The 1,098,013-nt window shown below is 34.6% G+C and overlaps 2 protein-coding genes, 2 non-coding genes and 1 pseudogene across 4 annotated transcripts; 1 reads left to right on the top strand and 4 right to left on the bottom strand.

Annotated features, from left to right (window-relative positions):
* Positions 1-75,180: 75,180 nt before the first annotated feature.
* LOC143384586 (U6 spliceosomal RNA) lies at positions 75,181-75,287 on the bottom strand. Its single transcript, XR_013089383.1, has one exon. It is a non-coding gene; the product is annotated as a U6 spliceosomal RNA (small nuclear RNA).
* Positions 75,288-146,353: 71,066 nt separating this feature from the next.
* Immp2l (inner mitochondrial membrane peptidase subunit 2) lies at positions 146,354-1,009,359 on the top strand. Its single transcript, XM_076862880.2, has 7 exons — positions 146,354-146,419; positions 146,850-146,922; positions 188,901-189,037; positions 220,337-220,440; positions 719,419-719,484; positions 798,769-798,871; positions 1,008,251-1,009,359. Exons 3-7 carry the CDS (start codon positions 188,903-188,905, stop codon positions 1,008,368-1,008,370), a joined length of 528 nt encoding a protein of 175 aa, XP_076718995.1. The 5' UTR covers positions 146,354-146,419; positions 146,850-146,922; positions 188,901-188,902; the 3' UTR covers positions 1,008,371-1,009,359.
* LOC143384510 (U6 spliceosomal RNA) lies at positions 443,820-443,926 on the bottom strand. Its single transcript, XR_013089350.1, has one exon. It is a non-coding gene; the product is annotated as a U6 spliceosomal RNA (small nuclear RNA).
* Positions 569,359-571,485, bottom strand: Lrrn3 (leucine rich repeat neuronal 3). The gene has a single exon (XM_076862869.1). The coding sequence runs from the start codon at positions 571,483-571,485 to the stop codon at positions 569,359-569,361; it is 2,127 nt and encodes a 708-aa protein (XP_076718984.1).
* Positions 875,986-876,579, bottom strand: LOC143404680 (prefoldin subunit 3 pseudogene; annotated as a pseudogene).
* Positions 1,009,360-1,098,013: the final 88,654 nt, after the last annotated feature.

Genomic DNA, 1,098,013 nt, shown 5'->3' with positions numbered 1-1,098,013 from the left:
AAAATTTGATGTATCTGTTTCAGTTCCAGCCTTCTCGATTGATAAGAGTCTCTTGTGATTCAGCCATCTTTGTCTTCCTGGCACAGTGAGGGAGACCCCCTTACAAATGGAGATTTCCCTCATTGATGTGAATTTCTCGTACTAAAGGGTATCTTCTGCTCCATTTCCAGAGCATCTCCCATGTCTGATGTTTCTCAAAATAATCAGCTCAAAATAATCTTTATGTCAGAGGGGCATTTTGTAGGGTGGGATATTTTGGTCTCCTACAGTCTACAGTCATATCTTGGAGTGGCATATTCTGGTCTTCTATACATAAATACAGGTTATTTCTGAAAAGGGTTGCACCCGTTTGGGGGGCACTAGTAACATATTTTTGTGGCAATTTTTTCAAGATTGGCTATCATCATATTATTTTCTTTTTTTCCACCTAATTTAATATATAGGAAGAAACTTGCAGCTGTACCTAAACTTTGAGAACATGTTAATAAAGCAATTAAGTATTTTACAGAATCCTGGGCTAAAGAATTGGTACCCTGATAAAGTAAATAAAAGAGGGAGATGAAAAGGAATAAGCAGCCAGGCACAGTGGTGCGTACCTTTAATCCTAGCTACTCCAGAGGCTGAAGCAGGAGGATCTCAAGTTAAAAACCAACCTGGGTAACTTTTTTTTTTTTTTTTTGGTACCAGGGATTGAACCCAGAGGCTCTTAACCACTGAGCCACATCCCTTTTAAAATATTTTCCTTTGAGACAGTTCTCGCTAAATTGCTTAGGGCCTTGCTGAATTGCTGAGGTAAGTTTTCAACATAGGGTCCTTCTGCCTTAGCGTCCCAAATCACTGGGCTTATAGGCACATGCCACCATGCCTGGCCCAAACTGGGTAACAGGGTAAGACCCTGTCTTCAATTTTTTTTTCTTTCTTTCTTTTTTTATTTTTTAGGCACATGGTATAGCACTTGCCTAAAATGTGCAAGTCCTGAGTTCAATCCCCTGTGGGAGCCAGGGGCCAGGGTGGAGAAAGGCCCCTTCTGAAAATGCTTCATCTCAGAGAAGAGATTGCTAGAAAAACATTTGAGGTATTTGGGGTGTAGCTCTGTGGTGGAGCACTTGCCCAGCAAATGCAAGCCTCCAGATTCAAAAACAAAAACCATTTAAGATCCACTGTCATTCCTGAGCATTTTGGACAGATGTACAACCTAATTTATCCAGAGTTGACATTGAGATTCATAACCAGAGAGGGAGCCAGACCCCTATAAGTAAGGATAATGATCTGAACAGTCAGAAAATACAACTTTCTGCTCACCAAGTGAACTGTCTCCAAGGAGAGTAAGTTATATAAGTGAAAGAAGGCAGTTAACCCCAAAGAGAAAAAAAAATTATATGAGAAAGTCAATGTAACTATAGTATACTATGTGAATGAGAAGCATATGATATTGACATGGAAATGTTGATCTTGCCCCAAATTACTATATAATTTATTGGAAAGATGAGAGGAAGGAATGAATTTGTGTATATGGAAAATAAAATAAATTATCTTCCATTAAAGGATGTCAGTAGATAATGCCTACAACTTAACTAAAAAGTAGTAATATGAGATACTTTTTATTTACAGATATAAAGAACAAACATTAAAAAATAACTTTAAAAATTGGGTTGGGGATGTACTTCATTGGTAGAGATTTGTCTAGCATGTGCAAGGCCATGGATTTGATCCCCAGCATTGCAAAAAAAAAAAAAAAAATTAAAATTTAAAATAATTGTATTTGGTAAATGAAAATGGCAGAGAGTGGGGATGGTGAGGGGCCTCCTGTTTTTCTTAATGGCTTTATGGAAATAAATGCATGTATGAGGATAACACATTTTAAGAGATTGAAGCAAAAAATATATAGCATTCAGATACCACTTTACTGGTTTTACTTACTCTTATTTATTTTTTTCTCCTCTATGTGACAGAGTAAATCTAGATCTGGGCCTCTCTGAGAAGCACATACAGACTTTGAAACCAGTGTCTACTGAAAGGAATGTGTATGTGGCAAGTAGGAGGAGTAAAGGTAGAGGAGTTTCTGCACCTATTGAGACCTCTCCTGGAGCAAAAGTGATTGGCAGTAAGACCAGCAGTCAGTTTTAATCCCATTAGGTTTGTTCTTTAGTAGTAACACTAAGCAACCAATAGAAACAACTTTTAGAGAGTTCTAAAAGGACTCTGCAGGTATTACCAGTTTATAAGTTCCTTTTGTGTCAATATTTCTCACTATGATTAAAGCACATCCGGGTCTTAGTGTGATTACTCCAGAACAATTTTTAACAGTGCCAGGTTATTTCCCTTCAAGAGAGGAAAAACGTAACAAATGTATGGTGAATGCTACAAGGGCTCAGGTCTCTCATAAAGAAATTTGGGGGCTGGGGTTGTAGCTCAGTGGTAGAGTATTTGCCTTGCATGTGGAAAGGTACTGGGTTTGAGCCTCAGCACACATAAAAATAAAATAAAGGTATTATGTCCATCTACAACTAAAAACATACTTTTAAAAAAAAGAAATTTGGAATGTCCCAGCACACCCATTTTCCCACCCCTCACTTTCTGTAGGGGACACTACCTTCATCTCCTGCCTCATCATGCAAACTTACCCAACTCCTTCTTCCAAACTTAGATGAAGATATGGCTAAGCTTTCCACCCAGGCATTCATCCCACCTTCCACTGGTGAGGAAGTGAGGGGAGCCAGCTGTAACCTTTGACCCACTCATCCAGCTGACCTGGTTGCCAGGTCTGAAGACAAGAACAAATGTAAGTAATGCCGACCATAGATAGCAGGACAATCTTCTTTTCGCTTTCTTTCTCTCCTTTTTATTCCCTTGATTAGGCAACTTCCTAAGTTAAGAATTTTTTAAAAGTTGGCAGAATTAGCTGGATTAAATGTCAAAACTTCTGTAAGTCAAAGAAAAAGCCAAAATAAAAGAGCAAACACGACAGGAAGGACATTTTTGGAAAATGTGACAATGTTAATATATTAATTTTTTTAAATGCATCCAAATTGATTTTCAAAATAATAATTAAGACAATATGAAGATGCATAGTATTGGAAAGGAAGGAGGAAATATGTTAATAGACAAATAAATAGATAATTTACAAAAGACGAACCATAAACAAGCATATGGTAAAACAACTAACCATTCTCCTAATCAAAGTAAAACAACAGTGAAATAACATTTGTTGCTTATTAAATTAGCTCAATGTGTGAAATCACAGCACCCAATTATGAGAAGAATGTGGTAAAAGTTCTACTAATTGACATAGTTGGTGGCACTAAATTAGGATAACCTTTTCAAATCACAGTTTAGCAGTATGGGTCAAAAGTCTAAAAAATGGTTATGTCCTTTGAGCCATATAATTCCATTATTAGAAACCTAATCTAAGAAAATATTTCAAAAATGGGATGTGTTTGGAGAATCAGGCAAAAATTTCAAGTCTGAGAAATGTTAATAGTTTTGAGATGGTTACATATGACACATCCAATCAATGGAATGGAGTATAAGACTATGTTTAAGAATGTTTCTAAAGATTGGTAACAAGAAAGACGATGGAATGAGATGGACATCATTACCCACAAGTACATGTATAAAGACACGAATGGTGGAATGGTGTGACTACTTTGTGTACAACCGGAGACATGAAAAATTGTGCTCTATATGTGTACTTTGAATTGAAATGCATTCTGCTGTCATAAATTAGAATAAATAAATACATTTTTAAAAAACAATTAACAGTTGAAGAGATGCGAAATATTATTGATTTGATTACTACAACTTACATGTACCTATACTGAATTACCATAATGTACCCCATAAAAATGCATTTATATAAATTATATCTTTAAAAAGAAAAAAAAAAAACAGAGTGGTAACAAGAAAAAAGTTAATTGCATGGAATGGAAAAAGGCAAGATTTAAAGTATACATACACTATGTTACTTATATGCTTTTAAAGTTGCATACTTAAAACAAACTGGTAATTTGTCATAGGGAGGGAAATTATGGTGATAATTTGTCTTTATTCTCAATTTTCCAAATTTTTGGCCGAATAATTACATTACTTTCATAATAAAAAAAAAAAAAAGTTGTAATAGAAATGGAAGGGCAAGTAGGCCCCCACTCACTGCCACCTGTAAGTGAAGCTGAGCAGAGAAGCACCTTCAGCTGAATGTTATGAATGTGCTGAGTGCTCTCCATGGAAGGCAGTTAATTTTCTTATCTGGCCTTCTATCAGAGAATATTCAAGTCAGAGCATTTCTAGAAACAAGAAAATTCTGAGCAAGGAGAAGCAGGAATAGCCTAAGGAGTGCAAAGGGTGAACCCGATAGCAGCCAGCACTAGGGACACTGACAATCTCCTGGGTGTCTGTGGAAGTGAAGGGGTAGGCTGCTCTTTCCTCTTCCTTTCCCTCCAACTCAGTAATGCTGAGATCACCGAAGAATAGGGTATAATCAAGACATCTACCATGCAACTTAAAAGAGAAGTCTGGGAGAAATAGAAGTAAGAGGAAAGCAAAAGGGGTATTGACCCACAATGGAATCAGAGATCTGTGGGGCCAATGGAAAAAAACATCAGGAGAAAGAGCTGTAGGGAAAAAAGGCTGAGAGTGAGCAGGAGAGGCTAAGTGCTTGCAGGAGGAACAGGAGGAGAGGTGTGTCTCAGAATAGACTGGAAACAGGCAGTGCCTGGAGCTGTGTTTGGGGAAAGTGGAAAATGTGCTGGCGTGCAGTACAATGTTTTCCAATGCTAGTGTTGCTTTATGAACTTTCCACACGTTTTTCCTGAAATGGAAAAAAAAAATTAGAAGAATATGAAATGGACAAATACGTTGTCTTAAATTCTCAATTGTCTTAAGTTGGGAAGAAACTTTTCTTCATCTTCTTAGGATGTTACAGTGTCCTCTGTTTTTGAACTATGAGTGTTAATAGATGAGGATCTTTCTCCCAGGGTCTTTATTTGCACTATTAAAACTTGACTGATGGCTAGTTTTAATAGTTTTTTCATTAGATGGCTTCATGAAATCTCAAAGGCTAGAAAGTAGGGGAAGGGGACGTGGAGGTAGAAGCCCAAGTCTGAATGGAGCCTAGAGTAGGAGAGGGCCAGTGCTTCCAGGCATCTATTACTCTTGATGGAATGAGATGGGACATTTCATCAGGCATGGTGGTACATACCAGCTACTGGGGCTGCTGAGGAAGGAGGCTGAGGAGGTATTTGCAATGCTGTTAATTGAAAATTTTGAAACAAGTTTGAGGCCAACTTGGGCCTGTCTCAAAATAAAACCTAAAAAGGCTGGGGATGTAGCTCAGTGGTAGAGCACCCACAGTTTAATCCTCAATACCAAAAAAAAAAAAAAAGGGGGGGGGGTTGGGGGGAGGTTGAGATATTTTGTAGAAACTACTTTTAATATTTTTCTCTGCAAGAGTCAAAATATTTTACAGAAACAAGTTGATTGGTTTTCACCTTGCTTCAAGAACTTATCAGGATATAGTTTTGTAGTACTAGTAATTTTACATTATTTGGTAAGTTTTGAACCTGTTTTAGTCCTTCCTTTCCACTTTTTCATGCTCAGCTGTGATTTCAGACTTTTTAGACTAAGAGCCTGGGGCTCTTCTTGAACTTTGAGCCTTGAGTGTTTGATTGCTGCAGAATTCAAGTCAAAAGTACTTGATCAAACCTGGTGAGTGGGTAATGGCTCCCAGACACTAATTTTCTTTTCTTCCATATTCCCATCACTGGGTTTTAAAGAAAATTCCATCATTCTTTAAAGGAGATGTATGTCATTCAGAAAATATGTTCAAGTAAGATGCATCAAATATTAGAAACATAGTGCTAAAAGGAACTGATGGTTTGAAGGGCGGGGGCTGGCTGGCAACGACAAACATGCTTTAGATGAGGTGCTGAAAGTGGTTTGACTTTCTATACCATGCCTGATGATGCCCACTGGCTGCCTCAGCCACGGCTGTCCACTCACTGCCACCTGTAAGTGAAGCTGAGCAGAGAAGCACCTTCAGCTGAATGTTATGAATGTGCTGAGTGCTCTCCATGGAAGGCAGTTAATTTTCTTATCTGGCCCTCTATCAGAGAATGAACATGTTTGTAGATTGAGGCTTTGGGCAACACTCTCTAAAATTCTCTTTGACTCAGAAATTTCACTTCTAAAAAATTATTCCAAGAAAATATTCTTATCAGATATGTACAAAAATATGTCTGCATAATCATTGCAGCACTGATTATAATAATGAAAATTTGAAATATTCTAAATGGCCTTCCCAATGTAACACTCAGTAGCTATTAAAATTATGGTGTGTATGTATATTTATGACATGAAAAGATATTTACAACAGTTTTGTTTTTTTTAATTTTTAAAAATAACTTTATTAGTTTTTTTTTTTTTTAATGTGGTGCTGAGGATCAAACCCAGTGCCTCACACATGCTAAGCAAGCATTCTACCATTGAGCCACACCCCAGCCCTACAACAATGTTAACTGAAAATTTTGATATAAAACAGCACATATAAAGCCATTATCAAAGAAATATATATACGACAATATATGCCCAGAAGTTAGTGTTTATTAAATCTGGGTAGAGGAATTATAGTTGGTTCATTCTGTCTCTCCCTACCCTGCCCCATGTGTATTTTCAATTTTCCTATGGTTAGTTTGTGTAAAGAAGTAAATAAGTAAATAGGAGAATAAATGATAAGGGCATGATAAGAACTGGAAAGGAATCTAAGAAGGTTGCTGTGGTAATGCTGAGGCATTTATCCTATCATGAGGTCTGACAGAGTGGAGCTGGACTCCAGGGGGTATGCAGTAAGGATGATCTGATTAAAGGCAGAGTTGTGGAGAAGCAAGAAGGGCACATTTAAGAAATCTAACTGCAATAGAAATAATAGTATGTGTCTGGGAGAAAAACAGTTGGCCTGTGAGGTGGGTGAAAATGTTCCTGAAGATGGGAATGGAATACAGGAGAAAGCAAAAGCATTGTTTTTTAGCGAGAGGGAGGATGCATCTTCCTCTAGAGATCTAGGTGCTGAATACAGATCAACATCATTTTAGGAACGTGAAGAAAGTTTGAAGAGTTCACTCCCAGTGACCCCATTTTATCCTTATAGTGGGAAGAGAATATTTGCTAAATGTAAGGTCAGTGAACTAAAGTCGGCCTGAGGAGAAATTGTGAAGTTAGGACCAAATTTCTTGGCGCTAAAGATGAGACAAGAATTCCTGAATATTGTGGAGGGCCAACTGAGATTGGACTGGTGAATTTTTTAATGACACCAATCAATGCAATTTTGTGAATTTCTCCAGAAGAATTCAGTGGCCACAGCCTAATTTCCAGGAAGGCAGATGAAAGTTGTCTTTAACTGGGTTTAAAACTTGTGAGGCTCTGAAAGACTTGGAAGGTTGTGACTAGAGGTTTGAATAAGACCAGGGAGGAGATGTGAAAGGAGTGATAATTGGAAGGAAGAAGCGATGGGCCGTGGGTGAAATACTGGACATTATCATTTTAAAGCAGTTCTGGGTGAGGAGTCCAAAGGTGGCTGTGGAAGTGAGTGGTTGATGTTCAGGGGAGTTGAAAGTCAGGAATGAAAGCATAGGGCAAAATGACCATAATGTTTCTTTGCTGTAAATGTAAATTTCCATAATGATCCTTGATGCCTTCATCTTCTTAATATATTTATTATTTTACCTGTTTTATTATGTTTGTAGAGGAATATACTTTTCTCCACTCAAAAATACTATTGTTCATGTTCTTCAAGGCCTTTGAGAGCTGGAGATGTTGTTCAGTGGTGGAGAGCCTTGGCCCTGGGTTTCATTTCCAACACTGAGAAAATAAATATATACATACCTTTGATTTTCCTGTTGGTCAAAATACTCAATTGTTTCTCTTTTCTGTAGAGTCAGAAACTACATGGGGGAAAAAAAAAAAAAAAGAGAGAGAGAGAGAAGGTGGAATCTCCTAGCTTTCCCACTACCCACACAGTAGACTTCTTCAGACTGTAAGGTTCATTTGGGAAGCTCCAGTTCAACACCTGGGTAGATAGCTTCACAGGAATCTTTGGATTATAAGACACTCATTTGATGTGGCCTCAAAACCCTTCTGCAATAAAAAGGAGCCAAATTTTCAAACATTTCTATCTCCAAAGAACTGACAGTGAATCAGATAAACAATTATTGATTCAATCCCACACAAGGACAACCTCTGAAGATATCTTTCCTTGTTAATTGGTCCTAAGTGAGCCCTCTGCTTATTTTCTTAGGCTCTAGACAGCAATTTCCCATTTCTTCCTACCATCTTTTTTCATGCTTTTCTTCACGGTCCAGCACTTTTTCACCGACTAGTCATCACTTCACATATAACGAGGAAAAAAATGTTGACATTCCATTAAAAACTGCAATGAGAAGATGAAAATGTCTCTTTCCTCTCCCTAGCTTTAAAAAAAAAAAAAAAAAGTGCCAGGGAGGCTTAGTCTCACAGTCTCACAACCTTGAGAACCCTATCAAATGTAATGAGCCAAGAAACAGCTGGTGCACTAGACACATGGATTAAAACTGGGGAATGGCGCCTGTCAGGCACGAGTGGACACTGAATAGCAGAAATGACCACAAAGGCCACGAAGGTTGGATTTTACATTAAGCCCCTTTGATATGTTCTACCAAGAGTGGCGTCCAGATCACAGGTGTCACAATTGAAATCACTAGCTTAAATGTTAAGATAACATTTATTTTTTCATGTAACTACTGGCCATCAGTCATGGCATCAATCCAACAAGACAGCACTAGAAAGAATTAAAGATTCTCATTTTTTATTATCAATTACAACCACACCAAACTCCCTGAAGCTGTTCAGAAGACAGAAATATGAAAAGAAAGCACTGTTGTTATTCTGACCTGCGGGTTTCCCTGGCCTCCGTGACTCATTATCTGTGCATTCAACAATTATTATGAGCCTATTATATGCTCATAAATACCCTTTCAGAGTTCATTTTTTTAAATTTAAAAAGGAGAACTCACTAACCCTCAGGGAGTCAATGGTATTGTTAAAAGGACAAATCAGAAAGCCCAAGAAACTAGAATTATTATCAAGATACCAAAGGATTTGTGGCTAAGATGTGACAATTTTCTTATAATGAAACAAGACAAACGAGACTGGACCCACCTACCAGGTCAGACCTGCTGCTGGGGTGACAGATCAACTGTAAGAGCTAACAGTTTGTACAAAGAAAAGCACAAATCCCAAATCTTACAGACATCTCCAATTATGACTGAAGCACAAATTCCAAATCTTATAGACATCTCCAATTCTCTGAGCTCAAGGTGAGAAGGCAGGGGTTCCCCCACAGTCAGCAAAAGAGCTCTACAGGGAGACCTGGGGCCAGTGGTTGCTCAGGAGGCTAATACTCGGTTCTAGTGGCGTCTGTAAGATCTTCTCAAGGAGATCAGAGTTCCAGTGTCCCAACCAGGGTCAGAGGCAGCAAATGCCCAGTAAATTCTAACCAATCAGGATGGGAAACATAAAGAAGCTCAGTTCTAAGAAATGACAAGCCTGTGGAAGCACTGGGTCTAAAACAGACTCAGAAGCTTATTCAGACAGAAGAACAGGTAAGAGGTGGAAGTGACCTATGTTGGACAGCAATTGACATGCCTTTAACTCTCCCTGGGATACCATATCCCAGATGAAGGATGAAGCAGATTCAGTGAGGATTCAATCCTGAAACCTCAGGTGGAGCGCTGGGCAACCTCATAACAGGTCAAGAAAGAGCAGAGGTATTGATAGAGTAAGGCTAGAGTCAGGAGATGGGATGTGAAGAAGAAGTAAATTTGAAGTATTTTGAAGTATTTTCTGTCTCCAGCATTATTAACTCTGGACTCAAATAGGACAGAGCTTTCCTCTGAGGAAGAAAGGACACAAGAAATATGTGGAAGTGTTAGATTTATCAGTACGTAGCTGAAGAAGGCTAACACAAGAGGAATGAAGAATTAGACAGCTGCTGGCTTTGAATCGGTTGACTAAAAATGCTTACAGGCACCCCAGCTCTCTCTGTATTTCTATTGCACTACCCTTGGTGTATATGCTTCTTCCTCTGGGTGTGTTGGTACAAAATGACTAAACTGCTGCAGTTTCAGACATTACATACCCAGATTATAAGAAAGTGAATATGGGGCCCAAGAAATGGAAGAAGGGTCAAAACAACTAATCTGACAGGCTTTCTCCTTTTCCAAACATGGAACAGTCTCCTCTGAGTCCTCTATTCAAATAGACCTCATCCTTGGACCTCGTAAGGAAGCAGTGGGATGGAAGAGTTTCTTGGGTGGGGATTCCAAATGAATGTTTGAGAGAGTTCTGATTATCAATTATAAGGAAGATATTAGAAGGCAAAGAAAAAGAACAAGCCAAGACAGAAAGTGGCAAGGTATGGTGAATGGAGGGAAATTTGGGTGAGTAAAGAGAAACAAAGTTGGAAAAGTTATAAAAGAGAGATGAAGTCAAATAAGGCCATGGTTGCTCGTTGTAAAGTATTTCCCAGGGACTGGGAGGTGCGGCTTAGTGATAGGGCACTTACTTGGCATGTGCAAGGCCTTTGGTTCAATCCCCAGAAAGGAAAGAAAAAAAACACTACCTATATTGAACAACACTAATACTAACAACAATTTCAGGATATTTTGTTAATTAAAGTTATTAGCTAAAAGGCACTTTCTCTGTCCATATATGTTAATTGAGTGGTTGCCATAACCCAGGCACTGTTGTAACCACTTTCCTCCCTATCATCCTAGGAAGGAAGGTGAAGCACAGAAAAAGTTATTTTTTTTTTTTCACAGAACCACTAAATATCAACACTTGGATCATGAACCCAGGTAGCTCCTATACTCTTGCCTCAAATGCCTCAAATGTCTTATCTGTAAGGAACCCACAGAAAGAGGTTGCTTATTCAGTGGCTCATTCCTTTCTGTACATCACTGAAACAAGGATTTAGTTCACCGTGAAAACACTTGTAAATTTTCACACACCAGCTGTCCCCTGATTTAATGGAGATTACTAAACCTTTAGTTTCCATTTGGTGCTAGAACCCCTGTGTCTTAGCTGGATTCATGGCAGAGAATACATTTCTCAGCCTTTTTAGCTAGGGATTGTACTGTGACTAAATTGAGGCCGGTGGTACGTGATCATAAAGGATGTATGCAAATTCTAGGACAATTCTCATAAAGACAAGCAAGCTATTTTCCCTGAATGAAGGCAGATGAGCAGCCTTTTCCTCTTACTGCCAGTTGGAACTACAAAGAACTGCAGCAGCAACCTTGGGCCTAGAGATGGAAGCCACACACTGAAAGTAGAGATAATTGGTCATGAAACAGAGCCACTTAACCACGCCAGAACCTTTGGGTTGTTATGTGGGTGAGTTGGGGAGTGAGGGAAGGGAGGGCTTTCTAACAAATTCAGTGCATAGTACCAAACAGCTTAGAATGAACACTAGCCTGACCAGCACACGTGCAATTTCAATGAGAGACTTGATGCAAGTTTTTTCAGTTGGATTTTTGTGCCACCGTAAACCGTCTTAGGATAAATCAAAGCAGACTCTCAGGATACTTTCACATATACATTAAAGACCATTTTTAAGAAATTGTAGGGTATGTGTGTGTATTGAAAACACTTAAGAATATATAATGTCTCAAAAATACTTTTGAAGGTTATGTTCTCCCCACAAAAATTAGGCTGATCTAACTCATATCTCAAACCATCCAGACCAAAAACATACATTTAGAACTATTACAAATCAAGATATGTGGTTTTGACCTGCTGTTGACTCTCTGTTGCCTAGTCCAAAGGATTTCTTCTGAAACATTCTTTTCAGGTAGACACAAAAACTTTGTAACAGATTTTTGTGTTTTATGGATAAAGTATCACCCAGAATCCCATCTCATTGCTATCTGGGGGAACCTCAATTGTGAGTAGTATGGTTGAAGGCAGCATTTAGTCTCCCACTATATGAACCAAGAGTAATGGACCCTATTTCTCTTTGCTTCCAGGCAGCCAGAGGTTTCTAGCTGGCTATATCACCTTAGGATTTGGGCTCATTTCTATTGATATGAAGACAAAGGATAAATTCGAATTCATCCCAGGTCTCCCTCAAAATTACCTAATATACCAATCCTACAGAGCCCCAACCCTTTTCCATGCCTCCTCTGATTCCCAAACACTCATCAATAAAGTTTCCTATCTCTAACCTCTTTCCTGGATATTCCTTGATTTCTTTGTCTTACTTAGCAGCTAATATCCCCTTAGAATGACTCCCTTAAAAATAACAGACTTCTCTAGTGCAGGCTTTTTTCTCTTAAACCTCATACACCTCAGGACTAGGAGTTGACTCTTACATTCTCCCAAGTCCCTCACAATTTACTCCATCAGGATTCCAAACACAACACTTTCAAACCTTCTTCCAGGTTACATGTAACTTCCTTGTCACCAAACTTGTAATTACTTCTCTGTAATCACTGTTCTGTCTCTCAGCAGCATTCAAAACACAGTTGACCATAACACCAGAAGCACAGTAACAAATTAAAAATAGGTAAGTTGGACTTCACCAAAATTAAAAACTATGCTTCAAGTAGTGTCACTAAGAAGGTGAAAAGACAGCCCAGAAAATGAAAGAAAATGTCTGCAAATCTTGTATCTGGTAAGGGACTTACATTATACACACACACACACACACACATCTTACAATTATAAATCAGCAAAGAGCCAGACATGGTGGTGTATACCTGTAATTCCAGCAACTCATGAGGCTGAGGCAAGAGGATTGCAAGTTCAAGGACAGTCTCAGTAACTTAGTGAGACCCTCAACAATTTAATTAAGACCTTGTCTCAATATAAAAAATAAAAAAGGACTGAGGATGTAACTTAGTGGTAAAGCACCCCTGGGTTCAATCCTCTGTACCCCAGTATCTTTGTTTATATCAAAAAAGGATGTAAATAGATCTCTCTCCAAAGAAGATTTACCAGTGGCCAATAAGCTCATGAAAAATGCCCAGGATCATCAGTTCTCAGGGAAATGCAAGCCAAAACCACAATGAGATACCACTCCACACTGACTAGGGTAGGCATAATCAAAAATACAAATAATAACAAGTGTTGACAAGGAAGTGGGGAAAACGGGACCAGTATATCTTGCTGGTGGTAAGAATTTAAGTAGTAAAGCCAATTTTGAAAAAAAGTCCGAAAGTTCCTTAATTGGTTAAACATAAAGTTACTGTATGACCCAGCAATTCTACCAAGTATATACCCAAGAGTGCTGAAAATATACATCCACACAAAAACTTATTCATGAATGTTCATAGAAGCATTATTTATAATAGCCAAGTGTAGAAAGAACCCAAATGTTAATTAATGAATGAATAATAATCAAAATGTGGTGTGTTTATATGATGGAATATTATTTGGTAATAATAAGAAATGAAACACTATTGGTAATGTCACAACATGAGGAATCTTGAAAACTAAGTGAAAGAAGGTAGTCACAGAGGACCACTTATTGTAAGATTTCATTTATGTGGACAGTCCATTATGGACAATTATATTAGAAGACATAAAATGTAGTAGAGGTTGCCAGGAACTGGAGGAAGATAGAATGGGGAATGACTGCTGGTAGATATGAGATTTCTATTTGGGGAGGGGGTGTATGAAATGTTCTGGAATTAGTGGTGAGAGATGCACACTTTAAAAATATGAACTTTATGCTATGTGAATTGTAAATTTATAAAGTTGTTGTGTTGTTGCTTAAAAATATCCCAAGGATGTAAACTCCTCATTCTTGAAGCACTCTAGCTTCCAGGATACCATTCATATTCTCTCTCTCCCTCTCTCTCCCTCTCTCCCTCCCCCTCCCCCTCCCCCTCCCCCTCCCCCTCCCCCTCTCCCTCCCCCTCTCCCTCTCCCTCTCCCTCTCCCTCTCCCTCTCTCACTTGTAGCTTCTTCTCAATCTTCTTTGCAGGTTCTGCATCCTCCCCCAGGCCTCTGGCATTTGATACCCAAGCTCAGCCTAACCCCTCTCTTTTGATTTCCATCCCTCCCTAAATGACTTCTTCCCATTCCCTTAGTTTCTTATGGCAGTTTTATGCCAACACTTACATTTTTTCCTGAGTTCAAAATTTCTCTATCCAGCAATCTAATCAATATCTCCAGCTGAATGTCTTAAAAGTATTTCGATTTAGCTTGTCCAAAACTAAACTCTCAAAGAATTTTTGGGACTAAAACTATAGCTTAGGATAGCAGTTAGAGTAAATGACCAAGGGGTAAAGAAAAATAGAGGGATGATCTATAGAAATAGACAAAATATGGACAGAAGCATCAATTAAGCCCGGAAATCATTTACTCAGTACATAAATGTTCTAGGCACATCTGATATGACCACAGGTACTAAGAGAGTGAATACCTTAGAAAAGATATAGCCTTTACCAAACTGAATCCATAATGAAATGCTTAATAAAATCATCTCTAATCTATAGAGAAGACGTAGAAATTCAGAGTCAGTCTTAAGACACAAAAATAGCCAGGACAAGTCTGATATTTGTAAGCAAGCTCTTGGGACATGGCTGCATGGTTTAGCTTGGGTGTCTAGAAAACACTTTGAGAAGGAGATTTGTGTGTAGGATTTTTACTGGGGAGCTTTAAAACTTTGTGAGAAGTGAGGAAAACAAGCTTAGGCAGAGGGAGAAGCTGGACTGAGATGCCCTCGACAAAGAAGACTCAGCGGATCCCATTGTGAGCCTGGAGCAGAAGTGGCCTTTCACAGGGGTCTCAGTTTGAGATGAGGGGCAGGCATTTTATTCCTACATTGATCCGTCATTGGATGGCTGCTATTGGGGGAGAAAGCAGAACTGAAGCAGGGGAGATGTAACCTGGAATGAAGCAGCTTTTTTTGGATAAGAGCAATTTCTGAGGGCAGGGGGGAAGCCAGGGCACATCTGTGAGCCATTGGTGCTCACAATCTTGACCGCTAATGCCTAGTTCTAAAGGGGACCTGAGTCAGGTATTGCAGCTCCATCATTCTGCCCATATCACTGTCATCATCACACCATGTCATTGCAGCTGTCACCAACCATCATAGCAAAGTAAATATTGCAGGCCTCAGAATTCCTTGATGATCACTTATTATTTACTGGATAAAAGAAAAAGGGGCCTCGTTTACTCTCTTTGGTTTAGAGCAAGAATGGAAATGTTTAGATCCTCACCAACTGGTTTTAGAAAATTATTTCATGGTTATGGAGCTATAACAGGCAATAAAAAGGTACTCAGTCACTGCTCTCTTGACAATTGAACTGTGAGTACTTCACAGAGCAATCACAGGACCCCACACTGAAAAGGAATGAAATTTCATATGCAATGGATAAAACAGTCTACCCAGGAAGAGAAATGACAGCAGATGGTGAGGTCAGCTTGTTAGCTCTATTTATCTAATTAAAGCCTATACATATACTGTCAGGTAAAAATCAGCTGTCAGAAAGTCCACCTGGTCATAATTGATCATCATTAATAAGTCTGTTCTAGTCACTTCTGCCAAAATCTTAGTTACGATCTTATAATCTCCATTAATTTAAAATACAACTTAGATAACTGAGCTTGGCTTTACTTTCCCAAATTGGAACACAATGATGACTGACAGTGAAGAGGGGAGCAAAGTGTATCCACGATATGAACATATCTACTCTAGAGTCAGGTACCAGCAGCAATAGGGAGCTGAGATCAGGCTTCTCTGCTCAGGCTGAGTTTGATTATGACAGGTGTATTGTGGGTGCAGCAAAATATTGATGAAAACAAATGAGTCTGGACTTCCTATTTGCCCTTTGAAACTAAATTCAGTTTGAGGCCTTGTCCCGACCTTTACTTGAGACAACTTCATCTGAAATATCAATTTGCATAAATTCATTCAGTGAAATTACTCTTGACTTTCCAAGAGATAAGCCTGATTCCTGCTCACTCTTCAGAGGAGTTCGGAAGACTGATGAAGCATTTTCATTTGAAAAAAGTTGGAAACACCAAAGGATTATAGTTCCTCAGTTTTTGGTACCAGGGAGTAAATCTAGGGATACTTAACCACTGAGACACATCTCTAAACCACCTTCTTCTCCCTCTCCTTCTCCTTCTTCTTCTTATTCTTCTGTATTTTATTTCAAGACAGGCTCACTAAGTCTCTTAGGGCCTCACTAAGTTGTTAAGGCTGACTTTGAACTTGTGATCCTCCTGTCTCAGACTCCCCAGCGCTGGAAATACAGTTTTTTAAAATGTGAAATAATTGCTGAACTTGTATAGTTCAGTTTCTTTATAATTCTACATGACCCATATGTGTATTTATAAAGGATATTACCAGGGTAATATAGCAAAAACACAAAATATGTGTCCTTCATGCCAATGATGTAGATTATATATTTTCTAACACATTTCTTAGTCTTTTAAATACATATTAATATATGATTAGATCTGTTGCAATGTATTTTTTCTCAGGAGCATGCCAATCAAACTTTTCTTAAAAGCTACGTTAGCAGTTGACACCATAGAGATAGAAACTACTGCAAATTAGCATGGATGTTGCATCTATCCATTAATATATAGTCCATCAAAATTTTCAGACATGAAGGAACTAAAAAGAAATATAAAGAAAAGGGAGATCATATAAGGGTAATATGCTTAGAAGCATGATCCAGTTTCTAAGGTAGGTAAAACTCCCTTTGAAGTTGGGAAAGAGTTTTACTTACCTAAGAAGCAAAGGATTTAGTTCCCAAGGAAGATTATATGAAATGATGTTAGTTTAAATTAACTCTCAGTAAGTAGAGAGTAGATATGCCCATAATTGGCTTTGTCATATAAAATCACACCAACTTAGACTTTAGAGCTCTTTAGATTAAATTTTGTCATGAGGAAATTTCTCAGCCTCTAGGCCAGTTTTAACCCTGTTGGGATGGTTTTGATATTCCCAGTGACAGTTTCACTGAGAAGTGACAGATGCTTAAGTAAAATATCAAAATTTACCTAACATTTTCCAAAAAGTACTTCATAGGTATAACATGTTAAACAATGTCACTTTTAAATTATTTATTTACTTACTTATTTTTTTGGTTACTCTATGGGAGCAAATTTGAAATGCTCATGTAAGTGTCTTTGATCTATATTAATTGACTACAAATCAATGTTACAACTTAAGGAACTGTATATTGCCTGTTTTATTTTTTAAAACAAATGGGATGTTTAAGAGAGAAATGTAATTAAAATAGATCTCTGACATTAACACATTTCAAACATCAAATTTTTGACTTATTAATAATAATCTTAGAAGTTTGTGATATAAATTGAAACTGATAAGATACAAATGTGAATTCCATGAACTTCAAGTCACCTCACTTATGTATGAGCCTACAGCCCACCTCCGTGCAAAATCCCTATCTCAAGTTAACCTTTTATGTTCTTTATAATTGTAATTAATTCAAATTGAACATTTATTTGGCAATTACTCTCTACCAAGTACTGTGATAAATTTTTTTTTACTTAATCTTATCAATAATGCCTTGAGGTAAGTTTTGTTATGATCTCCATAGTAGTTTTACATCATGAAATACCCAATTTCAAAAAGAGAAGGTTTATTTTGGCTCCCAATTCTGGAGTTTTCAGGTCAAGACAGGCAACCTTATTGCTTTTGTCCTTCGGTAAGGGTGGCCTATCAAGGTGGAAGCATGTGACAGGAGCAATTCATTCACTTTTATCACATACCGGGAAGCAGAGCAAGAGATTCAGAGACTGAGGACTACCTGTCACCTTCAAAGTCCCCAGTGACTGAAGGACTTTCCATAAGGCCCCATCCCTTAAGGGTCCATAGGACTTTCCAATGCTACCACCCTGGTGAGCAAGCCTTTAACACACGGACCTTTGGGGAACACTATAGTGAAACCATTGCAATTTCTATTTTGCAAATTAGGAAAATGGGGTGTGAGGAAGCCAAGTAACTTGCCCAGTGTCACTCAGCTGTTAAAAAAGGCAGATTTGATCCCAGCATTCCAGCTCCTGGGCCTGTGCTTTTTTTTTTAAAACCTTCTGTTACTGCACTCAGAATCACATATGACATAACTCAGGGCTGCAAAGTATGCTTCTATGTTACCTATAACCATTAAAAAGGATAAAGTTTTAGTAAAAGTTAAAATTTTGGACAAATGTGACCCAGGAGTCAGTTATCTATACAACATCACTATAGCTTCAATGTTGAGTGCAGGCAAAGAGCTTAGGAATAGTCTTCACAAACTATACAAGGGTATGTTGTGTCTAGTTTAGGTGCTTTTGTTTTGTTTTGTTTAGATTCATGTGACATTTTTAAAGAAACACCCATTAAAAAATGGTTAATTTTTCTTATGGCATTGAAAAAGGAAGCAGAACTTATCAGGAAAATTCATTTACATACATTAACTCATTTCTAATAATGCCAATGTAAAATTACTACTAAATTTGTGCTTATTAATTAAGAATAGAAAAAAATGTAGATGTTTATGGTTCCCAGCTTTATTTTATTCAGTATATTCTTTTGGTTGAAGGGCTAGCAAATGACACTTTGGCCTTCGTCCTATGATATGAATTAGTGTTAGTTAAGCAAGCAGCGCCACGTGGGCTCCTAAGCTGCTGAGTCTGGACTATGTCTGACACACACAGCTGAATTAACAGTTCCTGCCCCATCATTGCTTATCTATAGGATAATGACTAAATAAGAAGTGACTTACAAGTATACCGTTGGTCCAATTTAGTCATTAAGGTGGCTGAAAAAGCAAAACAATTGTGCAGATGTAATCAATTGCTTGTCAGTTGGTGGCTGATAGGGATGAAAGAGCCAAAATCAACAGAGTAGGCCCATCTGGCCATATGTGAAACGTAGCTGAACTTTCATTTTATCCATTGATTTATTTTGTTCTCTAGATAAGGGCAAAGAAAATTGGGCAAAAAACAAATTTTAGAAATTGGACCAATTCAGATCTGAAAATGAGTACTTTGTCTTTACTCGGACTTGATCTGTAACCAAGAGAGACAGCATATCTCCAATACCTAGAAAATGGACAAACATACAAAGGTAAGGCAGGTAACTGGAGGAGACCAAAGCAATGGTAGTGAATATCAAAGCATCTGCTGCACCAGGGAACTCCAGCTGTAGATGCCTCCAGTTACTTGACCAGAGTCAAGTACAGTGGTAACATGTTTATATTTTACTTCAAGTTTGAAAAGTCCTTTCTCATACATTAACAATCTTCACAAAAACATCAAAGAATGGGGAGTGATATTGGTCATATTATATTGTTATAGTCTGTACATGTACAGATATGTAACAAAAATCCCACCATTATGTACAACTATAATGCACCAATAAAAAATGTGGGGAAAAAAATAAAGATGATGAGAATGGGCACAAAACAAACACCAAAGGAGTAAAGATATTGTTTTTTAATTCACATAAAAAGAACTAACGCTTACAAACAAAGGAGTGGAATATGAGATGAAGCTAACCTTAACAAGGTGGCCATGGGTGGGTCTTAAGACATGTAAGATACATGTCTATGTGTCTTACACTTTATTCTTATAACAACTCCATGAGTTAGAGATTTTTTTTGAAAACATTTGGGGTCTTTGCTCAACTCATTAGCTGCTCCATTCCTCTGAGACCTAACTCCTACCCACCTAGGCAAGCCCTTAAACCACACTTCACCACATGCCACTGGGTACTGACCATGCAGAGTGGGCATGGATACCTGGTCCAAGCTCAGTCAATCAAGACTTTCCACCAGGCATTAGAAGTGGATTTCTATAAGTCACAGATGCAGGATCCTGGTTTACCAAGCAGGAGGTTACATGGCCCCAGCAACAGAAATCAGAAAACCACCATGTCAGGGCACCATGCTGAATCTCACACAGAGATCTTTAAAGAAGGTTGAAATAGTTTCCCCCAAGTCCTGAGTCACAGCTAATATTCATCACAGAGCAGAGAATGAGTAAAGGGAGTCCTATTGACACACAGTGCATAATATAGAATAATTAGTTAATTTAATTTATAAGTATTGTCATTGAGTCAATGAGTCTCAGAACTGGAAGAGACCTTTCTATAATATACCTAGCAGATGGTCACCAGCCACTATGACTCGACCCCTCCCCCACACCATGAGACATCACATTCCCTCACTAAGGAGTTCTGGGGCACTTAGTGAAGCCAAAGACTTGCTCCATTAGCCTTCACATCCTTGTTCTTTGGAACACTAAGTTTCTCTCTTCCCAAGGACAATTCTTTATATATTTAAAGAGAGCTTAGTCTGCTTTGTATCATATTGAACATTTCTTCCAACATCCTATATATGATAGATTCAGATCACTTATGTTATGGTTTAGATGAGGTGTCCCCCGTAAGTTCACAGGTAAGACAATGCAAGAAGGTTTGGAAGAAAAATAAGTGGGTTATATCCTTAACCTAATCAGTTAATTGATCCCTGATGGGATTAACTGGGTGGTGACTGGAGGCAGGTGGGGTGTAGCTGAAAGAAGTGGTTCATTGGGGCCATGGCTATGGGGTATATATTTTGTATCTGGAGCATGGAGTCTCTCTTCTTTCTGATCATGATGTGAGCTGCTTCCCTCTTCCACATACTCAGCCTCGACTCAATCCCCAAGGAGTGGAGCCTGCTGTCTATGGATGAAGACCTCTTAAACCGTGAGCCCTCAAATAAACTTTTCCTCCTTTAAAATTGATCTGGTCAAATCTTTTAGTTATAGTAGTGAAATAGCTGACTAAAACAACTTAATACCCTGAGACAGGCTTCAGCAGTCATTCTCTGCCACGGTGTCCTCTGAGGGGATCTGAGGCATCATATACAATTGACAGCAATTTAGGGAAAGATTATTATTTATGATCTGATGTATGTCTCTTAGAATACCCTAACCATAATTTTTTTAATGTACTAGTTTTATTTACTTATCTATGTATTTATTTTTATTATGGCAAAACACATAACATGATTCTCCTTCTTAAAAAAATTTTAAGCATTACACTATTGTTAACTAGAAGCACAATGTTGTATGCTAGACCTTTAGAACTTTTCACCTTGCAGAACTGAAACTCTATACCTATTGAATAACAACTCTCTGGCAAGCACCATTCTACTTTCTGCATCAAAGGGTTGGAATACTTTTGATACTTCATATAAATGGAACCATATGGAGATTATATATATATATTTATTTATAAAAAAGGAAGGAGGAATTCCTGTCACATACTACAACATGAATGAAACTTGAAGACAGTATGCTAAGAAATAAGCTATTCATCAGGACAAATGTTACACATTTAGATTTTTAAGACTGTGGAGTATACACTTAATATACAAGTATACTTTTATTTACTTATTTATTAAATTGTAACATATACAAAAAATCTGATAGCATGTTCTTATACAGTTATAAAATAATCAAAATAAATAAGTGCACAACAGAGTCCTCACAGCTTGACAAGTGGGAGATTTCTAATACCTTTCCAACCAGCTGTGAGCCACATGCTATTATTTTTTATTTTGTATTTATTATGACCTCATATTTCCTTATTATTTTATTATATAAAATACACAGCCTTAAACCATATATTGCATGCATTATCCCATTCTTAAACTCCATACAAACAGAATCATATTGTTTACCATCTTCTCTGACTTGCTTTTGTATTCCACATTGTTTAAAATATTCATCCATGATCCTATATACTGCTACAGTTTATTAATATTCACTGCTTCATTTATATATTTCCATGATGGTGAATATTTTGAGTTGTTTCTAGTTTTGTGCCTCTGAAATTCATTGTGACAATTCTTACACCTGCCTCCTTATGCACATGTTCCAGAGTTTCTCTAAGGTGTATACATACATAAAGAGTCACAGAGTATGCATGTGTTCATCTTTAATAAAACATATTTGTTTGTTCTCCAATGTCATTTTACCAATATGCATTCCCATCAATAGTGCTTAAGAGGTCTGTAGTTCCACATTCTTGTTATGCTTAATATTGAATGACTAATTGGCTTTTCCAATCTAATGGGAATAAAATGGTACCTCATTGTGATATTGTTTTTTCTTGAATACTAAAAAAGCTAAACATCATTTTATTTGTTTGTGGGTTGTTCTTGTATCCTCCCTGAGAGATGCCTCTGTGCTTCTTTTATTGAGTTGAAATTTGTTTCTTATTGATAATAGAACACCTTTACATATTTTTCATATTAACCTAACATGTTAATGTATTACATATATCTTCTAGTTTGTGCCTTGTATTTTCCACTGTCTTTAGGATGCTTTTGATAATCAAACATTTTTAACCTCAGTGTAGTTGGATTTATCAGTTTTTTCATAAGAGTTTATGGGTTTTTGTTTAATTAAATTTTTTTTTCCATATCTCAGGGGTAAAGCTACTCTTTTGTAGTGCTCAAAAATTCACTTCCCTTTAAAATTGATATATTTGATTCACCTGCAGTTGATTTTTGTGTATGGATATATGTATTTACATAAAAAATTTTCATTTTTCAATCCAAATAACCAATTGATCCCATCTACTGAAGAATTCTTCCTTTTTTTGTTGATCTGCAATGCCACTTCAATCATAAATAACAGTTCTTGCCCATTGTTTTGCTTTCTGAGGTTTCAGTTACTACAGTCAACTACAGTTAAAAAAAAAAAACATTAAATGTAAAAATTCCAGACAAAAACAATTCAAAAGTTTTAAATTGTGCACCTTTTTGAGTAAAGAAATTTCCCACTGTCCCACTCCATCCTACTCAGAAAGTGAGTCATTCCTTCATCCTGGATATCCACACTGTGTATGCTATGCCTACTTGTCATTTATAGCCATTTGGGTCATCAGATTTACTTTCATAGGTATTTGGTGGGTAAATCTATGGTGTGTAAATCTTATACAGTAGTCTCAGGCTGTCACAATGCCTATGTCATTCACTTCACATCATACCATCACATAGGTGTGGATAGTACTCTCAGATACTTTGAGCCAGGCGCTGTGGCACATGCCTGTAATCCCAGTGGCTAGGGAGGCTAAGGCACTAATATCATGACTTCAAAGCCAGCCTCAGCAATGGGGAAGTGCTAAGCAACTCAGTGAGACCCTGTCTCTAAATAAAATACAAAATAGGGCCGGGGATGTGTCTCAATGGTTGAGTGCCCCTGAGTTCAGTCCCCAAAGATATTCTGAGATAGACCATATTCATATAACTTTTATTGCAGTATATTATCATAATTGTTTAACTTTACTATTGATTATTATTAAATTCTTACTGGACCCAGTTTATGAATTGAACTTTATCATAGGTATGAAGTATAGCAAAAAAAATCATATGTATAGGGTTTAGTACTATCAGAGTTTCAGAGATCTATTGAGGTTCTTAGATTGTATCCCCCTATATATAAGAGAGGACTACCATATCACAGTGTGCATGTGTTTGTTTCTGGGTTCTGTTCTGTCCATCCTTGCCTACACATCTCATTGTTTTACTTAGTATAGTATAGCCAGTGCTACAAGTAAATTTTTCCTGACTCTTCTTAAGTGTGCCGGGCACATATTCTTATGAAAATTGTTTTGAAAACAAAATACAAACTTTATATTCATTCCTTTCAAAATTCCTTTCATTTATTTGGACTATTATTTTATGACACTGAGTACATTTCACATCACAATTTTTTCATCTCTTATATTATCTAAACCTCAAAAGTTTTTTTGTTTTATTTTGTTTATGGTAATGGGATTGAGCCCCAGGGGTGGTCTACCACTGAGCTACATCCCAATCCCTTTTTATTTTTTATTGTGAGACAGGGTCTCACAAAGTTGCCCAGGCTGGCCTCAGACTTTCAATTCTCCTGCTTCAATCTCCTAAGGCCATAGGATTATAGGTGTGTGCCACAGCACACAGCCAAATCCTTGTAAGTTTTAATATTTTCATCTTATTTGTTCATAAATGTTTGGAGCAAGACAGAACCCACTTTTCTGTGTCTCTAGTGGGGTCATATTACGAAGTCATTCAATGAGAAAAAAAAATCATCACTTGTGAGAAACAGTAATAAAATAAGATTCTTAGCTAAGGTCCAACCCTTTCAGGAACTTTTGGATGACCATAACCAGCTGAATCGCCCTACACTTTAGTTCCTGGTAACCAGTATGAGCAATAGTGGTAATAGTAATCCAAACAAGCAAGAAGGACAGAGGCTAATCTCTTGGAGAAAACAATGGGTGATGAAATTTAGGATCATACCAAAATGATTTACATAGTCTTTCATGCTTTTATGGGTGATAATAAAAATAATTTTAATTTCAAATGATAAAACATTAAAGAATCTATCAGTGACATAAAGGAAGAAAAGTATTTCTTGAAACACTTAAATTTATTGTTGTTGATGACTTTACCTTATATATGACAAAAAAATAGGATCCATCAAGTAAGAACTTCTTGAAATTTCTACCCTATCCTCCTAAATTTACCAGACACTGTTCCCAGTGTAGCTTTCCTTTCATCTCTGTGGGAAAATGTATCTCTCCTCCTGTCAAAATCTGCACTCTCAATCTGTCCTTCCTTCTCAGAGAGCTTGCTACATCATTTATCCTTACCCATTCCAGATTCTTCTGTCTTTGCCATCTACTGTTCCCATCCTCTCAGCATTTAAATAAAATCAAATATCTCCCATCTTAAAAAAGCAACACAAAGCAAAACAAAAATCACCTTTGCTCTTACATCAATTTATAGCTAGTATTTAAACTGCTTTCCTCCATGACAAGCTTCCTGATGGTTTGGTTCCATTTACTTTATCCACAAAGTTCCCTTGCATTAGCCCCTCCATTCACTCCAAACTGCTCTTGAGTCCAGTGGTCTTGCCAATTTTATCAGGATTTCCAAGTCCAATCAGTATTTCTATTCCTTCTATTAATTGGAGTAATAGAGCACATGACACTGTTAACTACTTCTTTCTGGTGGAAATGCTTTTGCCCTTCAATTTCCATAACATTCTTGCCCCTTGGTTTTCTTCTCAGTTTTCTTGGCTTCTGTTATAGTTCGGATCTGCACTGTACCCCTACTGGCTTATAGCTGGTGGAGCTACTAAGAGGTGGTGGAAATTTGAGGATGTGGGGACTAGTTAGAGGAAGTAGGTCATTGTGGGTGTGCCCTTGAAGGGTTTATTGAGACCCTAGCCCCTTCCTTTCTCTCACCATCAGGTGAGCAGCTTTCCTCTGCCATATGCTTCCACCATGATGTTCTCCCTTACCAAAGTTCTAAAAGCAACTGCACCAAGTAACTGTGGACTAAAACCTCTGAAACCCTGAGCCAAAATAAACTTTTCTTCTTCTCTGGCTATTTTTCTCAGGTATTTTGCAACAGTGATGCAAAGCTGACTAACGCAGTTTATCATTCCCTGTTCCTCTTCTTCTACCATCCATCAAATGTCTGTGTGTCCCAAGGTTTATTCACCCCTCTCTCCTTTCTCTCACTGTTAACACCCTTCTTGACGAATCTCATCCCTAAATTTGTAACTCTATCCACACATTTTCTGAATGAAAATCTGTGCTTGGGTGGCCCAAAGGCCTCAAACAACATCTTTTTCTCACCCCAAAGTGGTTTATTCCTTTTAGTTTTTATCTGTTGTAGGTCACTTTAGCCTCAATCCTGTAAATTATTTTAGGCATCTCAAAGCATCAGAACAGCTCATGCAGTACAACAAATTTATTTTTAAAGTGTCCAATTTCCCTCCTTCCTCTTCCCTCCATCACCTTACCTCTAAATTAGTTCTTGTCTTCTGTAGTGGATTGAATTTTGTCCCCCAAAGTATGGGTTGGGGTTTTGTACTTGGAAATGTGATCTTATTTAGCAATAGGGTCTTTATAGATGTAATCAAATTAAGATGAGGTCATACTGGATTAGGGTTGGCCCTAAGACAATGACTGGTGTCTTTAGGAGAGGAGGGAAATTTGGACACAGATATATAGACGCACAAGGGAGAAGAATGGGTGATGATGGAGGCAGAGATTATATTGATGCTACTAGAAGCCAAATAATACCGAAAATTACTAAAAGCTAAAAGAAGCAAGGAAAGATTATTCCCTATTCTTCAGAGGCACGGTGGCTGTACCAGATTTACGAAAGAATAAATTTCTGTTGTCGTAAGCCACCCAGTTTGACATATTTTTTGTAATGGTAGCCCTAGGATATTACTACACATTCATTATCCATTACCTAAACTATTTAATTAATGTACTAAATGGCATCATACCTTCAGTATCACACCTAACATTTATTTTCCATAATGCCACCAATGTGCTCTTTCTAAAAGGAAAATGTTATCCTATGATGTTTCCTATTTTTAACTTCCCTGGCTGCTATGGTTTGGATATGTAGTGTGCCCTAAAATTCATATATGAGATAATTCAATAATGTTCAGAGGTGAAATAATTTAGATCATGAGATCTATAACCTAATCAGTTGATTAACCTACTTGAATGGGTTAACCGGGTGGTAACTGTAGACAGTAGGGTACGGATGGAGGAAGTAGGTCACTAGGGCATGCCTTTGGGATGTCTATTTTGTTCAACAGCTTTCTCTCTTCTTCCTGGCTGTTATGAACTGAGCAACTTTCCTTTACCGGTCCTTCAATCATGAAGTTCTGCCTCACCTCAGGCTCAGAGCAATGGAGGTAACTTACATGAACTGAGCCTCTGAAACTGTGAACCAAAATAAACATTTCCTCCTCTAAGTTGTTCTTGTATATCAGTCAGAGCTTTGGGAACTAACTTACATACTGGCCCTCCATTTCATCAACTATAAATAGGTGCCCTATTTCATAAGGGCACAGAGAGGATTAAATGTGTAATTATGCGAACAACAGTGTAATAGTATGTTTAAATGGGACTTTTTCTTATTTCCAGTTAAAGTCAAAGGCCAACAAAAATACCACTAGTAACAAGTGCCTTGACACACTAACACAATATTCTGTGTCAGCCCTATTCAATAGAACTTTATCCAATGGTGGAAATATATCTGTTGCCCAACCCGGTAACATTAGGCAAATAGGAATTATGGCTAGTGGGACAAGGAAATTCATTTTAAATTTAATTTTAACTTCAATAGCCACATTGTTAGAGGCTACCATATTGAATAGTCCATTTCTAAACTAAGAGTTAACAAACTTTCCCTGGTAAAGAGTCAGGTGGTAAATATTTTAGAATTGCAAGCCACACAGTCTCTGTTGCAATTCAACTACTCAGTCTTGCCATGAGAGTGTGAAAGCAGTCACAGAAAATATATAAATGAATGAGCATGTCTGTGTTTAATGCAACTTTATGAATCAAAACAGCTGGCAGGCCAGATTTGGTCTATGGCCCATAGTTTGACAAACTCTGTTCCAGACCATTCCCACAAGCAAGTCACACTGAGAGATGGTAAAATTAGTTTTGTCAACATTAAGCTGCCTGGAAGGTACAAAAAAAAAGTAAGTTGAAAGGGTCTAGAGAGGATCTAGGTGTGTTGTGTATATGCTCATTTGTTAGTTTATGACGAGTAGGTAGGGGATGGGTGCTTTTCCCTCTCCACAGACAGAGTAAGAGGAACTCAAGGGGATTCAAAGAGCTCCATACACATTCTCTGAAATGCAGAGAATAGGGGAGTGTCTCACGGCTGACACATCTGGAGCATTTAAAATGAGTAGCTAAGTCTAGATCTGCATGAGGAAGCAGAAAAGAGATACAAGGGTCCCCTGGGAGGTAACTGCCCCTTCATCTCTAGCAGTTTAAGATGTCTGCTTCCCCAATGTGGAGAAGAAAGGCACTACTGCCTGGCACGGTGGTGCATGCCTGCAATCCCAGATGCTTGGGAAGCTGAGGCAGAAGGATGGCAAGTTCAAAGCCAGCCTCAGCAACTCAGCGAGACCATGTCTCTAAATAAAATATAGAAAAGGGGCTTAGGATGTGGTTCAGTGGTTGAGTGCCCCAGTACCAAAAAGAAAGAGAAAGGAAGGAAGGAAGGAAGGGAGGGAGGGAGGGAGGGAGGAAGGAAGGAAGGAAAGAAAGACAGACACTGCCCATAATTGTTCACTTAACTGTAGTCTGAGGGCCCTGGTGCAAGATGCCTGAGGAATGGGCAAGAACAAAGCCAGATATGGACTTCTGCCAAGATATGGACACCAACTTCCATCCTTTTTTTTTTTTTAAATGATTTTGTTTATTTGTTCTTTTTAGTTATACATGACAGTATAATGTATTTTGACATATCATACATACATGGATTATAAATTCTTGTGGTTGTACATGATGTGGAGTTACACTGGTCATGTATTCATATATGAACATAAGAAAGTTATATCCAATTCCTTCTACTATTTTTCCCATTCCCACCCCTCTTTCCTTCCCCCTATTCCCTGGTCCACTCCAGTGAACCTCTACTCCTCCCTACCCTCTCTCATTGTGAGTCAGCATCTGCATGTCTGAGAAAACTTCAGCCTTTGGTTTTTTGGGATTGGCTTAATTCAGTTAACATGGTAGTCTCCAGTTCCATCCATTTACTGGCAAATACCATAATTTCAGTCTTCTTTATAGCTGAGTAATATTCCATTTTGTAAGTATGATGTTTTCTTTATCAATTCATCTATTGAAGGGCACTAGGTTGGTTCCATATCTTAGCTATTGTGAATCAAGCTGCTATGAACATTGATGTGACCCCGTCACTATAGTATGCTGATTTTAAGTCCTTTGTGTATAAACCAAGGAGTGGGATAACTGAGTCAAATGGTGATTCCATTCCAAGTTTTCTGAGGAATTTCCACACTGATTTTCAGAGTGGTTGCATCAATTTGCAGTCCCACCAGCAATGTATAGTGCCTTTACCCCTACATCCTTGCCAACACTTATATTCTTGACAATTGCCATCTGACTGGAGTGAGATGAAATCTCAGTGTAGTTTTAATTTGTATTTTTCTATTTGCTAGAGATGTTGAACATTGTTTCATGAATTCACATTTCTTCTTCTGTGAAGTGTCTGTTCAGTTCCTTTGCCCATTTATTGATTGGGTTATTTGGTTTTTTGGTGTTAAGTTTTTTTGAGTTCTTTATATATCCTGGTGATTAATGCTCTGAGATGCAGGTGGCAAAGATTTTCTCCCTTTCTGTAGGCTCTCTCTTCATGTTCTCAATTGTTCCATACCAGCTTCAACCTTAACTGCATCAATCAAGTTAGATTTGTGTAAACCTCCATCCACATTTAACATGGATATATAATAATTGCCTATGTGAGTGCGGTGCCAGACTGCTAGGTGTCTAAAGTCAAAGCCACATCTTATTTATCATTTTGTGCCCAGAATCTATGACAGTAACTGGTTTAGTAGACACTCTCTAAATACTGTGTGAGTGAATAAAAACATTTGTGCCTTTGGTTTAGCCAGCAAAGGAATATGTATATAGGAATACTTGTGTTCCATCATTATCCATATTTTCTAACCATAAAAATCTTTTGATATTTTGCACTTCTATGGAATCTTAGCAGTAGATGAGGGGGAACCTCTTACAAATATTGTTGTAGATATTCAAGAAGTGACTTCTTTTTTATATATATTTCAGATGTTGATGGACCTTTATTTTATTCATTTATTTATGTGTGATGCTGAGAATCGAACCCAGTACCTCACACATGCTAGGCAAGTGCTGTACTGCTGAGCACAACCACAGTCCCAAGAAGTGACTTCTTTTTAACCAACTCAGAATATTGTCCCAAACCATCCGTTTTTAATATGAAATACTTTGAACCTGTGAAAATATATGGAGCAAAATAACATACATCATGTACTGGGTATCCAGTTTTGTCAGACCCTAGATTCAGATATTTCTATAAGAAACAAAACAAAGACTTTTGAATGGAAGCACCCTGGTCCTTTTCCTCAATGCATTTCCCTCCCTATCTAATCCAAAAATCACTACTGTTTTGAATTTGGCATTTTTCACTTCTGTGAATATTTTATACCTTTTACAACATATGTCTGTAACTGTAAACCAGATATAGAATTATTTCCTATGTTGTAAATTTTTAAATAAATGATGTCATTTTGTAGGTATCCTTATACAACAACTTGCTTATTTTGCTGAATACTCTTTTGATATTAACTGATATACCAGGATGCATGTAGCTTGTTTACTTAAGCACTGAATATAATTCCATTGCAAAAAAAATACCGAATTTATTTACCCATTTTCTTGGTATGGACATTTGGGTTACTTACAATTTTTTGCAAATCAATGTGTTAAGAATTCTGCTTTTACTAGTGTATATGAAATCTCATGTGTCTTTCTATCCATTTCCCTGGTTACTGAATGTGAATATCTTTTCATATTTTAATTTATTTTGCTTCTACTTTAGTAAATTCCCTATTCAAATCCTTTGTCCTTTTCTATTGATTCCCTCATAGTTTTCTTACTTATAGGAATTCTTTGCCTTTTTAATTATCGTAGCTTTATGATAGACAAATTCACTCACCTAAACTTTAATAGTGCTTACTTGCAAATTTTCAGGCTTTTTCTATCATTGCAATCCTTACACTTTTGCACAGAAAGGAGGTTGATAAAGAAGTGTCTGTCTTTTCTAGGACCTTTAGTTCAATGTTAAATAGATTCAATTGAAGTATTCAAGTATAGGACATCTTTATCTCAATCCTGATTTAAATGGTTTCATTATTAAATGTGCTTTTGTAATAAAGAGTCTTGTCCGTTTTTGATGTTTGATTGCTGATGACTCATGTTCACCACTCTCCCTTCCATTTCTGCCCTATATATGGGCAAGCTGTTGAGAAATCCTGAATACTCTCCTTTGACATCAGTCGGAAGCACAAACTAAGCAAGTCCCAGCACCTAGGTAAGGAAACTTTTATCCGGTTTCAGCTCCTAACCAAAGTGAGGTAGTTGGGTAGGGCTACATCAGCAAGACCATAGACTGGGTGGTTCTTGCAATTTTTTTCTTTTCTTTTTCTTTCTTTCTTTTTGTTCTTTTTCCTTTCTCTCCCACTGCCCCTTCTTTTTACATTGTTGGAGATCAAACCCAGTCTCACACATGCTAAGCAATCACTCTACCACTGAGCTAACTCCCAGCCCACAAACAACACCATTTTATTTTCCACAACTCGGAAGACTAAAAGCCCAGGATCAAGATGTTGGTAAGGTAGGTTTCATTTCCAGGTCTCATCTTGACCTTTAGGCCCTGTTTTCTCACTGAATGGTGCTTCCATGACCTCTTCCTGTATTTGTGGGTAGAGGGAAGGGAGCATGCTTGGGAAGCTCATCTTGCAGGGACGCCAATTACTTTTCAAAGGACCCATTTCCAAACACCATCATATTGGGATTAGGTTTCAACATATGAATTTGGGGGGAGGGGGGCACAAACATTCAGTCTATAGGACTTCATCTCTTTTTAAAAATTTTTTTATAGATGGACATAATAGCTTTACTTTATTTATTTATTTTTATGTGGCGCTGAGGATTGAACCCAGTGCCTCATGTGTGCTTGACAAGCACTCTACCACTGAGTCACAATCCCAGCCCTAGGCCTTCACCTCTTAATGAAAACAGCATTAAAGGGTTGGGGTTGTGGCTCAGTGTGAAAGGGCTGGGGTTGTGGCTCAGCAAGTAGGAAGCGCTGGGTTCAATCCTCAGCACCACATAAAAGTAAATAAAATAAAGGTATTGTATCCAACTACAACTAAAAATATATTTGAAAAGAATGTTAAGGAACTCATGGCCAACTTTTAAAACTGCCACAATTGTCTTATAGGTCACATGCATTTACATCCCTTCCATATACAAAAATATATGTGCCATGAACCCACAAAAGTCCCACCCTTTTACAATATTACACTCAGGTTTGAGATTCAGGATTTTTTTTTTTTAATCAAAATAAGGTTCAGATGTGGATGAGATTCCTGGGGTGTAATCCTTCAGATATGATCTGAAAACCATGAACCAAAGAAGGAAATTATCTGCGCCCCCCCACCAATATATCCAGCACACCAGGGCAGGACAGGCATAGATCAACTGCAAGAGACACTCTTTATTAGAAAAAAGGGAACTGGGGTTGGGGCTGAGGTTGTGGCTCAGCGGTAAAGCGCTCGCCTAGCATGTAAGAGGCGCTGGGTTTGATCCTCAGCACCACATATAATAAATAAATAAATAAATAAATAAATAAATAAATAAATAAATAAAAATATTGTGTCCAACTACCAACTAAAAACAATAAAAGAAAACAGGGAACTAGAAAGCACATGTCAGTCACTTGTCCATAGAAATTCTGAAATCAGTCATGCCTACGCATCAGTTCCTTGAGCAGGGCCTTCCTAGAAATGTTTCATAGTGACTCTAGTCTCTACCTTCAGGGTCTTGGTTTTATCTCCTGTGTTATCCTTCTGTTTCTAAAAGAAATAGCCCATTTATACATCTGATAAATAATCTCTACCCATACAAGTCCAGGGTTCTAAAGACCTTTTTTTTACTTTGTTATTTCTGTCCCTTTCATTCCAAGCTGATATTAACTTTTTAAAATTTTGTGTGAGTATTGGGGCTGGGATTGTAGCTCAGTGGTAGGGCACTTACCTTGCACACATGAGGCACTGGATTCGATCCTCAGCACCATATAAAATAAATAAATTAATAAAACAAAGGTAATGTGTTCATGTTCAATTAAATTTTTTTTAAATTTTATGTGTTATGTTTTAACCATTAGGTATCCCCCCAAAAGCTAGTGTGTGAGACAATGCAAGAAGTTTAAAGGTGGGGCTGAGGTTGTGACTGAGTGGTAGAGTGTTCACCTAACCTGTGCAAGGCACTAGGTTGGATCCTGAGCACCACATAAAAATAAATAAATAAATAAATAAATAAATAAAGTTTTTTTTTTTTTTTAAAAGAATGTTTAATGGAGAAATGGTTGGATTATTAGACCCTTAACCTAATCAGTGCATAAATCTTCCGATAGGGATTAACTGGATGGTAACTGCAGGCCAGTAGGGTGTGGCTGGACGAGGTAGGTCCCTGAGAGTGTGTCTATGGGATTTTTATTTTGTCTGTGGTGAGAGCTCGCTCTCTCTCTCTCTCTCTCTCTCTCTCTCTTTCTCCCTCTCCCTCTCTCCTTCCCTCCCTCCTTTATAGGTGCTATGTTCCCATCTGCTTTCCTTCACCACACTCTTCCCCCATGATATCCTGCCCCACCTTGGGCTAATGCAGTCAGCCATCTATGGATTGAGATCTCTGAAACTATGAGCCCTCAAATAAACTTTTCCTCTTCTAATTGTTCTTTTCAGCTCTTTGGGTCACAGCAGCAAAAAAGCTAACTAAAACAGTGAGTTTCTGGGCATCCGTTTATGTTACATTTCATTAGTCACACACAGAAATCTCTGCTAGCAAGTCTTTCTCTCTGTTGGGTGTCCTCTGAGGCTGCTAGGTAACAGATCCCTTAAGGCTCTTAAATTTGTTGGTTCTTGTTTCTCTTACAATACTGGTATTTAATGGAGTATGTCTGCAAGGCATACCTTAAGATCCTTAGAAGACTTTTTTGAAAAGAGTCTGTGAGGTCCACCTTAAAATTTTGTGAGGTCAAAACAAAGTTTTATAAGTCATACTCTGGAAAACATCTTTCCCCTGAGATTACATTTTCCAGATATCAACTAGGACTTTATCTTTCCCTTGAAGTCCTTTCTTATGTCGAGAACTCTACTAGCTAGAAAAACTCATGTGTGCCTGTTGCATTTTGTTTAAGCTCTACTCTTTTGTTCATTGCTCCTGCACATTTTATTAGAAGCAGAGATGAAGCCAGGATATATTTTCAATATTCTGCACAGAAATCTATTTTTCTAGGCCCTGATGGTATTGTTCGGTAGTAGAGCAGGTTCTTGGTATGTCAGAACCAATCCCCAACACCAAAACAAACAAATAAATAGGAAAAGAAAATGAAAAAACCCTCTTTTTCTAGATCATTGAGTTCATTAAGTGTATCTCCTTAGTTTCTATTATTCTCCCAGGTGACAGTATTACCAAACTTTCCACTAAGATATGCAAGAGTCCTCTTTCCCTCAACTTCTCATAACATTTCTCTCAATTTCCTTCAATACTTTATCTCATTTTCTTCAAAGCCCAGCAAGATTTTACCAGCTGCCTCGCCCTAAAATCAATGCTATGTCTTAAGTTTTATTATGAAAACACCCATTTTTCAGGCACCAAGTAATGTTTCAGTTATCCATTAGCTAAATAACGAACAGTCCCAAAATTTAGAGACATGAAACACCCACCTTTCATTATGCTCATGGATTCTGTGGGGTGATAAATTCAGACAGAGCACAGTGAAGATGGCTTATCTTTGCTTCATGATGTCAAGGTCTCAGCTGAGAATCTTGGATATCTGGGGGTGATTCATAGGGCTGAATCATCTGGGGGCTTCTTCATTCATGCTAGAGGATTTGTGGGGATGATACGAAGGGCTGGCCTTGCTCCACTAGGAATGTTTGCTCGAAAACTTCCATAGACTCTTTCTATTAGGGAGTCCTTTGTATCCCATCATCATAGATCATTCAGTGTCACTTCTGCTGAGTTCTATTGTTGAAGACTTCAAAGCCCGCCTAGACCTGGGGGTATAGCTCAGTTGATAGAGTGCTTGCCTCCTATGCACAAGACCCTGGGTTCAATTCCAAGCAATGCGCGTGCGCGCGCACACACACACACACACACACACACACACACACACCTGCCTAAGTCCAAGAGGGAAGGTATAGACTTCATTTCTTGATAGGAAGAGTGTCAAAGGATGTGAAGCCCTGTTTTTTAAAACTTTCAAAACAACCACAAGATTTTTTATATTATAAATTTTTCCATATTCATAAATGGAAGACTCCTGAAGTTTCTTTACTTACCTAGCATGTACACCTATTTTTAATCACAATATTTATTAGAAGTATTTACAACTATAAATGGCTAACGTAAACCATTGTGAATTGGAATTTCAAGTGAACAATAAGTGTCATCATGTGGCTAGAGGAAACAGTTCAAATAACTTTAAGAAGCTGCTGAATTTAGATCTTGACTCAACATTAACCTCAATAAAAATGATATATTACTTGGGGAACAATTGTATTTAACCTTATGAAGTAAGATCAATGCAATTAAAATGAATATTCTCTGGAGAGTGCCATATGACTTGTGCTCGCTCTTATTTCATGTGCCTTTAGTTGGGGCACTTGAGAAAAACAAAAGTCTCAAAGAAAATACTATGATTTGGAGCAGGTAAATTTGGCTTCCAGAACAAACTTTTTTTTTAACCAAGAATCACTATGCAAATGTTAAACACAGAATATTCTAGCTACAGATCACTCACATAGATGAAATAGTTGTTAGAACTTCATTCATTAAATTACATGAAAGAGGTTTTGTTTTGTTTTTTCATTTGTAGTACTGGAGATTGAACCCAAGGCCTGTGTATGTCGAGTAAGTGCTCTACCACTGAGTTACATCCCCAGCCCTTTTTAATTTTCTTTTGAGACAGGGTCTGGCTAAAGTTCCAGGCTGGCCTTGATCTTGAAATCCTTTTGTCTCAGTCCCCTCAGTAGCTGGGATTACAGGTGCATGCCACCATTCCCAGCTCTAATGTGTTCTTTTGTAGGAAAAAAATTACTCTGCTTTTTCATTCTAGAGCACAATAAATCAAGAATTTTAACTATAAAATACTATGTGTATGTTTTCACTTCATTCCTGCCAAACATATCCTATTCTTACATTTTTAATAAGTCATTTTGGGGAAAAGAATTTAAAAAAAAATTGGGGGTATGCATGTTAAAAAACATGACCTTCTCAAAAAAGAAAAAAAAAAAGAAAAGAAAAGAAAATTGACCTTCTCAGTTACTATTTAGAAGTCCCTTGTAAACTGATATCTGGGATCCACTTTATTTTTAAAAGGAAGAAAAATGATGGGAGGGGCTTTAAAGACCATAGATAAGTTTAAAAAATCACTTTTATTTAATTCTAGCCAATGAGTTTAACAGTGAAATTCTTGAGACAAACAAGTTGTTTTCAAACCCTGGAGCTAGTCTTCCAACTTGGGAAAATTTTATCTGTGTAATTGAAAATGGATTATGTCGTCCATTTAATATTAGATTTATTTAGGAAGAGGCAGTTTTGGAATTAGCAATCATAAGCACAAAAATTGGTAAAACTTTATTAAGTGCTTTGTGAGATTTATTTTTAGTGTATTATAAATCTAATGCAGTCACAGAGTCCTACTGGCAGTTTCTGTGAAGTACCTGTATTAGTTTATATCACCTTAGGTATGTAGATAACATTGGATTATGTAAAGAAAAGAAATAAGTTTGCCCAGAACCTTCACACAAGTGGATTCAAATTTTAAAACTTAGGTGGCCAAAGAAGTAATATGAAACCAAAACACCACTGCTAAGCCATGAATAAAAAGAGAAAACATAGAGCATGTAAATGTTAAGGAGGAAATAACTGAACACATGAGGAATTCCAGAAAAGATCGCATCAAGCATGGAAAATGCTAGGTGCTTATGCTATTACTCCCTGCTTCAGAGCCCATGGGATATATTTTCGATTAATCATCTTTCCCTGTCAAACCCCAAAACAGTCTTTCCAAGCAGAGCTCCATGCAGTTTCTGCTTATTGTTCAACATCTGCATTCAGTTGAAACCTATCTACCATCTCTGGATGAAAGGGTCATTGAAAGCCCAACCTGAAAATGAGTCACAGGCATAGCTGATTTTAATTTATCACTAGGAATATAGCAAGTAGGAATCTCACAGCCATGCTGCCGTGATACTTCGCCATGATGTAACTGCTGAAGAAACTCCAACAGTTTCACAGAGGCAGCAGAGTAGGAGTGAATGACTGTGCAATTGAATCTCTAGCTCTACAATTTTTAACAAAAAATTTCACATCTGTAAAAATAGAGATCACAACATTTTCACATTTGTAAAATAGAGATCATCACAAGGAGGAGCCCTTTTTCTCAAGGTGGTTAAGGAGATTGATAGAGGTAGACCTTGTAAATTACCTTAAAATAGGTGCTTACTAAATGTCTGTTCCAAATTCTACTTGCATGATTTGGAAAGGGACATAGGATCCTAGAACCAAGCATCTGATGTGGTTTAAAGAAAAATAAAATCAGGAGGATGTTACTCAGAATTGTTTGTGGCATGTAAGTGAAAATTAGGAATTCCTATTTGACAGAGTGACCAACAAAGTAACAAAACATTTCCCTGTGGAAACTGGAGCAATGTCACTCAAGTGCATTACAGGGACCGTGGAGATAGCTGGTGTTTATTCAGGATCCAGATTATAATTCAAACACATCTTTTGAATTCACACTAAGCAAGTAGATAATCAAGAGGGAGAGCCTACAGAGGCAGCCAGGGTCCAAGGAGGAACCCTTTCAGAATTCTGCTCTGTAGGGGTGGAGTTTTCTCTAGGATAGAGGCCAAGAATTTCTTGTTCTTTATTTTTTCAGGTGAATTTTTGACCCATGACAAGTGATACTGGTTATTGTTTAAGGCAGTCATATAAAGTTTACTTTTTTGTGTATAAACCACATTAAATATTAGAAGCACATAGATATGGCATAAATTATAAAATAACGTGTGTTAGTGATAGAAAGTTGGGAAAGAGTAACTCAAGTGTAAAAGAGAAGAAAGGAAAGAGAAGAAAGGAAAGAGAAGGGCAGACAATGAGGGGCAAGAGAGGAAGGAGGGATCCTTGAATTCAGGGAATCCAAAGTTTTCTTGGCCACGCCTGATTTGACTTTGAAATGCTTGCCTCTTAGCTGTAATCCAGAACCCAGTCAAGAAAGAAAGGGTGACTCAAAGGACTCAGCTTGGTCACTTTGAACAATTACCAGATCAGTTAATTCAATTGCTCTCTCCCTTTAATTAGGAGACAATTCACTCTTAGCAATTTAGTTCCCTTTGACATTTAATTAGCACTCACAATAAGGGTGAGTACTATCAATCAAATGAAAACAGCAGCAATGCTCATTTCCATGTAAACAGCACAGAGGTGGGTATTACCATAACTGTCCACTCTCCAGTCATTAATCAAGCAGGTTTTCTTCTGTTCACCAGGTGTCATGTAGCTCACAGTCCAATTGGGTTTTACCTGTTTCAAGGCAAGTCAATGGGGAGGGGGTTTATAATATAATGTTGGGGTGAAAGAGTAATATTTATTCCTCTCCCACATTATAACGGTCATGGTTAAACACCCCTATAACAAAAGACAGATTAATATGAGAAATGCATAACAAATTTATTTAAGCAAAATTTTATGTGACATAAGAGGCCTCAGAATTGAAGGCCAAAGGCCCAAAGAAAACTGTATAGTCATGTCCTGAATTCGAATGTTTTGGTGAATGATGGACCACATATATAACAGTGGTCCCATAAGATTTTGATAGAACTGAAGAATTCCTACCACCTAGTAATGTTAGAGTCAGAGGAAACAGTTCAAATAACATCATAATGTGGCAGTGCAAGGCACGATTTGTGTTTGTGGTGATGCTTGTGTAAACAAACCTACTCAACTGCCATTTATATAAAAGTATAGCACATATAGTCTCGTACATACACACTTGATAATGACAAAATACAACAAAATTAATGGTTTACCTATTTACTGTGTAATATTCTCCTAAAGTGAGTCCTAGTAACCAAAATTATTCTTCCCCAAGTTTGGTCAGAGAAATTAGAACCTCTCTTCCCCCAAGCCAGCCAGCCACTAAACCAAGAAAGGCCACTTTCTCTCTTCTTCCTTGGAGATCCTTATTCTAGAGGGATTCTGCCATACCCCAAAGGAAGGAGTGCCACATGGAGAGGCCAAGAAGCACCTGAGCAGCCAGAACTTGCTGAGTTTTCCGCCTCAGTCTATTTCCATTAGATCACACCCCTTTGTCCAATTGCATTTCCACATGGCTGGCTATGCGAAAAAATAGACAGTTTTCCCTGGGTCTTTAGGTCTTCATTTCTGAAGGCTCCCAGGTCATTAATACTTTGATTTAAATAAATTCATTATGCTGTCTTCTTATTAACCTGTCCATTGCTATAGAAGTGTCAGTTATATGTGAAGAAAGGCATTACATCATTCTGTCCCTACACTACTTATGGTGAAATGCAAATAGACTGTGAGGCTTCTGTACTACAGGAAAGGCAAGAAGAGAGTGTGAAGGTGCAGAGTTGGACATGAAGGACCTTCTGTAAAAGCTGAGGAGTTTGGACTTGTGCAAAACAAAATGCACCTGACAAGGAGTGCTTTCACTCAGGACATTGCAATAGGGAGAACATTTACTCATGCAGATTGTTTCAAAGAGAGGAAGAGAATAAGGTTTCATAAAGAGAGTGAGTCATTGAGGAAGGGTGGATGTGGTCATAGCTGGGAAAATGCAAGGACAGGCTCGTCCTTTGCAGAGAAAAATCTTTTTGTAAAAGGATCATAAAGGGTGGGAATGGTTCCTCTACCATTGCTTCTTTTCTTGACACAGAGCTCCAAATTCAACTTTCTGAGACCTTCTGCTATTTGTACCAAAGAATATGTTCAAAGAAGTAAAGATCCATCATCAGGGATGAGATCGAGTCACATGAGCATTGTAGAGCAAGGTCAAAAGCAAACTACCTGCTATCACTTGCTCCCACTGGAAGAACTTGCCTCTGGCCTTTCCCATACCCCTGTTCTTACTTTTGTCTTTCCATCCATTCTGGGGTCCTCTGGATCCCAGTCTAAAGCATTTTTTATGATGCTAGTGTGATTGCTATGGGTCTCTAGTTCCTACTCTCTCCCCTGAGGTTCAAACATAACTGAGATTGCAACTTTCAACAAGATCACCATGACATCCTATCCCATATTCTTCTTTTTGGTACTGAGGATCAAATCCAGGGGCACTTAACCATTGACCCACATCCCCAGCCCTTTTTTTGTACTTTATTTAGAGACAGTCTCATTGAGTTGCTTAGGGCCTTACTAAGTTGACCTCCATCCTCCTACCTCAGCCTCCCAAGCTGCTGGCATTACAGGCATGTGCCACTGTGCCCACCCCTAGCTCATGTTTTTGAAGAACCTTATCTCCTTGTTCCCCCCAAAACAAATCCTTGGATTTCACACCTGGCCACAACTCCTATGCTAACTGGAAATGTCTTGAAAGAACAGCCTTTCATGGGTAAAGAAAGTGGCAAACACTGGCTTACTGCAGCAACCCAGATAATCTCCCCACAGTCAGATAGGAGTTCCACCTCCTGGGTAAGGGCTCATGCCTGTGCCTGCAGATTGTATAAATAAGAGGGGCTGCTTTGGAACTGTAAGCAAGTTCAGCCCAGAGCCAAGGACTCAATTCTTGGGGGTTCAAGCCCTGAGCCACACTGTAACCATTTGATCAACTTTTTGGGGGGGTTTGTAAACACTAGATTCTATGAGTTAGTTAGAATAATGATTCTACTCAATGTGTTAGCCTTAAAATGAGATGACTAAACTTAACATTGCACCAGGAGATATACTGGGGAGGGGAAACCACTAAAAATTGGATGAGTATGAAATTATGTTATCAGATAAACAAGCTCAGCTCCGATATGCTGCTTCAGAAAAACATAAAAACTAATAAAATGCCAAACAGTACTGATATTGCTAAAGTTTCCCCAAAACTAATCCCACAGAGATAATATGCAGTGCTGACAAGGGATCCCAGAGCTATGTGGAGAAAGAAAGAACTCAAAGTAAATCCAATTACCATCATGGTGGCTGGGGTGTGCTTTCTGATTGAACTACATAGAAAACTAAGGATCCTTATCACTAAGCTTTTTAGGAGACAGATATCAAATAAACAGCAGATTTTAATCTCTGTAATAAATGGCTTTAAAGTAATTGGTTAAGTTTGTACTATTTTGAATTTAAACAAAATTAAACCGAGCCATGAAACTTAATAATACCTTGAGTTTATAGACCACTCTCCTTAGATCCCGTGCTTTTCCTTGTCATTGGAAAGTCAATTCAATTCTGTCTGGTGTAATTTTCAAAGTAAAGAATAAGATTTACCAATTAAATTCTCTTCTCCCAGTAAATTTTAGTAGCATTTCCCCTCACAGTAATCTTTCACAATTACATAGTAATTTCTGTATAAGGTCCTCCAAGTGTTTTGCAAACATTAATTAAGCTTTGCAAAACCCCAGCAAGGGAGAGGACCAGATTTATGCCCAGGAGTCCTCCTCGTGCTGAGATGGTGGCTGGAATGACATTTGTTCCTGTCACTCAGAATCAGCACATAGAGCTTTAACCTGTGGGAGGAGAGGATGTGCTGATTCTGCCAGAATTACAAATGACACCACAATGGCTCTGCTGGCTTTGAAAAAAAAAAAAAAAAAATGCAGTTGACTTTCCTTATCAAGTAATTGCTCTCTTACAGAGTAGGCAAGATATTTTTATCTTTGATTCTGAATAACTGATCCGAGTTTTATTACATTAATGTTTTGAAATCTATTTAGATTCAATGTTCTATGTGTCCTACTCTATTCATAAACATTGTTTTAGTAACAGCTACAACCACAACCACAGCCCCCCTACTCCCCTCTTTTAAATGCACAAACGTAACTTTAAAGACAAGAGGCAAAGTGAGAAATGAAGAAAAGAAGGAACAAACTGGATGACCCAGTTGCTTCGCTCTAGCTCATAAGATATGCACTGAAAAAATCAAAATTTTTAACGTTAATAAATAGAAAACTAAGGGCTGGGGTTGTGGCTCATAGGTAGAGCACTCGCCTAGTAGGCCTGAGGTACTGGGTTCAATTCTCAGCACCACATAAAAATAAAAATTAAAGATATTATGTCCTAGAACTAAAAAATAAATCGAAAAAAATAAATAGAAAACTAAGCTAAGTGAAAATTCACACAGGATTTTTAAAGTGACTTTCCTTAAAATATTATAAGTTATGACATGGGCACTTCTGGCCCAGAAGTGTAGGCTGTCTGTTTTCCAACACACTGATGACAAAGTTAGTGTAACCAAGCCACCAACACTCTCTTGGCAATTAACCCTGTGTCACCCTCCCTAACCCTGTCCTGAAGCTCCAGTGGTGACATTCTCTGCTGTGTACTAGTCTTCTTAGTTCTCAACTCCATGACTGCGTCTCATAGTCACTTGGGGAAATATTTTAAAAACCTCTGCAGCAGGACTCTACCTCATACCAATAAAACAGTCCTAGAACAAGGCCAGCTGTGGGCATTTTAAATGCCCAGGATCATTGTTACCTGCAGCCCTGGTTAATGCCCCTCAGGGAACAGCTGTGGAAGCTTCCCGGGAGCCAGTGAAGCAGCTCAATCTTTCTGAAGAATAATGGCGACATGACCTCCAATTCTGAGAAAACTCCTCTACGAAACAGTAAGGTATTCACACTTTCATGTTGCCTTTTATGATTCCCATCTTTATCATGTTGTAAGCACCTGGTTGCTGGCTTGAAACATTGGCTAGAGGTGGGAGGGACCAGCTGGGCTGACCTGGCTCTCAGCTTCATGGTCAATGGGTGTTCCTGCTGGGCTGTTGTCCTTGGCATTAGGGCCCATCTCACTCTCTGCTGGCCACTTCCATGATCATAGCCCAGCCTTGAGTACCTAGAGCCTCTGTCGAGTCAAAGAAATGTTAGAGAGCAGAATGAAATTAACTAAGGGGAGCAGAAGGCAGGTCAAGGAATGTGTATTCTAAACAGCATGGAGAAACATTGCAAAACAGGTCAGCTGGGACTATCCCAAAGATGTTACCTAGGTTAGCATTTCATTGCTAGACATTTCATTTTTCATCCCTATCCCCTAAATTTTTCCATAAGACCGATTTTCTACATGGATCTAAGGGAGCAAGACATGCAATATTAATTTTGTAGGAAAGAAGGGTAGTTATGATTCAGCCAAGTTTGGTAATCCTGATGGCTTTAGGTGGTACTGAAGAACTGCATTAAGTACATGTTGAAACACAATGAGAAAACAATTTCCTTTTTCATTCTCTTAATCCTTCTGATTATACCAAGATAAAAATCTCAGGCTGGTGTTACTAAGTCTTAAACACCTTCCTTGCACTTGATATTATCTCTTTTTGACAAAAAATTTAGGGAACAATAGTAACTAGTCAGAATTTAAGAACACAGTTTAGATTTCATTTGTATTTATTTATGTGGTATCTTTTATTCATGACAAGCAATAATTTTCTTCAATTTGTGTAGTAATTTAAAGCTTCCTTACAAATTGCATTTGTTTAAGAAAGTGTGAGTTGATTTAAAGAGATAATAAGATAGGTGGTGCACATACATAACAATAATTCTGAAAGGAGACATAACTACTTTAGCTAAAAGTTATTTATATAGAGGTTAGCATGTTTAAGCAGATCTCATTACCAATTTGATGTTACAGCAAATGTAAGAAGCATTGTGTCTAATTTTCAAAATTAAATCAATATTTAAATCTAAATGCACCTTCACTTCATTGTGCACACCTATATCCAATTTTATTTTCAAAAGGAATGTCAATTTTAACCATTTGGGTAATTATAATAATTTTCACTTGCTTTTAGTACACTGAAACTAGGGGTTTCAAAAAATTACAAAATGGATTTTCTAAAGGCAAATAGCTATTGAGTTAAATAAGTCGGGAGAACCTCATCTGTGTTAAACCTATGTGACTGGTTTACAGGTTGGGTCATTTTTGTCCGCAGTTGATCAAGATGTTCTATGTATATGGTGCTTTTTGGTGGCAAATTTTTGGCTTTCATTCTTGCTTGTTTTCCAGCAAAAACTGAGGTTGGATGATAATTATGTAGATTTGTAACATCTGATTCTACTATGGAGCTGAGGTAGAGCTCAGTAATCATTAGAAGGTAGCTGATTTAGATTATGCTTTCATGCAATTTGTGTGTCTATGAAAATAAAATATTGGATGAGAAAATGAAATAAATATAATCACCTACCAAAAATCTGACAGAAAAAAAAAGGTGCCTATAACCCCACCACTTCAACACTGTCATTGCTATGACTCAGATATATTTCACTCCATGGTATATGTGTGTAAATTTTAAATATAATTTCTACCTTCCTGAGAGTTCCAATACATGCTCCCCCATTTACCAATTTTAAAATTTTTTGCTTCTTGTTTGCTTTATCATTCTCACTCTTTCCCCATTTTTCTACATAAATTTTTTTTCTGAGTTTCATTCATCATGTTCCCTTACCACTAAATACTTGAGTGTGCATTTCCCAAATAACAAAGATATTCTCTTATATAACCACATCACAATGGTCAAATCAAAGAAGTTTAACATTGATACAAATCTATAGTCTACAGTCCATATTCCAGTTTTCCCAATTATCTCAATAATGTTCTTTATAAATTTTTTTTTTCCAGGCTGGGATCCAATCTGGGATCACCTAGTGCATCTATTGATAACATCTGCAGCTTTCCTCAGTGTGAATAATTCCTTTGCCTTTTCTTATATTTCATGACGTTGATATTTTTGAAGATTTAAGGCAGTTATGTTGTAAAATATCCTTTAATCTGAGTTTGATATTTCCTCATGATTAATGGCTTATTTATCAGATGGCTATAAATATTACATCATAAATATTGCTCCATGTTATTTAGCAGTATTAGCTTTCAATTTAATTATTTCATAATATAATGGAAATAGATTAATATTGGATCAGATAAGTTCAAGTATATAGTCTTTTCCATGGTTTGGATTATTATCTTAAAACATAAGATCCAGAAATGGATCAATGAATATAGGCAACTTGACAAGTATATAACATAAATTTCCAAATAGCTTTCCAAAGGGACTATTCTAATTGATATTCTCATCATCTACAGTTGAGAGAATGATGATGACCTCACAAGTTTTGAGATTGCTCACTATATTGTTCCCCATTCATTTATTAATCACTTAAAATATCCCTCTGGAGGCTAGGATGTAACTCAATGATAAAGCACTTGCCTAGCATGCAAGAGACCCTGGGTTTGATCCCCAGTACTTCAGTCCCCAGTAGTTTTACTTTGCATTTATTGTATTTTTGGTTAAGGGTAAAAATTTCCTCCCTAGAATTTTCCAGTACTATTGCTTTTGACTTCACAAAGCTCTAGGCATTTATAAATTGATATATACTGTAACCTGACCCACTGCATTTGGAATAAACTACTTAATATTCCTGGGATTTCATTATCTGGCCAGTGCTTATCTTTCCAGCATGACAACTGTCCCTCTCACCGTGGTCTCCTCATGCATTATCCTCCACATAAACTGCAAACAAGTTTTCTCTTGCCTCTGGGCCTTTGGGCCCTCCAGGAGAGGAAAATAATTTTCTCTCTATCCTTTACAGTTTGTAACTGGGGCAGATCCTTGTAACAAAAAACAGATTAGTACAAGAAAAACAAACAGAAGCCAATGAACGTGTATACATGCAGACTTGGGAGATGCCCAGGACATAAGCAATTCCCTAAGAGGTGACTTTGGATCCAGGGTTCTATGGAATCTTCAACAAAGAAAAATAAACTTTTAGAGAAATGACAATACACAGGAAAAGGACCTTGAGTCTCTAGGGATGGTAGAAAGGCATATGAGTGGGATTTTTATTATGTATGGCCCTCTGATGCTATCTCCAGGTTGATAAGGGTCTAACACTGCTTTTGGTGACCAGTCTTTGTCTTTCCTAGTAGGAAGGGAAGGAGGGATGCTTTTATAAAGTTGTGTCCTGCTTTTAGGTAAATGGTGGGGAGCAGGTAACTTTTCTTGTTATCTGCTTCTCAGTTGCCTTCAACTTAAAATAATTCTTATGCTAAAGTGACATATTTGGGGATGGCATATTCAAGTCTCCTAAATACACACTTTCTGCTTCTAGTCTTCTTCCTCTTTCATCTCTCACAACCAGTCTGTCTGACATCAGATTTTGAGATTTCAGCTTAGATGTTACTAATTCTTTTCATGATACCCACCACTCCCCTGTCCCAAAAGCCTAGGTAGTTTCCTTCCAGTGCATGCACTTAACCCTGTCTACCACCCCATATTGGTTTTTATGAGCTTTAATTATTGGATAATTTATTAAGATAGCCAGCCAACTCCTTTTTTATTCCCTGAATTCTTTTTCTTTTTGTATTAATTGACTTTCTTGTTCTGATACTAAAAATAGCTACCACGTACATTCATATATGTAAACACATAGAAAAACATTGGGAAGGATATTGTTATGGGTTTTGAATATGAAGTGTCCCCCAAAAGCTTATGGATGGTGTGAAACAAAGCAAGCAAGTTCAGAGGTGAGCTAGGTGTGATTGCACTCACCTGTAATCACAACTGCTCATACCACCCCAAATTGTGATAGGGAGTTTATCCATTTTTATTCCCATCCTTTTGCCCCTGTCACTCAGCACAGGGTTTAATACATTTGCTGACTTAATAAATAAATATCAGGTCTTAAATCGTATGGGTACACATCAAAGAAATGTTTTGCCAACTTTTCTCTTCTCCAGCAGACCAAATTCACCTCCAGGGCAGTAACTATTTTTGTACTGTATATGATGTTTTTACTGCCTCTTCTATGATATTTCTCTGTGTCATCTTGGGGCATTGAAGGTTTGGATCCAAGAGTTAAATTGCACACTGACTGTGGGATAATAGAAAAGTTGGGAAATGGGAGTCATTGGGAAATAAGAGCTGGTGGGAAAAGTCATTTAAAGTTCTGGGAATATATGTTGCCCATCTGCTGAAAAGATGTTTGTACGATCACTGTTCAATATGTTAGTGACAGGCACATGTGGCTACTAAAATTAAATTACACTGAAAATTCAGTTTCTCCAATTAAGAGCATGAAGAGAGAATTTTTCCCTACAGAATGGGAAAAAATCTTGACCAGTTACTCCTCTTCCAATGGGGGATTAATATCCAGAATATACAAAGAACTCAAAAAACTTAATACCCACCCCCCAAAAATCACCCAATCAATAAATAAGCAAAAAGACTAAACAGAAACTACTCAAAAGAAGAAACATAAATGTTCAACAAATATATGAAAAGATTTTCAATATCTCTAGAAATCAGGGAAATACAAATCAAAAGTACACTAAGATTTCATCTCATTCCAGTCAGAATAGCAATGACCAAGAGTATGGTGAAGCTGTAGAGAAAAAGTAACACTTGTACGTTGTTGGTGGGGCTACAGACTAGTACAACTACTCTGGAAAGCAGTATAGAGACTCTTCAAAAAACTAGGGATGGAACCACCAGATGACCCAGCTATCCCACTCCTTGGTATTTTTCCAAAGATGTAAATCACCATACTACAGCAATACAGCCACATCAATGTTTATAGCGGCACAATTCACAACAGCTGAATTATAGAATCAACCCAGATCCCATCAGTAGATGAATGGATTAAGAAATCATGAGATAGACACACACACACACACACACACACAACAAACACACACACACACACACACACACACACACAAGTTCTACTCAGCCATAGAAAAGAATGGAGTTATGGCATTTGCCGGTAAAAGGATGGGAATGCAGAATATCATGCTAAGTGAAATTAGCCAAATTCAGAAACTCAAAGTTGAATGTTTTCTCTCATATGTGGAACTTATAGAAAAATAAAGGAAAGGGGGATAGAAGGAAAGAATAACATAAAGAACCAATCAAATATAAACTAATAGATGAACAAAAGGAAGTCGAGTAGAGGAAGGAGAATGGGAGAGGGGAGGGGAGGGAGGACAGGAGGGAAAAGGAGGGGAATCATGAACTGAAATCAATTTCCAGGCATGTGCCAGTATGTTGGATGAATCCAATCACTGTGTATAACTATAAAGCTCTAATAAAAAAAAATTCAGTTTCTAGGTGATCCTAGCCACATTTCAAAGTCCCCATAGCCACACATGGTTAGTAGGTAATAAATGAGACAGTGTGAATACTTCCATCACTGCAGAAAATTATTGGATGGCACTGGTTTAGAACATTAGTTTCAGCATGGTGCTGAGCTCCTTTCAGGAGGAATACACAGTAAAGTACCCAAGGCCCAATTCTACTAATTTTTCTATAGGTACACTTTTGATTAGGGAACCAAGTCACAACCATAACTAATGGCCATAATAATAGTTCCAGGACATGTTAGCAACTTCATTCAGTTTTTCAAAGTTCTACACAATTTTTAGATTTAACAACCTGTCAGTAGGGAGATTTATTTGGTTAAATACTGGCTCTTAGTTTTACTTAATGTATTATTAATTCACTTAAATTGTTTGCATCAACTTTAACTGACTAAATCAATTATTTTTGATAAAAGCAACCACATTTTGACATTTTTTAAAATTTAGTTCTGTATAGTAATTGAGGTTGTAGCTACATGAACAGGCATCTTTTTTAGAAACTTCTGAAAATAGTTATTTAAATAAGCAGGCATAGAACTGGGTATATATCTCAGGGGTAGAGTGCATGCATGGCATGTGCAAGGTCCTGGGTTCAATTCTAAGCAAAACACACACACATATATACACAGAATCCAGAAAATAGGCAACAGGAAAGAGCAAAACGTAGCCCTGCCTCATGAAAGTGATGATAAGTAAATGAGACAGAAAGAAACAAGTAAACAAATGCTATCTCTTCAAATAGTGAGATGTGGTAGTTCTCTGTGGAACTGATACTTTGAACAGAGACCTAAACTAAATATTGAACAGAAAACAATCTTGCAATAATATGGTAGCAACAAAAATGTTTGAGGGGTTAAAAATTATAATGGCCCTATCTGCAATTTTATTGTTACTGTAAATAGTTAATCCAAGTTCTGTGTGAAGTACCTTATATGCATCATCTAAATTATCTCCTACCCACCTTTGCCATCCCCTACCCTCTTTGGGTATTGGGGGTTGAACCCAGGGGTGCTTTGCCACTGGACTACCTCCCCAGCCCTTTTATTTATTTTGTTTGTTTGTTTGTTTATTTATTTATGAGACAAGTTCTCACTAAATTGCTTAGGACGTCATTAATTTCCTGAGGCTGGCCTTGAATTGGTAATCCTGTCTCAGTCTCCTGAGTGGCTGGGATTACAGGCATCTGCCACCACACTCTCTTCTACTCACTTTGATACAAGTATTCTTTAATTTTTTATTTAGATGTTGATGGACCTTTATGTTATTCATTTATTTATATGTGGTGCTGAGAATTGAACCCAGTGTCTCACACATGCAAGGCAAATGCTCTACCACTGAGCCCAGTCCTGATTTAAGTATTCTTATCTTTGTTTTAACAGATGAGATAGGTCCCTAGGGAGATTAAACGACTTAGGGTCACATGACTAATAGATAAGGAATGTTGAATTTGTACTTGGAAAGTTTGAATCCGGAGTTGGGACTCTAGAACATTAGGCTATTATTTACTTACCTTGAAAGAAGTTGTGAGCTACTTGTGCAGTTGGACATTATCTGATGACCCCACTTAGGAAGACCCCCCTTTTTTTGGCATAAGAATGATTATTTCCTAACAGTAGATTCACGTGTAGATTTCCAGTTAATAAGTCTGAGGTAAATACTGATGAGTTAACAGAAGTTTTGTTTTGTTTTGTCAAGGAATGTCTGCTGTTATTTCCCTTGGGCAATATCTCAAACTGTGGTTGGTAGATCACCTAGACCCTAGACATTCTGGGACTTGTTAAAACATGGGCTCCTGAAACCCATCTGGAATCAGAATCTCTGACACCTGAAAATCTATTTTTATAACCACCACTGCTGTTTGTCCCCAGACCTCTCCCCTGTATGCAGAAGGCATAGTTGATTGCCTAGTCAAGAGCCTTTCTCTTTTTTGTCTTATTAAGAACCCCAATATAGTTTCTTTGCTATTAGGGATGAGATACTCCAGAAGATTGTGCCAGGCCCAGCAGATGAATCACAATCAGCCTAAACCAAACAGAGTCATCTTAGCTTCTTCCCCTGAGGTTAGTTTAGGGATTCATTTTTGGCAAAATATTTAAAAAGAGACATTTCTGGGGCTGGAGTTGTGGCTCAAATGGTAGAGCACTCGTCTGGCACATGAGAGGTACTGGGTTCGATCCTCAGTACCACATACAAACAAAGATGTTGTGTCTGCCAAAAACTAAAAATAATAATAATAATAATAAAACAAAATTCTCTCTCTCTCTCTCTCTCTCTCTCTCTCTCTCTCTCTCTCTTTTTAAAAAAAAGAATTATACCTTTAGTAGAAACTCAAGTTTTAAAATGTCAGGGTTTTTGATATTAGACATTGAGTTGAATAAAAATGTATACTTGACAAAAGTGTGAGAAAATCATTGACAGGCATTGACCTATGTAAATAAATTTTGAAAGAGATGATCATAAAAACTATTCTTAGGATATATATAACTAAAATATTGAGCGTAAGCATTAGCTTATAGAAACCAGTCTTCACATTACCTGCCAGAGTTCCAAAACGAATTCTTAAAACCAAAAGATTTTGAAAAGGTGAAGAAATGAAATATAAATGTAACATCCTTTGCAGAGAGAATCAGCAGTTGCCAGTAGGTTTCACTGTCTGTGCCTCTGCAGGATGCTCCTGCCATCTGCCCTAATGGAAGTGTTGCAATGTTCTACTAAGGGTGACACATTTCCCCTATCTCCCTTGGGAAACTGACTACCAGTAAAAAATAAATAGGTGTCAACCATGGTGAATTCTGAATCCCCATCCTGATGGAGCTGATTTTCTCGTTCTCTTTCTGTGGCCTTTGTCTAATCAGCCACTCGGCATGTGGGCACTCTGTGAGATTGGAAACAGACATTCTCACATAGTAACCCCCCTTATCTAACTCTGAAATTCTTTTCATCTAAAGTCCTGCGACTTCAAACTCAGAAATCATGTCTGAAGCAAAAATAACAAAGGAAGCTTAATACAAAGGCAGATTTTCATTCTCCTTAGGTGGTGCCACTTACAAAACAGAGGGAAGGATCTGGAAATGAGTGTTTTTTCTGTGGGGTGAATGTTCTTTGAAGATTTTGCAGTTGCCAAAGCACTGGAATATCCTTCTTGTGGCTATTACCTCTCAATACACTTGAGGGTCTGAGGCCGCAGTACATTTACATAATAAAGAGGAAAGTTTATATAAATACACAAATAATTTCTGTCTGCCTTATATCCCTCTCATCCTATTTTTTTATACTCCTCCAGTACAGGTGTTTTGGGCTTAAATAACTGACTCAGTTTGTATTTCCTGTGTGGCTGCACAAAGCAATGGTTAGGATCATGTGCTATTGTAGGAACATCGCATTTTATAATTTCCATAGTGAATATTGGTTGATCAGGAATCCCAGACAATTTTGTGTACAATCAGAATAATCATTTGGGTGCAGAAATGGAGTTCTTGACTTCATACTGAAGGTTCTTGACTTGACTGATGGGCTTGAGGGGTTTCAATATGTTTTGATTCTTCTATTTTCATATGACAGGAGTTAGTCTACGACTTCAGGGCCATTTCTCAAGGACTATTCTACCCATGACTGTTTTTATCATTACTACCAAAACAAAACTTTATAATGATGAGGCAGAGATATTTTTTAAAAATAACAGTATAAGGCATCAATCTATTCTCAAATACAACTGGTATGCAATTGATTACAGATTCTAAACTAGAACTTGAACAGATCCAATACTGAAAGATTGATGTCAGGAGCCTGATGAACACTTTACTGTCAATCATCATATATCCAGAAATTTATATACCAAAATGCTCTCTTACCCTGAAACAAAAAGATGAAGAGCTTTAGGCTAGTGTTCTATCGCTGCCATAACAAACTACCACAACTTCAGCAACTTAAAACAACACAAATTGATTATGTTTTCGCTCCATGAGTCACAAATCTGACAGAGGTATCTGTTAGGGTTTGCATATGAGGTGTCTCCCCAAGCTCCTGCATTAATACAGGAGTGTGTGGAGGTGAAATGATATGAGAACTGTAACCAAGTTTGAATGGGCTGATTGGGTGCTAACCTTAGGCAGGTGAGGGATGGCTAAAGGCATTCCCTGGAAGGGTTCAACTTTTGTGGTCTCTTCCCTTTGCTCTGTTTCCCAGTCACCATGAGGTAAGCAGCGTTTAACTGCCACACCCTTCCACCATGATTTTCTTTTTTTTTTTTATTGGTTGTTCAAAACATTACAAAGCTCTTGACATATCATATTTCATACATTAGATTCAAGTGGGTTTTCTGCCTCACCTTGAACCTAAAAAAAAATAGATTCAGTCAAGAATGGACCAAAACTCTAAAACTGTGAGTCAGAACAAACTTTCCCTCCTCTAAATTGTTCTTGTCCCTGGGCTAAAGGTGTCATTGGAGGTGTCATCAGCAGGCTTCAATCCTTTCTGGAGGCCCTAGGATAGAATTCATTCTCTTGCCCTTTTCACTTTCTAGAAGCTGCCTACATTCCCTGGCTGATAGCCCCCTTTCTTCATCTGTAAAACCAGCACCAGTGGTTCAAGTCCCTTTTATGCTGCCCTCTCTCTGGTTTTCTGTAGCAGAGACACATTCTCTGCATATAAGATACAGTGTGTAGACTGGTTCTTTCTATAATCCAGGACAATCTCCCCATTACATTGGCAAAGACCCTTTGACCATGTAAGGTAACATATTCACAGGTTCTGGGGACAAGGATATGGGCATTTTTAGGAGCCTTCTTTCTACTATAAACCTCTACTCAGAAGCGTGCCAAATGGGTACATACCACAATATGATCTCCTAGTGCTTTTATTTCAGCAAGACACAGAAAATTGAGAGTTTATGGATTACTGATGTCTGTTCTCATCAGCTGTTATTATTCAGATTTACATTCCAAACCATGCACAATCTGTTGGAAGACTTTTTCTTCAATGACAAGGTTTGGCCGTTCTCTAAACATTACAACTTAGAGGTTTTATGTTGTGTTGGGAAGCTCGTGATGCACAATCTGAAAGGAAAGGAGGTTTACATTTATTAAGTTTATGCTCTGCCAGGCATTTTACATACTTTCCAGCATTTGATTTTCCTAACTCTCTAGTACTCCTTCCACCATATCATATTTATACAGAATAACTCCTCTTGTGGAAATCACTAAAACATCTACGAAGCAAGAATATTATGCAGTGGTCAAGGACTCAGGGTCTGGATTCAGAAACACATGGGGGTGCTGAATGGCCTCTTTTTCCTTCAGACCCACCCTCCACCCTCTTCATCCTGTTCTTTGCCCAGAGAGAATCATTTTCATGGGTCCTTCAGGTTGAGTTTGGTCAATGGGAGGTATTAGCAAGAGACCAGAAGGTATGATGAGAAATGGCTCAAGCCATTTATTCTATCAATACCTTTCCTTTTGGGCTATAGCTTGGCAGTGCTTGCTTTCCTTTATCTAAAACTACAACATCTCTAAGGTATCTGGAGGCCTATGAAAAATATGGAGCCCACTTTTGCTAGCCCTTATGTGTTTACTGTCCCTTGCTGACGCTATTAACTCCTGCCCACACCTTGATAAACACTTCCTTCATTAAATACTCCTCAATTACACTGTTTAAGTATGCCAGCTGTTCCTTGCCAGGGTCCTATCTTAGACACCTGGGTATGCCAACATCCTGGGATCATGGGTGAGTTATTATTTTGGGGAGGATGAGTTGTTTTTTAAAATATTTTTTTTGTGGATGAGTTATTTAATTTCTTTAAACCTCAGTATTTTCACATGTGAAATGGAGATAAAAATGCCTACCTTAGGAATTGGGGGAGGACTAAATTATTTAATTCATGTTCAGTTTAACAGTGTTTGGCACACAATAAACACTTAGAGGAAATTTTGCCAAAATAAAGGAAATGAATTCTCTGAGAACTGATAGCTCCATCTGGATACAAATGTTCTACCATGTCATTTCCTAAAATTTATTTTTTGCTCCAAAAAAAGGAGTTATTTTGAGCAACTATTAAACTAAAGTCTTTGAGTATACCAATAACTAATTGTTAGCAATGTAGCCAAAGGTACCCAAATAGTCCTCATCTACTGAGGGATGTTCAAATGTAAGCATCTTTCATTTATTTTTTGATACCTCTGCGATTTTCCAGTATGACACCGAGACTCTGCTTTCTAGTTTTCTGAATATAGAATGATATAAATAATGTAAGCAGAGAATTTTTGATAGTAGAATAGGTAATATTTTTGGAAATACAGGACTATCTGTAAATCTACTGAGACATTATAATTGCTTCATAGTACAAAGACTTTACACAATGATCTCCTTACAGGTATAAGAAGTTCGTGGTGAGATTTTAAAGAGGACATTCAGTCTTTAAAAAGGAATGTTTGTCATGGAATTGGAGAAATGATGAAGTTTCAAAAATTTCAAAAAATCCTTCAGGATTTTAGTTCATGATGGTTCATATTGAGAAAGAGAAAATGAGAGAGGGGCGGGGGGAGGAAGGGAGGGAAAGAGAGATTTGTAATCAGAACTTACAAGGTCACCTTTTCAGAGAGCAGATGAGAAAACTTTTAATAACTGACAGCACTGTCACCATTGGTTTAAGACTGTACTTTGAAAGATTTCTTCCAGAGGGAAGATGAGGCTCTGAAAGTATGAGCGGAAGACCGAACTGCTCTGAATGAGAAATAACAGAAATGTGGTGGGATCAAGCAATGAAGGGAACAGAGAAACACACAGATGAGGAAAACAAGCCATGACAGGTGGCTAGAGCCATTATATGCATGTGTGTGTGTGTGTGTGTGTGTGTGTGTGTGTGTATACATATATATATATGTATATATATATATATATATGAATATGTTTCTAATGTGTTCGCCTTAACTGTGATTTAACCACTCTCCTTCTCCAGATCATTAATAAAATCTGCTATGCACTCAAATTCCTTATCTGTGTAATTTTCTCAAGAAGGAGAGGGATCTGTAATTCACATCTAGGTTAGTATACAGCACAGATAATATGTGAAATGGAAATAAAAGCAGGAGAGAATGTTGGGGGTGGTTATAGTTTGAATCTGGAATGTGACGCAAAGGCCTATGTGTTGAAGGCTTGGTTTTCAGGTGATGATGCTATTGGGTGGAGGTGGAACCTTTAGGAGATGGGACCTGATTGGAGGAAGTAGATCATTGGAGGGCATGCTCTTGAAAGGTATATTGGGATCCTGGCTCCTTCCTTTTTCTCTGTGCTTCAAGCAACATCTCTATAGGCCCTAGGCAATAGGGCAAAGCAACCATGGATTGAAACTTCTGATACCATGAGCCAAAATAAATCCAGCCTCTTTGAAGTGATTATCTCAGGTCACAGCAATGAAAAGTAGGGACTAACTACTAACACTGGGGCTAATTGTTAATTTTAGGTGTCACCTTGGCTAGATAAAAAGATACTCAGATAGGTGATAAAACATTCATTCTGGATATATCTGTAAGGGTGTTTCTCAAAGAAACTGGCATTTGAATCAGTGACTGATATAGAAGATCCACCTATTCAGTGTGGGCAGGCAGAGTCCAATTGGGTGAGGACCTGGATAGAACAAAACCTTAGAGGTCCAGATTCTGAGACCCTTGACTTCAGTCTAAGAGTATACCTTTGGGTCCCCTGGTTCTGAGGCCTTCAGAACTAGAAGCTACTCTACCACCTTCCCTGGTTCTCCAACTTGCAGATGGTATACCATGGAACCTCTCAGCTTCCATAATTTCATGAGCCAGTTTCCTGAAGAAATTCCCTCTCATCCATCTATCCTATTGGTTCTCTCTGTTTGGAGAACCCTGACTAATACAGAGGACCAGACAAAATTGAACTTAAGAGGTCAGCAGAAGTGGGAACAGATATATCCATAGAAACATGAGCTCTAAAAACTTTGTAAAAATATCAGGGAGAGATACTTCCCACAGGACAGATGACAGAGACTGAAGCCAACTCTTTTTTAAATCTGAAATGGCAGGGTGACCTAAGCTCATATGTGAATTTCAATGTATCAGGGATCCAAGTGAAAAAATAGGCATATAAAATTAGAGCTACTGATGCCAATCTGATAGGATGACTATTCTTATGGCTGATATTTCCCTGATCGCTTTTTTTTTTTTTGATAGTTCCTTTTGAATCTATACTAAAAGCAGAGTTTGGGGGGGGTATCAAATTTATTAATTGGTTAAGTTTTTCTTGATAAAAAATAGCCATTGTTGAAATACCATAGTAAAGGTCTTCCAGTAGAAATGTTGATATTGGAAGACCTTCTATTTTCAACTCGGCTTGTTCAAAGGGCATACATAATCAAATAGGACCTATTTTAGTAAAGCAATTGAATGAGGACTTTAGCAGTGCTTCCCCAATATAACAAAGGACTTTAATGGTGAGAGTAATTTTAATTGGCATTCAGCATGTTCCCTTGGCTTTATTACTTGAAAATCAACTCATATTTATTGATCACCTTCTTTCCTGAAACCAGTGTGTCCAGAGACCTTATGAATAAATGAAGAGACAAAGGAGGTAAATCCAAATATATATATTAGCTAACACATAAGGTTATATATACATAACCTTATGTGTTAGCTAATTTATATGTCAATATAGCTGAGACATGGTGCTCAGATATTTGGTCAAACAATATTCTGGGTGTTTCTGTGAAGGTGTTTTTTGGATGAAGTTAACATTTAAATTGTTGGGGTTTTAGTAGGTTATTCTCCATAATATGGTAGGGCTTCATTTAATCAGTTGAAGACCTTAAGATAACAAAGACCAACCATCTCTGAGAAAGAAGGAATGACTCTTCCCTAAGTCTCCAATTTGCTAGACCACACTGCAGTGTTTGTACTCACCACACTTCTACAATCATATGAGCTAATTCTTTAGATCTCTACATATGTACATCCTGTTGTTTCTATTTCTCTGGACTAATACACTATTGTTGTGGTGTCCCCAAAAAACTCCTGTGTGAGACAATGCAAGAAAGTTTGGAGGAGAAATGATTGGGTCATAACACTGACCTAATGGGTGAATTAATCCCTGATTGAATTAACTGGGTGGAAACTGAAGGCAGGTGGGATGTGGCTGGAGGAGGCCTTTCATTGGGGGTGTGGCTATGGGCTATATATTTTGTATTTAGAGAGTAGATTCTTTCTCTCTCTGAATTCTGATCATCACATGAGCTACGTCCCTCTGCCTCAATCTTGTGCCATGATGTTCTGCCTCACCTCAAATCCCCAGGAATGGAGCTGTCGTTTTATGGACTGAGACCTCTGAATCTGTAAGCCTCCAAATAAAAATTTTTTCCTCTACAATTGTTCTGGTTAGATCCTTTAGTCACAGTAGCTAAAAAAAAAAAAAAAAAAAAAAAAAAAAAACTGACTACAACAACTACTGAAGCCATTTTTATCTTTATAAGTAATGGCCATAACAAAAACTCTTGGTCAAGGGGATGGAGATATAACTCGGTTGAAAAGCATTTACTTGGCATGCATAAGACCCTGAGTTCAATATCTCTCTCTCTCTCTCTCTCTCTCTCTCTCTCTCTCACACACACACACACACACACTCACACACACACAAATGAAAGAACATTTTTGATCAAGAATTCATGTTTATTTTTGCACATTTATAAAGTTTGTATATTATAGTATTCCAGGTAAGTTTTAGCTCAATCTCCTGAAGCGAAGATTGCAGTTTTCAGTTCTTTCAACAGGCAGTATTTAGGCAACAAATATTTTTGAGTTCCTACTCTGTGCACAGCACTGTTCTTAGTGCTGAGGACAAAGTGGTGAATAAAAGACCATACACACACCTAATAATAATAATCCTGCTCTCATGGAGCTTATATCCTAGTAGAAAGAGACAGACAACTAATGAACTTATTTAAATCAGATAGTGATAAGTGCTAAGAATAGGACTAAAGCAGTTTACTCCCCCCCATCCCACCACCCCCCGGCTTTAGGCTAAAGGTTGAAAAGATGAGGTAGGTTTGTGCAATTTCACATAGCAGATTTGAGTAAGTGACCTTTGAGTGGAGAAGTAAATGAGAGAACCATGCATATTTATGAATGGGAAGGGTTCCTGGCACCCAAAGAAGCAAGGCCAAGGACTCTGGGACAGAAGTACTAAAAGGTGTGACGGGAAGGCACAGAAGATGGTATGTCGGGAGGGAGATGAAGCCAAAGAAATTCCCAGGAAATTTTTATACAAAATTTGAGGATCCAGGAAAAGGCAGCAGTTTGTTCTGGATGAGATGGAGAGTAAATGGAGTGTTTTGAGCAGAAGTTTTATATAATTTAACTTGAGATTTAGAAGACTTCCTTAGGCTACTCTCGCAGGTAGGTACAGGAGTTAAAAAAGAAAAACTTGTGGAAGAGAAGATCAGTTGGAGACTACTATAAAATCCTATCAGGAATGATGACAGTAGGAACAGTAGAGCTAGATATATTTCAAAATGTAGAGCCAGAAGAATGGAAAAATAAAGAGTGAAGGCTGACTCTATGTTTAGGGATGTGAGGTAGGAGAAGAATAGAATTGGGTTTATTGTAATGGGAATCTGGGAAAGGAGCAATTGAAGGAAGAATGTGGATCAAGGATCTGGTCTTGACATGTTAATTACTAATATCTACAACATATAAGTCACATATCACATTTTACACATTGATAAATGTGTAAATGTCAGACACTTAAGGGAAAATGTCAAGAAGGAAGTTAGTTATGTAGATGAGCATGGAATTCAGGGGTGAGGTCTCAGATGCTAATATATATTTGGAAGTTTTTAATAAATAGGTGGTCTATGTAATCATTAAACCATACAAAAATTCCCAGGAGGTAAATCTAGAAATTGGAGAAACCTGAGGCCAGAGTCTTTGGACACTCCAATGTTCAGAGATTAGAACAAGAGGAGCATCAAGCAGAGGAGACTGAGAAGAGCAGTGAGGGAGGTACAAAAAAAACAAAACCCAGAAAATGTAGGGTGTTCAGGGACAAGTGAAGGAAGTGTTTCAAATAATAGAGAAAGTGATCTACAGACAGATTAAAAATAAAACAAGGACTGGACCAAGACTTGATCATCATTTTTATCAGTATGGAGGTTATTAGTATCTTGCTAATAGGAATTTGATTCCAGTAGAGCGAACAAAAAGTAATTAGAATCTATTCAAGAGTGACATTGATGGAGAATTGTAGACAAAAATATACACATATCTTTTTGGAGTTTTGAGATACAGGCAGTAAAGAATGTAATCCCAGCTGTGTTAGCTAGAGCCGAACCTCGGAAGGGTTTTTTTTAATTTTTTTTTTTAATTTTTATTTATTTATTTATTTATTTTTTTTATTGGTTGTTCAAAACCCTACAAAGCTCTTGACATATCATATTTCATACATTAGCATACATTAGCTTCAAGTGAGTTATGGACTCCCTTTTTTATCCCAAGTAGAGATTGCAGAATCACATGGGTTACACATCCACATTTTTACATAATACCATACTAGTAACTGTTGTATTCTGCTGCCTTTCCTATCCTCTACTATCCCCCCTCCCCTCCCCTCCCATCTTCTCTCTCTACCCCTTCTACTGTAATTCATTTCTCACCTTGTTTGTTTTCCCATTCCACTTACAACCTCTTATATGTAATTTAGTATAACAATGAGGGTCTCCCTCCGTTTCCATGCAATTCCCCTTTTCTCTCCCTTTCCGTCCCACCTCATGTCTCTGTTTAATGTTAATCATTTCTTCCTGCTCTTCCTCCCTGCTTTATTCTAAGTTGCTCTCATTATATCAAAGAAGACATTTGGTATTTGTTTTTTAGGGATTGGCTAGCTTCACTAAGCATAATCTGCTCTAGTGCCATCCATTTCCCTGCAAATTCCAAGATTTTGTCATTTTTTTAGTGCTGCATAATACTCCATGGTGTATAGATGCCACATTTTTTTAATCCATTCATCCATTGAAGGGCATCTGGGTTGGTTCCACAATCTAGCTATTGTAAATTGTGCTGCTATGAACATCGATGTGGCAGTATCGGAAGGGTTTTTGACCTTTTTTTTTTTTTAGGTCGAAGAGTTAAGGACATATGTGTATGCCAATGAGAATGATCCAAAACAGCAGGCAGTTTTTACAGCCGAGTTTAGAGAGAGTAAATCAGTGCATAAGTTGGATTTAGACAGGAAAAAATGGGAAAGTTTTGAAAGTGGATGCAGATAGGTTGATGGATTTAGTAATGGGAATGTGGCAAAACTCTCTTTTGATTAGTCAACTTTTTCCAGTGAAGTAAAAGTAATGAACTGAGGATGAGGGGAGGGGAATGCTAAATGCCAACAACTGAATTTTCTGACTAGCTCTCTGTTTTCTTCAGTTGAGTTTAGGGAATTTGGAGCAGGACACTTTTTACCTCATCTTCTTCAAGCAGAATATTTAGAATTAAGGATGTATTTTGGTTCATGTTTAAGGAGACTGACCAAGAACACCAGCCAGCTTTCTCATTATTTAGCTTGCTGCTTCACCGTGCCAGCACCAGGACCTGTCCAGTTTCATTAAGAGGAATAGGACTTGGGACCTGTCCTGACTCTGTCTAGACTTAGATGAGGACTTATGAATAAACCCATATTCCAGATGTTCCATTGGCTCTTTTACACCTTTGTTCTTCTCTAAGAACTTACTTAGTCCCCCAAAGGGTTAAAAACACTTGCTCTGGAGTTATTATCAAGTGCTGACTTTTTAAATCCATTCCTTCTGACAATCCACAAAGCAAATAAAACATGCAGAACCCTCTGTGAACATGGACCTATCTTTTGAAAAAAGAAGAAACAATCCTCTGCCTTCCATATTGCTGAATGTGAATTTCCTAAAATTCTTATAACTAGAAGTATAATTTTGAAACATCCTTCCAAAGGTATTCTACTTGATGGGTGAAATATTATTGAGGTGTATTCTTTTGGTAGGTCAGGGAGTGGGTTAAGGTTTAATGTGAATGTTTTTGTTATTTGAAAGATTTTTTTTCTCTCCTTTTGAATTTCTATATTGTTATCAGGGATTTTCCTTTTCAGTACTGGTCCTACTAGAACAGGGTCAGAAAATAGGAGAAAGGAGACTAACATTCAGCACTGTCTATCTGGCAAGCATTTTCCAGAGGTTATTTAAATTTTAAAAGAATGTTCTGAGATAGGCTCTGAGTCTCCATTTTGCAAATTAGGAAACTAGTATAATAAAAGTAGCTCTAAACCACTTGGCATTCTGGAGAGTTGTTAATTAATTACAGTGCTTCAGAAAAAAATTGGAAATAAAACACAGCCGAATTTTGCTGCAACATCTATAAGACTTCCTGCATAACCCACTGTGTCTTGGCCTGGCATCCTGGCTCTGTCTCACTCTACCAGCCCGACTTAATCAAGGTCATTGAAAGCTATTCCTGTCTTGCCAGGTGTAAGCAGCTGTTCCAGATTGGTGTTATCAGCAAATTTATTGAACTTGCTCTCCCTTCCATCACCCTGTGGATAACTCTGGCCCACAACCAGCCCTTATGGATGGACACCCCTTGATAAATGTCCTCAGGATGACAAGAAGTCACTGATAGCTACTCTTTGATTGCAACTCTTCAGCCACTTGACAGCACTGTGATCCGAGCTATGTATTAACAGCTTGTTGAAAAGAAATGTCATGTGAAATGGTATCAAAAGCCTTACTGAAGTCTGGATATATTACATCTATTGCTTCCCTTTTGTCAGTATGCCAAATAAAGAAATTAAGCTTATTGCCTGATTTCTTCCTCAAGGCATGTTGTTAACTACTCAACAGCTCTTATTTTGTTAATTTGCTTATCAATGAATCGTTTGTATCTTTCCACTGACAAATAGCATTTGATCTTGCATTCAACTGACAAACAGTTCTACTATGATATTCTGAAAGTCTTCAGACACTTTTGGATTGTCTTTTTTTAGGTTGTGTTTTGAAAGTATGATTTTGTCTTGAGCAAGGTATGCATTAACATAGCCCAAACACTCGTGTCTTTCCACAATATCATAATTTATTAAATAATAATAATGATTCACAAGCTACACCACTATCATCTTTGCAATTCACTGAGTATTCATATGTTACCTGGTAGCCATAGGACAGGCAATCCTGTGTTTCTTTTATTCCACTCTTAATTACTAATATCTACAACATGTAAGTCACATATCACATTTTACACATTGATAAATATAGGTTCCAGAAAGGCTAAGAGAGAGTGAAGATAACCATAGGGTTCTAGGAAGCCTTACTAAGAGCAGATATAAATGCAGAGTCACTCTAGGTGGTCAGATAAGATTACTGACCAGCTGGACTAGCCAAAGAACTTGTTCAGTGCTCAGAATGTCAGAACATACAAAATCATAGAATTTGCAGGGAAATGGATGGCATTAGAGCAGATTATGCTAAGTGAAGCCAGCCAATCCCTAAAAAACAAATGCCAAATGTCTTCTTTGATATAAGGAGAGTAACTAAGAACAGAGTAGGGACGAAGAGCATGAGAAGAAGATTAACAGTAAACAGGGATGAGAGGTGGGAGGGAAAGGGAGAGAGAAGGGAAATTGCATGGAAATGGAAGGAGACCCTCAGGGTTATACAAAATTACATACAAGAGGAAGTGAGGGGAAAGGGAAAAATAATACAAAGGGGAGAAATGAATTACAGTAGAGGGGGTAGAGAGAGAAGAGGGGAGGGGAGGGGAGGGGAGGGGGGATAGTAGAGGATAGGAAAGGCAGCAGAATACAACAGTCACTAGTATGGCAATATGTAAATCAATGGATGTGTAACTGATGTGAGTCTGCAATCTGTATATGGGGTAAAAATGGAAGTTCATATCCCACTTGAATCAAAGTGTGAAATATGATATATCAAGAACTATGTAATGTTTTGAACAACCAACAATAAAAATTTTTAAAAAATTATAAAATATTAAAAAAAAAGAACATAGAATTTATTCTAGATCAGAGTCCAGATGGCAGACAGTTTCAAAGTGAGCCACATCAAGCAGGACTATGACAAGAGGGAGTTGAGCTGAAGCCCAGGAACTGAGTTAGATATTTCTCATCTTTGGAATTTGTGACGTGTTCACTGGGTTTGATGACAGATTGGTGTGTGGGCCTACAACAGTCTTGAGGTGCTCCTCTTTTATGGGTCTCAGGTGAGGCGGTTGCTTCACCCAATGATCTGGTGTGTTTGATAAGCTTGGTTTTTCAGATTATAGGGCTCGTATGCCCATGAATTCATGTGCTATTGTTTTAATTCGATGAGTTCACAGGTGGCCATTATTTACTAGCACAATTTATCAGTTTATGTTATGGTTCTGTTAAAGGTGGTTATGCAAATGGTGATTGTGTACTTGTACAAACAAGGTACGGGATAATTCTACCTTGGTGCTTGTGCTCAAAGTGAAACAGTCCATAGTGAACTATTGCTTTATAAAATGGAACTAGGGGCTGGGATTGTGGCTCAGTGGTAGAGCACTCGCCTAGCACGGGTGGGACCCGGGTTCGATCTTCAGCACCACATAAAAATAAAGGCATTGTGTTGTGTCCATCTACACCTAAAAAAATAAATATTTTTTAAAAATAAAAGATAAATAAAATGGAACTAGCCATAACCCAAAAACTACTGTAACATGTATCATGGAGTAAGTGAGAGCAGGGCACAGCCCACTCTCTGAAATGGGGTCCAAGAAAATGCTCTGGGATCCAGGAAACAGTGAATATATTTACTTTGTCCAGTACTGTACTTACTCTCATTTCAGACAAATAGCAACTGACCACTAGATAAAGATTGTCTTGATACACTTTGAGTTTTGTGCATGGTGAGAGATAGGGATTTAATTTAATTTTATTGCATATGGATTTACAGTTTTCTCATCACCATTTATTAAGAGGCTATCTTTTCTCCAATATATGTTTTTGGTGCCTTTGTCTAATATAAGATAACTGTAGTTATTTGGGTTTGTCTCTGTGTTCTCTATTCTGTACCATCTCTATTCTGGATAAGTCTATTTTGGTGCCAATACCATCCTGTTTTTGTTACTATTGCTCTGTAGTATAGTTTAAGGTCTGGTCTAGTGATGTCATCTATTTCACTCTTCTTGTTTAGGATTGCTTTAGCTATTCTGGGTCTCTTATTTTTCCAGATGAATTTCATGACTGCCTTTTCTATTTCTATGAAGAATGTCATTGGGATTTTGATTGGAATTGCACTGAATCTGTATAGTGCTTTTGGTAGTATGGTCATTTTGACAATATTAATTCTGCTTTCCATCTTCTAAGATCTTTAATTTCTTTCTTTAGTGTTCTGTAGTTTTTGTTGTCTTTTACCTCTTTTATTATATCGATTCCCAAGTATTTTATCTTGAGGCTATTGTAAATGGGGTAGTTTTCCTCATTTCCCTTTCAGAGGATTTGTCACTGATATACAGAAATGCCTTTGATTTATGAGTGTTGATTTTATATCCTTTTACTTTGCTGAATTCATTTACTAGTTCTAGAAGTTTTCTGGTGGAATTTTTGGAGTCTTCTAGGTATAGAATCATATTGTCGGCAAATAGTGCTAATCTGAGTTCTTCTTTACTTATCCATATCCCTTTAATTTCTTTCATCTGTCTAATTGCTCTGGCCATTGTTTCAAGCACCTAGGAATTAAACCAGAAATACTGCACTTGTTAGAAGAAAAAGTAGGCCCAAATCTCCATCATGTCAGATTAGGCCTTGACTTCCTTAGTAAGACTACTATAGCACAAGAATTAGAATAAAGAATCAATAAATGGAATGGATTCAAACTAAAAAGCTTTCATTCCCTATCATATTTAACACTGCTTTCACTTCACACTGCTTTCACTTTCCTCTCAGCAGAAGAAACAATCAGTGAGGTGAATAAAGAGCAAATCTTTACCACAAGCACATCCGATACAGCACCAATCTCTAGGATACATAAAGCACTCAAAAACCTTAACACCAATAAAAAAAAAATCAATAAATGGGCCAAGGAACTGAACAGACAGTTGTCAGAAAAGGATATACAATCAATCAACAAATATATGAAAAAATGTTCATCATTTCTAGCAATGAGAGGAATACAAATCTAAACTACTCTAAAATTTCATCTCACTCCAGTCAGAATGGCAGCTATCAAGAATACAAACAACAATAGGTGTTGGCAAGGATGTGGAGGAAAAGTTACATTCATACATTGCTGGTGGGACTGCAAATTGGTGCAACCAATGTGGGAGGCAGTATGGAGATTCTTTGGACACTTAGAATGGAACCATCATTTGACCCAGCTATCCCACTCCTCAATCAACAAATATATGTCTATACACAGAGGACTTAAAAATAGCATACTATAGGGACACAGCCACATCAATGTTTATAGAAGCACAATTCACAAAAGCTAAACTGTGGAACTAACCTAGATGCTCTTCAGTTGATGAATGGATAAAAAAATGTGGAACACATACACAATGAAATACTATTCAGCATTAAAAGAGAATAAAATCATGGCATTTGCAGGTAAATGATTGGAGTTGAAGAATATAAAGCTAAGCAAAGTAAGCCAATCCTCAAAAACCAAAGGCTGAATGTTTTTTCTGAAGGATGCTGATTCATAATGGAGTTGGGGGTGGAGCATGGCATGGGAGGATTAGACAAACTCTAGATAGGGCAAAGGGATGGGAGGGGAAGAGAGGGGGCATGGGGGGTAAAAAAGATGATGAAATGAGATGGACATCATTACCCTAAGTACGTGTATGAAGACACGAATGGTGTGAAAATACTTTTATGTACAATCAGTGACTTGAAATTTGTGTACAACCAGAGATATGAAAAATTGTGCTTCATATGTATAATATGAATTGTAATGTATTCTGCTGTCATATATAACAAATTAGAATTAAAAAAATAAAAAAAGATTGTCTTTACATACCCGTCCTGCCTCTAGTATTTTACTTTGAAGAAGTGGTATCATTATTCCTAGGAGATCAGTAGCTTTGTGATGGGGAGAACTGAGTGTGTGAATACCTGTGTATGTATGTGAACATACTTTTTCAAAGGAAGGTGAATTCTTTCCTACCACTGTGCTGTGTTTCTTTTAACTTTGATCAACTTTGGACTTGCAAGATTTGCTTCATTTGTGAGACTGGGGATAGAACACAGGGATGTTCTACAACTGAGTTCTATCCCCAACCCTTTTTTACTTTTTATTTTGAGACAGAGTCTCACTAAGTTGCCCAGTCTGGCCTCCAAACTGCCATTTTCCTGCCTCAGCCTCCCAAATCCCTCCCAAGAGGTTACAGGAGTGCACCACCATGCCCAGCTGAATTTACAAGTTTTTGATCAACCCCAGTAATAATTCATCTCTTTTCTCTAATATCACTTCCTGCATTCATGACAATAACTCCTTTTAAATACTATTCAACCCCTTTCCCTTGCTGGTAGAAATACTGAGGCTTTGGTTTTGATGCTGAATTTTCTCTTTTACATCTTTCATTTCCTACCACTCTGCTTTCACTTCTGGGATAGGGATAAAGCAAAGGCTGATAAATGCATAGAATTCCTACTCCGTGAACTTATACATATATTCACATATGTGTGTGTGCATGTGTATATAATTTCAGAAGTATTTTTTTTTCCTTTTGAGGCTAGCAGAGGCTTCTCAGTATAATATTCTAGAGCAAGGGTCAGCCTATAGAAGGCTGGGCAGTAGATATTTTAGACCAGTCTTTTTTGTAGCTACTTAATTCTGTTGTTTTTAGGGTAAAGACAGCCATAGATGCTATAAAAATGAATGCGAATGACTTTGTTCCCAAAAAAATGTTATTTACAAAAACAGATGACTGGCTGGATATAGTGCAGCAGCTATAGTCTATGGTTTGCTTCCTGTAGATTACAGATTCTTACTCTAGATACCAACAAAGAGAGTTGACATCTAAATGTGGAACCCTCCTAGTTTTCTTGGGCTCTAGGATAAGGTGCTATAATATTTTAGTTTTGACTCTTAATTCACCCCTGGTAGATTTCAACTTGAGAAACTGGTTTAACTTAGTTGAGTGCCCTCTGCACTAGATGTCTTGAATCTGAGTAACTTTGGGACCAAATTTCAGGCCATACTCATTTCCGTTCTTTTTCTTTTGTCAGTGGTGTGGGTAGTTTGGGAATCCTATACATTCTTTAGTTTGAAGATATGAAAAGAAATGGGATGAAATACCTCAAAGTCGTTGGCTTAGAATTGGTACTATTAAATATGGCAGTTCAATCATCAGAAGCTTTTCCCTGTAGGATTAAAAAGAAGCAAAAATCAACAACCAAACAAACCTAAATTACATTATAATGGGATAGAATGAAATGGAATTTGACTGCAACCTAGCAACCATCAACTGTATCTCAGTTATTTATGAGATTTAAAATGTGTGGAAGTAGTTTATGCTGTCCTATTCCTGAATCCTCTGGGCTAGCTGCTTTACCAAATGGACAATTGATGAGAAGGTATATATGGCTTTGAAAACCCCCGGGACATTTCAGGCTAAAATGAAATAAAATAAAGATTATTTTTCTCAAAAGAATGTTGTTTGAAACTTCTGTTTTCAGCTAGGATAATTAATAAACTTCTCAGTGTTATTAAATACTATATAGCTTTATACTTTAAAAAGGAAACTTCTGTTATTAAAAGAATAGAATTTTTTCTTTCAGAATTTTTATTGGCGCATTATGGTACATAATGATGGGATTTATTATTGCATATTTATACATGCACTCAATATAATAATATAATTTGACAAAATCACTTCCAGCTCTTTCCCCATCCCCCTGCATCCATCCCCTGGCCCCTTTTCTCTACTGATCTCCCTTAGAATTTCATGAAATCCCTGCCAAACCCCCCCTCTTTCCTTTTTCCTCTCTAGTTTCTACATATGAGAGAAAACATATGACCATTGACATTCTGAGTCTGGTTTATTTTTGCTTAACATAATGGATAGTCTGTAGTTCTATCCATTTTCCTTAAAATGGAATAATTTCATTTATATACATACACATATATACATAGATATATTAAATACACACTACATTTTCTTTATCCATTCATGCATTGATGGATACCTAGGTTGGTTCCATAGTTTGACTATTGTGAATTGTGTGGCCATAAACATGGTTATGCATATGTTACTCTTTAGGACAAATACCAGGGGATGGTATGGCTAGGTTCTATGGTGGTGCCATGCCTAGTCTTTTGATTTCCACAGAAGTTGTACTAATTTATAACTCCACAACAGTATAAAGTGTTCTTTTTTCTCCACATCCTCTCCATCATTTATTATTGTTCACATACTTGTTGGCTGCCATTCTGACTGGAGTAAGACAAGAAATCTCAGTGTAGTTTTGATTTTCATTTCCTTAAATGCTAATGATGTTGAACATGTTTTTTTCATGTGTGCATTACCCATTTGTATTTCTTCTTTTGAGAAGTATATGTTTAATTCTTTGCCCATTTATTAATTGGGTATGATTTTGGGGAAGGTGTTAAGTTTTTTTAGTTCTGTATATATTCTAGATATTAATCTTCTTTCAGTAGCTAGCAAAGATTTTCTCCCATTCTGTATGTTCTTGCTTCACATTCCTAATTTTTCCTTTGCTGTGCAGAAGCTTTTTATTTTGGTGCTATCCCATTTATTAACTCAGTAGATTCCCCCTGAGAAAGTCTTTGCCTGTGCATATATGCTGGAGTGTTGGCCCTATGTTTTCTTCAAAGAATTGCATAGTTTCTGGTCTAATTCCTACCTAGGTCTCTGATCCATTTTGAGCTGACTTTTGTGCAGGGTGAGAGAAAAGGGTCTAGTTTCATTCTTCTACGTGTGGATAGCCAGTTTTCCCACACCATTTGTTAAAAAGGCCGTCTTTTCGCCCATGTATGTTTTTGGCACCTTCGTCAAGAATCGGATGTGTGTTTGTCTTCGTGTCTTCTGTACCATTGGTCTATGTGTCTTAGAAAATTGTCTAGTGGAATTTATTTTCTTCTCAGTCTGACAGTATCATCTACATGAGTTTTACTCTTCTCTTGCTATAACTGCCAGCAGAGATCATAAATGCCCTCTTCCCAGATTACTTTCCAGAAGAAAAACACAAAAGACTTGATTTGATCCTTTCACTTAAAACATTATATGAAAAACTATTTTTTATTAAGCTTAGGGCTGAGGTTGTGGCTCAGTGGCAGAGCACTTGCCTTCCATGTGTGAGGCACTGGGTTCCATCCTCAAGACAACATAAAATAAACAATCTTTATTGTTTATTTATTTTTATGTGGTCCATATTAAATGGCAATGAGGATGGAACCCAGTGCCTCACACATGCTAGGCAAGTGCTCTACCACTGAGCTACAACTGTAGCCCCTGAAAAGCTATTTTTATATTCACTCATTACTTTCAAATTCTCTTTAATGCACCTTTATCAATTTGGACAATAAAATCTCATTTGTTTGTACATTTGGGCAGGACTACCCTAAAGGGGTTCTGTTTGATATTTATGGCAAAACAAAATTGTGCATAATGATGATTAATGCAAATAATTCACCAATATTAGCTATAAACTCAACTAGGATTAGTAAAATCTAAACTCTTTGGTAGACTTTCAGCGCATACTTCACACCAGCCACTACTTAATTTTCCAGCTTTCTACACCAACTCTATGCAGCCTCCACCATGGCCAAAGCTGAAGCTAACCTTGTATTTCCCTTTCTCTCTCTGCTTTTCTCTGTAATGGGAATATCCTTTTCCCTCTAGTTCTACCTTTCAAAATGCTTATCCTCCTTTAAAAGCTGCATTGAAACACCATCAGCTTCATGAAGCCTTCTCCAATACTGCAACCAAAATGAGCTCTCTTCCAAGATTTTATGGCATGTTATTGTGGTGGCATGTTGGTTTGCATGTATGGTATTCACTGACAATGACTTTACATATAAGCCCAAACATCTGCCTACATCATTAGTCATTAATAAAGATTTTTTTTGTCTACAATTTCTTTCCTTTTATGTATACTTTATCTTAATATTGAGACATTGAATTCAAGTTTTTAAATGTTTATATATATATTTACATATATGTATATGTGTGTGTGTGTTGGTTATATTATCTATACATTTTTCAGAATAGTCAAGGGAATATTCTAGTGTGTGTGTGTAAAAAGAGTGTGTGGTGTGGCTGGGAATGTAGCTCAATGGTAAAGCACATATTTAACCTTTGCAAGGCAGACCTGGGGTTTGATACTCAGCAGGGTTGCACATATAAACACACACAAAAGAAAGAAGAAAGAGTCTGTTAGGTCTGATAAGATAGAGAACACGTGAAAGAGATATCCCCTTTCATTTATTCCTACTTCAAACAATCATACTAATAGATACCCATGTGCCCAGGCCAGTAATTTTGGTGACATCATAAATTTCTCCCTGTGCCTCTCTTCCCTCCAATCAATGGCTAAAACCTGTTGATTCTACCTCTGGAAAGTGATATCTCCAAGCTTACCAGCCCAATTGCTGTAGCTCACAAGGGTCTCATCATCTGTGACCAAGATTATTTCAATTCCACTCATCATCCAGAGGATTTTTGTGTACTAGAGACCAAACCTAAGGCCTTGTAGATACAAGGCAAGTGATATACCACTGAGCCGTACCCCTAGCTCCTTCACAGGATTTTTTCAAAAACTTTGTTGACATATAATAATTGTACATCTTTATAGGGTATGATGTTATAGTGTGATACCTGTATGTATTGTGTAATGATTAAATCAGGATAATTAGTATATCCAATAGCTTAAATTTTTGTCATTTATTTTCTGTAAGAATAGTCAAAATTCTCTCTTCTAGCTATTTGAAATACAGAATTTTATTGAATTGTATTGTTAGCTATAGTCATCCTACTGCCAACAGAGTATAAGGACTCAGAGGATATTTATTCAATACAAATCTGATTATGTCATATTCCCATTCAAAATTCTTGATAGCTCTCTACCATTCACAGATTAAATATTTCAATTTCCTGGCATGATAAAGACCCTTCATGATCTGGCCCCATGTCGCCATATTAAGCATCATCTCTTATCCAGTCTCGTTCTCTCTTGCTCCCACAGTTCTTGCCTCTTGCTTTCTACTGCATCAACATAGCTGCACATTAGTTTCTAACCCTGCTCTTACATTCCTCAGTGACTTGGCATATGGTACTTCCTCTATCCCAGATGCCACCTGGATGCTGCTTCTCTAAAAACATCCCAGACTTTCTCAGGAATAGTTTTTCTGTTTGATTTTGGTTTTTAAAAGCAGTTGTTTTCTTGTGTGTCTGTATTTCCAGGGCCAGTAAGCTCAAAGAAGGTGGAAATTGTATCTTTCCTTCCTTACATCCTCAGACCTAATTATAAATGTTCATTGATTAAATTAGTGAATGAACAAATGCCTGCACTGAAATAACTTTGAGAGATTTGAAATAATCACTGCAGATCACTCTGTTGCTTTCATAGTCTTCTTTCTAGTAACCTAGTTTATGTTTTAGATGCAAGGTATCTCCCAAAAGATTATGTCTAAGACAAGACAAGAAAGTTTAGAGATGAAATGATTGAATTATAAGACCCTTTAACCTTATCAGTGCAATCCCCTGAAAGGAATTAATTGGATGATAACTGTAAGCAGGTAGGTGTGGCTAGAGGAGGTAGGTCACTGGGAGTGTGCCTTTGAGGAATATATTTTGTTCTTATTGAGCAGAGTAGTCTTTCTCTGCTTCCTGGTGCAAGGTTCTGCGCTGCTTTCCTCTGCCACACCCTTCCACAATGATTTCTTCCTCATCTCTGGCCAAAAACAATGGAGTTGACCTTTTGTGAACTAAGACCTCTGAAACTCTAAGCCCCAAATCAACTTTTCCTCCTCTGAAATTGTTCTTGTCAGATTTTTTAGTCATAGCAACAAAAAAGTTGACTAAAACATTCAGTTATTTGGTTAAATTTTTCTTTTTGGATCTTTTCTATTGATGCTTTCTTAGAGTTTTGCTGAATTTGCTGTTTTCTTTCATTTTGCTTATCCCAATTTATTTTATTATTTCTTTTGTATTTGTGATTCTATGAAATTCATAAATGAAAGAACCGTTTCTACTCAAAAACACTGTGTAACTAATTTTACATGAATCACCCTTGCTAAGAATTTTTCCTTCTATCTAGCAGAAACAAGTTTAAATATAGAATCTCAGGCTTTAAGAAAATGTAGACATCTTTACCAGAATAGATGATGATGAAGAAGTAGTAGTAATAGTTAATGGTTATAAGCATAACGTCAGATAATCTGTGTAGTTTTCTTAGTATAGTGTTTCATATGTAGCCAGTTTTCAGAAAATGAGATGTTGAAGCTATCTATTTTCTTTGGTTTGGATTTGGGCTTTTTATTGTTACTATTGGCCATTATGACTTTTAGTTTAAATATTCCTGGAAAGAAACTAATCATTTCTCCCATGTTTTTTTCCCTGACAATAGCCACTTTTTCATTTGGTACATGATCTTATTTCAAAAACTTATTTAACCTTTTGATGCTGTTATTTTATTATAAAGTTTTGTTTTTCTGTTAAACATGAATTTTCAATATTTTAAAGTCAAGATTTATGTTGTATGAGAATATATTACCTTAAAAACTAAAAATCGATGTCAGAATATTATTTGATTTTAATAGTATGGTTTTAAACTTTTCAAAGTGTATTTTGAGAGTAGAATGCAAAAGAATTACGGGGAACAAGCCGAGCATGGTAGCACGTAGCTGTAATCCTAGTGACTCAGGAGGCTGAGGTAGGAGGATCTCAAAGCCAGCCTCAGCAACTTTGCAAGGCACTTAGCAAACTCAGCAAGCCCTGTCTCTAAATAAAAAGATACAAAAGGCTGGGGATGTGGCTCAGTGGTTAAGTGGTACTGGGTTCAATCCCTGGAACCAAAAAGAATTATGGGGAGAGTCTACAGCTAAATCTCTGCATTATGATGTATACTATGCCATTTCTCTACCCTAGAGGATGTTTGGAAGTCTTTTAAGAGGAAGACAGTAAATATGCTGGCAAAAATGGCAGTCAGCCTTTCATGCTACATAGCTGCCAGAAAACTGACTTAGACATATCCAACAGCTCAGAAAAGAGCCAGCCAGATCTTTGGCAATTTGTAAGTCCAGATCAGCTAGCTCTTCTTATTCCATCTCAGATGACATATTCTGGAGCCCCCAGGAACAAGTAGAAAAGCCTGTCACATTTAACCCAGTTAATCCTTCAAGGCATTGCATAAATGCCATAGCTGTAAAATCAAAGGAGACACAAGTTCTCCCTCACTTTTGGAGGGCACCCCAGCCCCTCTTCCCATAACTGCCTGGGACCCACTTCAATGCTGCTTTCTCTGAGGCTGCTTTGAACCTGGGTTGTATTTTGGTTCCCATCTCCCATGTTAAGGATTTGGACAATCTAATGAACTATAGAAGTACCAATAGTCCAATTACATTGGAACAGGATCCTATTGCCTTAGTCCAAAATTTGAACATATTCAATGGCAATTTTGGACTCTAAAGTCAGTTGGTAGAGAAGTATTTATCTTCTGTTTTATGTGATGATGAGAAGGGGATTTTAGAAAAAATATATATATTCAACATTATTATTTCATATTTAAACAAACACCACCAAAACTTCATCATTTTTTTAAATGGAATCTGTAGAAAATAAAACCCAATAAAATCCTCTTGTTTGGAAAGGATTTTTAAAATTACTTATCTTCTGTATTAGAGAGATTCTCTCTAAAGGAGATGGATACTTCTCCCAAGTGACAGAACACTTTCTTGGAGATGGCCAGGGGAAAGATTTTGATAGTTTTGAAAGAGAGTAGTCATTAGCAAGCTAACAAAGGATCACTATTCTAATTATTTTGTCTGTTAAGCTAGGTGACTGGGCCTTTCTATCAACATTCTTCTATCTTCTTCTTCTTCTTAATTCCTTTTTTAAAAAATATGGTGCTAGGATTTGAACCCAAGGCACTGCATATGATAAACACATGATTTCCACTGAGCTACATCTCCAAAAATTTTAATTTTCAGTCCATAAAATACATAAAGTCCCCAAACTGCATCTAAGCCCAGACTGGCTAGTTAAAAGTGACAACTTCTTATTCTGAGCACTCCACTTAATCCCAGCAAACTCAAAACTTTGAAATATAATATTTACATCACTCTGTAATAATAATGCTATCTGATACAAAACTTTCACTTTTAAAGTGTTACTCAGGAACTTTAGATGAGCAGTTCTACTTTTATAATAAAGTAAATTGATACACTGGAAAAAAAAAAAAAAAAGATCATACCCTTCTCAAAAGAGAGCAATCTCCTGAATTCGTACCAGCAGGCTTTGACTCAAATTTGTCATTTGAACCTGACTACTCTTAAGTGAGTGATTTCTTGATTGATTTTTATACACTTTCAACAGTGATCCTCAGTGTTCAGTTTATTCCCTGAAATGTCACTGTAACCTCTGTTATGGGGTCTGGGGGGCGGGTCTACTAGAAAAAGGTAATCTAGAAAATAGGATTCTGTTAGCCTGAAGGAGTTAATGTAATACTAGAGAGGAGAAATTTAATTGCCTTTCGTTCAGAGTGTTTTAAATTCTTAAACTTTCTTCAAATTGTAGCCACCTGCCAATAAATAAAGCAAAATAACTATAGACTAAACAACCTGAATAATGGAGATTTATTATATTCTCAAGTAAGATTTATGTCTTAGGATATGTATTAAAAATTAAGTATGAAAGGGTTTAGGAAAGTGTAAAAAAAAATGGTAGCTAGACCTAAAAGCACTTTACATTGCATTGACTTTTATTTTTTAGCACAGTATATTTATTTTTTGTATTTGACAACAAAATAAGTGAACAGACCTTATTTGATTATTTAGAAACAAATGGAAACTGTATTCTTTCTTCTTGAACATTCTTGACAGAGTGTGAAACAGTCTTGTAGAGAATAAATTATTTTTTTCTAGCATTTCCAAACTGTAGAGATAAATAGAATTTAGACTACTCTGTAATCACTAAAATACTTTTAATATTTTTTCAAATATGGAATGCTTTACAAATTTGTATATCATCCTTGCACAGGAGCCATGCTAATCATCTCTGTATCATTTCAGTTTTAGTGTATGTATTGCTGAAGTGAGCACTTGAATATATTTTGAACTATACTGTTTCCATTAAAATCTGAAACTACACAACTGGAATAATATGGAGTAGAATGCTTAAAAACATCTGCAGCAGAATGTTAAGCACACAGTTAAGAGCTCTTGATGACAGACACACACACCTCTTTCTCCAAATCAGGCACTTCAAGGTACTCTCCCTCTTAAAGTCCTTCACACAAAAAAAGAAATGTTACCACATACTGCTGTATGTCCAAATATCTAGCCATTTCCCACTTTGACTGACATATTAAATAAATAAGAAACTAACATGACATTAAAAACAAGAGCTTCTCTAGCTGCCTCCAGGAGTCCAGACAGACCAGCCTTTCTGAGAATCCAGAATCATCCTAATGCAATTTACAAACAATCCTTCCTGGGAAAAGATGAATTGAAGTTCGTTTGTATTGAGTAGCCTGAGAGAAAAGGCAGCAGCATAACACACCATCATGCTTATAATACCTTCATTTTTTCTTTTTCATTCTTATCTGGCATTGTGGCAAAAACTGGTGAGTGTGTTTGTTAAATATTTTGCAGATTTTAAATGCACCATAAGTGCTCTCAGCAAATCCACCATGATACTCTAAGCTGAAGTAGGGGTCTTGTCCTTAGTTGTACCTTATACTGCAGATATTTTTCTCTAGGTAGCCCATCCCTTCAAAGTCCCTGAAAAATAGGACAGACTTCATGAGGAGTATATTTAAAAATAGTATCAGAGATCTGCAAAGATATAAAAGTTTTGTCAAAAGAATAAATTGGAAAAGTTTTTTAGAAAGATCATTGATAAGGAAAATATAGTATGGAAAGTACTAATAACAAGAAAAGGGCTAAGCCTCACAGGTTCTTAAACTATTTTGAGCAGTCAGGGAAAGTCTGTGGACCACCCTTCTCAGCAAATACTTTCAGATACAGGCTTTTCCCCATTATGTTCAAAGAACCTCTCTCCCCCAGGTTCAGAGCGCTCCTGGCTCTGGTAAAAAGAGTGGACTAAGTTTATCTTGAGTACTCTGTATGCCTTCTTTTTCCATACACACCACCCATCACCTCTCCTTTCCCAAGTTCTAGGGTTCATCAAAGCCCCTGTTTTGATGTCCTGTCCAAGTTTATTATCTCTGAAAAACATCCAATCTTATAGCCTTTTCCATCTTTTCTCACCGATCCCCATATCCCCAATTCAGTTCTTAATCTTCTTTCAGGTTTCATTTTAGTAGATTAGAAATTCTGTTTTTTAATATTCATTTTTTAGCTGTAGATGGACACAATACCTTTATTTTATTTCTTATGTGGTGCTAAGGATCAAACCCAGGGCCTCGCACGTGCTAGGCGAGCACTCTACCGCTGAGCCACAACCCCAATCCCTAGATTAGAAATTCTTAATAGTGGAATTCATTTTCTAGCAAGCCTTATCAGGTTGGGGTACAGCAGTTTTTTTGAATCACCCACATCATATAATTCTCCCTCAATCACACACACACACACACATTGTCTGCGATTTCTCCATAGTGGGGAGTAGTAGGGAGTGGTATCCTTGGCTTCCACTCCTGGTTGCCTGGCACGTGGAGGCAGAAACAAAGCCTCTGATGAAATTGGAAATTAATAAGAAAATAATAATTAATCATAAAAATTAATAAGAAATTAGATGGTGCCTGATTAATGAATTTATATTAAAGTGTATCCAAAGTGAATTTCTTTTTATTAAAGATAAATAAATGATTATCCTTTGAAAACAGGGTTCCTTTCAAAGCTAGGTATTAGAAGTCAATACTAGGCATGGAATTTTTTAATTGTGAGCTGACCATCAAGAAAATAGCACAGAAGAAAGCTCATATCTGTTATGGGAATCAGTTGTTATCAGGAGAATTTATAAGAAGAGAAAAAGGAGACTCTGCTTACTGACTGGGTAGTGAGAAGGGGAAAGTCTTGGTTCTTTCATACCAGTGTATATAGACACCATGTCTCTTTACAGGATGTGCACTTCTTGCAGGGGTTGGGGGTGCAGGGAGCACGACACTTACGTTCTAAGAGAAGATTTTGAATCTGTGATGTCAAAAGATCAAGGACAAGATGAGCTGGCTGCTTCTGTGCATATGCATTCTTGAAAAGCCAGTTTCAAAGCATCTTTAAATGAATTCTGGAGGCTTCTCCTCAAAAGCAAATTAAGCATTTTGTTACTTAAGGAATTTATGTTTGCATATACAGGCTTAGCCAATTCTAATGCTATCCTGGAAGGAGACAGGATCTGCAAGTGCTGTATGCTGACAATGCATCTTTTACCCTCCTCCTCCTCATCCTTCCATTCTTCAAATCATGAGCAAGGGCAATGGCTACAAGATAAAGCTGAAAGAATAGGGTGCCTCAATTTTTTAAAGTTTGTTATTTATCTAAAATACTGGAAGCTATGTGAAAGATGTTAAACTATAGAGGTGATATCAAATTCAAATTTTAAAGGAAATTCATTGTAAATAATAAGATAACATTGCAATATTTAATATTCCAAGATTATTTTAAAGTTAAAACTCTGTTAAGGTTAATTATTATTGATTGGCACTGCTGATTAATACAAGATATTTTAAAATTCTTACTTATTCTATTACTTTCCTATAATTTCTTTGATGTTTTATTTCAATTTGATTTATTATAAATAATTCATAGTTGCTATATATTTAATGTTTTGTCACCCCATAATTTTGTATGTTAAAATTCTAGCCCCCAAGGGGGTGAAATTAGGAAACAGGGCCTTTGGTAGTTATTAGATCATGAGAGCAAAAAGTTCTGGAATAGGGTTAGTGTCCTCATAAAAGGAGCCTAAGAGAGACCCCTCACCCTTTCCACCATGTGAGGACACTGCCAGAAGACAATGGTTTCTATGGACCATAAAACAGGTCTTCACCAGAAACCAAATCTGCTGGCACCTTGATCTTGGATTCACAGCCTCCAAAATAGTGGCCTGAACAGATGAAGAAAGATATATTCTGTTTTACTTTTATCCACTTCGTTCCAGAACTTCACAGTGATCCAAGTGTTAACATACTTAATAGCAGCTCTGTTTGTCCTAAATCTAGATGTATTTCAGAAAATGAACACCACTTACCAAGCAATACCAACTAGCAAGATAAGATCACTTCATTCCTCTTCCAATGGGCATTGAATTAGAATGGAAGAAGTGGGTTGGACTTTCTGTGCTCTGTTTAAAATTTTGCCTTGTTCTCTTTAAATGTTAGTGGGAGGGAACCCAAGAATACAGTGAGATGTGTGGCAAGGTGGTGCGCACCTATAACCCCAGAGACTGGGGAGGTTGAGTCAGGAGAGTCACACGTTCAAGGCCAGCCTTAGCAACTTAGGCCCTAAGCAATTTAGTGAAACTCTGTCTTAAAACAGAAATAAATAAATAGGCCAGGGATGTGGTTCAGTGGTAAGTCACCTCTGGGTTCAATCCCCAGTACAAAAAAAGAAAAAAGAAAAAAAAATAAAGAATACAGTGTGACTCAAGAAAACCCTGAGGGGGTGGGATTAGAAGAATGAGCTAGAAGGGAAAAAGATGGGGAGGGCAGGCAATGGAACCAATTTGCACTGAAATTCAAAATGAGGGAGAAGTGCCTGGAGATTTAGAGGAAATAATAGATGTGAGATAAATAATAGTGAATATTTTTCTCAAAACTACCTAAAAATCTAAGTGGGATTTATGGAAATTTAGAGTCTTCTCTATACATACTCTCTCTCTCTCTCTCTATATATATATATATATATATTTCTTTTTTGCTTCACATTTTTCCCAGGAGTTCTATTAAAGTCGCTATTTATTTAGGATTCAAATGAGTTTAATAAAAGTTCTTGGAGTAGGATTTTTGGAGTGAGAGTTTGAAGAATTGATGACAATTTTGTGTAACATCTGTGTAGAGGAGAAAAATGGAAACATGGTTACAACTGTGTTTTTATTATTGTCAAACCAGAAGAGTCCTTACCTGAACATCTGATAAAAGAACTTACATCACAGTTGCTGGACTATAATTTTCAAAACAGTATGTAACACAATGATTTTGCCTCTTGGTGAGTACAAAGCCAGTAACTGCAACTAGGAAATAAAATAGTGGAGGGAGTTTATTGTAGCAAGTGAGGAGAGAACTGGGGATAGTTTTCAAAGCAGTGTTCCTGTGAGCAAAGAAAGAAAGGGGCTTTTTGAGGAAATTCATATATTCATATAGGAAAAACTCATCATCACATGTAACTGTGGGGATATCCCTGAGCATGCCCAGTAAGGTCATAAATCACATGTAAAAAAAAAAAAATGGCAGACACCAATGCTTCTGGGTGGAGCATTTAGTATTATTTGTCAGAAGTGTTTTATTTTCTTTTTTCCACATTTCTACTGGTGTATTGTAGTTGTACATACTGACGGGATTTTTGGTTACACATTTATACAAGCACACAATATAACAATTATAATTTGACCAGTATCACATCCCGAGAATTTAGTATTATAAAATGCATAATAAACTTAAAGTTACCTAAAAAAAAAAAAAAAAAAAAAAGAGTTACTTGGTGATTTTGTTTGGTTCCTTATAAGTCTCTCCAAAGGGCCTCCATTAAAATGAAAAATAAAACAAAGCAAAAAAATAAAAAATAAAATAAAAATCCAACTTTCAAGGCATATTGCCCCTCCAGTCCTGTAAAGTATAAGAGCCTGCCCCTAAAAATGCAGGCCTGGCAGATAACAGGTGTACTTATGGCTCTTATCAAATATAAAATTAAGACATATTAAATAGTCTCTTTAATTCATTAATTAATAAGGAAACTAGTAATATATTAAAACAGTTACTTGGCAGAGGTTTGGTTAGTTTTTGTCTTTCCAAAAGATTGATTTCAGTTGAGAGCACAGAAAACCATAAAAGGTTTATTTAGTGAAATGAAAGTAACACTCTGAGGTCTGTAGAGCAGTCCTTGAAACTGGCTTGGGGTCTTATAAGAGGACAGGTTTTATGTCTGGTTTGGGAACCTCCCTTCTCATGTAGTATGCATTTGGGGCAGTCACTGCAGTTTCCCACCATGGCTTAGTATACCTGTGCCAATTTCACCATCTTGGAAATTTTTCTAGCATATATTATATCCATTTTCTCCATATTGACAAGGAGCTCTCTGGCCATAAGAAATGATCCCTGGGTCCCTGGGTGGTGTAATAGTCAGCTAGGAGCAGCCTAGGAACAGGGACAAAATTTCCTTTCCCAATCTCCCTTGCACATGTCTATGCAGCATTGTATTCTAACAAAACCAGTTCAAAGAAATCTTTAAATAACAGATATAAAATAGCTACCAGAAATGCTGAAATGAACTTGTTAATAGATATAAATTAGCTAATATTCTATAGATCAATAAAATGTAATCTTTTAGGATTATCTTTTCTTAAAGTTAGAAATCAGTTTTAACTCTACCAGGGCTGGGATTGTAACTTAGTGGTGGAGCACTTGCCTAACGTGTGAGGCACCAGGTTTGATCCTCAGCACCACATGAGAATAAATATGTAAAATAAAGGTATTATGCCCATGTATAATTAAAATATATATTTTCTAAAAACTGTTAACTCTGCCAGACAAGATAACTTATATTTAACTATATATATATATATTTTTTTTTTTGTAATTGTAGATGGACAGAATGCCTTTGTTTATTTTTATTTGACACTAAGGATTGAACCCAGTGCCATGCTAAGCAAGTGCTCTGCCATTGAGCTACAGCCTCAGCTTTTACTTGCTCTTTTGTGGAAAAGAATCATCCCATTACTATAGACAAGAGACATTTGCATTGTTATTAGTTTTCTATTGTTTTCCCTATTTGTTGTAAGATAGTCTAGTTAATCAAGGATAATTAAAATGTATATTTTATATACATATTGGCATCAGATTCACCATTTTAGGTCAGGAGACATTTTATCTGGAGGTTCCAAAGTTTTGATTTTGAGGCAAAGCTGCTTAACTTCCCGTAAGAAGATGTGCCACCCCAGATGAAATTTCTAAGCAGCTTATGAGATTCCTCTTGGCTCTAAAGCTGCTCTGTGAGTGCTGACAGGCTGCTGCTCTCCTTGGAGGGATAGCCTTGTCAGTGTGCCTCCTGTTACCAATAATACATCTCTTGCGTGACGTTCCGGTGTGTGGCTTGGTCCTTGGACTTTGTGTGGACTCTGCGAGTGTCCTTTCAATATGTGCTATCAAAAACTATTTCACCATGGAGGAATGAGATGGACATCATTACCCTAAGTATATGTATGAAGACATGAATGGTGTGACTCTACTTTGTGTAGAACCAGAGATGTGAAATCTTGTGTTCTATATGTGTAATATGAATTGTAATATATTCTGCTGTCATATATAACAAATTAAAATTTAAAAATCATTTCACTCTGGGAGAATAAGCCTTCAAAGAACATGGCATACATGTTTTAAAAATCTTATTTTTCCCAATCTCTTTAGTACCCCAAACTGAAATCAACCTTTTGTTGTCGTCTTTTCCTCTCCACAAAAACTCTAGTTTTGCTGACAATAGTGGCACATCCTATAACTCCAGTGGCTTGGGAGGCTGAGGCAGGAGGATCACAAATTCAAAGCCAGCCTCAGCAACTAAGCAAGGCCCTAAGCAACTTAGTGAGACCCTGTCTCAAAATAAAAAGGACTGGGGATGTAACTTGGTGGTAAAGTGCCCCTGGGTTTAATCCCCAGTACATAAATAAAAACAAAAAAAACCCCAAAACCAAACAAGAAAACCAATTCCAGTTTTTAACTTAAATAGCCCTCCAGACCACCTAAACTAGTTCAAATTCCCTCTATAATATGCTCTCAAAATACCTTGTACTTTTTATTTTCCTCAATCTGTATTTGTTTGGTAGATTTCAAAATCTTTTTTTTAATATGAGTCTGTTGCAGAGGAGATGGGCCTGCAGAAATGAAGTAACTGATCCCCCAGGAAAATTTTCAAATGATTTGTACAAAGTAGACAGGAGTTTATTAGAAAAGTAAGAAATGAAGAGAACATACTCTATAGTCTCTGCACAGACTGCCTCCAGAGAGAAAGGTATGGGTCTTACAGAGTCTTGGATTTTTAAAGGTTGGGGGGTCCTTCATTCTTGCCTTAGTTCCCTCTCCCCCACCCCGAGTGATTTATTACCTTTTGTATAGTTTTGAGTAATTTCCTCTGTGAGGGCCATGATGATTGATCACAAGAGGAAGGTGTGACATGATCTTGAAGTGATGCTTCCCTTAAGGGTTATAATTAAATATGGTTAAGGGATGTTTGGCAGAGCAGTTCCCGTTTTCCAGATGTCTGTCTGTTCTGATAATTCCCTGTGATTCCCTATCCTGTGACCTGTAGACTCTCTTTGATAGATATGTCTGATGTCCTCCCTGGAGGTTACAGCCTTCATTGTCCTCTCTACACTCACTTGTTCATGGCTGATGAGCTACCTAACATCTCCACCCAACACTGAGTGCTGTGACAGCAAAACTCTTGTGTATTTCATTCATAATTGTACCCTTAATGCCTAACAAAATGCATAAGCACTCAATAAATATTTTTTGAGTGAATATGTGAATTCCCTCAGTCCATCCCCTTCCTCCAGTAAGCCAAGAAGGAAGCTTACAAAAGTAGTTAGTATACTATATGATTTTTTAAAAAAGACTTTATAGCAAGACCATCTGGGCTTCAATTATAACTTCACCATTTATTAGCTATTGTATGGACATACAGAAATTAATAATAAGAGGCTAAAGAATCAGGGGTATAGCTCAGTGGTAGAGTGCATGCTTGTTATGCACAAGGCCCTAGGTTCAATCCCCAGCACTGCCGCAGTCTGGCTGGGCACAAATCACGAGCCACTCACAGCTTTGTAGATTCAAACAGCAATTCTTTATTCCCGTGGTCACACTGGCCGTCTACAAACACGTTCTGGGGAAATCCACGTTCTTTGCCCAAATCCACCACTCCACTGGGCTTCTGTCTCCTAAATATATTCTGAATCCCGTGAGAACTCAAGGGGAACTCAGGCAGCAGGATAGGCCCTATTCTAAACGGGGAACGCCCTAAACTCAATTATCCTAAACCGGGAACACCCTAAACACGAATCCGCCCTGGTCCTTGAGCAAAGTCACCTTACATGCAATGTCGCTGCAAAATGTCCTATTTCCACGAGTCCTTCCACTAAAGAAACATGGGGGTACGCTGGCAAGGAAATTGTCATACCTACTTGGCTGATGGCTCCCAGCACAGCACTGAAAATTTTAAAAAGAAAATAAAAATAAGAGGGTTAACTCTCCTTGTTAAAAATAAGGAGACCTCTCTTCCTTCTTTCTCTTAAAGCGTTTACTTAAGAAAACTTCTAATTTTAAGTACTTTCCTCTTTCTTGAAAATGTATAAAGGGGCTGGGGTTGTAGCTCAGTGGTAGAGCACTTGCCTAGCATGTGATTTCACTGGGTTTAATCCTCAGCATCACTAAAAAATAAATTTATAAAACAAAGATTTTTTTTAAGTTATAAATCTTTTGAAACCAGATCTGTCAGTTTTATGACCCAGGAATGCCTTTCTCAGGGACCTGAGGGTTATCTCTTTGAACTAGTAGCCCTACCTACCTGTTTCTGGGGGAAAGTAGGAACTAACTTTGGTAAATATCATGCTCTAAGTTTCAAAACTACCTCCTGTCATTAAGATATGATAAGCCTGGGTTTTTTCCTGGATCACCTCAGTTAGCTAACACTACAATACCCGGTAACATTAGAATGAGCTATGTGACAAATATTAATGTTAAGTCCTCTTACTTGAATACTAATTGCTTATCTTGAAAACATGTGAAATGTTGTTAACTGTTTGGCTATATAAAAGGATGAGATTTGTCTTTGCAAACTCTTAGTAGAGTGCCTGTGGTGGGCATCACATTGTAGCTTAGTGCTTATTCAATAACAAAACTATTTTCTCCTCCCCTATCTTTATGGAGAGGTTTTGGAGTTGGCAGCAGATTTTGTTTTTAATTTCCCAAGCAGTAGGTAACCTTAGGGGAGTTACTTTTAACTGTAAATCTGGGCCTCAGTTCCCTAGTCTATAAAATGAGAAGCCTAATAGTCCTCTTCACAAGGGTCATCATGAAGATTCCATGAGGTAACGCCGTAGAGCACTTGAAAAAATGCCTGCCATAAACCAAGAGCTCAGTAAGTATTGTATTATCATCGCTTTTTAACTGATCGCCACAGTGGCTTCTGGAGTTGATGCTTTGAGGCATATCTGCATTAAAAAACAGATAGATATAAATACAGATTTAGGCTTTGATAGGTTGAAAGAAAAATGTTGCCAGTTTCCCAACAACCGTGCTTTGTAGCGTGATGGTTAACTGTTTAGCCAGGGGTTGTGAAAAGTTCTGGACATGACATTGTTATATATTCTGTGGCTTACCTTCTATAGCTTAACTTTTAGTTATATTATTTTTAAATGCAAGGACAGAGTTCTATTTTCATTTCAAACTCATCCAGTAACTCAATATTCTCCCTGGTTCCAAATTACCCCTTTTGGTTATATATGTATTCTACATTTAGTTGTTTTTGTTTCAGCTGCATCTTCAGTATTCTAGTCTTGTGTTTTTAAAAATTCTCATTCCACTATGTTTCTTTTAATTTCTTCTCAATCTGATTTTTAAAAAAATTATTATTAAATAGAAGGCAAGGCAATTTGAAGGGGAAAACAAACAATTTTAGTGAGAATACAGTAATAATAATTTTGTGACAAATTATCCCTTTGGGTGATATGATAAATTCTAAAGCAATAAAATATGTTTGCTGCAAACATTTGCAATAAACCCAGTACCAACTGCACTGACATCATTTTAGAAGTTGTAGGTCAGTGTTAGGGCTGAGTTCAGTTAACTGAAGGCAAACCCTGAACATTACAGCTGAAATAGGGCCACATTAGAAGTGCTGTTGTGTGATCACATTTTAGTGTCTATTATGTCTTGATTAAGACTCCCTTGGATATTCCTTTTTAATGGAATTTGAGGAATTAAAAATGGCTTCACAAATCACTTTTTAATCTGGTGAAGTAAGCAGGGAATGAAAAACACCATGCTGTCATCTTCAAGTGCAAGGCAAGTTGTAAATAAAGAAAACAAATTAGAGGCTGGTTCACACCTCATCAGCTACCTAACAACCTGTTACCAGTTAATTACACACCTTTAAAATGCATGTACAAGAGAAATTATTTGGAAATCAGTTTCTCTAAAAGGGAGGGTGGCAGACAAGTACCATATCAGATGAGGTAGCATTTAACTATTTAGATGTTATAACCAACCATGAAGGGGAAAAATATTTACTCAAGAATTAATAAGCCTGAAAATGCTACCTATTAATATTCTAGCCTCAAGGGCATCCCACCAATAATTCATTCCAGGCAGATAAATATTTGTTGGGGATCTCCTGGGAAATAGAATCTCCAATATTCCTTTATGACCCATTCCAGTCTTCTCAGTCCCTTACTGGATATCCACAGGTTGTTTTTATGTGCAGAGTCTAACCCTAGACCACAGAAGACAAAGCCATGTACCACCGTGTCAAGAAGTTTAAACTATTTCCTTTTATGTTTTTGTTCTACAATTTACCTATTTTCTCTTGTTGAGTTAAATAGAAAGCAATTGGGAGCCATGTCTAGTGAATAGCAAATAAATTTGGGATGGAAACTGTGGAGAACTAATATGTTATCTGGTCTATACATATAGCCTCAATAAAGGATTTTGTGATGGGCTAAATGTGTCCTCCCAAAAATTTGTATTTTGACATTCTAACCCCAAATATGATGGTATTAGAGGTGGTCCCTTAGAATATGATCAGGCATGAAAGTAGAAGCTTCATGAATGTGATTAATGCCCTTATAAAAGAGATACCTCCAGCTCACTTTTCCCTTCCACTAGGTGGGGACACAGTAGAAGTCACCATCTATGAATCAGGAAGCAGGCCCTCATTAGACTCACTAAACAATGCACTGGTAACCTGGTCTTAGAATACCTAGCCTCCAGAACTGTGAGACATAGATATTTCTTATTTAAGCCACTCAGTATGTTCTTTGTTATAGCAGCCTAACTAAGCTGAGACATATTTTTTTCTTTATTAAATTATTTATTTATTCTAATTTGTTATACATGCTGGCAGAATACAATTGTTTCATGTTACACCTATAAAGCACAGTTTTTCAAGTCACTGGTTGTACACAAAGTATTTTCACACCGTTTGTGTCTTCATACATGTACTTAGGTTGATGATGTCTAACTCATTCCACTGTTTATATGTATGTATTTTTTTTCCTCTAAAATTGTTTTCAGTACATAAAAGACTTCGAAGTATGGCTTTGTAAACACTGAAGATGTTGTGGAATTATCCTCAGGGATATTGATTGGCATACTGACTCTGACTCCTGGGGTAATTTGGAGTCAATCATTTTTTCACTCAATGCTGCAAATCATCCCCTGTTAAACCAGGATAATCATTACTTACCTAACTGGGTTGCTTGGAGGCACATCTGACAGAAGTAATTTCATTGTTCTAAATATGGTAAATGTTAAGTATTATTTGCTATGGCATTTATGGAAAATGACCATGACATTGGTTTGTTTGCCTGGTCAAATCCATTTCCTGTAGCATTTTAATGTAACTTAAAATCTAAATTCTTAAAAGGATAATATGTTGTACACCTATGAAAAACTACTTTAAAATTACTTTTTTTAAAAAAATAAAAGGAGGGCTGGGGATGTGGCTCAAGCGGTAGCGTGTTCGCCTGGCATGCGTGCGGCCCGGGTTCAATCCTCAGCACCACATACAAACAAAGATGTTGTGTTCACCGAGAACTAATAAATAAATACTAAAAAAAAAAAAAAAAGGAGACATATGCATTTTGAAATCAATTAAGTCCACAGAAGTACATTGATTTATAAACCATACAAATCCTATTTGAATTATTTCGTTTTAATTATATTCATTTATAAGTGATTATTTATATGATATCTATTCTGATTATTTAGCCACACATCATCTATCAATTCTTCAATGGACACTTTAGTCAAAAGACGTCTAGTCATTTCCAAATAAAATTAAGTGGAAGGATCACATGAGCTCAGAAGTTTGAGGCCAGCCTGGTCAACATACTGAGACCCTATACCCCCCTCCCCCCAAAAAAAACTCCCTTCTCAAAAACAAAACAATAAGGAACCTGGGTATCTTTTTACTTTTTTGTGTCTTTTTCCGTTTTTTTCATCAATGTTTTATAATTTTCACTGTAGAGATCTTTCACCTCTTTAGCAAAAATTTTTCCTAAGTACTTTTTAAAAATATTTTTAAGTTGTTGATGGAGCTTTATTTAATTTATTTATTCATATGTGGTGCTGAGAATCAAACCCAGTGCTTCGCACAAGCTAGGCAAGTGCCTAACCACTGAGCTACAACTCCAGCCCCCTAAATATTTTTCATGCTATTATAAATTGGATTGCTTTCTTGATTTTCTTTTCTGTTTTCTTTTTTTATACTGGAAAATTGAACCCAGAGACACTTTACCTTTACCATTGAGCTATATCCCCATCCCTTTTATTTTTAATTTTGAGACAGGGTCTTTCCAAGTTGTTGAGAGTTTCACTCAGTTGCTGAGGATGACTTCAAACTTGTAGTCCTCCTGCTTTTGGAGTCACTATATTACTTCATGAACCACTGCTCCTGGATGCTCTCTTGATTTCTATTTCGGATAATTTTCTATAGCTTACAACAATACTACTGAACAAAACAAAAACCAAAAACTTAAGATTATACATAGATAGACACATGCACCATATTTCATAGTCCATAAGGCCTTCATTAGTTGGTTAGATAAATGGTATAACTGGTTTAGAAGGATGTGTGGATCTTTATTAAGTCTTTGTCTAGATATTGTGTGCATCCCATAGAAAATCTTTTTAGTGACTAGTGAGTAATGAAAACTCTCTGACCCATGCAGGTCAAATCCAGAATACTGTTCTACATCCCTCCCCACCTCCATTGGTAAGCTGCCCTTGGTAAATGAAAAGATAAGTTAGTTTATATGAAAGGGTTGAAATAAGGGAAGAGCAGAAATGATACTGCATCAAATTCAAAAGATAAGATTATCTTATAATATTGCTATAATTTTTTATAAATAATATAAAACACAAAAGACAAAAAAAAATCTAGAGTAGACTTCCATAGTCTCATCCTTCTAAGATACTTACTCTGTGTGTATTTATTTTTAAATAAAAAATGAATCTTTATACTATTTTATTCAGAAACTTCTTGTTATTGGACACTTAGAGGATTCTTAAGCTTTCTATTGCAATAGTACTATAAATAAACAAACTTGCAATCTTGCCTCAATCTCCAGAGTGGCTGGAAATATAGACATTTATCACTGTGCTGGAAATATTCTTGAACGTGTATCATCATGTTCTTGGGCAAGCATTTCACTGATTAAATATGTAGAAGAAATGTTTGAATAAAGATTACTTGTATTGAAGTCAAAGCAGGAATATACCTAGCTGCCACCTCTTTCCTGCACTGGAAAGCAGCACACTTTCACATCTTTACTCGTCTCTTAGATAAGAATACATAGTACCTGCTGAATATGGTGGGACATGACTATAATCCTAGCTACTAAGGAGGTTTAAGCAGGAGGATGGCAAATGGAAGTGCAGCCTGGGCAATTTAGCAAGAACTTTTCTCAAAATAAAAATGAAAAAAAAAAAGTTGGGGGGCGGGGTAAGACTGGAAAAGTAGATTAATTGTAGATATCTTTTGCCTAGCATGTGCAAGGTCCTAAATAATTTTTTTAAAAAATTAATTTAGGGTTTTGAGGCCACTACAGATTAATCATTTATTCACCTGATTTTGATCATTTTCATTTCTTTTTCCATTATTTATTGTTTACCCAACCCTGTCTCACTCTGATTGTCACTTCTGACAAGTCAATCACTCGGAAACATTGCTTTTTTGTCTATAAATTGTTCAAATGAGATACATTCAAAATGTTTGTATTTTTGCATCCCTTTCTCTCTTATCTGATTTCATCTCCATTTCACTAAAATGTGTTGTGAAAAGGTAATTTATGGGAGCGGGGGCGGGCAAAATCATGACTCTCCTACAGATTGAAAAAAAAAAAGTGTATTAGGGAACCAGATACATGCTATGCTGGTTCCAAGGAAAAGCCACAAGATTCACATTTTTATGGAATAAAGGAAAGAAATTGTAAATGGAGAAAAATGTGATTTTTTTTCTTGTAGGGAGGAAGGAGAGTCAATTGAAACCCAATCAGACAAGATGGAATGTGCATGTCTATCCATTTACAAAGAGTTGTAAAATAGCTCAAAGATTATAAAAGGCTAGAATCTGATACTGTGGGGTTTACTATATGTAGATAATATGTAGTTTCCATTGAAACACATTTTTTCCTTTTTTGATAAGAATGATCTTGAAAGATTATTCTTGATCACAAAATAAGATCCATGTCAGTAGATCTGTCATGATAATTTACATAAGCACAGCAAGAATAGTATATTACTACATATATTTTCTTAAGTTTGCATTGTGGGAATTTTTATAAGTATCTTAGAATAGGTTTTTTTAATCTATTAATGCTATCCAAAGGTTAGAAAACTAGGGTAAGAAGCTAAGTATGGTGGTGCACACCTATAATCCTATAAAGATAGAGTGCTTCTGGGTTCATTCCCCAGATCACTCCCTACCCCTGCCAAAAATGGGCAAGACTTCATTAATAGATATTAACTGCAATTCCTATAAATTTGGGTGACTTCCTTTATTCTTCAAGTCCCCCACATATTATATAATACTTAGGCTTGCCAGAAAATAAACTTTTGTACTAACCTGGAAGACTGGGAGCCCTATATGTCAAGTTTCAAGCCAGTGTACCCAATAGGGCCTTGTGAGCATTGGTTTCATGAAATCTATAACCTCGGTTTCTTAAAAATACTTGGTCTTATTTGATTAAAATGAAAATTACTTTCAAATATTAAAATTGGATTCCCACATACAAAAGAATAAATTTGGACTTATTCCTCATATCCTACACATAAAAATTAATCAACAATGGATCAGATCTATATAAGAACTAAAGGAGTAAAGCTCTTAGAACAAAACATAAGGATTAAATTTTCGTCCCTTTGGGATAGGCCAAGCCTTCTTAGATATAACATACAGATACACATGGGCATGCACACACACACACACACACACACACACACACACGGGCATGCACACACACACACATACACACGGGCATGCACACACACACACACATACACACGGGCATGCACACACACACACACACACACAGACACAAAAACCACTCAAATAACAAAAGAAAACTTAGATAATTTGCATTTTACTCTGCTTTTACTCCAAAAGATCTCTATCAAGAAAGTGATAATACACAGAATGAGAGAATATATTTTCTAACTCCCATATTTAATAAGATACTTATACATAGAGTATATAAAGTCTGACCAGGTACAGTGGTGCATGTCTATAATCCCAATTCATGGGAGCCTAAAGCAGGAGGATTGTAAATTCAAGGCCATCCTTGTCAATTTGCTAAGACCCTGTCTCAAAATAGAAAGGGCCTGGAGATGTAGTTCATCATTAGAGTGCTTACCTCGAATACACAAGGTTCTAGTTTCATTCCCCAGTACCACACAATCACACACACAAATTCTTATAACACAGTAAGATAGGTAATGTAATTACAAAATGGGCACAGGGTTTGAATAAATATTCCTCCAAGAACAAAATACACATATAAAAATGTGATTGATGTCATAAAGTGATACCATTTCATACTCATTAGTATGCCTATAATAAAAAGGACAAGTGTTGGCAAATGTGTAGAGAAACTGGAACCATCACACTGTGCTGATAGAAATGCAAATTGGTGCAACCACTTTGGAAGGCAGTCCTCAATTAAACATAGTAGCTGTAAAAATAGTTAACAGAGACTCATCATATGACCTAGCAAATCTATGTCTTGATATATACCCAAGAAAAATGAAAACATATGCCCACACAAAAACTTGTATAAGTGAATTTCTATAATACCAGTATTCCTATAGTCAAAATAGAGGAAACAACCCAAATACTCATCAAATGATAAATGGATAAATAAAATGTGTTATATTCATACAATGGAATAAAATTTGATAATAACAAGCAATAAAATACTGATACACAGCACAACATAGAATCTTGAAATGCTGTGCTAAGAGAAAACAATCAGTAACAAAAGATCACACATGTGATGGCACACTCCTGTAATCTCAGCAACTTGGGAGGCTGAGGCAGGAGAATCCCAAGTTTGAGGCCAGCTTCAGCAATTTAGCAAGGTGCTAAGCTATTAGTTAGACCCTGTCTCAAAAAATAAAAAGGGCTGTGGATGTAGCTCATTGGTAGAGTGCCCTGGGTTCAATCCCCAGTACCAAAATAAATAAATAAATCACATATATTTCACTTATATTAAATGTGCAAAACAGGCAAATCTGGCTCAATAACAGGGAAGATGATTGTTAATAGTTACAGAATTTCTTTTTGAGGTGATGAATATGTTCTAAAATTGATTGTCATGATGTTTGCATAACTCTGTGAACATAGTAAACCATTAAATTGTACACTTTAAGTGGTTAAGTTGTGTGGCATGTGAATTACATCACAATAAAACTGATATGAAATAATAACTGAAATTATAACCATTGAAAACAGTGTACTCTTGTCTTAATATCAGACAAAACAACACTGAGACTGTTTTGTAATAAGATTTTTCTCAAGCACATTTAAACTAGCCTCTCTTCAGATTTGACAACCTTTCTCTGTAACACATCAATAATAAAATATGAAATAAATATAATTATTTCTAGTACTTCTCTTTTTATAAGAGGAAAAGCCAAATCCTTGCAATTTTACAGGCACTGTCTGTGAAATCTCAGAAAGTTTTATTTATTTGGGGTCCTGGTAACTTGAAGAACACAAATGGATCTGGAGACCAAAATTATTTTTAATTTTCCTCAAAAAAATAGAAATACACAGCTGTATTTCTCTGAAACTATAGTTCCTAAATATAGTCTAAACCACATATTCATTATAACTTTTAGCCAAAGTAACTGACGGCAGTTTCACAGAGAAAACTGGGGGGTGCATAATTGTGCACTGTCGTATATCAGCATTTTGTAGCAGACTCGCAGAGCTTGTAAATACTCCTAACCCGGCTTTCCTCAGCTATCCACATCATTCAAATACGCTTTTCAAAGTGGCAGAAATGAGCACATTCATTATAGCCTCAAAGAGATAGCCTCATAAAAATGAGAAGCAGAAGGATATAAACCTGAAGTTATAGTTAGTAATCAGTATTTCAGTGTTCTATCCTACCATCTTGGGATACTATCTTACTCTCTATCTAATGAGTATCCATTAATTAAATCCACATTGTGTCAGTCCAAGGTTTTAAGTTACCTATAGATTTTAGAAATTATCTTTAAAGATGACATGTGACAAGGCATAATTTCTGTTGAAATAAAGTCTATCAGAATAATGATTTGATATGGGTAAGCATAAGTTTACATTTTTTATAATCTTAGACATATAGTAAGGCAAGTTTATGTGATCAGTAAACCTATTTAAGAGACCAAGGGCTTGGCATGATGTTGCACACCTGTAATCCCATGACTGGGGAGACTGAGGCAGAAGGACTGCAAGTTCAAGGCCAGCCTTATTAACTTAGCAAGACCCTATTTCAAAATTAAATAAATAAATAAAATAAAAGGGTTTGGGGATATAGCCCAATGGTAGAGAACCCCTGGGCTTTGTCCCCAGGACTGCTAAAAAAAAAAAAAAAAAAAAAAAAAAAATTACAGAAAAGATACCAAAGTAGAATTAAAAACCTGTATTTACATTATTGTTACATTCTGGTAAATCAAAAAAGACATCAATTTTCTATTAAACCAATAATACTAACCTTGTCTCATTTGCCAAAGATTTATCACAAAACGTATGTGATCTTGATTCTTAAAACATTTCTGAGTTAGTTTCTGCAAGAACTCCAAATAGAAAATAAACAGAAAAGACTAGCACACCAGATTCTCTGCCATCTCTTAGCCAGCAGAAAGCTCTGTAAACCATGAATCCCTTTACAGAAGTCATCAAATAATCAGGTCATAAAACTAAATTCTCACACATTACTTCCATCAATGGGGAATAAATTATTAGCTTTAAGCCAACCCAAACCAAAACAGAATCAGAAAATTAGTACGGGGGAAATTAAAATTTGAAACAGACAGAGGAGCAAAATTCCACTGGCCCTTTGGATCTACCTATGTGAACCAAAGGAAAGACCCTCTAGAACCTGAATTGCCCATGAGTGCACTTCTCTGACTATAAAGTTTTCTTGGTTCTGTTAGGTGAATCCACTGGGCATCTTAGTGGAACTACCAAAACCATTAAGTGTGAATTTTCTATAAAAGGTAAAATCACGATTCATGGGGGTATAAAATTAGCATACATTAAAATTTTTATTTTATGCATTCAATGAGGGAACCAGTTAGAAAGTATAATTGGTTTAACAGGAAAGTCAAAAGGCACAAATTTCTATGGAGGAAATAATAGAATTGCAAAAGAGGGCAATACTATTTTTTAAATAGGGATTAGAAAGTTAGTTTAACTTTGCTAGACAGAGCAGAATGTATTTGGTTATTGTTATTTGATTATTGGTTATTTGGTTACTGTTATTTGATTATTGATTATTTGGTTATTGTTAAAGACAACCAGAGCCAGATAGTAGTTAAATAGTAAAGGCAAATTTATTCAGGAACTATTGCAATAGGGAAAGAGATCAGCATGAAATTGAATTCCATTTCAAATGCAAGAAAAAATGGGGACTTAGAGCAAAGGACCGAAGAGGGGTTCAGTGAATGAAAAATTACTAACAGGAAACTTCAAGGCTAGAGGCATGCTTGTTAGATTGACTTAATAGACCTGGCTGATAGGATAGGGTGAGGGAAGAGGAATTTGACCAGCTATCTAGGGTGATTAGATACCAAGGGTGGGAGATTGACTCAGCAGAATTCTTACTAAAGCTAGGTTAAGTGTGCCCAGGACCACTGGAGAGGCCCTAGTCAAAAGAGGATTCAGAGAAATTTGACTTGGGGGAGAGTCTTTGTCACTATCAATTTACAAGTAGTACAAATTTATGGAAGGTTAGAATCTAATAACCCAGAAGGATACAATGTACATAGATAATACATAATTTCCCACTAAATCACAATTTTTTCTACAGTCTTTTCTTGTCAACAAGAAAAAGTTTAATTGCTTTTCAAATGAAAGCTGACTGTTACATGACTACTTTAGGAAAAATTCCTACTGATGGGGTAAATGGAAGGTAGATTTATTAATACTGATGGACAATGCCCCAAGTTTGTCTCTAAAGAAACAGAACAACAGTCAGGGGTATCGCTCAGTGGTAGAGCACCTACCTAACATGCATGAGGCCTGGGTTTGATCCTAGAGACCACATAGAAATAAAAACAAATAAAATAAAGATATTGTGTCCATCTACAACTAAAATAAATTAAAAGAAAAAAAAAGAAACAACAATTGCAACAGTGTAAAGTTATAAACCCAATTTTAATCTGAAAAAAAAAAAAAAAACCTTAAATTGAGTTTAAAAGATTGTTTTCTTTATTTAGATAGGATTCAGGACAATCCAATCAATTACCCTGGACAGCCAAATATGACTATAGGAGACCAGTATGCCACCCCAAACATACTCTTTTGACAATAAACTATTTGGATATTTCCCCAAAATAATCCAAACTTAAAATATCATTTCAGGCTGATTTTTTTGGCAAACAGCAAACATTGGAGAAGCTCTGAAAACAGTATCCCTTACCCCTTTGTACATGTATAAGGATTCTTTTCAGTACTAGGAAGAATGACTAAATCACAGGAGACTGTTAAACAGTAAAGAAGTCACAATTTATTGACTTAAATCTGTGTAACAAATCCTGGTCTTAATTATGTAGCAAGACAGCCCTTGCTAGATGGCAGCCATGGATCTGGGTCTTTCCAGCCTCCAGAACCATTAGCCAATAAATTTATGTTCATTAAAATTACCCAGTTCTTGGTATTATGTCATAGCAGCAAAACCCAAAACTAAGAAAATACACATTTTGCTATGATTCTGTTTAGTTACATCTTTTGTTACAAGTGATTCCAACTAAGAACTATGAAGGGTAGAAAGAAAATGATTTTTCCTTTCCCAAAGTTTGATGTTGAGTTTCGGGCTTAACTGATTAAAAAAAAAAATCCCCTATTAGTTATTTTGGTATAAGTTTTAGCTGGGAACAAATGAGATTATAGACTGAAGTGGAGGGACCACATTTTTTTTTTTTTTTTTTTTCATGACTAGGGACTGAACCCAGGAGTGTTCTACCTCTGAGCTATATCCCCAGTCCCTTTTTTCATTAGTTTCATTTTGAGGCAGGGTCTTGCTAAATTGCCTGGGCTAGCCTGGAACATGCAATCCCCCATCTCAGTCTCCCAGATTGATGGGATTACAGGCATGCACAGCATGCCTAATAAAAAAGCTCATTTTAATACATTATATAATTGATTAATTCACTTGATAATCACTTATGGACTATTCTCAATGTGCCAGGCACTATGTTTTTGTCACCAAAGTCCTAGGCCAGAGGATGGGGTCCTAACAAATTAGGTCTGGCCACTTGCCCCAAAAATCAAATGGAAAAAGTTAATGGTGAAAAAAAAAAGAAAGGAACTATAATCAATATGGCCATATTGGGACAAAGAAGGGGACCAGCATGTACACTCCTGTTTATAGGGTAATGTTTTAGTCAGCTTTTGCATTGCTGTGACCTAAAGAGCTGACAGGAACAATTTTAGAGAAGGAAAAGTTTATTTGGCACTCATGGTTTCTTAGATCTCAATCCACAGGCAATTGACTTCATTGCTTTGAGCCCAGGTGAGGCTGAACCCCTGGTGGAAGGGAGTTTGGGGGCAAGGGGGCGAGCAGCTTAGGACAAGGCACCAGGAAGCAGATAGAGACCTTTGCTCACCAGGCCTCCAGTGACCCACCTCCTCCAGCCATATGCTACCTGCCTATATTTACCATCCATTAATCCATATCAGTAGATTAATGCATTGATTAGGTCAAGGCTCTCATAACTCAATTATTTCGGCTCTAAACTTTCTTGCATTGTCTCACACATAGCTTTTGGGGACACTTCATATCTAAACCATAACAGGTACTAACATGAGCTCCCAGATTGCATAGAAAAAAGGGACTAGAAATATACATAGTTAAGCAGTGTTGGTGGAACTGTAATCTGGTTGATCATTATCTCAGAATTGGTCAAGAAGGGACTTGTTGGTGGTGATAAGAAAGTAGCTGTTGCTTGGGGGATAGTTTCAATGCATTGCAAGATTTTTATTGATCTGACCTGTTGTTCCGTGACTTAGAGCAAAGGAAACATGCAAAATGGAGGCAGAGTTGCCAAGTTTTTTACATTTGCAGATCCAAATGAAGAGTCAGTATTTCTAATTTCTAACTCCTTATAATACTTAAAACAAAACAAAACAAAAAAACACAGTTTCAGCTTTCAAAAACTTCAAATATGGGCTGGGATTGTGGCTCAACGGCAGAGCGCTTGCTTCGCATGTATGAGGCACTGGGTTAGATCCTTAGTACCACATAAAAATAAATAAATAGAATAAAGGTATTGTGTCCATCTACAATTAAAAAATAAAAGAAAAGAACTTCAAATTGTTCTGCAGCAGTAATTACTCATAGATTGTAGTGAGAATAGTACGTTTTAGGTATACAGAGGGTATCTTAGGATCTTAGCCCTCAAGGAGCAGAGCCAGGGATGTCTAGAGAAGAATGTTTAAGGTGAGTGGGTAACAAGTACATGGGTTGAAAGCCAAAAAAGCAGATATTATTCTGGAAATTGCAAGTCCTTTGTGTGGCTGTATCATATAATGTGAGAAGGAAGCAATGGCAAGAGAAAAGGGGGAAGGAAAGTCATAGATAAGCCAATTGTGACAAGTTACAGAGCAGGGCTTTCAGTCCCTGGTGAATTTTAAGCTAGGGAGTTGCAAGATCAAATTTGCATTTTAGAAAGATCACCCAGCCAGCAGGATAGGGAATGGATTGTTAACTCCTGTGTTTCCCAGTGTATATTTCATTGATGATTCAGCAGAGTTCTATCTGAATCTCAAGTCTCCCTTGCAATCTTTCTTTACAATGTTTGCCACAGCTTTGCTGTATTTTGAGTGCAAGGCTTGGACACTGATAAGGGATGAAAGAAAAGAAATGGAAGGGCGAAATGATAATAGGAAGCTGTAGTCAGCAAATTAGAATCTGAAGGCTAAAGTCTGATACTAATTATTGTAAATAAAATGATATTGGCCAAAGTCTTACCCATATCCACATGTTACACATCATCTATGGTTGTGGTTCTGCTGTAGCAGCAGAGTTCAGTTTGTGAGAGAGCACAGGTAATGCAAAGCTGAGCTTATTTACAATATGATCTTGGAAGTTTTTGACTTCTAAGAGGTTAAGATTTGTATGTTACCCTATTCTTTTTCTTTTTCTTTTTTTGTTATTTATTCCCTGCTCTGTATTCAAAAAATTTAAGCAAGTGTTTATGGATAACTGCATGAAAATGTTCAAAGCTTGAAAACTGTGCTGGTAATAAAACTTACGTGGATGACTATATGATGCCATGTAGGAAATCACTGATGTGACAGTAATTCTTTTCAAAATATTTCAAGAAGGAGCAGAAAGATCTGGTTTATATGTTACTGAGTTTGATTTTGCTTTGTTCAATGAAAGATAATTGATAACAGAAAAGTTTTTTAATTTTCTGCATGACTTTTAGTCAATTTGAAAATCTCAAGAGTAAGCACGAATTTGGAGGTTGAGCTCAGAGTTCTTAGTGGATTCCTGGCTTAGTGCCTTTGGACTTAACAGAGTGTCTATTTGTGGAAAAAGTGCACAAAGTATTTTTTTTTTTCTTTGACTAATTTTAGCATCTTAAGGAGACCCTAAGAGAGTCACTGTAATAAATAAGACTACCCTGGATGGCAACATGTAGGCACCTCACACAGGCTACAGGATACAGAATGGCCAAAAACCAACACAGCAGTGTTGGTGTCTTCTGTACTTTCCAGCAGGTTCAACAAGTTCCTGCATCTTTCTCAGGTTTCACTAGCTGCCTGCTCAGCCACCCTTACCCAGGATACCTCCAGATATTTGAAGATTTATAGTGAAGAAGCAAAATCCTACTTCATGGTTAAATTTTCTATAGCATTTCCATACTCTTCTCTGGAGACTGAGATTAGAATATGCACTGGTAGCATTTACTTAATAAGAACCTCCTTTGGCTCTTATTGCTAAATCTAATGACTAGTTGAAGGCTAGATAACATAGATTTTTTTTTTAAGTGAGTTTCAGTCCTGATTGAAATTTTCCACCATTTCTGGGAAAGTCAATTTGCATAACATTTGGTGTTTTCACCTCCTAGTGTTAAGCCTATCTTGCCTATGCTGTCTTTTTGAATCTGTTAATCAACTTTCTAGAAGACTTTCTAATTGCTTACATCCTGCAGAAACCCCTCATTGAGAAAGAGATTTAATTTGTTCCTTAATCCAGTATTTTCAAGCAGGATGGTCAAACACTATTTTTTAGTTACAGCATTTTGTCAGTTTTGTCATTAGTTTCCTGATAGAGTTCCTTCTTTTGATCTTAATCTGTCTTCTATTTTCCTAATATTCCTCTCACAACTTTTGGTTTTATTTTTTGACCCAGAACAACCTTTTCTGCCAGAGAAAAGTCATCATCGTCACCATAAGAAATATTGATTGCTTGCCCACAGGGTGCATGTCATTGTTCTTGGTGCGCTGGGGTTTTACCAGGTTTCATTAGCTTTCTTCCCTGATGCAGAGAAACTACAGTCAAACCACAGAATATGGACAAACATAGTAAAAAAAAACAAAAAAAAAAAAACCCAAACACTCCACTCTGTATCATTTCTTACATTTGAAGACAAGGAAAACTGGGTATTCCAAAATGTGAAAAAGGAACTAATGTGTATCTCAAAAAAAGGCAATTTAATTAGAAATGTATTCAAGCCTGTAAGTATATTAGCCCAACCTTACACCCTGTTTGTTTGTTACCAATGTGACTTTCTCTTCCATTTACCCTTTCCCTTTTTGCCCCCATCAACTCTTCTGACAGCAGCAGAATGAGTGTTAGCAATGTAGTATTATTTGACATCCTTCTTTTTATAAAATTGAATTTCTTTTGATAAATGTCAGAAGGGGACACACATTCTTCAGTAAAATGAGCTGAGCCTAGAACAGATTTGTCACTGCCACCTCACCAGTCATCTCTTCTGCGTCTGACAAATACAGTATGTCCTGAGCTTGTCTGTCCTTGGTGACCTTAAGGAAATGGAAAAGTGATCCCATCCTTTTTGATTTCGGCAGGGTGAGTTGTCACAGATGGCAAGTTAGAAATGATTAAAATGCTTACATATTCTTCCTTTGTTTCTGTCCTTTCTAGATAAACATATAGAAGTCTGGCAGAATGAAACTATGTGGAAGCTTTTATGTTAATTAAATAAAGGTATTTTGCATTTTGGTCTTGAAACATCTAATGCTGTAAAGATTCTGTAAACATTTATTTCACTAATCCTTTTAATAGACCAATAGAGTGATCGATTTTAAAATAGCCAGTTCTTCAACATTGACTCTTCTTTTATATAAATCACACTAAAACAAGAAAATTGAACAGAAATAACCTTTAACCTTATTCCAGTGAGTGGATCAATCTTTCTCTGAGGACAGGCTATTATTGCTAGTTATTCCAATGTTGAAACTGCCTTGAAGAGTGGGTAGTATAGGAAGTCAAAGTCAGAATAAAGGTATGATATTGAAGTCATTGCCCTCAGAAACAGGGAACTATAGGAATGAATATATAGCCAGGTATAGTGGTGCAGTGGTGTACACCTGTAATCCCAGCTTCTTAGGAGATTGAGGCAGGAGGATCTCAAGTTCAAGGCCAGCCTGCACAACTTAGCAAGTCCCTGTCTCTAAATAAAAAATTAAAAGGGCTGGGGATATAGCTCAGTGGTGGAATGCCCCTGGGTTCAATCTTTAGTAGTTCAAGGAGAAATAAATAAATAATAAGACAAGACATGATTTATGTTATTGCAGTGATGTAAGCTAGTATCTTTTTTTCATAAGTTCTAGAAATAAAGGAAGTCTTTCTTTTCCAGATCTGCCTAAAAGGCTGTTGCTTCTGCACTTTATTTTTCTTTTAACTTTGAACTAGGAATTTCAATATTAAGCTATATAAGAAAGAATTCAATTGGATTTTGCAGAAGATAAAAATGTATTGTTTACCAATTTCTTCCTTTAACAAACTTTTACTAATCTCTACTGTGTGTTAAGCATAAAATGGGTGGAGAACTTAACCAATGAGGTACTTGCCCTCAAGAGAGTAATTTGCCTATGAAAAAATCTCATGGTAATTTTATGCATAGATTATAAAATTGACATAGATTTATAAAATTATAAAATTTTGTCTATAGCTTACAAAATTGCCATTACAAAAATAACAATCGATATAAAAGTAAAATAACAAAGAGAACAAAGAGGAGTAAATCAGAAAGCAGTATGGAATATGGTGTCACAAAATACAAAATAATAAAAGGCCTGGGGATATAACCCAGTGGCAAAGTGCCTCTGGGTTTAATTCCCCTACTGCAATATGGAAATAAACAAATAAATAAAATAAGGAGAGACACTTAAGAAATTATCTCTCTCTCTTAAGCAGGTAAGGATACAGCAAGAAAGGGTCAGTCTAGAAACCAGAACAAAAGGCCTTTACAAGCACTGAATCTGCTGCCACCTTCATCTTGTACTTCTTAGTCTCTAGAACGATGAGATTGTTTGTAGTTTAAACTACTCAGTCCATGGTGTTTTTATAATATTCTAAAATGACTAAGACATGACTTTTCTTACTTTACATTATAAGGAGAAAAGAGAGGCACAGAAAGGTTTAGTAATTTGCCTATCATCACAAAGCTAATAAGCAGTAGATTCAGGATTTCTCCCAGGTTAGCCTGATAGATCCAGACTGATTTTCTCTTAAAATTGGGAGCCATCTCACCACAAAGCTATGAAAAGCTAATTTTGGCTTTACTATAAATTACTGCAAATTCTGAACTTTCTTGGAATGCCTACCTGGGCCTTGAACTCACCCATGACTGGCTCTCTCTGACCAGATAGCAGCCCTCTCTGAAACTTTAGTGACACCTCATAAATCTTGACCTTCCCTGGCCAGGTAACCACCCTCTCTGAGGCTCTAATAACCTTCATAAATTCTGATGTCAGGGCCAGCAAAAATGTAAACTAGGCTTTGTGTTATGCACTTCGGAGATTTGTTATCTGGAACCCCCACTTTGTGTAACTTTCTGGGCTATAAAGCTGGGCTGCAAGAAAGGTGCAGTGCTGTCTTGTTCCTGCGGTTTTTGGTGGGAGAGGCAGCCCAGCCAGTAGAAATAATAAGCTTGCTTCAATTTGATTTTAATTGGAGTCAGTGGTCTTTTCTTGCGTCCTGGTCTAACAAGCCAAGCTTTAGAACCTGTGCCCTTAATAGTACTGTTGCTATAATTCTTTTAATAGTTATAAATTACTTAACTGTTGACTTTCACACCACATAATTGAAATACAAATATGAATAAACATGGTGCATTACCTTCAAAAATTCACTATTTGGAGAGGGAGAGAGAATGAAAATTACAATGCAGTGGGAAAAGTATGATACTACAAATAGGAAAAAATATATTAGAACCAATGAGGATATAGTAACCCCATGCTTATTGTTTATTGTTTTCTTATTTAAAAAACAAAACCAAAAACAAGTGAAGACTGCAATCCACAGTGCAATTGACAAAGTGTTGATAAATTTGTTACTAAGGCAAATGGGAAATCAAAGTGATGCTAATGCCTGTTTCCAAACTTAATTTGTGGGTATTCATTGACCCTTGTAGGCCAAATTCATTACCCCTCAATGATTTTAGCTTTCCTTCCTCTACTGCCATGTAGGACTAAAAATTGAATGTGGGAAGGAAACAATTGTGTTAAGTGGTCAATTAAGCACTATAACTATTCTCTATTTTATTTATTTTCTTTTGATGCTTGGGATCAAACACAGGTCCACATGAATACTAAGTAAGCATGATGCCACCAAGCTACATCCTTAGCCCCTTTACTCTATTTTGAGTTATTAACCACTAATGAAATTTACTTTTCTTTCCCCTGCAGTGTCTTTATTCTTCTTTTCTCAATTCTAAATTCATAATCCTAATTCTTGCCTAAAATCTCATATGAGTATTTTCCAAACATCTCATAATCAACATGTTCAACCCATGACATTAATAATTTAGGGACAGAAAGATGTGACACCTTTTTTTCATTCATCATGAGGGCTACCTATAATACTCCTATAACAAAAGATAAATTAATGAGAGGAAAGCAAAACAAAAATTTTTAATCAAAGTTTTTAGGGATTAAAATGTTAATTCCTTCAGAGCCCTTCCTCCACCCTTATCAGATTAGAACCTCCCCTTGCTCCACCTGTTGCCAAGGTAACCTATCACAGGAATTGCCCCTCCCTACAGGGAGCTATAAGGTTGTTAATGTGTCCTTGGATGCACTATCTTGACCTTCTTCCCCTGTTTGGCTGTCCCTCTGAGCATTCTTGGGCCTTGTCACAAATGCAAGAGGGAGAAAGATAAGGGGAAGAAGGTGGGAGAACAAAGGAAGGCTAAGACATATAAAAAGGGCAGCACACCTTGCTTTTTGGGATATCAGGATACCAGCTATGGCCCTCTTCTCCCTTGCAGGAGAAGTCTATGTTACCCTTCTTTAAATAAACCCTGCTTTATATGCTTAAGTTTCAACATGTGGGGAAGCAGAACCTGTAATCGATAACCAGCAGTATCAATTTTACTGGCCTTCATTGCCCCTGGAGACTGCCATGTGACTAGCTCTGGCCAATCACATCTAAAGTAGGTTCTGAAGACATGGGTTACTCAATAGCATGAAAGAAAACTGAGAAATGCTGTCACTTATATTGTGAAGTTTTTGCACTAACACCAACAGGCACCTACCTGCAGCTATTTGAATTAAATAAACTTCTATATGTTAAGCCTGTTAAATAGAAAGTCTATTTCTTGCATCCGTATGTATTCTAATTGATTAACTTACCAAGTTCAGTTAATTTTTAAAAATTTATCTTCTATTTATTGCTTCCTTTTCATTCAATCAAGTATTCATCATTTTTCACTTGACAATTATAATATCCTAATTAGCTTCCCTGCCTCATTTCAGTCTCATCTATTCCCCATTGGCACACCAGAGTAATTGTTCTGAAACACAGATCATGCCCTCTGTTCAAAAACTTTCCTTAGCTCCCAATTACTTAGAGAGTAAAGTCTAAACTTGTTAGTATTAATGATCTGGCCTCAATCTGTTTTTTCTAGTCTCATTTACTTCTCTGTCCCTCATGGACTCTATACTTTACTCTACAAAATTACATTCCTAGATACACACTCCCTGAACTTTCACATCTTAGTCTCTCTTGCTTCCTCTGGAAAAAATTTGTAGGAACCCTCTTTATCTCTCAGAATCCAGCCCAAATGTGTTCTCCTTGAAGGCCTCCATGGTCATCCAGTAGGAATTAACCCTTGAATTCTCAGAGTGAAATGTTTGTTGCTGTTTTCAACATCCTAAGGTTTAGAATGCCTGAATTTCAGGTAACTCGCACCTCCAAGCATTGTATATGTATACATCTAAATTCTCTTTCCTATGCTGAATTTACACTTTCATCCTTCACTGAGAAGTAGACATTTCATGCCATTGCAAAATATATGGGTCTAATAGTCATCTACTTGATCTTGACAACTGTATCATTTCTATCCTTCATAATGCTTGGACAATTATTGGGCAAATATTTTAACAATGTCAATGATGTAACACAGTGGTAGATCATTTGCTTAGCACTCACAACACCCTGGGTTCAGTCCCCAGGACCACACAAATAAAGTTTAAATATTAAAAATATATAAGTAGGAAGCCAAAAGTGAAAGCTCGCTTAAAAATATATATATTGAATATTTTAATATTCCAATTCATTTTATTTGTAATATTTTATGCACATGAAATCGATACTACTGTTACCACTGTTTACTGGTGACTGAGTCCTTGCTTCCCTGAATGCTGAAATATAACACCAGAGAAGCACGCCCAGGCAAGTGTAGAGTGGAAAGTAGGAGCTTTATTAAAGGACAGCAGAAAAGACTTCTCCCAGAGGAAGAAGGGGACCCAAAAGGCGGAATCCATGGAAGGGCGAGGTCTTCCCTTTTTTATAGCTAAGGTCTTCTCTCAGCTTTCTCACACTCCTGTCCTATGTTTATCTTGCAGTGATAGAATGCAGGTGGGAAGGCCCCAAAGGTGGGAAATGGGTGGGCTGAAGGAGTAATCTGGGCAGGAAGGGCCTGGAGCAGCTTTTGGATTAGCATCTCCCTATTTGCTGGGAGCTGCTTCATTAACATTTCCTTAGGATGGGCTCTGGGCCTTGGGGACATTAACAAACATTTCAATTTCCCCAAGTGCTGCTCTGGTTTCCTGGACTCTAGTCTCAATAATGGCCTCCATTATATTTATCTTACTCGACTTTAGACCCGATTTACCTAACTACACTAACTACCTATCTGTAAATCTGGCTTCACTACTAATGAAAACGTAATGGAAACCATTATTAAAATCATGAACTAGCCTCAGATTTGCTGTATTTTCAGCTCTAACCAGATGCTCATTATACATAAATTAATTTTGAAGAATTGATATAAAATTAGAAAATATGTAGACAATGTGAGAATTTATGTTGACAGTTGTGAGTTAAAGCTAGGTCTAATAATGGGGAAAATAAGAGACACATATTTAAAATTGTGGGCTTTAAATATAATACAATGGTAGAGTACTTGCCTAGAATTCACAAAGGCACTGGGTTCAATCTCAAGCACTGCAGAATAAATAATTTTTTAAAATATGAATTAAGAATCATCTTCAAAAAAGGGTAATGGTAGCACATGGCTGAAACCCCACTACTATGGAGTCTGAGGCAGGAGAATTACTTGAGCCCAGTCTGGAGTTTGAGGCAAACCTGGGCAACATAGCAAGACCCAGTGTCTAAAAAACAAACTAAAGAATCAGCCTCAAAAATTTCAATTATCCACAGGCAGAGAGAAAATCACAGATCCTTATTTATATTGATTGGACACAACTTGGTAGGAATTCTTTTATCAAGAGAAGAATGAGGGGCTGGGGGGTTATGGCTCAGTGGTAGAGTGCTTGTCTAGCATGTCATACAAATAAATAAATAAAATAAAGGTATGGTGTCCATCTATAACTAAAAATGTTTAAAAAAGAGAGAGAAAAATGAGAATTGGTTGTATTTTTTATTACTAAAATGTTTAAAAGTTACATATCATAAGTCAGAATCACAATTTTCTGCATAATCTCTATTGGCAAGTCTATTTTTCTCAGAATATTCAATGCTATCTAAAGCAGATAAAGAAATATAAAATTGAGGTACAAAATTATTTTTGAAAATCACTCTTTTTGGTCTTTAAAGTTTAATCTACACTTTAAATTCTAAAAAATCTTTAAAATAGTCATCTACACATTCTAGAAGACTTTGTGATAGACTATAAATTTATACCATAATTACAGATTGTATAAAGCAGTTAGCCCTGAATAAAGAGAATTCCCCACATAGCTTGTAGGTCTGTAACTCTACTTCTGTGAGCATAGTACAAAAGGATATGTTAATTAATTGGGCTCCAAGAGAACAAAGAATTCCTGATCAAATAAGCTTAGGAATGTCCCTTACTAAATCCTGTTGTGGAGATCCAAAATACACATTAGCATATTAAAGGCTAAATGAAGTCCCACTGTTAAAACAACAACAACAACAAAAAACCTATTTAACTTTGTTCAGTGATAAAACACACAGTTATTTGTAATGAGGAAGAATTTTTTCCCCTCTGCAAACCTATTAACAACCCCTTCCCAACAAAAGAAAACAAAACCTGTATAAAAAATTTTAAAAATTTTTCCTTAATCTCAATTTAGGAAGAACTAAATAATGAATTTCAGAGAAAAATGTCACATTATTTTGAATTTTCTGCTATGCCTAATTCCATGTTTAGCAGAAAAGCTCTCCATAAATGCTTATTGATTAATTGATGAGAGAATTTTTAAATGGAAGCCAATTTGGAGTGTTTATAGCTCTAAAAGAGCTTTGGAACCTATGTGAATTCCAACTAATGATTCTTTTTTAAAATTTTGGTAACTCATAAAATTTACCATCTAAACTTTCATAAGTTTACAGTTCAGTTGTATTTGGTAAATTGACATTGTTGTGCAACATTCTCACTATCCATTTTCAGAACTTGTTTCATCACTAAAACAAAAACTCTGTGCCCATTAAACAATAATTCCCCAACCCTCCTTCCCTAGTCCTTAGAAATCTCAATTCTATTCTCTGTCTCTACGAAGTTGGCATTCCAGGTATCTCATATAAACGTTTGTCTTTTCCTCTCTGCCTTATTTTTACTTACCATATTGTTTATAAAGGTTTATCCATATTCTGTCATCTACCATATGTCAGAATTTTGTTCCTGTGTGTGTGTATGTATAACTGAAGATTGAACTCAGGGCCTCTCACATGCTAGGCAAGCACTCTACCACTGAGGCACATCCTCAACCCAGAATTTCATTCCTTTTAAGTGTTCAATAATATGCCAATATATGTTTGTTACCAGTGTTCTATGGTGAAGGCCCCCTGCTCCAGGGGTCCCACAGAGGTCCTCTCTTGTTTCAATATGCCAATCAAAGAGATAGGCAGTGGTGAAGGGCAGAAAAGGAGCTTTAATCAGTGTGGTTATACCTTGAAGAATAGATATAGGGGTACAGCTACCAAAGATCTGTCTTCTAGAGGTTGACAGAAACTTAGAGGTTTTATAGAAAAGGGGAACAAAGGTAAGGATTTGGTTTGTATGACTGTGGGGGTTTGTATAGCTGGCAGAGTAGGTCATCTTGTCAGGCTATGGTCTGGTTGATCATTATCTCTCTGCGAAGCTCTGGGAAGGTCATTATTACTTGGAGAGTAATTTGGTTTCCAATATGAGATGATTGCATCTGCGTGGGGGGCAGCCTTGGTTCCATGATGTGGTAATTACTCCCACTTAGCAGGCAATCTCAATCGGGTGATCCATTCTGTGAGGCTGGCCATGGCTTTGCTATAGTTTCAGTCCATTGTTATAAAGATGCTTATCAATCAGACTGGGAATACAAGGAATTGCAGAAGAAAGTGGTTCAAAAAAGAAGTTTAAAGAGGCAAATGGTGTCAAAGTGAAACAAAACAGAGTTGGTTAGGTCAGTGACTAGTCTCGCATTCAAATAGATGACATTTAGCTTATCTGTTGATGAATACTTCAGTTGCTTCTATCTTTTGGCTATTGTGACAGAAGGGAAAAGAAATATGTTTCCCTTACTCATCCTAGGTTCATGGCTGAGGCCCTTATACTAAAAGATTAATAAGAGAAAAGCACACACATTTATTTGTTATCAGTTGTATGTGACTTGAGAGCCTTCACAAGGAACTGAAGGTCCCAAAGAAATAGGCTAAACATGTTTTTTATATTAGGTTTGATAGAGAAGTGGATAGATGTGGAGGAATAGGAGTGAGAAAGGAGATATGAACTAATGGAAATGATACCTCTGGTTATCCGTGAGTCCTGCTTCTCCACATGTTGAAGTTTGAACATCAGAGAAGCACGCTGAAGCAAGCATATGAAGGGATCAGGGTTTATTTAAAAAGGGGTAAGATAGACTTCTCTCATGAGGGAAAAGGGGACCATAGCTAGTATCCTGGTATCCCAAGAGGGGAGGTGTTCTGCCCTTTTTATATGTCCTAGGATTCCTTTGTTCTCCTGCCTTTTCCCCCTTCTCCTTCTCCTTCCTGAGTACCCTGAGTAGGTGACAAGGCCCAGGAATGCTCAGTGGGAAGGCCAAAAGATGGGAAACAGGTGGGCTGAAGGGCGAAGGGCAGGATGGAGTAGCCAAGGACACACTAACAACCTTATAGCTCCCTGTAGGGAGAGGAAATTCCTGGGACAGGCTACCTTGGAAGCAGGTTGGAGCAGGGGCAGGTTCATAAGGGTGAAAGAAAGGCTCTAAAGGAATTAACATTCTAATCCCTTAGGGGACAGTCTCCAACTTGCTGGACTCACTCAAAATTAGCCTCCTTGATCTGACCTGACTCGATTTACCTATCTACACTGACTTCCTGTCTAATTCTGGCTTCAGAAACAGACTGGAGAAACTTAGAACTGTTTGTTCAGATTCTCCTTGGCATCTCTGTGTCTTTGGCTCCTTTCCTCTAGATATATGAAGAACACATCTCACCTGAGAATCTCAAGCCCTGCTTTCTAGGTTTTATGACCTATTCCAGGAAAAGGTTGAGGGAAGGTAAATGGAACCTTACTGCTTCTGCTATTTTCTGTAATTCCTTCAATTGAAAATACTTGGTGGCAATGTTCTTTGAACCCAATCAGTGAATAATACTACTATGAACACTGGTATACAAATACAGAATCACTTTAAGCCCTTGCATTAAATTCTTTTTGGTATATTCCTAGAAATAGAATTGCTGGATCCTATAGTATTTCAATGTTTAACCTTTTGTTCAACTGCCATATTGTTTTCCTTAGTGGGTGTACCATTTTACATTTCTACCAGCAACACACCTTGATTCCAATTTCTTTACATCCTCACCAACACTTATTATTTTCCATTTTGAAAAATCACAGCCTTCCTGCCTGATGTGGTAGAATCCCAGTGATGTGGCAGGCTCAGGCAGGAGGGTCACAAGTTCAAGGCCATTCTCAGCAATTTAGCACAATCCTGAAAGTAAAAAAATTAAAAGAACTTGGGATGTAGCTCAGTGGTAAAGCATCCCTTGTTTTAGTCCCCTTTACCAAATAAAATAAAATAAAAAGCCTTTCTAATGGATGTGAAGTGGTATTTTATATATATATATATATATATTTGGGGGGGTGGGATACCAGAAATTGAATTCAGAGACACTCAACCACTGAGCAACATCCCCAGCTATGTTTTGTATTTCAGTATTTTATTAGAGATAGTCCTCACTGAATTGCTTAGCATCTCACCATTGTTGAGGCTGGCTTTGAACTCATGATCCTCTTGTTTTAGCCTCCCAAGCTGCTGGGATTACAAGTGTGGCCACGGTACCCAGCTGTATTTTGGTTTTGATTTGTGTTTTTCCAATAACTAGTAATGTTGAGCATCTTATTTTATTTATTTATTTATTTATTTTTGGTACCAGGGATTGAACCTAGGAGCACTTAACCACTGAGCCACATCCTTAGCCCTTTTCATCTTTTAATTTGAGACAGGGTCTTGCTAAGTTGCTTACGACCTCACTAAGTTGCTGAGACTGGCTTTGAATTTGTAATCCTCCAGCCACGGTCTCCAGAGTTGCTGAGATTACAAGCTTGCGTCACTGTACCCAGCTTGAGCATATTTAATGTGCCTCTTGGACGTCATCATACTTTCCTTGCCAATTTTTAAGTATCAGCCAATGATCTTTCAATGAAAACAACATCAGGGAATACTTTTTCTTAAGCTTGATAGCAATAATCTGAACATATAAAATGTCATTAGTGGTATAGTATCACTTTTTAATATTTTTTATTGGTGCATTATAATTGTACATATTGGTAGGATTTGTTGTTACACACTTGTATAAGCACACAATACAATATAACTTGGCCAATATTATTCCACAGTGTGTTGCCTTTCCCTCCCCTCCTTCTTTCCCCTAGTCTATTATACTGATCTTCCTTTGATTTTCACACAACCTCCACCCCAAACTTTCTTTTTCATTTTCCTCTCTAGTTTCCCCATATGAGAAAAAACATATAACCTCGACATTTTGAGTTTAACTTATTTTGCTTAGCAAAACATTCTCAAAGTACATCCATTTTCCTGTAAATTACATAATTTCACTGTTCTTTATGGCTGAATAAAACTCCATCATGTACACATGCCACATTTGCTTCCATTGATTGACACATTGGCTGGTTCCATAGTTCGGCTATTGTGAATTGTGTAGCTCTAACCATAGGTATACATGTATCACTATAGTTCATGACTTTATTCTTAAGGGTAAATACTGAGGAGTGGTATAGTCATATGATGGATCCATGCCTAATATTTTGAGGAATTGCCATACTAATTTCCATAGTGGTTGTACTAATTTACAGTTCCACAAACAATGTAAAAGTGTTCCTTTTTCTTCACATCCTCTTTAGCATTTTTATATTATCATTTATATACTTTTTCTTTCTTTTTTCTTTTTTTGGTATGGGAATTGAACCCAGGGATGCCCAACCACTGAGCCACATCCTTAGCCCTTTTTAAATATTTTATGTTAAGACAGGGTCTCCTTGACTTGCTTCGGGCCTCACAAAGTTGCTGGGGCTGGTTTTGAACCTGAGATCCTCTTGCCTCAGCCTCTCAAACCACTTGTTTGTTTTCTTGATGGCTTCCATTCTAAATGGAGTGAGATGAAATCTTAGCAAAGTTTTGATTTGCATTTCCCTAATTGCTAATGATGTTGAACATTTTTTCATGTATTTGTTGACCATTTGTATTTCTTCTGTTGAGAAGTGTCTGTTTAGTTCATTTGCCCATTTATTAACTGGGTTTTTAATTTTGTGTATGTATGTTAAGTTTTTTGAATTCTTTATGTATTGTAGATAATAATGCTCTGTCAGAAAAGAATAGCTTGCAAAGATCTCTCTCCCACTTTGTAGGTTCTCTCTTCACATTTCTAATTTTTCCTTTGCTGTGCAGGAGATTTTAAATTTCAAGTTGTCCCATTTATTAACTTTCGCATTTTTCCTGAGCTTTAGGGTTCTATTGAGAAAGCTGTTGTGCCTAAATGTTGGAGTATTGACCACATATTTTCTTCTACATCTCGTATACTTTCTGTTCTAATTCCTAGGTCTTTGATCCATTTTGAATTGCCTTTAGTGCAGGGTGAGAAATAAAGTTCTAGTCTCACTCTTGTACATATAGATAACCAGTTTTCCAAGGCTGTGTTTTCTTCAATGTATGTTTTTGGCATCTTTGTCAAGGATCCGATGACTGTACCTGAATGGGTTTTTCTCTGTGTTTCCTATTCCGTGTTTTTGTTCTAAATGTCTGGTTTTATGCTAGTAACATCCCATTTTTGTTACTGTATAACTCTATTGTATAATTTGAAGTCAGGTGTTGTGATGCCTCCAGCATTTTTTTTTTTTTTTTTGGCTTAGATTGACTTTGGCTATTTTGTGTCTTCTATCTTCCAAATGAATTTTACGACTGTTTTTTTCTAGTTCTGTGAAGAAAGTTATTGAAATTTTTATGAGGATTGCATTGAATCTATATATTGCTTTTGCTGATATGGCCATTTTAACAATATTAAATCTGCATATCTGTGATCTCTGGAGGTCCTTCTATCTTCTGAAGTCTTCTTTAATTTCTTTCATCTATGTTCTCTAGTTTTCATGTAGAGGTCTTTCACCTTCTTTGTTAGATTTGTTCATAGGATTTTTAAAAATTTTTATATCTTGATGCTATTATGAATGGGATTGTTTCATGATTTCTTTACCTGAAGGTTCATTATTAGTATATAGAAAAGCTATTAATTTTTGTATGTTGACATGTAACATAGTGCTTTGCTTATTTTTTTTTTTTTTATTAGCACTAGCAGTCTTCTGGTGGAGTTTTTTTTTTTTTTTTTTTTTTTTTTTTATCTTTCTTAAGTATAGGATCATCAGTGGTATTTTGACTTATTCCTTTCCTATTTTTATCCCTTTTATTCCTTTCTCCTGTCTAATAGCTCTGGCTAGAATTTCTAGTAATATTAATAGGAGTGCTAACAGTTGACATCCTTGTCTTATTCTACATTTCAAAGAAATGCTTTCAGTTTTTCTCTATTTACTATGATGTTGTCTTTGGGTTTGTCATATACAGCCTTTATGATGTTGAAGTAGGTTCCTTCTGTCCCTAGTTTTTTTCAATTTTGTTGAAGACTTTCTCTGCATCTGTTGAGATGACTAATTTCTTCCTTAGTTCTATTTATGTGATGATTTACATTTATTGATTTGTAAATGTTAAACCATTCTTGCATCCCTGGGATAAAATCAACTTGGTCATGATGTATAGTCTTCTTAGTATGTTGTTAAATAGGGGTGTGATTGTAGCTCAGTGGTTGAGTACTTTCCTAGCATGCGTGAGGCACTGGGTTCAATCCTTAGCACCATATAAACAGGAAATAAAGGTATTGTGTCCATCTACAACTAAAAAAAGTTAATATTATTTGTTAGTATTTTACTAAGGATTTTTATTTCTAACTTTATAAGGTATATTAGTTTGTAATTTTCTTTTCTTGATGTGTCCTTATCTGGTTTGGGGATGTATGTAATACTGGTTTCATAGAATGAATTTGGAAGTGTTCCATCTCCTTCTATTTCTTGGAGTAATTTTAGGAATATTGCCATTAGATCCTCTTTAAAAATCTAGTAGAATTCAGCTGAGGATCCATCTGGTCCTAGGCTTTTCTTTGTTGGAAGACTTTTTAGTGCTGCTTCTATCTCATTGCTAGTTATTGGTCGGTTTAGGTTTTCTGTCATCTTGATTCAATTTTGGCAGCTCATATGTCTAGAAATGTATCCATTTCTTCTAGGTTTTCCAATATTGGAATATGTTTTTAAAATAGTCCCAAATGATCCCCTGGATTTTTGTCATGTCTTTGGTGATATCTTTTTAATTTCTAATTTTATTAATTTGGGTCTTTTTTTTTTTCTTTTGGTTAAACCAAACTTGTTTAACTTTTCAAAGAACCAACTTGCTATTTAATTGATGCTTCATATTGTTTTTTTTTTTTTTTATTCTCAGTTTCATTGCATTTGGCTCTGATCTTAATTATTTCTTTCCTTCTACTGACTTGGGGATTGGTTTGTTCTTTTTCAAGGGCTTTGAGATGAGTCATAAGATTGCTTATTTAAGATCTTTCTGATTTGCTTATGTGGGCACTCATAGCTTAAATTTTTCTCTTAGAAATGCCTTCATAGTACCCCAGAGGTTCTGGTATGTTGTGTCACTGTTCTCATTTGAATCTAAAAATATTTAAATATCTCCCTGATTTCTTTTATTACTCATTCACCATTCAAAAGTGTATTGTTCCATTTCCAAGTGTTTGTATAGTCTATGTAGGATTTTTGTCATGTTGATTTCTAATTTCCTTCCCATTATGATCTGATAAGATGCAAGGAATTATGTCAATTTTAAATATTTGCTAAAAGTTGCTTTGTGGCCTAGAATACGATCTGTTTTGAAGAAAGTTCCACAAGCCTCTGAGAAGAAAGTGTATTCAGCTGTTGGATGAAATATTCTATAGATATTTGTTAAGTCCATTTGATTATAGTATTTTTCAGATCCAAAGAGTCTTTACTAAGTTAATGTATTAAAGACCTGTCTAATGATGAGAGAGGTGTGTTTAAATCTCCAGCATTATTGTACTTATTCTTATATCTTTTTCATTTCTAATTTTATTAAATTAGGTCTTTGAGTGGTATATTTTGAATAATTAGGTGTACCAATGTTTGGGGCATAAATATTTACTATCATTATATATTCCTGATCATTTGTTTCCTTTGCCAGTGTAAAATGATCTTCTCTGTCACTTCTAATTAATTTTTGTTTGAAGTCTGCTTTGTCAAATGTGAGAATAGGTCTTCCTGCTTGTTTTCAGGTTCTGTTTGCATGGGATATCAATTTCCATTCTTTCTCTTTCAGTATGTGGCTGTTTCTGCTTGTGAGTCACTTACAAACAATATATTGTTGATTCTTGTTTTTTTTTTTTTTTTAATGTATTCTGTCAGCCTATGTCTTTTAATTGGAGATTTGAGGCCATTACATTCAATGTTACTGTAGAGATGTTTATTAATTCTTATAATTTTGATTTATTTCTAATGTTTAATGTGATCCCTGCCGCAGTCTGGCTGGGCACAATTCAGGAGCCACTTGTCAAAAGAAACTAACTTTATTTTTAGAACCACACAAGATAAACAAAACAGCTCCTCAGGAAAAAACCCTCAGAGTCCAACTGCCACCACCGGCTTCCCACACACCACACACCCCAACAACCTCTTCCTCCCCCACTCCTCCTGCTCTTGAGGCCGATTGGCTGGGTCGCATGGGCGGAGCCAAAAAAGTCCCCCAATGAGCAGCTCCATGGTCTGAAAGGGCAGGGAAACAGCCCAATGAGCATCACCGCAGAGGAGCCAATCAGCTAGATGTTGCTGGATGTTGCTGGGGCAGCTGTGAGCCAATCATCAGCTGGTAATCTGAAAGGGCAGGGAAACAGCTCAATGAGCATCTCCACAGAGGAGCCAATCAGCTAGGTGTTGCTGGGGCCGCTGTGAGCCAATCATCAGCTGGCAGTCTGAAAGTTTGCTGGAGCCCCTTCGGCTGTGGCTCTCAACATCTCCCCCTCTCTGTTTAAACAAGAAGCATGTGGCTTAGGGACCGTGTCTGCCTTAGGTTGTCCAATAGTACATATGGTTCTTACCCGTTATTGGATGAGCTGACCTCAAGGCGTCAGCCTCCTGTCTTAGGTTGGTACCATAGTAATTGGATCTTACCCGTCATTGACTACCAGTCCAGTATACAGCCACACCTGTGTAGAGGTCTTCGTACCAGCGGGGGGGTGAGGTTCTTTGCCTCACCTCTGTTGGCCCCCAAATTTTAGCTGAATGATCATGACAAACAGAAGGGAGGAAGATACACCAAGCCAGCTGACGGCTCCTTTTGGAAAAATTGTACCACCGATGACACCATCAGCATAAATACCCCAACACTACCAGAAGTTGCTGAACCAACAGATAGTTCACAATGCATACAAGTGAGTTCACAATGCATATAAGTGACACATAGTCCAGGCAAGTTCTGCAAGCAGTTCAGTGATGGCTATTGCAGAAGCTGTAGATTGGTTTTATCTTTGTCTTCATGCACTGGGATGAAGATAGGAATTCTGGCAATAATGGCTAAAGAAAAATTATATAACATTATATAACATTCCAGAAGGCACTAAAAGAAAACAATTTTCTTAACAATTTACATTGTCTTCACTGAAGATAGGAATTCTGGCAATAATGGCTAAAGAAAAAATTATGTAACATTCCAGAAGGCACTAAAAGAAAACAATTTTCTTAACAATTTACATTGTCTTCACCGGCACTGGGATGAAGATAGGAATTTTGGCAATAATGGCTAAAGAAAAAATTATGTAATGTTCCAGAAGGCATTAAAAGAAAACAATTTTCCTAACAATTTACATTATCTTTAAGAGAATTATTAAATATAATGAAAAGGAAAGGTGAAAGTAAACAAACAGATCTGTTAACCTCCTTTTTTGTTCACATTTTAAAACAATCTTCAACAGCTGTTTACCCAATTTAAATTAAACCATTTAAATCACATGAATAAAAAAAAATTATTTGGATCCATTTTTTCATGAGCGCTCATCATATATGACATATGGACATATGTACATTCAAACACAAAACACAAGTGTGCACACATAATACATATGACACATAACATAATAGTAAAGGCCTTATAACTTTTTACAGGTGAAATCTCCATTGCAATGTTTAAAAACTCTATAGTCAAAAAATAGGACTGATCAGCAAAACATTAACCTAGGTCTGTATGAGCTCAAAAAAAAAAAAAAAAATATGGGAAAGGGCAATAATAAAATAGATATTGAAAAAAGCATTCTGGTTCTGTAGCAGATGTAAGAATAACCAAACTGGAGTTCTGGATATCACATCTTCTTTTTGGTCTGTAGAAATCGCTTTAGTTAATCTGTCTGGAATCCAAATCAGCTGCTGTTCTCCCTGTGGAAACACATAAACAGACCCCCGATTCCAGGCAATCGCTGGGTCAGGACCTTAGTTAATCTCTCTGGAATCCAAATCGGCTGCTGTTCTCCCTGTGGAAACACACAAACAGACCCCCGACTCCAGACAATTACTGGGTCAGGACCTTTCCATTGTCCTGTTAGAATATCCTTCCAAAGTACCTTGGGCTTATATACATTTTTTGGACACATATGCCTTTCCGCAGCACTAAGCCCTGATGAATCCAAATTTAAAAAGTTTAGAGTAAAAAGCGTTATTTTAAGTTTATCTTTGGGGAATATATACCCCTTCCCAATTCCTTCTTTTTGCTTTAATAAGTACATTTTAATAGTTTGATGAGCTCTTTCAACTATGCCTTGTCCCTGTGGATTGTATGGGATTCCTGTTATATGAGTAATGCCAAATGATGAGCAAAATTGTTTAAAAGAGGTAGAAGTATAACCAGGGGCATTATCTGTTTTTAACTGTTTTGGAACGCCCACAGTGGCAAAATTTTGTAAGCAATGAGCTATAACATCTTTAGTTTTTTCTCCGGCATGAAGGGAGCCCATCAAAAATCCAGAAGAAGTATCAACTGTAACATGCAAATATTTTAATTTTCCAAATTCTGGCAAGTGTGTGACGTCCATCTGCCAAATATGGTTAGGTATCAATCCTTTAGGATTGACCCAAATATGGTTAGGTATCAATCCTTTAGGATTGACTCCAAGATTAACTTGTGGTAAAAAGGTCACACAATTTTGACATTGTTTTATTATTTGTCTAGCTTGTTCCTTAGTTATTTTAAAACGCTTTTGTAAAGTATTAGCGTTGACATGGAACTTTTTATGAAAATTTATAGCTTCTTCTAGTGTAGAGAAAATATGTATGTCATGTGTAGTTTTATCTGCTAAATCATTGCCCAAACTAAGGGCTCCAGGCAATCCTGTATGTGCCCTGATATGTCCTATAAAGAATGGATCTTTTCTGTCCCAGATTAGACTTTGTATAGTGGAAAGCAAAAAGAAAATAGTAGAGGAAGGGGAAATCCTACCAGCATCTTCAAGGGATACTATAGCATTAACTATATACTGACTATTGGAAAATAAATTAAATACAGAATTTTTAAACATCACAAAAGCCTGTAATACTGCCTTAAGCTCTACCTTTTGAGCTGATTGTTTGGGTACTAAAAATGTAAAAGTTTGATCAGGTGTAACTATTGCTGCTGTACCATTATTTGATCCATCAGTGAATATATTTGGAGCATTCCCGATAGGTGTTTTTCTTGTCATTTTTGGAAAAATTACAGGATGCGATGACCAAAAAGACAATAAAGGATTAGATGGTAAGTGGTTATCAAATGAAACATTAGATTTGCACATGATTATTGCCCAAGTATTTAACTCATTAGCTAACTCATCAATTTGATTCATAGTATATCGAATAATAATTTTATTGGGAGAAATTCCAAACACTCCCTTTGCTGCTATTATTCCTTTGAGTATTAATTGTCCTACAGCCTCAGGATACCTAGTAAGAATAGTGTTAGGAGAATAAGATAAATGTATCCATAATAATGGGCCTTCTTGCCAAAATACTCCTGTAGGAATATTTTTTGTTGGTAGTACAATAAATAATAAAGGCAAACTTATATCAATTCTATCCAAATGCATATTTTCCATATATGTTTCAATGATTTTTAATGCCTTTCTTGCTTCAGGCGTTAACATTCGGGGTGAATTTGGATCTGATGGACCTTTTAGGATATCAAATAAAGGTCCCAACTCTCCTGTTGGTATACCTAGATAAGGCCTTATCCAATTTATGTCTCCTAATAACTTTTGAAAGTCATTAAGTGATTTGAGTTGATCTACTCGTATTTGAATTTTTGGTGGACGGACCATGGTTGAGGATAATAGAACTCCTAAATAATTAATTGGAAAATTTAATTGTACTTTATCTATTGCTATCTCTAGATTATAATTTTTTAATAAGTTTGTAAGTGTGGCATAACAGTCTAGCAATGTGTTTTTAGCTTTGTGTGCTAATAATACATCATCCATATAGTGAAATATTTGTAGTTCAGGATTTTGATTTCTAAGTGGCTGGATTGCTTTGTTAACATAAATTTGACACATAGTTGGGCTGTTAGCCATCCCTTGAGGGAGTACTTTCCATTCATATCTCTGATCAGGACCTTCATGATTCAGTGCAGGGATAGTAAATGCAAAACGTGGACTATCCTCAGGATGAATTGGAATTGAAAAAAAAACAATCTTTAATATCTATAACTAAAACATACCAAGTTTTTGGCAAAGCAGACAATTGAGGAATCCCCGATTGAGCAGGTCCCATAATAACCATCTCATTATTAATGGCTCTTAAATCTTGCAATAATCTCCATTTACCAGATTTCTTTTTGATGACAAAAATGGGAGTATTATGGGGAGATACAGAAGGTTGTATATGTCCTTCTGCTAATTGTTGTTTGACCAGATCATGGGCTGCTAGTATCTTTTCTTTAGTCAGGGGCCACTGAGGAACCCATACTGGTCTTTCTGATTTCCAAGTAATTTTTATTGTCTCAGTGGCCCTTTCTGAAAATCCAACCCATGTCTGTCTGTTCCTTGATCTATTTGTATTGATGCTGCTATACCTTGTTCTTGTTTTCCTAATCTTTTTCCTTTCCTAAAACCTTGTCTAGTCATAATAGTGGGTGCATTTTGGTTGATGTTATTTGTTAATGTCAAACCTAATTGATCTAGGACATCTCGTCCCCATAAATTTATAGGAAGATGATCCAATACATATGGCTGTATAGTTCCTTCACATCCTTCAGGATCCTTCCAATCTAATACCATTGCACTTCTATGGGGATTAGTCGCCACTCCTAGGCCTCGAAGCGTTTGAGTGGCTTGTTGTAATGGCCAATGTTTTGGCCATTCTTGACGAGAGATGATACTAAGGTCTGCACCTGTATCCAGTAGCCCATTAAATTCATGTCCTTGAATATTTAGTTTTAGCATGGGGCGAGAATCTAAATTTAAAGACAGCATAGCCCAATCTACACCTGTGGAGCCTAATCCCTTGGAACCTCTTTCTATAGCACGACTGGAAAATTTATCATGTAGGCTTGGTATTATTAGTAACTGTGCTATTCTATCTCCTGGTGAAATTACTGATATACCATTTGGAGAACTGGCTATAATTTTTATTTCACCTTCATAATCGGGATCAATTACCCCAGGACTTATCATAAGTCCTTTTAGAGTAGAAGAGCTGCGTCCCAATAATAAGCCTACTGTTCCTTTGGGAAGAGGTCCTTTCACCCCTGTGGGAATGATTTGAACTCCCATCTCTGGAGTTAGTACTGATCTGGCGGAGGCGCAGATGTCCAACCCTGCGCTCCCTCTGGTTTGTCTGATGAGGGATCTGATGGACAATGTGTCCTGGGCACTACCCTGATGGGGTTGCTGGGTTCCTCCAGTGCTCCGTATATTTGTGGTTTTGGGCCCCGGAGCATTGGGCCCCCCTGTCCATTTTTTGGCAATGGAGCCCAATGCCTTTCTCCACGATATCGTGGATAAACACTTGGTCCTTGTTCGTTTTTTGATAATGGAGTACCCTCTATGGTGGTTTGAGAATGGCATTCATTAGCCCAATGTCTCCCTCTACGGCATTGTGGGCAAATACCCGGTATTCTACTCCTTTGATACCTAGTTTTGTTAAACCCTCCTCCTATGGGGCAATTCCTTTTAAAATGTCCTGTTTGTTCACAATTGTAGCATGTTCTTGGCCTGGAATCTAAAGCCTGTTTTACTGCAGCTGCCACAATTTGCCCTTGTTCATTAATGTCTCTGGCATCTAAAGCCTGTTTTACTGCAGCTGCCACAATTTTCCCTTGTTCATTAATGTCTCTGGCATCTAAAGCCTGTTTTACTGCAGCTGCCATGACTTGCTCTTGTTCATTAATGTCTCTACATAATTTAATATATGTGTTTAAATCTTCATGTTTCCATGGTCTAATGATATCTCTGCACCAACGATTCGCTTGGTCATAAGCCAGTTGTTTTATTAATGGCATTGCTTGTTCTGTATTCCCAAAAACTCTGGTAGCTGTTTGAATAAGCCTATCTACAAATTCAGCATAAGATTCATTAGTTCCTTGTATTATCTTAGATAATTGACCTTGTAAACTTCCATGTCCTTGTAAAGTCTTCCATGCCTTAACTGCATCTACAGCAATTTGTAAATATACACCAGGATCATATGCAATTTGTTGCTGCTGATTCTCATAAGGTCCCTTTCCTAACAACATATCTAGATTTCTCTGAGGATAACCAGCTGCTGCATTTCGCCTAGCCGTCTCCTTGCAAAATTCCTCATTGGTAACCTTCCATAACAGGTATTGTCCTCCATTTAGCACAGCTTTACACATATTAGCCCAATCTGCTGGCGTCATGTTCAAGTTGGTAATGGATTCGACCAAGCTTACAGTGAAGGGTGCTTGAGGACCATAGGTTGTTACAGCCTCTTTTAGCTGCTTCACTGTTTTGAAATTTAAAGTATGGTAAATTCGCTGCCCTCCTACCTCAAATACAGGGCATGTTAATACTTGAAATCCTGTCTCAGGATCTGAACTATCCACTGTGGGGGTTGGGGGCCTCTCAGCATATGAAGGTGGCCTTGTCAGTTGGACACTTACGTCCTCTGGTGATAGAAAGGTGTTAGTAGCAATCTCCTGTAGAGGTGGTGCTGTTGGTTGGACACTTAAGCCCTCTGGTGATAGAAAGGTTTTAGTAGCAGTCTCCTTTTGTAACTTTCCCCCTGATGGCTTTTTCTGCTCTAAACTTTCTTTCTCTGTCTGATTAGCTCGAAAGACCTTCTCTTTTATTTGAATCTTTTCCTCTTTCTGACTAACTTGAGAGACCTCCTCTTTTACTTGAATCAATATGTCTTCTCCTTCCTCTACCTTTGTCTGAATTGAAGGCTTTGGACTAAGAAAACCAGATACCAATGCCCACAGTGCCAATGTGCCAGCTGGCAGAGTTCCTGGGCTGTTCTTTTCTATTCTTTTTAAATCTTCACCATGATGGTTCCATTGTGATATATTTAACAACTCCTCCTTAAAAAGCCATGGGCTACATTTTTGCATTGTATCAACGTATGCCCTGACTGTTCTTGATTTTACTGAGATGCCTTCTTCCTCTAACGATTTACTTAACACTCTTTCAGTTTGTTTTTTACTAGTTTCTGATCACGTATTTCTACTATAATACAACCCAACAAGATGACGCCAAACAAAACCAAGACAGAATGAAATAAAAATGGAACAATAAAAATTCATTATAGCCTTTCTATCCTCCTGACATGTGCATCCGTCCTTTCTCCCTATCTGTTCCTCAGACGTAAATAGTTTTTCCTCAGAAGTGAGCGGTTTTTCTTCCGTCTCACTCATCTCCAGGGACAGGCAACTTAAAACAAAAATGAAGTAAAACAAAAGAGGAATCTTAAAATGGCTCCCCATCCTCTCACCCTGCCCTCAGGGGCGAGCGGTTTACTTACCCTCAGTCGCTCGCTGTGCGAGCCACCAAATGCCGCAGTCTGGCTGGGCACAATTCAGGAGCCACTTGTCAAAAGAAACTAACTTTATTTTTAGAACTACACAAGTTAAGCAAAACAGCTCCTCAGGAAAAAACCCTCAGAGCCCAACTGCCACCACCGGCTTCCCACACGCCACACACCCCAACAACCTCTTCCTCCCCCACTCCTCCTGCTCTTGAGGCCAATTGGCTGGGTCGCATGGGCGGAGCCAAAAAAGTCCCCCAATGAGCAGCTCCGTGGTCTGAAAGGGCAGGGAAACAGCCCAATGAGCATCACCGCAGAGGAGCCAATCAGCTAGATGTTGCTGGATGTTGCTGGGGCAGCTGTGAGCCAATCATCAGCTGGTAGTCTGAAAGGGCAGGGAAACAGCTCAATGAGCATCTCCACAGAGGAGCCAATCAGCTAGGTGTTGCTGGGGCCACTGTGAGCCAATCATCAGCTGGCAGTCTGAAAGTTTGCTGGAGCCCCTTCGGCTGTGGCTCTCAACAGATCCTGTTTCGCTGTGCTTAGCTATGCTTCCAATGAGTTCATTTGTGAGCTTTGTAGGTTTTAAAATTTTTTTCTGTATAGAGTATTTTTAAAGTATTTTCTGTTGTGCCAGCTTAATAGTCATGAATTCTTTTAGTTTCTGCTTATCTTGGAAGATTTTTATTTATTCTTTAATTCTGAAGGACAGCTTTGCTGGACATGGCAATCTTGGTTAACCGTTATTTTCTTTCAGGGTCTGTAGTATATTGTTTCAAGCCCTCCTGGCATTTAGAATTTGTGCTAAGAAATCAAAAGCAATTCTGATTGGCTTGCCTCTAAATATGACCTATGTTTTTCATTGAGGCTTTTAAAATTTGTCTTTATTCTGTATGTTGTATGTGCTATGAAGAGGTTCTTTTCTGATATTGTCACTTTGGAGTTCTAAATGCCTCCTATATCTGGATGTTCATCTTATTCTCAAGGTTTAGAAATTTTTCTTTCTGTTTTTATTTTCCTGAAGAGGTTATCCAATCCATTCATCTGCATTTCACAACCCTCATCAATTCCTGTGATTTTTAAATTCAATTTCTTAATGTTCCAGAGTTCTTATATATTCCAGTCATGGTTATTTAGTTTCTTTAATATTCTCTGAATGTTCAAGGCTGGCCACTTTGTCTTCCAGACCTGAGATTCTGTCTTCAGCACAGTCTACTCTATTAGAGAGATTTTTGACTGAACACTTGACTAAATTTCTTGTATCTTTAATTTCCAAGATTTCTATTTGGTTCTCTTGCAATATCTTTATCTCCTTATTGAATTTCTCATTCCTATCCTGTACTGACTTCCTTAATTAATTTAGTTGTTTTTCCGTGGTCTGTTGGAATTCACTGATAATTTTTATAATTTTATAATTTTTCATTATTTTCAATTCTTTTTCTGATATTTCATTCACTTTATTATCTTTGGCGTCAGTTCTGGTGAATTAGAAACTTTAGGAGATGTAATGTTACCTTGTTTTTTCTCATTTCTTGTATTCTTCTGTTGTATCTTACACTCTTATGTATGGGCCATTTTAGGGAATGACCTTCTCTTGACAAAGTGTCCTAGAGTGACCTAGATTGAGGCTCCCTTATAGGTGTATTATCCACAATTTTTGTGTTAATTCTCTGTTTTTCCTGTAGGAGATGATGTGCATGAGTGGGATCTGAAGACCCACCCCTAGTCATTCCTACATGGGGTCTGATTGTTAGTTTGGGTTTCTATTTCTTATATTCTTTGTATTAAAGTATAGATGAAGTTTGAGTGTGGCTAATTTGTGCATGGAGAAAGGTATGTTATTTATTGGCTAGAGTTAGTTCAGCAGCAGAGTCTCTACCTTGTGAACTGTAGTGTTCCTGTAGAGTGCTAGAACCTCAGAGAAATGGGAGGAAATAAACAATAGCAACAACTGAAGCAAAGAATATGCAGCATTAAAATAAAAGCCCAGTGCCTACTATGATATCTGGAACACTAATTACTACAAAAACAGAAATGGTAGGTCAGCAACTGACAATAGCAAAAATCATAAATAACCATGAACTAGGTCTGATATTAAAGTAAACAGCAGCTGTTAACTATGTATTCTACAACACTAATAAATGCAATGATATGAATGGTGGGGCAGGAGTAATGTAAAACAAATAGTTCCAAAGGATGATAAAAATATGGTTCATTAAAATAAAAATATGTGAAAGTAGAAGAAACTTTAGTATGTTCAAAATGTGAACAACAGAAGAGATGTAGTAAGTCCCAGTTATAAAGAAGGAGGAGAGCCAGGCACATACCTGTAATCTTGATAGGTCTGGCAGCTGAGGAAGGAGGATCATAAGTTCAAAGCCAGCCTCAGCAACTTAGTAAGGCCCTGAGCAACTTTGAGAGACCCTGTCACAAAATTAAAAATTAAAAGAGTTGGGGATATGGCTGGGTGGTTAAGCACCCCTGGTTCAATATCTGGTACAAAATGAGAGAGAGAGAGAGAGAGAGAGAGAGAGAGAGAGAGAGAGAGAGAGAGAGAGGGAGGGAGAGAGAGAGAGAGAGAGAGAGAGAGAGAGAGAGAGAGAGAAAGGAAGAGAAAATAGGAAAAACAAAATAAAGGGAGAAAAGGGGAAGGGGGAATAAATTGCTAGTGGGAAAATGAGAGAGAGAGAGAGAGAGAGAGAGAGAGAGAGAGAGAGAGAGAGAGAGAGAAAATACTAAATACAACATAAAGCAAAAACAAATAAATCCCAAACCCTAGCTATCAAAAGACAAGGAAAGGAAAGGAAAAATAACTGTCATAAAAAATGCTAAAAATTAGGGGGAAAAAGAAACAAATATATATATATATATATATATATTTTTTTTTTCATCTACAAACCAATCAACATAGCAAGAACAACACACATGTGTGTGCAAAAATGATTCTTAATTGGCAAATGAAAGAACGATCTCCACTGAGGTGGTAAAAACAATGGATGGTCCCTGCTTATGCCAACTGCCCTTTCTCTCTCTTCCTGGGCAATGCAGTGAGAAGGAAAGCAAAGGCTGGGGGTTGTTAACCCCCTCCTCTTTTTGTGTTGCTCACTTAGACGCCAGTTGTAGTGGCCTAAAACTGAAGCTAATTGAAATAGCTCTCAGCTTCCCTTCTCACTCATGTAAGGTCATATGGAATAATTAATATGCCCCATTGCAGTTTTGTCAGCACAGATCAAATCAATGCACTCCTGGGTGGGGCTGCTACAGAGTTCTATGAGGGGAGCTACAGTGGCTGGAGCTTAGGTCTAAACAGGATTTACTGGCTTTGTTGGATGGTATTTGTTCTGGAGAGATTACATTAACATACCCCTATAGCCAGACAGATGCCAATCTCTGCTAGGACTCTGGACCTCTGGAGCCTCCCAAGAATTTTACTTGCAGGGTAGGAGAACCAATCTTATACACACTGTCTTGCTCCAAAATACAGGCTTCCCAGAGTTAGTCCAGGAGCCTGTTCACAACTGCCTGGTCAGTTCCCCACCACTCTTATTCTGGTCATGGTGAGCCATCAGACAGACCTTTTAAATACCAGTTCACTGGCAACCTCTGGATTAGCTAACCTCAGGCTCCATTCTGATCTACAGGTTTCCAAATCTGTCCATGGTGTTTCTCTCTGTTATCTCACCCTTCTGTGGTAATACAGAGCTGCTGCTATTATCACTGTCACTTCTGCAACTAGCTTGGCTCCGATGTACTTTTTCTTGTTCTTTAATCAGTGCATATGAATTTATGAGTCTTGAAGATATCCTGACAGTTCACTATTGAATTTTAGTGAATTCCCTCTTTCACCCACCTTGGTTAGAAGCAGTAATACCACTGACTGAATCCCAATCCACAGAGTAACTGCAAAATCATTTGAACTGAATTAGAAGAACATTTAGATAGGGCAAAGGGGTGGGAGGGGAAGGGAAGGGACATGGGGGTAAAAAAGATGGTGGAATGAGATGGATATCATTAAGCTAAGTACATGTATGAAGACACAAATGGTGTGAATATAATTTATATACAACCAGAGATACGAAAAATTGGGCTCTATATGTGTAATATGAATTGTAATACAGTCTGCTGTCATATATAACAAGTTAGAATAAAAAAAGAAAGTGAATACTAGGTTAGGCCTATTTACTTCTTAATAAAGTATGTGTGTATTAATTTTAAATAGCATGGTTTAATGTTCCCTTATCTTTCTAATCCCTTCTAATTGTCATTTTCTTTTATTATACAATAACTGGACTGGTAGATAAACAAAATGTTATAGACACAGTATATCTGGATTTAAACATTGTATTTATCCTTGTCTGATTGTTTTTTGTATAAATGGGTATGTACAAGCTAGTGAGACTGCAATTAATGCTGGCCCTGCCTGCTTGGATATTTTATCAGTGATTGTTACACTTATTGTGGGGATGATTTAGATTAATCTTTGTTGAACACAAGCTGTTTGTCAGGTATTTTTACTATATCACTTAATTTATGAAATATTATTTTTTTATCTTGTATATGCGTAAGAGACAAATTAAGATCATTGACTAAACATTACAGAAAAAAAAATTTCACTGCATGTAAAAGAAGCACTTTTTAGCAGTTAGAATTCCCTAAAAATGAGTAGACTATTTCATAAAGTACTAGATAGGAGAATGGTTAAGAACATAGAACTTGGGGGCTGGGGTTGTGGATCAGTGATAGAGCACTTGCTTCACGTGTGTGAGACACTGGGTTTGATTCTCAGCACCGCATATAAATAAATAAAATAAAGGTCCATTGATGATTAAAATATATAAAAAATAAATATAGAATTTGGTGTCAGGCAGACCTTTGTTTGAGCTTCCAGGTACATTATACACCAAGCTAATGAATCTGAGAAAGCTCCTTCTTAGTTCCCTCCCTTGTAAAATTAGGATGCTTATAGTATTTTTTTTTTTTTTTTAGGAGTAAGGCAGATTATATTTTAAAATATTTTAAACACAGTCTGGCATATAATAAGCCTTGAACAAGTTTCAACTTTAAAAATACTAATATTATTTTGCTTATGGTTTGTGAGGAATGTGAAACACATGGAACTCAGGTAATACACAGTTTTGTCAGCAAAATAAATATTTGAGGGTTTAAGACACTGAGTTTTGGGATGTTATATAGCAGTCACTGATTAATACATCAAGGGTCCTTTCAGATCTAACATTCTATAATTCCATGGCAATATGTTGTGCTTTTGCCTCTCATATTTGGAAGCTGAATTGCAGGCTCTTCTCTGTCATGAAGTAAAGAGTAAAACATATCTGTTATCACCAGTGCTTGTCTATGTTTTCGTTTACTGTATAATTGCTGCCTCAAGAATGCATATATGATTGCTAATTTCTTTTACGGACAAAATCTTGGAAGGATAGATGCTGTCTTATTACTACAAAAAAAAAAAAAAAAAAAAAGCCAGACTGTAATGCAAGCATAAAACAGCTTGCCAATTAACTTAAGAAGAACTACTTAGTGTTTTCAAATGTATTCAAACAAACATTCTTAAATTTAAACAGTGATCCTATATTATCTGTACCAGCCATTGCTAATGGAATTATAGAAACAACCTTTATAGAATTCTAGTAGCCTCATTCATGTCTGCAGGAACCTAGGAGTTCTCAGTGTATTTAAAATTCCTCTTAATTTTAGTTACTCATTCTGAAGGATAATCATGGTATAATATATCCAGTTTACTTTGAATATTATTTTTGGTAGAGGAGTCCTAGGATCAAATCTAGGGCCAAGCACATGTTAAGTACTTTCTCTGCCACTATATCCCTAGCTTACTTTGATTTTTTGAATATAATCTTAGTTGTGTAGAAGTAAAATTAAAATAGCAACATTTATTTATTTGGAACTTAATGTCCAAATTATTCCCTTTTAAAAAAATTTTTGCTTAATTTCAAAAATTAATTTCCTCTACAGAAATTAATCAGGCCAATGAAAGGAGATAAAGCTCAAATCAGTAGGTTATATTTTATATTACATGCTGAAAATTATTAAAATATTTTTAATATTATTTTAAATGTAACTATGAGTTTAATTAGTAATTAATTTCTCTGTCCCATATTAGCATAGTAGTATTTAGGACACACTTGCAAAGTTTAAAGTAATGAAGTTTAATTAAGTAAGCAATTATTTTCAAATAACCACATTATTTAATTGAATTCAGCCTTTTCTTCTTCTAAATTGTTTTTTATTTTATTTTATTTATTTTATTTTTTTGCAGTGCTAGTGATTGAACCCAGGGCCTTGAGCATGCTAGGCAAGCACTCTTCCACTGAGCTATATCTCCAGATAAATTGGGTTTTAAATTTGATATAAGAGAAAGTGATAGAGATTGTGAAGTGTTTATGTTAGCCTTTCAATTCATAGCCTTAGATTTCCCATAAATTACTAACTCACAAGTTAAAATTAAACTTAGGAACAAACAAAAGAATAAATGCTACATTGATTTGGAATATATATATTCTTCATATATATAATTGAAATGATTTGTATGTATGTTCTTCTTAAATGAATCACCTCTATGGACTTGGGCAACTAGCAAATCATCAATGCAAAAAGACATTAATTGAGGTATCTGCCCACCCTCTTTTCCCTGGGAACTATGATTCCTATTTGAAGGGTAGACTTCTAATAAGAGATTTTGTCTATAAGAGCCTGACCCACTGATACCTGAATGGATTATAGGCAGGTTCCTAGGTATAAACAACATAAAAAGACTGGTATATTTAAGAGGAAAAGATTATTGGAAAAAAATGGCAATGCTAACACTATTGATGAGAATCCCTGAAGAACTGGGCTTGGGAAAAATGGGCAGTAATCAAGGGAGTTATAATCCCAAACAACCAAAATCATGCTGCAGAAGGAACCAGGCTAGGAGGAGGCAGCTATCCTTGCCAAGCAGTCATCACAGAATAACCAGACACTGGAATGTACTGCTGGCACTGCCACCACTGGTATTACTGCCGCCAGAAAGAAACGTTACAGCCATTGATGCTAAGGTTATAGAGGAAAAAGTAATCCAAATTGTGGGTGTCAACTTCATCCACATTCAAAGTTCTAGGCAAGAGTTTCAAATTAGCTAATTTAAATTACGTGTGTTTGTTTTAGGAACAAAGGATCCAGAAGTTGAAATTTCTGTCCACTTAATTTGAGATTGTCTAAAATTAGAAAGATATCTGAATGTTGGGCAAACACCTCTGATCAAGTCTCACTGGAAGGACAAACTGGGTCTATCAGGTTTTCTCTCTGGACATACCTGAATAAAAACCAGTATGATTTTAGCATATCATTCTTGGTCTCTCCAAAAAAGGAGATATAAATTTGGAAGCTGTGAGTAGCCATGATCTACTTGGAATATGGACTGAGAAAACCTCTCTTTGTGTGTGTGTGTGTGTTTGTGTGTGTGTGTGTATGTGTGTGTGTGTGTTGCCAGGGCCTTGTACATGCAAGGCAAGCACTCTACCAACTGAGCTATATCCTCAGCCAGAGAAAACCTATCTTTAGAGAGAAAAATGAAACAAACATGCAGACAGAAAAACATGAGAGATGAATAAATATCTAACTTTTCAGCTTCTTCCTCAATCCTGACTGCTCTGCTTATTATTTTAAATTTATTATTGTTTGGTGCTAGGGATTGAACCCAGGGCCTCATGCATGGTAGCTGAGTGCTGTCTACCACTGAGCTACATCACTGACTCCCTAACCTTCTTTATTCTGAAACTATTTTCTTGCTTAGGCTAACATGAGTTAGTTGCTGCTACATACCTCTGTGGCAACAAAAACATTTAATATAAGAACTGTAACCTGTGATAGGGTTTTAAGTAAGACATTCTTAATTAGTGAAGAAGGACTTGTAAAGTTAAGGCAGGATGTGGGTTAGGGAGGAAATTCAATCCCTGTCTGTTCTCTACACCAATCTTGGGCTAGAAATTTGTCATCTTTATGCAATAGTGAAGTAACTAGTCAAAATTACTCATTGTCTCTTACAACACATACCGTTGTCCACAAAGCCATCAGGGGCCTTGGTGGGGAATATTAATATATAGCTATCTTTTTGTAGCTACTAATAAAAGGTATAGTAGAAGAAAAAAAAATCAAGTTGATTTTGCTTGATTGGAAGCACATAGAGGAAGTTCAAGCTTCCAAAAAGACTGATCAGTTTCAGAAGAAGAAAAATCAATCAAGAAGATGGTAGTTGTAGTAGTCATGTCTTGAATTGACTCCCAATTTTATAGAAAAAAATAAATAAATCTCTTGACTGGGAAAGTGCAGGATCCTAGAAACAGGAATGGGGATAGCTTGAAGGAGAGTGGGGAAACATTGACCATAAACCTACCCCTTCACTCTCATCCTTTCAGAGTACCCCTCTCACTGGATAAAATAGAAAAACAGGGACAATATTCATAAGTGATTAAAAAAATCCAGATCTCCTATTCTGGCTACCTTACACCAGAGCAGATATTCTAATTCATGTCATGTTTGTATGAATGACAAACAAACAAACAAATGCCTGAGTTGAGTGGGCAAATACTGGATATTCAGTTCAGAAGCCTGGAAATTTTCAGGGCATGACCTAACAAGATTTTTTTGGGGGGTTACCAGGGATTGAACCCAGGGCACTTGACCACTGAGTCACATCCCCATACCTGTTTTGTACTTTATTTAGAGACAGGGTCTCTAAACTGAGTTGCTTAGGTCCTTGCTAAATTGCTGAGGCTGACTTTGAACTTGCAATCCTCCTGTCTCAGCCTTCCAAGCCCCTGGGATTACAGGCATGTGCCACCATGCCTGGCCTAACAATATATTTTTTTTTTTTTGACAGAAAAAGAAACATCTATTTAATATTGTTTAATACCTTCAAAATCTAACTTCACTTCTTTTTTTAGTTAATTAATTTAATTTAATTAGGTATATATGCCAGTAGAATGCATTTTGATTCATTGTACATAATTGCAGCACTACTTTTCATTTCTCTGGTCGTACACGGTGTATTGTTGCACTGTATGTGCAGTCATACATGTACCTAGGGTAATGATGCCCATCTCATTAACCATCTTTCCTGCCCCCCTCCCCTCTCCCTATCCATCCCCCCACTTTGCTCCATCAAAGTTTCTCCATTTTTCCCATGGATCAGCATCCTCTTGTCAGAGAGAATGAACATCTGGCCTTTGGTTTTCAGGATTGGTTTACTTCATAATATTCTCCAACTCCATCCATTTACCTGCAAATGCCATGATTTTATTCTCTTTTAATGCTGAGTAATATTCCATTGTGTAATATACCACAGTTTCTTTATCCATTCATCTATTGAAGGACATCTAGGTTGGTTCCACAATTTAGCTATTGTGAACTGTGCTACCATAGACATTGATGTGTCTGTGTCCGTGTATATGCTGATTTTAAGTCCTTTGGGTATAGAAAGAGGAGTGGGATAGCTGGGTCAAATGGTGGTTCCATTCCCAGTTTTCTAAGGAATCTCCATACTGCTTTCCAGATTTTTTGTACCAATTTGCAGTCCCACCAGCAGTATAAGAGTGTGCCTTTTTCCCCCTACCTCCTTGCCAACATTTATTGTTCCATATATTCTTAATAACTGCCATTCTGACTGGCATGAGATGAAATATTAGAGTAGTTTTGATTTGCATGTCTCTAATTACTAGAGATGTTGAACATTTTTTTCATATATTTGTTGATTGATTGTATATCTTCTTCTGAGAAGTGTTGTTCAGCTCCTTAGCCTATTTATTGATTTGGTTGTTTGGTATTAAGTTTTTTGTGTTCTTTATATATCCTAGAGATTAGTGCTGTATCTGACATGTGTGTGGCAAAAATTTGCTCCCAAAATGTAGGCTCTCTCTTACCTCATCGATTGTTTCTTTTGCTGAGAAGAAGCTTTTCAGTTTGAAACCATCCTATTTATTTATTCTTGATTTTATTTCTTGTGCTTTAGGAGTCTTGTTAAGGAAGTTGGGTCCTAATCTGACATGATGAAGATTTGGGCCTACTTTTTTTTCTATTAGGCGCAGGGTCTCTGATCTAATTCCTAGTTCCTTGATCCACTTTGAGTTGTGTTTTGTGCACCATGAGAGAAAGGGGTTAACAAAATTTTTGATATTGGATTTTAACAAATTGAGTCCAAAAGGAATGTGACAGCTAACCAGACATTATAGGCACTAATGTGCCAGAAAAAGTGAAAACAAACACAACAAAAGAAACACCCTCACCCCAAATTAAACCTGGTAAAAGGGGTTCATAGTTGACTTTCTCCAGGAAAGAATTCAGATTTAATTCTTTGAAAATCTTCAGACATAATCCAAGGAGAAATTAGTAGAAGTTCACTATTGGATCACTGAGAAAATTGCAGAAGTAGCCAAAATTATGCCCACACTAATCACTAGTTCTTTTACTTTTCCAATCTGCCGTTATCTGGCTTAATAAGACTTATATTCTAGACCAGTGATCATTCTATAGACTTTTCTTTCCACTGTTACCTCTCTATGTGGATATTTCCTCCAAGTATTTTGTACTATATATATTGGAGGTGATTAAGAATTAAATCTGATTAAACTTGAACTGGGAGTTTGTGGTTAGACTTATTAAAATTTGTAATACTGAAAATGTAAGAAAATGGAAAGGAAAGAAACTATAATTAGTTTAGAGGAGGAAACAAACATCACCTGGAAGTTGTGCTCGAGAGTGTTGGCCCCCAAATAGCATCAATTTCAAATGTAATAGATTATCTGCTCATTACTTTGGATATTTTTCCATTGCAGGGCATGTGTGAAGGAGGGAAGGGGAGAGAGAGAGAGAGAGAGAGAGAGAGAGAGAGAGAGAGAGAGAGAGTGTTTGCATTTGAACATGGATAATTGAATATTATTAGTAGGAATATATAATGTAAAGGAAGAAGTATGTATGTTCCAAGTATATTTGTAGGGCCTACTCATCTTTTAGCAGGAATTTCCTGTCATATCCATGATGTTCTGCTGACAATGCTGTTATTTCCATTTTTAACATCCTGATGAAGCCATAATTGGACCAAGGCAAACATCTGATTCAAAGTGGGTCAGTTAGCTTCTCTGTCTCCAGAAATAAGAATCGGCGCGGGATATTCTTTTCCTATTGCCAAGTTCCTATCTTAACCCATTGTATAAGTTTCTTAATCTAATAGATATTCTTTTCCTATTGCCAAGTTCCTATCTTAACCCATTGTATAAGTTTCTTAATCTATTAGAAAAAAATTATGCCTTTCTCTTCATTTTAAAGCAATTCATCCTCATGGGAGTTGATGGACTTCATTAGTAAGTTGAGAAAAAGGCATTCCATGTGTCTCACCAAACGCTTAATTCTCCTTCTACATGTGTGCAAATGGGGTGTGGTCACCTCCTGATGCCTTCCCTGTGTGATAAGCTTATCAGGTCAGGCTTGCTCTTGAGATGCAGGTAAGTTATTTCAAAGGAAAATTGTAGAAAACTACTTTTTCTGCACAAACCACATTCTCTAATCCAGTTTTACTGTGACCATTTCTCAGTTGATGTGTAATTAATAGGGGGAAATGAGTAACTGGCTCCCTAGTGTCAAAAAATTGAGGCACCCAATTATTCTGGAGGGGTCTCCCAAATGATGGAGATGTAAATTCAGGAGCTGTGGAGTAAATATCTTCTACCTATTATGTGGTTGTGAAGGATAGAAAATGCATCTTCAGAAATTGAGAACAAAGCAGTTGTATGATTGAAACAGAATCAAGAGAGATAAGGTTATGATGGCTTTAGTCCCATCCTGTAGCCTAGCTGCCTCCACTGCCCTTGGGTTCTGGGAAAAAAACACTCAATCTTTACAGTGTTTTTGTTTGTTTGTTTGGTTGGTTGGTTTAGTTTTTGCATAGGCTGGCTCAAGTTGCTTTATAATTGATGAGGATCCTAACCAATATACTCTTTGAACTTCATTCTTTTCCATAAAGAGCAGTTTTAATATATGTTCTATGTATCTCACTAAGAGAACAAAATGTAACAATAGAGACAGAATCATAAACTCTTAAGAGTTCTTTGATAATATCTCCAATAGATGGTTTATTAGCTTTTTCCTTTGACAGGAAATCATTCTTTCTTTCTTTTTCTTTTTTGTAGTACTGGGGATTGAACCCAGGGCCTTGTGATACCACTGGTTATTGTTGACAGTTCTGCTTCCCCTGTGTTGAAGTTTGAACATTAGAGAAACACCCCGAGGCAAGCATATGAAGCAGGGTATATTTAAAAAGGGGTAACATAGACTTCTCCCTGGATGAAGAAGGGGGCCATAGCTGGTATCTTGATATCCCAGGTGTTCTGCCCTTTTAATATGTCCTAGGATTCCTTTGTTCTCCTGTGTTTCCCCCCTTATCTTTCTCCTTCCTGCCTATGTGACTAGATCCAGGAATGTTTAGTGGGAAGGCCAAAAGGTGGAAAACAGATGGGCTGAAGGGGGAAGGGCAGGATGGAGTAGACTGGGACACATTAACAATCTTATAGCTCCCTGTAGGGAGGAGAAATTCCTGACAGGTTACCTTTGCAACAGGTTGGAGCAGGGGCAGGTTCTTGATAAGATCCCTGGGGGGAGGGGGGGAGAGACAGTCTCCAACTTCCCTGTCTCACTCAACATTGGCTTCCTTGACCAGACCTGCCTTGATTTACCTTATCTACGCTGACTGTCTGTCTAATTCTGGCTTCACTTGTACGTGCTAGGCCAACACTCTATTACTGAGCTACATCCTCAGTTCTATTTTATCTTGAGACGGGGTCTTGCTAAGTAGCCTAAGTTAGCCTCAAACTTGTAATCCTCCTGCCTCCATTTCCCAAATAGGTGGCATTACAGATTTGGCATGAAATCACTTTTTCTTTTTCTTTTTCCTTTTTTTAGAGAGAGAGAGAGAGAGAGAGAGAGAGAGAGAGAATTTTTTTAAAAAATATTTATTTTTTAGTTTTTGGCGGACACAATATCTTTGTTTGTATGTGGTGCTGAGGATCAAACCCGGGCCGCATGCATGCCAGGCAAGCGCGCTACCGCTTGAGCCACATCCCCAGCCCCAAAATCACTTTTTCTTAAAACCATCTTCTCTCTTTTCAAAATTCTCTAATTTCTAGATAGAGGGGGTGTGTGTGTGTCTCCAAAATATTCTTCTCTGTAACTGTATCTCATTTAGCCTAATTCTTTCCTCTTGAGTTGCAGAATAAATGCATTCTGTCTTGTTCAAGACAGCCCTTGAAGTTTATTGAGATGGCTATCAAATTCTCATCTAAGTCCTTTTGTCCTTAGACTAAACATTTACAGGCTATTTAAGCATATATCATGATTTTTCTGTATTGGTAAGTCTGGAATGACTCAGTAAGTTTGGACATACAAATTGGAGAGAGAAACATTTTGATTAAGGATTGATCATTGAAAAAGAAGAATTCGAAAAAAACGCTCTGTTAATATTATAATTGGTCTCAGCATTCACTGTATTTTTATAGCATTTCTAAATCCCTCACAGATGTCTTCTAATTCCAATAAAAATATGATAATCCCCCAAATCATAATTTATTATGTTTTTGTATAATAGTTACCTGTTTTTAAATAATGATGAATGACCAAAATAATATGTGGTATATCATTTTTTTTAAAGAAAGAGTGAGAGAGAGAGAGAGAGAGAGAGAGAGAGAGAGAGAGAATTTTAATATTTTTATTTTTTAGTTCTCGGCGGACACAACGTCTTTGTTTGTATGTGGTGCTGAGGATCGAACCCAGGCCGCACACATGCCAGGTGAGCACGCTACTCCTTGAGCCACATCCCCAGCCCCGGTATATCATTTTTTAATGATAGAGTAATAGTACAAATGTCAGCATTTTTCTGTAAAGACAAAGACACTATTTTAATGCATTTGACCATAGCATAGATGTCAGTGATATGTTAAAAAAAAACAAAAATTACTTAATAATAGAAAAGGTTAAAAGAAGAGAAAATCATAACAATAAACATCAGATAAAAACAATTTAAAAGCTGAAAGATAACAACACAAATACTTAAAATTAATTATTCTTAAAATTACAAATTTCAGCTGGATGGGGTGTCATGTATGCTTCTAGTCCCAGCTAGTTGAAAGGCTGAGGCAGAAGGATTGCTTGAACCTATGAGTTTGAGGACAACTGGGCATCATGGCAAGACCCTGTCCCAAAATATACAAACAAACAAACAAAAAATAAATAAAAATTTAAGATATACAAAGCATGAATTTCCCTATCTGATCATTTTTATCCTTGTTTGGTGACAAATCTCATAAGTAGAAAATTTATTTTTCATGTTGCATTGACATTGGTTGAATTTTTAAGAGAGCATTAAAGTGCATTTTGAAGTTGAGTGTTATAGCACACGTAATTAAGAGCATTTCAATTTTGAAAATTGATACATACTGCAAATTTTTTTTTTTTTTTTTTTTTTTTAATACTAGGGATTGAACCCAGGGGCGCTAGACCACTGAGTTACATTCCTAGTCCTTTCCATTTTTTTGTATTTTTGTCTTGAGACATGGTCTCACTAAGTTAGTGAGGCTGGCCTGAACTTGTGATCCTCCTGCCTCAGTCTCCCAAGTATCTTGGATTATAGGTATGATCTTTGATGCCCAATACATATGGCTTTTGATAAATTCTGATTTAAGATAGGTTTCTGATTTTATGTTGAAATATTATGTAAAAAACCATTTCTTCCTTGCATTTTCTCTATTAAAGTATTTTCAAAGAGGACTTCTGGTTCTGGGCATACTGAAGTAGTCCCATTCCTTTTAGGTCTTCTTACAAATAAAAACCTCCCAGTGTAACTCAACAAACAAGTATAGGAAAACAAGGTTGAAAGAAGAAGAAGGGAGACCACTTAGGAACCTGGGGACCTGAGGAGTGCCACTGTACTGAGTTCCCTGGATTTCCTTATTGCCTCCCATATATCCCAGACAATGCCAATAACATACTAAAAAAAACTTTTTGGCAGTGTCTGCCCTGCTCCAATCAAACACAGATAGAAAACGGCACCTCTCTGCCTCCATGTTTTAGTAGGGCTGAGCTGGAAGCTGATTTTGTACTTGACAGGCTGAAAACTTGCAGCAGCCCTGATTCCCCCACAGGGTGATAGTGGCTGGCTGAGTGAGGAGCTGATCTTCTATCTCCTGCCTGGCAGAAACAGGTACTGCTCTGATTCCCGGCCAGGATAGTGTCAGCAAACTTCAGCAATGAGCTGAGATTATACCAGGAGGCTTAATGAGGTGGCAGCATGCTGGGCTTGTCACAGCTGTGCTTCAGTTCCCCTCTCATCAGGCCTTCCCCAGCCCAGTGTCACTGGGGACCAACAGGAAGCTGAGTCACCACCCCCACCTGGCATCAACAAGACTAAAAAGGATGTGTGACTAGTCAGCCTCTGCTCACCCCCAACCCCCAAGTAAACAGGGCCCAGCAAGTTGTTGAGCCTCTATACCCACCTAGCAACCATGAGACAGGACAAGGTATAGGAGCCTGGGCAAGTTGCTTCCCTCCCTCTTTTCCCTGGTATCAGGGAGGCCCAATGGAGGACCAAGAAGTGAATTTCCACCCAACCCTGCTGCGTCAAAACAGGGTGAATCAACTACCTCCCCTACTTTAGGGGCATGTCCAATCAATCAGAGGCACCAAGGTAGTTTGAGGGGTACTTTTATAGTTTTTCCTCACTCATTAATTTGCCATTTGCTACTTTATTATAACAGATAAAAGAATAGAGGAACCCTGACTCTCAGTGTACCAAGTAAGAAAGGCAAAATTGTCATTAGTTGACATCATTGTTAGTCATCTTGTGGAAAAAAGATAGACAGGTAACCCACCTGTAAAATTGTGAGTAGAGCTCACTCTTTGATGCTTCTCTATTTTTTCCTAGACTATTGTAACCTAATGTGAATAATATTTAATCATGAGTAGAAAATAATTTTTTTGGAAGACCCTTATAATGGGAATGTGGGTATAGCTGAATGGTAGAGCACAGGTGCATGTGTGAGGCCCTGGGTTCACTCCCTAGCACCCTCCCTTGACCAAAGAAAAACCCCAGAAAAAGTTCTTTATGACTGATTATTATTTTTTAGGAGGTCTGAATCTTGAACTGACATTTAATAATAACCTATCAATTAATAGGAAACTAGGCAGGAGAAAGAAGACTCCTTTGATTGTTGACTAAAAATTATTCTATAACATTTAAAGAAGGGTTACTGTTTCTAAAAATGTGAATCTAAGTCTTTCATATCTTCTGATCAGTTTGTTTACTGGCTACTAACTATTGATACTGTAGGCTGAGCAGAGGGTGAAAAGGGTTAAAAAAAAAAAAAAAAGTCAAAATTTCTTTCCTAGCGTTGGCCAAGGCAAGACTGATAGTTTTGGACAACAGGGTAAAATGAGCTGCCATTTTTTAGATTCAGAAAATTTAGTACGTATAGAAGCAAGAGTAGCCAAAGGTACCAATTCTGGTGTCCCTGGCACTGAGTGCCACTGACTAAAAGGGGGGCCTGATGGCTGCAATTTGGACAACAGGACATCCTGTTGCTAAGGCTTGAATGCCATGCTTTACCTAAGTATTTTTTACAGCCAGCAGCTGTACCCCAAAGAGGATGAGGCAGAAAATCTTATACCTCTTCAGAACATAGCAAGTAGTAGAAATCTGGGTCACAACAGTCACCTCCATGCATAGAGAGGTGAATGAGAAATCGTCTATTTGCAGCTCCTCACAAGCCTCTCATGATCTCATTGTTCCAGGAGGTTCAAAAGACCTTGCCATGGACTTGGGTCTCCTGCAGTCAAGTCTCACTTGCATAGCCCATGTAGAGATGTACAAGAGCACATGTAGAGTGCAGGGTTCCAGAGTAAAGCCATCTCTTACTTTTAGTTTCTGTAGTCATTTATGTGACTGCGGTTTGTTGATTGAAAGTTGGTTCAACATACAAAAATCAATAAATGTAATTCATCATATCAATAGACTTAAAGACAGGAATCATATGATTATCTCAATAGTTGCAGAAAAAGCATTCAACAAAATATAGCACCACTTTATGTTCAAAACACTAGAAAAACTAGGGATAATAGGAAAATGTCTCAACACTGTAAAAGCTATCTATGCTAAGCCCAAGGCCAACATCAATCTAAAAGGAGAAAAATTAAAAGCATTCCCTCTAAAAACTGGAACAAGACAGGGATGATCTCTTTCACCACTTCTATTTAACATAGACCTTGAAACTCTAGCCAGAGCAAATAGATGGATGAAAGATATTAAAGGGATACAGATAGGAAAAGAAGAATTCAAACTATCGCTATTTGCTGTCAACATGATTCTATATTTAGAGGATCCAAAAAAATTCCATAAGAAAATTTCTAGAACTAATAAATGAATTCAGCAAAGTAGCAGAATATAAAACCAATAAATCAAATGCATTTCTGTGCATCAGTAATAAATCCTCTGAAAGAGAAACTAGGAAAACTACCCCATTTACATAGCCTCAAAACAATAAAACAAAAACTTTGGAATCAACCAAAGAGGTGAAAGACCCTCTACAATGAAAATTATAGAACACTAAAGAAAGAAATTAAAGAATATCTTAGAAGAGGGAAAGATCTCTCTTGTTCTTGGATAGGCAGAATCAATATTGTCAAAATGACCATACTACCAAAAGCACTCTGCAGATTTAATGCAATTCCAATCAAAATCCCAATGACATTCCTCTTAGAAATAGAAAAAGCAATCATGAAATTCATCTGGAAAAAATAAGAGACCCAGAACAGCTAACACAATCCTTGGCAAGAACACTGAAGCAGGTGGCCTCTCAATAGGAGACCTCAAACTATACTATACTATAGTATATATATATATACATATATATATATATATATATATATATATATATATATATTATATAGAGCAATAGTAACAAAAATGGCATGATATTGGAACGAAAATAGACTTATAGACCAATGGTACAAAGTAGAGGACATAAAGATAAGCCCACATAAATATAGTTATCTCATACTACCAAAAACATATTATTGGAGATAAGATGGCCTCTACAATAAGTGGTGTTGGGAAAACTAGAAATCCATATGTAGCAAAATGACCTCAAACCCTTATCTGTCACCATGCACAAAACACAACTCAAAGTGGATCAAGAACCTAGGAATTAGACCAGAGACCCTGCGCCTAATAGAAGAAAAAATAGTCCCAAATCTTCATCATGTCAGATTAGGCCCCTACTTCCTTAGCAAGACCCCCAAAGCACAAGAAATAAAAGAAAGAATCAATAAATGAGATGGTTTCAAACTGAAAATCTTCTTCTCAGCAAAAGACAATCAGTGAGGTGAATAGAGAGCCTACAGAATGGGAACAAATTTTTACCACATGCATATCAGTTAGAGTACTAATATCCAGAATGTACAAAGAAGTAAAAAAACTTTAATTCCACAAAAACAAACAACCCAATCAATAAATGGGCTAAGGAACTGAACAGACACTTCTCAGAAGAAGTGTCAATCAACAAATATATGAAAAAATGTTCAACATCTCTAGTAATTAGAGACATGCAAATCAAAACTACTCTAAGATTTCATCTCATGACAGTCAGAATGGGAGTTATTAAGAACAAAAGCAGGGGCTAGGGCTGAGGTTCAGTAGTAGAGCACTTGCCTAGCATGTGCAAGACATTGGGTTCGATTCTCAACACCACATAAAAATAAATAAAATAAAGCTATTGTGTACAACAACAACAAAAATTAAAAAAAAAAAAAAAGAATAAAAGCAACAATAAATGTTAGCAAGGAGGTGGGGAGGAAAGGGGCACACTCTTACATTGCTGGTGGGACTGCAAATTGGTACAACAAATCTGGAAAGCAGTATGGAGATTCCTTAGAAAACTGGGAATGGAACCACCATTTGACCCAGCTATCCCACTCCTCTGTTTATACACAATGGACTTAAAGTCAGCATACTACAGGGACACAGATACATCAATGTTTATGGTAGCACAGTTCACAATAGCTAAATTGTGGAACCAACCTAGATGTCCTTCAATAGATGAATGGATAAAGAAACTGTGGTATATACACACAATGAAATATTACTCAGCATTAAAAGAGAATAAAATCATGGCATTTGCAGGTAAATGGATGGAGCTGGAGAATATTATGCTAAGTGAAGTGAGCCAAATCTCATAAAACCAAAGGCCGGATGTTTGTTCTCTCAGATAAGTGTATGCTGATTCATAATGGGGGTTGGGAGGAACACAGGAGGAAGGGAAGGCTTCTTGAGACAACCCATGTGATTGAGCAAAAGGGTACAAGGTAAAGGATGGGGTATGGGGAAGGAAAGATGGTGGAATGAGATGGACATTATTACACGTATAAAGACATGAATGGTGTGACTCTGTGTATAACCAGAGATATGAAAAATTGTGCAGTTTGTATACTCTGAACTGAAATTCATTCTGCTGTCATGTATAACAAATTAGAATAAATAATTTTTAAAAAAGACCGCCTAAATAAATTATTTCTTTATTTACTTTGCCATATTTTAATTGACACATTAATTGTAAATGTTTATGGTGTACAGTGTTACATGGACACAATGTATAACATTTGTGAATAAATTATTTTTGAGATAAAAAGATTAAGCAGAATGATTATTCCAGTCAAGAAGTTAAATTACAAATTGTCTTTACTAAACTGGAGAGTCACCTAAATAGTGAGAATAAATAAATCTCAGTCACATCATGAGACAGTTATTTGCCTTCATTTCCATTTCACTGCCATTCCCCCTAGTCTTTTTCTTCAAGTGCTTTATCTCTTTCATAGAAGAGATAGAAAGGAGGCAGAAGCAATCCAGCAAATAAATGCTTGCCCTTTGCCCTCCTGACTATGACTGTTATACAGTGGATCCTACAGCCTTCTTGAGACAATCCATGTGACTGAGCAAGCAAGGGTGTAAACTGTGAGGCTATAACCAGTTTATAAACAAACATCACCATGTATCTCCTTCCTCTGTCCATTCTGTCCTCTTACTGCTTTTCTAGGTTTGCATATGCCCTGCCCTCCAGTAAAATGTTAGTATTTGTAAGTCTCAGTTGTGTTTTCTAGGAAATCTTGGCTAAAGCAGTCATTAATTTTTATTTATTTATTTATTTTAAAAAATTTTTAAGTTATTTATAGATTTTAATTTTTTTTTTTAAATTTATATGTGGTGCTTAGAATTGAACCCAGTGCTCCACACATGCCAGCAAGTGCGCTACCACTGAGCCCCAGCCCCAGCCCTAAAGCAGTCATTTATATTTAAATATTCATTATGAAAATTTTCAAACATACAAACATAGAGAGAAAAGTAAAAAGAACCCCTGCATCCTCTACATTCAACACATCTTTTTTTTTTATCATCAATAGTTTTATCTTTCTTCTCTCCTTTTTAATTTTTTCTTGAAGTATTTTAAGCACATATCAGAGTATGTCATTTAACTTCAATATACTTCAGAATGTTTTTTAAAAAATTATAGACATTTTTACATAAGTACAATACAATTATTTGAATGAAATAGCAATATTTCCTTGGTATTGTCTAATATTGGTTCATAGTCACACATCCATGGTTGTCATAGGTCTTTATTGTAATTCTGATGTTTGAATCATGCTCAAGTCAGAAGGTTCTCCTGACCCCTTTCCTCTTTTTTCATCCCGTTATCAACTAGTTGCACAGAGAAAACTGTGTCAGTAATCTTATAGAGTGTTCACATTCTAAATTTCTTCATTAACGTCTTTGTGGTGTTAGTTAAGTTCTTCTTCTAAGTCTCATGTTTCTTGAAAGTCTCTGAGAGGCAATGAAGTCAGTTTTAAGTGTTGATTAGATTCCATTTTTGTTTTTCTGGCAAGAACACATCATAGTATATGGAGCTCTTCAGATGACATTAGACCAGGAAACACATTTTCTGGTGTCCTATTTGTAGCAATATTTGATTAGGCTCAGGTGGTGACAATTTGATTTCCATTGTTAAGTTTCTCATCAACCAGTAACCTAATGGTTTCATCCATTGATGATTATTTCTTAAATCATTTTTTTTTACATGTGGGATTGTTAAATAGAGGTTTTCCAATTCTACTGTTTCTTTCATAGTAATAATAATAATAATAATAATAATAATAATAATAATAAGTTTTCCCTCAACAACTATTTAATTTCCAGAAGTATTGTTTAATCAGGGCTGGGGATGTGGCTCAAGCGGTAGCACGCTCTCCTGGCATGCGTGCAGCCTTGGGTTCGAACCTCAGCACCACATACAAACAAAGATGTTGTGTCCGCCGAATACTAAAAAAAATAAATATTAAAAAAAAATTTAAAAAAAGAAGTATTGTTTAATCAGAAAAGGCAATATAAGTTTTAATGATTTTCTTTCAACTGACAATTTTAGAATAAGAAGTTTGTGTTAGTTACTTGTAATAGTGTCCAATGATTTTCTTTCTTTTTTCCTCTCTCCTTTGGAGCATCATTAAGATATCATGGATTTTTATATATTATGTTTAAAACAGCTGCATACATTACTTTCTTTGATGCTTAAATTTGTCCCACCTTTGGCCAAAGGAGCCCCTTGATGTTGGTTTCTGTGTCCCTTTAACATCTTATTTGTTGTTTGGATTATTTGTTTTGTGGCACAAGATATCCCAAGCCCATCCCATAGTCCAGACATGAAATTCTACAGCTCTGGTTTTTATTAATTGGAAATATGCTTAAAAATCCCAAACTGGAAGACTCTTTTTATTTGTACTAAAAATGAAAGCTATATTATAAATCTACGTTTTTTTTCCAAAAAAACCCTTTATGCCCTATATTTATGTTTTTTTAAAATAATTTTATTTATTTATTTTTATGTGGTGCTGAGGATTGAACCCAGGGCCTCACACATGCTAGGTGAGCGCTCCACCACTAAGCCACAACCCCAGCCCTATATTTATGTATTTTGAAACCATAATTGCTTGTTTTATTTTTATTTTAGGCTCACATTTATGTTTTATATAAAAGGAGCTATATACTATTTATTGTAAGCATACCTAAAGTTGGTATTAATAACTATTTACCAAAGTTTCATTTTTCCAGATGGTGTAATTCATATTCAAAGTTTCTCAAAAAGTTCCTGATGAAGGATATAAATTAAATTTGAAATGTTTTCATATCAATTCAAATAAGAATATAAGTTTCCTTGGTGTTGGTATAGTAAAAACTTTGAAAAACTTTCAGAAATGTGATAGATGATATGAATTGTCAAATTTGAGTTTTAGCTTGGAATAAGTTAAACTAAATGGGATATTCACAGTCTTGTCTTCAGTTCCTTTTTTAAAAAAAATATATTTTTTAGATGTATGGACCTTTATTTTATTAATTTATTTATATGTGGTGCTGAGAATAGAACCCAGTGCCTCACACATGCTAGGCAAGCACACTCTACCACTGAGCCACAGCCTCAGCCCCTTGTCTTCAGTTCCTTTAATTTTTTTTTTTTTTTAAGAGTAGTTTTAGTTTCAGAGCAAAATGGAGCAGAAAGGGCAGATTTCCCATATATACCTGGATACCAGGCATGCTCAGCCTCCCTATCAACTTCCTGCACCAGAGAAGTATACTTTTTGTGATTGATAACCTACACTGACACATCATTATTAAACTTCAGGGTTTACATCAAGGTTCATCTTCATGCTGTACATTCTGTGGGTTCTGACAAATGAATAATAACAGGCGTCGTCATTATGGTATGATACAGAATAGTTTTACTGACCAAAAAATCCTGTGTTCTACCTGTTCATCCCTTCCTTCCCCAAATCCCTGATCTTTTCATTGTCTTTACAGTTTTTCCATTTCTAGGATGTCTTATAGTTAGTATCATACAGGTTTTCAAACTGCTTTTGCTTCTTCTTCTTCTTCTTCTTCTTTTAAAATTTTAATTGTAGTTGGACACAATACCTTTATCTTATTTATTTTTATGTGGTGCTGAGGATTGAACCCAGTGCCTCACACAAGGTAGGCTAGCATTCTACCTCTGAGCCACAATGTGGGCCTCTGCTGCTGCTTCTTAATCACATCTGATGAATCTTAGTGATAAAGTTAGATCAACTTTGCAACATTTTGTATGTTTATTCACATTCCACTATAATAAAAGCCACATCCACCTGTCTTGGCTTGTTTCTCTATGGTACATTCCATCACAGACTGTCAGGTCTTAGTGACTAGGAACTCCATCTGTTTAATTTGGGTTCACAATACCAAAAGAACCCAGTCCAGATAACAAATAGGTACTGACTGCCATTGGAAGAGGGAGGTCCTGTGACCTAAGTACTTGTGGAATGAAGTCATTAAGTATGGCAGAAAATAGTTTACCTTGTAGTAATTATTTCTGTGACAAGAATAACTGTTACATATGTCCTTCACAAGAAAGCAAGTTTGTTCTCTCTAGGAGACTCTTAGAGTTGTAGTTATCAAGCCTTTTAAGTCTTTGAGTAGATTCTTAAACCTTTAGAATTAATTTTGAATCCTGAGTGCCTGAACATCAGGTAGTACTAAGCGATCTGAAAAGGATACATTCAGAGAAAACATAGAAACAAATGATAAAGGTATAATTGGAGGAATGAAAAAGAGGAGATTATATATGTCCATTAAATAAGTTGTTACGCTTTCTTTGTAGGTTGTAGCAGAGAACCCAGTTAAGAGTTTGTATTTTTGAAAATTTGATGGCGAAAACTCAAGTATAAACTTTCTAACAGGTGATTTCACCTATTCTGGATTACTCCTTTTGCTTAGAGGCAGTAAAACTGAATAGTATTCCTGTGTGTACATGAATAAAAAGGAGTCACCAGAAAGGAAAGGAGAGAGAGTGAAGCGCTTCGTCTCTATAGCTGTGCATTCAAGGAACTATAAGGTATTGGTTTCCACGCCTGTAAAATAACGAGAAGAGCTGACTAGATGGTTTCCTAGATTTTCCGCTCTTTATTGCCCTCTAAGCCATCAGTACGGTGCTGAGTTTACCTAAGTGCTTCTAATACTTGTCACTGCTTGCCAAATGGGTGTTGTTCCTGATCCGTTGCAGATCCAGGCCAGGTTTCAGGCTCGACCCAGGCGGTGCTCCAGGGCCGCTTTTCCGCCGGGGGTGGAGCTTCGGGCCACCGCCCTCGCGCTAGGGGTCGGGGCGGGGCTTGCCGCCGGCGGGGGCGGGGCCCGCGCAGGGACTTCCCCTGGGTAGAGCGGCGCAGCGGGTGCGGAGGGCTGGCGCCCCTCGGCGGGTGGGGGGTGGGTGATCGGGCGCCTAGCTGCGGACCCTTGGTGGTCCTCTGGGCCTGGGACTCTTCCCCAGGGTTGGCATCCCGCGGAGTGGGCGCTGCTTGGAGGCGGAGAGCTGCTGGGCCGCCAGGCGACCGAAAACATGTGTGCCTGCGCGTGTTTATCTGAGGCCCGCGCGGTCGCGGTTTCTGTCTTTCCTCCTCCTGGCTTACCCGGTTATGAAACCGGTGGTCCCCGTGGCAGGGTCGCCCCAGAGCACGCCGACCCTTGACCTCAAGCCCTGTCCGTGAGGGAGCGCTGTGGGACAGGCTGCCTGGTAGTGTTGGGCAGGTGGTGGGAGTTCCTCAGGTTCCAGCAAAAAGATTTTTAAAGGACGTGTCTGTCTCTGTCGTTTTTTACTTTTAGGGTTCTGACCAAATTGGGCGAGGGCACAAAATAACCACTTACCCCTTCTCACCGAGGAAGAGCGGGAGAAAGGGTAAGTAAGGATCAATCAGGGGTGGAAGGAGCTAGGGCTTCCTCCTGGGAGAGAGAGAGAGAGAAAACAAACTTGTGTCCAAAGTCTACTTTTCACCAGAAACTGAAGACCCACCTTCAAAGGTCAAAGGCCTCTAGCCCAAGACTTTTTGCAGGTTTGCAGTTTGTAGAGTCGCCTAGAAGTTTGACAGCATGGACTTAGTCAAATGGCCTGACAGATAATTCATTTCCCTTCACCTATTTTAACTTGGAAGGTTGGTCCTATAGGGTTCCTGTCTTGGGCCCATATCTGATTAGCGAGCTTTGACTAATCTCTGGGACTGCAGGGTTTTAAAGAATCAAGGTCTTGATTGATAATTAATTGAAACCCCTCCGGAGATTTTTATGTTTTAAAAGAGGAGTACTGAAAATAATCCTTTAGGATCCTGAAGGACAGTGTTATTGGCAATATCACAAATGTCCAAGTTCTTTTGGGATCTGCTCTCAGGGCTATGGAAGAGGAAATTTGTGGAGGGGAGAAATTATCAGGCTGGGCCCTTTACTCTTGACTTTCACTTTGATGCCCTCTTACAAGCATTTTGTTCACTTTTGAAAATTTGCTGAACAGCACATTGAAGTCTTGGGAAGTTCACTGTGATTTCCATGGTCTTCTCTTTCATTGGTTCTTCTCTGTGACCTTTCCATCACTTCACTAGTATACTGATTTCCTGTTTTCGGTGTGAGGCAATGAAACACAGCTTCTCTCAGATGGTAGTGAACCCGTTGGCCTCATATATGTCACATAAAAATAAACATTTTAAATTATTTAACTAGAATTGCCCTCTATATCTTACCATTGGGTTCTTGGTTACTTGCCTTCAATTTGTGCCCAAGTGGTAGGTGACCACATAATTTATTTTATAAAAAACCAGGATATGGTTGTTTATTGATGATATATTCAGGTACTGACTGAATCGATGCTTGTTAGCTCGCTCTTTCCATGTGCTGAACACTTTGATAAAAGTGGGATGGTGAGAGACTGTTGGAGATGGTCATTTTGGATGGGCCCTTGCACCAGTGTTCTGTGGATTTTCTGAATAATTATGTGTAAAATAATTATGTGTAAAAACTTTTCTATACCATGGATCTTTTGTTTTTTGGTACCAGGGATTGAACTCAAGGACACGTGACCACTGAGCCACATCCCCAGCCCTATTTTGTATTTTATTTAGAGATAAGGTCTCACTGAGTTGTTTAGTGTCCTCCTTTTTGCTGAACTCAGGATCCTACTACCTTAGCCTCCCCAGCTGCTGGGATTACAGGTGTGTGCCACCATGCCTGGCTACTATGGATCTTAATGATTTGCAAGTCTATATAGTGTTGTGGGAGAATAGTATTATTATTCTGTCTTATTCCAGTCAGTAATAGACTTTCAAGGATAACTTACCATGATTTGTGTCCTAAAATGAATAATATTTTAGTGATTTTCCAGTGTAATAAATATATTGTATGAGTACAATAATTAATTGGGGTTGACTTTTTGAATTGAAGTTAACTTCTTCTTCCATAAGAAGGCCTAATATTAGAAAATATGGAGAGTTAACGATGATGCATGTAGGAAAATAAATACTGAAGTAAACTGTTATGTGCATGGATTTTTGTACATTTAACTGCATTTTATTGAAACAAGAAATGTCCTTTGTCTTTCTTTGGTTGTAGAAGTTTATAAGGTTAAAACCAAGTTGTTTAGAATTAAATCTTGCAGGAATATGAAAGGCAGGAATTTAGTCTCATGTAAGCCCACTCTCAAGATAAGTACTTTTTTTTTTTAACAATTTGGTATTTATTTCTTCAACTTTTTGCTCCTTATATATATCTAGCACACAACGATATGTTAAATACATACAATTTAGTTATATGTTAATACATGTAGAACATGTATAAAACGTAAGATGTATGTGTATATACATGTATATATTGTTTTTTGATGAAATTATAAATTTATTTTCCTCCAACATTTTGGCTATTTACTATCATTCCTTGCTTTCCCTCAAATTATCATGTAGAAGTAACATGGCTTTTATAGTCTTTTTTTTTTTTTTTTTTTCAGTACCAGGTATTGAACCCAGGTGTGCTTAACCACTGAGCCCAGCCCCAGCCATTTTTAATATTTTTATTTTGAGACAGGGTCTCACTAAGTTGCTTAGGACCTTGCTAAGTTGGTGAGGCTGGCTTTGGACTTATGATCCTTGTGCTTTGGCTCCCAAGCTGTTTTTTCTTTCTTTCTTTTTTTTTTTTTTTTGTGGCTGAGGAATCAAACCCAGTCTTATGCATTGCTAGGCAAGAGCTCTACTACTCAGTTACCTCTCCAGCCCCTATAGTCTTTTAGATATGGGCTATAATCCTTGCCTTTATTTTATTAACTGTGTCACTATGGAGTAGTTAAAACTGCTCTGCTCTTTGATTTATCATCTGTCAAAATAATGTACTGAGTAAATAAAAAAGACTGTAAAAAACAGTGCCTGGCATGTAATATTCACTGTTAATTTTCCTCCCTGTTTTTCTGTCTGATCACTCCTCATTTTTTATGATCTTTCTTTTGATAGTGGAAGACAGTCTAGTACTTACTTTCCTATAGGTGCTATGCATTCCTGGGCGTATGCATTTTCACAGATCACCTACCATATCTGATCCTAAGATATCTGGGACAAGGACTGTCAACTGATGTGGCTCCATTTCCCCCTATCAGATCATTCTTCAGTCCTGCCTAGAAAATGTCAGCTTGAAAAATGAAGGGAAAGGGTTTCTATAATGTGTTTAAAATGCTCTGACACTGCTCCCAAAGTGAGAAAGACATACTACTACATTTAGCTGAGTGCTTAAAGTTAGGATTTCTATTTCAGAAATGTCTTTGGTTTATAAGAATTACAATAAAAATGCTGACGCTTCATGTCCAAACTGTCATGATTTTGCCAAGTTGTGGGTTTAATATACAGCTAAGCTGTGTATTTAGTGTATCTAATACTGCTCTGGAAGCTGAGAAAGACAAGTCCACAGACATCTGATTTCACACCAGACATCTGGTTTCATTTTGCTAAGGAGTACGTTTTGTCAGTAGATTATGGGCATATCAGCTCTGCTGCTGTACTTTGTAGCATATCTATTATAAGCTCTGGTCTATAGGGTTTAGTATGATGTTTTATTCAAATGACAGCATACTGAAAATGAGCACCTGGTCAGATAAGCACATTTCCCACAGGTGTCTTCTAGTGTCATTGTTCTTACAAGTTAACAAGGTGAAATAATTTCTATCTTTGGTGATTTTACATTCAATTTTTGTAGAAGCAAAAATATTCTTAGAAGAAAAGCTTCACTTGGGAATCAGTTGTATTCCAAAGGTTCATTTCAAGCCTATTGTGTATATGTTAATGATGTACTTATAGGAATGAAATAACAAATAGCATTTACATGTACAGGTGAGAGCGCTAAACCTTTTACTTATTATTTTTCATTCATCAAGTGTCCATTCTGTTAACAATGGTAAGTGTATACTCTAATATATATAATAATAAGTTTTGGAGAAAAATGTAATTTGAGTTCCAACCTAGAACGGCTGGACATATTCATCTCCATTTTGAGATAGTGAGGGGCATAAAAAAATTCTGGAGGCTCACCTTCCTCCGTTTTAGGGTTGGCCCTGTCATTGTTTAACCATGTGACCTTGGACACAAATATTTTTTCTGAAAAATGGAATAGTTACTCATGATTAAAGTGAGATTCAGTGATGGTAAAAGTGGTAAAATATCTGATATAAAATAGGTTCTTAATAAAAGTAGTTTCATTTTTCCTCTAGGTCCTGGATGCAAGACCAAAAACCCCACTCCTGAGCCCACCCTTATATCCAAACTAACATATTAGCCAGGACTTGTGGCTTCAATGGAGGACAGTTGTCCTTGGGACTTGGTAGTGGGACCTGGAAAAGACATATGTAGAATAATGACAAAGGAGAAAGCTGGTGAATTGTTGAGAGAAGTCCAGGGACTTAGCTTTGTGAATTGCTTGGCTCACAGAAAGAACCATCTTAGCCTCTCTATTTTTGTCCAGCTGTTCCACTGGAAACTCTTAGCTTCTAATTTCCTGCTTAGTCCAATAATGACTATTTTTCTTTGTAACCTTGATAAAGCCTGAATAACCTTATTTTTCTGTTTTTTGGATGAGACTTAATAGTAGATGTTTGTGCTTCCTTTAGCTCTCCCGCTTTCTCTCTCTTTTTTCTATATACTAGGTACAGTTGACTTTCTTGCCCTTTTGTTGGCCTAGAGTTTATTCATTAACTTTCCCCTCACTACTTTATTTATTTTTAAATTATATGCTGCATGCATTGAAATAGTGCTGAGGATATAAAGATGAAAAGTCACTGTCCTTAGCTAAGGGGATTGTAGTGTAGTGGAACTATGAGTGTCTATATTCAAATACAATGTGCTATTTTGCTATAATGGGGGTACTACAAATGCAAAGGAAACCTAGCATGAACTCTTGATCCCTTTCTTGATCAAGAAAGGGGTTTTAGTAGTGGTTGTGTTTGAGTTGAGACTTGGAAGCTGAGAAGGAGTAGGCAGCTTGATAATCAGCAGATAGCATTTCTAGGAGGAGATAATAGTATGAGCAGTTGTATGGCATTATGAGGACATGGTGTGTTCTTGGAGCTATATGTAGGTCAGTGTCATTAGTGGGTGAAGAGCAAGGTTAGGAATGAAAGTAGATGAAACTAAATAAATTCAGTGTGCACTTTCTAGCCCATATGTACTTGTGAGTCACTGAGGAATTATGAGGTGAAAGATCACTGAAAGCAGTATGCTAGGAAACTTGTGAGTGGACAAGTGTGGGGATGGGGACTTGGCAAGATGGGAAGCCATTGAGGATGATGCATTAGTATGGAGAAGAGGGGTTGAGAGCTCAGACAAGGATGGAAGTAGTAAGGATAGAGAAGTGAGAATGTTTAGGAAAAAAATACTTAGGAGGCGGAAGAATTGACTGTTCTTTGTGGTATTGAATATAAAAGATATGGGAGAATGAGAATGCTACAATGCCTCTCAGGTTTCTGGGTAGTGAGAGGGAAAACAGAAGAGAAAGCAAATATGAGGGAGAAGATGATGTGTTCAGCTTTGGATACGTGTTTAGCATACTTGCAGGGGTGTCACTGGTGAGTTGGAGGTGTCCAGAAGGCATCTGAATATAGGAGTCTGGAACATCATAAGAGTTCGCAGAGACTGGAAGTACATTTTTCAAAATTCTTAACAACATGGAGAATAGTTGAAGGCATGGGTAAGGATGAAATGTTGAGAGGAATTGCATAGAAAGAGTAAAGGCTAAAATTAAGTCTTAGAGAATATTGAAACTTAAAGGAAAAGCCAAGAAAGAGAAAGATACTGAAGAGGGGTGGCCAGAGAGGCTAGGAGAAAAAGCTTTTCAGGCCAATGGCAGAATTTCAAGAAGTAGAACCCAGTTAAAATGTAAATGTAAATCATAAAGTATGATGAAGATTTTAAATGTCTGTTGGAAGTCTTTGATTTCTTGGGGATGGTGGGGGCAGGACTAAACTGCCATGGGTAAAGAAGTGAATTGGAGAAAAGGTAAGATAGAGAGAGAGGACAGACATGAGAATAGGGAGTAGGCATGATTGGGTCCCTTCTCTGGGAGATAATGACTTCATTGTTCTTTAGTTAAGATATTTGTTTAATACATTTTCAATAATAATGTATATATTTAAGGTATGCAACTTGATGTTATTAAATATATATAGATATTTAAATGGTTAGTATAGTGAAGCATATTTACACTCATCATCTCATAGTCAACCCCCACCCCAGTTCCTTTTTGTGGCAAAAGCAGCTAAAATCTACTCATTTAGCAAAAGTCCCAACTATAATATAGTTTTATTAACTGTTCTCCTTAAGTTACACATTAGATCTCTAAACTTGTTCATCTTAAGTTTCTTCTACTTTATATTGTTTGACCTACATCTTCCCTTTCTTCTCCTGTTCCTCATTACCACTGTTCTATTCTCTTTGCATATTTTTCATTTCATGGGTGCATTATAATTATATAAAATAATGAGATATATTATGCCATATTTGTACATGCCCATAACATAATTTGATCAATCTCATTCCACAGTCTCTGTATTTTTAAAGAGCCCACATGTAACTGAAATAATTTAATATTTTTCTGGCCTATTTCACTTAGCATAATGTCCTCTGATGTCATCCATATGTGACAAATGGCAGGATCTTTTTTTTAAAGAGTGAATAATATTTCATTGTATATTTATACTACAGTTTCTTTATCCATTCATCTGTTGATAGAAATAGGTTGTTTCCATATGTTCACATTCATTGGGAAGGCTACTATTAAAAAAAAAAAAAAAAGAGAGGGACAACAAGTATTGGTGAGGATGTAGAGAAAAGAGAACCCCTGTGCAGTTGTTGGTGGGATTGTAGATGGGTATAGCCATTATGGAAACAGTTTGGAGGGTTCAGAGAAATTAAAAATAGAACTACCATGTGACCCAGCAGTCTTTTTTAAAGATCTGTAATCAAAAGAAATAAAATCACTACTTTGTAAAGATATCAGTTGAGATATCTAAAGGTTCTTCAGCAGATTCTAAGATGTGCTTGAGAATAAATGAGGAAAGAATGATAACCACAGTTGTTGACTTTCTTTCTTTTTTAAATAGAAAAATGAGGGATAGACAGTATGTTATGCTGAGAGGAAGACCCTTCATAGAAAGGGGTATGTTGAAAAAAGAGTTGCCTCTATTCTTATCGCATTTTTTTTTTTTTTTTTTTTTTGGTGAATGAAAATTAGGTTGTGAAAATCAGGTTGTCTCTTTATTTTGCCTATTTCCTCCCTGCTTTTTAATTCATACCTGACTCTACCCTTAAATGTCTTTTTCACTTAATTCTTTCCTGGCCCAGAGTTCCATTGTTGTTTTGTTCCCATCACATCTGGCCTTTTTGCATATATTATTCTCCAATCCAGTTGAATAGGTTAAAAAATCTAGTTTCCATCATTAAATGTTGAAAAAATTTCAGCAGTATATACTAGGAGACTAACAGGGAACATAACCATATCAAACATTACAAAACAAAACAAAAAAACAATTTAGCCCAGAGTATCTGCTATGTTAAAGGCTCTGAATGCAAAGACATAAGATGGAAAGGATTAATAAGACTGGGATCCTGCCCTTAAAGAGCCCTTAGGCCAGAGAGAGGAATGGATAGTAAATAAAGAAGCAACTAAGTTCCTTGCTATGTGTATGCCATTATAGAGGCAGAGTATAAGATGACTTAAAAAAAAAAAAAAAAAAGGACTTCTTTATTTTTTGTGATCCTGAAGGCTCAGAGATGATGTTTGAGCCACAGCTTCAAGTATGGTGTGTTAAGTTTCAGGGAGTAAGATCAAGGTAATAAAATATTCCTTAGTTGTCCCATGAAAGCAACAAATTTTGCTTTTTTTTTCTTTTTCTTTTTAAATTTTTCTTTCTTGTTCTGCTTGGTTTATTTTATTGCAAGGTATCCTTGTCTTTGAGGGAGTTCTTAGGGGATAAATATGTTTTGACTTACATATAGATGATATACAAGCATTTTTCTCTTTCTTATACAAACTTTGTATGAAATTTTCACCACTGGCTTGTGGTATATTAGACAACTAACACAGACTGGAGAGTTAATAACAATATCTGGGGAATGGGGTCGAGGCCCTAATATTTTTCAGAGCTTCCCAGGTTTTCTAATGGCAGGGTAGAGAACCACTGCATGGTTTATTTACATGAAATGGCAGGGATTTATAGCTTAAAAAAAAAAAAAGTAGGTTACATTGTTACAATTCCTTTTAAAACTATGTGTCCTTTTAAGCTACTTAGATTTCTCTAAGCCCATCTTTCCTTAAATAGGATGGTAGTATATGTATCCTGCCTGTCTTGCTGAGTCTTGCACATCAAAAGCTGATTTGTGTGAAGGAACATATTATATAAATGTTGTGGAAACAATGAAATACTTTGTGGCATTTTCTAAGAGCCTATAGGATAAGAGCTGCCTAACTTTTCCTGCAAGATAATTTTTTGGATTTAATATTTTACCATCATGAGGTTTCTTTTTTTAAAATATTTTTTTACTTGTTGATAGACCTTTATTTTCTTTATTTATGTGGGGTTGAGAATTGAACACAGTGCTTCACAGATGCCCTAGAGGCAGAGTATAAGATGACTAAAAAAAGGGGGGGGATTTCTTTATTTTTTGTGATCCTGTGAAGGCTCAGAGATGATGTTTAAGCTACAGTTTTACATATATTTTACTACATTTGTATAATGCTAAACAATTGAAAACCCAAAGCCAAAAAGCAAAACCTCCTCCTCACTTTTTTTTTTTTTTTTTTTTTTTTTGTTTGCAGCACTAGGTATTGAATCCAGGGGTGCTTTACCATGGAGCTACACCCCCAAGCCCATCTATTTTTTTTTATTTTGAGGCAGAGTTTTGCTAGGTTGCTGAAGCTGGCCTCGAACTTGTGATCCTCCTTCATCAGCCTCCTAAGTTTCTGGGATTATAAGTATGCACCACTACACATAGCTAAAATGCAAATCATCATTTGAGCATTTCTAGATTGGCATATTACCAATTATTTAAGATCATGTAAATGTTTTCCAAGATTAAGATTATAAGGTATATAGATAATCTCAGGGACTGCGGGTATGACTCAGTGGTAGTGTGCTTGCCTAACGTGTGAGGCTCTGGGTTCAATTTCCAGCACTGCAAAAAGAAAAGAAAAAAATATTCATTCTCAATGTTAATAATGTAATCGTTCAGTATTAAAATGCTAAGGTCAGGTATTTATTTTGAAGGTATATACATTTAAAATCAGCAATCTTATAAAAGTTAGTAAAAACTGCAGCATACCATAGAGCCCTACAAATTTGCTTATTTGTAGGTTCCATGTAGGGATATGTACTATGTTTCTGTACTATGGGAAGCCTGGTACATTAGTATCATTTATATAATAGTATAGGAATGTTAATCCTTTTTATACTTTAATTAAGAAGTGGTATTGTTTAATGACAAAACTGAACCCAAAGTCTGAAGACTGGGTTCTAGATCTGGGTTCTCTAGTCACTCTTTATCATAGTAGGTAAGTTAACCTTTCTGAGCCTTATGTAAAATTAGGATGTATTAGTTTCCCGTTACTTGGTAGCATATGAGAAACTTAGTGGATGAAAAGATTATTCATTTGTGATGTCATAGTTGCTATAGGTCAGCATTTTGGGGGTTCTACTTCAGGGTCTCGTGAAGTTGCTCTCAGAGCTGAAGTTTTTAGAGCATGGCTGAAGCTAAGAGATTGAGTTTCAAGATGACCTGCTCACATGGCTGGCAAGTTGGTTCCTTTCCATGAAAGGTTTTCCATGAAGCTGTCCTCTTGCCATGGGAGTTGGCTTCCACAGAGCAGTATTTAAGGGACCAACATGGAAACTATAGTGCCTTTCACGATTTATCTATATATATATTTTTAATGTATTCTTTCGGATTCATAGACCATAAGGGCATAAGGTAAGGATCACTGAGGACTCTTATGGGGGATTGGCTACGTGAGAGGATAACCTCTGCCTGACATAGGATTGCTTTGAGGTTAATTTAAGAATTTATATGGAAGTCATTTGTAAATCATTTATTAGACAATATAATTGAGGCTGAGTAAAAGTGGAATTAGTTTGTTTTATGCCATGTTAACATTATGCCTGTTCCAAGTCTTTCTTCTCTTGCTAAAAAATTATTTTATCTTTTATCTTTGTGTTAAAAAAAATCTACTCCTTTAATAAAAGGCTAGAGCAAAATGTGTTTTTCAAGTTTTTCCCATCCATGGGTATAAAAGTAGTATGTTGAATGGGAGAAAATTAGAAATAATAGTGATAGTAGCAAGAACCTTTTGGTCCTCTGCTGAGTAATATTCTGATATGTTATTCTAGAGAGTCTATCTCCTTGATGAAATTTCTACATGTCTTATTCTTTGTATATCTCTCTTGTCATTTGCTTGATTTTGCCTAGATTAGAGTTCTTTTGTGGATTTGTCTATTCATATGTTAGACTGGAAACTTCTTTTTTTGGGGGGGTGTTTTTTTTTTGGGGGGGGTTGCTGGGGATTGAACTCAGGGGCACTTGACCACTGAGCCACATCCCCAGCCCTATTTTGTATTTTATTAGAGACAGGCTCTCACTGAGTTGCTTAGCGCCTTGCTAAATTGCTAAGGCTGGCTTTGAACTTGCTATCTGTGCCCCTCCTTGGAAACTTCATAAGGTAGAAGCTGTGTCTTACTCTTTTCTGTGCCCCTCACCAGCACATTTAACCCAAGGATTTGGACTTAATTGGTGCTTAAGCAGTTTTTGCTGAATTCAACTGGAATAGTTGGCCAAACTCTAGCCTTTGTGCCTCCTTTTAAATTTAAAATTAAAGGGTTCTATTTTCCTCAGGTGGTGGTGATGGTGGTGGCTCCTGCCAGATCCATCTACTTTTTATAGGTCCCTGGTTTGCCATTAGAGCCCTTTACCTCTCCTAAATGACACTGAGAATTGGACTGCTACATGCTTGGTCTGGCCTTCTCAAGCATGCAAATACACACAACCCTAACAATCATTCTTATGTGACTTTCAAAACCTTGTTGAACTTCTGCTTGGTTTGGTAACTATATAACTTGATTTTGACTTCTTGGGTTTAGAATTCCCAGAAGATAAAAGTATACAACTTTCTTCAGTGTAATAAATCATAAAAATTTAATCTTTACAATTTTCTCCAAAAGTTTATTGAGATAGGTCTTTGTAATGACACATTGACACACACACTTTTATCTTTCTTTTGAAAAATGTAGCAGTTATGTTTACCTTTTGAAAAATCATCTTGCTCTGTAGCTGGAGGATACACTGTAAATACACTATCAAGTTCTAGTTCTGAAATTGTATATATTAGAGACATTTTTGAAGAAGGGAAATGCTTGTAATGTCATCACAGTTTTTATTTTAGGATAATTTTGTTTTGAATGATATTCTCAATATGTGGACCAGTAAACAAATTCAGAGCAATTTAGAATTCTTTTCTCTTTTTTTATTCTCTCCTGCAGATTTACTGATTTCCTTGCTTCCTCAGCCACTACCTGCCTTCTCTATCTCTTTTCTGTACCTCTTTCCCAGTTTTTGTAAGAGAGGGTAAATAGACTAGCAGGGGGCAGATCAGACATTGCAAATAGCGGTGGGTATGCAAAGAACAGTTGCACTGCACTGAAGTTTAGCTTTAATAACTAATAGAGTTCTTTACTAAATGGTAATAGAGGACCTGTGAAGTAATGTTGATAGGAAAAGATTAGAGTTGCCAGAAATGTTTTGTCTTAATTAAAAAAAAATAGACTTTATTTTTTTAGAGCTGTTTTAGGTTCATAGCAAAATTGGGTGGAAGGTATGGAGTCTACCCATGTTCTCCCTGCCCCTGTATATGCATAGCCACCTCCACGGTCAGCATTTGGGGAATCAGTTGTTATAGTTGGTGAACTTACATTGACAAGTCATTATCACTTGAAGTAGTTTATGTTAAAGTTCATTTCGTAGTGTAGTATGTTCTATGCGTTTGGACAAATGTCTAATAATGTGTTCATTATCACAGTATCATATAGAGTAGTATTATCACTGCTCTAAAAATTCAGTATTCTTCCTATTCTTCCCTCCCTTCCTTCAAACTCTTGTGATCTTTTTATTAACCTTTATAGTTTTAGACCTTTTCCAGAATGTCATAGAGTTGGAATAATGTAGTGTGCAGCCCTTTTCACCTAATTTTTAGTTTTCCTTGGTGCAGCATATTATTTACAAATTCTCAATTATTTTTCCAAGAGCTTATTTATCTAATAGCCACTTTTCTAAGAATTTCATTAGCTCGGATTACAACAATAACTACCATTTAGTTTTGTTAAGTAGTATTTAGCATTATTATTATGTAAGGATAGTTTGAAACACATTATAAAGCCATACACTTTTGTTTCTTTTAAGTCTCACTATTTGTCATATGCAAGAGAGGTCCTGTAGACTGAACAATATATTAGAAAATTCATTTGAGAATTTTGTGTGTGACTGCATTATGTTAATATTCTAAATTAATATTCAGTTAAAATATTAATAGGGGCTGGGGATGTGGCTCAAGCGATAACGCGCTCGCATGGCATGAGCGGGGTGCTGGGTTTGATCCTCAGCACCACAAAAAATAAAGATGTTGTGTCCACTGAAAACTGAAAAATAAATATTAAAAGATTTTTTTCTCTCTCTCTTCTCTTCTCTCTCTCTTTAAAAAAAAAAATGCCAATTCGACTTCACCTCTCTGGTACACGTCCCACCTCTCCATACACTTACACCCTTTCACTTTTCCTATCTTTAGGAAAAAATAATATTCATAATAAAACTTTAAAATATAGGTATTAAATATATATTCTGGACACTAAAGTGATATGAAGAAAAAATGTGGAATTGGGCTACAAAAATCATTATGAGCATGGACAAGTCATTTTTGTCTATGAACTTCCTTCTCCTTTTAGGAATATGGAAAAAACATACACATCATGGGTTATTTTTAAGGACTATATGAGCTGTTTGTATGAGTCTGATGTAAATTTGAACTCATTATAAAACATGTGAGGAGTTAATTGGTTAATGACTCAAACTTTATTAATATTTTCAATTTCATTTTTTTTTAGTTTTTATAGATAATAAAGAAGAAAAATATTGCTTTGAGGCTTATAAGGTAATACTGCTGGAAAGGTGGTTATTTATCTGTATCTGAAAATAAAATGACTTCATTTTTTTAAAAATTTATTTTTTAGTTAGATGGACACAATATCTTTATTTTATTTATTTTTTTGTGTGGTGCTGAGGATTGAACCCAGTGCCTCGTGCATGCGGGGTAGGCGTTCAACCACTGAGCTATAGTCTCAGCCCATGACTTCTTTTTTTTTATTGCATGTATCTCATTGATTAAACCTGCTTATGTCTTCTCATTAAAGGCATACACTTTGGGATGTTCTTCTTGTGTAAGAAAGTTCTGGGAAAGAGAATGAAAATAGCTTTGTGAAGTTGAATTCCTGAGGCAGGTAATATAATGAATTCAAAATTCAATGGTAGTTTCAATCAAAATGTCCCTCTAGTTATAAATATTTAAACAATGGATAGTGACATAATATTTTAAATTCACGAAAACTTTATATTTCCCAGTTTGAGAATGTATGACATGATTATATTTCATTCTCAGCTTTTGTACTTTTACTAATTTAAAATTACTTTTTTGTTAGTTTCACAATGCATTGTATGGTCAAAGACAGAATGATGGAATATCCTATGAAAAAGATGTAAGAAGAACTGTTCAACCACTAACCCCTAAGGAAGAAATGAGAAATCAAAAAGGAATTGTCATCAGCAAATAAGAATATGTACAATTCCCATTTGGGGTTATCTCACTTAAGATGTTAAGAATGAGGGAGTAAAAGAATTAGCAAGCGTTATAGAGGAGATATGGATGAATAGCTTTTCATTTTTTGGATATGCTTGTTTGATACAACTTTTCATTGTAGCAATCATAGAGATTGTCAGTTTAGAGCAATGAGCTGGGTGAGAAGATAGACAATATTCCATCCCTGTAACTGGACTTTCACTAGTTCAACCAAAATTGGGGAAATTTAGTGACACTTCCTGAAAAATCTTTGTGAACATTTAGTACCAGGTCTTGAAAACTATTTGTTTGGCCTGAAATGGAGAAACAAGTGTTAAAATTGTTGACTGAATGGCACATATTGGAGGCCCATGTTTATCCATCTTGAATTTTATGTTAATTAGAAATTGGGGAGAGTCAACTATGATTTTCTATCATTAGTAGACTCATTTTTAACTTGCTCTGGTAATTTAAAATTGGATGGAGATGATAATTGTTTCAAAACCACAGGCAAAGAAGTAGAGCAGCATATTACCTTATTCTACCTTTCTGTAGGATTTTATTCCATAATGATTCAAATTGACTTATTAGATTAATATGAGTGTATTTGGTATTTGAATTAGTTTTAGGTCTGGACACTTAAGTGCTAGTTAAGCTTAATTTCACAGTCAATGATTTTTCTAAAATTCCTCTCTGACCAGGTTACTCTTCTGTTTAAAATAGTCCTGTGGCTTCTAGTTGCCATTAGATTAAATGAAAACTTGCTTAAATTAGTTTAAAAGACCCTTTCCTACCTGGTCTTCCTTGCCTTTTTAACATTTTCTTTTTTATACTCCAGCATTAGCACTCTATACTCCAGTCAGACTAATTTATAGGTAATACATTCTAGTCTACTTTGACCTTTATTTCATTTTTTAAATTTATATATGTCATCAGAATGCATTATAATTCTTATTACACATATAGAACACAATTTTTTGTATCTTTGGCTGTATACATAGTGTATTCACACCAATATGTATCTTCATACCTGTACTTTGGATAATAATGATCATCACATTCTACCATCATTAATAACCCCATGCCCCCTCCCTTCCCCTTCCAACCCTTTGCCCTATCTAGAGTTTGTCTATTCCTCCCATGCTCCTACTCCCCATCCCACTATGAGTCAGCCTCCTTATATCAAAGAAAACATTCGGCATTAGGTTTTTTGGGATTGGCTAACTTCACTTAGCATTATCTTCTCTAACTCCATCCATTTACCTGAAAATGCCATGATTTTATTCTCCTTTATTGCTGAGTAATATTCCATTGTGTATATATACCACATTTTTTAAAATCCATTCATCTACTGAAGGGCATCTGGATTGGTTCCAGCTATTGTGAATTGTGCTGCTATGAACATCGATGTGGCTGTGTCCCTGTAGTATGCTGTTTTTAAGTGCTTTGTGTATAGACCAAGGAGAGGGATAGTTGGGTCAAATGGTGGTTCCATTCCCAGTTTTCCAAGAAATATCCATACTGCTTTCCAGATTGGTTGCACCAATTTGCACTCTCACCAGCAGTGTATGAGTATTACCTTTTTCCCCACATCTTCACCAACACTTATTGTTGTTTGTCTTCATAATAGCTGCCATTCTGATTGGTGTGAGATGAAATCTTAGAGTGGTTTTGATTTGCATTTCTCTAATTGCTAGTGAGGATGAACATTTTTTCATATATTTGGTGATTGATTGTACATCATCTGAGAAGTATCTGTTCAGGTCCTTGGCCCATTTATTGATTGGGTTATTTGTTTTTTTGGTGCTTAGTTTTTTGAATTCTTTATATACCCTAGAGATTAGTGCTCTATCTGATGTGTGAGGGGTAAAGATTTGCTCCCAAGATGTAGGCTCTCTATTCACCTCACAGATTATTTCTTTTGCCGAGAAGAAACTTTTTAGTTTGAATCCATCCCATTTATTGATTCTTGGTTTTAATTCTTTCACCACAGGTGTCTTATTAAGGAAGTTAGGGCCGAATCCCACATGATGGAGATTAGGGCTACTTTTTCTAATATTATCTGGGTCAAAGCTTCTCATTTTTCAGACACAGATTAAAAGTTTAGAGGCCTCTATTCATTCTTCTTGCTATATACTCTTATAGCTGAAAATTCACTAGATATTCTTAATTTTCTACCTTTGTATAATGTAACGGGCTCTCTCTAGATAGTTGTTGAATCAAGGTGCCTTGAATAGTAGGGGAGAGAACAGAAATATCAACTTGCACTAATTTTGCAGGACAGAACATTCAAAATAAAGGATACAGTTTGAACAAAGACAGTGGAATGCTTTTGTTCTTAAATTTAAGATGAATGAATAAACTGGCTATAGGAAGGGACTATAGGGAAGATAGGTTGAAGTTAGATTGTGGATAACCTAAATATTTTATAAACCTTGTGCGGTTAGTAGTCTTTAAATAGTAGGGAAGGAATAATTGAAGGATTTTTGACCAGAGACCCACATGGCAAATAGTGTTTTAGGAAGATTAATAAGTGTGTAGCATCAGTTGGAATGTAGAGGGAGGGAATGATGAAGAGTAGACCAATTGAGAAACTGTAATTTACTTGCAAGGTAATGATTATTTTCACTATGGTGATTGTGGGGATAGAAATTAAGAGACGCTCAGAAAATGTTAAAAGAATGATGCAGGTTAACTACATAATTATTATGAATTGTAAAAAATAGGGAAAGATATTGAATCAAAATACAAATTATAGAACAGAGATTAGCAGTTCATATGTAAAAAGCATCAACAACTCAGTGGGAAAAAGACCAACCATTTCATAGAAAAGTGAATAAAGATATGAAGAATATGAATAGTTTATAATAAGAGAAATACAAAATAAAACTTCAAAGAGATAACTTTTTAAAACCTAATTGTCAAAGAAAATATGAAAATATGTCATTGAGATTATAGGGAAGTATAGGCAGTGTCATTCTAATGGGGTATATGGATTTATATCTTATTGAATCTTATATTTATTTATTTATATCTTAAAATATAAATATCATTTGATTCCTTTACTAGAATATATCCTAAAGATCTTATACTTAGTTTAAATAATGTATAGTTAAGATATTCTTGGGGCTAGAGTTGTGGCTTGGTGGTAGAGTGCTCACCTAGCATGCGTGAAGCACTGGGTTCGAACCTCAGCACCACATAAATGTAAAATAAAGATATTGTGTCCACATAAAACTTAAAAATAAATATTTTAAAAAAGATATTCTTGGCAGCAATTGGAAACAAATGCCCATCCTTAGGGAATTGGATCAATAAGGTATACACAGTGGAATATTTAATAATTGCTAAAGAGAATAAGGCAGTTTAAATATGTACTGAAATGAAGTAATCTTCAAGACACTAAGTCAAAAAGGAACGTGAAGAATAATGAATTAAGGTGAAGAATAATAACCTAGTAGGTTATTATTTTGGAGAAGACTGAATTAAGATATGTATTTTCTTTTGTATACATAGGGTATCTCTGGAGGGGATAAAGTGGAAAATATTCATGGGGATTGGACCTTGGTAGCTAGAGACTAGGGGTGGGACAGAATCTTATTTTTTATTGTGTACTTCTTTTGGGGTATTTTGAATATTTTACAAAAATAAAGACAAGAAACACATTCAAAATATTATATATAACCAATTCTGAGAAATTAAGGATTAGAAAAATTATTTTTAAAAAGTCCTGCAGTTCATATATCTGCTAAGGGATTTATGTCCACAATATATAAAAATTTCTATAAAACAAAAACAAAAAAATTAAAAATTAAAAAGGATCATAGGACTTGTATCTCCAAAGAAGATATACAAATGGACAATAAGTGCATGAAAAGATGCTCAGCATCACTAACCATTAGGGAAATGCCTGTCAAAGCCACAGTGAGATCCTTTAGGATGACAGCTGGAGTAGGACTCTTCTGTGGGCAGAACTGACCAATAAGATGGCTGTTTTACTCTCAATTATTTTCTCTATCTCTTTTTGGTACTAGAAACTGAACTCAGGGGTGCTTTGCCACCGAGCTACCTCCCCAGCTATCTCTATTTTTTGAGACAGGGTCTCACTAAGTTGCTTAGAAATTCACTAAATTCCTGAAGCTAGCCTTGAACCTGCAATCCTTCTGCCTCAGGTTTTCTTTTAAGATTATAAAATATGTTGTCCTTTTTTTCTCCTGTTGTGAGACTGTGTGTGAGCTTGGTTTCTGGGTGTAGATGTTTTGTTTTTGGTGGTTTATCTTATTCTGTTTCTCTCAGAATAAGAGAGCTTATTTTTGTCTAGTTGAGTTTTTGTCTTTTTCCTACTTGAGTTTGTCTCATTCTTACTTTCTTTGGAATGTGAACCATTCTCAGGGATCCTTTAATCCTCCTGTTTTATTCTTGCCATGCTGATCCTGCCTGTTTTATATTTAGGGGAGACAATTATATTCCTTTCCTGATAAAATGCTCGTGAACATTCTTTTTATGAATGCTCAATGTGATCATTTCCTCCCCCAAAGCATCTTTCCTCTGGTTTTGCTGCTGTTAAGTAAGACTGAGCCCTATTTGCTCCCTGCCACAAGGGTCATCTTTTCCTAGCTTTCTCTTATGCAATGGAGAAGAATGTCAAGTACACAAAAAGCTAAAGACATTTTATTCTAAGGTTTTTCCCTAAATAAAAAAAAAAAAAACAACATTCCCTAAAAATTCATTTGCACATATGAATTCACTGAATCTTATTGATTTTCTCTATGACAGTTGAGGTAATTAGTTTCTTTGTTGATGTTTTACTGTTTTTTTTCGCTTTATACTTTAACCTTGCTCTTTCCTCTTTGCATTAAAGAAATATGAATGGAATTCACAAAGTTGATAGGAACTGTACTCAATTTTAAGGACAGAATTTTTCTTTAGCGCCAGGTATTAAATTGCTCAGTTTGTTTCCTTGATTTCTTCTTCATCCTGATTTGTAGGTATTAAAAACAGCAGGATATGTATTCTTAGCATTTGATAAAGGGGAAGAGGTGAACTATGATTTAGTTTGTGTTGCTAATTTTTTTCTCCTGCTGGGAAAGGTGCAGAAAAGAGAAGTCTGAGAAAAAGTATTTTCTATTTAGCATCTTTTGGAAATACTTAGTCAAAGGAGAAAAGAGAGATATATTCTCAAGTATTGCTATTTCATTATAGAATAAAAAAATTTAAGAGTGGTAGTTTATTATGTCTTTGGGAAAGTTTGACATCTAGTAGCATTGATTTGCATGTCTGTTGCTTTTATCAAATGTATGATTAGATTTGAACATTTAAAAACTACATTTGTTATTATACGAGATTTAATTTTATGGTAATACTATTGACTATATAATTTTTATCTTTGTTAAAAGTATTTTTGACTAAGGAATCTGGTGGTTAGAAACTATGCTATTGAAGCAGTACCTTGGGATTGATTAAGGGTGGTCTTAGCTCATAGAAGTGTAAAAAAGCTAAAGATTTTATTCTCAGACTTGTCCTTTTTCTCCAACATACATGCACCCACATCTTTTTTTTTTTTTTTGTCAGTTCTGGATATCAAGCACAGAGCCTTGTGTACTAGGCAAGTGCTCTGCCACTGAGCTACATCCCCAGCATGACAGCCCATTTTGTTGTAAAATTAATATGGGCAGGTTGAGGGTCAGTTTATTATACTAATAGGAGGTGACTGGGATATGGTGGTGTGGTTATATCAGTTTTGTATTTGAAAAGTATAGCACATTAATATGTTTATGAATGTTTAATAGGTAGTTTAACTATTGCAGAAAAAGTGGTAGTTTAAACTTAATTGCAGTTTGAGTTTAAATATGTGGTTGATTTTTAAGTACTTTGCTCTATATTTGCTTTTATATTTGCTGAAAATATTACATGTGAAGATTATGCTTTAAACATTGTAAAATGTTTTTCTAGTATTAGCTAAACGATTGTGGGAAATGTTACACTTGAAAGGTCATGTTGATTTTCTGGCATTTCCAATTTTACATTTTATATATATAGTTGAATTGGTTTAACTCCTACTTGAGCATTTAAAGATTCAGGTAATAAATGGAAAAGAAAAATTGCAAAAGGGAAGATGTTTTGGAATGCACCTGTCTTTCAGCTTTCTTTTTTCAGTGTTGGAACTTCAAATTCTAAATGGCAATTGAAAGAGCTGAAAGGACAGTACCATAATAAGGGCCTCATTACTCATTAAGTTCAAACATAGCTCATTATATTTTTCATTTTTCTATTAATTGATATTGCATCTAAATCTAGTCCTTTCCCACTCCTCCCTCATTTGAATGAGACTTTGAGTATTTATTTAGCTTTTTTTTTTTTTTTTTTTTTTTGAATTCAGGGATTAAACCCAAGTGCACTTAACTACTGAGCCACATCCCTAGCCCCTTTTTATATTTGGAGACAGGGTCTAAGTTGCTTTAGGGTTTGCTGAGTTGCTGAGGCTGGCTTTGAACTTGTGATCCTGCCTCAGCCTCCCAAACTGCTGGGATTATAGGTGTGCACCACCTGTATATTTACTTTTTACATAGTGGATTGAATTGTTTGTCTAGTACCTTTTTTCCCCCCTTCTTGGAATTTATTAAGGGTGGTCTTGGCTCATAGAAGGGACTCAGCCTTGTCCTTTTTCTCCAAAATACAGCTGTTTTCTTTTTTTTTTTTGTTTTTGTTTTTTTGGTCAGTTCTGGGTATCAAGCACAGAAAAATTGTTTATAAATGCTGCAGTAGCATTTATGAAGTCAATAACCTATTCTGCCCCATGTTTATAGGGAGTGGTGAATAACTGGGAGGCATTTAGCATAGTCCTTACATACACAGGTCACTGGGTTAAATCGTCTGGATGTAGCTCTGCTATTTACTGTGTGACCCCAGGAAAATTACTTAAACACAAGTTTGTATTTTTTAAAATAGGGGATACAAACAAGGTAAATGCAGTGATTAAATTAACTAATTAGAAGTAACAAAATATTTTGCTATCTTTAATACAGTGATAGAGTATTTTAGACAACACAAAATTAATATTCTTTGCTGGCTTGATTTTTAAAATTTCATTGATTTTACATGAAATTATTATTTATTGTTTATTTTTTCCAATTAATGCTTTCTTTCTTTAATTTATAGATGTGGTCATAACTTGAGGAAGAATAATTTTTAAAAAAATATTTTTTAGTTGTAGTTGGACACTATACCTTTATTTTATTTATTTGTTTTTATGTAGTAGTGAGGATTGAACCCAGGGCCCCTCATGTGCTACGCGAGTGTTCTACTGCTGAGCTACAACCCTAGCCCCAGAAAGAATAATTTTTACTGATTTTGTTAATGGTGAATCACTCTAACTTTATTTAAAAATGAAAACTTCACTGTACCGTTAATCAATAATTTTATGTGATTATTTAATATTTATTGAAGTTAAAGCCCCAAATAAAGCACAATATTGATATTATTTTGGCCAAGGAAAAATAATGTTTTACATATTTTCCAGAGGATCTATTAGACACATCTCACTTTTAAAATTGACTTTTCATTTTTTATTTTATTATGACAGTTTTTTCTTGATATGAGGAGGTAAATTTGCTATTTTTGAATTTGTATATCTAATTTTTTCCCAGGAAAGTTTTTTGAGTAATATGCTGTCTTTTTGCAGAACAAAACTATGTTAGATTCTGAAAAACTTTATTATTCACAACTGATAGATACTAATTTAAATTGCTTAAATTTCTGTATGGCTCATATAATTTTGTCTAGCCTCATATATTTGATAAAACCTATCAAAATTGTTACTGGATTTTCCTTCTAAGCCATTTACTATAATAACCATTGTGACACTAATATCATTTAATGTTGATGAGAAAATAAATATAAGTTTCTTACAAAATGGGAGAAATTAAAGGATTATTCTCAAGGCTTATAAGTTGCTAATTAAAATTAAAAAAAAACAATAAAAAGAATAAACTTTTTGGTGGCTAATATGAAAATAATTTAGTTTTATTTATTATTGGTGCTTATTTGCAAATGGAGTCATACTTATCCTTGTTGCTAAAAGTAGGCATACACTAGAAGCTTTTCCAAATGTGTGCTTTTTCTGTACTATCCAGCCAGTCTCTTGACATGTGTTTTTATTAAATGAACACAGGTATTAAGTAAAGATCAGACAAGAAACTTAACAGTGTCATTATTGGAAGTGAACATAGTTTTTTGAGTATGTTAACATTGCTGCAGAAGTCAGAAATAGTCCCAGAGTGTGGATGCAGAGATATTGATGGTGATGGGGCACATCATGGAAGACAGGCAATTTTAGAACTGAAGGAGGGGCCATTCTCAAATGAAGGTAGCTGAAATTAGATTCATAGAATCATTCAGAGTTGGAGCAAAAAACCTAGGGATAGCCTGGTCAAGTAGATGATGTTAATTGCCTATTCTTTGGCATAGTTGGGACTTAAACCCAAATTTTTGGTTTCTATTATGTTATTTTGTGGGAGGAAGAAGATGTAGCTCTAGAAAAGAATGGATACTTGGTTCTTTGGAAGTGATACATGCATGGAGATACTACTATCAGGTGGATTGCAGGCTCTCAATATAGCCTAATCAGATCACTCATTTTCTCGCTTACTTTAGTTGCTAACATTCAAGGAGTATATGATACTAAAATACCAAACTGGCTTTCTATTAGCATTTTAAATGTGTGGTATTAAAAATCATAACTATAAACAAGCACATTTATTTAGTATTTACAAATGCTTAGCAGAATTCTAAGAACTTTAGGATATTGAGGAAGGATTGAAACATGGAAATAGGAGAATGGACATAACTATAAAATGGTAACAATATTGAGTGCCAAATTAGGGTATTGCTAGTGAGTGCCAGAGTGGGTGAGAAAGGCTCATGTACATTTCCCAGAAGAGATGAAAGTTGGTTGGTGGCTTCTCAGCTCAGTAGATCTCATAATTATATGTGTTCAGCTTTAAAGATTTCAGATTCACCTAACTGGTTAAGTTACAGAGGATGAACTTAATTGCAGGTGTTTCTGTTACTTCCTGTTGAGCACCATTCCACAATTCCATGCTGTTGTGCACAGGATGGCAAGAGATTTCTGTTGGAGGGATTTCTATTTCAGCTCATCACTCCTCAGTGAGCTCACAGGTAGATGAAATTTTTCCCACTGGTCTTCTGAAAGTTGTGTGATGAAGCACCCCTTGTTTCAGTAACCCCAGTTCCTTTTTGTTTCCTAATTGCAAGGTAGCTTAAATGTTAATTAAATGTGATTTCAATGGATCTTTCCATTTAATATGATCTTTTTTTTTTTATGAAGAAACTATTAAAGTGAGGTAGAATATAAAACAGCAGTAGCTGGCATTTTCAGTAGGTTGTTCTGCTATTCAATTAGGTTATTTTGGTGTTCTGGGTTATGAATCATTAACTTGAAGATTGGTACATAAATAATGCCATTAAACATAATAAGATAAATAAATTTAAAAATAGATTCATCAGAGAATAAATATACATCTCAAAACCCAAGCACTTTTCCCTGTACCAGAATATTTCTGTGTTTAAATAGTATTTCTCATTTTATCCCAAATGAAAGACTAAAAACCTGACACAGATGAATTTAGTCTAATCAAGAAATCTGAAAGACACTCGGGATTTAATTATATAATGCAAACCTCAGTCTACCCTTGACTATATTTTTAAAATTTTTTATTAAAAAAATTGTTTGTTTTTGTAGTTTTAGATGGTCAGAATGCTTTTCTTTATTTATTTTTGGGGGGCTTATGAGATTTATTTATTTTTAAGAATTTTAATTGATTTTTTAAAAAAATAAATGACAGCAGAATGCTTTACAATTCTTATTACACATATACAGCACAATTTTTCATATCTCTGGTTGTATATAAAGTATGTTCACACCAATTCGTGTCTTCATTCATGTACTTTGGATAATGATGTCCATCACATTCCATCATCCTTGCTAACCCCCTGCCTCCCTTCCTTCCCCTCCCACCCCTCTGTCCTATCTAGAGTTCATCTATTCCTCCCATGCTCCCCCTCTCTACCCCACTATGAATCAGCCTCCTTATATCAGAGAAAACATTTGGCATTTGTTTTTTGGGGATTGGCTAACTTTACGTAGCATTGTCTTCTCCAACTCCATCCATTTACCTGCAAATGCCATGATTTTATTTATTTTTTATTGCTGAGTAATATTTCATTGTGTATATATGCCACAATTTTTTATTCATTCATCTTCTGAAGGGCATCTAGGTGGGTTCCACATTGTGAATTGTGCTGCTATAAACATTGATGTGGCTGTGTCCCTGTAATAAGCTGTTTTTAAATCATTTGAGTATAGACCGAGGAGAAGGGATAGCTGGGTCAAATGGTGGTTCCATTCTCAGTTTTCCAAGGAATCTCCATACTACTTTATATATTGACTGCAGCATGATACACTGGCATCAAAACAGTTTGGTAGACAAATGGTACAGAATAGAGGACACAGAGACTAACCCACAAAATTACAATTATCTTATATTAGACAAAGGTGCCAAAAACACTCATTGGAGAAGAGATAGCCTCTTCAACAAATGGTGCTGGGAAAACTGGAAATCCATATGCAACAAAATGAAATTAAACCCCTATCTCTCACCATGCACAAAACTCAACTCAAAGTGGATCAAGGACCTAGGAATTAAACCAGAGACTCTGCATCTAATAGAAGAAAAAGTAGGCCCTAATCTTCATCATGTGGGATTAGGCCCCAACTTCCTTAATAAGACTCCTGTGGTGCAAGAATTAAAACCAAGAATCAATAAATGGGATGGACTCAAACTAAAAAGTTTCTTCTCAGCAAAAGAAACAATCTGTGAGGTGAATAGAGAGCCTACATCTTGGGAGCAAATTTTTACCCCTCACACATCAGATAGAGCACTAATCTCTAGGGTATATAAAGAATTCAAAAAGCTAAGCACCAAAAAAAATAAATAACCCAATCAATAAATGGGCCAAGAACCTGAACAGACACTTCTCAGAGGAGGATATACAATCAATCACCAAATATATGAAAAAATGCTCTTCATCTCTAGCAATTAGAGAAATGCAAATCAAAACTACTCTTAAGATATCTCATTCCAGTCAGAATGGCAGCTATTTTGAAGACAAACAACAATAAGTGTTGGCGAGGATGTGGAGGAAAAGGTACATTCATACACTGCTGGTGGGACTGCAGAATGCCTTTATTTATTTTATGTGGCGCTGAGGATCGCAAATGCTAGGTAAGCGCACTGAAGCTGAGCCGCATCTCTAGCCCCACCTTTGATTCTTTAAGGCAGTGACTTTTAAACTTTTCCTTTTCTTATTTTAACATAGTAAACCCTTCTGTAAAGAGAATCTTGCTTGGAATTCCATTCTTTAAAAAGAAAAAAAGGGGCTGAGGATGGAGCTTAGTGGTAGAGTTCTTGCCTAACGTGAGACTATGAGACCCTACGTTCCAAACTAGCACTGCAAGAAAAGAAAGGGGGAAAAAAAAGAAAAGAAAAAGAAAGAAATTAACAGATAAAAGCAAAGTGACTCTGATTGAGGTGTAGGGATCAGGGTTCAAAGCTTTGGACCTGCCTCCTATCATGGCTTTGTGGTTGGAGCTATTTTCCTGTGTTTTCCATGTGACCTGAAATTTTGCCCATAACCCCAGGCTCCCCACCCTGTAGTCTTTCTGTCCTGAGTGCCCTCTAGGCCCATCCATCTTGAGTTAGAATACTGATAGTCCTGGCCAGACCCCGCCAGGCCTAGTGTGATATGTTGGCCCCAGGTGCTGCCAGGCCAAAAGCCAATGGAATTCTATGACCTTGCACTGATCACTTTGGTCACTGCGGACTGCTGTTCACCCCCAGAACTTCACCAGCCACCTGTGTTCTGCCTTCTCTGAGAGTTGCCCTCCTTACTGCTGCCACTGTTATGGTTTGGCTCCTAAGGTAGGGGTAGCAGGGGCACCACTATTTGCTATTAGGGCTGTTTGCATTTGGTCTCGTGCCTGCCTGTGCCCAGGGATACATTTTTCCTGTTTATAGGTTAGCATCTGGGCTGTTTTTGTATTTTTCTCCTTTGTTTTATTATCATCTTCAGAATTGCAAAATAAATTTCTTTCTCTGAAGACAAAGAATTTCGGGTGCTTAATGTCCCATGATAAAAGAAATCTTTCCTTTCTCCTTGTACTCTCAAAATACCAATCCACAATATACTAAACTCACAATATTCAAACTCACAATAATTCTATCCATAATACTTAAGTCCACAATATTATAACCCGTAAGCACACTTTTGTTGAGAGAGAGGGCCAAACACCTACTAGTTACCTTGCTTCTACGTAGAGGGTCCCTATTCAGATGCTAGATCTCACCTGGGTCCAGGGCAGGCGACAGAATTGGGGTTCCTCTGCATGAAGTAGGCTGGTAGCAGAATAAAAGCTTATAAAGAGAAAGTGACGAAAAAAACATAGTACACAGGAAGTAATTTTTTAAAGCAAGGAATGGACAGCTGTTCCATCTTAGGGATCGAATTTCCACATTAGAAAGAGAGAGAGAGATGGAGCCCACACTTGCTTTATTTATATGGGTAAGCATTAGAGTTTTTCATGGAATGTTCTTTGCCAAATAAGGTAGGGAGTGGGCTGTCCAGTTCCCAGTGGGTTATGTCCAACTCTGGAGCTATCAGATGGAGCTACCAGAACTGTCCCATTAGTAGAGGAGTGCAGAGATCTCACACCTTTCGCAGTCTGATACACACCAGAAAGCCGGATGCTTCTCCAAAGGAAGACTTAAGTCCCCCATGGCTCAGTACCAAGTAATGACCTCTCAAGTAGCTTTACAGGTGGCTTCCCACAGCCTCCCTTGGCCTTTGAGCCTCCTGGGAATCTTTAGGATACTGTGGAGCAGAGGTTGAAAAACATCACTTTTAAGGAAAAACAAACTAAACACTTTGTAAAACTATATTGTTAATTGAAAAAAACCTCATTGCCTTATAGTTGAATGCATTATAAAAATTACTTGATCCTCCTATCATTTTTATTGTCTTAAAGAATGAGTGCTGGGCCATTATGATTTACTGAAAAAATAAATAAAAAACCCCCAAAATTAACTTTCTTAATATGTGTGTGTGTGTGTGTGTGTGTGTGTGTGTGTGTGTGTATAATTTCTTTAAAAAATACTTTCTCCATCAACATACTCACCTGTGAATTAAATCCATCAGGTAAGAGATGGAGATTTTAGACCAATGCACATGCATGAATACACTTACTACACACACACAAAATTTGTTACATGTGGCTGGGCAATGCTTTTCCCTCAATTTATATCTCTACAATATTCATGACATTCTGAATGTTATGTAGAGAGAGACTATGGAGAGCAAATTATGAGGTTAGCTTATCAAAATAATAAAACTTTTAGTAATTATTAGAACTGATTAATTAATTTCTTTAACAAAACTATATTGAACCTTATTTTGTATTTAACTACAAGGCACTGAAATATGGCTAGTGAATGAGAATCTCTGCCCTAACAGAATTCACAGTCAATTGAGGGTAAAGATGAGAAAATAAGACATGCTATGTTATGGAAACATACAAAGGGAATCTAATTCAGACTTTGAGAATCAGAGTGGACTTGCTGTAGAGTTCTCAACCTGAAAGATTGAGACTTACCAGTTTTATGTAATCTGAAGAATGAGTAAGAGTCGATAAAAAACAAGAAATGTGGGAAGAATGCTAAGATGTAAGGGAGAGCATTTATAAGGGTCCAGAGACAAATGTAAGTGTGGCAGTTCTAGAAATTGCATGTTGCTAGGTTTTGTTGATGTATGATGTGCTAATGAAAGAGTAGATAGAAATGATGAGACTAGAGATTTCAACATAATTAGCCTTGTATGTTAAATCTGATTTGCTATAGGGATTTGGGAAGTAACTGATATATTACAAGCAGGAGGAAGTTATTTGTATCTTTTCAGGAGAGAGCACTTTGGGTGACTACCATGTTGACTTTGGGGCTGCATTTTGGATAATGGAATCATTTTTTTCAGGGTATAAGAATCAAGAGTATAGAGTACTGTATAGTTAATCTTTTCCTAACATCCCTGATTACCTCTCTTCTTTAAAAAAAACTTTCTTCATTTTTTTATGACCCTTTAACCTTATTTACAAGGCTAGAATAATTCAAGAGAACAATATGTAATGTTCAGTATCTATGTAGACACATAGATATGCATAGAAACTGGTATGATGTCTGATACCTGACAGTTCTTTAATAAATGTTTATTGATGTGAAAGGAGCACATAAAATGAAAGGGGTGCCAATTCCAATATTTTGTTGTTGGTCATGATTTCTGTGCTTCTCCCAACCTGTCCTTTAACTTCAGATAATTTTAACATCAGGTGTTTTTAAATGAGGCTACAAGGGTCCACCCATTGTATACTAGTACTAATGATAATAAAACTTTTATCAGTATCTTCAAATTCACCAGCTTTCTGTTTTATTCATGTAACAATTAGAGATGCATATATATTACTTAAAGAAGAGTGAAAAACTTTTATTCTTTGGAAATTAGTGTAGAAGAATAATTGATAAATTGAAAAGATTTTTTTTTGCCCCTGCCAGCAAAGTTAATTTCTGACATATCTGAGAATGATCACAAAGGGAACTTATTTTTAAAAAAATGTTTTGCCCCATTATTATGATTAATATATTTTTTTTTGTTGGTGTTGTATTGGTGTTTGAACCCAGGAGTATTCTGCCTAAACTTGCCACCTTTTTTCCTTAGCCTTCTGAGTCACTAGGATTATAGTTTTTTGCTACTGTGCCTGGCTTCAATATTATTTTGTATTTTATTCAACTTACCTTACAAAAATATTTATATCATATTCATTATACACAATTAAATTGGTTTTTACTTAATTTTCCTTTTGAAGAAAAACACCTATTCAATATTGCCAAGATTCAGAGAATAGGCAAATTCAAGGCTCTTTTTCAATGCTTTGTAGTCACTGCTGACTTTAAGTGATCGACTTCTCCCACATCTAACCAGTTGGGAACACCTTCAAGCAAGCTCCTATGTTCTTTTATGTTTCCATTTTTTCCCTGAGTGCTTATTTGTTTGTGACATAAGATAGTCAAGGCTTATGTTATTATCTTTCCTGTCCCAGCCCCAGAATCAATCTTTTTGCTTAAGAGTCCTGGTTCTTTATATCAGGGAATGGTATTAGAACCTAAGAACTGGTTACTGGATATATTGATTGTTACTTTGGTGTTTTGCTTAGGGCCCCTACCCCACCACCCCCCAGCATTCCATGAACTCTTCCTGTATATTTCCCTTTTCCCTAGTGAGAACCCAACCAAGACCTTCACTCATTTGCTCCATTCTACTAGTATTTAAAATACTTTCAGAATTATTTCCTTAATTGTGTCCAGTTCTCCTCCTCGTCTTACTTAGATTATATCATCGAATACTTTGTTCAAAATTTAATTGAGTTAGTCCCTTTCCCATAGTTGATTACTGTTTAATTTTCTGTTTTGTTTAGATTTTTAGTGTCTGTGGGATAAACATCATTTCTAAAAAGAAATGTATGTGTAAGTGTATGAAACACATAATTAAAATGTATAATTTAAGGATACTAATGAGGTTGTTTTGCACTGTGTCTAATATTACTTATTAGAAATTATCACTGAAGCAAATTGAAGTATAAAGATTTTCTTCCCTTTTTCTTGTTTCTCTTCCCTCCCTTCTTTCCTCCCTCCTTTCTTTCTTTTTGAATGTTTCTGGGTTTTTTTTTTTTTTGCATTTTATTTAGAATAACAGACACATCTCTATTATGAATGCCATATATGCATTCTTGAAAACATTTAATTCTATCAAATCATCTTGTAAAAATAAATTAAAGGCCTATGAGGAAGATAGGACTAGAAACAGATCATTGGAAACCAGTGCTGTTTTCTAAATAGAACTAACAAAATAGCAATTGTTAACAACTACACTGTTAAATTTCCATTGTTACTTGCACTCACCCAACATTGCCGAAGTCTGGCTGGGCACAATTCAGGAGACACTTGTCAAAAGAAACGAACTTTATTTTTAGAACCACACACCAAACCACACAGCTCCTCAGGAAAAACCTTCAGAGCCCAACTGCCACCACCGGCTTCCCACAAGCCTCTCAACCTCCCCCACTCCTCCTGCTCTTGAGGCCGGTTGGCTGGGTCGCATGGGCGGAGCCAAAAAAAGTCCCCTAATGAGCAGCTCCGTGGTCTGAAAGGGCGGGGAAACAGCCCAATGAGCATCACCACAGAGGAGCCAATCAGTTGACAGCTAGAAGTTTGCTGGGGCCGCTGTGAGCCAATCATCAGCTGGCAGCTGGAAGTTTGCTGGCAGCTGGAAGTTTGCTGGGGCCCCTTTGGCTGTGGCTGTCAACACAACATCACTGTCAATGTTAGCCTTAAACCTTGGTGTAATTCCTTTGAGTTGTAGGTCCTTTAAAACACTTCACTTCTTAAGCAGACCAATATCACCCAAGCTAAAAATCTGCTCCAAGATATTGACTTGTCAATTTTGTTTTATTAAACACAGGGGAGAAAATTTTCTTTCCATTCTTTCATTTGCACTCTCAGCTTCCTCAGCTTAATGATGGAAGTCTTGAAGCCTAAAGGGACTTTCCCTTTAATTGTGTGAAAACTTGCTCTTGATTGGATCAAAACCTTCACATGCTGGGGAATTCTATCTAAACCAACAAAATTTTCACACTTGCTGATATTATTTTTTGCTTGAGTTAATTTATGTTAAAATATCTTTTGTAGCAAAAATATCTTAGTGATTTTGACTTAGTATGTAAAGGTAATACATATCCATTATTAAAGATTTAAGTAGTGTGGAAAAATATAAAGAAGAAAGAAGTCCTTTTGTTACAGAGTAAGGGCCTGCCATGGGGAAGTCTTTTCTCACCTGTTCTTGTTACTGTGCCAGAAAGATTTCAGGCATGTTGCTCAGAGTAGCCACCATGAGTCTGTTAGAAGGGATAGGGAAAGGAAAAAGTGGACACTGTCAAGGAGAGAGTGGGTCTTCCCAGAGAGGAAAGGATGGCAATCTCTTACCTCCAGTTTTATTAGAGTCTCAGGGAAGTTTCCAGAATCCTGCCTAAATCCACTTCCTGACTTTTGACTGAGAGCAGGGTGACATAAGACTTTCAACTTCCCATTGTGAATGACTACTCTGGGTCACATTGGCCTATGCTGACTGGTTTTAATTGCAACTTGTTCTTATAGATTTTATGGTTAGGTAGAATTATCCATATTTCCCTGAGTTCTGGAATCTGGTCTGTGTAAGGGTCTCAAAAGTACCCCTTGTTTAGGGTAACTTATGGTGTTCTTGTTGGCATTTCAGGCTTGCATTTCTTTTGTAGATAACAGGTTATTTGCTGAGGAATGTAACATATCTTATTGACTTAAGCCACATAGGGTGGCAGGTAAATTGCTTTTCAAAAGAAAACTTATGGCGGTCAGAAATAGTAAGCCCAGTTTATAGAATTATTCTCTTAGCTTTATGTTCCTACCACTCATATCTGTGTATTCCCTATTGCTTTGACTGCAGTGTTATCATTTTGGTTCATATTTTTCATCATCTATCCTCTTTCCATGACTATGATGATGTGTATAAAATTTCACATAAATAAATGGGTTCACATTCTATGGACAGTTTTCCAACTTATTTTCAAGACAAATTGTCAAACAATACAACTATGAATTGTCTTTTTTAATGATTCCAAATTATTCTGTTGTTTGCATGCCAGTTAATTTACATATTTGTGGATAGCTAGGTTGTTTTAAGTCTTTCACTGTTATAAATAATGATGTGTTGAAAATCTTTGATTATATCATTGAAAATGTGAAAGAAATTCCTAGGAGTGTGCCCTTTGCATCATAAGGTTTGTTCATGTAACATTTTGGTACATAATGCCATGTTCTATTCAGTAAAGATCATAGCCATCTATATTCCCAGGAAAGCATGATAGGTTCTATTTTCCCACACTGAGTAATGTCAGTTTTTAAAATCTTTGCAGTCTTATAGGCAAAAACAAACAAACAAAATGATACTTTGCATTTGCATTCACTTTATTATTAGTGTGTTTTAGCATCTTTATATTTTTATGTATTATCTCCATATTTTACTTCTGATGGAATGCTTTTTCTTGCTTTTACTACCTTTTCTTTCAGAATTTTCTTTTAAAAAGTAATATTTAAGGATTGTATAATTTTAGAGATGTTGAGGTTTTTGTTATTAATATATGTTGCATTTTTTTATCATGCTGATTTTCTTTGAACCTTATTTATGGCATTTTTTGACTTTTTAAGTTAAATTCATCAGGTTCTTAAAAATGTTTTCTGTTTTTTTGTTAAATGTTTTGAAAGACCTCTTTCTACCTTTAAAAGACTGTTTGCCTTTATTTTATTTCATATTCTTTTATTACTTTTTATTTATTACTTTTAATGTTTAACTTAACTGAAAGTTATTTTCTCATTATAATGAGTTGAATAAATGTTCAGTTTTGATTTTCTCCCCCTCCAAATTGTGATTAGCTTTTTTAGAATCATTTGTTAATTCAATTTCCTTTCCTTCCAATGTGAATATTGACTTTTCATACACCAAGTTTCTTTGTGTTAGGTCTTTTTTTCTGAGTTTAATATTGTATTAATTAATTCTGCAAAACAAATTACCCACAGGCTTAGTGGCTTAAAATATTTATTGTCTTCCCCTCAGTGCCCATGAGTCAGAAATTTAGGAACAGCTGTTTCACAGTTCTGATTCAGGGTCTCCTGGAAGGGTGGAATTCAGATTTCACCCCAGGCCTAATAGTCATCAAAAGGCTTAACTGAGGCTGGGGAATCTACCTTGAATGCAGCATACTCACATCGCTGGTGAGTGGGTGCTGGACTCAGTTTCTGTTTACAGGGGCCTCTGGCCAGACTGGATGTCCTAGTGACAGGGTGTGCTGACTTGTGTAGAAGTAGTGGTCCCAGAGGAAAAAGAACCTGGAAGAAGCTAGCATTTCAAGTGTAGCCTCAGAAGTCATGGCATCACATTCTGTTTGCTAGCAGAAAGTAACTAAGTCCAATCACCTCTGAAAGAGAAGGGTATTAGGCTCCACCTTTTGAAGACTATGACTTTTTTTTTTTTAATTAATTTTTATTGTTGGTTGTTCAAAACATTACATAGTTCTTGAAGACTATGACTTTTAAAGAATTGGTAGACAGAGTACCACTTTCTTTTTGTTCTGTTCTATATATACTTACTTCTGACTAATATCACATTTTTTAATATATTGACTAATTTAAAGAGTCTTATGTCAAATTGGTAGAATATTACACAGTGTTATGTTCTATTGTATTTAAAAGCCACTGGCTCTCATTGTTTCACCGGTCACGTATCTAAAAAATTATTTATGCAAAATGATATTAATAATGAGTGGGTGATATGTTAAGGTTTTATTTTATTTCCCTAACTTCTCATGCTTTATTAGAATTATATTGTTGGGATCATTTATTTTATTTCAAGTGCCTGCTTACAGCATTCTTAAAAATTGTTTTATATTATTTGATGCTTCCATGAGTAATTTTGAAAGCTATCATTGACAAATACATAGTAACTTCAGGACATTGCACATTGATGAATTTCACAGGTATCAAAAAAAAAAATTCACTTATATCTTAAACAGCATCTTCTATTACAAGGGCAATATGCAAAATCAGAACAAGGCATTATGTGTGCGGAACAATCTAAATTACATCCCGGCCTTCTGTGTTGTAATACTCATCAGAGGCTCATTATAATCCCTGGACTTTCTTTGCAGCAGACACTTGAGTCTGGATAGTGCTGTGCTCCATCTGCCTTAGTCTCCGGGCTACACAGCACGAGCTTCATTGTACTGTGGCCCCTTGGCAGTATTTATTCATTTAACTTATATTGCCTCCTTGGACTTTGTTGCCATTTCAACAAGTCCATGCCCATGTGTGTGTATAGATGGATTTGTGCTTTTAAGTTTAAAGGACCCCAATCACTCATTCAAAGGAGGTTTTTATTGTTGCTTTCATCTTAAATTGCATAAATCTTTTCATCTGGCTTGTGTCTTTATCTAGTACTGAGTCTGCACTAGTGCCGCTTGAGCTCCCTGTGGACTTGCAGCTGCTATAGATGGGCTGTGGGCAGCCTTCCAAATCTTCCAACCATAGTTTGGACAGGTTTTATTTTTGACAGACTAATCAGAGCCCTAATGGGCTTCCCTCCTGCTGGAGCCTGTGTTTCTAATTTTTATATTTTTATAAAGAATAACAGCAGTTCCTGGGATGGCCTCATAAGTTTGCTTGTTACATTTATTTCTCAGTTCAACATTTTTGACCATCCTCTTCCATCTTTGTCCCTTTGGGGTCTAGTGCCCATGGTGGTTTTGAGCAGAACTTCCTGCTTCCTACTTCAAAGAAAAATCCTGTTGTTGGTCCTTATTTATTGATGTGAATTTGAGTTTGATGCATTATATTCACTTATAGACATTTATAATGAAAGCAACACATTTGAAACGTTCAGGTGAGTGTCAGGATAGAATTATCATTAGGCCATGGAACCTTTTTTTTTTTCTTTTTAAAAAATTTCCTATTCTGTATCCTGTTGAACCCAAATGAGACCCTTGAGAGTACTATCAAATCTTTACTACTTTTACTCTAAGATCCACACACTTCAAGTATCTCTTTTCTGTTCACTATTCCCTCTGTATGCCAACAGTTAGGTTCTTTCCACAGGATAAAAACTGGAAATGCTGTCAAATGTAAAGATGCCACAACTAATCCAATTAAAAGATAAGGCATTGGGGTCTGAATTGGAACAAGATATAGCCCATACTTTTATAATTATGTCAAAATGAAATGTACTGTCTTGTATAACTAAAAAGAATCAATAAAAAAAAAAAGGATAGTGTGTATGAGTAAAAGGTAAAGGGGAAAAAGACATTACCAATAGTTACATCAAATTCACATTTCCAATCTTTTCCAATCTGTATTCTCTTAAATACTTCTACTCATTCAGTCACTGTGGCCCCCATGAAGGAGCTAGGTAAGAGTCAGGACTCCTGAGCCAGATTCCTCTCTTGGCTCAAAACTAGCGATATGACTTTGCACAAGTCACTTCTGGACCTCTGTTTCCTCAACAAGAAGAGTGTTAGATTCCATTTCTAAGGACCTTTCTAGGCCTAGCATAATTTATTCCTATAATTTTAAATTGTTTTTTTCTTTTTACTGTTTCTGGCTGATACTAAGACAAACACTCAAGTTATTATTGACTAAGAAAATATATGGAAATTGCCTATTAGATTTGAGTCTTTCAAATATTGAAAAGAAAGTTAACTTTTATTAAAATATAAATTTTAAAAGGCAGTAAAGAGGAAGCTGGAACCAGTACCAATCATGTAAAATAGCATTTTAAGTATAATTAAAGAACTGAAAGGCACTGCTCTTTCACTTTTCATTTCTACAACTCCATTGCTCAGAGCATTGCTACTGTTCCCTGCACAACAAAGTCAAGGCAAGTATTTTTTTGCTGAGAGATTATCAAGCAGCATGTGGAAGAGTGCCAATCTGATAGTGTGCAGATCCTGCTCCAAATCAAGAGAGCAGGAGAAAAATAAAAGCAACCCTGTGAACAAAGTGCAAACGGTGGCTATTTTCAGAAGCTCAAAAGACAAGGCTCAGTGTAGTCATATCCTCTCTGAATTATGAAGAATGCCTATATCTCATGACATGAAACACTGTTAAAAGATTTCAACTAGCATATAAATACTAAAGAAGCTATATGCTAATAACAGACATGAACATTACATTTCTATGTCAATCATACCAAATCAGAATTTTAAAGTCCTAATGGCATTCACATTTTGGTAAAGTTAATGTATTTGCTCATCTAGAGAAATTGCCAAAGAATTATCAGGGTGCCCTGATCCTTCATTCAGACTTCAAATGTTTAAAGATATCATACAAATAGCACCTAGTGCCCACTTCTTCTAAGAAAACTTCCTTTGAGCAATAACAATATGATACTAAAAATCATCCCTGGCAAAAAGGGAATAATTATTATCAGTTACTTTGTTCTTCTAGTAACTCATGCAAGTCATTCAGTTCAAAGCATTGCTCCAAAAAAAATTATTGCTTAAGTACTACTTCATGGCTGAAGTACTTAATGTGAGAACATTTTTAAATAAGCTTTCAGATTCAGTTAAAGTCATATTTGCCACCTGGCATATATCACCTTTAAGTAGAAGGTTCTGGGTGATGTAACCTTAACCATACAACATCTCACACTATCAGCTGTTCTCTTTCCCATAACAATTTATTATAGCTTGCTCATGCATGAATTCATCAAAAATTAGTCTTGAATCTGCTTATATTTCTGCCTGTACAAACTCACAAATCACTTATCTGCAGCAACCGTGTGGATAAATACATCTCAAGTCATCCCAATTATAAAAAGGATTTAAAATTTGTGAAGGAGTTTGAAGAGGCAAACAATGAGTTATTTCTTTATACCTTGGTAAAATGTAACTCTTCAATTGTAGTAATAAGTAAAAGGGGAAACTATCAGACAATGAATATCAGAGAATATAAGAGCAAGGCTCCAAGAAAATCTGATATGCAATTCCTGAATCATTCAATTTACATATTCTATGGTCATCTTCCATGTATCCAGGAACTCTGCCTAAGGGATGAATGTATGACATAGAAGGTTAGCACGGTCTTTGCCCATGCGAATGGAGTGTGAATTTTCACTTCAAACTTAAGTACTTACTCTATGCCAGATACTAAGTTAGACCCCCAGATTAGCCAAGTCATGCCTCCTCCTTTCAGAGGGACTTGTGACAAGATCTACTTTAGAACAGGAGAGAAAATGGACTGAGGAAGTGTAATTAGTTTGTTGTGGTGGGAAAGAGACCAAGACTAGGGTTACCCTGTATTATCTATATACCAGTGACCTTTTAGGCAGGAACCATCTTTCTTTCTTAACTATTAGGAACAAGCAGAAGTCTGAAATAACTCTTATTAGCATTTTTTGAGTCTGCCTTTTTTTCTTTCACACTCTATATTAATAATTATATAAGTGACATATGGGTACTTATTAAATAATTAAAACAACAATACAAATAATATTCAATTTCAAATACTTTTGTATGGATACATAAATTTATCTAGAAAATATAGTGTTGTTTACTGAGTTTTTAAATGGTATCATAGTATATGTTTTATATTCTTTGTACTTAGCATTGGTGCTTGACATCTAATAAAGAAATAGTTTTCTGAGTTAAAAATTAACATAACGAATTTTGTATATACTAAGTTCAAACTGAAATTTTTAGTTTTGTAAATCACCCACCTTATATTTTGCTCAGGTCTCAAGTGTTAGTTTGTTTAAGAGAACTTCCACCTTCCCTGATCTTTTTCTGATGAATATACTTCCTTGCGCCAGACTATCTGCTTCTGGCCCATTGGCCCTTTTTAATGGGAAATACTTGTTTCAAGGTAGTCTTCCTTGGTACATTGTGACTCCTCCAGGGCAAGGAGCACGTCTGCTTTTTCACTGCCCTGTCCCTTGTATGTAACCCTAGCTTTATGTTTAGTGTAGGACTCAATAAAACTTTAGGAATTGAATTATGAACATGTTTTTAGTATTTTGGTAGGCAATTCAAGAGAATGACAAAACACCTGTGCTTTGGCAGGTTGTTGCTCTTTCCTGACACTTTTTCTCCTTCTCTCCTCCACCATTTCCCATTAATTTTCAGATCCTACCAGTTTAACCTCCAAAATGTGTATCTTATATTTATAAATTATTTATGAACTTATATATTTCACAGTCTGGAATCTTTGGATTTATTTGTATTTTGGAAAACACCAAGAAGGAAGTATATGGGAGTCATCAAACTTTTAAATTTAATAAAGGTTTGACTTGTTAAAACCTTTATTTAGAAATGTTTTCAGAGTGACTGTGCTAATGAAATCTAATGTTGAGAAAAATGCATCTTTTGCATCCTGATGGTACAGATCTAATAAATCCGCCAAAGTTATTTTTCTCTTGCCAAGACTTGTAGAAGATGATAAATGGAAACTTTGTTAAACAGTCTGTTGAAAAAGTATATTAAATATTTTGTGGAGATGTATAAAAGCAGTTAGTAAAGGTATTTTGATTCTAGGTGAAACATGTCATTGATGAGAAATTAGTTTTATTAAAGGCTTCATTAAAGCTCTAAATGAATGAATGAAACATGTCAAGCAGGCTTACTATTTCAGGAGTGCAGTGGTAGAAGTTTCTCACAGAAGCGTTTTGTTTCTTGAGCCAAACACATTTTGTGGGTACCCGGTGTGGGAACTCATAAGCAGTTTTTCTTAAGATTATAGTTGGATAAAAAACATATTTTTTAATTGTTTATTTTCAAAAGTTAGTTTGTAATTACTTTTACTTCAGTTATACATATATAAAGGAGTTTTTGTTTTGGTGAATGTTATATGCAGTATATGTTGACAAAATTGTAAAAAAACTGTTTTTTATTCCTTGTCATACACATATATAACCCCTGTTGATGTCAGTTATAGTAGGTCATTAAGAATTAACCAATTCAGATTATTAATTTTTTTGGTGCATAAAGGTTTTAAAGGGGATTAGGATACTCATAGATCACTTTAGATAAAACTGCAGGTCAAAAGCCTTTTTTTTTTTTTTCGGTCATACAGATTATTTTAGTAATTCCTAACTAGCAGTTTAAAATGAAATGTAACCAACTAAAATTATCATAGTAAGAATAAGTCAGCCCCTCCCCCCCCAAAAAAAATATCTGTGATTTCTAGGAGCACTGCACCACTGAGCTACATCCCCAGTTGCCCAGGCTGGCTTCAAACTTGAGATCCTCTTGCCTCAGCTTCATATGTAGCAGGGATTATAGGTGTGCATCTGGCTTGTTTTTGAAATTTTTCAGTTACACCTTAATTTCTGTGATGTATGTGTAGATGGCTGTGTATGTGTGAGGTGAGTACTGAATTTTATATGTGTGTGTTTGTGTATATACATATATATGTATATATATGTAAAACACATTTCTTCACATATATATGTAAAATATATTTATTCATGTGGGACATGGGCAAAAAAAGTTTGAAAGCCATTATCCTAGATTGATAACTGTAGAGAAGTTTTTGTTCTGTCAGAAAACTATGAGTTCCTCTTTACCATGTCACCCTCTCTATACTTAGAAACACTCCTTCTGAGTAAGATAAGTGGCATCTCTTGAAAGAACTCTTTGTAAGTGGTTTCATAACTATGCAGTGTTTATGTCATGTAGGTAGTGATACTTTTTCACATGTTCCTCTTGTCTTGCATTTCAAGGTTAAATTGGGTAGTTTAGTGGGTAAAATCCTTAGAAGTGAGTATCTGGGCAAAATTTGTAGTTTTTTCATTTTTAATTTTTTTTTTAATTTTTATTTTTAGTTGTAGATGGACACAATATCTTTATTTTTATTTGTTTATTTTTATGTGGTGCTGAGGACCAAACCCAGAGCCTCGTGCATGTGAGGCAAGTGCTCTACCACTGAGCTACAACCCCAGCCCATTTTTCCATTTTTTTAATATTTACCTTGTGTTAGTCAGTTTTGCATTGCTGTGGCCAAAGTAGCTGATAAGAACAATTTAGAGGAGGAAAAGTTTATTTTGGTTTAGTTTTAGAGGTTCTGTCCATGGTTAGCTGGACTCCATAACTCTGGTCCCAAAGTGAAGAAAACATCATGGCATAAAGGCCTGGTGGAGGAAAGCTGCTCAGTTCTTGGCACCTGGAAGGAGGGTGCAAGGGAGGCATGGAGGAGCTGGGGAGAGGGTTGGAGAGGGAGAGAGGGGGTGAGGTGGACAGAGCAGGTGAGAGTGCTGGAAAGTGCACTTGAGCATGAGCCAGAGAGCCAACAAGCTAACCCTCTCACATGTGCAACCATGCAGGTGTGCTCTGTTAGCAAGGGACGAAATATAAACCCCAAAGGCATGAACACTGCCCCCTCTTCCTCCAGCCATACCCTGCCTGCCTATAATTACCACCCAGTACAGTAGTTCTTTCAAATTATTAATCAAATGGATTAACCTACTGATTAAGTTACAGCTCTCATGATCTGATCTTTTCACCTTTGAACATTATTGCAAATTATCCCACACAGGCGCTTTTGGGAGACACCTCATATCCAGACCATACCACATACCATATTATCTCCCTCCCTCTCTTTCCCTTTCTTCTTTGTTGTTTTCGTGAATATGTTTCTCAATATTTTTTTTTCTTTCCTTGCTATATTCTCATCTCTTTTTATTTCTTTTTTTTCCCTATAGTATGAATATTATCACAACACTCTTTTATTGGTAGTGTGACTTTTGGGAACTTAAAAAAAGAAAGACAAAATACTTTCCTGTGTATGCCTTCTGGCAGATGCTTGGTCTAATTGCATTTTTAGACTTTCTGGAGCTACTCTCAAGAGGACAAGAAATCTTAGATCATCTTGGAAGCAAGTTGACCTGTGAGTTTGGAGCTGTAGGCGGCTTGTGATTGTGTTAAAGAAATTTTCAGTTACTCTGATCTAGTCTTACAGTCTAAGTAAAGAAAGAGAAATCAGGATTCCCCTGACTCTCTGTGGGTCCCTGTACCCTTTACCCACTTTACCTACTCCTTTTAATCTTGAGTAGCACACGGAGATGTTTTAAGCAAGACAGTGAACCAACTTGTCATTTATCTTTCCTAGCCAGGGATGTTCTTTATCTGTTGGAATGCATTTGGCTTCATTTGGTCCAATAGAGTAACAAATCTTGACCCGTCACTATTTTATATTTCATTTTATGAGAAGGCAATAATAATTTAGAGGAGGAAAAGTTTATTTTTATTTTTAATTTTTTGTTGTTGTTGTTGCACATGGACACAATGCCTTTATTTTGCTTATTTATTTTTATGTGGTGCTAAGGTTTGAACCCAGTGCCTCATACATGCTAGGCAAGCGCTCTACCACTGAGCCATAACCCCAGCCCAAAATGAGTCATGAAATACTGTGGTAATTTTTTTTTTTTTGTGTGTGTGTGTGTGTGGCAGTGTTGGGGTTGAACCCAGGCCTTGTGCATGTGAGGCAAGCACTCTACCAACTAAGCTGTATTCCCAGTCCCTATTTTTAAATAAACATTCAATGCTTTTAAATAAGCTTTCTTGGATCAGGTTGCCTGTGTCACAAGAGTGGAAGGAACATCAATTCAGGTGAAAACAAATTCAACTTCATTCTTTAAAGTACAGGCTTTATTGTTTATTAAGCACTAGAAAGAAGAGTTCTAGGTATTATTTCAATACTGGAAACGGAAAGATTTTAAATAAGCATTGAAATAAGTAAATTTTATTTTTAAATAATAATTGCCTTTTCATAATCTCTAGAAAGTCTGAAAATTAATCAAAAGGTTACAGGGCTAAGCAAGGGTTGATAATTATATATGTATTAAATTCACATGTAGTGATATATTTTTCTCAGTCTCATAGATTTCATTGTTATCTAGGATCAGTTTAGTTATTATAGCAAAGGCCAACACAGTGGCAGTTTATACATGGTAGAAAATGATTCCCCTCTCATTTAACAGTCTGAATATAAGCAGTGCAGGACAGTTACAGAGCTTCTGTGGTATTGGGGATCTAGGATCCTTCTATTTTGTTGTTTAGCCATCTCTAATGTGCAGATTTTATAACTTGAGATGACTATTCTTGTTTTTACTGTCACATTGTTATTATTAGAGTTCTAAGATGGGGAACAACAAAAAAAGGGAGGATGGGCCCCTTTTAAGAGCATAACCTAGAAGTGTGTGATTTTTGCACATATGCCATTGATCAGACATGGTCATGCTTTCTTGTGAGGGAGTATGGAAAATAGTTTTCAGCTGGGTGAACACACGTCCCACAGAAACTTCTCTTAGGGGTATAAAACCATAATAGCCACAGATAAGGATTCACTTATCAAAAACAAAACACATGTTAAGTTTAATCAACAAAAAAGGATTTGATATGCTTATTATTTTTTCTTATGTACTATTGCTTTGAGGATAGACATTTTCCACTGAAATTTTCAAGTAGAGTTGAGCTACTGCAAAGAGTTAATCTGAATTAATGTATTTCCCTTTGGGATTATAAGTCAAATTTATTCTAATGGTTATAAGGATGTACAAAATGTATAAAACACATAAAAAATGAGTTTGTTCTTCTGCTTCCTTCCCTTTTGTCTTTCTGTCTGTCATTCATGGGATGGGAATCAGGGCCTTGTGCATGCAATATTCCTATCCTCTCATTTTTCTTACGTTGTTTTTGCCCTTATTCTTTCTTGAGGCTAATTTCACTTGTTTTATTTGTATTTCTAGGTATGGCACAGTCACAGGGCTGGGTGAAAAGATACTTGAAGGCCTTTTGTAAAGGCTTCTTTGTGGCAGTGCCCGTGGCAGTGACTTTCTTGGATCGGGTTGCCTGTGTCGCAAGAGTGGAAGGAGCATCAATGCAGGTGAAAACAAATTCAACTTCATTCTTTAAAGCACAGGCTTTATTGTTTATCAAGCACTAGAAAGAAGAGTTCTAGGCATTATTTCAATACTGGTAACTGAAAGATTTTAAATAAGCATTGAACTGAAGTCTCACTTGACTAAATTAATTTATAAGGTTTTCCGAAACTACTAGTATAATCAGAGTACAGGTGAATAAAAACAACTATCAAGTAGTCCTCTGAGTCTGTAGTTTGACTTTTTGGTGAGAATTGTAAACGGAGATTCTAAAGAAATTTTGCTAAATGACAGTTTTCTCTGAGTATGGCTTTATCAAATATCCTTTCAAGATCTAATTATTAGTGCAGTTAAAGAATGAGTTTGGGTCAAATTTGGTTATTCTATTGATATATACTTTCAGTTTATAGAAAATTTAGATAACTGATCCCATATATTCCAGTGTGTTCTTTAAGCATTTGCTGAGTGAAAATATTAAGTGAACTTTATAGTTGAAGAACTTCAGTATGTAGAATTCCAAAAATTACATGTGAATAGTCTTTTGGAATACCAGAGAAAATTTTATTGTTCTCAAATTTATATTTAGAACCTAGCTGAATAAGTAAGTTTATGTTGTTAAGCAACATTTGTATTTTGTAATCTTATTTGTTTTCTTCTGTTACTAACATGCTAAATTTTTGTATTAGGTTAAATAGTTATTAAAAAAAGAAAGTGAATATATGAACTTCCAAGAGATTAAAATTATACAGAGAAAAATAAGCTTAGTTTTTTCCTTTTCATTTTTGTTAGAACTACTTAAGGACATTAATGTCTAGTCGGCTTTGTGTTGCTGTGACCAAAATACCTGACGAGAGCAATTTAAGGAGGAAAAGTTTATTTTGGCTCATGATTTCAGAGGTTTAGTTCATACTTGACTGAGTCTGTTGCTCTGGGCCCAAGGTGAGGCAGAACATCATGCAGAAGGGCTCTTCAGGGGATAGATGCTCAGTTTATGGCAGGGTCAGGAAGCAGAAAGAAGGGGAAGTGGACACAGGGAAGAAAAGATAGCACGCCTGTAGTGACCTATCTTCTCCAGCCACCTGCCTACCACCCAGCCAATCCATTCAAACTAGGATGCATTGATTAGATTATAGCTCTCATTTTGCCTCCCACTATTCCTGTATTAACATAAGAGCTTTTGGGGGACATCTCAAATCCAAATCATAACACAAAAGCATCAGGTTTAAGAAGTTAGGATGGATTTATTTATTATAAGTATGATACACACACACACACACACACACCACACATATATACACACACATATACATATTTAAATATATATAAATCAGTCTCCTTTCTGAGTTCTGGTAGTCTGTGAGATAAGTTAGTATAGCATATAGTTAGGGCGGGTGCTCTTTGGTTTTAAGTAGGGCTGCCTTCATATTTACTTCTACTTCTATCATTTGAAGGGTGCTTAAGCCCTTCTCTTCATCAGGGAATTCTGATCTCTATTCTATCTTTCAGGTTCCCACAGCAAAATGGCCACTTATTTTGAATGCAAAAATATTTTAATGTAGGGGTACAGTAAATATAGGAAGAACAATTCACAGGTGTATGTCTTTTTTTCTAAATACAGTTTAATATATTGAACATTGGAGATTGCATTTTCTTCCTCTTCAGTTTTAAATTCCCTGGTAGCCTTATCTTAGACATAATCCTTAAAGAAAGATAGACTTTATGTGCAGAGCTTTTGAATCAGATTCTTCATTTCAGATTGAAACTTCCTTATTCTTAGCAGTCCAAATCCCTTTTTGGTCTCTGGGATCTTTGAGTCCATCTATGGCTATGTATCTTTTAATAACAACTAATAAGAGTAAAAATGATTTTCTCCAATTTTGTTAGTACTGCTTGATATACAGCCATCATTCTCCTGAGAAAAAAATTTTTTCTTTTTTTTTAAATATTTATTTTTTAGTTGTAATTGGACACAGTACCTTTATTTTATTTATTTATGTTTTATGTGGTGCTGAGGATCAAACTCAGGGCCTTGCATGTACTAGGCAAGTACTGTACTGTTCTGCTGAGCCACAATCCCAGCCTCTGAGAAAAAATTTTTTAGAAACAAAACCTGTTTACCTTAGATCTGATGATGATCTAGGGGACCATGTTATTTTTAAATACTAGTCCATGGACTAATGTTAGATGTGTTAGAATCTGCAGATGCATTAGAATTTGTAGCAGTATTCCTGGGCCCCATTCCTAGAAATCTAATTTATTATCTTGGAATTGGATATGTAGAATTTCCTTGGCTACTGGTTATAGGAAAATAACTTGAATTTACCTAGGTATTGAGGGGAATTTATTGGATGGCTTATTATATACTTATGAGAAGTGCAGGAGTACAGCAGTTGCCAGGGACAATTGGAACCAGCACTCAAGCACTGCCATGGTTATTAGTCTTCTACGTTCTGCTTCTGTCTGCATTTTGACTAAGTTCTCTCAGATTATCTTTCTCCACATGTCAGGGCACATGGCTTCTGTGAGCTCTCATGCCTTAAGATGCCTGGTTTGAGAGATTACCTTTCTTGCCTTAATTTCAGCTTGAAAAGTTCGGGGAAGGATTATGATCAGTTCAGCTTGTATCACATACCTTTGTCTTAACAAATATACAGATCAGCTTTGGCCAACAAGGTGGGTAACATAATTGGCCTGGCTTTGGACATCCCCACATCCCCAGCCTGTGGCTAGACTGATCTATAGGAAAATGAGAACCTTTATTTTATTTGTTTGTTTATGTATTTTTAAATTTGGCATTGAGGATTTAATCCAGTGGTGCTTTACCACTGAGTTAATTCCCAATCCTTTTTGAGACAGAGTCTTGCTTAGTTGCTTAGGGACTCACTAAAATTTTGAGGCTGGCCTCACCCTGCTAAATTGCTGGGATTATGGGCGTGCTCACCATACCCAGCTAGAGAGCAGCTGTTTTACATTTCATTATTCTCTGGGAATTGGGGGTAAAGTACAAATGATGGTTCCCAGAGGAAAGGGGATGCTATTTTTAGAATACAAGTAGAAAGGATAATCTGGAAAGAAAGGAAAATATGTATGTTTATTATATTAGATCTTTATTTTCTCAATTTGAAACTAAATCTAGGAATAACAGATAATTTCATTTACATGTTCATTAGCACCAAGTCATACTTAAAATTATTTGAGCAGAAATCATAATAATGAAATTTGGGGATTAACAAATAATTTCAGCATATTTAAAGACATCCTTTGCAATAGACAACTTTGATGAACTGAATGTTTTTAGACAGGTTCAGCAGAACTTGATAGAATTTTATTGAGATAAGTTCTTTTTTATTTCCACATTTTTATTGGTGCATTATTATAGTTGTACATAATGATGGGATTTGTTGTTATATATTCATGTATGCACACAATATAATTTGGCCAATATCACTCCCCAACACTTCCTTGGAATAAATCCTGGTTTTCACATTTCTTTAATTATGGAGCTCTGTAGAAGTCCCAGAACATCCTGTAAGAAACACATCTGCTGGGCTTTGGTTGTGGCTCAGCAGTAGAGCACTTGCCTAATAAGTGCGAGGTGCTGGGTTCGAGCCTCAGAACCACATAAAAATAAATAAACTAAATAAATAAACAAAATATGGGTAATTTTGATTAGTACTTATAACCACATAAAAATAAATAAACAAAATATTGTGTCCATCTACAATTAAAAAAAAAAAAGAAAGAAACACACCTGCTTTTCTTGACTCAGGTCTGGAAATTCCATTTGGTGCAAGGTAGTTGGTTGGTTCATTGTGAACAGGGATATTCTGGATATGTGGTGGTGACTTCTGGTACCAAGGCTTAGAAGTATGAAAGGAAAGCAGAAAAAGAAGAGGAGGGCAAAGGATAATATAGAGAAATATGAGGAAAGCAAATAACATAGATACATTGGGTGATAGGGAATAATGAAGAAAATTAGACCACTAATTTTCCAGTGAGTAGGGAACAGAGGCACAGAGGACCAGTGATAGAGACTACTAAAAGAGGAAAAGTGCTAGGCTAGAGGTTGTCAGGACCTTAATGGGACAATCCTTGCAATCGTGCCCTTGATGTTTGATGCATCTCTGCTGCATGATTGGGTGCAGGAATGATCTAGCCACTCATTCTGTATCTCAATATTTATGGAAGGAACCTGTGTACCATTTTATAAGAGTTAATATTGGTATGAGTTATCAGTTTTGAACATTAGTCATTGCATAGGACTAATTCTCCTGGTGTTCTAATCATTTCTGTTGTTTCAAATATAAAATTAATTTTATATCTTAGGGGGATATCATTTTTGAATATGGGTAATTTTGATTAGTACTTGTAAGTTTATTGTGATACAGACATTTATCAATGGCTAATAAGTATAAAACACTTAGGTTAGGTACTATGAGGATGATGAATCAGACACAAATTCTGTCCTCAAGATGCTTTTACTTTAGTAGAGAGGATATAACAATTATTAGTCTTGGATAATGAATACATCTTCAGAAGAAATCACTTTAAAAGCCGTCAATCTGTCAGAAAAATGTTTTGTCAATTTTTAGTATATCCAGAATTGAAAATCTGTTTAGTTTAGCACTCTATTTTTTGGAGAATTGACCTGGAAATTTTAATGAGAAACAGAATAGAACCAGAAAAATAATACCTTAGCCCTTTTATTCTTGGCCACTCTATTGACTTTTTGCTATGGCCATAAACAACTCTGAGATTTTTTTTTTGGCTTACATAAAAGATCTTTATTTCTTGCTCACGACTCTCCAGGCTGGCTGCAGTCACTGTAGCCTATTGGTTTGGCTTAGTCTATTGTATACAGCAGCACCTGCTGGAGTGTGCTCTTCTCATGTTTGAAAGCAGGACAGAAGATGAGAAAAAAATACACAGAGCCTCTTAAATTCTTAGTTAGGAACTTTGATTCTTCTTTCCATATTTCAGTGTTCAAAGCAAATCATAGAACCAAACCAGTTCAGTGAGTGTAAGGATAGTTTCTACCCTCAGGGAAGCCATAGCAGAGGTGGGAGGGATGGAAGAATTGTGAATAAATAAATATATCTACCATAGATACTCTGTGACTCCAAGGACATATGATTGATTTCAGAGCGCATCTAAAAAGTTGTATTTACCTTTGAGTGTGCAAGAATGATCCTTGTTTTTATAGTCTAAGATTAACAAAATTGGAATGAACTGATATTGTGAGTCTTTAAAGTTGGGAATGGATTTCTGTTTTAGTAGATATTTTTAGGTTTGAGATAGCCCAGGATCAGTTGGATCATTATTTTAGAGTAGCCTTTCTCTTTTTCTTCCCTCCTTCCTTTCTTTCTTTTTTTTGTTTTGAGATGGGGTTTCACTATGTTGCCATAAACTCATGATCTTCCTGCTTAAACCTCCTGAGTATCTGGAATTACAGATATGTGTAATTTTTGAGTGACTTTTCTTAAAGATTACTCTGCAACATATAGACCTATTATTAAAGAACATCCAAGGATTTCAAGATTAAATCTTTTAAAGGTATATGTAATTCCAGTCCTTTGAGTTTATTCAATAAATACTGTCATTGCAACACAGGAAACTCACTTTGTGTAAAAAATTTTGTGGTAAGAAACTTTAAATCTTTCAGAATTTCTATTGTCTAGTGATTAACTAGGGGATGCTTATTTTCAGGATTTTTTTTCTTATGAGAAATAATTCTTTTCTTTTAAAATACTATTCATAGGTTCTTTTCTTAGGTTAGGATTTTCCAATATTAATTTATAATTCATTAAGTATCTGACTATAAAGATAGGGCTGATCAAACATAGGGAATCTCAGCTAGCTGAAGATAAGTCATACATGAAACTGAAGTTTTTTTTTAAACTTTATTTTATTTAATTTTTTTTAGTTGTAGTTGGACACAATACCTTTATTTTATTTATTTATTTTTATGTAGTGTTGAGGGTTGAACCCAGTGCCTTGCACTAGGAAAGCGTTCTACTGCTGAGCCATAACCTCAGCCCCCCTCCCCCACCCCGCCAAAACTGAAGTTTTTAATGATACAGTTCAATGGAAAATGGGATTCAGTTTATGAAACATTTGATTTTTCAAGATCTATATAGGTGCTTCCATTTTTTGGATGAGATGCCCCTTTTGCAATGCTTGACACAATGAATGCTGGCACAAATTGCTGCTTAATGATTATTCATACTGACCTATTCCCCTCTGGTGAGCATGAATCACATCTACTGATTGTTGAAAGATTACCTATGAAAGTAGATGAACTTTTTTTTTTTTTTTTTCCAAGAAGCACCACATTATATGACATTAATTTAATTCAGGAAATGAAGACTGATATTACATACAGTTTAAAATACAGAGGGAATTTATGTAGGTGGAATGCAATTATTCAAATTAGAACTTCAATGGCTTACAGAGGCTTTTAGAGTAAAAGGGTGCCCTAGGAATAGTTTAATGACCTCATACCAAAGGTTTAGGTTTTATTTGATTGAGAATGCCTTCAGCAGGGTTACCAGTTCTGATAGAAGGTGTAGGCTTTCCACATTTAAAATTAAGATTTTAATAGTTTAAAAAGTAAGTGAAGGAAAATAATTTTGTGTCACTATCTTATTTTTGTTGCAGTCGCACATAATTTTTTTGTTACTACCCTTGAGATTTTCATTTTTTTTCCTGTTGTGCATTGCCAGGATAAAAAGTATTTGAAGACATCTCCATGCTATACTACCTCTCTAGCCCAGGCTTCAGAGACATATTTATACAAAATGTACTTGAATATTAGAGTAGATGAGAGAAAATAGGGTTTTTTTTCAGCAGTGAGGCCTCTATTTGTCAATATCATACTTTCTTTAATTCAAAATTTTCCTGACTTTCAGCTAACTGTGTATGAGCCTGAATAAAATTGATTTGTAATAAACCTCTTACACTTCTACCTAGGTCTTTGCAGTCGTTGTTTTGTTTCTTGCTGAGTTTAAAATTAAAAGTTCTGTCAAAAACAAAAGCAAAAGTAGTAGAGGGGCTCTTTTCCTCTGTCTCTCTCTCTCTCTCTCTCTCTTTTTTTTTTTTTTAATTTTTAACCTAGAGGGGCGTTAGTAATACTCAAGAGTCATTGTTGGTTGTAATCATTATTTTCACATTCTGGGAAGCTGGCTACAAACAGATTCTAAAGGCAAGAGATTTATTGTGATTTATACTGCAGCATTTAAGATCAAGTTAGGGAGTTTTATGTTACCTGCTGAATTTGCACTTCTAAGATGCTGGGAAGCACCTGGCACATATTCTTCCTGTGCTGACTCCTCTGCTTGTTCCCCTTAGTCTGCTGGGGCTGATGTTGAAGAAGTCAGGATTTAATGTTGGAATGTTTTGAGAGTTGTTTTTGTGTTTTCTTCCCAGATTACTTTTGATGCAGAAATATTATCTGAGGTTTTTACCTATTAGGATACTATGAGTTTTTATGTAGTTTTGTAATCTGTCATTAACAGAGAATTCAAATAGATTATTTTGTATTTATAGCAACAAACTTATATGATCCCGAAACAGTTGATGAGTAGTAATGTTATAATGTCCCTTGATGGATTTTTTTTTCTTCCCATGAGAGAATTCCTATATGCTTCTGTTTTATATAATCAAGTCAGCTAAGGCTATGTATGTTATTTAAACACTGGGTTTTTTCATATCTTTTAAGAATTTTTGTTAAATTGGGCGTGGTGGTACTAATCGATAATTCCAGCTAACTGTGATGCCCAGGCCGAAGGATCACAAGTGAGTTTGTGAGTAGCCTGGGCAATAAATAAGACTCCATCTCAAAACAAAACAAAACAGAAAAAGTGATTTTAGATTTACACAAAAGTTATAGGAATAGTACAGAGAACTCCCATGGGTTCTGTACCCAGATATACCAGTTTTTAATTTTTTTCACATTGATTTTCCTTCCTTCCTTCCTTCCTTCCTTCCTTCCTTCCTTCCTTCCTTCCTTACCCCCCCTCTTTCCCTCCTCTTTCAGTTTCTCCTTATCTTCCTTTCTCAGTATTTCTGTATATATATATATATACAGAGATATATACATATATATATATATATATATATATATATATATATATATATGCAAGTATACATATGCACATTCTTATTGTTTTTGGTATTAAACCATTTGAAAGTAAGCTGTATACATCCTGTCCCTTTCACACTTAATATTTCATACACTCTTCCTAGGAGTGTAACTAGTAATGGAATGGTACTTTTACACTCTGTGAGGGCAGTCTGTCTCAAGCCATAAGATGGGATGCTGCCTGATGCTGTTTATCCTCTCATCATACCTCCAAGCTGCCTGAGAGGGAGAAGTGAAGGGCTAGCTTGCCCCATCTCATTGCTGCTGGGTGGACAGGAAGTCCTTCCTGCTGTGCTGTGCTGACACCACAGTGTTGGGATGGGGCTAATTTGACTGTATTAGGATGGTTATTATAAAAAAAATTTTTCTCTTCTGCTAAGCCACTGTTTACTTGGTCCTTTGTCCAGTAAGAATAAGCTTTTCTGCAGGCTTCCCTCCCTCCACCCTAATTTTTGGTTCCACATTGTAAGCTTCTCCAGTGCCTCATATAGGGATATAGACAAGCTACAAGAAAACATAGGGGCATTGCAGCGGTGAAATTCAAGTTCTAAGGTTCCTAGCCTCTTGTCCGCCTTCTTTCTGTCTTGCAGTCTTCCTGTACTTGTTTGTTATATTGTCTGGGGTGTTTATTGTTATAAGAGGGAGGACCTCCACTTTAAGTCCTCCACTTTGGTCCAAAGCTGGGTGGATTGATTGATTAATTAATTTATTACTTTTCTAATGGTCAGAAATGACTGATCTCTGGCCAGTAGAAAATGGGTGAAAGTGAGGTGCTCTTTCTAGGCCTGGCCCATAAAAACCTTGTTATTCACAACCACATCAATGTTTATAGCAGCACAATTCACAATAGCTAAACTGTTGGAGCCACCCTAGATGCCCTTAAGTGGATGAATGGATTAAAAAATGTGGCATATATACACAATGGAATTTTACTCATCAATAAAAGAGAATAAAATCATGGCATTTGCAGGCCAAATGGATGCAGTTGGAGAAGATAATGCTAAGTAAGTAAAGTTAGCCAATCCCAAAAAACCAAATGGCGAATATTTTCTCTGATATAAGGAAGCTGACTCATAGTGGGATGGGGAGGAAGCATAGATGAATTCTAGATAGGGAAGGAGGAGGGGTGGGAGGGAAAGGGATGGGGCACGGGATTAGCAAGGATAGTGGAATGTGATGGACATCATTGTCCAAAGTACATGTATGAAGACACAAATTGGGTGTCAACATACTTTATATACAAAAATTGTGTTCTATATGTGTAATAAGAAGAAAGAAAACAAACACAGCATTCTGCTGTCATGTATTTAAAAAAATAAAATCAATTAAATTAAAAAAAAAAAACCTTGTCATTTTCCATGTTATATCTTCTGCTTGCTTACTAGATGCATGTGTCTTATATTCTTTTAGGAGATGATTACTCTGACCATGAAAGAGACAGACACAGACTTAGGAAAATTTATTATATTATACTCACAGGTCTATAGACAGAAGGCAAGGCATAGACACAGGGCCACTTAGGAAGGACACCAGGGAGGCCAGGAGGAAGAAGGTAAGAGCAAGGGGAAAGCTCTAGACCAGAGTCTTTATTGGGTTTTCTGTGGGAAAAATAAGGCAGAGCAGGGTCAATAGGTTAGAATGGTTAGTTTGAATAATTTTCAAAGAGTGTTTGCTAATTGGAATAATTAAGGCAGAGGAACATTGTCTCCTGGGCTGTCATGACCAAAGACAAAGTGGTCTTGGCTCTGGATTGGTGAGTTTGCATATTGCAGTTATCCTCTGGCCCAGCTTTTGTAATTTTTAAGAATTGGCTAGCCTTAGGAGGGAGCAATCTCTTCCTAGCAGGGAATTGTTTTTTATTTTTATTTTTGTAAAGATTTCCAAACACCATAATATACTCAAACACACACACACTTTTGATGGAGTTACATTTCAGTAAATCCCTTGTAAGTTGAAAATATCATGTCAAAAATGTATTTTGGGGCTGGGGATGTGGCTCAAGAGGTAACACGCTCACCTGGCATGCGTGGGGCGCTGGGTTCAATCCTCAGCACCATATAAAAATATAAAATAAAGATGTTATGTCCACTGAAAACTGAAAAATAAATATTAAAAAACTCTCTCTCTTCTCTCTTTCTCTCTCTCTCTCTTTAAAAAAAAATTTATTTAACACACTAACTTACTGAACATCATGGCTTACTGAACATCTACCACATAGAACACTGTGGAGTATTGGTTGTTTACCCACATGAGCATATGGCTGACAGGTGTGGCTTGCTGTCATGCTGCCCAGCATTGAACAAGTATTGTACCATGTATCAGTAGCCAGGGAAAAGTTCAAAATTCAAGATTCAAAGTATGCTTTCTACTGAATGCTTTTTTTTTTTTTTTTGCACTGTCACAAAGTTGGAAAATCAGAAGTTGAAATATTGTTAAGCTGGCGACTTCTGTGTAGGTACTATACAGTACATTAGAAGATCCAGTTGAGGACCCTGAGGCCACCATGGGGAATGGTAGCTGCATGATATCAGAAACACCTGAGTGTAACTGTATAGAGTAAATCTATTCAGTGTTGTGTTATGCCACTGAGCTCTGAGATTCTATGTATATAGGTAGTCAGCATAACTTCTCCTCTGCATTTTATTATCTTTTGCTCTGTTTAAGGTTATTCTCAAGTTTTATCTTCTTACAACTTTCCTTAATTCCGTCATTCAGTTTTTTGAAATCCTACAGCATTTGGAAATTTGACTCATGATTATGATTTTTTCTGTTATCCTCTAGTATTTCATAGGTTAACCCTACTTTTGTATGCTTCTAAAAGAAAGGGACATGTTTTTCTCACCTACCAATTTAGAGGCAAGTTGAATAAATATTTATTAAATTTGATCTTTGAAGCATTGAAGTGCCTGAATAATTAAACTCCACAGAAATATGATAAAATAAAATTGTCATCCATTTTTTTTTGACTTTGAGGGTGTTTCTGTACTAGTCTCCTGAAAACTTTTTAGCTCCTTGGTGAACCCATCAAATTTTTTATGGCAGAGAATTTCAACCTTTTTAGCCTATGACTCATATCAAGTAGTAAGAGTTTTGCATTATACACATATGTGCACAATTGAAATGAAAGTTTTATGTAACAGTACTTAAGCCGTAATTACCATCATTAAGTGCAAAGCCCTTTGATATTTTCAGTTCTGGCTGCAACCCATTAAATTAATTCTATGACTCACTCGTTGGTTGTGACCTATAGTTTGAAAAATTCTGCTTTATTGATGGAGGAAAGCTTGAAAGGATGAAACAGTTGAAATTGAGCTATAAATAGGGGAGTGGAGCAGGTTGTCTTTTGATTCTGAAATTTTAAATGTTGCTTTGTCATAAGGGCTTCAAGCAGTAAGTGCAATGTGAAGGATAAGGAGGCCATTGACTGTTCCTTGTTTGAGAAATCCCTTTTGTAATCAGTGTGCTCCATGGGCCTTTTTAAAATTAATACCACACATGGTTGTACTTATTAACTGAGAGTAAGATTCATGAGTACCATTCTTGACATATGAAATTAGAATCATTTTCTGAGGGCCTTGGAATCTGAATTATGTTATAAAATTTGAGAACTCTTTCCTTGAGAGAGCCCCAAGTCTTGGGTGAGGGCAAATTGTTGAGTGTTTCCTAGATTTGCTAATTACTTTTGCATGAAAAATCCGGATCAATTTTGTTTGTTGATATTTTGTATTCTTACTCTTTTACCTTTCAAAAAATATTCTTTTATTCCCCATCCTTTAGTCTGTTACTCACCATATGTTTGTGCTAATTTTAAGTTATTGTTTCTCATCTTTTATGCCAACAATTATACTAATTTGTGTCATTTTAAATTTTCCTTACTATTTTATGAACTCCATTTTTCTTCCTAATTTTCATTTTCTGTTATTTTTATACTTTATTTTTATTTAAAAAATAATGCTTAAACTTTTTAGCGTATCATTCACTTTTAAGATGGTTATTATCTTTTATTTAATTTGCCAGAAATTATTTCTTTTATTTTTTAAAAAATAAAATTTTGTATTTTTTTAAAAAAATATTTATTTTTTAGTTGTAGTTGGACATAGTATCTTTATTTATATGTGGTGCTGAGGGTCGAACCCAGGGCCTTGCACGTACTAGGCGAGCACTCTATCGTTGAGCCACAACCCCAGCCCAAAATTTTGTATTTTTTAAAAAATAAAATGGTCTTTTATTTCTATAATTTAAAAAACGGATCAACAGGAAGCACAATCACAAGAGTGTTCTGAGTGAATGGCCCATTCACTTAGTGTGGAAGATGTGTATATTTTTATAGCAATGGCTCCTCATTGAATTCAGGCCTCTCTCCTTCATTTGCATGGCTTCCTCCCACATTGACTTTGGCCTTCTGATTTTCTTTGACCAATGGGACATCAGCAAATATTGCTCAAGTAGAAGCTTGGTAAAAATTTTTGAATTGGGGGCTGGGGTTGTGGCTTAGTGGTAGAGCACTTGCTTAACATGTGTGAAGTGCTGGGTTCGATCCTCAGCACCACATAAAAATAAATAAATAAAGTTATTGTATCCAACTAAAAAAAAAAATTAAAAAAAATTTTTTTTTTTTGAACTGGGAACATGTAAGAATTCAGGTTATTCTGTTAAAGTAGATATCGGGAGATATTAAAGCATCCTGACAAGCAAGCTGCAGGTAAGTTTATGACTTATTAATGGGACTAGCTTGGACTATCCAACCCTGTTTAGTTCCAGTTAATTACAACTTATATAAGTGACCTCAAGGAACACCAGCACAGGACCTGCCCAGTTGACTAGAGCCCAAACTCAAAATCTTGAAGAAATAAACTTAAGTTGTTCTTTTAAGGCAGTTTTGGAGTGCTTTTTTTTTCCCCCCTTATACCAGGGATTGAATTCAGGGACACTTAATCACTGAGCCACATCCCCAGCCCTATTTTGTATTTTATTTACTGACAGAGTCTCACTGAGTTGCTTAATACTTTGCCATTTCTGAGGCTAGCTTTGAGCTCAGGATCCTCCTGCCTCAGCCTCCTCAGCTACTGAGATTAAAGATATGTACTTCTGCACCCCACTGGAGTGTTTTTTAAAAATTTTTATAAAATAATAGATAACTGAAACAAATAACTGATAGTATTAGCATACATCTAAATATATATATTAGTGATATTATTAGTTTTGCATAAAAAACCCTAAAATTTGTGATGTTGGTTTTGGTTCTAGGTAGCAGTTGGGGGGATAGGAAAGTGATGGGAGGATTATCTGCAGAAGCTGGACAAATGACAAACAACCTTTAGTGGAAACTGGAAAGGTGGTAAGGAAACTGCTATTGGAGTAATTAGAGGAAATACAATGTACCCCATATTTTCTGGGTTGGAAAATAAAACTTTTTTTTTTTTTTTTTTAATTCCCAGGCTCTAGCAGGCAAAAGATACTCAAAATAAGAAATGGTTTGGGACAAAGATCAACTCTTGATTGGAAGACTCTTTGTTAAGACCTCAGAAAGATTTAAGATGGAATTAATAAATTCTTTTAATTTGATGGAGGTGATTGTAATGTTCTTAAGGAATTTGTGCCATAGCATCCTCGTATTTCCAAAATAGAGAAAGATCTTTTTAAAGTCTTTTTTATTTCTCTCTTTAGGGTTCTGTAGTTTTCATTGTATAGATCTTTCACCTCTTTAGTTAAGTTGATTCCCAAGTATTTTATTTTTTTGAGGCTATTGTAAATGGAGTAGTTTTCCTCATTTCCCTCTCAGAGGATTTGTCACTGATAACAGAAATGCCTTTGATTTATGGGTTTTGATTTTATAACCTGCTACTTTGCTGAATTTATTTACTAGTTCTAGAAATTTTCTGGTGGAGCTTTTTGATTCCATATGGAATCATATCGTCAGCAAATAGTGCTAATTTAAGTTCTTCTTTTCCTATACGTATCCCTTTAATTTCTTTCGTCTAATTGTTCTGGCCAGTGTTTCAAGAACTGTGTTAAATAGAAGTGGTGAAAGAGGGCATCCCTGTTTTGTTCCAGATTTTAGAGGGAATGCCTTCAATTTTTCTCTATTTAGAATGATGTTGGGCTGGGGCTTAGTGTAGATAGTCTTTACAATGTTGAGACATATTCCTGTTATCCCTAGTTTTTCTAGTATTTTGAGCATGAAGGGGTGTTGTATTTTGTCAGATGCTTTTTCTGCATCTATTGAGATAATCATATGATTCTTATCATTAAGTCTATTGTTGTGATGAATTACGTTTATTGATTTCCTTATGTTGAACCAACCTTGCATACCTGGGATAAATCCCACTTGATCATGGTGCACAATATTTTTTGATATGTTTTTGTATTTGATTTTCCAGAATTTTTTTGAGAATTTTTGCATCTATGTTCATTAGAGAACTCAAAAAACTAAACACCAAATAAATAAATAAATAAATAACCCAATCAATAAATGGGCCAAGGACATGAACAGATACTTTTCAGAAGAGGATATTCAATCAATCAACAAATATATGAAAAAATGTTCATCATCTCTAGCAATTAGAGAAATGCAAATCAAAACTACTCTAAGATACCATCTCACTCCTGTCAGAATGCCATCTATTATGCATACAAACAGCAATATGTATACAAACAACATACAAACATGTTGGCGAGGATATGGGGAAAAAGGTACACTTATACACAGCTGGTGGGACTGCAAATTGGTGCAGTCAATATGGCAAGCAGTATGGAGATTCCTTGGAAAACTGAGAATGGAATCAGGTATGGATCAGGTATCCCTCTCTTTGGTCTATATCGAAAGAACTTAAAAATGGCATTCTACAGGGATACAGCCACATCAGTGTTTATAGCAGCACAATTCATAATAGCTAAACTGTGGAACCAAGCTAAATGCCCTTCAGTAGATGAATGGATTAAAAAAATGTGGCATATATACACAATGGAATATTACTCAGCAATAAAAGAGAATAAAATCATGGTATTTGTAGGTAAATGGATGCAGTTGGAGAAGATAATGCTAAGTGAAGTTAGCCAATCCCCCAAAAATAAATGGCAAATGTTTTCTGTGATATAAGGTGACTGACTCATAGTGGGGTAGGGAAAAGGGAGCATAGGAGGAATAGATGAACTCTTGATAGGGCAGTGGGGTGGGAGGGAAAGGGAGGGGCAGGGATTTAGCAATGATGGTGAAATGTGATGTACATCATTATCCAAAGTACATGTATTAAGACATGAACATACTTTATATACAGATATGAAAAATTGGGTTCCATATGTGTAAAAAGAATTGTGATGCATTCCGCTATCATGTATTTAAAAAATAAAAGCAATTTAAAAACAGAGAGGTCTTTTTTGAAAGACTTATGGGTGTAGTTTTGAGGGAAATGGAATGAACCCCAGTTAGATAAGTAGTAACTTTACAAAATTTCAAGGGAGGTGAATTAGCTTATACTAAAAGGGGATGGTCATTGTCAAAAGAGGCCTCTGGGTCCCAACATACTATGAACAAAAGTGTTTCTTTTTAAAAAGCATCAAGTCTCTGAGTGAAAAGGCCAGAGATAAAGCTAAGAGTCATGAACAGTGATTGAGTAGAGAACCATTACAGAGAACAGAGAAGGGCCCTAGTAAGAGAGCATTCCTTTTCCTGGGGTAGGAGGCACTGACTACTTATGCTGATGGATTTTAGATTTTTTTTGTGTGTGTGACTTGTATGTTTCTGTCATTGCCTTTTAAAGTCTGTTGTGGTTATCTTGCTCCTGTCCTTCCATTGTATGTTTCGTGTTTAGAGGAAAGTTTTTTTTTTTTTTTCTCATAAATTTCTGATTATAGGCGAACTGCCCCCAAGTGCCACCCTAGAGTCCTCATCCATGTCTTGTCCTGATGTATATCATGAGTTAACAGACTTTGATCCTATTGTAAAGGTCTGAGACTTGAAGGTTCTTGAGGAGCATTGAATATCTTTTGTGTATATGATTCATTGGGTCCAGAGGGCTGAACTTTGATAGATGGTTACATTCATGTTCCTTCTTAAACCAGTCCTCATGAATCATGCCTCTGAGCTCTGTGTAGTCTGCTCCTAAATTTTTTCTTGGCTTGGCTATGTCATTACTATTCCTTTTGGCTGGTGGAATATCGGCAAATGTGCAGACTGATGCTTGTTAGATACTTACACCATGGTGCTTGTCTTCTTGGTACACGGCTACATCCCTGACTGCAGCTGCCTGAGTCTGGATTTCCAGCCAGACTAATGAACTTCCTAGTCAAGCAGAGCCTTCATTATAGAACCATGAGCCAATACCTGAGTTTTGTTTTAGGATTTGGATTGGTTTGTTTTGAAGTGTTAGATGAGTAATACAAGAACTGTATACTTTTGTACCTTTCATCCACCATAGCACTTTTCAATAGGTAGTTTATTTCCTATGCATTTGAACCTCTCAATTCTAATGGCTTTGATCTTTGTAATTCAGGAGGCCCATGGATCAAAATTTTTCTTGATACTGTTAGAATGGTGTTTTTTTTTTCTGATATGATACTGTATCATGTTCAATAATGAAGAACTAAAAGATCTGAAATCCATGGTCTGTCTTTAAAGATTTGTTCACAGGTACTTTATAAGCTTGTGAATAGATTGCTGCACCATTGTACCTGTTTGTAGGAATTTGGCCCTTCTGGAGTTCTTCTGGGAGATCATCCAGGCAGCCTTCTAAAAGCATTGTCATCTGTTGAGCTAGTTACTTTTTCTTCCTACATACCTTAATATGAACATTTATTTATTTTTAATTTTATTATCTTTATTAGTAAAATGTGTGTTATACATAATAGTGGGGTTCATTTTGACATATTTATAGATGCATGTAACATGATTTACTCTATTTCATTCCCTAGTAGAGCATTTATTTTTTTTAGATCAAGAAGGATATATCACAGAGAAAGTAGTTTCTTCTGGGCTAGAATTTCTTAGCAGAGGGAAGGGAAGATGGTAGATTGGAGCTAGGCAGGGATCCCAGATCTCATAATAGAACAGGGGGGTAGTGAGGGAGCAATTAGACTGGAGAGGTGGATGATATAAAACATGCTGAAAGACTCAATATTAGACAGTCTGTGACCTGGAGAGACTTGAAGTTTGGTTATTAGAGCAGAAAATAAAGGCAGAGTTCACTAACCCTCAACTGGACCAGGGTGGAAGAAGGTAGGAGAGGCAACAGAGAGAAGGAGGGAAGGGAAAAGCATATAAGCTCACTCCCTGGAAAGAAAAGCAAACCAAATTAAAATGCCACAGAAGCAGTATGATCATTGAAGATCAAGGAGTTTAACCCAAATGTGGACAAAAAGTCAGGCTGGGGATGGTAGCCATTTTGTGGAAACCATAGCAAACCAGCCTCCAGAGAAGAAATTAAATCAATGTGGCATCTCCCCACCTACAGATAACAGCAAATTGAACCAGAAGGAGCATGTCTGCAGTGAGATGTCTCAATAATTAGTTTAGAAATAATTCATAAATGGATTGCTATTAACCAAAAGTTATTGAAATCTTTTTCCCTTTTCCATCTGAACAAGAGGAAGGGGCTGGAACAGTCTTGCCTCTGGAAGGACTAGCTTAACCCAGTGCTTCCTACAGCCTAGGAAGAGACGAAGCAGATGCCCATGATCCCAGGGGCAGGAAGTGAGAGCTCAGATTCAGGTGGAAAAGCAGGTTCAGTCCCAGGCAGTGAAAAGGAATGGTAGCTACAGCCAGTGGGTGGCCATGGTAGGAAGCTGCCTGCTGTTCTGGACATCTGAGAGGAATGGTGGTCAGATTTCAGCTGTAGCTGGCAGGAGGTTGGCTACAGCAGGAAGCTGCCTGTGTCCCAGGCAGTAGAGAGGGACAGTGTCTACATCATGGCCCCAGCCAGTTAAGTCGGTCACATCAAAACCTGTTTCAATCCCAGTCAGCAGAGGGAAGCAACACCTCTGGTTTACAATCTGGGTCATTGGAAGCTGGAACTCAGATGAACCAGCTCAGTCTCTTTAAGACCACTAGTAAGGAAAGTACATGGTGAGCTGTGTCAGTCAGGAGGGGATGCTTCTGTATCACAGATCACCCACAGAGAATCCACAACCACAGGACTTGTGTTTATAAATAGCTATCAGCCACCAGGCTTCATGATACTTTAAAAATATTCCTGTGGAAGGAAGCCAAGAGCCTGCATCCTGAGCTCCTGCACACAATAAAAACAGCCAGCAGACACAACACTTCATCCTCTAAGCAGCCAGCCTGAGGACCCTGGACTGATAAAAGAGAACTGGCTGATAGAAGTTCACAGCATCTAGTGGAGTAGCTCCTTTTGCCCCTCTGGAGAGATCCAGAGAATGATGGACATATTCTAAAGATCCCATATCTTGACAATCCAAACTAAGACTCAATAAGAATTTTTCTCACCTTGGCATTATTTACTATAAATAGTTCTAACATAAATTTTGATCATATATATCACTCTTCATTTTGATTTGATAATTTTTACCCTTGCAGCTAATTATGCCCTCAACACATTTGATTGTATTTCTTCTAATGTGTTAAAGCGTTTATTGGAATTTTTCCATCTTTGTTTTCCTAACTCTGGTTTACACTTGCTCCTCTCACCCCTTTTTTCTCCCTCTTTTTTTTTTTTTCTACCGGCTACTGCCTCAAAATCTAACCCCCTAATACGTTTTTTTCTTATTTTCACTTTGGTATGTATTATTCTTTTCTATCCTTTTTGTTTTGTTTTGTTTTCTCTTTCTTTTGCCCATTTTTTTTCTCTCTTCCCCCTTTCAGACCCTATCTAATGTGATAGCAGTCTTACTATTTAATTTATCTATTCCAGAAATTACAAGTTTATGCCTGGTTTAGAGGAACTATGGAGAACAGAGTCAACAAATTTTTATTGTTCATAAGATTGAATATTATATGGCTTTGTTCTCAAGTGATTGTAGTAAATAGGATTCAGTGTCTTCCCTCAAAATGGTGTTGATACTGCGAACAGCAGAGAACACACTGAGTCAAAGTACAATAGTTGGATATTTGCCCAGCCTGGGTCTTTTAAGAGAAATAAGCTCACAAAATATAAAATGTTATATAAAATAAAAACATAAAATATGTTCAACATATGTAACAATCAGGAATAACGACACTGAGATTTCTTATTTTAGTCAGAATGGCAATTATCAAGAATAAAAATAATAATAAATGTTGGTGAGGATATGGGGAAAAAGATAGACTCATGTTGTTGGTGGGACTGCATATTAGTATAACCACTCTGGAAAGCAGTATGTAGGTTCCTCAAAAATTGAGATGTAACCACCATATGCCCTAGCTATCCCACTCCTCAGTATATATCCAAAAGATATATAATCAGCATAGTGTAGGGATGCAGCCACATCAATGTTTATAGCAACATAAATCACAATAGCCAAGCTATAGAACCTACTTAGGTGCCCATCAACAGATGAATGGATAAAGAAAATGTGGTATATATGCACAATGCAGTATTATTCAGCCATAAAGAATAGTGAGATTACAGCACTTGCTGGTAAATGGATGGAACTGGAGACCATTAAGCAAAATAAGCCAGACCTAGAAAGTAAAGTTTGAATGTTTTCTCTGATATGTCTGGTAGGCCAAAATAAGAAAGAAAGAAAGAAAAGGGTGGGAGAATTTTGTGGAGTTGAGGAAGAGGATTGAGGGGGAGGAAAAGTGATGGAAAAATGGAAGAATGGTGAAATGAATCTGACCTAACTTTCCAGTGTACATATGTGAATATACCACTGTGAATCTCACCATCATGTATATCCACAAGGTACTAATTTAAAAAAAAATCTGTAAATAAATAGAAGAAATATCAATAGCATGGAAGGTCAAAGGAGACCCTCATCACTATACAAAATACATGTATGAAGACGCGAATTTGGTGTCAACATACCTTATATATAATCAGAGATATGATAAATTATGATATAATGGTGTATTAAGAATCATAATGCAAAAATAAATAAATAAATAATACCAAAAAAAGTTATATGAAGACAAACAAAAAACAAAGAAGAAATATCAGTAGAGGAGGGGAAAGGGGACAGAGGAAGAGGGGAGAGAGAAAGTGGAAGTAGCAGGGATGGAAGTATAGCAAATTATATAGTATTCATGTATAGTTATGTAAAAATGAATGCTAAAATTTTGTATAACTAAAATGAACTAATACAAAAAGCAAAGAGGGCTGGGGTGATGGCTCAGTGGTAGAGTGCTTGCTTTGCACATGTGAGACACTGGGTTCGATCCTCAGCATCATATAAAAAATAAATAAATAAAATATCAAGGTATTGTCTCCATCTACAACTAAAATGATATATATTAAAAATTAAAAAAAAGAAATGAAGGACTTAACAGTTAATGAGTAAAATAAAGAACTCTTTCCTTATTTTAGGAAGGAGTTAAAGATTTGTTTGTATACAGATGTATGTGGGAGCCTTTCCATGTAGCTGACTTATGTTACATATAGAAAATCATCTTTTTGTTAATATGTAGAAATGTTATTTATGTAACATTTGTGTTTCATTAATTTTATATGATCTCTTCCTTGTCATGATTAATTAGAACTGTAAATCATAATAGCTGACTCAAAATCTACTTTATTAGGTAAGAAACAATACACATATTTAATGTTCATGTCTTATTGTATAATGAGCCAGGAAGTTTGCAGATTTTATGCTTACAATCTAGTTGCAGTGATCTGAATTAAGGTGATTCTTAAACAGTAAAGAAGTTTTAAAAAAGGGAAATGAATTTCAAAGATATTTGTAAAAAGAAGGACTCAGGTTGTGGGCTTAGAGGTAGAGCACTCGCCTAGTATGCGTGAGGCACTGGGTTCTGTTCTCAGCACCACATTAAAAAAAAATAAAGGTATTGTGTTCACCTATAACTGAAAAATAAATGTTTAAAAATATTATAACAAGATATAAAAATCATATGCTTTTCCCTTTAAAAACAAATTGCTTTTTTTTTCTTATACAAAAACATTGCAAACTGGTGAAAACTTAGGAAATACCAAAAAACCAAACCAAAACAAAATAACAATCAATACTACCTTTCAGAATTATTTCAATGTTGTTATATAATAATAGTAACAGTTTAAATGTATTGAATAGTAATAGTGTTCCAGTCATTGTGATATGGTATTCACTTAACACATTAATTGATATTCTCCATAACTGTATGATGAATGTTCTATAATTATACCATTTTAAAAATGAAGAAATTTGATCAGCGAAACTGAATTACTTATTGAAGATTACACAGATTTAAGTCCAGTCTTATGACTTCAAAGTTTGCATTTCCAAAGTACTATGAATTGTTACTTCCTCTTTTGCAGAATTTTCTTCCTTCTTTCTGTCCTTCCTTTATTCCTTTCTTCTTCCTTCATTCCTTTCTTCTTCCTTCTTTCCTGTCTTGCTTCCTTCCTTCCCTAATTGGATCATACCATTTAAAAAAATCTATCACAACCTCACTTTATTTGCCAAATATATTCAAATATCCTTATGTATTAATATTTCTTTGATGTGTACTTTAACCATTTTTTTGTATTCGTATATCACATGGTTTAACAATGGCTAAATCATGATTTAATTAGCTTTCTATTATTGATGCAATAATAGTCCCTCCTTATCCGAAGTTTTATTTCCTGCTGTTTCATTTACTGTTGGTCAACTGGGAAGCATTATTGTGGATTCCTGGTGTTCCTCCTGACTATTTCTGGAGGTTAATAGTAGTTTAATGCTTTGTTACAATGCCTTCCATATTGTCTTTGTCTCATCATAAAGGGATTGTTTTCTCACGTCCTCATCAGAAGTGTGACTGTGGTACAGTAAGATACCTTGATAGAGATGCTGTTCATGTAATTTTTATTACATGGTATCATTTTGATAGTTATATTATTAGTTATTGTCATTCATCTCATACTGTGCCTAATTACAAAGTTTATCACAGGTGCATATGTATAGGAGAAAACATAGTGTATATATAGGGTTTGGTACTGAGTTTTAGGTAACACTGAGGGTCTTGGAATATATTACTATGGATAGATAAATGGATATTACTGTATTAAAGTTGGCTCAATTATTCAGTATTATAAATAATGTGTGATGGACAACTTTGTACATATATCCTTTCACATATTTCTACTCATTTCTTTAGGATAACTTTTAAAAAATTTTTTTTAGTTGTAAATGGACACAATACCTTTATTTATTTATTTATTTATTTATATGTTTGTTTATTTATTTATTTATTTATATGTGGTGCTGAGGATGAACCCAGTGCCTCACACGTGCTAGGCAAGTGCTCTACCACTGAGCTACAGCCCTAGGCTCTCCTTAGGACATCTTTAAAAATATGTTTTGAGGTCAAAGGATAAGATCATTTTATAGACTTTTAAGTATATTTTAGCAAATTACCTTATTTTTATTCCTACCAGTAATATATGAGAGTGCCTGTAAAATTTGATATATTACTCTACTAGAACATACAGTTAAGATTAGGAGAATGAAAAACTAGAAACTCAATATTTTTCCAAGTTAATGTAGTATATGTTCTTCTTTTTAAAAAAACTAATATCTCTTTTAAAAGGAAAAGTAAGAAATTATAGTATCTGTAGACATAAAAATTATTTTTATGTGAGTAAAATTTCATGGAGAGATTCTAAAAGAATGAAAATATTCACTTCAATTTAAAGTGGAGAATATAAGACTACCAGTAAATAAGGGAATGAGATTAGAATACAGTTTTTAAAAAGGGACTCTTAAAGATCTGTCAGATTAAAATGTTGTTGGATCCATATCTGGATATTGGAGGGCAAAAAATCCATTGCCTGGCAGAGTCAGAATTCATTTTTTTTTCAGTGATGAATGAATGAGTGAGGAAAAGAAAACATGAATAGATTTTTATAGTTTTACATCCTTGACCAAGTTAGCATTTTTGTTTTTTTTGTTTTTGTCCTCTTGTCCTTTAATTTTGACCTGAGTAAAATCCAAGGTCTACATGTGTGAACAGAGATCGACTGGCAGAATTGTCTGATCAAGGGCAGGGGTGGTAACTGATTGGGGCTAGAGCTCTGGAGTATGAAGAGGAGTTGCACTGGGAATGTCACATACCACCAGGTGTTCTCTGGTGGAGCCTCTGGATACTGGAACAGATACGGAGAACCCATTTACACATAAGTATACATTTCTGGTAATGCTTTATTATTTGAGTTTCTTTCATTTAGCACTTAATGTGGAATTTTATGTGACTAGGGTTTTGTTGGGTTAAGAGCCCTAAAATTAAAAAAAAATTGTATATATTTTGAGTTAAATGGATGGTCCTTATAAGGGGTGGTGGGTCAAGCATTATGGAGGTGATAGGCACCCTTTATGTGAGAGGAATGCTTCATTTTTAACTAAAAGGTTTGCTCTGACTGGGTATATTTAGTCCATTTTCTTATGCATACGTAGTGAGATAAATCTGAGAACTCTAGAACTATGCAAATGATAGAGACCCCTGAAAAACAAGGGAAGAAAGATGACATTTTAGATTATTTTGTCTACATTTTTAAAAACGTGTGCTATCCAATAATAATAATACTATAATCAAAATATACATTTATTTTAATTAGATTTTATGCCTTCTGGCTAGTGTTGCTGTCTTAAAATGTTCTAAACAAATAGTACAATTTCAGTTTGAAATATCTCAAATTAAAATAGTATACACACACACACACACACACTCCTACATACACATATACATACACATATATGCACAGATACATGTATATATACTTTATAAAATACACATATATAGCTATATGTATTTTATAAAAATATACATACATGTATCTGTGTATTTGTGTATTTTATAAAATTTACACATACATATATGTATCTGAATATTGTGTATATATTATATATATGCGTATATATATATTTATATATAATATGTAATATATATAGTATTGAACCTATGGTCTCATGCATGCTGGGCAAATGCTCTACTTATCTACATTCCCAGCCCCATCTGTTATATTCTTTCGCTATTAGTTTCCCCCTGACCATTTCTCTAATGCTTCTGTAAAAGAAGTCTGGAGGATACAGTTAGTTTTTCATGACTGCTCTTGGGGACTATCTTATTTAGATGCATAAAATGTTTAAAATTTTTAAAATTTGCGATATTTAAAATTTGTAGGTTGTATATAACCAATGGTGGTGCTTTGGTTATATACAACCTACAAAGGTTAAAAGCATTGCTTTCAAAGAAGTTAAAACCAAGCTACGTTGGTAGACTGTAGGCAAGAATCAGTGACTTTGAAAATTATTTTTTAAATTAGGAAATAGTGAAAAAAAGGAAAAAAAAACTAGAATAATATGATTTACTGATTGTTAGCTTCAGCTAAATCTTATCAGGCAAGAAATCTATCTTGACTCTGTTTAATTCCCTAGGGGAGTTTTATTTTTCTAAATGAAAGACCACGTTCCCTCAAAACTTCTATATGATTTAAACTTGTATACAAGCTGAAGATTTAGGACACCTTGACAATAATATTTGCTTGTGGGAGGAGTAAAAATCCTTCAACATAGTTTTTGACCAGAGATAAACATTAAAGTCCAATTTTTGTGTTTTACTTGTTTGGAGAGCTGGTTCCATATTGATTCTCTCTAGCTTTAGCATGAAATATTAGCATCTGTTGAACTCTGCTGACTTATATTGTCTTTCTTAAAATGGACTGTATAGTACTTAGGTCAAAGAAATATATACAATTGACTTTTTAAAGTGTAACTTAAAAATTTTCCAAAAAGATATATTTGTTTATCATAAATGTTAAAACGTATGAAATGCAACTGCACAGAAAAGGGAAAAGAAGATCATAATCTCAACCAGATTTTTAACATATTTTTATATGTGTATTTATGTTTTGAAAAAGAAAGCTTAAAACATAGGTGGAATATTTTTAGAGATATTTATATCTTTATACTAGTGCACATTAAACATTTTTTTGGATTAATTCCTAGAGGCAAAAGAATTTAGTTCCAAAATGAAAGCATGATGACTTATTGCTTGAAAGAAGTGGAGAAACACTAATGATTTAGAAATGAGGAGTAGAATTTTCTGTCTGGGTACTTTCAGCTTAATGTTTAAAAGAGAAAGGTCTTAGAACTATGAAAAAGCTTAATTTGTCCTGATCTTATGGAAGGAATGCTGTACTTTATTTTGTTTCCCTTTATTCTTTTGTTGTTAACCTCATCATTATCATATTTGCTGACTGCTAGACTGTTTTATGTAGTGTATGAGGAAGGGTTAGTGGTTTTTTTTTTTTTTTTTTTTTTTTTTTTTTGTCAGAGTAATCTGATGAGATAGGTTTTATATACTTCTGGTTTTATAGATGAAGAATGAGGCTTAGTACTATTAAATTATTTGCTCAAGGTAATATGGCTAGCAATTAAATGGAGCCAAGACTTAAAAATAACTTTCTGTATTTAGAATAAAACCTATTTGAATTTCTCCAGGTTTGACTTAATTTTTTTTTTTTTTTCCTGGAAGTGCTGGTGATCAAACCTAGGACTTTGCACATACTAAGCATGTGCTCTATCAATGAGCTATACCCCCAGTCCCTCAAGTTGATTTTTCACCTGAGCAGTTCATGATAGAAGGACAAGAATACATTGAATTTGTGAGAGAGTGAAAGTTTTTGAAGGGAAGTCCAGGCAGACCACCTGCTGGGCTTCCTTTGTTCTTTGTTAATGAACACAACCCTTATAATGTTTTTACCTTTACTATTGGACATTTCCTTTATTGCTAACAGCAATGTCACACATTTTGAGATATAGGTGGAAACTCCTAAATTAAGATTATTTTTGCTTAAAATCTTTATTGTTTATAATTTGATATAGTTTCTGGGAATCTAGAATTTAAAACATTTACAACATTACAAAGAAACATATTTGTCACACAAGATTATCAAAGTTTATGGATTTTAATTTTGATTTTCTGTTCATAGCTTCTCTGATTTGAAATGATTCCTTGCTCTGTCTGAAGTATATACTACTTTTCCCACAAGGAAAAACAAGATACAAAATTTCAAAGCAATAACATGTTTTACTGGGGATGGGGTTGTGGTTCAGTGGTAGAGTGCTTGCCTAGCATGTGCAAGATGATGGGTTTGATCCTCAGCACTACATGAAAGTAAATAAATAAAAAAAAAAGATATTGTGTCCAACTACAACTAAAAAAATATATAAAAAAGCTTTACTAATTTTTCTGAATATCATCTAATTTACATTTTTTAAAAATTTTCCATTTAAATTTTCATTTTGAAGCTAGTGAATTTTCCTGAAAGTAGTTTTAGAAAGGTTAGAAAATATTCTCTAAAATAAAATATTTTATTGAAGTGCAGAGAACCATGGTTTTTGTAATGCTACAGAAACACTTTTCCAATTTAAGAAGGTTTTTCTTTATGATGTCTTACTCAGATTCATAAATGAATAGTAGTTATTTTATTGTTGTGATTACCACTATTTCATTATGGGTGACAATAATAAAGCAGTGTTATACTTTATTACTAGTGCTTACATTGCCTAACTTGAAGAGACAGATTTTTTTTTTTTTTTTTTTTTTTTTTTTTTTTTTACCAATTATCCAAATATGTTTTCAGTGATAGAGGTGTGTATATTGTTTAGATAATGTACATGTTTAGGAACCATTGTAGTTTATAATGTTCTTTTAAGAGTTTTTATGTTTTGGAATTACAAGTATAGAAATATTTTCCTTTGGGATAACGTATACAAAAATGAATAAAATATGGGAAACTTACACTTGAGAGTCATATCTCTAGGCAGATACCTATTAAGTACAATCACTGAAGTTTACCTAAGTTGCTATGGGTTTATAGATGGGGGAATAATTAATTCAACCTTGCAGAGGAGAGGAAAGGTAAAAGAAAACTCTATTGCTTCTCTTGTAAAATCACATAGTTCTTCCATATGCTAATGATGATTTTCTAATATTTTACTGTTTGAGATTAGAGATGCTTCCTTCTGGGATTTTTTCCCCTCTGTATAAGTGTTTTGATTTTTTTGTTTACAGTGCCTTACCTTTTGTGTCTTACAATTAGTTTAAGAAAAGTTGGGAAAAATGATTCTATAAGGGAAAGGTGGATTCAATTGCTCCATAGGGAGCAGCAGAATATAATTTTTAAAAGTCTCATAAGAGAACTGACTGTAGGCTTCTTTTGTTTATTAACATAATATTCTTTTTCTTTTTAAAAGCCTTTATAAAAGAGTGAACTGAATTGGACTCTGAAAGATGAGTAGAATTTTCAAAATGGGGAAAGGGCATTCGAATTTGGCAGAAGGAAAGTCTGAGGATGGGAGTCCCGGAGAGTAGAAATTGAAGCTAGAGTCTTCTAGAATGGGGGGCAGGTGAATGGTGCTACTGTTAACCAAAGAGGGTAATAAAGCAATATATTTGAGCGGCTAAGGTAAATGGAATAACATCTCTGTTTGGGGCATGTTAATTTGGGAAGTGCTTGGGAATTTTACTATTTTTTTATTCTTTCTACTTAAATATGTTAATTTCCTTCAAAGTGCCTGGAACTCAACACAAACCTAGGAAAAAATATCTGTTTCCTAGATGTTTATAAAGGCTCTTGGAAAAAGAGATGAGGGAGTAATTATAATGTACATTTAAATATAGTATGATAGAAATAATCATATATGGTGGGGAACTTGGGATTTTTGATCACCTGTGACTGAGGATGGGAAAAGGGAGAAGATGAGTATTAGGAAAGAATTCCTGTAAGATGGATAAAATGTGCTTCCTGCTTAGTTGTAAAGATCAATAATAAGTAAAACAAAAGTTACAATATGCTCAGTATTGTAATATGAAGTGCTTGCTATAAATTTAATTTACAGAAGGAGAAAAATCACTCGGGATTATGCATTTAATAGCCATCAGCCTATGGGTAGTATTTGAAACTGAAAATATTGATGAAATTTTCTAGAGAAAGAATTTAGAGACAGATAAAAGAACTAAAGGTATCATTCTTAGAAATGATAATTAATTAAATAATTTTTTAAGGACAATGGTTAAGGAAGAATTATCTAAAGCATTACACATACTATATAAGTGTGTGTGTGTGTGTGTGTGTGTGTATGTGCGCCTGTGTATGTATGTTTGGTTGTTTGGTGATGGTGGTGGTGGTGCTGGGGATTGAATCCAGGGCTTCACTCATGCTAGGCAAACACTCTATCACTGAGCCACACCCTGAGCCCTTAGAGCATGGTTTTAAGACTGGGTTGCAAAGCCATTTGCATGTTCAAGATCCATATAGTTTGAAATCAATATAGTTGGATATAGCCAGAATTTTAAAAGCACAGATTAGGAAAAAAAATCAAGGTATATGTAGCAAAGTAATTATTCTTTTGCAAAATTTTATTTAAGTGTGTGTTTGTGGATGTACTGGATATAGTATAAAATTCATTTTTTATTTATGGTTCTAAAAGATTCACAAACTTTTAGAAACACCAATAAAAGAGAGTATGGGAAAGCAATCAGAAATAATTAAATCATCCTTGTTTTTCATTATTCTGATGGCAAGGAAAAAATGGTGAAAGAGCAGTGGGAAGAAAATTTTCCCTCTGTTGTCTAGAGCCCAGATGTCTCCCCCTAGGCCACCTTCACTTATACCAGTTTTATAGGAGGAAAGAAATAAGGAAAGGGAATTCACAAGACATAGAATTCAGAGACAAAGAAGATGAGGGAGATAGAGAATTTGAAATAGATTTGAATTTGAATGAGAGCTAATGAACTCTGTGAAATCTCAACTTTTAATCTAATCATGCTATTTCAACACCAGGTATTCCATTCCCTAGCTCCATGGCCCAGTAAAGTTCTTCGGGCTTGTTCCATGCCTCAGCTCTGTTCCTTATTTAGGAATGCAGCAAAGAGGGAGCTGGAAAAAGGATACAAAACTGCCCATAATTAAAATTGGGATGCAGTAATATCAGTAATAGAAGTTACTGAGAGGTAAATTATGGACCAAGAGCTGCTGTAACACTTTAAATGAATGATCTCACCAAATAAGTTAGTGTTTTTAAATCCCCACTGTCTTGCACAAATCAACCACGTAGAATGTCTATTCATTATTACTAGAATAGTGCTTATAGTAAGTACTCTGTAGGTAGTGACTATTATTTAATTATTAATTGTGCAATAGTTACTAATTATCACCATTTTCCCAGTACAGAAAGGCATGCTAAGGTTAAATAACTTGCTCAAGCTCACACAGCTAGAAAGAAAATGGAATCCTTTCCATCAGAGTTAGAAGAGGTTGATTAGTATTGTATCTACTAGTGTTATATCTATCTAGTTATGTGATGGAGGTGCTTAAGGTATGATGATGGTGGAAAAAGGAAAAATCAGCTGAAAGACATTATGATGAGAAACAAAACTCTTTAGCTTGGTGACTGGTTGGAAGGAGACAGATGATTAAGATTTTAAGCTGGACTGGGAAAGTGGTACATAGGATGTAGGAAAATAAGAAACTTTTTATTTTAAAGGAACTGATGAAAAATCAAGTGGGATGCTAGAGAAATTCAATATGAAGGTAGAGATTTAGAAATTATTATACCAAGAAGTTGGTGAGAACTCTGGGAATATTTCAGATCTCCAAGGGTAACCAACGATTTTTGGCTACACAAACCTGGGGCATCAAAATTAAGGTCATGATGATAGCCTCCATACCAAATTTTCTCATCTTTGCCCATGTCTACTTTGTAGAAAATCTACCAATGATTCTAAGAATCTTTAAGAAAGAGAATGTTACTGCTACTCCAGGGACTGGCTTTTGCTTGGTGTTCAGTGCTTTCCTTGCTTGCCCTGGTTGCTGTGGTTTTGTCTCCTCCGCCTCTCAGTGAAGGCAGAGAGCTGCAGGTGTTTGGCACCCTTCCCATAACCACAGAAATTGGTACTTCCCATGTTGATGTTCTCAGTCAACCATGGAAAATTTCTTAGTTCTTGTTCTTTTGTCCCACCATTCTCACCTCAAGTCTTAGACTTGTTATCCATTGACTTTGTCAGTACCCCTGTCCAAAAGGCAGGTGGCTTTATGATTCCTCATTCATATTTTTGTGCCTAGTAGGTGGTTCCTTCAGATGAATTCTTACACAGTGTTTTTCAACGTTTTCTTCCATTTATTCTTAGACATAGGTACACTTACTTGTCTGAGTCCTAGAATGAAAGCCATTATAGACTCAAACTGGGACCAGATCCCTTGGAATATGATCCCTTGGGAAAAGAGAGCTTGAGATGGGAAATCCCTACATTTTTTTAGAATATTTTTTTTCTTAGTTGTCAATGGACTTTTATTTTATTTATTTATATGTGGTGCTGAGAATCAAACCCAGTGCCTCACACGTTCTAGGCAAGCGCACTACCATTGAGCCACAACTCCAGCCTGGAAATCCCTACATTTTAAATGATTATCTAATTGCCTGGTTCTTTTGCTCCCTCTAGTTTTATAAGGGTCTTCTACTGGTTGATTTGAGATTATTTCCTCTTTTCACCAGATGGAACAATGATGTGTGTGTGCTATTGTGTAATTGGGTCCTATCTGAATATTGGGAGGATTGGGTTGCTTCTTTCTCAACTTTTAAAATTCTTTATAAAATTTTCCATATTTCTCTACTTGAGTTTAGTAAAGATCCGGATATTTAGCACATTTTTTTTCTTTCAAAAAGCATTGGTAATTTATTATTATTTTTTTCTGGTTCATTTATGGAGAATCCCAATGAGCCTTTTGAAAACTCATCATTTGCAGTTACTTTAAAATAGCAATTTATTGAAGGGTACTACTCTAAAAATGTTTTACTGCATTCCAATCAAGCTATAAAGTTCAAGGACTGTGAAGATTAAAAAATACAAATGAGGGGCTGGGATTGTGGCCCACCGGTAGAGCACTTGCCTAGCATGTGCAAGGCCCTGGGTTTGATCCTCAGCACCACATAAAAAAGTAAATAAAATAAAGTTATTGTGACCAACTACAATTAAAAAATAAATATAAAAAAATACAAATGATAAATGTATCTGTTTTCTTAATTTTTTTAGCCTTCTTTGAATCCTGGGGGAAGCCAGTCATCAGATGTGGTACTTTTGAACCACTGGAAAGTAAGGAATTTTGAAGTACAACGTGGTGACATTGTATCATTGGTGTAAGTAATTCAGAAACATACTATCTTTGTATTTATTCTTATGCTGGTTAAACTGTGAATCCACTGGTAATACCATGTGGCCAGTTATTAAAGTAATGAGTAAAATGTAAATACTATATTAAAAAATTAATTTTGAAATATGATACTACAAAAACCTTTTCTATTAAGATTATTTTATTAAGATTATTATACGACAAAAACCTTTTCTATTAAGATATTCATCAGTTGATTGGCATAGTTGGATTTGGTAAAATGTGTTTAATGAAATAGTGATAGAAATTATTATTCTGATGATCCAAAGTATGTGTATTTGGTATTACTTTGGAATATTTTGAAGTTTTGCATCTTGGTAAGCAACTTTTATGTTATTTTACTGTTTCTTAGTTTTTTGAAGCTAAAATTTAGCTGATAATTATAATGTGAAATTTAATGACAGTTATATGTATCAACAGTTTAATTGAAAAAGGAACTTGGGAAGACTCTACTAGAGGCTTTTGTTTAGAACCAAAAGGTGGCACTGTTTCTCTGTTAAAATATTGTGACTGGTCTGGAACAAAAATTTCATTCCTGTCTTAGTTGTAGAAAAGGAATGTCAAAGTGTGTATAATTGACACAATGATATAATACATAGTCCTAGTGCATGCTTGAATGGTTTAGATTTGAGATTTTATTTGTTTATTTTAAAAGTAAGACACACTGAGAAGACTACTGCAGAACTTGTCTAATTTCTTTTGGTTTCAGCTATTTATGAAAATGTTTAAATTTAATTCTCTATTATGCAAGTTAGTGGACTAGGTTAGCAACTACTGTAGCAGTTGTACTGTTGTTTGTTTTAGTGGTAGTAAAGACTGGTATTGAGTGAAGACTTCCAATTTGTATTTCTTATTTTTGAATTGTAATGATTTTCTTCTCATTGGATAATAATTTATAATTAGTGAAAGCAAACCAGTATCTGTTTCTTCATACTTACCTTTGGCTAATGCATTGTGGAAATAGTCCATAAGTTTATCTCCTTCAAGATTGATGGTTCTACTAAGATTCATTTGAAAATATATTAACCAAATCTAGTTATTAGCTAATGAAATAAACAAATCTGAGTGGAGTTTTATATGGCAGACATCCAAAGATGGGGATTAAATGCTTCTTAGGTTTTGAGTACCTCCTTTAATATTAACCTATTCTTTGGAGTGTATTTTAATTTTGTCATTCAGAGTAGTATTTTTGCAACCTCCTTCAAAACCTTTTCCGTGCCAGTTAAGCCTGTCGTATGCTCATTATTCTTTTGCCTTTGGTTTGACAAGGTTACATCCTCACTTAGTCTGTGATAGAGCAGATACCTACCCAAGTGAAAGAGGTCACACTGCAAGCAGAAAATTGTGCAGTTTTTTTTCCCCAGTAAGAAACATGCTATCTCTAAGCAAGTGAATTTTAATAGGTAATTGAAAAGTAAGAAAGACTTCTTAAAATTCAGGGTTGCATTGGTTCATAAACATATCCCTAGCATATCATGGATTATATTGAAAAGAGAACACTGTTCTTTTAGGTAAATATTGAAATGATGGATATTTATTATATAAATTATTTAAAAAACATTTATATTCAAATTACAGTTATTATAATACATTGTGGCTATTCCAGGTGAATTATATTTTTAATGAGTCAACTATGTGCTGTTTCTTTGGTAGGTACAAATAAAATACACATTCATAATACTTGTTGCTACCTGGAGTCATATACACAAAAGAATATTTATTGTTGGTTTTATATTTTAATGATAAATAATCATTAAGCAATATTGTTGCTTTCTTTGAGAAAGAAAGAAAAAGTTTGATATTAAATTCTCATTTAACTTGAAGTAATAGTGTAAAAGCCATAAAAGCCACATTGTATTTAATGTTTTATTTTTTGGTTTTAGAGCAAAAATGTTTTCTTGACATATCTCCTTGTTTTCATACAATTTATAGACTGCTTTAGAAGATTGATGGTGGTTTGATAAATGTTCATGTATAGATTTTTTTTTTTAAAGAAAGAGTGAGAGAGAGAGGGAGAGAGAGAGAGAGAATTTTTTTAATATTTATTTTTTAGTACTTGGCGAACTCAGCATCTTTGTTTGTACGTGGTGCTAGGATCGAACCCGGGCCGCACACATGCCAGGCGAGCGCGCTACCACTTGAGCCACATCCTCAGCCCTCATGTATAGATTTAATCCATGTTGAACAACATTGAATATTTGCTTTCTTTACAAAGAGCATCAGTTTGATTTTAGCATAGATGGTAATTTTCATTATTACATTAGAACAAATGTAATAATGAAATATGTGATGAATATTGAAATAATTGGATGTTGAATTTAGAGACCATGTAAAATGCACTTAATCTTTTTGTTGAGAAACTGATGTCAATAGCACATTTAATTGATCCATTAGTAATCTTTGGTAACAAGTTAGTATATTTTTATGTTAAAAAAAAAACACCAGAAAAAACCCCCCAGGAATGGCATTTTATATATTTAGAATGTGTGAAGATACATCATTTCTATCATAATTTATAACATATTAATTTTTAGAAAAATTTCAGTTTGCAAATTCATAGTTAAATTAGTAAGGTTTATGAAACTTTGTAACTGAAACACAATAAAAAACAAAATAATCCTGATTAAAATTCTATGTTTCAAGGGTGTATGCATTTTTAATGAAATAAGAAATTAAAAATTTGTTGCCTTCATGTTTTTTTGGTTTTAAGTACTTAGAAAAAAGTATTAACATTTTGTTACTTAACAGCAAATATTCACAAAGCAATATTATTGCCTAATTATAGGTGATATAAGGAAGGGTTGAGGCTGTCTGTGAATACAAAGGCAAGGAAGGATATTGTCATTAGAAGTTGCAAGTAGAGGAAAGAATGTAAACTTTGTGCAAAATATGCTGGTATTAGAGGTGTATGCTATGGTCATTGTTTTATATTACTTTTTAAAGTTTATTTTCAATGTGTGTGCAGTTTTATTTTAAAGAAAAGATCAGGGATAACTTTGCAATAACCACTTTTTAGAAGACAATTAAATGTGTAACACTGATCCTTTTCTCAACATGGCTTTTGGTGGTTGTTACTAATAAGGAAAAATATTCATGTTCTGAGGTAAAATTACATTTAAACACATGTACTTTCTGCATTGTATTGATCTTTTCTCCTTTTACTAATAATCTCTGAGCTAGTTCATGTTACAGAAACACATGGTATAGCAGAACTGTCTGTCCTTTCTATTGTAAAAGGGGTATTGTTTGGAGCTTGTTGACCACTGCAACTTCCTAAAGAAAGAAAGGAATGGGGGAGGGAGGCAGGTACATACTGGAACATGCTTCTTTGTATCTTGTTAACTTTTCCTAGCTCCCTTTTTCTGTAAAAGGTTGATCTCAGTGGAGCTATTGTTTAAGCATGTTATTTAGTAAAGTTAATTAAAAAGGCATATTTATTTAATAAAACTATAGGTCACACAAAATATGATTTGCTGTCATTAAATTCTCAGTATAATTGAGTATATATACATGGTATCATAGGTACTTAGTTGATTTGCAAACTAATAGTAGTGATTAAAGTGGATTTTCTATACCTTGGAATTGACTTTTCATTAACCTGTGTGATGGCCTTACTGCAACAGGCTTAACATAAGTAGCGCTATTTCACAATAATATATCATTAACAAGTCCCCTGGAACAGAGGCTTTTCCATAATAAAGTTTCAAATAATCACATTTAAAAGTGTTTTAACTTTTCACTTTAAAATAGTAGTAAAGAAAAGTTGTAAAATTGGCAGAGTTCAAATTTATGTTATTACATGCAAGCATAGTGTAATTATTGAAAGCAGGAAATTGACAATATTACAACAATATAATATTTTTAATTAATTTACGGACCTTAATCATTTGCCATTGTTTTGATTAATGTCCTTTTTCAGGGCAAGTCCTACTCAGGATCTTATATTTAATTTTTATCTTTCATGTCTGTAGTCAAGTCCTCGAGTCTGTGACAGTTCTTGGTCTTGTCTTTTATGACCTTGGTACTTTTGAAAGGTACTGGCCAGTTATGTTACAGAATGATGTTCAACCTTTTAAAAATTTGAGGCAAGTCTGACTTTAAAATGCAGAAGCATTGATGTTAGTGGCAGTTGCTGAGGAGGCCACAGCTGAGTGAGACAGAAGCTCAGGCTGAGTAGACAACAGGGTTAGCTGGGCAAATGGTTAATATCAGGGCAGAGGAGAAGATTGTAGGGTCACTTTTTCAGGCACAGATCTTTTTATTTTCTTGGGACCATATTCTTAGATCATGACTGACAGGGTCCATGGTTTCTAAAAATAAACCCAATTAAATCTGTAATTGCTTCAAGAAGCAAGGAGTCAGAGCTATGCAGATGAGGGAAAAGATTATTGTGTATAGTTAGAGGTAGAAGGGAAAGAAGAAGGGCTTAATCACTCACAGATTGTGCTACATTGAGCTGGTTTAATGTTCTAGAGTAGATTAGTGTGAGGGAATTATTTAATGACCATCTCTCTATATAGACATTGTGCTAAATGACTTGAATGTGTCATTTTTATTTATTTCTCATAATAATATCTAGAGCTACTTTTTAAAAAATTTATAGAGCTACTTATTTTTTTAATACAATGAAATTCAGAGCAAATTAGGTCCGAGTAAATAACAGAGCTAGAATTGAATGCACTGTCATTTGACCCTAAACTCTATACTACTATGTGATGAATAGGCATGTGTTTGTAGAGAACTTAATGTGACCACTGCCACTTATTAAAATGATAATACTTAGAATATTCTCAATCAAATATATACATTATTAAAATTAATTTTATCTGTTTATTTTTAATTTTAATTGTGGCTTGAAGAAAATTTAAAGTTAGTCTGATATTCATCATTTTTTTTTTTGGACAACACTATGTCTAAACCTTTCATCAATATTTACTGTTGTTTCCCTGGAGTATATCTAAGGTGAATTAAGACGAAACCTCTAAGTCTAAGATGGAAAACACTAAGGTAAATGCTGGGTTTTGATGAAAGTCCTGGAGTGATGAGGTCCAAAGACAAAAGGGAAGAGGCATGCAATCTACAAGAGAAAGAAAAAAAACAGCCACATAATTTTTTACTATTTATTGATTGCTTATTATTTTTTAGTCACTGAGTTCTCTGTTCAATTTTATTTAATCTTTATTTTTTTTGTATAGTTGGATACAATACCTTTATTTTATTTATTCTTATGTGGTGCTGAGGATTGAACCCAGGGCCTTGTATGTTCTAGGCTAGCATCTACCTCTGAGCCACAATCTCAGCTCCTTATTTAATCTTTATTTAAAAAATATCCAAAAAAGTAGATAGCATTGTTATCCCCACTTTATAGATGAGACTGTTGAGGCATACGTTAATCAATTTGCTTAAGGACAGTTTAATAGCAGAGCAAAGGTTTAAACTGTCTTATATCAAAGCTGTGTTTTTAACTATTATATCATAATGCCTCTTTATATATGTTACGAAGAGCAACTTAACTATTCTCAGCAAAGAAATCATGAAGCCTCTTTTATGTCTACATCTGTCAATTTATTCCTATTTCTGAAACCAGATTCCTGATATAGTGATTTCTAAAGTGTAGTCTCTTCATTAATAGTGCTCTATTATGATTATATAATGTGCAAACAATTTCAACAGCTGGTTTGTGACATGTTAAACTCATTGCTATGTTCTGACAGATGGTCAACGTGTTGGCTACATCTCTAGCAGTAAGTGTGTTATGGAAATGTGAATCAAGGAAATAATGAAATGGAATAGAAACTTTCTGGTAGTAGTCAGGATTAAGTAGGAAGAAAGGTGCTAATTCCTTTGTGTCTTCAGTATTTGTACATCTTTAAAGGTCTTGGCCTACTAAGGGAAATAAAGTGGAGCCTGCTAAAAAAGGAATTTCATGTTTTAAAACAAATGCCTAGGCAATGATAATATTGAATAATAACCTATAATTGTATTAAAAGCCAGTTATCAGTGAGCTCAAAATAAATAATTACGTACTATCTTATGTTTCTGGACTGATTCTGAATTTTATTTTATATTTTGTCTATAACCAAATGTTTTTCTGAGTTTGTAGGTAATATTGTACATTTTAGGAATATGCAGAATAACCTTGGCTTTCAATGAAAGATTTTGTAGGTGATAGGAATTGCCTAGGTTTCTGTTTATTTTTTTCCCTTTTCTTTTTAAATTGACAGTAAAATGCTGAGAAGTGAAATCCTGTGTTTCCATTTATTTAGAAGGGATGTAGCTTTTGGTAGTCAGTAACCCATCATAATTCGTACTCATTACAAAGTATATTTACAAATGATACCTTTAAAAACATAATGAGATAATGTAAGGATTATTTCTATTATTTGAAGTACATTAAGTACAGGCATAAAGATGGGCCACTAAAATCAGTCAGGACCTGACTTTTAAAATGCTATCACAGGCATGCAAAAAATTGGTATTATTAAAGCAGGCTTAATAGTAGTGTATTTTTTTTGAGTAGGATAAACTTCCTTCACAAAGTTTTAATTATGCAGTAAAATATTTTCTTAGTTTAGAGACAAATTACAGCTTAAAAAGATTTTAGTGATCATAAATTTTAATTTTTAATTATTGAGATTTTATAACTATAGGAGACACCTATAGCTTCTGTTCATCTTATTTTATAAGTCTTACATCCTTTGAGAGGTAACTAGACATTGTCAGAGAACAAAGTTGCATAGGCAACATTCTAGGAAATACGGGATACTTATACTTACAACCTTTCATTTTCAGTGTGAAAAAAGCAGTCTATAAAAATACTCTTATTTATATTTTAAAAAATAAATGCAAGACAACATTTGCAAAGAAGGAAGGAGCTCCTGCTAGGCCAGTGGCACATACCTGTAATCCCAGTGATTCTGGAGGCTAAGGAAGGAGGATATCAAATTCAAGGTCATGCTCAGTAATTTAGTGAGACCCTGTCTCAAAATAAAAAATAAAAAGGGCTGGGAAATAGTTCAGTGGTATAATACCCCTGGGTTCAATTGGCAGTATAAAAACAAACAGATAATCCCCAGTACAGAAAGAAAGAAAGAAAGAAAGAAAGAAAGAAAGAAAGAAAGAAAGAAAGAAAAAAAATGCTCCTGAGTACACATCATATGTTATATATAAGGAGTTAAAAGCTGTGGAGGAAAGGCATTTTGAATATGAGTTTAATAGTTCAATTAATAATTCTAAGAGAGAGTTAATTGAGATTTTAGAGCAGTAAATAGCTTAGGTTTCCAAGGAGGAAATATAACAAAAGTCAAACTATCCTATAAGTATGTCAATTTATTTTAATTACTTTTGAGACCAGTAATATATGGAACCATGCATAAAGATAGGCCACTAAAATCAATCAGGACCTGATTTTACTTTCTGCTATTGTGGACTAGTTTATTTCAGACTAAAGTCCATGCTAAGAAAAATGAGATACTTAATTAAAAATAATGTAAAGGCATTTAAGCACCATCAAGGGGTAAAGATCCAATAGTGAAGTGAAGCACACTAAGGTGAGTTCTATATTTGGTACTATATTTGGTCTTGGATTCTGTCAGTTTGTAAGCAACGCAGGCCATAGGTTAAGAAATTAAGCAATAGTAGCTAAGATGATGAGAGGCTGAGCAAAATTTTTGGTAGTTTCACAGTGTTGAGAAGTCACAAGAATTCAGGGAAGAGAAGGGAGACTCTGGTAAAACACTCTCAGTTTTTAATTGGAACCCCTGAAGGGCATATCCTATGAGTTTTGGAAAACTAGAAAGAGACTATATTTTACAGAAATTAAAATGTAACCTCTGATGAACTAAATTCTAATTTTAAGGTAATATGCCTTTATTTTAACTGTCTGCTGTTGCCAAAAAGAAGTTTTGGCTTGTAGAGTTCCTGTAACTTTTTTTGTATACTACCTGGCATTCAATAAAAAAAAATTTATACCACATATATATTAGAAGCCAAGATCAAGGGGAAAAAAAGACAATAAATGATAGAAACAATTGCATAGTGATCCAGGTAGTGGAATAAGAGTGTACACGATCTATGAGATAAAATTATTAATACATTAAATATTGAAGAAAAGATGAGAAATTCATCAGATAATTAGAATACATAATAAGAATTCAAAGAAATTCTAGAAATGAAAACTACTATAACTCAAAATAGGTATTTAAAAGAAGAGCTTAATAGCAAATTAGATATATATGAGGAGAGAATTAGTGAAATGGGTAATAGTTTATGAAGAAGATATCTAAAAGAGTATGGAGAGAGAAAAGAATAAAACATACATGATTAGTGTAAATAGTATAATAGTGGAAAAACTGACTTCCATCTAATTGGAGTTCCAGACGAAGAGGAAAGAAAGAATGAAAAAGCAGCAATATTTGATAGGTTCAGGACCAGAATTTTCGAAATTTTTATGCCATAGATTAAAGAATAACTATAGACACTATCAGAAAAAATATAATGAAAATCACATTTTAGGGCTCATGGTAGTCAACCACTGAAAACTAGAGTAAAAGAAAAATCTCAAAAGTAAAAAAAGACATATTACCTTCAAAGAAGCAAAAAGGAGGAAAAAAATGGTATTTCAATCAATGGAAGATAGACAATCATATTTAAAGTGGTACAAGACAAATAATATATCAAATCTGAATTTTGTACTTATTGGAAATATTCTTCAGAAATGAAAAAATTACATTCTTTTTCAGATAAGCAAACTCTCAGCCCATTCTTAATTGTCCCATTGCACTTTATTTACAGAATTGATTAAAAGTGTTATAGATGGGAACTGCAGATATCAAGCCCTAAGTATGTCCCTTCTATACCCTGGACTATGTGTGACTGTACTGGTTGAATCCTCAGGTCGCTGGTGCTGGTGATTGGTGCGTGTTGGGCATGCACATAAACTGGACCAGTGAGAGCCCTTCCTACAAACTGATATATAAATGTTAGGGGACTGGAAAGATGGTGGAATGAAATGGACATCATTACCTTAGGTACATGTATGACTTCACATATGGTGTGATGCTACATTGGGTACAACCAGAGAAATGAGAAGTTTTGCTGCAATTGTGTACAACAGAATCAAAATGCATTCTGCTTGTCATATATGCCTAATGAAAATAAGTAAATAAATAAATTAAAATTTGAAAAATTTAAGGGAAAAAGGAATTTGTTAGAGTTTGATCTCTAAAATCTCTTCCACTTGAAAACTGAATAGAAAGCATTTTAGGAATCAAGTTGAAAATGTTCTGGAGCTGGACATATAAATCAGTCCCAAGAATATAAGAAAACTGTTGCAACTTTTGAATCAGGAATCAAAACTGATTTTAAGTTTCTTAATGAAAAAGCCGATAAACAGAAATTTGAAACCCATAGGAGAATTTTTTTTTTTTTTTTTTGGTGATAGTATGGAGTGAGACTATAGCCTCCAGCATGTTAGGTAAGTCTAGACAAGGAGATTTTGAACACCAGGTCTTTATTGGCCAAAGGCATCAAATGAGTATATACTCATTGAGATTATGTCTTTGGTGGGCATTTTTGAAAACGAAAAACTTAGAAATTGGTATGTACATGTTTTACAGAAGGATAAGCACAAAATTCATTCTGTTTGTTTAAAATTATTCAAGGTAAGAAGTTGTAGGAATCTTAATTTTCTTTAGTCCTTGTTATTTGTTACAAGAATAGAACTTTTAAGATTCTAATGGTTAACTTTGTTTGGATTATGTCTATCTCACTTGTCAATTTAGGATGAATTTCCCACCAGTAAACATACTGTCCGCTGGTTCTTACAAAAAATGCTCAATTCCATGTTGTTTTTCATAGTTTAGGTATTGGAAATGGGGGAGAAAGCTGAAAACTAAACTTAAACTTATTTGATTCAAGATCAGCAGTTACCTTCCTATTTTTCTTTTTCTTTTATTAAAAAAAAGACACTATGTTTGGTTAGTGGAAGTGACAGTTCCTGGAAAATGTGTCTGTGGCTGATAAGAAAGGGGAGGGCCTAAAGCAACAACCACGAAAGTTTATAAGTGCTTTGGAGCTCAAGAAAATGCTTCTCAGAAAAGAAAGGGAATACCTTCTTTGTTTTAATGAGAAACATCAATGACCCATATGATGAAAGGTTATTCTCTTGCATAATCTAGTGACAGATTTACTCATACTCAGAGGTCACATGAATATTTACTGAAGGCACAAGTTTAGCTTTCACTTTATTAGGAATTGTATGGATATTGAAATTGCTGACAGAGAAGCTGGCTCAGTTTGATTTGGCTATGGATATGATAATTATAATATGGCTTTCTGTGCTTTTAGAGGTCATAAGTTATGTGCAAAGATTTGTGTATTTGGATTGCTGAAAATTTACTGTGGAGAATTATAGTAACATAGTAGGAAATATCAGTGTGACTAGTATGTCTCTCCTGAATTTCACCATATAATTAAGAAGAATTATTAAAATATTTCAGGTTTATTAAAAATTCATTTTTTTACTAGAGGATCCTTAAAGAGCAGTAAGAACTTGAAGAAATAATAGGAAAGCTTTGGTAATGGTGACAATGTGTTAATTGAGTTGAAAGAAGGTAAGGAATGTATTAGAAAAGATCCAAATTTTGCAAAAAAGATTTGTAATAAATCAAGGGGGTAAATCAGTTAATAAAGAGGCCAATTATCAGTGAAGGAGGGGAGTGTATTTAATGATTCTAAATGAAAGGTTAAACTGCTTGGGTGAATTTCAGTTTAACAAAATGGAAGGAAAGCAATATGGATAATTAGGCAGTAATAAGATCATACTCAAAAAAAAAAAAATCAGAAAACTGCCTTAGGTTTTAGGGGAATATTGGCTAATGAACTTAACCTCCTGCAGTTTTCTTTGAATTTTCACATTTCTTTTTCTAGGAATGGGAAAAAAATGTTTTTAGTTATTTTTTTAAGGAGGTAATGATTCCTTGGCATTGTTTATTATATTATGGATTTTTAGGTGTCAACAAATAATGAATTATAGAAAAAGATTTTTTTGTGAGGGTATAACAATATGTTATTATTTTTAAGTATTGTGGATCAGTTCTTTAAATTTGAGTTTATTTTACTCAACTGTTTCAGTATAGAAGCACATTAGAGGCTGTCGTTCTAATTGATCCAGTAAGAGAGATTCAGTAAAGAAGATTATGACTCCCTACAAGTGTGTCTCATATAAGTAAAATCCCAAATATCATCTAAAGAAATATTTTTTCTAGTTATTTAAGTAATTTATATATATACAGTTATTAAAGTATTAGAATTATGGTAATAGATTCTTGACTACTTTTACAGCTTATACCTTATTATGCCCCTGTGAAACTTGAATTATGGAACCATTTTGATGATTGTTTCTAGAATCAATATAAGATCTAATTTTACATGACCTCTGTACTAGTGTTCAGATAGAAGAAATAGTAACCAAGATAATTAAATTCAGAGATGATTCCAAAAGTAAGGATGGCTTGCCTAAGAATTTGGGCTTACCGTTTGTGATGATGTGTTGAGGAAAAGGTCATCTGATATACACAGAAATACCCTTTTTATTTGTAGCCTCTTTTTTGTTACTGGCTTAGTATATTCTGTTTTTACTATTAATCACTATATCAAATGCAGTTTTGCATTGAACACCAATGAGAAAATCTACTTTTCAAAATGTTTGTAGCTTTGCCCTGGGGTGAACTTAATAGGCAGTAACTCAAGGGGCAGTCATGATTATATAGTCCAAAAATAATTGGATCAGATACCAAAAGACCCAGTTTCTGGGCTCACTTTGACATTAAGGAACTGTATGTTAATTAACTTGTCAATTAACATTTGTAGATCAGTTTTTATTATACAATGAAAGGATTGTATCTAATTACTTCCAAAGTAACCTTTAACTTGAAAGATTTTTTTATCTGTGATTATTTTATTTTTCACATCGTGGGTTAAATTTATTTTATGATGTGAGACAAATCATAATTTCTATTGGATACTTATTCAATATTTTAAAATATTGGGTTTATTCTTTTGGCAACTGTTTCCTAAGTGTTTGTTTAGTGCTGCAGTCTGGCTGGGCACAATTCAGGAGCCACTTGTCAAAAGAAACTAACTTTATTTTTAGAACCACACACCCCAAACAAAACAGCTCCTCAGGAAAAAACCCTCAGAGCCCAACTGTCACCACCGGCTTCCCACAAGCCACTCCCTCAACCACCAGCCTCTCTACCTCCCACAATCCTCCTGCTCTTGAGGCCGATTGGCTGGGTCGCGTGGGCGGAGCCAAAAAAGTCCCCCAATGAGCAGCTCCGTCGCCTGAAAGGGCAGGGAAACAGCCCAATGAGCATCACTGCAGAGGAGCCAATCAGCTAGATGTTGCTGGGGCCCCTTCAGCTGTGGCTCTCAACACTAAGTGTTTGTTTTGTGCATAGAATTAGCCACTGGTAATAAAAGAATAAAGAAAACAGGAAAAGCATCTCTTCATGGAACTTACTATTCTGATAGATGTATGTTGAATAGGACAGAATTGAAAATAGACATTTTTGAAACTTGCAAAAAATGTGGTATGTGGTCATATTAACATGGAAGCTTGATATTCAGTAAATGAACAATTATGTCACCATGGTACGGTGACTAGTACTGGTTTCTAAGATTAAGTGCCTATTCTCATATTCAGTTACTTTATTTTGCTAATTTGAAATCATCCTTGATGAGAGTATTTATATAATAAAAATAGGCAATTATTTCACATCAGTCTGTGTGTGTGTGTGTATGTGTGTGTGTATGTATGTGTATATATTACTGGGGATTGAACTCAGGGTGCCTTATACATGATAGGGAAGTACTCTACCCTGGCTACATGCCAAGTCCCCACCCTTCTTAAAAAATTAACTTATCTAAAAGCATACAGTGCCAAATGTTGCCAGCTGGCACAATGGAAATGGCAGATGTAGTTTCTATCCATGTGTGTCATATGAACAAATTAAATGTGAGGCAAGCACATGATATACAGTGAATTTATAGTCACCTGAAAAGTTATTGATATGATGTTGAAATAAATGAGATATTGAAGGTAGAAGGGCTGAAAGAAAAAGAGATATGAATTGAAACTAAATTTTAAAGATGATTACTATAAACTTGACTAGAAAGTAAGCAAGACAGTTTTAGAGATGGTATATACAAAAATTTGAGGCAAGAGTGGACAGTTTTAGGGAAGAAGTGGTAAAATAGTTTTGTTAGTTTTGAATAGGTATCTAAGCTTAATATCATATAAGCATAACAATAAATCATAAATTAGCTTGTACCCAACAAGTTCAAAATATAGCCAGATTTTCACTAGTAGTAAAAAATTGAAGACAGTCACTGAATTTTGACTTGATCTCTTAATAATGTTCTGAGAGGTAAGGAAATAATCATTTATATCAAAGTGTAGACTTTATACCATATTCAAGGCCTATAAATGTTGTTTGTGGTAAATATTTCCTAGAATATTAATATTGAATCTACTGTACATGCATATGCAATTCCATTATCATCAACTGTCAGTTATTCTTAACATGAAGTATGTTTCCATAAACCTACTTCACAACAATTTGATTCATTCTGCCAACATAGAGGAAGGCATAATTCTCAGTAGCTCCATGCTAGATTATTCTTTAAGAATAATAGAGGACATTGAGACACTTAGCACTTGCTATTTTGTAATCTGAAATGGGACAAATACAAGTAGAGAAAACTGAAAAACCATTTAAGGATCTATTGAAGCTCAGCTTTAAAGGACACTGGGGGCTCTACTCTAGGGTAGTAATAGTAGCCATTGTCCAGCTGCTGAAATGGAATAACTGCGGAATGGATGAACTCCATTTATGTGAAGAGGGGACACAAACAGCACAAACAGGAAAACATGTAGATCAAAACTGAAATCTCTTTGGAAACCACAGTCACCATGTGCCTGTCTAATTCTATTAGATAGACTTGCAGCAGCCTTTTATCTGTGTGATACATTGAAATAATACATTGAAATGTATCCATTGATACATTGAAATTGATACATTGAAATTCAAAAAGTTGAAGTTAGAATTCTTTTTTTTCACTCTCAATAATGTCATTTTAGAACACCAATAATAGTTTTTATTTGTTAAAGTAAATGATAGGGTATGTATTTGGAATGAAATAAGCATGCTCAAATAATAAGCATGATCAGATAATCTTTATTCATTTTTATAAATGCTATTTGGAGCAATAGCTGTATAAAGGAAATAACTATCATTATTTTGGCAGTTATTAGCTTATTAATCTACCTCAGAAACTTACATACTTTGTACAATTTAAAATGTTTATTTTTTGATTTCACATGGAAAATTAACATGAAAATAATCTGATTACTTTTTATTTTTCACAAATATCTTCTTTTTACATGGGAAGAATAAATATATTTATAGTACCTTGGAGTATTAAAGAAATTATAGCCAAAGATTTTGGTTGGTTATATTTGTAGGTGTTCCTGAAACAAAACATTGATTGAATGAAACTTTGAAAGTTTTGCTGGGCAAAGAAGGACTTTCAGTCTTGCCAGAATTTGAAATACTATATTGTCATATACTGAGCCAAACTCTGAAATTTTTAAGTTTAAATTTCTGTGGATATTATATTAATGAACATTATAAAGTCTTAGTTATCACTCTCAAATGGCAGATAATAACACAAGAGTTGAGAAATAAATTCTTTGAACCTTTCTAGATCTATTTTTAAAAATTTTCTTTAATTTTTTTAGTCATACATGACAGTGGAATGCATTTTGACATATAATACATACATGGAATGTACATACATCAATCAAATTGAGAGGAGGGGAGGAGTAGGGAGGATAGGAAGGGCAGCAAAATAGAATAGACAATTTGATATATCTATTTTTTTCACAACTACTTTATAAGAGGTATGTGCTTCTGTGGATGATTATTTTCTTTAAAATCAATATGGAATTGGGCTTGGGGTTTTGTGGCTCAGTAGTAGTGGGCTCACCTAGCATATGTGAGGCACTGGGTTAGATCCTCAGCACCACATAAAAATAAATAAATAAAATAAAGATATTGAGTCCATCTACAACTAAAAAAATATTTAAAAAAGTTAATACAGAATTGAGTTGAAATAATTCAGAGTATATATAAATATATGTAAATGTAAAAAGTAAATGATAGGGGTATGTGTTTGGAATGAAATAAGCATGTATATACATATATATGTATATATACTCTGAATTATATATGTAATAATATGTATTATGTAATATATTATAATAATAAACATAATATATATATATATATATATATATATATATATATATATATATACCCGAAGTAAAACAAAACCAAACTAAATCATAAGTAGGCATAACTTTAATATATTAAATTATAGATTTGATGAACAAAAGACACTGTATATTGAGGTCCTAATTTTAAGATGTTTGGAGTTACATCATTTTGAGTGTGGGACCGAATAAGGTTCATAAAGAGTTGAACTAATATCTTCTTAAATTTAAACTTTTAAAGTTGTTACTGGTATTGTAAGAGGTAGGAATAGGGGTGAAACCAATGGACTAGAGTCTAGTCTGGGTTTTGTTTCTAGCTATGTGACCTAAATGAGTCACTTAGTCTGTTAGGACCAACTGATCGATAGATTGATTGATCTATCTACCTACCTACTTACCTAACTACCTACTTATCTTTTTTATTTTTTTGCCTCTTCCTACATTTTTATTAGTGACTTTTAGTTGTACATAATTATGGGATTTGTTATTACATAATAATATATGCATACAATGCAACAATATAATTTGGTCAATATCATTCCCAGTGCTTCTCCCCCCCTCACCCTTTAGGCCTTGTTTTCTTAAACTATATTATTTCTTTATCCTCTAAAAGCCTATAAGATATAAGAAATGTTTCAAGTGATGAAATTTTAGGCTTCTTGATGGCTACTGGAGGAAATTTGCCATTAAGTATGGATAGTAAGTTTTATAGAACAATCCTATATCAGTAATAAGTGGTGATAACCCATAACTAGGTTAGCAAGCAGATTTATTTCTTTGTAAAAAAATCCATACATAGATGTTTCTGTTATTGGAGAGCAAGAGTTAATAACATCCTAGTAACACTGAATGATGTATACTTCATTTATTTACAATATGATTTCTATATTTGGAATCTAATACAGAGAACTATCTTGGTTATGCTGTTCAGTTCACCTGACTTTTATAGGAAAACAATAGATCCCCTGAGGTAACACTAATGTAGATACAAAGTAATTCTGGCACTTAGTGGATTTAGTTAGGGTGAGAAATAATGACTTTAATTGTTACCTATTTCTTAATATTTTTACACTTGGTTGTCTCTTGGTCTCTTTATTCTCCTAGCATATTTCAATTGGATGAGATGGTAGTTCCTTATAATGCAATGTGTTTTTTTCTCCTAGCTAAATTCTTTTATTGTTAACCTCATCTGCCTTAGCTGGCAGTATAGTCATCAGTGCTGTAAGGAACAGGATAAATATTAATTGGAGTATGTTACTGCTTGGAGACCTTTAAGAATTACTAAATATGCTGAGGAAATGATTTTTGCTTCTATTCCCCGAGTGTTTGTTTAAAATTTAATTGCTTAATTTGAAAGAAAACTAGAGGTCATAAAAAGCAAAGCATAAATTGTCAACAGAAATATTTTTGCATATAGTAAAAGTGTTTTGCCCTTTCCTCAAAAAGAAAACAAGGTAATAACTGATCATCATATTTAAAATGATAATTAACCTTTCTATCTCTATAATTCCATGGAAGTCTAGACATGAACTCAAGATCTGGCATATTATTTTCAATGTAAATATCAACCATCTTTGAACATTTATTATGAAAAATCACTTGTATTGTGCTTCAGCATGACTCATTAAAGTGGGACAAGACAGAACTGCAACTGCAATAAAATATTCCCATTAAAATGAGTACCATCTTTGGGTTGGGGTTGTGGCTCAGTGGTAGCGTGCTTGCCTAGCATGCATGAGGCACTGGGTTCCGATCCTCAGCACCACATAAAAATAAAGATAATAAAGTCCATCAACAACTTAAAAAATTAAAAAAGAAAAAGAAAAAAAATGAGTACCGTCTTTTATAGAACTGTATATATTTCTGGGCCATGTATACAATTGGAAATTTTGGAAAGGAAAGTCTTTGGGGCTTACTATATTCCAAGCATTGTTCTAAATTTTTACCTTTATTACCTCATTTAATTTTCCCCAATAGCTTTGTGAAATAAAAAGTATTATATAATGAGGAAACTGAAGCATCTAGAGACGGGTAACTGGCCCAAGATCACACTTTAAGTTTGAGAGTGAGGATTCAGACCAGGACTTTCTCACCTCAGAGGCCACTCAACCTCATACCTCTTCTAATCAGTGATTTGGTCTGCCCTCAGTCTGTCTAATTTCATGCTAATGAACTTTAAAAGCTCTACTCTTGGCTAGCTAGTATTCTCATTTTTAGGATGAACTATGAGATATTTTAAATTAATTTATAATAAGCATGTCCTCATATAAATACTTAAATATAGTAAATATAACTATATTACATAGTCATTTTTATACCTTAACAATAATTATTGCTTGTTCAGTATAGTTATTGTTATGACTAAGAAACATTCCTGCTAAGTGAAGTAAGGGGATTTTTTTAACACAGTTTTTTATTTATTTTAAATCAAAATAAGGCTAGTAGTTTGCAAAATCAATGAATTTCCTTTCTTAAGTTCTTTCCCCAATTTTTCACTCTTTCCTAAAAAGCTACTAAATCTAAGGAGCTTTCATATTCTTTTGAGTCATGTCAGGGCTCAAATACCTTCTCTTCTTCCCTCTCCCCAAATTAAGTGGACATCAAGCACACACATTTTGGAAGGAAAATCACTACTGAAGGCCCATTTCTCCAGATGAGGGAGGAGTTTGAAAACTGCTGTGAAAAGCTTGAATATATGATGGGGAAGTGGTTGGGAGTGTATCCTGGAATAGCTTAGACAGGGGATTAATGAATACTGAGATCTTGTCTGACAGTGAAGTCATCAAAAATGTGTCATAAGCAGATAGAACTCCTCAGAATTTAAGATGTACTGCCAAATGGGGGACAGAGAATCAGGTATAGAAGAAATGTCAAATCTTAACTGACTTTTTGAATAGGATGTTTGGATAGTTAAAGTTTAAAAAGTTGGCTGTATTTATATATATTCCTAGTCAATGTTTGATTGATCAAATAAGGTCCACATAAAAGGACTGAGAATAGATAAATTAAGACATAGTTCAGAGGAAAAACATTAGAGGAGAAATTAATATTAGCAACTAGCACTCATGGAGTACTTATTTTAATACAGGTATTATTCTAAGTACTTTAATATAGAATGCTATTTAATGATTATAAGGTTAATGTGATTTGACATCTCATACAATGATACTGTGACTTTTGTTTTTATACCTATTTTATCACTGTAGAGAGAGGTAAAGCAATTTGCCCAGTTTACACAGTCTAGTAAATAATGGAGGTAGGATTCAAAGTGGTTCATTCTGCCTCCACAATTTATGATCCTACCGTATGCTTTTCTGGATGAAGATGTAAGTGTGAGAGAGGGAAGGATCAAAAAAGTAATATACATACATGTGATAAAGAGCCATGTGATTACTACCAATATTTTAAGTCTTGATTTGGGTTAATCATGATAGAGGCTAAGTTTTGATAAGTTTCTGCTTCAAGTTTTGATAAATAAATGATTTAGATTATCTGAAGTGAGTGGCTCAAATAAGATGGATTATATTTTGAGATTACTTTGATAATTAATCATTCAGAATATTAAAAAAATCAAAACATGTAAATTTAGTGTAAAGATACTTAGAAAATCACTTTTAACATAAATCAACCCCTGAAGAACGTATTATCTATTTTTTGGTATATATACTTCAGGCTGTGTGTGTGTGTGTGTGTGTGTGTGTGCGTGCACACCTGTGAGAGCACTTGTGTGATTTACTTGGGTTAGAGTGTTTTGGGTGTTTCCTCCCCTATTTTATCATCTGTTCAATATATTCTGAATTTTCTATATTACCTATTGTTTAATTTTATAATAGAAAAATGTAATGAACAAATTATGATAAAACAGTATGATTTTGACCTTAGATAATCTTGGCACCTGACTCTAACATTTATGATAATTGTAGGAATTCATTAAAGGCAAACAAATAAAATATTTTGATAAAGGATTTTCCTCAGTGCAAGTTTGCAAATGACTGCCCTCTTTCTTCCCTTTTCTTGATTTTTTTCTTTTGCCACTTAAAAAAAAAAAGAGAAGGAAAATATTTATTTAAAAATCTCTACAAATGCTTTTGTTTATGAATTACAAACAAAAAATTAACAAAATGTGTGTCTTTCTAACTTTCTGAAATGTTACTTGACATGAAACTTCCTATTAATTTCCAGTATAGCTTCCTCTACTTTTTCAGCACTAGGATTGAAGCACGGCCTCATACATGCTAGGCAATCACTTTACCACTGAGACACATCCCTAGCCCTCTACATGCTTTTTAGTTATTGCAGTTTGCACTGAAATGCTTTAAACAGAAATATGTTTCTTGCATTTGTTGAAGAAATATTTCTTATCTAGAATAGAACATAGGTAATAGTTAAAATGCCTTAAGAAAACTCAATCTGTGTACCCAGGTGTTTATTGTATTTCTAGTATCTTGGGTTTAATTTGAGGTACATTTGCTAACTGAGGTTCTGGCTACTACCACACTGGTATGTCCTCCACCTTGATGCTAGGGTGCCATTTCAACCCACATAGCTGAATTTCAAAATGATGCTTGTTGCTGGTTTCTAATTACCCTTTGGAGCTTTTAAGGTTGCAATAAGACAATCTTAGAGCATTCCATGAAGCATTTTTATTTCACTAAAATCCAACAAATCTTTATTAGAATTCTTTGAATTAAAGGACTCTGATTTTCAGTCAGCTTGATCTTGAAGCAGAGCATTGAGGATGCTTTCTAGACATTAGCAGTTTTCTTTATTGCTTTATATTTTTTCTTAGTAATGTACATTTGTAATCCTCTAACTAAAGGACGCCCCCATGTACTGAGTTGTTTGTAAGAGAAATCCTTGTCATTTTATATTGAGTTAAAATGGATATATTTTAAAGGAAAGCTACATTTTTACTATAAGAAATTAATGGTGATAAATAATAATACCAGGAATTTTTGCCTTTCATTTTGGTTGCTGTGTCTGAGGTAAGAGGACATAATAAAAATTGCTTAAAATTTTTGCCTAGCTAACTTTACTCACATTTTATTGGTAACTGCAAGTGACATGCCACTTTTAAAGGGAGAAGAGGGGAATGTAACATAAAAATATCATAAGAATATAAAGGAATATTTCATAGGTCTGATTGGTTGATTGATTAATTTAACTAAAATTTATTGAGCACTTCTTTTTTCATTATTATATCACCAATCCTGGAGATTCCTGTCATCATGAACTAACATTGTGATGATACTGTTTTGGAATTCATCTGTCAGTACTAATCAAGAACTTTAGCCAGCTGCGGTGGCACAAACCTCTAATCCCAGCTTCTTGGGAAATTAGGTAGGAAGATCACAAGTTCCAGGCCAGGCTCCATAACTTGGTAAGACTGTCTCAAAGTAAAAAGTAAAAAGAGCCTGATATATAGCTCAGTGATAAAGTGTCTCTGGATTCAATCTCTAGTTCTGAGGCAGGGGAAGAAAAGAACACTGATAATGCTTACATGTTTTAATCCATTAATTTCACCTCCAGACTGCTTATTTAAGGAGATATATTATATGAAAAATAAGTACAATATCAAATATTGTAGTTTTCTTTGTAATTGAAGAAATTAGACACATCCAGGATACGGGGGGAAGAGGGAAATTATGTTACATTTACTTATAGAATCTATGAAAAGCATCAGTTTTTATTAAAAAGTTGCTACATTTTTTTTTTGGTGGCTATTTTCAGCAATATTTTAGTATCCTGTTGTGACATAGAGTAGGTGACATAGTTTATTCAGGACCCAAGAACTGGTAAAATGGAAATAATTTTAGATTGTTAGGATTATATAAGGGAACCCAAAGTATGAATTCATGTACCAGGAGATTAGGAGAATTTAAAGAAATTAGAAGTTTTAAATTCTAAAAGGCTATCAATTCTAAACATCCTAAAGGCAACTGGAATCAAGATGAAGGAAATATAAGGAGAGAATGGATGGAATGTGGTGGTGGTATGAAGGAGGAAAAGGGTCCCGAAGAAAGTGATGAGAAGATCAGATGGACAAGGAGAATCAGAAAAGTATGCTATTTGGGAGAAATTCTGGAACAAAGAACTTTTGAAGAGAAATAGAGCATAGAGACAAAAGAGATTGGAGGAATAATTTTATTGGTAATTGAGGATAGTTTTTCTGATAATTTAGGGTACTACAGTGTTGGGATGCTCATTTGTTAAAATAGAAAGTATTTCATAGATATTATTAATGGAATAATAACAGCCTATAAAAATTGATCAGAGTTTTTAACCATTTAAAACTATTTTTAGTTAAAGGCTGAATGGATAGATTAAATGGAAATAATTTACATACTTAATAGAAATTTACTCATTCCAAGAAAATGTTCTCATATGAAGAAAATGTTGCTCATATGAAGAAAATATTTATACTAACCAAATAGTAAAAAAACAAAATGCCACAATTAAAAAATTCAATTATTGAAAATCTAACTAATATAATTTACATCTTAGAGATGGACACAGACTAAATGACCAAAAAATTGTTGAAAAAGAAATAAAAACCAATGACAAATTTAAGATTTAAATTCTTTAGACAAAAATAGCTGGGTTGTAAGATTCTGTTTAGAAATACAGTGAATTATCTTGAAGCAAGTAAAGAACCTTGTGAACATTTCTTATATGTCAGAGTATTTTATATGTTTGCTTTAAGGGACAATTAGTGATGTTTGGAGACTTTACAATAACTTTGTGGGAAGGACTAGGGCAGTTGTAATGAGTGAAGTATAGTTTTGCCATATACAAAAGTAGTGTGTTACAGGCTAGTGAAATGTAAAGTGTCTTGTATACCTTGAAGGGCTGCTGTGGCTCTATAGATCTCCTTTATTCTCCAACCGTTCTAGTTTTACATTGATAGAGACAGTGTCCTCAGTCAGGCTATATGGTAGGAATATATTTAAATTGTGCATTCTGTTTTAGTCTACTGTAGAAACTTACAGCTTAGGTGTCTGCTTTTTCTTTCTTTCTTTTTTTTAAAATATATTTTTTAGTTGTAGATGGACACAATGTCTTTATTTTATGTGGTGTTTAGGTTCGAATCCAGTGCCTCACATGAGCAAGGCAGGCGCTCTACCACTGAGCTACAGCTAGTCCCCTGCCTTTTCTTTTTATGAAATAGCACTATTAAATAAAATTTTGAAGGAGACCTGATTGATAGCATTGATAAGCACTTAAAATATTAGGTTTTTAATCAGGTCAAGACCTTAAAGATCCCTGTGTTTTGCCTCACTTTGCAGATGAAGAATTTGAGGCATAGGAAAGGTGTTCTTGTCTAGAACCTGGTTATCTGATTCAGTATAGTGTAATTTCAGTAATCTCTGCTGTACCCAGTCTTACAATTTGAGTACTAAAATGTTAATGTAACCGGTGGAGAATTTCCTCATAATAGTGATTAATGTTGATGTGCTTTCAGTAAGTCAGCAAGCCAGGTCTCTGGGATAAGTACCATTTGGTGGGTAAGGGAAGAGAACTGGAATGCAAACTTCTAATCATAGGTTGTCTAGTCTTTTACTATAGGACTTTTCTGAATTTAGAAGACTTGAGGTTCAGTTTTGATAATGTTGCTTATTAAACTGTCTGACTTTCAGGCAAAGTTTAAGTTTGCCAAGGTTTAGTGTCTTTTTGTATAAAATGACACTAATGATCATTGTCCTCCTTACTTTTTAGATTAATTGTGGAAATCAAGACAGTTATGGGAAAGAGTCAAGTTTTAGTTTACCAACATTTTTGGTTACTACTTTTTGTTTGCTAATATTATAGACACAGTAATAAGGAAACAATTAAAAGTGTTATGTTATTAAAGGCTGAAAATTAAGAAGAGATCTGACTTATTTGATTGAAAATTTTTTCTAATTAGTTAACAGTTTTATAAGCTGTTAACTAATCTAGAACTGAAAAGAGGAAAGGAATGTGAGTAGTGCATCAAAAAAGAAAACGAAGATAATTATTTTAGAAGTGTGAGTGATTGATTTTATAATCTCATCATTTGCTCAAAGCCAACCCTATTATGCTATGTGACCTTGCCTTTCTACTCACTACCAAATCATGTTGCTACTCTTAGTCAACAAGAGGTTGAATAATCTTTATTCAGTCCATGACTTCACCTTTTATTATCCTCAGGTTATTTATTTATTTGATACCAGGGATTGAACTTAAGGACACTCAACCACTGAGCCACAGTCCCAGCCCTATTTTGTATTTTATTTAGAGACAGGGTCTCACCGAGTTGCTTAGCTGAGGCTGGCTTTGAACTTGTGATCCTCCTGCCTCAACCTCCAGAGCCACTGGGTACAGGTGTGTGCTACCATGCCTGGATTATTTAACTTTCTTGAGGTTTTATGGATCTCAGTTGTAAGATTAATAAACTTCTAGCTTGTGGCTTAGCCTAGCTCCACTAATTAAGAAAATCCTGACTACATAGTGGTAAGGTTTCTGATTATAAACTAGTTGCTATTTATTAACCTGCTGTATATTTTTGCATTTATAACAATGATATTTTGTGATTCCTAAGATGAACAATTTTTCATATTTTAAAGTGTCTTAAATTAGAAATAGAAGGCATTTTTCCCTTGATGAACTTTTAAAATCCTGGTTGACTATGTGGTGGTTTTTACTTTTTGTTTGTTTTTGGTCCTGGGGGACTGAATTAGGGCCTCTAGCATGCTGTACCACTTAGGTACACCCACAGCCCCTGTAGTTTGTTATTGTCTCTACATGTGTGAATATGATTATAAACGTTAACACTTTAAGTGAGGTATATGCATTTTAGGTACCTCGGTAATTGCCAAATCCTATGACTTGGCATTATAAAGATAAGTGTGTATAGACAAAGACTTGGGAGTACATAGTGAAATATATGATAAAGAGATAAAAATAATAAGAAATATAAGTGATAAAAAGCATTATGTTATACTTTAATTATCATCTTTTTTTCCTAGTGGTATATAAACAATATAATGTAACCTGATGTTAGTGCTTTGGATTCATTTAAGCACGCTATAATATTTTAGTTACAACTGTTTAAATGGAATAACTATGACTTAGTGGACATTTTAAGAAAGTGTGTTCATGAAAGATAAATATTATCTCAAAAGTTATTTTTAATTATAGATTCTATGAAGGGAAACTTTTAAAGTTTAAATCATAATGCTTATTCAAATAAAAAATGAAGTACTATTAAAGGCTTTATTTAGCTCATTAAATTAATGAGGGGATCAGTAAGCTATCACAAGTTATTCAAAGGAGTATTCTAAGGCATACATATATAGAAGTCAGGGATGCTGAAATGAAAGTATAGCAGGTGTAAAACTTGTCAACATTAACAGTGTGATTATTTCCATTACACTGAATAAAATTTCTTTTCATTTCTATAAAAAAGAATGGTTTGTATTATTATATATCTTGCAACTGTAGAGTTATAAAGGAACAGAGAGAAAGTTTCTAGCGCTTGTGGAATTGATAATCTAGAAGGGTGTACTAGATAGGACAATAAGATACCCGCTATTTTTTTTTTTTTAATTTCATTGTCTCCCAGTTTTTCCTGACAAACTTAGAATTTAGGTTTCCTAACAGATGTTTACCAAACTTACAATATATAAGAAGGATTTCATTCAAACCAGGCTAGAAGAGAGTTTTACCTTATCTTATGACCTCTTCCTCTATCACTCATCATCCTACCTAGCTTTAATAGAGGATCACTGATTTTGAATCTCATATCTTTTGGGAAATTAAGGTGAATTAAACCCTGATTACATTTTTTGGCAGAGAAAAACATTAAAAATTAGGAAACCACAAATACTTATTGGTCATATACCTTATAAAAACCCAGCTACTTAAAAAAATCTTTCCCAAGAATTACTCTTAATAGAATTACTCTATTCAAAATAAAAAGAATAATTGCAATATATTAAAGCAGTATTCTTTTGAAATTACACAAAACAGATATTCTTAATAAAATTAGTTATATTTGAATAAAGTCTTTGAATTTGATGTCTTTTTAACTTCCTTTAGTGAGTTGAATGAAGCATTTCTTACTTTTTAAAATGTAACCACATTTTGAATGCTTAAAAATGAGAAAAAGGAAAATAAAATTAATTTGAGCCATTTTTTCTATGTAATGTCTAGTAGTTTGGGATCATACATTTAAGCATTTAATCGATTTTGAGTTAATTGTTATATATGATAAAGATAAGAGATTTAATTCTCCTGCATGTATATATTCCAGCTTTTCCTGCACTGTTTATTTCCCCAATTTGGGGTTGATATCTTTGTTGAAAATTGGTTGGGTTTAAATGCTTGGATTTATTTGTGGTTGCTGTGTTCAGTCCTGTTAGTCTACTTGATTTTCTTTATGTCAGCACCATACCATTTTGGTTGGTTACTATAGCTTTGTAATGTATTTTGAAGACAGGTAGTGTTATATCTGCAGCTTTGTTATTTGTGCTCAAGATTCTTTGGCCATCTGGTGTCTTTTGTGATTTTGTATGAATTTTAGGTTGGTGGGAATATATATTAGTACAACAATTATAGAAGATACTTTGGAGGTTCCTCAACATATTAAAAGTAGGACTACTATATGATCTGTCAATCCCACTACTAGAGCTATATCCAAAAGAAATGAAATCAGTATGTTTAAGAGACATCTGCAACCCCATATTAATTGTACCACTTTTCACAGTAGCAAAGATATGAGAATCAACCTAGATATCTATGAATAGATAAATGGATAAAGAAACTGTGGGATGTACTACTATTTAATATATGGAATGCTATTCAGCCTGAAAAAAGAAAAAAACAAGGCTTCATTTATGACAACGTGGATGAACCTGGAGACCAAGCACGGAAAGATAGACCCTATGTTAGTTCACTCACATGTGGAATCTAAAAATGTTGATCTCATAGAAGTAAAAAAGAGAATGATGATTACCAGAGGCTGAGGTGGTTGGTGGGGAGGAGTGCTGCAAATATGTCAGTCATATAATTATAAAATTACTGTTAGGAGAAAGGTTTTAAAAGTATCCAGGATAGGTAAATATACAGACAGAAAGTAGTTAAATGATTCCCCTCACCTGGTGAGTGTGTGTGGGGATTAGATGGGAAAGGAGGAGACAGTGGAAAGTGATCATTATTGATTTTGCAGTTTCTTTGTAATGTGATGATAATATTCTAAAATTGATTGTGGTGATGATTGTACAATTCTGTGATTATATGATTGGATGGTTATTATTAGAACTAATGAACTTTATACTTTAAATATGTGAATTGTGTATGTGAATTATATCTCAATAGAATTGTTTTTATTGTATTTGACAGAATCAAAGCAATAACAAAATATTTATTACTTCAAAATTGAGAGTAAATTAAAATTAATTTTTTTAAATCCATTGGAAGCAGGCATTTACTCTCTCTTTTTGGATAACAGTAAATTATTACTTGAGAATTATCTGATTTAAGTAAGAGGTGTTTATATGGGTTCAGTTTGCCATTATAAAATTGTTCACAATGTTTGATCTTGTGTTGAATATTTGGATGCATAAAATTCTTACTGAACACTCAGATACATTTATTTAATGGCAGTTTATCAGCCTGTAAGATACATTTTTGATACATAACATTTTATATTTAAATCTGGCATTTAAATTGGACTGTCTTCCCAAACTATATATAGGGAAGTACTCATTGATTTATTAAACAGTTATTTATTAAGTGCCTGTTTTGAATTGGCCACTTTATAAATGCTTGTTATTTCAGGGAGATCATTCTTTTTTTTAAAAAAAACTTATTTCTCTATTCTTTTATTTGTTCCTTTTAGATATACATGACAGTAAAGTATATTTTGACATACTATAAATACATGGAGTATAAGTTAGTCTAATTAGGATCCTGTTCTTATGGGTTTACATGATATAGAGTTTCACTGGTTGTGTATTCATATATGAACATAGGAAAATTATGTCCAATTCATTCTGTCTTTCCTATTCTCATCCCCGTTTCCTTCTCTTCATTACCCTTTGTCCATCCAATGAACTTCTATTACCCCCAACCATCTTATTGTGTGTTAGCATCCACATATCAGAACATTTGGTCTTGTTTTTTTTAGGGGGATTGGCTTATTGCACGTAGCATGATAGTCTCCAGTTCCATCTTGTTATTGGCAAATGCCATAATTTCATTCTTCTTTATGGCTGAGTAATATCCCATTGTGGATATATACCACATTTTCTTTATCCATTCTTCTGTGGAAGGACATCTAGGTTGCTTCCATCACTTAACTATTGTGAAAAGAGCTGTTATAAACAATGATGTGGCTTTGTCACTATAGTGTGCTGATTTTAAGTCCTATGGATATATACTGAGGAGTGGGGATAACTGGGTCAAACAGCGCTTCCATTCCAAGTTTCTGAGGAATCTCCATACTGCTTTCTATACTGGTTATACCAGTTTGCAGTCCCACCAGCAATGTATGAGTGAACCTTTTCCATCACATCCTCACCACATTTATTGTTATATATATTCTTGATAACTGCCATTCTGACTAGAGTGATCTTGGTATAGTTTTAATTGCATTTCTCTAATTGGTAGAAATGTCACACACACACACACACACATACACACACACACATATAATTTATATATGACAGCGGAATGCATTAAAATTCTTTTTATTTATTTATGTATGACAGTGGAAAGCATTATATTTTTTTTCAAGCATCAAAGGAATTTTATTATGAATACATGCATAAGGGACCAGGTTTCTTCATTGCCTTTAGAGACAGGTGGGGCTCTTGAGAGATGTCTTGACTCTTCCTCAGTATAGTCTATCAGCAAAGAGTTCAGCAAAGCCAATCATACTCTTTGGTTCACAATGTTATTATTGATTCTAAATAATACCCATTTATACCTATGTGTGGCTATTGAAAGGACCTCATTGCAAGGTGCTAGGCCCTGAGAAGAGCAGAGAGAAAGAGAGAGAGAGAGAATTGTAATATTTATTTTTTTTAGTTATCGGCGGGCACAACATCTTTGTTTGTATGTGGTGCTGAGGATTGAAACCCGGCCGCACGCAAGCCAGGTGAGCGCGTTACCACTTGAGCCACATCCCCAGCCCAAATTCTACAATTCTTATTACACATATAGAGCACAATTTTTCATATCTCTAGTTGTATACATAGTATATTCACACCAATCCATGTCTTTATACCTGTATGTGGTATAATAATGATCATCACGTTCTACCATCATTAATAATCCCATGCCTCTCCCTTCCCCTCTAACTCCTCTGCCCTATCTAGAGTTTGTCTACTCCTCCCATGCTCCCACTCCCTATCCCACTATGAGTCAGCTCCTTATATCAGAAAAAACATTTGGTATTTGTTTTTTTGGGGTTGGCTAACTTCACTTAGCATTATTGTTTTCAACTCCATCCATTTACCTGCAAATGCCATGATTTTATTCTTCTTTATTGCTGAGTAATATTCCATTGTGTATATATGCACATTTTTTTTAACCATTCACCCACTGAAGGGCATCTAGGTTGGTTCACAGTTTAGCTATTGTGAATAGTGCTGCTATAAATATTGATGTGGTTGTGTCCCTGTAGTCTGCTGTTTTTAAGTCTTTGGGGTATAGATAGAGGAGAGAGGGATAGTGGGGTCAAGTGGTGGTTCTATTCCCAATTTTCCAAGAATTCTCCATACTGCTTTCCATATTGACTGAACCAATTTGTAGTCCCACCAGCAGTGTATGAGTGTACCTTTTCCCCACATCCTTGCCAATACTTATTATTGTTTGTTTTCATAATAGCTACCATTTTGACTGGGAGATGAAATCTTAGAGTGGTTTTGATTTGCATTTCTCTAATTGCTAGTGATGATGAAAATATTTTCATATATTTGTTGGTTTATTGTATATCATTCAAGTCCTTGGCCTATTTATTGATTGGCTTATTTGTTTTTTTGGTGCTTAGCTTTTTGAGTTCTTTATATACCCTAGATATTAGTGCTCTATTTGATGTGTGAGATGTGAAGATTTGTTCCCAAGATGTAGGCTCTCTTTCCCCTCACAGATTGTTTCTTTTGTTGAGAAAAAAACTTTTTAGTTTGAGTCCATCCCATTTATTGATTCTTGATTTTAATTCTTGTGCCACAGGAGTCTTATTAAGAAAATTGGGGTCTAATCTCACATCATGGAGATTAGGGCCTACTTTTCTTCTCTTAGACGCAGGTTTTCTGTTTTATTCCTAAGTCCTTGATTCATTTTGAGTTGAGTTTTGTGCATGGTGAGAGATAGGGGTTTAATTTCATTTTGTTATATATGGATTTCCAGTTTTCCCAGCACCATTTGTTGAAGAGTGTATCTTTTTTCCAATGCATGTTTTTGGTACCTTTGTCTAATATAGGATAATTGTAGTTTTGTGGGTTAGTCTCTGTGTCCTCTATTTGGTACCATGGGTTTACCAGTCTGTTTTGGTGCCAATACCATTTTTTTGTTACAATTATTTTATATTATAGTTTAAGTTCTGGTATAGTGATGCCACCTGCTTCATTCTTCTTGCTAAGGATTGCTTTAGCTATTCTGGGTCTCTTATTTTTCCAGATAAATTTCATGATTGCTTTTTCTATTTCTATGAGGAATGCCATTGGGATTTTGATTGGAATTGCATTAAATCTGTATATTGCTTTTGGAAGTATGGTCATTTTGATAATATTAATTCTGCCTATCCAAGAGTAAGTTAGATCTTTCCATCTTTTGACTTCTTTCTTTAGAGTTCTGTAATTATCATTTCACCTCTTTTGTTAAGTTGATTCCCAAGTATTTTATTTTTTTTTTGAGGGTATCTATCATAAATGAAGTAGTTTTCCTCGTTTCCATTTCTGAGGATGTATCACTGATATGCAGAAATGCCTTTGATTTATGAGTGTTGATTTTATATCCTGCTACTTTGCTGAATTCATTTACTAGTTCTAGAAGTGTTCTGGTGGAACTTTTAGGGTTTTCTAGGTATAGAATCATGACATCAGCAAATAGTGCCAATTTGAGTTCTTCTTTTCCTATATGTATCCCTTTAATTTTTTTTTGTGTAATTGCTCTGGCCACTTTTCAAGAACTATGTTAAATAGAAGTGGTGAAAGAGGGCATCCCTGTCTTATTCCAGTTTTTAGAGGGAATGCCTTCATTTTTTTTTTTTTCCGTTTAGAATGATATTAGCCTGGGGCTTAGAATAGATAGCCTTTAAGATGTTGAAATATGTTCCTGTCATCCCTAATTTTTCTAGATTTTGAACATAAAGTGGTGCTGTATTTTGTCTAATGCTTTGTGCATCTATGGAAATGATCATATGATTCTTATCTTTAAGTCTATTGATGTGATGAATTACATTTATTGATTTCCATATGTTGAACCAACCTTGCATCCCTGGGATGAACCACACTTGATCATGGTGCACTATCTTTTTGATATGTTTTTGTATTCAATTTGCCAGGATTTTATTTTTTTTATTTTTTGGTGGTGCTGGGGATTGAACCCAGGGCTTTGTGCATTCAGGTCAAGCAGTCTACCAACTGAGCTATATCCCCAGCCCTCAGTTTGCCAGAATTTTATTGAGAATTTTTACATCTATGTTTATTAGCGATGTTGGTCTGAAGTTTTCTTTCTTTGATGTGTCTTTGCCTGGTTTTGGAATCAGGTTGATGTTGACCTCATAGAATGAGTTTGGAAGTGTTCCCTCTTTTTCTATTTCCAGAAATAAATTGAAGAGTATTGATATTAGTTCTTCTTTAAAGGTCTTGTAGAACTTGGCTGTGTATCCACCCGGTCCTGGGCTTTTCTTGGTTGGTAGACTTTTGATGGCATCTGCTATTTCGTCATTTGAAATTGATATGTTTAAATTGTATATATCACCCTGATTCAATTTGGCCAAATTATATGACTCTAGAAGTTTGTCGATGCCTTCAATAATTTCTATTTTATTGGAGTACAGGTTTTCAAAATAATTTCTATTATCTTCTGTGTTTCTGTATTGTCTGGTCTTACCTTTTTCATCACGTATGTTAGTGATTTGAGTTTTCTCTCTCCTTCTCTTCGTTAGCATGGCTAAAGGTCGGTCAATTTTATTTATTTTTTCAAAGAACCAACTTTTTATTCTGTCAATTTTTTCAATTGTTGCTTTTGTTTAAATTTCATTGATTTCAGCTCTGATTTTAATTATTTCCTATCTTCTGCTGCTTTTGGTGTTGGTTGTTCTTCTTTTTCTAGAGCTTTGAGATGTAATGTTAAGTCATTTATTTGTTGACTTTTTCTTCTTTTAAGGAATGAACATCATGCAATGAACTTTCCTCTTAAAACTGCTTTCATAGTGTCCTAGAGATCTTGATATGTTGTATCTGTGTTCTCATTCACCTCTAAAAATTTTTTAATCTCCTGCTTGATGTCTTCTGAAACCCATTGTTCCTTCAGTAGCATATTATTTAGTTTCCAGATTGTGGAGTGGATTTTATTTCTTATTTTATCTTTGATTTCTAATTTTATTCTATTATAATCTGATAGAATTCAGGGTAGTATCTCTACTTTTTTATATTTGCTAAGAGTTGCTTCATGGCATAGTATATGGTCTGTTTTAGAGAAGGATTCATGTGCTGCTGAGAAGACAGTGTATTCACTCCTTGAAGGATGAAATATTCTATATATGTCAGTTAAGTCTAATTTATTGATTGTATTATTGAGTTCTATAATTTCTTTGTTCAGCTTTTGTTTTGAATATCTATCTAGTAATGGAAGAGGTGTGTTAAAATCATCCAAAATTATTGTGTTGTGGTGAATTTGACCTTTGAACTTGAGTTTTTTGGATGGATGTACATGCTCTGTTGTTTGAGGCATATATATTTATAATTATTAAGTCTTGTTGGTATATGGTTCCCTTGAGCAATATGTAGTGTCCTTCTTTATTCTTTTGATTGAATTTAGTTTGAAGTCTACTTTATTTGATATGAGGATGGAAACCTCTGCTTGACTGCAGTTCATGTGAGTGGTATGATTTTTAGTCTGTGTGTGTCTTTTCCTATGAGATGAGTCTTTTGGAGGCAGCATATTGTTGGGTCTTTTTTTTTTTTTAATTCAATCTGCTAGTCTGTGTCTTTTGATTGGTGAGTTTAGGCCATTAATTTTCAGGGTTATTATTGAGACATGATTTGTATTCCCAGGCATTTTTGTTTATTTTTTGGTATTTAATGTGTCTTGGTTTCTCCTCTGATTAGATTTCCCTTTAGTGTAATACCTCCCTCTGCTGATTTTCATCATTGTTTTTCATTTCCTATTCTTGGAATATTTTGGTGAGGATGTTCTATAGTGCAGGCTTTCTAGTTGTATATTGTTTTAACTTTTTTATATCAAGGTTTTTATTTCATCATGAAATTTAAAGCTTAGTTTTGCTGGATATAAGATTCTTGGTTGGCATCCATTTTCTTTGAGAGCTTGGTACATGTTGTTCCACGATCTCTTGGCTTTGAGGGTCTGGGTTGAAAAATGTGTTGAGATAGGATTTGGTCTCCTTCTATATGTGATCTGATTCATCTCTCTTGTGGCTTTTAAGATTCTATCCTTTTTTTCTGTATGCTAAACATTTTCACTATAATGTGCTTTGGTGTAGATCTATTGTAATTTTGTATACTTTGTGTCCTGTAAGCCTCTTGTATTTGGTTTTCCAATTCGTTCTTCATGTGTGGGAAATTTTCTGATTATCTCATTGAAGAGATTGTGCATTCCTTTGGTTTGAAACTCTGTGCTTTCCTCTATCACAATAAATCTTAGATTTGATTTTTTGATGTTGTTCCATAATTCTTGGATATTCTGGTCATTATTTCTTACTATCTTCACTGTGTGATCAATTTTATTTTCTAGATTGTATACTTTGTCTTCATTATCTGACATTCTTTCTTCTAAGTGATCTAGTCTTTTGATTATGCTTTCCATTGAGTTTTTAACTTGATCTATTGCATCCTTAATTTTAGGATTTGTGACTTTTTTTTTCAGTCTCTATCTGTGCTTTGAAATAATCTTTGCTACCTGTATTTGCTCTCTTATCCCATTGTTGAAGTGATCATTTTTTTTTGCCCGTATTTGCTTATTTAGGTTATTCTTTAATTCACAGATTATTTCAATTACGAACTTTCTGAACTCCTTCTCAGAAATTTCATCAACTTCCTTGATGGGCAGAGCCAAGTTTCTTGATGTGGCTGGACAAGTGGTTAAAATATAGTTCCCAGTTGGAGGTGTTCATTGGTGATTGGTTACATCCAGTGAGAGTCAATGTCCATTGGTTATGACCAGTGAAATGATGTAATTGCAACAAGGCATATTTTTTGTGCATGTCCAGGGAGCTGTGCTTCTTATCAATTGCAACCAGTTATTGCTAAGGATGCCTATGGCTAGTGCCGCTTATAGCTCCTTATCAATTACAACCACATGTGACTAAGCATGCTTCTGGTTGCTGTTCCTTATGGCCAGCAACTTAGTTAGTCCCAGTATGTCTGTGGTAGCTGCTCCTTACAGTGTCCAATATTAAATCCCTGTAAAGCACACCCCCTCCTTTTTCATCTACATTACTGAGAAGCTGCCTGTTTTCTTGGGTTTCACACATGGAGGAATCATGAAATCCACCGTCTCTATTCTGCCATCTTGAAAAAGACTTAGGGCGCTCTCTTGCAGCAACTAAGAGAACAGGAATGATTGGGTTTTGATATGTAACGGTGACTCTTGGGATTAGCTTGGCAAATTGGCAGGCAGCAACCCATCAGTTAATATTTGGAATGCTCCAAATCACCTTGTATATTACTAGCAGCCCCTTCAGTCTTTTTTTCTTTCCCCTTATTGATTCTGAAGTAAGTAGTGGGGCCCTGGAGATATTTCCCTTTAACACTTAAAGGTGATCTGTTTCATCCAGTTTTTTTGTTGCCATCTACTCTTACTTGTGCTTACTTGGTTTATGGATAAGATGTTAATATCAGATAATCCTCCATTTTAAAATGAATATGTTTATAATAATGCATGGTTAATAGATTAGCAAATATATATGAATCAGTTACTAATGGGCTTTTGTGGATTTTTGAGGGACCTTATTGATCAGGGAATTATCAGTATAGTGAATCTGTAGAGGTGGGAAGAACACATCAAGGATGAGGTGCACAGAAATGAACTCTGGTGTTAAATTGATAGGAAAGATATTCAGGTTAGGAGGCCCTATTATGACATTGCCCAAAGTGGGAGAAGAAATAATTAAAACAGTGGGATGCTTTAAATTTTTTCATGGCCAAAAAAATGAGGTTAGCCAGGAATAGAACTATTGTTTAGATTTTATTAGAAGCTGAGCTGTGCCTTCAGTAGTTCCTCCTTCTCCATGTGAAATATGTTCTAAGTCTTCCAGTGAATACTAGAAATCCCAGATAGTAGGAAACAATGCCTTTTCCTTTGTAACCAAGTTTCTAATATACACCTGACTCCAACTTTTACAATTTAAATTGCGGCAGCAAAGCTAGCACAAATTTCTTTTTTGTTCTGAACAATTTGTGGCTAGAAGATTTATTCCTTTTGTAGATTAGTAATCTCACAATACAATTTTGTCTTTCCTTTTTAAGTCAAGAACTGTTGCCTTTCCACTTAAAGGAGTTACTTTGCAGGTTCTATTTGGTATATTTGAATTGCCAGCATCTGTACTCCTGTTGCATCAGTGTCATTATTTAGTAAAATAGTAGTTACTACCACATAAGCACCATAATACTATGATAATTGATCCGATAACCCAGATGGCTACTAAATGTCCAACAGGTAGATAGTATACATATTGTGAATATGCTGGATTTATGAGATTGCACCACATTTCTCAGAATTGCATACAGGTTAAAACCTGTGAGTTATCTATTTCTGGAATTGTCCATTTAATGATTTTCAACTTTAGTTGGCTATAGGTAATTGAAACCTTTGCAAGTGATACTGCAGACAAGGGGTTATTACTGTGTATCACCTCCAATTGATATGGTAATGGACTGTTACTCATAATAATATGTGGGTAAGAAAATTCACATTCAAATTAAGTAAGTTAAATTAGAGCAACGAGTAGTTTAGGTAGTGCTGCCTCAATTGAGGAGTTTGATTAAGGAAGTAGAAGGCGATTCATTGAGTATGTTTGTGAGCATCTAGTAGGAGTCAGGCACTGTTCTAGTGTTAAGGGAAAATTATGGCAATGGAAAGAGATAAGTGGCACTTGAAGATGCAGAAGTACAAGGTTTATTTACCAAGGGTATGGCCTCAATGGAGTCCTCTCTTCAAGCTGAGCGTTGCCCTTTGCTCAGCATCTTTTATAAAATAGTCAGACTTCTAGGTTTCAGGACTTTCTCATGCAAGTAATCTTGATTTCTCCCTTTTTCTTCAGCCAGCTCCAGCTTCTTCCAGAGGTGTTAATCAAGTACCATTATAGAAGCAGAAACTAGCAGGTTGCAATTATTAACAGAGATAAAAACAAAAAGGAAAAAGAAACATCTTAGGAAGGAGTTGCTGCTTCACTGGTACTTGGGATAGGCTAATGAAACAAAATGATGTAGGTCCCTGCCCTGTTGTGTCTTACTTCCTAGGAAGAAGAGACATATAATAAATATCTGTGTAAATTTTATAATATGTTAAGAAGATTATGCTACACAAGAATGTGAAAGAGGGGGATCAGGATGGTTGCAAAAGGAAATGTGATAGATTGCTATATAAAATTGAGTGATGACTTGATTATAAATTGGTGAGTCACAGCAGTCTCCTGTTTGTATTTCTTTCATTTTCCCTTACAACTCCAGAGTATTGGAAGTTGGGCCTGTCCAGAGAGATTAGTGGCATAGGGACAGGAAGCGAATACTCATTTTTCAAATTGAAAAAAAATTCATATATTTTACCTAAGATGTCTTTTCTATTCAGGAATAAGAAATAATAAAGTGTGTTGCATGAGAATGGGCAGCAGATTATCAGTGTTCTGAAATAGAGATAATATTTTGGAAATTAATCTTGTGAAGGATTTTGGTAGCATTTGAGTCATGTTCTTCATAGGAATTTTATGACAATTTTGTGTAACTCTGGTTTGCTGAGGGAATTCTAAGTTTTATCTACTTTTCAAAAGACTGGTTTTTTTTTGGGCAAAACTATACATTTCTTGACAGCTTGTTAATATAATAGTATCTGTCTTTCAATTTCAAATATGCAGACTGTATCATAAATTGCCTTACTAAATCTGATTGCGCACACACACACACACACACACACACACACGCACACAGTTATAGCAGGTTATACAAGATTATTGCTGGTAAGAACTTTAAGGCTCAGAATTAGATTATAAACTTGGTTCTTGATTACTGTATAATACTATATAAGTGATACTTAAAACAGATTGATCTCAACTATTCCATGTATCACTGAGTTATATAGTCTTAGAGATATCTTCCTCTCCTAATGCTACTGCCCAATTAGTGACCAGGGCTAATTTTAATCTATATGAAAAGATGTTATTAGTTTTACATTCTCTGTGGTCTGTTTAAAACTGCCTTTTAAAAATAATACCTGTTGGTTTCTTGCTTATGTTTCTAGTGATGTGTCTGGTGAAAATGTAGGATTTCTTTATAGGATAAGCAATATTTTAGACTTTAGACAACATTTGACAGTCTATGACATTTCAGTCACTGATTACATTCTATTAACGTGTGACCTTTATTGAATTGTTTTGTTTGAAAAGATTTTTCCCTTTACTGCTGAATCAGTTTTTCTTGTCTCTTCTTTCCACTTTGTTCTCTTATTCTGCTCTTTTCTTCAATTAATCCTGTTTGCCAACCTCTACCCTTTTAGCACTCCACAAAAAGAATTCTGAAAACTGAGCTCTAAAACATTAGAGAATGCTCATGTTGTAGAGAATGTGCTTGAATTCTAATTCAAGAGAATTAGAGAATTTGAACTTTGAGGTTTCCTTATTCCAATCTTCAAATCTGTTTCTTTTTAATTTTAATTTTATTTTATATGGCAGTAGAATCTATTTTGATATGATTATAAAAGCATGGAATATATTTTGTTCTAATTTAGTCCCCAATAACTCCCCTTTCTCCTCCCCATTCCTTCTGGTTTTTTCCCTCTACTGATCTTTATTATTCCCCATTACTTTGCATGGTTTCACTCCTTTTGAAGGCAAAGCAATTTAATGTATATGTCTATCTATCATTTTTTCTCATACATTCCTTAGGAGTGAGGAAGAATAGATGGTAGGAAGGTGGAAAGAGGGCAGAATGTTTTCTCCCTTGGAGGGCTACTCCTCACTTCAGGTTAAACACGTCAGGTGATGTTCACTTTTGGTGTCCCCCCAACAGTGTCCTATGTAAGACATTGTTGTCTCTACTTGAGAAGCACTTTTTCACATAAATTATTTTTAGGGAAAAGAGTTCAAATGTATGCTGAGGATGGAGAAATTGATCCCTTAAATATATGTATATTCCTAACCACACTTCAGAAAAATCTTCATGTAATTTCAGTGGCAAATATATATGTTTAAAGACCATTGCACTATGCCCTATAGTTTCTTATTGTTATTTTTATTCTAGTCTTGATGTGAGATATGTACATTATCATCATGGTTAACAGTGGCTTGTTGTTTATGTTTGGAGGGTAGGCAATATATAAATATTATCTGTAATGCTGGATTTGATAGTTTAGCTTTTGATAAAGATGTTGCAATGAAAATAATGATGAAGAAGAAAGTAAAGGAAAGGAGGAGGAAGATCCTAAGGAGTAGTTACCATCACTTTTCCCATTTATTAGATAAAGAAACTATGACACAGAGAGTTTACTTGTCCAAATGTCCAAATGTGTGCCTTCCCCGCTGTATCAGTATGCAGCCATGTGCATGTGCGTGTGTGTACATATACATATTCATATGAATGAATGTATTTGCCAGCACAATATAGTGGGCTCCATCATAATATGTGTGCATCAGCATATACCTGATCACACAGAGCATTTTAAACATTTGAGATGGACTGGTGGTGTAGTTGAGGTAAAGTGTATGGGTAGTATGTGAGTCCCTGGGTTTGATTTCCAGGACTGAAAAACAAAACAACTATGAGAGAAAGAACATTGTAACTAATGCAGAAAAACAAATTCAAGTTTTTGATAATAGGAGAAAAATTACAAATGTAGCAACAAATGTATTTCTTTAAAGTGAAAAAGAAAGTGATTTTTAAAATAAAAGCATTTAAAAATCACTTTCACAGAAGTTAAGCCTATGTACATTTATTATTTTGTGACATTTACAGATAAAATAATTTATAAATTTATTTAAACTTTTTTATGTTTTGAAATTGGACAAGATGCATATACTATATCCTTTACATTTCAGTTTTTACATCTATAATGCCATTTTTCTTCCCTTTCTAATGGATTAGAAAATTAAATTCTTTCATTTAAAACTCCTTCCTCCTTTGCATTGTGACTACACAGAAAGAACTGAAAATACACCAAGTTTTACAATATTTATAATGATTATCACATTTGAAAATAAACAGGGGAAATAAATAAATAAACAGTTAAGCATATTTGAATTAAACATAATAATTTCTGAGATATTAATGATTTCAACCTTTACATTATTGTGTCTGAACATTTGAAAAAGTGGATTCTGAAGTCCCTCTGGGATATTTTAAGTAGACTTCTATTCTGTGCTGTCTGGACTGAGAAGCAACATAAAACAGCACACTGATATGTCCCCCTGTTAAGAACTGTTCAAAGGGGACTTGATAGATGTTTGAGCTCTGTATGCCTAGCTGCACCAAGCCAGTTCAAGTTTACTAGGTTTCCTGGGAATTAAGTTCATTCTGAATCAAAATGAGACCCTGATTTTGTCCTTCTCTCTGTCCTTTTCCTAACCATTCAGAGTTCTTTCTCTGTCGACAGTGGTTTCAGAACTCTGATAATCCTGAAAATAGGAAGTTATTTTGGTGAATTTATAAAATAATGTATTTTATCATATTTGAAAAATCGGTTATTTTATGGGTAAGAGGTATATGTAATTAACAGAGAAATTCTTATCTCTGATATTTTGTGTGGCCATGTTTAAATCAATTACCCTTTAGGCTTCATTTTCTCTATCTTTCAAATGAAAGGTGTTAAAAAGCATTTGAATCTCCATCCTTAAAAAAAAATAAAGGCAACCTATGCTATTATGTGTACATATTGTTACTGATTAAAAAACCTAGTGGGTTGTATGAGGCTTGCATTCCACTTTGATGTTGCCCCTGTCAGCACAGAGGATTTTCTTGTATCATATTTAAATGATAATTGTACCTAGGTCCAAGCCAACTCAATTTGACTTTCCAATTCACAGGACTTGTTTGTACAGCAGCAGTTAACTATACAGGAAATTTAGTGTTAAAAACTTGTATCCTCCTATGATTTAAACAAGACCTCCTGGCATGGAATCATAGAAAATTCTGTTAGTATATATTTAGCATTATAGCATCACATGCTGTATTATCTGCACCCAGTCCTAGTTTGTACCAGATTTTTTTTTTTTTTTTTGGTAGTTGGAAATCATTTGAGATAGCTACACAGTGGTTGCAAAGAACACCTTGTCTTCTCATTAGCACAAGCCATTACTGAAGGTTAGGGAGGTACCTTGCTGCCATCCTCCATCTGACCGCTGGCTTCAAGGTTATTTCATACAATATCATAGCTTCAATGAGAGTTTATATTGGGATTAGAGGGTCAGGAAAGGGGTAAAATTCTGTATTGGAGGGTCTAGAAAATCAGTCAACTGCAAATGATGAAGTTCCCAAATACCTTCTCTATAGATATTTCCAGTGATTGAAACCAGTTTTGAAAAAGCAAAACCTGAAGTAGTTTTTGGCTATAATTTCCTGTAGAGTTATACACTAAGACTGTTGTGGGACCAATTTGTAGAGCATGATTAGGTGGCTCCCAAAAAGGAATCCTTACTCTGCAATGAGCACTTGAATGTATTGATTTGGTCATTCCTAGGATAAATAATTCAAACCATATTACTGCCTTATCTTCTAGTCCTTGTGTTCTTGTCATTCCTTATTGTAATGTTGTGACTCAAGTTTCCTCTCCCTGGGTCATCAGGACTGATAATGCAGTTTTGAGATGTGAAAGCACTTGATGCAGAGATAGAACTGTCTGAGACTGGGGCTGGAAAGGAAGGAGAGACTTCTTACTGCTGGGCCTCACCTTGAGTTGACATTGCGTCTGCACTCTTTCTTTGCCAAGTAATGCCCTCCTATGGGTGTGAAGTTTCTCTGGGAACAAGTATTTTCCTAGTCATATCTTATCCTATGAGTGTATAGGACATAGTAGACCTGTATATTTAAACTCAAGACAGCTGTCAAGTGGTTCTAATTTCTGCTTTAAGTGTATATGTCAGTGTAAGGGAATGAGAGATTTATTGTTTAGTGGCTACTAGTATTATTGATCAGCATCTTCTAAGAAGACAAATGACTGACCCTGCTCCTTGTTACAGTGACTTCAGTTTCATGTTTTCTTTAGTCATTGTCTTTGTCCAGATTGTAAACAACAACTGAGCAGAGAAATGTTTATATTCCATTATTATTTTTTCTAACAATATGATGAAAAGGACAATCTCAAGTAAAGGAGATTGTGTACCTTTAAATTAGCTTTCCAAGGAAACAATTTTAGCCTTTAACTTCCATTAAAACTGTATATTTTTTCCCTCCTCTGGGTGATTGTCAGAAGTTACTATAAAAAGAAGCATTTTTGGAAACAGTGAATATGAAACTCTTGACTATAATAGATGTTTAAACTCAAACCCCTTAGTTTTATGAAAAAGTGATGGTAGTTTATTTAAAAAATGTAGTTCTATATGTTTTAATGTGTAAGAGCTCTTTCTATGCTCAAACTTCAAATGGATTGTTATAGATAAATGTATATATACAGTATTCTTTGAATCATTAGAAGTTAGTATTTTTTGTTGAAAAATACCTGCTCTTATAACTCACTTGTATTGGTGTTTAATAAGTAATTCTACTAGATTTGTTTCGACTCAAGAATATTTTGCTTTTACAAATTTTGTGTAATAATTAAGAACAAATAATTCTTACATACTTATATGAACTAATGTTAAAGAAAATTTAGCAATTGAATCTTTGCATGCCTGGAGTGTGGTGCATCACCACAAAGGGTATGGTATTGTTAAAATCCTTGTCTTCTATTACATGTATAATAATTGCCCATAACCTAATATATTTAGTTGTGCAGGTTGTGCATTCTAGAAGTGCAGATGGGTAATCAATAAAGAAAACACCAGTGTTTCACATAAAAATAAGACCTATACAAATAATTAAAATAGTGTTATTTGATAGTTACTAGATAGCTAGAGTAGATGATTGGGAAGAATAATGAAATGGTTCTTTAAAATTGTAAAAATCAGATAATAATACTTTTCTAAATAGTAAAAATAAAATTATTTTATATACATCTTTTTAGAATTTATTGTTTTCATACTTTATTGCTAAAAATGCTCAGACTGACACAGTTCTTTTCTTTTTTTTTTTTTTTCCAACAGTTGTAGCAGTGGGATTTTCTTTTTTTTTTTTTAAGATCTATTTTAATTGATGTTTAAAAAAGAATATGTGCAGTTTTGTATATTTATGTAAATATTAACTCAGAGACAATATTCCAAGTATAATAATATATTTAGGGTTCAAAATTTTTTAGTTTTACTTCATTTTAATTTTTTATAGTGAAAAAATTGTATTTGGAAATATTCAGCAATATATACTATGTGTTTAAGCATATGAAGAAAAGACTTGTAAAGCAACTCAGACCTGTTTTAAAAATACATCTTTATTTAATTGAACTTTTAAATTTCTTTATTAAATATACTGAACAATTTTATTTTTGTGTTTTTACATTGTTTGGAAAAAACTGTTCATTTTTAGGGATCATTATATTTCCTTCTGCTTTCTCTGAGCAAACCATTTCCATGTTGCCACTTGATTTTTACGTCCATCATTTTAATGGTTTTGAAATATTAGGTCAGGTGATTATGGTTCAATTTATGTGATAATTCCCTTATTTTAATAGTTTTGGTTTTAGTGGAGTTTTGCTGTTACAGATAATTCTGTGACAAATATTTTGTGGTTTGTAGCTTTGTTTTAATCAGATTTTTTTCATTGCTGTAAACAATAGACGTGACAGGAACAATTTGAGAGGAGGAAAAGTTTCTCACAGTTTCAGAGGTCTCAGTCCATAGACAGTGGCTCCATTCCTCAGGTGTCAAGGTGAGGCATGACATCATGGCAGATGACTGTGGTGGGAGAAATCAGCTCAGGACATGACAATCAGGAAGCAAAGACTCCCCTCACCATAGACAAAGTATATACCCCAAAGACATGACCCCAATGTCCTACCTCCTCCTGCAGCCACACCCTCCCTGCCTACATTTACTGCCTGATTAATCCCTATCTGAGGATTAATCCACTGATTAGGTTAAGGCTCTCATAACTCACTCATTTTATCACGAAACTTTGTTGCACTATCTTATACATGAACTTTTGGGGAACAATTCACATCTAAACCATAACATTCTTCCGCTGACCCTCAAAAGCTCATGTCCATCGCATAATACAAAATACATTTAATTCATTTTCAAGAGTCCCCATAGTCTTAATAGTTCAAGCGTTGCCCAGAAGTCCATGTCCAAAGGCTGTGGCTGTGAGACTCATGGCATACTTACAGCTTGAGCCCCTATAAAAATGAAAAGCAAGTTATATATATCCAATATATAAAGTCATAGAGTAAACATTTCCTTTTGAAAAGGAAGAATGGGGCATAGAAAAAAGGGAATCAAAATGAAAGTAAAATCCAGCTTGGCAAATAAATTCTGTAGTTCCACATCCAGCATTTGGAACACATGGCATAGTGATGTCCTTTCTAAGGGCTTATACAGCTCAACCCTATGGCTTTGCTGGGTGCAGCCCACATGGCCCCCCGTTGGCTTGTCTCTGCTGGATTCCTATAGCTTTCCTTGTTAGACATTTGATGGTACTGGCATTTCTTAGTCTAGGAGGTCTCCAGTGCTGCTTTGCCTACCTTCACACTTCTCCATGCATCGCCCTTTCAGGGGCTCCCCGCAGGAAATCTGACCCTGCTGCACTTTGCCTGGCCTCCTAGGCTTGCCTTTGAAATCTAGGTGGAAGCCTCCATGACCCAGTGACTCCAGCAAGCTCCTTTTTATTTCGGAGTATAGTGTCTTAAGGCAGATTGTTCAGATATGCATTTCTAAGTGCTAATTCTTTGTTGTCCAAAGATTATATTCACTTTATAATAGAACTTAGGGAAGATTTGACTTGATCCTTATTCAATTTGTGGTTAGGTATTCCACAAAGGTTTTGATTTGAAAAAAAAAAAAACCATGATATCTCAAAGAGAAGCTATACTACCTCTTTATGAAGTGTGGAATCAGAGCTTTTGATAGGGCTTTGGTGAGTCTTATGGAGGCCATTCTTTAATAAAGTGAGTCAACAAAGTCAATAAAATAAAAAATTTATTTTCTTAGTTAATTTCTGTCTTGGAAATCTTCATTGAAAACTTATTTCTAGTAACAAAAAAGATACAGTAGTTTTTCAATTTATCTTCAACAAAGGCAAATAATTTTTCAACAAAGGTCCAGTGAGCACTGGCCTTCCATTTGTTCCATTACATTTTTATGGACCCACCCATCCTCTTAATTAATCTACTGTTTTCTATAGGCCCTCCCACCCAAGTATCAGACTTAAAAACTGTATTTGTAGGTTCTTCATGTGTAGATTGAATCAACCACAGATTGAAACTATTCAGAAAAAAATTGCATCTATACTGAACATGAGCAGACTTTTTTCTTGACATTATTACTAAAATTATATGTATAACAAATTTTTACTTTGTATTGAACACTTTTAAGTATCTAGTAATGATTTAAAAATATACAAGAGGACGTGTATAGGATATATGCAAATACTGCACCATTTTATATAAAGACTTGAGCAACAGTGAATTTGGCACCTACTGGGTGGCTGGTAGCATCTTGGAACCAATCCCTCCTGGTTGCTGAGGGACAAGTGTATACTGGAACATTAAACTGAATGAAAAGAACCTTTGTGGTATTACATTCTGCATATTTTTTTTTCTTATTTTGGATGGCTGTTAGGGTTGCATTGTCCTAGTTTAATAGGACTTAGTAAAGTACTTGTGTGTGAGAAGGCAGACCCAGCGAGCAGTGAGCAAAATGACTTCCTCATGAGAACACAATAGTTTCCTTTTTCTTTGGTTAGTAAAATTTTGAGCAAGTCCTAAGTTCCTTAGTGATGAATATTAGCATAGCATGAGTTACATTTACTTTCTAGGTTTATCTGAGTTTTCTTATCTCACAAAAGAGCTATAAATCTTCAGTAAAATATCTTTTACTGAGTTGGAGCACTCTTGTCCTCCATAAGAAGAGGGCATGATATATTTAAATTTAATAATGTCTATTGTTTATTTAATTCCTAAAGTAAAAGAGAAAACTGCAAAAATATTCATGAGCTGTAATATATTCTTATTTTGTGTACCCAGCATCAAGGATGATACTTGGAAATACTACTTTAAAGAAGTTTATTTTTTAAAAATAGATAATTTAAAATAGTTATCTCACTATTTTTCTAAGTGATTGTGTTATTTGTTAAGTAGGATTGTGTCCTAAGGATGGAATATCTGGTAACCTAAGGAAGGTCTGGTGCAAGAACAAGAGTTTTATCTGCAATTATTTACTTCTTTTTAAGTTAGCAGCAAAAGAGACTCTTGGAACTATAGTTCTTTATAAACTCAAACTTTGAAAAAAAATTGGAGAAGGATTTTTTTCCTTTCATTAAAAATTTGTAAATTTTTGTGTTTTTACTTTTCCTATCTGGTAGGAAAGGAAGAATAATATTTCAGTTCTTGTTATTTTTAGATTCCATTTCAGTAGTTTCTGGACATATGTCATTTAGCTTATCCAGGGGGGCATATTGCAGAAAGTGAAAATATTAAATACATTTTCTCATCTTGTTATTAATTTTCAATACACTTACTTTAAATATTCTCCATTTTTTCTGTTTTTCTTTTTCAGGCCTTTGTAATTTTATGAGTTAAATTCAGGCCAGAAATAGAGTGGCTCAAGATACATTCCCTTATGATTGTTTTGTATATATGTGGCAAGAATTTCAAAGGCAATTACATTAGGATCATTGTTATCCAGGAACTGAATCCATCCCTCTAGTTTTAGAGCTACGACTCTAAACCTTCTGATTTGATTCTGGTCCAGAATACTTCCTAAAATACTGTGTTGTCCTTCTGCTGTGAATTTGATTCTTGGGTCTGCATTTCTCAAAGTGCAAGCTGATATGTCCAATAAAAAAACTTAATGAAATTATTTTGCCACACGATAAATGTTTTGGAAAACCCCAAAGGTATCCCTAGGAAGGGATCATTTCTCTGAAATTCTATTGCCTTTGAAAGGCAGCATTTAGCTGTTGGAGTCTCAATTTAAGAAACACAGGCTGTTTCATCTGGGTTGGAGGTCAATTAGATGTGAGTCTTTAAATCCGTTACTTAATTCTTCTGTGCTATTGTGAAAGGATGATGTTTCATAAATATGGAATCAGAGATGCTATGTTGATTTTTTTTTCAAGCCAACTTTCAGAGCTTTTATTTCATAATGGGCAGGTATTATCCTGCTGTTCAATTCAGGAACCATGCCTTGCACCAGCTGTGTTTGTGAGTGTCTATACTTCCCAGGTCTATGTGTGGGGAGCCTGCTCTGTCAGTTCAGGCTGCCATCCCAAAGCAGGCTTTATACCTTTTACTGAGGCCCTGCTTCTTTTGATGACAGGTGAAATACTGGTGAAGGAGGGTTTTTAAAAGAAACAGTTTAATTGTTTCAGATGAACAGAAGAAGGAACCCTATTTGGGTATATAGTCTAATAAAGAAAGAGATGATTCTATGCTTCTGAAAGTTATTTTAGGGTACCTTTGTCGGGGCTCAGGGTATGCTATGAAGAATGTTCCCCTCACAAAATACTGAATGTTATGACTGAGAACTTTTTATGTCCCTAACAGTGACCTTATAAAAGTACATTTTGAGAACTGTCAGAACCTATTTTGACTTTCAGTTTCATTTAAAACATCAGTATTTAGTTCAAGAATGTAATTTTCAACTTCTTTAGGGTAGTCCAGAGTTTTGTAATTGAGTTCCTGAATTTTAGTTTATTGTATGTTTTTTTAAAATTATTAGCATGGCTTACCAATACTAGGTAGCCTTTGAGAAGGCTACCTAGTATTGCTCCACCATGTAAATTAAATTAAACATGTAAAACAGTTCACGATATGGCGTTAGCCTTTTCCTAGGCCATGATACCTGTAAGAAGCTGTCAATCCTTACCTTAGAAATAAGTGCATGAGTGGGTAACCTATACTCACACTCACAGACACAAACCCTTCTCTACCTCTCATCTCTCTCTCTCACTGTCTCTCTCTCTCTCTAACTCATATTTGCACACATTCCTGTGAATGTTTACCTATATCATCATGCATCCCTTCTCTTATGGTTTGGTTCAAACCTTCCGAAGTTCATGGGTAACTAAACTCCCAAATTAAGACCATTTGAGTGATACTGAGTGAAAAGAGGAACAGAAAAGACGACATTTTTTTTTCTTTGAAAGAAAGCAGCATATTTATACATTTACCTGTCCTGAATATTTGTTCATCCATCTGCTGTATATAAATATATCTAACTGTGCCCCCACCCATCCATCCATGCTTGGTCAGATGCTTTATATTTGTCAAAATGTCTTAAATATTTTATTTGTATAATTTTCTCCCTCCTCTCCCCTTTTAAAACCTGAAACTATACTGCTTTCTAAATACAGAAAATGAAAGAATGATTCATGGAAACTATGAAAGTGTTTAAATAGAGAATATGTAGAGATTTGTTTGTGGTTGTATAATAATATACTTTAAAGCATTTACAGATTTGTGAAGGTGCTATACTCGTTTCATCTGTGGCTTGGCTAATCTTAGGGCTCATTTTATACTTTGAAAAGTTTTCCTTTGAACTTTTTGTACTGTTCTAGTTTTAATATAAAGCATATTGTCAAGAAAGCAGAATAGGATTTTCTTGGGTGAAAATAAAGCTGTTAGGCATCTGCTATTTCTTTAGAAAGGTACTCTATCAAAGTTTTAAAAAAAGTTTCTAATGTAGATTGCTGGGAGCCATTAGCCAAGTAGGTATGACAATTTCCTTGCCAGCGTACCCCATGTTGCTTAGTGGAAGGACTAGTGGAAATAGGACATTTTGCAGTGACATTGCATGTAAGGTGACCTTGCTCAAGGACCAGGGCGGATCCGTGTTTAGGGCGTTCCAGGTTTAGGACAATCCGGGTTTAGGGCGTTCCCGGTTTAGGAAGGTTATTCCTGCTGGGAATAGGGCATATCCTGCTGCCTGAGTTCCTCTTTAGTTCTCACGGGATTCAGACAGTATTTTTGGGAGACAGAAGCCCAGTGGAGGTGTGGATTTGGGCAGAGAACGTGGATTTCCCCAGAATGTGTTTGTAGACGGCCGATGTGAGATCGGGAATAAAGAATTGCTGTTTGAATCTACAAAGCTGTGAGTGGCTTGTGATTTGTTCCCAGCTAGACTGCGCGGCAGTAGATCATATTACTTTTAGAAAAACTATTTTCCTTTATTTTTTTGAATTGACAGATTTGTTTATTTCACATACAAATCGACTTGTAAAGGTGTTTTAGGACTGTAGAGATTTACCTAAGTATTTTTAGATGTTCAAATTTTTTTTATTAAATTATTTTTTCTGGTCCTTTAGTTCTTTAACAAATTACTATTGAAATCTTATTTCTTTTAAAATTTTCAGTATTCATTTTCTACTACCTATATATTTCTTGTTCTAATATGAAACAAAATCTATTTTGCTTTAGACAAGTAGGGCAGAGTGACTTATTTGTGAAATAAGGTTCTAATTGCCCTATCATTTTCTCTAAGATTGAAATACAAGAAAGGACACAATGAAGAAAATCCCTTAGAATATTGTAAAAAATTTAAAAGTATAAAAAAGCAACATGAAGATTTAAATGCACACAGTCTGCTACAGGATGTAGCCAATGAGGAGTGCAGCCTGAGTGTTAGTGCTGCACATTGTGCATTCTTATCAGGAGCATTGCAGCCAATCAAGAAAGATGAAAAAGTAAATGTACTAGTAGTACTAAGGTGTGTTTTTTTTTTTTTGTATCGGATATTGAACTTAGGGGCACTTGACCATTGAGCCATAACTCCGGCCCCATTTTGTATTTTATTTAGAGACAGGGTCTCACTGAGTTGCTTAGCACTTAGCTTTTGCTGAGGCTGGCTTTGAACTCATGATCCTCCTGCCTCAGCCTCTGGAGCTGCTGGGATTACAGGCGTGCACCACTGTGCCTGGCAGCATTAAGGTTTTAAAGTGAACATAATCAGAATTCTAGCAAAATAAGATGCATACCTATATCTTAGAAAAATCAACATGTTTTATGGGAAGAAAATATCAGTGTTATGAGTTTGACTAATAGAGCTGTAGGCTCTGTATTTGCCCTAGTGACATTCAAATGAACTGTTTTTAAATATTTATGATATGTGGGACTAGATTTATAATTTAATAAGTATTCTTAATATTAAGAATACTTGATTTTTTTTTTTTTTTTTTTGCGAGATGAAAACAGTATGGTGCTTCATAAACTGATCAGTAGTCACGATCATTTTGGAAGGTTGTTCCCAAATTTATAGCCTGTTCTGATACTCTGTGCAGAAATACTCCCTTCTATTTATCATTTATTGAGATGGATCACTTAATTGCAATCTCAAAGTTATAACTTCAGTTTCTCCAATTTCAATGTGATGATAGTTTTCAGTTAAATAGTAACAAGTCATTATTATATATACAAACAAATGAAATCAGATTTTCTTTTTAATTTTTTGTTGTTCTAGAGGTCTTTTCTCTAAAATCTCTGAATGTTCTTCTTCTTTCATAATGCACTGTTTGATCTTAAGAGTACCCTAATATTGCTTTTCCTAACTGATTTTTTTTTCAAAGTCTTTTAGAACAAAACATCTCATTCAGCCTAGGATCATTTGAAAGTACTGATAGAAAATGGTTTGAAGCAAATTACAAAGCATCTTGAGTCCGAACCTCTGGCCCAACTCAGTTACTGGAAATTTTTTTTGCAGGATTATTTGAGGCAAAGGTCCAGTGATATTTCTCTTCTTAGCCACTAACAGATAAATGATAAAAGAATTCTAAGGTCTTTGCTAGTGAACTCTGTAAAGAGTGCTAGTCTTGGTTGAGCAGAAGTAAGGAGTTTGGTTCTGAAAGGGAGTGAATGAAAAACTATCATGACATTGAGGTGGTCAGTAATGCAATGAGACTAAGCGTTAAGACTTTGTAACTACACTCAAAAGATAGGATGAATTCTCGTTTACCTCAGCTCCTGGCCCAGATTAAAAAGCCTGTCTCCAATTACATGGATATGTACACAGGCAAATGTTTTTAACAATAATTATATTTATTGAACACCAAAGCACTGAATGTTTTTAGTCTTTTTTTAAAAAAACATGTTGTACATAAGCATGTATATGTGCAAATATAGCATATATAGCCATATGTTGCAGATAATAAAAATGGCATGTTCCAGTAAAACTGAATATACTAGAATTTTGGTTAGGTTGTTTAGAAGAAACAAACTAATCATCAAAGAAAATGAGATCACTTACATACCTGACAAAGAAAGTTATAATATTTGTAATATTAAAAAATATCTAAGTAGATTGTAGACAATTTAGACTGCATTTTGATGTTTTTATCCTTTGTGCATTTTATATGGGACTGAGTTGCTATATGAAACATATACATTTTTAATTGCTACCTGATCTAGGAAATTTGTCTAAGTCCCGAGTATTCACTCTTAGGATTTTAAGGCTTTAGAGGATTGTTTACCAAAGTGAACTGCAGGTAAAACTTATCATGAAAACAAAACAGAACAAACTCTAAAATCAAAAGTGAATATATCTTTAATGATTGAAAATATTATACATGAAACTTAGGTTCAGTGGTGAACAGCTGACACTTAGATTATATGGATGATTAAAAATGTAGTGAATCTTTTAGCAGTATATAAGATAGTAAAAGGAGGAATCATGTTTATGTGTCTTTACTTCAGATATTTTGACATATTTATGAAGCAACTGTCATAAATAAGTGACTTTTTAGCAGTAAAATATATTTTATATATCACAGGCTTACTTATAATCCTTTCTGCAGCCTGAAATGAACTTTCTCCTCTATCCCAGCTGACAAAAAATCTCACTTACTCTGTATGGTCCAGAAATTGCCTAGTCTGCCATATTCCTGTAACACTTTATATCATACTGTATTATAATTAAGTTCTCTTTCTTCTGTAGCACTTAGGGACATTTGCTACATAGAAGGAGAAATGTTTGATAAGTATTATGGAGTGAATGAGGAATGGATGAATAAATTATGTTTAATTAAATAAGCAAGATTTTTGAACAGTCTTAAATTTGGATCAATTTTTCTAAATGCCTGAACTGATCAAGGAAGGAGAAAACTACATTTATGATTCCAAATCTTTGGGAGCACTTGCTAATTTCTCTTACTCAGTAAATTAAAAAATGAAGATTATGAGGAAGTGACTTTTAAAATTTGTACACATTTTATTATGGAAAATTTTAAATGTATAGAGAAGTTGAAAGACTTTTACAGTGAATACCACTTATATTTTACCATTTTTTAATTATATAACTATCCACCTGTTAATCCATTAGGTCATCTTCTTTATTTACAGTGCATGACAAATTAAATTGCAAGGGCTTCCCCCTGCATAACTTCACTATATGTGTATCCTTGACTAGAGTTCAATAATAGCTTACAGTTTTTTTTTCTTTTGAGCAGAAATTTAAATACAATGGCATGCATAAATCTCAAATGAACATCTGTTGAGTTTCAACCTATGCATGTAATGGGCATCTGAAATCTCAGTCAAGATACAGAACATTACCATCACCCACATAGAGTCCTCTCAGGTCCCTTCCTAACCAACCTCTTCCCCACACCTCAAAGACAATCCCTGTACTAATTTTTTTCCCCACTATATATTAGTTTTTCCAAAATGTGACATCTTTAATAAAGTAAATGTTACAAGAGATACATGCAAAGACAAAGGATTGTTGAGCAAAATGAATAACTAAAGTGAAAATTGGAAAATCTGCAAGGATAATTGATGAAGGTAAGTGACTTAATAAAATGACTGATGACATGTAGTTAGGGGGATGCCACAAGTAACTCATGGCTAGCATGCCTTCAAGCTTTGTAATTGATGTAATCTTATTAGAATATGTAAATCTAAAAATCACTTGATGAAGATTTTTACCTGGTGATAAAATTTTGTAACCCAGATAAACATATATTTCTCAAAAGTCATAAGTCAAAATATGGTGTTAGTTTCAAATGTTTTGCTTTGGAGATAGAATTACTTAGTTTTTAGTTTTAAAATGATCTAGTATGGAATGTTGAAAAAAATATATAAAGAGTATTAATGTATGTGAAGACAAATCTTTTGGTATATATGAAATTACTTTACATTACAGATGTAATGACTCCCATTTGTTATTTAGATACCTTGTGATATATCTATATATCAATATATATCATACTATGTTTCCATTTTTTTATTTTAAAGCTTAATTTTTGCTTTCTAAAATATTTTATTTGTTCTTTTTAGATATACATGACAGTGGAGTCTATTTTGACATATTATACATAATGGAGTGTAACTTATTCTAATTAGGATCCTATTACTGTGGTTGTACATTATGTGGAGTTACACTGGTTGTGTATTCATATATAAGAATAGGAAAATTATGTCTAATTCATTCTATTGTCTTTCTTATTCCAATTTCTCCTCCCTTCCCTTCATTCCCCTTTATTTAATCCAGTGAACTTTTATTCTCCTCCCACCCCTTTTACTTTGTGTTAGCATCCAGATATCAGAACATTTAGCCTTTTTTTCTTATGGAATGGCTTATTTCACTTAGCTTGATAGTCTCCAGTTCTATCCATTTACCACCATATGCTGTAATTCTCCATTCTTCTTTATGGCTGAGTAATATTCCATTGTGTATATATATGTCCCACATTTTCTTTATCTATTCATCTGTTGAAGGGTACTAGGTTTGTTACATAGCTTTGCTATTGTGAATTGAGCTCTATAATGATGATGTGGCTGAATCACTGTAGAATGCTGATTTTAAGTCCTTTGGATATAAACTGGAAGAATGGGATAGCTGGGTCAAATGGTGGTTTCACTTCAAGTTTTCTGAGAAATTTTCATACTGCTTTCTAGAGTGATTGTACAATTTGCAGTCCCACCAGCAATGTATGAGTGAACCTTTTCCCTAACAGCCTCGCCAACATTTATTGTTACTTGTATCTTGATAATTGCCCTTCTGACTATAGTGAGATGGAATCTTGGTGTAGTTTTAATTTGAATTTCTTTAACTGCTGGGGATGTTGAACATTTTTTTAAACATATTTGTTGACCATTCATGTTTGTTCTTCTGTGAAGTGCCTGTTCAGTTCCTTTGCCCATTTATTGATTGGGTTATTTGTTTTGTTATTGTTAAGTTTTTTGAGTTATTTTGTATATTAATCTTGGGGATTAATGCTTTATCTGAGCTGCAGGTGGCAAAGATTTTCTCCCATTCTGTAGGGGCTCTCTTAACATTATTGATTGTTTCCTATGCTGTGGAGAAACTTTTTAGTGTGATACTATCCCATTTATTGGTTTTTGATTTCACTTCTTGCACTTCTAAGAGTCTTGTTGAGAAAGTTGTTTCGTAAGCCGACAGAATGGAAAGTTGGGCCTACATTTTCTATATTTTCTTTTCTCTGGTCTAATGCCTAGGTCCTTGATTCACTTTGAGGTGAATTTTGTGTAAGGTGAGAGATAGGGGTTTAATTTTGTTTTGCTACACATGGATTTCCAATTTTCCCAGCACCATTTGTTGAAGAGGCTCTTTTTCCCATTGTCTTGAATGAGATAAGTGTATTTATGTGTGTATGTCTCTGTGTCTCCTATTCTGTTCTGTAGGTCTTTATGTCTGTTTTTGTATGAATGCCATGCCATTTTTGTTGTTATAGCTCTGTAGTGTAAGTTAAGTACTGGTGTTGTGATGCCTCATGCTTCACTTTTCTCCCTGAGGATTGCTTTGTCTATTCTGGGCATTTTTCCAAATGAATTTCATGACTGCTTTTTCTATTTCTATGAAGAACATCATGAGACTTTTAGTAGGAATTGCTTTGAATCTGTATACTATACAGGTTTTGGTAGTATGTACAGGTTTTGGTAGTATAGCTATTTTGACAATATTAATTTTACCTATCCAAGAACATGGGAGATCTTTCCATCTTCTAAGGTTTTCTTCAGTTTCTTTCTTTAGTGTTTTATAATTTTCACCGCAGAGGTCTTTTACCTCTTTTGTTAGATTGATTCCTAACTATATTTTTTAAAGCTATTGTGAATGGCATAGTTTTGCTAATTTCTCTTTCAGTTGATTCATTTTTGGTGTATAGGAATGCAATTGATTTATGGGTCTCAATTTTATGTAGTGCTACATTGTTGAATTTGTTTATGAGTTCTAGAAGTTTTCTGGTGGACGATTTTGAGTATTCTAAATATAGAATCATGTCTTCAGTAATTAGGGATAGTTTGAGCTCTTCTTTTCTTATTTGTATTCCTTTAGTTTATTTCTTCTGTCTACTTGCTCTGGCTAGGTTTTCAAGAATTTGAATAGGAGTGGTGCAAAAGGGCATCCCTGTCTTGTTCCAGTTTTTAGAGGGAATGCTTTCAATTTTTGTCTACTTAGAATGATGTTAGCTTTGGGTTTAGCATTTATGGCTTTTACAAAGTTGAGGTATGTTCCTACTATCCCTAGTTTTTGAACATGAATGGATGCTGAATTTTGTCATGCATTTTCTGCATGTATTGAGATAATAATGTGATTCTTGTCTTTAAGTCTATTGCTGTTTCAATTCTGAACTTTAGTCCCTAATACAATCTAAAATATAGCATGGCTTAGTTTAGACACTAGCCCTTGTCAGTATGAACTCTTTGTGGTTTTTAACTATCTCTATATATCTAACTAAAGCCAAAAGCCGAATATTAGCTAATTACCCATAAAATCATAAATCACTATCCCCTCCCACTCACAGGTACTCACTGTTCCATTTTCTGTCTCTGTCTCTTTGAATAATATAATAGTTTTTGAATGAGGGTGATAAATTATTGCTTTGTTCCCAGTCCTCTCAGGTAAGTAATTTTTCTTTTCTTTCTTTTTTTTTAGTTTTATTTATTTAATTTTTTAAATACACGACAGTGCAATGCATTACAATTCTTTTTTCATATTTTTGTATATAGAGTATGTTTGAGCCAATTCATGCCTTTATACATGTACTTTTTTTTTGCATTACAATTCTTAGCACACATATATACCACAATTTTTCATATCTCTATTTGTATATAAAGTATGTTGACACCCAATTCAAGTCTTCATACATGTACTTTGGATAATGATGTCCATCACATTTCACCTTCCTTGCTAATCCTCTGCCCCCTCCCTTACCCTCCCACCCTTCTTCCCCTTTTCTTTTTTATCTTTAATAAATGAATCAGTCAGGGCTAAATCAGAGAAACAGAATTATTAGAATATGTATATTTCAAGTCTAAAATTCAGTTCTTTATTTTATAAGACTTCTCATTTTATATTTGATTTTTTTCCTCCTTGGTTGTCAATATATTGCTCATATATTTGATAACATTTTTCTACAGTTAGAGGAGGCAGCAAGTGAAAACACTTTGGAATAGGTGTACCTGGGAAGTCATATAAATGTAATCCATTTAAAGCTTAAGCCATTTATGTGAAATTAGGCATTTCATTTGATTTCTATCCGTGGCTATGGCTTTTAGAAATTTGACATACAATTTATTTGATGCAATTTCAGATTGAGTATAATCTTGAAATACAATAATGAGATATTATGTTATTGAAGTATTGTTTACTGAAGTGTAAAGGGTATGAAATGATATAAATAAAAAGTAACAGGTAATATTTGCATGAGTAGCATTTAGGTACTGGGCGTTTTTATATTTATATTGTATGTGCATTTTTATAACACAAAAAGGTGGTTTCAGAAATGTTGGTGTCATTTAGAATAGTCTTTTAAATGTAATTAGATGAGTGACATTTTTTGTATTTTATTTTCTCTAATGAATTTGTATTGTCAGGCAAGCATTTGTTTCAATATATTGTTTATTCAAGGAAAAGCGTTGTTAATTTGAAAAACCATAACTGTAAATGCATTAAGAACTTCACTGGTATTAGCAGTACAAAGCTCAATGGTACCTAATTCGAGGAATGACACATCAGTGCTAAATGTGATCCTTTTGTATTGAAGGTTAAAGATATAACAAATAAGTCCAGAGTGAGAAGAAAGGATGTATTTACAATTAACCCCTTTTAAGGTCTACTATGCAATGACAAGGTTGTGACTGAGTAATTAATGTAACACATATGGAGTGAAAGAAATGAAAACATAGAGATTATTAATTAAAAAATATATAGTTTAATGAAGATACTGTTTAGCATCAGGGGCTAATCAAGAGATGTAGACCTGAAACTTAGACCATTTGGGGGAGTCCTCTGTCAAGGAAAAATACACACACACACACACACACACACACACAAGGAACAATACAAATTACAAATACAAATTTATGTTCAAGAGTCAGAATGTATTTATAATAAGAAATCATAACTGATTGCAAATTTTAATGAAGATGATCAATGACATTATCATTACAGTATTTATAATATAGTATTTTAAGATGGTTGATCACACCTTTAAACTTCTTCTTTACCTACAGGATGTATAATGATGATTGCCTCTCCATATGGCAATGCTTTTATAATGTTCTACAAAGAGTTTTAGAAGGATAAATTAGTCTTCCATATAGTATGGTAATAAAATTTGTTTTTATTATTGAAATTGGAATCTATAAAACATGCAACTTCATACATATATATTCAGTTCTTGAAAAATTACTTATAGGTGTGTCCTCTACAAACACAGGGTTTCTGAGAATTTCTCTTTTATGGGTCTCATTTAAAAAAAATGAAATGTATGGTACATTTATAATTGTATATACATTATCAACTTTCTAATAAGAGGGAACTTCTGATTTGGCTAAGTATTGATTAAAAACTTAATTATCTGCTTATACTTTTTATGTTTCCTGATTGTAAGAATTTTCCACAGATTAGCTTCTGGCTATGTACATTTCAGACTTTGATTCTTTTCCACTTATTGCATACCTCTAGTCCTAATTTCCATTGAAGGTATTCACATCCCCATAGATTCTGACTCTGCACCTTTATATCACGACTCCAGGTTATTTAGCAGTGAGAGAAAGGTGTATTCCAAAAGTAATTCCTGTACTGGAGTAGATAGCAGTAATTAACTACCCATGGAAATGACAGAACTATGTCTGTATATCCCAGAAAACCCAAACTCTGTTTTAATTCACCTTCCCCTTTGCTTAATCCCCAAGTTGCTTGCTGTTGTTCCCACCACCTAACACAAAAGAGAGAAGAGGGAATGAAAAGAGAAAGATAATTTATGCTTATATCATTTTTTTTTTCTAAAATATGTACTCATGTAAATGTATTGCCAAGGCTCCTTTCAGGTTCTGAAGAGATCTTTGAAACTGAGGAGCCCTGAAGCTTAAGCTTCATTACGAGTTTGATGATAAATCTACCTCTGCCAAACAAGTGCTATTTCTTGCAATGATGAATGTCTCTAATATCTGTGCTGTCCAATATGGTAGCTACTTGCTTTATACAACTGTTGTATTGAATGCTTAAAATGTGGTTAATGCAACTGAGGAACTGAATCTTTGATTTAGTAAATTTAAATTGCTATCAATTTAAATAGACACATGTAATTAATAGTTACTGTGGATAGTGTAGGTTTAACATCTAATTTATTAATATATTTAATAAAATTAATGCTTATTTTATCCTAGTAAAGACTTGTATTGTATCTTTTTCTGTTGAACTTTTGATGTCATTGAGATAGTAGACTTTTAATTGCAGCCTAAATTTTGTATCATATATGATTTCTTTTTTTGTCTATAAGCAAAGCAAGTGATTCTCATATTATGGACAGTATTACACTGACAGAACTACAGACTAAAAAAATACCTTTAAAGTGTTCCTTTTGGTTGACATATTTTACTCTTATTGCAAATAATCTTTAGTCAATTTTATTGAAAAATCTTAAATTATGGGTTAAAATCTTATGCTTGAAATATTTTTTTATTTTTCTTTTAAGAAATTTAATGAGTCCATTCCAGACAAAGGGAAAGTGAATTATTTAGTTGACATACTCAATATTTTATTTGACTACTTACCTATGAACCCTATTTCACTGCAGAATTTCTGCCACTGCATTAACATATATTCATGAGTATTCTATGTATCCTAGTCATACACCACAAATAGTTTAGTAATAGATGCTTTTGGGGTGAAGCATGCTGGGGATTTAACCCAGGAGTACTTCACTACTGAGCCACCTATCAGGCCCTTTTTATTTTTTATTTTGGGACAGGGTCTTGCTCAATTGCTCAGGGTTTCACTAAGTTGCTGAGTCTAGTTTTGAACTTGAGATCTCCTGCCTCAACCTCCTTAGCTGCTGAGACTACAGGTGAGTGCCACCATACCTGCCTAGCAATAAATGATTTTTAACACAATTTTTTAAAAAAACTTAAGCATCAAATAACAGTAACACTCCACATATTTTCAAAAAATTTCACCATAAAATTTGCGATGATTATGTGGTGAAATATAATAGTTTGCTAATCCTAGTGATCCAAACTGGATTTCAAATTTTGGACTAAATTGTAGTCTTGTTAGGACACGGTATTACATGGTAACTCATGGATATTTAATTGGTAGAACAAAAAGAAATCACACATATTGTTTAGTACAGTTAGTGTATATCATGGTGTATCATTACATATAATTTTCTGAAAGACTGTGTATTTTATTCATTATAAGCCTAGTATTGGGTAGAAAATTTTCAGTACTGTTAATGCAGTGTATTAATGTGTAGTTTCAAGCATAATGTGTAGTTTAAGGGACCAGTAAATAATTTTCAGTTCATTTGCTTTTTTTTTTGTGGGGGAGGGTGTATTGGGGATTAAACCCAGGTATGTTTAGCCATTGAGCCACATCCCCAACCCTTTTTGAGACAAGATCTTGCCAAGTTGCTTAGGGCCTGGCTAAATTGCTAAGGCTAGACTGGAACTTGATATCCTCTTGCCTCAGCCTCCCACGTTGCTGGAACATTTGCTATTTATTTTTATTTACATAGTTGAGTGTTGACAAAGCTGGGACTAGATAATCTCTGCACATGTATATGTAATAATTATAATTAACATTTAGCTAGATTAGATTAATTTTTTTAATTGGTGAAATTTACTTAATATAGTTAACCATTTAAAATTGTATGATTTGGTGGCAGTTAGAACCTTCAAAATGCTGCATCACCTCTATCTAGTTCTAAAATATTTTCATTATCCCAGAGGAGGATTCTATACCCAATAAGCAGTTACTACCTGTTTCCCCTCCCCTAAGTCCTGGAAATCACTTATCTTCTATCTGTCTGGATTTACTTTTTCTGGATGTTTCATGTAACTGAAACAATACAGTATAAGGACTTTTGTGTCTGGTTTCTTTTACTTACTGTGTTTTTGAGGTTCATCCACATTTTAGCATGTGTCAGTATTCCATTTCATTCATTAGTTTTTTATACTCTTTTGTGTACATATATGAACTTCCATTTATTAAAAAAATTTCTTTTAGTTATAGATAGGCACAATATTTTTATTTTGTTTATTTATTTTTATGTGGTGCTGAAGATCAAACCCAGTGCCTCACATGTGCCAGGCAAGCACTCTGCCACTGAGCCACAACACCAGCCCTTATTTGTTTTTTTAAATATATATATTATTTGTAGGTAGACACAATGCCTTTATTTTTTATTTATTTATTTTTATGTGGTGCTGAGGATTGAACCCAGTGCCTCACCCTCGCTAGGCAGGCACTCTAACACTGAGCCACAATCCCAGCCCACATTTATTTGTTTTTAATGTTAGTAAGATAGTCCAGTACAAATACTCTAAATTTAGTCTGATGAAACATTGAATTTAAATAATGGATGAAAAATAAAACTTTGTATCAATGAGGCTTATATTGGTGTTTTGTTTTAAAACTATAATTTGATGAGAAAAGAAAACAAACAGAAAATCAAATACATTTTTACCTTTTTTAGTCATAAAAATAAAGTCATGAAAATCTTTGGATCTTAAATGTTTATTATTTTCTTCTATATCAGTGATTGTACCATTTTTTTGCAAGTTTGATAGTAATTCTTTATTGCTATCCATTTATTCTAACCATAATCTTTTTTTATAGGTATGTATTGCATACTGTTTATTAATAACTTAATGATTTTAAATGATAGAAAAAATATACATACATATACAATTTTAATATAATTTCTTGGATTTTTAGATCTTGGCTTATATAAATAGATACTTATTATTACAATAATTTCAATGCAATTAATTATTTCAATAGCATTAAGTCTAATTACATTCTCAATTACTGTATACACTAAGAATTGCTTTTTTGTGTGGGGATTACTAGATTATACCTTTTTTAATGATGAGCCTCACCTACCAGAATTTTAATTTTGTGAAACAAGATGTGCCACTTGATATGGTATAAAGGATTTTTGTCTTTAATGTTGGTTGACTAGGCTGGACCTCATTTTTCCCCTAATATAGAGATAAGAATGCAGAAATATATGAATATTGACTCTGTTTTTGAAACTTTTGTAGAAATTTATTCAGAAAGTCAGAACTCATGTTATGTTTCATTTGCAAAGTAAAAAAATTTTGTTTCTCTTTACTTTTTTGGTGGACTAACACTTGTATATGTTAAATTTTTTTTAAAAAATTATAGCTTAGTAATAATTTGCAAAATCCTAAGTAGAATATTAATCATTGATCCCTGATTTGTTCTTATATTTTATTCTCTGTTGTATGATTTTTTAAAATAGGCTATGGTTGTTTCATATATGCTAGTTGTAATTTGACTTTTCAAAATGTCAAATGCAAGCTAAGTGCAAAATAAAGTAATTTATGTTTTATGACTATGAAATTTGAGGATTCAGTTTTCAAAATGCCCTGAATCCTCAAATGTCTTTTTTTAAAACTTAATTTGTTGGCTTTGATGGTTTGTCAGTGTGAAGTAACTATTATTAGTTTTCTTGCTGTGTAACAAGTTACCACAAATTTAGAGCTTTAAAACAACATTAATTATCTCACAGTTGTCAAGAGTATGGGTTGGACATAGCTAGATTATATGTTACAGGTCTTAACAGGCCCAAATCAAGGTTTTGGCTTAGATTTAGCATGTGCAAAGTCTCATGTGGGATTTCATGGGATCCTCTTTCATGGTCTGCTGCAGTCTGGCTGCAGCAAAATAACCGGCAGGTGACGAGCAACTTGTGTACATTGATACAGCAGGAGTGGGAGCCATTTATTGTAGGACAGGAAGGGTATTTATACATTCCACCCAGCTTATCTTAATTAACATAAACTAGATACAGCAGTCAACCAATAAGGAATCTCCACACTTAATGGCTCGCTGGTGTTACTTCACAAACCACTCCCTCTGGCAAAATGCCAGGCGCCATCTTGTCTTGTTTATAGACCCTAACAGTCTACTCCAAATATTAGTTCTGATAATTACATAATACAAACACTTCTTGACTTTAAGTTCTGTATAGACCCCAATAAAAAATGCTTTGTGATTTCAACACCCTCTTCTAAGCAAGAGACAGTTTATTCAGATACAAATTCAATAAAGACACTTGTGACCAAAATGATACCATCATAACAGACATCCATAGACAATTTCACCCAACAATGGCTTCTTCTTCTCAGCAGCTCAAAGGACCTTTTCCAAAATAGAACATATTTTAGGGCATACGGAAGATAAAGGAAGTCTTAGCAAATATAATAAAGCTAAATGCCGCACTCTGGCTGGTTACAATTCAGAAGCCACTTGTCAAAAGAAACTAACTTTATTTTTAGAACCACACACGCCAAACAAAACAACTCCTCAGGAAAAAACCCTCAGAGCCCAACTGCCACCACCGGCTTCCCACAAGCCACTCCCTCAACCATCAGCCTCTCCACCTCCCACAATCCTCCTGCTCTTGAGGCCGATTGCCTGGGTCGCGTGGGCGGAGCCAAAAAAGTCCCCCAATGAGCAGCTCCGTGACCTGTAAGGGCAGGGAAACAGCCCAATGAGCATCACCGCAGAGGAGCCAATCAGCTAGATGTTGCTGGGGCCACTGTGAGCCAATCATCAGCTGGCAGTCTGAAAGTTTGCTGGGGCCCCTTCGGCTGTGGCTCTCAACAATGGTCATGTTTTTTGGCATTATTCAATTTGTTAAAGTTGTGTCATTGAAGACTGCATTTTTTGGTTTGCTTCTGTAGAGAGACTACTTACTCTCAGCTCACCCTTAGTTCTTTACTCTATTCTCTCACCCCCCCATACAAGGCTCAATTCTTAGAGATCAGTAGAAAGAATATATTGCTGGAGCTTTGAGGCTCTTTCTCTAAGAAGAGCCTAGTCCGTTCCTTGTAAGGTCTTGCCTGATAAGCCCAGAATAATTTCTGTTCTAATAAACTCAAATACACCTGCTTTGGGACCTTAACTACATAATGGTAGTGAAGTCTATTCTATTTTACAGTTCCTGCCCTCACTTCAAGGGAAGGGATGATAGAGTATGCATCAGGATACCTTCATAGAATTCTGCCTACCACACAGAAATTATGTGAAAATTTTATTTTATTTTTTGTTTATTTTGGGAACTGGGGATCAAACCCAGCACCTTGCACGAGCTAAGCATTGTTTTGGTCAGCTTTTTCCACATCTGTGACCAAAAGACCTGACAAGCACAATTTTAGAAGAGGAAAAGTTGATTTGGAGCTCATGGTTTCAGAGGTCACAGTTAGACTGCAGACTCCATTCCTCAGGGCCCAAGGTGAGGCAGAACATCATGGTGGAAGGGTGTGGCAGAGAAAAGAAGCTCAGGACTTCCTATCAGGAAGCAGAGGAAAGCTAAGCTCAGCACACAAAATATATACCCCTAAGGCACAGCCCCAGAGACCCACCTCCTCCAGTCACACCTTACCTGCCTATAGTTACCATTCATTTAATCCAGTTACTCAGAGGATTAACATACTGATTAGGTTAAAACTCCCCAAACCCAATCATTTCACCTCTAAACTTTCTTGCATTGTCTCACACATGACATTTTATGAACCATAACACATGTGCTCTACCACTGAGCTATTTCCTCAGTTCCCAAGTTGTACTTTTTTAAAAATAGTTTTTAGTAGTCAGTGTACCTTTATTTTATTTGTATGTGATGCTGAGAATTGAACCCAGTGCCTCACGCATGCTAGGCAAGTGCTTTACCACTAACTACAACCCTAGCTCCAGGTTGTATTTTTCAGATTGATTTTTCATTTGATTTTGGGGTAATATTTTCCTGCATTTTTTTTTTGGCCTGTGCCAAACCTTTTTTTTTTTTTTTAAATTTAAATTAGATAATGAATGTTAGGATTTACATTGTTCAGCTAAATTTCAGCCATCCCAGCTGCATCAAACTCCAGTGTGTTTCTCAATTTCTTTGGGCCATGAGGCTCTTTCTGAGTTCCCCATCCCTATTATATCATTGTCTGGACTTTATATCTAGATTAAAATATAGGCAGTCTTAGAAATCACCTGATTTATTTTGCTTCTCCGAATAATACAGGCCAGTCCTTTCTTTTTCCAATATCTGAAAAACCTTTTTATATTTTCCCCACTTTTCTAATTCATTACATCTTTGGGAGGGCAGTTCTATAGCAGTTTAGTATAGTTATTTTTAACCCTTAAATTCATTGTAATGAATATACTTGCTTTAAACTTGAACATAGAATTTAGTTAATCTTTAGAGCAAGCTGTTATTATATACTTGTGTCAGGGGTTGCATAGATTCTTTGTATAAGGCAGTAAGATTATTTAATAAATATTATATCAAACTCTTTATAAAGAAAGCCAAACAAACTATTACATTTTTTACAAAAGTTAAGATGCTTGGTAGGTCATTTAAAAATTTTTGTCTAAGGGCTGGAGTTGTGGCTCAGTGGTCAAGTGCTTGCTTAGATGTGTGAGGCATTAGGTTTGATTCTGAGCACTGCATATAAATAAATAAAATAAAGGTCCATTCACGACTAAAAAATATTAATTTTTTTGTCGATGTTTTTGTACACCATTCATTACATTGAAAACATAGAGCTTTTATTAAAAACATATAAAGCTTTTCTTAAAATTACATTGAAAACATATGCAGCTTTTCTTAAAAACATATACAGTTTTTCTAAAAACAAACCCATGCTGTTTTGATGGTTCTTACCATATTACATGTTGAATAATGAGAGTGGCTCATTGTTATATGTTACCCAGGGGGATTATTTAATGTTCTTGGTTACATAGACTTACAAATTTTTAGATGTGGTCTGATGTCCATACTGAATCATAAATTTATTATGGATGCATTGCTTTCTAGGTAGGTATGGTATACACTTAAGATTTAAGAGTAGGGATTGATTTTCTATTGTGGAATGGTTTCTTCAACTTTAAGTGAATGCCTTAAATAAATATACTATTAATGTGTATAGCTAACACCACACACACAAAAGTTGTTTAATTATTAGCTTGGGACATTAATTATAAAGTTTCCTAATAAAATACTAGAGGAAACATTTACTGAAGAATATTTCTACATAAAAGCAATTTAAATGACAGAAGCTTGTCATCACTTAGAAACATTTATTCTGTTATAAATGGAATATTTTTTTTTTAAAGAGAGCGTGAGAGAGAGAGAGAGAGAGAGAGAGAATTTTTTTTAATATTTATTTTTTAGCTTTCGGCGGACACATCTTTGTTTGTATGTGGTGCTGAGGATCGTACCCGGGCCGCACGCATGCCAGGCGAGCGCGCTACTGCTTGAGCCACATCCCGAGCCCCATGGAATATTTTTTAGCACAAGTTTTATTCTAGGTTTGCATCAATATATCATTTAGACAGAAAGTGCTGATGTAGGTTTTTTAGCCCTCGACTGCAAAGATATTGAAGGTGAATGTGATTTTAGTTACACATTCACTTTCCTTTACTGTCTGTGTATTGTGTTTTATTAGACTGTTTAAAATACATTGTGGTCAAATATTATAGGCTTGCCGATCATTTATATGCCTTAGGTTTTTTTGTTGTTGTTAAATATTAACTACGTACTAGTGGTTTATTTATCATGTCTTTTATTTAGTACTCTCTCTAAATTTGAAGAGTGTTTTATTGGGAGATACACAGTAAGTTAGTGTTGCCAAGTTTTCCATTCATATTGGTTTACTGCCATGTGAAATTTACTACTAAACTTTCATATGAAAATGATAAGACACACTGTCATGTTATCTTGTCCCATTGTGTTCTTCAGTTGTAAGAGCAATGTTATACCTACAATTTTGTGACATGATAAACTAGAAAAATAGAGTGTGTAACTCAGTATTTGTGCTTATGTTTATGCATGACTCTTGCTGAATGAAATTGTCTTTATATATACCATAGTGGTATTTCTGTATCTGTTTGAACATAGTATTTAGTAGATTAGATCATGTGCATTCTTTATATTTGTTTATAATAATATAGTCTATGAATATAAACTATTGTGTAAAGAACACATATTATTACCAGTGTCAATGACTACTAGAGATAATCAAAAGATTTGCAAGTTGGTTACTTATTGGACTGACTTTAAGTGTTCTTTATATTCAACTTACCATGTTTAACCATATTTGATGTCATATTCTAATTTTGCTAGTAATATGGATAAATGTTATTGCTTAGCATATAAAGTTAAAGTTATTTATGTTTATTAATATAAGCTAATGTATTTGTAGTATATTTAGCTTTGTGACCTTGGGTATATTATTTAATTTCTTTGTGCTTCAGTTATTCCATATCTGAAATAGGTATAAAATTATTTTGCTTCTAGGATTGATAAAGATTACTACATCAATGTTTACAGCAGTGCAATTCACAATAGCTAAACTGTGGAAGCAACCTAGATGCCCTTCAATAGATGAATGGATAAAGAAATTGTGGTTTATATACACAATGGAATACTTCTCAGCATTAAAAGAGAATAAAATTATGGCATTTGTAGGTAAATGGATGGAGTTGGAGAATATCATGCTAAGAGAAGTAAGTCAATCCCCAAAAACAAAAGGTCAAATGTTCTCTCTGATAAGTGGATGCTGATCCATAAAGGGGTGGTGTGGCATGGGAAAAATGGGGCAAAGAGAAGGGGGTATGTGGGGAGAGGGCATGGGGGCAGGAAGGATAGTGGAATGAGATGGACATCATTACCCTAGGTACATATATGTCTGCACTTTTGGTGTGATGCTATATCATGTACAACCAGAGAAATGAAAAGTTGCGCTGTGGTTGTATAAAATGAATCAAAATGCATTTTGCTGTCATGTATGCTTAATTAAAACAAATAATTTAATTAACAAAAAATAATGAATTAACCCATACATGCAGTTAATGGATTGGTAGATTAATGGGTTTAACTCTTTTATGGATCTACTCTGAAAGACAGTTTGACTAGGTCTTTTCCACATTCTCTGAGGTGCAAGAAGGCCATCACCAGATGTAATCCCCCAACTTTGAACCAGGATCATGAGTCAAAATAAACTTTTTTATAATTTAAGAAAAAAAAAGATTAAATGAATTTATATATGTAAAACACTTGGAATAATTCTTGACTTCTAGCATACCGGGTATTAGCTATCATCATCATTATTACTTTAATTAAGTCAAGAAATACTTAGTGAAAGATCTTTTTTCTTTTTCCCCTACATTTTATCAACACACAATTTACATTCCATAAAAACCCATGCTAAGCATAGAAATCAGTTATATATAGTGAATTTAGAGTTGTGTAGCTATCACCTTCATCAAATTTTAGTATGTTTTTATTATCCCCAAAACATTTCTCATGGTTCTGTGTACTTATTCCCCTTATTACCCACTAATCCCAGTCAACCATTAATGCACCTCCTGTGTTTCAATGGATTTGCCCTTTGTGTATATATTTCTTTTAAAGTGAACCATACAATGATTTTTTTGTGTTGCCTTCTTTTATCGAGCATAACATTTCTGAGGTTCATCAGATTTTATAGCATGTATCAATATTTTGTTCCTTTTTATGGCTAAATAGTATTCCTTGTATAAATGTACCTGATTTCATTAACATATACCTTTTGACAGACTTTTGTTTTCAGTTTTTAGGTATTATCAAAAATATTGATTTAAATATACTTTTACAAGTCTTTTTGGAGTCAGGTTTTCATTTTTCCTAGGGAGATTTATAGATGTAAAACTATTGAGTTATATGATAAATTTATGTTTAACTTTTAAAGAAACTGCCAGAATTTTTTCCCAGGCAGCTACATGTGCCACTTTACATTTCTACCTGCAATACATATTCTGTTTTCTCCACATCTTGTTAACATTTGTTATTTTATTTTTGTTTATAGCAATTCGAGTGAATGTAAAATAGTATCTCATTTTGTTTTTAATTCATCTTTCTCTAATTTCACTGCACCCAATGTTACACTTCTCTGGTGATACCCTTAATCTTAGGATGTATAACATATGGGCTCTAAGACCCAGCCCCTCTGCCTCAATTAGGACAATTCTGCCATTCTGCAATTCTCTTTGCACTCCAGAAATTCCTGTGGACAAAGCCTCTGTAATGTGGTTCTGTTTCTTCCTCTGCCTACCCAGCTTTATCTCTCCCCAAAATGAGTGCAAATCTCAACAGTTTTATAATCTATTTTGCATGGAATCCAACTCTAGCAAAGTTATAGATAGATTGACTATGAAAGGACCTCTATTTTGAAATAATGTTTGAGGAGAGACCTGAATAAAATTAGGTAGTGAGCCAACTAGATATCTGGGGAAAGAATCTTCCAGATAGAAAAGGAAGAGCAGTGATTTAAGGCAGAACTTTTTTTTTTTAAAAGAGAGAGAGACAGAGAGAGAGAGAGAGAGAGAGAGAGAGAGAGAGAGAATTTTTTAATATTTATTTTTTAGTTTTCAGCGGACATAACATCTTTGTTTGTATGTGGTGCTGAGGATAGAACCTGGGCAGCACGCATGCCAGGCAAGCGTGCTACAGCTTGAGCCACATCCCTAGCCCGGCAGAACTATTCTTAACAGTAGAGACCTATACGGAGAAACAAGAATCAGGGGGGAAAAGAGCAAATATAACAAAGGGACACACCCTACCTGGCCTTTGCAATATTTTCAGTAGTGTAATTCTATGATCATTCTAGATGCTCTGTAAAAAATAGCATGTAAGGAACCTAGAGCAGAAATAAGGCTCCAATAAATATTGTTGGTGAAAAATGGTTGTGACTTGAGTTAGGGTGGCAGCAGGTAGGATGTGGCCAGAATTGTATGAATTTTGAGAATATAATTTCTTGATGGTTGGAATAGAGAATCTGAGAGTAAGAGTCGAAGAAGATTCTATAATTTTTGGTCTAAGTAATTGTGCATGAACAGAAATGTATATAGGAGTAGGTGCGGTGGTAGAAATAGAATTTTTATGTTTTAGATATGCTAAGTTTTTATCCATTAGGCATCCAAGAATATATGTGTCTTGAAAAGAGGGAATATAAATCTAGATCAGGACTGAAAACAGTATTTTGGAAGTTGTCAGAATATGTAATATTCTAAATATGTAATATTCAATATGTAATATTCAACATAATAAAGCTATGTGTCTGCGAGATATCCCTTAGACAGGATTTGACAAACCTTTCCTGTGAAGCTCAGAAACATTTTAAGTAGTTTTTATTATTTTTATAATTACTCATCTCTGATCTTATATTGTTATAGAACGTATAAACAATTAAGCCAATGGGTATGGCTGTGTTTCAGTAAAACTTTATAGGTACTAAGCTAGATTTGTCCTACAATCAATAGTTTACTGACCTCTAACCTTAACAGTGAGTAGAGACAGAAGGGACCCAAACTGTAGCTGAGTCCTAAGGTAGTATTAACTCTTAGAGCTTTGAAATAATGGGAGAATGGAGACAGGGTTATGAGAAGGAATATCCAGAATATCCAGTGAGATAGGATAGAAACTCAGAGAATGTGGAGAGGTTTCCATTTAAGGTTCCTCATTTCACCTCTGGGTTTAAGTGGACAAATGGTTCATGTAAGAGTCCAAATAGGTAATATTCTGATTTCCTGTAGTCTTAGACATACTAGTTCTCTGATAATATACTTTAATAATTATTTTGTAGAGTTTATTTTATCATGTTAAATTTTCTTAATCTTGAGTGTAAAGTTCTTTTTTTAAATTTTTTTTAAGAGAGAGTGAGAGAGAGGGGGAGAGAGAGAGAGAGAATCTCAACATTTTATTTATTTTTTTTAGTTTTCGGTGAACACAACATCCCCGCTTGCATGTGGTGCTGAGGATCGAACCCGGGCCACACGCATGCCAGGCGAGTGCGCCACCGCTTGAGCCACATCCCCAGCCCGAGTGTAAAGTTCTAATTACAATTTCTAGTACATTCTTTTGAGTGGTATTCTAAAATTTTTTATATAATCTATTATGTGGGGGCTTTTTGTTAAAATGCTATAATTGGATATTTCTGTTTCAGATTATTTAGCTGGTTTTGTGTTGGAGGATATACATACATGGGAACAATGAAAGTAGAACAGAGTTCAGAGATAAAAGATATATCCTTTAAGTTTGAGAATTTCTATTTCTTGAGACCTTTGAAATCTTTGTAAAAGGATGTTGTTGAATATTTTCTGTTAAGTAATAAGTATGAGCTGTATATTGTATGAGCTGTATATATGTGGAATTCACTATACCATCATTGGTAAAAGGACTTTCACAGACTTGTAATGTTATAACTCAGAAAGATTATTGATAATATATAATCAGAAATTTTGGTCAAACTTGTATTTAATTTGTGGAATTCTAGTTCTAGCAATCTATATCTAGTATAATTTTAATTTTTTTGATATTACTATAAGCACAGATGTAAAGAGAAATAGGAACTATGGAATTCCTTCAGATGTGTATTTCTTTGTTTAATTTTGGGACTTCAGACATTAGAAGTGGTTTTGAAATTTTTGTATTGCTTACTGACAGACATTATGTACCAAGAACTCACATTATTGTAGGTCACTGAATTAATTTAAGAAATACCAATTGACATCATTCCTTTAGGGAATTGTGGGCTGCTCTTTGATATTATTGTCTTTGTCAAATGTGAAAATTTAGAATAAATTTTATTTTAGTGTAGAGGTATCTTAAGAATGAAGTGATATCCCTCTTCAAATTTGTTTTCAAATGGATGGCAAGTGAAGTTGATAGACTTTCTTTCTAAGATAGTTTTCTCTCCAAAATAGTAAAGTACTTACATTTACCATGTATTGTTGTATATTATTGCTTAATCCGAAATGTAAAAGAGGTTTCAGAAAACATTTAAAACTCTTCAGAGTTATGTTCAGAGGTCATTTGTTATTTGTGAAAGAAGGTAGCCATAATTAGTATTCTTATGTGCCTATTATATTCAAATGTATTTATATTCTGTCAAATATAATGTGTTTTAGATGAGATCATTAGGAAATAAAATTTTTCATTGTCATTACTTAACAGTTGGGCAAACCCTTTTTGCTAAAAGGCTCTCAATTATTCCACTAAACAATGGTGGTAAGCATTTTTAATTATATCACATTGAACCTGATTACTTGGTATGCTAGTTATCTGCTCAGGTAATTTACATTCTTTGTGCTCTGAAATATTTTAGCAAAAAATTGACAAGTAATGAATTTATGATGCAATTTATTTTCTAGTCATGTAGATTACATACCATGATCTAGGGCAGTATTTAATATGATAGATTAGTAAGACCTTTGTGATAATACTCCTTATGTGTTGTGCTTCCACTGATATTATTTAATTATTCTATGTATTTAGGGCTGTTCCATGTATGCCCCTTACAATAGCATGTAGAATAAAAAATACTTTTCAAAAGACTTTAAATTGGCATGTCTAATTTTTCCCAAATAATTTATAGTTAGTTATGATGGCAATTTTATATTTAGAATTCAAGCTACCTTTTTAATCAAGGAGACCCCAACTTTACTAATACTTCTAATAGTAATACAAAGGAAGAGAGGTCCTCATTCCTAGCTTTTATCAGCCATCTGCAGGATTCTTTATAACCTGAAGAATACAGAACTTGGGGGTTTGAGGTAGTTTCTCAAGTTGTATGTAATTTTGAGGTAGCTGATTAACTTTTGGTCTATGTTTTTTTCATGTGTAAAAAGAAAATTTGGACTCAATTATTTTATTGGTCATCTTTAAATAACTTGTATATCTTATATTTACTATTCACTACTTGATATACTAAATATTATAGGAAGTATAAATAAATAAATGATGAAGAATTGTAAGCTAGTTGGCATAAAAAAGCGAGACCAATTTAAAATTATATAAGGCTGACAATATGAACACTGCATACTAAAAGGGAAGTAGTATGGATTTGGATGATCTGGGAGGACTTTCTGAGGAAGATAGTGCTTGAGTTATACTGGAAAAGATTTGGGTTGGAGGGAGAGGATTGCAATGCAAGGATGGTCGTAGAAAGTACAAGTGTAAGTAGACATAAATAAATGTAACATTTGTAGAACTCATTGGAAGCTAATAGGTAGCAGATTTTAATATGTAGATATGAAGTTTCTTGAATGCTATCTTGAAGAGTTCCTGTTTGATGATGTGGTAACTGGAGACTTTTAAGGTTTATAAGAAAAAGGGTGATTCCATTTCATTATGAAGGTAACCTATAGAAATAAATGAAGGAACTTGATATCAGGGACCAGGAATAACCAGGTGGTGAGTTTCATAGACAGTTTCAGAACAGCAGGCTTTTGCTTAGTACTGGTTTTTAATACATAGGATGTATATAGGGAGAATGAATGAAGGATTGGTTTATGAATTTATTATTGTCATTTTTTAACCATGAATATTTAACATAGGAGAAAATTTTCTGGAGAACATTGTTTCCTGGATTTTACATACTAATCTAACATTTACTACTATGGAATATCAGAGGCTTTTATGTTGGTTTAACTTTGAATCTGTGATCTTTCTACTTCTGTGGCTTCAATAAAGCATCTCATATTATTTTTTTCCACTTATTTTTGTGTATATTTATCCAATTTATATTTAACCATGAAATGACCATGACTTGGCTGACATTTTTGTCATTCAGTCTTCACATATAGTTTAGGAACTATGGTCCACCACCAGTTAGAGCCCATACCTCTAGAAGTGCTATAGGAATTGTTACTATACTGTATTTTTGGAGAGGACATGGCTAGGAATTTTTCTGTTATTAGTAACTCAAGAAGTACATTGAACTCAGCATTAAAAGAGAATAAAATTATGGCATTTGCAGGTAAATGGATGGTGTGGGAGAATATTATGCTAAGCGAAGTAAGCCAATCCCAAAAAACTAAAGGCCAAATATTTTCTTTGATTAGTGGATGCTGATCTGTGATGGGAGGGGCATGGGAAGAGTGGAGGAACTTTGGATTGGGCAAAGGGAAGGGTGGTGGAGGGGTTATGGGGGGAGGAAAGATGGTGGAATGGATGGACATCATTACTCTAGTTTATATGCATGTTTGCATGAATGGTGCGTCTCTACACCATATACAACCAAAGAATTGAAATGTTGTGCTCTATTTGTGTATGATGAATTGAAATGCATTCTGCTCTCATGTACAACTAAGTAGAATAAATAATAATAATAATAATAATAATAATTACATTGACATTTAGATGGGTATTAGAGTTACAATTTCAATAATTTCCGCCTATCTATATTTTAATGCTATAATTTTTATGAAGAACCGTTTTATTCTGTCTTGTTAGTTGAGCACAGGTTTCTCTATATTACCAGAGTGTACATTCCTTACAGGCAGAGAATTGATTTTATGTGCCCTTGTTCTTTGAGAACACTTATTACAGGTTGACAGAAAATATTTGATTTAAAATGTTTTCTTTAGTGGTTATGTCTAAATATTCACTAAAATTGGAATTGTATTTTATTTTGTAGACTTCTTTTTAACTCATCTTTTAACTTGGTGAATGATATTTGAAACAATAGGCTTAATTTTTTAATATTTCTCAGTGAGATTAAGCTATTTCAGCAAATAACATAAGATTCTGAAAAAATTTAAAACAAATGTTAGCCCAAAAAGAAGTTAGTCTAAAAATTCATGGAAGTATTTAAACAATTTAGACTAGAGCAAAAAATGGGAAAAAATAAAACAAACCTTTTCTAATCAGAATATATTTGCAAAGGACTTGTTGGTTTAATCTCCCACCTCTTTTCTCCCTATATGTGACTGAATAATCATTTCTATTGGTCATTATAGAAACAGCAGAAGTTGTAGAATTGAAAAATGTTAATTATAAGAACTTTTACTACAGAGACATCTGATTTTTTTTTCATTTTTATTTTTTCCTTTTTTTAGCTTTGTGAAGATTTAATTGACAAATAAAAATTAGATGGTGTACAACATGATCTTTTTATTCATGCATGCATACATTATGAAATAACCAAATCAAGATATAACTTATCTATCACATACTTTTTTTGTGTTGAGAACTTAAAAAAATTTTTTAGTTGTAGATGAACACAATGCCTTTATTTATTTGTTTTTCTGTGGTGCTGAGGATCAAACCCAGTGCCTCATAGGTGCCATAAGCGCAGCCCCTGTGTTGAGAAATTTTAAGGTCTACCCTCCTAGAAAATTTCGAGTAGCTAGTGTATTGTTATTAACTATAATCAGCAATACTGTACAACACAACTTCAGAATTTGTTCTTCCTCTCTGACCAAAAATGAGTCTTTTAGTTAAACAGGATAGGCCAACAGTTCCTCTTTAGCTCTGTGCCTGATGTCCTGTATCATTATTTTCTTCCCATTAATCTCTGCAGAATATCTGAATGCAAATTTAGCATGGGGAAGAGACATTAAAAGATGTTGTCATTTAGATTACACACACTGAGGATCAATCACCCAGAAAAGCTCCAAAGAGGAAAAGATAGGGACATTTTAAATGGACAATAGGTTATGTAGAAATGCCAAGTCTGGAAGAACAGAATGGTGGGAATGGAGAAATATCACCAAGTAGGAGGTACAGTGGCAAGGTGTGTAAGATTAGGTTCTGGAAATAGAGGACAAGTCATAGAATTTTGAGCTTGAACAGACTTAATAGATTTGTCTTGCTGAGAAATTACTTATTTCTAAATTGGATATCATGGCCTAAAATGACTTGTTCACTACTGAAATCATTAGGAATTGGCAATAGACCTGAAAGGGATTAGAAATATTACTAATATTTCTATTAGTAACCAATTTAGACTAGAGCAAAATTCATTCATTCAACAGATATTTACCAAGTGTTTATTGTGAGCTAGGTGATAGGAGTAATATGGTACCTGAAATATAGTTCTTCTAAGATTATTGTTGGTTAGTGGGAAGACCCATTGGTAAGTTAGAATGTGAAATTTAAGGTGGTAAGTGCCTGTGATCAGGCATGTCTTTGAAAGCAGGAGAAATACCCATCTAGTCAGAGTGGGACCCAGGGCCCCTGAAGGCCTTCTGGGCAAACTGACATTTAATTAAAGTTAGTCTGTACTCTATTGGTAAACAGGAGATGACAGGGTTGTTTTAATGCTAGTTTAAAATGGGACTTATCCTGTGCTTCTAATTTTGAATTTGTTTCTATAGCTAGAGGAATTGAGTTCTTTTTAAATTGATATATTATAAATATAGTGTGTTTTACACTAAACAGATATACCAAACTATTCTTTATAATGTAGGGTACTTGTTGATTTTCTTATTTTAGCATAAAAGCAAGGACTGATGGAGAATACTGGTTTTGTATTTTAGAAAGTAGTCAAACATGCTAATACATGTTTATGTTCTAGATTTTAAAAACAACAACTTAAGTTTTTTTAAATGTGAAAGGATCATGGATAATACATTTAATCTGAAAGTGTTTGTTTGAACTTGATGGGTGAGATTATTCTGTCTAAAATATAACCACAGTTAATGCCCCTCTAATTCTGTGTGCAAAATATGGAAACCATAAAAATGTTTGAAGTATGAATGAATCATTTGAGAATAGGTTGAGGAAGGTCTTCCTCAATTGAGAGCAGAAAATATAATGAACAGTTTGGCAAATTTGATTATAAAAATGAGAAAAGTTATATGTCAAAAGAATTAATATTTAAAAGCAAATGAGCACCTAGAAAATATGTGTAATATCTAATATATTACTCATTAAAGAATAGCTACAACATAGTAAAAAGCAAATGGTTTAAAGGAAAATGATCAAAGATTGTGAACAACAGCTTAAAAATGGAAAAAAGTGAATGGGAAATGAACTTATCCAAGTGATTAGCCCTAGTGATAATTAAAATAACATGAAATTAAATAAGGTGCACTTTTTATCCACCATAGCGGTAGCACTCAATGTTGATGAACTTTCTGTTATACTTGTACTCTTAGGCATTATTGGACATAGTTTGGTGGTAGGTATCAAAAGCCTTGAAAATATTTGTATGCTTTTCATTGCTATTTTCAACTTTTAGATTAATATCCTAAAAAATAAACAAGAAACCAAAGCAGAGATAAGATTATATTCTTTACTGAATTATCATGGTAGTAAATGTATTAAACATTGGTTTGTCAGCCAAATACACTGGCATAGTCAAAAGGAGGAACAGGTGTGCAGCCATTCAAAAGTCATTTTTTGAATAGTATTTATCTTTTTTAAAAAAATATTTTTTAGTTATAGGTGGACACATATCTTTATTTTATTTTTATGTGGTGCTAGGGATCGAACCTAGTGCCTCATGTGTGCTAGGTGAGCACTCAACCTCTGAGCCACATTCCCAGCCTCTCATCTTGTTTTTTAATCTCATTGTTTATTTAGAAACATGATGATGTTACTGATGTAGCAATTAGAATTTTTTGAGCACTTACTGTATTCTGTATTTAGTGTTATATTTCATGCTGCTAGAGTGGCTTTTTGTGAAACTAGAGCCTAAGCTAAACAAAAGGTTGCAAAGTTGTACTCCTGGCAGTAGGATATGATGGTAGGATTTTAAAAGTAAAACATTAGTTTTGAAAAATAGATATATTGTTCTTTAGGGAATGTTCTTTCTAGAGGTACTGAATCTGTATAGCTCTTCCTAGCATGCAGTTTACAACTGTAGATACTCCCCAAGCACAGCAGATGTGAGAGTAACTGTAATTGGAAATTTCTAATGATCTAATTTCTGCCTAATATCTGGTACAAACTTGGGAAAGGAGGAGGAAAGAGAAGGAGAAATGGGATAAATTTTTCACAAGAGGGTGGTGGGAGCAGGGCAGTTGTAGGGGAAAAGTCACAATTAAGTAACTATTAATATAAGGTAGTCTGTGGAAAAGCAGAAGAAGGAAAGAAAAAAATTGAAGTATTGTGGTATTATAGAAAGACATTTGGTCTTTGTTTCTGTAGTGTTGTTGAGGTACAACTTATTAAACCCTTGGAATTTTCTGAATAATAAGGGTGTTTTAGTCAGCTTTTTCCACTGTGTTCAAAAGACCTGTCAAGAACAATTTAGAAGTCAAAGAGTTTATTTGACACTTAAGAATTTTAGAGGTCTCAGTCCGTTAGTGCCACTTCCATGCTCTGGGCCCAAGGTGAGATAGAACATCATGGCTGATGAGTGTAGAGGAGGAAAGCAGCTTAGAACATGGCAACAAGAAGCAAAGAGAACTCACCTGAGACAAAATATAAAAACCAAAGGCATGTCCCCAGTGACCTACTTCTTCTAGCAGCACCCTACCTTGCCTACAGTTACTACCCAGTGAATTCATCAATGGATTAATGCAGTGATTATGTTAAGGCTTTCATAACCCAATCATTTTATCTTTAAAATTTTTTGCATTGTCTCACAAATGAGCTTTTGGGGCACACACATATGTAAACCGTAACAAAGGGTCATTTCATTCTGAGACAACTCTTGGTGGACTCTTAAAAAGCTTATGGATAAGGGTTGATAGTCAGAAGATTCATCACAGATTAGAACTTGGAACTTTAAGCACTATCCCATAGCCACTAGGGAGGGGAAAGGAGATGGAGATTGAGTTAATTCCCAGACTTTGAGGATTTAAGCAAACACGCCGATACAATGAAACCTTCATAAATTGGCGAGTTTGACCTTAGGCAGAGTACATCCATCTACTGGGAGATAGTGCCCCTCAAGGCTTCAGGGACAAAGGCACTTGCATGGACCCTCTATATCTATCCCTGTATATGTATTCATTTGGTTGTTCATTTGTACCCTTTAATAAATCAATAATAGAAAGTAAAGTGCTTTTAGAGCTTTGAGACCCCTTGTAGACAATTATTGAACCTGAAATGGGTGGGGATGTTGTGGGGAGTTCCCTTATACTTTGTAACCAAGATAGATAAAAGTGAGGGTAACCTTGAGACCTGGTGCTTGTGATGGGCATTTGAAGTAGGGGATCTGTGTTGTACGAAAAGACTCTTAAGCCTGAGAGTATGAACCTTAAACTTTGAGTTATTGGTGTCAGAATTGAATTGAATTTTGGGATGCCCATTTGGCGTCAGAACAAATTCATGTCAGAAGAAAAAACATGACTCATTTGATATTAGAAGTGTGGTGTGAGTTAGAACAGCTGAAGTATGTATAATCAGGAGCAAGAAAACTGAAGGTGTGAGATAAGGATGTAATAGTTTGATGAGAAATGAGGTCAGTAGTAGATAAGGAAGTTAAGACAGTAGAATAAAAAGTAGTGAGAGAAAATGCTTTAGGATCTTAAGCTACAAATGTTGAGCCTTTGGCAAGAAATTCTTTTTATGGTAGTTCTTGTGTATTTCCAACTGATAGGGATATTAATCATTAAAATATGTCTAGAGCAGGAAAAAAAAGACTTGATTAGACCAGGTAACCTTTCTACTGGTTAGATAGTATACACATTGGGAAGGTCGCTTTAATTATTGAAAATGTGATGAGTGATTTCCCTTGTGACTTTGGGGTCAACAAAAAATTCTTGTTTGAGGTCTGCTTGGGTAGAAGATGGCTAAAGAGCTAATACAGTTTGCCGATGTGGTATGCTGGATTAAAGTTGGTAATGAAGACTGTGAATGTGTAGCGCAAAGCGAAAACTGTGAAGCAAACTGGGCAAGAACTGGTTCTGAGCCTTTAATGCCAACCAAGAAGAATTAGCCTTTAGATTGCAGATCTGTCAAGGACAAGGAGGCACTGTCATCCTTAAGAATAGAGGGCAGGAATCCCTTTTGGAGAGCAAAGGCAAATGAGTGAGGTGTGGTTAAATTGTTGTGTGTTAAAGGATCATGTCAAGGCTTTCTTGAACTCATAATCTCATCATCTTATTGTCTATTTGTCATTTTTTTCTGGTAAAGCTGAAGCTTTTCACTTTAAAGAGCTTGAAGTTTTGCATATTCGTTCTTGTATAAAATGTTCACACAGCAATATTTAAGGCATTTATAAAACAACCTGAGTGTAGAATCCTTCTAGATTTGAATTGTTATTTCCTTAATTGCTCACAGAGTAGTGTTACACCTGATTTGGTCACATTTTTAATGATTTTTTGCAAAGCATTGTAGTTAGTTTTCTTGGATGAAATAATCTTTCTCTTTTTGCACTCATATTTCATCAGTTTCTAGATCATTTACTTAATGCAATTACAGTAATAAGAACAACTAGTAACAGGTGTGGCCACAAAACAGCAACTCTTGGTGAGTGGTAGCTCAAGTGCTAAAGGAGAAGAATGTATGTATAGCAGACACTGGCCTGGATAGGGTTCTCCCCAAAGGCGCCAGTCTCTGTGTTTCATGTGTTGGAGTTGGGGACGTTTTCAAAATGGGTATCTTCTGTTGTTGACAAGAAATCTGCTGATATTGCTTAGAAACTCTCCAGTTCTTCTATTCCTATGCTTTTAGAGGCTCTTTAGTTCTTTGACAATCTTTCATATATGTATTGGCTATAAGCTATGTTATTATTAAAGATAAAAATAATGGTATATGTTAGTAATTAGGATTTTACTTTTCATAGTTTTCTGTTATGTATGTGTGCATTTGTTTGAGCTTTCTTTGTTTGAAAATGTGATGCAAACAATACACACATAGAAATTGAAATTTAGCTCTACTGCAGTCCCATAACCTCCTCTTGTTTTGTTCTGTTGCTAAGGCAGAAATTCCCATTTACTTGATTATTATCTATTGCCATGGAAATCGTTTTGTTATATTTCAATTTCACTACAGAAACAAGCAGCAGGAGCTAATGGACCATAAGAGGGAAATTTGTTGTTTAAACAATGATTATCTTTTATATTTGGCTAACATGAAAAGGGGAAAGTATAATTCCTCTGTCCTACAGCATGAGAAGGTAAATGGATGAAAGTTAGAGATAGAGTTTACCTGAAAAAAAATTTCTATCTGCCTTGTGAGTCAGAAATAAAATTACTGACTCACAAGGTAAAATTATAAGATGTGCCCATATCAAGTGATGTTTTATCAAATCAGAAAGGAAGACTTTGTGTCAGGTTGGGCCACAAGATGTATGTTGGAGTTGGAGTTTGGTCTATTAGATGTATGTTAGGGATCACCCTGGGGAGAAGAAGGGGAAAGATATGGGAATTGGGCCAAGGAAGAAACCAAACTACAATGGAGGCCCGGAAAAAAAACCTGCCAAGTTGGCAGAGTGGGGTCCTGGGGAAAGTATGACCTTCATAGTTGTTTCATATCACCCTGCTTTGTCATCGGATGCCCAAAGCAGGGCATTTATGGGGGAGATGTTGAAGTCTCTTGGCCTAGAGGCCATGCATATGGACAAGTGAGCGAGCCAGTTCTTCTGGAGAGTGAACTGGATGTGCATCTCTTTTGTCTGCATGGGTCTTTTATTTTATGACAATCAATATTTTCTTAAGTTTTATCTTTATAATAGTTATTTAATTCCTGAATATACATCATTCCAATCAACCACGTGGTTTTGTTTTTGTTTTTTCCTTTTTCTTTTTGCGTCACTAGGGATTAAACACAGGACTTCACACAAGCTAGGCAAGTGCTCTACCCCTGAGCTGTATCTCCAGCCTCTAGCCAAGTGTTTTGTAAGAATCAACAGATGTTAAAATTTCTTTTGATTTTCTTATTTTATTTGAGTCCTTTTAGAATTATATAGGCTGCATTTTTGCCTCTAGCCACAGTGTGTTTTTTTTTTTTTCAAATTCATAGTAGATTGTAGACCTTCATAGGAAGTTGAGGTTTTTCTTAACAGTATATGAGCATTGAAAGCCAAATTTTTTTCTTTGTTAAACTTTTTTTTTACAGTGATTTTAGACTTCTATAAACATTATAGAAATTGGCCAAAAAACTCAAATGTGTTTTCTATCAGATTACTATTATTAACATCTTATTACAGTGGTGGTCTTATTATATTCTCTTTTTTTCCCCTTTCACTCTTTTCTCTCTCTCCTTACCTTCACACATTTTTTTTTGGGGGGGGGGGTACCAGGGATTGAATTCAGGGGCACTCAACCACTGAGCCACATCCCCAGACCTGTTTTGTATTTTATTTAGAGGTAGGATCTCACTGAGTTGCATAGTGCCTCACTTTTTGCTGATGCTGGTTTTGAATTCACAGTGCTCCTGCCTCAACCTCCCCAGCCGCTGGGATCACAGGCGTACACCACTGTGCCTGGCACCTTCACACATTTTTATTTTGAATAATTTTTTTTGGCTTGAGGGTGAATTGCAGACAGGAGGCCCCACTAGTTCTTCAGTACTTCACTTCCTATTTTCTCAAAATAAGGACATTCTTATAATCAATTCAATATAAATAGAAAATGGGAAATTAATATTGATACATTATTTCTATCTATTGCACAGATCCAATTCATAATTCACCTATTTTCCCATTGAAGTTCTTAATAGGTACAGAATCCAGAACTTATGTTTAGTTGTCCTGGCTCCTTGATCTCTTCATTCTGGAACTGTTCCTGCATCTATCCTTATGTGTCCCTTTATGACCTTTGTGTTTGTGAAGAGAATAGCTACATTATATTTCTCTTGTAGGGTTTTTCTGGTGGTTCCTCATAAATAGGTTGAGATTACCAAAGAAGTGATGCTGTTTGTTCTCAGTTCATCAGGCTAAAAGATGATCTAGGTATATCTTAAATTTTTCTTGCCCCAGTCCTGGAGCTATCATGGAGTTCTGATTCATTTTAATAGAAAATGACAATTAAAAACCAAGATCTGGGTCCTAAGCTTAATGCTAATGGGTGTCTTACTTCTAGAGTTTTTAAGTGGACAATCCTAGGAAGTATAGGTTTGCATGTACATACCTATACAAACAATATATGTTCATTTATCTATCAAAACAGCATACTACAGGACATAGCCACATCAACGTTTATAGCAGCACAATTCACAATAGCTAAACTGCAGAACCAACCTAGAAGCCCTTCAATAGATGAAAGGATAAAAAAATGTGGCATATGTACACAGCTATAAAAGATACTAAAATCATTTCATTAGCAGGTAAGTGGATGGAGTTAGAGAAGATAATGCTAAGTGAAGTTAGCCAATCCAAAAAAAAAAAAAAAAAAAACCCAAAACCAAAACAAAACAAACAAAACAACAACCAACCAAACAAACAAAAAAACAAATGCCAAATGTTTTCTCTAATATAAGGAGGCTAATTCATATGGTAGGGAGAAGGGAGCATGGGAGGAATAGTCGAACTCTATAGAAGGGAGGGGGCATGGGGTTAGAAATGATGGTGGAATGTGATGGACATTATTATTCAAAGTACATGTATGAAGACATGAATTGGTATGAATATACTTTGTATACAACCAGAGATATGAAAAATTGTTCTCTATATGTATAATAAGAATTGCAATGCATTTCATTGAATCTAATATATGTAATATGAGATGTCAAGAGCTTTGTAATATTTTGAACAACCAATAAAAAATAAATAAATAAATAAATACAAAAATAATTAAAATGTCATTCTAAAGTGAAAATAAAAAATTAAAAAAAAATCTTAGTAAAAGAAAAAAAAAATGTTCCCACTGGTTTTTCAAATTCCGGTCCCAAACAACAGAGTTTCTTCTTTCTCCCCACCTTTATACTTGAAGTTTACTCCAGCATTGAAAAACTTGGCTCCCATTATTCTTAATATACTTACTAGTTTGCTTAGTTCTTTTGTATGTAAACAAATTTGACGCCTATATTCGTTACCTCCTTAACCTTGCCCAATGACCCCAACCATAGGGCTGAACATTTGTTTCTTACTTTGCTGGCCATGCCAGCTACTTCCTTAGCCCCAGTCATGGGCAAGGGGCCCAGATACTTTGTTTCCTAGCCCTATTATTATTTTCTTTTGTATCTAAAGTGGTACATGGAATATAAAGTGATTAGACCGAGCAGGTAGTATTTGGTATGGGATATGTCATAAAAGAAAATTTCAAATTAAACATGGAATTCTTTAGTATTTTAGTTTTTAAAAATTATTATTCCAGATGTGAATGACAGGTTTTTAGTGTTTAATTTAAGATTCTTTCATGGATGATAATAATAGCACTAGGATAAATGCTAGCCATTTCTGATATTAAAGATAGCTTCTGGATAAGAATTCATCTATATTGTTAAGGCAGATTTTTCTTTGGTTTCTTTTTGGATTTAGTTCTTGGCAGCTTGATAAGCAAGAGCTATTAGTATAAAACAATTTTTATTGAGGCTTGTTTATTGGTTTGCAATAATGAGAACAGTTATTGAGTCTGGTGATTTTGTGCTTTTATTTTCAAGTAACAAATTATTCTTATTTTGTGATGATACCATAGAAAGCTAGTTTAAAAGCTAGTTTTAAAGGATCTGTAGCTTTGAGAGGTTATAATTTAGAATGGAGGCATGGTGGTCAGAGGAAATGAGCCAAAGTTAAAAGCCTTTTCTGTACCATTGCATCTGTAACCACCCTCAAAGTACTCTGCACTTTATGTCACAAGAAAGCCTCAAATCCTGTGGGTAAATGTTATCTGCAGGAACCTCATCATTTCTGAAAACAGTTCTTTTATTCTTAGAGTGTTTGAACAAGAAATACAAATAATAGTATTTTCTTTTCTTTTTATAGGACAACATATAGATATAGGGATTCTTCTGCTAGTTTTGAATAAGTGCCATTTGATATAAAAAGCAAAATCAAACTTAAATTCAGTGGATGATAGGACAGAAACTTATTGTGTTATCTTGGTTAAATCTCTTTTGTGAAACAGGGTTATCAATTTTTCATTTATGTGGGGCTGCTTTATGCCTTATTTTATTTTGTAGAGTAAATTATAATTATACTTAAGCTAAATATTTATGACACAGATATTTTTTGCAAATAGATTTAAAGATAGAGCTTGGTTATGTACAAACTGGAGGGAAAACAGGAGTACATTAGATTTGGACAAAACAGTTGATGAACAGTGAGTGACTGAAGTGAAGCCTCATGGCTCTTTTTTTGTTTAAAGTTTTACATTTTCTCATGATTCTGTTGAGTTTTTCCTTTGTCTAATGTAATTTAGTTATTCTTATACCCTGCCTCTTTCATTTGCCTCTTTCTTTTATGAACACATTTACTCACAAAATAAACAAACATACACAGATGAATTTAAATAGTTGACATACTTAAATATATTCCTAGCTGAGGATTGTATAGAACCTATGTATGTGCTATATGTGTGTGTGTTTACATAAACATGGCATTTTCAAATAGCAAATTATATACAATCAAAGTACTTGTAGGTGTTTAGTTTGTGCTTGTTAAGTGAATGAATGAACATATGAGTCTAAAAGGAGAAATGGTATTAAGGACTGGAGTTAACTAGATATAGGGACGGATTATTCATACAATGATGATTTATTCAGAAAAGTGTATTTGTTGTCTAGTTGGTTGTTTAAATTATTTATTAATCATACAGAGGAATTTGTAGGTCATATCTGCTTTCTTACCCCACTTTTTTTGAACCAAATCTTACTCCCAGTTGGTAGAAGTTAAGTTGATAATTAACTGAGATACACAGGTAATTCACTGGAAAAGATAAATCATGCCTTAGATGAAGATGGTGATCTGTTAGTGGGACTAGAGATTTATGTTTTCCTCCTATTAATAACTCTTTTTACTTCAGATCATTTTCTGTTTTGTGATAGCCAAGAAACTGTAGAATCAAAGTACTTTTTTTTTTTTTTAAATGATAGAAACCATAATGAACCACCCAGGACATCTGCCTTTAAAAACAACAATAAAAAGATAAACTTTCTACAGTTATAACTTTTAACATTTTGTTATTTGTGGTGGTATTGCTATTGCTGTCTGTGAAAATTGCCACTTGTCATCTTTTTGGACTATTCAAATGTGTGGTTGGGGACTCACTTTTGCTCTGGATTCTGTTCAGGATTTTCAAACAACTTTGATGATGTTCTTAATATTCCATGAACAGGGTATTTCTTCTTCTCTTTCTGGAATGTCTGAATATTTTATTGCTACATTGAATAGACCATTGGAAATCTAAGATTTGGTACTCTCCTCTTCTTTCAGATCTTTGTCTAAATATCATCTTGTCAATGAAGCCTTCTTTGGTCATTTTATTCATTTACCCCTCACTCTGCTTTATTTTCTTCATAGCACTACTTGACATAATTTTATTTATTGTATTTGTTACCTGTCTTACCCAAAGAAAAAGATCCAGGAGGGAAGGACTGCTGCAATTCCAGTGCATTGCACATAATAGGCAATTATTCAATATTTGTTGATAAATGAGGTCTTAGAAAACTCACTTAATTTTTATGACTTTATGTCCTCAAGTGTAAAATGGTACTATTTGAAATACTTTTTATACTATAATGTACATTATAAGATACTCTGCCTTTCTTAATGAAGTTGAAATTCTGTATTCATTAAGTTTAATTTATGTATTTTTGGTTAAATTAATCAAATCCTTGAAACTGCCGAACCATATTTGCAGTTATTATTAACCATATATTCTCAGTTATTACTGTATAACCCAAATAATATTTTAATATAGACGTTAGACTTTTTTCCTTTTTGGTACTGGGGAATGAACCCAGGGGCACTTAACCACTGAGCTACATCCCCAGCTCTCTTTATATATATTTAGTGATCAGGGTCCTGCTGAATTGTGTAGGGCCTCACTAAGTTGCTGAGGCTGACTTTGAACTTGCAATCCTCCTGTTTCAACTTCCCAAGCTGCTGGGATTACAGGTATGTGCCACTGGGCCCAGTTCAGAGATTAGACTTTTTATGTGCACCTGTATTAATTGTTGCTTATTCTATCCCTTCTATCCCTGGAGAAATTGATGTGCTTTCTCTTGTTCAGAGTTGCCTCTCCATATCTTTTCAGGATCTCCTCTCCCAATTCTTCAGACCCATGCTCCATTATTTATTTATTCTATTTTTAATGTGTTCTAGTTAGTTATACATGACAGTAGAATTCATTTTGACACATTGTACATAAATGGAGCCCAACTTCTCATTCCTCTGGCTGCCCATGATACTGAGTCCATTATTTATTTCATTTCTTGCTGTTTTAACCAGTTCCTCTGCACTGACTATCTTTCTGAGCTTTTGAACATACCTACCTCCCTCATATCAAAAACAAAAATGAAAACACTGCAAACTCTTTCTTGATTTTGTGCTCACTACTTTATTGTTTTTTTTTTTCAATCCATAAATAAGCTTTAGAATCTCTTGTCTATGGTTGATCTCTTATCTATGCCTCCCCTTTGAATTTTGCAGTCTTGCTCCTTCTTACCCCTGGGATCCCTTTCATGAAGGTCTTCAATGATCTCTCATTTGCTAAATATATTCTTTTTGCTTTTAATATTTTTGTATGCTTTTCAATGCTTCTGTGAAATTACTTTTCTTCTGTGCTTGATCCTTTCAAATGGTATTTCCTTAAAATATTCTTTTCTTTTGTCCAATAAAATACAAATTAATAGAGTAGTGAAAGGAAATCTAGTAGAGTAGAGGAAGGAGAATGGGACAGGAGAGAGAGGATAGGAGGGGGGAAAGGAAGGGAAAGGGGGGATCGTGATCCAAAGTAGATTTTTATGAATGTATGAGTTTGTGAGGATGAGCCCAACTACTAAGTACCCAAAGCTCTCATAATAAGGAAGATTTATTTATTTATTTTTTGGTTGCTGGGAATCAAACCCAGGGCCTTGTGCATGCAAGCTAAGTACTCTACCAACTGAGCTTTATCCCCAGCCCCAAAAGTTCTCATAAAAAAAAATCTTATCTTTTGGTTTCTGTGACTCTACATTTATGTATTTTTCTCATTTATAACTTGCTGCTCCTTGTTAGTGGACTTATTATTATTATTTTTTTTTGCCTTTACTGTCCTTCAATGTTCTTCCTTGTATAGCAGGCCCTTATCTACACCCTCTGCTTGAGCAATCACAGCCAAACCCTTCATTAAGGACTGCTGCCAATTCAACACTGATAACTCCAAATTTTCTAGCTTTTGCTTACATTTTTCTCTTGCAATTTAGATCCTGGCATCTAATCGCTGGTAGTTCCATTTAAGTAAACTAGAGGCATTTCATACATGATACATTGATGATAACAAAAATATTCCTCCTTCCTCTATTTGCTGCTTCAACAGGTGATAATAGTCTCTACTCAGTTTCCCAAACCAAGTTAGCTGATAATCATTTTTAGACTTTCATTTAGCTCACTGTAGTATGACCAGCATGGTATCCACCATACAATAGGCATGCAATAATGATTTTAATGAATGAGTGAATGAATATATGACCTGCTTTCTCATCTCTTAAACCCAGACAGTTCCCAATTCCTGTCTCTTACTTTCTGCTCTTGAATTTTTCCCCCTATTATTATCCACTCTATCTGTTCTGGATTAGGACTTATCTTCTCTAACTTTGGTGACTGCAGTAGCATAATGGTCTTCATTTCCTCCTACAGTTCCCTATTCTACATTAGTGATGCCCAATTCAAATTTATTATGGAAGCTTATAGATATAGTTTTATATATTTTAGTAGTCACAATGAAGAAGGTCATATTGATTGTAACTTATTTTATTTGATCCAGTCTATCCAAAATACTATTCCAATATGTGGCCCTATCCAGCTAAATGTTTAATAGGCACAGGTGGCTCAGGGCTAACATACTGATGAAAACAATTCTACCTACCCTGCTGTCAAGATAAAAATATAATTTATCTCCTCTACTTCAACTTTTTAAATGAGTCCCCATATCTTACAGAACAAATATCTCAACTTGGTATTATCTCTTTAAAGGTTTGACATGACCTAGTTCTTATCTACCTTCGCTTCATGGTATTTGTACTTTGAATCCCACTCTTTAAACTCCACCAGCTAACACCAACCTAATCTAGTTCTTAGAAATATGATGGGTGCTCAATTTTCTTAATTGTTCTCCTATCTTTATCCAAAAGCTACCTACCCTTTTATGGAATAAATCTCTCCATACTTCATCCTGAATGCTGTTTCCTTCATGAAGAATGCTTTCACATGTTCAGGTAAATTTTCTCAGCCTATGGGTTTCACAGTGTTTTGAGAACATCTGGTTAGAAATATATTTTTTAATGTGATTCAGTACATATATGTACACATACATTCTCATATTACTGTCTTTAGTTATAGTAAAATATATGTCTGTTAATATCTAAATCTATGCCTATGTAAAACTGAAACAAAGTTTGCAAAGCATTGTTGTGTTTCATGAAGTATACTTTAGTGTTTTATATTCTATTTAAAATTTACATTAAAAATTCTGGGTATGACTATACTAAATCCATGGCTCACAAAATTAATCAGCATCTTCAGTTTGAATAACACAAATTTTAAAAAAGAATAAAAACACAAATTTATACTACCAGCAATCTTATACATATAAAGTCTATTATTGACATTTACCAGGTTGCACTAACATTTGTTTTTCGTATGTAGCTCCCTGCTAGGCTCTAAACTTTCTTTCTCTTTTCCTAATCTGTATGGTGTATAGTGCCAAGTCCAATGCCTATTGCAGTATAGATGCTCAATATATGTATCTATTGAAAGACTCAAGCCCAGAAGAACTATTCACAGGGGTTCAAGGGCATATTTTAACCATCCAAGTTAATCAGCTGCAGCAGTTTGTACTGTGTTGTTTTGGCCCTTGTTGACTGAAATGCAAGCCCCTGGGTGATAACATGGTTTTCTTTATTTTCAAATCTACTTATACCTGAATATGCAGCCCAGATTTGTTCTTTCATTCTGGCAACATGGAAAATGGATAGCAGTGAGAACAACTTGATATTTTTTTATTAGAGTTAACTCAAGTACTGTAGAGAAACAGGTTCTGTTACTTTTTTTGTGAAGGAAGCTGAAATTATGTTTATTTTTAGAGATTAGCAATTTGTATCTGATATTTTTGTTATTCCTGATAACACAAAACTAACTCTGAGATAAGCCAGATGGCTAATTTCTAGGTTAGTTGCACTGCTAATTAAAAGGCTGATTTTTCTCTCTCAAACTCAAGAGTGTGAATGTATTTATTGTCAAAATATTCAATAGCTGGACAAGTTAAATTGGTCTAGGAAGACCTAATTGGGTATTTTCCATCTTGCATAACTCTGGTGCTTATATTTATGAGAGCCTGGGGAATAGCTGTTAGTAAAGGTATTGATTACAAGTCTGCTGCTTTTTAATAGCTGTGCATTAACTCAAGAAGTTAAATTTCAAGGGACTAAAATTTTAAAAGAAAAATAAAAATCTGTAGAACTAGTTCTTTCACTTCTACTTAAGTGAGTAGCTTGCATTTATTACATCTGGAGTGTTGCTGTCAGTCTATATGAAGAGGAACACATGATCAGATTGCTCAGATTTTGACAAAAGATCATTATCTGGCTGGAGCATGTTGTAAGAATCAATAAATATATAATTTGCTATTGCAGATTCTTTGAAGATACCAAATATAATATTATTTTGAATATAGAATGTGTTTCTTTGGTAAATGTTTAAAACTCTTATAGCAGGGTCTTAATATGACAAGGAATAAATATACCACTGGAAAAGTGTTAACAAAAAGATAATATTTGAAATACCTTCAAATTATTTAGATGCTCTAATAAAGTATTGTTTGTATCCTAATAAGAAAATTAGTGATTTAATTATTTCATTTATAATGTTGAGGGATACACACAGAAGAGTTTTTGGTGGAGCTATTTTTACTGTCTCTGGCAGTTCACTTTTGATTTTTGTTTAGATAATTCATTATACTAAATTGACTCTAGACATGAGTTAGAATATCCACATTTGTCTTATCTGTACATTTCTGTTAATTTTTATCTAACCTTATTCATATGTATGAGTTTTGTTATTAGTGTTAGGAAACATTTAATCAAGATTGTAGTTTAGAAAGCCCCTCATGAATCTGTTCCACACTTGAACTCACTTGCTAGTTTTCTTACTCCTAAACTGAGTTCCTGTATATTTGCTGAGCAAATAATTGGTAATTATATGTTGAACAATTTTTTTTATCTAGAGTTTGATATTATCTATAATTTTGATATCTGAAATTTTGAAGTTGAAGGCTTCAGGTATATATTGTTATTAATATTATCATTATGAATTGAGAAAATAACTTGCATTTCAGCGTGGTTTCTTTTTACCTTATTAATATGATAAGGGAATTGATTTTCAGCTCATTGGAATATCAAGAATGTTTTTCTGAGTTGTAACAATCTAATTGTTTTAAAGTAAAATAGTGTGAAAGATCATTTTATCATATAAATATTTTGACCTATTTTGCATTTTGGAAAATGGCTTATGTTTAAATACCTATAATGATTATAATCATATATAATGGATATATAATTTATGGCTCTCATTGGGTAATTTCTTTGACTAGAATATAAATTTTACCATTAGTCTGAGTTTGAAGTTTGTCATAGAAGTGAGGAATTGATATTGTACATGGTCTTTCTTATCTCTAATGGGAATTTTTACTGAAAAGTTTATGCTAAGCTTTCAATTATATTTTATTGATAATTCTGGTCTTCTCTTACTGTGTACAGATGTCAAATATCTTGCTCTTCAGCTAATAAACAGATTGTATTCTACTGTCTCATTAGCTTTTTAGTTAATTGTGTTTCAAAATGATCTCATTAGCCTTTTGATAAATATCATTTTAACTAAATATGCATAAGTATGGAAGGATATACTGTATAACAATGCAGTAATTAGGATATATTTTATATTGTATTATGGATTTATGATTGTATTTCTCATGCAAAATAACTATATAGTTAGGAGCATAAACTAACCTGTTTTCATATTGTAAAAATCACAAGTCTGTTAAGTATGTGGATTGAATTAATTGAGTTAACCTTTATCACAATGCAGAGAAATTGATATTGTAAGTTCTCAAGTTCCAAGAAGTAAAGAACTCAGGTTTAGTAGCTTGTTGTGCTGATTTAGAGAGTTGACTTTTTGCCTACAGGATTTTAAAAAATATTGATCTGATAATGCAATTGCATATTATAAAAACTCAGTTAAGTTCTCCAGCAAGATATTAAAATAATTATTATGGTATTACAGAAGCATTTGTAAGAAAAAACACACTTTAGAGATGGAAAGAACTGGCTTCAGATTTCTTTTCCAGTTACAACTACCACAATGCCTTTGACTGATTATAATAATACCTGCCTCATAGAATTGGTTTGAAAAAAAGTGAAATAATTAGACTTAGTGAGTACTAAAAATATTAAGTATCATCATCATCATCGTAAAAGTCATTTTGTATTCTAAGTGTGTTTAATTTTTCTGGAAATTTTGTTTATCAATTTTTATATTTGTGACAATTGTATAATGTTGACTAAGTGAATTTAAAGTATATTAAGCTTTAAACGTTTTGTGTGTCTTGAATGCCAGTATAATTAGCACACTGAAAAAGATACAATGGATATTGAATAAATTTGCTAAATCCCTAGCAACCACTAATTTGCTTTCTGCAGATTTCACTATTCTAAACACTTCATTTAAGTGTAGTTATATAATATATGCTCCATTGTTACTAGAGTCTTTCACTTAGCATAACATTTTCAAGGTTTGTCATGTTGTACTGTGTATTAGTACTATATTCATTGTTATGGCTTAACAATATTCCATTGCATAGATGTACTGTATTTTATTTACTCATTCACCTGTTGATGGGCATTTGAATTATTTCTATTTTTTGACTACTTTGAATACTACTTCTATGAATCTTCAAGTATACGTTTTTGTTTGAATCCTTTTCAATTCTCTGTGGTAGAGAGCTAGAAGTAGAATTGCTGGCTTATATGGTATCTCTATTTAAGCACTTAAGAAATTGCTAAACTGTTTTCCAAAGCATCTGCATCATTTCCCAATTTCACATTCTCACCAGCTGTGCATGGAGTTTCAATTTCCCCACCTTCTCATCAACAAAAATTATCTTTCTCTTTGATTATAACCAACCTAGTAGATGTGAAGTGGTATCTCATTGTGGTTTTGATTTGTTTTTTTCCTGATTGCTACTGATGTTTAACATTGTTTTATGTGTTTATTAGTTACACACCATATTCATATATACTACATATATATACACACACACATATAATGAGATTTTAACGCTGTTTTACTTTCATTACTTGTTTTTAACTGAAGTAATGTCATATTTGTTCATACATTTATACCATTACTTTTTATTCTTTATGGTTTTAAGCATGTGTTAACACAAAGTCAGTTGTTCATCATAATTTCTTGTGAGCTAAGTATTATAACCATTAAAAACTGAGACTTACATAAGATAAATAATTTTCTCAAGGTTACAGAGCTTGTTAATAGTATAGGATTTAACTTGTTAATGGTATAGGATTTAAACCTTTTTAAATCCAGAACTTGATGAGTTCTTAAAGGTGATGCTCTATTACATCTCAATCATGTATTTTAAGCTTTCTATATTATTATTTTTGTTGTTGCTGTGGTTATTTCTTTATACCTGATTGTATAATTCCACAGAAACAAAGACTCACATTTAAAAGGACTTTATAATTCATAAACTGTCACTTTTACCAAATGTAGGAAATCTTTTCATATGTTTGCTAAGACATTGTTATTTAGCCAGGATTGTACCTTGTATTCTATCTAAATGAGCATTAACTGGATTGTTTGTTAAATGCATATTTTTAGGTATTACCCAAAATTTTATGAATGATTCAGGCCTAGAAATTAAAATATAAGCGAGTGGGTGAGAATCACTTCTTTGGTGGTTCTATCTCACAAGACAAATTATTATTATTTTTGATAGTTTTTCATCTATTTTTTAGTACCTTTTGTTAGTTTATCAGTTTCTTGTATTATTTTATCTGTAGCAATATTTAAATCTATTTTAAAACTGGCAAATATGGCACCAATGTGAAGGGAGAGTACTTTAGTCTCAGTTTCCATCCTGGGAGTTCTGCTGAGATAATCCTTCAGTTAGAACTCCATTTCTGAGAACCATCTAAATTGACCAGAGATAGCACACTTGAAGCACAAGATCTCTGCCATAAAGGAGCCAGAACTCTTTTAGTAATTATAAGCATTTATTTATTTTAATATATGTGTGCGTGTATACATATACGCACACATATGTGTGTGCATGTATGTATATATATATATTTAATTGTAGATGGACACAATACCTTTTTATTTTGTGTATTTATTTTTTTTGTGGTGCTAAGGATTGAACCCAGTGCCTCATATGTGCTAGGCTTGTGCTCTACTACTGAGCCACAACCCCAGCCCAAATAAGCATCTATAAAAATAGTGAAGTCTTTTAATTAGATTATGATATCATATTAGAATATATTAAATTTTGTGTATTCCTTTGGGAAAACAAAAGTCTAGTCTGATTTATTTAATGAACTGTGTGATACCTATAGCTAATATCAGATGAAACATTCAGTGTCTTTGCACAGGAAATAACCCCAACTCTGGTTTTCTCATTTAGGCTGCCAAGCTAGTGGGACTATTAAACGGTCAAACTTGTGTACTCAGGTCCTACTAGCTTTTACATTTTAAGCAAAGCTATTTTACAAAGAATATTTATGCATTTGACTCACAGGAGCTGACTGTCCTTTTGTTCTAACTTGGTAAGAACTGTATGAGTGCCTTTTTTGACTTAACGTTTGTGAAATTTACAAGGAACTTCATCACAGAAATAAGGATAATGGAATAGACCAGACCTGGAAAAGCTCACTTTGTAGCATTGTTAAGTCCTACATTTCTTTTATTTATTTATTTATCTATTTATTTATTTGTTTGTTTGTTTGTTTATTGCCTAAAAATCAGCTTCTTATCATGAAGCTCTATAGATTTTTCTTAGTTATTTTCTTTAGAAGCCATTTTTCCTTTCTGTTTATCTATTGTCATCAGCTTAGTTCAGGACCTTACCAGCTTTGAAATGATCAATACAAGAAAAAGTAAAAGGGTCAGATGTGAATTTATTACAGGAGTGTTCACTTGATTGATACAAATGCTTTGTCAACAGGTTACCAATTTGCATTATTCAGTATTCATTTATAGACACTTATGACACTGTCAATCTCTAGTGTGTGAGCATTTTAAAAAGACTGGCTTTGTGCTTGGATAGTTCAAAGTGGCTCCCATTAAATAATTTGAAATCACTATGATGCAGGTTTGGCTTTTTCATGAACCAAATGGTGTCTTTACTGAAGACTAAAATGGAAAGGGTCAGAGTAAGTCTAGAGCATCAGAGAGGCTTCTGACATTTTCATCCCCATTATTAAAAACCAGGAAAAAAAAAACACTTTCAAGCTTTGATTTGATTCAAAACAAAAGCATAAGCCATTCTTGTCATCTGTGAGTTTCCTAACTTAAAAATGCATTCATTTAAATCTTTGATCTGTTTCTACATATTCTCCATTTATGCTTGGGGGGCAGAGTGAGTGGGATTTATGAACTACTGTACTCAGTAGAGGAGAAATTAATTTGGCATGAAATATATAGGGTCAAATCTTAGTGCTTTTTGTGTATGTGTAGTATTAGAATTTATTCTACCTTCATCACCCCATCCTTGAAGACATTTTCCTTTAGTTCCTAATCCTCACTGCCAACTTGTCTCCTATAGGAACTTATAAGAGTCAGTAAAGGTTATAACCAAAGTTTTCAAGAAAAACAGGCAAATTAACATTTCTATCCCAACTAGCTTTATAAGTAGCAGATCCTGGAGTTTTAAGGCATCAAGAAAGAGGAAGCTTGCTGCCTGCCCTCTTTCACTTCACCTTGCTTAGCAGATTTGAAAGGCAGTTTTCTCTCCTTTATTCAGTGTTTTTTCTCCATGTCAGTAGTTTTGCTCCATTCTTGATATTTACTGAGCGTATTTACAAACATTATTTCATCTAGTTTTTAAAACAACTCTGCCCAGTAGGTGATACCAGCGCTCATTCCGCTACGCTATGCTGCCTATCCTCCAGTATATCAACTTTTTTGACCATCTCTAATCCTTTTTCTTTTTAGTGAAAATTTGTTATTTCCTTTCCCTACCATGTAGTTTCAGATGAAACATATTCTTTTAGCAACTGCTTTGTGAAATGCATGTGCTCTCTCTTTTCTTCTATATTTATTTTTTTCTGTCATATGTGCCACTTTTTTAGTGTTTTAGGGCAAGTTGTATAATTCTTTGTAATGAGTAAACTGGATAATTTTGTAGGCCTCATCCTCAGTAGCCAAAAACAAAACAAAAAACCCCAAAAATGAAAAAGCAAAATACATTGGTACTTTATTTTCACTTTTATCCAGGCTGATTATTGACCTTAAATGTGTAGATTTATGAGTATTTGCTGAAATACGATTCATAATTTATAATATTTGAAACAGGAAAATGAAACTGATAAAGAATTCTGACTTATCATGTTAGGGTTCCTTGTTTTATTTTGATAGTGTTAAAATTGGTGTTTCTAACCATCCTTGTTTATACATGGTGTTCATGACCTCTTTGGGTAGACTAGGAGTAAAAGAGAAAGCTTTTATAATCTGAATTTCTTTATTTATCTGCTGCTCTGCCCCCATACTCATCATTTTGGGGCGTGTACTGGACTTTGAACCCAGGGGCACTTTACCATTTAGCTATATCCCAAACCTATCTACTTTTATTTTATATTTTGAGACAGCTGAAGCTGACCTTGAGCTTGCCATCCTTCTGCCTCAGCCCCCTCAAGTAACTGGGATTACAAGCATGCTCCTCTGCCTGTGATTTACCATTTCACTTTCTATGAAACAGAACTTGCTTATATTAATGAAAAAAGAAAAGAAAAAGAACTCACATGAGAAATAATCATGTCAGTGATCATCGAGAAACTTGTAGGTAATGTTTTTACCTTTACATTTTTACTTTTGATTGATAGACTTCATTTTTAAAGAATATTTTGTTTATGAAAAATTTCAGCAAAAAGTACAGAATTTGCATAAAACTCTCTCTGCCAAGTTTCTTCTTTATTCTTTGTCTTGTACATTCTACGGTTTTGACAAATGCATAATAACATGTACCGACCTTTATGTTATTATACAGAATAGTTTTACTTCCCTAAAAATCTCCTGTTCACCTCTTTCTTTACTTGCCTACCACCTCCAATCTTCTGAGTTTTTTATTGTCTACACTTTTGCCTTTTCCAGAATGTCATATAATTTTAGTCCTATAGTATATAGTCTTCTTAGACTCGCTTCTTTCACTTAGCGATGTGTATTTAAGACTCTTCTGTGTCTTTTGTAGTTTGATAGCTCATTTATTTTTATTGCTGAATAGTATTCCATCATACAGATGTACCATAGTTTATTTATTTGCTAATTGAAAATATCTTTGTTGCTTCCAGATTTTGGCAATTATAAGTAAAACGGGTATAAACATTCCAGTGTAGATTTTTGTATCTATATATGCTTTCAATTCATTTGGGTTACTAGAACCTTTATTTTTTTTAATACTTCAAGAAGTTAGAATGACAATGAATGAGAGTTCTTTTGTAGTTTGATAGCTCATTTATTTTTATTGCTGAATAGTATTCCATCATACAGATGTACCATAGTTTATTTATTTGCTAATTGAAAATATCTTTGTTGCTTCCAGATTTTGGCAATTATAAGTAAAACGGGTATAAACATTCCAGTGTAGATTTTTGTATCTATATATGCTTTCAATTCATTTGGGTTACTAGAACCTTTATTTTTTTTTAATACTTCAAGAAGTTAGAATGACAATGAATGAGAGTTTTAAAAAAGTTTATATAAAAGAGAAAACATAAGCTTATTTCAGTAAATATATGTGTTTGATTATGCATTGATAGTGATTGATACCATTTTGTTAATAATAGTAACTCATTTTTGAAATTTATTATTTACTTGAGAATTTATATTTGTATTTTGTATGAAAAGATATTATCGTGTATACAGAGAACAAAAATAACTCTTTTCAGAGCAGGATTCCAAAGTTTATAGACATATTTTTTGTTAGTGTTTGTATGTGTTGAATATGTTAACTTCATATGAATCCAATATAGGATTATTACCTCATCCTAAAAGAGTCAAACATGACTAGTCTAGGGAAAAGAAAGAAAGAAACCTCTACTCCTGTCCCCCAGTTTTTACAACTCTTTTGGGTATTGTTTCACTGAACAAAAACTTTTTGAATATACTTATTGAATGCTCTTTGTGTACTGGGGAATACCATTTAAGAAAACAAAAAAATTTTGCCCTCAAGGCGCTTACATTTTAGTGATAGAAACAAATAAGAGCATTTGTGGAGAATTCTAATAGAATTCACAGTGCATAAAATATTTGAAACCAATGTTGGAAAGAACAAAACTAATACAGAGGGCTGTGGAGTGGCAGGTGTGTCTGGGGAAACCTCACTGCCCACAGAAACAGTGTGGGAATTAGAGGATAACCTGGGGGTCCTGGGCTTCACTGGATGCTGTTGAAATGGGGAAATGAAGGGCATAATATTAATTCTGATGGTTCAAGGAAGATAAAATTGTAAGATTATGAGTGTTGTGGTGGCAGAGGAGGGGATGGGCTTTCAGGTTTTACTTTTTTCCATGATTGTATAAATGCTGGGGAGGTTTGGTCCTTCCAGAGCTCCAAAAGTCTACCTTGGTTTGTGTTGATAGAATCTCAGAAGTTAGGGAAGGCAATGTTTTATCTAAAGATAAAAGGGAAAGGATCTTTTTGGGCAGCTTATGTGAAAAGACCAGAGCTGGGCAGGGTTAAGGTGTGGATTAAACAGTGCCTCAACCACGTCACTAAATCCCTACTTCCATAACTCTTTTCTGCCTCTGTGGTATCTTCCTTCTAAAGCAACTCATTTTGCGGTTACGTGACAACTGCCAGTGGCATCTGTGAAGTGGCAGGTAGAGGACAAATGTTTTTTTCTTTTTTTTTTTTTCCTTCTTGGCATCAGAAAGAAAGAGAAAAGAGATGAATATCCCTTTTTTTAACATGGTTCCGTTTTTTTATAGAAGCATTCAATATAAAGCAAAATTTATTCCCAAGTTTTCGATCTTTTGTTATGTTTTGTGTCTTATTTGCTAGTCGCTTATAATTTTTATGTGTGAGACTGGGCAGAACCTCAGGCTAATCGTTGTGTAATTTTGATTGCATCTCCCTGGCAAAACTGGAATGATAAAGGTCTGTGAAATATTTGCCAGAGGGATTATTCTTTCACCCAGAATTGTGACCATTTGTCAATATATTCTGAGTTTCATAGCTTGGAGACTGCCAATTATAACTGATTAGCTGAAATACTACTTTGCAGTGTATATTTGATGTTGACAGGTTTAGCTTTAAAAATAGTACTTTTACTGTGTGATTTTTTATTACATTTGTTCGTTTTGTTTGGATTTAATAAACAAGCTGGGCATGTTTATTCTAAAATGGACACACCTCTTCACACCTTTTAAAATGTTAAATTTCTAATATATGCCATATATATTTTCAGTTGTTCACTTGACTTCTGTTTCTTTAAAGAAATGGCCTAACTGCTCGTGTGACCTGTGAGTTCAGTCTCTGTACATACAGTCTGTCATTATGTTCTTTCAGGTTCACAGAGGTGCCTGCTAGTTGCAGTGAATCTTTTTTACAAACCTCATGATGCATACTATGCCATAGACCTCCTTTAAATGATGCATTCTATACATGTTACTGAGATTTTGGTTTTGTTTTTAACTTTGTGACCCCATTATCCAAATGTCATTGAAAGAAAGGCAATCAAAGGTATAGTCATTGAGGGGCTGCCATGAAGATTCTGCTCCATAGAAGAAAATAACACACCTCAGTAATATCTTCCTTCTGAGGAGGGATGCAAGTAATAGAATGAAGCAGATGTATATACTTATTCTGAGTGGAGGCAGGTTATAGAATTCAGGAAGCTGTTGCAGCAATCAGGAAGAAGACAGTGTCATCAGACAATGGAGAAGGACTGTGCAGAGAAATTGGTGGATTAGCAAAGGAGAGAAATAGCCCAAGGAGAGTTCAAGTATGGAAGACTCAGACTTGCCTTTTGGCTCCTCAAGTTGCTCTATTCTGGGGGCAAGTAGATTCTGTTCTTACTTAGCTAATCATATAGCCTCTCCTTTCAATAACCACTCCATCCCCTATTATATCACCTGACATATGCTGAGTGTGTTTCTGTTTCAGCGTTGTCTGAAAGAGTTGATGTGTCACAATTACCTATTAAATAATAAATCATATTTTAAATTATGATAATATGTAACCCCCAAAGACCTTACACAGTGAAATAGTCTAAAACAAGTCTGATAAATGCCACGAATGGAAGTGGAATGTGTGGAAAAAAAGAAGTGAGATTATAGGTTTTGTGTTAATATTTTCTTTCTGTGTATAAATTTTATTCATCTTTATACACAGTTTATCTGGTTATGTCACAGTTATTAAGAAACTGTAATAGTTTAAATGAGGAAGAAAAGATGGCTATCTACTAAATTGGTTTGGAGGGAATCTCTTAATACTGTCTTTTGGTCAAACTGCTAAGGCTCACTGATTCAGTGTGAACTTTGAGTAATGTTGTTTTTTTTTTTAAATTAGAGTTTCATAGTCATAAATAGTTGTGTTTATCTCAACAAACTCATACAAGCATGGAATTAGATTTTAGTTCATTATTGTCCCCTTTACCATCACCTTTTTTCCCTACCTCCTCTTCTCCATCCTCCTTCCTCTACTAGACTTCCCTTTGCCTGTCTATTTATTTATATTTTATTTTTTTACTTATACATAAAGGTGACATTCTTTGTGGTATATCTGCATATGCACATAAATGATTTTTTAAAATTTTAGTACCAAGGATTGAAATCAAGGGTGCTTAACCACTATATCACATCCCCATCTCTTTTTTTAAATTTTTGAGACAGGCTCTTGCTAAGTTGCTTAGGGCCTTACTAAGTTTCTGAAGCTGACTTTGAACTTAAGATCCTCCTGCTCAGCCTCTCAAGCTGCTGGGATTGCAGGCACATGCCACTGTGCCTAACCCTAACATGATTGTTTAAGAATTCATTTTGCACTGCCTCCCCTTTCCCGTTCCTCCACTCTGCCTCTCGATCTCCTTCTTCTCCATTACTGCTCTTACCTTTATCTTTATGATAGCCTATCCTCCCACCCCTTTCCTTTATTTTACCCTAGCTTCTGCATATGAGGAAAAAAAAATTGACCTTTGACTTTCATGGTCTGGCTTATTTCACATAGTATGACTTTGTTCCTTTCTATCCATTTGCTTGTAAATGCCATAATTTCATTCTTCTTTATGGCTGAGTAGAACCCCATTGTGTGTGTGTGTGTGTGTATTATAAGAGAAATGAGATCCCGACAACCTCAATTGGCAGTTATACTTCATCATCTAGAGTTTTCTTTGTATTTTAATGTTTTTGGTTATTTGAAAAATTCCCATTGTTAATTTTTTTAATGCATAGATGAACTTCACAGGGAAACATTAAATGGAGACAATTTTTGTGGCTTTTAGTGCCTAAAGACCATAGATCAATTCGTTTTCCTTTTTTGCCATCCCACAACTTAACATAATGACTTTCATGATAGATGGAGGTTTTTGTGAATTAGAATTGCTTTGAAAGGTAGTAACATCCAAGCTTAAGTCTACAGAAGTAAAACTTTAATAAGGGGAGTAAAATATCAGACTTTCAAATACAGTTAGTATTTGATAAATGTTAATATTAAATAATGATCATTCTTGGAAATGTGATTTAATGACATTGTTCTTCTTGACTTGAAGGGATTTTTGAGACTAGCCCCTTTTTAAAAAATATATATGTATTTTTAGTTGTAGATGGACACAATATCGTTATTTTTGTTTTATTTTTATGTGGTGCTGAGGATGAAACCCAGGGCCTCATACGTGTGAGGCAAGCACTCTACCACTGAGCTACAACCCCAGGCCAACTAGCCTCTTTTTTTTTTTTTTAATTATAAAGAATTAGTAGTAGTACTTTTCTATTAGATGTCTTGGTTTCGATACGGAACTCCTTCTGACTTTTTACTATGATTTCCTACTGGTTTTCACAACTATTACCAATCTATGGCCAATGCCAGTTTAAACATTTTTGGTGTACTTGACACAAGTAATTGTATGCTTTTTAGGAAAATTAAAAGCACAGTACTATTATGAATATATTTCTTTGAAAGTATACTAATCATGGTAAAATAGGTTTATCAAATCATTTAATTTTTAAAAAGAACTATTCTTTTGAACATACAACTTTTATATAAGGCTGGTATTTATACAGTATTTGAAAACATGAAGAAAAGCACATTTGAGGAAAATGTTGTGGTATTAGAAAATGTAAAATCCTATAGAAGATGCATTGCTTTGCCTGTGGATCTCATAAATGCAGTGGCATTTACTGAATACTGATATTTTCAAAACAATTTATTTCTTATAGCTAAATCTTCTGAGTCATGACATGTTATTCTTTTAAAGAAGGAGTTTGAAAGTATTTGATTTCTGTTCTGTTAGAATTTGCTATAACATCTTATCTATATGTAAACCAGTAGTATCAAACAAGAAAGAAAAAGGGAAAATACTATATTTCAACAGTTACACATGTCTAATTTATTGAAAAAGGTCTATATTATTGGTATTGTTATTTAAGAATCTTTGGTCTCTTCTATGAAACATAGTATTTTATGATTTTTTACAAACAACATGCAAGCTGGGCACAGTGGCACATGCCTGAAATCATAGTGACCTGGGAGGTGAGGCAGGAAGTTTGCAAATTTGAGCCCAGTTTGAGCAATTTAGTTAGACTTTGCCTTAAAAAAAAAAAAAAAATTAGAAAAAGCTGGAGATGTAGCTCAGTAGCAGGGCACTTGCCTAGCATGTGCGAGGGCCCAGACAATAAGCTGGTCATGGTGGTGCATGCCTGCAATCCCAGCAGCTCATGAGGAGAATCATGACTTCAAAGTCAGCCCCAGCAACTTAGCAAGACCATAAGCAACTTAGCTTCTAAATAAAATATAAAAAAGTTCTGCGTATTTGGATCAGTGGTTTAGTGCTCCTGGGTTCAATCCCAGGTTCCCAAAGGGGGGAAAAAAAAAAGAGAGAGAGAGAGAGACAAAAAACTTGCAATTCATACCATCTTCCTTTGTGAGTTAGGAAAAAAAAAACTAGAATTAATTAAACCCTCAAATATTGAAGCCAATTGATGGAAAAACCTGGGTTGGATTCTAGATCTTTAAATCTTTTGGCCAGTACTTTTTGTAATATACCAAAGTAGTGGAAAAGCATAAAAGTCACTCAAAGAAATGTTCAATGTATTATATTAATTTTATCATCTTATGTTTTTATGTTTTTTCTATACATTTATTATTAGTGTTATCATTTCCAGCAAAGGAAACAGACTGATTTAAAAGCTGAAAAGGAATTCCTTCAAAGTATGTAGAATGAGAAGAGCTCACAGAATTGAAGAGAGACTGCAGAGAACCAGGCAGATCTGGAAGGTGTTGATAGTAAGAACACTTGGTAGTAAGAAAAGAAAAGAAAGGAAAACCCAGTCTCTGTTGCTGGCATGAATCAACTCTAAGCATCTCTTTGATATGTGTGTAGAGTTGACCTATACTATGTGTCTAATTGACTGAGCTTGGGTTGTATGCTCACTTTTCTCTATACCAGTAGAGTGAGCACAGGGTTTTCTTGAAGCAACCTTCAAGGGATACCTTTGGTTGAGAATAAAAGTTCCCAAATGTGAGTTGGGATGAGGTCCAGAATGGGGCTGTGGAGGCTGGGTTGCCATATATATCTAGTTGCCTGATAATTGATCATATTATATTAGAAAACCTATTTTTTCCTGCCTTCAATATTATTATAGCCTTTTCTTTAGAGTATACTTAAAATTTTTTAAAAAAATGTATATTATCTAATAAATAGAGAAAATGTTTTAGGGTTTTGTACCATTGCTTTGTTTACTCAGTAATACTTCCCTTCCTCCACCCCCATAAATGGCCAGAAGAAGAAAAAAAGAGGGGACTGAATCTAAGATAGTGTTTCTTTCTACATTTTATATATAGCGTCTGCTGCCCACAGCGAATGGAAATAATAGCTGTAATTTGTTGCTTGCCTACAGGTTTAAAGTAGTGGATTTAAAGTAGTATGTGGACATTTTATCTATGTTTTCAATGCAAGAACCATTGAGGTCAGAATGTTGGGTTCAGAGAGGTAATAAAGGTGTAGTGGAACATAGTGTTTACACAAGTATGAGTTGTAGAGTGAGATTCCCTGGGTATAAATTCTGAGTCTAACTAACTGTGTGACCCTGGGCAAGTTACTTGATGTTTCTGTTTCTGATTTTTTTTTCCCATCTGAAAAGACAGTAAATAATAAGATCTATTTCATAAGAGTGACTTGGAATGAAAAAAAAAAAAAAAGACATAACATTTAGTAAGTGCTGATTAGCATGATGCCTGGTACTTAGTAAGTAATAAATTTTAGCTATAATTATTTGTAGTACTCTTGTTAACTGTGTTGTTTTATTAAAAATAACACCTCATGTTTGTTGACAGGAAAAAGTACTACCAAGTTAAGGAAGAAGGAAGATAACTAAACACAAAGTAACTCAACCTAAAAACAATATTATGCTTTTTAACCCCCGGTGCAATAAAATAAATTGAAGACTGTTACTTCAGAAGTACTCATTCACCTAGGTCCTGTTGTGCTTGCATTGTGACTTTTTATAATCACATAGTAGTTTTGGAAGACTCATTGAAACAACTAATAGAGCATGATTTTTTTTCCTTTATTCTCTTTTTTAACATAATCTTGCCCACACAAGAGTACATGCAGTACATGTAGTTGTAAATCATGATTGTAAGAGGAGCAACCATGAGTCTGTCACCCAGGAGGGTGAGCCCGTGGTATCATCAATGCATTGCTCCCCTCTCTGACAGAAGTTGGATTTCATGTTCTCATTCCTCCAGTTTTTTCTTTGCCTTAATCTTCTTATTTGAAAGTAATTTTAAATTTACACAAAAGTTTCAGGGCAGTACAAAGAATGCCCATATGCCTTTTTTTATATCTTTATTTTGTTTATTTATTTTTATGTGGTGCTGAGGATTGAACCCATGGTCTCACATGTGTGAGGTGAGTGCTCTACCACTGAGCCACAACCCCAGCCCTGCCTATATGCTCTTTAAACTAGGATTTATCTAGTGTTAACATTTTCTTCCCTTTGTTCTACAATGTGAGCTGTCTTTCTTCACATATATATGTGGATGTATATATACACATAAACTGAGAGAATGAAAAAATTATGTATACATAAAGATGTATATATATGTGTGTACATGTATATATATATATATATATATATATATATATATATATATAGATGTATATATATGGATGAATGTATAGAGAGAATGAATAGAGAATAAAATGCATAAGCATAGAATACAATGGAGCATGGAAGGAATAGACGAACTCTAGATAGGGCAGAAGGGTGGGAGGGAAAAAAAGGGGGAGGGGGGGTTAGTAATGATGGTGGAATGTGATAGACATCATTTTCCAAAGTACATGTATGAAGACATGAATTGATGTCAACATACTTTATATATAACCAGAGATATGAAAAATTGGGCTGTATACATGTAATAGGAATTTTAATGCATTATGCTGTCATTTATTTAAAAAATCAATAAAAAAGAAAAAAGAATAAAATATGTAGAAAAAATATGAATATTCTTTCTCTTCTCAGAATCTTTTGAAAGTTATGGATATTATTGCCTTCCTTTCCCTAAATATTTCAATGTGATTTTCTAAGAGTAAAAGTTTGTTTTGCTTAACTATGGTACAGTTTTCCAACATCAATAAATTGAATATTGATATAATGCTATTAACTTACAGCTAATAATTGAATTTTGTCAGTATGTACTTTATAAAATTTGTTTATTTATTTCTCTCCAGTACAAGATCCAGTATAGTATATTATGTATTGTATTTAGTTGTCATGTCTCCTTTGTCTCTTGTAATCTTCAATCTTTAACAATTCTTCAGCCTGCTTTTTTGTCACATATAACATCAATTTATTTGAAGAAGAGAGGGTTCTCCCTTCCTTCCTCACTCTTGCTTTTTTTTTTTTTTTGATAGAATGTGCCCCATTTGGGGTTGGTCTGATGTTTCCCTTTGATTTAGATTCAAATTTTGCATTCCAAGCCAGAATGCTATATAAGTGATGTTTTCTTTTCCAGGTATCACATCTGAAGGCACTCAATGTTTGCCTGATCAAGGCTTTGTCCAGTTTCTTTATTGCATAGATGCTAATTATGCTCTTGCTTTTTTGTTTGTTTGTTTACATATTATTTTAGTTGCTGATGGACCTTTATTTTATGTATTTATATGTAGTGCTGAGGATCAAACCCAGGGCCTCACATGTGCTAGGCAAGTGCCCTACCACTGAGACACAATCTCAGCCCATGCCCTTGCTTTTAATAAGCAATCTGTGGGGAGCCGTTTTCTGACTCTTCTTATGTTTTGCTCCTAGTAGAAATTTCTCCTTTTGACTTAGTGTCTGTTAATATTTCTTGCCTTATCCAGACATTTTTGTGATGGCTGCAGAATTTTGATATTCCAATGCTAGCATCTCCTTCGCCAGTCAAACTTCAACATTCTACTATGAAACTTCCCTCTGGTATTTCTATCTTTTTAATTTTTTTCCCCCAGTGGCTTATCATTCTGCGAACTTGTGACAAGCAGTACCCTTCTTTGAGCCTTTCCTTATTTTCTGGCATAACAAGTTACTTAAGAACAATCATGTAATTTTTCTGTTCAGCCTTAGACCTAGCCATTTCTTTAAAAGTCACAGTTCACTTTAGAGGAGTGGCATTAAAAACAAAATCTGTGTACTAGTTTCACTGTACCTGAAAGTTGATTAAATTTTGGTTTATAACCAGTTGACAATTGTTTCTTCTTTTCATCCTTAAGCAGGTTTTGATTATTTATTGGGTTTCTGTCTTTTAAGTCCAGATGCCTCCTTCAGAACCTGTGATATTTTAACTCCCTAAGCCTTATAGTTCTTTGTATATTTATCATGGTGTTCCTTATATGAATGTCACGATTGGCTGCCATGTTGTAGGAAATCCAATAACTGCTCGCATGAAACAAGCAGCTGTATGAAATTAATAATGATGCCTGTCATGGGCAGATGAAATAAAGTATTATGATGTGGCATTGTTGGAAAGGATAAGCATAAAAATATTTTCAAGAAATGAAATATTCATGTTGGCAGATCATGTTTCAGAACCTGACCAGTTTCAAATAATCACTTATAAATTCTACATCTTTCATGAAATACAGGAAACTAAGGAAATATAGGATTGTGCAAAGGCCACTCCAGGATATTAATTTTATATTGAATTAAATTCAAAAGTTCAGCATCAGAAAGGTTAAGACCTTCTCATTTAAAGTTTACCTTATTTCTTAAGGTACTTCCTGTCTTTTTTTTTAAAGAGTTCTAACCACAGTTTTTGCTACAGTGGATCTGGTTTTAGCAAAATGAGTAATCACAATAATGCATACATAATGTTTATAGTTTACATATGATGTTTCACTGTGTCACTAATGTGACCCCACATACCTACACTGATTATATAATTACTGTTATTATAGAAAATGTTTCTGAGACAAATTATGTAATTTCATCAAAACAATAGAGCCATTCTCTCTATATATATTCAACTTGTTGCAAAAAAAAAATAATTGAGCCAGATTATTAAAAAAAAGAAAACCCAAACATAAAACCATCAGATAACATTCATGCCAAAAGCACATGAACAGTGAAGAAACAAATTTGCCAACTGTAAGATCTATTCTTTTTAAAAAAATTTTTTAAAGTCATATATGGACACAATGTCTTTATTTTGTCTATTTTTATGTGGTGCTGAGGATTGAACCCAGTGACTCACATGTGCAAGGCAAGTGCTCTGCCAATGAGCCACAACCTTAGATCTATTCTTATGATTAAGAATTAAATTTCATTTTATTCAATTCGACTCTTAGTATTTATCACCTTATTTGTGCTATTAAGTTTGTTATTAAAATAGAGATGTAGAGAAATTTTCTGAATATAAAATGATAAGTTCTGGAGAGAACAAAGAAAATAAACATTTCTTATTGTGCATGTGTTTGAAGGGGGAATTGCATGTGTTGGGGGGGTGGTCATACATGAAAAAGAGATGGGTAAGTTGAGCCTTGAAGGACAGGTAAAAATTAAGTAGGTGATAACTAGGACAAGGTGTTCTAGAAAGAGACAACATGATGGACAGTTAATAGAAACATAAAAACACATGATGTGTTCAGGGAGCTTAAAAACAATTATAGGAGGAAATGGGAGGTGGTTGCAAGTTGAGCCTGGAGAGGTAAATAGTGGCTGGGTAATCATGTCATCATATTCTTTGTTTTCAAGTTAAAGATACGTTGAAGGCTTTTAAACAAAAAAGTGTCATGATCAGATTTGTTTTATAGATCCTCTCTTTAAATTGTGGAGAAGATGAACTGAAGAGAAGAAAGAATACTGGTGAACAGGAAAGCTAATCTAACACTTCAACTGTTCAGGATAATGTGAACAAAGGCTTTCCTAATTGGTTTGTAGTTCAAGCTTTATGGTCTTAGGACTTAAAACTGGCCCAGTGCTAATAAGATGAACAAAATTGTAAATATGAGGGTTACCTAATTCTTATGATCAGAAAGGTTGAAGTGTCATTTCTTTTAGAGACAAGTGTTTTTTATACATTACATTTTCAAAATTATTTTCCCCCTTCTTAGGTCAATGTTTCTCAAAATTTTATCTTCATAGGAATCACCTAGGGGTTTTGTTAAACTCAGATTCTGATTCATTCAGTTTGGGGCAGGGTCCCCAAATTTTCAAGGTTACAGATAATTCTTTATACTGTTGTTCTGAGGTTAATTCTTTGAGTAGTAAGAATTTACATCTTTTTCAGTTTTCTGATAATTGTGGCACCAACAATAATGTTATAAATACAGAGGTCATCTTCATATGATTGCTTTCTGTGAAGTGCTTTGGGGTTGCATCTGGAGGGAAGGAGAGAGGGAAGAAAATAAGGATGGGGTAGGGGGTGGGGAGAGGGAGAAAGACAAAGGAGAGAGAACTTAAAACACTGAAAATGCTGAAGGATAGAATGTCCTTTAGCACTGAGGTCTTCAAAATATGGTACATGATTACTTTGCAAGGAGTATGTAGTTGTTTTTGAAGAAGTTAGTTTTTCAGTCTTTATCATACTCTTCCCTAAGATTCATCCACCTGCAAACCCTGCAAAAACATGTTTGCCTTTTCTACCTTTTAGTTCATAATTACTTTTCTCTCTTTTTACAAAAGGAAGGCAGATCTCTCACCCAGTACTAATCTTATTATGGTGCATATGTCTAGGGCGGAAAATTCCACTTGCATCAAGAGTGGACAAGTTAGAAAGCATTGTTGTTGCTATGAAAAAGCAAGTGACCTGGACACGTGGTAACAAATCATTTTTCTACTCAGAGGCTTTCTAATTTTTTGATTTTGACAAATTTATAGGAAGATATAATTGTGTTATCAATTACCAGTTGAAAGATTATAAGAACATTTGATATATGAAAACTGATTTTGAATATTTGAGTAGCATTGCTAGTTGAATAAATGAACAGGGTTTTTCAGTCCTTTCATAAAAAGAGAAAATAAAAAATGGAAAGAAAATTGAAGTGGAAACTAGTCTTATAATAGCAGTAACTAATAATCATCCAGAAACATGAACTACTTTAAAAAGAAAAAAAAAACTAGCCTTTTTATTTGATTAATAAATGTATTTCCAACATTTTTTTTTAGTTTGAACATTATAGTTTTGGGAAATAACACAAGCTTTAAAAATTCAGTTTTAAGATTTTACTATAAATATTTTTGTTATAGAGAAGTATGAGAGGATGACCAATTAAAAACTTTCAGAAATAAAAATTAGAGTAAAATTCTGTGGGAAAGTATGGATATGAGTTTAAGCAGAAAGTGGACTACATCTAATTTCTAACCCTAATTCATTTCTAAGAAATGGATGCTAATTTTTATCAAAATACTATGAATTTTAGATACCTTTAGTACTCTTCAAGAAGTGATAGAATAGTTTTACTTTAAATTAGCAACTTTTACAACATACTGGAAATTATCTTTTGTGATCATTTAAACTTATGATGAAAAATTTTAGATGTCAAGTGAAAGTATACATTATAGAGTTTTAGAAATTTTTTAAAACGAATAGGGGAGGACAAAGAAATGAAGGCTATTGCTTCAAATCTCTTTTCATGGAATGTAATTTTCTTCACTAAGACTATGTATAAAATTTGGGTGATAAATAAAACTAAGATAATTCTCATTAAGAGTATATTATTTGTTAGTAATAAAGAGTATAATCCTAGGTTGTGAATGTCTCATATGCAGCTTTACGATAAAGCTGATCTGTTATCAACAATGAGTGGCACACATAGCTCTCTTAGATGAACACTTTTTCACTGAAGGAGAAGACTATTCCTAGGCAACCCCAACATTTTCCTGGGAAAGAAACTTTTGGATCAACGCAGGCATGAGCAGACACGTATTTTGCTTCAATAGAGCCCAATAGATATGATTTGGATGGGAAAAATTTATGTCCTAGGTTTCATTTGCCGGATTTAACCATGCTCAGTTATGCTGCAACTGCTATGATAGCTTGTGGAACTCTGAATAGTGAATTAGCTGTAAAATATGCTCCCTAATAATTGAATTAGTAAGTGTATATAATTATATAGAAATTACTCTATATACTACTGGATAATTAGATGTTGGTAAGTGCTTGCAAAATGCAACAATTTTTGTTTTGATATGCATACTGTGTGTTGTATTGGTAGTAGTGAGAATAATAGGGACCAGATGCCCACACTGCTAATAAGTTGTGAAACTGGTATTTAAACCCTTTTATTCAATATCATGTTCTTTCAACTCAGCAATTGGAAAAGCTGCCTCGTATTTTATACATATAGAAAACTGGTTCTATTTAAATATAGTTTATTGTTTACCAAAAGAAATCCTGGTGGTATTATAGGATTGTGCTAATTTGTTTATGGTTTTTAAAACTTAAAAATTCAGGACCTAAGCAGATTTTATTAATATAGATTATCAACATTTAACATATTGGAAATTAATACTGAGAACATTTTAAATACCTTCTTAATTAATTTGAAACTGAGTAATACCCATTTTATATTAATACAAATAAGAAATTTTTAATGAAAAATGTTTTCTGAACAAAAATATTTAGTAAGAAGAGAGGCACTGTTTTACATTTTTGTAAATCTCTTTCATGTCTGGCTTAATAGAAACAGCTGTATTCCCCTATCTGTTTAAGTATTCAATTTGTTGTGGCATGTTTGGGTTGTATATATCAAGACAATCTGCTCTCAGATCAGTATGTACTTGGAAAAGGGAGACCTTACTATCAGAGTCTTCGTATTACATCATGAGGTCTGCTGCTTTAAAATATTGTCACAGTGTTATATTATACTTTCATAATTTCTTTGTGATGTAATAAAATGGGAGTACAGCTTTTACGTATGTATTATTTTGATATTGTCTGCACTTGATTTTAGTGACATATTATGGAGAACATTTTCTAACTTTGTTTGTGTAATTACATTTATGGCAAAATTATAACCAGAACCTGAAAGCACTAAAATAATTTATGGAATATATTAGAATATTAGATTCAACAGGATAGGATTTATGGACAAATGTTTTTCTCAAACAAAAATTCATTGAAAAGAAATTAAGATATATTTTTATTAATTTAATAGTTGTAATAGTGCTGAATACTTCTTTTACGAAAGAACATTTATCTCATAAATCCTTTAAAAAAATCTATATCCCCAACCATTTATTCTTCTTTCTCCTTCTTTCCTACTCTCCCTCCTTCCTTCCTCTTACCTTTGTTCCCTATTCTTTAACATTATTTTAATACATCTCTCTTGAACCCCTTATGAGTTAGGGTTAGGACTAACTTATGTAACAGATTACAAAATATCCAATGGTCTAAACACAATAAAGCTTTATTTCTTGTTATACCTAATGAATATGTTTCTGTCTGAGAGAGGGGCTTCTTGATGCATAGGTGGCCAGCCAAGGAATCTGCAATTTCTGCTGTTCAAGAACCTGGAGGATTATGAGACCACTTCAGTACTGTGGGATCTAGGACCACATGTCTTCCTGGATCACACTAGTGAAATGGATGCCATGCCCTGGCTGCTGACACTCATGAAAGCAGAGATTGAACATTGGAATCTATGCTGCAGAAAAATGAAATTTCTCTGTGATTGATTTTTCATGTGAAAGCAGAGGGAACAGCAGTGGGCCTTTGCCCCACTGTATTCTCTGCTTTCCCAAATCAGGCCAGTGCCTCTTCTTGGCAAGAGCTAGATCATGTGCCAAAGTCTAGCTATCCTGGGTGTCTAGGAAATAAAATTTTAGTTTTTGCTAGCTATTTAGCATCTATTAAAGAATACAACTAATATGTAGGTGAAGGAACCAATCTGTGCGCATTAAAAAAAAGGACTAAAATGAAATATAATAAAATGTTCATAACAATTGTCTCTGGGTAATTAAACCACAACATCTTTTACTGTCTTGATTTCTCTTTTCACCCTTCTTAATCTTCATTTTTATAAAGGAGACTTCATCTTTCTGCCATTCCAAATGCCTCTGTTAGTTGCTGTAAGAACATAAAACCAACAGCTAAAACCATCTACATTGGTCATTTCTAGCAGCCACTGGAAGATGTTACTTTTCATTTGAAAACTATAGAAATTTAACCTGTGCATAGTTCTCTTGGTGTTGGGGGTAATTTAATGACTTGGTTAAGTGAGCCTTTTGTTAGTACTGAAAGTTATTGAAATTTATCAGTTGAGACCATTACTGCTTTGCTGCCTGGTATGGATGTTTTTGGGTTTCTAACTCCTCACTCTGGCCATTATAGTAACCAAAGGGTATTTTGATGAGTAAAACAAAATAATTTTATGCTTTGTGATTTTCCCTTGGGATGTCAGAATCAACTACTATTCTCTCCTATGCATTGCTGCATTTTGAAGAGTCTATGTAGAATATGATGGGAAAAGATACTTTTGTTAACTCTAGGGTTTGCCAAAGTAAATGGTGACATACATAATTTATCCTCAACTTTATCCTGATCTTTGGGGAGCAGGAATTAAAGGTAATAAGACAATGAAGCTGTGGTATAGATAAGGAAACATGAAAGAGTATTTCAGGAAGGAAGTCAAGTTCCAACTTACTGGGAGTATACATATCAACAAGTTTATAGAGATTGAGGCACCCAGGAGATACTGCAAAAACAAGCCAAATTTTATTCCAACTAATCTAGAAAGTTAATTTTTTCATAAATAGCATGGCTTAAAGAGGGTATTTTCCTCAAAATTTATAATTCTATGTTAAAATTGGACCTTTAGGAAATGATACTTGGTAAAGTATTATTTGAACATGTTGAGTGACTCAATTTACTAGTCTATGTATTCTTCTGACTGTATTCTACAATAGCCCAGTAGAGATTGGGTTTCTGGATCTGAAGTGGGGTGTCCTAAGGGTTCAGCTAATCCTAGGATGAAAAGCTTAGGCTCTTTATTGTTTGCAGACATGAATGAGTATAGTTGTTGTTGGTGGAGAGGGCCTGGTGGAGGATTGATTAAGTAATAATCCAAATGACTGGCCTATGGCTTCTATTGACATGAACCCTTTGTTTACCCCCTCTCTATTTTTTTTTTTTTTTTTTTTACTAGTTGCTCAAGACACTACAATGATCTTGATGTATCACACATTTGAATCCAGTAGGGTATGGATTCTCATTTTTCCACATGTACAGATTGCAGGATCACATTGGTTATACATCCATGTGTATACATACAGCAATCCTACCCCGTCTCTTTTTTTATGGAAAGATAGTTACATCCCAGATGGTTCAAAGTAACAGAATGGAATAGAAAACAGCATTTATATATGTATCATATGTGTGTACACACACACATGCAAAAAATTTTCATGATGACTCATATTGTTTGTTTAGAGAATATTTTTAATACATCGCTTACTTCATTAAAATAGTTTTGTAGACTTAATTGCATTAATTTGTTTAATAAAAATATTTAGACAAAATAGAGCTCATGAATGCTCCAGTAATAAAAATGAAAAAAACAAGTGCAACATTTAGGTAAAACAAGTTAATTCAGCTGACACTGTTTTTAGTTGTGAAAGGACAAACCAGCATCTGAAGGGAATGCATTGAGGATTTTTAATGTGGCAATTAAACATGGTTAGGGGGCTATGCAAATTAGCATGTTTTTAACTGCCTTTATGGTCATCTTAATCTGATATGGCTGACTTAATTTCATAGTCATTTGAGGGTAGTTAATTCTACTTTATAGTTGCTTACCAGAAAATTATGCCTGATGCTGTGTAGTGAGGTTTTGCAAATGAATTTAAAGAAAATTGTTATTATTGGAAAAAAATTCATTGTTTAAGCACCATCTAAAGTTGCTGCCTCTAAGGGATTGTTGCTGCATGGTATTTAAAAAAAGGTTTTAAATGTGTTTTATATCTTGACAGTTTGAATAGAAGGACACAGATGTGTGTATTTAACCAAAAAACTTTAAATACCACAGAGGGCCAGACTATGTCCACGTCTCTTCGAAGTGGTTGGTGATTAATCCCATGACAAATGAGTTTGCAGTTTATGAAGTTCTGTACCAGTAGATAATACTCTTCTTGTTTGTACATATATGTATTTTTAATCTTCCAAATATCTGTAGAAATATTTGTTTTTTTTTCTCTTTTTTTAATACCAGAAATTTTATTCCAGCTAATCTGAAAGTTAACTAACTTTCTCATAAATAGCACTGCTTATATGGGGATTTTCCTAAAAATTTATAATTCTCTGTTAAAATGGAAACTTGAGTGATATTGAGTAAAGTTTTATTTGAATAATTGAATCAATTCACTAGTTTGAAAAGGACTCTGGGTGAACTAATTCTCTTTATAGTTGATTACGTTTATTCAATGTAGTTATATATATATATATATATTATATATACACAAAAATATGTGTATACACAAAATATGTGTGTGTGTATATATGCATATAATGTGTGTAATATCTATGTGTATAATATTTTTTGTAAATTCTGCCAATGTAGAATCCCACGTGGCATAATTATTGTCCTTTGGCATTTGTATTTTCAGATAATTATTATATACTCATGAAACCAAATATTTTAAGGCTCACAGCTGTTCTAATAAATTAGACATTCTATTTCCAGATATATGTAATCAAAGACTTATAGGAAAAGAACTCAAATATTACTATTAGTAAAGTTTAAACATAAATCATAGAAACATGAAGCAAAAGTAAAGACTATGTTCTATGTATATTCTCCTTAAGTAAAAAATAATCTGAATGTGTTTTGATCTTTACTCAAAAGGAAATTAGAAAATAGACTATATTTAATATATAAGTGAAAATTCAAATGATTACTAGAAAGAACATTTTTCTGTACATCTTATATATGAGTAGAATGTTTTCTTACTATTCTATTTTTTTTTCCTCTTTTTAAAATTGCTTTTCTTTGAGTTCTAGGGATTGAACTCATGGCCTTGTGCATGATATATGAATACAAACTTTTAAAATTACATGGGAAATTTATGACAAATGGAAAAAAATAGATTTTGGAAAAATACCAAGTTACTATTAATGAGAAGATGTACAGTTTACATCCTCTTTATTATGTAATAATGCTCAGTATTATATTGAGAAATTTTTGAAGAGTAATATATCTTGTATTTATACTGTGTCTCTGGTTAATGATTTACAGTGTATTTACAAATTTTCATAATTTATTTTTATAAAGAACATTTTAGCAAACTTATTTCCTGCATTATTAGTAATTTATGCACTCTATATGACTACCTTTAAAAAATTTAATTCAATTTTGTTTTTTTTTTGAATGCCATGTTCATTGTAGGAATTGTTAAAGAGAAAATCTCTAATTTTACACTTCACAGGCAACCATTGTTAATTATTTTAATAAAAACCATCATGTTCGTAGCAATATAATACATTCAGTGGAAATTCATGAAATGTTTTTCATTGATGTCCATGTTAAAGACTGACTTGGGAAAACTAAACTTTGTTATTTTTCCCTAGATGGCTTCCTCCTAGTTTCTTCTCTTTTTCTTTCTCTCTTGTATTTTTTTCTAGTATCTATACAGATTCATTTATTCTGTTTGGATTGGGCTTCAGTGTAAGGTAAAGATTTATTTATTTTTTCTCAAATGAATGGCATGTCTTCATTTTGGAGAACTTTTATTGCTTTTGATAAAAATTTGCAGATATCTTTATATAAACTTTGCACATCCTTCTTAGATTTATTTCTACTTGTTCCATAGTTTTTGTTGCTCATGCTCAAAAACTTTTTTAAAAAAAAATAAAATTTGCAACTGGTTATTTCTGTAGATTAGAAAGCCATTATTGTTGATCATGATTCTGACCACGTTCTGAATGTTGTTATTTATCATTTTCAGTTGAATTTATGTGTTTTTCCAGGTGGTCATATCATAGATAGCAATAAGTTTTCTCTTTTCTTTTCAAAACTTTGTACTTTTCTGTCTTGTTTCATTTCTTGTCCTGTCCTCCCCACCCCCAACCAACCCCCCATTTCTTCTTTGACCAGAACCTCCACTGCCTTTCATTGACTTTCATAGGAATCCTATTATATCGCCTTAAATCTAATATTTGCCTTAACTGTCCATATGGTGTTAAAGTTTTCTTTTCTCTCTTCAAGGTTTTTTGATTGCTATTTGTGTATCTTAAGGTGGAAATTAGATTTTAAGCACTTCAGCCTTTGACACTAGATGTTAGTCAAGGTGGTGATCGGATGTTCTGTATTTACCATTAATAAAGAATGCTATGGTTTGGATGTAATGTGTCCCCAAAAGCTGCTGTGTTAATGAAGAAGTGTTCCATGGTGATATGATCGGATTGTCAAAGCTGCAGAGCTGTAACCTATCCTATTCATATTAATTTGAATGGACTGAGTGGTGACTGTAGGACATACAGTGTAGCTGAAGGAAAGGGGGGTTACTCAGAGTTTGCTCTGGAAGCATGCATCTTCCCTGTGGTCTCTTCTCCTACTTTGCTTCCAGGCTTTGAACAGAGGAGCATCCCTCTGCCACACCCTCTTGTTATGATGTTCTGCCTTACTTTGAATCCAGAGCAATGGAGTTGTCCCACTGTGGAATAAATCTCTAAACTGTGAGCCAAAATAAATTTTCCGTCCTCTAAGTTATTTTTTATTAATATATTTAGTTGTAGATGGACACAATATCTTTATTTTATTTGTTTATTTTTATGTGGTTCTGAAGATCAAACCCAGTGCCTCACACGTGCTAGGCAAGCATTCTACCACTGAGCTACAACTCCAGCACTGTTCTCTAAGTTATTCTTGTCAGGAATTTTGATCACAGTGAAGTAAAGCTGACTTAGTACACAGTATTTTAAATTAGCTAATGAATGAGATAATTTTATCTTATTTTTTTAGTAAGTATTGCCTTGGCTAGAAAGAGAGTTGAAACAAATTTCATAGATTAGACAATACCACATCCTGCCTATCTTTATTTTTCAGGCTGAGACTGAGGTGTATGATAATACAAACTCTTTAGGCAAAGATTTGAGCAGAGAAGATTTGTGCTTCACTCTAGGTGAAAACAGCGAGGAGCAAGTCTTAGAGGAAGGTCTTTCTGTGACCATGGTATGGGGCAGAAGTATTGGAATGGCTGCCATAGCCTGCTGCTCTGAAATTTTGTGAATTAGCAATGTCATGGATGTGTCCCATCCAAAGTGACATTTGTTCAGTGCAGAAGAGGTGGGCCCAGGGAGGCAGTTGAAACTTCTTGTGTTCCTGGGCAGGGTGTGGCAGCTGTCTACAAGACCAGAGCTTGAAAGGACCATCACACTTATGAGGAGACAAATTTAGAATGTCAGTATGGAGTATGTGATTGAAAGCCAAGAATAGTACAGATTACTAGCTTCAGCAATGGTGAGATTGCCCGAATGCTGTTGACCTTAGACTTGAACAGGTTTCAGAGCAAGATGCTACAGATGCAATGCCTCCTACTAATGCTGTGTCATTGCTCTGCGAGCTGTCACTCAGTGTAGAATCCTTACCTCAAGGAAGAGAAAGAGAAAGTCTTGATTTCTTGAGCTTCTGCAGAAATTTCTGAGGAAAACCAGAAATAATATAAGGTTTTCTAGAAATAAATATAATTTGTGATACTAGGTGGAACTGGAAGTTGAGATAGGTGATGCGTTCCATTCTAGAAAACAAAATTCTTATATTTGCATATCTGAATTTGTATTTTGTGAAATAATGCATGTGCAAAATCAATAATGTACTTTGGAACTACACAGTCTTCATGTTGGGTTGAGGGAATATGGGAGAATCACTGAAACTATCTTTGGAGATCTCTGAGCTGTACCCATTTTTCTTTTCTTTTCTTTTTTTTTTTTTTTTAGTACCGGTCATTGAACTCAGAGGCACTTGACGACTGAGCCACATCCCCAGCCCTCTTTTGTATTTTATTTAGAGACAGGGTCTCACTGAGTTGCTTAGCTGATTTTGTACTTGTGATCCTCCTGCCTTAGCCTCCCAAGCTCCTGAGATTATATGCTTGAGCCACTGCACCTGGCTGAACAGTACCAGTTTTGAGGGCACAATGACTTGTTTAATAATAAGAATGATTTATTGGTCTTTTTCATTCTCATTCTCATGAGCATACAGTGAAGTTTTCCAGAGACCGTAGGACATGCAACATCAGAACAAATTAATTTAGAAGCAGAAATGAGAATCCTCTTGTTTCTCTTAAACCAAACACCAAAGAGATCTGTGGAAATGTAAAAAAAAAATATATTTAAAAAAATATTTTTTAAGTTGCAGAAGGACAAAATTCCTTTATTTAATTTATTTATTTTTATGTGGTGCTGAAAAATCAAACCCAGTGCCTCACCTGTGCTAGGCAAGAACTCTACCATTGAACTACAACCCCAGCAATCCCAGTCCCTGCTTTTTTTTTTTTTTTAACTAGTTTAGGGAAAATATAGTTATTTGAAACAAAAATGTTGTTTATGATAACATATAATGGGGTTGTACTTTTATTTTAAATTGAATTAGTAAATACTTTACTTTGCTGATTTTAGTTTCTAATATAATATAAAAAGATTATATTAGAAACTAACATTTTAAATGTAAGAAATTCCTATGTCCACACAGTTTGAGAATAATTGACTTCCACTTGGTCCAACACTTGAATTGGAGGATATAAATGTAGAGATTGAAACATGACTATTAGCTGAATGATATTGGGTGCTTTTCAAATATTCTATTTTAATTCATGTATTTTAAAAATTATGATAGTGCTTAATTTTCAAGAACTTGTGAGATTTAGAGATAATCTCTGTATATGTCTATTATAACCTGCTGTCTATACCAAGTGCTTGACACATGTTGCATAGATGAATGATTATTCATTATTCAGATAAATTTTAGTTCTGTTCTAGACATTATGGGAGACATCTATCAGAAATATCATAGTTTCCTTTTTTTCTTATTCTGTGTTTGGAAACTGGTACAAGAGTTAGAAAAATGTTCAGAAGATTATTAGTTTTCTTTCTCAAAAATTAACAAATTTATACTTATATAGATATATGAGCCTGTCTTTTTCTCACATTTTTGAGCTATTCATTCATCAAGTATGTTTTCACTATGATATATATTCTGAATTCTTTATTTCTTCTGCATTTTCTCTGTTTACATGCATATACAGGTCTTTGTCACCTTTATACTATGTTTATAAGGATTAAAAAAAATTTCTTGCCAAGTATTACAATTCTGGTAGGCTGTATCATGCCTCTGATGTTTGTGCCCAGGATTCTAAACTGATTGACAGCTTTTATAACTTTTCTCATATGTCTTGGTGTTATGGATGTATTTGTTGTCTTAATGGGAAAAAGACTAATATAAAATGCTACAGAGAATAAAAAAATTCTCTGTCAAGTGCCATTGTATTGAAATGAAAGAGATGTTTAAGAAAATGAGCATCATTTCACTGAAAATTTGTAGCCTAATCAGATTCAGTTTTATATTAATATATCAAACAGGAAATATTAACATACTGTGTATCAGCTGTCTTGAAATATATAGGTCAAAAATCTAAAGTGGTATACATTCAATAGGCGGTACAACATGTATGAAATTGAGATGGGCAGTGTGTCAGAATTCATTCATTTCAAATGCATAGATTGAAATTAATGAAATAATTATGTGATTAGTTAACAACAAGGAGTAGTGAATGTATGTCTTTTCTTTTTGCAATCCCATGTTACTGTAGCCACTCATTTAACAATTTTTAACTGTAGTAACAATTTTTAACTGTAGCACTCATTTGAAATTTACATGTGTCAAAAAGGAATAGGTTTTATCAGGAATGAAAGTAGAACTTGATGATAAAATGATGTTGGTGATGAATTGCTCCTGTTTCTGGTTATCTTCTTGAATTGGGAGTTACCTATAGTGCAGTATGAGGAAAAATAAAAAAAATAAAATAAAAAAGAAGAGGCCACCCTCATTCATTTTGATTTAATGGATTGGTAGAAAATACAAGATTCCATTTCCCCAGTGTATATGCAGCAGTGAACTGAGCAAAGTAGGTATTAAGTTCTTTAGTCTAACATCAAAATCAATGCCAGTGTGTTGTTGAAAATGTGAAGATTATAATTTCCTCATCAATTCTGGTTATATTTCATCTCTTAAAATGTAATAGTTGGAAATCTAACATAATAACATTAAATGTAATGACTGAAGATGTGTAGTCCATTTTTTTACATTTTATATCATTCCCAACAATTACTGTGCTCATTGTTCTGGCCTAAGTAAATGGAAGTTCTGTGAGGAAATTAGTGTATGTGCACTCACAGAATTAAAAATAGCTCAAAAGGATGTGAAGTGAAAGTCTTCATGGTGATAATGAATTAAGTATTCTGGATTATTTCTGGAAAATATATTAATCTATTTTTCATATACTTTAAAACATTCTGTAGAAAGTAAGTGAAATAGTAAATGTTCTATGGTAAGGTCAGCTGAAGCTTATTTCTAATCACAAGCCACTTCAGATAAACTCTGCTGTTTTGACTATAATATTTTATGGAGGATAATTGTTCAAGATAATTAGTAAACTCCTAGCCACACAACACACCTGTGTGAGGTATTATCCCATTATACTGTGTTGAATTTATTGAATTCAACATTATACATTTATTAAATACCTGTTGTACTGGTATAAGCTCTGGGGCCACTAAGATGACTCTGTCTTGAAGGAGTGCATCAAATAGTAATTATAATTATGCAATACATTAATAATAATCACAAAATAGAGCAGTTCAACAATATAACTATATATGCAAACTTGATGATTATACATGTTATTATTTTAACAATTAAATCAGGATTCCTCTTAATTAGAGAATATCTTTGTGTTAATAAGATAATGTGCTCACATGGTGTACATGGAAGCCATGATTTTGGAGGAGTGATTTTTACACTTATGCTTCAGACAAGAGGCATTCGCTTTTTTTAATTTTTTTTTTTAGTTGTAGTTGAATGCAATATCTTTATTTTATTTATTTATTTTTATGTGGTGCTGAGGATCAAACCCAGGGCCTTGTACGTGCTAGGTGAGTGCTCTACCACTGAGCCACAACCCCATCCCAAGAGACATTCACTTTTATTAGGACAGGGAGAGGATTGCTGAGAGAAATGAGGAAAGGAGGTTGAGGCAGAAGGCTGGATTGGAACTGGTGGACAGCATGGTCCTGCTGGAGAAGGTCAAGTATTTTTTTCATCCATCCTTTCTTCCTTTCTTTTCAGTGGCTATTCCAGCTTTTCTCTTTCTCCTCATGTGAAACATTCCCTTCTATTCCCCTCACATGACCACCTTTCTTCTTCTATGGATATTCTTAGTTAAATTCTTTTGCAGAAGATAATCTATTAATGTTTTAACACAACATAGTTAGGGCTCTTAGTGCTCCATGGAAACAAAGAAATGTTTATTTGCTTTCCAAACTTTAAAAAGCTGACATTTAAAAATTAAAGGGAAATTCAGCTGATATAAATTAACTATGTACATTTGTTCAATTATTGCTGAAAGCTCTTTACTTTTTTAATACTTTTTTCCAGATAGCTCAACCTGTCTGGAAAATTTCTGGAGGATGGAAATAATGTTTCATGAATTTCAATTGCCATCCCAATACCTAACATAGTAATCACCTAACATGGGTGCTCATTCCTAATTGTTAAATAATTTATTGATATTAATATCATCAATAAATCTTATTCATTTTTTGTTGCCAAAATTGCAGAGAGAAAAAGAATTGAAGTGATAATTCTGTGTTCTGATTCTGGTAATTAAAACTCTGGGAGGCTCATCTTTTTTGATAATGTGGTTTTTGCTCAGATATCATTTTTTTTCTTTATGGCAAGTAACTACCATTTTAGGAAAATGGCCTCTGATATGTTCAGCATGCAAGCCCACTCTTATATAAAGTATTAACCAGTATGCTCATAACTCAATCTATTTGGGGAGGAAGTAAATACTTGAAAGGATTTTTTGAGGTAGAAAATATATCTTTGCTAGTCAAAATTTATTCTAGGAAAGTCTTTAGTCTTCATGATATGCACATGTAAGAAGGACAGAAGAAATCTTGTTTGCTTTCAGGCATCAAAATCCTTGGGTGACAGATTCTACCAGGGTGTTAGTTGAAATAGCAGAAGATCATTTTCTACTAGGAGAATGGGTAGGTACCTATGAGATGTGGTTAAATGTTATTTTAGAAGATTCTATGGATTATCTCAAAAGTTTAATTCTATAAATGATACTAATAATATTATTTGGCATATTTTAAAAACCTATGGAGGCAATCAATGATCTTAATTCAAAGAGATTTATATTAATTGTCAGGAAAGTCTTGCATTGTTTTTTTCTATTTAACTAAAACTGCATCATTTGGTTTCAACTATACTAAAATGGAGAAAGAAGCATATTGGAATACAGTTAAGTGGACTGATAACTGATTTGTTCCTTTTTTTTTTTTTTTTTTTGGAACAGGGGATTAAACTCAGGGGTGCTTCATCACCAAGCCACATCCTAGATCTTATTTGTATTTTATTTAGAGGCAGGGTCTCACTGAGTTGCTTAGCGCCTTGCTAAGTTGCTGAGGCTGGCTTGGAATCTGTGATCCTCCTGCCTCAATCTCCCCAGCAGTTATGATTCAAGGCATGAACCACAGCATCCCACTGGCTTGTTACTTTTAAGAAATTTAAAGAGTATTTTAAGTATTCTTATAAGTATTATTATAATACTTACATTATAAGTATTGTGTGAGAGATAGAAGTTTTATTTAAGAGAGAAGAAAGTTGGAGAAAATATCACAGATGACACCTACTGAACTGGCCTTGAAAGATGAGTACTTACTGTGGGAATGCCTTTCCTATATCACTTTCCTCCCCCTTTTTCCCCCAAATATTGCTTTTCATCTTTGCCATCATACTCACGTTCTACTCCCTACTCCCCAACTTCCGTCTACTCCTACTCCCTAAGAGTTGATTGCAAGTTATTGAAAAATACAAATTAAAATTGTAGAGAGAAACTGAATAATTTTAATCACCTCTGCTTCCATCATTGCCTCTTCCCTGTCTTCCATGAGGAAAAAGGTCTCCTCTGTTACTGCTTAAGTCTTGTCCTTCTGCTCTGTAGCCATTTCTCTGGTTTTCCTGTATCTGAGACAACTATCTTTCTCTCTCTTCTGCTCTGGTTGGGTCACTCCTGAAGTAATCCAAGACAGGACATAGGATTTGGGTCAACCATGGGTTCAGTCCTGACCTTGTCACCTAGAGCTTGGTTTCACTCTGTAATCATTTTTACCTTAGACCCCTCCCTTTCTTCAGATTTTTCTCTTTTAAATTTTACCTGATAGTGCACTCATTAAAATAAGTCTCTCACCTTCTCTGGCTCTTTGGTCCTTTTTACTTTCCTTCATAGTCAGCCTCCTTTAAAAGCTTAGGCTACACTGCTGACACTTCCATGCTCTTAGGCTCTTTTATGCTGCTGTAAGTACACCTGAGACTGGATAATTTATAAACAACAGAAATTTACTTCTTATAATTCTGCAAGTTGGGAAATCTGAGTCAAGGGATTGGTAGCTGGTGAGGAGCTTCCTACTGCATCATATCATGATGGAAGGCCAAAGGGAGGGAGAGGAAGGGGGGAAGGAGGAAGGAGATGGGGAAAAACAGAGGGAAAAGGGCACTTTAGCTGCAATGAGAGAGTTGTGGGAGCCCTGAAGAGCTGCACAAGAGGGCACTGAGTTTCTTTTTTAAGGAAACTGCTCCTGAGATGAGGAATCCACCTCCATGATAATTGTGTGAATACATTCAAAAAGAGCCCTCATGACCTAAACATGTTTTAAATGTCTCACCTCCCAGCACTTGTGCACTGGGGATCAAGTTTCCTACACATGAACTTCAGGAGACATGTTCAAGCCAAAACATGTACTCTTCAATCCATTGCTGCTCATTGCATTCAAAACTGTACTCAGATCTTCCTCCTCAGACCTGCCTTTCTGTTTGTGTTGTCTCTTGTGTTTATCTGGTCACCTAGACAGAGAGTTGGCAGTCATTGTAAGACTACTCCCCCACCCCGTCTTATTCCTCTTCCTTCTTATCCTCATTGCTAATATTGCACATTCTCACATGACAGAGAATTTTCTAACCTTCTATTATCACAGTTAATTTTACCAGCATCTCCATGAGTTAGGTGCTCTTATGCGTATTTTATAGTTGTAGGAACTATAGCAACTTAATTTCCACATTAAGGTGGTGGAGCTGGAATTCTAGAGTGTGACTGGAGCTGATTCCAAACCACAAGCATATGGAAGCTTATAATCACCAGCATATACTGTCAGTTCTGTTTTTTAGATATTTCCAGAGTCCATAAGCTTTGTGTCATCCCCACACCACTAATGTAGCCAGAGTTTTTTCATGGCTCACTTAACTGTTGTTAGAGATACATTACTGCTCTCAGTCTCCAGTATGGCTTCCTGTTTATTCATATCTACTTTTAGAGAAATCTTTAGAAAACTAACCTTAGTGTGAATATAATTCTATTATTTAAAAAATCATTGGCTTCATAAGTCCAAGATAAGTTAGTTCATACTTATTTCTGGAGCATTTGGAAATCTCTATTCTCAACTTTGTCTTGTTTAGCCTTTTTAAAAATGTACTTGGAGAAAAAAATGAAGTTTGCCTGTTGATCACATAGATTGAATAAATGGGTCAGTTTATATATTAAATAACAGAATGTTCTGTAGATGTAACAGATGTTCAGAAACCTCTCTTACCCCCATTTTGTCCTCTGCTCTGGTTACGTTTCCCTCGAAGTAGTCCAGAACAGAGGTTGGGGCATAGGCTTTGGAGTCAACATGGGTTCAATTTCTGACCTTGTCACTAACAATATAGCTTCTAGCAAGTAGTTCTATTTTTGTACTCCTCAGTGTCTTTTTTGTAAAGTGGTGATTATCATTTTTCCTCATTAGCATTTCATGAAGTAAGACATGCAAAGCACTTAGTTCATGTTTGGTATTTTTTGTTTGATTAGAATGCATTTGACTTTAACTATTGAAATACAGCAATGTCTATGCCAAGAAGAGAGTGGGTAGGTGATGGAAATGACACAGTCTTATGGTTGTCAATAAATTGAATAAAATATAATTGTATAAGCTACAGATATTTAATTGGAAGACACAAAAACTGAGGCATGAGGGTATATAATAGTTGTTTCCAAATATTTATAGAGATGTGGAAACAAATTTGATTTATTTTGTTGATTCTAGAGAGAAAACCTTATGCGTAAATTAAAGAATTGAGGTAGATTTTCACCCAGTATAATGAATTCCATAGTGGGGTTGCCATAAAATGCCCTGTCCAGTTTGGTAGGTATTCCAGTGAAGACCGGATGTCCACAGTCAAGGTAATCAAATGGGACATTAGTGCTTTGAATAGAGACTTAGACCTTTTAACCACCAGCCACAGCTCCACAAGTTAATCTCTATACTGCTTTTTACCTTTTATGTTCTATAAGTCAACTTATTTTTTGCCCAACATGTAATTTTCCAGCATATTCCATCTGGGCCATTTATAGATCATAGTTTCTGTGGTAACTAATTCCTGTAATATGTTGCTGGCTGCAAATAATCAAATACCATGCATTATTTCTCCCTCTGTAGTTGTTTGCTGTCTTTTTTATATTTCCCCAAAGTGTGAAATCTGGCCTTTAGGAATCAACATCCTGTAAACCCCAGGAGACAGTCTAATGTTGTCTGCAACATGGGGCTTATTGAAAACAGCTGCCTGTTTCAGCATGGTGGGTAGCAAATTGTGCCTCAGGTGACCAACATAAAAGGAACCTGAATGCATTGAGTTTTCTAATGAAGCAGAACCGAAAGAGCTTGGTATAAAAGTCCATCTACTTGGCATTTTTACCTGACCTCAAATTAGTAACATTATACATTTAGCAATATTAGATTTTGCTATGAGCTCTATAGGAATTGATTGAATTTTAAAATGTGTATAACATTTTATGTGATCCTATGTGAAATTTCCAATTTTCATGAGTAATATCTCTGTTCAGGGAAATACTACAAAATACATACGTAAAATAATCAGGATTTATTTTTGCTACCCTCTGTACCAATCAGTTTTACTCTTCCTATGGCCCTGGGTTGAGTCCCTGGATTTTGGGATCCAAATGTTTTGCCTCATTTTTTGCCTTCAATGCCTTAACTTTGTGGCATCTTTCTGGTGCCTTTAGTTGATACTTCATTTTGAGAACTTTGTGGGATTTTTCTCTTATCAAAATTATTAAGTATTTTTTCTTCTTTCATATTCTTTTTGTCCTTTCTAAGTAATAACTATCTACTTTTAGAAACTTTTGTCAATACATGATTTATCTCATGATAACATATATGAAGAATAGTTTTCAGAATATAAGGCATTTTTCCCAATTCTACTGATAACTATCAGACTTTTAAAGGTGAAATTTAAGAAAATAATGAAACTCTCTTCACATCTAAATAAGAGTGTACATGTTATAGTTGTGTACATGCTTCTTGTATTTTTTTCCTTTTCCTTTTTTAAAGATCAATAGTCTGTTTTCTGTGTTCCAGGCATGATTTTATATATTTGAAATATGCTGAAGAGCAAAGGAGGAAACATCAGAGTATGGTGATGGAGTGTAATAGGAATGTAGACCGAGGTTCAGTTAGATATGGGATTCAGGAGAAATTTCTCTCCATAACTATTACGTTGAAACTGAAAGAAGCAAAGGACAGGAGAGAGTATGCTAGGATAGAGTGAACAGATGTGTGAGATGGTAAGAAGCTCTGAGGTGGTAAGAAGCTTGGTGTGTTACAAGATCTGGAAGTAGGCTACTGTGACTGGAGTTTTATTAAGGTAAAGCTGAGGGAGGTGAGTATGGAGAGATTGGTACAGAAGGAGCTGGGTCATAAATAGGACAGTAGGAAATTGTTGAGAAAGATATTAGGTAGGCCGGACATGACACATGCCTGCAATCCCAGTGGCTCAGGAGGCTGAGGCAAGAGGATCACAAGTTCAAAGCCAGACTCAGCAAAAACAAGGTGCTAAGCAACTAAGTGAGACCCTGTCTCTAAATAAAATACAAAATAGGGATGGGGATGTGGCTTAGTGGTTGAGTGCCCCTGAGTTCAATCCCCAGTACCCCTGCCCCATCCTCCCGACACTCCCCCAAAAGATTTTAAGTAAAGTAAGTTTTGATTAATGCTGACTCCTCTATGATGAAATAAATTGAATGGAGACAAGACTGGAAATCATACACTTAGAAGTCTAGGAGAGAAAGCGAATCACTGTGAGGACAAGGAAAAAAAAATAGAAGTAAGTGGATTGAACTATGTCTTTGGAGGTACAAAAATCTAGGAAGAGATATTCAGAGCTGAGAATCCAAGGAGCTCAAAAAACTTGAAGTTGGTTTGTATAGTTGTGGATATTAGTCTAGAGAGAGTTGGGAGAGGTAAGCCTGTACAAGTAAGCACAGCACATTATCTCTTTGGAGGCAGATTTTTTTTTTTTTTTTGGTTGCATTGGCAGTAGGTAGTAGAGGGAGAGAGAGAACAAAAAGGACCCTGACCAGATTTGTGGATCAATCAGTAAGTGGATGGTTGTACCACATAATGAGCTGGTGAAGCTTCTCTCTTTCTCAGAAGAGAAGGATAAAGCTTGCAAATGTTAGGTGATTTCCCCAAAGTCATGCTCTCCTTCACACTGTCTTTTCAAATTTAAATGAATACCTAGTACTATGATTTGGACATAGTTTGTCTTCCAGTGACTTATGTGTAGAAAGCTTGTTCCCCAGTTTGGCAGAGTGACAGGTAGTTGAGAAGAGGTGGACCGTAATTGGGGATTGTTAGGTCACTGGGGGAATGACCTTGGAAGGGATTAAGGTAGATATATATTTTAATTCTTATATATATTATATGGGTCCCAAAGACCAATAACAAGGCTGACATTAATATCAATCAATCATTTATCCTACAGATTTTGGGTTTGCTAGGTGTCACTGGATTCAGAGCAGTGACACTAAGAAATGATTCCTGATGTCAGGGAAGACGGACATTACACACTATAGCTTAATGTGTGGCTGTTGTAAGGGACAGTGCAGTATGACCAGGGAAGTAGGAAAGTCTTGTGGATGAAGGTCCTGTCTCAGATGAGTCTTGAAGGCTAAAGAGAAGTAAGATCGGGACCTAGGAATCTAGGAAGAGGTGATGGCTAATAATCAGAGCTGGGAATCCAAGAAGCTCCGAAAACCTTAAGTTGGTCTGTGTAGTTATGGATATTAGTCTAGGGAGGGTGTGGAGAGGTAAGGCTGCACAAGTGAACAGGCACACTAGCTGAAGAGTCGTGTTAAGGAAATTGGGCATGTATCTGTGGTAGAAGGGGAGCCATTAATAATTGTTAGAAAGGACATGACTTGATAGAATTATCCTTTCAGAAAGACCATTGTAATTGTAGTGTGGAGAATAGATCAGATATGGATGCACTCAATAAATGTTTGTTGATAATATTCTCTAAATGTCTTATATGTATAATAGGTAGTAGCAAGAATTTTCACTGTGGTTCAACTTGACTGATGAGGCACTGTTTGAAACCAATAGTAAGTGACATAAACAGTGCCTTAGTGAGTCTCATTGCTATATTATTCTGTTATTTGAATATTTAGATAATTTGACTTTAGGCTTTTCATTAAAGTTTGCTAGAGTTTTCAACAATTTGTATGCTAGAATACATTAAAGCACACCAAAGACAAATCATGCCACTTTTTAGATATTTGTATATCTTTTTCCTATTTAAAAAAGAGAAATTTTTTGGTATAAAAATTCCAGTGTAGTTAGAATTAGAGCAAGAGTTAATTTATTCAAAATATTTATGGACAGAATTCTCAGTGAGAAGGAAACTAAAATTTTGATTTAATTATGTGTAAGTCTAAAAACATTTTTAGGATCTACAAGAGAATATAAAAATTCAAATGTCAATTTATTATCAGCATAAGATTGTGCATGGTAATTAATCTTTTTATTGTTGTTTATGTGAAATTAACAAAGATTTTTTAAAATTTTGTAATATTTTAATATATTTTCAAAACTCTCAAATTATTCATTCCATTTCATAAGATTAAATTTTTGAAGGATCTTATAAATCAAATCTATCTCTTTCAAACACAAAATTTATTTATCTTTTATGATCCAGTATTAAATTTTTATTTTAGCATTTAAAAAATGTTTTTATTAAAGAGTCGGCCCTGATCTCCATCACATGGGGCTAGGCCCCAATTTCCTTAATAAGACACCTATAGCACAAGAATTAAAACCAAGAATCAACAAATGGGATGAATTCAAACTAAAAAGTTTTTTTCTCAGAAAGAGAAATAATATGTGAAGTGAATAGGGAGCCTACATCCTGGGAACAAATTTTTCCCCCACGCCCATCATATAGAGCTCTAATCTCTAGGGTATATAAAGAACTCAAAAAGTTAAACACTAAAAAAAAAAAAAAAACCCAAATAACCCAATCAACAAATGGGCCAAGGACCTGAACAGATACTTCTCAGAAGACGATATACAATCAATCAACAAATATACGAAAAAATGCTCATCATCCCTAACAATCAGAGAAATGCAAATTAAAACTTATTCTAAGAAACCATCTCACTCTAGTAAGAATGGCAGTCATGATGAAGACAAACAATAATAAGTGCTGGCAAGGATGCGAGGAAAAAGGTACACTCATACACTGCTGGTGGGACTGCAAATTGGTGCAGCCAATTTGGAAAGCAGTATGGAGATTCCTTGAAAAGCTGGGAATGGAACCAACATTTGATCCAGCTATTCCTCTTCTCGAACTATACCCCAAAGGACCTAAAAACAGCATACTATAGGGACACAGCCACATCAATGTTTATAGCAGCACAATTCACAATAGCTAGACTGTGGAGCCAACCTAGAAGCCCTTCAATGGATGAATGGATAAAAAAAAATGTGGCATATATACACAATGGAATATTACTCAGCACTAAAAAATTATAAGATCATGGCATTTGCAGGAAATGGATGGCATTAGAGCAGATTATGAAAAGTGAAGTTACCCAATCCCCAAAAAACAAATGCCAAATGTCTTCTCTGATATAAGGGGGGTGACTCAAAATGGGGAGGAGAGGAAGAACATGGGAAGAAGATTACCTCTACATAGGGAAGAGGGGTGGGAGGGAAAGGGAGGGAGAAAGGGAATTGCATGGATGGTGGAAGGAGACCCTCATTGTTATACAAAATACATGTATGAAGTTGTGAGGAAAAAAAGAATAGTGCTACCTTAGATTAGGTAGAGAGAAGTGATGGAAGGGGAGGGGTGGGGTTGGAGAGATAGGAAGGGTAATAGAATGAAACAGACATTATTATTACTGTGTGTATATATGTGAATGCATGACCAAGTGATTCTGCAACCTGTATACTCAGAAAAATGAGATATTGTATTCCATGTGATTCAAATGTATGATATGTCAAGGTCATTGTATTGTCATGTGTAACTAGTTAAAACAAATTAAAAAATAAATAATGTTTTTTCTTAAATACCATATTAGTCTTTTTTTTCTTTTAAATACATTTTTTTTGTGTGTGTCCAGCTCTACCCATGGTTTCAGGTTATGTTTAAATATTTCATGTTACCAAGACTTTTTTCTTGAAGGTTTATGCAGGAGTGTTTTAAACCTGGAAATGGTTTTACTTTTGACAATAATGAAACAGTTACTTAAAGCTATTTTTTTTGGTGTGTGTGTGTGTGTGTGTTCAGGTATGCTCAGACCTCCTTTGGGGTGTGTGTGCGTGTGTGTGTGTGTGTGTGTGTGTGTGTACATGTGCATATGAATGCACATATACACATGAGACTGTATATAATTTAAATACTGAAGTTTACATCATTCATTCATGTATTGTATTGGCTGCATATTTTCTACTTCTCTCCATTTTAAGTTATAGGTTCCTACAGCTATGTTGTGTGCATGGTAGTCTCACAATAAGTATTTATTCCACAATTTAATTATTATTATTTTTTGGAGTGCTCAGGATCAAACCTATGGCTTCAAGATATTAATATTTCTCTAAAAAAAATCTTTAGAACTCTGAGATTTGTTGACTGCTAGAATTATTACCAAAAGGTTAAATTTTGTTATAGACCACATAACTAGTTAGTAGTGAAGTCATCTCTAGAATCCTATTATTTTCAATACTGCTTTGTTGAATCCATCACTGCAGGATGTAGTTTAGAAAAATTCTAATAAATACTTAACATTTTTGGTGAAAGTTTCAAATTGAAATTTAACAGGCAAACAGAAATGTGTGCATCTTAAGAGCAGGCTTGGTGGACTTTTCCAAGAGGACAGCCCATATAATCACCACATTGATTCAGATAAAGAAACATACCTCATTCATATTCTTTTCCTTTACCTGGATGATTTTTATCTCCATAGATTAGTTTTGTCTGTTTTTGAAAATGTGTATAAATTAAATTATATAGTAAGTACTCTTTTGTATAGCAGATGTTCAATGTAATTGCTATGTAGTATTCCTTTGTGAAGTGTTCTGAATTTGTGTTTTCATTCTAATACTGATAGATGTTCTGATAGATGTTCGGGTTGTCTGCAGGTTTTGAATACTGAAATGATGCTTCAGTTTTTCTGTCTATGTATGAATTTCTCCTGCGTCCTATCTAGGAGTAGAATTATGGAGTCCAGGATATGTGTGTGTTTGGCCTCAGGAGCCACAGCTTAAGAGTTCTCTAAAGTGATTGTGTTATATTCCAAATTTTATAATGTGAACATTAGGGATATGTTTAGGTGAAATAAGGGTCATATTTGCTGAAACTTAGTTTTAATTCTTATGAAATATAAATAGGATATAATTACTTAGTCTTTTAAAAACAACAATAATCTCTTTTAAACTTTTTATCCCAACTTTTCCTTTTGATATAGAAAAATGTTAAATGGATAAATATGTTGCAGCTTTCCTTCTTGAAGTACTAAGAGATATATAACACATCATTAAAAATTCAAATATTCAGGTAACACATTAAATTACTATAGGTATATCGTTGCCCTGAGAGTAAGATTCTTTTTTGTCCTATGCATATTTCAAAAATGTTATTTGTATATTTGAAGTTGGGAAAGAAAACTTACAGATACCAGTTAATTTGATATCCAGTGAATTTTTCTTTCCCTTCTGTCCCAGAGTTTCTTAATTATGTTTAACATGTTACAGAAAAAGAACGTACAGTGCCTACAATGTTGAATATACACGGGATAAGTATTAGTAGTATTAGTATACATCTAAATAGGATTAATATATCTTTGATAATTATAACTGCCTGATAATTCCAAACTAGGTAATTCCAAATTAGATCTCTCCAAGGTTGTTGTTATTTTTTTTAACATAGGTTTCCTTATTTGATAATAGGTTATTAATATTATTTCACCTTCAGTTCCACTTAGTATTGTGTTTAGAAAGTATTTTAGTATATTGCAGAAGGCTAATGATTCAGTGTTTTACTCAGCTTTTTTACCACTTTGACTAAAAGACTTCATAATAATTAGAGGAGGAAAAGTTTATTTGATTCATAGTTTCAGACATCTAGTCTGTAGATGGCCAATTTCATTGCTCTAGGCCTGAGGTGAGGCCGAAGAACATGGTAGAAGGGAGTGGAGCAGAAAATCTGCTCTGGTCAGGGCAATCAAGAATCATAAAAAGAGAAAGGTCTGCTCACCAGGGATAAATATACCCCAAAGACATACCCCTGTGACCTCCTCCTTCTAGCCACAACCTAACTGCCTACAGTTATGATCCAGTTAACTCATTCAAGTTGATTAATGCACTGATTAAGACAAGGCTCTCATAATACAATCATTTTCCCTCTATATTTTCTTGCACTGTCTCATACATGAGTGTTTGGTGATACTTCATATCAAAAATATAAAATTCAGTTTTCACCCTAAGACCTTTAATATGCAAATATAGGTTCAAAAGAAAAAATTGAGTTGAAATATGTGTTTAAATGAGATAGAGGAATGAAAATATCACTGTCATGTTTTTGCTTCATATTCAGTTATACTGAGTAACTTTGATCTAGCTGAGATATGGTTACAGTTTGTTTAATTAGTCCTCTAGTTATGTCCAGAACAATGATTGGATGAACCCTTTACTTGACTAGGTCTTGGTTTCTCTCTCTGTAAAATGAAGTTGTGGGACTAAGCCGGTCCCTTCCAGAGCTGATCCCTCTTTGGGGATTAGATATATATTTAATAAAAAGAGGCTTTATGTATGTTAGTAAAGAAAGACTTAGGTGGGCCTCTTTAGTTATTTTTCTTTTTCCTTGCCAGAGGAAGGAAGTATTTCAGAAAGTGAATTACTATCCTTCTCTTCCAGAACTGAATGACTGGTGCTAAATGAACCAGGCAGGAGAGAGAGCTGCTGAATCACGGTATTGAATTTGGTGTTCTAAGCATTATAATTTCTGATGAATAGTGTCTCAGCAGACTTCTGTAAAATGATACATTCTGACATCCAGTGACCTTTTAAACTAATATTTCTATAATATAATTCAGTTGCTTCTGTTTCCTGAAAGTAAAAACATTAGTTTGTACTGAGGTAGATAATGATTTTGTTAGCAATTTCCTTTGTGGTAAGTGTTTTCACAGTAATTTAGTTTGAAGGAAGAATCGTTTATACAAATAAAATCCAGAGAAACTCACCTGTAGTGTACCGGGATCAGCATTGAAGCTAGTCATCAACCTTTGGGACAATTTTCTTGAGACTCAAAGTAAATAGTTACATGGACTGAATTATTTTGGGGAAAGCTTGTTGCTAACTACACATTGTTCTTAAGAAGAACCTCTCTCTCTCTCTCCCTCCCTCTCCCTCTCTCTCTCTCTCTCTCTCTCTCTCTCTCTCTCTCTCTCTCTCTCACACACACACACACACACACACACACACAACTTTGTGGAAAAGGGAGGAGAATGTAAAGACCTATTCCTAATTCTCATTAATAGATAAACAACATTTTAAACCTGGATTTCTTTATCCACAAAACAAGAGTAACAATACTTCACAAAACATATAGTATTTGTGAAATTATAACTATTCATAAACCTACACTGCCTAAGTAATGCTAAATGAACATCAGCCAGGTTACTTTTCCACAGTGTCCTATACGAAACTTTATTTTAATGAGTTATTAAAGAAAACTTAAGTTATTTCTTATCAACTTTACTGTTAGGTGTACTTATTAATTTGATTGTTTAATAATATATCCATTAATATTTTTTACAAAATATTTGGTTGCTCACAATACCTAGACTCCATTTGTGCATGATAACAATTTACTGTAGCTAAAATTAACAAGGATGGGGATGGATTGTTGAACTTTAATCTTCCATTTTTACTGAAAATATGACAATGATAGTTAAAAAAGAATGAGATATGGGCTAAGAAAAAAAGAAAGCTTTCTATCCACAATTTGCTTCTATTAATTAATCATGTATAATTTCCACATTGTTCCTGTAAAGGCTTTGCTCTGCTAAATGGCTTTTATCTTTGCCTTCCAACTATCATTTCTGTCCCTGTGCACTTGATTGAAGAACTTTCTTTTCTCTATCGTAGCTGAGGCTTGCCTCCTCCTTGAAGTGCTTTATTATGCTTCTGCTCCTGACTTCTTTTCTATCACATTGTTCTGTTTGCCTTGTATTGTGATATATATCCTTACATGTGTATTAACTTTGACTAGATTAAGTCTAGCAGCAATCGATTTTATCTTTGTATATCTCTCATGAATCTCATAGTCTATTGCTATTTCTGCTTCTGCTAATGCTCGTGAAAACAATGAAAATCTTTTTCTAGATGTATGACCCTTAGTTTTGCTATTTTTTTGGTCATCTTTTGTAACTAAAACACTCTACGTTTGACTAACTTGAAGTCAGACTAGTTATTTCTGCTGAATGGTCGATTTATTCTCATTCATCCACTGTCCCCCCCATCTATCCCATCAATTGATTCATCCATTCAAATTATTTACTTAAATCCTTAATTTTATTGATACATAGCATGTGATAGGAACCATGGGAAATGGGAAAAAACACATCAATTATTAGGGGATAATACAGTAATTACTGTTATTGGCTATTCCTAAGGAGTACTTTGAGTAACTTCAAAAAACTGGCAAATCAATATTTATGTATTTTTATAAGCTGAAATAAATTACTTAATATGAGGTATTTCTTTTTGTAATTCTGGGCTTTGAAAACCTACTGATATTTCCCTTTAAGTAAAAGTTGCTGATCTTGATGCATTAGAGTTTTTATCCTAATTAAAATAAATCTTAATCAGGAAAGTACTGCAGAATTTCTGAAGATCAAATATTCAAACTTAAATAATAACAATGTAGATTTGCTTTTAAATAATTTGTTTAAAAATTAGATGTGGGGTTGTGGGGTTGAAAGAAGATTGGGAAATTTAATATTAAATATTAATACTTATATATTAATTAACTACTTATATTAGTTAATTGATTATTATGTATTACTAATCTGTATTTGACTTTTTTATTGCTTATTTGATTTACCAGTTAAGGCTAGATTTTTATTGGGATATTTTACCTTATCTGGTAAAAAAGAGCATACCCACCAAAATTCTAAGAAAAAAAAAAAAAAAGAAGAAGAAATCTATTCCTGAGAAAGACAACTTGATCAATCAGTAACATGAACATAAATTCATTTTTAGTATAATTAATCTAATGGGAAGGTCTGATGATTAAAATAGGTATGCTTGATTTTCATAGGTAGAAGTAAGGAAATAACTTTCACTGAAAAAGAGCAAGGACTTATGTAACAAAACAGGCAAGATCAAAGATGAGTGAATGGATCTAAAAAAGACTAATTGGAAACTTTGAAATTGAAAAATGATGTTGCTGAACTTAAATTACCACTATAAGCAAGATAAACTACAGAAAAATCTCTGGTAGAGATTTTTTGCAAGATAGTTGAAGATTCCTTCCCTACATCAAATACAGGAAAAATATTTAAAAATATAATCTAGGCTGAAAAATAGGTTCTGACATTGTAACTAAACATATCTAAAATATTTTGAACACATAATATCTTCCTTTTTTGTCCTCCCATTCATTTAAAAAATAAGGTGAACTTAGGATAGGGTTATGAACCCATTCCTGTTATAGACTTTCAAACATGAAATAAATAGATATTGATTAAGACGTGCATTACCTCTTTATTCTTTTTAGCCTGCTAAATTTCCTACTCCACAGGTAACAATTATATATTTTGTATGTATCATTACAGACCTTTATTTCTTTGTACTTGCATGAAAATATGTATATGCAGAAATGTATAATATTCTTATTTTTCATGAGGAATTAAAATATTCATATTATTACATACTTTTAAAAAAATTTTATGGCAGGTGCGATGTTTCACACCTGTAATTCCAGTGGCTCAGGATACTAAGGCAAGAGGATTGCAAGTTCAAAGCCAGCCTCAGCAAAAATAAAGTGCTAAGCAACTCAGTGAGACACTGTCTCTAAGTAAAATACAATATAGGGCTGGAGATGTGGCTCAGTGGTTGAGTGCCCCTGAATTCAATTTTTGGTACCCACCCCCCAAAAAATTTCATAATAAAATGTCACCATGCTTCAAGAAATCTTACAAACTTTCTGTTATGTAGCTCAATTCAGTCTTTCTGCTGTTGCCTGATCTTTTAAATTGTTTTCTTATTAATGGACATTTAGGCTCTTTCCAATTATTGCCACCATTAACAGCATTTCAGTACATATCCTTGGATGTATTTCTTTGTAATCATGTGTGCGTATCTCTACAAGAGATGATTAGAAGTGGAGATAAAATTGTATGTAAATTTTGAATTTTAATACATACTGATAATGTTGCCCGCCAATAATGTACTGTTTTGTATTCCTATCCAAATTCTTTTTAGAATGACAGTTTCTCCATAATCTAATTAATTATATTATGAAACTATTTAAATTTTATAATTTCATGGGAAGAATATCTTTATTTTATGTGTATGTTGTAAACGGTTATTGAAGCTGGAGGTCTCTCCATGTTGTAATGTTATTTCTATTTCATTGGTAAATTTCATGTTAATGATTTCTTCTCTCCCATCCTCCCTCCCCTCCTCCTCCTCCTCCTTCTCCTTCTCCTTCTCCTTCTCCTTCTCCTTCTCCTTCTCCTTCTCCTTCTCCTTCTTCTTCTTCTTCTTCTTCTTCTTCTTCTTCCTTCTTCCTTCTTCCTTCTTTCTTCCTCCTCCTCCTCCTTCTTCCTCCTCCTCCTCCTTCTTCTTCTTCCTCCTTCTTCTTCCTCCTTCTTCTTCTTCCTTCTCCTTCTCCTTCTCCTTCTTCTTCTTCCTCTTCCTCTTCCTCTTCCTCTCCTTCTCCTTCTCCTTCTTCTTCTTCTTCTTCTTTTTTTTTTGGTATTGGGAATTGAATCCAGGGGTGCTTAAGCACTGAACCACATCTCCTGCCCTTTTATTTATTTATTTTATTTTTGAGACAGAGTCTTGCTATGTTGCTTAAGCTGGCTTTGAACTTGTGATCCTCCTGTCTCAGCTTCCTGAAGAGCTGGGATTACAGACATGGGCCACTGCACCTGGTAATTTTTATTTATTATTTGGAGTTCTAAATATGGTAAATATTAACCTTTTATTTCTTATTTGTTATATAAATATTTCTTCCCTATACATTTGCCATTTAATTTGTTATATTCTCACTCAATAAAGTCCTGTTTACTATTTAGGTCTCTCAGGCTTATAGTAATAGGGGTTGTTGATACTCATATTCATAATTGTTCTTAAAGATATATAAGAATATTTTGTGAAATACAGTTTCAAATATGTAGAAAATGTTAAAATTAGAAGGCAATGGACACCAAAGCCTAGCTTTAATTCGTATTTTTTTGTAGGAAGGCTGTTCCTGTTTCCTTTGCTTCTTGAGTTAGTGTTAAAATATAGATCCCAGAACAGCATTAGTAATCTCTGATAAACTCATGGGACTTGGCCTGTAACCTGTTCCTGCCACAGGGTCAAAGGCCAATGAAAGTTTTTGTCAGAACTCTGTATGGGGTGATTAATAGCAAAATGCAATTTGTTTGAAAAAGAAGGTGGGGGGCTGGCAGGAAGAAGAGGTGTGCCTCATGCTTTTGGTTTCCAGCATTATCTGATTGATATTGCTTGAATTTGACCTTCCTCATCTCCTTTATTCCCCCTCTGTACTGAGATAGAATAAGAAAAGTGAGGGAAATGAAAAATGAAATGAAGGATTAATAAAATGCTCAATTTCTTTAAGCCTAGCGTCTCATACACTGTTTCAATCAGTGCCTTTAATCACCAGGGAGCTAAATTTCTAAGAACTCTTCCACTGTCAAGAGCAGGTAGAAAGAAACAGCGAAAACCTACAGTGTACCTGGGCACTGTGTCTCTTTAGTCATGCATTATGAACTAACATACAGATTAATGTTTATTACTCTGAATGTCTTTATGAGCTGGGAATTTGATTTGTTTATTTTTATTTCTTTAATTTTATTCATGGAAATGTTTAAGGCTTATTGGTTTTCCTCTGACCAGTACTTAAAAAATATCTGATATCTAGTGTTCTTATTTTCATTTTTAAAAAAGATTTTAAAATTTTTGTTATGTATTTACCTTTTTACTTAAGAGTTATTTAAAAATGGGTTTTATTTTTTCATGGGTTGGGCTGGTTATGGTTCTGTCATTGTATCAAAGTATTGTTTTGTTATTGGGTGGCATTGTTTTTGAATAGTCATATGATTCAATTTTTAACTTTCTTTTAAATTACATTCTAAATGTTTCCCTTTCTTTTTCTCTCTAATATAATTTCTGAAGAAACCTATCTTGTTTTAGCTCTTTTTCCCCCAAAGCAAAACCTTTCCAGGATTGTTTTGCAGTATCCCATGTGTTTTTTCAAGTCCCTTTCTGTTGTCATTGTTCTGATCTCACTTATCAGTATTTTCACATACAGGGTCAACTTGCTCTTTATAGCATAGGTTGTAGATCAGGTTATGGAATGCTGCTAGCTTCTCTTTTCTGTGTAATATCTCCTGAACTGCTCTTATCTCCATGAAAGCTGTGATAGGAGGATCCAAGAGAGGTGGGAAGTTCTGATATTTATTTTTGTACTTGCTAATAATTTGAATGTTTGAAGTCCTCTGTTTTCTACTCATGTTGAAGTCATGATATCCAGGATATTTGAAGACTTTCAGATTTATATCTCTTCATGCTTTGTCTACCCAAGACCCTGTCTCTCAGTGCATCTTTGATATCACCAAACATTTCATAGCAACATAAATGTTTCATATTTTTGTTTATAATTACATTTAAATCATCAACATGTATTGATTGTATATCAAAACTGTGTAAGATATGAGAACATATTTTAAATTGTTTGTAAACTTTATCAGACACATAGTCTGAACAGGTTAGGATGTAGGGGACTCTAAGATCATCTTACCAATGTCTTACTAATGTAAAAATCAGTGGACTTTTTTCTTTCTATTATTAAAGTTTTAGTGTTTTGTGGTACTAACTAATAAGATGGTAGTCTTTCTCTTAAAGTGTGATGCATAATTGCCTATTGTCTTTTTTTCTAAGATTGAGACAACTATCTGTATTTAGTCAATCCAAGGGCATGGTAAAGTTTCATGTGGAATAGTTACATGGAATTTGCTGCATCAATTACTACAGTGTTTAGTGACAAGTAATTATTCACATCACTTCCTAAGATATACATCTCTTTCTTGCCCTTCAGCATTATGAACATCCCACCCACTGGCATACACATTTATTCAAAACAGAATTCAGCTGTTACTTCTCCAAGATGTAAATACACATCTCATTTTATAACTAAATCTAAGTCTTGCTTCATTGGGGATTATAAAATATAAAACTTTACTTTTTCTAATGGCCATTTATTTTATATTTTTCAGAATTTGGAATGCTTTTAGAATTTGTGGTTTCTGAAATAATTTTGTACCAGTAAGGAGCAAGAAGGGACAGTTATTTTTCTACTGAACCAGACTGAGTAATCATGTAAATGCATTTCTAATTATCATTCTGTGAGCTCCTATTCATTTCTAGCCATCATGTATTTCATTGTAACATGTCATAATTGCAGTAATATTGTTTAAATTATGTTTCTGAATTATATAAGTTTTTGAACATCTTTAATATTCCATTGTAACCTGTATCAGTGTTGAAAAGAACCCCAGCTGTATTGACAATTTTCAAAATAACTTTCAAGAATTTATAGGAGAGTACTCAGAGTTCTGTTCCAATGGTACTCTTTTTTTAAAAATTGTACGAGTTCTCTGAGTGAGATTGGATTATTGTACTTTCATTAGTTCTATTATGACTGAGAGGTCATGAAGTGGCTACTGCAGTTATCTTTTATATTTTTCAGCTTAATGATGAGAAGAAATTGGAGAAATTTGAGTGGTTCCTATGCTGATAATGATGTATTCCCATATTTTATATATTTCCTATATATCCTATATATACCTGTCTCTGTAAACAGATAATGAGGTATATAGTTAAACCCCCATTTTCACACCGAAATTATGAGGTTTTGATATGTAGAAATCCAGAGTTCAAGTTTAGAATTTCTGATATTATATTCTTTATGAATTTCAGCTCCATTTTTGACATCAAGCAGTCAAAATGGCTCTCTCTTACTACCTCTGCATTTACCTTGACTAAACGAGAAGATATGATAACATTTGAATATGAAGATAACATAAGATTACTTTCTTGCTCCGACTTACCTCTGAAGACAGATTAAAATATTTTTCTTTTTTATTCAGAAATAGCATATTTGTGAGTTAAATTTTCCTATATTTATTTTGCTTCAATTTATTCATATATCATATATTTGTTCTGTCCCAAATATGTGAAAGACATAGCTCAGTCTTCTGGTGTATAATAAAGTGGATGAATAGATGAACAGTTGGTCAGAATATCTTGCAGGCACAACTGTAATAGAGATGTGCAGCAAGGGAAATGGAGTGCATACAAATGAAAGTATGTAGTTATTTCATTATAGTGCCACATTTAAACATATGATCTGCATGTGAGTGAGTGAAAACTCCTCAGTAAAAACAGGTTAAATGAGGCATTCTATTAGATAAGAGTTTCTTTTTCATAAATTTTAGAAGTTAGTATTTTTAGTTTGATTTTTCTCTATAATTTTTTTTTCCTACTTGAGTATAGGAGCTGTCTATCCCTTTGGAGTCATGATATATAAATTTTAAAATCTGTAACCCCTCAAATGTATATTATTCTGCATCAAATTATGCAGATGCCCATTTTCCCTATAAATGATTATCTATCTACCTACCTATAGATAGATAGATAGATAAAAGTATATAATAATTATTGAAATTAGAGTGCCTGTATATCATATCTCTAGTTTTTGCCAAGTAGTAAGATTACACTATATGTTTATATATAAATTTGGGCTATCAAAAAATTATATTTTTAGGTAATTCTTTTTTAAACAAAAACCTAAATCTAAGATTTCTAATTCCAGTATCAGATAATTTTTGCTAAATGATATTGTATGCTGGGTTTCTGCATGATTAATATATTATTCATCTTTTATAGTTTCTGAGTATTTACATTATTTGTTATTATTTTCAAGTATTTAATTAAAATAACTTCAGTAGCTGAATTGAATGTTATTTCTCCATTGCCACCCCACTGTTAGAAATTTTTATTAATTCATACATATGACCTACAGTTTCAAATATTGTATTGAAAAATGAATTTAAAAATAACAGTGAAACAATTTAACTGTAATCTAAGTGAATCAGATAGATATGTGAACAGTTAATGTTATAATCCTTATTTCTATTTTGCTACACAAATATTAATTGCCTTGACAGAAAAAGGATATCTAAAAATGAGAAATATGCTTTAAAGTACAAAATAAATTAATATACAAAATAAATTAATGATACTTTCTGTTTTCACAAATCATATGACTCTTTATAAAGTCTTGCTTAGGGTTGCCTAAGAGTCTGTGATCCAGTGACTTCTTTTAGTACGTTTGTGCTTGCTCAACAAAGGACAGCTACACTTCTGACAAGAATGGTGATTGAGATATTGGGTTTGCAAGAGATCATTGTAACCCTATCCTAATGGGTTACAGAAAAATTTTCAAAATAGGGTAAAGAATACATCAAATACAGAAAGGTACAGTTCAAACTCTAAACAGTCATTGCCAACTCTTTAGTGTTTACGATAAGTCAACTAATGAGAAGGATTAAAGAACTATCAATTTTAACAATTCAGGTGTGAGGGATCACCGTTTTAAATCTTTCTTAAATGAGTTCACTTAGTAAGACAGTGTGTGGTTGTCTACTTATTATACAATTCACTGTTTTTAATGTCAATATTAATTAATTTAAATATATATACAATTATTTTCCTATATATTGAAGAAAATAGTAATTTTCCCCAACTTAAACATGCTGAATATTATCATTGTACCTAACTATATTTTGGTGTTCAAGATAACAATTGGGATGAAAATGTAAAGATAAATAGCAAGTGTATGAGGGGGAGGCAAGAGAGGAGGGAATGAGAAGGTACTGGGGAAGAATATTAAGCAAATTATATTATCTTTATGTATAAATATGGCATAATGAATCCCACCATTATGTATAGTTATAATTAAAAAATTTAAAAGATGTAATAAAAATTTTTCTTTAAAATTCATGCTTACAGAAAATGGACAAAATATTCTATGACTATCTTTTGATACCTAAGAAAATTAACAGCAATTCTATAATATCATCTAACATCCAGCCCTCAATTGTCCCTTAAAAATGTCTTTTATAGCTTTGTTTTTTTTTCCCCTTTAGTATCAAGACCAAAGTTCACAAGATTGTTATGTCTTAGACATGTTTTTTATAAGAATCCTATACTTTCTGTTTGGTGTCTGTGATTGTGAAAAGGAGAAATAGAACTTTCCAGGTGAATATTCCTAGAACTAGTAACATCAAGCTCTTTTCTCACTACTACACCTTTTACTCCCTTTCTCCTTTATACTTTACATCATGACTTCTATTCCATATTCAAGAAGTAGGACACTTTTCTTTAAGTGAATATTAAAAATCAGTTTATTTGGGGCTGTGCTTGTGGCTCAGCAGTAGAGTGCTCACCTAGCACGGGAGAGGACCTGGATTTGATCCTCAGCACCACATAAAAATAAATTAATTAATTAAAGATATTGTGTCCAACTAAAAAATAAATATTAAAAAAATCAGTTTATTTTGTGGAAAATATTTTGTTGGTAATCTTTTAAAACTATCAACTAACTTTTTAAGTGTACAATACAGTATTGCTAATTATAGGCACATGTTGTACAGCAAATCTTTAGAACCTTTTCATCTTGCTTTACTAAAACTCAACACCAGGTGGGTCGCAATTCCCCATTTCTCCTTTTTCCCAGCCCCTGGAAACCACCATTCTACTTTCTGTTTCTTTGAGTTTGACTCTTTTAAAATCCACATATAAGGGGTATCTTGCATTATTTTTCTTCTGTTCCTGGCTTATTTCAGGTAGCATAATATCCTACAGTTTCATCTATGTTGTCTAAATGGCAGAATTTCCTTCTTTTTTAATGCTATAATAATCTTCCAGTGGATGTATGTATCACATTTTCTTATCCATTCATATATTGATTAAATGTAATTTTTTAAAAGTACTGTATATAATTTAAGTACAGCATATTTTACCATATGTGACTTCAAGCAATAATAAATTGTAAACAGCACTGATACTCATAATTCACGTATAGGCAAAACTACATTATAATTTTAATCAAATTCCGGTGGATTATTACTACAATAAAAATTCATTTGTGTTTAACCTAACTAATAAAGAAATACAAATAAATAAGCTCTGAGGTTCCATTTTGATCACCACATTGACAATGCTGGAAAATAATATGTAGTATACACAAAAGCTCAAAGGAATAGAAGTCATAGTTGGAATGTAAAATGCTTTTGTTTTGGAAGGTCTTTAGATCTTATGTATTCATATTTACATACTTTGAATTAGTAGTTTTACTTCAAAGAAAAAAATTATATATCACAAAGGTTTTTTTTTTAATTACAGAAGGTTATAAAATGCTAAATTATTCTAAAACACAGTGAAATGATTAAAATATTTTGGTAAGTTCATATGATTATCATAGTATGCATTCATTTACAATTACATTTTGGAATTTATTTACTGACATATAAAATTCCTATAACAAGTATATTTAAATAGGTGGAATAGAAAATTATACTTATTTTATATACTTTTACATTCTATTTTTTAATAAATGTACCTGAATGCAGGAAAATATACTGAAAAAAATGTACTGAAAAAAATATACCACAATATTAATAATTAAAACTCACAATTTAAAGATATCAGACTTTTAAAATGTTTCCTTTTTAAATTTTTTTTATTTTTTTATTAGTTGTTCAAAACATTACAAAGCTCATGATATATCATCTTTCATACATTTGATTCAAGTGAGTTATGAACTCCCATTTTTACCCCAAATACAAATTGCAGAATCACATCAGTTACACATTCACATTTTTACATAATGCCATATTAGTGACTGTTGTATTCTGCTGCCTTTTCTATCCCCTACTATCCCCCTCCCCTCCCCTCCCCTCTTCCCTCTCTACCTAATCTGTTGTTGTTCAGTTCTCTCCCTTGTTTCCCCCCCTTCCCCCTCACAACCTCTTATATGTGATTTCATATAACGTTGAGGGTTTCCTTCCATTTCCATGCAATTTCCCTTCTCTCTCCCTTTCCCTCCCACCACTCACCTCTGTTAAATGTTAATCTTTTCCTCATGCTCTTCCTCCCTACTCAGTTCTTAGTTGCTCTCCTTAAATCAAAGAAGACATTTGGCATTTATTTTTTAAGGATTGGCTAGCTTCACATAGCATAATCTGCTCTAATGCCATCCATTTCCCTGCAGATTCCATGATTTTGTCATTTTTTAGTGCTGCATAATACTCCATGGTGTATAAATGCCACATTTTTTTTTTATCCATTCATCTATTGAAGGGCATCTAGGTTGGTTCCACAGTCTAGCTATTGTGAATTGTGCTGCTATGGTCATTGATGTGGCAGTATCCCTATAGTACGCCCTTTTAAGGTCCTCAGGGAATAGTCCGAGAAGGGCGATAGCTGGGTCAAATGGTGGTTCCATTCCCAGCTTTCCCAGGAATCTCCATACAGCTTTCCATATTGGCACCAATTTGCAGTCCCACCAGCAATGTACAAGTGTACCCTTTTCCCCACATCCTCGCCAACACTTATTGTTGTTTGACTTCATAATGGCTACCAATCTTACTGGAGTGAGATGGTATCTTAGGGTGGTTTTGATTTGCATTTCTCTGACTGCTAGAGATGGTGAGCATTTTTTAATGTACTTATTGATTGATTGTATGTCCTCCTCTGAGAAGTGTCTGTTCAGGTCCTTGGCCCATTTGTTGATTGGGTTATTTGTTATCTTATTGTTTAATTTTTTGAGTTCTTTGTATATTCTGGAAATTAGGGCTCTATCTGAAGTGTGAGGAGTAAAGATTTGTTCCCAGGATGTAGGCTCCCTATTTACTTCTCTTATTGTTTCTCTTGCTGCGAAAAAACCTTTTAGTTTAAGTAAGTTCTATTTGTTTATTCTTGTTATTAACTCTTGGGCTATGGGCGTCCTATTAAGGAATTTGGAGCCCGACCCCACAATATGTAGATCGGAGCCAACTTTTTCTTCTATCAGGTGCAGAGTCTCTGATTTGATATCAAGCTCTTTGATCCATTTTGAGTTAACTTTTGTGCATGGCAAGAGAAAGGGGTTCAGCTTCATTTTGTTGCATATGGATTTCCAGTTTTCCCAGCACCATTTGTTGAAGATGCTATCCTTCCTCCATTGCATGCTTTTAGCCCCTTTATCAAATATAAGAAAGTTGTAATTTTGTGGATTGGTCTCTGTGTCCTCTATTCTGTCCCCCTGCCTGTTTTGGTACCAGTACCATGCTGTTTTTGTTAATATTGCTCTGTAGTACAGTTTGAAATCTGGTATCGCTATACCTCCAGATTCACACTTCCTGCTTAGAATTGCTTTTGCTATTCTGGGTCTTTTGTTTTTCCATGTGAATTTCATGATTGCTTTATCAGTTTCTACAAGAAATGCCCTTGGGATTTTGATAGGCATCGCATTAAACCTGTAGAGAACTTTGGGTAATATTGCCATTTTGATGATGTTAGTTCTGCCTATTCATGAACAGGGTACATTTTTCCATCTTCTAAGATCTTCTTCTATCTCTCTCTTTAGGGTTCTGTAGTTTTCATTGTATAAGTCTTTCACCTCTTTTGTTAGGTTGATTCCTAAGTATTTTATTTTTTTTTTGAGGATATTGTGAATGGAGTGGTTTTCCTCATTTCCATTTCAGAAGTTTTGTTGCTGATATACAGGAATGCCTTTGATTTATGCGTGTTGATAAATGTTTCCTTTTTATATGCCTTTTTGAACTTCCAGGATTTTTACCATCAATAGGTGTTATTTCAAAAACTTTAAAAAAAAAAAGGTTAAAAAACATGTCAGTTTCCTCAAAGACTATACATCTGTGAATATGTATGTGAATTATTTTGTGAATAAAACTTTAGATACTTTTTTTTTTCCTGTTGACTAACCTATTGTTGAGTTTTATACTAGTCAAATAATATTCACTAATTATTTTTTGTGGTATGGCATTTGAAAAAGTCACAAATTTAAAGAGTATAATTATGCCAGTGAATTGAAATTAATGAAATGGCATCCCACACAGGCACCATAATTTGCATATTAATTTCAGTTAATGTTTTTATGGATGTGACAGACTTAACCTAGTCATATTTGGTTAAAAAAAAAAAAAAACAGATTGTGAAGCAACCAAATGTTGAGCAGTCATTCCAGTAAATTCTCAGTATTCCAAAAAACATCTTTGACGTTATTGTTAGGTACTTAGAGTTTTAGTTTCTTTTTTTTTTAATTGATTTTTAAAAATGATGATACATTTGCCAATAGGTGGAGATATAGAATTGGAATTTTTCTTTTATGGAAACTCAATTTAAATAAAACTTCTATTTCACATGACTTCATATGAATTTTGTACCTAATATTAAAAATGTTCTAGATTCCCAACACCAAAAAAAAAAAAAAAAATTGGTGCTGGGGTTGTGACTCGCATATGTGAGGCACTGGGTTCAATCCTCAGCACCACATAAAAGTAAATAAACAAAATAAAGATATTGTGCCCATGTATAACTAAAAAAAATTTTTAAAAAGTTCAATGACTTTCTCAAATGTGCCCTTAGGTTTTCTTTTTTTCAAAGTGATCTGCCTTAACTGGTTAAAAAAAAAGTTTTATGAATTATGGTCTCTAATTGATAAGTTTTTTTAGGCATTATCTTAATAGTGTTGTGTGACTCCATTAAGGTAAATTTTGCCAATGTAATTTTCTTTCTTGTTTATTTCAAATTTATTTGTAAACACAATAGACTTCCTTCCTGAGCTTCTTTTCTTTTCTCTTTGTTATATTTCTTGATGAATATTTCTCTCTTTTTATTTCTCAATTTATGATTTAGGTTTTTTTTTAACTAACTTTATATAATAATAATAGTATTCTTATTTTGTTGAGAGTTTCAAAGAACCAGGTTTTAAATCATTATTAATTCTAATTTTTTTCTGTTTATTAATTTCTTTGTTCTGCTTTTGTTTTGTCAGTTTTTTTTCTATTTTTTGAATCCAATATTTAAGGCATTTATTTTTTTAGAAAATTATTTATAGAAGTAATGCTGCAGATTCTCCGGAGAAGTGCTTTTGTCATGACTCATAAATATTAGCTGTATAATAGCTTACTATTTAACTTGAAAGTGAAAAAGTTCTTTTTCTTTTTAAAAAATATTACTAGGTTTTTTTTTTGGTTGTTACATTGTGAAAAGAGAACACTATTAGTTCATTTGTATATTAGTGTTAATATACTAATGTTAGTATATTTCTAATTGATTATGTTTCTGCTACCACTCAGACTTTGAGTTCCTTTTTCAACTTTGTCAGTTGGAGGTTCCTCTTCATTTGTTTAAAATTTGGTTATATAATTCAAAACTCTTATATTTTCTTTTGCTTCTGCATTTTGTTGACTTGCATTAGAAAATGACTGATACTTCTGTCTGAATAATTTAGTGTAAGAATCTGCTGAATTTATTATGCTTGTATTAAAATGACTTTCAGGGTACCTTTATTATCTGAACTAAAATTCTGCATCCAACCACTCATGGGGTCAATTCAATCCCAATAAATGCTAATTCAGAATATGTTATCTATCACATACTATTTCCATAGATAGATATGAGGAGATTTTTGGAATAGTTTTTTATTTAGTGATAATTATTCAATATATATGAAATCTTAAAGTTATACTGGCCATGTTAAAAATGCAGCCAAGTCTCTGTATTGGAAGCTATTATGTTACAAATGAGATATATCTCTTGGCATTGTTTTCTCCTGTAGAAATGATAAAAATACAAAAATGAAAAAATGTATTTTAATTTTTATTAATGAGGTAGACTACATTTTACTTAAGGTTTTAAATATTTCAGGTTTTAACCTAAAGTAATTTAGATTTAAGAATTTGTACTTTAATGTCTATTACTTAGCCACAAAGGCAAGGATAAAAGTAAAGTCTTACTACTTTACAGACCTTTCAAAAGGCATATTGAATGTTTCTAGACTAATCATTCTAATGTTATATACCATTTAATTAAGTAAAGTGCTAAGTATAGTTTCCCCTAATTTTGGACTTTGAAAAGTGAGTCTGTTAAAAGGGTGCTTAAAATGGATTTGCATTTAGGAGTCTATATTCCCTTGAATTTAGAGATGTGTGGCACAGTTACATAGTAAGTCCAACATTTGGATTAAGAATTAAAATTTTTATGTGCAGTTTTTTTTTAAAGACTCCCCTCCCTTTTTTTTTCATTATGCCCTTGATCCATTGCAAACATCTAAGACTCTCAACATCAAAGAAAAATAACTTAGAAACAAAAAGAGTTTTGTTGTTTTTTAAAGGTTGAGAGTAATTGCATTTAATTTAGGACATAGAAAGCATTTTCTCAAATCAGAGATCAGAGATCCCTCTCAGCAGTTGTAAGCTTCTTAAGAACACACAGAGTGGATGGAAAATATTCTTTATAATTACTGTCATTTATGTAATCAGTATGCAATGTTTAAATAATGTAAGGAAGCAGGATTTTGATAAAATTTTTTTCTTTCTATAGAGGTTGTGATCTGCTGACTCTGAGCCAGTTGGGTGCTGACTTAAATTCTCAGTGTTGACAGGTGCTTTTTATGGTATTATGGGAAGGCAAGCAAAGGTAATGCAGATGCAAATGTTGGCAAACTCTTAGTTATTATTTCTTTGGACAGACCTTGAACAGTCTTAAGTTCATAGTTTATATTTTGGTGAACTTTCTTTTCTTAAAGAAAGCATACTATCACATCTATCTATCTATCTATCTATCTATCTATCTATCTCTATATATATATATATATAATTTATTCAGCAAATATTGTTGGGAGTCTCATTTGTTCCAAATACCATGCTAGTGACTATGGTATAAATATGAATATGGTTGTTTCCAGTTTTAAGTATCTTATAGTCAAGACAAGAGTTGGGGAGAGAAAAAAAATATATACATTACAATATATTGTGATGGCTTTAAGCCCAAGGGTTTTTGGACAGAGAAATAGGTCTGGAAAGGTCTCACAGTTCACAGTGTTTTCTTAGAGGATTACATTTAGGTTCTGAGGGATGGGGAGTGGTAGGGCATTATGCTGAGAGCATATGGTCAATTGAGTAATTCTAACTAATTTTGCATTTTGGGGGGCTATGAAAAGTAGGGGTGTTAAGAGATTGAGTATGTAAACAGATTAAAAAGGGCCTTATAAAGTATGTGAAGGATTTTGGACCTGGCCTAATGGTGGTGGGGAGCTCTTAAGGTTTTAAGGGACATTATGTTTTGTAGTATGAATTTATAGGTCATAAACCAGAGAACAATAGTAAAACAATTGATAAAATAATCTGAGACAGAATTGATGTGAGCCGAAGCAAGTATTGCTAGTTGTAGAGAAATGAGTTAATTCTAGAGCTAACAAGAATTTGAACTAATTGACTGTCAAGAAGGGGAAATGACATGGATGTCTCCCAAGCTTCTGCCTTGGGGTGAGACGGTAGAAGGATGTCATTGACTGAAGTGAGTGAAACAACACAGGAAGGCAGACTTTAGGAGTTTGAAGTCATTCATATTCATTTTATAGAATTAGCTTCTGTCCTAAATGACAGCATGACTAAGTATTCTCCATTGCCCAATAGTGTGCAGCCCAGGGAAGGATTTCTGGTGTTGAAGCCTCAAGTTACATCTGGATGGTCATCAATGACTTGTTTTCTCTTTCTGAATAGAGGTCTTCCCAGGGTGGATGTTGGTATGAGGATAAGGCCATTTTTTAAAGGAGGTTTCAGGGCAGAAATATATGGCAATGAATAGTTAATAAGGGAAGAAAGAGTTCCACTTAAGAGTTCCAATTAATGCTATTAAAGTTAAAAATGAAACAAAAATAGAAATGATTCGTCTATGAAGTTATTTTCACCTCCTATGGAATTCAGCATCTGAAATACTAACCATACATTACCTTCTAATATTCCTTGGCAATAGAAGTGTGCTACCCTGAAGGTATATTTTTAGCCAATGTTTTGGCCTTCCTTTAATCTCTCTCTCTTTCTTTTTATATTCCATTTTAGGAAATGCTATGTTTTAAATTGCCAATGTTGGAAATGAAATGATCTCTTTCTTAAAATTGTACCTATCTGTATAAAATATAGTGTTCTGTATTAGGACAGATTTTTTTTTTTAGGGCTGATCCTTGGGAAAATCAAACATATGAAATTGATGAATGATGAGAATTTTAGTACTTTCCTAACTGCCATTCTTTTCTGACTAAGCTTCTTCCATCTCCTACCCCAATCCAGCCATATTATAAAAATGGAATTCTGCTCGGATCTGTAGTATTATGAATTTTTCTACTGTTCAGGAAATAAGATTGTATCACATTTGAAACTTATTATAGAAGTCTATATTATGTACCATATTACTGTAGAAGGATATTCTTGTGTGGACATGGTTTTTAGTGCTTATGAGGACTTTAACTGTGGTCTTTCAGCTATAAAACATCAGGGTCACAACTTGATATTGCCGAACAGTCCTCTGGATGCTGTGAGGATGGAAAAAGAATGCTCTTAGCACTTAGTTGCATGTGACATGATTACCAATGATTCATCACAAAGTCCTGAAAGTGTAAGAATGCCTTCCTTTGCTTCCCCACAAACTTATATGAAAGCATTTACTTAGTCTTTTGAAGTCTAAAATAGTCTTATATTAAGACAATGTAGTGATTTTGTGATTACCATGATGGTATGAGGAGACATTTTCTTCTTTGCTTATTAGGATGTATGGACAATATTTAAAGTAATTACTATGAAGATATAGTTGATGTAGATGTCTAATTTCTGGCTAATTAGATTAATCTTAAAGTTATTCAGTAATGTTTACTAATGTTGAATTTTGTGAAGAGTAGGCAATATATTTGCTCATTATTGATTTGAAAAAACTCTTATTTCCATACTCAAAATGTAAACATCATCAGCTATTTAATAATCCTAATTTAGTAGCTATTTTTTAAACTAATGTATTAGGTTAGAGAAATCTTTCAAAATTTTGTTATAGAATAGATTTGATCTTGAAGTGGCTTAGCAACGTATCACCTTAAAAATGTACGTTCTTCTAGGATATTTTTTGTCTTAAAAAAAGTTTGCTTTGTACTTCAGAACTATAAAACCTATTTCTGGTTTGTTCTTAGTTATATCAATATTTTGTGGTAAATTCCCTTGGTCTAGGGTATAGTCAGTGCAGGCCTGCTGTAAGTTCTGTTCACCTGAAGATTCTTTAAAGATTGGGATGATTGGTGCGGGGGTTAGGGTTGTGGCTCAGTGGTAGAGCACTTGCCTAGTATATGTGAGGGCCTGGGTTTGATTCTCAGCAACACATATGAATAAATAAAATAAATGTCCATTGACAACTAAACAAAATATTAAAAAAGAAAAGATTGAGATGATCTCTATGGTACACTCTTTTCATGGAGAGTGGAATCCCAGGTCTTACTGTGTCTGTTTCCTTTATTCACCTGTATATACATGCAACTTATTACTGCCATACTTGATCAGCCACTCTTGTACTCACTTTGAATTGTTTGTGAGTTCAAGCCATACCCTAAACTTTGTAAGAAACTGAGTTCTGTATCTGTATTAGCCATGCATCTTGGGGAAAAGGGTGCCATCTACCTTGTGGGAAGAATCAATCAGCATTTCAATTACACTGATATATGGGCCCCTTAAAGGCTCTCTGCTGGCACCTGTGACCCTCTTTCACTCTTTAACTTTCCAGATCCTGGCCTATATTGAAAAATATAATTGCTAGTCATAGGCCAGTGTCATTTCTACTTCTCTAATTCTCCATGGCTTGGATGACTAAGGATTGCATTATGTTTATATTCTATTAATATTTATTTAACATAATTGGTGTTCTTCAAAGGTCTGATTGGGTATAATTCAGATTTTAAAAAAACGTAACAGCCTACTTCATATTTTTCTTAAAAATAAAGGAAAATGAAAACATGTAGAATTAAAACAAACTTTATTCAACTTTTCCTAGAATTATGGAAATATGATTTAACTTGGACTGATTTGAGGAAATTATGAAATTGATAAACTTTAAAAATTTGAAATAGTTTGCTTTAAGCATCTTGAATTTCCCTTAAGATTTCAAAAACAAAACAAATATCCTAAACTAACTGAGTAAAATCAATGACTGATATTCTGTAACAAGCAGAATTCTGTCTCTTTGGGACTGTGATCTGAGGGAATGAAGATGAACAGTTGATTTTTATAAATTCTTTGGTTTCCAAATTTAAAAGTTAGATGGACTCACATATAATTTTTTCTAAGAATGGCCTTTGAATATTTTTTACTAGTTTATTTCTGTCTCTGACTTATTATTATCATATCTTCAGAATACTGAATTTCTAGAGACACTTTGAGTGATAGACTTCAGTTGGGGAATCATATAATATTTCTTAGACTATGTAATATGGGATTATTTTTTTTTTTTTTGGTACCAGGGATTGATTCCAGGGGGTGCTTTACCATTGAGCTACATCCCCAGCCCCTTTTATTTTTATTTTGAAACAGGGTCCCTAAGTTGCTTGGGCCTTGCTAAGTTACTGGGGCTGGCTTTGAATTTGTGATCCTCCTGCCTCAGTCTCCTGAATTGCTGGGATTACAGGCATGTGCCACTGTAACTGGCATAATATGGGATCTTAAAATATACATCTTACATTCAGCCAAATTGTTTGGCTAATTTTCTTTAATATTAGGTCTGAAAAATGATGCATTGACAATTAAAAGCCTTTACCTCTAGTTCAGAATGTTTTTAAATATTGCTGAACTTTATGTACATATCACCTGGATAAAAGGAGGCCCATTACAGTGTGTATAGAATTTAGAGTTTTGAAGACCTGGATGTGAATCTAACTCTTCATATCCACTTAACCTCTTTGAGCCACTTTTTATATCTATATAAAGAAGTCAACAATATTTCTCTCACTGGATAGCTGTGAGAGTTGAAAGAAATATTATATGTGAGATCCTTTACAAATCATCCTTTATAGTTGTTTATAAATATGAAAGATAATTTTTCTTGAGCATATGAATATGAGATAATACATAGTGATTATCAGGTGTATTCACTCATTTTAAAATTTTTCCTTCAGTTTTTTTTACTTTATATATATTTATTGTTTCTACTCTTTAGTAAAGGATTATGTGTGTTAAATTGAGATCCCTTGTAAGTTGAATCTTTATGCAGTCGCCCCCTTCAGAAAGGAGTACCAAATAATAATAAGTTAGTTTAATTTATTCAAAGCTAAAGAGTTTTTCTTTTCTCCATAATAATATATTCATCCTTGAATCATACATTTAGCTCATAACAAAGAATTTTATTTTGTTGGCTTTTGACACAATGAAATATATTCTGTGTTTTAGACCCTTTCTCCTAATTATGTTTTTGTCCCATCTTCTCTTTGTCTATGAATCTTTCACTTTGGGAGGCTGGTTTGTGCTTTTGAATACATCCAACACTTTTCTCTGTTTTTTTATGCCTTGCTTATATCATCCACCCACTTGCAATTCCTTTCCATTCTTGAGATGCTTTCCTATTGTTAAAGCATAATTTAAGCTTTATCTATTCCATGAAGTCTTTCCAGAGTACTGCAGCCATAGCAATTATTATTTTTTTACACTCCTATGTAGTTATCACATGAAATACTCGCCTTTTTATTAGTTGAGAAGTGAGAAAGTATTTCCCCACCCCCCAGAAGCTTTTAAGGGACTCATAGGCTACTGGAGAAGTCGGGTAAAAACTCTTTAGCAATGTATTGTTTAGTGTTACAATACAGGTATAAGGAAGATGCTAAGGAAATAGCAGTGTTCTCTTATGCTACCACTATCCAGATTAGTTCCCCATTATTTCCTAGTTGTTTGACCTCTCTCTGCCCAACTACCTATATATTCCATAACAATGAAAGATGTTGAGTTCAAACATATTGATTGCAGTTGAAGAGAACTTTTTTTCCTGATTGGCCATATAAAATGAACTGTGATGCTGCCGCAGTCTGGCTGGGCACAAATCACGAGTCACTCACAGCTTTGTAGATTCAAACAGCAATTCTTTATTCCCGATCTCACACCGGCCATCTACAAACACATTCTGGGGAAATCCACGTTCTCTGCCCAAATCCACACCTCCACTGGGCTTCTGTCTCCCCAAAAATACTGTCTGAATCCCGTGAGAACTCAAGGGGAACTCAGGCAGCAGGATACGCCCTATTCCCAGCAGGAATAACCTTCCTAAACCAGGAACGCCCTAAACCCGGATTGTCCTAAACCAGGAACGCCCTAAACCCGGATTGTCCTAAACCAGGAACGCCCTAAACCCGGATTGTCCTAAACCAGGAACGCCCTAAACCCGGATTGTCCTAAACCAGGAACGCCCTAAACCCGGAGGATTGTCCTAAACCGGGAACGCCCTAAACCCGAATCCGCCCTGGTCCTTGAGCAAGGTCACTGCAAAATGTCCTATTTCCATGAGTCCTTCCACTAAGCAACATGGGGTACGCTGGCAAGGAAATTGTCATACCTACTTGGCTAATGGCTCCCAGCATGATGCCATCACAAATGATTGATTTTATTGATTTTATTATTATTATTGATTTTATTAAGTGACCCAAAAGTCACTTTCCAAAAGTCCCTTTTTCTTGGAGCTATCCCTGACTCTTCCTGTCAGTTGTGGTTGTCTCTCCTCTATTCCTGAGAATTATTAATTGCTACATTGTATTTTGATTCTTTCAGAGTTTTATATTATGATATAAAAAAGTGATTGATATTCTATGGAAGAGCCACTATCTTAAAAACAATATGTATTCATTCTTTATTTTTCTATAGGAGGGATTTGCCATTATACTTTAAAAAAATATTTTCTCTCAGTTTATTTTAAGCAGTTTCTATTTCTTCTAGTTAATATGTGTGAATTTGACATATTTTATGACAGAATTTAAATGATAATATTAACTAGGATAGGTTTTTTTTTTTTTATAAAATAAACATGACAAAATAGGCAAATAAGAAATAGAGTATATTCCAAAGCTTAATTCAAATTACTGCAGATTTAATCCAGGGATACTTTACCACTGAGTCATATCCCTAGCACATTTTATTTTGAAACAGGGTCTTGTTAAGTTGATGAGGGCCTCACTAAATTGCTGAGGCTGGCTTTGAATGTACGTCCCTCCTGCCTCAACCTCCCAAGTTTCTGAGATTACAAGTGTGTGCTACTGCACCTGGCTGTTAGCTACTATTTTAAATTATATTCTATAGGTATTTACAACTTTTGTTTTGAAAGATCCACAAAATAATTTTATTTCTTTAATCTTAGTAAAGAAATATAATTATTAAAATGAACATTGAATGCATTTTAATAGTTTCCAAACTGGGTTTAACTAACAGATTGACTAAATGCTGGGAAACATATATGGAAGGAAGCAAGTCATACTTTTCTTAGACTATGATTATTGAACAAGTGGGGATCGATTCAGTGTTTTACATTTTTGGTTTTATTATCCTGCACTAGATTTTGCTTTTTAACTGAACTTTCATTCCCCTAGTCTTATCCACTCCAATCAATCCTTTATTACTCTGGCAATTATTTTTCTAAAATGCAAATTTATACTGTGCTACTCTGTAATACATCATCCAGTCAAAGGTAGGAGCAATAGAGAATCATACTTTGATTACCTTTTACCTCAGTTTTTTTTTTCAGTTTATTCTTATCTCTCTACTTTTTCTATTTCAGCCATATAAAAAAAATATCTATATCTTTCCAGGATATACCATGTTTTGTTAGGTCTGTATGCCTCTGTTCATGCTCTTTTTCAGACCTGGAATATTGTTTTCTTCCTGCATTCTGTCCAAACCCAAAAATCACTTTCCATAAGTCCCTTTTTCTTGGAGCTATCCCTGACTTTTCCTGTCAAGTTGTGGTTGTCACTCCTCTATTCCTGAAAATTATTAATTGCTACATTGTATTTTGTTTCTTTTCTTGGAATTTATTTCCCAACTAGAGCAAAAAGCCCTGTAGTTAGTTTTACATATGTAACCCTAGTATTTGGCACAATAGCAGGTACATAGGCACAGTAGGTATTTGTTGAATAATATGAAGGGTAAGATTGGATTAAAAATGGTATTTTGAGTGCTTCTATCATGTTTGGTTTCCTTTATAGCTCTTATTTCATAATAAAATATGAATTTAACTTAAGTTCGATTTTATAAGTGTTTGAGAAATGAATTACCATACTTGTGGTTTTTTTTTACTATAAGTGTTTATTTTTTGTGCCAATTAATGCTCTTATCTCTCAGTTCTTCACCTACCCTTCTGCATTCTACTTCAGAGATTAAAAAACAAACAAAAAACAAAAACAAAAAAAAAAAAAATAAACTTGTGAACTATGCATGCCAGACTCCATTGGTAGCAAGTTTTCTATTAGGAATATCCAAAACAAGGGAAAAGTGAAAGATTGGATGGTAGATGGTAAGAAGTTATTTATTTCCTTTCATTGGCTGGTGTGCTTCAGCGTGCAGAAGGAGTAGAGGATGGTTGAAGGTGACTGCGTGTGACTAAGTTTCAGTACCACTTGTGGTAGCTTCATCAACATTACAAACAGTACTTTGGATGTTGGGTAGTATTTGCTGTGTTGACCTGTAACGGAACCATCCCAGTGTCAATTATGGAAATGTTTCCAGAACTCAACAGTGATCCCAGCGTAGGGTGGCAGTACACTTTATTTGGTTTGCTAACTTGTTTTTGTTCTGCAGCTCCACTTAATATCGCCTTCTAACTCTCCCAACTGCTTTATAATCACTTTCCATTATTGACTTCCCTCTGTTGAAAATAGCTAGAGTAGTTTCCACTTTACTTAGTGGACAATACCAAGAAGTGGTCTTTAGAAATAGAACTTCAAAGATATGAGTTTGGGATTGGTTATTTGACATGTTTTGAATTTAATACAGTAGGATCTCACTGTCAGTGGAAAATTGCCATTGCATTCAGAGACAGCTGAAGAGATTAACAAAGCTGAAAAATCAAATGCAAGCTGTAATTGATTATGATGGTGGGAATAATGTCTTGGAATTCGGAGCTGTGTTGGCTGTTTCTGACTACACTAGAGAATTTAAAGTAAAGAAATCATGAGGTCATTGCTTTAAATTTTCAGTTCCAGGATGGTCAGAGAAACAGAACTCCATGGTGGCTTTCTCTGATACTGTCTTATCTTTTATTATTGTAGTACTGGTGCAGCTAAATACAAGAACCAAAATTTTATACTTCAAGTTTTAGAGTTACAGTAAAAGATGAATTTCTCCATACCCTCTCCTCCTTCTCTGTCTTCATTCTTCTACTTGAATTGGTTTCATGTAGTTTCAGGGAGTCTGTACATCTACTTTGTGATTATTTTCTCAGTTCTTGAATGCTTGGTTTGACTAGATATCTGTAATTTGCAGAACTTGTATATTAGCATTCTGAGCCATGGCATGAAGGATATATAAGTGGAAAGTACTGGAACTATTGGAGAATACTCCAATTCAGGAGAGTAAGCTAAAAGTAATAGCTGCACCACAGGAATTTTAGGGCTGAGTGCTACCATTAAATATTAGATAAATTTGAAAACAGATTTTTATCTCTTACCCATTTCATTCACATACTTGGCTTGTGCAAAAAGAATATGCCTTCGAAAACAAGAATTTTTTTTTTTTTAAGTTTAAAGATCGTAATTTCAATTAATGCTCTTCTTTCAGATGTTATCTTTTACTGGAGCCAGTCCCTTTGGCTATACTTGCTGCACAGCTATTGATCTTGTTAATTCCCCTCTCTCTATGTCGATTAGCCAGAATTAATAGGAAACTGATTACATTCACCTGACCAAGAAAGCTGCATAGCATCACAGCTATGTAAAATCTGCTGTCATACTCTAGTACATATTAGCATTGATTTTTCAAATAGTTAAGTAAAGATAGGAAATTCCATGCTTTTTCCATTGTGTACAATTGTAAACCAAAGAACATTTCTTAGAACTAATAAAAAGTAGATGAAGATGGTGTTAATTTGTGCTTAAAGCAATGTTTATTTGACTGGCTTCATCTAGGCTGATTGTTCTTCCAAAATTAAAAAAAAAGTAAAACAAAAACAAAACACAAAAATTAGTTTTAATTTCCAGTGTTTCTTGTTTGCATACCCTTTTCTTTATCTTACTTGCTAAATTAAAAACCAGAGGGTCCTAATATTTTTTGGGGGTGTAGGTCCTTTTTGCAATCTGGTAAGGTCTGTGAATTAGTCTCAGAATGTTTTTAAATGCAGAAATTAAATGCATAGGATTATAAAGGGAATGAATTAAAATAGTGCTATAAAGATAATTTAAACTGTAATATAGTAATAATATTAGAATATAGCATTGCTTTTGTTACTACTCCATTTTAATACTACTATAGTTTGTTGTCTGCATTCTTTTTTTAAATTTGTTTTTAGTTGTAGATGGACACAATATCTTTATTTATTTTTATGTGGTGCTAAGGATCAAACCTAGTGTTCCACACGTGCAAGACAGGCACTCTACCACTGAACCCCAGCCCCTGTTGTCTGTATTCATAATGGAGGGAAATTTAATATTTTAGTTAATGTTAATGAAAATAAACACATGGTCTTTTCCCCATCCAAATATACAGACCTGGACTCTAACTATTGAAATTTCTGATGTGGAAGGGATTCCTGAGCCCCACATACAGAAGCTCCACTCTACATAAATTTACATAACAGTGACTTTTTAAAATAAATATTTATTTTATTTTTAACATGTTTGCTTAACTATGATTTTAAGCATATACTTATTTTCTTCCTTTTTGTCAATAGGTTCAATCTCATTTACTTTTAAAGGTTAACTAGACAGTACATATAACATTTAATTTTTTTTATTTCCATAATACTGACTTTCTGCAATAATCTTCATTAATTGCTGGGCATAAAATTTTTATAAGGTTGTTTACAAATGTATTATTTGCTTTACATTTGTCATTTCATGCAAATAGAACTCAAAATGATGAAAGCAATTGTATTTTACCCAGTAAGTATACAAAATAATGTCTGTGTCTCTTCTCCTACTCTATATTCTCAACCACAAATTATGAAAATTTCACAAGCATTTGAAAAATTATTTTATTTGTTGGATTGTTTGCAGGTGAGGCTCTGTGCTTTATCTACTAATCAGTAGTTAATTTAATGATGCACTAGTTTATATTTAGCAAAATGAAGCATAACTAGCTCAACTGAAAAAATGATTCTTGTTTTAACCAGTATCTTCACACAGCTGTTTAAATACCATATTGTACTTGGATTTTTCTTCCCCTTTCTTTATTTAGGATGGCACATGGGACTTGTGTAATCTTTGCTTATTTTAAGCTAGCATAAAAGAATAATTCTCAGCAAATGGGAGACACTTTGCAAAATTGAAGGCTATTCTTATGTATTCAGGCCAAGTTCAATTATTATTAAAGAATGTATCTTTTCCCCCCAGTTTTATACTGATAATTTTTTCATTATAATATTGTGTTCCAAATTATACAGGTCCTTTTTTTCATTTATTTCATGTAATTTTATTTTTTATGTTATAATACCATTAAAACATGATTGGCCAGGGAGAATCAATTTAAAAATTGAAGTAATTCACTCTCTCTATTATCAGTTTTATATTATTTTTCTGTCTAGAATTTTTTTTAAAAAAATTTTTAGTTTTGGATGGATACAATACCTTTATTTTATTTATTTATTTTTGTGTGGTGCTGAGGATCAAACCCAGTGCCTCACACATGCCAGGTGAGTGCTCTACCACTGAGTCACAACCCCAATTCCTAGAATTTTTTTTGACTCTCTTTATAAAGTTGTAAAAGCTGCCTCAAAATATGTAACATTAAGATGGAAACTTTGAATAATTTTTGGTAACCCTTCCTCTTCTTTTTCTCTCCTCCTCCTCTTCCTCTTCCTCTTTCTTCTTCTTTTTCTTCCTCTTTCTCTTTTTCTATTTACTTTTACCCCATCCTTACTGTTTACCTGACTCTCTGTCTCTTAAATCACCAATAAGACTTGGTTTCCAATTCTTCAGTTTTTGTATCAAAAAATACTTTAGATTTTTAAATTTTGTTTATACTTGTACATTTATTTAACTACATATGCATAGCCTCCCCCATTATCTCTTCCCCTGCTAGATTGGTACATTTGCAATAACTGATGAAGAACATGGATACATCATTATTACCCTAAGTGCATAGTTTATCTTACAACCCACTCTTGGTGTTCTATATTTTATAGATTGGAACACTTTTGTAATGACATGTGCCTACCATTATTATATCACACAGAAAGTTTCATTGCTCAAAATAATGTTTATCTAAAAATTTTTTTCTCATTATTAAAATTGTGTTTTTACATTATGGAGAAAGTGGCAATACAGAATAGAATGAAAAAAGATAGTCAATTACACCCAAAGTTTTTATTTTTTGAGCTGGGATTTAACTGTGTTGCCTAGGGTGACCTTAAACTCTTAATCCTCTTGCTTCAATCTCTTGCCTGGCTAGACACATTTTGATCTAAGTCATTGTATTTAAGTAAAAGGTATCCCTCAAAATTTCAGAAATTTTACATTTCATGATATTTAGAGGTTTGTTATATAAATGCTTGACATTAGTGATAGTTTCTAGAAAGTACCTACAATTCGCTTCTATGCCCTCCTCTTTCTTCCAGAAACTGACTTAAGTAATTCTTAATCACGTTTTTTGTAAAGCTCTGCAGATAGAATAGCATGGAGAGCTCATCCAGAGGACAGATCATCTCCTTCCTGGACCAAGGGCTAGGGTCTGGCTCTTAACTTTATAGACCAGAAAACTGGTTATTCAGAATCTTAGAGTTTGTCAATCTTCTGGGATATACATCAAATAAAACATAATCATATATGACATTACTGATATGTAAATCAAAATGCAGGTTTACTAATTTGTTATTTCAACATTTTATGTTCCATAATACCAATCCTTTTCCAATAATCCTGTCCTCTTCTCTGTTCTATTCATTCTCTTCTCTGATTCTTTCTTTTTACCAAGATTCCCATTTTTTTCCCAACTCTTGCAATCCTCCTGAGACACCACAAAATCATAATAAACTGAAAGAATACACTCTTCAAAACAAGGTAAAATTTTTCTATATCCTTACAGTTGTCAATATATAGGTCATCTTGATTATGGACATTAATGTTCAGATAATCTCATCCTTCCAGTCTCTCTCTCTCTCTCTCTCTCTCTCTCTCTCTCTCTCTGTGTGTGTGTGTGTGTGGGTGTGTAATGTGTATATATATTTCTACATACACATTGGATCATGATATTTCTACAAATCTGTGAAAATTATATTTTGACTCTTCCAAGTTCATTCTCTGGGTGTTAAACTTCATTTCTACTTGGGACACAATATTTAGTACTGCTCTCTTTTTTCACTCTACCGCCATTAGTGTATTTTTGCTTTAGAAAAAGCTAGCTCCATAAATATTGTGGCATTTATTTTCTATAAAAGCTTTAGCTGCTTATTTTATTTGGACATTGATTTTTCATCAAATGACAGAAATGGCAAGGTTAGCATTTCAGGAGAGCTTCTCTTCTGTTAACAATATCTTCATCTTCTCATTAGTTTAATTCATGATAATATCCAGAAAAGCTTTGACCATTAAATCCTTTTAGGCAGCAGGGTTTCCCAAAGGACCATTATTCGTTTTTGAGTAATTAGTTTCTTTAATTCACATTAGTATTTGAAATTAATAGTATAGGGAAATTCATTTTCTTTCTGATGCAATAACCTTTCCATTAATGTATGAAATAAACTTTTAGTTATTTTTAATCTTTTCCTATAGAACTGACCATTTAGAGTACCAGTATAAGGTTTTAGATTTTTTTGTAGTTGTAAATGGACAAGAATGACTTTATTTTATTTGTTTTTATTTTATTTTTTATGTGGTGCTGAGGATAGTGTCTCATGCATGTTACACAAGAGCTACAGCCCCAGCCCCAGTATAGGGTTTTATTCTGTTCAGATCCAAGCTCTTTTGAAGAGTTAAGAATTTAAACAGTTGTTTCCTCAACTCAGTTCCTTCCATCACACCTTTTTCATTCACTGCATGGGATATGATGTGGTCTCTCCAAAAAGGATTTATGGAATCTATGGAGAACCCCCATTTAAGTTACTTAAATTGAATTTTTTTTATCATTTTAAAAACTACACAAAGAAATTTGTAAAGCCACTATCATTAGGAAGTTTAATATTCAAAAACTGTCTACTCAGTTTGAAAAACTGCCTTATTATGGAAGTTTTTATTATTATTCCTGATACTTTATTATTCCTGATACTTTCCAAAAGTGTAAGAATCAATCTTATGTTATTTTCTCACAAATACAAGGAGAATCTCATGGAATAAAATACAGCATTCTCAACTTCACATAGTCATGATCATAGAAATGAAATCCCAAAGCACTTTGTAGAGATAAATAAAAGCATTTCAGAAGTAAATAATCTGGATGGCTTCTAAATTATTAAGTGCATTTAACTGAATAAAAAGTTTGATTTATTAGATTGAGGTGATTAATTTGAAAACAATACATTTGATGGATGTCCTGTCTATTAAAGGCCAAAGCCAAGAACTTATTATTCTGATTTTATGTGATTTTAGTGTAAAAGAAAGGACTGAAAATACTTCATAAGTTTCTAACATTTACTAGTATATGTAATAAAATTAAATGACTAATAAAGAGTAAATAGTTTTAATTTTCCAGATTGTTTTTCTTTTTTTATTATTAGTTGTTCAAAACATTACAAAGCTCTTGACATATCATATTTCATACATTTGATTCAAGTGGATTATAAACTCACATTTTTACCCCGTATACAGATTGCAGAATCACAATGGTTACACATCCACGTTTTTACATACTGTTATAAGAGAGAGAGAGAGAGAGAGAGAGAGAGAGAGAGAGAGAGAAGTTTTTAATATTTATTTTTCAGTTTTCGGTGGATACAACATCTTTATTTTATTTTTATGTGGTGCTGAGGATCAAACCCAGCACCCCACACATGCCAGGCGAGCACGTTACCGCTTGAGCCACATCCCCAGCCCTTTCCAGATTTCTTTAGTCCCCTTATAGGAGGAAACAAACCAAAACACTTTGAATACACTTAGAACAGAACCAGTCATTCAAAAGGGCTGAAATGTATGCATAGAAATGAATTTGGCTCTTTTAATCTTTTTTTTTTTTTGTCTAGATATTTATGCGGTTTTAGGATTCCAGATGATACCTATATAAGGCCATCATTTGCTCTTTAGAATTTTAAGGATAGGGGCAAAGTAGGTAATAAGCTCTCTTGATCCTAGTATTTTCCAATCATGTTTAAGAAGAAAGTCTAGTTAATATCCTGTTGGGCATTCAGACCACTGGAGTGTAGTGTAAAGTTAGGGATGTTGTTTTCCTAGCTCAGAAATAAGTCACACTTAGATAACTCTCCTTCTAATCTATTCCATGTCATGCCTTCTCAACATAAGAACATTTGTTTTTCAGAATAAAGCTTGAAATAAAAAAAAATTTTGGCAATAGATTTTAACAATTGTCATAATTGCAATCATAAACTTAAAAGAGATAAAAAATAAAACACTTATTTTTACTTGTTTTTTTGTGTGTGATAATTAATGGTCTTTCAGTTAGAAGATGTGTAAACTTGTTTAGGTTTTCTAATCTCGGTGTCTCAATTTCATCATCATAAAGTGGGAACAGTACTAGCACCTTGTTGGGTTGTTATGAGGACTGGATGTATACATCTAGGTTGAAGAGAGTGAGAGATATTATAGATAAGTACTATGTGTAGGTATCATTTGTTTTTGTTATTGCTATAGATATTATTATTCATGCTAGACTTCAGACATGGTCATTTTAAATTTACTTAGCAAACATTAATTAAGCTTCCAATCAGTGACAAGCACTATTCTAGATAGTAGACATTCAATAATGATCAAGACAGAGCACTCTTTATATGAAACTTGTATTTTGGTTCTTGAGATCAAGAGACAATTCAACAATTAAGTGATAAAAAATGTCAGTTCATGCCATAGAGAGGACTAAACTCGGGTGATAGGATACATTGGATAGTCAAAGAAGTCTTTTTAAGGAGGTGACATTTACCTTGAAAGTTGATGACAAAGTAACAAACTTGTAAAGATCTGTGGTAAGAGCATTCCCATGAGGAGTTTCTAAGAAGTGCTCAGAGGACAAACACTGGTGATGCTATTGAGTAGTAGCCTAGTCGCAAGAACAGCATGAGGTACAGCCTGAGAGGCTGGTGGAGCTCTGGTCTTGTAGGGATCTATGAGCCTGGATAGGGAATTAGGATATCATTCTAAGTTGCAGAGACATCCTAAAGGGTTTTTAAGTAAGGATTGGCTTGGCTTAATTTGCAGTTTAAAAACTTATTTTAAAGCCTATTTTGTAGCTATATAATCAAGACAATGTAGTATTGGTGGGGAAGAGATAGACACATCAATGGTTCAGAGCATGGAACCTAGAAATTGACCTATGTGGATATATGGCCAACTTCATTTTTGATAAAAGTGCAAAGACAATTAGAAGGAAGAAAGAAAATTATTTCAAAAAATGATGGTGGAGGTGTTGGGCACTTACAGGTAAAATAAGGAACCTTGGACTAAACCTCATGTAAGACATGAAGTATAAAACTTTCAAGAAAAGAAAATAGGGTAAAAACTTTAGGATCTAGGGCTAAGCAAGGAGCTCTTAGATTTGGTTTTCAAAAGCATGACCCAAGAAGGGAAAGATTGGTAATTTTATTCAAGTTATTCAGTGACTTGAGGTGACTGGAAAGAAAAGCTCTACAATGGAAGACAATATTTGCAAACCATAAAACTAACAAAAGATCCTAATATCTGGACTCTTTAAATAACTCTCAAAACTAAACTGCAAAAAACCAAGCAGTCTAGTTAAAAAATGGGCAAAGACAAGAAGCTTCTCACTAAAGAGTATATACAGATGGAAAAAAATACATGAATATATGTTCATCATCATTAGCCATTAGAGAAACGTAAATTAAAAACACAAATTATCACCATAAAGTTATCCGTGACTAAAATAAGAAAGTAACACCAAGTGCTGTTGAGGATGTGAAGAAATTGGATCATTCATATATTATCAGTGGAAGGTAAAATGGAATAGCCATTCTGGATAGCCATGTGATAGTTTCTTATAATTCTATGCAATTACCATATGACTCACCTCTCTTAAATTTTTATTCCAGAGATCTAAAAATTTACATTCACATAAAAACTTGTGCATGAATGTTTGTAGCAGTTTTTCTAGTAAGAAACTCAAACTGGCAACATCCTAGATGTTCTTCATTGGTGAATAGTTAAATAAATGTGTACTATAGAATCCTTTTCAGCAATAAAAAGGAACAATACACAAAATAACTTGGCTTATTTTGAGTTAAAGGGAACCAATCTTTAAAGATCACATGCTGAATGATTCCATTTATATAACATTTTTGAAATGACAAAATTATGAAAAGAAGAACATTATTTATTGTCTGTAGTCAGAACCAGGAAGTTGGGGAAGGGGATGAAGGAGGTGTCTATGAAAGGACAACAGTATAGATCTTTGTGGTGATGGAACTGAATTGTTTTTTATCTTGACTATGACAATTTTATTATCCTGGTTGTGATTTTCCATTAAAATTTTGAGGATGTCACCTCTGGGAGAATTTGAATAGATGATGCATAGGATTCTTTCTGTTATTATTTCTTATGTGTGCACAGGAATTTACAACTATCTCAGAGTTTAAAATGTTTAAAGAAAAACCCTGTATTATTTTGGCTGATCAGTGAAGAATGTATGCCTCTAGTCCTACTTTTTGTTTTATTTAACTGATAGAAGCTATGTCTTGTACTTTTAAAAAGACCTGCAGCTGATTCTACTGTATAGACAGGATTGAGGATCTTGCAAAACTACAAACAAATCCCTTTGGATTTTAAGGAAAGGGTGTTACAAATGAGATTTTTAGATTGTGATGCTTGTTACAGGCATTTGATTCTGCACACTTCTGTTATCTGATCCCATAGGATCAGTGTCACTTCCTCAACTGAGAGCCACTCAATTGAGAATAACTTAGATATCTATATGTTTATAGATAGCATATTTCCTTCTTCAAATTAAACATTATTCAAATTTTTGTTGTTGTTGTTGTGTGTGATAGCGAGGATTGAACCCAGGGATTGGGTACAGGGATTGCTCTACTACTGAGCTACATCCCATCCCTTTTTACAAACTTTATATTGAAAAAGAGTCTTACTAAACTGCCCAGGCTGTCCTTGAACTTGTGATCCTCCTGCCTCAGCCTCATGAGTAGCTGGGGTTACAAGTATACAATACAGCCAGCTTTTCTATTTTTTTTCTTTTTCCCCAAGGTCCATTCAGCTTTTATTTCAGACACTTGTTGAAATAATTACTTTACTTATTTGTAGCAACTGTAATTTTTTCAACAAAGATAGAGCTTACTTGTGTTTATAGATTGTTATTAGTCCTTTTGTTCTTTTTCTTTCATAGGTGCCCTGGCTGGGAAGTAAAATTGTATTTGTGAACAGAACACATGCAATTCTCTTTTGCATGGTAGCTGCAGGATTCTATATTAAAAACTCAGTATTTAATTACATATGAGATCCTCTTTTGAGTGCATGTTCCTTCAGAGCAGAAATCACAGTGAACTGTTGCCTTATGAATAAGTTTAGTACTTAATTTTCCACAAGACCTACTTTTTGTCTTTTTAAAGTAGCTCACATTTCTCTTTCTTCTGCTTCACCTATACTTTTAAAGATTTTTCTGGCAAACCCCCACTAACAATAGGTTTTTATTTACTCCTGAAAATGCCAAACTCTTGTTTGATTTTATAATGGCCATTTAAATTTAATTCTGTGTTATATTTTGAAGATCATTTGTTTCGTGTACAGCTCTCCAGAACTCATAGATATAAGAAGGCATTCAGTGATGTGTATTGAAGAAGATCATCAGCTATTCAGTGCTCACTGCTATGTGCTGGAACTATTTGGATGGTACAACTTCATGTAGCTTTCAATTTTGTGATGAGATTCATAAATAATGAGAACTAACCAAAACTTGTTATCATGGTATCCCATTTAAGAATATGATGAAAACTTTCTAAAATGTGTTTGTCATTTGTGTGTACCTGTGTGTAAGCAAGTGTGTGTATATATTTAATGCTATACTTTCTTGTTGTCTTATGATTTTGCCTTTGTTTCCATTCTTCTTTCTTATGTCTCATTGTCTTTGTTATACATATTTTATTTATGGTTCTTATAATTCCTAACAACAATGTAGGTTGTTTCTTAAGTAAGTGTGGTCCAAAGTGCCTTGCTTTTTTAACTGTATTTTTCTCTTGTATGAAAGACTCTCATCATTGATCAGTATTATCCTTTTATTTTAGTTTATTCCTTGTTTTCATCCTTGATCTTTCTGTCAAGAATCTATGCAGAGTATTTAATACTCATTCCTGCAAATTTGCTTTCCATCAGCTTATTTAGAAATGTGTGTTATTGAAAAGGGATTGTGATGTATTTATTTAAAATCTAATATAGTATTTTTGCATTCTACACACCTTTTAAACTTTTACCAACATTAATCCATTGCATCCTCACAACAACCCTCTGAGTCTGGTACTCTTATCCCTGTTATTACAGAGAGGCTGAGTAACTTCCTTAAGGGCACATAACTCATAGGTATGGAGCCAAGATTTCAGCAGACTGGCTGTCTCTGTAGTACACACTGATAACTGATGTAATAGGTTTCTTTTCCATTAATATCAAAGTAGTGTAGTATGAATTCCATTTGGTACTTTCCCCTTCTTTCATGTTTTTATGTGTGTATCAAGGGATAATCTATAATTGCTACTTGATATTCTATTGTGCACAAGTCACATTTTATAAAAATTAATGCTCTTGAAGTATACTGAACATAAAATAGAAACCTCACTTTAAGCATACACTTCACTGAATTTTGATGAACATATGCATCCCTGTAACTAAGTAGTGTATAGGACATTCCCTTTACCTCAGAGTGTACCCTGATTTCCCTTTTTAGTCAATCCTCTTGGATCCAAGAGACTATTGATCTTTCTTGGCCCAATGGGTTTTATTTTTTTGTTGGTGTTTTATACTATATTTTGTAATAATAAACTCTTATAGTATATAATTTTTAAGTCTGGCTTCTTTTGTTCATTTTGCTTTTGAAATTTTGTAGATTCTATTGCTTTCTTTTTATTATAATTGCAATTTTTTTTGGTGATGCCAGGGTTTGAACCCAGGGCCTTGTGCATGCAAGGCAAGCACTCTACTAACTGAGCTATATCCCCAGCCCTATTATTGCAATTTTCATTGTATATATGTGTTAATTTTTTTTCTTTATTTTTATAAATTTAAGAAGAAGTTACCAATGAAAATGACTTAAAAGAGCCACAATATCAGAAAGCAGCAATGATAATATGCTGGAATAATATAGTACATAATTGAACAGAGATCAGAAAGAAAAGAAGTCAAATAATAAACTCATTTAATAAATTAAGGCTGCAAAATGAAGCATAATTAAACAGAGGGAATATTGCTACAGTCATTGTCAAGAAGCTCAGGTTTGAAAAACTCATATAAGACAATGTAAAAAGGACAAAGAGGCAAGACAGACTAAAAAGGAAGTTGGTTTGATATTGGAGAAAGTTAAACGATATCCTACATTTTAAAATTTTTATTTGTTCTTTTTAGATATACATAACAGTAGATTGTATTCTCACATATTATACATACATGATAACTTATTCTAATTAGGATCCCATTCTTGTGGTTCATATATTGCCACAGTCTGGCTGGGCACAAATCATGAGCCACTGAAGCAGGAACAAACTTTATTTCTGAACTCCACCAGCACACTCCACACACGCTCCCTGGGAACTCTATCGAACCCCATGCGGCTCATTCAGGAACCAGCCACCAGAAATATCTTCTCCGGAAATCCCTCCTCCTGCACTTCCCCAACCAATGGGAACTCTCCGGGAATCCCCGGGAATCCCCTTGAGAACTCCAAAGTAGCAGCCTAGGCGGATAGTAATGACTCGCCTGTTAGCATCCACACATCAGAGAGAACATTTGGCCTTTGGTTTCTTGGGATTGGCTTATTTCACTTAGCATGGTAGTCTCCAATCCCATCCATTTACCAAGCAAATACTGTATTTATTGTTCTTTGAGTATATACCATGTTTTCTTTATCCATTAATCTGTTGAAGGGGCACCTAGATTGGTTTCATAGCTTAGCTACTGTGAATTGAGCTAATACATAAACAATGATGTAGCTATGTCACTGTAGGATGCTGATTTAAAATTCTTTGTATATATATATACCAAGGAATGGGATAACTGGATCAAATGGTGTTCCACTCCAAGTTTTCTAAGGAATCTTCATACTGCTTGCCATAGTGGTTGCACCAATTTACAGTCCCACCAGCAATGTATAAGTGAATCTTTTCCCCCCACATCCTCACCAACATTTATTGTTACTTGTATTCTTGATAATTGCCATTCTGACTGGAGTGAGATGAAATCTCAGTTTTAATTTGCATTTCTGTAATTGCTAGAGAGTTGTACATTTTTTCATATATTTTTTGACTATTTTTGTATCTTCTTCTATTAAATATCTGTTCAGTTCCTTTGCCCATTTAGTGATGAGGTTATATAATTTTTTTTTGGTGTTGTTTTTAAGTTCTTTGTATATCCTGGATATAAATGCTCTATCTGAGGGGCAGGTGGCAAAGATTTTCTCTCATTCTATAGGCTCTTTCTTCAAGTTCTTGATTATTTCCTTTGTTGTGAAGAAGCTTTTTGATTTGATACCATCTGATTTATTGATTCTTGCATTTTAGGAGTCTCATTTAGTTAGTTGGATACTTAACTGACATGATGGAAAATTAGGGCTACATTTTCTTCTAGTAGGTTTAGGGTCTCTGGTCTGATGCCTAGGTTTTTGGTCCACTTTGAGTTAAGTTTTGTTCAGGGTGAGAGAAAGGGATTTAATTCATTTTGCTACATATAGATTTCCAATTTTCCCAGCACAATTTGTTGGGGAGGCTATGCTTTCTCCAATGTATGTTAATGGTGCCTTTGTCTAGTATGAGATAACTGTGTATGTGGATTTGTCTCTTTGTCTTCTACTCTGTTCCATTGGTCTTCTGGTCTGTTTTGGTGCCAACACCATGCAATTTTTGTTACTATAGTTTTGTAGTATAATTTAAGTCATGATCTTGTGATGACTCCTGCTTATCTTTTCCTGGTAAGAATTTCTTTGGATGTTCTGGGCCTCTCATTTTTTTGAATAAATTTCATGAATGCTTTTTCTATTTATATGAAGAATTTCACTGGAATTTTAATTGGAATTGCATTAAATCTGTACAGTGTTTTTGGTAGTATGGCCATTTTGACAACATTAATTCTGTCTATGCAAGAACATGGTAGATCTTTCCATTTTTGAGATCTTCTTCAATTTCCTTCTTAGTGTTCCGTAGTTTTTATTGTATAAGTCTTTTACCTCTTTGCTATATTGATTCTCACATATTTTATTTTTGGGGATGCTTTTGAATAGGATAGTTTTTCTGATTTCTCTCAGCTGATTCATCATTGGTGTATAGAATAAATTTGATTTATGGGTTTTATATACTGCTACATTGTTGAATTTGTTTATGAGTTCTAGAAGTTTTCTGGTGGAATTTTTTTGGGGGGGTCTTCTAAACATGGAATCATTAGGGATAGTTTGAGCTCTTCTTTTCGTATTTGTATCCTTTTAATTTATTTCTTTTGTCTAATTGCTCTGGCTAGCATTTCAATGACCATGTTGAATAGAAGCGGTGAAAGAAGGCATCCCTGTCTCATTCCAGTTTTTAGAGGGAATGCTTTTAATATTTCTCTATTTAGAATAATGTCAGTCTTAGGTTTAACATATATAGCTTTTATAATGTTGAGGTTTGTTTTTACTTTCCTTAGTTTTTCTAGCTTGAATAGATGTTATATTTTGTCAAATGCTTTTTTCATCATCTATTGAGATGATCATATGATTCTTGTTTTTGTCTATTGGTGTGATTAATTATGTTTATTGATTTACATATTTTGTACCAACCATGCATTCTTGGAATGAACCCCATTTGATCAATGTGCACTTTCTTTTAATATGTTTTGTATATGATTTGCCAGTATTTTATTAAGAATTTTTGCATCTATGTTCATCGGGGATATTGGTCTGAAGTTTTCTTTCCTTGATGTGACTTTGGTTTGGGTATCAGTATGGTACTAGCTACATAGAAGTAATGTGGAAGGGTTCTCTTCTTTTCTATTTCTTGGAATAATTTGAGGAAGATTTGTGTTATTTCTTCTTTGAAGGTCTAGTAAGAATCTGTATCTGGGTTTGTTTTTGTTTTTTTTTTTTTTTTTTTGGTAGGTTTTTAACCTTTATTTTATTTAATTATTTTTATGTGGTACTGAGGATCGAACTCAGTGCCTCACATGTGCTAGGTGAGCGCTGTACCCCTGAGCCACAACCCCAGCCCATTTGTAGGCTTTTTGATAGAGACTTCAATTTCATTGCTCAAAATTGATCTTTTTAAGTTTTGTATGTTCTCTTGACAAAATTTGTGTAGGTTATATATCTCTATAAATTTGTTGATGTCTTCATGATTATCTATTCTATTGGAGTATAGATTTTTTAAAATAGTGTCTGATTATTGTCTTTATTTCAGCAGTGTTCATAATATTTCCTTTTTCATCATGAATTTTAGTAATTTGAGGGTTTTTTTCCCCTTTCTTTTCCATTATCTTAGCTAAGGGTTTATCTATTTTATTTTATTTTTCAAAGAATCAACTCTTTTTTCTTGATTTTTATTTTTGTTTCAGTTTCATTGATTTTGGCTCTAGTTTCAATTATTTCTTGTCTGCTACTGCATTTGGTGTTGATTTGTTCTTCTTTTTCCAGGGCTTTCATATTAGGTTATTTATTTGGGGACTGTCTATTCTTTTAATGAATGAGCTCAATGCAATGAACTACCCTCTTCATACTGACTTCATAGTGTCCCCACGATTTTGATATTTTGTGAAGCTATTCTCATTTACCTCTAAGCATTTTTAAATTTTATCCCTGAATTTCTTCATATATCCATTGATCATTCAGTTGAATATTATTTAGTCTGTATGTGTAAAAGTAGCTTCTATTTTTTGATATATTCTCAGTTTCTAATTTTATTTTATTATGATCTTATAGAATGCAAGGTATTATCTCTATTACTATGTATTTGCTAATTCTTATTTTGTCATGTAGGATATGGTCTATTTTAGAGAAGGATCCATGTGATACTGGTAAGAATGTGTATTCAGTCATTGATTGATGATGTATTTTATATATATATATATATATATATATATATATATATATATATATATATATATATAAAGTCTGCATTTTTAGTTCTATAGCTTATTTATTTTCTTTTGGGGATTTATCTAGTGGTGAGACAGGCATGTTAAGGTCACTAAGTATTATTGTGTTGTGATCTATTTAATTCTTGAATTTGAGAAGGGTTGTTTATTGTACATGAATGCTCCTTTGTGGCATAAATATTTATGATAGTTATGTCTTGTTGATGTATAATTCCCTTAAGAACTATGAAATTGTCATCTTTGTCCCTTCTGATTAACTTTGGCTTGATGTCCAATTTATCTGATATGAGGATAGAATCCTTTGCTTGTTTCAAGAATCATGTGAGTTCTATGTTCTCTCCCATCCTTTAACTTTCAATCTGTGGATATCTTTGCCTATGAGGTGAGTTTCATGGAGACAGCATATTGTTGGGTCTTGTTTTTTGATCCAATTTGCTAGTCTGTCTTTTAATTGATGAGTTGAGGCCATTTACATTCAATTTTATTTAGAAATGATTTTTATGTTATGTCATTTTGATTAATTTCTTGTTTTTAATTTGAGTTAATTTGTACTTTAATCAAAGTAGAAACTAGTGTAGTTCCTCCATTTGCTGGTTTTCACTTTCATTTTTTATATCTTCTTCCTGAAACATATTAATGAGGATGTTTTATTATGCATTCTCTTAACTTTTGGTTGTCATAGAAGGTTTTAATTTAATCATCAATTTTGAAGCTTAATTTTGTTGGATATAGTATTCTTGTTTGGCATCTATTTTCCTCCAGTGCTTGGTGTATATTATTTCCAGATGTCCTAGCTTTGAGCGTCTGAGTTGAAAAATCCAGATTAGTTTCCCTTTAGATGTAACCTGTCAATATTCTCTGGAAGCCTGTAAAATTCTATCCTTATTCTGTATGTTAAGCATTTTTTAAAAAATACTTTTTAGTTGTCAATCGACTTTTATTTAATTTCTTTATATGCTGTGCTGAGAATTCAACCCAGTGCCTCACACATGCTAGGTGAGTGCTCTACTATGGAGCCACAGCCCTAGCCCCTCAGCATTTTTATAATAATGAGAGTTGGTATGAATCTGTTGTAATTTTGTATATTTGGGATCCTGTATGCTTTTTGTGTTTGATTTTCTATTTTATTCTTCTGTTATGGGAAATTTTTAGATATTATTTCCTTGAATATACCTTCTTTTGGTTTGTATCTCTGAGCCTTTAACTGTCAGATACATTTTAAGTTTGATCTTTTCATATTATTCCATCTTTCATGGAAGGTCTGTTCATGGTCTCTTCAAATCTTTTCTGCGTGGTCTACTTTATTTTCAAGATTATATGCTTTGCCTTTGTTTCCTGAAACACTTTTCTTCCAAGTGGTCTAGTCTGTTGATGATGCTTTCCACTGAATTTTTAATTTGGTTTCTTCCTTCCTTTTGAGGATTTCTGACTAATTTTTCTTCAGGATCTCTGTCTCCTTATTGAAGTGCTCTTTCACTTTCTGATTCATTTCTTATATCATCCTTTACCTTATGGATTAGTTTAACCATTATCTTTCTGAATTCCATGTCTGACATTTCTTCCACTGTTGTATCAATGGAATCTGTTGTTGAGGTATTCTTATTGTTTGAGATAGATTGTTTGCTTGATTTTTTTTTTTTTTTGCCCAACCAAGAAATATTTATTGTGGCAGTGTCTGATTGACAGGGAAGAGAGAGAGAGAGAGAGAGAGAGAGAGAGAGAGAGAGAGAGAGAGAGGGAGAGAAAGAAGAAGAAGAAGAAGAAGAAGAAGAAGAAGAAGAAGAAGGAGGAGGAGGAGGAGGAGGAGGAGGAGGAGAGGAGGAGGAGGAGGAGGAGAAAGAGAGAGATAGGGAGAGAGCAAAGTGAGAGAGCTTGATTTTTCCTATTGTTTGTTTATCTACTCATCTATTTGGATGGATCTGCAGGAATAGAGTTCCTATCTTATGAGTTTACAATGTTCTTGTATGTTACTAGTACTTCACAGATTGGGCATGGAGAGACCAATAATAGCAATCATCTATGTAAACAATATATAGCAGTAGACTGGGTACTTAGTTCTTATTTTGAAATCTACAGAGTTATATGCAGTACTATTACGATCAACAATATATCAGTAAAAATAACAAATAATCATGAATTATATCTGGCATAAAATCAAACAATAGGTGTTGTTTATGACTTGTGCCATATTAATTATTGCTATGATGTTGGTGATAGGGGACAGAAGTTTTGAGGATATATATATATATATATATATATATATATAGAGAGAGAGAGAGAGAGAGAGACAGAGAGAGAGAGAGACAGAGAGAGAGAGAGGTGTGTTAAGGGTAGGATTGAATATAAGGAATGAAGAGGGTAAAAATTATTTGTAATTTCACATGGTGGATGGGGCAGATTCAGTGGTATCTTAGGATATGTTGTTATGAGAAAGGGGTAGAAAAAATAGAAGTAAAACATTAAGGAAGAGAAAAAGAATGGAATTTGATCGTGAACTATAGTAAAAAGAGAAGATACAAGGGATTTAGAGTAGTAGCAAAAACTATACAAAACACAATCAAATTATGCTAATCAAAAACCCCCACCTCCAAAACTCAGAGCACCAGAAAATAACACCTTACAAAAAAAAAGGACTAAAAATGAGGAGAAACAAATATGTGTATGGGTAGGAATCCTTGAATCAATCAATACACATTCTAATAAAACAGAAACCAATATAGAAAATCAATGACAGAAAGCAATGTGGAACAAACAAGAGCAATATCAAAAAGATTTAAAAATTTAATAATTATGAAAAATTGTTTGTGAAAAGTTAAACAAGTAAGGAGTTGTTTCTACTATGATGGACAAAATAGTCAGCCAGCATATGTGTTCTCTGTGTGGGCCCAGCTGATTTTCTTTTCATTTCTTCTTGAGGTATGAACTAAGCATGGCAATATGGGCCATGGGCTGTTGTGTCTTTCCTTTTTATTTCATTTCTCACTGAGCTGATGTGTGGGGTTTAAGACTTACCAATTTCCTTTCTTGTGATATTGGTGTGGGCAGCAGTGCTGTGGATTGGGTGGTGAAGTTGCTGGCTGGGACAGGTGGGCCTGGCAGTGAAGTGGTGATAATCTAATCATTATAAAACGGTGACCTATGAAAATAAAGTAGGCTGAGCATGAACGTTTTAGTTTATACCACTAGTTTAGTGCTTAGGCTTTGTGATATGTGTTTTCCCAACTTGATTAACTTTTTATCTCCTTTATAGTTCTCATTTATAGTCCTTATCTTTCATGCTAAATTGTTGACCTCAGGTAAATGAGATATTAATACATATAATTAAGTGCCAAATTGTGTGAAGATTATTTTCTAATGTAGGTATAAATGTTATATAGTTTTAGGTGAAAATATATATGAGCAGATGGCAATGTAAGCAATAATTTGAGTACCTGTTACAGGTCACACCTTAGAAGTTTCCTTTTCTGTAAAGGACAAAACCATCATATTATAAAAAATGCTATAATTTGCAGTTTAAAACTTCGTGTATTACCAGAAAAACTTGTACTGAACAGATGTGTCAAGTCATTAGGGCTGCAATATAAACCAGTGAAATTTACATAATGACTTCATAGGCTAGAATATTAGTCATAGTCTCACTATTTGAAAAGTCCATTCATCGGTACATGACACTAGGCCAGGGTTATAAATATCTGTACTTATCTAATCATTATGAAATGGTGACCTATGAAAATAAAGTGTTCATTTTTCAGTTCTTGGCTAAGTTATTTGAATATTAATATTAGTTATGAATTATATTTATAGAAAGTGTCACTTTCAGTAAATATCTTGCATTGTTTCATGGTATCAGCAATTTGGTTTGTATCTGTCCTCACTAGTTTTGGTATTGATACTGGAAAATACTGGAAAATCTTTGTGAACTATTTACAATGTCCTGATGGTTGTTTGCTATGTTGGCTCAAAATGTGTACTCTTTTCTTCCTGCTTCCCTGGTAGTTTAGTGTTTAAATTATATAATTTTTGTTGTTGTTGTTGCTGTTGTCAATGGACTTTTATTTTTATTTATTTATATGTGGTGTTGAGAATTGAACCCAGTGCCTCACACATGCTAGGCAAGTGCTGTACCACTGAGCCATAACCCCAGCCCAAAATTATGTAAATATTTTTAATAAGAAAAAAAGCATGAATATATAGGCTATTATTTATTACTTTATAAGTTCAATTTGTTTTTTTTTTTGTTTTTTGTTTTTTGGTTACAACTGTTGAACAAAAATTTTTCCTACTATGCTTGCTTGACAGTCAGGTATTGGTTTGCTCTAATGTCATGTTTTTGCTTATTTTGATATGTCCAGGACAGTTCAATTTTATGCCGAAATATCTGACACAATTATCAATAGCATCCACTTTTATTCCCAGAGTGAAATATACATCTCAGATCAATATGCTTTTAAACAGTTCTGCACTCTTGTTCTGACCTTGCTACCAACTTAACCTTATGACTAGTTTCCTCAACTGTAAAATGAAAGAGAATAGAAATCCTAAGTGATCTGTGAATACTCTCGGAGACTATCAAATTGTTCTTCTAAGTGCTTTAGTCACCTCTAGTATAATAGTGGTTTATAGCAGTGGCTTTCAAGTTTATTCTGTTTTTATTATTTACAGTATTATTCAGTTCTATCCTATAACATTCTATTATAAGAAAGGCTGGTCATGACTTAACTTGATTTCATGATCAGAACTGGGTTAGGTTGAGATCTGTATCTTGATTTAAATATTCCTGAATATCAGATTTAGTTTGTTATCCCTGGCAGTGAATTATCTTTTCTTAGCTTTGATTTCCCTGTCTGTATTAAGAGTGTTCTGAGGATAGAATGAAATAGGCTTTGAGAAGTGCTTAATAGAGTGTCTGATACATAAAGAACCCATTGTATGTTAGCTGTTATTATTATTTATTAATACTGTAAACATGATTTTCCTCTGCTGTATTTCATAGAATATGAAAGACTGAAGGATTTTAATCACATCATTGATAAATCTTTTGAAATCAGAAATAGAATTATGTTATTTTCAGTGAACAATTTTGAAGCATGTCCATAGGTGCTTTGTCAGACAGGAGTTGTTTTTCTAGTTCTCTGAAGGAGGTAATTCTTTAGTGTTCTATTAGAATTGATCTTCAACAAGCAGTTACATGTTTGGGATATCATTAGAGAAAATACATTATTAATTTACTGATGTGTTCTACTTATAATTCATTTAATTATTTTTAGAAATAGAAAATTTTCATCTTGTTTTTCATTTAAAGTTATATCATCACATTATATTGAGTCTTATGCATTTTTGAAATATTGAAATAAACATTGGTTTAACAGAAAGTAAAAAGCATTAATATTTTTATTATCTCTGAAAACATATGCTATTATATTATTTTCTAAACTGAAATGGTAAATTTATATCTCAACAAGGTCTTTTGGTTTAATACTCAAACAATATACTGGGCAAAGTTGCCAAATTCAGAGGCTTGGCTTCTAAGGTTGCATTGCCTGTACCAGGTTCCTGTTTTCTAAGTTTCCCACACCTCATCTGTGTGTACCATCACTTGTATCTTGTTCTATGTGTCCTTACTGTTGCCTTGCCTGCAAAACAGCAGATGGTGAGGTATGTGGGAGGATTAAGTCTCTTGACTTGTTGTTAATTGTTTGTGTTAATTGTTAATTGTTGTTATCCTTAACATTGAGTTTCATTCTGCAGAGGAATGAGCCCTCTTGATCTTTACCCCTGTGCTGTGAATGTAGTTAAAAATGGCTAGAATGGTTGTCCATGAAGAAAATAAAGTCATGAATACATCTTAGAATTATGACAGAGCACAGATCACTCTGCCATACTCTTTCCTTTATTATGTGAATTAATTTCTCTTGATGACTTTGTGAAGTAGGTGTTATTATTCTCATAAGCATTCAATATTTGCCATAGTCCTGAAACTAGTAGATGGCAGAATTGAAATTTCAGCCCATTAATTTCTGATATATTATTTTAGACTTACCTTGGGAAGTGTCTGGGAGTAGATTCTGAATAATATTCCAGATCATAGTCCTTAGCATGGTGTTTTAGCAGTATCTCCAACACAAGCTATTACTCTGGAAAACATGAAAAGGATTTCAATGCAATAATAATCATGGCAAGGTTGAAGAATTAGTACCTGGAAACAAAGTACAGCTCAGTTGATATGTGAGCAGGGTTATTCACACAGGGAGGAAAAACAGATTGTACAGATGCAAGAGTGTAACATTAAGAGGCTGCGAGGCAATTCTTTTTTTCTCCTGAAGTCCTGGCCATGACTTTATTGTGTAGAATTTGGAAAGAATCCAGAGGAATCCAACAGAAATTATTAAAAGGTTTGAGAAATCTGCTCTGTGATGAACGCCTAAAGGATTGGATTTATTTAGTCTGGAGAAGTGAAGTCTGAATAGGGACTTAATTACAGTCTTCAAGTTCAGTGAAATCATAGATACAGAGGCCATGAGTGGTTCCCAAGAGAACTGTCTTTTGACAGGCATTTGAGAATATGGTTGTTTTCTTGGTTTTCACTCTGTGTGAAAGGATATTATATGAGTGATGATGAACAGCTGTTCTTTCTTAACGGCAGGGGGACAAGCAAGAAAGAGCTTAAATCACCACAGTTGTAATTTAGGGGGAATTTTCACACATCCTTGGTGGCTGATGGAGATTACTACAGTAAAACCTTCTTTTTTAAAAAATATTTATTTTTTAGTTTTAGGTGGACACAATATCTTTATTTTATTTTTATGTGGTGTTGAGGATCGAACCCAGTGCCTCGCACATGCCAGGTGGGCGCGCTACCACTTGAGCCACATCCCCAGTCCAAACCTTCTTTTATATAGACTTTTTAACGTTTTATTTTCAGTTGACAGATAATGTGTGTATTTGTGGGCTACAATATATGTTTACAATGTGAAATGGTAGATCAGGTTCATTAACAAATCCATTACCTATTTACCATTTTTTTTTGTGTGTGTGGTAAAACATTTAAAATGTACTTTTAGCAGTTTTGGCATGTATAGTGCATTACTATTTATTATAGTCACCATTCTATGCAATAGCTCACTAAACTTATTCCTCTTCTCTAATGCAAACTTCTACCCTTTTTCCTTGATTGATATTTCCCTTTCCCCCTTCCATGCCTCTCTCCAGCATTTGGTAACCACTATTCCATTTTTTGTGTGCAGCTGCTGGGGTTCAGACTATACACAAAATATAACACATTTCAGACTGTAAGCAAGAAAAAATTAGATTCCTCTTCTCTTCTGATTAAAGGTAAACATTTTTCAGACCCCTTTACTGTACGCTAAAAGCACCTATCAAAAATAAGGCTGAGTGGTAGGTGTTTTCAAGCTACAATTGTGAACTTCATCAGCTTGGTAGAACCACTACAACACTCTTTTGAGATGCTTGTGGGCCAAGGCTAGGAGGGTATTGACCTTTGAGAAAGAGAGTATTCTGATGATTGAGCTCCTATTGTAAATGCTGGTCTTCTGCAAAGGTTTCCCAATTTTCTTTCCCTCACCTTTTGTTGTTGTTTCTCAAAAGCTCTCTTCTGATTGAATTACCCTATGTTGCAAAATATTATCTTTGCATCTCTATTGCTTCTTTTTATTTGGAAGTAGCATCTATTTCCTTAGAGGCTATTCTCACTTGGGTTTTAATAGAGAGGGTGATTTCTAATTAAAGTAACAGAAAGATATGAAATGCAAATAAATAACTCCTAGAGGATCCCAATTTGGTTAGATTTTCCTTCCTTCCTCTTGTAAATACTTACAAAAATCGTGATAGATACCAGGAACTGTTCTAGACACTAGTGATGTAAAATAGATAAAAATATCTGCCCCCTGTCAAACTTGTATTCCAGTTAGAGAAATGGATAAAACATGTGTGTATATGTGTGTGTGTGTGTGTGTGTGTGTGTGTGTGTGTGTGTAATTTTATAGTGATAAATGCAATTGGGAAAAAGAATCATATAAAGGGGCTTATGTTGGGTTAAAGTTGTTGTTGTTTTTTTTTTTTTTGAAATTGCTTTGTCATAAAGACTTCACATATATATGCATCAGAGATATTTTTGAGTTCTCTATTCTGGGATTCTGCCTTCTTTCTCTCTTGCTTGCCAAAAACATGGATTGGCAGCTTGGTACAAAGCACTTCTACAAGTTTACTGACCTCTAATGTAAATAGACCCTGAGGGATTTAACTCAGTTACTTCATTTTTTTAAAAAAAGTAAGTTCATCATATTTTAATAAATACTAATTATATTTAAAAATCGCCTCTTAAGGCATTTAAAATATCACAATGACTTTACTATAAATATGATCAGAATTTAACAGCCACATAGAACAGTCTATTTGCCTACTTGAATATATTTAGAGGAATATTTCTTGTCACTTTTTCATCATACCTCATATTGTATAATGCATAATGAATGATTTTTGCAAAGGGCACTAGACAATGGAGTGTGAAAGGATCTAATAGCCCACTCCCAGAAAACTGACTTATTGCATGTGATCCCTGATGGCAGGTCAATAGCATGACCTTTATATTTGAAGAAAAACCCCTTTAAAACAAAATGAAGAATGATGTGGAATTTCTGCTGTGAGCATGGGAAGCAATTGAACTATGTCTTTGTTTTCTTTCTTTTTTTTATTTCAATGATATTGTTTTATTTAATGCGATAAATCAAAATATTATCATTTTATCATGTACTGATATAAAATAGCTAGGTATTTTATATTCTTTTTGCATACTAAATCTTAGAAATCTGGTGTGTATTTTTTATTTTTTATTTTATTCATTTTTTTATTGGTTGCTCAAAACATTACAATGATCTTGACATATCATATATCATACATTTGATTCAAATGGGGTATGAATTCTTATTTTTCCATAAGTACAAATTTTAGGATCACATTGGTTATACTTCCGTGTTTACACATACTGCCATACTAGTGTCTGTTTTATTCTACTGCCTTTCCTATTTGTTTTCTTTGTGTATGGCAAACTGGGAATGGAAGACATTGAGGTATACGATATGTGTTAGAGATCTGTAGTAAGGGTATGTGTGTGTGTGCTTTGGGGTAAAAATTCATTTCAAGGCATTGCTTTTTAGGTGGAAATATTTATAAAGATTTAAATGTGATAATAGGTCTTATGATCACTAATTAAATTCCAACTTTAAAATTATATTAAACCTAGGATTGTGTTAACATCAAAAGTCTCCTTAGGATACAGAATACTTAAATGCAAAGACACAATAGGTAGTCTACTTTTGATTTTTTATGTGAAGTCATTGGGGGTTGCTAAATTTTTCTTTCTGGGAGTGCAAATTATCTTGGATTGCTCTCCTATAGTTTCCAGAATTACTCTTCCAATTTGTATATCTTTTTGCAACTACTGAAAGACTAACCTGGGATAGTTGCTTAGGATTGTAATTTCAGTTCAACATAATCACTATTGCCTTACAAATTATGATCAAAACATTTTCCCTTTATTCAAGGATATTCAGAATTTGCTATCTTTTTTTTTTTTTTTTTTTGGTACCAGGGATTGAAAACTCAGGGGCATTCAACCACTGAGCCACATCCCCAGCCCTATTTGAATTTTATTTAGAGACAGGATCTCACTGAATTGCTTAGCACCTCACTTTTGCCGAGGCTGGCTTTGAATTTGCGATCCTCCTGCCTCAGCCTCCTGAGCCACTGGGATTATAGGCATGTGCCATTGTGCCCAGCTTTTTCCTTACTTTTAACAAATGCTCTAAATCCACCAAATAGAAATTTTCTCTTTCACATTTTTCCCTTTGACAAAATGCTTTCTACCTTAAAATGATACTTCTTTTTTTAAAGTAAGACTGCTGCATATCTATAATGGGATGTGATCTCTGCTTTTTTTTAGAACTTTTTTAATATACTACTTTTTAAACATACATACCTTAGAGTCTTGGAAATAACAATAAAAATTAGCTTAGAAGTCTATAATAAATTATAGGAGAGTTTTTATGGGGCTCAGAAATGTAAGGTGGGCAATATTTAATGTTTCATTTATTCCTTACTGAACTTATGGAAATATAGATTTAGTTCCATTGGAATTAGATAGTTTTCATTTCCCAGCATTTGGAGCAAGATTAAATGTTGCAGACTACACCCGAATCAACCCTGGTGATCGATGGGATAACAGATATTGCAGTCAGATTGCTCTCACATTCATGCAGACTTTACAGATCCCAAGATTTCTTTCCATTGGTTTTATTGTAACTAACCATAGTGGAGGAAAATTAGGAAAAAAAATAGGCCTAGGAAAACAGTATGAAACTCCATTTTTAAAAATTGATTTTAAACTTCTTGAGGGTATCTCCAATGACTAGCTTCCCTCCATTCCTCTTGTTAACTGTACATTTCTGGTTCTTTGTAACTGGACTTAGAATCTGTATATTTTTTTTAAAGGATGATCATCTATCCCTTCAACTCTAGACTCAACTCAGAATATACACAGCTTTTAAGTTTATACTGACTTCAAATTAGACTATCAGACAGACTTTCACTATTCTCATCCTCAGTACTGAGAGAAATATCTTGCTTATTAATTTTGTGGTGGCTTTATTTTGCAGTAAGAGACTCTAGGTTACATCTCTGTTCATGAAATTGATGCCTTCCTTTTTCCTGTACCATTTCTGATTACAGAACAATTATGCTACTTAGACTCTCTCTGAAGTTTTTTTTCCCCTGACAACTTAATATATTTGAGCATATAAAACAAGGAATATATTTGGTGTTCCATTTTGTTATCTTAGCAGCTTGATGTATTTAAAGGTGGAGAACATATCCACTTTCCTTACTACCTAGAGAAGAGACAAATAAGGTTTTTAGTTATGCCAGAATTATAAATTTATTACCACAAACTAGGGCTGAACTTTAAAGAATACCTTTTCTGATACCTGTTATCGGTGAGAATGGTTTCATAGCACCTCCTCTAACATTTTATTGTTTTGTAGCTAACATCCCTCTGGAACATGTCCTCTCAATTATTCAGAAGAGTACATTTTGCAGCTAGTTTATCTTGAAAGATATATTGAAACATTGCACAAGTGAATTATTCTAAAGATGCCTTATCAAGTCTGTAATTTTTTGACAGCATGATAATTTGAAATACTTACCTTGAAAATAATGGATTTTTAAATCATGTTGATCATGTCTGATTCATGCACTGATAAGTTGGATAGGGAGGACCCATGCCCATCTTCTGAGATAAATCATGGTCTTCTGCTTAAGAGTGGATAATAACTGCAGGTAGTCCTTATGTTTTCATGAAGTGATATAAACCTGGTTGTTCATCAGTTGGCTACTGAATTTCAAAATGTCCTTAATTGACAACACAGAATATTTATACTTCTGATTTTCTCAAACTTTCTACCCCTCTGTTTTTGTTAAAATGCAATCCTGATAGATAATATTTGTGGAACAGTTGTAATCCAACTATTCGTTAGATATTAGCCCTTTTCCAAGTGAGACCACTAGTGAGCTGTGTTTTAGATCCCTTGACACTTGCTTTTATTAAATTGTACTGTGTTGGGGCTGGGGATGTGGCTCAGGCGGTAGCGCGCTCGCCTGGCATGCGTGTGGCCCAGGTTCGATCCTCAGCACCACCTACAAACAAAGATGTGTCCGCCGATAACTAAAAAATAAATATTAAAAAAATTCTTTCTCTTTCTCTCCCTCTCTCACTCTCTCTTTAAAAAAAAATTGTACTGTGTTTATGCTTGACTGAATTGAGGGTCATTATTAATAAACAGCTGCTCTTAAGTCATCATTGTCTATATCACAGTGGAATGGATCAGGAGGTGGTCCATACATCACACAATGTTTGTTTTATGAAAAACCATAGAACAAAGTTCTCAAAGGTCCAGTGTCAGGCAAAGTTGAATTCCTGAGTAACTGTTGCTGAGAATATTGTAGCTGTTGGCTTTGCTGCCCATTTCCAACTGAACTTCTGTTAATCTTTTTGTGAATTGCCTTTACTTCATCTTATTTGCTCATTATTTTTCTCTTAACCTGTGTCACCCCAAAATTATTCTTTTTTAGTGTTATGCTGTATGTATTTCTGCAAACTATCAAACTCCTTTGAGAATTCTATAGAAAATGAATTAAAAACTCAAAAATATATGTTTTTTATTGTACCTTCATCCTTGACTTTGTATTGTAGTTATTTCTTTCTTACCTAAACTCCCTGGTAGAAATAAAGTCCTACAGCATGGAGATTGTGTCCCTCATTTCTTTATTGTATAGAAGTATTAGGCATAGTGCTTCGCATTTAATAGTATCCCCATGAGTATGTATGTATTAGGTTTATGCATTTATTGACTTTAGATACCTTTAGGTATGCTAATAGGAAGAAAGTTTCGTCCTAAGCCTCATGAAACTAGTTTTCAGTTTGGTAACAATAAAGGACCACTGTACTAAAAGCTATCATATGTTGTGGAAATCTTGGGGAGGGAAGATGAATTCTGAGAAGATCTAGAGATGACATTATGTGGGTCTGGTCTAGAGGGATGAATAGGATATCACAAGAAGAAGATGCCTTGGGGAGGTCAGATCTTAGCATTGAATTTCATGAACATTTCTATAATTTTTGTGTGGTCAAGGATCTTTTTCTTTCTTCCTCAAGCTTCAAGGATTCCTTTTAAAAATTAGCATTCTGATATTTAGAGAGTAAGGCTTTAGCAATGATGTGATTTGATACATTTCATTCCTCCCAGTCCAAACTGTAGAACCTCAGTCTTGGTAATTTGTTTTGAGGTATTAACCTCTTCCTTCATTTTCTGATGAATCTCCTCAAGTTTGATTGGATCTCTTCAAGGAAATATTACTAAAGGTTTTGTAAATTATGATTTCATTTTACTTTAATTTTAAATTTGTTCTTTCTAGATATATATGATAATAGAGTATATTTTGACATATTATACACATGGGGAATACAACTTTCTCTAATTAGGATTCCATACGTGTGGTTATTTATGATATGGAGTTACACTGGTATTCATATATAAGGATAGGAAAGTTATGTCCGAGTCCTTCTATTATCTTTCCCATTCCTATCCCCCATCCCTTCCCTTCATTCCCCTTTGTCTAATCCAGTGAACTTCTATTCTTCCCCTCCCTTGTTGTGGGATAGCATCTGTATTCAGAGAAAACAGTTGGCCTTTGGTTTTATGAGGCTGGCTTATTTCACTTAGCATGATACTCTTCAGTTCTATCCATTTACCAGCAAATGCTATAATTTTATTCTTCTTTATGGCTAAGTAATATTTCATAGTATCTCTTAAAGGTTCCATAGATTGGCTATTGTGAATTGAGCTGCTATAAACATTGATGCGGCTGTATTACTGTAATATGCTGATTTTAAGTCCTTTGGGTATAAATAGAGGAGTGGGATAACTGGGTCAAACAGTGGTTCTATTCCCAATTTTCTTTTTTCTTTTTTGGTACCAGAAATTGAACTAGGGAGTACTCAACCACTGAACCCCCAACCCCAACCCTATTTTGTATTTTACTTAGAGGCAGGGTCTCACTGAATTGCTTAGAGCCTCACTTTTGCTGAGGCTGGCTTTTAACTCGTGATCCTCCTTCCTCAGCCTCCTGAGCTTTGGGAATCATAGGTGTGCACCATAGTGCTTGGTTCCATTCTAAATTTGCTAAAGAATCTTCATACTGCTTTCCATAGTGGTTGTACAATTTACAGTCCCACTCACAATGTATAAAAGTGAACCTTTTTTTTCCACATCCTCGACAACATTGTTACTTGTATTCTTGATAATTGCTGTTCTGATTGGAATGAAATGAAATCCTGATGTAGTTTTTTTTTTTTTTTGAGAGAAAGAGAATTTTTTAAATATTTATTTTTTTTAGTTTTGGGGGGACACAACATCTTTATTTTATTTTTATGTGGTGCTGAGGATAGAAACCAGTGCCCCACGCATGCCAGGTAAGCACGTTAACACTTGAGCCACATCCCCAGCCCTCCAATGTAGTTTTAATTTGATTTCTCTAATTTCTCTCTAGAGATGTTGAACATGTTTTCTTATTTTATGACCATTTGTGTAAATGATGATTTCAGATTATCTTTTAAGAGCGAGAGAGAGAGAGAGAATTTTTTTTTAATATTTATTTTTTAGTTTTCGGTGGACATCTTTATTTTTATGTGGTGCTGAGGATGAACCCAGCGCCCCGCGCATGCCAGGCGAGTATGCTACTGCTAGAGCCACATCCCCAGCCCAATTTCAGATTATTTTATCATTTTTATTTTTTGTAGTGGATTCTATGTAGATTATCCCCTATGTATGACTTTGAAGTCATCATTAAGCAGTGGCATCCTATTAAAGGGCTTCTTTAAGCTGTATTTCATTGGCCTTTCCTGCCTCATGCCGTTCATTTTCTCTCTTTAATCTACACTGTTTTGTGTCACAGGATAAGATGTTACCTCTTTTGACAAGGCCCTTATTGCATGATGCTGTCTATACAAATTCATTTCCATCTGTTATGGTGCTCTCCTTCATCTGAGAATGTCTTCTTGACCACTCAGTGCAGTTGCTGTATCTCTGTGGCTCAAGACTCTAGACACACAGCCCATCAGTGTTCATTTCATTGATTGTATATATTAATGTACATTTTCCTCTTTCTATTAGCATGAGCTCCTAGATGCCAGGACTGCATTTTATTAGATCTTCTTCATTGCCAGGTACAGAGAGTGTGTTTCTCTGTATTTGCAAATGGTTTGTCCAACCATAAAGATGCACAGTTTTGCAACATATCAAAATCCCACAATTTTTATCATCTGTAGAGCTCATTGTCATGGTTAAACTAGAGAACGCACTTTGGAATTTTTTGTAAACAATAAAATAAGCATTTACTAGAAAGAATCTCTGAAGAACTTTTATTTAAGCTCCTTTTGTCAGTAAGTTCCTGTTTATAATGCCTTTTTTTCCCTCCCTAAATTAGTCATTTGTGGCCAATATGAAATTAGGAAAGTGTTGTTACTAAATAATTGTGGAGGGGTTTTTTTGGTACTTTTTCCTTTTAATTCTTAACTTTTTTGTCATATTGATTTGAGGTGACAAAAACTATATCTGGGCTGCCTTAAAAAATTATAAGGTAAAGCCCTTGCCTGATTCTTATGTTCCAAAGGACTGTTAATCTCATATTAACTTGTATTAATAAGGATTTTTCATGTGAAACTTGAACAGATAGTTCTCAGTCTATGGCTACTCCGTGGAAAATTCAATGGTTAGTCAGATATTATATGTTCTTATAGAAGTTATGTCTTCCCTTTCATAGGTAGTATATACTTGGGTATCAATGGTAATATATCACATCTACTAACAGGAAAAATATATTTCTAATTATTTTTGTATTTTGCTTATATATTTGTTTATGTTAAAACTGGGTGCAAATTTACTCAATATCCTGGTTTGTCTTTTGGTTCCTATTATTTTGCAAATCAGAATTCTCAGTATTCCTATAAAGATTTACAGCAATTAAAAAAGCAGACTGTTTGCAAGTTCTTACAGTAATTGCTACTTTTTGCTTTCATGAATGGTTCCTTGGATGTTAGTTTCACTGATATTTTTACGAAGTAGGCAATGACTGGAAACCCCATGGTGAGATTAATTTGTGATAATGTCTTGCTCATGCAGTATATCATTAGATAAATAATTTTATTTTTGTTATTAAATATTCGGGGCAAATATTTTGGCGTTTGAAAAAATGTCTGGAGAAACTCTTTAGTTTGTATTGCTTTATCTAATTGATTTTATTTGATAGAAAGTATAATCTGTCAGCATGAATTATAGGGAAAACCATGGTTTAATTGTATCCTGTATAATCAGTTGGGGCTCAAAGTGTAGTCTATGAGCCAGTAGTGTCTATATATCTGGAATATTTAGATATGTGAAATATTTGGATTCTTTTTAGACCTCCTAAGCCACAATTTACATTTTCACAAAACCCTGAAGTGATTTATATGCACATTAAAGTTTGAGAAACCCTCCTTTAAGGAAGACCCACATTCTACATATTTCAAAGGTACTGCATCTAGGATCTTGTAATTTTTAGTGGTTTGCATAGTATCAGCATCAGTGTTACCTGGGAGTTTGTTAAAATTCCACAATCTTATGTCCAATCTCTGATTTATTAAAAAAAAAATCTATCTACATTTAAACAGAAACTCCAGGTAATTTTTATGAGTCTTAAAATCTGACAAGAATCAATCTTGAATACATTATCTTCCTGAAGCTAGCTGAACTTGAGGTTTGGTTTTAGAATAGTGAGTGGTGGTATTATTTATTTATTTTTGAAACGACTTCTGTATTCTTAGGTATAGTATTTTCCATTCAGTAACTATGACTACATCTCTAACCTTATCATCCAAGGATGTATCTAATGTACTTTTATTGATTGTCCTATCCCTTCTGACATTTGACCTTCACTAGTAAACTTAGAACTTTCCAGTGGAGGCCATTTCTGATCTGAATCCTCATGAAAATAAAAAAGGGTTTGTCACTATTTTTCCTACTTGTTTTGATTTTCACAGAATTGTTCTGCAAAATTATTTGACACTTCCTTTCTTATGGTAATGATTCTCCCCCTGGCATCCCATTCTTCCTCACTCCATCCCTCCCTGCTCTTTGCCATCCTTGCTCTCACTATCCTCTTTCCTCAGTGGCAGTGCCTATTTAGTCATCTCCCGTTCTGAATTCCTGCTCTCTTTCTCATTTGTGAAATTTTTAATGCATATCATACTCATGGTCATTCTGTGCTCTGTGGACCTTCTCTACCTTCTTGCTATCCTACATCAAAGGAAGCATCTTCATCACTTCAACTTTCCTCAAAAATGTTACTTTGCCAAGAATCTTAAAATTTACGCATCCTTAAGTTTCCTTTCCATCCTTTTTTTTTTTTTTTTGTTAATTCCACCATCCCAGTTAAACCCTGGCTTTCTTTGCCTGACCCCCACTGTGAACAGGTACAGCAATGCCTTTTCTAGGATTTTCAAGGTTCATTCCATTCGCCTTTCTCTGTACTCACTCTTCAGTGCTCTACAACCTTGGCCACCTGCTTGATTTGCTTTTGTTTTTAGACAATCAAAATGTGGGTTCAAAAATTATGAAACAAAGGTGATCAAGCCAAATAAAATTTTTGCCTTTGTAACTCAAATGGATGGTCTTTTGTACTCCACCTTCCTGTTATGCCTTTACTAAGTTATTCTATGCCAAATGTGTCATTTAGATTTTTAGGTAGGCAGGGAGATAATTTTTCCGTAGTCAGTAGTACGGCTTTATGCTTTCAGGTTAAATTTGCTGGTAGACTTCTAAATCATTGTGCTTTTATTTCATTACAATATTTTCTAGTATAGCTATACAATAAAGTTTAATATTTGGTATACTGCTATGGGGAAGATTTTATTATGGTCTTTAGAAGCAGATGGATTTTCCTTCTTGTGAATATAAAGAGCTTTAACAAAGTTTCTGGTGTTTTACTTAGTCTCTTACCCTGTTAAATACCGTTGCTTTAAAAGTTGATACATATAAGATACAGAAGAGGATGTTAAAACTTCTTTCCTAGTGACATTAAAAGGTAAGGAAACACAAATCAGTTATAGTTTGTTCAATTACATTAAATAGCCAGCAGGACTAACTGAACTTAAAGAATGAAAGTTTATGGAAAAAATATTTTAGAAATTTTGCACTATTTGTGCAGTGAAAAAAGGAGGTGTTTTTAGAGATAGTTCAATGTCTTCAGGATTGTGCCAAAAACTCTGGCAGCTTCATATGAAGTACAGGGTATTTTGCTTGACTTGAAAGACTTGTTATGTACTGAAGAGAAAAATGCTAAAACATTCTCAATTATTGTGAAATAAAATATTATATAAAATGCAAATATTATTTCACATCTCTCTGTAAAATTTTATTGATGTCCAGTTATCCAAAATATAGTCTATGCCATTTAGAGTAACATCCTCAGTAATTAATACTCTGGCCCTTCCTTTTTTCCCCCAGTGTTATCTTCCTCTTCTGCCATCATCCTGCCATGTGCCCTAACCATTTATAAATGTTTAGTATCCAGAATTTGTCATTCACTTCATACATTTCTCATTGTCTTTTTCCATTGTTGGCACAGAAACTCATTTATTTTTCAAGATTTATGTTAATATTACTTCTGCTCTATAGAGCTTTCTTACATTTTTCTAACTAGAATTAGTATTTATTTTCTGTATGATCTGTTAGTTCCCCAGTGGCCCTAATTTTTGCATTTACCACTGATTTCTTCTTTTATCCATTGATTATTTAGGAGTGTGTGAATTTCAACCATTTTTATTTCCCACATTTTACCCATTATTGGTGTTGAATTTTATTTAAGTGTGGTCAAAGAGAACATACCTTATATTATTTTTATTCTTTAAGTTTATTGAAATTTGTTTTATGGTCTAACATATGGTTTGTTCTGGATAGTGGTCTTCCCATGTGTGAAAATCATATGTATTAGTTGTTGTTGGGTAGAGATATCTGTTAGGTTAGTTGTTTTTTAGTGTTGCTTAAGTGTATTTGTTGTTGATCTTTGGTATAGATGTTCCATCCAACATTGAAAGTAAAATATTAATGCTTCCAGTTATTATTGTTGAATTATGTACTTCACTGTTCATTTCTTTTCTTTTCTTTTCTTTTCTTTTCTTTTTGTGGGGTGGGGTGGAAAGGGTACTGGGGATTGAACTCAGGGGCACTCAACCACTGATCCATATCTGCCAGTCCTATTTTGTATTTTATTTAAAGACAGGGCCTCACTGAGTTGCTTAGCACCTTACTTTTGCTGAGTCTGGCTTTGAACTCATGATCCTCTTATCTCAGCCTCCCAAGCTGCTGGGATTACTGGCATGTGCCATGGCACCCAGCTTCGCCATTCATTTCTGTCAGTTTATGGTTCATATATTTAGAGTGTTATTATTGACTGCATGTTTATGATTGTTTTATATTCCTGATTGGCTCTTTTATAATTATAAAATGTCACTTGTTATCTCTGTAAACTTGGATTGTAAGAAAGGGAGCAATTTTGGCACAAATGTCACAGACTCTTGCCTTTCTTTGTATTTATTTAGTTAGTTCTTTTTAGTTCTATATAACTTTAAGATTAATTGAAACATAATATAATATGGAATATAATTTGCTCTACTTTGGTCCAAAGTAATTCACCTTTCCCTCTATTCCTCCCTTCCCTCTTCCCATCCCTCCACTCTATTGTAATTCATATTGATTGATTGATTGGTTGATTGTGTTATTGTCTTGTGGGTATACATGAGAGTAAGATTCACTGTGGTATATTCATATATGTATATAAGAAAGTTATGTCAGATTCATTCCACTGTTTTCTTATCCAGTCCCTTCTCCCTCAATCCCCTTCATCTAGTCCATCAATTTTTCTTTTATTTTGATGAAATCTTCTACCCTTTCCCTTTTCTCTCCATTTCCCCCCTTATTTTGTTCTAGCTTCCACATATCAGAGAAAACACTTGACTTTGGCTTTCTGAGTTTGGCTTATTTCACTTATTAGCATGATAGTCTCCAATTTTATCCATTTACTAGCAAATGTCATAATTTCTTTCTTCTTTATGGCTGTGTTATACTGCATTGTGTATGTATACCACATTTTCCTTATCCATTCATCTGTTGGAGGGTACCTAGGTTGGTTGTATAGATTGGCTATTATGAATTATGCTGCTATAAATATTTATGTGGCTGTATCCCTAGAGTATGCTGCTTTTAGATTTTTTGGATATATACTCAGGAATGGAATAGCTGTGTCATATGGTGATTTCCATTCCTAGTTTTTTGAGAAATCTCCATATTGCTTTCCAGAGTAATTTCACTAAATTGCAGTCCTACCAACAATGTGTGAGTACTGTAACTTTCCCCCTACATCCTCACCAACACTTAATATTTATATTCTTGGTAATTGCCATTCCGACTGGAGTGAGATGAAATATCAGTGTAGTATTAATTTGCATTTCCTGATTGCTAGAGATGTTGAATATTTTTACATATGTTTGTTGGCTAATTATATTTCTTCTGTGAAGTGCCTGTTCAGTTTTTTTTTTTGTCCATTTATTAATTGGGTTATTTGTTTTTTTGATTTTAAGTTTTTTGATTTCTTTATATATTCTTGATATTAACATCATATCTGAGGAGCAGGTGGCAAAGATCTTCTTCCATTCTGTAGGCTCTCTTTTAATGTTTTCTTTGCTGTGCTTTAGGTGTATTGTTCAGGATTCAGATCCTGTGCTGATATGTTGGAATGTTGGGCCTGTGTTTCCTGAGAGCCAGTTGCAGAGTTTCTGGTCTAATTCCTAAATCTTGGATACACTTTGAGTTTACTTTTGTGTAGGATGAGAGATAGAGACCAAGTTTCATTATTCTATGTATGGCTTTTCAGTTTCCCCAGCACCATTTATTGAAAAGGCTGTCTTTTCTCTAACATATTATTTAGACACCTTTGTCTAGTATTACATAATTTTATTCATGTGGATTTGTCTCTGTGTCTTCTGTTCTATTTCATTGATTTTCATGCCTGTTTTGGTGTCAGTACCATGCACGTTTTGTTACTATACCTGTGCAGTATACTTTGAGGACAAGTATTATGATGCCTCTAGCATCAATTTTCTTGCTCAGAATTGTGTTGGCTACACAGTAGCGCATGCCAGTAATCTCAGCAGTTCTTATGGCTGAGGCAGAGGACTGTGAGTTCAAACCCAGCCTCAGCAACTTAGTAGGATGGGGACATGACTCAGTAGTTAAGTGCAGCTGGCTTCAATCTCTACTTGTGTTGGCTATTTTGGGACTCATATTTATCCAAGTGAATTTTAGAACTGCCTTTTCTAGTTTTCTGAAGAATATCATTGGTATTTTGATGGGAATTACATTGAATTTGTATATTGCTTTTGGTAGTATGACCATTTTGATAATATTAATTCTGCCCATCTGAAAACAATGGAGGTCCCATCTTCTAAAGTCTTTTTCAATTTCTTTCTTCAGTATTCTGTAGTTTTTATTGTAGAGCTACTTTCACATTCTTTGTTAGATTAATTCCCAAAAATTTTTTTAGGGTGTCACGCATGGAATGATTTTCTTAATATCTTTTTCAGTGGACTCATTATTGGAATATAGGAAAGCACTATAGTTTATGTATGTTTTTCTTTTTTTAAACATTTATTTTTCAGTTATAGGTGGCATAATATCTTTATTTTATTATTTTGTTTTGTGGTGCTGAGGATCGAATCAGTGTTTCATGTATGCTAGGCAAGCGCTCTACCACTGAGCCACATCCCCAGCCCTGAATGTTGTTCTTATATCCCACTACTTAATTGTCTATTAGCTCTCAAAGTCTTCTGGTAGAGGTTGTTTTTTTTTTAGGTCTTCTAAATATAGGGTCATGTCTTCAGCAAATAGATCATTTGAGCTCTTCTTTTCCTGTTTGTATGCCTTCGATTTCCTTCTCTTGCCTGATTGCTCTGGCATAGTTTGAGGACTATGTTGAATAGGAATGGTGAGAGTGGGCATTTTTGTCTTGTTCCTATTTTTAGAGGAAATGCTTTCAGTTTTTCTCCATTCTGTATGATGTTAGCTTTGAGTTTGTCATATATATAGTTTACAATGTTGTGGTTCATTTTATTCCTATTTTCTCTAGTGTTTTAAACATGAATGGATGCTATACTTTATCAAGTACATTTTTTTCTGTACTTGATAAAGTACAGAGATACTTTTTCTGAAATCTATTGAGATAATCATGTGATTCTTGTCCTTAGATCTATTTATGTGGTGGTTTACATTCATTGATTTGTAGACATCTTCTAAATGTCCCAAATTCTAATGAAATCTAAACCAAGTTTCAACAAGAACTTTTTTTTTTTTACCTTGGCATGATCTACTACAAATAACTCTAATGTCAAGTGTATTATTCTTTATCTTAATTCTTGTTGTACCCTAATGCCAATCTATTGTACCTCTGACATATCTGAATGTGTTTCTTCTAATGGTTTAAGACATTAATTGGATTCTTTCTCCCTATCAGCTTATACATTTTAGAGATGGAGTCTATGCTTATATTGTTGTTCATGGACAGAGTTCTTTGTCTTCCTAAGGTTTTATAATATGTCCTCTTTTTATATGTCTTTATTTATTTTCCTTTATACCTCATAGCACACTTTGTTCTTCAAGCAAAAATGAGAATGTCATGGGAGTCAAAAGCACGTGTTGTTGTACCAGACTTTCTTGAGTTCAAATCCTGACTTTGGCCCTTCCTGTGTGATCTCAGGTCAGATACTCCCTGTGCCTGTTTCCTCATTTGTAAAATATAGACAATAACATTTCTAACTTTTAAAATTAATATTGCTTTTTTATTGAGGTTAAATGAGTAAGTTAGTGTAAAAAATGTTTGGAAAACTTCTGGTGCATAGTAACTATTCAATAGATAAATGATGTATTCAATTCCACTGACTTTTGTAACAAAATACTACAAACTAGGGGGCTTAAAACAGTAGAAACTGATTGTTTTGCAGTGTTGGAGGCAATAGTATGCAAACAAGGTGTTGGCAAGGCTATTTTTTTTTTTTTCTGGAGGCTTTGAGGGAGAATTTGTTGCCTAATACTCTCCTAGTTTCTGGTGACTTTGGCAATCATTTTCACTCTTTTAAAAGTAGCGCTCCAATTTCTGCTTCCCTCTCAACATGGCTGCCTCTTTTGTATTTCTGATTGTCTCACTTTAAGTATTTATCCTTGGATTTAGCTTTTAGGTTACATCTTAATTCAGGATACTCTCATCTTGAGATCTAATTCAATTACAAATAAGGCCACATTTACAGTTTTGGTTAATTGGGACAAAGGCCTATGATTTGGGGGGTCAACAGACAAGCTATTATTTTTTATCTGCCTAAGGCTAGTTCTAGATTTTCTTCAATTCTGATATTTCATAAATCTTACCCAATTTTGAAAATCTGGCTTAAGACTTCAAAGGATACCTTGTGCTGTATAAGATTTATCTTAAATAAAATCAGATAAAACAATATTTTTGAATGCCTGTGATTATAAAAACAGCAGAGGAGACTTGCTCCCAATAGACTACTTGTGGGTCTTGCCCTTTATTGATTATTCAGGTAGCTCAAATTCTCCTCTCTGTGTTTCATTTCTTAAGGATTAGGTGAAATATTTCATTCTCATAGGAATTTGTTTCAATGACTTAGAAATTGTTAAAAATGAGTATTTCTAAATCTGTTAAGAACAAAAGATATCTTGAAAATTGGACGGAAGGTAGAGTTTAAAATCTAATTTCTGGATGAAAGTTAGGCATAGATCCCAAGGAAATAGTTTTGATCACAAAAAACTATATCACAGGTATATGGGAGAAAGAGCAAGAACAATGCATATGAGCTAGAGAATGATAATATATGTTATGAATAAAAGAATATACTTTATTAGGTTTTCCTTTCTCATCTTCAGATTTATAGCTTAACAATTAAAATGGCTTCAGTTGAAGATTTGATTCAGGTGTGTATAAATCATGATTATTAGCAAACTTCACACCTGAGGTGACAACTCTTGTGTATATGTGCCAAGAGAGACAATTGTATTGAAGTTTATTGGAGCAATAACAATGATTTCATCTGAATGAAGGAATTTCAGATCATTTTTTGTTTTTAAAATCATCAATTCTGATTGAATATTTTTTTAAATAAAAATGTGTCATTTTCCAAAAACAATGGTTTGGTTCTAGGGAATAATGAAGAATTAGAGTGTGATTGGAGCTTCCAGGCTAGTAAGGCTGCACAAGCAGGTTTGTATGTTTACTCATGTTCTCTACAAAACCCATAGTTTTCTCTGTATGTCACAGGGTATAAAAGGTTAGAAGCACTATATAAGTGCCAAACTTTAATGGTTTTGTTTTGCGAATAATTCATGGATATATTCATAGCACACAAATACATACACGTACACAAACTTCCCAGGCCAAAAAAAATCTTCATTTTATTAAAATTTGAATTTGTATTATTACATTGTCAATATAATTACTTGCTTTCTTTCACCAGTCCTACACAGTCATTTCTGGAGTATGGTATCATTTTACAAAGTAGTTCAAGTATTAAAATGCTAGTAGGGGTACAGTAATTCTAGGCCAAAGCCATCAGGAATTCAATCCACAACATAAGTTGTCTTTTTAACAACCTCATTGCCCTTCAAAATATTTGAATTTATTAGTAGAACTATTTATATGTGTACTTTAGTATCATTTGCAGAGAAAGAAACATTTGGGTCAAGTCCCTTTCTCATTCTTCTTCCCCCACCTTGCCCTATTAGTGGGCAATACATTCATATTGGCTTTCATGTGCTGACCTGTATTCTTTTTAAGTGTCTGTGAACAGATCCTCTCAGGGATTCCTATGAATATGCACAGTGCAATTGCAGTGTTATAAACATGAAAGAATTCAGTTAGTCTGGAAACTTGCCAACTTTAATTTTGACACATCTCAAGATTAGAATGTCAATGGAAATGGTGAAGCAGAACTGTGCCTTGGTGCTACTGCTTTGGGATTGGAGACTGGGAGATGTCAAGCAGACAGAGCTGTAAATGATCAAGTGTGAGTGCTTTACATACTGATGGGGAATGTTCGTATCTCTTCATGTCTGCACTCTGTTAATTCTCTGAACCATCATAGTGTTACTCTTTCTTTTGGGAATAACAAGAAAAGCTATTCTATCTGTGTTGTCTACACCTGGGACGTGTGCCTATTTGCTTAAAAGACTGGTCTTTGAATTTAGGGTTGCAAAACAATTTTTCAGAAAGCAAGTACAGCACTATATTTCAGAAACCTTCCCTCTTTTGAGATATAACTGGGTTGATGATTTTCTCTGTTTGTTAATTGCAATAAAGCTGCTATTGTAATTTAGAATGCTTGTTAAGAACAGTCCAACATTCCTCTGAGGGACAATAGATAACCTGCTATGTGTGTTGCTTAGGGAGCTGGTAATTATTTTACTGTAAATGAATCTAACACTAGCCCATCAGAAAAACCACAAGAGGGACAGGCTTTGAGGGAGGAGTGTTAAAGTCGAGGCTCTTTTTTATTGACTACATTCATCAGCCCAAATTACCGGCAGTAGGGTTTTTAGAGAGGTTCAAGTAAAGTAAGTAAAATAATTAAGATTCTCTTCACTTACTGTAAAAAAATTATAGTATGAATGCTTCTTATTTAAGACTCATTTTAACCTTCTTTCTAATGGAAAATTTAATGTTTCCTAGTATGTAATGATGACTTTTTATTTCTGAAAGTTGATTCTACCAAATCAGACACTTGAAATTTTTTTCTGTTAGAATGGTTTGATTATTATTACAATTTTACATTTTATAACTATGTATACTATATTGTATTTTGACTTACACTGATTTTTTAAAAAAATTTTGTTGGGAGAAAATGGATTTAAATAAATCTCAATAGTTTTGGGTGGCATTGGCAGAATAAATAATGAAAAGCAAGAGAAGCACATTTTATACCAATGAAAAGACTTTCAAAGATATGAGTTGGCTGAGGGAATTCTAGGCAAGTTATCAATTTAAAAAATTTTGTTATATGTACACACATATAAATTTATACATATTCAAATATATTGTACTTATGTGTATATATATCCATATGTGTACTAATGTATATGTGTGTGTATACATATATGTGTGTGTGTATATATGTATGTGTGTGTGTATGGATATGGATACATCTTAGTGCATAGTACAGTTTGTTATCAGTGAAACTGATGGCTCACATATTTGTATTTTCCCATCACTAGGATCAAACCTATTTTAGTTATGCCATTTTCATGCCCTCCCTTTCATGTCCACCTGTGCTCCAGCCAAATATAATTATTAGTTTGGAGACTGTTTCATGAACCTTTGTGTTTTTGGTGGTGGTTTTCCCTAAGCCTTAAATCTTGTAATTCCAACATCTGTATGTCCAAAATTTACCACCCTTTTAGATCCATCTCTCTCAGAAATGTTTGCAAATCAGGTGGAATGAGTATTCCCAGTCTGAATCCTACAAAAAGGTACCTGTATCTCCCTGTGTCTCATATCTGAAGTTTGAATATCCTTTCCATAATGACTCTATGCCCAAAGTAGATAACATCATTCCATCCCCTACCACAACTTTAATTTAGGCTTATCACTCCTTCTTATGTTTAATTTACTAAATGTACTCTGCAAGGGTATGAGCTAATACTGAGTTCCCTGGCATGTCACATACTGCTGTTCATGATGTGATCTATGTTTTTCTCTCACAGCCTGAATTCCTACTACATGTGGCTTCATACTTTATGTTTCAACATTACTGACATATTTTTATTTTAGTATAAGTCTTCTGATGTTTTGCAATTCTTTGCTCAGGTTGTTCCTTTTACTTGTAATGTTCTTTCTATTCTTATTTAAAACAGCTAATTTCGGATCATCTGTCAATTCTGTTGTCACCTTCCTCCAACATCTAGATTAGTTAGTTTATCTCTGGACTCATAGAGCATCATACTGCATACTCCTGTATTATATTCTTCAGTGATTGTTTTACAGGACAATAATGATATTTTGGTTGATTATCATATCCTCAAAACCTAACCATTCTTGGCACATAGTTGGTTTCCAATACACATTTGAATGAATGGATTGAAAGGAAAAAACTAAGAATAACAAGCCACATGAAAAGCAAGAGTAATAATCTTGGAGCAAAATCAAGGCATGAATTTTACAGAAAGGATTCTCTTCACAGCTTTCAATTTCAGTGATGAATCTTTGAAGATAAAGGCTAGTAGTGCAACTCTTGTTGAAAGCCTGTATTGATTCTGCATAAGTGTTCATTTGGAGCATGTGTAACTCAGACTTTTTTGTCAGTGACCAAAATACCTGATAAGAACAATCTAGGGAAGGAAAAGTTGTTATTTTGGTTCATAGTTCGAGAAGTTTAGACCATGGACGGCCAAGTTCATTACATGGGATCAATGTGAGGCAGAACATCATGGTGGAAGGGCATGGCAGAGGGACCTACTCCATTCATAGAAGCCAGGAAGAACAGAGAGTAGAGGAAAGAGCCACAGGAAGATGAACCCTTTCAGGGCATATTCCTAGTAACATACCTCCTCTAGTTATTACCACCCCTGGCCTGGGTTAGAGTCACTACCCAGTCAGTCCATTTAAACTAGTATGAACTTATTAGGTTAGAGCTCTCACAATTCAGTCATTTCAATTCTGAATATTCCTGCATTAACACAGGAACTTTGGGGGACATCTCATACCCAAATCATCACAGGGCAAAGAAGAAAGTAGAGAGTAAGGGTAGTTTTTAGGATTCAGATAGGCAGTTATTGTTTTGGGAATTGTTTAGAGGGGATAGTGTAATTTTCATCTTCATTTATTCAGAATTCAGTGGACACTAGATTTCGACCAGGCAAATGCTTGGGAATCAGGTTAAAATACGGTCCTGGAGGGTATGCAAAGAACTTGTATACAAGGAAAATGGTCAAAGTGCAGCTATATAGAAGTTGGCCACTAGCAAGCTGTTTAGAATAAATAGTTAAACCAAAGCCAGAGGATTGATGCAATGGCCAGGATTGGTCCTGAAGTCTAGGCAATATGTGCCCAAAGAGGAGGGCTAAGTGAGCCCTTTGAAAAGGTTGAAGCTCTCATATGAAACAAACCCAGGATAACCATCACAAGGAACATGGCCACTTCTATTCACTTACCATCTCTATTAACACACTAAAATTTTTACACTAGTCTATGTATAGCCAATCAGTACTTAGTTGGGTTTACTAACGTGTTAAACACTTTACAATGTCTTAGGATTAAAATGATGAAAGATACAGTGGTTCCTATGGAGCTTAAATGATAATGTGTATATACAATGAATACCTAATTCTAAATGTTATTAATCAGACTAAAGGTGCAGTGTAGAACACCTTGTTGAGAATATTGTAGCAATTATTTATCTTATTATGGGGAATCAGGGAAATTTTGTCTAAGACATGGAATTTAGGCTGAGACCAGAGGAATGAGGATTTTTCTAGAAACAGCAAGATGGAGAATATATAGGCATCAACTAAGCAAAAACCCTGAGGTGGATCAAAGCAGGCCAGCATAGTTAGATGAGAGAGTTTACACAAGATAGGTATAAAACTGTATAATAGGGGCTTTATCTTAGAGGTTATGGAAAGTTACATTAAGGATTTTAGGACATATTTTAAAAGATATAAGAAACACATGGAAAGTTTTAACATTGCCTATTTGTTTTAAAACAATTGCTCTGTCTGTACAATAAAAAATAGTTTGAATAGGAGTACAAATAGAATAGAAATGTCTATCTGGTTAGGAAACTATTGCTATGGTCCAAGGAAAAGATGCTGCTGCTGGCCTTGGATTAGGGTGCTAGTAGGGAGGAAGTGAAATGGATAGACTGGGATGATGTGTAGGAATAGAATGGACACATTTTGCCTTATTATTTAGATGTGGCTACACAAAATAATTAAGAATGATTCCTAAGCTTTGAATGTAAGCAACTTGCTTGATGATGGGAGCATTTTTTTCTGATATAGGTTTTGGGTAGTATATTGCATTTTCCACTCAGAGACCCTCCAGGGTATCCAAATGGGCAATTGGGTAAAAGGACCTGATATGGATATAGAGATTTAGAGTCATGGTGGGTGTCTGTGTGAATGTATTACCTGAGACTATAATTTTCAAAATGTGATCCTTGGACTGGCAATATCAGTCTCATTTGGGAATTTGGATTTGAAAATTTTCAGATCCTAAATGAAGAGTAACTCTGAATGTGGGCCCAAATTGATGTTAATATGTCTTCCATGTGATTCTAATGATTGAGGCTTGAAAAAGGCAGTAAAATACAGAGTTAAGAATGAAAGAAGGCCTTGCACAGAAGTTCATTGTGTGTTACTTTACTTCAAAGCAATGTTAATTTGTGTTGAATTTTATGTCATGCTACATTTGGCCGTTCCATCACTTGAGCGTATCAGTGGATAAGGTAACTTTCTTAATAGGAGTTAAGTGGTCCTGCAACTACATTACATGTAAGGTAATCGGGGTTTTTTAGAGATGTCATTTAGTATGTATAAGCAAAAGCCAATTGCTATATCTTTCTACATGACTGAGAAAAAATGCTGTAAGAACATAAGCAAATACGTACTTGTATTTTCATTGGATGGAGGTCTTATATTCATCAAATCATTAAAATGTAAGTATTATGTAGAAGTTACTTCAATTAAACTCTTTACATTGCAAGGTACTTAGGTTGCTATTTAGTATGGCTTTTAAAGTTAGTTTGGACAGCTAATTTGCTCACATAATAGCATAAAGTTTCTTCTCTTGTGCTTCATATTTTTAAAAGAGAAATTTTTCCTTTTATAATGAACTCTGATAAATATATGAGATAATTGATGGTCTACATATGCATAAGAAGAATTCAAGTTGCTAAATACAATACTTGTGACAAATGGAATGCATTTAGACTCTTTGGTCCTGGGATTGCATTCTGTCATTATGTTCAAGAATAATACTGAACATTATGAAAAAATGAAAAGCAGATCAGTGGAAGAGGTTTCTTTAAGGCAGCTCTGAAATTTATCATAATGGGAGGCAGGTAATGATAACTTTCAAGTAATGGAATCTAAGCTACAGTTCATTCACTTGACACATTTTCTTTGAATGAAATAGTATTTTTTAAAAAATAAAAGGCAAGGTAGTTATAAAAGGCAAGGTAGTTCCTCCAGCCCCCATGTATTAGGTAGCTAAATCATGGCACTGAGAAAAGCAAATGGATAATTTTTAAATCAGTGGAGAAGAAAGACTGACACACACACACACACACACACACACACACACACACAAACACAACACAGATGGTGCAATAGGAATAGGGAAATGCACAGATTAATAACATGCAGATACCAAATGGTGCCTCAGCTTAATCTTCAAGGGTAAGAAAAAATTTAGTTAGTACAGACAGAAGTATTCTAGAATCAGAACATGGTATTTGCTCCCCAAGACCAGACACAAGTAGCCAGATGATGCTTCTCCAGGTACATTTCTAAGTGGTCTTTGAATATACACTTTATGAGAGCATTTCTGTGTGGTGAGTTTGTGTTCTTTAAGTCCTTTTCAGATGGGAGAGTGGGGTTTAACTGGCCTTAAACCTATAATTTCATGTTTGGTAATATAATTCCATATTTATTACCTCTTCTCTCATGATATGAATGTTATCATTTTAAACTGTAATACAATGCCATTAATTAAAAATAGAATTTGACATCATACACATGGAGAATAATATATTGTATTTATAATATAAAACAGTATTTATAATAATTTTTTTAAGTGAATGTCTTTTTATTCTTAAATTATAAGGTGAAATACGTGGCATTCTATCTGAAGTTAGAGACCATAGTATATGTAAAATAGATTTGTATTTGGTTTTTAATTTTACAATTATTTGCATACTTTTATATTTTTCAAAATAATAAGTATTTGATTTGACTTAAAACTCTGCCATTTGTTCAGGCTTCCCCTGTGGATGATTTCTTTTCCTATACAGATTACATTTCTTCATTCTGCTTTATACAGTGTTGGAGCATGATGACACAATGTAATAATACAAAAAGTTGAACAAAATTGATACTTGTTGTGAGAAGGATATGAATGAGATAAAAATGTTTCTTAAATGGGCAGATACTACTTTTGATATAAATTCTACATTAAAATCATCATTGTTTCCACAAATTCTACCCTGGCATGTAATGAATGGTATGTGATTTCAGAAACTGACAATTTGACAGTTAATAGCAACACATTTGGAACTTACAGTCCTTTCTCCTTGTATGATCTCTTTTTTTCATGCCTTAAGTGGGGTCACTGGGCCTTTCTATACTTGTATTAAAAGTAATAAAGAATAGGCAAAATTTGCAAATGCCTCAGAGTTGCCAAAGTGCAGCAAAGATAATAGTTTGTATAGAGATGTGAAGGTTTACTCATATCTCTCTCCTAGGTGTGCAGTTTTCATTTCTGTTTTTTATGTGAAGGCTGAAGTTTTGAAAGCAGAAAGTTTACCTTTTTACCATTATGTTTTCCTATTGCTACCACCACAAAGTTAAAACCTATTGCTGGAAGCCTGCCCTTGGCAAAACCATGAAATAGGTGAAGTTTATCTTAGACCTCTGCTACATCCCCTTTCCAACTCTGCCAGCTGCCAAACATCCAATGCTCTTGAATTTCTCCTGCCTGGAGCGCTTCACACAGTGTTAGTGATCAGCTGCCTCCTGATCCCCTATGTCTTTCAGGGATATCAGCTTTTTAGAAGAGAGTGTCTCAGAGAAGTAATATATAACACATAAAGAAAACCCCTGGTGTGTACAATTTAAAACGTCACGATGGTAGGGAGTTGATGAGTGAGAAAACTTGGGGCAGAAACCTTGTCCCAATCAAAAGCAAATGTTTGCGTAAGTGCTTCCTATCTTCTTTTTGTAAAGCTGACAATTAAAAATTTCTTTAATTACAGGATATAAAATATATAATATAGAGGTATGAATAGCCAGCATTACTTTCTTGGCCTTTATTCATTGTTTTTCTTTTAGGGATGCTCTTTTACCCAATGAAAAAGCCATATTTCAAAGTCCATTTCAAATGATGTCTCTTCTATAAAGTTTCTTCTTTCAAAAAGTTACTCTGTAATGATATAAAACAATGTACTGAGCCTATTTTTATACAATAGCTCATGAACTCATACACATGTGGGAATGATTGTTTTTTGGTATTTCAATTTGTGTTCTATCTTGAAATCATATATTAATTAACCCAACCAATACCTTTGTGGGTGATAAATAATCTTATCCCTGAAGAATAGAATGTAGAAAAATGTAATATAATCTGAAAGCTTAAGAAGGGGAAAAGAAAAAATTGCCCTTCTCAAATCTGTTAAAGAGTGGGTTTAAGAGATAGCTCAAGGTTAAGAGTCTCCTGCTAAGAAGTTGCCCAGTGAATCAGTGAGAACTGGAAAGAGAGCATCTGAGCTTTTGGTCTCTCAGGGCACGGAGTCGCTATTTCCTTTGAGGCGTGTTTATAATCACAGTAAGTGACCTCTGGAGACCAGTGCTTCTAGCAATGAAGCAGATGGCATGATTTCTCCATCACCCTGCAGCTCAGGAGCCATAATGCTGACTAACTGGGATATGAATGTTAAATAATAACAAATTAGAATATGTTTAAATAATGGCATTGAATATATCTCAGTGATTTTATGTTTCCAAAGGACTTTACAATTATTTTTATTACCCATTTTAACTACCTAAAATTCCCTTAATTCAAAATCATAGTTTCTTTTCAATGATTAAACACATTGTCCATCTGGTAGAACCTAACATATTCTGATGAAGAATTTATATTTAGAAGGAAGAAGGGTTATCGACTCTAGCACTGGATAAGGTCCTATAAAAGTTTATAGAAATATAGCATGTTAGCACTAAAAGGAATCTTGGAGGCTGGGAGGATATAAATTTGTAATTGTAGTCCTCAGACTAAACTCATTATTAAAAACCATTCAGATTACATGGTATTAAATCAGTTATGTAACCTGTGAGGAAACAGGCTTCTTGGATCATTGCAAAACTAGGGTCAAAAGATTTATCAAGCACACAGGGACCCTGACTTTTCCTTTCCCTGTCTGAATGAGGCTGTGATCTTGCTCATGCTATCTGATTCAAGAAATAAGAGAGCTACTGTTTGCAAATATTGCTTCAAATAGAAGCATGCCTATTGCAGTGTAATTTCTTCCAGGGTAAATAATTTTAACCACATGCATAAAAAGGCTAGTGATATGACAAGAATCTTGTCAATTCATAGATTCGGAAGAAAGATTCCATATCTTTGGCTAATTAAATTGGGGACTTAGTTTAATACTCAGTGGTATGTGTAAGTTCAATTAAATCTTGATTTTATGAGAGTAATACAATTTTTGAAAGAAAAATGACTTACCAAAACTGACAGATGTCATTAGAGCCACAGCTTGGAGATAGAACCCTGATCTCCTAATCCTGCCTAATTTTCTTTTATAATGGTCTGTCTCCATGACATAGAAAAGGAATCTCTGACCTCATGGCTTCTGATAATGGCCCCTTTATTTTTCAGTCATTTTTGCCTCCATTCATGTGTTTGTTCATTTAAGGAATATTTAGTAAGTATTAGCAATGATAGAGTCATAGCAGTGAATAAAACAGTCTAAAGTCCCTGCCCTGGAGGAACTTACTTATAGTGGAGGAAGACAGGCAGTAAATTACATAAGTAGAAAATTTTTAATGTATACTTAAATGTATGTTTAAGGTAGGTTAAGTATGACCAAAAAAAAAAAAAAAGGCAAGAAAATTAAAGAGAAAGGGTCATGGATTTGCGTGTGAGCTGCTAAAAGGGAAAACATGGCTGACTGGGTAATTGTTTACCTCCTTAATACAAAATCTACTCCTGTAATTTCTGCAAAAATATGTTTTCATTTCTTTGTAAATGGACTAGCAACCAAAACATCTATTGTATCTCTTCTTAACCACAGATACTCACTGCCTTGTCCTGTCCCCTGCCCCAACCCTTCTCACATAGTGTTAGGGCATCATTTAGTTATCCTGTTTCCTGTCTTATGCTACTCTGAAATCTTAAGCATTCTCTGATCCTTGAATATTCAGTGTTTCCCCTCTTCTTGGCCTTTATTCATTGTTTTTCTTTTAGGGATGCTCTTTTACCCAATGAAAAAGCCATATTTCAAAGTCCATTTCAAATGATGTCTCTTCTATAAAGTTTCTTCTGATTCTTCCTTTCCCACCACTTCAATCCAGTTACCTCTTTAAAGATACAAATTGGTCTCTAAGTGTGGACTCTCACTGTTCCTTGAGGATTTTATAAATTAAATTGAATGATATGTATCAGATTTCTCTGAGAATCAGTGTTTTCAGCAAAAAAAAAAAAGTTAATATTTCAATTGGGGCTCAATATTTTCTCAGTAAAATAAGGTGTAGAAGATAAAGCATTTAGTAGCATGTATTTCAAACAGGAAGAACATTTCTGTATTATAGCCTACACTATGTTCAGGGACAGTTGGCAAGAAAATATATTCACGTGCATTTATGTGGGAAGCTGGTTGTCAGCTGAGCCATGTGGAAATGAATCTGTCTTAAACTGTTTTCTGCTAAAATAAGCAACATTTCAGAAATGTTGTCTATCTCTTTAGATTAGTACTAAATTATCTCACAACTTTCTGAAGCTCATCAAGTTGATAATTGTTTCCAGTGATCTATAAACAAGCTTGATTTAAACAATTAACCCTTTTGCTTATTTGTATAAGAGACAATGTAACAAAGGATTAGAAATAATAGTGTCAATACAGATTATCATTATTCTCATCCACTGGTCCATGTGCAAATAGACTGATAGCTGTGTGTAGCAAAGACTCACCTCTAGGAGATTTGACATTTTCTCTACCCTTAATCCACATTTACCAAAGTCTGGGAACTGGTTAATTATAGTGAACACAGTCTGGAAGTGTATGGCTGCGATTGCCCAGTGTCCTTATTGTTAGGGTAGAGGACAGCCTTCTAGCTGATCACATGAATTTTCCTTGGATTTCAATCTCATCATCTAATTTTCCCTGTAAGCAGCCAGTCTGCTTCCATTATATCTCACTTTCTAGTTTATAATCAGTTCAAAGCTTGTGCTAGTTTACTAGCCCTGTCCCTCTTCAAGGTACCATCATTGTTCACCTTGTTGAAATTAACAATCTCCTAACTGGTTTCCCTATTTCTGCTCTTGGCACTCCAGAGTCTTTCCTCAAGACAACGGTGATAATTACCATGCCCCTCTTCTACTCCAAACTTTCCATTGTTTTCCCATCATTCTCTGAATAAAAGTCAAAGGCCTTACAACAGTTGATAATGCACTGTATTATCTGTCCACTTATTTACCTCTCTGGACTCACTTTTTATGAGTCTCCCAATTACAGTGCCCCAGCCACACTGGACCCTTCTTCCCCAAGCAAACACGCAGAACCAGATTGTCAAATATGAATAATATGAATTATAATTCTTACCCAGTATCAAACTCTATTAAATAAGACCAAGGGTACTAGCAACCAAAAGGGTTACACAGATGAGAGTTCAGTATAAGAAGGACATCTCCCAAGATCTTTCCCACATTAGTCATGATCTTTTGGCTCAGAATAGATGAGGTCTTCATATGAGGGTTTTGGGATTATGTAACACAGCAGGCACATTTAGATTGTGGATGTTCTCCATTTTTTATCTGTGTATGATATTCTCCAGAAAGATATGGCTCATAAATCTTAGGTTCTCTCTTATATCTGATCCTTAGTTAAAGACATCTTGATTCAGACACTTCAGAGATTGCTTCTTCTTCTTGAGTAAATATCACTAGTCTATTTATTTAGACATATATTTTCCAGAGGACAAGGGGTTTAGAATAGAGTTAACTACCTTCTTTTCTAACCTCTCAACCCTAACTCTTTCCTCCAGTTTATGGGAGCACAGTTGTCAAAAGGGCAATGTACTTGTTCTTCCCCTATTATGGAAAGGCTCTAGACTCACATCTTGTCACACAACCTATTCCTTCACTTCCTTCCAGTCTACCAACCTTCTTGATGAGACAATCCTTGCCTTCCTGTATAAAATTTTCAACTTCACTCCCTATATATTTCTATTTCTTTTCCAAGTCTTTTCCTCTATTGTACTTCTCCCTATCTGAAATATTATTATTACACTTATTCATCTTTTTAAAAATACAGTATTTATGAAAAATGTTACTATTGTAATATGACCCATCATATAGAAGACATAGAAACATAAGTGAACAAAATGAAGAGTAATTAGTGATTAATTTAAGGCCTTTCTGTTGCTTTGAGAACATATTTTATTTTATCCTTGATCTTTTCATTTCAGTCAATTCATTTTTTCCTTCTCAAGCATAGTTTGTGATCAATTTCCTTTGAGTGAATGAAGACATTTACTTATCTTTAATGTATTTCTTCAAATATCTGCCTCATTCAGATTAGTGATAGAAGGAATAACTCTCATTATCTCTCATTTACTGGTGTTTGAAGAATTTCTTTAGTAGTTTTCATGCAAATTTGTGGGGTTTAGTAATTACACATCATTGTGCTAGGAAAATATAACTTGTTTAATAATTGAATCAAATGTCCTTTGGAAAAATTGTTTTAACTATGTATAGGCCATGTATTTTGTACCATTGTAATTATTCATTGTATTGTTTAAGCAAATAACCTAGTTTAAATAACTGCATTATGAGTTTTTAATTTATAGAAAAATGAATCTGTGAGGCAAATGGAGGTGAAAATACTATAAGAATTTGCCTTGTATAATAATTAAAGAATCACTTGAGTAAAATCCCCACTGAACTTGTTTTTGTTGGATGAAAGAATGCAATTATATTAAAAATTAATACTTCAGTATAATATAAAACCAATGCTGCTTGAATTATTATGTGCCAAATGAGGTTCCTGTAAACAATAACAAAATGGGTGACTGTTCAAATGAAAGCACTGAGTTATTTAAACTTGCAGTAGCATGTTTAATGAAATGCAGTGAAAGCAGAAAATGTTTAATTTAGTAACAGGTGACCTGAATCAATCTGTCCTATAGAACAATGGGCTAATTTTCACTTAAAACAAAATAACTGAATAGCCATTCCTGTTAATATATAATATGGACATTTTCATATTGTTCTTTTTAGTAAGATAGCCTTTTGGGTTTGACAGCTTCCAGTATGATTTACTATGAGTTGTATGTGAAGCACTGCCAACCACATTCTTTGTTGGATTTTTCCCTTATAGAATTTGAAATGCTTTTTGTTTGCTTCTGGTTGGGTTGTATTAAGGACATAGTCTAAAACTTGAATGAAAAACATTTTCCTCTGGTATTAGGATATAATCATGTTAAGTCTATTTTTTAAAATTTTAAAGTTGTTTAAGATGCTTACCTACAAAATTAATGCAGTCCTATCCCCCATCTTAGAATATCACTCAAGTTGATCATATACCCAGATACTTTTTAGTCAAGTATCTGAAACTGCTGCTTGCCATTGTGTTTTCTGTATTTTAGAGTCAGTGCATTATCTTCACAGCTGAAATATTTTGAAAACTTCTTTCTCAGGGGAGTGAATTCACGTGATAATTTAATGTGGCAGTTCAGGACAGAGAGCTAAATTATTGAAGGAGGAGCCACCTTAAATCCCTGTAAGGATATGCCATTTTATGATTAACCTGTGGTATGGAAAAAACTCCTGTTTTCTATTTTAAATTAGTTTTCACTCTGGGCAGCATGGTCCTCTATGAACAATGGACACATAGTGAACATCTGTGGTGAGAATGAGAAGCTTTAAATATCTTTTTAAAATGAGATTACTGATTTGTAAAGTGGAGTATAATTCACGGTCTTAATCCTCTTTCAATGAAATGTTTCCTTGACATATTCTATTTATTTGAAGTTGGTATCCAAACCAAATTAGAAAAATATAATATATATATATATATATATATATATATATATATATATATATATATATATAAAACATCTTACATAGTGAAACCAAAATGCATCCCTAAAGTCACACTTCTAACTACTATAGTGTTAGGAATGTTTCTCTATTTCTTTTTTTTCGCATCTGAATTTTGTACATTATGAAAGTGTGGTATTCATGGAAAATATTGAATATTAGATTTAAATATTTTCAAAATTAAAAATTCAAAAATAGTAATTCATATGTGCATCAGGTGTGGAATCTTAAAAAAAATCTTAAAAAAAAATCTTTGAAACCAAAATCTTTTGGTTTCAAAAGTAAAATAAAGTTCCACATTTACATGTGTTATTTTGTAAATGTAACTCTGGTAAATAAATGTTGTGTATACATAATTAGCATAGTACTTTAAAATGAAGAAGAACAGATAGTTTTTTAATGAGTTTGCTAGAATATTATCTAAATGAAGTGACTAAGTGTTTTGTTCTAAATAAAAACAATCTCACTTTCCAAAGAAACAACATGCAATGTGTGGTAGAAATCTCTGTGCTTCACTTTCATTTTGGGAGAGATAAATTTTCATGGTTTATTATTTTAAACGATGAGGTTTTAGAACATTGCTGCTCATTGAATATCTGTGAAATAGTGAAAACAAAACAAAAGCATTTATTGTTTCCAAAAATATTCCTTGCAAATTGTGGCTTTGAACATTGAAATATAGAGTAAGCTAGTATGTGGGAGTTATTATGTGGTTAGATGCCGCAGTCTGGCTGGGCACAATTCAGGAGCCACTTGTCAAAAGAAACAAACTTTATTTTCTGTCGGAGACCAGCTCCAACAGGGGGTCTCAGGAGATGAACGGATGGTGAGGAGTCGGCGAAAGAGGGGTGGAGAAACAACACAGACACCAAAGTGCAGGTGTTGATCCCAATCTTTACTTGTGAAGTTGATCATATATACTTTTCTCTTTTGGCAGGCTCACAGTACTTTGTGGTTACAAAACAGGAATCATTATTCAAAGAAACAAAATATTACCTAGCTACAATTAGAATAGAAGAATGTATCTTGGCTTATGCATAAGCAAACATTTGTACTTTCAGTTCGCGTTTTGCTTTGAGCTGTTTCTGCTTAGTTAACTTTTAATAATAGTTACAAATGTCCCAAACTATTGGCCTATACCTTGACTATTCTTTCTTGACTTACTGACTGGAACTGGTGCCATGGTTACGGCAAGTGGTTGACTTGTCATTAATTTTAATCAAACAAGAGTAAGAGCACAAACCATTGTGCACAGGAACAAGAACAAGTTGCCCAGTACTAAGCACTAATCTGTCTTCTTAACATTAATTTTTCTTCTCTGGATTTTAATTTAATTTCTCAAAAACTTCCTTGAGGGGCTGGGGATGTGGCTCAAGCGGTGGCGTGCTCGCCTGGCATGCGCGCGGCCCGGGTTCGATCCTCAGCACCACATACAAACAAAGATGTTGTGTCCGCCGAGAACTAAAAAAATATTTAAAAAAATATATAAAATATTCTCTCTCTCTCTCTCTCTCTCTCTCTTCACTCTCTCTTTAAAAAAAAAAAAAAAAAAAAAAAACTTCCTTGACAGGAATACAGGGAGTTTTTCATTAGACATTAACAATTTACACTCCACAGCTGAATCATTGCATTTAGAGCAGACAGATCTATTCTTTGGAAGTAGTTGCATTAATTGGGAAAATTTTTTCCTTCATACTTATTGGTCATATGAGAAGTCACAACTATACTTATTAAAGGAATACAAAAACAAATCAGCCCATTCCCAGAAACATACTGCGCTCCTCCAGAGGATGGACGCCTTGCGCTATCCACCTCAGTAGGGCCTTGCCATTGCCTGAGTCAGGGGAGGGGCGCAGCAATTTTCAGAACCACACACCACAGCACACAGCTCCTCAGGAAAAACCTTCAGAGCCCAACTGCCACCACGGGCTTCCCACAAGCCTCTCAACCTCCCCCACTCCTCCTGCTCTTGAGGCCAATTGGCTGGGTCGTGTGGGCGGAGCCAAAAATGTCCCCTAACGAGCAGCTCCGTGGTCTGAAAGGGTGGGGAAACAGCCCAATGAGCATCACCGCAGAGGAGCCAATCAGTTGGCACCTAGAAGTTGCTGGGGCTGCTGTGAGCCAATCATCAGCTGGCAACTGGAAGTTTGCTGGGGCCCCTTCGGCTGTGGCTCTCAACAGTTAGAAGCAGTGTGTAGATGGATATCCTTTTTATTAACTCTAATATTTAGTCAAATCTTTTGGTTTAGGCAATAATTTTTAAAGGATTCTTTGCTCTGAACATTCTAAAAATGTTTGTGTTAACCAAAGCATGGCATTTGAAATGAATAGACTTCAGGTCAAGTCTTTCCTCATCTATCTCTGGCTCATATATCTTTTGGATCCTAGAAGATCACTTTAACTTCTTGAGCCTTGTTTTCCTTAGTTATAAGCCAATGTACATGGTCTATAACTCACATGGTTTATGGGAGTAAAATCACATATAAGTGTTGATTACATATAATAATAATGAAATAATAGAATGACATAATTAATGATAATATTTATTATAGCCTATAATTATGAAAACTTTTATATAATATTATTATTGTTATTTTTATATGTTTACCCTATCATGAATCATTTTAAGTGCAGAAATTCTTTGTAAAGTGTAAGGTCATTACCCTTCTTTCTCTCTTTGCCTCTCCCACCATTCTTTAGTTTTATTCTCTGACATTTTCAAATTCTATGTTCAGAATTGTTTGTCAATATTGTGCTTATAATATATTTCAGAATGCATTCTAGCTTCATATTGAAGATGACATTCAAGTTGTGGTTGTGTTTCACTGGTTTTCTTATCAGTGATATTTGTAATCCTGTCATGGGAGAAGAGATATTTCCAGAAGAGTGTTCCAAGTTCCCAGAGAGACATTGGAACTTGATTTAGGACAATTGGGGTCATTGTTCTACTGATGAAAAAGAATTTTAACATGTGTCAGTATAGACACATATTTATTTAGAAACACCGTCTTAAGAGTGAGAGAAGCATTTTGGTGGTTCCTGGCTCCTGTTTTAAAGGAAACTTGGTGAGGTTTGGGTATGGGAAGATATTAAGGATGACATCAGGCTGGTGATTATAAAATGATTTATGGTACTGGTCATTCTTAGGATCTTTAGTTTGATGTGGTCTCCATTATATTTTCTTAACATCTTTTTTTTAATCTAATCTATTTATTGGTGTGCTAATTAGCAGTGCATCAGGTAGGTTTACAGATATCCCAGAATGAGTGAGTCTTTTGGGAAAGACACTGGTTTAAGGAGTGACAGGCCTAGAAATATCTATAGATGCTCAGGTTAAAATTTTATTTTCTTGTTCTTTCTTTATGTCCCCTTTCTACCTATTTTTAATTTTTTATCCTACCTTAGTCCTTTTTTTAAAAATATTTTTTTAGTTGTAAATGGACACAATACCTTTATTTGTTTATTCATTTTTTTTTAATGTGGTACTAAGGATCGAACCCAGGGTTCCACATGTGCTAGACAAGTGCTCTACCATTGAGCCACAACCCAGCCCCACCTTAGTCCTTTTTAGAAGAAAAATTAGTCTCTCACAATTGGTTTCCATTTTGAATGCTCTGGTAAGAAATATTTTTAAAAATGTACTGGTGTTTGTGGTTATAATAGTTGGGTTGGCTTGGTGGTAGGATTACTAGGTAATTGGCAGTTGTATCAGTTCATAACTACTTGGTATATTGTGGAATACTGATTAAATGTAAAGTGGTTATATCTGGGTATGGAACAATGGATGATTTTTAAAAATTCTGTATTATGTTACTTGAATTATGTTTGATAGTTATATGTATGTTGGCAATATAAAAAGTATCAGTGATAAAGAGCTAAAGATTTTGTCTAAAAGTAATCTATATACTAGATAATAACCTTATGTTACTTGAATTTTTGTTTTTGCCTATATAATGTTGATGTATTGGGTTCATCATTTATCCAGTAAACTAGGTATTAGGTACTATGACAGTCTAAGGTTTAAAATAATATTTTGAGTACAGGATTAAGTTGTGAAATATTCTATTTCAGAAGAGTTTTTCATCCATGAAATAGCATTCCTGTGTTCATTTCTGTTTACCAGATGAGAGATTGATAAGTGCAAACAAAAAGTTCCACATTTGTTATGGCCCATTTTTATAAATATTCTCCTTTGTAAATTTGCATATATTCAAAGATTTTATGATAATTCCAGAGTGCTTGGGACCATTACTTTGAGATGAGCAAAGCAAGAGATAAAAAATAAATGTCTGCATAAATGATAATTAATTTTTGACAATACTAAATAATTAATTAATAATTAATATCCACTTTTTAAAAAAACCATCTAAACTACTAAAGCAGAGTTCTTAAAGCCTTTATAACAAAGAAGTCTTTCAATGAAGATATTTTGGTAGTGTGTGGGGTAGGATTCCTGGCTCTAATAAGAGGCAAATTGATGCCTAGAATCTATGTCTTGTGAAGATCAGTTTTGAATGCATTTGCAATCTTCAGAGTTAGATAATCATACTTTTATTAGTGCATTCTAGTTATACACAATAGTTGTGTTCATTTTGACATACATACATAGAATTCAATTTGCTCCATTTCAGTCCCTGGTGCTTCCTGTACTCCCCTCCCCCTTTCCCTCCCATATTCTTTTTTCTTACCACATTTTCTATTTGTGATAGAAATTGGAACATTTATAGAAATAATAGGAAGACCAGGCAATGTTAGTAAAATCTGAAAGTTTTATAGATCACATTATATTATTTTTAATTTTAAAGAGATCATTTCACATAGACATTAACTAAATATTAGTTTATGAATATTGACATAGTAAATCTTGTAACATAATGATTTTTTAAATGTAGTGACCAGTAAAACTTGATAGAAACTCCATATTCTAATGTTTGAGTCTTAAAAAATAAGTTCATGCATCTGAAATAATATCAAAAAAATCTCTGAATAATTGTCCATATTTTGTGTCAGTGTTACTAATCACAAATAAACTCCTAATAGGTTCTCAAAAATAGAATTTTAATTTACACACTCAAAAACCCCAATTTAGAGTTGGCTTCAAGCCTAATGTAACATTTGAATCATGCTCATTAGGGATTTCTATTCTTTCCTCCCCTGTCTTCCATTTCAAAAAATTACTGGTTTCTTTTCTTTTTTCCAGTGATTATATCCACTGTACTTTCTCTTTTGAAATCATATGACAGCTATTTTAAGTATACTTATGATGTTAGTTAGGGTACTTATTTATTTGCCATAATAACTTATTCTATATTTGCTAGGTCTGAGTTTATACACTCATTTAAAACTTTTTCCATTGATATATTTCTAATAAATAACCAGAACAGACACATAAACATTTGTATGGGTGTGTGTACACATACACACCACACACACACACACCTTGAATTTGTTCCCACTTGTTGGTTGCCTATGTCTTCCTTTCATATGTACCATATGCTTTATTTGAACCCACACCCAAGGGAAAGAATCTTTCATGTGGGTTTTGAATAGAAAAGATGTTCGTCTTCATAATCCTCCATTATCTATTTTAAGAAATGGTGATTGATAATAGTTTCAGAAATGTTCTCTTCTCACTTATTTAAAGCAAATTGTATTTCTCTTTTCTGTGTACATTATAGTTTTAACAGATAAGAGAATGTTTTGTTAGAGGACAGTTTACTATATTGGTTTTCAGACAGGTTCTCATATTAAGGCATAAAATTAATTAAGAAGGAGCTACAGAGCATTGTTACATTTTTAGGTGTAAGAAAGAAATTCAGTAGAGCTGGGCACAGTGGGTGTGTGCCTGTATTCCTAGCCACCCTGGAGGCTGTAGCAGGAGGGTCAGCCAACCTCAGCAACTTAGGGAGGCCCTAAGCAATTTAGTGAGAAATAAACAAAACAAAACAAAACAAATCTGGGGATGTAACTCAGTGGGTTCAATCTCCAGTACACTCCTGAAAAAAAAAAAAAAAGATCAATAAAAATATGACTATTTTCCCCAAAGATTTCTTAGAATCAGTTTGTAAATATTTAGTTAAGAACAATAAGAAATAGGAATATAGAATTGATTATTTTTATTTTCTAAAGCAGTAACTCTATTGTCATGTGATTTAGGCCCAATATAAGAAGAACTATAAGAGCTATTGTTGGGATATTACTAATCCCTGTAAAAATATCACCTTTAACACTGTGGGAATTTACCAGTACAGTGTGCCTTCCTGCCAGAGTGATTCAGTTCTCTCACAACTCTTAATTCTAAAAGAATATTTAGATGAAAAATTGCTGATGATATAGAACACTTTCAGCATAATAAATATTTCATAAATCAATATCTTATAAATGAATAATTTGTTTTCAGAATAAAAAATGTTTCTTGAATGATCAAATGACCAATGAAAAAGGCAACATTATGCCATATTTGTAAAAAAATTCCTGTTGTTTCTTCTGAAGAGGGTCACTTTTTAAGGTAAAAAAAAGAATAAATCATTTTTTTTCATAAGAGTATTTTCACCTTCACGTAATTGGGTCACAAGAAAAGTGCACAAAGAGAAATTTAGTATGTGACAGAAATGTTAAGTTTTCCTGTTTGCTCCCAATAAGATATACTTTAGTACATGTAGCAAATTAAGAAGTACTAGTCATCTAATACTAGGCAATAGATTATTTCTAAATAATGTAATCATTATGAAAAATAATTGTATGCTGAAGTTCAAAAAACTTAATTAGTGGAGGAATATTTATAGGTTTCACTTTCCTTTCTGGACATTACAACATGCTTCTGCTTTTAGTCTCTCAACATTTTCTCTGTTGGTCAGTATCATAATCTAGTTGTGCCATAGGCTTTGATTTGAGTTTGAGGAACATTTAGAGTGGTCATCTAAGTATGTCCAGAATTTTCTACATGAGGTCTGAAGAATGAATAGGGATTGTAAAAAAAAGCTCCCAGCAGGCTCATTGTGTGATATAAATGGCTCACTAGGAGAAATACCGCTGATGCAAAAACTACACGGGTGGTTCTGGTTAATGAATTGTGTTTTGTAGCCCATGGGTTTTTTTTTTTACCACTCCAAAATCTGCCTTCCCACTGTTCCTTTCACTGCATCCCTGGATTGTGAAGTATTGTTATGATGAAGTCCCTTTTGTTTTCTTTTATGCTCTAAAGTTGGAACTATGAAAGGCAGATTCATTTATTGTTTAGTTGAATCAGTATGACTGCAATTCCACAAACAAATTGGACTTCAGTTAAGAGTGCTTTGTCATAAATAAACTTGGAAGAGATTGGATTCTCTCTCCCAGCTGATACACTTCAGCTGTGCCTTAAAATCTTCGTCTAAAAGGGACTGATTTATTGCAGAACTGATTGATCACTGAGAACACACACCTGTCCTTGTTCTGCTCTATTGTTGCTGTCTCTATTTCCCTAAAGCATATTCAGCAAAAGTTTATAGTAAGGGAAACTCATATTCTATTTTCTGAACTATTGTTTTCATTTTATTCTCCGTTTAAAAAAATCAGCTCTATGATACACAGCCTTCTCAATAAATATTCTGCATGATCTGGAAAGAAAATCTATTTCATAGATGTAGAGCATTTTCCATGGTTGGGTCAGGAGAATCATATTTTTCACATATAATGTTAGTACATCTTAAAATTTAACAACATGTTTTTCTAGAGGCTGCAACTACCTTATCAATACCTGCAAATACCTCTTTTCATTTACAGTGAAATTTTTGTTTTATTCACTAAAGTGAATTTACTTCATTTTGTTTCACATTAATCAGTTCCATAAATCTGAAGACATTCAAAAATATGGTATTTTCTTCCTTGACTGGAAAAGCATTCAACTTTTATTTATTTATTTATTTATTTGGGTACTGGGGATTGAACTAAGGGGCACTCAACCACTGAGCCACATCTCCAGCCTATTTTTTTTTTTTTTTTTTTTTTTTTATTTAGAGACAGGGACTTACTGAGTTGCTTAGCACCTCATTTTTGCTGAGGCTAGCTTGGAACTCTTGATCCTCCTGTATCAGCCTCTGGAGCCTCTGGGATTACAGGCACTTGCCCCTGCACCCGGCTGCATTCAACTGTATAAGTATAAAATTATACTTGATACTTATAGTATTAAAATAATAATTAAAGCATAACATACATTTGGCTCAACCTATAGAACTTAAGTTAAAAATTCATAACAAGTAGCATTTTGTTTCCTTGATTAAAATTATTTTTGTGGTCATTTATACTATATTGATAAATGATAAAGATCATTTGAAGCACAAGTTTGTCTTTGTCAAATAGGTTAGTTTAAGTTTTTAAGCTTTCTTTTACTTTTGATACTTTTTACCTTTAATTTGAGGTAAATACTATATCCATTGTTACAGCTTAGATATGTTAATACATAGAATTGTTGAATGACCTCAAAATCATATAGCTAAGTTGTAGAACCTGAATATGCATTGGTTTTCTATCTAGTTCTACACAAGCCCTTTGGAGAGGATATTATGCCATGTGCTCCAGATGCCAAATAGAGAACTACAGGATTTGTTTGCCCAGCTTGATTTTGGTTGTGCTTTGAACCCATCCTTTTTTCTATACCCCTATCTTTGTGAATGGAAATATTTACTTGTACCTTTATATATTGTATACTTGTAAGTTGCTTTTAATTTTACAGGAGCTCTCAATGTGAGATTGCCTTGAGCCTCAGAGAGACTTTGGACTTAAATTTTGAGCAATCTTGGAACTCTTGAGACTATGAGGACTTTTGGAAATGGACAAAATATATTTTTCATTGTGAGATGGTTGTGAACTTTTGGGGGCCAGGGGTGGAATGTTATGGTTTGTATGTGAGTTGTCCCCCAAAACTGACATGTAAGATAATTCAAGAAGATTCAGAGGAGAAGTGGTTGAATTATAAGAGTCTTAACCAATCAGTGAAATAATCCCCTAACAGGGATTAACTGAGTGGTAACTGAAGTGGTAACGTGTGGCTGGAGGAGGTGGGAATTGGGGTGTGGCTTTGGGGTATATATTTTTTATCTGGCAAGTGGAGTCTGTCTCTCGGCTTTCTGATCATCATGTGAGCCACCTTTCTCTGCCCATTCTTCAGCCATAATGTTCTGCTTCACCTCGAGCCCTGAGGAATGGAGCCAGCCTTCTATGGACTTCTGAAACTGTGAGCCCTCAAAGAGACTTTTCCTCCTCTACAATTATTCTGTTCAGGTCTTATAGTCACAGCAGCAAAATAGCTGACTAAAACAAGTTTCAAAACTTATGCATCTTCATCTTTACCTGTTACTTGTTGTCATGGGTAGAATTTAAGTTTTTTACAAAGAAAATAATATTTTATATTCAACTCATAATATGAAAGAGTAGTAAATTTTTTTAAATTGATTTTTTTGCCAAAGTTTATTTTTAATTTTGAATTAATATATATTATATTTTCTGCAAATGAGTCACACCTATAGTGATTTGGAATGTATTTGTATATGTTTAAGACAGATACAATCTTGTTATAACATTCAAAAGCATATTTTGTAAATAGTTTTTGGAAAACAAAAGGCAAATATAAATTTAGTATTTGTACAGTCCAGACCTAAAAACATCAAAGGCAAATATAAATTTAGTATTTGTACAGTCCAGATCTAAAAACATCAATTACTGTGAAGTGTTTTAAGGAATAGTATGATCACAATACTGTAGGATTTTCCTGTGTTCAGAATGATCACTTAGAATTATTGTACCACATGTAGTTTTAGATCTCTGTGGTTTGCATGTTGAAAGCATTTTGTATTCATAACATCTTTGTCTTTCTAAAATATAGGGCTTGACTTGAGGAGGACAATGTGGCAGAGACTTAAATATGGGGATTAGAATAAAAATAATTTTGTTTAATTTTTCCAACATTTGACTATTATGCTTCAGGGAGAAATGTAACAAGGTAATAGGACAGACTACCAATGCAAATTGGGTCAATAGCCTCCCCTATAAAAGCTATCCCTTATAATAGACTTGACGGTATCACAGATCTGTTAAAAAAAAAAAAATGGAACCATCCCCAACATGAAATAATGGGAGTGTCACGTATACAACACATGGTACGATTCTTCCTTTTAATTACCAATTGAGAACAAAATCCAATTTTTCAGCTGGTCCTTCTTCATTTTATTTGCCTTGACTAAAGCTCATACCTAAGGGGTTTGAAACATGACAGACAACAGGTGTGAATATGTATCTAATAATTGATTGCAGTTTCTCTCCTTTCTTTAAAAACTGGCTATATTGAAAACAGATGTAATGCTAATAAAATATCTTACCCCCATGTGTAATATGCTTTCCAATTCATGGTTAGATTATGTATCTGAATCAAACCAGAAACTTAAATAAGTCAAGTTATTAAATTATCCTTGCTAGAAGATGAGTTTCAGTTAGTTAAGTGAAATTGGCAAGTGGCTGTTAATTATAGCCTAGTGTAACATTAATTTGTGACTAGGAGAAATGAAAACATAGCAGGAAAAGTGCATCCTTAAGGAAACATTCTGTATTATTGATGCACTTTGTTTCCTTAACAGTCACTACAAAAACTTTATTTGAATTGAAATTTGATTGTACTAAGGGGGAAGTCCATTTATTGTCAATTTTAAAACATTGATCACTGTGAAAACAAGATGGTAATCCCAAATTATTAGTAACCATTAATAACTAATTCTACCACTCTTCTTTAAAGACAAAAGGTGTTTTATTATATACAAGATCCCTTTTTTTAATAGCAGAAGTTACAAAATACCACTTAATTACATTTAGTAAGAACAGTTAGGCTTATTCATTGTGCAGATTTAACAGACTATTGAAACAAAATCAGTTGATTTCACTTCTTTTTTCCCACTCCATTTTTTCCAGTGGCTATAGCTCTCATCTGCTTGCCAAATTAATGGGATTTGGCAGTAAAGCATAAGCAGTTGAAAAAATGTGGGAGAAGATTAAGTTTTCTGGATTTTATAAAGGATCACCAGAGATAAAGAGATTGTAAAAGAGGTGGTCTTATCAGGCTGATATTCTGTGTTAGGCATTTGTCTATTTTCTATCAGAGACAAGTGGACCTAAATTTAAAACCTTTGCCTTAAGAGTATTATTTTTGTTTTTATAGATTTTGGTCAATGTGATGAATTCAGCCAAGTAGGTGTTCATAATTCTTGCACATTTCAAATTTTTTTGTTATTATGTATGAGAACATGAGATTCAAATTATACTCAATGTTTGTGAAAATTAACAGTGGGCAGTGGTATGATGTTTAATTAGCATAAATTAGGCTTTATAGAAATTAGTGCCTTAGAGACTGACTACAGGTTTTTGAGTTCTGAGAGTACTAACTTTTATAGATGACATTTGTGTAAAGAAAATAAGTCAGGGAGATGATTCCAGGGAAAATAAGTGTATTTACTCATAGATGTAGCTTGATTAATAAATTTGGCATAGGCTAATGTTAATCAGAATATGAATTTGAACCAGTCAATGAAGTTCCAGTTGGTATAGACCTGGAATTAGTCCAAATTTACACATGAGACAGCTGATTTCTCTCCCTCACTCCCCTGCCCCAATATATAATTGTCTAGTCAGACCATTTTATGATTTATAAATCATTTTAATGATTTCCAGAGGCATTGGAAGGTTACTGTTACTGTAAGCATTGTGACATTTACCTGATTCTTCTTCTGTAGACTAGCTGATGGGTATCTTGATATTCTGTAAATTCTCTACCCCCATAAAGAAAACTATTATTACTACAGTTATACTAAGTATATTACATGCATTTTCAGATTAATTTGAAAGATAGTTTTCTTGTGCCTATTATACAGTTGTAAAAATTTTAAAGAATTTAAGGAACTTACTCAAGGTTTTATAGCTGCTAACTGGCAAAATTTGGACCTAAACTTGATCTAGTTGCAAAATCTTGACTTTTTCACACACTGTTATGAATTATTTAAATATATTTATACTATATTTGTTTACTTATATTTAAATAATTTTCACACATTGATATTTTACCTTCCATGGGGTCATTATCACTCTAAAACCTTCCTTCTATATCTTTTTGTTGTGTGTCTTACTTCAGAGTAAGTTAAAATATTGAATCAGTGAATGTGCTGTGTTAATCATAAAACTGAAAAAGAAAAGAATCTTCCAGTCAATTGGAACAAGTCACAATAAATAATTTTAGGAAAGATTTTTTATAAGATATCATGCTAAGTGAAGCTAGCCAATCCCTTAAAAACAAATGCCAAATGTCTTCTTTGATATAAGGAGAGTAACTAAGAACAGAGTAGGGAGGAAGAGCATGAGAAGAAGATTAACATTAAACAGGGATGAGAGGTGGGAGGGAAAGGGAGAGAGAAGGGAAATTGCATGTAAATGGAAGGAGACCCTCAGGGGTATACAAAATTACATACAAGAGGAAGTGAGGGGAAAGGGGGAAAAATATAAGGGGGAGAAATGAATTACAGTAGAGGGGGTAGAGAGAAAAGAGGGGAGGGGAGGGCGGGGGATAGTAGAGGATAGGAAAGGCAACAGAATACAACAGACACCAGAATGGCAATATGTAAATCAATGGTTGTGCAACTGATGTGATTCTGCAATCTGTATATGGGGTAAAAATGGGAGTTCATATCCCACTTGAATCAAAGTGTGAAATATGATATATCAAGAACTACGTAATGTTTTGAACAACCTACAATAAAAATTAATTTAAAAAATAAAAAAAGCAAGAAAAACATAAAAAAAAAGATATCAGTTTCTAAAAAAAAGTATGGAATTCCTCACGAATTTGTGTGTCATCCTTGTTCAGAGGCCATGCATATCTTCTTTGTATTAATCCAATTTTAGTATATGTGCTACTGAAATGAGCACAGATTATTCAGTTTTTAAGGCTTAGGTTAGCATTGGTTTTTTTTTTTTTTTTTTCCAATTTCTTTAAATGAGTTACCCTTTCTAATTTTGAATAGTATCAAAATAAGAAACTATGATGTACTTTTAAGGTATATTCACTCAATACTTATCATTTATTTTAGGAGCACTATGTGGCAGACATTGTTCTTGGGTATAGAAATATTAAATTCTTCAAATAAGATTTTTTTCTTATTTTGTGAATTATATCTTCTTTCCTTTGTCTGTTTTTAAATTTTTATAAATTCTTTTAGAAACTTCGGTGTTGTAGATTCTTATTTTCTATGACCAGAGACATGTCCATTTAATTGTATTAGAATATTTCAGCCTAGATGGAATTACATGGACTAGATTTATATTTCTGCCTCAAAATAAGTAAAATGAACAAGTACACATGTGAAAGATTAGTTTTCACACATTTGATAAATTGCAGCTAAAACTGTGATTACTTAAGAATAGAAAAATGAACTAAGCCCTATAATTGTGCCAGCTTACTGCCAATAGAGATTTTCCAGTCCTTGGCACAGGAAAGAAAACCCATGTGAAACTTAGCAGCTTCCCATGGTTCACATAACTGAATTGGGAGTCTGGGGAGGTCTGGTAGTTAAAGTTTGCAGGACAGAGTAGAAGATTTAGAGAAAGATATAGAAACAAAAACTATAAAGATTTAAAGACATTACCTTAGATACTTTTGCTGTGTATCAATCAGCACATCAGGAAACTATAGATGGCTGACACCTTAATTATCTCAAAAGGAACACAGGGAATCCTCAGAATTCACAGAATAATTTGTGTTTATATCAGCCAGAAAATGGAAAACCTTCATAATTAATAAAGTCCTTTCATAGTCAGACCACTGCCCTAGCAATGAAACAAATTCAGGCCTAGATTTGAAGTTGCTTCAGTTCTTTCTAATAAAGCTTGAAAGCAAACTTCTATATGAGTAACTGTTGCCAAGTAACTTGACTATTTTCCAAACAAAGCTTAGGAATGCTAAGAACACAAGAATATCTAGTTCTTCAGAAGGTTAAGTTCATAATGTTTAAAATCTAACAAAAATTACTAGTTATGTAAATACACAGGAAACCATGATTCAAAATGAGTAGAAAACTAACAAAACAAACAAAAATGTCTAGAAATGACACAAATTATAGAAGTAGTACATACTAATGATAGGTGTATCAAAAGAGTTCCTATTACCTTTTAATCTGTTCAAGAAAGTAAAGATTAAATATACTAAGTATAAATATTAAAGATATGAAAAATATACAAATGTAACTTCTAGAGATAAATAACATAGTGTCTAAGCTGAAAAGTTCATGGGTATAAAGCAGTGTACACTCCATAAGAAAAGATCAAAAGCTGGACAGTATAGTTATTTATAGAAATTACCCAAATGAACCACAGAGAGAAAAATTAGTGAAAAGTATATCAGTGATATGTGAGACAATTTCCAGCGGCTCAATATATGTATAATTGAAGTGTAAGTGGAGGAGGAGGAAGAAGAGAAAGATGAGTTAAGACATATATATTTCAAAAAATAGTGGGAAAGAGAGAAAAAATAATTAAAAACTATAAACTCAGATCCAACAAACTCAGAGGCCAAGAAAATGATAGCAAGGTATTTCATAATCAAATTGCTTAATACCGCTGATAAGGAGAATACTTTAAAAATTCAGATAAGAGACATATAAAGTAAAGAGAAACAAGGATGGCAAGAGATTTTTTTTTAACTGGGAATAATACAATACAGATACAAGGAAATAACATTTTTAAAGTATTAAAAGAGAGGGGCTGGGTTGTGGCTCAGTGGTAGAGTGCTTGCCTAGTGTGAGGCTCTGGGTTCAATCTTCAGCACCACATAAATATCAATGAATAAAATAAAGCTATTAATAAAAGTATTAAAACAGAGAAACTACCAATGTGAAATTATCTTTCCAAAATAAAGATAAAATGAAAACTTGCTTATGCATAGTAAAGTTGAAGCAATTAATCACTGGCATGCTGTGGTGAATGAAATGTTTAAAAAAAGTACTCAGACAAAAGAAAAATTATATCAGATGGAAACAGACTATAGAAAGGAAGAAAGTGCACTGGAGATGGTAAAATTTCCATATATCAATAAGCATATGGAAGATTTGAACGTTTTTTATATGGTATAACTGACATTTACATAATACTCCATCCAACACAGTAGAAAACATATTCTTTTCAAGCACATAGGAAATTACCAGGACCAACTATATTCTGGATGTAAAATAAGACCCAATATAATAAAAAGGTTGTGCATCATACCAACATACTTTTGCAGTTTAATGGAATTGAATTAGGAATCGATAACAAATGCCTTGAAAATTCCAATATATTTGAAAATGAAATAATACTTCTATAAATTACTCATGTTAAAGAAGAAATCAGGAACACATGAAGAAAATATTTTGAATTGAATGAAAATGAAAACACATCATAATTTGTTGAATGTAAATAAAGCAATACTTGGAAATTTATAGCACTAATTATATGAGTACTCCAATACTACTATATTAAAGTCACTAATTAGTGGATAATTTATCCTTCTTAGTTTCCCCAAATAATTCTGCCTATGGAGGAAAATTTTAGTTACTGAGTAAGCATAATATTTAATTTTCAATATGGTGCTGCAAAGCAATTGATGTGTAAAAATTATATGCTATATTGGGAATTCCTGAATTTTAACATTTAAACTTTATTAGGCATTATTTTCTAATTATGTCAAATAGTCAGAATATTGGCTGGTTACTTTTTAATCTATTTCATAGAAGTTGAATATGGATTTTAGAAGAACCGTCTTCTGTTATCTAAGTTCATGCTATCAGTGCTGGCACTAAACATCAATAAATGTTTGATCTGACACTGATCAAACATATTTTTATGAATCTTTATTTTTCAAGTGTAAAATTCACATTTTGGAAACATTTTTTACATCCTGAATAAAATAATTATTTGTAATTTTTTTTCTTAGTCATCTCAGTGAAATGATCATAAATTGAATTGATCAAATACCTCTGATTTCATTTGCTTATTTCCCCAAATTCTGATTTTGTTTGAATATGGGAGAGGATTTTGGATCAAATGCTATTACAAAGGAGATTTTAAGGTATTTGATTTGGAATTTTTAAAATGAGATCACATTTTAAAAATTTGGAATTTTAAAATGCAATCACATTTTCTTTTTACATACAAATCAGCAAAGCAAGTACACAAGACCAATTATTTAGAATGATAAGCTTTGCTTTAAACATTAGAGTTTATATTTCTTATTATTATATAAGGAAAATACTTATTTTAAAAATTGGCTAACTTGGGCCTGGGATTGTGGGCTCAGTGGTAGAGTACTCACTCGCCTAACATGTGCGAGGCACTGGATTTGATCCTCAGCACCACATAAAAACAAATAAACAAATTAATAAAGGTATTGTGTCCAACTACAGTTGAAAAAAAAAATTAAAAACCCCATTGGTTAACTTATTTGTCTTCATTTAATGAAATTTATTTTTAGTATATAATAAGTACTTTCATCTAGCAGTTACTGATCATTAGATAACGTTCAGTATTTTCAACGGGAATAGAGAAATAAGAGAGATTTTTGTCGTGAAGTTGGTTATCCTACTGGGAGTGGTTTGCTGCCTGGCAAGACAGAAGTTGCAGTAGAGTGAATTATGTTCTATGATTGAGTTATAAGCATAATGCTTTTAAAGCACAGCAAAGCTCTATTAGGATTAGCTGGTAAGGGAACTCCTTTCCCAAGGAGTTGAGAAGGAAATTCTAGGCTCATAGAAAATGTAAATATTCAAAATTGTTGACTTACACAGGGGTATGAATTGGAAGTAATGGGTGGGCATGTAAAGGTAATATGGATAAGTTTATAGAGTTTAGATTTCCTATTATATATGGGGATATACTATAGAGTGAATGACCTAATCCTATTTTCCAGTTGTGATCTGTCATTCTGAAGTTATTCTGTAGTATGTAATGGAGGAGTAACTGATGACTACAAGTGAGAAGAGTGGTTTAGAACTTCTTAGTATTTGCTGTTGGTCTGTTTTCTTTTCATTTAAAAGTTGGAAAATCTAATTTAAGGTGGGCTAACATAAATAATAAATAAATGTATTGATTTAGGAAATTCAAAATTTCTGAGCCAGACCCAGCAGACTTGAGGACTGGCCTATATAGTTTTACACTGTACTGGTCTCTCAGTAGGTTATGGATTGTGAGTTCACATGACTAAATGACTTTCCTTCTTTTTGTAAATTCCCACGCAAATGAGTCAGTATGGTGGATTAATTATGAAAAGTGTATACATTTCTGTGAGATGTATTGCTCATTTTATTGACCTTTTTTCTTTAAACTGAAGATTGTTTGTTGACACATTATGAAGTGCTCCTAGGACCATAGGTATAAAAATACTGGCAAAAATTCTGTATTCTGACTCCTATATAAAGTTTATGAAAGGATAATTTTTGTTGAATTATCATGTTTAAATTTATGCTACTCATTTACACTTAAAAAAGTGAATGAAGTAGCTGTGTAAATACTTAATATTTATTCATCTATTCCACATTTATTGATCATTTATTTTATTTTAATTTTTTATTTGTAGTCATTAGTTATATATCATAATAGAATATATTTTGACATACATATGTGAAGTATAATTCTTTTTTTTTCTTTTTTTGTGTTTACATTATTTTTATTTTTTTTTGTTCTTTTTGTTTTTCATCTTTCATACATTTGATTCAAGTGAGTTATGTATTTCCATTTTTACCCCAAATACAAATTGCAGAATCACATCAGTTACACATTCACAATGTTTACATAATGCCATATTAGTGACTGTTGTATTCTGCTTTCTTTCCTATCCCCTACTATCCCCCCTCCTCTCCCCTTCCATCTTCCCTCTCTACCTCATCTGTTGTTGTTCCGTTCTCTCCCTCCCCCCCCTTTTCCCTCACAACCTCATATATGTGATTTCGTATAACGATGAGGGTTTCCTTCCGTTTCCTTGCAATTTCCCTTCTCTCTCCCTTTCCCTCCCATCACTCGTCTCAGTTTAATGTTAATCTTTTCCTCATGCTCTTTCCCCCTGTTCAGTTCTTAGTTGCTCTCCTTAAATCAAAGAAGACATTTGGCATTGTTTTTTAAGGATTGGCTAGCTTCACTTAGCATAATCTGCTCTAATGCCATCCATTTCCCTGCAAATTCCATGATTTTGTCATTTTTTAGTGCTGCATAATACTCCATTGTGTATAGATGCCACATTTTTTTTTATCCATTCATCTATTGAAGGGCATCTAGGTTGGTTCCACAGTCTAGCTATTGTGAATTGTGCTGCTATGATCATTGATGTGGCAGTATCCCTATAGTATGCTCTTTTAAGGTCCTCAGGGAATAGTCCGAGGAGGGCGATAGCTGGGTCAAATGGTGGTTCCATTCCCAGCTTTCCCAGGAATCTCCATACTGCTTTCCATATTGGTCGCACCAATTTGCAGTCCCACCAGCAATGTACAAGTGTACCCTTTTCCCCACATCCTCGCCAACACTTATTGTTGTTTGACTTCATAATGGCTGCCAATCTTACTGGAGTGAGATGGTATCTTAGGGTGGTTTTGATTTGCATTTCTCTGACTGCTAGAGATGGTGAGCATTTTTTCATGTACTTATTGATTGATTGTGTGTCCTCTTCTGAGAAGTGTCTGTTCAGGTCCTTGGCCCATTTGTTGATTGGGTTATTTGTTATCTTATTGTTTAATTTTTTGAGTTCTTTGTATATTCTGGAAATTAGGGCTCTATCTGAAGTGTGAGGAGTAAAGATTTGTTCCCAGGATGTAGGCTCCCTATTTACTTCTCTTATTGTTTCTCTTGCTGAGAAAAAACTTTTTAGTTTAAGTAAGTCCCATTTGTTTATTCTTGTTATTAACTCTTGGGCTATGGGCGTCCTATTAAGGAATTTGGAGCCTGACCCCACAATATGTAGATCGGAGCCAACTTTTTCTTCTATCAGGTGCAGGGTCTCTGATTTGATATCAAGCTCCTTGATCCATTTTGAGTTAACTTTTGTGCATGGCGAGAGAAAGGGATTCAGTTTCATTTTGTTGCATATGGATTTCCAATTTTCCCAGCACCATTTGTTGAAGATGCTATCCTTCCTCCATTGCATGTTTTTAGCTCCTTTATCAAATATAAGAAAGTTGTAATTTTGTGGATTGGTTTCTGTGTCCTCTATTCTGTACCATTGATCCACCTGCCTGTTTTGGTACCAGTACCACGCTGTTTTTGTTACTATTGCTTTGTAGTACAGTTTGAACTCTGGTATCGCTATACCTCCAGATTCACACTTCCTGCTTAGAATTGTTTTTGCTATTCTTGGGTCTTTTGTTATTCCATATGAATTTCATGATTGCTTTATCTATTTCTACAAGAAATGCCGTTGGGATTTTGATTGGCATCGCATTAAACCTGTAGAGAACTTTGGGTAATATCGCCATTTTGATAATGTTAGTTCTGCCTATCCATGAACAGGGTACATTTTTCCATCTTCTAAGATCTTCTTCTATCTCTCTCTTTAGGGTTCTATAGTTTTCATTGTATAAATCTTTCACTTCTTTTGTTAGGTTGATTCCCAAGTATTTTATTTTTTTTGAGGATATTGTGAATGGAATGGTTTTCCTCATTTCCATTTCAGAAGTTTTGTTGCTGATATACAGGAATGCCTTTGATTTATGCGTGTTGATTTTATATCCTGCCACTTTGCTGAATTCATTTATCAACTCTAGCAGTTTCTTTGTAGACCCTTTTGGGTCTGTTAAGTATATTATCATGTCATCCGCAAATAGCGATAATTTAAGTTCTTCTTTTCCTATTTTTATGCCTTTAATTTCTTTTGTCTGTCTAATTGCTCTGGCTAGTATTTCAAGACCTAAATTGAATAGAAGTGGTGAGAGAGGGCATCCCTGTCTAGTTCCAGATTTTAGAGGGAATGCCTTCAGTTTTTCTCCATTTAGAATGATGTTAGCCTGAGGCTTAGCATATATAGCTTTTACAATGTTGAGGTAAGTTGCTGTTATCCCTAGTTTTTCTAGTGTTTTGAACATAAAGGGATGCTGTACTTTGTCAAATGCTTTTTCTGCATCTATCGAGATGATCATATGGTTCTTATCTTTAAGTCTATTGATGTGGTGAATAACATTTATTGATTTCCCTATATTGAACCAGCCTTGCATCCCAGGGATGAATCCTACTTGATCATGGTGCACAATTTTTTTTGATATGCTTTTGCATTCGATTCGCCAGGATTTTATTGAGAATTTTTGCATCTAAGTTCATTAGAGATATTGGTGTATAGTTTTCTTTCTTTGAAGTGTCTTTGTCTGGTTTTGGGGTCAGGGTTATGTTGGCCTCATAGAATGAATTTGGAAGAGCTCCTTCTTTTTCTATTTCTTGAAATAGCTTGAAAAGTATTGGTATTAATTCTTCTTTGAAGGTTTTGTAAAACTCTGCTGTATACCCATCTGGTCCCGGGCTTTTCTTAGTTGGTAGTCTTTTGATGGCCTCTTCAATTTCTTCTTTAGTTATTGGTCTGTTTAAATTGTGTGTGTCTTCCTGACTCAATCTGGGCAGATCATATGACTTAAGAAATTTATCGATATCTTCACTATCTTCTATTTTATTGGAATATAGGGTTTCAAAATACTTTTTAATTATCTTCTGTATTTCTGTAGTGTCTGTTGTGATATTGCCTTTTTCATCCTGTATGTTAGTAATTTGCGTTCTCTCTCTTCTTCTCTTCGTTAACATGGCTAAGGGTCTGTCGATCTTATTTATTTTTTCAAAGAACCAACTTTTAGTTTTATCAATTTTTTCAATTTTTTTTTTGTTTCAATTTCATTGATTTCTGCTCTGATTTTAATTATTTCTTGTCTTCTGCTATATTTGCTGTTGTTTTGTTCTTCGTTTTCTAAGGTTTTAAGATGTAGTGTGAGTTCATTTATTTGTTGGTTTTTTCTTTTTTTGAGGAATGAACTCCAGGAAATGAATTTCCCTCTTAAAACTGCTTTCATTGTGTCCCATAGATTCCGGTATGTTGTGTCTGTATTGTCGTTTATCTCTAGGAATTTTTTGATTTCCTCCTTTATATCTTCTGTAACCCATTGATCATTCAGTAACATATTGTTTATTTTCCAGGTGATGCAGGATTTTTCCTTCCTTCTTTTATCATTGATTTCCAGTTTCATTCCATTATGGTCAGATATGGTGCATGATATTATCTCCACACCTTTATATTTACTGAGAGTCGCCCTATGGCATAATATATGGTCTATCTTTGAGTAGGATCCATGTGCTGTTGAGAAGAATGTGTATCCACTTGATGACGGTTGATATATTCTATATATATTAGTTAAGTCTAGGTTATTGATTGCGTTATTGAGTTTTATAGTTTCTTTGTTCAGCTTTTGTCTAAAGGATCTGTCCAACGGCGAGAGTGGTGTGTTGAAGTCCCCCATAATTATTGTGTTGTGGTCTATTTTACTCTTGAACTTGAGGAGAGTTTGTTTTATGAACGTTGCAGCACCATTGTTTGGTGCATACAAATTGATAATTGTTATGTCTTGATGGTGGATGGTTCCTTTTAACAGTATATAGTGTCCTTCTTTATCCCTTTTGATTACCTTAGGTTTGAAGTTGACTTTATTCGATATGAGAATGGCCACTCCTGCTTGCTTCCGAGGGCCATGTGAGTGGTATGATTTTTCCCAACCTTTCACCTTCAGTCTGTGTATGTCTTTTCCTATCATGTGAGTCTCCTGAAGGCAGCATATTGTTGGATTTGTTTTTTTAATCCAGGTTAGTAGCCTATGTCTCTTGATTGGTGAATTTAAGCCATTAACATTTAAGGTTACAATTGAAATATGGTTTGTACTTCCAGTCATGTTTATTTATTTATTTATTTTAGATTGGTTAGTTTTCCCTCTTTGGTTATTTTTTCTCCCCCTTTACTGAGATACCTCCCACTGTTAGTTTTGGGCGCTATTTTTCAATTCCTCTTCTTGTAATATTTTGCTCAACATGCTTTGCAGTGCTGGTTTTCTAGCTGCGAATTCTTTTAGCTTTTGTTTATCGTGAAATATTTTAATTTCATTGTCAAATCTGAAGCTTAGTTTTGCTGGATACAGTATTCTTGGTTGGAATCCATTATTTTTCAGTGTTTGAAATACGTTGTTCCAGGATCTTCTCGCTTTCAAATTCTGTGATGAAAAATCAGTCGTTAACCTAATTGGTTCACCCCTAAATGTAATCTGCCTCCTTTCTCTCATCGCTTTTAGTATTCTCTCCTTGTCCTGTATGTTAGCTATCTTCATAATTATGTGTCTTGGAGTTGGTCTATTATGGTTTTGGATGTTTGGGGTCCTGTAAGCTTCCAGGATTTGGCAATCCATTCCATCTTTCATCTCTAGGAAGTTTTCTAGTATTATCTCATTTAGTAAGCTATGCATTCCTTTGTACTGATTCTCTGTGCCTTTTTCTATCCCAATGACTCTCAAATTTGGTCTTTTGATGAGATCCCATATCTCTTGGATTGCTCATGAGATTTCAGCATCTTTTCCGTGTTGACTATATTCTTTTCAATTTGTTAAACTTTGTCTTCATTATCTGATGTTCTGACTTCTACTTGATCTAGTCTGTTTGTAATATTCTCATTAGCGCTTTTAATCTGATTTATGGTTTCTTGCATTTCTATGATTGCAGCTTGATTTTTTTTTAACATCTCTATCTCCTGATAAAGCTCATTCTTTGCGGATTGAATTTGTGTGGTTAGTTCCTCTTCAAAATATACTTTCAATGCTTGGATTTGCTGTCTCATGTCTTCTCTAATATTCTGTTCCATCTGAATTAGGTATGCCTTGATTTCTTTCCCTGTCCATGTTTCCGATTCTTCTAGGTCCTCCTGTATATTTAGGTTGTCCTGCATTGTTTGTAACCCTTTTTTCCCTTGTTTTTTCATATTGTTCATGTTGCTTTCCAGCTCTGTTTGCTTAGTAACTGCTTTCTCCTATACATTTGTTTTGGCTTTGTATATCTCTGTTGTCTCTCTTTTGTGGTGGGAGATTATGCCTAGAAATGTTGGGCTTCGTTTTACTTTAAAGCTGATTCATTCAATTCATATAAGGCTTCTAGGTTCTGTATGCATATGTTTTGCTGTTTGTTCTTAGGACTATATGTTTAGGTTGGGTGCTCTGGTGGTACGATGGTTAGTATGTCTTGGCTACTTTAGAAGATAGCTCCACTGAAGGTGGATACTACCAGGCAATTGGATCAGGGTGTTGGTAGTAGCTAGGTATTTAGGAGTCTTATAGACAGCCTTGAGACATTCACCTATTTGCATTTAGACAATTACACGCAATGGAAGATGTAATGCTTGGGATGAGAGTTGGGGGTTAGGGGAATGAAGGTGCTGTTAAAAAGAAAAAAGGATAGAGGGAGAGATAGATTAGAGGGGAATGAAAAGAACAATAAAACTTGAAATGGGATAGAAAGAGAGAAGGAAAAGGGGAGAAAGGAACAGGGAGAGAAGAAGGAGAGAAAAAAAATATTGACAACAGCAACAACAACAACAACAACAAAATTAAAGTCTTAGAGATCCACCTTCCTCTCTTCCAGTAGGCGGTACTGTGCCCTCCAAGCGGAGCGTCTGCTCTCTACCTGCCGAGAGCTATCTCTGTAGGGCGTCTCTGGGGGTCTCTCAGACTTGTCAGTCCAGAGCCATTTCACTTCTCCAGCTCTTAACCCCCTTCCTCCTGCCAGCCTGCCAGCCAGGTCCTGTTCCCAAGAAGTGACTCCTCCGAGATCTAGTTACACTTGCAGCCCTACCGTGTGTGCCTTTTAAGCCCCAGTGCTGTGGTAAACTGGCAGCTAAGACCTTGGGGTTCACCGCTGGTGATATATGGGGCTGGGGGTCTGGGATCCCCTCTGCTTCCCTATGGACACGACCCCGAGAAGTCAATGAAGTTTCCTGGCTGCTTGTATCAGTATGGGAAGTCACGCACCTGCTAAAGTGGATTCTGCTGGGAAGGAATTCCACCAGCCGAACTCCGATGACGTCACCTCTCTGCTATGGCGGTCCCCAGGCTCCTTGCCAAAGTGTCCGAGGGGAGGGGTGGGACTGGTCCGGCCCTGTTCGCCTCAGCTCTTGGCTTGTGGAGGCTTGGCTAAAGACTTCTTCCTGCCAAGCTGTGTCTCGGCGTCTAGCAGGACCCAGTCACTTTGGCTGCGGGCGGGTGGACGGATCTGCAGCTGTGCCCGCGGTGCGCGGACTGTGGCTGGTGGATTTGGAACTCCGCGTCTCTGGCAGGGTCCCGCTTGTCCGGGTCACACAGACGCTTCAAAAAAATCCTAGAAGCTCCTAGGCGGTCTCTCTTCAGTGGAATTTTGCTAGGAGAATCTCCGTTGGTAGAATCCAAGAGTTATCCTTGCCACTTTATGACCCCATCACTGGGAGTGCATTAAAAGCGCAGCCTCTCTGCCCGCCGCCATGTTGGATTAAGTATAATTCTTCTTCTGGTTATACATGATGTAGAATGTCATTGGTTATACAATTATTATGCATATACGATAGTAATATCTGATTCATGTTATTATCTTTCCTATTCCCATTCCCTTAATTTCCCTTTTTTTAATCCAAAGTACCTCTATTCTTCTCTACCTGTACTCTTTATTGTGAATTCGCATACACATATGGATTTTTTGACATTGGCTTATTTTACTTCGCATGATATTCTCCAGCTCCATCTATTCACCAGCAAATGCCATAATTTTATTCTTCTTTAAGACTGAGTAATATTCCATTGTGTATATATACCACATTTTCCTTATCCACTCATCTATTAAAGGGTACCTACCTTGGTTCCATAGTTTAGCTATTGTGAGTCAGGCTGTTATAAACATTGATGTGGATGTGTCATTTCTTTTTCTCATTTGTGATACTGATTGTGTATGTGAAAATAATTTTGTTTGGTATAGTTTTTATTTTTGAGAAATGTTTTCTAAAACACTTTTGAGAACTATCTTAGGGTTAATATTGACTTGCTAGATAAATTCAGATTGACTTCCTTGATAGTACACTACAATTTGGCAGTATTCCATATAGAAAAAATTATTATACTTGACAGTTGTATCATATAATATTCCTTGAGAAACCCTCAGAAGAGTGTGTTGGTTATTTTTGGAGTGCCTACACTTACACCTTTTTATAAAGATTATAATACACATATATACAGTACAATTTTTCATATCTCTGGTTGTATATAAAGTATATTCCCAATGTAATGCATTCTGCTGTCATTTATTTTTTAAAAATCAATTAAAAATTTAAAAAGAGAGAAAAAAGATTATAATACATATTTACTCATGGTTTTCTGTCTTTATTTTACTTCAACTACTCAGTCATCATTCATGACTCATGTCATCATTCTCTTCCAGTGAACAAATATTTACTAAGCTCCTACAATATGTGTTGTTCCTGGTGGATAAATAGACATGAATATTTTCCCTCATGGGACTTTTGCTGTGTTGGGAAAGACAGATTAAAAAAATAAGCATACGAAGTTGACAACTGGTATGAGGGGAAAAAAGGATGCATTACGAGGGATGTTGCAGCCTACTTTAGAATGAGCCAAGTGAGCCGTCTCTCTGGGGAGATAGTATTCAGCAAGAGCTGATGGTGATTAGGAGTTGTTTTTATTGGTAAATATTTGGAGGAAAGCCTTTACAAATACTTAGATGAGGGAAAGCTGGGTGGTTTGGAAGAATCAAAGATTTGTGGTGGTTAGGACTGAAGACTAAGTTTGAGCAAAATAAGCTTTTGCTGTTTGGTTATTTCCATGTTTTAGAAAGTATGAAGTAAAGTTCATTAAGCACTCCTGCATTAACTATAGTAGTAGGAAACATATAATAATATAAAATATTGGAATAATTTACCTCAGCCATTTGAAAAATAAAAAAAAAATCTGTGTGACATTTTGTCACTTATTAAGTATGTGCAGAGATAGACCCAGTAAACTGATTGCTGATAGAATATTTGAATAATTCTTGGTTTCAATATTATAGATATTTTCCTTTGTGTGTGTGTGTGTGTGTGTGTGTGTGTGTATAAATGTGTATATATACACGTACACATTTACTTGTTTATCTGGGTTCAAATATTGAGTATATTGTTGATTAAAGTCTTTTCAGAGTATCTCTATTAAATCAGTATTTATTGACAACATTCTTTAAAAAAAAAATAACCAGGTAGGGTTCAATTTCCATTCTTCCTTTATTGAAATGCCATTTTGCAACCCTCTCTTTTTCAAGATTACTTATTTTCATTTACTAAAGTGAAATGAAAGACAAGACATACTACCGTTGGCTTAGTGGAACAGTGTGATCCTTGAACTAACAATATGTCTTAAATATTTTAGTCTAAATGAGCTGTTGGGAGCAAGCATTTTTCATTTGCAACTCACAGGATTCCTTTGTATTTCATTATCTCAAATTAAAACCTACATTATTGTTACAGATTCTAGTTGCATTTATTTGTTAAACTAACTCCTTGAAATTCTCTTTGAGATCCTATTTCTTGAAAATGGTTTTGTTGCTCAAAGCAACTTGAAATTCCCTTTTGCTTGAGTACTTCATTCTTTCACCTCTTTTCTCTGCTTGTTAAGTAACATTGCTCTTGCTTAATTTGGGAGCTTTAGAGTTGGATTTACTTTATGTGGCCCGAGACTTGATGACAGTGTGTAGACCTTGGGGAAATCACTTGAATCTTGCATGCTTCTCAGTCCATGTATGGTTTGACTTCATCTGAAGGCTTGCCTACTTTCAGTCTCTTCTATTTCTTCCTAGCCCAATAACATTTTTCTAACTTACATAGAAATTTCGCTTACCAACAGTATAACTACAACTCTACTAATACTGAATCTACTCATATGACCACTGACAGTCTCATGAAGTGTCTTTGCCATATAAGGACTTCAGGTGGGATGTCCTTTTCAGATTCATCTGAAAATATCTCCCATTTTATTGTCTACATTTTGGCTTCATTGGGTGTTCTTTTTTATTGATCATTTCTTGACCTCCTCCCCTCTTCCACCTTGCCCATAAGTGTGTATATAAGCATTTTTACCTTTGTGATCTGACAAGAACAACTTAGAGGAGGAAAGGTTTATTTTGATTCACAGCTCCAGAAGACCAGTTCATGGTCACTCAAAACTCCATAGCTCCGAGTCTGAGGTGAGGTAGAACATCAGACAAAAGAGCATGGTAGAGGAAAGCAGCTCAGGATATGATAACCAGGAAGGGCGGGGTGGGGGTGGGTGGGGTGGGGAGGATGTGCACTCCACTTATCACAGACAAAATATAAGGTCCCAGTGGCCTACTTCCTCCAGCCACACCCTATAGGTACTACCCACTTAATTATTCAAGTTGATTAAGCCACTGATTAGGTTGTAGTTTTTATAATCTAGTCCTTTAACCTCTGAACCTTCTTTCATTGTCTTACCCATGAGCTTTTGGAAGACACCACATATCGAAACCATAAAACTGTGGTAGTTAACTTTGTGTTGCTGTGACAATATATGTGAGAAAATTAAAAGGAGGAAAGGCTTATTTTTTGCCTGTAGTCTTAGAGGTTTCAGTTCATGGTGGCTTGACTTGTTGCTTTTGGGCCTGTATGGCACAGTACATCATAATGAGAACACAGGACTAAGGAAGCAGCTCCCCTCATGGTGGCCAGGAAGCAAGAAAGAGAGAAAAAAGGTTCAGGGGTTCCCTTCAACAGCACACCTGCAATGACCTAACTTCCTTCTTCTATACCACACCTAAAAGGTTCCACCTCTTCTCAGTAGCATCACAGGCTAGGGGCCAGGCCTTAATACATGGACCTTTGGGGATCATTCAGGATCCAAACTATAATGTTATCCTACACATACCATAAGGCTTCTGCACATTTTGTTGCCTTTGTCAGATCTCACTCCCTCTTCGTTAACTTAGACCCATTATTTAGTTCTCAACCCCAGCAATATCATTTTCAAAGAACTTTTTCTCTATCCCCTTTCCTCAGTAACCACAAGCCAAAGGCAGGTTTCTTAGAACTTCCTTCCTTGAGATCACATGTTAGTTTGTAATTACATACTTGTTAATGTTAGGGTGTGGTTACTCTTTCTCATTGTCTCATGCCTATTCATTAAATTTAAAGGTCTATGAGCGCAGGTGTTATAGCATTACTAAATCTTCAGAACATGTCATAGGACCTAAAACTTTCATGGCGGTCAATAAATATTTGTGAAAAAAAATATGATTAAGTGAACATTAAGTGAATATACTACCACTTTAGCCTAAAGATTCCTGTAAAACAGAACCAGCATTGTCACATATTTATTTTCTTTCAAGATACAAGATAAATATCATGTTTAATTATTTAATTTTTTGACTTATACAAACCTTTAGAATTTATTAATGCTATCATCAAAACTGTCTTAAAAATAAGGTTAAAATAAGTATTTAATCTTGTTCCTCTGCCTTCTGTATTTCCTCTCTTTTAAATCTCTTTAGTCCTCAAATTCCTATGTAGTCTAGGGGCAGCAGACCTTTCTAATATTTGAGTTCATATCAGACCTCAACAGGTACTTGTTAACTGAAGAAATGGATTATTTACAAGACAAGAAGCTGTCCTTCAGATTAATTAAGCTGGTTGTAGAAATAATCCAGTGATGAAGAATGCTAATACTAGCAGCTCCATTTTCATGATTAAAACAAATGCCCTAGGTACACATTTCTTTTTCTATGCCATCGTAACAAATAAAGACCCTGTCACCCCAGCAACTCATTATTGTTTGTTTTCTATTTAGTTAAGTCCAAAGAGATCTTCTGTGGGTATAGTTGGGAATTTCTGAAAGCTTGCAAATCCCTGTTGTTACATAAAGCTGAAAATAAACCGTATGCTAGCCCATGCCATACTGTCCAGGGTCTTTTTTTGAATTATGTCTAAGAGCTGAGAAAATGTAGCACAGAGAGTTTTACCAAAGCTTACATAATCTTCAGTTCTTTATGCTTGGACTTTTTCTGAGCATTTCTCTAAATAACATTTTCTAGGTATTTAGACAGAGTTTAGAATCATTTTCCATAAAGAATGAAAGGATGCTTCTAATTGAACTTTACCAAACATTTGTCTTTAAAATGGACAAGCCTGTGTATACTAATGGAATATTTCAGTGTATTCAATAATTTCCTGGAAATTCTTCACTAATTCCAATTTGTTGGCATTATTCCCAATAAGTTGAACACTTGTACCACATACTATCCTAGAAAGGTGGAAGTAGATGGTGGAATATGGGGATAGAGTGAGGTAGTTTGATCACATTTGAAATAGCTGTAGCACATTCTTTCTGGACACCATGGGGGATCTTGATTGTAAGAGGAGGGAGTTATCTTAATCACCTTTCTGTGATTTTCATACACTGAGCTAATAAGTGTCTTAGGTTTCTGTCCCATGGTTGAGTAGTTGTTAATTTTTTTAAAAATAGTCTCAGTATTTCATTTGAAAAGAAAACTAAGGATTTTTAAATCAGTAGTTTTTTTTAAAAAAGTACTGTAAATGTGATTTTTAAGAATTATTAGTGTTCCCATTAGAATGTATGTGTAATCATTGTAGATAGAGTTACTTTGTAACAAAGATGACTGAGTAGAAGTACTTAAGGGTTTCAGATTATTAGCAGAGTGGTACATTGTTAGTATGGTTACTATTACATTAATAGCAGGTGGTTAAAAAAAGTAGTATTGCTAGAATTATCTTTCTCAAAAGGAAACACCTTTCAAGAAAGGGTATAAATTATATTATCCTTTATTTTTACATATATTATTTTTAACAACATATTAAAATAGCTTTCACCTAAGAGGGTTGAGGACCCTTGTTACATCTCTTAAAATTGATATTTCTAAGAACAAAGGCTGTGTTTAATCATAGTTCTTCCTTCTGCAAGAAACTATAGAATACTGGTGCATTTTGGACAAAGTTTCAGTGGCACAAATGCTATTGTTGCCTAACAGAAGAAATCTTATGCAGAACTCAGAGAATTTCTCCAGAATGTGGTCAGTTTTTCGGGACAAATATTTTTATGAACTTGTTCCCTAGTCCTCCTCTGCTTCCAACACATACTTGAAAGAGCTGATAAATGGATTGTGTTGGCCTTGGCCATCTGGTCTCAAGGACCATCAGGTAGTTACTATGGTTCTTGTGCTTGGATTCCAGTATTTCCTGGGTTGGGGGAGATAATTCCAAATTTAAGAACTTTTGGTATTTTTTTAATAAATGAAATTTTTTTCTTGTAAGGATCATTTTGGTTTTTTAACCTAATCTCTTGATTCAAATGGATAGAAGTAGTGTTGGCTTCATCAAGTTAAGTACTCCCATTCTACACACGTTTCATTCCACCACATATCCTGAGTGCTCCTGTCCCCAAACTGATAGCTTTTTAGGTCTGTTTCTTTCATTTATATACTGGAATTGTGGAGGATGGTACTTTCCCTTGGATTTCAAAGAAGAGAATTATTTTGTGTTGCAGAAAGTTTTATTTTTCCCAGCATGAAGATAAAAATATTCAACAGCAGATAACCTCTTAATGAGGGAATTCCTGATAAGCCTTTCTGAAGTCTGACATTATTTCTGATAGTTTTCAGTGGCCTGGGGCTAGGTTTCAATGGAAGCAATTCAGAAATCTCTACATGCTGTTAAAAAAGTTATGTCGTGTTAGGTTCTCTATCAAATACAACTAAAGAGACAAAAGATTGATAGCAGAAAAATTTCAAATATCATTCAAAGATATCGATTTACTTGAAATGTTATAAATACACCTCTGGATTAAGATTAACTTTAAAATAGGCTATAATGTATTGTATTATTTTAAAATTTGATAGATGGTGGAATTCTGTTTATAAAAATATTAAGAATATTGATAAGTGTTTAAACATAAGAAGATAATTATATTTGATAAATATACCTTTGATAACTGTACTGAACTAATGCTTACATGTTTATTGCATACCTGCAGTATTAGAGGTGATTTGTTGCTGGCTTATACAGAATATGACAGCAGCTTTATTAAATGTTTCTACTCCGTTTTTGTCTTTATAGGCACTGACTTTTGATAGGCATATATATATATATATATATATATATATATATATATATATATATATATTCCTTGCTATCCCTTTTTAACATTGTCCTTCGGAAGTGGCAAAGGCAGTTTTAGGTAGATATGGTTTCATACAGAACTAGTTCCTGTGACAAGGGTTTCCTCTTGGGTTCTATAAAAGTAACTGGCCCTTACAATCTAAGCCTAAAAGAACATAGGGGGATACTTTGTAATATATCCTACTGCCTTCTTTGCTTATTGATTTTTCAGAACAAGTGATGGCTGGAGACAGAAATTTGTGGTCTCTTAGAGCAGTGATTTGGTGAGGAACTGAAATATAGAGAAAAGGAAGAGGATAATAAAGCAGTGGTAATGGAATAGTGTGTATTGGTATAAATGGAGTGCTGAGTGGCTGTTTACAAGCGGTGGTGTGGGGTAGTGCTGTATTCTGTTACCAGTGCCACAGGATGATGACCGGTACCACTGAAGGCAGTGTGCCTAAATTCCCCCCACCTCATTTTTCTACCTTAGCATTTTCTTGGTATTTGTTCTTCTCTCATCCATTACATTCTTTCTCTGTATAATATCCCATTTCATCAGGGATGCCAATCCCCTAGACACCTCTCTATTCTACTGGCATTTCCTATCTTCTCCATTGATTATCATCTTGCCCCATAAACTTGCTCATGTTTCCTCTGTGGTTCTCTTCCTTCTATCACATTATGTTGTTCCAGAAGAGTGTTACAATTGTTGTGGACTCAAAAATATCCTGTTTGAGAATGCCTTTTTCTAAAAAAAAAAAAAAAAAAAAAAAAAAAGCCCCAAAGTTCATAATCTAAATTTTGGTGTTGGCACAGTTAAAAGTTCTTCCTTATTTTACTTTCCAATTAGCTAGAATTATGTTACTGTAAAATGAAATTATACATTGAGTCTTTAAAATCTATTGGTCTATTTTGTATGTTTTTTGATACTGGGGATCAAACCCAGGGGCACTTGACCAGTGACATACATCTCCAGCCCTTTTTATTATTTGTCTTGAGTTAGGGTCTCATTAAGGTGTTGAGGGTCTTACTAAGTTGTTGAGGCTGGCCTCAAACTCAGGATCCTCCTGCTTCAGCCTCCTAACTCCCTGGGATTATAAGTGTATATCACCATACCTAGCTATCTTATACTTTGAATAAATCCTTTACCCATGCATGATATCATAATGTCATATATTGGCCATTTAGAAGATACTGATTCTTTGAGTTACATAGATTTCCCACATATTGATACATTTCCTAGTACAGTATGAACCAATCCCATTTGTTAATGTCACCAGTGATGACATAAGACAAGTCATTGTATTAGGAAGCTGTTACAAAGTCACTTATAAGTTTTAATTGTCATAGTAACAGATACTAGTTTCCTGTACTTCTGATTTTTTTTTCTAGAAAGCTTTAATTTTATCATTGGCAATGATACTGTCAGTTGTTTTCCTTGAAGCGTTTATTGCAAAAATGTCTGCCAAAAACCCAAGTTTGAATAATCAGCTGTTCCTTCAAGTATTAATGATGTTTCATGAGAAAGTGGCTAGTTCAGCTCACAACTTAAACAACCACATGGATTTTGTTGCTTGTAATAACTAAGTGCCTCATATATATTTATCATTTCACCATATAAAATAATAAAATATACTGAACTTGAGTTGAAACCTAGTAGGACTAAGAATTTTTTTATTACTTCAGTCAGGGTACTCTGAAATGAAATGGACATTTTTGTTTATTTGTTGCTTTAATAAAATAATTGCAGTGGAAGACTACAAGAACTTTTTTGGTGCCTGGCCTTGATTTGTGCTAAGCCACTAGCAGTTCTTCATCAGTGCTTTTACAACCTCTGTGCAAATATTAACACAGCAAAGCAGTCACGGAACATCTTAGCATTACTCTGTATTGGGCCTAGAAAAGCTTGTTTTTCCTTGCGGTGAGATAAAAAGAACTTCAAAGAATGGATGACTAGATAAAGGAAAAGAAGGGAAATTGGCCACTTCCCTTGTCTCCAGACATTCTTTGGGAAACAAAGCAGAGGGACTTTGGTTGTAAAGTAAAAGAATGTATTCATAAAACATTAAAATAAATTAATCTGGACAGTGGGCATAAAACCTATCCTATATTTTTCCTCATCCTGCCATTGCTGAGGAAGAAGTGCATGAGTAATAAAATATCCAAACCTTCTCTGTCAAGTTCTCTAGCTTCTTTCTTTGGGATCAGTAAATAGTCCATGGGAGGTTTGCAAACCTGTGGTTGAACACTGTGAAAATGATTTTGACTTCATGGATTCCAGAAGCATTCTTTGGAATCCCATAAATCCACTGAACAAACGTTTAGAACCTTCTTTGAGGAAAGAAATCACCTGATATTCCTTATTTTGCCACCACTTTCAGCTGGTTTCCATCTTAATTTTTGTACACAAATTGTAATCACTATTTAATTTAGTCCTTAAGTAATTTTGTAATAGCACTCCAATACCTTTCTTTAACTTCCTTGCTATTCCTAATTTTAACAAAATGTCATTAGCAATTGTCTATTTTTTCATATAAATTTTGCAATGACAGTTTCACTCATTCATGGAGAAACAATAGTTTTCAAAGGCAACCAAATTAATATTCCCTAATGAATTTGTTTCAGATCATTTTAGGCATTTCATTTTACATTTCATTTTTCTGTTCTGAAAACATCACAGTAATAGAAGTTCCCACTTTGTGGTTTTGGAATGCCTTATACTTCTCAAGATATATATATATATATATATATATATATATATATATATATATATATATATATATATCTTCTCTTTCATACCTCACATCTATCCTCTGAGGCTAGCAGGACAATGTCATTGTCTCAACATGAGTGAACCAGGTTCAAAGAGGGGAAGTGGGTTACTTAGGGCCACACATGAGTGAGTGGCAGTACACACCCAAGATACTGTGTTTTCTCTTTGATTCCTCGGCTGTGTATCTCTTTCTTCCCTTGTAACAGTTTAATATGTATTTCATGTTTTTCTAACAGGTCCATGCAGCAGGGTTCTGTTATCATTTTATATCATAAGATGGAAAAATAGTAATGGAAGAAATGGCAGCTACACATAAGAGGTGTGGTCTCAGATAGGACCCAGTACCTCAGAATTGTGTTGTAACTATGAAGGTTAATACCTTTTTAACCTTAATAAATATCAGCTAACCCCAGGTATGAAATTTTAGTTGTAAGCAGAACTGCAGGAAATAATTTAAAGAAACTCTTCAGCCAATATTAGGCAAAACAATACAAAGGATGGAGATTTGCTGGGTAATTAAGCTTGTGAGAAACTAAAGTTACTGACTAATCTATAATCATATGCTGGGATTAATAATACAAAAGGCTGAAGTACATGGTGTGAATTAATGAAAAAGGTTTTGAAGAGTTTATAATAGCACAAAGAGTGTTTGCATATTGTAAAAATTAATCAAACTCATTTATTCTCTTTCTTTCTGGTATTTTTTTTTTTACCAAGAGGGTTGAACTGAACTTTTAAGAGTTCATTTTAATTAGACTTTTAAAATTCTTTTTTCCTTAATATTTTAGAAAATATTTTAAAAATTCTGAGAATAATAATGAATAAAGATATATCCATATTTTAACATTTTGCTATGTTTTCTTTTCTTAAAAAAATAGAATCTTATGAAGATAAGTTCTGTGCATACCTTTTCCTAAGGCTCTCTTTACCACTATATTTAAAGAATTAATTATTATTCTGAATTTCCTATTGATTTTTGCATAATGTGTTTTCTATTTTGATACGCATATTTTTCTTGATGTATATAGAAACTTTATATTTTAATACTTTATAAATTTTGGCATCATTCTGTATCATTTTGTAACAGTTTTTTTCTTCAACATTGCTTTTGAATTTATCCATATTAACATATAGACATTGTATAATTATATATTAACATTTTATATTAATGTTGATATTTAATATTATATTCAGATTATATAATATATTTATATAATATATAATGTTTATATAATATGGCATATTATATATAGTATGCATTACCTAGTATAATACATCATATATGTATTCAACTATTGTTAGCTATGTAGGTTGGTTCTAATTCTTGCTATCAGTAATGATGTTACCACAAACATTGTTATATGTACTTGTGCCCAAGAGCAACAGTTTCTTTAGGGCATATACCTACTACTGTAATTGCCAGGTCTGTTGTCTGTGCTTCTTCAACTTCATTAAAATATTGCCAAATTGTTTTCAAAAGTACTTTTGGTATTTTGCATGTTATCAGAATGTTTCAATTTCAGTTTGCAGAAGTTGGTATGAATAGATAGCTTTAATCCATGTTGCTAATATCTGGAAGTTTGATTGCATATCCCCCTGATTATGACTGAAACTGGACTTGTATGCTTATTTACTACTTTTCTTCAGTGAAATATTTGTTTCCTACTTTTCTTACTTGCTGTAAAAGCCTTTTTGACAAATTACTGTTGATTTGTAGATACCTATTTATAATCTGGATAATAATAATATGTCAGTTATAAGTTTTGAAAATATCCTAGTCATTGGCTTAATTTTTCCTCAAGTATTTTCTTATTAAAATGCTTCATTCTGGGCTGGGGTTGTGGCTCAATGGCAGAGCACTTGCCTTGCATGTGTGGGGAACTGGGTTTGGTCCTCAGCACGACATAAGAATGAATAAATAAAGTAAAGGTATTGTGTCCATCTACAACTGAAAAAAAAATTTTTTAAATGCTTATTTATATGTAGCAGTCTTGTTTATTTGCGTTTGTTTGACATAGATTTTTTTCTTTGAAGAGATTTTTTCATTTCTAAGTTGTATTTTTCTATATTTTGCTTTTCAGATCTAGATCCAATCAATCCGGAATTTAGGGGTCATTATAATCAAGAATTAGAGGTAGTATTATAGATCAGTATGGAAAGATATGGAAAAATAAATCTCCATTTACTTTGTGATTAGTATTAGGATGCATTTTCTTTCCTGTCTTCCTTAATATATCTGTAATGCCACCTCTGTTTGATACCATGTCTATGTTGGCATGAATCTGCTTCTCTCCTATGTTTGGTCCTATTAATACAGTTGTCATTCTTCACCCCAATGCCATATTGTTTTAATAAAGTTAATTTCAACATCTCATAGAAGAAATTTTCCTACATTGTATCCTCTACTACTTTTTCAAAATCATCTTCATTATTATTCAATCTTTGCCATTTTGTATGAATTTCAGGATTAGGGTATCTATTTCTCTGAAAAACCCTTTTTGGTATTATTTTAAATTGATACACAAATTGCTAAAATATTTCTATCTTTATTCTTCTCATGAATAAACATGGCATAACTTTTCATTACATACAGCTAATATTTTATTATTTTCCTCTTAACATGATTATATACATTTTTCCCCAGTACCACATTTTTATTATTGTCATTACTGTTGTTATTGTATATAGCATCTTTTAAAAAAGTATATTGAACTGCTTATTACTTGTATCTAGTAGTAGGTCTGTTGTTTTTCTTTACTAATCTTTCAATCAGATAATTTTGAAGTCTTTTTATAGGTTCTATTATAATTTTCTATTTGTGCAGTTATAGCTACAGATATTGATAATGATTTCAAATCCATATGCTTCTAATTTTGTTTAATAGTCTTGTATTAACTATGATCTTCAGTACAATATGACTATTAAGAGTGGAATAAATATTTTTTTCTCTTTTCACTTTAATGGTAATACAATTACAGTTTTAGTTTTATTTGTGATATTTGTATAGGCTCTTGATATATTATTTGTTTGCATTTGTATTGGTTAATTATGTGTCAACTTGACTTGGCAAAGGGATGATCAGGTTATTTTTTTATGAATCAATGAGAATCTTTCTGAAAGAGACTGGCATTTGAAATGGTGAACTCAGTAAGCAGATCATTCAATCTGTTGAATAGAACAAAAAGATGTACTTTACTGTTGAGCTGGAGCATCAATCTGCTCATGGCCTTGGTTCGCTTGGTTCTCAAGACTTCAGACTCAGACTGGAATCTATACCATTTGGCTCTCTTGGTCTCAGGCCTTTTGAACTACTCTACTGATTTTCCTAGGTCTTCAGCTTGCTGATGGCAGGTCATGGAAGTTAATCTCCATAATTACATGAGACAGTATCTTAAATAAATGTCTGTATGTGTATGTGTGTGTGTCTGTACTGTCTCCATCTCTCTCTATATATATCTATCTCTCTAATTATCTATCAATTTGTCTATTGCCTATTAGTTCTCTTTCTCTAGTGAAATATCCTTAAGTGAGAAGATATTTTATTTTTATGTAATTTTTAAATTTATATATGACAGCAGAATGCTTTGCAATTCTTATTACATAGAGCACAATTTTTCATATCTCTGGTTGTATACATAGTATATTCACACCAATTTGTGTCTTCAGACCTGCACTTTGGATAGTAATGATCATCCCATTCCACCATCATTAATTACCCCATGCCCACTCCCTTCCCCTCCAACCCCTTTGTCCTACCTAGAGTTCATCTATTCCTCCCATGCTCCCACTCCCTATCCCATTATGAATCAGCCTCCTTATATCAAAGAAAATTTTCGGCATTTGTTTTTTTGAGATTGTCTAACTTCACTTAGCATTATATTCTCTAACTCCATCCATTTACCTGCAAATGCCATGATTTTGTTTTCTTTTATTGCTGAGTAATATTGCATTATGTATATATGCCACATTTTTTTATCATTCATATATTGAAGGACATCTAGGTTAAAAAATCTTTTCAGAATTTTCTAATTTTATACCATTTTTGTAATCCAGGTATTAAAATCTAGTTTCCATATCTTTCAAAATGTATATGAAATATTCATAAATATCAGCAAATTTGTATTGTAACACTAACTTCTGGTTTTCTGTCTAGCAGGTAATCAAACAATATTTTACTCTTTATCTTTTATGTGTTAAAATACATATAAAGTATCAGACTTTATAACATGTATAAAGTGTGTAATATATAGAAGCACAGATCTAACCTGAAAATTTATTCCTTTTATGAGTCTGTGCTATTTTAATAAGATGGAAGTGTGGTATAATAAAATTGATTGAAAAATGTAGTAGTAACTGCCATAATTCTTTAGTCCAAGTTGAAGATATCTTGCAAGCATGAAATTATATTGTAAAAATAGATTCCAAGAATATTTTGTGAACTTATTTTCCATTAGCCATTTATTAATTTCTGAAAGAAGTTAAAATGATATTCCTTTGCTGTGTCATTCTAGAACCACTGTAAGATCATTTGCTTGCTTAAGATCTATATTTCATTTAATTCCATTAATGATTTGAGATAAATTTCAAATTAAATTCTAAAAACAGAACAAAAACATTTACCAGGTAAAAATTGGAATGTGTGAGTTGGGGATTCAATTGAAGTATCTGTATGAGCCACATTATCTGCAAATATTTGATAAACTTTCTTCTTTGCCCCTCCCCATAAAAGATGCCTGCTTTTCCTACTGAAAAAATGATTATGTGGTTCACCAGATGTAAAGTCAAAACCAAGCCTTCTGAAGTTGGGTTCCTGGCTGCCATTTAAAGTTGAAGGGTTTGTTGCCGAAAATGATCTTATTTTTATTATATAGTCTTGTAATATTTGCATTTTTAGTGCCTCATTATATAATTGGATTTCTCATTTTTTTGCCCAGAATATGTTAGAATCTGAGAAACCATTTTCTCCTCAATTCCAATCTATTAGAAATTATGTTCCAAAAATTAAAATTCAAAGCAAGTTTAAAATGTGGAATAAATTTTGATCTACTCCTTCTTTCCCTGGAAAAGAAAGAAAATATAGATAGAATTAGTCCTTCACATATTTTTCTTCCATTGCATATCTGGATAGGCAACATTATAAAACAACGCGCTTGAAGAGAGAACATCTCAAATAATATCTGCTTAGGACCTCATGGGAGGAAGGTGAGATGACAAAATTGCTGATGTGTGACTCCAAATTGCAGTGACAGAGAAGATAATTACATCACAGTACCTGGCGTGATATGAAGGTGAATTGGAATTTTCCAAGACAGAATCGAGAGGCATTTGCAAAAGATATAGTTGGAGAGAAATGTTATTTTAGCTGCATATTTTGGCTGTACATGACTTAACAAGTATGAATTTCAAGAGGACAATAAAAAAGAAATTATAGTAATCATGATAGGAAATGATTAAAGAATGGGAGAAAATTTCTAAGGGAAAGTGAAGATTAAGTAGAAATTCTAACAGTCTAGATGACAAGTTGATGAGCACATTTCCAGATGAGAAATGTAGAAGGAACAAAAGAATGACTTCAACAATTTTGTTCAAGAGGCAATATTATTAGAAAGAATGAAAGTAGAATTTTACTAGAGAAGTTTTCTGATGAAGGAGAATGTTTTGCCAATGTTTCTTTGTGAAACTTTCATGAACATTGATATACTTTCTCCTTTAGGTATCTATTTGTTAGTGGTCTGAGACTTTTGTATCTAACCTTCCTTTTATTGTTGAAGGAAATAAGATGACAATTCAGATGTGTTATTTTTTGAAGTTAGACTAAGTGAGTATCTTGTCTATTATGCTTATTGTGTGGAGTAAATTTTATCTCATAAGGTAAAAATGGCTATGTACAAATAGACTAGATTATCTTATAATTTCTATTTGGGGAAAATAACTCTTTCTCATTTGCTAGTCAGATTTACGGTCCTAAAACTGAAAAATTAGTGGATTTTGTGTCTAAAGATTCTGATTCAAGTCTAATTCTGTTTGGTTTTGAGCAAGATATATAACTTATTTAGGCAAAAAGATGTGATCATAAACAGATCTGGGAGGATAGGCAGAGGAATAGAATGGAGGAGATTCTACTTCTGTTTTGTTTTTGTTCTGGTGCACTTACACTAGTTTCTGTTTGAGGACACAACTACAGACATTTTAAGCAACTGGTGAAGCATGGTCAGGACTATAATAAAGTGGTTTCCAAACCCCCAAACCAAAAAGTGCAGTTGATACTTGACTTAAGGTAGTTATTGACTTGTAGAAATGCAAGCTTAATTTTGTCAGAATTTCCTTTTTTTCCCCCTTTTCCTTTTTCAAAGTACAGGGGCCACATACATGTTTGGCAAGAGGTCTACCACCGAGTCTTACCCTAGCCTTTTGATTTTGTTTTTAAGGATAATACTTAAATTTGGATTTCCTTCAGTGACTTTTCCAATTTATACACATAAGCAGTTAAAAAACAACAACAAAAACACCACGATAAATCAAACTTTGCTATACTGGCTTGTGCCGAATAACATAGGTCTCTGTACCAGATCTGGCCTCGGGCTATAATTCAGAGGTTCTACTGTAATCTTTTCCTTAGATATTTATTGAACTCCTGATAATCTACCTAGCATTGTTCTAGACTTTGCTGAAATGCTGAAAAGTATGCTGGGAAATTCCTAATACCCTATTGTTTAAAATATTACAATTTGAAAAAACATTATAATTCATTGGGTAAAGTTTCTGTCAGTATGCATGTTATTGAAGCATAGGAATATATATAGTTATTAATCTGTAAAGGATGTGGATATGTAAAAGTAAAAGAGGATGAAGTTTTATAAATTTTTCAAAACAAAATTATTACCCTGAATATTTAATTGAGTTATTGTATCTTTTAATAGTATATCTCTAGCCTCATGGCCAGCACAATTAACTACTGATAATATATTTTACATTAGAAACTTATGCTTAAATTTTTTTGGGAGGGTACTGGGAATTGAACTCAGGGGTACTTGACCACTGAGCCACATCCCCAGTCCTATTTTGTATTTTATTTTGATTTGGGGGGGGGCAGGGTGAAGAGACATACACACACAAACATCTGGTTCAATATGCTGTATTAAAGACAGACTATGAATGATTAGTAGGATTTTATATTTATTGCAGTTTTAGTCAACTTTTCATCACTGTGACAAAATACCTGAGAAAAATAGCTTAAAAGAGTAAAGGGTTTATTTGGGTTTATGGATTTACAGGCTTCAGTTCAAGGTTGGCTGACTATTGTTTTGGTCCTAAGTGAGGTGGAATATCATGGTGTCAGGAATATGTGGTAAGGAAGGCTACTTACCTTATGACAGCTGGGAAGCAGAGAGAAGGGGCTGGGGATAAGACACAGTCTCCCAGAGTGTGCTCCCCAAGCACCTATTTCCTTCAACTAGGTTCCACCTCCTACAGTTTCCACCACCTTCCAAAACTCCATTCAGCGCTGAATTTATCAATGAATGAATCCCTCATGATCCAGTATTTTAAAAAAATATTTATTTTTTAGTTTTAGGTGGACATAATATCTTTATTTTATTTTTATGTGGTGTTGAGGATCAAACCCAGCGCCCCGCACATGCCAGGCGAGCGCGCTATCTCTTGAGCCACATCCCAAGCCCATGATCCAATAATTTCCTCAAAGCCTTTGAGTATTACTGCTTTGGGACCAAGCCTTCAATATATGAGACTCTGGGGGACATTTCAGATCAAAAACCATAAGAATTCCACCCTTTGATCCCAAAGGGTTAAGCCATCTCACAATATAGAATACATTCCATCTCTACAGGGTCCATAGTCTTTAACAGTTTCAGCATTTCTCAGAAGTCTGAATCCAACATGTTCTCTGAGACCTAGGGCAAAGTCTTAGCTACGAACACCTGTAACATACAAACAGCAAGCTGCATGTCGTCAATATAGAAATGCACAGTATAAACATTCCCATTTCAAAAGACCTCTCTTCAGTTAGTGGAATAGAATGAAATCTTGGAAGCCAGCAAGACTGAAACCCAGCTGGGCAAACATTAAGTTCTGGTGCTCTACATCTGGCATAGTGGTGAAATATGAGCTACAAAGGACTTGGACAGCTCTGTCCCTGTGGTCTTGCCAATTATAGCCCACGTGACCTCCCAGTTGGGATGGCTGTGCTTATCACCTGCAGCTTTCCTTGGCAATATTTCATACCCCTCCTATCTCTAAATTCCAGGGGTCTCCATTGCTTCAGCTTCACTTCCACAGCTTTACACACCTTGCCCTCTCAGGGGTTCTCCATAGAGATTTGAACTTGACCTATTGCTTGGCCTCTTAGGCCTTCTTTTGAAATCTTGGTTTAAGCCCTCATAACCCCATATGCCTTGCACTCTGCTTGCCTACAAATCCAGCATCACATGGATGATGCCCAGTTCTACATGAGTAGTAGCAGGAGCTTGTACCCTCCTTGCAGTAGTCTTTGAATACCTGAGTTGATGGACAGTATGAAATGATTTCTGGGGAAGGAAATTACTGGGTGGCCCTGTGAGAACAGGGTGCTCTAGCTTTCTTTTCTTAAAGCAAATCTTTAAAACCAGTTTACAATTTTGCACTCTGCAGAGGGCGGGGTCTGAGATACCTTCCACCTCTCTTTACAAAGAATTTAGCTTTTAAAAAAATTTCACTGATCATTAGCAACCACATGTTGGTGGTACCAGCTTTACATGAATTTCTTTTCTGACTCCACTACAAGTTTTTCACATCTTTCATTCTGTTCTTTTCTCTCAACTTTTGCTATAATTGTGGATAAAGCAGGTCATCAATACTAATGCTACCACCTGAATGCTGTACTTTAGAAACTTCCTTCATCAGATGAAATGGTCTATTGACTTTAAACTCAGCGTCACACAAAGTCTCAGAGAATGGATAAAACTTGGGGGCAAGTTCTCTGCCAGAATGTAGCATGAATGGGCTCTAGTCCAATTATTAAGAGTTCTTATTTCCATTTGACACCTCATGAGCATAGTCTTTACTGTTTGTATTTCCATCAGCATTAGAGTCTTCTGAGTTTATTCCAGAACTGTGCATTAATCTCCACTTAAAATATTTTAGGCCATGTATAGCCTCTATCCCCAAACGATTCCAAACTCCCACAAACAGTTTCCAAGGGCTTGTGAACCACATGGTCAGGTACACTCACAGTAATGGTACCAATTTTCTGAGTTACTCAGAAAATTTTGTGGCTAAGAAAAAAATTCCTAAGAGAAACAATGTGAAGTTGTATATTTATAGGCTTTGAATTGCTGTGACCAAAAGACCTGACAACAACAACTTAGAGGAGGAAAATTTTATTTTGGCTCATGTTTTCAGAGGTTCAGCCCGTGGTTGGCTGATGCCATAGTTCTAGGCCTGAGGTGAGGTAGAACATCATGGCAGAAGGGTGGGGTAGAGGAAAGCAGCTCTGTACAAGAGGTAGAGAGCTCTGCTCACCAGGGACAAAACATAAATCCTAAACCTGCAAGCCTCCATTAACCTATTTCCTCCAGCCACACACTACCTGCCTACAGTTACCACCCACTTAATCTCTTCAAGTGGATTATTCCACCAATTATGTTGTAGTTCTCATAATTGAATCATTTCACCTCTGAAAATTCCTGTATTAATTCACACATGAGCTTTTGGGTGACACCACATATTCAAACATTAACAAATTTATTATTCTCTTTTCCTCTCCCTTTTCATACAAGGTAGGTCCAGGTAAGGCCAGAGGCCCTATGTGTATTTATACAGATTGTTAGCAGACATATCACAAGGTTCTCAAGGCCTAGTATTATTTTTCATTTTGACTAGTGTTTCAGTTTTCACGCCTAGAAAAATATTGCTTTTTGTATGTTCGATGATTTCTTTATTTAGTACTAACATAGTACCCTTACATAAGGAAACATTTTTAAGGCCATTCCTTAAAAGGCAATCTATGATGAAGAATGTAAGTGGTTGCTGTGTTTCTTATGTAATAATCATTTTGTAAAACTAGAAAAAGAAAATACACTTAAAAATGTATTGTCCTTAAAAATATGTCAGGAATAGAGAAAGGAAATTATTTCTTGCTTCTAATAGTGAGAAGACATCTTGAGGGGGTTATAAAGAAGTTTGAAAATATTCTCTTAGAGTTGTCTAAGAAGTGATGTAGCTATTTGCTTGGTTGAAGAGATTTCTACCCAGGAACAGCAGAGTACATTAGATGCATTTTTTTTAAGCGTTTCTAGCATTTTGAGTTCATGTCAAACAAACCCAGTTGAAAACTTAAAATGTTGAAAAAAGTAGAGATGGCCATATAAATATGTTGAAAGTGTGGTCCATCTTTAAAGAAGAATTTTCTAATATTTAAGACAACTATACCAACTGACTCTACTAATCTTCACATCTGGGTCTCTTCTTATGCAAATGCCAGGGCTGGAGCAATTTGAATTAAGTTAAGGCAGGGAGTCAATCAAAAGGAGATATAACAGGCTACTTATAGTCTCAACCAAAAGGAGATGATAAGGAGAAGAGATGGATATTTCACTCTTGGCAAAGAACACCTTGCTTAGAATCTTTGAAACAGGGAGAACACTAGACTTTCCTTTCACAAATGGAACAGGGCTGATAGGCAGGTCCTCCAGCCAATAGGTAGGTAGCGTGGAGCTTAAGAATCAAATATGCCCAAGCACTTTTTCTCTTCTGGGTCCAAACCTTCAGGTCCATCTATAAATGTCCTAACTACCTGTTTCTGAGAAAGCTTTTGATGTTATACTTCTGAAAACAATAAAATGAAGACAAGCAATTTTATAGTTAAAATACTGTTTTATATTGTCACTAGAGTAATTAGATAGATATATTTTTTAGAGAGTCATTTACCCCAATTATATCTTTGAAAAAAACATTTGATCTTATAAGCTGATTGAATCAAACTGTTATAGGTGGGCATCTTATCCTCATAAAGGTGGTAATAATTTATTTAGTTAAGCAATCGTGTTGAATGAATATAGCTAAATGTTTGACATTAAGGCTAAGAAGCTCTATTGACATCTGAATAAATTGAAAATGAATATATGAGTTTTACCAGTATTATTAGCTAAAACCACATATTCATTTTTAATCTAAATGTAATTAATGAATTCTTACTTTCTGAAAATTACTTTCAAATTTCTGAAGAAGTAAATAAATTTTGCTCTTTAATTTTTCATACTGTATTTTCATAAATGCTATTAGTTTTATACTATAAACAAGGAGCCATCACCCATGGAAGTAAGGCAATGACTATTTAAAGCATTTGTACATAGCTGTCTGAAAGGATAATTAGATGATTATAATGGTACTGCTTTGAGATAGCTAATTTTTTAAAAAAACTATTACTCCCAAATATAATTATTTGAGTAATGATAACATATTAGCAAATGTGCAACTTTAGTTATACCAACCCCCTTGAAGAAAAAATGTAGATATGTTAATGACATTCTCTACAAAAACCCAAAGCATGGCACAAAACCAACCTTTTCATTTTCTTCTCTGTATTATTGGCTCTGCCTCCCTTTCATGTGCACTGTAAACCATTTACACATGTACCATTCATCTGATTTCACTCTATTTGCTGTCTTTGTTTTATACTTCTTCCTTTGGCATGAAGGAAATAATTTTCTAGCTCTTTTCCACCCTTTGTGAGCCTCTGAAAGAAGGCTTTTGTAATTAGACTTCATTGCTTTAACAAAGATTTCATAACCTGCCAGTAAAATGTCAGTTCTCTGTGCCAGGACATAATTAAATGAAGAAGTATCAGCCTAGTAATAATCCATCCACAAAATAAGATAATTTAAAGGTGTTATTAATTAATGGCTTGCTTTGATTTTGGAATTGTACTCAATAATGAGCTCTGTATCTTATAGACAAAATATCTCTTGCTTTCATCATTTCCATTATTTGTCCTGTTAAAATATTAAATAAACAATATTAATGAAAGTTTTACTTTATTATTATTTTCCTAAATGATTAATGACCTGAGAGAATTTTGTTAAGATATTAACAAATTAAATATTGGCAAATGCATGTTTTGCTTTGAGATTTTAAAACAAAACCAGAGTAAAACTGATAATATATAAAACTATAATGGACTCTGTTTGGAACCATTGCTTCCTGATTGAAGACTGAGAAAAACCTCAAGGTTTGTATTGGAGTATAATAATAGTTTGTTTTGTAAGGAGTCTTTTGAGCTGAAAACATAGGAGAAGGAAGATAAATGATTGTTTTTATTTCTTTTAAGATATATTTGAAGTCTGGGAATAATAAAGGATAAGCAATGACTCAGAAGTCAAACATTAACTGAGTTCTTATTTTGTTCCAGAAGTTATGGTAAGTGCTTCATGACTTATCATCTTAATTATTCTTCTGATCCTGTGAAATAGGTCAACCCCCATGAGGAAACTGAGGCAAATAGACTACTTTATTGGCAGCTTATCTGAGATATTTAACCCAGGCAGGCCAATTTCAAAGGCCTAGTGCATGGCTAGGAGTTTGTATCTCCTCCCAGGTGTATTTCATTGGTAATGATCCTTTAAGTACATTTCTACCCAGGGCTGTACCCAAAAGATGGTTTTCAAATGACTATTATTAAATGAGGGATGGGGCACTTTGCAGAGAGTTTCACGTTTATTACAATGTAGTCCCAAGGTTATATCATAGAAGAGATTTCCTTGAAAAATCTTAAAAATACCTTTTGCACAATTTTTTTTCCCTAAAAGAGTTGAAGACCAGTGAATGGTAATTACTGGTCTTTTTTTTTTTATCTATTTATTTGAAATGTTTATTTGGTGTGCTCATCTGAAGCCTTAGTAACACCTAAGGAAAAATAATCTTTCTCAATTGGACTTATTGTTTGTTGTTAATTTCATTCTGTTCTGTTTTATTGTTCTCTTATTTGGGAGATAACAATGAGCTGCTAAGTCTCACTTTAAAAATCTCAAGATCAGTTATTCATTGGGTCACTATAAATCATAAGAAGCATAAACTGCAGTTCGAGATGCTGATTTTGGGGAACCAAGAGCAAAACTAGAAAATAGCTAGCAAGTATGGACTTAGGTAGCTCAGAGCTGGGAAGTTAAGCAGGACTTGCTTAAAGGAATAGTAAAAAAAAAAAAAAAAAAGGTTGTGTTTGTTTCCTTTGGTTGGATACAGAGGAAACAGGGAAACAGGTTTATGTTAAAGCAAGCAGATCTAGTATTTTAAGATAGTTCTAATGAAGTACATTCAGTCTTTACTAATAATGTGATCTGAAATAGATTTTGGATTTTTAAAATTTCACAATTGTGTGAGAATAAGATGGCATATGAGGTGCTTTAAAGCAGTCTGACATTGTTGAGGAATACAGATTTGGTGTCATTGGTCTGTCTTTGGGGATTTTACACTGTGTACTATAGCATGTTTAATTGCTAAATGTGCTTCGGTTTGGAGCTGTACAGGTAGTCCTTTGCTTAGAGTGATTGCACTTCTACACAATGCAGAAAGGCTTCCCACTACTTTTGCCCATGTTATTATAGAATGGCACTTAATGCAAGCAGGACACAAATGAACTCACCCCAGTTAGTCTGATTCCTGATGAGAATCAAATAAGGGCCCCCTCATCTACAACCTCAGCTTGTTGCCATGGAATTCTCTGTGGAACTTGGTTTAGAATTAGCCTCAGCTCCAGAAAAGTAGCAAAAGAGGGAGAAAGAGAGAGAGAGAGAGAGAGAGAGAGAGAGAGAACAGAATAGGAACAAAACAATTTGGATTGTAGTTCCTGATTTGATCTTTTTTTTTTAATTGTGTAAAGCTCTTATATTTTTGTTTGTATTTATTATCTAAGGTTATTTATTTATTTATTTATTTTGTACTGACATGAACAGTTTGTAGATTTTATTGTAAATAAATCAAAGGGATAAAGATGAAAGGATGGCGTAGAATGCATATTTGACTAGCAGAAGAGACCTTTGATAGGTAATGTTCTGGAACATTCAATGAATGGGACCGATTCCTCTTAGGAGATGGTAAATTGTCTTTGTAATCATCCATGTAGAGAAGTCCTAGAAGTGTTTGTAGTAATAACAATGTTCCTTCAGTAAATACATAACCAATCAAGTAAAAACATTTTTCAGGATTGCATTCATGTGATGTATATAACTATTGTTTGAATGTGTCCCCACAAATTTCTGTGTTGAAACCAATTTGTCAATTTGATAATATTAAGAGGGTGGGAACTTTAGAAACTGATTAATCATAAGGCTGAAACCTGCATGAATGGAATTAGTAACCTTATAAAAGGAAATAAAGAGAGTGTCCCAGGAATTATTTATTTATTTATTTATTTATTGGTCTTCCATCTTCTTCCATGTAAGGAGAGCAGTGTTCTTTCCATTGGCTTTGTTTTGCGCCTTCTGCCATCTGAGGACTCAAAAAGAAAGTTTTCATCAGATCCCAAGTGCTGATGTTTTGATCTTGGACTGCTAGCCTCCAGAACTATGAGAGATACATTTCTGCATTTTATCAATTACTCAATCTGATATTTTGTTATAGCAGTAGGAACAGACTAAGACAATATATGAGATCTGATATATTTATGAAAATGTATTCAGTCTTATTATTATATAATCATACCTTATATTCCAAGCTACCCTCCAACAATAATGTTAATGACTACACCAGTAAAAGTGTTTTTAGCTGGGTTAGAAAGATCAGATTTTTTCCCCCCAAAAAAAACATAGAGAGCAACTTTACTTGAAGTGTTCTTTGTCATGAAAATGAAACATAATTCCAAAACAACCTGAGTAGAAACAAACAATTCACAGAAGAAAACTAACCACATAATCATATTAAAAGATTGCCAGCTACTGAGCAAATGACACTAGCAAGTTGGAATTTCATTTTTAAAATTTGTTCTAATTAGTTATACATGATGTCAGAATGCATTTCAATTCATTGTACCCAAATGGAGCACAACTTTTTATTTTTCTGGTCATATATGATGTAGAGTTGCACCTCTCATGCAATCATACATGTACCTAGGTCAATGATGTCTGTTCATTCCATCATCAGAAAGATCAGATTTTGCCAAGTTGATAGCTTTCAAATTTGTCATTCTTTAAAGATTTTTCTCTGTTTTTAACAATGTGAAGAAGTCACATCATGAGAGAGATCAAAGCAAGAAAAATTTGAGGCCACTGAAGCTTGGCTTATGCATACAGCATTTGCATGTCCTTAGAGTGCAAGTAGCAACCATGATTGCTACTGTTACAGCAGCTCCAAACTTGGGACCCCACACTATCAGTCCTGGGAAACTTTGAGAAATGACAGTGGTAGAAAAGACTTTTTATTTTTTAATGCTGTTTTCTCAATAAACCATTGAGAATTTCACTAAGAATCACTGCTGAAGACTTCTGTCCCTACTTAGTCATTCTGTATAGGCAGTACTTTGTCTTTTATATTATGGTTATTTGTTTCTATTGACTTTTTTCCTATGTTATCTAGGACTTCTTCAAAGACCATGTTTTGATCATTTTGTACAGAGATAGGCTCAGAATTTTTCTGTTTAATAAGTATCTGACTTCAAAATCTTTTTTCAAGAACCCTTCCAAATTCTTTGTTCTTGAGCATTTTCTTAGGATTTTTTGTTTACCGTTTCCCCCCCTATTCTTTCTTTCTAGAAGTCTGATGCTTGGCAGTAGTAGCCAGGAAGTCACTTGGAATTGAAGTAGACTATTATTACTTGCTTTTTAATTTTTACCTTTTTAAATTTAGTTTTTATTGTGGCCAAAAATGTAAAAAAAATATTTTTGTGTTAATTCATAAATGCCTTGAAACTATATACTTTATAAAGATGTTTTATTTCTCTAGTTTCTATTAGTACCAGATGTTCATTAAGGATTTTAAAACTCATATTATAATTTTATTTCTCAGGAGAAAATAGTATTAGTTTATATAATTCTGATTTAATGATTCTTTTTCCCCTGAAGGGTTCTAACAGTTAACTGAAATACGGGTTTTGAATATAGGTTCTTACCCTGAGATCTTGGGTAAGTCAGTTAACTACTTGTTACTTGATTAATCTTTACAAAGGGGATAGTGAATCATAAAAACTATTGTGAAGACTAAATTATTTATATGAAAGTACTCATCATGATGTTTAAATGTGCAAGCACATTGGTGGTGGGTAAGAATTTTTTATTTATTTGTAATCTAAGTAGTAAGTACAGTATAGAATTTCCATGTAATATTATGATCATGTAATTTCAGGTAATTTCAGATATAACATAGAATTTTCATCATTGTGATATTGTTACACATAAGTATTTTATGTGCTAATTCAACAGATCAATAACTCAGCATTATTGAATACTTAGTATGTATGGAAAATTATGCAGAATATTATATTTTAGTCATATTTTTTATGTACATTACAATTCAGAGTTGACTATATGCTTTGGAGTTTATTATAAACTTAAATTAGATTGTTGTTTTATGCCTTGAAGTTCATATTGTAATTATTTTCATCAGAAGGGAATTTTAAATTACATTTTTAAAGGTAGATAACTCTCATGAGACATTTGCATCAGTGAGCACTGTGGGCTTTGAAAGTATTTTCAAAGCTACTCACAGCAGGATTTGTCTCAAGTCATTGAAAAATTCTTGGATAGGACATGATAATTTCTCATCCACTAGATAAATGATTTTATTTTAGAATAATATTTTAAAATGCAGACCTCATAAATGGTGATAGATGATTTTTCTAAAGTAAGATTTATTTCCTTTCTCAGTGTAGATTGGGATGGTTAGACTTTAAGAGCATGAGTGATCTGTGAGTCTAGTCTATTCAGCAGTTCTGTAAAGTGACATCTTTTGAATTATTAAAGCAAGCATTTTAAACTTATTCCTAGCAAAGTTCTTGTAAGGGTAACCAATCTAATGTTATCAAGAAATAGTGGTTCCATTCCAAGTTTTCTGGGAATCTCCATACTGCTTTCCATAGTGACTGTGTCAATTTACAGTTCCACCAGCAATGTATCAAGACATGGAAGTCATTATCATGGAGAGCTTTAGATTTCATGGCTTTTTTTTTCCAAATATTTTTGAGTTACCTTTTGGGGATTACATTGCTACTATATTGAATGACATACTAAGGACCATTTTTTTTTTATGGCTTTTTGAATCAAGCCTGTATCTTTTTCCAGAAATGGAAAAGAGGAAGTCAAAAGTAAATTATTGTATCTAAAGTGTGATGGTGTCTGCAGGAAAATTAACATTATGAAGCTAGTTTCTTGGGTTTCTTTAGTCCTACAGTTTTGATTAAAAAAACAAACAAACAAAAAAAAAAACAACTTTTTTTTAGTGTAATAAAATCCTAGCCTACTCTTTCCCAAACATTACTACTTTTCTTTTTACTTTAAAAAAATGTATGTTTTTCATTCCCTGGCCACCTTATTTAAAACAACACCTTCCCCAATACTCTGTATCTGTCTTGTCTTTATTAATTTCTTTGAAGCACCTGTTGCTTTCTGACATACCATATGTTTTTGCTTATCTCTTACATTAGAATAAAAACTCTACAAGAGTGAGGACTGGTATCTATTTTAGTGACTTTTATTTCCCTGTGCCAAGAATAATGCCTGGCACATAGGATATCCTCAGTAAATATTTATTGGATTGGATGATCATGGTAAATATAAAATAAAATGTCTCACCTGTTATGATAATTGGTTCTTTTCATGAAAACATTTATTTCAGCAACCAATTTATCTCAAAGAAAATATCATTCTTTGGAACATTATTCCTTTTTTTTTTCTGGTGTCTTTATATGAAGAATTGTTCCAGTTGAAGAGGTTTTAATTTTCATTTCTGATATTCTAGAAAGCAAATGGCCTATTTCCAGAAAGCTGGATTACTTCCCTTTCGGTGTCAGTGTTCGTAGTTTGGGGCAACAGAGCAATGCTCAGGTTATTAGTACTAAGCTTGGTCTCCCAATATGATGGACAACTGTGGATTTCTTCACTTGTTTGCTTCTTGTTTTTGTTACCATTTTCCAAAATGGATTTCAAGAGACTAGCTTTTATTTATTTATTTATTTATTAAAAATTTTTAAATTTGTTTTAATTAATTATACTTGACAGTAGAATGCGTTTATTCACTTTGATATACATAGATGGGATATAATTTCTCATTTTTCTGAGTGTACATGTTGCAGAATCATGTTGGTTATATAGTCACATATATGCATACAGTAATAATGTGTTTTTCATTCTGTCTTTCCTATCCCCACATCCCCTCCCCTCCCCCCATCACTTCCCTCTGCCTAATCTAAGGTAACACTATTCTTCCCTAGTGCCCCCCCACACACCTTATTGTGAATTAGCATCCGCATAGGAGGCTAGCTTTGTACCAAAACACAACCCACCTCATGACAATTACCTCCATTTTTGCTCTATTAATCATTCAGTTTTGGGTCAACTAAAGTTCTTTGAGTAAAATCACTTGTTATCTCTTTATACCATTCCTGAAGAGAAGTAGTCCATTTCCCCAAACTCCTGTCTTGCTCAGATAATGTTTTCCTTTGATGTTATATTTTAGCACTGTTTCAGCTAGTCTCTGTGAAAAGTCAATTCTACATATCCTCTTTACTGTCGATCATTAGAGTGCAGCAACCTAGAACAAAGTAGAGGCACTTGAATTGCTGGCTGGGTTCATGAGTGAAACTAACTGTGAGGACACTCATCTTTGCCCCATTGGATTTATTTGGAGTAGATCAGCTTAAATGATAGGCCTCTATGGAAGAAAGAAAGACACTTCTATAACAATGAATTCTACATGATGGGAAACTATGAGTGTTTGACAAGTACAGTTATTTTTGGTTCTTGAAACTTGTCATCAGAGAATTGTTAGCAAGGTGGACTTAGGGGCCAGTACTCTAGTTAATAACTCCTGTTCCCTGACAAATATTTAGTTTTTTTAAGTGGATTTTAATTGCCCTGACATTTTTCTGCTAAGAGTAGGAATTATGGAAGTTCATAAACTGCTATAAAAGGAAACAGATATCCTTCATCTGGGTTCTGATTGTTTCTCAATAACAGTTCTGCTAAATCCACAACACTGGAATCATGTTTAGTCAAATAAAGAAGCTATTCTCAAAAGATGTGCTTTGAGATCTTTATCTTGTTTTTCATGTAGATCAGATATTGTTGCTCTGTTTGAGCTGCTATAACAAAATACCTTAGAGTGGGTAGCTTATAAACATCAGAAATTTGTTTCTCATAGTCTAAAACCTAGGAAGTGTAAGATAAGGTCACTGGCAGATTTACTGTCTGATTATGGCCCTTTCCACATGGATAGGCGTTTTTTTTGCAGCATCCTCCCATGTTGGAAGGGGCAAATAAGCTTCCTGGGGGCTGCTTTTGTAAGGGCACTGATTCCATTCAAAAGAGTGTAGTCCACAGAATTTCTAAAGGCCCCACTTCTACATATGATTGCAATGTGGATTAGGTTTTTATTTAGAAATTTTGGTGACACAAAAACCTTCAGACCATGTCAGGTATATTATAATTCTCCCAAAATTACATAAATATTAAATTACTGCAATTGAAACAATTGTCGTGTTATTTGATATGATAAATGTTGGTTGGGGTAACACATTGATTTTCATGACATGGTCATAGACTATTGCTATATTTGCATATCCATTTTATCATTATTATTATTTTTTGCTTGTGTTATGTTCTTCAAGCATAAGTATGAAATACTAAATCTTTCTTATCTGTTTCTTGGAAGATCAGATAGGAATTGTTCCCAAACATTCAAACAAATCAAGACAGGAATCAGGATTAAATTAATAGGATCTGATTTTGCCTTTGTGGAAGACTTAATGTAAAACATATGGGGAAATTTTCTTTTCTTTTTCAACATAATGCTACAGATTTTGGTGGATTGTTATGGAATGAAGTAAATAACAAAATACTAATTGGTACAAGAGTACTAATTTTTAATAGCAGTAAATATTGTATGTGTTCTCTCTATTGTTTGTAATACCTTTGCATTGTTTACTGTTTGGTGAAATCCTAGTTATGCTTCAGGTTCTAAATGAAACATTTTCCCCATGAAATCTTTTCTTTGCTGTGCAGAGTTGGTTGATCTACCTCAAGGGTTACTTCATTGTTCTGAATTACCTATTAAAGATACAGAAATATTTATTATATCTATTATTTGTTATATCCATGACATAAACAATGTATTATTTTTTAAGCGGGGGGGGGGAAGAGAGAGAGAGAGAGAGAGAGAGAGAGAGAGAGAGAGAAAGAGAGAGAGAGAATTTTTTTAATATTTATTTTTCAATTTTTGGTGGACACAACATCTTTATTTTATTTTATGTGGTGCTGAGGATTGAACCCAGCACCCCGTGCATGCCAGGTGAGCGCATTACCACTTGAGCCACATCCCCAGCCCAACAATGTATTATTTCTTATGTATCTTTCTCTACCACTAATAGATAGCAAGCTCTTCATAGGCAGAGATGCCTCAGTTGCTTTAAAAAAAATTCAACTTCTTAAATAAAACCTGGTATAAAAAAGATCCTTTCATTCAGAAAGTAAACAATCAAAATTTTGTGTAGCTACTTTTAGTTCCTTTGTAATAACCCCATTGTTGGGTTTGAATTAGACTTTGATGATATAAATAAAGACAGTATGTTGAAAATTTTATATGGTTGCACTAGATATAATAAAGAGACTTATTAAAGGCTTACCAATTTAAATTCAATAGTGTTATACTCTCCAGTGTGCCAGTAAGACAAAAAAAGATTTTTACTCCAAAACAATGGGATATCATGAATCCTGCCTAATTAATACCTAAATATGTTAGTTTTGTATGATGGAAAGATATAGAAAGAATCAGAAAAGATATTTCATAATTAGTACTTTCCCCTATAATTCTGTAAACTCATATCCCATACATTAGTAAAAATAACTGTATACCTTTATTAAAGCTTCAGTATCTGCATTTATATAGAGAGGGATAACAACATTGAAACCTGAGAGTAGTGAAGGATATAAAGTCATGTTTTAATAGAGAAACTAAATTGCTCCTTCAAAGAGCCTATAAAACTGAAAAGCATTCATTATAAATGTAATAAAAACTTATGAGTCCCATTTTATTAAAACTACACCCAGTTTCCTGAAGGGGCTAGATCATTTAGAGGTAAACCAGTGACACTTTATATGTAGCAACATACTTTATGTGAGATAAGATATCTACTAAAATGAGGTTGGTGGTTTTAACATGATCCCTAATGGACATCCATTTATATTATTAAATTAGATTTTTTAGTTTAGCAGAGTTTGCAACTTCTGATAATAACACACCCAGCTCAGGTTAATGACAGTAGTAAATTATTTACTACTATAAGTTCTTTCAAAATGAGAATAATAGTGAAAGATAAAGCTTATGCTGCCTCTAATTGGTGTGTTACATCATACCATTATTCTGAAAACTGATTCAAGTTAAATTATAGAGACTAACATTGTTACAGGGTAATAAACTTTCTAGTGATTACCATTGACCTTTGAGTTATTTTCTTTCAGATATGGAACTATTTTTATGTTAAGGAGAATCATTTTCTTTTAATTTGACTGCTTTATAATGTTTTTGAATTTTCCTGATTCTATATTTGATACTATTTCACATTTCCCATATGCATGTTTCCATATTATTTTAATTGATTATAGTTGTATTGGTGGTAGTGTTTTAAGGTACAGAAGAGAAGTATGACAAACTGACAGGTTATCCTATTCCTTTTAAGTTTTAGAATCAAATTACTTTAAATAGAGGTACTTGCATATGTAAATGAGATAATTGAAGTATTTGAGATAATATATATTATACATAGGCTGTGTTAATTTATTCAGAAAATAAGGCAGTGGTTTTGATAAATAATTCAGAGTAAAAGTGTATTTATTCCAATTCCTTTCTTAAAGCACACCCCAAAAATAAACACAAAATAATGAAGAATATGGACACAGATTATATCAACAGCAAAACTAGGAAACACTTATAGTCCCCAAACACAGCAACTAATGTATCTGACAAATTCAGTGGAATAGGGACCACATTGAGAGAGAATACCTAGCTGAAACACATTTTTCCAGATATTAGTTTATATATATATATATATCCGGTGATGTTGTAGAAGCTCTGCTCAAACATTCAAATGTAAAGAGATTTGTGTATATTGTGGTGAATATTGAAGAGGTTGTAGATAAGGGAGAGAGTTCTTTTCAGGAGATGATAACCTAAAGATAAAGATATGACAAGGCCTTACAACTTTTAAGGCCAGATATAAGTATTATGGACACATAAAGTCCTATCCAAAGTATAGGAGTTCTGATAACAGGTGAGGATTGGAAAATATACTTTATAAAGGAAGGGACGTTTGCAAACATGTTGAAATGAAGGGTAAAACTCCAGTAGATAATGATGGAGTTATAAGATGATATTCATTGTAGAGGAAGTAGCATGAGTCAAGGCCAATATCTTCAGGGCACATGCAGGGAACACTTATGGATTTCAGTTTGATTGCAGCATAAGGTATATGAGTGACTATGAATCATTGCTTCTTAATGAGCTGTGGTTAACCAGAGGACCTGTGTTAGTCAGCTTTTTCACCCTTGTGACCAAAAGACCTGACAAGAACAATTAGAGGAGGAAAATTATATTGAATCATTGTTTCAGAGGTCTTAGTTCATGGATGGCTGACTCCATAGCTCTGGGCCCAAGATGAGGCAAAATATCATGGTAGAAGAGTGTGGAGGAGGAAAGTAGCTCAATACATGGCAATCAGAAACTAGAGAGAGAACTTGGCTTGTCAGGGACACAATGTAAATCCTAAAGGCATAACCCCGGTGACCTCCCTCCTCCAGCTATACTGTTTTGCCTATAGTTACCACGAAGTTAATCCATCAGTGGATTAATGCACTGATTATGTCACAACTTTCATAATCTAATCATTTTACTTCATAATATTCTTGCAATGTCCCACATATGAACTTTTGGGGAACATCATATATTCAAACCATAACAACTTGGCACTGTCATGATATTAGACATTTCAAGTTCATTATGTCAGTTAATATACACAACTGCCCTACCAGGCAATAATAATCAAATAATAACCATTGTACAACTTAGAAAAACAAGACTCAGAAAACTTGCCTAAAACCACTCAGCTTATGAGCCCTTGATCCAGGATATGAACCCTGGCATTTTTGATTCCTGTTTTCCTTCACTTTGTTTTATGATTCTAATGGCATGTCTCCAGCCATATTTAAAGGAGTCACCATGTAATGCCAAATGTCTAGCTAATTTATGTACACTAGAAAGAATATTTTCTTATTTTCAAAATGTATAAAAGAAAGGCCTGGTCTGGGATTGTGGCTCAGTGGTAGAACACTTGCCTAGCATGTGCATTGGGTTTGATCCTCAGCACCACATAGAAAAATAAATAAAGGAAATAAAGTTATTATGTACAACTAAAATATTTAAAACAGACAAACAAACAAGAATAGGCCTTTTTAATTTTCCCATTGGTAATTGTATTCTGTGTCCTGGATAACAGGAAAAGAATACTTGGCTTCAAAATGTCATCCTTGGAATCCTTGGAGAAAAATTATAATTAAAAACTGAGTATTGCTAAATTTAGCTTATCTATGTAATCTCCATTCCTCCATGCAATGTTGTCTGCCTTCTGATTTCTAACTTATATTCAAAAAATGCTTCTTCCTTCTTGTTTGTTACTGAAAGGGGGAGAACTTTGCCTCTAAATCCCTACTAACATATGAAAATTCCTAAGTATGAAAAACCTTTTAATTTGAAAGTAATTGCTTGTCATCAAGATAATTTTCAGAGTAGCAAAATTATTTAAAACATTTGATACTGCAATTTTGTTCCTTAGAATCGAACCAATTTATCATTGGGTAGAATGTACTGGTCCTAAGTAAACAAAGTAAAGGCTATTATATGGTTTATGAGTTCTGCTGGATTTTAAAATATCATTATTTTTCCCATTATTCCAACTGATCCTACCTTTATTGTTTCTTAGAACTAGTACTTACATTTAAGAAGTATGTATACACACATACACATATGTATATATATTCATTTTTAATAGATGACAGATTCTACTCTGTTGAAGATAAAGTCTATGATTATTTTATCTTTAATTGCCTTTTTAAAATGTATGGAGATTTCTTCAGATAAGTAGTCATAATGTTCTGAGAATTATTTTCTTATAAATACTTGGTACGTTTTCAGATTAATAGGTTAGCTTCTTTGATCTTTGTGAGAGTTGGCTTTTATTCTCAACATTTTTGTATTTTTCTGGGCTGTAAGATATATAAAATGTCATCATTTTAAGCTCTCTTTATGAATTCCAGAGAGTTCAAGAAAATTCATGGAAATTTAGGGAAATTTTTAAAATATTTACTTATTTAGCACATATAATTGTATACATGTTTATGCAGTACAGAGAGATAATGTGATATATGTATATAATGTATACTGATCAGATAACTAGCATTTTTATCTCATTAAACATTTCAAATTTTTAGTTGGGAACCTTCAAACTACTCTCTTCTAGTTCCTTATAAGAAAAATAATAAATTGCTGTTAACTATAGTCATTGTATTATACTATAGAAAACTAGAATTTATTCCTCCTATTTAACTGTATCCCACTATCCAATCTCTCCCCATCCCTCTTCACCTGTATTCTTTCTAGCCTCTGCTGAACACCATTCAACTCTCTACTTCTATGTAATCAGCATTTTTGGCTTTCATATATGAGTGAGAACAAGAGGTACTTGCAATGAATATGAATTATTTTTATAATAAAATGTTTTAAATAAGATTTCATTTTACTTAGAAAAACAAAGAGGAGGAGGCTTTCTTTCGTGTCTTATATAACTTTTTTCTGAATGAAAATTTATAAAGTTATTTACAATGATTTTGATAAAGCTTTAGGGAAAAATACCACATTCTGATAGTTCAAAACTTGTGGTGCTAAATGGGTCACTTCCTTGAACTATTTTTCTCCTATATTGATTGTATGGTTTGATTCTGAAAATGAAGAGCAGGGCTGTGCTTCTGCTCACCCAGTGTGGTATAAAAAGGTTAGCACTGCAAAATATTTTGTTCCTTTATGGGAACTATATAGACTTTGATTTTCAAAAGATTAGTTATCTCAGTTATTCAGTTCTTGTAAGGTAGAAATAAACTTTGTTTAAAAAATTAAATTTGACTACATTTTCTAGCACTCTATTTATATTGCCAAAGCAAATTTAAGGTTTGGAGAGACCCCAAGTAAACGTGTGTGTGTGTGTGTGTGTGTGTGTGTTGGTTTCAACAGATTTCACATTTTTCTGATAATGTCTTAAAATTAAATCTATAGTATTCAAGAATAGTATGTATTTTGAACTCATTCATAGTTGTGAAAAGCTACTCGCATGGTAGTTAAAATAAAAAACTCAGTGGCAAAGCACTTGCCTAGCATGTGTGAGGCACTGGATTCAATCCTCAGCACCACATAAAAATCAACAAAATAAAGGCATTCTGTCCATCTACAACTACAAAAAACTTTTTAAAAAATCAAAATCAATGATATAAAATATGTAAATTATGCATAATAAACATTCACTAAAATGTTTATTATTTTAAATAAAATTTTTTGAATAAAGTTTCTTTACAAGGAAAATGAAATATGGCAATTATTTAAAGAGATGTGATTGAAATTTTATAGTGAAATTTGACCTTTTAGTTTGAATATTTTGACTTTTCCCCCCATTAATGCTGCCTCTTACATTCTTTCAGCCTTTCTCATTTTTATTCCTTCCTTCAGAAGCAACTGATAATGTCAGTCGAGTTTATACTGAGATCATAGAAAATGGCATTCAGTTGAAACAGAACTGATAATTTTTGGAAAAATTTATTTCTAGCCTCTTACCTTTCAAAGATGTTAATAGGATTTAGGTTTCCAATGTTCTTATTACTTTAAATTCAAATTCAAATGATATTAATCAAACAGATTTAATAATAACTTCATAATTCTAGGTAAGTATAAATGAAAGTAGAAAATATATTACTTGATACCTGAATTATACTCTCGATGTACATTATATATTATCTCTTTAAGAATGGATATGTTAAATATTGGCAGTTTTAATTTTAAGTAATTTGGTTTTTCCCAACAATTCAATGAAGTACATTATTTGAAGTACATTTTACCTATAAAATATAAATAACATGTTTCTGCTATGGAAAATGATTTAGAAAATTGTAAATAAAGAATTGTTAGTTTTTTGCATATTTCAAGTATGTATAAAAATAAAATGGAAATTTTGTGTCTGTGGTAAATATGTTTGTAGAAAGTGATTTTGTCTAGAGTTAGATAATTTCTTCAGAAGAGATTTTTAAATTTTTAATATAAGGCTGGAAATAATGGTGAATATGCCTTTATCACAGAGTTGGTAAGAATAATTTATAGAAGAAACTTTATAAAGGAAATATGTCTTAAGTATGACTTTTTTATTTAGTGTTTATAAATATTTATTTGATATTGATTAACATTTTTATCAGCTATGTGTGAATTTATTGAGTTATGGGGGAAGATACTATTTATTCACTTTCATTTATTGAGTTCCTGTTGTGTAATAGGCATTGTGCCATATAGTGATTATAGTGATAAGATGAGGTTCTTGAATTGCTGTAGATCATAGTTTTTGAAAGAGTGTTAAAAGTAAATAACTGGTATATAGTAACACATGTTGTAGTAAACAATGTAGTAGTAGTAAAAAGAAAGATTGATTCTACTGGGAATCTCCGAACCCTTCCCAGAGACTGCACTTGAAGAGGATAAATGAGAGAGTTAATTTGGCAGAAATGTTAATGGTTATGGTAGGTATACTGAACATTATGTAAATGTTTACTCTAATATCAAAAGAATACTAATTTAGAAGGGGAGCAAAACTCAGTTCATCAAGTGCTTATTAAATAGCAATGATTGGCAGGTCCTTGTGTTAGTCGCTGGATGACTAAAAAGTTAAAGTTCTGGTCCCTGATCTATAGGGACTAATAGTCCCTCAGGAGATAGATGAATATACAGAGTGCTATACCTCAAAGGAGAAGCTGAATAAGGTACTGCTGGGACTTTGTTCGTTCTGACTAAGCTAGACTGTAACTGCTAAATTCATCCCCCAAATAGCTGATCTTATAAGTAATTTGGCCCCTGGCTCTGTATGTGTAATATGAATTGTAATGCATTTTGCTGTCATACCTAAAAAAGAAGAAAAATATATTACAAAATAATACTAAAATTTAAAAAAATGTACTGGCATGGAAGAGAGGAGAAATTTTAAGAAATCAATATTTTAAAAAAACGTGTATGGCCGTATCTTGAGACTTATAGTCATTCAATGGACAGAATACAGTTTAAATAACTGCAGTTTAAATAACTCATAGAGTTGACCCATGTATGACCAAAATAAGTATCGAAGACAATAAGTACAAATAAGCACTATCAAAAGACATCAATATTATGCTATTTAAAAATATTATTGTCTAATTCAACTAGGATCTCTTGACTAGATATACCAATCAAAATATTTACTGGGAGATTCTCTTTTGATTTCTAGGTTTTTGTCCACTGAAACTCCTTCCAGTTTGGCCCCAATCTTCTCTAGTCAGGATCTATGTATACTGAGGATTATATTTAGCACCCTCCCCCTAAATACTCTTTCTTGGGAATTGTGATGCCTGAGTGTAACAAGAGCTAAGCTTTCTTTAAACAAAGATTGGAAGTACAAGCTCAATTTTTTCTTAAGGTCTTTTTTTTTTTAAATTTGATCTTTTCAGTTATACATGACAAGTAGAATGTATTTTGACACATTGTGCATACATGGAATATAAGTTCCCATTTTTGCGGTTGTACAGATATCAAGGTACACTAGTTGTGTATTTGTATATGAACAGAGGAAAGTTATGTCCAATTCAATTTGCTGTCTTTCTTATTTGCATTCCCCCCTCCATTAGCCCCATTCTGCTCTGTGCAATCTGGTGAACCCCCACCTCCCATCATGAGTTAGCATCTGCATACCTGAAAGTACACTTGGCCTTTGGTTTTTGAGGATTGGTTTATTTCACTTAGCATGATAATCTCCAGTTCCATCTTTTTACTGGAAAATACCACAATTTTATTTCTTTTTATGGCTGAGCAATATTCTATTGTGTATATATACCATATTTTCTTCATCCATTCATCTGTTGAAGGGCACCTAGGTTGGTTCCATAGCTTAGCTATTGTGAATTGAGCTACTATAAGCATTGATTTGGCCATGCCACTGTAGTATGTTGATTTTAAGCCCTTTGGTTCTATGCTGAGGAGTAGAATAACTGGGTCAAATCCTGGTTCCACTCCAAGTTTTCTGAGGGAATCTCCATAGTGCTTTCCAGAGTGGTTGCACCAATTTGCAGTTTATAAGCAACATATGAGTGAACATTTTTCCTCACATATTTGCCAATATTTATTGTTACCTGTATTCTTGATAATTGGCATTCTGACCGGAGTGAGTTGAAATCTTAGTGTAGTTTTAATTTGAATTTCTCTACTTACTAGTGATGTTGAACACTTTTTCATATATTTGTTGATCAATTGTATTTCCTCTTCTGTGAAGTGACTGTTCAATTCCTTTGCCCATGTATTGAATGGGTTATTTATTTATTTATTTATTGGTGTTAATTTTTTTTTATATATCCTGGAGATAATGCTCTTTTGAGGTGTAAGTAGCAAAGATTTTCTCCCATTCTGTAGGGCTTCTATGTTCTTGATTGTTTCTTTTTCTGTGAAGAAGCTTTTTAATTTGATATATCCCATTTATTGATTCTTGATTTTAGTTCTTGAGAAGTATTGTTGAGAAATTTAGTTCCTAAGCTGACATGATGGAGAGTTGGGGTTGGTCTACTTTTTCTTCTAGTAGGTGCAGAGTCTCTGATCTAATGGTTGTTAATGTGTGTTGAGTTTTGTGCAGGATGAGAGATAGGGGTTTAATTTCATTTTGTTATATATAGGTTTTCAGTTTTCCCAGCACCATTTGTTGAAGAGGTTATCTTTTCTCCAATGAATGTTTATGGCACCTTTGTGTCTAGTATAAGATAACTATATTTATGTGAGTTAGTCTCTCCCACTCTTCCTCAAATTTTTCCATGATATATAAAAGGGGGGAATCCTTCTAAACTCATTCTATGAAGTTTGTATCACACTGATACCAAAACTGGACAAGGACACATCAAGGAAGAAAAATTTCAGACCAATATCCCTGATGAATATAGATGCAAAAAAATCTTAAAATTCTTGCAAATTGCATACAAAAACACATTAAAAAGATAATGCACCATTATCAAGTTGGGTTCATCCCAGGGATGCAAAGTTGGTTCAACCTATGGAAATCAATAAATATAATCTCACATCAGTAGACTAAAAGACAAGATTCACATGATTATCTCAATATATGCAGAAAAAATTATTTGACAAAATACAGCATTCATTCATGTTTAAAACAGTAGGTAAAATAGGGATAGTAGGAATATACCTCAACATGGGAAAATCTATCTATACTCAACCCAAGGCCAACATCATTCTAAATGGAGAAAAATTGAAAGCATTCCCTCTAAAAACTGGAACAAGACAAGGATGCCTTCTTTCAACACTTCTATTCAACATCTCCTGGAACCTGTAGCCAGAGCATATAGACAGAAGAAAGAAATTAAAGGGATGTCATGTCAATAGGAAAAGAAGAGCTCAAATTATCCCTATTTGCCAATGACATGATTCTATGTTTAGAAGACCCAAAAACTGTATCATAAAACTTCTAGAACTGATAAATGAATTCAGCAAAGTAGTGGGATATAAAATTAGCACTCATAAATCAATTGAGTTCCTATACATCAGTGATAAATCAACTGAAGGATAAATTAGAAATTATCTGGGTCTTTTGTTTTTCCATATGAATTTCATGATAGCTTTATCTATTTCTACAAGAAATGCCCTTGGGATTTTGATTGGCATTGTGTTGAACCTGTAGAGAACTTTGGGTAATATTGCCATTTTGATGATGTTAGGTCTGCCTATCCATGAACAGGATAGATCTTCTAAGATCTTCTTCTATCTCTCTCTTTAGGCTTCTGTAGTTTTCATTGTATAAATCTTTCACCTCTTTTGTTAGGTTGATCCCCAAGTATTTTATTTTTTTTGAGGATATTGTGAACGGAATGGTTTTCCTCATTTCCATTTCAGAAGTTTTGTTGTTGATGTACAGGAATGCCTTTGATTTATGCGTGTTGATTTTATATCCTGCCACTTTGCTGAATTCATTTATTAGTTCTAGTAGTTTCTTTGTAGACCCTTTTGGGTCTTCTAGGTATAGGATCATATCGTCCGCAAATAGTGATATTTTAAGTTCTTCTTTTCCTATTTTTATGCCTTTAATTTCTTTTGTCTGTCTAATTGGTATTATGCAGCACTAAAAAATGACAAAATCATGGATTTTGCAGGGAAATGGATGGCATTAGAGCAGATAATGCTAAGTGAAGCTAGCCAATCCTTAAAAAACAAATGCCAAATGTCTCCTTTGATATAAAGAGAGCAACCAAGATCAGAACAGGGAAGAAGAGCATGAGGAAAAGATTAACATTTAACAGAGACGAGTGGGGTGGGAGAGAGGGAGAGAGAAGGGAAACTGTATGGAAATGGAAGGAGACCCTCATTGTTACATAAAACTACATATAAGAGTTTGTGAGGGGAAAGGGAAAAAAAAAGGGAGAGAATTAAACCACAGCAGATGGGGTAGAGAGGGAAGAGGAGAGGGAAGGGGAGGGGGGATAGTAGGGGATAGGAAAGGTAGCAGAATACAACAGTCATTAATATGGTATTATGTAAAAATGTGGATGTGTAACCGATGTGATTCTGCAACTTGTAATTGGGGTAAAAATGGGAGCTGATAACCCATTTGAATCAAATGTATGGAAGATGATATGCCATGAGCTTTGTAATGTTTTGAACAACCAATAAAAAAAATATTTAAAAAAAAAAAGAAATTATCCCATTCACAATAGCCTCAAAAAATTAAAATATTTGGGAGTCCATGTATCAAAGGAGGTGAAAGATCTCTACAATGAGAACTACAGAAGTTTAAAGAAAGAAATTGAAGCAGACCTTAGAAGATTGAAAATAATCCATGTTCTTTGATAGATAGAATTAATATTGTAAAAAGGGCCATACTACAAAATTACTATACAGTTTTAATACAATTTTTAATAAGATTCTGATGATATTCTTTTTTTTAATAGGTTCATGCAAATTATTTTTATTAACAAGTAGAAACCCAGTGGCATTCTCGAAGGAAATACCACTGTGGTTTCATTTTTTCTCTATTATTAACAATATTACAGTGCAATTTTTTGTCTTTTTTATTTATATATGACAGCAGAATGCATAAAAAGCAGTCATGAAATTTATTTGGAAAAATAAGAGGCCCAGAATAGCCAAAGCAATCCTTAGCAAGAAAATGAAGCAAAATGCATTCACATTAACAGAACTTAAATTACACTACAGAGCTGTAGTAACAAAAACAGCATGGTATTAGCACAAAACCAGATATGAAGACCAATGTTTTAAGTTTTTTCGTTCCAAACCTTTGCCACACTTTCTCACCTTGGAATATAAACACCCCTATTTTTATTTATTTATTTATTTATTTATTTATTGTAATGGAAATAGAACCCAGGGCCTTGTGCATGCTAGGTAAGCCCTCTACCACTAAACTACACTCCAATTCCCCTTAGTTTTGTGTTGTTTTGATTTTTTTGGTGCCTTTTTTCCTTGTTGATATCATTCATTTTGTCCTCATTCATTCTCAGGGTTGGAGGAGGGAGCATCTGATCTCACTTCCAAATGCAAAGTTTTTATCTGTGCTCTTCTGTCACTGCCTGCTTCCTGCACGTGTTTGCATGGTCACTGGTCAACTTTCCCTGAACCCACAAATAGGCTAAGTCTGTACATCCTATACTAAATAAATAAATACATAAAATTTAAAAAGAAAGAAAACCAGAGGAAATCTTTCATAATAATCTCGCCTTATAATTTTTCTTTTTATCTCTTCTTCCATCTTTAAACAGTTGTTTTTACTCATTATCATCATTAATTCATTTTTTATTAATATTCCATGTACTGAAGTCTGGCTTATGTCTGAACTGCCTATCCCACTGAAGTCCTGAGAATACTTAACATGAAGTTGTTCAATTCAAACTCTATTTAGCTGCTTGAAGATAGACAAGAATACTTGGTTAACTAACCCTATGAGCTCCTTCCTTACATCAGCAACCACACTCCCTCCTCTTACCTCTGTGACTGGGTTCAGTCTTAGTTGTTTCTTCTGCCCTTATCCTCCTTAAAATTTGACTATTCACCTGAGTTCTCTTTTTTATCTTCTCTTTGTACATCTGCACTGTCTTCAGCAATCATCAATTTTGCTTGATTAAACTCACAAACCTGGAGCTCCCATCCAGGTTTCTTATTACCTACAGACTCATGGCTTCATCTTGGTGTACCATGCACTCCAAACTCTATGTACCAAACCTCTGACTGATTTATATCAATTGTCAACTATAATGGAGACATCTTTCAAAATAAACATTCCCTTAATTTTATTAAGATTAAATATGCTACACACTAAGTTTCACTGGAAAATGTAAAAAGAAAAGGAATTATAGTTCTTGGCTGTACTAGATGTTCAGTTTGCTGATTAAATTCAAATGTAGGTTACTAGTAAAGCAGGAAATAAAAATGAAATTTTGTAAGAAATTTATATATGGTATATTTAAAAGTTATTTTTGAGAACAAAACTAGATTTCAGTTTTGATACTAATGTCACAGTGTAGCATTTTTATTTTAAGATATTTGTCCTTGATTTTAAATAATCAGACTTCATAATGTGATTGTACTTGATGAGAGCCATAAAAAATCATTGTTGTGTTTTTATTTACTTCTGCCTAAGTCTGAAAGAAAATTACTTCCTCCACTAAGGTACATAGTTGATCAGTGAAACTATATGTGATGCCCGATGAGGAAAAGATTCAACCATGAGGTCACCTCTGTGCAACTATAACTTCTACTTGCTTCAGTTTCCTTTGGCATATCTTGATAACCACAGTTTCTCATGTGGTTTTCCTCTCCTGCTTCTGTTAAAAATCTTGCTCACATGCCTTGGCTATGTAATTCCTGGCTGTAGAAATAGGAGCAAATAGTCTTTCTCGCAGCAATGAATAATTAGGGTGAGTTGGTAGAGTGACGGGTTTGTATAGAATGTGAAATGTGAAGTGCTTCTTTAAAAAATATTTTTCCCTTAGAGAAGATCACTTCTTTAAGGTCTGACCTAATTTTTGATAAGGATTAACTGATTCCAAGACATGGTTAAGAGTAAGAAATACTAGAATCGTCTTACCTTAGGAGGAGGATTGTGCTACTGACCTTCCAAGCTAGGGGGAAGGAATATATTGGTATTTGCCTTTGGGATTTTTTTTTAAGAGTGCATTAAAAGTCAATCCCAGTCAAAGCAGTTATTTAGAAGTAAAAGCATGCAGTTGGGGTTTGTGTGTATGTACTTGAACAGTAGCATTTTACCTTGCTGCAGGTTTTAATGAACTGTGTTTCAGGAAGTATTCTGTTAGCAAATGTGACTATAATGTAATAATGAATGCATTTTATGTGCCATAATGGAATTTCAGTTGCTCTGTGAGGCTAAGCAAAATAGTCAATTTACTTTTTCCTTGGTTTTCTTACATATATATATATATATATATATATATATATATATATATATATACACACACACACACACACACACACACACACACACACACACACATACATACACATACATACATCATACAAGAGTAGAATTATTGAGGTTCATTATACAACTGGCTTTGATTATATGTTTTACACATTTTTTAAAATTTTGAATGTCAAATTTGTGACCAGCTCTCCTTCCCCAGACTCTATTTAGTCAAACTCCTTGGTCAAGATGGTGATTATAGAATGTACTTACATCACATGATGACATATATAAATACCTATTTACTCACCTACCTTTGTACATTCATATTATTAATTCTGTTTAATATAGAGAAGCAGTATGCATGTTCTGGAAAAAAATTGTTATTTTTGAAGTCAGACTACTTGAGGAAATCCAGACTCTGGAAATTGTCACCTGCACAAGGTCATGTATTGTTAGTGATATATATATATATATATCTTACTGGTGATATATTGATATGTATATAGTGATATATAGGATTTAAAGTAGAAAGAGCCTCCACTTGACAGACCCTTCATTTAAGCACTTTTAACCTACCTGTTCTACTATTTTTCTGTTTCTTCTGCTAGTACAGGGAGTGAAATAGTAACCTTGATCCTGATATATAGAACATAATAATTTTCCCTTTTAGCAGGGAAAATTAAACATACATTTGATGATAGATGAAGAAGCTGTATAATCTAAATTTGATAATGCTAGATTTAATTTTACACTGAAGCCTGAAGTGTACTAGTAGAATCTAAAAAAACAACCTTGTTTTTGCTTAGGTGTCATTGTTTACCTTGAGCATGAAAAATAGAGTAACTGGTTGGAGAGCTTAGAGGAATAAAAAATAATAACTGTCATGTTGTCCTGGAAATAAAAGGGAATGATAGAGCACACACCTATCAGCTCAGTGATCAGTGATTTTTGCTATTGGCCTTATATTTAATTTAATATAAAAAATGGAGTGAGATGATACTTTGAAATGGGTATGTGTAGATGGTTTTTCTATCTACGTATCATTATTTTGATATGATAACTGGCCAAGTTAGTTTCAACTGGTAATATCTGAAATTATCTTACCATCATATTTAAGATTGTCATATAAATAGACCTTACTTGTAATACTCACACAGACGTTGATATGTTAAGGTTAATCTATAACTGTTTGAACAAGCATTTAAACCAGGGGAAGAATCCTTTCCTCTTAAAGGTATACTAAATCTTCTCCTCAAAGCCCTTCAATTCCTTCACCCTGTGGTAGGTTGTTGATTGAGAAGTCACCTTAAGTTCAGTCATCTCAAATTCATAAAAGCTATGAAGAATGGCAATTCTTTGAAACTTTTCTGAATTAAAAATATCATCCTTATTCTTTTCCCTTGTTTTTCTCCCTAGCTTTTGCAAAACCATGCCATAATTTCTGTTTTAATTAGCTTTTTCTCTGCTGTGACTAAAGGACCCAACCAGCACAATTATAAAGGAGGGAGAGTTTGAGGGCTCATGAGTTCAGAGGTCTTAGTCCATAGAAGGCTGGCTCCATTCCTTAGGGCTTGAATTGAGACTGAACAGGATAAGGAAGCAGAGACAGCCTCCACTTGCCAGATAGAAACATATATCCAAAGCCATGCCCCAATTCCCACCTCCTTCAACCATATCCTCCCTGCCTTCAGTTACTATTTATGTTAATCTTGTCAGAGGATTAAATCACTGATTGGGTTAAGACTCTCATAACCCAACTTCTCCTCTGAACCTTCTTGCATTGTTTCACATGTGAGCTTTTGGGGATACCTCACAACAAAACCATAATTATTTCCTATGTATTCATAGGATTTAGAACAATGTAGCCTAATGTATCTTTCTTTTTTTGATTACTTTCTGTACTTGGATTATCAGTGATATGAAAGTTCAAGTAGAATTAATGAGTAGAGAGAAAAACAATAAAGAAAATTACTCTGGGGGCTGGGTCTATAGCTCACTGGTAGAGCATCTGTCTAGAATGTGTGAGGCACTGTGTTTGATCCTCAGCACCACATAAAAATAAAATAAAGGTATTGTGTCCATATACAACTAAAAAGCTAAAGAATAACGCTATTCTGTTTATTAAATATTAGTACAGTTTTTGTGATCATTAATGTTGAGCTAATTTCCTTTCTGGCAAACCCTTGTAGTATTTCATTTTTTTAGTAAATAATGTGGATGACATGAAAGCACCAATATCTTCGAGTAGTTATAATTGATACAAAGGCCTCCCAGTTCTCTGGGACCATAGAGACATAGTGTTTGCTCCTTTCATCTTTGAATAAATTATTTTAATTGAAACTTGTGGTTTCACGGAATGGATTTCTATAGAGCCTTGACTGAAGAATGCCCACAATAAAAAGGACATGTGAATTTTCTTGTTTCTTCTGAGTAACATGCTTCAGATTGTGTTGAATCCAGGCTACTGTCTCCAGCTTGCTCCCATTTGCAGTTCACAGGAAAATTTCTCTTAATGACACTCCTAAATCAGTGTATTAACAGCACTGGCTGGTGGTGCTCAAATGGTGCTTGAACATGAGCAACCTTTTTATAAGCCATTTTTATAGGTCTGATCTGATCTTACCCGAATGTGGCTGTTTGGAATAAGGTCCTTGGCTTAAAGTTGGAAATCTTGCTATTGAATAGGAAGAGGTTATTTTACAGGATTAATAGCTAAATGGCAAGCCAGTGTGCATAATGACATAAATTTCTATCTTGTGGGGAGGATCAGTGACACCAAATTTGTCAAGTGGCCACACTGTAATTCTCTTTCTATTGTATTCAGGTGTCAGAAAAGCAGTTCCACTTAGAGAAAAGTTGCAGAAAATGGTAGGGTAAGAATTTTGAACAAATAAAAACAACAAAGATGGTTTCTTCTCAGTGTTGCTTTATTTGATCCTGTCCTTGAACCATTGATTTCCAAGGGTTCTGGAAGAACTAAGCAGTAAGAGCCATTCATAGATTGTAGGTTGGAATTGATTTCTTCATCAACCTGCCAGGTAAATGTTGAGTTGTGGTCTTGATGCTTAGAACAATTAAGAGCAATGAGAATCAGATATGTATTAGACATAGAATAGGAATAAAAGAGAACAACATAGGTATGAAAATATGAGTAGTTCCATTCTATAACTGTAGGTATGATAATCCTATGCCAGAACCATGTGCATTGGCATCATTGTCTTTGTCTGTATATTCTTTTTCTTTAGAAAAACTTGGTGCCCCTTCTCTTTGCATCTTAGATCATTTCAGTAGGAATCTGCAATATTCTGTAGTTTTGTTCCCTGAATATATTTTAAAATTCATGGGAAAAATAGGATTAGAAAGGAAACCAATTATATTGAATGCATTTAGCAGAAGTTTTTCAAATTTATTATGTATAATATATGTATTACTTCACAATATATTCAAGTATTAATTGATGTGGTCTAGCATTGGACCTAAAACCAACCATAAATTCAAATAATGTTGAAAGAAAAAATATTTTAAGCTATAGAAAATAATTGGGAATGTGCTCTGAAAATGAATTAGATTTTTATTGGTGACCAAGTCATAAAATTTATAATAAAGTATGTATTTCTACATGTTAAGAAGGCAAGCAAGCTAATCACTCATTTTGATTTATATTTCTCATGTTATATAATCTGAAATGCTTAAATCCATTGCAATGAAATTTAAATGAACAAAGTATTGATAATTTGAAAGGATAGGGCAAATAGTTCTAATCTCCTTGTAATTCTTAGGTTACAGAAAAATTAATTTTCTATTATTGTTCTGATGTATAAGAATACACTTAAAGTAAGTTTTCAGTTTGTTAATTGCTGTTTATGTGTATGTTGATTTTAATGTATTTGTTTTATACTTAATTGCTTGGCTCTTTTAGAAGACAGTTCTTGGAGATAATACCCCTGGAACCTATAGATTTTCTTGTTTGTTGCATTTAGATCTTCAGTTCTCATGTCTTCTGACATGTAGACTTATTTTTCCTGGTGTATTTCATTTCTTGTTGCTGAAAGCAGTGAACACAGATATAATCAGAAGGAAAAGGTTTGTGAGTTATGGGTGATTGCTTTTATGTATTAATGGTGCCTATGGAGGATCTCATTAATATGCACAGCATGGGGAATTTTTGCAGCCTCCACACAGAGCTCAAAAAAACCAAACTGTAAAGCAGACTTGACTGTTTATGCCTCCGTATTTTTATTTGGAGCTTTGAAGGACATTAACAAAACTTCTTGGGACAGGTGGAATGCCATATGGCAAGAGGACTGGACCACCGCCATAGCTTTTGAGATTTATTGAAGCTTCTCCTTCTAGTGGGAGTGATCTGAGTCTTTTGGACTGCTTCCATTCAGTGATGACATTCCTATATGGTTCAGCAATAAAGCTACTTAAAAACAAAGCTGTAACCAGCTAAAAAGATACTTTTTGCTTTAATATATGCTTATTAATGGCAATATAACATTTCATTAACATGTGCTTATTGATAGGGCAGTCTTCATAGTATTCAGAATTTTTTTATACTTATTGACAGCGTATAGAATCCATACAATTTCTATTTGGGGATAATTTAGGGGTAGAGTGGGGGATGTGGATAAAGTGATTTCTATTCATGGACAGAAAACTCCTGTATCAGATTTGTGTATTCCTCATGCGTGTGCTTGTGCACACATGCACACAACTCCCCCCTACCTCTACACTTTGCACATCTATATGGGTAGTTGTAAATGGTAGCATACCATTTAAGTGGAAGTATTTGAGTTCTGCTGTATATAACACCAGAAGTCAGGGTACATTTGCAGTTCTTCCATTAGCACGGCAACCTTCTTCTCCATGATGTTTTTATGCCAAATTTGAGGCAGCATGGGAAGCCTTTGATACAACTTTTCTTAATTGTCATCCTAGCAGTAGTGAAACCAGGCACACTAGAGGAGGAAAATCTACCAAACTTCTTTTCAATACTTAAAAGATGAAAATGGTTTCATCTTTTTTAAACAGGTGAGGAGAAATTGAGTATTTTTGTCATTGACTTCAAAATCTCTCTTTCTCTCTCTCTCTCTCTCTCTCTCTCTCTCTCTCTCTATCTATATATATATATATAAATACTATATATATACATACTATACACACTTAATTATTTACAATTTAATTATTATAAATAATAGTATTTTCAAGGGCATCATTTTAAATGGAAAGTGATGAAAATATATTTAGGTAAAGAATAAAATACATAGAATATCATTTACTTATTGATTCATTTTCATTCTCCCTCACCCTGCCATTTCTCTTTGATTCTTGAGGCAGAATTATACTTTGTCTCAGGAAGATCCAAGAGTAAACTTTGATTCTTCATGGCTGTTTCTACATCCATAAGTAGTGAAATTATATGAAAACCTATTGTCTTTCATTGGATATCAAGTACAGCATCTTCTATTTATGGATACTTTACATTTACATATGAGCTAGAGATCTTGCATTTTTCCATTATTGCGACTAAGTGAGAATTAGTGTTATTATTTCCTTTTTATAAACACAAAAAAGAAAAAATGAGACCAAGAGAAATTATGTAACTTCTCACATTCTTAGAGACATTCTTATTAAACATCAGAACTGTGTTTTAGAAAGCCTTTATAGATTGAACCCCAGAGTCCATGTTCTTTCCTTTATGACTGAAATTTCAGTTTTTGTTTCTTGGCAAATACACCATAGGGATTTGCAGTTTCTTGATTTAGGCATTTTGCCCCTTTGGTTAAAGAGCCAGGATGAACTTACACATTTGCCTTGTGGAGGGAATCGCTCTTTTAATAACAACAATAACAAAACAAAATATCTATGAGAGAAGAAATGCTAATGAGCTGTCTAGGAAAGTTCCAACTGAACTTTTGGCTGTAAGTCTGAGAATATAGCTTCTGCTTGTCCCAGTTAAGCTCTGAATGCATATGCAGTCATTTCTCTTTATAACTCTCTGTGGACAAATCCTACAATATCAGATCTGAAATGATACAAGTGGCTGTCAGTAAAATGAAGCCGAAGAAGCTTCTACCTAAAATATAAACGCTTTTTAAAAAGCCTGTTTCATTGCTGAGCTTGCCAATTTCTATAATTAATCAGAGGCAATTAAATACTTTAATTAGATTGATCTTTATGGAATTTCCAGCAATTTTTGTTTTCTAATCAGAACTGAATTCAAGTACATGACTAATGTGTCTTATAAAGGCTTGCATTAGCATTCATCAAAATGCTTTACTTTCCTTCCATGATAGAAATATTTTGTTGACATAATTTTCATGCACATTTTATAGAAACTCAGTGTTTATGCATTATTACTTGTTTGAGATAGCATATTTTCTGTCTGGATGCAGCATGGGGTTAAGCATAACATAATGACTTCTCATTGTATTTTGGTTCAAATGCAGCAGCCACAAAATAAACACTTAAGATGCATTTATAAGTGCTTAATATGTCTTAAACATTTATATAAATTATAGTTTAAATTTTTGGTATAAAATAACTTTTAGTATAAAGTTCATTGCATTACAGTAGGCAAGACACCAATTTAACTGAACACTGCCAATCTGTGATTGTAAGATTTAGCATGTGAGCTGTAGTACAAATTAAGGTCCATTTGATTAGTGAATTGCTGACTTCCAAATTTCCATTTATATAAGCACTTGAGAGAATCCAAAACTCTTGAAACAGGCTTGAGTTCTCTTTTTTCTTTCCTGTGTCTCTAAATTCACTCGATACATCTGTAGAATTAGCTTCTTTTCATATTTGCCACTAAGTCCATTCTTGAAATAATAATTACCCTAAATTCACACTATACTCATACTCCACCCTCCACCCAAGAGCTGTTTTCTCTAAACAATATTAATGATTTTATTCTTCTTTATTTTCTTACCCTATTCTTTCAACTTTGGCGGGGGTACTGTGTGTTCTGTTTTCTAGTTCTCCTTTTTCAAACTTACCATCTTTCCTTTTCAGTTGATAAATAAACTGATACACTGTATCTTGACTCTAAGCAGAGCACTTTGAGAAGTCTGAGGGAGTCTTTGAATGGAAGGCATCAACAAGGCTGCGAGGGAACTGGGCTTAGTGATGTCTGGGCTCCTCTGAAATCTAATCATGTTAAGATGTTGGGAAAGTGTCAACTTTAGTTCTAATAGGACCAAAACAGAAGTGATAAAAATCTGGTGGGGGTAGAAACTAGAAATGACGGATTTAGTTTCATTCATGCTATTAGTTTGGTAGGTGGCAGTCCTGTCCCAGAGTTCTATTGATCAGATTGATTAATTGAGTGCTTAGAATGTAAAAGTGATGGGCAAACAGATTTGATGTTATTGTTTGGATATGAGGTGTTCCCCAAAAATTCATGTGTGAGATAATGCAAGAATTTTCAAAGGCAAGATGAGTAGATTATGAGAGATATGACTGGATTAGTGAATTAATCCACTGATATGGATTAGCCGGGCAATAACTGCAGGCAGATATTGCAGACACACTGCAGACACACTGGCGGTATGCCAATGGGACTTATATTTGCCCCCATGATCAAAGTAATTTCACACTCATTCTTTTTGCTGACACTTGCAGGAGAGAAGTCTTTTTTATCCTTATTTCTTTTTAATGAAATAATAAATGACTGTGTGTATTGAAATGTTTATTCTGAAAGCTTTTGAAGCCAAAGAATTTTACTCAATACTGGTTCAATATGTAAGTAAGGTTTGAGCATATCTAAAGTGACATATTAGTTAGCTACAAAATTTATAGCTATTTGTTTGAGCTATAAGAGGCATTCAGAAATGTGGAAGCAATGATAAGAAGCCCTTATCATTTATACTTGTTTTAGTGTTTATCATGCTGTTGAAAAGAGTTACTGACAATTTTTTGTTATTGTTATGGCATACAACTAGATTAAATAATGCTGGTTATTTGTTTAGGATTACATAAATCTTTTGCATTTGTCTTACTATCTACTTTTAAAATTGAAAAGTTCATTTTTGTGTGTGTGTTGGGGTAATAGAACCTTCCATTATGCCTCTTATTGATCATCTGGTTTTGAACTCATTTCTTTGCTTTCAACTAGTATGTTTGTGGAGTCTATGCACCAAACCAGGATCACCCCTAAAAACAGAGTTTTAGCTTCTACTCATCTTTCCAAACCATTCCCTACTTCATCCTTCCAAGATGCTTAAGGATAGGATTTAATAGTTTATTAAATATATTTACTGAGCAGTTGTGATGTGTTAGGTATTATTGAAAGCCTTGAGTATGTAATCATAATCAATACAAACAAGATCCCTGTTCACTGGGCTTACCTTCTCTTAGAAGAATATAAGTAAGGGAATGTCAGAAAAGTGAAAAGTGCACAAGTATAGGATTGTTCTTTAGAAGAATGTTTCATAGTGTGTGGTTAGGGGAAATATTATTCCTTCCTACTATGGGAAGCTACTTGAAAATATTGCTTTATGTATTCTCTGGCCAACCATAGCAAGGTAAATTTGGCTCAGTGATCTAAAGATATCATTATTTTGTGGGGTTTAAATTTATGTGAAAATTGTCTGCTGGCAACAAAAATAGTATGGTTAATAAGGATATCAGGTAATGTATCCTCCTAATTATATTTAAATAGACCTACATATAATGATCCTAAGTAAGCTAATACAGCAATATAGTATATAAATAATGATAATGTTTGGTGGTTGAGGAAAATGAAATATGCTTTTTCTTTTTTTGTACCCCCTAAGAGCATCAACTAAGCATCAAGTGTATTTTATTTTAATAAAATGGATTTACTTGAAGGAGTAACTTTTTAAAAAGAAATCCTGGAAACATCATAGAAACCTAATATGCCACGTGTAATTTTTTTTCTTAATTTATAAAATGAAGCGTATATCTCGTAATGAGCCACAATAAAACAAGAGGCCTTGTCAATATGTGCGTATTGTTGAATAAAAATAATTAGATAATACATTCATTTAAGAAAACTTTATTATTTGGCTCTATGATTCTTGAGAAAAATGCTTGCTGCTTCCAAAGAGTCTATAGATATCCCCTAACTATCTGGAAATAGTATTGTAAAAATAAATTATCATATTAAAGCATATTATTAGGTCCTATCTTATCTCATTTGTCAGTATGACCCTATTTTTTCACAGTAAGAGAAAGTGAAGACCTAGGAAAATAACCCAGGGAATTTAGAAAATAAACCCCTGTGTAAGGATTTCTAATTAACAATAAGTTAAGACAGGATAGTTCAGGTAACTCAAAAATTAAAACTGAGATGTGTACCTTGTGAGAATAATGCAATGACCATTATGTGAAACAAAGTTTACTAAGAAGGGCCTTATTTTGCCATTTGTCTCTTTGTATGTGTTTTTGTTTGTTTGCTTCTTTCTCACTGAAATTTTGCTTTAGTATACAATCTTATAGGTTTTTGTTGTTGTTTTCTGACTTCAAGAAAGCTTTTGTTGGCCAGTAACTTTCTAAGATGATATCTTCCATTTTTATTGTTAATGGGTTTTAGAACAGTTTCTTTGCAATATTGTGTGTGTATATATAATTCATCTATTAAAGTAAGTAGATCAGTGGTTTTAGTATATTCACATAGTTGTTTAACTATCACTATAGTCAATTTTAGAACATTTTTACCACCTCAAAAAGAAATTTAATGTCCTCTAGGTTTATCTCCCTATCTCCCCATTTCTCTTACCCTACACTTAAGCAGCCACTGATCTTTCTGTATACTGGACCTTTGTATGAATTGAATCATGTAATATGTGGTCTTTTGTGACTGACTGCTTAAACTTAGGTATGCTTAGGTTCATTCATGTGTAGCATGTATCATTTCTTTATATGGCTGAATAATATTTATTCTTTTTAAAATTTATATATCTATATATCTATCTATATATAAAATATTATATATAAATATATATTTATATATATATATATATAGTTGTTGATAGACCTTTATTTTATTTATTTATATGTGGTGCTGAGAATCAAATCCAGTGCCTCACATATGCCAGGCAAGTGTGCTACCACTGAGCCCTAGCCCCAGCCCCTGTTGCCTGTACTCTTGATAATTGCCATTCTGATAGGAATGAGATGAAATCTTAGAGTAGTTTTGATTTGCATTTTTTTAATTGCTAGAGATGTTGAATACTTTTTCATATATTTGTTGATTGGTTATATTTCTTTTTCTTTGAAGTGTCTGTTCAGTTCCTCAGCCCATTTATTGATTGGGTTATATTTTTTGTGTGTGTCAAGTTTTTTGAGTTCTTTATATATCCTAGAGATTAATGCTTTATCACAGGTGCATGTGGCAAAGATTTTCTCCTAATCTGTAGACTCTCTCCTCACATTATTGATGTTTCCTTTGCTGAGAAAAAGCTTTTTAATTTGAATACATTTCTTTTGTTGATTCTTCATTTTACTTCATGTGCTTTAGGAGTCTGATTACAGAAGTCAGATCCTAGGCTGACATGGTGAAGATTTGGGCCTACTTTTTCTTCTATTAGGTGTAGTGTCTCTGTTCTAAATGCCTAGGTCTTTTTGATCCAATTTGAGTTGATTCTTGTGCATGGTGAGAGATATATATTTAATTTCATTTTGCTACATTTTGATTTCCAGTTTTGTTAGCACCATTTGTTGAATAGGCTATCTTTTCTCCAGTGAATGTTTTTGGCATCTTTGTCTAGTATGGCATAACCATATTTATATGGGTTTGTCTCTGTGTCCTCTACTCTGTACCATGTATCTACAAGTCTATTTTGGTGCCAATATCATGCCATTTTTGTCATTGTGGTCCTGTGGTTTTAATTTATATTTTCCTTATGACTAATGTTTTGAGCATTTTTTTCATGTGCTTATTGGTCATTTTCTGATTGTATTTGGAAAAGTTGTTTATTGCCTTACATGTTTTTTAATTATATTGTCTTTCATTTTATTAGGTTGTAAGAATTCTGTATGAAGAGTTGTAAGAGTTATATATTCTGGGCCATATTCATTGTTTTGCAAGTAGATCTCCAGTTGTTCTAGAACAATTTATTGAAGCACTATGTCCGCATTGGATAGACTCTGTACCCTTGTTAAAAATTAGTCAATCATAAATATGAGTTTATTTCTGAACTCTCAATTTTGTTCCATTATTCTGTATAGATTTTTGTGAAACCACAACATTTTATTGATTACTGTTCATTTGAAATAAGTTCTAATTCAAGAATGTGAGTCTCCTACTTTGTTTTTTTGTTTTCGATATTGTTTTGGCTGTTCAAGTTCTCTTTAAATTCAATATGAATTTTAGAATTATTTTCTCAAATTCTAAACAGCAGTCATTTTTCTTTCCAATGAAAATTATACCACTTTAAATTATATATCATTTGGAGGTTATTCTCATAATTGCAAAGTTATTATGGAAAAAATAATATATTTTCATTTATTTATTCTTTCATTTCTTTTAATATTATTTTGTAGTTTACAGAGTAGAAATATTTTTACTTCTTAAATTTATGCTTGTATATTTTGTTATTATTGATGCTATTATATTAGAATTTTTTAAATTTTATTTCGGATCATTGTTTGCATGTATATAGACACAATATTTTATGTACTAGAGGTTGTATCCTACAACCCCTTAATGAATTTTATAATTTTTCCTAATATGTTTTTAGTGAACTTTTAATTATGAAATCATGGAATCTAAGAATAGAATTAGTTTTATTCCATTCCAATCTGGAATGCCTTTTATTTCTTTTCCTTGCTTACTTGCTCTGGCTAGAACTCTAATGCAATATTGAATAGAAGTGGCAAGATCAGATATCCCTTTCTTCTTCCTAGTTTTAGAATGAATGAAGCCAGTTTTTCACTTTAAATATGATGCTAGCTGTAGATTTTTCTGCCAATTATCAAGTCATTGAAATTCCCTTCAATTTCTAGTTTGTTGAGTGTGATTTTGTTTGTTTTATTAATCATAAAGAATTTTAGATTTTACCAAAGATATATTTTTCTACAATTATTGAGATGATGATGAGTGTTTTTTAAATTTTTTTAATATATATTACATTATTTGATTTTTCAGATGTTTAACCAATCCTGCAACCCTGGTATAAATCCCATTTGGTTATGGTGTATAGTGATTTTTACATTTTGTTGCATTCCATTTGCTAGTATTTTGTTGATATTTTTGCATTTATTTCTTCTAGTCAATTTTGTGTTTTTATGATAGAATACCACAAGACTCAGTATTTATAAGGAAAAGATATTTATTTGTTTTATGGTTTTGGAGGCTGGGAAGTTCTAGGATATGCCACCCATATCTGCTTATCATCTGGCTGGGCCTTCTTGCTGTGTCACCTAGTGTCAGAAGTGTAAAGGCAAGAAATTGCAAAAAAAAAAAAAAAAAAAGAGTAAATGAGCAAGAATGAGGCAAACTTGTTATTGTAACATCCTTAATCTGGCCTTTTGCTGGAACTAACCTATCATGTTAATGACATTGACCCACTCAGGGGAATGAACCATCATGGCCTAATAATAATTTCTTATTAGGTACCACTTCCCAACATTGTTCTATTGAACACTAATGCAACACACAAAATTTGGGGACCACATTCAAATCATAACAATATTCATAGGAGATATTGGTCTATATTTTTCTTATGATGATATGGTATTAGGGAAATACTGGCTTCATAGACTGAGTTAAGAGCAAGTTCCCTTCTACTTTAGAAGACTTTGTGAAGACTTGGTATTACATGAATCTATTTATATTTGGGTAAAATTTAGTAGCAAAACCATTTGGACCTGGTCTTTGATGTTTTAATTACTGCTTGAATCTCTTACTATAGGTCTTTTCAGATTGTTTCTTCTTGAGATCACTTTAATAATTTGTGTTTTTCTAGGTAATTCTCCATTTGATCTAAGTTATCTAATCTATTGATATAGTTTTCCTTTATAATTTATAAATACTTAGAAATATATAATTTCTGTACATTTCTGTGGGGTCACTAGTATTGTGCTATTTTCCATTTTAGATTCTTATAATTTGAGCTTTTTGTTCTTTATGAGAATGAATTTTACCCTGTGACTTATACATTAATTTAAAGGTAAAAACAGAAATGTCATTTTTCTTGTGAGTTTATCCTTTAATCTTCATATCAGCTTCTTTAGGATATAAAATCTTACTTTCTTCATTTAGGGATGAATAAATAACAAGGAAAACTCATCCTGATTACCATTAAAAAGGCAGGATTTTTCTCATTGTTTACTGCCTCTTTTGGATGAAAGTTGGATTTTTAGGTTGTAATTTTTAAATTTATTTTTATATTTTGTAGTTGTAGATGGACAGAATGATCCTTTATTTTATTTGTTTATTTTTATGTGGTGCTGAGGATTGAACCCTGTGCCTCACGCATGCTAGGCAAATATTCTTCCACTGAGCCTCAGCCCAGGTTTTAATTTTTTAAATTCAAATTAGGAAAGCTTTTTATTAAATTGCCTACTAATGTAAAATATTCAGTTTTTAAAATATGGTGGTTGTTTCAAAAAGGTTTTGTACTAGAAGCCAGGCATGTCAGCGTGATCTAGGGCCTCAGTTGATGTATAGTTGATCTAATACCTGACCTTTCCCATATCCAGGGTCAGAAAAAGTTGGCTGCTCTTGTTAAACCTTTTCCTTGACTATCTGCTAAGTGAGTGAGAAATAGAAGCAAGATAGTAATAAGAGTGCTATCTATGTAGAGTGCTATGGAATACACAGTATCAAGAGGATTCTGACATGAAGACAGTAATTTTTTGTGATTTTTCATATAATATCTGATATTTTTCAAAATATTTTAAATTTAATAGAGTTCAACATTTTTATCATAAAACATGAACATCCTTTATGACAATAAGAAATTATTAAATGCCCAGCATATGCCTTATATTCTACCAGGGGACTATTTATCTTTTATTTATTAACTTTTTATTCTTTGGAATGTCCTGCTCACTTTAAGGAATTCTTTTAATGCTGAGATTTATGTATGTATACCTCCCTTTCTTTTCATATTTCTCTGTGACCATTTACTGCACAAGTATTGATCCCAAAATATCTTTCAGATACTCTCTTTGCAATTTGAGTTTATGTGTCTGTGCTAAGGAGAGATTATATTTGTTTTCATGCACATACTTTATGGGGCTGTGTTCTTTTCTCAATAATTATTTTACTAGAGTCAATAGGAGGCTAGTTAATAGTTTTTCAGACAGTAATAGAATTTTTTGAAGCAGGGAGAATGTAATCATGAAATTTAAGAATAAGCAAACAAGGGCCAAAAGATTTGTGCTGTATGTTTCCTGTAAGTACTATGAACTTTGAAATTCAACAATATGTTTGGTTGAGGTAGTAGCTGAAAAAATAAAACATACAGTGAAGAGATAGATTTTAGTTTAAAGCAGTAGCTGTGTAAATGTTCCTGTGTGTGTGTGAGTGCTGTGCATTGAATACAATTAGAAGACTAGGTTTTTCTATGCCCCATCTGTAAGGGCATAGAAAAACTTATGTCTGCCTCAGTTTTCTGATTTGATTACTTGCCTTGTTGGTCTTATTTTTAAATATGCAAGGAGATTAACCTGTATGAAGTAACTGAAATATTAGTTATTCAGTTGTGAAATATTATTTTCAATTGACATATTTATAGTCATGTTGCTGTTGATTAAAGTATCATTCCAAAAGAAATAAGGCCCAAGGCCCCAGTTTGTAAAAGAAAAACACATCTTCTTACATGAGTATGTATATATTTATTTGTAATTTACTTTATGATTAGCAGGTAATGAGAATTGAAGGATTCTATTCCATATAAGGAACCCATGAATGTTCATATTTCTGAGAAGGGTTGATGTTTACAATACATTTTAACATGTTCAAAATGATATATAAGCATTGCTAAATTAATATACTTAACGTTACTTTAAGGTAGATATTTTTAGAATAGTAGTTTAAATTTTTAGATTTATTTCCTTTCTTTGGAGACAAGATCATGAAATGATAGAAGAAAGAACAATAGGTTACTGCATTGGTTCTCTTAAATGTTACAGCAATCTTCTAAGCTTTTTCACATATTTCATCTACATTTTCTTGATATTTCCTGTAACTGATTAATCTTCACATCATTTTATTCCCATTTACTAGATGGATTACATTTCACTCCTGACTTGTTCTGATAATAGGCTAAACATCCCAAGAGGCAGGTTATATTTGCTATCTAATAAGTATTGAGAGTTATACTTTCACTCCAGAAACATTCACTATTGCTCTCAAAGTTATGGATAACCATCTACAGACAAGAAAAAGAACGCATGCATGTGTCCCCAAACCATTATTGTCATTATAAGTACTTCCAACAGTATGTAAAGATCACACACCCTCTCAACAACATTCCTTGTCTAGTGTGCGAACACTCACTTCACCTTCTCAGCATCATTGGAAAGTTTACCAAGTAATCACAAGTAGCATGTGACAAAAATGGGGTCAGAAACTAAGTGTGGGCAAATAATTCACTCATTTAGGTTGCCTCAATTTATTTCTTACAGTTGCAACATTTTCTTCCTTATGGGCATGTGTGATCAGTTTTTCATAAATTGTTATATAAGATTATCCATGCTCTTCCATTAAATTAGTTAATAATAGCCACATCAGTATGCCACTAATGGCATGTATGTTGTAGCACTTAACAAGTACTTACATAATGTTTACATGACAGGTATATATTATATATTTTACATATAATCTCACAATAGCCTTGTGATGACTTTATCATCATTTATAGATGAGGAAACTAAGGCAAGGAGAAATTATATAACTTGTCACATGGATAGTATGGAGCAGTCACAAGTTAAACCCTGTGGAAATCAAGATTTAATGACATGTTATGCTAATCTATAATCATTTAATCAAATTATTAAGTTTAATGCTATTTGGCTTGGGAAAATATATGTTATCATCCATGTCACTAATGAGGAAGTGATACAAGTTAGCACTTGTGACCATTTGTAGTCAGTAGGATGTCTGATCATGTAAGAGGAGTAATCACACCTTTGAAGTTTTGCAATTTAAAATTGTATTTGCAATATAATAAATGTAGATTTTGTTTGGATTATTGTATGTGAGTGGGTAGCAATAATAACCCTCGAGTTCTTTTTATGATTAAAAGAGCTTGAAGAGTGAGACATTTTGACTAAATTGTTCATTGAATTTATTAGATGCTTGGAACTATCTGAATATAGGACATACAATAGTTCATTGAATTTATTAGATGCTTGGAACTATCTGAATATAGGACATACAATAGAAATTAATACAATGTGAATGTCTTCAAGCAGTTTAAAACCTGGTGAGTTTGCAGTATGGTCTTTGGCAGTTAATTTCTTAAGTAGATGTAGAATTCATGGCCTCCAAAATGAAGGGATTATTTAGTTTCTATTATATTTTGTAATGTACAATATTTCTTCTCTAGATAAATGATTGAATATAATGCAATAAAAATTTAGTGAGCATTGTCCAACATGATGTGACCCTAATATTTCTCAATTAGATACTAAGTCATTTTTTGTTTTTTCATTCTGTATTAATATTAGTTTGTCTGTTGTTAATACTTAAATTTTTACTCATCTAGGGAAGTTATTTTACAAATGTGTTTTAAAAAATAAATTTCTAAACAATTTATCAGTGAACTGTAATATCTGACAAATAGGCTTATATTTATCTAGGATAAATTTTTAAACCACATCATCTAATTATGTTAAACTTTGATGAAGTCATTGAAAATCTTCCTGTGACTGTAGCCCTTCAGTACTGATGTTAATTCTTGGAAAGCAAGTCCCATTTCTTGGAAATTAGAATCTCCTGGAGTGTTCATGACCTAAATTTTGTTTTTGTTTTGTTTTGCTGGAATTTTTATAGACTTCACATATAGTTTATTTGTTTATATCATGTGGTACAGTAATAGTCCCTTGGAAGACTACATTTACTTCTTTGCCATAGAGAAAACAGTGATTCTATTGCCTACATAAATAATCTACACAGTAGCTTTGCAAGATTGCACCCTGAATTCTCTGCTGTGTGTCAATTTCAAGTTGATTTTAATTAATTTAATGGTGTGTCCTTTTAAGAATTCTTTCTTATTATGACATATACAGTTCCACATTGAAAATATATCAAGATATGAGAAATTGCATCATATTGTTCCAATTTGTAGATTATATTTGATATTGAATTAGTCTAATATTGTAGTAAATATGGATTTTATCTTTTTTTTCAAAATTGAGTGGAATATGCTTGGAAACTAGTACCATGACACATGCTTTTATTATGAAAATCCTTTATGTTTCAGAATAGTTAGCAAACAGATTTAGCAAGTGACATATATGATATCTTTATCATCAAAATATAGCCTAAATAATATATATGTTCACAACATTGAAATCCTTCTGACTTTATATTACTTTTTGAGGGAGATTAATACTGTCATTGATCCCTCATTTCTTTAACCCACCCCTAATCATATTTTATTACTTGAAGCTTATATTTCTAATTTTTAAAAATGTATTTCACTTATATTACTATTTGCTTTTAGAGTAAGATACCTGAATTTTTTATTGGAAGCAACAGAAATAAAATTTAAATGAAAAATTATTCATGTTGCTTCCTGTTTAAGGATTATCCTAAGACATATCTATACTATGTAAACCCCAGTCTGATCACAATATTGGTAAATTTCTTTTAGTATTTTAGACTTCCTCCACCTTGATTCTTTGATTTCAAACATTTGGTTTTAAATATCTAACTTTATTCATTTTTCATAATTGTTCAATTTAGCATATTGTCTACTGAAGCAAAAGAATCTTAAATCTTGGAAATGGAAGCAAAGACGCTTTAAATGATTTGTATTCTACAGGTTGTCATTTATTGTTTCTATCTGTTTCTATGGGCTATAAAGACAAAAATTTAATTGCTTGTTGTGATATTTATAAAATTCAGTGGTTGAACTATTTCCCTTGATATCAGTGCTTCAGAAGGTTGATTTTATGCTACCCTCATGAGAGTCTAATAATTCCAAAGTAGTACAATATGGAGAAGTTCACTTGGGACAATTTAATTCATAGTCATTTTAAATATAAATGTATGCCATATGGTATTCATGTGTACTTTGTGTATTTGTGTGACTCTGTGTCTTATGTGCACATTTTAATTTTTAGCACAGGACTCTAGAAGTGATTGCTGAAAAAATCTGGTCGTATTCATTACTTTATACATAAGAAGGTTTGGGATTTTTATACTGAATCTCCAGAGATAAAAAAATGAACCAATAAATTATAATCAAACAAATAGTCAGAACTTTCCTCTTGTGTCTTGAGGAATCAGACATATTTTGTATAGTCTGATTTTAAAATAAAATCACTGAATTCTTACATACTAAGATTGTTTATCTCAAGCTTCATGTTTCTACTCTTAAGACTTAATTCAAGTTCAGAAAACTAGGAGTTAGAGAGATGATGATAGGAAACCTCAGATCTTGTAACTTAGACATATCAGTAAATGTGTAAATTTGTAGGACACTGTTTTCTAGGATTATCCTCTCCTTTAGATTGAATCCTCTACCTCTCTATATCTACTTCCAGTGCTGTTTCTTCTGGTTAATATAGACTCTAATTCTTTTTTATTTCATTTTTTAAACATTTGTTGGTTTTAGATATACATGGCAGTAGGGTGTATTTTGACATGTTATACATACATGGGGAGCATCCTGTTACAATTTTGATTCCATTCTTGTGGTTGAACATGATGTGGAGTTACACTGGTTGTGTATTCATACATGAGCATAACAAAGTTATGTTCACTTCATTCTACTGCCTTTCCTACTCCCATCCTCCTTCCCTTCCCTTTATTTCCCTTTGTCTAATCCAATAAACTTATTCTTCCTCTCCTTACCCTCCCTTGTTATGGGTGAGTATCCACATATCAGTGATGACATTTGACCTTTGTTTTTTTTGGGGGGGTGGCGGGGGGACTGGCTTATTTCACTTAGCATACATTCTCCGGTTCCATCCATTTACTGGCAAATGCCATAATTTCATTCTTATTTATGGCTGTGTTATAGTCTATTGTGTATATATACCACATTCTCTTTACCCATTCACCATTGAAGTAAGATTCCTAAAGCAGAAGAAGTAAAATGAAGAATCAATAAATGGGATGGCATCAAACTACAAAGCTTCTTCACAATAAAAGAAACAACAAAGAATATGAAGAGAGAGTACAGAATGGTAGAAAATATTCACCACCCATACCTCAGATACAGCATTGATTTCTAGGATATTCAAAGAACTCAAAAAACTTAACACCAACAAAACAAATAATGCAATCAATAAATGGGCAAAGGAACTGAATAGACACTTAACAGAAGAAATATGAATCATCAAAAATATATGAAAAAATGTTCACCATCTTTAGCAATTAGAGAAATGCAATTAAAACTACACTGAGATTCCATTTTACTCCAGTCAGAATGGCAGTTATCAAGAATACAAGTAACAATAAATGTTGGTGAGGATGTGGGGGAAAAGGTACATTCATACATTGCTTGTGGGACTGCAAATTGGTGCAACCACTCTGGAAAGCAGTGAGGGGATACCTTAGACACCTTGGAATGCAACCATTATCTGGCCCATTCATTCCATGCCTCAGCTCACACCCAAAGGATTTAAAATCAGCATACTACAGTGACGCAGCCACATCAATGTTTATAGCTGCTCAATTCACAATAGACTCTTCTTCTTAAGGGTACTGGCTTTCACTTTTATAGTGTGGGCTACTCTTTTGTCTCAGTCTTCTTTCAGACTACTGTGTTTGTGAACACTATGGTCCTACTAGTTGTTCTGGACTTTTGCCTCTTCCAAGATTAACTGGAGTAATTGCAGAAGCAGAGTTCTATTCTCAAAGTGGCCTTTATCTTCTAGTCAATCTATTTGCTGCACACCCAGTTTACTTTCTTTAAAGGTTGCCTCATTTTCTCAGCTTAGTTACTGGGTCCCCTCACAGGGAAAAGAGTAACACAAACTAAAAAAGGAGTCTTTTTCTGTTTTGGGACAGGAGTTTTTGAATTGTTTTTTTCTTCCAAATTTTAAATAATAATATATGCCAAACACACTTGAGTCAGTTTCAGCAATTTCACCTGCAAAACCTTGTTACTTTTAGAGATAAAACACTGGATGTATGTGTGTGTAACCAAGAAAATAATTTATGAGGATGTTTTATCAATAGTGTTATGTGCTATTATAAATCATTTTTTAATTCCATGTATATTTCTTTTATGAATTTGAATTAACCCAGTTATTTTTAAAGTCTAATAGAGAAAATTAAAATAACAAAACCCACCATAAACAACAACCCAAAGACACCAGAAGAGTAGAACCTTTGGAAATGACAATGTAATCTCTTATAATTCTTCATGAATACATTTTGCAATGGATTGAATTGTATTTCCCAAAATTATGTTGATGACCTAACCCTTAGTACTTGTCAATGAACCTTATTTGAAAAGAAGGTCTTTGCAGACCATTCAGTAAAGATAAGGTTATTTTTAAACTGTTTTTAAATTAATTTTTAAATGACAGTTGAATGCATTACAATTTATATTACACATATACAGTACAATTTTTCATATCTCTGGTTGTATGCAAATTAAGTTCACACCAATTCGTATCTTCATACATGTACTTTGTATAATAATGTCCATCATATTCCACCATCATTTCTGACCCTGTGCCCGCTCCCTTCCCTTCACACCCCTTCACCCTATCTAGAGTTTGCCTATTCCTCCCATGCTCCCTCTCCCTACCCCACTATAAATCAGCCTCCTTATATCAGATAAAACTTTCGACATTTGTTTTTTTGGGATTGGCTAATTAGATTATATAACTAGTATTGTCTTCTTCAACTCCATCCATTTACCTGCAAATGCCATGATTTTATTGTTTTATTGTTGAGTAACATTCCATTGTGTATATATGCCACATTTTTTAATCCATTCATCTACTGAAGGGTATCTAGGTTGGTTTCCACAATTTAGCTATTGTGAACTATGCTGCTGCTGTAAACATTGATGTGGCTGTGACCCTGTAGTATGCTGTTTTTAAGTCCTTTGGGTATAGACCTCGGAGAGGGATAGCTGGGTCAAATGGTGGTTCCATTCCCAGTTTTCTAAGGAAGCTCCATACTTCTTTCCATATTGGCTGCATCAATTTGCAGTCCCACCAGCAATGTATGAGTGTACCTTTTCCCGACATCCTCACCAATATTATTGTTGTTTGTATTCATAATAGCTGCCATTCTGACTGGAGTGAGATGAAATCTTTGAGTAGTTTTGATTTGCATTTTTCTAATTGCTAGAGATGATGAACATTTTTTCATATATTTGTTGACTGATTGTATATTATCTTCTGAGAATTGTCTGTTCAAGGTAGATCTTTCCATCTTCTAAAGTATTCTTTGATTTCTTTCTTTGGGGTTCTGTAGTTTTCATTGCATAGATCTTTCATCACTTTCATTAAGTTGATTCCCAAGTATTTTTTTTGATGCTATTATATATGGGGTAGTTTTTCTCATTTTCCTTTCTGAGGATTTGTCACTGATATACAGAAATGCCTTTGATTTATGGGTGTTGATTTTATATCCTGTTACATTGCTGAGTTTATTTACTAGTTCTAGAAGTTTTCTGGTGGAACTTTTTGGGTCTTCTAGGTATAGAATCATATCTTCAGCAAATAGTGCTAATTTGAGTTTTTCTTTTTCTGTGCATATCCCTTTAATTTCTTTTGTCTGTCTAATTGCCCTGAGCGGTGTTTAAAGAACTATGTTAAGTAGAAATGGTGAAAAAGGGCATCCCTGTCTTGTTCCAGTTTGGAAAATTGGAATGCTTTCAATTTTTCTCCATTTAGAATGATGTTGGCATGGGGCTTAGCATAGTTAACTTTTACAATGGTGAGATATATTCCTATTATCCCTAATATTTCTAGGTTTTTTTTTGACATAAAGGAGTGCTGCATTTTGTCAAATGCTTTTTGTGCATCTATTGAGAAGATCATATGATTATTATCTTTAAGTCTATTGATGTGATGAATCCCACTTGATCATGGTACACTATCTTTTTGATATGTTTTTGTATTCCATTTGCCAGAATTTTATTGAGGCTTTTGCATATATGTTCATTAGAGATAATGGTCTGAAGTTTTCTTTCTTTGATGTGTCTTTGCCTGGTTTTGGAATCAGGGTGATATTTGCCTCATAGAATGTGTTTGGAAGTGCTCCCTCTTTTTATATTTTGTGAAATAAATTGAAGAGTGTTGGTATTAGTTCTTCTTTAAAGGTCTTGTAGAACTTGGCTGTGTATCCATCCAGTTCTGGGCTTTTCTTGGTTGGTGGGCTTCTGACGGTATTTTCTATTTCATCTCTTGATATTGATCTGTTTAAATTGTGTATATCATCCTGATTCAATTTGGGAAAGTCATATGACTTAAAAATTTGTCGATGCCTTCAATAGTTCCTATTTTATTAGAGTACAAGTTTTCAAAATATTTTCTAATTAACTTCTGTATTTCTGTAGTGTCTGTTATGATATTACCTTTTTCATCATCTATGTTAGTAATTTGAGTTTCCTCTCTTTTTTGTTAGTATAGTTAAGGGTCTGTCAATTTTATTTATTTTTCAAAGAACCAACGTCTTGTTTTTTCAATTGTTTCTCTTGTTATAATTTTATTGATTTCAGCTCTAATTTCAATTATTTCATGCCTTCTACTGCTTTGAGTGTTGATTTGTTCTTCTTTTTCTAGGGCTTTGAGATGTAATGTTAGGTCACTTATTTGTTGACTTTTTATTCTTTTAAGGAATGAACTCCTTGCAATGAACTTTCCTCTTAGTACTGCTTTAATAGTGTCACAGAGATTTCTATATGTTCTGTACATGTTCTCATTTATCTATAAGAATTTTTTAATCTCCTCCTTGATGTCTTTTGCAACCCATTGTTCATTCAGTTGCATAATATTTAGTCTCCAGGTGTTGGAGTATTTTTTAAATTTATACATGACAGTGGAATGCATTACAATTCTTATTACACATATAGAGCACAATTTTTAATACCTCAGGTTGTATACAAAGTAAATTCACATCAATTCATGTCTTAATACCTGTACTTTGGATAATAATGATCATCACATTCCACCATCATTAATAACCCCATCCTCCATCCCTTTCCCTTCAACCCTCTGATAGAGTTATAGAAGATAATACTAAGTGAAGTTAGCCAATTTTAAAAATCCAAATGCCAAATGTTTTCTTTTATATAAGAAAGCTGATTCATAGTGGGATAGGGAGTGAGAACATGGGAGAAATAATATTTATTTTTAATTTTGTCATTGACTTCTAATTTCATCCCATTATGATCTGATAGAATGTAGGGTAGTATCTCTACTTTTTTGTATTTGGTAAGAGTTGCTTTGTGGCATATTATATGGTCTATTTTAGAGAAGGATCCTTGTGCTGCTGAGAAGAAAGTATATTTGCTTGTTGAAGAATGAAATATTCTCTATATGTCAGTTAAGTCAAAGTTATTCATTGTATTCTTTTCATATCTATAATTTCTTTGTTCAACTTTTGTTTGGAAGATCTATCCAGTAGCTAGAGAGGTGTGTTAAAGTCACCCAAGATTATTGTGCTATGGTCAATTTGACTCTTGAACTTGAGAAGAATTTGTTTGATGAACGTAGATGCTCAATTTTGTGGGGCATATCTGTTTATAATTGTTATGTCTTGTTGGTGTATGGTTCCCTTGAGCAGTATGAAATGCCCTTCTTTATTCTTTTTGATTAACTTTAGCTTGAAGTCTACTTCATTTGATACGAGGATGGAAACTCCTACTTGCTTCCGCAGTTAATGTGAGTGGTATGGTTTTTCCCAACCTTTCACTTTTAGTCTGTGTATGTCTTTTCCTATCAGATGAGTGTCCTGGAGGCAGCATATTGTTAGGCCTCTTTTTTAATCCAATCTGCTAGCCTATGTCTTTTGATTGGCAAGTTTACACCCTTAACATTCAGGATTATTATTTAGACATGATTTGTATTCCAAGCCATATATTTTTATTTTTGTTATTTAACTTGACTTGATTTTCTTCTTTGATTAGTTTTTCCTTTAGGGTAATAACACCTTCTTCTGATTTGCATTGTTTTTTTTTTTTTTCTTTTCTTTTTTTTTTTTTTTTGCTTCCTCTTCATGGAATATTTTACCCAAGTTATTTTCTAGTGCTGGTTTTCTAGCTGTAAATTCTTTTAACTTTTGTTTCAGAGCTTGATATATGTTGTTCCAGGATTTTCTAGCTTTCAGGATTTGTGTTGAAAATCTGTCATTATCCTAATTGGTTTTCTCCTATATGTAATGTGATTCTTTTCTCTCATGGCTTTTAATATTCTCTCCTTATTCTGTATGTTGAGCATTTTTATTATAATGTGCCTCAGTGTGGATCCGTTGGCATCCTGTAGGCTTCTTCTTGAATTTGGTTTTTCAATTCATCCTTCATGTTTGGAAAGTTTTCTGATATTATTTCATTGAATAGGCTTTTCATTCCTTTGGGTTGGGACTCTGTGCCTTTCTCTATTCCAATAACTCTTAAATTTGGTATTTTATGCTATCCCATATTTCTTGAGTGTTTTGCCCATGGCTTCTTAACATTTTCACTGTGTGATCTACATTCTTTTCAGGATTATATATACGTCTGCATTGTCTGTGTCCTATCTTCAAAGTAGTCACTCTATTGGTGATGCTTTCACTTGAACTTTTAATTTGGTTAACAGTTTCTTTCATTTTCAGGATTTCTGTTTGGTTTATTTTTAGAACATCTATCTCCCTATTGAAGTATCTTTTGCTTCCTATATTTGTTTATGTAGCTCCTAGTTGAAATGATCTTTTGCTCCCTATATTTGCTCTCTTATATCATCTTTTAATTCACAGAACATTTTAATTATGTAAATCCTGAATTCCTTCTCTGTAATTTCTTCTGCTGTGCTAGCCATGTATTCTAATACTGTGGTATCTTGATTTATTGGGGTACTTTTTTCACATTGTCTTTTCATGTTGCTCGTGTATCTTTCCTTCTAGTGCTGTGAGTCCAGGGTGTTATTGTTTTTTTACCCTAAAGGCCAATAGTGCTCCTGTAGGGTTCCAATACCTCTCCTTTGTGGGGAAGGACAATGTTAACAGATACCAATGTCAACAGTATACCACCTGTGAACAATTTGTCGCTATTAAGATGTTTACAGTTTGGACACAATGTACAGAAATGTTGAATTTGATTGTTATCTATAATATAATCAATTGGTTTGTAAAAGGGTTTATAATTTCTGTTGGTGGATGATGAACTGGGGGTGAGGCATAGGATGATATGCTGAGTAGGTAGGATGTGAGGATATAGAGTTAATATATCTTAGGAAGTATGAAATCTAATGAAGAGGGTTAGTATCAAGAGAATAGACAGAAAGTAATTTGGGGTAGACAAGTAAGTGGGAAGACAGTAGAGTATATAAAACAAACACACTTATGTATTCAGAAAAATAAAGGATGTTAAAAATAGTAAAAATTGGAGGGGAAAAAAGGCATATACAACACACTTCTAATATATTATTAAGATGTACCAGTCTTCAAAATTCTATTTCATGCAAAGTACTTGTTTTTACATATATTGGGGATGTGAGGTTGGGACGATAGAGGGGGAGAAGAAAATGAGAAAAAAGAAAAAGTCTTGAAGGAAGAAACCAGGATTGTGGATTGTATTGGAGATCAGTTTCTTTCCTGCAGGTGGGGTTGTCTATTGTTAGCTGGTATCTCCACCCTCAAGATGGTGAAGATAACCAGGGTGGGAAGGCTAGTCCTGGTGCAGGGTGCATGGAAGTGAGGTGTGGCACCCGCCAGTCCCTGCAGGGAGACTGCACCTCAAGGGTCTCTTTTTGGGTCCTCTCCTATGACTTGATCGCCCATTCCTATCTTCCTATCTTACCTGAGGATTTCCCAGTTTTTGGACGCTCTGTTAGTCTAGAAACTTTTGCATCATCTCTCTCTTCCTTAGCAGTTCCCAATTAGAGGACCTCTCTCCCCAGGCTCCTGTGGGCTGTTCCCTGGTTGTACTGTGACTGGTCCTACTTAGAGCTGTTTTTTGTTGGCAGTTACTGAGCTGGGTTACTGCCACTGGGGAGAGGGTGGAGTTGGAAACTGAGTACCTGGCCAGTTGGAGTTCCATTCTGGGAGCTGCCCCCACCAAATATGACGAGGAAGGTCAGCCAAGATGAAGGTGTTCAGCTTCCAGTGCTGGGGTGTCAGGTGGGGTGGGGGAACTGGACAATGACTTTGTGCAATCTGTTCAGAGATGAGCTCTGTGATGTTCAGTACTTTGGCTTTTGGCTCTCTTTAGAGCTTGTGAGATGTCCCCAGGTACAGGCAGGCAGATTTTCACATTAGGGGACTATGGCCATTGCAAGATGAAGGCGACTGGGAGAGCCCCTTGTTGGTAGATGGGGTCCACAGGGGAGTGGCTGCCCGAGTTCCTGTGGGTAGGTAGCAGCTGAGTTCCCTGCTTGGGAGCAGAGTGGCGGCATCTGGGAGTTCTGCAGAGGTGCTAATGTGGTGATTCTGCTGAAGTCCTTGCAGTCCTGTGTGGGCTAGTACTTCAGGAGTTGGGAGCCTGGAGTCCTGCTCTAACATTGAGGCCTGGATCCTGCCCAGGGGCACAGCGCTGTTGATTTCTGTCGGAGAGCATCTGTTTAGGTGTCCTCTCTCACTCTCAGAGAAGCAGTATTCCCACTAGTTGAGACCTGGTTCACGGAGCTCCACAGAATGCTGCCTCCCTCTGGCCTGCCATCTTGGATTCCCCCACAAGGTGAGGTTACTAAGTTAGTAGTCAGGGTGGTCTAGAGGAACAGAACCAACAGGATAAATAGCGCACACACATGTGTATGATCATAAAAAGGGGATTCATTAGATTGGCTTACAGGACCAAAAACTGGATAATCCCACAATTGCTGTGCATTGGAGAGCTGCTTAGTACAAGAAGCTGGAGCCTCAGAAGAAAAGGGATAGATGATGTAGCCCCAGTCTGGAACTAAAGGCCTGGAAGTCCCTTGGAATGTCATTTGTCAGAATCCATTAGGTTACTGTGAAGGAGCTGGAGTCTGATGCCCTTCTGGCAATTATAGCAGAAATTAAAGCACCTGCTCAAGAAGAATCCAGCTTGTGTCTGCTCCTGTTTTCTCATTCTCTTGAATTTTTATTTCTTCCAGGCTACTGATCTGCAAATTGTGCTGCAAACACTCAGGGTGGGTCTCCTCCTAAGTTCACTGTCCCACATGCCAATCATTCCCAGGAATGATGCACTCTCATTGATATACCCAATTTGATTAGTCTAACAAAATTGAAAATTCAGATTGACCATCACAATAAGGTAGGTTACAATACAGTATTACTGTATCCTTATACAAGTGAAAACTTGGAAATAGAGACGGACACGGGGGAGCGGGGTATGCCATATAAAGACTGAAGTTAAGTACTTCAAGAGAAGGAAAAAACAAAAGTTGCCATTTTTAACAAACCACCAGAAAGAGAGAGATGTGGAACAGTTTCTCATGCAAACCTGAAGACACGGATTCTAGATGACCTCTAGTATTTTAGACTGCCAAACAATATTTCTGTTGGTAAAACCACCTAGTTTTAGCAGTTTGTTATGGTAGCTCTAAAAAACTAACACAGATTTAATTCAGTAGCCTGAGATCCATTTAAAAACCATACCTACTTTATTTTTAATGTTAGTTTGAGACACCAAATTATTTCCTCACAACAGATTGTTTCACTCATGGAAAGAATATAGGTGGAATCCAGAATATAATTTACAACCTTGCTTGATTTATATGCAAATAGATTTTTAAGATCATCTTTAGGTCTGTTTTTCAAATAAAGTCCTTGTTAAGTAAGATCTATATAGCAATATGGAAGATTGTTTCTAAAGGCAGGGATAAACAAGAAAAACAATTTTGGCATAGGTCAATAGATGTGTATATTTGCCCCAAAAGAAATGTAAACTGGCTCAGCAGCAAGACACCTTTCTGCTTTAATGATGTGCTGGTTTAAAATGCACTGACCTCCTCTCAAAGAGTAAGACTGGCTCACATCCAATTCTCCTGTTTCTAGATGGTGCTAGATGGTTTGCTTAGCAACATACTTAATGGGACCACAGGGAGTTTGGTTTTCCAGCTAAATAAGTTCAGAATGCTCAAATAAAAGCAAAAGTTCAGGGTTTTTTTTTTTTTCTTTCTTTTTTTTAGGACTTAAGAAAGCCCACACGGTAAAAACCAATCATAAATAGATTGTTTGGGGAAAATTTTTTTCAAAGTTTTTGGTGAATCTTTATTTAGAAATAATTTTAACATTTAAAATCGTAACATTTTTACAGAAATCATATCCAAAAGAAGATTAGGTTTCAGATTTCATCAGAAATATGTGTACTGCCATTGTTCTTTAAATACATCTACATGAAATTAGGCATGAGCGAGAACAATTTTATGTGAAAATTGTTACTGTTTTAATGAAGAAGAAATTTTTCTTCTTCTCTGTAAAGGCAACATCAATCACAAAATAATACTTAGGTTGGTAGGCTGAGTGTATAAAGTAATGATGAAAATAATCAGATGGAAGGTGGTTAATGGAACAGATATTATTCTAATGAAAGAATTCTTAATGCATATACCCAATAGCTCATAAGACAGATCTTATATATTAAATCACTATATCCAGCATACTATCTTCCTTTTCCATATATATATATATTTATATAAGTATGTATACAACTATATATACTTTTACACTTTCTCTCTAAATACACATACACACACACACACACACACACACACACACTTTTTTGTTTTAAGTTTGGATTTGTGAGATAGGTAATATAGGACTGATAGGTGCTTGACTTTTTTTCTCAAGGACAGTTCTTTTGTATATGATAGTAAATCTTTAGAGGGATATTAGCAAGCCTAAGACTTGATTATCCTTGTATCATATCCTGAGAAAGTTAATCTTTGGAAAATGTGCTTCTTGATACACTGAAGGTGAGACACACTGCAACAACCGATTTGTTGTGGGCAGTTTGGAGTTCCTGACCTTCTGATACTATTTGGGTTGAAGCTAAGGTACCCCAGAGTTAGGGCAGTCATTTAAATTTAAGCTTGAAGGGGAATTTATCAGTAAATAGGCTTAAAATTTTGGTAAATCATCAAGGTCCTGAGAAAAATTAGATGTGTATTCATTTTGGTAGAGAAGATCAATGCTGTATAGGGAAAATAGAAAAAACACCATACCTCTTGGGTTTTGTGTTCATGATTGTAGTCAACAAGGTAACTAATAAGGCAAATCTAAAGTAGAATGATGATAATTAACTGATGACAGTGAGCTAAGAGTAGCAGAAATTCCAAATTATTCCACAGAAGCAGAGGAAAGATCTGAAGGCAAGATGTGGAGAGCAGGTTTGTTTCATGTTGTGGTCATATCAAGCCCTTCAGATGGGACAATAGTAAAGTGATATCTTAGACATCAGACTGAATGACAAAACATTATTCAATGATATTCAATATTAGAGCTTCCCATGGAACTGTGAAAGTACTGAGTTTTTCCGTAATGTAGTGGGTCAAATGGTGGTCCTCCAAAAACTGTGCCCATGTGTCAGAATTTGTGAATGTCATCTGATTTAAAAAGAGGATTCTTTGCAGATATAATGAAAGGATCTCAAATGAGATCATTAAGGTAGACCCTGAATCAATGACAATAGTTGTTTACAAAAGGCTTACAGCAAAGAAGCAAAGATGATAAGATAGAGGCAGAGCTTGGACTTGTAGCCACAAGCCAAGAAATGCTCAGAGCCACCAGGAATTAAAAGAAGTGACCAAGGAATTTTCCTATAGTCTTTGGAGGAACTGTGGCCCTGCCACCATTTTGATTTTAGAATTTTGGTCTCCAAAACTGTGATTGAGTAAACTTCTATTGTCAGCTGCTTGGTTTATGGTACTTAGTTACTAGAGCCCAAGTAACTAATTCATGCAGAACATGACTAAACCAACTCTAATGTTCTATAGTTTGTAGTACTTCAGGACACTGGAGTCTATTCTGCGATGGGACCTTTTAAATTCTAGACAGTCCCTAATTGTTAAAAGGTAATCTGACACTCCCATTTTTTTTTAAATAACAGAATGTAATTTAATAAGATGGGAGATAGTATAATATAAAGCTTATTTTCAAGCAGCCTAGTCTCTACTATAATAATTATATTTCTAGATAAGAACTTCATAGATAGTTAAAGGGCTGATTTTGAGTCTCTAGAATTCCAACTGTAGAGACACCATTTCTTTTATTGAATTTCCTGGGTTGGATTCAGGTTTTGCTACTAAAAAGCGTGCCAGGTTTACTCTCTGCTATGGTTTGAATGTCCCTTCCAAAACTCATGTTCACATTTAATTACTTTTGAGACAGTATTAAGGGATGAGAGCTTCAGGTGATGTTTATTTCTCGGGGTACCACTCTCATTCATTAAGGCTGTTATCATAGGAGTGGGTTAATTACAAACAATTGAGTTTTGTTTCCTTTTCCTTTTCCTCTTGAATTGCCATGTGATACCTTCTATCATATTATAATCTAGAAAAAGCCCTCACTAGATGGGGCCCCATGATCTTGCAATTTCCAAACTCTAAACCCCATGATTCAAATAAACTTCTGTTGTTTGTAACTTACCTAGTCTGAAAAGTCAATGATAGTAGTATAATATGGCCTGGGACACTGTGCAAGCTTCCCTTTCTTAATCTATAATATGTAGATGATAATTCTTCCATTATCATTAACCTCACTCATGGGATTTAAATGAGATAATAAAAATACTAATTGCTATTTTTTCTTGTCATTTTGAAATTATAACCAAGAGACTGAATATTCTTAGAAATGATTAATCACACAGCCCTAGCTGACTTCTTAAGCTCTCTTTGGGGATGAATATATTACTGTCCTCTGAAAGAAAATTTCACTCTGTATCTCTGCTAGTTGGCTAAGAGCAATCAATTTTAAAACGATGACAACCTATATTTATTGAGAATTTTCTTAATGCCTTCTGCCATACCATGCCCTTAACAACTGTCTGTTTCTTATCTGCAAAATGGTATGCTGTCTTTAGCATGCAGTACTTTCTTCCTGTAGGTATTTCAGATCTTCTGTCCTGTAACCTGTATGAGTATGGGAGGTAAACGTACTTCCTGGCCTTTTCCCCATTCACTCTATTCCTTTCATTTTTCTTTATGGCCACCATAGCCTAGACCCTCTTAAGGTATGGCAAAACTAAGTTTCTTTAAGATGAAGAATATTCACAATAAGAACTATTATACTATTGGATTATAAACTGAGTTTTCTCATGGTACTTTTCTCTTGGAGCCTCTGAATCTGCTATTATGTTGGGACATCATCAAATGGGTCCCAAGGTCCAGTTGTCTGCACTGCATACAAAACATAGAGAAAATTTTCTAAGCCCGTGTTAGTCAGTCAGCTTTGCATGATTATGACCAAAATATTTGACAGAAATGAGTTAAAGGAGGAAAAAACTGTATATGCAGTGTGTGAAATATTTTAGTCACCCATGTTTTCTTGGACAAGGGAGAACTGCTGTACCATGACAGGGATACATAACCACTCGTGATTAACAATACTTCTTGCAGGTTTTAGGTGGGTAATTTCTTTTTCTTTTTTCTTTGCTAAAATTTTTACCATAACAGTTTGTTGGATTTATTAAATGTTTTTTTTCCTGCAACTAGTGAGGTGATTATAATTTTTTTCTTGGCCTCTTAATATGGTGAATGCCATTTATTTATCTTTTAATTGTAATTTCCCTTATATTCCTAAAAGTTGAAGTTAGTCAAATAGTACAAATATTTTTATGTCTCCGTATTTTCATTTTGATTATTGTGTTCAGGATATCTGTGTGCACATACCAAGAGTGAGAGAGCATATGGTTTTCCCTTTTCATTTTTGCATTTTAGTGACAAGTTTATATTGGCTTTGTAGAGTTAGGAAACAGGTCATTCCACTTTTCACTCTCCTTTTTCTCCCATTCTCAGCAAAAGTATAAGATTGAAATACTATGTGGTTGAAACTTTGATGAAATTGTGTCAAAAAATCTTTTATTCTGTTTTATTCAAGGAAAGACTTTAAGCTAATAATTACTTTTTAAAAAAAGTTGTAGATTTACTTGAAGTTTTATTCTTTTTTGAGATTGACTATCTTTTTATAAAGATAATTCTATTTCATGGAAATTTTCCATTTATTGCCATAAAATTATTCATATACTTCTCTTACTTTTGATTCTATTAAGTTTCTGATTGTGCTCTCTCTTTCTTGCTATTTATTTGGACCTTGCTATCATGATAGCTCTCTTTTCATTATTTCTCACCAGAAGCATATTTGATATCTTAGTTTTTTTCAAAAAATTAACATTGGGTTTAGTAATTCTTTTATATTCATATACATTTTCTTTAATTTTGCTCCAGTATTTATTGCCTTGATTCAATTATCTTTGTTTGTAGTTTATTTTTATTGTTTAATTTCATAATTGACATACATTATCAGAAAATTATTCCTTTTATCTTATTAAAACATTAAATCTTTGAACTTTTCACAGTGGATATTCAAGATAAGTGTGGCAATGAGTCAAGAGCCAGTTGGGTCATAGAGATTCATTAATTTTTAAGCAAAACGACTTACCATACTAGACCCAAAACATACATTAGCAAATATGAGTGTCATCACAAATTTCTTAGAAACCACAAGTGTTTAATGTGAAAATTGAAGTGGATACATACACACACACACACACACACATATATACACACACACCACACACATATAGATATATGTGTGTATGTATATATATGTGTGTGTGTGTGTATATATAGACATACATATATGTGTGAGTGTGTGTGTGTGTGTGTGTGTGTGTGTGTATATATATAAAATTTCAAATAAAAATACTGCTTGTAGATTTGTTGGTGGTAATTATAATTTTTCCATATATGGCATTTCTATTGAACATTTGGAGTTTAACTTCTTAAAAGATTTCATACAACTTTGTAATAATATAAACACAATTATGATATAATTTCACAAATGTAAGTGAATTTTTGCATTTAGTTTGCCATTGTACTTGTTTGGAGATATATAACATTGATTAAGTCTGGTTGCTCATATTTGTGAGATGTGGGAGAACTTAGCATCATATCATCATTGATTAATTTTAACCAGAATTAGAATGTTACAAACAGAGCACTAAAATATCCTTTGCAAGTGGCATTATTTAGTAAGCAAAAACCAAAGTGCACAGTGTACTGTGGCACCAAATTCAGTGAAGTACTTAAGATGTGACTTGTGTGAATTGAGACAGATTTTAAGTGCAAAATATACATTAAGTTTTGAAGAATTAGTAATAAAAATGTAAAACACCGTCTTTGATGTGAGGATGCAGATGCATAATGGTGATGGTGGGGGGATGGGAGAAATGGAGGAACTTAAGATAGGGCAAAGGGGGAGGGAGGGAAAAGGAGGGTCAAAGGGGTAGGAATGATGGTGGAATGAGTTAGACATCATTACCCTAAACACGTGTATAAGACATGAATGGTGTGAAAATACCTTGTGTAAAATCAGTACCTTGAAAAATTGTGTTCTATATGTATAATATGAAATGAATTGCATTCGACCATCATGTATAACAAATAAGAATAAATTAAAAAAAATTCTCAGTTAAAAAATGTAAAACATCTAATTAATAATTTTTTTCTGTTTACACGTTGAAGTAATAATACTTTGTGTATATTGGATTAAGTAAAATATCAAAATTTCAGCTTTTTTACTTTTAAATATGGCTATTAGAAAACTTAAAATTCATTTATTACATACCTTATTTTTCTATGACACAATGCTGATCTAAACATTTATTATTTCATGAAAGCTTTCATAGTAAATTGGTGAAAATTTTAGAAACAAAATGTAGGTCTACCGATTGCCTACCCAATGTACTTTGCCTGTTTCAAAAGTAATTTATTTTCTTATATACCCTTTTGTTTAGTGAGTTTATTTTTGCTGCCTGAGTGTTCTCTTAATTTGGAGAAGTTTTTAAAAAAAGCACAGAAAAAGCTTTTGTTTTTTTCAGGAAAACATATGAACCAGCTAAATGCTTTATATTTTATAAATATCATGTTGCCAGAAACATTTTAACTTTCAAAATGTTCATAATTTTATGTAATCTAGTTTAGAATTTCTAAAGGCACATTGTGACATTCAGTAAAACAGAATAGGTACCTAAATATTAAGCATATGCTTATCATAGAAGAATGCCCATTTAATTTTGTTCATCCTTATTTCAGTGGTGGTTTGAAATTAAGTGGGTCTACAAAGCATCTATTAGATAAAGTTAGACAGTCTCTGACTTTGTTTGATTATATGTGATCTGTGGGCTGAATCATTTGGAAAGGAGATCTAGAATTTAGTTTACAGAATAAAATCTTTATTCTTCAGTTTAATAATTCAAGGATATTATATAAACAACCACATTTGTCATCTACATTATTTAACAGAATATATATTGGTGGAACTTTGGGCAAAAGTCTACACAGTAGAATTTCTTACCTGTTCAGGACCAATAGAGAGAGCTGTACAGCATCATTGAATATGGCAGTGTCCTAAAATAACTGAAAAGCTGGTTGATTTGAAAAACTAGCATTTTGGATGGAAGTTAAATTTGCATTTTACAACAGTTTTTCATTCTAAAGTTATTATTAGCAATTGTAAAAGCACATAATTACATCCAAGCTTAATTGCTACTACTTTCTGTAAAAAGTGAACAGTGTTTAGTCTCAAATGTTATAATGGATTAAATTATACAATTTAAAATGTCACCTTTATGGATTGTATGTTTTGACTATCATAGGCGTTGGGTTTATTTTGTGTGCAACATTGTTGGTGATTATTTACATATGTGTATTTATCTACCTATAGCTATCTATAACCAGAGTAATTTGAAGAGTTAGAAATAATGGAATGAATTTTCTTTAACATATAAAAATGTAATAATCTTATTTATAATTTTCTGATTCTACACTCTAATGTTTTTGCCTCTTGGATGGTAAAAGGATACAACAAGATATTTATTTTACAAATACAGTCTAGGATATGAAAGCATTCATAACTAGAAAATTATAATAAAAATTTTGACAAGTAGTGCTGAGAGTAACATCTTTTCAGGATGCCATCATGGAGACTTTATTTGTCCTGCTTGTGCTTCCATGTTACAGAGTAAGTTAATATGATTTTGTAATTATGAATTGTACCCAGAAAACATGTTTAATATATGTATATTTTTTCTTTATTAGATGTTGCATTTTTATACCCTACATGTGGTTTTGTAACTGGAAGATAGCATTCTGTCACTTGGTAAACTTATTTTTCCCCTTTCTATTCATTTATTTATTTTTCATTACAATCCTTATTACACATATAGAGGACTATTTTTCGAATCTCTGTACATACAGTATGTTCATGCCAACTTATGCCATTATACATGTACTCTTTTTTTGCATTATAATTCTTAATGCACATATATACCACAATTATTCATATCTTTGTTTGTATATATGGTATGTTGGCCCCAAATTCAAATCTTCCTACATGTGTTTTATATAAGGATGAACATCACATTCCACCATCCTTGCTAATCCCCTTTCCCTTCCCTTTCCCTCCCACCCCTCTTCCCTATCTAGAATTAATCTAATCTTCCCATACTCTCCCTCCCTACCTCACTATGAGCCACCCTCCTTATATCAGAGAAAACATTTGGCATTTGTTTTTTTGGGATTGGCTAACTTCACTTAGCATTATCTTCTCCAACGCCATCCATTTACCTGAAAATGCCATGCTTTTGTTCTTTTTTAGTGCTGAGTGATATTCCATTGTATATAAATGCCACATTTTTTTTATCCATTGATCCACAGAGGGACACCTAGGTTGGCTCCACAGTTTAGCTATTTAGCTATTGTGAATTGTGTTGCAATAAACATTGAAGTGGCTGTGTCTCTGTAGTGTGCTGTTTTTAAGTGCTTTGGGTATAGTCTGAGAAGAGGAATAGCTGGGTCAAATGGTGGTTCCATTCTCAGATTTCCAAGGAATCTCCATACTGCTTTCGAAATTGGCTGCACCAATTTGCAGTCCCACCAGCAGTGTATGAGTGTACCTTTTTCGCCACATCCTCGCCAAGATTTGTTGTTGCTTAATTCATACTAGCTGCCATTCTGACTGGAGTGAGATGATATCTTAGAGTGATTTTGATTTGCATTTCTTTGATTGCCAGAGATGATGAGCATTTTTTCATGTATTTGCTGATTGATTGTATATCCTCTTCTGAGAAGTGTCTGTTCAGGTTCTTGACCCTTTTATTGATTGTATTATTTGTTTTTTGGTGCTTAGCTTGTTAAGTTCTTTATATATTCTGCCATTCAGGAGGAGTAAATTTTTATTAATAGGTGCTTAAAATTTTTTGTACTTGGATTTTAACCAATTTTCTCTAAGAGATAGTCCTAGAAAATTTTATATTTTTGGGTAGAATTCAGTTACAGTTGTTTTTGATTAATTGTTTGTGGTCACAGCTTTCTACAACCATGAACCCACTCTTTCCTTCAGGGCAGGTAATTCCTTATAAGCAGATTGTGTACTGTCTATTCCTAAATATTTCTATGAATAGCAGTTTTCTAGTTCTTATCAGTAAGTTTTAGTATTCACAGTCCTGAAGACATTACAGTATAGTGCAGGGCCATTTTGGATATAGAAGGATATATTTTTATATCCAGCAGGGGATAATATTTTGATTATATATGTGTTACATGAAAGGAAAGAAATACTTGCTTCATTACTTATAATGAAAAATGAATGATTTTACATTTTTCTCTGATATGTTGTCATATAAATAATTATAAATTATTTAAATCATTTGATATTAAGAATCTTATTATTTTAGTACTATAATGCTGAATTCATATAGTAAAAAGTTTGATATTTTATTTCATAAACTATCTGGGATCCATGAAATCCAAACCTTTCAAGGGCAAGGATATATTTTTGTGATTAGACTATTCCCAGTGTTCAAAATATTTGATTTGATGATTTTGCATTCTGAATTTAAAACCATGTTTGCTTTCAGGTATACTTCCTCCCCTTTTAACAAGAAGTATCCAGTAGTTGGTGAGAATAAATTAGTGCAATTTTTGTAGAGATGAGATTAGTAATATGCCTGAGATTAATATAATTTCTAGAAATTTATTTTGTGAAAATAAAGATGAATAAAAATGTTATTTTATAAGGTATATTGCATTTTTTCTAGTCTAGAAATTTATTTTATGAAGATAAACAAATATGTGTGCAAATATTTCTTTATAAGAAAGATCATATTGCGTTTATTTCTAATGATAAAATGTAAGAAACATTATAACTTCCAAAAATGTGGAGATTTATTTTTCAAAAATTACATAGTGTCTAATGTAATTGCTATGTAACTATTTAACTGTATGATTTTGAGCAATTTTTAAAAATCATGTGATATGATACTAACTATATAAAACAAAATTATAATAATAAAGAGTTTCTGTATGGTGTCAATTTTATATGAGAACATTACACCAAAAACATGTTAATTATCTAATCTTAATATTGCACATATTGTCTTTAGATGAAAGGAGCATGCTTACTATTTTTCTTTTTTGGACTTTTAATTGTTTTCCAAATTTTATTTAGAATGAATATGAATTACTTCTATAATCAGAATAAATCACTGTCAATACTGTTTTTAAACCCTAAATCTGTAGTATGGGGGTCTATAATTTTCAGTTTTAGTCACTAACCAACCTGAGTGGCCTTAGCTCATAAGGGTGAAAGCAAGATTCCTGTCCATGTTATTGTAAGTTTCTTAATGTTTAGGATCTTGAATTTTAAGTCTCTGCTTTCTTTTTATTTTTTATAAAATACATTTATATCTTTAGGAGCTAATACTTCCTTACTATATGACATATCCCCAAAAGACAGAAAGATAAGGTAGATACATCCCTCAAGCCATAGACTTTTCTTTTTTCATAAAAACAGAACATACAAACAACAACAAAAATCCAGCAGTGAATGGTCAGTTTATGTGTGTTTATTTTCAGATCCCTAGTTATATCAAAGAGTATTGCCGCAGTCTGGCTGGGCACAATTCAGGAGCCACTTGTCAAAAGAAACAAACTTTATTTTTAGAACCACACACCAAATCACACAGCTCCTCAGGAAAAACCTTCAGAGCCCAACTGCCACCACAGGCTTCCCACAAGCCTCTCCACCTCCCATACTCCTCCTCCTCTTGAGGCTGATTGGCTGGGTTGCTTGGGTGGAGCCAAAAAAAGTCCCCCAATGAGCAGCTCCATGGTCTGAAAGGGCAGGGAAACAGCCCAATGAGCATCACCACAGAGGAGCCAATCAGTTGGCAGCTAGAAGTTTGCTGGGGCTGCTGTGAGCCAATCATCAGCTGGCAGCTGGAAGTTGGCTGGCAGCTGGAAGTTTGCTGGGGCCCCTTCGGCTGTGGGTCTCAACATCTCCCCCTCTCTGTTTAAACAACAAGCATGTGGCTTAGGGACCGTGCCTGCCTTAGGTTGTCCAATAGTACATATGATCCTTAGCCGTTATCGGATGAGCTGGCCTCAAGGCGTCAGGCTCCTGTCTTAGGTTGGTACCATTGCAATTGGATCTTACCCATCACTGACTACCGGTCCAGCATACAGCCGCACCATGAGAAGCAGAAGGGAGGAAGATACACAAAGCCAAATGACAGCTCCTTTTGGAAAAATTGTATCACCAATGACACCATCAGCAAAAATACCCCAACACTACCACAAGTAGCTGTACCAACAGATAGTTCACAATGCATACAAGTGAGTTCACATACAAGTGATACATAGTCCAGGCAAGTTCTGCAAGCATTTCAGTGATGGCTATTGCAGAAGCTATAGATTGGTTTTATCTTTGTCTTCACTGGCACTGGGATGAAGATAGGAATTCTGGCAATAATGGCTAAAGAAAAAATTATGTAACATTCCAGAAGGCACTGAAAGAAACAATTGTCTTAACAATTTACATTATCTTGAACAGAATTATTAAATATAATGAAAAGGAAAGGTGAAAGTAAATAAACAGATCTGTTAAGTTTGCTGGTAGCTGGAAGTTTGCTGGCAGCTGGAAGTTTGTTGGGGCCCCTTCGGCTGTGGCTCTCAACAGTGTATTTTTTTTAAATTTATCTTTAGCTGATATAGAAAACCATAATAATTGTACATATCCATGTTTCAATACATGTATACATTGCATAATGTTTAAATCAGGTTAAACATATTTATCTCCTCAAACATTTATCATTTTTCTTCTTATTTTTTTGTTTTAATTAGTTACACATGACAGTACAAAGAGTATTTTTCATAGCTCATTTTATTTTTTAACTTGTAAGTAAGAGAGAAGAAAATGGTGACAGAAGTTTTTAATATGAGTTGAATGTGTTTTTTTGGGTTGATTATTAATGGTAGATTAATGGACAGGACCCAGGCAAGTCACTTTCTCACTTAATTCTATACAATATATGATGAAATAAGAGAATTCCTTACTTTGCACATAGGTGAATTCATCTGCTGAAGGATTAAGTATCTTGCCTGAAAGCACAAAGTAAAAAGTGGCTATGCTGGATTTTGAGGAAAGAATCACATGACTTTTTCTTCCTCTATGCTTGCACTAATTAGGGCTCGTTCAGACTTAAAATTTTAATAGTTTATCTCATTTAGGTTTCCTTCTCATGAAATACATTTGGCACAAACTGTTCTTTTTGACTACTTTGACATTATAGGTGGTTTAGAGAGGTAGGAAAGTACCATGGTTTTTACCTATTATAAATCCCAATTTATTTAACCAAAGTTACAGAACTTTGTAAAAGGAAAATGCCTACCCAGAACAAGTCTTAATATCATTACTTTTCAAGTAGTTATTCCTTAACCCCTTGTTTTCCTAGTGAACAGTTGCCACTGACATTTTCTCCATGAATAGAGCCAGCCAGAGTTGGATTTTATGACCCAGCTTTGCCACAACTCTGCTATCTTCAGGGTTGTTATCACCATCCCCAAAGTTTATACACTGATGATATCTGCACTCAGCTTAAGGAAACATCCGACTTTGGGTGTTCCTTTTTCTTAAAACAAACTCAGAACCAGAAAGTCCATATTCATCCTGATTCTGGAGAAAAGGAAGAATTATTACCCACATGTTTCTGTATATATACCTTTCCTCAGCAGAGCATTAATAATAACTAATCTACAGTGATTTTTATATTACAACCATCTCCTGGGTGGAATGTAAACTCAAACTGCTACTAAAGATTATATTGACTATCCCTAGTTCACAGAAATTAAGATTCAGAGCATTCATAGCATTTAATATTCCAATTAAAATCCATTTTTGTAGATATTGTTGCCAGTATTTGCCCACCATTACCATTTTTCTCCTGAAATAAATTTGATAGTCAGATACAACAATTTTGCTTATGAAAAGGATTTGTTTTCAAGTTGAAGTTTGGACTTTCTAGTTTTTATTTTCTTCTTGAACTTCCAAGAGAACATCCTATTTGCTGATGTGATGCTCACAATTCTCTGTCAGAAAAATCCTAAAATATATGTATATACCAAGTGGATAATAATGCTAATGTCTATCAACCTGTCATTATTTATGTTTCTTGAAGAACTTTAAAAATCTAATAAATGAGCTGCCAACATGTCAGTGTAATATAAATCAAAAAGATAAGGGTGTAGGATTTTAGAAATATTCATTAAAGATATTTTAGAGTAGTTTAAATTTCATTTTTAACAGTATTTCAGCCAACAATTGAATATAATAGCATGGTACAACAGGGCATATGCATCTTTAATTTTAATAGACTAAGAAACAAGATTAAGTAATGAATGAATCATTGTACTGTGAAATTAGTGGGGATTCTTTTCTTTTTCATAAAAAGAAAAAAGCAATGATACATGAGAGCCTTGTTGGTATGAACCTGACTGGGAGAATAATTTCATGAAATGTGAAGACTATCTGCAATACAGTTTCTAGTCCAAAGAGTTTGAATAAGTGTTAGGAAGTATGAATTTGTTTCTGCTTCATCTAACCATATTTGGTACAATGGGGTGTATAGCTAGAGAGAAAAAATTTCTGGTACTTAATAAGGCAATAATTCATGCTGAATGGGTATGAACAGCCATTCAATGAAAAATTGATTTTTTGTAGTGTCCCAGACTTGGTAACTTTTGGAGATTTGTGTGCTTACTGTGCAAGTACAATAAAGAAAATATATAGTTCTCATTAAAAGGTGAGTACAGTTTTTTATGTACTTGATATATATTTATTAAGAGTTTGTAATTTTTCATTTACAATTTTTGATGCTTTTACTGTATTTCTATGTGTAAGTAAAGAGAAAACATGGTTGGCTCTACAGTCCAGTGATTTCTGTTAGATAAGAGGGGCTATATAAAAATGGTTGATTTCTACCCTTAGTAAGAACATATAGGCAGTTTATTTTATATTATAAATAAAAACATCCTTTAGGAATTACTCATCAGAAAGTTAAACTAGGGCTGGGGATGTGGCTCAAGCGGTAGTGTGCTCTCCTGGCATGCGTGCAGCCCAGGTTCGATCCTCAGCACCACATACAAACAAAGATGTTGTGTCTGCCAAAATCTAAAAAATAAATATTAAAAAATTCTCTCTCTCTCTCTCTCTAAAAAAAAAAGAAAGTTAAACTATTTTTTGAGCATCTTTTAAATCAAATAGTAGAATTACACTAGATCTCCATGATAGCTGTATTTGTTGATACATATGTCACAATCTATAAAACAAAATAGTATTCTGTTTGGGAGGGGGTACTGGGGATTGAACTCAGAGGCATTTGACCACTGAACCACATCTTCACTCTATTTTGTATTTTATTTAGAGATGGGGTCTCACTGAGTTGCTTAGTGCCTTGCTCTTGTTGAGGCTGGCTTTGAATTTGCAATCCTCCCACCTCAGCCTCCCAAGATGCTATGATTACAGATGTGTACCATTGAGCCCAGCCAAAATATTCTTCTTAATTGGTATAAGGCCTGACACTGACATTTACAGTGAAGTTTGAGTATCTGTAAATTAATCATCTTTAAAATTTCCAATTTATTATATAAATATATATATATCTCATAAAAGTTTTTCTTTTCTCTTTTTCCTGAATAAATAGCTATTTTCCACAAGGCAGAACTCCCAAATATGTAATGTGTAATTTTAAAAGATATATGCTTCCTTTCCACTCATGCTATAATATTATTTGCTTTCAATGCATATGAAGGCATTTAAAATTATTTACAGTAAAATTGCATAATTTTGCATTTCTATTTAACTAAAAAAATGGAAACATAAAGTTACTTATTTATTTTACTTTGGAGCTTGATATCGATATATCCATCTATCCCAAATCATTTTTTTCTATTTTGTTTTTTGCTGTCTGCTATTTACCCGACAGTATGGTAAGTCCTTGAAGAAAAACAATTGGTTTCTAACTTGCTAATTCACTATACAGTAGAGATAGATAATCATTTAAAATGAGAGACTGATGAGCTATGGGGTTAGAGGAAAGTAAAAATAGGGATAAAATTGCAAAGAAGATGAAATGGCTGTTCTTTTTGTGTACTAATGAGGAGGAACTCTGTTGTAAATAGAGTAGGTAGAATATCCTGCTTGCATCTGCTATGTTTTAGTAGAGAGTTTTGTAGGTTGAGCTGGAGTGATTTCATTTATTACTCTCATTTATTAGAAAGGGTGACAAGGAATAACTTTGATTATGTGTAGCTTTATTTTTATTATATTGCCAAAGTAAATTAAGATTTACTTCTCTGGAATATTTACAATTGATAAAGTTGCCAGTATTAGAAACAAACCAACATAGCACTAAAATGTAATGTGTGCAATAATAGAGATGAATGTGGGATATGATGAGAGGAATGAGTACCACACTTTTGCTGAACTGAGGAACGAAGGGGAAATTTTGTGTAAAAAGGTAAAGTGCTATAATAAATAAAGGCAATAATGTGGTTACATTAAGAACTCAAAGGGAGGAAAATGTACAGACTATAAACATTTTAATCTTTTAATTATTTTACTGCTTTCCATGATTTTAGTTACACATCATCACCTGTGGTTCAAAGATATTAAGTGGAAATTTTCAGTAATAAACTTTTAAGTTTTAAATATTATGTTTTTCTGAAGTATTATCATACTTCATCATTCTAATTCATCCTTCCTGGGATATGAATCATCACTTTGTCTGGAGTATTCATGCTGTGTATGCTATCTGCCTGTTAGTCATATCCACATTGTATACACCACCTGATAACTAGATGTCTTGTACCTGATTGACTGTCACAGTGCTGGTGTTCAAGAAACCTTACTTTACTTAATAATGTCCCCCCCAAACACAAGAACCAATGCTAGCAATTTTATTACAGCATGTTGTCATAATTTTATTTTTATTTATTGTTAATCTCTTACTATGACCATTTATAAATTAAAATTCATTATAGGTATGTAAATACAGGCAAAACCATAGTGTATATAGTATTTGGTACCAATCATGTTTCAGAGATCCAGTAGGGACCTTGAAATGTATTCCCCTTAGGTAAGGGAGAACTACTAGGGCCAATAACAATTACTATTACGTATTAAAACTTTAAAAGTATAGTTAAGAGTATGGAGGATGGCATGGCAAAACACTGAGTAAACATCACATGGCTTTAATAAACTCTTCTACTTCCTCCCAAGATTATTTTAAAACAAATTTCAGGCATAATAAATTTCCATCAATATCTACAAAATATAAGATCTGTAGAACATAACTTTAATACCACTGCCATACCTAAAACTTTGACAATAATTCCTTAATATCAAATAATATATTTGAATTTTCACAGTTGCCTCATAAATATTTTGTTTATATTTTACAATTGATCAAATCAGGATTCTTAACAAGATACATATTTTACATGTTGGTTATGTCCTTTATATATATTAAAATCTACAGAACAGTTTCTGTCTTTTTCTTGTCTTTTTCTTTTTCTTTTTCTTTTTCTGTCTCTCTCATAACAATTTATTTGATGAAGAAACAAGGTTAATTGGCCTGAAGATAGGTCCCCTCATGTTGGATTTTGCTAATTAAATCCCTATATTGTCACTGAATCCTTTATCTCATATATAAGCTGGTTGTTAGATCTTTTTGGACATTGTAAAGATCTGTGATGGAAAATAAACTGGATTATTCAAAATGGTTATGAGGAGAACTGAGGCTTCCTTCCTTGAAATTGCTATTTTAGAGTCCATTGAATGTTGATTAAAACTTCTGTATGCTCATATATTCTGGCAGGTGGCCGAGGCATTATACAAGAACATAAAATTTAAGTTCTAATTTCAAGTGTTTATAATAGTTTCCTGTTATACAGGAGCCATTTTGGACAGCTTGCTCATGAAGCCTGTGTACAGTTTCCTCTATAACACCCTGACCCTAAAGCAGACAGGCAGAGTGGCTCTCTGGTGGGAAACAGCTTTTCCTAAGGAGTCAAAGCCATTAGTACTTATGATCTCTCCAGGCATCAGGAATGGGCTGTGGCTAATGAAATGGCACAGTTGGTGATTTGCAAGCCATGCAGAAGAGCAGGTAGCCTGAAGTAATCTGCCAGGACATGAAAGAGAAAATCAAGCTGAAGACAAATAAGAAGAGTGATTTAAGGGAATATGCTTATCTTTCTGAGAAAAGGAGTAGCAGTAAGGTTTGTTTTCTGCCATAATACGAATATGTACATATGTATGTATGTAGACACATATCCATATTTATATAGGTCTTGTTTTTACTTTAAAAATGCAAAATTATTTAATAATGAGGATTATGACTGCTTGGTGGGGAAAAAAGTACAGAAAATATTGAAAAAATATTGAAACCTTGTTATCCTTGATTGACTTTGTTTCATGTTTAAAATGCAAAGGTAGCTCAGTGCAGAGTCAATTAAAGCAAAAGTCTATCAAACTCAGTCCCAAGAACTTAGAGGTTTGTTTCACGTTTGTACTGTCAAGATGAGTGGTTTGTTACACGATCTTGAAGATGATAGCAGGTAAATGAACTCTTCAATGCCAGGAAGTTCATTTGTCTGTGTTGGAAATGGAGCAGCCACTGAAGGAGATTTGTCAGGGAGTCTGAACACTGGCCCCCTTGACTGACGACCTAGGGATGACAGTGCACTGTGTCTTAAAGATGGTTGGGAAAATAAGGAAGTATTTGAAACTGATAAGAGACTTTTTTTGAGAAATGAAAATATATGCATTTCATTTATCTTTGTGGGTTGTATCAAACCCTGTGTCAAATTGAAATTACCATTGAACCTGAAAGAGATCATTATATTCTGTTTAGTTTTCATGTTATAGATGAGATTCTGAGTGTTCTTAAAAGTCACTTACCATATGGTAAGGTAAGGTATGACAAAATCAAAGTAGTAGAACTGAAAATAAATAAAAAGTAAAATGAAATTCTGCTAATTATTTGGCTTTCTGAAATAATTCAGATTTATTGGTTAGCTGCCAAAGTGTTGATTTCACAGGGGAAGAGAAAAAATTAAGAGTTATTGGATACTTTTAATAGAAAATTGTCCAGTTACATGTGCCATGTATTCCCCATAGAAAAGTTATCTTGAACATAGAATGAATCCCTGTTTTTCACAGACTTGATTATAAATAACTCAAATATTTATTTAATATCTTATTGATTTTGTTATAATAATTACTTAAAATCACATGCACTTATTAATCTTAATATATTGTTTTTTCTACTCTTACAGTTCCTAAAGAAACTTTTAAGTTTTTTACATGTACTTTCAACAACAGCATTTTTCTATTCTTGAGTCATATAACAAAAATTTAAGGCACATCTTTTCTATCTATGCTGATTTCTGACAAGATTTTTATAATCGGAAATTATAGCCTAAAATGTGAGAATATTTTTAACAAAACATTAGAAAATTGGTGTTGGCTCTGAGTTTTTTTAATTCTCCCTTTGATATATATTTTAATATATTTAGTGTAATACTTAGTATCTTTTTTTAACATGTTCTTTAAACATTTTTATTATAGTAGTTGTATAGCATGTGGTTAAAAGCATAGGCTATGGAGCCAGTCTGTTTAGATTCGAATTTCACATTCATTCCTTACTCTGTCATTAACCTTGGCCTAGTAATCTCTGAATTTTCCTCTAGGATTAAGAAGAGTACCAGCACCACAGAATAAATTTGGGAAATCAAAAGTTATCCCACAGGGAGCACATAGTGGAAGTGTTTGCTAAATAAGTATAAGCACTTAATAATAAATAAGCTAGTATAATAAGCATTGAGCATTAAATACCATATTACACATACTCCCAGATGTAATTTAGAGAATGAATAAAGATAGAAGCAAATATATTTAGGTAGGTGACCTCTGTAAACCTCAAAATGCAGATATCATTGCACTTATTTCAGGTTAGTATGTCTTCTTTAAATAGTATTTTTGCCCAAGATGTGAATTTTCATCAGGTATATGTTTGAAAACCACTTTATTGAGATATAATTAATGTACCATACATTTCACACTGCTAAGACATATAATTGAGTGAGTTTTAGTGTATTTTAGTATACTTACAGTTGCAGAATATTTTTATCACCCTCCCCAAAACCCTAGTAGACACAGCAATCATTTCCTATTCCTTTCTCTCATATAGTCCTAGTAATCACTACTGAACTTTCATTTTTTTGTTGCTGTGGATTTGCCTATTGTTACCATTCAATATTTATGGAGTCCTACCATGTTTAGCATATTTAAAAAAAATTAATTATAGATGGACACAATGCCTTTATTTTTTAAAGGTTTTTGTTTTGTTTTTTATTTTTTTTTAATATGTTTATTTTATTTTTATGTGGTGTTGAGGATTGAACCCAGTGCCTCACGCATGCCAGGCGAGTGCACTACCGCTTGAGCCACATCCCTAACCCCAGGTTTTGTTTTTTTAAGTGTAGATGGACCTTTATTTTACATAGTTATTGTGCTGAGAATTGAATTCAATGCCTCACACATGCTAGTCAAGCACTCCACCACTGGGCCACAATCCAAGCCCTGTCTTTATTTTTATTTATTTATTTTTATGTGGTGCTGAGGATTGAACCCACTATCTCTCACATACGAGGCATGTACTCTACAACTGAGCTGCAACCCAGCACCCATGTTTAGTCTATTGTGACTTGCTTCTTTCACTTAGCATGTTTTCAAGGCTCCTTAATGTTGTAGCATGTATCAGAATATCATTTGCTTTTATTCCCACCCTCTTCCCAATCTATTATTGTAGAGATGCCTTCTATTTTTAGTTCTCATAAAAAGGTATCTTATAACAAGAATAGCACAGATTAAATTATTTTGAATTATAAATTTTTAGTCAACATTTTTAGTTGCCTGAAAGATATTTTAGCTGTTGTACTTATTTGTGGGTATATCATGTTATAACCTCTCTTCAATAATTTTTTCTCTAGTCTTTAGGAAAAAATTAGCTTTTGTTGTTATTCTTTTCATCCTTTCAAGTCAGGATAAGTGTGTTCTAGCTTTTATACCTTTCAGTAACTACTAGGAATGTAGGAATATGGCCTAGGAATGATGAATGAAACTAGAATGTTCCAAGAGCAGCTGCCTCAATAGGACAGCTGCCTCAATAATACATTAGCATTTGCCTCAATAGAACATTCTCCAAAGCCATCTTTTACATCATTGTTTTTTTTTAAGTTAATATTAATTTATTTCCAATTGCTCTTGAGTTTTATACACTGTTCTTCACCTTCTCCAGATTCTGTTTCACATAAATGGGTTCCTTAATAAATGGCTCAGGATCCTAATAGTCCCTTTAATATTGCTAAGTGTTTGTGATTACCAGACACAGCATTCACCCTGATGTTCCCTTGACACCCTCAGAGCAAGTTGAGAGTTTACCTAACGACTCATCTATAGGATTTGCCATTTCTATGGCATCTTATTTGGTAATCACTGTTTTTAATGGTCCAACAGATTCACATATCCGTCCTGGGAGATTTCTTTATTGTTAACACAATGGATATTTGCCATATGTGGCTTGTTTATAATTAGATTCTGTCATCTAAAAAATAATTAAAAGTCCATCCCAGGCTAATTCAATTCAGTGTGCCATTTTGTGTTACTCAAGAAGTATGCTAGATCTGCTTTTTCATCCCTTTACTTTTGATGAGACTTACTAAGATCAATATGTTTTATTAAAATTTAGTTATTTGAAAGAAATGTTATCAATTTAATGCAAATAATTTAAAAATAAACTGCAATAGGGGGTTTCTCTAGAGGATCTCATTGATATCTCTGACTTAGAAATATTTTCCTACTGTTTGCTCTCAGATGCATGTCTTCAGTCCATATGTCCCCTCTGAACTCCCAACCTCAACATTTGATCTCCCTTTTGGATGCAGTTAGGGAATCTCAAATGCAAGCTTGTAAAAAGCTGATATTCAACTCAATCTTTACCTCTTTTAGTATTTCCTTATAGTGAATGATAGAACTATCTATCCAGGTACAAGTCAGAGATCTAGGATTTATTTTTGACACATTTTCTTTCTTACCTTTATTTTGCAATTTATTATAAAAAATTGTTGACTAGAATGATTTAAGGTCATCATTTTGAACTTCTTTCTTTACTGCTACCACAGCAAAGGCCTTCTGCTCCTCTCTTAGCTGCCACCCTCCTCCCAATCAATTCTTTCTAATTGAGGTAGAGGGGGGTTTAAATATATATCTTGTAAGTAATTAATAAATATACAAAAATAAACTTCAAAAGGCACAACAGGCTATACAGTGAAAGCTGTCTCCTTCCTACTTCTGTCCATCAGCCTTGTGGTTCTTCTTTTCAGAGGCAATGACAGGTATTCTCTTCAGACTTATTATGTTTATGTCAGCAGAGCCACTAGTCTCAGGGTGAAGAACCAAGCCATTAAACTGGTCTTTGACAACTTACTTGATATACTTGCCTGAGTATATTTCTTCAGCTATACTTGGAATTTTCTCTAGTTCCCTGTCCTCAAGCCACATTGTTCTTAAATCTCTTCATTTTTGATACTTTCTTGATTTTTCCAATCTCCATATTATACATATTTCTGCCCCCAAAGTTCTTTCTTCTTCCTTTAGCAATATCCTACCTGCTCAGCTTAAATATCCCAAGTTAAACATTGCTGTCTCAGGGGAATCCCACAGAGCCCACAGTTCAAATCAGGATCCTCTGAAACAGGACTCAAGAGTTCTCCTTCATAGCATTTATCATTGTTTGCCTTTATAAAGTTTGGTTAATGTCTTTCTCCTCTGCAAAACCATAAGTACCATTTGAGCTTGTCTTTTGTTCAACATTATTTGCCCAGTATTATTAGCACATGAATAGTCAAGAAATATTTATGGACTAACTGTTAGAGAGGCCTAGTTTCCCTTTGAGAAGTATCTCTCTCAAAGTAACCCACCCAGTTGTTTCTTTCTCGTCTGCTTTTTCTATATATGGCAAGTTCCCCAGAACTTCTACCCTCTGTGTGTTTAGTATATTTACCCCAGTAACCCCTAAATAAGCAGGAGTAAGTATTTTGGGTAGTAAGAAAGAGGAAAAAAGAAAGGAAAGTATGGGAGTAAAGGAAAAGACTGACCCTTGAACTCCTTAGGCTGATTGATAAGCTGTCTTTGAACTACTCCACTAGTCAGCAGAGGATCAACTCCTCTAGGGAAGAGAATTACTCTTTAACAGACTTTCCTGATGGCCAACTCCAAGCTTATATGGCTTTTCAGCTCTCTAAGATTGACCCACAAGGGAAGAAATCATGATCAGTTTTTCTTACTGCTTATTTCTGTTCCCCAAAACTTACTACTATGCCTGGCAAATATGTGCTAAATAGGCATTGGCTAACTTGAAAATTAAACAATGTGCCTGCATTTTGTGGATTGACTTAGAAATATTGAAGAGAAAGGAATAAGTTGTTCAGGGAGGAGTTTTTGTCACATTGTATCATCATGTCAAATAATGGAAAGTATAAAGTATTATTTGTGCTCATAGATTTGTCTCTGCATTTCTCTAATAAATGAAGTTGTAATATGGTAAGTTTGACTTTTAAATAAATTCATTTTACATTTTGGGGATTTTGTTAGTCCAGTCATTAATACTGTTATTTTATAAGATTATAGTATATTACTTGTGATACTGAAATTAAGTAATAATTTCTTTTTTATTTATATATGACCATGGAATGCATTACAATTCTTATTACATATATAAAGCACAAATTTTCATATCTCTGATTGTATATATAGTATATTCACACCAATTTGTGTCTTCATACCTGTACTTTGGATAGTAATAATCATCACATTCCACCATCATTAATTACCCCATGCCTCCTCCCTTCTCCTCCAACCCCTCTTCCTTATCTAGAGGTTGTCTATTCCTCCCATGCTCCCTCTTCCCACTATAAATCAGCCTCCTTATAGCCAAGAAAGCTTCAGCATTTGGTTTTTTGGGATTGGCTAACTTCACTTAGCATTATCTTCTCTAACTCCATCCATTTACCTGAAAATGCCATGATTTTATTCTGTTTTATTGCTTAGTAATATTCCATTGTGTATATATGCCACATTTCTTTTATCCACATTTCTTTTATTTCATCTAGGTTGATTCCACAGTATAGCTAATGTGAATTGTGCTGCTATAAACATTGATGTGGCTGTGTCCCTGTAGTATGCTGTTTTTAAGTCCTTTGGGTATAGACCAAGGAGAGGAATAGCTGGGTCAAATGGTGGTTCTATTCCCAAGTTTTCAAGAAATCTCCATATTGGCTGCACCAATTTGCAGTCTCACCATCAGTATATGAGTGTACCTTTTTCCCCACATCCTCACCAACACTTACTGTTGTTTGTTTGCATCTTAGCTGCCATTCTGACTGGAGTGAGATGATATCTTAGAGTGGTTTTGATTTGTATTTCTCTAATTGCTAGTGATGATGAACATTTTTTCATGTATTTGTTGATTGATGGTACATCATTTTCTGAGAAGTGTCTCTTGAGGTCCTTGGTCCACTTATTGATTGGGTTATTTTATTTTATTTTGGTATTTAGCTTTTTGAGTTCTTTATATACCCTAGAAATTAGTGCTCTATCTGATATGTGAGGGGTAAAGATTTTCTCCCAAGATGTAGCTCTCTATTCACCTCACAGATTGTTTCTTTTGCTGAGAAGAAACTTCTCTCACCATGCACAAAACTCAACTCAAAATGGATCAAGGACTTAGGAATACAACCAGTGACCCTGCATCTAATAGAAGAAAAAGTAGGCTCTAATCTCTATCATGTGTGATTAGGCCCCAACTTCCTTAGTAAGACTCCTGTGGCACAAGAATTGAAATCAAGAATCAATGAATGGAATGGACTCAAACTGAAAAATAATAATTTCTTAAAAGTTTTTGAAAACAAAGTAGGTTCAAGAATAAAAAAAACAAAAAACAAAAAAACAACAACCCCCAAACTTGTAAAGCTTTGATAATATCAGATCAGTTTGTGGATATGAGTAGCTTTGGATATACATCAACTGGTTGGTACCTCTGCAAGGCACAAAAACATTACTGTTGTTATTATTTAAAATAACAACGCACTCTCCCAAAGTGGCTAGTTATCAAAGACATCTTCAGTCTCATAATGGCCCAAGTAAAAGGATGTCCTAAGCTAATTTTCTCTGCCCTTCCGTTATAAGATTCATTTTCATTAAAGGTTTTAGTTTATCCCTTGGCTTCAGTAATTGTGAAAAAATGCTTTTATTTGAAATCAGTGGAAATTTGGAAGCAAAGAAAAAGCTAATTGCTTAGAAATAAATGTTTGTAAAATGACCTAGGTTTCCCCCTCCAGTGTGATTGGGATAGTGCATCTATAATTTATTTTTTAAAACAATAACCCAACATTTTTTGACATCTCACAGGAGCATCTTCTCAGTACTTGGAAGTTACCTATGTTGCCTGGATGTTGGGGAAAGAGTCTGAGTGAAATTCCTCAAACATGTTTCAGGAAAATAAGTTACTTCTTAGTAGTGATATAGCATCATAATAATATAATCTGCTTCTTTTGAAATCTATGCTTTTGTTTGCTTCCCAACATGTTAGTTTTCAATGATGGATGTATCTAGTTTTTTAGTGACATTGATTTTTTTCCATTATATTTGCCAACATGTTTGTCTTTCTTTTTTATTTTTAAATTACAAAACAAACATAAAAATATAAAATACTGATTGAAGCTCACACAAAAGTTCAGAAATATATCAGTATGGCTACTGCACAAAAACATAAATGTGTAGATCTCTTAAACTTAAAAAAAATATTGTATAACTCTGCAGTATAGGTAGTCATACAGGATGAGTTATATTCACAAGCATTTTGTTCATAACAACAAAGACATCACAATCTGAAAGTAAAATCAGAATGAGAAATTTCAATGACAACAAGAAAAGTTTTGGGGCCAAGAGAATTGTTCATCTAATTGAGGGCACCGCCTTCTCCTGTCCTCAGGTATCAAATATTGTTTCATTTTAAACCATTGAGGGAGAAGGGCTTTATATTTTAAATTGCAAGCTAATAAATGCTCTTTTTCTCATTAACACACATGACCTCATGATTTATGCTCTCATGCACATTGGCCCAGTTTCTCAGTCTCTCTTAATGATGTTAAGAACCTCAGCTTAACATGAATTATTTCCTAACTAAATCCCTGTAAATTCACAATAGGTGTTAATTGTAATGATCCACTTGTCCTGTTCAGGACAGAAAAATATCAGAATGAACCCTACCTGTTGTACTTTTTTTCTGATTTTTTTTCACCTTGTGTATAAATTGATTCCTAATGCAGGCAGCTTTGCTATGCTTGGATAGTAGTGATAGTACATGAGATTCTTATTTCATATCACCTATTTGCTGTTCAAATGACAATTAGTGAAGGTGGAGTAAGAAAAACAGATGAAAGATAACTGATAACTAGGTGTAGAGGGCTCTGTTTTATTTTATATTCCTCATAATTCATAGTGGGTTAGATATTTTCATATAATTTTGCTTTTATTGACCCAGATGTATGGAATTTGGAATTAATTCCAAATTTGTGTCATTGTCCTAGAAAATGATAATAAATGCATTCCGAATTCCATATAACTAGTTAAGGAATTTAATTAATATTTATAGTGGGTTTTTTTTTATTATAGTGGCACTAGTGATTGAAACTCAGGAGAAGCTAATGGTATAGCCATTAGTTTTTTTAAAAAAAATAATCACTTAACATGACTATTGTATTCTCATATTATTGCAGTAACCACAAAGATGTTTGTTATACTCCCTTATTTTGAGGATGTAATCATTTTAGCAGCTGACAAAAATCCCCCCATAACTGAACAAATGAATTAGGAAGATTGTAAAAACTCATAGAATTATAGTATGTTAAAATCAGTTAGAAGATCATCCAACTATATCCTTTAATAATATAGGAGAAGAAACAAAGCCCCAGCAGAATATGGTAATTTGTCATATATAATTTGTCAATCTACTTAAGAGCCCAACTAGATTTCAGTTTTCTTTACTTCTTATCTTTGGTGACTTCATTCTCTCTTAATTTATTCATAATTGATCATTTTTGCCCCATAAATAAGGTATAAAAGAGAGCAGTAAAGTCACTAAAGAATAGATAGTAACTGTTGTATAGTAAAGACTTTATCTTTATCCTTGGTTCCTGTCATGTCCAGGAATGTCTTTGTTATTTATGAGCCTCTGAATTCACACCTGATACAGTGACAGATACAGTGACTCCTGGCAGCTTCATAATAGCATCACATAAGTGTTCCTCAGGTTAGAAAGACCAACCAACCATGTAATTTCAGTATTGGGGCATTGAACCAAATGATATCAGCCCAAACTTATGACATCTGGGGAGAAAATGAACTGGAGATTGAGTTCAATCATGTGACCAAAACTGCAATAAAAACCCTGGATACTGAAGCTCAGTGGAGCTTCCTAGTTGGGGCTCACAGTGATGTACTGGGAAGGGACATGCCTTGATTGGCAGAGGGAAGGCACAGAAGCTCTGTTTTCAGGATTTTCTCAGACCTTTATTTGGATGATCTGGTTTGTATTCTTTATAATAAAACTGCAGTCATGAGTATAGCAGTTTTCTGTTTTCAGAATGCCATTTTATTAAGTTTTACAACTTAAAGATGGTCATTGTAACCCCCCAGATTTGTAACCATTTGGTCAGAAATGTGGGTGGTCTGGACTCTACTTTGGGTTGTCTTTTGAAGTTAGTGCAGTTTTATGGAGGACTGAGCCCTTGTGCAGTCTGCATTAGCTCTAAGTAGTTAACATTAGATTTGGAAGGTATTACAGAGTATTAGTTGGGGATGGTGTATAGAACAGAAGCATGGAGCATATGTGCTGTGCAGTTCCCTAGTATTCAATGTGATCTTTTTATTGACGTCTGATTTGGTTTAGACAAACTGATCCGTGTGTCTAGTTGGACATGAATAATTTGCAGAGCATTTTCTTGAAATGCCTGATGTTTTCTTGTGGGTGGCATTTTACTTTCTCTAGTAAAGAACTTATGCTCCAAAACCTGAACAGTAAAACTTAAGATTTATGCTAAGGATACTTTCCATGTTGAAGGGGTCTCACCCAGTTTCTCCATTTCTTATAACTAGGCTAAATGATAAATTCTAAAGCCTTGTTACTCAAACTGTACTTCCTGGATAAAAATCACTGGTATTACCTAGTGGCTTGTTAAAATGAAGACTTAATCATAATTTGTAGTTTAACAAGATCCCCAGGTGATTCATATCCACATTAAAGTTTGAGCAACTTTGTTTTAAACTTGGGAAATTATGAGAATAATATGTGTTAAACTATGTTCATATCCTTTGAAAAGGTAAAAATGACCATTCTGGCTTACTTTTTGAGCTGTTATTTTCCTTCACAATCAAAACCCAACTGTTATTGATAAATTCTTTTCTTTTTGATGATACTGTGTGTTTCATGACTTTTGGCATTTGTTAACATCTGTTAATGTTTCAATATTGTACACAGGTATTAAAAATTGATCTCTAGCTCCTGCTTCAATATGGTTAGTTAAACACATGTGTTTATCTGATCTCTTTGAAGTGTCATTAAAAGACCTGTAAGGAATTAGATAAAACCTCATATGCCCACAGTGATAAAGAGAATGGGGAGAATACTATGGTAGAATAGAAGTGTTTGCAGACTTACGGTTCCATAGGGAGTTTGTTAATGAATTGTTGGCATGCAGAATATTGAACAAATGAAAAAAAGGAGAAAAACAAGGTGATAATTATCTGTAAGGAATATAAAATATTATATAAATGAAATATATCATTATAGTGTTATGGCTCAGTTTTAATAATTCATGATGTATATATGAATATCAATTTCACAAAAATTTACAGTAAAATTATACTTTGCATGAAGACTTGAAGGGAAATGTGGAGGCATATAAGGGGACTAAATTCTTATTCATTATAATATCATTTCTGTGTAAATAAATTAAATGTAAGAATTTAAAATTAATTATTATTATTACTACTGGTGTGGAATGTGGTAATAACATCAGAAAGAAAAATAACTGTTATTGTTACTTATCTCTTTTGCTTTTGCCCTTCCTCAACTTTGCCTGAATATACAGATAATGATACATAAACTGGACAAAACTGCAGGTTGAAGATCTGAATGTTAGGCCTGATTCTCCTGCCAATAGTAGTTTTCAGTTAAAAAGCCATACAAATGAATGATTCTTTTACCATTTTAAAACTACCCTAATTCTCTTCTATGTCTCATAGATATTTTCCTCTATCTCAAACAGAGTAGTTCAGAAGATACTATTTCTGGTATCTCTCTCATAGGTATACTTTTTTTGCTTTGTCATTCATCCATTTACCCATGTGGCTTCAGAATTACCCTTTTAGAGGAAATAGACAATTTTTCTTCTCAAGTGGCCAAACAGCCTTAATAACTTGGCCAACAGTATAGAATTATCATTAGAATGAATGAGGAGTAATGGCTCCTTTAGTTTAGGCAGATGGAAATGTTTTCAGTTCTCACACTCTGTGACATTTATGAGAAGATCAGATATTTCCAAAATTGCAATAAGCCATCTGGCTGAAATGGCTTAGCCCTACTGTAAACTTATTTAACTCGGCCCAATTATATTTCTTAGCTTTCTCATAATTTGTGTTCCAAATTTTTGTTTGTCTAAGAGCAAATATAATATTAAAATATGATGTTTTGAAAGACACAAAGCTAGTACTTTGAATTCATTTAGATTTTACCACCATGGAGTTTGAATGTATAAGAAGAAAATCTCTAATATTGACTCATATGGGCTCTTGGATGTGCTCTTTTCCAAAAGGTTCATATTAACCAGGTCACTACTATGTCATGCCTTTGCCAACTTTATTATTATTATTTTTTTTTTAAAGAGCAAGTGGAGAGCAGGTGACAATAGATTCAGGCCAACATTAAATGAGAAGAAATAAGCTAACACTTCTAGTGGAGTGAAGGCTTTGTCTTCCCAAACACACCCTTGAGTTTCAGTCTTTCTCTCCTTCTCTTTTTGCCCATGTCTTTTTGGTGACACTTATTTTCTTTCCTTTTAGTCTTTTTTATTCTCACTTTTGGAGTTGCTTTCTTTTGTTTTTTTTTTTCCTTTATTTTTCTGTCCCTTTATTATCTTTTATTGAGATTCAAGAAAATATCATAAATTGAAAACTGAATTATAATTGTAACTGCCATTTATGAGATAAGGCAATGGAAAGCTCACAGGTTATTTTAGAAATAAAATTGTTCTTATTGTGAAATAATTTTTGAAATAATGATGCCAACAGCACAGAAAATCTTGTCAGAGAAATAATTATTCTAGTTTTTCCTTTTGCTAGGAAATTGTAAAGTAAACCAAAGATTTAGCAGGCAAAATATAACTTCACAGGTATTTTCTTTTCCTGGCTCAAAACAGGATTTTTAATTCAGAGGAAAATGTATTTTTTTTCCCTACTTGAGAAAATGGAGATTAATTGCTATTTTTATAATGTTAGTAGGCATTACTCTATGTCTTTATTTTCACAATAAGAACAACTTTGTAGATGGGAGAGATGCTTAACTTACATATCAGGATCAGGTTAATAACTACTGTTGGAAATTTTCTCAAAATTATGAAAGCTATTTCATTACTACAGTATTTCTTATCTCTTTTCACCATCATAGTTTTTTATGATTTTTTATATTTATCCTACTATATTTAATTTTCTAATTTATTGTGGGAAAGGTGCATGTCTGGCCCATCTTTGCATCTCCTAAACTTCTAACATTTTAGTTTCTTAGTTAATACTTATTGAACAAAGAAATATCAATCTAGTCCACTCTAGCCATTCTTATAGTTTGTTACCTGTTCATGAATCGTTTAGGATTTTTGCCTCTGGGTTGTGGTGCCACCGAGATTCTCAGAGCAGTAAAATTATGTTGTAATATTTTCCTTTTATTAGCTCTGTTCTAAAATTTTCTTTCACTATAAATAAGACAAAGATAAAAATTCCAGGTTTGTCCCTTCTGTTGGTGAAATACTGTTATCAAGTAGATATCACATTAATTTGTTCATTTTATTCACAATAATCAAGCAGAATTTTAAATGAAGAGATCATTAAAGAAGATTTAAAAAATCATTTCAATTTGGTGGGGGCCTGTTACTGGGGATAGAACTCAGGGACCCTTGGCCACTGCGCTGCATCCCTAGCCTAATCTTGTATTTTTTATGTAAAGACAAGCATCTCACTGAATTGCTTAGCTCCTCGCATTTGCTGAGGCTGGCTTTGAACTCATGATGCTCTTGCCTGAGCCTCCAGTGCCACTGGGATTATAGGTGTGTGCCACTGGGCCCGGCAAGAAAAACCCATTTGCCAGGGTGATATTTTGTGTTAGACTTGTGATCTTTGCATGCATCATAATTTTTAGTATTTTTCTTTTTCTAGAAATAAGTACAGGCAATTCTATTTTGCTTTAAAAAGTTTTTACAAATAAGTTTTATTCCTTGAAGGTACACAAATGCCAAGCTATTTCATGCCAGGTGACCAAATAATTTCTGGTATTCTTCATTTGCAAAACAACTAATGATATTTTTAGATTCATGAGAACCAGATACAGCTTTAGGTCAATTAAAATAATAAATAGAAGAATACATTATTGAAACCTTTACTTTTTAACTCTCTAAGCTTTTTCTAGCTAAGTTTTGCTTTTCTCTCTGGACTATTTTGATTTATTGTTGAGTCATTTTGCAGGGTTTTATCTATAAGTCACACCTAAATTTGGACAAGTGATACCATTTGTTTGTTGGTGGATGGCTATTAAAATTTCAAATGGGTTAAGCAGTTATATAAGAAACAATGAATTATACTACCCATGTAATAAAAAGTAGCTACCACAACTAGACAGAAAGGCATATTATTTCCTTCTTACTTTGGTTTAGTGGCCCCAGGAGTTAATGTAGGGCAGGAAATGTCATGCTGGAGGGAAGCCAAGACAGTGGGCAAGTGAGTGCCTTTGGTTATTTTCTTTATGAGACTGTCACCCTAGTTGTGCTAGTGCTGAACAGACAAAAGCAGAAGAAAACCTTTAGCTAAAGGGGATCTTGTTTCTTCCAGCAGAACAAAAGCATCACAATTACTCTAGGCAATATGACATTATCTACATTCACTAAATATATTGAAAAGAGTGAATGGAATACATTTTGTATTTTAAGGTAGATTTTTACAAAGGTGTAGGGAATCCATCTGTATTCCAACTGAGTGAGGTTTTTTCAAGTATAATTTCTTAACTCATTCATATTAAAATCCTCATAAAAATTTAACACTCTTGCTGGTCTTTGGTAAAGCTGTTGAAATACCCTTGGTTTTAAGAAACTGAACTGTTTTTGACTCTGTATTTTTTTTTTTATTATTCAGAGTATTAAGCTGGTAATTTAATATCTTTACCCCTCAAATCAAATTATTTTTTTCCTATCATTTGCTCAGCTTCTTGGTTTATCAAGCATGATTAGATTTGCCTTTTCTTACTTTGAGCAATGTGGTCTGAAAGTGTGAAATAGAAAAAAAATGATCATATTAAGTATATGAAACAATATTCAGTGTTTTGTGTAAGATTGTTTTGCATGATGGAAAATTGTAATTCTGGCTCACCATTTTTTTTTTGCCATAAATAGGAAATGGTGAAAGGAAACATCAGTGACTATAAGTACACAGTGACTAAAAAATTCTTTACTTCAAAGAGCAAAGACCATCTTTATAAAGCACCTAAATGGCTTGTCCAATATTCTAATTGGTACAAATTGAATATAGAATAAGTCTTTCTTAAAGAATAATTTTACATTTTATTATACCACTATAAATGCTATCAATGAATGAAGGTAGAGGAAGTCTATCACTGTTCCATTACACCCTGTAGCTACTAGAAATTGAACTGACCTACCATACCTTTGTAGCATTCCAACTTGACAAGGACTGTGTATCCATAATTGATATTCCAGATTTCTGCATTCTCATCTAAAATGCAAAATGTGGTTATTGATAGAATTTAAGGAGTTAAATGAGCATGTATTCTAGTGCTCACCATTAACTATGATGATGATATTGAGGATGTTAACCATGAATTTGGTGTCAGGTATGATTACTGTAGTCTGTCTAGAGATGGCTATGCTTTCATTTGAAAATGTTGCACAAATTTGGCTAAGGCTAGCCTCTAAATCACTAAAGAGATTAGAGAAAAGTACAACTGGAATATTGCATTCAGTTTCTGGTGCTACATTTTAAGAGAACCTTTATTGACTTGGATCATGTCCACAAAGACTGCCATGATAGGCTTAAGGGCATGGGTTTCTTCAGAGTGGAATGAAGAAAAGTTAGTTACAATCTAGCATAATCAGTGACTTGAAGAAATGCCCTATATGTATAAATCATATTCATTCATTTTTTGCCCCTTGAAAATAAAATTAATAAGCATTAGGAAGAAACAAATACTCAGACTAACATGAGATGGAAAAATTAGTTTTTCCTAGAGCCTTTCAAAAATGTAACAGGTTGACATCTAAAAGACCCATCAAGTAGAGAGTAGTACCATCTGCCAGTCAAGTCACTGGGTAGTGGGTGGAAGAATGACAGGATGAACACTGGAATCTCCTTTCATTCTAGGAGTTTAAGGTTTAAATGCCACTTTTAAAGTGTGGACAACTTTGGACTGGATTAAGGGTGAAAATAGTGGAGGCAGAGACAATATCATAAATTTTGTCCAATGAAGAATGGCTGACTGTTATAAAGGTTGTAGGGGATGAATACTGAGACTCTCTTCTCTGTACTTAATTTTGTGTAATAATCAAATGTTACTTTTACAGTAACATTACAGTAATATTAAAATTATTTCTTGCCAGGTGCAGTGGCACAGGTCTGAAATTCCAGGGGCTCAGGAGGCTGAGGCAGGAGGAGTTCAAGTTTGAAGCCAGCCTCAGCAACTTAGTGAAGCCCTAAGCACCTCAGTAAGACCCTGTCTCTAAAAAATATATATATATATATATATATATATATATATATTTACAAAAAGGGCTGGGCCTCAATGGTTAAGTGCCCCAGATTCAATCCCTGGTACAAATTAATAATAATAATAATTATTATTATTATTATTTATTTATTTTACTTTTGGTACCAGGAATTGAACCCAGGGTGCTTTATCACTGAATTACACCCCCAGTTCTTTTTATTTTTAATTTTGAGAGGGGGGGTCTTGCTAATTTGCTTAGGGCCTCACTGAATTGTGGAGGCTGTTCTTGAATTCATATCCTTCTGCTTCAGCCCTCTGAGTTACTAGGATTCTAGGCATGGGCCACTGTTCCTGGCTCCCTTCACATTTTAAAATAATATATTTTTAAAGGATAATATGACCTTATGTTAATAATTAAGAGATTTTAAGTCAAAAAGAATTCTGAAAAAGATATAATCATCATCATCATCATCATCATCATCATCATCTGCCGCAGCCCGGCTGGCTGGACAAAATAATCGGGGGGTGACAAGCAACTTGTGTACATTGATACAGCAGGAGTAGGAGCCGTTCATTGTAGGACAGGAGTGGTATTTATACATTTCACACAGCTTATCTTAATTAGCATAAAATAGATACAGCAGTCAACCAATAAGAAATCTCCACACTTAATGGCTTGCTGGCGTTACTTCACAAACCACTCCCTCTGGCAAAATGCCAGGTGCCATCCAGACTTGTTTACAGACCTTAACATTAACCACTTTCTCTGGCAAAATGTCAGGTGCCATCCAGACTTGTTTACAGACCTTAACAATAATCCTTTGTGTAGATAGAGTATTTAAGGATCACAAGTTTCATTCTTCCCAATTCATTGAAATTTTATTGCTAGGATCATCCCCAATGAGAAAGGTAATGACAACTGTTGATAGTGTTCACTTTGAAGGAGTGGAAATACTCAATGGGCTTGTGAGTTTATCTGACAATAACTTTATATTCTATCTCATTTTGCATGGCCATAATTAATCATGGTGGGTTAGCAACATTTTTCTAACATCATAAAGTAGGTAATAGGTATGGATCATAAAATCAAATGCCAGATATAATGTATAATGAGAATATCTTATGTTTTAAAAAAGTCTTTACAGATGTGTAACCAATAGAATTTTATGATGTCTTTATAATTTTAAGATTTTAATTTTATTTTCAAAATCAAGGGCCGTTAGTTTTATAGATATTCTGGTGTTTTATATGTTCAGTAGAACTAGAAGTTTTTTTTTGTTTTTTCTTTAAGGAATAAGATCACAGTTTGTGCTAAGTTACTTAAATATTCTACTTGATTCTTAGAGTATTCACACTGAGAAAAAGTTGGTCTGAGTAATACAGACTGGTGTCAGGCCAGACTTCCTCTTATTAACAAAAACCATTCTGTTGTTATATTCATTTAGTAAATATTTTGTCTAAAAGGATAACTGATCCTTTTTCATTATCTATGCAATAATAAGATGGAACAGATAACCTCTGCCATGATCAGTTGGAATACTTACTACTAAATTAGGGAGTTAGTATCTGGGTAATAGAGTTTTTCTGGGTATACTCAGACACTGATATTTAAATGTCATGGATAGATGGATGTGCTTTTACCCAAATTATTCTCTATTTGTAATTTTCTCCTTTGGTTTAAAGTGAAAATTCTCAAAAAAAGTGTCCCAACAAAACATTATTGAAGAACTAAAACAACAACAAAAACTATTTTAATATTCCTCCTATCATAGTTCTTCAAAAAACTTGAAAAAATGTAATAGCAAAAGTGTCTTCAAAGTTTTGTTTTTCTTTATAGAAGAGATAAGTTTATGCTTGAAAAATAAGTTGCCATATTTAAGCCTCAAATTGATGTGATATAATATGCTTTCTTAATCTAATAATCCATATTAGACCTTACAATAGACAGTCTTAAAACTTTTCTTAAGAGAGCACAGTAGTATAAAACTGTAGAAAATCTATTCTGAGTGTCCAGTTTATGAGGGTCAGTACTTCTTCAAATATTCTTTCCTGTTTTAAGTTGTTTGTAGTTCAAGGTACTAATTGGGTATATAATAGACGAAAATTTTCATATTACTTGAATAAAGTGATATATGTGAAATCCAGTTAGTTAGAACTATGTCTGATATTATACAAAACAGTCTGTTTTATTAGTCAGCTTTTTACCTCCTGTGACTAAAAGACCTGACCAGAACAATTTTAGGTGAGGAAAAGTTTATTTAGGGGATTGTGGCTTCAGAGGTCTCAGTCCATAGATAGCCATCTCCATTCCCCGGGGCTCAAGATAAGGCAGAACATCATGGCAACAGAGTGTGGAAGAAGGAAGCAGCTCACATGATGATCAGAAAGCACAGAGAGGGAGACTCCCCTTGAAAGACACGCCCCCCAGGTATCAGCCTACTCCAGCCACGTGTCAGTCTTCAGTTACTCCCAGTGAATACCATCAGGGGATTAATTCACTGATCTGGCTAAAGCTCTCATAAACCAGTCATTTCTCCTCTAAACCTTCTTATGTTGTCTCTCACATGAGTTTTTGGGGGACACCTCAAATCCAAACTATAACACAGTCCAAAGAATTGAGATGCAGTAAGTTTTCTCTATTTTTGTACGTGTGTGCTTATTAAATTCCATGATACATATTTGTGAAATATCTGAAAGAATAATACAATTGACAGTAGGAATAGAACTAAGTCAGTCTTAAATACAATGAGATAGGCCATAATTTTATATTTGATTTTTTATATATAAAACCATCCAGAATATCTAAGATTGCTTTCATTTATTTGCCCTTTGGAGAGACATAAAGAGGTAGAGTGACACTTTGGCCCACTGTATATTTCACAGAAGATATATTTTTTAAATATCTGAGATTAGTATATCATGCAGATACTGGTATGTGTCTCTAAGTATGAGCTTTGAGGGTCTTGAGTGTGTGTTTGTATTTATGTGATTTCATATTACAAAAGACCTAAAAAAGTCAATTACAGGGTGTGCCTATGTCTATTTCATTTTATTTTTCACTTCTTCTTGCCAACTATGGAAGACTGTGGGTTAGATGGAGAAGCAGGTGCAGGACTACTGACGAGACAGATTGAAATGTGGCAAAGTTTTTATCCTTATATATTAGTCCTGGTGTTTTAAATTCAGGAGTTATTTTCCACTGGTATAGTAGTTTCCACTAGGGTCACTATAAAATAAAGTAACCTTTAAAAGGTGTCTTTTAACCATTCTCCCTCTTTTTCATTTTCAAGCCAGTTACTGCTCTTTCTCCCAGTTGTGCATATCCTGATGCTATTAAAATTCTGTAGCCTATTGTCATATTCATGCCATCCCTGATCTACTCCCAATATTTCTTTACTCTCTAATTGAAAAACTATGTAAAGGTTGTCTTAGTTGTGAGTTAGTAGTCTTTCCAGGCCCTTTCTGTTCTCTATTTATATATAAGATATTTCTGTGCTTTTCATAGTTTTTCATTTTATATTGAAATTGCCACATCTACTTGTTACTATTCATCTTTTCATTATATGTTTTGTGATGTCAGAGGATTTGGTCTATCACAGTTAATGTTAAATAGTAATTAATATTAGGACAAAGTATCTTCTCAATAAATAGAAGGTGAATGAACAAAAGGCATGTGTGGATAACGTGAGTCACTCTTTGTCTCTCTGCTTACAAACATTGTCTGCTACTACTAGGTCTAAATCTCATCTTTTGGAAGGAATTTACCACACAAATTATTTATTAAAGAAAACAGCAGCAAACACTAAAGTGGGAGCATATAACTGAGGATGAGAACATTGCTCAATATAGTTACTTTCAAATATTTGCAAGTAAAAATATTTGTTGAATACCGAGGAACTTTTTTACACATAAAATTATTTCTGCCTGCCAGTTTAATACCATAGAATCTCCTTGATCTATTAAAGTGTTGGTGTTTTTAATGAACAACTTTGTTTCTTCTGCTGGAAAGTCTGGATGACCAGCTTCCTATATGGGCACTTGTAGATTTTGATTATGTGGATCTGTTTGAGTGTGTTTTTATTTAGTTATTTTTGCTAATCAATTTATGTCATCTAAACTATATTAACTTTTTGTCTTTAGGACTTCCATATATGATTGTATAAATCCAAGGTTTGCAATAGATTATAAGTCAGCAAGCAAAGCAAAAAAACATCAAAGTACAATGACTTCTGACATTAAGCTGTTGATATTAAGGGTAATGTTCTGGGTTTCCCATGTCTGAAGTTCCACAATTCACAAGAATTGGGATGATGGCAATAGGTTCAAAGGAAGCTTTTGTTTCCTCAGCCTCTTTATGTAGGATGTACTTTCTAAGATCAGGTTTTTATGAATGATGAATGTAACATGGGCATGTAACATAGGTTTAGCAGATTTTTCTTCATCCTGTAATTTTCTCTAAATGAACTGAGAATGAAGGTCTTTTTAGATTGAAACTGTGAAGTGGATGTATGGAAATAACATTTAAAAAATTATTTTTAAAGTCCCTAGCCTTGCACCTTATAGGTGAAAATGCTTATTTAATACATTTTATTTATAATAATATGCTTAAGATTTTTTCTTAATAAACTTTTTTTGGGGGATATACTAGTGTTCTTTGTCTTTGGCAAGTAGTAACTAGATGTTGACAAAGAGGAGCCTTTTACCCCTAATTCCTGATGAAAAACTAAGATAGGAATATTAGGACATTTAGACAATAATAGGAATAGTTAATGAATCTAGTAATTGATGGGCTGTTCATCACCTCCTAAATCACCTCTTAATTCTTTTTGAGGGTTGTAACATACTTGTAAAGTATCTGAGTGTTAATATTTCTATTTGTGTTGCATTTTTGTTTTTTCTGCTCTACATTATTGTTATTTTGGGGAAAAACATTTAACTTCACTGAAATTAACATATAAAATAGGATATAAAGTAAGATATTATGTTGAACTTGAGGATTTTATGAGGATTGAATAAATTGAATTATAGTTGCATATGCAAACATATACATTTGTATATTTGTATGTAAATCAATTCAATGTGTTTTTGTGGAGAGAGAGTGGGTGGTAGAGAGGAGAAAGAGAGGGAGATGTGTACAAACCTGTCTATCAGTTTTACTGACACAAGATGGGAAATGCTCATTTTTCTCATATCCTTTTCTTTTTAAAACCTGGAATGGATTTCCTAAGACCACTGCAAACTGTTGGCCTGGCATGAATTCAGTGTTTAGTAAATGTTTTCTTTTTTTCTTCCTTCCTTTGTTTTTTCCTTTCTTCTTTTCCAGTTTTTCCTCTTGCTACTCAAGTAAATATGAATGCATATTTATTTAAACATTTTATCAAAATTGTCCCATTCTTTGGCAAATATCTATTTTTCAACTTTATTGTTTTAATTGTTTGCATTGTAAGGGTCTGACATTAATTCTAAATGGCTTTATCTAACAGGCTACTCTATGAAACTCGAAGATTTTCCTTTACAGTTATTGGAAGATTTTTTAACCATTAGTATTGATAGTGTAAGATGATTCTCCTTGTAAAATATATAAATGCTTTGTCATTGCTAGATTAACTTCTTGAATATAATTTTCATTTTCTTGGTTGACCAAACTCTATGAGTTTGAAATAGGGAAAATATAACAGTTATCCATGCTTATGTGCCTAGAAATAATTTATGAGATGTAGATAGGCCTCTTGATTTAATAAGTCTAAGGAGAGTATTAGCCTAGTTTTAATAGATATAGTGAATAAAATCAATACTAAATTTAAACCATGTTCCTATATCAACATATTACACTTTTGACCAAGAATAATATCGTAATTTTCTGAGTATTTTCATCTCAATAAATTTTGAGTTGAATTTTCCTCCATATGATTTTAACTGATTATTAGAGTCAATGCATATTTTTGGAAACATTGAGAAAATAAATGAGAATATAAGTCTATAGAATATTAATCCCTAGACAACAAGGAATTTGTGTTGTTTGTGGCTTTTCCCCCCAGTAATTCATAGCCATATAATAAATATTTTCTGAAAATAAACAAAAGATAAATGAATAAGCTAAGTAGTTATCAGTTTCAGCTTATGCTTATCTATAGATATTTGTGACTAAAAACTTTTTGTTTAAATATAATAAAAATCTAAGAACTGAAATAGGTATCAAAAGACTGATACACGTTACCAAAAATCTATTTCATTTCTTCCTTTGAAAAATAATGTCATGCTACTGGTTGACTTTGCTGACAGTTGCATATTTTTTCCACAGTTTTTTATATACAATGGCACATTGCTTAATGATGAGTTACATTCTGATAAATGTATGGTCAGTTTATTTTGTCACTGTGTGAACATAATAAAGTGTACTTATTCAAACCTAGATGGTATAGTGAATCAGTCAAGTGGCTTCTTGATGTAATCAAGAGGCATAATCAACATGAGACATATGAGGGTACTGCCAGCATAACATGGCGTAGTGTTTTATAGTGCACTTTTAAAAAAATAAGCTGAAGGAGCACACTCTACAATAATGATGAAAGTATAATATAATATGTAAACCAGCAACTTAGTCACTAATTATCAAGTATTATATACTATACATAATTGTATATGTTTTACTTTTATACACCTGAAAGTGTATTAGTTTATATCACCATTATCAAATAAATGATGCTTTGTGATATGATGTTAGGAGAGCCAAGAGATCAGTAGGCAATAGGAAATTTTCAGCTTCTTTACAACCTTTTGAGGCCACTTTCATATCAACCTACTATTGATGATTAGAACTTTGTTATGCAGCACATGACTATGTTTGCATTGAACTGGGCATGCTTATTTCAGAAAATTTTGATTTTTGTAGTATGAATTAGAAAATATGTAATTCTTTTAAAATCATTTTTTGCTTTCCTCCATGCAAGGTAAACCAATGGATTGACATTCATAGAGTATAAACTTTAGAGTGTAGATTGTAATAGGTAAACTTCTCTGTTGCAACAGGTTCATTTGCCTGGTGAAACACAATTATAAGTTATATGCTTTGAGAAATTTGACAAGTGCTAGTTAATTTTATGTGAAGTTGAAGGACATAAATTTGGGAGTATGAAATATTATTGTCAACATTGAAGCAAATACCTTTTTTCTTACTGTATTTTAGATTAAAATTAAGTCAATAAATAGGATCATGATTTGCTTTGAGCATCTGTATTTATTTGGTTGTAACAAAAATACTTAATTTCAGTACTCACTACTAGATGTCTCTTCTTAAGGCTTTTCATAAGTTTCAAAGGAAATATGTAACTCAAAATGCATTCTCAGTTCTATGATATATTTGTGATGGATCTTCATGCAGATAGACTTAAAAGTAATATATAAGTTACCAGGTCAGATTCTTGCTGACCTATACAATACATGCATCCTAATAGGTCCTATTTCAGCTTCTTTATCTTTGACAAATAGCTGAGCTCCAAAAAGCTCTGTCCACAGTACTGAAACCTCTCATGATGTATGAGCATGTCTTGCTGATAAATTCTAATGTCAGCCTCTGTGTGATAGTGATTCATCAGATTGTAAAATTTGTGTTTGGGGAACACAATGAATTAGTAAGTTCCATATTTTAGATGTGTTAAAATTAACACAGTTTGTTCTTTTGTTTTAAAGAGTTTATAACAATTACCTTTCACATTGTCAAAAGTAATTTAGAATTTAATTTGAAATTATCAATGCTATCACAAAAGAAATGTCTAATATTAATAAATAAATTGATATTATTGCAGTGCTGAAAATGTTTACATAGCAATGACATGTTGATAATAAGCATCAAGCTACTGTGAGAAGTTAGACACTTGATTATGAACAAACACAACAGCAATAGACATGGAAGCTATGTGGCTTTGTTAAGATAAGCAATTTGCCTATAAAAACTATGGCTTATTATTTTAAATTTTGAAACAATATTTTAGACTGTTTTCTTTGTACAAAAATATGTTTAATTTGCAAAACTCTGGGTTTTTGTTTGTAAAAATGACTAAAAATCTCAATGATCTTAGTTGGGTTTTTTTTTTGAAGTAAAATTCTTACATTACTTATAAAAGATTTTTAAATAACTAGCAATGTTCTTGACACTTCTTTTCACTGATTTGCAATTTTGTAAGCTGGTTTTTACTACTTTAAATATAAACTTAGAGGACTGCATTGTAGTTTTAATTTTACTCTAAATAATTTCACAATTTTTTTCTTACTAAAAGTTTTCTTAAATTTTTTAAAAAATGCAGCTATCTGACTTATGCTATTTTTGTTAAGGTGAAATTGATAAAAGGTAGAATTTAATGAATTTGAACCTGTCAAACTTTTACTACTAATCTATTATATTTCATAGTGTGAAATTCTAAAATCATACTCTTAAAATTGGATATATTGTATTCTTGCTATGTTTGCAACATAATGAATTATTTGGATTTCAGTGAAGCTTTTTAAGTGTTTAAAATTACAGAGAGATCTGAAACTTACATTTATATCATAAGCCCTCCTGAAATTTGGCAATATTTTCTGCAAAGCTAGCAGCCTAAAGCTGAGCTACTATCAATAAAATTGAAATAACGCTTTCAGCCACTGAGGTATTAGATTTACATTATCCAAATCTAATAATTAAATCCCTCCAAGTGCCACGTGTTAAGAAAAATCTTTAAGTGAATATATAATTTCCTGGAGGATTTGTTCCAGTCAATAATTAAAGTATTAAATACAATATTATCATTGCCTTTTAATATTGATAAAATGCTTTCTAAAATCCATTTTTTTGCACTATATAAATGTAGTTACATAACCCAATAAAATGTCTTATACTTAACATTCAAAATTTCATTATAAAAAAACACTTTTGAAAAAGTGGTCATTTAAATGATATCTGATCAGCTGATATTTTCCAGAAATTATTCTTTATTTAGAAACAAAAACAAGACAAAAGCAATTGATTTTAATCCAAAATGTATTTTTCCTTATAAAAGAGGTCCACATACTCACTGTGTCTACTCTACATAATTTGTCCTTTTTTATTACACCACGTGTCAATTCAAGTTTATCTGGTCACTGCAAAAACTCGTGGCTAATATGTGTAATACAACACAGGAGGAGGTATTGCTCAGTTCAACTACTCTTATATACTTAAAAAAAAATACAGAAATGTTTTTGTCCACTTTAATTGTCGTCCAGACATAAAAGTTACATGAAAGTTCTAGAAAATGGAATTATTTATTTGGTTGCCACAGTACCCTTGAAGCCAGTTAATTAAAATGCTGAACTTGTACATGTTTCCATTGGTCATGAGCAGCATTGGTGAAGCTTAACCTTCTTTGTAGAAAGTTAGGTTTCTCTGCCTGTTTTTTAATTCAACTGGAGTTTTGAGCTTTTCTTTGAAGTTAGTTAAGTTGGTTGTTTTTATGACATATTTGTTGGCACACCTATCACTGTTGCTTTCACTTCTAAGTTTGTACTTTTCTCTTTACCTGCTTCCCAGAGGTTTATCAGAGGAGGATAAAGCTCACTGAATGCAAAGGTTGGTTTGTGTAAGTAATTCCTTACATGGCTATGTTTATCATCACAGTTTATTTCTTGAGAGAGGCAGCTGAAAAGACATATTACACCAATAATCCCTAATAGGCCTCCAAGACAGGCCATAAACATTGTGGTGTTACTCTTTTCATACTCTTTTCGACCTTGGTCCACACCTTTTGTGGTGACATTTATACATTGTTTTCTGTTTTTCTGATATATTGTGGGGATATCAATACAAATTTTGTACTCAGTGGATGGGTTCAGATGAGTAAGATTATATACCTTGACATCAGATGGTATTCGAGCACTTTGGGCAGCATGAGAATTTTCAGTCTTGACAAAGGCAGTCCACTTAACACTGGATTTGAGAATTTTTGAACTTGTTTTCCAAGATACCAAAACTGAATTGGCCTGAATATCTCTTATTTTGATATTCAAAGATCCATTGTTATCTTGGGGAAAAGAACCATCCACTTTGATCATAATAGACTTTAAGTCAGCACCAACTAGGTTAGTTGCTATACAAGTATATAAACCCCCTTCTTTGGGGGTTATGCCACTTATATCTAGTGTGCCTTCAGAATGAACATAGAACTTATCTGTCAGAGTATTAGGTAATAGTTTTTGACCAGAAGGTGTTATCCAGTAGATTTCAGGCTGTGGCTCTGCCGTTGCTCTACAGTGAAGGGAGACATAGCTATTAGCTTCTACATCCAAATTAGAAGGAAAGCTCTCAGGAGCTATAAGAGGGAGGCAAATTTCCATCATATCCCTGAAATGCACTTGTCGAACATTCTGGCCTTGGAATTCAGGTGGGTCCACACAAAACAGTGCATCTGGCTCCATAAATCGAATGTTGGTTTTGTTCATATTAATCCAACGGATGACACAGTCACACCTGATTGGATTGCTGTGTATGCTGATTTCCTTGAGGTTTGGCAGAGACTCAATGGTACCATGGTACAGGGCACTGAGGGCATTGCTGTTCAACATGAGTGATTCCAGCTTGGGGAGTCTGAAAAATGCATTAGGGTGAATGTAAGACAATCTGGGGTTGTTAGTAGCTTCTATTTTTCTTAAATCTGGCAAGTTATCCACAGCAAGACTGTCGATGGAAATCAGCTCAGGCATATTATTTATCCCCAACTCTTTTAAGTGTAGCATATTGCTAAAATCACCTCTTCGTATTCTATTAATAGGATTTTTGTTTAAATCCAAAAATTTGAGGTTTACAACTTTTTGAAGAGCAACATGGGGCACTTTGATAAGCCTGTTGTCATAAAAAGAGATGCTTTCTAAGTTTTCAAGTCCAACCAAGGCATTATCTGGTATTTCCGTGAGGTTTATACCAGCTATAACCAGACTGCGAAGATTGATAAGAGGCTTAAAGTTCATGTCTTTGATTCTGATGATTGGATTTTCTCCAATCATCAGAATCTCTAGATTTGGAAGAGCATCGAACCACTTACTGTTGATCATCTGCAGTCTATTTGAATTGAGATGAAGTCGAAGAAGATTATGTAGGCCAATAAAAGCTCCAGGTGAAATTGTAGAAAGCAAGTTGTGATTAATATAGAGTTCTTGTAAGTTACTCAGTCCAGACAGACATTTTTCAGGCAGCTCAGTAAGTTTGTTTTCTTCTAGGTACACAGAAAGGAGCTGATGCATCTTCTTTACATTAATATTGGTGACTGAAGATAAATTGTTTTGAGATAAATCCAGGCCAGTAAGATTTACTGGAAAGTCTATGGAATATTCAATTTTTGCAATATTGTTAGTCTGCAGGAGCAGAATCTGTGTGTCAGCAGGCAATCTGGCTGGGAAACTTAAAAGACCTAAATCATTACAATCCACTGTAGATGCCTCCATATAAATGGATCTGGGTGTAAACCAAGGCCTGATTTCACATGTACATAACTGTGGGCAATCCAATTTTTTATCTACAGCTTGTACTAGTGTAGTAATAGCTAGGCCAAGTAGCACATGAATTTGGAGTGGCATGTCCTTCATCTTAACTTTCTTCTTCAGAAATTTAATGGGCCCTTAAGGATTCCACAGTCACTACTTGTAAATTTAATAATAGCTGATTGATAAGGGGAATACTTGCATTTGTCAAATGATGAATTCCATAGAACTGTAGAGTTTTTCTTCATGGAAAGAAGTGTGAGTGCCACAATTGCTTTGTCCAAAAACGTCATACATATTGGAGAAAAGAAGGTCACTATTTCCTTAATGATATAATATTGATGAACTCTTTGAAGATGGAGTATGTATAGATGGTCACAGGAAATTGAGCAATTCATTTATTTAAGAGTATACTATTCAAATCCCATGCTTGGTCAGTACTTGCAGGAATAGCAGCATTATGCTAAATACAATAAAGTAAAGAATAAAAGAAAAAAAGAAAAATAATTAGTACAAAGAAAAAACATAATATCCATTAACTAATTATTTCATATATAAATAGTTCCTTCAGTAAGTTTTGACTGGATTGTTGTTATACCTAACCCTCAAGTTTGGCCTAGACATCGGATAGGCTCAGAGATTTAATCTTTAGAAGGCTGAAGCATCATTAAATTTAATAAATATTCTTCCAGGATTTTCCTGTTATATCAAGGCTTGTTTATACCCTAAGTTTTATTTATTACATTTTTTATTCCCTCTACCATTTAATAATGGGGGAAGGACGATCTTTCAATGATGTTGGCTCTTTTGTCCTTCTTAGGAAATAATATTGTTCTGTTACAATCAAATGAGTTAGACTGTGTTTTTTTTAGGCCCATAGGAGATAGTATTTGGAGACATAATTATAAAATGATTGTTAAATGAAACAGAAGAAGTGGTATTGAGGTGGAATTCTCATTTTCATTCATGCCCCTCTCCATAGTCTCCTTTGCATAAAGAGAACATGATGTAGGAAAAAGCATACACTCATACATTGTTGGTGGGACTGCAGATTAGTACAACCACTCTGGAAAGCAGTATGGAAATTCCTAAAAAAATTAATAGGAATAGAAATACCATATGACCCAAGTATCTGACTCTTTGGTATATGTAAGATCTAAAATCAGCATACTATAAGGATACAGGCACATCAATATTAATAGCTAAACATTCACAATAGCTAAGATGTAGAACCAATCTAGGTGCCCATCAAGAGATGAATGGATAAAAAATGTGCTATTTGTACACAATGGAGTTTTACTCAGTCATAAAGAAGAATGAAATCATGGCATTTTCAGGTAAATTGATGGAACTGAAAAATATCATGCTAAGTGAATTAAGCCAGACACAGAAAGTCAAGGGTCAAATGTTTTCTCTCATATGTAGGTATACCAAAATTAGGAAGGAAAATAATAAAAGAGGACTCTCATAAAAATAGACAAGAGATCAGTGGAGTAGAGGAAGGAGATACGAGGGAGGAGGAAAAGGTTGGGAAAAAGGAAGAACAGTGGAATGAAGCTAACCAAACTTTCTTATGATTAATAAAGAAAGTGAATAAACTACAGTGAATTTCACTAATTGAAAAAATATATAAATAAATAGAAGAAAGATCAGTAGACCAGATGAAAGGAAACAGAGGGAGGGAGGAAGATGGGGAAAGGGGAAGTATTGGGTACTGAATTGGAGCAAATAGTGTTCTATGATTGTATACTTATACATAATATCATGGTTAATTTTGACATATCTCTAATAAACTAATAAAAAGTGACTCGAACTTGGCAATATTTGGATGATATTAATCATGACTTATTATGGGTAGACCTGTATATAATTATTCACAACTGGAGTTCATGTTAATGTTTGGTTGCTTTATTTATCCCTGGAAATAATTTACATTCCATTAATCACAAACAATAAACCTTATTACTTCAGCATGACACACTTATTTTTTTTAATGGATATCAGTGTATTTATCACCGAGAAATAAACAATTCTAGAACCACATTGCAGACTGATACAAGAGATGTTTTAAAATACCATGCTACTTTTTGGTGTACACTCAATTCCGTTGAACTGCTGCTGAGCTCACCTGTCAAGTATGTAGAAGAGCATTGATGTGACTAGTTTCTTCCTTCTGGGGCTTATTGCCTTTTAGCAATAAGCCATAGCCCTCTACTACTGTTCCTTTTTCAAGCTCTCCCCAATAATGATAGTTTTGACAGCATTGTTGCCTAAGTTTATGATAAGGTGGGTGCTTCAGTGACAGACTTAAATATACTTGGAGATGTGGTCATTATGGAGAAAGAATCTCTCTCTCTCTCTCTCTCTCTCTCTCTCTCTCTCTCCCTCGTTAAAAGAAAAAGACATTGTTCCTCAAAATCATGAATTATTTATAGCTCAAAGTCACACCTAATTTGCTTCTTGCTCTTTATTTTCAGAAATGTGATTTTTTATCTAAAAACTGAGTCAGAAGATTTAGATAACTACTACAATATCTTTGCTATTTTCTTTATTACTTCATCTGATTACTGACCTAAAATTCTTTTTTTTTTTTTAACTAAATGTTCATTTTAGCTATTACTTCTGTCTTAACTAGGTTCTAAGCCCGTTGAGGGTAGAATGTAACGCTGTGCATTTTTTACTGAAGATTCCTGATAATCTTGTTTAGCCTTCTCCATACATATCCTCATCTTCTGCCATTTTCCTACCTTCAGCCTCCTTTTTATTGGTAGAGCAATTGATGCTTCTCCATATTCTGGCTACCTGCTATGCCTCTTCCTTTAAATTAATTTTTACTCTTTTTTTCCAACCTCATTTCAATAATCTCTATTCTGGTAAGACTATCTTCCACATAACCTCTACCTCTAGTTGTACTTAGCTGCCCACTCTCCACTCTACAGTGGTCCCATGGGCCTAGTACACCTAGTATACTAATTAATTGGTTTTATTGTCTCCAGCAATGAGGAACTTATATTCTCCTTTAAATTAACCAGAAGATTGAAAATATTAAACATGAAGCATTCTTTTGGAGGCAATGTTAACCTAAAAATGCTACCTTTTATTTAGAAATTATTCTGGTGGGCGAAAATTGAAAAAAAAATATATATACACACACACACACATATATATACATACACATATGTATATTATACACATATTTCTAATTAAATATATATTTTTTTAATTAGAAAAACTTTCCTGACTCCATTATTTATGAAGCCCTATACTACAAATAACTATGATTTGAACTAGATTAATCCTGGCAATGTAGAAAACAAGATTTCTTATGGTGGTGAACAAACTCAAATTTTATTTATCTCTGTCTTTAGGAAGAAATTGTCAACATGGGAAACAAGAGTAGAGAATATAGAAGTTTAACCTGTCTTCATTGTAGTATTTACTTTTCCTTATGACTGTAGAAATTATCATGATGCTTTCACTAATAGACTATTTGATATGGATTATTTGCAGGACACTAAAGCAATAATAATAATAATAATCAATGCTTTATAGTTTTCAAAGCCCATTTGTTATTTTTATATTAACAATGGCCTTTTGAAATAGGTTAGTTAGATACTTTAATACCCATTTTTTAATGTGAAGGTATTGATTTTTTTGTGGCAGTGCAGGGGATCATGACCATGGCTTTGCATATGCAAGCCCAGCATTCTACCACTGTGCTACACTCCCAGCCTTAACGTAAGGATATTGAGATCTTACATTATTGTGATCTCATATACCTGAAATCACACAGGTGATAAAAGATAGAACCTAGGATTTCTTCTTAGGCCCTCAGCATTTTCTAGACAGCTACATTGCATAAATATATAGAAATGAGATCATTTTGACTGATAAGGTTATTATTTTACCTCTTAAGAAGAGTTGGCATTACCTTGGTCTTCAGATTTTTGAATTGAGAAAATTAATTTTATCAATCCACTAGTAATGACTATGTATGCACATGAGTCAAAATCACAAGAGACCAGTGTACAAAACCAAAGTGCCCATTCATTACAATGAGAATATGACTTAGAAAACACACATTTCTGAATCTACTTGTCCAATGCTTTTGCTCCATTTTGAAAAATATACTTGGAAACATAAATTATGAATCTTCAGTTTACTTGAAGATTCAGTTTACTTTAATAATACACAATCAGAGACAGAGATGCCAGGTTAGAATTCTTAATTATCACAGTCATTAAAAATGACAGCTGGGCTGGGGTTGTGGCTCAGTGGTAGAGCACTCGCCTAGCACATGTGGGGCATGGGGTTCCATCCTCAGCACTGCATGTAAGTAAATAAAATAAAGGTATCCACCTACAACTAAAAAAAATTAATAAGAAAATTACAGCCTGCATATCTGTTTTTCTAAGCCAAATATCTATGGGAACTAGACCTCTTGAGTTTCTTCATCATTGGTATAATCTAAATCACAGAAACCTTTTGTTGGGAAGCTTTTCCTGAGTATCTTCTTGTTCACCACACACTTGTTGCTTAATCATTTGTGTTATATTTCTCTATTCCCTTAATAACCATGAGTTTAGTAAGTTCTGATTGGGTTAATAATGTACATTAGATAATTAAATTATTATTATAAATTGCCTGTTTATTCCTTTACTAAACATTTGATTATTAGATTATTATTCTTGCTAGATCATAAGGTTATTATTATTAGGGGTGGTGTTCAACACACAATTGATTTGATAATATCAATACAGTTAGTTGGTTGATAAGCACTTAGCTCCGTATCTCCAGAGTACAAGTCATTAGACAAAGGTTTACCAATTGATAACTTACAAATGTCTTTATATCATTTGTACTGAATGATAACATATGAAATAGTGATTAAAATAGGTTTAAAATATTTTTAAGAACCTGAAAATAAACACAGTCAATACAAATGAGGATAAAAAAGATACACCCTCAGATTTTTTTAGGAAAGTGTAAATGTCACAATTATACTGCAAAGTGTCCATTGGCAAAACAGAAAATGATTCACTTTACAGACACCAGTTTAAAAGCAAAGCTGTTCCTTAGAGTCATGTTGTACTACTGAGAAAATGGTTTCAGCTGTTGGCCTTTTGGGGAGTCCCGCTAGATAATAATCATAATAATGGTATTAATTTTAAAAGAGATTTTCCTTTCTTTTTTATATACATCTGTATAAAAATTTTAAAAATCACAAACTAATTATGTCTTAAAATAAATTGACCATTTTAATCATTTTTCATAATTTAAATTCCCTGATTCTTTCTATTTTTCTCCTCCCATTCTTTCATCTTCCTTCTCTTCCTTGTAATGTTTTTCCTTTTTTTGAACACATTGAATCTAAGGTGGAAAATGCTTTTGAGCTCAAAAAAGTTGTATTAGAGAATTATTTGTAATTATACTTACATAATTACCCTACTCCTATCAATTATCAAGGAAATTTTTCTATTGAAGTAAGAGTGAAGAAATTACACTTTAAAATAAAATAATGTTTCAATTTGAGTTTTAAAAGTTTTAGGACTCTTGCTAAGGAAGATGCTAAGGCACCTAGCACAGGGACTAGATATTATATTATTGTGGATGGATGTGTAAATGAATAAAAAGTGTATAATATATAGTTGAAATAGTTTGGGGATTTCCTCCCTTAAATATGGTAATTATCAATATGCAAATAAATGTTGCCAAAAGTAGATGCATTGTTATTAAATGACTTTATTTTGTAAGAATGAATTCGTAGGGTCCTACTTTTAGGTGTTATGACTCAGAACTAACTAAAAATTAACTACTATTCTTTTCACTTAGTTTTTTTTCACATAAAGCTATATTAGAAGGTCATTTCTGTATCTTCTTTTAAAGACAACAGCATCTTTCATATATTAAAGTAAAATGTATTATAGTCAAATATTTTAAAAGTTTGAAAGACATTGTTATTGAAATGTTACCAGGAATGGAAACTCACATCTTGATAAATTTTATTATATAAATTTGCCTTCAAGTACTAAATCATATAATTTCAAAGTTCATTTTTATTAGAGCATATCATCTATCCCCCCTTTCATTTACTCATCCATTCAATTGTTCAATAAATATTTGTGGAAGAACTATAACATTAGTCACTGTGTTTTCATTTCTGATTTTTCCACTTTGTAAGATTTTTAAGAAAAATTTTAGATTTTTTATTGATAGAATGTAGTTTTGCAGTTCAATTAAGCATTTTTGTTGATTATGACCATATATATTTTAATTTTAACATTAAAGCACTTTAAACTGGAATTTTCCTAATATCTCTGTCATTTTGTCCTTTTGCCGTTTTTCTCACAGTACATTTAATATCTCATATTGGCTCCCCTGCATAGAATTTGCCTGAAGAATAGCCACAGGCCTAAAACATTTAATATGGGACACTGACAGCATGTAGCCTCCCAATTTAGTCCATTAAAAGAAAGCAGTTTTAAGAATTTTTATATATTTTATTTTTAATATCTGCCGACACTCTTCATAACTTAAGGTTTCTTTTTAAAGTAATTTTTATATTTGAGAATCTAAAAATACAAATTGTTTCTTGAGATAATTATATAGGTAGCCTTTTATGGAAAAAGCTACCTTTCCCATAGAAATGAGATCTTCATTCTTTAAGCTTTTTCATCTGTGTTTTATCCTTCATGAAATAGTGATTGAATACCTGTACCTTTTGGCAGCTGCTCTTGTAGCCAAAAATAGGGTGAAATAACTGCTCATCAAGCTCTCAGGTGTCTAAGGAGTAAATAGCAAAGAAGAATACTGCACAATAGATTTGATTTACATTAAAGGTATATGTGGTGTTCTGTGGATACACAAGAAAGGTAATGCTTTGATCTGTGTGTCCAACAGGAGCAGCCTGAATATTTAATGGTCTTTTGTGATGCTTTTAAAAATTCAGCTGGAGTATAGTGGGGAAACACGTGGGTAAGAACATTCAAAATCCACCATCATTCAGAGGAATTTTTACAATGGTAAGGATTAAGAACAAAATGTGCCTTCTTCCTTATACCTCATTATTATAATATAAAGAATCCTGAGAAAGAGCAACATTTTGATACTTGACTCCTGTTTAAAAAAATTGGTGAAGGTAGAAAGTTGCCATGGCGACATAAAAACTCAGTTTTTCCTTTTCTTCTATAATGAACTGCTAGCTAAGTTCGTTTGTATAAAGAACTTAAATTCTGTTCTCCCATTATCTGGTTTTATATTCCTTTGTTGTAAAATTTAGTCTCTCTTCAATTCTAATTGAAGGTTTCATATCCCAAAGGTGTTGTTGAATTATACTAAATGTATCCCTATAAAAGACTGTTCTTGTTTGCTTGAGAAATATTTATTTTTGTGTTTCTCAAACCCTAATTATTTGACTATGTATGTTAGCTTTCAAGTGAATGTTTAGAGTGGCTTGATAAAACTTCTCCTAACCTGTTAATAAGAAATTGGCATAGGTTATAAACATTTACTCTGTGTTAAGGAAGACTGGCCAGACTTATGAGGTGTTTTTGTAATTGTGAACAGGATACCACTGTTCCCTGTGCCCTAAATTAATTATCTTTAAAATTTAGGAACAAGGTTATAAAATAAATCTGACAATAAAATCTGAGTCCCAGGAGTTTCATGTTGGTGTAGTGATTTCGATATATTCAGCTTGATATATCAGCTTGTTATAATACTGTCATTTCTCACTATGAAAAGACTTTTGATTTATATAAGACCTTTAAGATTCTTTCATATTTTAAATTTATATGATGCATGATATTATTCTGTGAATGTAAAAGATTTTTTAAAAGGAGCCTAAAAATCAGCTGGGGTTAAGCTCACAAATCTGATTTTAACCTTTGTATTCTATAGTTGATCAAAAGTTTATACTCAATACTCTAGTCCCATACCATTAACAAATTAGGGTCAGTGAATTTTAGTTGTTATTTGGCATTTAAAAGTTATAAAATTAATTATGTGCCATTATTCTGTTTAATTTTAAGTTTATGTCTACGTAGTAGTAAATGAAATAAGAGAGTAAACTAGCCACTTGAGAGAATTTTTTTGCATTAGAAACCTTGATCTAAATATGGAAATGGATTCAAATTCTTTTATTTTGTCTCCAAAACTCTGCCTTAACACTGTGCTCTACTCCCTCTCAACTTGGTATTGGAGTAGCACCATTCATCTTCTAGTCTTTTCAGAAAGTTGTTTCCTGAAACTGGACAGATGCACTGCATTTGCTGTTGCTTTTGTCATTGCTAAAGTTTTACTGCAGTGGAATTTAAAAGGTGGTTGGGTGTTGTGGGAAGCAGTAGAGTAATAAAATCTGTTTTCTAGGTCTAGTTTTGCTATACTAGTTATTCAGATCACATTGTTATCTGAGTCTTAATTGTTAAAAAAAAAAAAAAAACACTAAATTTTCACTGTTTTTCCAGTTTGGTTGGATGCTCTATGAAATTCAAGAAATTTTTTATGAAGCTGCCATTAGAAAAATGTCTGCTTTTAGAGCAGGCTTTAGAGAATGAGGAATAAAATCTGAGTCTCAGGAGAGTTTCATGTTGGTGTAGTGATTATTCATAAATTATCAGCTTGTCATGATACTGTCATTTCTCATTACGAAAAGACTTTTGATTTATATTTGTTTTTAATTATAGTTTTTGCTCAACTGAGCAGTTCATTAATAGCATTATAAATGAAGTTGATTTTTGTACATGATTAGCAAAACAAATTATATTGCTAAGCCATAACTTCTGTCTTTATGTTTGTATCTCTTTTGTGAGCATCATTCCATACATTGGGGAATTCTAATTTAGTGTATGGCATAATAGTAGTTCATTTAATATTGTTTGAGACCAAATTGATTTTAATTGCTGGATTTGCTTTTGGTGGGGAGGGGTCTTCCTTTTCTCCTTCTCTTGTTATTTAACATTTGTATAGTCCCAAGTATAGCCCTCTCTAGGGAAATATGTTCACTTATGCATTATCCTTAAAATTGGTTCATCTTAGATTGATGTATAATCATCATTATTTCCAAATTAGGGAATACAGTGATGGAAAACTTGGTTTGAGTTATAACTGAAGCATAGATATTTGTGTACTTGAATAAATACTGACAGGGTGTACAAGGACATTCATGTTAATTTTGGGTTTTCATCATATTTATTCATGTTTTACCTGTTTGTCAAACTGTAGCTTTAATACAGTGTGTTAGGATTAGAAGTAGTCTATAAAAGAATTTTTCAGACCTATACAAATTCTTGCAAAATTTGTAATTTTTTACTTGTAGTCAGGAACAATATATATACATTTGTAAGAAAAATAATAGTTTCCTGACACAAATTGTATATGTGTGTGCATGCACATGTATATACTGAGATACTTTGGTTCTGCTCAGAAAATCCTGAATTCACTAAATTTAATAAGAACTGAAGTTTCTCATGTTTTTCAATTTTTATTCTTATCCACAGATGTTGTGGGTGACCAATTTAGTTATGTATCAATTTACATTTTAAATTTTTCATAAGTTAAGAAAAAGTGTCCACAAGTATATTTTCCTTATTTCTTTGACATTTTTGGTCTCTAAAACCTCATTCTTATCACTCAGTTCCAGTTTATTTGAGAAACCAATGCAGTGAGATTATTTATAAAGGGAGCTCTTATTTTATCTCAAAGGAATTGCTAGCCAGATTTAGAGAACATTTCTCTGGGACTTTCCCTAGATTGTGTGACAAGACTCATGTCATGCCTTGCAGTATGATGTCTAGAAAGGTGTATCTTGTGTAGACCTATTTTCAAGTATCCTGTATTTTAGATGAAAGCATTTGGGTGTGATTATCAAGGAATATTTAAATAATTTCCTTCCTCATTGGAAGACAGCCAAATAGCCCAAGTCTTTGAAGTTTCTATCCTTTGAGTCACCTGAATATTGGCTATTTCCCTCATATCGTTTCAAAAAACAAAACAAAACAAAATGCAGACAAGTAGTTATTCTAGCTTGTGTTGATTCTATGGACACTGAAAGAAACTTGCCTTCTGATTTCTGATCTTGTAAGAAATGTTTTCCCTAGGGTCTTGTACATGATCATCACATATACCAAAGCAAAATAAAACAAAACCAAACAAACGAACTCTGTTTTGATTACCACAAGTAAATACTTTTATATTAGTTTCAGAAGAGATGAATTTTGAAATAAAGTCAAGCCATCATAAAAGGGGTGATAGCACAAAACTTTTCCTCATATCTGTATTCTAATATTAACTTGGTTTGACACACAGGGCCATTGATTTATAAAGAAGGGAAGGAATAGGCTTTTGGGACTAGAGTCCATTGGTGCATTACAGATTGAGAATGAAGTATATTTTAGTTACAGTATGATTACAGAGATCTCTCAGTCATAATTCAATAGAAAATTTTCTCTGACACGAGCAGAGTAGATTTTCACTTGATAATTCAGCTTCTGATCTACATATAGTGAAATATTGTTTCTTATTGCTATTAAACAACACAGAATCAAAGTGTTTTTACTAAGGATGGGGACAATAAAACACATTTTGAAAGGAAGTGAAATAAAATGTGCTCCTATGGTCAAAGAATTTCTTCCAATGCAATAAATAATAAATTATAGCACCACATTTTCAGGTGTTCCAAGGGTGAGACTCTGACTGCCAGGAGTTCAGTGATGGATAAAGCTTTTCTGAAGCTTTTTCTTAGGAACCCATCATACTGGCGTGGTCTATATTGTTAGTTCCTATACTGAGCATGGAATTGTCTATTTTCATTTCAAAATTGTGCCAGATTGCCCTTGTGCTCTGTGGTTACCCCCTTATATTTTTAACAATCTGCTTAAAACAGTATTGCTATATTTGTGTCCAGGGACTACAATAAAGATTTTAAAATAGAACAACAAAAACTCCATTGAAAGGTTGAAACAGGCTTTCTGTGTTATAGCTTTGAGTTTCAAAAGTAATCTTTTAAACAAGGCATGGAGAGGGTGTTCATATCTGTTCATGTCTGTTCATCTAACTGGGAGTGGAAACTCATTACTGTATAGGTCAGTGGGCTCTTCCCCTAACACTTGTGTTAACAAATGACCTAGTGGCACTTTGGAGACGTCTTCCCTATCTCTTCCCCTAGGTGCTGGGGATTGAATCCAGATCCTCACTTATCCTATGCAAGCACTCTGCCCTTGAGTTACATTCCTCTCCCTGAAGGGTTAGACTGAATTAGTTTCTGATGTATGCAAGGTCAGTCAAACGTTATTATTTACTACAAATGTGGATATCAAAAGCAGGTTACATACAGGTTAAAACTTTGAGTTTTCTTCTTCCTGTCATCTAACTTATATATACTTAATCTTATAGGGGCCTAACAATAGCCATAATTAACATGGGAGTAATTATGTAGATGTCTTATGTCTTATGTAGTTGATCTTATGAGACTTGGTTGACTTAAATTCCATAAATTTTAAATTATTATTGATACAAGGGGACATTTTATATATATACAACATTCTCGCTCACAAAGGGCTCTATGTAATTCTAGTTAAATAAATTTCCAATGATATTTGATTACTATATCATTAACAACTAAGACTATATCTGAGTTATGAACACCTGGGGAATACAAGATACCTGAAAACAAGGTAACTTTTAAAAAAGAAGTATGTATTTCCTTATAAGTATTGAATAGAAAGTACCAATATTAAGGGAGGAAATAAAAAGACTAAATGCCCATTTCTTTGAAATAGAAAGTAGTATAATTTGTGGTACATACCAAATTTTAATTTTGTGTTAATGCACAATATAGGCCCTTGTTAGCATTACCTCTTTCAGCTTCCTGTTAGGAACATGCTCAATATACTCACTTCTACATCTTTTTTCAAGGTTGCATATGGATGTACCAATCATAGAATTGGAGTTCCAAATCTTGATGGAGAAAAAGTTCTTTCAAAACAATGTTGTAAATTTGTACGCACTTTACAATGAAAACTAGGTGCCAAATCACCTGCTTTAAAGAATTTCTAACTAAAGTCTCTGCAGATAATTCAGTATTATTTCAGACGATCAGCTTAGGTTAACAAAATAAAATGGTTTAAGCTATATAATAGCAGCTTCAAAGGTTAGAATTCTTTTTTTAGATGAGATGAAATGTTTGATTATTTGAGTTGTGAGAAGAAATTTTTCCTTCATAGTTATATGATTTCAGATCTGGAGTCTTCTTGGTTTGATCTGGGATATGCACTTAACTTTATTATTCCATTGTACCCAGACAAATTATTTTGTGAAGTAATTTTATTTTCCACTAGGTGTCTGTTGTAGGATATTTACTTTACTCAGTCTATATTTTTGTAACATTAATTTCATAATATGGAGATATTTTCTTTGAAGCTTAAAAGTTGTTTGTATTTTTATATGTGTATTTCAGTATTTGTGATTTATAGATTTTTAAAATATAAGTATGCAGTAAAATTCAGATTAAACCACTGTGGACTTGGAGTTCAGGTTTCAAACTGAAAAGAGAGTAAAACTTTTTATCTGTTTTGTATTCATTATAATTCATGAGACTGGTTAGTAAGATAAAATATATCTTTTATGTTGTTTAGATTTTCTTGATAGATATGGTGTTGTTTTGGTGTATAGAGGTACTCTAAATATATGAGAATAATTAAGCCATGTCAGGATAATTAAAAATATGGAGCTGAAAAATTATAATTTTAAGGCTTTCTTCATAACTGACTCCCATTAATTGTATGGAAAAACAGATTAGAAAAATAATATCATTTTCTTCTAACGTAGACTTAATTCCAATATAAATGAATAGATAGGGTCTTTAATGCTTTGTTTTCTTGCATATTTTACTGTAGCTCTGATTCCAAAGATACTTCAAGGTCCTTATAATTCCCATTAACAACTGCAATAAACAATAAAAACAACAGTAGTAATCACAATGATGATGCACTGCATGGTAAGAATTCAGTTCAATTTTCACATAGGATCTTACTTGATTCTCATAATAATCTTGGTAGCCTGTGCTAACTTTATAAGTGATAAAGAGAGGCTCAGAGAGATTTAATGAAGTGGTCAAAGTCGAAAGGGATGGAAAGTGAAGACTCCTGAACTGTATTCCATATCCCTGACTCCATCCTCAGCTTCCTTTGTTTTAGCCCATGATGCATAAAGCTTTGTGTTAAAGTCACATATGTGCTCAATTGACCCCCTTAGTTTGAACTGAATACAACGGGAGTATGAATCATTATTTTAGTTGTTACTAAAATACTTCATGTTTATTCTAGTCTTATTTATTTCCTAAGAATACAAAATGCTGAATTTTCTTCTTTGCACAGTGAAATGATACTTCTTTTTAAAATTTAAGGAATAAATGCTAATGGTTTATCAGCTAGAAAGGAACATATTAAATGGCATTAAATTTGTTTTAGACATCTTAGATGTTTGCTTATAAGTTGGTGTTTAATTCTCTCTCTCAGTAATACTTGATTTATAGACCCCCTTACTAAAAGTACCCTCTTAGGTCACTCTTTTCATCCTGTTTTCCTTATATAGCATTCAAAACTTTCAGAAATAATATATTTGCTTTTGGTTTATTACTTGCTTCTCATCACCTCCAATGAATGTTAGCATTCATAAAGGTTGCTTTCTGTTTTTTTCACAGATGAATCTCCAGTGCCCAGCTAGAATAGTTCCTCACTTGTAGTTCAATAAGTATCTATTAAATAAATAATATTAGTTGTTTTAGTTGTAATATAATAATATCATTGTACACTTTTTTAAAGTGTTCTGTACAAGAAACTCCTTTGTGTCTTGCTTCTTTCCCTCATAAAGTTTGTATGGAGTGGACTGTTGAATGATGATATAACCTTGACAAGATGAAACATAAGTGTGAATTTTGTTTAATTCTGTTGACTATAAAACTGCAATAGAACCCACTTTAAAATACTAGTATATTTTAAAAGGTATAATTAAATTCAGATTGTTGGAAAAGCATCTTAAAAGTTACTTTTATAAAATATCTTGAGTAAATCTGTTGTGAAGGAACTAGTGGAGATAGTGTGTTTGTTCATATATATCTTTTGCACTTAAGATATGGTTTTAAATTGATTTGTATACAAAATATCTACAGTAATAGCCTATGCAGCAAGGGTTTTAGATATACAGGTCATTTTCTTAAGTCTGTGACATTTCTACTTGGAGAACATAGGAAATCATGTAAATTAGGTCATAATACATTCTTAATGTCCAAAAGCCAACAGCTTTTAAAAGTAATGGAAGATGCCTATAATAACAACAAAAAAACAACCATAAACATGAAGATAATTGAGTGTAAATGTTGTGAAATACCTCTAGAAAACTGGTTTGGTGTGGCTAGAGGCCAAACTTTGCCTGTTGTCAGCTGATAGTGGTCAAAATTAAAGTTGTCATTACATTTGCTATGAAATGTTTATGTCTTTAGTGAAATCTGACTTGAAGTAAAGAATCTGTGCTGAAAAGTGATATTTGCCAGTGAGATTTAAGGCAACAAACAAAACAAAACAAATAAATCCCACCCTTGTAATGAAAATCATACATTCTTTTAAGGAAAAAAGTTGATGCTAACCCAAATAGTCAAAATTGGGAAGATATCACTGGTTTTAGCAGAAGAATACAGAGTCCACATGGTGTATAGGAAACAAATAAGATTTACCTAAAAATTTAAGGTATCTACAATAGATTCTGTAATGTTATCAACAGAATTAAAAGTATTGTAGTGTGACTCAGAGTTTTCAAATGGACAGCTGAGTGCTGCAAATAAATCTTTGGGAGTTCATTATTATCTAGAAAAATTATTGCTCAGTAGATCTGAAATAACAAGTCTGTGGCCTTGACATTTAATCAGAGCATCAAACATATTTATTGAATCTTAGATTTGAGATTATTACTTCAGTAGCATCCTAATTAAAGCTTGTGGATTTTAAAAACTTCCATTCAGACAGTAAAATACAAAATGCGCTTATTATATATACATAATCTTTTTATTTAGTGCTTTGTGTTCGGTTGCTTTTTCCTGAACATACTTATTTTTAATGAACAGAAATGGCTTTAATGTGAGTGTACAAAGAACTACCTAGATTTGTTTAAGAGATAAAGGAGCTAAAAGGTTGAAACTGTTCATATTACATTAATTAAATGTAAACTACATATAACATTGAAAGGAAGTTTCTACTTCTATAGAACTGGTGTTGTAACAAAAGACAATTTTATATGCTTGCATAAATTAATCCTTAGGCTTTAAATAAGAACTTTTCAAATTCTATCTAAAAAGAAAGGAAGAAAGCAGAGAGGAAGAAGAGAATGAAGAAAGGAGGGAAGGAGAAAGGGAGGAAAAGAATAAGAAAAATAATGCCTGAATTTCTACCACCCTTTTTTTGGTTCATATTTTAGTGCAAGAAATTCTAAGTATTGTCTATTCATGAGCATCTGCAAATCACATTGCAGCTTAACTGTCTCTTCTCTGATTTAATAGAAACTTTGATTGTTTTCTAGGATTTACATCCAGAGTAATTGTTTTTGCATTTTAATATAGAAGGAAGTAGATTGAATAAATGCATAACGTATTAGAAATGCTATTAAGCAAATGATTCTATGTGGTACTGCTGAATGAATGTTTTCCTTTACTCTTCTGAACAAAACACAAATTTCTCCAATTATTTTTAAATTGATTGTTCTTTATTGTTGCCCAAGGAAAAGTTGAAAAAATTCTGTGTGTTGATTCCATTTCCTTGGTATGATTAAATGGTGCAGCAGAAGACATTTAATATGCAGGCCCATACTCTTCCCTCCAAGATGTGTAAGGACAATTTTTACTGTGCATCCTGGATACATAGTATGTTTATACACTGACTTTAGTTCCTGTAATCTTATTGATATATTTATATTATAAAACTATTTATATTATAAAACTATAGCATCTTTTAGCAGACCTATTTCACTAACTTTGCCCTGTTTACATCCCTGCCTCAAAATGGTGAGTTCATACTAAAGCTTAGAGCTGGGAGAAGTTACTGAGCAAGTTTCCTATGACACTGGTGGTGAAGGTGGAAGACATGTTAAAATTTCTGTTTCTATGTCTTTTAAGTGGACTATCTTTCTGAGAAAGGTTTCTAAATAGTAGTGACCTTCTAGTGATGAGAGAACTCAAAGTGGCCTTCCACATCAGACCAATGTCTGGAGAATTCAAAAATGTTGTCCAAATTTCCATTGAATAAGGAGAACAATGACTTGAGTTATTTTTGTTCCAACACTCAGGGTCTTCAGTGTTTTTATTTGTATACATATATGTATATGTATAAGCTATGTATATATCTGTATAAAATATATAAAATAATATATATAAATACATTTTCTGTATTTATATGTTTTATTTACCTATATATATCATATAGACATAAGTGCATATTATACATATTCTTATCCTTCAGAGTTCCATATGTATCTGCAAAAAATATGTAATATAAATAATATATTCAATATATGTTATATAGATATATATTTTTAGGGTCCCAGAAGAGAAGCATGTAGGTTTTTATTTAGCATGAAGCAATTCATGTGCTTGCTCCAGCGTGCACTGATGTTGGTATTATGTGTTCTAAGATCCTTCATAGCATCCTTGTGAACAGATTATATTATTTGTTATTGTGAGATGAAGAATATGTTTTCAAGAAAATTAATCATCTCTCATTTGCATTCGTTCTTATTTCTGGTCTAGAAAAAATAAGCTTGGCTTTGCTGATACATTAAGAATTGATCTGTAGTATATTCCTGGGAGTATCATGTGCAGATTTGGTGCATATATCAGTGGAGTTAAATTGGATAAAAGCTATTGGTGATAAAGTGGGGATGCTGTAAAAGACAATAGCCCTATCACATTCATGTGACTCAGGCGATCTGAATTTATCTCTTTATATTAGTATGGATTTTTCTCTTCCCTTTTTGTACAAATTGCTACTATACATAACATAAATGAAAAGGACAGAAAGCAAACCCATTTTTAAGGCTGTGAGAAAATAGACCTATTGTCGGAAATTTGTTTTCCTAGGATGGGAATAACAATAAAACTACATTCTGCGTTTGTGTCTTTGAGGTACTCTAAAGGTTTTTCTCCCCCCATAAAGCTAAATATGACATGACAGTTGTCACAGCAACCCATTTTTGTGATTTTCAGAATAAGGAAGCAAATTAGATGTAAGTTGTCAGTCAATAAATTTCTGTTGTCATCCAAGATGGTAACATGTGCAGTCTCATTTGGTCAATTTAAATACTTTTGTGATGTTTTGTTCTCATCTGCTCCTTTCAACATGCTGTCATGAATTAATATTTCATTTTTTGGCTGTATAATTTCTGAGTCTTGAGTCTCATACATGATGTTAACTGAAATAACTAGATGTCAGATTCATAGAAGGTTGTTGTTGCAAAATGAATGTTATTTGACATCTGTTTTGTAATTTTTCAGCATATCAACACACAGATTCTTTATTTCATGGAGAAGAATGAAATTAATTCTAAGGGGCACTTTAAAACACTTTGTGATTTTTTTTGAAAACATGTATTTTCAGTCTACAGAGATAAGAATACATTTTTATCTCAATTGATACCTTTGCTGTGGAAATAGAAATAGCTGTGGACTGGGACCTTCTGAAAGTCCATGGTTATATCTCTATCCTCTTCATTCTGGCAAGTGGGCCCACATATATGACTCACTTCTATCAACTGTTATAACTCAAATCCTTTTCCCTTCCTTTTATTTTTTTCTCTTATGTGTGAAACTGCACATAAGAAACTTCTCTCTGCTTTCTTTCTCTGTCTTCAAAAAGGCTATAGAAGTCATAACTAACATATTCTGAATGAATTTGTTTCTGCTTCCAAGGGAATAAGAACCTGAGTATGTCTGTGCATATTTTTTAATTCAATATGAAGTACAACATACAGCTTACTGGGAATCTGCTAATGTCTCATGTCTTGTTCCCCCTTGTCTTGTTATCCCTAATAACAATTTTTATTTTCTCTACATTTAAAACTCTTAATCTAGCATTTGCCTCCAAAAGTTGAAAACTGAAAAGACTAGTTAGGGGATTATCAATACTACATTATTATGTAGTACTGTTTAATACTATTGCTGGAAACTTATTGAGTACTTTCACATATAATATTTACTCCTTTTTTTAAAAAAAATAATATGGTGATGAACTTACTGAACTCAGTGAATTGACAGCAATAGGATGCTAAACATAAATATGCAAACCTGGAATACTAGCAGAAGTAGTAAGTACATTCCTAGAACATAAGGTAGCATTTGGCAAGTTAAAAGAAGCTGACAAGAGAAATTGTCACTCTCAGATATTGAATTGTGGATTACAGAACCCAATATTAATGGGAAAATGGATCCAAGAGACAGTGGTAGAAATAAAGTCTTATGATTTTTACATCTTCTCTACTTGAAGTTTCATCTTTTTTAATTTTTTCATCTTTTTCAACTGGCTCAAGATGTGAAAAGTAGAGTAATGCATGAAAGAAAGGAAGCAATTCTTCAACAACAGTGGTCATTTTTCTATTGAATTTGAATTTCAAAAAGGTTGTGTGAATATAGGTCCAAACCCAAAGAAATGAGGGGTGGTATGCAGGGGAAGTGAGAATGAACATGTAGCTTTTCCCCAAACACATATTCCATGAGTATCATTTTTTGGTGTTCACACTTTGCTCTACATTTATTCCCCAAATTATTTAAACAGCAAATGCAAGTCCTTTATCTTTATTCACTCACTCAGAATGGTGTTCAGTATAATTATCATAGTAATTTAAGGGTCAAACATTGACATCAATTTTCGGTTACAATGTCACTATTACCTTATTTACTTAAAAGTGGGTGATAATAATGCCTACCTCTAGGCATACTGCAAAATATAAATAATGCATTAAAAGTTCTTAATACAAAACTCCCAGAAATATAGAAAGCAGTAACTAAACGTTAATCACTACCAAATAACTAATAGTTGTTATATTGATAATTTGTTAGAATTTGTTGACTTAAATTTAGTTTAGAGGTGGAGATGTCGGAATAGAAGCAGTAGAGCAAAATAGAGCTATGTGTGCGGCATTTGACTCTGATTTGCATAAAAGGCTGTGGAATTTTGCTTGCCTAGTAGATTTTTTTCTGGATATTTCTGTGTAAATGACTCTTTAAAATATGCTACAATATTTGACATCTCAATTATATGACATGTCTAACAAAAGCAAAAAGGAATTGGAAACCATGCACAACTGTGAGTTGATTTATTTAAATTTTTGTAACTGATAAGAACTATTAACATTTGGCAAATGTTTTTGGAAATCCAGTATCCTGTGCATGTACAATTAAACATGTGCGTATCATGGTTGTTGGCAATGGAATAGAGACAAAGAAATATAACTGTTAATTATCACTTTACAAAATAGTAGTATATATACTTTTTGAATTGATGGAATAAGGCAGTAGTCCTTTTTTGAGATGTAATTACATTTGTGTGGAAACAAGATCTTGTAGACATTGTTCAAATTTAATTTAAACATTATTCATTCGTATCCATAAGAAGTGCTAATGAGAGTACAAATGAGAGAAAAATGAAAACTATCTGTGTGAAGTCACTTGGATAAATAGATATTCTGTGATCTTAAACGACCATATTATTGTCAGCAATTAAAAATATATTTTAGCAATTCAGGGTCTTGAGTACTCATTGTTCTAATCTATGCATTCTTTTTTGGGGGGGTGGGTACCAGGGATTGAACTCAGGAGCATTTGACCACCAAGCCACAACCCCACCCTACTTTGAATTTTATTTAGAGATAGTGCCTCACTTTTACTGAGTCTGGCTTTGAACTTTCGATCTTCCTGCTTCATCCTCCCAAGCCACTGGAGGTGTGCCACTGTGTCCAGCTCTAATTTATGCATTCTTGTGGGAGGGAATTTACAATAGGTTTTTATAAAAATTGAACAAATATTTTCAGAGTGAGATTTATAATTTCAAGAATTACAACACAGTATGTGTTAGAAAGTCTTTGTAGCATGAGTCATTGTAATGGTATCAGAGCTTTGTAAATTTTGGATGGGAGGTTCCAAAAGAGTAGAGTTTCTATTACAATAGCATAAAGAAACTGATTTTTTAAAAAAAAATCTTTTCTGAATTAATGTGAAACCTATTTCTATGGTCGCCATTCTTTTACTTATGGGTTTCCATTTAATAATTTCTCTTTCTTTCCCTCTTTTTTTTTTTTTTTTGGCTGATTAAAAATACAAAACAAAACAACTTTTCAGCTAAAATAATGTTAGGGCACAAATCCAAAATCCTAACTTAAATCATTAACATGCTTGATACCAAGTAGCAGCAACACATTACTGTCATTATTATGCCAACCTAAAGAAACATTGAAAAGTGACTGGGCTGGGTTTTGGCTCAGTGGTAGATCACTCACCTAGCATGTATCAGACACTGGGTTCAATCCTCAGCACCATATAAAAGAATAAATAAATGAAATAAAGATATTGTGTCCATCAACAATTTTAAAAAACTTTAAAAAATAAAAATAATTTAAAAAAGTGACTGGTGACAGTGAATTGGACTTCTACCAGACTCCGGCAGCTAACAGTGTGCACAAACATTGGCCCCTCACAGAGAAGGTACTGCTGGATTTCTCTAGAGGGTTAAGTTGGAAACTTTTGGTCATCGTGGTGCTCAAAGAAAGAATGATGTGATGTGAGCATATGGTCCAAATTCTTTGAAACTCTACAATCAGAGTCAATGTTCTGTGAAATATACCTGCTGGGCAAGCACAGAATCACCTGCTTTGGTTCCAATCATGTCTCTAAGTAACAGGGTCACTTTGAGAAAATGACTTAATTATCTATAAAACCCCAGTTTAAGAATTCTGTTGCCGCAGTTCTGATCCTTATATTATTCAATGATATTTGAAAGAAAATCATTAATTATGTTGGTGGCACTTTCTGGGTAACCTTCAGTTCCTGATGTAATATGGTATAGTATGTAAACATTGTAACTCTGAAATAGGTAGGCAGAAGGGATTTGTCCATTCCTGGTAAACTCTCCTCCTAAGGGTGCATAATCTAAGCACTATGAATGTCAGCCAAGAGCCACGATATGATAATGAATGTTGTACTTCTTTAGATTTGGGCAGTAGAAATGGGAAATGTGTTTGTCACAATCTTACATTATCTGATATTAACTAAAGTTACCCATTTGATGTCTAAGTCAGATCCCTTATAGTAAAACTCCTAACTCATTTAGCTATACCCTTTTCTCAGTCTTCTCTTGGGGAAAAATACTATATGGTGGCTCTATCATATGTATATCCTATATAAATTCAAGCAATTGATTGTCACAAATTTTTAAAAAAATTTCTTAACCAAAGATAAAATTGGCAGACTCTGGACAAATATAAAGGAGAAGAATCTTTATCCCTTTACTAATCATGAAACTTTATTCAAGAAAATCACTAGGGTATATTTGGTGCTACTCTCAGGTTTTCTGATATTCTGAAAAAAAGTAATCACTCATGTGAGTTTGATATATATATATATCATCAGAGATACAGATATTTAGTTCTGTTTACTGTGTTATATTTATATCTATTATCTATATCTATCTGTAGCATTCCTTATCAATATATCATTGACTATAGATATATAAAAGGTCATTGATTAAATGACCATGGAATGGCATTCTAAATGAATGAATACATGGTACAATTTTACCTTAGAATTTTCCTCTTTTAAAAGACTCACACATATAAGTTTCTCCCAAGAAAAGTAAAAGCAGCATGTTGCTTTATATTTAGACATGACTGTGCCTAAGTGCAGTGAAGAACTCAGAGCACCATTACCTTCAATGTGGTGTGGGGAAGGGGTGGTAGTAAGAGGTGGTGGTTCAGGAGGAGTTTCTATAAGAAAGATTCTTTAAAAGACAGATTTAAACTTGTGTTTATCATCTTTTCTAGGTGTACAAAATATAGAAAAAAATGGCGTCAATTTCCAATCTGAAAAAAAATCATATTTCCCAATCTGGGAATCAACATTCAGAACAAACGATAAGGTCTGAACATTGTTCTGTTGTTTAGTTTGCAAGACATTCATGGTCAGGAAAACTTTCTTTATTTCCTAACTCTTCCATTCATGAAAATAACATAAAGGTTTTAGGTGTTCATAAGTCCTTCTGGAATTCAACCATGATCACTTCTTTAATGCACATTATGCTTCTGAAATTACACAGACTAATGAAAATGTTTAAGTAGAAAATCTGCAAGCAGTGCTTTTATTTTAAATTAGTTGAATTATATTAATTGTTAAGTATATTATTCGTGAAATAAGATTATATTATATGGTTGTACCATGTGGCAAAACTGTAAAGTTTTATTAATTATTAAGTTTCCTGGCCTTTGCTGTAGAAAGAGCCTGTTGTTGGATGCTTCTGCATAAAAAAATCAAATGCTTCCCAAAGGAGAATTTCATTATGCTTATTCTAAGGATGTGATACCTTAGTGGTATCATCACATTATTTGTTACAGAATTCGGAAGATGAAAGTACATCTTACTCATCACAATATTTGTAATAGAATGCACTGTGGAGTCAGACACTCAGGATTCATATCAGGACTCTGCCAATGAGTGAATTTGGGCAAGTATTTCCCCGTGCTAATTGTTTGCTTTTCTCATGGAACTGTGAAGTTAAATGTGAGGAGGTCTTTAAAGAGCTTTACCAGGTCCAGGCTGTGGTACATGATAAGTTATTATTGGCCAACATCTCCCTCTTATTCCCCCTTTTTAGCCACTTCTTCCACTTCTTCCTCATGGTAAATGAACATAAGAAATAGCAAGGAAAACCCTCAATATCTAATTTAAAATTATGAATGATCTTTATTTCTCACATGTTTTGAATTAGGTTATTCCTGATGCACAAATAATTTTAATTTTATATGATGGTATTTTCAGTCATCTAAATGCTTATTTTTACTAAAAATCTTTATTTTGAGAAAGCATTGTGGACATGAGCTGTCCAAACCCCATTTGTAATCACTGGAGGAACCCTCAACAATATTTTTACCTTAATTTCTTTCTCAGCTTTTTCTTTTTTCATATATATATTTTTTTAACTAATTTATTTATTTTTATGTGGTGCTGAGGATCGAACTCAGGGCCTTGTCTGTGCTAGGTGAGCACTTTCCCACTGAGCCACAACCCCAGCCCCTTTTTCAGCTTTTTCTATGTAGGACAGTCAGTCAATTTGAAGGATTCCCCCATATTTTAAATGAAGTATTAAAATAAATGTCATGACATAATTAATATAAGCAAGGAAGGGAGAAAAAAAAATGACCTCCTCTTTGAGGAGGTCACTTAATGAGAAATGCTGAAGTTTAACAAACAGTTACAATCGAACACTTCTGAAGTTTTAGGTTTGTTTGTCTTTGCTCAGTCAGTTTAAAAAACAAGTTTTAGTTTTCATCAATTAACTTTGCAGAGCAAGAAGCTTATTAATAATGAGAAGGACTGATGAATTTCACTGAAAATTAATGATCATACTGACAATGAAGTGTAGTATTCAGACTGTTTTCATCTTCCTCCTTTAAAGGAGAATGCATGAGAGAAAATGACAGTTCATGGATTCGTGGATGGGTTGTGATAAATATAACGCAATTTGAGACGTTTGGGCCAAACTTTGCATTTTCCCTTTATGCCATTATTGTTCTCCATCCCATTAGGTAAAGATGAAAAAGAATGAAAGAATAATAAGCTGCTACTTCACTGGTCAAGCTATAAACTGACCTAAAGAAATCATTTCAGGTAGTCTAACAGACAGTGATACTCAACTGTAAATAAGCAAGTCATTATTCTTTCCCGGAAACAAACAAACAAACAAAAGAAGAAGAAATTATGAATAAATCCTGTAGAAAGATATTGTAGTATGAGCAGAACATCTGGAATGAGATTACACACAGAGTTGTATTTTGAAAGGGAATATGATTCCAGGAAGGCAGTAGAGACTAGCTATATTTAGGCAGGACCAGTGAGAGGCAGTGTTGCCTCATCCACAAAGGAATGTTCTTTAGAGCCAAACTGATAGGTTCCTTTTATTTTTTGGTCTTTAATTAGTTGTAACAAGTTACTTTACCTCTCTAAGCATTTTTTTTCTCCCTTCCTTGTTTGCAAACTAGGGTTAGAAAAATACTACTTAATGCATGCAGTTATTGTGAGGATTAAATGAGAACATGCATGCTAGATGTTTAGTACAAAGTTTGGCACAGATGCAACAGTAATAATAAATGAGAACTTTGAATATCATTCTCTGAGCTATTCAAGGATTGTCTGAGAGATGCTGAAATTGGGACATATAAGTGCTCTGCTTATATTAATTTATATCATAACATTTATTTTAATTCTTCATTTCCTTGACCATTTTGTCTAACAGCAGCATATTGTGATATAATTTATAGTGTAAATGAAAAATGGGACTCTGATATGTATATGGAATTTGCTCCTTATAAATAAAGTAACTGATTAAGGAAATGGTAGATTGAAAAATGTCTCACTGTTTTAAAAGTTAGCTGAATATCACCTTGTGACACTCTATGAGCAGATATGGTGTTTGTGTAAGAAAAAACATGCAAACAAAATGTGTGAGTGAAAAACTACAGCAAGAGAAACAAATATAAATTATGTGTTTGGTAGTGAATCAGTGCAGCTATTCCCACAACTAATTGATTTGTTAGATGAAGAAAATTTAAGCTCATATGTTGTAATGACATTTTATATTATTTTAAGAAAAAAATTACTGTGGATAGAGCTTCCAAAGTTTGTATGTGCCTAGAAATAGAATATAGAAATAGAATATATTTCTTTTCTATGTGTGGCGGCCACATGGTTTGTTTCTTTCCATCTTCTAGCACTTTGTCTTCAGTAATAAAGCACCGAAACCTAGACCCTTTTGCATACTTTGTTTTTTTCTTTTTGTTCTCAGGGCCTTAGCACCTGCAGTATAAGGTCATTAACTCTGTGGCCTTTGTAGAAATGAGAATATAATCTTTTCAGATGAATATTAAAATTTATTCCCTACAACTATTTGTAATTTCAGTAAAGGTCTTTATGACCCCACATGTTCTGTAAATATTGAGTACTCATGATAGAACACATTCAGAATTCAATGTTTCTGAGTGACTGAGTTTTGATAAAAACAGAATAAAACACAGACTCAAAAGACACAGTTGACCATGATGATAAGACTAGTATTTTTTAGGCATATAAATATAGCAATGAGAAAAGTCGTCTAATGATATAAAAGCCAACATGAACTATATCTCTGAAAATGCATATCTGTTTTGTTTTGTTTTTGTTTTTTGGTATCAGGGATAGAACCCACAGGCACTTAACCACTGAGTCAATCCTCAGCCCTCTTTATTTTGAGACAGGTTCTCACTAATTTGCTTAGGGCCTCGATAAGTTGCTGAGGCTGATTTGAACTTGTGATTCTCCTGCCTCAGCCTCCGGAGTTGCTGGGATTACAGGTGTATGCCACTATGCCCAGTTACTTGTCTGTTTTTAATACCTTTTTTGAATTTTCATTTTTTCCCCTTAACAAATATCAACTGTAAATTAGTTGACAATGTCATTTAAATGCCTTGACCTTTTGGCATTATGAGATTGTAAGACATTAAGATACAAATATTACTCCAGAAGAATTAATTGACTAAAATATTTGCATTCATTTCTTTAGTTATTAAATAATTCAGTAATTTTAGAAAAAAAATTACAAAAAGCCTAAATCAATTATTTCTACCACAGTGAAAATGAGGCCTTTTTATTATTTTCTGTCTTCAAGATACCCAGTATTATTCATGTCAATCATAAGTGATATGTGCCTTTCTGAGGGCTGTTGCTTTGCCTATGGTAGGTTAGTGGCCCTGGTTCCACCCAAAAGAAAACCTCCACCCATTCCTGGAGTCCCTGCTTTATACAAAAAGGGAAACACTGCCTCCCCTCTAGTTCCTCAGGGACTTAGTTCCCAAAGGTTTCAGGCCTATGGAAATGGCAATTATTGTCTCTTGATACAAAGACTGTTGATTCAATGGGCCTTTTCAATGCATACATGCAAAAGTTCAGGGTAGTTACCCTTCTTCCCTGAGTAGTATTGTAGATTATTTGTGGCATGCCTCATATGGAAGTCAAGCTTGAGAGGACAAAGTTTAGAACATGGTTTTTTTTTTTTTTTTTTTTTTTTTTTTTTTTCAGGATTTCCATTCAATTTAAAGACCATATATTGCTTCTGACTGTCAAAATATCCCCTAGAAAGGCTGTTCAGAATAATGTAAATAAATTTACTGGTATCCAGCCTTTATTATCTTATAAATTTACTAGTTTACTTTACAGATTTACTTGTATTTTGGAGTGGTTAAATGTATCATCTTTTCCCCAGGATAGACCAATCAGGAAGGAGATGCCAAAGAAGTTGCTTTTATGCTGACACTTTATCCATTGGTGGTGCTTCAAGTGACTTTGAAGAATTTGTTCATAGTTTTTTAGCAACCTGGAAAATCCTTGAATAATTTATTCATTCCATTATATCCAATTTTTGAGACCTTTGCCAAGTATTTGTTTATCAAAGTGCTAATGCTGTCAGACAAACATATGGATGAGTAGGTAGAACAATGTACAATCTTTTTCTCTAATAATTTATTCTGGCTGTTGGATTTTTTTTCTTTTTAATTTGGGTATAGAATTAGCTATGATTTAAATTAAGAAATGAAAATTTTAGTTTGCAAAAATCTACCTGGAAATATTGTGGTGTGGTACAGGAGAATACAGGACTTAGAAAGATAAAGCCTTGTGTGAGAATTCAAAAAGAAGGGAAGGGATTAATGATTACTAATGATTACTGAAATGTCACTTACAGTGATCAGTGCTGCACCCATTCTATCTCCTACTCCCTGGAGTCAGAATATCCTAATTCCTCTACATGTAGGCAAGTCTCTTATCTTACACAAACTCATTCTCCAATTTGAAGGAAAGGATAATCATCACTTACCTATCCTACCTCACCAGGTTGTTTGAAGGAACAAATGGTATTGTTAGAAAAAAACTTTGTACACAATAGAGCTCTAAATAAATATTCTCATTACTGTGTTTTTTTAATTCTTAATTTCCCCCTGAATTTTTTGAGTCCATTAATTTCTGTTATGTTATTGGAGAACACATTTAGAAGCAGAGATAAATTTGCCCAAAAAAAAAAAAAAATAGGTCTTTGAAATTAAGGAGATGCCATTGCCTACAAAGCCTCTCACACTCTAACTCTGGAAATGAAAAAGGCAGGGTGGGGAGTTTTGGGGGTGGAAGAAGGAAGGGGTTGCTATCCTGAGAATACACTCCTTATTTTCCAAAGAGGTAAGCAAGCCAAGCATCAGTTGTAAGAATGGGTACTGAATATGAAGAAGGGTGCATGCTAAATGCCTTAAAGTAATTCCAATGAAAACAAGTAAAAAATAATTTGGAGCATATTTTTAGAATTCTTAGAAAAACTTACAGCTTAGAGTAGATGATCAATTGACTGAATCTCTCTAGTTGAAGGATAGCAGCATTACTGTTAGGATGTTTTAAAAACAGTGCAAAACTCTAATGTTTATGACTCATCATAGAATATAGTGGACTGGATCAAGAAGATAAATTAAGGGTTTAAAATATTTGTGATATATACTTAAATTCTTGCTTCTTCTTTTATTAAATTTTGGGTTTTGCTTCTAGAATACTTGATTATTTTGCTGAATATTTTTTTCTTTTTTTGCCCCATATTTCAGAGTCTTTCTTTTACATTTTATTATTTGAAAAACAGAGGATGCAGACTTTTAATTTACTGCTGGAGGGAGCACTCTAAGGAGTTCTATCCTAGGCCTCTCTAGTAAATGGCTGTGTATATTTAAAATATAATGTATATTACATCTCATTATAAAGATGTTAAATATTTTGTACTTGAGTTTCTTTACCTATCACACTGAGCTTGTTAGACTAAATACTGAAGGTCACTTTCAATTTAAAAAATTACATTATTCTATGCTAGCACTTACCCATCTTTCATTCCCCTGTGCTGAAGCTGTGTATTGTATTTTTATTCATGGTGACTTAAAAAAAAATAACTCTCCCTTATGGACTTAAAAGAGTGAACATCATAGCAAACAGATTTGTAGAAACTTGACAGTTACACAGATATTGTAGATGACCTGGTAGGTGCTGTTCTTCTAAAGAATTGAGAGGAGCATTAAGTCTTCTTTGTTAATCTTATATTTATTGACCTCTAAGTAGCATCTTTTCAGGTCTTCTTCCCTTCCCATCAAGTTAAACATTTTGATTTCTCCCTATTATTGTTTCCCATCCTCTGGCACCACCTACTTTCTTTATATTTAATTTTTATGTCCTCAGACATTATGGCCAAGGGAATAACTGCTATTATATTCTTCTAGTGATTTGCTAAATATCACTTTACCATGAGGGATGAGGAAGAATTCTTTGAGCTCCGTGTAAGAAATGTGTTCTGTTGTTACATAGTGAAGGTTTCCTAAGAACTCGTCATAGCCAATATCAGAGAGTATTGACAACATTGATTAGATATACTGATATATGGCCTAGTGTTAGCTACTTCATTTAGTTTCACATACCAATGAGCAATACTTAAGTAGCTTACACTTGGAACCAGGTCTGCATGGAATATTTTAGTGGACTGCAAACATGTCCAGTGTTTCTCCAGAATGGCTGGAGCCACATACTTGTAAATTATTCTTTGGGAGCATCTTTACTGAGGCTAGGAGTTGTGACTCCGTTTTTAGTGTGCCATAAGCTTCCTTTTAATAATCTCCTTATGAATCACCAACCTCATATACAGCCATCAGGGACTGCTAATTGGGTTACAGCATTTAATTTTTTGTTGTTATGGTTAATTCAGGTTACAGACCTTTCTGTTCAACTAAGTTTTCAATAAATATAATATCATGTTACCTAGCAATTTTACACTCAAAAAAATATCAGAGTAGGGGAAAAAAGTTCAACATCAAACCCATTTTGTGCAAAAGCAAGTGTTAAAAGATGAACAAAGAAACAGTAAAATGCACATAGTGAATCATAAGTTAATCACCTTTTTCATAGGTCCTTAAATTGCTAGTCTAGAAAGCTGGTTACACTATTTATTAAACTGTTAACAACTACTACCACCACCAAAGGAAAAATTCCACCTACTCATCAGCATTCTACCTCAGCATGTTGCCTGTGACAAGCGACACCCTGAAAAGATGGTTCTTTGAAGTTCCTCTTGACAGAAAGCTATTATTTCTTTATTTCTACATGACTGGGCATGGTTAAATCTTTCAGACATGCCTGTGTGTCCATCCTCTGGCAAGGCTTACCAAGTCACCAAACTCACAGGCACACACCAAATGACAACTCTAGGGGCCTGGGGTGACAGTGTTTTTCAGATTCTAGGGCACATTACTGACTTCTAAAATCCACAGAATATTTATCTGAGCTCTACTAAGGTTAAAGAGCCAATCCCTTGTACTTAGCTGTCATTGCTTGCAATTTTAAAATAGGCTGGGTAAGATTTAAGAATGTGTGTGTTTAGTATGAAAACTTTCCCCGTGAAAGGTCTAGGAGAAACTGAAATCAATGCTGCAATGCTACATTATATAGGAGTTTGAAATTGGGAGGTAGAATGTCTACTTCAACCATTCCTCTTGGTTAGGAACTTAACAGCTGCCTCAAAATAACAGATCTGATCTGTTTCAAAAGCAGCACTTCTAATGAATAGCAGAAAAGCAAATAAAAACACCTTTTCTTTGCAATAAATCATTTTGTTTTTTCTATAGATTGCATGTGGTGTTTGAGGCAGAGCGAGCAAGCCTGCCAATATTGCAAGCTAATGCTTCAGCACCTTTCATTTTTCACCCTGAGCAGGAACCCTCTTCTTAAACTTGTTCATTTTACAGAGGGAAAATCGAAGCCTCTGGCAGATTGTCAGAGATGTTTTATTGTCATCATTTACAAAGGTCGCCAGAATTAATTGACTTCTTACATTACATATTGTAAACTGACTCATTTTTTGACACGTTTATGGGAAAGTGGCAGGATGTAAGTGGCTGGTTATTGTCTTTTGGTTTTGGCATATGTTATAAACTAGAAACCAATAATAACTGTGAAATCACAGTTTAGGGAAAAAAATAACACAGTTTCAAAGAAGCAGACTCTATTAAGTGTTTGGTTAGTTGAACTAGAGGAAGGGAGAAGAGAGTTCCAGAAATGAAATGTAAATACTGGGTTTCTTTTAATGTCTGTGCAGGACCCATTAATGGGGGCAGTGAATGTTTCCATGAACATCCTCAATTGGTGTTGTCTGTTTGAAAGCATATTCTATATAGCTGACTCCTTTTACAAGACTGGAAGTAAAAATTAGCCCATGTTGTATTCCATGAATCATCATCACCACTTGGATGCTCATAGAGTTTACTGAGAGTAATTCTGTCTCAAAGGCATTACTTCTGAAACTAAAGATAAGAAATTTAGGATATGAGTAATTGTAGTACCAGGGCGCACTCTTTTCTTGGTAGATATTTTGATTCTTCTTCCCTTTTCATTTTTCACATTGTTCCTTTTTACTAAATCAGGAAGGTTCTACTCATACTCATAGTCTGCTTTCAATAAAATTAAATGCATGGAAACAAGGACATATTGTTAAAAATGAATAAATTAGAGCTGAATTAAGCCATCCGACTCAATAACAGCAAAGGGAATATTGCACTTGGTTAGAACAAACAATCTTCTTAAATAGGAAATGTACTTTAAAGCCATCCTGCTGTGATCCTGTTAATTACCAAAGAAGATTAGAACTCTTCTGGTTCCTGGGATCCTTTTACCTAGTGTGTGGCAGTTCCAGCTGTGTTAGCAATCAGACATTTGCACTGTCCCTTCAGACCAGTGAGGGGATGTTATTAAAGGGAACTCATTTACTCCAGTTTGTAAGATGTAGTCTGGCAGAAATTCAATAAATGTTTTTGATATGCTCATTCTGCTACTCTGGTTTAGTGGTTTTTCCCTCTTAACATACATATAAGAGCATTCCCCTTAATCTCCATCCACTGGGAAAAAAGGAACAAAAATGTCCTATTTAGGGGTTGGGGGAGGTGGTTGCAAAACACAGAATAATGTTGATCTGCTTTTCATTACAAATAATATGAAGAAAAAGAAAAATCCTACCACCCACCCTCCACAACCTGTGTTTCTTTTTCTCCTGTCCCTGGTTCTCTGTTAGTCTCCTTCTTCCTCTCTCCCACTTCTCTCTTTCTCTCCTCTCTTCCAGATCCCTTCTCTTCTGTCTCCCTCCTCCTTCTCCTCCCCCAACACTGCTTTTTCTCTCCCACTCACATCCTCTGATGGGCATTCAAGCTAGTAAAATGCATGTTGGAGAATCCCACAAGCACAGATAGGCATATACAGATCTAGAGGGGTTTTGCATGTGAATTTCTTCTCAAAAGTAAAACAGAGAAAATGCTCTTAGGATTCACACAACAAGAAAACCTCAAGGGAGAATTTAGACATAAAAATAGGAGCATCAATGAAACAAGAAATAGAGCTTATTTAAATATATATGTATATTTTAAACTTACCTTGCAAAAGCAGTTTCAGTGCTAGACCACATACAGTGTCCCTGCGTGCTGAATTCCTTAGTTCCTTGATTCAGATAATCACATGGTTGTCTTCTTTCCCGGGTATAAATCGGTGCATATGTGTGTGTGTGATAAAGTATACACAAATATGTACCAAAGATATGCACACATGCAAGTAATCTTATCCCTGTGTCCTAAAATATAAAGGAAGGCAGGAGGCTGCAGCTCAGATTCCTTCTCTTGCCTGTAACTCTCCTGGTCGGCAGCTGAGGCTCTCAATCCAGTGTAGGGAGATCCTGTGAGCTGGCGTTATTTCTCCTTGTTTCCATGGTGGTTAGTGGTGCATCGTTCACCCGATCAGTTGTCACACTGACATGGTGCTGCCTGCTCAGCGGTCATTAATAACTGAACACCCTCCACTCCCCAGAGAGGAGCCAATCGCTTCAGACTGCCAAGATGTAGCACTCGCAGCTGCTCCAGTCTGGTTGGCTGAAGCAACCTGTCTGTTCTATGACACTGCTGCTTAGGGTACAAATAAATGAAATAGGCTTGCATATTTTCCTAGGAATCATTTTCTTTCTTTTTTCCTACAGGGAATGTAGAGATTTCTTTTCTTTCTTTCTCCCCCCCCCCCGTTTTTTTTAAACAAGTTTTTCTATTTTTGTGTTATCAGTCATTCAGAGAAGCTGTGTTTTCACTTTGAAGATAGGCAGGGCATTCTACTAATAAAGATTTCCCAAATATTAAAAATACCTGCTAAAGACTCAAGCATCTGACTCCTTCTCTGTGCCTGAAACTGGAGTGGTATTTGGTTCTCTATAGTTCCTACTCAATTTAGATAGTATATTTGCTGTCCAATAGCATGTTCTTTTTTTTCCTTTCTTTTCTTCTTTTTTTATAAGCAATGACATTTCATATTTGGAATGACAAGACTTTAAAAATAAAGCATATATTTGCTTCTCTATAATTCACAACATTGGTATGGGAGTGGGTAATTTTAAAGTTATATTTTCAGTTATATCCACATACTTCTCGTGTGTGTGTGTGTGTGTGTGTGTGTGTGTGTGTGTGTGTGTTTAGGACACATGAATTTACTATTCCAGTGGATATATTTCTCTATAAAAAACTAAATACTCAAAATTATTTTTCCTTACTTGTAGGCCTATTATCTTTAAATAGATATTTATCAGGAATATATCCTATATGAAACACAAACAAATGTGATTTAGGTGTATCAGGAATTTGGAAAACAGAGAAAAGTATAGCAGTGTGTATGTCTCAAAGAATACTTATGAAAAAAATGGACAGAAGTTTTAAAAACACATTTTACAGCTTTTATTAGTATACTAGAGAAATGTTGAGAAGATGGAACATGAGGATTAATTTGTCAACAGGTCAAAAGCAGGCTAGATTCATGACTCCAGCCCTGGTTTTGAGACACTACCCTCTAGTGGAGTTAAAAGAAAAGACACTATTAGATTTTCTTGGTGTTTGTGAGGGGAGGGAGGGTGGAGCGTCACAACTAATTGTTCTTAAGGAGTTTCTTGAAATAACATAGGCTAATAGTTTGAAGTTATTGTAATCATAATGCTTGAAAATTTTTAAAATGCTAAGCCTGTTTTTAATCATATATTTTCGCTTTGTAAAAAGTTCCCAAATGCTTTACTATTTTTTTCTATAAAATTTTTATTTTGATTTGTAACCTTTTGAATACATGTTAAAAATGGCTTCTTGCTTAATTTATTGACACTTATTTTACAGCATTATTTTAAGGTTTTATTCTTTACCAGATGCTCTAGTGTTTACTCATAAAGTGTATAATCAGTTCTTAGATGTTAGGGTTTATGATTGAGGGTTAGAGATGTTGTATTGGAGTATATTTACATATAATTTAATGTACTTATAATACTGATAATAAACATCCTTCTTACCCCCAATTTCACTTTATTAAGCTGTAATTTTTGTGTATCCTAAATCATTTCAATCTTTAAAAGGTTTATTTTGAAATAGGGAAAATTTATATTAAATTTTTGATAACTGAAAAATGAACTTTTATATCACGATTCCTTATGCATTTCATTTTGGTTTATTGATATTGACTGTATAATTGCAAAATCAGAAATCAAAGCAGTTAAAAGGCACTCTAATAATGAAGGTAAGTTGTAATGTTCAAACAGATCATGTTTAAAATACTTTCTTGATTCTTAAATGAACTACAGTCCCTTTTAAAAATATTTTCAATATCATTCACACATCAAAGAACAATCTTTTAAGTTTTAATTTAGTTAGAACTGAGTCCTGTCGTTAAAGGATTTCTTTTATTATTTCATTGGAAGTTGTTTTAACTAAATGATACTGTGTTTTGTAGGACAGGAGTTGAGATTGTCTTTTTTTAAATTTTTTTTTTAGTTGTAGATGGACACAATATCTTTATTTATTTATTTATTTTTATGTGGTGCTGAGGATTGAACCCAGTGCCTCACACGTGCAAGGCAGGTGCTCTACCACTGAGCTACAGCCCCAGCAAGATTGTCTTTTTAATGCAGGCATATGATAAATTTAAAAGATCTCATACTCATTTTGGTAAATTTAGTACTATGGAGCATTAGACATAGGATTACATTGTGGAGGAGAAAATGGCTGTTGCTTTGAATGGAAAGGATGAGGTTTCTATTCTTTGGCTGTAGTTTCTATCTTGGTTCAAGAACATCAACAGCTTAGTGGAATCAGAGGGTGTTTTAGGTACTTTTTCACTTATCAAGGTCAGTCATCCACTAGAAATACAAAATGTCTCCCAAAAGACACATGAAACAGTTATTTAGGTGTCACATCTATAATGAAGTGCCATATGAAGTCATTTGCTTTGATGGGGTAACAATTTCAGGACTCTTGAGTTAATGCAATTGTGAATGATCATCAAATGAGAACCATAGAATCTCAGAACTCTACTGTTCTTCTAGATGGTCCAGAGATTTGTTTAAGTGTATGTAAGTGACAGAAGTGAGCTGGAATACAATCCCTCATGTCTTCTAATATTTCTCTACAAAATTACTCTATCATCCAGTGGATAACTGACAGATCTTCTTCATTTTAATTTTTCCCTTTTTTTACTCCCTTTCTTATACTTTCTTTCTTTCTCATGTTTATTTCTTTATAGTCAACTAAAACATCAGAGAAGTTTCACCTTGCAAATATATTTTATTACATGGGTGAACATGTTTGATACCTTGTAGTAAATGTCTGCAGGGATTCCCAAATTAATAGTCAGTCTTAATGAAATGATTTAAAAACATAATGTATAATTGATTCTTAAATTATGTAGAAAGAGTTCTGCCTTTGTTGTTAAATAAGAAATGATTAGAATACAATAAATATTCATTGATTTATGGTCAAAGTTACTAATTTGTGACAGAGTTTATTGTTTTTTCATCCTAGGCTTTATATGTCTGTGTTCTTTGTTTGTTTGGCAAATGGGTAGATTGCAGACAGATTGTCTGAGTTTGAATCCCTACCTTGCTAACTTGCTAGCTCTATGAATCTGATCATAATGTTAAGTATCATGTCTGTTAAGTATCTTGTTCATCTCAGTTTAAGTAGCACCTTGCATTTCATTTTCCTCCTAGGATTGTTATGAGGATTAAAGTAGTTAATACATATACAGAGCTTAGCAAATGCATGAAACAGTAAGAATAAGTGGATATTGAACATCTGTTTTTGTCAATGCAAGGAAGGTTGGCTCTGTAATTCTCCCAAGTAGTTGACTGTACAGACATGACACCACACCCAACTACCTGCTCTACTTTCTAAAAAAAAGAAATACAGAAAACAATATTCACTTGTAAAATAAATGAATGCTTAATTGATTTTGTGTCAACCAATTCGATACTATTTTTTTTTTTTAGAGAGAGAGAGAGACAGAGAGAGAATTTTAATATTTATTTTTTAGTTTTCGGCGGACACAACATCTTTGTTTGTATGTGGTGCTGAGGATTGAACCCGGGCTGCATGCTTGCCAAGCGAGTGCGCTACCGCTTGAGCCACATCCCCAGCCCTCGATACTATTTTTTAAGGAATGAATTTTATGCACAAGACAATGAATGCTTTTATATAGTTATGATTATTCAGTGTTGATGACAATTTTTATTATCACCTTGATTATTGTCAGAAGCCTTAGCTCCTACTCCTCCTCTACCTCCACTTTTGTCTTAGTTTCCCTTTTGTTTGGAATGTCCTTTGTATCTTCTACTCTGAATTCTTGCTTTTGAATGTCTATGTGTCCCAACCCTCTAAGAAGATATGATCTTCATTTGACCCATAGTAGCATTCTTTATTTCTCTTATAACCCATCATTTTTTTTTCATCTAATAATTTTTTCTATAATTTCACCTCTTCTTTAGCTTGTAAGATTCTTCTAGATGGAGATATATGTCTTATGATGTCTTTAAGCTACATAGTGCATTCTAACATGGAAAAAACAACATTTGTTGAACACTAGTATATGTCTGTGTGTGTTTTAAAAGTTATTTAATCTTCACAACATCTTTCATCAGACATGTATTATTAATCCCCAATTGTCATAGTAGAAACATTGGATGAAAGAAGTTAGGTTACTTACTTGCCCAGTGTCCCAAAACTATTAAAATATGGGGATAAAATATGAACCCAGTTAAGTCTACTTACAGAATCAAGTCTCCTTCCACTATACAAGGAACTCAATAATCATTTGTACAATAAATGAATGCTTGATTGATGTCTGTGCCAACCAATTTGATGTAGTCAGCAACTAGGGATGCCAAAAATAAAAATACTATTTTTAAAAAGGAATGAATTTTATGCACGAGACAGTGGATGTTTTTATATAGTTATGGTTGTTCAGCGTTGATGACAGAATTTTTATTGCTGTCACAATTTGAGAAATAGAGCTTGGAAGAAATGCAGTACCTAGTCTGAAATTTGAGTTGATACGTTCAGAAAACTAAATAAATATCAATGAGCCACTGATGATGAGGGGCCTTGTTGTGATCAGAAGGGCTTCAGTGACTCTGTCATTTCTGATAGCAGATTAGCTCTTGATTAAGATAGAAACATGATTTAAGGGAATAACATTGATTATAAGAATGTTGAACTGGATCAATTTCACATTTTCTTTTTCAAAGGAATTTTGGGAAGTAGAATTGGGAAAAAATGAGATCTTCATTTAATTATAGTTTGGTTTTTTGTTCTTTGGTTTTGGTACCAGGTATTGATCTCAGGGTCACTAAACACTGATCTGCATCCCCAGCACATCCTCAGTGACAGGGTCTCACTGAATTGCTCAGGGTCTCACTAAATTGCGGAGCCTGGCTGTGAACTTGTAATCTTCCTGCCTCAGCCTCCCAAGCTGCTGGGATTATAGGGGTGCACCACCGCATCCAGCTATATATTTTATTTTTAATGAAGAATATGACTCCATTGGAAGAACACACAAAATTTTTCACTCAAGGAAGTTCACAAGCAAGAACAAGAAAGAGAAATCCAGGGGACAGATCTGTTTCTCTGTCCTTTCCTCAGATTCCTTTCTTCCTTCTATTCTTTCTCAGACTTTTTCTTTATGTTACTCATCTCTCTTTTCTTCTCACTGTGCCTGTCTTCATTATTTTCATTCAGAGGACTAACATTTTTCTCCAGATATATTAGAAACAACAGTGGCAATAAAGGTGAGGCTTCTGTTAAAATTACTGTGTAGTGCAAGATAGAAAATTTATGCTTTTTGTATAATTAAAAAAAAACAGCAGGTAATTGGGTGTGGTGTCACATGTCTGTAGAGTCAGCTACTTGGGATGTTGAGGTGTGGGGATCAGTTGAACCAAGGAATTTAGGACTGACCTGAACCATACAGAGCAACCCTGTCTCTTAAGGGGGAAAACAATACAGCAGGTTGATGAATAGCTGAATATGCAGATAGATAGTTGCAAAAGTTGCTCAGAAATAACTAAGAAGAAATACACTAACGCCTAAATATACCCAACTATTGGCACTTGTTTTCTTTGATGGGATAATTGATATCTTTCCTTTGTTTTAACTTCTCAAAGTTTCTATAAGCAATACATATTGTTTTTAACATTGGAAGTAACAGCTGTTATTAGAAAAGATACAAACTCTTTTGTGGTACCCTTTTTGCTTTATAATTAGAGTTATTTAATAAAATAAATTTCTTAACAGTGTTCAGTTCTATCCACATTATAATATTTAAAATAGTAATAGCAGTGTGTGTTCATTTTGTTTCAAGGATTTGAGTAAAAATCAGAAGGTCATTTACTTCAAAGAAAGCCTAAGGAGATTGATTTTGTCAGATTGGTGACTTCAGTTACACATGAGGTTATATATAACAGAGCTGTTCATTATGTGAGAATAGAGTGTATCTCTTGACCTGAACTTTTCTTTGCTGATCACTTCCTCTTTTTCATCTGCTTTGATTAGTACTTATTAAATGCCAATTGGCCTCATATAAAGAATCATCTAAGTTATTGGCAAAAATTAAGCTCTACAAAATGTCATGTAATTTCATACCTATTCTAGGCAAAAGTTAAGAACCAAAATGGCCTAAGGTAACAATTTGCTCCTGATGCAATATTCTTATATACAGTTGTTTAGTACTTTCTTAGTTTTGACATGGGTTCATTTGTAAAGATGGGATAATGAAAATTATTTGTTTGTACCGAAGTAAGAAACCAAAGCAGTGATTTCTAAGAAAGAAAAAACAGACTATTTTATCAGAAAAAAAAAATAGGCATCTATTTATATTGTACTATCTAGATAGAAGTTAAAGGGTCATTTGAATTTTCCTGAATATTTTATGTCACTTTTACTTGAATTCTACTGGATGGGAATTTCCATTATCATTCTCATCTGTTTCTGTTTTTTCATTGATGGAGGGTACAGTAAGCCCAGAGCTAAAGTTCTCTGTCTAATCTTTTAGTGATCATTCATACAGTTATTCCTTTTAATATAAAGAAGGTGTTTTCAAGAATGAAAGCAACTCACTGTAGCTAGTAGGATGGCAAAATAGACAGGAGATTCCTGAACCTACTACCTACATGTGCATCACTGTAGAATTTTTAACTTTTAATCTTAAAATCATCTTCAACTCTTACAGTTCTAGTATATTCTACCAGAACTACAAGGATCCTCCCAATTCTTTTCATTTTTTCTATTACTCAGTTACAAGATTTGACATCCTTTCAACTACTTCCAAGTGTGTTCTTCCATTTCTTTTCTTAAATAAAAACTAATCTCCTTTCAGGACCTGTTATTTTTCTAAGTCTCTTTGCTTGGAGACTACTGATTTTTTTTTGACTCTTAGGGCTGGGTGTTTTGTATATGTATATGTGTGTGTGTGTGTGTGTGTGTGTGTGTGTGTGTGTGTGTATATATATATATATATATATATATATTGTTCATGGGCATCATATTATTGTAATTCCTATGGTTTTCCAATACCAGTTGCATTTTTTTCATAAATTATTTTACTCTTCCATATGACAAATAGCACTCTTAACCTTTCTATTTTTCTACTACCTTACCTATCCCTCACTATATTTGAGACGTGATCTCTGGTGAACATTATCCTTTTCCACCATGACTGTTACTAAAATCTTGGAAGATTTCAACTTTTAAGAATAAAACCAGTCAATAATTACTAAGCTTCTTAAATGAAAATGTAATTTCACTTTATTTCAGAGACTCTTTTCCAGGGACATTCCCTTGGTCTTATTGGTAATTGGAATTATTCTACCTATGAAGTCTTGAACTTCAATATTCTGCTTTTGATTATAACCCCCTATTCATTTTGTCAATTTAGAACTCTACCCCACCCCATTTGCTTTTTTGACACCACAAATACCTCAACTTTATTGAGGCGAGTTCTTTCCTGGTCATTCTCATCTGCCTCCCTTTCCTACACACCAAAGTCAATCATCTAAGCTACTTACCTAGAATCTTTGCTCTTGTCTTCCACCATCCTCCTTCAATGAAAACTTCTGGATAACAATGTAATCTTTGTTTTCTGCTCCAGTCTTTATGAGACAAAGTGATCCTGGAAGAAATCAAGCAGGGTACTCCCTGGTATCTACTATAAAGGTAAACTGTCACACTTGGGTCTTCAGCCGTGCCCTTCCAGCCTCATGTTTGCCCTAAGTTATCCTTTATCTCATTGACTTGAAGGATGATTTCAAACTCTAGCACTCTCTTTAACTTTCCTTTTCAGTTGCTGATAATTCTTAGGAAAATATTTCTTTTAACTTTTTTGGATTTATACCTTTAAATATCAACTCCCTTAATTTTATGAATTTCCAACTTATTAATATGTCTTTATCCAAACTCATCAAAGTATGAGAATTTTTTTTACTGTCAATCTCTATGTTATTCATTTTCTTTCTTCAAATTTCTCCATTTTATGTTCTCAGGAGTTTGTTTTCAGCAGGCTTACTCCCCAGTCTACTCTACGATTGATATATTTCCACAAAATCAATAGATATGTTTAATTTTTACCCATACTAAAATGATAACAATTCTCCCTTCATTACATAACCCTATTCTATCTTTCCATCTCTAGCCTTCTCAGGAAAATTCCTCACAAAGCTGTTAACATTTGCTACAGCCACATCATCCCTTTCTACTTACTTTTTAAACTCATTTTAATCTGGTTTCTAATCTAATCTTTGCTGCTGAAATTCTACCTTGGGATCTTATCAGTGCCTTCTTTTATTGGTTCACACACACAAGAGCCTTCTAGTCATTCTCATATTTGCCTGCACATTGTGTCTGCTATCCTTGTGGGCTCATGTCTCTTAAAAATTAATCTAAGGTCCTTTGGCATACTGCTCTTTACGTACTCCCTTTTTTTCTTCATAGTATCAATACCTAGTTATCCAGAGAATTCCAGGGTCTTTGATATCCTATATTCAACCAGTTAGTGAATCTTGCAGATTTTACTTCCATATTCTCTTGAATCACGCTCCTCCTCTGCTAGACCTTCGTCATCTCTTCCCTTAGTTGTCATAATTGCTCCTAACTTCCCTCTTTCCAGTCTCATGCCTTCTAGTCCATCTTTTTTTTACAATATGCAGTCAGGCACTGGCTTGTCTTTAGCAAGGCTGCCTCCCACTGTTCACTCTTTAATCTTCAGTTCAGTTGTTCCTTCTGAGAGATCTGTTCCTTGTCAAATGAGGCTGGGTTTACAGAGTAATGGATCTTAGGATACTGTTAAATAAATGGATGAATGAATTTTAAGTTAAGGTTTGATGGAGAATAAGGTGATATTGCAGAGTATTTAAGCACACCTGAATTAAGTCATTAAAAAAACCATTATCTTCTCTTTAAAATTATTTTTACAGATACATAATAATTATACAGAATAGTGGATTTCATTATGGTATATTTGTACATGCACATAAATCTTTTAATCTGTGATTGTTATGTGTAGACTAGTAAAAACGAGAGCAAGGATATATTTTAACATTTATGTGAGGCAATTAGCCGTAATACATGGCCAACTGGATCAGAAATACCTTCTTTTGATTAAATAGAGAACTGATGTTGTGAATTTAAGTTATGAGGAGAAATCCATCACAATTTCCAGGAGGGAGAAAAGCTCATAACTATTACTGATGGTGATGCAGTATTTTCTTTGATAGCAAATTTAGTATTGCAGTCCTTTTTGTTGTATTTATTGTTGCTGTTATTCAGAGAAATACAGATGATTTTACTTGAGCTATCCACAGAACACAATGGAATGGGTCATAATTTGAAATAAGTATTGCTATGCAAGTACAAAAATTATGTATGCTGAAATCATATAATTCCTAGAAAAATAATAAATAGCACTTGTTGACTCCAACTATATGTAAGACACTGATGTTTAGTGAGCACTGCATATGTTTGGTTTCATTTTACAAGATGTTGAGGCAACCAGGGGCATTCTGCATTTCACAGAGGAAGAAACTGAGGTAAACTTTTTTAGTCACTGAACTAGTTTATAGCTAAGTCTGGAATGTAAATCAGATGCCAAGGACAATAATCTCAAAACTGTATTTTTTTCCCAAGTATCATGTGTGATCCCTATTGTCCTCTTTCTTGTATGTTTTATAGCAAACTTTTGTCTCCTACCTTTGCTTGTCACCAAGATTGACACAATTAACATAATTTTGTTGTGCCTGCTTTTATCACCTCAAAATATTTGACTATATCCTCCTGATTGGATGATTGACATTGTATAAACTATAAACTTATCTATATAAGTTTATAAACTATAAACTTATAATTCTTATCCTCAAGGGTAAGAATTATGTTAACTCTATTTTATATTGATTTTTATTCCACAATTTTGACTGCCTTTGACTGCCTTTGAGAGTCAGTATTTAAAATAAAGAACAAATGTATTAATTAGAGAAACCAGCTCTTTTCAAAAGTGTTGCATTGTCCTGAAACTAAGCAAATGGATAAATAGATCCACATATAGAAAGCTTCAACATTGCTACCCCTAAAACTGCTTTACTATTTTATTTTTTATATACTTGACACTATAAAAAGGCAAAACTTGCACTATGTCTTAACAACAGAATTTCAAAGCTTTCTTAAGGACAATTGCTATGCAGAAACCAGAAAATCAGAAGAAGCAGTCATTAGGCGTAGACAGAAAAAGAAAGAGAAAAGCTTAACTTTTTAAGGTAAGGAGACATTTCAAATGTAGTCAAACAAAAGAACAACATATGTCTTTTTTGTGAAATCATTTGTTTTTCCTTTCTATAGATGTGATGCCAAAAGTGAGCAAATTAACCCTTAACATTAAGAGCACTTCTCACAGCCGTAAGCTTTTATAAGAGGTACATTTTATTAGAAATACAATGAATATTCAGTTCTTTAGCCATCTCAAACTTTGAGGGTCTCTGTGGCTGTATGATGGTCACTGAGAGCCTATGTGTGAACCCCACGCTCGGGAGAGGCCTGGCGCTGGAGGGCTGTGCTGAAGGCTTTCACATAGTTCCCATTACTAAGGAAACCACTCGTTTTGTCTGAACATGCTCTGAATAGATGTCTCATTTGAAGTCTAGTGCTCAAACCATGAGGATTGCATTATGGAGCTGAGAAAGAAATGAGGGGAACACAAAATGCTTGAAAATGCCACCAAGCATTCACAAAGCGTCGTACTGTAATAACATTCTATGAGACAGAAGGTGCATTTATTTTTGCCACATTCCAAGTTATTTCAGTGTTATAAAAGCAAATTCCTTTGCCTGCCCACGTAATCAAAATAAGCAAAGCAGATGTTCTTCTGACCTATTCTTAATTCCTGCTCTTGTTAGGGTCTCATTGAGAAGTGTGACATACAGCACAGGAAGGACAAAATATGGATTCCCATATTAATCTAGATTTACTCTGTTTTCTTTGTAACTACATGGTGTAATGCTATCTCTGTGCCAATAAACAAACACATATTCAGAGTCAGACTTCAGTTTGCACCCTCTAAATTGTCACTGTTAAATTCAGAATGGCTACTGCAAACTGGTACTGGATACGCGTTAATGAGTATCTGATTCAGATACTGAGTGAGAAAATCCTACTTCTAGGAGGCTTCCTTCCACTCTCCAGCTCCTGCCAACCCACAGGAAAAAAAAAGTAACTCCTACCAAAAAGTCAGTTTTTTTTTCTTTCTCCCTTACCTTAGTAAATAGAATTTATGACACTTTGATTATACCATACTCTTTATCACCCCCCTCCCCATTTTTGCATATGTCTAATTGACATTTTCTTAAATACATAAAGTGCTATATAGACCCTCAATCAATTGCCACTGACATGCAATATAGAAAGTCAGAGGAGGAAGATATTACTACTTATTTTTCAAGCTACTTTAATTTTTTCTGCAAACAGGTGTTTCAATAGCTCAATTTGTCCATACATGCAGAAATTAACAAATATTTACAGATGATTAGTCATTTTACTGTTTTGCCAACAGTCATGGCACTTAGGTGACTTCTCTGTATGAAAATTCATGATTGAATAAATCTTTGAACTTGTAGCCCAGAACTTTAATACTGCACTGTGGACCTATGTGCAGAGGCTCTCAAGATTCTCTTTGGAATAACAATGTTACAAAAAGGTGCTATAATATCTAAGTCCTAGAAACAAGCATAATAAGGAAGTACAGTTTTCTTTTCTTAAAGATCAATAGAATAAAATTAATAATGTAAAAAGCTAATAGCTTTGTTAGAAAGTATAATTTTTAAAAATCTTTTTCTTTTTTCCTTTAGTACTTTTAAATATATTGGCAGTCATGCATTTTTAGTGAAAATATATTTCAAGTATATATCTTTTTCAGATTTTCTGCCTGACTTAATTTTAAAAATATCTAATTCAATAGAATTGAGTAAGGGTAAATAAAGTCATTTTCTAGTTTTAAATGGGGGATCCCAGCATCACAAAAAGCCCCTACATTTGAAACCATGAACAAAAGAAAGTTTATGCATGTGAATGACACAAATATGTATCTTATTAATAATATCCTCACTAATTTTGATTATAGATCTTCAATTCATTTTGAAGTGAATAGCCTGAAGCTACCTGCTGTTTCTGTTCTGATATGCTTACAGAATATTTACAGAGTTTATGTTTAGCAGTTTGAATATCATGGTGGTTGATAAGAAAATTATTCTAATACTGAGACTTCTTATGAAATGTCTATTTTCAAATGCATTAGGACCCATATATGGATTTGGAAGACATCAAGCTGTCTGCATTTTTTATATTCTTGGTATTCAACACAATGCCTGGCATATGGCAGGCATTTGGGAAGAGGAAACTGAACTGAATTGTTTAATATGAGGAAAATATAGCAAGCTCAGCATTTATAAATGACATTTATTCTGCTTAATTCAATATTAAATGATAAAAACAGCAAATGCTTAATTTTTTAACACTTAGCTTAATAAATTCTAATTTCTCTTTGTCCTTTCAGTCACCTCTCTTTTTGAAATATTCTTGTGCGTGTATGCACTTGCGTGTGTACGTGATAAAATTGCATTGAAAGGATTGAGTCAAATCTGTCAGACAGCTTTTCTTTTGTTTCAAGTCTATAGTGGTTATATTTGTATTTCATTCTCTTAATGGGAGAGCTCTCAAAATGTCTCCAGGTACCATGAAACATCAGATATTCATTATAATTCCGTTTCTGCCTGCAGCAATAAGATCTGCAGTCTGTTATAACAATCATACATTTCAATTAACTGAAAGTATCATCTTGTTTAGAGAAGTAAATTTTGAAGACTCAAATTTGTTAGTAGGCCAAAAGATTATAATTTTGAATAAGAATGGGGAATTTAGTTATTACCCTAATTATTAGTACATATCTATAATTTGCAAAGTTAGAAGCTCACTTAGAATTTTTTTTAAAAAGTTATAGTGTCTTACATGTGTATGTAAACATACATATTTTTTTTTAATTATTAGGTGTTTCATATGTGATTGCAACATTGCTTAAGGACACAAGTTAAAATTTTCCTTCCTAGAACAGATAAAATGGAAGGAATGATTAGAATATTGTCAATTTAAATATAAGTAAATGGTCTTTTCATTTTGAAAGAGTAGGTTTAGAAAAAAATGTCATATTTAACTAAAAGAGGCATATATTGATTTCCATTCCTTTTACATTCTTTAAGTAAAAAGTAAATAAGCATTTTCTATAAAAATATTCATTAATAGCATAGGTTTATTGTAGAAAATTGGAAAACTCAAAGAGAATAAAGAGTCAGAGAAGAAAGCACTTACCCATCAAGCATGGTATATACTTTACTATACTTCACTTTTATATATATATTTTTGCCTTTACATAAAATAAAACATTCCCTAGTTTTAAAAATTATATGAAAAAATCTTTATTACTGTCAGTGTATATTTAAAAATTTTTTTAGTTCTCAATGGACTTTTATTTTATTTATTTATGCAGTATTGAGGATCAAACCCAGTGTCTCACACATGCTAGGCAAGCCTCTGCCTCTGAGCCACAACCCTAACCCCCTTTACTACATATGTTAATACCATATAGTTGATCAGATCAACTATATTTGTATTTTTGGAGAGGACATTTGTTTTTCTAAATTCTTTTCAGTGCCCTACACTATTACTAAAGACTAAACAATGTGATGATAGAAATCACAGGATAGGATTGTTGTGACATTTTGTGTACCAAAAGATTTGATCCTTTTAAGACTCTTGATTTTTGCTGTATACCAAATTCATATAGCAGCATGAGTCTTTTTTTTTTCCTCTCATGCTTTTGCCATTATTCACTCATGTAATATATTTGAACACTTCTTCAAATGCTGTTGTATGTGCTGGGATCATAAAGGCAAAAAAAAAAAATACTGATTTCTGAAATTTTATTTGTTGGGGTGGTGTTTGAGGTAGGTGATAAACTTATACATTATGATATCAGACATTTGTAACCAGCAGTTACAAACTTATACATTATGATACCAGACATTAGTATGTATTGTTTAAAAAATTTAAGCAAGGTCATAACACAGTGAATAATGAAGAGGTATGATTTTACGTTCAGCATTAAAGAGTTTATTCTTAGAAAGTGATGCTTGAATTCAGACATGAATGTTGAAAAGAGAGTCTGTCAAACCAATAACCAAGGACAGAGGGTTCCATTTCGAATAACATTGTGGTCCAAAGTGCTCAGGTAAGAATGAGCTTTGACATATCCTAAGTACAGAAAAAGGCTGGTGCGCATAAGAATAGTGAACAAACAGGAAGTGCCTGGGCATTGGACCTGAGTGATGACTAGGAGTGAGGTCTCATATGTTCTTGAAAACCATCAAAAACAATTAGATTTTAATTGTAATGAGCAGCCAGTGATGGTTTGAAATAGAATGTAGATATTATTGCATTTATCTGTATTGTGCTGGTCGGTGGTGCTGTATATTTGGAGATTTGGGTAGATGGTGGTCTACTAAGAGATGAGAGATGAGGCATTCTGAGTGATGAGCTAATTGCCCTTGTCCTCATGCCCAAATAGAGTTCTATTTTTCCCATATAATGAAGAATACTGTTTAAAAAATGCTTAAACTGCTTTGATCTTTTGCTCAATTGTGTAAAACAAAACAACAAAAATGTTTTGCCCTCATCAGCTCTAGTCATTCATTTCCCTGAAGGGAGATTCAAATTTGTAATAGAAGAAATTCCAAGAAGTAGTCAGTATAACATTCAGCACTGTTTTTCAGAAATGAAATTATGCACCAAGCAGAAGAAATAACTAGTATAAAGGTCCCATGGTGTGAATTTATGGAGCAAATATTGCAAGCCAGGCTTTTGTTTTGAGATCAGATTTTCCTGAGTCCACCTGAGCCAAAGTGACTTAGCTCATGTAGTTTTCCCTGTTAAAGGATGGACTCTGTCATCTGTTAAGTCCTAGCTGGAATCAGAAAGAAGAAAAAATAAGATACAGTAGAAGGAAAAGAAAAGTCTTTTATTTTGCCTCAAAAGATTTTTCAAGAGAAAAGGACTGAGAAGGGGATGCTGGAGAGGTGTTTTCCAAAGTGCACTCATGGCATTAGCTTGAAGTTGATTGGGTACACTAAAACAAACAATATCATCGCCTATGTCCCTGGAAAAATATCACCATTTTTTTTTCTTCATCATTTTTGTACCATGTCACAGCAATTTGGCCACACCACAAAGTCAGCAAAAATATTGCCTAATATTTACCTTCTAGAATCACAGATGCTATGTTGAGATTCAGTGAGCAGAGTCCCTAGGCAGAGTCTGGGCTCATTTCGGAGCTACAGAATGAATGGAAGACAAGTCAGCCATTAAGGAGATTGCTGCTGGTGGGAGCTGAGTGGAGGTTTATTCTCCAACAAAACTACCAGGCTTTGAGCAGACCAATGGAGAAAAAACAACAGCAACAGCACAATCCCTCCAAACCCAACCAACCAATCAAATGGAACACCACAACAATCTATATCACAGTTCTGATTGTCAGCAAGGCCAGCAATAGCTAGGCACACACTGAGTAGCTATCAGCTCGACAGTGCTTCTCAGACTTGTGAATCGCCCAAGGATCTTATTAAAATACAGAATTAAAATTCAGATTTTGATTCTGCATCTGTAACAGCCTCCCAGGAGTTGTTGAATTCCCTAGTTCACAGACATCATTCTGAGTAAGAAGAGGTGGCACAGACACACAATCATCCTGAAACCAGTGGACCCCTCTCTTCCAATGGCATGAGTGAGGGCTATGTGAAGAACCAAAAGTTAGCTGAAAGATCTCTCCAATTATCAGACTAGATCCAACATAAGCTAGATAGGATATTTGGTTTATTTGAAAATAGACTACTCAGTGATAACTATCAAATGGAAGGGGCTTGGAGAGAACACTTAAATGGCCTGTAAACAAAACTAATCATTCTTCTCTTTTCTATGTATTCCAGAATAATGAGTCAAATTTGGGATATCTTTCAGTCAAATAATGGACACATCATATTTTGGATATAAAAGCATAGAGCTCAGAGTAGAGATTAGAGTTTAAGGTTTAAATATAGAAGTCATCAGTATGTGTTTAGATAAATAATTTGGGGATAGAGTGTACAGAGAGACAGTAAGGTCTGAGGATCCAACTTGGGGCATTCTCTTTTAATATAAAGCAAAAGTGAAAAGGCTGGGAGACGGGGATGGGAAGGTGCTACCAGGAAGCAAAAAGCTGAAAGTGCTTAGTGTTATGGAAGCTTCAAGAAGAAATGAGTAGCTGGGCTGGGGTTTTGGCTCAGTAGTATTGCTCCTGCCTCAAACTCATGAGGCCCTAGGTTCAATCCATATAAAAATAAATAAATAACAATTAAAAATACAGTGTTGATCTACAACTTAAAAATATCTTTAAAAAATAAATAGCTAACTACATTAAATGTTTATGCAGTTTTGAGTATTATGAAAACAGAATATTGACCAATAGAACTGGTAACAACAAATATAGATTTACAATATCTATAAATAAAACTTTTAAGACTTTGAAAGCAATTTACTTATAATATAATCGCCACATTTTTCTGCTCCCATTACAATCAGACTTATTGAATTCTTGGCCTGATAGCCCTTATCTCCACCTGTTAGCTTTATAATCCCATCAGTCCACTCTAATTGACCTTTGGTCTCTGTAATTCCATTGAGTGGTTCTTATCAGTCAGCTCCATGTGGCTGAATTCCCCCAGATTTCTTTATTCTTAAAGATACTATACAGATGGATTTGTTTCTAGATATTTTTCAGCGTTTCTGTTTGTTGATCATAGACAAAAGTACTACAAAACTATCCTTATTGCTGCAATCTGATGTGTGATTTCAATCTTGACCAGAACCAGACATAAAAGAAAAACTAGGTATTCAATGTTTCTGAAAGTGAAAACATATTCTAAGAAGAATTGGGACTCTGTCACCCTCTTCTATTGTAATGGAGCCCCACTAAGAAGAACATTAAAATGTTGATTCTCCGCAGTGATTGTATGGATGAAATCTCTGTGAGCCAATTTCCCTTTTTCAAAGTGATCTAAATATTGTTCAGAGAATGCTAGTTAGTTGGCAGAGGAACAAGGATTTTGGCAGAAATATGTCCAAGAATTGGAGGACTAAAGATATGTCTCATGTGCCCGTGTATTTTACATCGGACAAAGATTAACTGGGTTTCGCTCTGAACCTTAAGAAATAAAGCTTCTTCAATGTGATTAGAGATAAACCTTGCTTTGAAAATTTATTGTAAGCATCGTTTTTATGAAAAGCAAATTAGTATTGTATAAACTCAGACTTTTGAAGTAATAATCAGCAGAAAGACAGATCCTGAACCATTTGATGAGGCATCATAGTAGGTGGAAAGATTACAGGTCAGGCAGTACATGAACCAGGTTTTGGATTCTAGCTCTGATCTCCATTTAATAAATTAAATTGGGTAGGTCATTTAACCTTTCTGGGTCTTATTTTTTTTTTAATCTATAAAATAAGAGGATTAAGCATGCTTGTCTCTGAGGTTCTTGCTTGTCTCTGAGTTCTAGCTCTGATGTTTTATGAGTCTGTGGTTCACTGTGGAACAAAGCAGAATTCAGGAAGTGTTTTTTACACAAAAGTAATTTCTATTTACATACATTGGTATCAGAGCTTGGATACTTCCCTATTTTCTAGGGACAGGCCATGGAGTAGAGCAGAGCAGAAAACTGACCAGTAAATGCACATCATGTAAACTTTAATGCAAAATTTTATCCCAAATATATTTCTCACATTTTCCTACATAGAAGCCAAAGTTAGTAATTAAAGACAGTTTGTACAAATCCTTAGAAAAAAGGATTGTCTTTCTGAGTGGCACAGTTCTGTGGCATATTGTAAAACAACTAAAAGAACATTTAAGGGTGGCCTCTATTTTAGCAAATGATAATTAACAGAAGATACCTCTTAAGAGAAGTAAGTGGTAGAATTCCACACATTGAGGAAACATAAAAATGGACTCAAAATAATAGTAAAAATAATGCAACAAGAAATAATTCTGAACTTGCAAGCTAATAGACCAGATAAGCAAATGAGACCTCTTATTTTCTATTTGCCATATTTCTAAAAGGAAAATGAAAACATGGTCTTACATCTGTATAAGCATATGGTTTACATGAAAAAAGCTTAATTCAGAGACACGTATTTAAAAGAACTTTTGCTTTATTCAATCTTCTAGAAAAGTTAGTGATATTGGCCAAACTATATTTATATATATTATGTAGTATATGAATGTACAAATATGAAACAATAAATCCCATCAGTATGTACAATTATATTGCACCAATAAAATTGTGGGAACAATAAAAATTAATAAACAAAAGAATAATACAGGGATTCCTAGATGCAGTACTCTCAGCACCTGATAACATTTTGAATGTATACAGGTATGTGTGAGTACTTATTATATACATGTATACACTCATATTATTGTTATTTTAATTATTGTCATGACTGACCCACTTGAAAGAAACTTGAAATTCTTTTAAGAAGTTATTCTCTTCCATACACAGTACAATTATCAAATTCAGTATATTTTTAATATAAGTAAAGGCTATTATATACAGCATATTACATGTTTAAATTCTACAAGTCATTTCAGTAATGTTATTTAAAGTTGTTTGTCCTAATCAAGGATCATGCATTGTATTTGATAATCATGTCTCCTTAAACTCCCTTAACCTGAAAGTTTTCCACCTTTCTTTGTCTTTGACTTATATACAATGTTCCTTATTTTAGTTTTTCTAATAAACAGGTTCCCTCATGAGTGAGGTTGTGCATTTTGAAAGTAACTCATACCAAAGTGTCAGTTTTAGTGAAACCTACCATACCATGACTCCTTAAGCAAAAGGTGTGTCAGTCAGTCTTTTCCACTGAAGAGATAACTTTTTTTTTTTTTTGGTTTGTCATTAAGTAGTTAATTTTGTATAAATATTTTATTTCTAATTAACTTTTATGTAATAATTTTAGCATTTCCTAATGATTCTTGTCTGAATCTTCACTACTATGGCATGGCAAAATAGTTATTTTTATCCTGTTGTTCTTTTTATATATGTTAGTTGGCATCCTATTATAATGAGTAGCTTTTACTTATCTCCATTTTGCTTTGTGACAACAAGGGATAGTGAATTTCTTTTTCCTAAAATGTGTTAGAAGTTAATAACATCATTATTTATAGTGATTATAAAATTGGCCCAGGTCTAGCCAGTGGACAATATTTCCTTTAGAAATTCTCTTTCAGTCTTTGACATGAATGACCCTATCACTTTTTATTATGGATGGTTATAATCCATAGCAGAGACTTGGGGAGTCTTTATTAACTTTAAAAAATGGAAGTGAATTTAATGTAACATAAAATTAACCATTTAAAAAATGTACCATGTTCAAATTCAATAGTATTTAGTGTTTTCATAGTTTTGTGTAACCACTAACTATATAACGATTCAAAACATTTTCTGCACACCAAAATAAAACCCTGGAATCATTAATCATTTTTCCCCATCCTCCTTTCTGCTCAGTGCCTGGAAGTCACCATTCTGCTTTCTGTTTTATGACTTTACTTATTCAGGAGGTTTCATGTAAATGGAATCATACAGTATCTGACCTTTTGTGTCAGAGTCCTTCACTAAGTATAATGTTTTCTAGGTTCTTCCACTTTGTAGCAGGAATCAGTATGTCACTGCTTTTGTGACTGAATAATTTCTATTATATATTCCACATTTTGTTTATCTCTTCATTAGAGATAAACATTAGGCATTAGAGTTGTTTCTGTATTCTGATAATTGTGAATAGAGCTGCTGTGAACATCAACGTACAGATATTTGCTTGAGAAACTTAAATTTTGGTAGGTGTATGCTTAGGAATGAATTTACTGATTATCTGGTAATTATCCGTTTAACTTTTTGAGGCATTGCCAAATCATTTTTCCAAATTGCCTGCAATGTATATTCCTATGATCTACATATAAGAGTTACATTTCTCCACATCCCACATCTTCATCAGCACTTTTAATTTTATATATATATATATATATTTAAATTCTCACAAATCTAGTGAGGCCGATAGTTTGATTTGCATTTTTCTAATGATTAATTATGCTGAGAAGATTTTCATACTTGACTATTTATTTATATTCTTTGAAGAAATTTTTATTCAAGTCCATTGCCTCTTTTCTATGTGGGTTATTATTTTGTTTTTGAGTGATAAGGTATCTATAGATTCTATAAACTTTTAGTAATACATAATAACATTGCTTTGAAAATAAAAAGCATAAATTAATTGAAAGTCATTTTTTTCCTATCTGAAATTTAAGCAAGAGACATGATTTAACAATAGTACCAGGGAAACATCAAATAGGAAATCTTTTTTAATGACTTACCTGAAATTTGAAGATTTATCTGCTTATACAATAAAAACACACATAGGTTTATTGTATTTTTACACAGCTAGGGCTCAGTCTAAATATCATATACCTGGTTTCCATAGCATCTTCAACATGGACATCTTGATGCAGTAGAACAGTTTGGGTTTCTCCAGCATTTTAATAATCCAGACTCATTAGGGAGAATCATTTTAATCTCAAGTGGTATTTTCATGATGAAGTTCAATTTGGCAAATTAATCCTCATTAATTTTTTGTATGGGTCTTTGTTGTTTTCTTAATCTGGTGTGTGCATTGCAAAAACAACTTATCCTAGTTTTTACCAGTTCTTATTTTACTTATTTTACTGTTCTTATTTTCTTAATTAAAAATGTCCAATCATCAGTTTATTTCTATAAAGATAACATTTTTATTTAACAACAACAACCACAACCCAAATCAAAAAATCCATGGTTTTGTAGCCATTGTCTCCATATATAATTATTACCTTATAAACTGATATTCAACAGAACATTAATCACAATTTATCATGACAGTTTTGAGTAGTGCAGCCATGGAGAGTACTGCTTTAAATTTTGGGAAAGCATTTAGAAGTACATTGGATGTCTGACATTTTCAGAGGCAAAGACTTTTTTTCAAAGTGGGGCCTGCTACCCTTTACAATTTGTGGTGCTCACTATTTTTTTCCAATTGAATTTATAGCATTCTTTTCATTATTCAAAGCTTCTTTGGACTTTGCATATTGCTAGGTGTTTTTCTCACTATCATTTTATATCTAGCCTTACATTCCTGAGAAAAATGTGAACTGCTTTCACTAAAACTGTTTCCCTTCCAATCTATAAATCTGTGATATGAGGTTCTGGATAATATTTATCACCTCTGTTCTGTTATATATGAACTGTCTTTGAAGGAAGGCACCCTGAATGTGAAACTTCAGGGAGGACTGTCCATAAGGCCATGATGTGGCTTATTTTATGAACTATTTGCAAAGAATAGAAGAACTTCCTAGTGGGATGTTGCAATGTCTTTGGCCTTAGAAAGTGGTTTAACAGCACATTGTGAAAGATCTGAGAGCCTGGGAATCAGTTCTTTGAGATTTGTGTAGCTGTCCTTCTACCTTAACTGTCTCTCCAGAAAGAAGACTGGTTCCCCACTTCTCCTTCATATCTTGGCCCTAAATAGTAATTGGGTTGGTTTATAAGCAGTTTGGCAGAGGGTCTTAGGACACTGTGACTTTGTATATGTAAAGAATGCTATTTAAAATTTGTGAATACAGTCATCAGCCTTTATCCTAATTATTAAAGCAATGAAAAGACACATAAAAAACATTTTCTACCTGTAAACCTTGAATGGTATAGTTTTAAAGACTCTAGGATATCATCCACTACACATTTTTTAATTTTTTAGAATAAAAACTTAGGTTCATTGGTCTTTATGGCCTATTGTTACAGATTAATTTATTCATATTCCTCAGTTTTACCAAATATTTGGTTTAAAGGATATCCAACTATCATCGAACACTAATACATCAAATAAGTAGCATTTCTACTATAGCTTGCCCATGGCAGACATTACTAATTGATCAAAGATCTTCTTCCCACTGAGCACAAAGCATCCTCTCTGGTGCCCAGAAGTCATCACTGGTAAAAAGGAGTTAATATGAGGGAATCAATCTAATTGCTTAATCAGATTTAGTCCAGTCCTCTTTGTTTAAAGATCAAAGAAACATACTAATAAAATTGTTTCTTGGATTGCAAAAGAAGTCCTTTACAAAACAGGCCTTTGACTGTTGGTGTTGCATCCAGTTTACTTTTGCCAGAATGTATCTATGCACCCAGCCTTCCCTGTGGCTGAGTACTGGACTGATTGTCAAATAGAAAGCAATTCTCTCAAGGAATTGCTCTTTTATTGTTATTGGCAAAGAAATAGCTGACTTCATCCCCTGATTATCCCATTAATTCAAAGGACAGAGTGACAAAAGGGATTTGAGCCAGACTTCTGAGTTGTCTTTTCTAAAATTAGAATGACCTCATGGTTTATTCTGAGAACTGTACAGTTCAGAGAATAGACAAGATCTTTTAACATTGTTGATCTCTTTATTTACATGTTATCTACAAGATAAAGGAGCTTTCCAATTGGCTTGTGAGGTTTTTTGTTTTTTTTTTTTTTGTCCAAAAATGTGCTGTTATAGATTTTTATAAGAAGTAGTGAGAGAAGATGGGAGGGGAGGGGAGGAGGGATAGTAGGGGATAGGAAAGGTAGCAGAATACAACAGTCACTAATATGGCATTAAGTAAAAACGTGGATGTGTAACCGATGTGATTCTGCAATTTGTATTTGGGGTAAAAATGGGAGTTCATAACCCACGTGAATCAAATGTATGAAAGATGATATGTCATGAGCTTTGTAATGTTTTGAACAACCAATAAGAAGTAGTGAGGATGACCACAATTTATTAGTTGATGTTTTTCCTCAAAAACATATTTTTTTGCTTGATTGAAGACTCTTTGCCAAATTTTTAAGTCCACACCTTGTGCATTTAATTTTACTGGGAAGCAGTACTGTTTTAGAAAAATATGCATAAAATGACAAATTTATGCTGCATATTGATTTCATGAAAATATGAAAAGCAATCACTTTTTTCTTGGTGCTTTTTGCATATTAATTTATATCATCTTGGAAATGTGAGGAATTATTTCATACAATATACATTTTCTCTGTCAAAGTTTATCGTGAAATGTTCCTTTTCTATAATGAAAAATGCTATCAGTCACAAATAATTTTGCAAAATTGTATGTGATATGTGAAATAAATTTAGCCATCTTTTTTTCACACATATTTTATTTCTCCTGTTCTTTATTCTCTGTGTTCTCCTTATATATGTTTGTACGTATGTATGTGAGTGTGTATACATATGCTGATACAAATGCACACCTGTATAAGTCAGGGTTCTCTGAAGGAACCAAACCAACAGGAGGTTTGATTACAAAATATTTATTAAATTGGCTTACACAAACAGAAGCTGCATAGCCCACAGTGGCCATCTGCAGGCTGGAGCTGGAAGAACCAGTAGCTGTACAGTCAAAGATGCTGAAGCCTCAAAACAGAATGGATCAATGATGCTACCCCAGACCAAGACCAAAGGCTTCTGGAAACTCCCTGGAGAATCACTGTCTGAGTCCACCTTGGAAGAGTGAAAGAGTGAGAGTCTGATGTCCTTAGGCAATTGCAGCAGCAATCAAGAACCTGTTCAAGAAGAGTCAAGCTTACATCTGTGGCTGCTTCCTTGTTCTTCCAATTTTTATTCCATCTAAGCCTCCAACCTATTAGATGGTGCTGCCAATGCTTAGGGAAGGCCTACACTTCCTAGACACACTCTCATTGACATACCTCTTAATCTTTGGCTTCTCTTAATCGAATCAAGTTCACAATTAAAAGTAACCATTATAACACTGCACTCTTTCCTTTAGCACTCTTAATTAACCTTTTGTATATAATGATTTTATGATTCTACATATATATATATATATATATATATATATATATATATGTATGTATATATTCATATTATATTATTGATTCTTCATGTGTCAAATATCCTGTGGCACACTGATTTAATTCAGGGATTACTAAGTATGAAATCGTCTTTGAAATATTCCTTCTTCTAAGTATTTTTTCATTTTAGGATTAGACAACTTTTATGTTGTTCTCCTGCATATGCCCAATCTCTTGCTTAAATCCTCTTAGCTATTAGAGACTGTGACCATGTATTTTCCTAGTTCTCTGCCTATTTCTCTTGCTTTTCTTTTCTTTACCAACTTTTCTTCTGCCCATTGTAATAGATAGTGAATATGCCCTGCCATTGGATAAATCAGGTTCAAATCTCACTGTGATGTTACACAAGTTATTTTCACTTATTTGAGCCCCAGTTTTCTTGTGAAATAATGTTTTCCTTTGTCAGGGAGGCTCCCAAAAGGAAGAAAAAAAAATCCACTCGAACTAGGAGAAATTGAGAAAGATTTATTTGTGAAGGAACTAATGTCATCATCCAAAGGTAGAAGGAGAGGAGTAGTGACTGTCTGTCTATCAGAGAGGGACACAGCCAGTCCAGGCAGGTCGTACTGGACAGAAACACAAGAATAAGTTTCAAGTTCTCTTGTTTCCCTCTGTCTAACCTCCTTTGGGATCACCATGTTCCCCCTTATCTGCATTTACCCTTAAACCAAAGGTCGAAGTTATTTATGTAATCCACCCAGGTCAGCTTCTGTGTCAGAGATCATGGTGGGAGCAAGAGTTTGAGCCAAAGACAAAGTTTAAGGAAACAATTCCCAAGACTGTACTTTATTCTCATATCAGTTACTTTTCGATGAATGTTCTCAATACCACATTCAAGTTCCATAATTTATTGAAGTACTCACATAACTCATGAAAAGCTTTTATACTCATAGTTGTGGTTTATTATGGGGAAAGGATACAAATTAAAATCAACCAATGGAAGAAGTACATCAGGCAATATAGAAAGTACCATACCAGAATTTCCATTGTCCTTTCCCTCTTGAGTCAGGACATACTTTTGTTTTCTGAAATATGTGACAATATGCCGACAAGGAGAGTTCACTGAAGTCTCAGTGTTCAGGTTTTATTCTGGGGCTCCATATACAGACATAGGCACAAACATGATTGATTGATTGTGCTTGTGATTGATCTCAGTTTTAAGGCTGACTGATATCACGTAATCCAAAGCTCCATCCTAGCACACATTGTTGGTTTTTCTGGTGTGGCCAGAACCTACTCTAAATCATATCGTTAGGTTGTCTAACATTACTTAGGGCCTGCAGACAATCAGAGTCACTTCTAAGATTCCAAGGGCCCATAAATTATCTTTTCAGAAGCCAAAGGAAAATTCCATAACTCATTTTGGGCAAGGTTACATCTTTTGATACACAGTAGAAAAGAATGGGGAAAGTGAATCCAGAGGGGATTAAACCAGCTATCTTTGTCCCATTGCCTTTTAAGAATCACATCAAAGATTAAAAGAAACAATCAGTATGAGGCACCTAGTGTGGAACATGGTCCCTGACCTATATAAAATATTATGTTCTGAGTCAGTTTCTTTGATCTTTCTTTCCTTTTCCTTCAGCCTTATTTTAATTTTTTTGGTTAATGATTCTCATTTTAAAATCTCATTCATTTTTTTCTTTGTTCATTAATTTACTCAATACATATTTATTGAATGCTTACTTTATCTACTGTGGATGTAGTTCCTGTCCCCAGAATTAGCAGCCTAGTATGGAGACAAAAAGTAAATCAGCCAATCACACATACATGCAAAATAGAAAGGCTCCTAACTGTAGAAAATATTTCAGGGAAAAGAAAGTGTACCAAGTTAGGGTTCAACTGTGGGACCATGGGGAAGGAGATAACTTTCTTAAAACTGAAATGCTAAAGTTGAAAAGGAGCCAGCTTGTAAATGGCTTAGTAGTGGGAAAGAGTGTTCCATAAAAAAGGAATAATATTTTCTTAGTTGGGAAATAACTTTGTGGAAGAGTAAGTAAAGGAATATGCCTGTAACTAGAACACTGTGAGTAAAGGGCAGTGAAGAAGAAAGATTTTAATGGAGGTATCACAGTAAAATCATTGAAAGGCTTCATGTAAATAAATGAAATTATTCAGTTTATACTTGTAAATACTATTTTATCTGCAATGTAAAGAACTGATGTATTTTAGAAACTAGATGAGAAAAGTTGCAACTGGACCCCAAAAGATCTCATGGAAATCTGGTTGGGCTGGGGATGTGGCTCAAGCGGCAGCATGCTCACCTGGCATGCGTGGGGCGCTGGGTTCGATCCTCAGCACCACATAAAAATAAAATAAAGATGTTGTGTCCACCAAAAACTAAAAAATAAATATTAAAAAAAATTCTCTCTCTCTCATGGAAATCTGGTCATTCAGTCAAAGATGTAAAGGTGATATGGGTCACTGAGGTGGCAGTACATATGGCACAGAGCCCAAGGGTTTGAGATATATTTGGAGGTAGGTTTCATAGGAAGTCCAGATGTGGAATGTGAGGGATAGGAATAAATGGAACATGGTTCCTGGCCTCTCCTGAAACCCTTCTCTTAGAGAAGTTGGTACCAACCTCTGAAGGAGAGAAGATAACTACGTATATCCTAAGCTTCACGATTTCCAGCTTCAATAGACCAGTTACTTGGACATCTTAAAAACTGTATAAGACTAATATTTCTTTGCCTGAATAGTTAAGTTCAGACTCTGCCAGTCTGTGGTTTGTTCCTGGTCTTTCCTGCTTTATTGACCACATTTTCACTAGCATGAATAGTTCATTAGCCAGTCCAATTTGTCACTATGCTCTGAATCACATTCCTGCTTCTCTCTAATCTGTGAATCTGACTAAGTCCAGACTGTCTGCTGTATTCACCATTGAAATCTTATTTGGAAACTAGCTGATATAACACCTCCTGTAGAAACTCCTCCCCTATCTGGAATATTAAAGAACTAGACTTAACCACTCACAGACATACATTTTAGGAATGCAGCCAGAAGCTTGAAAACCACAATACTGTTCTCTCCCAAATCTACTTATCTTTTATTATGCATGAAAGATTATAGAAGTTTTCAGATGTTTTAGAAAAAGAACATTGGGTTCTAACATGGTCTAAATTCCAGAAATCTAATGGATAGGTTTCTTATATATTGTGAATAAGTTTATCTAAGGTGAAACTTAGCCTCCAAATTGTTAAAAGATTCTATGCATTGAAACAGGGGGAAAAACCCCCAGCAAACTTTGAAATTGTACACTGACTCCATTTTCCCAAAAGCTTATTTTTGAGTAGGTATTCTTATTGATATATAATAATCACTAATTTATTTACTTTTATTGAGTTCAGAGTTGCCCTGAGTGCTTTACCTGAATTGTTTCATTTAATTTTTTTAAGAAAGCAGTGAGACTGATAATAAGTTATCTTCACCTTGTTGATTTAAAACTGAGTACTGGAGTCAGGACTCAAAAGGCTGTACTCTAGAACATGCCTGATTATAAAACCCATTGTGGTGACTTTCCTTAGGATTCTTGTAAAATGCAGTGAATTTAAAGCTGAAGGTTATATGTTGGCATGCTAAGAAAGAAAAGTGGAATTCTTGAGTATTTTTTCATTTTGTAGATTTCTATTATCAGGTTTTCCTGAAAGGTCAGAAAATAATAAGGTACATGGGTAAAATAATGTGATTCCTTATAGAAAAGCCACTGGAATTCAAAATTAAGGGCATTTGAAAACTTGAGTTGTGGTAGTGCCTGCAAATGCAGTTGAGATAAACGAATGACCAATTCACATAGTCTTTCTGAATTGTCATTAATAGGCCTGGGTAAAAAGGTCATATCCATCTTGATAGCAAATGAATATTTATTTTTTTTAAATTTGCTTTTTTGGCTTCCTTGGGTTTATTATACCGCTGTTTACAAAAATAAATCAGTGAAGACTTGGCACATTGCAGACTCTGTTTTCTAGACACTGAAAGAAATGCTGGCAACATTTCCATTAGCTTACTAACTAATGAGACAGCATTGGCTACTTTCACAGGACTTGGATTCTGGCAAGAATAGTTCTTCCCCCCCTTCACAATTAGGCATTTAATCTCAAATTTATTACCATATGCTGTAAAGTAAAAATATATATTTATATATACATACCCTGAATGAAAGGGCTCTGTCTTTTAATGGCATATGGAGTGCCATAATTTTAGAAATTTGAAGTCACCAACATGAAATGGCAAAGATATTAAGTTAACCTTTGGGGAAAATTTGCTTTGCAGTCTCCTGTTAAAATGTTGAGTAGTACCTCAATGTCTGCCCTACACGATCAGCAGAATATGTAAGTTACAAATATGTAAGCGAATATATAAAATCAATCCTGCGAACATTCATTAATTGCCCTATATGTCATAGTCAATACAAAAAATATTTTAGACCCTAGGAGAACAGAGGTGATGAAAGATAAAAGTTTCTCCTCATGAAGTATCTAGCAGAGAAGATAAGTCTGTAACAACTAAACATTTTAGAGAACTAAATCTGGGGCACTGGAAGCTGTTTTCATGGGCGATAGAGGGGAGAATGCTTAATGTTCCCTGGAATAACTAGAGAATGTTTAAGGTTTTCACTGTCCTATGAAAAAAACCTTTGAGTACTTTAAGCAATGTACTTAATTTTATTTTAGTTTATGGACCTATCTTATATGGCTAAATTAATGCCACTCTACCAGTGAGCTATACTCTCAGCCCTAAGTTTAGTTTTTTTGAAGTAGAAATTTGGTAATGGGGCTCAAGTTGGTCAGTGCTGGGTCATTTGTGACAGTGGTTGTTTCCCTAAGACTTCTAATTTTTCTGAAGGGGAGGGCTGTGACGGTGATTTGGGTAATCATTCTTGGGTTTCTGTATGCTGAGATAACTTTTTGGGTTTTTAAAGCTTTGTACTTAAGATGGGTTAGAAGGTAGTATGGCAAACTGAAATTTTGTATATTTATTCTGTTCTCAGTTGACTCAATTTTATAAACTCTAAGCAACAAAGAACCATGTTCTATTTCATTGTAATACTATTTGTAATTCTGCCCTGAATTCATATTTAATTTAACACTGTGTCTTGGTCCATTTTGTGTTGTAATAACAGAATACCTGAGACTGGGTGATTTATAAAGGATAGAGGTCTATTTTGATTCATGGTTCCAGAGGCTGGGAAGTCTGAGAGAATAGCACAACATCTCTGTGGCTTCAGGCTAGGGCTTTGTACTGCTTCATAGTATGGTGGAAAAGTAGAAAAGAGGGCAAGAGAAAAGGAGACTGGACTCAATGATAGGTCACCCATCCCTTCAAGAAAGGCATAAATCCATTCATGAGAACTCTACCCCAGAAGCCACATACCTCCAGACAGACCCCACTGCCTAATGTTACTGCATTGAAGAATTTTCAGCACATAAACTTTATGGGGACACATTCAAACCATAGCATACTGTCTCCTGCAAACACCAAGAATTGCTCTTACTTTAAGCTTCTTTTAATAAGAATTGTTTGGTCTTTTAAACCTGAAGTTTAAATTGTTTCAAGTAGGCTAGTCATGGCCTTTCAGAAATGAATATAAAACACATTATAATTTCATACTGACATAGTATAGTCCTGGGGTAAATTTTTGTAGTTATACTTTTCTTAGATGTCTTTCATTGGAGCTCATAATAATGAAATCTTTGTCATCTTTGACTAGGATGACAGCCTGAGTGAAAAAGGACATGGCTTCCTCTCTTTAGAGTGCTTGCCTGTACATTTATTTGACTTTATGGCAGAATAAAAGAGTATGAATTCATGTGTTTCTGGAAATCTAGGGCATTACAGTTTTCGCTTGATCAAATTCTGCCTTTTTCAAAAATTGAAATGTTAGTTACCTTGGGCCTTTATATTGTGATGGTAAGAGATCTGCTGAAGACTCTGTAGAACAAAATTAGAATAATCTGCTGTGTATATATGTATGTGTGTGTATCTCCCCACACACAATGGCAGAAATTGCTCATGGATAAGAATGTTTTATAATGTCCACATTTTTACATGAAGAAAGAAAGTTTTTATAGTGATTGTTTGATTATTTGTTCTATTATTAGATAAAACAGCATTTCATCAGTCTGGAAAGCACCAAATGAGCAACAGGTTGATTAGGACTTTGATTTGAGGGTTCAGCCTGATGTTCATGATCATAAAAGATACATTTTTTTTTCAGATTTAATGCCTTTGGCAGGTGTTATTTCACTGACAATCTTAATTATTCAGTTTCATTCAATATGTATGTACTTTCCTATAAATGGAAAATATTGTTAAATCTCCTTTCTTATTTCTCTTACTTCCTCTCTCCTTCCTTCTCTTCCACTCTCACTCTCTCTCTTCCTTCCTTTTCATAGTACTTGGGATTGATCCTAGGGTTGCTCCACCAGGAAACTATCTGTACCCCAGCCCTCACTCCCTTTTTTTGAGTTAGAATCTCAGTAAGTTGCCCAGGCTGGTCCCCATCTTGCAATCCTCCTGCCTTAGCCTCCCAATAACCTGGGATTGCAGGTATGCATCATAGCACCTGGCTTGTTAAAACTTTTTAAAAATGAGTACCTATAGTATATTATCCAAAAGTTAACTTTTATTTGAATTATTATTTAGAGAACTCTTAAATTTGTTTTCTATGAAACTAGCAAAACAGATCTGTTTTGGTTTAGACTCTACTGAATAAGAATTACATTTCAAAAAGATTATTATTTTAAAACATAACTTGGTATCATTTTGTGAGAGAATGCCTAGCACAGAGCAATATAAGTCCTTCCTGTATTCTGGAGAAATTGAGAGGAAGATAGCTGGTGACTACCTCATTGTAGGCATGAGCCAGCAGTCAGTACCGTGCTAATGAATCAAATGTAGGAAGCAAATGCTGAAAAGTGAACAGAAGAGTGTGAGACTAATGATTATAAGAGAGAGCAGTTTTAAATTAGTAATCTCCAGAAGCCAAAGTGTTGTGACCTTTATGAATCAAAGAAAAAAAAAAAAAAAGAATGCTGCTAACAATTTGGTAATTCTTGAGCAAAAATGAAAAAAAAAAAATCAAGATAATTCCACCAAGAAGTACAAATCTACCTTAGTATGGTAAGTGGATAAAGTAGATTTGGGGTTCTAATATTATTAAAAAAGGAGTTCATGTCAAACATTTTAAATATCTAAAATTTTTACTTATTAGAAACAATTGATGGTATTGATTTCAATATTTTTAGAGGGATTCAATCCTATGAACATCTTTCTTTTTAAAGGCAGCATGTAACTATGAAGACTTCCTTTCCCTCTGCTTTTATATCTAAGCCTTCAGCTCAGTTCCAGGCCTCAGAGGCAGGAAGATGATGTCACAAAGCAAAAATATCCATGTCGTTGTTCAGCCTAATGTGGATGACAGAATGTCACTGGTGTAGCTTTTATGTAATTGAATATGCTGTACAGGATAAATCCTACATTAGTGCTTTTGCTTTTTTTTAAGTTTTTTTAGATTTTCATTAATTACCTTCATTCTGTTAAATCCTGTGTTTTGCTAAGTAGGTATAACTCAGAGATACATTAGTTTTTTAAATAAACAGCTTATTCTTAAATGCATCTTCAAATATAAAATTGAAAATTAATTTACGATAACATATTGATAGTAGTCTTTGAAAATGTTAATTGTATAAAATACTAAAAAATAATTAAATATCATGAGTTTGTATTAAATATGCCAGTTCTTAGAGTTACTGCTAAGTATGGTTTGGCCATCAATATAATGAATTTCTGGTATTAACCATATACAAGCCACTAGAATTTACCTTTAATATTGCATATCGGAAGGCATGTTCAAATACATGTATATTAACTAGTTGCACTTGTATTTGAAGGCTTTTGAGACATTCTTCTTCCTGCCCTGAATTTCCTTATCCCCCTGCTCACTATATCCTTTTGAAGCCTAATGAACCATATTTTAGTTAGTCTTTAAGTACATTCTTGAGTATGAATAGCAAATAAGCTTGTTTCCAATGGCAAAGAACTATGGCCCGAGGGACCAATCTAAGAAAGCAGGTGAGTGGTTTGTAGAGGTAGGCAGTGGTGAAAATAGATTTGAAACTGGTACAAGGTGGAAATAGAGTCCCAGGCAAGGGCTGATGAACCAGTCCCAGTGAGGGAGGAAATCCTTGACAGGTATGTCAGCAATAGAATCAAACTTCCAAAGAGACTGAGGCAGCTTCATTTTGAGAACTCTTGTCTTTGGAAGTGAAGGCTTCTTGCACATAAGTAAGCCAGGCCTAGAACTCTATTCCAAGATAGGCCAGGCCCATGACTACTGAAAGGGAGCCAGTATGGGATCTGTGCAACCACTAAGGTTGCCTTGGAGCCTCCCTTTCAACTGTTTTATTTTCCACAAATTTATTGCCATTTTTTTTTGTTTGTTTCTGTAGTACAGAAATGATAGTATGAGTCTGTAACTTTACTAAAAATTCTCTTCCATCCTTTACTATTTTGTTTTTCAAATGTATCACAATGAGAAGACTTCTTAGGAACTCTGAAAGAATTGTTCCACAAAGAAAGAAAAAAGTACAAAGTTTTAATCCTGATGTTTATTTTAGAGCCAAGTGTGGGGAATCCACTTTATAACAGGGCAAGATGCTGCAGTTTCAATTTCCTCAGCTGCACTGTCTGTCATGGAGAAAGTGTTTCTGATCATTGTGTTCAAAAGCCCCTCCTCTTTTGTGCTCTTAGTCCCCCTCACCCCCTGCCTTGCTGCATGCATCTGAGACAAATGCCATCTTATGGGTTTCTGCAGGATTTATGTGCTCAGTTCCTGAGGCATAGCTCATTGGTAAGGATAATTTTGCATGAGGAACCAGTTGACATTTCTTGGGTACATTTAAATTGTGTCTTGCAAAGACTGCAAATGGTTTAATTGGGCCATTTGGTGTGCCCTGATGCCAAGCATATGTGCCAGTTGATGTCCCTTTGATAGTTTCTTCAAAATGAAGTATTTTTAAATGTCTTCAAGACAGGGAAGCTCTTATCATGGTTAAAAAATAGCTGAAAGAGAGAAAAGGACATTCAAAAAGTCAAAACAACATAATGATTCAAAAATCTTCTGTCTGTAAGGCATGAGTTCTTCTTTCAAAATTTGATGTATGGATGAATTTTAATTTCCAACATATTAAAATATATCAAATAGAATTATTTTTAAGTACAGTCTTAAAAATATGCTTTCACAAGAAGATAGTGATTTAAAGATTTTAGTGTACTGATTTGCTTCTTTCCCTAGTGACCCATTTTTTTTCCTTTTATTGCAAATTACCACTTCAGTGATTCTTCTCTTACTAATGATTCTTATCAACTTATTTTTTCTCTGAAAATGATTAGCTTTTTCTGAATCACCATAGCTTACTTACATAAAGACTTTGATTAATTTGCATTAAAATGCAAAATGATTAATTTGTTTGGCAATTATCATGTAATTTGATATAGTTCCCTCTTGGTAAGTAATGTGGTATTGACACAGCAGAGATACACTTATTTATCAGAATGCATTTGGTGCATTTAACACTGAATAGAGTTTCTTGGCTATAATGTGTTTTGGAATTCTTTTCAACTATATTTTATTGTCTGTCCTCTGATAAAGATAGAGCTAAACTTATATGGTGCTGAATTTTGGTAAGAGAAAACAAATGCAGTTCACAAGAGGAAAGAACAGGAGAATGACCAAACATAGAAACTGGTTGTTAATTTAGACCCTAGAGCTGGAGAAGCACCGTTCAAGAGAGGGAACCAGATTAGACAGTCTCTGTCCCTTCCTTGTGCAAGTTGTTGATATTGCCATTGATTCTAATATTCTTGTTAGTTATTTAAAAAAGCAGATTGGTCATGATATAATCAATCATGATTCTTCTTAAAATGATAAAACCTAAGATTAAAAAAAAAGATATTTCAAAATGTAAATGCTTTGACATGTTTTTTTCAGTGATTTTGTGTGTGTGTGTGTGTGCCTAGCTACAATTAGAGTGAATCTGCTCTTCTTGTATATCTCAAAAGGTAGACATTTCTCAAATATTTTTCCCCAGGAAATTTTCAAGTATGAAAGCTTGAATTTTGTGAATCTCTGAGGATTTTTATACTGATATAAGCAACCTTGTATTTATAAAGAATTTTTTTGATTAAAAGGCTTCAAACGCTTTAGAAATACTTTCTGATGATAATAAGAATAGACAGGACTCTTTAGAAGGCTGAGAAGTAGAACTGGTCCTCTCAGGTTTCTTTGTCCTGTGTTCTATTCACTAGATGCATTTACTCAGTTCCCTGGAGGTTTTCCCAGGCTCTCCAGGGAAAATATTCAGCAGCTTCAGAAACAATAACTTTTTGACAAAAAATGAAACAGCATAGTTTTAATAAAAATCCTGACACTGTAGAAGTAAATTAGTCTCCATTTTTGGAGTGAGGGAGATGAGTAAAAATACTTACAAACAATAAACAAACAAACAAACAAAAATGCCATGCCCTCTCTTTGTAGTTTGTTGAATGTTGTTGTTTTTCCATCTGTTGTTTCCCAGTAACTCTTAAGTCAGCTTTCTCATTTGTTAATTTATTTTCCTGTAATCAGCTCACTCAGCTTTCACTGATGTTTTCCAGACCAGAGACTGAAGACTAAAAAACCTGAGCGTACCCTATGTTTTCCACCTGACCCAGTTAGGATTTCTTTTAGACATACTCTGTGGGTACCAGTGATATATTGTAGAGGTTAAAAAAAAATTATTTTGAAAAAGGTATGGTCATATTAGGCACAGAAGAGCGTTGGACCCAAAAGGCTATATTTTCTAGGCTGGCATGAATACTTAGTAATTAGGCCCAGCTCTAAGTCACCCACTAAATTGAGACCAAAGCTACTAAAATAGATCGTTGATGTACACATAATTGATAATTCACATATATGTGAAGATTGCTTTACAAAGACTGGCAACCTGCCAGGCAAAAAGCAGAAAAGGAGTTTTTCACCTTAAAGCAGACTGTACAACGTTGGTGCGCCTAAAGAAGGACCGTAGCAAAACAAAGGCAGAGAGAGGGTGGAAATTCAGGTAAAGGTTTTCCCTCAGCAGCATCACTTTCTACAGAGTGAAAGCTTTGGGGGAATTAGCAAAAGCTCCTTTGAAGGAGCAGTGTAGGGTTATTCAACAAGTGCTCAGGGATGCCTATTAGGGCCTTCATTCCTAGAAAGGAAACTGATGGAGCACAAGCATCTTCTTCAATAGCACTACTAGAATGAAAAAAAATTCAGAATTTGTGACTGTATCTCCCCCTCCAGGTCACTTTCCCTGCCCTTACATGAACACACACCTTTGAATCTTCTTGGCCTTGGTTCAGGAGAAACTTAAAACTCGGTCCCTCTACCAGGGAGAGGGGAGTTAGTTCCAAATCCTATTCAGCCAATCTCTGTTCCTTAAATTTTTAAGTGGCAGTCAAACTACTATGATCCCAAAGGGCTTATTTCAGTGCCTCCTTATTTCCCTTCCTTTTGGTGGGTGGGGATTACTCCCAGCACATTTGTATTTTCCCTTAAGGGTCTAGTTTTTCCTATTCTGCTTTAAAACTTTTATACCCACATAATGAGTATGGAGCTGCAAAACTGGTTTTTGAACTACTACCTTTACAAATCCTGCAAAATGGTCTAGCATTTTGACTTTGCCTTGGAATTTTGTTTAGAAGTACTTGACAAATAGGTTTTCGTTTGCATCCTTTTGGGGCTTCAGATAAATTGGTATAAAAAGACCCAATTTTATATCCTATTCTTAGCTACTTTTTTTTTTTTAAAAAAAAGGAGAAAATTCACTAAATACATAGGATTTGATTGGTGGATCCAAGGGAAGAGCTGTTCTAAGATGATTGAGAAAGAGTGTCAGTTCTCTGGAATTTTTAAAAAGCTAAAAGGTCACTTGATAGTCTCTGAAGTCTTAATATCTTTTGTCACTTTCAGAAGTATCATAAAAGTCAATGCCCTAGACTTGAACAGCCTGTTTTTGTTTGTTTGTTTGTTTTAGGATTATAATTTTAGGATGCATTTGGCTATCAGATATAATAGTATATATTCAAAAGGCTAAGAACATATCAGTGTAATAACTCTAGGTACACTTAACAGATATTCTGAGATTTCAAATTGAGACATGTAGTATTTGGTTATGTTAGATTTTCTTCTGATGAGGGGACCAAATTTGTATTGCTATAGTCCTTAGGATAGTGTTTTAGAGAATACATATGCCCAGAAAATATATTAACTTAATGAATACATTTATGCTGTCTTACTCCTAATATCCTGCTGTAAATTAGTTGCTTTTTTAGAATCTTTCTAAAAACAAGCATAATATTCCTTAGAGATTTTGCTTTAGTGATTACAACATTTTGATCATATAGGTAGCATTGTAGCATGTGTTCTAAAATGTTATTTTGCTGTGAAGACTAATTCATTGTTGTCTTAATTGAAATAAACAGATAACTTGAAACATCAAATATTCTTGAATTTCATTTTCTTGTTCCTTCTGTCAACATCTCTGATATTGGCTATCTTCTCCTTGGATCCTTTAGTTGTCCTTCATAGACATTGACATCTAAATAACTAAAGAAATACCACACAGGAACAGGTAAAATATTCATCAGATGTATCTCATGTTCCAAATTTTCAGACTTGAATGAAGAACAGTTGCTTATACATAGTGTATTAAAATAAAATGCTGAACGTGCCTGTTTTAACGAAATTTACCAACTCTTAGAAACATTTAGAATGACTTTTCATAAAAAGACTGTTTTCATCTCTTGCACTGAAGCTTCATAAACATATTTCTCTAAGATACTTAGAAGAGGTGATATATTTATCTTTTTTAGTTGACCTACATTCTTTTCTTTAGCATTGCTATTTTGGGGCTAGGGGGAACTGAAGGTTGGTAGGTTGTTGATGAGTTAATAGTTTAGTGATGAGTCAGCTGGAAAGTTTCACTGGGACATAGATCCTTTAGAAAAGTCCTTTCTAAACTCTTGGAGTCTCTAGAGAGGAGCTTCAAGAAATACTGATGAGAATGATTGGGCTTCACTCCTAGTGAAAATGATTGCATTGTCTATTCAACAATGCTAATGTGTGACCTCAGTGAGAACCTCAAAAGCCAGTATCATTCTTAAAAATGAAAGTTTTCACAAAATGGATCACTTATTCAGTAGTCCTTCAATTAATTATTCAGTAGTTTCCAAATAGTTGAGCCTATGATTTAATTTACTAAGCATTCTAACTAAACATACAATTGATTATAATGAGTAGTATCCATCTTATCTCTAAATAGACCATAGAAGATGACCTCAGGTCAGCTTATCTAGTACTTCCTCAGAAACCCGTTTGACAAAAAGTAATTAATTCCACAGTCATTCTCACAGTCTCTGTTTCTGAATTCCATGTCATTCATCTCTTGAAGTGCCACTACCTTGTAACTATAGATGTTATAGAGGTTTATGTATTCTCCCTGGAATTGCTCAAAAATCATCTATAAGTATATGCTTCATCATCAATAGCTGCCTTCTTACCATTCTTCATAGATATTCACTAATCTTTATTCATTAGTTCTACAAGTGTTATTAGCACTTTTTATGTACCACATATGGTGTAAGTTTGGGAAATACAGTTTATGAATAAGACATAGTCTCTGAGCTCTAGGAAATCACAGGTATTCCAGTTTATCATGACAAATGCTAACATTTCATAGTCTTGAAGCACAGGTGTCAAGTAGCTTTTATTTTTTTTTAAATAAGGCTAGTTGGAAAAGAAAGTTACATACCTGGAAGTGAACCTTGCATACTAGGCAATCATTCTACTACAGAGCTACATCATTAGCTCAAATGTAGTTATTTTTATATTCTATTATTAGGAATGCTTCTCAAAGAATTTTGCTAATTTCTATATATAATGTTTTATGTATCCCACTCCTTTTTCTGGATCTTTTTTTCCAACTTAAAAGCACAGCTAAGTTACAAGGATTACAGCTTATGCAATATTAGGAACTTCTTTTAAAAATTCAAAGATTTTTTTAAAGAATGAAATAATCTATTTTTCCCAGATAAGAATAGGATAAGAGTACATAATAATTATTGGAAACTTGAAGATTTGGGTCCTTTTATTTTGAAATATTTTTTGACAGCTCATCTTTGAGGAATGCCTCATAGATATGCTTTCCCTCTCTGTCCAGAATACTTGGCAGCTTCTGCACAAGAGGAGCCTTGAAGATTAAGTTTCATTAGTTTATGGTAAATCTGTCTTTGAATTATATTCATTTTTTTATTTAGCTCACTATTGACTAATGGTTAACTCTATTACTAGAGTTCCATGTTCTTCACATTTTGAAGCTGATATTTAATGACATTCTTCTATAATCTGTTGCTGCTGAGGAATCTGCCAGTCTAATTAGACTCCTCTGCAAATTTTTCTTTCTGTGAGCAATTATGCTTTTATCTTCATCTTATATATTACAATTTTCCTGCAGTGGTTCTACAGGTGGATTATTGTTAGTTTTCCTGCTTGGTCTTCCAGTGTATACTTTCTCACATATCTTTCTTCAGTCCTGGAAATTTTTTATTCATCTTGTCCTAGATGCATGTTGGAGCTTCTCAATCTTTTTCATGTTCTTCAACTGCTCCATCATATTTTTTAATGAATTATTTTTCTTAGATACTACGTTGGTCAGAGTTCTTCAGTGAGACAGAACCAACAGGATTTAGGTATAAATATCAATATAGATAGGGAAACATGAGAGAGCATTCATTAGAGAAAATTTCCCCATGATTTGTGGAAGTTGAGAAGTCCCACAATAAGCCATCTTCAAGCTGAATACCTTGGGATTCTGGTAGCATGGCTCAGTACAAATTTGAAAACCTAAATACGAATCAAGGAAGCAGATGTAATTCTGTCTGAACAAAAGGCCTGTGAGTCCCAGTAGTTCTGCTGATGCAAATCCAAGGGTCAACAGTAATTCTGATATCCAGTGGCAGGAGGAGAAGGGCATTCCACTCTAGAATAGAGAAAGAATACAAAGAATACCCACTTCTTCTGCCTGTTTGTTCTGTGTGGGCCCCTAGCAAGCAGAATGGTGTCTGTCCACATTGAGGATGGACACGCAGTCTATTGACTAACATGCCAATTTCCTCCCAGAACAGCCAGACATACCTAGAAACAGTGCTTCCCCAGCCAACCTCTGTTGGTTGAGACCTAAAATTAACCATCATAGGTGAATTTGGGGTCTCTTAATATTTAAAATTGATGAATTCTTTTACTAAGTTTACAGTTTATTCAATATATTAATTGTTTTATTTCAATGACTATTTTTATTTTATCCCCATATTTTTAACTGGTATTTTTCATCTGCATGTCATGTTGTTTAATTTCTGCCTGATTTAAATTTCTTATCCTTTATTTTATGTACTCATTTCTTCTTTCATCTTGAGTTTTTAAAACATCTATATTTTCAGATCATTTTAGATTATAAAAATATCTTAATTTTTCATAGTGAATACGTCTCAAAAATTTCATTGGCTTTCCCTCTTATCATTTTCTTTCTTAACATGTTTTGCTATTTTGGTTTATATTTTACCTTGTGGGAGAGGTTTTTATTACAGTCTGTATTAGTTTCCTATTGCTGTTACAATAAATTGCCACCAACCTAGTGGCTTAAAACCACATGTATCTATTACTTCCTGTACATCAGAAATCTAATATGTTTGTACGAGCTACAATCAAGGTATTAGGGTTGCATTCCTCCTTGGGAGCTCTAGGGGAGAGCTTGTTCTCTTGCCTTTTCCAGACTCTAGAGGCTGCTGGTGTCCTTGGCTCCTGGTCCCCTTCTACCTTTAAAGCCATCAGCAATGCATAGATCATCCTGTCACTAACCCTTCTGTTTTTCACTTCTTTTAAGGATACTAGAAGAAGAGTGTAGAGAAATAGTCAAAGTCCAGTTCATGAATGTCAGGAGGAAGTTTCTTGGAAGCAAATTTTCTTTTATAGCTATTGTGACCTTTGTATTTGATAGTTTAGAATGAAATTCATGGGCTGTTTTTTTTTTTTTTTTTGGCAAATTTTTTAGTGGGTTTTATTGACTTCAATTTATATATTAATCTCACCATTATCTCATTATTATTTTCCTATCTTTGCATTGTTTCTACCTTATATTTATCACTTTTAAGTGTCTTTATTGTATTTTTTACACTTGTATGAGCTGTCTTAAATTAAGACAGTGTATAGATGAATTATAAATAAACATAAATAAATTATAATCAAGTAGCATCCTGATGTGTCAGTTACCTTCCATTTACATCTGTGACCTTTAAAAAGATTGCCATTCATTATTTCACTTACCACACACATACATATATCTTTATTTGTTTATGGGATTAAAAAAAAGCATCAAATTTGTTCCTTTGTTTTTGTCAGTGATACCTTTTTTACAGTAGTTTTGTCTCTTAAAGTTCGTTTGTTACTGTTATTGTTCTAACACTTGTCAACTAATTTTGAATAGTTGGGAAAAAATCTTAATAGATTGATGAAAAAGTTGATCTTATTTATTCAAAAGGTTTCCAGATTTCCAGAATGTGTACAATATTGGAGTCTAAGTCTCTTGAAGTCAAAGGCAATGTTTGTGTCATGTTCTGGGTATGGCATTGCCTCTTAATCAGTACTATATGAAGTGAAACTACCGTTTTGCTTTTCACAATGAAGGGGGAAGGAAGTGTCCTAGAAGATTGGAAGCCATCAAAGGAACAGTAATTTCACTCTACTAGTGTGGTCCAAGAACACAATTGTTTAACATGTATCCTTTGAGTGATACTCAGAAGAATTAACTTAGCAAATGCCTCAGTGTTTTATTAGTTTTTGTTAGATAATCAGTACCACTTGGATTAGGAAGTTTCTTTCATACCTTGTTCAGACCCCTTTATTGTCAAAGGAGCTGACAGAATTATTAGTCATTCTCTCATATTTGAAGGACAAGTAATTATGTCTATTTAATATTCCTATCCACCACTGGTTTTTGTCTCACATTTAGTAATTAAAAGCATTGTCTTCTGTGCTACTTTCTTGTCTGGTATATATTAACTAAAACTTATTCATTATACCTTTGCAAAGATATGGGGAAAAGGCCAGAGATGTATTTATTTCTGTTTTTAGACCAAAAAAATTATAATATTGAGGGTCATGTAGTAATACTAGCATTGTCCAATATTTTAATACAACATTTTATTCTTATGTTTGCTCTTATTTTTCAAACTTAATTTTAATCCATAGTTTTCTGTTAGAAGGAAGTGAATTCATACCTGAAGAAAAATCTTAAATTCAGCTAAGATGCAAAAGATAAAACTGCAAGACTGAACTGACAGATGTCAAGTTTGCATCTCATTTAATGTTTATGTATTTTCCCACAGGCAATTTTGGTACTGTATAAAAAAAACTGTTAAGATGTTAATGCTAAGAGGAGGGGAGCAAGGAAGTAGGACATTAACAACCATGAAAGATAAGGCTTCTTAGTTGAGTTAGACATTATAATATGTCATCACTTTTCTATATTGACACTTTTTTGTTATTTTCTTGACACTTTTAAAAATCAAATTTAGAGGACTAGGAGTATCTCTCAAGTTCGAGCATATATCTAGAATGTGGGAGACTCTGGGTTTCTTTTGCTAGCACCAACACACACAGAAAATCAAATTGTAAGATATGTTTAATTCAACACAGCCTTTCAATATAGGATCATATGTGAGTATTTGGTTTGTTTTTTCATATTTTGAAACTTAATGGAGGAAATAATGTATTGTCATTGGCATTTTATTGAGGTTGAAAAATCAGTGGCTGTTGGTAGGAATTACAGGCGGGTAGATTGAGTGGGGCTGTAATGAAGTCATCTTTCGCTATCTATGGTGAAGACATCTCTTATTATCTGTGGGGAATTGGTCCCATCAACTTCTGCAAAACTCCAAAATCCATGTTTACAAAAATCCTATATATAAGATGATCCTAGTGTTTTTATATAAACTGTACATCTTCCTGTATACTTTAAATCACATCTAGTTACTTATAATACCTAATACAAGATAAATGGTATGTAAGTAGTTGTTACACTGTATTACATAGGGAAAAATGTATTGTATAGGGAATAATGACAAAATATTCCCCAGATCTTCATCACAGGTAATTTTATCCACCCATGGTGGATTAAATCCATGTGTGTAGAACTTCCAGATACAGAGGGCTCACTGTGTATACACATATCCAGGCAAGTGGAGTCAACAGGATCAGCTATGGAAACAGGCATTTGATGTCTTTTGTTTCATTCACTTTTGACATTTACTCTTTTGTTCAGGAAATAGTTACTGAATTCCAATTATAAGCCAATCATTCTGCTAGGTGCTGGTTACAGTGAACAAGGCATGATCTCTGCTCTTTCAAATCATAAAGACAACTTTTATTTCTTTATTTTTTCTAGCCCTGGAACACCAGAGGGTGTGTCAAGATAAGATCATCTTGGATTAGAGGGAATAGAGAAAGTTTGATATTCTTAAGCTTCTTTAAAATCCTGAAATCCCAGTTTAGATGTTAGGCATTTGTTGTGGCAGGGCAGACAATGTAATTTAGAGGGGCAGTGGTCATCACATCTCATGTAGAGTATAAAATGGATCACACTTTTTCCTGCCCTGTCCCTACCTCCTTCATCCCTAATCAGAGTCCCTGTGACCCTGCCAGCATCTAGCTTCCTGTGCTCCAAGTTTGGTTATCACAAGTAGGTTAACGCTTATAGAAGAGAAATCTTAAAATGATATGTGATGAGAAATTTTAAAATATATGATGGCTACATTAAAAATCAGAACATATGGCTTCATGAATAAAGGTGTCCATAGGGGATATAAGGGATATTTTAAGACTCATAAGTTATAGTATTACTTATTACATTGACTAGATAGTTCATGTAGCATGTATTGTATGCCAAACTCTAAACTAAGCTCATTTTACCTTTAAAACAGCCCTATAATATAAATTACTATTTTAACCTCTGTTTTAGATAAGGAAACTGAGACCCAGAGGGATTAAATGATATGTTCGAGCTCATTCAACTAGTGGATTTGGGATTCTAACTCAGGCATCTGGCTCCAGATTCTATGCTCTTACTACTAATTTCACTGCATTGTCTCATCCCTCTAGAGTATCACTTATGAGACACCTGATGTCTATGCCATCATTCCATGTATCAGTATGAAACGTGGAGAAAAGGCCTCTGATGTAAACAGATCAGAACTACTGTGCATATGAATATTGTGCATATGAATATTAGTTTAAGCCATGAGAATGAGGTATACAAATAAAATAAGGAAAAGAGACTCTTAAGGGCAAGGCCTAGCAATATTTCAGTGACTGGTAAGGAAAGCAAAATCAGAAATATAAACTGGTAAGTGAGGATATCCAGTAAAAATGAATTTTGGACATGAAGGAAATATAGAATTTAAACAAGAATTTACTTTGCCATGTATACCTTCAACATTGCAAGAAAATGCACTATTTCTGATAGTGAAGAGAAACTGTTTCTAGAATTAGATATTCATAGTAAAGAAGCTAGAATGAGCTGCTGTAAAGACATATTTTAAGGAAGCACAAGTATATGCTTAAACTTTTTATTTACACATGCTTATATGGTGAAAGAAATAATTAAGTGAATTTTAATGCTCTCTTTTCCATATATACTTTTTCTTCTGACCATAGCTTAGCTAAGTTTAGGTTGATATGTTTTACCTTATAGGTACTTAGACTATTTTCAGTACAGAAATATCAAAAATTTCAGTACAGAAATATCAAAAATTTAGGAAAATAATAATTTAAATTTCCTTAGGTGGTACATGGCCATAAGAATTAGCCACTAATCCCTAAGTAGGATTATCTTCTGGAAGATTTACTATACCAAAATACTATCTGTGAATCATAATTCATAACAGCTAGAATTATATGATGACATTGTACATTTGTAATTGAGTGTATCTAAAGCAAATGATTCTAATACTTTCCTTCCATGCAGTATTTGAGTCAAGTAATAACATCATTGTTAATTTCGGATATTTTCTGACATAATTAAAACTTAATATATCATACAAACTTTATTGTCATGAAGGCTTATACATCTTTGTCATGCATTAGTAGTAGAGAAAATGCCCTAAAAAGTGAGAACAACCATAGATTTTTTTAAAGAGAAGAGAAAATTTTAGATTAAAAGAGAAGGGAGAATTTTAGATATATCTCAGGATATATAACCAAATGTTAGATAAATTTAGTTGAGTACTCTCTTTGCTATAATTGGTTGGTGTAATACATTTTACTAAACTCAGGGGAGAAAGTCTTCTAAATTTTGTTTGCTTCAGTAAGATTAAACCCCACACAGTTAAATCAAGTTTTTAATTTCTTTCTTCCTGTTACTATATTTATCCTGACATTTCTCAAGCCTATAAAATAGTAATTTTGGTAACTCCAGAAACTATTTAAAGAATTTAAAGTTATTTACTAGGAACATCAATTTATTTTAGAAAACTTGGTCAAAATTATTTTAGGAAATTTGGTCAAAATTCTCATATTTAGAAATAACCATACTCTTTTATTAGGAGTGCACATATAGAATTGGGGTACTATGCTGCTGGAATGCAATGGTAGCCAATAATCAACAATAAAAGATGAAAATATTCCTTAGGTACATGATTAAGGGAGGAATGAAGATGCTGAAATTACTCTCTAAGTTTCATATTTTGTGAACTTTTTGATTAATGCAGTACAAATTGATAGTTTCTGTTGCTGTGTTCTTTATCATTACCATGTTATTATTTTATTACATGGATAAACAAATATATAGGGACTAAAAAGGGGAGCGCTCACTCACTGATGTGAATTAGTGTGAATTTCTTTGAATTGTGCTTTGTACACTTCTGTTCTCTGGGTGACATCTACCTATTACTGAGCAGTAGAAAACACGGAATCTGAATACATCTTCCTCAAAGTATCATAGGTGTAATATTTGTTCATCATAAGGCTTAAAAATTTGCTTATTTTTAGAGAAATGTATTTTTGTTAACAATAAAATAGCTATTTTGGAATTTTCTATGACATTCTAAGTAGAACACTCCACTATGTTTTTTTTCATTTCAGTTTTCATTTGAGTAGCTGAGTCTTAAATAAATTCTGAAACTTAGGCTTTCAAATTTGAGATTTTATGTTTTCCAAAATTCAAATGAAATTCATGCTCTGATTTGGTGGAACAGATGCAGCGAAACATATATATATATATATATATATATATATATATATATATATATATATATATAAATAATGAGGAGAAATATGAGATAAAGGCTGTCTTCATGCTGCTAATGCAAACCATTCTATTCTGTGCATTGTGGTTATCAGAGTTTAGAAAAGAAATCACATTTAGAAGGAAATGACACCTGTTCCTCAAATGTTTTAAGTCTGAGATATTAAAATAAATGTCTTGAATTCCAAAGCTTAGAAATGTATTTGTTACCTTCTCATTTACACTAGGTCACTACTAGAAACCTTAATTTTGATTAATGACACATCATCCCCAAATTGATTTTAATATTACTTCTGCTTTGAGAAAGTTTCCAATATCCTATTCTGCAAATTTCTTAATCTGTTCTCTATTAATAGCCAATTCATGAAGATGGTCTTTTTTGTTTGTTTGTTTGTTTTCAGTACTGAAGATTAAACCAGTAACACTTAACCACTGAGCCACATCCCCAGCCCTTTTAAAATTTTATTTAGAGATAGGGTCTTGCTAAATTGCTTAGGGCCTTGATAAATTGCTCAGGCTGGCTTTGAAATCTGATCCTTCTGCCTCAGTCTCCTGAGCTGCTGAGATTACAGGGTGTGCCCCACTGTGTCTGGCAAGACAGACAATCCCTTTGATTTTAACCATTTTAACTCATCACATAAAACACTGATTCCAGTGTTTGAAGCAGTACCTTCCTCCATATAATACTTAACATATTCCAGTATACCACTTAACTATTCATTGTGTTTCTAGCACTAAATACTAGAAGTACTCTGGTTTTATGCTCCAGGGCTCATTTTACTGAATAAACTGGAATTCTTCATGTCTTTTTGGTTAGATGCTAGGTCATTGTGAGCACTCAGAGCATCCCCATCATATTTGATATCCATGTCTTTGCTAGCTTAGGTAGGAGTCTTTGAGCCTACCTTGTTTATCTGGAATCAGCAGATGGCCTTGGCAGGTTGGGAAAGAGAATGACTTTCATTTCTCTTCCTTTCCTCTCTCTTTTTTTGTTGCAAGTTATTGGTAAGGATCAGGTCACAATAACTAATACAGGAAGTGCTATGTGTTAACAACTTTTCCATTGCTCTTCCAATTTACTTTTCAACAGCTGTTGCTTATCCTTTCAATTTTACTTCCAAGGAATTGTGAATAATTAGATTTAGATTTTATAAAAAATGAGAATTATTCAATTCCTAATTTATTGGCCTTTTAAATTCTGTAAATATATTTAGATAGATACAAGCTCTTCTCTTAGCATATGCTACCATGTCTATCACTGATTATGAGAAAATAAAAAAACTTCAAATTAATGTTCTTTATTGCGATATTTGTAAGCTAAGGTGTGGTTGATATTTTACCAATATTGTAACAATCTTATTATATTGGCATATGAGAGACGGTTTTTCTGTGACAGGTTATTTAGAAACTAGCAGGTTAAGCACATTGATATTACCATAACTTTTTTATTTCTTAGTAAAATACAGCGAGTGTATTTTGACTGTCATCTGGAAATAGATATGTAAACTACCACCTCTCTATCTTATTTATTGTACTTTCTGCATCTGACTAGTTCTCTCTCTCTCTTAACTACCCTTTTATTAATTTAAAATTGTATATAATTAACTACCCTAAGTTTATTTTAGTAAAGTTTGCTTTCCATCTAATATCATAAAGGGCCAAGATTCTATTATGTAAATCTCAACAGAGGAGAGAACCCAGAAAGTAAATAGTAGAATAATAACTACCTGCTTGAAGAGAAGATAACTGAGTTTATTGATATTATAAATGTTATTACACATTTCATTCAGGTAACTTGCTGGGTAACAAAGACCCTGAAATTAAAATGACCCCTTTTCACAAAATATAGCTGTAGTATTCATTTACTACAAAGCTACCTTGGTTTGATATTATTCCTCCTGAAATAGAAAATGATATCCTACTAATGCACCTGAAGTGGGCTTTAAAACCATCCAAGGCACTCTTGTGAAATTAATGACTGCTTCTTTTGGCCTCAATTACTTCTTGTGATTTTCTTGTACTATGCTTAGTTTCCTCTGTTTCTCCTCTGACTTCATAATATGTCTTATTAGTTGCATTCCGGATCTTTTGGAAACCTCCCCTTCAGAAAGGGTATGTGTTTATAACTGTCTTGAAAACCTTTAGACCTCGACAAATTCAAAAACATAAATCTTAAGATTAATGTTCCATACTATGTATGGTTAGTTTAAGGACATCTTAGCTTTTAAATATTGAGGCACCGACAGCTTGAATAAGAAAATCAGCTTACAGCAGAACATTGTAATGGTGACAAAATGTTAATTAAATTTTTGCTTGTAAAATTTTTATTTTCAGTCTGAGTGATCCTATACAACAGTGTTACTAGCTAAAAGAGAGAGATCTGCTCAGCTGTTCTGACTGCTCATTATTGGTCCTTGACATTTAGTTCATGTGAACATTCATTCTGTTGCAAAATATTGTATCATTTGAAAGCATTAATAAATAAAAATATTTCATTTTAATTGCAAAACTCCAACATGGTTATTTCTTATGATATCATAGTTAAATCTGTAGTCCTAATGGATTTGTTAGAAAAATAAGTGGCACCGATTTTGAATGTTTCAAACCTCTTCCCCATACAAAACTACAGAAACTGTAAAAGTTCATTTGGTTTATAAAAATATACTTTATAAGAGTGAATGATAGACTTGATCAGCTTTATAATCAAGTAGTAGTATTTTTAAAAAAGGGATGTCTAACAATAAAATTCTAGATTGCTCCTGGATGCTCTGGTGGCTTTATTAATCACTTACTTTTCACTTGTTGGGCATTTTTTGACTGCTCATTTAATTTCTGAATAAGCAAGGTGCTGTGGAGAGGAAGAAAAAGGAGAATGAAAGTTCCATCCTAGAGTATCCTAGGATAAAATTGTGTTTAATTAACTACCTTAAGTTGATTTTACTAAAGTTAAGTAAAAAGTTAAATATAAGTAAATTAAATGATACTAAAGAATTCAGTGCATCAGAATATTAGAATTAAAAGATATCCTACTAATTCTCAATTTTAGAAATAATCTGGGGTCCAAAGGGAAAGAAATAGCTTTATAAACAATAGTGAAGTTGATCTAGAAACTTGTGTTCCTTGTGTCAGTTCTAACTTTTTCTAGTTCTGAGAGTCCACATTTCTTGTTTGGGGTTGGTAGCAAAGAGGATGTAGTATGAGCAGTAATAATGAAAGGAATAGTGATGACTAAAAGTTATATAACTTCCCATGTGCTAAGCTCTATTTTAAGCACTTTACATTCTTTAGCTCACTAACTCACAATAACCTTATAAGGTAAGTGAAGTTATCATTCCCATTTTGTGGATGACGAAACTGAAGCCAGAGAAATTACTTACTAAAATGATCCGCCCAGTTAATGCCAGGTAATTTAGGAGAGGGGCTATCGTGTTGAGAAATAAGAACTAGTAATTTCTTTTTATCCAATGTGATGATTGCCAATATTACTGTGACTTTCCCCTTAAAGATGGGGCGGGGGGGGTGGGTAATTAATAATTTGAATGAGAGTTTATCCATAACATACATCCATAATTGTCAAAGATATATTGCTAGCAGTGGTGTATGTCAGCATGTGTATCTCAAGGCAAGGAGTGTGGCTGCATGGTCAACTGCTTATTGGACCCTTTGCTTGTAGTGGATCACATAACGTACAAGCAGTCACTGTTTATTGCCTTATTCTGTGGTTCGGGATCTCATTCTAACCAGGTAACCTCATTTCTAAAAGCATCTATAGTAAACCACTAACATATGTCATCAATAATTTTTGTTTGTTTGTTTAGAATTGTGTTACATTCTATTTCTTGCTTTAGATAATTTAATTTCTTACTTCAGTTTACTGAATACCAGTTTATGTAGGAAGATGTGAATGGGGTTGACTGATGATACTTTTTTATTCCTCTTTGTCTTTACATTTTAGACATCCACCAGTGTTACTGATCAAAGCAGTGCAGAAGGTATAGTGTGAGGCAGTTACAGCAGTTCTAAATAAAATTATCCATTTTTGTAGAATTTGAGAAGCAAAGAGCAGGGCTTTATTTGATGTTGTCTCAAAGGAGTATTGAATTCGTTAATGTTCTCTGCTGTGTTTTAACATCCTATTATTGACTTGACTAATAAAATGCTTGAAAAATACTGTAACTATACAGGATCTGTAATGGAAGTATAGTTTAGATAGATGTGGGGTTTTCTTCTGTGTAGCTCAATAAACTTTAATTAACAATCTGTCAGCTTTGTTTTCATTTAACAATATCTACTCCTACTAAGAATTAGGTTCTGTTATAGTTGTTGGAAGCTGTGTTTGTTACTGTAGTCATTAACCTGGTTTTATTCTAAGTTATCCACTGAAGTAGGTAAATATCTCATCTAGTTTAAGTTTTTGAAGCTAGGGTAAAACAAAAATGTAGTGTTAAACAGCCTAAGTTTATTCTAACTGCTTTGGAGAAATTATTAGACATAAGACACAAAATGATAAATTCTCATGGTACAAACTTGGTCCTGAATCTTTCTACTCTATGATATAGGATTTCATCTATAGATCCTTCCTTCCTTCCTTCCTTCCTTCCTTCCTTCCTTCCTTCCTTCCTTCCTTCCTTCCTTCCTTCTCTTTCTCCTTCCTTTCTTCCTTTCTTCTCTTTATCTTTTCTTCCTTCCTTTCTTTTTTTGTTACAGAATCATTAGAAAAACATTTCAATTGTCTATGAATTAGATTTTCTATTAATGCTAGCTAATAAAACACACGTAGGATCTGGAGAACATGTTGAGTAAAACTCTAAAAACTGCTGTGATCTAAGTATGCATATGCTAATATGTTGAATAAATAACCAGTTATGTGGAGGTTGATGTTCTCATAAGGTTTGCATTTATTGTCATGATTGTGCCCTGGTTCGTCGTTGTCTGAATCTTATAGACTTAATCACTTTTCCCTGTGACTAAATAATCAATCAATCTATCTATCTATCTATCTATCTATCTATCTATCTATCTACCTACCTACCTATCATATACCCATATAGATATGATATAGATATATCATATATGTCTCTGTGTGTGTATGTTTGTGTATACATACTATTGTACTTAACATAGTATATTTGGTTGGGTACATATCTGTCTTCCCAATTAAACAATAAATTGTGTCTTACTATCTTATTGTACTTCGATTCCATATACCACACCTTGTGCTGAGCAAGAACCAAGCATATGATTTCTGAATTAAACTTTCATCCCCTCCACTACTTTTGTAACTACTTTGTTGCTAGTCATCATTGTGGAAATATAGTATACCTACATCAATATTCACCATATAGAAATGTACAGTTCAATAAATTACAAGAAAATTGAAATAAAAAACATTCCTATACTCCCAAACATCCTTTGTTACCCTTTGTAGTTCCTCTCCTCCTCTCATCTCTAGCCCTGACAACTACTGATCCACTTTATGTCACTATTTTTTGCCTTTTTAATCATTATATATGGATTTCATATGTGTAGCTTCTTTGACTGAATCTAATGCTTTTTTGGGTTTTAACCATATTGTTGCATTTTATTAATTTATATCATTGCTGATTATATTCCATTGTTTAGCTATACCACATTTGTTCAATTTGTTCATCTTTTAACCTTGCCATGGGCATTTGCATCTTTTCTAGTTTGGGTTATTATAAATGTACTTTGGAGAATATTAATATGTAAATTTTGTATGGCTAAATTTTCATTTTTCATTGGTAAATATCTAAGAGTGCAGTTAGAGTGAATCTCAGGATTTATAAGGAATTGCTCAATGTTGTGTGAAGTTGCTACCATATTGCATTCCTATCAGTAATTTATGAGAATTTCCATTGCTCTACATAATGGCCTATTCTTAGCACTGATTAGTCGGTTCATTTTTAGCTCTCCTAAGGTGTGTGTGGTACCTCTCTTGACTTGATACCTCCCTTCTATTCATGGTTAAGTAATATTCTATTATATGGATGTTCCATTATTAGTTTGTCTATTCTCCTATTAAAGTCATATTAGTTGTTTCCAGATTTTTACAATGATGCATTAATCTCCTATAGACATTTCTATGCAGGTTTTTTATAGATATACATTTTTAACTCATTTGAGTATACCAAGGAACATTGTTAATGTATTGTCTGGTTAAGAGTTTGGTTTTGTAAGGGATGCTAACATAGCTGCCGAAGTGGCCACACCATTTTATATTCCCAATGACAATGAATGAGAGTTCCAGTTGTTCCACATCTTCAGTATTTGGTGTTGTCAGTATTTTGTATTTTAAGCCCTCTTGACAGAAGTGTAGTAAAAACTCATTGTTTTAATTTGCAATTATCTACTGATATAATGTTTACCATTGACAATTATATAATGACATAGGATGTGGAGCATTGGATATGTTGATTTGCCATCTGTATATTTTCTTTAATGTGGTGTATGTTCAGATATATTGCCTATTTTTTTAAATCAGGTTATGTTTTTTTCTTATGATTCCATTTTAACAACTATTTGTATGGTTTGGATAATATTTATTGCTAATGTGTGTTTAGCAAATGTTTTCTCCTAGATGGTGGCTTGTCTTTTTACTTAACAGTGCTTTTCATAAAGCAGAAGTTTTTAATTTTAATCAAGTCTACCTTGTCACTTTTTTAAAGGATTGTTCTTTTGATGTTGTAGTTAAACAGTCATTATTCATCCTAAACTATGAATTATTTCTGTATATTATATGTTTTATTGTTTTGTGTTTTACATGTAAGTCTATGACTTATTTTGAGTTTAGAATGCCCAATGTCTCTATCTAGATTGAAGTTTTTGCAAGTGAATATTTAGTTGTTCAGGTACCTTTTGTTGAAAATACTATCCTTTCTCCATTGAGTTACCTTTGTTCTTTTGTCAATGATAAGTTGATCATTTTGATATGGTTATATTTCTGGCCTCTTGATTCTATTTTATTTGTTCTTTTGCCAGTACTGTTTTTCATGATTACTCAAGCGTTATAGTAAAGAATGAAGCCAGGTAGTGTCATTTCTCAGAGTTCTTTCTTCTTTTTAAATATTGTGTTGGCAATTCTTGGTCTTTTTCCTTCCTATATAAACTTTAGGATCAGTTTCTTGATATCCAGAAAAAAACTTGCTGTGATTGATTGAAATTGCACTTAATCTGTAGATTAAGTTGGGGGGGGCACTAATCTCTAACTACATTGAGTATGCTCATTTTCTTAGATCCTGATTCCTTTCATCTGAATTTTTCAGTTTTCCTTTTACAGATCTTATAGATATTTTGCTAGATATATAGATATGTCTTAGTAATTTCTTTCTTCCTCCATTTTCATTTTTTGGGAATGATTTTATTTGGTCAGGTTTCTCCAGAGGAACAAAATCAACAAGATACGTGTGTGTGTGTGTGTGTGTGTGTGTGTGTGTGTGTGTGTTTATTTTTGGATGACCCTCATTTGAAATTTTTCTGGTGTTTTCTCATGGTAAGAGTGCAGTTATGGGGTTCTGAGCTCCACAGATGAAAAATTTCTTCTCATCATTTGTCAAGAGTACATACTATGAACATGATTTATCATGGTCAATGTTGACCTTCATCATCTGGCTATGATAACATTTGTCAGGTTTCTTTTCTGTAAAGTTGCTCTTGTCCTCTTCTTTCTATAGTTTGTTCTTTGGATTCATTATGAATAGCTCACACTCAAGGAGTGGAGAAATATTTCCTTCCTTTTGGAGGGCAGAGCATCAACCTAAGTCATTTTCAGTCTTCTATTTGGGATATGTGCCTCTTTTTCTTCATTAATTTATATATTTAATTATGTATTTCTATCTGTATAGAATCATGAGTATTTATTTTATACTTTTAGTTATAATCCAGTATTTATTTTGTTGCTCAAAATCTTTGCCCCTTTGGCCAATGAGGGCTCTTATAGTTGGCTCTATAACATATGCATGTCATTATAAGACCTTTTTCCCTCTCATTTCTCTCTTCCCTCCCTTGGTACTTCCTTATTATTTAGTACTATGATATTCTTCAACTCCACCTTTCATATTTTCTGCTCTTGTCCTAAGATTAGCATTTTCATGAGGATCTGTTTCTTTTATTGAAGAAATGTATTAGTAACCAATATCTAGGTACTAGATAACTTATTGCTATTGTGATGTGATTACTGCTTGGCACTCTCAGCTAATATAACAAAGAAGTATACTAATCCATATGTATACATATTAAATATCTATGTTTCTATTTGTAATGATCTCTACCTATATTAAATATGAACTCATTGTGTCTCCAATTCTAGTCCCTTATCCATGTGGATTTTTCTCATCCTCCCTTGCTTACTTCTAACATTCACTCCAACAGTGAGAAATTTGGTACCCCTCCTACGTCATCCACTTACTTAATTGCTCAATTCTTTTTTTTAAAGAGAGAAGAGAGAGAGAGAGAGAGAGAATTTTTAATATTTATTTTTCAGTTTTCCATGGACACAACATCTTTATTTTATTTTTATGTGTGCTGAGGATTGAACCCAGCGTGCCACGCATGCCAGGCGAGCACGCTACTGCTTGAGCCACATCCCCTCAATTCTTATATGTACATAAATAAATATATATGTGTACACACACACACACACACACACACACACACGCACACACACACATACACACACACATTCTTTTGATTTCAGTTACTGTTCTTACCATACAGTTTTGCTCAATGGTATAGTAAAAACAGGGAGTGACTATATAATTTATCACTTGTTACTAATGTGAAAGAAGTCAATATATTTTTACTAGGCTTTCATTACTAACTTCAAGAGTCTAGCACCACTTCCAAGGAATATCTGGGTAACTGTCTTGTTGAAAGCAACCCAGTGAAATTTCTTTTGGAACTAACAAGTTAAATCTTCCATCAGAATCAAGATTGGCATTGTCTCTGACTTCCTCAGGTAAATGTTTTTACTGTTCTAATTCTGGTGAGGAAAGGCAAAGAACAAAAAATGATTATCTTGTCTGTTGGTATTCATTATTTAATAATTTGTTTTTGCATAAATGGGAAAATAGGGAAATAGTTTGTTTCATGAAAGGAAGAAGTTTTTAGCAGTGGCATCCATTTTATAGGTTCTTTTCACTTAATTTTCTTCATTTTAGACAATTGGGCAAGTATAAAATACTGATATCCAAAAAGTAATTGTCTCCACCATTTAATTTTCTGTCTGTGATTAGATACTGTAGGCTCAATCCTGAACTCTTCACTGATTTGTCATTGCCTTTTGACTCTTGAGGTTGGCTCTCATGGGTGCAGAATCCAGGATTCCTTTTGCATTAATGAGCAAAAATGAGCTAGGGTCTGGACTTTTGGAGGGGATAAGGAACTTGGGAGAAGGAGCAGTTCTGGCAGACAGGTTTTAGAATTCTGTGACTAGTGATTCTGGCAGTGTCCAGTTGGCCATCTTTTTGTTTCCATTTTATAATGCCATAAAACACTTACAATAGTTTTTAAACTCTTTTTCTCTTTGACTAACAATGATTTTTTAAAAAATCAAGAATATCAGTTTCTCTCCTTCAGTAGATTCAGAAATGTGTTACTTGGTTGAAGTAGCTAAAATTATAGATGGTGTGGAAAGTGATGAGTAATAAATTGAAATACCCAAAATACTTATTTTCTAAGTATAACAGTCATTTTATTTTCTATGAACATGGTACCATGAAATTTATATATGTTTTTTATTCATGGTAAAAGAGTCAGAAGTATTTGTCCATTTCTAGGAAACAGGCATTGATAATTTACGGCATTTATTTCTTTGCTGAGCCTACTTGAATTCAATTAAACCTTTGGATCTTAGGCTAAAACACATCTTTGAAAAGAGTTTATCCCTGCCTGCCCATAGCAGACTGATGCAGAGGGACAGATACCTGTATCTCTTTAGTTGCTTACTATTAGTTTGATCTAAATATTTCACTGACCTCTTTATGTTTCAAATTTTTCACCTCTAAAATGGAGAAAATACCTCCCGGGAGGACTCCGCTGCTCAGAAGAGCACTTTGAACAGCGTAAAGACATTGGCTGCTCTCATCTCTGTTGGCTTCTAGCAGGCAGTGAACTGAAACCAGATCTTTCCCTGGTGCAATTCTCCACTTGGCCTTCCTTGAACTATGTCCCTTGGAAGTTGTTGAAGTCTCTGTTGTACCTAAGTTATACCACTGGCTTATGGAAATTGAATCAATGTCCATGAGTTTTAAATCTGTCTAGAACTCATGTAATACAAGTGACTGTCGTAATGACAGCTTGTCCACTACTACTATTTAGAAGAATCACATTTGCTCCCTTTAAAATAACTGTCTGCCAGTTTTTTCCAATATCTTTTAAACAGTGATTTTTTTTAAGAGAAGGGTAGTTGATGTTTTGTGTAAAAATCATATAGTTTTGATTGATGCACTATGTATTCCTAATCCATTAGGTATATTTCAGATTTTCTTGGAAGTTTCAGAATCCAGTGACATTTGAAGAAAATCTTATTTTATAGCTTAGTTTTCACAGTCCTACTCATTTTTTCCCCATCCCATATGAAATCACTTTAGATTGCAGATGTATGTCATTTATTCTTTTTTAATACATAGCCTTTTCCTTAGCAACACATTGTGATATTAAGAGAAAAGAGAGCTAAGTAAACCATGGAATACTAAGTAGAATCTTAGTATGTTGGCAGCATCTAACATCTATTAGGGAAACAACTTCTCAAATAAAGAGACTTATGAATAAATACAATGTTAGGGTTTTTTTTTTTTTTCTTTTTTTCCCAGAGATATTCCTTTTGCTGGTATATTTAATAATTGTTTTCATAGACAGTAATACCATCTTCATTAAAAATAAGTCACATAGATGTTCCATTGCATAAAAATTTCATCTTAGCCTTTTGCTCTTATGTTTCTTTAGAAAGATGATTATTATTAAGTACATTCAGTCAAAAAGGCAATTGCAGAGATTTCCTTGCTCTTTTCACAAAATCTAATTTGCATACTAGGTAATCCAACGAGGGGGTGGGGAGAGAGAGAGAGAGAGAGAGAGAGAGAGAGAGAATGTGGTAGAGTACAAGGAAAGGGGCACATGCTAAACAAGTATTTCCTGTTTGTCCCTGATCCAGTGTTCAGTGTAAGTGTGCTTAGTCTGGAAAATGACAGAACTACCAAGTAATGGAGACCAGATTTGGTAGTGCAAGTTTACTTTACCAGGCATTGGCTATAGTTACAGAAATCTAATTTTTATTGCTGAATTTGTGATTTATTATCATAACTAATGAATAATTTATTAATAAAGATTACTAGTAGAGATTCATTTTCAGATGTCTATGAAAAGAAAAAATAACAAGGTCAATTAACAATTATTATGCTATTATTCTTTTTGGAGAAAATTCATGTTGCCATTTGGTGTTGAACTTCTTAAACATTTAAGTATATGGACTTTTCTGCTATATACTTTAAGAAATTTATCCTTTAAAATATATAACTTATTTTCACCTCATGTATTCAGGTCTTCTTACCAAATGCTTTATTTTGCTTCAGCTTTTATTTTTAAGAAATCAGTTTTCCTAGGCTGCATTCTAAATCACCAAGTTTTTGTTTTTAAAATAATAATATTACTTTAGTCTGTGAATTAAGAGACCTTTTATTCTGAGACCATTCTGCCTTATGAAGTTCTAAATTTAGAAGTTTTTCTTCTTTTTTTAGATATATATTAAGGTTTGTGTCTGAATACTACATAACATGTAGAGAAATAGCATTAGACTTCCCTGCACATGGCAGATAATCAATAATGTCTGGATTTATCAATTGAAGATGGAACTTGGCCTTGCAGTCATTTTTATAAGTCCTTCAGCTGCTTCTGTAGATCAACAGTGTTTCTAACATGTGCATTGTCCAGAATCTCCATCTAGACCAAGAACTTCCCACTAAACACCTTCAAGCCTTCCCAATTACAGAGGATGTTCTGCAGCTGCATTCAGTCTCTCTCTCTCTCTCTCTCTCTCTCTCTCTCTCTCTCTCTCTCTCTCTCTTTTCCTTTTCCTGTCTTCCCTCCTTCTCTATGCCTACCACCTGCATCATTATTAGCCATTTTGGCTTGTGCTTTTGGATATGTGAAATTCATTGAATTTAATATTTTCAGGCATTTATAAAGAACACATAATTGTGATATAGTTTCAAGATATAAAATACCACAAGTAATATTTCAGTGCATAAAAAATATATCAAAACTAGCTTTCTTTTCTCTCTATACATCCTTATCCCTCAAGTGAGGGCAGCAAATCAGAACTCGCACACTTCCTGTTCCTGTACATGGTTGTTTGTTTTGTACCATTCAGACTTGCTTCTTTTTTTTTTTTTTTTTTAATTTTTATTGTTGGTTGTTCAAAACATTACATAGTTCTTGATATATCATATTTCACACTTTGATTCAAGTGGATTATGAACTCCCATTTTTACCCCCTACACAGATTGCAGAATCACATCGGTTATACATCCATTGATTTACATATTGCCATACTAGTGGGGGGGGGTGGATAGTAGAGGATAGGAAAGGCAGCAGACTTGCTTCTTTTTAACCATCTATCAAATCCAGCTGTGAAACTGCAGTGGAAGTTGAAATGACTCTTCATAAGCAATAGAAGATAGAGTCATTAATCTGTGATGAGTTAGTGGTTAGAGACTGCTAATGAGGTTATATGCAATACAAAATGTCTTTCAGTGGGAAGAAACATGACAAAGGCAGAAAATTTAAACCAGATTATCCAGAAAGATAAACAAGTTATGTTGGGAAATTATACCTTGTTTTATTTAAATCTTTTATAAGGCCCGAGATAGCTGGAGAACCATCTCTGACATACACAGATAAAACCTAAGAGGAAGTCAAATACAGCATAATATATCCCAACCATCACATCATGATTCTATACAAAAACTTAATTCTTTTTTTTTTTTCCAGCAAAACACTAACAAATGCTAAAAGAAACCTTATGTGGGGATAATTTCAATAATTTAAAAAGATGTAACTTTCTGTAATAAAAATTGATTTCATTTCTCTTATTTACTTGAATGCATGCTTGTTGTAAACACTTTAAAATTAAATTGAAATGTACCTAATCCATGTTTTTCTGAACTACTTGATTCGGTGTTTTCAAGTACATTGGTGTTGGAATTTCTGAGCTATTTATATGTAAATGAAAGCCCTCTGTAATTGGCACAGGGAGAGTCTGCTAGAAGCCCAGTAATCTAATCTAAGTTGCACATTTTCCTCTCTCTGTTATACATTCATAATGGCATTGGAGGGCAAACAGTTTGATCCTTATGTCAACATCACTCTTCTTTGCAATAAGGGGAAGAAAGGGGAAACTTTGTTTTAAGGATTAAATAGCGAATTTTTTCTGTGACACACCAGCTTAGTCAGAACTGCCAGGTTTTATAAGGAGCAAAAAAATATCATTAACTTCTAACTACTTGAAATAGGAATTTAAATTATTTGCTTCAGGTAGTAGAATGAAGGTAAAATTGTACAGTGAATCTGGCTGGGGCAGACTTAGTTTTATTGAATTTTACTTTATTTTTTAAAAGAAAGGATGTGATACTGGAGACTTTGGTAACTATGGTACTAAAAATTATTCTGTTTTCACATATTTTTTTTCTTTTTTTGAAAACTAAAAGACATATCAGGGAGACAAGAACATTTGGCAATGTTAAATACCCAGGGGTCTTGTTTTATGCCTATTATAATTTATGGAGTGTTTAAACTTCAAAAGATCTGAGAAAAAAGCATCTGAATCACAAATTCCATTCTGGAACAAACAATGTTAAAAAAATATTTAATAGTGGATTAGTTAGAATGAGATTACTTTATTCATGCAGTCCTATAACCACCCATTCACATACGTATGCATTCATCCTTTCACTCAATAAATTTCATGCCCAACTTGGCTTCAGCACTGGTTTGAATGCTGAAGTATAGTAGAAAGCAAGGCATTCACATTGCCCTCTTGGAGAGTACTGTCAGGCTGTAAACCAGAGTACAGAGTTGAATGAAAAGTACATTAACATTTAGCTATTTGCCATTTTCTAGGATTTCATGGTTCTGCCTTTTCCAGTGGCTAAGAGTTAACCATTTAAAGTGCTATATAACCTCCAAATAGAAAGTACTGGAAATATTATTTAATTCTCCTTATTTTCCTTTTCTCTGTCTTTTTTTTTTTCTGTTTTTATTTTTGAATTTGTTTTTATTTATTTTTTGTTTTCCTTTGCTGTGTTGGGAATCAAAGAGATAATCTTTCTTTATGCTTTCAGGATCAAGGCTTCATATGTTATGCTGACCTATATCTTAATAACCTAGGTGACTGAATTATTACACTGATTTAAATTTGCATTTGTATTTCTTTTCTGGCTAACACACTGTCTTTTTGCTACAGTTGTTTATATAGCCCCCTACCCACCACCCAATCATCCCTTCTAAACTTCCATAGTATAGATACAAGACCACTAAGGTTATTAAAATTATTACAATTATATATGAAGTAAGAGGCCCCTTTAAAATAGGGTGGCTTCTTCTGTGAATAAAATATATTTCCTTTACTAAATTGTTTTTTGCTGCTCACAGATCTTTGCTTATATGTTTTACTTTGTTCCTAATAGCTGATCCACCATTATTACCTTACTAACTTTTATCAGTTCCGGAAATCAAGTTGAAAGGACAGCAGTACAAACAGTTCAATGGTAAATCAAAGAATATGTTTTAGTGTTTGAAGCAGTACCCCCTCCCCCCAATTTTAGATACCAGATGCGGCAAGATACAATGCTTATTTTCTAGACAGTATCTTAAACAATAGTGGCTCTATCCTGAAAGTTCTTATTGGTTAAAAATAACTACTACTGGTATAAAGTGTTAGGATTTACCAAAGTAAAACTTGTTCCTCCTTTAATCTTCACAATAGCTCTAAGAAGTAGAAAACATTAGTAATCACATCTTATAAATGATGAAACTGAATCAAAGAGAGATTAAGTGGTAACCCACTCATCTACATCAAGAGCTTGGGCTCTGTAGACTTCTGAGCCTCTGACAAGAGGTTTGTCCAAAGTTCAGAGTGGTTTTGTTACAGGGCAGAGACCTTCCATGAAACTCAGGCAGTGTAAAGGTCCCTCTTCAAGCCCCGATTCTTGTAACCATGCCAGAAATATTTAGACATGTCGCAAAGAGTAATAGGCATGGGTTAATTAGAAAGGAAAGGAAAGGGGGAAAAGGGGACACTCCCAAGGGAAAGAGTGGGTCCTCTCAAGGAGAAGCAGGACATTTTGCCCCTCCTGCCCTCCAGTTTTATTGGCAGACTCAAGGAAGTTTCCAGAGAATCCTCCTCAGTTCCACCTCATGACTTTTGACTGATAGCAGGATGACATCAGACTTTCATCTCCACTGCATATGATGAGATTAGGTCATTTGGGTCCATGCTGACTGATATAGCTGAAATGTTTTACAATGAATTTGGGAGATGGAGTATGGTGGAAGGGTGGAAATGGGTGAAGGAAGGGGCTAAAGAAGTAGATGATCTGGAGGTCACTGTAGTAAGGTTTCAAAATTGTCTCCATTTCTATTTGAAGAATGTGTTCATTGGGAAGGGTTATTTATGGGTAAACAAAATTTTAGAAGTTCTTTCCTCCAGTGTATTCTGTTTTCAATACCCCCTTAATTAACCCTCTTCAATATTTATTTTCTATTCTCCAAAATATAACCATTCATACTGATGATATTTTGTACACTAAAGGAAAAAATTGAAACATAAGAAAAATAGGCAGTTAATATTAGCAACATCTTCTGTCTGGTGTCCATTTTTATTTTCCCCCAAGTACAATGCTAAAGTTGTTATGTATTATTTGTTTAATTAGCAGGTAATTATTAAAGGGTAAACGGGCCATGTGGAGTAAAGGCCAGTATACAGTTAAAAGATTTGGCATTTACTCTCACTAAAATCAAAGACAAGGGACAAAATACATGAAGCAAGACCCTGGGCATCTGGTGACTTACAACTGTGCTTCCTTTGAGATGGGAAACAAATAAAGTGAGCCTTACAGCTGTCTCATCTTGCCTTCAGAGTGTAGTTTAACAAAGGAGGAACCCCATCAGAGCCCAGAGGACTATGATCCTGCCATTTACAACTAGGTACATACCCATGAAAAATGAATGCATCTGTTAAAAGACATTCATGGATGTTTATGGTAACCTGACTTGTAATACTCCCAAATTGGAAAATAGCTCAAATTTTCATCTAGTGTTAAATGGATAAATAGACTCTGGTATATCCATATAATGAAATACAACTCAGAAATAAAGAGGAATGAACTATTGCTGCATGCTGCAACATGAATCAATCTCAAAATAATTACTCTGAGTTTAAAAGGTCAGACAAAAAGCAATGCTTTTTCTGTAGCTGCCATAACAAATTACCTACGAAAATGGTGGCAAACATTAGGTTTTTGTTCACATTCCATTCTTGAGTTTAGAGGTCCAAAATCAAGGTGTTGGTATAGCTGCACTTTCTAGCAACCCTAGGAAATAATTTGTTCTTTTCTTTATCCAGCATTTGGTAGCTGTTGGTATTCCAGGACTTGTGGCTACAGCACTATATGCTCTGCCTCTATCTTCACTTGCGCTCTCTCTCTTTATTTTCTCCTCTGTGCACTTTTCTCTTATAAGGATACTTATTGGAGTTCATGTCCATCCAGATAACTCAGCATGATCTCCTCATCTCAAGATCCTTTATTTGAAAAGACCAAATAGGTAATGTTCCCAGGCTGCAGGAATTAGGGTATAGTCCATCAGTCACCCATGTACATGCATGATTTCATTACATAAAATTCTAGGAAATACAAACTATTAAATAGTGATGGGGAACTGGAAAGGGAACAAGGTTTGAGGTAGGAATTTCTAAGGGATAACTAGGAGACTTCTGGGAATGATGAGCATGTTTTGAATGTCTTAATTGTAGATATGATTTAGTAAATCAAACATATGTAAAATTTATATATTCTACAATTTAAATATATACTGTTTACTGTATATCAACTGTAGCTTAATAAAGCATTTTTTTTATAAAAGGAAAAGGATGACGCTGAAATTTTGATCCAGAATCTTGTCTTCAATACAACCTGCATTTTCTATTTCTATTTCCCCAGCTAATAAATTATTGATTCATAATTTAATGATAGAATTCACATGGCCAGGATTTTCTCCAGTTCATTTATGTACTTAAAGTGACCATCTATAAAGTCTTTATGTAGTCTAATTTCTCTTGTGTCATGAGATACAATATATGCTGGGCTATTTACCCATCCCTCTAAATTAGCGATTATTAATCTTTCTGGGATCATTTACTCTCTTTAAAATTGCTGAGTATCATGGACTCTTACTCACAGAAATGCATGTGTGATTCCAAGTGGCATCAAGGCACTCAAAGTCCAAACATTAACCATGCCATCCCAACATTCATGAGCTTTACAAACCCATGATTTGAGTAAACATTTATATTTGTATTTACTTGAAAAGGGGCATTTTGAGCTAGAGTAGTCTAGATATCTTGTTTATGTATGTTTACCAAAGCCATAAGACTTGAATATTTAACAAGGAAATGATGCCATTTTGTATGTGCATATGCTTAACTGTTGCTGAAAACTGGAAAAGTATATAAAATAAAAAGCCTTTACATTTTTGAAGATGTGAATCAAACAGCAGAACTTGCCTTTGTCTTGAGGGACGTGCAATATCATTATGCTTCACATATCATATCCTCATGTCCACAGCCACAGATTCACAGGGGCTTCTGTGACCATGTGGCCTGTCAACAATTTCACTGCTACATTATGTATGACTTTTTTCTATTGAGGGCATGAGTAGTTAGCACAGAGCTGGGATTGTGATATGATTTGGAATTGTGCCTCCATCATAACTCAGAAATGAGTTGTATTTGCTTTGTGTATTTGTTGTCTTTTTCATTCAATTTTGCAACATTTTCCCATAAAAAAGAGGTCAGCATGAAAAAAAATGAATGAAATTTATTTCTGATCAGAGTTCTAGAATACTTCCCCCCCACACTTTGGTTTGGAGTCAAACTGAGGGGCACTTAGTCACTGAGCTACATCCTCAGCCCGCTTCTTAGTTTTTATGCTTGGGGGACTCCCTAAGTTGCTGAGGCTTGCTTTGAACTTGTCATCTTCCTGCCTCAGCCTCCTGAGCCACTGGGATTACAGGCGTGTACCACTGTACTCAGAATATTTTTAAGGCTGTCTAATGTCTTTTATACAGGAGTTTGGGGAAAAATCAGCAGACTTGGTGACACAGAATTTGGATGTCATAGCATAACATGATGACTCTTTGCTACTGGTTTTAGTTCTATAACCAGGACAGAGATCATCTTTGAGAAAGGCTAAGACTTAGGGCAGATCAACTAGCTCTGAGCTATACCCAACTCCTCAATTATTTGTTTTAACCCAATACTTAAAAGAATATTATATGTTAATACCAATAAAAATAGCCACTCACTAAGATTGTTACCAGAGCAGGGTGTTTCAGAATGTCTGGGGAGGCAAGTAGAATTTTAAAAGTCCTGCTCACTCCCAACACCTCTGAAGATCCTATTATTTTCTTGCCTCCAGGTTGGAAAAAAAAAAAAAAAAATTGTAAGATTGACTTGTGACATTGAATCTGTTGGAAATCATGCCATTATAAGCCAAGCTTTAAGCTTGTATTCTGTTTCTGTTAATGAGGGACTTTATTCAAAGAATGATAATTAGATCCATCAACTAGGATGCCAGGAAACTGCATTTCTGTTAATCCCAACCTGTCTTTATCCATATCACTCATGTCTCTTAGGAATGTTCATAGCCAAGGTCATGATTCATAAATACTTAGATGAGAAATAAGAGATTTAGAAAATGACTCCAGCTTCAGACAGGAATTTGTTGGCAGAACAAGGGTGGTTTTAATTTCCTTAGGAAGAGGATAGCATAAAGCTGAGCACAAGTCATTCTATGTAAGAAATGTTTTTAATTGATTAGGGTGAATAAGATATCAAATTATGAAGAATATTATCTATGCCTTGCCTGTTTTCAGATAGGATTTTCTGAGGCTTATATTTTAGTATTTGCTAAAATATAAAAAGAAGTGAAAAGAAAAAAAAAAGAGAAAGAAGAAAGATGGTCTAGATCGTGGAAATTGCTTTACCTTCTCTGAGGAGATAGCTCATCTATAACTTAGATGTTTCCTTGTTGTCATTGCTGTTTTCCAGTTAAATAACAGTGTGTTAAAGGCCCACTCTCTTTAGTGAGCAGTATCATTCTTATGTAGTGACCACATGGTTTACAGTGTGGTTTATTAATTATTTACAGTGTGGTTTCTATCTCAGCACTTGACTATTTGAGAAGTTAAAGTCAGACAAGAAAGCACTTAATTTGTACTAATTATTATAGATTGCCATTTTTTTAAACATGAGCATAAGTTTAAAGAACATGTCATGATACACAGTTTTAGATTCCTTTGAAAATACTTTAACTTATTAAAGTCACTGATTTTAGAACGGCTTACTCCCATCATCCCCCTTACATTTTTTAATAAGCATCACTTTACATAATAGAAGCTTCATAAGACTGTCTTTAAAGTTTTTTTTTTTGTTGCATCATATGTAGTCATTAGAATCAGAAATTGGAATCTTCCTTTCCTATGACCAACTGTTTCCACTTTTTATGTGTCTAGAATATGTGGTAAGATATGAGAATTTATTGCCAAACACAAAATGCAAAGGTGAAATGTTCTCCCACAAGTCTACCAAAGATTGAATATTCCATTTCTCTTGGGAAGTAAAATTTTAAAAATTCGCACTAAATTTTTTGTGTGTGTGCGTGCATGTACATGTGTGTTTTGAAAGCAGTGCCTGCTCTATACAAAATGCTGTTATTAAAGATGGGAATTCAAAAGGTGTAAGCAACATGATGGAAATAGCTCCTTTAATGTTGGAATGTGTGTCTGTGCTTTTCATCATTGTATTTATGGCAGACATGCAATAAATGTGTATTCAGTATCTGAATAGACCACACAAGTGACATTGTATTTATGGCAGACATGCAATAAATGTGTATTCAGTATCTGAATAGACCACACAAGTGACATATAAGAGCTATTAGATGAGGTATCATTTGAGTGACCAGGAAGGGCTCCATGGAAGAGGTGGCATTTGGCTTTGACGTGGAGATGGATAGCAGTATTCTATAAAGAAAGCGACACAGCATGAATCAGGAAAGCAGGAGGAAAGGAAGCCAATGAGTTGCCTCTCAATTTACATCCTTACTCTGATTAAGCACCCCCCTCAGCCTCAATAATTAGCAGCAGTGTTTAGAAGCCAGACTTTAGAAACCCTGTGGTAGAGGGTCCCTTCCAAATGCAGTGGCCACTACTACCGATTTGCAGGGGCTCTTCCAATGTGTTTCAACTCTCTAGGTATGATTCTGACTTTTTTTTGTGTGTGTTTCCTTTCAACCTTACCTTTTCTTTTCTAAAATCATGTTCAAAGGAAGACAGAAGACCCTGTGTAAGAGAAGGCTAAATCCTTTTTTCTTTCAGTTTGACTTCTTGGTTCTTTGAAAAGTAGGAGGAGAGCCCCTTGCTGCCTGCCTCCCGCTCTATCCCCTTCCTGGATGCCTCACTCCTCCACAGCTCCCCTGAGGATGGGGGTGTGACTCTCAGCCACTGTAGCTTCCCTGCTGTGAGGCCCTCTCTGATTTCTGACTTCCCTCTTTGCTCTCCCTGCCCCATGCCCTGCTGCCTGAACTCAGTTTAAGCACAGCAAGGATGCAAATCCTGGGACCTGTAACTTTGCAGAGTAAGGAAACCTTGGAGCAAAGACAGCAAAGATCCAACAGTCACATTTCCCCAGCCTCCTCCTCCTTCAATGTTCTTTCCTCTCTGTGCTACCAGACATTTCCTTGATATGGTATTGGTTTATTTACATTCTATCTTCATTCAAACCATTTATTGAGTGTTTAGACTACACTAGGTGCTCAGAATATAAAGATGGTAATCTCTGCTTTCAAGGAGCAGAATTATCTGCATAGCATCTAGGCATTGAATGGCCAATCATCACAGTAGTTTCTGTGCCTTAGACCTTGTCTGCACCCAGCTATTGTGAACATGGTCACTAACTCAGCAGACAGTTTTCTTATTTAGCCTTGCAAGTTTATTAAATAGATTAAACCATTGGATATGTAGGTGTAGCATTCTTTTAAAATGTAGTACCATTCTAAAATAGATATTTATAAAAAGATGTTGAAAGTTAAAAAAAAAAAGGCACACACTTTTTTGTTGGTTAAGATTATGCACTATTAATAGTAGCCAAACTATGTGGTTTAAATTTTGGTTTCTTCATATACTAGCTCTGTGGTATCAGGCAAATTATTAAGCTTTAAGCCTTTGTTTCCTTATATATAAATTGGGGATAATAATGTTACCTATCTTTGGGAGTTGTTGGGGTTTAAGGATTGCATAAACATAGATTGTTTCCAGCATATTTGGGTTTCACTTAAGATTTTTTTGACTTTATGATGGTATGAAAAATGATACACATTTAATAGAAACTGTACTTCAAAATTTGAATTTTGATTTTTTCCCAGGCTAGTGATAATGCAGTAAGATCCTGCCTCCTGATACTGAGTGGCATTGGTGAGCTGCAGCTCCCAGTCACCCATCAGTCAAGGGGGGAAACAATCAATATATTACAGTGTTCTGTGTTGCTGAACTATGATGTTTTGTTGGTTAGGCATATTGAATCTATTTGTGACTCATCATATTTTTAAGTTAAGGATCATTTGCATTTGCAAAGTACTCAAAACAGTGGAGCACATACAAAGTGCAAGTAAGTAGTGACTGGTAGAATCATTTCTACTTTTTGAGTCTTTACTATGGAATAGCTTAGCATTAAATTCCTAGTTTGAAGAAAAGAAAATATTTCTTTTCTCTAGAACCTGTGCTGTGTTTCAGGGCCTTATCTTTTATATACCATTTTAGGCTATTTCAATGAAGGATCCAGAGATTCCAATGCATATTCATATACAATTTGCAATCAGGGTCAACACTAGCTTCACAGATCCTCTAATCTAACACTGTTTCCCATTAATATTGGGTCACACTATGTTGCTTGATGACTTTTTAGTGAACACCCAGAGTGGTTCTGCAGGACTGAAAATTATCTTGCTACTTTTCAGGATAATGCACTTGTGGGAAATTATTAGATTTTTCCTACTTCTGAGAAATAATGTGAGTTCAAATAATAGCAGAATAATGATGCTGTCTGACATTGAAAAATGGAAAAGCAAACAAGAACAGTTTAAGAATAGCTGTGACCTGCATGGGCTCCATGTTAGAGCCCAACTGCATTAAGATACCCATCACTTTCATTTTCTAAGATCTCTAACAGTTTTTCCAAAAGGTATTGTTAAATAGGTTCCTTGCTTTGGAAAAATAGGCCATTGTATAATTCAGAATGACATCTTTTTGTAAAGGCAGAAACTTTTCTTTAGGCTCAATGGGTATTTTCTCTGATATTGTTTCAGTAGGTTCTGTTCTGGCGGGCCCTACTATGTCTGCCTACCTTCTAGAGGGCTTGTCTAGAGCTTCCTGAGCCCTAGATTCTAGAGCTGTCTGGGTGCTTGTGTGAGGAGAATGGTGGTAAGCCCAGCACAAGGGTCAAAACCAGGGAAACCTTGCCCAGCTCCCCTGTTCCATATGATGGTAAAGAAGGGGTTTTATTAAAGATAAAGGACGTTGAAAGGGAACTGAATGAGGAGTAAAAACAAGCAATAAAAGGAAGAGGATGTAAGGCAATTTCCAAAGCCAGGACTGTGGTGTTGAAGCCTCCGTTTTTCCACTCACTAATTCTGTGATGTTGGGTTTAGAGGGACAAGATCATCATATACACATAATTCTCCTTTTAGCTAGCCCACTAATAACCTCTGATAAAATAAGAGTTATTATATTATCTTGGACTTTTGACATTAATGGAAAATAAATATTGGCAGTAGAGTTAAAAATAAGCAAATGTATTTAGAAAATGTAATTTGAAGTTCCATTGATTATAATCATTATGAAATATCTGTTGAGATGAAGGGATTGCTGTCATCCTACTGAAATTTCTATTTTATTTTTTCTACTCAAATTTTATTAAAGTGTGAACATAACATATCCTCAAAACAGGTATCACATTATTATATGATATGTACAAATTATCGAACTGTTTTTCAAGTTCCAGGGGAAAGGAAGAAAACCTTCAAATAAGCATTCTCGTAGCTAATCTCCTTCATTCTAACTTCTTATCTGAGTTTAACCTAGATGAAACACAAGGCTTTTAGTGCAAATTGAAGATATAGTTTTAATTTTAGATGTTGAGATTAGATGTCAAAACATCTTATTCAAGCTGGCTGATCCATATAGTTGTTTTTGCAATGCACATTAAATCTCAGGCAAGGGAATTTCATAATTTTATTCTTGAAATTCTCTGGCATTATGCCATTGTTCTTAGCATAACATTATTAATGCTGTATTTGTTGTCTGTGGATTCCTAGGGAGTTGAATGCAGTGGCTTAAAGAAAATAATTATTAAGATATCTTTAGAAACTACTTTAGAATATTTCTTAGTGTTTGAAGGATATACTGAATGGTTTGGAATTGCTTAAGAGTCTTTGGTGTTTATGAGAGAGGATATATAAGAGAGAACACAACTATGTCAATCACTAGACATCAAAAACCTTTTTCAAAAAAATTAAACAACCCAGTGGTTCTTGATATATCCACACAGCTGTGCAACCATCACCAATATTTAATTCCATAATATTTTTACCCCTACCAAAGAAAACCAGTGCTCATTAGCAATCACTTCCCTTCTTACCAAATGTCTAATTTATCAGAAAAATTATTTGTAAATATTCTATTCTATAAGTTACTTTTCATTCTCTTCGTTAAAGCTATTGCTGCAAAAAATATTTTAGGTTTGATGCAGTCCTATTTTTGCATTTGTTGCCTGTAGTTTTGGTGTCATATCCAAGAAATCCATAAACATAGTACAATTATACATATATTGTCAACTTTAATTTTTAAAAATAAGAGTTTCTGTAATTCAAACAAGAGTCAATCCAAGAGTCATTTTATTTTATTTAAAATTTATACTTATATCTGATCATGGTTGTGCCTACTCTTCTGAAAGCTAACTTCCAGAAAAATAAGCTTTGCTATGAATATTTGGCTCAAGAAAAGCTAGAAATATGTGCAATTTTCTTTGCTTGACCCCATCAAAAACTCCTTGATGCGCGGGAATTTTTTACATGTCTATCTTTCAGAGAATTTCTGGGTAAGATGCAGGGTACACAAAGAAGTAAACCAGATTTGTTTTCACAGAAGAGCAAAGAATACAAGCAGACTACTTTATGTTTACTCTGTCCAGACACACCACAGATTAAACTTCAAAAGATATGCATAATTAAGATTTAACTCTCTAACAATGCCCAAGTTACAGGGACTCATGCTACTTCTCTATAAAATGAATTCTTTTTCTCACTTGTAGGTGTGTGAGTTTGTATGTGGGAGGGGTTAGTTTGGAGTGATGCTTCTGAACATATCCTGCTCACACTCAAAGCCTCCTCAGTCCTCCTCCTCCTCTGTTCCTTTTTATGTGTGAATGGCTTCCTGTTCACCCACTTACTAAAACAGAAACTTGGACAGCCTCCCTCAGTCTTCTTCTCCCTCACACCTCCCATCCAGGAAATCACCCAATTCTTTCAGTTTTTCCTTCTGAACCTAAGGCTGCTCTCTCTTTTCTTACTGCTGTTTTATTTGTGCCTTCCAGGCTGCAGCAGTCTTGTCATTGGTCTGTCTTCTTTGGTCTACCCTCTGCAATCTGTAGTCATTTCTAAAATACAGTTTACTGGAGTCTATCACTTACACAGACTCCTTATACAATTGTCAGTTGTTCTCAGGACTAATACTAAACTTCTTATCCTGGGTTCACAAGGCCTCTTTCTAGCACATGCTCTCACCCCATCTCATTTGTCCTCCTTTACTTGCCTTTCTTTCAGTCTTTGTTTGGTAGACTTCTAGTTACTTCTTCACTTGTCTGTGTCTCTCAGTGGCTTGTGGGGTTCTTCAGGTCAGGAATCATGCTAGTCTAGCTCACTGCTGTGGTCCCAGTAGCAAATACAATGCACACACATTAGATGTGCGATACAAATGTGTTGAATGAACCAAAGCAGCCAAGCTATGTGCAACTCCTTCCTTTTCCTAATTGCAAAGTTCCTTAAATGGACTTAGTGTGGTCACTCTTTTCTGCCTCCTGAGAAAGCTCAAACAAGTTCTGAAATTACAGCAAATCCCTTAGACTTTCATTTTCTCACCTGCAAGATGAAGTATAAAGCTTTTACAAATGAATCTGCAACCTAAAGGGTTTGTACCAGGTTGTCTTTAAAGCCATACTGATTTACCTCAAACTCTAGAGTAGCTACCATATATGTAAAATATTGCAAGTGTTGGTTTTAAATCTACATTCATTTGCCTTCTAAAACTTAACCTTTAATAGTTTGTAGAAGCTTTTTTGTTTTAAATGTCAAGAATGTGGCATTTTCAACTTGTTTGATTTGCCTCTATGTTAGCATCATATACAAACATTACTATTTGTGAATTCCTTCACTGTAAACTAAAAAACAATGAAAGTACAGGAAACACAAGGCTTTATGCTTATTTGCCTATATGAAATTTACATTTTTTTTTTACATTTTATTAGCTACATTTTTATGAAGTGTTATTCCCTCTGTAGTGAGGTATTTCTGAAGGTAATTAACTTATCATATGAGGTGCGGAAGCTCCTTATGGGAACAACACAATATAAATTCAAAATCATAATGGAAATAATTACATTGTTTACTCTGAAGACTCATGCTTGGACATTTCATCAGAAATGATGCATATAAAAATTAGCTAGATCAAATTTTAACTGTAATTGCCATAGAAATTTATTTTCTTCATGTACCTTTCATCTATATTATACTTCAGTTCCTTGACTAATAAAACTCTCTCTACCTTTTTTCACTACAACTCAGTAAATTACTCAGCATAGATGGAGGATGAGAATGAGTACATTTGCCTCTTCTTGCTCATATATATATACAATTAGAAATGCCTCTGGAAAAGTGAACTCCAGTCATACTTCCCAGCTGTGAAGTCCCAGAGGGAAATACAGTATGAAAGGGATTGGAAATGTTGTGAGAATTTTGTGCTAATGACTCTACCAGATTTGTAGCAATTCCAATCTATGTCATACTGTTCCCCACCCACATCATAGTTTCTTCATAGAGAGAGTTGATCTATCACCTCTCAAAATCACAAATTGTAAATTGAACAGTTATTCCTTTTGTTCATTTGTTTATTCACTCATTCATTATGGAGAAAATAATCACTTGATACTCTGTCAGTTGCAGCCTTCAGTATAACATGGTGCCAAAATCCATTCCTTGGCTGGTGGCAAAGTTGCAAACTATCACATCATGCCAAAGAATGTCTTGGCTGGGAGCATAATTACTCAGCTATAGGAAGTGATCCTGATCTAGGAAAGAAGGCTTTAATATCCCACAGGTTCCCCACTTATTGCTTCTTCCCCCTAGGCTTTATTTCAGAAGGATGAAAATTGTTTCAGAAAATTGTTTTTCAAATGTACTGCATCCTAAAGGAAATGTCCCTTGTGCATGCATTTTTATGTGTATTTTATTCTTCACTGATAACATATACCTTTCTATTTTGGATACACATAGAGTCAGGAAAGGGTCAAGACCAGTATTTCTCCAGGTAAACAGTCTGGCCAACACTTAGAAGTAACACTGAATCAGATATTAATGAATACTTTTATCAGCAAATGGAAGCCCACTTAAAATTTTGCCTCGGTAACTCAACATGATTAAGCTAGCACACTGTTTTCTCTCTTTCCGTGGGCACCTGAAAACATGTCTTTAAAATACTATTTAGTGGGCTCCTATCTTTCCCTCTGTAATAACTGCCACCTGTCTCTACCAGTGTCATTTACCTCTGCAACTCTTTCCTAATTACCATTCTTATCTACTGATCTCGGGGGCAGTTTTGCTTTCCCCCATAATGTCATCCCACTCATCTCATCCTGGGGACACTTTGAACATCTGGGTGGGTGTCTTGACTTTCCTAGTTTGGATGGATACCTCAAATTTGTCTTCAGTTGAAACTGTGCCACCTTTGTGATCCTGACTCCCCTCTGTAGCCAAAATATAGCCTATGCTTGCAACATGATCCTTTCTTTACGCTCACTGAGCTTGCTTTATGCACATGTGAGCTTTAATTATCAAATTTCTTTCAGTGTACCTGGGCTTAAGACCCAGCTGACTGTGTAACTTTCAGAAGCTCATCAAGTGTCTCCAAACCTCAGTTTCCTTCTGCGTAAAATAGTTGTCTGGCCTACATTTCTATATTCCTTTACAACTCGAAAATTTTATAAAGTATGAGTCTTTTTTAAAAAGTGGACTAATGACTGTAAGTATAAATTCTCTGTAGTTTAAATTTAACCATTCCATTTTTGCCCTATTATACCTGAGAAGATGTGTTCTTTGGTTATTCATTTTCTCCTAGTCGGAAGGCATCTAAAATGATTATACTACAATATGAATGGAGAACTATTGTTGTGATTAAGCATAAGATCTATCTCCATCTAAATTTTATCTAATTATAAAACATAAAATTTAAGTTATATTACTAAAGACACATAAGACTGTTTTCTCTCTAAAATCTTTGATCTGTTGTTAATTAACATATTTCCCATGGCAAATCTTGGAAAATATGTATTAGAAATGAAATATACTTCAGAAAAATCAGCAGAGACATACGCCAAATAGTCTGCAGAATCTTGTCTGCTCTAAGAGTCTTTTTACTCTTTACTTTCCCTATAAAATCTATGGGAAACACTTGGAATATTTATCTAAGGAAGCTGAAGATATGCTGATATAGTTAAAACCATAACTATTCAATTAGTACTCAATTGTAAATCAGCCGGTGGCGAGGTTGTTTTTGTAGCCGGGACACTGACACAGAGATTTCACTTCTTAATTTCCTCAGTAAATGAGGGCATACATTTAAAAATAAAAATGTTGCCTTGAAGCAGTGTTACAGAACACAAATAAGGTTCAGAGTCTTTAATTTCTCTTTAGTACTTTTGCAGTCCTCTCAATACCACAGCATTTATTTTTCAACTTCTACACAGGATGCTCCAGGAACCCTAAATCCGCATTCCAGAGTAGAATATGAATATGAGAGGGAGTGGCTTTGTAATCCTTTGTACTGTGCTTATGCTATTGCCAAAGATTTACTTTCTCTTTTTATTCTTTTGGGGACAGACTGAAAACAGAACAAAAAATAAATATGTTTAAAGCCATATATAACACGTACATTTTCAATATGTCAGAATTCTGTAGGATGCTGATATACATGTGCTTCCTCCCAATGTTCATCATCAGTGTCATTTTTGAAGTGCCTGTGATGTGTGAGAGATACTGTATTATACAATTTGAGCATCACACAGTTTCGGCTTTTATGTAATTTACAGTCTTAGCAAAATCAAAATCAAACCTAAAATGAAAAAAAAATAGATGGAGATGTATATAAATATATATGTGTATGTGTATAAATATATATGTTCTACATTAAATCTGCAATTAATTTGACTTGCTAATATAGTGTTAATGGAATCATTGCAGTTATAGCTCTTTACCAAATAACAGGGACACCCATTTTGGCTAAACTGAAGAAATAGTTTGAAACTGTGAAATTACTTGTGGGCAGAATCTTCTTATCTAGAACAATCTAATGAGGCCAGATACCAAGTTTTAAGATCGTTTTTAGAAGAAATACATAGAGACAAATTTTGGGGACAGGCATATAGGAAATAAACAATAAATACTGTTTGATTACCTTATAAAAATGTAAAGTGATATTGAATTAAATGCTACAGTATGTATTATGGACCACACAAGTCAAAGAAATTTAGATATTAAATCAGGCAAAGTTGTTGGTATGAGTTAGGGAAGTTCTTCATTAATAATCACTAAGATAACCCAAAATGGTCAGAAATCAGTACATATTTCTGATTTTACTCACAGTGTCCTATGCAGTTTCTGAAAACTTCCAATTCATCCTTTATGATTCAAGACTGGCTAAAATTGTGTTTTTCCACAGAAATATTTTCATACATTCTTAAAAAATTTCTTCCCCCTCAGAATTCATATAATAAATAGTTTTGAGTAACATGCACCACATATCATCTTGGGAACTGAGAACACAGAATATAACCACCTGACTAAAGTTCCTGTTAACATGTAATACCACATTGTGCACACCAGGATGAGAAGAAGATTAAACAAGAGCAAATGGTGTGTTTCTGTGGCCATAAAATATAAGTGACATGGAGAAAAATCTGGTCTATGAGTAATAGGAATTGACTAGGAACCCAGAAAACATGACTGTTATATGTTGTTAGGGAAATATGATGTATTTGACTAGAGACATGAAGGAAATGAGGGAGGGAACCATATGGATATTTATGTGTTGAGTGTGATCTCAGGCAGTTGAACCATAGAGTTTCAAGTCCCTGAGACAGTAGTATTCTTGGTGCCTCAGAGAAAACAGGACAGCCAGTGTGATTAAGAGTAGAGCAGGGGAGGTAGATAAAAGGAGGTGACCTCAGAGAAAACGGGAAAATCACATATTTAGGGATTTATAGGCAATTTGTGGATGTGAGCAAAGGAATAGATCAATTTTGTATGGTAAATGATAGGCTGGCCCCATTTGAGAAGAGAATAGGAAGGGGCAAGCGAAAAACTACTGCTATTGCAGTAGTTCAAAAGAGATATCATTATTGCTAGGCCAATGTAGTAGAAGTGGTGAGAAGTAGTTAAATTATGAATATATTCTGAAGGCAAAGCTAACAAGGCTTGCCAATAAATTACATGTGAATGAGAGAAAAGGGAGAGGAGTCAATAATGCTTTAATGTACTTATCCTAAAATGACTTGATGCTATTAACTGTAATTGGAAAAATTGGGAAGACTTTCTTTAAAAATAGGTAGAAAGTAGAGAATCGGTCCTTTAGTTTGGAATAGGTAAAGTTTTAGATGCACATAACACATTTGAGTGGAGATAACAAATAGATATATGAGTTTGTCATTCAGAGAAGCTTGAAATGGATACATATACATATATATTGATTTGTGCATACATATGTATAACTGTATACACACATGCATATCCATGGAACTCAAACACATTAGAATGGATGACATTAATTAGGGAATGCGTTTGGATTAAGAGAAGTGTGAGGTATGAGGCCTGGTGAATTCCAACATTTAGAGATCAGGGAGAAAAGGAAAAATCATCAAGGGAGATAGCGGATGAATCAGAAGGAAATTTAAGAAAGTATTCCATTTCAGAAGCCCAAAGACATACACATTTCAAGGAGAGAATGATCAGTGTGTCCAAGGGTACCTACTCCAAAGAGAGATGTTTTGATGGAATACTAGGGACAAAAGCCAAGTGCACTGGGTTTAAGTAAAAAAAGGAGAAAGGAAAGTGGAGAAGTAAGAAATATGGCAGAGAACTGGGATCAAGAACATGCATTTTTGTGCTGACAGAAATGATCCAGCAGAGGGAGAGAAGTTGGAGAAGCAAGTGATGGAGGGGATTCCCAGAGTGGTTTCCTTGACTAGGGAAGAGGAGGGCAACCTCACAAGTCTTACTTGATGGTGATAGAATTTAAGGAGAGAGAAGAGTAGACTCAGAAAGTAAAATCTGGCAGCAGATGTTCAAATGAGGCAAGTCAGGATGACAGCAAAAATTTTGGAAGCTGGGTTCCTGGATAATATTGTCACTCCTGAAAGAAAAAGAAAAGCAGGGAAACGCCCCTCCCTCAGTACAGTGTCTGTTGAAAAGTTTTTGCTTAATAAATGTCTCATGAATTAATATTTAAAGAGCTGTTCTGGGAAAATGTGCTTTTGCTTCAGGAGATTGAACTAGTTGTTTTTAAGAATGACTTTTAGTGTTAAAAGTGTATGAATCCATGAAAAAACCTGTTAATATATTACAAAATTTAGAGGTCAAATGCTGTGATACAAATGTCAGTTATCCTGTATCCTCATCCGTCAGTGCTCATGTCACTGTACACTTTCACATTGACACCAGAGCTGACTTCACATTCTCTTTTGAATCAACCAGCATGACCCTTCAGTTGGTTTTGGCATTCATGATTGTGTCTATGTGTTTTTACTGGTATGTATTTAAAATGGTGGTGACAATTACGTCTTTTCTAACCCACATGCGTGTATAGACGAAACTGACCCTGTAATGTGAGAATGCTTCCTAAGCCCCTCAGTTAGCCCCTTGAGAGTCAGCAGTGGGAGGAAGTGTGTGAGGAGGGACTAAAGCAGCTTTGTTACTCTTGGCCAAGCGGTCTATAACTTTAAGAAATATGGCCTTGCTGAATTAATTTCTATTAACTGCTTCGTGTTACCTTGTTCACCCAGCAGTGTACTAGTAATTAATTCAGTTTCCACATATCGTGAAGTTAGAAAGAATAATCCAAGGTGGATCTAGTAGCCTTCAGCAATTAGAATGCAAGACCCCAGTTTTAGAGAATGCACTTGCATTCTTCATCCACTCCTCAGTGGGTAACTGTCTCTAAAATCAAACACACAAAAAAAGGAATCACATAGCTGTTTAATTACAGGAGACTAGACTTACCATGAACATAAACTAATCTGGTCATTACAATTGTTACTCTCTTTACAGGGACATCAGTAAGTGATGAACTATGTAGACTAATTATCTGCTTAACTGAGGTAGCTGTGTATTCAGGATGCTGAGAGCATGTGGTCATCAGATACTGGAGTGGTTGTTACAATAGATTGGTGAGGTGGATTCTGGATTTAAATAGTTTCCCAAAACTATCATTGCAAGGGATGCATGCATTCTCTCTGTATGACTTGAACCTTAGCTTAACTATAGGTTAAAACAAGTTCCTTATTAATTTCTTAGAACTACTTTATGTAACAGCAGGAGAGGTATTATTGCTAATAAGAAACACTATCGGGTTTCCCTCTTTCTTTGATCTATAGAAGAGATAGTATAATGATGAAACACTTTTGATTGAATATTGGCCTGGTTTCCTTTCTGGAAGGGCAGATTTGTAGATATAAAAATTAAGGCAGTTGGAATTCTAAATGTTGTCAACAACTTGGAAAGCAACTAAGTAAAGCACTGAGCTGATGGCCATAGATATAGGAATATAGGAACATGTTCTTATATTTGGAATATTATATTTACATATTCTAACACCTTTTGTGATTCAAGTAACTGCCTTTTAGTTGGACTCAAGTTATTCATGACTTAGTAGCTATACCATATATTAGATCTTACTGCAACCTGGGAAGATTTGAATTAGATTTAATCAAAATATTTAATAGCTTTGATGTGGTAAAGAAGAATATTTTTATTTTGCTTTGCCTGTCTATCCTTAAATTTCAAAATCCATCTTTTATTCGTATTCCCAAATACCTAGTTCTTTTATTAATGGATTTATTTCTGGAAGTTAAAGAAATAAGCCATCCACATAACATATACTGAGGGAATAAACATGCCCAAATATACTGGGTCATTAAGTACACATGCAGGAATGCACTGTTCATCAGATACAGAAGCTTTGCATTCCTTGAAAGAGGTGGGTAGAATTTTATTCCACCTCTGATTTTATTCATCTCTGACCACGTTTTATGGGTCTGGTATTGCAGTTTCCACATATTGTGAAGTTATAAAGAATAATCCAAGGTGGATATAGTAGCCTTCAGCTGGGGATTAATAAGGAATTTCTCAGAAGGTCTTAGGACATCCCCTGTGCAAGGAGGTAAGAGTACAAATATGGGACCATAATGACATATTCACTAATATTTATGAAGCTTTATTCAGTGACAGGCACCAACTCAGTGCTATGTGAGAGTTAAATAATTCTCATGGCAACCCTGTGAAGCTTGAGTATCATTTCCTCTTCTATAGAAGCTTGGTTGACATGTACAAGGTAACTAAGACTGCACAGGGTGAAGCTGAAGGCAGTCTGTCTCCACCCTAGGTAATATCGGGTTGTACCATGTTCTCTCTTTCCTGCCTTTCAATCTGAGAATTTATGATCTTTGGCATTGATTTATTGTTTTCTTTGTCAAATTTATCAATAGTATACTAGATGAGAATACACAAAGTGATGTCTCTAAATTTGCTAAATGTTCTCTGTATAATTTGTTTTAAATGAAATTTTCTAATATAAAATGGATGTGTATTCCATGGGGTGGAGAAAGAGCCCTGGATTGGATAATGACATTAATCACTCAAACATGTTTTCATTTTCCAACAAAGTTTTTCTATGTTTTGTACTCAACTCTAATTTTTACTTACAAAATTAGGAACATAAACATTCTAATGGTGATAACAGTTGTTATGTGTGTAGTACTTTGTAATTTACATAGTCAAAAGATTTTTAGGATTTATGACTTTAATAGAGATAGTTTGATGATATTTTGATAGCAAGAATGAATGAATATGTAAGTCATGAATAAGTAGTTTTGCATTGTAAATACTACTTAATAAAGAATATATTCTTTAGGTTAGGGTTGTAGTTCAGTGGTAGAGTTTGCCTTATGCATGAGGTCTTGTGTTCAATCCTCAGCACAATGTGGGTGGAGAGGGGAAGGGGAATGAGAAGGAAGAACAACAATATTTGGCATTATGCCAGTTTCTAAGATGGATAAGTTATGGATTAGTATTATCTCCATTTAATTTTATGAAAAGTTAGGCCAAACAAATTATCAATAATAAAAGCATGATATCCAGATTAACTCAGTTTGTTTTGATTCAATGTATGATAAACAGTTAACATAAACTAAGAGTGGTACAAATAGTAACAAAAACGACACAGTAATGGAAAAATCTTCCTTAAATATATTTATGTTTGAGTGATCCAACAGCAATATCTATGTCATCAAGAGAATGTTTTGGATTCTCAGAGAAGGGCATGCAGAGTGGCATTATCTGAATGGCATCATTACCATGGTCCTGGATGCAGCTTTGGAAGCAGTTTTACCCACATTCCTTAAAGTATTTCTTCTGATGTGTGCTTACACATCCTCACCAGACTCTCCAGAGCTTATTAAAACAAAACAGTACAAGTATAGTATATTCAAAATGAGCCTTCCTTTTGAGTGATCTAAAAACTTAAGGCTGTTCATCAAAATAAAATCTCTGGATTCAGGATGCATGGAAACTGAAGTAGTCTGGAACACTGCGTGGCAAACCTTCATCAGACTAGTAGAAACAGTTTCACCTGAACCAGTAATTTTTCCATTTTAAAAGACGTGGAACCCTTGGTCAAGTGTATAACAAATGAAATCAGAGCAGTTCTAGTTCTTCATGTCCCAGCCCTCTCAGCTCCCCTTTCCATGGCAGCGTGTGAATGGGTTTCAAGAACTTAAGGCTCAAGGTTTGAAACTGTTTATCTAGGTGACAGAGAATTCTGAAGTATTTTCTCTGCCTTTCACATACACGTATCTTTAGTGAAAGGTGGTAGGTGGTCCAGCTTCCCCTAACATGTCATTTCTTTCCTCGAGAAGATAAAACTTTGGCAAATTTGATCACTCTCTGACATTTTCCTTCCTCTTTTTTACTGACCCTCTGCATTAGTTAACACGTTTTTCCCCTGGAATGTTTATACACTTGATTGGATAAAGACAGGGTTTTTTTGTTTTTTTGTTTTTTTTGGGTTTTTTTGTCTTCTTCTTTGAGCTTCAGAGGTTTTTGTTGCCTTAGGGCAAATTTTACCTGTATTTAATGGCTTCTAATCTATGCTGATTTCGTTAAACTTATTTTCAGAACACTGCTGGTACCTCACAGGCTCTTTTCATTTGTACTCCCCGTACTTGACTCATAGAATCAGGAAATTCATTTAATTTTGTTGGGGGGGTGGCGCAGAGCACACGCCAATTATGATATTATTGATGTTTTGTGTATCATTAAGCATGGAAGTTCAATTTATTTGCACAGCTCCCCTTTAATTTCTTGTCCACATGCCCAGATTGTCTGCACCTTGGGGGAATTTGGGTGTGGTCAATTTTGCAGCCTTTAGCTACTTAGTTGAAGAGAGTTATCTATCTCTTGATGTTTATATCACAAACATTGCAATAGATTGTCCCTTTTCCTTGGTGACTGGTTTTGAGGATGGTGTTGGCCAATTTTTGGTAAGAAGAGTCCTAGCTCATTACAAATTGACCTTACTAATGTTCACTATCAACTTGTATTTCAACCTCGTCCCCTAAATATCATATCAGTCATATTTTAGCAATGAAAAATTTTGACATATTATTAATTGTGAGATTCTAATAAATGTTCCTTTAATTGATTTACGTAAGGTATAATTAACTGCCTTCCAAATTTCATAACAATAGTTTTCAAATACTTCAAATGAAGTCTGATCTCTTTTGATGTAAAATTAGCTGATTTTAACCTGTTCTCTCAAGTCTTCTTTAACACATTTAAAGATAGATAGTTAATCTGTCAAAGCATTATTTAAGGCTATACCATATTTATTTAATAGTTATGTATTTTTATCATACTTTCATACATGATTAAACATAATAATATAAGGTATTAAAACATGTCACTTGCAGTTATGCTTCCATGGTTTTTAATTATATTGGGGCCCTCATCAAAGATGGGATTGAAAAAGGATGTTTGAAATAATTAAACATTACATTATTTTATTTTATGGGAATAAAATAATGTTTTGTGCAATAACAGCAGACAGGTACTTTGGCAACTGTGTAGAATATTTAAGAATAAGACCTCAGGGTCTTTATGCTGATTCCACACACAGAGGTTTATATGCTTCATTGGTAAATCAGCATCCGTGCATTACCACCAACTGATGATGTGTGGATGAACTGGCCCTGATATCACTGTCTACACAGAACAGCCATAAGAGTTCTGGTTCAGTGCTCTTGCTAGTAACTTTGACTTTTCTATTAACTTTTTTATACATTTCAAAATGAATAAGAAGGTATAAAATATTAATAAGAATTTCCAAATTTTTTTTCTACCATAGGGATGTCATAATTGTTATGTTTAATGTCCCCAATAAAAAATAAATTGTAAATAGTACATAATAACAGAAATTTCCAGAATGAAGCCCCCTAATCCAAATGTATTATCACCCAAATGTCATTTCTATTGTATCATGTCCCATGTCCTTTTGTAACAATCTCTTGAAATTTGTATCTGTGTAAACAAGGCTGAGTATAAATATAAAAGATTATTAAAAACTTTTAGTTTGAGACAGTTGACCAAGAGGATGTGCTTTTCTTCCTTCCCTGATGAGATATTTTTAAAGGGATAAACATTTAACAGAGAAGAGAAATTCTGGGCTGAGAGTCAGCCAAGTCCATGGGGGTTTGGTTAAGAAGTACGGGTATAAACAGGGATTGATCGAGCATACCTCCATCTCTCTCCTCAATTTCAGTTCCCAGAACAGAGTTATCTGTCAGGTGCTTGGCAAAACAAAAACAAAACAGATGGCTTCTCGTACAAGAATTGAATGGATTGACTGGGGAAAGCCCAGGCTTCTAGAGTGGATATTGATGTTCAGCAGTAAAGGGAGCAAAAATCCTCTTTTTCTCTCAGTGGAGTGGGTTGCATGGAACTTATCAGATGGCAATTTTTTACCTTGAAATGCAGATTGGCAAGTTTCATCTTTGGCCGTTGCTTCGCTACCACATGCTGACTAACCCCCATGCAACTGTCCCACTCAAGGGAAAGACTTCTCACACAACAGCAAGGAAACCCATCCCGGCAATCCCATCTTCTATAACTATGAATAAACTACCAAATAACTATGAATTGCCAGGCTTACAAGGAGACCCAGGAACATGAAAATAAAAGATCAATAAATAAAGGAGAAAGCTAATCCCAGAAGAAGGACTAACAATGCAGGACACATAAGTATCTTTTTTAAAAAAATGTTTAATATGTTCAGAAATATTTGAGAATACAATGTATTCATAAACAAGTATCGGGAGCTATTAGAGAGCCAGAGAGCAGTCCTAGCAAATACAAATATGATTGTCAAAATTAAAGTTAGATTGTCAATGAAGTTAGAAAACAACATTGAGAAAATTTTGCAGAAAACAGAGCAAGAAGACAAAGAAAGAAAATGTGTCGAGACCTTTATAAAGCATAGATACTAACAACGGAGGCAAAATCTGAGAATCTCAGAAGAAATATGGAAAGTAAAAAAAACAATTATCAAGAAAATTGTCAAAGACCATATCAAGACCTGAGGAAGGATAGTTGTCATTTCATTACTCTATACAATAATTTTTGAAGTTTTTACAACCTTTTCTTTACTTAGAACCTGAAGATAAGATTATAAAAGCTTCAGAAAGAAAAAAAAATTTGATTCTCACAAAAGAACATAGATCAGATTTATATCTGACTCCTTGGGGGTAGCATAGGACACCAGAAGACACAACATTATTTTCATAGTTATACAGGAAAAACTCCTTTTCAACTTGAAGTGATATCTGCCCTCCATTCTATAATGGTAAATTGAAGACATTTTCAGATACTGAAGAACTCAGATAATTTCTTTCCTAATCCATCTGGGGATTAAAGATTGGTGGGGGTTCTTTAACATTCCTGCCATTCATTTAGAGATAAGATCCTTTATCCTTCTACCTTGAATCTGACCATTTAGACCAATCAAATACAGTGGGTTGATATTGTGCCAGTTTCTTAGCCCAGGCTTTAAGAAACTATCATCATTCACTTCCTGTCCTTTGAAGCACTCTTTCCTTGTATTAGCCTGCTTTGTCCAGTTGATCCCAGGCTTTCAGTCATCCCATCCAAGGGGGAGCAGTGATGGGATGTTTGAATTAACAAAATTTTCATAAGTAATAATTTATTATATGAAAATTGAAAGAACAGAGTACATATTGATGTTAGCAAACTTTGACATACTTAGATAAATGTATACTTATTTGCAACAGGAAACTGATAATTGCTACGAAAAGTAGATGTGGGGGGAGGCATTCAATTTCATAGCAAGAGAATCATGTGCCCTGTGTTATAGAGTTCTACATGCTCTTCATTTTAGCAGCAACCGCAATCTAGGAGAGCTAGTATATTTGAGAAACAAGATGTGGAGTATAAAGACTGATAGAAATTTTAGAACACAGGAGATAAGAATAGAAAGGCCCCTGGGGTTATTCTCTCATAATCTTTAATTGCAAGATTGTAAAATTAATACTTTTGTAGGCATTGGGAACAATTAAATATTTTTGGTTTGGCTAGTAGAAAAAAAATTCCCTTTCAGGTAATACAGGGCTAAAGCCTAGTGATCTTTGACCCATCCACTCAGATAATCTAACAAAGGTAAGTTTGTGACAAGAAGATATATAGTCATCTGTATTGATTACCCATTAAGCACTGTTATATATTATGGGAGGAAAGAGCCCACATAAACAATGGGTAGATGTGAGAGGGAGGAGCAGATGTAAGCTACAAGAGAGCTTTCAGTTTCCATTTCTGGAACATGTTAGAAACAAGTTTTTCTCAAAGAGTCTGGTATTAAAAGAATTTTGTGTGTCTAAGTCTTCCACATAGCTATTATTTGTCATTGCCTGCTTGTTAATAGTAATTGTTACTTATAATCATTAAGACAAACTACAGATTGGAAGAAAGTACTTACCACATGTCTGACATTTGTGTCTAGAATTTATGAAGAAACACTCAAACCTCAGTCAAAAAAGCCAAACAAGGTATAAAATGGGCAAAACACATGAATAGCAATAACAACAAAAAATCACTGAAAAGATATATGCGTAGCATATAGGCACATTGAATATCATTAGTCATTAGGAAATGAAAATTAAAACCAGAAGGAGATATCATTATATGTCTGTCAATTATATGTCAAGCTAAAATAAATAACAGTGACAACACCAAGTGCTGACAAGCATTTAAAGACTCAGGAGCATTCATTCATTGCTGGTAGGAATGTGAATGGCACTGCTGCTCTGGAGAATAGTTTGACACATTCTTATAAAACTAAACCTGCAACTAAAATATGGTATGCAAATTGTCACTTAGTAATTTTTCTCAGAAAAATGAGAATTTATGTTCACACAAACACTTGAACATTAATGTCCATAGCATTATTATTCGTAATAGCTCCAAACTGAAAACAATGCAAATATTTGCCCACAGGTAAATTGTTAAAACTGGTACAGTCATGCCATGAAACACTACTCAGCAATAAGAAAAAAATGGACTATTGATAAGTAAAATCACTTTGGATGACTCTTAAAGGGATTATGTTGAATAAAAACCAAATGAGGTCCATTCAGTATAAGCAATTTATCTTCCATTTTTGAAATGGCAAAATTATAGAGAAAGAAAAGATAGAGTGTTTAGGATGGTAAGGAAAGATGGGAGAGGTGAGTGTGATATGAGAGGTGGCATTTGAACCCTGTGTAATTCTGCAATTCTTGACTATGATGGTAGTCACAGGAATGCATATATGGGATGAAATTGCACAGAACTCAATACACACACACATACAGTGCATGTACTTCTGGTGAAGTCTTTATCAGGTCAGTAGTTTATATCACCAACAATATTCTGATTGTGATACTGTATTATAATTGAGCAAGATGTTACCACTGGGGAAAATAAATGAAGGATATACAGGGTCTCTATGTATCATTCCTTACAATAGAAAGGAAATCTATTGTTATATATCAAAATAAGAACTTAAAAAAAAAAAAGAGGGCTGGGTTTGTGGCTCAGTGGTAGAGCGCTCGCCTAGCACATGTGAGGCACTGGGTTCCATTCTCAGCACCACATAAAAATGAATAAATAAAATAAAGGTATTGTGTTCAGCTACAACTAAAAAAAAATCCTATTAAAGAAAGAAAAAGGCCTATGTGTTTTTGCAGCCCCCTCAAACAGAATGAGGCTTTTAAAGATAGCATCCTATACTGAGGCACTATTTAGCTGATTTTCTCTCCTTTGGTAAACTAATGATCATGAGGCAGAGTCCCCTTGCCCACGTGCCATTGCCCCTAGTGATAGTAAAGCTAAATTTTCCTGAGTACTTGTGCATGCTACTCTGCTGCTTCTTTATGAAAATATGGGTTTGCTGTCCTGTGTTGTCTGACAGAGGTATAACAACTCCTCATCCTCTATGTTCCAGCTGCTGTTGCCTTCTTTCAGGTCCTGAAACAAGCCAGACCTTCTCCCACCATGAGCATTTTCCGTTCATCTTCCCTTTGCCCAGAACACTCCACTGACCCTTGATTAACCCTTTTCATCCTTCAGATCTTAGTTTAAAGATCACTTCTTTGGAGAAAACTTCCCTTATTTTCCAAGCAAGGTTAGTTGCTCTATTGCACACTCTTATAGTATTTTGATTTGTCAAACACTTATTGGTACAATTGCATGATTGTCTTGTTATTTAAGTTTAATTTTGTAGAAGGATAAACTGTAGAAATGTTTTAAAAATTGCTCCAAGTTACATGCCTACTATCGTGGTAAAGCTGGATTAAACTTTAGGTCTGTCTGACTAAATCTCATATATTTACCACTATTTTTCTAAGGCATCTTATATATGTTACATCTGTAGAAATTTCTTATGTCAGGATTTTCTGAGAGCCCGAAAGACTTTGTTGAAAATGGCATAACCTGTATAGACTTATGGATAGGTAAGAAAAACACATTTGGCTAAGGATAAAGAGCCTAGCAGAAACTTGGGGAGAGATGTAGCTTGTCTTATCCTGGATTTCTTTTTTCCAGGACCCCTAATGGGGTTCATGGCTATTTTTGATGCTGCCTACATATGGAGGGCCCTGCCAGCTGAAGGAAAATACCTCCCCTTAAAAGCTTGAGACAGAAAGAAGTAAAATACAAAATCGATGTGGTATTTGAAGCCCTGTTTACAGATTTTGAAATTTCCTTGTCATTGAACTAAACTCAGTATAAAACAACATACTTCCTTATCTTGTAGAAGAAGGAACATTATTCTGTCTCTCAGCCTCTCACTCATCAGCCTCTGGGGAAAGTTTTTTCACATATACCCTTTAACATAAGCATAAATATTACTAACAATCAAGTAACTATAAATATGCTTCATGGGTTTTAGGTTTTAATGAAATTTTTTTTCTTATGACAGAAATGATAACAGTCTGGCATCTGTTGTGATCCATTCTGTTTTTCTTCATGTGGTTTTCCAATTCTGTTTCTCCTCTTCAGCAGACCCCAGCATGTTCTTCCTTCATGCTAGTCTACATTGGGAATATAGCATCTGTTTTTCTTAACGCTTATTTCTAAGTTCTGAGTCTTTGTGTGAGTCAATGACTGAAGTTTATGTTATTTTACTTCTCTCTGTTGTACACTTCAGACTGTCTCATTTTCTTTCTAATAGAAATTGTATGCTTGCTGTAGCTCTCTAATTTTCTATCTGCCTTGAATGCTCAGGAGCTGTGGACTTTTTTTCTGGGAAGATTTATTTTCTTATTAGAGCTCAAACTGAAAATATGTCCCTCTTTTTCTTGCCACCATGTTCCTTTCTCTGTAATACCATTTAAATCTTTCTCCTGGCATTAGAGACTGAGGAGTGTTTCTGCTTAACTCCTTCTTGCCATACAATACCCCGTGAGCCATAAATGTTATCATTGTTCATACAAAGGAAAGGTGCAGAAGAAATCATTCCTATTTATTGGTTAGCCTGTCCTATCAACTATTTTAAGTGAAACAAAAACAACAAAGACATAAACTAGGGAGAAGTTTATTTCTGTCACATACAAACATCCAAATTATAGATGGTCAGGAGGGGACATGGAAGAGTGTTGTTGTTCTATTCCAAGAGGTTCTTCAGGAACCAGACTCTTTTTTTTCCTGCTGCCCACCCAGTAGGGTGTTTCTGGTATTTGCATATCAAAGATGGAGAGCAAAAAGAAGTGGAGGGCACACTTCATCCTTTTAAAGGCAAGATCTAGAAGCTGTACTTGTGGTTTCTGCTCTAATTCCATTGGCCAAAATATAGTCATATACCCACATTTTACAATAGAAGAGACTGGGAAGTACAGTGTTTAGGTGAGAGGTTTTATTTTCTATTACTTAAAAAAAAGGAAGGAGAGTAGATTTTCAGTGACAATGAGCGAGGCATGAGGGGGGAAAAAGAACCTCAAGAATACAGTTAAGGGGCTGGTAGAGCGCTTATTTCACATGCACAAGGTAGAGTACTTATTTCACATGCACAAAGCCCTGGGTTCAATCCCCCACTGCCTATATATATTACAGTTGGTTGAGTTACTATGACTTGTGGTAAAAGAAAAAAAGAACTTAGGAAATTGATTTTGGCTTGAGAAAAGATTAACTGGTTGATCAGTAGAAAGTCAGGTGTGTGTTTTTTCTATAAGAAAATAACATGATACAAGGTGAGTAGTGACTGTTTAAGGGATAAGTACATAATTAGAGCTATTCCCTAGCATACTAGTTTGATATTGGCATTAGCAATGTAATGAGTAGGGGCAAATTGAAGCTTTTAGTTTTTTTTTGTTTTTTTTTTTTCAGATAAGAACAAATGTGAGCTAGCATTAGAGTATAGATAGTGAGAAGAACAGAGAGAGGGCAAGCCTGAGGAGTACTGGAGAGGCAAACTTAACTGCAAGGGGTAGAGAGGGACAGAAGACAGTCCTGATCTTGAGGTGTCAAGCACATTTCTTTAGGATAAATAGAGAAAGTCATTATTTTATTAATAGAAATAAGAAAGCCAAGAGGACCTACTTTTGTTTGGGGCTTTATCTTGTTTGGGGTTTGTGGAAGTGTAGGGGAAAAGAAAATAAGATGCATTTGGGCTTGGGCCATTTGAGTTTGAGATTAATATAACACCCAGGTGACTATTTATAAGGAAATAAGATTGCTAGATGGGAAGTGAGGAGAGCTTTAGAATTTTAAGGGAAAGAGACTTTTAAAGCTTGCTGTACTGCTTATGAATCTAATAGCTGAAAGCATGAGAATATCAGGGCAGAGAGAAAAAAAGGGTCAACTTTAGGGAAGATCCATTTTATTGGGAGATAGCAAGAAGAGCTAGAAAAGCAACTTATAAAGAGAGATATAGAAAGAGAAAAGGAAATCTCTATGATGTTAGCATTTTCAAGGAGAGAAATAACCACCAGGGTAATATTTCTAGAGAAAACAAAAACAAGGAAATAAGTCTAATTAATTTGCTCATAGGAAGATTATGGTAACTCCTTAGAGAACAGTTTTAGTCAAGTGACAGACATGAGCCATAATTGCACAGTTAACTAATGTGCTGAGTGGGTGGCAAAGAGGAAGGAGAGGCAGGGTGCTCTGAACATTTTTTTTCTTTTCTTTGCATTTCAGTCATTAAAGTAGCAAGTGTTCATCTATTATGATGATCTACAAGAAGCTGAAATACATTGAAAAGACTGAAAGCCTAGAAACCTGGCCTGTTTAAATTTTTTGATAGGATACTATAATATCACTTACTCCTCAATTAGTTGTAATAGTCTCCTGTGGTTTAAAAATATACATACACTTCTGTTTTATAAAAATTAGGTTGGCATCTCAGTAAGTATGACTAGGTTGTTATCTTTTATATTAATGTATCCCTTTTGGGTAGTCAATTCCCACTAAAACATGATCTTTTCCCTTAAGTGACTGGAGGTTGGAGTCTAGCCAAGTTATTTTAACTCCAAAAACGGAACACAAATGACCGAAAAAAACAACATGAATTTATATGCCAAGAAGTTGGCAATTTGAATAAGCATTAATTATGGTGTTATTTCTGCATATATTCCCAATTATAGTTAGATTGATATTGGCTATGAGTTTTGATATATTTGTATGAACTTTCCATATGAACAATGCTTGAGTGATCGGATTAAGCTTCCTAATGAATCTGTTGTTTATTATGAGGCTCTTGCCAAGACATTTAGGAACTCAAGTTAAAAAAAAAAAGTACATCTTTATTTGAATTTCAAATATGTCTTTATATTCTTTTCAGAAAGTTAAAGTAGACTGTGATTATGATTTATCTTACTTGTGAGGGCTGATAGCATTATTGATGCTTTATCATTATACTTATTTTGCTGTTTAATATTTATAAACTGTATACTTTTGCCTGGCATACTTGAAGTGGGTATCAAATCTCTAATTATTATGCATGCTATTTAATAATTCATCTGTTAAATAAAAAGTTGAGTATTTCAGATAGTGAAACCACAGGAAATACTTCAGCAAATATGTTTCCAAAACTTGTGGCTATTTTTATTTATAGTTAATAAATATTTATCAAATATTCACCACATATAAAGCATTATGTTACAGACATGGAGAAGGTAAGAGAGGAATACTAGATTTTTTTCTTACCCTCAATGGATGTGCAGTTTCTTGGGGAAATAAAAGAAATGCACATTTAATTGTAGCATGGATTATTATTCACACAATGACAAATATAAAATTAAAGTTAAAAAAAGAACAAAGGAAAAGAAAGGTCAGGAATAGTTCTGTTTCATACTTAAGAAAAAGTTTGGCCAATGGATAGGATTTGGGTAGCAAACATGAGGAGGGTTTTGGGCACAGGGAACAGCCTAAGTTAAAACAAAGAAAATGAGAGCATGATCTAAATTTGAATTCAAATAGGTGGGCCAAATAGGTGCAGAAGTTAAGTCTAAGGGTAATGGGGGAGAGGTGGAGGCTTACTGAAGAAAGCATCTTAGCCAGGATGCGTGTTTATAGGAATTTGATTCACAGATCTTAGGAAGCCAGGTGGTGGCAGTTAAGATTTTCTTATGTTGTTATCAGAATCTAGTAGTATTATGCCTTTCAGAAATTACTCACTTGTTTTGTGTGGGGGGACAGGAGCTATAACCATCCCAAGGAGAATCCAGGATGGTCCTGTAGATGCAATCTTCTCATTCAGAGAAGATCTAATGTGAGGGGTTTTGATGTAATTGTATTTGAACAACAACAACAACAAAAGACCACTGACAAGAGTGAAAAATGGTGGTCTTTAAAAAACTTTAAGGGCTGGGATTGTGGCTCCGTGGTAGAGCACTTGCCTGTGTGAGGCACTGGGTTTGATCATCAGCACCACATAAAAATAAATAAATAAAATAAAGGTCTATCAACAACTACAAAACAAAACAAACAAACAAATTTTAAGTTTTGTTCCTGTTATTGGACCATACCACTTTGAATAAATTCTGAACTTGTCATTATAATGAATTGATTGCTTTGTGAATTGCACAGTTGTATTGCATTGCATTTAAATGTGTTGAAGGTGTTTATCTTTTCAAAAAAACATATAGAAGGAACCACCCTATATGTAGTCATATTTTAGCCTTCTACAATTTTTATGATGCTGGGAGGCTTTAAAAATGGAAGTAACCTGGTTCTCTCTCAATCTCTGAGAGGATTTATCAGGGCCATAACATTTTCTTATATGTACAGAGTATTATCATTTATTAATCTTCTGTGGACTTTGCATTGATCATCCTAAATGACGTGGTTTAAAATATCAGTACTATGTAAATAGCTCATAGGATTTGTACTAATCCAGTGTAACTCATGAAATTTACTTTTAATTATGGAACACACATTTTCATCTTATTGCATGAAAATTATAAAGTTTTCCTATCTATTATATGCATAAAATTAGAAAGTTTTCCTATCTATGTGAGGACAAAGAAAGAGCATTAATATGTTCTATTAATAACAGGTGCCACACATGAATATGAGTTTGCCCTTTTCTATCAAAGCTTCAGAATTTGCTGCTTTTAAGAGTGTATAGCCCAGGTCATTAGGGTCAGGGCTGTTGATTTATGTTTCTATATATCCCATGACTGAAGAACCAACAAAAGTTTTTAAGCAAGAAATGATGTTCCCAGACTTGTGTTTTAAAAGCCAATCTTGGTGTAAGGTAGCTTAGAGTAGATCGACACTGGCATTAAGGAGGTGGGCTAAGAGCTTTATGCAGTAATCTCAGCTACAAAATAATAAAGGCTTGGATTTGGAAAGCAACAAGAAAAAGGAGACCTTCTAGGCAAAAATCAAAACCAATTAGTCTTATCCCAGTGCCATGGATCTTTCCTTAATTCCAGGTTGCTTATGAAAAAGTATGACAAGGGTCTTCTCTGCTGAGTTTATCACCTAGTAAGGTATAACCAAAACAATTGAGAGTAAACATTTAGAGAAATGTTGGTGTCAGTACTTCTGCCTTAATAAGTATAGATCATTCTGTGATTTTAAATGTGTTACTGTTACTTGTATTCTTGATAATTGCCATTCTGACTGGAGTGAGATGAAATCTTAGTTTTGATTTGCATTTCTCTAATTACTAGAGATGTTGAACATTTTTTCATATATTTGTTGATTGATTGTATATCTTCTTCTGAGAAGTGTCTGTTCAGCTCCTTAGCCCATTTATTGATTGGGTTGTTTGTTTTTTTGGTATTAAATTTTTTGTATTCTTTGTATATCCTGGAGATTAGTACTCTGACTACTGTATGGCAAAAATTTGCTCCCCAAATGTAGGCTCTCTTTTTACCTCATTGATTGTTCTTTTGCTGAGAAGAAGCTTTTTAGTTTTAATCCATCCCATTTATTGATTCTTGATTTTATTTCATGCGCTTTAGGAGTCTTGTTAAAGAAATTGGGGCCTAATCTGACATGATAAAGATTTGGGCCTACTTTTTCTTCTATTAGGCATAGTGTCTCTGGTCTAATTAATTCCTAGGTCCTTGATCCATTTTGAGTTTTGTGCATGATGAGAGATAGGGGTTTAGTTTCATTTTGCAGCATATTTCCAGTTTCCTGAGCATCATTTTTTGAAGAGGCTATCTTTTCTCCAAGGTATATTTTCAGTGTCTTTGTCTAATATGAGATTATTGTTAAATTTGAATTTTTGACCAGAATTATTTGTGAAGGCAATGGAGCATGCATTTTAAGACTTTCTTAAAGAAGCTCACAAAGAGAGCTTAAATATTACTTAATGTTTTCGGGAAAAAATTATAATTTTATTTGTAGTTATAAAGCATAAAAAATATTGTCACACTATATACCCTCTGTGATTATAAATTTATTAATAAATAATAATAGTAATATAATATGTATTACTGAAGTTCCTTATTCATGTGGCTACATATTTGTATATATTTATTTGAATTGTTGATTTATAGACCCTCATTTGCTACTTGCTCCTTTATGCTTTTATTAAGATCAATAAATAGAAAATAATGTAGGAGTTTTTATTTGGCAGAACTCTTCATGGAAAGTAATTGCTGATGCATCAACATAGATAATTTGTGGCAGAAAATAGCATTGGCCTTTGTCTACATAGTTTATAGTGAACACTCAGAATCATTTGTTGTATGTTGAAATTACAAAATAAAAAAAGAGATTCCAATAAAAGTTAACTTTTTTCCCTACGAAGATCTCTTTTACAACTTCAATGTCTTAGAAAACATTTGCCCATCAGGTATATTGGGGAAAAGAGATAAAATGTATTTTATTTTGTGCTTATCTTTAATTATCAAATATCTTTATAATATTTTCATTGGTGCATATTTAATTAGGTACTTATAGTATTATTTAGAAATGTTATAATACCATACATAGTTAATGAAGATGAAAAATTACAGAAAAATTTAACAATTAAAACTAAAATCTTAACCCTTAAATATAGTTGCCCCTGAAATACCATGTTAATGTTTAACTTTCCATTCATCTTCCACATGTTTATTTTTCCCACATACACATATAGTGCCGCAGTCTGGCTGGGCACAAAATCACGAGCCGCTCAAGCAGGAACAAACTTTATTTTTGAAACTGCTGCCAATGCCCCATACGCTCCCTGCCAGATTGCCGACCGACCCAAGCAGCATTCTCCCGGACCCCAACACGAAGTCCCTCCTCCAGAATTCCCTCCTACCGCACTTCCCCAACCAATGGGAACTCTCCAGGAGTCCCCTAGCAGGCTGAGGTGGACAGCAGGAGTCCAATATCCATATGAATGCAGATCTTAACATAATCATATCATCTCAATGGCTTGCTGGCCTCACCTTTCAACCAAAAATGCCATGCATCATATTACTTGGCTGTGGCTCTTAGCAATATAGAAGTGAGATCATATTGAAGATAGTGTATTTATGCATCTTATATGATGAAAATCCTTCTAAATTATCAGACATTATTCTACAACATATCATTACTTTTTAGGAATGTTAGAATTAACTTTCCCCCACTGTTTGGATTATTTTTAATATTTTCAAAAAGTTTTTTTTTTTTAATTCTACAAATAAGTCTAATACTGGGCATTTGTATAGGCCACCTTTGTGTTTGCTGCCTTATTGTGCTTTGAGACTTTTGCTTCCTGTCATGACCTCATCTTTACCTCTTTTCCACAGTATATGTAGCAAAGACTGCTGTATTGTCACTAGCTGGACCACATTTCACAGCTTCTGTTGAAGATACTGTAGCTAGATGACCCTATTTAAGCCAAAGAAATATGAATAAAAGTCATATGTGTTAGGTATACACTTGTCCCCAAAATGTCTTCCATGCTTGGCCTCTATTCTCTTCCTTTTCCACTGATGGGGATGAAGTGGCCCCTAGAGTGACCTTGGAAACTGTGTTGTTGATGGAAAAGCCACTCACAGCCCAAGTAATAAAGTTAAGTTGCATATTCCTTACCTCTCACCAACCTTACATACTTTGAACTGTTATTTGAGCCATAAATGAATTTTTTGTACAACTATACATGTTTGTGTAACCATACAGCCCTAAATATTTCCTAAATAAATATTCCTAAATTCTATAAATATTGAAAAGTGAAGCTCTATTTTACCTTTCATAGTCACCTTCCTATACTTCTTAAGTATTTGTCCTTTCTCCTACTTGATTTTGTTTTGGGATTCTCTATTAAACTGATCTGGAACCAATTCTGTTTAAGATTGATATTGGGATAATGTGTGTTTTTCTCAAGTATTTTTATTTTAGTAGAATGTTTTTATTTTAGTATAATATTTGGGGAGATTCAGGACCTTAGCTGACAGGAATAACTAATTTTTAATTAATATTTTTAAGTTAATATAAAGCTTCTTAATTATATCATTGGGCAGTGTTGCCCATATCACCCTATGGGATGTTACCAAATTCTAGGCAAAAAAGATATTCTCTTCTTTAAGATGTCTGGACACCTGCACACCTGTTACCAATGTTCAGTTCATATTAGCATGTGAAAGGCTCTGAGAAACCTTGAAATAAGTGAACCCAGCTCCCTTCTCTAACCTGTTGTTTCCAAAATTTCACTTTGTATAGAATCCTTGTCTTAAATCTCTACCATTAATATCTTAGAAAACTAGCATTCCTAAAACATTTGTTCCATGGAGAAATGCTCTCTCATGATATCAGAGTTAGAGAAAACTTTGAAATGATTGAGAAAAGCAAATGGAAAGGACTGCTTTAAATTTTGTATGCAGTTATAAAGAAATAACTGTTCTGGTTCAACCAGAATTGTCATTTTGTTTTCCAAAATATATTAACTGAGTGGAATATAGCACATTGTGAATACCTGTCAACTCTGATTATCCTTTGTCAAGAGTTTAAAAATAACAAGAATACTTTTTTTTGATTATTCAACTATTATTTTCTTCCTTGATATCTTTAAAATATTAGAGATTATTTAATTCAGTTAGGCAATTTGTTCGACCTGTGTCTTTCTTGAATTTTAACCTGTTATCTGTCTGTACACTATAGCTGAATATAAGAGTAATGGAGTAATCTGGAAAAGGAAAATTTATAATATATTAAATTTTTATCTTTGCTATCTACTGCTGTGTATATACATACTTAAATCTACTACTGTCATTTAAGAATTTTTGATAGTTCAGTGAAAGTTAACTGGTGGGACTAATCATAAAATTATATAGCACTTTATAACTCCTTAGAAAAATAGATGATCCAAGAAGAAAAATATTTAAAAGGTAAAATATAGCATTATAGCAATCATCAGTGTGTTTTCTTGAAGTGGGTAATGGTAGTGTTTGAATTCTTTAACAACTGTGAAGATATGCTCCAACCCAATCTAGAAATGGCGTGATAGCCCTGGAGGGGTTTTCAAGATAGTATTTTACAAACAAACCAGCTGAGGTTCAGAGAGGCTGAGATTTGTCTGAAAATCAGAACTGCCTTTCTCAATTTTGAAGTTAGTATTCTCTCCTCTATATTATGTTGTTTATAATTTATCTTTTTAAAAATTCTATTAGCTGGGACATCACATGGTGTTAGAGTAGATAATCTCTAAGGCAGGATTTGCAAAAGACCCAGAAAGCCCAGAAACTAAGATTATTTTCTTCACAACCTGTTTGACAGGGTAAAGATAGACTCTTTGGTATCTTAAAGGTTTTCAGTCATTAAGTGCCTCTTGTAAAATGCCTGGAGGAATCTCTTCTAGACTCATACTAGGCTAAAATGGTATCTCAGAGATCAGATAATCAAATCGGTTTCTAACCAAGATTGCTAAGAGCAGCACTCCAGGTTGAAGAGGGTACATCTCAGGTGGGGTGATTTTTAAAACTTTGTCTGCTTTACAAATGTAACAGGAAAGGTAGCAGAATACAACAGTTACTATTATGGCATTATGTAAAAATGTGGATGTGTAACTGATGTGATTCTGCAATCTTTGTAATGTTTTGAATAACCAATAAAAAGCAAACAAACAAAAAAACAAATGTAACAGGAAATCTCAATCAAGTAACCAACCTACCATCCTTCATTCCTTGCTACCTTCCTCCCTCCTTCCTTCCTTCCTTCCCTCCTTTCCTCTCTCCCTTTCCCTTTCCCCCTCCCTGTCCTTCCTTTCATTCTCTCTCTCTCTCTCTCTCTCTCTCTCTCTCTCTCTCTCTCTCTCTCTCTCTCTCACTTTCTAGCACTATATGTTTTACATGTAATAGATAGCTAATTAGCTAATGAAATTATTTGACTGGATAATTGGAATCACTAATAAAAACAGGCAGAAATTTGAGCCAGGTGGCAAAACAACTTGGATTAACCAGTACACAGTATCTGAAAGCTTAGGATTCCCTTAAAGAATGAACAAACTACTTTAGCCTTGTATTTTAAAAATTAAGTTCTATCTTGCACCTAGCTTGATAACTAGATATACTTGCAATAATTTGCTTTTATTGTTAAAGGAAATATTTACATTGAACTTCATGTTGTTTACTCAATTTTACAAATTTGGCTTTTATTAAATCACTATATTTGTAAATGAAATTAGTTGTTATTTGTTTTGTTTTGTTTTTCACTTTTAAAATTGTATTTTAAAAATTCTTTAAAGTATGACATAGTTTTATTAATGGCATTCAATTGGATATGAAATACAATTTGTTGGCTTTGAGAGAAAGTGCATGATTCATATAACTTTATTTTGACATTCTCACTCACTTGAAAGGGGAAATCAACTTAAGAATGTGAAATCTAATGCTATGGATGTTATTGTCATTTTATTCCTAATGGATATAGGGTTTATATTTCAAAAAAATACAACATTTAAAAATGTTAAAAATATTTTTAACTTGACTTTTAAAAAAAGTAATGAAAAGCTACATTTCCTTGCATTTGATTTGTGACACTAACTTACTATTTTACTTTTATTTTTTAATTTTAAGATTTCATAGTCATTTCAAACAATGGCTTTAAATTTCATAGCAATAATCCACACTTTTTGCTATAATACAGACTCAAGTCTTAGAAGTACTGTGAAATGTTAAGTAATCTGCATATTTAATGAGTTAGCCACTGGAAACAGTTTGAGAAAACCAGCCTGTATTAATTCTCTTTTACTGCTACAATAAGTGACTACAAACTTAGGGACATAGAACAGCAAATGTTTATGATATTTATGATAGTTCTGTAGTTCAGAAGTCTGACTCAGATCTCACAGGGCTAAAATACAGGTGTCACTATGACTGATTCCTTTCAGGAGGCTCTAGAAGAACATCTGTTTCCTTCTCTTTCCCAACTGCTTGAGGCTGCCCACATTCTGGGCTCCCGGCTCCTCTCCTCCATCTTCAGACATGGCAGCATTTCATACCTCAAACCCTGCTTCTGCCAGCTAATTTCTTCCTCTGACTCTTTTCTTCTGCCCCTCCCTTCCCCTTTTAAGTATTTGTGTGATTGCATTAGGTCCATCTGAATCATCCAAAATAATCTCATCATTTTAAAGTAGGGACCTTATGATCAGTTGATTAGCAGCCTTAATTTCATCTTCAACCTTGATTTCTCTTTGCCGTGAAGACTAACATTATCACGTGTTTTGGGGATTTGGATGTGGGTCCTTGAGAGGGCCATTATTATGCTTGAAATATTGGCTTTAAATGTTTGAGATGTATCATTAGACCTGAAGATACCATTAACTTTTGTTTTAGAGTGTTTTATTTATTTCAATTAAGTTAAGCTCCTACTAATTAGGTTATTATAAATGAAGAAAACAGTAGTTGTCTTTATGTATCAACAAAATGTTTCATAGCCAAGCATAAACACTGAGTGTTACAAGCCATTAATTTTAGGCAAGGTAAAATGTCATTTGGAAGTTTTAAAGAAGCATGAACACCTGAATGAAATTATTACCAACTATTCTTTAAATGTATCCATTATTACAACTCTGGTTTTCACAAGGCTTACATACTTGTTTTATCTATTATGCAACCAAAAATATTAACATTCTGGTGAAGAAGAGTTGGAAACTAGTGTTTTCAGATTGAATCTGAAACACTACATTGAGTATTTATTTAGTTAGTTTGGTAATTTTTTTCCCTTTAATTTGTAGGAGTTAATTTAAACACATGTAGGAGTCTCCTTTTCTCTTTCTTTTTAAAGAAGCTAGACCCTTTGTTTGTTTGTTTGTTATAACATAACCTATCAATTGGTTTAAGCAAAAGGTGAATATTTAATCTACTACCAGATATGTCCTGTTTCTCTTGTTTCCTTATATATTACATTTGTGTTAGAGTATGTGTAAATATCCAAGGCTGTGCCAAGGGTCTGTGCTTACTACATGTCCTTTGTTAAACAGTCTAAGAGAATGAATTCCTGTGGGAAAGCATCTGCTTGGTCCAGTATTGTGTCAGATTTTTGAGCTTTACTAAGTTGTGCTATAACTGGCAGGGATGGATTATAGGTTATAAATGTGGCATTTGGGGTCCATATATATATTATTTTGTGGGTGGGAGTTCGTGATGGTGAATTAGAAAGATAAATCTACACATTTGAATTAGTAAAACCTTAATGTCTAAATAACTAGCAAGGGAAGAGGAGTTCTTTCCATTTTTTTCCCTTGATACCACAAGATATATATATATATATATATATATATATATATATATATATATATATATATATATATATATATATATACACACATACATACAGATACAGGATCCTTAGAAAGACAAAGATTCAGCCAGTATGTGGTACCTAGGTAGTCATTTACAATCTGCTTTTCTTTTAATTGGTCAGTGCTTTATCATAACTCTTGCTAAATACTTTAAATTTCACCTCTGGTCCTTAGAATGGTTTTAGCAAAACAGGGAGAACCTAATGAATATTTAAATTCCATGTAGGAATTAGGAGAGATTGCAGGGATACATATTAAAAGCATTTATGTGGCCCTTTGTGTTGCACTTCTAAAGTCTGATAACTAAAGTTCTAAATGATCACAGGTAGGAAAGAAATATCAGGAAGCAATGGTATCTTAAATAAAGTTAGATAAAATTTCTTAATCTTTAAAAAAATTACTGCATGAAAGTAATGTTTTATTATCAATTTGCTAAATTAGTAGCATAAAAACATCAGATATTATTTCTAGAAAGGAAGACAGATTTTTTGTTTGATTTATATATGTATTACCTAGACAATTAGGCTATTAGGTTAAGCCTGGGGTCAAATAATTTGTGTTTTCTACTTCTTAGAACGTAGTATTGTTTTTTTTGTCTCATATATAATAACTGTCAAAAACTTCTATTTAATGGCAAAATGGACCAATTGATTTATTTTTAATAAATGTTATGTATATGGAGTTCTTAAGTTTTTATTTTAAAGATTTATGATAATCACATGAAATGAATATGTGTTATTTAATAATAAGAATAGTTTTAAATATATGAGCCTAAATTGAGGATTGGGATATGTTAAAGGGTCATAGTTAATGGTTTAAACCTATGGCTTTCTATTTTGGAACATTAAGAGATCATCATTATTGTTTCTATCTTATGATTTTTTTTCTCAATTAAAGAGAAAAGTATGTAACCTAAGGAAAATTTCAAATTTTCATTTCCACAAGAGACTTGAACTGAAAGATTCTATTAAAAACAAAACAAAAAACTTTATCCACTTGTACCACTTGACGTGGTTGACAAGGATTATATAATTCCAGATAGCTAAGAAAACCTTAAATTATAGGAAAAAATACATATGATTTTTATATAATGTTCCTGACCTTTCATATGTATATTTAATTGTATATACATTTAAAAGGCCCGGAAGACATTTCATTCTCACAAAGTGTACTTATACAGTCACAGTAGTCTTTTTAGGTAATTCATGGACCCTGTTGTGTTATCTCCTTCATGATGCCCACCAATTTGCTTCATTTTTGACCTAGTAGGACCACCTCCAGTGATCAGAGAGTTTCTGGGTCTTCATTCCTATTCAGTCTCAGGATTTTCTACTGAGACCACCAACAAAGGTGAAAATTTTGATGTTCTGTGTACCTTTTTCCCCATAATGTGAGTGCTTATGCAGTAAGGACTCAACTAAAACTACTTGATTTTGAGTAACTATGATCTAACTAAGGTCATGATGTTGCTTAAAAGGGATAGTTCTGAATCGATGACTTCTTCATGGAGATATGTACTTGGATGTGTGACCTGATTTAGTTTTATACCTTTGGCTCAATGACGCAGCAGGGTCTAGCTTTTGGAAGACAGTAGCTGAAACATATCTATTATTTTTGGAAATGTACAGATTACACAGAAAAAAATCACTTAAGTTTTCTAATAGAGCCTGAAATGAGATGTAGGTATTAATAAATTTACCCAGTTTAAATATAAACAATCCTTCCTAGAATGTTATTAAAAAATATTTGAAAAGATCTTGCAATGTATGTTTCATAAGAAATATTCTACTATCAATTTTTAAAAGTTGACAACTTTATATGGTTTCCTACTGCTTTTTTCAAGAAGTGTCAAAAGAAAGGTTAAGAGAAAGTACTCATAATTCCAAATATTGAATACAATTGTCTTGAGTCTCCAAATGGAGAGTGTTGCAGGTATGGCTTTTGTGAATGAGCTTGGAGCAAAAATTAGGAAGGAGAAATGAAAGAGGATCAGACTCAAGGAAAGAGGCTCTGTTTCCATTACAAGAGCATGAATGGCTTAGAAAAGATTTCTTTAACTTAAATGGACTGAAAGAACAGCTATTTTCTCCAAAGTCCTGGAAATGTAATTGCTTTAGTGTTAAAACAAATTTTTTTTTTAATTTTTCAAAATCTTAAAAAGGAACCCTTCAAACTCCCCAAAACTGCTTATCACTTCAATCATTTTTAATCAAAAACACCACTTTCTTTTATTTTTATTTAAATGAAATGTTAATAATAGCTATGAGTATAGTTATAATTTTATTTATTTTGTAAGGCCTGTTCTTACTAGAACACTTAGCAAGATTTCATAAATGCTTTATAACAAATATAGACTTAACTATAGGCATGAATTGTTAATTATTTACATAATTTTAACAGTATGAATGGTGCCATACCAATAACTCATTTTTACCAAATCTTTAATTTAGGTAGTTTCCCATTGACCAATGGATAGAGATTATTGGGAAATCACAAGTCTTTCATTTTGATTTGTGTTTGTCCTACCCTGGAAGTTTTCATTATATTGAGAGTTAAGAATTGGAAAAATTGTCGTAACAGAATATTAATTATTCTAAAAAAAAAAACCAGATCATAGAACACTGCATGTAATTCCTTTGGAGTTAGAAAGAACTAATAGGAGATAAATTTTTGAAGATTTTCCAGCAGTTACTTTTGAATAATGGAATAAAAAATGATTTGGGTATACTAATAAAGAAATAAATAGTAAGAAAAGTACTAGAAAGTCCTTGGACCAGTTTGTAGTGAGAGCAAGGCAACATGTATATTCTGGCCCATAGAAAATTAACATATACTATGTAGATTCTTATGGGTATTCATGTTGTAAACATATTCTGGAAATGTATATAAATCATATGATTCTTAGGAATGCCTAATTGGACTAGACATTTGACCCAATTCATAATGATCTCTGATTGTAATGGCAAATACTTAAATTATTTAGAATTTGGCCTAAACATTTTTTAAATAGCTTTGTATTAGTTAATATAAATTTGTTATTTTTATATAGCTTTGTATTAGTTAATATAAATTTGTAATAAGAATTGTAACTTAAAATGATATTCATGTTTCTAAGTACTTTATAAATCATACAAATTTTAAAACAAAAATGTTTAGCATTTAACAAAATTATGGCATTTTAGTTTCATAAAAACAAGGTTTGTGGTTTTGGCATATACCTTAAGAAATTTTATCAAAGAATTTTAAGAGACCAAAGAGGCAGAAAATTAACTGGAGTGTTCTGCAGGACCTTTGTTATTAATAATGTTTGTATTCAAACTGGTTTAAATATTTTGTTTTCTTATTCATAGGAAAATAGGCTATATTTAGTATAGATGATAATCTTATTTTAAATAGGATTTGTCCCTCTAAGCAATTAATTTATTATGGTTATATGGCCTTTTATAAAAAATGGAAATAATTTTAGTTTGTCATCATCAATTTTTCTTTGGTGTTATATATACATTTCTGTTGATTTTTAAAAGTGAAACCACATTAGAAATAGTAATGGGTCTTTATGAGAAATGATAATGTAGTGTTCTGATTAATACATGGCTATACTCACACTTCTAGTCCTCATCTGGGTTCCAATAATTTGATTTGGACCTTTTATAAAATAGTTATTTGTCTATGGCATATGTTTCTTGTAAATATAGATAAAATTGTTTAACTCTTTTAAAATATTACCACAATTAAGTCAGTCATAGCATTTTAAAGTCTTCAGAATAAAAAGCCTTGAAATATATTAATAAGTGGCATTTTATTATCCTTCAAAGAAAACACTAAAATAATAAATATGAGACTAAAATGTGAAGTAATATATATCAGTTATCAGCTTCCTAAGTGATTTATTGTGAATGTCTGTTAGATCTTGGACTTCTTGATTTCTGCTTTTCTAGGATATCCTATAAACTCTTTGCAGTATTTCCTGGGAATTTTTAGTAAATACTTATGGTTTTCATTTTGTCACCTAGTTTTTTAAGTGAGAAACAATTAATTAAAGAATACAAGTGATTAAAATAATTAGATTTTCTTCAGTTTCCACACAAAATTTGTTGACTAAACTTTTACATTTCATTGAAGCAATTAAGTTGCCCAATAAGAATACATTTAGCAAGGAATTTAACAGCTCATAAACTAATGAAAACAATCAACAAATTGCTGGGTCTAAAAATAACATAATTTAGCTGTACCATCTTTCGTCTATTAAGAAAGATGGAAGGAAAATAAAATGGAAAATAAAGAAGGGAAAGAGCAAGAGTAGTAGGGAGGAATGGAAGGAGGAAGTGGTTGGGGGTAGAGAACTTACAACCATCTATGTGGATCTAATAGACCACAAAAGAGACCTCACAGAATGTTATAATAGTTAGTGATCTTTTTTATGGAGAAGTTCATTTTGTAGTCTTAGTTTCAGAGATTATAGCTTCTTTTCTACTTAAAGTAGGAATTAGATGGATGGAACACTCCATTATAACTCATCTCATTCTGAGGCTCATTCCATGTAAGGCAGATGGTCAGCAGCTAGTGTTCAGTAGTTCCTATGGTCTTGACAGCAGAACTAGTTGTCATCATCTCTTTTCAAACTCATTAAAAATGTGTTTGTATGTGCGCACACACACACACATATACACTAATTAAGAGAAGTAAATGACTTTTGCTCGGGGTGATACAATTCGCGTTTAGACCTGAACACTATTAAAAAGGACATGCTTGCCATAGATTGTAATAAGGTTGTTTTGTCACTAGTGCCACATAGAGTCATTGATCCTGTGGCCATCAAGCACATACTTGTTTAGTGAAATACTATAAGAAACATATTGTATACTAACACCATAGCTCTTCTGTTATAGTTTATCATTATACCTTATTCATGTGTGGTTTTTATAGAATATGGAAATGATGCTTTGCTCTTTTTTTTTTCCTTGAGTTATATAGTAAGTTGTGTATCTACTTCCAGGTTGAAGTTAAATATAAAGTTTTTAGAGTGTTATCTTTCCCCCAATAAGGAATTTTGTTTTCTCATTGGCTTAAAATGTTTTAAAATCAGTATTGCTTTTCATACTTATTTTGGAAATATGACTTTCCTTTATGGCTTATGTCTTCATTGAACATGTGAGAAGCCAATATGTTCAGCTTCGTAGAATTTTCATGTGAGGGGTCCCAGCTGTGTTTATCAAAGGTAATCTAAGACCACCTGCATTAAAATCATGTAGGTACTTGTTAAAATGAAATTACAGATTCCCAAGACCCCACTCTGTGCTTTAAAATTTCAGAACCACGAATATACATTCTATCTGCAGATGGCAGACTCATTTATTTTCTTGTCAATATAATTCTCTTGGAAAGAATGTATAAACTTTTTGAAGTCTCAGTTTCCATTTATATAGCATAAAAATATACAAAGATATTGTTAGTAGGCCAGAAAATCAATTTGGATATTCATAAAGCCATGACTGATATCAGTCATGAAAATGGCAATCGAAGAATAAAATTTTTATACATGCTACACATGAAGAAGTCCAGAAGACATGCTAAATGAACTAAGTTAGATATAAAAGGACAAATGTTATATAATTGCCCTTATTTGAGATACCTAGCAGGAATATCTTGGTGTATGTGTTATGATCTAATCATCCTTATCAACTGCTCATTTCTTGCTTTATTTAAGGGTAAGTATCTGCTTTGGGATTGAATATAATGATAAAGTTAAGATTTTATTCCTATCATTTTATGGTCTACTTATGCAGATGGGCACAATATATTGATAAATAAGCAAGTGTATAGCAAATAGGAACTTTAAAAATGTGGCATAGCATCACAGCTCAAGAAATTCAAGAGTGTAAGTTTCTTGATGGATTCCATATACTCTTTTGGCTTTGTAGTTAGTTTTTCACATTTAGACTATCATTGCTAGTGATTCTACTATATCCATAAATGGCAAAATCCATTTTCACAATCAAAGCTATTTTCTTACTTTGGTGTGTCAGGATTTAAATATTAGATTGTACTACTAAGCTTAAAGGGACTAACAATATATAGGAAAAATTAAAACTTTACTGGAAAAACTTCTTCATTAATTACCGAACACAAGAATTCTGTAGTTGCATGTGGTGATATTGCTAACAAAACCAGTGTTTCACTGTGACTTTGACAGTTCAACCTATTGAGGTGCTAGTGTCTCTCTGGTATCATATAAAGGGAAAATTTAAAACCAGTGCAGGAATTCAAAACATAGAGAATCTCTTGGAAGTTGATGTGGTACCAGGTCAATATGTTACTTCTGCCAATTCTAGCATAAGACATTTAGGAGCTATGGCCCTGAAAATTAGCTTTCTGACTCAAGATAGTTTATTCCTGGCAGTTAAGAATTCTGTGTGTCTTCTCCAAAGCTAAGGTTTAGGTGATAAAGCAATTGAGCCTTTTAACACTTAAAGAAAGGTGGAGGTGAAATGAAATAGCCATTCAAAACAGCAAATAATTAATTGAGTCTCTTTGTTAACAGGCAGGAGGTCAAGTACACATGGCCACAGCAATGTTACAGTCTGCATCCCAAACAGCTGAGTCTGTGACTTGAAAGTGATTATACTGGATCATCAATAACTAATCAAAATGAGATTTTTAACTTAGAAGGATAGTTTGAAAGATATGAAAGAGATGAAAATAATCATTTATCTTAATTTTTATTTCCTCTTAGTACTATGGAGGTATAACTGAGTTTCACTTCCTTGCCTTATTTTTATTAATCCATATTATATATTTGTCTAAAACCTGTAACTATTAATTATATAGTAGGATATTGACTATATGATTAGATCAATGTAACTGAAGATAGACTTCTGTGAATTAAAAGTTAATAAATATGAAGTATAATTTTTCCCCAGAAACATTTGTATTATCCACTTTTTCATCATAGGACTCCTCTGAATATTTTCTTTTAATTTTTAAAGCCTGGAATTATAAGGATATAGGGAATTATAACTGTAAAAGATAAGTAGTATTCAGAGAAGTTTCCTTGCAGGCATAACACAAAACAATATAATAGGAAATAACTGTGCTTAAAATAGAGGGCCAGAAACAACATTATATATGACCCAATTGACAAAAAATATCCAAGAAGGGCAAATGTCTAAAATATACAGGGGGTGGTGCTGAAGGAAATCTTTGGGAAGAAGAATTGGAAAAGACCTGGAACATTTCTTGGATATTTCTATAAAGAATTGGAGGGAACATCTGAGTGCCAGTGAACAGCCTGGAGGGATGGGCATTGTGCTGGAAAAAGCAAGGCAAACAGATGGCAGCGGCAAGAAAGAGCTGATAAAGGGTGGGAGAAACATGGTATGCATCAGTAAGGCTTTGGGGCTCTATATTTGAAAATGGAGCTGAATCAGAGGATTTTTGTGAGAAGTATTTACTTGATTTTTGTTACATCTTTTCCAGGAAGGCATTTTATTTTAAGGAGTAGAGTTTGGTTATTTAAAGTTTTAAATAGAGTACAATAGTGTTATATAAATCAAAAACATCTATAAATGTGGTCTTTCGAAACATGGTGCCATTGCTGATAAATCCATTGTAATTTGCATTAGATCCCTGCAAGCATGTTTTGTGCTGAAGATCATTCTTATCACTGATGTTTGTGCTCATGTCTCTTGGCAAAGCTTCCATGTTACAGTGAAAAGAAAATCCTAAGTTTCAGCCATTCAGATGAAGAAGGGTGGGTGGTGAGCATATGCTTCTGAAAATCTGCTTTTATTTAAATGAAAACCTCTTTCATACATTTAACCCACAGACACGCAAGACCAATTGGATATTATTTTTCTTAATTCTGTTTAGCCTCAGTTTACTCCATTGTAGAGGTATTTGAGGATTACTAGTGGTTCCTGTACCTGTTTCTGGAAGAGACTCATTAAGCTTCATCTATGGAAATCAGGCCTCCTGTGAGTTTCATCTACTCAAGAAGAAGAGGGTTTGCTCTCATTTTGACTTAATAATCTCACACTTCTGTTCTGGTTTGGAAGAAAACTGTTGAACACATTTGATCTGGAAGAGTAGATCTAGAGCCTGTGAAATGTACAACTCACCAAGAACATCATCATGACAGCTTTAGAGATTACAGTCCATTTTTGTGTGTGTACAGAATCAGAAGTCCAATGCTCAGTAAAGCAGGCAAGCATGCTCACATTAATCAGTGTCTTACAACCTAGAATCAAAGCCTCCTGGTGTGAGGAACAACTCCTGTGGGCCGACAGTGTATGTTTCCATGTTAGGTACTTACCTAATTATCTGGAATAAAATTTTATGAACTAGCAAAAAAGAAGCAGCATCAGTGTGTGTCGTGTGTGTGTGTGTGTGTGTGTGTGTGTGTGTGAGATATGTGTGTGTGTCGTGGCACATACATGACACATACACACACAAGAATGATTGAAATAGAAAAGAATAGACATTCTGACAAACTGTTGTCTCAACATATTTTGTATTTTTATTTTAAAAAGTCTGAACACATTTTCTACACTGCTGACTATGTAGTTAACTAAAAATAGCAAGACAGAATCTAGCTTTGTGTATCACAAATTGAGATATGGTTGTAATTTTTGGAAAGGAATTTCTTTGTTATTTAGAATCTATAACACTATTAATTAGGAATATTTTCCCCAGTTGTATTCATGTATAATTGACTGTCTATATATTTATAATGACCATTATATAAAAAACACACACACACACATGTTGTTAAGTGATTAAATCATGCCGATCAAGATAGGCATCAGCTCCCATACCTGTCACTTTTTTCTGTCATAAGAACATAAAGATCTACTCTCTTAACTGTTTTAAAGTATATAATACATTATTATTTATCATAGTTTCTGTTCTATACAGTAGATCTCCATAGCTCTTGTCTGACTGAAACTCTGAACCCTTTTCCCAGCATCTCCATATTTCTGTCTCCTTTGTCTACTCCTGACAGCTGCTGTTCTACTCTCTATAACTAAGAATATTTTGATCATCTTATTTTCTTAAAGAATAAAGCTTTTTAAAGGTAACCTATCAAGGGAAAAGTCATTCATTGGATTGTGAGTAACCAAAATAATAATCAAATGTGGTCCAATTTTGAGTCTCTTTTCAATGACCAGAACCCAAACTTAGCAGCTCCAAGGTTCTTCTGTCCCCAGGAGGAGGCACTAGTGCTTTTGCACTCTCTTTGCTGAATCCATGGGCACCACACTTTCTTCTTATTTACCTGGCTGTCATGATACTGTCTGTCTCTCTGGTCACTGTTTTGTACCTCTCTTGCTTAGTTTATCTTAATGAGGCAACATCTGTTTGGTCCTTGGTAATAATTCTGTCTCAGTTTTCTCTATTTCCCCCAAATTTTCTTTACAGTTTTTCATAATTCTTTCTAAGCCCCCCCCCCCGCCAACACTAAAATTTTGCCATCTCAACCTATCTTTTTTTCACCAAAGGACAATCCTTAGAATTATTTGGCTTAACTTGTCAATAGATAAATTATCAAAGTTATCAGTTATTGTGGTACAAATAGCAGAAGATAAAAATTCATAGATAAAGTTTCTGATAACTTAGCTATTGGAGCTATATGTGGCTGCCACACTGAGCAAGTAAATGATAATGTTTTCAGGGGTGGCTAGTTGCAATTGATTTTGTAAAATCCCAAACCTCATGTATTTTTTCTGAAGATAGTTGCTGATGCCATTCAGTTTTGCGATTGGGGGCATAAAGTTGACATTTTCAAGAAACCAAATTGTGTGTAGTTATTGGAGCCTAACTGAGAACTCTTCTGTAAAACAATAGTACTATATTTTAAAAAATTAATAAGTTCAACAGGGTTAGAACAGAAATGAGTCAGGAAGCCTTATATTCTACTTATGTTGTAACCTCCACACTGTCAACATTCTCCAGAAGACTAAGCATTTAGGAAAATTATGCAGAAACTCACCTCTTCCCACACATATACCTAAACTTGATTTTACTAGGAAATTCTGAATCCAGTAGAATAGTTGAAACATTAGTAATGCATGTCACTAAATAACTAGACAGTATATTAATCTACAAATATATGCAGTGGAAAAAGTAAAATTAAATGGGTGCAAATTCTCAAGTTATAGAAATAAGATATGCCAAGAATATATAACATTTTGTCACTACTGAATTTAAGTTTCCAATTGCAAGCAAAAGCTTATTTTTTTTTTCAATTCAGGATGAATTTAAGAGCTTTCTAAGACAATTTAAATCAAATTAAGTCTGTTTATGGAACTCCATCTTGACAGAGAAGCATCTCAACTCAGGGGAATTTATAATGTGATAGCCTCAGAAGAAGAGTGCACCTCAGCTGACACCTTTCTGTTGGCATCCACAGTGAAGTACATTGGACTGTCGGGTTCTCAGTTGTAAAGTTTCCAGTATCAATACCTAACAAGGCTGGCAACCACTGCAATGTCCTCATTCCCATTTTACTCTCTGTTCTCTGACATGAAAAGTATCCTGGTAACTATAGTCATGGGACAAAAGGGCTGAAGTGGCACATCAGTGTAAATTTCCCAGTTTGTCTGACTGCAGAAAATTACACTGAAGACACATGACCTTGTTTTAAGGGCATAGCTCTTTGGGCAGTTTTCAAAAGCTTAGTCAGTCATAGATGAGATGCTTATTTTTATTAATGGTAAAAATTCTGCCTCTTTTTTTCAGATATTTGATTGTCTAGAAAGTAATTATGAGTGAAAGGATAGGTGGAAGTTAAATGCTAGCTCCAGGTAAATGAGCAAGACTGCCTTAGGTTCTCCTCATTTTTACCAAGATGGTCCTGTCTCTCAGCTTGAAATCCCTCGTCCCACAATGTGATCCACATATTTGCAAACTGACAAGTAAGCTGTGTTGGGGATAGACTGAGCCTTATGCCACTCTTCCAATAGCATTTCCAGGTATCTACAGGCATTAACATTTTTCACAACCATTGGCTTAATGTTCCTAACTTAGGCTCTCGCATATTAGTATCCATTTTGCATTTCAGTTGGTCAACCTTCTCTGGGCCATTTTGATAGATATAGACATGGTTTGATAAATAAAACATAAATAAGTTGCTCTTCCTGGGTGATTTGTTGTGTGAATATTCTTGAAGCCTACCAAAAATATGTGGCAGTATTTCACAAGCTGATTGAAGCTGAAAGTCTAAAGCTGGTTAGCTTACTTGAAATTATAAAGCTAGGGTTGTGATGCCAGAGTCATAGCTTTAAGAACCATTTGATTTTGTTTTATTCCATGGGCTAAAATGATATTATACTGGAAAGCATACTGCGTGTGATAGTGTGGATTGAGAGCTAAGTCCTAGCTTAACGTAAGGAAAAAACTAACATTTTTGAGGGCATGGCCAACTTTGGGAAATGAGTAATGGTACTTCTGAATGGGTCTGCATCCGTATACTAATTTATATTATATATAATAATTTATATTGATTATTTATCTTCTCCATTTCCACAGATATGTTCAACTTTAAGCATATTCAATAAAAACATATGCTTACAAAATAAATAAATTAGGAAACTTAGTTTTTATGATCAGAAGTTTATATGTTGAAGCAGTTTCTTTAAATACTATGACTTCATATTGCTTGGTAGAATAACAGAGTTTTATTCACATGTATGCTGTGTATTATCTATGTGTTGTATATATTCATTTACATACAACCTATCTAGATATTGAGGTATAATTGCAATTGTAATTATCTTTAATACCTGAAGATTGAACAGTTCTGTCAGGAAATGCTTGAGTCAATAAACATTGGTAAAAATTAACTTGTTATTATGATTATAAAATTCTTTGGACTTTTTATAGTTAAGTGAAGATTTTTGTTTTTAGATAAAAAACTCAATTAAAAAGCTGTGGCACCTCTTTTTAATTATAGAAGTTAGAGTTATAATACACATTTAATTGATTTTACATAATTTTAATTGATTTTATATAATCAAGCCTGACTTACTTATAAGACCAGTTTTTAGTTTTGCTTATTAAACTTCTCCTAATCATAGTAAAAGTGAAAACAATATTTACATTTAACCAAGAAATTTTATAAACCTTTCAAGTTTCATGCTTTTTTGTTTTGTCCTATCAGTACTATTAAAACATATTTACTTGTGTAAGGGATCATGAATATGAATTTGAAATAAAGTTGCTGTTGCTACTGCCATGTTTTTAGATCTCTAGAAACCTGATTGGAACCTCTTCAGTGCTCTGTAGAAGTTCCTCTGTTGCTGCTCTGTAGCCTTATTCATGTCTGAGAGTATGGCCAACTAGGAAAAGCATGCCTACCCTGTTCCAGCCTTACCAAATGAGATTGGATAAGTCCTAGTCTTTGAATTCTCCTTTGCATTAAAGTTTTCTGAACATATAACAACTTTTTGTGACTGCCTTAGATACTTTTCTTGGGATCTCCCTTTCTCCTTCTAGAAAATCAGGTTTTAAAAAGCAAATTTGGAATATTAACCTGAGTTTTTTCCACCTCATTCATAAGTCACTTTGTTAATACTAAGGCTCTTGGATTGGACTAATTTCAGAGATATCAGAGAAAAAGTAATTGTTAGGGATTAAATATATATCTGTCATTTTCTGGAGTATATCTGAGGTTAGATGTTCCACAGTTTCGAGGATAAGAATGAACCCAGAGAGCAAAAGAAGTCTAGATTTTTATTTTTATTTTTATTTTTTTTTGAGTTTATAAAGATTCACATGAGACACAGAGTTTAGCAAGGAGAAAACTGTAGCTGAAATGATAGACTAAGTAAAAAGTTTTGAGAATACTAATGATTAAAAATGTGTTAAATTTTTTAAATGAATGAATAAAAAGGGGGAGTGTAGGCACAGAGTTCACACTACTGATAATAAAGCAAGTATATAGAATCCAATACCGAAATTGCTCCTTATCTTTATTTTATCAATTGTGTTGATCTAATTTAAAACTAAACTTTGACTATTCCACATGAACACTGTGTTTTAGTCAGCTTTTTTGCCACTGTGACTGAAGGACCCCATCAGAACAATTCTAAAGGAGGAAAAGTTTGAGTGCTCACAGTTTCAGAGGTTTCAATCCATGCACAGAAGGCTCCATTCCTCAGGGCTTGAGGTGAGGCTGAACATACTGGTGGAAGAGTGTTGCAGAGTGAAGCAGCTCACATGTCAATCACAAAGCAGAGACACAGAATCTACTCACCAGATACAAATATATACCCAAAGCCATGTCCTCAATTCCCACCTCCTCCAGCCATACCCTATCACTTCAGTTACCACTCAGGTTAATCACTATCAGGGGATTAATTCACTGATTGGGTTAAGACTCTCACAACCCAATCATTTCTCCTTTGAACCCTCTTACATTGTCTCACATGTGAGCTTCTGGGGGATATCTCATATCCAAACCAGAACACACTGTTACATTTAGTTTTGATATTTCTTTGGTTAATTATGTAATAAAACTTAACTTTTGAAAGGTTTTTCTTTGCCACCCATGCAACAAAATCTGAAAATACTTTTATTAGAGAGTTAAAAATATTCTGTAAGTCTTAAAGGAAGGACTTTTTATGACTGCATCGAGCGTACTTTTGTTTCTACTCTTGTTTTGATGATTAAAACAATAACAAAACTCAAATTTTAAAAATTATGGTCAAGCCAAATTGTATGATTTAGTGCATGGGTGCCCGTTAGGACAGTGAAATATACCCTATTTAATATAAAGTATCCCCTGAGTATTGATTCTTACTTTTACCTCCTTAATGAAGCACTAAGATTTAAACCTCATTAGGTTACATGCAATGTAATCAGTGTCCAGTAAATGGTGGTACTTTTGAAGGATCAATGCTTGCATTAGACTGTGGTTAAAGTGACGTCTAATCCAGAGATTAATTCAATGACAGTCTGGCCCAATCCTCAGCCATATAAATATGAAAATCTGTCCGATTCACAGAAGATTTAGAATTTTGCCTCAAATGGGAGAAAAATGGGACTGTGTAGGTCTAGAATAAAGGGTCTATTGGACATAGGGATGTCAGTGACAGAAGGTGGGTTGGGTGCTAATCATGCCATTTCCACAAAACATGGGGTCCCTCATAAGTACCCCAAAGTACCTTCCCAGTGCTCCAGACAGGGCCAAAATTACTATTTTTGAGGACATAGAAAACATGAAATTAGTTAAAAGATTACAAAATCTAAGGCCTGGTTGTGTTTGACTTGTCACTGAGTAAAAATAGAAACATCAGAATAGAATGTGAAATTCAAAAGAAGAGCATTGAGTGTCATCCTAAGGATATCCTGTTATGTGTACCCTGTACTTCATTCCTTGCCCTAAAGCCATTCTGTTTAGAGACATGTTCTGTCATACTGAAAAGATTTACTGAGCCCATGCAGTAGAGAGATAATTCTAGGCTCCTTGTCCAAATGTCTATAGAAATCTTACCTAATTAAATCATAAGCATAAAACAGAATGTTTACAATGCTGGTCTCAGAAATGAATATAACAAGGCATATTATGAAAACACTAAAATTAAAAATTTAAATGTAAATTTGAGGATTAACTTGGAAGAATATATTATATTCCTAAAGTAAGGTGTAATCCTCCACTTGTTATTCTTCACATTTTCTAGAAGATAGGCAAGTGGCCAAGAAAATTAAGACAAAGAGAAGTTTAATAACATTTATGATGTAAATCTGTAATAACTCTTCTACCACTTCTACTAACATCAAAGTAATACATTCAACAGCCTAATGATTCAAATATAGATATAGATTTTAAGCAGTAATGGAATTAATGTTAGTAATAGCTTTTTTCATTTTGAATTATTTGATTAGAGTCATGAGTTTAATATTACATTAAAATGTATAGATGTGTTTGAAGTAGTAATTTATAAGATTTTAATCATAAAGATTGTTCACTTTACATATTTTATTTTGTTTCATGGTCTTAAAAAACAGATTATTTAAAAATATAAAATTCTTCTCAAGCATCTCAAAAGCTTAAAGATTGTTCATATAACTGTTTTTATACTAACTAGTAGGGATTATTTTTCTGTTGTTTCATAAATGGTAAGTTTCATTCAATATTACAAGGGAAACTTAGTTCAGGTCTTACTCTTGCTTTGTAGCATTTTCTTTTTGCTATACTGGGGATTCAACCCAGTGGCACTTTGCCACTGACCTATATCCCCAGCACTTTTTACTTTTTGTTTTTGAGACCGTGGTCTTGCTAAATTCCCTAGGCTAGCCTTTAACTTTCAATCTTGTTGCTTTAGTCTCCTGAGTTGCTGGGATTATAGGCATGCATCACTGTGCCTAGCTTAGAGTATTTTCTTCTCAGGTGATGTCATATGTCTTAAATAGTTGTCTTCTGCTAATGAGCATTTCAATAATCAAATCAAACCCTGGGCATAAATGCTTTTAATATTCACAAAAATTCTTCCCCTACTTTTGTTTTAGATTGACTTAATGTTATTGGCAGGAAATTATCCATATCAAAATAGAGCTATCCACTGTTGTATAATAGATTACCCCAATATCTAGCAACTTAAAAAACAAACATTTACCTCACACATTTCCTAAGGATTTGGAGAGCAGAAGTTCCTTATCTGGCTAGTTCTGGCTTAGTATCCCTCATGGGGTTGCTGTTGCAATGTTAACCAGTGCTATAGTTCCTAAGGATTTGACTGAAGCTGAAGATCTTGCTTCTCAGTTTACTCACATGACTATAAGGAGATCTGGGTCCTCAGCAAGTGAATTTCTCAACAGGTTTGCTCAAGACAGAAATGGTTTCCCTGAGAGAAAAGGGGAGAGGGAGGAGGGGTGGGTGAAGTGAGCAAGAAAAGAAGAGCTCAAACTGGAAGTGAAAGTCTCTTTCATGACACATCTCAAAATTGATGTATCATCACTTTTCCCACACCATCTTGACCTCACAGATCACTATTATTACAAGGTGAAAAGGATGTACACAGGAGGTCTCTATCAGGAGGAGGAGTTTAGAGTACATAGTTTTGTTCCAAGTAGAAGTTTTTTTTTTTATTATTATTCAAATAGATTAAAATAAATTATGTCATTTTTAAGTACATCAGAACCTGTCAATATTTTAAAACTATTAGTAACACTGTTCTAGGGGTTACTATAGTCTATAATTTTCAAATGGCTAGTGTAAATGTAACATAAAGGAATTTCCTAATTTTTTATTTTTTAAAAAATTGCTTCTTCTGGAGAGTTTAAACCAACTCGTCTGTTTAGTATTTAATTTAATTATTATAATTTAATTTAGTATTTAAATTTAATTTAGTATTTAAATCTATCTTCTCTATTAATTTTAAAGAAAATAAACTTGAGTATGCTTTTGTTTTAAAGAAATATCTAAATGTTTTCTTATGTATGTTTTGTCTTTCCCAAAAGTATTTAATGACACTAATAACCTATTAATAAATTTTATCCCTTATTGATTAACTTCTTTATCCTGTATTTTTATTTTTGCAAAGTTTCAGCATGACTTCTTTTTCTCCAGATATTTGAAATGAAAATTATTTCATTAGTAACTTTAATTCACACCTAAGTAGGATTGATGTTATATCATAGGTTCAAAGATTTCTTTAGTGACTTTAATATAGTCTATTTGCTATAGAATTTCTTTTCACTTTCTTAAGATAATAGAGACATAACTTATAAACTTATCTTTTTATTATAGGTCTCCTAAAAATCCAGAGCAAAAAATCATCAAGAGAGTGATTGCTCTTGAAGGAGATATTATAAGGTAGGTGCCCAGACTGTGGTTTTTGAGTTTGAGTTTTAAGTACCTAGATTTTTAAATTTAGTTTTAAATCACAAAGCTTTGGAGAGGTATTCTACATGAGCTGCTATAGCTTCAGTAAACTCATTAATCATTTGGGATGGCACGCATCCATAAACTTATGGATCATGTTATTACTTTTAAATTGTAAAGCGTACAAAAAATAAATATTAATTAAACTAAAATTAACCACATACTTTGTGGCTATTAAATCATTTTATTTAGGTATGCAAATTAGCACAATTATTTGAAGATTATTATATTAATGTCCATTTTAGAAGTATTCAAGAACATTTTATGATTTATAAAGCAAATACAGAAACTAATAGCAATCTTTAATTATCATGAAGATGGGGAGAAGCTTCAAAGAATGTAAAATATAAACTTATGAATTAATGACAACAATAGAAGTTTTAGATAATACTGTAATAATAATATATTTAAACAATATATAGTAATGTCTCATTTATTCTACTTGCTGATAAGTTAAGAACATATTTCAGGTTGAGTAAATATATAGTAACATGGCATGCTGTATTTCACTTAGACTGTTTATTTTAAATAGATTGTAAACAGGTCTATATAATGTAGTAGCCAAAATGCTTTGAAAACTATTCTCTTGGAGTTTCCTGATTCTGTTTTACCAAGAGTTTCCATCCTATAAATCTGTATTAATGATACTATAGATAAAGCAATCTCATTAAAATGAATCTCAGTCAGTATTAGAGCAAAATCTAGACCAGGAGTTCTCAAAAGATGGCTTTAGGATACCTGAGGATCCCTAAAACCCCTTTAGGTGACCTATTAGATCAAAACTCTTTTTTCCAGTAATGCTAACATGTTATTTGCCCTTTATATTCTCATTTTCTTATGAATGCACAATATAATTTTCCAGTTGTGTGATATTGTAATAGATTAAAGGCAGAAGCAGTTATGAAAATTCAGCTATTGTCTGTAAAATTAGACACTTTAATAAGATTTACAAAAACGTAAAAATGCCCCTCTTCATTATTTTCTCTTTTGTTTTAGAAAATAAGTTTTTCATTCAAATATGTTTTTATGACATAGTTATATTTCTGTCATTTTAAATTAAATTATCAAAAAGACTTTAAAATTTTTTCTCCTAATTTTCAATATGGTAAATATTGGTACCTAGTATCAACATAAACACAAATTTTGAGGGATTCTCCATATTTTTTGAGTCTAAGGACTCTTGAGAGCAAACAATTTAAGTACTTTTCAATGTAAGGATTTAAGGAAAAAAGTTTCACGTCAGGATTAAATGTTCATTAGTAGTCTGCATGATATTAGTGAAACAATTATATTGAGCTGTGCTTTAAATTCATGATTTCTTTTTTTGGGGGGTGTCTATTTCTTTTAAAAGTTTGAGATATTATTTAAATATTAATCTGTGAATATCCAAATATACTTTTAGTATTGGAAAACAGTGTGTAGATATGCAATCCCACTAAAGAATGAGTCAGCAAACTTGAAATTATGCTAAGTGAAAGAAGCTGGTCACAAAAGCCCAAATATTATGTTTCCCTTGAAAGTCCAGAGTAGTCAAATCCATAGAAACAGAAATAAGATTAGTGGTTCTCAAAGGTATGGAAGAGGGGGAATGGGGCTTATCACTGTGGGACATAGGGTTTTGTTTGTATGCTTTTTTTTTTTTTTTTTTTTTTTGAGGTATGAACAGTGTTAAAAAATTAGATTCACAATAAAAACTAAAATACTAAAGACCTGAGGTAGATATTTTAAGTTGCTAAATTGTATGTTATATAAATGACATCAATAAAGCTATTTTAAAAAATGAAAATTAGTCAATAAAGCAAGCAAAAGTTTCATCTATGTAAAATAATCTAGCAGTTAAGAAAGTCAAGGGATCGGTTTTACATTATAATCCAAAGAGAACATAGCTTTTCCATTATTGGTAATTAGCTAAATGGTCAACTGTTGAGAGCCACAGCCGAAGGGGCTCCAGCAAACTTTCAGACTGCCAGCTGATGATTGGCTCACAACGGCCCCAGCAACATCTAGCTGATTGGCTCCTCTGTGGAGATGCTCATTGAGCTGTTTCCCTGCCCTTTCAGACTACCAGCTGATGATTGGCTCACAGCAGCCCCAGCAACATCTAGCTGATTGGCTCCTCTGCGGCGATGCTCATTGGGCTGTTTCCCTGCCCTTTCAGACCACGGAGCTGCTCATTGGGGGACTTTTTTGGACACATATGCCTTTCCGCAGCACTAAGCCCTGATGAATCCAAATTTAAAAAGTTTAGAGTAAAAAGGGTTATTTTAAGTTTATCTTTGGGGAATATATACCCCTTCCCAATTCCTTCTTTTTTGCTTTAATAAGTACATTTTAATAGTTTGATGAGCTCTTTCAACTATGCCTTGTCCCTGTGGATTGTATGGGATTCCTGTTATATGAGTAATGCCAAATGATGAGCAAAATTGTTTAAAAGAGGTAGAAGTATAACCAGGGGCATTATCTGTTTTTAACTGTTTTGGAACGCCCACAGTGGCAAAATTTTGTAAGCAATGAGCTATAACATCTTTAGTTTTTTCTCCGGCATGAAGGGAGCCCATCAAAAATCCAGAAGAAGTATCAACTGTAACATGCAAATATTTTAATTTTCCAAATTCTGGCAAATGTGTGACGTCCATCTGCCAAATATGGTTAGGTATCAATCCTTTAGGATTGACTCCAAGATTAACTTGTGGTAAAAAGGTCACACAATTTTGACATTGTTTTATTATTTGTCTAGCTTGTTCCTTAGTTATTTTAAAACGCTTTTGTAAAGTATTAGCATTGACATGGAACTTTTTATGAAAATTTATAGCTTCTTCTAGTGTAGAGAAAATATGTATGTCATGTGTAGTTTTATCTGCTAAATCGTTGCCCAAACTAAGGGCTCCAGGCAATCCTGTATGTGCCCTGATATGTCCTATAAAGAATGGATCTTTTCTGTCCCAGATTAGACTTTGTATAGTGGAAAACAAAGAGAAAATAGTAGAGGAAGGGGAAATCCTACCAGCATCTTCAAGGGATACTATAGCATTAACTATATACTGACTATCGGAAAATAAATTAAATACAGAATTTTTAAACATGACAAAAGCCTGTAATACTGCCTTAAGCTCTACCTTTTGAGCTGATTGTTTGGGTACTAAAAATGTAAAAGTTCGATCAGGTGTAACTATTGCTGCTGTACCATTATTTGATCCATCAGTGAATATATTTGGAGCATTCCCGATAGGTGTTTTTCTTGTCATTTTTGGAAAAATTACAGGATGCAATGACCAAAAAGACAATAAAGGATTAGATGGTAAGTGGTTATCAAATGAAACATTAGATTTGCACATGATTATTGCCCAAGTATTTAACTCATTAGCTAACTCATCAATTTGATTCATAGTATATGGAGTAATAATTTTATTGGGAGAAATTCCAAACACTCCCTTTGCTGCTTTTATTCCTTTGAGTATTAATTGTCCTACAGCCTCAGGATACCTAGTAAGAATAGTGTTAGGAGAATAAGATAAATGTATCCATAATAATGGGCCTTCTTGCCAAAATACTCCTGTAGGAATATTTTTTGTTGGTAGTACAATAAATAATAAAGGCAAACTTATATCAATTCTATCCTAATGCATATTTTCCATATATGTTTCAATGATTTTTAATGCCTTTCTTGCTTCAGGCGTTAACATTCGGGGTGAATTTGGATCTGATGGACCTTTTAGGATATCAAATAAAGGTCCCAACTCTCCTGTTGGTATACCTAGATAAGGCCTTATCCAATTTATGTCTCCTAATAACTTTTGAAAGTCATTAAGTGATTTGAGTTGATCTACTCGTATTTGAATTTTTGGTGGACGGACCATGGTTGAGGATAATAGAACTCCTAAATAATTAATTGGAAAATTTAATTGTACTTTATCTATTGCTATCTCTAGATTATAATTTTTTAATAAGTTTGTAAGTGTGGCATAACAGTCTAGCAATGTGTTTTTAGCTTTGTGTGCTAATAATACATCATCCATATAGTGAAATATTTGTAGTTCAGGATTTTGATTTCTAAGTGGCTGGATTGCTTTGTTGGGCTGTTAGCCATCCCTTGAGGGAGTACTTTCCATTCATATCTCTGATCAGGACCTTCATGATTCAGTGCAGGGATAGTAAATGCAAAACGTGGACTATCCTCAGGATGAATTGGAATTGAAAAAAAACAATCTTTAATATCTATAACTAAAACATACCAAGTTTTTGGCAAAGCAGACAATTGAGGAATCCCCGATTGAGCAGGTCCCATAATAACCATCTCATTATTAATGGCTCTTAAATCTTGCAATAATCTCCATTTACCAGATTTCTTTTTGATGACAAAAATGGGAGTATTATGGGGAGATACAGAAGGTTGTATATGTCCTTCTGCTAATTGTTATTTGACCAGATCATGGGCTACTAGTATCTTTTCTTTAGTCAGGGGCCACTGAGGAACCCATACTGGTCTTTCTGATTTCCAAGTAATTTTTATTGTCTCAGTGGCCCTTTCTGAAAATCCAACCCATGTCTGTCTGTTCCTTGATCTATTTGTATTGGTGCTGCTATACCTTGTTCTTGTTTTCCTAATCTTTTTCCTTTCCTAAAACCTTGTCTAGTCATAATAGTGGGTGCATTTTGGTTGATGTTATTTGTTAATGTCAAACCTAATTGATCTAGGACATCTCGTCCCCATAAATTTATAGGAAGATGATCCAATACATATGGCTGTATAGTTCCTTCACATCCTTCAGGATCCTTCCAATCTAATACCATTGCACTTCTATGGGGATTAGTCGCCACTCCTAGGCCTCAAAGCGTTTGAGTGGCTTGTTGTAATGGCCAATGTTTTGGCCATTCTTGACGAGAGATGATGCTAAGGTCTGCACCTGTATCCAGTAGCCCATTAAATTCATGTCCTTGAATATTTAGTTTTAGCATGGGGCGAGAATCTAAATTTAAAGACAGCACAGCCCAATCTACACCTGTGGAGCCTAATCCCTTGGAACCTCTTTCTATAGCACGACTGGAAAATTTATCATGTAGGCTTGGTATTATTAGTAACTGTGCTATTCTATCTCCTGGTGAAATTACTGATATACCATTTGGAGAACTGGCTATAATTTTTATTTCACCTTCATAATCGGGATCAATTACCCCAGGACTTATCATAAGTCCTTTTAGAGTAGAAGAGCTGCGTCCCAATAATAAGCCTACTGTTCCTTTGGGAAGAGGTCCTTTCACCCCTGTGGGAATGATTTGAACTCCCATCTCTGGAGTTAGTACTGATCTGGCGGAGGCGCAGATGTCTAACCCTGCGCTCCCTCTGGTTTGTCTGATGAGGGATCTGATGGACAATGTGTCCTGGGCACTACCCTGATGGGGTTGCTGGGTTCCTCCAGTGCTCCGTATATTTGTGGTTTTGGGCCCCGGAGCATTGGGCCCACCTGTCCATTTTTTGGCAATGGAGCCCAATGCCTTTCTCCACGATATCGTGGATAAACACTTGGTCCTTGTTTGTTTTTTGATAATGGAGTACCCTCTATGGTGGTTTGAGAACGGCATTCATTAGCCCAATGTCTCCCTCTACGGCATCGTGGGCAAATACCCGGTATTCTACTCCTTTGATACCTAGTTGTGTTAAACCCTCCTCCTATGGGGCAATTCCTTTTAAAATGTCCTGTTTGTTCACAATTGTAGCATGTTCTTGGCCTGGAATCTAAAGCCTGTTTTACTGCAGCTGCCACAATTTTCCCTCTATTCTATCTCCTTATGAGGATCAGCAGCAACAAATTGCATATGATCCTGGTGTGTATTTACAAATTGCTGTAGATGCAGTTAAGGCATGGAAGACTTTACAAGGACATGGAGGTTTACAAGGTCAATTATCTAAGATAATACAAGGAACTAATGAATCTTATGCTGAATTTGTAGATAGGCTTATTCAAACAGCTACCAGAGTTTTTGGGAATACGGAACAAGCATAATTTTTTCTTTAGCCATTATTGCCAGAATTCCTATCTTCATCCCAGTGCCGGTGAAGACAATGTAAATTGTTAAGAAAATTGTTTTCTTTTAGTGCCTTCTGGAATGTTACATAATTTTTTCTTTAGCCATTATTGCCAGAATTCCTATCTTCAGTGAAGACAATGTAAATTGTTAAGAAAATTGTTTTCTTTTAGTGCCTTCTGGAATGTTATATAATGTTATATAATTTTTCTTTAGCCATTATTGTCAGAATTCCTATCTTCATCCCAGTGCATGAAGACAAAGATAAAACCAATCTACAGCTTCTGCAATAGCCATCACTGAACTGCTTGCAGAACTTGCCTGGACTATGTATCACTTATATGCATTGTGAACTCACTTGTATGCATTGTGAACTATCTGTTGGTGCAGCAACTTCTGGTAGTGTTGGGGTATTTATGCTGATGGTGTCATCAGTGGTACAATTTTTCCAAAAGGAGCCGTCAGCTGGCTTGGTGTATCTTCCTCCCTTCTGTTTGTCATGATCGTTCAGCTAAAATTTGGGGGCCAACAGAGGTGAGGCAAAGAACCTCACCCCCCCGCTGGTACGAAGACCTCTACACAGGTGTGGCTGTATACTGGACTGGTAGTCAATGACGGGTAAGATCCAATTACTATGGTACCAACCTAAGTCAGGAGGCTGACGCCTTGAGGTCAGCTCATCCAATAATGGGTAAGGACCATATGTACTATTGGACAACCTAAGGCAGACACGGTCCCTAAGCCACATGCTTCTTGTTTAAACAGAGAGGGGGAGATGTTGAGAGCCACAGCCGAAGGGGCTCCAGCAAACTTTCAGACTGCCAGCTGATGATTGGCTCACAGCGGCTCTAGCAACACCTAGCTGATTGGCTCCTCTGTGGAGATGCTCATTGAGCTGTTTCCCTGCCCTTTCAGACTACCAGCTGATGATTGGCTCACAGCAGCCCCAGCAACATCTAGCTGATTTGCTCCTCTGCGGTGATGCTCATTGGGCTGTTTCCCTGCCCTTTCAGACCACGGAGCTGCTCATTGGGGGACTTTTTTGGCTCCGCCCATGCAACCCAGCCAATCGGCCTCAAGAGCAGGAGGATTGTGGGAGGAAGAGGTTGTTGGGGTGTGTGGCTTGTGGGAAGCCGGTGGTGGCAGTTGGGCTCTGAGGGTTTTATTCCTGAGGAGCTGTTTTGTTTATTGTGTGTGGTTCTAAAAATAAAGTTAGTTTCTTTTGACAAGTGGCTCCTGAATTGTGCCCAGCCAGACTGCGACAGTCAACAATGTGAGCTTCCAAAGCATGGTCAGACACAAACAGCATTTTGCAATGAGAAATTCTACAATATGCCTCTCTGAGAAAAAGTCAGGGTTGTTGCCTTCTTCAGCAAATGTAAATATTAGGCTCACATAGCAGAGTCAGAGTCATGGTTGATGGCACAGGTTTAGGGTGGAGGATAGGGAGTTGGCCATGTGATATCATGCATACTCTCTGCACTTCTGAAGCCCATGCCTATAAAGTCCACAAATTGACACCACAACATATGGCCCCATTGGTAGCCTTTACTATACTCAATCCTGGAGCAATGAGTAACATAAAGAATAGAAATACTTGCACTCAAGACTGACCTCCTATGTAGAATCTAATACTATTTTTGGAAAAAAAAAAAGTTGTTTTTCAGCATATGCTGGTTTTAAATAAAATTAAAAATTTATTTTCTTTGAAACTTTTTTTAATATTCATTTTTTAGTTGTAGGTGGGCACAAATACCTTTATTTTATTTATTTATTTTTATGTGGTGCTGAGAATCAAACCCAGGGCCTTGTACATGCTAGCCATAACTATTGCTGAGCCATAAATCCAGCCCTTCTTTTAAACTTTATTACTTATATATACTGGGATTCCTGGGGCTTAAATTAATAATTGAATATATTTCTACAATGATTTCTAATAGTGCTAAAAAATATTAGAGAGTATTTAGATAACAAAATATGATTTATAGATACATACTCTTCTGGACCCCATTTTTAAAAACAGTAGAATATATAAAAACATTTGTAGAAATATGCTTTCCAATTACCACTACAAAACATTAGTCAAATAGTGACCCAACTGGTGACAGGCAAAGTGCTTTGAACTATGATGTAGATTTTCTAGTCCCACCTTTCTTTTAATATTACTGGGTTACCTAGAAGGGACTATAAGAACAAATGTGAATTACCATTTTTTTCTTTCATAAAATTATCAAAAAATCTTACTTTTTAGAATTTAGTTATACTTTCTGTACTTGTCAGTATTATTTTTAATTCAAATCATGCATAATTAGAGGATAGAAAAAAAACATAATCTTTTCAGAGATTAGGCCTGTTAAAGGTTTAATCCAAGCTCCCATTAATATACTGCTAGTTAAACTCCTTTATGTTGCTAAAGAACACACAAGAAAATCAACAGTGGGCAAAATAGGGCAAAAGGCAACTAAAATACCTATATCCCTGTAGGTATAGGATGTATCCATCTGATGATCACTGGTCAACCAATCAGCTGTCCCTTGGGGTAGATGTCCTTCCCTGTCTAGTCATCTGTGACTAGGTAGACCAGTCACCTGGTGTATACCCTGTAGTTATTAAAAAAACTGTTGCAAGGGCTTGTAGGTATGCCAGGTACTGTGAGGTATCCAAGAACAGGGCATTGCAATTTGCAGTCATTTTACTAAGCATAAGCATTTGAAACTTCAGTTCTATAAAACAGTTCTCTGTTCTCATTAGTAGATGCTTTTATCTTACTTTCTAAGGAATAAAAACATTTTTGTTTTTATTACAGAAATAACAGTCCTATTGAATTCAAAATGCTATAATGAACACACTTACACACAAAGCTTTGTGTCTTGTTTATTTTTGTAGAATAAATATCTACAAGTGAAAATACTAGGTCAAGGCATGTTGTTGTGGTTGGTGCTACTGTAATTCTAACTTAGACTGACAAATTTTGCTCTGAGAAAGTTTTTGCATGTTTATATTCATCAACACTGTATGAACTACCCTTCTCAGAAGAAACTGATTTAAAGGTCATGTGCAAGGACTTCAGATTCATAAGAGAAATCATATCAATCCAAATTTTGAAATTCATGTTAGATGATCAAGTTATATTTCATTTAGTCAGTTCACTGAAAATATAGATCTTAGTGCCATTCATTTAATGAGCACTCCTCTAGATAACAAGAGATATTAGCAATTGAAAGAAACAAGATTCCTCCCCTCATGGTGCTTACATTCTAAGGTTTAAAGCAGATAGTAAGTGCTTAACATTTAACATGTAAATAGATATATAACTTATAATGCAATATCATGGTTGAGAAGTGCTATGAAGAAATATAAAACAGGAAAAGAGATAGAGTAAAAGCAGGGGTGGATTTTACTTAAGGGTTCCTTGAAAGTCTCTGTTACAAGAAGCTGTTTGAGAAGATTTGAAAATAAGGGAAGGAGGAAAAAGAACCATACTAGTATCAGGGAGAAAGATAGTTCAAAGCAAAAAAAAAAAAAAAAAAAAGCAATCCTAAAATGAATACTTGCTAGATGAGCTTAAGGAATTGTATGAAGCTACCATTTAAGGAAGGAAATTGAGGTAAGAGGTTTCTTCTGATAATTGTTTTCTTCTGATAATTGTTTCTTCTGATAATTGTTTCTTCTGATAATTGTCAGCCAGTGGAGGATTTACAACAGTGGAGTGGTATGATCTGACTGGCTTCTTTAATAGATTATTATCTGCTGTGTGAGAATAGACTAGAGGCATGCAATCTGACTTAAATAACTGGTCAGAATATTTCTCCCTTGAAGAAGTAATTTCTACCTTCTGGTGAATGCAGTTAAGTGCCCTTGTTTATGACAAACATGATGACTACTTTGATTTATTCCTAGTGAATCAGATAAAAGTAGTCACATTATTTATAATCACACTCACTATATCAATGAAGTGAAAATAGAGCCTTAGTGTTTGTTCAGAGAATTCAGCCAAGAATTCCCAAGATTTTAAAAGAGGACCCATTGGGAGTGTGGACTTTCTATCTCAATGCCAACATTGATTAAAATCACAAGGCAATGGCTCAATTTTCTGAATCTCTTAGCTAGCAAGGTAGTCGTTTTCATAATGTTGACCCAAATGGGTATGCTTATCTATAATACTAACAGTAAAAAGCTAATGAAAGTAATATTTAGACATACTCATTAGTTCCACCAAAATGCTGTTCATAGTTATTTGCTTTTTCTTATTAATTTGTTATGACTCACATTGAAGCACAGTTTTAAAAAAGCATAAAATGAATGTAAATTCCTAACCACAGCACATCAATGTGAGTCAGTCACAATTGAAATTTCTAAAGCATCAACATTGTTTATTGGGACACTCATATTTCTGTTTCACAGATCTCTGCCCAGTCAGAAATGAAGCTCAACATCATTTCTCCTCTTACTTGGTGAAATATTCTTCACAGACATTTGATATCTGGCGCTTTATGTTGTTACCAACCTCGATGAAGCAAGTAAATGGAGTCCTTTGGTTCCCAATGAAGAGGGCAAACATATAATTTATCACCTAAACTAGGAGACTTTGTAGAGTGAAAAAGGATAATATTAATTACTGCATTGGGATAATCAAACATGAACCAGTGCTGCCAAGACAAACCACTGCAAATGGTCATCTGACAAGTGAAATACAGTCTACTTTATAATTCACTTCACATACATTGTTTTTGTTTCATTTGTGGCCCTCCTTGTGTTAGATGAATTCCAAGAAGTGTTCCCAGGAAACAGAATAACTTAATGGCCCCAGGGAGGCATTAGGCAGGGGAGAATCAGAAGTGTTCTGAGAAGCATGCCCTCCCACAACACAGTCATTTTCCTACTGGAATGCACAGTGTGAGACTTTCTGTAACCCTTACTGATATAGAAGAACAGTCAGAGGGAGGGAATCATAAAACTTTTCTCACTGCAAAATATTTAAGTGATAATTCCTCTTCAAGTCTAAACACTATGTTGTAAAATGTCAAAATACCATAATTTATTAAAAATAACTTTTCTGGTATTAGTAAAAAAAAATCCACTGAACCACTAGAAATTAAACATTTTAAAGCCTGTTGATTTTAAATGGGCTATTGAAGATATGGAAATCAATATTAGCCTATCACAGACAGCTGAATCATATTTTGTTGTAGCAAATAAGCTCCATGGGAAGAAAAACAGAACTAAATTGAGTTTTCCCCAGTGAAACTACAAATGATGCCTGTTTAATAACTTCTTCTTCTTCTTCTTTTTTATTGTTGCTGCAGTAGCTCTGAATAATAGAAGCCTAATGTGTTTGCATGGCTCTCTTCCATGCATTGATTTAATGAGTTATTCCAAATCAAAATTATACATTCTTGTTTAATACTTAGGTTCTGACAAATGCTGCAACTTAGTGGATATGGGCTTGAGTACTGAATTTAGGTGTCTCAAGGCCTGTCCAGGGTTTAGTTACCACTAAATAAGAGGTGTTGTGAAAAATTATTAGTTTCCCTCTGATGTTACCATTGGAAATTATTGAAATAGGCTGGATATTCTTACCTTCTTCTTGCTGAAGAATTATAATTCTTTTTCTTTTTAAAGGGAGAGAGAGAGAGAGAGAGAGAGAGAGAGAGAGTTTTAATATTTATTTTTTAGTTTTCGGCGGACACAACATCTTTGTTTGTATGTGGTGCTGAGGATCGAAACCAGGCTGCATGCATGCCAGGCGAGCGCGCTACCGCTTGAGCCACATCCCCAGCCCTATAATTCTTTCTTACTAAAAAATTACGGATTGGTCAGCAATTCATGTCTTTATGAAAATATCACTTTCTTTTATATAGTTGTAGGTGATTTTTTTATAATTTCTTTTTTTAATATTTTTATTTTTTAGTTGTAGTTGGACAAAATACCTTCATCTTATTTATTTATGTTTATGTGGTGCTGAGGATTGAACCCAGGGCCTTGCACGTACTAGGGAAGTGTTCTGCTGTTGAGCCACAACCCCGGCCCTTGTAGGTGATTATTTATCTTACTATTAATGTATTAGTGGAAAAAATGCAATTGATAATAAAAACTATGTTTTAGCAATTGGCATTTCTTTCTTACCATCAGGAAAATAGTTCATATCTAGAAATGTTGATCTTGATTTTACATGAAGATTAGTAAATCTTTTTATAAATGTCAATTTTTAAATCAAAATTATTTTTGTAGTCTAGTAACATAGGCAGGTTTCTGGAGACACTATATCAAACAATGGGTACACCTTATTCTAAAAAGGTGTGACATTTTCTGAAAGTCAACAGATCATTTATATTGAATTGCCTTTTCCAATAATATGACTCCTATTATTATGGTGATATTCTCTCTACTCCTATCAGTGCTTTCTCTGAATAGTTTTATTTTCTGCCTAATATCTTTATTTTATTTTTATGTGTGGTGCTGAGGATCAAACACAGTGTCTCACACATGGTAGGCGAGTGTTTTACCTCTGAGCCACAACCCAGCCCCTTAGTCTTTCTGTCTCTTGAATAGAGCTCTTCTTTAGATAGAAAATCTTCTATGCTTATTTATTCCTATATAGTCTTTCATTTATTCATTTAGTATGGTGTGGAGGCCATGGGCACAGATGATAAATTCAGACTGCCTTGATTCAGATCAAAGCTTTGATTCTGACTTTGCTACATTGCCAAATTATTTAATTCTGTAAACCTAATTTTTCTCATCTATAAAATAAATATTATAATAGCGCATACTCCCTAGAGCTTTCTTGAGGATTACATGAAATAATGGATATGATTTGACTAGCACAGGGCCTGGGATATAGTTTTGTTTAGTAAATATGAGATGGTAATGGTAGTTGTTGTGATTTAACTATTGTTTATTGAGTGTCTTGAATATTAACTATTTGCACAACACTGTGCTGGCTTCCAGGGTTATAAACATCAAAAGTCTCAGATAATTCTTATCCCTGTGAAGCTTGTAGTATAAAATAAAAAAAAAAAATGATCAATGAAAGAGATGTAGTGTAACAAGAGAATCACCCTCCTGGGGATATGCTAAAGAGCCCCTGAGAGTTTAGTGAAATTGGGGTGGGGCAGAGAACCTCTGGTTGGCCTGAGGAGCTGGGGTACGTTGGAGATTACTTTCTGGTGGAAATTTGTGATGAGTGAAGACCTGCAGCCTCCTGAACTGCAAAAGTAAGTCATGTTTAGTATATAAAACTCAAATAATACTGGAGCATATCAAATAAAAAGGAAAGGCCTTCTTTTCATTTACCCCAATTCAACCCCCAGACTGAAATGTGGTATGTATCCTTCTAACCTTTGTTTCATAGCAGGAGATTGAAAAGATTAGAAAAGTATTTATCTGACAGTAGCTCTTTCCTTGAATATTTCACAAATACAATTGAGATACATCTTGTTTTAGTCAGCTTTATTTTTGCTGCAAACAAAAGATCTGACAAGAACAATTTTAAGGAGGAAAAGTGATTTCAATCCTCACAGTTTCAGAGGTCTCAGTCCATACACAGCCAGCTCCATTCCTTAGGGCTTGAGACGAGGCAGAACACCATAGTGGAAGAGTGTGGTAGAGGGAAGTGGCTCACATGATTATCAGAAAACAGAGAGATTCCACTTGCCAGATATAAAATATATACCCTCAATTCATGCCCCCAATGCCCACCTCCTAAAGCCACACCCTTTCTGCCTTTAGTTACCACTCACCATGAATTGATTTATTCACTGATTGGATTAAAGGCTCTCATAACACAAGCATTTCACCTCTGAATGTTCTTGCATTGTTGTACACATGAATTTTGGGGGATACCTCACATTCAAACCATAACACATCATATAGAATTATTTTTCCTTTGTCTATGTTATGCTAGTATACCTTTACTAGGAAGGTATTTGAAAACATAAATTATAACTTTTAGTTCTTTAAAAGTCCTAGGAGTAACCTGCACAAAGATATCATAATGCATTTTTGGGTAATGATGATACACACTGTAGACCAATAATTTATTGAAAATGTAAGGATAAATGAAAATGAATATTGAATATGTCCTCATTATTTAATATTCTCATATTTTACTCAGATTATCTAAAAGGGACTATTAGAACCACCATGCTATGCTCTCTAGACCGTCCATGGGATAAAATAACAGAAGTTCTTTAGTTAGGAAGGACAGTGACTTAACTGAATTAGAAAAAAAAAAAAAAAAAAAAAAACTTCTGCAACAGGGATCCTAGGAAGATGATATAATCTGCCTGATGTCAGTCACATCTCCTTGCTTAGCTTGAAAAGATTCTAATCAGTGTTTGATTTTTGATGCTTTTCACTGAGCTCCTTTTCTCAGGGTTATCACTGGGCCTTTTCTTCTCAGTTCTGCCATGAACCTTACTCTTTCCATGGATTAGATAAATGAGGTGAAGAGCTCCTGTGGAGTCTGATGTTTCCTAGTAGGAAGCACATTGCACCTGGAGCTGCTTAGAGTATTAGTGTTGTAACTCTGGTTCAGTTACATTTCTTTTAGTACACCTTCCTGAAGTCATGAACTCCAAGTAAAATAGAAATACCATCTTAAAATAGAGAAATACTAACTTTTCTACATTTCTAGAACTAACTATTGATTTTTTCCCCTCTGCCTGCAGTAATTTAAGTTGTCAAATATTTTGAAAAGACATTTAATTATCACAGTATGACATTCAAAAGGCTTTCTAAAAATAACTTTTTAAAAATAAAACTTAAGAATATTTCAGCCTGAATAATTACTTAAAAATCAAAGAACATATACCACTTGTATTTTTGTATAATTTAAGTTAAATTTGTTTCCACTTAACTTGACCACTGTTTCTCTTTTATAATGTTTAGAGGAAGAATTTGAGGCACATAGCAGATATATTCATGATACAAATTTAATTATGGACATTTAAAAATTTTTATTAAAATTTTCATATGAAAGATTTTTTAGATGTCTACAAGGTGAGATAGCCTGATACTGTAGAGAGTGTTACCATATTACCAGTTTACTTCCAGCTCTGTTTCTTATGAGCTCCGTGACCTTGGCAGTTATTGACCTTAATAATTTTAACATATTACATATATTTTCAGGGTTATTTTGAAAACCACAGATGATTTGTTAGAAGAAACACCAATACTTTGTTAACTTTAAAACACTTTCACGATTTTTAAAATTTTATTATCATTAATTTTCTGTTTGGTTTCTCCAGAGCTTGGCCAAGTGCCTTGCTCATTTTAGATGATCAAATATTTTGTTGTCACTGTTAAAATAATTTTGATGTACTGCCAGGTAAATGTATAACTCTGTGTTTTATGAATCCTAAAGTTGGAAGAAACAAAAGCATTTTTTAAAAGATAAATTTAAATTTTTATTTTATTGTGGTGAGATTACTTTACATGAGATTTACCCTTTTAACAGATTGTAAAGTATGCAATATAGTATTGTTAACTATAGTGTTTTACAGCAAATCTCTAGAACTTATTCATCTTTCATGACTGAAATTTTTGCCCTTTGCTTAGCAACTCCTCATTTCTCTCTCCTCCTAGCCCCTGATAAACACCATCCTACTCCCTGATTCTATGGGTGGCTAGTTTGTATACTTCATATAAGTAGAATATAAGCAGCATTTGCCCATCTGGTGAAAGCCTAATTTACTTGGCATATTGTTAGGATTTATTTATGTTATGTATAGCAGGATTCTCTATTTTTTAAGGCTGAATAATATTTCAGTGTACGTATATAACATATTTTCTCTATCTACAAATCTGTTGATGAATATTTCAGTTGATTCTATATCTTGACTATTAAGAGTATTACAATGAACACAAGAGGGTTAATATCCCTTTGAGATCCTGATTTCCATAGAAGTGGTATCATTTTGCATTCTCAAAAACAGTGTACCTTGAATAGCTAAAACAATCTTGTAGAAAGAAAAATCTACACAGAACAATGCAACATTTGAAATGTTATTATTTTAAAAATTCTTATTTAAAGCTTTCAGATCTTGATTAATCATGCATAACTGAAACCACAGAATTTTTCTTAAGAAAAAAAATCATCTTTCTCCCTGATTTCAAAATCTATTATATATATAGTGTTATAGTAATTAGAATGGGATGGTACTATTATAAAGATGGACATATGTACCAATGGAACAGAACAGAAAATCCATGCATATTCAGTCAACTGATGCTTGACAAGTGTAGCAAAAATGCACATTGGAGAATGGATAGTCAACAGCAGTTGAGAAAATGGTATCCATATGTGGAAGACTGAAATTGGCTCAGTTAGGTCTTTTTTTTTTTTCTTTCCTCATGCTGGGCATCATACCCAAGGGTATGCACACCGGGCAAGCACTCTACCACTGAGCTATCCCCATACAGTATGCACAAAAATCAACTCAAAATGGATTATTATAATGAAATAGTTAATATGATAACCAATAATTCTTAAAACTAAGTCCAAAAAATGCAAAACTCATAGAAAAAATTATAGAGGGGAAACTTTCATAACATTGGTATTGATATGTATCCTGAGTTGGATGAGGAAGAGCTATTATATTACAAAAACACCATGGAGTGCCTTAACTGAAGAGTAACTATATGATTATAAAAGAAAATAGTAAATTTTATTGCCTAAATAGTCTCTTCTTACTACAAAAAGAATTGCCTTAGCAGTTGGTAAAATTCTGATAGAATACTATCCCATGCCATGCATAGTTCCTTTTATAAGCCCAGCATTAGAACTCCAATTATTTTTTAGCTGTTATGTTAGCTCAATCTGCCTGTGCCGGATCAAACCAATAATACAAAGGAGCTAACACCCTATAAGATAGATTATTATTTTTAAGTAACTTAGTTCTTCAACTCATTCATTATTATAGAAAATGTTCAAATGTTATTGAACTTATTGTGAGGGCTACTTACATATATAATAATGTCTTAAGTTACAAGCAATGACTACATATTCTAAATGCTGATTTCAAAACAAAAGTCTGTATTTGCTGTTTTGTAAAATTGGAAAAGGTTTGTTGACAGAAATATTAATTGCAAATTATTCATTAAAAAAACATGTCTCCCTGGTTTTCTTATGCAAAGTGATGCTGCAATGAGAGCCCAAATTGTTCTTACTAGCAGAACTAATAAGACTTTGGAATTGATCATCCTGGTAGTTGTGATTCAAATGAGAATGTGAATGAAAATGATTAATTTTTTTTTCATTATTAGGGATCTGACAGTTGTTATTTTCTTTCAGAAGAGTAAATTATGTGATATGGAACTTGTATCTTTGTGGTATGGTAAGCAGCTAGTCATTAATTTGAGTGCTGCAACTGGACACCTGGGAACCAAAGAAATTTTCACTTTATTACATAAATAAATTCTCTCTGACCATTATGTGATACCTGATTTTAATATGCAGCCCAGAGCAGCAGTGATAAATGCTGTGTCCCACACTGCTTCACCTCTAGGTATATTGATACTTCCAAAGAACATTTCTGGAGTCTGGATTTCAATTTTACACACATCAAAAAGTAAATGACTATTTAATCTTTTACCATAACATGAAGAAGAGCAAGTAATACATACTGGAATGGAGTTTAGTAGGATAGAAAGCCAAAACTGAAAGATTTTCTATTTGAAATGAAAGTATAATAAGCAGTAAGCTTTACAAAAGCAGAGGATATGATAATAGAAGAGGAAACCAATGAAAAGATTAGAATTTGGTATATGTATGAGAAAGTAAGGTGACCTTTAATGGATTTCTGGAGCTGTCTTTGGGGGATTATGTAAATTAAGGTTGAATTCTAAATCTAATACAACTATCATTAAAATCAAGAGAATGCTTACTGTGTGATGGAAATTGAAATGACTCTTAACTTTATAATATTCCCGAGCCCTAGTATCCTCACATGACTTTCAAAAAATAATGCCGCCTTATTATTATAATTTGCAACCTTCTTAGCAATAAAGTGCAAGAAAATCAAAAAAGATAGAATGAAACTTTCCTCAGAAATATATGGAAATGTTACTCTGTATTGAGTTAGATTATTCATTTTAATCTTCCCTAATACAAAAGATTAAAAAGTTTATTATTTTTGTTTTAATTTGAATTACTTTCATTGCTAGTAAGAATGAAGAGTATATGTATTTATTAACATTTTATTTCCTTTGCTTACAACTATCTATTCTATAATTGCCCATTTTTAGAAGTGGTATTTAACATTTTCACATTGGTTTTGAATATATCATGTATCTTATCTCTCTCTCTCTCTCTCTCTCTCTCTCTCTCTATATATATATATATATATATATATATATATCAAATATATTTCTAGTTTACAATTTGCCATTTAATTTTATTAATTCTCAGAGATTGTAATTTTTTTTAAATCTTAAAGTCATTTAATCTTACCTTTAGTAGTTTCAGAGCAATGAAGTAGACTTCAGAATTTGAAATATTTGGAATAACATTAACTCACTAATAAATATGAAATCATTAAGTAGATATAAATATAAAAGTTGTTGTGTTTTACAAAGGTATATAAATGGAGATTTCCTATAAATTTTATGACATGTTTTCTCAATATTTTAAAGTTATCAAAACCTAGAAATACTTTATTATAGAGGAGCACATTCAATAGGCAACCTAACCACCTCATGGAGGCTGGTGTTTCTGTGTGGTTGTAGATTGTTTCTTGAAGTGTGATATCCAGAAACATCATGTCACCTGGGAACTGATTAGAAATATAAATTCTTTTCTCCTTTTTTTGTGGTGCTGGGGATGGAACCCCAGGACCTGGACCTTGGTTCTTAAGCTTAATCTGCCAATTTTAGGATTCAGATGGGGTATCTGGTGAGAAAACACATTCAGTAGCATCAGGTCCTCATGTTTTCTTTATACAAGAGTCAGGTCTTGACCATCACTTCCACCCCAATCATTTTTAAGCAATTCATTCCTATGTTCTTTGTAGTATCTGCCATTCCCTGTGGCAGATGTTTGCCAGTAGTCATCTTGGATACTGGCCTTGGGAAGTTCCCTAAGGAGAAAGGGGGTGGGGGGTGGGGCGGCAAGCAGGGAGAGTGCTTTCACTTGGTAACCAGAGATTAGTTAACAGTCCTTTGTCTCCTTTCTGGTTTACTATAGCTGCATACTAGTTAATTTTCCTTTCTTATCCTTACCAGTGCATCCTATTCAATTCCACAAAAATGATTTTTTTCAAAAATATAAATCTCATTATGCCTCCCACATGGAGCATCACAAATTTGGTCCTTCGTGGTCTGGACTCTGAGTATTTTTCAAATGATGTTCTCCTCACTATGATATAGTCCTTCCAGTAGTTTGTAGTTTCATGGCAACGGTGTACATTTTCACTTACCTTTGCTTTTTAAGAAACATCCTTCCTTTCTAGTCTTTTTGTTTGTGTTTGGTTTGGTTTGGTTTCCACTGGCTAATTCCTACTGAGGTAACCAGAAGATGAGTTAGCAGTCCTTTGTCTCCTTTCTGGATTACTATAGCTGGCTGCATACTAGTTAATTTTCTAGAAGTATATCTGGTGGATAGATTTACACATGAGTTCAAATAAGTATAAATAATGAAGTTATTTACAGTATTGTTTCTTAAAGACAGACTGAAAACCTTCTATATGGATGTCAGTAAAGTTAAGGACATTGTGATACATTCATAAAAGAGACTGTTCTGTAATAATTAAGAAAAGGATAGATCTGTATGTACACACTCACATCACACCTATACATGTTTGTATATGAGTAAACAATTAATTTTCTTGAAATTAGTCAACATAATGTGTCAGATCCTGACCATCATCTCTTCCACCCTGATCATTTTTGTAGACATTTTTTCTCACTTTCTTTGCAACTGAAACTGTAAATAAATGTAGTAAGTGAGTAACTTTTGCTTTTAGAGAAGGAGACTGGATGGTCAGAAGCCTTTGCATGCTGAGGATTACCTTTAAACATTTCTCATTTCTCTCTTCTCCATCTTTCTCTTATTTGCATATATATATTTGGAGAAATATGGTGTGTACACACATACATATGTATGTATGTTTACTGTATTTATGCATTTATTTTTAGAAATATGTGTATTCAAATTAAACTCTCAGTTTGTACATTGCTTTTCAAAATCTTCTGCAGTTAGGTCCTTTCTGTGCTCCCATTGTACACTATACTTACCTTTTGTCACATTTCCTACTCACATGCACACTCATGCTCACTGTTGTGCTAGAGCTATATAAAGATTAAAAAACACTTTCATTCTTCTCTACATATGCCCCTGTTTTATCCTGTGCATAGCTAATCCTTCTTTACCCCAACAGAAGTGAATGTCATCTACTCTGTTTTCATAGTACGTTATTGATCCAACAGGTGTAAAATGCATCCAATTGTATTACAGCCAGTTGTTCATCCATCCCTCTATTTAAAACCTCTCTGAGGTCAGGGGCAGCAACTAAATTTTGGAGTCTAGCATCTAGCACAGTCTGATCTTAAGAAATCTATTGTATCGAGGGAGTGCTCAGTAAGTACTGCGTTTGTCAAATTTAATGACTGCCGAAAGCTCTGTGCAATATTTATGGAAATTTAATCCTGAATATCATTCTGTGAAATAATTGTATTTATTTTGGAAATATTTCAACTTAGTCCAATTAGTATCAATCCCAACTCCCTATCTTTAAAAATGTAAACTCTCTAATTTGCTAAACATTAGTTTTTCATGTTGCTGAAGGTTAAGGAAGGCAAGTAGTACAGAACAGGAGTCTCAGCCATCTGTCTCCCTTTTCTCTCTTCAGCATCATAGATGCTGCAGGGATTGTCCCTGCACAGCAAAGGGGATGAGGATGTGCATGTTTATCATAGAAAAAGCTCAGATAAGCCCTGTGTCAATGAGCTTAGGCTAACATATTCTGTGACAACAAACTACCAACAAATCTCTGTGGTTTATAATTAGCAGAGGTGTGTTTTTCACACTATTATATGTTCACCATGGGCCATATGAGGCTTTGCTCCTTATTTTTTCCCTCATGGACTTATACTGACAGAGTTTTTGCAGTCTCAGGGGAAATGAACAAAACAAAGCAAAACAAAAGCCTTGTAGAATTATGAGATGGAACTTCAGACTTCTTCAAAATGGCACATATTATATCCATTCATATGTCATTGGCCAAAAGCAGTCTTAAGGCTAAGCCTAATATGGATAGAGTGGGTCTGTATGACTATGGAATGGAAAGTGAACATTTTAAACCATAATTCATGTTATCAAAATTTCTATTAGAACTTAACCTGGAAAGGTATTGATTTTGCTCTTCCATCAGTGTGTATATTCAGCACATATCAAATAAGCATGTACCATAAACGGAGCATACACGCAAAGCACATTATGGGAAGCGAGGCTATGTCAGAGAACTTGTTTTCACAAGGGCCTAAAAGTACATGTTATTTCCCCGCACTATGGTCAGGTTGGTATGGCTGAAGAGAACCTCTGGAGAAGAGAAAGCTGCAGTTGAGATTGTATGAAACTCTATGCCTTAGCTAAGGATCCATAAATTAATTTTGTATTATTATATTTTAATCTCACAAGCAAAGGTACTCTGTTCGAGGATTCATCATATTCATCAGCATTTTAATTTAATTCAGAAATTTTATGGCAGATATATATCATTATTTAATAAATATTTGCATGTATGATGATAAAGTGGCAACACTGACTTTACGAGTCATTGATCAAAATAACTAGCTAATTACCACTCTTGATAAACTCCTTGGGTGTTGGATGTGTTTACTAGTATCTAAAAACATCTTACAAAATCCAATAAGTACTATATGTTATAATATTTCATAGCTTTCTATTTAATTTTATAGTTTTCTTTGTTTTGCCTATCTGCCATTTTATATATTTTGAAGAACAAAGAAGTGCTCATGCTGATGGGAAAGGATTTCCTGGTGGGTTGGGATTCAATAAACTGTGTACCCATTGAATACATGGTGCTCTAAGTTTTCTGTGTTTTTCTGTTAGTACATTATTCCTAGTCCATTGCTTCTTAAATATATATTTAGAAGGATCATATTTTAAGAAAGGATTAAGTATTTCAAGGGAGAAAAATCATTCTGCTGTTTCTAAAGCATACACAGCTGTTAAACTTTAATTAAACAGGTTTGTAGAAAAGGGGACTGGAGACCAAGTTCATAAAACCAGGCAGATATGCTTTGTAAATGAAGAAGAAAGCTAATTAAGCCAAGCATAGCAGCTTAATATTAATTTTTAAAACACTTCCAGTGTATTTGTTGTAAATCTTGACAGTGCAAAAGTGTATTTTCTAATGAGTTATTCTACAATTTAAGTTCAGCATTTGGGTTGTCAAGGATTCCTAGTAAGTTGAAAAATTATAAAATCTTTCCACATTATGTTAATATTTATTGCAAGAGACTTAACTCAGGAGTGCAATGCAATTCATCATTGAAAATAAATGCATAGATATACTTTAAATGGAATTTGTTAGGTAATCCACAAAAATAATCCATCCAATTTTATTTAAATATATTTGATTACCATTTGATTTTATACACCAAAACAAGGCTGTTAAAATAAATTTAATGTTCACTTGTGATATTTTTAAGTTTATTTTAAAGTCATTTTAACCTAGTTATGATTTTTTAATGAACTAAGGGATAGCTATGTTATTTTAACAAAAATTGAGCTGGACAGTATGTCCATAATTCTGTGAAAGAAGAACAGATAAGCCTAATGAATTGGAATTTTTGCCACATTGTCAGAACTCAAGAAAGTTGTAGGTGCATTCAGTTATTGAGTGGAGTTCGTGATTTTCCTTTCTGTTCTATTGTACCCAGATTCTGAAAGAATATTATTAAGCATTAGATATCACCTTCTCAGGAAAAACCTGAAAAGCATAAAAGTGTTTAAATTAAACCTGCTGGGGATGAATGAAATAAATATTATCAAACTTGTGATTTATTTAAATTATTCACAATTTTAAACCCTTTGTCTCTCACTCAATAGTAATATCCTACTTTGTTCTCTAAATAGAATTATGAAGCATAAAGTAAGCATTGACTATAAGTTTAAATACAATAAAGTAATTATAAGAATTTCAAACCATGACTTAACATGACCTAAAAAAATATTTGTGTGTGTGTTGTTGAGCAAAAGGATCACAGGCACTATTCATTCCAAAGACCACTAAAGAATAAACACATATTTTAGATCATCAGTAGTTCCCAGTTACAATAGCTGCAAACAAATGATGATTTAGAGACAAATTATGCTGAGCAATGTAAATTGCATGGCATGTTGTCTTATGGTGCTTCATTTGATATATTGTGTGTCCATAATACTGTCCTCAACAGGATATCCCTGAAAATGGCATGTTTCTCCCCGTAGGTTTCTGGATAAAATGAAATGTTTTACTTATGCTAGAGAAATACACAAACCATTCTTCTGAGAGATGCATTCAACCTAAAAGGGTGCCATTACTCTAGGTTCTTATTTCCATTTTAAAGACAGCATTATCACTGATTATGCTGAACATAACTCTCCAGAGTAGCGATTTCCTCTGTCGTGTTGGATGAATGTCAACAGTGATGATTGGTCCCCTAAGTATTTTATCAGGCTGGCTTCCTTCATGCAGCACTCTGTCAGCATGTGAGGTAGTAATGATTAAAACACCACTTATAAGCATATTAGTTATAAAAGACTTTCTAAGTTCTATCATTCTCTTCTCAAGGCATATTGTAACCAAAATATAATCTTGTGGTTTTTCTTTCTCATGACACCTGAGCTATTCCCTGATGGTCAAGTCACTCAGGTTGTCATTTGTTGTATTTGATTACTCATTTTCTAAAGAAGGACATACATTTGACTAATTTGATGACATGACTTTAGTGTTGAATTCAGTTCACTCACAGTACGTATCAGGTAATTGAGACCTGAAAAGTTATGTAAATTGCTAAGTTTATGTAGCTAGCTAATTCATTTCCCTTAATCCTCAGTCTAATTTGATCAGGTGATACTTATTGGAAATCTATCATCAATAGATTATCATTTATTCTGTTGCATAGCGGAATGATTAAAGGAGACCTCTAAAAACACTTTATTCCCGAGATTCTATAATTTTATACTTCCTAATGAATAACCACCAATATGCATATTTGAAATTTTCTCTAGTGATCTATATTATTATATAAATCTTTATATTATCTTAATTTTAAATGATTAATCCACTGCAATATCTTTGAAGTAGATCTCTCTCAAGCCAATGTTAGTGTCATAATGTAATACTACTGTTTTGTCCAAAAAGCTATAATGTGAGGATGTTTCCCTTTTAGCAAAATATGCAGAGATTTCCTGTTGCCTTTGAACCGTCCTTTCCATGTGAGAGCTCTTCTGTTGCCCTTCTACTTTGGGGTGTCACTTGGAAGCCTTCCTAACAAACAACTTGACAGATCCTTCTATTTTTCTTTAAATTTTGTTTGACAAATAATAATTATATATATTTATGGGATACAAAATGATCTTTTGATACATAGATACATTGTAGAATAATTAGATAATTAGCATATCCATCCCTTCAGATATTTACAATTTCTTTGTGGTAAGAACATTTAAAATCCTTTTAGCTTTTTGGAAGTGTATGTTACTATTAAATGCAGTAGAACACTAGAACTGATTCCTCCTATCTAGCTATAGCTTTGTACTTATTGGACAATGTCTCTCTCTTCCCCATCTACCCCCACCCATCTCCTAAGCCTCTGGTAACCATTCTGTACTGTACTTCTACTTTTGTAGATTCCATATATAAGTGAGATAAGTGAGGGGACTTTACGTTAAGTGCTATTGATTATTTTTGTTGGCAAAATAAGTATAGTGAGGTTAACCCCTGATCTGTATCCTAATACTTGCTAATGTGACTGCTCAATTGTGGGTATGCTTTTCTGGAGGGAGATATATTTGTTATCTTTCCTTAAATGAGAACAGAGTAGAAGTCATTTGGGCCACCTTCCTAGAGATGAGGGTTCAAGATGGGGAGCTTCATTGACCATCATAGTGCTGTCAACACATAATTTCCAGGTGGCATCCCAGGGGCTCTCAGACTATTTCTGCCACAGCACAGCACAAGAAATCTTATTACATTACTTTTAGATCTCTTGGGCTTTGTGTTTTAGAACCAAATATGATGGGGTTTTTTTGCAATTTTGTAATTGGTTAGTAGTTTTAAAAATGAGGAAGTCCTTGGGAAACTTTTTAAAACCCAGATTCCTAAAAGTAACTTCAAATCATGTAAATTTGAAACACCAAGGTATGGAGTCCAGGAATCTTTAATTTTTAGAGGCTTACCTGGTATAGGTTAAAAAAGGCTTTGATCCCTCTCCCCAATACTAATACAATCAGAAACACTGTGGATGATGTCCCAGCTTCTAGAATTTTAAGTGCTCTTCCAGTGATTCTCATGATTGAGAATCACTGTTGTAAACTTTCTTCCATCTCTAGGAGTCAGCTGTGGAAGCCCTTACTTTTTTTTCTGCTTAGAGGATTTAGTAATGTAAACATAGCTTTTCAGGGACAAATCAAACAATCCCTGCCTATTGTTTTTATGTTCATGAGTGAAGTGTTCTGGAGGCCTCTGTCAGTTCCTCTGTACTCTTGGAAGCTTGAATTTATGGTAAAGTCAGATTAATGATAGAGTCAAAAAGTGATTTGATTACAGGATGACCTAAGATTCCGATTTTTCAATCTATCCCATTCTTCAAACTCATCTTCTGGAAAGAATTGCACATTATCTTTTAAGGATATTCTTATTCTTAGGTGACCATTAGAAAAAAAATCAATTTAATTTCTTTGATCAACAACTCCCATCAATGCTTACTTATTCAAATCTGTAAACTGTAATTGCAATACATAGATGAATTATTTGGTATTTCTTTTTATTTCCCTTAGAGAAATGTGTTCATTGGAAGCATCTTTTTAGGAAAGAAATGTGTTTCCTGTCCAGTCTGGCTCAGAATACACAGAGTACTCATCCCACCATCCCTCACCCCACTTTCTGTCATTTTCTGTGTCCCCGTACTGTATTGCTTTTATTACAAAATGTGTGCATCCTCACGTAGATGAAATTCCTTAGTCAGGATGACATTTGGAGTCATCCTTTGATATCCATTCTCTCTAGTAGCACCTGGCCTAAAGCTGACCAAAGATTAGTACCCAAATTTTCAAATAAGTCTTTTAAATTTGCTTGCTTGGTATTTGTGGGTTTCTTGTAGAAGCCAGCATATACTTTGTGTGCATCTTTGATGACACAGTTGAAAGTGAGACAAAATTCACCAAAGAAGAGTCAAGAGGACAAGGTACTATGAGATCATAAAAAGTCTATTCTGCAAGGACAGGGTATTGAATCTGAATAGGTTTTTACTTCCACAGATGAGAATTTGGTGGTGCGAGCCAAGATAAACTGGCTTTGCAGAGCATAACAGGTCTGACAGTCAACATCTTCTTCCTATTTCCATTCTTGCCCATGGTTGCCTGAGGTTTAACCATACAATATTGCTTCTTGTAGCTCAAAAATGGTCAAATATCAGCGATTATATGACATCTGTGTTAGAATGAGTACAATCATTGAATGGAGAAACTTTTCAGTATGTCTTAGGGTTTGTGAATTCATCCTAGAGCTCAGAGTACCCTGAATCTGCTCTCAAGTATATAGGATGTTTCAGCTGGAGTCCCTTGGTTTGTAAGCCTCTTTACTCCTAAACTGTGTAGCCTGGAGGCTCAAAAGTCTAGTAACTCACTCCTCTTCCTACAGTGTGCCACATTCAGAGCCTGAGAGGGGATGTTCGTCTGCATTCTGATAATACCTTTATCGCTACTCCTGTTGTATTCTATGCCATTTTTGCAAATTTTCCCTGTTTTTGCATTTGTTTCTACCATTAATTAGGGAAATAAATCTGAAGAGAGAGAATGTGTAATTTGTCCTAATTTAAGAAGAGTGTCTGGGTTAAGGGCTAATCTTATAAAAAGTCAGGGCCCAGGGGCCTTATCCATGGTATAGGGTAAAGTTCTTCTTTCAGATAGGATACTATGAAAATGAAGGAACAGTACTTCCAAGTGTGTTAGATACTTAACTGTACATGATGAAGTTAATATAGCTGTCGCTTCCACACACTTCTTATTTGTGATTATGTTTCAAGTAAGCACTGCAACAGCAATCCTAAAAACCCTGTGGCAAAACTGAAGAGAGTTAGAGCTCTTCACTGATGTAATATTCTGAAATAACATTTTCTCAGGTTTGCCTTATTACTGAGGGCGTGTATAGTAATATATCATGCTAGAAAATTCTATTGCATCCTCTGGAAAGGCAACATGGAATTTTTTACACCATTCTTTCAATTATCTTTTTCATCCCCACATAATTCTCAGGTTAGATTCCCACAGGGAGGACAATCGTATTAAAGCTATGTGTACAAGGAAAATGTAGATGACATATTCTTCCTTTCCTCCCAAGGAAAAATACATGTAAATATTTCTCAAATATCACCTGAGAATGTAAAAATCATACTCAACACACTCAGAATGGAAGTTCTTAACCAGTGATTTCAGAAAAACAACAACAGCAAAAAATATTTAACCACAAAAAGCTTTTTCTGTTGTTCATTTATTTGTTCTTTCATTTTGGAAACAGTTATTCAGCCCTAACTATGAAATAGGTATTGTACTAGGAAACTCTCATAAATTAATGAGAGTCCCTACTCATGAGCCTGTATTTAACTGTGTTATAAGGAGATGGAGGCTAGCAAATAAATAAATTATAATGGTGAGTACTATAGAAGAAAACAGAAGAGGATCTGGTAGTGTCCATGGACTGAGTTCAGTGAGGATAAGCTTATATGTGGGTTTATGTAGCCAGGAAAGGTGTCCTAGACCCAATTAAGAGAATGGAGTCATCTATTATTTATTTAGGTACTGGGCATTGAGCACAGGGATTCTTTGCTACTGAGTCACATCCCCAGCCCTTTTTATTTGTTTACTTTGAGATGGGTCTCACTAAGTTGTATGGGGCCTTATTAAATAATCTGCTGAGAATAGCCTTGAACTTGCAATCTTCCTATCCTGCCTCAGCCTTCCAAATCACTGGGATAACAGAGTAGGCCACGGTGCCATTTTTAAAATTTTTTTCTTATATACGGTACTAGAAGTGATGAGGGGGCAGATATCACTTTCACCCTTGGTATCTGATCAGGTTCCTTAGCCTCAACCATGCCCTGGTAATGCCTCTGGGGCTCCTCACTCTAGAGGGTTTAGAAAATGCAAATGGCATGATGTGATTAATATTTTTAAATCACCTTTGAAGCTGGTGTGTATCAGACTATAATGGGAAGGGCAAAAGTAAAGCTGGAAGCTGGAATGGTATAATAGTCCAGGAAAGAGATTATGGCAATGTAGGCCATCTTAATAGAATGGAAGTGGAAAGAACTCCAGTTGATGAAGTATAGGTACAGGTACTTGTTCCAAAGAACAAGTCAAAAAACTTTCTGAGGATTAGATATAAGGGCTACTGAAGAAGAAAGAATCTTAGTGACTCTTTGAGTTTGGATCTGAACAACTAAACACACGGTGGAAATATTTATTGGGTTAGGGAAAACTGGATGGTAAAGAGAGCAAATCTGTGGGAATAAGGGTCAAGGGGAATGAGGTGTAAATTTCTTGAACACTGTACTCAGTGAAGGTCCCTTCATTTCCATAAGAGCCCATTATATTTCAGGCCAGGGAAATATCTGATTCTCTTCTTTGTCCCTATGAAAACATTTTTGGGAAGTAAAGAAGAAATTTTAAATTTATATAGACATAGCTGTTAGTCTACATGAATTTAGAGTATAACTGAAGTTATAAAACATTTATAGTCAGGCATGGTGGTGCATGCCTGTAATCCCAGTGGCTCAGGAGGCTGAGGGAGGATTTTGAGTTCAAAGCCAGTCTCAGCTAAAGTAAAGCACTAAGCAACTCAGTGAGAGACCCTGTCTCTAAATAAAAAATACAAAAAATAGGGCTGGGATGTGGCTGAGTGACCCTGAGTTCAGTCTCAAGTATGCCCCTCCCCCCAAAACCCCACATTTATATGAAATAACTTAAATACCAATACTAGATAGTTAAGCTTTGTGGAAGACATAGGGCTAAGTTTATCATGCAGCCATGGTATGATTAATTAAGTATGGTTAAAGTGAGGTGATGGTGATTTTAATCTTACTTTATGACTTCAGATTTCCCTAAGAATGCAAATTGTTAATGTAATGATAGAGTTCTTGGAGTTTTTTTCTTTTTTTTTTTTTTTTAGTAGATGGACACAATGCCTTTATTTTATTTATTTATGTTTATATGGTGCTGGGGATTAAAACCAGTGCCTCTTACGTGTGAGGCGAGCATTCTACCACTGAGCTCCAACCCCAGTCTGTGCTTGGAGTTTATGTCATAATTTAGATCTTCACAATATACCAGTTCCTCTGACCCTAGGCAACTATTCCAAGCTTAACTGTCCTCTTCAGTAAAATAGGAATAATAATGGAACCTCTCTATAATATGTGATAAATACATGAAAAAATTGTCTGACAAAAAGAAACTCAGTGAACATTTGTTCTCCTTCTTGTCCTCTTCCTTCTTATTTTCATTTTCATTGCTGGTGTGAGTGATGAAAACAGCAGAGAGTTTCCAGGTATAGGCTGTCTGCTCACTGGAGCAGGTCAAGTTGGGAAAAAAAACATGGTAAAAAAAAAATGCTTACTGCTGCGTAAAACTACCCTATATGGGAAGGAGGATGATCATGGTAGAATAAGGTAGAAGAAGTAGGGTCAATGAAAATGGATAGTTAGTGGAGGAACTGGTCACCATCTTTCCAAACACTTGTCCCACAGATAAAAAGGTGGAAAGGCTTCAACATAGTAATGAATTCTGATTGTCATGCCATGTTGAAGCTCCCTGTAACTATATATTGACTTACTGGTATTTCTGATTTACACTGCTCAGTCTTATATATGTTAAAATGATTAAAAGCAGTATACTCATTAACTGCAGAGCTGATTACTTCCTCTGAGCTAAGACTAAATCTACCACCAGGACACTGATAAATTTGTCTCTTGACAGACTAGTATTTAATAGCATTTATCATCCCCCGTCTACCACCTCCTTTTGTGGTCATTTTCTTATAATTGGAAACTAGAAGAAATTCACAATTCAATCATTCCATGACATTTCTCTTTGTAAATGGCACCTTCTCTGTCACTTCTTGATCAGGGAAGAATCAGACAGTAAGTGACTCATTCCTGATTTGTTAATGCAAAACCTCTTTGTTATTTAATCATTTTTGAGACAGTCATGGGGAATTATTTAGCTTTCAGATTCTTATAAGTCATGAGCCTGCTTAGGCAGAAGATGTTGAGTAGCTTGTTGAAATATGCAAAGTTAGGTTCAAAAAGTCAATCTTGATTTACAGCTGTTACGTGAACAATTCAGTGCAGGCTCAGTGAAGCATATTATCTGCAAATAATGTTCTATACTTGCATAGAAAGAGTCTGAACAGAAAGTGCCTTCATTCTATATGATTAATGCAAAAGTGCTTTATAAACTGAGAATCACTCTACTGACATAAAATGGAATTCATATGCAACGTTTATATGACCATGGATAGACCTAACCTAAGCATATTGAGGGAGTTCCTGTTGATATCCAAGAATAAAGGGGACCTAACTTTATTAAATGGTGGGAAATGTCTTGGGTGGTAATCTGCTGTTTCACAGACTCCCATCTGTTGTGATGATGAGAGCAGCATCAGTAGCCATTAAATCTCATGAGCATCCAATGCCAACCATTCTAGAGGTACAAAGGAGCATAAGATGAAGTCCTTAAGAATACCTCAGGTTATGTTCTGTTTCTACATTTGTTTCAAATAAACAAGTAGCTTTGTCAAAGAACTTTGCACAGAAGAGTCTGCACATATACTTAAGTCTTGCTTTTATTCCTCCTAAATGATTTGTAGTTGAGAAACAGAGTATCTTTTTGCTTCTACCCCAGGTGAGGAAAATCATCAGCCGTTTTTCAAAAATACCACAATGATAAATAAGGAGACAGAGCTGAGCTAGTGATATCAATAAGGTATCCAAAGAACAAATTATGATATTGAAAGGAAGTAGAAAGCTGTGGCTATACAGTGATTAGTGGCTGAAATCTATGGCCAGGTCAGCACATATGGAGGTTTCTCTTTATACATATGTTTTGGAGCATGTCCCTAGTCAGTTGTTTTAAGTACATAGGAGAGACAGATGTGCACACTTAAGAGATAGCCATTTCATGAATGGATTGAGGGTTTAAGGCACGTCTCCAGGCTCAATAGGGAAACTGAAGCAGAAGCCTGGTTACAAAGATGTAGTACACACAGAGATAGTTGCAACCAGGTGGCAGGAAACAGACAAATTCAGAAAAATCACTTGAACAAACCATCAAGATTCCAGGTGTTAGGTAATTATTTTTACTGTGCGCTCCATACAGTGACTGCCTGTGGCCCAGCAGCCTCACAGGCTGCATTGTTTTCAGAGCACTTGAGACAACCTGAGAAAGGTATATTCACCAAATTCATAGAGCAATTGATAAGAAATAGATAATATTCCATAGTAATGTGTAGAATGTTCAAAATCAATGTAATACCAGAAATATTTGAATATCACCAAAAGGCACATGCAGAGAGTGCTAGTTATGCCATGAAAGGGCATTTGTCTTCTTTTTGAATATAATCATCTTTGCGCACACTTTGTGTGAATTACTGTTTGATTCTCTATCTCCTATGTGTCTCTGTGGGGATCCAACATTCTCTGTGTATGCACATCAGGCATTTAAAAAAAAAGAACCATTCCCTTTTTTCCATTCTGTTCTGTATCTTTTTCCATCAACCCCTGACTGTCATTTGTTCTTTTCTTCTGTACTCTCTTCCCTAACCAGACATGATATGAAGCTGAAAGAATATGCATATATGTGCATGTTCTGTGTATTTTGATGCATATACATGTGAATATGCATATACACATGCATTTTTTAATATTTTGGGTAAAAAGTTTTTCTTATTGCAAAAGAGTGTAGTTAAATGCTTTATCTACCTAACTTTAGAAAATATTGAACTAAATTTAATGTATTTTGCCTCCATCTTCAGTTAATATTCTCTATAGCTATAGGTCTCTAGATCTGCCTTGGAGGTTTGCTTTGTTTTTAATAGACTGAAGGAAGAAAAGCTATTTTACCTTCTACTTAATTACTTCTAATAGGCCATAGTATATATAACAATGCATCACTTAACATTCTGAAAAATACAACATTAAGGGATTTTGTGTAAATGTAGTGGAGTGTATTTATGAAAATCTAGATTCTACACATCTAGGCTATATTACATATATTTCATGCATATTGTCTCTCACTGACCAAAACTTTGTTATGTAGTATATAACTTTATATTATTTCAGCTATTTTTATTTATTTCCTGACCTGTTCTAAAAAGGACTTCAGTAGTATACAAAAATAAATATATCACAAGAAAGAAAACATATGAAGTGTGGAGATAAGAGATCCTGCAGTGTGGCCAAAGGTGGATCATTGGTTTGATATGAAGTTCTATAGGCCAAAACTGAGAATTAGGTGAAGTTACTCTTCTAATTGTAAAATGAGAGATAAGAACACATCCCCTAACAGAGAGGCTTAAAATAAGAGTATATAATTTCCTACTATAGTGAATCACAAACTAATGACTTAACACAAGATGATTTTCTTATATTTCTATAGGTCTGACATAGATATTATCAGGCTAAAATTAAGGTATTAGTAGAACTGCATTTCTTTCTGGGAGTAAACCATGTTTTTCCCTACCTTTTCCAGGATCTCGGGGCTTTCCACATTTCTTTACTCTTGCTGACTTTCCTCCATCTTTAAAACCAGTGACACTGTATCTGTCTGACAACTCTGTAGTACCCATGTCTATATTTACCTCTCTTCTTCTGCCTTTCTCCTCCCTTTTTTGAGGCCAGCTAATTAGCAAACAATTCTCTTTTGCCTTTTGTAACTTCATGTGTTCACAGACTTTGGGGATCTAGACATGGACATATTGTGGAGGCTGTAATTATGTCTTTTGCAAAAGAGTGAGAAATTGCCTGGGCTTCCCAAAGCACCTTTGTAACTGTATGGCTTAAGTTGCTGAATTATACTGGCTAAGGTCTCCAAGGCAAAAAGAGAGCAAGACCAAGAGTGAGGAAGGAGAAAGTAGAGGAAGAAAAAGAAACATGAAACCAATAGACCAAAATGGGTGTCAATTGTGTTGCCTTTTATGCCCTAGCCTCCAAAATCATGGAATATTTCTTTTCTCTCTTTACATTCACTAGAACTGAAAGAAAGTAAGACAATATTCAAGAGAGAAGAATTAGATTGAAGAAGTGTCGAAGAATTTGCAGTCATCTTTTAAAGCTACCACAGTCACTTTAAAGATTTACAGTGTCCCCTGAATAGCTTTTCTTGGAGATAACAAGTAAATAAAATTTTTTTCATAAGTCTCATAAAAGGACACTGTGTGAGGTAAAAGACAATGGTCTCACCGATATCTGAACAAAAATGCAATGATAAATTCATAGAGATGTATATTATGGCATTTCTAAGTGTTAGCACCAAAGCCCTTTTCAGGAAGAAGTAATTCCACAAGTTGCAACAGGATTTATTTCAGGTGTATAGGTCTCTAGTGCACTAAAGAAAATCTAGACAAAAACACAAAGGCAATAGAAAAATTATTGAACCATACACATTCTTCAGCTGATCCTCTGTGAATATTGTGTTTTTGATAAAAGTTAAGACTTAGGCATCAAAGAGAGAAAGATTTTGTTCCTTGACAAGAACCATGAACAATGATAATCTGTGTGGCTAATTAAGGAAAAATCATTATTTTTTTAGATGACATGGTGTTTAGTTCTTTGCTGAAATAAATTTTGCTCTTCTCTATATAGTCACCAATTTCAGACATAAATAAATACAAATGATTTTTAATAAATGGAGAATGAAACCATACCAACTAAAATGGTTGTTTTCATATTTCATTATAACAGTCTCTTAGAAAATGTGCATTTGCTACTCTTTGGCTCACATCCTTCCATAAAAAAAATAGTTGAAATTCTTGACTTTTCATCATTAATGTTTTTGCCAATATTTATATCTAATGCCATAGGTTTTTAGAATATCAGAGTCTGAATAAAATGAGTATGACCAAGTATGGGAATTATTTCAATTAGTTCTTATACTGTCAGTTCTTAAATCATGTTTTACTAAAGAGGGAAGTATATATTTTTGTTGATTATTAAGTCCTATTTTTGACTTCTTTTTAATGTCTTCAATAATAATTTTTTTTCTCTTGGACTGAGAACAGGGTCATTCAATCACTTATATATTTAGCAATTAGTGTACACATGAGTGGTCTACTCTTTTCTTTGCAATTAAGTAATATAGGATGCAGACTGTGAAATGAATGAATAAAAGATAATTACATGGCATACTTAATCGAAAGCCAAGTTCACTAGCTTTTTAATGTTCTTTCATTTAAGTATCTATCCTTGATTATTGTAGCATGTTATCCTACTGCTACCTAATAAAACAGGAGCTTGCAAAGAACTTAAGAATGTCTGTCAAAGAGGCTCATGTATTTTTGCCTCAGACATAATATCAATAGATAACATGAAAATGGAATAAAATGCCTATCTGAAAAAAAATATGACATAGGAGCGATGTGAGAATATTTGGAGGACAGATTTTTTAATGGGTTGTTTGATTTCTTTTTTTGGGGGGGGGAATGCTAAGGATAGAATCCAGGGCTTTGCACATGCTAAGCATATGCTCTACCACTGAGCTATACCCCCAGCCTCTCATTTGTAAAGAAAACTTCATATGCCTAGAAAGGGATTGATGTCCTGTGTGAAGCCATGCCCTTGAGGTTAGAGCTAGCTCATTAACAAAAATTTAAAATACATACAATTGTTATTTTCTGTTCAGTTATCATACCAAAAAACAAAGTTGATTTACATGTTTGTGTATCTCTATATAGAAAATAAAGCTGTTCTTCCTATGCCCTTCCTCTTTAGCTCTAATATCTTTCTTACAATCTTATTTTCCCCATATCTTGTGTCACAATTTGAATTTTATCCCAGCAAAAAAAAATTTAAAAGAAAACCTCTCTTTAAGGTTGAGTAATATTCCATTGTGTATATATACCACATTTTCTTCATCCATCCATCTATTGAAGGACACCTAGGTTGGTTTCATAGTTTAGCTATTGTGAATTGAGCTGCTATAAATGTTGAAGTGGCTGTATGACTATAGTGTGCTGATTTTAGGTCCTTTGGGCATAAACTGAGGAGTAGGATATCTAGGTCAAATGGTGATTCCATTCCAAGTTTTCTGAGAAATCTCTATACTGCTTTCCATAATGGTTGCACCAATTTGCAGTCCCACCAGCAATGTATGAATGTACCTTTTGAAATTATAGCATTTGTTGGTAAATGAATGGAGCTAGAGAATATCATGCTAAGAAAAATAAGCCAATACCCCCCAAAGCCAAAGGCTGAATGTTTTCTCTGATATGAAGATACTAATTCACATTAAGGGATGGAGACTAAGGAAGAATAGAGTTACTTTGAATTAGGTAGAGGGAAGTAAGTGGAGGGGAGGGGATATGAGAGTAGGAAGGATAGTAGCGTGAATCAGACATTATTACCCTCTATACATATGCCAGTATACAATCTGTGTGATTCTGCATCATGTATAACCAGAAGAATAAGAAATTATATTTCATTTGTATATGATGTGCCAAAGTGCATTCTATAATGTGCATTCTATAATATGCATTCTATAACTAATTAGAAAAAAAATTTTTAAAAAGACAACCTCTCTCTGTCATACTTCTGTTTTCCCCCTTTATTATCATGTATAGCCATGAATGGTTTGATATAGTTAAAACTGTTTGATAGTTCTTTTAATTATATTTTAACAGAGAACATCCTTAACCTTTTCTTGAGTTATATGTATGAAAGCTTGTAGGGCAGTTTGGTAGCAGAGGTAAAAATAAGAACATTCTTTCAAATTAGTTAGTGTGTGTACCAATTATATTTTGGACACTGCTCTCTATTTAATCTCCAAGTTGAGAATCCTCTTTCCTAAGTGAATGCATTATTGTTCATTATTTATGTACATTGTTGGAATATACAATATTTAAAATAAAACCAATCTGTTTAGTTTCCTGTAGTGACAAAAGCATAGGATAAATCTAGTACCTATAACAGAGAGGACCCTGGGACTTGCCAGAAGTACAAGGCCACTTTATGCCATGTCTAGGATATCTTTGGCAAAGTCTGCTAAGTGGGAAACTTGAGGACTTTGGGGAAAAAAATTTAAAAAATAAATCTTAATTCTTAAATTTAAAAAAATAAATCTTAATTTTATCTGCCTACAGAATAAAAAATGGAGCAAACTATGTTAATGCATTTATTAATATATCAGAACAAACCCAAATATTATGTATAACTATAATGCACTAATAAAAACATTAAACAAAATTTAAATGCTTTCACCAGAAATCTCTAGTTACCTTAGAAAGGAATTGAAAAAGCACTGGGGAGAGAGAACCAGTGCTGAACACTTCTCATTGGCCCAAACCTGGTTTTATGTTGATAAAGGCTGGCTATTCTGATAAAGCAATGGTTCATGTGAAATTATAACATAGAGGAAAGAACATATTAGACAGATGATAGAAATCTCAGTAACTGTGGGAGCTGTTTCTTTTCATATATTTGACTCAGTCACACAAATTTGCCTATTAGTAACAAGGTAAGCTGAATGCAACCTTGGAGGCCAATGAGGAAGCTGAGCTTTTCACTCTCTAGTTGAGTCAAGGTCTATTCTTCGACAGGTGTGAATTGGGATTCTATTGTCAATCAGTGGAAATAAGGCTGCAGAGTGAAATGATCTGTAGGACACTGGGACATAGCAGTTTCATTAACATTCTGAGAAATCAGTTTCAATCTATACTTAAAGACTAATGATGCTGGGAGCCACAGCCAATTAATATGATGCATGGCATTTTTGATTGAAAGGTGATGCCAGCTAGCCATTGAGATGATATGATTATGTTAAAAATTACATTCATATGGATACCGGACTCCTGCTGCGGGACTCCTGGAGAGTTCCCATTGGTTGGGAAAGTGCAGTAGGAGGGAATTCCGGGGAGGCGCTTGCGCTAGAGTTCCGGGAAGGAACGAGCAGAACGCCGCGTGGGTGGATCGGGAAGCTTCCCGGGCACGGGCGTGCTATTGGCGGTTTTTTCAAATAAAGTTTGTTCCTGTTTGAGTGGCTCGTGATCTTGTGCCCAGCCAGACAGCAGCAACTGGTGGCCCGTACGGGGAGCGCCTGAAGCTTGGAGGTGAGTAAAATTGCTCGCCCCTGAGGGAAGGCGACAGAATGGGTGACCATTTCAAAAAACAATGTGTTCTTCTTTTGATTTATTTTGTTTTTGTTTCAAGCTGCCTATCCCTAGAATTTTCTCAGGCAAACTGGGAAAAATGGTTGGCTCAAGGCTTGAAGTTGTTTGGCCCGGAGAAAGAGAAAATTGATACAACTATTCTTTGCTCCGTTTTTGTTTCATTCTGTTTCGGCTTTGTTTTATGCTACCTTACTGGGTTGCGTTACCTTTATAGTAGATTAGAAACTAGTAAAAAACAAACCGAAAAACTGTTAAGTAAATTGTTAGAGGTCCAAACTGTGGTAGAAAACATGTCAGGTCAAGCAAAAGAGAAGGTCTCTCCAGCTAGTCAGACAGAGGAAAATTTGAAGAAAGAAAGCTTAGAGGAAAAACGACCATCAGTTGGGGAGTTACAACAGGAGGCTGCTACTAACTCTGTTCTATCACCAGAGGGCGTAATTCAACCAACAGCTCCATCTGCAGCTGAGCGGCCCTCAATTCCTGTAGTTAATGCACAAAATCCTAAGGCAAGATCCCAAAGACTAGCATGCCCTATACTTGAGCAGGCAGGAGGGCAACGAATTCACCGCGCTCTAGATTTCAAAACAGTAAAGCAATTAAAGGAGGCTGTAACAACCTATGGCCCGCAAGCACCCTTCACCATAAGCATGGTCGAATCTATTACCAACTTAGACATGACACCAGCAGATTGGGCTAACATGTGTCGATCTGTGCTAAATGGAGGACAATATTTGTTATGGAAGGTTGCCAATGAAGAATTCTGCATGGAGACAGCTAGGAAGCAATGTTCTAATTAAAACATCAGATCTTTTGAGTTACAATTTAGATTAAATCAATAGTGTGTTTAAATCGTATTTCAGTTACTAACAATAATGAACTGTGACCAGAATATTCATATGTAAAGTATGTATGATAGACTATGTATTATGAAAAAAATAATGGTTAAACATAGTAGGTTTAGTAAATTCTTCTTAAATATTTTAATAACATAAGAACAAAATTTCCCTTAAAATATGTGTATGTGTCCATATGTGTACACATGCATAAAATAAAGCCTCCTTTCAGGCAAATCCACTGTATTCAGATAAATGGCAAAATGCATTTACCATTTATATTTTTATGAGTTCTGTTTCAATTGTATTTTTCTTTTAAAAGTTCACTGTTTTTTGTTTGTTTGTTTTTTGATGACATCAGTAACACCAAGTATATGTACTTTGTCTTTGTATGGAAAGTTAATTTGTTGGCTAAGTGACCCTAACAAATGCTTTATTATAATTAATTTTCAAAACAGTGCTCTTTAATAAGAAATTATCATTTTTTTCATATATTTATGGTGAAGTAATGGAAGTTTTCCCTAATTATATAAGAATTACTTATTCTTGCATATAAAAGTAATAGTTATACTCATTGTCTCTTCATCACTGAAAGTGGTTTCATGATCAATAAATGACACATTGTCTATTTTCTTTTTCCCCTGTAGTCAAGGTACTAAAGAAAAAAAGAGCCAGTTACTGATGGCTGCGCAGGTCGACTTGCCTTATGCCTGGGGGCCTAGCTGTGAGCATGATCACCATAGCAACTGCCCCAGGCTTGTTTTTTCAGGGGTAGAGATTTGAAATTGTGAAATACTTTGGAACAACTAATCTAATTGTTGACTGTGTCATGCAGTGGGGAAAATCAGAAAATCAATCACATTTCACCAGCTTCCAGCTTCCATTTATGTTACACATAAAATGAAGGTCTTGACAATCAATCTGATGAGAAAAACATTGCACCCAGAATTTAGCAAGAAACCAGTTTATTCCTGCTAGATATCTGAAGTGACAGGGTAGCCTCAATTTTCCCAGTGAATAGTAGAAAACTTTTTCATAATTCTCAGTTCTGCATAAAACAAGACAACAGTATTGGACCAAAGGCTTTCTTATCCTGTAGTCCCCTCAGCCTAACACAAACTGTTGATTAAGTGAAGAGAATAAAAATAATATTTTAAAGCTTTAAACATTTATCATGGGGTCTGAATAATTTAATTTTTAAAGTTTTTTCATGGGGAAGTGGTTGGATCAATTAGATTTAGATGGTTAAAAAAATCTGTTCTAAAATACTATCTAAAAGTATAGCAAGATTCAAACTAATTGGGTGTTTATATCTTCTATATACTTAATACTGTTTATTTAAGAATAATTAATAATTTGGTCATCTACTTTTACTACCAAAGTCTTTTGGACTTACTTTTTAGACAATTGACAGACAAATTAGAATCTTTGAATGTAAGGACCTGTGGAAAATTGCATTTAAGCCTAATGATTGCATACTTCTTCAGTTTATAGACATTACCATATACATTCTTTCCTGAGCACTAGGTTTTTCAACAATGTTATAATTAGTAACAGTTTAATAGATTCTACAATTTAATACACTCTTCTCTTTTCAAAGAAAAGCGAAATTACTATTTTCATAGCATCTAGGCACCATGATGGTTGTATTGGAGTGGTGGAAAATGCTAATGGACTGAAGCTTATTCTTATTTAACTGAAAGAAACACTGTGACTGCTAATGCTTTTTTCTACCTAATGAACCGAATCTATAATAAAGCCACAAGTTCCAGCAATGGTACTAGTGTATTACAGTACAGGACACTAGAATGACACTGCAAGGAAAGATAAATTCTGACTAATGCCAAGGACTCTGGATAATTATTACAAAGCAATTCCCTGACTAGTTATGTTGGAGTTGTCTCTACTGTTAACTTCAAGGAGAGATAGAGTATCCTCCTTGTGCTAGAAAAATTTACACTTCCAATTTTCACATATATGTCAAAACAGTGTTCCTTGTGATGTGCCGTAGGGAGTTAAGCACTCTTGTTATTCCAAGATCCAAAATTTCACAGTACTGAATAGTTGAAAATGTAATCTGATCCCTTCCCATGCTGCCAGTCTGAAAAGTAGAATGCCAGAAGAAATAACCATGGGGAGTCATCTCAGGCATTTCTCTCCTTGAGCTGGTTTTCTAGAATTCTTTACTTTTAAATATTTGTTCTATAGAGCAGATTATGCTAAGTGAAGCTAGCCAATCCCTTAAAAACAAATGCCAAATGTCTTCTTTGATATAAGGAGAGTAACTAAGAACAGAGTAGGGACTAAGAGCATGAGAAGAAGATTAACATTAAACAGGGATGAGAGGTGGGAGGGAAAGGGAGAGAGAAGGGAAATTGCATGTAAATGGAAGGAGACCCTCAGGGGTATACAAAATTACATACAAGAGGAAGTGAGGGGAAAGGGGGAAAAATATAAGGGGGAGAAATGAATTACAGTAGAGGGGGTAGAGAGAGAAGAGTGGAGGGGAGGGGGGAGGGGGGATAGGAGAGGATAGGAAAGGCAGCAGAATACAACAGACACCAGAATGGCAATATGTAAATCAATGGTTGTGCAACTGATGTGATTCTGCAATCTGTATGCGGGGTAAAAATGGGAGTTCATATCCCACTTGAGTCAAAGTGTGAAATATGATATATCAAGAACTATGTAATGTTTTGAACAACCTACAATAAAAATTAATTTAAAAAGAAAAAATAAATAAATATTTTTTAATTGTAGGTAGACACAATAGCTTTATTTTACTTATTTATTTTTATATGGTGCTGAGGATGAGACACAGTGCTTCACACATGCGAGGCCAGCACTCTACCATTGAGCTACAACCCCAGCCCCCTCTAGAATTTTTTAGAATAATTTATGTGAAATTCCTAAAAAGAAGAGTAATTTAAAGTGAACCACCTTGGGTTCTGTTGGTTACTTAAAAATAATGCAGAAGAATAATGAGGGATGCACAGAGGTTCTTCTGACAAACCACCTTTGGCCTTTATGTTAGACAGTGGTACAGTCATGTTTTTGCAAATTATACCTCGGTGTAAGTGCCTGCTACTGTCACTCTTCCACTAGAACAGTATACTTAGAGATATTAGAGTCTTATGAATTCTAACAAGATGGAGCAGATCCTTCCATCCCCAAGGGTAAAGAACCACCTTGAGTTTTAAATACCAACAGAATATGGAAAAATGGAATAATGAAATATATATTTTTGTGCATCTATATTACTGTGTCAGCATTTAACTAAAATTATTCAACAAGTAGCATATTAGAAAAATTAAAGCTTATCTCCCACTTAAAGTTTTCAATGCATAAGATCATGAATATTCTGGAAAATATCATGAATATATCTAGAAAAATATTCTAGAAATATATTAATGCATGTCTTAAGAAGTTGGCAGTTCTAAATACTCTTCCTTTTTTTTCTCTCTCAACCAGTTATTCAATGAATTATTTTTTAAAAAAAGAGTCATGCTCTCAGGATAGGATAAAAGGCATTGCAATGAAAACTGGTGGAATCCTGGTAAATCTGTAGTTTAGTTAATACTGTAAGGCAATATTAATTTCTCGGTTTTGATCATTGTGCTACAGTTGTATGAGATGTTAATATTAGAGAGAGCTGGGTGAAAGGTGTATAGAACTTTACTATTTTTATAACTACTCTTTAAATCTAAAATCATCTCAAATAATTTGTTTAAAAAATTCATATCAGTTATAGAGGAAAAGGAGTGGCATGAGTAAAAACTATGATAATTAGTAGGACATAGCCTATCGTAATTGCTTTTTCAAAACCTACAAATATAATGAGGTCTAGAAGCTTAGGAGCACATGTTAAATATAAAAATACTGTTTAACAATACAGAAACCCATAAGATCAATTCTTAGCATTAGGACTTTCACAGTTATCTGAATCTTCATAATCATCTCAATAACACAGAGCATATTAAGGTAGACCCTGAAAAAAAGAAAAAGAAAAGCCAAATCACTTCTAAAAACTTTAAAGGATTAGCTCTTCAATGCCATCTCTATCTCAAAGACATCTCTGAGATATTTCTTAATTCCCAAGAATAAATCAGTGACCCTGTCCTTGGCGGTGCCCAGTGCTGCACACTTAGCTGTCAGCTCCTACAGAACTGAGGACCTCCTGTCTGTCCCTAACTACTGTGTACACCCTTCAAGGCAATAAACTTATTTTTGGTTTGTCCTCCCTAATGTATTAGCGCTCACAATAAGTTCTCTTCCTTTTTTCAAGTAATCAGTGGATTTGATCATAAAACATGCGCACACTGCAAAATTTTTGTAAGAGCACCTTAGTCATTTTCCTATCCAGAGTGCAAATGAGGAACAAGCCAGAAGAAAAATACTTCCCTCCAGCATATGCAGTCTTTAGGATTATTGGAAAGATAATATCATTGTCCCATAGAATTAAATATAAATGATGTGGAAAACAGGTGAAATCTCTATGAAAAAGGCTTTGGGTAACATAATGTCGATGTATTTGCTGATTTTGCTGTTTCTAAGTTCTGTTTATAGTTTCTAATATTGAAAACCTGATTATTTTAAAGGCTGTGTTACTTGGGTATACCATTTTTTTTTTTTTTGTACCAAGGATTAAACTTGGGGTACTCAACCATTGAGCCACACCCCCCCAACCCTGTTTTTTTTTGTATTTCAATTAAATACAGTGTCTCACTGAGGGCTAAGTACCTAGCCATTGCTAAGGCTGGCTTTGAAGTTGTGATCCTCCTGTCTCAGCTCCCAAGCCGCTGGAATTACAGGCATATGCCACCGTACCCGGCTTAGTTGGGTATATCTGAACCATAATTTGTTATCTCAGCCAACATCTGTCTCTTCTGGCTCATTTTGGTAAGTCAGAAGACAAGCCAACCAAAAATTAGTTACCAGTAATTGGTTTATAATTTTAAACATAAAAGTAGTGAAATAAAAGTTACATTGGAAAGTAAATAAAGAGAGAAAGTCGTGCAGGAGTCAGCATGTGATCATCCTCCAAAGGCCGCCAATTGGTTTTGGCTTCATCAAAATATCTTGTTCATGGTTGGTGCATTTAGTATGCACTGTGGCTGCTGCTGTTGGAAGGTTATTAAGTTTGACCTAGATTTTATTGGTGTACGCTCTAATCTACTCAATTATCTTTCTGGGTTTGTATGTGTCTCCGAGAAAGTGAACCACCAACTTCTATTGGCATATTGAGTAGCTGTAAAGATTTGATAAAATGCTAATTGATAATAAAAAAAATTTAAGTCACTATTGTATTTTTAAAAAATTTAATCACTATTGTGATTTAAATTTAATTTATTTTCTTCTTCTTTTGAACATTATTAGGGAAAATATTTTTAATGAAATATGTGTGGCTAACAGAAGTGACTTAATAAAAGTAATATAACAGTGGGAATCCTATTTGGTATTTTTGTAGCTCCTACAATTTAGATAAGGGTCAAAGGTACTATGACTTCAGAATTGTGCATTCAGAAATGGCTATTAGAAGTCCTAAGTGCTTCCTTCTTTTAACTGTATGCTGAAATACAAATTACCCAGAGCAGAAAATTTCTATTTTCTTAAATAACATGAGTAGAATTAGAATTTGGAGCTCCTTCATTAATAATTTTAAATGTTTTGAAACATTCAATGCCTGTTTGTGTTCCTTTAGGCTGTGATATCACATGTTCAATGACTACAACTAATAGGAGAGAGATGCTTGAGGGAAAGACATGTAGGCTGAGCACTGGGATGTTCAGATGCTCTTGTCCACTCTTGACCTACTGGCAGTGGTGAGGTAGATGCTTCTGAGTGGAACAGAAGTGGGAAAACTAGGCCACATTATAGCAGTGGGCTGACATTCTTTTGAGCAGCACTCCTGTAGTCATCTAATAATTTCTTGACATACTTTCTAAGTTTGACATGGTTTGGTTATATTCTCAAAATTGTTCTTTCTGCTTATAAATTTATACTATTTTCTTGTTATCCAGCTGGGGATTTTTAAACTTCTTTTCTACCAGGCAACTGAAGTTTTCTTTTATAATTTATTTTTGAACAGATAATACATTAACATGGTTAAATTTTTTCAAACATTTTGTATAGTAGAAGATACCCTCTGACTTTGCCTTCCATCTCCCTATTATTCCTCTTTCTTCTGAGTCTTTTTAAATACACATGCAAGCAAAGAAGGATCAATTTAACTTATAATCTCTATTCTTCTTTGTATTTTTAATGCAAGAGCCTGGGCTAATATCAGACTGATGGGATAGAATCCTAATTCTCAGTTACTTTATCAACAAAATGAGTTAAAGGGCTAGGAGGAATATGGCTCAGTTGGTAGTGTGTTTGCCTTGCATGTACAAGACCCTGGGCTTGATCCTCAGCACCATCAAAAAGAAAAATGAATTAATAGTAAAGTCATCTTTATGGGTCATTGGGAAGGTTAAATAAGGAGAAGATTGTAAAAAAGACTTTTCAATCTTTCTGACTCATTAGCAGATAGTGCTGAATGTGGTTATTGTCATTATTTTTAACCTTTGAATGAAAGGAAGACATGAAAAGAAAAATAATGTGGTATTGGTTTCATAACACTGTCATAACCAACTACTTCAATCTTGGTGCTGTGAAGCAACAGAAATGCTTGCTGTCATAACTGTGGAGTCCAGAAGTATGAAATGAAGGTATGAAAGTCCTGTACTCTTTCCAGAAATTCCTTTTCTTCCCTCTCACAGTCTGTGGTGGCCTTCAGGAGTGCTGAGCTTGTGGACATATAAGCCACTCTCTGCCTCTGTTTTTACCCAACTCTTTCCTCATCCCTATTGGTCTCTTGTCACATGGATACTTGTCATTAGAGATCATGCAGATAATTCAGGATGACCTTGAGATCTTTAACTTAGTTCTATCTATAAATATCTTTTTATCTGAATCACATCACATTGACAAGTTTTGACATTTAGAATGTAGACTTATCTTTAGGGAGCTACCATTCAAACCACTATGAACATCTATTTTGTAATTTGTTTGATGATGATTGCTCTATTAAGAGAAAATATAGTTATTTATAACAAATATAAACATACTGTTTGGCATTTTGTTTTATATCAGCTTCACACATAGTAATATTTACTGACAAACTATAAAATATGAAATTATCAAATCAATAATAATAAATCTGCCATAAGCAAATATACATTATTTTTGCTTATACACTCATTTATTCTTCCTCCCATTCTATGGTTCTATATGTGTATTTATATGAGGTTGAAAGAAGGAAGTAGGACAAGATTTTAAAAATAAAATATTAATGTGTTCATCCCATTTGAAAACAGAAACTTGAATTGGTTGGCCACATCTTCAAGGATTCACTTTTACTCTCTGTTGTAAATTTCCATTCCCAGGGATGGCCCACTTCTTTTATATAATAGTAGAATAGCTTATCCATTCTGTCATAGCACAAAAGAGTTGGAAGAAATAGAGTGCCAGATGCATTTTCTATATATCTTTTGGAACAGAAAAAGTAGAGAAACTGTTAAATTTTTTTCTTTGAAAACCATATGATCCTGCTTCAAAGAATCACCATTTCTAAGAGAGAAAATTCTTGATTGCATTACAAGCATTTAGACAGAGACACTTTGTTATCACCAGTTCATTCATCTGGATCTTACAGTGACCCAGGGTCCTGCAATTTGTGTATGACTAAATCATACCACAGAAGCAATCATTTTTAACTTTGCTTTTGATTTCCTCCACTGATTATCCTGTAGCATTTCTTCATACCCATTTAGGGAGTAGCATAGCATGCTAGAGTTGTTAATATTTTAGTCTTTTAAGAAACATTTTTTTATTTTTCAAAATTGTGTATTGGCTGTGGTGAATAATGCCCTGTGATCTAAGAAATGCATTACTCTTCTTTTAAAACTTACTTCTCAGACTATCTGATAGGATGTTTTAGGAGATGGCATGATTTCCATAGCCTCCCATGTATTACTGAAATTTCATACTTAAAGCTTTTCTAAATATTAGAGATATGCTTCCCCATCCTATTTTTGTAGTATAGTACTTAATTTTACTTAGAATATTTAATTGACAAATAAAAAGTATATAGTGGTATACTTTCAAAGTGTATAATATGTAGATTTAATATATGTATACCTTGCATCCTAATTGTCACATGTTAATTAACACAACCATTACTACCTACAGTTTCTCAATGTGGAGTAGGTAGAGGTGAGTACATTTAAAGTCTGATTTTATTATTATTAGCATTAGAATTAGTAGTACCACTGAGCTATAATATGTTAACTATAGTCACTATGCTGTACATTAGAGACCCAAACTTACATATTACTGAAAGTTTGTACCCTTCTTTCAGTTTCTCCCCATTTTCTACACCCCTCAACCTTGGAAATCACTGTTCTATGTTCTCTGATTCTAAAAAAGATTTTTACAGTCTACATAAATGTGAAATATGTACAATATTTACCTTTCTATGTCAGATTTATTTAGCATAGTGTCCTTCAGGTTCATTCATATTGTTGCAAATGGCAAGATTTCCTTCTTTTTATGGTTGAGTAATATTCCCTTGTGTGAGTGTGTGTTTGTGTGTGAAAATGTGTGCACATACCACATTTTCTATATTTGTAGAAAGATTCTTGGGTTGTTTCTGTGGTTTTGATATTGTGAATAATGCTTCAATTGAACATGAAGAGTACAGAAATCTCTTCAACATACTGATTTTATTTCCTTTGTAGATACACCTAGAAGTAGATTGCTGCATTACATGATAATTCCATTTTTAAATTTTTGAGGATCCTCATACTATTTTCCATGATGATTGTACTGATTTACTTTTAGTACACTACTATACAACAGCAGCGTACAGGAAGGATACTTTTTTCCTCAACCTCACAACACTTATCTCTGTTTTTGATAGTAACCATCCTAACAGATATGAGGTGACACTTCTGTGTGGTTTTCATTTGCATTCCCCTGATGATGAATGCTATTGAGCACATTTCATATGCCTGTTGCCCATTTGTATGTTTTCTTGGGAAAAAGTCTCTTATGATCCTTTGCCCATTTCAGAATTGTTTTTTTAGCTATTAAGTAGTAGAAATTCCTTATATATTTTAGGAATTAAGTCCTTTTCTCTCTTTCATAACAGAAAACTTTCATTGATGCTAGTTTACTATGAATTTTTGAGGAAGGTCACATTTAGCTTGTCTTGATATTTACTTACCAGAAAGATTATATACTTGTTCTTGGTCCTTTCATGTTCATCGAATCTCATATCTTATGCTGAAGGGCAGGGTGTGTGAATGTCGTCTTACCTGTTTGTCCATACCCAGTGGTTACTAATCTACTGACACCTTGGTAGGAGAAGGGAAAAAAATAGGAAGATTGTACATATCCTGGAAATTCTAAGTCAGATTTGTATATTCCTTGACAAAAGAACATGGAAAACTACAACCTCCAAAGCTTGCTGCTCACAGAGTTTTCCTTGATTCATCCTCACTCATATGTATTTATAATGAGATGATCTCTACCTTCAAAAACGTCTCTTGCCACTAACCATTCACTCTCTAGCTATGTGTGTCTTCTTTGCTATTGTGTATACCAGGAGCTTAGGTCATTGAATAGAGGCAAAACAGAAAGTTCTCGGATGTGAGTTTGGAGTATATTCAGCTTTACTATCTCAGTAATCATTTCGTGAGCAGTAAGAGAGGTTGCTACTATAATTTAAGAGTGTGTGTCAATCTTGATTATCACTTGTGAGGCAAATAGCAGCTTCTTCCCACAGTCACTGGCATTTAGTTAAACTTTTTTTTTTTTTGCTCTTTATATGAATATCATAAAATCCAAATATTTAATCGAATAAAGGTTAAGGTTCCTCTTCCTAAATTTGTTTCATTATCCTACTTTCATTAAGTAAACCATCTTAACATGTAACAGTATTTAAAATTTTCCTTGTATCATTCCTCTTTGTGTAATATTTAATTCTCATAGTAAATCATATTAACTTGTATGCTTTTTTTAAATACTGAGCTTAAATTTTGTTTCCAATCTGTGATTCATCATTAATATTATACCATCACAAGCATAGCTCATTAGTTGTGACCTCTTCCCAGCATCGTGCAGTTTGAATGGATTATAATATTTTCTTCTATTTATTGTTGAATACTTTCATTTTTTTTTGTGTGTATATATATATTTCTGTGTATATATATTTGTGTATATATATATTTATATATTATATATATGCATTTGCTCTTGTAAATAATGGTGCAGAAATTATTCTCATACACATATCTTTATATAGATTTACAGTTGTTTCTTCTGGGTAAAATTCTAAACTTGCTAGGCCATAAGATTCTGAAAGGCATAGCCACATTGCCTGTTGAAAAGGGTGTTGGAGGAAAATAGATGACTCAGCCTTCTTTCATTTGTTTGAGAGTTTCCATTTTTGGTTTGTTGATTATTTTCCTTTTGATATTTTGACTGTATATTGGAAAGAAGTATGTCAGTAAATACTAGATGACTTTGGAATATGGATGCCAATTTTTTTTAACATGATATTATTGTAGAATGTTGTCTTATTCTAGGAGCTTCTTCCACCTTCCAGGGAGAGAACTTTTGTAATGAATTTACTTTGATTTTTGTAGAAGAAATTATTTTGATAATATTTGCTCTCATATAAAATGCCTGAGATAAATACATGAATTTTCCAGGATATCTTTAGTAGAAATTGAAGAAAGATAGGTTATAGTAATAGCTGTAATAGTTGTCTTTTTCTCCCTTGATAAATATGGGTAAAGGTAGAGACGATATTTTGTTGTCTAAAACAATATGCCCAAAAAGTAGATATACTGATGTCAAGATGGGAAAGTACAAACTTTTTGCAGTTCTGTTCAGTGCCACACATTTAATACCAGACCCCCAGAGGATTCTTCAAAATTCCCCTTTCAACCTCTTTTAGCCAACTTTATCAGGTCTTTATTATTTATCCATATGAGTGACATCTCTTTATTTGAACAGTTTCTGATGTGCTGTTTAAATAGGAACAAGTCGTTTATTCTTTGTTCTTCTTGTTTCTTTGTCCATGAAGATAGAATAATTTTCACATAATTGAAATTAGAGCATGACTGCTAAAATAAAGCTTGCTGAATACTTAAAAACGCTTTGAGGGAAAGGCAATTTTAACATAAATTAATGTTTTTTTGATTTACATTGTGTAATGTATTTTTAATTCCACTTTTAAAGCTGAATTTGAATTCATGCATTTTTATTACTTCTGTCTTTTAGATGTAAACTTCTTACCACACAGTACAACTTAAGTAAATGATTGTAAGAAAGCATGCAATTCTTGGTTCAGTAATTTTCTTTTCTAGGGCTATCTACATATTCTAATTTTAAATGGTTTATCTTAAATGGTAAAAAATATTCAAAAATACCTTTTAAATTTATATGCAGAATTATTGATGGTTTACTTGGACAGGGTCTTAAACGTTTGGGTGTCTTCTATTTCTTGATTCTGAAAAGTTCCACTATCAACATCTCTGTAGGAAGAAATGTGAGAAAAATATTGTGTATATATTTATATATACATGTTTATTTGCATACATACACATGCATATATATGATTATATGCATTCATAAACACATAAATATACTTGTCTTAGTCCACTTTTTCATTGCTGTTAACAAAAGACTTGACAAGAATAATTTAAAGGAGGAAAGGTTTATTTTGGAGCTCACAGTTTCAGAGGTCTCAGTCCACAGATAGCTGCTTGCATTCATGGGGGCTGGAGGTGAGCCAGAAGGGCATGGCAGAAGGGTGTGACAGAAGAAAACAGCTCAGGACATCACAATAGGAAGCAGGGAGAGAAAGAGATCACCTCAATTAGGACAAAATATATAAAGGCATGATCCTGGGGACCCACCTCCTCCATCCATACCTATCTGTCTACAATTACCCACCAGTTAATCCCTATTAAGTATTAATGCATTGATTATGTTAAATCTTTTATAGCCCAATAATTTCACCTCTAAACTTTCTTGCATTGTTTTACACATGAGCTTTTCGGGGACACTTCACATCTAAATGCTAACAATACTTTAAATATGTTTAAGAGTATTTAAAATTGTTTTCTCTTAAATGTCATTGGTTTTCCACACATCTTAAAATCCTCCCAGTAGGCAACTTCTATGCTAAATCTCATTAACCTGAATGTACAGATAGAATATTGTTATAAAGTCTTTTCCCGAATCAAAACATTTTCCCTAGTAGCTGGGCATAATATGGTATGTCCCAACTACCAGGGTTTCAGAATTTATGTTGTAAACCAAACTAACAAGAGAAGAGAGACTTATCAGGTCCCTTATAAACTCTGTCGATCCTGATGAAGTCACTTATGACTCAAACTCAACAATTCATATACAAAAGTCCATACCTTTCCCACAAATATGAACCAGTTTACCACTTGTTGCACACCTAGTCTTCTCATCTTGTGGTCTTCAAACTATAGTTAGCTTTCATGACCCTTTATCAACTTAATGATTTATCTATAATTAAAATTTTAAAGTCTCTCTGATCCTTTTTTCACATTGTTGCCATGTTACATCAAACTTCAACATATATATTTATATAATAGATAACATTAATATGTATTATATGTAATATATGCATTATAATATTCATTATTATGATATACATATTATAGTATTATGTGTAATATAATTTGTATTATATGAATCATAGTATATAAATATGTAATTATATAAATATATATTTTAATGAATATCTCCCTTCCTGGTTAATTTTCTATAATCTTAGCATCTAGCATTACACATAGAGAGCATTGTAGGAACTTCATAAATTTTTGTTGAATGAGTGAATAAACATTACAAAATTCATTTTAGTAATTTAAAAAAAATACAGGTTACTTTGTCCTACAGTAATTTCCTGTGAATCTCAGATATCAAGAAAAGAAAGGGCAAACCCCTCAACCCACTGTTTAAGGCTCTTAAATATCTTGCTCTCCTACTTTTACTTTTATCACTATTCTAATTGCGAATGCTCTTTTATTTATGCTAGTTTTAATTTTCTATAATTTTCATGCTTCATCCCAAGCCTCACATGTATAATTCCTTTATCCTGTTTTCGTGCTTGGTTTGTTCTCTCTACAATGATCTATTCAGTCTGGTCTCCCCCTCTAAGCCCAAAGCTTAACTGAAGTTTCAATACTTAAGAGTTCCTTAGCTTTAGCCCACACTGGTGTCTCCTTCCTTGGCTGTCCCATTGTTTTAATGGTATCACCCCTTTTTATTTCCTTCTTTCTCTTTTCTTTACAACTCTGCTCTTTTTCTTTAATGTAGGGCTTTTTTCCCCAACTCATAAAAGTAAGACTTCACCTTTCCCTTTCTTTAAAGAAATCAGATAAACTAATTGAATAGTAGGAGTGGTAGGTAGAATAAGCACTGGTATCCTCAGGAGAAGGCTGAACTGGAAGCATGATTGTAGGGGGAGGGTTGTTGTGGGTCACATCAGGATGTAGGGGCTCAGGAAGTCCTGGAGGAGTTCATGGTGGGCCCCCAGAGTAGCCTCTGCAAAAGGGCAGAAAGTTCACCAGAAAAGGCTCCAGAAATGAATATTTCCTCCTTGAAAACTTGGCCTTAACATATTCTAGTCTAGTGCTTCCTGGGCATCAGAAATGGAGTAATTTGAAGGAGCCAATCTGTGGCTTCCAATGTATTAGAAGTTTTCTCAAGTAAGTACCTTTTGGTGAAAGTCACATAGCTTATTTTCACCCTGCTGAGCTATACTGTCCTGTTGCATAGGTATGTCTTTTAAGACCATGAATAATTGAATTTCTATGTCAAATTAACTCATGTCTCTTGAGGTTGGCTAAGGAATTATTTATCTTAACTAAGCTATTTCTTTAGGTACCTAATAAATGAATAAATAAATTCATCAGACTAAAGTCCTTAGTTTTTTCAGTGCAGCACAGAATATGATCCCTGCTCACCTCTACTGCTTGATTTCATCCTGCCTCCTTCATGGGTTGCCTTTCTGCTATACTTTGGCCTTCTTTCAGATTCTCAAAGGCCGGGGTTTCCTTGGGACACAGTACACATGTTGTTAGTATGCCTAAAACTTTTTGTCTTCTCTAGTCAATTCTCATCACTACCCAACTATAATATTTCCCTATTATAAGCATTTGTGGTTACAGGTACTTCTCTTTCGCAGTCATTAGCATAGCTCTGATATTACATTTTAAAGTACACTTTGACCGCTTAATTGGAAGTTCCTTAAGAAGACAGATTGGAACTGTTTTTGTTCACTTTTGTATGCCAGTGCCTGGCACCAACAAGGCACCCAATAAATATTTATTAACTTAAGTGAACTGGGAATTTAATTTTTACTTGTGAATTCAGTTACTACACTACGCCATGTTACAGCTTTCCTTTCTAACATTGTTATCCCTGTTATTTAAACCCTCTAAAACATGGAAGAAATGAAACACATATGCAAAGGCTTCTAACATAAATGTAGTTAGTTATCTATTTAATAAAAAATTAATTTTAGCCTTTCACAGAATAAAGAGTAAAGTTGACATTTCTTTATGAACTTCTAACCTTTCTCCCTGTATGTGGTTTTTGGAAACTATAAGTACATTTTTAGTATCAATGCCCACTTCCAGGTAAGATTATACACTGCAAAATCTGAAACAGCCTCAAAGCCTTTCACGTTTCAATAGAGGGAGTGTAATGATTTTACTATTCGACTTTGTGGTATAGTTTCTCAGTAGAGTGAACACTAAATCAGTTATCAGGCAAGTTCATATTAAAGGAATGATGTTCAAAGAATTATTCCACAAGGCTTCTCATGCCTGGATCTTCAAAGAACACTTGCATGGTTTAGTGATACTAAACTATAAATAATTTTGAAGGAGAGAGAGAGAAGTTTGATGGCTTAATAAGAAAAGGTCGGTTTATTCTGGACACTGAGGTTGCTGGATGCAGAGAGACTGTAAAGACCAGGCTCTTTCTCCTTTTGTAGCTGATTTTGTGAATTTCTGCTTTGACTTTCTTACTGCTTTCCTGAGTTTATCCATAAACCAAAAGATATATATATATATATATATATGCAGCCATGTGGAAAAAAGGATCCATGGCAGATGTCTTCAACTCCTCTCTCTATTTCCTGAGCCACATCCAGTCAAGAAGCAGGTACTGTAAGTCCTGCTACCTGAGTAAGTCTTGACTCCCTGTCTGCCCTAGCTTAGCACCAGCAACCTCTTGTGCATACCTCCAAGAAAGGACCATCCTTGGTCCTTTCTTCTCACTCTTGGCAAAGTTCCTTCTGAAATGTAAATCCGAGTACTCCTTCATTCAAACCTTTCAAATGACTCATAATACAAATTAATATAAAATTATTATAATACACAAAGCACCATTCAAAGTACTTTATGCATTATTAACAAACAACTATGGCTTGGAACATAAGTCTGAAAACTATTATCAGTCATTTCTTTGGTATAATAAAACAGCTAATGTTAATTGAGTGACTATTTTGACAAGGTACTATTCTAAGCACTTCATGATATAGCCCTAAAAGTACTGGATGAATAAATATTATTAGTGTGTGTGTGTGTGTGTGTGTGTGTATGTGTGTGTTGTGTGTGTGAGTGTCTGTGTGTGTGTGTGTATTTAATGTGGACGAACTGAATCACTAAGTAGGGGCTAAGTAACTTGCCCAAGGCCACATGACTAATAGGTGGAGAGATGATGTGCCAACTTGGGCAGTGTTGCTCCAGTATTCCATTTCTGATGCCTTGCTCTGACTGGCTTCCCATCAAGCTCCCTAATGTCACAGCATGGCTCACAGTGCTCATTCAGCTCTTCTTTCCAACCTCAGTTTTCACCAAGGTTATTTGTCCATCTTGCATTTAATCTGCATTTTGAACTAAACAAATATGGTTGTAAGTGGATCTCCACCTAGACTAACTTAATTAAAGCTCTCTATTCCTTCTATAAAATGTTCCTTTGAGGCTTATGACTTAGATGTTCATAGTAAAGGGTTACTTTTTCAAAATACGATGTGATTTTGTTCCTACACCCTAAAATGTATGCTTCAAAAAATTTGTTGTGATTTATCAGTTGTGATTATTCACAAACATTTTCACACTAGTTAACTTGTTATTGTACCCGTCTAATTTAAATATTACACACATTGATAAAATACAATTTTAAAATGTTTTGAAAGACTTAGAATGATTTTTTTTTTCAAATGACTGTCAAATGTGACAACTGTGAAATTTGGGGAAAATTTTGTAAAAATATACAAGAATTCCCTATTCAGATTTTGCCACAAATATCTAAGTTTTATTCCAATGTAAAGAAATTAAACTGGGGCTGGGGTTGTGGCTCAGTGGTAGAGCACTCACTCGCCTAGCATGTGCAAGGCCCTGAGTTTGATCCTCAGCACCACATAAAAATAAATAACAAAAGGTATTGTGTCCAACTAACTAAAAAATAAATAATAAAAAAGAAACTAAGATTGGAAGCTGTAAACTGTGCAACATGGGTGTGATTTTTGAAATAAAAGACTTCTCAGGATTTCCATTTAGAGATTTATAACTTTTTTTTATCAGCTTTGTGTCACTGTTGTGACCAAATTATCTATAAGAGTAATTTAAAGGAGGAAAAGTTTACTTTGGTTCATGGTTTCAGAGGTTCAGTCCATGGTTGGCCAACTCTATAGCTGTGAGACTGAGGTAAGTCAGAAGCTTATGGCACAAGGACCTGGTCGAGGATGGCAACTCAGGACATGGCAATCAGGATGCAGAGAGACAGAGAGAGAGAGCACTGTTTACCAAGGACAAATATAACTCCCCAGAGTCACACCCCCACCGTGTGATCTACTTCCTCTAGCCTGCTTCACTGCTTTCAGTTACCACCCAGTTAATTCTTCAGTAGGTTTATCCAATGATTAGGTTATAGTTCTCATAATCATTTCACCTCTGAACATTCTTGCATTGTCTTCCACATGAGCTTTTAGCAGACACTTCATATCTAAACCATAAAAATACACAGAGAAGGAATATATATATATATATATATATATATATATATATATATATATATATATATATAAATTTTAAATGGACACAATGTCTTTATTTTATTTATTTATTTTGTGATCCTTATAATAGAACCTAGTGCCTCACACATGCCAAGTGAGTGCTCTCCCACTGACCTATACCCAGTCCGAGAATTACTTCTTAAAAGATTGGTGAATGGATTATGTATTTGTATATTTTATAGTATAATGTTGTGTATAAGAAGTATATGTATGATTTTTTAAAAATTCGATGTCTTTGTCAATTAAAAGAATGCTTGGGAGTTATTAGTCTGAAATGTGTTGAATGAGGATTTCTATTCTTTTAAAACATAGTACCACATATTTATCACATTCATACTCAAGCCAAATCACAGGACTGAGGTTTTTCTAATATTAACCCATGATATACTTTTGCTCTTTCCTCTTATGCCTTTTATTATGCTTACCTTCTGCTTGAAATATCTTTTCCTAGCCTTCTTTGCTTGACAATTTCTATTCATTCCTTTGTTTATAGATTAGCCACTCTGGAATATCTTTCCAGAGATTTCAAGACTGGCTAAGATGCTCTCTTAAATATCTGTTAGAACCAACTACACAGAAAAAAAAAATGAAATCAAAATTGGGGGTGAAAGAATGAATGTATTCATTTTTTCTTTTATGGGGTATAAAAATAGGACAGTTCCAACAAATCTCACTTTTAAAAAATGTTTTTTAGTTGTAGATGAGCACAATATCTTTATTTATTTATTTTCATGTGGTGCTGAGGATCAAACCCAGTGCCTCATGCATGCGAGGCATCTGTTCTACCACTGATCTACAATCCCAACCCTAACAAATCTCATTTTAAAGATAAATAATAAATAAAATTGTCTGATCTATACATCTTATCCTTTAAATCTGTAGGGCAATCTCAGACTTGGCAATAATTTAAGGATTAATAATAATATTTGGGTGCTGAGGATAAAACTCATACAACAAAGAATCACACAAATTATGAGATCCAAAAACCTGTTATCCTTTTAAGTGTTATGATCAGGCTGATGATTTTTAGGACACAAGCTCTGTTAGTAGTAGATGTACAATTGTAGGGCACATTCCTCAATGTGAATACATAACTAAATGAGGCGGTATCTAGCAAAGAAGGGTTTAGGTGCATATAGAGGTTTCCATTATAAGCCTGTTTCATCTAATCAAAGTGGTATTTTGTAATCATAAAGAGAATATAATGATAAGCATTTATTATTTAAGTGGTCTGATTTTTTATATGGGTGAGAAAGGATTACTTTTGTTAGAATGATATAGATATCGAATCAGAAGATATAGAGATTATGTCAATTATGTATTTCTGGTACTTCAGAAGGAGCACTGGCTTCTCTTCGACTCACTTTCTTTTACAAATAGCTGCTTACCTAAGATGTGTGGGAGCTTTTAAGCTGAAATACTTACATGCTTTTCTTCCTTGATGATCCTTCTATTGCATGCCTCTAACATGGGGGATAAATTGAATGTAATTAGCATTCAGAAAGAGCCCAAGTACACTAACCAAAGTACACTGCATAAAGACAGACATAGGCTGGCTGTGGTGCCACATGCCTGCAATCCCAGTGACTCAGGAGGATCGCAAGATCCAGGCCAGCCTTGGTAATTTAGCAAGATCCTAAGCAACTTAGTGAGACCCTGTCTCAAAATAAAAAATACAAAGAATGGGCATGTGGCTCAGTGATTAGGTACCCATGGATTCAATCCCCAGTATCAAAAGAAAAAAAAAAAAAAGACAGACAAAAGTGATCAAAGAGAACAGAAAACAGAGGCTTGAAATAAATGTATAACTGATATTTGACAAAGAGGGTCAAGAATATACCAAAAAGTGGGAAAAATATAGTCTCTTCAACAAACATGCTTGGTAAAATCAGATATCCACATGTAAAAGAATGTATTTGAACTTTTATCTTATACTATACACAACAATCAGCTTGATGTAGATTAAAGACTTGAATGTAAGACCCAGAACTATAAAGCTCTTGGAAGAAAAGATGGGGGAAAGCTTCATGACATTGGTCTTGACAATGATTTCATAGATATGATACTAAAAAGTACCGCTAATATAAACTAAATAAACAAGTGAGACTATATCAAACCAAAATGCTTCTACACAGTGAAGACAATGGTGAACAGTGAAATGGCAAGCTTTGGAATGGCAGAAATACTTGTAAACCATTTATTTGGAGATATATATATATATATATATATATATATATATATATATACATACATATATACATATATATATATACACACTAATTTATAAGGGGCTAATCTCCAAAATATATAAGTAACTTCAACAGTTGCTTAGTAAAGCAAAAAAAAACAAAAAAACAAAAAAAACAAACAAACAAACAAACAAAAAACTAAATCAACCAGCCAACCAAACACATAACCTATTTAGAAAACTGTCTAAGAGCCGAAACAGACATTTCTCCAAAGAAACCTGGACATAGCCAAGAGATACATGAAAAAATGCTCAACATTAATAATCATCAGGGAAGTGGAAATCAAACCACAGTGAGATACCACCTCACATTTGTGAAGATGACTATTAAGGACTTCAATATAGACAATGAATGTTAATGAGATTGTGGAGAAATTGAAACCCTGTATACAATTAATGGGAAGGCAAAATGGTCCAGCTGCTATGGACACAGTATGAGGGTTCCTACAAAAAATTAAAAATAGAGCTACCATATGACCCAGCAATCCCACTTCTTGTTGTTATACAAAAGACTTGAAAAAAGTATCTTAAAGAGATACCTGCATGTCCATATTCACTGAGGTACTATTTCCTGATAGCCAGGATGTGGAAACAACCTTAATGAACATAAACAAGTTTATAGATAAAATGTGGTATGTACATAAAATTGAATATTACTCAATGACCTATATTGCAGGTGAAACTTGAAGACATTATGCAAAATGAAGTAAACCAGTCATAGAAAAACACATTTGATTCCACATACATGAATTGTCTAAAATAACCAAATCAATAGAATCAAAGAATAGAATGGTGGTTTCCAGGGATTCATAGAGGTAAAGAGTTACTAATTGGTGGCATGAAGTTTCAGTTAAGCAAAGATGAGTAATAAGATATAAAGATCTGCTGTATAATCTTGAACCTATATTCAACAGTTATGTATTATACACTTAAAAATCTGTTGAAGTATAAATCTCATGGTAAGTGTTCCTATTATAACAAAAGCTAACAAAGAAAAAATAACTATTACCCCAAAAAGAGTTGGCCACACTGTATACTGAGATATCTGTCCCTATAATCAGTGTTAGCTAGATGTGTATAGAAAGCAAGGGCTCCATGCTGGGAAAGTTTGGTTGAATTGAAGGTATTTGAAGGAATGGGTTCTGTTGGTAGTTTGGTCAATTTTGCCTCCAAAAAGCTGGTCCTATAAGAATATTAAGTATAATTTTGTCACTTTAAAAAAATAAAAAATAAACACTTTTTAAGTGTTCTCCACGTCCTACATAATAGAGTCTGTACTTTTTTAGATTGATATTTAAGTCACTCTACAATCTGTCCCCAAACTATAGCCTGTTTTTGCTGGCTTCCATTAAGCCACATTCCAGGCAAAACAAATAACTCATAGGTTTTATAACATAATGCTCTTATTTTTTATCTACATTTTGTCAATCTTAGCTGTACCCATGGTAATATTTACATTTGTATTTTCCTAATTCCCAGATAAAGATCAGCCCAGTAAGGATTAATCTTTTTCTTAAAGAGTGTTGAAGACTAGTTAAGTGTACAGGCTTTTGGGTATCTGAGTTTCAATCCTTCACTGTGTTCTTTGTTTGACAGGGCCTAAGTTACTATTATTTAGTATAATACTTTGTTCATAATAAGTAATCAGCATATAGTAAGTTGTCATCCTCATCACCTTTTGAATCTAACATCATACTCTTTTGTATTGTGGTTTTACATACTAATTTCATCTTTTGTACCATATTATAAGGTTTCTTGAGATCAAAGCCTTTGCCATGCTTAAAATTTTGATCCCCTTAACCCTGCAAACCATGTACATTTTAGATGCATATCTTAATAAATGAATTGGTAGGAATATACCTTACTAATAATGTTAAAAATTTACCATAAACTACAGGGAATCCAAATACCATGTCTTTCAATAATATTTATCTCCCATATAGTCATAGTTTGGATGCAAATTAGCCTATGAAGTCCATAATATAATCCATTCAAATAGTGCTGGTGCCAAATATCTAATTTGAAATATGTTAATAGATAATCAGAAAATGATTCCATTTCTATAAACTATAAGCTATCAATTTTCTTTTATTTTAAAAAATATGATCTGATGTTACTAACTGAATTTCCTACTAAAAAATAAGACAAAATGGTCTCCAATTATTGAGTTCAACAAGAAACTAATTATACTGCTTGTACCCAATACCTATAGCCAGGTTCAATTACAATTTTTCTAAAACTTTAATTATAAATGAACCTTCCATCACTGTGGATAAAATGACCACAAAGAAAGAATAAGAAAAGAAGCCCTGAAATATACTTGTGACCATTTTGCTTTTTTAAGGTCAGATTTCACAAACTAAAGTCTATCACTTTTGACAAACTATTTAACCTTTCCAGGCATCCAATTTCTTACTATAAAATGACTGTGTTACCTGAAGATTTCTGAAATCTTTTTGAGTTTCAGATATTAAATGATGCTCTTATTGAAATAAGATAAATAGCAACCTCAAGTTGTTTATACAGTATTATAAAGAAGACTACTACCAGAATCCAAACTCATTTATTCATTCAGTCAATATATATTTATTGAGCATCTATTAAAAAAATACCGAGACATACAGTTTTAAGAATTAGGAAGATAATTGAACAAAGTTGTTAAAAATCTGTCTTTATGGAATTTATAGTTAACTCCCTAGTGAGATAAAAATCATGTTAATCATGAGAAATTATAAAGCCAGGAGTAGTTAAATGCTATGAAGAAAAGCATGCTAAGGAACAGAGGGTGACAGAAAGAACATTTTAAATAAAAAAACGACATGTAAACAGGTGTACGTAGAACATAAATCAGGTTAAAAATGAGCTTGAGGAAAGAGCATTCTGGGAAGTGAACAGCAAGTGAAGAGAAGGCCCAGAGTCAGGAGGAACATTGGAGGCCAGTGTTGTTGAAGTGGACTGAGCAAGAGAAGATAAGGCTGAAAGGTTAGCCAGGGACCAGATCCTGTAAGACAGCGATTCCCAAATGGGTTGATTTGACCCTCTAGAAGACACATGGCAACATTTGGAGATGTTTTTAGTTGTCACAACTGCAAAGTGGATGCTACTGGCATCTGGTTCATAGAGCCAGGGATGCTTCTCAAATCCTAAAATGCATAGGGCAGTCAGATTACAAAGTGTTATTTGGCTCAATGTGTCTATAATGTCAAAACAAGGAACCCCAGATGGGCTTGTTGTCTAAAATAAGAAATTTGTGTTTTAAGTGTGATGGGAATCCAGTGGAAAGTGTTTAACAGGACAGGAGGATGGCATGCTTAGGTCTGCTAGGGGAGAATGGCCGAAGATATAAGATAGTGGAGACATGAAAGATGTGAGGAAGTAATTGCTGAAGTCCATGAAGATATTGGTGGCATGGATCAAGTCGGGAACTAAGGAAGAAGGGACTAGTGGTAACTCAAGATATAAACAAAAGTAAATCTTGATTTTTTTTTTAATACTTTCAGCTATGGCTTTCTATTTGGTTTTTAGGTTTCACAAGGTGGTTTATACAATTTACAAATTTACACTAGGAAAAAATAAATTGGCTTACATGGCAGGGTATCAAGAGTATTTGTCTATGGAGGTTGACTTTTCAATTTTCATGGTGACACATATGAGAAAATGCATGTTTTATTTTATCCACTTAAATCCAATTTCTTCTAGGTCCAACTTTCTTCAGATGAGTTCATTGGATATCAAAAAGTCAATTTTATTTTGTTTATTATTATTTTGGGTTACACAAGAAGTTAAACAACCTCAATCAATGTATTTTTCTGCATGTTTTATCTGAGTAAAACATTCCCCAAATTTCCTCATCCATAATGGAAAAGTCAGCCTTATTCAAGAGCACATTTCTTGGCAATTGAGAGTTGCTCTCTAATTACTTGGGGCTTAGGTAATTAATAGCAAAAATTCATAGATATGTAAGACATAAAATCTCCTAGGAAGCTTTACGTTGACTTTGTTTTATACAAATCCACTTAGCATACAGACACTTTGATCCATAACCCCAGTCATGCTTTGTAGCCCAAGAATTCATGGGGAACAGCTCAGCCACTTTGTAATACTTCTGTATATAGGAAAGGAAAAATGTCTTCTGACTTCCAGACAATTCATTCATCTCTTTTTTTTTTTAAAGAGAAAGAGAGAGAGAGAGAGAGAGAGAGAGAGAGAGAGAGAGAGAGAGAGAGAATTTTTTTTAATATTTATTTTTTAGTTTTTCGGTGGACACAACATCTTTTTTTTTTTTTGTATGTGGTGCTGAGGATCGAACCCAGGCCGCATGCATGCCAGGCAAGCGCACTACCACTTGAGCCACATCCCCAGCCCTCATTCATCTCTTTATTTATGAGTACTGGTAGTCTGGATCTTATAAATATTGGTTTAAAAGACAGATTCATATTGGCTTAAGCAGTTTGGACTTTAATTGGCAAGATCCTTTAAATGGTACTCTATACAACTTATTTTTCTTTATATTTGTGTTTTATGAAGAATAATTTGTAGCTGTCAAATATGTAACCTAGTACCAGCTTTCAAATAAGTCATTACATTCTCTCTATAACGCTATTATTTGAATGAACCTGTTACATAAATTCATATTAAGTAATATTTAATTGGAAAAAATTAGTAAACTAATCCCTGCTTCCTTAATAGTAGTTCTACTATTTTGCAACTCTGATCATATGAAAAGGACCCCAATTCAAATTTTACCAAATTCCAATTGATTCATATATATATGTATATCTATCTATCTATCTATCTATCTATGTATATGATGGACACAATACCTTTAATTAATCAATTAATTGATTTTTTTATGTGGTGCTGAGGATCAAACCCAGTGCTTCATACATGCAAAGCGAGCACTCTACCACTGAGCCACAACCCCAGCCCCTCCAATTGATTTTTGTGTTACAGTTGTTTATATAAATGTTATTGATAGATCATTAAAATTTATGAAACAGTGATTAAAAAACCAAATGGAAAGTTTTTTCCAAAAATACGGTATCATTGTATGCTTTGAATATTAAGGAGTTTCACCACTGTCACAGGCAATACACTGTTTCAAGTAAAGAGAAACTAATTATCAAAAATAAAATTATAAGCCTTGATAAAAAATGGAGAAAAAGAAAGCAAACTAATCAGTTTTTAAAATTTTTATTTATTAATTTTTTAGATATATGTGACAATAGAGAGTATTTTGACATATATACATGAAGATAATTTATTCTAATTAGGATCCCATTCTAGTGGTTGTACATGATGTAGAATTACATTGGTTATGTGTTCATAGGTGAGCAAAGGAAAGTTATGTCCTATTCATTTTACTGTCTTTCCTATTCCTGCCCCTCTCCCCTCCCTTCATTCCCTTTTGTCTAATTTAATAAACTTCTATTCTTCCTCTCCCTACCCTCCCTTCTTGTGGGTTTGCATCCACATATCAGAAAGAATATTCAGCCTTTGATTTTGGGGGACTGGCTTATTCTGCTTAGCATGATAGTCTCTAATTCCATGTATTTACCACCGAATGTCATAATTTCATTCTTCTTTATGGCTGAGTAATATTCCATTGTGTGTATATCTAACATTTTCTTTATCCATTTACCTGTTGAATGGCACCTAGGTTGGTTCCATAGCTTGGCTATTATGAATAAAGCTACTATAAACATTGATATGGCTGCATCACTGCAGTATGCTGATTTTAAGTCCTTTGGTTATATACTGAGGAGTGGGATAACTGGGTTATTTCATTCCGAGTGGTTCCATTCCAAGGTTTCTGAGGAATCTCCATACTGCTTTCCAGAGTGGTTGCATTAATTTACAACCACCAGCAATATATAAATGAACATTTTTCCTCACACATTTTCCTTGCCAACATTCATTATTATTTGTATTCTTGATAATTTCCATTCTGACTGGAATGAGATGGAATCTTGGTGTAGTTTTGTTTTGTTTTTTTAAAAAAAAAGAGAGAGAGAAAATTTTTTAATATTTATTTTTTTAGTTTTCGGTGGACACAACATCTTTATTTTTTTATTTTTTATTTTTTATGTGGTGCTGAGGATCGAACCCAGTGCCCTGCGCATGCCAGGAGAGCGCGCTACCGCTTGAGCTACATCCCCAGCCCTTGGTGTAGTTTTAATTTGCATTTCTTTAATTGCTAGAGATGTTGAACATTTATTCATATATTTTTTGACCATTTGTATTTCTTCTTCTGTGAAGAACCTGTTTAGTTCCTTTGCCCATTTATTGATTGGGTTGTGTTTTTGTTTTTTTATTAATTTTTTTGAGTTCTTTGTATATCCTGGAGATTAATGGTCTAAGGAGCAGATGGTAAAGATTTTTCTCCCATTCTGTAGGCTTTCTGCTCACATTCATATTTTTTTCTGTGAAGAAGCTTTGATATCATCCCATTTATTGATTCTTGATTTTACTTCTTTCTCTTTAGCATTCTTATTGAGGAAGTCAGTTTCTAAGCCTACATGGTGGAGAGTTGGGCCTACTTTTTTCCTCTATTAGGCGAAGTGTCACTGGTCTGATGCCTAGGTCCTTCATCCACTTTGAGTTGAATTTGTGCAGGATGAGAGATGGAGGTTCAATTTCATTATACTACACATAGATTTCCAATTTTCCCAGCATCATTTGTTGAAGAAGCTATCTTTCCTCCACTATGTGTTTATGGAGCCTTTGTCTAGTATGAGATAACTGTATTTATGTGGATATGTCTCTGTATCTTTTATTCTGTTTCATTGGTCTTTATGTCTGTTTTGGTGCCAATACCATGCTGTTTTTGTTACTATGCCTCTGTAGTATAGTTTAAGGTCTGGTATTGTTATACCTTCTGTCACTTTTCTCTCTAAGAATTGCTTTGTCTATTCTGGGCCTATTATTTTTCCAAATGAATTTCATGACTACTTTCATGAAGTTCAATGCAATGAACTTCTCTCTTAGAATCACTTTCATACTGTCCTGAGACTTAATGAAGAATATTGTTGGAATTTTAATAAGAGTTGCATTAAATCTATATAGCACTTTTGGTAGTATGGCCATTTTGACAATATTGATTCTACCTATCCAAGAACATGGGAGATCTTTCCATCTTCTAAGGTCTTTTTCATATATTTCTTTAGTGTTCTGTAGTTTTTATTGAAGAGTTCTTTTACCTCATTTGTTATATTGATTCCATTTTTTTTCTTTTGAGGCTATTGTGAATGGGATAATTTTCCTGATTTCCCTGTCAGCTGATTTTTTCATTGGTGTATAGGAATGTCATTGATGCATAGGTTAATTTTATATCCTGTTACCTTGCTTTATTTTTTTATGACTTCTAGAAGATTTCTGGTGGGATTTTTGAGCCTTCTAAATATAGAATCATTTTTTCAGCAAAGAGGGATAGATTGAGCTTTTTTTTTTTCTTCTATTGTGATCCCTTTAATTTCTTTCTTTTCTAATTGCTCTGGGTAGGGTTTCCATGACTGTTTTGAATGAGGGTGGAGAAAGAGGGCATACCTGTCTTGTTTTAGTTTTTAGATGGAATTCTTTCAACTTTTCTCTATTTAGAATGATACTGGCCTTGGGTTTAGCATATATTTGCAAAGTTGAGGTATTTCCTACTATCCCTAGTTTTTCTAGTTTTTCGAGTGTTAATGGATGCTGAATTTTGTCAAGTTCTTTTTCTGAATCTATTTAGATATTCATGTGATTCTTGCCTTTTATTGTATTGAAGTGATGTATTACATTTATTGATTTCCATATTTTGAACCAGCTTTTTATCTCTGGAATGAACCCCACCTTATCATGGTGCACTATCTTTTTAATATGTTTGTGTATATAATTTGCCAGTATTTTATTAAGAATTTTTGCATCATTAGGAATTTTGGTCTAAGGTTTTCTTCCCTTGATGTGTCTTTGTCTGGTTTTGATATCAGGGCAATACTAGCGTCGTAGAATGAATTTGGTAGTGTTCTCTCTTTTTTCTATTTTATGGAATAATTTGAGGAGTATTGGTATAAGTTTTTCTTTGAAGATCTGTTAGAAACTCAACTGAGAAGCCACCTGGTCCTGGCCTGTTCTTTGTTGGTATGTTTTTGTTGGCATCTTCTATTTCATTGCTTGAAACTGATCCATTTAAATTTTGTAGGTTCTCCTGATTCAATTTGGGTATGTTAGATCTCTCTAGGAATTTGTCAGTGTCTTCATGATTTTCTATTTTATTGGCATAGAGATTTTCAAAATTCAGATTATCATCTCTATTTCAGTGATGTCCATGGTGATATTTCCATTTCATAATGAATTTTAGTAATTTGAGATTTCTCTCTTTCTCTTCATTAGCCTGGCTAAGGGTTTGTCAATTTTGTTTATTTTTTCAAAGAAGCAACTTTTTGTTGTGTCAATTTTTGGATTGTTTTATTGTTGTTGTTGTTTCAATTTCATTAATTTCAGCTCTGATTTTAATTACTTTCTGTCCTCTCCTGCTGTTGGTGTTGTTTTGTTCTTCTTTATCTAAGGCTTTGAGATGTAAAGTTAGGTAATTTGTTTGGTGGCTTTCTATTCTTTCAATGAATGAGCTCAATGCAATGAACTTCTCTCTTAGAATCACTTTCATACTGTCTGGAGATTTTGATATGTTGTATTACTATTCTCATTTACCTCCAAGTATTTTTTTATTTCATTTCTGATTTTTTCAGCTATCCATTGGTCATTCAGTATTGTACTATTTAGTCTCCAGATGTTAGTATAGCTTTTAATTTTTTATTTTATCATTGATTTATAATTGCATTCCATTATGATTTAATAGAATGCAAGGTATTATCTCTATTTTTTTTTTTTTTTGTATTTGCTCAGAGTTGCTTTGTGGCCTAAGATATAGTCTATTTTAGAGAAGGATCCATGTGCTGCTAAAAAGGAAGTGTATTCACTTGTTTTGACAGATAAAATATTCTATATATGTCTGTTAAATGTAAATTATTAATTGTATTCTTAGTTCTATTGCTTCTTTATTACTTTTCATTTTGAAGATCTATTGAGTGGTGAGAGAGAGACATATTAAAGTTACCCACTATTATTGTGTTGTGAGATATTTGATTCTTGAAATTGTGAAGGGTTTGTTTGGTGTATGTAAGATGCTCTATTGTTTGGGGCATAAATATTTAAAGCTGTTATGTCTTCTTGATGTATAGTTCCCTTAAGCAGTATGAAGTGTCCTTCTTTGTCCTTTCTGCTTAATTTTGGCTTAAATTCCACTTCATCTGATATGAGGATAGAAATCTTGCTTGTTTACAAGATCCATGTGAATAAAGATAAGTTTTTTCCCATCCTTTTACCTTCAGTCTGTGGATGCCTTTTCCTGTGAGGTGAGTCTCCTGAATATAGCATATTGTTGGGTCTTTTTTGTAAATCCAATCTGTCAGTCTATGACTTTTAATTGATGAGTTGATGGCATTTACATTCAATGTTATTATTGAGAAATGATTTTTATTCCCTGTCATTTTGATTTAAATCTGGTTTTTGATTTGAATTAATTTCTCCTTTCATTAATTCTTTCTTTAGTGTAGTTCTACCCTTTGTTGGTTTTCAGTTTTACTTTTCATTTCTTCTTCATGAAATATTTTGCTGAATACATTTCATAGTAAAGGCTTTCTGGTTGTGAATTCTTTTAGCTTTTATTTATTATGGAAGGTTTTTGTTTCATTGTCAATTCTGAAGCTTAATTTTGCTAGGTATAGTATTCTTGGTTGGAATTCATTTTCTTTCAGAGCTTGGTATATATTAATCCAAGATCTCCTAGCTTTAAGGGTCTGGATTTAGAAATCAGCTGATATCCAGACTGAGTTCCCTCTAAATGTAACCCTTGTTTTTCTCTGGCACCCCTTAAAATTTTATCCTTATTTTGTATGTTAGGCATTTTTTTAATAATCTGCCTTGGTGTGGGTGTGTTATAATTTTTGTATATTTGGGGTCCTGTGTGCCTCTTGTATTTTATTTTCCATTTTGTTCTTGAGGTTTTGGAAATTTTCAGATGTTATTTTATTAAAAACATTGTGCATTCTTTCGTTTTATGTCTCTGAGCCTTTGTCTCTATCCCAATAAATCTTAAGTTTGACCTTTTAATGTTATCGCATATTTCTTGGAAGTTTTGTTCATGGTCTCTTAACATGATCTCTTAACACACACACACACACACACACACACACACACACGCACAAGCATACATATGTGTGTGTGAATATATAAGTGATTTGTTATGGTATATTCATACATGGACATAGCATAGTTTGGTATATTTTATTCCCCATTACTCCCCAATCTTTCAATGTTCTTCATTTTTAAATAGGTAATTTTTTATTTTCAAAAATGATTTTTGCTCTTTATTCTTGCTTAAAAAGGCTTTTACCGATCCTGGTTTATGAATACATTTCTATTATTATTTAAAATACTTAATTTTTAAATTAATATAAAGTTCTGTACATTTTCCTTTGTCTGATAGTTCAGATTTGTTGATAATTTACTCCCATTGTGTAACACATTGGATGTTGAAAATTTCAGAGATACTACTATAATGTATCACATGTATCGCCTTTTCCTTAAATTTATCCCTGCAACTCTGCATAGGATATCTCTTGCCTACTTCCCTATTTTGCCCTATCTAAACCTCTAACATTGCACTCTTACTACTATGAATGAAAATTATCTGTTTCCCCAATTAAACTATGTACTATGTCTGTGTCTTATTTATGTCTGTATCTCTAGTGTCTAACAATTCTTGATAGTAGTAGACACTTTGTAGATATTTGTGAAATTAATTTGATTTAGAGAGTAATTTTTTTCCTGGCTGTCTTAATTAGTATGTTATAAGAGTAGCTAAACTCACTCCCTAATTCTGATATAATATCTGCCATTCCTTGTGGTCTGCTCTGCTAGGCACTATTTCAAAATGTTATATGCATTATTTTGTTGTATTTTACCACAACTATGTGGAGCAGTTAGTGTATTATTCTACTGTACAAGGGAGAAAACTGAGGCCCAAAATATAAGATAATTTGCCTAGAATTGGAACTTTCAATCCAAGTCTTCAATTAACTTATAAATTCATATGAATTTCTCCTTTGCCTCATTCCTTTCCTGCTTCAATGTTGCCCAATTGTTCAGATTTCTGAAGAGATATTTTAAAAGAAGAGTAGTAGTGTAGTGAGTTCTTTAGCTTGGAGGCATTCCTTCTTTGTTTTATTATTATTCAATCCAAAAACTCATTAAATTTGTTATTAAGAAATAAAATAGCATACATCCCTACAGATGCCAAAAACTGAATTTGTTAAGACTGTGATCAGAGAAAAAAGATGGGAAATTATTCATAGTTTCTCCAGTCGTTAAATATTATTGGACTTTACAACAAGAAGCACTGAAATATTTTGTTTCCTCTAGGTGGGAAAGACCAACAAACTAAATGATGAATGAAGCAGACACCTAGGAAATTATTTCTAGAGAGGACTTGGTGCAACAATACCATTTATAATAAATATTGATTTTTTTTGAAAAATAAAATTATGCATTACAAATTTACTCCTTTATTTAAATTGTTTTTCTAGGAAGTCATGCATGGAATAGTGATATGAGTCACTACTTTTATTTATAATAAAGTTCAGGTTAACAATAAGTGAACTGATTATAATATTTATATCTTTAACGTTTCATGCCATCAATCATCATTTGAGCCAAAACTAATGTTAAATATATGGAAGTTTGATACATTCTTTACTATGTGGAGTTATCTTTTCTGTATTCAGTCAGCTTATATAATGCCTGTAATTATGCTGTAATTCTAATAATACTTTGACCTATTGAAAATTTGATTTAGTATAATTTATGTTAGTTAATGCTGCATATGCTATAGTAGCATGTAGAATATTTAAGGGAAAAAAATCAATAATGTCTTTAGAATTAAATAATTTAAACATATTTAATGTTTCTTCAATGAATTTCTCTTATTTTATTATGCTACTTCTCAAGGAAATAATGTACTAAGGAAAAAATCATTTTCTGTAAATAAATAGGATTTGAATTCCACACTGCTATCTTAATCTGCTGGTATTTATCAGTTATTCATATCTTGATTTAAATACTCATAATGACTTTTTTGACTATTTTAGCCTAAAACAATATCATCTATTCAGATTTCTGTAGATAGCAATGTTTGACATTCATTCATTTATTCCTCCATTTATCTAATATTCTGTTGCAAATCCTTCCAATTTGTTGAATTTTTGTCTATGATAGTTCAGAGTCTATAATTATGTATTTAATTGACCTCTTTTGTTGCTTACATTTTGAGTTATGGTTTTATTTATACTCTACTCAAAAGGACTGAATCTTCTTTTTTATGCCCTCACCTATACCATCTGCATGATTTCACATAGTAATAGTTACTCTAGAAATGTTAATTTATACTGAGAAATGAAAATCACAGTTTTTTATTCTCATAGAGTCCCTATCGTTATGCTCACTGACTAACTGTAATATACAAGATATCACAGCATAAACTGCACCCCTCCCCTCAACACGGCTGGGTTGAGCAGTATAGTCCAAGTACAGGCTATGAACATGTTCTGGTGGATCACATGCAGAATCTGATACTTAGAAAATGTTGGCATCTTTTTCAAATTCTCATGAAGAATTGTATTAATTTTTAAGATAGCCACAGGTATTTTTAAAATGTGTGTTTTACAAAAGTACACATTCTATATATTAAAGGTAATTGTCTCATTTATGCTCTTCTCATCCAAATTTAGAAAAAAATATATCAAGAATACTCATCACTAAAACAATTCCTAGTTATACTAAGAACATCATATTAATTTTAAAATCATTAATTATAAAATAATTCTACAACTTTATTGTGAAGATGTATACATCTAACCTTTAATTTGAATGAATTAAATAGATTCACTCTGATCACCTAGCAACCATCTGCAGTCTGCGTTGAAAGTAATAGTTTTTTTTTTTTTTTTCTAGATGAAAGATGTTAAGACTTCCTCTTTGGAATCCCAAGTAGTTATGGTCCATAGTACAGTGGAAAGGAATTTTGGAGTCTGGTTTCTATAGTATTTTCCCTGCCACTAACTAGCTAGATGGCATCATTTAAATGCTTTTAACCTTTGTTTCTTTATCTGTACAAGAAGGAGTTATTAGATCATTGCTAGGGTTCTTCCAACTGTGATCAGAAGAAATGTAATTGCTTACAGTTAGCCTCAGGTAATCCAACTTCCTAGAAACATTATCACCTGATTTGCTTAATTCACCTTCCATAAATTAAGTAGCCTTCATTTCTAATTGAATACATGCTGCAAGTGAAGGAGTCTGAATCATACTTTAGCATTTAATTCTGAAGCAAACATTCGTCAGCATTTACGCTTAGAATAGAGAATATTTATATTGAGCAAAAAACTTTGCCATGTTGTGACAGCAAAAACATTCTTAGGGGTTTTTAGAGTCCTTTGACAATGGATTTTAAGAAGAAATTGATCTTTATTTATTAGTTTTAAATTATCCTTTAGGATAAAATACTCATTAACAACTTTTTGCCATCAGATCCAATTCAATCTCTAGTCTTATCTTGGAGATCAGATCTAATTTTTTTCTGACGTTAATGTAGATAATATTTTCCTGACTTATTGTGTTATCAGATTTGCCTGTATGAGACTTGTTGAAACTCTTTTGGGTGATATGTTTATTACCTTAATCTATCTGCTGATTTTGTGACTGTATGGATTTTTAAAACTCCTTGAATTATATACTTAAAAATCACTGAATTATATTTCATGTAAATTATACTCCAGTGAGTGAACTGTGCTATTAATTCGTTATTCCTTTGAAGGTAATCCACACTTTTTTTTTTTTTTTCCTCTGGGAGATCTTAGATTTTAGGAGTGTTGTGGGGTAGGAGTTCAGCATTCCACAATTTCATTATGATCTATGAATCTGTATATCCTGTTATTTTCTTTCATTGGAAAAAGTATATGTTCATGCATTTCATCAATTCTGGAAAATTCTTTCCCACTGTCTTTTTGAAGATTCTTTCTTTCTTTTTATTCTCTTCCTTTGAAGCTTGTATTGTATGATGTGACATTTTCATAGAATATTCTCCAGGTCTTTTAACATCTCTCCTGTTTTCCACGTCTTTATTTCTCTATGTTCAATTCTAAGTAATTTTTAATATCAAATATAAAAAGGTTATATTTTACTGGAGTATGTATTTCAGTAAATTACTTCTTTCCTTAACTTATACTAATCTACTTTTTAAGCCACTTAGTTATATATTTGAAATTTTAGATGTTCTGTTTGGTTCTTTTTCGAATGTCCTTCTTTTAAAAATATATTCTTCCTTACTCATGTCTTTAATTCTCTTTGTGACTTACAAATATTTATTTATTTATTTATTATTTTTTTTTTGCAGCAGGAATGAGAGCCGTTTATTGTAGGATCTGAGTGATATTTATACATTTTACACAGCTTATCTAATTAGCATAAAATAGATACAGCAGTCAACCAATAAGGAATCTCCACACTTAATGGCTCGCTTTTGTTACTTCACAAACCACTCCCTCTGGCATTTTGTCAGGCACCATCCAGACTTGTTTACAGACTCTTAACATTTCTCTGGCAAAATAACAGGTGCCAATCTGACTTGTTTACAGACCTTAACACACTAAGTTGCTTAGGGCCTTGCTAAATTGCTGAGGCTGGCTTTGAACTTGTGATCCTCCTGCCTCAGCCTCCCAAGCCACTGGGATTACAGGCTTATGCCACCAGCCTGGCTATTTTTTAAGACAGGGTCTCATTAAGTTGTTTAGAGCCTCCATAATTGCTGAGTCTGGCCTTGAACTTGCAATGCTCCTGCCTCAACCTCCCAGGTCACTGGGATTACAGGCATGCTCCATTGCACCCAGCTCTGGATGAAGTTTTGAAGAGCATATATATCAGCCAGGAGTAGATACAGAGGAGAGGGCCTTCCTGGTAGGAGGGCCACCAGGCACAGAGCTTAGGGGTGAGGAAATGAGGGTACACTAAGGACTGGGGCAAGTGGAGTACTGAAAGGAGAGTAGGTATGGGAAGATGAGTCTGTAGAGGATCGTTGACTTGCCACTAAAAGGGGAACCAGGAATAGGCTTCCGCGACCAAGCTCCATGGGGTGACTCTGAGATCATAGCCTTTTGGGGGCCCTACCCAAATTCCTTACCCTGAAAGAGTGTATAACCCCATAGAGCAGTAGAGCCAGGGGAGTTGGCCATGACAACTGCCCCCGGGGCCTGAGACACAGGCACTGTGCTCTGGGCCTGAGACACAGAGGACCCAGGAGAGAGGTTGGCTGAGGCCTACCCAGGAGGTGCTGAAGGGAGGCCTCTGGGCAGGAGCCTGTCCAGAGGTGTTCTGGAAATGAATAGAGTACTTAGAAAGCAGAGGCAGCAGGAAACATGTGGGTGACACTCAGTGCCCAGGAGCCAGGGTGGGGGTGGATGGGACCAGGGCAGGTCCTAGAGGACAGGCAAAGGTGGAGGCAGGGGTCCAGCCAGACAGTGCCTAAGCACCTCATGCTCCTGGAGGGCGCTCCTAGTTATCCTGGAGCAAGAATACCTGCTAAGGACCTCATCTGGAGTAATTTGATCCCTGCTAGAAACAAAACAGAGGCTGAAACAGAGGATCTGGGGGGGGAACAAAGTTGTGAGACCCAGGAGGAGGTATCCACAGAGGACCAGGAGCCCAAGGGAACTGGTTACCAGATGGGCATCTGGGGACACAGGAGAAAGTGGCTTTGTCCTGCAGCCGGCAGGACAGGCCAGTCTGGAAGTGGAGGCAAAGGAGTAGCGGTGGAGACAGAGAGGCCTCTGTGAGGGGGAGCGTCCAGCTGGCTGGAGCCTGTGATCCTCTTGGGGCCTTCCTCCTGTTGGAAAAGGGTGAGCGGCTAAGGGGCCGCTGGACCAGAGAAAAGGCTGAGCCGCTGCAGCAGGGCTGGTGGGCGTGGAGGTAGAAGAGGAGGTCCAGGAGAAAGCCCGAGCTGGGGTATTCGGTCCGGTCCACCAGCCTTCAGGCACCTCCCCGGCAAGGCAGTCGGAAGAGCCCTTACAAATATTTAAATAAATGCAGTTTATATTCTGTGCTTGATACACCTAGAATTCTAAGTCCTTGGAGGTCTAATTGTACTGTTCATTGTTTCTCCCGATTCTCTAATGGTGGCTACTTCCTCATGGGATTTGTCATGTAGGTTTGTGGGTTCCTAATGGCTGAGACTTATTTACAGAAAATCTGAAAACCCAATTTGAGTGTTAACCCTAAAGAAATTATATTTGCTTCTGCCAGATGCCCAGAGCCAATTAAAGGTAACTCTTTCCCAGACCACACAATAGTATGAATCTAAATCTAACCTCACCTGAGAGCAAATGTAGATCGTTAAGAGAAATATTTTTCTTTCAGAGCCAACCTTAAAGAGCAACATCATCATTTTCCTTCTGTGATTTTAGGCTTTTAAATTTTTAAATTTTTTTTGTTCTTGTTTTGTTGTTATTTTCATGATCCTACCTACCAATCATGATAAAGAGACCTAGCTCTAACTGGTGTTCTTGCCGGATCCTGAACCTTTGAATCCTGGTCCCTTTAAGAAAATGAAAACCCAGAGGTCCTGGATAAGGAGCACTAAACATCCTCAGGGTAGCCACTACTTTGAACAGTGAGAATAATAAATATAATGATTTGAAAACTATAGAATATTAACTCTAATCATTCATGAATTTATTAGTATAAATTACCTAAATGAAGAATGTACATGTGTGGGCATGAACATGCTTAGGAAATACTTTAAATAAGAATTCATTTTCTTATTGTAGTACCAAGAGTTGCCTGGACAGTACTTTTGTATTCAACCAGTGACACGTAAAAGTTTCAGAGACTTGAAAAACATTGTTTTCAAGGTCAAATCAAATTGGAGGCAATCATTCTTTATTCCATTTATAAGAACTAGGTAACTTTTCTCAGTAAAGCTAGTACTAAAAATGCCTTCTTTAAAAAGACAGGTAGTTAGAATACCGTACAGAACTCATTTTTGACTGTCAAAACTGAAATTATTTGCAAGCCATAGATACATACAACCTTGTAGGCTGACACCTCACTTAACTGTTAAATCACCTAAAGGATTACCTTGTCTTTCTTTTATGTGAATTCAAGAGCACAAAGCTATTTAAAATTCCTTCTCTAGAGAAATTCTATTAAGAGTATTATATTTCTTTGGCAGTCCTAAAAGGAACTAGTCCAATATTTTAACATCATATTTTTAAAGCTATTTTGGGTTATTCTGTAAAGGGTTAGACTGAAACCTGAGAATTGAATTTGTCCTATGTATTTGGCATGATTTTTTTACCAGTTGTACAGCTCAAAGAGTTCCTTGACACCTGTCTAGTATCTAAGTAAAACACTGTGTATTAGCATAGCAACATTTAAATGTGCAAGTGAAACCACAGGTAAATTGTACTTTCACCTATTACTTTCTGCATATTTGAAAATGCACAAATAGATTATTTTTTTCAATATCTTTATTTTAGTTATTTTCTGTGGGGCTGAGGATTGAACTCAGTGCCTCACATATGCTAGGCAAGTGCTCTGTCACCAAGCCACAACCACAGCCCCTAAATTATGTTTTGCATAAAAGTTTTAGAGTGGTCAGAAAGGAGTAAGAGTTAAAAAAAAAAAAAAACCTTCATTAAACCATTATAAATAGTCTATAGTCACAGTGCAACTCTGGGGAAAGGCAATTATTAAAGCATAGTTCAGGTAATTTTAAGAGACTGATGCTAATAGATAATAAGCTTGAACACATTCTGAATTATAAAATGGAAAAAAATAATGGACAAAAGAAGACAATAGCAATAATAACTACCACTTATTAGGTTTTGACTAGCACCAGAACTATATTCATTGCTTTACTTAAAAATAGTCTCAGCTATAAGACACCCTTTTATCAAGTGTTTAATATATACTATGTTTATCCATGGAATAACTTTTTTGAATTAGGTACTCTTATTTTCCTAGTTTTATATTTGGGAAACTGAGAGTTTCATTCAGATGCCCCAAATCACATAAACTTGAAAGAATTAATTCATATATAAAAGGTATTATTGGTTAACTCTAGAGATTATCCTATACAAATTCCCCATGATAGTATCTTCATGCAACTGCTGTCATCTCAACCCATTTCGAGTGTTTTATTGGTCCCATTTTAAAGATGGGCAAATACAGATAACTTATATGAGATTAGTTGTGTGTAACAGTATCAAGATTAAAACTGGTTTAGCTTCCTTGTAGAATCCATATACTTTCCACTATACTATTCTGCCTTCATGGCATATCTTTCACTATTCAGTAATTCATTCATTTGCTTATTTATTTAACAAATGTTTGTTGAGCACATTGTGCATGTATTCTTCTGGGCTGTGAACCTACTTAGCAAATGAAAAATGCAGAGTCCAGAAGGTTTCATCCTAGTAGGGGGAGATAGAAATTAAACAAACTGATAAATCTATGTCAATGTTAATAGGTGCAATAAAGAAAAATAAAGCATTGCAAATGACTAAAAGATAATGTGATAAAGGGTACTTAATTTTTTTAAAGAAGATACTAAATGCAAGGAAATGTGCAACTTTCACTAATATTTTTATAATGCCCCATTTTTTTCATTGTGAAAATTGACTCCTTGGTTTATATGACATTGAAACTCAATCTGAGTTTTATCTTTCTCTTTTGGTTCTGGAAGAATATGTTTTATTAAAAACCTAACATTTCATTGAAGAAATTATTTTGTGCTGAATTTTTTTTTGTTAATTCTATACCCCCCCCCCACATAATCAAAGCATTTAATGAGTCTCTCTGCCCAGATCACAAAGCACCTTTGCATCTATGATTTTTCTTGATATTCTCAATGACCTGACCAGACAAGTTTTGTTGTAATCATCATCATTGTTATGCATATTGTCATTACTCTTTATCTTATTTTACATGGGATGTAGAATTCATTCCTGAGCCCCAGGCAAACATGAACAGTTATTCAGGGCTTCTAGCACTCTAGTTCATAACTACTGAACAATTGAAGTTGTTATGAGAGCTAAGATCCATTTTGGTCCATTGTCTAGCAGTTTGGCTAATAACAAAAAGTTATTATTAAATTAATTTGAAAGACTCAAGAAGGAAGAGGCAAGCTAGGCTCAGGACCTGGGTTTCCTGACACCCACCCAATCCAGAGCTCTACACTAGACATCAGTTAGAAGACCGCTTCTTTTAGAGTTTCCCATGTTTCTTTTATCTAGTGAGATAATCCCAAGCATTGGGAACATCTGAAAATGCATACGTTTACACACAGGCATGCGGTTGTTCTCACTTATCTGTGGAGGAAGTACTTCAAAGCCCCCAGGGGATGGATACCTGAAACCTTGAATAATACTGAACTCTCTATGCTTTTTCCCCTGTACATACATGCCTGTGATTCTTAAATAGTTATTTGAAGAGACAAAATTGGAAAGTGTTATCTTTCTAAGTATTTGTACAAAATACCCTGCTTAATAAGGTGAACAAATATTTGTACTTATTGGGAGAGTATGCTTTTCCAACAATTAAGTAAAAGCGCCTTCCCTTTGTCATTAACAATTGATGTGGGATGTTAGTTCTTAGAAGCAATCTCATGATAAAAGCAGTACTGATGTCAAGAACTAATTGACTGATTTTAATTGAAGAACACTTATATTACAAAGTATATGATGGTAAAGATGTGTTCAACTTGTTTTTGCTTTTCTCTAAAAAGCTGAAAACCTTCTTCCCAGTAGTAATTAAAAATAAACAGCAGTCATTAACTTACTGTGGGGTTCTAATGACCACAAGATTGCTTCCTTGCATGAATGACTTACTGATCTAAAGCAAAGTAATTCAACTTTGAAATTATCTTGAAAATTAAAAACCATCCTAGATAATGAATAGTTTCAATTTCTATAGCACCAATTTATGTGTAATTTTCCTTTTTTATGTGTTCTTCTGTACATATACAATATGCTAATAAAAAATGGTCTTGCAGGGATTCCACATCAAAGAATAGTGTGCCAAATTCAGTCTCTGGTCTCTTTAATCTTGGGGGTTATATTCATTCATTCATTCATTCATTCAGCAAACATTTGTTGAAAAGCTCTTGTGGCTAGACATTTTCTATGGGGCTTTAGAGGTGGGATGATGGGAAGCAGTCTCTGCTCCCCAAAGAATTTATTATTGTGGGATTCAGATAGTACTTGATTCTAATTCTGTCTCCTTTATTTAATTGGTTATATCACAATTTACTTAACCAATTATTTTCTGTTGGATACTTAGGTAAATTTATTTTTCACAGGAGGCTATAAAAAGCCTACGTTGGATGCCCCAGTCAATAAATAAATATTCACACTTCTGATTATGTCTTGGAATGAATTTCTATAAGTAGAATAAGCAGGTCAAAATGCATGGACATTTTAGTCTTTTGAGACTTTACCAAATTAGTTCCAAAATACAAATACAGACAGAAGGGTTATATTGTTTTTACATTGCCACCAAGAGTGTTTAAGAAATCCTGTCCTTGTTCCTTTTCTTGTTCAGCAATATAGAATATTCTGCTAAATGTATAGTATCTATCATTGATGTTTACATAATCTTAAAAATTATTAAAATGTTTATAGTTTCTAAGAATAATTTAGTGCTGATCAAAAATTTTCAACTGATATTGATAATTTATAACTGACAAGAAGTCATCTGGATTATTTTCTTTCTTATAAATGCTGAATTTTAAAAATCATGTTATAAAAAGTGTCATCTGTTGATTTGAGAACTTTTTTTTGAAAAAAAATTAATATTATAGTTATCCACTAGTAAATTGGAAATGTTGAATATTAATGTTAATATTCAAATAATTAAAAACAAATGTCTTAAAACAAATAGATCTCTACTTTGTTAGGACTTACTGAATTTCTTAAGTACATATTTAGGATATTATGAGTTAAATTAAGTAGCAAAATATTATATTTGGTGCTAGTTCATTTTACTTAAGCCCAAAATTCCTACCTATGGAATATGAAAAAAATAAAAATGTAAATAAGTTTATAGGGAATACGTCTTATTCCCTAATGAAGTCATGGACTGACTTCATGGTTAACTGGTTGCATCTTTGTGACATTTCTGCTGTTCCTGAGTTTGTATGCTCAGCTATTAGATTTCTGCTCTTACCTCAATGGTTGCACTTTTCATTTCTAGAACCATGGGACACAAAAACCGGTATGTCAAAGTCCCCCGTGGTCATATCTGGGTTGAAGGTGATCATCATGGACACAGTTTTGACAGTAATTCTTTTGGGCCGGTAAGTCATCTTTTCATGTTGTTGCCAATATAATTGGATCTCAAAAGTGGGAAAATAGGTCATTTGGATAATTCAGTAAAGACTAATGAGGAATTTTATAGTGTAACATTTTATGTTCAAATATTTCCTTTTAAATATAGAAAGAAAGATATGTAAACTATCTCACACATATGTATGTCTGTATGTGTAAAATAATGGAAAATAATTTAGACTACTTCAAAAAACTACTAAAAGGTGCTTTCAGCTACTTGGTCTTAGTTAGAATATCTTTTTTTTCACCCACAGGAATGCTTTATAGCATATGCTGTTAGTTGGTAGTTAGCACATTCAATGTATAAAAGACATAGGCATAAATTTTTTAAATTGTTCCTCGTATGGAAAGCATTATGGACATTCCTTGGAAAACTTGGAATGGAACCACCATTTGACCCAGGTTTCCCACTCCTGGGTTTATACCCAAAGGACTTAAAAACAGCATATTATAGTAATGCAGCCACATCAATGTTTATAACTGCACGATTTACAATAGCTATATTGTGGAACCAACTTAGATGCCCTTCAGCAGATGAATGGTTAAAGAAACTGGTATATATACACAATGGAATATTACTCAACATTAAAAGAGAATAAAATCATGGCATTTGCAGATAAATGGATGGCATTGGCGAATATAATGGTAAGTGACCTTAGACAATCCCAAAAAACCAAATGCCGAATGTTTTCTCTGATATGAGGATGCTAATCCATAATAGGGAATGGAGCAGGGCATGGGAGAAATGGAGGAACTTTAGATAGGACAAACGAGAGTAAGGGTAAAGGAGGGAATAGAGGTGTAGGAAATCCCTAGTACATGTATAGAGACAAGAATGGTATGACTCTACTTTGTGTACTATCAGAGACACGAAAAATAGTGCTCTATATGTGTACTATGAATTGAAATACATTCTGCTGTCATATATAACAAATTAGAATAAATAATTTTTTGAAAAAGTACAATATTAATAGAAATCATATTTATAACTATAAGAGACGCAAATTTTATCCTCTCAGATTCTCAAGGTGGCCTGAGAATTAAGTTGACATAAAATAGATTAACAGAAAAAAAAAAAAAAAACAACAACATACAAATTTAAAGTAAGTTTTATGTGGCACAAGAGCTCTCATAAGGAAATGAAGACTTAAAGAAATGGCAATACCTATCTAATTTTGTATTAGGTTGAACCAATAAAGGTAATACAGAAACATAACTAAATTATATGGGGAAGCTAAAGGAAGATAAGAATTATTTTAACAAGATACATTTCTGCTGAATTTTCTCAGCTGTGATTCTCTAAGAATGTTTCCTGTCTTTACTAGAAGGAGGGCAAGTACTATAACAGAGTTTTAGTTTGTTTTCAGAAAGAAAAGGGGAAAATTAATATGTCCTTTTTCTATCGGCTGTTTTTCAAGTACCTTTAACTCAAAGTAATTTTTATGTCAAAGTGGTGTATTTTGGGGAAGCATGTTCTGCTAACAGTCATAAGTAATATTTTGTTAGAATTTTAATTTATACAATAAATGCAGATAGGCTTTGTGCTGATATTCTATAAAATTCTATAAAATATGTGGCTGAACTGATATTTTTTGGATTTTTTCATTGTACAACTTACAAAAGTTCTCTATATATTATTGCAATAACTTGTTATATGAGGACTCTTTACTGATGAAAGTGGTACCTAATTCTGATTAGCAGCCTTCCCATCAGATTTTTGTAAAGCTAGACATATTTATACTTGTTCCCAATACATATTATAATTTAAGATTGAGTACCTTTATATATGTTTTTGAAATGAAATTTATCCACATAATTTTGTCTAAAATTAAATTTTGGTGATCTCTAATGAAACAGTTTTCTTCACATATTATGAAGATCAATGCCACTAAAGGAGCAGCCACTTTAACTTAACTTTGGCTTAAAGTTCAATAATGGAGCTAAAGTTGGATAAGGGTATATATAGATCAGTGGGAAAAACTTTAGGAGACTATTCCTATTTCTTTTTTTCTAATTATGATGACAACAACAAATGTACTAAGTCCTTTACTTGCACTGACTAATAATTATACAAAAATTGAATTTAGTCTTGGTAATACATATCAAAAACAAGATACAGACTAGAAATTTTGGAAATGTCAGGTCACTTTGTAGAGCTCAAGTGTCTGTTGTGAAGAAATCTAGTAGCAAGTTGAAAGTGAACATAAATTACATCAATGTAGTTTTAATTCTCCTTTATCAATATATTAAATGTATTAATATATCATGTTTTGGGCCAACTCCACATTAAAATGTTAGTTAACTTTAGTTGGGTTTTAATTGGTAGGATAGTGATTTTGAAATGAAGCATTAAAAATGTTATTTTCTATCAGTTGTCAGGTGTGTGGTAATTATTTATTAATAATAAAGTTATAAAATTTGACATTGGTTTGCATTTTTATTAAGTTAAAGCTGGTGTGATTGATTGATATAATTATATTATTCCCCCAAAGTTGTATTTCTTATGCTTTTTCATTTGGAAAAGAAATGAAGAGAGTTGATAACCAGGATAGTGGAAGTTACACATATTTCTCCTTAGTATCCTACCTATGGTGCGGCTCTTCTTGGGCCCCAATTCCTCCTGTAGGTTTCATAGTGGTGTTTTGAATTATTGAACTTTGAATAAAAATATGTCCATATGAAAGCACATAAAATGTGGAAATATCCACATGTAATATCTTAAATCTTATATCTTATAAAAAGGAAAGAAAGAAAACATCCTTCTCATGAGTGTAAATCTCATGAGAAGATTTTAAATAGAATTTACCCAATTTAAATTTCTGCTATTGGTAATCATAATAGAGCTGATTTTTCATATTTAAGCAGACTTTTAGAAATAATGTACTAAAGATTTAAATCATATTTTTAAGTAAAATCTACTTTACTATACTTGGAGTCAAAGAAACAAGACAACTTTGAAATTTTTTTTAATGTATAAAAACATATTTATGCACACTGACTTTTGATTCATAAATTGGACCAAGCTATTGATTTCCATTCAGTAAACTGTGTCGTTTTCATTTGCCAAGGTTAGATGACTTACCTTTTTACATGAAGGAAAATATTTGTCATGTCATGCATTAATTTACTTGTACTGTACAAGTTTTAACATATAATACTTTAACTTTTATATTGTGCTCTTGTGTTTTGTGTTCCAAGGATTTATAACTAGGAAAACATAACTTTAGTGATACTCCCACACAAGTGTTAAAAGGATAGAGGAGAACAGAAGTTAAATTAAAAGCCCCACACGTCTTTCTTAAAGCTAAGCTGTGAGATTTAAATGTAAAGATTTCTTAGTGCACTTCTTTATTAATGAATGGTTATCTGAATAATTTGTTCATTATTTTAATGTTTTTTCTAATCCTAAATACTAAAATGTAAGTTTCACACTTTTAAAAACATAGTGTTAAAATTATTATATTCGTCTAAGAAAATTCTTGGTGAAACTTTTTGGCTTATCAATCGCATGCTTCAAGATTGTATATAAAGGGAGTGAGCACCAGGCTTTGCAGATAGGTGGTTGATTCTCTTCCCTTTTGGAAGTAGGTAATGAATTTTCCTTGATGTTAACAGCCTATCTAAAGTTAGGCAGGATTGTCTAGAATGCTTATTTTGCCTTTAGAAATTGATTGAAACTTTTCATTTTCACTTTTTAGCCAAATAACTTAGGAAGTATTTCCAACTGCTTTTTTAATGTTTTAGCTCTTTGAACAGTAATTATATTTTATCATAGAATTTATCCAATTTAAATTTCTGCCATTGGTAATCATAATAGAGCTAACTTTTTTCATATTCAAGCAGACTTTTAGTTATAATGTACTAAAACTACGAAAGAGAGCTTCTTGTTCTTTTTTTTCTGGTTTATTATTTACTATTTTTATCTTTATATGATCATTTATTTTTTGGATTCAGTTTATCATCTACATGTAGGCTCTAGAGAGTATTGAATGATTCTATGAATGAATATTGATATTGAGTTATAGCCATAGAACACATTACAACAGGAGGAGAAATTTGAGATGGCTTTTATTCTGACACCCACATTTCTAATTTTTTTTTTTTAAGAGAGAGAGAGAGAATTTTTTTTTTTTAATATTTATTTTTAGTTTTCGGCGCACACACATCTTTGTATGTGGTGCTGAGGATCGAACCCAGGCCTCACGCATGCCAGGCAAGCGCATTACCGCTTGAGCCACATCCCCAGCCCACATTTCTAATTTGTTGAGGATAACATCTTGGGAAGAAACTAGTACACTATCTTACAAACATAGGTGATATAACAGAAAATCAGATATTCTTGGATATGGAACTCTTTACTAATTTGTATGGCTTTACATTTTTTCATGAGTAAGATAAGAGTCTTTCCTCTAAGTCCATCTTAATGATAAATGAGCAAATATAAATATGTGCATACATATACATATACATAAACACAACCAAAATTTTAATGAATATCCTAAGTAAACTAATATAGAACTGCAAGAAAACAAAACATTGTTTATCCAGGGATGAAACATATAGTCATTTAAATCTGTATTTGAGAAAAACTTTAATGATATCACATTCAGGATATTAAGTGAATAATATAAAAATAAAGAACTGGATATATATTGATTATCTTCAATTGTTAATGCCTCTGGTTGACTTTTTCTTTATTCTGTTATACTTGTCTATATTTTAAAACTTTTGCAAAAAAAATTTAATTACTTTTATCATCAGAAAAAGTAATTTTTAAAAATAAGATTAAGATGGTTGAAAGCAAATGACTTCTAAGTTTAATGCTAGCTCTAAGTTCCATATTGCTATGACCATAGGGAAAAATATCGCAGAAGTGGTTGGATACAAAATGTTTCTATTATGCATAATACTATCTCCATGATATATATTTATAATAAACCTCTTGAATCATTGATCAATAAGAGAAAATCGTCTCTCTACTCTTAATATGAATTCACTAATTTATGACTTCAATTTGAATTTCTAGATATATCCAGATATTATTGTTTCTTTTAAAATTATAATAGTTGCCTAGAAGTGATCAGGACATATTACTACTTGATTTTACTTGATTACATAATAAATATATTCAATGATTCTGATATGTTGGTTTGTGATTGCTTGAAATATTTTCTAAATGTTTCTCTTAGTAATTTTTTTCCCTTTGTCAAATAGTATCTTTCACTTGACCACTCTTACTTCCATGTAGATGACATTAACACATTTTCTGAAATACTCATGTTGGTCTTTTCAGCACCCCAAAGTAACTATTATAGATAATTATGTATGTTCTGTATACTAGTAATCAGCAGAAGCACATAAAAAACAAATTTTACATTTGTGTTTGTATGTGTACATGCATGGCTGTGAGTTTTTGAGTAATAATTTTTGTCTACTCCAGATTAGCAAACTCTTCATCAATTAAAAATGCATATGCATTTCACTCTTCCACATTTTATAGATATTCATTCCAGTATGCAGAGGTATTCTCTTCTTTTGGTGAAAAATACAAATATGACTCTTTCCATGGTCTCCATTTAGCTTGTATATGTTCTATTTTTATTTATCTTTAAGTCAGAAGCAATTTAGATACTTTCACTCTGTGGTGCATAGTGACTTATCATATGGAAATATGTCACAATAGAAATTCTAGCGTCTAAAAAGAAATCAAAACTAAATAATTTATTTAGCATCTAAAGTAAATAGTTTAGCAACATGGATCAAAGGACATTAGAAAAAAACAGTGTTGGTTTAAGCATTTCAAGACAAAGATAACCTTTTCGAAATATATGAATGTATTTTTTTTTTTTTGCGCTAGGTATTGAACCCAAAGGCACTTAACCACTAAGCTACAGCCTCAGCCCTTTTAATTAATTAATTAATTAGTTTTTTATTTTGAGTCAGGGTCTCAAAGTTGCTTTAGTCCTTCCTAAGTTGCTGAGACTGGCTTTGAACTCATGATCCTCCTGCCTCAGCCTCCCTAGTTGCTGGAATTACAGGCGTGTACCACCATGCCTGGCTATATTTTGATTTATAGGACTGTGATCATTATGTCACCTTGTGAGCAATTTCTGTGCAGGAACCATGAAGAAGAACTGAACCATTTGGGTGCAGAAATTATCATGGTATTCTGTCTATCCAAGAATGAAAAACTATAATTTATACTTTAAATTATTTTTAAGTTCCAAGTAATTAAAAAATACTTAATTCAATCACTTATTTTATTGATACCTAGCTAAATAAAATATCAGCCCCCTAGAGCATTTTTAAAAGAAATATGCCTATTTGGAGATGGAAATTTTAGCAATAAATGAGCATTAGAAATAATATTTATAAATGAAATGAGCTGGAGAATCTGAAAGTGATGATATATAAGAGAGTATGAGAAACAAAGGTTAAAATTTCATAGAATTCCTTTTGAAATTCATGAAATGCAAAGAAGTTTTCACTTTTAAAAACTAGTGGAAAAATAAAAGAGAAAAGTAAAGTTTATGCTTTCACACCGTGGAAAGTCTTTCATTTATGCCTTAAAGACACATTTTTGAGCTTCTGCTATGTTTCCATCTTGGTTTGTGGCCTGTAGAACGTCATAGGTAGAATGGATCAGGAGAAACAAGATTTATATTTTATATTAGCTAGGGAGAGGTTGATGGATTAGGATATATGTATATATATGAGTAAGATACACACACATACACACACACACACACACATAGTGGACATTTTAAGAGGTTCAGTGTCTATCATACCTGTTTTGAATTTTTTTGACATTATTAAAAAACAATTCAATTTTTGATTAAGGCTGCAAGAATAAGATTCTTGGAGTTACAGGAAGGATGAAAGGAAGGGACTTTTTGATACTACTGAAACCATATCGAAAAAAATAAAATAAATTTAGACAGATATTTGGGAAATTTCAAAAATGCTCAGAGATTGTAAGAGCAAAGATTCAAGTCATGGATAATAAGGGGTGTGTGCTGAGCCTGTGAATCTTCCTAAACCTTTTGTCACTGTTGCCAAGCATGAATAGAACCCGAAACCCAGAAGGAGCAGGTGAGAGGCTCCATAGGTGCTAAGATATCTGATGTATACCCCTGTGAGCAAGGAAGGATAGATTAGAGGTGAGACAGTCAATCAAGTCATTACAGCAGTGTAAGTTCTCCAAGTGGTGATATGACAGGGCCTCTTGGTAAAGTAGTACTTTTAGGTACTAAAATCCTACAAGAAAAACTATGAAAATCTCCCAGGAGAATTTGGTAAAATAGAACCAATTCTAGAATTAGTGAAAATACTATATGGTAAAATATTGCATTACATTGGCACTCTAGATGCTGTGTACTTTGTGAATGAAGTGATTTGTGCCTGGAGTGGTTAATGGCTTTCAGCTGCATTGAAAATATTCTTATACAATACAGGATAATCTTGTGGACTTATGAGAATGAATCGACATTTCATTGTGTTTCTTGATGAAGTACAGCATTTTCTTTGGATAAATTCTCTAGAACTGTGAGAGTAGCTTTTATTTAAAACCAGCCATTTTCAAATAAAGAAAAAGATCATTAGACTGTGTTGACAGCATCCAAGTAAAGTGGTCTGTTCACACATTCTTGAGCAATGTTGTTTAGACTTTAATTGGCTGTATTTCCTCATTTTATAGTACATACTTGTTCATTAAATTTTTGTTAAAACTAAAATAATCTATATTTTATAGCAAAAATAATGATAACAATAGTTTTGTAATTCTTACCTTGGTGATTTTCTTCAATTGTTTCTCACAGTTACCTTTAACAGTATTAGAACCTGGCAAACCCACATTTTTTTTTTTTTTTTTTTGGTATGACTTTTCATTTGACTGGTTTAGACAAAGGCATGCATTTCATGAAAAGGCTAAAACCAATGGAAATGAATATCATTGTAATGAAAATATCTGTGTAAGATAGCTAAGTCTCAGAAGAGAGCCTATTGTCTGGAGCAATTCTCAAATTGGAGAAATATCCTTACAGAAAGAAGAAACAAAGAGTCCTTCAGGATTAACTTCACTTTTGGTTAGATTTTTTTGTGTGTTTAATTATTAATTATGACATTCAACAAAATACATGATTTTAAAAGAAAACATAGAAAGATAAAATAGGAATGAAATAAATACTATCATACCCTCCCCCTAAGAACAGGCACAACCTAAACTTTCATTTCTGCCAAATAAAATTTATCCTCTATCTTAATTATTCTGCTAGTGTAGAAATCATTTTCCACATGATTTCATTTTCACATAGGAGAATGTCAGAAGAATTGTCATTAGATTTCATTGCTATGGCAGATAGTGTTCCTGAGGGCCATTTAGTTACAGGATTAAATGCGGTTCGTTTTATTAGAAGTGTGTATTTACTGACAGTGGGTCAGGAGTCAAGATTTACTGAAATATATGCAGGGTTATTAATTTGCCAATTTTATAAGCTCTCAGAATTTTTTAAAAAGTGGGGTTGTAGCCCTTAATATACTTCTAAGAATCAACTAGTGACTACATAACTGGATCTACATAGAAACTGTGAAATATGAGGGGACTAAAGAGAACAATATGCAGTCAAATATACTCTCAGTCAAGGTTTTAGATTGAATGGCCTCGTTTAAATTGCTGTATACTTATACAATATTTGCTGGGTAATTCTTTGCTTTCCACCTACCTTAATAAACAGCAAATTATGTAAATGACTTTATAAGTTTTAAACTATGTTAATAATTATCTTTAGGTTGAGATTCTTGGAGATAGCTTTTTTTAGAAATTTTTATGTTTTCAAAGCTTGTTGGGTAATTTTTAGAAAGTCTGTTCTTTGTCAGTATCTCATTGATATACTAAAATAACTTGGAAGACAAATTTAAGGTCAGTTTGATTATGAGTGACTTGGTTGATTGTTTTCAGTATAATGAAACCTTGCATGTAGCCTATAATGAACCATAGTAACTATGCCTTTAGACATTATCTATAGTAAGACCCCTAGAAAACTGTGGCATATTAAAAATTGTCTAACTTGGTAAATCAAGCAAGTGAAAATATATTTTTTTAATACAGTGGTCAGAATCAGAGCCATGAGGTATGTTCCATTGATGGGGCACCACAGGCCCATAGCTTTGGCACTAAACAGAAGTGATTCCTGTAATATGACTCCTGTAATATGACTCCTGCTCTACTTCATTCTCTTGTCACTAAGGATTTTTCTGAAAAGAACTCTGAGAACATCATTGTGCTTCTTAAGACATCATTATCAACCTACCACACCTATTATACTCAATGAAGAAATGTTAGAAGCCTTCCCTTTTAAATCAAAACAATGCAAGAAAGCCCACTCTTACCTCTACTGTTCAACTTTGTCAATGCTAAAGGTCACTGACAGTGCAGGTTAAAAAAGAGAAATAAAGATGTAGGCTCAGAAGGAACATTCCAAACTTATTTTTCATAAATATTATATTGTCTATTAAACCCAGAAGAATCTGCACAGCTATTGAGACCGAAATGCAAGTTTTACTAGTATAATAGCTCTTATACATGATGTGTGTATGTTCATCATTAACAAATACAAGACATGGACTGGGAATGTGGCTCAAGCGGTAACGTGCTCGCTTGGCATGCATGGGTTCGATTTTCAGCACCACATAAAAATAAAATAAAGATGTTGTGTCCACCGAAAACTGAAAAATAAATATTAAAAAATTCTCTCTCTTATCTCTCTCTCTCTCTCTCTCTCTCTCTTTAAAAAAACAAAACAAGACATAATGTTAATGCATTTGTCATTTAAAATAGTAATAACAATAAAAATTCAGGATAGTGGCATCAGTGACTCCATATTACTCTCAAATATTAGACTTTCTCTCAAATTTATGAGGTCCAAATATTAGACTTTCTCTAATATTTGTGAGGGCAAAATCATGGAGGTCCATATACCACACATCTGAAATATTTAGTAGGTATAAATCAAGTTAGCAAACTGTCAAATGTAATGTTTTTTAACTTGATAAATATACCTCCATAAATTGTACTTAACTGGTGGTAATATAAAAGATTAAGATGATATCTAATTATATTTAGATAATAGGCAACTTAAATATTTAATTGAAAATGCAAATGAACAAAAAATGTAAAATAGTAAAAGGTAATTTTTTTAAAAAAATATATTTTTGTTAACTATTAAAGCATGTCTTTTAAAAACAAAAGGTAACATACAAATTACTATTATTAGGTTATAAATTCCATCAAAATTATTTAACTAAAACTGAATTTTAAAGTACATAATGCAATTATTAAAGTTTATTTCATATTTTTATAACAGTAAATCTATTCACAGATTTAGGGTTCAATTTTCACATGGTTGTCAATGTAAAGAGTCAGCATCATTATCCAAGCATCTTAGAGCCTGAGTTAAAAGTGATATGAATTGTATAATATTCATAAAACGATTTTCATGTGGTCATGCACAATTGTAGTGAATATTGTTCTCCTAAGAACCCCTTGAATCACTAGCTGAAACTTGAAGAGAAGCCAGGAAAGGGACACTCAGCTCTCCTGGCAAATGACATTGTTATACAAGACTCTTTGCCTTCCTGCTGAGAAGGCGGCTTGTCAAGTTGTTTAATTCCATGCTTTTCCTAGCTAAGTGTTTACAACTTCCCTGAGGCTGAAACCCTCCCTGTGATCAACCAGCAGCAAACTTTCATGGCATTTGGACTCAGTCACCTTTTGCTTAGAACATAAGAAATGTGGGGAAATATTCTTCTCGCTCTTTATTAGTGTTTGTTTGTTAAGAGTAAAATAATCAAAGTTTTTATATGCTGAATGCCAAATCTTGAGTGACACAAGACCTATGTGTTCTTCTATTCATTTTTATGAAATCTGTGATATATTGGTTCCTCAAAAATGTACGCATCAGGAAACAGTGCAGTGTGACTCAAAGGAACTGGTCTAAACTCATTGGTATTACATTAAAACCCTTTTGACTCTTTTCCAGGCAAATTTTTCTGGATTCATTTCTCCTTATCCATGCCTGCCAAAGCCTTGACTACTCCCTAAATTAACCATTATGTTTGCATCCCTCTATCTTGGCACATTATTCTCTCCCTGCCTACCTGTGCTAGAAAATGACCACTTCCAGAACTCATATGAAGCTTTGCTTCTGGCTGAGTCAGTTATCCTTTGCAGCAGCCTTTGTAGTCTAATTGAATGTGTATGTGTAGAAGAGAATGAGTTTGCAAAATCATGTACAGGAGGTAACTCATCCTGCATCCCTGTAGCTTAGAAATGGGAATACAGGTTAGTAACTGATTGGTGACACAATTAATGACCAATGTGTGACAATGTAACTGTGCATTGATAAAGGTTCTTCTACAGCAGAGTTTGGCCTTTGGGCAAAGTCTGGCCCACACCTCTTTTTGTTTAAAAAAAAAAAAACAAGGGGCTGGGGATATAGCTCAGTTGGTAGAGTGATTGCTTGCATGCATAAGACCCTGGGTTCAATCCCCAGCACCAAAAAAAAAAAAATTCTTTCAGAACACAAACATGCTCTGGTTTGACTATGGCTGCTTTCCCTTGGCAAAGGCTGAGTTAAGTACTTGCAGGAAAGACTTTTAGCCCACAAATGCTCAAATGTTTACTATCTGGTGCATATGGAAGAGGTTTGTTCACTCCTGAATTAGCACTAGACAACTTTAGAAAAATTGATTAAGGACTGATTATGTTAGACTTGAATAGGAAAATCAGAAATTTTAACATTGTCTAGAAGGCCTTGAAAAACCATTTACATTTTGACCAGGAAGTAATAAGTTAGAAGAGGCATTTTAGCAAGACTGATTTGGGAAAATTTTGAATGAAAGATGAGATAAAAAATAGACTATAGGTAGAGAATGTAATTACTTGATGACAGTATCGATTCCAGTAAGAAATGATTAGGCCCTAGACTAAGGTGGCAGTAATAAAAATATGGAGAAGTATATTGATGTGAAAGTTCTTAGGAGTCAAGAATTAATTGTAGATGTGTTAAGATTCTGCTGCCTAGAATAACTTACCAGCTAAAATATGAAATAGCCTTTACAATTACTTCTGATGGGTCAAATCTTAAAATTAAGCACAGGAAGCATACATGATTATAATATCTTTGTTAGCATTTTTATGTGAAAGACCAAAAATAAAACAAAACAAAACAACAAATAGAAGTGAGGAAGTGATGTCTCCAGCATTCTTTAGTTTTCAGAGCACATGAAGAGACATGTGAGCAGAAAGTCTTGGCTGGTAGCCTCCTCATAAAGCTCATATTTGCTTCTCTGACCTTGGGACAGATAAACCAGGATTGCTCAGTATTCATTAAACTTTATTGGCAAGTATTCTGCTCAAAGGTCTGTTCTGTTATTTTATTTCACATCCATGTCACTTGATGACCCATTCATTTCAGAGGTCTTTTCAGTTCTTTTTCTAAAGTTCTCACATATTTCTAAAGGTGTAGGTGATTCCTATAATGTGGGAGCTCATGAAAAAATACCACAGAGAAGTCAGTATTTTAATAAATTGGCCAATGGAAAAACATGGTTTTTAAAAATGTGTTATTGTTCTTTAAAATTATTATTTAAAGTACAAGTCTGTGTATTTCAAAATTAAAATTTCTGAAAAGAGATTTGTTTTTCTGAAGGAATAATGTAGACTTTTTATGCTAACTTCAATTCATGTTAACTAATCTCCCCTGCAAATAAAAGTACTGTATTTAAACAAGTATATTGATAGTGTAGATTGAAATTAGGGTACAATCAGTGAAAGGCAAGATGAAATTTCAAGTCTTCTTCAGGTTATGAAATATTGAACTATTTTTAATCAGCATGGTCTGATTTTTTTCAAGATAATAACTATTAACTAAAACCTAATTTAGATTAACAATTATTTAAGGCTGAAATTTTATTTAGACCATTAGTCATTTGATTTGGATTTGAAGAGCTTTGATCAAACCATTTTCAAAGCATTGTTGTAAAGTGCCTCTGCCTATTCCCCACAGAGGCTTTAAACCCTCTTAGTCCAGAATTTGTTGTAAAGCAGCAAACAAATGAAACATTCTTCTCAAAAGAGACATGATTGTATTTAGGTTATTCATGTAGATTGTTAAACAAAACGAGATTATAAATTATGTCATTTTGTGAATCATTATGAAATTATAAAGATAATGGTCAAGGAAAAATTATAATCTTCTTAAAATATTTGATACATGGCTTTTAAAACAAACTTTATTGTGTTATTCTGTCATTAAAACAAAAAAAATAAATAAACCTAAAAAACATAGATATGTTCTCAGTCTTTCAAAGAAAATTTACACTCTGAATAGGGACTGGAAAGTTCCTTGAATGAAGGAATTCTTTAAATCTAAAGGTATTGTTTCATTGCTCTGATATTTCTAGATTTAATGTGTTATCCTGCACTGAATGAAAACTAATAGCACAAAATGAGCAAGGCCATTTAAAAGGTCATTCATCAATGTGCATAGTTCTTAAATAGCCTCTTGTGCCCAGATGGACATTTCTGGTTTTTAAATGGCTGGTTTTAAAACTAGTATTATACAATTGAGTCACATAAATATACTTTATGAAGAACTTTAATTTTCAAGAGTAACTTCTGATTTGATTCAATTACATTATAGTCACATAATGCTTCTCTATTTTTCAATTTAAAAAAACTACCATACTTATCAGAAGTATTTTTCCTTTTAGATGAAAGAGTTTATTTAAACTATTATTCGATTTCAGGAAAGCCTTCCTACAGCCTTTATGTATTTTGTATAACAATATTATATTAATGTGATTTTTATTATATGCTTCTGTACTCTGTCATTACCCCTACCTGTCTCACTCCTCATTCTTTTCAGGTTCATTATCCATAATACCTTTTTTTTTGTCTCATCAAAGTAAATTTAATATCTGATAAGAAAGACTATGAGTGAGATGCTCCTTTATGGAAAGAATTTAAATAGGATATGCCTGTTTATGAGAACATTACCCTAGATTGATATATCATGATCTTTTAGGTTCAGGATGACTGTCCTCCTTATAAAGTTATTTTCTGTATTCTCTGTTTCAATTCCTGAAAGACACTAAAATGGTCATGGGGACAATTATCACGATGCTTTGATTAGTATATCTGCTCAAATGTGCTTTTCCATAATTCCAATCCTGTTTAAAAATAAACCAACCAAAAACATCATGAATCATGCAAAGCAAAATCGTTTACAGATGCACAATATATTCTATATATGCTATATTTATCCTGTATATTTTTCCTACTCAGTGGCATATCAACTGGGCCTAAAGTAAATTACAGTGCCTTCATAGCTCATCACATATTCTGTCTTTCGAGCCCTCGATTTCTTTTACTGCATAGCAGCACCTCTTTAGCAGGGTTCTCTCCTGTTCTCAAAATATGTTTCTTCTTCCCCTCCACAAAAGAGGAAGTCTAATAATCTTTCACAGAAAAAGAGAAAACGAGAGAGAGAGAGAGAGAGAGAGAGAGAGAGACATAGATATTATCTCTTGTGAATATAATTGTTTTTTTTTTTAATTTTCATAAATATAGCATGAATCAGTTTCCACTACTCAACTTCACCATAAAAAGAAAAATAATAAAATGGCAAAATAAAATGGCAAAAAACACGTACTAGATAGATGAATTGTTGATATGGTGACAGCTCTTCCATAGTATCCCTTAAGACAACATTGAATACTGCTTTGAGGGTGATTTGAACCTTGAAAGCTGAAGGACTGGACCCCAGGCTCATCCCACCTGACAGACAGATGCCTGTCTTTCTACCAGGAGCACTTCTGAAGCTGAGCAGAAGTCCAGTCCCATGGCTATGGCCATGGCCAGCTTCCCAGTATTACGTATCTGAGTTTGAGCTATAGGTGAGAGAATGATCTGAACAATTCAGAGAGTTCTCTTGGAACAGGTGCCAGTCTTGGACAATTAACTATGATCACTGGGGCAGGGTCTAGATGAGAACAGACTGTGATTGGCATAGTTGGAGTGAAGTTTCTATCAGCAGCAAGCAATGGTTGTCAAGGAGTGGGGTATCATGGTGACTATAGTTTGGAGCAACCAACAATGACCTGGGGAAAACATTATATAAAAATTGTGGTATCTCCATGGAAACCTTATTTTGCTGAGGGTTTTGTTCCCCACTTCTACAGGGTAGTTGAATGAATAGACAATAATAAAATAAAAGGTAAAAAGTACAAATGGAGTAACAGAAACAGGCGAATCACTATGAGGTCTGTAGAAGTGTGTATTTCTAGCAAAGAATTAGAAAGACTTGAGTGAACTTGAAGAAAAGAGAATTTGGACTTGAGGACAAGTAGAGAACAAGTTAGCATAAGCATGAAATGGAAGTTTTTATAGCAGGTGTTGAGTATTTGGTCAGTTTTGGCTGGGAGTTCAACTATGGGAAGGACAAAGTCTGGAGCCATTATTAAGGACCTAGAACATCACATAGTAAAGTTTGGATATTATTCTGCAGGCCATGAAGCACCACAGGAGGCTTTTCAATATGGTTAGAACAACAAGAATGATAATATAGCCATGTTGTGTAAAATGAGTTGGGGAATAAAGAAACAATAAGACACCCAAACCTGAAAAGATCTAGCAATATACTCCACTATAAACAAATTAAGGCAGAGGTTTTCACACTTTACTATGCCTTGCAAATACTTGGGGACCTTATTAAATATGCAGATGGCTCGTATCTACCCCATAAAAATTTGGGGATCTGCATTTTTCAAGCACCAATAACCAGGTACATATGTCCCAAGACCACACTTTAAGAAATGCTGATCTTGGGAAGAAATTTGGAAAACCATTTTAAGAATTACTGAATATGAAAGAATCCTGGTTCACATTCTTTTGTTTGCTGAGTTTTCAGAGCCCTGGTAGTTAGCCATGGTCTCAGTATAATATATTTGAAGTCAGAGCCAAACATAAGGTTAAAAACATGAAGGCTCACTTCTCTCCAAAGTTTACGTGGGCTCTCTTTCATGTGGTGCCATCTCTCTGTAGATAAGTCAACTGGAAATTTTATAGCATGACTCACCCAAAGAATAGCATTGAGTTCTGTGGTTTAGTGGAAAGCAGTGCCAGAAAAGATTAATGTATTCTGTTTTAAGACTAAGTGTGGCTTCAAGATTCTGTTCTCTACTTGCAACCTATGCAAATTCAAATTCAGTGCAATTTAAATGACAAAGGGTGATTTGCACTGTTTAACAAATGGGAGATTGGTATTAATCATCAGGCTTTTGGCAGCTTTGCTATGAGAGGGAGGACTGATAAGTACTCCTAGGAGCAGTATGTAGGAGCAGTGTATTTGTAGACTTGGCTTGGCTATTCTTTGTTGAATAATTAATTATAAGTCTTTACAAAAATTCCCTTTTGTCTCCTGAATAAGGAGTAATAAAATGGTATCCTGTGCTGACAAATTCTAAGATCTGTGTTTAGATTGATTTTAATATGTGTGCAAATTAGAATTTCTTTTATTAAAAAAGAAATTTCTATTGTATATAATGTCTGTATGATATGTTTATCTCATTGTAGTTTATTTTAGATTAAGACCTCTAAAAGTTCTGAAGCTGTAGTAAGATTTTCTTTGTATCTTCTTTATCCTTTTCATCTTTCTGTGAAGAGATTACTCACTTACTTGTTTTAGGGTTTGTCAGGGTTATGTTTCTGTTAGGAAAACCGGTGATCTCTTCCATGTATTGGTCTTACTCAGTCTTCCAGCAGTGTTTGATATGGTTGGACACGTCCTTTTTAAAATATTTTGAGAATTTTCTTCTCTTAGCTTCCTTGAACCTGTATAACCAAGCATTTTTCTTTCTAGGTTTCTTTTAAATTTTTGTCCTCCATTGCCAAACTTCTAAATTTCTGCATGCCCCTGACCTCAATCCTGAACATTTATCCATAAAGTCCTCCCAAAGAAATGCTGGTTTTATTCATTGCTGCTTAGATTTATATCTCCAGAGCTTATCACACTCGATGTTTAATAAGCAGGTCAATTTTTTTATTTTTATTTTTTAGATTTCTTTATTTGTTCTAAGTAGTTACACATGACAATAGAATGCATTTTGACACATCATACATAAATGGAGTATAACTTCTCATTCTTCTGGTTGTACGGGATTAGAGTTACATAGGTCATATAATCATAAATGCACATAGGATCATAATGTCTGATTCATTCTACTATCATTCCTTCCTCCATATTCCCACCCATCCCTGTCCCTTCATTCCCCTCTGTCTAATCCATTCTTCCCTAGCCACCCCCCCACCCTTATTGTGAATTAACATCCTCATATCAGATAAAACATCTGCCCTTTGGTTCTTTAGGATTGGTATATTTCACTTAGCATAATATTCTCCAGTTCCATCCATTTAGCAGGTCAAGTTTAACATGTCTAAAATGAAATTCTCTACTCTCTTCCTTCTTAAATGAATCTTTTCTCCTATAATCCCCACCCTGCTTCAGCAAATAGCCCTACTGATACCACTGCTTATGGGTGAGGAGTTCTGCTCCCTCATATAATATTAGAGAAACACACAGAGGCAAGAATATAAAGCAGGGTTTTTTTTTTTTAATTTTTAAATTTTTTTTTTAGTTGTAGATGGACATAATACTTTTATTTATTTATGTTTATATGATGCTGAGGATCGAACCCAGTGCCTCATATGTGCAAGGCAAGTGCTCTGCCACCGAGCCACAATCCCAGCCCCAGGGTTTATTTTAAAAGGGGTGACATAGATTTCTCCCAGGAGGGAGAATGGGGCCAGAGCTGGTATCCTTGTATCCCAAGAAGTGAGGGTGTTTTGCCTTTTTATATGTCCTAGGCTTCCTTTGTTCTCCTGCTCTCTTTCCCCTTATGTTTCTCATTCCTGCATATGTGACTAGGCCCAGGAGATGCTCAGTGGGATGGCCAAAAGGTTAGCAGCAGATGGGCCAGAGGGGCAAAAAATTGTGTGATCTGGGCAGGAAGGGGACATAATTAATAACTCCCTGTAGGAAGGGACAATCCCTGGGACAGGTTACCTTAGCAACAGGTTGGAGTAGGGGAAGGTTATGTTGATAAGGCTGGAGAATGGGCTCTTAAGGCATTAGCATTTCAATCCATCTCCAGCTTTCTGGACTCACTCAAATTGGCCTCCATGATCTGACCTGACTGGATTTACCTATCTATACTGACTGCCTGTCTAATTGTGGCTTCACTACCATCAACCCAGTTATGCAAGACTAGAAGTTAGAGGGCATGCTGCTGTTGTACTTTTCAACACCCCTAAATACAACTCACCATCATGACCCCTTACCTCTACCATGAACACTCCAATCTTATCTTCTGCCTTCCATCTATATAGCAGCCTCCCTAGTTCAAGGCACCATCACATCAGACTACAATATCTTTCTAAGTGGCCTGCACACTTCAGCTCTTCATCTGCTTAGCTTCAGTGTACTCATGGCTTTTAGGGCCATCTTACATTTGAATTAGATCTTTTTCTATACACAATGATGGCTTTCTGTTGCTATAAGAATTTAAAACCTCCTCCAAGAAATTTTCTCTAATTCACTTGACCTTGTCCTTAAGGGTCCTCATGTTTGGGGCCCCTGCCTCTTTTTCATGTGTATGCTAGTACTGCTCTGTCTTTCAGTTCCATGAAATGGCCAAAGGTCCTTTGTTAACTGGATCCTCTTCCTTGAGGTCTCTGTGTGACTCATTTTCTCCACTTTAGGGAAGATTTTTTTTTTTTCTGTGTATCCAATCTAAAAGGGAAAGCACACACACACACACACACACACACACACTTCTGCTATCATGATATTAGTGTTTTATTTTTATCATAGGTGTTAACACTATCTTATTTCATTTTTAAATTTACTTTTTTTTATAATTTTAAAATTTCCTCCATATGCATAGCTTCATGAGGTCAGGGACTGGACCTTATCCTTTTGGTTCACTGTAGTAGAACATGGCCTGGCTTAGAATAGGCATCCAATACGTTTTTGTTAAATAGATAAGCAAATGTCTGCCTTGCAAATGAGCTTAGCCCCAGTATATTATCCTGGCTCAGAAATAAGAAGGCGTTGGAAAGTATTCAAGAAGATATCTTTGGAAAACAGTGTGAAATTTGCTTATTGTGTGGCCAGTGGAATTTGAAAGAAGGCTTGTGCATGGTGCTCTTGGAAGAAGGAGAAATGGCTTCCTTTACAAAAACAGAATGATTCAATCAGAGCAAACAGGGCAAGGAAACAGTGCCAGGGAAAGGTTTACTTTTAGGTGCAAAGCAGGACTTTCGTGGTAGGTCAGTGCAACAGGCTGACTAAAACCCAGAAGAAGGGCAAAGTGTGAATGAGGGTGGTAGGAATCTTTAGTGACACCGAGAGAAATGCATTTCTTGTCTAAAGGACAGATATTGGTGCTACTAGGTTAACTCTGGGGTAGTAAGAAGGCAAAGTTCATTTACTACAGGATTATCTGAAATCTGAGGGTAAAAACATCTATGTGGAAGGAGAAAAATTCTGGGTTAGTATGAAGAAGGTTGGAGCCAAAGTTTCTCATTTCATTCTGAAGCTCTCTAAATAGAACCCAGAACTGAAATGCTGTATTGTGTTTTCCAAACTTTAATAATGTGCTTCAGAATCACCCTAGGTGCTTGTTAAAAATAGAGATTTCCCAGCTTTCTCGAGAATCTGAGTCAGTAGGACTTGTGTGGGTTTTGGAAAGCTGTAACGTCACAAATATTTCACATATGAAACTAATACAGTTGTAATACAAGACCAGGTGTTCCTTGAGAAGCCCTGGCCTATGGGAGCCCTTCTGTTCTCACATAGCACATAACCAGAGGTCAACAATGTTGTAACAATCTAAACAAGTGGTGTGTGCATCCATGTCTGTGAGGTGTTTGTTAGGCAGGTAGAGTGGAATTTGGAAGACATTTCATTCTACAGGTTAGATAGTCTCATTTTTTAAAACTTTGTAACACTTGTGAATGTAAACACATTGTGAGTGCTCTGCCTTTTTTTTTTCAGTTTTGAAAAATATAGTTTCATTTGATTTCCAGTCATCTGAATTTATAGAATCAGATTTTCAAGAACTATTTGTTGAATTTATTGAATGTCTTTGAAGTCCACTGTCCAATTCCATTAAATGTCAGTAAAAGTTAACTTGCTTTCTGTTTTAAACCAAGGATGGCACTGAGTTTCAGCTTGCAATCCATACATTCTAGTCTTTAGGTGCCTTGATGCCTTTTATTCTGTTACACGAAAAGACTCAAAGCTCCCTGTATGTTCCTTGCTTCCTCTTCTTCCTTTTATACAGACTGTTGCTTTACTGCTGCTGTTTCATTCTCACTTTTCAGCAGTCCTATAGAGTCTGTATTGTTAATTCTTGTAAGAAAAGCACAGTTCTAAGAGGGTGAGTACCTTGCCAAATATCACTAGCTTATAGGTGCTGGAGCCAAGACAGACTCAGATTTTTGTTAGAAAATTATCTGAAAAAAGTAGAAGATAATGTTAATTAAATACATATTTTGTCTTACTAGAAGGTTTGGTTGGAAAGTTTTAAGTAGCCCCACCTACAATTGTTTCTACCCACTTGATTTTCCTGAACTCTGAAAACAGAAATTCCACCATTTGTCACTTATTTGAGCAATTAGTTTTTTATGTACAACCAAGTAAAAGCTGAAAAAACTATTTATATTATAAAAATATCCACCAAGATAAAACATAATAAATTCTCTGGAGGGAAAATTCTTATTTTAGAAAAACAGCTTCCTTTCCAAAGGATATTAAAATAATTAAAGTCTTCTTCATTCTTTTTTTTCCTATTTTATTCCAGAAATTTATTCCTTACTCAGAAAATTCTCTCAACCCTCAATTCAAGAGCTGTTTAAAATCTGGCCATTTTCCAGAAAAAGAAATTGATTATATAGTAGAAAGGATAATGGAGACAGACTAGTTTATTTAAGGAAAACTTTGTGTAAAAGGAACCAAATACATTGCTGAGTGGGATATTTTTCACATTACAATTATTCATTTAAAGTTGGTGGCTGGCTCTTTGTGTAAACAGAGCAAAGCCTGCCCAATGCCAGTTCTTATTTTGGTGTTAGAGATTTTCTGAAGATGGAAAATGTCTTAGCAATTTTGTGTCTGTCCCCTTTGCCTAGCCCAGGGCCCAGCAGTCAAAGGTTTAATGAATGTCTAGATTAGATTGGAGCAATGTAGAATAAAAAATGCAATAAGCACACTATGATGTGAACCTCCTGGCCTCTGCGCTGAGATTGGATGATGACAATGATGACAATGTAACCTGCTGTTCTACGTTTATAGTTGGAGTGATTGATTTTGATTCTTGTGGCTAAATCAGCTCAGAGGGTCGTCTTGATGTACCACAACTATTATTGCTATAATTACCGAATCTATACATTTCATGCCTCTTTTGTTTCAAACAAACAAACAAAAAATGGGCTGAGGGCATAAGAAAAATGAAGAAATTCTTAGCCAAAATAATGTACACCAGGTGTTCTTTTTCTTAGCTTGATTTAGCTAATCTTGCTCACCCAATACCTCATGCTTGTCTTTCCCTATCACTGAATTTTAAAGTTGGTTACACATTTTTTTTTTTCAGCTCACAAGATCCTTGTATTCAGAATAAAAACAACTACAACTAGAAACTTCTCACAGTTTGGGTTTGTGTCTCTTTGAAGGTCAGCTACCCTCAGTTAATTGCTTGTTTTGCTGTTCTGTTTGTTGATTATTTTCATCTGAGGCCCTAAAGACCCATGTAGAGCTCCTGGGGTGACAGTGCCTGTGACTAAGCAGTGCACGTGAGGGAATGAGCAATGTCAGCATCAGAAACCTCCATGCGAGGATAATGAGTTCAGGCATTTCAGAAACCAGCCAGCTTCAGAGAATGGCACTTGAGTGTAGTCAAGCTTAATTTTGATATCTAAGAGCTTGAGGATCACCTACAGAAATAAAAAATTTTCACACAATGGCCTGGAGGACCTGGGATTGGCAGTTGCTTGCACACAGAAGGTAATAACAGTGCCCTTAAACTTGATCTGAAGTGAAATCTAGAGATGTGGGCAAAGAAGACAGATACTCAAGGGTAATTATTTGCACAAATTTTTTTTATGAAAAAATACACAAGAATTTATTTTCATAATAGTTATGTTCTCACCTCTCATCTCTCTACATAAATACATAATTTTATTGATAATACTTTATTTTATTGATAATACTTTCAATTTTTAATATATTTTGCTTATACATCTTACTGAAATGTTTTAGGAGTTGGAGAAGAATTCTATCACTGCTATGGACTGAATTGTATTATCACCAAACTCTCATATCAAAGCCTTAACTCATAATGTATAGATATTCGGAAATGGGGCCTTGAGGAAGTAATTAGGTTTCAATTAAGTGAGGAGGACAGGCTCCTTTTAAGTGTTAGTGTCCTTATTAAGAAGAACATGAGATAACATGAAAACATGAAAAGACAACAGTCTTCAAGCTAAAGGAGTTCCCTTACCAGAACCCAACTATGCGGGCACCCTGATCTGGGACTTCCAGACTCTAGAACCATGAATGCAAAATTTATGTAGCTTAAGCCATTCAGTGAATAATATTTTATTATATAGCAACTTGTATTAGTCAGCTCTCCATTGCTATACTAAAATATCTGAGGCAATTAACTTAGAAAGGTTTCTTTTAGCTCATGGTTCTGGAGGGTCCAGTCAAAGATCAGGAAGCCCCATTCTTTGGGCCTCTGGGGAGGGCAGCATCTCATGGCTGGAGCACATAACAGAGAAAACCACTTACAACACATGCCAGGAACAAAGAGAAAGAGGAAGAAACCAAGGATCAACAATTGCTTTTGAGGGTACATTCTCAGTGACATAAGGACCTCTCAATAGGTCTTGCCTCCTAAAGGTCCTACTACCTCTCCTTAGCACCATTGTGGGAGACCAAGCCTTTAACACATACCTATAGAGGACACTCATTTAAACCATGGCATAGTCCAAGAAGTCTAATATATTCATACAATAATAATTATCATATTAATAGGTTATTAGATGAAGGTAGCATAAATAAAAATGATTTTAAGTAAAATTCCCTTATCATTTGTGTGCATAGAAGTATAATTAATTTTTACATGAAAACCTGCCATTGTTTTTGCATTCATATTCTTTGAACATTTTGTAAAATATTTTCAGGGTTGGTATATAGCAGAGCAGGCAGTTATGTATCTTTGGTTTGACTTAGGGAATATTGCCATCTTCCAGAATCAGTAGATGTGAAATGTCCAAGATTTGAGATTTATTTCTGTAGGTTCAAAAATTTGTGTTTCTGTAAAACATTTGGTCAAATGTAAACATCCCCATTACCATTCCTTTTTTAGCATTGAGTAATTTCTAAGATTAGCCAATTCTTACTTAGAAAAGACAGTTAAGACTTTGAGGAAGAGGAGACTAAAATAGGGAGACTTCATGGTGGTGAGATGGAGTGACCCCAGGGAGAGAGACCCCAGGGAGCTCAGGTGGCAAGGAGAATCCAGTTGTTAACTAGGTACCTGGATTATGCCAAGAGAAGAAGATACTCATCCTTGGTGATCTCTTGGTGCAGAATTGGCCTTCTCCCTGCCTTTGCACTCTAATCTCAGTGTTCACCAACCACTACCTTCATGCTGTTTTAGAACTTGCTCCCATTTCTGTAACTCTAGTACCCACATAGGTTGCTCAAACATGGTTCCTATCTCTGCTTTTCTTTCTGTCACTCCAGCTTCTTGCTGAAATTAGGCTTTTCATCCTTTTTACTCTTTCCTGAATGAGGCATTTCACCAAGTACAGTAATTGCAAAGAGCTTGAAATTTGAACCAAAACATAGATACTCAAAGAAAAGGATTTGTGTTCAGCCTTTGCTGTTGAAAAATAATTTTAAAAACATGTTACATCTACCTAATAATTACCCAAAGGTCATAGGATCTCTTTGTTCAACAGGATCCTTTATTGGTGTTACATAGTCTTTTACTCTTCTAGCTCCCAGTACTTACACACACTTTATTGAACCTAGAGCATCTTTTAAGAAGTTCTGCTTTATATCAGTTTTCAGCTTATACATACATACTGATACCTATCTCCTTCTTGAAGTAAAAATTGTCTAGAAAAAATAAATGCAGGGGTTTTACTTTATTTCCCCCATTAAGAATGGAGCTGACATAAGGTTCAATACCATAAATGGAAATCTGGCTTAAACCTGCTTAATTAATAATAGAGGAAAAAATGAAGAAAAGTCTATGTCTAAGATGACTTTTTCCCTGGGTTCCTCAATGCTGCCAACTAATTGTTTTTTGAAGGAGGGTGTCTTTTGTGATTAAGTCACTTGTCAGATTTGCATTGATATGCAAAGTTTCATTTTGTATCTCAAGAAGCTCCACCATCTGTTCCTAACATTCTTCTAACAGGAAGTTCATGAGAATAACATTTATCAGGTAAAAATAGGGTGGCCAAACGGTGGCCATAGCTACAGCTTCAAACAGTTGTTTATAATTAAGAAATAGAACTCCAAGTAAATGTTGGTTGTGTGTAGTTGATAAGAATGAGATGAAGGATACCATTGGAGAGTAGAGGCAAGATGTGAAAAGCTGAATGTTAGGGAAAAATATTTAAATTTCCTTTTGAATCATTTCAGGAAAATCTGTCTTAATTTTACTTTAAGAGAATGATTAAAATTTCATTTTTGTGTGAATTCATTTTTTACCATTAATAAATGAATAAGCATTTGTAAAGTGTGTGAACATGTGTAAAGTATATGAATTTCTTGATGCTTATAATCTTATGTAAGTAATAGGGAAAATAAATAAAAATTATTTTTATATACATAAAATTCACATATTGTTAAAGTAGGTGAAAGTAGTTGAATACCTAAATAATATTAGATAAAAGCATGAAATGTTAGCTTGATCATACCATGAATGGGTGAACAGGGAAAAGAAATGAAGGGTGACTGAAAGCCACAGGCAGCCTTATCTGACAGATAAGCACTTGGAAGATGGGGACCTGGCATGTTAAAATCTCCCCAGTCTTTTTATTTATTTATTTTTAGTTGTAGTGGACACAATACCTTTATTTTAATTATTTATTTGCAGTGCTCAGAATCAAACCCAGTCTCACAATGCTAGGCAAGCGCTCTACCACTGAGCCACAACCCTGGCCCTACCCATCTCAATTAACAAAACCTATCATTTCAGGACCATATCCTCAGCATGTTTTGTAACCAAGTCTCCAGAACTCTTCCTTATCACTTAAACTGTGTCACAACCCCCACCTCATCACCCTGAAAGCCAAAATATCAAAAACCTCACAAAACTTGGTGGAAGCTATTCAAAGGGTAATGGACTAATTAAATGGGGCAGTAAATTGAGGGAAAAACAGGAGACTCAGTTTTCTTAAAAACTCCTACTCTGAGGGCCACAACATCTTTTCTTGGAGGTTGTCCATGCAGTTTCCTATGTTATCAATCTATGGTCAGAAGGTAGACTTGGGCAGAAATCAAGAAATAACTCTTACTTCCAATAATAATGGCAGACATGAAGGACACGCTGTCCCTCTCCTCTCTGAGAGGACTCTCTCTCTCTCCTTTGATATGGTGTTCCCTTCCCCCTCTTCTATCCCTTATAATAAACTCACACCTTGAACTTTGAGGAACAAATCTAAAATATTTCTGATTTGATCATAAGAAATTGGGATTTGAAGCAGGTGTGTGTTTGGGGAGAGGCTTTCTGCTGCCTCAGTTTCCTAAAAAGGCCCAGCACTGTGACATAAATAGATAAGTATATAGATAAGCTTGCCTTTACTGGAACATAGTCACTTAAGAAGGATACTGTGGTCAAAGGAATACTGCATGAGGGATTGTTAAATAAACAGTAAAATTGGAGAGTGACAACTGATCAGAATGCAGTTGATTGCCATAGTTTTTAGAATCTCAAATTATAATTTCTGAATTCAAATTAGTGACAAATTTTTACTGACTCATTGGCCTCAAAGTAAAGCATATTTATTCATGCAATGTAAGAGTCTAAAATGTGGCAATGCACAGATAACCAGTTCAAAGAGATTATTTGATGAAAAGATGGCTCAAAGGATGGTTTTATCTAAAACAATCCAGAAGAAAAATCATAAATAACCCTTTATGTGCCTATGTTTCTTGGGGTGATTGTAAGAAAAACCACAGAAAAATTCAAAAAGGAACAGTAGAGATATAAATACACTTGTTAAAGAATTTTAGGAGGAGACCCGACTCAGACCTGCCTCACTGACCTGCACAGGAGCTCAGGCACAGGGTAGGCCCGAGTCCATCCTAGAGGCAGAGCCCTGCAGGAGCTCAGGCCTGACCTAGACCCACCTCACTAACCAGCATGAGAGACAGGGCCTAGGATAAGCTTGGGTCTGCCCCCGCACCTGGGAGCCCAGGTCTAAACCACTTCCATCTTGAGACACTGCAGCCATCCCCATAGTGTTCCCCATGCATTAGCCTCTACCTAGAAGCAGACAGGGCCTAGAAGCAGCTTGAGCTTGGCATCTTGGAGCAGATATCCCAAAGCCAGTGTAAGGCCCACCCTTTCAGCCTCATCTCTGAAAGATGTTGCATCCATCTTGGGGCAACTCCACCACTGCTATCTTGAGTTACCTCCTGCTATTGCTGCCACCACTATAGTTGCAGTAGCATTCCTGCTGGGACAGCAGTAGTGTCTGGAAGCCCAACACAAAGGTGTGAGATACAGATAATCCGCACAGATACTTCAAGATTATAGGGTAGAAATGATAATACCTCAGATCCACACTAAAGAAAGGAAATCACATAATAGACAACATGAAAAAACAAGGGAGGAAAGTGCCCCCAAACAAACCAGGATACTGTAATAACAGAACCCATAGACAGAGAAGTTGATGAAATGTCAGAGAAGGAGTTCAGAAGGTTCATAATTAAAATGATCTGTGAATTAAAGAATGACCTAAATGAGCTAAATACAGGCAACCATTGATGACACCAATAAACAGATAAGGGAGAAAATATAGGCATCCATTGATAACACCAACAAAGAGATTAGAAAATGGGGACCTGGCATGTTAAAATCTCCCCCAGTCTGTTTATTTATTTATTTTTAGTTGTAGTGGGCATAATACCTTTATTTTAATTATTTATATGTAGTGCTGCGATTACTTCAAGAAAGAGATAGAGATTCTGGAAAAACAAAAACAAACAAACAAAAACAATCAGAAATACTTGAAATGAAGGAAACAATAAACCAAATAAAAAACTCAATAGAAAGCATCACCGGGCTGGGATTATGGCTCAGCAGTAGAGCGCTCGCCTAGCACGGTCAATGCCCGAGTTCGATCCTCAGCACCACATAAAAAAATAAAGGCATTGTGTTGTGTCCATCTACACCTAAAAAATAAATATTAAAAAAAAAAAAGCATCACCAACAAGACCACTTGGAAGACGGAACATCAGACAAAATATACAATCTGGAAAATAAAGTTGACCACACAGTGAAGATAGTAAGGAACCATGAGCAAAATATCCAAGAATTATGGGATAGCATCAACAGACCAAATCTAAGAGTTATTGGGATAGAGGAAGACACAGAGTTTCAAACCAAAGGAATACATATTCTCTTCAATGAGATAATATTAGAAAATTTCCCATATATGAAGAATGAATTGGAAAATCAAATAAAGAGGCTTATAGGACTCCAAATGTACAAAATTACAACAGATCTACACTAAGGCACATTTAATGAAAATGCATACAGAATAGGGATAGAATCTTAAAGACCACAAGAGAGAAGAATCAGATCACATTTGGGGAGATTTTTCTCCCCAAATTAGTATCTCAGCAGATTTTTCAACCTAGACCCTCAAAGCCAGGAGATTCTGGATCAGCATGTACCAAACTCTGAAAGAAAATGGATGCCAACCAAGAATCTTATATCCATCAAAATTAAGCTTTAGATTTGATGATGAAATAAAAACTTTCCATGATAAACAAAAGTTAAAAGAATTTACAACTAGAAAGCCTGTACTACAGGGGCTGGGGTAGTAGCTCAGTGGTAGAGCACTTGCCTAGCATGTGTAAGGCACTGGGTTCGATTCTCAGCACCACATATAAATAAATAAATAAAATAAAGGTCCATCATCAATAACAAATTAAAAAAAAAAGTCTGTACTACAGAACACCCTCAGCAAAATATTCCATGAAGAGGAATTGAAAAACTACAATGAAAATCAGCATAGGGAGGGATTACACTAAAGGAAAACCTAATCAAAGGAGAAACCAAGTCAAGTGAAATACCAAAAATAAACAAAAATGGCCTGGAATACAAATCATGACTCAATAATAACCCTGAATGTTAATGGCCTAAACTCACCAACAAAAGACATAGACTGGCATATTAGATTAAAAAAAAATAGACCCAACAATATGCTGCCTCCAAAGACTCATCTCATAGGTAAAGACATCCACAGATTGAAGGTGAAAGGCTGGGAAAAATTATACCACTCACATGGACTGCAGAAGTAAGCAGGGGTTTCCATCCTCATATCAAATAAAGCAAACTTCAAGACAAAGTTAATCAAAATGGATAAAGAAGAATATTTCATACTGCTTAAGGGAACCATTCTCAATAAGACATAACAATAATATATATGCCCCAAACACTGGAGCATCTATGCTCATCAAATAAACTCTTCTCAAGTTTAAGAGTCAAATAGACCACAACACAATAATTATGGGTGACTTTAACACACCTCTTTCACCCCTGGATAGATCTTCCAAACAAAAGCTGGACAAAGAAACTATAGAACTCAATAATACTATCAATAACTTAGTCTCAACTGATATATATAGAATATTTCATCCTTCAACAAGTGACTACACTTTCTTCTCAACAGCACATGGATCCTTCTCTAAAATAGACCACATATTATGCCACAAAGCAATTATTAGCAAATATAAAAACAGTAGAGATACCACTCTGCAATCTATCAGATCATGATGGAATGAAATTAGAAATCAATGATAAAATAAAAAATAAAAGCTACTCCAAGACCTGGAGACTAAATAATATGCAACTGAATGGATAATAGGTTGCAAAAGACATCAAGGAGGAGATTAAAAAATTCTTAGAGGTGAATGAGAACACAGATACAACATATTTAAATCTCTGGGACACTATAAAGGCAGTACTAAGAGGAAAGTTCATTGCATAGTGTTCATTCCTTAAAAGAAGAAAAAATCAACAAATAAATGACTTAACATTATATCTCAAAACCCTAGAAAAAGAAGAACAAATCAACACCCAAAGCAGTAGAAGACAGGAAATACTTAAAATCAGACCTGAAATCTTCTATCTGCCAGGTCATTATTATTTCTGTTTTGTATAAAAAAAAAAAAAACTAAAATTTTGAGAGGTTAAACAACTTGCCCAAGATGATGCAAGTATTAATCTTGGAATCTAATATTCAAACTCAGGTCTTTTGGACTTTAAAGTATGCGTCCAAAATTAAGCAACTCTTTTTCTCTACCAGTTGTCATTTTAAATTATACAAACATGCTTCCAGGCCTGTATGATGGAAATGTCATAGAATGAGCCAAGACCCATCTCTGTTACTACTGACACTGATTGATTCATCAGTAAATATCTTTCAGGTATGAGCGCTTAATACCTGAATCTACCCAACTGAATTTTGGTCCAGTCCTCACATTGCCATTTGTCTTTAGGACCCTGTGAAGAATTTTAATCAAGCTACTCTACCTAGCCATCAAGTAACTATCAGAAAATAGGAAAGAGTTTAGATTTACATGTCTTTTTCTAATTAAAAACAAACTTGTTCTAATAAATTGCCATTTTCTTTCCTAAGTGGTTGAAAATTTGTTCAGTTTCTGAATCCTACCTTTTCATATTTGTTATATGTTTTGTTGAATTAAATGTGTAGTTTTAAAATATCATTTATAGATTATAATCCTTTTGAGAAAGTACTTTTGCTTATTATTATAGGACACATAACAGAAGAAATAAAGGAATAGACATTTAGCAAATGCCTGTATCAATTTAGCAAAGCCCTGTATCAGGATCTATTTTGAGAAGAAAAATAAACCTCTAGTGAGTGCATGTATATATTTTTTGGAGAATCTGTAAGTGAATGTTGAATGGCCTCCTTTATACAAGTTGGTTTAGCCTGGGTTGTTGGGGGGAACTTTTATTGGATTATTTTTAATGTGTCATACAATTAATATGTCATGCAAAGTTAGGAGGGAGACAGGACACAAGTGGTATCTGCTTTCAGCCAAGTGAGGGAAAAAGGCAGTCAAATCATCACACAGATAAAATTACAAGTAAGATAAATGCTATGAAATGAAATTACATTGTGACAAGAAAACTTATAAAAGGAAGACCTGAACAGGTGTTTGTAGGGAATGTGACAAGATTCTATATTTTAAATGATTATCCATAGGTAAAGAGGAGTGGTTACGGCAAATATGCCATAGTTAAATTATTTTTTCCCCAAAGAAATCTATATTCTGGAAAATCTTCATTTTGGACAAACATGACCACAATTTCTGTGCGGTGAATAACCAAGAAAATTTCTTCAGCCCCTTTAAATTATCCAAATAATTTGAACCTATAAACCGGAAGATAGTCATAATTTCTTGAATAGTGGTGGGTCAACAAATCTATGCCTAGTGCTGGGAACTAACTTGACCCTTAAAGAGCTTCTGTGGAGTTAGGAAGAAGATATGGAAGATAATATAGGTAAATAATAATTAATAAAAATGAATGCAGCCAAAGTGATTATTACTCCTAACTTTCTAAGGAAAGGTTGGAGGACTGTTTTCTTTCCCTTATTGCTGCAAAGGGTTGAATCAAATCTAAGGTTTTTACCTATCCTCTGTATTTTTTCCAGCCTGAATGTTGTTTCACTTTCATACCTATTTCTTGCTTAATGCGAAAGAACAGTGATGCAGAACAAACTATGACATTAGTCAATTTAGGAAGAATATGTTCAGGATTGCCACATTCTTGTGATAAAAAGTGGGTGTTTACCATTATTTTGCACTGTTATTTGGTGCATTTATAAAACTGAATTGCTGCCCTTTGCAGAAAAAGTGTCTATTTATCTAAAGTAAATTAATGTGTTCAGCAAACAGACATCTTTATAGACATTGGAATAATAGGGAAGGTTTTGTTATTTTGAGAATCCAAAAGTAAAATGTTTCTTTCTTTATTGAATTTTACTTGAAAAATCTACTTCTATAAAGAAATTCCTAATCCCCATAGGAAAGTATAGGGGTATAAATAAAGATATATATAAGTGTGCAATGTGTGTTGTTTATACACATGTGCCCACAGTTTTCTAAATGATATACACATTATATTAGAGATATCAAAAAAGTCTAATATGCCAATTAATGTACATATTTATCACCTAGAATATGTATTTTGGAAATAAATCATGCTGGTCTTGTGGAAATTATCTATACTTAAACATTGTGGTGTAATAATGTTATTTGGAATTAATGTTTTCCATATCTTGTGAATCTACTATAAGTACTTGGATATTATGATAATACTTATATTTTCACTTTATACTACTCTAGTCATTATATTTGGTAAACATATTAACACATTACATACTAATTTATTATTAAAACATTTTAAACCTACAAATATGCTTGTGATTGAACACTTTTTGTAATTAGTAGAGAAATGCATATATTTTATTTAATATTTCTTTCTGACCTATGGTAATTAAAGACATTGAGGACCTTTGAATTGTATTTTCAGAAAAGTGAAGGTTTAATTCTTAATAATTAGAGTGAGAAAACTGAGGGTAAAATGCTGTTCTGGTCTGTTTTCTGTTTCTATATAATATACCCGAGTCAGGTAATTTATTAGGAATAAAGTTTTATTTAACTCACATGTCTAGAGATTGGGAAGTCAATAAGCATGAGGCCAGCACCCGTGAGTCCTTACCTCTTGCATTATGACATTATGGGAGGAATCACATGGCAAGACAGGATAATTGTGTGTTATAGTTAGGATGAAATGTGTCCCCCAGAAGCTCACGTGTAAGACAATGCAAAAAGGTTTGGAGGAGAAATGACTGGGCTACAACCTTAACTTAATCAGTGAATTAATCCCTAATAGGATTAACTGGGTGATAACTGGAGGCAGGCAAGGTATGATTCACTGGAGCCATACCTATGGGATATATATTTTGTATCTGGCTAGTGAAAACTGCGTTCTCTGCTTGCTGATAATCATGTGAACTGTTTCCCCCTGCCACACTCTCCCACCATAATGTTCTGCTCACTTGGTGTCCCAGGGAATGGAGCTGGCTGTATATGGAATATGGAATGAGACATCCAAAACCGAAGGCTACTAAATAAACTTTTCTTCCTCTAAAGTTGTTCTTGTCAGGTCTTCTTCTTCTTCTTCTTTTTTTTTTTTAATCACAGCAGCAAAAATGCTGACTAAATTAATCACGCTATCTTGGATTTATCTTCCTTTTCTTAAAAAGCTTTTATTGCTGTCATGAGGGCCTTATTTTTTGTCCTCAGTTGTTCCTAATTACCTCCTAAAGCCCCACCTCCAAATGTCATTGACATAAATTTAGGGAGACATTCAAACCATAGCAAGCACCTCTCTAAGGTTTGTTGAACTTTTGGTTTATAAAAACTTTCCTGATTTTCCAAAAGTGATTTTTCTCTTGAACCAAAACAACCAAAAATTTTTTTACTAATGAAAATATATTTCTCCTCTTGATGGAAATTAAATTAGCAAAAGTGATTTTATTCATTTGCCTTCTCTTTGTCCTACAGTATATCCCTTTCCTACTCACAATAAATCCATCAACAGCACAGCCTAAAACAATCATCGCTGATAGTCATTCTTTTGCTACTTGGCTTTGAGATAAAATACATCTTTTTAAGTACTGGTAAACTTTTTGTAATCAGAAAATATTGATATTAATAATTCTACATAGTTGGATCCATTATGTAGTTTTACCCATTAATATTATTTTACTAATTTCATCTATTTGTGCTTTCAAAATTAAAATTATTGCCCTAATTTTTGCTTTAAATGAACAAAGGAATTGAATTAGCCTTTGTATTAGTTTTCTTTGCTCCAGAATGGTTTTGAGAACCGCAAAAGAAGTAGGTAAATTCACTTGAAAACCATGTTTGAAAGGGAGTATATTATGATCTTGGAAGCTTTGATGACAAATATAAAGAGAAACGCTATTAATTTAATCTCTACATTAGTGAACTGTCAGTATAGTTTTAGCATCGATGAGGGATAAATTATTTTTATCCAGTTGTTTAGAAAATAATAACTAATTCAGTTACATGAATCCAAAACCACATTTCTGATAATACCTTTATTATATAATTATAAATATTGACATATATGCTTTCAGGGAATAAGAAATATTTTCCTTTGGCTTCTAGCAAATACATTATAAAATTCTATAAGTGTATCTGTCAACATTCAATTGGCCAATAAAAGGTATTATCTTTAACTTGGCATTGCTTTCTACCTAATCTTAGGGACTCCGGGAACATAACTTGTACACAAATGCCTCTCAATAGCAGGAAATACTTTCTATGACATTTATTAGTCTACTCTCAGCATTTTCAAGTGACTAAATTTTTTTTTTTTTAAAAGGGGAGGGTAAAGGAAAAATGTTATTTCGTAGGTAGATAGTTTGATTCTTTTGTTTTCCCATTCTAATTTGTTTACTTTGTATATCCCACAAAGTAGAACATAATGCTTTACAACAATTGCTTTGTTTATTCTGGCTGTTGTCACCTTGGTGTCCATCTCTTCTTAGTGAGTCCAGAATGAGACTTAGTGTTGATTATAATAATACAAAACTAAACAGAATGCATGGTTCATATCACTTCATGAATTGCTAACATTGGTGTTCTTAGGCTGAAACTATAATATCAATTTAAGTTCATAGCAGACAAGATCAAAGTATAAATTTATGACTCATTTTGCTTTATGAATATGATTATGAAGGAATGTCCCTAATAACTTGGATACTTTGCTTATTCTAATTTTAGAACTAAAGAAAACATACTTTAACTGTCATAAAAGAAACAGGTTTAAAACTTTGCATGACACTTCTAACAGGCCTACTAAGTTTTTATTGGTAAAAATTAGTTTGTAGACCAAAGTTTTTAATCTCAAACTTTGTAATAATTTTTTTTAAACTATACATCTGAGTTTCTAACATTTTTGCATTTAGGTTTTCCTAAGTGGCCAAAGATACCAGACTGCCATAGTTGGATTAAAAAACAAAAACAAAACCCCAAAACTTTGAAAAGCTCTAAATTCTCTAGTAATACATTCTCTGATTCAGAAGCTTTAAAGAATCATTGAAATCCTCAGCTTTTTATATGCATGCTCACTTTTATCACAGAATTACTGTTTGGACTTCCAGAATTCTAAACTCACCTGTTCATCAAAAGAGTTAATTAACCAATCATTTTCAGTAAAAGGAAAAAGATATAATATAGAAAATAAAGTTAACTAGTTGCTTATGCGTTTGGGGCTTCTACAAACCAAAATGCTTGATCTCAGAAAGACACGATTAGAAAGTGGAAAGGAGTTATTTGAGAGTGAAAGTTTTTTCAAATTGGTAAAGGTTTCCAGAAGATCTACTCCAGTCAATGCTATAGGTTCTAGATGCTGCTAATACACCATCCTGAAGTCTGAGTCATCCATTCAGATTGGCCATGGACCCCATAGGCTTCAAACTGGTTCCTGGTTAGTTTTGATCTCTCTCCTTCCTGCCATTATAGGGACTTTAATGGGAGTTTATTATGGTTTGAATGTGAGGTGTCCCCCAAAGCTCATGTGTGTGACAATGCAAGAAGGTTTGGAGGAGAAATGAGTGGGCTATTGCCTTAACCTAATCAGTAGATTGATCCCTGATGGGATTAACTGAGTGGTAACTGGAGGCAGGTGGGGTGTGGCTGGAGGCAGGTGGGGTGTGGCTGGAGGAAGTGATTTATTGGGAGTGTGGCTATGGGGTATATATTTTGTATCTGGCAAGTGGAAACCTCTGTCTCTGCTTGCTCATCATCATGTGAGCTGCTTCCCTCTGCCACATTTTCCACCGTGATATTCTGCCTCACCTTGAGCCCAAGGAATGGAGTTGGCCTTCAATGGACTAAGACCTCTGAAACCGTGAGCCCTCAAATAAACTTTTCCTACAGTTGTTCTGGTTGGATACTTTTAGTCACAGCAGGGAAAAAAATGACTAAAACAAGTGTCCTGAAAAATTTAGTCTGGAACAATGACCGTGTCTCTGAGTACTTGAGAACTAAGAATGTCTTCTGACTAGTCTGGACCCACTGCACTTTTGTCTTGGCAAGTTTATGAGGAAACAATAAAAAAGCCCAGCCCCAGTTGGGCACAGATTGCTGTTCTAAATGGAAGGGCATCAAAATGATAAAGCCACTGTGATTTTCAGTTGTGGTTTTTCTCAAACCTTGCCTGTTTGACTATTTTTTTTTCCTCCCTTAACTTTAAGAAAGATTAATACAAGTGTAGCTGAAAGGAAGAAATCAAAGACAAGGGGAGAAACAAATGTGCTTACTATGTGGTTTAAAGTGATGCTGCAATTAGACATCAGTTTGGATTTGAGTTTCCTTGCAGCCTAGGGGAAAGTGGAGATATGACTAGCATATTTTATAATCATGACAAAGACTTCATACTGAGAAGGAGTAAGCACTTAATAAGAGAGAGATGCCAGCATATCCTTCTTAACATTTTTAAGGCAAAGGCAGAAGCAGAAATCACGTTGTTTTGTGACAGTTACTGAAATAAAAGCTGATGTTTTAACAATGAAATGTGTTAGTCAAGTTAATCCTTCAAATGGTGAAATTCTTTTGAAGATCTACAAAATCCAAATGCATCCCAAAGACAGAAGAGCCTCCAGCTCCTCAATAATTGAATAGCTGCTGAGTCACTTAGACCAGTTGTTTTCAACCTGGATTACAAATAAAAATAAAATAAATTTAATCATTTAAAAATATTGATTGTTGGATTGTATTTCTAGAATATCTGATTTAAGTAGTTTGAGATTAGATCTAGGAATCTATATTTTTGGCAGATACTTGACATAATTCTAGTGTAACCAGTAGAAAGAGCACTTCAAAACCACTGTCATGAGGTCTCTCAGATTTCTTTTATGTTAGTCTAACATTGACTATCAGAAGACAGCTTAGAGGGCAGAAATTCTCTAGTGCTAATTAGGAGCAGATCTATAAGGGACCAACCACATAAATGGTAGGATTTAAATATTATTATGAAAATTATAGAGCCAGGCCTTAATATCCTAAGCTAGATGGAAGAGTTACCCTAGAGACCGAATGTGCCTCAAAAAAGGAGTTTTGAGTTTGCTCCGGTATTTGGATCACTGATGAATTCCACTATCAAGTTAGAATAAGTCAGAGATCATTTTGAGTTTGAAATCTTTGCAGAAAGTGTTATCTGTGTCATAAAATAGCTATCCAGAAAGACTTAATGATGACCCTGTGCAGGTCTCCAGATGGCTGCCAGGGTAAGTGAACTGCTGGGTGTTCCCCAGATACTTGAACACATTGACCTGTTACATGGTGCTATTTTATATCCATCAGGTGAATGTCAGGGATTGTCTGCCAGAGCCAGTGTTTATTGTTTCCTCAAGGTTAATGATGAGTCCTTCTTCTGAACAGCTGGGGATCCCAGAACTCCTTGTCTCTTAAGACCACTCCTATTTAAGGAGCATCAAGCCATTTCATCAGCATTTAAGAGTCCTAAAGTACTGAGTTTCTATCTCTATTAAGTAAGGCCACTGATCTCAGCCTCTCTTGGTTAATTGGTAACATTCCAAAGCATGTCTTGATGTCAATGTTCATTAAAAACAGCTATTGGTTTTTGTAACAGAAAGATATCTATCTAAGTGGACATTCTTCCTGTTCTAAGTCAATTTCTCCAAAGTGGCAGATTGATCTGACATGTCAGGGTTTACCAGCTGCTCAAGACACTTATATAATTAATTTTTGAGTTTTTGTAAGAAAATAGTGATTTTTCTTTTAATAAATTTGTATCAGATAACATAAGGTCACTTCCTTTATATAGCACCGGCTGTGTAGAGTACTGCTTTTGTCTTGCTTTTATTTCTTGGTGCTGTGGTTGGTTTATCTTCTAGAAATTAGCTTCATTTTTCTACTTGTGTTGGCAATGGCATTATTCTGCCTTTAACTAAGAGTATTTACAACCTTTCAAAATCTGTACATACCTTGCAGCTGAGGATTTTTCTTTGAAGTTTGACACATAACTGACCCTCTGACTTAAAAAAGAGTAGGTTAAGTCCTTTAAATTGCCTTTTCCTTATAGCCTCACATTAATAGAGTTGATGATAAATATATTTAAGTGTTAGTTTTGATACAATTCTCACTGACTTTTGGGGGAGGGGATTGGCTATAGAATCTATAACCCTGGTAGCTTTGGAAGAAGGTACATTAAGTTAGAGGATTGGTTCTTATAGTGGATGAACAGTGCAAATATTACAATAGGTATATGGATAAACTTCAGTGAGGCTCTACATATTTTCAGATGTTTTAATTAAACATTTTAGCATAGACTCAACAATGCAAAACTGTATGTTTATCACATTATTGTATGAGAATTGAATGGATTGATTAATATTTCTACATTAAGTAAAATTTATAGACTGATAACCTAGATAAGTGCCTATATATAAATTAAGATATAGAATGGAAGGTACATGTCTACTTTCTACTTAATATGAGGTGTATCTGATTGAAGTATTGCAGGAAGAAATGAATTTTTTCAGAGTTTTGAAAAAAGAGGAGGCACAAATTTGGTTTGGGAAAATAGAAATATCTTTCATGTTGAATAAATTGACAGATGGGCTAAGATGTGTTAAATATTCTTTGTTATAATCCTGAAAAATTAGCCCCCTTCCTTTGTCAGATCTAATTCTTTTCAGAATGATTCCTAGCACAGAAACAGAAAGATTGGGAAGATTGTCTAATTCATCCTGCATGCCACAATTTATGAAATGAAGCCATGAGAAGTGAGCTATGATTTTTAGAGTGAAACAATTAGCAGAAGTGAAAAGGAAGACAAAAGAATCAATTTCCAATATAGAGTTTAGTACACACTATAGTACATTGTATTACTCTATCACCACAGAGGCTTTTGATCTCTTTTGTCCTTACATTTCAGTACCACAAAGAAGATAGAAGTTATATCACTTTGATAACATATTAATTTTTTTTTCTGTTAGAAACTATTTTTTTCTTGGGAAAAAACTTTCATATCATTTAAGATAAAATTTGTTTGTAAATTTTGTCTGATCTTGATTTTTCACTGCATTGGGGTCTGTTATCCTTTAAGTAAATTTTCTTAAGTTGACTATTTTTCAACTATTTTCTTAAATAATGATAAAATTGGTCTTTAAAAATATTTATTATAACTGTTGCTTCATGGCTTTCATTGTTAACATGGGTTGGGTACACTGTACATCTATTGCTTAGATGAAGAACACAACTCTAGAAATCTTGTTTACTCTTTATTACCCTTGCTCTGTATTAGGTATAGTCTTGGCACTGGGGCTACAAGGGTGCCTGTAGACAGTCACTAACTTCCAGACCTTAGTCTACTGAGACAGAGATGAATAAGCAGACAATTACTAGAGACTCAAGAAAACCATTTGGTCTCCAGATAGTGACATGCATTTTGAAATATGATAAAAACCTCTTTTAGCTGATTTTAATGTATTTGTTTTCAGGATCTGTGAATCAGATATGTATTTAAAAGTGTTATTAAACTTACAATCTTTGTGTGCTCACATATTAACTGCTGTTGAGTATTATTTAATTTGGCTAGATTACCTATTTTTTTGAGATTTAAGGTCCATCAATAAGGAGTGATTCAGCAAGGTTTTAAGTCTGTTTCAGGCCACAACATTATTAAGATGGAGGAGAAAAAATGTTATTTGTATTATTTTGACAGAATGAACCTTAATGGAGAACACTTTAAAAGACCAGTATTTTATATTAATAAGAAAAAAGACTGCATAATATTCTCCTGTGGATTTTCTAGCATTTTTCAAAGTATGTGTTCATTATTACTATTGCACAGGATTCTTTCCAGTGAAATTTAGTAAAGCATAATAAATATAATATTCAAATGTATACCTTATGTTAATTTCCCACAGATACACAACAGTACTCAATTTTTAAAAGAAAAATACAAGCATGCCAAGTGAAAAAGTAGTTAGTGTTGTTTTTATATCAGAATGCCTGTATTTAGAATACATATGCATCTACCTGAGTTACTCTGGTTAGTTTTAAGAATTTGGGACTATCTATTGGTGATTATAAGAAATATTCTCTTTTGTTTTCATTTTGGTTAGTAATACTTTTGTCCACACTTCTAAATAGAAAAAACAAAATTCTTCCTACTGTGAGAACATTTATAATGTGTTTCATTCCATAGATTTTTGTAGTTTTCCATAGATTTTATAGTTTCAGTATAGAAACTATAGTTATTTTTGGTATTCTATATTTTACAGTCCAATGAACTTCTGGTTTGCTAGATAACCTACATAAGTTGTCATTATTGTCTGGTTTGCTTTGAAACTCTTTTACTGAATTGTTTGATTTTATGAAGAAAGCTAAATAAGATTTTTATGTCTCCTATTTTATCATTAACAATTTAATTCAAATTTATGCAGTGTTAGAATTTTTAAAAATCTGTTTTCACTGGCTGCTTTTAGGAAAATAATAGTCAATATCAAGTTTCAAATTCATAAAGCAGGCATTATCTATCTTCATGTATAGGACAACACTTTCTTCTTTAAAAAGTCTTCTAAAGGTTCTATCATCTTACATCATAACCTAAACTGTGGAAAATGGGCTGACTTTTCTACTTTGAAATAAACCAGTTTCTACTGTCTGAAAATATCCCCATTGCTATCCTTATTACCTCACACTACTACATAGTATTCAGCGCCTATTCTTTATAGAAAATTGGTAGAAAAGAAAATATAAGAAAGAGTAAAATCTCACAAACACATTCTGCAGAGATTAAGGTATGTGCACACTATTTTACAAAAGTGAACATCACTTTTTTTTGTTGATTTTTTTCTCTCTGGTTGTTCTATTGGTTAAGAGAGAGATATTGAAGTGTCTATAATTGTAGATTTGTCTTTTTCTCCTTTTGGTTTTGTCATTTTGGGTTCAAGTGTTTTTCATGTATGGTATTAGGTATACACAATTTAGGATCATTAAACATTTTTGGTGGATTGGTTTTTTAATTATTACATAATTCTCCATCTCTAATAATTTTCCTTGACATCTATTTTGCCTTGTAATTATATAGTTTTTCTTTGATTAATGTTTTCATGAAATCCCTTTATCTATGCTTTTACTCTCAATATACCCATATGCCGCAGTCTGGCTGGGCACAATTCAGGAGCCACTTGTCAAAAGAAACTAACTTTATTTTTAGAACCACACACGCCACACAAAACAGCTCCTCAGGAAAAAACCCTCAGAGCCCAACTGCCACCACCGGCTTCCCACAAGCTACACACCCCAACCCAGCCTCTTCCTCCCACAATCCTTCTGCTCTTGAGGCCGATTGGCTGGGTCGCATGGGCGGAGCCAAAAAAGTACCCCAATGAGCAGCTCTGTGGTCTGAAAGGGCAGGGAAACAGCCCAATGAGCATCACCGCAGAGGAGCCAATCAGCTAGATGTTGCTAGATGTTGCTGGGGCCGCTGTGAGCCAATCATCAGCTGGTAGTCTGAAAGGGCAGGGAAACAGCTCAATGAGCATCTCCACAGAGGAGCCAATCAGCTAGGTGTTGCTGGGGCCATTGTGAGCCAATCATCAGCTGGCAGTCTGAAAGTTTGCTGGAGCCCCTTCGGCTGTGGCTCTCAACATCCATATGGTTGTAGAGGAAGTGAATCTCTTAGCATGCAGTTGGAACATATTTTATTGCCGTTTTGTTGTAGAGTATGAGCATGTCCTCTACTACTGAGCAACATTCTCAGCCCTAAGGGTTCTTTTAGAGTAGTTTTAAAATCGGAACAAAACTTAAGGGGAAGGTCTAGAGATTTCCTGTATAGCCTTTGCCCCAACACTTGGATAACTTTTCTCATTGCCAATATCCTCCATTGTCCTTTACTAGAAGATACATTTGTTACAACTGATGAACATATACTGACACATGATAATCTCCCACCAAAGTCCATATTGTACTTTAGGGTTCACTTCTGGTTTGGGGCATTCTGTGTGTTTGCCCAGTGTATAGGGATGTGTATGTGCTATTACAGTACTATACAGACTATTTTCACCGCCCTAAAAATTCTGCCTATTCATTCCTGTCTCCCTGTAGCCCCTCACAACACCTGATGTTTCTACTGTCTCCATAGTTTTGCCTGTTCCAGTAAACATCACTTTTTAATGATAAAACTAATATATATCTTCATTTGAAGAAAAAAAATCATTGAATGAATATAAGTATAAAGTAGAAATTTATAGTCATGCAGGTACAAAGCACACATGTGCAAATGTATCTACAAATGGAACCAAGTTATACGTTTCATTCTGAAACTGCTTATATAATTCATCAGGGCTACTTTCCCATGCTGTTCTAGTAAACTGTTGCCGCATAACTAGCCATCTCAGAAATGTACTTATTTAACACAATAGTTTCTTCAGTCTTGGGCAGGGCTTACCAGAAAATGCCAATCTCTACCCCACTTTGGCATCTGCTGGAATTGATGTCTCAAAGTCTGGGGGCTGAATCAGGTGAATACTTGTTCATTGTGTATCTTACAACTGATACCAACTATTGACTTAAACCTTAGCTTGGCCTTTCAGTTGGAATGTCTCCTCTTGGGCTCTTTTTGTGACTGGGGTTTCAGCTAGAAGACAATTCTCCATGAATATTTCATATATCTTCATGATCCAGGCTCTCTCTGTTTAAAAAGGCATGTATAGACAATTTAAGAATATTTTTAAAGGAAACAGTATAGTAAAGCTCAGAGATATCTTCTTATTCTAGAGATAGTCTAAAATAGTAAAGCTAAAACCCTGTCCCTCTTCTCTCCAGACGTTTTTCTTATACTCCAAAAGAAGGATAATGTTTCTCCCTCTCCTGAGGGAAGAATTGGCATGTTGTGAACAACCCTGTATAAGGTCAGAGTTTCCTAATGTGGAGGTTTCCTGTCCTGTAATGTACCCTACTGAATGTGCAGGTCCCATCTAGCTATATAGGTATGTTGTGGTGTGAACTGATCAATATAATCAGTAAGTCACAGATTTAGGTTATAGATTGTAGGAATAAGGTAAGATAATATAGATAACATAGATAAGCAACAGAAAGACATAAGTTTATGGATAAGTTCATCAGGAATAAGCCTAAGAAATAGTAATAAAGTCATGTAACTGTTAGACATAGGATTTAAGCCACAGGGAAAAGATATGGAACAGTGAAAGGTGATAGGTCAATATGCCAATAGAATTATAGAAAAATATAGGCTGAAGGTTAATATAGATATAGACAAGGTTAAATAATATAGTTGTGAACAATTGTATTAGCTTGATCATATAAACATAAAGCTTATAGATACCAATAGTAAATGATGTAAATGAGATAACTGCAAGCATGAAATAAGTTACTAGTACTGGGATAGTGGGAAAGGAATCACTGTGGCTATAGGATCAAAAAGTGTGGCCATAGGGACTCCATGTTAGCTGTTCTAGACTCCATCTTAGTTTTCCTGTTACTGCTCCTGTGAAGAGGGAACTGCATGACCCATTTCTGAGAAATAGAAACGAAAGCTGTCGTCTTTTAAAAAATTGCTTTTCTGTACTTTGTTGCCGCAGTCTGGCTGGGCACAAATCACGAGCCACTGAAGCAGGAACAAACTTTATTTCTGAACTCCACCAGCACGCTCCACACACACTCCCGGGAACTCTTCCCGAATGCCATGCTGCTCCTCCAGGAACCTGCAGCCAGGAATATCCTCCGGAAATCCCTCCTCCTGCACTTCCCCAACTAATGGGAACTCTCTGGGAATACCCACAAGAACTCCAAAGTAGCGTGAGAACTGCAAAGTAGCAGCAGAGATGGATAGTGATGCCTCGCCTGTCAACCAATACTATTGGCAAAATGCCAGGGGCCATTCCAACTCAGCTGTGGCTCTCAGCATCTCCCCCCTTCTGTTTAATTAAACAACAAGCAATGTGGCTTAGGGACCGTGGCTGTTAGGTTGTCCAATACAACATATGGTCCTTACCCGTCATCAGATGAGCTGACCTCTAGGCGTCAGCCTCCTGTCTTAGGTTGGTACCACTGCAATTGGATCATACCCATCACTGACTACCGGTCCAGCATACAGCCATACTTGTGGATAGGCCTATGCACCAGTTGGGGGGTGAGGTTCTTTGCCTCACCTCTGTTGGCCCCCAAATTTTAGACCATCACTAGCAGAAGGGAGGAGGATACAGAAATGCCAGGACACCAAGCCAATTGACGGCTCCTTTGGAAAAATTGTATCACCGGTGACACTATCAGCAAAGGTACGCCAGCACTACCACAATTCACTGCATCAACAGATAGTTCACAATGCATACAAGTGATACATAGTCCAGGCAAGTTCTGCAAGCAGTTCAAAGCAGAGGAATCCATCAATATGTCCATTTCCTCCCAAAGTAAATCGACTCCTTGATTGAGCATTACTTGTTGAGTTATTATTCATTGATGCATCAGTTTATACAGTTTGTTGTGATAACTATGGAAGAAGCTGTAGTTTGGTTTTATCTTTGTCTTCACCGGCACTAGGGTGAAGATAGGAATTCTGGCAATGATGGCTAAAAAAAAAAAAATTATGTAACATTCTAACAGGCACTAAGAAAACAATTTTCTGAAAAATTTACATTATCCTGAACAGAATTATTAAATATAATGAAAAGGAAAGGTGAAAGTAAACAAACAGATCTGTTAACCTCCTTTTTGTTCACATATTAAAACAATCCTCAACAGCTGTTTACCCAATTTAAATTAAACCATTTAAATCACGAGAATAAAAAAAATTCGGATCCATTTTTTCATGAGCGCTCCTCATATATGAATATATGAACATACCCACATACAGACATACAACACAAACAGAAGTGTGCACACATAACATAATATATATAACACATAACATAATAGTAAAGGCCTTGTAGTTTTTCACAGGTGAAATCTCCATTGCAATGTTTAAAAACTCCACAATCAAAATATAAAACTGATCAGAAAAACAATGACCTAGGTCTGTATGAGCTCAAGAAATAAAATAGAACTTTATGATGTGGGAAAAGACAATAATAAAATAGATATCGACAAAAGCATTCTGGTTAATCACTGTTGCAGATGTAAGAATAGCCAAGCTGGAACTCTGGATATCAGCTGTTATGGATTTGAGTCAAATCATCTTCTTTTTGGTCTGTAGAAATCGCTTTGGTTAGTCTCTCTGGAATCCAAATTGGCTGCTGTTCTCTCTCTGGAAACACACAAACAGAATCCCAACTCCAGATAATCACTAGGTCAGGACCTTTCGATTGTCCTGTTAGAATATCCTTCCAAAGTACCTTAGGCTTCTGTACATTTTTTGGACACATACGCAGCACTAAGCCCTGATGAATCCAAATTTTAAAAGTTTAGAGTAAAAAAAGGGTTATTTTAAGTTTATCTTTGGGGGATATATACCCCTTTCCAATTCCCTCATTTTGCTTTAATAAGTACATTTTAATAGTTTGATGAGCTCTTTCAACTATGCCTGGTCCCTGTGGATTGTATGGGATTCCTGTTATGTGAGTAATGCCAAATGATGAGCAAAATTGTTTAAAAGAGGCAGAGGTATAGCCAGGACCATTATCTGTTTTTAACTGTTTTGGAACGCCCACAGTGGAAAAATTTTGTAAGCAATGAGCTATAATATCTTTAGTTTTTTCTCTGGCATGAATGGAACCCATCAAAAATCTGGAAGAAGTATCAACTGTAACATGCAAATATTTTAATTTTCCAAATTCTGGCAAGTGTGTGACGTCCATCTACCAAATATGGTTAGGTATCAATCCTCTAGGATTGACTCCAAGATTAACTTTTGGTAAAAAGGTCACACAATTTTGACATTGTTTTATTATATATATATCTGGCTTGTTCCTTAGTTATTTTAAAATGCTTTTGTAAAGTATTAGCATTGAAATGGAACCTTTTATGAAAATTTGTAGCTTCTTCTAGTGTAGAAAAAATATGTATGTCATGTGTAGTTTTATCTGCTAAATCATTGCCCAAACTAAGGGCTCCAGGCAATCCTGTATGTGCCCTGATATGTCCTATAAAGAATAGATCTTTTCTGTCCCAGATTAGACTTTGTATAGTGGAAAACAAAGAGAAAACAGTAGAGAAAGGAGAAATCCTACCAGCATCTTCAAGGGATACTATAGCATTAACTATATACTGACTATCAGAAAATAAATTAAATACAGAATCTTTAAACATCACAAAAGCTTGTAAAACTGCATTAAGCTCTACCTTTTGAGCTGATTGTTTGGGGACTAAAAATGTAAAAGTTTGATCAGGGGTAACTACTGCTGCTGTACCATTATTTGACCCATCAGTGAATACATTTGGAGCATTCATGATAGGGGTTTTTCTTGTCATTTTTGGAAAAACTGCAGGATGCGAAGACCAAAAAGACAACAAAGGATTAGATGGTAAGTGATTATCAAATGAAACATTAGATTTACACATGATTATTGCCCAAGTATTTAACTCATTAGCTAACTCATCAATTTGATCCATAGTATATGGAGTAATAATTTTATTGGGAGAAATTCCAAACACTCCCTTTGCTGCTTTTATTCCTTTGAGTATTAATTGTCCTACAGCCTCAGGATACCTAGTAAGAATAGTGTTAGGAGTATAAGATAAATGTATCCACAATAATGGACCTTTTTGCCAAAATACTCCTGTAGGAATATTTTTTGTTGGTATTACAATAAATAATAAAGGCAAACTTACATCAATTCTATCCTAATGCATATTTTCCATATATGTTTCAATAATTTTTAATGCCTTTCTTGCTTCAGGCATTAACATGCGGGGTGAATTTGGATCTGATGGACCTTTTAGGATATCAAATAAAGGTCCCAACTCTCCTGTTGATATGTGTAGATAAGGCCTTATCCAATTTATGTCTCCTAATAACCTTTGAAAGTCGTTAAGTGATTTGAGTTGATCTACTCGTATTTGAATTTTTGGTGGTCGGACCATGGTTGAGGACAATAGAACTCCTAAATAATTAATTGGAAAATTTAATTGTACTTTATCTATTGCTATCTCTAGATTATAATTTTTTAAATAAATTTGTAAATGTGGCATAACATTCTAGCAATGTGTTTTTATCTTTGTGTGCTAACAGTACATAATCCATATAGTGAAATATTTGTAGTTCAGGATTTTGATTTCTAAGTGGCTGGATTGCTTTGTTAACATAAATTTGACACATAGTTTTGCTGTTAGCCATCCCTTGAGGGAGTACTTTCCATTCATATCTCTGATCAGGACCTTCATGATTCAATGCAGGGATAGTAAATGCAAAACGTGGACTATCCTCAGGATGAATTGGAATTGAAAAAAACAATCTTTAATATCTATAGCTAAAATGTACCAGGTTTTTGGCAAAGCAGACAATTGAGGAATCCCTGATTGAGCAGGTCCCATAATAACCATCTCATTATTAATGGCTCTTAAATCTTGCAATAATCTCCATTTACCAGATTTCTTTTTAATGACAAAAATGGGAATATTATAGGGAGATATGGAAGGTTGTATATGTCCCTCTGCTAATTGTTGTTTGACCAGGTCAAGGGATGCTTGTATCTTTTCTTTAGTCAGGGGCCACTGAGGAACCCATACTGGTCTTTCTGATTTCCAAGTAATTTTTATTGTCTCAGTGACCCCTTCTGAAAACCCAATCCATGTCTATTTATTCCCTGATCTATTTGAATTGGTGCTCCTATACCTTGTTCTTATTCTCCTAATCTTTTTTCTTTCCTAAAACCTTGTCTAGCGCTAGTAGTGGGCGCATTAGGATTGATGTTATTTGTTAATGTCAAACTTAATTGATCTAGGACATCTCATCCCCATAAATTTATAGGAAGATGATTCAATACATATGGCTGTATAGTACCTTCACATCCTTCAGGATCCTTCCAATCTAATACCATTGCACTTCTATGGGGATTAGTCGCCACTCCTAGGCCTCAAAGCGTTTGAGTGGCTTGTTGTAATGGTGAAATTACTGATATACCCTTTGGAGAACTTGCTATAATTTTTATTTTACCTTCATAATTGGGATCAATTACCCCAGGACTTATCATAAGTCCTTTTAGAGTAGAAGAACTGCATCCTAACAATAAGCCTACTGTTCCTTGGGGAAGAGGTCCCTTTACTCCTGTGGGAATGATTTGAACTCCCATCTCTGGAGTTAGTACTACTCTGGTGGAGGCGCAGATGTCCAACCCTGTGCTCCCTCTGGTTAGTCTGATGAGAGATCTCATGGATAATGTGTCCTGGGCACTACCCTGATGGTGTTGTTGGGTTCCTCCAGTGCCCCGTATATTTGTGGTCATGGGCCCCAGAGCATTGGGCCCCCCTGTCCGTTTTTTGGCAATGGAGCCCGATGCCTTTCTCCATGATATCATGGGTAAACACCTGGTCCTTGTCCATTTTTTTGATAATGGAGTACCCTCCATGGTGGTTTGAGAACGGCACTCATTAGCCCAATGTCTCCCTCTACGGCATCATGGGCAAATACCCGGTATTCTACTCCTTTGATACCTAGCTTTGTTAAACCCTCCTCCTATTGGGGCAATTCCTTTTAAAATGTCCTGTTTGTTTACAATTGTAGCATGTTTTTGGCCTGGAATCTAAAGCCTGTTGTACTGCAGCTGCCAAGACTTGCCCTTGTTCATTAATGTCTCTACATAATTTAATATATGTGTTTAAATCTCCATGTTTCCATGGTCTAATGACCTCTCTGCACCAACGATTTGCTTGGTCATAAGCCAGTTGTTTAATTAATGGCATTGCTTGTTCTGTATCCCCCAAAACTCTGGTAGCTGTTTGAATAAGCCTATCTACAAATTCAGCGTAAGGTTCATTAGCTCCCTGTATTATCTTAGATAATTGACCTTGTAAATCTCCATGTCCTTGTAAAGTCTTCCATGCCCTAACTGCATATGCAGCAATTTGTGCATATATAGCAGGATCATATTCAATTTGTTGCCGTTGACCCTCATAAGGTCCTTTTCCTAACAACGTATCTAGATTTCTTTGAGGGTAACCGACTGCTGCATTTTGCCTAGCCGTCTCCATGCAAAATTCCTCATTGGCAACCTTCCATAACAAATATTGTCATCCATTTAGCACAGATTTACACATGCTGGCCCATTCTGCTGGCGTCATGTTTAAGTTGGTAATGGATTCGATCATGCTTACAGTGAACTGTGCTTGAGGACCATAGGTTACAGCCTCCTTTAACTGCTTCACTGTTTTAAAATCTAAAGCATGGTGAATTTGCTGCCCTCCTGCCTGCTCAAGTACAGGGCATGCTAATCTTTGAGGTCCTGTCTCAGGATCCCATCTATCAACTACGGGGGTTGAGGGCCACTCAGCTGTCTCTATAGGTGGAGCTGTTGGTTGAATTACACCCTCTCGTGATACAACGGTGTTAGTAGCAGCCTCCTGTTGTAGCTTTTTTCCTAATAGCTGTTTCTCCTCTAAGCTTTCTTCCTTTAAATTTTCTTCCTCTGTCTGACTAGCTCGAGAGACCTTCTCTTTTGCTTGATCTAAAATGTCTTTCTCCATGGTCTGAACCTCTAACAATTTACTTAACACTCTTTCAGTTTGTTTTTTACTAATTTCTAATCTACTATAAAGATAACGCAACCCAATAAGATAACACAAAACAAAACTGAAACAGAATGAAACAAAAACGGAACAAAAAAATCGTATCAATTTTCCTATTTTCTTGACATGTGCATTTGTGGTCTATTTCTATCTCTTCCTCAGGGGCGAACAACTTCAAACCTTGAGCCAACCATTTTTCCCAGTTTTCCTGAGAAAGTTCTAGGGATAGGCAGCTTGAAACAAAAACAAAACAAATCAAAACAAGACCACATTGTTTTTTGAAATGGTCACCCATTCTCTCGCCTTAGGGGTGAGCAATTTCACTTACCCCTGAGCTTCAGGCATTCCCCGCATGGGCCGCCAAATGCCGCAGTCTGGCTGGGCACAAACCACGAGCCACTGAAGCAGGAACAAACTTTATTTCTGAATTCCACCAGCACGCTCCACACACGCTTCTGGGAACTCTTCCTGAATGCCATGCCGCTCCTCCAGGAACCTGCAGCCGGAAATATCCTCCGGAAATCCCTCCTCCTGCACTTCCCTAACCAATGGGAACTCTCCGGGAATCCCCACAAGAACTCCAAAGTAGCGTGAGAACTGCAAAGTAGAGGCCGAGTCAGATAGTAATGCCTTGCCTGTCAACCAATACTATTGGCAAAATGCCAGGGGCCATTCCGACTCAGCTGTGGCTCTCAGCACTTTGTATCACACCAAATGTAACCAACTCAAGGTATGGTGGTGGACAAGGTGAGCTACAACAAGGGTTTGAGTATAGTTATGAGTCTTCATGACTTTAAAATAGATTAGCACCCCTCTAAGCTGGAACTCAGGATACACTTTTCTAACATTCTTGGGACCCGAGATGCAGTTAAGCTGTGTTTTTTTAAGCTTCTGAAACTTGCTTGCTTGCATGATGCTGAGAAAAGCCCTTGAGTTTGGTTTTCATCCTTAAATTCCCAAGACAGAGGCCAGGAAATAGATGTTCTCCCGCAGAGTATCAGTCTCTGTGCGTGGGAGACAGTCCCTGGCCAGGTAAATAAGTCAGACTTAGAGTGTTTCCAGAGGTGGCTCCCCATAACAGGTGTTGCCCTGAATGCACTGGGGCTTTGAGAGTCTATTCAAGTTGTAAGTATGGTTGCTGCTTTTGCAACCATAGATTGTCTTTGTCTATGACCCAGAGGCCTCATATTCTCTTTCTTTCTCTGTCACTCCCTCAACCCCTGTGTGTGTACCCAGCAGGCAATATTAATAAAGTACAGATGTGCATGTGTAAAAGTATGTTAGTTTGTCCATCCATCTTGTGACAGTATAAAGTATTCACTTGCAAGTAAGGTAAAAAAAATCTCAGACCCATCACAATTTCTGATATAATAGTTTCCTCACAAAATGGTAGGTGTATTCAAAAGGCAAGTATCTTGAGAGAGACAGAATGAGATGGAGTCTGTATTACTTTTTATATTATAACCTTAGAAGTCATTCCTTGACAGTCTTCCTGGATTTCATTAATCAATCCCTCACAAAGTGATCACTTTTGTGACTATAACTCTTAGTCAAGGAATGGCAAGATTCTGGAAAGGAATGTGAGATCAAAACTGTTGCTATAAAAAGCTAAAAAAAAAATTAGAAAGAAAAAAATATTCTAAATCACTATTAGAAAATCCAATTTGCTACATGTATCAATGCAAATTAATCTATTTCATCCTTTTATCTCAATTTCTATTCCTGTTGAGGGACATTAAGAAGTTCCACTTTTCCTTTAGTCTGGAAGTCCGCAGATAACCATGTATAAGACAAAAGATTTCTGTGCCATAAATTGATGGGTTAGTCCAATCCTAGAGGGTAAATGAGAGGAAAAGGGGAAGCAAGGCGAGGATGGCAGGGGAGCCAAAATGCGGATGATTTAGAGCTGACCACTGCCCAGTATTAAACATGATTGAATGCTGGCTTGCAGAATTGTATTCTGAAAGGTGACATAAACATTTTTTCAGTATAGGGAAGGAAGAAAGGAAGAGTAATTTATTTGCTGACTACTGTCTCCCATTGGTCTGAGTTTGCTCATGGGGCATTAATTCTTCTATGCATCCTGCACTTGTTTGGATGGAGCCACTTCTGTTAGTAAATGTAAAATGGCTTGCAAGGTGTCTCTACCATGGGTTGTTTTACTATCATGAATTTTGATGTAAAGATCATGTAACTACATAAATCTCTTTGTGCATTGCCAAATCGTATCCTTAAAATAAGTCGTAGAATGAAAATCTCAAAATCTTTGAATATTCACATTCTAAATTTTTTGGTCTATTAAAAATATCATTGTTTCTTCCATAGTCTTTATACACAGTTTTGCCCTACAAAGAAATCAGAAAGTAGATTTAACCTCATACTTTAGAATTAAAAAAAAAAAAAAAACTTTAGACTTTTTTAGTGTCTCGATTACTGCTGATCTAATAGGAAAACAATATTCTTTTTGTTTACCCATTTTTTATTTCTTGGAATTTTTTGTGAGGATGAACAAATTTTCACATACTGAATAATCATTTTCACTTTCCCTTTAGTAAATTTTTTTCAAGTATTTGTTATTTTATTGAGAAATGTTTTCTTTTCCTCATTGATATTTTAACTTGCTATATAAATTATGAAAAGGTAAAGTTTGCAAATATATTCTCCAGTACTCATTTATTTTTATAATAATTTTGTTTCTCATATCTTTTGTCAAGTAGAATATAATATCAGTCTTTTGATTTATGCTTTTTGATTTTGAATTTTGTGCATAAAATCTTACATTTTATTTTTTATAATGTTGACTAATTCATTGTAGCTATTACATACCTTTTTAAAAAATAATTATTTACTGAGTAGGCATAATATTATCTGGTTCTAATAGTTTCTCATTTGATTCTCTTTGAATTTCTAGGTAGATAAGTATATCATCTTTACATGTAATGTATAAGTGTAATTTGTACATTTTCATATATGTATTTCTTCTAAAATATAATATTTTTCAAAAAATATGAATATTTTAAGATCACTAGAAAAAAATTTTAATTATCAAATTATTTCCTACTTAGCATAAGCTAATCTGTTTTATGTTTTTAACATTTTTAAGCAATGCTATAAGATTATCATAATAATTGAATCCTTTCTAAATTTCTGATAACTGCTATAGAACAGATTATTCTAGAGTAAGAATTATTGGGTTTACAAGTGGGAACATTTTAAAGGCTCATCATACTTATTAACATATTATTAAATCACTTTCCTATAGAAGTTTCTTGTTACATAATCCCAATGGCAGACTATGGGAACATCAAGATTACCTTTAATTATTATCACTGAGTTATATCACTTATTTTACTTTTATTAATGTGATAGATGACACCATAATTATTTTAATTCATGTTTTGGTTTGATTACATGGATGTCAAAGCATGTCTCCATATGCTTATTAAGTGACCTGTTTTATCTGTAAATTGTTTTTTTCATAACTTAGTTTTTTTAAATGGAGATTTGTTTTTAAAACTGTCTTATATAAACAGATCTTAACAGAAGATAACTGATATTTGGAGAAAATATTTTTCCTACATTATGCTTTTATTTTTAATTTCATATGTATTTATACTTTTTTAGTACAATAAATCTCAATTATTTTACTTTCATGATTTCATTGTTTCTAAGCTATTCTTCTTAAAGAAGTCAGGTAGATAAACTGAAATTTTTACAAAATCAATAAAATTTTTTGTGGGGAAACTTCAGATTCAGAGCAAAATTGAGCAGAAAAGTCAAGAGAATTTCCATATGCACATTCTGCTCACACACACATTCTTTTCATATTTGTTCCATCTTTGAACCTACGTTGACACATTATTATTACTCAGAGCCCACAGTTTGCATTAGAGTTCATTCTTGGTGCTATATATTCTATGAGTCTGAAAAATGCATGATGTCATATATCCAGCTTTGCAGTATCGTGTTGGAATAGTTTCACTAATCTAAAAATTGTCTGTGCTTTTCTTATTTATCCCTCACACTCTTTCTAATGGTGCTGGGACAATTGGATTTTGCTTATTTATCCCTCTTTTTCTAATAGTTCTGGGGCAACTGGCCTTTCTAATAGGTGTGCAGTGTTATCTCATTGTTTTTACTTGGCTGTTCCCTAATATATTTTATGTTGAACATCTTGTTGCCATCTGCATGTCTTTGATGAGATTTCTATCCAAGTCTTTTGTCTTTTTTTTTTTTTTTAAATCAGATGATTTAGTTTCTTAATATTGAATTTTAATACTTCTTTGTAGATTCTGGAAATTTTTTCTTTATCAGATATATCATTTGCAAATGCTTTCTCCCAAACTGTGACTTGTATTTTTATTCTCTTGACATTATCTTTTGCAGAGCAGAAGTTTTGAATTTTAATGAGGTCCAGTTTAACAATTCTTTCTTTCATCAATTGTGCCTTTGATGTTGTGCTTAAAAGACATAACCATGGCATGTAGATATGCTTCTATGTTATCTTCTAGGAATTTTAAAATTATGTCTTTTATATTTAAGCCTGTCATTCATTTTGAGGTACTTTTTCGTGAAGTATTTAAGGTCTGTCTAGTTTTGCTTTTTCTAAGTGGATATCCAGTTGTCCCAGCAACATTTGTTGAAAAGACAATCCTATCTCCATTGAATTTCCTTTGCTCCTTTGTCAAAGATATGTTGACTATGTGTGGGTCTATTTATGGTCTCTTGACTCTGCTCCATTGATGTATTTGTCTGTTCCCTTGCCAATTCCATACTATCTTGATTAATATAACTTTATAATAAGTTGTCAGGTCAAATAATGTCAGTCCTTCTCCTTCAATATAGAGCTGGCTATTCTAGGGCCTTTGTCTCTCCAGATAAACTTTAGAATTAGTTTGTCAATAGCCACAAAATAACTTGCTGTGTTTATGTTTAGGGTGGTGTTGAATATGCAGATCATGTTGTAATCAGTGATTTGCTAGAGAAAGAGATGATATTTTGCTTCTCCTTTTATGTTTTCTCTACTATCTGAAATGTTTTCAAATGAAAACCTCTTATATATATTGTAATCTAGCTAAAATAAATATATTTAAAATATAATAATAGTACAAAAATAAAAACAGAAAATCAGTTGTTTTGCTTTTATATTTTTTTCCCTCTGTCCATGTTGGATAATCTAAGATTTCCTAAACCTTATTGAAATAATCCTGCAACTTAATTTATTAGACTGTGTCTAATTTTCTTTTAAAAAATTAGTATAATTAAATAATTACTTCTTAAATACCCATCACATATTACATCTTTGGTGCCCATGTTATAAAAGATAAGAGAAATGCAAAATTTGTGAGTGTGGTGTAATGTAAGAGTTCTTGAACTAATTGTGATATTAATGAGTAATGGAATACAGGGGTACATCTAAAGAATAAGTAGAGGAGACTTTGGCTCCAAAAACAGCAATGGTAGAATAGAGGAAGAGGTAATTGTCAAAGATCAGCAGGCCTTGGTGTCATAGGGATATTATTATTATATGATTCAATTATTTCAGATGGCAACTGGGGGCACTGGGTCAGAGACAAATGGTGATTTTGATCACAGGGGTTTGAGTAACAGCTAATCTAATAAGAATGCCTATGAGGTTATTCATTTTCACATGAAAACAAGAATCTAAGTAACATTTTTCTCTCTTCAGAGGAAATATTCAAGGCTGAGTCATAAAATCAGAATTTGAAAGACTGTGAAGCAAAGTAGGTAGGGCCCTAGCCCTTCAGAAACTTGGTGTTTGGGGAAGTAACTTTAGCCAAGTCATTTTGCTATTTGGAGTCTCAGTTTTCTTAGAGTTAAATGATTGGAGTGGAAGATTACATTTTTTTAATATCACTACCAGATTGCTAACAGGTGAAGCTGTATTCACAAATCACCTTATAGTGGTAATTCATTTGTTTAGGTTGCTATGATGAAGTAATATGATCTGGATGCTTATAAACACACAAAGATATTTCTCACAGTTCTTGAGGCTGGGAAATCCAAGATTAAGGTGGGCACTGGTGCAGTACCTGGTGACAGCCTATTTCTTGATTCATAGATGGTACTTTTTCACTGTGCCCTCACATGGCAGAAAAAGGGCAAGGCAGTTTTCTAGAGCCTCTTTTATAAGAGAACTAACCCTTATTCATGAGGGCTCTGCCCTCATGACCTAAGTGCCTACTAAATGTGCTACTTCCTAGTATTATCATATTAGTGATGGGCTTCAACATATGAATTTTGGAGGAATATAAACATTCAGTCCACAGCAACAAGGAATCATGCAGTTAAGGGAAAAGGGAGTTTGCAATGAAGTATTGGGCAATTTGGTCAAATGCCTCAGTGTATTTGAGGAAAATTATAATGGAGATTTAACTTTAGTAATAAGGAATTAATTAAAAGTAGATTTAAAAGCATAATGTGTCCCACTCTTATGTATAATTATAATGCACCAATAAAGAATTAAATTTTAAAAAGAGCTGTGGAATAGTGCCATATAATAGAGGGAAAGTAGCAGAAATATGGCTGATAAAAATATAGTAATTTGATCAAGTCAAGAACTTATTTTATCCCAGACACTTGAGGCATTAATAGTCTAGGGTTTATGTGGTAATAGTTCTGGCTGAAGAGAAGAACCACCTGGGGGCTTTTTAAGAAGTGCCTCTGATAAGGCCCTACAGAATCTGTGAAGTGGCAAACAGTGCATTAATAATTAGTATCTTTACAAATAAACTTTAAATTAATATTATTTCAGCATGTACTGCTGGTTAATTACTGTGCTAGTTGCTAAGGAATACAGATATGAAAATTAAATAATAGAAGTCAATGAATGAAAGAGAGGGGCAAGCAAGTAGAAAAAATTTTACCAGGGGCTCCCTGCCTCTTCTTCTGGGCTCTTCTTCCTCTTCTCCTCAGTGCTCCTTGAGTCAGAGACTCTTACATTGTCTTTGATATGAATGTAATGCAACCCCATGACCTTCTAATAAACTTCCTGGTCATAGGTTGTTGTGGGAGATGAAAATGGGAAGGAACTGGAGAGCAGATGTGGCCATCTTGTCTTTTCCACATTCTCCCTTAGGTTCTGTCTTCATCTCTCTCCTTCAAGACTGCGGCAGAAGTTTCCTAAGTATTCTCCCTGCCACTTTCCTTTCCCAGTCTTCCATGTAGGGCTAGAATTTCTAAAATACAGTATCTCATCTGGCTTGAATTAATTTCATACCCTCTGCTTTGAGTGATCACAGTATGGAATTCAGATACTTGAGTATATAAAATATCCTCATTCATTTGTCACAGGTTTACCTTTCCCAGTCTCATCTTCCCACACTTTTCTCTGGTACAGCATCACTAAATTCCTCTTGTCTTCATTCCATTCCACACTCTTTTATGTCTCTATTATTTTGCAGTTGCAACTGCCTGAAATATTTTGCTTCTCTTCAAGTGTCCTTACAAGACCCAGTTCTCTGTTTTCATTTTTGTTCATCTCTTTTGTGAAGTTTTCCCCTGTTCTCTTTTAGCATTTTGTACATACCTATAAATAAATTTACCTCTAATAAATCATACTTATTTAATAATGTGTTATATTTCTTGAAAGCAAACCCTAAGCCTTATTGATCTTTGCATTTCTCTCCTGCTCAGTGGAACTTGCAAACAATAGACATTGAAAAAATGTTTCCCTGCTATGAATACTAAATGAATACACTAACCAACATATGCTGGGAAACCAGAGACTTTCCTTTTACAACATTGTTGACTCAGCAATGCCAAGTGACCACTTTTTTTCATTTTGGTGCGTGATAATTATAATAGTGGGATTCATTATGCCATTTTCATACATGCACATAACATAGCTTGATCAATCTCAAAAAATCCTCAAAACCTTCCCTTTCCTTACAGACAATTATCTTTTAAAAATGCACATCCAGTCATCTTGCTTTTCTGCTTATTCCCTTCCAAAGGCTCCACTTATATTTAGGTGCAAAGTCTTAGCATGGAGTCCTTAGTCTTATCTGAACCAGACTCTTTCTCCAGGTAATGCTCTTTGCCTTCTCTCTGTCCTATGCTTTAGCCTCGCTAGCCATCTTCCCTGATTCTAGTGCAGCATGCCAAAATTTGGACTGCTTCTTCATCTGGGATATTCTTCTCCTAGTGCTGGTTGTCTGTTCCTTTCTCCAGCTTCAGATGTCAGCTTGGATATCACTTCTTCAGCAAGACCCACATCCAAATCACATTCCCCCGCTATCATCTCACATTGGAGTTTTTTACTTTTGTACTTATAATTTACATTTATCTGTGTTATTTTGTTTACTGTCCATCTTATTCCCTAGTTTTATTTTCCATTGTAGCCGGGGCATTGTATATTTTATTCTAATATTTATTTAGAGCACAGTGCCTGAGACATAGTCACTCAATAAATATGACTGAACAAGTGGTATGCTCTAGGATTGAATTTACTGTAAGTATTTTGCTCTTCCTATTTTTCTCCCTTTATTCTTAGTTTTAATGCCCCATGCTTATCTAATAGATGTAATAACCTGTTGACTATTTGACTGGCTTGCCCCATATCCACACTGTCATCATCTTCTAATCCCTTGGGATCACAGTAGTTTCATGTAAATTTCTAATTCCCAAGTGAATAAGAAATTGGAGTATTTAGTTTGTTTGTTTGTTTCTTTTTTTTTTTAAAAAAAAAAGCAAAATTGAGATTAATTTTCTCTATGTTTACCTGTTTTTCATTTGTTTAAGATACTTGGGGAAGGAGAAAATTGTTAAAACAACTTTTTAAATGTTTAAGGTTAGGAATAAAAGTACCATTAAAAGTTCATATTCACTTTCTTGTTTTCTTTCTGTTGTTACTTCTTGTAAAGCTGAGTTTTAGAACTACCAGCAAAAAAGTTATACAGACTATCTTGAGTAATTCAATAATAACCATGTATTTTATCTCAGATTTTTTTATCTGATTCAATATAGCTAATTTAGTTTTTTTTCAGCTCTGGTTTTAAATCTAATTAAGACATCTTAAATTGCTCAATTTCCATTTGGGTAGCCTGCTTTGCCCATAATTTTCAGATTTCAAGACTTCTCTAATGTATTTCTTCTATTGCCTGTCTACAATTAAGCTTCTCTTCCATTAAGCTCTGTCAGACTTAGTCATAAAGGAGGTTGCTAACAAATCAGTCTCATTAATTAAGAGCAAATGAATATTTCTAAGAAAATCTCTTTGTATACAAGGTAACTTAGGGGACAGGCCTATTCTTTTGCAATTGAAGATATATCCTTTTGGGGGTGGTGGTGGGATGTTGTACTGAGGATTGAACTCAGGGACACTTGACCACTGAGCCACATCCCCAACCATATTTTGTATTTATTTAGAAACAGGGTCTCATTGAGTTGCTTAGTGCCTCGTTGTTGTTGAGGCTGGCCTTGAACTTGTGATCTTCCTGCCTCAGCCTCCTGAGCCACTGGGATTACAGGCATGTACCACCATGTCCAGCCCTAGGATATATCCTTGTATCTGCATATTAGGTTATAGGTATTTTGTAAACTGATTAACTTCCCTCTCCTCATTTCTGTTTTCTTCCTGACCTCTCATAATCACCTTTCCCAGACCTCCACAAAAGGTTAGAAGCACGGTGAGCAGCCACGTACTAAGATAGAACCTGAGGCTTAAGGAAGATGGCATTTGGTTTGCCCTTTGGCAGGGTGTACAGCAGCACTTGCTAGCCCCAGGCCTTCAGAGTTGCATGTACCGCTTCTGTGGTGCAATCTGCCTCTGTTGTACTGTGGCCTGTGGACCTGAACTCAAGCCTCCATTTCAAAGGCATTATGTTACTTCACACCATCTGGTCAGCTGGCCCTGCATCCAAGAGATTTGGAATCATAGTGTAGAAGAGCTAATTATGTTCAGTGAGTGTTTCATGATTTGCTATTCTAGCCAAATAAACAAAAATAAATTATTGAAATATTTTCTTTCTGATCTCCCTGTTCAACAAATTCAAAAGTATACGGGAAATAAAATCCCCAAATGGTTAGGCAATTATTGGAGAAACTATTGAGCCCATTTTGCATAACTGATTGTGCATATGTTCTAAATTGTAATCCTTTTGGACTTGAGATTGATAAGAATATTTGATGTGTTTCTGTCCTGTTTTACAGTGGACAATTTTCATGCTAAGTGCTTTAATGTATGTCTGCACTGCTAATGTATCACTTGAGGCTGTGCAGTTCAAAGCTTTGAGTGTACTTTATGAATTTGAGATTTGTTGACACAGTATTTATTTTGACTGAGACTTATTTATATTTGTACCCTTTTGAAATCCATGCCATTGAGACAGGCAAAATTTAAATCTCACATCTGTTCTTAGACAATTAGGTAATGTCATTATTCATCTTTACAGTTACTTCTGTAAATGTTTAAGTGCTTTTTTTCCTTTCAAGCCCATATGTAGTCCAAGTTGTATTAAGTAGATCTTAGCTAAAATTAATTTTACCTTACTTCAGTTATTGAAAAAAAGCAAAGATTTCAAGCAATAGTATTTAAATATTTGCTAATTCCATAACATATCCATTGAAGTCATGCAAAATTTGATTTGAAATTCAGTGTGAATGACAAATCTATTATGATAAAAGAATGCTAGGAAGCTGTGAAGCAAGCATGAACATATTCACGTGGGAATATTTGTTAAACTCTAATTAAACTAAATGATTTTAGATTAGCCTTACTTGTTATCAAAAAATAAATATCTACAGAGAAAGGATTCTACTTTGTCATCCATCATTAATTTTTATGCATAGATGTCCCATTATAAATTTTATGGATAGGAACTCTCTTCCTTATTTGTCTCATTTGTTGTTTATATTTTAACAAAAATTAAATGGTAATTAAAAAATTTGAAGTGAAGTTCTTTAAAAAATAACTGTGAGATGATGGAACATGATAATTGCTCACTTATAGAAATAATTTCATTGTGTATGTGGGTATTTAAAACATTATTTTGGATACCTTACATTTAGATAATTAAAAAGAAAGGAAAAAACTGTTGTATTATACATTTGTTAATCCATCTGATATACCACTAGAGCTTAAAAATCTAAATCTAACTGTTCATGTAAAAGAGCTTTTTTTTGTTGTTGTTTCCAGTTTATTAAATGTACCTTAGAATTAAATAAATCTCATTTAGACAGTGGGATTTACTTTTTTAAAGTCTACAATCTTCTCACTGCTAAACTCCTGCTATTTGCTTGTTATAATTATTTCCAAAATTGGGCTTATCTGTATCAAATTGCTAAAATTTTTAATTAATAGTTCCATTGATACTAGATAATTTTAAATATTCTATGAATAAAGTTTTAGCAATTGTAGGCTTGAATGTAGAAATTTAAAATACAAATATTGTATAGAAAATAGATGAGAGTTTTCCATAAAATTAGCACATATATGAAATAATTTTTAAATACATGAGCACAAAATTTTAATTTTCCTTTCAAGTATTGTACATATACAAACTAGAGAAAAGTAGAATTTCTAAAACCTTCTTAAAATGTTTCTGAGTACAATTTAATTTTATCATAGGTAAATAAATTCTTTCAATCCAGCATATAGACAACAAATCATTCCATGTAATTTCCTACCTTTATTTTTTCTCCTGCATTCGTGCTGACAATACTATCACCTTCTCAATTATAACTAAGCAGACATTAATTAACTAATGATATCAGATGTACCACAGTTATCTCTTTTACCAGATTGTAAACTATTTAAAAGCATAATCAATTTCTAATTTACTTTTATATGTTATAGATCCCTTAAAAGATTCTTTGCAAATAAGTGTATGGTCAGGGTCCCAGAAGGAAATTGATGACACAATTTGTGTAACTGTAGAAAGTTTAATAAGGACTGTTTACAAAGGCATGATCAGGTATAAGGGAGAACAACAATGGTGAAGCACTCCTGTGCTAGAAGCAGCAGGTATCTATTACCACTCACAGTTATGAGGGGCACAATGGGGGAGAGATGATCAGGACCAGAAAAGAGATTTAGTAGAGGCTCTTAGTATAGGGAAGAACTGCTACCAGGATCTGTGGTAGATAGCCTCATTCTCTAATGCTCTGCCATTGCTTCTCATTACCCTAAATCTAAACAAAAGCTAGAAACTAGAGAAAGCCATCAGTGGGTTCCATGGAAGACTTCCAGGAGCAGAGAAAAATATGGAGAAAGGAGAGTGGACAGAACCAGGGGAGAAACGCATGTGTATGAGCAGAGACTCTCCAGTTTAAATGTTTGGTTAATGAATAGAACAGTGACAATGTCTTTAAATGTTTCAACTTACTAAAATATATTTGCTTAATTCTTATTTGTAATATAGGGGCATCAGTTTATTTAAACATTCTCTCAGAACTGCAACCTGGAAAATATATATACATATGCATACACATATATACATACATATACATAAAATATATATACATGCATATGCATACACATATATACATACACACACACACACACACACACACACACACACACACACACACATTTAAGTGCCTGGGGGGATAGCTGTAAGAGGAAGCAGTTAACTATTCAGGGACACATACATTCTCTTAAACGAACCATTTTTGTCTGAAATATGATTTCTATTAAGTCTGTACTCAGGTCAAAAGACAATGACATTTGTATTAACCTAAGTTGAAAATGAATTGGCCTTTCAGTAGTCTAATAGGCCCTTTTTGTTAATTTTGCTTTCTGATTTTTAAATTTTTAAATGACACAGAATAATTGTACATATTTATGGGGTACAATATAATATTTTGATACATTTACACATTGTTTAATAATCAAAATAGGGTATTGAACATATTAATGACTTTATATTATACAATTATCATTTATTTGTGGTGAGAATATCCAAAATCCTTTTTTTTTCTGGATGTTTTGAAATAATTCTTTCGTATGTGATGCAGAGGATTGAACCCAGGGTCTAGCATATGATAAATACATGCTCTACCCCTGAGTTACATCTCCAGCCCTTAGACTTTTTAAAAAAAAATATTCTAGCACTGTTTACAAATTCTAATGAATATCACCTGTTCATTTATGTTTCTGCTGATGTCTACTCATAAGCAAAAATATACATACATATAATTTTGCAAATAACCGTTGAGATTAGTAGTTGAAAGATATCCTAATATTGTTCCTCACTTGGCCAAAATATCTTTTCATTATGTGAATCATCATCTTCTAATTTGTCTTTTATTTAAATTTGGATTTTCACATTCCACGATAGCTTTGATGAATGGATTTAAGGTCAAACTACAGCATTGAAGTGAGTTGCTGAACTAAAGTAGACCTGGTCTCTAAAGAATGCAGTAGTATTGACTGGGTTGCTAATACTATATTAAGAACACCTACTAGATGTTAAGTGTTGGATATTCATGGGAAATACAATCTCTATATCTATCTTAAAACATTGAAAGCTGTGTTAACTTAGGCAGTTGGAGGACAGCGAGGGATTTTTGCCCTGTGTTATATTTTTCTGACATCAACACATTAATATTCCATGTATCTAGTGGAACATCTACATGGACTCAATAAATATTAAGTCATTAGTACCTGTAAAACTTGAGATTCCAAAGAGGATTCCACACATCCCAAGAAACAAAGAACAGTCCATTGGTTATGCATTAACAAAAAATAATAAAATATCTATATGTTTTCATCAAAACTTAAGGCAAAATATAAGTTAAGAGTAGAAGTTGTATATTATTTACAAATAAATTTACATTTATTTAGAGTACATGCTCAGAAATGCTACAGGAATATATAATCAAAGATAGATAATACTGACTGAACCTGATTATTTGGGAAAAGAAAAACTGAGCTATTAAAAATTCTAACTATTTCTACCTATGATATTAAGTGTATATTTTCAACCAAGGTCTTTCCTGTGTTATGTAATTATTCCAGGGATTTGGTAGGAATAAACAAATTAGATTCCCCAAGTCTGGACCCAGAAACAGTATGTTCTTATGTGGTCTGTTGGTCTCTCAGTACAAGTCATGCTCAGTGTATGAATTTCAATTTACAAGTAGAAGAAATTGAAGACTACATTTTCAGGCCTTCTGGGCATTTAGATATCCAAACTATGCTGGACTTCCTGTATTACATAAACCCTAAAGAACTCTACAACATAAAACAAAATTTATAATAACTTCCCTTTCCCTACTTCAGTCTCATGTCCCTGTACAAACAGTGTTAAAATAACCATCTGCAGTATAGCATTCTTTATGTTCATGCAAATATTGATATGCATATGAATACATTTTTATAATTCCCATGCCATTACCACCTCTTTTTTTCTCTCTCCCCTTTTCTGTTATTCACCCTCCTTCCTTCTTCCTTCTTTTTATTACATCTTTTTTTCTTCTCTCCCTCCCTCTACCTTCCCTATCTTCACTTATAAATTAGAATAAAAGGAATTACTTTCTTTTATATGATGTGTCATAAATATTCCTCTGATGTTAGCTACATATTTTTTTTAGTAGCTGCCTAATATTATATAATATGCATTATATTTTATTAATCATTCCTGTATTGATAAAAACATTTAGATCATTTCCACCTTTGTGCCACTGCTTATAGTACTGCAGTAACAACTTTGCACACATATCCTTAGGTATTCTGCTGTAAATTTATATGAAACATCCTCCAAGTTGAATTTGTTGATTTGAAAAGTACCATCACCTTTAAACTGAAGTAGACATCACCTTCTTACTTTTCAGAAAAGTGATAGCGGTTCCTATAGCTACCAGCAGTGACTGAGTTTTCCTGCACCTCAGGCAGCCTTACTAGTACCAGATATTGTCAGTCTTTTCTATTTTTTCGAATTTCATGTGAAAATATAATAGAATTTCATTAATGCTTTATGTTTTATTATACCACTTCAGTCACTTAAAGCACAAGGGCAATAAACAGAAGGCCTAGGGCTGCAGAGAATTCCAGAAGGATTCTTTAATAACTCATGATGCATGAAAACATTGTGCCATGTGTGTTCATGACTGTATCCCCTCTCCCCAAATTACAACAAACGTTGTAAATTCAGGTCTTACTCTCAGAAATCCTAGGAAACATCCAGCTAGATTGTATGAATTTAGTAGATTGACAGAACAATGATAATACAGGGACCAGTATTAGCTCAGTTTCTTTATTTCTAAACTGCTTTTGTGGAAATTCCATCCCACTAGGTCATATGTTTACAAAGAAGTCAACTCTACTCCCCCTGCAATTGATGCAATACTGACCAAGATTTGTTATCCTATTAACTCACTGCAGGATCTGCTATGCATTAATATATGTCATTTGTAGGTGCTTCTAGATACAAATGAGAGTGAATGACTGGGTGTCACCCTGGGTCTCAATGTAATTATAGCATATGCCATGTCATTTTAGCATATGCCATGTTCTACAATGTCCATGACCCATCAGGGTAGATGGTAATGACCCCCCACCCCCATGAGACATATTTGAAGAAAGATTTGTTAAACGAGAAGATAAAGAGAAAACAGTGAGAATAAAAAGTATAATTATTGAAAGATTTCTAATCCTATTATTTAACATTTATTAATTACAGTGTCATGTATGCAAAAGAAATGATTCTATTTCTACCCAGTGAATTTACAAAGAAGAAAAAAATATTTATAAAAAAAAACCAGCAACTAAGCTGAACAAAACTAGCTTCAGGGAGTAAAAGACATGTCAATTTGGAGAAATAATTTGAAATGTACATCCCCAAATCAGAATTTTCCTTTCTTTGCTACTCTCTGGTTATTTTTTCCGGTTGATGGTTGTCCTTGGTCCAGAGCTCTCAGAATATGAGGGGAGAGTAGGTTGATGAACCAGTCACTTCTGGGCATCTTTCTAAGAGTCTTAGATAATCTGAGAACACTACAGATAAAAAATTTCAGAGTCTATAAAAAGTTTGCCATACCTCCTGTTAGGGAAGTAGGTGGTTCAGATCTTTGGTTTCAGTTAATGAACACCTTTATTCTTCAGCAAACAATGATGAAGTCATACTACTTCCTAGCCAGGTGTGTTCTTTCACATTGTTCCTAATATGAATCTCTGGGTGGAATCTTTTTGAGCCTTTTGTAGCAAGTTTGTCTTTGTCTCCCCCTATTTACCTTTTGCTTTGTTTTTGTTATTATTTTGGTAAAGCAAATATTTTTCCCCTCTGAGCACTAGAGGTGATTTGGTTTCCTGTTTTACATATTTATTCCTCCTGGAGGTGCTTTGGGGGTGACATTATGAGCCAGGGTGGCTCTGTTGACAAATGCATCTCCTTAAAGAAATATTCAGATGAGTGCTTCCACCTGAAGACTACCCCTGCTGATGGCTCTGTGTACACCTATAATCTGTTCTTCTAAGGCTGACAGTTACATGGCAAACAGGTGGTTTTCTGGCAGGTGGAAAATAGCACCTGTTCATGGGAACCAGGTTCTGCTGTGCTGCATAAAGCTCAGGGTCTTTGAGAAGATAGTGATTGTTGCTGGGCACTGTGGCACATGCCTATAATCCCAGCAACTCTGGAGGCTGAGGCAGGTGGATCATAAGTTCAAAGCCAGCCTCAGCAATTTAGTGAGGTCCTAAGCAATTTAGTGAGATCCTGTCTCAAAATAAATAAAATAAAATGGCTGGGGATATGGCTAAATGCTTAAGAATACAGGGTTCAATCCCTGGTATTAAAAAAAAAAAATCATGACTGTTGACTGATCAGTTCTTCTAATGCTTTTAAAAATGTTCTCTTGGTCCCTATAATTTCTCTGTGTAGCAGTTGGCAGCCCCCAATCTTAGCCTACTTTCTTACGCTGTGCTGTCACATGCTATAAGTTTCTCTTCTTCAACCTGATTGATCTCAATAGTTAAAGGGTTTTTATTATACAGTAAATAGTAAATTAGAAAACTTTTAGAAACTCAAAAAGTTCCTTCTTCCAAGATCTGGTAAAAGTGACACAGTTGAAGAAAGGAACACAAAGCTTTCTTCCTTTCAGTGGTTGTCCCTAATTCTTCTGGTACCTGTTTTCCTATTGATAAGATGCTAGAACAATGATTAGGAGCTTCCTCCAGTACTGATTTGGGCTTATGAGTATGAGTGTGTGTGCTATGTATGTAGGTAGGTTTATGTCCGTCTTAACTCCTTTGTATTAATGTGGTGGATAAGGCCTGATATAGAGTTCATGGCCCTTTCTTAAATGATAGACTGCTGTGCTAGGACAGGAAAGGCTACTGTGCTCCAGGGGTCACAACATCTGGTATATTTCTGTGTAGCTCCTATTTTAAAAATACATTTAAGATTTATTTATTATTTGTAATTAATATTTAAAAAAATAAAATAAGTAAAAAGGAGAAACATGTAAAAAAAAAGCTCAGAGCAAACAGTGAAAGGACATGAAAAGTTAGAGCAGCTTCAAAATAATTTATTAATGTAGATCATCACTAAACTCAATTCGAAGTTACTGGCAATGAAAGCAAAAGGAAAAAATTATTTAGTTTATCTAGTTCTCACGTTTACCTTTCACAATCATCTCAGGGCCCTCAGGGGTCAGGCACCCAAGTAAATGAGTAAAGTGGTCAGGTGTGAACCAAAGAGAGTGGTACAGCTAGCGTTTGCCCATTCAAAGGAATGCAAACTAAAGCCAAACAGAAACAAAAATCTTCTTCACTGGCCAGATGAACCAAAGGATTGGTATAGTCACCATTTCACAACTGCACTAGAATGGAGATCCATGTGAAAGTTACCATAGGATCTTACTATTAGGTCTTCTGTAATGTAAAACACAATATTTAATGTATGAGATTTTCTGTTAAAAAGGCACAGAAATTGCCATTACTTTAAAGTATCTTTTTATTATTGAACTTCTAAAAATGCTGATTATTATCCAAGTAATACAATAATATTTGTTTTGGTAATATAAAATGAGCCCTCTGTATCTGCAAGTTCGATATCCTTGGTTCAACCAACTATGGATTGAAAATTTGGGGAAAATGTTGTGTCTGCACTGAACATGTGTAAACTTCAACAATACAGCTTAACAACTATTTACATAGTTGTACATTTATATATTAAATTGTACTAGGAAATATAAGTAATCTAGAAATTATTTAAAGTATAAGAAAGGATGTGCATAGGTTATATGCAAATATTATGGCATTTTCAATGATGGACTTGAGTATTCATAGATTTTTTGCTTGAGCACTATCAACTGGGGATCCTAGAATCAATAACCCACCAACTGGAGGTTGATTGTAATATAAAATCTCTAGAAATTAGCCATGTCCCCAAATGGTTCAACAATGCTCCTAATACTAGGGATGAGAATCTTTGACTCAGTGATGATAGATACTAAATCAGGTCAAGTGAGCATGAATACATCAGATTTTAACTGGGGCATCAGGCAAGTGGGTAACTGGGGTTTGAGCTGAAGACAAATAGCACTGACCAAGGAACCAGGATACTCCCTTAACAAAGGGAGATACAAGCTTTTATTTGCTAGGGTAGGCTAGACTATGGTATTTTCTGCTGGCTAGTGACACGGTTCCAAAAGGTGATTTTGTTGTATTTTCCCCCATGGGAAGACTTGGACCACCAGGTGGTCATGGTCAGCTTGTGCTGTTATTCTTAGAGGTGGCACCATCATCCTGTTCAAACATCCTGGCCTTTTATGCTGTTCTGGGTCTTACAATAGGGCTGTAGGACACTAGGTGTTTGGGCTTCTATAGCTGCTGAAAAAGACCTGGGTGGGTAATAGAAGCACTTAGCTGCTCCAGTGGGCATTCAACACGTCTACATGCAGAACAGAGTAGAATTTGCCTGAAACATTAAAGCAGTAAAGGGAAAACCCAGAGAGCCCATTCTAGTCACCTATCACACATCTGCAGACCCAAGTAAAGAGTCAGTGTTTTAACCAAAAGTGGCCTTTAAGTCCCTGAAAAGTAACCACAAGGTTACCATCATCATCTTAGTTCACGTATCATTAGATGTGATCTATAATAAAGCTAATGGGAGACTAATAATGTATTGATTAGCTGTGTGACCTCCAAAATTAGTGATTTTTAAGTGAAGCTAGAAGATTTGTCTAGGTTTTTCTCAAGTAACAATTTTATCTCATACAAACTTTCTACATCTGTGGTCTATCAGGGGCTCAAAATAGTTCTGTTGAAAAGAGCATAGAGGTAGAGAAGTAACGTGCTATAGTACACAGAGTTGTTACTGTTTATTGTGTTCATTGTCGCAGCCTTTGTCCTACCCTGGTTGTCCTGGCTCTCTCCAAGGTGTGAGGACACAAAAATGCTTGACTTCAGGGATTAAAGCTCTTCTAAGACTATCTCTTTTTCATGTTCTGGAGCAAATATCTCCTATGATTACTAGTGAGAGTGCAGTAAACTTCCTGTAGCTCATGCTTTAAACAAGAAACAATGTCATTCAAGATATATTGATTATATCTCATGGCAGGAGAAAGCTGGGCATTTTCAACCACCTGTAGATTTTCCAGAGGCAAACAAGTCAGGAGATGTACTGCAGGGGGCAGAGAAACTTTGCCTAATCATTTCTTCTACAGGCCTGTTTACCTAAAGTCAGATTTCAGGTCATTAGAAAAGTCATCACTATTTCTGTGTTCAAGTCAAATATGTTTATATAATTTTCATGGTTAGAGAAAACTGAATTTCCCTCCTGCATTCTCACATGTCTCAATAATGTTTGGTTTCTAGAATCCCTATGAGGAAATCTGACTATCTTGGGGGTACTTGGGAAAAGAACAAACCTTCCACTTTTATCCACATCAAATATCTGCTAACTGCCTGTGCAGAATTGAGTGGCTGTGTATGTGGTATAAATTCAATTCCAGGTAGGGATGGGGTATTGCATGGCACTGGGCTTGGGTTTCCCATTGTTCTGAGTTGACCTGTGGCCACCAGACCAAGTAAAGCTACAGAAAAGCTTTAAAACATGCCACCTGCAGGTCTCTTTTAGATTGTAAAAGACCAGAAGGGGCTGGTTTGTCAGCTGAAGAGAGTAGTCTCTGACCACTGGCTAGAGAAGGAATATGTCACCTACTGGGAATTCCTGAACTCTAGCACGACTTTGCTCAGATGTTACTTAGCAAAGCCTATGAATATGCCAGGATAAAGACAGCCCAGTGCAAATACTGGCTAAAATCAGAATGACAGAGTAGTTTTGAAGTCAAATCAGTTTGTGGAGGCCAGTTTCTCAAAACCCAGCTGGGATCTTTAGATTCAATTAGGGACTTTCACCTTTAACAAGTCTCAGAGCACTGTTTGTTTCAAAGTACTAAGCACTCTAGACTTTGCCTGGCAAGAAGGAACACCTGGGCACCTCTAAATAAATCAGTGACCCCAAATGTCTAGAGAACAAATGAAGCATCTGCAGGCTCTTTCCATCCAGTATTTTTGTTAGGCCATGGCATTCATTTTCAGCATGCTTATTTTTATACTTGCTGTTTCAATGTTTTATGACTTTATTCAAATATTTGTAACCACCCATAACAGTCCTCTTGGATGTGTTTTCATTTGGTTCTTCATTTTGCAAACAAAATTTTATTTACCAACAACTTAGCTTCCTATACTTTTGGCTAGATATGCAAGATATTTTAGGGTCTATAAAGAAGTATATGTTTTAAAGACTATGAATTTATTTCGGTTTGGTGGGAAGCATTAAAGGTGTTTACTTTCTGAAGATTCCCATCCTCCAGTTATTCAATCAAACACTCATCTAGGTACTGCCATGAAAGAACTTTGCAGAAAGAATTAAACATAATAATAAGATGACTTTAAAGTAGGGCAAGAAATCTGGATTCTTACAGGTGGATCAAATATAGTCATATGAGCCCTTAAAATCAAAACAAGAAAGCAAAAGTGTTAGAAACACAGTTGAAGGAGACACAGGAAAGATGAGGCAAAAAGGGAGATAAAGAGTTTTGAAACATGAGAAATGAAAATTTATCAGACTATTATGAGATATTACAAGTATTTGAATAAAATTATGGTTGCAATCGCAAGTATAAAAATAAACATGCAAGACAAAATTACTGGGGGAAAAAGCCTGCAGAAGGTTCTACTTATTGTGACTGACCTTGAAGACAGAGGATGGTGGCCAGGAGCCAAAGAGAATGGGTGCCTCTAGAAGCTAAGAATAACCCCTGGCCCACAGGTAGCAAGTAAACAGGACCTCCCTCCTGCAGCTACAGGGAGCAGAATTGAGCCAGAAACGTAAACTTGCTCTCTCTGCCCAGCCAACTGGCACTAATGTTAGCCTTGGAAAACCCAAAGCAGTGAATTCTGACTTCTGACCTACTAAATTGTGAGATAATAGATGTGTGTTGTTTTAAGACTGTGTTTGACTTAAGTTGCTTTATAGTTTACAGTAATTTGTTAGGGTCTTAAGGTGCTATTCCAAAATCCCAAATAAAATTCTCGGTCTTTTTGAAGTAAAGACAAAGAATTTTTCTGGCTAGGGCCAAGGGAACAGAAAGCAGACTGTTCTGCAGCCCAAGACACTGAACACCATTGGGAGACCACTTAAAAACAGAAAAACCACAAAGGAGAGGGGCAGGAGAGACAAGTACAGTCATAAGTACATTCTCAGAATTGTAACCTTTTTGTACCCATTCAGGAAGTAAGCTAACGTTTGCTCCATAGTTTAAAGACATTATGGTTAGGGTGCAAGTGGGTGAAGGTGGAGATGTCAGCTTCTATGTGAGTGAGCTCTTGTGGAAAAGGGTGTCAATCCTGCTCGGAGTGAAATGCCTGAGCAGAATGGGATCAACCCGACTTAACTTTCAAATCAGCCCATAACAATGGCAACAGTAGAGGCTCAATATGCTGTGAGTGTCTCTAAGTTGTCTAGATTATTTGAATTTTGCTCTAGTTGTTCAGGAAGAAAGAGAAAAAAAAAAGAAAGGAAAAAATGAAAAGAAAGAGGAGGGTGTTGAGGGCCACAAGCAAGTCAAGATGGTGCCTGGCACTTTGCCAGGAGGAGTGGTTTGTGAAGCAATGCCAGCAAGCCATTAAGATGATGAGGATTCCTTATTGGCTGACTGCTGTATCTAATGATGTAATTAGTTAAGCATATATACCTCTGCGCTCTGGCAGAGAGGCGGCTCCTGCTACCTTGGGAGCCCGCTAACACTGAGTTCACTCGCAATAAAGTAGTTCCCGCTTCGACCTTCAAGTTGCTTGTCACCTCTGGGTTATTTTGCCCAGCCGGACTTGGGCAGAGGGTCTGATATTTATTCCTATAAACAGTAGAGACAAATTAGCCTTAATTTTTCATAACACTGACCCTCAATTGGTTTCCTATATACTTCATGATATTAGCAGTTCATAACCCTGAGTGTGTTTCTAATATAAAATCTCTCAATGGATATTTTTAGTACAAAATGGCCTTTTTATTTTAAACTGAATATTATTGAGTATATTATATCTATAGTTGTAGGGCTGTGTGTGTACTATACATGTCTACTGTACTATAAGGAAAATACAATAAATCTTTATGTATATTTTGATTCAAGGTCATTTTCACCTTACAGATGGATTTTTTAAGAAACTTATCTCCAGTTGGGCATGGTGGTGCGCTCCTATAATCCTAAACTGGAGAGGCTGAGTCAGGAGGAGTGTGTGTTCAAAGCTAGTTTCAGTAAATTAGTGAGGCCCTAAGCAATTTAATGAGACCCTATCTCCAAATAAAAAAAGTTTTAAAAAAGGTGTATGTGTCGGGGGTGGGGGTGGGACATTGCTAGGGATGTTGCTCAGTAGTTAAGCAACCCTAGGTTCAATCCCTAATACCCCCTCCCAAAAAAGAAAAGAAACTAACCTCCATATAAAATCAAATATACCATCGTCCTGAATGCCACCTTTCCCAGTTTCTAGAAGGAAGTAGTTCACAGGAAAGTAAAGGAGGAGTCATGAGGCTCCTGTGTACACTCTCAGCCCCTCGATTCCCTCAGCTTCTCCACACAGAAGGCCAATGCACCTGTTTTCTACTCAAGGACACCACAGATCATTTTCTCACACAAGCTCACCTGGGGTGTTAGTAAAATGTAATTTCATTATGGGAAACTTGGAGGTGGGGGAAGGGAGAACACCAGACATACATGTGACTTCCTCAGCCTGTTCCCCACTGGTATCTTTGGTGCCAGGCAGAAGCTGAACTGAGGGGACTTTCCCATTTGTAACATTCTCTCTTTTTCAATTCCTGGCTTCAATGTTGTTTCTTTCTCAAATCTCTTTGTAGTATTCTGTGTAAGAAACTGTGGAGGCCGCCCACGGGTTGAGTCATTTTAATAAAAATGCATTTCTTTTGCCCTCTACAACCTTCAGAAGCCTTCAAAGATGAAGTTAATTATATGTATTGAAAAAATAAACCAAACTCAAAGTCTTGTGGGTTTCAGTTCTGAAACCAGATTTATTATGTTCAAAGTTGTGCCTGGATAAAAGACAAGTACAACATTAAAGTATTAATCTATTCTTGCCATTTAGCAATTTGAATTATTCACAGATGTTTGGGGTTTCTTCTTTTAGTAAGAATAAGGTATACATAAGACACCAATCAAATTGAAAGGAATAACTTCTGCTTTTAGAATCCTTCACAGTTGGAGTTATTTTATTATGGAACCTCCTCCCAGGACATTTTATGAGCCATATTCATAAAGCATTTACATTTGGCTGAAACATTTAATAGAAAAACTAGGTAAATTGGGCACTAACAGCTCAAGCAAAATGCTAAGCAACTATTTCTAAATTTAAAGTGCTTAAAAGCTGTTAAATCCCACTCCCCCAAGCTCTCCTTCCTCCTAGAATTATAAAGGATATGGTGTTCTAGAAAATTTGGTGATGTCTGTTTTTAGTGTTCAGTCTACATTTTCAAGGCTAACTTAGGAGCTTAGCTTTAGCCCCTCAGTTTATTATTTAGTCAAGACTCATCTAAATGCAAAGTAATCTTTTTGAATTTCTGCTTCCTGCTTTGTAAAAAGGCAATGATGATATTCATCTTTGTCAATCTCATAGGTTCAGGATGCTTGAGCAATATCATACAAAGGAATATAAACTCTAAATGGCTAAGCAAGTATAAGGAATTAGTAATTATATTGCTTCTGGTGATATGACTAGCAGGAACTTTGCAGACTCCAGATACTATGAAGATCCAGAGCACAGAACTTCTTTCCATGAGAGTCCACGACTTAGAAATATAACTTAGGCCTACAATATTTCCTTTTGGTTCTAACATTTGTTTGATGATTCCTAACATTTAAAAAGTATATCGTGCCTATTAAATTTCTCTTTTCCATTCTTTTCCCAGTTCTTTCAAGCATTCTTCTTTTGCTAAAACCTCAAGAAAATTTTAGCCCAGTTGATTTCTTCTGGGCAGCCTCATTACTGTCAGAATTGAAAGTTACCTGCACTGTAACCTGCAGAGACTAGACCCTGTGTCCATTTGATATAAACATTCTTATCAGTACCATCTGAAATCACATTCATTCTTTATTAGTCTCTCATACTGTCTATTCTGTGTTGAAATGGATTCAAGAATATTGGCAGAAAAGAGAATTACTTTGCAGTGATTCTTTGGTTTTAGGAATGATGATTATTGATTATATAATCTAAAGATTCTTGATGTGGCACAAGAAAAACAATGCTGGAACAGGAAAGCAGTTTCCACAGCTAGTTATTAGCTCTGAGTAGAATTAAAAGTCAGGTCTGCTGATTCTGAATCTGATGCTCTTTTCACCCCACAGTGGGAGGATGGAGGACATGAGAAGAAAGAAACCTTTAGTAGGAATCAGCAAACTGTGGCCTGCGAGCCATGTCTGGTTTTGAAAGTCAAGATTTTTTTTAACACTATAATGACCATTATTTTCATATTGTCTATGATGGTTTCCATGCTACATGGACAGGGCTGAGTAATGTTCAAACTATCTGGGTTACCAAGTCTAAAATATTTACTATCTGGTTCTTTACAGAAAAACAGAACAAAACAAAAAATTCCTGACCTTCTGCTTAGAGGAAAGATGACTGGGAAATCTGGATGGAGCACTTTGTGAACAGTCTCTTTAGTTTGCACATTTGTTTCTAGTTGTGCTTTAGAAAAAGAAGTTTGGATATTAAGCAAAAGTGTCTCTCCAGCTCTCGTGATTAATTATAGCTTGTTGTTAACAAATGTGCATGCATGCTTGCAGAAGAAAGATCAATACATATTTTCAGAAGGTGTGTTCCACAATATGAAATTTGTTATATTCATCTTCATCATTTGTTCATGAGGGCATTGGAATAGTTAATTGAATGTAGTAGAAATTCATACAATATAGGATACACAGTAGCTGTATTCAAGTATGTGAAGGGGACTATCTTATGAATAAAGGGATTAAATATATTTGTCCTTTAAATTCAACTAAAATGCACTTTTTCTATTAAGCCCCAGGTCACTGTTCTTCCCTTCTCTGGGAACAATTAATCACTCTCTCTTCTGTGCTTCTGAAATACTTTGTACAAAGTACTATTAAAGCATTTATCACATGGCCTTATAGGTAGCTATATACACATTTGTCTCCCCAGTTGATTGTGAAATCCTTGAAAGTAAAGACAGTGCCTTATTCATCTTGGCATCCCCATCATGGCCTCAGTGCCTAGCTCATAGAAGAAACCTAAATGCTTGATGAATGAATGTATATCATAACCCCAGAGGGCATAGCAAGGACCATTGAGAAATCTCAGTAAAGAGAACTTTGTAATAGCACTGGCAACCAATAGAAAAGTCTCCTAAACAATGTATATAGTCATTAAAGACACGAACTTAAAGTTAGAATACCTGGGTTTACATTTTGCATAGGCAACTTAAGAAGTATATTAAACAGGAAATTATAGCTGGGTGCAGTCGCACACTCCTATAATCCCAACAATGTTGGGAGTTGCAGCAGGAGATTGATTGCAAGTTTCAGGCAAGCCTCAGCAACTGAAAAATACAATGTCTCAAAAACAAAAACTTAAAGACTTCTTTGAATTTAGCTCTGTGGGTAAAGTTCTGTAGGTCCAATCCTCAATACCAATCAATCAATCAGTTAATAAAATAAAAAGAAGATGATAGAGAACAATAATTTTGTAAGTGAAACATATCCCCAAAACATTTTCAAGGGATCTATTAGGTCAAAACTATTTTTTATAAGAATGCTAAGACATTACTTACTATTTTCACTGTGTCGATATGGACATCGATGGAACAAAAGAAATAGTGAGGAGATGTTAGTGCCTTAGCAAAGACCAAAGCAGTAGCACCAAGGTGAACAAGTTGTCAGTTTGTTCTTATCACTCATTGGCATGAAAAAAAGGCATGCTTGTTTTATTTAAGACTGTCCTTGATGAGTAGGAAAATTATTGATCTTATTAACTCTTTTAGTACAATGTCCTTTTTAATATTTCCTGTGATTGAAATGGGAATTATAAATAAATCATTTCTGCTACAATTTGGAGTACTGTGGCTATCTTGAGGGTGATCTTGGCCAATACAAAATAATAGTACCCATTTCAAAACTCTTAGCTAAGGTGATTTTGTATTTCATAACAGATCTCCAAACATCTTGAACAGGAATATTTGAAATAATTGAAAAGAATTTTCTAGCCATGTTTTTCACGAAATGCCATTTCATTGGTAAGAATGACTGAAAGACCAAACTATAGTTATTCAGACTTTGACTCTGTGGCAAATGTTTTACCACACATTAATAAAGCAAACCTTTCACTTTAAAGAAAGCAACTAATAATATTCGATGCCAGTAATAGAACTAGGCTTTTCAGCTAAGTTTTGATTTGGGAAAGTTTGTATCCTCTACCATTAACTTGAGAGCTTTTCAATACTTAAAAGATCTTTCTTTCTTTTCCCCTTCAATGTCACTCTTTTAATTATACAAAACACAAGTACAAAATATTGCACCAGTATACTTTTTAGTACATGGAGATAGAATAATACATTTGTGTTTTTGCCAGAATCTGTATCATCTATTACTTGCCTCTGGACCAAGGGCTTTCCCCAGGGATTTTTTTTTTTTTTAACTATTCCTATGCAGTTTATCTTAAATAAAAAGCTCACAACAAACTTTTCAGTTATTTCAGATATTCCTGTTCAAGATGTCTTGGAGATCTGTTATGAAATACAACATCACCTTAGCTAAGAGTTTTGAAATGAGTAATATTATTTTGCATTGGCCAAGATCTTCCTTATATTAGCATTGCAAGGACACTGTGCACTTATTTGGGGTTATAAGTATTGTCTCAACTGCTCTCTAACTAGGCAGGAAGGCAGATTACTATTTTCTGAAAAGTCCAGAATATCTTGATAGTTATTGTTTAAGCAATAGCTCATGAAACACTACTCATAGGAGACAATGACAACAAAGGACCATAAAAGTCCTATAAATACTACAGAAAAACAAGTTTACAAATATTAAAGTGTCTTTCCTAGCTATCAAGTGGTTTAACCACATCAAATGAGAGTAAGATCAGTCAATAAAGAAAAAGGAAACTGTGCTAGTGCCCAACATTCAGTCTCATAACTATCTCACAGTTTTTGGCCAACTTAGTTAAGAGTTATCTTTTGATAGATCAAATAAATAAATAAATAAATAAAATCATGAAAGCAATATAATTTTTCTTAAAAATGTGAAAAATTCAGTTAGTGTTATAAATATTTGTAACCAATTTTATTTTTATAAATAACTAAAATGGTATGTATCTTTTTAAAGTTTTAATCATTGTTGCTGTTAAAAAAACATTCAAAGTTATTTCAGTCTTAAAGAATAAATGCTGGAGTATTTACCATATTGGTAAAACTGACCCACATTTTTAATTGGCAGAATTATGCTTTGTTCTTGGTAGAATCATCTTTGTTTCTTCTCTTTACATCCCAGTTATAAACACTGGCCATATTGACTTCTGTAGTAGTAAATTGATCTTGAATAAAGTCAAGGTGTTCCTCAAGAGAATCCAGATTCCTTGTAGCAGTTGATAAATTATTTCAAATACCTGAGCTTCATCAACATCTAATTCAAGCATTACAGTAGCCCCAAAGAACAGAAAAACTTACTCAGTAGGAGGAACTCAACTTTTGCAATATGAGTTATCTGCTCATGAGATTCTGGTCTCCAGCCAATTGGTGGATTCTTTTTTCTTCTGCATGTATTTTAGGATTTCCAAAGTCTGTTGAATTTTGGAACTCCTTTTAGACTCCTTTTTGGGACTCCTTTTAGACTCCTTTTCTTTTGAGCAAGCTTGAGTTTCATAAACTTATCATTGGTACCGTCCATAGAGCTTCATAACTATAGTATGTACAGTCTTATTCCCAGGCTGTTTCATGAGGAATCTGCATCTTAGAAAAATACGGCCTTAGGAATCCCCAGGTGGAGACATGTCAATCCTCTGCAGCCACTTCTCCTATGCCTCAGCTGTCCTTAACAGCCAATTTCTTGAGACTCTTTAAAAGTCCTTTCTGAAGAGATTGCTATTGATATAAAAATTATTTTCTTCTGATTAGGGATTAAAATCAGGGGGGAGGGTGCTGGGCCACTTTTTAAAATTTTATTTTGAAATGGGGTATCACTAAGTTGCTGAGGCTGACCTTGAATTTGAGATCCTCCTGCCTCAGTCTCCTGAGTCACTGGGATTATAGGTGTGTGCCACCATGCCCTATGAAACATTTTTAAATATCATATCATGAAATAAGACAATATTTGAGAGTTCAGCATAACTTAATGAATGGTTATTTTCCAAGTGGCCAATGTGTGATGTTCCCAAATTAACTCATAGGTAAAGATCCATTAAAAGTACATTATGGGTGTACATCAAGACTAAAAGATTTTCATATAATCATAATTTCATTATGTTCATTGATGAAATTTCAGATTCCACATTTGCAGCTATTTTTAAAGAAACTACTACTGTTAGGTTTTGGTGTTGTATCAAGAATTATGTGAGTTCTTTGTATATTCTGGATATTAGGGCTCTATCTGAAGTGTGGGGAGTAAAGATTTGTTCCCAGGATGTAGGCTCCCTATTTACCTCTCTTATTGTTTCTTTTGCTGAGAAAAAACTTTTTAGTTTAAGTAAGTCCCATTTGTTTATTCTTGTAATTAACTCTTGGGCTATGGGCGTCCTATTAAGGAATTTGGAGCCCAACCCCACAATATGTAGATCGGAGCCAACTTTTTTTCTATCAGACGCACTGTCTCTGATTTGATATCTAGCTCCTTGATCCATTTTGAGTTAACTTTTGTGCATGGCGAGAGAAAGGGATTCAGTTTCATTTTGTTGCATATGGATTTCCAATTTTCCCAGCACCATTTGTTGAAGATGCTATCCTTCCTCCGTTGCATGTTTTTAGCCCCTTTATCAAATATAAGATAGTTGTAACTTAACAAATAACCCAATCAACAAATGGGCCAAGGACCTGAACAGACACTTCTCAGAGGAGGACATACAATCAATCAACAAGTACATGAAAAAATGCTCACCATCTCTAGCAGTCAGAGAAATGCAAATCAAAACCACCCTAAGATACCATCTCACTCCAGTAAGATTGGCAGCCATTATGAAGTCAAACAACAATAAGTGTTGGCAAGGATGTGGGGAAAAGGGTACACTTGTACACTGCTGGTGGGACTGCAAATTGGTGAGGCCAATTTGGAAAGCAGTATGGAGATTCCTGGGAAAGCTGGGAATGGATCCACCATTTGACCCAGCTATGGCCCTTCTTGGACTATTCCCTGAGGATCTTAAAAGAGCGTACTATAGGGATACTGCCACATCAATGATTATAGCGGCACAATTCACAATAGCTAGACTGTGGAACCAACCTAGATGCCCTTCAATAGATGAATGGATAAAAAAAATGTGGCATCTATACACAATGGAATATTATGCAGCACTAAAAAATGACAAAATCATAGAATTTGGAGGGAAATGGATGGCATTAGAGCAGATTATGCTAAGCGAAGCTAGCCAATCCTTAAAAAACAAATGCCAAATGTCTTCTTTGATATAAAGAGAGCAACTAAGAACAGAACAGGAAGGATGAGCATGAGGAAAAGACTAACATTAAACAAAGACGAGAGGGGGGAGAGAAAGGGAGAGAGAAGGGAAAGCATATGGAAAAAGTAGGAGACCTTCAATGTTACACAATATTATAAGAGGTTGTGAGGGGAAAGGAGGAGGGAAAAAAGGGAGAGAATTAAACAACAGCAGAGGAGGTAGAGAGGGAAGATGGGAAGGGAGGGGAGGGGGGATAATAGGGGATAGGAATGGTAGCAGAACACAACAGTCACTAATATGCCATTATGTAAAAATGTGAGTGTGTAACCAATGTGATTCTGCAATTTGTATTTGGGGAAAAAATGGGAATTCATAAATCGAGTCAAATGTATGAAAGATGATATATCATGAGCTTTGTAATGTTTTGAACAATCAATAAAAAAAAAAAAGAATAAAAAAAAATCCAGAATGCCAGAGGAATGTGAACTTTTTCAATAGAGATCTAGGCAATAGCCTGAGAAACAATTACAATTATGAAAATGTATCTGAATGCTAATGTTTTATCTCAAGAAGCTATGAAAATTTTGCATTCAATATTATACTATACATATTAATGTGTATTTGTTTACATATTTGGATAATAATTTTAATTACTTAAAAACAAATAAAGTTGACACCCCCCCAAAAAAAGAATTATGTGAAAAGGCTATTAAAATGTATCCCCCTTTTCCAACTACCATCTACTATGTGAGGACAAATTTCTTTATACACTTCAAGAAAAGCAACATTTTCCAACAGATGAGAAAATCTAGTGGTCTTCTATTAAGACAGACATGAACAGGAGTCACAAAAATTAGTGCATTTGTAAAAAATGTAAAGCATTTTTCACCGATTTTGGTTTGAGGAAATATGGTTACTTATCATGAAATTTTATATTAATGTATAGTGGGTTTATCATTTTTACCCAAAATGTATTAAGAAACTTTTTTTAATTCATCAGGTTTAGTTTCTAAAGTGGAAAATATGTATATAAACAAGTCATAGAACACACTCTATGTTTCTTAATTTTCAAGTGTCTTTACATAGACACTTGAAAATTTGAAAGTTTGAGAATCCATCAATGTTGGGGATAGATATTCTTATTTACTGCTGCTGGGAATATCAATTGGTACAAACTCTTTGGAAATAATTTGTCAATATCTATCACCACTTAAATTCACATGTTATTTATTCAGTAATATTATAATATTGGTTGTAATAGTAAAATGAAAAGAATTAAGATTAAGCAAAGTACACAAAGTTGGCTAAATAAGTACACCCAAAAAGTGAAGTTAGTATGCATTTTACAGACACTAAAAAGTTATTTGTGTAGGACTGTGCAAAAATTGTCAAGTTATGTCAATTATTTAAAAAGTAGAAGAAAAATTTTATTATGATCCCATTGTATATTTACAATTAATCTCTTTATAGAAATAAATGTCCAGGAAGTATGGATAAGAATTACAGTAGGGAAAATGATTAGGGATTTAAGAAACATAGAAGGAGACAGATTTATTTCATACCCTTCCATATTTTATTATTTCAATATTCATTGTTATTTTATTAAAAAATTAATGTAGGTGAAAATACTTCTAGGTATAATGAAAGCTGGTTGATCTTGTAGGGAATTGTTGTAGTATAAGTACTGCATTATGTATGAAAATATCACATAAACAATTTCAGTACTGGTCAGACAGGTAAATAACTGCTCTGGGTACTAGCATGGTTTCATCAGTAATTTGTTCTCTAAGCAGTTACTGAATGATAATTTGATAAGAGCATCATAGATTGAAATTTAGCTTCTGAGTTATTTGAACAGTAGAGCTGAGTTCTCTTTGAAAGAATGGTCATAACATTTGGAGAATGGAAATTGTATAACTAATGTCTTCCCTCAAAAGTTTCTCTCTAAGTAACTTTAGAATCTTCAGAATTTCTTTTTTTCTCTACTAGCTTTCATAGCATTCACTTTTTCCCCCCTCAATTTTATTTCAAAGTACAGAGGGGCTACTGAGACAAATAGGTAATATTCACTTAGTTTAATACTGTGCTATGGTGAGAAATACAGTTGTGTTTTGTTTGTAAAGATAACAAGCATTTTGTATATTAGTTTCATGACTGCCAGTTTCATAAAGTAGAAATTATTTAGCTGAATGCCCCATTCTTAGGGTAAGCTTCTTTAGGATATCTTAGGCTTTGAGATAAATGATAAAATTTGCCTTGTTACAATAAAGAATATCTCACATTTTATAATTCCTTAAAATTATTTAATGATTGCCTGCTTTGGGGGAGTCAAGAAATATGATTGAACAAACATACACAAACTCATGTCATCTGTACAGGCAAATTTATTTTCATAAAGCAGGACCAAGGTCATTGTGTGAAAAATGGATGGGTCATTCTGGGAGTAAAGAATTTAATAATGTACCCCAAGCATCTTGAAAAAATTAAAAAAGCCAATTCAATTTGAATAATGTCGGGAGATAAAGTATACCAATCTTATTCCTTATTTTTCTTATTAATGAGTTGAGATACAAAAAAACTCAATAAAAATTACATTAAAAACTCCTAAACATTGTTCAAATCTTCCTTTTCCATCAGTCATGTTCATAAAACAAGAATTTCTATTTAAATGGTAGTTAATAAAATAGGATTTTATTTAGTGAATGAAATAACACATGGGCTCTTGCATTTACCCTTCAAACATTTGTTGAATGTCTATACTATACCAGAACCTATGCCCACTACTGAAGCCCCTCCCTTGATTAAAACATAATTCCTGCATCCCGTGAGTACCATGGCCAGTGGCAAGGTGAACATAGATGCAAATAAATGAATAGTAACACAGGGAAAGAAGAAGAGCATGGGCTTTATCTTCTCTGAAGGACTTCATCTGTAAAATGAGAATAATGGTTTCTTTGCATGGGTTTTTATTGTTGTTTTTTTACCAGGGATTGAATTCCAGGCTGCTCAACCACTGAGATACAACCCCAGCCCTTCTTTATATTTTATTTAGAGACAGGATCTTGCTAAGTTGCTTAGTCCCTCACTTAGTTGCTGAGGTTGGCTTTGAACTCAAAATCCTCTTGCCTCAGCCTCCCGAGCTACTGGGATTACAGGTGTGTATCACTGCACTGACTCATTACATGTTTTTTTTAAGGATCAGAGAAAACATTTAAACCATGGAGCTTTGAACTAATTGTCATCAAATGAAACATGTTATTACTATTAAACTATGCTATGAAAAGAACAAGAAAGAAAGAGGATTAATTTGGTGATGAAGACTTATAAGGAAACATTAATTCAAAGAAGAAGATTTAGGATAAGGAAGTGCCCATATCAAAGAGGGATTCCAGAGAGAGAAGGTTTTATGCAGAGAAGCACAGAGGGAATCATACTACAGTCAGAGGAGCTATGAGTAGTTCAGCTAGATGTAGCCTCCAGTGTGGAGAGAAAAAAAAAAAAAAGCTGAAATGAAGATGCAGAATTAATGGTGCTCAATCACAGAGGCCCTTTTACTTACTCCAAATGATTTAAGACTTTAAGCAGCAGTACTATGAATGAAGATAAATAGATTTAAGCTGTATTTCGGAGGTCTAATTTATAGGATTGAGTGAACATATGGGACTAAGGGAAAAGAAAGGAGGAGACTTCCAGATTTCTGGTTCAGGTAAGTCATTATTGGTGTCATCAATCAGAAAAGAGAATTTAGGAGAAAAAGTCTGTTTGGGAAGAAAATGATAAATTTCATTTGGGTGTTTTAAATTCGATTTATCAGAACCATAGACAGGAAAGGGACCTGGAGTAGAGACAAGATTTGAATGATAAACATTAAGACAGGAATCCCAAGTTTCTATCCTTAGCTGTGTTGTTCATTGGCTTTGCAACACAAAATGTACCTTTACTTGTTCTTAAGGCATTTAAATTAGCTTAACATTATAATTAGGAGGTCTTATAAATGTCTGGGTCTTACCCCTGAATTTTATCACAAATGGAATGCAAATGAAAAATAATTACCCAACACCAACATCAACATCCTTCATTGAGTTGTTTTAAGGCTTATATTTTTTTGATACTTGTAAACTCTCTTTAACTTATTTGTGTGTGTGTGTGTGTGTGTGTGTGTGTGTGTGTATAATTATAGATTTAGCAATTAAAGAATTAAGAACTTAATTCCAACAAAACATGGAGTTGGGAGTAAATTCACTGATAAGGGCTCTGTTTATAGTTATGTTGTAAAACACAATAATTTATTCTAATAATTAGAAGTTTAGGCCAAGTTAAACTTCTTATATCTAAGTATTGACCTCTCACTATCTCTTTGACTTTGGGCAAGTTATTTAATCTTTTCTACAAAATGGAGAATATATACCTCATAGTGGTGAAGATGCAATGTGTTAGTATATAGAATAGTGATTGATGCATAATTAAAGTTTCAGTATATACTAGATATTTTTACTGTGTCATCAGAATCAGTAGCAGCATCATAATCATTTATTATCATCAAATGGCAGAATTTTAGTACAGGAGGGATGCTGGAGATAATCATATTGGTTTTATAGGTAGGGAAAAGGGAGCTCAGAAAGGTTAAAAAATGTATGTTCAAGGGTATACAGCTAGTGAAAGACAGCACTGAAGCCCAGAGATTTCACAGCTCACTGAATTTCCTGCTGCCCTGTGTTAAAGTAGGAACTGTGCCTTTGTAACCAGGTTAAGTTACATAGAATTTTCATTGATAATTAGCCTGTCTTATTAGCCTGACAATTGAATTGCAGTATCATCCCTTATTAATGAGTTTGTCAGGAGTCAGAAGCTCCCTCTTTATAAAGTTCAAGTTTAGCATGAACTATTATGTATGTGTACATATCAGATATATTCATAACTTACATATGTGTTTGAATAATATTTAATAGTTCCTTAGGGATAGTTTTTAGACTACCTAGTATATTTGGGAAACAAACAGTAAGATTCTATAAGGCAATTTCTTGATATACCCTCAAATTTATAATTTTTTTTCCTGATTCATTCAGTAAATGGAACTCCTTAACAGGAGATTTTCTTATTTTGTAAGTGTATGGTGAATATTTGCCCTCAGGCTAAAGTTATTGAACATTTTCACATATGCACACAAAACACTGTGATAGCATCACAGCATATTTAATAATACTTGAGTTTCATATAAAAATATTTTACCTGAAAAGCCCAAAGCATTTCATAAATATAGAACCGTTAATCAAAGACTTGAATAAATAGATGGATTTTGTATTGTGCCCTGAAGATAAGTAGATTTGGATTCTTATTGAATTTATGTAGTCTGCTCTAGGAGTTAGGTTGAGGTGATAAAAATGAGCACAGATTTTTATCACCTGCCCATAATAAGTGAGACTAGATGAAACATTTGAGACTGTTACCAGAAAATAAACAACAGCTGAAATGTCGGACCCTAAATATGAAAAACACAATAGAGATGGTAAATTAAGTGAAACAAGATTAATAATAAGTTAAAGAAATATTAGTTGATATGGAGGAATAAAGAGAAAATATGGAAATGGTCTATATAACAGGCATTTTATTGTCTTAATTTAAGAAATGAAGTTAAGTTTTACTTGAAAGATGTAGCTTATAATGATTATTTAACTAGGAATTTCACCCTGTTCTTCAGTTTAATTTGTATTATCATTCATTATTACCATTCCGAGCTTCTTTAGTTCTAAAATTTACATGACTTTCTGTAGTGTAGAACATTTGGTTTAGTAAAGTTGTTAGGGCCTGGCTTACTAAAACCCACTGTGTGGTTGCTGTGACTGCTGTTTTTCTTACTTTGTTATCATGGTACCTTGGGTTTGCACAGAAATGTAAGGTAGCTACCATCACATTAATGGAGTCACTTTCTTTTCTTCTATCTCATTTTATAAAACCTCCTTAATGACCTTCTCCTGTCTCAAAATGGGAACATTTCTGAATATTGCCAAGTATACATACATCACATTTACATGGGGATAATGGCCATATCACACAACTATCCACTTGGTCACTAAAACCTCACTCAATCCCATCTCAGCCTCATTTCCTCCCAGTCCTCTAAGTCTCCCAAAAGATCATAAAGTTGCTTCTCTTCTAATTTCACCTAGCTGTACTATGATATCCATCAAGGTTCTGCTAAATCCTAGTTTCCTCAAGAAGTCTTTGTGACATTTCTTCTCTCATAATCCTAGAGCACTCTCTCAACATCTCACAGTTGAGCAATTATTGTTCAGAGTGGTTTCATGAGGTTTTCTATTATCTCAATTGCATTTTAACTTTCCAAAGGATAAAGACCATGTGTTCCATTTCTGTAACCCACATGCTACCTATCCTGGTGAGGAGAAGACAGATTAAACATCATAATAAATACTTGTTGACAAGTTAAATACTGTGAAAGCACTGTCTTATGTTCATTTTGTACTTACAATACCTATTCTTAATGAGGCTTTATTTCTGAGCAATCAATTGTTAGAAATATTTTTCATAAAGTGTATTTGAATTATATATAACACTATACTTGAAAATTGTGTTTTGGAGATTCAAGATAGTGGATTAGAAGAAGGCTGCATTTGTAGTTGTGTTCTGGGGTTCAGGATCCAAGCAGTGGGACTGTTTCTCAGCATAGAGGGTGAAAAAGGGATTTCACTAAGATTTAATATTGAAGAGTCATAGTGTTCTAGAGACTTAGATATTTGGGTGCATTGAACAACTAACAAGAAAGAGTACATTGGAGCCAAATTGATTGTGGCAGGGGCACTGGTTCTACAGAGGGGAGGGAAAACAGATAGAGAAATATAGTAGATAAACTTGGCATGAAAAAATCTGCAGATTAGAAAAGCAGTCTTAACTTTGCTGATCTGAAAGCTTCACCATAAACTGGTGTTTGAAAAGTGCTTCATGTTTCTCAACTGTTATCGGAGAGCGAAGGCAGGAACCATCTTGAGGAGGCCAAGCTGCAGCTTTCTGGGAGATCATAGCAAACATTGCTTTACTGTTCCAGCAAGCTCCTACCAAGTGGCATAGGGTATATCTCACATAACATGAGTGAAACAGGTAGGTGCAGAGAAGATTGTACCCAGGTGGATTCAAGTTAAAGAAATGGATGGAAGTGCAACTTGCTTTCCCTTTGAGTCTGGTGGCTCCTATGACCAGCTGAAGAGTGTCCAGAAAACTGAAGAGGCAGATAGATGTGAATACACTAAGCCTGGGAAGGCCATATTCATGGGTATCAGACAGTATGGTGAGTTGTCTCACCTGCTATATGGGTAGAATTGTTGGGAGGTCCTGAAATTCAGATTCCCAGCAGTTATAGGTATCTGCCCCACTCTAGGGTTTATGTGGATATAATCTTCCCAGAGCAGATACCACCCTTCAATGCCTCCAAGATCTGATTTAAACCTTAGCCCCAGCCTTCATAACTCCCCTTATAGAACTCTGCAGCAGTCCCAGCCTGGGAGTACACCCATTTGGGCTATCTAAACAAAAATCCAATGAATAGTATTTCCAATTTTATCCTACCTTATACTGGTATTCTTAGAACGTAAACTGAGAGCTGTTTCAACCAGCTTCAGTTTTAGACCACTTCATCTGGCAGCTCAGTAAGCAACACAAGAAGAGGAGGAAGTTAACAACCTCCAGCCCTTGTTCTCTTATGTCAGTATACATCCCAAGAACAAATGAAAAGATGTGCAGTCTAGCATAGGCAGTTACCACCCATCCTATTTGGCTTTGGCTGTTTTTACCACCTCATTGGAGACAGTTCTCTCATTTTTTATTGAGAACCTTATTCCCCCACACCTTTTTTTCCTCCCCAATGTTCTCACTCTATTGATTAGTTCATAGACAGACAGACAGACAGACAGACACACACACACACACACACACACACACACTCTTCTTATTTCTCATTTTTAGCATTTTTTATGATAGATATTTTCCTTTGAAGGTGAGAGTTTTTCATGTTTATTATTTATTTAATTTACTTTTTGCTTATTTCTTTATTTTGTTTCTCTTCTTTAGTACCCTGCTATCAACCAAATTTCCTTGTTCTCTTCAAATACAGGAAACATTCAGAACTCCAAACAAACAATATCAAAATAACTCTTTCCGTGACACATTATAATTAAATGATAGAAATTTAAGCGCCTCAAGAGAAAAGCATTAGGTCACATTTAGAGGCAAATCAATAAACTACTCCTCATTTTTAAGTGCAAACCCTAAAATCCAGGAGGACTTGAAATGATGTTCCAAACCAATAAAGGAAATAACTATCAATGAAGATTGCTATAGCAAAGCTATTCTTCAGAATTCATAATGAAAAAAATGTTTCAAGATAAGCAAAAACTAAAAGAATTTATGATGACTAAACGAGCATTACAGAAAATACTTAAATAAACAAACCCTAGAGCTCACAAATGAACAAATCTCACTTAATGAGTAACTAAACAAATGAGAAATAGGAACACATTAAACATTAGAAAAAAATCACAAATACAGGAATTAATAAACATCTCTCTTTTGAAATATTGATTGTAAGAGGTCTTAACTCTCTAATTAAAGGACATAGGCGGGCAGAATGGATTTAAAAAATGACCCAGCTATATGTTGTTTGCAGCGTAAGATTTAAAGTATTATATCATTTTTGTTTGTTTGTTTTTGCTTAGAGTTGCTTTAAGGCCTAAAATATGCTCTATTTTGGAGAAGATTTCAAGAGCTATTTTTGGATGTAATATTCTATAGATATCTATTGGTTCATTTCACTTATAATATTTTTTAGATCCAAAGAGTCTTCACTGAGTTTATGTCTGGAAGACCTACCTATTGGTGAGAGAGGTGTGTTGAAATCATTTTACTGGGGCTTATCTTAATTTTTATTTCATGTAGTACCTATTTTATGTAATTTGATGCACCAATAGTTGGGGCATAAATATTTACTATCATTATATATCTTCTTGGTGGACTGTTCTGTTTTTCTGACTAATTTTGACTTAAAGTCTGCTTTGCCTGATATGAAAGTGGCTAATCCTGCTTGTTTCTGGGCTCAATTTGCATGGTATATCAATTTTCTTTTTTTAATATTTATTTTTTAGTTTTCAGCGGACATAACATCTTTGTATGTGGTGCTAAGGATCCGAACCCAGCGCCGCACGCATGCCAGGCGAGCGTGCTACTGCTTGAGCCACATCCCCAGCTCCGATATATCAATTTTCTATCCTTTCTCTTTCAGCCTGTGGCTGGCTGTCCTTGCCTATACCATGAGTCTCTTGCAAACAAGAGACCATGAGTCTCTTTCCTTCTGGTGTAATTTTAAAGTGCTCTATTTATTTATTTTAATCTCAGACAAAAATGTACTTTAGAAATTAGGTAGTAGGTTTAGCCTAGGGAAGAATCTATAGGAAATGTAGGGATTCTGGAATACTTAAAATTTCTGATGATTCTACACAAAACTAAAATCCTTAGCTTTTTACTCCAGGTCTACAATTAACAACAGTAATGCATTCTTCTAACATTTCCCCATTAGGTCCACTTTGATTAAAAGTGTTTTAACCTGATATTTTTTAATAATCCAAAATCTACAGACAATTATGAATTTTCATATTCAGTGCAGAACTGGTGTAATGTTGTAAAATGATAAACTATTCTCCTGCTGGAAGGGCCCAAACTAAAAGTTATCCTGCTATTTTGCTCAAATGAATTCAATAAGAGGGAGTTTCACTTTAAAAAGAAATTAATTACTGAATAAAGTACAAAAATAAGAAAATTAAAAAAATTTTTTTTAAAATTTTCTTTAAAAAATTAAAAAATTTTTTTAAGAAAATTAAAAAAAAAAAACTTCATGTACGTTTTTTGACTCAATGTTCTTTGAGTTTATGATAACTTTCTTTACATGGCCAGAGGGTTATTCTTGCAGATATGATAGATATTAGATATAGAGGAAAACATTTAACTTCAGACTTATTACTCATAATTCCTATTCAGTTCCATGCTGCTTATGGTCTTCAAAGGGTGTCTACTAAGCAAACTAGCTGGCATAAGAAAAATGCAATACTACTTGAAAATGCCAAGCTATGTGAACGTATGTATATTTTGATAAAAATGGTCTTGGCATTTGTTAACTTGCATTTTTTAAAGAAATGATACATGTGTTTGTGAGTATAATCTATATAATTTTAGGTAAGAAGAGAAGAAAACAAGAATGACATCTTTGTAATCTCATTCCTTTCAAACCATGTCCTATTCTTAGGAACTTTGCAAAAAAATAAGATCATCATGGAATACAATTGCAGATTTGGGTACATGACTTTAAAATGTGCTTTTCCTTTTTTTCTTTACTAGACTCTTTCTCCTTCACCATTCCCTTCATTTCTTCCCCCTTTTTCCCCCTCTTTCCTTTTCCTATCTCCCATCATCACTCACAGATTGTTTCAACAAAATTATTTGCTAAACCATGCATGCAACATTAGTGCTTGTGAATATTCTACAGAATAGAACAGACATATTCCCTGCCCCTTAGATACTTAAAATACAGTAAACAAATTAAGCAAATTGTGACATGGTTAAATTTTTTAAAAGTATGAGGGAGAAAATTTTCAGTTGTTACTTGGTATAGTGTGTGTATGTGTGTGTGTGTGTGTGTGTGTGTGTGTGTGTGTGTCTTTGGGGATATTGGATAGGTATGTTTCCTAATCCAAGGAATTGATAGACATGCTAGTTAATATAGTTAACATATGAACATATGGAAATTACATTGCACAGAACAGTTACATAAAGCATACCACTCGGTTTAGAAAATTTTAATGTAAATACACAAATTTATCTATCTATCTAGCTTTCTATCTATATATCCGTACATTCATATATGTATACATATATGTATATGCGTACAGATTTAATTTACCAACAAATAAATATGGCAGAGAAATAAGTCTGGAAGGTTATATATAGTGGTAGCATCTCCAGACTATCTCTGGAAAATGAGAATAGAAGGTAAAAGTAGTAGCAAAGTTTTAAACATAAATATCTCTGAATAGTTTAGGTCATCTACTTTTCTCTGAGCCAATTACTATGGCCAGAAGGTTAAAATGCTCTTGTTAGTTAGGCCATCCTAAGGCCAGGATGAACAGTCAACTCTACTCAAACCACATGGGACTCCCACCCAAACTAGGTAAGCAAGTACAGCTGCCTGAAGGAAAATCAGGATGTTGTGTCCAGAAGGGATAAAGGCACTGAAGATAGCAGATGTCCCCAGTTAATATTCTCCTAGATTTCTTCAGTCATGTAAAATGGTTGTATACTATTTTAGTAATTTAAAATGTTACACATAGTAAAACCTAAAAATTAAATTTATGCATAATAAAGTTTAAAAATACAAGAAACAAAAAATGCATACTTTCAATTTTAACTAAATTGCTATGATTTGAACTAATACTTATGTCAAAATTACAAGGATAAAATAAAACATAAAAGGGAATGTTGTTTGTATGCTTACCCTTTACCTGTACAGATTCTTTGATGAATAAGCCCAATTTGCTATTTATAATAAACTGCTACCCCTTATGTTTGTTTATGAATATATTACCCTTTATCATATTTCTCACCAGACTAATGCTGTCATTAATGTCTTGTAGATTTGACTTTTAGGATTTTCTATAACATCTTCTTTATTATTCAGTCATTAAGGTCATTTTGGAATTGGCAAAGCGAAACATTTTTGTTTATTGAACCTTATGGTGCTTTTGGATTCTAGGAGAAAATTATAGTATTTTACAGTGTTATTAAAATAGAGAAAATTGCTATAAAGTAATAAAGTTTGTTACTTTAGTTAAGAAAAAATTACTATCAAATCAACAAAGTACCAGTAAATTTTATTAGTCTCATTACCCAATAATTACCTGGGAAGTGAGTAAAAAAAATTTCCAAGTATATGAGATTTGGTATCAGAATTCAGTATCTGGGGAGTCTTTCAGTCACAAATTCCATTAGTCCCTCTGCCTCTACGTGGAAGATACATGGTGTTTTATATATAGGCAGCTTAGTAACAGTGAAATGGTCTCAGCTTTACCTGTCTAAGCACATTTTCAGGGGAGCCTAAATTTTTGATGACAAGGAGTCATGGTGTCCTTAATTGAAGTGTCAGAGATTTCATTACATTATGTTTAAGAAAATCACATATTTGAGACTCATATGATAAATTTAGCTGTCATAAAAGGGTCCTTTGCATGTTAAGACTTTGGAGTGGGGGCAGACTCCATTAGAAAAATAAGCTATGAAATTTCAGCCAATTATTTCCTTGGTGTATTATAGCAGAACTTTTCTCACTGAAGAATTTCTAATGTTGGTGGACTTTTTACTCATTGGACCAGAAATGATATCAGAAGTCAAATGTGAATTTTGTTATAATTCTTTTTAGTTGAACAATGATTGGTAAGTGGGCTAAATGCAGCCAAGTATAATGTTTTACTAAGTTAAGTGAAAGACAAGCGAATGAGGAAAATGAGATTAAGAAAACTAAACCAGTCTAAACTAGGGATAAGAAATACATTTTCAGCTGAGAACTAGGAACGGGCTAGGAGCTAGCAAGGCAGGGGAGTGAGCACGCATGCACGCATGCACGCACGCATGCTCCAGATGGCAGATGTTTAGGCAAGAAAACTTCACACCAGCAACCAGCCTCTTAGAGCTGGCGTTGGTGTATTGGCCTTTAAATTTTTTCACAATGCAAAACTACTGCTGTTTTCCAAAGTGCACGAAAATCTTATGGAACTCAAGAATGTGGGAAGGGGTGAGCAATAGAAAAGAGAAAGAGTTGGCTATTTGGGGCTTCAGAACACATATTTTACCTGATGAATTGTTCTGCTGTTTAATATCCAAATGATGAAGAATATAGTTGTCCTTTTACGGAAATACAGTAATTGTTTACTTCAGATTTTGAACATCTTCAGTTCTAACACTGACTTTCTAAGAGACTTGAGACTATAGAAAGATATTATTATACTTACCTAATTTATAACCTATTTCATGTAAATTATACTTTGGGCTTGTTTGTTAGTAATAAGGTATAACCTGTTTCATGTAAATTATATTTTGGCTGGACTGGTTTGTTAGTAATAAGATATATAACCTAGCCCTTTAAATAACTTTTGACTATAAGTGTTTAGGAAAATCCAATATGGCATCTGACAGAGAAAATTTAAGATGAATTCCCCATAAGGACAAGCCATACTGCTATTCTTAATTTTATCCATAATTAGAGTCAATAATATGCTAATATTTTGCTCTTCTTTTTAGCTATATATGAAGTAGTTCATGTGTAGAGACATGTTTATATGCAGAACAGGTATTTTGTTATTTCTATAATCCCAATATCTATAAGAGTACTGAACCCACATTCAGGAAATCTAATTTGTTTTTGGAATTAATATCTTTATCTTCTTCAGCTAACTAAACACACTATTTTTACATGCTAGATCTTAACAGGTCAGAACAACTCATTGATATGACTTTGCTTTTTTCTGACTTCCCAACCAGCCTTATATTTTTCTTCTGATAGGACAGAATAAATGATGTGAAGTTGAAATGGTAATTGAGCTTCACTGTGCCTTTTGATTTGGAAAGGATTTCAATGTGTTAAGTTGCCACACTGAAGAAGAATAATGAAGGTTAACAGTGATTTCCAAGTAATTCTTTTGGGGAAGGTGGTCTCAGCTGTGCACATCTCCACGTATTTTCAGAGAAACCTAAACTTTAGATGATGTTGAGGATTATGAATCATGACACCCATAATTGAAGTTTGAGAGAGATTTAATTACATTGTCGCTTTGAAGGAAACCACACAGAACCATATTTAGGTACAATTCCAGAATCATTTCATTCAGTTTTCATGTTTCTGTGTTTCTTTTAACTATCTGGTAAACATCCAGAGATTCTGAATACTTCTCTCTGATAGATGCAGAGAGCATTTAAGCTAACACTCAGCTGTTTGTTTATCATGTTTTCAAACTTTTTCCAGTTTCTGTTTAGTATTCAGTGAAATGGTGTAAAGGAAAACCATCTGCACTGCAGCTGCAAAGGGATTACCTTCAGTTCTTCTTTCCAAAAAGAAGCCAAATGCCCCCTGTGCACAGCCCTGGACAGTTGCTTGGATCTTGCACCATATGTTTTATACAGTACTCCTGGAGCTAAGTCAATTAATAGCTCAGAAGAGACAATTAGCCTTTTAGTGACTCTGTTCATTCATAAAGGGCTGCCTAAAATCAAGAAACTCTTGATTCCCTCCCTCTATTATAATTGCAGACTAAAGATTTGCAGTGTTGGTAATAGCAGATGTGCTGAGATCCTTAGCCCATGGTGGATGTTCTGGTTTATGTAACCCACTGTCACCAAGCCAAATTCTTAGATGTGGACTAGGGCACACACATGCACACATCACACACACACACACACACACACACAGAGAATTATTCTCAACAGAATGCATATAAATTGAATTTTATAGTCCTTCCCATCCCTTGAAATAGTTTTAGTCTTTATCCAAATATATATTTTAAGCAGACACCAAGTGGGGAGCATGCATTGAAATGTAACTATTAAAAGTGAAAATACATTATTTTACAGATCACTCTCTTTACTTTGGCAATTCTTTTAAATGTAAAATTAAAAACCTTTTGAAAATCTTTCAGGAGACTCATTTGTAACTTTTTCTTAAGCAAAACTCCAGGCCCTTTGAGCTCTAGTGCCCATGGTAATGAAAACACACAGATATTAAGCTACAGCCTATCACCAACTGGGGCAGAAGTTACACTGATTTCTTCTGACTTATATCTGGTTTGGGGAAAGGTCCAGAATTCAGCGGTTTAGCTGCGGTTTGGTTTTGTGAGGATGACAGACTTTTCAGTCACAGAACTGAAAAGTGGCTGTTTCTAGGTGGAATGATACCTTAAATAACCATAGCATTGATGAGGTTGTTTTAAAAGGATAAATTTAAAGTTATTATACTAAAAGTTGTAATAATTTTTCAAATATATTATGACATATGTATATGTCTATACATGTACAAAAATTTAAATTATTTTTCTGAACTATTGTTTGGAAGACAATGGTTGCTTTTATTTCAAATTATAAAATATTTGGCAAAACTTCGACTGTATATCTCAATGGCTAGGAGAAAGATGCCACTCACTAACAAGGAAAGTTGTTAAGGAGAGTTGAGAATATTTGACCTAATTTTGCTTTTATTTTGTCTATGTTGGGCACTAATAAAACCAGCAACGTTTTTCAAAAAAACATGTTAGAAATTTCAGGCAAGTACTCAAATTGAGTATTTTTTCATGGCCAGAGAAAAGTTCTCCTGGATTAAGAATAGAGACATGGATATCATATTTGACAAAATGGAGCTAACCATGTCAACTTGAGAACATGATGGAACTCCTTGATTACCAGAAGAACCAGCTCAACAAATAAACCTTCCTAGAGAGAGGAAACCAAAGTGTCTACAAGGAACATAGAAATCTAGAGCATATCAGGTTTCAATCTACCCCCTAACAGGATTTAAAAACTTAAGAACCAGAGCAGTCCTCCCAAAACAGTGACCAAGAAGCAATGCTGAGATGGAGTCTGAATGCTTAATTATGAGAGCCCTACAACCTAAGAAAATATTTAACTTTGTCTCAAATGCTTTTACTTTGTAAGATTCCTTTGTACTTTCCGGCATGATTAAGATCTTCTCATCTTTTACATCACCATTCTCTGAACATGCTGGAAAATTTCAGAGGGGGGTAAAAAAAGCATTTGAATTGGATCATATTTCTATATTGGGAAGTTAACTAGAAATTTGGCAGTCTTAGATCTGAGCCCAGAAATATTTCATTATCTTAATTGCTATTTTAGTGTGCAGTTTCCCTTTAATTGGGTGTTTTTTGAGGCCAACCATTCCTTAGTTATGTTTTTTTAAAAAGTTTGTTAAAAATTCCTCATGTTTAACATAGAATGAAGAGGATTATATAATCATGGTAATAAAACATAGAACTTTTGAAACTATGGATAAATTCTTTCAAGTAATCAGTTTAATGCTGTATTGGAACCATACCATATCTTCCTTCCATAGTCCTTACTCTATTTTAATCTATTTTGACATGTTAATCTGTTAATGTTTCCTTGAGCTAAATAAAAAGAAAATAATGGAATATTGAAGTCTCAAATGAGTAACTTAGAATGATGCAGAAAAGAACTTCAGAGTCAGAACATGAACTATCTCTCTTGAACTTCCACTGACATTTGCAATTATTGCCTTAAACACATATGATAGGCTTTTCACTGTTTTCAAGTAATTTTATGAGTTTATCTATCTTATCACTCACCAGTGTCCTCTGTGATCAGTAGCAAGCATTCCTAATTAAGGATGCCGCATTTGGCCTTAGTGTGGAACAAGGCCTACTTATTGATTTATTGAATCAATGCTTTGCCTATTTTACCAAGGGCTGATCTACCTAGAGGAGCTGACTAATCACTGATAATATTATGCCAGATATAAAGGTCCTTTTGATCTTTTTATCTGGTATAGAGTTACTCTGGGTTAGCATCATACCATTTCATTAACTGATAGATTTAAGAAAAGTTTCAAAATACACCAAAAATATATCTAGAGTAAAATCCATGTGTAAGACAAGCTAGTATGATAAGACCAGTGATATGACATTGTTATATTAAAACTAAATAAAATACGAGTTTATGTTTTTTTTACATTTTTCCTAGTAATTAGTTCTGGAATTTCATATTCTTTCTTTGACATAATTATTCATAAATCTTGAATTTAATCAATAAGTATAGTAATAAAAGTTTTATTAGTTCTAGGATCATGGAATTTTTCTTTATGTAATTAAAAAAGATTTAAACTGTGGGTTATTTTGAGGGAAAGGTTTAAAATATTTGGTGTTCATCCTTTTTTGTACGTGTGTGATGCTGAGAAACAAACCCAGGGCCTTGTGTGTGCTAAGTGAGTGCTGAGCTACATCACAGCCCCAGGATAGAGTAAATCTTTTCATAATACCTTTGCATGTGTGTTGTGATTGTTCATAGGTGGTGGACCCTGAAAGACATCATCACATTTACTTGTTGTACAATTTTATTCAGTACCCACTTATGTGCCACAAATTTTTCTCATAGGTTCTGTTAACTTAGCAATAAATATATCATTCATTGACCTCGTGGAGCTTACCTTCTAGTAGTGACCTTTAGCATTCTGACAAGGCTTGGTCTTTGGTCTTATAAATTTAAATTTTCTACTGAATGATAATTAAATTATAGTGTACCATTGGTAGATGGAACACTTCCTGGTGACTTTGCTATTTATTTATTTAATAGGACTTTGAGCTCACTCATTTATCTTTTAAAACTTATGTGACTTCTTTGCACTTTGTTCAAGAATAGGAAATACTTCACTGTGACATCCACAATAATATTTACAATTAAAGTCAATTTCTTTCCCAGTGGTTCAGGAACATGAAGAGTACCCAGTGATTTTATTTTCTCATTTGATTTCAGGTCCTTTCTTGTACACAGCTTACAGTGTAAAGCTTGTAAATGTTTAAGTTAACTTGAATGTTAGGTAGCTGAAATGCAATAGGGTTGTTTTTCTCCTATGTAGCATTCTGGCCTGGCCTGGCCTGGCAGGATAGCTCTGAAACATTGGGTCACTCAGAGACCAATGTTCATTGCCTGTTGTTCTTCTATCTTCTAAATAATCCTCATCTTCATGGGTGAAAATGAATTGCTGACACATTGACATTCTAGCACCTGGTGTTTGTGAGTATGAGAGGCAGTCCAGGGAAAGGTGTTTGTCTTAAAGTTGAAGATAGCCAGACATTGCACATTTCACTTTACTCACATTCTTTTGACCCAAAGCAATATGGGTACGACATGCTGCAAGGAAGACTGGGCAATGTGGTCCCTAGCCGAGCTACCAGGTAGACTGAGAGGACAACTAGTAGGGTGCCATAGGACTCAGTGTTTATTAGAAACCAGAATTCTAGAATGCCCTGGCTTCTAAATGGATTTCAGTTAATCCCTGACTGATAGGTAAGCCATTCCTTTTTTAGAAATCAAATACTCAATGTAGTAACATTTTGTTTGTGGGGCACAGAGCAACCTGGGACCAAAAAATTTAATCATGATATGAACTTTTGCCATAGAAATAACAGTGTTTGGAAGGTTCTTTTTACAAATGACACCTAGAATGCCTTTTCATCTAAAAATGGTAATTGGTTTGAAAGAAAGTTCTAGCAGTAAATATATATAATCTACAATAGCATGAGCATAAAGGGGGTATTTGCCATCCAAATCCGGGTATTTGAAGACCCCAAGTCTGTTGACATACTCACTTAAGGAAGACAAAACAGGGAGGTCATCTCCTATTTCATTAATTTTAAGACAGTTGACATGTATGTTCAAAGCAGCATAACTAAGGAATTAGTTGTAAAGCTTTGCAAATGGAGTCTCTGTGCACTTCCTTAGTTTGTTCACTGATGGTGAACTCATTCTCACTGTCCAAATACCTACGTTTGAGTTGTTCTTAAACGTCTGCTTGTTTTGTAATTGCCTGGAATGGTAGGTAGACAGATTTCTGGATGGCTCTACCCTAGTGTGTGACCCTCTAGGTCTTTGGAGAGGACAGAATTTGCATATTTAACAAGCCCCAAGTTGATGTGATAGTGCTGTTCCAGAACCATACTTTGAAAATGACTGCATTACTTTATTTAATGAGATGGGTAACAATGACTCCCCAGCTGTTCCTTCAAGAAATGACCTGCTAGCTGCTGGTGTTGCTACAAAAGGACAGTCTGGCAGCCTTATCAGGAAATGCTTTGACTACAGACTACCTGCCTTGTCCCAAGTCACACCCATTTCTGTAGCTGTTCACATCCAGTGTCTGAGCACAGTAGAGCTGTGAATACTGGACACAAGACACTTTCTGAGGTCTTTCCTGCTCCAGAGCTCCCTTTGGAATCAGCTGACCTTTTTCTCCCCTCCCTGTACATGTGTTTATCACAAGAGCAGTCTCTGATAAGCATTCTAAATACTAAATTCTGCTTTAAAATCTGCCTTTCTAGAGATTCAAACTGCAACAGTAATGATTCTACCTCTACTGTATCTCTTTTGCTTATGAAATTGAGTTCACATTCTGATATCAATCTAAAATTCAATCTGTTGGTCATCCCTAAGCTCTGAAGCTCATGCCTCGTAGCTATTTCCTACTCATCTTTCGTCTGTGCATCTGAATATCAACATTACCCACACAGTCACAGGGATTTTGTCCATTTTGTCCCCGGTTCTTCTTTTTATTTATTTTTTAATTTTATTTTGAGACGTCTTGCTAAGTTACTGAGGCTGGCCTTGAACTTTCAATCCTCCTGCCTCAGCCTCCCAAATTGCTGGGATTACAAATATGAGCCCCTGTGCATGGCTTGTCCCCACTTCTTTGTAGGCCCTCCATTTTAACCCTTTTTTTCTGTCCTAATCCTTTTTATCCCTCAAGGCTCAGATCCAAACTCATCTATTTTAGGAAGCCTTCCCTGAAAAACCACTACAGAGTCAGTTGATATTCTTTCTAGTAATTGTATTTATAATCTATATTTCTTATGCATTTTTCCATTATACATCATATGGTATTGAAAATGGTTGTGTACTTGTCTCTAGTCTTATAGACTGTGAATTGTTGCTTGAGGGCAAAGACCATACCTTTAGTTGTCCTTGAACAAACAAGTGACCCAGAATTGAGCACCAGACCATTGCACAGGAGCTAAGTAACATGTTCATATTGCCTTGTAATTTCTCCACCGGTCTTTTATACCTGCCTTCTTGCTTCATTCTCCTTACAAGTCTCTTTGGCACAGTACTTTGTTATTTAACTTTGTTATAGTCTCATGGTTCTGAGTGGTGTGCTTTGAAGAGACCAGATGTTCCATAAATACTTGATAAATAAAGAAACCTATTATATTTAATGGTTTTAGGGCTTATAACTAAGAACATGCTAATAATAAATATTCTGAATAGAAGGTCATATTGTACCTCTTTATTATGTATTTCTCAAAATTGAATGCTTATAGTATCCCAAGAAAATGAATTCATCCTAATCTAAGTATTTTATAGTATATTTATAAGTAAATGATAAAATAATACAATAATGATATAGAACATTAATTTGAAGAAAACCACAAAATATTAACAATATTGGAAAACTGCATTAAGAAAATATATGGTGTTACATCTACTAACACACACATAAAGCCATCTCCAAAATTTAAAGAAAAAAATTAAAGGTTAATCCATACCACCAAGTTAACCTCAAAACTTCTAATTTCATGAAAATTCAGAAGGTAATATTTACTAACTTTATCTTCTTATAATGTTATTTGTGTCACAGTTTCTACTTTTATTAGACTAGACCAATAAGGCTTATCTAGATTCAAAGATGGACAAGATAAATGACTTGCATTTAATTCATACTTGCTTCTATTCTAGTTCACTCCTAAGGTAGCAAAGAGTATATATTCTAGTATAGTGTGTGGGGTATCACTTGTAGGGATTCTGACCGTGGAAATGTACAGGGAAGCATTCCCCTGGTGAGAAAACTCCCAGGGGGTAACAGATACCTTGTTTCCCACCCTTAGAATGCACTGTAATTTCTCCTAGGATCTAATAATGTAGCTAATATATGTGCACTGTCTAGCTGGTATGGCAATGCCCTGAGATGCCTCTGTGTTAGAGCCTCATCAAGCCTCAACCTTGATTGCAGGCTTATAGCTCCTGGGAATAGAAGAACTTGTTTGCTAGATAACTACAATGTTTCACCAAGCTCTGGTGCTCCTGGAGCTGCCCTCCTAACAGTAACTTTAGACAGTGGACTTTCTGGAGAACCGCACAAAGCTCTTAACATTGCATATTGTAACTATGAAATGTAACTGTAAAATATGTAACCTTACTGATACTTTAAACAATAATGTGGTTATGGTACTAAAGACCTAATATAACCTATTCATATAAGTAAATGTGGTGGCTTGAACAAAGAGCCACTCTACCACCTTCCCTGACTAATTATTTTTTATAATTACTCAAGTGTCAGAGCCTTTGCATACCATGAACAATGCCCTAAGCTTGGTCACCAGCAGCAGGATAGTTGGTGGGTGGGTGGGAATAAGTGTTGTAGAGCTGTAGGTGCATGCTCAAGGTCCTCTCTATTAGGTGGAGACACATGTAGTGTTTGGTGATCTTGGCTGCTCAGTGGATATTTACGCCTAAAACAGTAGGTTAGTTGCCTTTTATTCTCTCAGCCTCATCAGCATCAGAGACAGACAAAGCAATAATTCTACTCAGAAAGTCATGTCATTCAGTCCAGGCCTTGACAAATCTGTCCCTTACCAGTGTCTATGAACAAGACCTCAGTGTTCTCCACTTAGGTTTGCACTGGGACCTTTTTTTGGCATTACTCGCCATGATCTACAGAGGGCTCACAACTGAAATGATTGAAGAGTGAGTTGTTTTCATATTCTATATATCTATTCAACTTCTAATGTAACTAGAATTATAAGGAGCACAAATAAAGAGGAATGACAATTCTTCTCTTCCCACCCTCTAGGATATGATAAGGGCATCACTGTTTATGCTTTTTGGTAATCTTTATTGTTCAGAATGTCAGTCCTCATAAGAATAATGACAAAAAGAAAAGAAAAGAGAAGAAAAAGAAAAAGTCAGTCATATATGTGGAAATTTCAGTTTTGAGGCAGAGGTCAAGAGAGCATACAGTCATTTCTAATCTGAGCAATCCAAATAAAGTTCAGACAAGTAGTAGATGGGAAGGCTCAATTTGAGCAAAGTATTAGATTCAAACAGCAACATGCCCCTAAAGGGGCAGCAACAGCAGCTCAGTAAATAGCAGATAACATGTGCAGGCCCTGTGTCAGACAATGAGTGGCTTTGGCTTTCTAGCCAGATCTAGAAAGCTGGTGAAAACATGCTCACATAACATCATTTTTATATATGTGCAGCAGTCATCAGCTAAAAGGAATCACAGACCACAGTGTTTTACCATCCATCTATCAAATTAATCTACTAGCTGAGTGCAGTGGGACATGCCTATAATCCCAGTGACTCAGGAGGCTGAGGCAGGAGGATGGCATGTTCAAGGTCTGCCTCAGTAACTTAGCGAAGCCCTAAAGAACTTAACAAGACCCTGTCTCAAAATAAACTATAAAAAGGGCTGGGGATATGGCTTAGTGGTTGACTGCCACTGGGCTCCAGTACCATAAAAAAAAAAAAAGACTTTAATCCGCTAAACTAGAGCTATAATTCATGTGCTTTGTTTAATTTAATTAGGGTTTTGCACGTTTTAAAAAAATTGGTCTACTTTCCTGAAGAAAGTACTTATTATGGCCAATACCCCCATTTATGAGGTAACTGTCTAAAACTGTATAGCAGAACAGGCTCATCTTGGGAGTCCTTCTTCCTCCCATATCATTGGCATTCTGCCCTTAGAACTGCACCTGCAAAGCCAAGGTGACTGGCTATTAAATACCTAGATATGTGAACTTTAAATAGCAACACCAATAGAGTCAAGCAATGCTCATCTGTCATTGTTTTCAAGAAAATGAGCAAATATCCTTTGCTGCAGTGAGTAAAAATACTATGACAGGTTTTTAAAAGCATTATCTTAGGGAAAATTTGTTATGAGGGAAAAATGATTTAATTGCATAAACATATTTTCTTTCAAACCAGCATGTCAACTTTCTGGGAAGAAAGCATGGTTCCTTCTTTTAATAACTTCTGAAAGAGTTGGCAAATATGCATATACAAGAGGTACTTCATAAATTCTTGCTGGTTTGATCTTTTTATTACTTATTATGTATCTGCATATTTTCTAATTTTATTTTCATCTCTCATTTTTGTCCTTCCAATATTCCCATGAGCCATGGAAAACTCTAAAAATTAGTTTACACAAGAGATATACATCATTAGATCAGACAAATATGCCATTCAGCTGTGGGTGGGTGGGATGTTTGATTATTTGCTCTATGAAATGTTGTATTCATTCATAAACAGCTTCTAATACTCCAGTTGTTTCTCTTTTCCTCACACTTTCTGCTTGTTATAGCCTCACATTTCCTGATAATCTTCTCTGTCAGTTGGATCTTTGTAGGATGTCTAGCCACATCAAACTAGAAATTTATAAATAATAAGATAATAAAGATGGTTAAAAGAAGCAATCGATTTTCTCTTTTAAGTCCTCAGATTCTCTGAACAGATATGACTTTGAAATAATGAAGAAAAGTTTAATAAATATTTTAAACATGTATTTAATATTTTAGCAAATCTTTAAGGTCAATTTTGTGTTAAAATTTATAGCACAACTTCAGGGAACACTTATGGAAATGAATTTCCAAATCTACCCTCATTATCACAGGATGATTTGCTATGGAGTTAAAGCTGACCTACATCACTACTGAACAGGTTATATTAGAGAGTTTTGGGTAAACTGAAGCTTAGTAACTCAGAAAAGAACTTAAAATTCCAATTTATCACCCACCTTCTTAATGTACAGTATCTTGACTTTGTCTGGAGATGCTAATACTGAACATTTTCTGTCTTTAGAGAAATAAAATGACTGGTAGTAAACATAAATTGCTTTCTTTGGTCTTTTTTTCAGAAATTATATATTCTAGTTTCTTAAGTAAATCTGACTCTAGTATAATTCCCTTTACTCTGAAGTATTTGAGCAATTATGTATTTAGTACAAAAGAGGCAAAAGTTTATCCTTGAAATGCCATGCTTCCAAAAACAAGTTTAATGACATAAAAATAAAAAATATAATATTCTTTTTCCTTTAACAATGACTTTTCCATCAAAATCAGTTTTACAATATGCTCAATTAATTAGTCTTAAAAATATTTTCTGGCTTGAGTTTCATAAAGAAAACAAGTTATTCATAGAATTTTTCTTGAGTTGCCTGAAAGTTACTTTCACTTGGTTTAGTAAAAGAGTTTCTTCTTTTAATATCCTCAAATTCAGATTTTGTTTTCTAACTCGTACTTCTAGTTGTATATATGGTATCCAGTTAACAGTGCAGGAATCTATCCTCTGAGCATTCCTTGTGAAGACCTCAATCTTAAGCACTATCCAGCTCCTTTCATTAATATCAACAGGAGACAACTGATATTTCCACTGACAGTATTCACCACTTTTCTCTGTGCATTTTTTCCAAACTTTATTAATGATTCAGTAAATCCTCAGAACACAACAAGCTTAACCGCCAATAAAAATGCCTTATTTGAGTTACAGTTTATTACCATTCTTTAGGTTTTTTTTTTTTTTTTTTAATCAAAAGTAAAACCAAGGACCACATTACAAGCCTTTCTAATTCTGTAAGGGCCTATTGATCCCATTGTCCATTAAGTTACCCAGAGTTTTCCTCACATGTTAGTTTCTTGGTGAAAATTTTCTCTTATGATATAGTTTGAAGAAAATATTGTGTCTTTCTCTGAAGACACATTTCCCTATAAACAATAAGAACTGAAAAATTGATTACTTCCCTTCCCCCCACCTCAACTGTTAGGAAGTTCATAAATAAATAGGATGTTCAACTGAAGTTACCATCTTTCCTCAACTCTTAATATTTTTTCTCTTTCCATTGTATTTTGATTCCTCTTCTCTTTTTTTGGCATTAATCCTAGCTCTCCTATTGGCATGTTTCTTTTCCTTTTTCTTTTTAAGAAATAGAATGAGTCTAAGTTACAGGATTTTGTTGTTAATTCACTTGTTTATTCATCCATCTAAGTTCATTTCTTAACAATATTAAGTGACTATCTCCTGAGAAGCAGGGTGTGTACTGGGATGCTTCAGATGGAATTGTGGAATGAGGTGTGTTCTCTACCTTTGAGGAGTCTTCTTTGTACCTCCAAAATGCCAAACATAGTGTGTTCAGTAGAAATGTGTTATCTGGCTTTTCTCTTTTCTCTATTATTATTTAGGCATCAATTATTTGAATATTTCAAAATAAGATCAATACTACCTGTCTTAATTAGTTAAATACAGCAACTAAACTTTAAAATGTCTATTGAATTTTTCCTCTTAATTTGGTTCTGCTGTGATTAGAGTCACAAAGTTCAGAGGAGCTGCTTTTCCTAGTAGGGCGTATACTACTGACTGACTTGATAGATTTATAAGCAGCTCAATGATATATTTTTGAATATATCTAATAGATGAAATAAAAACCAAATATTAATTTACTGTAACAAGAGGGGGAAAATCAAACATGTGTAAATTTTTAAATTTTTTTGCAACGGTGTTAAAATGAAGCAATTTTAAATGTGACTTTCATTCATAGTGACCTGTTACCTTATTTTGTGGAGGGATATTTTGCCAATGTGAACAGATTTTAAACATTTTAAGTTTAGAAATTTAGGAATTTTCTTTAGAATATTTATGAAATTGTTGTCAATAAACCTATTCTTTAAAAAAAAAAAGATTGACAAAGTCCACACTATTTTATATTTTGATTATATTAGACACAAAGCTCTGTGATTTCTAAAGGACTCCTGTGACTGATGTATTATTGTACAATATATATCTCTTCTCACATATCTCCATTTCTTTCGTGTTAATAGCTATTGTGTGCATTTCTGTCATTCTCTGGTATGATAATTCTTTATATTTTTATAACTTATTTTTTTCATAGGCAAATGTAAAGATTCATTTCAAAACAAATGACCAATTTTAAAGGATTTGGCACTTAGCCCTCATATGACATTTGTTTTATACTGTTATGACTTCAATCATTCATGTATTTTACTTCATTTAGTAGATTTCAACTTCTGTGAGGACAGGGATCATTTTTCAACAGCCTGACTTTCCCATAGTGTCTGGCAGTGTCTTCGCACAGTAGGGACCAGTGATCATCATGGAGATCATCAGTACCCATTGTGTGGTGAGGCACCAAGAACAGTAGATGTTCTCACACTAGCCCAAGTGTGCTCACAGAAGTGTAGGCTTGCAGAAATATGCTATCTAGTTCAGTTTTCTCTTAGTTAATTATCTTTCAGGCTTCATTTATTTGATAGTTTCAAAATAAGATGAATTTTATCTGTCTGAAGGGGTTAATTACAGCAAGGGAAAGAGAAGATGGTGTTAAAAGCATGCTTCATTTAATCTAAAAATTAAAACACGTTTTTCATTAATGCTTTATCATTAAATAAGAGCAATTTCTTAACCAACATTTTTCCCACTCAAGATTTCCCTAGTATTTCATATCAGGCCTACTGTGTGATTTTGTTGAGAATCAGATTTGGTGAGATGGTCTATTCAGGATTTTTTTTTCTCACTCTTTTCAGTTTGTTCAAATAAGGTAATAAAAAGGTAATGTAATTTAAGTGTCATACCAATTTTTTTTGTATGTACTGAGATAGAAGCAAACACAGAATAGTTATTCCCTGAACAAAAAGATTAAGAAAGATAACCTCATTCTTTACCTTTTAAATTGAGGAACAAATCTCTCTAGATTCCCTGCATTTTAATACTTATACAGGAATTGTTTACTCATAGGGAGTGAGGAAAATGAAAGTGACATGAACTCTTTTGGGGAGGGGTATGTTCTGATTCATTTGCTGTCTTTTTACTTTCCCTTTGCAAACTAGAAATTTATAATGAATTAACTCATTACTTGCTGAGTTCCCAGTATGCAGTGGAAGGCTGACTAATGTGAGAAAAAGCACTTAGCTATACTATATATGCATTGTAAATGGGGAATTTTTTTCTTAACACCCTGTAGACATTTTTAGTTAATTAACCAGGTGTTTAAATAAGAAAGCCCATCTTTCTCTTGTGATCTTGCAGGGCTTGCTTTGGAGCTACCTGGGGTTGTGGGCTGTGACACAATGACTCCTGTTAGTATGCAGAATCTGTTCCTGTTCTTTGTTATCTAGCTTAAACTCTTTCCTCTTCCTTTTTAATGTAGTCTGTGATATAATGTGCTCGAGGTTGTGTTTTAATTTATCATAGAATGAAAACTTGGTCCAGTAGAATCCAGTTTAAAAGTTTTGACTAGGAAACTTCCTTCTAAAAGTCAGAAGTAAAAATTTTGAAAACTGAAGAGAAGATGGTAAAAGAGCATATTCTCATTTTGAACTGGTGTGCTGAAAAGAACATTGGGACAAGAGTCAGGGGCAGGTTCTATTTCTGCTTCTACCTTGGATACATTATCTCTTTGCAGCTTGGTATGCATGGGGGCATTGGGTGAGTCCTCAGTCCATCCACCTCTCCAGGGCTAAGCCTTCCTTCCTCTATTGCTCTCTTAAGGGTCAGAAAGGTGCTTTTCCGTACTCTGTATCCTAGAGCCTGGGGTTTAATAGCTCCTTCCTAATTTTCGGTTGATTCCCATTGAATTCTCAAATATATGACCAAAATCTTGATACCTTGATTCAGAGCACAGGATACCAACTATGGAATTAAAAAGCAGATATGAATGTGAATCCCAGAATGATCTCATATCCGGTGCCATCTTCTCCTTTGGTCACAGGTTTCATGTGTCTCCATATTTCTGGTTCAGCAGATGTTTCTCTATGGCTGCTATGCTTATGCTTGAGTTGGTTGTCAGAGCTGTTAAGTAAAAAGCAGTGTCAGCACACTGTCTTGCCCTCCAGAGAAAATGCAATGTGAATTTTATGACAATGTTCATCATCACTGATATAGGAAAGAAAATCCCCTGCCTGTTTCTGGCCCACTTGCTCAGTATCTCATATTTAAACCATGATATGATACTGATTTTTAAAAATAGTATGTTTGCCTTAGATTTTTAATCATTGCTAAGTTGGAGAATCTGGAGTCATGTGACTCATGCTGTCAACAGCCAGGGAAACTTTTCTGGTTTGTTTCTGTGATCAAGAGAAAAAAACAAAACTGGGTGCAAACAGCAAACTCAGAAATTCAACCATAATATGAAACATATTTCATTTGAAGTCCATCAAAAAGTTGGCAGCATTTATCTTCAGAATGTTCCAGTCACTTTCAGTATTCATCCTTTTTCTCATTCTTTCTGCTTTACAAGCACCTGGTGTCTTAAATTGCTCTGTCTGCCCATGATCTCCACTGCATCTCCCCATCTCTGTTTTCCTCCATGTGTCTAAACCAGAGGAAAGAGTCCTGAGCCAGAACTCAGAAGGCTTGATAAGTCCCTATTACTAATTTACTATGCAGCTGACTGTGGGCACATCTTTCAACTTTTCTTTATTTTGATTTCCCTGTGTGTGTGTGTGTGTGTGTGTGTGTGTACACATGCATGTACATATATGTTTTAGTATGAGGTTGGAGCTCTAATAAAGTTCCTTTTAACTCTTAATATGTATGGTTCTGTAGAATCATATTATCTCATGATCAAACCAGTCTTATGCTTTCCACATTCCCTACAAAAAACCTAGAAATGACTCTCTCTCAAGGTGGCAATGGCAGCTGTATTGTATCACAGTAGAGTCACTAGGAAATATGGTAGTATTTTGTCATTTTTTTTAAAAGTAAAACTTAATGTCCTAAATGTCCTACTTCCAAACTCAGACTATCTGATAATAGAATCAGATGGAAGTACCTGATAACAAAATAATAGAGAACAATGGAAGATGTATATTTTTTTAAAGGAATCTTTTATCAACACTAAAAACATGACCATATATATTCTTTTTTACTCTCTAGAGAGTTTTCCCCTTTCCAGAATGTTACAGGTAGAATCATACCATATATAGCCTTTGGACTAGCGTTAGTTACTTAGTAATATGCATTTAAGGTTCCTCTGTGTCTTTTCATGACATGATAACTCATTTGTTCTTACTGCTAATATTCCATTATGTTGTACTATGGTTTATTAATCCATTCACCTACTAAAGGAAATCCTGGGTGCTTCCTTATTTTGTCAGTTTTGAATATATCTGTTAAATGTGTCTATGTGCATGTTTTGTGTGCACATAAGTTTTCAATTCATGGATAGTTACTAAGGAGACCAATTGTTAGATAATATAGTAAGAGTGTATTTGGCTTTGAAGGATGCCACCAAACTGTCTCCCAAAGTGGCAGAAACATTTTGGTTTCCCTGCAGTAATTGACAAGACTTTCCACTGCTCCACATCCTTGTCAGCATTTGGAGGTGGTAATAGTTTGGAATTTTTCCCGTTTTAATAGATGTGTCAGTATTTCATAGGTGTTTCAATTAGCAGTCCTTTGATGACATGCAATGCTGGGCATCTTCTCATATAGTCATTTTCTATTTGTGTACCTTCCCTTAAAATATTAATAAAATTTTATATATTTAATATATACTACATAATGTTTAGATATACTTATCCATAGTGAAATGATTGCTACTTGCAAGTTAATTAATGTATATCTTCTCACATCCTTATATTTCATGTGTAGTAAAAGCACCTGGTATCCACTCCATACTCATCATGCTATTCATTAGATCTCTGGACTTGCACACATAAATGAAACTTTTGTACCCTTTTACCAATATTTCCCCATATCCCCTGGTTGCCACCTATTCTCTACATCTATGTATTCAACTCCTTTAGATTCTACTAATAAGGGAGATAATATACTATTTTTCTTTGAGTGTATGTCTTCCTTCATTTGGCATAATGTCCTCCAGATTTATCTATATTATTGTAAGTGGAAGCACATTCTTTTTAGGGATGGATAATATTCCAGGGATTAAGGAATCAGGAGACATATATAGGCATGAGTATAGAGGATCCTAGGAAATAAAACTGTTCTACAAGATATTATAAAGGCATCTAGAAGTCACAGTACCTTTGTCAAAACCCCTAGAATGTACAACAACATGAATGAATACCAATATAAACTATGGACTTTGGGAGATTGGCACATTACAATTTATCAGTTGTAATAAATGTGCCACTCCAGTGTGGGATGTCCATAGTATTAAAGGCCAGACGGGGGAATCTATATATTTTGTGTTCAGTTAGTTGTGAACCATCTGGCTTTAAAAAATCAAATCTACTTAAATTTTTTAAAGATATAGGTTTTTTTTGTTATGTGTAAACTAGAATAAAGTTACAGGATTTGATTTAATACAAATTTTAATTTTATTTCCCATTGAATTCTAAAAACTGTAGGAAATAATCCTTTTTAAGTTAAGAAAATTAGATTCTGAAAAGTTAGATTATTTGATAAATTCTGTAAGTTAAAGATAGAGGTGAAATTTTTCAAAACTTATCTGCCTCTTTCCATGGTCAATGGCCACAAGCTACCTCATTTACGTGTATGAGAAATAATGAAAAAATATAAGTATACATAGATTATTGGTACAGCTCCATTTCTATGACTGAAGATGAAAATCTGTTCCCTTGTCCAATTTTGAAGGGTAAAAAGGGGGAACATTTTTTCCTATTTCTTGTTTTCATAAAAGGAGGTAGCTTCTACTCCACTCTCCTGGAGTGACAAGCAGGTGAGGAAGCCACCTCATTGTTTGCTCCTTTCAGGGAAGGAGGAGTGATTTCTCCGATGGCTGACTATAAGAGAAGAAATGACTATACCCGGATCCTCCTATGACTCAAGTCTATAAGATGCATTCTGCTTCTCTGTGCAGAGAGCTTTTCAGCCAAATTCTCCTCTGAGAGAGTGACTGGCAACTTTCTAATTTAGGGACTCTGTAGGGTATTAGGTGGCTCACTCTTGTCTTCCCATAAGTATCATTTTTTGATCTGCTTTATTTAGAAATCAGAAGTGCCATTTTGATCTTCTATCTATCGATCTGTCAAATAATGAAAGGAATTTTATTTATTTACTTATTTACTTACTTATTTTTTCTTTTGGTACCAGGGATTGAACTCAGGGGTGCTCAACCACTGAGTCACATCCCCAGCCCTTTTTTTTGTATTTTATTTAGTGACAGAGTCTTGCCGAGTTGCTTAGGGCTTGCTAAGTTGCTGAGGCTGGCTTTAAACTTGTGGTCCTCCTGCCTCAGCCTCCTGAGCCATTGGGTTTTAGGCATGTGCCAGCATGTCTAAATGGTGGGATGTCATTTATTTACTGGTCATTTTCAGGGGGTTTTCAACCTCAGAAAAAGGTAGAATAGAGTCCAGAGGATCAATATGCTGAATGTATGTATGTCAGGATAGGTATCAATCACTAACTGTAGTATAATTAATAGTTTTAATTTTTCTCCATGGGGAAAATGTGAGAAAAAACCGTGGCAAAATATTTTAAGAAAGCTGAATGGCAAATCTGTTAAAAGGTTATTAGCTTATCTGAGAAAGGATGTTCAGGTAAACTTTCTTTTTCTGCTTGGGAAGCACCAAGCCCATGGAGTCCATTTTGATGGCTACTCCCTACAGAGCTGTACTTATGATGTTTCATTATTTTATATTCCTTTTTGGTCCTGGTCAGCAGCTGTCTTTTTGTTATGTGCAAACTGGAAGAAAGGCATGTAAGTACTTAATTCTTTACATGAATAGAGTGTTTAACTTTTCACTGGGGTTTTCAGTGTGATCTTTTTCCTCCTAGTATCTGTAAATGTTCTGAAGAGCTACATCTTACTGGGCAAAAATCTATGTCCATAGAGTTTTCCTGATGGCTCATCTGCCAGACCAAATCTTGCAGTTTTCAAGGTGCCCCCTTAGGCCACTGACCTGTATAGGTGTCAGGGTGCTTTTCCAAGATTGTGGAACACACAAGTCTCTATTATGTAAAGTATCACTGTTCATCTCTTTGTATATTTTTATTGAAGTTTAGGCATTGTGTTCTGTTCCTAGACATCCTGAGAAAGCATTTACTCTTTTGTTTTTTTAGAACTTCAGTTCAACAAAACCATAGTACAATTGAACATTGCTTTGGGCCATACTTGCCAACTCTGAATTTATCATATGGAAATAGGATCCTTGTTTAAAGTAAACCAACTGCTAAAACAACACCATTACACTGCTGTAATGTCCATTACACTGCTGTACCATTACACTGCTGTAATGTCCATAATGACCACTGTCTACCCATTTGCAAAAGCTAAAAATTTAGAACTTATTCTCAATTGCTCTTATTATTTTATATCTAAACTGAAACACCTGTTTAGCTCTTCTTTCAAAATACATTCTCTATCTGACTGCCTTGGACACTTCTATCATCACCATCTTAGGTCCAACCACCCTGGTCTCTTGCTTGACTGAATTACTGTGGAAGCCTCTGGGCTAATCTCTCTAATTCTTCTTCCCTTCTTGCTTTCCATTTAGGCTATTTTCCACAGAGCATCCACAATTATGTTCTTAAAATGCCAATCTGATCACATCACTGTCCTTCAATTTCTTCCTGGCTGTCTTTGTCACACACTGTCAGAACCTGCATGATCTGGCCTTTGGCTACTTCTGTGACCTTGTCTCATTCACTCTCCCCCATTTTCATTCTGTCCTGGTCACACTGTTTCTCAAAGAGTCAAGCTAATTCCTGTTTCAGGGCCTTTGAACTTGCTCTGCCCTCTGCTTGGAGTAGTCTTTAACAACAAGAAATGTTTATTGAGTTCCTGCTGTGCACAGGGAATAGAGCTTTCAATAAGACAAAGTTTCTATTCTCATAAAACTTTCACCCTACAGGAGGGAGACAAACAAGCAAATAAATAAATACACAAAAATCGTTCAGGTGATGGTATATAAGGATAAGAATAGAAAGCAATGAGTACAGGTACACTATTTTATAGAAAGTATTCAGGGAAGGCCCGACAAAGTGCCTCTCAAGAAGGGTCTGGAGAAAATGAAAGCTTGCATGCTATTTGGGGAAAGCCTTATCTAGGGAGAAGAAACAGATATTACAAAGGCCTTATGGCATGATCCTGCCAGGTGCTTCTAAGGAAAAGCAAGGAGGCTAGCATGCCTAGAATGCAATAAGCAAAGCAGGGAAGGTGGGAGGAGGTGGTGGAGGCCCAGATGATGAAGAATGTTGTGCGCCATTAAGGATTTTAGCTTTTAAACTATATCACAAAAAAAGCCACTGGAGGACTCTGAGTTTTGAAGTGACATGATATGACTTATACTTTCAGAAATGTACTCTTCCTATTGTGTTGAGATAGGATAGGAGGGAACATAAAAGCAGGAAGATGAATGAGGGAAACTACTGTAATAGTCTGAACAAGAAATATGGTGATGTGAAGTCATAGGATCTTGGGTGTATTTCAAGAGAAGAGCTGGACTTCATAGTTCTTACTGATAGATTCATATGGGTATGGCAGAAAGTGAGAAGTTGACAATGATTCCAACAAGTTTTGTCCTGAAAAACCAGTAAATTTGTTCCAGTTACTGTATCCACCTTATTGGTATAAAACATATATACTGTTTTACCCACAGGCCTTATTAATTATAAATTCAAACAGGGTGTAGCAGGGGCACCTTATCTCCATTGTACAATATCCAGACCTTCAATTGGGAAGACTCAAAGCCCAGAATTGACTCCATTGTAGAAAACTAGAATAATCCAAAAGTGTCGTCATTCACTTGCCAGGCAGTTATTGTTAGTTTTGAGTTTAGAATTTTAGTCCTGGGTCCCATCCAGGGCTCTTCCAGATGGACTTTTGATGTGGGCTAGTTTTGAACTTCCACACAGTCTAAGAATGACTGACTCAAGCAAGAGAGGCAAATGGAACTTCATTTTTATGATTGAGTCTTAGAAATGACATAGCACCATTTCCATCATACTCTGTTGAATGAAGTAGTCACAAAAGTTTACACAGACTCAAGGGGCCAGACACTCTACCACTTGAAGAGAGATATATATCAAGGTCATACTGCAAGAAGAATGTATAGAATGGGAAGTACTGTGGCAGTCCTCTTTGGAAAACACAGTCTGCCATAATGGGGAAGTCTGTGGGAATAGCAAGTGTGTGTAGGAGTGCAAAATTAATAATTATACTTTTGAGGTATTTTATTTGTGGTATCTGTTATATTAAGTGTAGATTTAGATAGAGTTCCGTGTTTGGGTATATTTGGAAATCATCAGTCTATTTAAATGTGCAGTTTTAGATAGAGAAGGGAAGATTTTATATGGAGAAAGGTGAAGGCAGTTTTAGATAGAGAAGGAAAGGTCGATGGAAGGAACCCTGGAGCCCTTCAGTGTTCAGAGTAAGATGATGAGAAGGAACTAGCCAAGATGACAGAGATGAGTCACCAGTACCAGTTGAAGAATGGTATTACAGAAATCAGGAAAGGGAATAATTTTAGGAATAGTCACTGAATTGTGTACTATTGAAAAATGTGGTTAGAGAATTAATTCTGGAATTGTGAAGGTTGTTGATAACCCTGATAATGTATTTCCGTTGAGCGGTGGAGCTCCAAACCAGCTTGATATGTGCTCAAAAAAAAAGGGGGAGAAAAGAAATCTTTTACTTGTGGACATTCATTTTGAAGAGTTTGGCTGTAAAGGGAAATAAATGAGTGAAAAGGGTTTTAGAAGTCAGGTTAAAGGAGAGTTTTGTTTCTTTGTTTTCCTTTTTAATTTTTAGACTGGAATATTTTAGAACATATTCATATACCAATGAGAAATAAATCAGAAAATGGAATTAGTAATATTAAAGAGGTGGTTTGCCAGAGCAAAGCCCTCAAGGCATGCAGAGGGGAAGGCATGCAGTGTAAAAGGTTCTTGCCTGGTCCCCTCCTTGTCTTGTTCAGCTTTGTGTTCAGTTGTCCTGTGCTCAGAGAACTCTCTGATTACTCAGGGAAAAGCTTGTATCCTATTCTCTTAATCTATTTATTGTTTTTTTCTGCCGTTACCATTATTACATATTTCTTTATTTATTTTCTGTCATCACATCAGCTCCACAAAGGCCCGGATTTTTCCCAACTTATTTATGAACCGTTCCTAGCACCTAGAACCTGGCATATAAAGTATATTTTGAAAAATGAACGACTGACTGCTGAATGAATGGAAGAGTGTGCTTTTCTGTAGGAATGTTTTTGTTTGGGCTTAGAACCTTTTATAGTTTGGATCTTAAATGTCCCCCAAAGGCCATGTGCTAAAAGCTTGATTGCCCATCTGTGGCACTGTTGGGAAGTGGTAGAACTTTTAGGAGGTGGAGTCTAGTGGAATGGAGTTAGGTCACGGGAGGTATGCCCTTGGAGGGATATTGGGACACTGGGACACTGGCCTCTTCCTCCTCTCTCTTTGTTTCTATCAGGAGGTGAGCAGCTTCACTCCCTATGTGTTTCCCACTGTGGTATTCTGCCCCTCCATAAGCTCCAAAGCCTCAGATCAACTGACCCTGGACTGAAATCTCTGAAACCATAAGCTAGAATAAATATTTCATCCTTTTAAGTTGTTTATCTCAAGTATTTTATGAATATAAGCAATTCAAATGTGATTTTGACATTACATTTAATCGGGGTAACATTTTGAGACTTCTGGGGACTAGGGGAGACTTTATGAGAAGACATTTTTGGGGATTTTATACTGCCTTGCACTAAACTAAGTTCATCTTTAGCAACTTGATTACTTCTGAAAATGGTTCCTCATTTGACTGAACCTAGTGATAAGAAACTGGTATAAATCAACTATGTGTACTTTCCTCTACCCTCCCCTGTTCACACTGAATAACACCTCGGTCTATCAGGGAAGAGGATTGAATATCATAGATGAGAGCTACAAGAAAAGTGTTGTAGGTTCTTTGTGAAGTATCTGTCCACACACTAACTCATCTTACTTGTTAGAAAAATATACACGATATCATGTTGATACTTCACTGAGGATGTATTGAAACATTATGAATTAAGGTTTGGGAAGCTCTGTTAAATCTTCAGATAAAAGGCACTCAGTACATTCACAGTAACATTATCATGGTAACTGACAAATTAAAACATTCACTTCACTTTCTCCTTCTTATTGATTTGTTATGTTAGATAATATTATCTTTTCTTACACATTTTCTTCTTTTTCTTTTTCTTTTTTTGCTTTAGAGTAAGAAAGTAATTTTACAGCAGGAAAAGAGTATTATTGTTGTGTGGACCATCATGCTATATATTCTAAGTTTCTTTTATTTGATGAGCACTTCAAATTCAACTATCGACTTACAAAACTGTTATTTTTCATTTGTTATGTTTTTGGCTTTCAGGGTTATGGAGAAATGCCTGATTAAAAGGAAGCCTGCAAGTTAATTCCCAGCATGCCCTTTGGCAGCTTTTTCATTTCACTTAGAGGTGGGAGCAGGTGGTGTCATTTAGAATTAAATACATCATGTCTCAGTTGGCAGGAAAACAACAGTCAGTGATGAAATATCCCTGCAATGAATCTCATTAATTGTTCACCAATTTGTGGTAACTTTATTTATATTTGCATACTGTAATACAAGAACAATGAGGTGTCCTACAGTTAGGCTGAGCTTGGTGTTAAGTTTAGCTTCACAGTGGAAAAGGCCTTTGGTATAACACTCTGAAAGGCTGTGGTATGTGAATGCTAATCCATCCTCTGTAACAGGCCTCCAAACAGTATTGTTTTATTTCTTCCATTTTAGTAAAATGATACCAATGTCACAAAACTATGGCCTAGCTTAAGTTCCCACTATTTTTAGCAACTTTGCTCTGTGAAAAGAGAGAACAAATCCTATTTGAAGTCTCATGTGTTTTCAGAGGCTTAATACTCCTGCAAATTATAATGTTTTGCTAACATTTAAATGTCTTTAAATGTCAAAGAGCAACTGAAAAATCCATCTGATGTTTTTTCAAGTGAATACGTACAATGCATAGTACAATTTATTAGAAAAAAATGTAGGAACATTGGATTAAAATAATTATTTCCCTTTTATGCATCTGTTTCATGATAGATTTGAAAAAAAATAGAACTTATTTAAAAATAATCTTATGTTTAATATGAAGAAAATATGGTGATTCATAAGGGTAACTTTCCAGAATTCCTCATTTCGATTTGTAAAAGGACTTGTGGTACTTTTATTTGATACCAAAATCTAGGCTGATTTGTATGGAAGATGTGAAAAATACAGTATTTGTCCTTGTTTCTGTTGGTAAATCACATAACAGAACAGACAAGTCACCTTTATAAGAAAAGAGATTCATTTTGACTTGCAGTTCTGGAGGCCTAAGGTCAAGGAGCCACATCTGGTGATGGCCTTACTATAGGCAGGGGGAATGGGTGGCAGAGGGAATCACACAGCCAGAGACAGGAAGCTTGCACATGTGTCTCTCCTGGTCTTCCCTCTTTTTATAAAGCCTCCAGGATTCAATCCTGGAGGTTCCATCCTGATGACATTCCAATCACCACCTAAAGGCCCCACCTTGAAACACCATTAAGATTTCAACCTCTTAACATTTGCCACCACTAACAGAATTAGAAATACTTAATAAGAAGGAACATCATTTAAAAATAACCATTAATTACAAGTGATAAGTGGAAGATTATGTTTATGCAAAAATTTTAAAACATGATAAGCCTATTTTAAGGATAATTTTCTAGCTAAAACACATTCATTTAAAAAATATTTTACTAATAACTTTTGTAAAAAGGATCTAAGATACAATTGACATTATGACTCTACCATGACCTGCTGTAAGGTTAACACCAAAATTTACTTATACCACTAAATCTGTTTCTCTAAAAAGAGTGTCATAAAATTAATGACAAATTAAAATCAATCTTCTAATTAAAGGTAATTTCTGATATCTTGTTGTAGAAAGTATTTTCAAATGTTTTCTCAACTTATTTAAAAATATTATGACATGTAATTTGAATGTATCCCCCAAAGTTATATCTCTAACAACACAGTATCAAGAGAGAGGACAACAGCCTGGCAGGTTGGTGGCAGGGGCTGTGTGGCTCACATAGACATGGAAATCTTTGTAAAGACCCTGATGGGCAAGGCCATCACCCTTGAAATTGAGACCATTCAGAATGTGGCAGCAAAGTACAAGACAAGGCAGACACCCCACCTGTGCAGCAGTGATTGATATTTAGAGGCAAATAGAGGATAGCTGTGCTTTTCCACGCCACAATATCCAGAGAATTGCATTTTGTGTTTTGTTTGCAAGCCTCCTCTCCATCAGCTCACCCCAAAATACAGCTTAGAACAGAAGATAATCCTGTACTCAGTATCATCAACAAGTAATCTCTACCCCAAGGAAAAAGTCAAGTAAGACCCCTGTACAGTAAAGTTTCTGTTTTATTGGCCAAAGTGAATCAGATGAATAAAATTAAAAAAAAAAAAAAGGAAGGAGGAAAGAAAGGAAGATACGGTGGGGTGGGGGGACATATAAGAGGTGACGGGACCACCTCTGTCCTCTGTCTTCCTAAATGGATCAATGGTGGGAGTGGGCTCACTATCTTGAGAGTGGATTCATCATAAAAGGGTGAATTTGGCCTCCTTCCTTACTTTGTATCCCTCTGTGTCCTTTTACCATGGGATGATACAACAAAAGGCCCTTGCCATATGCTGGTTCCTCAGGCTTGTATTTCCCAGCCTCCAAGAATCATAAGCAAGTAAATATTCTGTTCATTAGTAATTGTGCAGTCTGTGGTATTCGGTATAAATGGATGAATATAATGACCTTTTTAAACTTGAAATTATAATTTTTAAACTTGTACCCATGACTGTTAAGTCTGTGGTGAGTAGCTACCATATTGGACAGGGCAGCTCTAGAGTACTGGTTCTCGTCTCTGATGGCACAGTTGAGCTAAAAGAGGAGCTTTTAAAAATATGGTTGTTCTTCAGTGAGTCCCTGTTTCTAAACAAAATACAAAATAGGGCTGGGGATGTGGCTCACTTGTTGAATACCCCTGAGTTCAATCACTGGTACCCCCCCAAAATCAATTAGTGAGGCAGGAGACAGATTTCTTAGAATTTGGGACCTTGGAGAATGGGATTCCCACATCCCAGATTAAAAATCCAGGCTAAAGCATGTTTTTTTTTTGTTTTGGTTTGGTTTGGTTTTGGCTGCCTGAGTGGAAGGCCACACTCACACTCAGATACCCCCACTCTGTTGTTCCCAGGCTTTCTTGACCACCTAATATTAGTCAACCCCAATGAGTTGTTTTGTTCCCAAGCAATCCTTTAGTTTTAAGTAACAAGTACAGGACAAACTCAGGTTAACAAACACATTAAACCATCCCATTAAGGGAATAAGAATTAAATTGTACAATTGAGTCAGAAAAAAAAGAACAATCAAGAGGTATTCTTCAATGAAAGATTAGCTCATCAAAACAGTATATAAACCCCTAGCAGACAGCCACTGATGTGGGACATCCCCACATGCTGTGGGAGCTTTCTTTGCTTACTTGTAATAAATCTGCTACTAAATTCTCAACACACACACACACACACACACACACACACACACACACAGTTGTTCCCCAAAAAACCAAAGGCCAAGTGTTCTCTCTGATATATGGATGCTAAAACACAATAAGGGGAGTGAAAGGGAGTGGGGAGAGAAGAATAGAAATTTACTGGGTTAGACAAAGTGAAATGAAGGGGAAGGAGTCGGGATAGGAATAGGAAAGATAGTAGGATGAAGTAGACATAACTTTCTGTGTTCATATATGCACACAGGACCAGTGAAACTACATCATGTACAACCACAAGAATGGGATCCTTATTAGAATAAGTTATATTCCATTTATGTATAGTACATCAAAATACACTCTATTGTATTGTATATCTAAAAAAGAACAAAGAGAAAAAAAATAAAATATTAGTAAAATATGAAAAAATACATGGTTGTCCAACTGCACGCAGGACCAATTACATCAAAGTCTCTGTTGGTGGAGCCCAGGCAACAAGGTTTTTTAAACCAAGTTTTTCAAGTGAATACAGTGCACAGTCAAGTATGAGGACCACCACTGTGAGAACTGCAGACTTTGAAGAGGGATATTCCCCCCTTTGAACAATGATAAACTTTTAAGAGTTTTGAACAGGGATAAGCATGATCAGATTATCATTTTTAAAAGAACTTTGGTGAAAGCATAGAAAACAGATGAGGGTGGGAAGGGAGTAGATATGAATGTTGGCCAATCCTTTAATTGGCTTGGGCTATAAGCCCAGTTCAGAGAAGATGGCTTCATGGTAGATGGAGATGGAATCAAGAGTTGTATTCTAAACAACTTATCTGTAATTCTTGATTACAGATAAAATGTGGAAGTTGAGAGGAAAAGGAAGTACGCTATTCATTGTAATAGAGGATACTGCAATAGGATGCAAGAGTTCATTATTTTTTAAGAGATTGAACATTGGCAAAAAGCGTTTTGCATGTCATGAGATTGGATAATGTGCATCCAGATACATAAAAAGGTAAAATAAAGGGCTGGGGATATAACTCAGTTGGTAGAGTGCTTGCCTTACATGCACAAGGCCCTCGGCTCATTTCCCAGCACCACATGCACACACACACACACACAAAAAAAAAAAAAATAGGTAAAATAAGAATAAGATGTTTCCTTGTTCAAAACTGTAGTGTTTGCTATCATGTGTATTAAGTAACTCTGAAGATGTTGAGAATTAGACCACTGGAGGGGAATATTTCTTGTTTAATTCTTCTTACTATTCAAGGGAAAGACAAATTTGAGAGTAATTATTTTATTGCTGGGTTTGTGACTCATCTGGTCCTTCTGAAGAAAATACTTATTTGAAAAATAAAACACTTGCAGAATTAGTAATTGATTTAGTAATATTGAATTTTAAATAGTTGTAAGAACTTAGTGATATGTTTGTCCAACATCTCTCTCTCTCTTTTTTTTTTTTAATGGAGGGACTAAGGCTCCAGAGGGTTAAGGAATATGCTCAAAATCATACTGTTCTCATTCCTCAACACAATGAATTTGTGCAAATTTATACTGTCCTATTCTCTGTAGATCTCTGGCTCCTCAGAGAACTTACTTCTCCACCTTTACATATATCTCTGCCTTTTCAAAAGCATCTAAATATTTATTCTCTTCTTGAGTTGAAAATACAACCTATTTAATTATCCGATTTTGGATTTTTCATGGTATTTTGATACAGTAAAAACTTATGAAAATCCTATACTTAAATGTCATGTGTTCATTGATTAACAATGAAACAACAAGTAGTAATTTTTTAAAATTTATTTTCACACTTAACATATTTGTTATCATGCTCTCGTATTCAATTTTTAAAAGCACGTAAACATTTCAATATGTAAACATTAAGTGTCATTTATTGACATGATCAAGTCATATTGTGATAGAGAGAACATCTGATTGAGCTGGAAAGAACCAATTACTTAAATTGTAACTTTAGAACTAGCCCTGTGACCTCAGATAAGAAAATTACTTTGCTGACCTTCCATTTTCCTCATTGTAATTGAGGATGATGATACCTACCTGAGAAAACTATTATAAAATTTAAGGTTTTATTATTATTAGACTTGAGTCTCTAGCAAGGAGGGTAGATAGAACTTCAAAATCACAGAATCCAGCTTACAAGCAGGTTATGGTATCCTTGTTCTGTAGGTTTCCTCATAGCTGAGTTTAAACTGATTAGACCCAACACAGAGAACAGGGAACCCTGTAACCATGTACATGTCTTAGATTCACTGTTCCTGCTCCAACCTCAGTGTGCCCAAGAGTTCTTACATCCTCCCAGGAAAAAAAATCACAATCATCCCTTATTTATTCTTCTTCCATTACCTCAGCCTACATACTAAAATTTTGATTATCTTCTTTGGCTTCAGGATTGTGGTCCTTTTGGAAGCTTCATATTCAGGATTTTTTTTTTTTTTAATCTTTCTGTACTCTCTGTCCTTTGAACCTCTTTACTGTTAGTCCAAGAAGGCAGTAATTCTCCCACACTTTTAAACACTGCCTGTCTAAGCCAAGTCTTAGTTTTATACATAGCTGAAGATTTAACTGAGCTAAAGGCAAAGAATTTCTGAAGAATCTGATCTTCTAAGTTAATTTCTATAGCAATATCTAGCTGAGTGCCTAGTACATAGTGAGTACTTATTAAAAGTTACCTTAAACTTTGGGTTTATATGGGTATAAAGAGAACTTTTCTTTATATATTATATGTACATATATAAAATTTAAAGGAGTAAATATATTCAAACATTCCCCAAAAAGGAATACTATGCAAAATTGATTTATAGACCATCCAGAACAATTTTTTAAAGTTTTGAAAAGGAATAATATGGTTCATACAGATACCTTTCCATCTGCCCCTGCCTTCTTCCCCATAAGGTTGCATTATCACATTTAAGCAAACACCATATTGTCAGAAAAGAAAACCATCAAATTGGCAATGCTAAGGTAAGGCTTACTAAAACTATCAGAATTGCATAGCAGGTTTGACTCTTACCCACTTGGTTCATTTTTCACCCTACTTTTATTCTAATATAAAATAGTCATGTGTATTGTTTCTTTTTGACAATCTAAGTATTCAACTTTGTACAGTGAGTACTAAATATTTTAAATGTGTTTGTGGTTATAAGTTCAGTGAATGTCTCAGAATCCTTTTTTAGTACATTTTGACTTAAAGGCTGGAGGTTACCAAGAATATTGAAACAAGGCTGCAAGGAGCCCTTGTCTTGCTGCCCTGAACTAGAATACCCATAGCACATGCTTGCTGGGCTGACTCAATGGCTGAATCAATCTTGAGGACTTGTCTCTTAGACCCACAAGGGGCTTAGGAAGAGCTAATCCACTTCATATTCAAAAGAGAAAACTTCAAATTAATTGAATGAAATGATCATTCTCTTTTATTGAAAAAGAGAATTTGATTTCTATATTCTATTAATTTTAGAAAGAAGTTTAAGGGGGCTATATAGCATATCACCTTAGGTACATAATTATAATGAAACTTTATATGTACTTTTTGTTATTAAAATAGGTATAATTAGGTTGGATGACTTCCCTTATAATTATCTCTTTAAAATTTTATTTCAGGTGCAGGCTATTATTAATATTTTATATGAATCTGTTTTATTTTGGATGAAGATTTTTGACAATTCATAACATGTTATCAGATAAATTCCATTTATATCTTGCCTAAATTATATTTGAGTGTAAAAAAATGAATATTTTAGTCCATTTTAAGAACATATTCTGTGCATAGTTTTCTTGAGATGAAATATAAAATATCTTTATTTTAGGAATAATATATTGAATAAAATTTGAGTAGAGATTTGATATTATTGACAACCAAATAATAATACCATAATGGCAAATTAAGATTTATTACTTTATTTTTTGCCAATTTGATATTAAAGATTATATTTCTTATAGTTACGGGAAAAGTAGTGCATTCTCTTGACTTTAAAATTATTTGAAATGGGGCTAGGGTTGTGGCTCAGTGGCAGAGCACTCGCCTCACAAATGTGAGGCACAGGGTTCAATCCTCAGAACCACATAAAAATGAATAAGCAAAATAAAGATATTGCATCCCTCTATAACTAAAAAATAGATTTTTAAAATTATTTGAAACCTCAATGTGCAGAGTTTATTCTTACAATGTGTAAAATGAAGCATGCAGCATTATGCTGAAAATTTTTACTAAATATAGTGAATATAGATGTTCTACATTATTGGAGGAAAAATAGGAGCACATCTCTTTAAGTGTCAATTTAATAAAGGGATGATGTTTATGAGACAAGATTAAATAGTTTACTATGGAAAATATACATAATTTCTGCCTGGCCCATATTAATGTCAAAATGTTATATGTAACTAAAAGCCTTTTCAGTAATCTATGAGTTCTTATAAAATCATTAATAATTATGCTAAAATTTCCAAGGTTAACAAATGATAACACAAATGAAAATCTTAACTTCTAACACCTGCCCCATTTCCTTAAAGATGTTAGTCAAATCTCCATTAGTCGCCTAATGAAAAGCCTCCATCAGTAGGTAATCAGCCAACACTAGAGAAACTGTACACTCAGGTAATTTCTGAGCTCAGGGGACAGGGATGCAAATAATGAGAAGCAGGGATGTTAAGGGAAAAGGCTGGCACTCTGTTCCTTTGCTGTGAGGAAGTAGAGGGGCTCTTCACTAATAAACTGAAGTGGTAGGGTGTGGCTGGAGGTGGGAATTGGAGGTGTGGCTTTGGGGTATATATTTGTATCTGGAAATTGGAGACTTCTGTCTCAGCTTTCTGATCATCATGTGAGCTGCTTCCCTCTACCAAACTCTTCTACCATGATGTTCTGACTCATCTCGAGCCTCGAGGAATGGAGCTGCCCTTCTATGGACTAAGACCTCTGAAATCGTCAGCCCTCATAACTTTTCCTCTCTATAATTGTTCTGGTTGGGTCCTTTTAGTCACAGCAGTGAAAAATCTGACTTAAACAGTTTAATTATTGCTTTTATATCAATTGTTATAAGTTAGACAAAATTAAATTACTCTTAAACCAGTGTGTGCTAGGGCCAGTTTTCCTGGCTTATAGGAGTTGATTATTAAATTTTCAGGATTTTTTTTTTGAGTGACTGTTAAAACATAACCATGATTACATGATTAAAATTTAAATTTTATGAGTTTACTTATATTATAAAATGTGAGGAGTAATAAATCCTCAAAATACCACTTTATAATCATTTTCTCACATTTTTACAGTATGTAGGTATTATGACTTGCTGCTGAACATTTCTTACCAACTTCATGTTCAGTGGTTTCACATTGGTAGTTTGAAATTGGCTATTGTGGGAGAATTTATACCACAGACATAGACAGACACTGCAAATCACCCTCATCCCACCCTACTGAGAATCAGTTGTTAAACATTTTCAACATTCTACTTCTTTTTTAATTTTTTTTAAAATTTTAATTTGTTATATATGACAACAGAGATATGAAAGTTCTCTATATGTGTAATATGAATTGTAACACACCAATTCTTATAGCTGAATTTTATTGGGAAGAGATAGTTAGGTGCTGTCACAGGTTTTAGGGGAGCATATCTCACATAGTGTTTCTTATAGATTCTATCTTATGTTGGCTTATTATTATTTCATAGCACTACTCCTGGCCCTTTCTATAAGATTCTTTTCTTGAATTAGTTATTTTACACATGAACTTCTGAGAATCACTGTTCTAGACCTTCCTAAAATATGAAATAAATGTAATTATGATTTGCTCTATTTTGGTTTATTTTTACATTGAAAAAGATTAACTCAGTGATAATAGTAATGCTAAAGTAATAATAATAAAATCATTAACTTAAAACAGAAGTAATTAATGATGAGGGTGAGTATTCTCAGTGGTTATCTCATCTTTGCATTCCCAGTGCCCTTTGCAATATGTGTTATAGGTGTAAAATAGGTATTTTTTGAAGACAATATTCTGAAATGTTTTATGTCTTCTATTCCCCCTATTTTGTTGAAGGCATTGTTTTCCTTGAGGCTCATGTTTACTCATATATGTAAAAACATCCACTGAATTTTAACTATTTAAATTGAAATATTAAATAGATAATTTAAATGTCTTAAAGCTTCTAGACTCTCGATTAGATTTCACCATTAGAAAATTTTTATATGAAAAATATTTTTCAGTTCCTACATTTTTCCTTCATGTAGTGACTCTAGAAGCCAGATGTTCATCTTAGTAAAGTTGACATATTCTCATCTTCTTCTAACCCAGCATTGCCTTAAAAACTGCCAAGAAGTTTTGAGTGTGGGAGTTTCAGTAAAAAGGAATTCACTGCTGTCCATCAGTTAGAAAATGTTAGGTTTCCTTTTTTAGAGTAGCAGAACAATAAATGAAAAACAAGGCAAAGTCTTTGAACAGGAAAGATATATTTTCAGCTTCTTAAAATTAAAATAATTTATCAGTTTTAAAATAAAACTGCATATATAACCATCAAGCTGTTTCTTTTTTGACAGTTTTTTTGTATTAAGATTGTCTTCTCTTTCACAATTGTCAATATGTAATTCTGATATAGTAGACCTATAAGCCATCACTATAACAGATCCTCAGAATAACACATATTGTAGCAAAAATAATGCAGAATAACACTTATGCCAAACATATTTATAGAATGAGGCTTATATAACATAAGACATCCTATTCTAGAAGCAGTCTTCATTCTCTACCTCTACAGCTTTCTCCACATTACTCCTCAATATTATTTTTGGCACAGAATGCTCATATTAAATTAATGGGCTCGAGAAACTGTTCAATTTATGGTGTCTTATTGGAGCAGTAAGTTTAAAACTAGATTCTAGGAAAGAAGTTTAGTGCGGGAAATGTATATAAGTGGCAGATTTGATTGCTCCCAAATTGTCCCAAATACCTGCATCTTGCTTATTAATATTGCTACAAACCTGTTTTTCCCCATAGGAAAAGTGGCTTATAGGACTGTCATAGGACTCAGAAGAGTTGCATTCATATATTTATTTAGTTATGTCTTCATTTTTCAAATGTGGCCCAATCAAGGTAGGATCCTGTGATTGTCCAAGATTCAGAATGCTGCCTAAGAAGCCTACAGCACTGAATGGCATGCCCATGAGAAAAAGGACCAAGGGAAATGTTCTTAGACCTTCCCAGAAATTTCTAGTGATGCTAAGGCCTCTTGCATTCTTGGTATGCATAAGTTTAATGTAGAGCAAATGTTAAAATTGTAGCTACAAATTTTAACAAGCACCATCTTACAAAGTTTTAGGGATGAAGTTTATGTGCTTTTTACTCTAAACTTTAAAGAAACACACAATCAGTGGGGAAGACAAATAGTACCCAAACCAAACCAAAACAGTATAATTGAAAGACCAGATACCATGGGAAGTATAAAGGAAGAACTAGCATTTTTCAACTTGGAAAAAAGTCTTATCTAAGAAAGTAATCCTTAAGCTGAGTTTTATAAATTTCAGATTTAAAAAGTTACATTTTAGAAGCTGTTAAAAAATTAAGGTTAAATGGAACATAAAGATCTCTTCCCATATTAAAATCAAAGGAAGCCATCATCTGAGTTCTGCCATTTCTTCTTTAACATGCAGGGATAAAACCAGTTTTGATTATTCCTATTCCTTTGTTTATGTAGGAGCTCCAATAATTAGCCTTAATGTAAACTTTATTCCAATTAAGATGCAACAGTATTACTGTGGCAGAATCAGAAGAATTTTATTAGTATTGTTACCAGAGGCAGAAGCCTTCTTGTTTCTTCAAGTGACAGTGTCCTCTATTAAGGGGGCACACAGCTAAAAGAAGTTTCAGAATTAGAGTGCTGGGTTTTTGTTCATGGAAAGCAGAAAGACTTGTACAATCTTTCTGGGAATTCACCTCTCTTAAATATCACTCATTTTAAAAAAGAGAAATTTTTTGAACATAAGCCAATTAACCCAACCTATAATATAGACATAATAGTGATATTTAAAGTAGGTGACATGACCAATCTGGAGTGTGGACTCTTGATTATGATCTTCAGATCTAACTATCCTGGAGTATGAATTGCTTATGACTGCAGTATTCGTTGAATCTACACAGGGCATAGATTAAAGATATCTTATGCACATTCCAGTCACTATTATGAAGTATTTTATGTAAATTGCAGATGACTCATCATTGGCCAAAGAATGATTTTGTTGTTGATGGTGGTGGTTGATTGGTTGGAACCCAGGTATTGTGCATGCTATGTAGGTGTACCCCAGCCGTGTTCTGTTTTGAGATTTATACCAGGTGTGTGCCTCCACACTGCAATGCCTTACTCTTAATCTACACTTATTTTACATTTAATCCTTTATTTTCCAAGTAAAGAAGCATAATAGATAGAGCAAAACAAAATGAATCTTAGTCTTCAGAGATTTTAATTATGAAAGAATAGCATTTGAACAAGATGAAAACATTTTTATTTAAGGGTTCTTTTAAGAATGTCCTTGAACTAAAGATGAATGTGTGTATTTGAAAGTTTAAAACATTCAACATATGTTTTTGTATCCTCTCATACCAGAATGAAACCTGTATGGCCTTTTCTTCAGTTATAGTTTCTCTATCAGTTTAGGACTTTATGTCTAGAATAGGTTTCATACAGTTGTCCTCTTCCTTACGTTTCCATTTGCTATCAGATATTTGCTTGTAATTTAAATAGAATATTTCTATTTCAGGTAGCATTATCTTCAACAATGAACTCAACTCACTGTTAATTCTGTTTTTGAAGCTGTGTACACTTTAATTTATTAATACAAGCTAATATTGTACCTGAACAACCCTCATATCCATAGAGCGGATAAGTGTAGCACCCTCCCTATAAAAGAAAAAAAATGAAAAATGGAGAAAGTGTGAGGAAATGTGCATGGTCTCACTACTAGATGGTTAATGGTTAATATATTAGTGTATTTTCTTCTTTTGTTTTCTTTCTTTCTATATATTTTTATTCGTTCTTTTTAGTTATACATGAAAGTAGAAAGTATTTTGGCATAGTATACATACGTGGAATACAACTTCCCATTCTTCTGTTTGTAAATGATGTAGAATTACATTGGTCATATATTCATATATGAACATAAGAAAGTAATGTCTAATTCATTCTACTGTTTTTTCTATTCCCATTCCCCTCCCTTCCCTTCATTCCCCTTTGTCTAATCCAAAGTACTTTTATTCTTCCCTACCCCTTAACCCCCTGCCTATTGTGAGTCAACATCCGATTTTCAGAAAGAACATTCAGCCTTTGGCTTTTGGGGATTTACCAGCAAATGCCATAATTTCATTTCCCTTTATGGATGAGTATATTCCATTGTGTATATACCATATTTTCTTTAATCATTCATCTGTTAAAGGGCACTTAGGCTGTTTACATAGTTTAGCATTATGAACTATATGGCTATAAACATTGATGTGGAAGCATCACTGATTTTAAGTCCTTTGGGTATATGCTAAGAGTCAAATGGTGGTTCCATTTCGAGTTTTCTGAGGAATCTCCATACCGCTTTCTAGAGTGGTTGCACCAATTTGCGGTCCCACAAGGAATGTATGAGTGTACCTTTTCTCCCACATCCTCACCAACATTTATTGTTGCTTGTTTTCTTGATAATTGCCATTCTGTCTAGAGTGAAATGAAATCTCAGTGTCGTTTTAATTTACATTTCTCTAACTGCTGAGGTTGAACATTTTTCATATATTTGTTGACCAACATATTTCTTCTTCTGTGAAGTGCTTATTCAGTTCCTTTGCCCATTTATTGATTAGGTTATTTGTTTGTTTGTTTGTTTGTTTTTAAAGTTTTTTTGAATTCTTTATATATCCCGGAGATTGATGCTTTATCTGAGGTTCAGGTGGCGAAGATTTTCTCCCATTTTGTAGGCTTTCTCTTCATATTCTTGATGGTTTCCTTTGCTGTGAACAAGCTTTTTAGTATGATACATCTCATTTATTGTTTCTTGACATTATTTCTTGCACTTTAGGAGTCTTGTTAAGAGAGTCAGTTCCTAAGCCAACATGATGGAGAGCTGGGCCTTTTTCTTATATTAGGCACAGGGTTGCTGGTATAATGCCTAGGTTCTTGATCCATGTTGAGTTTTGTGAAGAGTGAGAAATAGGAGTTAAATTTCACTTGTTAAATAGGGATTTCCAGTTTTTCTAGCACCATTTGTGGAAGAGGCTATCCTTTTTCTAATGTATGTTTTTCATGCCTTTGTCTAGTATGAGATAACTGTATTTATGTGGGTTTTGTCTCTGTGTCTTCTATTCTATTCTGTTGGTCTTCATGTCTCTTTTGGTACCAATACCATAGTGTTTTTGTTATTATAGCTCTGTAGTATTATTTAAGGTCTGGTATTGTGATGCTTCCTGCTTCATTTTTCTTGCTGAGAATTACTTTGGCTATTCTGGGTCTCTTATTTTTCCAACTGAATTTCATAACTGCTTTTTCTATTTCTATGAAGAATGTAATTGGAATTTTAATGGACATTGCATTAAATCTATATAGTACTTCTTTTGGTAGTATGGGCATTTTGTCACAATGATTCTATGGGCATTTTGTCACAATGATTCTGCCTATCCAAGAACCTGGTAGATCTTTCCATCTTCTCAGGTCTTCTTCGATTTCTTTCTTTTAGAGTTCTATAGTTTTTATTGTAGAGATCTTTGACCTCTTTTGTTAGATTGATTCCCCAATATGTGTGTGTATGTGTGTGTGTGTGTGTGTGTTTGAGGCTATTGTGAATGGGGTAGTTTTTCTAATATCTCTTTCAGTTGATTCATCACTGATGTATAGGAATGTTATTGGATTTATGGGTGTTAATTTTATATCCTGCTACTTTGCTTAATTCATTTATGAGCTCTAGAAGTTTTCTGGTGAAGATTTTTACGTCTTCTAAATATAGAATCATATCATCAGCAAGTAGTGATAGTTTGAGTTCTTCTTTTTCTATTTGTATCCCTTTAATTTCTTTCTTCTGTATAATTGCTCTGGCTAGAGTTTCAAGTATGATGAATAGAAGTGATGAAAGAGGGCATTCTTGTCTTGTTGCAGCTTTTAGAGGGAATACTTCCAATTTTTCTTCATTTAGAATGATGTTGGTCTTGGGTTTAACATAGATAGCTTTTAAAATGTTGAGGTATATTTCTACTATATCTGGATTTTTTAGTATTTTGAACATGAATGGACGCTGTATTTTGTCAATTTTTTTCCTGGATCTATTGAGATAATCATGCAATTCTTGTTTAAGTGATATGATGAATTACATTTGCTGATTTCTGTATGTTGTATGAAACTTGCATCCCTGAGATGAACCCCACTTGATCATGGTAGACTATCCTTTTAATATCTTTTTTGTGATTTGCCAGAATTTTATTGATTTTTTTTTTATACAGGGGATTGAAGTCAGGGGCACTCTACCACTGAGCCACATCCCCAGCCCTATTTTGTATTTTATTTAGAGACAGGGTCTCACTGAGTTGCTTAGTGCCTCCCTTGGTGAGGGTTTGAACACAGGATCCTTCTGTCTCAGCCTCCTGAGCTGCTGGGATTACAGGCATGTGTCACCACACCCAGCTAGATTTTTTTAATATCTATGTTTATCAGGGATATTGGTCTGTTTTCTTTCCTTCATGTGTCTTTGTCTTGTTTTGGTATCAAGTGATTCTAGCTTCATAGAATAAGTTTGGAAGGATTCCCTCCTTTTCTATTTCATGGAATAATTTGAGGAGTATTGGTGTTAATTCTTTGAAGGTATGGTAAAACTTGCTGAGAATCTGTCTGGCCCTGGGCTTTACTTAGTTGGTAGGCTTTTGATGGCATCTTCAATTTCCCTTTTTCTGTTTTCTACGTGCCTATTTACATATTTCAAAATTGAAATACAGGATATATAGTTTTATATCTTCTTTTCACCTGTTATGAGCCTCTTGCTACATCACTAAATAATCATGAGAGGTATGATTTTTATTAGCCTCATAGTATTCCATTCTATGCATTTTCCATGGCTTATTTAACCATTTCATGGTTCTTTATTTACACTTAGAATCTCTGTTTATCATTTAATCTAATATGTGTGTGTATACATGTGTATATGAATTAAACCTACAAAGGTTCTAAAACAGATTTAAATTCATGGTGGAATGGAAGTGTTTTTGTTGTTGTTGTTGTTGTTGTTTCCATCTAGATAAACTAATAAAAAATTAGAGGAGGTAAAATATTTTTATAGATGATTATGTGCATTGGGACTTGAAAAAGAAGCTGGGCATTTTCACTTAGCACCCTATTTATCTATCCATTTTTCCCTTTTTATGCTTGGTTGGTATGGTTTGCAGCACTGAAGAGCAATTGGTCTAACTACCACCAATTAAAGAGGATGATCAAATTGAGTCACCCCTTTCAATGAAAAAGTTTCGAGTAACCAAGGCTTTGCGAACCAGTGATTCCACAGTTTTTTTCCTTGTTAAGTGTTTCCATCTATTATGCAGAATAGTGGTTTTTAAACTTGGCAAAACTATAAAAGACCATAGAATATTTTTATGTGGCACAAATAAAAGCTTTCCGCCTGCTCCCCTCCCAAAGCATTGTCAGATACAAACAACCACAGCAGTAGTTATCAAGAAGTAATTTAATTTCTAAAGATACACCCTCATTAAAATGGCTACTTATATAAATATTGAGGTTATTTTCCCCAATATAATAATTTGTAGCTTTAGCCAGCAGAAATTTTTTTTAAAAAAGAAAAAGGCTACTTGCCATTGAGCACTTACCTATTGCCCCCAGACAGGAAAACCAAGTGAAATGAATGATTTAACTCTGCCTGTCCTTTCCCACCCAGAACTCAGTTGGCAGGGCCAGGTTGGTAGTCAGGATTCTGAATAAGAGGTAGGTAATGTAGCAATAATAGCATAGTTGTTTTGTTATAGTTGCTTTTTATTCATAGCTCTTTGGGAAATGCAGTCCAAGGAAGATTATTCTTATAGCTATATTTTGTATGGCAGCATTTTGTCAGAGTTCCCAATTTAATCTGTTTTTATCCCTGATTCTTAATGATTCTTTTAATGTTCTAGACAAGATCCTCTAAGTAAGTGTTATATCATATTATATTGAGAAGCTGGTTCAGGATGGCTTCAGATAAGAGTGATCTAATGAATCATTTCTATTATTTCCTGAAACACCTGAATTTCTGCAACTGTGTCTCAGCCAATTAGGAAGGTAGATTTAATGTCCTTTTCTTAAAGCAGTTGCAAGATATAGCTCCAGGCAGGTTGTGAACACTTTTGTCAGTCTAGAGACCTTGAAATATTGAGTTTTTCAACATTTCATTTGTTTATGCAATTGAAAATCCTTGGTTCTCTAGCACACATAGATGAAACTAATAATAGTCACTTCTTCTACTTGACATTCTCTTAATTTAAGATGAACAGGAATCGTTTGAGGTTTTGTTATTTGGAATGTATGCATTACCTTGGGAATACAGAAATAAATACATATCTACACCTCCCTGATTTTATGAGGTTAATCTTGTATAACTTTGAATATTTTCATGTTTTTCATTATGCATACAAAAGAGTAAAAGAAAAAGGAATGAATATGGCACATGGTACTTCTAGTTTAACTGAGGTATCCTCTGCACAGTTCCTAGTACAATTAACTCTCTGTAGTGAGTACCTAGATTACAGTGCCTGAGGCCTCCTTCCAGTAATATTGGGAAGGCTAAGTCTGCATGTTCCCCTCTAGTGCTCTACACCCAGGGATTTAAGGTGCTTACAGATGACTAGAGCAGGGAAGTCAGCATTCACCTGGTCCCACTGTGCTGTGGTTAAGGGGCCCTGGCTATTGAAGAGACTCTTCTTGATGAACCTTGTCTAAAAGTAAGATTGCTGAAATAGATGTTCCCTAAGTAATATAGCCAGGTGTTAAAGAGAGGATTTGTCCACTCCCCAGCATAATATCCACTGGAGGGACTCCTAACCACATTGGCCATGGCCAGTATAGGGAATAACACTATGAAAATGAGAGCAAGAGTGAACAGGGCCCTTGGATATTATAGTGCTATTCTAGGAGTAGCTGTGGATTAAGCTGTGGAATGACATTTGTATCAGTGAAGCTTGTCCTCATGGGTATGTCAGGCAGTTTTCCAGTCTTCTGGCCAGACACTGAACAGAGCCTTGAGACCAGGAAGGCTTAAAAGCTATTTACTGTAGTATCCCTCATAGATGTAGGGTCTCATATTCTATAGACAGTGTCCAACTCCTACCATTTGTGCAGGTTGCCATTCTCAATTTATAAATTCAATCAAGTCACAAAGTAGAGGGATACCTCAGAAGTATTGGCAAGGTTTGTTCCATTTTGTACCAACTCTGTGGATCCAGAACCTACCCCCACAACTCTGATGATTCAGGACTAATTTACCCAAGAGGCACCAGGCAGATTTAGGAGGGTTTGATACACTGCCAAATGTCCTTACTTATTTAAAATTTAGATCCTATAGAAATCCATGTTTATTAAAAGATCTTGACTAAGAGCTTTCTTTAATACTATACAGTCAAGTTGAATACAGTATTTAAAAACAGATTCTGGAACCTGTGCTGGATCCAAATCCTGGATCCTAAGGTTGCTTATTCTTTATGTGTCTCATGCTCTCATCTGTAAAATAGAGATTATAAGAGACCTACCCTATAGGTTATTATGAGAATTACACTGGTAATATGGGTAAAGCCATCAGAATATTGCCTGGCTCGTGCCATAGGAGTTTTAGTCATTGGGTTTTATATTCTCGTTTTTAATAAATTCTTAAGACTTAACTATACTCTAATATTTAAATAGTATTTAAATGTATCAGGCTCAGTTCTAAATGTGGACACATTTAAACTTTATGACAAGGCTAAGAGTAGCTGCTTTCATTATAATTTGTTTTCAAATGAGGAAACTAAGACCCAGCAAGGTTAAGTAACTAGCCCAAGATCACAGAGCTAAATGGCAAAGCTTCGAATCTGGCAGCCTGGTGGTTCTTGCTCCCAAGCAGTCTGCTTGCTGTACTAACTCTCCATTCCAAGTCTGTGCCATTCACACAGGAGCCCTGTTTTATCTGTTAATATGTGCCTTGCTGTTTTCTCATTACTTCTCAGAGGTATATCCTAACTGGTTGGAGTATCATCCTCCATCTAGCAAAGAGGCCTGGACAGCTCCTTCACCCTACTTCCTCACAGCATCGACACTAATTCTTGGCCTGGTTCTGCTAAGGGAGATTCTCATTTAAGCTAGCAGTAGCTCCCAACTTCTAATATTTCTACTACTGAAATCAAAAAAACAGTTCTCCCTTCTTTATAGAATTCCTGGTTATTTATCATCATAATCTTCCAAAGGTCAATTTTTCCTTGCCATTCTTTTCTTCCCCTCCCTCCTGTCAGCCTTTCAGGGTCCTACATAGGGCTTGATAAATAGGTGAAGTCTGGATATCTCTAATAGACCCTAGGGGTAAACACAGGCCCCTTGGAGCAAGTGTCCTATAATTCCCACAAGAGACAAAATGGATCTGTGAGAGCAATGTTAGTGCTAATTTCATGGTGGATTTGCCACACAGATATTCCATTTGCTGTAAAGTGGCATGTGTTGCACAGGGACCCAAAGCTTTCTTAGAATGTGTTAGAGGGTCAGTTACTCCAGGATTACTCTATTCCCCTGGTAGCATGACCTTAGGAAAATCCTTTCCATATATTATTTGACTTTGTCCTTAATGTAATAATCACCTAAATATGAGTACTAATCAGCTTCAATGCCTTCCTGTGAAGCAGAGTTGCTTAAAGGGAACATTTGCCATATTGAATATATAAAAATAACACCAGAAACATTTACTGCCACAAAACACATCAGAAGGATTTTGACAGGAACAAGACAGTGCATGAAATGTAAAGATTTGAACTGAGAGGAAGTTTGAGAACGTGGAATGCACTTTACTGTTAATTTGAATGTATTCAGAAAAGTCTGTGAAATAAAATACATTTGCACTGCTATTTTCTAATTATAAACAAAGGCTAATTTCTCTTAAACCTTGTAATATATTCACAGAAATGTTTTTACATTCGCTAATGAGTGCCATTATATTGAGGGGCACACTGCACACAAAGGATTGCATCTATGGAGGAGTGACCCTGCATAAATGCAGATGGCTTCACATTAGCTATGAGGGATTTAAGGATGAAAACCTCCATCCTCTGAGTTCTCCACAGGAAATAGTTAGTGATTGCTTTACTTAAGGGCCTGAGATTTTATGGCACCATTAGCTTTACCTTGTAGATTTCCTTAAAGAAGAATTCAACTCTCTGGGTCCCTTTGGGATCAGGAAAGCACCAACTGCATGTCCTAGAGTATATTGTCTCTATGAGTGCATAGCAATTGAGGACTTTTTCGTAGCTGTATCTACTTGAACAAAGAAGACTATTATAGAGCTAAAGAGATCGGTTTGTCAATCTGTTTTTTCAGTGTATAGTATGATAAATTACATAAGATATGGTTTGTTTCCCCACCAGAACACAGAGTTGGTAGAAATTGTTTAAATCTAGGGCAGACTCCACTCACTTATTGGTTGAACTTTATTGATTTATAACTTCTGTCTTACTTTTGCCTCTCTCTTTTCTTACTTTTATCACTAAGTTTTGTTTTTTACCCATCCTCCCATTTTCCTTCCAATTAATCCACGTTATATCATGACCAAAAATAATATGGATGAATGACCACCCATTGGCAGTTAACAATTCTCAATTGAGCCAATAATTTCAAACTTCTCTTCCATCAGATATTTTTATGACAGCTACTCAGAATGATCAAAATTGATTAATTTGCATTTCACTTTCTCTTTCCCTCTGTGCATTATCTAGTGAAAATGAAAAAAAAAATGTTCAGGCGAAAAGACAGCAGGCAAATGAAGGAGGAGACCTAGGTGATCTATCAATTGGATAATCAATCCCAGATTAATGAGGAACTAGCTGACTACTAAATTACAAGTGTATGTGCACATGGGTGGTGGGATGAAGCAGTGTGTGTGTTCTCTGGAAGGAATGAATACAAAATGGCACAGAATACAAAATGTGGAAGCCAACCGTGAAGAAGCTGGACCTGAAATGTGAAATGGCACAGGGAAAGAGCAGACACTAGTTTAGGCGGGTAAAGAAAACAACAATCAAAGAACACCATTAATCAACCACATAATAATTTAGAGAAATAGCAGAAAAGAATAGACAAATACAGCGGCACCCTAGAAATATGTGATGCCAAAATGAAAAAGCATTCTAAAGATTAGACCAGAGGAATTGGGATACTAAAAAACTTGTGCTATTAGATAAAAAGTTATCAGAATATTTACAAGGATTTTAGGTGGATGCTATGTATATTTTCTTTTAAAAATTATAAGCACATCTAACTGTGCTTGTTCCCATAAAACCTTCTCTACCCTAGGAGCACACAATAGTCATTTTTACTTAGAAAAACTCCTTCGTTCATTCAATAATTGGCTGAATGCCTACTTTACATCAAAGCTCTGTGCTAGTACTGGGTAACTAGGAATCCATGGGGCAATGTGTGTTTTCAAGAATTCCATGATACAGTGAGGAAGATAGAAAAAGTGAGCAATCCCAGCAGGTTGCAGAGTGTTATGATACTAAAGCTAGAAAGCAGAAAATAGGGATGCCTATCTCAGCTTGGGAGAAAAGATTTCCTCTGGCAATTTTATTTGTTTGGAGAGGTCAAAAGGATAAGTGAAAGCTAGCCAAGGAGGGAGGGAGTTGTTGATGAGGATAGCCCAGAAGCTTGGAGAAAGAGTATGAATTTTGTGGGAACAAAAGGAATTCGTTATGGCTAAGGCTTAGCTTGAAGAGTGAGAGGGAAGTGAAGGAAACTGAAGGAAGCTTTTCATGTGTTAATCAGGTCACTCCCCTCTCTACTTAAAACCCTCCAGTGGCTTCCTCCATTGTGAGCAGAATAGAATTGAACTGTATCATAGCCTGCAAACCCTGTGCATCTGGCTCCTTACTACCCTGACCTTTACTGTGGCCTTTTTTCTTTCTTTCTTTTCTTTTTTCTTTTTCTTTTTCTTTTTTTTTTTTTTTTGTCCCTTACACGTATCAAGCTCATTCTATCCCAGGATCTTTAAATTCCGTCTTCCTGCTGGTTTTCATGTGTTTCTGCTTGTTCTTCAATCTCCACTCACATGTCATCCGCCCTTTGGGGCCTTCTGCAACCACTCAGAAATTAAAGTGTACCACATCCCTCCACTTAACACTGCCTTGCCTTTTTCATTGATAGCCCCTATCAGTCCTGAAATTCCTTTTTTCTTTTTGTAATCTAAGGTTTTAAATTGACAAGTAAAAATGTACAAATTGTACATTTTAATGGGATACCATGTGGTGTTTCTATACATGTATCCATTGTTAATAGCAGAATAAGCATATCCATCCCTTCATACATTTATCATTTCTTTATGGTGAAAGCACTTACAACCTTTTTTCTAGCTTTTGAAAATACAAAGTACATTATTTTTTTATCCATAATTACCCTATTGTGCAATAGAGCACCAGTGCTTCTTACTCCTGTCTAACTATAACTAACCATTGCTCCCCCTACTCTCCCTAGCCTCTGGTGACCACCTTTCTACTCTCAACTTCTATGAGATCAACTTTTTAAAATTCCACATTTGAGGGAGAACATGTGGTACCATGCTTGGCTTATTTCACTTAACAGAATGATCTCCAGTTCCCTCCATGTTGTCATAAATGACATGATTTCACCCATCACCAATTTTTATGCCAAATAGTATTGTATGGTGTATATGTATAACATTTTCTTTATCCATAAATTAGTTGAGAGATGCTTAAATTGTTTCTGTCCATTGGCTATTGTGAATAGTGCTGTGGTAAATATGAGAGAACAGATGTCTCTTCAACCTACTGGCTTCGTTTCCTTTGGATATATACCCAGTAGAGGGACTACTGGATCATATAGTAGACCTATTTTTAATTTTTTGACGAACCTACCTCCATATTGTTTTCTACAACATTTTTTACATTCTTACTCACAGTGTGCAAGCATTCCTTTTTTCCACATCCTCTCTAGCACTTAATTTTTTGTCCTTTTGCTATTAGCCATTGTGTCTGCACAGGGTTTTGTAGGCTATGATACAGTGATATTTCATTGTGATTTTGATTTGTAATTCTCTGATGTTAGTGATGAGCATGTTTTTATACACCTATTGACCCTTTGTATGTCTTCTTTTGAGAAAAGTCTATTTAGGTTAAACATGTGGCCATCTGTTTTCCACATTCCTTCACTAACACCAAGGCCTTGTGGGCAGGGACTTGACACTAATTTACTACTACAGCCTCAGTATCTGGAACAGTGCTTGACACACATTGGGTCAATAAAATTCTCTTCAGCATTGATAAAAGAATAAACTGAGGCCAATCCCATAAAATAATGTCAGTGCCATACAGGAAGTTTATGCTGCTGAAAGCAGTAGATTTTATGTAGAGTAGGGACATTATCAGGATTCTGTGCTTTAGAATAACCGTCCTGGCTGCAGTATAAAGCTTTATGAAAGCAGAAATACTAGCTAGGAGATAACTGAGGGTGTTTCAGCCCCATCCCAGCCCAAATGCCAAGTTGAATCAAGGAAATAACATCAGAAATAGCATGAGATACAGAGACAGTACGTTGTACTTGATAATTGGATTCTTAATTGATGGAGAAGGAGAAATCAAGGTGTCATCCAGATATTTTTTTTGTATAACCAAATAAAGAGAAAATAATGAAGCGATTTGGATTCACAAATGATCAGTAAATGGATGTAAAACATCTTGTTCAAACAGATGAGCAGAACTGAGGATAAAGTGGAGAGAATGAGATCAGAAAGAAAGTAGGTCTTGAAATCCTGAGGTATTTCAAATTCAAAATCATTTTTTTAAATTAACCAGTTTAAATCCATAATAAATGCAAATTAAAGGATTTTTTTAAAAAAATGTAGGTTTGGAAACACAATTTCTTCCTTATATGAATTCTATTTCTGTCTCTTGTATCAAAACAAAAACTGGTTCTATGGTAGATAAATTATATTTAAGCCAGTCTGCCTCATTCATAAGCAACAGTAATAGGGCTTAGTAAGATAAATAAGTTATAAGTTATATGGCATCTTGCAAAAAAATATTAGAATGAGAAAATCAAAAAATACTGATAACATTGTAATAACTCTTAAGTTCATGTTGCCAGGTAGTCATTAATGAATCATTTAAAATGTCTAACAAGCAGTCCCTTGTTTTTCTCCCTTCTCACAGATAGGATCCAATGACCTAATTAAGGATAAAAACTGTCAGAAGTTTCATCAGAAGCCCCAGGAACTCAAATACCAGGTCCTACTCCTCAAATACTTATTGCCTGAAATTTCTGATTACAACTGCTCTGAATTCACTGGACTCCTAATTAGTAATGATTCTGACTTTATAGCAACACTAGAAAGCAAGATATTAGCATGTTCTTTTGAAGATATGAAAAGGACAAATATAAATTCTCAGTTTTCATAAAGACAACATAGTTCAAAAAGGATTAAAAATGATGAATTAATGTGATTCCATTGCCTGCCCCTATTCCCACCATGAAAACCTCCTATTCCCAATTAAGTAAAAAAAAAAAAAAAAAAAAAAAACTGTTTTTTTTCCAAGGTCACATACATTTGTATTGTTTTATTAATTTGTGACAAGTTAAAGGCCCTCAGGACTGGAATGAGTCAAATACAAGTTTATCATGAGCCAGAAAATAGTTAGAAACCACCTATGTTTAGATTATATTTCATCAATTAAGCTATTTAAATGATCTCTTATTATGTGCAACTTATTCCATTTGAAGATAATAGACAATATAGTCAACATGAATCCTGCTTATTAAAATGATTAAAACCAAGAATTATATGAAAAATATATTATAGCCATATGATACAGATTTTTTGCTACAAACTGATATATGTGGTCCTGAAGGTGCCCAATATCTATATAACAACTAGTGACTTAGTTTATGAGGAAAAATAAGCTTGAGGCAGATCACTTAAAACTTTTTCAACTTTGCATCCAGAACACTAGCCAAAAGCAGTTTAAAAAAACTAATAAAAATACTAATTCAATTTACAAAGACATGTTAAATTCCCATTTAATAAATAAATTTAAAATAAATATAGCATTGCACAAAAGCCAAAGTTTGTTAGATAGAAGCAGGTGGAAGGAAGTATTAAAGCTATTCAATTTTGGAAACAAACAGGTAGTGTGGATGGATGACCTGAGCCAGGGAGAGCTGAGGGGCATGACTGTGCATCATGTACAGAACTGAGATAAGATGGGTGTGGATGTGTCATAGATACTGTGCTCAGCAACCGCTTATTGCTGAGGAAAATATTTTAAAATAGTGTATAAACCAATGTGACTTGTATGTTTTTCTGGAGACATTCTTCCATTTATCAATCACACATGAGCTGATTTACATTTCAGAAACATGTAACTTGAGAAGAGCCTATTCTGCATTTGAGGAAATTTTAAAAGTGATTTGATGAAGTTCTACTTAGTTGTTTGTGAATGCCAGGGAACCGCCTCTTACTCTTCCTACTGATTCTTTCTTGGACCTGGCAGTTTGGGGTTCCAAGTTTGCTTCCCTGCTTGACAATAACTTTGTAATTGGGGTGCCTTCTACCCAACTTCACACATATAATGAGGCTGAAGTTTATGTGGTATTCCCCGACTGACCTCTGTTCTTTAATTTCTTACTTCTGAGACATGAACAGCATTGCCTCTTTCAAGTATGTTTAAATGCCTGACTTCAAGAGTAGGCTCTTCCATTTCCCACTTTGGATTATTTGGGGCAAATTGCTTGACGTTCATAAGCCTCTGTTGCTTATCCATAGAGCAAGACTACCCAAGTCTGCTGCCCCTGTGTTGTTGTAAAGGTTAAAGATGTAGCAGACTGCTTGCCACAGTAGCTGACACACAGAAAGTGCTCTATGACATTTATTGTTATAGTTAAATGAACCCCCCTCTTCAACAATCAAAACTCAAAACTGCTTTCTTTTGTCCCTCAACTAAAAAAGGCCTTTCCTTAGAAAAATTTCCCCTTTTCACTCAGAGATATCATGCTGGTCAACCTGTGCGAAAGGCGTTTTCCAAATGACCAGGTGAGATCTCCAAAGACATCCCAAAGGGCCCCAGTTTTACCCCAAATGATGGATACTTCTGGGGCTAACTATTTCTCACAGTGATTTAGAGAAATTAGGAAACAAACTCTGCATTTAATTGAAAACCTTACATTTGTAATAAATTAAGCTGTTTTGTGGTCATTGTATAGAACACAGCACTTTTTCCAACCACCTAAAAAAGAAACTTAAATGATGATTAGAATTCTTTTTCTCTTCACACTGAAAGGATGTTACACTTAATCAAATATCTCTTTTTCCAAATAGCAATCATGGAATTTTGCCTTGTAATTTTGACAATAATTGCCCTAGAATGAACTGTATCAGAAGAGCAGAAAAGCCAGAAAAAAATTATTTTTTTTTCTAATGTGTTTTGTGGCTTTCATAAATATCCTATAGCAGTATCACTAGATTTGGGGGGCGGGGAGCATCAAAAGTTATAAGAAAATGAGGTAGATTTCTACAAGGAAAAAATTTGTAAACATATTACAAGATGCTTAAAGTTTTCCTTCCTCCCCCTTTCCTTTCTTCTGTCCTCTCTTCCTCCCTTTCTTTCTCTTTCTCTTTTGCTGTACTGGGATCAAACTCAGGGCCTGATGCATTCTAGGCCAATACTCTACCACTGAGCTGTACTCCCACCTCCCAGAGTATATCAGTGAACATTTACCTCAGTAAATTCTGATTAGTAAACTACATTTCAAATGCAGATGTTAAATATACATATTAAATACTACAAAATACAAAATATGTTTTAAACTTCCTAAAAAGCTTTGAAATATATACAGAACCCATGCTTTTAAACAAATCTAGTAATTTTAGCAGCATGATAGTCCTGTAGCTAAAGTAGAAACTATTTTTCTATTTTTAGAAAATATTTAATTTAAAGAAACTGAGTATTATTGCCAGAGTTGCTTTTTGATGCCGGATACACTAAAACCTTAGGACTTTTCCGTGATTTGGAAGTCAAATGTATAAAGGGACAAAATTTTTTAAAGAATGTTTCCAAATAGTTGTTAAAAGTACATTCTGATCAATCTCTGAGAAGGAATAGGCATTGGATTAAGTCATTAAAAAGGAAGATAAGTCTCAATATCTAGATGTTCCTTTAAAACAAATTGCTCAAAGTAACGATTCTCCATGGTTATGTATTTTATTGTCTTAATAAAACTGTCATGTAAAAGTAGATTGCATATAATGTAAACAAAATTATTAGTAGGCATTTTAAAGATTTCTCAACTGAATTTTATTCTCAGTGTTTATGATTTAGCTCTTACTGCCATCTAGTGTCAGCATACCCTAATTAGAAGTAAAGCACCAAGTACTGAGTTTATCATCTCAAATATAAACTAATTATGGGAATGCCACATTGAAGAAAAAGTCATTTTAAAAATATTGACCATTCCCTTTAGTCCATGCTGCCTCTCCCCACACCCATCATCATATTTAGTGGGTATTTGGCAAACTTGAAGTTATTTGGCAAACTTGAAGTTACATTTGTAATCTTCTCTTCTAGAGTATAAATACATAACTTTATAAATATTTAATTTCTTTGATGATATTTATGATTTGAAATTTCTATTTATCATTAACATCAGCAATCTGATTTATTTTAGGCATATAATATTTTATATAGGCAAATAAAACTATTGCTATTAATCTACCTGTGTTTACAAAGTAGTTATGCAGTCATATAGTAGTTATGCACTCTTCAAATATACAAAATATCCTGTACCTTGCATAAGATTATAGTAGGAGAATGTCTAGATCAGCACAATTTCTTCATGTTACAGATGAAAAGTTTGAGGTTTGGGATTTGAGTCAAGCCTATTACTGGAGCGGTACAGTTTTCAGTAGTTCTTGCTGTTGTTGCCCTGGATCAATAATAATAAAAAAAACAAAAAACAAACAAACAAAAAAAAACACAGAAACATTGAGGAGTTCTTAATGTTTTTAATAACATCTTGGTTGGTTGGCTAGAAGATTAAAAGTAAAGTAGCATTTATTTTGAGCTTGATAGATTTATGAGTAGTGCTTTCAAGAGTAATGATGCTGCATTCAAATACTAACATTTTCTCCCCAGTTAATTTAGTAACACAAAAAAAGAAGTTATTTTTTGCTCCCCCTCTTTGGGGCCATAACTCGCTTTCATTGACATAATTGTTTCTCCTGCATTTGAATTTTTTATTATTGTAATTAAATGCTACTTTATGAGCAATCATTTCAAAATAGATGTTTGTTAATTTGGCAGGTTCACAATATTTAAAAATACAAGTTTTGTTGAAATGAAATTAATTGCGCCTTCCATAGAGAATTCCCAATACCAGTAAGTTATTTAAAATTTGAATGTAATATGCTGATATTGTAGAAAATATTCTGTGTAATTATATTGTCTCATTTCTTTATTTTTGGTGAAATAATGCAAGTAGTATATTTGGCATTGAGGGTGTTCTCAAATACTCTTTTATGATTAAATGAATGAAAAACTTGAAAATCAGAAACCTCCATGAATTTACTGTTGATGGGTAGTAAGATCACATCTATTTTATAAATCATGAGACTCACTGCAGCTAAGAAGAGGGTATAATGACTTTTTGCTCTTTTTAAAAGTGGTTGTATATTTGGCATTGTCAGTGGGAGGTCAGAGCTTTCTCATTTGCTAGGAGATGTACTTTGCAGGTGGTTTTAGTGTTGGCAGGTAGTTATCTGGTTGTTATCCTGCATTCAAATCAGATTACATTTCTTGATTGTTATATTCATTAAATGGAAACAAGGATGCATTACTTCATTTAAGGCTCCTGTGAATTCAAGGCATGGAGTAAAACTTCATTAATCTGCACCCCATTTGTTTAGAGGGTGTAATAATTTAGAAAAGTGTTGGGCTGAAGTTTACTTTCCTGCTATCTATAAAGAAAGGATTACTAACCCATTAACCAAATTAATAGTGCAAACAAAATTGGAGGAACAAATGGTATTAAACACCCTTAAGCACTTTAGAAGTACCCATATACCTAAAGACAATCTAAACTTGAAATACAAAATATTCTCAAAGTTTTTTAAATAAGATTTCTTTCCAGGAACAATGATGAGACTTTACAACAACCTTTCAAAAATACATCTCTAATTCACTACTTCCTTGCATTAAACTCAGTTACTCTAAATCCATGAGGTTTGGTTGAATTTGGCAGGCAAACAAAGTTTTTATAGACCCAGGGCTTATCAGTGTCTTATAATGGTGATTAGAATGTGGATAAGAAGACACATTCCCATTAATAGCATATAGATGAAACCTTGGTGTCCATCTTTGAGTGCAGCTGACTGTTTGAAATGGTAATATCTAATTCATTCCATATATAATACATTTTCACCAAGATTTATCCTATGGAAAAACATGAACCTGGATCCTAGCACAGTGCCTACTACAGGGAGTGGAACCGAGTAGCCCCCAAGCTCAAAGGATGGTTTTATTGCATACATTGTTATAGGAAAAGAGAATGGTTAAAATTAAATATTGAGTAAATGAATGAAAGACTTATTTCATTATCTGCTGCAAAGTGTGGCATCAGGGTGTGGAGTTTTTTCTGCTCTATTGAATAGGAAATGCATTTTTTCATCTCTTTGGGGAACTGAAATAAAGGATTTATTTCAAATCTTGTTATTCCATAACTAGCTTATTAACATTTTAAGCTTGTTCTGTTACTTGACTCCATTTTCTTCCCCTCCCACCCCCCATAACCTCACAAGATTGTCGATTTCTTTTTCTCAGGATGTTATCCCAAGGAAGGAACGAACCCCAATGTGGGTTTCATCATTTCCCTCCTCCTCCTTTTCTGAGCTGTGATCACACACTGAAAGCTCCATCCTGTGCTGATGTTTGAGAATCTGTTACCATGGTGCTATTCCCCAGCTCAAAGGATGGTTTTATTGCATACATTGTTGCAGGAAAAAAGAATGGTTAAAATTAAACTGAAAAAAAAATCCTGATTAATAATAGAAAATGGGATAAATGTTTTCAAAATCAAATACAGGGTTGAGAACAATACATTGTTATGATTGCCTTTGCTTTCCAAACATTTCCTTTCAATTTTTGCTTTTTTGTTTGGGAATTGTATTTCATATAAAAGGCCCCACTGTCCACTAGCTTCTAGGCATATGTCCAAAATACAAGTGGACATTAATTCAATTCAGCAGATAAGATTTCCTTAGAGACCTCTGGAGGACTTCACTAGTCCATCCCTACTAGCCTACATCTCTGACCTGTGTCCTCTCAGACAAAACTACTTACAGAAAAAATAAAATTTGGGGTGTGTGTGTGTGTGTGTGTGTGTGTCAAGAAGGATATAAAAGAAGGAAGAGCAATACAGGATTTTGAAGCAACTGTGAGTTGGAGAATGAAGAACACTGGTACTGAGGCAGATCTGAGGGGCAGCTGATGTTGAAGCGAAATGATCTGTGGTCTACTTTATACACAGAACCAGCCACTTCACAGCCAGTAGTGATCCTACCACCAAGGCTGTAACCTTGTTCTCTTTTCTAGATTGAGAGACTAGGATTTATAATTTCTGTAGACTGACAATTTTAGACATTTAGAATTTTTCAGTTCTACCACAGTTTAATTACTTTGTCCATTTTAAAGCATTTTGAAGCACATTAATGATGGAAAAAGTGGTATGTTTACCAAAAGTCACCTTTCCAGATTAAAAACTCTGAAAAGTTACTTTTTAACAACTTTTAGGAGAAATGAAATTTAGAAATACATTAGGAGGCAAATATAATGAGTTGCAATTAAATCTTTTAAATGCCTTAAAATAGCTGTTAAGATAGTTGTCAAGTTCCACAGTTCTTTAAAAGATAAAGGACTATGACTGTTAGAGAAAGAATTCAAAGCATTCTTTGCTTACAGTATCATAGTTTGGATAGAAGATCAGGAGTAGACCTGGTGCTGGAATACAAACCCAGTGTCAGAAAGTTAGCTATGTTGGCAATATTTAGCTTTGACATAGAATATTTGAGGTATGTTCCATAGATCTGATAGTTGTCATGATGATACCAAGAGTCAGAAATTAAAGAAATGAATAAGTTGTGACAACATGGCTCAGAGGTTAAGAACGCAGGCTTCCAATTAACAGCTGGGTGTTTGTTTAAGCTCTTTATGCCCCAGGTTCCTCATCTGTGAAATTGGATTCGTAATCATATTTACCTCATAAGATAGCTGTGTGGATTAAGTTACACAATATATGTAAATTACATTAGCCATTTACACATATAAGTACCTAGCCTTATAAGCATCTGATATGTATAAATGGCTATTTTTGTAAAAATTTAAAATCTCCAAAGAGGCCTGTTGAGAGCCACAGCCGAAGGGGCCCCAGCAAACTTCCAGCTGCCAGCAAACTTCCAGCTGCCAGCTGATGATTGGCTCACAGTGGCCCCAGCAAACTTCTAGCTGCCAACTGATTGGCTTCTCTGCGGTGATGCTCATTGGGCTGTTTCCCCGCCCTTTCAGACCATGGAGCTGCTCATTGGGGGACTTTTTTGGCTCCGCCCACACGACCCAGCCAATCAGCCTCAAGAGGAGGAGGAGTGTGGGAGGTTGAGAGGCTTGTGGGAAGCTGGTGGTGGCAGTTGGGCTCTGAAGGTTTTTCCTGAGGAGCTGTGTGGTTTGGTGTGTGGTTCTAAAAATAAAGTTCGTTGCTTGATCTATTTGTATTGGTGCTGCTATACCTTGTTCTTGTTATTCTAATCTTTTTCCTTTCCTAAAACCTTGTCTAGTCATAATAGTGGGTGCATTTTGGTTGATGTTATTTGTTAATGTCAAACCTAATTTATCTAGGACATCTCGTCCCCATAAATTTACGGGAAGATGATCCAATACATATGGCTGTATAGTTCCTTCACATCCTTCAGGATCCTTCCAATCTAATACCATTGCACTTCTATGGGGATTAGTCGCCACTCCTAGGCCTCGAAGCGTTTGAGTGGCTTGTTGTAATGGCCAATATTTTGGCCATTCTTGACGAGAGATGATACTAAGGTCTGCACCTGTATCCAGTAGCCCATTAAATTCATGTCCTTGAATATTTAGTTTTAGCATGGGGTGAGAATCTAAATTTAAAGAAAGCATAGCCCAATCTACACCTGTGGAGCTAATCTTTTGGAACCTCTTTCTACAGTACAACTGAAAAATTTATCTTGTAGGATGGGTATTATTAGTAATTGTGTTATTCTATCTCCTGGTGAAATTACTGATATACCCTTTGGAGAACTGGCTATAATTTTTATTTCACCTTCATAATCGGGATCAATTACCCCAGGACTTATCATAAGTCCTTTTAGAGTAGAAGAGCTGCCTCCCAATAATAAGCCTACTGTTCCTTTGGGAAGAGGTCCTTTTACCCTTGTGGGAATGATTTGAACTCCCATCTCTGGAGTTAGTACTGATCTGGTGGAGGCGCAGATGTCCAACCCTACGCTCCCTCTGGTTTGTCTGATGAGGGATCTAATGGACAGTGTGTCCTGGGCACTACCCTGATGGGGTTGCTGGGTTCCTCCAGTGCTCCATATATTTGTGGTTTTGGGGCCCGGAGCATTGGGCCCCCTTGTCCATTTTTTGGCAATGGAGCCTGATGCCTTTCTCCACGATATCGTGGATAAACACCTGGTCCTTGTTCATTTTTTGATAATGGAGTACCCTCTATGGTGTTTTGAGAACGGCATTCATTAGCCCAATGTCTCCCTTTATGGCATCGTGGGCAAATACCCATGATTATTAAGGGTCAGCTGCCAGCAGAGGCCCTTAATGAATATATATCTACTTCAATTTTATAGCATTATGGATCCTTCCTATAGAATATGTTAAAGTTTGGAGATCATTTCTTACAAATATCTAAATAGAGATGGGTCTAATTCTACCCTAATACTATATATCTCAGTGTAAGGATAGAGTTCAAGATTCTTCTGTCATGGAAATGACATCATTAATCAGTTAAAAGCTTCATTCTTTGGCTGAGAATATAGCTCAGTTGGTAGAGAACTTGCCTCACATACACAAGACCCTGGGTTCAATCCCTAGCACGCATGCACACACACACACACACACACAAATACACACACACAAATACACACACGCGCATGCTTCATTTTTCTTTGTTGTCTGCAGAGCTTGGTGTGAAGTGAATAAAAAGGAATGGCTACACTTTTTTCTTCTCTCTTTCTTCCTTTCCCTATTTTCTCTCTTCTTTTCTCATCTCTGTGTTCAAGAAGTCAACAGTTCTAAATAGCAGTCCTCTGTTTCTCTGGCGAAGTGCTCCTATTTCATTTATGCCATCTGGAATCCCACAATATTGGAGACAGTTGTAGACATCAAAAGTTTAAAATTTGATTGGCAGAAAGCTGGACTAACTTGGAATCTCACCCATCCACATAGAGAATGACTCTGACAAAGTAACCATTGTTCCTTATTTGACCACCACTGCCGTGGTTGCATTACAGTGCTAGCTTTCTCTTTCTCTCCACTCCAGCAGCCTCATCTATATAACTTACAACTCTGGTTCAACTCTGGTCTAACTCCTGTGGTTCACTGGGCTCTAATTTCCTTTGGGATCTGCATGATCCTTGTAAGGAGCTTACTGTGATTATCATGTACATTTCTAATAAGAAATGGGTGTCTAATTGGAGCTGTTACTCTAGTCAGCCAACTTCTTGAGATTTTCCAGGTATTGAAGTGCTACAGGAAATTTCCAAATAAGCATTATACTATAGAACAAAAAATAGGGCACAGACCAAAAAACAAACAAACAAACAAACAACAACAACAAAAACCCTACAGAATCTTTGGAGGAAAATAAAGCCAGTACTTTCTTTTCTCCCTTTCAATATGGACTGTATGGACTGGTGTCTTCTAGGTACTTCATTCCATCTCAGTAGTTGCTCTCCTCAGAGATGGGGACAACACAATCTTTTTCATAAATTGAAAGCAGTAAGGGATGAGATCCTCTGACTTCTTCATTCTTGGTATAGGCATTTCTTCTCTCATTTTTAATGTATGTACTATACAGGCTACCTGATAATGGAAAATATTCAGATTCAAAGCCTTCATAGCTCTGAAACATTTTTATCTATTGCTGAATTATTATAGTTTCCTGGAGACAAATGGTATACAGATTATCTTTATTAGAAAAAAATGCTTCCAATATAAACTTAATGTGAAGGGTAGTCCAACATTAGATGTAAACAACTTTTCTGAGGCTCGTGCAGAATAAACACTAATAGACAGGAAATGATTCTGCATTAGGCCTGGCTGTGAGGAATCAAGACTGAATTCTCAAGGTGACACAAAGGCAAGTGAATCCTCAGCCCAAGGCTAATCAGTATTTAACAATTAGAAAAATAAAACTTTTATTTTTTGATGACAAAGCATGGATATCTCCATTTGATTTCATATTAAACGGAAGCCTCTGTGAGGGAAAAAGAAAGGCATTATTTTTTGTTGTTGTTGCTGTTGTTTTCCTCAGAAAGTGCTGAAGCTTATTGTCTATTATAGAGCTAATAGAGAGTTCAAAGAGACTTCACAGGACGGGGAAAAGAAATGGAGTTGGATCATATACATCCATAAGAATGGGAATCTAACTAGAATTAGATATATTTGATATATTCCATGCTTATATAATTATATCAAAATGGATTCTGCTGTCATGTATAACTAAATAATAACGAAGAATTTTTTTTTTAAGTAATGGGGTTGGACAGAGTGAATCTGAGAGCACTACTTAACTTTACCACATCTAGGAAGTTCAATCCTGAAAAGTCACTTACTGTAAACTCAATTCATTCATATCCTTTCTTATTGGAGAGAGTTAAAGCTATGGCTTTAGATGTTGATGTCAGTTTTGGTAAAACAAGGGGACAAGGGCATTTGTGTACTTTCTTAAGGAAACAAGCAAACCCTATGATTCTATGTGGAACACATCTGAGAGAGGAGGAACAGCTCTAAAATTGGCTTTAAATATTAAAGTCTGGCTGGGAAAGTATTCCTTATTCAGTTTACCAAAGCAATCCTTAGATACGTGGGGCTCTATAAAACACATGCACCACAAATCTCCCTTCTCCAGGAACACTTGCACAAGCCTATCTCAGTCTCTAGGCACTCCATTTCTTTCCTGGTATGTCATGCCATTTGATTTGATCAACTTCCATTTGAAAATTTGTATTTAAATTCAACAACTATTTATCTCTTATCTATTCTACATTCCAGTGAAGACTCAGGGGAGAGTTAGATAAGGTACTTTTAGACTGTGGAGGACCCAGGTCTGTGGATGTAAATAGGTGATTTCAAGGCAGCCTGCTGCGTGTCTTAGGACAGGTGTGAACAAAATACAGTTAGAACAAGAAGGAGAGGACTTCCCCAGGTGATCCCTGTGGCACTGCCATTGAGCTGTGTCTCCAAGGACAATGAATCTGCAGTTAAGCATCACATGCACAGTTCTTTTGAAAATAATGGCAACTTAGAATTCTACGCTTGCTTATTCTGTTTATGTAAAAGATATGTCTTCTCAGAAATTAAAATTAACTATGGAGAGTGTTAAGGCATGGAGAGTAAATATCTCTCATTTGTAGGAAATTCAAGAAAGTCTACAAAATAGATATAATGTACTGTGAAAAGTTTTCCACATTGCTGTTGCTAGGTAGCCATTTGTGTAAGCACCTTTTTCTTCCCCTTCTCTATGAAGTTCTGCAACAGCAAGAATCAAAGAGATTTCGTGCCTGGGAAGGTTTACTTAGATAAGTCATTAATTTTCCAAGCTCTGTAATATCCAGCTATATTTCATAACTAGAGACAAAGTAAGTCATAGAAAGGTTGGATCTTTTGTCTGGGGTCTTGGAGCTCATCAGTGACCAAACAGTGAATTGAACTTCAAGATCTTGATTAGATACTAATGCCGTAACTGTTCACAGAGTATTAGGAGGTTTTATTGCAGGAAGACTGAAAGTCAATATTGATTGATTATTATTTACTAAATAGCTCAGTGTCACATGCCTGAAAACTCTCCTTGCTCACATCTAGGGCTGGTACTCCACTTACTTACCAGAGCCTAACCCCTTTTACCTACAAGGACATGGCTTTAGCAATTCTTATCCTGTCTCCTGCATCATCAATATTTTCCTGTTTATATGAACTTTCCTAACAGCATACTAACATGCAATTTTTTCTTCCTTAAAAAAACAACAACAACACTCTATTCAGCTAGTATTATTCAGCTAAATATTCTAGTATTTTCCTATGTCTCTCCTTTTCTTCACTGCCAAAATTCTTCAAGAAGTTAACTATGCTTATGAACTGTACTTTCTCAACTCTTACTCTCTGAAACCCACTATAGTCAGGCTCACTCACACCACTCCATAGAAACTGCTCTTGTTGAGGTTATCAGCAAACTCCAAGTTGTTAATTTCACAGGTCTGTTCTTCATCCTTGTATTATTTGACAGCCAGCCACATTGACACAGTGGATCCTTCCTTCTCCACTGAAACTTTTTCTTCTTTAACTCCCAGGGCAATATATTCTCCAGTTTTCCTCCTATGTTACTTTATGTGTAATAGGAATTTAAAAGTGGTTTTTTTTTTTTTTTTTTTTTTTTGTGTGTGTGTGTGTGTGTGCATATGTGTCTGAAACTGATCTAATAAATTATACCACTCCCATTCCTGACCCTACATTCCCAGTCTCTCTCACTTCTACCATATCTTCCCCAATTTAGTCAATGGCATGTCCGTACTGACAGTTGCTCAGGTCAGAAAACTTTGACTCAGTTTCCCTTTCTCTCACATCCCACATTCTATCAACTGGCAAGTCATTTTGACTGTACTGTCACAGTGAATCCAGGATTAAAGACAGGCAGTCAGTACAGATAGGCAATCAGGTAGGATTGAGGAAACAGGCCAGTTTGGGTCCTGAAAGTTGGAGACAGCCCCTGAGAATTGAAATGTTAATGCTTTCCTCCACTCTTATCCAGATAACTTGCCCCTGCTCCAACCTATTGTAAGGTAACTTGACCCAGGAATTTCCCTTCCCTACAGGGAGTTGCAAAAGTTGTTAATTAATGTGTCCTGGGATGCTTCCTGCTTTATATGCTTCACTCCATATGGCTCTTCCCCCGCAACCCTCCTCCCCATCCATTTTCTTCTCACTTTTTTGGCCATCCCACTAAGCATTTCCTGGGCCCAGTCACATATACAAGAATGAAAGAGATAAGGGGGAAGAGAGCAGGAAAACAAAGAAAATTTAGGATGTATAAAACGTGCAGAACACCATCACTTCTTGGGATACCAGCATACTAGCCATGGCCCCCTTCTCCCTCCTGGGAGAAGTTTGTGTTACCCCTTTTAAAGTAAATCCTGCTTTATATGCTTGCCTTGGCATGCTTCTCTAATGTTATACATCAACATATGAGGAAGCAGGACTCGTCACCTATAACTGGAGGTATCAAGAGTATATCCAAGCTCTGACCTCTTCTCACCAGCTCCACTGTCACTACCCTGGTCCAGCCATCATCTCTTTATTCATGGCTTATTGAAATAGTCCTCTAACTGATCTCTGTGTTTCTATTCTTGCTTAATTACTAATGCCACAGACACAATTAGCCTATTAAAATTTAAGTCCTCTCCTTAAAACTGTCTAATTTACCCATTACCATGGTTCATAAGGTCCAAACCATCTGGCTCTTGTTATCCCTATGACATGGTCTTTTTAATTTCCACCTCACCCTGGAGGCTCTAGATTCTTTGGGCCTCCTTCTTATTCCCCTAATTCAGAGTTTGGCAAAGCTTTTTGCTGTAAAGGGAAAGATAGGAAGTAATTTAGGCTTTATTCAACTCTTATGGTGATCACAGAAAACAGTTATAGATGGGACATATATGAGGTAGTGTGGCTGTGTTCCAATTAAACTTTATTTACAATAATAGATAGCATGTTGGATTTGTCCCACAGACTAGTCTCCATAGACTATAGTTTGTCTTCTCTAAGTCAAACTCATAAAGCCTTTACCCAGGCCATTTCCAGGGCCTGAAATTCTCTTTCTCCAGACTTCTGCATGGCTTCTCCCTTACCTTCTTAAGGATTCTACACAGGTGTTTCCTTCTTAATGAGACTTGTTTAGCCAGAGTGTTGGCACAGTATAGATGGCACACTTGAACTGGAAAAATTAAAGAAAGGTTTACCAAAGGTATAGGTAAAAAATGGGAGCCTGGAAGAATGTGCACAACCCAGACCTAACAAAGCAGTGTGATGACCGCTGTAGGGCCAAAGGAGGACAAGAAGTGGGAGCAGTAGCAGAACCCAGTAGGACAGAAATAGGTAGACATAGTCGCTTTGGGAAAATCAGTGACTTTTGAGCTTCTGATGGGGCTCCCCATTATAGATACCAGAGTAGAGGCCATAGGGCAAATGAATTTTCTGTTATAGTCTGCATAGCCTAGTCTTCCAGGACAGAGATCAGGGAAAGGGGGAAAGTATATATCTGATAATCCAGATGAAAGATACACAAAGCTTTCTTCGTCCACTATATTTAAAATTACAAGCAGGATTGACTCCATCATTGAGGAACAAAATGAAAATGGAACAAAATGAAAATGGGGGCCACTTTTGTTTTTGTTTTTATGTAGGTTGCCTGTCCATGAACCAGCCCAGATTTCAGCCTTTGCCTCCAGCAGTGGATTTCCTTTGCTTCTTTCCTCCTTCATTTTTCTCCATTAAACTACCTCTAACTATTATGTTATCTAACTTACTTATTTAGTTGATTTTCTTTCTACCCAGTGCAATTTAATTTCTCTGGGGTAGAGAACCCTTATATGCTGTATATAATGCCTCAAACACTCATTGGCACAATAAATGCAGTAAATATATACAAATTAAAAGAATGAACCATTCTCCTGAAAAGGGAAAGAAATAAAGGATCAAACTTTTACTGATTTAGCATGGTTCCTTGTCCATATTCTTTTTTTAAAACCTCATATATTTGGAGTTTTTATTTTTTTAATTTATTTTTAAATTTGTTTTAATTGCTTACACATGACAGTACAATGATCTTGACATATCATACATTTGAATCATATGGGATATAATTTCTCATTTTTCTGAGTGTACAGGTTGCAGAATCATATTGGTCATGCAGTCACATATATACACACAGTAATAATAATGTCTATTTCATTCTACTATCCTTCCTATCCCCCCATCCCCTCCCCTCCCCTCCCATCACTTCTCTCTACCTAATCTAGGGTAACACTATTCTTTTTTTTTTTCCTCACATCTTCCTTTTCCATATTCTTGACCCTTCTTTTCATTAGCCAAAACTCAAAGCTAAATAAAATCCATTATCTCCTGTTAAAAAGGATAATTTTAAAACCTTCAGTATTTAAGATTATCTGCCTTAACAATTTCCTCTATAAAAGGCAGTGATCAAAACAAGACCTTTCATTTAAATTAGTGGTTGGCATGTAGAAGAGAAATGTGAATGTGAATGTAATTTTAAAGTTTCATACAGTTTATTTCCCTGGGAACTTATCTAATGTTTTTTTTTTTTTTTTTTGGTGGTATGCCTATCTCAGAATCAGTCATTCTTGGAGTTCAGTACTTGCCCTGCTTCTCTCCTCATTGTTCAGGCCCTACAAAATACTCTAAAGCTAACAGTTGGAAATAATATTTTGAGCAGATTAAGCCCAAACCCTGTCTCCAGTCTTTATCTTCCATCTTGCCTTCAAAATACATAGTGCTGCATTGATTCAATTGCCTGTAACATATCATTACTTGCAAATCTCATAGGAATCTAGAGCTCACTCAAATTGATTGTGACTGCATCACTCTTCCCCTACTCCAGTCACCAGCCTGCTGTTTCTACTTTGGCTTTGGGGACATCTTTATCCCCCCTGTGATCAATTACAGAAACAGGAGTCCCTGGTGGCTTCTTTTTCTTCGTCATCCACCATCTAAATAGATGCAACAGCCTATTTGTTTTTTACCTCCTAAGTATCTCCCAGGTCTGCATTTTCCTTCTCATATCTACATCTGTTGTCCTAATTCATATGCTTGTTATTTCCACTCTAGATTTTGACAGTGGTCCCCCTAAGTGATCTTGCCTTTAACTGTACTATTATATCGGTCTTCTGCAATACTGCTAAAGTGGTCTTCATACATGCTTGTCTTATCATATCTCCCATGTGTAAAATTTGTTCAATGATTTCTCTTAACCTATAACATAAAAACTAAACTCTTTTAAATGACATATAAAATCCTCTAAGGTATTATCTTCCTCTGGGTTTTTTCAATTAATGCAATTAAAATACCAAACTACTACTATTTCTTCAGTCAGGTGTTTTTCATGACCTCTAACTTCATCATGCCTAGCATTTAATGTTGATTCTCCTATAGGCAATGTTTTCCCAGACTTATCAACCCACCAAACTTTGGCTTCTTAGTCCTCTAAGGCCCATCTGCGTCCCTGCATTCTCACTATACCTTGTAACGCCATTGTAACCTTGAAGGGAATATTGCAAGATTCTATTTAGGTATATTTCATACCACAGATTCTAAGTTTCTTTGGAGAAGAGAGTATTTTTAGGTGTTCAATAAAAATGTGTTGAACAAGTGCTACATTTAAATTTTGGCCATCACGCAATATATGCACATCTTTGTATGAATTTAAACCACAGGTCTAGAATTTCATATTCAATATTTTAAATAAGTACTTGAGTTTTTAAAAGCTGAAAGAAGTGTTCTTAATTATCCATGAACTGTTGTCTATTTTTGTCTAGAGAGTAGTAAAGGCAGGTAGTTTATTTTTTTCCTAATGATTATGGAAAAGGTTACTTTAAAAATAAAAATTAGTAGTTTATAATTAATGTTTATTTAAAAACTGTAGATAGAAAACTAAATCTCTGTAAATGAATACACATGAATCCATAGTACTTAAACATACTTATGAAAACACATTTCAACAGTTCCTCTGAAAATTATAGCTGTATAATTAAGGATAAACCCATATGTAATTAAAAGTTAATATTTTAGATGCATAGTTTATGTTATAGATATATTTATGTCTTAATCCCTGACCTATGTCATTCTGTATCAAACAATAATCTGTTTCAATTCAGATATTTGCTATTTATTATATATATTATTCAGAACTTGATGGTCAGATTAAAATTTGGCAGTAACATATGAAAAAAGTAGAATGTACTATCACCATGCCATGTTCCCTGGTTTTCTGAGGGGCATATTAAAATGATAATGTTCTTGTTGGAGGAATATACAGGGCAATAAACTGTTTTGTGGGTTATTAAACAGTGAAGTGAGGCTAAATCTTCCAATTACCAACAAAAGGCTCTTATTGCAAATATATTACAGTACCATGGAAATTTCCTTTTGTATATTAGATTTTATAACACATTATTTTTTGAACTTGATTATAATTAACATTATACTAGGCAGTAAGCAGATGTGTATCTGTTCACTTAAAAAAATCCTAAATTAAAGTTCCAAAATTCAAAATCCAAGATAATACCACTAGACCCCAAAATAACTTTTCACTTTCTATAAACTATTTCTGTATCCATAGAAAAGCAGGAAGAAGAGAAGAGAGGACTGACATTTAATCCACAACAGATATGCCTTTGGGTAGAGATAGCTGCTGAGTAAAGCTGATAGATTTCTACAAAAAGTGCAGTTGATAGAAAAACTGTATTCTACCTCTACAAATTGTTAAATCTGGACTTTCAGAACAACGGCCATCTAGCAGTACCCTATTATCTCTGAAATAAGATAGTGTTAATCTTGTGGTAGCATCAATATTCACTGATTGCATTAATTGGAATCTCATTATTTTTATAATAACAGAAAAATACAAAAAATAAGTAAGTAAATAAATAAAGGACCCAGTAGACCATTACATTAGTTTTTTTTTAATACATTGAAGAAAAACCTATATAATAGATGAAACATATTCTTTTTTAAAAAAACTTCTTTTTAGTTTTAGATGGACACATATCTTTATTATGTGGTGCTGAGAATCGAACCCAGTGCCTCCCACGTGCAAAGCAAGAGCTCTGCCACTGAGCCACAACTCAGTCCCTACATTAATTTTGTTTTTGTTTTTGTTTTAATCTCTGGCACTGTGTCTGGAAGGGTGACTTTTCTACCTTTTTGTACCTCATTTTTAAGGACAACTTTTAAAAAGAGATAATTTTTTTTTTGATGGAAATGTATAATCGTGAAGATAGAATTGGAAAAAGACTAATTAGAAGAATTTTTCAGATGCTAAAATAAATGTAATGGTGGCTGCTTGCTATGCATCAGATTTTGTAGGAAGAATCCCAAGACTATTTTACAGGAAAGGTGGGATGGCACCCAAAACTTTTATGACAAGAGGTAAAAGTAGCTAGGTTGCATTTCTCCTTCCATACTGATTTTAAGGTAGCTCTGGATTTCCTAAACAATGAATCAGTGAATTATAGTGATGTTTAGATACAGTTCCCATACATTGACTACATTTTCTTTTTATTTCATCCTTCCTCTTCCACACACCATATCCCTCCCACACACACGTGTGTGAGCACACATACATTCAATGAAAACCTCTAACGTTTTTGATCATCGCCCTTTGGCTGTTTTTCTTTGAAAAATCATACATGATGTGTGCTATCGAATGTCTTTGGTATCTACAATATGAATATTCATTTATTCTGGGTCAGGATAAATTTGTGATTCCTATGTTTGGGTGTTAGAAAATCGTGGTATCTTGATGTTGCTCTGATAGTTTAGAATCTAATATTTCAATGAAATGTGGGTATTTTATATTCAAGTCTAACTTAACCCTGTGTAGGATTTTGTTATAAGAATTAAGTGTCTAAAGACATGTGCCCATTTGCAGGGATTAGTAAAGAAAAACTGGATCACAACTTCTTGGTGATGAATTAGCAAATGAAAAGAAGCCATTGTGGCTCATGCATTCCCTTTGTAAAATCTAATATATTTGAGTAGATATTAAGGAACAAATTGGACTCCCTATCTAGATGGAATTGGAAATATTCAAAGAAATTTTAAAAGTAACTGTGGATTCACAAAAAGTAATGGAATTAGGAGATATTTTCCATTCCCCCATGTTATGCACCATCATGCATTTTCCACAAAGTATGACTACTGTGGAGGAAAATTTTATATACTCCATTGCAGGTCCAAAGCAACTTCATGGAGATATAATTAACAAAAATATTACTATTACAATCATGAAATCTTTTCTTTTGAACAACCTAGCTATTTGTATAACCTCTGCCTGCTTTTCTTTCCTCTTTGGTCTGCCTTCTTTATCTGCTTCTTCAAATTCTTTCTGGCTTTTACATTTAATAATCTGTGATGTCTGATTTGCTGTAGATTTCCTTCTGTGCCCCCCTAATGGATCAAGATACATTCTCAACCCAACCTCTCCTTTCAGGCAAGCTGTTTTCTCTTCTCTTTCCCACATCCCTTCACAGTATGGTAGTTATTTCTCATTGACTAACTGAAACTTGGCTCATCTGCTTCCTCCCTGAAGTAGAGGAGAAACACATTAGCAGAAGATTTTCACAATACTGGAACCATGTCTGTGGTGATAGCAGACCAGAGAAGCCTGGTATACTAGACTTGAAAATATTAGTGTGAGTGTCCCAGTCACTTTGTATTGTATAAGAGAATTGAAACCCATATTTTAAAATATAAAGAGTAAAATAATTAGATATATAAATGTGTACATATAAATAGAGAAGTTGATAATCATAGAGTTTGATAAAATAGGATATAGGCACATTTTAAAGAAGACAAAATAAAAAACACTAATTTTTTATTAGACACTGTAAGACCAAGACAGTAAGACATTAAAACATACCCCTCAATTTTTTTCTTATAGTAGTAACCAGTCATGAATCCTAAACAACTATTTCAATTACCATAAGACAAACAAAGTTAAACTAAGAAGATCAAAGCATCAGAGAAAATTGTATATCCTCAAAAGTGCTTTGTAACTATTTATATAGCCCTGTACCTCAGAATCCATCCCTTGAGCTATTTCCATCATGTCTATTTTTAAAAGCCTAAGTTAAAAGTCTACACTTAATAGTGGTTCTCAAACTTGAACATATAAGTAATACTAGAGGGTCTTCTTAAAAGTGCTATTTCTGGAGTCATAACTCCAGAGATATTGATTTGGGAAATTCAATGTGGGATTTTGGAATCAGTCATTTCAATAATTACCTTCACCCCTGAAAAATTGGGTGAGAATTTTTAAGATAAGAATCTAGAGTGGAATAGAACCACAAGTTAGTCAAGGTTTTTTAATGCATATAACCATCTAAAGTCATAATCTGTATATTCTTTCATTTTGTTTAAAAATAATACTATATGTATATTATAAATCCAAAAAGATTTAATGTGAACAAATAGAAAATGTATTAACATCAAATATAATCACAAACTGTTAATTTGGAAGTAACTATTTTCATTCACATGATAAAGCCTTGGTTTAAACAAATCAATTTTTAGTTCATTAACTATTAGAGTTTTCTGGTTATTAATTTGCCATATAATAGCTTTGAGGTAAATGCCCTCTTTACCTTATTATAATTTATTATGTTACAGCTATATTTTGTTTCAGTGTTCCAAAGAAAATTTCCTGAAGCAGACTGGATTTCCGAGCTATTCTTTTTTCTCTTTAGTGCTCTTGTTTTTGTTTCTTGTGAATGTTTCATCTTATTTCCTCAAGGCCTCTTAGAGTTGCTTGAATGTGGACTTTCTAAGAGATTGTTTGTAAAGGGTAGGGGGAAATTCAGTCAAAATGCCTAGACAATGAAAAATCTAGGGTTAGCCAAATATTAAATACATTTCTAAAGGAGTAGCATAGTGTTATTTTCTCTTTTTATTTTTTTCCTGTTCTAATCATCCATCATAAATAATGAGATGTGCTTTGTTAACACCAATGCATAATTTCCATAATGGCTTTCTACTGAGAAGTCTGTGCTTACACAAGATTTCCATTTAGTCACTTAGGGACAAAAGTGGAAATATTTTGGATGATGTTCTCATGATGGTCTCAAGAGAGAATTGTTTAAAGAAGATCCTAATGTATTAAAAATAAATAAAACAGCTTACTAAAAGGTTTATATTCTGTTTGCTCTAAGTACATTTTTCAACATGAATTTTTAAATTTCCACCTGAATCAGGCAGATTTGACATATGCTTTCTGACACATATTTATTAAAATTTTGATATTTTGCTCATCATGATTTATTTATTTAATTTTATTTAAAACATGTTTCCTTAAAGTATTGTTTATCTTAGGGCTGGAGATGAGGCTCAGTGGTAGAGCACTTGCCTAGCATGGATTCAGTACCCAGCACTACAAAAGAAAAAACAAAAGAAACTATTACAAAATATTGCTTATCTTGATTACCAAGGGCTTTTTCTTGCATTTGTGCCCCCTTAAATTTGGTGCTTCCAGTAAGTGTGTCACTTGTTTCACCCTAGTCCTAACCCTGTTTCCTATTATTAACATGCTGTGTAGAAACAAAGTAGACTATTTAAGAAGCAATTGTTAGGATATATATATATATTAGTTGTAGATGGATACAATACCTTTATTTATCATTATATAGTTCGAGGATGGAACCCAGGGCCTCACACATGCTAGGTGAGCGCTCTACCACTAAGCCACAACCCCAGCGCTAGCAGGAGATCTTAGTAACAAGTGCAGTGTCCAACATAGAGCATGCCCTCATTAAACTGAATTAAAATTTCATCAGCATTTAGTTTTTAGAAGTTTTTCTTACTTTTTTTTCTAGAAATTGCCAAAGTGGATCACTATAATTGTTATCAATTTATTGTTTCTTCATCTTATATTCCTTTCTATTGCTTTGAAATTCAGCAGGAAGGACATTTAGTTAAAACTATATAAATAAAAAATAACTTTTAAAAATTATTGCTTCTATTTACAACATAATCTAATAATGCCCCATTAGATATTCAGAATTTTCCCAAAATTATCTGCTTTCCCAAGGGTTTCAATGATTCTCAGATCAAATTATTTTAGAATTTGCCCTTGAACAATCCCTTTATGGAAGTGAAATAAACAGAGTGCTGAGTCTTCCTATAATGCAGTGACCTTGCTTTGTATTGACAAAAAAAAAAAAAAAAAAAAAAAATCTCTTACAGCGGTTCTTATGTACTGCATGTATTGATGTGTTTCTGAAGGCCCAGATCAGTGAGGAGAAGATATAACTGTGCACACTCTTTGTAGATTAAAAAAAAAAAAAAAAAAAACTCCTTTAGACCAGAGAGATTTTTAGCAATATTATTTCAGATTGGATTTGCACTTGGAAACTTAAACCAGGTAATCCTTATAGTGTTTATCTATCAAAAAGTTTTATTTTAGTGATTATATTTATGTTTTTAAAGTTTATTCTTGGTAGCTTTTCTAACTAAAATCATTATTTTCTGGAAACTGAATGCTAGTTGCAAAAGGTTTACTCTAGTATGAAGTTTAACATAATGGCAGTTGTTTAATAGCTTAAGTAAGTGACATACTTGATTTTGATTAATATATTGAGCACTCTGAAAGTTATCTCTAATATAGATATGAGTTATGCATATATAAATCCAAATGAATCATTTCATAATGCATTGTTACTGTTAAGTGACTAATGACTAAATTATAATTTAAACATTTCCTATCACCTGATGTTGAATTAGCTATCTGTACATCCTTCAAATGGCATTTTCTCAGACCTAAGGACCCTGTATCTCTCACCCCAAACTAGTTCCATAGAGTTTTAAAAATATTTATTAATTTTGAAAATCTGTATAATCTTGTTTTCCGTCAACATTGTAACTTTCAATATGACAGATTTTCAGTAACATTGAATTCTGGTCGTTTAAATATTACATGTATTTACATTAGGAAATTTAGAAAATATGGAAAACCATGAAGGAGACAGTAAAGTCTTCACTAATATAACTCCCTAGACAACATTAAATACATTTGAAAGTGGGTCCTTTTATGCATTTACCTAGGAATGTGCATAAGTGGAAGATCATGAAAGAAAGCTATATGTAACTTAATTTGTTTCCTTGCTTCCCTCACTAATATTGTATTATGGGCACATTTTTCTATGTTATCAAATAGGCTTTGAAAATATAATTTTAATAGTTTTATTATGTTTCATTGCTTGCTTATATAATAATTGACTTAACCATCTTTGTTTGATTTTGATACAAGTTGTTTCTAATTATGAATTGTGTTTTATAACATTTATAATTAACATCTTTATTCATATATTTCTATCACATCCCTTATTTTCTCCCAAGGATTAATTAATTAATCCTTTAATTAATTAATAAATTAATTAATCACTCATGAGATGCATTCAAACATTTTTAAGGCTTTTGGGTACACACACTACCATTGTGTGCTCCAGAAATGTAGTTATAGTTTTAGAAATAAGTCCCAATATGGTGAAAGAGCCAAAGGCAAAAAAAAAAAAAATAGGACCAAACAAACTTTCTTAAACCCATTTTAATAGCAATAATTCCATTCAAGAATGTGGAGTCCTGATGACCTGATCACCTCCCCAAGGCCCTACCTCCTCATTCTATTCCACTGGGGTATTCAGTGTGAATTCTGGAGATACACAAGCATTCAAAGAATGGAACACATTCACTTTGTTTAATTCCCAGGAATATGTGCTTAAGGCCAAGATTTAGATTCCTCCTAAACCCCTTCTTTCTATCCTTATGTCTTAGAGAAAAGTACTTTGTTACCTGGACACTTTGCTATCTTTTATAAAAATGACATTCCTTGGTTCTCTTTTTCAGTTAGGAAGAGCCTTATGACTATATGTGGTCTAATTATTAAATAGAGCGATGTACTACTTCCCAGAGGGTTCTTTGAAAAGGAGAGGCTATCCCATCTTCACCTTTTCCTCCATTCTACCAGAGTCTCCAGATGACCCAAGCAGCCATTCTGGGAAGAGCCACCATCGGGGTAAAAAGTTAAGATAGAAGGTCACTGCTTCCTGAAAACTTTGTAGAACTGTCACTCTAGTACATAACTATGATTTGTGTCCTGTTTAAACTACTGGGGTGGGGGTGTCTGTTTCTTGTAGTGAAATCCAATCTTAATTAATAAAGTATCAAAGCAATTGAAATCTATTTTTTATGGTTGAATCTTCATTCTTCCATTTAGTAACTTATACAGATGCCTGGGTACTAAATTAGTGGTATCTATTTGCTTGTTCTGAACATAGGAAATCAATATCAATAATTTGAAATTGTCAATAATTTCCTAATTATCAGTAATTTAGTTTAGAGAGCATTAATTTTCCTGTGAGTTTCCAGCATTCATGGAGAGTGTACAAAACCCTTATTAAAGTTCATTGATCTAAGCACAAAAGAAAAAGTCTTCTTGCTATCTATGTTCATCCTTCCCCAGAGTAAGCAAATTCAGTGCCATATTCCAAGCCCTCAAATCATAGTACACATTGCTGGAAGTGGGAACAGGCAGCTCCAAAGATCTATTTATTTTGTATTCCAAAAAAATATATATACAGTGGCCTGTTTTGGGTTCTTGTACTCTTTCTTTTTTGATTAAAAATTGAAGCCTCTTCAAAAACAGCTAGCTTTTATTAATAACAAGCAATAGATGGAAAGAAATAAATATGTTGGAGATATAGGGAAATTTACCTAAGGAATTATAGTTCTTAAGTCTTTTATGAACTGCCGGTGGATACCCCTTTAGTCCCCGGTCTGTGGAGTCCCACCATACTCAGGATCCTGAATTATTCATGTTCTCCCTCCCCTTGAGCATCACCATCACACATATTTTCCCAGTTCAGTACCCCACTTTGTTTCAGCTTTGACATAACTGTGCAGGGAACCCTTCTAAAAAATTCTTCTCTTTTGTCCTCATACAGCCTTCAGTACTTCCTTTTTCCTAGCAGGTATCATGCTGTCTCCTAATTGCTGGTCAATTGTATCACTAGTCAAAAAGTTCCACATAGTGACTTTTTTTTTTCAGAAAATTCCTAGCACCTAGTAGGTGCTCAGTAGCTATGAAATGATATTACACACACACAAACATACACACACACACGGCTCTTTTATCTTTTTCATTCTGAAGTCAGTAGAGAAATCAGTAGATTTCATAATCACATAAGTAGCATAAAATTTGAATATGTCAAGAATCCTTCATCTAATTATTATAAGGTATTACTTTCAATGTCATATTTCATGGTTGTATTTGTATATTTGTCTATGTATTTTATGAACAAAACAAAACAAAAATAAATGTCATGAGCTTGAATTCTAGATTGGGACACACGTATTATATTTATTTTTGTAACTCTCCTTTCTTGGGTCTGACCCAAACTACAGAAGCTGCTGCCAGAGTTCATTCAGTGACAAACATATGAGGTCACTCTTCATTTCTGAAGGCTAGATATATTCATGTTGCTACTAAGGAGCTCAGAACATCTGTATTTATTGAACACATTCTAAAGGTGAAGCACTTACATGCAGGCAGCTAAATATTTTAATTTTGATGATATTCTATATATATTAAGTGGTAATTTGCATATATAAATACACAGCATGCCTGACCAGAAGCAGGCTCTAGTTCTGGCACCAAACCTCCTTGGTTCAAATCCAATCCCAGTCACTTAATAGCTAAATAATCTCACCCAGTTTACTTGAACTCTCTAAACTTTAGAGAGTTAACTAAAAAATGGGGATATTAAAATACTTAACTATAAAATGGGGATATTAAAATACTTACCTAATGAAATTATTTTGAAAGACAAATGAGAAAATTCATATAGAGTGTTTTATTCCAGTGCCAGGTGCATAATTCTTTGATTTTTTTCAATATTAGTTACTATTATTATTGCTCTTATTATCAGAGTTGTCAGAAAAGGCGGGTATGATGGAACTCCAAGTAATAATGTTGGAAAGAACTCAAAAAATTCAGTCCTGGAATGACTGTAGTTCACAATAACCTAATATATATTTTATGAAGATCTAAGAGGGAGGAGCTTGAAGCCTCCAAACATAAAGAAAGAATAAAGGAAGGGAAACACTTATTGCCCTGATTCAATCAGTGCATACTGTATGTATATGTTGAAATATCACTCTGTACCCCATTAATATGTACAATTAATAAATGCTAGTCAAATACAGAAGGAAAAGATTTTCAGTTCTATGGCAAGCACTGTGTTATTGAGGTTAAGAAACACTCCCTCCTCAGAATCACAGGAGATTTTTGTTTGCAGGACTCATCACCAGGTGGGTGTGGAGAGTTCCCATCTGCCTGTCTCCTGCTCCACTCAGCTTGGCTTCCTCAGGAGCCTATCAGCCAGGCCGAAACCCCAGAAAGACAATGGGTAAAAGTCAAGGTGGAAAAGGCCCCAGTGATTTTTAAGGGTCCAGAGGGCCATGCTCCTCAGCTCTGCTTGATCCTCTCAATGCCCTTGCTGGTTGAAGGGAAAGGAAAATATTTCAGAAGTTAAGTCCTTGGTTGGCTTAGCCCATTGCTCTTGGCTCAAGATAAGGCTTCAGCACTCACAGTAGAAAGGTGTACCAGAGGAAAGCTGCTCTACTCATGGCTGATAGGAAGCAGAGAGGGCTGTATTTTCTGTATGTTAAAATATAGCAGATCCTGCTAAAATTAATATAAGTGCTAACATTTTCTAGATATATGTCATTTTTATGTGCATATATGATTTCTTTTGGTTTCCTACAACAAATTCCCATATTAGGTATCAGGTATCTGAAAGTAAAAGAAAAGTTAAATGAAGATATGAAGTAAGAGATGACTGTTCAGAAGAAGTAACCTAATTGAATATTGTGTTTCAAATTTATTTAAATTGCTACCTCTTTCTCTTCACACCCATTAAATAGTGAACCCTACAGCTGCAGTATGTGTTTAATTACTGTTTGGTTCTAGACATGCTCTAACATGAAAAATCTTTCATTTGACATTAAAAGTCCACGTCTTTTATTTTACCTTATATTTAATATATACCCAAAATATACCAAGAGATGAATAAAAAGAATGGCTTCATCATCAAAGATGCATTGCTTTAATTTGAGATATTAGTGGCCTTTAATGAAATCCCTATGAGATGTAGCATATTCAATATTTGCCCCTAAAATGAGCGATGATTTTGATTGCAAAAATGTTGAATGACTTTATCCTGGTTTTACCACATACTGGTTGTGTTACCATGGACAAGGAACTTAGTCATTCTAACTTTTAGTTTCTAGTCAATAGAATGGGAATAATAGTAGCCACCTCACAGGATGTGGGAAGAATAAATGAGATAACATGTAGAAATCAGAGTACAGGGTGGGAAGTACTCAGTACACAGGGTTTTTATTTGTTTGGTTTTGAAACTAGACATTCTTCTTTGGATGGGGTAGGGCTTGGTATCAGTTTGGATTTGTTGATTTGAAAGTAATAAGAGGAAACTAAGTAAAGTATAACAGTGGTGAGCTTCTAGATCTGGGGGTTCTTTGCATGTAGGGTGGGTAAAAAGAATCTTTTAATGTTATTAGTAATACTGATACAATAGCAGCAAGCATGGCAAATGCCATTTATAGAGTACTTACTCTGGTAGAAGCATTAAACTAAATGTTTTCACCTTTCTCTCATTTAATCTTCTCAACAACATTATGAAGCATATACTGTTAAGTACCCCAGTTTTACAGATGAAGAAACTGAGGCATGCTCAGCCAAACTTAATAATCTATAGTTCAGACTCTGTTGCACTTGTACTGCCTTGTACAGTGTGTTTAGAAGTAAGTAACACTGCATGTATTCAGGTACTGATGCAGGGATTGCCGTACTTATAACTACTATGTTGAATAGGCACAATTTGTAAGATGAAATTTTAAATACAGTTCATTTTTAAATCCACTCTATGAAGTAAAGCCTTTTCTTGCCCCTTGATGTAAGTTCAGGTAGTTTCATGATTTTTGTATACAATCTTTTTAGTATAGGTTGAGTATCTCTTATCCAAAATGATTGGGACCAGATGCATTTCAGATTTTGGAATATTTGCATAAACATAATGTGATATCTTGGGGATGAGACCCATAACTAAATATGAAGTTCATCCATATTTCATATACAACCTTATACACTTAGCCTGGTTATAATTTTATTTATTTATTACATTGCTGTGGATCAAAGCCAGGGCCTCCTGCATGCTAGGCAAGCACTCTACTTCTGAGCTATACCCCCAGCTCCTGATTGTAATTTTATATGGTGTTTTTAGTGTGTCTACATTTTGAATGCAACCTGTCACATGAGGCCAGATGTGGAATTTTCCACTTGCAGTGTCATATTGGTGGTGTTGAAGCATTTCAGGTTCCAGATTTTTTTGAAGTAGGGATGCTTAACATGTGGTATGTTCTATAGTACTTTGGGAAAGGAGCACAGCTTCAATTTAATGATTTAAATATCTAGCCTGTGTAATATTTAATATTCTAAACTTTGTCTATAACATTAAAGCTTTCCCTTGAACTCCCAAGATCAGGCCTTCCAACAATAGGAAACTTGCAATGGGGAAAGGGACAGTTGGTCTCCTTTTTCTCCTCCTTGCCTCTACTTTTCCATCCTTAAATTGTTCTTATCAGTAGCTGATTCCTCTAGTTTTGGAGCACTGACAGGGAAGGGAGGAAAAAAGTTATTGGAAAACTCTTTCTTGACAAGTGCCAGTGGTAATCTAGCATCACTGCCCCCTGGATTTGGTAATCTAGCATCACGCCCCCTGGAATTTGCCCCCTGTTTTTCTGCGGCTGCTTTCATTGGTTCTTTGTAAATCCTCCCCTCTGCAATTGTTTTAAAGGGTGAACCATCTGTAGTCTGGATGTGGCCTTTCAATGTTTTCTGTTGGGATCTGGAGCCTTTCCAAGTGTCTTGGACTTGATCACATGTGACCCCATTCTGATACCTTCTTCCAAAATGCCCACATCTGGTTCATAGAAAACATTCACTCATTTTGAACTCCAGTGCACTCTGGGGTTTATTTGGTCTCCAGATCAGCAATCTTCCATTCACTCTTCCCTAAGTGGTGCTGGTCAATCACTTGGTCGTTAGGTTTCTCATCCATGACTTGGAATGTGCACATTAAATATCAAGGGTCATATACTAGGTTTCTAGGTCCTGTTGAAGTCTCTTTTTTCCATGCTGAGCTGAGGTCAGACATCTCCCAGTCTTTAAAGTCAAATTTATAGCTTATCAATAACTTATCCAAAGTAAGATTTCCTCCGTAATTTCTAATTATAGGACTTTGATGTGGGTATGGCATTTTAGAATTGTATAACTGGTTCTCACAATCCTCTTTTGGGAATTCAACATATGGTCTAACACCTCCTTTGGAATGTGTTAATTATTGTTTTGATGCTTCAGCCAAAACTTCCATTTTAATATTCCATTATGTATATAATAATTACTTCTGGGTAAAAGGACCTTCATGCTTTCGTATGCTTTCCTTACCTTATTAATTTTCCTCCTCCTTTTCTCTCTTTCCTATTTAAACTGAATTGGAGGTCTATGATGGGAAGAAGAAACTCCGCATACTTACTCAGATGGTAAGGGAGATTCTCAAGGACCTTGGTGACTGAAGACAGAATCATCATTTATCCCATAACTTTTGATATATTACAATTCCCTTGACTTGGCTCAGCTTGTTAACACTCCTCCTCAGTGAATTTCTGTGTGAGTGGCAGTTTGATGTAGTGTCTATGAGCACAGAGTATGGAGCTAGACCATCTGGATCAAATCCCAGCTCCACAACTTATTAGTTGTATGTCCTTGGGCAAGTTATGAATTTTAGTTTCCTTATCCATAGAATGGGGGTAATACTACCTGCCTCATAGAGTTGTAAGAATTCAGTGAGTGTGTGTGTGTGTGTGTGTGTGTGTGTGTGTGTATTAGAACAGGGTCTGGTACATAGCAAATGCTATGTAAGTAGTAAGTAGTAATTATTACTACTGCTAGTATTATTCATTCTCTAAGTTTCAGTTTAAATACCACCTTCTTTATGAAACCCTTTGAGATCATTCCAATAAGACAGCTTTAAATCCTTGGTCTCAAGCTATATCACTACCCTTGTTGCAGGGCATCATGGTTAGTGTTAGCATATCTACCTTCCTCACTAACAGTGGCTGTTTCTGTATTTCTTGCTGAACATAGTGTTTAAACATAGTAGACACAGTCAGAAAATGTTAGTTTCTTTCTCCTTTCATTTTTGTTTCATGTTTGAATCTAACATTTCATGCCTAAAAATGAATTTATGATATTTAAGAATACTATAAAATAAAAATATTCTTTAAAAATTTTGAATGTAGAAGGTAAATACCATGGAAATTAAGATAATTTTTTTTTTGTAATTATTAATAATGTCTGCCTTATCTTTGTAGTAGATAAAAGAAAATATTCCAAAATATAAAAAATTCAAATTTTATCAAAACAATGACTTCTTTTTGTTGTTGTTGTTATATTTTTAGTTGTAGATGGACACAATATCTTTATTTATTTATTTATTCATTTATTTTTATGTGGTGCTGAGAATCAAACCCAATGCCTTGCATATGCTAGGCAAGTGCTGTACCACTGAGCTACAACTCCAGCCCAAAATACTGACTTCTTAAAGTAGCAAAGAAGATATTTTGAACCAGAGTTTCTTTAATAACTGAGTGCACATTAGTGAAAATTTGAGCCTGGATTCAGTTCTTTATATGCACTGTCATTTCTGGTATCCTTTGTGTAAAGTCAAGGTAGGCAAGTCTTAGGTCTGAAATACCTGCGTGGCAGCAGTGATAAAGTGAACTATGGCACAATAAGTGTAGTTTCCAGAGCAAAGACTTTGAAAATTACATAACTGGTTATAACAAATGTGTTGTTTAGACATGTTCTGCCTCATTTTATCTGTCTGCCCCAAGGGACTTGCAACTTTACCATTCTCATACTCCCTCAGTCTCAGCCCTGTCATCCAGTATAATGGTGTAGTTAAATGAATTGTACTTGGAAATGCTTTTACTTTTGTCAAGGTCATACAGGTTTTAACATCTCACAGCCAATTCCTGATAAGCCACTCACATTTATATGATGTCCTTAATGGTGATGATTCTTGGGCTAAGAGGAAGGAGAAGGTGATTATGGATGAGATCAGGCTTAGGGTAGTTCTTTCAAATTTTAATATCCATTTAAAAACCTGAAGGCTAAGAACCAAAATATATTTATGAAAACATATTTATAAAACAACAATAAGTGGAGTTATTAGAATGCATTTCTTTTCCAAATCTGACACATAAAAAAATGGCTGAGGACATTTCCCCTTGTTCCTTAACACCCTGGAAGTGTCCACCTCCAACATTCCTCTGCAGACCTGCAACATTACTCTAAAGGAAATTAAAGCAGAGTGACCAGCTGTTGCTTTCCTACCATAGACACTTTGGTTCTAGAATATTCTGAGTGCAACATGGTAAAATTTACTTATAAGAATTATTTCAAAAGATCTACAGTTTGGAAGTCAAAGCATTTATTCTGACACTAGTTTTTCTCTATCTAAGCTTATTTTGATAAGGCATAATCTTGCTTCAGGTGGAAAACCACACTATATTGGAAGACATACAAATGGTGATCATTTGAGATCTATTTTATAATTTTATACAAATTTTGTATCATACATATTTAAAATATGAAATGATACTTTGTCATGTAAAACATAACTTGGTTCTAATTGTGCAAGTAATCTACAATATTTTGAGGGGTGTTGATAAGAAGAATTAGATAAGGAACAGAAAATATATGGAAATGATATTAGTCAAAATAAGATATCAAAGTTTAGCATAAAATTTTTAGTAACTATTATAATTCATATAAATTATTTATAAGTCTTTCTGTGAAGCATTTGCTAGTATTTCTGCTATATATTTCCTAAGAAGTATTTCCCACCTGAATTTCTTATGTTTTCTGTTCCAAAATGTCTATTCTTAAGTGTGAGAATCATCTGAGATTATTGTTGAAACTACATGGCATATCTGTATAATTACCTCTGTTCTATAATCTTTCATCTCCATGGTCATAACCAGAAGATATAAAATAAAAGCTCTAGTATATTATATCTCTTAAAAATATGAATGTTTCATTTTTTTTAAAAAAAGCATTTTATTAAGACATATTGCCAGACATATGAAATGTGTCTTTTTCTTCATCAGTCAATTTTTTTTTTAACAACTGCTACTCAGTGAAGATTTATTAAGAGGATAAATATATCAACTCCAAATAATTGGTTACTATCGGTTAGCTACATTTTATTCCCTTTGGCCAATGAAAATTGTATTGATCTCAAAAAACTAAATGAAACATTCACATACTTGAAGTTGAAGTTTGTTTGTGAGCAAGATCACCCTGTGATAAGGGCACCCCACTGTAGGACCAAAGGCTTGGATCAGTATTTTACATCAGTCTGGTGGTAATTTATCCCATTAGTTGATGTGACAGTGACTTCTAGCCATCTTCTTTTCTTGGAGGGGAATGTTTACATACATGCATAACTTCTGTCCAGAGGGAGAATACCTCAAAATCCCAATCATAATACAATTTGGCAATCCTATCTATGGTTCAGTGACCAAAGTTTCAGACTGTAGTATAGTAAACATTTCATCATTACTTATAGCGGAAGATTTTTCAACTTATAGTTGGTATGTTTGTGTTATACACAATGCAGTGTGATTTTCTAGATATAAGAAAAATATTCTTATTAAGAAGGACTTGGAAGTGGGCACAGAGCTTTAACAAGTTTTCCATGATTGCCTGCTCCTCAGATCATGTTTTTTTCTGTACAGATTGTTCCAAATTCCAGATCCTTTTGGTGTGAAAAGCATGATAGTAAAGAATGAAAAGTGTCTGTTTTCAGAGACTTGCTTTGCCTATACTTTCCTCTGCTCCATATCTTCTCCACACACTCCTATCATCAATATTCCCAAACCATCTCAGTTGGTAATTATAGAAAAAAGAAGCTAAGTAATGATCTATTCCTTTGTCAATGTAAGAAGGGCCTAGAAGACAGGTGTTCATTTCTTCACCAGAAATAATGGTATGTATTACATTTTAAGTATACCTTATAAATTCTTTTTCATTTTAATTTGCTTTAATGAGTTACACATGATAGTAGAATGCATTTGTTCACTTTGATATATCATACATATATGAGATATAATTTCTAATTTTTCTGATTATACATGTGGTAGAATCACATTGGTCATGCAGTCACATACAAATAAGGTAATAATGTCTGTTTCATTCTACTATTCTTCCTATCTCCATATTCTCTCTCCTCCACTCCCTTCACTCCCCTCTATATAATCTAAGGTAACTCTATTCTTCTTTAGTGCCCCACCACCACTTATTGTAAATTAGCATCTGCATATCAGAGAAAACATGTGACCTTTGGATTTGGGGGATTGGCTTATTTTGCTTAGCATGATACTTCCAACTCTATGCATTTACCTCAAATGCCATAATTTCATTCTTGTTTAAAGCTGAGTAATATTCCATTGTGTGTATATACCATGTTTTTTTTATTCATTCATCTATTGAAAGATACCTAGGTTGGTTCCATAGTTTAACTATTGTGAATTGAGTTGCTATAAATATTCACATGGCTGTGCCTTATAAATTCTTAATAACATTTAGCATAGAAACAAAAATTAGAGTACAGTTCCATGATGATTACATTGTACAGCATCTATTTGACAAAAAATTATTAAAGGAAAAAATGAATCTTTGTATGTGAAGAATATGGATTATATGATTTCTTAATTTTTATATGAAAGAAAAATTATTCATGTGAATTAATTTAAAGGAGTAAGATCTGTCAGAATCTTGCCTTTTTTACTTACTTACTTATTTACCTGTGTGAGCTCTGGCAGTTTCTTCTCTACTCCTGATTTCTCATTTTTAAAATCAGAGATGGTACATGTGTTAATTGTGGTTTTTGAAATACATTGAGATTTTATCTCACTCCAGTTAGAATTACAGTTATCAAGAATACAAATAATAATAAGTATAGGCAAGGATGTGGCAGAAAAGGTACACTTATACATTGTTGGAGGGACTTCAAATTAGTGCACTCACTCTAGAAGGCAGTATGGAGATTTCTGAAAATACTTGGAATGGAACCGCCATATGATCCAGCTATCCCACTCCTCAATAGATATCCAAAAGATCTAAGATCAGCCCACTATAGGGAAGCAGACACCTTAATGTTTATAGCAACATAAATCACAATAGCCAAGCTATGGAACCAACCTAAGTGCCCTCTAGCAGATGAAGGGGTAAAGAAAATGTGGTATATATTCACAATGTAGTATTACTCAGCCATGAAAAAGAATGAAATCTTGTCATTTTCTGTTAAATGAATGGAACTGGAGACTATAATGCTGAGTAGAATAAGTCAGACTCAGAAAGTCAAGTGTTGAATGTTTTGTCTAATATGGGGAAGCTAGTCTAAAATTAGTAAGAGGGTAGAAAAGAGAGACAGAATAGATATGGGGGTAGGGGATTCCATCAAAATAAAAGAAAGATCAGGGGAAGAAGAGGCAGATTGAGGGGAAGGAAAGATGGATGGGATAAGGGTAAAACAGTAGAATGAATCTGATCTAATTTTTCTATATACATATATGAATTTACTATAGTGAATCTCATCATTATATCCACAAGATGCTAATTTAAAAAAATGTAAATAAATAGAGATATCAGCAGAGTAGAGGAAAGGGAACAGGGAAAGGGAAGAGGAGGAGGGCAAGGGTAAGTACCAGGCACTTACTTGGAGCAAAGAATATTCCATGCATTCATAATTATGTTAAAATAAATCCTAATGTTATGTGTAACTATTATGAACACATAGACTTTTTTAAATGCCAAAAAAATAAATACAGAATGAGTGTTTGGTTTCCATTCTATTTGATCTATTAAAAATAAAAGAGTATTTTTTGAGAATTAAATGAGATAGTAAACATAAAGCACTTATTGAGTGCCTGGCACTTAATTAGTACTGAGTAAATGTTAACCATGTAACTAATTCTGTGATTACTAATACAATTCCTACTGCCCCTCCCCCTGCTGTTGCTGTTAGTTATTATCCCACACCATTACTCAAAGTCCTTTAATGCCTTTCATTGTTCCTTCCCCATCCTGTTCTGTTTCCTTGACTATTGTTCTCACCTATATTTTCTAAATATACCAAAATGATGTTATCCTATCTTTCATCCTGGCATCTTTCTCCCCTGTTGAAATCCTGTTCATCTTTAAGAGCCAGCTCAAGTGAGTCCTCTTACTAAATCTTCATCAGTCTACAAGGTTCAAATCAACCCTTCACATAGCTGTGCTTTCAATGCCTTGGTTTTCACTTTCATTACAGCACTTTATTTCTTTTCAATCTTATGGTTGTTTACAACTTTCCCTCTTGCTCGCATTGTATTGTAAGGTATTTGAAATATTTTCCTACTTATCTTTATCCTCTCCCACTAAATACAACCCCCACCAATAAACACAAAGCTTTTCCACATGGCCACAATTCAGTCAATACTTGTTTAATTAAATTGTTATCCAGAATTCTTTAATAGCAAGGATTTTCATTCTTTTCTAGTAAAAAGAAAGCTGATGGTTATATTGATAACTCTCAGACAACATGAGAGGCTGAAATGCTCTCTAAATAATCAAATTACATTCAGTGTGTTTTGGTTTACAAAAAAAAAATTCATTTCCTGATAATTAGCTGTTCTCAAATAGCATAACTTAGGGTCCTCTGATTCCTCAAATGAAACCTTCAAAGCTAGTAATAGAATACAGAATGCCTCTAAGATTTAGTCATTAGAAAAAAAAACCTGTTTTCATTTTCTAAAACTTTCTATGGTTATTAATTTAGACATTTTCCAATGGATAAGCTGTTTGCAAGAGAAAATAAAAGTAATAATAACAATAGCAATAACAGTAGTTTTAAAATTGTCTAACCTGAATTGCTTACAACTTCCCAAGTACTTCACATCTCATTGTTTCATCCAGTCCTGCAAAAAACACTGAGCAAGCTGACACTTAGGGAGTTTAAAAGTTTCTCAAGGTCATATACATGGAAACAGATAGTGCTTATTCCATTCAGCCTATTTCTGTTAGCAATGTCCAATCCCTAAGTTCATGCACTTGGTCTGTGCACTAAGCTTCCTCTTCATGCTCACACTAGATAGAGGAATGGCAAAGGATGGTCATTTATTGGAGGGGAAGCAAAAGAACTTTTCCTAAAGCTGATCTTGTATAGCAAACACATTATTTTTACATACTGCGTAATGCTCTTGATGGTGACTTGGGTGGGGATCAGGGGAAGCTGAGGGAAAGATGAAAGGCTAAGCACTCCCAAGCACACTTAAGACTACAATTGCTGTTGCTCCAGAGTCAAGGACAGAATTATATGTTCTTTGGTACTGGAGAATGAAAATTCAATTTTGTATTCCACTTATTCTGGAAAAGCACGTTAACAAGAATTAAAAAATAACATGTCTTTGTGTTTTAAAGGCATTTTCATAATCACCAAGAGAACTGTGCTTAAGACTTCAGAAATATTTAACATAAATACTGAGTCTCCAGGGGTTATAGTCCTATGAACATGAGATAGCTCTATAAGAACAGAAGGGCCACAGCCAGTATCATGGTCCTTAGCAATTAGTAGGGCAAAAATCAAATTTCTTTTTTTCCACAATTTAAATTGTTTTATTATATATGCATGAGGCATCTTATGACTTCATTGAATTATTTTGAGATAATACTGAAATAACCATTTTTACTTATGAACCTCAAACAATTATGATAATATTCCTCTGTGGAGGTGAACATTTCCATTATTGTTTATATTCTTGTTTTAGCTCATCCCTTTAGTCCTTTTTTATTTCTTTGACTAATTGTTAACAGCAGCCTTGAAGAAGATTGATTGCTTTCTACATAAATGTTTTGTTAGAATAATTACCAGGCTCAACTGGGACTCTGATTCTTTATCCTTTAGCTGACTTTGTAGAATAAGACAGAATGAATCACTGTATTTTATTATACTGTTAACAGCCACACCTTAATTCCAATTGGACTGTCTCTTAAAATTTCACTGTACATGATCTTTTGCTTTAGGATTCATAGTTAATAGTTCCTTACTGTGATTCTCCTGTGAGTTTCATCTAATAACAGTGGTCTCTGCTCATTCCCCTCTCAGCTAATTTCCTACCCATCATGAGATTTCCAGGATTTTAGTTGTAGTGCATCAGGTCATCCAAAATTGTGATTTTTAGACTTCAAACACTGAGATGTAAAATAACTCTTGAGTTTCACAGCTGTCAGGAGCAAGAACATATTGGATTGGTTTAAGCCAAAAATATTTCATCTCCAATTTGATTTACTTGATATTTTGGCTAGAAGCACAGAAATGCCATAAATAGTGGGTGGTGATTTACACTGTAACTACATAAAAGAGTGCTATAATTTCAGAACCACAGAATGGTGCATGTGATGAACTCTTATAATTGTGACATGGCCAGAATCCACAGCTTCTTCTCATTTAAAGCTGTTTGTTTTCTGTGAGGATCACAGACCAAGGTCATTTGGCGATGCAAATGATATTCTGCTTCTTTGATCATTCCTTCAAAGATATTCAAGGAGAATAAAGTATCTTATATTCTACTGAAACACAAAAATGTTATTTATATAGGCATTCTAGACTCAGGAGAATGTTCTCTTTGTGCAGTTGCCAAAGAGGAAAATATTGGGATATATTTTTATAGGTAAATGTTTTGCATTTTAATAATATTTTTTTCCTTTCATAGCACAATTGATTCATTTGTTAAAAACAAACAAACAAACAAACGAATGAAAAACCTATAGCTTATCATCTTGGAATGCTTACTCCTGGAATTATGAACTCCAAATTTTACCTTATTTGCTTCTGTGTTGACTCATCCATTTATCCTAAGGCACAAAAGACGGATCCATGTCAGGTAGCATCAGATCAATTTGTACCAAGTCATAGATTCTGTTTATTTCTCTCCTTGCTCTTTTCTCCCAGGTCCAGTTCATTGTTTACCTGGATCGTATCCTGTTACTTTGTTTTGAATCTCTCACCTTAATTTTTTGAGCTTTGTCATTTGTCATTCTGTATCCTTTATTTTGGCCTTCAAGGAATCCTAAGGCAGAGTTTTGCTAAGTCAGTATGTTCTACAGATCTGCAGAAAGTAGTCTGGAATAGGTTACAAGTATGACAGGAATATGACATCACTCAGGCAGCAGAACCCCTTGATTCAGTCACTTTGTTCATTTCAATATGCCAGACAAATGTTAGCACTTTTTTTTTTGAGTCAAAATATAGATTGATGATTTATTTATCTCTTTAGGAAATGACAAAGATTTTCAAATTGTGGTACTATTTTACACTTTCACTAACAAAGTATTTAAGTTCTAGATGCTAAACATCTTCAAATTATTTAGCGTTGGAAAGGTGCACTCATATTTTGCTGCTGAGACTGCAAATTGGAGCAACCAATTTGGAAAGCAGTATGAAGATTCCTTAGAAAACTTGAAATGGAGCCACCATTTGACCCAGCTATCCCACTCTTCGGTCTATATCCAAAGGACTTAAAAAGAGCATACTACAGGGGTGTAGCCACTGCAATGTTTATACCAGCTCAATATTAGCACATCTGATGCTCACCCTGGCTGTTCTAGGATACAGCTTACACCATCCTCTTGCTCTTGTCTTCTATTTTAGGCAATCACCTGAGATGACCTAATATCTTCACCTAAGGTTCCCCTCTCAGGACCAAACCACACCCAGCCAAATCTGTTTTTTATTATTAGGGCCATAATCTGTTATCTTGAGGCTCCCACACTCCTTTAGTCTTCCAATGAACCCTGCCCTTCACATTCTTCAGCACTTCAATCACCTTCCCCCTTTAAACTTAAACCATTTCACTCTCTTCCTTTTCCACACAACCTAGCTTCCAAGGGTGTGGTTTTCAATACTCCCAACTCCTTGGTTCCCATCTATTCTGTCATGCTCCTCTGCCAACTTCTGCTCTTGTTTTAAACCTGCCATTTGCCTTTTGGTTTCTATACTAAGATCCTGAATGCCACTGGAGAAAACCCAACCATTGAGCAGATTGTTATAACCAACTCAAAATTTGTCATCTCCTCTTCAGTTGGATAGCAGCAGTTCTCTCTATATATCTGTTAAACTCCCTAATCAGTGCCAGAGTTTTCCCCAAATATCTGCTGCTCTCTTCAGAATACTTGCCTTACTTCAACCCATTTAAAAAGATGGTATCATCACCACTTCACTAAGAAATTTGAATCAGAGTGGCCCTCAGACTTCCTTTATTCACACCAATAAATATGCCTGTATTTCCTCTATTCCTTTTGGTAATCCTTATCAATGTAAGACACACAGATCATCACTTTCTATCAGAAATCTGGGAATTATTGTTGACTCTTCTTTTATTTTCATGCTCTATATTTTATCAATTTTACAGAGAGAGGTCTGTCCTTTGACTTAGATTGATTCTTGCAACTCTGCTTTAGAACTTGTCTCTTTCATGTCCCATATTATTAATTGGGTCCATTTTCTATTTTTCACCTCTTCCATTTCTTCCTCCATGTGGCTTCTTCCCAACATATAAACCTGCTTACATCTCTCCTAACTTACAAAACAAAAAAGTTTTCAATAATGCTTCTTTCTCTGTTTTATTCATTAATAGTTCCTGCTGTCTTCTAATGGAATTTTTGAATGAAAAAAATGTTTTTAACTCATTATCCATTTATTCTTCACTGCATTGCAATCTGGGTTCTACCACCAGAAGCATACAAAAACTGTTCTTGGTGAGATTTTTGATGATGTTATAATTGCAAATGCAGCAGTGACATCTTGATGCCACTGTAATTGACCTTCTCTCTGGAAACCCTCTTTTGCGTTTTGGTTTTAGAATATCATTCTCTTGGTTTGTTTGTTTAGGCAGATGTTTACCTACTGTGTTCCAGGTAAGGGCTGTGAACATGCAAGGTAGCAGGCAGAAGCAAGAAGCTGCCCTTGCAGAGGTTATCCTCTGAGTTGTTTGTAGTTTACACTGTGCCTTTGTAGTGCACTTTATGCCTCCTGGTCTCCAATAAACCTTAGATATTGCCAGCCTTTTTTCTCGTTTCAAGTTGTCTTCTAGATTGACTTTCTTGAGTCTTCTAATTCTTTTTTTTAAACCCCATATTCTTATGACTCAAATATTTCTACATTTCAAACATCTATCATGAGATTTAATTTCACACTAATAATGCTGAATTTTTCTAGATTTCTAGTTTTGATGGTTATCTCCATCATTGTATACTAGAAAATTTAGTTATCTTTTGACTCTTTCCTCTTCGCTTTTAATCACATTTGATTAATTCATATTTAATTAGTTAAAAATTCAGCAGATCATACATAATGTATTTATCCTTCACATTTCTATTATTTATAATTTCTAGAATTGATCCATTCCTTTCTCATACCAGAAATATTGGGATTAAAAAATGACTGCATTAGTATAGAATTTAAAACTTACTTGAACCCTCTTCAGTCCTTTGTTATTTTTTCAAAACATTTTGTTACCTTTTATCAGAGTGGCAACATCACTTACTTGACGGGCTCTCTAATCTTAGGGCTTGGACAAATCAATTCACAACAAATATGTGTGTGTGTGTGTGTGTGTGTGTGTGTGAGAGAGAGAGAGAGAGAGAGAGAGAGAGAGAGTGTGTGTGTGTGTGCGTGCACACACGTGTGCACATGTGTGTGTTTCTTAGTAAATAATAAAAGTATCATGAAGTAAACTTAGAATCACACTGCTTTTTTCATTCTGAAACATTCTACTAGAAACCAGTTATCAGTATACTTCCTCAATACAACCTTTTGATGAGTGTTAGAATTTTAAAGTCAATTCTTGGTTGTCCATAGTCATGCATTACATGGATGAAAGATGTTGCCAATCATTTTTAACAGTCTTCTTATCCTTAGTAGCAATACTCTTCTCCATCATTAAGCCCCTGATGACACCTGCTAATCAGAGGCAGAAGTCATGCTTCTAGTTTCATCTTTTAGTTTCCTACAGTTATTTCTGGTAAAAATAATAATGAGCTGATCATTTATGAAAATGATTACTAAATTTTTATCACTTCATTATAAAACATGAATCGACTTTTTTTTCCCACAAAGAAGTGATTTAATCTGGTCTAAGTAAATGCTCTACTGGAAAGTTTTCTCAGATTTGGTATATGCTGTGAAATCAGAGCGCACAGTGATAAGTACCAAAGTGTTAAATGAGGGGCAATGTCAGACAAACAGAATGAATAATCTCCCAGCCTGGTTAATCAACTTAAAAATGATTCTCACCAGTACTTAACTTTTCCTCCAAGAGACTTCTGAGTTTGCTTTTCCTAATAGTCTTTCTTTTCTTTGAAAAAGACAATTTCTTCTCAGTCTAGAAAAACCAGATGAAAAGAAATCAAGTGAACAGAAACTGACATTTGCAACACAAAATCTTGACCAAATGGGTCAGACAAAGTTAATAATCTAATGAGTAGCTTACCATGTAGTCTAGTGTTTTCTATTGTCACCTGACTTCTGGTAAGGACAGTTTGAGTTGGTCCTGCCACAGTACTGCTTCTCCCTGACGTTAAATTCTTCACAAATCAAAATGATTAGGATAGAGTCTCTTTGCATTTAAGACAGAAGAACTATAAATATCACTGAAAATAGTTGTTAGTTACCAGAGACCAGGAAAAGTAGGAAAAAAGGGGGATTGGAGAGATGTTATCGGGGGATACAATGTTACAATTAGACAGGAGGGATAAAGTTTGGTGTTCTATGGCACATCAGTATAAATATAATGAACAATGATGGCATTGTAAATCTCAAAATAGAAGGATTTTGAGTGTATTCACCATAAAGGAATGAAAAAAGTTTAAGGTGATGAATATACTAATTACTCTGAGTTAATCATTACCCAAGGTATGCACTATATCTCATAAATACGTACAGATAATGCTACAAATGGAATCAGTAGTGTTTCCATATACTAGGAATGAATATTTGAAAATTAAAAATTTTTAAAGCAATATTATTTACAATAACATTAAAACTTTGAAATATTCAGAGATAAATTTAACAGAATATATATAGCACTTATACTTCAAAAACTACAAGACATTGTTAAAAGAAATTAAAAGTTTAATACAAAAAATACACCATATTCTTGGACTTAAAGATTGAAATATTGTTAACATGTCAGTTACCCATGGTATGGTTTACAAATTTGATGTAGCCCTTGTTACTTAGATATTAATATATGATTAGAGTTAGTCACTTTTATGAAAGTGTTATCTATTACATATTTATGATTTTATTTATAAGTAATGGCTGAATAAAGAACTTAACTCTGTGTGTGTGTGTGCATTAAGTAAAGTGTGAGCCAAAATAAAATCTAAATTTGTATCCTAAATTAGTTACATATGCTACCTTCCAATAAAATTTTAGAAGACATTCAGCACCACAATTTATCTCATCCAAATTAAAGCCAGATACCATAAAAGGAAATTTAAATCATGGCTTGCAATTTAAAAATTTTAAATTTTTTAGTGTCTTTAATCTTCTATGTTCTCATCTATGAAATAGGATTAATAATCCTATTGTCATGATATCTGCCTGGATTGAGATAAAACATTTAAAATAATAAAAAATAAAATAATGCCTAACTAAATAAACCCTAAATGATTGGCAACTATTATCTATAATAATAACAGTAATGTGCTATCAGGGTCAGTAAATGTTTCACTATATACTACAATATGGGAAATAAAGGAAATATTCAGTTTTCACTAAATTTATTTATAAAAACTAGTATGATAGATTAGTTAAGGCACATGATAAATTTTCCATCTATATGTGTATTTTTTTGTAGGGGTTATCAGGGTTTGAACTCAAGGGTACTAGACCACTGAGCCATATCCTCAGCCCTTTTTTGTATTTTATTTAGAGACAAGTTCTCAGAGTTACTTAGCACCTCACACTTTGCTGAGACTGGCTTTGAACTCTCGATCCTCCTGCCTCAGCCTCCTGAGCTGCTGGTATTACAGGCAAACTATCCATAGACATTTTATATTAAATGCAGAGATGTAGGTCATTTCAGTCCTGTTTGAGATGGCTTCAAATGTAACTGTAACATATGTCATAAAATACAAGACAAGATTCTTTTCTATAATCCTGCACAATTTAGATCTATTAAAAACTTTTTATCAATTTAAAAGTTCTATAAAATGAATATATAACTATAGTTCAGATACTCATTTGGTATCAAATTGCATTAAAGTCTCCTGAAAATTAAACATAAAACTTGTGTATACTCTTAGCAGTATGTAGGAGTAGTAATATGCTGGCCATAATAAGCAAACAATTAGTACTGAATCTGTTTTGTTTTTATAATTTATATAATTTTTATAATTTGCATTTTAATTTTGTTTTGAGATGTAGAAAGAAAGAGAAGATGAAATACATGAACAGGCAGGAAAGTCCAATGTTTAACATATACTCTAATTTCAAATTTATGTTCCAGTAAATCCTCCAACACTGGAGAGTCTGTGATGAGATAAGAGATATTCTTAAGAGGTAGTGATTCAAGGCACCAGGGTGTTAGTAAAATATTTCTGGAAATCCAAGCTGGCAGAGGGTTCTTGCCGAGGAGACCTATCCATGGGTAATGTCTAAATATTGGCTAATCTTTTTGCTAATCTTTGTGAGGATGATGGGCATTGTAGTAGTTATGGTCTGCATGTTTGGAAAATGGGGATTCACCAAAGCAAGGAAAGTGTACAAGGCAGAAATTAACAATTCAGGGGGTGTGTTACTTAGAACTAACCTAAGTTTATGCTTCGGTGCTATGGTGTAGCGCTTTTAAAGGTTCAGTCAAGAGATTGGTGAGAACCCAACAATGGGACAATGGGTCCCAGGTCAACTAGAAGCAAGAAAGTGTGTGGTAGTTTTCTATTTCCCAAATTATCACAAACTTAGTGGCTTTAAATAAGACTTACTCATTAATTCCCAGTGCTGTGGATCAGGAGTCATGACTTAGTTAGGTCCTCTGCTCAAAAGTCTTTCAACGGTATAATCAGAGGGTTGGCTGGGCTGTGTTTTCATCTGGAAATTTGATCAGGGAAGGATCCATTTCTAAATACATTCAGGTTGTTGGAAGAAGTCATTTCTTTATGGCTGAATAACAGAGAGCCCAGGGTTCTAAAAGACTGTCAACTAGAGGTCACTCTCAGAGCCCAGTCACTGCCCTCAAGTTCCTACCATGCAGCTCTTTCTGTAGACAGTTTACAACAGGGATCTTTTGGTTCTTCAAGGTCATGAATAGCATCCCTCATATCTCAGTCTGGTAAGACATCCTAAATAACATAACTGTAATCATGGGAGTGCTACCGCATCACCATTTTCATATTCTATAAAAATTGAGTAATAGATTCCATCAGTATTCAAGGAGAAGTAATCTGTACACAGTGGATGGAGTTCATAGAGCCTTCTCAGAATTTTTCCTACCTTGGGGAGCAAGTCTAGTAATCTTCTCAGGTGTAACAAATCTAAGTGATTTACTGTTCTGGGTGTCAATAGATGGGATATTAGAAAGGACAGCTATTTTAAGATTTGGTTGAGATTGGCACTGTGAATAGGGCAGAATAATTTCTGAATCTGGGACCATGTCTGAGCACAACTGAGAAGTTTGAGAAAGCTGAGGCAGGGAGAAATAATAAGAGGTGAAGGAGCTATGGGAAAGGGTAAATACTATTTCCTCAGTGGATGCTGATTTTTAGCATCTTGATATCAAATTAAGGATACTGACAACATAGACTTTTAAATCCCCTCACCTTTCTCTGCCACAGTCTATTTGGCTCTTTGCTGACAGCTGTCCATGTGTCTCACTTTCATTGGAAATCTATAAAAACAATTACATGTCATAAATATTTAATGAAAAACAGAAATTAAAATGTTTTTCAAACTATCTCCCATGAACACAGGCCATAAACTATCCAGGCATATGCTGATGTTGTTCTATGCTTTGATATTTGTCAAAACTTTGGAATGAATTACAAACATTAAAATTTTCAATTAAGCAGCATCTATGAGTAGAGTGATATAGTGGAAAGGCAAGAAGGTTAATATTGTATATGCAGTATGTTTTGGTTGTGGCTAAATTTAACTATATATAACAGAAAATCCATTTGGCTTTCTTCTATTCCAAGTAGGTCCAGAGCTCTTCCTGTCTTCTAGTTCTGCCTTTCTTAGAAGCCTGACTTATGGTCCTAAAGGCATCTGAAGTTTCTGTGCTAGTTTCTATGGCTGCTGAATTCCAACCCTCACTTCTAAATTGTAGAAAGAATGAAAGAAAGAGGCAGGGAATGAGTAAGGAAGGGAGTATCCACTCAGTACCCAAAGAGCCATGAGGTTTTATTTTTTTTTGGGGGGGGCACCTCTGGTAACAAGGGAAAGTGGTATACAGATTTTACTGGCATATTGCTATCAAGAGGAAAATCAGGGTTATCTTAGTAAGAAAGAAAGAGAAAAAAATGTTAGTTATGTCAGTAACAGTCTCTTTCACCTATTTGAAACCTCTTATCTTGTAGAAGTCTAAGCCAAGGAAAAGACTTCCCACCGATCCACCCATGTCTCTCTCTTTTTACAATTCTGTATTCTAAAGGTTGAGTTACAATGAAATGTAAGATTCATATCCAGAAGCAATGATTTTGTAAGTATTATTAGTAATGCACTATATTAAATTATGTTTTATATTGAGACATCATTAACATCTGGATAATGACTAAACCTATTTATTTCATCAGGTAGCAGCTTTTAGAGGACGGATTTCTCATTGGAGAGAATGTATTATCTTCATTAGGTACTTTCCTAATACTTTATATTCAGTGTATTTTGCAATTACTTTTTGGTGCTTCTTGATAATATATAGTCAGTGACTATGGTAGAATTTGGATAGGAACTCAATTTTTGCCATCTTCTCTTGCATTTAATTCCCAGGCCATGATTCCTCACCATGAAATTTTAATAGTAAATTCTTCAGATAGAAATTGTTGATGCTTTAAGTAAAAGGCATTTTTTTAAAAATACTAGATGCTTGGACAAAACTTAGTATATAGTGACATGTACAGTTAGCCATGGTATTTTTAACAATGAAATATTTAAAATTTCTAAATAATTATATAGGATTCCCTGCATGTATATATTATATAAAACAGTATGCTTTGTTTAATAATTTCCTTCCAATTTAATATAGGTCTGCATATAGGTCTTATTATTTTGACATAATTTCTTCAGACTTTTCTCGTGGTCAATTTTAGTAAAAATTTCAAATCATGGATTAGCATGTTAAACAAAAAAATATATTTGTTGTGTTTTATTCAACTTTTCTTTCAACTACTTAGTGAGGTAAAGAAGCCATTTCTTTAAGATAATGAACATTTTGGTGTAAAATTAATATTTATTCAATGTGCTTCAAGTATGGTTACTCAATGAATAATGAATTTCTCTATATTTGCTTTTGTACCTGACATGTTTCTGTTTTACTTGCAAGGATAACATGAAATAATTGTTAAATGTTGAGCAGAAATCAAGATATAGCATGTCTAAAGCTTCCTTGATTTATAGTCTAGATACTTCATCACAAAGGAATTGGGGTTAATTTGGCATAACTAGTTGGCAGCAAACTTGTGCTAGCTTCCAGTTGATTTCTTTTCATTTCCCTAAGTGCTGGCAAACCATCTGCATAACAAACTTCTATCAAATTTCAAGCCTCACACCTTTATAGATGTCTCCTGGACTTCTAATTCCCTCCCTCAGGCATTATTACTGTCTCTTGGGCATCTCTATCTGCTTGTTTCTCCAGCATTTCAAACATATGCAGTGAAATAAAATGGATGTCAGGGCCATGTTCCCCTTCTGCCCAATTACTTACAGTACTGCATCTTTTAGCTAATGACATTATCATCTTCCCATTCTCCCCCAATCAAATTTTTGGAGTATTCTCTTTGTCCACTACCAATTGGTTTCTTTCTTTCTATTTATTTATTTATTTATGACAGCAGAATGCATTAAAATTCTTATTACACATATAGAGCACAATTTTTCATATCACTGGTCGTATACAAAGTATATTCACACCAATTCATGTCTTTGTACATGTACTTTGTATAATAATGATCATCACATTCCACCATCATTTCTAATCCCATGCCCCCTCCCTTCCTCTCTAACCCCTCTACCCTATCTAGAGTTCATTTATTCCTCCCATGCTCCCTCTCCCTATCCCACTATTAATCAGCCTCCTTATATCAAAGAAAAAATTTGGCATTTGTTTTTCTGTGATTGGCTAACTTCACTTAGCATTACCTTCTCTAACTCCATCCATTTACCTGCAAATGCCATGATTTTACTCTCTTTTATTGCTGAGTAATATTCCATTGTGTATATATGCCACAATTTTTTTTTTATCCACTCGTCTATTGAAGGGCATCTAGGTTAGTTCCACAGTTTAGCTATTGTGAATTGTGCTGCTATAAACATTGATGTGGCTGTGTCCCTGTAATATGCTATTTTTAAGTCCTTTGGGTATAGACCAAGGAGAGGACTATCAATTAGTTTCTAATAATCTGTTTGATCTTTCCCCTTTCCCTGATCCCACAGTCATTATCTCAATGCAGGTATCTATTCCCCTTTTCTTGGACTATTAGAGCTGATTTCTAACTGCTCTCCCTACCTAGAGTCCTTTTTTTCCTAATCAATCTTATACCTATCTGTCAGATAAATTTTCCTGTGTCAAAGCACATGTTACTATTCAAAAACCATCATGACTCTCCATTAGACATGGATAGAATCCAGACTCAGCCTGGCATTCAGAAACTAGTGTGGATATAGACTTCCTTGCCAGCCTTATTTCTTATAGCACCCCCTTGTGCATGCCATATACCCTGTATCTGCACATGCTTTTCACTCATTCTCCCACCCCCATTTCTGATCATTCAATAAAGGACAGTGTAAATGTATGTGAAGCTTTTCCTGTGTCCACTTTTGAAAATGGTTTGTCTTTCTTCTGAATGATTCTGACACTTACGTCTACCTCAATCATGGCACAGGGTCTTAGAAAGTCACCATTAGCTTTTGGAGACAAAGAACCTCACCTTATTAACCTTTGCATTTCACACATTGTGTCATCCTGGGACTGCAACCTTCATCTTTTTTCCCTATTTTGCATCCTTAATTGGAAACTCATTCTTAATGGTCCGACAAAATACAATTCTGTATTTTGTGTCTACACTGTCAGCCTCATGAGTCCCTACACTGTGCTGCTGCCCTGGTGTTTGGGCTGTTCCTGCTGTAAACAAATCTCTTTCTGTCATACACTGCTGCTTCCTCCTTTCTTCTCCTCTCCCTTTTCCTTTTCTTTCCTCCATATCTTTTGAAAATTTTACTTAAGAAATTACTTTCTAGACTTTGAGACTGTATTTTTTTTACTATTGAACTGGAATTCATATAATAAAATTTGCAACTTTAAAATGAACAATTCTGTGTCACTTAGTGTACTTAGTGTGCACCTCTATCTCTATCTGGTTTTTAAATATTTTCATCACCCTAAGAAGAAACATCTTTGCTCATCAGCAATTATCTCCTATTCCCCTTTTCCACCAACCCCTGGAAAATAACCAATCGCTATGGATTTACCTATTCTGGATATTTCATATGAAATGTAGTATTACAATTTATGACTTTTATGTCTGGCTTATTTCACTTAGCATGAGTTAATTTATCAGAACTTCATGACTTTTTGTGGACTAATAATATTTCACAGCATTCATATATCACATTTTAGTTGTAAATTCTTCCATTGATGGACACTGTTTTATTTTACACTTTTGGTTATTGCCAATATTGCTGCTATAAAACAGGCATTTCCAAGGATATGTTTGAGTCTCTGTTTTCATTTCTTTTGTATATATACCCAGGAAAAAAATTGTTAGATAATTGACCTAACACTCATTCAAAGGCTTCCCTCTTTCTCTTTCTCCCTGCTCCACTGTTTCCTCCTCAATCAGTCATATGCTTAGTCCTGCACGCCTTCTCATGAAGTCTTAATTATAACCAAGGTCACATTTAGTCTTCTATGTCAGAACTTCTGCTCTTACCCAAAGGTAATTAAAGACCTAAATACTAGACTTAATTTCCCTTCCCCTTATTTTCCCCAGAGACTTGATAGACTCCTCTCTACTATGGTTCTTCTCTGCATCATGTTTATTGTTTTCTTTTGTGTCTGATTTTACCAGGGTTTAACAACTTTACCCAGGAGGCAAGGCTGCTAAACATTACCTTCCTTATTTTTGTAGGATTGTGCTCTGGCCCTGCCAAGAGCTGATCATTCCAACATAATTAGTCATTACCCAGAAAAACAAATTCTACTCTATTCTTTTTCAGCCAGCTATTTACTTGTATATGATCTTTTCTTTTTTCTAAGGAAAAAAAAAAAAAAAAAAAAAACTTTGCTTGGGAAAACAAACAATCTTTCTGTATGCCAGAGTTTTAAAAGTCTACTGTGAAATAGTTTTGTTTTTTATGAATTTATCATTCTTTCAGGGTCAGTCATCAGAAATGGTAGGATCTGCAGTCTCCTGTACTTGGGCATTTTATCCCAGGAAGGAACATAGCACCTGATTAAGATGAAAGCCCCTCTGTGGTTCCTCAGAAGGGGAACACCCATCACCATCACATGAGCTCCCATTTGCTAGGGTCTCTATAGCCTCCTTGGCTTACTGCTGCTCCTCCAGACTGATTTGAGCCTCTATTACTAGAAACTCATTTCAGTGCAAGAGTTCTTGATTTTCCCTTTTTTATGAAGTTCTTTCCCAGATTAAACTCACAATACTGGTTTTGTTTGCCCTCACCCATAAGACATCTTCCTTTCTGCTTCCTCTGAATTTTTCCCCTTTCTATTCTCTTTATGACTCCTTCTTATTCTCTCATAAACTAGAAGGGAGGGAGGAAATCCTTCTATCCTTTCATTTTTATATTCAGTAATATTTAGGAGCCTCTACATAAAGGAAGTCTTCTAGGTACTTAGGACATGGCAGTTAACAAGGCAATGTCCTGTTTTCATGGTTTTACTACCTAGTGAATGGATATAGATGGAGACAAATGAATAAGTTTATACTGAAAATCTGAATGTTCGAAATTTGAAAACTTCAAAGTCTAATGTGATGCCATACGTGGAAAATTCTATACCATGAAAATTTTTTCATGTATGAAATTATTTAAATTATTCAAAATATTGTATAAAATTACCTGCAGACTATGTGTGTAAGGTGTGTATGAAACAAATTTCTTGTTAACACTGGATTGTATCCTCAGAATATTTTATTTTATGTAAATATTCAAAAATCTGAAAAAAATATGAAATACTTATGGTCCTAAATATTTCAGATAAGAAATACTCAATCTGCATTGGGTAATTTATTAATTGGAGATAAGTGACTTAGGAATAGTACTCAGGTTTAGGAGAGAGACAAGATAGCATTGTTTTAAATCTGGAAGGTATAGGAAGTGGTTGACACTTGAAAACAATATTGGAGGCCTAATGAAATGGTCCTGGTAGGAAACAATATGATGTCTCAGACTAGAGTCAGCAGGAGACATGTGAGTTTCCCATGCTGCACTCTTCTAGCTAGCAAATCACTTTGCATTAGAAAACACCAACCCCTGCTATTTTCAAGAAGTAGCCAATTCAGTACATAGCCTACTGTTTATGTAAGGTGTTTTTGGTTTTCATTCTTCCTTGTCTCAAGTGGAAATTCAATTTATTTTGAATATGACCTGTATTTTCCTAATAAAAATGTAGCTTTTACACATTTAGCTGATCTCAAACTTGAATATGGAGAAACATCACTACTAGAGATTTTTTTAAGATAGAGATCAAATAAAGACCCTTGGAGATTCACCTACAGGTGTCCTAGACTGCATTTTGAAAAACACTGCTTTTCACATGGTACTTAAACAAACTAATAATAGACATTGCTGAAAGCAATTTTTTGCAAATTCATCCCATGATTTGCTTATAACCCATGTTTTTTGGTAGTTTAAACTTACTTTGTAGCTTATCCATTAGCTTTTAATAATGGAGGCCTTGGCTTGGAAAATATTAAGGATATTTAATTCATTTGTCATGCTGATTAATTTTTGCTAAGAACAGAATTAAGGGAGTTAGTAAATTGGTTACTAGTAAATTTTCTTCAAAGCATTTAAATTATAAACAGCAGTTTGTCATTTGTACAATTAGACATCTATTTTATAATCATGCTGTTTTCGTTCCTTTTTCATGTGAACACATCTCTGTGTGTCCAAAGTGGTGATGAGCAGTGGTTCCATTATCTATTTCTGTGTAATGAGCTATGCTGAAACTTAGTATGTTAGTCAGCTTTTCATTTGCTGTGAAAATACCTGAGAAAATGAACATAGAGGAGGAAAGATTTATTATGGCTCATGGTTTCAGAGGTTTCAGTCCATTATTAGCCAGCTCCATTGCTTTGGGCCTGAGGCAAGGCAGAACATCATGGAGGAAGGGTATGGAAGAGGAAAGCTGCTCACTACATAGCAGCCAGAAAGGAAGGAGAGAGAAAGGAGCAGGAAGAGGATAAGGGAAAGGATAAAAGAAAGAAGAAGGTGCCAGGGACAAGAAATACCCTTTCCCAGTGATCTACTTCCTCCAACCATGCGCCACCTACAGTTTCTACCACCTCCCAGTAGTTGATTCAGCTGTCAGTGGATTAATGCACCTAAAAGGACAGAGAGCTCTCATGATTTACTCACTTCCCCAAAGCTCCACTTCCAAATATTGCTCCATTGGGGACAAGCCTTCAACACATGAAACTTTAGCAGACTTTCCAGATCCAAACCATGACACTTAATGATATAAAATAACTATTTTAATTTGCTCACAGTCATTAATAAGTCAAGACTTTAGAATGGGCTTAGCTGAGTGATCTGTGTCTGATTCTAGTGGCATCAACTGGAATAGCTGGCCTGGAAGATGTATGTGTGTGTGTGTGTGTGTGCGCCTTTTCATTTATCTTCCCAAGTGGCATTTAATTATCCAGGGCCTGTGAATGTGACCTGGGTTTCTTATCATTAATAATCTCACAAAATCACACTTTTTATATAAGGGGTGTTTTCCAAATGGCAAAATCAAAAGCTACCAGTCCAGTAAGTGCCATGTACAATATAATTGGTAAGAGTACTCACAGGTACACCAATCAGATTAAAGCAGATGAAGAAATAAACTCCATCTCTTGTTGTGGAAAAAGGTGGTAATGATGATATTATACTACAAAAGAATAAGTGAGTTGGGAGGGATTGAAGAAAGAAGGAAGGAAGGAAGGAGAGAAAGAAAGGGAGAGAGTAGAAAAGAACAAGGGAGGGAAGGGAGGGAAGAAAGGAAGGAAGGAAATAAAAAGAAAAGAAAATAGTATAGAAGTTGGAGCAAAACAAGGTTAGAATTAGGCATAGAGGTTACTGTGAACATTCAGGATATAGAAAATCAGAACCTATTCCTTGATGAGGGCAATGAAAATGTAAAGGAGAAGAGAGGGATTCAAGAAAGGATGAATTCAGCAATTAATTAGATATTGTTAGAAAAATCAGGGTGCTGCAATAAATCAGACACATGCTCAAAAGTTACTTGGCAAGGCAAACTTGACTTCTGCAAAAGGTATAATACCAAAAAAAAAAAAAAAAAAAAATCTGGCAAGCAAGAACACTGGATAGGAAGTCTGCCCACAATTTTATCCCTAATACAGCACTGCCCCCTTGCTCTGGTAGGAGTTCTTCAGGGTTACAATCTGCAGGATTGACTAATTTAAAATTGGGGAGGGGAAAAGGAAAGACTATAGTTATGACTGGATCACCTACTGTACTATAGGCATTTTGATTGGAAGCCTGAAAACAAAGGGGGTTAATGTTGAGGAGTTCAAAATGGCTGCATATTAACCACATAATTTTATAACTTAATAGCTCCACCCAACTACACACTGAAATTTAGGTTGTAGATTATAGGAAACAGATTTTTGTTACATATTAGGAAACTCTGACTACGGGTTTAACTTTTACAGAAAGGAAAACATTCATCTTACAATATGAGGGTGGTGAAGTGAAGAAAAAGTCTAATTATGAGTAAGTTAATAGTTAAATCTGGAAAATAGGATCTTCCCCCAAATCAAGAAGCCAAGATATGATAGTCATTTGAGGGAAATGAAGATAAGCTGGTGTGTTGACTACATCCTCTTCATATGATGAGGGGACACCCTGGTGGGGAAGAGACACCCTGTTGACCACTGAGAATCAGGTCTGCATGTCAGGAGAAAGGCTAGGGTTAGAAACAGGGAGGTGGTAGATATTGGCAGCATAATAGGAGTCAAAGCTATGGCAGTGGGTGAGTTTCACTGGGAAAAGCATACAAAGAGGGCAGAGAAGTAGAAAAGCCAGAACCTCATTCTGGAATAGTTATATTCAAGGAAAGCATAATGATAAGTCAGCAAAAACTTGAGTATATTCAGAATTCTAGGAAGAGAAGTCACCAGAGAAGATTTCTAGCAGGAAGTGATCACCAAGGGTGAATATTGCAGAGGAGAGGAAGACTGAAGACAGGCCATGGGAGTGTTGGTGATTTTTAAGAAAGTGATTCTGTTGTATAGTGAAGACTGAAGCCAGCAGAGGTTAAGGAATGAATTTGTGGTCAGGAACTGGCACAATTTATAATGCAGTGTTATTTTGTTAATAAAATTCATATTTTAGTGGGACTTTTAACTGCCATTGAAAGATGGGAGGAAATCAAGAAAATACTGCTCATTTAACTAAAATCCATTTCTTTGTGATCTATCATATGTATAATTTAAAGTAACAGTCCACCATTCTTCTTTTGTCTAATACTGCAGATGTCTCTACCAGAGGTAGAGGTCTTTTAGGTCTTAACCCAAAGGATTTCATTTTCATTGAGTTCATCTTAGTAGATAGAAAAGCTCCTTTAAAGTTCAGGTCTGCATCAATAAATGAAACATAACAACAACCATGTATTATTGATATTGTGGGGAGATTTTCTAAGAAGTAAATTTATGGGGACAATACTTTTGTGATCATTTTTATATTTGTTGTAAGCCAGTATCACAAGCTAACCAAATATAATTTTTTCAAAGGCCTAACTCCTAGTTCAACATCATTAACAGTTAATGATGGGATTAGATATAATTCAGCTCTTTTCAACCCCTTATTTTCTTATTTGTTGTTACTATTGGGTAGTCCCTCAGGGTTTATCTGTACCTGACTTTCCTGAGAGCTGTCGTGTAGGAGTTAGTATGTAGTAGGGCACTATGCTGTGCTTTGCAAACTACACCATTTAATTCTTGTGGCAACCTTGCAGAGTTGATGCTATTATTCCCATTTGAGAATGAGAAAAGTAAGACCAAAGAAGTAAAGTGACTTACCAACAATAATACTAACATTAATTTTCAGGGTCTAGATCCCAACTTTGGTTTCTAACTGTAAGGTCTATGCTCTGCCCTCTGAGACTCATGTTCACTGCACTTCTTTTCCTTGAAGTATCAGTATATTACAGTGTTCCAGAAACATGGGTGCTATGCTGTTGATGCTGAATCAACAGGACTTTGATAACTAGAAATGATGCTCTCTTTGACTGATGAATTTGTCTAGATTGAAATAACAAGTTAAAATTTCTTTAAAGAGGTGAAACTGATGTTTTTTCAGGTTTAAGAAGGCGTAGGAAAGAAAAATTGGAAAATGTTAAACTATTGGAAGGAAAAGAAAAACTCTTTGGAACTGTAATTTCAAGTGCTGGTTTGTACTGGATGAAGTGGGCTAAATAAGGTAAAAGATTTTTATGAAGACTTTTCCCAAGATAGGGCAGGTTCTGTTCCTGGTGTTCTTTGAGCACTTTATTCCATTTCACTTTCTAGGGAAGCTGATTGATGAAAATTTCTTAACACTGGGAGACCGGCACAGAGTATGCATGAAGACATGAGCGAAATATGGCAAAACCTTCATCATTAGCCCAAATCTCTCTTTCTCCCACAAGGTGGTGGGTGCTTCTATTCAGCCATAGGGTTCCAAAGGCTAAGTGCTCCTTATGCTTCAGGTGGAAGCCCTGGCACTTAAGAATTGTCCCTGACTTTATAAAGCATCAAGAATTACAGCAGTCAACCACAGCCTTTGCCCTACCAAGATCCATCTAAATATATCACACAACAGAAACGTTTCATAAAACATTAAGAGAATTTACAAATCAGAGCCAGTGCTAGATTGTCTGAGTCAGTGGAGTAAAGTTGTGTTTAATCTGTAGCAGTGGATAATGTTTAGATTATTTGTCACTTTCCTCTGAAAATTCAGTTTGCCTGTGTTATCATATTTTCCTTAGGCTACTGTTAAAATTATCAACCTTTTTCTCTGACATACACATGACACACATAGAGAAAAGAGATATGATTTAAAAGTATTCAATCAACTTGAGGAAATATCAGTTAGAAATGTAAAAGTTTTCTGTAGATAAACTACACACAGATAGTCCATAGTTAGCCAGGAGGAATTTCTTCTGGTTCAGAGTACTTGTATACCAGTATTTATCTTGCTGATATTATATCATCTTTGACAGAGATTACCCATAATTTTATGTTTATACCTTAAATATTCTGTTATTATTAACTTTCAGACAATAACTGTTTTGTACATTCAGAATCAAAAGACTAAATGTTATTTATCCTTAGCAATTTGTGTATCTCATACAAAGCATCTCAGCCCTGGCTTTGTGCCAGCATGTTTATTGATTGCATGTTGAACAATCCTCAATAGATTTCTTTAAATTAACTACTGTAATCAAAGTACAAAGGCAGATAACTATTATTTATGAGAACTGAAAATTGAAAAAAAAACTGAAAATCACAGAAGCAGGAGAGAACTTACTAAGCTGAAATGACTCTGTTAACAATTCAACCTAACACTTCAACAATAAGGTCTATATATCTGGGAACTTAGTATCACTATTCAGACTGACATTATACCAATACACTTTTAACGTGATCTCATTAACATTACCTTGTTGGCTGTTCAAACTGTTCTTTACAAACAAGATGATTTCTCAGCAGGGTAACTAGAGAGCCTGCTTGTTTTTACCTATGAAATGTTCCCGGCAGTGTCTGTCTTCAGCATTTTTGCTTTCTTCTTCTTCACTCATTTGTATTCCCATGAGTGCAGCTGATATCTCTCAGTCTGTTAGGTTCTACTTCACACTCTTGCCCAAATATTCAACTGCATGTAGAATATCTTCCCCTGACAGAAGCTAGGAATCTTAGAATGAATAACCCAAAGCTGAACTCCTTTTTCCCAGATCGCTCCTTGTACTGTGATCCCTTGTTAATAAGGGCAGGTCATTCATGTCTACTCATTGTTCTTTTCTCAGCTCCCATGTCCAGTCAGTTGCCAGATTTGATTTAATCTATATCCACTTAGTCTAGTTTCATTTACTTCCTCAATCCACAAACATTTTTGAGTTTCTTTCTACTTTTATGCTATTTCTTTGAAAAATGAAACAATAAGACAGAGAATGGAGTGGACCGTCGTCACTCTACAGTATGATAATTGTTAATGATAAACATGTGTATGTAGGCTGTTGAAATAGGAATGGGGACATGAAAGTCTTTCAGGAGGGCATGGCATGTAAACTATGTCTGAAAAGATGAAGAGGCCTTATCTAGGAAAAAGTAGAAGAAAGGCCAAAAACACAGTGTGTGTAAATGTGCAGAGGTATGAGTGAGTGAGCATGGTCTTTGCAAGACGGTTACAAGTTGAGGAGGGCTGAGATAAAAGACAGAGGTACATGTATAAAGGGCCATGTGTACCATGCTAGGAAGTTTGAATTTCATTCTGAAAGTATTCTTTTTATCATTTTTTTTTCTTTTTTGCAGGACATCATCTTTTGTCAACATCATTGCAAAAAAATCTCCTGACTGCCCTCTTGTTCACCACTCTCTTGCCTGTGTTTTTTCTAACTGTTGCAGTTAGAAGTGGCTTCCAGTCACAGTTTAAAACCTGTCTCTCTTCCTAATTTTTCAGTGGCCTATGTTTCTCACCAGATTATTCCCATTTCCTATAACCTTCACTTTTCTGCTTCTGACAAACATCATTTGGATCAAGCCTGTGACAACTGTCTTCCCTTAAACCTGTGACAACTGTCTTACATGGACTCCTTAAGCCAGAGTCCATGTGCCACACATCTCGGTAGATTTTGAACACCTTTCTCTGTGTTTTGAACATGGTAGGCCTTTGCTCATTCATTGTGTTGAGTAATAGAAGTGTACTTTATAATCTTATCACATTTCTTTATTTTCTAGGGTCTTTTATGCATGTGGATATAAGCATGCTGCTGTGATAAGCACTGGCTTTCTTGTCACTGCCAGCAAATGTTTCTTACAGCCCACTGGCTTGTAACATGCTCTGGTGCCACAAACCAGTAGCAGTTCCCAAACAGAGTGGCATGGCTGTGTACAAACCCTAATGTGCAATCCTTGTTTTTTCCTGTAGGAAATGAAAGACCTCACTTTTCCTTAGGGTAAAACAGGCTTAGAAAGCATCGATGCAGGGCCCATTGCCAAACATTACAATTTCCAAGGCTCTACACTTCATTTCACTGACAGGTATCGTGAACAGGGCTTTCAATAAGAGCCAGTAGTAGGATTTGAGTACTAGCTCTAACTGTTTGGGGACTGTGAGTAGTATTTCTGAGCCTCAGTTTTCTTACCTATAAAAATAGGAATTAGACTTAATTACTAATATCCTTATAGACATTATTGTTTCACCAGTATGTTGATAGCAGCACACCAATCAAGTATCTTGGTTGCTAACAACACAAACCATTCTGATTTTTTTCATTTTCCTCCTGACTAATTTAAACAGAAAAGATGCCATGGGAAGGATATTGAATAGCTTACACAGAAAGGGTAGGATGAAAACCAGGCTTGGCAGAATTAGCAACAGAGGACACATTTATGCCACTCCACTGGAACAGGGTGGTAAGAATAGCAGTTGGTGTCTCTGCCAGTAAATCTTAATGGCACTCATATCTCTGCCAGTAAAATTGCATCTTTGTGTCACTTCCTTTACTTTCATATTTCCAGATGTGGGTGTCCAACTGGCTCAGCCTGGGTCTGTTGCTCCTCTACCTGCTGGGGTTGGAGAGAAGGATTAATGAACCATTTGGCTTGGGGAGTAGGCAGTAGAAGAGCATGATGACTGTCATAGAGACTCACCTGGACATGCAAGCATCACCAAGACTGGTGCCATTGGGTGTGCCATGCCCAGGCCTGCCAGGATCATAATGAAGTATATTTGGCTTCACCAGCATCACCATATGTACCTTTGAAACTTCAAGCCCTGATAAATTACTTTCTTCCAGAAAATCCAGTTTTCCTAGCGTTTAGCCACTCTTTCAATTTACCTTCTGTTTTACTTTATTTTTTTTCTTTAATAACACTATTCCATGGAATTTAGGGGGCTTCTGATGGAAAATAAGAATTGCAGTTGTAGCTCTGACCACTTGAAGTTGTCATTCTAGTATGAGGAGAAAGGCAGAATGGAGTGAATCACTGATTCTAACTCTTCATTTATCAGTGCTTATATAGTAATAGATTGGGATCAGGAATTATTTCCAATCACAAACAACTTAGAGCAGATCTTGTATATTAAGATAGGAAGGATATTTAGGAAAGATCGTTTAAAGGGAATCTTATTACCTAAGCCTTCCAGTAATACATGTTTTTCTTGTTAGACTAAGTTAAATATTCAGAAAATTACATGTAAGACTATATCATCTTAGTCTCTTGCAGAACAATATTTATCAGATTGCTAGTAACCTTAATTCTGCTTCTGCTTTTTGGGGAAGCCTGCTATGGATGTTATACATTGGGACCCATAGAGTATCTGGTGCTATACCTTGTATCAGAAATATTTTCTAGAAATTAAATCAGAGAAAAACAGCTTCCTAGCTGGGTGCAGTGGTGCAAGCCTGTAATGCCAGCAGCTTGTGAGGCTAAAGCAGGTGGATCATGAACTCAAAGCCAGCCTCAGCAAAAGCAAGGTGCTGAGCAACTCAGTGAGACCCTGTCTCTAAATAAAATACAAAAAGGGCTGGGGATGTGGCTCAGTGGCTTAGTGCCCCTGAGTTCAATCCAGGTATCCCCCTGGGAAAAAAAAAAAAGGTAGCTTTCCTTTTAAAAAATGAAAGTTTCTTGCTTTTATAAGAGAACTGTGAAGTTAGCATATTTTTCCTCTTCAAACGGCTCTCAGATAGCTAAGTACCAGGTATGTTACAGCAACTATTTAGGGTTGTAAGTTGCCACTTTTATTTATCTTCTCTTATTTCTGATTATTTCTTTTATAAGCCTTCTCGCTTTCATTTTGAAAAGGATGAAAGAGAGAAGGGAAGTAGGAAGAGATGGCTGGACAAAAACTGGATGCCAGATGACCACCTAAAATGCATAGGTGACCTCAGTAGAGGAATAGCTGCATCCATCACAGTAGCATGGCAGGTACTGGATATCATCATCCCAAATCCTCCTTTTCCAATGGTAGTCTCTCCCATCTCAGTGGCCGCCTGCCCTGTTGGTCTAAATATTGTTTAAGACAGTATCAACAACAATAAAGACTTTATACCACTCTCCTCCTGGGTTTATGTGCAGTTTTATTTCCTACATAAAAAAATAGCATGTGGGGCATCAGCTACTAGAGAACACAATGAGACATCGGTCAGTAATGTCATCCACCCACTGTGGATTATTGGGAATGCTGTGAGTTTCTAGCTATCCAAATTATATTCAAGCATTTCATCACCTGCTTAATCAAGCTGCAAAATAAGGAGCTAGACCACTTCAACTCTAGTGATTTGATTATGTGGTGAAGAGACGGGTGCATAAACATTAATCCTGGGAAATTAATTCATGAAAATTAGCTGAAGATACCCCTAGAGGCCTGTTTGGTATCTATTTTTGCATAAAATGTTGAACTGACTACTTACTGAGGGTGTCTTGGGGGACTGGAATGATTATGCATGATTCTGTAGTTATCTGGAGAGAATCATGAAGAGGCCATGAAGTGACCTGAAAATGCATTCTGATTAAAGCTAAGTCTTGAACAGGAAAATTGCTTTGAAATGATTAAAGTTAAAATTGTTGGTAATGAAGGAAAACACTTGTCCTAGAATGAGGCCTTTGAAAGAGAGATCATTTTGAACCTTTTGTAAAGCATATGGCTTTACTTTTCAGTGGCAGAATTTTACATTGTAACGAACTATCATGTTATCTGAACTTGGACATCCAGTGGAAAATCAGGAGAAATGTTCATGGTAAAAGTCTGGCAGGAGATATCATGGGTGGAGATCTGCCCTCAGGAGATGGAAGTCTCTGGCAGCCCTTGGAGTGAGCTTAGAAGAATCTGATCAGTGCAATCTTCCCAAGTCTTGCCACACCCTCTGCTCCCAGGGCCCTGGGCTCCTCAGGATGGCCAGCAAGCCAGATTTGTTTTAATGTTTTGTTTAAACATCTGTCTTTCCCACCAGATCATGAGTTCCTGGAGAACAGGGATCATGTTTATTGTTTTCTATGTATTTCCCACATCTACCAGGGTGCTGTCCCTTCTAGAATTAAGCCCCTAATTCTGATTACATTGATTCTCAATGTTATATATTTGCTGTTGCATATATTTAATGTTGTACCTAAAACCTCAAGACATAGATGTATTATAGAATTCCAATTTTCCAACTGTTGGAAATGTGATATGAGTGTCTGTCTGTAACAATGTCTGTACCATAATATTAGGTAATACTCCCAGCTGAGTGTGGGGCAACTCTGTAATCAAGCACCTTAATGCTTCTGCAGCAAAAATGATAAACAGACACACTGTGTGGAGAAATGAGGACTGCCATTCATAACAGCTCAGGTCGGGTCAGGTCTTGCTACCAGGTTACAAAGTGTGTTTATGTGAGCTCTTTAGATTTTGGAGTTGCCAGTGAGGTTCTGTGGGCCTGTTATATCCCTTAAGGAAGGAGCTCCCATCTAAGGGAAATACTCGTCCATGCAAGGCCTCTTGTGCTTGGTAGTTCAGGGAGGAGAAAGAGAAAGATGTTGAGTTTTCCTGCATGTGAACTGTTCACAGAACTGACACTGCTGCTAGGGTCCCTCAGGAGGATGGTGGTACCAGAGAGGGAAGTGGAAGTAGTTAATTCCTGGCAAAGAAAGTTTCCACATTGTGCCACCACTGTCTCTGCACTTTTCCTCATCTGTTGCTCCTTCCTCTTTGTTCTAACCTATTTTTCCATTTTTCTAATTCTCCCTTCTCCCTTCTTCATTTCTATCTATCTTTAATTTTTTTTCTTACCAAAAGTTAGATCTTAGGAGTTTGATGCTTTTTTTTTTTTTTCCTTCTGTACATCTCACCTCATGCACCTGAAGAACGGAAGCTTTGCTCCTATTCTCTTTTCTTTGAGTAGATAGATACAAGTCAGTGGTTAGGATGAAAGCATTCTTTGTAACATGTCTTTGTTAGGAGTGGTGTTTATCTGTTTAGTGCTGTGCAGATAAGCACTTCAGGAATGTGGAAATGCATGGTAGTCTAATACTTTCCCTTTGTGAACCTTGCCTGCTATTATCAAAATATGTTGATGAAAAATTGAAATCGGGATGTGTTAATCCATGTTTGAAAATACAGTAGACAGCATTGTTTCCACTCTTCAGTCTTTTTTCAAAATATCTTTTTGATAATCCTTTTTGAACAGAACAATTGCTCATTTTTCTATGTGCATTTTTGTGTGCCTGCCTTTATTTTTAATTCTGTTTGATTTTCTTAGACCATGCATCTGTTTTTGTTGGTATCTAAAGAATGCTTGCTTTTGTGCTATTAAAGGAATTACTTTATTGTTTTCTCTTTTTCTGTTGTCTCTCGGGTTGTTTTTAGTATTATTGTATTGATGTGTGATGATGAAATGAGCAAAATAATGGTGACCTGTGAGGTCCAACCAAGAAGACAGAATCTGCATTGTCAGGACATCTCCCTCCACTGTGGCACTGAATGCAGGTAAACAAAGCAGAGGTTGCCAGTGAAGTCCTGGTTTTCTCTTCAGTGACCTTGTTCTCTTAGGACACTCCCAGCTTTGGTCTCAGCAGTGGTTCCAAGGACAATACTCTCTTTGTTGCACCACAATCCAGAAAGACTTCATTAATGTATCCCTCGGAAGTGTTCACTAGCTCACATGGAGCAAATTGGCATTGATGTTGTATTCTGGAAACTTTAGTCTGGAAAGAAAACAGGTAGCTAGAGTGATGATCAGTGGCCAAATAAACCATCTATGATGCATCAAGAACTGTGAATCACTTGTGATAAGTTATTCTTGTCCTTTATTCTTGTTCATTTTCCTTAGAAGCAAATAAGAGTCACCAGAGCCAATCTGAATCAATTTCCTGTGCCTTTATAATGTGTTTAAATGACTTATTGAGAAGATGTGGTAAACACAAAAGAAAATATATTATTACATGTACACATTTACATGCATTTTAACTTATATTTGATCTTTTAACAATTCTTGAGATATGTCAGAGTTCTTTGGTAGGAGCTATTTGCTGTAAACCCATTGTGGCATACCATCCATGATTACAAAGTCCTCATGTCATCTAATAATGTTTTCTAAGAGATATGGATGTTTCTCTTAAGTTAGGTGAGAAAATCATGAAGATGTTTGGAAACACATAAATGTGAAAGACTTTGGATGTCTGATTGTAAAGCTGACATTTCTTTAGGCTTTGAAATATCAGTACTTACTTTAAAACAACATTTTTCAAAGTTCATATATTTTTCCAGTTTGATTTGATTTTCAAACATAATTATAAGTAAGTTAATATTGTAAGATAAATATCATCTGACTACAACTTTTTGAAAAATTCTCCCTCTTTTTGTGCTGCTAAATAAATTCATCAAAGATAGATTTTATTTGCTAATAATGTAGATAAATGTGTTTGTTTTTCCTATTTAGAAAACATTTTAATCAAGTGAACTTAGAAGTTTTGTGCTTTATCTCATTCTCACATAAATCCTCTTCTGATCCTTCAGTATTAAACATCTTCTAAGAAAGGTCTTTGTTACCAGCAATAGGCGCCTTCCTTTGCTATCTTCTTTCCTGCGTTTTCTACTCTTTTCTACTTCAGCACTCTTTTGCTTTCACTTGTCCTTATTTTATCCTTGCAAACTCTGCCCTCGGAGAGGGTCTCCTGAAGCCAAGGAATGGAGGCATGTCCTGTAGACTGCAGGTCCATGGGGAGGTTGGAGAGGGAACCTCACAGCATTCACCTGTGCTCCTGGCACCTGAAGGAAAAACTGGGCTCATAAAAGCTGTGTCTGGCAGATGCCAAAATAACTTCTCCATGGAGCCAATTCAACTGGACACAAACAATTCAGTGTAAATTTAGTCTATGTGGTTCCCTGGCATTTTGTAGACAAAACAAACTGGTTGATTGATATAGTACTGATGACTTTCCAACTAGTACTTTTTGGTGATTCCTAGAGTAGCTACCCCTAAAGTAGGGATATGAACATCCCGGTGATGTGATAATGATACTCTGAATGCAAGAAATAATTAAAACATCTGTTTATATCTAAAATTTAGAATTTGAGTGCCGCAGTTTGGCTGGGCACAAAATAACCAAGCCGCCACAAAGCCTTGTAGGTTCAAACAGCAACTCTTTATTCCCGAACTCTCACCGGCACTCTACACACACTTCCCGGGAACACACTCCCTCCACCCAGCTCGCGAGCCAATTCTCTCTGAATCCCCACAAGAACTCAAGGGGAACTCCAAAGTAGCAGGTGCCCTAGGCAGCAGGATCCGCCCTAATCCAGGAGCCGCCCTAATCCCAGAGCAGGGTCACCTTTCAACCATTCCCTCTAATGCCAGGCATCATTCCGACTAAACTGTGGCTCTCAACATTTGAGCTTTGCTAATGTTTGATTTTATGGATCTTTAATTATATATAATTTTAAAATATAAATAATGAAAGTGAATTCTAAAAATTTTGCTGATGAGGTACACAACCAAAACAATGTGGTGGCTACTATTCTATATCACTGCTTACCAAGATGCAAGGTCCCCTAGGGACAACAGAGGTACTGTAAGAGGTCCATTAATACAGGCAGATGGAGGTTTTTCTCATTCAGTAGATCTACTAAAGGTTTACAATGGTTCTCTTGATGTTTTTGTGTTGTAGTTTAATATTTATTATAAAAGTAGATTCTTATTGTCTGAAAATATTTTAAATCCATTTAAGGAGACACAGTTATACACAGGACACAAATAAGTAAGGAGAAGAGAATCAACTTCCAATAAGATGTTATATTATTGGTTCATTAATCAACATTCTGTTACTAAAACAAATACCTGAAATGATTGGCTTATTAAAAAAAGTTTATTTTGGCCCCCAGTTTTGGAGGCTTGGTAGGCCCTGTTGCTTTTGGGCCTATGGTAGGGCATTCTATCATGACAACAGTACACAACAAAACTGTGCACTATTTGACTGGGATGCAAAAGACAGGGTGGGGAAAGTGCTGGCATTCTAAGATCTTCATGGGTACACCTCCAATGACCAGAAGAACTCCCACTAGACCCCTCCTTTTAAAGGTTTTACCACCACTTAATAGAGCCACAGACTGTAGAACAAACCTTTTATGCCTAGGTCTTTTTAAAAGCCAAACTATAGTAGTTGAAGTATTTAACTTATTGGAAGAGTTGTATGTGCTCAATAATCTCTCTTTAATACAGAAACCATTTCTTTTCTTTTATCCATATTTTGAGTGAAGATTGGGACATACTATGAACCTTAATTCTAGCTTGATGTTCCTTTTTTTTGTTTCATGTGTGTATTAATTTGCAAGGGCTGTCATAGCTACATCATCATAGATGAGTTGCTTAAACAACCATCTATTTTCTGATAGTTTTGGAGCTGGAAGTCCTAGATCCAGGAATCAAGAGGTCTGGTTTCTTCTCAGGTCTCTCTTCTGGACTTGCAGATAGTCTCCTTTTTGCTGTGTTCTCACATGCTCTGTGTGCATGCATGCCTGGTGTCTCTATGAGTATCCTAATCTATCATAAGAACACCAGTCAAGTCAGGTAGGGTCTTATTTTAACTTAATCACTCCTTATAGGGCATATCTCCAGATGTAGTTGCATTCTCAGATACTGTTAAGATGTCAGCATATAAATTTGGAGGACAAAGTTGGGCCATAACAATAGACTTTCAATTAGTTTTGATAAATTTCTTAGGAAATGATGTGGGACCTAGCAAGGTCAAGAAGCATCAAGTAGGGCAACTATACATCCTGATTTGACCAGGCCATTTTCCACTTAGTATCCTGACCTAATTAAAATAATGCTCCTGTTGACTCTCATATGTATCTTATTTGGATGATAAATTGTGATACAGATGCTCTGGAACCAGATTTTATGTGTTTGAGTCTCAGTTCATAAACCATATTGCTGTATCTAGGTTTCCTCAACAATGAAGTAGAGGTGATAATTGTACCTACTCAGCAGTTATTGTGAAAATTAAATGAGTTGGTATGTGTGGTTAAACTATGTGAATTAAAGAGGAGTAGGAGGAAGAGGATTCCATTTCCCAGGCAGAATGGTTAATCTCATATGTCAATTTGGCTGGGCTGCAGTGCCCAGATATTTGGTTTAACATTTTTCTGGGTGTATCTGTGAGTGTGCTTCAGGATGAGATTTATATTTAAATCAGTTGGCTATGAATAATGAAGATTATCCTATGATTTTGGTGGGCCTCCTTCAATAAGTTGAATGCCTGAGTAGAGCAATAGGTTCAACTTCCCCTGCCTGCCACCCCATCAAGAGGGAAAGAGCCAACAGATGCCTTATACCTCATCTACAATATTAACCCTTCCTGATTCACCAGAAGACAACCGTTGAATTTAAACTCCGACGTTTTCCCCAGTCTTCTAACAGTTGTCCCTGCTAGATTTTGGACTTGCTAAACCTCCACAATGAGGTGTGCTAATTCCCTAAAATAAATCTACTTATATTATATTTCCTGTTTTATTTCTCTGGAGAATCTTAATACACCAGGTGTGGAGGCCAAAGCATAACTTTATTCAAAACATAGCTTTTGATTTTGAAAAAGTTCCGGTATTCCTGGATTTTTATATTCTTCTATATTCACTATGTTTTCTGCACATCTATAGACATACCAACAAAAAATAAAGACCCATGTCCACACAATCAAGAAAATGAATAGACTGTTTAGATATAACATGTATAGATATCTGTGCACACACAAACACACACACACATACACACATACATAAAAAATATTATTTAAAAATATTTTTTAAACCCTGAATTTTGCATTCCCATATCATGATTTTAAGCAATTTTGGTATTATTCATTGATAGATATTTTTCACCATTATTATTCATAATTGTGAAGATTAATTTTTCTCATGATTTGAGAATAGTATCTTTAATAAATTTGAAATTAAAGAATCCTAAGATTAGTTTCAGTAAAATGAGTGTTGATTAAAAAAAAAAAAAAAAACAGAATTGAATGACTGTGTCCAAAACTGAACTCCAAAACTAAAGCAAGCAAGCAAACAAATATATTGGCAAGAGTTCAGTGAAGTTAAAAAAATTGGCAAAGCACCCTTGTGAAAAAGTTTAAGAACTTGAAAAAAGCAAGACTTGAGGTACAATTGAGTAGCACCTATCAAATCTAAAAAAGATTACTCTGGATGTGATGGAGACCAGCCCTTCTCTAACTCAGGTGAGCCTAGACATAAACAAAGGTAAATAACAACAGCAGAATGGCATGGCTGATCATTCAGGCTTGGGGAAATATTTCCTGGCAATTAATGTGTGAGGCACTGTTACTTAGGATGTTCTGCAATATATTCTCCTTACCTTCTCTCATATTTAAGGAACATTGTGCTGGCATTTGGGTCCCTGGGATAATACAGAATACTCTCAGCATCCTAAGATCAACTGATTAGTGAATCTTGATTCCCCTTTGCCCTGCAATATAAAATGTCATAACCTCTGGCAATTAAGATGTGGACATCTTTGGGGAGGAGGTATCATTCTGCTTACTATACCTTTTAAAAATAATTTTGACTTTTGAACCATTGTAAATGTTTATTCATTCAAAAATAAAGATGAATCAAAAAAGAATAACCAAAGCAAATTCTAAAATTGAATATAAATAGAAACAAATGAACTTGTTTATGAATTGGTAACATTACTGCACTTGGGAGAAAAAAAGACTTGATTCAAATGAAATTTGAACACAGGACTCTACCAAACATCCTTAAAACAAGATATATTTTAAGTACTGCTGTGCTTTGAAAAGATTTGAAAATGGTTTGTCTCCCAGAACTCATGGAGTTTTATACCCATTTTGAGGTATTAATAGGATACAAACTTAATCCAGCTATGCAGTTTGAAGGTCGGGCCTTTGAAAGGTGTTTAGAATTAGATGAAGTCATTAAGGTGGAACCCCATGACAGAACATTGTGGTTTTATCAGAAGAGAAAGACCAGACACACACTCCACAAACCAGGACTCTGCCAGCAGCAAGGCCATCCCCAGGTATAGTACAAGAAGCTAAATAATTGCAAGAAATCTTGATTTTTACCAATAAATGTTTTGTGGTTATAGTAGTGATAATATAGTCACCCTGAAATTTTTTGTGTCCTTTAGGAATATGTAAATAAGCAAATGTGTTAATGTGGGGAGCCAAGGTGCTCACTGTGAAAGAAGGGAAATAAAATTTAGAATGGGGGAAACTGAAGGGAGAGCCTTTTGGTGCTAGATTTTTGTGTGTTTATTCCCTGAAATGTCATGGAATATTGATACCCCAGTATCAATGAGCATGTCTAATATCAGACCTTGGTTTATAAATGTCATTTCTTGCTAAAAGAAATCAAGGCATTTTAAGGAAATGTCTGAGTTTAGGCAAAACAGGTTTAAGGTACAAGTAAGCCTACAGCAACTAGTGGTGCCAAAAAGTAAGAAAGTGCTTAAATCAGGTTGATGGTGACATGCCTAGAGAACACTGGCCAAAATGAGGACTTTGAACATCCAACAAAGAAAAGATTGTAACAGGTTCTGATTTAATAAGCACATCTTTGGTATTAAAATAAAGGAGTTGGGGCTGAGAGAGAAATAGAAGGCCTTTCCCCCCGTTTTTTAGAGAAGAGTGTTGACTAGCAGATATAAAAGAAATAATAGAGGAAAATCACTGTTTTTATGATCTCCAATGTAGTAAGTAATTAAGGCAGGATTGTTAAGGGATGGTAAAGTCATTAGATGTAATTTTGTTGACATACAGAATATTTATCCTGTTTCAAAATATCCCATAGATTACTTATTAATTACAAAAGGGAAAATATGTGTTTGTAAATGGAGAAATCTGGTCACCATCGTCTTAATTAAGCTATCAAACTTAACATTAAAACAATGGGAAAAGCTGATATTGTTGTCTCCCAGTGTGATAGAGTGGGAAGAACACATTATCAACTGTATTTTAATCCCGCCAAAATGTTTTAACTTGCATCTATTTATGAGAGGAAAAAAAAATCAGACAATGCTAGAGAGAAAAAACATCAGGCAATGCTAGATGTTGGACATTTTGTAAGGTAACTGTCCTGGAATTCAGGTTAAAGTAAACAAAATATAATTGGAAGCAAATAATGACCACTAAATGCAATTTGTCATCCTTGATTAGATCCCAAATTTTAAAAATAAAATAGATAGAAAATATACTATTGGAACAATTGGAAAATTTTGAACGTGGACTATATAACAAGTAATATGGTATTAATAGTAAACATGTTAGCCTGGGGTAATGGTATATATCTGTAATCCCATGGACTCAGGAGGCTGAAGCAGGAGGATTACAAGTTCAAGGTCAACATTAAAAACTTAGCAACACTCTGTCCCAAAATAGAAATGAAAAGTGCTGATGGTATAGCTCAGTGGTAAAGCACCTGTGGGTTCTATACACTGTATCACCAACAATTCTGTACTAATCTCTGTAGACGACCAATAGGAAAAACATTTGAAAATAAATTAGTAAATGAAATGGGCATATAATATATGATTTATAGCTGGCATTCAAAAACTATGTCCTAACTATGAATGTCTTCAGGAACCATTCAGATATTCCACAGTAGTAACAATAATAACAACAACAAATGGCATGGATTTCTAGCCTTACCTCAGACCCCCTGGCAGGTGATCTCTGAGGCTATGGCCCTGATCTGTATTTTAAACAACTATGCCATCTTCTCCAGCTCATTGAGTTAATGTCTTTAGGGAGATTATGATGTTTAAGGTTCCCTTTCTGCCTCTGGGCTCAGCCTTACTTCCTCCAGGAAGAGTTTTTTCCCCTGCCTCCTCTTCCCTCCTGGCAGATCACTGCTCATCTCTGCTGATGGGCTTCTTGACCATCTGCCATGATCTTCATACTTTCCTTAGCTTCCTGTTCCACCATGTTTGGCTTGCCGGCTTGCCAGCTTGCCGGCTTGCCCTTGGGTTTTACTGTCTCCGGGAATGCTGGTTCCCTGTTGCTCAGTGTGGTCTTCCATCGAGGCAGGCTACCAGGGATTCACACCTAACTCGCAGCTCATACAATATTAGCACAATACTTTTCACAAAATCTGAATTTTTTAAGTCTGTATGATTTTTTTTCAGAATGAAATTCAGATACATGAACTCTGTAAGAAATTCTGAGATTATAAACTATTTATGCTTCCTGAGTCTATAGAGACAGGTTCTTGAGGGAACCGGTTAGGGTTGCAACCTGTCCTGCCTGGTACTGGAGCCAGATTCCAGCAATTGATAGTATGTGACTTTTGACAGATTTCTTAATTTCTCTGGACATTTTTTTCCTGATCTATAAAGTGTAAATAATAAACTACCTACAAAAAACGGTTGTTGCAAGTATGAAAGGAGTTTACATACATAAGACACCTGGGAAAATGCTATCTATGTAAGTGTTGACTATTTTATCAGCATCTTTCTATGGAATGCCAGATGTGAATCAAATTCTGCTCTCAAGATATTGATGATGACCTTTATAAAATGTTTTCTTTGTTGCTTTCTTTGTGTTTTCATGGACTCAGGTTTCCCTGGGACTTTTGCATGCCCATGCTACTCATATCCTGTGGCCTCCAGAACGCTGGCAGAAACTGGAATCCGTTCTTCCTCCAGAGCGCATACTGGTTAAGAGTGAAGAGGAATGACTGCATGGCTCCTCTGGACTGCCCACTTTGAGGAGACAATTATTGTGGGAGAGGAGCACCCCAAAAGGGGAAATCTCCCTGCAATATGATGTTATGCAGGAAACAATGTCCACATTAAGGTCATCTATATTCTTAAAGTTTTAAAATATTAAACAGTTTTAAACAACACCAGATTCTGTGTTAACTTTTAGTACTCTATTGTTTATTGCCCCCCCGAAAATGCAGATATTTAGGAATATGAAAATATTGCATCTATGTCTTAAAAGAGGTAACCTTGATTTCTTGTTGTACATACTTATTCTGTTGATTGGGTTTTGATTTTGTGCCTGCTGCTGAAAGATTTTGAAAATTAATATTCAATGACAATAGTTTATCATTTACTGTTAAGACAGAACATGAAAAGACATACATATAATAATAGGAATTATATTGTAATTGATAGTGTCTACAGTGCAGTGATTGCCAGATAAACTGGCAGTGAACAGTGATGTTAAAATAAAACAATGATTTGTTCAGATCTTGTTTTGGTATTTAATTATCACTTAACCAGACATCCATTAATGAGGAACATATTGTCTTTTATGCAAGTAAGGAATTAAATAATGGAGAACCAATTCTATCAATACTTTAAAACAATCAAGCCTTTTCCATTGGCTTCTGCATGATCTCATGCCTGATCAAAATGATGAAGAAATTCATTTATCAACATTCAGTCACTTTTTAATGAAATGTTCTCAGTGAAATAAAAAAAAAATCACTCTAGATCAGCTAAGTTTGATTTTTCCCCAAATGATTTCTCAGTGTCCTGTCTATAATACTGAAATCACCACTTGCCAAAGGGGAGTAGTAGTAGAATAATAGCTTCTGTAATTTGTACAAATAAGGAGACAAATTCCCCACAAAGTCTGTAGGATTTATAAAGTCTTTTTTCCCTTTTCCTTCTTGTTGGCTGGAGGTTTGTGCTGATTAAAACACAGTCTCTGTATCAATTCCCTCTGTTCATCTGGACTCATTTTCTTCGGTGTTATCAGCAGACAAGATCCCAAATAATGACTAGCCATCTTGCAAATGTGGATACTAATGTCTCATTAGCAGGCAGAAAAGAAAGAGCAATAGAAATACATGTGTTCACACACACACACACACACACACACACACACACACAAACACATGAACACACACATAGTAAGAACATATGTTTCTGCTAATAATTTATTAGCATCAGGATAGCTCAATCCAATAAACATCTTCTGGCCCTTATATACTAAAGTGGTCAAAATTGGTTCTATTGTTTTGTTTTTTGGTTTCTTTGAACCAGGGATGGAACCCAGGGGCACTTAACCACTGAGCAAAATCCCCAGGCCCTTTTTTATATTTTATTTAGAGACAGGATCTTGATGAGTTACTTAGGGTCTTGCTAAATTGCTGAGCCTGACTTTCAACTCTCAATCTTCCTGCCTCAGCCTCCTGAGCTTCTAGAATTAGAGGCATGTGCCACAGTACCTGGCTAGAATTGTTGTTTTTAAAAGCAGATCTGCTTAAAAATCTTCCAATGAATTTTCATTGCCCTTCTCAATTCTTCAATTCCATTTCCTTTGTTCCCCAGCTTGAACATTAGGGTCTGACCTTTAACTGCAGTTTATTGAATACTCACAGTTATTTTATGTTTTATAATCTCCCTCCTTGGTGAAGTGTATTCCCCGAGATTATATGTAAAATATTAAGTGCATAGGGGTTTTGACTTTTTAGTCACTAATGCACAATAAGTCTGAGGGTTGTGGATCAGAGGGTACCAAAAGAATGTAGAATAGGAGTAAATGGAGAGGTGCATGGAAGACCTGCTATTTACCACTGGTATGGAAGAATTCAATATTTTAACAGTTTGGCAAACTGGCCACCAACCTTGCTACCCTTATTGACTACCTGTGTCATTCTCACTCAAACTATTAATTTAAGGTTATAAATCTTCAGAGAGGAGATAAGTGCCCTTTCTATTCCATTTTTTTATTCTCCAGTCATCTAACACATAACCAGCAGAGTTTAACACCTAATTCTTGCTGAACAACTTGGCTCAAGAGTTACTTCCTCAGAAATGCAACTTCAGCCAAAGTTAATCACTGCACTACCCGTTATGCACATTCATGAGGGCACGAATCTTACTGGCACACTAAAGAGTTCATGTGTGTATTTTCTCCCTTGCTGGGTTGTGAACAAGCTAGTCTAGTCCTAGTCCAGAGCAAGGTTAATCTTGCTCAATTTAATACTGTAATTTTACAAAATTGATCAAAAATATCTGTCCAATCAATGTATGAATGTTAGGTGCTGTGTTAAGAATGGAAAATTAAGATGCATAAAACAAATTTTCTCAGTTTTCTGATGGGAGGTGGAAGTAATAAAGAGGCAAGCAGGTCTCACATGGTCTAGCAGTAGGAATGTAGTGTGGAACAGGTGCTGTGGAAGCAGAGAGGATGGCGAGTGGGATTGTACACAGAGGAATCTGAGGAGGGAGCAGAGGGGAGGGCTTCACAGGACAGATGCTTGAACTGAGGTTTCTAGGCTGAATGGAGTCATCCTTCTGTGAATTATAAATGTAATCAGTACAAAATTATTTTGGTCACCTAAATTGTTTCCAGTAATTGCCATTTAAATACTGCCATTTAATATATATATATATATATATATATATATATATATATATATATATATATACTGACTTTTATATATTACATTTGCAGAATATAAAATAGTGATTGTGCTTTAGGAGGACTTAGAGCTGCCATTTTGAAATTTCTTTTTCACTTTTTGTAAGTCATAACAAAGAATTTTACCAAATATTTTATTAAAATATATTGTATATGGAAATACTTTTAAACTTAGATGAATGTTAAACTACCAATTTTTATGCTCAGTTTTGCCTGGAATATATAGTTTCTGAATCCAAATTATCAGCAAAAATAATTTAAAGAAAATTTTTAAATTATACTTTAGATTCAGAACTTCACTAACATACTTTTTGGCAGAGAGAGAGGAGATGACCTTTCAAAATAGAACTTGAAAAATATTTCAATATCATTAATTAAAGTACACCCTTCAGTCTCCCAAGTTTTTTTATTAATAATGTGCTGTAGTCACAAACAGAAACTTAAAAGGATTTATCTTCAATCACATTGACCCGAAGTATAGAAATATTTACATTTTTCTCTCTACTTTCCTAGTCTACAACCATGTATACATATACAGTGATTCTGTCATTGACATTGTTCAGGTCTTTACTCAAAATTTTCTCATCATGGGCTTCCCTGGTCATTTTAATAAAGTAACCATCACTGCAGTTTTGGAAGTTGGGAAGTCCAAGATCATAGGGCCAGCTGAGTTATGTCTAGTGAGAGCCCTCTTCTTATACAGACATCCTCTCAGGGTAGCCTCACATAGTGGAAAACAAGCTCTATGAAGCCTCTTTAAAAGGGTGTACTAATCCAATTCATTTGGCTCTAATCATCTGCCAAAGCCCCCAATCTTAGTATGAGACTCAAGATGGTACTCTTCTAGTACCATCTCCTTGGAGGTTAGGATTTACACATGGATGTTGTTTTTTTTTTTTTTTTTTTTTTTTTTTTTTTTTTTTTTGAGGGGATAACCATTCAGATCACAGCATATTCCTAATTAGTCCTAAGATAGACAGCATTATGGAACAACCATTGCCTTTTGTGTTGCGTTTGCCATTTAAATATTGTACATGTATTTTAAACTCTACAATAGAGAGTTATTGTTTCTGAAGTCAGTATTTTAAAAGTTTGCTCACATATTTACTGTTCATTTCTCCTTCATTTCGATGTCTCCATCTGGGATTAATTTCCTTCTGTGTGAGGAACTCCCTGAAGTATTTTCTTTGATGAGTTTCAGCTAATGATTCATTCTCTCCATTTTTGGTTGTTTGAGAAGTATGCAGATTTATTTTTAAATGGTATTTTCACTGAGTTTAGTATTCTAGTTTAGCAGCTATTACTTTGAAGATAGCACTGCAGTGTCTTCTGGCTTTCTTTGTTTCTTTGAGAATCAGTCATCCTATCTCTTCACTGGTGATGTTAAGACTTCTTTTCTCTGTTTTTAAGATTTTCTTTTGCCTTTGGTCTATAGTTTGAGTATGTTGCCTAAATGTAGTTTTCTTTGTCTCCTAATTGGTGTTTGTTGAATCTCTTGGGTATATAAGTTGCTGTTTCATACTAAGTTTGGGGATTTTTCAACCATCATTTCCTTAAATAGTTATCCTTAAAATTATTTTTTCCTGTGGGATCACTGTTATATACTTATTAACTTCTTCATATATTCCACATATTACTTATGATATGTTATCTTTAAAATTTTTTTATTGTACTTCAGGTTGTATAATTAAAATTGTTCTGTTTAAAGTTAATTGATCATTTCTTCTGCCATCTCTTATCCCCTATTAGCCTACCCACTGAATTTAGCATTTCAGACATTATAATTTCAGTTCTTTTCCTTTTTTATAGTTTCTATGTGTCTTTTCAGATTCACCGTTTGTTCATTTATAATAACCAGGTTTCCTTTAAATTTTTGGACATAAAAATAATACAGTTGCCTTTAAAAACTTCTCTGCTAATACCAATATCTGAGTTAGCTCAGGATCAGTTTATGTTGATTTATTTCTCCTTATTATAGTCATACTTTTCTATGTCTGTTATTTGACATGTCTAGAGATTTTTCAAATTATATATACTAGAAAATAGAATGATATATTGTAAAGGCCCTTTATTCTGCTGTTTTTATCTATCAGGCTGGTAAATTAATAAAAAAAAATCACCTTGAATTTGTGGAAGTTTGGATTTTGGGGAAAGATCTGCCTTGGATTTGCCCTTAGGCCTGGAATATCATTGTTGTCTTAAGTAAAATCTATCTATAGTTTAAGTGGAAAGACCACAGTATATATCAAGCCACTGTAACTTGGCAGAATTCCAAGTCCAAAATCTCTCACCCCACTGGTGACCAGCAACTTAAATCATTATTTGACTTTCATATCTCTCCTAGCTATGGCTTCCAAGTGGGCTTCTTGAACTCTCTCTTGCCCATGTGCTATCCAGGTATCAGTCAAGGATTTTAGGAGAAATTGCACACAGATTTGAGGGGTTATCCTTCTGATAATTCTTTTCCTGAGAGTTTCCTTTCAGTCTCTAGTTACCATATCCTACTGCTGATACTTCAAACAAATAAGACCATGCCTTTCTGTTTAATGTTAGCCATCCGTGTCATCTGAACCAGAGCATACCCTCAGAGGTAAAAGCTGTATCAATGTAGACTACATCCAATTTTGTTTGTTTCTTTCAAAGATTGACCATTGAAGTTTCTGCCTATTTTGTTCACTCTATAAGGATTTCAAATAATTTAAAAATATGTTGCCTATAGTTTATAATTGTTGCCTAGAGAAGAGTTGATCATATGCAAGTGGTTATAGCATTTCTGGAAAAGTATTGAACTCTAGATATGATTTCCTTTTAACTTATTCTGCTTCCAGTTCTCAGATCTCTGACTAAATGTCTTTCATCAGTGGAAAATTTCAGCCATTATCTCCTCAAACTTTGCTTCTGTTATTTTATCTTTCCTACTTTCTTATTTTTTAATTGTGTAAATAATATGTCCCACATGTCTTCTTTGCATTTTTTTCCTCTCTGTTTTTTAATTCTTTTTTTCCCTATGTTTCAGTCTGGATATTTTTTTCTGATGTATTTTCCAGTTCATTAATTCTCTGTTCAGGTATGTCTAAGTAAATATTAAATCATCCATCGAGTCCCTAATTCCACTTATTCTATTTTTCAGTCTTAGAATTTCACTTGATTCTGTTCAACTATTTACATGATCACACCTGTATTTGGAATTCTATTATGTCTGTTTTCATTACTTCTTTTTTCTCCAAAAAATTGGTGAGTTGTTAAACTTTTGTATACTCACATATTTTTAATTCAGTTTAAGAGAATCACATTTTTAAAAAAATTGGGGTAATTTGAGGCTCTTTAGAGACAAAAAGATGTATTAATTTGTACCATACTGGATTTCTTCTATTTTTGGGCACCTTTCGAGGATGTAAGTAGGGGGGTTTCAACCTGTCGTATTTACCAGGGGTCTTCCTTATTTTTTTGCAACTTCCAAATTTCTTAGCTTCTAAGCCTCTCAGCTGCTATATTCCTATTGGCAAACACCTTAAAAGGGCCAAATATCATATACACATCCTGGTCTCTTTGTTATCTTATAACCAGAATTTTGAATTTGCAAGTCATTGATAGTACTCACACAAAGAAATTGCCCATATTTGTAACTATAATTGGCAGGAAAATTGGTCAGAAAGAGGTTTTCCGCTATTATAAAATCTATAATTTTGAATGATTTTTATGGGTATAATGCAATAACTGCATTGGAATGACATTAAAGCATCTCTTTCTAGAATTCTTCAACATATTTTAGAATCTTTAATACATATATTATTGAAAATATAGAAACAATATAAATTTAAATGTAATGTGTGTGCATGTGTGTGTGCATTAGATATCTCCTCAGATAATCAAAAGAATAATATTTGGCAGATACACATTTTAAGTTTGTTTGGTATCATTTGAAATCAAATCAAATGGTCATTGTCCAATTCACATATGAATGCTTTTTGTATGGCAGACCTTTAATTTATGGATTGTTTATACTTAAAACCATTGAGGGACTATTAAGACAGATAAAGGGAGGTTGAAACTGAATGTAATTTTTAAATTTATGTAATAAACAGCAATTCATACATGATATTCCAACTTACCAGTTCCTACTAAATGTAGAGTGGACATAATGGGGAAGCAGGATTCAGAAAATGGAGTAATTGTTTATCAATGAATCATCTTCATTTATTGTATTCTTTATTCCAGTTTATTGGTTCTTTTCTAATAATAAAGGGAGACATGGGACATAAAACATAAAATTCATGTTAGAAATTTAATCCCCAAATCCATAGTTTAAAAATGATTGGAGGTGAGATATTTGGGAGGTTATTAATTCATTCATAGATTAATATATTAATTTGCCATAGATTAGTGGTTATAGTGGGAATGCCTTTGTCTTAAAGTGCACTCTTACTGACAAATTTGCTCTGTCTCACTGTGACATGCTCTCTGAACTGTTATAAGGCAGCAAGAACGTCCTCACTTGATGCCAGTACTATGTCCTTGAATCCCCCCAACCCTCAGAACATGAGCTAAATAAAACTCTATTCTTTATATCATAGTCTCAGGTGCTCAGTTATGGCAATAGAAAATGGACTTAGATATCATTTACCAAAAATATTTTAGAAATAGAGAGTTTTCTGTTGTCCTTTTTCTTCTTACTTTCTTTTATTGTAGAGGGGAATGGTAAACTTGGTTCTCTTATATTGTATTCTAAGGAAACATATAAGTATTAAATGATAATTCATATATTTTGAATACCCATTAACAGCTATCAAAAGGCATTTTAAAATTTATATTTTATTTAAAATGGCAAAAACGTAGGTTTTATACATTGAACATTCAATTTCTTACAAATTAAGTAAGTGGGTCTAACATAAATTGAGAGAAATCACAGGAAATCTATTAATGGAGAGGGAATGCATTCTGGAATCTATTGATTTTTAGGAAAACAATGTGGAGCATAATGGCAGTTGGCTAGCTTTCTTGGCACATTCACTTCAGCATCTTCCCAGAAATCCTTGCAAATGCAATTTATCTCAGGACTCGGGTTCACAAGAACTTTAGAGCTGAGCTGCTTTTTTCTTCCTGTTTGCATCACACAATGAACCATTGTGCTTGCATCATCTTGCCTCATCCACTCTCCTTTTTCCCTTCTTCATTGTTATTCACCTAGTCAGATTCTATTTCTTTTCAGAGATTGCCAAGTTATCAACTCTATTCTCACCATGTTAAGAAGGATCCAAGCCAATTTATAGTCTTTTTCTTTTTTAACCCTAAATTTCTATGGTCTGTATCCCAAAGAAGAAATGAGTCTTAAAAAAAAAGTTTTATAAAGCCAAAATACTTTGATGAAGTTCATGTCAGAGTCTACTCTAATATAGATATTATAGCCTAAGATATATATCATTGTATGTGGTCTTCATTTTTTTCTGAGAATATTATTTCCACCAAATCTACTGAACAATTTTTAATAGAGGTGTTCTACCAGAAAAGTTAAAGAAACTTTTTAGGGACTTCCTAAGGGCTCCGGTTTAATAAGTTAGTCTTCTTTGAAGGAATATGGCACCAATATTTTAAAGTAACTGTCAGAACTAATAAAGCATGTAAACTCACTCAGGTGATATCATGACAGAATACATTTATTTTTATTTTACAATAGTTGAACTTCAGCTGATAAGCAATGTTTGCTTGCTTATCTTCACACACTCATCATCAAGTTACATAAGGTGATGCTTTGGAAATTTCTATTTTGAATTTCAAGCCTAAACCATGGATAGATTGTGTCATGGCCATGTTCTCCTGTAAGTCACCAATACCGTGTCAGTCTGTGGTTTCTTTGATAACCCTCTGGCTGTTTAATTTTCTAATCAAATGACATTTAAACATTTCTAATCTAATTGAATTTTACATTTTAGGGGATTCCTTTGCACTATCATCTCAATATTCAGTATCCCTTTATTAATGATAAATTAAACAAATGACCAATGTATTTTACTTTTCCCTTTAAAAAGATCTTCATAGCTGTTGTTTGAGCACCAATAAATACCATCTTCATGTAATTTGTTACTGAATAATACTGTGATTCTGTACACTAATCCTGTATTTTGGCATTCAAAGATCTAAACCCTTCATGAGCTGCAATCACTTGATTAACATACTTCTGATGAGGTTATAATTAAAGAAATGGATTTCCCTTAGCTCTCACTTAGTCTCTAAATTTAAGTGTCTCCCTCTTGCAAGTGCAGAGAGAGGTGTTTTACATCTTCCCCATTTGCCTGCTGCAGCCACCTATACTTTAAATCAAATTTGGAGACCTTCAGAGCTGAACCTAATTTTTATCATGAAGTTAGGTAGATAATGAGTATACATTAATTTTTATTGAATTTAATTTTCATATGATTTTAAAAGTAAGGTAATTAAATTTTCTAAATGAGATTAAATTACTGGAATTATGTGATGTCCTGACATATGTCTAATGGATGAGATAATTTAAATATTTTGAACTTTTTTTACCTGAATTTTTTTGGTTCCTCATTATTTCTAATTTCTCTCTGAGAGTAACCTATTAATGTATTCTGAAGTGTTGCTTTTTCTCATGTGGATTCATCTTATGGTCATTCAATCAGACCAAATTCTTCCCATAATTATCTCCACAGTAGAGTACAATGAGGAGAGTTGGGCCCCTAATCCCTGCATGTTCTCCAGGACACTGTGGTGCTATCTATGTAGTGGTAACTTCCAAGAATCAACTCTGGTCTATAAATTATGATGGTGAGCATATCAACAATGCCTCCAAACAACTATTTATTGCATATTTTCCATGTGTTAGACATTGTGCTAAGTGATTTACACATATTATATTTCATCTTCCAAAAAGTGCTTAAAAGATAGATTGCTATCCTGCTACACAGTTGAGACTACTGAGATTCTAAGAAGCTAAGTGACTTGCCCAATGTCATGTGGCTTAGTGAGTCTTAGGACCGGGTAGGAACCCAGTGTCTCTCTACTTCTACAAGGTCACTGTCTTTCCTTTATTTCAGTGATGTTCCCTCCATCTTGAATCACTGTCACAATCTCCTGGGGATCATTTTCTTAAAGTACATATAGTCTAGGGTAGGAGCAAGGAATTATTCTCTCCCAAGGTTTTGTTTTTTTTTTTTTTTTTTTGGAATGGTTTTCTTCATTTCATTCTTGTGAATACATATCCCTACATGAAGGGAAAATCTTCATGTATGATATTATAGTTTTAGGGGAATCATTTTCCATTCTAGATCTTCCAAATCAATCTGATTGCTTTATTCCCTACTATATAGAAGACAGGTGTGTGGGGTCTTTGTTGTTGTATTTTTTTTTCTGTTTGTTTGTTTGCTACTGGGGATTAAACTGAGGGGCACTGAACCACTGAAGCATATCCCTAGCCTATATATATATATATATATATATATATATATATATATATATATATATATATATATTTAGTTGTTGATAGATCTTTATTTATTTATATGTGGTGCTGATAATCTAACCCAGTGCCTCACACATGCCAGGCAAGTGTGCTACCACTGAGCTACAGCCCCAGTCCCAGACCACTTTCTAGCCCTTTTGAGACATGGTCTCACCAAGTTGCTGAGGCTGGCTTTGAACTTGAGATCCTCCTGCCTAAAGCTCCTGAGCTGCTTGGATTACAGTTGTTCACCACCATGCCCAGTAAAAAGCATATTTTACTAAACTCCAGTCTTAGTTGGAGACATTCCCACACACTGTAAAATCCATGCTCCATATAATTTTTTAAAATGAAAATTGTTAGATGTTGAGAAAATGAGTGACTGTAATAACTAGGTTCAAATCTTTCTGCGAGTCTAGACATTTTCAATTCTTTGGTTTCAAAAAATTGAAGGATGACCTAATTGATCTGTCAGTTGTTTTAATGTTAGGTCATAATGTGGCATTTTTACCTATAACTTGAATGTTCAAAGAAGTGAACTCTTTCCTATAAAAAAAAATTCTAATTTCATCTACCTTTTTATGTGAGAAGAGTTTCTTAATCTTTATACAAGTGAAAATGAAAAATAGAAATAGAATTGATGGTGAAATTTATCTCATTCTGCCAGTAAATATTATCTGTCCATAGATAGATGAAAACAAAATCTTGTATAGATCATTAAAAGATACATTTTTAATAAAATTTAACTTTTAAAATGTATTTATGAACATCTATAAAATGTTGTTTGGTTGAATTTTTTATAGTAAATGTGTTAATTACTTCAGAAACATTGTTACTATCTAGAGTCTATGGCTATGGGAAACACACACACACATTTATATGTAAAAGCAACTTTTTTGGTGACAAGAAAAATTTCATGGATGCTTCAGAGTCTAGCTGCTTATATACTTATATAGAAGAAAAGTCAATTCAAGTTCATTCCAAAAACTCAGTGAAGAAGAGATAACGAGCAAATCAGTTAGCATTTTGGCAGACCTTCATTTTTATCATTGTAGCCCCATAGCTGCCATGTCAGAATCACCTGGGTCAACCGGATCAATCACCATCTCTTTCACCTGCACATTACCAAAAAGCCACCTAATGATTATAAGATTAGCATGTTCTGTTATTTGTACCCTAATCCTTATGTGATTTGAGAGCAAGGATATGTCTCAACCTGCAAAGCCCTAAATGATTCTGGTCATTGGCAATCATATTTATATGGAAAAACAAATGAAAAATAATCCCATTTGAAAATTTCAAATCATAAAAATTGTTTTTAAAAAAACAACATCAGTCCTGTTATAATCACATCAAAAGCACATTATAGCCATTGTGCCAGTAAGAAAACAAGAGCCTCTGCCAAAAGGCTAGGCTTAATAATAGTTTATTGAAACTAAAAGCAAAGTATTTGAGGACAAAGTCAGCTTTGCTGAAATTAGCTGCTCTGTAACAGAAACAGCAATTACTTAAAAGTATTATTACTTTTATTATTAAAGATTGTGTCTGAATCACTACACATTCCCTTAGGAAGATTAAAAATCAAGCAGTCTCTTGAAAATAAAATACAGAAAATAGTATTTCATCTAGGCCCCAGAAAAAGTTATTTTTAGAAATAATACACTTAGTGTTTATGGTTAAACTCACTTTGTCATTTAGTCATACCATCATGTCAGTGAAGTTTTGTGCCAAGTAGAATCAGACAAGAAAGACTATTCAAGACCAATATAGTATTAGTCAAAAATTAATAGAGGAGAGAGATTGAACTCAACTCTGCTAAAATAAGAGGTGAGAGAAACCTTAAGTGCTAATATAAAACTATTGGAAGATGTTAATAGGGGGGTTGGTCAATGTGATCAATCCATCTGTATTTGCTAACTGGTATTTATGAAAATTAGATTGCCTCTGTTCACAAAGCCCAGGACTTTGGAGCCTTATCTCTCCCTTCTCTTTCAAAGAAATGGGTGCCAGACCCTTGAGAAAGACATTTCTGGTTTGTAAAACTGGCAAAAGACTATGAAAAGATTCATAGCTCAAAGAAGCAGAGAAAGAATTTATAATTGTAAGCCTTCTAAACTGTAAGGAAAAAGATCAGTGCCTTCCCTTATAATCAAGAAGAAACTTTCTAAAATTTAGTCAAGATAAAGGGAACCTTAAGGCTGTAAGTCATAACAAAGATGATTTTGCCTGTCAGAGAAAAGTCCAATAAAAAGATGGCTACTTTTTCTTAGAAAATTTAAAAAGAGTTGAAATTGTGTTGAGGATATAGCATGTATTAATATATGCTGCATTGAGTGTATGTGTCTTTCCTTATGTGCTCTGGAGAATAGCAGTACCCTTTGGCTGATGTTGTAGAAGAATTTAATTGAACATAAATGATACTTTAAAAGTCTGTGAGTTGTTAAGGGCAAGACAATCAGGTGATTTGAGCCTCATTTCAGTAGAATCTTGGGGCTAACTCTTGGTCATGAGGCTGTGGTGTGTCTATGTGACCAGCTCACTAAAAGAGATTCCTGTGAACAATTTTTGAGCTTCCTGGTGCAAAAGTGTTTTATGTGCTTTCACACAGATGGCAGTGCCAGATCTAAAGATTAAGTACACCCTGGTGAATGAGGGTTGGGACCCTAAGAAGGAGCCTTACATCTCCAGACTCCTTTCAATGCACATCCTTTACTGAAAATTCTGCAACTGATAACGCTATCTGTAATTGTAAATTGCTTGAATCTTTGAACTCCTTTCAGAAAGAAAACACTGTGGCTGATTACCACAGAATTAACACATATAATATATATTTTCACATTCTTATTCATTAACAAAAACTGGCTCAAATATATTATTTATTTTAATCACTAGAATTTATCTTGGAAAAAAAACTTTGGTCACTTTTCAACTTTGAGCTACCTGTTTTTGGATTGATTTCTGCACATAGGCTCATAAAATCATATATCAAACTCTAAAAATTTAAGGGAGGATTTGATAAACTAGAGGCTTCCAGGTCAATGTTAAAAGAATTAATTTTCCATATTTTAAAATTGAGAGATTTTATAGATACAGTTAAGATTAGCTCCTTCATTTGAAAAATTAAAAGACCTGGCCAATTGAATATTACCACCTGGTAGCTATCAGCTGAATATTGGCTTCCTCTTTGGACTAGGCATGGCATTTTCTTTCTACTACAGTCCCACCCAGTCTACTCACATCTATGCTGCTGGTATGGCTTAGAACCATAAAGCAACTGAAATAATGCCATTGCAAGAATAATTGAAAGAGGAAATTTTAGACTAAAGAAGAGAAGCCACAGGACTGACATGATCATTTTCTACCAAAAATTCAAAGATTTTTCACATAGACGATGCAATGAAAATGTTATCGCTTCAGCAGTAATTCTGATATCATAAGTCTCTAGAGCATGTTCCTCATCTAAACCTCACATTTTCCATCTATAGGAGGATGTAATTTTGAAACCATTTTACAGATCAGAAAATTGAAAGAGTTAAGGAACTTTGCCTATGCTTACAAAACCAGGAAAGGTACAGAGTCAAGGATTGAACACAAACTGTTTTACTTCAAGGCAAACTAAGTGCACAAACTCAAATGCTTCAGTGACCAGAAATATAACACAAGTTCATGGAGGAACAAAAAGTGATGATAGAGGGTGATGGGATCTGTGGAACATTGAAGAGGAACTACATCAATTAAAGTTTAACTCTAAAGTGGTCCATGGACGTGGACAATTACACTTGAACTTCTATTCTCTACCATATGTTCCTAGCATGAATTGATGGACAACAGAACTGTCTAGAAGTAAATTTCCTGTTACCGTAGATACTTAATCCACATAGGGCTGGTATAGTTAGGATGCAAGCTCAAGATGAATTGGGTGACTTTTAAATCTTTCCTGACTCTTAAATCCTATAAGTTTTTTAAAGGTATATTTCATATATTTATAAAATATTAGGATGGCCAAAGTAAATTATGAGTTCCATTTAGGGTCCAAAGGAATTGTGTTATATGCTATTGAATACAGAGGTAAAAGAAGTTACGCTCACATTTCATGCTTCCTAGGCTGTTGTCAACAATCTATCAATTTGGCCAAGGAGGCTGGTGCTGAATAATTGTTTCAATTAAGTTATACCATCTACTCTAACAGATAAATCCTCAAATAATAATTTCCAAACACAGTAGAAATTTCTTTCTCTTTCAACTTAATTCCAAAATGGGAGTTCTTGGATGGTGGTAGCCTTTCTTTGGCAGTGTTTAAAAGATGCAGACTCCTTCCTTCTTGTGGATTCTCATATTTATATTTCCTGATGACCATCTCCTCTCCAACAAGTAGATAGTGAGAACAACACAAAGAATACTGCACATAAGAAGGTTTTATGTGCTTTCCCTGGAAATGGTGCTCAATATTCCTACGCACATTCCTTTGGCCAGAACTCAGTTACACATCAAAGAACAAGACATGGATGGCATTGAACTAAAAGGATTCTGCACAGCAAAGGAGTGTGAAGAGAGCCTACAGAATGGGAGAAACTTTGCCACCTATTCCTTCAACAGGGGATTAATATCCAGAATATATAAAGAACTCAAAAACCAAACCCAACCAAACCAAAACACCAAATAACCCAATCAAAAATTGATTTATCAAAATATCTTTAAATGTCCAACACATAAATGGAAAAAAGTTCAATATCCTTAGCATTTAGGGAAATACAAATCAAAACTACACTGACTCACTCACTCCAGTTAAAATGGCAGTCATCAAGAATACAAATGCTATGGCTTGGGAGGCTGAGTCAGGAGGATCACAAGCTCAAGGCTAGCCTTGGCAACTTAGTAAGTCCCTAAGCAACTTAGTGAGACCCTGTCTCAAAATAAAAATTTAAAAAAGGGCTAGAGATGTGGTTTAGTGGCAAAGCACCCTGGGATCAAAGTACCAAAAACAAAAAAGAAAGAAAAATACCAATAAATGACGGTGAGGATATGGGGAGGAAGGAACCATTGTGCACTGTTGGTGGGATTGTAAATTAGTACAACCACTATGGAAATCATTATGGAGATTCCTGAAAGGGCAAGTAGGAATGAAACTCACCATATGACCCAGCTATACTACTCCTTGGTATTTACCCAAAAGAATTAAAATCAGCATACTGTAGAAACACATGCACAACCATGTTTATACCAGCACAATTAACAATAGCCAAGTTAAGGAACCAGCCTAAATGCCTGTTAACAATGGATAAAGAAAACATGGTATATATACACAACAGAGTTTTATGCAGCCATAAAGAACAAAATCATGTCATTTCCTGATAAATTAATGGAACTAGAGAACATCAGGTTAAATGAAATAAGTCAGACTCTGAAAGTCAAGGGTCATAAGTTTTCTTTATATGTGGGAGTGGGTAGAAGTGATTTCATGAAAATAGAAGGGAGACCAGTATAGAAGAGGATGGGGATCTGCGGGAGGGAGGGAAGAGAGGAGGAAAAGGCAAGTACTGGGCAATGTAATGACCAAATCATGTTATGTGCATGTGTGACTATATCACAACCAATCCCACTTTATTGTAAGTATAATGCCCAATGTAAAGAGAACCAGATGCCATCATGCTTGCCAATAATCCCTGCTACTGAGGAGGCTAAGACAGGAGATCACAAAGCCAGCCTCTGCAACTTAGGGAGACCCGGTCTCAAAAAAGGGCTGAGGATGTAGCTCAGTGAAAGACTGGGTCCAATCTCCCGTACCCAGGAGAGAGAGAGAAAGAGGGAGTTTTTGCACTCTAGTCATGCTGTGTGCCTAGGAGGAAGCAGAAATTCAGTTTTGTCTCAGCAGTGCTCAGAATTATTTTAGGTTAAGCATAGACTCCTAACCTATTAAAATCTGCACACTCAAAATATATTACTTTTGAAAAAATGAAATATAATTGCCAACATAGATCTCATCATTCAAAATTGAAGATGATTCCATCATCCTGTGTGAGTGTACCTCTTTTCTGAGGTATGGTGCCTAAGACCTTGACCTGTAAAGTCAAGGTTGCCAGGACTCAAACCCCAGGTCAACCGCTTGCGAATGATGCCACTCTGGACAAACTACAGGACCTCTTTGAAACTATTGTGAGCGAGGTCATTATTATGTCACCTATAACATGATTATAGAAACAATGGCTGGTATTAAACAATTGTTATGTGTCAGATACTTATTTTAACTATTTAATCCCAACAACACAATGAGGAGTTTCTGACATTGTTCCCCTTCTACAGATGAAAAAACCAAGATACAGAAAAGTTAAGTGATCCTGAGGAGTAGATAGCTAAGGGGTAGTGGACCAGGCTTTTCACCTAGAGTTGTGAGTTTCACTCTCTGAGAGCCTATCCTCTTCACCACTTGGTTATTCTCTTTTCAGTGTAGTCCAAACTTGACAGGGTAGTAGTAGTGATGATAAAATTAAAAATGAAGAAAATATGAATGGATGAAGGAATCCTCATGAATCTTATAATGTGAGCAAGTAGGACTAAAAAAAGTAAAAATATCTAAGTCCTGTCACTTCCTCTGATGACTCCTAATTTATACAGATAGAGAAGTATACAAGTGCTCAAATGTTTTCCAACTTGTACAAAGTTGTTCTGCTGTTATAAGGGAGTCATGAAAAAAAGTTTGGTTAGAATGCCAGTTTCTCTCTTATCCTAGTCCTTTTCCAAGGTACATGGTGACATTTTTAATAGTCCTTAACAGATATCTCAAATGCACTAAGATTAACTTGTATGTTCAAGAAATCACTTAGCAACTTTACAATTTGTTATGGAAACACCCAGGCAGAGCAGAGCCGACAGACAATGCTGCAGTAGCAGTGGTGATTATAAATGATTCGTCTACAAAATGTGACTCTGCAACCTTGAAATGGTGCCACCGGGGTATATTATGCATATGGCACTGATGCCCACGCGAAGATTTGTAATTACCAAGCACATGTTACAGGATATAATTTCTTGTTATGGGAGAAATCAAAATTTTTGTGTCTCTTAGCTCAAGCACGGCTCACATCACTTTAATGTGTGACAAAGGTACCATATACTCAATTTTACATGTTACCTCTGAATGTCAAACAATGCCCTGGATATGTCCAGTAGAATCTGTGTGCAAACCCCAAACAGGAGGCGTATCACTCAGGACAAATGTTTCTAGGTTTCATTCCCAGGGAAAAGGCTGTTATATTTCCTTGGGGAATGAACTAAACTTTTTAGTTGCAAGAAGCAAAGCTAAAAATAAAAATGCTCCTGGAGAATGAATCAGGGAGAGGCAGCACTTAAGGACTTCGGATCTTTTAAAGACAAGTCACTGTTTCAAAAGAGAATGAGATTTCCTTATCCTTGATAGTCAGAGGGCAAATGGAAAAGAGAACGAGAAATCTTCATAATCTGTGGATCTAGAACCCATACCTGCAGGGAATCATGCCATGGTGTCCTGAAACCAATTGCCTATGTGATTTCATTCCATGGGCCCTGCCTCATAGAGGTGCCCTAAAGGTATGAAAAAGTTAAGCCTCTCAAAATGAATGAGACGGTGGCTAAACCTCCCAATTAAAAGGAGGCTAACTTCTATCTTCAGATAGATCATTATGCACAAATAATCTTCACTCTTAGCCTAGAAATTTTCCCTTCAATCCATTTCTACACAGACCTAGATATATCAGGTCAGCTGGAGTTCTCATCGTCAACCTGAATTAGGGAGATCAAAGACAGAACTTCATGTTTTCCCTCCCCTTTACCAACTCCCGCTTAAGCTTGCATTTCTGAGTTGTCATTTTTTTTTTAGTGCAAGCTAGGAAAGATAAAATGTTAACCTTAAAACATAAAATGGGGGAAAAGAATCTGATGAAAATTATCCACTCTATCAATTTATGACACAAATATTTGATATGTGCTTATCATGGCCCAAGAATTGCTCCTGATGCTTGTGATGCAGTTATGAGCCAGACCCAGCCTCACTGCTCATATGCCAGTGCGTATGCAAGAATGAAACTGAAGTTTCGCCTGCTAAGTGCTTTGAGGGAAAATGCTTCAGGGAAAGGAAGAATGCAATGGTGAGAGGAAGGTCTCTGTCAAGATGTGAGCTTTAATAAGAAAGACAAAGGGAAAATGCACTTCGGGATGAGGAATGAGCAATTGTGAAGACTCAAGTGGAATGAACTTGACATGTTCAAAAAGCAACAAGGTCACTGTGACCGGAATTGAATGAGGTATGTGTGTGTGTGTGTATGTGTGTGTCAGGGCGGCAGCGGGAGTGATAAGAGATGACTGAAAGAGAGGCAGGGGTTAAGTGGTGCAGGGATTGGAGCTTTGGAGATGTTTAGATTTCAGTCTGGTTACACAAATGAGAATATACTGTACTAGATGAAAAGGGAAAATGGGAGGCAGGGCTGAGTTAAGAGAGTAGTTAGAAACTTCTTGCATGCAAGAATAGAACCTACTTTAGGCCAGGTTCTCTAAAGAAGCAAAATTAATTATATACATATCTTCATGTGAAAGACTGAGTGGTATGTGTGTGTGTGTGTATGTGTGTGTGTGTACACATGTACAAAAAAACACACAAACACATTTGTTTATGTTAAGATTTATTATAAGAGATTGACTCAAACAAAAGGTAAGAATTCCCATAGTCTGCCATCTGCCAGGAAGTCCAGTGGTATGGCTTGAAGGCCAGAAAGCTGATGGTACAGAGTCCACTTTGGATCTGAAGGCATGAGGACCAGGAATGACAAGGAAGGACAGGAGAGGAGTCTAGGTCATGCAGTCAGGCAGAGTCAATTCAACTTCTCTCTGACTTTTTGTTCTATTCAGGCCCTCAAGAGATTAGAAGATATCCATCCATTGCCTGTAACCCTGTGCACTTGAGCTTCCTGGAGTTAGTTGGGTGAACTGGCTTTAAAACTAAGTTCGGAGTTGGAGGTGAGGAGCATGATGAGGTGATGGTATGCAGAGGCTCTTACTTAACTGAGAAGCTGGAGTAGCATCTGAACTGTTCTGAGAAACTGGACCCATTGAGAAATCTTGACTCATTAGCAGCAGATTGGACAATGTTTTCCCTTTCTGACTAGTGAAGGAACTTCAAGTATATCTCAAAGAACTTATACCAAGGAGCTGATTTAAGAGTCAGGTAGGTGACTGTCAGTGAACTCTCTTTAGGGCAGGGGCACTCGGTTCTGGTGGCAGAGACTCTAACTTCAGAAGTCTTCAACTCCGAGCTTTCTAACTCTCTATATATTGTCATAAACTGTGTATTTTTTGTCACTCTACTTACCTTTTAGGCTGAGACCAGAGATACCCAATTTCTCTGGCACTCTATCAATGATTTCCTGAAGCCAAAGATAACTAATTCCCCAATCTCTATTACATTCTTCTTTCTTAATGATAAAGCTTCTGATTTTCAGTTGCACGTATGGCCAACCAGAATGAAGACCACTTTTCCCAACCTCCCTCACAGTGAGGTGTAGCCACATGAAAGACTAAGGATTGGCCAACTGAATGATGTGATGGCTGCAGTGTTAACACTCATTTTGGGCCATGAGCTAAAGGCAGGCACAGGGAACATAAAGAACCCACAGAAAGAGCCTGAGTTCCCAACCTCCCTAGGATTCTGAGGGTATTGGGAGTTGGAAATTCAGCATATGAATTTTGGGAATCCTAATTCAGACCATCATGGTACATAATTGAGCCCTCTAAATTGGCCTGTAAATTCAACCTAGGTGTTATCAGGTAAGCTTGGGTCATGTTCAGTTCATTCTAGTCCATTCATTTCTTGGGTAGGACTTTAAAGCTCTGAACCCCTTGGATAATGAATGGGGAGTAGTCAGTACTCTCCCCACACTGGTCCACATTGTTAGGTCTCTGCAACTCCTCTGCGTCATCTTCCTACCCACATCTCTGGGTGCACGGCAGGTGCCTGTGCTGCCAGCACCTGAACTTCCTGTTCTTCTCCCTTGAGTTCAGCCCTGACACATCCTCCCTGATTGTTCTGTGTGTCTCTCCTCCCAAACCCCTTCGATGATCATTCATCTTACTCTTCCTCCTGACCTTTATAAAGCATGGCTGTTCCTTGATGAGATCCTCTCAGTGTGCTTCTCCTTACTCTTCCTGGGTCTTAGAGCGTGCGTCCAGAAAATTGCCGAGGTCAGGTCACCACTGTTCCCTCCTAAAGCTTAGGAGCATTCTTCACAGTACCATCCACCAGTTCCTCTTTAACATCCATCCCACAGTCACTCCCTCCTCTTTCCATGGCTGTTGGCTTCCTCTTGTTATTGCCCCACAGCCTTCTCATTTTTCGAGATCTCATTTTCCTGGATCTTGGTTTTTCTTTTTTTAGTTTTTCCTTTTTCAGTCATGTATGCCTGTTTACCAAACAACCCCCAATCAGAGTGGCTAAAATTACAAGGTAATTTTGTTATCTTTCATTTGATAATGAATAGGGAGGGTCAGCAACAGCTGATGACTGGAGTAGGGGCTGAAGCAGCCGGGGAATGAGGGGAACTTTTCTGTCTTCACATGATCTCTGTGACTCTCCCTGCAGTCTCTGTGCAAGATGGTTCAGATTCCTCACAGCCTGGTGGTTTCCAACAAACAAAGAGGAGGAACATGGATTTAGATGCTTCTCAGAATTTAGAAAATATTGCTTTCATTGATTGAAATGAAACTGAGGTTTCTGAACTTTCTTATGGGCCCATTGTGCAGTTTTTGTACAATCTAGTTACAGCAAAAACCTACTTTATCAGTTTAATCAAGAAACTCCATTCTCGATATCCAATCACTGTCACCATCCGACATCAGGTTCCTCATCCTACACAATCCCCCCAGGTGATATCTGGTCATCCTGGCCTGTCTTCATCAAAAATCCCATTAGATCTGTTTGGCCAGAACCTCCCTTCCTCCTGATTCGTAATTTTTCATCTGCTGACCCTGACCCTGATCCTCCAATATAAATTCCCACTTGTGCATGCTGTATTCAGATTTGAACACAATCTCTTCTTGCCCATGGTTAATCCCTTTGCAATGATTCCTATACCTATCTCAGTAGTTTTAAACAAAGTCTGTCTCACCATGATTTAGTGCCACTAAAATTTTCTTCTTTACCAGAACAATCATAAAAACTAACACAGCTCTAAAGATTTGGGGCATGGATGGGACCCTTAAATAAGACTTAAGTGTCAACTCATTGTAACAAGAGCATGTGAGATGGGAGATATTCTTGAAGCTATTTGGGAAAATACAATCTGTCCTGTTAGTCATGGTTATTGAAACCTTCATATCAATGACACTTTCCCAACCCAAACTGGTTATCTTATTCCACCTAGTATTTCTCAAACAGCAATACACCAACTTCTCTTCTTAGCCAGGACTACTTTACCACTAAGATCTAGAACTTTAAAACTGACTCCTCTACTACAATAGGACTGTCTGTCTCTCATGTCCCCATTAAAACTGAATATACTTATTCTTGACCACATACCTGATCTTTAGATAAAAATCCCTGGAAAAAAATCTTTAAAACAAGTCTTATACTGTAGTTCCTTAACTCCTGGAACCTGATGCTACATGAGTGACCAATATGTTAGGTTCTGTTTCTATTGTTGCATTTATATCCTGAGAAAGTGACTCAATTCTAAGAAGCCACTGGAGGCATCAGAACAAAATTACTCATGCTAGAGGAATTCTTGCTTCAACAAGAAGGATGCTAGCACTCCCATAGGTGCATGTTAATTACCTTCTTCTCTTCTCTTGACCACGACTTTAGTTTTTTCTTTATCCTCTTTATAGAGATCTATGGTCTCTTTGTGAAGTCAATTCCAAAGCCAGTGTTTTCTACTTTACACCTGAGGGTGGAAATGTCTCAGCCTGAAGGGAAAAGATAAAGCACACACACAAAAAGGACACCCTGAAGCTATAAACTAGAAGTATAGAACACACTCTGCTACAGTGTGTTCACTAGAAAACCAATGGAGGAGTCTTTTATGGTGAAGAAAGTCATTTTCAGTTTGCACTGCATTGCTAGGCATTTGGATAATGAACCCTTATTCTGCTCCTGTACTTGACACTCAAATATTTATGTTTTAAAATCACTTTAACCTTTGAGACAGAAATAGCTTAATGCCCTTCAAAAGAAATTACATTACCACAAATATGCATTTACAGAGACTGTTTTCTTCTCACATTCTCCATCAGATTAAGTGAAATCTTTAAAAGGTGACACCATCAAGAGCCTTATAAAAATGTACATTGTGATGGCCTTTCTGATTGGAAGGGCAACACCTCCATGTGCTGAGCAGAGCGGAGCCTCGTGATGAAGCCTCTAAATGTGCCCCCTTTCCTGATGAGAACTCAAATCAGTGCACTATAAGCCTTTCAATGTCTTATTTTGGAACATTCGCAGCACTATTCCATAAATGTACCTCATTTTCTAGCTGCATTACCTATAGAAGCATCACAAATGCTTTTGGAAATGACACTTTTCCTTAAACATTTAGACTTAATGGAAATTTTAGAATAGAGGAAAACTGAAAGTTCAATTCAGATTGGATCCTCACCAAAACTTTCTGTAATGAAAAGGTCCTCTGTAAACTCGTGTTTTCTGTTACTGCTTACGGTTCTTTCCTTGATTGGCTGAGTCTGAAACTTCTTTGTTAGAAGATTACAGCATACGTAGTAGAAATAGCACCTTCCTCTAATCCTGGTACAACCACTACTGATTGGCAAGAGACTGTCTACATGCTACAAAACTGAGAAAAGATTTTCTCTGTCCTCTTCATGGAGTTGTTTTTAAAGTATGAATGAGTAAATCAATGTTTTTCCCTGTGGGGATCCCTCCCAGAAGCCTGGCTGAGTGGATATGTTTCATTGTCCCTGGCACTTTTTATGTGCTTAAACTGTTCTCTTTTTTTGGGGGCGGGGGAGGGGTTCATACTAGGGAATGAACTCAGGGTCACTTGACCATTGAGCCACATCCCCAGCCCTATTTTGTTTAATATATATATTTATACATTTTTTAATATATATATAATTTAGAGACAGGATCTCACTGAGTTGCTTATTGCCCTGCTTTTATTGACACTGGCTTTGAATTCGTGATCTACCTGCCAGAGTCCCTGGGATTACAGGCGTGTGCACGGCGTCTGGCTTGAACTATTCTCTTTATGAATAGTGTGAATTGTTCCTGTGCATGTCACTGACACACGCAGGGCTCGTCTAACTCACCTATCTGAGCAGCAACACTTTTTTGTTTCTAAATTCTTCATAGCATTCAGCTCATGGGCCATCATATGATATTTGCTCAGTAAATAAGTTGAATCCAAACCCATCAGCAATTCAAAAATTCCACTTTACAGTGTAACATTTTCTAGTTAGAGGGAACATAATGTATTGTTATAACTCTATTAATTAAACTATTGTCGTCATCTTTTCTCTCCTTATCCTGTGATGACTCATAGAGCTTTCTACAGCGTGGGGAATGTTCAATAGCTGATCTTCCAACACTGTCACCTTTAGCCTCATGTGGTCATTGAACACACACATGGCTGGTAAAACTCTTTGATATTTTAAAATTTAAATTAATTACATGTTGAGTAGTCACATAGCTAGTGGTTCCTGTGCAAGGCAGCACAGATTTATACCCAAGTCAACGAAATATTTTTTAGGGTCAGGAGAAAGTTTTCATGGATACTTCAATGCTTAAAACAGTTTAACAGAGAATCAGCCAGGTTATAGAAGTTGTGAAATTGTTGTCAGGTTAAACTTTTATATCTGTAGACATCAATTGCCTTTTAAAATAGTCCACATGGAGTTGACTAGTGCACCTGCTTATTGGTTTCAACTGCTTTCCCATCAGGGGTTAGCAAAGACAATGTCCCAGAAACACATTACTCCTCTATGACTAAAGCCTCCATTTTCCTGGGAGACTTTCTGATCATCTTAAATGATTCTCAGACATGGTTTCAAAGAATACTTTGAGATGATTTCTTAGATGCAGCCACAAGAGAAGTTAAATGATTTTGATGCCACAGAGGTCAATGTTCTTAGAGGAATGCAGGAAGAAATATTTGAGCCTGGAAGTAAAACAGTATTTTCAAGAGAATTCCATTTTTATCTTTCTTGGGAGAAAGTCACACATGGAAAACATTCAGATATAGATTTTCGTGAAGTAATTTTTTCAAAAACAGAGTCAGAAGCTGTGGATTTTTAGCTCAGGCTGCTTTGGAATATAAACATAACCATGATTAAAAAACAAGCAAACAAAGATGGATCAAATACCCTGAGGCCCAATGAGAAACTCTAAAGATGACAAAAGATAAAAATTCTTGAGTTAAGTTTGACAGGAGCAAACACAATAACTGCAGGACCAAGTATATAAGGTATGATGATATAATAGATTTTCCATTCAGGAAATTTTGTTTGTAAGGGGCATCTTAGTAGTTATTCTGATAATATTGATGGAACTTGGAATTGTTCTGAGTAAACACAGATGTATGTGTGTATCTTAACTTTTTGGAAGAAAGTGTTCTGGGTCAATATAAATTGTTTGATGGCAGTGGTTAGGACAATACTGTTCTGTACTATTTGTCCTATCTTCTTTCAAAGACTCAACATTTTTAGACTTCCCAAGAACTGGGTTATTAAAAGACAGTAAGAGCTTCAAAAAATCTCTCTCTGAGGCTGTGTTTTGAAAAATGTGCCTTCATAACCTAAACCTCTCTATCCAAATTAGTGGTGAGGACTTCTGTTATATATCCCTTAAATCCTTCTTTTAGGGCAGGTCAAAGCTATGTAGAATATTTAAATAAGGGACTGGCAAATTTTTTGAATAGAATTTCAGATAGTAAAAATTTTAAGTTTGGTTGCCACAGGGTCTCTTTTGCATCTATTCAACTCAAACTTTGGTGAAGCATGAAGGCCGTCCTGGACAATATGTAAATGAATGGGTGAGACTGTGTTCCAATAACACTTCATTTACAAAAAAAAAAAAAAAAAAAAAAAAAATTGATCTAGACAGACCCCAGCATAGGCAATGTAGAAGTTGGGCCAACATAGGGTTTCCCCCCACACAGATACAGCCTCCTTCCTTCCTTTCTTCCCTCCCTCCTTCACTCTTTCCCTCCTCCCTTTTACCATTTCTTCCTTTCCTCTGTCCCTTTCTTTCCTTCCTTTGTTATTGCTTTTTCATTTATTAAACATATGTATATTGGGAACCAACTCTGCATCCACAATTGGGGTTATAGAGACTAATCAGATAGGATTCTTCCTAATTTTCTTCTTAATGAACTTGTATCAGGCTATCCAAGGGAATGTGATATGACTATTGGAGAAACTGAGGCCCAGGTCACAGGCTAGTTGGAGTGGAGATAGCACTAGACCCAACTCAGTCCTCTACTGTAGCCAGGCAAATATGTGGGTGTACAGGAGATACAGTAAACCAACATCAGTCCATTTTTAGAGGCCCTTTTTAAAATTTGCATTCTGTGTATAACAGAATTTCCCCAACCTCCCAAAGAAGATTTTTATTTTTAATAACCTTAACATAAAATGAATAATAAATATTTTTCTATATGTTATATTTTTATTAGAAACCACTGGATATATGTAAAACAGTGTAATGGTAAAATAATTACCACTTCCACATTTTATTAGACTCAATTAAGTATTCTAATATGTGATAAGTGTATATTAATTAGTAACATTAATGGAAAAGTGCTTTGTCTTTCTGCCATTCTATAACTTTTTTTTTCCGTAAATGGTATTTGTCTTAGAGTTGCATGTTTTCCTTAGACCTAGATACTAAAAATAAAACAAAAGATATTTATAGGTAATGTTGAGCTTGATCTTAACTGGAAAGACTCAAGTTTCTTTTTTGCAGTTGCATTAACCATGTTCAGGTCCCAGCCCCCCAATTCACTTCATGGAGCAAATGAAATGCAGTTGTAGGAGCTTCAGCATATTAAGCCCCTGGTGGGACACCTCCTACACAATTTATTTCATTCATGTGCTCATCATTTATTAAAGAAATATAGTATAACACCTACATCAGGAAACTGCCTTCTAAGTTTTCAAGGAGGCCCATTATCTTGGCATTTCTGGGAATACCTGTTATAAAGAACAGAACGTATTTGTTCGACTCACCTGTACCATAAGATTAATTAGGATACTATGTAGAATAAAAACCACCAGCCTTTGTGTTAATGCTTTCCATAATTCTCATTTAATGCTCATTAAAACCATGTGAATAAGTGTGGAAAAATAAACCTTGCTTGGGTTTCTTGGTAACCTTGTGAAAAGCACTAGCTCCTTTCCTGACATTTTCTCCTTTTTTTAAGCTGAGAAAAATCATTTGTCCCTCACCTATGAAGTACCAGCTACTGACCCAGGACAATAATCTCATAGCCTCACTCCAGGGGTAAGGACCAAGTCAACAGGGGAAGATGCACTTATTATTTACTGTGAGATAATAGAATTTTGTACCCAATCCAGAGTATCTTAAGTGTGCATTCAGTATAAAGTTAATAAGGATGAAAATAAAGAACACAATTTTGAGATAAATAATTTTTATAGATGGGAAGACAGAAATTCACTAGCATATATGGAAGTTTAAATGAACAGATCAAGTATGGAAACTGAAATCTCCTCTGTTGCTGAAATTGCAGTTAAAAACATCGCTTTCTTTGCTCCTGGTTGTTGAAGGGGAGGGAAAGTACCTGAACAAGAGCTTCTCTTTGGCTCCTGTTGCTTGCTCTGGACCCAGGGTTTAAGTCCCCCATCTCACCCTCCTTTACCTCCCCCTCCTCTAGCACTTCTAGGACTTCTGGTCCCTGCACTGCTCCTTCCTGGTTCCTCATGCTCTTGCTGTAGGAGAAAGAGCCCCACCATGTGTGCTCTCTCCTCTTCACCATGCCATACTTTCCTCCTTCACAGGACAATGATCCAATGATCCTTGACCCTCCTCATCACTTATTCTTCATACAACACTTGCCTCCTTTGCTTGTTTGGTTTCTGCTTGCTTAATTTTTTTTTTTTTTTTTTGGTACCAGGGATTGAACCCAGGGGCACTTAAACACGGAGCCACATTCCTAGCCTTTTCTTATATTTTATTTAGAGACAGAACACCACTAAGTTGCTGAGGCTGGCTTTGAACCCACAATCCTCCTGCCTCAGCCTCCTGAGCCGCTGGGATTACAGGCACGCACCACTGCACCCAGAGTTTATCCTTAATTTTAAAATTTTTATTTTTTGAGAGCCTTCCTGCCTTTTTGCCTATTTCCCTCTTAATGGCTTGGATCCTTGGTGCCTAATCTACAATTCTGAAATCCAGAAATAAAAAGTTCATTGATTGATTGGTTGATTTTTATGTATTGGCCAGCAAAAGTCTCCTGACCTGAGCATATCTTGGTGCAATACCTGGCCTGAATTGATGAGAGGCTATTTACAGACCCTTTTCTCCACCATGATGTGCACAGTGTAGGTTTCATGGCAGCCCCTGGGCTGCTTGCCTCTGAAGTGCTGCCTTTGAGCCCTAGGAGATGAAATGGGGCCTCTGTGATATACACAGTAAGCTCCAGACTCATATTTAAAACTTAAAGGATATATTTTATTTTTATTTCTAAAATACACCTGGGGTTCAGAGAAGGCACTGAGTGTGTACCTCCTGAGCAGATATCCTGTCCAAGGGATCAGGTGTCTCAACTGTTTTCTATCAGTGTCATGTCTACTCAACTGAGCATGAAATGTTGTTGGGTCATTTGCCCCTTATGTTAAAATTAACAAGTTCAATTTTCTGCACATCTGAGCAGTTTCAGAGCTAAGATCCAGTTCTAAATACTTGGCAATGGAGTATCTCCATTCAGCAATAGGGAACACAGCACTTTCTGAAGGACCAGAGCAGAAGTTGGGACTAGCTTCTAGGTACTGATGCTGATTTGGGGAACAGACTTGTGGAGCTTGGAGAAGGTTGGACTCCAGGCAAGATGAAAAAGGCATAGAGAAGGAGGAGAGTTCTGGATATCACTCAAAATGTGAAGTAAGATTAGGATTTATGTTTTCATATTTATTTTTCCAGTAGGGGTTCCTAAGGGGCAGAGACTCCAGGCCCAAGAGTTGGGAGACTGAGATTTCTTTAGCAGAGCAAGAATCTTAGAAACTGAAATTTCATAAAACAGAAATTTGAGGGAAGTGACCTTGGCAAACCACACAGAGGGGTTGTGATTTGGGGGTTGATTCATATAACCAGAAGCCAAGAGAAGGTGGAGTAATTGAAACTAGGGTGTCTGCCTTTTAATATGAGGATCAGATCTATCCCAACCTCTGCCCCACATTCTAGAAGAAATCCAATACCTTCTTTGAAACTTTGACATTGTTAGACATGTGGTAAATTGAGGAGGAAATGATATATCTAAATGTATTCAAATCCAATTAAAATCTCAGCCGCCCCCTGATGCCAAGTTGGTGAGTGAGCTACCACTTTGTGAGCCTGCTCAAGGTGATCACTGTGACAGCTGGAAATCATTTTTTTTTCTTTCATGTCACAATGGCTGGCAGAAGACGTCTTCATGTTCCTTGATCCTACCCTTTTTTTCATTGACTCAGCTGTCTTGATTTTCTTAGATGTTCAGCAAGCCCTTCATATAGCCAACTGTGGACTGAAAATACTGGGAAAAAGGTGCCTGTACTGAAGGCATTCAGACTCTTTCCTCCCTGAACAGTGCAGTGTATCAGTTATTTCCATAGCATTTACATTGTATTAGTTATTATAAGTATTATAGGATTAGGTATAATAAGTAATCTAGAGATGATTTAAAGTATATGGGAAGATTTATGTTGGTCACATGCAAGTATCTCACTACTTTATATAAAGGTCTTAAGCATCCACAGATTTTGGTGTCTGTGCAGGGTCCTCAAATTTACCAGGGATCCCAGAGAAATTGCACCTATTCCTCTTTCTCAAAGCTCCTCCCTCCCTCAGTCCCTTGTTCTTTTTTATTCCCATAGAACACTACTACCCTGTCTTGCATGCTTCTCCTTGCTCCCCTTGTCTCATACTGTACATCCTCATATTGGGAATAATAAACACATTTAAAAAGTTTTATTGAAAAATATTATACAATTCAGATTATGATTTTTAGCATGAAAATAAATGGAAAAAAAAAAAGATTTGCAATCCTTGAAATACTTTGTCCTTCTCTTACTCCTCCACCTCCACTGGAGATGACCTTTGAACTTGGAAGGACTCTTCAGCATGTATTTTTTTCTTCTAGTCACTTATTCGTACTCAATTAATGGAAATAACTGTTTTTATTTAATATTTAATTCATACTGAAACTTTTATTTTTAAAGAGAAACAACGGTCCTGTTCTAAATATTTAATTATAATTTGCAGCAATGGTCTTTTTTATTTTAAGCATAATAAAGAAAATAATTGGAAGGTGCCTCTTTGGGGAAGGATAAATATGAATTCTTTCCAACATGAATTTCCCTGAAGCAAAATTCTAGCATAGTCAAATTTACTTTCCTATACCTGTTCAGCAATCTAGAGAATTTCATTCAGAGAATAGCAAATTTGGATAGCTCACCACAGGAGATAATTAGAAAAAGGGGAATTGAGATTTGCAAGAAGAAAGTGGGAATTGAACCTGTGGCAAAGCCAGAGTGGAGGTTCAATGCCATGGATTACTGAGAAAATGAAGGCTGAGGGAGAATGCATTGAGTCTCAGAATTGCCTTCCTGCATGGTCAGAGGAACAAAAGTTGGGAGTTCTATAAGAGGAGCTGGTAGAGTTGTGTCCAAGAATTCTGCTATATTCTAGAATTCTCTAGTGAAAACCATGTATTTGGGTATTTAAAACATACCTCATCTATTGACAGAACAGATGTGCTAAAGTAAATTGAGTAACTTATCTGAAGTGTCTAGATAAGTCTACAGTAATGCAGCAGAGTTGGGATAGGGAGATGAAGTTACTAACTCCAGTTCCTACAATCAGAAGGGTACTGACCTCTTGAAGGAAAGAGGGACTACAGGAGAAGTAGGGTGGAAGGAAATGCCTCTCACAGTCCAATGCTTTTCTCTAGCAAAGCACAATAGATTCCAAGCATTTCTTAGATAATGAATAAAAGGGAAGATCCTGAGGAAAAGAGAGTCTCAAAATATCATGTCAAGGCCAATTATTACTACTTAATCTAGGCAAAGTTTAAAGATAGCATGTTTATTTGCTCTGTGCATTGATCTTCATTGTCTTATTTTTAGCAAATGTTAAAATACTATGATTCCCTTTCATAATTTAATGTTATTTGAAAATCACTTATCCCATAAAGTTTTTGTTTGTTTGTTTGTTTGTTTTTCAACTTGAAATTCTCTTGCTATAACAGATCTTAGAAATTTGGTCTCTACAGTTGTTGGACTTGGGGGAAAGAATATTAGACATTTGATTTCAAGAACTTAGGAATCATATATCAGTATGCCATTCTTGAGAAATAATCACTTTGGTTTTGTTTAAATGCCTCAAGTTATGGAAAATTCACTGTCATATAGACAGCCCATTAATTTGGATAGGGGTATTTGTTTGAAAATTTTCCTTTCACTTGTCTAAAATTTTCCTCTTGGCAATTTCTTCAGCTCTATGAAGTAGCAAAGTGAAATCTATTTCCTTTTCTAAGAGTATCAACAACTTTTATATGTGTAGCCCAACTTCTTTCCTTTAGTAGCAAGTTTCCTTTCTATTTCTGTGTAATTTTTAATTAGCAGTGTTCATTATATTACTGTGGTTCCATGGTATCTCATTTGCTGTCTCTGGTCTCTGCCCCTGGCTCCTGTCCTTATCATCCCCTCTCCCAGCACTTCTGCTGAAAGATTTTGAAAATTAATATTCAATGACAATAATTTGTCATTTACTGTTCAGACAGGGAGAGGAAATGAAAACTGTTGTGACACAGAGCCACCAGCCCCAGCCTGATCAAGAGCTTCCCAGGAGGAATGCCTTCAAATTTCCCCATGGGGGAGCTGAGTAGGGCAGGAAGGTGGGTGTCCCACAGAACCAGCCACATCAGAGCCTGCAGCTCCAAAGCCCCTGGGAAGTGAACACTGGATTCAGAGCAGCCAGTGGAGGCCTGAGGGCCGTTTGACAGTATTTATATATTTCACATTTGAAGTGCCTTAAAAACATGGATTCCCCGATATTTACAAAAACAAATTCTGACACTTAAAAATAATAAAATGCTGGTGGTCATACTAGTGGATCAGCCTTAAAGGCAATAACAACAAAACAGAAATGCTTATTTCCTCTGGTATCCCAGCCACTCCACCACCCACTGAGTCTTGTCTGCAGTCATTAGTCTCTTCCTCTGTCCCTAAATGACAGTGTTTCAGTCCCATTTCCAGGATGCTTTGTTCTTTTAATGCATAATAGGTTCATATGATTGATTTTGGCCTTCAAGTAATAAAACAGTGACGGGGTATTTCTTGAGCAAAGACAGTGCTGCCAGGCACCAGGTTAAGGGCTGAGAGACAAAGGGGGCCGCAGTCTTCCTTCAATCCCAGCCCTGACACTTTCCAGCTCCTAGAGCTTGTATTTATCATGGGTGTTTCAGTCTCCTCTTCTATCAAATGAGGATACTACTGTTAGTTATTAATTAATAAGTCATTATTAATTAATTATTAAAAAATTAATAGTTTTCTTGTGAGGATTAAATGACCCTATATATGTAAACCACTTAGAATGGCATTTGGCAGCCACTAAATGTTGAATAACTGGCACATCGTCTTATATTACATGGCCCTACACTCAAATTCCTCACAGTTTAGTAGACAGAATAAGAAGTCTCTTCCAAACGACAGGGCTAAATTGATCTGAATTTTTGGTTAAGGTCAATTGATCGACTAAGGTTCTACTCTACCAATGTAAGTTATTATGTTTTTATTTTTCTATCTAGTCCATAAAGATAGCTCAAAACTGCTGGCATGGTGGCACCTGCCTATAATTCCTGCAGCTCAGGAGCCTGAGGCAGGAGGGTCATACGTTCAAGTTTAGTCTCAGCAATTTGGGGAGGTCCTAAGCAACTTAGTGAGATTCTCAAGAGCCTGGTACCTGAGTGAGTTTCTGTGACAAGTTGGGTAATATCTTGACTCATGCTTCTATAACAAAATAACATAGACTGATTGGCTTAAAACAACATGTAGGCTTGTAGATAGTGGCAGCCTTCTTATTCTATGCTTTTGCCTTTCTCTTACAGGCTCTAGTCCCATCACAAGAGGCTCACTCTCATAACCTCATACCTAAACCTCGTTACCTCTAGAGACTCCACCTCCAAATGCTGTGGTATTGAGAATTACAGTTTCAACCCAGGAGTTTTAGGAACATAGAAACATTTATCCTATAAATTAGGGAAGTTACAAAACTTACCTATACCTCAAATTCTTCATCTTTACAGAGAAGATCAACAATACTAATCCCAACACTACCTCATAGGATTGTTGTGAGTTCGCAATGGGATATTCCATATAAAGCCTATTGCTCAACATTTCAGAAGTCCTTTTGTTCAGGAGTTAACAATAAAAATGAATTTCAAAGAGTACACACTAGAGGTAGAATATGCATTGTATATTACATTTATTTATAGTTGACAGATGACTAGGATTTAACCTCCTTCCTAATGCTATCTTTCTATATATATAGTTTTCATAATTGTACTAAAATATTATTCCAATATCCTAAAAGGATAACCAAGTATATATCTTTTGAGACCATAATTCTAGTTAGCAGATGGCAAGTTAAGTTCTTTCAGTTGTTGTTATCATTTTAAACTTTTCAGACCAAATTTTAACAGAGCTTAAACATTGTCTTTCATTGGTGTTGTATTTTTCTACCAAATGCATATTTGCTTTGTGAGGTTAAGAAATACATACACACATATATAAATTCATATATATATATATATATATATATATATATATATATATATATATATATATATATATTGATGGGGAGAGATTGATCCCAGGGGTGTTTTACCAAGAACCTCATTCCTTCCCTTTTTAAAATTTTTTATTGAGAGACAGGGCCTCACTAAGTTGCTTAGTGAGTCATTGAGTTGCTGAGGCTGGCTTTGAACTAGCAGTGGTCTTGCCTCAGCCTCCCAGTGGCTAGGATTACAGGCATGTGCCACTGTGCCCAGCTAGGTATATATTTTTTAAACATTCATCAGTCATTCTGTGACTTCTGGGAGCCAAGAAAATATTCTTGAAAATCCTTGGGCTAGCCAGTGGCTTGAAGGTGGGGCCCAGAATTTTCCAGAGCAGCCGCTATAGTTCTGTGGAGTCACCCAACAGAGGGAGCATGCAGCTTGGGAAGGTGGTGTAGCTTAGATATGAAGTGTCCCCCCAGTATCTCAGGTGTAAGAGAAGGCAAGAATGTTCTGAGGTGAAATGATTAGATTATGAGAGCTATAACCTAATCAAGGATTAATTTATTAATGTGGATTAACTGGGTTGTAACTGTAGGTAGGCAGGGTGTGGCTAGAGAAAATAGGTAAGAGGGCGTCCTTTGGGTTTTATATTTTGTCCTTAGTGAGTAGAGATCTTTATTTGCTTCCTGGTTGCCATATCCTGAGCTGCTTCCTGCCACTATGCCCTTTCGCCACCATGTTCTGCTTTACCTAGGTCTCAGACCTCTAGAGTTGGCCAACCAAGAACTGAACCTCAGAAACCCTGAGCCAAAATAAAAATAAACTCTTCTTCCTTCTAATTGTTCTTGTTAGGTTTTTTTGGTCACAGAGACCCAAGAGCTAACTAAAACAGAAGGGAGTGTTTCTGAGCACAGACTGATGGCTGGCACACAGGTAGAAGGCCAGCCAAGGAACTGACAGGCAGGAAGCACTCTTACTTTTTTTTTTGCAAACTTACAGAAGAAAAGAATGGGCTGGATACAAACTGTTAGCAGAGAATGAACAACATTTCGATGCATGGCATGCCTCTAGCAAACACATTTGGTCTTTGTTGAAATATTGACCTGTGGAAATTAAGTTTGCCTTAATATTTTGTTCTTTTTATGTACATCAAGAAAATACTTATTTAGAAAGAAAATGGCATATACAAGAAGGTCAGGCTCTGAGTCAGACAGCCTTGGATTTCCAGCTCTGTCTACTTCCAAGCTGTGTCATTTTGAGCAAGTTACTCCATCTCTTGCCACTTGTATATTAAATAACCCACCTCAGAGGGCTCTTGTGAAGACGGGAAGTAAGAGGGTAGCTGGAAATATGGAACATTGTGGGTACTCTAGAAATGTTCCTTTAAATCACATGCTAGAAGTACAAAATTATTTCTGTTCAGATAGAATTTAATTTGTCTTTTTGAAAGCAAAAGGCTTTTTATAAATTAGGGAGCTTCAGGCTGCAAGCAACAGAAAACCTAACTAGGAGAGTTTAAAATAATAAGCAATACATTATCTTATATAAGAAATCTGGAGGTGTTTCAGGGATCTGTTAACCTGGCAAGGCAATATGTCATCAAGGTTTTGTTTTCTTTATGTTCTGCACTCTGTGGTCACTAGTATGCTACAGTTGACACATGTCCCCTCAAGATGACACAGTATATAATCACATCCAGAGGCAGAAGGGCACATTCAATATATAAATCTCTCCTCTTTCTTTCATTAAACCAAGATGGAATGCTATCCCAGAATCCTCACAAAAGACATCCCTTATGTTTTGTTGGTTAAAGATGTATCACATACCCCTGCCCAGACCAGCCCTTGGCAAGGGGACTACAAGAGCTATGATGCCACAATAATGAACATTCGTCTTCTGGGTCTGGGGACAGGCCACAAAACTCTTAGGCTTTCAGGTTCCTTAACAGTCATGGAACAGTGGTAGCAAAAGAGGAAGTAAATTGCATTGGAACAGACAGTAAATGGTGGTTGAATAAGCAACCAATAGTCCAGGGTAGCCTTGATTTACATTTCAGTATTGTTGAAAATAAAATAGCAATTGGGAAATGAGGCAGGCTCTTTTGGAGAGCAATGGAATAGTTTACAGAGGAAATCCTTGAAAAAAAGGAGATTGCTGATGCCAACCTCAGCTATCTATGAAACAGGATCTGTTTAGGTTTTGGCAACAGATTCAGGGGCCAGGAGAGAGAGGTTGAAAGAACTTTGGGAAAACCCTCTGGTTTCTCTCTCCTTAAAGAAAAAATTGATGCTTATTTTCTTCTGACTTGGAAAAAAACAAACAATTATGTGGAATGCATTTTTGCTGAATTGAAAATGTTCTATGTGCTTCTATTCAGTTTCTACTCCATGGAAGGAAGAGCAGGAAAGTTAGTATGAGGAGGCTATTGCCTCCATCTCCCTTCTCAGATGCCCACTCAAGGAGAAACATGGGATGGCCAGACGACGCATCAACAAGATGAGAAGGGTGCTGTAGGACTCTAAGCAACCCACGAGTTGGGAAGGAAGTTTCAATGCCAAGTGTTTGCGAATACAAACCTTGCAGTCATGCTTTAAGTATTTCAAATACTGCCCAGAAGATGAGCCAATGTCTCTCTCCCTTTAAAATTAAAAAGAAACATTTATTATTTATAGGGAAATAATCACTGTCCAATAAGATGCATGGAATCTGTTAGCCTTCTCGGCATAAACGAGAGGGCTAGGCTCAATTGAAATGGTGTGTTTGTTTATGCATATAAAGCGCTGTTTTGCAGATGATAATTACAGGTTGCTTTTATTCTATACTTAGGTCCTGAGTGAAGCTTGAGTTTACATTAAGTATGCAGGTTTAGAGTCTATTCTATTACAAATCATAATAAGTTACCTATAGAGGCTGTTTGCTTATCTACTATGGTTAGGCATGATTTAAGAAGTTTAGGAAAAATTTATATTTCAAGAATCCTCTAGTCCTTTAACATAATTCTTAGCTGCTTTAAGTCTCCTTGGGGAAAGTGTTAGGTTTTTAAGTTTCTTTCCATGAGAAGCATTGGTGTAAAAGTGATGTTACTAGCCAAACAGGAACTATGGGCGTGGGTTTTTAGCCTTCAAACACACTTTCAAAGGCACACGTTTCCCATACACTTCTATTTATCTTTGTCATCCATTAGACTGCTATATCAGTGGAAAAAACACATGTATATATGCATAGCCATATATATTATATGGAAGAAAAGATAAATAGGGGCGGGATATAAAGTTCCCATCAGGGGAAAATCAATGATATCCCCATGTCGGGTAATGCATGTGGGAGGCTGAACACACTGCTGACTGCCCTGAAAATTTCTCTTTGTTGTTGGATAGTGCTTATTAGTTTTATTTAGTAATGATATTCTTAAAAGAATGAGACTGGAAACTGACAAATAAGAATGAAGTATAATTCAGCTAATCTAATTCATGCCAGAATTTAGATTCAAAACATTTTTAACAGGATGAAGGAAATAAACTTTCAGAAGGATCTATTTCTAATGCTTCATTTAATATTCCATTAAAAGAGCCCAGAAAATAAGGTATTTATGGGGTGCTATCATAGTGCCCTTACATGGGTTCAAACACATTTCTTTTCTTTTAGAGTTTTATGTACTAAAGGTGGCTATATAAATAACACTAATTAGCTACCAGGGGGCAACCACAGCCTTTCATTACAATCAAAGTTGATGTGGGCTCATCCAAAGGTTTAGTATATTGCAAGTCCTGTCAATGCTTAAAAAGGAATTGGATAATTCCCATAATTAATATAGAAACTAGAGTTGATTTTCTTCTTTGAAATTACATATTAAATTTAAAAAGTGAGACTGGCACAGAAATGAAAAAAAATTAGACTCATAAAAGAAGTAAACAAGTTATTATGGACAGTGAGAGGAATAGAGCTTAAATATTGCAGTCTAGCAAGTTATGATGTGAAGGGACCAGATATATATGAGATTGTCATGGTTTCAAATAATTCATTGTTTAAATCTAGAAATCAAATGATCCAATACTTTAAGTTTCTCTAGCCTCTGAACTTTGTTATTAAAATGAATTTCTAATTATAACTCCTTCTATACCCTCGGTAATCAATACAGTAATAACATCATTTATTCATTATGTACATTATAATGCTTTATTGCACAGTATATTTTAAAAAATTAATTTTGCTAGTGGGATACCATATTTCAAAATATGAGACCAACTTTAGGTCTCTTAAACTGGATTATTTTCATCAAGTTTGGCTCATATGTAGAAAAACTAAAATCTTGCAATATCAAAGTACATAAATGCATTCTACTGTTAAGTATAACTAATTAAAACAAATAAAAATAATTTAAAAAACAAACTAAGCTCCATGTAGTGTAAATATATGAAACATAGGTGACCAAAATTACTTTAAGCATTTAAAAATTGTTTAAGAATAAAGTATTTCAGTTATAATACTCTTTTTTCTCTTACTTTTAAAAAAGAGACAGATTAGCTGGTTGCACATGGAAACTGGTCAAATTTATATGTTCTAAGGTCATATATGTATAATCTTGCTGCCATGTTTTCCTTTAAATGCATTCTTATTCCCTTTGAATGGCAGAAATATGAGAAAGAGAAAGAAGGAGGAAGAGTGGAAGGTAGAGAGAGAGAAATACTGAGATGGATTTCAGATCCTTCATGAAGGACTTTATGTCATTTATGTTATGGAATTCAAATAACCCAGACCTCTCTAGCCTATTTTTGCTGGCATCATTGCTGATTTCACCTGCAGAAGCTGCATCAATTGAGCCCATCTTGACTAAGGCAGACCAGAGAAGCAGCAGGTGGAATTGGCAGTTTCCTTTCTTACTGTAGAACCAGTGTCCAAGTGATTGAACAAGTAAATACTCACTGAAAGGTGATATGCTGTTATTTATTAATTGTCTTTTGGTCCAGTCTGTAAAACTGGGTTTAGCCTCAGTCTCCCTGCCTGGCCCTCCTCAGCTTTGAAAGAGCTGTTGTACTGCATAAGCTTTGTGATCTCTCTACCCTGGACAGAGCAGGGAAAGAGCTGTTTTGATGCACAGCACCCAGTTACCCCAACTGAATGAATTAGGTACTATTTCACATCCCTTTTGAATATGGCCATCCATGTGGACCCCCTCTCTTTATTCTTCAGGTCTTCTCTCCTCCACTACATCCTTTTCTCTCATCCATCTTCTCTCCTCCCACATCCTTTTTTTCCTTTCTTAGAAAATATATTAAGCATTTACTTTGTGCTAGTTGTGCTACATGCTGGACAAATAGTGATAAGAAGTGCCATTCCTGACTCAACAAAACTAGAGAAGAGTACAGAAGACAGACATTAAACTAGCACCAGACCAGTTGTCCATATGCCAACAAGTATGTTAGAGAAGAATCCTCCCCTGTGCTGGGGAGGCCGAATAGTGCCTACATCTTAATTTATTAAGGTAGCTAAGGGACTGGTTTGGAGATGTTAATGTCATTGAAAGAAGGTTTTTAACACACTTCCCTCAGAAGTGAGAGGCACAGCATGCTATTTAGGGTCACCCAAGACCTATCACAGGCTTGGTGGCGAAGCAGATAGATGGAGCAACTGGGCTTTGCCTTTATGACTGCAATGGTGGAAAGTGACTAAGAGGAGACATCTTCCATAGGATATTGCAGGGAAGCATGCAGGTCAGGATTGGTGTTTGGAGGAATTGCAAGAGCTTTTGCGCACCTGCAGAATAGTTTGCAGTGAAGAATTTAACAACTTTGGTCATTAGTAGGGCCCTCTGGTTTGACAGACTTAGGAAGAGGTTTAGGAAAAACAAATGCTCTATAGTTGATACATAATCTAAAAACATGGTTAATACCAAACATGGCAGAAGAGAGGGCCCTATTCAGATTGTATAATTGGTGTGGAGTGGGTGTGGAGAAGTGGTTGCCGAAAGCTCTATGAACTTGCTAAAATCCCTTCTGGAGCTCCCAAGTGTATTTTGGAATATAATCAAAATCTCTTAGCTGACCCCACAAGTCTTCCTGGAGCTTTGTTCTACCATATCATGTATATGTTATAGAGATTGCTACACGGAGCTGTGTAGAGCACAGTGATATAAATTATGGCCTGACTCTCGTGGCTGTGTTTGCACTGGGAGCTGCCTGTGTGAAGGTACAGATCAAGATACCACACTTTCTATGGTAACGCTGGCCGAAGTGGCTACTTCTCATGGCACATGGCTCTATCAATCGAGCCTTTGAGTAAAGCACTTTCTCCCAGGGATAGTGAATTCTGAGCAAAATGAGATGACCCTAATGTCACACCAGTCCTGCGTTCTTTAGATTGCCTGCTTTGTTGAAACTTTCCCACAATTAACCTTTCAATGATGAAACCTATAAAATAAACTTGCTGAGCTAGCTCTGAGTCAGTCAAGCCTCACCAGGGCTTGGCTACCCACCTGGTTGCAGCTTTTTCTCCCTATGGGTGTCTGTCTGTTCTTTATCCCCCATCTCCTTTCCTCCTGTATCTCCTTAATTAACAGCTGAGGCTGACAGAGATGAGAGGGACATGGCAGGAAGCTCTCTGTGCTCCTCGTCCAGCTCCGCACCCACCATTCTTCAGGGTTTGATTTTAGTGTTACTCGCTCATAGAGGTTTTCTCTGACTCCTTATTAGCCTTGCTCATCATTGTATGCCCTGGCCTTGACCTCCTGACAACTTAGCTCAGGTTGTAGTAAGCACTTAGTTGTCTAGAGCTAAGTCCTGCAGTTGGTAGCCACTAGCCACTTGAGGCATTGTGCCCTTGAGATGTGGCTAATCTTGAGATGTGCTACAAGTGTAAGAGTACAAGTTATCTCATTAATAATTTTAAGACTGCTTATATGTTGAAATTATGTTATTTGGGCTATAATGGGTTAAACAAAGTATATTACCAGATTAATTTGCTCTGTATCTTTTCTAAGTGTTGTTATTCAAAAATTTAAATTATGTGAAGAATAAAATAATTAATATGAACATTGCCCACAGCACCAGTGTGGTTCAGCCCTAGAAGTTCTCGTATCTGCTTTAATTTGTCCTTACCAGTAGATCCACAGTCACACTGGCATCATAAGGACTCCTATAAAGTGTTCCATTCCGTTCTTGCCTTTTCCTATAGGCATGGTTTTTCTTGTCCCTCCCACCATTCTTTCCTTGGTTTTCTCTTGCTATAGTTGAGAATCACAGAATAAAGAATAAAGGCTCACTTAGCTCCTGGTTCAGGAGATTGGGAGGTCCAAGGTGAGGTTCTTCTTGCCAGTAGGGACACTGAGGGCCCTAAGGTGCCAAAGGGCACCATGTGGTGAAAGGGTGTATCCAAAAGCAGAGCCAAATTGGTTTTTAGAACAGGACCACTCTGGAGATAATCCATTTCCCTATTAACCCAGACCAGGGTCCTCAAGACCTGATCATGTTTTAAAGATCCCCTTTGAGCCCACCTCTTAATTCCTCACAAAGAAGGTTAAATTTGAACCTTGAGTTTAGGTGGAGGCATTCAGACCAGAGCCCACTTTCGCTTTGGGAATCTCTGACCTCCTTTGGTTCTGGCTCCAGGCACTTTCTCAGGGACGGTTTCCCTAGGGTGTGTGACCACTCAGCCTCAGGAGTTTTTGTTCAGACTTCCCTCAGAATCTCATTGTGCAGGTGTTTTCCTTCAATGCACTTCTTCCTTTACCTACCTATTTGATTTATCTGTGATGCCCCTTGTTAGATTCTTGGCATCCTGTATATTTTCCTCACTGCCCTGTTCTCTTGGCACATTGCAGGTACTCCATACATACTTGTTGAAGGTAGGAAGCATTTGAATAAATGAGTCTGAAGCTTTGGAGGCAGGTTGCAGGTGTAAGTTCAGATTCATACTTAGATACCTTTCTGGGACAAACTTGAGCACTGTGTCCCTCTGTATCCCAAGCCTACACGATTGCCTGTACTTTCCAAACAGCCCTCCAGTTGAGGAAGTGTATCTGGGCTCACTTTCCTCCTCAGAGCCCCACCCAAGTTTATATACCTCCTCTCTCTTTCCAGCTTGATTTACTAATGAGCCTGGCTGAGGTCTGTACACATTAGATGTTTTGAACCAGAGGAACAGGTGACTTGGCAGATTTAGTGAAGGATAAAATAGAATATTTTGGCATCCTAAGAATCTCAATTTTGCATTGTTCTTTGCTTTTCATTTTCACATAATTTCACAACTGATATGTCAGTGGATTTAAGAATTACAGCAGAATCCAGCCACCCAGGAGGTTCATATTAGATAAAAACAGCGTTAGGAATTCTGGAATGTGGAAATATAGTGAGCGTAGACTCGATTATTTTTAACATGAATGACTTATGCAATTCTTCTATTGACTATTAAATGAAATTTCACTCGTCAAGCTCTTGGTCAGAGTGTCCTATTCATTTCAAGCTCTCTAATGTTTATTTTGGCTAACTTTCCCTTTAAATACCAAACAGCTGATTTTGAAAGCTGAATTTAACACTCAACAACCAGACTGAAGAGACGATTGTTGTTTGCTATGCACAGGATATCTACACTCAATGATAAATCTTGGTTTAAACTTTAATGTGACACTTCATAAATAAACAGGGAAACCCGCATAATTATCCTAAACTCCTGTATTTGCCTAAGCAATACAGGAGTTTAACACAGGCAACCTGGCTGCAACCTGTACAAAGAATATCTCTGAAATTTTAATGTGGCACCCCATAGATGGAAAACCAACCATTATAAAGTTAAGATTGTACTTTTCCCCTGTTGGATAGAAAATAATCTAGTTAGGCCAGTGGGAATCATGGATACATATTATTTTCAAATCAGGAACACTGAAGATTGATCCTGCATTGCTTTTAACTTATCTAAAACTAATGCCCTCACTTCTGGTGGCCAAGAAGAGTGAATTATGGCTCATTAGACCTAATTCAATAAGGTTACCAAAATTTTAAAAAACTATATTACAGCATTAATTATTGTTCATTATTGTCATAAGCAATAATGTGACAAGATGGTAAGGTTTTTGTTTTTTGTTTGTTACACTGTCTAAATCATCTTGGTCCTGTATAATATCTCTTCTTTTCAACTTTGCATGCCTCTCTTCTTCTGACAACAGAAACAAATCCTCTAGGTATGATAGTGAGCATTAACCTGAAGGGTGGTCTCTTATCATTATTCAGCCCTTGCCCAGTGATTGATCTAAGTGATGGACAGGTGACCCAAGTTGGGACGATACAGTTCCCCTGTGGGGACTTTTCAGATTTGTGCTGTAAAAAGATTATTTATTTTTCTCTAGCCATTTGTTCTAGGGCCACCAGTGCAGTAGACCCAGAGGTGTCATTGCCACAGGGAGAAGATGCTCTGAGGGGTGGAGGCTTATGGGAAAATGTGAGAGGTAGAGCGTTCAGACAGAGTTGGAGTCCTTGGTTTCAGTCCTAGAGGTCAGGCCACTTCTGCCTTTTCAGCAGATGGGTTTTAGGAACCAATAAATTTCCCATTGTTCTCTTTAGTTGGTTCACTTAGTTGGAATTCAGTCAGTTGAAGCAGGAAGAGTCATGACTGATGCATCCCGTTAATAAGACAGCAATTCAAGAAATAACGAAGAGGCTACTGCCTCCAGGTACCTAAGTCCAAATACCCAGAACATGTCTCTTACCTTTGTTCTGCTTCTTTTCAGTAAGTTTACTTTCCTTAGGAAAGAAATGAAACCTTCTGAAAGATCTCAATGAAGTGATCAATTAACTGTGTGCCATTCCTAATTATGAATATTTTATTGTAAAAGTGAACATTTTATTCAACCTAATCTCTAAAAAGGACCTCCTTCATAGGCAATCAGGACTGTCAGAGATAAATATTACACTGTTGATGTAAAGTGGAATTTACATCCGAATATTCTGCTGTGAGTTGCTGGAAGCATTTGTCATGATGTTTTTCAAATCCTATCACCCTAAAGCAGCAGTGTCATCTGTCTTTGCTTGTAGCCATTTCCATGCAGCAACATTAAGAACAAACTTAATTGACAGTCAGTAGGAACCCAAGGGCAGCACACATGATCAATTATCTAAATATGCTGGCGGTTACCAAAGAGAATGGAGTTCATGAATCTCATATAACAAGGTTTTTATGTAAAAAGGAGTTTTGTTCTTTGGTGGAATAGAGCTACCACGTGAATCTGACTTATTTTTATTTCAAATATATATTAAGTGAAAGTTTGATACACTTTCCCTGGTTTGAAATCACAGGGACTTCATGGGTACAAACTGATCTTAAAAGGAATTGCTAAATATTAAGAGTGATGGTTCTTATCTGTCAGCTCTTTTCTGAATATTACTCTTTTGATAGAAGGTTCTCTGAGGCCCCATCCTTCAACTGTTCTCACAGGCTTAGTCCCTGCTCTGTCACAATTACGTTTTGGGAAAAGAAGGGACTCTATTGTGAATATTGGATTCTAGCACTATTTTTGTAGGGTGGGGTACTGGGGATTGAATTCAAGGGCACTTGATCACTGAGCCACATCCCCAGCCCTATTTTGTATTTTACATAGAGACAGGGTCTCACTGAGCTGCTTAGCGCCTCGATTTTGCTGAGGCTGGCTTTGAACTTGTGATCCTTCTGCCTCAGCCTCCCAAGCTGCTGAGATTATAGGCATGTGCCACCATGCCTGACTCTAGCATTATTTTTTTTTACTGCCTTCCAAAATTATTGAATATAAAGTTTTTGCTTTATGAAGACATTTATACTATAAATAATTAATTTGGTTTATCATAGTAGGTCATTTAAAAATAAATACGTTTCCAAAAGAGTTTGTATTTTACATGAAGAATATTCTTATATTCAGCAGTGTGCTCTTATTGAGGAGTAGACTTTGGGGTTTGGAATCAGAGAGAGTTGGGTTTGAATCACAAAACTCTGCTGTTTACCAGCTGTGTAACTCTAGGCAGGTTTCTTAACTCTTCAATCTTCTAGTTTGTAAATAGAGCAATCTTAGTAACTCTCTGCTCCAGTTTGGATCTGAAACTTCCCCTAAAGGCCAGCTTGGCTGGATGGGTGGACCTTGTAGAAGGTGGGGCCTAGTGGGAGGTTCTACATCATTGAAGCTATGCCCTTGAAGGGGATTGTGGGCTCGTGGTCTCTCCTTCTTTTCTCTCCACATTTCTCAGCCACTTTGCTCTGCATGCACTCCCTCACCTCAGGCACAGAAGCATCAGGCCCAACTGATCATGGCCTGGGACCTCCAAAATGGTAAGTCAAAATAAACCTTTCCTTTTAAAAAGCTTATTATCTCAGGTATTTGTTACAGTAACAGAAAGCTGAGTAACACTCCATAGTAGAATTGTTCTGAGAATTAAATAATGTCTGAGAAGGACAGCACAGAAGGAAGCACAGAATAGACATTTAGTATTTAGTGTTTTTAAAAGAATCTTTGCAGGTTTTAAGAATTTTAGCCTAGATTGACGTGTGTACTGTTGAGCATTTGTTTTTATGATTTGAAGTTTAAAGTCCTCTTGGTTTTGCAGATTCTATAAAATATGATAACAGTTTAGCAAGACTTAATTTGTGTATGTCATAGCAAGGCTCTTTATCGCTCTTTGGCGAGATCTCAGAGGTGTTGATGAACTATTTAGAATTTCTGATGGTCTGACAAAACTATTGCTTGATACCAGGGATGCATCTTGTTCTATTTTTGAAAAGTATTTTATTCTAAATATTACACTTTTGTACATATGTTTTCATGAACTCTTATTATTATTTGCTAGGCCCTATGGTAGATGATGTGGCATGGACCTTGTCCCAAAGAGTTTACCATCTGGAGGAGTTGTTCAGTTAGGCATTCCAGAGGAGTCTGAGTGTAGTTAGTTCTACACAACTACAGTAGAAATCAGTAAGAGAGAAATGAAAATGTTGTGGAAATTTAAGAGCAAGAGAGATTTACCTCCAGTTCTGATATGAAACAATGATTTATTCTTGGAGACATCTCAGTCCTAACAGAACATTGGAATCACCTGGAGAGGTTTGAATAAGTAGACCCTATCCCCACCACCATAGCCCCAAACAAGTAAAAAGTGGACAGGTGCTATCAACAAGACATCATACTCCTGCATTGCCCCCCAAAGTACTAAAAACTGTGTGTGCCTTCTTCCTGATCAATTAAATAAGAGGTTCTGGAGTCCCAGGCATAGGTGATTTTAAAAAAGATCTCTCCACGTGGTTGTAATAATTAAGCACTGTTAGGAAACACTGTCCTAGCTGGTTATGATGGTGCACTCCTGTTATCCCAGCAACTTGAGAGGCAGGTGGGTTGCAAGTTTGAGGCCTATCTGGGCAATTAGTGAAACCCTCAGCAACTTAGTGAGATCCCCATCTCAAAATAAAAAGAATGAGGATGTAGATCAATGGTAAAGCACCCTGGATTCAATCCCCAGTACCAACCAACTTAACAAACAAAACAAAACCCAAAACATAGCAACAATAACAACAAAAACCTTTGCCCTAGAGGTATAAGCAATAGCTTTGCTGATTGAAATAGGGTTTGCTGGAACTTCTAGGTGGAAGTATTAATGGCTCTAAAGTCAAAACCTATGAAGTTAAGAACATGAGATGGAGCAGAGCATATAGGAAAATGTGAGTGGACTGGTCTGGCTCAAGTGGAAGGTATATTCAGGCATTAAGGCTGTATTGGGACCAAACTGTAAAGGTAATATGAACTCAGATTAAAGCATTTAACTCTATAAGACCTCAAAAAGTTCTGTTGACATCACTGGATCCATTCTTTGGGGGGCAATACAGGCGTATGATATCTTGTTGGTAGCACCTGTCCACTTGGTAGCCATTGCCACCTGCTTCCTGGTAGAAATGCAAACGTGTTTAGGCATGAAGGAGTCCCTTACATAACTTGGAGGACTATGAGTCTCCCTGCTTTCCATTCCTAGGATAGATACTTGTTAATTTAAGTTAACTACTGCATAGCTTTCATCTGGAAACTCTAGAATCCAAAGGCAGTCTTGCAAACAATCTGGCCCCAGTCAGATTGAAGTGAAAGAATTATAATCTAGCAGGAGCATGGTTTCTTTCTTCTGCTAGGACAGAGTATTTTCTTCATTGTTACTTTAAGCATCTTAGACAACAAAGAGAACCAGACTTAGGATGAAACAGAAGCGCACAGAGTTTGAAAGAGCCTGAGTCCTTGCTGACATCATTGAATGGTTAAGTAGACTCACTTCTCCCTTCTTTTCCCTCTCCTCCATTTTCTCTGGACTTGTAATAACATTGCCTATGGGTTAAGTCAATTTGCCTTGATTTCTGTTCTTAACAACCAGACTCACCCTTACTAATGCAAGGGAATTTGAGTGGAGAGGGAGTAGTAATGGGTTAAAAAGTTTTAAATGAACTAGGAGGAATGATAGTGCCATTAATAAAAAATAGAAATGATGGGAAGAAAAGCAAATATTGATTCTAGCCATGTGCTTGAGGGGCCACTGAGAAGGAGGTCGAATGTCTATTAGGCTTTTGAATTTACTGCTCTGATGTTTAGAAGACAGAGAGACTAAAGATACATATTGGCAAGTCATCTCTGTACCTATGGTCTGGAATTTTGAAAAGCAAGAATCAAGTCAGAAATCAGAATGTAAAAGTAGATATCAATAGCTTGACCCCCACCTACCAAAGTCTACAAATTTAACTCACATTTGCATGTATGTAGCTGTTACAGTGACTTCTCCTCTCTGGCACAAGCAGGAACAGAACTGGGGATCTCGGTGTCCCTAAAGGGGAGTCACACAGAATGCCAACTGTTCCGATCCAGAAGCCAAGGGACTGGGGTGGTCCTAGACCCACAGAAAAGATTCAATTCTTTGTCAGACCTCTGCCATGCTTTGTCATCTGGACCTTAACACACTTTGCCTTTTCTACAGAGTTCCATGGACTCCAGAGACTCTTTTACCTTCTAGGCCTCATCCTCACTTGAACCCGTACAAACTTTTTCTTAAAAATGGCTTCTTCACTGTCCAGCCTGTATGCCGTCAGTCATAGGACTTCACACTCAGTCTAGAACTCTCAATGAACCAAAGAAACCAAGCCATTCTTCCAGTTTTCTTCTCCTCCCTTTGGACCCTACCCCATCAAAAACTTCCCTTTTCCTTTCCAGTTTAATAACAAGTATCCCTTCACATCAGTTCTTACATTATCAGTTCTGGGGCTGGGTATGAGACGGAGAAGAGATGGTACAACATAAACTATTGTTGCCTTGACAGGCAGCTTCCCAGATGGCCCCAAGTGGTCAGAGTTGATTAGTGAGACCCAAAACATGTGGCAAAAGCAGTGAAATGAACCAGAAATGAAGTAGTTTAACCCCCAAACACACAAAGATGTATGTATGCTATATAGATCTGATTATGTGAACGAATGAAGTCTAAATTACTGACTTTAAGATGTGAAGTGTCATGTATTTGAACCCATCCTCCCAGGTTTATTACAGCTAAGCCTTGGTTATAGTCTGTTTTTTCCTATATTTTTAATGATGCATCATAGTCGTGCATAATGGGATTTGTTGTTACATATTCATACATGCACAGTAGTCTCACTCTTTTTAAGGAATAGCTTGGTACTATTTATCAAAATATTGAGAGAAAATTCTTTGCTCATTCATTTGGAAGAAGCACTGCTCAGGTATTCTGTAGAATAGCTTCCAGTTTGGGTTTGTATGATGCATATGGAGTGATTAGACTGAAGTTGTAGGTTTGGGGTAGGAAGTTCACAGGAGTGAAGGGCCATTTCCATCAGCCCCTATCCAGAGCATATGCTAGGAACATGACTTAGAATTGATGGTATTAACCTCAAGTATTCATTTTTGAAGAATTTCTATTTGTTCACGGGTGAGGGCCATTGACTCAGGTACTCATTTACTCATGGGACACCAAAGCCTAGAAAATGGAACAATTCAGATGAGCTGCACCATAAGGCTGTGTGGAAGGTGTTAAATCATGGAGGAAGAAGCTGTCTAACAGTATCACCCCAGGGAAGATGGAGCTGCTGCCTTGGGACTGCCACCCTCCCCTCAAGCAGAGCATAGAGAGAGAAACTTGCAGTCTCCCCACTTCCCACACTCCATCAAGTAGGAGTCATCCACCGATGGTTGCCCCCAGGTAAGCCCACTTGGAAGCCAGATGACAAGAGTGTGACTGACATAGTGACCCTGCTAGGCAGCAGATCAGGGGAAGCACAGCGGATAGGTCTGAGTTTCAAAGAGGCAAAAGGCTGGAGCTATGTATAAAGGGAGAGGGTTGTGCCATAAACTGAGGGTGGGCCATTTAAGATGGAGCCAGAAGGAAAGACCAGCTGCACTATGTGACAGTGCAGCCAACAAAGACCCACAGGGGATGACCTCTCTGCTGATTAATCAGGGCTGTGATTTGGGAACCAGAGAGCAAAATTTTATCATAAATATGCTGCAAGTAAGTTTTAAAGGGTTTTCTTGTTTCATGTGATCTGCAAGTCAAATAATTAGATCTTGATGGAGATTTTAAAGTCCACAGATTTAATTTATGCATGAAGAAATGTTTGGAAGTGACATGTGGAATGCAGCAATAAATTGGATGGACATTTGTAAAAATTCAAAAGAAAAGTGGCATTAGGATGCTTTCAAAAGTTTCGGCTATGTAGCCTACTGCTACATATGCTCTCACCTTTCAGAGAAATTCTGCCACTAAATCTGAAACCTCTGTTTTTTAACTTGAAAAATAGAAGTTGTATAACCTTCGTGTAGCTAATTGACATTGAGAGACTACAAGCGCATTTTAAATAGAAACATGAGACCAAACTTATTGCTAATGCCAGACTTTAGAGTATGGATCACCGACTTTAGAGTATGGATCACAGTTTCAGCCCTGAAATTGTGATATAGTTTTAAATTTGAACTCACATTTATTTCTATAAATAAATACAGACTTCACTTGCCTTTACTTTCTTTGGATGCTAGAACCTAGCACCTTAGGGAAACATGTAGCCTTTTTTCTTTTTAAATTTGATTTTTAGTGTGACACCTATTGTTTATATATGGTTGCAATGTGTTTCCTAAGGATATATGTGTCAAAATTTAATTCACATTGTGATATATAGAGACTTAATTAACTGTTATATAGAGGAGGGGTCTCTGAGAAATGATTAGGTTTAAAGCCATCAAGTAGGAGTCCCTATATTTAATCCTTATGGTTTTATAAGAAGATACTAGAAGACATACACACATGTTCCTTGTCTCTGGCAATGTTATATCCTATGCCACCTGGGAACTCTACCAGCAAGAAGGCCAGATGTGAGCCCTTGAACCTTCAAACTGTGAGCGAAATACTTCTTTATAAATGATACCCAGCTTCAAGTGTTTTATTACAGTATTGAAAAATGAATATATAACATATTCCAATTACTTAAATACAGGAAGTGTGCATAGCAATGACTTATTTTCTGGCTACATATTTTAATGTGATCACTGAGTAGATTTGCCTTATGTTTGATTCTAATGAATCGGTGTTTCAGAATCATTGTCATTCTTATACATCTATAATGAGGAAAGTTGCACATATACTCAGATTCCATGAAAGAATAAGTTCCTTGCCCAGAAAGTACCAAACAATCTGCAGTCAATTCTACACAATTTTCTTTTAAAAATATATGTGGAGCCTGGCATGCCTTAGATAATGATTGTTAGCTTTCCTTACCTGAGCCTTGTCTCAGTTAAACATTTTCTGAAAAAACAAACAAACAAACAACAACAACAACAAAAAAATGGGACATTAACTTGGAGTAGAAGACAGGGGAGAAATATACCTGGAGAAAGGAAAGGGTTTACACTTGGTAAGTAACAGGGCAAAGAACTCAGATTCTTCCATTTGGCTTAAGGCTGGTATCTAATCTATTTCTAGGGAACATTATTATGTGACTTTCTGACTGTGAAATGTCTTAACATCTTACAGCAATAATTTGAATTAAAATAACTATTATCTTAATATCTGGTCCCAGAATTCTCCAAGGAAGGAGTTATCTTAGAGAAATTCCTTGATTAGTGCCCATAGTAGAAGAAAGGCCTAAGGCCTGGACATAGGTGAGTCTCAAGGTTACTGAGGGGTGAACTAAATTATTCTGACTAACCCAAAAGTTTTTGGAAGTTCTAAAGAATATAGAGCAGGGAGAAAATATGAGATAGATGATGAGGACTATTATGGTCTATGATGTACTTACTCTTATTATGCTCCCCAATTCTCTCCAGTGAGATCTACTAAACTCATGACACATATTCATTACTGAGTGGATACTAGTGATTAGAATTTTATGTCTGCAGTGATAGAGCGTAAATAGAAACACTACCTCCACTTCCCAGAAGCCAGAGGAGCCTACAAACATGGATTGTCTGAGAGAATTTGTAGAAATCTTGAGGTGCACTCTGAATTTTATCATTTAGGCAACTGGAAAATGAGTGGGTGGCTTGTGTTAAACTGACTTGCTTCAAGTGGCAAGGAAGACCCTGGCTGCCATATGGGTCTCTGCTTACATGTTAAGACTCTTGGCTACTCCTACACATTTTAACTGTGAGAAATACAGGAAAAGGTAAAAGTGTAGCATAGATTTGAATCTGAATGAGCTAAGGTGCCTATAACTAATGTGGACAATTGAAGACAGGAAATCAGCAGTGTGAGTCAAAGGTAGTTGAGAATTTGAATGTAGCAATTAATTCCTCACTTCTCATTCCTTTTCTACTTCTCTGCATGCTTCTTCCCCACCATAAGTCAGCCACTTGCTAGTTGATCATGCAAGGTTTTTGAAATTGTAACATTGATGGAAATACTTCATTTTGTATAGATGGCTATTTTTTAAAAATTTGATCAAGTTTTTATTTTTATTTATTTATGACAGTGGAATGCATTATAATTCTTATTACACATATAGAGCACATTTTTTATATCTCTGGTTGTATACAAAGTATATCCACACCAATTCGTGTTTTCATACATGTACTTTGGATAATAATATCCATCACCTTCCACCATCATTTCCAACCCCATTCCCTTCCCTTCCCCTCCAACCCCTCTGCCCTATCTAGAGTTCTTCTGTTCTTCCCCTGCTCCCCCTCCCTACCCCACTATGAATTACAGATGGTTCTTTACAATTTGAAAAACATTTAAAAATCATTTCATATGATCCTTAGAGTAAACTTCAGGTGGCAAAAAAATCACACAATTAGCAAGCTTGTAGTTGATTTCTTTTAAACAGCTTTGTTGAGGTTTAATCAACAAATACTAAGCTATACACATGAGAAGCATACAGGCTGCAAGGTAGCTCAGTGGTAGAGAATCTGCCTATCATGTGAAACACCTGGGTTTGATCCCTGTACCATGGCAATAAAGAAATAAGTAAAACATGTGATTTGATAATTTTTGACATTTGTATGTACCAGTGAAACAATCACCTTGTTGAAGACAGTGAATATATCCATCACCCCCAAAGTTTCCTTGTTTCCCTTCCTAAATTTTGACCTTTCTGCCACACCCTCAGCATCCATCTCCAGGCAATCCTATTGAATTTCTGTTACTATGCATTAGCTTGAGTTTCTCAGCATTATATATGAATCCAATCATTCAACTTATACTTCATTTTCTTCATTCACTTAATGTAACTATTTTGAGATCATCCATATTATAGCATCAAGAATTTTAGTTCATTTTCTGAAAAAAATATAGTTGTATGGATATAGTACTATTTAAAAAATATAGTCGCCTGTTGATGAACATGTATTCCTACTTTTTAGTTATTAAAAATCTGTAAACATAGGCTGGGATTGTTGCTCAGTGGTAGAGTGCTTACCTCGCATGTATGAGGCTCTGGGTTTGATTCTCAGCACCACATATAAATAAATAAAAATAAAGGTCCATCAACAACTAAAAAAAAATTAAAAATCTGTAAACGTTTATGTATAAGTCTGTGTATAGACATATGCTTTTGTTTCTCTTTGGTACTCAGGAATAGAATGGCTAGATTATATGATACATATATGTTTGTTTATTTTGGTACCAGGGATTGAACCCAGGGGTGCTTAACCACTGAACTACATCCCAATCCTTTTTATTTTTTATTTTGATACAGTGTCTCAATAAATTGCTTAATCCCTAGCCAAATTGCTGAGACTGGCCTTGAATTTGCAATCCTCCTGTTTTAGAATTCCAAACCACTGGGATTGCAGGCATGCACTGCGACACACAGCATATATTTAAGTTTTAAGAAACTGTTAAACTGTTTTTTAAAGTGTTTATAGCATTGTACATTCCCTCTAGCAGTGCATGAGACCAACAACTGCTCCACATTCCTGCTAAAACTTCTTAAGATCCATCTTTTTAATTTTAGCCACTCCAGTCTATTTGTAGTTATATTGTGGTTCAAATTTGATTTTTCCCTAGTTACTAATGATGTTGAGTTTTTTTCATGTGTTTCTTTTTACTATCCATGTATATTACTTGCTGGAATTCATGTTGAAATCATTCAACTATTTTTAAATTAGGGTTTTAGTAATGTTAGCATTTGAGCTGTAAGAATTCTTTTTTATATTCGTATATGCAAATCTTTTGAAGAGATATTTTGAAAATATTTTCTCCAGTGTGTGACTTGCATTTTCACTTTGTTAACAGTGATTTTTAAAACTCAGAAGTTTTTAAACTTGTGTCTAATTTATCAGTTTCTTTCTTTATGGGTCATACTTTCCATATTGTATGTAAGAAATCTTTACCCAGGATAGCAACACATTTTCTTGTGGAAGTATATAGTTTTAAGTATTGCAGTTTGGTCTATTGTCTGTTTTTGAGTTAATTTTTCATATGGTGTGAGGTATGGATGGATTGATTGATTTTTCACGTTTGAATTTCCATAGTACCCAACACCATCTCTCCACTAATTGCTTTTGCAGCATCTTGACAGTTTAACAGCTCTAAAGCTAAGAGTGGTAAATGACAGCTTAAAAATCTGTGGTTTAAGAATCGTGTAATGAAGGATATAGGGCTTTTAAATGATTCCCCATTTCAAATAAGAAGTGTGATGGCTCAAAGAGTCTTTTTAGTCAAAGTCCAGAGATCTCCTGTCAATGTTTATTAGAGTCATCAACATTGGGGCACAGTGTCCAAGGCACTTGTGAGTAACTGTGCTAATTAAAGTGTCTATTTCCTCCTAACCACATGCCAAACTTTCATCTGCCAGTCAGACAGATCTAGGAGACTTTATGCCCTCAGCCAAAGAAGCCCTATTATTATATACAGAAAGGATTCATTGAGATCATCACTGTCAGACAAGTCAAAGGAGAATCTATAAATGGGAGATTGTAATGCTTGATCTGATCCAAAGCAATTAATATAATTTTCTGTTTAAGTTAAATTTGTCGATATGACAGTAGGGCAAAGGTTGATTCATGAGGAGTTGGTTTAAACCTTAAGAGAAAGAAGGAAATTAATCCAGAAAATATCTAATGATATATGTCCTTATCGTTGTCAATTATAATTAACATGTTAATTTTATCTCTGAAAATACAGTTATTATTAATGTGCTCAGGAGACTCATTGTATATCAACTTTTGATTTGAAAGGGGGTCATTGACTGAGTCCTTGGTTATTGGTCATTTTTTATTTCCTATTTGAAATTGAGGAATTACTCATTTTAACCCGTATAATCAGAAAACTTTGTTTTAGTGCTTCCACGGTGAGCAAGAGGCAATGTGTTTTCAGTATTTTATAACACTGTTTTTTCTATGTCTCTAAGAAGAGAAAGACATTCTCTTTTTAACACCAGAAATATATCCTGCCTGAAGTACCTTAGAAACCTCCTCATTGTGAAGTCTACAGGGATATTGAAGAACCACAAATATCAATTACCTAGATGTATCTTCTCCTTTATACTTTAAAGCATTGGTAGCTGCACTTCCTACAGGGAAGAACAATTTTGTAATCATGTCTAAGGATAGATTCAAGATTTTATTGTAAATACCTAAACATTCTTCAATTGGGGAGTAGTTACATATCCCTTATGATCAGAGGCCTACTCTGATTTAGTTCTGTCTCTAGAACTGAATATGTTACCTGACAGAACAGATGCTTCCCCAACATTTATTGAAAAATGTGGACAAATATCAGAAATTGTTAACCTCACCCCATCAAATCTAAGGATTTAGTCCTCTTTTGTGGTGTCCTGATCCCTACTAAATAGTTATACTTTGTATTGTACCAACTTTTCAATTTAGGTATATTTTAATTTTGGTTATATCAACATAGTGTTCCAAATAATTATTATTATATAAATGTACAAAAATATAAATTCTTCCTATCTCTCCTCCATGTTTTCTCCAACCCTTCTCTTAATCCCTGGCAAACATTAATCACTCCATTTCTAAAATTTTGTCATCTTAAAATATTATATAAATATGGAATCAGGCAGTATGCAACTTTCTGGGATTTCAGCATAATTACTTACAGATATATCCAAAATGTTGCATATATCAGTGGTCTACTCATTTTCACTGCTTACTAAGATATCATGGTATGTATGGGTCACAGTTTGTTTAACCATGACCCATTCAGGAATACCAAGGATGTTTCCAGTTAAAAGCCTCAATGAGTGAAGTTGTTTTGGACAGTCATGTCTAGGTTTCTGTGTGAACATAAGTTGTCATTTCTCTGGGAAGTGCCCAAAAGTGCAATGGCTGGGACATGCAGTAACTTCATGTTTAGCATTATAGGAAATTGCTATTTTCCACAGTGTCTGTAACACTAGCAATGTCTGTGGGTTACATTTTTTTCATATATTTGCCAATACTTAGTACTATGACTTTTTTCTTTTTGATTTAAACATCCTAGTTGATGTGAACTAGTATTTTATTATTGTTTTGATTTGCTTTCCTTAATGACTATTGATATTGAACAACTGTTCATGTTTTCTTTGGAGAAATGTCTATTCAGATCTTTTGCCCCCCTTTTTTTTTTAACTTGGCTGTCTTTTTTAATGAGCTGTAGGAGGTCTTTGTATATTTAAGATGAAAATACCTTATGTATATGATTTTCAAACATTTTCAGGTGGATTGAGTTTTTAATTTCTTGACTGGGCTCTTTGAAACATAAAAGTTTTTCTTTTTTATGCAGTCCAATTTATCTATTTTTTCTCTGGGTGTTTTGTTGTTGTTGTTGTTGTTGTTTTTTGTTTTTTGTCATAAGAAATCATTGCTTAATCCAAGATAAGGAAATTTACACTTGTGCTTTCTTCTAAAAGTTGTAGCTTTAGCACTTCATCTAGGTCTTAGACACATTTTGAATTTTTATATATGAAATGAGGAGAAAGTACAAATTCATTCTTTTGCATGTAGAATTTGGTTTGTCACAGCATGATTTGTTCTAAAGACCTCTTTGCCCCCCATTGAATGGTCTTGGCATCCCAGTTGAAAACCAGTTGACAGTTGATATGGGTAGGTTTATTTCTAGATTCTCAATTCTTTTGAGAGACAGACAGACAGACACACACACACACACACACACACATTTATGTTAGTAGCATGTTGTTTTGATTAGTGTACTTTGCAATCAATTTAAAAAAATTGTTTTGTTTATTTATGTATGTATGTATTTATTTATTTATTTATGTGGTGCAGAGGATTGAACCCAGTTCCTCACATGTGTGAGGCAAGCGCTCTACCATTGAGCTATAACCCCAGCCCCTGCAATCAATTTTGAAATCAGGAAGTGCAAGTTCTCCAACTTTGTTCTTTTAAGACTATTTTGGCTGTTTGAGGTCTCTGGCAATTCCTTATAAGTTCACTGTATAAAGACAAAAATGTAGCCTATGAAACCTGTTAAGCTTTTCACTTCATTCTTCTTTTCAATATGGTTCCCTCACCTGAATGGTGCCCAGAGATGGCTCTGCTTCCTCTACCAGAACAAGTCTCAGTCCTCTTCTGTGTAGGGGAGGAGTAGCTGCTGGATGCATGAAATCTAGAATAGCCTCTAAAAGACTGAGTGCTTCTATTTCTTTCCCCCCCCCCTTTTTTTTTTAATCTTTATTTTAGCTTCATGTGGTGCTGAGGATTGAACCCAGTGACTCACACATGCTAGGTGAGTGCTCTACCTCTGAGCCACAAACCCAGCCCCTCTATTTTTTTCAAATTTAAATAGACATTTAACTTTTCTTAGAAGAAAAATAACAGGAAAGAAAGAAGTTCTGAGGAAAATCCTCAAGGCCACTGTAGAGTATCACGCTTTGCCTTTGTCTGCAATTATTATTATTTTACTTTGTCCTTAAACACTTCTTTTTGGAATTGCATCTTAATCCAGCTTTCAATTTGGTATTTTATTATTTCCTTTATAATCACTTTCCTAAGTCTAGTGCCACTAGCTTCTGAAGCTTTCATGGGTGCTGGAAGAGAATGGAGATCAGGTTGCTTATTGGTGCTTCACCTTGATGAGTCAGCACTCAGCTTACCTGGATCTTGTAAGTGACCACCTGTCCAGCATCCAAAATGTTCCTGTTTCTTCTTATCTTGTTGTATTTGTAATTTCATGCCTTTTAAAATGCCCTTTACTATCATTCTAGATTTTCAGGAAAGAGGGGACCTAAATCTATGTTTTCAAGTTGCCATTGTACTTTTTACTGTAAGTCTCCTTAGCAATAGTATCTTTGTATACTATATTGAGAATTTCTTTCAGTATGATTAAGTTATTATATAAAATTTAAAGATCTGCATCATGTTCTATAATAGGAATGTATGAGCATTTATTTAATAACCTTCAGATCATTTTTAATTTTTCAGTTTTAGATGTAATACTATAATGCACATCTCTGTGGAAAGTTTTATATGTTCCCATAAGTATTTACCCAGGATAGATTCCTAGAATTGGTTTTATTGAATCAGAATATATATGTGTGTGTATGTATGTATGTATATATATAAAGACTTTTGATATACTTTGATGAATAACCCATTGATTTCATGTCTACCATCTATTTATAAGAGCTTCATTTCCCCCACACACACTTATCCATGCTGGATATTATCATTTAAAAATACTCTTATATGTTTATTTGTTTTTATAAGCCAGAAGTGGACCCAACATAATTGGTTTTGCTATAATACAATGTTTAGGAAGAATGGCTTAAAATACTTTATCCCAAACCTGGATATAGTGTATTTGGCAGAAGTGTCTAAATTTTAATCAATCACAAAACCCTCCATATAGCAATTAATTTGGTTTCATTGATTAGAAGCAGTTTTTCTCTATTATCTTAGAATTTCAGTAGGAAATTTACTTACTTAAGTAGATATTTATTAGAGGAAAATTGAAACATTTTCCATGGTTGGTAGAAAATTTATAAATCCTACTTGGATAACTTTCTGGGCTACTTACTATCAAATGGAATTTGGGGGACTTGGTTAATTTTCTTCTGTTAATTTGGGGGAATATCATGGTCTTGCCTAAAGGTGTTCCACTGGTCATTTCAGTGAAGAAATCAAAAGACCAGGTACTCAAGAGAGAGGTATAGTTAGCTGCCCCAGTTTTCATCAAGGAATGTCAGCCAGCCTTATCTACTGTTTATTTGATGTTTAAACAATATAGAGCTGTTCTTAATAACATCAGAGAATGCCAATGCACAAAGTCAACTCTTTCCTATTTGCATTTATTAGAATCCTAGAGACAACTAATAATTAGAAAAGATTATTTGAATATCAGGCAATTCATCTACCCTCATGAACTGCAATTTTCAAATAACATTGGACCCTTTCTTTACATGAAATTTTAAATCCTATTTGCTTGACTTTTCCTACTATTGATAAGGTGAACAATTTCCATCAGATAGAAGTGCTGAGAACACATCGTTAGCTTGGTGAAGGAGAGTCATGTAACTGATTATTTCCCTTTTATGACTGACTGCCAAAGTGTTTGGAGCCAAATTCTGCAACTGTATGTCTCTATCCCAGCTTTTCTTTTGGTGTTTTTTTCTTTTTTTCCCCCTACAGTTACAATTAACTTATATTCCTATTTTTCTTTTGCATCATTTATATATTTTTAGCTTCTAATTCAGTGCAAAAAAGACCAAAGTACAAAGCAAAATGTTAGAGCAATGTGGGGAGTTGGGGAGCTATTGAAAATTACTAAAATGAATGATACTTCAATTAAATTTTATTTTAGAAAGATAATATGGGTAGCTCTGTGGAAATAGATTAGAGGGAGGTCAGCCTGAAGACAGAATGGCAGACCAAAGACATTATTAAAGCCACTGGTCTCTAGGAGCTCATAGCCAAGAAGGGGAACACAACTGGTTTGTGTGAGATAGGACACAGGAAAACAGAAGCCAGTCATTCTAGGTATCTCAAACAGAGGGAATTTAATGAAGAAACTTTAGATGGGTGCTAAAAGAGCTGGCAAGGCAAGCCTGAAATCACCAGGCAACCTACAGTTTAGTAACACCAGGAAGCACTACTCCTACCAATAAGGGAGTGACAAAGACAGCAAGTGACATGACAAGACCCACAAACCCTAGCACTGGCAGTACCCACGGGAGGGCTGTCTGGAGGGTGCTAACCCACAGAGGAAGGAAAAAGCTGTCTGACTAATGATATTACCATTTGGAAGATGTGGCTGCTGCTGTGGTACCAGTCACCACCTTCCTTCAAGATAGGCAGGCAGGGAGAAGCACCCTGGCTTCTCCCCTCCTCCAATGTTTCTGACCTGCTGAATCTACCTGGAAGCCAGTTGACAGGGCAGTGTGGGTGATGGGGCAGGGCAGAATACTGTTTAAGTCTGAGCCTCACACAGGCAGAAGACTGTTATTGTGCATAATGGGATGTGGGCTGTCCCATCAAATAAGGTTGGGTAGCTTATGATGGAGCCAGAGGGAAAGGTCCAATTCTGGGTGGTGGTGCTGCTGATGGAGACCCCCAGAGGACAACTTGTTTGCTGATTAATGCAGGCTGATTTGGGAACAAAGTTGATTATAAATGTAGCTGCTTCTCTTTTTAAGGAGGTTGGTTTTCTTCTGGAATTTTAAAGAAGACTATAAATTTAAATCTGTAGATTTTGAAAGAAATTTTCAGCCTGTAATCAATTGATGCATGAATAAAAACACACGGAAGCCAATCTTTTAAAAGAAAGGCTAAAGACTTATAAATATGCAAGAGAAAAATGACTTTTGCAAGTGATATTTTAAGAGCTCCAAAGAGAGGGACTATGAACTATCCTGCCTGGAGCACATCTTGAGCCCAAGGGCAGTGCTACCAATATTGAGCTCTGCACAACATCTTTGTTCTCTGTATAACTTGGAAAGCCATTCAGGGGTCCATTTTTAATGCCTGCATTACCAGAGATAACGTAAAACTGAACTACAGCTAATACCAGACATCAGACTCTTGACCATGACGTAAGCTCCAAGACTGTCCTATTGTCTTAACACCTCAGTCACATTCATTCTCATAGTGCCAATTTCCTTTCCTTCGAATTTAACAAAACTGCTTTTGGATACTAATATAAGAATCCTTAGCTTTTGTGTTTAGATTTATTTTGTATTTAATTTTTAGTGCTAGAATATCAGTATTTCATTTTCTAAATAGAGCATGGACAAAATTATCCTTTTTTGGCCATTTTTGCCATGAATTCATTATATGACTATACTGAAGACATGACTATAATTCTTTATGTGGTTCAATATCAATAAAGAGCATAATTGCACTGATGTTTTAGGTCTTAATGAAATGATAACACTGTCATCCTGAATAATGCATAATTCTAAGTTTCAAGATCTGAATGACACAGGATCTTCCAGAAGACTAATTTAGTAAAGCCTGTTCCAGCTGGAGTCTGGATTAATGACCACAGAAAGCCATTGGACCCCTCAGTTAAATTCGCCATTCTGTACAGAGTTGAGCCCCATATGTTTAGATCTAGAAGGAATCTTTTGAATTGATGTAGTCTCATTGTTGGAATAAGTCTATCTATATGTGGTTGAGAAGAAAATACAGCTTCTTTCCTGATATATATATTATTGAACCACTTTACCAAAGTTTTAGTGTCATCCTTATCTCTGGCTTTCTTGTCACAATTGATGTGACAAGACTGTCCTATTGTGGCAATGTGGCCTGATTTGGCACATTAACTGCTCCAAGAATGACTATTCCTCTGTATATCTAAAAATCACATTTGCTATAAAATTTACATATTTAAGAACTTTGTTCAGTTTAGATTTTGAATGTCAGAAAGTTTGAATTCATACTTCTTCAATTAGGAATTTGCTAGCATGAATTACCAGGGTGACAGAGGGACATAGGGATTCTAATCTCATCAGGCTTTTCAGATTGTAGTTCTAATTCACCAGAGAAGATGAGCAGGGTCAGTGGCTCAACTTTTCCTAGGGACCAATGATAGAACTGTTCTTGGCAGAATTCCCTACTTTCAACAAGCTCTAAGTTTCTCTCTCTATGTCTCTGTGTCTGTCTGTCTCCTGCTTCCTTTCTCTCTTAAAACAGGGGCACATAAATTTAGGCTAATAAGACTGTTAACATGTATTTCAATTTCATAGACCTTCTAAGGTGATAGAATTTTGACATAGTGATTTCTGTGTCACTCTGTCCTGACAATAACAGATATTTTGTCAGAGTGCTAACATCACTTTCTAACCAACTCAGTTTCGCAACATGAAATAGGTTCAGCTCCACCAGAAATTAAGCTTGCCGTTAATACTTTTGATAAAGGAGTTAAACTAGTTTATTTAGATGTGATGAATAAGATAGGGGGCCATCTCTATCACGTAGATACCGCTCATTTAATATATAAGTGGGATTTAGGGAAAAGAATTTGTCCAAAATGTTCTCAGAGATTAAATATCATCCAGAGTCACCCAAGATACAGAGAATACATGGAGGAGAGGTCCAAACTTAATTCTGCTGACTCTAAAACCTAGGAACTTGGAAGGCTGTGCTATTAGTCATCCATGGTTATACTCTTTTTAAAGAAATTATGACATGATTCTATACCTAGCAGACCCAAAAGGGTCTACAAAGAAACTATTAGAGCTAATAAATGAATTCAGCAAAGTGGCAGGATATAAAATCAACACGTATAAATCAAAGGCATTCCTGTATATCAGCGACAAATCCTCTGAAATGGAAATGAGGACAACCACTCCATTCACAATATCCCCCCCAAAAATAAAATACTTAGGAATCAACCTAACAAAAGAGGTGAAAGACTTATACAATGAAAACTACAGAACCCTAAAGAGAGAAATAGAAGAGGATCTTAGAAGATGGAAAAATATACCCTGTTCATGGATAGGCAGAACTAACATCATCAAAATGACGATATTACCAAAAGTTCTCTATAGGTTTAATGCAATACCAATCAAAATCCCAATGGCATTTCTTATAGAAATAGAGAAAGCAATCATGAAATTCATATGGAAAAATAAAAGACCCAGAATAGCAAAAACAATGCTAAGCAGGAAGGGTGAATCAGGCGGTATAGCGATACCAGACTTCAAACTATACTACAGAGCAATAGTAACAAAAACAGCATGGTACTGGTACCAAAACAGGCGGGTGGACCAATGGTACAGAATAGAGGACACAGAAACCAACCCACAAAACTACAACTATCTTATATTTGATAAAGGGGCTAAAAGCATGCAATGGAGGAAGGATAGCATTTTCAACAAATGGTGCTGGGAAAACTGGAAATCCATATGCAACAAAATGAAACTGAATCCCTTTCTCTCGCCATGCACTAAAGTTAACTCAAAATGGATCAAGGAGCTTGATATCAAATCAGAGACACGGCGTCTGATAGAAGAAAAAGTCGGCTACGATCTACATACTGTGGGGTCGGGCTCCAAATTCCTCAATAGGACACCCATAGCACAACAGTTAATAACTAGAATCAACAAATGGGACTTACTCAAACTAAAAAGTTTTTTCTCAGCAAAAGAAACAACAAGAGAGGTAAATAGGGAGCCTACATCCTGGGAACAAATCTTTACTCCTCACACTTCAGATAGAGCCCTAATATCCAGAGTATACAAAGAACTCAAAAAATTAGATAACAAGATAACAAATAACCCAATCAACAAATGGGCCAAAGACATGAACAGACACCTCTCAGAGGAGGACATACAATCAATCAACAAGTACATGAAAAAATGCTCACCATCCCTAGCAGTCAGAGAAATGCAAATCAAAACCACCCTAAGATACCATCTCACTCCAGTAAGATTGGCAGCCATTATGAAGTCAAACAACAACAAGTGCTGGCGAGGATGTGGGGAAAAGGGTACACTTGTTCATTGTTGGTGGGACTGCAAATTGGTGCAGCCAATATGGAAAGCAGTATGGAGATTTCTTGGAAAGTTGGGAATGGAGCCACCATTTGACCCAGCTATCCCCCTTCTCGGTCTATTCCCTAAAGACCTAAATAGAGCATGCTACAGGGACACTGCTACATCGATGTTCATAGCAGCACAATTCACAATAGCAAGACTGTGGAACCAACCTAGATGCCCTTCAATAGACGAATGGATAAAAAAAATGTGGCATTTATACACAATGGAGTATTACTCTGCATTAAGAAATGACAAAATCATAGAATTTGGAGAGAAATGGATGGCATTAGAGCAGATTATGCTGAGTGAAGCCAGCCAATCCCTAAAAAACAAATGCCAAATGTCTTCTTTGATATAAGGAGAGTAACTAAGAACAGAGTAGGGACGAAGAGCATGAGAAGAAGATTAACATTAAACAGGGACGAGAGGTGGGAGGGAAAGGGAGGGAGAAGGGAAATTGCATGGAAACGGAAGGAGACCCTCAGGGTTATACAAAATTACATACAAGAGGTAGCGAGGGGAAAGGGAAAAATAATACAAGGGGGAGATATGAACTGCAGTAGAGTGGGTAGAGAGAGAAGAGGGGAGGGGAGGGGAGGGGAGGGGGGTAGTAACGGATAGGAAAGGCAGCAGAATACAACAAACCCTAGTATGGCAATATATAAATCAATGGAAGTGTAACTGATGTGATTCTGCAATAAAAAAAGAAAAAAAAAAAAGAAATTAATGGCTTCCTAGAAAATTTCAAATATAAAGTTGAAGAAAAGAACGAAGTTAGACATTCCTCTTATAAACAGCTCTTTCTTCCTCCTCCTCTATTACTACTTCTTCTTCCCCTTTCCTCCTTTCTCTTCTTAGTAAGTATAGTGCCAATTCTGTGATCTCATTCATTCTTTTTTTTTAAAATTGATTTTGTTTTTTTAAGTAAACGACAGTGGAATGCCTTACAATTCTTATTACATATTATGGCCCAGAATTCCAGGTTGTCTTAACTCCACACCACTCTCATACTCTTTCTTATATTTCAGTTTGATAGAGCTATTTGTGTTTAGACTAGATATTTTTTTCCATTCTACATCTTCCCTTCCTACCTGTCCTTCTGCGATTATAGCTTTTCTCATGAACAGCCTCTTGGACTCAAGGGAAGGAAGAGAGTGTCACAAATGAACATAGATAAATGTTCCATCCTAACCAGGAGCCACGGTGCACGCCTATAATCCTAGTGACTTGAGAAGCTGAGACAGGAGGATTGCAAGTACAAAGCCAGCCTCAGCAACTTAGTGAGACACTCAACAACATAATGAGACTCTGTTTCAAAAGAAAAAAAAAACAAAATATAAGAAGACTGGCAATGTGATTTGCTAGTAAAGCAGATCCCCAGTACTCCCCCTAAAAAATCCATCCAGTCCACTCATGTAGAAATACTTTGTTTACTTTTAAGTTCATGCAGTGTGTGTATTTGTGTATGTGTGTATAAGGCCTCTGAAAGTGTCACCTCAATTATTACAACTATAAAAGGAAGAAAAGAAATAGCAATAGGAATTTTGAGTTCTGTGTTCTGGAACATTAATTTTCCATTTCTGACATAGTTGAACAAAGTAATAGAATCTGGCAAGAATGCGAAGAAAACCAAACAAATACCTTTGTGGGGGACTGCTTTCTGCACCCTTCCTTCCTTCCTTCCTTCCTTCCTTCCTTCCTTCCTTCCTCTACCATAAAACTATATCCCCAGCCCTTTTTATTTTTAATTTGAGATGAGGTCTGGCTGAATTGTCCAGATTGGCTTGTTACTTGTTACTTGTCTCAGCTTCCTCCATTGCTGGGGTTACAGGTGTGTGCCACCGTACCCAGCTGAGGGGCCTGCTTTTCTCTTGGGTATCTGGCTATAGTGCTTAATAACATGAGCTTGCCTTTTATTTTCTTAGTTTTTTCTTAAAAGTGGCAATGCTTTGATTTTAAAAATACAGTAAATTTGAAGGATTATAATAAAAGTTAGCTGTTGTTCACCACTCCTCAGCCCCACTCACTTTTACCTGTTTCTTTGATCATTACCACCATATTTCTAAATACCACAATTTCTTGAAGGGAATAAATTTGAAATTTATTGATTTACTGCATTAATAGTGTCAAAAATAAAATCAGATCAATTGGATATTAAAAACTTTTATTGTCCTACAGAAAGAAAAAGTCCAGATCATAATCTAAGAGAATTCAAATCTGGTGGTAAAAAGGTCGACTTACACAGTTACAGCACAGTTTTGAAAGCATACAGAAGAGAGCATTCTGACCTGTCTTTGTGATTGACTGCTACACATTAACACTTCATGGTAAGCAGAACTGTTTACACCAGTTTTTCTGTAATCGATTGGTTTGAGTTCACTGAATCATGCTAACATGGAGTTTGCGTTTCATTCATGATTAGAACTGGCATTTGGGGGAATTCAGGGTAACTTCAGTTTTGACTGCATTGTTATACCAGTTAGCCTTGGGATATATCCAAATGATAACTTCCATTTTCATGTAGATCTCTTACTTCTTATATCCCATTTCAATAATAAAGTCGTCTATGTTTATGTCAACTATACTTACAACATTATGAATACGAAAATGTTATTTACTATTCAACCAGATCCAGGGAGAACATTTCTCTCTTTAAAAAGCATTCTACTCTTGCCAATTGTGGTGGCACACACCTATAATCCTAGCAACTCAAAAGGCTGAGGCCAGCCTCAGCAACTTAGCAAGGTCCTAAGCAACTTAGTGAGACCCTGTCTCAAAATTTAAAAATAAATAAATAAATAAATAAAAAGGTTTGGAAATATGGCTCAGTGGTTAAGCACTCCTAGGTTCTATCTCTGGTACAAAAAGAAAAAAAAGTGTTCTTTTTTTTTTTTTCTCTCTCTCTCTTTCTACTTTACATTCTCACCTCTTTAGAATGGTCTAATCTTCACTCCACGGGCTATGTCTTATAAGGTCAATTGGTTCATGCTGCAGGCTCTGATCAGTTATCATCTCAGTGTCTTGTTTCCGTCTTTTAGAAACACATGGGCATTTCTCATCTGACCAAACCCCTCTCATTGCTTATTTTGTTTCAGTACTGGATTTTATTGAGGTCTACAAAATATATCCAGGTTCTCAATCTACATTCTAATTTGGGGAGTCTTGAAGAATTGAAAGAAGTTAATTTACAGAATTATGCTTTAGAAAGATCTCTTTGCAGAAAAAGGTCTTGGAGGGGGAGAGCCTAGAGGCAGAGAGTCAGAAAGGAAAGACCGGATTTGGTGACTGACAGGAAATATTGAGGGCTGCAGCCACAGGCCTGTCACATTTTGTTGATTGACAAGCTCCAATATGAAGGAATGCAGTTGCAGTCCTGTCACACCCATGCTGCCTCTCACAGGCCTTGTGACCACCATGAAGCTTCTCTCTTTCTCTCTTTCTCTCCAGCTTTCACATCTATAGGTCGACAATTCCATAATTAATTTTTAGGATACATGGGAAAGAAATAAAAGGAATCTAGAGTCTTTTATCTTGCCTCCTGTCTTTGAATAAATCCTTTTTATATTTTCTCAGAGTACCTTAGCTTCTCTTTCACCCAGAAGGCTTTAGAGACACTGTCTAGATCTGGACTTGTGGTATTGGGCTACCTATATGCATGCTATTACTTTGTTGGTTCAGCTCAGTCTAAGACTATTTATAAAGATGAACCTCTCCTGGGAACATCTTGAGGTGGGAAGGGGTATCCACAACAGAAGAGAGAAGCTAATTTACTTATACAGGACTTCAATCTTTAGCATTACCATTAATCTTGCCATGAAAGAACATTGTAGCATCCCAAGGATGGGGGAAAACAAACAAGAGGACTCTGAAAAATGTCCAAATTAATCTTTAAAATGCACTCTATGGCTAAGAAACATTTTAATCCTGGATTCAGTACAAAATTTCAAAACTTAAGCTCAATGAGCCATAATAGGGCTAATCATAAAATTCTTAACTATAGCAGCCTTTAATTATGGCAAGCTGTATCAATGCTTGTAATGCTAACAAGGATGAGATGCTACAACACATCTTTTCAAATGGTAGAACTATTTCAAGCAGCCTACAAAATAATTACACTTCAAAATTCTCCCTAGATTTGGAACCAAAAGTAGGATTGGTCTCTGTGTGTGTGTGTGTGTCGGGGGAGGGTGCGGAAGGTGATAGAAAAAAAAGGAGAAAGTAAAATAAAGAATGAAATTTTTCACCTCTACAGTATTTTATCACAATTTATTGATGTGATATGATAATTAGAATTGAAATTATAACTGAATTCCATCACTTTATATACGAGGAACTAAAATTCATCGACTTATTCATGTTAATACTGAGAGTAATTTGCTCCCAAAATATCCTGGTGAGAAGAAAATTGCCTTATGTCTTTGAGGGGTCATAATAGTTTCACAGTGTCTACAATAAACCCATTGCAGGACATAACAGATAATTGAAAACAAAAGCTGAATACATTAAGTCTGTTGGTATCAAGGTTAAAGTAGTAGAATAAAGTATTCAGGTTAAGTGATGCTATTAGCACAGGGCTCTCACATGTGGTACATCTACCACATTAATACTTAATATGGCACTTACTTATGCTTTCCCTATAAAGCTTCCAATCTCACTTGCAATTTAAATATATTTTTAGAAAATAGAATCTTTTTTTTCCAGAATGACCATTCTTCCCCCTACCCCCTGTAAAAAACAAACAAACCTTTTAACTGTTGCTTAAATCAGCAATTGTGTCATGATCAAAGAAGACCAAAACTAACCAGAGGCATAAATCATTATCATTGCCAGACCTATGCATTTATTGTCCTCTCCCATAAGATGAAAACATATTTATAGTATCAATATCACTAACACAGGCTCATGAGAGCAACCGTGTCTAACTCATGAATGATATTAAGGCTGTATTTTTTTTCCAAAAATCTTGAGGGAAATAATTTTTTTTATTTTTTTTACTTTCTAGCATTTAAAAAGAATTCCTTCCTCCATTTTCCTTCTCTTCATCTTTGTCCTCATTTGTCATCCCTTGATTGCCCACTCTATTTTTTTTTTTGTTTGCTTACTTTTGTTATTTTTATTTTCTCTTTTCCCCCTCCTCTCTGCTGTTCTCCTTCTTACCTCTGTAGTTTTCTTCTAAGCAATAGAAAGACAGAGGCATTGAATCACATGATTGTTCTAAGTACTGAAATCTCAGAACCTTCAGTCATTTACACCAAATCAAAGCCAATGAGAAGACCCCATCCTATTTCAAGTTTGTTTGTTTTAAATCCCTACTCTGACTTTATCTCCTGTGGTATCCATTTGTATTATTGAATAAGTTATTTTATTTGACAGCTATAGCTTATTTTCCTTGGTAGGCTCTCTTGGTCTGGCGTTGACTCCCTGTAATTCTAAACTTATGCTGCCATGAAGATGTTTGAACACACCATTTGAGCTGTCTTCTGCTCACAAGTCTTTAGTCACTTCCCAGGAATCATAGTGCTGTTCCCCTTGGCATGTTAGGCTCATCACATTAGGACCTCTGCTGTGGGTCCAGTCTCTCCTTCTTTCCCACTCCTCATAACAGCAGTCTCCTCCCCAACCTCACTTCTGCTTTTCCTTCGGCTGTCTCACTCTTCCTACCACATATCCAGCTCTAGCCATCTTCAATCTCAATCCAAATTCTCCTTCTCATTGTAAACTTGCCTTGTTACTTTCCCCCTCAGCAGACTAAAAAATAATTTTTCCTGGGTTTCCACATTATTTTGTAAGTACACACCTAGAATTATATACTGAAATTCATTGTTTGCCTGTCTCTCTTACTCTCTCTGAGAACAGGACTGAAATTCAGATCTTTCTGACTTAAAGGCCACTGTGTTGACAATGGAGAAACTGAAGTGCCACTGAGAATTTAAATTTATGTGATTTGCAGATGGTGAAATCTTGGATCAAGAGAGGGAAAGTAGGAATAGGTTATGTATGGTAACATTAATACCCATAGTGCAGTATTTGAGTGAGAAGAGTAGCTTCCTGAAAATGCTAGCTCTTAAGCCATGAGGACTGAGCTCAATAGAAGCAATTAGGTGTGAAAGACAGACAAGGTAGAAGCTAGCTTTCACACTGTTTTCTTCTAAAAGGAGAAAATAATTAACATGGTAAAATGCTTTAATGATATCCTTTAAGTTTCTGGACAGAAAATAGATTATTGACCATTGAGTTTGATAAAGGAGAAATCATTTCAGAGAATTTTGGTATCTGAACGGAGATAAAGAAAATTGTAATAGACTTGATAATGAGATAAAGTTGAGCAAGTATACACATTGTATATAATTTTCTAAGTTGAAGGTGGCTGAAGGATAGAGTGTGGTATGGTTGGTACAGGATCTTACCTTGAAGTGAGAAATAAGCATATGTGGAGGTATTTTTATTATCTCAACTGTAGTTTGGTGAAAGCTGGTAGGTGTGATGGGTTTGATATACAAAAAAAAAGAGGAAATCGATAGAACCAGTGTGTAGAGGACACAGGAGGGAACAGGGTACAGAACATAGATGAAAAGTCTACCCTGAGATTCATTTTTGGAATTCAAACCCAGGTTTCTCTGACTTGCATACTCATGCTTTGAATTACTTAATTCTTCCATTCCAAAGATCGATTTTTTTTTATGGGGTTGAGAGGACTTCTCTCTGGGTCTGGATAGATTGATAAACTATTGACTGAAAATGTGGGAGGAGGAAAGGGAAGAGATTTGATAGGCTTATAACTTATGATTCCGATTTTTCTTTTGTTAAATGGGATATGCCCTTTGAATTGAGAAGAGATTGTTGGTGTGTAATTTCTCTCTTTCATTTGCCTTTGGATTTTGTGCTGTCAGGGTGGTCACCACCTTGCTGTAGTCCAACCTATAAATCTATCAATTGCAATTCATATCAGTGTCATGCGAGCAATTATGTTTTGCAGCTCATTATAGAAAAGCAATTAAGGAGTACTAATGGACTGTGTAGGCACTGGCCTTTAATTGTGATTGCTGAAGGTTTATAAAAAGTTTTATGCAGAAAAATAAAATTTCTCTTTATTTTTTGTTAGGATGTTTGGTTTGAGCAGTTAAACTTTTAAAAGTGGGCAAACTTTATATTCTGTGATTTTCCTTCCTGAGGGGTTAGAGATATGCATATAAGATTTGGAAAGAGTTGGAGGGACTTGAAAGATCAGTTTGGGTAGAAATTAAATGGTACAAATTAGGACCAAAACACTCATGGCAGCCCAGAGCCCTATGTGAGGAATAGGAATTCAGCGTCTTCTTCCAATCATCTCAAATATTCTGTAGAAGGTATAAAATCAGATGTTATGGTTTGGTTGTGAGATGTCCCCCAAAAGCTCACTTGTGAGACAGTGCAAGAAGGTTCAGATAAGGAATGATTGGGTTTTGAGAGACTTAATCCAATCAGTGAATTAATCACCTGATGAGATTAATTGAGAGGTAACCGAAGGCAGGTGAGGTGTGGCTGGAGGAAGTGGGTATTGGAAGCATGGCTTTGGGGTGTATATTTGTATCTGGCAAGTGGAGTCTCTCTCTTTACTTTCTGATTATCATGTGAGCTGCTTCCCTCTGCCATACTCTTCCGCCATGATGTTCAGCTTCACCTTGACCCTAAGGAATGGAGTCTGCTCTCTATGGATTGAGACCTCTAAAACTGTGAGCCCTTAAATAAATTTTTCCTCCCCTAAAATTTTTCTGGTGAGATATTATAGTCTCAGCAGCAAGAAAGATAATTAAAGCATCACATGAGCTATATTTTATCAATATTTTAAGGGATGTATACATTTAATTCTGTCTGATTGTACAGGATATAGTTATTAGTATTCTCCCAAATCCAAACTGTTTGATTCATGAAATCCTTAACTTCATGAACTCAGATACCTTCAATTATTAAGTATTCCCTACTTTAAGTATTTGATAAGTTGATGAAAACTTTTGAGTATTTAATTTTTTAAAATGGATTTTTTAAAAATATGTCTCAACAAAAATATGGCTTTGAGATTAATTTCTTTGGCAAAATAATATCTACTATTTATATTTCCTACCACATGCTAAAAGTTTTGCATGCATTTTCTATTTATTTGAAGAGTTGCATCTATTCTCACTATTTTGTTAGTTTGGACTTCTGTGTTTTGACTCTGCTATTCTTATGTAATAAGAGAATTGACACAGTTTTTTTTTAATCCTCATAACCTATCACATTGTTAAGCAAAAATAAGAAACTAAATATTGCTATCTAAATAAAGCATCAATTAAAATGAAACAATAAGGTTTTTTCCCCCACAGGAGCTGGTTTAGAATGTGATTAATGCAAGGTGGTTTAAAAGTGCTAAATGGCCGTTAATAAAACGTTTGTTGAATAAATTAATTCAATATTGCAAATACTACGCTGATGATTTTTAAATATTACACATAGCTTAGAATTATTTGGCTCATTTTTCATACTGCTTTTGAGATTCTGATTTCCTGGAGTTGTTGGACAGAATGGTATAAATTCATAGTTTTGTGTTTTCTCTTGTACAGAGCAGTATGCCCTTCGCACAGTAATTGCTAAACTCTTCTGTGGTAGGTCTGCTAAGGGAAGAAGCCAGGGGTGTGGGTGTGGAGTCGAGTAAGAAGCTTCCAAGACTATTAAGTTAGATTTACTGCTTGTGCAGTTTACATATATTGTGGGGGAGGAAGGAATAAAACAAATCACTATGACACATTTAATAAATGCCAAATAGTTATGAAAGAAGGTAATGAAAACCCTACCATTTTGCATTATTCTGTATTTAAAACTGATTTTATATTTTGCTTCTGATGGATGTAATGAAGTGTGAGGAAAAGTTGCAACACATTTCTGGCTCTATCTCCCTTCTACTCCCCATCACTAAGAAGTGCTGTTTCCCAGGATGAAGACCTTGTAACAAAAGGATCCATCCGCCCTAGAACTCATATCCAAACTTATGCTCCTATTCCTCATTATGTCTAGAATTTTCTAATCATTTCACAAGCTAACCAATGAGCAAATTAACAATTAGTTATTAATGACTTGTTGTAGTAACTCTTAGAGTTAATATATATATATATATAAATGTACAGAAACTTTCTTTATTCAGAAGATTAGATATGGTAATAATAACTACTATCTACATGGCAAATCCACGGGGGAAGAATTTTGGAGAAAGACCAGGTATTTAGTACTCTGTATTAAGATCTCTGAAGGGTTTTAGATTTCGTTTTTCATACAAGTTAACAAGGTAGCCTGCCACAGTTTCACAGGAAACACAAGACTGAGCCAGACACAAAAGACAAGGTGATGTGGTAGACCTTATAGAAATACTCAGGAGTAGCAATAGACATTTTCTTTTGCCACTTCCTGAGGCTCTGTTCCCACAGGGTGATGCAAAAAGGACCTGGAGATGCCTGCACTCTTGATGGATTGTGTGGCAGTAGAGGTATCCCAAACTTAGGGAACCCAAATCTTTTAAAATAGGCTTACTAAACCTGCTGGAACTTTGTCCCCGAAGGAGACTTTTCTCTTCATGTCACTGAATTGTTTGTGTTGTCTAGAGTGACACCACTTCTATAATCTAAGTTAATTATTATATAAACATTCTTACAAAGTAGTCTGTAAAAAAGGGCAGGTAGAGATTCTGCAAAGGAGACTTGGAGATGACCAACACCCATGGAAAATTGCCTTCTCACGCTGTTAGAAGTTATTTTTCAGTAAGTATTTCCTATAACATGTGAAACAAAATTTTAGACTTTGGTGTATGCTTGCCAGCATCCTCATTTATTCTGTAGATGACCCTATGAAAGAGATTTTATTATTCCTCTTTTAAGATGAGAGGCTTGAGACTTAGAAGAAATAGTTACCTAATTATAAAAGAAGTGAGAATCATTTTTAGGATTCAAACCCAGGTTTCTATGACTTGCATACTCATGCTTTTAATTACTTAATTCTTCCATTCCAAAGATCAATTTTTCTCTGCAGATGGACTTGAAACCCATAAAAAAACCCATAAAAGCATGAATCTAACTTAAAGGGTATCATAAGAAGGTGATTATACATAAAAATTCATTACACTAATGAATAACACCTCTCTCTGTGTATCTATTCCATTGATTAAAGTAATTTTTAAAAAGGGATATTAGTAAACAATAAACAAAAGAAAACCGGCTCAATTGAAGAATCTCAGACTTAAGCTTCCAGTTTCCTTCACGTTTCTGCAGTTGAGTTGGTAAACAGATTGCATCAGTGACTTTGATAGTTTTCCTGAACAGAAGTTCCCAAACTAAGTTCAAGTAAGAGAACTGATCCTACCCAGGATTCTTCAAAAGAGAGGTAGCTCCCTAGTAAAATACATTAAAAAAATCAATTAGATTAAAAGCATGAGGAAAAGACTAACATTAAACAGAGATGAGTGGTGGGAGGGAAAGGGAGAGAGAAGGGAAACTATGGAAATGGAAGGAGACCCTCATTGTTACACAAAATTACATATAAGAGTTTGTGAGGGGAAAGGGGAAAAAGAAAAAAAACAAGGGAGAGAATTGAACAACAGCAGATGGGATAGAGAGGGAAGATGGGAGGGAAGGGGAGGGGGGATAGTAGGGGATAGGAAAGGTAGCAGAATACAACAGCTACTAATATGGCATTATGTAAAAATGTGGATGTGTAACCGATGTGATTCTGCAATTTGTATTTGGGGTAAAAATGGGAGTTCATAACCCACTTAAATCAAATGTATGAAAGATGATATGTCATGAGCTTTGTAATGTTTTGAACAATCAATAAAAAAAAAACTGTTACTTTGACTCTTGGGGACAGTTCATTTATGTGAGGAAGCTGATAGTGTAGATAGTCTGGGCTTACTAACTTGTAGGCTGTGGTCCATGTTCTTGACCATTCTGGCATGTTGAAAGTAGATTATTAAAAGCCTCTGCAATCCCAGATTATGTCCTACTGTTCGTGTGAGCATCTTTTTGTTCACAATTCCCTGGGAGTACGCTATGATCTTCTCTTCCTATGGAGTGACTTGGGCTATCCTTCTTGCCTCTAATGTTCTCTGTCTGCAATGTATTAGGATCCTTAAGTTTAATTCCACAAAGATATGCCTGGCCTCTTATAGATTATAATCCTTTATTTGGGGAAACTGCCTTAGACTTTTTTATTTTTAAGGAATGATCTTGAATGTGTGCTGGTTTTATCTAGACAGACATAATGTAAATTTCCTTTGGCAGTAATGGATGTCTTATCTTTGTATATTGCATAAATTATATTTGACATAATGTAGCTTTGAGGAGGCTCAAGGGTATACTACAGAGGAACTGGGAAAGGGGACATATGGAATGCAGTGTGAGGCTGGCCACATCAAATATTTCCCTGCTGTGGGTGTGTCCCAGATCCTTGTGCTGTATGCTAAAGGATGTATGCTCTGACAGCCTTGGCCAGTTTAAGAATGCTACCATTTTAATGTGTCCAGCATGAAATATTTCCTGCTGTGTCCCTGATGGGAGCTCCTTCCTGTCTCTTGGCTTATCTGAAACATTCTATATTTTTCCTGGCATTATTTATCCTGATGTCTCACTATATGGTAAAGTTGGGGAAAAAAAAATCTGTTCCTAGTGTTGTCACCCTTTTTAGTAAACATGAAAAATAATAATATCTTCTTAATAATTAGTAGCAGTAATTAGTTTTGTGAGCAGATGGCTTTCCATTTTTTTCTTACTACAGGTAGAGTGTGGGTTACACCTCAATCCCCAGATGTCACGGCTGTATGTGAACTAAAATGGGAGGAAAATGAGTGGAATGTATATATGTTTACTGCATGAATACAGATCTTTCCTTGACTTGTTCCTTTTCCTTCTGATTGTTTCTGCTATGTTTATTCAATATGTTTATATCTCTTTAAAATTGGATTATGTGTATCTGTGACATTGTATACACACACAAACATATATATATTTACAAATACATGTACATATGCACAAATTAGATTTCATACACAGTGTACTTCAATTCTAAGATGCATAATTATACATAAAATTTTCAAGTTTAAATATATATATTTACTATAATATTTCTTTCCCTGAAAAGATAGTATTTAAAAAAGCTGATGGTACATTTTATAATTCATTGTGCCTTGGGAACAACTAAATATTTATGTGAAGGACAGGCCAGTTGTAAGTATATCATCATAGTTAACTGTGGGAAATACTTCGAAGCACAGAAATACGATTGCTCTACCCCCACGCCCAGACTTCTGAGTAAAATGAGAGGTAGAATCAATGTTTGGCTTCAAAACGGCATTAACACGAGATGGCAAGTATTCCTGGGGCTGCTGTAATTCCAACAACACAATCTTCTCCAGCCTAACATCACAGTAATCTTTGTTGGCATTAAAGCTATTTCATCTCTGGCAGAGTAACATTCAGTGGATGGATTAGGAGTCTTATCTTCCTAAACCCAGCAACATCAGGAATCAATAGATGAGTGACTTCTGCAAATAGTACCTCAGGGAGGAGCCCACTTTCCCCCCAACCCCTCTTGGAGCTTCCAGGGATGATCCTAACATGGTGGATGGCATGAATGTTGACAGGGAGGAATATGATTTTTCTGAATATTTGTCAAGCTCAGAGAAGGTCCTGTCAGAAGAATAATCTAGTTTTGTTTCAGAGATCTTGTTATTGTTGGTGGTAGTGTTTTTTGTTTCCTTTTAAACAACAGAAGGAAAACAAGCTTTCTGTTCCCTTTCCAAGTACAGAAATTGATATAGCAGGTGAACTTTGCTGAAAACATTTGAATGGACCCTCCAAACTGCTTATAAATCCCAGACTTATTTTTCATAAACAGGTTTATTCACCTTTGCAACTCTTTAGAAATTTCATTCACATAAATGGGGATACAATGTTTTCTTCCAGAATCACATTCTTTTCTCTTTAAAAATGGCTACTTGGCAAGGAAGTACTTTTCTTTTCTAGGCCTGAAAATCATAACATAGGAGCTGTAATAGAGCGTGAATTAAATAATGCAAGCAAGACACGTGGCCTGAAGCCTAATCATATTTTAGTGAGTAATAATTTTTGGAATTAATAAATAACAACTGCATGTGGACACTTATTGACAATTGGATGTTTTTAGGTGTAGTCCCTGTTTCTAAATCTATCTCCAGTCCGCAGTGTTTGTGCAGACACGTGCCAAAGCTGGACTTTGGACTTTATTTTCTAGTTCATGCATTTCCACTCCTGGCAGACATCCTTACAGATTGTGTCTGTAAGAAGCTTATTTCTCAGTCCAGAGATTACAGACATGTCCATGTCCAGCTCTGGAGAAGCAGGTTTCCATGTGTATTCTCACAGCAAGATGAGTCACCATCTCAGAGCCTGGCTCCTAAGAGCCACTTTCAAAACATCCATTCCATCCGCAGCCTTTCTCCATCTTGCGATGAGCAGCGCCTGCTGCTACTGCCGCTTCAGCCAGTCATCCCCCATCTCAAAACCCACTGAAGCTGCTCCTCTCTGATCTCCCTATGTTGGAGCAAATTATTCTCGCTCTTGTTGCTGGGTGGAAAGTGAATTAAATTGAAGCCTGAAGTGCAGCCGTCAGTAGAGTGACTCTAATTTTTTGCTAAGCTATGTCATCTGCCAGCAGCTAACATTTTTCTTCTTGGTTTTGTTTATCTGCAATTTGCTTATACATGCATTAAATAAGTACCCAGAAAGAGAGAAAATGGTACAGAAGTGGACAATAAGAGATAGATCATTTACATTCCTATTGCAAATCCCTTTTCTTAATTCTCTCTCTCTGGATGGAAAGTGAGCACAACTGCACACCAGCAAACCTTTCTGTCCTGACCCAGTATTGTGCAGACTAGCTCATCCAGCCCTGTGGCATACACACAGGAAACTTCTGCAAGATACAGACCAATTTCAGAACTAGCAACTTGGCTTCCACACCATAGATGGCATGAATGGAAAGGGTAGCCAGGGATCTGACATTCTGTGATGAATGTTCCAGGAACTCTTAGATATTTACATTTCTAAAACAATTAAGAATGGAAATGATCAGAAGTGGTTACTTCTGGAACAGCTATGGTATCATGCAGAGGGGAAAGATGACCCTGAAAATCAGAGATTGACTAATGCTGTTTAAGTCACCTAGCACCTTGAAGTGTTATGAATGTGCCTTCCCTACAGGTCCTTTGTACAATGAGAGGACTGAGTTTGTAAATTCTATGCTGATGATCACAGATGGACAAATTCTGGAGCCATGTTAACTTGGTTAAGCTCTGTTGTTCAGTATCTGTCATGTTTTTATTCTCAGTTATTTAGATATTGACTAGTTGATGAAGTTTGGAGCTTTCTTATTGTGTCCCTTTCCTCTTGCTGTTCACTTCTGGGCTGATATAGGACACACTGACGCACACCCTCTGGACTTGGGGAAATGACCAAGATGGTCACCAAGAAAAGCATCTGGACCTCCTCCAGCAGTGGCTCTCATGAAAGGGCTTTAGAGGAAAAGTCTGAAATCTATTTTCTGATTGTATTGACCTTTGGGAATTTACTTAAGATTTTGATAAAGTTTGGGAACTTATTTTTCCATTTATTTTGTATGTTTTATTAAAACTGTTGAGCAGATGATGGCTATAATTTTAAGACTCCTCTTGAAATAAGAGGCTATATAACTATTGCATTTGTTCACACGTAACTATAGGCAAAATTTCCAAATTCATTTGGTACAGGACTGAAAACAAATTACCATTCATGAAGTGGCAGCATAACAGTAGATGAAGTGTTTTATATATCTACCAAGACCTGCTTTTCCAGGAAGTAGACTAGTCAAGGCTCTCCCAGTAATTAAAAAAACACTGTTATTATTGTAATCCTAATTAGCCATGCTGCATATTTATGAAGAGTATGCAAACACCCCTTTGGGGAAAGGTAAAGACCTACTAACATTGTTACTATGTGCCTGGCACTTTGCCTAAATCCTTATATACTTCATTTAATTCTCAAAAAAAAAAGAGCAGTAACATGTACGATGCCAAAAATGTTATATTCTGTGAATGCCAATGGGAAAGCCAATTTCTCCACTGCATTTACTTTTTTAAAAAATTTTCTTCTTTCTTCTATTCATTTCCCTCTATCTCTCTTTCTTTCTGGGACCTTCCCTTTGTTCTCCTTCCCTAGACTTGCTGGTCCCACGGGCAAGACTCCCTCCTTCCGTTCTTTCCTTCCCTGTGCTTGCTGCTCTGCAGTCAGGGTCTGCCGAGGGCTCCTGTGGGTGTCCTTTAACCCACTGGTAACTTTTGCAGTTAAAACTGTTGCAAGCTGCTGGCATAAGTCAAATCACATTTGGCAAAATATGTGTTATGTATCTGGAAACTGGGTTATACTCATTCTAGAGCAATTAACTAGATAATTGTTCTGGCGTAAGGACAGCCTTGTACTATTCTTGTAGCAAAATAGATAATTTTAACTGCAGCTCCTCCTAATACTTCCAGGGAGTGCTAAAAAAACCTGGCCCATTCTTATTTTAGATCAATTAAATGTCCCTGAAGCTTCTTTATGTTCTCTTTTATAGGAATTCTGCTGGTCATAATCACTGTGTTGTTTTTGAAATGGGAATCCTTGGTCTCTAACAAAATAAAAAACAAGTGCTCTCTGAATTAAGCAAAGCATACATTAAGGGAGGAAAAACCTCATCACCTTTTCTTTTTCTAATGTTTTTGAACAAAGCATGTTTACTTGTTAGCACAAGTAAGGTAAAGTCTAGTTTTTTTGGGTTTTTTTTTTTTTTTGATTTTGTGTTTATCAAAGTCTAGTTTGTATCAAAATTTGAAGAAAAAAATGGACTATTAAATACTACCAAATATTTATGACATCTGTTATCAAGAGGATTTTCACACACATTGCTCTGGACGTTCCCTGATCTGACCTATTATCTCTCCTCTACTTACCTAACACCTCTTATGGATCCCACTGAATGCCTCTTGCAACCCAGGCATTTGAGCTCTTCCCCCAAACCTTATTGCTGCTTCCTTGTCGTATCTGCAACATAATGGACCAGTGGGTCTAATGCTTAACTTTTTGGCCCTCTCAAAGGGATACTGTTTCTTATTCTTATTGCCAGGCACCGCTCAGCACCATATAAAATAAGTTCATATATATTCTCCCATATGTTCTTTTTTTTTTATTGGTTGTTCAAAACATTACAAAGCTCATGATATATCATCTTTCATACATTTGACTCAATTGGGTTATGAACTCCCATTTTTACCCCAAATACAAATTGCAGAATCACATCGGTTACACACTCACATTTTTACATAATGGCATATTAGTGACTGTTGAATTCTGCTACCTTTCCTATCCCCTACTATCCCCCCTCCCCTCCCCTCCCATCTTCCCTCTCTACCTCATCTGCTGTTGTTCAATTCTCTCCCTTGTTTCCCCCCGCCCTTTCCCCTCACAACCTCTTATATGTAATTTTGTGTAACATTGAGGGTCTCCTACCATTTCCATATGCTTTCCCTTCTCTCTCCCTTTCTTTCCCCCCACTCGTCTTTGTTTGATATTAATCTTTTCTCCCATATGTTCTTTTCCATTTACATTCTTGAGGATCTTATAAATTTGGGTAGCACTTTTTCTCTTCTTCTTCTTTATCAATTATTATTTTTGCTATGCTGTTGTTTTAGGTAAAGAAGTAAAAATTTAATGTTGAAAGGGTTTGGATCAAATTTTTATCTTAATTCAAATTCCAGAGTATCATGGTATCAAGTTGATTACCCAAGTATCACTATATTTTTGTGATCCATTAGTTATTCATTTATTCATACAACAAATACTTTACATCTGTCATTTACTTAAGTATTGAGGAGAATATAAAAGAAAACTTCAAAGACATGTAGAATGTAATCATGTTAAGTATACAAACTAACAAAATACAAAGCAAAAGTATTTGGTACCATAAACTGAGATAAAATGCAAGTATAGTTCTTTTATATTACTCGGTCTTTTCCTCAACACATTTAGGGAAAAATTTGAGTATGATGGCCAAATTCTTTTTTCTAAAAAAAATTTAGAAAAACATGTCATGTTCCTGCTCCAAAAAAACTTTAGTGGCTCAACAGTGCATTTTATTGTATGATTATTAATCAAATTTATTTTTAACCAACATAACAATTTATAAATTGTTCATATTAAAATTTGTGGATATTAATGGGATAGCATATGATGGTCTGATACATGTTTACATTATATAACATTTAAATCATGTTAAAACATACCTGTCTCCTCAAATGTGTATCATTTCTTCACAGTAAAAGCATTCAAACTCTTTGCTTTTCTTCTATTTGAAATACACTTTCTATAACTGTTATCTGTAATCACCGTACTGTGCAAGAACATACTAGAACTTCTTGCACCTATTTAACTGTAGCTTATACCCACTGATCAACATTTTCCTATCCCTTCCTCCCAGTCTCTCTTTTAAGCCTCTGGTAACCACCATTCCAATCTCAATTTTTGTGAGAGCATCTTTTGTGTATTCCACATATAAGAGAGATCATGTGGTACTTGTCTTTTTGTCCTTGGCTTATTTCATTTAACAGAATGATCTCCATTTATGTACATGTTGCTATAAATGACAGGATTTCATAGTTTTTGTGGCTGCATAGTACTTTATCATGTACAGGTACCACTTCTTATCCATTCACTGATTGATGGACACTTCAATCTTTTCAGGTGTGAACAGTGCTGCAATGAACAGGGGACTATGGCTGTCTCTTCACATCCTGAATTCTTTTACTTTGGAAATCTACCCAGTAGTGAGATTACTGGATCATAGGACAGTTCTGTTTTTAATTTCTTGAGGATTTGATAGTGAAAGCTTGATCCTAATGCCAATCCAAATAATAAACAAGATTTTTGAGAAAAAGGAGTTTTGTTAATTTGTAACAAATGAGAACAGTGGATTAAGATCCTGAAAAACTGCTGTCCACCTCCCAAGGGGAAACAAAGGGCTTTTAAAGAAATATTCAAGGACTGGACTCCAAGTATAATTATCACTAGACATAATTAATGTCCAACTTGTGGCCTTGAGAGAGCCATGGCTCAGATTCTCTGGCACCAGTTCCCAGGTCTGGGTTTTCTATATTCCTGCGGTGAAAGAAGGACATGGGAACTTGACCTAAAATGAGAAAAATGTTAATCTTCTTTTCCCTTCTGTTAGAAAGGGGGATAAGGAGAATAGTAAGAAGAAGAAGAAACACACGTCAGTTTTAAAATAAGCTGATTATGGTTGAGCATAAAGATCTAAAACCAAAACATGAAGTGAACCTCTGTTACAGAACCTTCATACTGATTCTACAATGGCCGTACTAATTTATATTCCCAACAGCAGTGTTCAGAGATTCTCTCTTCCCCACATCTGTACCAGTGGTTGCAATCTTTAATCTTTTTTGATAATGGACAATGGTCATTTTTACTAAAATTAAGTTATATCTACCCCCCCCCCTTTATTTGTTTTGGTTCTGGGGATTGAACCCCGGGGCACTTTATCACTGGGCTGCATCTCCAGCATTTTTAAATTTGAGACAGGGTTTCGCTAAGTTGCTGAGGGTTTGTCATACTCCTGCCTCAGTCTTTTGTCTGGTATCATTGTTGTTTTGATTTGCAGTTTCCTGATGATTAATGATGTCAAGCATTTTTTTCTTGTAACTGTTGGCCATTTGTATGTCTTTTGAGAAATGTCTGTTTTACTTTATTGTCCATTTTTAAATAAGGTAATTTTTTATTTGCAATTGGGTTCTTTGGGGGAAGTCTATAGTGTCAAGTTGTGGCCTTGGAACAGTTTTCTCAAATGAGAGGAACTTAATATCCCTGGGTTCTTCATTTACAAATTCAATCAACTGTGGGTCAAAAATATTAGGGGAAAAATCGCATCTGTATTAAATGTATATAGACTTTCTTTATTTCCTAAATAATATAGTAAAACTATTAGGTAGACTTTGCTTTGAATTTAGTATTATAAATATTCTAGAGATGACATAAAGCATATGGGAAGATGTGTGTAGGTTATATGCAACTAGTATACCATTTTATATAAAGCACTTGAATATCCTTGGATTTCATATCCGCTGGATCCTGCAACCAATCCTCAGACACTAAGGGGTGATTGTATTTATATCATTAGCTTTTCACTCCAGCTGGTCTAAAAGTTACCTATGTAGTCGAAGAGAACATAACCTGTGTGCTCATCTTTGTGCTACATGTTGTTCTGTGAACAGGGAAATGATATGGTTCCTTCCCATAAGGGCTTATAGTGCTGTTGGGAAATTCAGAGAATCCCAAACACATGACAAGAATAAACTATAGGGCAGAAATAGAGGTGGTATTCAGAAGAAGCACAAAGCTCTATATGTAAGATTTTTGAAAGGATTTGGGATTAGAAAGAAGACCTCAAGAATGTGGTAAGAAAGAAGAGAGAAAGAAGAGAGTTATCTCAAACAAGAAATTTTTCGTTTGTCTTTCCCACCCCCTACCTATGAAATTGGGTAAGCAAAACAAACCAATAGGTGAGGGAGAGTAGATGAATCTTCAGGTTTTGAAATATGACAGTGTTGGTTAGGGCTGTTGTCACTCCCTGGTAGTGTAACCTTGACCTAAATCTCAGGCTTTTATCTATAACAAGAGTGACCGTAACAGTTATTTCTGGGTCTCTGTGTTCCTTATGCTCTTGATTCATGCAGTGCATTTTTTGTACTGCTAGTCCTGGGGAATACAGGAGTGGACACAGTAGGCCCTCAGGGAGCTTAGAGTCCAGCTGGACAACCAGATGCAATCATGTGAAATACTTTGCAGAGATCCCTGCTCATAAGCAATTCTCCAGCATTTACTGGTGCATATCAGATACTAACTTCAATAATAATACTAATATAAATGGGGTCTTACAAAATAATAAAAATACTTTGATTTTGCCTGCTAACACAATTGTCCCAATGTAAAAGAATATAATAACATACTAATTTGTAATATACAGTAATACGTTTGGCTGGGCTGTACTTCCTTGGGAATAGAAATTCTACCTTGATATTTATATTCTCCTACCCAGAAAGTGTGTAGCACTGGGGCTTTCTCACCTCTGAAACTAATAACATTGATCTTCATTCTGAATAAAATTTATGCAGTCACTCATCTTTCTCCCTCAGATCCACAATGCTGTGTAAATGACACCTTGGTCAAGGTTCAGTCCACTATTCTGTTTGTCTTATAGAATTTGTTTTTTGTTTACATGTATTTTTTTTTCTTTCTGCCTTCAAGTTTTTGAGGCCTATTATCACAAATTACTGAGAAGTGACTCTGCTTCAGAAGTTGAGGTTCAAGAAGTTACTTAAATAATTGTTTGGGGGTTGTAGCCAATGAAGGTAAGAACAGAAAGAAGGCAGAGTTTAGAAGATTGAGAAATCAGGCTCTTCATAAGGCCACCCTGTAGGTCTCAGCCCACTGGGAGCTCTGAACTCTGAAGTGCCACAGTCTTTTGCAGTTGGTGCGATTGTAATCAGAAGGCTTTGTCCCCATGTTGATCACTCTTTGGCTGTCCTGGGAATAGAGTATGTTTGTGGGTGTGGTGGATTTCCTCAACTAGGGCCACTCTTTAAGAGGGCTGACAGAGCAAGCAATCCCAGCAACTGGGAGAACAAGTCGTCTTGGTCCTGAGGAGGAGTCTGGGTGGTACATCCACTCTATACATATTCTTCCCTAAAAGGTAAATTAAAGTCAGAATCCAAACTTGTTCAAGTTTCTAAATACTTTCCATGGAAGCACCCATTCTTGTGTGTGTGTGTGTGTGTGTGTGTGTGTGTGTGTATATACACACATGTGTACATATATAATTTTTTTTAAAAAATTTATTATTGGTTGTTCAAAACATTACATAGTTCTTGACATATCATATTTCATACATTTGATTCAAGTGGGTTATGAACGCCCATTTTTACCCCGTATACAGATTGCAATTGCATGGAAATGGAAGGAGACCCTCATTGTTATACAAAATTACATATAAGAGAAAGTGAAGGGAAAGGGAAAAAAAAAACAAGGGGGAGAAATGAATTACAATAGATGGGGTAGAGCGAGAAGATGGGAGGGGAGGGGAGGGGGGATAGTAGAGGATAGGAAAGGCAGCAGAACACATCAGACACTAGTATGGCATATATAATTTTTTAAAATTTTTTATTCTAATCTGTTATATATGACAGCAGAATGCATTACAATTCATATTACATATCTAGAGCCCATTTTTTCATATCTCTTGTTGTATACAATGTAGAGTCACACCATTCATGTCTTCATACATGTAATTAGGGTAATGATGTCCATCTCATTCTACCATCTTTTCTATCCGCATGGCCCCTCCCTTCTCCTCCTATCCCTTTGCTCTATTTAGAGATTGTCTAAGTGCTTGCCTTGCATGCAAAAGGCCCTGGGTTCAATCCTCAGCATCAAAATAATAATAATAACAACAACAACCATCATCTTTTTTCTTTTTTTCTTTTTTTTTTTTTTTTTTTTTTGGTACTGGGGATTGAACTCATAGGTGCTTAACCACAGAGTCACATCCCCAGCCCATGTTTATATTTTATTTAGAGACAGGGTCTCAAGCTTGCTGATAAGGCTGGCTTTGAACTTGAAATCCTCCTGCCCCAACCTCCAGAATCACTGAGATTTCAGGTATCACCCAGCCATTCTTGCATATATTGATTATGGAATAGTTACTCAATGCTTTTGCATCCTTTAAAAGCTTCCAGCATAAGAGAAACTTGAAAAGATAGTGTAACTGGGATTCTGTGAGCTATGTGGTCATTGGGATTAGAGAGGAGACTGGATGTTATCTCTATGATCAGTCCACCATTATGAATAATCCTTCTTTCCCACAGTTAGCTAAATGTGACATAGCCAAAAATTTTGCTTTCTTGTATAAGCCGTTTCTTGGGTCCTGAGTTCACATTCTCTCTTAAAATGTTATATAGTTAAATTAGATAGTTGCCTATCACTTATTGTCTTCCCTGTTGCATGTATATTCTTCTTAATCTTGTTTCCATTAGAAATAAATAGCTCCTGGAGAGCATAATGATACTTTTATTTCCATCAAGCATCCTGCTCACTGCTTCAGTCAGATCATAACACATTGCTCTACCGAGCTAAGTTAATGACTCCTCAAAACAGTACAATAAACTCACAAATGAGTGTTTATTCAATTTTTGGTAATTGTGGGATAAATCTTCCAGGAATGAATAAAATAAAGGGCCTTCTGCATTTGTGATTATTTTTCTTTCTTTTAAATTAATTTAATTTGTTCCTATATATACCTGATATATTTTAATTCTCATTCAAGATTGTTGAAATGTTGAATTGTTTAAAAATCTGTTCTTTAATGCTTTTATGGTTTCTAAAAGGAAAAGAACTATAAGGTAACACAGTGAAGGGGGTGAAAGCAAATTACACATAAAAATCCATTTTCATGTTAATGAAGTGTGTTATATGAGACTCTTTATGCTTTTGAAGAGAAAATAGACAATACTTAAGAAATTTGCTTCCTTGGATAAAAGGTGTTTGTTAAAATCATAAACCCTGAACTTTCTAGTTTTATTTCCCAATGTCTTAAAGAAAGTGTTTTGTTTTAAATGGCCAGGGAACTCTTCCCCCAAATAAAATATGTTAATGACCAATTACAGATATAATAATCTCCATTTCTTCTTTTCCAGAGTTAAACAAAGGGCCACTGTTTTCAACCTTTTAAAAGATTCAAACTGTTTTTACTTAATTACTCTAATGCCAGCTGAAAATTAAAGCATCCATTTTATTTTAATACCCAGGTCTTACCACCCTCCCCCAAACTAATATGTTATTTAATATTGTTTCTTTTACATACTTAAAATACAAACATTCAAATACATATGAAAGTGTAAAAGTTGAGACAATAAACCTTTTTGTACCCATCATTCAATTCATCAATTATCAACTCATGTACAATCTTGTTTAATGTTTACTCATTCTCTTTTGCCCCACCAAGATTGTTTTAATGTTATTTCATCTTTAAATAGTTGAACATGTACCTTTGTGAAAGAAGGATTATTTAAAACACAGAACCACCAGCCTATTAGTTTATTTTAAAATGAATAATAATTTCCTAAGAGCATAAGATAATGCAATAAATATTCAAGGTCTCTTCACTCTTCTGGAGTTTTAAAATTTGTGCTTGTTCAAAACATTATTCGAAGAAATCTCGCCCATTATAATCTGTTGCTAGAATTGCAAAATCTCTTTTGTTGCAGTTTTTCTCTCCATCTCTGATTTTGTTCTCTATTTTTTTTTTTTTTTTGCTGAAGAATCAAGTAACTTATCTTGTGTAATTTCCCATAATTCAGATTTTTCTAATTACATTCCTGTGTCAGTTAAAAGTTTCTATTTTCCTCTCTTTTCTGTGATTTGGTGGAAAGATCCAGAGACCAGGTCAGATTTATCTTTGCTTTTTTATCGAGAGTACTTCAGGCAATGCATTGTACCTCCAACAGGAAGCACATGGTGTCTGCCTGGTTATTATTATTTATGATTTATTGCTGACTAAATTTGTTATTTTATTTATGGTATTAGAGAATTAAAGTTCTGTCACTTTCACTTCATTTATTATGGAGATTCTTCTATAAAGAAATATCTCTCTGTATTAACTAGGTATTCTGAGGTATAGTTTATATACAGTTATCTTCATTCTTTTCCTTTATTTACTACTTTTCAAAATAAAAGATTAGTTCCCAGCATACTCTAAATGTGACCAGTGAAATTTTTTTTTGTTATCATTGGTCACATTTTTTTAAGAATTTTTAAAAACTGTTTTGTTCAATTTAATTAGCTATACATGACAGTAGAATACATTTATGCACTTTGATATATCATACAAAGATGTACATATAACATGTACTTCTTTCTGATTGTGCATGTTATAGAATCATCACATTGGTCATGCAGTCATATGTGTACGTAAGGTAATAATGTCTGTTCATTCTATTATCCTTCTATCCCCATATCCCTTTCCCTCCCCTCTCCTCACCTCCCTTCATTCCTCTCTACCTAATCCAATGTAACTCTATTCTTCCCTAGTGCCTGCCTCTTTATTGTGAATTAGCATCTGCATATCAGAGAAAACATTCTGCCTTGGTTTTTTGGGTTTGACTCATTTCACATAGTGTGATATTCTCCAACTCCATCCATTTACATGCAAATGCCATAATTTCATTCTTCTTTAAAGCTGGGTAATATTCCATTTATTATTATTTAACCATTCATCTATTGAAGGACACCTAGGTTGGTTCTATAGTTTGGCTATTGTAAATTGAGCTGCTATAAACATTGATGTCGCTGTGTCACTGTAGTATGTTGATTTTAAGTCCTTTGGGTATAAACGGAGGAGTGAGATAAATGGGTCAAATGGTGGTTCCATTCTGAGTTTTCTGAGAAATTTCCACACCACTTTCCACAAAGGTTGCGCCAATTTGCATTCCCACCAGCAATGTTTGACTGTACCTTTTCCCCCACATCCTCACCAACATTTATTGTTGCCTATATTCCTGATGATTGCCATTCTGACTGGAGTGAGATGAAATCTTAGAGTAGTTTTGATTTACATTTCTCTAACTGCTAGAGATGTAGAAGAGCCAAAAAATTCCACCAGAAAACTTCTAGAACTAATAAATGAATTCAGCAATGTAGCAGGATATGAAATCAATACCCATAAATCAAATACATTCCTACACATCAGCAATGAATCCACTGAAAGAGGAATTAAGAAATCTACCCCATTCACAATAGACTAAAAACAAAATGAAAACTACAGAACACTCAAGAAAGAAACTGAAGAAGATCTTAGAAGATGGAAAGACTTCCCATGCTCCTGGATAGGCAGAATTAATGTTGTCAAAATGGCCATAAGTGTTATATAGATTTAATGCAATTCCTATTAAAATTCCAGTGACATTCTTTGTAGCAATAGAAAAAGCAAACATGAAATTCATTTGGAAAAATAAGAGACCCAGAATAGCCAAAGCAATCCTTAGCAAAAAAAAAAAAAAAAAAAAAAAAAAGTGAAGCAGGAGGCATCACAACACCAGACCTTACACTATAGTACAGAGCTACAGTAACAAAAACAGCAAGGTATTGGCACCAAAATATACATATAGATCAATGGTATAGAATAGAAGATACAGAGACAAACCCACACAAATTCAGTTATCTCAAACTAGACAAAGATGCCAAAAATATTCACCAGAGAAAAGACAGCCTACTCAACAAATGGTGTTGGGAAAAATGGAAAGCCACATGTAACAAAATGAAATTAAACCTCTTATCTCACCCTGCATGAAACTCAACTCAAAGTGGATTAAAGACTTGGGCACTAGAACAGAGACCCTGCACCTACTAGAAGAAAAAGTAGGCCCAAATTTTCATCATGTCAGATTATGTACTGATTTCCTTAACAAGACCCCTACAGCTCAAGAAATAAAATCAAGAATCAATAAATGGAAAAAATGAAACTGATTATATACAGATGACATGATTGTTCAGGTAAAAAAATGAAGAAATTGATGAAAACCTATTTGAATTAATATGTGGATATAGTAATGTCATTGGATAGATTACACTGTGTAGGATATCTTGTAAAATGTTGGATAAAAGTAGTGATGTGGACATTTTTGTCTCATGTCAAATCTTGAGAAATTTTACCAGTAAATATTATCCTTCTATAAGAATTTTTATTTTTTTGAAGTGGAGTCTTACTACAATGCCTTCAACTCGGGGATTCACTGTATTGCCTTAAACTCCTGAATTTAAGTGATTCTTGTGCCTCAGACTCCTGAATAAACTTTTTAAAAATTCCACTGGATTGTAATTATCAAATGAATGGAGTTAACTTGTTCCTCTTTTATTAAAAGTTTCATCACAAATGGGTGATGAGCATCGTGAAATTAATTTTTGTTTCTATTGAGATGACTGTGTAATTATTTTTACTTAATTCTGTTGCTGTCATGAGTTAATTGATTGATTTTAGAATTTTCTTACATTCTTGAAAAAAATTCTCTTGATGCATTATCACTTTTATATGTCCTGAAATTTGCTTAACTTTTGTGTTTAAAAAGAAAAAGAGAAACACTTTGCATCAACAACAACAACAAAAGACAATAAATGGGATAGATTCAAACTAAAAAGCTGCTTCTCAGCAAAAGAAATAATAATATGAATAGAGAGCCTACAGAATGGGAGAAAATCTTTGCCACCTGCACCTCAGAATATTCATCTGTAGGATATGTGAAGAACTAAAAAAAAAATCACCACCAAAAAACCAAATAATCCAATGAAACAATGGACTAAGGAGCTGATCAGACACTTCACAAAAGAAGAAATATAACTGATCAAAAAATATATGAAAAATGGTTCACTGGTCATATTTTAAATATATTTGCTATATCTAACATGACAGCTATTAAACCTAGTTCAAGTATCACACTTTTCCCACTGGGAGTCTTTTTAAGTTAATTTATATCTTCTTTGACCCATCTGAGGTACTCTTCAGTAGCATCCTAATGTTCTCTATATTAAAATACCAAACTCATTATGTGTCATAGACCTGGAATTGGTCATTTTTTCCAGAATTTTGAGAAATATTATGAAAAGTAATAATCTGGGTGCTTATTGTTAAAGGATGTCTATTGCTATTGGGTTGGCTATTATATCTTTATTCAGTTAATAGAGGTTTTTTTTTTTTAATTTAATAAACTACATCATAAGTTCTTACAGCTGATCTCTAGTAACTTTTGTTACTGCTGTTGCTTACCTGAATTGATCTTCTGCATAGACCTCTAATATATCTCCTGTCTCATATTCTCAATTCTTAAAAAGCCTATGTAAACATTCATTAGCTTTATCTCATGATACATATACACAATGGACTCAGAACAAAACAATACTACCAAAAATATGATGAATAATATTTGAGAATTTTTTGCTTTTTTGGT

Source organism: Callospermophilus lateralis, chromosome 1, assembly GCF_048772815.1.
Source record: "Callospermophilus lateralis isolate mCalLat2 chromosome 1, mCalLat2.hap1, whole genome shotgun sequence".
In the NCBI taxonomy this organism is placed as follows: Eukaryota; Metazoa; Chordata; class Mammalia; order Rodentia; family Sciuridae; genus Callospermophilus; species Callospermophilus lateralis.
The sequence above is the reverse complement of the archived record's forward strand: the minus strand, read 5'-3'. Positions and strand labels throughout refer to the sequence as shown.

Bases quoted from the DNA above. Each gene is read 5' to 3' on its own strand.
- Lrrn3 (XM_076862869.1), bottom strand. From the start codon at position 571,485: ATGAAGGACATGCCACTCCAAATTCATGTGCTACTTGGCCTAGCTATT.
- Immp2l (XM_076862880.2), top strand. From the start codon at position 188,903: ATGGCACAGTCACAGGGCTGGGTGAAAAGATACTTGAAGGCCTTTTGT. The intron at 189,038-220,336 runs GTGAAAACAAAT...TAATTTTTTTAG, and splicing joins TGGAAGGAGCATCAATGCAG to CCTTCTTTGAATCCTGGGGG. The intron at 798,872-1,008,250 runs GTAAGTCATCTT...TCATGGACTCAG, and splicing joins ACAGTAATTCTTTTGGGCCG to GTTTCCCTGGGACTTTTGCA.